Here is a 924,204-nt window from a genome sequence, read left to right on the forward strand (position 1 = left end):
TCTCACTAGTAACGCTACCCTTCCCCTATCACATCAAAAATAATGGGACCTTGGAACAGTGAGCTTCCAGTCCTGCCCCTCTTTGAACCAAGTCTCACCAATGGCTACAATGTCATAATTCCACGTGCTGATCGATGCCTGAAGCTCACTCTGCCTTTCCTACAATACTCCTTGCTCTGGTATATACACATCTCAGAACATTAGTCCCACCATGCTCAACCTTTGGTTTCCTGAATTTACATGTAGGTTTAACAACACCTTTCCTCAGAACCATGCCACTATCTGCTCTGTTGATTTGGTTCCCATTCCCATTCCACTCTAGTTGAAACTGCCCCCCACCCCCATGCAGCATCAGCAAACCTTTCCGCAAGGATATTAGTGCACCTCTAGTCCAGGTGCAAACCACTCCCCCCCCCCCCCCCCCCCCCAAGGAAGAGAGCCCAATGAACGAAAAATCTGAAGCGCTCTCTCCTGTACCATCTCCTTGTAAAACTGTATGATCTTCCTGTTTCTGGCCTTATTAACACATGACGCAGGTAGCAATCCTGAGATCACAACCCTGGAGGTCCTGTCCTTTAATTTTGTACTAAACTCTTTGAACTTACTTTGCAAGACCTCATCACCCTTCTTACCTATGTCATTGGTACTGACGTGGACCATGACCTCTAGCTGCTCACCTTCCTACTTAAAAATGCCATGGACTCGATCTGAGATGTCTCTGACCAATGCACCTAGGAGGTAATATACCATCTGGGAATCTCATTCTTGTCCACAGAACCTCCTGTCTGTTCCCCTAACAATTGAATCCCCTATCACTGCAGCTCACCTCTTCTCCCCCCTTCCATTCTGTGCCACAGGGCCAGGGTCAGTGCCAGAGACTTGATCACTGTGGCTTTCCTCTGCTAGGTCATCCACCACCACCCTCCTCAATAGTATCCAAAGTGGTATACCTGCTATTGAGGGGAATGGCAATGGGGTCCTCTGCACTGACTGCCTATCTATGAGCCATAACGTGAACTCCCCACTCTAACACTGGCCCGTTCACACAACGGCCACTCCAGTTAAAGCTAATTTCTTTTTATCAACCTTGCCAATTGCCTAATTACACACACTTCAATGTCTCCTACTGATGTGTGTCACCAGAATGTCCCAACTGCCCCCACTTGCTTCTTTTAAAAATTCTCTCTTGCTACACATGCTCTAATATCTCCTGGAGATGTTTTCCTTTAATGGAGGTTACTGCCCTGAAATTATGTTGGGATCCCACCAATCTTCAGCACCAGTTCTGGAGCAACCCCATCATCACATCTTTTTTTTCCTACTGCTCCACTGGAGCTTCTCTAGTTTGTTTCTCATAAACAATTAGTGAAGCCCCTACAGAATATGACAACTTTCAATGAGTCAAGTTAAACAAAAATCATGAAAACTGCCCATGCTGGAAATCTGAAATAAAAACAGAAAATACTGGAAATATTCAGCATAGTAGAGGGGGAAACTACTGGTCTACCAGAGTGGACCAAATCCTTAACCATATCGTTAACCACAGTGGAGTTCAACCCTTAACTAGAGTCACAGGGAGATGGAAACCAGAGCACCAGGGCAGATTGTGGAATGGCTGTGGAGAAAGATGATGTCAAGTCTATATACAAAGACAAGAATCGGTAGGTTGAGTATGGTGGGAACAATGTTCTTAGTTGAGTCTATTTCAATGCAAGGAGTATTACAGGAAAGATGGATGAGCTTAGATCATGAATCAGCAAGAGGAATTATGACATTGATGTCATGTGAGACTTGGTTAGAGAAGTTTTTCGAGGAAGTTACCAGGAAAGTTGATGAATGAAAAGCAGTGGATGTTGTCTACTTGGACTTTAACAAGGTCTCTGAAAAACTCCCACATGGGAGGCTGGTGAAGAAGGTTCAGTCACTTGGGATTCAGGACGAAGAAGTAAACTGGATTCCATTTTGGCTTTGCGGGGGAAACCAGAGTGTGGTAGGAGAGGATAGCCTCTCAATCTGGACCTGTGACAAATGGTGTGTTGCAGGGATCAGTGCTGGGTTCATTGCTGTTTGAAGTCTATATCAATGACATGGATGATCAAATAGTAAATGGAATTGGCAAATTTGCAGTTGACGTCAAGGTTGGGTGCATAGTGAAAAGTGAGAAAGGCTATTCTGTCACACATGTCTCAGTCATACCTACCAATCTCTAACTGCACTACAAGATCACCTGCCTTATTCTGCACACTGTGTGCATTGACATCTTCAGTCCTGTATTCTTCACCCTTTTCAATTTTGTTCACAAGTTACACTGCAAATCTTCCCACTGACCGCAACTTTGCCTTCCCAGCAGTCTCACCACACACTGCATCTGTTTGGATACCAACTTCCCCATCTTCAGCCCTATCACTCTGGTTCCCAGCCTGCAGTCAAATTATTTTAAATCCTCCCGGCAGCTCTAGCAAACCTTCCTGCAAGGATATTGGTCCTCCTTGGTGTAACCCGTGCCACCTGTTGGACAACAGCAATACCTACATCAGGCTGCTGTCTATTGAGTGTTCAATACCATTACACCATTGGTACTGATCAACAGACTCCAAAACCTGGGCCTCTGTACTCCCTCTGCAAAAAGATCCTTGACTTCTTCACCAGGAGACCACAATCAGTGTGGATTGGAAATCTCTCGCTATTAATCAACACTGGTAACCTCAAGGATGTGTGCTTATCCCACTGCTTTACTCTTGTTACACTCATGATTGTGTGGCCAATGGTACAACTACTGTTGGTCGAGTTTCAGATGGTAATGAGGAGGCATACAGGAGTGAGATAGATCAGCTAGTTCAGTAGAGTTGCAAAAACTACTTAGCATTCAACAGCAGTAAGACCAAGCAATTACCGGTAATTGTGGGTCGCAGGCAGCGGAAATAAGAGAACACACAACGGTTCTCATCGAGAGTCTGCAGTGGAAAGGGTGAGCAGCTTTAAGATCCTGGGTATTAACATCTTTGAAAATTTATCTTGCACCAAATATATTGATGCAATCACTATATTCCTTTAGGAGTTTGAGAAGATTTTGTATGTCACCAAAGACACTAGCAAATTTCTACAGATGTACCATGGAGAATGTTCTGACTGGTTGCATTGCCATCTTATATGGAGGTGCCAATGCACAGGATAGGGAAGAGCTGCAGAGGGTTTCAAACTCAGCCAGCTCCATCATGAGCACAAGCCTCCTCAATATCAAGTCCATCTTCAAAAGGTGATCCCTCTTGAAACACCCTCCCCATCTAGGACATGCCCACTTCTCATTACTGATATTGATGAGGAGGTACAGGAGCCTGAAAATGCTCACTTGACATTGTCTTCCCATCTGCCATTAGATTTCTGGGCGGCCCATGAACACTGCCTTACTATTTGGCTCTTTTTTTCTCTATTTATTTATATTTTATATACAGTGGATTCCAGTTAGTTGGGCCAATGGTTAATCAAGGCAGCCAGTTAGAAGCATAGAAACACAGAAAACCTACAGCACAATACAGGCCCTTCGGCCCACAATGCTGCACCAAGCATGTACTTACTTAGAAATTACCTAAGGTTACCCATAGCCCTCTATTTTTCTAAGCTCCATGTACAAATCCAGGAGACTCTTAAAAGACCCTATTGTATCCACCTCCACCAGCGTCGCCGACAGCCCATTCCACGCACTCACCACTCTCTGTGTAGAAAACCTACCCCTAACATCCTCTCTGTACCTACTTCCAAGCACCATAAAACTGTGCCCTCTCATGATAGCCATTGCCCTCGTGTTATTTATTTGGGACAGTTCATAAAGAACAAAAACTCATTGAGAAAATTGCCAGAATTTCCTTTCTTTATTTGCTTAATTGGTGCAGGACACTTGCTGAACAGGCTCTAACTAGGATCATTCACAAGCACAGTGTGGCCATTAGATGCTACACCATGCTTAGAGTGAATAGTTTTAAAATAGCATCAGTTGAGTGCGCTTATGTTCAATAGCACTGATTTTTGTCACTGACAGCCAGCGAGAAATAAGCAGTTCAGAACTGTTTTGCTCACTGTGGTTTCAAGCATTCAGGCTTAGAGATACAAAGAACAGTCAGGAGTTAAAATGAAACAATTTCACTACTTCAACAGGTTAGAAACAATGAAGAATTTAAAGGTTTTGACAATCATTTTGAATGTTACAATGAAAGTGAAGATTTGGAGGATGTGATCATCGATAGCATTGTATGAAGACAGTTCATTATCTGCTCTGATTTTGTTTGTTGTGTACACTGGATGAATTCCTCCACAGGTAAATATTAGGAACTAATACACAGTTTCATAGATGGCAGTACTATTGGTAGAGCTCTAATTTGTTCTGTATTTCATTTAAATGGATAATTCATTACTCAGTTTGTATTTTTTATATCTTTTTAACTATTTCCATGAAACTTCAGTTGTTTAGGGCAACCACGTAAGTGGGCCAAAATGTACTGGTCTTGATGTGTCCCAATTAACCAGACTCCATCATATTTGTATTGTAAATTATGGTCATCTTTATGTGTTGCACTGCACTGCTGTCACAAAGCAACATATTTCACAACATATGTTAGTGATAATAAGCCTGATGCTGAACTGCAAAAGGTGCAACACATGTTCTTTCACATCTTCGTTTCCCACTAACCAGGAAGGCAATTTTTCCAGCTGAAGAAGCAGCTTACTTGTACTTCTTCCAGAGTACAAGGTTCATAATTCCGTGTGGGTTGTCACAATTGTGATGGAATCTTAAGTTTTATTCATTATGGACTGTGCCTTTAAGAATCATGTCTGTAAGAGAGAGAGGGATGTCCAGCACAAGCAGCTTGCTGCAGAGAGAAGAGGCAGAAAAACAGAGAATGTTCAAGAGGGAGAGAATGCAGCAAAGAGGTCAAGTGCCAGACCTTGGTGATAGGTTTAGTGTCAGTCGAGAGATTATGTTGGTACCTCCATTTGATGAAGCAGAAGTTGATAAGTACTTCCTGCATTTTGAAAAAGTGGCCCTGAATTTCCAGTGGCTGGTGGACCAGTGGGCTGTTTTGTTACAAAGTGTAATTAAAGGGAATGCCCAGAAAGTGTACCTGTCTCTTTCGCAGGACACGCAGATGCACGAAGACTGGTGGTGGAATTGCCACATGAACTTTTAAGTGCCCACAAGGGTGGGGCTGAGGATTGATTAAGAGGAATCGATCCATGACAATCAGTGCATGTAAGGGCGACCCTGTGGAGTCTACCGGAGTGTCTAACCCTTGCCTGGGTTGGTAGATTATCACTTGAAGACGGCACTCTTAAGTTGGTCACGTTTGGCTAACTTGGAAGATTTGGAAGACATCGAGGACGATCGACGACACCTGTTTACTTGGGTTACAAAAATCTCTCTCTCACTTCAATCCCATGGACCGAACTGAATTTCCATACCACACCATCATATCACTGTATCACTTACCACCTGAACTTGAAGAAGTTTGGGGGTTTATATATTTACATCTATATATACATTACACCATTAACTCTTGACTTACCTGGTTTAAATTACTATATGACGTAGTTACTAATAAAATTGTGTTTTGTGAACAGCAAAACCAGACTTCAGGTGTGTTCTGTTGTTGCTGATACTTTTACAGGGTTGTGTGTACATGACACCAATGGAGAATCCAAAGGCAGATTTGAGGATTGCTGTACAGAGCCCTTGTGTCCTATCTGCAGAATTAACCCTGAAATGCAGGTTGCCTCCACTTTATAAGACCATAAGATATAGGAGCAGAAGTAGGCCATTCAGCCTATTGAGTCTGCTCTGCCATTCAATCATGGCTGATCCAGTTCTTACAGTTGTCTCCATTCCCCTTCCTTCTCCCCATACCCTTTGAGGCCCTGGCTAATCATGAAACTATCTCTGCCTTAAATGCACCCAATGACTTGGCCTCTGCAGCCACTTGTGGCAACAAATTCCACAGATTTACCACCTTCTGTCTAAAGTAATTTCTCCACATCTCTGTTCTAAATGGATATCCATCAATCTTGAAGTTGTGCCCTCTTGTCCTAGACTCCCCTACCATGGGAATTAACTTTGTCATATGTAATCTGTTCAGGCCTTTTAACATTCAGAATGTTTCTATGAGATACCTCTCATTCTCCTGAACTCCAGGGAATACAGCCCAAGAGCTGCCAGACGTTCCTCATACAGTAACCCTTTCACTCCTGGAATCATTCTTGTGAATCTTGTCTGAACCCTCTCCAATGTCAGTATATCCTTTCTAAAATAAGGAGCCCAAAACTGCACACACTGCTCCAAGTGTGGTCTCACAAGTGCCTTATAGAGCCTCAACATCACATCCCTGCTGTTATATTCTATACCTCTAGAAATGGATGCCAACATTGCATTCACCTTCTGCACCACCGACTCAACCTGGAAGTTATCGTTCAGAGTATCTTGCACAAGGACTCTCAAGTCCCTTTGTATCTCTGCATTTTGAATTCTCTCTTTTGGCCAATTATTTCTTCCACCAAAGTGCATTACCATACATTTTCCAAAATTGTATTTCATTTGCCACTTCTTTGCCCATTCCCTTAAACTATCTAAGTCTCTCTGCAGGTTCTCTGTTTTCTCAACACTACTCACTCCACCTATTTTTGTATCATTGGCAAATTTAGCCACAAATCCATTAACACCATAGTCCAAATCATTGACATACATCATAAAAAGCAGTGATCCCAACACAGACCCCTATGGAACTCCACTGGTAACCAGCAGCCAGCAGAATAGGATCCCTTTATTCCCACTCTCAGTTTTCTGTTGATCAGCCAATGCTCCACCCATGCTAGTAACTTCCCTGTAATTCCATGGACTCTTACCTTGCTAAGTAGCATCATGTGCAGCACCCTGTCAAAGGCCTTCTAAAAATCCAAGTACACAACATCCACTGCATCTTCTTTGTCCATCCTGTTTGTAATTTCCTCAAAGAATTGCATTAGGTTGGTCAGGCAGGATTTTCCTTTCAGGAAACCATGCTGGCTTTGGCCTATCTTGTCATGTGCCTCCAGATACTCTGTAATCTCATCCCTAACAATCGATTCCAACAACTTCCCAACCACTGATGTCAGGCTAACAGGTCTATAGTTTCCTTCTTGCTGCCTCCCACCCTTCTTAAATAGCAGGGTAACATTTGCAATTTTCCAGTCATCTGGTACAATGCCAGAATCTATCGATTCTTGAAAGATAATTGTTAGTGCTTCTGCAATCTCTCCAGCTACTTCCTTCAGACCCCAAGGGGGCATTCCATCAGGTCCAGGAGAATTATCCACCCTCAGACCATTAAGCTTCCTGAGCACCTTCTCAGTCGTAATTTTCACTGCAGAAACTTCACTTCCCTGACACTCTTGAATGTCCAGTTTACTGCAGATGTCTTCCACTGTGAAGACTGATGCAAAATACACATTCAGTTCCTCTGCCATCTCTGTGTCTCTCATTACAATATCTTCAGCGTAATTTTGTATTGGTCCTATATCTACCCTCAAATCTCTTTTACCCTTTATATACGAGGGGTGATTGATAAGTTTGTGGCCTAAGGTAGAAGGAGTCAATTTTAGAAAACCTAGCACATTTATTTTTCAACATAGTTCCCTCCTACATTTACACACTTAGTCCAGCGGTCATGGAGCATACGGATCTTAGACCTCCAGAAAGTGTCCACAGCAGGGGTGATTGATAAGTTTGTGGCCTAAGGTAGAAGGAGATGAGTTATTAACTTCAAACTTTCTGCATAATCACTCAAAGAGTTGAACTGCATGTGCATGTAACGAGAGCTGTATAACTCATCACCCCTGCTGTGGACACTTTCTGGAGGTCCAAGATCCGTATGCTCCATGACTTCTGGACTAAGTGTGTAAATGTAGGAGGGGACTATGTTGAAAAATAAATGTGTTAAGTTTTCTAAAATTGACTCCTTCAACCTTAGGACACAAACTTATCAATCACCCCTCGTACTTAAAAAAGCTTTTAGTGTCTTCTTTGATATTAGTTGCCAGCTTTCTTCCATTATCCACCTTTTCCTTCCTAATGACCTTCTTAGTTTCCTTCTGCAAGTTCTTAAAAGCTTCTCAATCCTCTATCTTGCCACTAGCTTTGGCTTCATTGAATGCCCCCTCTTTTGCTTTTACTTTGGCTTTGACTTTACTTGTCAGCCACGGTGGTGTCCTTCTTCCATTCTAAAATTTCTTCTTAGTTGGAATATATCTGTCTTGCATTTCCCTTAATTTCTACAGAAACTCCGGCTGTTGCCTTTCTGTTGCCCTTCCTGCTAGTGTCCCTTTCCAGTCAACTTTGGCCAGTTCCCCCTCATGTCATTGTAATTTCCCTTATTCAACTGAAATACCGACACATTGGAGTATAGTTTCTCCATCTCAAATTTCAAAGTAAACTTGATCATATTGTGATCACTGTTCCCTAAGGGTTCCTTAACCTTAAGCTCTCTTATCACCTCCGGATCATTGCACAACACCCAATCCAGCACAGCCGATCCCCTAGTGGGCTCAAAACAAGCTATTCTAAAAAGCCATCCCTTAGACAGTTTACAAATACTGTCTCTTGAGGTTCAGTACTGGCCTGGTTTTCCCAATCCACTTACATGTTAAAATCCCCAACGATTATCATGACATTACCCTTCTGACACACCTTTTCTATCTCCCGCTGTAATTTGTAATCTACATCCCGGCTGCTGTTTGGAGGTCTGTATACAACTGCCATTAGGGTCCTTTTACCCTTGCCATTTCTTAACTCAACCCATAGAGATTCTACACCTTCTGATCCTATGTCATCCCTTTCTAATGATTTAATATTATTTATCATACACAGAGCCACACCACTCCTTCTGCCTACTAACCTATCTTTCCGATGCACTGTATATCCTTGGACATTCAGCTCCCAATGGCAGCCATCCTTTAGCCAAGTTTCAGAGATGGCCACAACTTCATACTTGCCAGTCTATAGCTGAATTTCAAGATCGTCCATTTTATTCCTTATGCTGCATGCATTCAAATACAATACTTTCAGTTCAGTATTTGTTGTTTTCTGTTTTAACTGCACCATGCCTTTATTGCCCTGCTCATCCCACTACCTGTGATTAAGTCTCATCTCCTGCCTGCCCTTTCTATCATCTCTGTTGCATGCTATCTTTGATTTATTTCTGTTTTCCCCTTCCTCAGCCCTATCACTCTGGTTCCCATCTCCCCTGCCAAATTAGTTTAAACCCTCCCTAACAGCTCTATTAAACCTGCCTGCTAGGGTATTGGACCCCTTTGGGTTCAGGTGTAACCCGTCCTTTTTGTACAGGTCATACCTCCCCCGGAAGAGACCCTAATGATCCAGGAACCCGAAGCCCTGTCTCTCAGCCACGCATTAAAACGCTTGATCATGTTAATCTTGCACTCGTTAGCATCTGGCACAGGCAGCAATCCTGAGATTACTACCCTGGAGATCCTGCTTTTCAACTTCCTACCCAACTCCCTGAATTCTCTCTTCAGAACCTTCTCCTTTTTTCTACCTATGTCATTGGTACCAACATGTACCAAGACTTTTGGTTGGTCACCCTCTCCCTTCAGAATACTCTACACCTGATCCGAGACATCTCGTACCCTGCCACCTGGGAGGCAACACACCATACAGGTATCTCTATCACACTGACAGAACCTCCTGTCTATTCTCCTCATTATGGAATCCCCTACGACCACCACATTCCTCATCTTCTTCTCTCCCTTCTGCACCACAGAACCAGGCTCAGTGCCAGACACCTGATCGCCGTAGTAGCCCTCTGTCAGGTCACCCCCCCCACCCCCCAACAGCATCATCTCGGTGCACCTGGGAGACTGGAAGAATCCCAGGATTCCCACATCTGACACCCAGAGCAAAGTACCAACCCTACAGACATGCTCTCTATTCCTCTGAAAAATAAAGGCAAGGGGAAAAAGAACATAGTCCACTTACCCACTTAGCTCACCGAAGCTTGAATGAGCCAAAGCCCTACCACTCTGACTCAGACCACTCCATCGATGACCGCTCCGCTAGGCAGCGTCCACCTCATGATTGGTGCACCAGTTACAGCCAAGTTCCCGCGAAGCTTTCTCCTTTTAAACTTCACTCCCGGACCTGGGTGCCACCTCCTCTCTCGGACCTCTCCACCTCAGGATTGGTGCGCCGGTTATTATCTTGGTGTCACTCCAATCTCTCTGTCTGCGGCTTCCTTCACCTTTACAAATGAGCCCAATGGAACCGTGAGGAAAATCGCCTCATCTTTCACTGGGCACATTGCAGCCTTTAGGACTCAAGATTGAATTCTCCAATTTTGGTTAACTTACTTTTTTCTTTCTGCATCAGAACTGGCCATCTTTGCCTGTAGTCTTTTTGTCTCAGTTTTTCTTTCCATTATGTTGTAAAACACTTAGTAGAACTGTAGAAATAAATATGAACCATCAGAGTTGTTGATATTTAAGGCACACTAATCTATTAAAAGTAAAATCCTTATCATCCTGAGATTTATAGCACCTTATAAAGTTAGGTGCCAGTTTTACTTCTGATTTGCATTTGACTGAGGTGATGTTTGAAACACAAATGGAAGTAGCAAGTACTTTGAAGAAATAACACTCTATATCATGATAAATAACCAATGAAATAATTGTCAGCCCTGGGTACAGATTAAATTACATCTGGCAGCAACTTTCTGCTCATACTGTACTTTGCCAGTCCCATTTTCCTTCTAGCACAGCCTTGTCTCAGTAATGCTTTAACATTATGAAGAATATTCCCAGTCATGTTTGATTATTCTGAATGTCAGACTCCTGACAATACTTCAACATTCCTGTCCCAATTCTGTCAGATATTCCATACTTGCTATTGTTTCTCTTCCTGTGTGAGAAAGACCCAGATCTTGACTTCAGAAAATCGATTGACTACCATTGGGATGTGTTTAATGTCTCATGCTCAGAAAATGTCATGACCTAAGCAGATGGGACAATGGATTGTGACAGCGCATTCCATTCCTGCTACCAGCAAAAGCACAGAAAACTGGAAGCAGAATATGATAAAGAGAATATGCGTTATCATATATCAGGATGCTTTATCAGTAATCTCGTGAGCTCAAAATTCCCTAATGCAAGGCATTACACATGATTCTGATAAGAACTCAGGTAAGCTAGTTTTAACATTGAGATTATAAATGTGTGACACATTTGACTATTAACACATTCAGTGCTGAGTGAAAATAAGCACTGTGGGATCAATGTTACACTGAGGCAAGTAGAGCAGTTTAATTTCTGGTCTGTGTTTAGGTGCTTGACAATAATCACATTCTGAAAAATTCCTTGGGGGTTTGCAGATCAGACCAAGTGCTGAAAAGTTAATTACTCAGAAAATGTTGGAAGCACTCAAGACGGGTGTCATTTGGTGAAAGGGAAGCACAGTGAATGTTTCAGTCTGAAAACTAGCAGAATTGGGACGTGATGCACCATCAATAACTCTCTCTGAGACGTGAAGGCGAGATATCGGCTTTTATTGACTGGAAGAAAGAACAAGCAGTAGTTGACCACCATACTACATCCTGGAGACTGAGGGCCGGGCTCAGGCCTCAATCGCCTTTATACCGGGGTCTGTGGGAGGAGCCACAGGAGCAGTCAGCAGGGGGGGCGTGTCCAGACAGGTATATGTAGTTCACCACATTCACCCCCCCTTTGTTTTAAAAGAGAGTCCCCATGGGACGAAGTTTCTTACAAGTATATTTACAGGTTAAGTCTATCAGGTGGTCGAATCTGTCGCTGCGATCTACGTAGCACCGGCTGTGATTGCACAGGTGCCGGTGGTGATTGCACCGGAGACAGTGGTTGTGCTGGTTCCGGCCTACCTGGAGGTGTCAGCCCATTGGGCGTCAGTGATCCCTCATGCGTGTGCATAACAGCGGGTTCAGTTGCACTAACCTCCTCCAAGTATGATTGGAAGCATGCAAGCCAGAGTTCAAAGGCAAGAGCTGCTTCTGGGGCCTTGGGGGTCCAAATCCAATCTTTCCGGATGTAAAATGGATTCCATGTTTTAAAACTTCCAGTCAATAAAATTGATGCACCATCAATAACTCTCTCTGAGACGTGAAGGCGAGATATCGGCTTTTATCGACTGGAAGAAAGAACAAGCAGTAGTTGACCACCATACTACATCCTGGAGACTGAGGGCCGGGCTCAGGCCTCAATCGCCTTTATACCGGGGTCTGTGGGAGGGGCCACAGGAGCAGTCAGCAGGGGACGTGTACAGACAGGTATATGTAGTTCACCACAGGACGTGAGAGGACAATCCTGGTGCAGATATTCCCTTTGTCCCATCCATCCCAATCATAGCAGCAACTTAACATTTACTTGTTTCTCTCTTTCACAGACCCAGTGATGAGTGCCCAAGCTGAAATGTTAGAAACATAGAAAACCCACAGCACAATTCAGGCCCTTCAGCCCACAAAGTTGTGCCAAACGTGTCCCTACTTTAGAAATTACTAGGCTTACCTATAGCCCACTATTTTACTAAGCTCCATGTACCTATCTAAAAGCCTCTTAAAAGACCCAATCGTATCCGCCTCCACCACCATTGCCGGCAGCCCATTCCACACACTCACCACTCTGAGTAAGAAACTTACCCCTGACATTTCCTCTGTACCTACTCCTTAGCACCTTAAACCTGTGTCCTCTTGTGGCAACCATGTCAGCCCTGGGAGAAAGCCTCTGACTATCCACACAATCAAAGCCTCTCATCATTTTGTACGCTATCATCATCGTGTTGTTCCATTTCTGATGAACTGCTGTGTTTCCAGCATTGTCAGTTTTTATTTCAGATTTCCAGCAAATGCAGATTATTTTCTCCCCCAAGTGAGAAAACAAGTTGAGAAGTCCAAGATGGCGGCACGACGCAGCTTGCAGCAGCCACTCCAGAGCTGATTATCTGTTATTTGTGAAGCGGGGTGCCATGCACAATCATAATCGGATGAAAAACGGATGTGGGAGTATGGAGGAACATCTGGAAATCTCCAGGAAGACCTTCTTCATTGCTGCTGCTGCTGTGAGGTCCAGGAATCTGCTGAGAAGAACAGGCCCCCAGTCCTTGGGGTCGCGTTGCCGATGGCCGTTGGTGGGGGTGTCTTAATACGCTCGGCAGAGGATGGTGCTCAGAGAAGCTGTGCCGGAGGGGATGGTCAGAGGCTCGGAAGTTCAATGGACTCGGAGTCCACTGTGGTCGGAGCGCTTTCACTGAGTGCTGTGTCTGCGAGGCTGGTTTCGACGGAGCTTTCATTGTGTGCTGTGTCTGTGAGGCTGAGTCAGCCAGTGTCATGGAAGTCCATAGCGGGGGTATTCCCTTCTGCCGCCTGTGTGGGATGACAAGTCTATCAGGACCCTGAGGACTTGTGGAAACTGTGTGGTGATTTCTTTTGAACTTTTAGTCTTTTAACATCTTTGGACTATTTTTACTGTGCCCATGGTCTGTTTTTTTTTATCAATTATGCTATTGTTTGCACTGTTGTAACTATATGTTGTAACTATGTGGTTTTGTGCAGGTCTTGTAGCTTTAGTTTTTGGTCTTGTTTTGTCTGGTAGGTTTGGAGCTCCTTTCTGGGAAACGCACTAAGATGGTAGTGCGATATTAATATACAGCAGCCTCTCCAGACTCTGGATTGGGAATTGCCAAACATTATGTGGATTTTCTGGTGTAGTCTGTTTTGTTATGTGCTTTTGTGATATCATTCTGGAGGAAAGTTGTCTCATTTTTTAACTGCATTGCATTTGTGGTTTCTAAATGACAATAAACTGAATCTGAATCTGAAGTTAGTCTTCAATTTCAGATAGGATGGAGTGGGATGGATATCTCCAATGCTGTGGGCTAGTTTTGCCAAATGATTCCAGTATTTAGAGTGCTCTTTGGTTGATACATTATTCAGCACAGTTCTTGAGACAAAACAAAGGGGGACGTCAGACTGAAAATGCAGGTCAGGGCATTCATGAAATTTGAAAGCTAGAGAATGCCTTTAGTACACAGTAGATCAGGTTGTGGCTGTGGACAGAGGAAAAAAGTGAGCTCATAGAACACTACAGCACAGTACAGGCCCTTCAGCCCAAATTGTTGTACCACCCTTCGAACCTACTTCGAGATCAATCTAACCCTTCCCTCCTATGTAGCCTTCCATTTTTCTATCATCCATGTGTCTATCTTAGAGTTTCTTAAATACCCCTAATGTATATGCCTCTCCCACCATCCCTGGAAGGGCAGTTCATGCACTCACCACTCTCTGTGTAAAAGCTTGTCGCTGACATCTCCCCTATACTTTCCTCCAATCACCCTAAAGTTATCCAGTTTCTACCCTGGGCAAAAGTTTCTGGCTATCCACTCAATCTATGTCTCTCATCATCTTGCACACCTCTATCAAGTCAGCTCTCATCCTCCTTCACTGCAAAGAAAAAACCCTGGCTCACTCAACCTATCCTCATAAAATATGCTCTCTAATCCAGGCAGCATCTTGGTAAATCTCCTCTGCAGCCCTGCACCCTCTCTAACACTTCCTCATGCTTTCTACAATGAGGTGAGCTTATTATAGATGTTTAACCTTGAAACTGGAATTGCATTATTACTGTCACAAGTACCGAGGTAAAATGAAAGGCTTCTCTTACATACTGTTCATTTAGATCAAATCATTACATAGTGTATTGAGGTAAAGCAATAAATGGGGCAGAATAAAGTGCAACAGCTACAGAGAAAGTGAAGTGCAGATAGACAATCAGGTGCGAGAACAGAGCGACATATAAACACAAAAGATTCTGCAGCTGCTGGAAGTCTGGAGCACGCACGTTAAATGCTGGAAGAACTCAGCAAGTTAGGCGCCATCTATGGAGGACAATGAACAATTGGATTTTGGAATGAGAGATGATGGTACCTGACTGGATGAGCTCCTCTAAGAACATAATGAGATGCGTTGTGAGGTCAACAGTCCATCTTATTGTAGTAGGGAACCATTCAGTAGCTTTATAGCAGTGGAGTGGAAGCTGTCCTTGAGTTGAGTTTGTTATGGAGTCCAGAAGGATGCAAGATGTCCATTTGGAAGATAAGGTGTTTAACCTTGTCAGAACACCGCAGGAGGCCCTAGACAGATATCACAGAGTGGGAGTGAGATGGAAAATCAAAGTCCTAACAATTTCCTTTTTGTTTCAGATTTTCTTCATCTGTCAGTTTTCTAATATAAAGACCTGATGTACTGCCATCCTAGTCTATCAGGATATAGCCATTGCCTGAATTCATGGATCATGTGACTCAGTAAGGCGGCAAACCCATGTCTGAAGAAAGGAAGACATGAAGTGTGAGAATGCCACACTTGGATTGTGGAAGTGATTCAGATCTGTCTTGAAGACTGTTGTCACTGGTATTGTTGAGTGTTTCACATTGTTATGATATTTACAGATTTGGTCGCTGATACAGGAAAAGAAGTGGGGAAATAATATTTTAAACTTTGGGTTCTAAGAATTTATCATGAATGAATAACAATCTCTCAATTACAAGATTAATTCTCCACCTATTGATATTGTTCCTGGGCTGTAGCTTTTTATTGGCTCACCATACCCAAAGGACTGGAACTCCAGAACATCTTCCAATGTTTACATAATACATGGATTTGTTTTCACTCAGTGCCTTCTGTAACTTACTATTTTCTAAATCTTTCTGAGAAATGGTTAATTTTATAAACAGAGACATTATAGTTTCAAAATTCCACTAATTTGTTGTGGGGCTGCCTCAGCAGTTTGCACTCTGCCCATTAGATTCATTCCATTGACCTCAGTGAAATGTATACTGAAGGCAATGTATATATGAAGGAATGAAGGAAATGTATATATGAACTGCAAATGTGAGTGAACGGCAGTTTAGCATTACCGATTGAGGATGAAAATATGATAACGGAACCTCTGCTAACTTCTACCATCAAAAGACCTGGGTAACATTTTGATAAGTAACAATTTATTTTAGAACTTTTTCTGAAAAGAGTACAGTACTGTTCAAAAGTCATGGGCACATATAGATATATAGCTAGGGCGCCTTAGGTTTTCGCACAGTACTGTAGTAGTTTTATGCACTGTACTGCTGCCACAAAAAAAAATCATGACATACATGAGTGAAGATAAACCTGATTCGGATATGTGTCTCTATTGTGGACTAAGAGTGAAAGGAGAGGGAGAGGGGAGGGAACAGGAAGCACCAGGGGGACATTCTGCCTTGATCAATAAACCAATTGTTTGGAATCAAATGACCTTGCCCGGTGTCTCAGGGCTTGGTCTGTCTGCACTCCCCCCCAACCCCACTGCCCCAGCACTCTTTCTTTGCCACCTGTCCCTCACCCCTCCCGCGGCACTCCACCCTCACCATTCCCAACATTCTTCGCTCCAGACAGATTTACAAACTCATTCTCTGCTCCAAGTTGACAAACACAGTACTGTACAAAAGTCTTGGGCACCCTAGCTGTCGATATGTGCTTAAGGATTTTGCTTCTCACAGCAAGGGTGGCAGCATTGCCTAATAACATAAGGATTAGCCTTGGACAACCAGATGTCAGGGTTAGCACAAGACAGGTAAATGAATCAACGTTGCAGATCTAAGCTCTCCTCAGAAGAGCACCAGAGACTAGCACATATGAGGGTTTCCACTCTTTAATTTTACTTCTTTTCAAGCAGCGGTGCTGAATTTCAGGGGAATTTTAACTGACTTTGTGCCTAAGGGATACAATTATATTGAAGCATTCAGCAATAGTATACAGTCCACAAATGTGAACTGTTTTGGTCCAGTATGTTTCTGGCCCTCAAGATTCGGAGCAAAGAATTTAGGTCAAGATGTGAAGATTTTAATCTTATCTTTCTTTATATGTTTATCACTTCCAGCCAGCAATAATTGGTTAGCTGTTAAGAATTGCTTGTGAATTCCTTAGGACAGAAGCCAGACTAATATACTGTACCTTCATGAAGAAACGATGAAAGCCGGCTCACCTGGATAAAAGCTTATTGTAACTCGCACAGCCTGCACTCTCGGCTCCTTCATGCAGACCTTCCCTCATTGCTTTGCTTTGCAAATTTAGCTTTGTGTTTGAGGAGCTCGTTTGGAAATGACATGATTTTAGCACCTCCTCACGTTTAGTCAGCTTTGGGGAGGACAGAAGTTTGATTACCAAAACGATGTTTTAGTTGCCAGTGAAAATACTGTTTATCAAAACTCTGGGGATTAAACAGTATATTTTCCAAATTCTGAAACATGATCTTACCTTACATAAATCCATTTATGTCAGAATATAATAATGTAACCAAGACACAGAAATCAGTGGGGAAGACTTTACAAAGCAGTCTGACAGTGATAGGAACACAAAAAGAAGAAGGACAATGGAAGTTTAAGCTGCTGGAAGAATAACAGTTGCACAATTACCATGAGTCATTGAGCAATAAGGATGAGAATAATCCAAGAAAAGGCTTCCTACACCAGGAAGAGTTTGGCACTTGCTCGTATTTATCAGTCTTGAGCGTCTTTTGTCATTTTGCCTATTCTTTAAGTTTATTCATGTTTGGAATTCGTTAGTTTTCCTAGTATTGACTTCATTTTTTGCTGTTCCCACATCCAATTTGGATATTGTGCTTCTGATTCTAACATCTAAATTATTAACATAAACGGTGACAACTGTGTCTCACTCTCCTCCTTCCACTGGGGATAGCCAGCCTTTACTCTGACATTCTGTGGCCATCCTTGTTTCCATGCTCCCGATCCTCTGACCTTATTCAGTATTCCATAACGGATGCCTTTTCCAAAGACTTTTGAACATTTAAGTGATATTAACTGTATAATTATCACCTACTCTCATTGTTACTTCTATAAAAACAACTAAGGTTTGTCATGTAGATTTTGTCTTTCAAAATCTATGAGATATATATTCGTTATTTTACTTCACTGACTCTGACTGTTCTTCTAATCTCCTTTGGGAGGATGCCTATTTTTATTCTTACCACCAATGTTAAGCTCAGAGGTCAATAATTCCTGCATACACATCGTATCCCCTTTCTTAAATATACACATCACACTAGCTATTTACCAGTCCTCTGGCACAATGCTTTTTTTCCCATTAATTAACTAAATATTTGAAAATCTCCAGTGCTGCTTCTTGTTTCTCTCCTAGAATCTTTTGATGTACATGGACACAATCTGTCTGGAGCAGCAGTTTTATCCTCAGAGTTGAATATTTTCTTTTTATTTTAAATAACTTTTTTGTTTTGAAGTCCACTTGCAGTGCTGTGCAAAAGTGTTAGGGACATGTACATCTCCCTGCCTCCTTCCACTCTCAGTCCACAATTGAGACCCATATTAGAATCAGATTTAATATTACTCTAATATGTAATGACATTTTGGTTTTTTTTGCTGCGGTACAGTGCAATACATAAAGTTACTACAGTGTTGTGCAAGAGTGTTAAGACACCCTTGCTATATATGTGTATCTGCCTAAGACTGTTGCACAGTGCTGTATTTCATGATTTTATTCCTTAACAGCCCTATTCCATTCTAAATTTTAAATTCTTAATGTGTCCGTTCAGCATCTATCTTTTCCATCTGAACCTTCCACCTTTTTTTTCTTGTCTCTCTGATATTTTTCCAAAATTGTTAGCTCTCTCAATGTTTAATTCCTAGTGCTGATATTTCATCAGCCATTTTCAATAATTCCTGCTACTGTTGGGTACTTCCAAAGTATGATTATCTTCGGCTCCCCTGTTGTATTCTGGACAGTGCGCAAAGCCCTTTCATTTACTTGAACTCATGAACTACAATTTCCTCTCATTTCATGTTTACCTGTTACCTAACTGGTACCAGGGCCCCACAAAAAGGCAGCCTTCTCTCTCATTCTAGCTTGTTAACCACTTGTTATTTCTTCTAATTTATCTGCTTCTGTGGCAGAAGATATGTGGTTCAGTTCAAGCAATAATCGACAGATTATTACCCTTTGAGTTCATTGTTTTAAATTTGGAGCATACTTTCTGCTACTCCTTCACCAGGCCATCTTCCCTCTTCCTTATTTTGTCACTTGTACCAATATGGACCATGACACCTATGACCCAATCCTTTCACTGCCAGTGACTCCAATCCCTCCACGGCTGGAGTTTCTGTCACCTCTCTATTGGAGTCGCCATTCCTCCACTTTGTGGAGTCTAATCTTCCTGGACCTGCTGTCTCTAGTCTTTCCATTACAGATATCTCCAGTCTATCCAGTATAACTAAATCTATTCTGAGGAAAAGGGATAAAACATTTGTCTTCAGAATAGGAATAGATAGATAGATAGATAGATAGATAGATAGATAGATAGATAGATAGATAGATACTTTATTCATCCCCATGGGGAAATTCAACTTTTTTTCCAATGTCCCATACACTTGTTGTAGCAAAACTAATTACATACAATACTTAACTCAGTAAAAAAATATGATATGCATCTAAATCACTATCTCAAAAAGCATTAATAATAGCTTTTAAAAAGTTCTTAAGTCCTGGCGGTAGAATTGTAAAGCCTAATGGCATTGGGGAGTATTGACCTCTTCATCCTGTCTGAGGAGCATTGCATCGATAGTAACCTGTCGCTGAAACTGCTTCTCTGTCTCTGGATGGTGCTATGCAGAGGATGTTCAGAGTTATCCATAATTGACCGTAGCCTACTCAGCGCCCTTCGCTCAGCTACCGATGTTAAACTCTCCAGTACTTTGCCCACGACAGAGCCCGCCTTCCTTACCAGCTTATTAAGACGTGAGGCGTCCCTCTTCTTAATGCTTCCTCCCCAACACGCCACCACAAAGAAGAGGGCGCTCTCCACAACTGACCTATAGAACATCTTCAGCATCTTACTACAGACATTGAATGACGCCAACCTTCTAAGGAAGTACAGTCGACTCTGTGCCTTCCTGCACAAGGCATCTGTGTTGGCAGTCCAGTCTAGCTTCTCGTCTAACTGTACTCCCAGATACTTGTAGGTCTTAACCTGCTCCACACATTCTCCATTAATGATCACTGGCTCCATATGAGGCCTAGATCTCCTAAAGTCCACCACCATCTCCTTGGTCTTGGTGATATTGAGACGCAGGTAGTTTGAGTTGCACCATATCACAAAGTCCTGTATCAGTTTCCTATACTCCTCCTCCTGTCCATTCCTGACACACCCTACTATGGCCGTGTCATCAGCGAACTTCTGCACATGGCAGGACTCCGAGTTATATTGGAAGTCTGATGTGTACAGGGTGAACAGGACCGGAGAGAGTACGGTTCCCTGCGGCGCCCCTGTGCTGCCGACCACCGTGTCAGACCTACAGTCTCCCAACCGCACATACTGAGGTCTATCTGTCAAGTAGTCCACTATCCAATCCACCATGTGAGAGTCTACTCCCATCTCCGTTAGTTTGTGCCTTAAGATCTTGGGCTGGATGGTGTTAAAGGCACTAGAGAAGTCAAGGAATGTAATCCTCACAGCACAACTGACCCCCTCTAGGTGAGAGAGTGATTTGTGCAGCAAATACGTGATAGCATCCTCCACTCCCACCTTCTCCTTATACGCAAACTGAAGAGGATCCTGGGCGTGCCTGGTTTGTGGCCTCAGATTCTGTATTATCAGCCGCTCCATGGTCTTCATAACGTGCAACGTCAAGGCAACAGGTCTGAAATCATTCAACTCCTTTGGTTGTGGTTTCTTTGGTACCGGGACAATACAGGATGTTTTCCACTTTCTGGGTACTCTTCTCTGCTCCAGGCTCATGTTGAAGATGCGCTGTAGTGGTTCTCCCAGCTCAGTCGCACAGGTAATGATCCAGTTATTGAAAAAACTTTGTTACATTACATTATCCTAAAACATGTACAAAGGGCTCAATAGCATTCTTTATTCAGTCTGCAGAAATTCAATAGACAATAGACAGTAGGTGCAGGAGTAGGCCATTCGGCCCTTCTAGCCAGCACCGCCATTCACTGTGATCGTGGCTGATCATCCACAATCAGTACCCCGTTCCTGCCCTCTCTCCATAGTTCAAGTTGGAAATGTCCAAATCGGCTAAATGTCCTGACATGGCAAGAAAATAATCAGCCTGTCAAAATCAAAGTGAACTACCATAAGATTAATTTTCTTGCAGGAAAATAAAGAAACACAATAGAGTTTATGAACATAATGAAAGACTGACAAATGACCAATATGCTAAAGAAGACAAATTGTGCAAATCAAAAACACAATCAAAAATAATACTGAGTACATGAGTTTTGCAACAGTGCTGCATGTAAATGTGCTCAATGGTGTGGAGTACTTTCCCTGGGAAAGTCTGGGCTGTATCAACCACTTTCTGTAGTCTTTTCTGAATCTGGGCATTAGTGTTTCTATGCTGTTAATCAACTAAGGATACTCCCTTCTGTGGAAATATAGAACTTTGTCAAAGTTTTAGGAGACATACTGAATCAAAGTAAAATTCTAAGAAAGCAGAGGTGTTCTCATGCCTTCTTTGGAATTCTTGGTGAATCACATTACTAACAAAAAGTTACTTAAATATCTTAAAATTTCAACAAACTATCACAAAAAAAATCCTGTACCAGCACAGTATTTCACAAAATACATATATATTCATGGAAATGAAGAAATTACTGTGGATTCCAGTTAACTTGGACTCTCAGGACCTGTGCATTTTGGCCTAGTTAAGCTGCTGACCCAATTAACTAAAGTTTCACGGAAATAGTTAAAATGTATAAAAAAGATAAAATATAGTTTAACTGAGGAACAAGTTATGTATTTTATGACATACAGAACAAATTAGCACACTACCAATGCTATTACAGCACTATAACATGTGTATTAGTTCCTAATAGTTTTCGACGGAGGATTTCATCAGCTGTACGCTGCCAGGGAGGGGTAGCATATCAGGTGAAGGGGCTTGTCATGTCCATTCTGGGGCAGCTCACTCATCTTTGATCCGCACTGGACACTCAGTTCTCACCTGTGGCTCCAAGAAGCTGTTTTGCATATGACAGCGGCCACACCCTGATACTCTGGTTCGACAGACAGGCTAAACCAGATGGGGCAGCTTGTGGATATCATACCCAGGTGAAATAGGTACATGCTTATTCTAGCATGTGTAGTTAGCTCTGGCAGACTGTGCAGAGATCAACAGTGAGAGCCAGTGGCCAAGGTGGTTCTGCAACGCCAGTGGAGGGTGAAAGGCATAAGGCATAGAAGAAGTCATGGTTACCCATTGCAACCAGAAAGACCCCAATTTGTGATAGCTACTCATACCACTGGACCCAGATCTCCGAGGTTGAGAGTGGAACTGTCCTAGCGCAATGGCTTTTCACTTTAAAACTCTCCTTCACGGGTTACACTGTCATTGTCAGATATGACGAGACCCAACATGCTGTCACATTCTTCTGATTAACTGTAAATGAGCAAAATCAGTGCAGACAATGGACTGCCTTCATACAATACTTTCACCAATTGCATCCTTCAAACCTCCATTTTCATTAGAACATTCAAGATGATTGTTGATACCTTCAAATTCTTTGTAGTTCATCAATTGTTGAAGTAGTGAAATCATTTCATTTTCACTCCCGGCCGTTTCTGATATCGAAGAAAGTCTGAATGCTCGAAATTGCAGCAAGCAAAACAATTCCAAATTCTCTTCAAAGTTCTAAGTTAAAAAGTAAATGTATTATCAAAGTACATATATGTCACCATCTACAACCCTGAGCTTCATCGTCTTGCGGGTATACTCAATAAATCCAATAACTATCATTACCATCATCATAACGTGCTATGCTGTATGACGTGGGTAATCATCCTCTTCCATCTGTCTTTACTCTGCTTATTTTTTTCTCTATCCATGACCATTATTGTTCGTAGCAAATCTTTCTGCTGATGTGGTTACACGATGGGTGATCCCAGCCATTATTAATACTCTTCAGAGACAGTCTGCCTGGTATCGGTGGTCGCATAACCAGTCCTTGTGATATGCACCAGCTGCTCAAATGACCATCCACCAACTACTCCCTTGGCTTTAAATTACCCTGATTAGAGGGCTAGGCTGGTGCTGCTCCTTTTCAAAGATGGCCTGCAGGCTAGTGGCTGGAAGGAGTGCTTTACACCTCCTTTGATGGAGATCTATCTCCACCCTGCCACACATCCAATAACCATAATAGAATCAATGAAAGACCACACCAACAAGGTGGCCAACCAGTGTGCAAAGACAACAAACTGTGCAAACACTAAAAGAAAGCAAGATAAAGAAAAAATATTAATAAATAAGCAATAAATATCGAGAACACATGATGAAAAGTCTTTAAAAATGAGTCCATAGGTTGTGGGAACAGTTCAGTAATGGGGCAAGTGAAGCTATCCCCTTTGGTTCAAGAGCCTGATGGTTGAGGGGTAATAACTGTTTTTGAACCTGTTGGCCTGAGTCTTGAGGCTCTTGTACCTTCTTCCGGATGACAGCAGTAAGAAGATAGCATCACCTGTGTAGTGAAGGTCCCTGATGATGGATTCTGCTTTCCCGAGACAACACTCTATGTAGATGTGCTCAACGGTGGGGAGGGCATTACCCGTGATGGACTGGACCCTATCCACTACTTTCTGTAGGATCTTTTCTCACCAACCATCAGGGACAAGAAGCACTGCTGTTTGAATACAAACATGCAACTGATGCAATTTAAATCCGCTCACTCTAAGAATAGTGCAGTATCTAACAGCCACATAAATGCGCTTGACTGGCACTAGTTGGAATCTGTTTGGCAACAGTCTCAACAATTAAGCGACAGAGTGCCCCAAATAAACAGGGGAATCCTGGCAATTTTTTCAATTAGCATTTGTCTTTGAGAGTCGTCCCAAATAAGCGGCTGCCCCAATTAATTGATGGTCCAATTAACCAGAATCCACAGTACAATGATCAGCTTTGACCAAGCAGTTGATAGCTACACACTGCCACCTGCTGGATATATGGCCACAATGCAAGGTGAGTGATTCCTCCAATTGCAATTTACTTTTGTTTATTCTTGTCTGTGATTTAATTCATTCACGCGATTGGGGGCCTTTCCCAATTTCCCCCTGAGAAGGTAGAGAAGAAGGTATTACCCTTTGTGAATCACCTCAGTCCTTCTGGTGAAGGTATTCCCACAGTGTTGTTCAGGAGGGAATTTGAATGGTGCTTTCTTTAGTTACAGCGTGGAAAATAAACTCTTCAGCCCGACTTATCAATGTTATCTAAGCTGGTCCCATTTGCCATAGTTGGCCCAGATCCCACTAAACCTTTCCTATTCATATACTTATACAAATATTATTTAGGTGTTGTTATTGTACGTGCCTCAACTAATTTCTCTGGCTGCTTGTTCCATATACCCACCATCTAAGAAGTTGCCCCTTAGGTCTCTTCTAAATCCTTTTCCTCTCACTATAACCTCAACTTTTTGATGTTCTTTCCCTGGGAAAAGCACTACATGCATTTAACCTATCGACAGTATACCTCTCCTGATTTTATAACTTTATGAGATCACCTCTCAGTCTCCCACAGTCCAGAAAATAAAGTCCTAGCCTGCCCAACCTCCTCTATAACTCCGGCCCTTGAGTCCTGGCAGTATTTTTGTAATAGTTCTGAGTTTGGAGGACACACAGGTGGTGATAACCTCATGCTGCTTTTACCCTTCTTGTTGAAAAGGGTCTGGACATGGCAGGTGCTGTTGGAGATGCTCCCATAGCATAAAGTGAAATAGTCTGTACTTGCCCTGCAGTGCCAGCAGGCCACCATCTCTGAACTTGTGAACAACTGCTCACCGGTGATCTTCACACTCTGCTGCTGGATTCCTTATGGAGATGGAGCTGGAGTTTAATGAACTATGTTCTCTGTTAACTGATAAGGTCCAGTGCAATACTGGGTCTTTTGATCAGTTGACAGCCCCTACCTCAGAACTGCTCTGGGAGGCAGTTACCATGCTAACCAGATGTCAAGCAATTAAATATCTCTGACAATCGTAAACATTAATTTTACATGTTATACAACAGCACAATCAATTTCATACCAAATTTGTTGACTTTAAAGGAAGCTCAGTAAGTAGAATGCAGCAAGTTTCAGTTTATCAAAGCAAGCTAAGTGAGCGAGTTGAACTCTGACCCCAGCTCTGGCCACAAACCTCCCACATTGCTGACCTCCAGTGCTTCTGACTCTGGCTCTGGGTACACCCCCAGGTCAATGAGTGCGACTGATACAGACCGACTGGGATTTTCAATAATAAACCTGATTCTGATCAGATTGAATAAAAAATAGGATAATTGCTTGAATCAGGAGCCCCAATGTTTGAGCCCAATTCTGCTGAGAGTGGGGAACCAGCTGTGCAGAAACAAGAGTCAAGCTGCATTCCTGAGAGGCAGGAATTCTCAGCCAAACAATCTTAGCTTAGCTAGGTACTGTGGTTGATAGAACTGAGAACAGTACATCACAGGAACAGGCACTACGTCAATCCAAAGCAACCCCACCTGTCTGCACATGGTCCATATCAATCCATTCTGTCTGTTCATGACCTCTCTAAATGCCTCGAAGTGTTGCTATCATCACCTCCCCTCGGCAGCACAGAGTGATCCACACGCTTACTACTATGTGTAAAGAAAACTTGCAACATATATCTCCTTAAACTTTCCTGCTCTTCCCTTAAAGCTATAATTATTTTATATTTCTATCCTGGAAGAAAGACTATCTGCCCTGTCCAACACTGAATATTGGGTCCTCAGCTTCTGACACTCTAGAGAAAACAATTGGAGTGTATCGAATCTCTCCTTATATTCTCTAATTCAGGCAACATCCTGGTGAACCTTTAGGCACCTTCTCCAAGGACTCCACATCCTTCCGAATATGGAATGATAATTTCACACAAAATTCCAAGTGTGGCCTGACCAAAGTTCTATGCATCCGCAACACGACTTCACGATTTTTAACTAAATGATTCAATTGAAGAAGGCAAGAATGCCATATGTCTTTTTAATACCTTATCTACATATTGTATGTTGCCACTTTCTGTGAACTGTGGACCAGCACCTCAAGACATCTCTGTAGAAATATTCTGATGAGGCCTGCCATTTACTCTTTAATTTTATCTCTGAGGTACAATACCTCCCATTTGGCAGGATTAAACTCTACCTGCCATTTCTCTGCCCACATTTCCAACTGGTGTATATTCCACTAAATCCTTCTCACTGTTCACAGCTCCCTCAATTTTTGTGTTATCTACAAACTTACTAATCAGTCCCAGCTTATACAAATGATTTTCTTTCAAATCATTTACAAATATCACAACAAAGGTCCCAGCACTGATCACAGACCTCCAGTCAGAATAAACCACCCTCCACCATTCCCTTCCCTGATCCAAGGCTATTTTGCCTCCTAATGTCCCCAACTAGTCAGCAACATTAGACTATGAAGAGTACAAATTTTGTTAAAATACTCAGTAAAAATGAGGATAGTTTTGTTTTTGCTTGTAGGATCAGAGCAATATCTATGGCAGAAAATTCTCACCTGGAGTTTGTATGTTTACACATGGAGTAATCCTGTGTTAACCTTCTCCTTCCTTTCACTCCCACATCAGAGCTTTATCCCTGAATTGGATTAATATAGTCCAATCACAGTGGTGTTTAGAATGAACTTAGTATAATGGAAAATCACTCACCTGAGGGATGACTTCACATGAAGCCACATAGGCTTCAAGATATGATCCTACTTTTTTGCAGCACCACCTTTTGGAAATATTTAAGGTTGATCAGCAAAAAATAGACTATAATATAGAGTCCCAACTTGTATGGAATGGCCCTGAAAAAACTTCTACATTTTCAAATAATGAAGACATGGTCACATTGAAATGGTGCACAAAATATGCATACACTGAAGGATGGAAATCAGAATCAGAATCAGGTTTATTATCACCGGCATCTGACATGAAATTTGTTAACGTAGCAGCAGCAGCTCAATGCAATACATAACCTAGCAGAGAAAAAAATAATAAATAAGTAAATCAATTACATACATTGAATATATTTTTTAAAACATGCAAAATCAGAAATACTGTATATTAAAAAAGAAGTGAGGTAGTGTCCAGAGATTGAATGTCCATTTATGATTCGGATAGCAGAGGGGAAGAAGATGTTACTGAATCGCTAAGTGAGTACCTTTAAGTTTCTGTACCTCCTACCTGATGGTAACAGTGAGAAAAGTATATTTACAATTTACATTAATGACTTCGATGAAGGGATTAGCAAATTTGCAGATGACACAAAGCTGGGTGGCAGTGTGAAATATGAGGAGGATGTTAGGAGAATGCAGGGTGACTTGGACAGGTTGGGTGAGTGGGCAGATGCATGGCAGAGTCAGTTTAATGTGGATAAACGTGAGGTTATCCACTTTGGTGGCAAGAACAGGAAGGCAGATTATTATCTGAATGGTGCCAAGTTAGGAAAAGGGGAAGTACAAGATCTAGGTGTCCTTGTTCATCAGTCACTGAAAGTAAGCATGCAGGTACAGCAGGCAGTGAAGAAAGCTAATGGCATGTTGGCCTTCATAACAAGGGGAGTTGAGTATAGGAGCAAAGAGGTCCTTCTGCAGTTGTACAGGGCCCTGGTGAGACCACACCTGGAGTACTGTGTTCAGTTTTGTTCTCCAAATTTGAGGAAGGACATTCTTGCTATTGAGGGAGTGCAGCGTAGGTTCACGAAGTTGATTACCGGGATGGTGGGACTGTCATATGTTGAAAGATTGGAGCAACTGGGCTTGTATACACTGGAATTTAGAAGGATGAGAGGGGATCTTATTGAAACATATAAGATTATTAAGGGATTGGACATGCTAGTGGCAGGAAACATGTTCCCGATGTTGGGGGAGTCCAGAACCAGAGGCCACAGTTTAAGAATAAGGGGTAGGCCATTTAGAAAGGAGTTGAGGAAAAACTTTTTCACCCAGAGAGTTGTGGATCTATGGAATGCTCTGCCTCAGAAGGCAGTGGAGGCCAGTTCTCTGGATGCTTTCAAGAAAGAGTTAGATAGAGCTCTTAAAGATAGCGGAGTCAAGGGATATGGGGAGAAGGCAGGAATGGGGTACTGATTGTGGATGATCAGCCATGATCACATTGAATGGCAGTGCTGACTCGAAGGGCCAAATGTCCTACTCCTGCACCTATTGTCTACTGTCTAAAAGGGCATGCCCTGGGTGCTGGAGGTCCTTAATAATGGACACTGTCTTTCTGAGACACCACTTCCTAAAGATGTCCTGGGTACTTTGTAGGCTAGTGCTCATGAGGGAGCTGATTAGATTTACAACTTTCTGCAGCTTCTTTCAGTCCTGTGCAGTAGCCTCTCCATACCAGACAGTGATGCAGCCTGTCAGAATGCTCTCCACAGTACAACTATAGAAGCTTTTGAGTGTATTTGTTGACATGCCAAATCTCTTCAAACTCCTAATAAAGTATATGTTGGGACCAGATTAGATCCTCAGAGATCTTGACACCCAGGAACTTGAAGCTGCTCACTTTCTCCACTTCTGATCCCTCTATGAGGATTAGTATGTATTCCTTCGTCTTACCCTTCCTGAAGTGCACAGCTCTTTTGTCTTACTGACGTTGAGTGCCAGCTTGTTGCAGGAAATTAGAACAACTGGTCCAGTCAGTTTCAATAACGTATATCACAATGAAGAGAATCCCAGCTCATACAAAACAATGTGATCTCCAGAGAACCAAAAATCAAATTTAAAACTAGCTTGGAAATAATCATGGAAGTCTAAACGTATCCTGGAGATCTCTCTGGCCATGAGTTAGCCGTGGTACCAACCTTTAGCAGAAGGGGATTTCCAAACCACACTGTAGATAAGAAATAGAAGTAAAAGTAGGCTACTTGGCTGTTCGAATGTCCTCCACTAGTTAATAAGATTATGGCTGATCTTTAAGCTCAGTGCTTGGGGAACTCAGCAGGCCTAAGGAAGGGCCCTGGCCCAAAACGATGACTATTTATTCCCCTCCATAGATCATAGACCCTCCAGATCCCTGATCTGCTAAGTTCCCCCAGCATTTTGTGTGTGTTACCCATGACTTCCAGCATCTGCAGAATCTCTTGTGTCTCTTTCTGCTCAGTCCTGTTATTTTGTACAAACTTCACTTCACTTGATAGCTAAAAATAATCTGTTGCTCTTTGCCTTGAACATATTCAGTGACTGAGATTCCATGGCCCTTTTGGGCAAAACATTCTTAAGGTTCATTCCCTTCTGAGAGATGATTTTTTTTCTCTCAAAGTTCAAAGTAAATGTTATTATCAAAGTAAATGTATGTCACATATGTACATATACAACCCTAAAATTCATTTTCTTGTGGGCATACTTAACAAATCTATACAATAGTACCTATAATAGGATCAATGAAAGATCACCCAACTAGGGCAATCAGCCAGATTGCAGAAGACAACAAACTGTGCAAATCCAAATATAAATAAATAGCAATAAATACCGAGAACAGGGGATGAACAGTCCTTGAAAGTGAGTCCATTGGCTGTGGGAACATTTAATGAATTGGCAAGTGAAGCTGAGTGAAGTTATCCCCTTCTGTTCAAGAGCCTCATAGACTGAAGGGTACTAACTGTTCTTGGACCCGATGGTGCGAGTCCCGAGGCTCTTGTACATTCTACCTGATTGGCAGCAGTGATAAGAGAGCATGACCTGGCTGGTGTGTATCCCTGATGATGCACGCTGCCCTCCTATGACAGTGCTTCATCAATGGTTGAGAGGGCTTTACCTGTGAACATATTGGGCTGAATCCACAGTTTTTTGAAGGATTTTTCATTCAAGGGCATTGGTGTTTCCATACCAGGCTGTGATGCAGCCAGTCAATATACTTTCCACTACACATCTAAAGAAGTTTATCAACATTTTAGTTGTCTTGCTGAATCTTCACAAACTCCTAAGGAAGTAGAAGTGCTTTCTTCACAATTTGCACTTACCTGCTGGGTCCAGGACAGGTCCTCTGAGGACTGGCTCATGGTCCTCTGGTTTCCCTGTTCTGAAGTCTATAATCAGTTTCTTGATCTTGCTGATGCTGAGTGAGAGGTTGTTGTTGTTATGACACCACTCAGTCAGATTTTCAATCTCTCTGCTACATTCATCACCACCTTCGATTCAGCCCACAACAGTGGTATCATCAGCAAACTTGAAAATAGCATAGGAGCTGTGCTTACCTACTGTTACAAGTATAACGCGAGCAGTGCACGGGGTTAAGCACACAGCCTTGTGGTGCAGCTGTGCTGATAGAGATCGTGAAGGAGATGTTGCCAATCCAAACGGACTGGAGTCTACAGTGAGGAAATCCAGATTCCAATTGTGCAAGGAGGTAGTGATACCAAGGTCTTGAAGTTTATTGATTAACTCTGAGTCTTGAACACTCTGTCACTGTGGATATAATTGCAACTGGGTAATATTCATTAAGGCAGGTCACCATGCTCTTCTTGGGCATTGGTATAACTGAAGCCTGCTTGAAGCAGGAGGGTACCACACACTGAAGCAAGAGGTTAAAGATTTCGGTGAACACACCAGCCAGTTGATCAGCACAGGCCTTTAGATGTGGTCAGGTACCCCATCTGGTCTGGATCCTTCTCTTCAGCTCCAGAGACTGAAATCTTAGGATCATTGGGGGATGTGGGAGATGATGGTCAAAGCAAGCATAGAAGGTATTGAACTCATCTAGAAGCGAAGCCCTTCTGTCACCCATTTTGCCTGATTTAACTTTATAAGAGGTGGTAACATTCAAGATCTGTCACAGCAGTCGCGTGTCCCTCTTTGATTCAAGTTTGGTCCAGAATTGACAATTGAGATGGTTTTCTGGAGATTGTACCTGATCTTCTTATAATTTTCTTGGTCTTCAGACTTGAATGCCTCTGATCTGGCCCTCAGCAGATTTTGGATCTCATGGTTCATCCGGGGGTTTGATAGGGGGAGACTCTGAATGATTTAGTGGGGACACACTCATCTACAGCTGTCTTAATAAAGCCTGTTACAACCATGGTGTATTTATTCAGATCTCTAGATAAGTGCTTGAACACGTCCCAGTTTATTGGCTCGAAGCAATCCTGCAGCCGTTGCCATGACAACTCTTTATTGTCCTAATCTCTACTACATCATGCAGTGTCGCAAAAACTTTATTATACAGTAGTTGGCCGTAAGTGGGATCTGAACTGCAGCCTGGATTATGGATGAGAACTCCTTTAGTAAATAGAACAGTCAGCATTTGATCGTTAGGTGTTCAAGGACGGATAGACACATGAATTTGAGAAAACCGCCACATCAGAGCATCAATGAGAGTCTATCATAAAACACACACTTCCTCCTTTGGTCTTTGACAAATTAGCAGTTCGGTACATTCTGTGATTTAAGAATCCTTCTGGTTTGACTCTGAGGCTGGTGAGCCCGGAGAAAGCCAAGTTCCAATAAAGCATACAGTGGAACAGACTCTCAGTTCTCTTTGATACGGCAGTCTTGCCCTCAGGTCCTCATTTTGCTCTCCAGCATCTATACATTTGCCAACAAGATGCTGGGTAGTGAAGGCCTCATCCCTCTGAGTTTCAGCCTAGCTTGGAGTACCTGCACCCCCACCCCCCACCTTGTTTTCAGCCATGGCGATGAACTTTAAAAGTTCTGTGCCTGACTGGTCTACGTTCTTCAGTTGATCTTGAGATATGAAGATCTTTGAGTTGATTGAAAAGTCCATTGCTTGGAGGGATATGACATGCTGCAGACTACAGTGAAAGTAATTCAAAAGACATATATTTATGAGGAATTTCGGGACAATTTCCTATAGCCCACAAAACGTCGCTGATGAAGACCGGCGGCATCTTGTAATTCAGTTGTCCTGAATGAGACTCTGAACCCTAGTTCTTGATACCCTAGCCTGAGAAACATTCTCGCTGTATCAAGCTCTGTCAGAGTTTTCTATGCTTGAATGAGATCACCCCTCCTTCTCTAAACTGCTAGGATATAGTGTTTATCTGATAGCCTCCATCAGATCATTCCTACATAGTGAGAGGATAATTAGAAAGCTTCGGAGGGTTAGTGAATCTTCACTGGGAGAGATAGTTCTGCTGATGTGAAAAGAAGATCTCCTCTTCTTTGGGCAATGCCAAAGAATTGAGGAAGGCTTGCCCAAAATCAATTTCTAAGGAATGTGCATGAATTCTTTTAATGCAAGTTGCTATTGTACACTAGTTACAACATTGTCTTAGTAAAGAAAGTTCTTGGATCACTAGCAAGGAGGACCAAGACATCTGGAGATCAGGCTTTCCTGCACCAACTAAGCACATCTGCAGGTACACACTCACTCCGACAACACACATGGATACATATAAACAACCTTTTCTACACAGTTTTCCTCAAGCTCCTCAAATACACCTCCACACTCTGATCTCTTCCCTCAGCTTCCCTTGCGCTGTGGAATTACAAAGGTGTGTATCACGGCTATGTGACAAGCCATCAACCAAACAAAAACAACCACAATAGCAAACCTGTTGCGGCGAACGGGTGAATCCAAACGCAGACACTGACACGGAGAGACAGAGTTAACACCGGCAAACAACAGTGTGGAAACAAAACTTAGAATACACAATTCTAAGCGGCCTGGAACGTGAACTACCACACTGGCTGAAGCAATGATCTGGCGATGAGTGGATGGAAAGCCGGGGTATTTATGCTGCAGGTTAGATGGGATTCAGGTGCGCCGCAATCAGGAAGCCCGGGAGAACAAAAGAAACGCCACGCGCACCGTGCCCACACACACAAACAAACAGAGAGAGAGACAGACGGGAAGCCTGGGAGAACATGGGGAAAAGGGAATTAGGAGAACATGAGAAATAAACGGCCGGGACTGTGACAATACCGTTCCCCCAAACGGGAGGCTTCAGGTGAACCACCAGGCTTGCCCGGATTGTCGCGATGGAAGTCTCAGATGAAGGAGCGGGGGATCCAGGTGCGCTCCACAGCACCGTATCCCTCCCAATCGACGAGGTACTGGAAACCCCCGCCTCGGCAGCGCACATCCAGTATTCACTGGACGGTGTAAGTTGGGTGATTGTCGACGACCTGGGCAGGTCGAGGGGGTTTGGCAGGAGGGCAAAAAGGGCTGACAGACACAGGTTTCAGTTGGGAGACGTGGAACGTGGGATGAATGCGCAGGGATTTGGGTAGCTTGTGTCTGACCGCTGAGGGATGATGATGCTCTCGATTTCCAATGGTCCCATGTGACAAGGGGTGAGTTTCTTGGATTCGGTTTTGAGGGGGATGTTTCTTGAAGAGAGCCAAACCTTCTGACCAGGCTGGTAGTTGGGTGCTGGAATCGGTGGCGATCAGCGATACACCGGTTGCGGTCAGCGGAGAGGAGCAGGGCCGAGTGAGTATCCCTCCAGACCTTGCGGCACCAGCGGAGATGGGCCTGAACTGAAAGCACGACGATGGCGTCTTCGTGGGCAGGAAACAGAGGGGGTTGTCAGCCTAGGGAACATTCGAAAGGGGACATACCGGTGGCGGCGCTGGTCAGGGAGTTGTGGGCCTACTCAGTCCAGGTGAGATGTGTGCTCCAGGATGACGGGTTACTGGCGGAAATGCAGCGCAGTGCTGCTCCCAGGTCCTGATTGGCTCGCTCCGTCTGACCGTTAGTCTGTGGATGGAAACTGGAAGACAGACTCACTGAAGCTCTGAGGGCTTGACAGAAGGATTTCCAGACTTGGGAGATGAATTGGGGCCCCCGGTCAGAAACGATGTCGGAGGGGATTCCATGTGGGTGGAAGACAAGGAGGTCGGCAGTTTCATGGGCTGTAGGGAGTTTGGGAAGGGCTATGAAGTGCACGGCTTTGGATAAATGGTCTACAACGGTGAGTATAGCTGTGTTACCATGTGCAGGGGGTAGACCAGTGATGAAATCGAGAGCTATGTGGGACCAAGGGCAGCCAGGGAAAGGTAGGGGATGAAGTAGCCCAGCAGGTGGCCAATGGGAGGCTTTTCCGTGGGCAGCATACAGTACAGGCAGAGACGAAGGAGCAAGTGTCAGCATCCATAGTGGGCCAACAGAAATGTCGCTTCAGAAGGGACAGGGTGTGACCGATTCCAGGATGGCAGGCAAACTGGGAAGTATGCCCCCAATGAAGAATCTGAGAATGGAGAGAGTCAGGCACGAAGAGGCAACTGGGGGGGCCATTGCCTGGGTCAGGTTGAGTCTGTTGGGCCTCTCTAACTACAGACTCGATCTCCCAGATGAGGGCAGCCATGACACAGGATGGTATCAGGATTGGAAGGACTCTCCCTGGAGATGTACTGGCGAGAGAGAGCATCTGGCTTCACGTTCTTGGAACCAGGACAGTAGGTGAGGGTGAAGTTGAAGTGGCCAAAGAACAGTGCCCAATGGGCTTGGAGGGAGTTAAGGGGTTTGGCTGTCTGAATGTATGCCAGGTTCTCATGGTCCGTCCAAACAATGAATAGGTGTTCTGCTCCCTCCAGCCAGTGCCTCCACTCCTCCAAGGAGAGTTTGATGGCCAGCAACTCACGGTTTCCAACATTGTAGTTATGTTCATCGGGGGATAGACGGCGAGAGAAGAAGGTGCAGGGATGGAGCTTTTGGTCCGGGACGGAGCATTGAGAGAGGACCACCTCCACCCCAGTGTCAGAGGTGTCCACCTCCACTATGAACTGGCGAGATGGGTCAGGTTGGACCAAGATGGGAGCGGAGGTGAAACGCCTCTTAAACTCTGAGAAGGCCGAATCTGCTTCGGGAGTCCGGTGGAAGGGGGCCGCAGGAGAGGTGAGCTGGGTAAGGGGCGCTGTCATCCAGCTGAGGTCCCTAATGAAGCGACGGCAGAAATTGGTGAATCCAAGAAATTGCTGGAGTTGTTTAAGTGAAGTGGGTTTGGGCCACTCTGCCACTGCCCAGATCTTTTCGGGATCCGTCCTCACCTACCTGCTCTCAATGATGTACCCCAGGAAACTGACAGAACGGGCATGGAATTCGCACTCCTCAGCCTTAACAAATAGTTTGTTTTCCAAGAGCCTCTGAAGAACCTGGCAGACATGGAGGGTGTGCTCCTGGAGGATATGGGAGAAGATTAGGATATTGTCCAGATAAATGAAGACAAATCAGTTGATAAAGTCCCTAAGGACATCGTTAACCAGAGCCTGGAACACCGTGGGAGCGCTGGTCAAGCCAAAAGGCATCACCAGGTATTCAAAATGGCCGAGGGGGGTATTGAAGGCTGTCTTCCATTCATCTCCTTCCTGTATCCTGACCAGGTGATAGGCATTCTGCAAGTCCAATTTAGTGAATATAGCGGCTCTGTGAAGGGGCTTGAATGCAGAGTTGATCAGGGGCAGGGGATACTTATTTTTTATGGTAATGTTGTTCAGGCCATGGGCATAGTGAGCCATCTTTGTTCGCACCTACGGGGGAAGATGAGGGTTGGATGAGGCCAGCCACGAGGGAATCATTTATGTACTTCTCCAGAGCTTCTCTTTCTGGATGGGACAGGCTATACAGCCGACTGGTGGGTATGAGGCTCCAGGGAGAAGGTCAATCGCGCAGTCGTAAGGGCGATGTGGAGGCAGAGAAAGGGCCAGTTCTTACTAAACACCTCCCCAAGATCATGATATTTTATGGGAATGATGGACAAGTCAGGGGGCTCAGAGGCGGACGAGGTAGCAGTGATCTCCACTTGGGAAGGGCTGATTGCAGGCAAGAGGAATGGCAGAACGAGCTCCAGCTGACTGTCTTCCCGGTGGGCCACGGGTGGCCAAGAACTATAGGGGCCTGAAGAGAGGAGATTAGACTGAACCGTATCTGTTCCCGATGGTTTCCGGAGAGAAGGAGAAGCAGGGCTTCCATGCAGTGTGTGACATGGGCCAGGAGTCTACCATCTAGCGCATTAGTGTCCAGGGGGTTACACAGAGGCTCACGTGAAATACCGGCTTGGAGGGCTAAGGTTTTCATCCAGGGTCCAGGAAGTTTCCCTCTGCACCGGAGTCCCCTAGCGCTAGCACAGGCAGGGACTATTGATTATGACACAGATTGACTTGAAGCTGCATTTAGGGTCGGGGGACGAAAGGGAAGGTTGTCTGGCTCTCCAGGGTCCCCACAGCTACTGATGAGCTGCCCCTCCCCCCACCCCACCGTTGGTCGAAGGGGACAGGTGGCAAGGAAGTGACCGGACTGACCGCAACATAGACACTCGCCTGTTCTCATTCTCCGGAGATCTTCAGCAGGAGAAAGGCGGGTCTGCCCCAGCTGCATGACTTCCTCTCCTGGGGCGGTTGAAGCGGCAGGGCTGGGAGCTGCTCGGGGTGCAGAAGGAGGAGAGAGGCTTGTTCTGGTAAGAGGTGGTAAAGAGAGCTGAGAAATGGCCAAAGGTGGTGGACAGCCAGTTCTCTCTCTATGGTGCTCCCAGAGGTGATTGTCCAACCTGGTGGCCAGGGAGATCAGGGAGTCCAGGCTGTCGGAGACGTCCCTTGCCACCAACTCGTCCTTCACCAGGTCACTAAGTCCATTCAGAAATACCCCCGGAGCGACTCATCATTCCACCCCGAGCCGGCTGCTAACGTCCGGAAGCGAGTAGGTGATTGGCAGCGTCTTTACCCGAGACTGGATGATTAAAGACCTTTCTCATTTCCGCAATGAAACTGGTGGAAGAGGAGCAGATATCAGGTTGGTTGTCCCAAACTGCTTTGGCCCACGCTAATGTGTTTCCCCTTAGCAACCCTATGACATAAGCAACTTTAGACTTATCTGTGGAGTAGGTCGACGGCTGGTGTTCAAATACCAGGGAGCACTGAAGGAGGAAACCCCGGCACTTCCCCAGGTCTCCGGCGTAGTGCTCTGGCTCTGGTAGGTGAGGCTCTCTGGGCGGGCGGTGTTGGTAAAGCTTGGGGGGGGGGGGGGTTGCCGCTACAGGCTGTCTGGGCTGGCTATGCTGGGTTCCAGATGTGGGTTGAGTGATATGAGTGGAGACTTGGTCCACCAGGTTACCGATCTGTGTGATGTGAGCAGACAGGGAATGGAGGTTCTCCGTGACCTCCCGGATGCTGTCCCAGTAGGGAACCCTGGCTGGCGAGGGCTTGTAGGATGGTATTTGTGTCCGCTGGGTCCGTGTTGCCAGATTGTTCTGTTGCGGCAAATGGGTGAACCCAGACGCAGACACTGACATGGAGAGACAGAGTTAACACCGGCAAACAACAGCGCAGAAACAAAACTTAGAATACACAATTCTAAGCGGCCTGGAACGTGAACTACCACACTGGTTGAAGCAACAATCGGGCGACGAGTGGATGGAAAGCCGGGGTATTTATGCTGCAGGTTAGATGAGATTCGGGTGCACCGCAATCAGGAAGCCTGGGAGAAACATGGGGAAAAGGGAATTAGGAGAACATGAGGAATAAACGGAAGGGAAGGCCGGGACCGTGACAAAACCCCAATGCCTTCCATAACTCGATGTTTCCATGAGAAAATTGCAAATAAAAAAGCAGCAAAAGCACCAGGAAAAGTATTTGTTAGATTTTAGCATACGGTATTTTGTTTAACCAAAAACTGTGGCATATCTGTTTATTTACAGTAAACAAAAGATTAAAAATCAATTAGGCTAAAGAAACCTTATCTACATTAAAATAATGACACTGGGCATTTTTTCTTTAACACCTGAAAATTATTCACATAACACTGATAGGCATTTTGGTTCACCAGTCACACAAGACTTCATTATATCAAAGCCACTCCAAGTAATGTCTTTCACAACCACTAGAGAATATATTTCCCTCCCTTTACTGCAATAATTATAATTCCTTGCTTAACCAGAAAGAGGGAATGCTTTATACCACAAGCATTAACATATTATATGTGCACAATATATGGTCCATTGTTCACCAATGATTAGGTGCAGCCAATAAAACTGGCAACTATCTCAACCAAAAGGAAAAAATCTGACTTTAAATATAACCTAAACTTAGCCTAACCTGAACGACTAATTTACATTTGATAGCTCAAAGTTTAACGTATACATTTCAATACCAATTATGCCATACCACATATTACCCCCTATATTTATCCACTTAAAAACTAAGCTTTTATAGAAGAGATTGCTTCTTTCACTGTGAGGGTTAAAATAGCTCCACCATGTCAAGAAAATCATGCCTCAACACAATTTTTAAGAAAGTTTTCATTTTAAGTCAACCACTGCCTGCTTAGTCAAGAAATTTGCACTTGAGGACTGTTTATGACAAGTGATACTTTAATCATTTTAGTCTATAGATGGATTTACCTTTCATTCCTGCACAGGATGTTGAATTAGATGTCCTTTCACCATGCACTCATAGTTTGCCTCCACCAGATACTTGTTTGAAATCTGTTTAACCTGTTCACTCTACTTCAGCATGTAGGGAACCGTTTAATTAAACCTCAGGGATCAGGAAGCAGATTTGAGTATCGCTTGTCACATAAATAGTATTGCATCTTGCTGAAACCTGCAAGGCATATTAAGGAGACTAATTTTGTGTCAAAAAGTAATATCTAGTAATGGAGCGAGTCCTGTAACAAATGTCACTCATAAGTACAGGGTTCCGAGAATGCATGTGCACCTTGACCTACTTTAAACTTATTTTAGATTTGAAATATTACTGAGTTTGTGCACTTGCATATTTATAATAGAATGTTGATTTGGGGAAAAGATGGAAACCATGTTAATTAATGTTAATTAACCACTGGGGAAACTTGCTAGATCCTGGCTAAATTAGTCCCTATGCTTCAAGAGCTTGAAATCTCAGCTAATTCTTTATTAGACAAAAGAAAGGAAAAAATTGACATCATTTTCATAGAAGTGGTTAAGGGAAAGGTTGTGTCATTTTCTTTAGCTGCAGGTCAGCTTGGTTTTGTGGAACTGATCCCATACTCAAAAATCTGTAGATTTTTGTAAATTATCTAACTCCTTTATATGTGGCTTTCAAAAAATGGTAATGGAGCTCAATTTGAACACGCAATTTGAAATTTTAGTTTTGAATCTTAACCCTAACCCTGAACTTTAATATTTCCATATACCAAAACTAACCAAGGTCTCAAAAATCACTGATATTAAATAAAATTAACTACTGAAAGGTGCAACACAGTCTCTTTATCAAGGGTCAGAGAAGCAGCAAAGTTCAATTGTGGAAACAAAGCTGTAAAGTAAGAAATAGCTGTTTTACTTCCACTAAAGGAGGCAAGAAACTTCCAAACTAAATTTGAAGCATTCCTCCTCTGACATCGCCCCATCTGTGGAGCCACACTGCAAAGCTAAGAAGAAACCAGGAAGAAGGCACATCATCAAGTGGCCAAAGGTGAACAAGGTGGCCGAATGGAAGAGGCTGGACATGGGATTTACTAGATAGGGCAGAGCACATTTGTAAGCACAAGAGAAAGGAGAGAGAGAGCCAGCTTCTTCAACAATCCCTTCAAATACACCTGACAGCTGTTGGAAGGTAAAAAGAACATGAAGCTGGAAGCCACCAAAGAGGAGCTGGAGCAGTACATCAGGGACCACCAGTACAGTGATCCAGCAAGGAAACTTCCCTTGGATCACCAGGGTATATTCCACTTCCTGCTCGTCCTACTGTCCAGTTAGACACCTCCCCTCCCCAGGCTAATTGAAGTCAGAGAAGTCATCAAAAAGGCAAGGTCAGTGTTAGGTCCGAACTGAATTCCTTACAAACTCTACAAGAACTGCCCTCGTCTACTAAAGATTGTGTAGAACCCTATGAGAACTGTCTAGTAAACACAGTGCATTGCATCAGAGTGGGAGAGAGCTGAGGCAGAGTTCATCCCCAAAGAGCAGAACTCCAGTTCAGGAGCATTGCACTGCTGAACATCGAGGGGAACATCTTCTTCTCTGTTGTGGTTAAAAGGTGGCCAGCTAGCTCATGGGTAATGGATACATTGACACCAGCTGCCAGAAGGCAGGAATTCCAGGCTTCTCGGGATGTGTGGAGCATGCATCATTGATAAGGGACCAGATCCAATGAGCCAAGGGTGAGCAAGGTGACCTACACGTCACGTGGCTGGATCCTGTGAATGCCTATGGATCTGTGCCTCACCAGCTCATCAGATTTGCAATGGAGTTCTTTTACTTTCCTGACTGCATTATAGGCCTGGTTTCTGATTAGATAGATACATACTTTATTGATCCCAAAGGAAATTACAGTGTCACAATAGCATTACAAGTGCACAGATATACAAATATTAGCAGTTAGAAAAAAAGTTACCTTAAAAATAAGATATACAAGATTTTCAGATCAAAGATTACAAGATTTACCATAATTTTATAAAGCAATGGATGCACATTCACACCATCCAGATGGTAGTATCACACAGGGTGTCTGCGATAGCAGTGTGTGGTAAACAGAGCTAAACAGAGGTTAATAACAGGAGGGTATCATCACTTCTCTGGCTATAGGTTGTTGGAAAAGAGAGAGAGAGATACCGCTTCTACCTCTTCCAACGATTCTGAGTGAGGCACAGAGAGATCTGTATTTACTGACAATTACCTTTATTGTTCAAACTAACAAATACGTGAATTCATACACTAAATACCTTGTGCGCACACCTGCTAAGTGTCCCTGACTCTCCTGGATAGTCAAAGAATAGCAAAGGTATTACCCGGGTGGAGGAATTTACTCTGGCCAGGCGCTCCTTGTTCCTCGTGGTCCTGATTCACTCCCCATGTGCTTCACACAGGGTTCTTTTCGCTTGTGTCTGCGATGGTTATTCTTCGAAGTTACTGCCACCGGCGCACACAAAGCATCCACTTTTATATCCATCGCTTATCAATGCAAATGTCGCATTCCCGTGTCATTGGCTGCAGGTCATGTGTCTGGCCTTTAACACCTGGTCATTGGCTCTGGTCCAAGCCAGCATCCATCTATTATCCTCTTCCCATCAAGGGACAGTTGCTGACTCATGGCTCTTTGTTCTCAGTCAGCAATGAGCTCGAATCATCTCAGGCATTCACAAGTCTGCATGTTATAGCTAACCAAAGAACACCTCACAAACAACTCCTTATTTGGAAATGACCTCCAGTCCAGCAATTACCTGGTCTTTGTGTCTTCTTTAAAACACTAATCAAGTCCAGCATGTCAAGCTCACAAAATGGAGAATCGAGTGTCTTCACAAAATGGCAGCCTCCATCCCCCAAGCACACGGCAAGAACAAAGACTGTTTCCACTGTCCTTGATTCATTTGAATTCACTGATTTGAAGATTGTCATTCTTTCTCGCCAACAAGGTTAACTCATTATAGAGCCTAATGGCCGAGGATGAAAATGGCCTCATATAGTGCTCTTCGGAGCAGTGCAGGTGTCTTAATCTACTACTGAAAGTGCTCCTCTGTTCGGTCAAGGTGGCACGTGGAGGGTGAGAAACATTGTCCAGAATTGCCAGGATTTTCCTAGGGTCCTTTGTTCTAGCACAGACTCCAGTTTGTCCAGTTTGACTCCTATAACAGATCTAGCCTTTTTAATTAGTTCAACCCGTGTTGATGCCATTGCCCCAGCACACCACCACAAAGACGATTGTACTGGCGACAACAGACTGGTAGAAAATGTGAAGGAGAGGCCTTCAGACTCTAAAGAACCTCAGTCTCCTCAGGAAGTAGAGGTGACTCTGGCCCTTCTTGTATACAGCCTCTCTGCTTGTAGTGCTCCACTTAAGTCTGTCACACAGGTGCAACCACAGGTACTTGTAGGTCCTCACCACATCCACATCTTCACTATCAATAGCATCAGGAAGCAGTGCAGGTTTGGTCTTCCTAAAGTCCATCACCATCTCCTTTGTCTTTACTGATGCTGTGCTATGGATGATTCAGCTTGCACCATTCGACAAAGTCCCCACCAGGGCCCTGTATTCAGAATCAGAAGACATGGTCACATTGAATGGTGCACAAAATATGCATACACTGAAGGAGGGAAATCAGAATCAGAATTATTATCACTGGCATGTGACGTGAAATTTGTTAACTGAGCAGCAGCAGTTCAATGCAATACATAATCTAGCAAAATGAAAAATAAAATAACAATAAGTAAATAAGTAAATCAATTACAGCACACGTATATTGAATAGATTAAAAAATGTGCAAAAACAGAAATACTGTATATTAAAAAAAATGAGATAGAGTCCAAAGATTCAATGTCGATTTAGGAATCAGATGGCAGAGGGGAAGATGTTACTGAATCGCTGAGTGTGTGCCTTCAGGCTTCTGTACCTCCTACCTGATGGTTAACAGTGAGAAAAGGGCATGCCCTGGGTGCTGGAGGTCCTTAATAATGGACACTGCCTTTCTGAAACACAGCTCCCTAAAGGTGTCCTGGGTACCTAGTAGGCTAGTGCCTAAGATGAAACTGATTAGATTTACAATCTTCTGCAGCTTCTTTCAGTCCTGTGCAGTAGCCCCTTCACACCAGACAGTGATGCAGACTGTCAGAATGCTCTCCACAGTACAACTGTATAGGTTTTTGAGTGTATTTGTTGACATGCCAAATCTCTTTAAACTTCTAACAAAGTATAGCCGCTGTCTTGCCTTCTTTATAACTACATCAATATGTTGAGACCAGATTAGATCCTCAGAGATCTTGACACCCAGGAACTTGAAGCTGTTCACTCTCTCCACTTCAGATTTCTCTATGAGGATTGATAAGTGCTCCTTCATCTTACCCTTCCTGAAGTCCACAATCAGCTTTTTCATCTTCCTGACTTTCGTCTTATCCTCCTGTCCTCCCTTTATACACCCAACTATTGCTGCATCATCAGAGAATTTCATGCACAAGGTTGCTGAAGAGGCTTTATGAACTAGTGACATGGGCAAGGATGAAGATCCAGCCCTCAAAGTCGTAAAGCTTACTCCTCCAAAAAGGGGTCAGAAGTGACATTACCTTTGTTGTAGGGGGCAAGGAAATCCTACTGGTGGTTAGGCAGCCCATCCAAGCCTTGGGAGGCAGTACACTGCAGAGCTCTCTGAAAGTAAAATGAGAAAGGTAGCACAGAAACAGCTTGCAGCAGGCCAGGCCAGAATCGACCAGAGCCAACTACCTGTAAAGTATGAAGTGTGGTGCTATCAGTTCACACTGTACCAAAGGGTGATGTGGCCCCTGAAAATGTATAAAATTCCCTCAACAGCCAGTAGGATGGATGGGTTAACCAACTCATACATCTGGAAATGGCAGGGGCTGCCTCAGTGTTTCTCGGACATGGAAGAACATGCCACGGAGATCCACCAGCCTGGGGTACAAGCAGGAGAAAGCCCGTTGAAGATGAGGAGCTGGTGAGTAGCACCAATGCCCCAACCCAAACTGGCTGTAAGTAGTCCAGGCCTTCAGCAGGCTGCAGCACCAAGGGGTTGTCGGTAAACTTCAGGCTGGATGTGCAAGACTGGGGAAAGGCTGCGTATTTCTGGTCAAAGGCCTCGAAGAAAGAGAAAGAAAGCCACAGTAGTAGAGGAAGACGGAGTAGGAGTGCTAGAGGGTGAAGGCAATGGTGCAGCTGCCAGGAAAGATTGACAGCATGGGAAGACACCATCAACAGCTCATTCAGTTGGTCTAACATATGGAAGATCTGACAAGCCAGATGCAGCTTCCTCATCAGGGCAACCTATGGCATCTTGCCCTGCATCCAAAATCTTCACCAGTGGTTCAGCAGGGAGGATAGCTAGATACCACCAAAACCAACCTCCAACTCATCCATTAGTTAAGGCTGGTAAGAGTGCTGAATGCACCTGCCAAAGAGCTCCTGCATGGCTCCTCTCCATAGATGAAGAGTAGAATATAAGGGCAGATCTCGGCAGACAGCTACAGTTGGAAGAAAAGGGCAATTTTGGGCTGAGGAAGGACAGAAATTGGGGACCAACTAACTCCATTGGAAGCTGCAGCAGGTGGCAAGGAGACATCTCTGACAGGAGATGTATTAGGGCTAAAGGAGCAAAATATCAATGATCAGTGCTCCCTGGTTATGACCTGCAGTTGACCCAAGAGCACTGCTGAACATGTGGCAGGAACAACATCTTCCTGTAAATCTCATTGACATCATCCCAATACTTCTTCTCAGGCATTGCAAAGGTCCCCCAGTATTACCCATTTGATCGTGGGGCACTGGGTGCATCAGCTTAGATTTTGTGCTCATCTATGGACTGGGACCTAAATTCATTAATTTCCGACCTGGGTAAAAATGCTAGAGTTGACGTGCTTGGGACGCCTTCAAAAATGCATCCTTAACTATCCAAGTAGGTAGGGTTCTGTAATGATAATTTATTAGTTGGTTGTATTTGCAAGAAAAAATAACTTGTGTTACTTTATAAGATAATTTTTATGTTGATACGATCCCATCACAGGGAAATACATATGCATGAAAGTTTTTGAAGCATGAAAGTTCTATTTCCTGATTATTCACCACTGGAAGAATGGGATGTGAAAACAATTTCACAGGTGTACAAATTCATAATTACATAAAAAATCTGGAACATTCAAATAATCTTTCAGTATTAATAAATTAAATCATTTAGATTATAAAGTAAGAAACTAATTAAATGTATTAATGGAGCAGTGTGCTACACGCAGCGCTGCAATAACGACACGGAGTCGATGAGCTGCAGTTGCAAAAGAGGTTTATTCAAACTTTGCGGCCTCACTTTAAAGCCTTCCAGATCCCGCCCTCCCTGGGCGGGAATACTGTAGGGGGTGCGTATTCACAGTCCTGTCCTGCGCGCGGGCTTTTCCCCTTGCTGGTGAAGCAGGCTTGGCGCCCTCTTTGGGACCGGCCTCAATGCCGGCGCGCGCCACTTTGTGAGCCGGTTCAAGTGCACTGGGAAGTGGGTCGCCACATAACCCCCCCCCCACCCCCAGAACCGGCAATACACCCCCCAATGTCCACAGTCTGGGTTGTACTCTGTTTGGGGGGGGTCGGCCTCTGTGCCACGGTGCCTGAATCTCAACCAGCTGCGCCGTCAACATGGGCCGGTTTGAGTTGGTCCACCGTGAAAACCTCCTCTTTCCCCCCAGTGTCCAGCACGAATGTGGACCCGTTGTTTCTGATCACTGTAAACGGCCCCTCGTAGGGTCGCTGTAGTGGTGCCCGATGTCCGCCCCGTCGTACAAAAACGAACTTACAGTTTTTCAGGTCTTTGGGTACGCAGGTCGGGTTCTGCCCATGCTGTGAAGTGGGTATGGGGGCCAGGAGCCACTACTACTACACACCATATTGAATTATATTTTCTTAAAAAAGACACAATGACACTGAATTATTTTATAATAAAATCTGTGATAGAATATTGACAACTGCACTGTTAGTTTGATTACATTTCAAAATAAATTATATTTACAAATAGTAAATTTTAAAAAAGACATTCAATGAGCAGTTCAGAAGGAATTCCTCCTCAACTCAGAACTTAAATATATGAAACAATCAATGTTTAAGTTTCATCAAAAATATTCTAAATATTAATTATTTAATATTAATATCAAATGTAATAAATGTTTTTTTAAGCAAGCGCTGCGGAGTAAGTAATTTATTGAATTATATCCCTGGAATTCAGGGAAAGAAAAATACATATTCTAATGAAAAATGTTTCCACTTTCATTTTATTTTCTATAATCACAGGATCGGACACTGTAGACAATAACAAAGTGAGTCTCATTTTATTAATACACCACCATTATATTCTGTTGTAACCCATCTGCTACAGTACATTGCCACTTGTTGATGAAAAGGCAAAACCCATTAACAGTCTTCCTTTTGGAGCAAAGCATATTCTTCATTTAGCTTCTCTTTCTCTGCTATCTTTTCCAGCAATGCTTCCAATAAACCTGGGACACAGGGAAACTGCAATAAAAGAAAGGATTAATGTGAAGCAGTACACATTGAAAATCGCTTAATTCAATCCTGTCTCAGGATTATAACTGGATAATGACTGAGGGAAAATGAACATCAAAACTGCTAATATTCATTGTAAAATTTAGAAAGAAACAAAAGTAGAAGCTAAAAGAATTGCATTGTATATCCTAAATCAGTATAGTTTCCTCAATATCACCACTGCTGTGTCTCTACAATCTCAAACATGAAAAGGTGAGTTACATATTCCTCTGATAATGAGCATGCCAGTTGTTGCACTCTTCTGGATCACATTCCTCATGTCATCAACTAAAGGGAATGCTTTAAAATTCATATCCGATTTAAAAATGAGATGTTCCTTCCTTTTGAGTGCTTTATATTCATGAAGCAAAAGAAATATATCATGTTGGAATCTGAAATCAAACAGAGAGTGCTGGAGGTAGTGAGCAGGTCAGGCAGCTAGTGTGAAGAGATAAACAGAATTAATGTTTGCTTGATGATCTTTCAACAGAACTGGAAATCAAACATCTCTTAAGCTGTAGAGTATTTTTGGGAATGTCTTTGATAGGGTGGAGGTGTGCCCACTGAGAGAGGATGGTGAAGACTCTTTAATTACAGCTGATCTGCCCAGAGGAGGTATGAATAAAGAGAAGAGATGAGAGAGGAAGAAAAGTTCTAGAACATGATACATAAGAAAGCAGTTGTTAGAAATCTGAAATAATAAAAAACAAATAATACAGCTCCTGTGGAAAGATATAAAACAGCCTGGTAATCTTTCATCAGAAGTGAAGCATAAGATCACCCTGCACCTGTCTTGGTGGAAGTGCCTCAGGATGCCAGAATTACATCAGCTGGTAGAGTGCAGCATTGGCCTTTCTAGCTGTGGAATGAAATTTCTCCGTAACCCAATTCTAAACAGCATGCACTATCCAGTGAGACTTACAACCCCCCCCCCCCCCATGTCTGTGCTCCCCAGCCAAATGGAACCTTCCCCCCTACATTTAGTCTGTGTCTAGTTTCAAGTTTTCTGAGAGATTCTCCTCCTGTTTTTTGTACTTCAGTGAACACATGCCTAATCAACCCAATCTCCTCTGAACTGTCAGAACTATCTTTAATGTCTCACTTCAGCCATCTGAGGTACCCACCTGCTTCAAGCAGGCTTCAATTATACTGGTGCATACGAAGAATGTAGAAACCTGCCTCAATAACTATCATCCAGTGGCACTTACATCCATTGCGATGAAGTGTTATGATAGGTTGGTGATGAAACATATCAACTCCTGCCTCAAAAGTGACTTGGTTCTGCTCTAATTTGCCTACCAGCACAATAGGTGTGCAGAGATTTCATTTCATTGGCTTTTCACTCAATCCTGAGGATGAATCCTCATTCATCAGTATGTTCCTTATTGATTACAGGTTGGCATTCAATACTATAATCCCCTCAAAACTAATCAGTAAGCTTTAAGACCTTGGCCTCAATATCTCGTTTTGCAATTGGATCCTCACATCAGTCAATTCCGATTGGCAACAACATCTCCTCCACATTCTCCAGTAGCACAGGTGTACCACAAGGCTGCGTGCTTAGCCCCCTGCTCTGATGCCATATTTAAGTTTGCTGATGACACCATTGTCATGGGCTGAATCCAAGGTGGTGATGAATTAGCATATAGGAGAGAGATTGAAAACCTGGCTGAGTTGTGCCACAACAGCAGCCTCTCACTCAAAATTAGTAAGACAAAGAAACTGGAAATTGACTTCAGGAGGAGGATACCAGAGATCCATGAGCCAGTCCTCATCGGGGGATCAGAGGTGGAGAGGGTCAGCAACTTTAAATTCCTCGGTGTTATTATTTCAGAGGACCTGTCCTGGGCCCAGCACATAATTACAATTGCAAAAGAGAATGGCAGAGCCTCTACTTCCTTAGATTTTTGTGAAGATTCAGCATGATGCAAAAAGCTTTGACAAACTTCTATAGATGTGTGGTGGACAGTGTACTGACTGGCTGCATCTCAGCCAGTATGGAAACACCAATGCCCTTGAACGGAAAAACCTAGAAAATGCCATGGATATGGCCCAGGCCATCACAGGTAAAGCTCTCCTCACCACTGAGCACACCTTCAAGGAGCACTGTTGCGGGAAAGCGCAACTATCATCAGGGAACCCCACACCCAGCCCATGCTCTCTTTTCACTGCTGCCAGCAGGAAGAAGGTACAGGAGGTTTAGGACCCACACCACCAGGTTCAGGAACAGTTATTACCCCTCAACCATCAGGCTCTTGAACTAGTGGGGATAATTTCACTCACCCCATCACTGAATTGCTCCCACAACCTATGGACTCACTTTCAAGGACTCTTCATCTCATGTTCTCGATAGTTATTGCTTATTTATTTATTATTACTATTTCTTTATTTTCAGTCAATAAACTTGGAAATGTTCCATGCAATTCCCTCAGTCAAATTGTTATAAGTACTTGGGGCTCAAACACTAATTCCTGTAGCATGACATTCGTTATTATCTGTCACCCAGAAAAAACCCTCAGGAAATCCAAAAGAAGTGTTATACACTGGGTTTGTTATTGGGTCTTCTGTCATCTGTAATACAGTGGATTCCAGTTAATTGGGCCATTGGTTAATTGGGGCAGCTACTTATTTGGGACAACTCTTAAAGAATAAAAACTAGTCGAGAAAATAGCTGGGATTCCCTTTGTTTATTTGTCAAGTCAAGTCACTTTTATTGTCATTTCGACCATAACTGCTAGTACAGTACATAGTAAAAATGAGACAACGCTATTACAGGACCATGGTGTTACATGACACAGTACAAAAACTAGACTGAATTATGTAAAAAACAACACAGAAAAAAAAACTACACTAGACTACAGACCTACCCAGGACTGCATAAAGTGCACAAAACTGTGCAGGCATTACAATAAATGATAAACAGGACACTATGCCACTAAATTGGGCAGGAACTGTTGCCAAACACTTTCTAACTCGTGTCAGTCGCATGGCCATTAGACACTACACTGTGCTTCGAGCGAACGGCTTTTAAACAGCATCGGTTGCGTGTGTCTGCGTTCAAAAAGCAGCAATTTTTGTCTCTAATAAATGGCAAGAAATAAACAGTAAGACAATTCTGACCTGTTTTGCTCACCACAGTTTCAAGAATTTTGTTAGAAACAGCCAGAAATGAAAATACAACAACTTCACTACTTCAACAAGTTAGAAACTATGAAGAATTTGAAGGTATTGACAGTCATCATGAAAAAGAAGATTTGGAGTCTGCAGTCATCAACAACATTGTATGAAGGCAGTACATTATCTACACTAGGTGTCTATGCTACACTGAACAAATTCCTCCATGGGTAAATATTAGAAACGAATACATAGCTTTATTACACTGTAGTACTATAGGTAGTGTTCTAAGTTGCCCTGAATTTCATTTCATTTAAATCCATAATTTGTTACTCAGTTTTTATACCTTTTTAACCTTTCATGAAACTTCGACTAATTGGGCAACTGCTTAAATGGGTCGAAAAATACTGGTCCCAATGTGTTCCATTAACCAGAAATCCAAGTTGAAAAGTCAACTTTGATGATATAGGTTCTATGAAGAGGAAGTTTGCAGATGAGTCATAGACAGCTGTGGGGCATACCATGGCGAGTCATGAAAGCTAGAAGTTTGGGAAAGAGAACAACGATGTTCTGAACCATTAGCAATACAAAAGCTAATAGTGTTGAGGCATAGAAAGGTGGATGAATCTCCATTGTCTAACCAAGTATATCCTAGAACACAGAGATCCGGCAAAAAATTTTGTCTTTCTTAGGCATGGGTAAGGTACTGGAAGGCTTTATATACGAAAGTGTGCAAGGACAATCCGGGGAATGACAGGCAGTGAGCTGAACATCAGTGGTGGTGAGAGTTTCCGGAAGGGATTTTGAGAAACAGGGTGTATCTATTATTTGCAAAGACATGGGCCAATTAAATCAAATAAGCATGGCTTTGTGCATGGAAAATAGTGCATCACAAACTTTATTGAGTTTTTTGAAGAGGTAATCAAGAGGGCTGATGAGGGCAGAGCAGTAGATAGACTTTGGCTATGGTAGGTTGGCTTAGAAGGTGAGATCAAATTGCATCCAGGATGAGTTAGCTAAATGGATATAGAACTGGCTTGGTGGAAGGGTACAGGCAGTTAATTGTTCAGACTGGAGTGGTATGCTGCAGTGATCAATGCTGGGGCTACTGCTGTTTGCATATACTGTATTCTAATGATTTGTATGAGGTTGTAGATGGCATGCTTAGTAAGTCTGAAGATGACACAGAAATTGGCCTGCACGACCTGCTTTTTGTGCTGTATAACACTGCTTTAGATTTAAATGTCCGGCATTAAATGAGAAGTTAACATAATGTTACTATAGTTTCTCATAACACAGCAGGAGGCCACTTCAGCCTACACTGACTGAAGGAGCAATCCCATTCCGTTAGTGATTTTGACTGCAACTGATTCCCCATGTATTAGCATCAATGTCTCCCTGATTCAACCTTTCATATACACGAGGGTAATTTACGATGGCCACCTGATTTATCAATCTGCATGTCTTTGGGATGTAGGGGAAATTGGAGCACGAAAGGGAAGCAATGAGGTCACAGAAAGAACATGCAAACTTCACCCATACAGCATCCGAGATCAGATCACTGCAGGATGATTAGACACACCAGTGTATTACCATACTATCCAGCCAGTTGTGCCATGCACAAAGAAAGATTGTTGTGGTTGTTGGAGGTCAGCTCTTCCAGTCCTGGTACATATACTGTAGGAATTGCTTAGAATAATTTCTCAGGACTCACCATGGACAGTCGCTTAATCAATGCCTTTCCTTTCATCACAAGTTCAGACATAGCGAGGTTTGTTGATCGCTTCTCATTACTATCAGCAAAGAGGAAATGCAGGAGCCTGAAGATATTCACTCCATTTTTTAGGACAGCTTCTTCCCCTCCACCATCAGTCCATGAATCCAAGAACACTACCTCACAATTTTGTTCACTTCATGCAGTAATTAATTTAATTTATATGTATTATAGACAAGGAAATAGTAGGAAAACTGAATAAGTACTTGCATCAATTTTCACAATGGAAGACATTAGCAGTATGCAGGAAGTTCAGGAGCATCAGGGGGACAGAACTGAGTGTAGTTGCTATTACTAGTGAGAAGGTGCAGGTGGTCTACAGGTTCTGAAAAAGGTGACTGAAAAGATTGTGGAGACATTGGTAATGATCTTTCAAGGATCATTAGATTCTGGCATGATTCCAGAGGACTGGGAAGTTGCAAATGTCACTCCACTCTTCAAGAAAGGAGAGAGGCAGAAGAAAGGAAATCAAGTCAAGTCAAGTCACTTTTATTGTCATTTTGACCATAACTGCTGGTACAGTACATAGTAAAAATGAGACATTTTTCAGGACCATGGTGTTACATGACACAGTACAAAAACTAGACTGAACTACGTAATAAAAGAAAACACAGAGAAAGCTACACTAGACTATAGACCTACACTGGACTGCATAAAGAGCACAAAAACAGTGCAGGCATTACAATAAATAATAAACAGAACAAATGAGCAAGGTGTCAGACCAGGCTTCGGGTATTGAGGAGTCTGATAGCTTGGGGGAAGAAATTGTTACATAGTCTGGTCGTGAGAGGCCGAATACTTCGGCGCCTTTTCCCAGACGGCAGGATCAAGAAGAGATTGTATGAAGGGTGCATGGGGTCCTTCATAATGCTGTTTCCTTTGCGGATGCAGCGTGTAGTGTAAATGTCCGTGATGGCGGGAAGAGAGACCCTGATGATCTTCTTAGCTGACCTCACTATCCACTGCAGGGTCTTGCGATTATAGGCCAGTTAGCCTGAACTCAGTGGTTGGGAAGATGTTAAGGATAAAGTTTCGGGTTACTTGGAAGCACAAGATAAAATGGGGCAAAGTCAGTATGGTTTCCTTAGGGGAAACCTTGCCTGACAAATCTGTTGGAATTCTTTGAGTAAGTAACAAACAGGATAGAGAAACGAGAATCAGTGGTGCTGTGTACTTGGATTTTCAGAAGGCCTTTGACAAGGTGCCACACCTGAAGCTGCTAGCAGAGTAAGAACTCTTGGTATTACAGAAAAGATATAAGCATGAATAGAACATTGGCTGACTGGCAGGAGGCAAGGAGTGGGAATAAAGGGAGCCTTTCTGATTGGCTGCCGGTCACTAGTGGTGTTCTGCAGGGGTTGGTGATGGGACTTCTTTTTACATAGTTTGCCAATGATTTGGATGACAGAATTGATGATTTTGTGGCCAAGTTTGCATACGATATGAAGATTGGTTGAGGGGCAGGTAGTACTGAGAAAGCAGGGAGGCTGCTGAAGGATTTAAGACAGATTAGGAGAATGGGCAAAGCATTGAGAAAATGGAATACAGTGTCAGGAAATGTATGGTCTTGCACATTAGTAGAAGGAACAAAAGCGTAGACTATTTTCTAAAAGGGGAGAAAATTCAAAAATCTGAGGTGCAAAGGGACATGGGAGTCGTCGTGCAGGATTACCTAAAGGTTAACTTACAGATTGAGTCAGTGGTGAAGAAGGCAAATGAAATGTTAGCATTTATTGTCAGAGGACTAGAGTATAAAAACAAGGGTGGAATGCGGAGGCTTTATAAAGTACTGGTGTGGCATCACTTGCAGTATTGTGAGCAGTTTTGGGCACCTAATCATAGAGAGAATGTGCTGACATTGGAGAGGGTTTGCAGGAGGCTCACAAACATTATTCCAGGATTGAAAGGCTTATCATATAAGGAGCATTTGATGGTTCTGGGCCTGTAATCACTGAAATTTAGGAAGGTGGGGGGGAATCTCTTCGAAACCTATCAAATGTTGAAAGGCCTAGATAGAGTGGATGTGTTAAGGATGTTTCCTTTAGTGGGGGAGTCTAGGACCAGAGGGCACAACCTCAGAATAGAGGGATGTCCATTTAGAATGGAGACGAGGAGGAATTTTTGTGGAAGTCGTTGCCATGGGAGGCTGTGGAGGTCAGGTCATTATGTTTAAGGTGGAGGTTGATAGATTCTTGATAAGCCAGGGAATGAAAGGTTATAGGGACAAGACAAAAGAATGGAAATAGATCAGCCATGATCAAATGGCAGAGCAGAATCGATGTGCTGAATAGCCTAATTCTGCTCCAATATCTTATGGTCTTAAATGTTTCTTATTATAACTTATACTATGTATTGCATTGTCCTGCTGCCCAATCAACAAATTTCACGACATATGTCAGTGACAATAAATTGGTTTCTGACTCAGCGTACAGCATTCAATTCTATTTGAAACTCATTGATAAAAGATATAGTCAATGTCCAAATGCAGTAACAGCTTGACGACATTTAGTTAGGGTCTGATAAATGGTAAATAATGTGTGATGACACACCTGCATGAGTCCCCACAGCACCTGATGACTCTTAGTCTGTGATGCTGCTGTCAGAATATCCTTCAGGAAGATGAACCCCTGCAAGGTGGCAGGCCCGGACGAGGTACCTGGTTGTGTGCTAAAGGTCTACTGGAGCATTCAAGAATATCTTTAATCTCTTGGTCTGTGTTCTGAGATTCCCATCTGCTTTAACATTAGCAAAACCAGCTAAATGATTGTGGATGTTAGGAAAAGGAAGTCTGGCGAACAGGCACCAGTTTCTATAAAAGGGTCAGTAGTGGACAGGGTGAGATCCTTCAAATTCCTGGGTGACATCATCTTGGAGGATCTGGCCCAGTGCATAAATGGAACCATGAGGAAGGTACATCAGCATCTCCTGTTTCTTACACTTTTATGGAAAGTTGGCATGAAGGCTTGAACTACAGTGCCTTCTAAGAGTAGCTATCTTTGTTCACATAAATGAGTGTTACAACCAGGGATTTTGATCATTGAACTAAGAATTCTAATTTGTGAATCACTTGCTCCTTTTTTCACAGTACAGCATTCAAAACAGGGAAAATTAAAAAGCATGAAAATCTAAAAATTCAAAAACTGAAATGTCAGCACTTCAGTAGTATTCATCCCCCTTTCCTTAGTTGAACCGCCTCTCACAGCTATTACAGCCAGCAGTCTTTTTGGATTAGATTTGTACAATGTGATGGAACAAGGTTTGCCCATGCCTCCTCGCAAAATTGCTCAAACTGTGACAGGTTAGTTGGGGAGTGGCAGTGGCAGCAATCTTGTGGTTTGGCCAGACATGTTCAATCGGGTTAAGGTTAGGACTCTGACTGGGCCACTAAAGGACATAAATTTTCTTCATCTGAAGCCACTCCATGGCTGCTCTGGCAGTGTGCTTTGGGTTGTTGTCCTGCTGAAAGATGAACTTCCTCCTCAGTTTAAGCTTTCTGGCAGAGGGTAGCAAGTTTTTATCCGGGATCTCTGTATTTAGAGGCATTTGTCTTTCCACCTTTATCTTCACATAAAGGATGCGTATATGAGAATGCTGTTCTTAGACTACAGTTCAGCATTCAACACCATAATTCCTTCCAAGCTTGACAAGAAGCTCAAAGACCTCGGCCTTGGATAGCTGGATCCTGGACTTTCTGTCAGATCGCCAGCAAGTGGTAAGAGTGGGATCCCTCACCTCTGCCTCTCTGACCTTCACCACAGGAACCCCTCAGAGCTGTGTCCTAAGCTCCCTCTTTTACTCTCTGTATATCAATGACTGTATTGCCACCCACAGATCCAATCTGCTAATTAAATTTGCTGACGATACTACATTGATTGGCTTAATCTCAAATAATAATGAGGCAGTCTACAAAGAAGAAGTCATCATCCTGACACAGTGGTATCAAGAAAACAACTTCTCCCTCAAGGTCACAAAAACAAAGGACAGGAGGAATGGATACGGGCTAACCCCTATAGACATCAATTAATCTGGGGTTGAGAGGGTGAATAGCTTTTACGTTTCTCAGCATACACATCACCAAGGATCTCACATGGTCTGTACAACCGGCTGTGTGGTGAAAAAGGCACATCAGCACCTCTTTCACCTCAGAAGTTTGGTTTTGGCCCCCAAAGAACTTACTACAGGGGAACAATTGAGAGCATCCTGACTGGCTGCATCACTGTCTGGTATGGGAACTGTACTTCCCTCAATCACAGGACTCTACAGAGAGTGGTGCAGACAGCCCAGTGCATCTGTAGATGTGAACTTCCCAATATTCAAGACATTTACAAAGAAAGGTGTGTAGAAAAGGCCCAAAGGATCATTGGGGTCCCAAGTCACCCCAACCACAAACTGTCCCAGCTGCTACCATCCAGGAAACAGTACTGCAGCATAAAAGCCAGGACCAACAGGGTCTGGGACAGTTTCTTCCACCAGGACATCAGACTGATTAATTCATACTGATAGAATTGTATTTCTATGTTATATTGACTATCCCGTTGTACATACTATTTATTATAAATTACTATAAATTGCACATTTAGACAGAGACGTAACATAAAGATTCTTACTCCTCATGCATAAAAAGGATGTAAGTAATAGAGTCAATTCAACCATTAATCCTGACCAGATTTCCATTCCTACTGCTGAAAAGCATCCTCATAGCATGGATATGCTGCTTTTTAAAAGCCAGGACTTCTTCCTTAGCACTCTTCCATAAATATGCTTTTTGTGGAAAGCCTTAGAGATTGTGGAGCCATGAACTTCCTCTCCAGTTGCAGCCACAGTCTTCTGCAGCTCACTCAGAGTGACTGCTGGCATCACAGTAGTCTTCCTTACAAATGCCATTCGTCTCTGGCGACTAAGTTTAGCGGGGCAGCTGACCTTGGCTGTGGTTTCTTATTTTTTCCACTATTTTATGATGCCTTTGAGAAAGGCTTGGACCCTTCCCCAGATTTGTGCTTCTCTATTATCATTTCCCTGACTTGGCCTGAAAGCTCTTTTGTCTGTTGAAAATCTACCATACTGTTAGACCTCACAGAAGGAGAGGGTATTTATTCTTATGAATAATTTCTTCCGATTTCCTACATCAACAAGTTGGGTGAGTTGGTAATATACATTATTACACCCTGAGGAAACTTAGCGTAGTAATTACAACAGGATGAATACTTTCTCAGCCTCACAATTTTGGTTTTTAATTTTTTGTAATTTGTTGATGGGTTTGATTTGAAGATTAGCTCAGAAATCCTACTTTGATATGTTTTAACTTTAGAAAATGAGACAGTATAATTTGAAAATAGTTGTGGGGGGATGAATACTTTTTCAAAGCACTGTAACTTGTACAGATGTATGCTGGAAAGCACTTTGGCTGGTGGATCATGGACTAGTACGGAAACTGCAATACACAGGGATACAAAAGGCGACAGAGAGTGGTGGACTCAGTTTCATGATAGGTACAGCTCTTCCCACCATTGAGGCATTGTCTTAGGAAAGCGACATCCATCATTAAGAATCCCACCACCTGGGCCATAAACCTTCCTCGATGTTGCTATCTAGGCAGGAGATACAGTAGAGGAGCCTGAAGAGCCACACCTCATGGTTCAGCTACTTACCCGCTACCATCAGATTCTTGAATTGATCTCAAAAACTTTAACGTTACCTCCAACTATATCTTTTTCCTCTCAACTTGCACTAATGTTATTATATTTTAGTTTATTTGTTATGTAAGTTGGGCATAACTTGTCTTGATTTAACTGGTGCTTGTTTGTAATGCAGCATGCTGCTGCTGCAAAAAGCTACCTTCAAGGCATTTCTACCTTGGGTATTTACCCCTATGACAATAAGTTTACCTTGATACACATGCCAGCAATGATCACCCCCAACAAGACATTGACCTTTGACATAACTATTGCACCATTAATATCCAATGCATCTTCATTCACTAGAAATTCAAAAGCACTATGTAACATGGCAAAAGAGTAGGGCGGAAGTGTGGTGCCCTACAGAAGTGTCTCAACTCCTGATACACTAAAGACTTTCTACTGTATACAAGGCACAAGTTAGAAGCACTACAGTACACTATCCAGTTGCCTGGATGAACAGAACTCCAACAACTTTAAAGAAGCTTGACACTACCAAAAAAAAAATCCATTACATGGTAACATAGTGGTTAGTACATCGCTTTATGGTTCTAGCCAGTGATCACTGATCGGGATTCAATTACCGCTGCTGTCCGTAAGGAGTTTGTATGTTCTCCTCGAACCTGGCTGCTCCAGTTTTCTCCCACATTCCAAAGATGGGCACAGTTAGGGTTAGTGAGTTGCGGGCAAGCTCTGTTGGTGCCGGAAGCTCGGATCTGATTTGACACCAATAGCACATTTCACTATATGTTTCCATGTACATGTGACAAATAAAGTGAAATTTAAATCTTTTAATCTTTTCTTTCTAAACATTCATTTCCTCCCACACCAGCACACGGCAGGTACCATCAACAAAATGAACATTTACTGGCGACTCTGATACCAGCTCTCAAAATTACAATCACAAAACAAAGATAGGCAGGAATTTCAGGCAGAGGGGAATTCCACCAGCTGCAACTTCCCCATCTATCCTTATTTAGACCTTCACAATACTGAGTCTAAATCCTGCAATACCATTCCAAACAGCACTATGGGAGTGTCTTCACAGCAGCAATTTAAACAGTACCTCACTACTATTCTAGCAAGCACCAATACGAATGCCGAATAAATGTTAGTTGTACTAGCACTGCCCATTTTTGTAACTGAATGCACAAAAATATAAAATACCATTTCTTGAATCACCTCTAGAGGGCAATAATCTTAAGTAAATAACACCAGAAAGCAGCAACTCAAAGTTCAGACTTCTATTTATTCCATGTGACACTCTTTCTCAGGGATACATTCTTATCTAAAGATCCTTCACTGCAGTCATTGCTGGTAATGAATTTTATCAGTCTTATGTTCATTATTAACAGGACCAGAGCTACTATGTACCTGCTCAGTCTTCCAAAAACACTCCATGAACACCACCCTGGTAAAAGACATCATTACAAATGTAAGTGATAATATCAGTTTAACATTGTCTGTGACAGTTCAAAACATAACAAAGGAAGATAGTGAATGAAAGTCAGTTCACTTTCTGTTGAGTATGCTGTCCATATCTTATTGAACTATTCATGGTTTAATGATCTTCTTAATGACGTGATTTGCAATAACACTTCATCTTTCAACAGCTATTCATCCTCAGCTACCAGATCAATAAAGTATGTTACTGCTGTCTCTAGGGAGCATCCACATTACAGGAATCTGTTCTTTGTTCCTGAAAATAATATGTTAACAAGATTTTTTTCCCACACAAGTTGTACGATATATACCTATATATGCACACATGCACACACTTGACGCTTATTGCAATTATTGTTTTAAGAATAAATAGATGAGAGAAGATATAAAATTATATCCTGTTGCAAATGATTCTAAAAATTACAGAATATTTTATTTGAAAGGTCTTGAGGAAAATACCTTTTAATCCAATAAAAAGTTGCCTTTGTGTTCCTACAGGATTCCAGTGAGTGTGCTTCCAAGCAAGAGTTGCAGTAGAGATTGAATTTATTTAAACTTGAGAAAATACTTATAATCATAAAATATATTTTATTTGAGAAGAATTATTTCTCATGTGGCAGTTAGCAGTATCAACTTGAATCATTAACTCATTATTTGATATGCTTTTGATTGTTGAACACAGAACAGTACAGCACTGGAGAGCCCATTCGGCCCACAATATTGTGCTGTTCTTGACACTGATATATACAAAATGTCCTCTTCCTGGGTACTGTTTAGATCTCTCCATTCTCTTCATATTTATGTATTCACCCAAAACCTCCAATCTCCACCAAGTTGCCTGCTTCCTGGTATTCTGTGCCAAACACCCATGATTCACTGTAGAAACAAAAACATGCTGCTCATGTCACCTTTCACCCTCTAATTTAAAAGCACGTTTTATGGTGTTTGACATTTCAACCCTGGGGAAAAGATTCTGACTGTCTACCTTAGCTATGCCTCTCATAATTTAAAAAACTTCAGTCAGGTCACCCCTCAGCCTCTAATGCTGAGAACAACCCATGTTTGTCCAACCTTTCCTTAAATCGCATACCCTTTAAACCAGGCAGAATCCTGGTTAATCTTTTCTACACCCTCTCCACATCCTTCTTAAAACGGGGCAATCAGGACTGCACACAATACTCCCAAGTGCAGTCTTACTGAAGTCGCTGTAGGTGCAGCATGACCTCCTTACTCTTATACTCAACACCCCTACCAATATGCCTCCTTTAGCATCTTGTCCACTTGCATAGTCACTTTCAGTGAACCATGGACCTGGATCTCAAGATCCCTCTGTGGCTCAATGCTATTACAGGGTCTACCATTAACTGCATATTTTCTTCTTTCATCTGACCTCCCAAAGTGCAACACCTCACACTTGCCGAAACTAAACTCCATTTGTAGATTCCCCGTCTATGCCTGTAACTAATCTATACCCTGCTTTATTTTTGACAGACTTTTACACTGTCTACAACTCTACCAATCTTGGTGACAATTGCAAACTTTCTAATCCAACATTTCAGCGACTCTGCAGGCTACAATAATTTGTTCCAGTTTTCCTCCTAAATATACTCCTTTTGAACTACTTCTGCTGCAACCTGCAGCATGCAAATTTCCTCTTAACAACAGACTACGAAATTACATCAATGATCTTCAGATCTCACGTTTGACTGTTAAATATGGAACAATTAAACGCGGTGCCTTTAAAGATCAATGCCATGGCCGAAAACATGGCAGGAGAGGCAGAATTCAAACCAGGCTGAAGCATAGGGGGATAAGGCCTCCTCTACCTAGTATCTTGTTGGCGAATATGCAGTCACTATAAAATAAGATCAGAGGTAGACGAGGCAGATCTTAATTGCTTGTTGCATTGAAACTTGGTTAACAGTGAACACACCAGACGCAGCTATCTGACCAAAAGGTTTTATGATTTTCAGAATGGATCTAACCTCAAATTCTGGTAAGGTAAGAGGTGGCAGAGCGTGCTTTTCAGTCAATTTTCGTCGGTGCACAGATGTTGGGGATAATATCAATGTCTTGTTCCCAGATTTAGAAAACCTAACTATTAAATGTAGACCATTCTCTTCGCCTCGGGAGTTCTCATCTGTGATCCTGACCGCAGTTTACAAAGGGTGTGTGTCAGTTTAAGTCACTATTCCATAGATTTGCTAACTATGCCCAGAGAAAGAATATCTCAGGGTTGTATGTGGTGACATGTCTGTACTCTGATAATAAATTTTAATTCAAACTTTGAATTTTATTCCTTGCTGCCTACAGAATATCCATACCTTTCCATTTCCTGCACATTCTTGAATGACTCTATATCTGCATCCACCATCATTCATGGCAGGGCACTTCAGGGATCCACCACTCTGTATAAACAACTTGCACTGTGCATCTCGCTTGAATTTATCTCTCTCACCTTAAATACATGCCTCAGGCATTAGTCAGTGACTGCCTATTCCATCTGTGCTTCACAAAACTGATAAACATTAATCAGATCTCTTCTTAGCCTCTGTAGCTTTCAAGTTTGACCAACCTCCCCCAATAGCACATACCATCCAATCCAGGCAACATCTTGATAAACTTCTTCAGCACCCTCTCCGTAGTCTTAACAACCTTCTTATAATGGGGCAATCAGAACTGAATTCAGTACTTCCTACGTGGCCTAACTGGAGTTGTATACAGCTGCAATGTAACTTCTTCACTCTTGAACTCAATTCCTCAACTAATAAAGCAAGCCTGCCAATATGCCTTCTTTACCACCCTATCAACTTGTGTATCCATTTACAAGGAGCTTTGGACTTGGACCCCAATATCCAAAGGACTTGTCATTATCCTGACCATAATTTGCCCTACCACAATTTAGTATCTTTCTGTAAGATCTGATTTTACTCTTACTCTTAAATATCTCAAAACATATTGAGTTGTGCTCACTATTCCCAAAATGTTCAGATTGGTCACCTGGCCTGGCTCATTTCCCAAAATCAAGTTCTGTATGTTTTCTCCTCTAGTTGGACTCTCCACATACTGTTTCAAGAACCACTCCTGGATGCACTGAAGAAAGCCTGCCCTATGTAAACCTTTTATATTCAGTAAGTTCTAAACAATACTGAGGAAGTTAAAAATCTCTCACTCTGACAATCTTTTGTTTGAGCACCTTTCCTTGATCTGTCTACATATCAGGTACTCCATCTCTTGGTAGTAACAGAGGGCTCGGAGCGACCACTCCCTACTGAACATAGACGGCTCCTCAGTAGAGATCGTTAAGAGCACCAAATTTCTTGGGGTTCACCTAGCAGAGAATCTCACCTGGTCCCTCAACACCAGCTTCATAGCAAAGAAAGCCCAGCAGTGTCTCTACTTTCTGCGAAGGCTGAGGCAATTCCATCTCCCACCCCCCATCCTCATCACATTCTACAGGGGTTGTATTGAGAGCATCCTGAGCAGCTGCATCACTGCCTGGTATGGAAATTGCACCATCTTGGATCACAAGACCCTGCAGTGGATAGTGAGGTCAGCTGAGAAGATCATTGGGGTCTCTCTTCCCGCCATAATGGACATTTACACTACATGCTGCATCTGCAAGGCAAACAGCGTTATGAAGGACCCCACTCACCTCTCATACAAACTCTTCTCCCACCTGCCATCTGGGAAAAGGTACCAGAGTATTCAGGCTCTCACGACCAGACTATGTAACAGTTTCTTCCCCCAAGCCATCAGACTCCTCAATACCCAGAGTCTGGACTGACACCAACTTACTGCCCTCTACTGTGCCTATTGTCTTGTTTATTATTTATTGTAATGCCTGCACTGATTTGTGCACTTTATGCAGTCCTGGGTAGGTCTGTAGTCTAGTGTATTTTTTTTCTGTGTTGTTTTCACGTAGTTCAGTGTAGGTTTTGTACTGTTTCATGTAGCACCATGGTCCTGAAAAATGTTGTCTCGCTTTTAGTGTGTGCTGTACCAGCAGTTATGGTTGAAATGACAATAAAAAGTGACATGACTTGACTTACTGGGTATAATCCTATTAGCGTAATTGCACCTACCCTATCTCTGAGCTCCACTCAAATTGCCACTGTGGATGAGTTCCCATCCCCTTGCCTTTCCAGTTTAAACCCTCTCAAGTAGCACAAGCAAATATCCACTGATTGAAGCCATTTCTGCTGTAGAGTTTCAATATTGTGCCCCAATTAAATTTAACAAAGATACTGTTCATTGTAGTGTCTTTGATAGTATTTTCTCTTTGCTATTTGCTAGAATTTGCTGTGTCCAAATCCTATGTACAAGATTTCAATGTCACATCATTAACTGTGCTTCCAAACAGTGTCATTGTTTGTAAGGTGCTTTGGGACATGCTGAGCCTGTGAAAGTTGTAAAAATTCATGCTTTTTTTCGAGGAGTTCAGTATAGGATTAAAGCGAAAGAATTTACTTCCACACCTGCTGTCTTGGGTTACACAGAAGAGCATGATCTTGCAGCAATGTTCAATAAATTTATTATTCACACTGTATTGATCAGCAGTTTTGTAATCTTACTTGAATTCAACTTTTCAATGAGATGGTTTAATGTTGCTGTTAATATTATTTTCTAAAAGGTAGAAGGGAATTCTCTAAGTAATTTAGTCCAATTCATGTCAACGATATACTTGTGACAGAGGGACTGCAGCAAAGATAAACCAGACTAATTTCCAAGGAAGGTTTGTTTTGAGGATATACTAAGCAAACTGGACCCATGCTCCATAAAGTTTAAAATAACCAAAAGCGATTTCATTGAAGTGTACAAAATTCAAATGGATTTATAGTAGGATTAATAGAAATGGTGGCTGATGTTCAGTATGAATGCAGTGGGCCAAAAGATTATAATTTTCTCTGATTCTAGGAAAATAATCATCAACTCATGGAGCACTTGTTGAAAGTGAGACAGAGGTAATAGTTAAGGCCAATGACCATACATTACAATTTATTTGTAAGGTCAATGCACTCTCTATCCATTGATGCTATTTGACCTTCTATATCTCTCTGACACTTTATGTTTATTTCAGATATCCAGTATTGGCAATTGGGCTTCACAGGAGATAACAGGTTGATGTTTTCTTCAGCTAGGATATTCACAACTTAGTCTTAAAATAAGAGGTCAATCATTCAGAACTGAGACAAGACATTTATTTATACCAGGGCAATTAGTCTTAGTCTGTGAAAGTGGGCTATGGGGACTTATGGCTGAATCTTTTCAGGACAGAGATTATTGGACGTGGAGTTAATGTGGGGGGGTGGGGTGGATCTGAAATATAGGGCTAGTAAGAGGCCAAAAGGCTTACTTCTGCTGCTTATAAAGCTCTTCAATACTAATGCTATTTTCACTGTCCATTTCAAGAATATTTACCCTGACTTCTATTCCCTTTTCATTCTGTATCAGTTCTCACACGTGCTTGCTCAACAGTGGCTGCAAAATTATTTCCTCACGTACAAGTGACCAATAGATTAACCTAACATGTTGCATTTAGCCAGAAAACTAAAGCTGAAATGCCAAATTATTAACAACATTAAACTAAGATGTTACAGAAATTTGATGAGGAGCTATCTTTACCATCTTTCAGCTAAGTAAGAAGTGACAATGTGTTTTAACATGCTAATCCACTGGTTCAGTGCTACTGCAAAATATGAACAATTTAATGCAAACTTAAGTTGCTTTGTAAAATTCTCTTTATAGCTTTGCCAATACTGAAGAATTGCTGAGGTTACTGCTAAATGATACAATTATCCAGTGGGATAATTTAACTACAAAAACGTATGTACATAACATCATTTCTGAGTTCTGGATACCTACTAGTCCCATCTTCAGGAAAACGCTGCTGCAACTACAGAAATTCTCCTCCCTTGTACTTCCATAAGCCCATGAATTAAGTAAATGAGTTCCTATCAGAATAATTCAGACAACACTGATGATAACCACTGGTTACTTTATGAAGAATGTTATTACACGATAGCTTGTTTATTGCACTACATTAAAGATAATAATATAAATACTGATCAGGTTATAAGCAGACTGTAAGGGATAGCTCGACTGATGAATATTTAAAATTTCACAATGTCATACTCTGGGCTCAACAATATACATTGCTAGAACATGTAATTAATAAAAATGAAATTTAAGTTTTAATTTTAGACTTACTTTATTTTATATCCCTCTAGTTCTGATTGGGTAGTTTGAAAAAATAAGTAGTCTTTCTTCTTCAAGACACATATAACTATGTTGAAGCTACCTAAAATGCCTAAAAACTGTTTCATTGATGAGAGAACATTGGGAAAAGAGTATTAAAATAATCCAAAGTGTCTAATCATATGTCATTCTCCCTTCCACACTGTAACCTGAAGTCCACTTAAAAATTACCAGAGTGCACAATAAAATTTACCTGCTACTAAGATGATAGAATAAAAGGGAAATACCCATGGGAAGGGAATGGGAGTAACTCAACTCTACGATCCCAATTATTCTATTTATAATAGTAATAATAAGTCACATTTGAACAGTAGTCTTTGGACTTTCCAAGTCACGTGGTTAGAAATACAGATGATTGGCAGAAGATTAACCCAAAAATGCTATATTTAACCAGGGAAGATAGTCCTCCAAATCTGTACAAAAATGAATAACTATTTTTGGCTGAATGCCAAGGTCTGGTGAGATATTCATAGTCACTGTAGCCTATATTTTGAAATACCGCAGCACTGAAATCTTTCATAGCTTGATTAGTACAGCTTTATCTACATTCCAGTGAAATAATTTAATCATAGGAATACATTTTGAACAAAAGATAAATTAACACTATCTTCAATATATAGTTCAGCAAAAAGTCACAAGTACATTAAAAGCTCCTAATTATTTGTGCACTGTGCCATAATGGCAGATAGGATTCCCAGGGTTTACTTAATGTGTTTTTAAAATAGTGCCAGCTTAAAAAAGAATCAACCTAATTAATCATAATTGGGATATGCACATGACACATAGAAAAACCTGTCCTTTTTTAAACCCTTGCACTGTCACAAGGGGTTTCATACTGCTTTCAAAAGAATGTATTAGTTTTCCAAATGCATTCTAAAATCCCAAGTGAAATTTTGTTAATAGATAAATTGTGTTTAATTTTAAACTGCAACAAAAAGATTTCCAAGGATTCCTATTCTGAACAAAATGTTGCTGTAAAAATGTCTGAAAGAATTTAGTACTTTAATATTTCTGATTAATTAATCTATAAATTTCAGTTAAATATTGGGAGTTAACCACAATTACAGAAAAATGTAATAAAGCTGGCTACAAAATATGCTTTCACAGCCTCTTTCTCAAAAGAAACATTTAAAAATACAGAATCATTGCTGGTTTTTACAAGTAAGGTATCATCTTTGGTGTAACAGTGACATATGAAATTTCCCATTTCATGATTCTAAGCTGAGGCAAGCTCCTTCAATCAATTATATTAAACCACCACAGCACATTTGTTGATTGACCTTTTCTATTCATTGAACTTTACACTTTATTTAGAAAAAAGAACCGGCTTTGATGAAATTCTTTCACACTGAATAATTTAATACAGTTACTCCTACAACTGCAGTAAAAAGCAATGTATAAACAAAATTAACAGTCTTTTAAAATGCACTGCGTATTTTAATTTGACTAGGGCACAGCTTCAAATACGAAAGCAGTATTATCTTCAAACATTGCAGGACCAAAATATTGTGTTATTGATCTAAGTAATAGTGACAATATTAGACTGCTTTTGCTGATCTGGTAAATACTATGAACAGTACATCATGCTGTTGAAAGAAACACAATTAAATAATTACAAACTAAAGGAAAAACATTTTTTTATTTTTGATACAGCCTCTGTATTTTTAAACCTCTAGGAGAAAGCGGCACCTTATAATTTTAAAAGCACCGGTGCTATGGGCTTTTTCTATTTTTCCATTAGTCTCTGCATCCATCTGATTTAAAGCCTTACAAAATTTCCTAATAAGTCAGTAAAGTTAATCCTGAAAAAAATCAGCAGTGGAAACATATTGCTCACTATCACTGCCATTGCCCTATATCAGCAAACAAGAATATGAAGTAGCAGAAATTAATAGAAATGGTTGCTCTTCTCTTTTGCTTCTGCTATAGTCCTGAGAACACATTTCAAAGCTGCACAATCTGACAGTAATTTTGATATTCAGTAAAGCGGGAGTTAGGAGTGACTTCTTTTTACCCACAGAATACAACATAAGGATTTCATATACTTTGAAACTGCCATTTGTAGTTCAAGGTCTACAATGGGAAATCAGCTCATAATTCATGAAACACGCTAAGGAAAAGGGATAAACAACCTCTGCCAGAACTAATAGCTCAAACCACAAGTGATTGTAATGTTGATAAACTGTTTTAGGACATTCAACTAAAGGTTGTGTGCAGTAGTAGGAATAGAAATAATCTTTCTCCACTTACATTTCTTAACACTGTTGAACTAATTATATTTTAAAAAGGATCAGTAAAACAGGCCGTCTCAATCCAACCTCGCAGCCATCTTACTTCTTTTGAAGTGCTGTCATTATTGTATTCTAGGTGATAATTGACAGTATGTTGCATAAGTAAGGTCTCACTAAATAAGAGAAATTAATATACAAAAAATGGTCATTACTATTGGTTAAAAAAAGTTTATTTTCTCATCTTGAAGGCATGTTACATTACTTTGACCTGAGAAATGACCATCTTGGTGTCTCTTTCACATGATGGCTCCTGACAATTCAAAGCTACTCTGCAGTATTAGTCCAGATTTTGTGCACAGGTCCTGGTTTGAATTCGTAAGCTCATAACATTAGTGTTATTGTATATATAGCTTATAACACTAGATGACAGTCCTGGTAACATTGATCCTGGATATCCAATGAGCACAAAATAATGTAGTTTCTAGCCCTAGTTACACCACTGGAAATATCTATTGTTTTATACACATGGCTTTGATCTCAAATCTTCCATGTAGCAACCACTCACTAAACTCTTCATCATAATTAAAATTGAAGTTTGTCTACATTCAATTCCTGTCCTTTTAACTCTCTCTGGCTACATGCTATGCTATTGTTTTCACCATATTCTTTCAACTGGATAGTGTTTCGAAATCACTGTCGAACAAAATGGCCTTATGTCTATTGATCTCAGGATTGTGATAAATTTTCAGTGAAGGAATTCAGTGGCTTCTGATCTTCAAAACAAGAGAATCACAATTTGAAGCACTTGGGTTGTAATTTCTCCTTTTCTGTATTTAACAGTGTGATGGCACTTACCATTTAATGAAGCAAATGTGCAGATAAAACAAACTAAGATTTGTCAGCAATTCTTTAAAAAAACAGACTCTTCATGATAAATCAACAGGCTACTACCCTTGACATAAATTATCCAACAAGATTTCTAGTCTATCAACAATATTCCAGGCAAAAAGCTAATAAACTGTAAAAAGCTGCACATCTACATGCAGCATAGTCACAGGAAAGCAGCATCCATCATCAAGGACTCCCACCACCCAATCCAGGCCATGCTCTCTTCTCGCCACTGCAATCAGGTAGAAGGTACAGGACCCAAGCCACCAGATTCAGGAACAGCTATTACCCCTCAACCATCAGGCTGTTGAACAAAAGGGGATAACATCACTCAACTTCACTTGCCGCATTATTGAAATATTCCCCCAACCTATGGACTCACTTACAAGGACTCTCAAGTTCTCAATATTTTTTGCTTAATTATTTATCATTAATATTTATTTTGTTTCTTTCTTGTTGTATTTGAACAGTTTGTTGTCTTTTGGACATTGGTTGCTTGACAGACTTGTTGGGTGTGGCCTTTCATTGATTCAATTATGTTTCTTGTACTTACTGTGATAGCCTACAAGAAAATGAATCTCAGGGTTGTATTTTGTTACATATATATACTTTGATAATAAATTTACTTTGAACTTCAAATAAGTTTTGATGTGGGATGTGAGCAAGGCTGACCAACTGCTAGTGATAAGACAAGAAGATGCTGAAAATCCAAACAAAAAACACAATATGCTGGAGGAGCTCAACAGGTCAGGCAGCATCTATGGAAAAGAGAAAGAGTCAACTTTTCAGGCCAAGACCCTTCTTCAGGACTGGGAAAAAAAGATGAGAAGTTAGAGCAAGGCGGGGGGGCGGGGGTGGTAAGAAGTACAAGCTGGCAGGTGATAGGTAAAACCAGGAATGGGGGAGGGGTGAATTAAAGAGCTGGGAAACTGATAGGTGAAAAAGATAAAGGGCTGGAGAAGGGGGAATCTGATAGGAGAGGGTAGAAACAATGGAAGAAAGGGAAGTGGGAGGAGCACGAGGAAGGTGATTGGCAGGTAAGGAGATGAAGTGAGAGGAGGAAAACGGGAATGGGGGAATGGTGAAGGAGCGGGGGTAATTACTGGATGTTCGAGGGTGTTGCTCCTGTAACCTGAGTGAGGCCTCATCGTGGCGGTAGAGTAGGCCATAGACTGACATGTTAGAATGGGAAGTAGAATTGAAGTGGTTGGTCACTGGGAGATCCAGCTTTTCCTGGCGGACTCCCAAAGCTAGGTGCTTGGTGAAGCGGTCTCCCAAGCTACATCGTGTCTCACCAATGTACAGAAGGCTACACTGTGAGCACCAGATACAGTATGTGACCCCAAATGACTCACAGATGAAGTGTCGCCTCAACTGGAAGGACTGTTTGGGGAGGGAGGTGGTGTAGGGGAAGGTATGACACTTGTTCTGCTTGCAGCAAGGATAAGCACCAGGAGGGAGATCAGTGGGGAGGGATGAATGGACAAGGGAGTCAAGCGGGGGGAGAGAAATGTGCTTGGTGGTGGGATCCCGTTGGAGACGGTGGAAGTTACAGAGAATTACTTGCTGAGATGGTAGATGAGGTCAAGAGTAACCCTTCCCCTGGTGGGATGGCGAAAGGATGGGGTGACGGCAGATGTACATGAAGTGGAAGAGATACTGGCGAGGGCAGCGTTGATGGTGGAAGAAGGAAAGCCCCTTTTTTAGAAGGAGGAGACCATCTCATTAGTTCTAGAATGAAAAGCCACATCCTGAAAGTAGATGTGGCAAGGACAGAGGAACTGACAGAAGGGTATAGCATTTTTACAATTGACAGGGTGGGAAGAGGTATAGGCCAGGTAATGATCGCAAGTTAATAATCATGGGTTTTAATTTGGGGCCAGAATTTTGGGTAGGAATAATGGCAAAGCAGCCAGTGTTCACCAATATTAAGGAATAATGGAGGAAGCAAGTCCGAAGTCTGAACTTGCACAATCACATCTGGAGATTAAAAAGTTTATCTCTGAATTGGCTTCTGATATGGCTTTCAAATCGCCCAACATTCACAAAAAGTCAGGGTTTTGCACTGTGGTATGGGAGAATCTTTAATAGTGTGAGGTTATTGATGAGGAGATACACTAGGCCGAAGAAGTTATTTTTACAATGGTCAAATATCAGTCCAGATCCAAAAAAATTAGATATTTATTTTAAAGCTTTATTTTTCTTTTGCCTTATTTATATTTTACTTTCTGTATGCTAGAGAGTCTAACACACAAAAAAGTGCTCTATATTTGTCAAAAACCCTTAACATATTCAACACTATTTAGAATAAGCAACATATGACACCCTAACAGTTACCTCCTCCACCACTGACCTTTTCAACAGCATCTCCCAAACCTATAATGTCCACAAAATATAAAAACAGATAGTAGAAGTTTCTCTAATGATATAAAACAGAAAAGGGTGAGACTATGAACACATACTTTGTCTTCATGGTGGAGGACCTGTCTAATTTGCCAGAGAGTGAAGTTATAGATGTGATGGGAGGTGAGGATCTTGATACAATTGCTATCACTAAAAAGGAGGTGCTGAGCAAATTAATGGTCCTAAATGTAGGTAGGTCCCGTTGTCCTGATGGAGTGCTCTGGATTCAGGGCAGGTCCCAGCAGATTGGAAGACAACAAATGCCATACTACTGTTTAGAAAAGGATGTAGGCAACAGGCAGATAACTAAAGAGCAGACAGCTTAATGTCCGTAATGAAGGAAATTTAATATAGAACCACAGAAATCCGCATCAAGTTACAGGCCCTTTGGCCCACAATGTTGTGCTGACCATGTTACCTACTCTAGAAACTACCTAGAATTTCCCTACCGCATAGCCCTCTATTTTTCTAAGCTTCGTGTATCTATCTAAGAGTCTCTTAAAAGACCTTATTGTATCTGTCTCTACTACCATCGCTGGTAGTGATTTTACGCACCTACCACTCTTTGTGTGAAAAAGTTACCTCTAACATCCCCCTTGTACCTAACTTCCAAGCACCTTAAAACTATGCCCCCTCGTGTTAGCCATTTCAGCCCTGGGATAAAGCCTCTGGCTATCCACACAATCAATGCTTGAAGTGATCATTAAGGAAAAAAAATAGCAAGACATCTGGAAAGAAGTGGTTCCAACAGGCAGACATGGTATGGATTCAGGAAGGGAAGGTCCTATTTGACAATATTATAGGAGTTCTTTGAGGATATAATGAGTATCCTAGATAGAGAGGAATAGGAGGATGTTGTAAACTTGGATTTCCAGAAGGCATTCAGTAGGACATTCAATAAGGTGCAGCATACAAGACTTAGCCATAAGATATGTGTGCATAGAGCTGGAGGTAACATATTAGCATGGGTAGAGAATTGGTTAACTAATAGAAGGCAGAGAGTTGAAATAAGTGGGTGTTTCTGGTTGGCAATCAGTGGTGAGTGAGGTGCTGCATAGTTCAGTGCTGGGTCACAACTTCTACAATATACATTAGTGATTTGGATGAGGGGACCGAGTATAATATTAAAGTTTATTGTTGACATGAAGTTGAGTGGAAAAAATTGTGTAGAAAATGTGGACGGTCTGCAGAAAGATATAGATAGGTTAAGTGAGTGAATAAAGGTCTGGCAGATGGAATACAATGTTGATAAATGTGAGTTCATCCAATTTGGAAGGAAAAATAGAAGATCAGATTATTCTTTAGATGATGGCATTGTAAGCATGCTGTTATGCAGAGGTACTTGGTGCATAAATCACAGAAGAATGGCTTACAGGTGTAACAGACTATCAAAAAAGCACATAGAATGTTGGCCTTCACTGTGAGAGGGATTGAATTTAAGAGCAGATAAATTATGCAGCAGGATTCTGTAAGGCCGTACTTGGAGTACAGTGTGCAGTTCTGGTCTCTTTACAGGAAAAGAAATATAATGGCTTTGGTGGTGGTATAGAGGATGCTAATCAAGTTGATTCCAGAGATGAAGGGGTTAGCTTATGAGGAGAGATTGAGTTGCCTGGGAAGAATATTCTTACTGGAATTCAGAATGAGAGGGGATCTTATAGAAACATATAAAATTATGAAAAGGATTGATAAGATAGAGGCAGGAAAATTGCTTCCACTGGTAGGTGACAAGAGAAATAGGGGACTTAGGCTCAAGATTCAGGGGAATAGATGTAGGAGAAGGATGAGGAAAAACTATTTCCAAGAGTATTGAATTTGTAGCATTCTCGGCCAAAGGAAGCAGTAGAGATGACTTCATTAAGCATATTTAAGACACAGTTAGATACATTAAGAGTTAAGGAGAAAAGACAGGTATGTGGAGCCGAATTAATAGCCATATCAACCATGATACCATGATCTTATTGAATGGTGGAGCAGGCTTGATGGGCCAGATGCTCTTGCTCCTTTTTCTTATGCTGTTATGAAACAATTTAAGGAGATGGAATGGGCAGATGGGAACAGAAGGGAGAGGGAACCAGTGGGGAGTGTGTTGATGGGCACATGGAGTAGGTAGAGGGGGGAAAGAAAGGAAAAGAAACAGAGTGATGGGGTACTGAGATGGGTATATCAGCGGGAGAGAGAAAAGCTTCAGAGGGGGAGCAGTTTACTCATCCTCTTCTCTTTATACTTGCTTTCAGTCCAGATGAAGGGTCTGGACCCGAAATATCATTTGTCAATTTCCCTTCACAGATGTTTCCTGATCTGCTGAGTTCCTCCAGCATTCTGTTTATTGCCCCATATTCCAGTATCTGCAGTCTTGTGGCTCTATTCTAACCAATGGAGTGTTTCCACCCCCCCCCCCCCCACCCCAATGCCAGTGACCAGTTCTACCAGCGCTCTTTAAATCACAGTTGATCAAATGCAGCTTTGATGTCAAAGGATGTCACTACTATCATTAGAATTCAGCAGGAAAGCTGCAGGGGGTGATGCTCCCCTGCTCAGTAAACTGATTGTTGTTGTCATTGCCAAGTGTGCTGCTCACTGTTGCAACTCGTAATTAGATATCCAGCTCATCACTTCCTGGTAGCAGTCAAACCTGGTGTTCATTTCTTAAAGGATGTGTAATGGTTAGCAGGTCTGCAGGAAGTAATGCTAAATATTCTTCAGACACACATTGAAAGGGCAATGGAAGTTGAAAAGTCATTACTAGATGACTAGTCCTGAGGATTTGGGTGCAATGCTACAAAGATTCAACAATTTCACACTATGGTCAAACTCAGCAAATGCAAGTACAAATGCCATATACAACGAAACATATTACTGGCGCCACAATGCATCTTACACCCACTGCTCACTGCCAATCAACATTTACACTTAAGTCTATCCTTCATTCTGCACGCCATGTATACGTGTAGCTGCAACATCTCAGACTGGACGCACTGCTAACTGTTCAACTCTGGACACACTTGCACTTGTCCTGCTCTGTGCTCTTCTCGATTGTAGTATATCCCCTGGCCATGCATGCCTTCGACTGCAACCATGTGTGGGAGCAATAATTTTTTGTAGAACTTGTAGAGGTCAGAGAAGGTAACCTTTAGCAGCTGTCCAGCAACTTCCTATGCACGTCCGAGACTTGAAAAAAAAATATATGGAAAGGATCAAATATTTGCACAACAGCCTGTGGAAATCAATCAACAACTAGGTATTTGGAGTGTCCTTCCTGCTGTTAACATGCCTTCAGCTGTGTCAGATCAAGATTCAGTGATGATTAGAGAATTGAGTTCTACAGTACAGACCTGGGATCTATTCAGCACTGATGCTGACTGACAGTATTGTTTATAGTATTCTCCTTTTGAGTTGCGTGGTCATTGCATGATTCACGCTTCAAGTTGTGACACTGCATTGGACAGTATTTTGTTTCTGGCAGCAGCTTAGCAGGGGGCCCAATTTCTGCCCCACATATTTCAATAAAAGTTCTTCACTATTATTGCTTCCCAGACTCATACGGCATACAAATCCACATTAGAATGCTACTCTTTTAGATTACCAATGATTTAAGCTGTGCAGAACTGTGGGCATCATTGTGCCTATTGAAGGACAACCACTAGACCTTTTGTCACAGATCACAAAATCTGGGCCATGATGGCTTCAGCCTCTTTTTTACATCATGGTAGGGATGAAGAATGCTGGAAAGGCTCAAGTCTATAAACTATCAATCCCAATTCCTGACAAGTATCTGGTTTCCAGAGTGCAAATTAGTTCTCCACCAACATAAATATTTATTAAATGTCACAAACCATTTTTCTTGAGCGTTTATAAAGTTTTAACTCAGAGTTTACAGGAGATATGCACAGCTAAGTTTACATAGTTTTTCAAAGATGTGAAAGATGCTACTGCTGTCTCAGCAGTCTAATTCCTTTCTGTAATGTACCTAGGGTGGACATCTTATTCACAATGATTGCTGAATTTTCCCTGAGTGCAATAGTGGATAAACATTTAACAGAGCAACTGGTGCTGTGCTACCGTTCAACCTGCCAGTAAAGAAAGATAGATCAGCCATTAGAAAATAAGGAGGATGACTTTTTAAATGTTATTGTGTTGTCATAGTGGAATAAGGTATAAAATAATGGTGCAAAATGATCCAAAGGGACACAATGCAGTACATTATGTCCAACAGCAGGAGCGGCAGTTCCCAACCTTCATAAAGACTGCTCCATTAAATTTCCTCCAGTCAATAATTAGGATTCCACAAATAAACCTAAGCAATTAAATCAATACTGTTGGGCAATTACCTCAGAGATTCTGCACTCTGTGGCACAGAAAGACACTACATCTTGGACTGCATAATCAAACATACCAATGTAATTTCTATCAGGATCTTGATTTAGTTAAAATAATTGGAGAAATAAAAGGGAATTGTTTTTCCTCACAAGAGTAAGCACGGCAGCAGATTATGTTCTTTGACTTTTATCTTCAGGAATATTAATAATTTTGTAATATGTGTCTTAAAAATTTCTTTAGCCCCTTTTGCAGTTCATTATTTGAAAAAAATCTCAATAGATCACTTGAATTGAAAGAACCTTTATCAATATGTTGCAGATGACCATAGCAATAAGTTTGAATCTTTACTGCAAGAAAGAGCAGAGTCTAGTTAGAGTCACAATGTAAATCCCAACCAGTTGCCCAAAACTGCTCAAAGATTGCAACTGAAAAAGTATAAAGCAATTTTTCACAAACTTTATGAATAAACATGCTGATTTTTTGTAGAATCACAAAGCCAGTTTATTTTTAACACCTGAAATTAGAACCTCTATTTTATCACTAAATTTCTCTCTTAGCCAACATAATAATTTATTATGGTACAACAAAATGTTTGAAAGTGAATCCCATTTTGGGTGAATTGCACAGATATTGTGCTCTATTTTGTGAATTATTGTTTAACAATTCATGACTAAGCAATTAATTTTTCTCAATTTAATCAACACAGCTTGCCTTCATGATGGTTAAAATAAGTTATTCCAGTATAATATCAATTTAATTAAGATTTGATATCACTTCACTGATTTCATTGCAGATCAGAGTGGGTATCGTTATAACAGTTTTGGAAACTAAAATAAATACAACGATGAAACAAGAATCCTGATTTTGTAACATTGAATAATAAAAAGATTGAGATAACTGGTAAAAAACTTAAACTGGGTTGACCTTGAACTTGTGTAAATCAAACTTGGCAAATTAAAGTACTTTAATAAGACCTACAAAAGTAGGAATATAAACAGAAAATAAACAGAGATACTTGGCAGGTCAGGCAGTAGAGGTAGAGAGAGTAACAGTCACAGTTTCAACCTTTTGCTTGACATTTGTCACTTGCTCTGAAGAGCAGATTGAAATTAGATTGAACAGCGATGCAGGTGGATAATTGGCAAAGGTATTCAAGTGTACCAGGAGCTGGGATTCGCAGAGGTATTGGAATTAAATCCCCTCCTTGTTTCATTTTTATGTTTATATCTGTTTTATTTTGTAAAGCAAGGAACCAATACACCTGGAATCTTTTGTCAGTGGTTAAGTCCCTAATAAACTCTTGATAAAGATTTTGCAAGCTCTGTGGCATGAATTTCTGATGCCAACTGTTGTTTTAATGAATTGCCTGGCATTCAATAAAAGAATGTCATTGAATTAGTCAAATGGCCAATTACAAATAGATCACTCAGATTAGACAAGGCTAACTCATTCAAGCTGCAACCTAATAATTTGTCAATGTCAGCAGCTGACTGTAGAGACCTTGGTGCCTTCAAAACTCACATGTATAGCAGAGAGTAAGGTGCAGTAGTCCGTCTCTCACTGTTCAAGGTTACCATCCTATGAAAAATTTTGACCCTTAATCCAAACAATACAAAATGTTGCCCCAAAGCACTATTGTATGTCAAAAGTCCACAACTACTAAAAGGTAACCAGACCCTAACCGTTCATCATTGCATTGATGAGCCAGAGGTACATGCATAATATTTGTTTTTGGTTTAACTCAGTGGGAGATAGTGGGAATAAATTGTTCCATCACAAAATGATCTGCTGCAATTTTCTTCAGCAATCTTCTGTCACATGGATGCCACAGGCAGAGATGACAGAAAGCGACCATGGGCCACATAGGGGGAACGGTGGGAGAGCTTGGCATGATGCTGGGGAGGTACTTTCACCAGAGAAAAGATGGAAGTCAATTGTTAATAAACAGGAAACAGTGAGGCTAATCTGGAAACAGACTTGTTCAGGTACTGTTCTTGCAATGGAGCCAATGAGTAAGTAAATGGATGAAAATATACCATTTATCAGATTTGATACATTTATTTCCGGCTGGGTCATTGCAGATTATGGATTCCATTCTCTTGTCGCCATTTTCTTTTTCATAACTGTGTTCTTATGGAAAAGAAAGAATACATAACCACACACACAAAATGCTGGTGGAACACAGCAGGCCAGGCAGCATCTATAAGGAGAAGCACTGTCGACATTCGGGCCGAGACCCTTCGTCAGGACTAACTGAAAGGAAAGATAGTAAGAGATTTGAAAGTAGAGGGGGGAGGGGGAAGTGCGAAATGATAGGAGAAGACCGGAGGGGGTGGGATGAAGCTAAGAGCCAGAAGGGTGATTGGCGAAAGTGATACAGAGCTGGAGAAGGGAAAGGATCATGGGATGGGAGGCCTCGGGAGAAAGAAAAGGGGGGGGGGGAGCACCAGAGGGAGATGGAGAACAGGCAAACAGCTAAATATGTCAGGGATGGGGTAAGAAGGGGAGGAGGGGCATTAACAGAAGTTAGAGAAGTCAATGTTCATGCCATCAGGTTGGAGGCTACCCAGCCGGTATATAAGGTGTTGTTTCTCCAACCTGAGTTTGGATTCATTTTGCCAGTAGATGAGACCATGGATAGACATATCAGAATGGGAATGGGACGTGGAATTAAAATGTGTGGCCACTGGGAGATCCTGCTTTCTCTGGTGGACCAAGCGTAAGTGTTCAGCGAAACGGTCTCCCAATCTGCGTCGGGTCTCACCAATATATAAAAGGACACACCAGGAGCACCGGACACAGTATACCATACCAGCCGACTCACAGGTGAAGTGTCACCTCACCTGGAAGGACTGTCTGGGGCCCTGAATGGTGGTGAGGGAGGAAGTGTAAGGGCAGGTGTAGCACTTGTTCCGCTTACAAGGATAAGTGCCAGGAGGGAGATCGGTGGGAAGGGAACAAGTGGACAAGGGAGTCGTGTAGGGAGCGATCCCTGCGGAAAGTAGAAAGAGGTGGAAAGGGAAAGATGTGCTTGGTAGTGGGATCCCATTGTAGGTGGCGGAAGTTACGGAGAATTATACGTTGGACCTGGAGGCTGGTGGGGTGGTAGGTGAGGACAAGGGGAACCCTATCCCGAGTGGGGTGGCGGGTGGATGGGGTGAGGGCAGATGTGCGGAAAATGGGAGAGATGTGTTTGAGTGCGGGAAATGGGAGAATACATAACCACGTGGCTTTTGATATTATTATTTACTAATTATTCCCTAAATTGATGCATCTCTTATCATTGTTGTTCTTTAGAGATATATAAAATGCACCTTTGAGCACTCCTGCTTCCATTCTTTCACTCTCTGACTCAATTGTCTAGACAATACTCCAGTAGGTCAGCCCCACAGATTTACCTCCCTGATTCCCAGGCAAATGAGGATTATCTTTATTTTTTGGCCAATCACTCTTATAAATACTTGCACAGTTTGCAGTCCTTTGCTAACCATTATACTGGGCCATCTTCTGGGTATGGGGACGTGTGAGGAGTTACCCTTGACATTCATGGTAAAGTATCTTGCTTGTCTCCCCATCCCAAAGAAGCCCATAGCATCCCTATGTGAATGACTTACTTCACCTGCGCAATTCAAAGTACCCATTTAACTTGGCTTTGAAGAAGACTTTGCCACCATTGCCACTTTGTGATCCTGCTCCTTGCCTATCCTCCAGTCATGCACTAAACAAAGCTGCCCCATTTTCCAACTTACCATCTCCCAGTTGGTGGCAATCCCGCTGTTTCCCTTGAGTGTTAGTAGACCATATTAATATCCTTCACCTGACCGTTCTCAACACAATCCAACAGTGTCATCTGAATTATGATAACAACCTCACCTTGCAAGTCTTTCCTAAGACAACCCATCATGTTTGATTTCAGACTCCTACTACGGGTGCTAACATTCTTAACTCACACTCAATTTACTACGTATATGTTTCATTGGTGTCGCTTCAAGTACGATTAAATGATGAAATAGAGCATGTCTGAATGAAGGTGACCATGTTCAAGTTGAACAGCAGTGCCTGGTGCAACCATGTACCAAAGCCATGAAGTCCAGTTATACTTCATGGACTAACATTTTAAATATTGTACATAATGGAAGACATGAGTCTGCACATTCTCCCTGGGGCCATCTGGATTTTCTGAGGGTGCTCAGTTTCCTTCTGCATCCCCAAGACATGCAAGTAAATTTGTCCCAGCTAAGTGCTAAAATATGGGGATAAGAGATTACAGATTGAAAATTTTCATCCAAAATCTGTTTTGGTGGGCACGTGGGGAGAATGGAATAGAATTTATGTAAATAAGTGCTTGCTGGGTTCATGCTGTACAGGGCTATGCATTCCAACCAAAATTAACATACATTACCACACAAAGAAACAGATTTTAGATGGTAAATTTTGATCTGTAATCTCTTAAAATGGTTTATATTTTTTGAGAATACAAAACTAAAATTGTTTTTCAAAGAGGCAGCTTTACCCATTTCTTCTACTTAGATTCATAGAAAATGGAGGTGAGAAAATAATACTTGAGAAGTGATGTAAAATCATTGCAATCTGATGTTTGGAAAAGGAACTGTACTTCAAAAGCACTGAGGGAAAAGTACCAGCACATTTGCAGTTTGACACCATGAGTCAAGGCAAGAGTTCAGTCCATTATTCCAGGAAGCTAGAAGGGCCAATATTAGTCTTTGGTTGTTCCCAATAATTGCACGTGAGGAAATCAGTTGCTGGCTGAAGCCACCACCCACACATTTAGTTCTATGTCAATAAATGGGGCAGAGAGCAATATAACTGGCAGCTGATATTCCTTCATACATGTTTATCATTGGTAACAAAACATGAATTGTTCCTCAAAATCACCAAAGCCAGCTCAAAAAAACTACAACTTAAATTACTGATCACATTCTTGGCAACTGTTTCCACAGACAAGCAGTGTATAAGTGTGTGCGCGTGCGCGTACACACACACACACACACACACCACTGCTATCTATACAATGCTACACAGTGGTTCTCTGGTGAATGTGAAGATAGCCGCTAGTTATGAAAGTCACAGTACAGTGAAAGGCACTGTGATAACCCCCAAACCTTCAAAAAGGCAACATTAGGTAAATGAGATCTTGCACAGCATTAGTTAAATCCAATTTCAGTGCACACCGACACCAAGTGACTCATACGTTGGACAAACTGGAACTAGCGAATATCAATTGATTGTTCTTAATCACTTGTGACAGACACAGTATTCCTGAAGACAGTATGTTAATAAAAAAAAACTTGGAAACTGATAAGAGAAAAGAAACACATAGGTCACAGCAGGAATCTCTGAGGATTTGTCTGTGATTCGAGATAGTCTCAGCCTTGTCATCAAGTGTGCAGCTTTCCACTCAGCACGAAAATATCAATAGGAATATGTTTGTGGGGTCTCTAGTGGACATTTTTTCATTCTTTCTGCATCGACAGGATTCCGAATCAATATTCAGCTCCCACTAACAAGCTGTGCACAGTCTCTGTAGAAAATATTGTACAGAATACAGGAAGACATGGTAATAAACAGCTGTCCAGCTGCGAGGAAAACATGAATTGACTGCAAGTGAATCCCTTGGAAAAGGTCACAAAGCTATGAACCACTCTTCAGGTGTTCTCATTTATTGCTGAATATAAACAACTAATAATATTATAGTGCTGCAGCTATCTCGTTCTGCAGTTATTTTATATTGGTTTGCTAGAATGGCAGCCATCTTTAGCTTCAATAATGCATCAAGGATTACTATCTATATTTTTCTCTTTTAAGATTTATGTTTAGAATGCGAAGTCTTAAAATATCATACTTGCACACATCAGATAACCTAGAAACACTGCAGCAAATTTATCTAGGACCTTGAGGTTGTTGCAAACCTTTCAACTGAAATAGAAAAAAAAACACAGAACGATTGAAATTACTGAACACCCGCACAGTGGCAGAACTTGGATTTTATGAAGCTTTTGTAAGACGCAAAGTGAGAAGGTGAAGCACAGTAGATGACAATAACCAACAACACTAGGGAATGCACAATAACCCAAATTTAGAAGGGTCGACATGACAAAGAATTAAAGAAGGCATAGTAGGTAATGACTTGCAGTAAGGGTCAGAGTATTAGGTATCAACAGCATGCCTGTTGATGGTACAATGTCAGCTGGAAAAGCAAGCTGTAACATGGCAGCGAGGCATTTGTAAAAGGATTCAAGCAGGTTAAGTAAAAGGGGCAAAACACAGCATACATGAGGTAGTGTGAAATTATTCACTGTTATAGGCAGAATAATTTTTAAAGTGAGAGACTGAAAAACGCACGTAGTTCAGGAGGATTTGGGAATCATTGTATACAAATCACACAAGGTTAACATGCATGTACAACAAGCCACTACCAAGGCAGATAGCACTATTTCAAGGGAATTACAGTATAAAAATAAGGAAGCCTTGGTACAGTTAAATAGGAGTAGTTTACGTGGCATTGTTTCCTCACCTAAGGAAGATTAGTCTTGCCACAGAAGAAGTGCAGCTAAAATGACTCACTGAGATCTAGTAGAATGGGAATATATTCTCTGAAGATTTAAATACTATCAGGTAATCCTAAGGAAATGTATAACATCTTGAAAGGTAGATATTAATGTAGATAAATGTAGATATTATTAGGCTGTGTTCACTGGTTGGCATATCAAGAACTTGAGGATGGCTTACTCTCAAGATAAATAATATAGATAAACAAACCCTTCTTTATACAGGGGGTTGTAGATATTTGGAAATCACTATTCTGGAGGATTCTGGATGCCAATACTGGCTGGTGACAAAACCAGGAAAACAACTAAATACTTCGTTAATCACACCTCTTCTGGCAAATGATCATTGAAAGCTATATTCTGTAGCTTCCCTTTAGACTTGGAGGCAATTCGATGTGGCAGAACTGAGGTGAGGTGAGGTGAGGCGAGGCAGTGAGCCTGTCGCCGAGAGTGAGAAAGACCCGAGGTTCCATCGATTTAAGCGCCACGCTGAATCGGAACGGTCAGGTACATGCCAAATCAAGGCTGCAGAGTCCAGGTCCCAGGGCACATCGAAGCGACTGAACCTGATGTCTGGATGACGATTTAGGTACATTATGGTTGCATAATTTTTTTCCTTTCTCTGCACATTGGGTGTTTGATAATCTTTTTTAAATGTTCTTTTTGTGTTTCTTTGTTTCACGGCTGCCCGTGAGGGGACAAATCTCCAGGTTGTATAATATATACATACTTTGATAATAAATGTACTTTGAAATTTTAAACTTTGAATACATCCAAGGCTGACATGTTAAATATTTGAATACAATGACAATTGTGGGAATCAAGTGGCAAATTTAGTGATGGAGGCTGAGCAGCCACAGCTTTGAAGAACCAGGGAGTAAGCTCAAGGGGACAAAATAACTTTACAATCATTTTATCCAGTCCTTCTTATCATTCCAGCCTCATATCTCCATTACATTACAGTTCTTTCATTGCCAGGGAAGAGACTGAAATGGAAAGGAAAGTCTGGGAGAGAGTATGGGCCAGGATGGAGGGGAAGAACGTGGATAGACATGTGTGGCATCTGTTAGTCAAGTGAGACCCTGGATCTGTGCCCTCTCCAGGGCGCAGGCCTGGGCAAGTTTGTATGGAAGACCGGCAGTTGCCCATGCAGCAAATTTCCCCTCTCCACGCCACCGATGTTGTCCAGGAGCCGGTACAGCTCGGCACCAGTGTCGTCACAGGAGTTGCCAGAACGAGGTTGAAGACAACGTCGGACTGCCTCAGGGACTCCAGCTCCGGATTTGTCCTCAGGGTTTACTCCCGAAGCCTTTCCCATGAGTGGTATGGCCATAAGGCAGTAGAGGTTTGAAATCAGAGTTTTCCCTCTCTTAGATGGACTGCCTTCCCAGGCTGACGAGCTCCATCTACCTGAAGCACTGGTTTTAAGGTGTCAGGACCTGCCTTCGCCCCTTCTCCTGTCAGTAGAAACAGTTCCGTCGGGCTTAGAGGCTAAGCCACACGAGAAGGCCAGGAGTTGGACTTGGTTGTCAGAGGCTATTTGAGGTGCATGCTGTGAGGAGCACTTTTAGGTAGTGGGAGCTTGTCCCTAGTACCACTCCTTGGCTTGACAATCAGATAGACATAGAGAATGAGAAATCAGGATAGAAAGAAAAGATATAAGTCTGGGAAGAGAAGAGCAGGATAGAGATAAGAGGGTGCATTGGAATGAATTGATGGGGTTGTAATGGAGAGAGGAAGTGGGTGGACAAGTTGGACTGTATTAAATGACTTGGTTGGAAACAGGGACTGGATGAAGAGAAGAGATGGAAAAACTGAGAGGGAAAAGAGAGGTGGCGGAAGTCAGTGACAGACACAGGACAGGACAGGACAAGAAGAAAGTGGGGGGCAAGATGGAGAGAAAAAGCAATGGAGATGTAGAATGACAGAACATGCCATGTGGGGTGGAGAGAACACACAGAAGAAAGAGAGCTGGTTCTGGGTGGGGTGGACAGAGCTTGTGCTGGGTGAGTTGCAGAGAGTTTCTATTGGAAGTGGAGAGAGAGGTGAGCAAGGGGAGAAATGGTGTGTAAAGCAAAGTGGAAAGAGGCAGCAGTAAGGTAAAGGTAGAGAGAGGGGTGAGGAGGGAGGGGGAAGGGAGAAAGGAGAGGGGAAGGAGGGAGAAAGGAGAGGGGGAGACATAATACCTTAATGTACTCGTGAGAAAGCAAAAGGGGTGAGGTGGCCAGAATGGAGAGAGCATTGGGTGTGTGAGGTGGGTCAGATGGGCAAGGTGGAGTTTGTGTCCAACTCAGGAGAGACGGTGTGCCAAGAAGGATGGAGAGTGGGAGATGATAGGATGGGAAGGCATTTGGGGCAGAAGGAGAGATCATTGGTGTAAAGTGGGGTTGGGTTGAAAGTGTGCTGGGTGGGTGGGGAAATAATGGAGAAACATGGATAGGAGAGGGAGAAGGAAGTGAAGACAGATAGAGATGTACCAGAAAGATGTAAAGGGGAAAAAGCAATAAAATAGGAGGCAAGATTTAGAGAAAGGGGCAGGATAGAGACATGAAGGGGACATATGGAATAGCAGTAAGGGGATATGGAAGACAATGGAAGCAAGAACAAGAGTAGTAGAGGAAAGATGAGTGAGGAGAGGTATGGTGGAAATAGGGTTTTAATTGCCAAGGGGAAGAAGGATAAATAAAGAGGGATATAGGAATGGGAGAACATGAACAGATAAGGAACAGAGACAATATGGTTAGAGAATAGGAAGGAGATTGAGAATGGCAAGGTAGAGAGATAGAAATGGTAGTGATGAGACAAGTTAGAAATAAAAAGGGGAATGGAGTTGAGGGAAATCCATTTCAACTCTGAGTCAGTGGCTGAGGGACTGACTAAACCAATGCTTTTAATGAAGTTAATTAATGATGTTGAGTTAACAATAGGATAGAGACATTGCTATAGCTTTTTTACATTCTTCATGTATTCCTCTCTCTTCACTTCTCCCACTTCCCTGGGGACTGTCTGATAGCATGACTTGAGGAAGAAGAGTATATTCTGAGGAAGGATGGGGGCTACATAAAGCTGCTACAGGATTTGTTCAACACAACTTCTCTGTTGTAAATTTTGTTACTTAATTTTCCTTTACCACATGGATTTAGTGTATTCATAAAACTAACCACATCATTTTAGTGGCAATTAATTATTTGGTCCTATGTTGAGTTAAACCCCTCTAATTTTGTACAGTTATAGAAACACTGTCCAATAAAAAATGAAATCTATCATTGCTCACTGATAATGCTGGACCACTGAATAGAAATTAAGTCTATGGTGCTGTAAAATGTAACTGTACATGTTCAAAGATTCACAAACACATTATTTACAAACTGTTGTGATGTAAGGTTTTGTCCCAAAACATCAAAATTCACCCCCTGCCCACCCACAGGTGTTGTTCAAGATGCTGAATTCCTCCAGTAGGCTGCTTATTGAATATACAGTGCCTATAAAAAGTAATCACCCCTCTTAGAAGTATTCATGTTTCGTTGTTTTACAACATTGAATCACAGTGGATTTAAATTGGCTTTTTTAACACTGTTCAACAGAAAACACTCTTCCGTGTCAAAGTGAAAATAAATTTCTACAAATTGGTCTAAATTCATTACAATAATTAAACACAAAAAAATTGATTGCCTAAGTGTTCACCCCTTTCAAGTGAGTATTTAGTAGATACACCTTTGGCAGCAATTACAGCCTTGCGTCTGTGTGGATAGGTCGTTATCAGCTTTGCTCATCTGGACACTAAGTTTTCCCGATCTTCCTTACAAGACTGCTCAAGCTCTGTCAGACTGCATGGGGATCGTGGGTGAACAGCCCTTTTCAAGTCTGGCCACTAATTTTCAATTCAATTGAGGTCTGAACTCTGACTTGGCCACTCCAGAACATTAACTTTGTTGTTTTTAAGCCATTCCTGTGTAGCTTTGGCTTAATGCTTGGGGTTATTGTCTAGCTGGAAAACTCCCAAGTCACAGTTCTTTTGCAGACTGCAACAGGTTTTCCTCCAGGATTTCCCTGTATTTTATTACATTCATTTTACCCTCTACCTTTACAAGCCTTCCAGGGCCTGTTGCAGTGAAGCATCCCACAGCATGATGCAGACACCACCATGCTTCACGGTAAGAATGGTGCGTTTTAATAACGTGCGGTGTTTAGTTTCATCAGACCATAGAACCTTCTTCCAGCTGATTTCAGAGACTCCCATATGCCTTCTGGCAAACTCTAGCTGAGACTTCATGTGAGTTTTATTCAACAGTGGCTTTCTCTTTGCCACTCTCCCATAAAGCTGTGACTGGTGAAGCATCCAGGCAACAGTTGTTGTACGCCCAGTCTCCTCCATAACAGCCACTGAAGCTTGTAACTCCTCCAGAATTCATAGGTCTCTTGGTGGCTTTCCTCACTAGTCCCCTTCTTGCATGGCCACTCAGTTTTTGAGGACAGTCTGCTCGAGGCAGATTTACAGCTGTGCCGTATTCTTTCCAGTTGCTGATGTCATATACTCACATTTGAACACGGGACAGTGGGTTGATGTAATGATCTTGTGAGTGAGATGGTGTAATTGTCTCATGACCATGGGGTGATGTTATGTCACATGATGGCACGTTCCAAACGGTATTTAAACTAAGCCCACGGTCTGTGACACTGTTCTCATTTTTATTTTTGTGCAACGTTGTTCTTGCTGGTTGGAGGTGTGGAGGCTCCACCGGTTTTGTCTGTTGCACGTTTATTTTTCCCTTACAGTCCAATATCGGAGAGTGAAGGCTTTACTGGAGTTATCTGATTTCAAAGGATTGGATAAAGTTAATGTTGTTCAGTGGTTTGGGGAATGATAGACCTTTGACTTCATTCAGGAATTGTAGCATGCACATTTGAGTTAAACCCCTGCAAGGTTGGGAAGGTTTGTGCAGTGACCACCCTCCAGTCAAGAGGTCAGTTCCTTTTATTCCCTCGTGATTTCTTCGAACAAGGCATCTCCCGGCTGTGGGATCAGAAGATTTGTCGGTACTTCGAAAGAGTTGTTGTTTCGGGAAAGTCTCTCCTTAATGACTGTATAAATCACATGGACTTCTGAATTTATCACTTCAAGTCTGTGCTTGAATGAGAACTCGTTAAGAACAGTTTCTAAGTTTGACTGTTAGATATTGCCGCCTAACTGTTAACATCTGATTAAGTTAGTCGCTTGTTTACTTTTCTAAGTTTTGAGCAGAGATTAATATATCTCGGGATTTGTTTTAAACCCTGTCTCAGTTTATATTCATTGCTGCTGCATTCATAGCACTGATGACTGACATAACTCTACTTCAAAGAATATTCTGAACTTGGAAATTTTCTTGTATCCATCTCCTGACTTGTGCTTTACAATAACCTTTTCACGGAGTTGTTTCGAGTGTTCTTTTGACTTCATGGTGTAGCTTTTGCTGGGATACTGACTCACCAGTAGTTGGACATTCCAGATGCCTGTTGATTTCAATTACAATCAATCAAAATACCTTGACTGCACACAGGTCTCCGAGAACAAATCTCCATTAACTTATTATGTGACTTCTAAAACCAATTGGCTGCACCAGTGGTAGTGATGATTTGGTGTATAATATTAAAGGGGATGAATACTTATGCAATCAATTATTTTTGTGTTTTATATTTTTAATTAACTTAGATCACTTTGTAGAGATGTTTTCACTTTGACACAAAGGAGTCTTTTTCTGTTGATCAGTGTCAAAAAGGCCAAATGAAATCTACTGTGATTCAATGTTGCAAAACCAAAAAAACATGAAAACTTCCGAGGGCGGGAGGATTTGCATACTTCTTATAAGCACTGTAATTCACATGTTTCTGACAGCATTATGTTATTTCACTTTAGTAAATGTGCTAATAAATGAGATTAAAACCACCTGTAACTTCAGGTGACCTTACATATGAGTGTGACTCTGCTATTCAATTCTTTTCTTATCATTGTGGCTGGACATGTTTCTGGAGCTGTCTGTGAAGTCCATCTGTTTTGATGGAACCAACCCTTTGGAGACATCAGCCATCTTGGAAACCAGCTTGCTAGTTCTTGCCATCACACATTTATACTATGACGTCCTTTTCTAAAGAATATGGCATTTTGGAAGTGCTTAACTGCTTATAGTCATCTTAATTTCAATAAGTAATTCAGATATCTTCTGTCTGGATGCATTAGTGCAATTATTTGCATATTCAGTTAACACATTTTCAATAATTATGGCAAAGGACTTTTGTCACATTAGGGAGAAATACGATCACAACATAATAGGTGAATTCAAATTAATTTTAAAAGCTGGGTTTTCAAATGATTTATGTAAAATGCAAAAAATGTTAAAGCATAAGAACAATTTTTCGGGGTTTGCTGTCAGTATAAATAATGGTTGCTTATTAAGAATATCTTCATTTACTGCTTTAGTTAAATTGTTTTGTGACTTAATGATGAAGGTTACTTGAATCCTAATGTAAAGGGAGCAAGCTTTGGCCTTGGTCTTTTCTCCATGGAGCGACAGAGGATGAGAGGTGACCTGATAGAGGTGTATAAGATGATGAGAGGCACGTGGATAGTCAGAGGCTTTTTCCCAGGGCTGAAATGGCTAACACGAGGGGGCTAGGAAGGTGTTTGGAAGTAGGTACAGAGGAGATATCAGGGGTAAGTTTTTTACGCAGAGAGTGGTGAGTGTGTGGAATGGGCTGCCGGTGACAGTGGTGGAGGTGGATACAATAGGGTCTTTTAAGAGACTCCTGGACATGGAGCTTAGAAAAATGGAGGGCTATGGGTAACCCTAGGTAATTTCTAAAATAAGTACATGTTCAGCACAGCATTGTGGGTCGAAGGTGTAGGTTTTCTGTTTCTATTAGGTTGCAAAATACCATTAAAACACAGGATGTTTCAGTACCTGCCCTGCAAGTATCCTCTGTATTTGAGTCAGCCACTTCTGATCTCTCTGTAAAGCTTTTTTAGTTTCTTCTGATTCCTGCAGATGAATAAAGGATAGAGCAAGGTTATATTTTTTAAAAATTAGCTCTGCTTAATTGTGCAATTCATGGATGCACGTTATCTAGCAAGCAGAAACAAGCTGATGGCCGAACCAGAATATGCTGGCTCCCTCCATTCAGCCTTTCAGCACCCCTTTTCTCTCAAACGCATCTGATTTTATATTAAAAGCTTATAATTTATTTGCCTCAACAGTTTCCTGTAGCAGTCCCACATTCTGAAAATTACTCCAGGGTTATCTCTCCAGATTTTCCAATAGAGTTTGGCTGTGGTTATTATGTACGTGTAGACCTCTGGTTATAGATTCTCCCATTCTGTCTCCCGTTCACATGCAGAACATATGAAAATTTTCTGAAGAAAAATCCCACCTTTTTATCCTTTTTGAGAGCTATAATTTTGTTGTAATGCATTTCAAATGGAAAATCAAATATGATTTAACACTCAAAAGTTGAAATTGCCTTTCAATTGAAAAGAAAAATCATGATAAGGAATGTAATGATGAAAATTGGTCTGCTGTTCCAGGAGAAAATGACATCTTTAGCCACTATTTCTGCAGAGTTAAAGACATTATAAAATAATTTAAAAGTGTAAAACTTTACCAAGACATTTGTGCCACTCTAAGAGAATAGTAATCATCTTTTATGTTCCGGGTCTCATTGTGGCACAGATGGTCAAATAGTGCTTATGCATTCATAAATTCCATCTGGTCTTTAGACAGCAAGGGGAACTAATGCTCTACAAGGTAACCTGATGAACATTACTTACCTCAGCACAAACATAATCAGCATTCCAATCAGGCTCTCTTGGATAAACACACCAGCATGAAGAAAGCCCCGAAAGGTTGAGAGGAGAAACAGGATGAGATTAGTGATGAAAGTCTAGAGAACGTGGCTGGTGATGAACAGTTAAACAGCAACTGGACAGATCCCATGCAACCTGATCGCCAATCATTCAGAAAGAAACAGACGCTAAGGCATTTACTCTCAATGTAACAAAAGGGAAGGTCCTCTCTTATCTTTGAAAGTAGCTGTGTGGCTAGTGTCTTCACAGTGCTTATTGATTAGTGAGATAGGGGTGGGGGGTGCAGTTGCTCTATTGTGTACCAGTGCATGAGGGGCGCAGAAGGTTAACAATACTCAAAGGAAATGTAAGCTTTCATATTACTGATCCCGGCCTTAGCATCTGTCTTTGTTTTTGATGAACACATAAGTTTCCATCAGAATTGGTTGTGCTTAGCTCACACATTAATAACTCAGTATAATCAAGTTAAATGTTTCTCAGACATTTTGCACAACATCTTAAGAATGGAACAATGTGTCCAGAGAGATCAAACCCTAAGAACCAATGGATTCACTCTCAAAACAGTCCTATCAGAAGGGCTTTCTCCTTAGAGAATAACATGGTACACAAGTGTCAGTGACAGTACTGCCCTCATGTTACTGCAATCATTGATATTCAGCCTCTCCACAGTCTTTCCTGAGGCCAAAAACTTCAGTGGCTATACTGCAAGTGCAAATCACAATTCTGATAGTGGGGGTGGAAGCGAGCAAGTGCAATACTTCAATACTAGAAAACTTTGCCTCTCATATGAACTTACTCCATGCATCAAGATTAAGAAGTCTAAAATTAAATCAATCAGCTTTTGTCTATGAAGCCTTCGCATTGCATCTAATCTATTAGAGAATTGATAGTAACATTATATCATACCTTTTTGGCTCCTGGAAAACATACCTATTGAGTCAGTTGACTAAATACCTGCAAGGTTTGCAGTTGATTGAATTTTACCAGCATATTTAAAGGAAGGAGTTTCTCACCATGATGAGAATGACCCTGCCTGGACAGTGATATTGAAAACTGCAGGGTGATGTACTCAGGCTGACAGGAATGTAGTCTGCCACTTTGAGCAGTCTTTGTAGAGTGAACCATTGTGTATTAACATAATATTGATTCCCTAGGTTCCAGTTTTGTCTGGATTTATCACTATATTGTTAGCAATGATTTTGCGTTCAAGCATTGACAATTTTTGCAATTTTAAGAATATCTTTCAGTAGCATGTCATTCTTTTGATATATCTGGTGCAGAATTCAAGAATACTACAGATTCAGTGGGTTGTAGCCAAAGAAATGAAAAAGATCAGTTGTATAGCCTGTGGGAAATTAATCCAATATGGCAGCTGACAATGAGTTGGTTGCAAACCATTGTACTGTGTACAACACAAGTAGTAGTGCTTCCTTAGGTGCTCAAAGCACACCTGGATTGGGTCTGCCTCATACCCTACCTTCCATTTTCATCTTTCACTGTGGATGGCCCCTTTCCTTTTCATCTGTTCTTCTTGCTGCTCTTCCTCTAGTTAGAGCCTCTAAGGCAAGAGTTCTATCGACTTGTTTGCCAAGGTACACAGTATGAAGCAGGTGATAATACAGTGTGAGACCTTATCTGTTAGGGACTGGAGTTGCCAGAATACAGCTGACAGTATATTATAATTTTGAGGAGGGTAACAGAACTTCAGCTAAGCTCTTTGGGCTACTGTGGCTCTCAATGTAGCAGCACCCAACTTTGGTGGGTGGACGGCACACAGGAGTGAGCAAGAATCCTGTGATTTTGTGATCCCTGAAAAATGAGGACGAAGGAGACTGCAGGTGTTGGAGCCTGGAACAAAAAAACAGAACTCATCGGTGGAGGCAGAAGCTGTACGTTGACATTTCAAGCTGAGACTCCAGATAGTGACTGAAAGGGAATATGGAAGATTACCAGTATGTAGCAGTATGAGGAGAAAAGAAAGCAAATGGGGAAGGGGCAGGGCACAGGAAAGATAAATAAGAGGAGAATAAATCCAGGTGAACAGGCAAGTGTGTGTGCTATACTTTATTAGGAATTTTAAGAGATTTGGCACGTCAACAAATACACTCAAAAACTTCTATAGTTGTTCCATGGAGAGCATTCTGACAGGCTGCATCACTGTCTGGTACAGAGGGGCTACTGCACAGGATTGAAAGAAGCCGCAGAAGGTTGTAAATCTAGTCAGCTCCATCTTGTGTACTATTCCTACAAAGTACCCAGGACATCTCTAGGAAGTGGTGTCTCAGAAAGGCAGCGTCCATTATTAAGGAACTCGAGCACCCAGGACATGCCTTTTTCTCACTGTTACTATCAGGTAGGAGGTACAGAAGCCTGAAGGCACACACTCAGTGATTCAGGAACAGCTTCTTCCCCTCTGCTGATTCCTAAATGGACATTGAAGCTTTTTTGATATGTCATAAAATGATTACATTTTTAAATACTGCTCTGTAAATTGTGGCATGAATTGTATCACCCCCCCCCCACTAATGCCCTCTAGTTCGTAAATTCATGTGATGTTCTAGAAGCTAATATTTTTACATTGCAACGTGAACTTTCTATGCATTGTGTAGGTAAGCAGAGTGGGATTATTTTACCTGACCCAGCTTCAGTGCCATTGCCTTATGAGACAAATCATTAGTTTGCAGCAGACATATTGCAATTCATGATTACTTTGCCTTTTTTCATATTGAACAGGGTTGGATTCTGTTCAGCTGCAGTTTTCACACAGAGGTTTTGTGAGTGATATCCCATTTTAAACAGGAGAGCCAGCAGCGGAGATGTTTCCCCCTCCTGATAGTCACCCAGCTACCAGCCTCTTACAACTGAGGTGTGACTGCCTCCCTGTAGCTCCTAGCTATCAACCCCTGATTCTCCCAAATGAACCGACGGTCACTCAGTTCCAGATCCAGGTCTCTAACAAGGAAGTGCAACCAGAGGCACCTCCCACTGGAGGTCTCCACATCATGCAGGTGCATACACCACTGCCCTGGTATCCATTCTCAATGCTCTACCTATGCCATAATAAATAAAGAAAGAAAAACTTGAAAGTAATCTCAACCTAGCTTCCATCTCTTCTTGTTGAAGCCACTTGAGCCAAAGCCTCAGCTCGCTACTCAATCCTTGCCCCACTCACACTGTGGCTGCTCCTACGATGGCCACTCTGTTCAAACCTAAATCCTTTTTATTGGTTCTTGCCAATTACCTAATCAATTTGAAACTGAACGGAAAGTCCCAATAGGCTCCAGCTTTTTTATTCCTCCTGCACCTTATGACCAGTAATGGCCTCTGCTACCCAAAACAGAGAATCCCGACAGGCTTCACTTCATAAATCTCCCACTTTTTGCAACAGGTAACTGCTTCTACTACCCGTAACTGAACAGGAAGTCCAGACAAGCTGTTTTTTTGAAATCTCCTGCTTCTTAAAACAAGAAGTAATTCAATAATGAAAGAGTACCTTTTAGATTACAATTTACCCCCTCCCCATTATTTAGTTCTTTATTTGGGATTTTATTGGCCCTTGCCAATTACTGATCTCCTCATCATCATGTGCCATATCATATGACGTAGGCAATCGTGCTATCACGACTATGATTATTCTTTACAAATTTTTCTACAGGAGTGATTTGCATTTACCGCTTTCTGGGTAATGTCTTTGCAAGACAGGTGATCTCAGCCATTATCAATACTCTTCAGAGATTGTCTGCCTGGCGTTAGTGGTCGCATAACCAGGACTTGTGATAGGCACTAGCTGCTCATAAGACCTTCCACCACCTGCTCCCATGGCTCCCGTGACCCTGACTGGGGGGGGGGGGGGGCTAAGCAGGTGCTACACCTTGCCTTAGGTGAAACTGCAGGCTAGCAGAGGAAAGGAGTGCCTTACACCTCCTTTAGCAGAGACGCATCTCTACTCTGTCACCCAAAATTACTTAATTACCCAATTAATTTGAAACTGAACGGAAAGTCCCAACAGGATCTGCAACATGACTGAAGAAAAGTTACGCCCCAACATTTCTTACCTCCTCGTCCTCAAGATCCAATAAGTCTTCCAGGTCACTTTGTGAAATATTAAGGATAGATGCCGCCACAGAATGGGCTTTGCCGACGGACTCCTTTGAAAGACCTTCATGGCATAATTGTTTCATCTTTGCTTGTTTCAAATGGGTTCTTCTGCTTTGAACTTCTTTGCATAGCTCACTGGCCAGTGTCTGTCATGGTGAAAAAATCCAAATCTGAGTAACTTGCAGATCAGCAATATAAACTTGCATTTATACACATCATTCAGTAAATTAAAACAAAAGAATTATAAGCCTTTACTTCAGGGAGGTTGGAGTTGAAGAATTAGTAAATCTCGCAACGAATGAAAAAAGCAGGGCCATATCTAAACAATGGAAGAAAAGCAAACACCAGGAAATCTGCAGACGCTGGAAATTCAAGCAACGCACACAAAAATGCTGGTGGAACGCAGCAGGTCAGGCAGCATCTATAGGAAGAAGTACAGTCGACATTTCGGGCCAAGACCCTTCATCAGGTCCTGATGAAGGGTCTCGGCCTGAAACGTCAACTCTACTTTTTCCTATAGATGCTGCCTGGCCCAATGGAAGAAAAGAGGCATTTTGGAGACAGATTCAGCAAAATAATTCCTGGAATTAAGGGTTAGCATTGAAGAAGAGATTGAGAAAGATGACTCAAAGTTCTCCGTAACTTAAAAGAATCAGTTATCATTTCAGTGAGAATATTAAGTTATGGCTTTTTCTTCAGGGTGCTAAATCTAGAACTAGGGACAGAGTCTCAAGGAATGCCAGCAATTTACAATTGAAATCAGAGGAAATATTTTTACTATGAATTTTGTGGATCTAGAATCCTATATTCCATGGTATGTGAATGCTTGGATTGTAGGTACATTCAAGTCTAAGATCAATAGCTTTGAACATTGGGGGAAAGAAAGGAGGATTTGGAAGGAAAGTGTTCTTTTGTTAGAGGACTTCATTGTAGCAATTTATGTAAGACAAAGATAATTATGCTGCAACAAATGGCTTTTATGCTACTCATATGACTTTGTAATTTAAATCCTGGTGCTCAAAATCTATCTCTCATGTACAAAGAAAGTCTGTAACAATGATATTTAACACAGTGGCTCTCGAGCTTCTTTCTTGCTCAGGCTTGAGAGTTATAAATCTTATTTGTAATTGATTCCTCTTATCAAGATCTGTCAATGAGTCAAGAGCTGCACTACTTTCAACATTAATTTTTGAGGAGGTTGACGGCAATAGGGTTTGCTCTTGGTTGTCTTGAATTGCATAGTTTAACAATTCACTTTTTCTGCTACCTCAGCTCCCCATATATGACTGATTACTTTCAATACATCTATGTTGTACTTATAGTAGCATTTTCTGATGAGGGTGATGTTTGCCGGCTCAAGAATGTCAATGATTGTCTTTTTGTCATTAAATTCAGTGGATGAAGTGAACAAGGAATTGTTTGATCTAGTTTACGTGCTGTCTATTAGGGGTCCATGTTTCAGAACAATAGCTGGGATTCTACATCTAATTCTCCACCTTTAGTTTGATGGAAAAATATGTTATATTCAGGGCTTTCATTTTGAGCTGGCCAGAGACCTACTTGACTTTGCTGCTCTGTTGACAATTTCTTGTCCAAGGAACTACCATTGGAGATGTGCTGGCACAGCTGGTCCATATTTTCCAACTGTGTGCCATGAATAGAGATAGTCTGCACAGAGGCAATGAATAAGGTACAAGTTGAATTAAGATTTCTGACTTCCCGAGATTGATGGTGAGACTGCTTTAGAAAATCAGTAAACAATGACCTAAAGGTCATACTGTATATCTGTTGCCATCAGGGTGCAGTGGTCTATGGAGAGTAGCTGGATGAGAAATTTCTCCAGCATTGTGGTTTAGCTTTCAGTGTTTGAAGATCAAAGAGCAAGCCGTTGAGTCAGTAACAGTTGTATATCTCCTCAGGCAAGTCCCTTGAGACATCACCAAGAATGCAGACAAAGAACTGGTTGTACAGCACTCGAGTAAGTAGGGAAACTTGCTTCACTTCATTTAAAATTTCAAGCATGCCGTGAGTTACCTTTGGAGAGCATTTGTCCAGTCATGCGATCATAGAACACATGAATGATTTGTATCAACTTTCTTGCACAGCAAAATTCATTCGGAATAAACACTTTCTCTGTTGTTGATATCAACAAAGACTGCATGCAGTTCCGTACTTCACATTAAACATTTTTCCTGCACGTACAACAAAAATTGTTGTAGTGCTCTGAACTGACTTATAACCACACACAACACTGACAGATTCTCTTCAGATGTATTTGCAATAAGTCTGTTTATTTGCATGCAATGAATTCTTGAATGCAAGCTAATATTTTCTCTGTGACACAGAGAAAATTCCCTTGCAGTTTGCAGTCAGCTTTGATGCTTTAGATTTAAACACTGATACAATAATGACATTTCTGAAGTTTTACAGCATTTCTTCTTTCAGCCAGATATTACTCAATAAACCGTAAGTCACCTTGACAGCACTCGGATTTGCTGTTTTGTATATTTCTGCGGGGACTACATCCTTACCAGAATTCCATTGTTAAATGGCTTTTTGACCTCCAGCTATTGAAGGTCTAAAGAGATCAGCTGTAGTGGGAATTTGGGCCTTGGGTCAATGGCAATTGGTTGACTGAGGATGGTCTGATGAGTACTGATGTCTTCCTCCATCTCTGCATAATTTCTTCATTATCTTTTCTCAGGGTTGGGGGATCTTCTGGGAATCTGTGTCATATTTGTAAAGTGTGTAAACTACTTTGAGTCAAAGAATACCTTTATGCTATTCACAGCAGAGACATGTTAAACTTTTGCCATGAGGATTAGCCATGATATTCAACAGCAGTGCAGAGTCAAAACATGAGAAATAGAGGAGTCGTCCATTTTCTCTCCTTGCAGCCACTCTGTCATTCAATAAGATCATGGCTGATTTTTTAAAAAAAATTCTACTACCTAATTTCCTGGTCTTTAATTCAGGAATATAAGAGGTAGGAACAATAGTAAGCCATTTGGTTCCTTGAATCTGATCCACTATTCAAAAAGATCATGTCTGATATTTTACTTTAGTGCCACTTTCCTAGATTAATCTACACTCCTTGAGTTTCCTAATATCTAAAAATCTATCAGCCTCCTTATTTAAAATAATCAATGCTCTGTCTCCCTCTGTAGCTGATTTGGATAAGTAAGTCCAAAGATTCTTTATTGCTTTGGTGCAAATGTTCCTGTTGTGAATGGTCAGTGCTTTATTTTGAAACAATGACCTCTGGTTCTAGACTGCCCTGCCGGGGGAAACATCATCCCTTCACCTAACCTGACAGAAGAATTTTGTGCATTTTAATAAGGCCACCTCTCATTATTCTAAATTCTTGAGAGCATAGGTTTAATCTTCTTAACATATGACAAACTCTCAGGAATCAATCTGGTGAACCTTTACTGAACTCCCTCAAGTACATCACTCTTTGGATAGGGAGATGTGATACATGCACATTTTCAGATACAGTCTCATAAGGGTCCCTTGTAATTGGAGCAAGGGGACTCTACTCTTCCACTTATTTTCTATTGCATTAAAGGCCAATTTACAGTTTCTCTTCCTAACTATGCATGTCAATTTCCATTCATTCCAGGAGATCCAGATTCCTCTGAATAGCAAGAGCTTTCAAATTCCCATATTTCAAAAACAAAATCATGTCTAAGTAAATATATTGTCTAGGTACGTATATGTTAGCATACACTACTTGAGCTTCATTTTCTTGCAGGCATATACATGAAAATAAAGAAATGCAATAGAATTTATGAAAACTATACATAAACAAAGATTAGTAAACAACCAATGTGCAAAAGGGGAGACAAATTTGCAAATAATAAATTAATAATACTGAGAACATCAGTTGTGCTCTCATGAGATGTAGAGCCCTTGAAAGTGAGTTTGTAGGATGTGGAATCAGTTCAGAGTTGTGGTGAGTGAAGCTATCCGTGCTGGTTCAGGATCCTGATAATTGAAGGGTAATAACTGTTCCTGAACCTGGTGTGGTGGGACCTAAGGCTCCCATATCTCGTCTGATGACAGTAGTGAGTAGAGAGCATGGTCTAGATGGTGGAGGTCTTTGATGATGGATGCTGTTTTCTTGTGACAGTGCTCAAAGATGGGGAAGGCTATTACTGTGATGGACTGGGCTGTATCAACCACTTTCTGTAGACTTTCCATTCCTGTGTATTGTTGTTTTCATATTAAGCTATGAGGCAAACAGTTAGGACACTCTCCACTGTGCATCAATAGAAGTTTCCTCGAATGCCAGTGATGTGGACATGTGACAAAAGACATCAGTGGACGTTCGGCTGTTCCAGATCAGTGGTTCCAGGAAACAGATGGGTCCATGTGAGCAGGAGGCACGAGGAGTTATGGGGAGTTACGAGGACTGGTCAAGTCAACATGCCTGGACTTCGAGCCAGGAGTTTGGAGTCCTATTATCCGGCAGTCCGGCAGGTTAATTCTTAAGATTGAAGCCCAAGGGTCAATTGGAAGTCCAGAAATCAGAGCCTGGAGATTGGAGACCCGGAGGCCAGTCCATGCATGTGGGTGGGTGGGAGGGAGGAAGGGCGTTTGTTTTGCTGTTGTTGTTTTGTTCTGTTCTGTTGTGTTACGTGTTATTCTGCTGAGTACTGTGGGCATACAATGTCGGCGCTGGAATACGAGGCGACACTCGTGAGCCGCCCCTCGCACAGCCCTAGTTGTTTGTTAACGAAAACGATGCATTTCATGGTACGTGACTATCACATATTTTATAGTATATTTCGATCTACATCTGATGAATAATCAGAATCTGAATCCGAAGTCATTCCCCTCCAGCCAGGAGATATCCTTAGCCCTGGTACACTACTTTTATTTATTTTAATTTGGAGATACAGCCCAATATTCTGAACCACCCAGCAACCCACCTATTTAACCCTAGCCTAATAACTAGGCAATTTACATTGACCAATTAACCTACTAACTTGGACGTTTTTGAAATGTGTGAGGAAAATGGAGCATCCAGATAAAACCCACATACTTATGGGAAGGATGTATGACCTTCTTAGTGATGGCATCGGAATTGAGCTCTGAACTCTGATTCACTGAGCTGTAATACATTGTGCTAACCACTATGCCACTGTAGTTCCTTTCTTGGACTCTCGTTTGCAGCTGCAAAGAAGAGTGTTTATTTCTGTAACATTATTACACTGCTACATTCCTTTACACTCCCATAACTTGAATAATGCTCCATATCATGGTGCTGTGCCTGGTTTGCTCTTAATATCTCTAGTCTCCACGCTCAGCCACACAGCTAGAAAGATATGCATAGCAGTTGGGCGTATAAAAGAGCTCAGACATCCCTAATGCTGAATTCTGGATCACCCTTATTGTCTCACTTATAAGCACGCTCTCCTTGACTGGCCAATCTAGAAATCTTAATTGCAAGGCTAGTTCCTGGAACAAATAGCCAAATAACTTTCCCTCTCTCAGATGCAGCAAAGTAGTTGAATTTTGGACTTCAGCTCATCAGCTTTCAAGATAAGAATCAGAATCAGAATTAGGTTTATTATCGCTGACTTATGCTAAGAAATCTGTTATTTGATGTCACAGAACAGTGCAAGACACAAAAACTACGATAAGTAACAAAAATAAATAGTACAAAAGAAGAATAGCAAGACAGTGTTCATGGGTTCATAGACCATTCAGAAATCTCATGGCACAAGGGAAGAAGCTATTCTTAAAACCTGGAGTGTGTGTCTTCAGGCTCCTTTATCTACTCCGAGGTAGTAATGAGAACAGGGCATGGTCCAGATGGTGAGGTCCTTAATGATGTATGTCACTTTCTTGAGGTACTGCCTTTTGAAGACATCCTCAGTGGCGGGTGCTGCCTGTGATGGAGTCTACAACCCTTTGCAGCCTCTGCATTGGAGGTGCCATACCAGGCGATAATGCAACCAATCAAAATGCACTTCACTACACATCTGTAGAAATTTGCAAGTATTTAGTGACAAATCAAAGCTCCTCAAACTCCTAATGAAGTTTATCCACTGGTGTGCCTTCTTTATGATTGCATCAATATGTTGGGCCCAGTATATATCCCAGAATCTTGAAGCTGCTCACCCTTACCACTGTTGACCCCTCAACACAGATAGGTTCATATTCTTTTGACTTCGTCTTTCTTGGGTCTTGCTGACTTGAGCTTAAGGTTGTTGTTCTGACACCACTCAACCAGCTGATCTATCTCACTCCTGTATACTTCCTTGCTGCCACCCGAGATCCTGCCAACAGCAGCGTCATTGGTGAATTTATAGATGGTGTCTGAGCTGTGCCTAGCCACACAGTTATGAGCTAGAGAGAGTAGAGCATCATTAAGGCACTCCTGTGTGGATTATCAGCAATGAGGAGACATTACGGATCCACAGTGTTAAGGATCCAGTTGAGGAGAGGGGTAAAAAGTCCCAGGTTTTGAAGCACGTTGATCAGTACTGAAAGAATGATGGTGCTGAACACTGAGCTATAAGCGATAAACAGCAGCCTGACTTATGTATTGCTGTTGTCCAGGTGATCCAAAGCAGAATGGAAACCCAGTGACATTACATCCATTGTAGATCTGTTGTTGCTGTAGATTGCAGTGGGTCCAGGTACTTGCTCTGGTCTGGCCAATTCTAGCCATGACCAACTTTTCAAAGCACTTCATCACATAATGTGAGTGCTACAGAGATATGAGATAAAAGTCTCAGTAGGGTTTCTATCAGCTCCAAACATCTAACCGTATCTGTCTTCATGTAATCAATTTCAATTACAGTTGAAGTCAGAAGTTTACATACACCTTAGCCAAATACATTTAAACTCAGTTTTTCACAATTCCTGACATTTAATCCTAGAAAGCATTCCCTGTCTTAGGTCAGTTAGGATCACTACTTTATTTTAAGAATGTGAAATGTCAGAATAATAGTAGAGATAATGATTTATTTCAGCTTTTATTTCTTTCATCACTTTCCCAGTGGGTCAGAAGTTTACATACACTTTGTTAGTATTTGGTAGCATTGCCAAATTGTTTAACTTGGGTCAAACACTTTGGGTAGCCTTCCAGAAGCTTCTCACAGTAAGTTGCTGGAATTTTGTTCCATACCTCCAGACAGAACTGGTGTAACTGAGTCAGGTTTGTAGGCCTCCTTGTTCACTCATGCTTTTTCAGCTCTGCCCACAAATTTTCTATCGGACTGAGGTCAGGGCTTTGTGATGGCCACTCCAATACCTTGACTTTGTTGTCCTTAAGCAATTTTGCCACAACTTTGGAGATATGCTTGGGGTCATTGCCCATTTGGAAGATCCACTTGCAACCGAGCTTTAACTTCTTGGCTGATGTCTTGAGATGTTGCTTCAATATATCCACATAATTTTCCTTCCTCATGATGCCATCTATTTCGTGAAGTGCACCAGTCCCTCCTGCAGCAAAGCACCCCCACAACATGATGCTGCCGCCCCCCATGCTTCACGGTTGGGACGGTGTCCTTCAGCTTGCAAGCCTCACCCTTTTTCCTCCAAACATAACGATTGTCATTATGGCCAAACAGTTCAATGCTTGTTTCTTCAGACCAGAGGACATTTCTCCAAAAAGTAAGATCTTTGTCTCCATGTACATTTGCAAACTCTAATCTGGCCTTTTTATGGTGGCTTTGGAGCAGTGGCTTCTTCCTTGCTGAGCAGCCTTTCAGGTTATGTCGATACAGGACACGTTTTACTGTGGATATAGATACTTGTCTACCTATTTCCTCCAGCATCTTCACAAGGTCCTTTGCTGTTGTTCCTGGGTTGATTTGCACTTTTCACACCAAAGTACATTCATCTCTAGGAGACAGAATTCGTCTCCTTCCTGAGCAGTAGACGGCTGCGTGGTCCCATGGTGTTTATACTTGCATACTATTGCTTGTACATATGAACGTGGTACCTTCAGACATTTAGAAATTGCTCCCAAGGATGAACCAGACTGAACATCATTTTCTGACCTCAATCCGATAAAAAATTTGTGGGCGGAACTGAAAATGCATGTGTCAGCAAGGGGGCCTACAAATCTGACTCAGTTACACCAGTTCTGTCTGGAGGAATGGAACAAAATTCCAGCAACTTACTGTGAGATGCTTGTGGAAGGCTACCCAAAGTGTTTGACCCAAGTTAAACAATTTAAAGGCAATGCTACCAAATACTAACAAAGTATATGTAAACTTCTGACCCACTGGGAAAGTGATGAAAGAAATAAAAGCTGAAATAAATCATTCTCTCTACTATTATTCTGACATTTCACATTCTTAAAATAGTGATCCTAACTGACCTAAGACAGGGAATGTTTTCTAGAATTAAATGTCAGGAATTGTGAAAAACTGAGTTTAAATGTATTTGGCTAAGGTGTATGTAAACTTCTGACTTCAAATGTATATATTTAAATCAAAATCTGCACTATTGCCTTACCTCAGCAAAGACCACACTCCACAGCACTACGCGCTTCAGCAGACCTCACACTTTCTGAGTCAGCTAACCAGGAAAAAGTGAACAAGAGGATGCCAATGACCCTTGAAATTAGCTCCAGCATTCATCACAATCATGGCTGATCATCCATTTTGGTACTTTGTTCCTGCTTTATTTCCAAATCTTCTGATCCTTACAGATATAGGAACTATATCTAACTTCTTGAATATAGTTAATGGATTGGCTTGACTACTTTCAGCAGTAGAAATTTTTCCTCATTCAGTCCAACATGTCTTTACCCTAATCTTGAATCTGTAGCCCATGGTACTGGTGAACCCCACCATCAGAAATATCCTGTCTACATTGACAGCAGTTTATAGAAATAAAACTATGTCAATTTATAGAAAAATGAGATCCCCTCTCATTCTTCTAAACCCTAGTAAGCTAAATTAACCCAATGTGTACTTATACATCGGTCTTGGTATCCTATAAATCAGCCAGGTGATCATTAGTTGCACTGCTTCCATGGCAAAAGCATCACGCCTTGGATATGGAGACCAAAACTGTGAGTGCTTTCACAACATTTAAATAGAGCATTGTGGAGAGACGATTAGACTTTCCTTGCTGCAGAACATCACTGCCTGATATTTCAGTGAAATGTATGGTAATTGCCATATATCAGTGCAAGTCTAAATGTTGCAGCTCTCTTGCATTTTCTGAGGGGATAAGAATGGAATTCAATGGTAGAATCACCAGAGGATATTTGTATTTCTGACCTTATGATGGAAGGAAGGTAATTGATAAAGCAGCTGAAGATAATTGGCCCTCAGACCTTCTTGAGGCTTGGGTGATTTGACATCCAACAACCACAAACATCTACTTTTGTGTAAAATATAGCTGTCGCTATTGCAGCATTTTCTCTTTGATATCTATCGATATTTTTACCAGGGCACCTTGATGCTATACTGAAGTCAAATGCTGCTTTAATGTCAAGGCCAATTATTCTTACTTCCCCTCTGAAAACATTCTGGCAATGACTTTGCCTTGCCAAAATTTAAAGCCTAGGTTGATGTCAGATGTTTCATTCAGCTTTATTCCTTAATACCTTGAACATACAACTTTCTAGGCAATTCCAGAAGGCATTTAAGAGTCAATCAAATGGGGTGAGTCTAGACTCACATGTAGGCTAGGCCAGATAAGAATGACAGATGTCCCTCCTTAATTAATTGGGTTTCATGAAAATCCAACAGTCTCAGTAATGATAACCATCAGAAACTGTTCAGTGCTCCTTCCAAACTGTTAACTGATTTTAAAGTCTACAGCACCCTTGGTGGGGTTGAAATCAGATCTTCAGGTTGTTAGTGCTCAACCCTTGGATTACTAGCTTGTGAATTTAACCACAATGCCACTAGAATCTACAGGCTACTCATTTACATTTATACTGCTTGTGTAGCTTTCGAAATTGAGGAAAATACTAAAAATTTAACTAAATCGAGTAAACCTATTCTTGTTTCTGTTCTTTATGCTCTTCAAAACATCTCAAGGTATTTTTGTAAAGAAACTAATGTAACAAAGGCAACACAAAGATAAGGGTTCAAAAACGTGACCATTTATGGATTCTAAAGAGGATCATAAAGGGCGATGAAACACTTAGGGAAGTAATTTCAGTCCACATTGCATGCATGAGCAATTGGAAGGAAGAACCTTTTTCCAAAAGAAGTGGTAGTTTGAAATACACAGTTGCATTTGTGGTAAAATTAGAAACACAGAAAAGGTTATGTTCACAGGGTAAGACAAAATAATTGTTGGTGGAGGGCTGTATGGTGAGTAAACTTTAGTGTGATCACCAGTAACTGTGCTTCAGAAACAATGTCATTTTAAATTCATAATTTTGAAAACCCCTATTAACAACTAGTCACCTAAGCAAAAGATGCTCTCAATTTTACAGACAGACATACTTTATTGATCCCGAGGGAAACTGGGTTTCGTTACAGTCGCACTAACCAAGAATAGTGTAGAAATATAGCAATATAAAACCATAAATAATTAAATAATAATAAGTAAATTATGCCAAGTGGAAATAAGTCCAGGACCAGCCTATTGGCTCAGGGTGTCTGACACTCCTAGGGAGGAGTTGTAAAGTTTGATGGCCACAGGCAGGAATGACTTCCTACGATGCTCAGTGTTGCATCTCGGTGGAATGAGTCTCTGGCTGAATGAACTCTTGTGCCTAACCAGTACATTATGGAGTGGATGGGAGACATTGTCCAAGATGGCATGCAACTTGGACAGCATCCTCTTTTCAGACACCACCGTCAGAGAGTCCAGTTCCACCCCCACAACATCACTGGCCTTACGAATGAGTTTGTTGATTCTGTTGTTGTCTGCTACCCTCAGCCTGCTGCCCCAGCACACAAAAGCAAACATGATAGCACTGGCCACCACAGACTCGTAGAACATCCTCAGCATCCTCCGGCAGATGTTAAAGGACCTCAGTCTCCTCAGGAAGTAGAGACGGCTCTGACCCTTCTTGTAGACAGCCTTAGTGTTCTTTGACCAGTCCAGTTTATTGTCAATTCATATCCCCAGGTAATTGTAATCCTCCACCATGTCCACACTGACCCCTTGAATGGAAACAGGGGTCACCAGTGCCTTAGCCCTCCTCAGGTCCACCACCAGCTCCTTAGTCTTTTTCACATTAAGCTGCAGATGATTCTGCTCGCACAATGTGACAAAGTTTCCCACCGCAGCCCTGTACTCAGCCTCATCTCCCTTGCTGATGCATCCAACTATGGCAGAGTCATCAGAAAACTTCTGAAGATGGCTTGACTCTATACAGTAGTTGAAGTCTGAGGTGTAGATGGTGAAGAGAAAGGGAGACAGGATAGTCCCCTGTGGAGCCCCAGTGCTGCTGACCACTCTGTCTGACACACAGTGTTACAAGCGCACGTACTGTGGTCTGCCAGTCAGGTAATCAATAATCCATGACACCAGGGAAGCATCCACCTGCATCACTGTCAGCTTCTCACCCAGCAGAGCAGGGTGGATGGTGTTGAACGCACTGGAGAAGTCAAAAAACATGACCCTCACCGTGCTCACCAGCTTGTGCAGGTGGGCGTAGACACGGTTCAGCAGGTAGACGATGGCATCCTCAACTCCTAGTTGGGGCTGGTAGGCGAACTGGAGGGGGTCTAAGTGTGGCCTAACCATAGGCCGGAGCTGCTCTAGAACAAGTCTCTCCAGGGTCTCATGATGTGGGAGGTCAGTGCCACCGGTCTGTAGTCATTGGAGCCACTGGGGCGCGGCGTCTTTGGTACAGGGACGAGGAAGGATGTCTTCCACAGCACAGGAACCCTCTGGAGACTCAGGCTCAGGTTGAAGACATGGTGAAGTACTCCACATAGCTGGGGGGCACAGGCTTTGAGCACCCTGGGGCTGACACCATCCGGGTCTGCAGCCTTGCTTGGGTGGAGACGTTTCAGCTGTCTTCTCACCTGTTCAGCTGTGAAGCCCACCGTGGTGGTTTCAGGTGGGGGAGGGGTGTAGTCATGAGAGCAGGGAGGGGGGCTGTGAGGAGGGGTAGGAGGGGAGAGTGGAGTTTGTGTTGGTTGGGGGCTGACAACAGATGAATCATGTGGGGGAGGGGCAGGGGCCACAGTGTCAAATCTGTTGAAGAACAAGTTAAGTTTGTTGGCCCTGTCCACACTGCCTTCAGCTCCTCTGTTGCTAGTTTGCCGGAACCCAGTGATGGTCCTCATCTCACTCCAGACCTCTCTCATGTTGTTTTGCTGGAGTTTCTACTCAAGCTTCCTCCTATATCTGTCTTTAGCCTCCCTGATCTTGCCTTTCAGGTCCCTCTGTATTGTCCTCAGCTCCTCCCTATTTCCATCTCTAAATACCCTCTTCTAGCGTTCAGAATGTCCTTCATGTCCTTTGTTACCCATGGCTTGTTATGTGAATAACAAAGGACAGTCCACTTATTAAGTGGACAGTGAATGCCTGATAATAATACTTACAAAGAATCAAATTTTCTCTGTAGGAGGAACAATATAGAGATAAGTGTCTTAGCAAATATAAACATAATTCAGTTCTCATTTCACAGAAACTCTCTCATGTTTATGCACACATTTCCTTCATTAATTTCCTGTGTTTGTCTGTATGCAACTCTGAACTGAAAACTGTCCCATGAAATTACACAGTCCTGACAAGGATGTGTAGAGACTGTAGGAGGGGAATGGCAGTGGGGAGGAGGAAGAGGAAGAAGCATATGTAGAAACAGAGGGTTTAAGGTGAAATGTGGAGGGAAAAATTATGGACAAAGAAAAGCAAGGTGATCAAAATGAGAAAATTTAATGGAATAGGGAAGGAGTGAGGGGAGTATCTCGTTTCCTTATGACATAGAAAGAGTCCATTCAGTCCACCAAGTCTATGCCAGCTCTCTGAGTAATCACAAGAATCCCAATTCTCCTACTAATCTCCTTGTAACCTACACTCTCTCACATGCTCATCTGTATCACCCTGATTCTCCTGCCACTTACGCATTCAAGGGTAATTGACAGAAGGCAATCTATAACCAGCACATCGTTGATTCTACTTTCTTAGAAGTTTGTGCAGATTTGACATATCATCTAAAACTATTAAGCACAGCAGAGTGGAGAGTATCCTGACTGTTGCATCACGGCCAGGTATTGATACATCAATGCCTAAGAATGGAAAAGCTGACAAAAAGTGATAGATACTGCCCTGTTGATCACAGGCAAAGTCCTCCCCACAACTGAGCACATCTACAAGTTGCACTGCCATCAGAAAGCAGCATTCATTATCAAGGACCCCCACCATCTGGGCCATGTGGTCTTCATGCTGCTGCCTTTGGAAGGAAGTACAGGGGCATCAGGTCGCCCACTACCAGTCTCAAGAACAGTTATTACTCTTCAACCAGCATGGATAACTGCACTTACCTCAACCAATTTCACAACATATGGACTCATTTCCAAGGACCCCAAGACTCATGTTCTTAGCATTTACCTATTTATCTATTGAATGAATGATTGATTGTATTTGCACAGTGTCATCTCTTTCTTTATACATTGATTGCTTGCCAGTCTTTGTGTGTATTTTTTTATCGATACTATTATATTTCTTTGTTCTACTGTGGATGCCTGCAAGAAAATTAATCTCAAGGTAGTATATGGTGACATATATTTTGATAATATATTTATTTTGAACTTTTGAATGTGGGAGGAATACAGAGACCAAAGGAAACTCATGTGATCAAGAGAGAATATACAAACCGTGCTATACATGGCATCATCATCAATGTGCTGGGCCGTGCTATTACTGAGGGAGGAAATACTCTTGGAGCCTCCTTTTCCCATTAGCTATTTAATTGCCCACCACCATTCATGACCACAGGTTGAGGAAGCTTTTAGACTGTTTACAGCTTTCACAACACTCATGCTGCAATCACTCAGATCACATCACCACTATCCAGCAGCAAAATTTGATGAACCACTTAGTTTCACAATAGTCACTGAATTCAGATACTGCCAAGACATTTCCAGCCCAGTCGATTTTGCAAATGTCTCTTCATAAATATCTGAGCACTAGTTTCTAAATTAGGGTAGCATTTCCACAGATGAGTCAAGCAACATGGGGTGGGTTTAGAACCATATAGAGTAACAGAGTTGTAGAATTGTACAATATGAAATTCAACCAACTAGCCCACACTGACCAGTGGTCATGCTTTATAATAATCCCATTTCTCATCACCTTGTTCTTAGCTTTCTATGCCCAGGTGCTTCACGTGTTCCATCCAGATGCTTCATAAATGCAGTAAGTGACCCAACTTCATCTATTCGCTTTGGCAGTACATTCTAGGCACATGCCACTCTCTGGCTGTCAAAATTCTCCCAAACATACCCAGCCTTTAACCGGTCCCCCTCCCCACCATGGACTCTGTCTAGATTTTTTGCTGCCTCAACAAAGCAGGCAGCATAATGAAGGACCCCACCCATCATGGACATTCTCCCTTTTTCCCTCTTCCATTAGGCAGAAGATACAAACTCTTGAAAGTACATATGACCAGGCTCAAGGACAGCTTCTACAACACTGTTTTGAGACTATTAAACAATTCCCCAATACAATAAGGCAGAGCCTTGATCTGACAATCTACCTCAATAGAATCTTGCACCTTATTGTTTACCTGCACTGCACATTCTCTGTAGCAGTTACACTTTATTCTGCATTCTGATATTGTTTTACCTTGTTCTATCCCAATGCACTACGTACTGATTTGATCTGTATGAACAGAATGTAAGACAAGCTTTTCACTACATCTTGGTACACGTGACTATAATAAACAAATTCCAGCTGTCGTGGGTAAGAAAAAGTTTCTAGTAATCTACCTGATCTACAACCCTCTTAATTTTTTACATTTCAGTCATGTCCTCTCTTAACTCTTAAGAGTACTGCATACAGTTCTGGTCACCCCACTATAGAAAAGATGTTGAGGCTTTGGGGAGGGTGCTGAAGAGGTTGACCGGGATGCTGTCTGGTTTAGAAAACATGTGCTATCATGGGAGGCTGGAGAAACTTGAGTTGTTTCCTTTTAAGTGGCAGAAGGCTGAGGGGATATCTGATAGAGGTTTATAAGATTATAAGAGACACAGATAGAGTAGACAGGGAGTATTTTTTTCCCAGGGTACAAATTTCTAATATCAGAAGGCATGCATTAAAGGTGAGCAGGGTGTAGGTTCAAAGGGGATGTGACAGGTGTTTTACCCAGAAAGTCATGGATGCCTGGAATGCACTGCCTGGTATAATGGTAGAGGCAAATACATAATAATAATAAAGCTTCATTGTCACCAAACATTGGAGTGTACAATCATCACAGCGATATCTGATTCTGCGCTTCTTGCTCCCTGGAGTACAAATCGATAATATAATAAACATTTAAATTATAAATCATAAATAAAAAATAGAAAAGGGAAAGTAAGGTAGTGCAAGTCAGGTCCGGATATTTGGAAGGTACGGCCCAGATCCGGGTCAGGATCCGTTCAGCAGTCTTATCACCGTTGGAAAGAAGCTGTTCCCAAATCTGGCCGTTCGAGTCTTCAAGCTCCTGAACCTTCCTCCGGAGGGAAGAGGGACAACAAGTGTGTTGGCTGGGTGGGTCGTGTCCTTGATTATCCTCGCAGCACTGCTCCAACAGCGTGCAGTGTAAAGTGAGTCCAAGGATAGAAGATTGGTTTGTGTGATGTGCTGGGCTATGTTCACGATCTTCTGCAGCTTCTTCCGGTCTTGGGCAGGACAACTTTCATACCAGGTTGTGATGCACCCTAGAAGAATGCTTTCTATGGTGCATCTATAAAAATTAGTATGGGTTTTAGGGGACAGGCCAAATTTCTTCAGCTTTCTCAGGAAATAAAGGCGCAGGTGGGCCTTCTTGGCAATGGACTCTGTTTGGTTAGACCAAGTCAGGTCATTTGTGATATTGACCCCGAGGAACTTAAAGCTTTTGACCTGTTCCACCTGCGCACCACTGACGTAGATGGGGTCGTGCGGTCCGCTACTCCTTCTGAAGTCAACAACCAATTCCTTTGTCTTGCTGACATTGAGGATAGGTTATTGTTTTGCACCAAGCCACCAGGTTCTTAATTTCCTCTCTGTACTCAAACCCATAATTACCCGAGATACGGCCTACAATTGTGGTGTCATCAGCAAAGTTATATATTGAGTTCAATGGAAACTTGGCTACACAATCATTGGTGTACAGTGAGTACAGCAGGGGGCTGAGTACACAGCCTTGTGGGGCACCAGTGCTCAGAGTGATTGTAGAGGAGAGCTTGTCCCCTATGTTTACAGCCTTGGTCCTGTCTGTGAGGAAGTTGAAGATCCAGCTGCAGATCTGAGTGCTAAGACCCAGGTTCTGGAGCTTAGGAATCAGTTTATTTGGAATGATGGTATTAAAGGCAGAGCTGTCGTCAATGAAAAGGAGCCTTACATAGGCATCTTTATTCTCCAGGTGTTCTAAGGAGGAATCTAGTGCCAGAGAGATGGCATCTGCCATTGACCTGTTGCTCCGGTAGGTGAATTGCAAAGCATCGAGGTTGACCGGTAGGCTATGGTTGATGTGTGCCATAACCAATCGCTTGAAACACTTCATAGCAATTGATATCAGAGCCACAGGTCGATAGTCATTCAGGCATGCCACCTTACTCTTCTTCGGCACCGGGATTATCGTTGCCTTCTTAAAACTTGAGGGTATCTTAGACTGAAGCAGGGAGCAGTTGAAGATATCAACAAACACTCCAGCTAGCTTGCTTGCACAGGCCCGGAGAGCCTGTCCCGGAACGCCATCTGGGCCTGTTCCCTTCCTTGGATTTACCTTCAGGAAGGCCTTTCTAAAGTCCTCCTCGGTGCCACCAGGTCCGGTTCATACATTAGAGACTTCTAAGAGATGTTTAGATAGGCACATGAATGTGAGGAAGTTGGAGGGATATGGACATTATTTAGGCAAGAGAGATTAATTTTTTGGGTTTTTTGATTTACTTTTTAGCTGGTTCAATACAACATTGTGGGCTGAAACACCTGTTCCTGTGCTGCACTGTTCTATGTTCCTCTGCTGTAGGAAGAACAGAGGTATCCTCTCCACTCTCTACATACTGAACTGCTCCAATCCAGACATCACCCAGATGAATCTCATCTGCATCCTCTCCATCACATCCTTCCTACAGGATGGTTACCACAACTACACACAGTACTCCAGTTGATGAGACCATGGTTTTAGAAAGTTGAAGCATAACCTCTCTAATTCTGTGTTCAGTGCCATCACTAATGAAGGCTAGTATCCAATATGCCTTCCTAACCACATTATTTTCAAGAATCTATGGATTTGTACTCCAAGGTCTCTCAGTTCCTCAACACTCCATAACATTCTATCATTCCTGATGTGTGTCTCAGTCTCATTAGTACTCCAAAGAAATACATCTTCTCACATTTGTTGACATTAAACTCAGTCCATTTCACACCTGCAGCCTGTCTACCTTCCACACTAACAATAATTCTGCCAATCTTCATGACATCCAAAAATCTACTGATCATGCCTCCCGTATCTACAAAGTTACTCATATAAATAAGGTTACCAGCACTGAATCTTGTGGGACACCACTAGTCACTCACAAAAACAAGTTCTAACAACACCTTCTGTCTCCTATTGCCAACTCAATTTTGCATCCAATTTGCCAATTTATTCTGGACCCTATGAGCGTTAACCTTTTCAATCAGTCTTTCATGTGCTCAAGCTCCCAAGATGTCCAAAGCAACGTATGGTGATGACTTGCGGGCAGCTCACTAAACTACTAGATATTATACTAGATATATTTCTTCTGAGCTACAATCCATGCAATCCAGTAATTTCCTTTACAGAAATGTACTTTTGAATCATCTACACGTAGTAGCAATTTTAAGATCTTCTCAAGAATTCGTCAAAATTTACTCTCAAGTATGCTGGTACAAGCATCACCAAGGCCACAATCATTGGGGCAGATTTCAGGCTAGATTAAAGCATCAAGAATTGAGAGTGGAAAATGAAACTGTGTTCAGCTCTATTGTTCCATGCCAACTAAAGCTTCAGCAAGATTAAAATGTGGAGACTTAAGGGCAGAAAATGAACTGGTGTTCAGTGCTGTCTGCCTGTGTTTGATTCATCTCCCTCTCTTCTTGCTACTACCATTGGGATGGAGCTGTAGGAATGTTGGATCACATGCTACCAGGTTTGGGAGCAGTTGTTTTCCTGCATCCACTGGTCTCCTGGATGGGCCTCACTTGCCTCAATGCTGAATTCTAATGCAGAAAGCACCTGGAGCCAGTACAATTTGCCTATCATTACAAGTCAACAGCAAATGTCATTTCCTTGACTCTTCACTCAGCTCTGGAATACCTGCACAATGAGGATGAATATGTCAGGATGCTCTTCATTGACTACAGCTCAGCATTTAACACTATCATACCCTCAGAAATTCACCAGAAAGTTTCAGGACCTGGGCATCAGCACTTCCCTGTACAAATTGATCTTTGATTTCCACATTGGCAGATTCCAGTTAGAATAGATAGGCAAAAACATCTCTTCCACACTCATCATCAGCACAAGTACTTTACAGGGCTACGTGCTAGGCCCCCTGCTCTACTCACTTTATACTAATGATTGAGTTGCTACGTACGGCTCTAATGCCATACTTAAGCTTGCTAACAACACCACTGTTGGTGGCTGAATCAAAGGTGGTGCCAAATTGACATATAGGAGGATGGCTGAAAATCAGGTTGAGTGGTGCCACAATAACAACCTCTCACTCAGTATCAGCATAACCAAAGAGCTAAGAGGAAGAATCCAGAGGTCCAGGGTCAGTCCTTATTAGGGGAATGGAGGTGGACAGGGTCAGCAGCTTTAAATTCCTTGGCGTTATCATATCAGAGGATCAGTCCAGGGATCACATTGAAGGCATGTCACAAAAAAAATTCCCAAGTTACTATAGATACACAGTGGAGAGTATCCTAACTGGTTCCGTCACAATTTGGTATGGAAACACCAATGCACAGGAAAGGAGAAAGCTAAAGGAAGTGGTGATACAGCCCAGTGCATTACAAGAGAAACCCACCACACCACTGTGTACATTTACATGAAGCACTGGCAAGAAAGCAGCACCCATCATCAAAGACTCCCACCATCCAGGCAATGCTCTCTTCCCATTGGTACCATCCACAGAAGGCTTCCATCTCAAAACACCAGGTTCAGGAACAGTTCTTAAGCCTACTACCATCAGGCTCTTAAACTGGCATGGATATCTTCATTCACCACTATTCTAAACTGATTCTATGGCCTACAAACTCACATGTAAGGACTCTTTACAATTCATGTTTTCAGTATTATATTTTTGAACACTTTTGTCTTCTTTTGCACATTAGTTACTTGTCAATTTTTCTCTGTTTATATAGCTTTTCATAAAATTCTATTGTATTTAATTTTTCCTGTAAATGCCTGCAAGAAAACAAATTTCAAGGTAATATATGGTAACATACTATATATGTACTTTGATAATAAATTTACTTAGACTGTCTAGATGCATAGTTCAGCACACCATGGGAACCAACCTCCCTTCTACGGACTCTGCCTGTAATTCTTACTGCTTCAGTAGCCAAAGACCCCACCCACACCAGACATTCACTCTTTTTCCCTCTCGCATTGGGCAGAAAATACAAAAGCCTAAAAGCATTTACCACCAGGGCTCAAGGACAGCTTCTGTCGCACTGTTATCAGATACCTGAATAGATATTGTGTACGATAAGATGGACTTCTTGTCCTCACAGTTTGCCTTGTTATGACCTCGCACTGCACTGTTTACCTGTACTGCACTTTTTTTTGGACAGCTTTTACACTTTGTTCTCCATTGTTAATGTTTCACCTTGTTCTAGCTTGACGCTCTGCATAATGATTTGATCTGTATGCAACAGAAGCTTTTCACTGCATTTTGGTACATGAGAAATAATAAACTAACACCCTATCTCTGATGTTGGGCTCACAGGCTCATCTTAACCAGGCTTTTCCCTGTTGCCTTTGCTGAAAAGAGAGGCCTCATTTGCTGTCCTCCATCATCTGATACCTCACTGTGCCCAGAGCCAGTCTACTTGCTATTATGGGGAAGGATGACAAACTTCCTTCCATGAAAGACAACTGTGAATTTTGATGGATATTTTACAATAATTCAGTAATCTTTGTGGCAATTATTATGGAAGATACTTGTTCAGCCTATTAACAGAATTTAAATACTGCAACAGCAATAGTGAGATTTTAGCATGGGTCTCTGGATTGTTAGTCCAGGACACTGGATAAACAGATTGGTAACTTTAACTGCCTTGCTATCTCTAAGGTTTTGCTTGCTTGGCAAAGTTTGGGAAGTAAGGATTTGCTGTGTGTGGAGATCAAGTTCAGCTTCTTAAACATCAAAACATACACACAAATATACATATGTACAGACCAAATAAAGAAGGAATTGGAAGGCATTAGTTAAGGTTCAAGAAATGACCTTTAAAAAATTTAAAGGATAAATTTTAAGAGAAGCTCTTCTGGTGGGATGAAAGAATAGAGGGAATAATGTAAAGTTTAATTACAACATAACATATAAAAAATGCTGGAGGAACTCAGCAGGCCAGACAGCATCTATGGAAATGAATAAACAGTCAATGTTTCGGGTTGAAACCCTTCATCAGGATGGTCAAATACAAATGCTCATACTGACTCCTATAATTTACATGGATGACATGTGTTCTGATGTGTGCTATGATTCTGATTCTGAAATGTACTAGGACTGCTAGCAATATGCTTTCATCATCTGAAATCATGCATGAAATGCACAGAATTACAATAGTTTTAAAAGCCTACTGTGCATTTTCTTTGTTTTAGTTTATTGATTGGTGTAATAATTTTTCCAAGAGATAGTACGGCAATAACTATAATTAAAATCTGACCATATTGTATTCATACATTGCTCTGTGGAGAGTTCAGAACGGGAGAATAGTCTCAGAGCAAACAGCTTTCTTATTCTTGAGTTGCTCACTTGAATTAATGACAGTTGCCCCAAAGCATCTTAAACCTGGCACTTGACAGCAACCTCCAATCTTGACAACCTTGTCTAATAACTCTAATAAAGTTTTAACCAGAGGGCATGTTTTAGACAACTGAAGTTTTGTAATGTGCTAAGGATGACAATGGCATCTAAATGCTGCCCTGCCTTCCCAAAATGAACAGAAATCTCAATGATTGATCTCAATCATCATTTATTATTAATGATTTATAAGTACGTTTTGTCACATTGTTAGAATGATAAAGTAGCAACATTGAAATTGGAGAGACTCTTTAACACAATAGAAAGCACTTTTATACCTGTCAATGTTACCACAGAGAGGCCTTGGGCATCTCTTTCATCAGTTTCATACTGATGCCAGAATAGGCAAATCCAACTGCACTCATATCTGTAACAATGAATCCTTTTTCTGTAAAAATTATCTCACAATTTAAAAGAGCTGTAGAGATTTCACCAGTGCTGATTAAGAAGCTATCATTCATTCATATGTGCCAATCCTCATTGAGGTACTATTGAAAAAAAGCAGCAATCAGTTACAATGAAGGTCACTTATCTGAAAGTCAGGCTTTGAAATTCGGAATATAGGAAACAGGAACAGGAATGGGCTAGTCCCCTGAGACTGATCCACTATTCAATAAGATGACCATTTACCCAGTCTTGACCTCAATGCCACTATCAGCTCTCTCACCATGCCTTCACCTCTATTCTTATTTGATAGCTGTTGTTCTCCACTTTGAATATATTCAACTGCTCTGCCTCCACACCTTTGGTGTAGAAAATTTCAAAGACTTATGACCCTCTACAAGAAGAAATATCTCCTCTTTATCTTAAATAGATGACCCTTCATTGTACAATGATGCCCTCTAATCATAGTTTCTCTACTAAGGGAACCCTCTCTCAGTATCCATGTTGCTGCCTTCAATCAGGATCTTGCATGTTTCAAGAATATAAATCTCTCTCTCTTCTAGTGCAATGGGTACAAGCCCAAACATTTCAATCTTTCTTCATACAGCAACCCCTTCATCACAGGAATCACCCTGAATTTCTCTCTCTTCTAGTACAAGGCCAAACATTTCAGTGTTTCTGTAGTACACATGAAAAAGGGAGATGGTGAATGAAACGTATGCACTGTACTGTTCATCTCTCAATAACTTTCTGGTGAATGAAGAATAGTGTGTATTTCTCCCCTTTAGGCATTTTGGCAGGCATGAGCTATCAATTGTGTGAAGATTGAATTCAAGACTTTATGAGTCAATGGCAGATTCAGTGCTCAATACTACAAAAGAATGCCTTGTACAGATTCTCAGAATTTTCAACCAAACACATTTGCATGTTTTTAAAGTAATATCCCTTTTTTCCTCAACATGAAATGATATTCACATTAAATTGTTTTAACTTTTTACAATTTTTTGAACAATTCTTTATAACTAAATTGAACAGATTGAACCTTGTCACACACACCCCTTCAAAAGTAGATGTCGCCCCGACATCTCCTCCCAGTGTTGGACCTGCAATCACTACTTTTCTTATTTCATTCTCAAGGCTGTCTCACTGCAGTAATTTTGACAGAGAAGTTGTTTACAGACACTTCTTTCCCTATACTATGAATCTATGAATCACAGTTATTCAATGCTAGAAATTGTTTGACAATGACAGCAGATCACAATCAAAAGTTCACTTAAATGGACCACGGCTGCCACATCCTGGTTTCTAATTTGTGATTACCAGGGCATTTCTGGGCTTCAATGAGGAAAGGTTTATATGATTTTCTCTCTAAAGTGCTCTATGATAGCAACAGTCTTCGGGCACCTGGAGCATACCTATCAATTAGCATAGGGTATAACAGCAGTTCATGAACACTTCCTTTTGCCAATTAGTTGGTTGCTTTACAGTGTTAAAAAATCACTTGTTTAGGGCATCAACAGCCCTCTCCATCAACAGCTCTTATACTATTTCTCTTGTACAAAACATTCCTTTGGTTTCTAGTAAGCACAAGGTAGTTGATGTAGGAACTGAGGCACAGGTAGCCATGAAGTTATATTAACATTCCACAATCATAAGGCAAGGCCTGATACTGATGTGTTCTACAGTCTATACGGTGCAACATGTGGGCGTCCCAAGCCAATTGCGAGTAAAGCATTTTGGTGGTCGTTGTTCTCTCTGATGAAACTTTGAGCTCTCTTGTCTTTGCTCCATCTAGTTGTCTGACTTATTATTCGCAGGAGTAAATACAGGAACCAGTATCAGATCACATGCAGTAAAATCACTTGGGTCACTGGGTTCGGATGAAAGTACAAGGACTGATACTGATTCGCAATCCGGCAAGTCATCTAGGTTACTTGGCACAGATGAAGATAGAGGGACTGATACTGGTCCACATGCAGGTAAACTCAACAACTGTTCCTTCTCAAGTATTTGTCACTGAAAGTATTGTCAATCCTCAACCCTCATTTGTTGCTCAGCAGATTGTATAGGCTCTTCTTCAAAATTATTGTGAGGTTGGAGACATTTGACTTGGTAGTTATATTCATCCTCACTGTCACTGGCTGATTCACTCTCTTCCCTTTCCTTAGGTGGACAAGCCCTAATGCTCCAATTTGGCAAATACTCTTGCTTTGTTGCTGTATCCATTTGTGGTTCGACATCCAAAGGTAGGTATTCATATGGCCTGAGAGGATTGCGATGTAGCTCTCTGGATCTTTCCCTTTTTTGTTCAGGTTTACTTCACAGATTGGCACATCCTTCCCAACTTTTCGTACAACAACATGGATGCCATTCTCCCAATAGCTGTGAAGCTTTCCTGGGCTTCTGCGGGGTGTCAGATTTTTCACTAGGACACAATTCCCAGATCGTAACTCTAAATCTCACTCTGATGTCACAATTTCTCTTATTTCTCCCCGAGATCTTTTGCATATACTCCTTGGCAATCTAATGAGCTAAGTGCATGTCTCTTTTACATCTTTCCAAGTATTCGCTTTGGGTTGCAGGACTTTTGTCAGTGTTCAGGCCAATGAATATATCTATGGGCAACCTTGGTGATCTACCTAAGAGAAGGTAGAATGAAGAGAATCCTGTTACTTCCAATCTTGTACAGTTGTAAGCATAGACCATTTTATTCAATGACTCTTTCCAATTTTTGTTGGAGTTTTCAACATTTGCAGGAGGGTCCAGTTGAACCTCTCAATTTGTCCATTTCCCTGAGGGTGGTATGGTGTAGTTCTTGATCCTGCCACGCCACTATGTTTTCTCAGCTGCGTGAAGTGTTGGTTCTCAAATTTGGCCCCTTTGTCATGGCTATTCGTGATGGGAACCCAAACTTCAGCACAAAGTAATTGAAAAAATGGTCAATTAGTTCTTCCTGACTTTGAGGTTGTGACATACTCTTGTGCAAATTGTGTAAAATGGTCAATAGTCCCCAGAATTAACTCATATCCATTCTTGAACTTGTCTAGGTGAAGAAAGTCAAATGATGCAAGTTCAAATGGCTGCATTGTCACAATGCTCTTGAGTGGTGCCCTTGTTTCCTGAAACAGTGTCGTTTGCTTGAGACAGGTACAGACTCTTAGCACATGCTGCTCAATGTCTCTCTGCATGTGAGGCCAGAAAAATCTCTTTCTTACCAGAGCTGTTGGGTGATCAATGCCTTGGTGCCTCATTTTATTCATGTAGCTCTTTCAGGACTGTACACTTGAACTTCTCAGGTAGCGCCAGTTATGTTCGTTGGGTAGTTTTCCGATTAAGAATGCCATCCTCATCCAATACTAATCTATCCCACACTCGCTTGCTTGATGTCTGTATTTGTTGAAAAGTAGGCTTTGAACCTGAGCATACAAAGTCAATTACAGTTTTGATGTCATAATTCTCTTCCTGTGCTTGCCCAATCTCTCTCCTGGGCTGTGGTAGAACTGACATGTTCACTAAGTCAATATATATATATATATATATAGTCCAACTGTGCAGATACTGCCATGGACTAGGGTATGTCCTTCAATGGCCTAGTCTGTGGCTCCCACTGAATCGGACGAGATTCCTTCCGTGCATTCACTCATAGTCGTTTCCATGACTACTGACACTTGGGACAAAAAGTCAGCATCAACATTTTATTTTCCTGGGCAATAATGGATAGTGAAGTAGAAATCAGCTAGTTCAGCAACCCATCTATATCCGGTGCATTCCACTTTGCTGAAGACAGAACATACAAGAGGGGATTGTTGTCACTGTAAACTGTGAATGTTGGGCATGGTACAGGTAAGCCCTAAATTTTTCAGTAATTGCCCACTTCAAGGCAAGGAGTTCCAATTCCCTGCTGTGTAGATGGTAGTTTTTTCTGCATTAGTCAATGTTTGTGAACCATGGGCTATTACTCTCAATTTGCCATCTTTGATTTTGATATAGGACTGCTCCCAACCCCTAACTGGAGACATCAATGTGGAGAATGAATGATTGTGCAAAGTTTGGGAATCTCAAGGTGACTGAACTAGGCAGTCAATCAGCTTCTCGAAAATTTATTGAAGTGTTTCTGTCCAAGTGATTGATCTGCAAGAGGGCAAATTTGTCTTTCTAATGCTACCTCTACTGAGCTGATTTTGGTCACTGTCATCTCTGCTTTTTAACAGGTTATGGGAGAGGGGCACAATTCAAGAGAAATCTTTAATATACTGTCGATATCAGCTGAATAGACCAAGAATCTTTCTCAGTTCTCCCACTGTGCCTGGTCTCTTCTCTTTCAGCGTTGTTGCTATCACTGTGTCTGCAGGATCCATCTGATTTCCCTCTACCGATATAATTCTCCCAAGGCAGTGAACCTCAGCCTTGAAGAACTCACACTTGCTGGGTTTAGGTTTCACTCCATGTGCCTGCATTCGCTGCATCACTCTTCGCACCGCACCAACATGCTCATCGAAGGTCTTAGTGAACAACACAGTGTCATCCAGGTATGGTATACAGACTTCGTCCCTTAATCCTCCAAAGCACTCCTCCATGAAATGTTGGCAGGCTGCGGATGCATTCATGGGTCCAAAGGGAATTCAAACCCACTCGTACAAGCCCCAGGGGATGATAAAAGCTGTTAGTGGCCTGCTTTCCTTCATCATGAATCCTTGAAGGTATGCTTTCCCCGGTCAAGTATGAAAACCAAGCATTACCCCCTAAGTTGTCCATAATGTCTTGTGGAATGTGCTGGCAGTCAGGAATAGTTCTCCTATTCAGGTCCCTATAATCTAACACACACAATTGGTGAGGCGAGTTAGATTTCTCGATCCACCCGTCGACGATTAAATCATGCAAGTAATCCTTCATTTCTTTGTAGACAGACTTTGGAACTGAAATCTAAGAGCGAGCAACTATTTCATCATCTTTGAGAGAAATGCTCATCTGCAAACCTCTAATACATCCAATATCATTGTCTGATTTTGAAAAGGAGTGACATTCTTCTCGTAGCATCTGCTTCATGAACAGCTACTGCTGTATATTTAGGTGGTTCACATGGACTGAGGGATCCCATAAATCAGTGTTGAGTTCACCCTTATCATCCTCTATTTGGTGTTGAGTGGCTGGGACAAATATGGCACCTTCTTGTTCAGTGACAGGGAACACAGATTTAACTGGCTGCAACGTCCTGAGCAAGTCTTCTCAGCAAGTACGATGTCATGGTCTGTTCAGTTGTGCACACAATAACAATGTATGGGCATGCAGCCCTCTGGAGTGTTATGAGTGCTTCACGTAGTTCAAGGCCTTCTGCTCACTGTGGGTTCACTTCTGGTTCAAAGAGCATTATTTTGTCTTCTCTCATAAATGGAGACTGTACGTAGCATTGAACTTGAGTTGTTGTATGTTCTGGCATGTTAACTCTTTCCTTTGTAGTCTTTACTCGATACTCACAGGGATTCTCAATGCTAATCAGATTGATTTTGCTTCTCTTAAGGCTAAGGAATGCAGCTCGCACTGTTCATACATAGGTCCCCCCCTTCCTGTCTTTAAGTCTTCTTTTGTCACTCTCCTTTATAATCTGTTCACTTATGTTGAACCCAATGATGGGATGGACCCAGAACCAGTATGATCAATTCTTTTGCACCAGGTGAAGCTAATTTTAAAGTGATCTCAACCCGTCCTACATATGTCATACTTGCACCATTGACGGCCTCCAACTGCAATACCTCGGGTGTTTCTGCTGCCTCTGAAACATCTCTCAGTTTAACTCTTGGTAGTGCCTGGTTTTCCACTGCTCATCTACGATGCACACCTGTGAACCTGTGCCCCATATCACTTCACTTCGACATCCCTGTAAGTAGCATAGTAGGCACTGTGTGCCCACCAGTGAAGTTACAGACGAATGTTGATTGATTTGGCACTACGTGGTGGATGGCTGTTCCTCATTATTTGTCTTCATCCTACACATTCCAATGGTCTGTATGACAGTTTTTAGAGCAGTAATATAAGCCTTTCATCTGGAACACTTTGTATTTACACCTTCTCTACCACAGCTGGCAAACTAATGGGACACTTCTATAATACTGGTTACTTCCTGCCCCAGGGAAGCAACCCATCTTGATTTAAAGAATCTTTTCTGGGTTGTCTTATTCCTTGTGCTTTGTGTTCTGCAAAGTAGTGCTCGCTACTACTACAGTTGTAACAGTGGGTGCAAAGTTCCTGACACCCTCTCTGCTGACAGTGCAAACACTTCTTTGTTTGTGGTGAATGAAGCTGCTGAGGCGGGCCTGGATACAGACATATTGGGACTGGATACTGTTGTGCAACACCATGCAATGGTGGTAAAATGAATAATTCTGTGGAATTACTTGGTATGGCTGCTGAGCTTCAGATGGCAATGCATATAATACTAAAATGGGGGAAAATGTTGTTACTGTGGGGCTGGGTATGATTGAGGCAGAGCAGGTTCAATTAACTGGTTTTGCTTTTTCCACCACTGCTTTTATTCAATGATTGGCCCTTTCTGGAGTCCAGACCTGACAATGTTTCACCCCACGGACTGCTCAGGCCTCTTTGTAGCCTGCTGCAGCGGTTGCTGGTAACTCAGTGCTAGGTTCTGCAGCTGAGAAGGAGTTGCTATCATCTGTTTTTTATTTGAAACTGAAAGCATTGTTGACACACAGGTATGAGCTGTTGAAATTGCTCCTTGACCTGTGCAATGCCGTCACTAAGTGTTTTCAACTGTGACACTAGACCTATATGAGTCCTTTCCATCTGACATTTATACTCAACAGGATGTTCCTCTAAATATGCAGAGTTAACAGTTGCAGTGCAGGCTGACCCAGCTGGCTTCCGTTTTCTTCTCTGCTTCATTTGCAAATGCAATGTTTAGCTTCTCTAAAAGTACCTGATCTGAGGTTTTGGGATCTACAAGGTAGGACTGGAAGGCATTTTGAATACAATCACTTTGTAAACTGGTGAGTACAGTTTGTAAAAACAAACTCCGCACTAAGGCTGGATCTTATTTCAGAATAGGCTCCGCTTCCTAAGGCAAACAGTACTTTCTGCTTCAGATCAAGAACACACGATAAGGAACATTTTGGCATCTCCGTACTGCATTGGCCTTCTGTTGTCAGCTGCCTATAGAGTTCAGTTGCCCCTTTCTCCTGATAATATAAGTGAAGGATCTGTCAAAGGGTAGGTAAGTCCAAGTCTGATTTACCCTCAAGATAACTGCGCAACTGGAACCCAGGCATAATCGCTCTGGTCACAACATTGACTACCTCCTCCTCTGGATAGCCTTTATTTAGAGTGCTTCTATTTGGCGAGTAAGGCTAGAAAACAACAACTTGTCAGCCACAACAGTTGTTGCAACTACCAACACATTTAACTTGTCTCTAACCTGCAGAAGTTCAGCCATGCCAATGTCCTCCAGATTTCCCAGCTCCTCTTCCCAGATGATGGGATGATGATTCATTAGGGATATGAGAGACAAGCATGTTATCTTAGCAGTCCTCTCCTGGGAGCTGAAGGAAACTACTGAGCTCTCCCAGCTTGGCCTTGGGTAATTCACACACTTTCTCACTTATTTCTACTTGAAGATTCATAAACACATCAACTTTGTTTTCCCTCTGGCAGTGGTGCAAGTTATTGTGGTGACTGTAAGATTACCTGCTGTTGACTGGATTCTGCAGCCTCTAGCATTCAGTGTGCCTCAAATGCATCCACTGCTCCATCACCTCTCAGCCTAACCTTCATCTCAATCAACTGCCTCTGTCGCTGCTCTAGGCAATTAGGAAAAGGCTGGGTATGGCTTGGATGAACTCAATCTGGCAAGGAGATGATCCACCTGCACATCTGTCCCAGCAGTGCCTCCAAAATTTTGTAGTATCCTTGAAAAAGGGAGATGGTGAATGAAACATATATGCTTGTACTGTTCATCCCTCAATAACTCTATAGTGAATGAAGAGTACAGTGTGTACTGCACCCTCCCCCCTCCAAACTGGCATTCAGGCAAGCATCAGCAATCAATCACGTGCTTAAGATTGAATGCAAGACTTCACAAATCAAAGGCAGATTCAGTGTTCAATATTATCAAAGAATACCTTACACACAGATTCTCAGAATTTTCAACTAAGCACGTTTGCATGCTTTAAAGTAATATCCTTTTATTTTCTCATTATGAAATGATATTCACATTAAATTATTTTAACTCTTTTTTAAACTATTACTTTTAACTAAATTGAACAGATTTCAACCTTGTCACATTTCTTCATACAACAACCCCTTCATCACAGGGGTCAACCACATAAATCACATCTAAAATGCCTCCAATGTAAGCACATTCTTCATTAAACATGAAGATCAACACTGTTTCAAGATTCAAGATTGCTTAATGTCATTTCCTGTACACAAGCGCAAATAAAAATAAAATTATTGTTTCTCCAGATCCGAAGCACAAAAAACACAAAAGATAAAAAAAAGTAATAATAAAAATAATAAAACACAATAAATATCAATATGTAAGATAGCATGCCTATAAAGTGATGTGAGGCACAGGAGTATCTGTACAAAAGGTGACTGACAGGAAATAATAAAGTAGTGGTGATGGGGGCGCGGAAGGGTGGGTTAGTGGGTGGTGGTGTTGATCAGCTTTACTGCTTGGTGTAAGTAACGGTTTTTGAGTCCTGTCATTCTGATGTGGATGCTATATCAACTCCTCCCTGACGGGAGTGGGACAAACAATCCATGAGCAGAGTGGGTGGGATCCTTCATGATGTTCCTGGCTCTTTTCTGGGTTAATGCTCAACTATCAGTTTCTTGAACCAGCGGAGATAACTTCAGTTGCCCCATCACTAAACTGTTCTCACAATCTATGGACTCTTCATCTCATGCTCGCCATGTTTACTGCTTATTTATTTATTATTATTACTTTTTTCAGAGTTGTATATGGTGACATATATGTATTTTAATAAGAAAATTACTTTGAAATTTGAACCTTTCTATATAAATGTACATAATGGCCGATGCCAGAGATGCATTGGGCACTTTGTAGAGCCTTCCAGTCCATTGCAGTGTAGTTTCTGTAGCAAGTAGTGATGCAGCTTGTTAACATGCTCTCTAACTTTTCCACCTCCTTTCAAAAGGCCATCTCATCGTTGTTGGCGATGAGCCCCACCACTGTCATGTGATCGGCAAACTTGACAACATGATTACTCAGGAATTTGGCCGTGCAGTCATATGTGAGCAGAGGGTATAGCAAGGGGCACAGCACACAGCCCTGGGGGCACCTGATTTGAGGATGATAGGGAGAGAGGAGTGATTGTGCATCCTGACTACCTGAGTTCTGTGTGTTGAGGAAGTCCAGCACCCAGGTGCACAGTGGTGTATTTAGACTGAGGAGAAGGAGTTTGTTCACCAAGCTCTGTGGAGCAATAGTGTTAAATGCCAAACTAAGATCCAAAAACAGCATTCTGACATACGTGTCATTGTTTTCCAGGTGTGCCAGGGCCATGTGTTTAACAGATGCTATGTCATCTGTCGTAGAGCAGTTCTGTCGGTAAGAATACTGGTGAGTGTCCAGTGTGGCAGACTTAAGAGTTTATGTGCCATAACCAGCTGTTCACAATCTCACTGGAGGCCATTATCAGCAGCAGGATTCAGACTTGAGGCACACAAGGGGTGACACACTGCATCAATTGGCAACGTTACCCCTGGGACGTTACACAGGGGTAGGATTTTTTACACCGAGTGGTGAGTGCATGGAATGGGCTGCTGGCAATAGTGGTGGAGGCAGATACAATAGGGCCTTTTAAGAGACACTGGATAGGTACGTGGAGCTTGTAAAAATAGTGGGCTATGGGTAATCCTAGGCAATTTCTAAAGTAAATACATGTTCAGCACAGCATTGTGGGCCAGATGGCCTATGTTGTGCTGTAGTTTTTCTATGTTTCAAAGCACTTCATGATGATTGGTGTCAGTGCTACCAGGCAGGTAGGTGTAAAGTTCTTTGGCACGGGGATGATGGTGGCTGATTTGAAGCATGTGGGAACAGCAGTCTGGATGAGTGAAGTGTTGAAGATGTCCGTGAAGTCTTCAGTGAGATGGTGCACACACTCCTTAGGTACTCGGCCTGCAATGTCGTCTGGACCAGCCGCCTTCTGGGGGTGACTCTGCAGAGCCTTTCTCATGTCTGCTGCTGTTATAGACAGTGGCATGAGAGGGGGATAGCTTTTGTAGCCAGCTTTGTGTTCCATGCCTCGAAGTGTGCATAAAAGTCGTTTAGAGCATCAGAGAGGCAGGTGTGACTGGTACGTTTGATGCTATTTTTCCTTGTGTAGTCAGAAATACCCTTGATGATCAGCCACATATGCAGAGGATCGTTATCAAATAGGTGATCCTGAATTTTTTGTACATAGGTGATCTTTGCCCTCTTGATGTCGAAGATTAGGTTTCTTCTAGTTGCTCTAAGACTTGTTCTGTCACTGGGTTTTTAGTAGGGAGTACTCCTCTGCATTCAGCCAGAACTTCTGGTTGGGCCTTGAGATGACAGTTCTTGAGGTACTATATTCCAAACAGTACGTTACATTCCAAATTAGGTGTCACCACCACCTTGCAAAGTTTCATTGAAGCTTCCCTACTTTTATACTTCAGACTCCTTGTAATAAATGGGAACATTCCATTAGCCTCCCAAGTTATTAACTGTATCATCATGCTTACTTTTTGTGTTTTATGTACAAACATGTAGTTGGTCATCCAGATTCAGTTATACCATAATATTTTGTACTCTAAATATTAGAAAATAAGTTGCATTTTTTTCCTTCCAAGGTGGATAACCTCACACTTTCCCACATGATACTCCATCTTCTTGCCCACTCACCTATTCTATCTATACACAGTGGCCACTTTATTAGGTACAGGACTGGGACCCGGTGTAGACTTACATTGCTGTAACCCATCCACTTCAAGTTTCGACATGTTGAACATTCAGGGATGTTCTTCTGTACATCACTGTTATAACAAGTGGTTACTTGAGTTACTGTCTCCTTCCTATCAGCTTGAACGAATCTGGCTATTCTCCTCTGACCTCTCTCATTAACAAGGCGTTAACTGACGCTCATTTCTTACAATTCTCTAGAGCTTTAGAGCCTGTTGTGCATGAAAATCCCAGGAGATCAGCAGTTTCTGAGATACTCATATCACCCTGTCTGGTACCAATCATTCCACAGTCAACATCACTTAAATCACATTTATTCCCCATTCTGAACAACAGCTGAACCCCTTGGCACTGTCTGCATGTTTTTACTCATTGAGTTGCTGTCACATGATTGGCTGATTAGATATTTGCATTAACTAGCAGGTGTCCATGTGAACCTAATCAAGCAGCCACTGAGTGAATATCCTTCTGCTAGATCTTCTTGTTCACCTTCACCTTTGTATCATTAGCAAATTTTGCTACTGTACGCTCAGTTCCTTCATCCATGTCAACATAGTTGACACTAGGGCATCCCTCTGGATACCAATTGTTAATTTGAAAATAACAAGAGTTATTCCAACACCTTGTTTTCTGTTCCTAAGCCACATGTCCTTCCATGCAAATTACCCCCAATGCTATGTAGGATTGTGCAGGATTTCTTTTGAATTGCACCTTACTGAATATTTTCCAGAATCCAAATACTCTATATCAACTAGCTCCCAATAAGTCAATATAAATGTTCTATTTTCAAAGAATTTTAACACAACTGCTAAACTTAAAATTATGCACAAATCTCTGATGAACTGGTGTATAATTAATTATGAATAGCAAAATATTAAAAAGAACATGGTAAATCAGAAAAGTAGTCATACAGAATTCCATAATGAATCCAAATAAGTAACAGAACTTAAACATTTAAATAAAATAGAACAGTTTTAGAACAATCTCCAGTGATCAGTGCCAGTACTTATTATTACTGTTCATAATTTATAATCAATTTCACCATCTATAGAGTTTGTATGCAATAGATTTGGATTCAGAATGAAGAACGGAGAAACAGAAGTAAGCATTTGGACAGTACAGCACTAGACAGGCTACTTGGCTAATGATGTTGTGCCAATCTTGAAACTAATTTCCTCCTCCTGTGTACCACCCATCTCCCTCCATATTCATGTGTATATCTAAAAGCCTCTTAAATTCCACCAAACTGCCTGCATACACTCGTACACCTGCAAATCTCTTCCAGGCACCACTTCTGTGTAAAAAAAAGTGTCCCTCACATCGCCTTTAAATATTTGCTCATTCCCTCCCCCCAAACTTAAAATCATGTCCTCTAGTATTTGATATTTTACCTCATTTATGCCACTCACAATTTTTAAAGGAAGTGCTACCATTCAACCTCCAGTGCTCTGGGGGAACAATCCAGGTTTGTCCAACCATTAGCTCATACCCGATAATCCAGGCAAGATCCTGGTAAAACTCTACACTCACTTCACATCTTTCCTATAATGGGGTGACTACAACTGCATGTAATACTCTACATGTAGTCTGACAAATATATTTCATATATGTGCAGTATGACTTCCTCACTCTTTTGATCAATGCCCCTAATATGAAGACAAGCATCTCAAACACCCTGTCCACTTGTGTAGTTACTGTCAGTGAACTATAGCCCTGAACTTCAAGATCCCCCTTTGCCTCAACATTACTAAGGGACCTACCATTAACTGAATACTTTCTCCTTAAGTTCTCCCAAGAGTGCAGCATATTCAGATAGATTAGGTAAATCAGCTTATTGCTGTATCCCAAGAGAGGGAACTTGTAGAAGGCCTGGGAGATAGCTTTCTAGAGTACCTTGTGGGTGAGTCCACTAGGGGAAAGGCAATTCTGGATTAGGGGTTGTGCAATGAACTGGAATTGATTAGGAAACTTAAGGTAAAGAAACCCTTAGGAGACAGTAATCACAATATGACAGAATTCGCCCTACAGTCTGAGGTAGAGAAGATAACGTCAAATCTATAAATATTACAGTGGAGTAAAGGGAATTACAGAGGCATGAGCAAGGCCAAAGTTAATTGGAAGGGTGACTAGCAGGGATGACAGCAGAACATCAATGGCTGGAGTTTCTGGGAGCAATTCAGAAGATGCAGGATAGATACATCCTAAAGGCAGGATTACTTTATACTTCAGACTCCTTGTAATAAATGGGAACATTCCATTAGCCTCCCAAGTTATCAACTGTATCATCATGCTTACTTTTTGAGTTTTATGTAGTTGGTCCTCCAGATTCAGTTGTACCATAATATTTTGTATTCTAAATATTAGAAAAGTAAGTTGCATTTTCATTCTTCCTTCCAAGGTGGATAACCTCACACTTTCCCCCATGATACTCCATCTTCTTGCCCACTCACCTATTCTATCTATACTCAGTGGCCACTTTATTCTAAAGGCAGGATGACACAACTTGCTGACAATGAAAATCAAAGACAACATAAAAGGAAAAGAGAGGGCATATAATACAGTTAGTGGAAGATTGAGGACTGAGGAGCTTTTAAAAACCTACAGAAGGCAACTAAAACTAAGTAGAGAAAAGGTGAAATATTAAGTCAATAATTATTATCAAAGCGAATACCAAAGGTTTTTTTCAGATCTCTCTCTCTCTCTCTCTCTGGCTATCCATCCCTTTCTGTCAGTCAGTGGGGTTTTATGTGCGTCCTGGAGTGGCTGTACAGGCCGATCCTTGACAGGCACTGCTTGCCACATACTTGGCAGGTGAGGCCTGGAGGGGCAGCAGGGGCAGAAGCTCTGCTGTGGCACTTCCTGTGCCTTTCCTCTGTTGCCTCTATGTGCTTGTTCTCAGCAATGTCCACACTTTTTCTGATGGCGTCCCTCCACTGTCAGCGATCTCGAGTCAGATCCTCCCACGCAGATGGGGCAATGTCAGCTTTCTTGAGGCTCCTGTGCAGAACATCCTTGTACCGTAGTCACTGGCCTCCTTGTTTTCGGGTACCACTGGACAGTTGGCCATACAAGATGTCCTTGGGCAGTCTTCCGTCAGGCATTCTGACAACATGTCCTGCCCAGCGCAGTTGGGCTGACATCACCAAGGTTGAAACTGCTGGCATTCCGGCTCAAGAGAGGACCTCGGTATTGGAGACCTTGTCTCGCCAGGTGACCTTCGTCAGAGAACATAGGTGACACTGCTGCAGTCGGTCAAGCTGGCGTAAGTGACTCTGATATGGGCACCACATCTCACATCCGTATAGCAAGGCTGATATGACAACGGCCCTGTATACCTTGCACTTGGTGGCCAACCTGATGTTCTGTGACCAGACTCGATCTTTCAGCTGACCAAAGGCAAAGCAGGCTTTTCTGGTTCTTGACTCAATCTCTACATCTAGAGAAGCTGAGGATGTTATTATGCCACACACACAAAATGCTGGTGGAACGCAGCAGGCCAGGCAGCATCTATAGGGAGAAGTGCTGTCGACGTTTTGGGCCAAGACCCTTCGTCAGCACTAACCGAAAGGAAAGATAGTAAGAGATTTGAAAGTAGGAGGGGAAGGGGGAAGTGCGAAATGATAGGAGAAGACCAGAGGGGGTGGGGTGAAGCTAAGAGCTGGAAAGGTGATTGGCAAAAGGGATACAGAGCTAGAGAAGGGAAAGGATCATGGGACGGGAGGCCTAGGGAGAAAGGGGGAGGGGAGCACCAGAGGGAGATGGAGAACAGGCAGAGTGATGGGCAGAGAGAGAACAAAAAGGGGAGGAAAAAATAAATTAATCAGGGATGGGGTAAGAAGGGGAGGAGGGGCATTAACGGAAGTTAGAGAAGTCAATGTTCATGCCATCAGGTTGGAGGCTACCCAGCCGGTATATAAGGTGTTGTTCCTCCAACCTGAGTGTGACTTCATCTTGACAGTAGAGGAGGCCATGGATAGACATATCAGAATGGGAATGGGACGTGGAATTAAAATGTGTGGCCACTGGGAGATTTTGCTCTCTCTGGTGGACAAAGCGTAGGTGTTCAGCGAAACGGTCTCCCAGTCTGTGTTGGGTCTCACCGATACATAAAAGGCCGCACCGGGAGCACCGGACGCAGTATACCACACCAGCCGACTCACAGGTGAAGTGTCACCTCACATGGAAGTACTGTCTGGGGCCCTGAATGGTGGTGAGGGAGGAAGTTTAAGGGCAGGTGTAGCACTTGTTCCGCTTACAAGGGGCACTTATCCTCCCCTTCTTACCCCATCCCTGATTTATTTTTCCCCCCTCCCCTTTTTTTCCCTCTCTCTGCCTGATCTCCAACTCCCTCTGGTGCTCTTCTCCCCCCTTTCTTTCTCTCTAGGCCTCCCGTCCCATGATCCTTTTCCTTCTCCAGCTCTGCATCCCTTTTGCCAATCACCTTTCCAGCTCTTAGCTTCACCCCATCCCTCCTGTCTTCTATCATTTCGGATTTCCCTCTCCCCCTCCTACTTTCAAATCTCTTACTATCTTTTCTTTCAGTTAGTCCTGACGAAGGGTCTCGGCCTGAAACGTCGACTGTACTTCTTCCTATAGCTGCTGCCTGGCCTGCTGTGTTCCACCAGCATTTTGTGATTGTCGCTTGGATTTCCAGCATCTGCAGATTTCATCATGTTTGATGCTATTATGCTGCCCAGGTAGCAAAACTTGTTGACAGCATTGAGACGAGTGTCATCAGTGAGGACAGTTGGTTCTTCGTAGCTTGAGCCAGGAGCCGGTTGGTACAAAACTTCCGTCTTTTTCAGGCTGATTGTCAGTCCGAGGCTTTTGGCTACACTGGCAAAGCAACTGGTGATCTCCTGTAAGTCTTCGAGAGAGTGGGCAACCAGTGCACAGTCATCAGCAAACTGTAGCTCATGCGCCACAATGTCCCTGACTTTTGCTTTTGCTCCCAGTCTTGCGAGGTTGAAGAGCCGCCATCAACCCTTGCTTGTAGGAAGACCCCTGGCTTCAGGTCTGATGTGGCATCCTGAAGAACAGTAGCAGATATATAGAGTAAAAGAGAAGGGAGAGTAGATATCGGACCACTGGAAAATGACACTGGAGAGGTGGTAATGGAGGGGAAGGACATGGAGAATGAATTAAATAAGCATTTTGCATCCATCTGGATTTTTGGATTCTGGATTGGGTGTTGTGCAATGAATTAAAATTGATTAGATAATGTATTTCGATGCAAGGAATAAAGGCATAGACTATTTTCTAAACAGGGAGAAAATTCAACAATCAAGAGACTTGGTAGACCTTGTAGTCCTCGTGCAGGATTTCCTAAAAGTTAACTTGCAGGTTGAGTCAGTGGTAACGAAGGCAAATACAATGTTGGCATTCATTTTGAGAGGACTAGAATATGAGAGTAGGGATGTGATGCTGAGGCTTTATAAAGCACTGGTGAGACCACACTTGGAGTACCCTTACCTATGAAAACGTGCTGGTATTCGAGAGGGTCCTGCAGATGTTCATGAGAATGATTCCAGGAATGAAAGGGTTAATGTATTAAGAATGCTTGATGGCTCTGGGCCTGTACTCACTAGAGTTTAGAAAAATGAGGGGAGCAATTCTCATTGAACCCTATTAAATATTGAAAGGCAGAGAGAGTGGAATTGGAGAGGCTGTTTCCTATAGTGGATGAGTCTAGTACCAGAGGGCACAGCCTCAGAATAGAGGGTCATCCATTTAGAACAGAGATGAGGAAGAATTTCTTTTGCCAGAGGGTGGTGAATCCCTGGAACTCTTTGTCACGGATGGCAGTAGTGTAGGCCAAGTCACTGAGTATACTTAAAGCAAAGGCTGATAGGTTCTCAGTCAGTGCATCAAAGATAACAGGGAGAAGGCAGGAGAATGGGGTTGGGAGGGATAATAAATCAGCCACCATGGAATGGCCGAGCAGATTCAATAGGCTGAGTGACATAATTCTGCTCCCTTGCCTTATGGTCTTATCTTACACTTGCCCAGATGAAACTCCATCTGCCACTTCTCTGCCCATATTTGTAACTGATCTATAATTCTGCTGTATCGTTAATAGTCCTCTTCCTGGACTATCTAAAGTTGAAATATATTTTATAAGGTAATGAATTATACATATCAGGGACTAAATGGAGGTTACACATGATGCACGAATGCATTACTCAGAATGTAGAAATTTGGGAATTCATTATAGAAATTGGTTAATAGGATATTAAAGAAAAATTAGACTAATTAATGTACAAAATATGCTGGGAGTTAATTAAGTTACAGAAGTCATATTTAGTTAGGTACAGTACAAGCTATATTAATTTACTGTTAAAATCCTCTGGAGCTAACATAGTCGAACATTGTTATCATTGCTATGTTTTGTAAAATTATTTTTTGTAATGTGGGCACCACTTTCAATGCAGGCAGCTGTTGTTCAGCCTTTGAGGTACCCTGATATCCACTGCTCTCACAGTGGAAGCAATTTTTCTAAATACAAACCCTCTCTGGATTACAAACACCGGACCTGTGGACACCCTGTATACACGACGAACATTTAGAGAACTAGTGCGATGGATGTTGATGGACTTTTTTTTGGTTCCAGCAAGAGTGCAGGCATCTTCTACTGGGTACAAACATGGCATTTCTGCATGTCTTCCCTCCCCACATTTCCTATATGGCATGGGGAAAGCAAATATATTTCACATTTGTGGTCAGTGATAAGTTTACATTTCCTGTACGTTAACAGGACCTTTATATAAGGCCGAACACCGGTCAGTTTAGAAAGCAGCCATTTCAACAGTCCAATGATGTCTCCAGAGAGAAAGTGCACCCCTTACCTGGGAGTTTCTGGACCATGAACTAGAAATAACACTATTAAAAACAGGCCCCGGCTAAGTTTAATCACAAAAGTCTGGCCAAGAATTTTAATAACCACAGAAGCCACAGTGGCACAGGTCCATGTTTTCCTTGAAACTGCGTGGATTCTTGTGAGATACTCCGGTTTTCACCCACATCCCCAAGATGTGCAGGTTGGTAAGTTTAATTGGATGCTATAAACTGCCCCTAATGTGCAGGGTCAATCTGGGGGGGGGGGGGGGAGTTGATGAGAACAGGAGAATCTTAAAAAATTGGGTTTAATATAAGATTAAGTAGGTGCTCAATAATCAGTGTGGATTTGGTGAACCAAAGGACACCGTTTCCATACTCTATCTCTTTATGAAGTAATCATAGCATCAGGACTAGGACTGCCAGACTGGGTAAAAGCTTCTACCCTGAGGCAGCGAGACTAATGAAGACATTGCCACCACCAAGATCTCGTCACCAAGACATCAAGCTGTTTGCACACTTCACATGCATTTTGAATGACACGTTATTGACTTATTTGTGGTCATATTTAGTTTTGTGTTGTGCGTGATATATGTTTGGTTGTATATACAGTATGTACAGTCAGATGGCAATAAATGAACTTCAATTTGATCTTAATTCTAAAAGATATTGGATGACGAAATTTGGTTTAAATCATTTAAGTAATTAAAATAAGCAAGATCAATCACATAAAGTTGCAAGTTATTAAAAATACACAACTGAATATCCTAATATGTGTCAATGCCTCCTGCTCCATATATTTACTTGACCTTATGTATCTAGATGTATCTCCCATACTGGACTTCAATTTGTTTAACTGATAATTATGAAAGATTTCAAGTCAACAACTAATTCAGAACCTGAATGGCCAAGGTCATGTTGTAATTCAACGATACTTCACTGGCAGAATGATTATTTGGAAAGAAGATCATATATTAACAAATCAGTCTGTTTACATGTTTAGGTGTTCCTCCCCCCACCCCCACCCAACCTTATTTAAAAAACTCTGCATTACTCAGAATATTTACTTAATTTTCTTTCCTCCACTAATTCCACTTGTACTTGTCATGACCTCTTTGGACCAGCGCGGAGCACTGGAGAGCATTAGGCCTCAGCACCCTGATGCACTTAAACATCATTGATTTGCTTTAACTAGAATTTGTTAAGTGGCTGATTTATTTGTTAAGTTTTCCTTCTGATTTTCATGCTGCTTGTTCTTTGAATGTGGGTTCCTCACGCATCCTGTTTTAGTTTACTGGGTTTTGATTTTGATACACGAGGGGATCCTGTACTATATGCACTATTTAAATTATTCATGACAAGCATTCATCGCTGAGTCCTGAATTTGGGTTCCAAGTGAACTAACATTCTCTGTGCTCTAGCCGCCAAGAGTAAGTATGTTCTGAATCATTTGTTCTTCAAATACATCCTCTTCGTTACTTTCTACTTTTGAGTCTTGTGTTTACTCTGCTCCTGGGTCCATTTGCCTGAAGACGTCATCACAGCAGGACTCAGCCATCATGGACCAAGCAGAGTTTCATCAATTATGTACAGCAATGACCTGCCAAGGAGAGGCAGCTGGACGACATGAACACTTACTCCAAGAGATACGAGCATCATTGCAGAAAGGCTCTGACACTGGTTCAGATGCCCGATGCCCGTGCCTCCTGCTTTTCCAGCCCAGAACTACCATGAGGGGTCAATTAACCTGCTGGCCCCACAGAAAAACAACGAGTTTTACCATGGTTTCTTAGATCAGTGTTCTCTAATGTTCAAGTTACTTCCCCTCAGACAGGAATAAAGCGGCTTACATAATTTCTCTCCTCTTGGGCAGGGCCCTTTCATGGGCTGCAGCCTTATGGGATAAGGACTCTTCCGTGTGTTTTGATATCAATTTACTTTTAAGTACTATGGTGAGGATGTTCTTTCACCTCGCTGGCGATCCAAAGGTAGCCAGAAAACTGCTCCACTTGTGTCAAGCGGCTTGATCTGCTGCCTACTATTTAACTGAGTTCAGCAAAGAGTGGGTGGAACATCCCTTGTTTCAACAGGGATTAAATGACCAACTCAAGGATGTTCTAACGACCAGGGATCCAATAGAGGATTTGGAGGAGTTAATGGATATGACTTTTAGAATTGATAGCATGTCTTAAAGAAGGAAGGAGAAGCATGGTGAGTTCACCCAGACAGCCAACTCTCAAAAATCACCCAATGGTTTCTCCAGTTCCACAATCCAAGTCTCAACCCAGATCCACTCAGTCATATCCAGAGTAGCCCATACAACTGGGAAAAACCTGCTCTTCCCAGCAGAGTGAGAAAAATGTGTAAAGCAAAGGAGCTGCTCATACTGCAGTAAGGTTGGCCATTTTCTAGTCTCTTGTCACGAGTTGTCAGGAATATATTAAGATGGTGGCGTGACGCAGCAGCGCGCAGCGGCCACTTTGGAATGAATATCTGTAATCTGTCAAGTAGGATGCCGTGTACAATCCCGATTTGATGGAGACGGACGTGTGAAGCACAGAGGAACATCCGGTGAAACTTCTGAAATGCCTGTTTCGCTGCCGCTGCTACTGTGCGATCGAAAAATCTCCAGGAGGAAGGCCCCAAATCCTTGGCTTTGCCTGTTGCTTGGCGGCCGGGGCCGAGGTTGAAGCGCTCGGCAGAGATGGTGCTCGGTGTCGGAGGGCTGGTCGGAGGCTCGAAGTTTTCGGACGGACTCAGAGTTGGCTGTCGGGTGCTTCCAGGGGCTGTATTGGCAAGGTTGCGGTGCTGGAGGATCATGGCAGGAAGAGTTTTCCTTCCTTCTACTGTCTGTGTGAGATGATGGGCTGTCGGGACTTTGAGATTTTTTACCGTACCATGGACTGCTCTTTATCAGATTATGGTATTGCTTTGCACTGTTGGAACTATATGTTATAATTATGTGGTTTTTGTCAGTTAGTCTTTTATCAATTATGGTATTGTCTGCACTGTTGCAACTAAATGTTAACTATAACTATGTGGTTTTGTGTAGGTTTTTGGTTTGTTGGGTGGTAGTGCTGGTCTCTTGACTTGGTGTGTCTGGGTAGTCTTGTTTTGTCTGATGGGTTTGGAGTTCCTTTCCGGGGAAAGTGCTAAGATGGTAGCGCGATATTGATACGTAGCAGCCTCTCCGGACTCTGGATTGGGGATGTTACGAAAACCCCGTAACCAGGTAACTTACCAGCAAAGATAGATGGATCAGCTGAGTCGGATGCTACTATTTTCAAACGTTTTATTCAACAAGGGCACAAACGTATGGTTAATACAAAACATTCAGATCGTCAAAACTCAATCTAAAACACCGGTGTAACCATAATCAATCAGAAATAAGCTCTACAGTTGTCTAGGGGGTAATACTGAGTCCAACGGAAGTCTAAAGAGTCACTCAGAAGTTTGCAGGCTTTTTCCTTTATAGTTTAGAAAAGATGCACACTTGCCCGTCGTCTTGGCAGAGCAAATCCTTGGAATCAGGGGAGCAGACTTCCCCGTTGTTATTTTAAAAGCAGTCTTTCGTTGGTTTTAGCCACAGATTCAAATTCGGAATCTAGCGTACGTGGCTTCCTTCAAAATGGCGTCCCGCTCCCACGGGAATCGATCTCGTGTCTCCTGGGTGCGTCTGCTGAGGTGCATCTGAGGGTCCTCCCCTCAGACCCGCCTTTATACTTCTTCACGGGATCGCAGGTATCAATCAAGTTGCAGGTAATGCGATCTTTCTCTCAACCAGCCCACTTTGCCCGAGGGCTTTTCACGTGGTCTCCATGAGACAATAGTCAAAGTCACCTTTATTCTGCTTCTTGGGAGAACGTGGTCTTCCGCACGTCTCTCTCTTTTGGGTCAGCTGACCCCCCCTTAACTAGAGTTCTTGCGATTTTCACAAAGGAGGGGGCCAACGGCATAACAGGGATTACCAAACGTTATGTGGTTTTTCTTGTGTAGTCTGTTTTGTCGTGTGCTTTTTTGTGATATCATTCCGGAGAACGTTGTCTCATTTTTCAACTGCATTGCATTTATGGTTTCTAAATGACAATAAACTGAATCTGAAATTCCTAGGACCGTCCTGTGAGGGGAGAACTGTGATGGTCTCAAGACTCTCTCCTAGTCCAATGAATTCTGGAGTGGTGCTACCTTCCATATTGTCCTGATCAGAACATCAACATTCCCTTGGGCATTAGCAGACCCTGATGTGGGAGGGAGTTTTTTAGATCTTGGACTGGTCGCGAGGATCCAAGATCCTAAATTACATCTGAACCAGCAACTCACTGCTATGGCCCTGGATGGGAGACCATTAGGACCTGGACAAATTTTTTATCTTTCCGTTCCTCTCAAGTTAATGATTGGGATGCACAAGGAGATGATTCAATTCTACCTGATTCACTCTCTAGATATTCCCCTAATCCTTGGTTATCAGCGGTTACTTTTCCATAATGCATGTATTAATCGGTATAGTTCAGCACCGCGTGGATGGGGAGGGTTATGGACCAGAGGAGAGATGCTAGGTTCCCTCCTATATATTGGATCCTCAGTTAATTATGGACTATTATAGCAGATAACCAGATTGCTCTGGGTAGTCAGGTGCCAGCCATAGGAGGGAGTGGGATGGCTGTACCATGAACTCTTTGGACCAGCATAGGCACTGGAGAGCATGAAGCCCCGATGTTCCGACACACCTGAACATCACTGATTTGTTTTAATTAGAATTTGTTAAGTGACTGATTTAGTTGTTAAGTTTTCCTTCTGTTTATGTGCCACTTGTTCTTTGAATGTGGGTTTCTCACTCATCCTGTTTTAGTTTACTAGGTGTTTTGATTTTGATACGCACAGGGATCCCATGCTATATGCACTATTTAAATTTGTCACAACAAGCATTCATCTCTGAGTCCTGAAGTTGGGTTCCGAGTGAACTGACATTCTGTGTACTCTAGCTCTCTTGAGTAATTAAGCTCTGAATAATTTGTTATCCTTCTGTTATGTTCTTCAAATAAATCCTCATTGTTACTTTCTACCTTCAAGTCTCAAGTTTACTCTGCATTTGAGTTCGTTTGCTTGAAGATCTCATTACAGATGTCACATCACATTTTCTCAGACTCCAGAGCAGGTACCTAATACACTGCCAGATGTTTGGCTAGCATTGGATTGATGGCAAATAAGAAAACTCAGAGAATCAGCTGTTTTCCAGCCACGCGTTTGTAAAAGTGTCTCGTCTCCATTGACCATCTTTCTGATATTTCCAGCTTTAAACAATAAGTTTGTAACATGGAATGGTGATGAACATGTCCTGCCTTTGCGTCAACCAGTTTGATTGTGGATTCACTAATACTACCCCAAGGATACTTTACAAAATAACTTACTGAAATCACATTACAAATAGACAACAGTAATGTTTTATCATTAATAAATGGCACCCAATTACCAAGGTATCCTTGCCATAGAATGCTTAATTGCATGAAATGACTAAATGATAAGCTATTTTTGTGACAAACCTTAAAATACTTCAAAATGCAGTATAAGATGTAATAGTCACACAAATGAACTCAACCTATAGATAAAACATTCTGATGGATCTAGTTAAAGAAAGATGTTAGAACACATTGTCCTGGCTGTTGATGACATTTCTGAACTGATAACAGTATTCAGTTGTTAAAATACGGAAAGTCTGGAACTAACAACAGGTTTGTAAGGCTAAATCAGTCAGTTTACCCCACTGGGCTACACATGGAGCCTGTTCTTATTGGGCTTCCCCCAACATAATGAAAATCAAAAACTGCAGATGCAGACAAGCTGAAATAAAACAGAAGATACTAGAAGGCTAGACAGCATCTGTGGAAAGAAAAACATTGTTAACATTTCAGGTTAAAGACTCTATTAGTTCTGAAAGCACACATCAAAGTGATCACCATAATTACAAACTGCAAGCATAAATATTCAGAAGAATGTTTGCACTATTGTAGGATTGAAGAAGAAACAAATGGGCTGCAAAACTTAAATTGAAGAGCTTGGTATAACAGATGTATTCTTAAAAAAAATGTTTCTGTGTTTGCACTTCCATAATCAAGCAGCATACAGTACAACAAAGTTCATTACATCCACGCAAATACATGAAAACAATGCAGTTTTATAAATGGGAAACATTGGAATAAACTACCATGTGATTAAAAAGAGTTGTAATGGTGTCTTTTCCGGATGAGGCCATGAGAATAAAAGGAGAAATCCAGTTTTTTTTTCCCACTGCTGTAAATGGTATACACAATACAGGAGTGAATTGTAATTGTAACTGACTCACTCCTGGTCGGCTTGTTTGCCCATAATCACATCTGAGTGTTTTGTGCCTTATGCTTGCCTGACCTCTGCCAAGTCTGAGTGTTCATGAATCAGTTCACTTTGAATACTACGGAGCCCGTGAAGATACAAAGGGTGAGTAGGAGAGGAAAGAATCTACTGAGGTGAAATCAATGAATGATGAAATCCCTTCAGCCCTACTATTCAATATAAACTTCATTTTCAGAAATATTTCTACTTCTTACATTACTGGTCTCAAAATGATGCATGACCATAGTAGTTCTAAATCCACAAGAAAAGAGAGTGAACTGCGACAAACTCTCATGCTTATATATAAAATACTGTATAACAATATCATAAAGTACAAGTCCGATAAGTTTTAGGAAGCAGGAATAATAATTGACCAAAGACTGATAAAAAGGGGAGAAGACATTTCAAAGTTCAAAGTACCTTTAATATCAAAGTATGTACGCAGTATACAATCCTGAGATAAATATCTTAAAAAAAGTTTCCACAACTACATAAAATGAAAGAAATTGGCAAAAATAAATGCAAGTTGAGAAAAATAAACCCAGAAAATATAAAGAGGATTAAATATTTCAGGCACGGAACGAACCCTGTACATCTTCTGCCATAGAAAACAATAGTTTGGAATGGCCATGGCAGATTGAAAAGTGACAGATCTAACATCATATATTAAGAAACAAGGGAAAATGGAATGGGAGATCAGTTAATCTGGTATTGTTGTTGATAAAATGCAGCAATCCAGTGTAAAGGAGGCACTGGATAACATAATTGGAGTCGAACATGTCGTTTGCCCATCCATGCCTAAGCCAACCATCAAAGCCCATAATAATCCCATTTACCAGCACTAGGTTGCTAACCTTCTGTTCCTTGATGCAAGTGCCGGTCCAGATACTTCATAAATAGCAAATATACCTGTCTTCATCATCCTTGAGGCAGCACACCACCAGCCTCTAGGTGAAACAGTTCTTCCTCAGATCCTCTTTCTAAACTTCTTCCTCATTATTCTAAACATACACCCTCTACTTAGAGAGTACAAACTCTGTCTATCCCTCTTATAATTTAATATCACCCTCTCTTTAGCCTTATCTACTACCCAGAAACAACACCACCAACCTGGAAACAGCACCAACAAAAGAGAGTCCTGGAGACATCTGTATACTTTCCTTGTGTATTTGTCCTCTCCAGATGCACACCTCACACTTTTCCAGATTAAATTCCATCTTTCGTTTTTCCACCCAAATTTCCAATGATCATAAGGATCACTTCTGGGACAAGTGAGAACTATACAAAGTGGACAGGTTGCAACTAAACTGATGAGGACCAATATTATTGCAGCAAAGTTTGCTCACACTACATTGAAACATTTAACTAATTTGATAGGGGTGTGGAAAACATAGTAGCAATTCACCAGGCGGGGAGAAAAATACAGAGGTTAAGTCAAGCAAGTCTACTGCGCAAAGCAAGCAGGTTCAAGAGCATGGGAAGGCTGGCAGGCTCAATGCATTGGCTTTAATGCAAGGAATCTCACTGATAAATCTGGTGACTTTTGGGCATGGATCAATAAGAGAAGAGGTGAACACATTGGTAGCATTATATTGTAGACCTCCAACAGTCAGCAAGAACAGAGGAACAGATAATGTAAACAAATTACAAACAGGCATCAGAGTAATTGTGTCATAGCCGTAGATTTCCTAATATTAACTGAGATTGCTCGACCAAAGAGCGAAACTGGAGTGGAATTTGTAAAGAATATTCAAGGAAGTTTTAGTGAGACAATATGTAGATAGTCCGACTAGAGAGGGGGCAGTACTCAACCTTAAATTAGAAATAATACTGGGCAGGATGGTGGAATTGTCAGTGAGGAAATACTTTGGAAACAGTGAGCATACAGTAATTCTGTAGTTTCAAGTAGTTGTGCAAAGGCACAAGGTTATTCAACAGGCTAAGGTCTAAAATTCAGATGAGAATGATTGAAATAGCCAGAAGACCAGGTGGAAGTAAGTTAGGAGCCTTTTATCAACAGATGACAAGTGAGATTTTTTTAAAAGAGAGTTTAGGGCTGACATACTGTAGTAAGGCTGAAATGGAGAAATATCAAGATTAAGGAACCTTGAATGACAAAATGTATTAAACATTTGATTGGATAATAAATGGGAGCATGTGGCAGGCATAGACTACTGGAATTGAGGGACTCTCTTGAAAATTTTATAGTGTATAGGAAAGAACTTTAAACAACTAGGAGGGCAAAAAGGAACCAATGAATTTTTGAATGAGCCTTTAACAGTTGCTGTAATGTTCAGGTATGCCCCGCCCCATCTCCACATCTCTCCATGTTCGGAATACCTCTGCAACTTCCCCAGGTGACCGTGTGGGTTTCTTCTGGATGCTCTGGTTTCCTCCCACAGTAGGGGTTAGTAGGTTAAATTGTCACAAAGGTTTAATTCAACAGCATGGACTGGCTGGGCCAGAAGGGCCTGTTATTATGTTGTATCTCTAAATAAATAAAAGGTAGCTGGACAAGATACTTAAAGGAAGAAATAGTTCAGGGCTGTGGGTATATTACAGACAAATGGGATCAGCTGGATATTTCCTGCACGTAGCTAAATCAGACTTGATGGGCTGAATGGCATTCCTCCATGTCTTCCACAATTTTTAATAAAATATTAAAAACTGTTTCCTCTTATTTCCCCGATGTAGTACTACGCACAGTCACTCTTAAGATAACTTTATACAAATCCATATAATTAAAGCAGTTGTATTGTCAAGTTAAAAAAAACATTCTCTATTCCTAATCATTTGCATTTTGACCCAGTTTTATGAATCTACTTCTTCATGTACAAATAAGATATAAATGTAGCTATGTTCAGAATAATCCCTAGTTTACATATTAACAAAACAGAATGTCCCCAAACAGCAAGATCTAAGCCATCCAGTTCATTAACAGCCACCCAAGCTTATTATTCTGTTTACTGCTTAATAGATATTCTCTGCCACAATTCAGCTTTGTATGCACACAGATTCAATTTGCCCAAATCCCAAGTGCTAAGTAATCCTGATGGAGATTAAGTGAATTTATCTCAGACTTCTCCTGAAAAGCATCATAGTGAAGTAATTTCTTGATGTTTATCAACTCATATTGGTGATAAGAACAGCAGAAATATAGACACACTCAGACTAATACTTTGTCCTTTCTAGTTTCCTCTCAGCAAACTTTTCCTTACTTCTGACCACAGTTGCATGAAGAAACCTTTAATGACTGCTAATACCACTGGATAAAAAGAACACATTAAAACTGAACCTGTGGCAATCAAGCTACGAGAATTGAAAGCTTTTAGCATAGCTAAGAAATCCCAGTCATGATCAATATTTGAGAGGATTAAACACTCCTGAGTATTCGGTCTATCCATTACACATTTAATGCATTAAATAGATTACTTGCATTCATTTTTCTAAGATAAACTAAAACAATTGTTCTAACTTCATATTCTACAAAAACATTGCCTTGTGATTTATTTTCAATTGACAAGTACAGCATATTAATGGAAGCAAGATTTTGAGATCACTGGAAGAATGTTTTTAAAATAAAAATAAATATGAAGGCCATTCATTGTGCTGCTAAAGTGAACTTCTCTATGGTCACTGATATTTCTCTTTCTCAGTTAATTCAGAGGAACAATCAATGTGATTAAAAGCCTTTGGGGATAGGTACTTTATTCTAATGACAACAAACTATCAACATCTGTTGTTATGAAACATTACAAAATGAAATAATAGCTTGATTCCTCAGCCATTACATGTTTATTGTGAGCTAACAAAAACATTCCTTTAATTCAAATTACAAATTGTGTAATTTTGGCTATATATCTTTAGTATTTTATGATCCACCTGAGTAATTCTGTGGAGAATGTTTAAATACTGGAGTTAAGTTAGAGGAATTTCAGTTATTAAAATAAACAGTAACAATTATTGTGGTAGTTCCAAAGTAACTGCAAATTACCTTCCACATACACTCTATTACAATGGTAACAATACTGTTGGGATAAAACTATAAAAGCATCTCTTAAATGAACAACCATGGGCTGCTTACTTTTACTTAGGTTCAAGAGTCCAAATACGGATCATCAGAAGTCTCAAACTTAGTTATAATTTTACTGTATCAATACCTGTAGGGATTAGTTGCAGGCAAATCAGCAAATACTACTTTTGTATTACAGTAGAACCACAGTTCCTAGCTCTGAAACAGGCACAAAGCTGGCAAGCACCGGCGTGGCATCTACTTCATGTTAAAAATTAAAAAGGACCCCTACCATCCAGGCCATGCTTTCTTCTTGCTGCTGTATGGGGAAGGACCCACACCACCAGGTTCAGGAACATTTATTACACCATCATCAGGCTCTTGAACCAGAGGGAATAACTTCACTTGCCCCATCACTGCAATGTTCCCACAACCTATGGACTCACTTATAAGAACTCTAAATCTCTTGTTCTCGATATTTATTGCTTATTTATTATTATCATTTCTTTTTTTCTGTCTTTCTTTTTGTATTAGCAGTTTGTTGTTTTTATTTGCACACTGGTTGTTATCTGTCCTGTTGGGTGTAGTCTTTCATTCATTTCATTGTGTTTCTTGTATTTATTGTGATTGCCTGCAAGACCGCTCAGGGATATAACTGGTATCGTATGTGACCAAAAAAAAATCAGAGAACATAATAAAGCTCACCTTAACAAATGATACAAATTCTTCCACTCTTCTATTGGCAGCAGTCCATTTCTTCTGAACAGCTTCTAAAGCCTGTTCACTCTGCATTGCCAGTCCATGCATCTGCTGTGATGCTGTAGTCTCCAGTGTTGCCATTGCAGATTCTGCCTCAGTCACTTTGGTCTTCAGATCATGTAGTTTTTCATTCTGAATGTTATTAAAACAATTAAATAAAAAGTAGACAAGTGAAACAATGAAAATTACCTAAGATGATATTCTTCAAGAATGCAATTAACAGATATTTCACTTTACAAGGAAGTAATATTCCACTGTGCAAGCGTTTCTGGAAACAAAAACATTAGGAAAATGTACATAGAGGAGCTTCATTTTGCTTTTTATGCACTTTAAGTTTTAATTAAATGAAAAAAGGGCTCTTGAATGATCATTTACGTGAATATAATCTTGTTAATAAAAACAAAAGAGAGCAAAGGATTTCACTGTAATTGCACAAGTGGGTGTTGAGCATTTGTGTCAATATTTTGATAATCTGGATATGAAACAGGTAAACTTCTGAGGAAATTTTCTAACAGCTGCATTGAAGAGTGTGAATATTTATTATGGATGGTAATGTGATGGCTTGATCATATTTTGCTTGGGAGCAACAGACTCCAAAACGTTCCTGATAAGTAGCTACAAGACACCCCAGAAAGGATAAACGCTAGATCTTCCAGTTTTGGTAGGAGATAGAACCGAGAAGCATTGGTCTAACTATGGCAGAAAAGGAAACATGTCACTGTTAAAGAAATGTCTGAAAATGAATGGACTGCATTAGAAACACAAGCAAAAGGATAAAATAAACTTTCTTGAAATGAAAACTAGCAATGATTGAATTGATGGTAGGAACAATTCACATGTATCAAATTTCAATGGGGATGATGTTTTTGATGCATTACAAAAGATGTGCTTATGATCCTATGGACATCTAATATAGATACTGCATATAGATTAACTTCCGTGGCTACAAAACTACTGATTTCACCTTAGAGGCACAGCAAGTGGATGCAATAATGTAACAGATAAGGAATTCTTGAAATTTATATTATTTTAAAGGATAAAAGGAGGCCAACACGTGCACTATATCTGAGCTGGCTATTTGAAACAGCTATGAATTTAGTGTCACAAAATCAACAACCCTGCAAAGGTCTCCAATTCAAGTATGCATCTAGCTCTTTTAATAATTCATTTCATGTACTTGAGATGCCTTGCTTAGGAAATAAGGAGGTTGTAGCACTATGAATGAGGAAGCAGAATGAGTGATGAGTGCCATATTGATGATAGGTTTTATACTTTCCAATGATTTCCTAAGCACTGATCATGCACAATGTGATGATGCAGTACTCAAGTAAAAGACATATTTGGCTGAAAAGTTATCCCTTGTTGATAGTGTTAAATATACTGCAACTTTTTTTTACTTGTATATTGTAATCCATGCAAAAGAATATACTTTGGAGGCAAAACACACGCTGCTGACTCACTGTGTCATGCTTTGGTGTAACCAGCTGGAGGTGAAATACAGTACTAGTCAATTGAAGGGTTGAATTCTATCACTGACTTCACTTAAAGATCAGGAAACCCAAAGGCCAGCATGAGGAGTTAGAGGACAAATGAGGGCTTTACGCACAGGGTTGAGTGAGTGTAAATAGTCAGGGCAGTAAATGAAGAGTGAGGGCTGGACACTGTGTTTGAGTCAAGTTGATGCCAAGCTGCCATGTCTATCAATGTTGTGGCTCAGACTCATTTGGATTTTTTTAGGTTCCTAATTTGATTTTGAGGGTAGTGTGTGGAGTTAGGGCTCAGTTTCGGGTTTAGGGGCAGGGATAGAGCAGATGGTTTTCAGACTGTTGAAATGCGCTGTTGTCGGTCAGTGATCCAGGGGTCAGGTCGAGTTGAGTTGACAGATGCTGAGGAGACCAGCGATTCCACAGTTTGCTAAATCCTGAGTCAGGGATGTATACAGACAAAAGGAAAGAGAGCTGGTGAACCCCAGGCCACTGACTTCGTAGTCTGGAAGTCAAGCCCTGAAGCTGAAGGCCAATGATCCCGGAGGTCTGGTTGGTCAAGGCCTGAAAGTTAAACCCGTGATTGGTGAGTCCTAGGGTCTAGGCCTGAAGATAAAACTTGTAATCAGCAAGTCCTTGGTTGCTGTCCAGAGATCTGCGAAATCCAAAGAGCAAAGCTGAAGGTCAAAGTTCAGAGCGTGGTGAGTCCAGAGGTGGAAAGCCTGAAAGGTCAACGACCGAAGTTGGTGAATCCAGAGGTATAGAGCAAGTCTAGGCCAGAGACTGGAGGTTGAAGGTTCAACGCTGTTTTTTTGAGAGTCGAGGTCTAAGCACTGGAGGGCCAGAGGTGGACTGTCCTGGGTTTGGAAGCCTGAGTGTGTGAGGGGTTGGGAGAGTGGGAAAGGGGCTTACTTTCCTGTTGCTGCTTTGTTTTGTTCTGTTATTGTTGTTGTCGCATGTATTGTGTGCTGTGTTATGTTGTGTTGTTCTTATGTTGAACATTGTGGGAATGCATGTTGGCATTGGAATGTGGAATGACACTTGTGTGCTGCTGCCAACACATCCTTGGGTGTGGTGGCTGTTAAGGCTGTTAACACAAACTGCACATTTCATTGTATGTTTCAATGTACATCTGATAAATAAATCTGAATCTGGAATTTGTGACCTGTTCTCAAAGTTACCAACTTCTTTAGTCTTCTTTTTATGGGAACCAACATGGATATGTACACTAAGATGACAGGGATAACAGAAATCAAAGAACTGGCACTTATGAATAATGAAATGGCAATTGGAAGATGGGTTAGGAGCCCTGATAAAACCCCTTTGCATGATCTGGTGATCATACTTTTAGTAACTATGCGGAGAGTATAAAATATTAGGTGGCTGTATGTTGGTAGTGGTTACCAACACGGATTTGAAGTTGTTCAACAATTTCAAGTTCTAGCATTCCTTGCACATTACTTTTGTCATTTCAGATAATTATTTTGGATTTGCATTTCCTCTATATTTTCTACATCTCAAAACTACTAAGTGTTCTAACTACTTCTAACTACTAAGTGTTCTAAAGGTAAATGACTTGAAGCATTTACCCTACTTCTTTCTGTACAGATGCTGGCTAATCTAATATATGCTTCCAGCTTACTGTTTTCATTTGTGACTTTGTTTACATAACTTTTCAGTTAGCTTTTGCCTCAGCTTAAAGTTCATTATTTAATATGCATCTAATGTATATAAACTTAAATTATTTTAAGTAGATCTGATTCTATTAATCACATATTTTCAAACAATATTTTACATCAAATTTTGAATATTATTATTTCAAACTCTAAAATCAAGTGTTCAAACCACATCTTTCAAGAAAATACCCTTTTCGCCCACATCTTACAGTCACAACTTTGATATAATGTTCTGATCAAGCCTTACCTTTCTATCCAATTCTTTGGTGGTTTTACGGTACATCTCCTCATATGCTGACCTTTCTTTTGTTGCAACATTAAGTCTTTGCTTCAGGGACTCTGCAAATACTTTCCTGGTAGAACTTTCTTCAGTTAATTTTTTCACCTTTATAAAAGCAAATATAACTGCTCTGACATGTTTTGAAATATTTGACCACCGGGTTTATCTACATTTCTCAGCATCACCGTGCAAAAATTTCACTAGACATTCAAATATGAAGTCTACAATAAAAGGAGAAAGTGGCAAAGCAAAGGCTGAAAGGTGAGGCAAAGAGAGTTCAAAGGAAATCAGGGAAAAATTATCCTTATGAACAACATGGCAGTCCCGGGCAAGAGAAAATATCCTCTGAATTTTATCATTAGCAGGGAGTTTATAATTGCCATTGATTCAAAGTGCTTTCATTGTCAACCGTAGCAAAAATTATCATATTGGTATGTAAAATCTTTTTCACTATCACCATAACTTCATAGTGGGACTAAAAGTAGTACATAGTCTGAAGACCTGCACAGATTTTTTAACTTCAAAGTGATGAACATGCGCATGTGGAAAATCCCATGCAGTTCACTGCAGGTATCCTCAAATAGCTCCAAACTGATGGTTACACATGCTTTCTCATCATAGTGTCTTGGTTTCTCTTTGCACTATGTGGCTTGAATTTAGTTAATGTAGGCACAGACTGGAGTAACAGTCAGCCAGAAAGTATGTGTCTGATATCAATGAAACGTTAGACTTGCGTGGGGCAGGGTTAAAAGACAGTACAGAGCTAAACAGAATTCTGATACCACTTTAGATAGAAATCCAGGATGCAGACAGATCATGGCAAGATAGAATATCTATCATGTGAACATACAGCACTGTACCTAAATAGGGTAAGAGAAATATAGTCTTTCAGGCGAGCTTAAAGAGAGATCTATGGCTTGTGAGACAACATGCATTAGTAATGCAATATATTAATATTGAACTTGAGATTTTTATAGGCTTCCCTGATCCAAATACAGATGTCCAAATTCATCAGGGATAACATTGCTATCTTGTTTCCTGGCTGAAATGTTTGAATAACTATTGAAATTCTCTTACAATGTTACTACTTCTACCACCACCTAGTTATGATGCGGAATCTACACATTCTCAACTTCAGCAGGCTGCTCTTCTCAGTGAAAAAAATATTTGCTTCATAAAATGTCAATTATACATTATATGCTATGATAGGTGATCAGTTAAAAAGTACCATAGAACCAATTCTAGCTTCTTTTTTTTTTTACACACTTCTTTTGTCTAATTTTAAAACATTTCTGCAGTTGGGAGTTACCATACTTAAACCAACTACTGGGAGATGACGAGAGTCTGAAGAAACCACTTCCAATTTTCCTTCAGCTCTGAATAGAAGCCATTACTCCATACTTGCTCACAGAGATGAAAGAAAGATCACCAAGTCAGAGGAAACACAGAACTAAACCTCATCAACTATTGTGGTCATTGTCGACAAAGATTTTCAAAACTCACAACGATTTTTGAATTAGAAAACTGTATTTTTCATGGAAGAATTTAAATGAACATGAGCCAAGAATAATTACCTTTATTTCCATTTCCTCTAATAAGTCTTTATCTATTTTAGCTTTTTCCTCATTTGATTTCAGTTTTGATTTCAGATCTTCCACAAGTTGTCGCTTCATATTGATATCTCGTTCCAAATGAGAAACCCTAAAGAAAAATAACCAATAACACTAGCTTATTCACAAATATTGCTCATACAGCAATTAACAATTGTTAAATGAAAAAATTTCAGTGAGAAAAATATCAACAAATATGTCATAAAATATATGGAAAAGATACAAATAATAATCTCTGAAGGTGGTATTTTCCACTTTATATTACTTAGGGAAAACAAGATCAACAACAAAAGTCACACGGAGCAGTTAATTCTTAAAAATACTTATTGCCAAAGCAAAGGACAGGTGGTAACCCAAAGATGCAACTTTCAAGTCTTCTCCAAGAATGTTAGAAGGCCTAAAGGATAAGGAGTCAGTTGATTCAGATTGAGCTAAAGAGAAGTTTTGTTTTCTACTCATAGCATTTGGAATCTTTAGAATTTTTCTTTCTGGGAAGCATTGTTCACTATATACAAGGCTGCGGTAAATGGTTTATTAGAAAGCAAGGACATGGAGTGATATGGAATCAGGCAGGAAAATGAAGCTGAGGCAGATCCATGGCCTTAATGAATGTTGGAGCAGTTGCAAGGGTCTTTATTTGTGATACACAGTGCAAAGCATTTAAAAAAAACAACAGAGGAAGCAAGTTTCAAAGGAGTTATTTTCTGAAGACCTGCCTAAAATTGAAATGACTGTTACAAAAGTGATTATAACTGCATTCATGTAATGAAATACAAGATCTAATTTCAAACAAATTATATGACTGAGGCAGAAAATATGCAGAGGAATAGAGATTTTTAAAGCAGTGGTTAAACTGACTTGCACTGAGTTACAACTTCCTTGTGTACATATTCAAGACTACTTCAGATTTACATTACACAAAAGAGCTAAGGATAAGTGTTTAATGTCACTGTTCTGCCATGTCACTGTTGTCAAAGACCATCGTTCGGGCCACTGCAGATGGCCAGAAGAAAACTGGGGGCAACAATAATGAGAAGGCAAAAATATCATATAACCTGTTATCAGAAGATAGCAAAAGAGATTATATTCCTAAATTTTTCTTTCATTCTGACAATGAATGCTAACGATATAGAATTTACATTCTGCTTTCAGAATGGTGCAAATATCTTCAAAGTGCACTTACAGACTCCCCACCAGTCCCAGTTTTCTGTGGCAGCAATGGATACGGCCAGAAAATAAACTACAAAAAGTTGTAAACTCTGTCAGCTCCATCATAGGCCTCCCCAGCATTCAGGACATTTTCAAAAGGTAGCATCCATTGTTACGGATCCCATTACCCAGGACATGCCCTCTTCTCATTGCTACAATCAGGAAGGAAGGCACACACTCAACGATTCAGGAACAGCTTCTTCCCCTCTGCCATCAGATTTCTGAATGAACATTGTAACCCTCAGGCTCGGCCAGCACTTGTTCGTCCAGGGGAAGACCATTTCTGGCCCCGCCAAACTGAGAAATCTCGTTTGTGTGGATGCTGCGTGATGTGTTGCCCGGTTACAAATCCGCACCGCAAAATATCAGACAGTACACCATATGCAATTAAATGATTGAATTTTATGAATCTTAATCTGAATATAGGGTTTGTAAAGAAAATAAAAAGAAAAAAAGGCCTATTTTAAGAGAAAAGTCAAAAGTGCATGTTGGAGCTCACAAATATGGCCATTCATCAACCATCGACCTCCTCCAAGCATCGCTGACCTTTGGAGCCTCGATCCCAGTCCACTCCATCTGGTCTCCCAGCTCTCTCTCCACACACATCTTCCTCGCCGACTATAAGACCATGAAAATCTCTCTTCCAGACTCACAAGAACCAATAAAATTTCTCTCATTGGATAGGACCTCCCCCCCCCCACATTCCAAGCCCTGTTATCTCCAGTCATAACCCAAACATTGCTGGTATAGAGAAACCATTACATTAGCAATGAAACATTACAGAGAGGCCATTACATTAGCAGTGAAACCTTACAGTGTGTTACAATCTCCCTCCCACCAAATTCAGTCATGCCCTCATGACATTGAGATAATTTGCCAACCCTTCCTGCAAAACAAAGTCCAACCCAGGTGTAAAAGGCAGTGACATAGCTCCCCAGAATGGTAGGGGTCACACTCTGTTACCCTGGTGCTACGTAAGTCAGCCTATCCAGTGGTCTCCTAATTCTCTGAAAGCTCCTCACCCCCTCATCTAACTCTTCAGGTTCAAAAACTACTGGGGGTACTTCTGGTCCACCAGGCGAGTCCTCCCCTGATCTATCACTCGAGCCTACCTGCAACTCGGAGCCCTCTGTCCCGTGTCCAAACCCCGCTTCCTCCCCTGCAGAGTCCTGCTGCAACCCAGGCTGCCCACAGATAGCACCCCCCCCCCCACTTCACCTGTCTAAATGGGAGAAGGGCCGGGAGTCTCTTCCTCAATCAATGGGGAGTTAGCGAAAGGCAGCATATACCACAAATCCAGGTCCTCATCTTCCAAATCAGTATCCCTCTCAGGGGTGGGGGCCGGCCTAACCTCGCCTGTTGGGGGCCCGGTAGTTGCCCCACGTTTCCAGAGTCCTCTTACTAAGTGTAGGCTCCAAGTTGGGCTCTGGGTCTACCTGCACCACTTGTCCCAGGGGCAACAGGTGGTTCCGATAGAGAATCTTGACAGGCCCCATCCCCTCCTCTGGTCTCACCCGGAAAACTGGCAGGTTTGGCAACTGACTCTCCATCACATAGGGCATAGCCACCCAGCGGTCAGCCAACTTGTGCTTTCCAGGTAGTCCCAAATTCCTTATGAGGACTGTCTCCCGGCAGGAGTTGTGAGAACCTCACCTTTTGATCATACCTCCTCTTATTCCCTTGATTCTGCTTGGCAGCCGTGACCCTAGCTAATTCATAAGCCTTTTTCAACTCTCTTCTCATGGTCAGACACATAATTCAGATAAGTCTTCGGTGGTAAGTCACGCTCGTCTGTCCCAAAACAAAGGTCAATGGGCAACCTTGCCTCACGTCCAAACATCGGATAATATGGAGAGTACCCAGTAGCGTCATTTCGGGTACAGTTGTAACTGTGAACCAAGATGCCCAATATGTTGACTCCACCTGCTCTTCTTGCTGATCTCCAGGGTCCCGAGCATGACTAGCAAGATCCAATTAAACCTTTCTGGCTGGGGATCACCCTATGGGTGATAGGGCGTGGTCTCCGACTTCTCGACTCCAAGCATGCCCAGTAACTCATGAATGAGTCTCCTCTTGAAATCCCGTCCCTGATCACTAAGTATTTGCCTGGGAAGGCCATAATAAATGAAATACTTCTCCCATAACACTTTTGACACCATAGACGCCCTCTGGTCCTTGGTAGGAAAAGCCCAAGCATATCTGGTATAGTGGTCCGTGATGACTAAGACATTCGCTGTGTTGCTGGCATTGGGTTCTGTGGACAGGAAACCAATACACACCAGGTCCAGGGGCCCCGCACTCTGCAAGTGGGACAAGGGAGTTGCCCGCGTAGGACGTGTCTTCCTCTTCGACCTTCAACTTCATTCAGGGCCAGTAAAACTCGTCTGTGAGCAATCCATAGGTCCTTTTCACCCCTAAATGTCCAGAATCATCATGAAGTGACTTCAACGCAATCCTCCGATAGTTCTCTGGCAGAACCAGCTGGCAACGCCAACGTTGGTCCAGGGGTGACATGACCTGGTATAAGATCTGGTTCTTCAGTTCCAACCAAGGCCATTCTCGCAGTAATGGAGGCACCGACGCATGTTTCGTCTTCTCCGCCTGAGCCACGTCTCCCTTTTTGACCACCGCCCAAACGGTACCAATGCCCGGATCATCTCGTTGAGCAGCTGCCACTTCCGCAGAACTCAACTCCAGCAGCTGATTTGTCTTCAGAGCAGTCAGGTTACAATAAACTTAGGGGATGGCATCATCAGAAGGCCCCAGTTGATCCACCACTCGATCCTGCCTCTCCTTTTCCTCGGCCTTCACGGTGATGGCAAACGGACACAGGGCCTTTACCCCCGGGGCAGAACGCTCTCCCATTCCTTGTCCCTGTCCAGTCCTTCATGCCTCCTTCTGGACAAAGCATCCGTATTGATGTTCCGGCTTACCGGCTGGTACTTCAGACTGAAATCACAGGCAGACAACGCCACCAACCACCAATGGCCTGTGGCATCCAGTTTCACCGAGGTCAGAATATAAGTTAGAGGGTTGTTGTCCATCCTCACCTCAAACATGGCCCCGTAGAGGTAGTCACTCAGCTTATCTACCACCGCCCATTTTAACACCAGAAATTCCAACTTGTGCGTGGGATAGTTTTTCTCGGAGAGCGACAGATTCCGGCTGACAAATGCAATGGGTCTCAGCCCGGTGCCCTGATCCTGATACAGGACGCCTCCCCAAGCTCTCCTGGCTGGGATCTGTGTGGAGTACATACGGCAATCTGGGGTCTGCAAAAGCCGGCACCGGCACTTCATGTTCTTCCATTGTGAATCCAAATTCTGTGAGGTCATCCAGATACACCAATAACTCAAGCAAGTTCACATCCCCCACCTTCTTCTACATGTCTCGCTGGAAGGTTGCAGGAGCTCCCGATATGCCCTGGGGCATCCTTTCGAACTGGAAGAATCCCAGTGGACATATAAATGTCGTCTTCTCTTTGTCAGCCTCACTCATGGGGATCTGGTAATATCCCCTTCTCAAATCCAGTACACTGAACCACTTTGCACCACTCAGACAGGCCAGTGCATCTTTGACCCTCAGGATCGTATACTGGTCAGGGATGCTGCGCCTTTTCAGAGCCCAATAGTCCACACACACCTGTACCTTCCCATTCTTCTTCTGGGCCACTACTATTGGGGATGCATAGGGGCTTCAGGACTCAGTGATGATCCCAGCTTCCTTCAACTTACACAAATGCTGCCGCACATCTTCCTCGTCTGCATGGGCCAGTCGCCGCGACCTCTCTCTAAACAGGGTGCCCTCGGTCACCTGGATAGTGTGACGTGTGCTCTTGGGACAACCCACATCAAATTTGTCAGAGGAAAAGACCCCTTCCAGCTTCAACATCTTCTCTACCAACCTCCTCCTCTAACCTGCAGGTACTGGGGAGTCGCCGAAGTTGAATGACTCAGCGGTCAACATTCCCCCTTTTTTCCGATAGTTTCTCCCCGACGTGTCTCATAGGGGCACGAGACATTACTGTCATCGGGAACAAATGTACCAGGGGCACCCCCCGCTTGAAGGTGACCTCCCTCTTTGTAGTGTTCCTGACAATCACTGCTGTCCTACTTGCCTGTACAACTGAGGGCTTCTGCAATTTGGGCCTCACCAGTACTGACTCCCCCTTGTGGTCTTCCAGAACGTTCACTAAGAGAGATTCGCCCTCAGGCACTCAGGGAAATTTGGGGGGCCCCCATCACTCCTGCTGCTTCCTCGGGCTGTACCACCATTGGCTTCGACTGGGTGAACCACACAGTCCCTCCTCTAAATTCGGTATCTGGTCTGATGCAGCCATGCACTTCCTTAAAAGCAGCTCAAAACACCAGGTGCACAGACAATGTTCCCAGAAAGCTCTCGCCAGCCTTTTCCTGCAGGCCCCCATGAGCCTCCTCACAAGAGGGATGTTGGTCCCCACCAGAATTGAAATGCTACTCTTCTCAACAGGGTCCAGACAAACCAGCACCAATGTATCAAGGACCTCAGACACTCCCACATCGGCCTCCGAGAACTCCAACTTCACTGACAAATAACCGTCATATGGATAATCACTAGCACTAAGCCCCCAGATCTCCAGTGCACTGAATAATGTCAATGGTAAATCGAACAGTATAACAATATGACCTGCGACCTGGTGTCAAGTATGGGTTTAACATAAATACCCTCTCTTCGTAGCGACACACTGGAGCATGGACCCACTAAACCTTCAAGAATAGGGTCTTTCGCTTTCAGGGATTTCTTGGTACACTGCTAGGAATGTGCACCCCCAGAGACACGACACCATTCCTTCACTGGGTCTCCTCCAGGTTTTCCCAACGACTCTCCCTGCTGGGGTACCCGGGGGCTCACTCTCCTTCTGGCATGACACCTGCTGCCAGCAGCCCTCCGTATTGTTCGTCCCCTGGGGGATCTGCCCCCCCCATCAGCTCCATCATATGGGGGGGGGTCACACCCACTGATAATAGCTGACATATCTTCGTTCTTAACTCTGCCACAATCTCCTCTAACACTCCCCAAGGTAGGCCTCCTGTGGTCACTTCACCTCAGGGGACTACTTCCGAGGACTGTACCCTGCTGAAGGAGTCCTCCCACGCCTCCGCCGCATTCTCCTCTCCCTGTACCTCTCTGATCAGCTCAACAAAAGATGGAGGGGGCGTGTCTTACGAGACTGTCGGAGACCCCATGCAATTCGGTCCTGGGACTGGGCGCCCCTGGCTATCTGGTCCATTCTTAACTGATCCACCTCAGCCACCTGAATGACCCCTCTGCGCTGCGAGCAATTTAGCTGCCTCTCTAGCCGAAAAATAAAAGCAGAAAGCTTCTCCCCCTTTTCCTGACGCATGTTCTGAAACCCCACCATGAACTCCATTAGGCTGCCTGTCGGGCCAAAAGCATTGTCTAGTGCTTGCATGTAATTGACAGCTATCGCTACCAGATATTTCAACCTGACAGCTCTCACAATGTCAGCGGCCTGCCCATTCAAACTTTCAACCAAACTCTGTCTCCTCTTCCCCTTTAGGGGTGGGGGTTATTCCAGAGAATAGGTGGAGCCTGCCATAACAGGGACTTTGAATCTGATTTTTCCATTTATTTGCTAGAGAAATAAGGGCAGATACTAACTCAGAATTCTCACTCCTTACCGGGGACGTGGACTAATTAGACATTCCAAATCCAACTACTCTTTCCCCTCACTCCTCAGAAATGAGAGAATCCCTTTTTTTTGTAATCTCTGCCCCCAGCTACCTACCTCAGTGCTGGTCTGCATTAAAACGAGAGCTGCGCCAGCCGTTTTATCAAACCTCCGCCCACAATCGCAACTTTAACAGTACTTAACAGGCGAATTAACAATTCATTCGCAATACAAATATCTACCCCACTGGTTCATTACTCAGGGGAATCAATCCTGGACGAGCCCCCACAATTTTAACCCCTCAGGCTCAGGGAACACAAGTTCTCTGCCCGCCAAACCGAGAAATCTCGTTCGTTCGGATGCCACGTGATGTGCTGCTCGGTTACAAATCTGCGCCGCAAAATATCAGACAGTACACCATATGTGATTATATGATTGAACTTTGTAAATCTTAATCTGAATATAGGGTTAGTAAAGAAAATAAAAAAGGGCCCATTTTAAGAGAAAAGTCAAAAACGCACTTTGGAGCTCACAAATACGGCCTTTCATCAACTATCGACCTCCTCCAAGCGTTGCTGACCTTCACACCCTCACTCCCTGTCCACTCCACCCGGTGGTCTCCTAGCTCTTTCTCCACGTGTGTTTTCCTTCTTCTCTTGCCGTCCAAAAGACCGTGAAAATCTCTCTTCCAGACTCACAAGAACCAATAACATTTTTCATTGGAGGACCCCCACATTACAAGCCCTTTATCTCCAGTCAAAACCTAAACATTGCTGTTACAGAGAAACCATTACATTAGCAGTGAAACCTCACAACACGTTACATAGACCACCCACCAGACCCAGTTTTCTCTGGCAGCAAAGTAAACTGCAGAAAGTTGTAAACTCTGTCAGTTCCATCATGCGCCTCCTCAGCATTCAGGACATCTTCAGGGAGCAATGACTCGAAAGGCAGCATCCATTGTTAAGGATCCCATCACCCAGGACATGCTACCATTGTGACCATCAGGACGGAAGGCACACACTCAACGATTCAGGAACAGCTTCTGCCATCGGGTTTATGAATGAACATGGAACTCATGAGCACTACTTTTTACCTCTTTTTGCACTACTTATTTAACTTTTTAAATATATATATACTTCTTACAATATATTGTTTTTATGTTGCATTGCAATGTACTGTTGCAGCATAACAAATTTCATGACATATGCCAGCGATATTAAACCTGATTTTGATTCTGCATTTCACATCAGCTCATCGCTTTGCTGTCTACGGAAACAAAAAGGACTAAGTGAATACTTTCTTCATAAGCAAAGTTAACTGATATTGCCTATTTGCAGCCGCTTAGGATAGCATGCTTTGTCGGTACCCGGGGACAACGTGACGCAGCATCCATGCTGGCGTCGGTGCTGTTCTCCATTGTTTACTCGGTGGAAGACAAGAGGGATTGCATGCATCTGCAGGTTGTTCTGGGCTTGCACTTGCTGACAACATTTACAAACTCAGAGACTTGGGCTATATTATATTTATTTTGAGTGACTGAATGTTTACTGTTACCTTATATGTGCTATATGTTTCTTGAGCTGTGTGTGACTGTTGGTACTGTGTATTGCACCTTGGCCCTGGAGGAATGCTGTTTCGTTTGGCTGTATTCATGGGTACTCATGTATAGCTGAATGACAGCTATATTTAAACTTGAGAAAGCACCCTTAAATGAATCAAAAATTAAAACTGAAACATTGAAGCCATAGAAATCATATAACCACAGTTAAAGCAAATGAAGAGAAATATTAAAGGAACTAATCAAATTTGATAAACCCCTGGACAAACCACATTTTGAAAGAGTACAGGGAAGACAAATCAAAGGCACTATTACATCAGTTTAATGATTTATTAGAAAATGCTGTAGCAACAGGAGGCTTGCACAGATTACATTATAAGACCACAAGATATAGGAGCAGATTTAGGCTATTTGAACTATCAAGTCTGCTTCACCATTCGATCGTGGCTGATTAATTTCTTTTCTCAAACCACTCTCCTGCCCCCTCCCCATAATCTCTGATGCCCTTACCAATCAAGAACCTACCAGCTTTACTTTAAATATACCCAATCATTTGGCCTCCATAATAGTTACTAATGGGATTGAATTGCACAGGTTCACTAAAGTCTGGCTAAAGAAATTACTAATATCTGTTCTAAAAAGGCAACCCTCTATTCTGAAACTGTGTTCTCTAGTCCTAGACTTTTCAATATTGAAAACTTCCTCTTCACATCCACTCTGTCCAGGCTTTCAATATTCAATGGGTTTCAACGAGATCCCACCTCACTTTTGTAAACTCCAGCAGGTACAGGCCTAGTGCCATCAAGTGTTCCTAGGAAGTGAAATGCAACATAACTAGGAATCATAGACTGGTCACCTAAACAACAGGAGCTAACAAGTACTGGAATCTTCACCCAGGGAAACATTTTAATTACTTGGAAAACAAAAACATAATACTGTGCAATCAGCAAGAGGAAATTTCAAACGTCAAATAATAGTGAAAGTATATGGGTGTACTGTAGTACATGTAATTTATGAGATAGTCAGAGATCTTCACAATAACATCACAGTATGAATAAAAAATGCAACTCGGCCATTTAGCCTATTGAACCCTGACCGAGTCCATGTGAAAACAATCCTGAAGACCTTCAAATCCTTAATTATAAGATATTTATTAATCACTTGTTTTTCTCCACCACTACTCCCATTGATATACAGGTCATCCTAATTATTTTCTACCCAATAAAGTTTTTTGCTATTATTTATTACTTTTTTATCAATCACACTAATTTGAAGTTCCTTAGTTATAACATTTCTTCCAACAAGAGCATCCTCCCTCTATTTTCTACATAATTATTATAAAGCACAACTAGATCCCCACACAACATCCTCTATACCATGGAAATTAATCCCAGCCTCTGCACTCCATTCATGTGTCTGAAGTCCCACATTTCTGACGTCATTTTTTGGCAACATTTTCTTTACTCTCTCTCGAGCCTTTATATTTTCCCTTAAATGTGGTGGTCAGAACTAGACACAATACTGAATTAGGATTCAATTAGGACAGGTTGAGAAAGATCCTGAATGACTGATACATAATGATTTTATGCATTATATCCAAGTCTGCTGGATGCTGGAGGCCAAAAACAACATGTCATGGACTTGCAGGACAGTATGAGCAGGGGGTGACGGAGGGAGAGAGGAACATGGCTTGTTTACTGCTGTTGTTTTGTTGCTTGTTGTGTTTCGTGTTGTTCTGCTGAGTCAGCAGCAGAATGTGTGGTGACACATACGGGTTGTTCCCAGAACACCCTCAGGTGTGTTGGTTGTTAATGCAAATGCTCCATTTCACTGCATGTTTTGATGTACAGATGATAACTAAATTTGAATCTTTGTATCACCGTCTGGTATGTAGGCACCAATGCATAGGATGGTAAAAAGATACAGCTCTATCAGCTCCATCATGGGGAAGAGTCTCTAAACCATCAAATACATCTTCATGGTGATTTTATGCACCCGTCATTCAAGATGCTCCTCAACCTGCTCTCCTACCTTCAAGAAATAAGCACATATATCCTAGATCTGTGTTCTTCTACCCCTTTTAGAATCATGCCTTCTAAATATCTTCTCTTCTCACTCTTCTAACCAAAATGTACTATTTCATATTTTCCAGCATCATATTTTGTTTGCTACATGCCCAACCATTCCAGAAGCCTGCCAGTAGCACTCATTTTCATAGATCACTGCATCTCTTAAGTTTTGCATCTTTTGCATTATTTGGAGACTGTGCCCTTTACATGCTAGCCCAAGTCATTAATATATATTGAAAAAAGTAGTGGTCCCCATACTGACCCAAAGGAAACACCACCGTACATTTCCCTTCAGTCCATCAAAACATCTCTTAACCTTTACTATTACTTAGCAGCATCCATGTTGCTCTCTATTTTATAGGCTTATGGCACATTATCTATTGTCTTTTAGAAGTCTACTTATGCTACATCATTTGTGACTGAAAAAGCAAATGCAAATTCTGTCTCTGTTTATTGCTTCTAGAACTTCACCACCACTGAAGTTAAGTTATAATGGACTGGCCATTTCTTTGATCGATAGTGTAACATTTACCATTTTCCAGTCTTCAAGCATTATGCAGAATCAATAGATATTTTGATATTATGGCTGGAACCACTACAATTTTCTCCTTTACTTCCCTCCGCAATCCAAGATACATCCCATTTGGACCAAGTGACTTAAATATTTCAAATGCAGGTAGCCATTCTAGCACCATAGTTTATATCAATGTTTTCCCACCCAGTAACGTTGATTACATTTTCCTTTATTGAGACTTAGCAGCATTTTCTTTCCTTACCCGAAAACCAATGTACTCATTTAGTGCCTCAGCTATACCCTCTGTTTCCATGAGTAGATTTCATTTCTAGTCTCAAATTAACCTCTCTTCTTTATTACTCATTTACAGAGTTATGCCTCTATTGCTTTCTCTTTTACTTCTCTCTCAACATTTGGTAATCTATCTGATTCTCAACAGTGTCACCTCATAACTGTCACACACTCTTTCCTTCTGTTCTGTCATCTTTTTGGTCACCTAGGAAGCTCTGGCTTTGTCTTCTTTCCCTTCGCTTTCATCAGATGTTGAAATATGTCTCGGTTAAAAGTCTCCTATTGTTGAATTACAAGTCTGCCAGCTGAGGGCTTGATTACAATTTTTAAATAAGCATATGACATCAAAATAGATGGTGCTGAAAATAGATTCACCTGACGGAGAATCTCACCTGGTCCCTCAACACCAGCTCCATAGCAAAGAAAGCCCAGCAGCGTCTCTACTTTCTGCGAAGGCTGAGGAAAGTCCATCTCCCACCCCCCCATCCTCATCACATTCTACAGGGGTTGTATTGAGAGCATCCTGAGCAGCTGCATCACTGCCTGGTTCGGAAATTGCACCATCTCGGATCGCAAGAACCTGCAGTGGATAGTGAGGTCAGCTGAGAAGATCATCAGGGTCTCTCTTCCCGCCATCACGAACATTTACACTACACGCTGCATCTGCAAAGGAAACAGCATTATGAAGGACCCCATGCACCCCTCATACAATCTCTTCTCCCTCCTGCTGTCTGGGAAAAGGCTCCGAAGCATTCGGGCTCTCACGACCAGACTATGTAACAGTTTCTTTCCCCAAGCTATCAGACTCCTCAATACCCGAAGCCTGGACTGACACCTTGCCCTACTGTCCTGTTTAATTATTTATTATTATTGTCCTGCACTGTTTTTGTGCACTTTATGTTGTCCTGTGTAGGTCGGTAGTCTAGTGTAGCTTTCTTTGTGTTTTTTTTTATGTAGTTCAGTCTAGTTTTTGTACTGTGTCATGTAACACCATGGTCTTGAAAAACGTTGTCTCATTTTTACTATGTACTGGATCAGCAGTTGTGGTTGAAATGACAATAAAAGTGACTTGACTTGATAGTGAAAATAGCTACTACTGAGGTTACAGGTAGATTTTAGTAGAATTGCCATATAATTGGAAAATGAATTGCATTCCAGGTACGTGAGGTATGAAGAAATTAAGTCCGATCTAGAAAATAGAGGGAATGAGAGATTGATTGAGTGGTGTCACCACAACAACATTGCACTCAGCATCAGTAAGACCAAGAAGTTGATTGTGAACTTCAGGAAGGGGAAATAATGAAAACACATGGCAGTTCTCATCAAGGGGTCAGCAGTGGTAAGGATGAGCTGCTTCAAGGTACTGGTTATCAACATTTCTAAAGTTCTACCCTGGGACCAACATATTGATGCAATTATGAACAAGGCATGCCAGCGAGTATATTTCATTAGAAATTTGAGGGAATTTGGTATGTTATCAAAAACTCTAGCAAAGTTCAACAGGTGTACAGTAGAGAGCATTCTGACAGGATGGACTGGACTAGCATGGATGAATGTTGGTGGCCACACCCCCACCGGTCGGCAAGTTGTCAGCAGGATCTGGAGTCAGAGTTCCATGTGGGCAGGGAGAATGATGTCTAATGAGATCACTGGGTACATGATTCGGTGAGTCTGGAGTTTGAAGCCTCAGGTTCAAAGATTGGCATGTCCTGGGGCCAATACCGAAGCAATCGAGGTCCAAGGGTCAATCAAAAGTACAGCAGTCAAGACCTGATGGTTGGAGTCCCAAGTCTGCAAATCTTTGTTAATCTGTTAGTGGAGCAAAAGTCCAATACCTGCAAGCCTAAGTACAGCTCTGCTGAAGGCCGAAGATGGCCTGTTGTGGGGTCGCAAGACAGTGGGTGCATGGATAGGAGGGAGGGAGGAATGTGGCTTGCTTACCTGTTGCTTGTTGTGTTCTGTGTTATTCTGCTGAGCATGACGGGCATGCTGAGTTGGCACCAGAATGTGTGGTGACACTTTTGCTTTGCTCCCAGCACACCCTCGGTGTGCTGGTTGTTAACGCAAACTACACTATACGTTTCAACATACAATACTCGTGATAAATAAATTTGAGTCTTGCGTCACCGCCTGACATGAAGGCACCAATGCGCAGTAGTGAAAAAAGATGCAGAGTGTTGTAAACTCAGCCATCTTCATCATGGGCTAGAGCATCCATACCATCATAGACATCTTCAAAAGGCAATGCCGGAAGAAGACGGCATCCAAGATTAAGGATCTCACGACCCAGGACATGCCCTCTTTTCATTTCAAGACCAGAAGACAGAGGAGCAGAATTAGGCTCTTCAGCCCATCAAGTCCCCTCTACCATTTCATCACACCTCATTTATTATTTATCTTAACTCCATTTTCCTCCCTGCAACCTTAGAATCCTTACTAATCATGAACTTACCAACCTCACTTTAAATACACCCAATGACTTGGCCTCTACGGCTGATTGTGCCAAAGAATTCCTCAGCTTCACCATCCTCTGAGTGAAGAAGTCCCTTCTCATCACATTTCTAATGGGAATCCCTCTATTCTGAGGCTATGCCCTCTGGCAGTAGATTCCCCCATGAGAGCATTTTAAGATGACGCTGGCAATCATTGGTGACTTTCTGTGGCTGCAGAAAATTGTTCCAAATTTCCTCTTAAATTTAATTCTTTTGAATTACTTTCACTGCAATCTGCAGCATATAAATTTCCTCTTACCAAAGGACTTCTAAATCATATCAATGATTTTTAGATCTTACGATCAATGAAGGAACCTGAACCTGTCAGGCACAGTGCCTTTAAGGTTCATCGCCGTGGCCAAAAGTGTGGCAGGAGAGGGGAAATCCAAACCAGGCTGAAACATAGAGGGCTGAGACCTTGTTTACAAGGCATCTTGTTGGTGATTGTGCAGACACTGGAAAATAAAACTGACTACCTTAGGGCAAGACTGCAGTATCAGAGGCAGATGAGAAATATCTCAATTGTTTGCTGTATTGACTCTTGGTTATCTGTGAAAACACCAGATGCAGCAGTCAGACCAGAAGGATTTACGATTTTCAGAATGGACCGAACTGCAGACTCAGGTAAGCAAAAGTCAATTTTCGTTGGTGCTCCAACGTGGCGGTTATGTCGAACATGTGTTCCCCTGACTTGGAACACCTAACAATCAAATGCAGATCATTCAATTTGCCTCAGGAGTTCTCAGTTGTGATCCTGATTGCAGCTTATATACCACCAGTGGTTGACTATAAGCAAGTACTCATGACACTGCACAAAACCATCTGAAGACAAGAAACAGACCATTCCGACGCATTCAAATTATAGTCCCAGGCCTGTTTGAAGAAAACCCTGCCCAATTATAACTAGCATATAACCTGCAGGACCAGTGGTCTCAACATACTAAACCACCACTACACTAAGATAAGGAATGCCTACATTCCTTGTCCAGGTGGCATTTCGGTAAGTCAGATCACTTGGCTGTCTTCCTCCTACCTGCATATAGGCAGAGCCTAAAAAGCAAGGTTCCAGAGATTAGGACAACAGAAGGTAGCTGCGGTAGGCAATGAAATGATTACAGGATTGCTCTGAGTCAGTGGACTGGGCAGTGTTCAAGCATTCATCTAGAGACCTGAATGAATACACCAATTGCTGACTTTATTAAAACAGCTGTAGATGAATGTGTCCCCACTAAATGATTCAAAGTCTTCCCCAATCAGAAGCCCTGGATGAAGCATGAGATCTGAAATTTGCTGAGGGCTAGATCAGAGGCATTCAAGTTTGGAGACCAAGAATGCTGCAATTATATTGGTGCCCAAGAAGCGCGTGGTAACCTGCCACAATGACCATCATCCAGCTGCACTTACATTCAGTGATGGAAGAGCTTTGAGAGGCTGGTGAAGAAATGTATCAGCTCCTGTCTGAGAGGCAAATTGGATCTGCTTCAATTTGCTTACCGGAGCAACAGGTCTACAGCAGTTGCCTTCTCATTGACTCTTCACTCAACACTGGAACATCTGAATAGTGAAGATGCATACATTAGGATGCTTTTATCAATTACAGCTCAGCTTTTATATCATCAGCACCTCAAATCTAATTAATAAGCTTCGTGACCTTGGCCAATACCTCCTTGTGCAATTGGATCCTGGAATTCCTCACTTGTGGAACCCAGTCTGTTTGGAATGGCAACAACATCTCTTCCACAATTTGCATCACCAAAGGGCTGTGTGCTGAGCCCCCTGTTCTTTTTGCTTTACATCTATGACTGTGTAGCTAAGCACAGCTCGAATACCATATACAAGTATGCTGATGATACCACTGTTGTGGGTTGAATCAAAGGGGATGATGAATCAGCATACAGGAGGTAGATTTGGCTCAGTGGTGTCATAAAAGCAACCTCTCACTCAATGTCAACAAGACCAAGGTACCGACTGCAGACTTAAGGAGAGGGAAACTAAGTTAAAGGTCCATGAACCAGTCCTCATCGGAGGTAGAGAGGGTAGCAACTTTAAATTCCTGGGTGTCACTATTTTTAGAGGGCCTGTCCTGGATGCAGCACATAAGTGCAACTGTGAAGAAAGCACGGAAGCGCCTCTACTTCCTTAGGAGTCTGTGGTGATTTGGCATGCCTTCTAAAACATTGACAAACTTCAACAGATGCCTAGTGGAGAGTATCTTGACTGGCTGACATCACTGTCTGGTAAGCAAACACCAAAGCCTTCGAATGGGAAATCCTATAAAAGGTAGTGGATTCGGCCCAGTACATCACAGGTAAAGCCCTCCCAACAACTGAGCACATTCATATGAAACACTTGTCATAGGAAAGCAGCATCCATCATCAGAGATTCTCATCACCCTGACCATGCTCTTTTTGTGCTGCTGCCAACAGGTAGAAGGTACAAGAGCCTCAGAATTCACACCACCAGGTTCAAGAACAGTTACTATCCCATAAACATCAGGATCTTGAACAAAAAAGGATATCTATATTGACTTGACCATTTATTGAGGTGTTCCCACAACCAGTGATCTCACTCTAAGGACTCTTTATCTTGTTATTGATTTGTGGCGACCCACTTTCTGTGCAGGCAAACCGGCTCACAAATAGCCAGCGTGCGAGGGGAGACTTTGGTAGTGCACCTCTGACATCACTTCCACCCGGAGAGGGCGGGCGCTAGTGATTAAATGCCAGCGCCGCGAAGTTTGAATAAACTAGTCTCGAAACGACTTACTGACTGTGTGTCTTTATTTCAGCGCTGTGTGTAGCACATCGCTACAGATTGCTATTTATTTATACTTGCATTTGCAGTTTGTTGACTTCAGCACTTTAGTTGATCTTTCAACTGCATCATCCTGTTATGCTAGAGATCTGCTGAGTATGCCCACATGAAAATAAATGTCAGACTTGTACATGGGGACATATATGTACTTTGATAATAACATTCTGTTTGAACTTTATATGAAACATCCTATAGTTCAGAGTGGTGGATGTGTGGAATGCACTGCCAGCGATAGTGGTAGAGGCAGATATAAAAAGGTCTCTTAAGAGACTGTTAGATAGGTACGTGGAACTTAGAAAAATAGTGGGCTATGCAGTAGGGAAATTCTAGGCAGTTTTGAGAGTAGGTTACTTGGTCAGCTCAACATTGTGGGCTGAAGGGCCTGTAATGTGCTGCAGTTTTCTATGTTCTATGTTCAGGTGACCTGTGTTCAATTCCTGCCACTGCCTGTAAGGAGTTAGTACATTCTCCCTGTGATGCTCCAGTTTCCTCCCATAATCCAAAGATGTACTGGTTGATAGGTTAATTGGTCACTGTAAATTCTCCTGCGATTAGAATTCCATTAAAGCTGGGTTGCTGGGCAGGGCGGCTCGAAGGGTTGAAGGACCTACTTTGTGCTGTATCTCAATAAGTAAATAAATAAATAACTTGAATTTCAATTCTCTCCATGTCTACTCTATCGAGGCCTTTTAGCATTCAATAGGTTTCAATCAGATCCCTCATAAATTCTTCCAAACACTCCTCACATATTAAACCTTTCATTCACAGTATAATTCTTATGAACTTTCTCTAGACCCTCTCCAATGCTACACATCCTTTCTTAGATTAAGGGCCCAAAACTGCTCAGAATACTCTGTGTGGTTTAACCTGTGCCTTATAAAGCCTCAGCATTATATCCTTGCTTTTAAGTTTTAGTCCTCTCATAATGAACGCTAACATTACATTTGCCTTCTTACCACCAACTCAACCTGCAAGTTAACCTTTAGGGAACTCTGCATGGGGATTACCTCTGACTTCTGAATATTCTCCCTGTTTAGAAAATAGTCTATGCCTTCATTTCATTCCTCCTTCGAAAGTGCATTATCATACATTTCCCGACACTATATTCCATCTGCCACTTCTTTGCCCATTCACCTAATTTGTCTTAATTGCAGATACCCTACTTCCTCAACCTGTCCCTCCATCAACTCCATCCTTGAAATTATTGACATATAATGTGAAAAGATGCAGTCCCAACACCGACCCCTATGGAATACCACTAGTCACCGGCAATCAACCAGAAAAGGCCTCCTTAATTTCCACTCTTTACCTCCTGCTAGTTAGCCAATCTTCACTCCATGTTACCAACCACTGAAGTCAGGCTAATTGGCCTATCATTTCCTAACTTCTGCCTCCATTCCTTCTTAAAGAGTGGGATGACATTTGCAATGTTTCTGTTCTCTGGAACCATTCCAGAATCTAGTAATTTGTGAAAGATCACTATTAATGCCTGCATAATCTCTTCAGCTACCTTTTTCAGAACCCTGGGGTGTAGGCCATATGGTCCAGGTGACTCGTCTATCTTCGGACTTTTCAGCTTCCCAAACCCCTTTTCCTTCGTAACAGCAACTACATTTACTATCAACAGGGAGGAGATAAAATTGCCTTAAAGTTGCATTTTAAGAGCAGCTTCTTCCCCTGCGCTATTAGATTTCTGAATTGTCCACGAACACTACCTCAATATTTTGCTCTCTTTTTGCACTGCTTATTTAATTTTTATATTTCTTATTGTAACATAATATTTTTATGCATTATACCATACTGCTGCCACAAAACAAATTTTCATGACTTATGTCAGTGGTATTAAAACTAATTCTGATTCTCAGAGTGAAACCATCTAGGAGTAGAAATATACATGCAAGTTAATAAGGGTAAAAACAACAATAATAATAATAAATAGTAAAATGAAAAATATGTCACATTAAGGTTGCAGTGAAACTTGGTTCGGGTAGGAGTACTAGTTTCATTTCCAGATATCATGTTATAAAATGGATTTTTAAGGCAATGCAAGAACTAAAAAACAAGAACTAAAATGTTCTCATTTTCTGTGATAATCAGAAAGAGAGTATGATAGAGGTCACCAACACATGATAGCTACCAAGAAACCAAGAGTAGGGAATTCACTGTACCCAGACAGTGTGGAGAATGTGGAGCTTACTGCCAATGAGGCTGGCTGAAGTTAACTGAATGGAGACAATTAAACGGGAGATTAGAGAAGTTCAAGTTCTACTTCGGCAGTTAAATGGATAAGAAAACAACATACATAACTTGAAATGCAGCAAAAACCAGCAAGATAAAATTTTAATTTTATGGATTTGAAATATCATTGTTTCAGAGGATATCTAAGGATTGCTTGTGCCGTATGGTGCTTACTTAGACACAAGTACACAACTAACTTGCAATAACTCAGCACTGGAGTGAGTGCACGTGTCTAATTAGGACATAGAACAGTACAGTACAGGAACAGATGCTTCAGCCCACAATGTTGTGCTGAACCAGCTTAAAAGCCAGCTACAGCCACCTCTAACCTACATGTCCATATCCCGCCACCTTCCTTACATTTCATCTGCTTATCTAAATGTCTCTTAAAAGCCTCTAATGTATTTGCCTCCACCACCACACCAGGCAGCACAGGCATCCGCCACTATGATTTAAAAAAAACTTACTCTCACATCCCCCTTGAACCTACCCCCTCTCACCTTAAATGCATGCCCTCTGGTATTAGATACTGCAACTCTGGGAAACAGGTACTTTCTTGCCCAATCTATCTATGACTTTCATAATCTTGTAAACCTCTATCAGATTCCCCCCTCAGCCGCCGGTGCTCCAGAGAAAGCAAGCCAAGTTTATCCAGCCTCTTGTGATAGCACATGCCCTCTAAATCAGGCAGCATCCTGGTAAAACTCTTCTGCACCCTCTCCAAAGTCCCAACATCCTTCCTGTGGTGTGGTAACCAGAAATGTATACAATACTCCAGATGTGGCCTAATCAGAGCTTTATAAAGTTGCAACATAACCTCCTTACTTTTGAACTCAATGACTCAACTCTTCAAAGCAAACATTCCAAAAGCCATCTTAACCACCTTATTGACCTGTGTAGCCACTTATGAACTTGGATCCCAAGATCTCTCTGCTCAGATTATTAAGGATCTTGCCTTTATCAGTGCGTTGTCTCCTTGTTTTGCCCTACCCAGGTGCAACACTGCAAATTTATCTGGGTGAAACTCCATCTGCAATTTCTCAGCTCGTATCTGCAACTGGTTAATATTGTGCTGTATTCTTTTCCAGTCCATAAAATAAATTATAGAAGAATGGTTCACAGATAATAACAGTTCCAAATTCCATTGTTAATGAGGCCTTTAAATAGAAATCTGTAGAATCTTTGTTGCATGCAAGGCCTGTGGTATTTTCGGGCAAGTTTACCACATGTTGATGTTCAGTAAAATCCATTTTAGGGAAGGATCCCACAAGAAGCACAGAAACATTTTTCAAAAACTAGAATGAGACTTGTACTTGTTTCCAATGTTTGGCAACTGATAACTCAATTCAAGATTGGTCCAGTGGTCTGATGAAGGGATTAAAAGTACTGTACACCTTGTGTGGAATAGATGAGTGAACACTGTCCACTGAATGGAACCTATTGAGTAATCAATCAATTTTACACCTGTAAATGTGATTATATTTGGAGATTAACTTTAATGAAGTACTCAAATGCTAAATTGTGTTCAGTAATAATAATTACTAATACTAGCTTTATGAAATAATAAAGTAAATGAGACATAACTATTTAGCCTTTACCTTTAAATACTGTGCATATTAATCAAAAGCAATCATCAAATATCTCATTCAAAACAAATGGTGTTGAACTGTTGATTAACTTATTTAAGAGGAAGTAATGAAAAGCTAATTGTCTGATGGAAAAGCAGGATAGCCATTTACTAAAACATGCTGTGACATTTTAAATATGCCTTTAATGGAACAGCAGCAGATTTTTCTGAGAAACTTATTTTATTTCAATATATAAAATGAATGCAAGTTTTGAAAACAGTATTTTCTTGCCTTTGTTAGTTGAAAGAGCTTATGCTGTAGAACCACATGGACTGTTTACCCAATCAATATTTTCCAGCTGAAATGCTCTCTATATTGATCCTCCCCCTCATGGAAAAGTAACATAATTTGATTAAATTTTACATTTTTTAGTGTTCAAATATACAACCCAATAAAATGTTTTGTTGAAAGGCCACTGCTCAGAATAGTAATTAATGGGATAAAAAGCAATCCCAGTCAGTGGAAATATTATGCAAATTAAGACAGACAGGTCTTGATTAAGATATTACAAAACTCTTAAAAGTTGTTATTTGGCTGAAATACTGAGAGTACTGTCTAATGCAAAGTTCTTGTAACTAATATATTGCTTCTGACCATGTAGACTACAAATGTCAATGCTACAAAACAAATAGTCTGTTTTTAAAAATGTTCTTTGTTCACACTTCCATCATCTTGAGTTTGACACATTGCTGCTTTTAGTACTCAGTACAAATGCTTTTAGTACTTTAGTACATATGCTGATAGGTTTAGTGAATCTTTAAAAATTAAACTTTGCAATTGTCACTATGCAGTGCAGGCTTGAGAAGATCAATGGTTCCTTCTTCTCTTATATAATAGATCAGTGAAAAAGTAATAGCTGCGTGTAAGGACAATGCAGTTTAAAATCTCACACCAACTGTCAATCTCATTTGAGATGTCTGGCAGGGGATGACCAAACTTAGAGCACCATCATGATTGACACTGTCACTCAGTGCCAAAAATACGCAACCTTTCATTCATTCACTCCAGCTTCAGTCATCATGAGCCTAATGATTCACTATAAACGTGGAAGTCCAGTAAGTTTCAGATAAATTATTTTACTATAATATCTTCTGGGTAAATTCAACATTCTGCTTATTTATTGAAATTTAAGTCTTAGGAGATAAAATGGAATTAAATTTCCTAATGAGTGTATCAATCCGCCCATGAGAGGATTCACACCATTAACTGCCTGCCACACAGTCCTTGTGGAGACAAAATCCCATCTTCACACCCAGGACACCTTGCATCTTGTGTATGACACAACTGAACTGACAAATGCGAAAGACACAGTCAAAATCTGGCAGATCAAAACTGGACACCTACGATCTGTCCGCCAGAGAAAGCAGGATCTCCCAGTTGCCACACATTTTAATTCCACATCCCATTCCCATTCTGATATGTCTATCCATGGCCTCCTCTATTGTCAACACTCAGGTTGGAGGAACAACACCTTATATTCCGTCTGGGTAGCCTCCAACCTGATGGCACGAACATTGATTTCTCTAACTTCCGTTAATGCCACTCCTCCCCTTCTTACCCCATCCCTTATTCATTTATTTATTATTTTCCCCCTTTTTTCTCTCTCAGAATCACTCTTTGCCTGCTCTCCATCTCCCTCTGGTGCTCCCCTCCCCCTTTCTTTCTCCGTAAGCCTCCCGTCCCACAATCCTCTACCTTCTCCAGCTGTGTATCCTTTTTGTCAATCAACTTTCCAGTTCTTAGCTTCATCCCTCCCCCTCCTGTCTTCTCCTATCATTTTGGATCTCCCCTCCCCCTCCCACTTTCAGATCTCTTACTATCTCTTCTTTCAGTTAGACCTGATGAAGGGTCTCGGCTTGAAACATCGACTGTATAGATGCTGCCTGGCCTGCTGCGTTCCACCAGCATTTTGTGCGTGTTACTTGAATTTCCTCATGTTTGCATCCATGGAGTGTTGTGGATCATCAGAAACAGTAGAAATGTACACCACCTTCAATCTATAACCTCATAGTCTGGTGGTACCTTCTTCAATGTGCCATCGTTAACAAGGCGGGGTATCAAACCTGGTTCAGTGAAGACAGCAAGTCATGTGAGGATCATCACAGACATTAAGGGCCAGCCTAGTAGAGCGACAACACAGAGCTGCTTCATCTATGACCTTTATTCTATCATAAGATCAAAGGTGAAGTTTTGCTATTAATGTCATTTGCACACAGTTGCTAACTATCACCAGATCCCAATCATCCTGTCACAGGGCCTCCTGTGATACACATTGGTGTGACAGAGGGAGAGTGTGTATAAAAATGATAGTAATGTCAGCAGCAGTCACTTTTGACTCCATTCTGCTGATATGGTAAATTCGGAGATCAGGCATATCAGTAGGTTAACAGAAGTGGAACTGGGCAACCCACCAGCAGTGAGCTCTCTGAAATTGCTGGAGTAATCAGTTTATTGAACATCATTTAGGTCTAAGGCCAATAACTACCTGCAGAGCCTCAATCAAATTATCAACTAGTGCCTATGTGCTTAGCACCACCCCTTTCCTGACACAGACCCTTCTCAACCAATGTGTAATGTCCCATTACCTTTGCTTTGCTGCCTAAAATGTGAAAATTCCCTTTTTAAGCCAGTGTGTCATTTACAGGCAAACTTTACTTTGAAGCAATTTGTCACTGGAGCCTGCTAGTTGTGATCTCACCTCCTGACTGATATGTCCCTTTCCCAAACTTGGCAGAGGCAGTGAAAGCACCTAAAATTCAGCCTTGCAAAGTTACGCTGAGAAGCTTCATATGCACATTGGTATTTCCTTCCCCACTGTTTAAGCAGAGTCATTCAACCATTCTTCTGCAAGAGCCTCTGCAGAACAGGAGGTAGGAAAATTTTCCAGTGAAAACACAAATGTGGAGGCTCCATTCAATAAAATCCTGAATTGAATTCTGAGCAACAAGTTACCCAATCCCAAATAACTCTTCACTTTTTAAACACAGCACAAATTTAACAGATGTGAAATACATAAATTACATCTCAAAAGTTACTTCATACTGTTATGACCCCAGCCCCCTCCTTTGTGAGAATCGCAAGAGCCCTAGTCAAGGGGGGGGTCAAATGACCCAAGAGGGAGAGAGACGTGCTGAAGACCACGTTCCCCCGGGAAGCAGAATAAAGCGACTCTAACTATTGTCTCATGAAGACCACGTGTAAAGCCCTCGGGCAAAGTGGGCTTGGTTGAGAGAGAGATTGACACCGGCGATCCCGTGAGGAAGTATAAAGGAGGGTCTGGGGGGGAGGACCCCTTCAGACGCACCAGAAGACACGCTAGAAATCCTGCGACAGCGTTTTGATAGCGACAGCCGGTGGTGGGGTTCGTGTGCGTCTTTTCCTTGCCTGGGATTGGCGACCTCACCACGGAAGAACGGCTTAGCTACAGGGGAGGCCACAGATGAGAGTCCATTCCCCAACGAGACTTCCGACGAACCGAACTCCTACAGGTTGGAAAACCTGTCGGGTAACTGTTTCATTCAATCTCTCTCTCTCTCTTTCTAACAAAAGTGCACCAACGCGACACCACAACAGACGGCAGCTGGTGGAACTTCAGTGGCCGCAAGAGACTTTCAGATATACAGCAAACAATACATACATTACCCCTAGACAACGATAGAGCTTATTTCTGATTGATTATTACTATACCTGTGCTTTAGATTGAGTTGTGATGACGTATATGATCTGAATGTTTTGTATTAACCATACGTTTGTGCCCCTTTATAAATAAAAACGTTTGAAAATAGTAGCACCAGGCTTCAGCGGACCTATCTATCTTTGCTGGTAAGTCACCCGGTTACTGGGGAACGTAACAATACATACAACAAAACAGAGGAGAGATGAATCTAGCATTCATTCCAATCAAAACTTTGAATAGATTAAACCTATTTTCTTAGCTTCAGTCTACTCTTAGGTTATAAGACAGTGCAGTATAAATTGTTGTGTAAAGGCCATTACTCAAATACACTTAACTATTTCTGATGCCCTCACCCATTTTGTGATTTCTCTGCACCTCAGGAGACAAACTATCTACTGACGTTTACTATAAATCCACTGATAACATAGCTTCCTCAACTGCATCTCTTCCTATCCAACCACGTTAAGGACCCAATCCCTTTTTCTCAGTTTCTCCATCTCCACTTCTTCTGTTGTCAAAGTGAGACTTACTTGACAATTAACATCCACATAGGAATTTGAACTTGAAGGCAGAGAATAAGTTTAATGTCAAGGTTCATAGCAGTGTGCAGGAACAGCGGGATCTTGGGGTCCACATCCATAGATCCATCAAAGTTGCCACCCAATTTGATAGGACGGTTAGGAAGGCATATGGTGTGTTGGTCTTCATCAGACAGAGGTGGGTGGGATTGAGTTTAAGAGCCACAAGGTAATGTTACAGCTCAAAAATACTTTGGTTAGACCACACTTGGCATTGTATTCAGTTCCATTCACCTCAAGACTGCAAGAATGTGGAAGCTTTAGAAAGGCTGCAAAGGAGATTTACCAGGATGCTGCCTGAATCAGATTCCTGTCTAATGAGGAAAGGTTGAGCGAGCTAGGGTTTTATTTTTGAACTGAAGGATGATGAGAGGTGATTTGATAGAGGTGTGTAAGAATTTAAGAGGCATAGATAGAATGGACATCCAGAACATTTTTCCCAGGATTGCAATGGCTAACACCAGAGGACATCCTTTTAAGGTGAGAGGAGGACAGTACAGGGGGAATGTCAGACAGTTATAAGTGCCTGGAATGCACTTGCAGGGGTGGAGGTCGAGTCTGATACATGAAGGATATTTAAGAGGCTCTTACACAGGCACTTCAATGAAAGAAAAATGGAGATTTATGGGATAAATGGGAGGGAAGGGTTAGATTGATTGTGCATAGGTTAAAAGGCTTGCACAACATTGTGGGCTTTAGTGTCTATACTGCGCTGTACTTCCCTTTGCCCTGTGTTCTACTTGTACAGGCTTTCCTCAGATTATGAACGCCCAATTTACAGATACACTGACAGGCAAAGGAACTCCCATAATTATAATTAAATTCAAACAAGAATCTATCTTTAAAAATCTATATACATGTAACTCTTCACAGAAATCAGACACCATTGTCTCTTGAGGTTGCTAATTTCACTACAGGAGCCCACTTAAAAGATTCATTTTGCAAATTCACAAGCAATTGTTTCTATTGATAATTGTGTAACAATACTTTAATAAACAATGTAACATCCTCTGATATTTCAAGCCCATTGAAACCAGTCATTGAACATGATTCTGTATCACAGTAATTATGTAAAGTAAGATGATCGATAAATGTCCCTGTTAATTATTCCTCATCAACATGATGAGGGAAAGGTTGAGTAGGTTAGGACTGTTTTTTCATCCCTGGAGTGTTAGGAGAATGAGGGAAGATTTGATAGAGGCCAGTGGAAGTGGTGAATGTGGTTTTGATTGCAACATTTCAAGAGACGTTTTGCTAAGTACATGGATGGGAGGAATATGGTGGGCTATGGTCGAGGTGCAGGTCAATGGGACTAGGCAGAATAACTGTTCAGAATATCGGGGTCATACTCAGCCCACTGCTGTTCATGCTACTGACTCATGACAGCACAGACAGACCCAGCTCAAACTGCATCATCAAGTTTGCTGATGACACAACAGTGGCTGGCCTCATCAGCAACACACAGACAGGAGGTAGAGAGACTTGTCAAAAAGTATGAGAATAGCCACCTGAGCCTCAATATTGACAAGACAAAAGAGATGATAGTGGACTTCAGGAAGACACAGGTCAAACAGCCTCCATTGCATATCAATGGCTCTACCACAGGGAGAGTGAAGAACACAAAGTTCCTTGGTGTGCACTTAACAACCTAACCTGGACCAACAACACCTCCCCACTAGTCAAGAAAGCACAACAGCATCTAGACTTTCTGAGGAGATTCAGGTGTGCAAGGCTCCCCACCTGCATTCTAACAACTTTGTACAGGAGCACCATCCCGACTGTCCTGTCTTGCTGCATCATTGTGTGGTACAGAAGTTGCAAGGCATCAGATGGCAACAGTCTACAGAGGAGAGTGAAAACCGCTGAGAGAAGCATTGTGTCTCCCTCCCCCTATTTGTGTATACAAACGGCCTGAAGCATTGGTGAGGATCCCTGCCACCTATCAACATAATCCCTTTGACCGATTACCATCAGGAATAAGGTATAGGAGCACCAAGACTTGAACTGGATACCAGCTTCTTCCCTCAGGGTGGGAGTCTAATGAATACCCTGGCACTATCGAGGTCTTGTCACAAGACAGTGAGCTGTTTACTGTTTACTTGTGCTGGACACTACTTTGTACAGGAGCACCATCTAGACTGTCCTGTCTCGCTGCATCATTGTGTGGTACAGAAGTTTCAATTATACTTTACTAACTTATTTCTAGTAATATTTTGATTTGTGTGTTGTGTGTTATATACAGTATGTATTGTGGGTGCACTGTGATCTAGAGGAATGTTGTTTTGTTTGCTTGTATATATACAGCGTCAAATGACAATAAACTTGAACTACATGGACTATGATTCTACATCTCCATTCATTACAATACCATGCAGGTATGGTCCCCGTATCAAAGGATGTGCATTTTCTGCCTTATGGACATTTGCATAAACAGAACCTGTGTGTAATCAAGTGTCAGTCAATACTCAAAGGGAAAAGAGTAAAATTCACATTAATTATTACCAACAGTATCCAGCTGTCTATGCGCATTTAGGATGATATTCTTATTAGTACGACTGCAGAAGTGAAGAATTTTCAAATTATCAAGCAAGAGTTTAAAAGATCTTATCATCAAAGTGCCTAAGATTGGACAAAGCTATTGTGCCATTATCCAGCAAGAGTGGATTTGTTTGGGTCTGGGAATAAAATAAAATTGGCTGCAGTCTGTAAAAGAGAAGATAAAGGTCATCATCAAAGACCTGAAAATGTTTCTGAGTTCCAGTATGATCCAATACGGTGCCAGGTTCCAACCTAATCTTGCCAGTAGGCCTCTTTTCCTTAGGCATCAGAATCAACATACAATGTAGAACAGTGTAACACCAGAAAACGATCCTTGCCTCATCATGTTTATGCCAAAAATGCAAATATAAACTAATTCCATTTGCTCAAACTAGCTCCAGGTCCATGTCTCTCCAGAGCAGAGGTTCTGAACCTTGGGGTCCCCTCAGTTAATGGTAGGAGTCCATGGCATTAAAAAGGTGGGAACTCCTGCTCTAGAGGATTGGGAAGCTTTAAAAACTAACAGATGGCAATTACGAAAGCAATAAGGGGAGAAAAATGAAATATGGTTAGCTAAGATAATAATATAAGAGAATACCAGAAATTTTTTATAGATACATAAAGAGTGAAAGAGAGACAAAAGTGGACATTGGACCACTGAAAAATTATTTTGTAGAAGTATGAATGTTAACACAGAAATGTCTGATGGACTGAATAAGTATCTTTCTTACAAACAAGAGAAAATCTGCTGATGCTGGAAATCCAAGCAACACACAAAAAATGCTGGAGGAACTCAGCAGGCCAGGCAGCATCTATGGAAATGAACACACAGCAATATTTTGGGTTAAAACCCTTCATCAGGACTCATGAATGAGTAGTACATTGTTATACACTTTGGTAGAAAGAAAAAAAACATAATCTTTTTTTTAAATGTGGAAGGAATTCAGAAATCAGAAATGAAATGGCACTTGGGAGTCCTGGTTCAGGATTCCCTCAAGGTTGAATGCAAGTTGATTCAGCGTAAAGAAGGCAAATGCAATGTTAACCATGATTTTGAGAGAACTAGAAAAGCAAGTATAGTTGGACCACATTTAGAGTACTGTAGACCGTTTTCAACCCCATATCTATGGAAGGATATGCTGCCATTAAAGATGGTCCAGAGGTGGTTTATAAGAATGATTCCAAGGATGAATGGGTTAACGTATAAAGAACTTTTGGTGGCTCTGGGCCCATTCATGCTGGTGTTTAAGAGGATGATGGGATCATTATTGAAGTTTACCTAATGTTGAAAGGCCTGGATGGAGTGGATGTTTCTAGTCATGAATCAAAAAGCACATCCTCAAAACAAGATGTCCCTTTAGAAAAGAGATGAGGAAGAATTTCTTAAGCCAGTGGATAGTAAATCTGTGGAATTCATTGCCACAAGTGGCTGTGGAAGCCATGTCATTTGGTAGAGTAAAGCCAAGATTGATAGGCTCTTAATTGGTAGGAGTGCCAAAGATTACAGGGAGAAGACAGGTGAATGAGTTTGAGATGGAAAAATAAATCAACTCAGAATGAACCACAAGAAGGTTCCTTGGAATGAATGGCCTAATTTTGCCCCTATGTCTTGTGGTCTTATTCCCTGGCTGGCGATATGTCCAATTAAATGCTTCTTAAACATTGCTATTATATCTCCTTCTACCACGTCCCTTAGTCCTCTGTTCCAGGCACCTCCCACACTAAATAACTTTTCTTTAAACTCTTCCCCACCCTCCCCCACCTTACAACTACACACTACAATATCTGACTGTCTATTTTTGTCTCTCATAAATTTATATACTTCTAACCTGTCTGCCCTCATTCTCCTGCACTCCAGCAAAAGCAGTCCAAGTGGGATTTCCTTCCCCTTTTATGCTGTGGGTATTGAGGTAACTATTAAAGCCAATGCAGAGAAATTACTCAACTACAGGTGAGAAAGAGATGTTCAGCAGGACAAGTGGGCTGATAGTTTGGGAGGCAGGTGGTTTCCTTGTCCTGCCATTGCATGGATTCAGTGTTCGCACTTCTAACTTGAATGTTCCTTCTCTTGTCTGAGTCAAGGTTTTAGGACTTCCAGCTTGGGTGGCAATGAGATACATTCTCAAAATGGCTTGGAGAATATCCGTAAGTCTTTCCTCTGTTCTTCTTTCCTAAAATTAATTTTGGAGCAGAGTACCTATTTTGGGAATCTGGCATCAGGCATTCGAACAGCATGGGCTAGATGGGCCAAAAGGCATTCCTGTGCTGTAGTGTTCCATGATTCAATAACTTTATGTTGTGAGATCTTGCTGAAATGTTAAGTAGGATTCCTGAATAAGGTTGGTTGAAGGCTGGTCATGATGCAAATATCCTTGATAATAAATGGGCACCCTGTTACCATTAGCTATAGTTTCTTCACTTTTCTATTCCATAGCTTTACATGTGGCTAGGCTGAATAGGCGAAGGTACCTATGGTAAAAGTAGATTTTCAGAAGGTTAAGCAGTGCTACCACATGCTGAACCATTAATCTGCTTAGTTCCAGTGACCTACACATGGACTGTAACCCTCCATACCACTCACATCCACGTACCTTTCCAAATTTCTCTAAAGTGTTGAAATCAAAACCACGTCCACCACTTGCACTGACAGCTTGTTCCACACTCTCACCACCCTCTGAGTGAAGATGTTTCCCCTCATGTTCCCCTTAACCTTTTCACCCTTTATTCTTAACCCATGACCTCTACTTGTAGTCTCATCCAACCTCAGTGGCAAAAGCCTGTTTGAATTTACCCTAACTATAAACCTCATAATTTTGTATACCTGTATCAAATCTTCCCTCATTCTTCTGTGTTCTAGGGAATAAAGTCCTAACCTATTCAACCTCTCCCCATAACTTAGTTCAAGTACCAGCGACATTCTTGTAAATTTTGTCTGCACTCTTTTAATCTTATTTACATCTTTCCTGTAAGTAGGTGACCAAAACTGCACACAATACTCCAAATTAAACCTCACCAATGTCTTATACAATTTGAATATAACATTGCAACTCCTATACTGAATACATTCCTTTATGAAAGCAAAGGTGCCAAACCTTTCCTAATGACCCTATCTACCGGTGACACAGCTAACAAGGAATAATAGATCTGTATTCCCAGATCCCACTGTTCTACCATGTTTAATAGTGTAAAAGCTACCCTAATTGGACCACCCAAAGTGCAAAACCTCACACTTGTCTGAACTAAATTCCATCTGCCATTTTCCAGCTGGTCCAGATCCTGCTGCAAGCTCTGACAGTCTTCCTTGCTGTCCACTACAGCCCCAGTTTTGGTGTCATGTGCAAAATTACTGATCTAGTTTACCACAATATCATCCAGATCGTTGATATAGATGACAAACAACAATGGACCTAGCACCGATCCCTATGGCACACCACTAGTCACAGAGGCAACCTGCAAAGCCAATGTCAAATCCAATTTACTTTCTCATCTTGAATGCCAAGCTACTGAACTTTCTTGACAAACATTTCATGCATGACATTGTCAACGACCTTGCTAAAGTCCATATAGACAATATCCAATATATTGCCTTCATCAACTTTAATGGTAGTTTCCTCAAAATACTCTATAAGACTGGTTAGACACAACCTGCCATTTAGAAAGCCATGTTGACTAAACCTAATTAGTCACTGTCTATCCAAATACTTATATTTCTGGTCTCTTGGAATACCTTGCAATAACTTTCCCAATACTGATGTAAGAATAAGCCCAGAAGTTATAACCTGCAGATCTGCAGAGAGCGATGTTGCAGGAAAGCAGCATCCATCATCAAGGACCACCACTACCCAGGCCACACTCTCTTCTTGCTACTGTCACCAGAAAGATACAGAAGCCTCAGGACCCATACCACCAGGTTCTAGAACAATTACCCCTCAAAAGTTCAATGTAAAATTTATTATCGGAGTACATACATGTCAGTACATACAATCGAGATTCTTTTCCTTGCAGGCATACTCAGCACGTCTATAGAATAGTAACCATAAACAAGACTAAAGAAAGAGTAAGAGCATAGAAGACAACAAACTGTGCAAATGCAAATATAAATATATAGCAATCAATAACAAGAACATAAAATAACAAGATAAGGAGTCCTTAAAGTGAGATAATTGGTTGTGGGAACGCCTCAATGGATGGGCAAATCAGTGTAGTTATCCTCATTTGTTCAAGAGCCTAATGGTTGACAGGCAGTAACTGTTCTTAAACCTGGTGGTGTGAGTTGAGGACTTGCACCTTCTACCTGATGACAGCAGTGAGAAAAGAACACAGCCTGGTGGTGAGGATCTTTCGTGATTGACGCTGCTTTTCAATGACACTGTTTCATATAAATGCGCTCAGTTGTTGGGAGGATTTTACCCGTGATGTACTGGGCCGAATCCACTACTTTTGGAGAATTTTCCATTGAAAGGCATTGCTGTTCCCATATCAGGCCATAACACAGTCAGTCAACTTTCCACTACACATCTATAGAAGTTTGTCAAGGTTTTTGATATCATACTGAATCTCCACAGACTGCTCAGGAAGTAAAGGCTCCATCGTGCTTTCTTTGCAATTACATTTATATGATAGGTCCAGGACATGTCCTCTGAGATAGTGACATGCAGGATTTAAAGTTACTGACCCTCTCTATCTCTGATGAGGATTGCTCATGGGCCTCTGGTTTGCCTCTCCTGAAGCCTATAGTCAGTTCCTTAATCTTCTTAACACTGAGTGAGAGGTAGTTGTTATGACACCGCTCTGCCAAATTTTCAGTTTCCCTCCTGTAAGCTGATTCATCACCATCTTTGATACGGCTGTCATCAGCAAACTTGAATATGGTGTTGAAGTTGCACTTAGCCACTGAGTCTTAGCAGGGGGCTAAGCACACAGCCCTGTGGTGGACCTGTGCTGATGGAGATTGTGGAGATGTTTTTGCCATTCTGAACTCACTGAGTCTGCAAGTGAGGAAATCCAGGATCCAATTGCACTAGAGGGTATTGAGGCCCAGATCTTGGGAGTTTACTGATTAGTTTTGAGGGGATGATGCTGAGCTGTAACCAATAGAGAGCATCCTGATATTTGCTGTGCAGATGTTCCAGGGCCGTGTGAAGAGCCAATGAGATGGCATCTACTGTGGACCTGTTGCTCTGGTAGGCATATTGGAGCAGATCTAAGTCTCCTCTCAGGCAGGAACTGATGTATTTCAATACCAGCCTCTCAAAACACTTCCTCACTGTGGGCGTAAGTGTCACTGGACGATAGTCATTGAGGCAGGTTACCACACTCGTCATGGGAACTAGATTATTTGAAGCCTGCTTGAAGCAGGTGGGAACCACACTGGTCAGCACACGTCTTCAGTACTCGGCCAGGTACTCCATCCAAGGTGGTAGATGTTGTTGAGGGGATCATCCACAGGGGTACTCTGCATTGGCTGCCTATCCCCGTTACCCCTCTTGACGGTCACCCACTTACCTGTGTCCTGCATCTTGGGTGTAACTACCATATGTCCTGTCTATCAACCCCACAGCCTCATCAGTTCCAGTTCCACTTTTTAACATGGCCCATCAGAAGCTGCAGCTAGATGCTCTTCTTGCAGATGTAGTTGTCAGGGACATTGGAGGACTTCCTGCCCGACCACATCCTGCAAGACTAACATTCCTGTCTGGCATCCCTACTGCTCTAAATGCGCAAAAGAGAAAGAAAGAAAGAATAAATAACAAAAAAAAATCTACTTATGGCCTACGCCTCTTCTCGTTGAAGCCACAACTTCCCACTCTAACATTGGCCCACTCACACAACGGCTGCTTTGTTTTTATTCTAACTTCATTTTATTGGATCGTGCCAGTTGTCTAAATTTGCACAATCCAACGTCTCCCTGGGAACTGTGATGAACAAAATGTGCCGAATGTCCCCACTCCCTTCTTTTAAACTCTCTCTCTATGCAATCCAATGTCTCCTTGGGAACTGTGATACACAAAATAGCAAGTTTCTTAATGCAAAACTGGATGGAATCTGGAGCTTTGGGGAAGTAATCTACAATGAACAAGAGCCTTGGAATGCAGCTGTGAACGGACTAATGAGTCAAACCAGGACAATTTACAATGACCAATTAACCTACCAACTGGTACTTCTTAAGACAGAGGGAAAAAAACCAGAGCACCTAAAGGAAATCCACATGCTTCACAGAAAGGACGTACAAACACCTTATAGAGGATGTTGGGATTGAACTCCAAACTCCATCGTCTTGAGCTGTAATAGCATTGCTTTAACCGCTACACTACTGTGGCACCCCAATCCTGCCCGTTTATTATACTCTAACACCCTGTAATGGACCAACTATCCATCCACACTGGAGTATATGAAGTCCATAACTGACATTAATTTGTGACACAGAAGACTAAAAACAGCAGCCACAATGGAGAGGATTGTACCAAGGCCAAGAAATTTGCTGATGTTTATTTCAGAGCTACACAACTGAAAATTGAGCTTCTTGTAACAAAATGTGATAATGACCATTTTGGTGCCATTCCAGGAAATTTAACAAGGCACTTCTCAGCGGGAGTAACACATGCAAAAAAAAACACAATTTCCATTTCAGACACACATCAACTGATGCCACCTCCTTGGATGAAAATAAAGCTTGAGCTCTGGGTCAACTAGCAGAACTAATTGCTAGGCCTTTAATTACATGATGGAAATCTTCAAATTAACACGTTTTTAAAATATGCAATCAAAAATATTGTGTTATGCTGACATAACACTTACTAAATTTACTTCTCATTAAATTAACGTCAGATAATTTTGGTGTAAATGAAGTGAGGATTAGGTTAGACATGTAATGCAAGGAGGAAGAACAATTCAGTATTTACTATCTCTAAGGCGATTGACAAATTAGGTTATAATGTGCAGGATAACCAGCACATTTCAGTATAGGACTCAGACGACTTATGACTGTTAAACATTCAATGTTCACAGTACAGGTACAATAAAGTTTTATTGGTGAACTATTCACGCAATTAACATACTTTAGAAAAAATTACTGCACTAATTCTCTAAATGTTAATGTTTGTAACAAAACATGCTTTAGCACCACAATAATGGTGAAGAAATTATTGGTAAACTCAAATTATTCAATAAAATTCCTGGGCTTGAGAGCAGCCTATTCCAGATTGTTTACATCTTTAATTACAAAAAAAGATCCACAATTTCAACTCTTCAAGCTCTCAAAGTTAACTGAAGAGTTCATAATCAGAAGAAGCTGATGTAACTGACTCTCATGTGAGGAAATGCAACTAAGTCAGGTCTGACAATCAATGTTATTTTTACCCATCCGGCAGGGTATATCACCACTGAGTTAATGTACAATGTTTCACAGTCCGATCAATTCAGACAATTGCACTCATTGCCAATCAGAATTGCTTAAATACAGGTGAAATAGAAGTCTGTAGGGTGTGGCCGTCACGAGATCCAGTCCCAAGAGAATAAAATGCTGAAAAGCTGCTAAAGTGTGTTAAAGGAGTAAGGAACGTCCTTATGTGAGCCAAGATAATAAACACTGAAAATACCCTAATGTAGCTAACATGATTTCTGCAAATGGATCATCCAGAAACTGGGATCAGTCTTTACAGAAGAGAGATAAGAATGGCAATGAATATCTTGAGAATAGAACCACAAGTTCAGCTCATGGTATCATTCAAGAGTGCATTGTTTCAAGAACTCGGCAATTAAACTGCTATACTTTTATGTTTGTAAACATTTTAATCATCTGAAAACTGAGTGGGGGGAAAAGGAAACCAACAGATGCCTCAGAAAGATGGCTCCAGGGAGGAAGGTAAGGCAAGTTGCAGAAAGCTGCAATCTTGAAAAGGGGCATTGAAGGAATTAAGACTAGTCATAAGGTAATCTGTTGGAAAGTGATAACGATTGGGCACAGATGGGAATATGCTGTATAAAATACTGCTTTATCGTGAAAGGTAAGGCCAGTTTTTTGAGATGGGTGACGTTGAATTAATCAAGACTCATATTTACCTAAATCGTTCTGTGTATATAAGAGTTTGAAAGTAACTGTATAGATGAATGTTGCTGCAGGAAGCTATTAGCCTTATTATGAGCTTGCTGACTCTTTAATAGAGTAATTATTTGTTTCATTTTCCTGTTCTTTCCCCAAAATCCTGCAATTTTCAACCATTAACAGATTTATTAAGTTCTCCTCAAAAAACAACATGGAGTCTGCATTTTAAAACAAGTGATTTTAGATTTTTAATGTATATTAATTTCATCAAAATCCTTAATTTTTCTTCACAACTTGCTACTGTATATGGATGAAGTGAAACTGTAACAGGCCATGTGAACAGTTCAGATAAATGATTGTAGTCTGTTTTGAATGCTGTTACAGTGCCAGCAACACAGGTTCAATTTTGCTCCCATCTGTAAGGAGTTTGTACGTTCTCACTGTAACTTCATGAGTTTCATCTGGGTACTCTGGTGTCCTCCCGCTTTCCAAAGATGTACAGGTTAATAGGTTAATTGGCTAAATGGGAGTAATTGGTTATAAGTTGCAGAAAAAGTAGGGGAAGAATGAAAAGGTCAAAGGGAATATCTCTGATACAGGGCTGGGGAGAAGGAAGATAACAAACAAACAAAGGAAGGTAGGAGCTGTAAAATGCAGAGCTGTAATAAGTGGCCTGCAGGTCAGAGCAAACATTGAAATGGATGATGCAGAACTGGTCAATGCTCAGACTCTGATACGAACTGAGAAAGTGGAGTGAATGCTGCTGCTCTGCAGAATGATCAACAAATCTGTCTTTGGTTTCTCCAAAGTAGAGGAGACCAGATTTTAAACATTGAATACAGTATACCAGATTTTGGAAAAGTGCCAGTGAATCACTGCTTCATGTGGAAAAAAAACTGATTGGGTCACTTTATGCAAACACGAGAAAATCTGTTGATGCTGGAAATTCAAGCAACACACACAAAATGCTGGTAGAATCCAGCAGGCCAGGCAGCATCTATATAGGAAGAAGCACTGTTGACGTTTTGGGTCGAGACCCTTCGTCAGGACTAATGGAAAAAAGAGATAGTAAGAGATTTTAAAGTAGGGGGGAGAGGGAGACCCGAAATGAGAGAAGACAGGAGGGGGAGGGATGAAGCTAAGTTTGAAGCCAACTGGAGTAAGTTGGCGGTGGAGACACGTTCCTGGGAAGGAAATATGGCTGCAATAGCGGGTCTGGGTGAGTAGGTGGTTAAAAAGTTGAAGGGCCGAAGAAATTACAGATGGGGAGCAGTGAGAGGGGGTTTCACAAAACTCCTGCTAAAGAGAAGATTTAAAATGGACCTGGTCCATTTCCGACACTTCCCTCCCCTTCCTTGATCTCTCAGTCTCTATCTCTGGAGAAAGCTTATCTACTGAGGTCTACTATAAGCCCACGGACTCTCACAGCTACCTGGACTATTCCCCTTCCTACACTGTTACTTGTAAAAATGCCAGCCCTTTCTCTCAATTCCTCCGTCTCCGCCACACCTGCTCTCAGAATGAGGCTTTTCATTCCAGGACGAAGGAGATGACTTCCTTTTTTAAAGAAAGGGGCTTCCCTTCCTCTACCATCAACTCTGCCCTCAAACACATCTCTCCCATTTCACGCACATCTGCTCTCACCCCATCCTCCTGTCACACCACTAAGGATAGGATTCCTCAAGTCCTCACCTACCACCCCACCAGCCTCCATGTGCAACATATAATTCTCCATAACTTCTGCCATCTCCAACAGGATCCCACCACCAAGCACATCTTTCCCTCTCCCACACTTTCTGCTTTCTGCAGGGATTGCTCCCTACGCAACTCCCTTGTCCATTTGTTCCCCCCCCCCCCCACCAATCTCCCTCCTGGCACTTATCCTTGTAATCCGAACAAGTGCTACACCTGCCCTTACACTTCCTCCCTCACCACCATTCAGTCCTTCCAGGTGAGACGACACTTCACCTGTGAGTCGGCTGGTGTGGTATACTGTGTCCGGTGCTCCCGGTGTGGCCTTTTATATATTGGTGAGAACCGACGCAGACTGGGAGACTGTTTCGTTGAACACTTATGCTCTGTCCACCAGAGGAAGCAGGATCTCCCAGTGGCCACACATTTTAATTCCATGTCCCATTCCCATTCCGATATATCTATCCATGGCCTCCTCTACTGTCAAGATGAAGACACACTCAGGTTGGAGGAACAACACCTTATATTCCATCTGGATAGCCTCTAGCCTGATGGCATGAACACTGATTTCTCTAACTTCCGTTAGTGCCCCTCCTCCCCCTTCTTAGCCCATCCCTAATTTTTATTTTTTTTTCTCTCTCTTTCCCTCTCACAATAACTCCTTGCCTGTTCTCCATCTTCCTCTGGTGCTCCCCTCCCCCATTCTTTCTTCCAAGGCCTTCTGTCCTATGATACTCCTTTCTCCGGCCTAGTATCCCTTTTGCCAATCAACTTCCCAGCTGTTAGCTTCATCCCTCCTCCACCTGTCTTCTCCTACCATTTTAGGTCTCCCCCTCCCCCTCTCACTTTCAAATCTCTTACTATCTTTTTTTTCCATTAGTCCTGACAAAGGGTCTTGACCCGAAACGTCGACTGTACTTCTTCCTATAGATGCTGCCTGGCCTGCTGTGTTCCACCAGCATTTTGTGTGTGTTGTTTGGGTCACTTATGATGGGAAGAGGTAAACGTGTCCTTTGTTCTGAATACTCAAGGCAATGCAAACTGTTGTTTGGGATCTACTCTAAGAGAGCTTCTCAGAGATTTGCACATTTCAATCAGATGATTGCTCATTGTTCTGAACACCAATTTGAAAATGCAAGGCTTACTTGCTTCTCATTGGACAATTCCCTCAGTGAAGTTATAAATCTAATGAATCAATATTACACCCTTCCAATAGAATTGTAATTTTCCTACAATACATCATATATGATTCTAAAAGACCTTAACAATTCCTGTAAGGCTTCATTATGTTTTTTACTTGAACCCGGGGAATAAAGGCCAGCATGCTACGTGTCTTATTTGTATTACCTGCAATTTTATTTTGAGTTGTGTTTGAGACAAGAAAAGAAACTCTTCCTACTAGTTTCTATTTAAAACCAAAAATCCTGCTTTCCTATTCTTTCTGTGAAGGGAATAACTTCATATTTTTCTACATTATGTTTCAAATATTACTTCCTGCCCATCCATGTCCAGCTTTTACAGACACTTCACATCCTGCTTCCTTTTTTCCCCAATTTTCTATGGTCAGCTGTCTTGAACAGATTATTCTCTGTCCCTTCATCAAAATCATTACATTTAAACTGCTAAATCATTAACACAATAAACAGAAGGAATGGCCCCTCAAGATAGCTCTATCATTCATTGAAATAATGGCTGACCTTATGCCTTACCCACTTCAATATTACTTCTGCATAGTTCAGGTCCCTGCACTGATCCTCGTGTAACAAACAACTTCTGGAGGAGCTTGACGAGCTTAGAAAAATAGAGGGCTATGCAGTAGAGAAATTCTAGGCAGTTTCTCGAGTAGGTTATGTGGTCAGCACAATGTCATGGTAGGCCAAAAGGCCTGTAATATGCTGTGGATTTCTATGTTTCTATGAACTCAGAAGGTCAAGCAACACTGATGTTAAGGTTAAATCTCTGTAGCCGGACTGAGCACGGAGAGGGAAGATAGCCAGTGTAAGAGAGGTGGAGTGGTGAAACAGAGGCCAGTAGATGATTTACTGGACTGAAGATGGCACAAAAAAAGGCAAATAATATCAAGTAAGGGGAGGAGAGGATGGAGAAGGAAACAGCTCCTGGAGGGTGATAAGTAGGAACACGTAGGTTAACAATGCCAAAATCGGGTCAGCAAGTGACAATTGGAACCATTAGGAGAGATCTCCAGACTGGCTTCCCTTAAGTAACAATATTTAGTCTCACAGTTTTCTGTCCTTTTATCAGTTTATTTATGAGTCCTCATTCCGAGGATTAGACTAATTCTTCTGCTAATCTCATGTCAGCAATTTCAACTAAAAACAGAAAACATAAGAATTATAATTACTAGAAATCAAAACTGAAAAAAAAGTTGGAATTACAATGCCCATAGGAAGTATTCACCAACCCGCCCCCCCCCCCCCCCCCCGGAAGTTTTCATGTTTTTTTTTTTACAAAATTTAATCATATTGGATTTAATTTGGCTTTTTTTGACACTGTATAGCATCCGTTAGTCTCGCGCGACCATGGATCTGCTCCTGGAAAGTCTTCTCCATGGCGCAGGACTGGGCAAGGTTGTATGGAAGACCAACTGTTGCCCATGCAGCAAATCCCCCTCTCCACACCACCAATGTTGTCCAAGGGAAGGGCAAAGGCCGATACAGCTTGGCACCAGTGTCATCACAGGGGTTGCCAAAACGAGGTTGAAGACATCGTCCGACTGCCTTAGGGACTCCAGCTCCGGATTTGTCCTCAGGATTTACTCCCAAAGCTTCTCCCATGAGTGCGTATGGCTGCAAGGCAGCGGAGGTTTGAAATCTAGAGTTTTCCCTCTCTTCGATGGACTGCCTTCCCAGGCTGATGAGCTCCATCTACCAGATTTGACACTGATCAACTGAAAAGGACTCTTTCGTGTCAAAATGAAAACAGATGTCTACAAAGTGATCTAAATTAATTACAAATATAAAACACAAAATAATTGATTGCATAAGTATTCACCCCCTTTCATCTGACACGCCAAATTATCACTGGTGCAGCCAATTGGTTTTAGAAGTCACATAATTAGTTAAATGAGATCCCTACATGCAGAAAAAGGTGTTTCATTTGATTGTAGTAAAAATACACCTGTCTCTGGAAGGTCCAACTGCTGGTGAGTCTGTATCCTGGCAAAAACCACACCATGAAGACAAAAGAACACTCCAAGCAACTCCGTGAATAAGTTATTGAAAAGCACACATTAGGAGATAGATGCAAGAAAATTTCCAAGTCACTGAATATTCCTTGGAGTACGGTTAAGTCAATCATCAAGAAATGGGAAGAATATGGCATAGTTGTAAATCTGCCTCGAGCAGGCCGTCCTCAAAAGCTGAGTGACCATGCAAGAAGGGGACGAGTGAGGGAGGCCATCAAGAAGATCTGTGACAACTCTGGAGGAGTTACAAGCTTCAATGGCTGAGATGGGAGAGCCTGTGCATACAACTGTTGCAGCTTTATGGGAGAGTGGCAAAGGGAAAGCCACTGTTGAAAAAAACTCACATGAAATCTCAGCTAGATGGAAGACTCTGAAGTCAGCTGGAAGAAGGTTGTATCGTCTGATGAAACCAAAATTGAGCTTTTTGGTCATCAGTCTAAATCCTACGTTTGTTGTAAACCAAACACTGCACATCGTCAAAAACACACCATTAACTGTGTAAGACCCACCCTAACTGGACCTACCAATATGCAAAACTTCACACTTGTCTGCATTAAATTCCACTTTCAGCCCATTTTTCCAGCTAATGCAAATCTCTTTGCAAGTCATGATAGCCTTCCTCACTGTCCACTATACCCCCGATCTTGGTGTCATCTGCAAATTTGCTGATCCAGTTAAACATATTATCATACAGCTTATTGGTATCGATGACAAACAAAAATGGACCCAGGGGCCACTTCACTAGTACAGGCCTCCAGTCAGAGAGGCAACCCTTGACTACAAGTCCCATTCTCTGGCTTCTCCCACAAAGCCAATGTCTAATCCAATTTACTACCTCATCTTGAATGCTTGGTTTTAATTTAAAACCTTTTTTTTTATTCTGAAGTTTGTTGTTAGTGTTGAGAGACCACAGTTTGTTAACTAAAAAAGAGAGGGGAAATTAGATATGGTCAGGCAGTGAGAGAAAAGTATTTAATTTTTAACTAAGACTCGAGGGATATCCATGGGCCCCAGCTATGCCTGCCTTTTCATTGGCTACATGAAACAATCCACGTTCCAAGCCTTCCCCAGTAATGTTTGCCAACTCTTCCTCTGCTACATTGATGGTTGCATTAGTGCTACTTCATGCATCCATGCTGAGATCAGCAATTCCATTAACTTTGCCTCTAACTTCCACCCAACCCTTAAATTCACTTGGTCCATTTCTGACACATCCCTCCTCTTTCTCGATCTCTCTGTCTTCTTCTCTGGAGACAAACTCTTGACTGACATCTTTTATAAACCTACTGAATTTCACAGTTATCTTGACTACACTTCTTCCACCCTGTCTCCTGTAAAAATGTTAATCTTTTTTCTCAGTTCCTCTATCTTCGTTGTAACCCTTTCCAGGACATCAGAGATCAAAGAATGGGATTTCCCTTCCTCCCATCATTGACACTGCCAGCACCTACACCTCCTCCATTTTCCGGACATCTGACCTCACCCCATCTTCCAGTCACCTTAACAGTAATAGTGTTCCTCCTGTCCTTACCTATCACTCCATGAGACTCTGCATGCAACATATCATTCTCCGCAACTTCTGTCATCTCCAAATGGACCCTATCACAAAACATACCTTTACCTTCCCCCCGCCTCACTCTCCACTTTCTGTAGGGATCACTTCCTTTATGACTCTTTTGTCCATTGTCCATCCCCAATAATCTCTCTACTGGCGCTTAACCCTGCAGGTGGCCTATGTGCTACACCTGCCCATTGATCTGCCCCGCCACTTGTCTATTCAGGGCCCCAAACAGTCCTTCCAGCTGAGGCAACACTTCACTTGCAAATCTGCAGGGGTTGTCTAATGGTGCTCCAGATGCGGCCTCATCTACATTGGTGAGACCTGTCGTAAATTGTGGGACCACTTCATTGAGCACCTCTGCTCCTTCTGCCAAAAGTGGAATTTCCTGGAGGCTAAACATCCTAATTCCGAATAAACTATTCTCGGGCCTCCAGCTAGGTACAGGTATTGATTTTAACTGATGCTTTGAATATATACTCTGCCATCTTCATCAAAGATAATGCCTAGGCATATCTAGTCCGGTGGTATATATATCCATATCGTCCGTCCCTCCTGATTGGTTAGTTGCCCTTGTCACTGACTATTGCTAGTTTTCACAGAGGACTTTGAGGAGAGGGCACTGAGTTCATTGCTATTACGCCCCAAATGCTTCTTCACATACGTCGATGACATCTTCACAGTGTGGCCTCATTGACTCTAGGCACTCCAACAATTCCATGACCATCTGAACAGCATACATCCAAATATTCAATTTATACTGGAGATGGAGAAGAATGATTGCCTCCCGATCCTGGACATTCCAATACGACAGAAACCGATGATAGCTTTGGCATGTCATTTATCAAAAACCTACTCATACAGACTTATAACTACTTCAACAATAACAGCCACCATCATGCCTCCCAACACAGAGCGGTTCTTTCTAATGTGATTAACCTTGTGAAAACTGTTTCAGACCCTGAGAGTCTCCACAAAGAAATAAGAGGATTATGCACAACTTTCCTACAGAATGACTACAAGATGAAGGAAATCAATCGGGCCCTTAAAAGGGCCGACAGAAAAACAAGGAAAACTAACAATGAGGAGGAACCCATACCTACTGCCTGTCTTCCCAATATTTCCATGGTTTTGGAAGGATTGCCAGGATCCTGAAGAAATACTGGATTAGTACCATCGACATACCCGTAAGAAACTCAAATTGCAGCTTATGCGGGTCAAAGATCATTGACTTCAACAGCACAAAACTACTCTGCCGCACCAATGGGTTTTGGGACCCCTGGTGAAGGAAGCCATTGAAATAAAACTAGAGGAAAAGAATTTTAACAAAGACGAAGGTCTTGCTCAAAGTAAGAACTGGAATTCGATTGTAAACAAGGTGGAAAAGCGGAAATCTGATTTGATGAGGGTTAACCAATCAGAAGGGATGGACAGCAGGGGAATATATACCATTGGGCTACACGTGCCAGGCATCATGCCTGATGAGGATGGCAGAGTTTGTCATCAAAATGTTGGTTAAAATTGATACCTGTACCTGGCTGGAAGCCCAAGAAGAGTTCATTCATCATATATGCTGGGAAAGCACTAAGTCCTTTTTCATTTTAATTCCAATTCCCATTCACATTCTGACATGTCAGAAATGGCCTCATCTTGTGCTATGTTGAGGCCACCCTCAGGCTGGAGGAGCAACATTTCATACTCTGTCTGAGTAGCCTCCAACCTGATGGCATGAATATCGATTTTTCCTTCTGGCAAAATAATTCTTCCCTCCCTCTCCTCTCTACTAGAAACATAGAAAAACTACAGCACAATACAGGCCCTTCAGCCCACAATTCTGTGCCGAACATGTACTTACTTTAGAGATTACTGAGGGTTATCCATAGCCCTCTATTTTTCTAAGATCCATGCACCTATCCAGGAGTCTCTTAAAAGAGCCTATTGTATCCGCCTCCACCACCATTGCTGGCAGCGCATTCCACGCACTCACCACTCTCTGAGTAAAAAACGTACCCCTGACATCTCTTCTGTATCTCTTCTTCCAAGCACCTTAACACCATGCCCTCTCGTGATAGCCAATTCAGCCCTGGGAAAAAGCCTCTGACTATCCACATGGTCAATGCCTCTCATCATCTTATACACTTCTATCAGGTCACCTCTCATCCTCAGTCACTTCAAGGAGAAAAAGTCAAGTTCAGTCAACCTATTCGTGCAAGGCATGCTCCCCAATCTAGGCAAAATCCTTGTAAATATTCTCTGCACCCTTTCTATGGTTTCCACATCCTTCCTGAAGTGAGGTGACCAGAACTGAGCACAGTACTCCAAGTAGGGTCTGCTCAGGGTCCTATATAGCTGTAACATTACCTCTCAGCTCTTAAACACAATCTCATGGTTGATGAAGACCAATGCACCGTATGTCTTCTTAACAACAGTCAACCTGCGCAGCAGCTTTGAGTGTCCTGTGGACTCAGACCCCAAGATCCCTCTGATCCTCCACACTGCCAAGAGTCTTACCATTAATACTATATTCTGCCATCATATTTGACCTACCAAAATGAACCATCTCACACTTATCTGGGTTGAACTCCATCTGCCACTTCTCAGCCCAATTCTGCATCCTATCGATATCCCGCTGTGACCTCTGACAGCCCTCCACACTATCCACAACATCCCCAAACTTTATGTCATCAGCAAATTTACTAACCCATCCATTCACTTCCTCATCCAGGTCATTTATAAAAGTCATGAAGAGAAGGGGTCCCAGAACAGATCCCTAAAGTACACCACTGGTCACCAACCTCCATGCAGAATATGATCTGTCTACATCCACTCTTTGCCTTCTGTGGGCAAGCCAATTTTGGATCCACAAAACAAGGTCTCAATAAGCCTTGCATGGGGTACCTTAATAAATGTCTTGTAAATGTCTTGCTGAAATCCATATAAACAGCATCTACTGCTCTACCTTCATCAATGTATTTAGTCACATCCTCAAAAAATTCAATCAGGCTCGTAAGGCAAGACCCGTCTTTGACAAAGCCATGCTGACTATTCCTAATCATATTATGCCTCTCCAAAAAATCCTATCCATAAATCTTCTCTATAAATCCTATCTCTCAGGATGTTTTCCATCAACTTACAAACAACTGAAGTAAGACTCACTGGTCTATAATTTCCTGGGCTATCTCCGTGCCCTTTCTTGAATAAGGGAACAACATCTGCAACCCTCCAATCCTCAGGAACCTCCCTCATCCCCATTGATGATGTAAAGATCATTGCCAGAGGCTCAGCAATCTCCTCCCTTGCCTCCCACAGTAGCCTGGGCTACATCTCGTCCAGTCCCGGAGACTTATTGAACTTGATGCTTTCCAAAAACTCCAGCACATCCTCTTTCTTAATGTCTATATGCTCAAGCTTTTCAATCCGCTGTAAGTCATCCCTACAATTGCCAGATCCTTTTCCGTAGTGAATACCGAAGCAAGGTATTCATTAAGTACTTCAGCTATCTCCTCCGGTTCTATACACACTTTTCCACTGTCACACTTGATTAGCCCTATTTTCTCATGTCTTATCCACTTGCTCTCCACATACTTGTTGAATGCCTTGGGGTTTTCTTTAATCCTGCTCACCAAGGCCTTCTCATGGCCCCTTCTGCTCTCCTAATTTCATTCTTAAGCTCCTTCCTACTAGCTTTATAATCTTCTGGATCTCTATCATTACCTAGCATTTTGAACCTTTCGTAAGCTTTTCTTTTCTTCTTGACTAGATTTTCAACAGCCTTTGTACATTTCCTGTCTTATTGGAACGTACCTATGCAGAACTCAATGCAAATATCTCCCGAACATTTGCCACATTTCTGCCATACATTTCCCTGAGAACATCTGTTCCTAATTTATGCTTCTAAGTTCCTGCCTGACAGCATCATATTTCCCCCTTACTCCAATTAAACACTTTCCTAACTTGTCTGTCCCTATCTCTCTCCAATGCTATGGTAAAGGAGATAGAATTGTGATCACTATCTCTAAAATGCTCTCCCTCTGAGAGATCTGACATCTGAACAGGTATTCATTTCCCAATACTAGATCAAGTACAGCCTCTCCTCTTGTAGGCTGATCTACATATTGAGTCAGGAAACATTCCTGAACACACCTAACAAACTCCACCCCATCTAAACCCCTTGCTCTAGGGAGATGCCAATCAATATTTGGGAAATTAAAATCTCCCACCAAGACAACCCTAGCCTGTTACCTCTTCCCACCTGCTTATCACCTCCCCCTGAGTCCCCTCCTCCTTTCCTTTCTCCTACGGTCCACTCTCCTTTCCTATCAGATTCCTTCTGCTCCAGCCCTTTGCCTTCATCACCCACCTGGCTTCACCTATAAGTTCCAGCTAACCTTCTTCACCTATCTTCTTCCTCTCTGCCCCCCCCCCCACCTTTTTAATCAGGCGTCTTTCCCCTTCCTTTCCAATCCTGAAGAAGGGTCTCAGCCCGAAACGTTAACAGTTTATTAATCTCCATAATGCTGCCCGACCTGCTGAAATTCCTCCAGCATTTTGTGTGTGTTGCTTATTATTTACTGTTCAGTATAACACATTTCATAAAGAAGGTAGCCATTCATTCTATAAAAAATGTACAATTTTACATCCCAGTGTCTGCTAAATTGCTTGTCTCAAATCAGCTGTTACCCTAATTGAAAGCATACAGAGGTGTTTATCATGATGTTTAAGGAAATTTTGAAGGTCAATTGAAACAAGTCTCGCTAAAAGAAAAGCAAATCTAATTTTGACAATTGACATCTTCTGAGCCTATCCCGATAAAGAACTATCAACCATGCGATCAAGTGCTACTTTTTGGCTCATTGATACAAAATGTAGTTCTTGTAAGGTCCACTGGGCTCTGAATCTCCTTATACTCTTGATCTAAAAAAACATTCAGAAGATAGTTGAAAATGACTGCTTGTAACATCAAGGCAGCATGTGTCTTAGTGTGGTATTGTAAAAAACTTCAAAAACTGTAACAATGAAAATTGAATATACATAAATGATATTGCATCATGTTGCAGCTCTACTCAAAAAGTTTGCACAGAGGTGTGCTTCCAAGGTTTCAGGACTGCAGTTGATGGTGAAATCAATGGGCATGGCAATAAGATCAACGGAGCCTGATCTCTTCAGGAGTCTTTACACAGAATTTTTTTATTTTTTAAATTAGTTTTTTTATACATTTTCTACATAACTACAGATAAAAAACCCCAGATCGAAATGAAGAACATTGATACAGTGCAAAAATAAGCATACAATAATAATGATACAAAGAAAGATAATTGAGAAAGCACCCAAATTGAGGACATGTAAAATTAGTATCCTCCCCAAGCCCTGCAACAAACAAAAAAAAACTCCAGACCAACCACAACACAGTATAGGGAATATAAATCAGGACAATCAAACCCCCAAAACTGTAAATACACTTAGCAACAGAAGATATTAATGCTTACTACCAACAAAAAAAGGAGCTGAAAGCAAGGGACCGAAAAAAAAACCCTAGTCAAGAGGAAAGTTATGAAAGTACTCAATAAAAGGTCCCCAGACCTTATGGAACTTTAAATCCGAATTAAGAACTGAATAATGAATTTTTTCAAGGTCTAAGCAGGCCATAATATCGTTAAGCCATTGAGCATGCGTGGGCGGGGCAACATCTCTCCATCTAAGGAGGATTAAACATCTAGCCAGGAGAGAGGCAAAAGATAATATTCGACACTTAGTCAAACTCAGACGTAAATCTGTCTCGCCCCAGAAACTGAACAAAGCAATTAAAGGGTTAGGTTCTAGGTGGTGATTCAGAATATACGATAATGTTATGAAGTCATCTTTCCAAAATTTCTCCAAGCTAGGACAAAACCAGTACATATGAATGAGAGAGGCCTCGCCCCTTTTACATTTATCACAAAGCGGACTGATGTTAGGGTAAAATCGAGATAATCTAGATTTAGACATATGGGCTCTATGAACAATCTTAAACTGTAAAAGGCAATGGCGAGCACAAAGAGAGGTTGAATTAACCGATTTGAGAATCCAGTCCCAAGTCTCATCAGATAGGGAGGTATTTAGATCGTGCTCCCATGTCATTTTAATTTTATCCACAGGGGCACATCGTAAGGCTGCTAATTTATCACGAATAAATGATATTAAACCTTTACCTAGTGGGTTAATAGAAAGAAATAAGTCCATAACATTTTTCTCAGGCATTTCAGGGAAGTTAGGAATTAAAGGAGTAATCAAGTGTCTAATTTGGAGATATCTAAAAAAATGAGCATTGGGCAGATTGAACTTAGCAGAGAGCTGTTGAAAAGAAGCGAAGCGATTATCAATAAAAAGATCTTCAAAATGTCTAATGCCCTTCCTATACCAATCATGGAATGCTGAGTCATACGTAGTAGGTAAAAAAAGGTGATTATGTAAAATAGGGCTAGAATGGGAAAAACCATGGAAACCATAAAATTTCCTAAACTGAGCCCATATACGCAAAGTATGTCTAACAAGAGGATTAACTATTAATCTGGACAAACTACTAGGGAGTACAGAGCTGAGAAGTGCAGAGATAGATAATTCTTTAGTGGAGCTCAACTCCATTGCCACCCAATTAGGGCACTCGGGTTGGCCATGGAAAAAGGAACAAAAGGTAGCACAGCGTATATTGGCTGCCCAATAGTATAAGCGAAAGTTAGGTAAAGCCATACCATCCTCTTTTTTAGATTTTTGGAGATAAGCTTTATTAATTCTAGAGCGCTTGTTCTTCCACAGATATGACAAAATAATAGAGTCTAAGGAATCAAAAAAAGATTTAGGAATGAAAATTGGGATTGATTGAAATAGAAATAAAAGTTTAGGGAGAACATATATTTTAACAACATTAATACGACCTACCAAAGACATAGAAAGAGGTGACCATTGTAACAGACTCTGTTTAATAGTATATGAAAGATTGGCAAAATTTTCACGAAAGAGATCTTTAAACTTCCTTGTAACTGTAATCCCAAGATAAGTAAATTGATTATGAACTACTTTAAAAGGGAGATCACTAAATGTTAATTCTTGTGCTTCTTTATTAATTGGGAAAAGTTCGCTCTTATGTAGATTGAGCTTATATCCAGAGAACTGGCTAAACTGGTCAAGAAGTGAAAACATTGGAGGTAAGGATGTAGATGGATTTGAGAGAAAAAGTAATAAGTCATCAGCATAAAGAGAAACTTTATGCTCAACACCCCCTCTCCAAATCCCGGTCAGTTCAGGACAATTTCGAAATGCTATTGCCAAAGGTTCTATAGCCAAATCAAAGAGAAAGGGACTTAAAGGGCATCCCTGACGGGTGCCACGTTTGAGGTTAAATAACTGGGATTTCTGAAAACTAGTTAAAACAGAGGCAGTAGGACACAAATACAGCAATTTGATCCAAGAGATAAAACTTTGACCGAAGTCAAATTTTTCTAAAACGCAAAAAGGTAGTTCCACTCTATGCGATCAAATGCTTTCTCCGCATCGAGGGAAATAACACATTCAGGAATCCCAGTTGGAGGTGAATATAAAATGTTAAATAAGCGCCGCATGTTAAAAAAAGGGAGACGGTTTTTAATAAATCCAGTTTGATCATCAGAAATAATAGAGGGAATAGCAGTTTCTAATCTATAAGCCAAAACTTTGGCCAAGATTTTAACATCAACATTAAGCAAAGAAATCGGCCTATACGAGGAACACTCTGTTGGGTCTTTACCCTTTTTTAATAAAAGAATAATAGATGCCTCATTAAAAGAGGGTGGCAATTGGCCGTAATTAAACGAGTCAGATAATACTGAGAGTAACTGAGGAGAGAGAAGTGAAGAGAATGATTTATAAAATTCTACGGGGAACCCATCAGGTCCAGGAGATTTCCCTGAAGACAATGCAGAAATTGCAAAAGATATTTCTCCTGATGATATAGGCGCATTAAGTTTGGCTTTAAAATCAGATGAAAGCGAAGGAATATTCAGATTATTTAAAAAATGATCAACAGAGATATTGTCATTCAAAGATTCAGAGGAATAAAGTCGAGAATAGAAATTTTTAAATGCGTCATTGATTTCTAAGTGATCCGATGTAAAGTCTCCATTCACCTTCCGGATCTTTGTAATATGTTGTTTGGCTTTGGAACGCCTCAGCTGATTGGCTAGAAATTTACCAGATTTGTCGCCATGGATATAAAAGCGACTCTTATTTTCAAGAAGTTGGTGTTCGACAGGTTGAGTAGACAGAAGATTAAATTTAGTTTGAAGTTCTACACGCTTCTTGTATAGTTCAGGATTCTTAGTTTGAGCATACAGTTGATCCAAATCTTTAATCTGATTAATGAGGTCTAATAGATCCGCACAGGACTTTCTATTAAAATTTTCTGTATAAGAGATTATTTGGCCCCTCAAATATGCTTTCATGGCATCCCAGACAATCAGGGATGACACTTCAGGTGATGTATTGGTGTTAAAATAAAAGGTTATCTGATCCTTAATAAATTTTAGAAAATCATCATCCAATAATAAAGTCGAATCAAACCGCCAGTGTTTATTCCTCTGAGGGAGACCAGGAAAATTTAAAGACAGAGTGATTGGGGCATGGTCAGAAATCAGTATACTCTGATAATCACAAGAATAGACAAATGGAATGAGTTGATTATCGAGTAAGAAGTAGTCAATTCTAGTAAAGGTATGGTGAACATGTGAAAAAAAAGAATAATCTCTCTCAGTAGGATGAAGGAAACGCCATATATCAGAGATACCATAATTAGAGAGAAACGATTGAATAGCTAAGGCAGATTTAGTAGGTGGTCTAGTAACAGAGGACGATCAATCCAAATTAGGATCTAGCCAACAATTGAAATCACCACCCAGTATAAGAGAGTATGAGTTTAAGTCTGGTAGTGAGGAGAAAAAACATTCAAAAAAATTAACATCATCAAAATTGGGGGCATACAGGTTTGCTAGTACAACTTTAGTATTATATAGTTTACCAGAAACAATAATAAAACGGCCATTTATATCAGATATCTTATTATGGAGTTCAAAAGGAATATTTGAGTTAATAAGGATGGAGATCCCCCTAGCTTTGGCGGCAAAGGATGAATGAAAATGCTGACCCGCCCACTTTGACAGAAGCCGGGAGTTATCAAAACAACGAATATGAGTTTCTTGAAGGAAAGCAATGTCAGCTTTGAGTTGTTTAATATGTGAGAATACCTTCCTCCTTTTAACAGGGTGATTCAATCCCTTTACATTCCAGCTCACGAATTTAAGTGTACTAACCATTATCAATTGTTAGTGCGTAGAAGGCAGCAGGCATATAAAAAGTCAAGCAGTACAGTAACAGTCTGGGAGCAAAAATGTAAACATAGATTCGCAGAATCAAAACAGAAACATGTCCTGAGTAACAAAGGAAAGCAAAGGAAACAGTGAGTAGTGTTGGAACTGGAGAACCCGCCCCATCCTCGTAACCCAAAACTAGACGGCCACCAGGCAGCTAGCTCTACCAAAAAAATTAACCCAAGTACGACTTCCAGTTCTGTGTTGTTAACAACAGTTCCGTATAAATACTATAGCAAATGGTAACTAGTTTATGCACTAGAAAACATAATAACAAATAGGAACAACTTCAGCAGAAGTATAAGACTTAATACAAAGAAAATCAAAAGAAAACCCAAACTAACCTACCCGCGAAAAATTATAGAAGATCAAAAGAAAAGAAAGGGGAGGGAGAAAAGAGGGAAATTATAGATTCGAAGAGAGTACTTATCAACCATTTACAGGGAAAAAAAAGGCAAAACTTAAACTATGAATCAACCAACAGGGAGGCCTTCAATAAAAACTCCAAACCTCCAAAACAAGTTAAAGTCAATTGTAGATCTCTATAGATAAAGTTATACAAGAATAAAATAGATTACACAAGTACAATCTAAACGTCCGCAGGGCAACATTAAACTCGGATTATCTATTTAGAAAAGACGCACCAGGTCCAGGGAGAGATTGTCTACAGCCCTTAGGGTTTCAATAGATAATGTCTGACTTATTCAAGTACAGTCTGAGTCCGGAAAAAATAGCTTTACTACGAGAGGTACTTATCCACCATTTTAGAAGGTCAGACCGGGTTCCTAAGAAGATGGGATGGCCGGAAGACTTCCAACAAATGCCTCAGCATCCTTCACTGATTTAAACCACTTATATTCTCCAGTAGTAAGCGTAATTTGAAGGTCGGTTATGTTCCGAAGGGAGGGTCTGAGACCACGATCAAAAAGCACTTTCATTACACCTTTAAACTCAGCACGCCTCTTCAGAACCTGGGGGGCAAAATCCTCCACAAAACGAATGACTGTATTTTGAAAAGCAAAAGTACCTCTGCAGCGTGCCTCCATAATCAAACAGTTTTTCACCTGGTATTGATGAAAGCACAAAATTACCGGCCATGGGCGGGAACCCAGAATTGCACGGGGAATGTAGATCCTGTGTGCCCTTTCAAGCTCAGGTGGAGTCGGGAGAAATTCTTTCCCAAAAATCTCACAGAGCAAGTCGGAAAAAAATTTCACGGGTGAGCCCTGTTCGGTGGCCTCTGGCAAACCAAGAATTCGTAGATTACAACGTCTGCTCCGGTTTTCAAGATCCACCATTTTGGAAACAAGTTTACAATTCTGCTGCTCTAGGCTGGAGCAGAGAGTCTCGAGATATTGGACACGGTGTTTTAAATCTTCAGAAGTTGAGTCGATGCGAGATAAATATTCAGCATGTTCGTCCACTCTAGCGTTGATCCGATCCAATTTGACATCCAGCTGGTTGAAAGTAGTTCTAAATTCCTTTAAAATATCTTGTCGATGCTGTTCCAAAGCAGTGAAAATGACTGCCGGCAAATCCATAGAAGTTTCCTTTTTCCTGGTTTTAGTACTTTTGTTAGACATTATAAGATAGATGTGTTCGCAGGCAAGTAAAAGAAACCTAATAAAATACCTAACTAAGGTTTAAGAATGGAGACATATAGTGCAAAGGTAGGGAGAATGACGGAGCAAAAGTTCAGAGCAGCTAAACAGTCGCCATCTTACCGCTTTACACAGAATTTGATAAATATCTACAGTACCTGTTCAGAGAATTGTTAGCATCACCACCAGCAAATCTGTCATCAGTAACACCCTAGTCATATAAATTATATTTAAATAACTAGCCACATAATTTTCTCATCTAAAAGGTTAGGTTAGAGACAAGATGTTGTGCCATGAGCAACTGAGTTGTTTCCTGACTATCTGAGCTCTTCACCGTCAGGGCACAAGTCATGTATGGGTGGCAAACTGTCCACCTTTCCAGATAAGTTCACATTCTAAAGTTAATTGGCACACCATCTAAATATCCTTCCACTATTAAATGTATACCATACACTAAAAGCCCTGCTGTAATTCACCAATGCTTCTTCAGAAGCATGTCTCAAAATAATAATTTCCATTATATTGATGGATAGCAGCATATTCATGAGGATATCACACCCCTAAACTTCCCGGCACCAATACATATCATACCAACTTGAAAATAATTCACCATTCCTTTATTCTGAGACAAAGTTCCCAAAGTTCCCTACGTGATGCAATATAAAGAACATCTTAACCATATGGACTGCAGTGTGCTTTCACTTGCTGAGGTGCAGCGAAAGAAGCATTACTCACATCTTTCAAGCTGAGGTGGTATTAAAAATTTGCCTCAGAGGAAAACATAAGGTACTGGAAGAACTCAGCAGATCAAAAAGCATTTGTAGAAGCAGAGGAAAGCCAATGTCTCAGGAAGCAGCCCTGCATCAGGACTGAGACTACAGACTGGCGGTAGTAAGTGTAAAAAGGTGGGAGAGAGGGGCAAGACAGGAACTAGATATGCTAAGAACTAGATGACCTGACACATACCAGCCTGCGTCTCACTGCTTTCACTCATTTCTTTATACTGGTCATCTCATCTTCACACTCTCAGTCCCGTTGCAAGGTTACAACCCAAAGCATTGACAATCTATTTGCCTCCATAGATGTTGCTTGGCACATTAAATTCCTCCTGTAGATTACTTTTTGCTTCAGATTTGCTCTGAAATATTTAACTATACTATTTATTGCATAGATTTGTGCTGTTTAAAAAAATGTACAGCACAAATATTACATTTTAAATGCCTGAAAATTCATAACAATTCATTACAGAGAATGGTTGAAGCATACTATATTTTAATGAGTTGCAGTGTATCTTTCACTATTTATTAGTGTTCAGCAAAATTGGCTATTTCAAAAATTATTTAAAAATCCATTGGTTAGTAGACTTCACCAATTTTTTGCCTGAACTGCCAGCAAATCAATGTAGCTATTGTGATGACAACACTGATATATTTGTGAAATGATTCTGCAAGCTACAGTACTGTCCAAAAGTCTTAGGCACATATATATAGCTAGGGTGCCTAAGACTTTTGCACAACGTGGATTTGTCAACGTGGAGCAGAGAGCAAGTTTCCAAATCTGGTGTGCACAAAGGATGCTGGGAATGACAAGGGTGGTGTGCTGTGGAGGGGGTGGGGGGAGACAGGTGGCAGAGGACGAGAGCCAACGTCGGGGGGGGGGGGGGGGGGGGGCGCCAGTGTAGACACACCCAGCCATAAGACAGCAAGTAAGGTAATTTGATTCCAAACAATTGGTTTATTGATTATTACAGAATGTCTCTAGTGCTTCCTGCTCCCTCCTTCTCCCTATTCCCAATGATTCCTCTCTCCCTGCCCCCTTCTCACTCAGTCTACAATAGAGACCTGTACAGAATCTTCTTCTTCGGTTGTCCATCGGAATCCGATGATGACGTGCACTCCTTTAACGGTGAGATCTTTGATGACTATATAGTCCTATCCTGGACCCATAAGCTCTATTGCAGGTAGGACATGAATATGTGGTAATAGTGGTGGCAACCATGGCTGCATTTCTCCTGGCTCTTGTCTGCTGTCTTCTGGTTGTTCTTTCCATCTCCAGAATACGAACCCCATCCCTACACAGCTGTTGCCAAGTGACACGATCAGCAGCAACATCCTCCAGGTCCTCAGGTCTGATCTTGCACTTCCTTAAAGCATTCTTCATCTGATCCTTATAGCGCTTCTTCCGCCCTCTAGCTGAGTGTCGACCATAATGTAGCTGGCTGTGTAACACTCTGCGGGGTAGCTGACATGGGGGCATTCTTTTATCAAAATCAGGTTTATCATCACTCACATATGTCATGAAATTTGCTTTTTCCTTTTGCAGCAGCAGTACAGTGCAATACATAAAATTACCACAATACTGTGCAAAAGTCTTGGCACCCCAGCTATATATATGTGTGCCTAATATACAAAAGAGACATATGTCTCTAAAACTTTTGCACAGTGCTGTAGATAGTGAAAATGCTGTGATTTGAAATCTACTGACCCTGATTTTAGAGGAACATATAGACATGACTTTTAAGGAGGTAGTGGATTTCATCATTCATGCTAATGCTTTATTCAAACATGGTCTGAAAGTGATACTCCTAGCCACAATATCTCAATGTGTTTTCTTTAGTATGCAGGCTGTTCCCCGTTTAGTTGACTTCTGGATACCTTTCTCAAATTTGCTGCCAGACAAGACAGCCTTTGCAGCAAACCTATCTACTGAACGACTTGGGCACAATCATTTCCTTTTGGATATTCACCCTTTTCCACTTGCATTTTCATTCTTCTGGATTTTTACTTTCATCAGGCAAACTCAGCACCTCTCCCACAGTAACATGGGAGAGGTGGATAGTTCATAACTGTATTTTGAAGACATATACAACATTTTTTAAAAGCAAAATGTAAATTCTGCCCAGTTACCTTAATTGTCAGCATGGAGTTTTATGAGTCACTGAAAATTATTTTTCCAAGAATATCATTGCGTTTTTCAGTTTATATCCATGAAGACCAAAGAAATCCAAGCACAAATAATACAGAATAGAGAAATTGTTGAGCATTCTACATATTTAAAACAGTCACTGATGTAACACATACTTTAATTGTCATACAAAGCATTCTCCAATGGAAACCAATTTAACTGAAATGCAGAAATAAATGTTGTATCAAATCTGAGAATAAAACACATATCTTATGAAGCCAAGGCTGCCAGTAGGCTGCGCCAAACACAACAAATTATTGAGCCAATCTAACCTTTTTTGCAGTTGCCAAATCCGATCTTCCTTTTCCTGCTGGTCAGCTTTGAGAGTTTTTATGGTAGTTAAATGCTTCGAAATTTCATTTGCTGAATTCTGCAACAATAACAAAACACAAAAGTAGTCGGGGTGTGAAGAAAGTGCTGTTTAAAAGAGACTTCTTGTTTATTTTTGGCAGCATTTCAGATTTTCATTATTTTTAAAGATCTACAAGTAGTTTATGAAAGCCGGCTGGTGGTGTAGTGGCATCAGTACCAGGCTTTGAGGTGAATGGTCCTGAGTTCAAATCCGGCTGGCTCCTTGCATGCTTTTCATCAGTGTGAGGTTGAGTGTCAAGCTAACAGCTTGGCCTCATAAAAAACAGTCAAATACTACAGAAACGGCAAAATGTTGCCCGATGTGCCACAAGGCATGAAAAGGAACAATACTTTATGCACAAGTTACATTTTAGATCACGTTTTATGGAAAACTTAACTTTTAAGTGATATATTTTTCATTTGCATGTACGATAATTGGCAGTAGGATGGTTTTTAGATGATGTGAAGAATGCACATCAGGAGTTAGTGATTGAAGTGAAGACTAACAAGCATCTAAATGTAGATTAGACATGGAAGAAAATAAGAAAAAGGTAAAAGGATGCGTTAAAGATATTAGGTAATTACTCAAGTAGAGGATAAACACTTGTGTCTAGGGCAGAATTGTCTGTTTCCATACTGCAGTTTCTATTTAATTCTTAAGAAGGTATTCCTGGAACTGGAAGGTCAGATAAGTTGGAAGCAAGATTGGTATCTTTATGGAAAGTCATAAATAAAACAGAGAAAAGACATAATGTGCAAGAGCAAGGGTAAAGAGAGAATAAGTATTAAAGAGGAATAAAGCAACAGATGAGAGAGAGAGAGAGAGAGAGAGAGAGAGAGAGAGAGAGAGAGGAGAGAGGAGAGAGGAGAGAGGAGAGAGGAGAGAGGAGAGAGGAGAGAGGAGAGAGGAGAGAGGAGAGAGGAGAGAGGAGAGAGGAGAGAGGAGAGAGAGAGAGAGAGAGAGAGAGAGAGAGAGAGAGAGAGAGAGAGAGAGAGAGAGATTGATTGATTCTGTGAACACCCACATGCATTTTGGCAACCTGCATTTCATATCAATGAGGTAGAAAAGAACTGGGGAATCAAAGCTGATGTTTGTGCTCGATGCAGGTGCATCATGAAAGTTGTAGGTGTGCCCACATGGAATTGCAAGCCTAGTCTCAAAGTATACAAATCTGCAAGGGGAACCAAAAAGAGAAATATAGATGTTGTTTTTGCATTTTTACAGAATTTAATCTACTTGAATACTTTCAGTTAATAAAAACAAATAGTACCAGCAATCCTTAGCATCTCAGAGAAAATGGTGAGACAGATATAACAAATAGGTTAGTAAATTACCAAGCAAATTAAATCTCTTACATTTTCACATAAGGGAACAGAACTAGGTTAGGCGTCCAATTTTACCAGCAGAGTGGAAAGGAAACCAGTCCACACAAGTGCAGTGGAATCGAAGTACAGCTCAATGATGTTGTAAGTTCACTACAGATCTTAAACATGTCTAATATGGAAAGAAAGGGGATGATGGGTGGTGGTCTAGAAGCTGGCTGGCAAATGTTGGGGGAGGGGAAGGTTGTAGATGGGGTTGTCAGTAAATTGACTCCGATACATGTTCACCAAGCAGGGAATGCAACAATTAAGAGCTTGTGAGAACTAGCAGGACAGAGATTAGAATTCAGTGACTTTATAAGTCCAGAGGCCAAGTCAGAATGATAGATGAATGGGGAAGAGCAGAAGCTGAGAACTATGACACAATTTTTTGCAGCTTTGCTCACAGCAGTCAAGAACAGGTTTCTTTGGCCACTGTAAGAATGAGGAGGGACAATCTATTGCTGGTTAAGCAAAAGAGGACGAAGCTTGAGTTTCATTCAAAGTATCTGAGTATTGATATTACTGAGTTGAGATGATTTGGACTCAGGGTCCTGGCTAGTGATTTTGGGAAAGTTGAAATGAGATTGATAGTGGGATGGGAGTCCACGAGTAGAACCAGAAGGGGGAGTAGAAGTAATCAAAATAAATAGGCCATGGAAACACGGACAAACATAAAATAAGATGAAATAAGTGAAGAAAATCCCACCTTAAATGCACTATAAATAAGTGATCTACATCCTCAACACAATGAACAAGTCAAAGTCAAAACCAAGTCCGATCTAATTGTCATTACAGAACGGGGGCTCGAGGGTATCTAAATATCATTGGGTATTGGTCATTTAGAAAGGATAGTGAAAAGGAAAAGCAGTTGAGGTAGCACTGACAATAAGGGTTTATACGAATACTATGGCATAACAGGAACCTGGCACGGTAAATCATGGTATACTATTAAAATTAGTCGGGGAGAAGTTAAGAAGCAGCAAGAGACATTGATATAATTTTGTTTATGGGCCTTTGAATAGTAGTGGTGACCCAGAGCATGGTGTAAAGGGGATATCAGAGCTATAGATAAAGCGTAATGCAGATATCAAGGGAGTGTTTAATCTACATTAATCTACATATAGACTGGGCAAATCAAATTAGCACTAACACTGTACAGAATGAATTCCTGATGTATAGAGAGTAAGAGATGGATTTCTAGATCAGTATAAGGGAACAGGTAATTTTAGATCTGGTACTGTGCAAGGAGAAAGGGTTAATTAACAATATTGTTGGAAAGAGGCTCCTTGAATGATCATAATGTTGTAGAATATATTTTGCAAAAATGTTGGAAAAAATTCATTTGATAGATTTATAATACATTTTTAGAATTTTACCTTGCATGCAAGCGATGTAGTTCAATGAGAAACGAAATTCTCAATCCAAACAAAGGAAATTATGAAGGTATGAGGGGCAGATTGAATGTGGTACATTGGAAAAGGCAACGAATAGGCAATGGATAGCATTTAAAGAAATAGTCCATGATTTGTGACAAATATATCTCTTTAACAGAAAAAGAGATCAAACATGGATCTGCAGAAGAAATAAAATCTAAGGAACAGAACTTAGGAACTTCTTCAAAAAAGCAGTAGATCTGAGGACTGGGAGCATTTCAGAATTCAGCAAAGGATTACCAAAAAATTAACGAAACATGGAGAAACCAAATACAAGAAAAAACAGTGAGGCACTTCAAAACTGAGTTTCTATAGATTTGTAAAAACGAATAATGGGGGGTGTATCAGTCCCTTATGGATAAAGATGGGAGAAATTATAAAGGAGAATAAGCAGAGGAATTAAACAAATACTTTGTACTCTTCTTCAGAGAGAAGGCATAAAACCTCCCAGAAATAGTGAAGCACCACTATATAAATAAGAAACTAGGAAATTAGTATTAGTAAAAGCTTTCGAGCTAGAGTGCTTACTGAGATGAAAACTGATAAATCCAAAGGTTCTGATGATATCCATCCCAGAATTTCATAGATAATGGATGCTTTGCTTAGATTATCATCATTCAACATTCTGTAGGTCCTGAAAAAGTTCCTTAAGACTTTATGTGAGTAAATGCAACTCCACCACTTAAGAAAAGAGCCAGAAAAAAGGAAATATTCGCCTGATGTAAAAGTAGAGAAAATAGAGGAATTCAGAAGAACATGATATCAAGACATTAAGAAAATAATGTTATTTTTGTACAGGGTCAACATGTACTTTTGGAAGGGAAAGCATGTTTGACTAATCTACTGGGATTCTTCTGAGGATGTATCCAGCAGAGCAGATTGGTGAGGGGAAACCTGTGGGTGTGGTGTTTGTGGATTTCCTGAAGGCTTTTGATGAGGTTCTACGCATGAGGTTAGAGCACACAAAAGTGATAATCTACTAGCATGGATTGAGATTTAGCAAAGGATAAAAAGAGAAAAATGAAATAGGACTCTACAGGCTGACAGATGATGAGATACTGTCGGGATTAATTCTTAGGCCTCAACCATCAACAACCCATTTCAAAATTTCATTGGCGACCAAATGTATCACTTCTAACTTTCGCCATCTCCAACAGGATCGCACCACCAAGCATATCTTTCCTTCCCTAAGTGACTCCCTTGTCCATTGTCCCTCCCCTCCAATCTCCCTCCTGGAACTTAACCATGCAAGCAGAACAAGTGCCACACCTGCCCCTACTCCACCTCCCTTACTACCAAACAGTCCTTCCAGGTGAGGTGACACTTCACCTATGAGTCTCTTGGAGTCATCTACTACAACCAGTGCTCCTGGTGTGGCCTCCTGTACATCAGTAAGACCTGATGTAGATTGAGAGATTGTTTCACTGAGCACCTATGCTCTCTCCGTCAGAAAAAGCGGGATCTTTTGGTGGCCACCCATTTTAATTCTACTTCCCATTTTGATACAGGAGCAAAGAGGCCCTTCTGCAGTTGTACAGGGCCCTGGTGAGACCACACCTGGAGTATTGTGTTCAGTTTTGGTCTCCAAATTTGAGGAACGACATTCTTGCTATTGAGCGAGTACAGCGCAAGTTCACAAGGTTAATTCCCGGGATGGCGGGACTGTCATATGTTGAAAGATTGGAGCGACTGGGCTTGTATACACTGGAATTTAGAAGGATGAGAGGGGATCTGATTGAAACATATAAGACTATTAAGGGATTGGACACACTAGAGGTAGGAAACATGATATTTCAGTCCACTGTCTCTTCTACGGCCACGGTGAGGCCACACTCAGGTTGGAAGAGCAACACCTTATATTCTGTCTGGGTAGTCTCCAACCTGATGGCATGAACATCAATTTCTCAAACTTCCGATAAATGCCGCCTCCCATTCACCAACCCCATTCCCCTCTCTCATCTTATCTCCTTACCTGCCCATCACCTCCCTCTAGTGCACCTCCTCCTTCCCTTTTGTCCATGGCGTTCTGTCCTCTCTTATCAGATTTCTCCTTCTCCAGTCCTTTTTTTTCACTAATTGACTTCCCAACTCTTTACTGTAATTCACCCCTCTGCTCTCCCAGTTTCATCTGTCTCTGACTACCTTGTACTTCTTCCTCTCGTCCCCCCCATGTTCTTACTCTGACTTCTCATCTTTTTTCTCCAGTCCTGATAAAGGATCTCGGCCTGAAACAATGACTGTTTATGCTTTTCCATAGATGCTGCCTGGCCTGCTGAGTTCCTCCAGCATTTTGTGTGTGTTGCCTGTATCATTTCTAAGTTGGCTGATGATTTGAAACTAGGTGGCAAATAACGATATACTTGCACAAATTTCAAGCAGATATAGACAATCTAAGTGAGTGGGTGACAACATGGCAGATAGAGTAGATTCTTGGAAAGATAAGGAATAATCCACTTAGTGAAAACAGAAATCATAAGTACTTCTTAATTTTTCATAGATTAGAAAATACTGATAGATATGATTTTTATAAGAAAACACATTAGAACACAAAAAATAAAGTCCCTGAAAACCAGCATCCAGGTGCGACGATTTAGAATGCAATACAACATACTGACTTTTATTGTAATAAGATTTGAGTACACCAGGAAGCACGTCTTATTAAAATTATGTAAGATCTTAATGAGATCACACTTTGAATATTGTGTACAACTTTGGTCTATAGTCGATGAGGTGCAGTGAAATCCACCAAGGAGGGATTGTGTTGGCTTGGCTGACATTCTCTGAAGTACAGAAAAAAAAATGTGATATCACTGAGACATAAGAAAAACATCAAGGGCTCAACAGAGCTAATCCAGGATTATTCCCTTGCCTAACGTACTAGGAGTCACAGTTTCAAAATATGGAGTAAGTAATTTGTGATTCAAATGAGAAGAAATGTCTTTGTCCATGGGTAGTGAATCTTTCAAATTCCCCACCTCCCAAGAAAGCTGTGGGAACTCAGTCATTGATTGCATTCAAATCCGAGATCAATTGATCTCTGGATGTTAAAGGATTCATGGAATATGAGGACAGGACAGGAAATGGCAATGAGGTACATCTGCCACAATCTTGTTGAAAGGCAGTATAACCCTGAAAGTGCTGAGTGGTCTACTCATTCCATGACTTACATTCTTACAAAGAGGTACACCTCAAAATCTGCTAAAATTACAAGAGAAAGTGGACTGCAAAACCTTTGAGGAGATAAGCAGGCAATATCTGGAAAATATAATTTAATCTGAAAGGAGTTTGAGAATGAACTCTGTGGGAAAAGCATCAACTGGAAGTATTCAGTAGAAAGTTCCTGAAGGGTGTGTATAAAGAGATAGCGAAGGCACCAAACCACTGAAATTGTTTATGCAGGTATGAAAAAACATGAAGAGGACACTATTTTGAGTTTGATAAGACACAGAATCAAAATAATAGCAAAGATAATCCAACCATTGTTTTGTGCACAGTTGTTCAGCACTGAGTAGATGTTGGTACTCCATTAGAGGAAGATGCCAAGTCACTAGAAAAATTTCAGGGAAGGGAAACACCCAAGACTCTAAGATTATTAGCACTAATACTGAGACACCTAAAAGATTAAAAGTGGTATTCTTAATATAATGGATGGCTTAAGACAGGAATTTTTTTTTAAGAAGATGGTTCATCAGTTAGAGAGAAATTTCTGAGTCAAGGATCATTGCCAGTGAGTAGTGAGAGGGATGGGGAAATACGCCACGCAGCATACAGCCTGCATGACAGCAAATGACTGAGAAAGATCTGAGAAGATAACATTGATTTATGCTAAATAAGCTTTTTTTTTAGTTTGGATGACAAAATAGAAAACCTGTTGATGATACAATAAATAAAATATATACATAAAGTATAAACAGCAACCTTCATTTTACTCTGCAGCTGTTTCAGTTCAGCATCGGTTGACTTCTGCATTGTATTTGGAACGTCGAGTGTCTGGCTGGACACTGAGGATGAGTGGTCTCCTGCTGATCTCAGATTAAGGGCTTGCTGCTCTGCCATTTGATTCAATCTCTTGTCCAGTGCCTCTTTCTGTTGTTGCAATTCTGCAAGGTCCAACGTCAGCTTCTGTTATTGGTGAAAAGTGTTCGGTCATTGAAGACAATTTCATTTATTAAAAATATATACAGAAAAGGTTAAAACTATTTTTCAGTTAACAAGATGTACTTGGGGAAGAACATAGTTTATGTCTGCTCTACTTTCGAAAAAGAATATTTTGTCTCTGCTTGATTGTTCAACAGAAGCACCATCAAATAAAGGAAACATACACAGCAGAGAGGAGATAGAAAAGGACAAACTGAAAATGCTCTCAGGTTTTACCTTTTTTTAACTCACAACATTGTACATATATTAAGCAGCATATTGTACAGCTCCAATTAGAAATAAAATTACAGAAGAAAACTATACAGGGAGGCATTGGAGATTCTACAGATACTGGAAATCTTGAGCAATATGATGTATTGGGCAGAGCACACTACTAACTACAGCCTCTTCCTTTGCTATGCATTCGAACTGCCATACTATATGATGCAACCAGTCAGGATATTTTCAACAGTGCATTTGTGGAGTTCTTTAGTGCTTGATGATTATCCAGTAAACATAGAGAGAACAGCAAGGGGCTAAGCACTCAACCTCGAGGTGCACCCTTGTTATGGGTCATCAAGCAGAAGATACTATTACTAACCCTCACTCATTGAGGTCTGCAGATGGGCAAGTCATGTATCTATTTGCAGAAAGAGTTACAGAGCTTCTACTCTTGAAGCTTGATGATGAGTTTGGATGGGATGACTGTGCCAAATGCCCAAGTAGTACATTAACAACAGCATGATGTATGAAACAGTGCATTCATTTGTATGTATAAACTTGTCTGCAATTTAATATGATTGTCTGATCTCACTGCCATTTTACCACAACACTGGAAAAGGTGTTTTAATTTGCAAATTTTCATTGTCAATTAAGGCACAAAATGCGATCACAATCATTATGGAACATTTAACAAGCAAATATTTCAAAAGGTTACACGAGGAAATCTGCAGATGTTGGAAATTCAAGCAATACACACAAAATGCTGGTGGAACGCAGCAGGCCAGGCAGCATCTATAGGGAGAAGCACTGTCGACGTTTCGGGCCGAGACCCTTCGTCAGGACTAACTGAAAGGAAAGATACTAAGAGATTTGAAAGTAGGAGGGGGAGGGGAAAATGCAAAATGACAGGAGAAGACCGGAGGGGGTGGGGTGAAGCTGAGAGCCGGAAAGGTGATTGGCAAAAGGGATACAGAGCTGGAGAAGGGAAAGGATTATGGGACGGGAGGCCTAGGAAGAAAGAAAGGGGGAGGGGAGCACCAGAGGGAGATGGAGCACAGGCAGAGTGATAGGCAGAGAGAGAGAAAAAAAAGAGGGGAAAAAAAAGAGAAAAAGGTTGTAGCTGCACGTGTCACTTTTGTGGGTCAATGCTGCTAATATTGATCTTCAATTACAGGGGCATGTCTGAAATTCAGATAATGCTCTTCAGCCATAAACTCAAACTCCCCACATCAAGACTACAATCTACCAACCTTTGGAAGAGCACATGTACATATACCCAAATCATGGAATAAACATATGCACAAGTCTTGGTCTTCAAGTTACACATTTTGTTGAATAGTTATTGGGGGAGCTTCAACTCTGATTGTACCCCTACCAGCCTTCCCTTACTCCACAGACTTACAATGATTTAATGCATGTATTGTCCTTTTTATATATTGTCAAATTCCTGGTGAATCACCTGCATACTTGGGAGCAAAGATTTACAGAAAATCCAGTGGTAATAGAAATTTTTTTAACTAATATTAGTAAATAAAAAGCAGTGCTTCTAGAAGAAACAATATTTAAATGGTAACAGCAAAGGGAAACTTAATTTTCAAGAGGCACCCTCCTTAAATCATACGGAGAGATAGCTGAAAAGTTTCATTGGTGGATTGTGGCATTTATCAATCAAAATTACACAAATTTGTCATGAATTTCTTCATAGATACTCCAAAACAGCCAAAGCCACCTAAATGAGGTATTGGCAGAAGGTGCATTAATGAATTTTATTCTGAGTTCTTGCTGAAGTTGCGGTAGGCCAGAGAAAAATTCTGGTAATTAATGGTTCTGCACTATGTTTCTCATTTGAATTGTAAACAAGTAAGTGCGAGCAACAAATATCAGGAAGAGATACTTACGTCAATTGCAAATCATTTTAAGCAAAATTAACTTAAAATACATATTGCAGCAAAAACATGTTAAGGACACTATCATATTTCATATCATCTTTTTGAATTGATATAAATTAAGAGTGATGGAATTATGAACAGACCTTGCTGAGTTTCAAACAGACCTTGCTGAGTGGAAAGCATCCACAATATACAATGGACAATAAGACATTGCTGCAGAAATGCTGACATCTCTCTCTGGCCACTTATTAGCATTTCCAGTGGAGATAAGACAGATATTAATCAGTAACATCAAATTGGCAAGATTAGGCTCCACGTATACCAGGGGCTAACTGTGGCAATGTTGCTTGTTGCTGACTAATGTCAAATGATGCAAGTCTGCCAGGATTTTCCTGGTCAGTGAAGCTCAGCAATTAGTTGGATGAACTAGTGAGCAGCATTGAGAGAAAAGATTGGTTTCCTTCTTTAACTCTATGCTACATTTATTTAAAACAAAAGCATGCTGAGTTTAAGAGGGCAGAGCTGTTTACTTTTAAAAGTGTAATATTTACAGTAAGATAATAAAAATGTGGCAAATATCTAGTGTTTACTTTCAGATCTAATTCTGAGTAAACCAATGTTGCAGCTAATTGAATGCTGTTGGCATGTTTATCTTCAGCATGTGAAGCTACACGTCAATGAGCCCAACTACAAAAGGGTCTACACAGTTTCATTTAACACTGACCATCATTTATAACTGTGACATACAGAAATCGTCGTTTTAGTAAACAAATAGAACTGAATGAATGTAAAATATGCAAAATGAGGCAGTGCTGCATGAGAATAAGAACAGTGAGCAAGGCAGAACTTTAACTGAAAAGCGTACAATTAAATCTCGAATCCTTAACTACTATATAGAGCCAACAGAAAACTTTCTGGTATTTATTATTATTCATGATGGATTGTATTTTAATTTGCATATGGCAGTTTGATTTGGTTTTTGCCCAAAAACCAGTCTGGATATTGTTAGTGTACATCTGATGAGTAATGACATTCACACAAGAAGGTTAAGTATTTGCAGTGTCGATGATGTAATTGCAAAACATATTATCATTATCTGTGTATAAACCGTTAAATCTTCTTTCTCTTAAGTCAAGTAATTTATTCATGTCTAATGCATTCATGACCTAAAAGATACATTGAAAACATTACATGGTAATCCAAATAACAACTATTTTGGTTCTGAGTACCAAATCCGTAATGGTTAGTGTGACACCATAAGAGCACGGGGTGTTCTGGAGTTCAGAATTGAATTCCAGGGACATTCTGTACGGATCCCTTTCTCCACTAAGCTGCATGCGTGCACGGCCACACAGTAACTGAAATGCTCCCGTGCACAAGCACTTTGGTGCCGCGCAGTTGGAACTTTCTTTTATATAATGTTAATATAATTTTGAAATCTATGTTAATAAAATTGTTAAACACCCTGCAATTGTGTAAATGAATATAATTCATACATTTTCAAAATAATAAATGTACAACCTTTACCTTGAAACATTTTAGAGCTTCAATATATTTGCATTGTCAATGTTTCAAGTTAAAACACTTACAAATTGTAACAATAAACACAGAATGGAAGTTGGTAGCTCATTGTTAATAAACCACTGGCCCACTGAATGCCAACATAGTTCTAAATATCATAGTATGCATATTACAAATTTTTAAAAAAATTTAAAGTGACGCAGTTTTCAGGCCATGTAAAAATTTCCCACTCAGAGCAATGGTTGGTCTGCGCAGCTGTGCAAAAAGAATGAGAGGGAATGTTAGTAAGGAGCGTACATACTCAATGTGAAATGTGTGGGTTTCCCCAACTGCTCCAATTTCCTCCCACTGGCTAAAGATCTACCAGGTAGGTTAATTGGTCATTGTAAATTGTCCTGTGATTAGATTAGGATTCATCAGGTTTATTGGGGGTTTGCTGGGGTGAGATGGCATGGCTCAAAGGGCTGAAACGACTTATTCCATGCTATATAACTAAATAAAATGAAGAAAAATATAATAAGTCTACACCAGGGAATATTGAGGAAAAATTCACCATTAAGGAGACTTAAACAAACCCCTTCCTACCCTTTTTTTAGGCCAAACCAAAAAAAAATTCATCTATGAGCCAGGGAGGTAAACCCAATATTTTGGCTGATAGTTCACCGCTGATGCAAAACAGGTTCCCTTTGTACTTTATCCACAGAGTGTAATATCTCTGTGTAAAGGTGTAAGGTATATCTTGATGTCATTTGCCCAAATTTTATTTTTAAGTTATAACCAAACACTCTCACAAAGCAGGTCTGAAGATTACAAAGCAGATCAGCTTTTGTGTCATTTAAAAGCCTTCAGCTTTGTGTGATCAGTGACCAATAATACTGAAGCATTGGCCTGTCAGATCCTCTTTAAGGCTTCCTTCTGATTACTCCAGTCAGCACCTGTGCTCCAATGTCATCCAGGTTCTCCTCTTTAATTCAATTGCCTCTCTGACACCACAACCCACCACTGGTCCCAAGCTCAACTCCATCTCAATATCAATATCTGACCTCAATATCCTTGATGCCCAGTGCGATCCATCAAACCTATTCTATTCCAACTATTTGAAAGATCTGGCACACAAAATCTGACCCACCACAGTAGACACAAGGTAGTCTTCTACCAATTGGCGATGCCTCAGTTTTCCTTCTAACCGTTCTAAAATGGTTAGAAATACAATTTGAAAGAATAGATTCCTAAATTTAATGTAATCCTTGGAAAGTTAGCTGATCTTATTTGCGGGACAAAAATTCTACTAGAGGAACTAAGTAGGTCAGGCAGCATTTCTGAGATGAAAGGGCAGTTGACACAATTCATCTGAGTCTTTGACCTGAAATGTTAACTGTTTTCTCTTCTCACAAATGATGTCAGACCTGCTCAATGTTTCCAGCATTTTCTCTTGTTGCAGTCAGGATAGAACTATGCATGTGATTGAGAATCATAGGCACAAACAAGTCACGTGGCAATTCATCAAAAGCTTTGATGGAAAGCATTTTCTGGGCTTATGCAAGATAGGGCATGACCTATAGACCAGGGATATCAAGAAGTACCTCGATAAACCACTTACTGACATTGCTGAGAAATATGACTTGTAGTGTTGAATTTTGTATGTCACAGCTTGGGAATGGGGTGAGAGATGGGTCACTGTTTCTCTCACGTATGGTATTCTGCAAAATGTAATTATTGCAGCATCTTATGCTCCATTGCTGTACTGTAAAAATTAATCTCTGCTCTCTACACTAGACCATAAGAGACAAAGTGCTCCCAATATAATGTGAATAGAGAAACAATGTTTTGCTCTGCAGCAATATTACAAAGCAGATTTAGTCAGAATACCACATCTTACCAATTATTGGTTTCATGAACCTTTGAACTAATATTTAAAGAGAACATAAACAAAACAACCTTCTCATACTTTGGAAACCTCACAAAGCATTTAACAGCAACACCACTGCCACATCACGGAACTCAAAATAAAGTTTCAAAAGCGTACGTATATTTATTAATTTATAGTAACACAATTAATTTATGTTTCAACAATACTTTTAAATCTATTTCTTCCATTTGTACATTAAATTTGTTGTTTTTTGAAAACCGCAGCTATTAATTAATGGGTATTGTAGTATTAATATTTCTGCTGTGCATAAAGGGTTTGGATGGTGTAGACAACGTACTGTCTTCATTTGCAGACAAAAGGTACAATTTTTCAAACTGTAGTTGCAATACAATGAAATCAGAAACCTCTAAGTATTCAGACTTTTGTTTTTGTGTTCTGGTGTCAATATGAATAGATTTAATTCTTTGTCAAGGATCAAAGTATAAAGTGAGCAGCACAGAAATGACTTCTGAAACATTGAGCTAAACACATCTGAAAGGCTCTAGAGACTCATCCGTGGCTTTAATATTTGGAAATACAGTGGACTCTGGTTAATTGAGACAATCCGGGACCAGTGCATTTGGCACAATTAAGTGGCTGTCCCAATTAGCCAAAGTTCCATACCAATTGATAAAAAGGTATAAAAATACAAATTCAGTGCTGCTGTGTTCTATTGATTGACTGTAAGTGAACAAAATTAGTGCAGTCAGCTAGAGTATATAACAGACTGTCTTCATACAACACTGTCGACTATTGCATCCTCCAAATTTTCATTTTCATTGTAACATTCAAGATGATTGTCAATACCTTCAAACTTTTCATAGTTCCTAATTTGCTGAAGTACTGAATTCATTTCAATTTTACTCCTGGCTGTTTCTGGCATCTCCAAGTTCGAATGCTTGAAACCACAATGAGGGAAACAGTTCAGAGCAATCTTACTGTTTATTTCTTGTCGCAATCAGTGACAAAAATCACTGGTTTTTGAACACAAAACACACAATTGATGCTATTTAAAAACTGCTCTACGCACAGTGTAGTATCTAAGGGCCACACGTGCACACAACTGATGCTAGTTAGAAACTGTTTAGCCAAAGTCTCCTGTCCTAACTAAACAGCATAGTGTCTCAAATAAACAAAGGGAATACTGGCAATTTTCCAAGCAATTAGCTTTTGTTCTTTAAGAGTTATCCTAAATAAGTGGCTGCCCCAATTAAAAGATGACCCAATTAACCAGAATCTACTGTTTAGCATTAAAAAATCTTACAAAACAACAAGTTGAAGAGGAAGTGAAGATAACATAAGAACCAAAAGCTGAAGTATGCCATTTGGCCCTTGCACCTATTGCCATTCGAAAAGATGATTGCTGATCTTTAACCTCAAAGCTACTTCATGTAGTTGGCTGGTGGTGTAGTAGCAACTGCACCGGTCTTTGAGCCAAGTGGTCCAGGTTTGAATCTGGCCGGCTCCTCGCACACTTTTCATCTGATCTGAGCATTGAGCTAGCAAATTGGCTTCATCAAAAACAAATTCCTAAACAAATGGCAAGTTGCTGTCTTATGCGCCCCAAGGCGTGGAGAGGAATAAAAACTACTTTCACGTATTATTTATTTTATTTAAAGATGCAGCACAGTACAAACCCTTCTGGTCCAATGAGCCCATACCACCCAATTACACCCATGTGGCCAATTAACTCTTAATATCCAAAAACTGATGGACCTTTAACCTGAGTAACCTTCGAGACAAAGTTTTCACAGTCCTTTTGGTGGAAAAAACTTCTCACCTCTGTCGTAGTTAGCTTACCCCTTATTTTGAGATACTGACTCCTGGCTGTAGACACACCAATCAGTTACACTTCATACATACCTACATCTATTCACATCAAGCTCCAGAAACATTTTGTGTATTCCACTATGATCACTGCCATTCTTCTAAACTCCAGCAAGTGTAGGCCCAATGTGCAAAATCTCTCCTACAAAATACTGATTTTGCAAAAAAAAAGAACTGAAAGTAAAACAATATCGTTCGCTCATTCTTTGCATTCCATCACAATGTATGGAATCCCCATGATGGTAAGCTATGATGACACAGTTCTTTCCCCCAGAAACCAAATATTTTTTCTTAATGTAAAACCAACCATCTGATTGATTTATATGAATGTAAAGGTAATTGACTTCCAATGCCAATAGCCAACATTCACATATCAGATCTATCCTCCAATAAATGCTTAACAACAATTACATTGGAGAAACTTCGAGGGTACTAACAGTCTAACCTGCTTTGGATTGCAATATTATCCTCAATATAACATTGTGTCATTAACACTATTTACCTGTGATGCTACTGCAAGTAAGTTTTTCAGTGCACCTGTGCATACATTTACACATACATATTACAAACCCTACTTGCATTCCAACACTAAAACAGGTTGTGATTACAGCTCTCCCTCTTTTTCATTGCCTTTCTTGGAATTTATTTTTCATTCTTCTACTTTCCATTTAGATTACCCACTGATGTCTCTACAACAGATGAGGCTTAATTATTAATACTGACCCAGGTTAACTCTACTTGGTAGAGAACAAAGATATACCACAGACGGATACCGTTAAATTCCATAGTCTGGGAATTTGCCAATAAAAACTAAACATAATACGAGGGAAATGTGCACAATTAAAATGATAAAGATATCTTAAGCCAATGTTTAGAAAGAAATATTGCTTTGCAATCTAGTTACACATAAATATGAAATTTCTATCATTAGATTTGGAGATTAACAATTTATTTAAAATTTGATTCACATCTTTGTAAATGAACATGCATTTGTTAAACTGTGTCAAATAAAAACAGGTAACAAACATGGGTTTTGCATGATTAATCTGTGCGTTATTTACCAATTAGCTATAATTATATTCTCAGTGGATCAAAGTGTTGCAAGACTAAGATTAACCATCACTGCAACAAAAGTGTCAAAATTATTACAGGATCTCACAGCAGCATCCTATTAATGTGTACAACAGGTTCATTATTTATGCTATATGTAGCGGAACATCTCATTCAGTTTGACACAGGAAGTGTTAGGTTAGTCTCTGGAGTTGCAAGTCCCTTTTTATACACTTAAATGATTGCTACAGATATACAACAAAGATTCAAAGCAAAACTGAAGATTAGCATATTAATGTATATTCCTGCAAAGGGAAATGTCCTCAAAACAATTCTTGTACATTCAAGATAAGGTAAAACCAAAACTCAAAGCATTCACTACTGAACAGTTTGTGCATATTTATTGTCACTTGTAAAGTGTATCTTAAAATATAAGTAATCGCAATCTCATTGCAATTTGAATCGTTTTATTTAGTGATATTTTGTGTTCACTGTTGACTTTGTGTTTAATTTCACTGTGAAAATGTCAAAAAGGGCTGCAGATACCCCTATGAGTAACAATGAGAAAAAGAGAATCTATCATTACGTATCAATAACGCAGGAAGTGGAGTTATTGCAGAAGCTTGATCGTGGTGTGTCTGTGCAGCGTCCAGAACTACCACTGTATATGATTTAAAGAAACAGAAAGACAAGTTACCGAAGTTTTATAGTGACAATGACATTCTACATTTATTCCAGTAAGTCATTTACTGTGTGTTTGATTCCGTTCGTTGAAGCTGTATATTTTTATGTTATACTGAATGTTTTTGTTGAAAATAATTTTTTTTTGTCATTATTCCCTAAACAATACAGTATAACAACTATTTACATAGCATTTACAGTCTATTGGGTATTATAAGTAATCTAGAGATGATTTAAAGTATACAGGAGGATGTGCGTAGGTCAAGAGCTTCACCGAGTCCTAAAGTCAACCCGTAATGAGACAGGTTAAATAAGGGATTTGAGCATATGCGTTTTTCGATCATCCACGGGGGCGGGGGGGGGGGGGGTCCCGGAACCAATAAGGAGGGATTCTGAAATCCAAAAAATTCTGAATTCCAAAATGCAACTGGCCCCAAGGATTTCGGAAAAGGGACTGTGGACCTGTACATGAGAAAAATAATTAAAATTCTACACTGCCTTGTTCATTTCAACAGATGGGGATAGACTTCTATCCATTAGTAGTCAACAGAAGGAGTAACTAAACCAAATGAACTCATCATTATAATGGTTACTTATTACAAAATGGAACATATGCTTCTACCTCTATAGACAATAGGTGCAGAAGTAGACCATTCGGCCCTTATAGCCTGCACCGCCATTCTGAGATCATGGCTGATCATCTTCCAAAGATCTCTTCAAAAGATAAAAACATTCAAAGACCCTTGCAAATGGAAGTACAATATCAGTGATATGCTTAAGCAGAATTTCTGCGCAACTTCAGTAATTTTTCTTTCCACAGATGCCACCTGACCTGACAATGCAAGAGTTATGACAGCTCATGTAATTTTGCTCTGTTTGGAGGGAAGAAGCTGAAGAAAGATTCACTTGCACAAAAATTATGAGAGGACTAAAAACGCTGAAATTGAAAATTATGTTTCTTTCAGCAGAAGGTTAAAGAACAAGGGAACATGGGGTAAAGAGTGAAAGAGAAATGAGGAAAAAACTTTTTACCAAAGACTACCTAAAAGGGAATCCTGATCACATTTTAAAAAGTGACTACAGAAACATTTAACGTGCCCTAATCTACAAGATCATGGACAGGAGATAAGAAATGCGATTAATCTAAACAGGTCTCTTTTGGCTGGCAAGGCAACCATAAGCTGAATGCCCTCCCCATACCACAGATTCCTAATAAAGCTCAACTCTAATGAATAAAATTCAAAAATAATATTTGAATTTTTGCCATAGTTCTCCGGTTGCAAATGTAAATCTAGGTGGTTAGGGTGCAGTTTAGTCTCATTGTCCCCAGAGCTCACTTTTATTTTAGCAGTTAGTTTCTGCTGCATTTGAGGCACTAGAATCATACACCTTCCAGGATACAATCTGCAATTATGACATATTTTCATCTGCATTACAGCAAAGCAAAACATATCCTTTATGACCGTGAAGAGATGGAATTGCTGAGCAACTGATTGTTGGAGTGAAGTCAAAACAGTTAGACCACTAGAAATGTTTCAAAGTTTTTCTGAATGCCCCTGCCTGACTAACTCACCTCAGCAACATCAATGCAATCACCAACATAGCAAATACTCAATTAATCTGCTTGACTACTGGAAATAAATTAATCCATGAGCAAAACTGAAGGGATAGTGAATTAAAGAGGGTTCGGAAGCCAGTTAAAGGGGAGAACTAAATGCATTATGGCAGCTTCTGAACTGTGTAACACTCAAAATATAAACAGGACTGCTTTATTGACCATAAAATGTCTATGCTGTACTGCACGATAAATGTTTACACAAACTAAACCATCTAGAAAGCAGAAATAGTGACAAAAGAATTTCTTCACCTTTTACTACAAACCAAGTAAGTCATATTGTTATTTCAATAATTAAAGAGAACACGGAATCAATAAACCAGTTGAAATATTATTGACTGCATTGTATTGTTTTTACAGCTCTTGCAACTAGCATCAGTCGACACTTCTGTTCAAATGCTTATTTTGCATCAATATTACTTAAAATGGGTACAAGTGACATAATGTTTGACGAACCATAAATTTCATGAAAAGAATCTTAAATGGTAGAAACATTATGTGAAATTCTAGAGGGATTAAGAAAGCAACCACCCCTTGTATTTTACACATGATTCCTTTGATTAAAGATTTTTTTGAAACAAGGAAACATACAAAAAGTAAATATTTGCACTTAAAAGGTCCTTCCCTGCATTTATCTGCAAACATAAATGGTTTCTGAAGGTCAATGTCTCCCAGTCCCAAACATCTTTTTTTCCCAGTTTGTTCTAGTGAGGAAAAACAAGTTTCAGAGCAATTTTTCCTTAAAAAAACTCAAAACTGTGCAAATTTTATTTTAATAAGTCTTTCCAATAAATTAAATTATTTTGAGAGTTTGTCGATGTAAGCATAAAACTAAGTTTTTGTATTAGGTCTTATAGGGTATATACTCAACATTAAACCTTCTGCTGGAATTATATGTAGCAGGTACAGACTGCAAAATATCATTGACATGTTTAAGAAAACAATAGCTGTAGTATTCTTCAAAATAATGCAATGCAATGTTCACTAAAGTCTGTGGTAAGTTAATGATGTAAACAAGTGTGGGAAAACAAGGATTAAGTGCATGTACAATCATGTACTATACTGTGCTGATCTTATCCAACACTACAGTGCACAGTGTCTTGATTGATGAAGCACTGACTGTTACTGTCTAATCAAAAAGAAAAAGCATTCCAGCTGCAAAATCACTTGGATGGACAGTAGATAAGACTTTGGGATCAGATGGTCACGTCTAATTCCGCAAGGATTCCCCTCTCCAATACTGGTTTTCGCTCAGCTTACCGACAAAACATGATCCAAGTGACATTTCACAAATTCCTGGATAAATGTTGCTACACTTGGCCCAGCAGAGAGACAAGCTGTGTCACGCACAGATCAATATGAACACTGTGCTGTTTCATCAGCCTAAAAATCAGGCAAAAGCCATGGCCCTGGAGAATCTGGCATGCATAAGCTGGATAATGCTGAAGGGATTGTCTGCTGCAAACAACCATAAGAGTTAAGTATCAGACAAGACTAGAGCTTAACTACAACTGAATTTTAAGAAAAAATTTCATAATGCTACCATTAGCTGATTTTATATGATGGGAGCTGTTTCACTCAAATAATTAGTATTTGTATGGAAGCAACATCGACTGTAACACAAAAACTAAGTGACTTGGTTTAATTTTCTATTTCACTTAAGATAGTAAACAAGTAAAGATGGTTTAATTCTATTATGGTTTTATTGAGTACGCCTGCAAGAAAATAAAGCTCAGGGTTGTATATGGTGACATACAGTGGTCCTAGAAAGTTTGTGAACCCTGTAGAATTTTCTTTATTTCTGCATAAATATGACCTAACATATGAACAGATCTTCACCCAAATCCTAAAACTAGATAAAGAGAATGCAATTAAATAACACAAAAGACATAATACTTGTTCATTTATTTATTGAGAAAAATGATCCAATATTACATGTATTTGTTGGAAAAAGTATGTGAACCTTTGGGGAAATGCCTTCTACAAAAGCTATTTGGAGTCAGTTGTTCCATTCAACGAGATGAGATTAGAAGAGTGGATTGTAGAAGTGCCCTGCCCTATAAAGACACACAAAGTCAGGTTAATGACAGAAACTGTTCTTCAGGAAAGAACTCTTGATGTGCACCATGCCTCGACAAAAACAATTTTCAGAGGACCTTATAACATTTGTAGAGTTGCATGAAGCTGGAAAAGGCTACAAAAGCATTTCTATGGACCTGAGTATTCATCAGTCCACCGTAAGAGAAATTGTCTACAAATGGATGAACTTAGTACTGTTACTACTCTCCCTAGGAGTGGGCATCTTGCAAAGCTCACACCAAGAGCACAACATGCAACGCTGAAGGAGGTGAAAAAGAACCCAGGGGTAACTGCAAAAGACCTGCAGAAATCTCAGGAACTTGCTAGAGTCTCTGTTCGTGTGTCCACTAAAAGAGAAACACTGAACAAGAATGGTGATCATGGAAGGGCTGCTCTCCAAAAAAATATTGTTGCACGTCTCAAGGTTGCAAAAGACCACCTGGATGTTCTACAATGCTTCTGGGACAGCGTTCTATGGAAAGATGAGACAGAATTTGAGGTTTTTGGCAGAAATGCACATTGCTATGTTTGGAGGAAAAAGGGCACTGCACACAAACACCAAAACCTCATCCTAACTGTAAAGCATGATAGAAGGAGCATCAAGGCTTGGGGCTGTTTGGCTTCCTGGAGAGCTTGCAATCATTGAGGGAACAATAAATTCAAAATTGCATCAAGTCATTTTACAGGAGAATGTCAGGGTAGCAGTCCGTCACCTAAGCTTAATAGAAGTTGGATAATGGAAGAAGACAATGGTCCAAAAGGTAGAGTAAAAGGTGTAGAGTTCTCCCTCTACACCAATGACTGCACCTCCTCCAACCCCTATGTGAAGCTTTTGAAGTTTGCAGACGACACTACCGTCATCGGACTCATTCAGAATAGTGATGAGTCTGCATATCGACAGCAGGTGGACCAACTGGCGCTCTGGTGCAGTCGGAACAATCTGGAGCTGAACACGCTCAAGACAAAGGAGATGATAGTGGATTTCAGGAGACATCCCCCCGCTATGTCTCCCCTCACAGTCCTCAGCAGCCCTGTGTCCACCGTGGAGAACTTCAGGTTCCTGGGAACCACCATCTCTCAGGATCTGAAGTGGGAGCAGAACATCAGCTCCATCCTGAAGAAAGCCCAGCAGCGGATGTATTTCCTGCGGCTCTTGAGGAAATACGGTCTGCCTCAGGAATTGCTGCTGCAGTTCTACACTGCAGTCATTGAGTCTGTCCTGTGCACCTCCATCATTGTGTGGTTTGGAGCCGCCACCAAGCAGGATAGAACCAGACTACAGCGCACAGTGAGGACTGCCGAGCGCATCATTGGAGCCTCCCCGCCCTCTATTGTGGACCTGTACTCTTCCAGGTTGAAGAAGAGGGCGGGGAACATCATAAAGGACTCCTCCCATCCTGCGCACGGACTGTTTGATCTGCTTCCGTCTGGTAGGCGCTTCAGATCCCTCCAGACTAAGACTAATAGGCACTGGAGAAGTTTTTTCCCTACTGCGGTCACTTTGCTGAACAGTTAACTGCCGGTTAACTCTCGGCTAACTATTACTTGGATTGCACTACCTGTATGTATAATCTATATTTTCATTTATATTTATCATTATTATTGTTATGAGCAGAGAGACAACATCTGCCGGAAGAAAATTCCTTGTATGTGCATAGGTACTTGGCGATTAAAGTCTGATTCTGATTCTGATTCTAAATCAGCAACAGAATGGTTTAAAAAGAAGAAAATTTGTGTTTTGCAATAGCCAAGTCAAAGTCCTTAATCCTATAGAAATGTTATGGAAGGGCCTGAAGCAAGCAGTTCATGCAAGGAAGCCCACTAAAATCCCAGAGATGAAGCAGTTTTATAAGGAGGAATGGCCTAAAATCTCTCCAAGCCGATGTGCAGGGCTGATCAACAGTTACTGGAAATGTCTGGTTGAAGTTATTGCTGTACAAGGGGGTCATACCAATTACTGAAAACAAAAGTTTACATACTTTTACCAACAAATACATGTAGTATTGGATCATTTTTTCAATAAATAAATGAACAAGTATAATGCTTCTCTGTGTTATTTAATTGGGTTCTCTTTATCTAGTTTTAGGACTTACGTGAAAATCAGATTACATTTTGGGTCATTTTTATGCAGAAATAGAGAAAATTCTACAGGGTTCACAAACGTGTGTGTGTGTGTGTGACACACACACACACACACTTACTTTGATAATACATTTACTTTGAGCTTTATTTCAAGTTCAGTTCAAATTTATTATCATTCGACCATACACATGTACATAGCCAAACAAAACAATATTCCTCCGGACCAAAGTTCACAACACAGTACATATAACTCACATACAATACATAAAGTAATATTACTGCAAACAAATTCACAAATAACAAAATATATTTCAGAAGATTGACATAAGGTGTATTTAAGACATAGGTTAAAAAGTAAACAGTATAACACCTCTGGCACTTCCTAAGTGATGAGATCTGGATGGTGGCAGGGAGCTTAGTAGTCTTACGACCTGGGGTAAGAAACTGTTTCCTATTCTAACAGTCCTTGCCTTAATGCTACCATACCTCTGCCTGATGGTAGGAATCAACGATATTGTGAGATGAATTAGGAGGGGGCCTTGACAATGTTAAGGGCCCTCCATACATAGCACTCCTGATAAATATCTCTGATGCAGGCTCACTGTTAACATTTAAGAAAAACTTGGACAGGTATATGGATGAGAGGGGTTTGGAGGGATATGGCCCGGGTTCAGGTCAGTCGGACTAGGCAGAAAATGGTTCGGCACAGCCAAGAAGGGCCAAAAGGCCTGTTTCTGTGCTGTAATGTTCTGTGGTTCCATAATTCTCTCCCTGGAGGAGTAGTTAACATGCAGTGAGAGTGGTCAGCCTGCACCTCCAGATTCAAGTTGTTGTGTTTGCACTATTCTATAAGCTGCTCTACCTCCTCTCCGTACACTGTTTCGTTGTCATTGCTGATGAGGCCAACCACTGTTGTGTCATCAGCAACTTGATTTGTGTTTTAGCTAGATCTAGCAGTACCGTCATGCATCAGCAGCGTGAACAGCAGCCTTGAAGGACACCAAGTTGAAGTTGATAAACAGCATCCTAGTATATGAGGCATTGTTTTCCAGATGGGACCTGACATTGTGGAGGGCAGAGGCTATGGCATCGCCAGCGGACCAACCTGAAACAAAAGCTCATAAGCAAGAAGATGGGATTTAATGTGGTCCATAACCAACTGCTCAAAACACTTCATTATTGTTGAGGTCAGCATCACTGGACAGCACTCATTAAGGTAGCTAGTCATTAAGGAGGATAAATCCTTGGGGTCTCTCCTCCCCACCCTTCATAACATCAGCATTTATGATTAGATGCACTTCTCAAAGCTCCAATAATACAACCCAAATGCCAAAGTAAGAAGCATACTTCCTAATTACAAGCACATACTGTCAACGTCCGTCAGAAAACTTTAGAATAAGTTCACTGCCATTGTGGAATCAGAAGAAATTGCAATTGAAAACCCAAAGTTTTATGACCTATCAAAAAAATTAAATAATGTTAAAATGAAATGGGTATGAGAATGTGACATGTAGTACACAAGCTTATGGTTCACAAAATATTTATAACTCACTTTAGCTTTGCTGTTGAGTTCATGTTGTCTAAACCCATCAATTACGTTACTGCTTTCTATTCCCTTTTACTCTATGTAGGAGTTTTACAAAGTGACCTTGATGCTTAACTGTTGAATTGATACAGAAAGTGAGACCAATAAATTTCTGTATTACACTTTGATCATCTGTCATGCAAGATACATTCATTCAACATCTAATGACCAGGTTACCTTCCACAGAAAATGTTATTTGATCATGATGAGCACCTTACACTCCCTCAAATATGATATTTGACATAAAAGATCATTCATTCTTGTACCTTTTTTTAAAAATAGAAAAAGTACTTGTAATGGGATTAACTATCTGTACCTAACGATCAATGGATCAGATTGAAGCTCTGCAGTTCTACTACAAGTCATGAATGATGGTGGATATTAAATAGATAATGGGAGGTCCCAATAATATCCCCTCAATTATAACAGGGCCTGGTATAGTAGTAAAGACAAAGCAGAAGCATTTGCAATCACATTCAGCTGGAAGTGCTGAATTGTTAATCCATCTTGGTTTCCTCCTGAGGTCACCACTATCATAGAAGCCAGTTTTCAGCTAATTTAATTTGCTTTACATGCTATCAAGAAACAGCTGAGAGTACTGGATACAGCAAAGGCGAAGAGATCAGACAACATTCCACCTACTGCACTGATGACCTGCACTCCAGAAGGAGCTGCAAATCAAGTCAAGCTGTTGCAATATCAGTAAAACATTACTCAGTTTGTAGATGACACTAGTATTTGCAAACTATCAGTACTGGATGTTAGGTTTTGGCAATTAATGCTGCCCTTGCTAGCAATATACACATGCCAAATGATAAATAAACGAAAAACAAATCAAAACAATTATTCCAAGATAGTTTCTTGACATAAAAAACAAGTGACAATGCAGGCAATATAAATAACTTGGTGAAAGTGTTATTGGTTGGGAGGAAGAGATTGAAAGACTAATAATAATTGATCATGGTATATTACATTGTGAACATTGTAATTTTAAAATTAGGTAAATTGTAAGTCATTTATAAAGTACTTTCTCTAATTTAATGAGCGATTGCAATGTAAATGTGCTAAATCCAAAGGCCAAAGAAAATACCTTTTAAACTGCAAACTACATTAAAAAGGAACCAAGGATGCCAAGAAGATTCTTTACAATGACTAGCTTGATTGGGTTCTGCCATTATCCTGGGCTACAGTATATGCCGCCACGATCCAACAATACTGAGATCTCAATCGTTATTCAGAACTAATATTTCCCTCGCCATGGTGAACCTCTTCATCATGAATCAGAAAATTCAGCTTTGAAGTTAAAGGGGTTAAACACTTAGTGAGGGGCAGCAACTGTTTTGTCAACTCCCTACCACACCTTTTACCAGGCACTCATACATATCTGAATATTAAAATGTCTATTGAAACTTGCTATCTGGATCACACATAATAACTGGATATTATAAAAGTACAGTAAGCTGCTGATATCCTAGAACTCTCAGCATCATCATCAACAGGAAAAGTAGACAGCTTTGTTTTAAAGAGTCTTGATGAAATAAATGTCTAACATCCTCAGGTTAGTCTCAATTATTCAGAGACTTGGGGCCGTACTACAGTTGGAGTTGAAAAGTTGATTTGATGAGAATCATTAGCTCAATGCCAGAGTTCATCCTCTGCAATATCAAAGAGCTGTAGCTGGACCCTCAGACTATAGACAGAGCTAAACCACTTGACCTTTAGCACTCTATATCCTACCAAATCCAGAACAAACTTGTGATGCACTATCAGGCAAAACACAGAAATAAACGCATATCCCACTAAGTCTCCTACAAACATCCTATTAAGTAACTGGACAATAGACTTGACAAAAAAAAACCTGAGGAGATTTGTTGCCTTTTCAGCCAGTAGATGTCAAGTGCACAATATGACCCCACCTCTTGCTAAGTTTCCCAGCATCGATATCAATACCCAGGAATTAATTTCATGTCACATGACTTTAAGAGCATATCAATCAGAATAAAATATTCCGGTTGTAATGCTAATGGTTTGTAAACCACAGCTAATTACTAAATTCAAAGACAAGGTTTTCTTGGATTTCGCACTTTAACTTACAGATGCTGCTTGACTTGCTGTATTTTTCCAGCATTTTGTTTTATTTCAAATTCCCGGATCTCTGTTTTTTTTTTAATGATAACATTGCTTATACTCAAATCATCATTATTCCATCAGCTTGATCCTTAACTGAACCATTTTTCCAAATGTAGACTCTAATCATGATTCCTCAATATCTCACCAAGATTCAATGCAGCCACAGAATGTAATAGTCACCACTTGAATAGTGTCGTGTAGCTTCAAAAACATTCAAGCAGCTTTCACCAGCCACAACAAACCAACGTAGCCTACCACTAGTTCCCTCCATTGGCAAGTATTTCAAAGCTTGATTAGAACATCAAAGAATTAGATTAATAGGTTTGCATTATATTTGCTATTATTCTGAGAAACTCCTTTGGTACAAACATTGATCCAGCCTTTCCAAACCTGGATGAATTGTATAACATTCTCATGAACCACAGCAATTTATACGTCTGTGACTGGTGGCCACAATTTAACTCGATAGTACACCACAATCCCAATGTTAAAAAAGTGGATCTAATAAAATCAAAGAGATTACAAACCTTTGGAAGAAAATTGTCATAAAATATTGTGAGATCACAAAAATGTTGAAGAAATATTTATATAAAAATTTTATAACGTTATATTAAAATCTAAAACATGCTTTTACTCAGATAATGTTCACTTTGAATTATCAAAACAATATAAAGAATCATTAGAAATAATACAATGAACAATAAATCCTCCTGTTGTTTAACCTTCATGGTAATTCAACTACCTATGAAATCACAGTAATTCAAGATTAATAAGTATGCATAACACCTCATTTAGGTTGCTTGTTGTCTCCCAAAGTGTTTTGTAAGATTTTATTAGTGTACGTTCAACTTTGCTAGAAAACAGTGCAGACACACTTCGATTCTATTTTTCCGCATTATTGGTATCCTGAGAGCTTTAAAACAAGTGGGCCGTGGTTGGAGAATGAACAAAGGCTGCATGGCCCTGATTTTAAATGAGCTTATGGGGGCTCAATACAACAGTTACTTAAGCTGTGAGTAAGCAGTAACCTTAAAAGAATGGATTTCAAAACCATCAAAATGCCACTTTTACAGTACTCTCCTCAAGGCGAACCATAAAGTTGAAATAATTTTAAAATCTATTTAGTCACACAAGGTGACAGCCAGGCTCCATGTATTGGTCACCAAATTTATTTGCAGCTCTATAAAGGACTTCATAGCACTCAGGATTTTTTTTGGAAAAGTCATTTAGCTACTTTAAGCTTTCCCCATTTTTTTTTAGCTGTGAACAAACACAGTCCAACAAACAATGCTTTACTGAAACACCTTCAAAAAGGGTAGGTTATAGATTTTCAGAAGCTGCAGAGAAATAAAGCCATAGATTCAGTTAAGAGCAAGAAGCTCTGAGGTACAAGTTATATTTCCAGTTAAAAACCTTCAAGCAAAAGTGTACCATAAATCTAAGAGCCACAATTCAAAATAGCACAGTAACTTTTAGTTTTAAACTACTTTTTGAATGTAGTTATCTGAGTATTTCTTCTGTTTTATACCTACAATGGCCTTACAAACTATCAGCCCACTACAGTCGACATAACGTTATTCTGTAATATTATTAAACTGGCTCTGTGCTCAAATGAGTGCCTGATCACAATCCTTAAAGTCTATTTGATAATTAATCTCCTTGTCAAGATAAGGTGGCCCCAAGATAGAACAAGCAGTGTGATAAGATCTGTACCTTGGTTCACACACCAAGAATAGTGGCATTTACTCTATCTCACAGAAATGATGGTAAAAGGGAGACAGGGACTTGGGTCTCAGCCTTACAGAGAGGCCAATTTTGACTCAGGCAGATTCCACTGAGAATTTTCAGCCGAACTGCAAAGGTCAGCTTATTTGCCATACACTTTTGCTTTAAATTGACAGTAAATGCCTAAGTACAACGGAGTTGATTTGTGTATTTTCCGGCAATCTTCCGCAAGGATCCATCAGTAAGGTTTTAAAAGGTACAAACAGGGTGTAATGACTTTCTTTAAAGCAACTATGATTTTCCATTCCTTAATTCATAGGTAGCTGGATAAAAATCGCTGCTTAACAAGATATTCTTCACATACTCCCACAAAGGATATGGTTTAGTGCGTGATGTGAGTATTTTCAGCTCTCACCTTTGTCCTTATTTCTAAGTATACAGCAAGAATGAAGGTCAATACCATATGTAATCTAAAGATTAACAGTAATATAGAACATTCTTGTGTCCTGTACATACCTCAGTAATGAAATAACCTAAAAATTCAGAAGTTTGTATGCAAGTTAGACCATAGGATACAGGAGCATAAGTAGACCATTTGGCCCATCGAGTCTGCTCCGCCATTCAATCATGGGCTGATCCATTCTTCCAGTCATCCCCACTCCCCTGCCTTCACCCTATCCCCTTTGATGCCCTGGCTAATCAAGAACCTATCTATCTCTGCCTTAAATATACCCAATGACTTGGCCTTCACAGCCACTCATGGCAACAAATTTCACAGATTTACCACCTTCTGACTAAAGTAATTTCTCCGCATCTCTGTTCTAAATGGATGTCTTTCAATCCTGAAGATGTGCCTTCTTGTCATAGAATCCCCTACCATGGGAAATAACTTTGCCATATCTAATCTGTTCAGGCCTTTTAACATTCAGAATGTAGACATTCCTCATATGGTAACCCTTTCATTCCTGGAATCATTCTTGTGAATCTTCTCTGAACCCTCTCCAATGTCAGTATATCCTTTCTAAAATAAGGAGCCCAAAACTGCACACAATACTCCAAGCGGGGTCTCACAAGTACCTTACAGAGCCTCAACATCACATCCCTGCTCTTATATTCTATACCTCTAGAAATGAATGCCAACATTGCATTCGCCTTCTTCAAAACTAACTTAACCTGGAGGTTAACCTTTAGGGTATCTTACACAACGACTCCCAAGTCCCTTTGCATCTCTGCATTTTGAATTCTCTCCCCATCTAAATAATAGTCTGCCCATTTATTTCTTCGACCAAAATGCATGACCATACACTTTCCAACATTGTATTTCATTTGTCACTTCTTTACCCGTTCCTCTAAACTATCTAAGTCTCTCTGCAGGCTCTCTGTTTCTTCAACACTACCCACTCCTCCACCTATCTTTGTATCATCAGCAAATTTAGCCACAAATCCATTAATATCATAGTCCAAATCATTGACATATATCGTAAAAAGCAGTGGTTCCAACACCAACCCCTATGGAACTCTACTGGTAACTGGCAGCCAGCCAAAATAGGATCCCTTTATTCCCACTCTTTGTTTTCTGCCGATCAACCAATGCTCCACCCATGCTAGTAACGTCCCTGTAATTCCATGGGCTCTTAGCTTGCTAAGCAACCTCACGTGCAGCACCTTGTGAAAAGCCTTCTGAAGATCCAAGTACACCATGTCTACTGCATCTCTTTTGTCCACCCTGATTGTAATTTCCTCAAAGAATTGCAGTACATTTTTCGGGCAGGATTTTCCTTTCAGGAAACCATGTCGGCTTTGGCCTATCTTGTCATGTGCCTCCAGATACTCCATAATCTTATCCCTGACAATCGATTCCAACAACTTCCCAACCACTGATGTCAGGCTATAGTTTCCTTTCTGCTGCCTCCCACCCTTCTTAACTAGCGGGGTAACATTTGCAATTTTCCAGTCATCTGGTTCAATGCCAGAATCTATTGATTCTTGAAAGATCATCATTAATGCCTCTGCAATCTCTCCAGCTACTTCCTTCAGAACCCGAGGGTGCATTCCATCAGGTCCAGGAGATTTATCCTCCCTCAGACCACTAAGCTTCCTGACCACCTTCTCAGTTGTAATTTTCACTGCACAAACTTCACTTCCCCGACACTCTTGAATGTCTGGTATACTGCAAACATTTTCCACTGTGAAGACTGATGCAAAATACACATTCAGTTCCTCTGCCATCTCTGCATCTCTCAATACAATATCTCCAGCGTCATTTTGTACTGTTCCTATATTTACCCTCGACTCTCTTACCCTTTATATACTTTAAAAAGCTTTTAGTATCTTCTGATAATAGTTACCAGCTTCCTCTAATATTTCATCTTTTCCTTCCTAATGACATTCTTAGTTTCCTTCTGAAAGTTTTTTAAAGCTCCCCAATCCTCTATCTTCCCACTAGCTCTGGCTTCCTTGTATGCCCTCTCTTTTGCTTTTACTTTGGCTCTGACTTCACTTATCAGCCATGGTATTGTCCTTCGCCCCTTTGAAAATGTCTTCTTATTTGGAATATATCTGTCTTACACTTCCCTTATTTTTCCAAAGAAACTCCAGTCACTGCTGCTCTGCTGTCCTTCCTGCAAATGTCCCTTTCCAGACAACTTCGGCCAGTTTCCCTCTCATGCCATTCTAATTTCCTTTATTCCACTGAAATACTGACACACCGGATTTTATTTTTTCCCTCTCAAATTTCAATGTGAACTCGACCATATTGTGATCACTGTTCCCTAAGGGTTTAAGGGTTCTTTAACCTTAAGCTCTCTTATCACCTCCGGATCTTTACAAAACACCCAATCCAGCACAGCTGATCCCTTAGTGGGCTCAACAACAAGCTTACAAATTCTCTCTCTTGAGGTCCAGTACTGACCTGGTTTTCCCAATCCACTTTCATGTTAAAATCCCCAACGATTATCATGATATTGCCTTTCTGACACACCTTTTCTATCTCTGCTGTAATTTGTAATCCACATCCCGGCTGCTGTTTGGAGGCCTATATACAACTGCCATTAGGGTCCTTTTACCCTTGCCATTTCTTAACTCAACCCATAGAGACTCTACACCTTCTGATCTTATGTCATCCCTTTCTAATGATTTAATATTATTTATCATACACAGAGCCACACCACTCCTTCTGCCTACTAACCTATCTTTCCGATGCACTGTATATCCTTGGACATTCAGCTCCCAATGGCAGCCATCCTTTAGCCAAGTTTCAGAGATGGCCACAACTTATATTCGCCAATCTATAGCTGAATTTCAAGACCATCCATTTTATTCCTCATGCTGCATGCATTCAAATATAACACTTTCAGTCCAGTATTTGTTTTTATTTTAACTGCACCACACCTCCATTGCCCTGTAACTCATGCCACCGGCTGTGATTAAGCTTCATCTCCTTCCCGTTCTTTCTATAATCTTTTTTGTTTAAGCTTAAGGATGTGCACAATACTTCTAGTTTTTCTAATCACTCACAGGAGGCCCTCCATAGCCCAAACAGGGCCTATTTTTAATTTCCTCCATTGACACTTGATGAGATAATTTCCCGAAGTATTTTTGAGTCATTAAATGTTTGGGTGAACCTAAGTAAAGTAGTTTTGGTCCACCTGAACCACAAAGAGAAGCTAAAATTTGTGCACCATATTTCTGTGGGATACCAGTTACAATTTAAAACATTTTGATAAATTTATCTGAAAGAAACAACTCAGTTTAGTGAGATGCCTTAGATACTGTTACAGAGAAATCTTTTTGGTTGGGGAACTGTAATGAAAGAACTTCTAAAAGATTATAGACTTATTGTCTGAGATGAATATTTAATGGTTCACAAAGCAGCAGTCGAAGCACAAGTTCAAATGTTGTGAGACCTTAGGCACAATAATAATTTAATGGGAGCTGTTACTTCAGTCCTAGCTGGAGGCTTTCTCCAAACACTACTAGTAAGTGAAAATCTGAATTAAAACATCATTTATTTGGGAAGATGTTAAACTATTACAGTTGAGAACCAATATGTGAACACATTTGACATGCAGTCCATCTGAGAGAGCGCTTGCTTTGAATTCATGCAAATTGGTTTATCCAATTTACTCAGCGCTTATAAATTGGTTTATTATTGTTACATTACCGAGGTACAGTGAAAAACTTTGCTTTGCATGCTGTCCATACAGATCATTTCATTACAACAGCGCTTTCAGGTAGCACAAGGGAAAACAATTACAGAATGCAGAATAAAGTGTTATACAGTATTCAGCTCCCACAACCATTTTCACATTTTACTGTCTCATTTTCTAAATTTAAAATATACAGAATTTTTTGAGTTGATCTAAAAAAACATTGTATATCATGTCAAATCAAAAGTTCTAAAGCCTGTGAACAATTTGGTAAAAATTAAAAACCAAAATTGTGATGCTAAAAATGTATTCATTCTCCTTGAGATTGCTATACTTGCTTTCCTCAGGTGCAATACTGTGAATTATCTTACCAACTCACACAATCTGTTGATGCGCAAAATTGGATGATCACCTGAATGAATACTTCCCCTCTCTGTAAGGCCCGATAGTATGGTAGATTTTCAACAGACCAAACCAAGATGAAGATAAAAGAGCAAATGAGGAAATGATAATAGAGAAGCACAAATCTGGGGAAGGGTACAAGACCATCTTAAAGTCACTAAACATACCTCATGAAAAAGTGGAAAAAATATGAAATTACAGCCACACTACTTAGGACTGGTCACCCCTGTAAACTTGAAGAATGGCTCTTGTAAGTGAGCTGCAAAAAATCATAACTCTTCAATCTCTAAGGCCTTGCACAGAAACAGCATTAATGGAAGAGTGGCAGGAAAGAAGCCCTGGTTGAAAAAAAGCATATCCTTGCCCTTAAGGACTTTGCAAAATGTCACTTAAAAGATACTGTGAGGATTTGGAAGAAGGTCTTGTGGTCGGATGAGAGTAAATTGGAACTTTTTGACATCAACACTAAATGGTAGGTGTGGCATAAATCTAATAGAATGCATCAGCTGTGTAACACCATCCCTACTGTAAATTATGGTGGAGACAGCATCGTGCTATGGAGATGCCTTTCAGTAATTGAAGATCCCACCCACATTCAATTATGCTGCCTACTTTAGTGAGTCAGCAAGAAGTTTCGACAGAGTCCATGGAGACAAGACTGGTTTATGTGATGTGCTGAACAATATCTACAACCCTCTGCAGTTTCAGGTGATCTCAGGCAGAGCAGTTGCCGTACCAAGCCATGTTGTATCCAGATAGGATGCTTTCTATGCAGCATCAATAAAAATTGGTGACAATCAAACTATTCCTCCTGAGGTAGTAGAGACACCGGCGCATATTTTTGGCTGTGATGCCAATGTGGCTACAAGTTTCATTTTTCAGGAATCAGAACTTGGAATGACAGTGGAGGATTTTAAGAGGCTGATCTCATTGACTGGTTGATTAGCTAAGAGACACCATCCAATAAAAGGCATTCATTTTGCTAATGTGAAAGGTAGATAATGCCATTCGCTTACTTAAGAAGGGTAGAAAGGTACATCAGCATCTGAATACATGAAGTCTGATTAGGAGGAGTCGGCATGGCTTTGTGAATGGAAAGTTAAGTTTGACAAATCTTTCAAACGTTTTTGAAGAGGTAAACATATGGACAGATGAGCGTAGATTCAGTGTATGTGGTCTAAATGGACTTCAGCAAGGCCTTCAACAAGGTAGCACATGGTAGGCTGTCTAAGGTTAGGTCCCATGGAGAGCCAGATAGGTGTATTCAACATTAGCTCAGTGGCAGGAAGCTGATGGTGGTGGTTTCCATCAGAATTGAGGCTGGTGACTAGTTGGAGTCAGTATTTGGACCATTGTTACTTGTTACTTATATAACGAGTTGAATGCGAAAGTACAAAGGTTGATCAATAAATTTGCTGATGACACAATATTAGGAGGTGTTGTTGATAGTGAAGAAGGTTAACTACGATTACAGGGGGATCTTGATCAGCTTGGGAAGTGGGCCAAGAAGTGACAGATAGATTTCTATATGTCTAAGTGAGGTGATGCACTTTGGAAAATTGAACCAGCGTAAGACATATACTTTAAATGGTAGGGCACTGAAGAGTGTAATGGAACAAAGGGTCCTAGAAGTACAATTGCATGCTTCATTGAAAGTGGCATCTCAGATAGACAGGGCAGTGAAAAAGGTACTTTGTAAGCTAGCTGTCATCAGTTAGGAACTGAGTACAGGAATTAGGACATTATAGTATAGTTGTACAAGTCATAAGTAAGAAGTAAGTCTGCACTTGGAATATTGTGTACAGTTTTATTAAAGAAAAGACATGGCTAAACTAGAAATAATGCACAGAAAATTTCTGAGGCTGATGCCAGGACTACAGGGCCTGAGTTATAGGAAGAGGTTGCCCAGGCTAGGTTTATCTTCCTCAGAATGTAGGAGAATGACAAGTGACATTTAGAAGTGCTTAAAATTATGTGAGACATATTTAAAGTATAAAGTGTATGGGTAGGGAAAACTAGTGAGCATTGGTTTACGGAGAGAGGGCAAAGATTTAAAAGGGACCTGAGGGTCAACGTTTTCACAGAGATTGGCGAATATATGAAATGAACTGCCAAGGGAAATGGTTGAGGCAGGAACAATAATATAATTTAAAAAGCACTTGGATAGGTACATAGAGGGGCAAGGCTTCGAAAGATATTGCTCAAACACAGGAAATTGGGACTAGCTGGATGCGGACTGTGGTCGGTATGTACTGGCTAGGTCAAGATGTCTGTACCTGTGTAATAATACTCTATAACTTTAAATGAGAAATTGGAGAAGTTAAACAAGATGACCTCAACAGCAATGATTTTAATGAAAAACTAGAGCCAAATTGTTACGTAAGAAATAGGAGCAGGAGTTGGCCATCTAGCCCATCAAGCCTGCTCCACCATTCAACATGATCATGGCTGATAAGGTCTCTGCCCCATCTACCTGCCATTTCAACATAAGCCATAATACACCTACTCTATGCAAATCTATCTCATTGTGCTTAAATTTAGCTAATGAAGTAACCCTATTGTTTCCCTGGGCAGAGAATTTCAAAGATTCATTACCATAAGACTATAAGATACAAGAACAAAATTGGCTCTTTTGCCCATCACATCTTGGTTGATCCATTACCCTCTCAGCCCCAATCTCCTGCCTTCTTCCTGTATCCCTTCACACCCTAATGAAGAACTTAGCAACATTTGCCTTAAATACTCTCAATGACTTGGCCTCCACAGTCACCTGTGGTAATGAATTCCACAGATTCACCACTCTCTGGCTAAAGAAATTGCTCTTCATCTCTTCTGAATGGAAAGCCGTTCCCTCTGGTACTAGACTCCCCCACCAAAGGAAACATGCTCTCTACATCCACTCTATCCAGACTTTTCAATGTGATTTCCCCTGTATTCTGATTCCAATGTGTACAAGCCCAGAGCCAGCAATCAGTCCTCATAAAGTAACTTTTTCATTCCTCATGAACCTCCTCTGAACCCTCCCCAATGTCAGTATATCCTTTCTTCAATAAATGGCCCAAAACTACTCACAATACTCGAAGTGAGGCCTCACCAGTGCCTTATAAAGCTTCAACATTACATCCTTGTTTTTATATTCTAGTCCTCGCCAAATGAATACTAACATTGCATTTGTCTTCCTCACCACTGTCTCAACCTGCAAACTAAGCTTCAAGAGCCCTGTACAAGGACTCCCAAATCCCTTTGCACCTCGAATCTTTGAGTTTACTGTCCATTTAGAAAATCGTCTACACTTTTATTTCTTCTACCAAATTGCATGACCATACACTTCCCAACACTGCATTCCATCTGCTACTTCTTTGCCTATTTTCCTAAGTCCTTCTGCAGCCTCCCTGCTTCCTCAAAACTATCTGCCCTCCACCTACCTTAGTATAATCTGCAAACCTGACCACAAAGCCACCAATTCTGTCATCCAAATAATTGACATATAATGTAAAAAGAAATGGTCCCAGCATAGCCCTGTGAAACACGAGTCACTGGCAGCCAACTAAAAAAGGCTCCCTTTATTCCCACTCTTTGCCTCCTGTCAATCAGCCAATGCTTTATCCGTGCTAGCATCTTTTTTGAAATACCATGAGCTCTTATCTTGTCAAGCTGCCTCATGTGCATCACCATGTCAAACGCCTTCTGAAAATCCAAGTACTCAACATCCCCCGATTCTCCTTTTTCTATCCTGCTTATTATCTATTCAAATAACTCCAACAGATATGTCAGGCAAGATTTTCCCTTAAGGAAACCATACTAACTCTGGCCTATTTCATTATATCTCTCCACATACCCTGAAACCACATCATTAACCATTGACTCCAACATCTTCCCAACCACTGAGGTCAGACTAACTGGCCTATAATTTCCTTTCTTCTGCCTCCCTCCCTTTTTGAAGAGTGCAGTGACATTTGCAATTTTCCAGTCTTCCGGAAACATTCCAGAATCTAGTGATTCTTGAAAGATCATTACCAATGCCGCAACAATCTCTTCAGCTATCTCTTTCAGAAACCTGGGTAAAAACAATCTGGTCCAGATGACTTATCTACCTTCAGACTTTGCAGGTTCCCAAGCAACTTCTCCCTAGTAATAGTAATGAATTCAATTCTGCTCCTTGACACTCATGAATTTTCAGCATATTGCTAGTATCTTCCACATTGAAGACTGATGCAAAGTACTTATTCAGTTCGTTCCCCATTTTCTTGTCCCCCATTACTGTACCCCAGCACCATTTTCCAGCAGTCCGATGTCTACTCTTGTCTCTCTTTTTACTCTTAATTTATCTCAAGAAACTTTTGGTATCCTCTTTAATACTATTGACTAGCTTACCTTCATATTCCATATTTTCCCTCTTTATGGCTTTTTTAAAGTTGCCTTCTGTGAGTTTTTAAAAAGGTTCCCAATCCTCTAATTTTCCACTAATTTTTGCTCTATTATATGTCATCTCTTTGCCTTTTATATTCACTTTAACTTCCCTTGTCAGTCACAGTGGCATCATCTTGCCTTTTAGAATACTTCCTCTTCTTTGGGATGTATCTATCCTGCACCTTTCAAATTGCAGCTCTACTGCCATCCCTGCTAGAGTCTCTTTCCAATCCACTTTGGCCAGCTCCTGTCTCATGCCTCTGTAATCCCCTTTACTCCACTGTAATACTGATACATCTGACTTTAGCTTCCCCCTCTCAAATTGCAGGGTGAATTCTTATCATATTATGACCACTGACGCCCAAGGGTTCCCTTTACCATAAGCTCCTTAATCAATTAGAACCATAGAACATTACAGCACAGAAACAGGCCTTTTGGCCCTTCTTGGCTATGCTGAACCATTTTTCTGCCTAGTCCCACTGACCTGCACCTGGCCCATATCCCTCTGTACACCTTTCATCCATGTACCTGTCCAAGTTTTTCTTAAATGTTAAAAAGTGAGCCCACATTTACCACTTCATCTGGTAGCTCATTCCACACTCCCACCACTCTCTGTGTGAAGAAGACCCGCCTAATGTTCCCTTTAAACTTTTCCCCCTTCACCCTTAACCCATGTCCTCTGGTTTTTTTCTCCCCTAGCCTCAGTTGAAAAAGCCTGCTAGCATTCACTCTATCTATACCCATCATAATTTTATATACCTCTATCAAGTCTCCCCTCATTCTTCTATGCTCCAGGGAATAAAGTCCTAACCTATTCAACCTTTCTCTGTAACTCAGTTTCTCAAGTCCCGGCAACATCCTTGTAAACCTTCTCTGCACTCTTTCAACCTTATTAATATCCTTCCTGTAATTTGGTGACCAAAACTGCATGCAATACTCCAAATTCGGCCTCACCGATGCCTTAAACAATTTCACCATAACATTCCAGCTCTTATACTCAATACTTTGATTTATAAAGGCCAATGTACCAAAAGTTCTCTTTACTACCTTATCTACCTGTGACACCACTTTTAGGGAATTTCGTATTTGTATTCCCAGATCCCTCTGTTCTACTGCACTCCTCAGTGTCCTACCATTTACCTTGTATGTTCTACCTTGGTTTTTCCTTTCAAAGTGCAATACCTCACACTTGTCTGTATTAAACTCCATCTGCCATTTTTCAGCCCATTTTCCCAGCTGGTCCAAATCCCTCTGCAAGCTTTGAAAACTTTCCTCACTGTCCACTACACCTCCAATCTTTGTATCATCAGCAAATTTGCTGATCCAATTTGCCACATTATCATCCAGATCATTGATATAGATGACAAATAACAATGGACCCAGCACTGATCCCTGTGCACACCACTAGTCACAGGCCTCCACTCAGAGAAGCAATCCTCCACTACCACTCTCTGTTATCTCCCATTAAACCACGCACAAAGCCGTGTTCTCTCTCCCTAATAAGTCCCTGTCTATCTAAATACTTGTAGGTCTTATCTCTTAGTACTCCTTCCAATAATTTACCTATTACCAATGTCAAATTTACCGGCCTATAATTTCCTGGATTACTTTTAGAGCCTTTTTTAAACAACAGAACAACATGAGCTATCCTCCAATCCTCTAGCACCTCACCCATAGATACCGTCATTTTAAATATATCTGCCAGGCCCCCTGCAATTTCAACACTAGTCTCCTTCAAGGTCCGAGGGAATACCCTGTCAGGTCCTGGGGATTTATCTACTCTGATTTGCCTCAAGATAGCAAACACTTCCTCCTCTTCAATCTGTATAGGTTCCATGACCTCACTACTTGTTTGCCTTATTTCCATTGACTCCATGCCAGTTTCCTTAGTAAATACTGATGCAAAAAACCCATTTAAGATCTCCCCCATTTATTTTGGTTCCATATATAGCCAATGACTCTGATCTTCAAGAGGACCAATTTTATCCCTAACTATCCTTTTGCTCTTAATATACCTGTAGAAGCTCTTTGGATTATCCTTCACCTTGACTGCCAAAGCTACCTCATGTCTTCTTTTAGCCCTCCTGATTTCTTTCTTACGTTTTTTTTTGCACTTTTTATACTCAAGTACCTTATTTGCTCCCTGTTTCCTATACATGTCATACATCTCTTTCTTCTTCTTTATCAGAATTCCAATATCCCTAGAAAACCAAGGTTCCTTATCCTTATTCACTTTGCCTTTAATCCTGACAGGAACATACAAACTCTGCACTCTCAAAATTTCTCCTTTGAAGGCCTCCCACTTACCAATCACATCCTTCCCAGAGAACAACCTGTCCCAATCCACGCTTTTTAGATCCTTTCTCATTTCTGCAAATTTGGCCTTTTTCCAGTTTAGAACCTCAACCTGAGGACCAGATCTATCTTTATCCATGTTCAAGTTGAAACTAATGGTGTTATGATCACTGGATCAAAGTGTTCCCCTACACACACTTCTGTCATCTGTCCTAACTCGTTTCCTAATAGGAGATCAAATATTGCATCCTCTCTAGTCAATACCTCTATATATTGATTTAGAAAACTTTCCTGAACACATTTTACAAACTCTAACCCATCTAGACCTTTAACAGTATGGGAGTCCCAATCAATACGTGGAAAATTAAAATCCCCTACTATCACAACTTTGTTTCCTGCAGTTGTCTGCTATCTCCCTGCTGATTTGCTCCTCCAATTCTCGCTGACTATTGGGTGGTCTATAATACAACCCCATTAATGTGGTTCACTCTGGCTCACTGCACAACACCCAATCCAGAATAGCTGGCTTCTAGTGGGCTTGACCATGACCTGCTCTAAAAAACCTTCTTGCAGGCATTCCACAAATACCCCCTCTTGTGATCCAATAGCAACCTTATGCATATTAAAATCCTCCATGACTATCATATCATTGCCCTTTAACATGCCTTTTCTTTTTCCTGTTGTAATTGTAACTCGCATCTTTGCTAGCTACTGTTCAGAGGCCAAGATACAACTCCCATCAGGGTCTTTTTACTCTTGCTGTTTCTACAGAGGCACAACTGACAGCATCCTGACTGGCTGCATCACTGCCTGGTCTGGGAACAGTACTTTCCTCATTCGCAGGACTCTACAGAGAGTGGTGCAGACAGCCCAGCACATCTGTAGATGTGAACTTTCCACTATTCTGGACATTTACAAAGACAGGTGTGTAAAAAGGGCCCAAAGGATCATTGGTGACCCAAGTCACCCCAACCACAAACTTTTCCAGCTGCTACCACACAGGAAATGGCACTGCAGCAAAAAAGCCAGGACCAACAGTCTCCAGGACAGCTTCTTCCACCAGTTCATCAGACTGATTAATTCATGCTGATACAATTATATTTCTGTTATATTGACAGTCCTGTTGTACATACTATTTATTACAAATTACTATAAATTGCATATTTGGATGGAGATGTAAAGATTTTTACTCCTCATGTATAAGAAGGATGTAAGTAATAAAGTCAATTCATTTCAATTCTTAGCTCTACCCTCAAGGATTCTACAGTTTCCAATCAATATCATTTCTTTCACACTAGGGCAATGTAGAGTAGCCAACTAACATCTTTAGACTGTGGGAGGACACTGGACTACACCTCACTATCATGGGGAGCAAACTCAGTCCCCTTACAAATAACTGCAAGTAAGGATCAAACCCAATTTCCTGGCAGTGTGAGGTATCAGTTTTACAGGCTATGAGACTGTGTGAAGAGAACTTGCACACCACTGTGAGTTTGCAAACTTGAAATCCATTGATCAAATTAATCTGGGAGCTTTAGTATTGCTGATAGTAATTGGATTGTTGTAAAGATTGAACCAGTTAATTGCATATCTAGTACAATGGTTATCCTGAAGGAAGGAAATGCATTAAGCGTACTTGACTTGGAGGATATAGAGTACTGGAACAGTAAAAATGATCTGACTCTTTAACTGGCAGGAATGACATCTCGCATAGTACTCTCAGATATCAGAAAACATCTCAGACTCTTCCAATACCACCCCTGAGGTGAGGTTATAGGGAATGGATGTAGTAGAATCCTCATTAAATTGCATGCAACTGTGTCAGTCAAGGCCAAAACATGAGCATCCGTGATTTCTGCACCTCATAATTTTATGTCTGCATCAGGAAGGAGGAACTATTAGAAATATTGGCATATTAGGGTGGATTATTTTACTGGGCCAAACAGTATCTACCTTAGAGTGTAAAGGGAAAAAAAGAAAAGATTGTGAGGGTTCCAGTGGAGATTTCTTGTCTTTGTTAAAGGTCTCCTACCAGAAAACTACAGGAGAACTAATATTTTTCCTTGTTTAAAAAAAGTAGGAAAAAGCCAGTGTGTCTAACATTGGTGGCAAGGAAGCTGTTGGAGAAGATTCTAAGGGACAACATTTAAGTTCATGGAAAGTTAGAGATTGATTTGAAGGAGTCGGTATTGTTTTGTGCAAATTTGAATTTTTTGAAGAAGTAACTATAAACTGAAGAAGGGGCTGCCTTTTATTGGTTAACCAATCCTCTATCCATGCTAATACATTATGCCTAACTTCATAAATTCTTATCTTACGGAGAAGTCTTTTATGTCGCATTTCATTGAACACCTTCTGGAATACCAAGCGTACAACATCTAGCTGACCCCCTCTACCCACAGTATTCACTATATCCTCAAAGAACAAGTTTGTCAAACAGGACCTACCCTTTATGAATCCATGCTGCATCTGTCTGATGGAAGCATTTCTATCCTGATATCTCACTATTTCTTAGTGTCATAGAAAAGTACAGCACAGAACCAGGCTCTTCGGCTCATCTAATCCATGCTGAACCTTTTAAACTGCCTGCTCCCATCAACCTGCAATGGGACCATAGCCTCCATATCCCCACCATCCATGTATCTGTCCAAACATATCTTAAATGTTGAAATTGAGCCCCCGTGCACCATTGCGCTGGTAGCTTGTATCACACTCTCACCACTTTCTGAAGGAAGTTTCCCCTCAGGTTTTCTTTAAGCTTTTTACTTTTCACCCTTAGCTCATGACCTCCAGTTGTAGACCCAACCAAGCTCAGTGGAAAAAATCTGCTTGTATTTACCCTATCTATAACCCCCATAATTTTGTATACCTCTAACAAATCTCTTCTCGGTCTGCTACGTTCCAAGGAATAAAGTCCCAAGCTACACAATCTTTCCTTATAACTCAGGTCCTCCAGACCAGGCAACATCCTTGCAATTTTTATCTGTACTGTTACAACTTTATTTGTATCTTTCCTGTAGTTAGATGACCAAAAATGCACACAATAGTCCAAATAACAACTTTCTTAATAATAGCTCCAAGCATTGTAATTACTCATCTTATGTAAACTGTTTTCCCAAATGTCATTAAGCATTGTCTAAATTACCAATAGGTGTGTGAGAAAGCAATTTTAGCACCAAAAACTGATGCCCTTCAGTAAACAACTTCTAATCTTTGCAGAGAACAGTACAACATAAATCTATTCACAGTGTGATAAACTTTGATACTTTGCATTTTGCTATTCAATTTTTAAATTGTTCTGTCACCACCTGGTAAGACATCATGCAATCGTGAACTAAGGAGCTCCAATCATGCTGCACAGGAATTTGGATCCACCAGTACCACGGAATGGCCCAAGATTATTAGACATTAATACTAATGTGATTGAGGTGACAATAATGACCAACAATGGTGTTTAAGAAACTATCTTCATTCTTTAGATCCCAATGTGTCCATCTGATCTACCTTTTTAAATTCAATCAACATCATTTCCATGATGTTTCTGAGCTACAACAAAGAGAAAGCAAAATCCCTAACAGTTGTTGGTCTCAATGCTTTCCCCAAGGTCAGCTATATGTTGGTTGTTCCAGAGTTGAAGATAAACATAACCTATATATTTTTACAGCTGATTCAAAAAAAAGGAACATCTATTCTGAACCCTTCAACATCGAAATCAATTAAATTTACACATTGTGCATTGGTACATACCTATTCAATGTAACTCTTGTGGACTCATTTATTTTTAGTGTGTATTTTGTATTGGAAACATAAGTTAAATATATAATTTTAACCCCTTGATTAGATTATGCAAGGAATAATTGTATATTCAAGTTAGATTTTTTCCCCCTTTATTTACAAGTAGTGTTATACAACCTAATAGCAAGGAAATAAATGGAAATATCTGGAATGCCAGCATAATAACCCAAGTAAGCTGGTTATAGCACCTACTTCAAAGATAAACTCGGCTCAATGATACTAATGCTTTATAAATACACAAGAAAACACACTGTTTGGGGAATTCACTTTTCACATATAAACTCATACTTCTTTTTAAGTGCAATGTCAGTTGTGTGTCACCACAAGGAAGTACAGCATAATCTGTATGGACATCATAAAAAGAGAAGCTAGAAAACATATCTATTCACAGATCACTGTGACAAGCAAAATTCATTTTATTTAAAACTTATACATTTCTCTTACTAAAGAATGAAATGAGAATTAAACTGGGTTGCTTAGACTTGTTTCTGGATAAGGACAACAATGGCTCACACTGCATTCCCTGAGATTTCATTAAACGTACAGTAAATATTTCTCATCTACTTTCACGTAAAAGGTTGGCTGCCCTGGGGTCACTTTTCATAAACAATGTTGCACATTTTGGCAGAATGCACTATTAGTAAACCACTAATGTAATCTGCAGATTTTATTTCTACCTGCTTCTCCTTTTACTTCCCAAAACTTTGACCTTAAGATCTAATGGATCCTTCATCCTCAGCATTATTTCACGTCTTGAGATGGAACTAATTTCATCCTTTTTGTTCTATTTTATTAATTGTAACTGCTCTATTTTGATAAAATATTTGTTAGCTATATGGTATCATATAACTGACGAAGGGATTTGGCCCGGAACGTTGACTGCTCGTTTCAATGGATGTTGCCTGACCTGCTGAGTTCCTCCAGCTTGCTGTACTTGTTGCTTCACCTATCACCTTTCTAGCTATCCTCCTACCCCTCTACCTAACCTTTTCATTCTGGCAGCTTCCCCCTTCCTTTCCAGTCCTGAAGAAGGGCCTTGGCCTAAAGTATCAATTGTTTATTCATTTCCATAGATGCTGCCTGACCTGCCAAGTTCCTCCGGCATTTTGTGTGTGTTGCTTGTGAAGCATGTTCAGGAAAATTTCCTTAATCAATATATGTAAGTACCAACTAGAGAGATTGTGAGACATATTAAGAGCAAAAGGATAGCAAGGGACAAAACTGGTCCTATTGAAGACACTGTTTCTGGCATCTCTAACCCTAAATGAATAAAACTGCTGTGAGTAAAACAATTCTAAATTGTCTTAATCCTTATTTCTCGCTATCAGTGACAAAAATCACTGCTATTTAAACACAAGCACACACAACTCATGCTATGTAAAAACTGTTCACTCTAAGCCAGTGTAGAGTCTAACAGCCAAGCAAGTGCACATGACTGATGCAGGTGAGAAACTGTTTGGCAAGTCTCAAGTCTCCTGAGCTAATTAAGAGGCTTTGTGTCCCAAATAAATGATAGGAATCCCAGTTATTTTCTTGACTAGTTTTTGTACTTGAAGAGTTGTCCCAAAGAAGCAGCTGCCCCGATGAACTGACGGACCAATTAAGCAGAATCCACTGTAGTTTGTGAAATGATGACTTTAATTAGCTATAAAAATTTCCATCTCACTTTTACACATATTCTGCATATTTGTTTACTCAAACTAATTTTACAGGGGGATAGTACCAGAACAACTGGGCTGAGGATGGGGCAGTTGGTGTACAAGTAGATGCAGTGCCCAGAGAGACTGTCAGGAAGTACAGGCAGATGTTAGGGCAAAACTTGCAGCCAGTGGGATAAGTTGCTGTGTAACATGGGGACAAAATCGAAAAAGATGACAAATATAGGACTGAAGGTGTAATATTTGAATGCACACAGTATACAGAATAAGGCAGATGATCTTTTAGCACAGTTAGAGGCTGGTAGGTATGATGTTGTAGGCATCACTGAGTCATTGCTGAACAATCATAGTTGGGAGGTTAACATCCAAGGATACACATTGCAAGGAAAGGACAGACAGGTAGGCAGAGGGGGTGGTGTGGCTCTGATAGTAAAAAATAAAATAAAATCCTTAGAAAGATGTGACATAGGATCAGAAGATATAGACTCCTTATGGGTAAAGTTCAGAATCTACAAGGGTTAAAAGAAAACCCTGATGGGAATTACCTGCATACCTCCAAAAAGTAGCCAGGTTTGGGCTAAAATTACAACAGGATATAGAAAACATATGTCTCAAAAGGGCAACGTTACGATAATCATAGGGGATTTCAATATGCAGATGGGTTAGGAAAATCCAGTTGGTGCTGGAGTTGGAAAATTTGTAGAATCACTACAGAATAGCTTTTTAGAGCAGCTTGTGGTTGAGCCCAGATTGGGTTTAGTGTAATGAACCAGATTGATCAGAGAACTTAAGGTAAAGGAACCCTGAGGATGCAGTGATGACAAAAAGATAGTCTTCACTCAGTATTTTGAGAGGGAGGAGGTAAAGTCAGATGTATCAGTATTACAGTGGAGTAAAGGGAATTACAGAGGCATGAGAGAGGAGCTGGCCAAAGTTGATTTTAAGGGGACACTAGCAGGAATGATGGCAGAACAGCAATAGCTAATGTTTCTGGGAGCAATTCAGATAGATACATCCCAAAAAAGTATTGGCAGGATGACATGATTGTGGCTGACATAAAGATCAAAATCAACATAAAAGCACAAGAGAAGGCATAATTAACAGCAAAAATTAGTGGTATGTTAGAAGATTTGGAAGCTTTTATAAACCAACAGAAGGCAACTAAAAAGCCATAAGAAGGGAAAAGATAAAATATGAAGATAAGCTAGCCAATATCAAAAGTTATTTTCAGATATATAAAGGGTAAAAAAGAGGCTAGAGCAGATATCAGTCTGCTGGAAAATGATACTGGAGAAGTAGTAATGGGGGTCAAAGAAATGACAGACGAACTAAATAAGTATTTTGCATCAGTCTTTACTGTGGAAGACACTAGCAGTATGCCAGAAGTTGGAGAGTGAGAGGAGGCAGAAGTGAGTGCAATTGCTATTACTACGAAGAAGGTGCTTGGGAAGCTGAAAGGTCTGAAGGTAGATAAGTCACCTGGACCAAATGGACTACAGCCCAGGGTTTTGAAATAGGTGGCTGAAGAAATTGGGGAGGCATTAGTAATGATCTTTCAAGAATCACTGGATTCTGGCATGGTTCCAGAAGACTGGAAAATTATAAACAACATTCCACTTGTTAAGAAGGGAGAGAAACAGAAGAAAGAAAATTATAAGCCATTTAGCCTGACCTCAGTGGTCGGGAAGATGGTGAAGTGGATTGTTAAGGATGAGGTCTCAGGGTATTTGGCAGCGCATGATAAAATATGCCAGAGTCACTGTGGTTTCCTGAAGGGGAAAACCTGGCCTGACAAATCTTTTTGAGGAACTAACAAGCAGGATAGACAAAGGAGAATCGGTGGATGTTGTGTACTCAGTGTTTCAGAAGGCTTTTAAAAGTTCAAAATGACTTCCGGTAAGATGGCGATTGTTTAGCTGCTCCGAACTTTTGTTCCGTTACTGTCGCTATCGTTGCACTAAATGTCTCCATTTTTTAAACCTTAGTTAGGAATTATTTCTGTATCTCTTACTTGCCTGTGAATATATCTAGCTTACAATGTCTAGCAAGAGTTCTAAATCCGGGAGAAAAGAAGCTATGACCCCGTCGGACGAGACGCTGGTTGCGCTTGGAAAGCTCTGAGACGAAATCTTAAAGGAATTTAAAACCGCTTTCAAACAGTTAGAAGACAAACTGGATCGGATCAACGATAAAGTGGACAAACACGCTGAACACTTATCTCGCATTGATTCGACTTCTGAAGATTTAGAAAGTCGTGTTCGATACTTGGAGACTCTCTGTTCTAGCTTAGAGGGAAAATCTAACAAACTTCTTTCCAAAATGGTGGATCTCGAAAATCGCAATAGACGCTGTAATATCAGAATTCTGGGATTACCAGAGGCGACTGAAAAGGGATCAACCGTGAAGTTTTTCGCCGAGTTTCTCTGTGAGTTATTCGGGAAAGATTTGCTTCCGAAGCCGCCCGAGCTTGAACGGGCACACAGAGTTTACGTTCCCCCCGGAATTCTGGGCTCCTGCCCGCGACCAGTAATCTTGTGTTTCCATCAATACCACGTAAAACACAGTCTGATCGTAGAGGCGCATCGCAGGGGGTCTCTTCCTTTCAAGGATACAACCATTCGCTTTGTGGAAGATTTTGCACCCCAGACCTTAAAGATGCGCGCTGAGTTTAAAGGCGCAATGAAAAGTGCTTTTTGATCGTGGTTTCAAACCTTCCCTTCGTAACCCTGCCGATCTACGAATCAAGCTTAATACCGGGAAATACAAGTGGTTCAAATCAGCGAAGGAAGCTGAAGCGTTTGTGGCAAGTCTTCCGGCTATCCAGTCATCTTTGGAATCTGATCGGACCTCCTAAAATGGTGGATAAGTACTCCCCGTAGTAAAATTACTTTCTCTGGACTCGGAATTCACTTGAATCACTCAGACATTATTCATTGAAACTTTAAGGGCTGTTGACAATCTCTCCCGGGATTTGGTGTGTGTGTAATCTATTTTTATTCTTGTATAACTTTACCTACAGAGTTCTACAACTAACTCTAACTTGTTTTGGAGGTTCAAAGTCTTTAGCGAAGGCCTCCCTGTTTGTTGGTTCACAGTTCAACTGCTGATTTATTTTTCCTTTTTTTAAAATATTTATTTATTTTATCTTTTTCTTTTCTTCACCCCTTTTTTCTAACCTCTGAATTTTTTTCTCCCTTCTCTGTAAATGGTTGATAAATACTCATCTTGAATTTATAATTTTGCCCTTCCTCTTCTTTTTTCTTTGTCCTTCTTACCTCTTTTTCCCCTTCTCTTACTTTATTCTTCTATAACTTTTCACGGGTAGGTTAGTTTTGGTTTTCTTCCGATTTTCTTTGTATTAAGTTTTATATTTCTGCAGAAGGTGTTCTAATCTGTAGTTATGTTTTCTAGTGCATAAACTAGTTATTATTTGCTATAGTATTTATACGGAACTGTTGTTAACGACACAGATCTGGAAGTTGTATTTGGGTTAATTTTTTTGGTAGAGCTAGCTACTTGTTTTGGTAGCCGTCTAATTTTGGGTTGTGCGGGTAGGGTGGATTTTCCAGTTCCAACATCTCTTTATTGCTTAGGACATGTTTATATTTTGACCTTACGAATCTATGTTTACATCTCTGCTCCCAGACTGCTATTGTACTGCTTGACTTTTTATATGCCTGCTGCCTTTTATGCATTAGTAATTGATAATGGCTAGTGCACTTAAATTCGTGAGCTGGAATGTAAAGGGATTGAACCACCCTGTTAAAAGGAGGAAGGTATTCTCACATATTAAACAACTCAAAGCTGACATTGCTTTCCTCCAAGAAACTCATATTCGTTGTTTTGATAACTCCCGGCTTCTGTCAAAGTGGGCGGGTCAGCATTTTCATTCATCCTTTGCCGCTAAAGCTAGGAGAGTTTCCATTCTTATTAACTCAAATATTCCTTTTGAACTCCATAATAAAATATCTGATACAAATGGCCGTTTTATTATTGTTTCTGGTAAACTATATAACACTAAAGTTGCACTAGCAAACCTGTATGCCCCCAACTTTGATGATGTTAACTTTTTTGAACGGTTTTTTTCCTCACTACCAGACTTAAACTCATACTCTCTTATACTGGGTGGTGACTTCAACTGTTGGTTGGATCCTAAACTGGACCGATCGTCCTCTGTTACCAGATCACCTACTAAATCTGCCTTAGCTATTCAATCGTTTCTCTCTAATTTTGGTATCTCTGATATATGGCGTTTCCTCCATCCTACGGAGAGAGATTATTCTTTTTTCTCACATGTTCACCATACCTTCACTAGAATTGACTATTTCTTACTCGATAACCAACATATCCCATTTGCCCACTCTTGTGACTATCAGAGTATACTGATTTCCGACCATGCCCCAATTACCCTCTCTCTGAACTTTCCTGGTCTCCCTCAGAGGAACAAACACTGGCGGTTCGATTCAACTTTATTATCGGATGATGATTTCGTAAAATTTATTAAGGATCAGATAACCTTTTATTTTAACACTAATACATCACCTGAAGTGCCATCCCAGATTGTCTGGGATGCCATGAAAGCATATCTGAGGGGTCAAATAATCTCTTACACAGCAAATCTCAACAGAAGATCCCGTGCAGATCGAGCAGACCTCATTAACCAGATTAAAGATATGGATCAAATATATGCCCAAACTAAGAACCCTGAATTATACAAGAAGCGCGTTGAACTCCAAACTAAATTTAACCTTCTGTCCACTCAACCTGTCGAACGCCAACTTCTCGAAAGCAAGAGCCGCTTTTACATTCATGGGGATAAGTCTGGTAAATTCCTAGCCAATCAGCTGAGGCGTTCCAAAGCCAAACAACATATCACAAAGATCCGGAAGGAGAACGGAGACTTTACATTGGATCATTTAGAAATTAATGACGCATTTAAAAATTTTTATTCTTGGCTTTATTCCTCTGAATGACAATATCTCTGTGGATCAATTTTTACAGAATCTGAATATCCCCTCACTTTTATCTGATTTCAAAGCCAAACTCAATGCGCCTATATCACCAGAAGAAATAACTTTTGCAATTTCTGCACTGTCCTCAGGGAAATCTCCTGGACCTGATGGGTTCCCTGTGGAATTTTATAAATCATTCTCTTCACTTCTTTCTCCTCAGTTACTTTTAGTATTATCTGACTCGTTTAATTACGGCAAATTGCCACCCTCTTTCAATGAGGCATCTATTATTTTTCTTTTAAAAAAGGGCAAAGACCCAACAGAGTGTTCCTCGTACAGGCCGATCTCTCTGCTCAATGTTGATGTAAAGATCTTAGCTAAAGTGTTGGCTCATAGATTAGAAACCGTTATTCCCTCCATTATCTCTGATGACCAAACAGGCTTTATTAAAAACAGTCTCCCTTTTTTTAACATTCGGCATCTATTTAATATTTTATACTCAGTTCCAACTGGGACTCCTGAATGTGTTATCTCCCTTGATGCGGAGAAAGCATTTGATCGTATAGAGTGGAACTGCCTTTTTGCAGTCTTAGAAAAATTTGACCTCGGCCAAAGTTTCATCTCTTGGATCCAATTGCTGTACCTGTGTCCCACTGCTTCTGTTCTAACTAATTTTCAGAAATCCCAAGTATTTAATCTCAAACGTGGCACCCGTCAGGGATGCCCCTTAAGTCCCTTTCTCTTTGATTTGGCTATAGAACCTCTGGCGATAGCATTTCGAAATTGTCCTGAATTGACCGGGATTTGGAGAGGGGGTGTTGAGCATAAAGTTTCTCTCTATGCTGATGACTTCTTACTCTTTCTCTCAAATCCGTCTACATCCTTACCTCTAATGTTTTCACTTCTTGACCAGTTTAGCCAGATCTCTGGCTATAAACTCAACTTACATAAGAGTGAACTTTTCCCAATTAATAAAGAAGCACAAGAATTAACATTTCGTGATCTCCCTTTTAAAGTAGTTCATAATCAATTTACTTATCTTGGGATTACAGTCACAAGGAAGTTTAAAGATCTCTTTCATGAAAACTTTGTCAATCTTTCATATGCTATAAAACAGAGTCTGGTACAATGGTCACCTCTATCTATGTCCTTGGTAAGTCGTATTAAAGTTGTTAAAATGTATGTTCTCCCCAAATTTTTATACTTATTTCAATCTATCCCAATTTTTATTCCTAAATCTTTTTTTGATTCCTTAGACTCTATTATTTTGTCATATCTGTGGCAGAATAAGCGCTCTAGAATTAATAAAATCCACCTCCAAAAATCTAAAAAAGAGGGTGGCATGGCTTTACCTAACTTTCACTTATATTACTGGGCAGCTAATATACGTTGTGCTGCCTTCTAGTCTTTCTTCCATGGTCAACCCGAGTGCCCTAACTAGGTGGCAATGGAGTTGAGCTCCACTAAAGAATTATCTATATCTGCACTTCTTGGCTCTGCCCTCCCTAGCAGTCTGCCCAGATCAATAGCTAATCCTCTGGTTAGACACACTTTGCGTATATGGGCTCAGTTCAGGAAATGCTATGGTTTCCAGGGGTTTTCCGTTTCTAGCCCTGTCGCACATAATCACCTTTTTTTACCTACTACGTACGATTCAGCATTCCATGTTTGGTACAGGAAGGGCATTAGACATTTTGAAGATCTCTTCATTGATAATCGCTTCGCTTCTTTTCAGCAGCTCTCCGTTAAGTTCAACCTGCCTAACGCTCACTTTTTCAGATATCTCCAAATCCGACACTTTACTGCTCCTTTAATTCCTAACTTTCCTGAAATGCCTGCGAAAAATGCAATGGACCTATTTCTTTCCATTAATCCACTAGGTAAAGGTTTAATTTCAATTATCCGAGATAAACTAGCAGCCTTACGACGGGCCCCTGTGGATAAAATTAAAATGGCCTGGGAGCAGGATTTAAATATCTCCTTATCCGAGGAGAGCTGGGACTCAGTTCTCAAATCGGTTAATTCAACCTCCCTTTGTGCTCGCCATTGCCTCTTACAGTTTAAGATTGTTCATAGAGCCCATATGTCTAAATCTAAACTATCTTGATTCTACCCTGGCATTAGTCCGCTCTGTGATAAATGCAAGAGGGGTGTGGCCTCTCTCATCCATATGTACTGGTTCTGTCCTAGCTTGGAGAAATTCTGGAAAGATGTCTTCACTACATTATCGGGTATTCTGAATCAGCACCTAGAACCTAACCCCTTTATTGCTGTTCGGTTTTTGGGGCGAGACAGATTTATGTCTGGGTCCGACCAAATGCCGAATACTATCCTTTGCCTCTCTCCTGGCGAGACGCTTGATCCTCCTTAGATGGAGAGATGTTGCCCCGCCCACTCATGCGCAATGGCTTAACGACATTATGGCCTGCTTGGACCTCGAAAAAATTCATTATTCAGTTCTTAATTCGGATCTAAAGTTCCATAAGGTCTGGGGACCTTTTATCGAGTACTTTCATAACCTTCCTCTTGACTAGGGTTTTTTTTTTTCTTTTTTTTTCTCTTCTTTTCGGTCCCTTGCTTTCAGCTCCCTTTTTTTTCTGGTAGTAGGCATTATTATCCTCTGTTGCTAAGTGTATTCACAGTCTGGGAGTTTGACTGTCCAGACTTATACTCTTTATACTGTGTGGTGGTTGGTCTGGAGTTGTTGTTTTTTTCTTGTGTTTTGGGGCTTGGGGAGGACACTAAGCTCACTTGTCTTTAATTTAGGTGCTTTTTTGTTAAATTCTCTTCCTTTGTAGCATATTGTTATTATATGCTTAATCTTGCACTGTATTAATGCTCTTCATTGGGATTTGGGGTTTTTAATTTTGTAAAATGTTTTGAAAAACTAATAAAAAAGAAAAAAAAAAGTTCAAAATACATTTATTATCAAAGCATGTAAACTATATTGAGATTTCTATCCTTACAGGTAGCTACCAAAGAAAGAAACCCAACAGAACCCATTTTAAAAAAGACCGCCCAAACCCAATATGCAAAAAAAAGGAACAAATTGTGCCAACAATAAAGAGTACGCAAATAATAATCGGAACTAAAGTTCATGGAAGTAACTCCAAAGCCACAATGCCAGTTCATTGCTGCAACCAGTCCAGGAGGCCATTAGTTGCAGGACAAAGCTTCAGTTCAGCTCAGAGATGAATAAACCTCGCCATGCAGCGAGCTATACGCCAGTCCAAACCCTCAGCACTTAAATCAGCAAAGTATCAGCTTATTTCTCACTCTCAGACCCAGGCCCTACTGACTCAATTCAGCCCGTCCACACAACACAAAAGCCCATGGTATAACAGGAAAGATACTAGCACAGATAGAGGATTGGCTGATTGGCAGGAGGCAAAGGGTGGAATAAAGGAAGTATTTTTCTGGTTGGCTGCCAGTGACCAGTGGTGTTCCGCAGGGGTCAGTGTTGATGTTATATGTCAATGATTTTGATGATGGTGGCCAATTTTGCGGACAATACAAAGACAGATGGAGGGTCAAGTAGTGTTGAGGAAGCAGGAAGGCTGCAGAAAGACTTAGACAAATTAGGAGAATGGGCAAAGAAACTGGCAGATGGAGTACAATGTCAGGAAGTGTATGTACAATGTCATGTACTTTGGTAGAAGGAACAAAAATGTAGACTATTTTCTAAACGGGCAGAAAACTCAAAAATGCGAGATGTAAAGGGACTTGGGAGTCCTCGTTCAAGATTCCCTAAAAGTTAACTTAAAGGTAGAGTCAGTGGTGAGGAAGGCAAATATAACATTAGCATTCATTTCAAAAGGAGTAGAAGATAAAAATAAGGATGCAATGCTGAGGCTTTGTAAGGCACTGGTGAGGCCTGACGGAGCATTGTGAGTAGATTTGGGCCCCTTATCTAAGACAGGATATGCTAACATTGGAGAGGGTTCAGAGGAGGTCCACGAGAATGATTCCATGAATGAAAGGCTTATTGTAGGAAGAGCATTTGATGGTTCTGGACCTGTACTCATTGCACTTTAGAAGATTGATGGGGATCTCATTAAAAACTATCAAATTTTGAAAGATGCAGTTACAGTGGATATGGAGAAGATGCTTCCTATAGTGGGGAGTCTAGGACTTATGGGTACAGCCTAGAATGAAGGGGTTTCCTTTTAGAACAGAGATGATAAGAATTTCTTTAGCCAGGGAGTGGTGAACCTATGGAATTTGTTGCTACAGTCAGCTGTGGAGGCCAAATAATTGGGTTTTTTTAAGGTGGAGGTTGACAGGTTCTTTATTAGTTAGAGTGTAAAAGGTTATGGCAGAAGGCAGGAGAATAGGGTTGAGAGGAAAAATGGATCAGACACGATAGGCCAAATGGCCTAATTCTGCTCCCATTTCTTATGGTCTAATTTGAGGATGGTAAACCAAGCATTTGTTGCTGCTCCCTAATGGTCCTTGGAGGCAGTGTCCAAGCACATTCATACACTACTGCAAATCTCTGGTGAAGGTACTCTCTCAGTTCTGCCGAGGAGCTATAGCAGGATCCTGACAGTGAAGATTAAGGAAGTGATGGGCAATCACTCTCACCTCATGTCATCTCTGGAAGTTTCTTTGATTCCTATTTGGAACAAGGCTATCACGAGGACTGGAGTGAAAGTCCCTGGAAAAAGTCAAACTTGCCATTTGTAAGCAGTGCATTGGTGTGTCATTTGACAGAACAGTACTGTTGACGTCATTCATCTTCCATCACTTTGTAGATGATTAAGAACAAAGCAACTAGGTTATCCTTAACTGGATTGGAATAGTCCTGTTGTTTGGTACCCACTGTGCGATGCCCTATATTGATATTTTTATTTAATGTACATAACATCCATGGAAAATTGACAACTAAAATTATCAGCATTTGAATTAGTTGCCTCCCTTCCTTACAATACAAAATTGTTGCTGCAGTATTTAAAACATACCTGAATAGTCTGTTTCTTGACTTGAAGCTTCTGGTTCACAAAACTCAATTGGGATGTTAACTTTTGATTGTTCTGTTTCAGTTCACTGACAGCATTTAAGGCAGCCTTTTTTCCATTCTGCACAACAACAATCTGTTGTTGTAATGATATTAGACGTTGTTGTAAAGCAATGATGGAAAGACTTTGTCTTGGTTGGACCAAAGTTCTGGCTTTCTGCTTCCTTACTGCAGTTTAAAAAAAAGCAAAGTCACTGTTGGTTTTATGATAAAACTTTAGTTTTATATCACTTTTTAATTGAAATCACTAAATAGACCATCAATTATTACATAACATAGAATGCAACCAGTCAAAAATGTTATTACTTGAACTAAAATATATAAAAAACATGAAGATTAAATCAACTTATCATCAGTTATCATGTTGAAAAAGATGTCTGAATTATTCTAGTTAAATAAAACTAAACAATTCAATCTGAGCTTTGTCCTGACAGTACTTAATGAAGCATTACTGAAAAACTAATTGGATGAAAGATCTTTGATTTTAAAGTTAACTATCTTTTGTTTCATGGACGCTGCCTAACCTGATTATTTCCTGCGTGTTTTCTTTTTATCCCTAATTAATTCAGAAAAGCCATGGAAAAGACAAAGGGCAAAGGAGGAAATATTACAAGGTATAAACAAAAATTGATCTAAGTAGGTGTTAATGAAGAGTAGGATAAATAAAAAGGCAGAGAGTTCCAATTTGGGATCCAGGTGGTTGAATGTACAGCTTCCATCAAAAGGATTAAGTATTAGAGAGAAGGGAATGGCTAGATGTGGACAACTGTAGGGTTTTGGAAGATTTCAATGATAGGCAAGGGTGTGATTATGCTAGAATTTAAGCATTAGAAACAGAAAATTCCAACATGCCGTCAGGCCCTTCAGTCCACCAACTTTGCGCCAACCATGATATCTATTTGAACTATATGCCTCCACATGGTCCACAGAACTCTGTTCCATGCCTGTTGACTTGACTTGTCCAACTGACTCTCAAACAATACTATTGTATCTGCTTTTACAACCTTCCTGACAGGATGTTTCAGACACCTACCAGTTTAGCTGTAACAAAAAAAAAGTGCCTTTCAAATCTTCTTTAAATTCCATCCCCACCCAGTCCTCACTTTAAATAAGTACACTCTAATATTAGACATTCCTACCCTGGGACAAAGACCATCTACTTGATTGATGCCTCTCATAATTTTATATGCTTCTATTAGTTGCATCTTGGCCTCTGACGCTTCAGAGAAACCAATCCAGGTTGGTCCATTCTCTGCTTATACCTAATACACTCCATTCCAGGAGACATTCTGGTGAACTCTTCTGCATCCTCTCCAGACTCCACATCTTTCTTATTATGTGGTGAACACAATTGCACAGAATACTCCAAATGTGGTCTGGCTAAAGTGTTGTACAACTAAATATGACTTCCTAACTTATAAATCCAATGCCTGACTGATGAAAGGAAGCATCCCCTTCGGCTCCTTTACCATAGTTGTGTTGCCACTTCTGTTGCACCCCAAGATCCATCTGCATATAACTGGTCCTAAGGATCCTGCCATTTACTGTATACTTTCCCTTTATCTTTGATAAATGCATGCTGGCCTTCTCTAATCAGTCCACCCTGGTGCAAATAACAGCTAATTATGGTTTTTCCCACCACTGAGTTTAAACTGACTGGTCTGAAATTACTGAAGTTATTTTATATTCTTTGTTTTTGAATAAGGCTGTAACATTTGGCATTTTCCAGGCCTCAGACATAACCAGTGAATGTGTGGATGATGGAAAACTCCTCCTTGACATTCTTCAGCAACAACAATGCATTCAGTCTGGGACAGGTGCACAATCCATGGTATAAATTGTCCTCTATATCCTTGAACAGATCACTGGATTGGACTCTAGTTGGCACCACCCTGCTGAAGGTCCTATTTCTGGTTAAAATAGGCTTCTTGGACACAAAATATTTGTTTAAAAAATCTAGAACTGCAATATAAACAGAAAATTCAGGAATCAAAATGTACCAAAGCATTAACTTGTTCCCCTGTCCATAGATGCTGTCTGACATGCTGAATGTTTCAAGCAAATCGTTTTAATTTCATATTTCCAACATCAGCACCTTCTGATGTTCCTTCCTAAACTGACCCAACAATAACCAATTCAAACCTAACCCAAACATTTATAACTTTTTTCAATGCCAGCCCCACCTTTGACTCAGGATTTATGAACATTTGGAGAAGCGTAGTCTGATTATGAATAGTCGGCATGGCTTTGTGATGTGCAGGTCATGCCTCATGAGCTTGACTGAATTCTCTAAGGATGTGACAACACAGATTGATAAAGGATGTGATGTATATGGATTTTTAGTAAAATGTTTGATAAGGTTCCTCATGGTAGGCTCATTCAAAAAGCCTGGAGGGTTGATTCAGGGAAACCTGGCTGTGTTGGTACAGAAATGGCTTGCCCACAGAAGGCAGAGGGTGTATTCTGCCTGGAGGTCAGTGAAGAGTGGCTTTCTACAGGGTTTGTTCTGGGACCCATATTCTTTGAAAATTTTATAAATGACTTGATTGAGGAAGTGGAAGGCTTGGTTGGTAAGTTTGCAGATGGCATGAAGTTGCTGTAGTTGTAGATAGTGTGGAGGGTTGTTTTAGGTTTCAGTGGGACATTGTTAATATGCAGACCTGCGCTAAGAAGTTGCAGATAGAGTTGAACGTAGAAAAATGAGAAGTGATTCATTGTGGAAGGGAGACTGCAGGGTTAACGATAGGATTCTTAGCAGTGTGGAATAACAGATGCATCTTGAGGCCCACATTCAAAGATCCTTCAAAGTTACCACACAAGTTGATAGGGTTGATATGAAGGTTAATGGTGTGTCGGGGGAGTTGAGTTCAAGAGCCGCAAATGTAATGTTGCAGCCTTATAAAACCCTGGTTAGACCACACTTGCAATACAATATTCAGTTTTGGTCACCTCATTATATGAAGGATGTGGAATCATTAGATAGAATGCAGATAAGACTGACAAGGATGCTGCCTGGCAAATCTTATGAAGATTTGCCAGAGCAAGCTAGAGATTTTTGCTTTGGAGTAAAGGAGGATAAGAGCTGTCTTGACAGAGGCATATAAGATAATAAGAGTCATAGTTAGAGTGGATAGCCAGAGATTTTATCCAAGGGCAGAAATAGCTAATACAATACTGCATAATTTTAAGGCGCTTGGAAGAAAATTTAAGGGGATGTCAGAGGGCATACATTCAAGGTGAGAGGGGGTAATTTCAAATGAGATGTGAGGGACTGGTAGGTGCAAGGAATGTGCTGTCTGAGGTGGAATTAGAGGCAGAAACATCAAGGACTTTTAAGAGACATTTAGATAAGTATATGAATGAGGGGAAAGTGGAGGGACATAGACATTGAGTGGACAGAAAAAATTAGTTTAGTTAGCCAATTGATTACCAATTTAGTTGGTTCGGCACAACACTGTAGGGCCTGTTCCTGTGCTTTACTGCTCTATGTTCTATGTCAACACAGAGGAGCACCCTGCCAGAGGAGGTGGTACAGGCAGATAAATTGGGGGCATTTAAGAATCTTATATAGGCACACGGATTATCGAAAACTAGAGGGCTATGGAGAAAGGAAGGGTTAAAAGATCGGCACAACTTTGTGAGTTGAGGGGGCTGTACTATGCTGTAATGTTCCATGTTGTTCTAATCAAACACCAAACAGAGATCCATTGTGTTCTCTCTTACTGAGCCATTAACCGTGGTTACAGAATATATACCCAATAATGAAGTAGAAAGGCAAAAAAATATATATTTAAATATAAGGAGCTCTCCAAGTCTAAAATAATTGTGGCCAAAGATTATGATGTTTTCAAAGCCACTTCAAACCTGGCAGATTTAATCGGGATTGATCAGACATGTTGGTTTAGTAGTCAGGGTCTCAGCTATAACAGTTAACGAAGTCAGTGACTGTTTGAAAGATCTAATAGTTAACTGAATCAATCTGGACCAAATAAATCATCACAGGCATTGTGGAAGACACCAAAATTGGGGGCATAGAGGACAGCAAGTGCAGCTATCAAAACTTGCAGCAGGTTCCAGACCAGCTGGAAAAATAAGCTGAAAAATGGCAGATGGAGTTTAATGCAGACAAGTGTGAGGTGTTGCACTTTGGGCGGACAAAACAAGGGAGGACTACATGGTGAATGGTAGGGCACTGAGGACTGCAATAGTACTGGGGGAATCTGGGAACACAGATCCGTAATTCCTTGGAAGTGGCATCACAGGTAGATAGGGTCGTAAAGAGAGCATTTGCCCTCTATAAATCAAAGTATTAAGTACAGGAGTTGGGATGTTATGTTGAGAATGTATAAGACATTGGTAAGGCAGAATTTGGAGTATTATGTGCTGTTCTGGTCAGTTAAAACCAAGATGGTATCACTAACATTGAAAGAGTACATAGAAAATTTTAAAGGATTTTGCCAGGAATTGCGGACCTGAGTTATCAGGAAAAGTTGATTTCATGAGTGAAAGAGAATGAGGGGTGATTTGAGAGTAATATAAAATTATGAGGGGTAGATATCAAGCAGTTTCTTTTCCCAATGTGGCTGTGTGAGACTAGAACTAGAGGTTATAAGTTCGGGTGAAAACTGAACTACTTAAGGCAAATCTGAGAGGCTTCTTCAATCAGAGGGCGGTGCGAGTATGCAGCAAAAGTGGGGGATACCAGTTCAATTGCAACATTTAAGAGAAGTTTGAATAAGTGCATGGATGGGAAGGGGATGGAGGGCTATGGTCCAGGTCCAGGTCAGTGGGACTATAGTTTGGCATGGATTAGATGCGCTGAAGAATGTGTTTCTATGTCATTGTGCTCTATGATTCTATTACCTATCATTATACCACTTTAGGACTCCTGAACTTAGTGATACTCCACTATTTTTAACAGTTTTTTTAAAACAGAAGAAGAAAGCCCTTAACTCTGAGTGGAGTCATCGGGACGCCGTCATGACAGCGTTTTTTTAGCAGGCTTTCTTACTTTTACGAGGCCGAGTTGCTAGCTCGACACTCAACCCAGCACGGATGGAACCAGCTGGATTTGAACTCGGGAGCCTTTGCTTCAAAGTCCGGTGCTGACGCCACTACGCCAACAGTAATCCTGCATTATTTGCTCCAGTGTGTGGTATACATTCAATCCAAGAACAACTGTACTACAGAAATGTACAGCTTTTCTGTACTATTTAACAAGATTCTCGCCAAAGGCAGATAGAACATCGTAGTTAATCACTTATGAATATTGACCACTTGGAAGAGCCACCTGCATTTGATTCTATTGCAGGAAATTAATGACCAAGATATACAAATGAGAAAAGAAAAATCAGATAACCCCACTCTTAAAGCCCAATCAAAAACTAATTAATAGCTCAAGAACATGCAGTCAAAATATTCAATGAATTTTTCATTGACTCGAAGCTTCTACCTCCTGACCCTTTTCCAGTTACTGTTTTGAATTTACCTATCTATGTTACCATTTGTTATACAAAAGACTGGACCTTTATCAATCAAAAAATTGAGTTTCTCCAATGCTTTCCATGATATTGTTATTTGTTCCTTCATTTCTTCTACTCAGGTTCCAAAGTTTAGACATGTAAATCTAGATTGTGAACACATCCTCAAGCCCAACTGTGGACCAACTGGAACTTTGTAGAGGTTTTGAGATTTACTTTTCTGTTCATTAATATCAATATTTCACTTACCTTAATTTCAATTATATCTGAATTTCATCCAGAGACAAAGGAATCTGTCTCACTAAAGTCTCCTTGTTATGGCCATGTCGATGGAATACCTCTGTTTGATTTTTTGATATGAAAATTTGCGATTTCAATTCAAAATTTTATTTGTAGGACAATTTGCATGGAGTACAATTAAAACTATCTATCATCTGGGTGATGCCATGCTTCTATCAATGACATTCCTTCTCTAGCTCAAATTGGTATTTTTCTCCAATACATCAATTTGACTTATTACTAACTCAAAATATGTTTTAAAAAAGGTACTAACAAACAATACCATATATTTCATCAACAAGCTATTAGTTTACTGTGTGTACATGTAATAAACCCACAGGAAGATTATCCACCTTGAATAGGGCAGGTATTTTTTTTTTAAATGGTGAAGAAGTACAAAATCTCTTTTGATGTTTTGCGGCAATGTGTCAGACATGTCCCCGGGTGACCCAGCCTGGGTCAATGCAGTGCAGAAGCACTAACACTGCCTTGGTGCATCATTTTATTTTTGCCTTAAGCCATTTACTGTGGCATCAATTATTTACATTGCTTACAAGGCCAGAAGGATTGGCCAGGTGGGAGCCTGGCGTATAGGGGATGCTGCTTAAAGAAAGATAGGCAATCTTTTATTCCACAGATCGATCTTCCACACCACTGAGACAATCAAATAGTAATCATGGGGAGGAGGAGGGAGTTTGTTATGTTTGCTCCAAAGTGTCAGATGAAGTAACTTCTGTGGCTGCTGTCAAAACAATGTTTAGTGAAAGTTGTTCTGTGCAGCTATTTTGCAAAGGTTATTGAAAAACAAACATCTAATTCATGAAAATCTGGTAAGAAGCCAAGGAATCAATCTTCAGAGACTGATCCTTTGAAGTTCTGGGCAACTTGGTGACCACAATACATAATTTAAAGCAACAAACTCAGAACACTATTTAGAGGAGAGAAGAGAGAGGGATGGATGGAGGAGATGGGAGGAGAAGGGATGAGGGAGGAAGAGAAAAAGACATGGAAGGGGAACACATTTCTGGGTGATGAGTTCTGAGCGAAGGTAAAGACAGAATCAGATGCACATCAGCTATGGCCAGAGTTTGCAGGCAATTGCTTCCTTCAAGGCAAAATCTGACATCATAAATGGCTGTGACGCTCTGCTCCCTGATGAGCTAAACACCTTTTGTTCATGCTTTGAAAGGGAAAATAAAACTATACCTGTGTGAATCCCTGCAGCATATAGCGACCCTGTGTTATCTGTCACAGAGACCGACATCAGAGGATGAAGCCTCAGAAGCAGTCAGGCCCGATGGTGGACTCAGCAGGACACTGAAAACCTGTGCCAAACAGCTAGCTGAAGAGTTCAAGGACATTTTCAGCCTCTCGCTGCTGCATTTGGAGACTTCCACGCTTCAAAGGGACATCAATTATACCAGTGCCCAAGAAAAGCAGGGTGAGCTGCCTCAATGACTATCTCCAAGCAGCACTTGCATTTACTCTGATAGAGTGCTTGAGAGGTTGGGTATGGCTAGAATTAACTCCTGCCTGTCAAAGGACCTGAATCCACTGCAATTTTCCTATCACAACAGTTCTATGTTGGATGCAATCTCACTGGTTTAGCCTTGAACCACCTGGACAACAGAAATATTTACAAACACATCAGGCTGTTGTTTATTTTTAAAACTCAGCATTCAACAGCATCATACTCTCAGTAGTATTCAATAAGCTTTAAAACATGTGCCTTTGTATCTCCCTCTGCACATGGACCCAACATATCAATAAAAGACCAAGCAATTGATTATGGATTTCAGGAAGGGGAAATTAGGAGATCAGACTCAGTTCTCATCAAGCAGTCAGCAGTGGAAGACGTGAACAACTTCAAGTTCCTGGGTTTCAGCATCTCTGAAGGTCTAAACTGGGTCCAACACATTGATGCAATTACTAACAAGATATGCCAGCAGCTATATCTCATTAGGAGCTTGAGAAGATTTTGGTATGTCACCAAAGACTCTAGTAAATTTCTATACATGTACCGTGGAGTTTCATCACTGCCTGATAGGGAGGTGCCAATGCACATGATCAGAAAAAGCTGCTGAGGATGACAAACTCAGCTGGTTCCATCATGGGGACTAGCTTCCTCACCATCAAGGACATCTTAAATAGGCAATGACTCAAAATGGCAGCAACCATGGACGTCCCTCATTATCCAAAAGCACCATGGTTTTTAGTGGTTTAAGTTAATATGGCAGGGAGATGGGAACAGGTATGATCGAGCTGAGGATGAGCCAGCAGGTTTACAAGTAGATGATGGACGTAGCATGAATGTAAGCAAGGACAAGCCAATGACTGCATACAAATGCAGAAATAGTAAAGAGTTAAATTGTACCACAGAGGCAAAATTCAAAAGGGTGAAGAATATAGGACTGGAGGCATTCGGGATAAGGTGGACGTACTTGTGGCACAATTAGAGATTGGTTGGTATGATGTGTGGGCATCACTGAGTCATGGCTGAAAGAAGGCCATAGTTGGGAGCTTAACATCAAAGGATATACTTGTATCAAAAGAACAGGCAAGAAGGCATAGGCAGTGGTGTGACTCTATTGTTAAGAGATGGAATTACATCTTTAGAAAGAGGTGACACAGGGTCAGAGAATGCTGAATCTTTGTGGGTGGAGATAAGAAACTGCAATGGTAAAAAAAAACCATTACAGGCGTCATATATAGGCCTTCAGATTGTAACCAAGATGTGGGGTTGAGGTGCATGTAATAAGGGTAATGACACAATTGTAATAGGGGCTTCAATATACAAGGGGATTGGGAATACCAGATTGGCGTTGGATCGCAAGAGCGGGAATTTGTTGCATGCCTACGAAATGGCTTTTTAAAGCTGCCTGTGCTTGAGCCCAATAGGGGAAATACTATCTTAGATGGAGTGTTGTGTAATAAGCCAGATCTTATTTGGGAGCTTAATATAAAGGAATCCTTCGGAAGCAGTGATCATAATATGATTGAATTCAGAATGCAATTTGAGAGGGAGAGGCATACTTCACACTCATCAGTTATCTCAGTGGAATAAAGGGAATTACAAAGACATGAGAGAGGAGCTTGCTCAGGTGGATTGGAGGAGGATACTGGCAGAGCAGAGATGGATGAAGTTTCTGAGAAAAGTTCACAAGGCGCAGGATAGATATGTCCCACAGAAGAAAAAGTTCTCAAACGGCAGGGCTAGACAACCGTGGCTGATAAGGGAAATTAGGTACTGCTTAAAAGCCAAGAAAAGGGCATATAATGTAGCAAAAGTGAGTGGAAAGTTGGATGATTGGGAAGCTTATAAAATCCAAAAGGCAAGAAACAAAAGCTTCTAGGAAAGTTGACGAGGGTAAAGCAGTGTATGTTGTCAATATGGATTTCAGTAAGGCCTTTAACAAGGTTCCACACGGAAGGTTAGTTCGGAAGGTTCAATCGTTAGGTATTAAAATTGAAGTAGTAAGATGGATTCAACAGTGGCTGGATGGGAGATGCCAGAGAATAGTGGTGGATAACAGTTTGTCAGGTTGGAGGCCTAGTGGTGTGCCTCAGGGATCTGTACTGGGTTCAATGTTGTTTGTCATATACATTAATGATCTGGATGATGGGGTGGTAAATTGGATTAGTAAGTATGCAGATGATACTAAGATAGGTGGCATTGTGGATAATGAAGTAGGTTTTCAAAGCTTGCAGAGAGATTTAGGCCAGTTAGAAGAGTGGGCTGAAAGATGGCAGATGGAGTTTAATACTGATAAGTGTGAGGTGCTACATTTTAGTAGGACTAGTCAAAATAGGACATACATGGTAAATGGTAGGGCAATGAGGAAAGCAGTAGAACAGAGTGATCTAGGAATAATGGTGCATAGTTCCCTGAAGGTGGAATCTCATGTGGATAGGGTGGTGAAGAAAGCTTTTGGTATACTGGCCTTTATAAATCAGAGCATTGAGTATAGGAGTTGGGATGTAATGTTAAAATTGTACAAGGCATTGGTGAGGCCGAATTTGGAGGATTATGTACAGTTCTGGTCACCAAATTATAGGAAAGATGTCAACAAAATTGAGAGTACAGAGGAGATTTACTAGTATGTTACCTGGGTTTCAGCACCTAAGTTACAGGGAAAGGTTGAACAAGTTAGGTCTTTATTCTTTGGAGCATAGAAGGTTGAGGTGGGACTTGATGGAGGTATTTAAAATTATGAGGGGGATAGATAGAGTTGATGTGGATAGGCGTTTTTCATTGAGAGTAGGGGAGATTCAAACAAGAGGACATGAGTTGAGAGTTGGGGGCAAAAGTTTAGGGGTAACACGAGGGGGAACTTCTTTACTCAGAGAGTGGTAGCTGTGTGGAACAAGCTTCCAGTAGAAGTGGTAGATGCAGGTTCGATACTGTCATTTAAAAAAAAATTGGATAGGTATATAGACAGGAAAGGAATGGAGGGTTATGGGCTGAGTGCAGGTCGGTGGGACTGGGTGAGAGTGAGCGTTTGGCACGGACTAGAAGGGCCAAGATGGTCTGTGCTATAATTGTTATATGGTTAAAAGCTATAAAATGGGAAAAGATGAAATATGAGGGCAAACTAGCCAATAATATAAAGCAAGATACCAAAAGTTTTTTCAGTTATATAAAGTGTAAAAGGGAGGTGAGAGTTGATATTGGACCACTGGAAAATGATGCTGGTGTGGTAGTAATGAGGGACAAAGAAATGGCAGATGAACGTATTGGGTACTTTGCATCAGTCTTCACTGTGGAAGACACTAGCAGTGTGCCAGAGGTCTGTGAGTGTCAGGGAGCAGGAGTGAGTGCCATTGCAATTACAAAGGTAAAGTAGTAGGCAATCTAAAAGGTCATAAGGTGGATAAGTCACTTGGACCAGATGGACTACATCCCAGAGTCCTGAGAGAGGTTGCTGAAGGGATAACAGATGCATTGGTCATGATCTTTCAAGAATTACTAAATTCTGGCATGATCACGGAGGACTGGAAAATTGCAAATATCATTTCACTCTTTAAGGGAGGGAAACAAAAGAGAGGAAATTATAGGCCAGTTAGCCTAACCTCAGTGGTTGGGAAAGTGTTAGTCTATTATTAAGGATGAGGTTTCGAGGTACTTGAACACTAATGATAAAAAAGTGACTTAGACAATATGGTTTCTGTAAAGTTCTGTAAAGAACTCTTAAGAGTTCTTTGAAGAAGTAACAAGCAAAGTGGAAAAAGGAGAGTCTGTGGATGTCATTTACTTGGATTTTCAGAAGACATTTGATAAGGTGCCACATATGAGACTGCTTAACAAGGTAAAATCCTATGGTGTTACAGGAAAGATACCAGCATGGATAGAGGAATGGCTAACAGGCAGGAGGCAGTAAGTGGGGATAAAAGGGACCTTTTCTGGTTGACTGCCAGGATCTGGTGTTCCTCAGAGGTCAGTATTGGGACCGCTACTTTTCACATTGTTTGTCAATGATTTGGATAATGGAACTGATGGATTTGTGGCAAAGGTTGCGGAAGATGTGAAGATAGGTGGAGGGGTAGGTAGTGCTGAAGAAGCAAAGTGAATGCAGCAGAACTCGGACAAATTGGAAGAAAGGGCAAAAAAGCAGCAGATGGAATACAGGGTTAGGAAATGTATGATATTGCATTTTGGTAAAAGGAACAATAGTGCAGACTATTATCTACATGGAGAGAAGGTTCAAACCAGAGTTGCAGAGGGACTTAAGAGTCATTATGCAATGCTCCCAGAATATTAATTTATAGGTTGAGTCTGTGGTAAAGAAGGCAAATGCAATGTTAACATTTATTTCAAGGGGAATAGAATATAAAAGCAAAGAGATAATGCTGAGCCTTTATAAGACACTAGTCAGACTGCACTTGGAGTATTTTCAACAACTTTAAGCCCCATATCTCAGAAAGGATGTGCTGTCTTTGGAGAGAATGTCTGGGGATGAATGGGTTAACATATGAGGTGTGTTTGGCAGCTTTGGGCCTATACTCACTGGAATTTAGAAGAATGCATGGGGATCTCATTAAAACCTACCGAATGTTGAAAGACTCGATATGATGGATGTGGAGAGGATGTTTACTATGGTGGGGGCATCCAGAACCAGAAGGCACAGCCTCAAAATCGATGGGTGACCTTTTAGAACAGAGGTAAGGAGGAATTTTTTTAGCTAGAGTGTAGTGAAGCTGTGGAATGCTCTGCCACAGACTGCAATAGACTGCAGATCCATGGGTATATTTAAGGCAGAAGTTGATAGCTTTCTGATCGGTCAGGGCATCATAGGATATGGCGAGAAAGCAGGTGTATGGGGTTAAGTGGGATCCAGGATCAGCCATTATGGAATGCCAGAGCAGATTTGATGGACTGAATGGCCCAATTCTTTTCCTATGTCTTCTGGCCTAAGACATACCTCCTTCTCATTACTGCCATCAAGGAGGGGTACAGGAACCTGAAGATGCATACTCAAAATTTTTGGAACAGCTTCCTCAGATCCACCAGTTTTCTGAATAATGAATGAACCCATGCACATTACACTATTTTGTTCTCCTACTGCACTTTTTAAGTATATTTTTATTGTAACTTATAGTAATTTTTAAGCAAGGCACTATACGACTACCACAAAACTACAAATTGTACGATATATGTGAGTGATCGTAAACCTGATCCTGTGTTGCAGTGGTGGGGGAGGGGTGGTACTTTAGTAGAGGTCAGAGTTTGGTAACAGGAGATGGTGTGGGAAGCCTGATGGCAGGACTCAAGAGTCTGACCACAAAATACTATAAGCCAAATCAGAAACAGAGAATGCATTAAACAAGACCTTTTCAAGACTGATGCAGTGATTTTACTACCATTAACATGTGCTTTATGAGCTCAAAAATGAATCACTACTTTAAGATTGTGTTTACAGTTTCAAATTAACAGTCATTATTGCACACACAATTTTAACCAAGATGTACATTGGTACTTTATTTTCTTTTTGCCTTCAACTATAATCTGAAAGTGACACATCTATCTTTTACTGGGAATGATCATATATAATCTTCCCTACACTTTTGTAGATGCTTGCAGACTGCTGCTGTTTTACCAAAACTATTTCCTTAACTTTGTTACAAGATTGTCCACAGATGTAGATGTGTGGGTTTCTCATGAGTAATCCATCTTCCTCCCACATACTGAGGACATATATATTGGTTATGTTAACTGGCAGCTGTAAATTGACCTTACTGTGTGGGTGAATGGTAGAATCTTGGGAGGAGATTAAAAGGGAGGGGGATTAATAAAAGATGAAAGTAAATAGTTGGTTAATGTTCAACATGGATTCATTGTGCCAAAGGGCCTGTTCTATGCTGTATCTCTATGAATCTATAACTTGATGAAAATATTTTAAAATGGTTCATATTTCTCCATTCATAGTTCCTTCTTGGGAGTACATCTTTCTGTTTTGACTTCTACCTTCCTACCTACTACTGAGAAAGCCCATTACATCCAAAGTCACTGAAATTTCTCATAGAGAAACGAAAGAGTATAGATATACTGGAAGATTACCTGTGTTTGTGCCATATCTCACACAAATATCCATTTGGATTCACATGATGGCATAGGTTTGCACACACTAATACATCTTTGGCAGTGTCCATCCACCTGATTTGTAGCTCCTATTTAAACCTGTTTTTCCAGATCTCTGGTCCTCTGGAAAATTCTGTACAATTTATGGTATTAAGAGCTTTTTTATTCTAAATGTCATTCACCCAGAAGATTATGGTTAAATTTTCATCTTACTTTTTCTTGTTACCATTCTTCTCATTTCCATGATCAGTTTAACAATGAATTAATATTGCACCTTTCAAACAGTGAAGCATTTTATGGCATTTTCATAGCTGTGGACTTTGACTGTAACTTCCCTGACTTGCAGTTGTTACCGACTTCATTAAAACCTGTGTGGACGACTGTGTGCCCACAAAGACTTACTGTACATTCCCAAACCAAGGCCGTGGATGAACCAAGAGGTACGTCATCTGCTAAAGGTTAGATCTGTGGCATTCAAGTCTGGCGGACCAGGCCTGTACCAGAAAATTAGTTATGATTTCAAGGGTGAAGAGACAATTTTGAATGAGGTTCGAGGCGACATCAGATTCATGGCAACTCTGGCAGGGTCTGCAAGACATTACTTCCGACAAAGCGAATGGCAGCGCTGCTTCACTACCAGATGAACTCAACGCCTTCTACGCACGCTTTGAAAGGGAGAACACAACTACAGCTGTGAAGATCCCCACTGCACCTGATGACCCTGTGATCTCCATCTCAGAGGCCGATGTTAGGCTGCCTTTAAAGAGAGTGAACCCTCGCAAAGCAGAAGGTCCCGATGGGGTACCTGGTAAGGCTCTGAAAACCTGTGTCAGCTAACTAGAGGGAGTATTCAAGGACATTTTCAACCTCTCACTGCTACGGGCGTATGTTCCCACTTGCTTCAAAAAGGCGACAATTATACCAGTGCCAAAGAAGAATAACGTAGGCTGCCTTAAAGACTATCACCCAGTAGCACTCACATCGACAGTGATGAAATGTTTTGACATGTTGATCCTGACTAGACCGAACTCCTGCCTCAGCAAGGACCTGGACCCATTGCAATTTTCCTATCACCACAATAGGTCAATTGCAGACACATAGCTCTCCACACGGCTTTAGACCACCTGGACGAGATAAACACCTATGTCAGGATGCTGTTCATCAACTATAGCTCAGCATATAATACCATTATTCCCACAATCACGATGGGTGTGTGCTTAGCCCACTGCTCTCCTCTCTATATACACATGACTATGTGGCTAGGCATAGCTCAAATGCCATCTATAAATTTGCTGACGATACATCCATTGTTGGTAGAATCTCAGGTGGTGAAAAGGGGGCACACAGGAGTGAGATATGACAACTAGTGGAGTGGTGCCGCAGCAACAACCTGGCACTTAACATCAGTAAGACCAAAGAGCTGATTGTGGACTTCAGGAAGGGTAAGACGAAGGAACACATACCAATCTCCTCATAGAGGGATCAGACATGGAGAGAGTGAGCAGCTTCAAGTTCCTGGATGTCAAGATCTCTGAGGATCTAACCTGGTCTCAACATATCAATGTAGTTATAAAGAAGGCAAGACAGCGGCTATACTTTATTAGGAGTTTGCAGAGATTTGACATATCAACAAATACAATCAAAAACTTCCATAGCTGTACCGTGGAGAGCAATCTGACAAGCTGCATCACTGTCTGGTATGGAGGGGCTACTGCGCAGAACCAAAGGAAGCTGCAGAAGGTTGTAAATCTAGTCAGCTCCATCTTGGGCACTAGCCTACAAAGTACCCAGGACATCTTTAGGGAGAGGTGTCTCAGAAAGGCAGCGTCCATTATTAAGGACCTCCAACAACCAGGGCGTGCCCTTTTCTCACTGTTACCATCAGGTAGGAGGTACAGAAGCCTGAAGGCACACACTCAGTGATTCAGGAACAGCTTCTTCCCCTCTGCCATCCGATTCCTAAATGGACATTGAAACTTTGGACACTACCTCACTTTTTTTTAAAGTATACAGTATTTCTGTTTTTGCACTTTTTAAATTTATTCAATATATGCAGTTGATTTACTTACTTATTTTTATTTATTATTTCTTTTCTCTGCTAGATTATGTATTGCATTGAACTGCCGCTGCTACGTTAACAAATTTCACATCACATGCCCGTGATAATAAACCTGATTCTGATTCTGACACGAATTGACCCAAGATCTCAAAGAGATATAATAAACAATTAAAACCAAAAAGGTCTGGCAAGGAGTACTAGAGAAAGCTTTTAGAGTTAAAGGCCAATCTTGGAGTGAAATGGTTCCAAAAGCTTAGAGAGGTTACAGAATGGAGAGAGACAATAATTTAATTTGAACATGGGGATGAGAACTTTGAAAGAGAGACAATGGTAGGTGAGTAGCCTTGGGAAGAGGTAACTGTATGATGGGTAAGCAGAATCTGGTGTGAGGAGCAAGTGGGCAAAAGAATTTAGACTGAACTTATTTCATGGTGAATAAAACCAAGGAAAATAATGAAATAGATCACAGCAGAAACCTATCGGAGAGTCCACTTTTATCAAACAAGATGAAAAGGATGTAAGTATTAACATATTGACTTTAAAAATGAGAAACGTGTTTCACGACTGCAACATGCTCTCACTTATCAGACAATAAAAATTAAAAGGGTACGCCAGTGGACTGTTCACGTTACATGTCAAAGGGGAATGCAATTGTTGGAAGAATTCCAACATCAAAGTAACACAGAGGAATCTTTTTTTATGTTATCCTTTAGAATACAGTCTAGTCCAACACTACATGGTGCATGCATTCTTCAGAAGAAGATATTATACTAAAATTAGGCATTTTAATTTTTAAAAATCAATGAACTTGCTGGTTTCAAATAATATGTAAAGGACACATTTTACCTTTAGAATGAAATCGTGGCACAACTTTTGCTTCTGACTTTGTTATTCCAAACAACTGATATCCTTGATTTTTCTTATTTTCTGACTGTGCCTAAAGAGGCAACAAACAGCATGAGAACTTGGAGTGAAAATGCACACATCACAAAGGAACAATAAATTCCAGCAGCTTTCTGATTTGCTAATCATAGACAATCTTTCTCAGATATCTTCCCACCACATACCAGTCATCTTCCTCACAAATGAGTTTTAAACTTGCCTGGATTCAATTGGCATGTCCATGTTTATCTTATCAGAAAGCCACTGTGCTACATTCACTGCTTTACAACTACATTTGTGATTTGTTATAAAGTATTAACAATGAAGCATGCTGAAAATCAAACTTATTCATAGAATAGACCTTGTAGCAGATAAATGATCAAATCTGTTGAGTTCATTTTTATAACTTTCCTTGGTAAGGAATGAATTTATGATTGAACCAACCCATTTACCGTGATCAGTTTGATCCTTTTGGATTTTCTAATACATAATTTGGTTAAATTCCTATAAAAATGAAAACTCTGAACAATTGTGAGATTTCCAATGGCACTTTTGAGAGGGTTCAACATTCTTTGAATCACAGAATGTTTGCAACACCGGAGGATGGCGTTCAGCTCACTATGACAGTGCCACGTCTCAACAAAAGCAATTCCATGTCTCTAATCTGCAGCGACCTGCAAATTTTCCTCACAGCACATTTGTCCACAATGGAGCCTTTGTTCAGCCCATCTGCATGCAGGCAGTGCTTTCCAAATTTCAATAACAGGCGCAGAGAAGTTTTTCTTAATATCATTATTAATTCTATTTTATTTTTATAACCTCTAGTCCTTGATCTTTCCACCAAAGCAAAGAGTGTCCAATCCTGTCCAGATCCATCATTGTTTTACCAGACCTCCCCTCAGCCATCTCATCTCAAAAATCAACAGTCACAATCTCTCTAATCTATCCTGGGAACTGTGGTCCCTCATCACAGAATTTTTCTGAACCTTCTTCAATGCGTCACTGCATCCTTCTCATACAAAGCAACTAGAATAGGAGTCATTCTTGATGAAGGGTCACAGCCCAAAATGTCAACTCTTCATTTCTCTCTTCAGATGCTGCCTGACCTACTGAGTTCGTCCAGAGTGTTTTGTGTCAGTTACTCAAAATTGTATCAACTTTATTAATTTTTTTCAATTGACTTGCCTATCAATTTCAACGACATGTGCAACCATTTCCGCAGGACCCTCTTCTCCTATATCCCTTTTAGAAAAGTTATTTTTTATGTATATATATATATATATATATATATATATAAAACTTGTGCTCCACAGATAATGTACAGGGGACTGCAGACTGATCGAACTCACTATAATGTTAAATTGTTAAGTTATTTTGTGAGTATAAGTTTTCTTTGAGGACTTATTGCAATTGGGTAATAATCAGGCAAGTACTGCCAAATATCATTTGGTTTTCAAATAATGTCAAGGTACCTGTATCTTGATTGCTGTCTAATAATGTGCTTGATGAATCAGCTTTCAAAGTAGGGTGTATGTATCAAAGCAGTAGCTTGTAGTTTTTGCAACTCACAGGCTCAGTATTGATAAGCTTAAGTTTATAGCAATATAGTAACAGCATGTACCAGCCACTCAAGTACACACCAGCTTTTCATGTAATTTTCTCATGGCTATCTGAAAATACGTATCTTTGATAGAGATGTACCTCTGGAGGATTCTGTCTGAATAACAGCAGCAGAGAAAATAACTTCAAATTTTTTTTTATCCATTTTCCATTTTAGAATTGTGTTCAAGTTTCCAAGGTCAAGAAAGGATCAAAATTCCCCTGTGCTCCTGGAGAGCTAAAACAGCAGCATTATAACCTGCTTCTTTTGGTTGTGTCATCACCTTGATAGCTAAAGAGAATAATAAACCTATTTGGTTTAAACAATGCACACTCAGGGGGACATTTTTCTTATCCCCCAAATGTTATCTGATATGTTGCCCTTGAACCTGAAGAACATTTCCTCAAAATCTAGAATAAACCCTTGGTCAAAGCTCTCTATGACTAAGGCATCATTGGCAATGTTCACCTACAGACTTTCATATATGACATGGTTATAAATTACAAATTCAGGTCTTGTCTTAGTCTGCCTCTCAGGCATAACAGTGTTTCTACCTTCTGTAAATGACCTGAATGACTTATATTTCAGGATGGCCCAATAAGGCCCAATATAGAACTATATATAATAGCATATTCCAGGCACATGAAAGTAGAGTCATTGAGTACTACAGCACAGAAACAGGCCCTTTGGTCCTTCTGGTCTGTGCTGAACAATTATTCTGCCTAGTTCCATAGACTCACAGCTGGACCATAGCCCTCCACATACCTTCATCCAAGAACTTACTAAGCCTCTTAAATGTTGAAATTGAATCCAAATCCACCACTTTCACTGGCAGCTCGTTCCCAACTCACACCACCCTGAGTGAAAAGGATACCCCCTCATGCTCACCTTAAACATTTCAGCCTTCATCCTTAATTTATGACCTCTAGTTCTAGTCTCACGCAACCTCAATAAAAAGCCTGCTTGCATTTACCCTTTCTAAATCCCTTATAATTGTGTATATTTCTGTCAAAGTCCCCTCATTCCCATATGCTCCAAGCAATAAAGTCCTAAACTATTCAACCTTTCCTTACAACTCAAGCTCTTAAACCCCAGCAACACCCTTGTAAATTTTCTCTATACTCTTTCAATCTTATTGATATCCTCCTTGTGGGTTGGTGACCAGAACTGCACATAAATTCAGTCACACCAATATCTTATACAACTTCAGCAATACACCCAAACTCCAATACTCAATATTTTGGGTTATGAAGGTCAAAACTCTCTATAACCTCTTTACGACCCATCTATCTGTGATGCCACTTTCAAGGAATTATGGGTCTATATTCCCAGATTCCTTATTTTCTTCATATCCTCATTCTGTAATTATGCATGCTTCCTGTGTTTCACTTACACCAGATTCAATTTAGTAGCTTTCTTCGGTATCAACTAAACAGCAAAGCAAGAGTCTGAACTAAGCTGTGAGAAGGTTAGCTCCAAAAAAGACTAGGTATACATCATAATTACTGTCAATATTTACCCAGAGATCATTCATACAGATGCTCTAAATAACTCTGACCTCTAGTTCCTCCAATTTCCTCCTTGTCCTGAGCTCCTGACCCCAACTAACTTCTGATATCCAGAAATGTTCATACAGTTTATAATTTTTCTGTTTATGCCAGATTAAAAACTCATTTCTACTTCAGGCTCTTGTATTTAACCAATCATTTACCTGGAAATCAAAGCAACAGTTCATGCTGCCTTCTATAGTGTCGTATACATGGTGAAAATGTTTGGTGTTCAAAATTTCGTCTTCTACTTCCTCTGAAAGTAGAAAAATCTGAAACTTTGACCAGTGGTATACAATATAGAATCAGCAGGTCATAATAAGCTGTTTCATTCAGCCTGCATCAGAAAGCAGTTGGGCGCTGACAGCAATAAAAGACATGAACTCCAGAAATGAACATTTTAAAAACTGCAAATGCTGAAACTCTGAGATAAAAACAGAAAATGCTGGAAACAATCAGCCAAACTCTGTGGTGGGAGTAACATAGCGAACATTTCACTTCAGGTCCAGGACTAAATTGTTAACTGGTTCTCTTTCCACACATGCTGCTTGATCTGCTGAGTGCTTCCAGGATTTTGTTTTTATTTCATTCACAAAGGGTTTGACTGTCAACTAAGCAACATAAACTGACGATCAAAATCAACAAAAAAAAAATTGCGGTTGTGAATGTCTGACTTTTGGAAAGAATTATAGACAAAATATATTCAAAAATTGAAAAAAGACAAACAATCCAACTATAAAAAGTATCAAAAAAATGGGAAATAATCACTTAGCATTAAGAATATTTAGATAAAAGAGGATTCAAATTTAAATTCATCTTAGATAATTTAAGCAATTCAGTATAAATTTATCCAATTCCCTTGAACTATTTCTCTCCATTTAAATAAATGAAATTGACAAAACTATGTCAGGTCTGATTGACACAAGTTTATTTATTTACTGAGATACAGTGCAGAACAGGCCTTCCAGCCCTTTGAGTTGTACTGTCCAGCAATCTCCCGATATAATCCTAGCCTAAACACAGGACAGTTTATAATGATCAATTAACCTACTAGCCAGTACATCTTTAACTTTGGAAGGAAACCCACGCATTCACAAGGAGGACATACAAACTCTTTACAGATGATGTCGAAGTTGAACTTCAAACACCAAAGCCTTAACTAAATGCATCACGCTATCTGCTCTGCTAGCATGGTACCCACTGAGTGCCTAGATTTTCCAGCAGGAAATGGCAGTGGTGAAGCATGAGGAATTGCTGATAGCAAACAGAACAAGAAATTACTGTATTAATCACACTTTTCCTCAGTTATGATCACTGCAATCAATAACCTGCAGCTTCCCTTTTGGAGCTCAGCTGCTGAACCGCTTGGATGACCAGACACTTTTGTGGTGTGAACTGAAGACTCAAAGATGCAGGATGACTGTGGCACTGTGGGTACGTGCTGAATTGAGGTGGCAGGGCTCGGGCCTAGGGCAGGGAATGATCCAATGTTTGGCCATTGCTGGAACGGACTTGGAGAGCTGAGGCGAGGTGAATGGGGACAATGCAAGGCAAGTGGGACCTGGGCCCTGGCCCGAGAACAAGGAAAAACTTGAGGTTTGGTCAACTTAAGTGGCGGGGTGAATTGGAAAGGTCAGGGTGTCAAGGCCGGAGGTGAAGTATGAGCCAGATCAGCTCACTGCTCTGCAAGGTTTAGCCATCTCTGCACTGAACTGAGTCTGTGGCCTGCAACTAACAGGCTCCTAGATCATCTGTGGTGATGACTCATTGTGTGGCCATGCATTTACTTTCGTGGACTTCAGTTCTGAATGTTATTTGCTAACTTTTCTTGTTTTTTTTTGTTTTTTTTAAAATTTTATTTAATTGAATTTTTAAATGATTACAAGTGTAGAAAAAAAAAGTATGTGACCCTTCCCCCCTCCCCTTAATCCCTCCCCCCTAACTTCCCTATATGAAAAAAATTAAGAAAGAAAGAAAAGAAAGAAAGAAAGAGTGCCTGGTTGTTGGAAGGTCTCCACATGCTCCATGGAGTTCTTAATAACTTTAGTATATGTATTTCTTTCCCCAAGTAACCATTAATTTTCTCTTCAGAGCACCTATATATTTAGTCCTGTCTTTTGTAAATAAGGGCCCCAGATTTTCAAAAATGTTTCATATTTATCTCTTAAGTTATAAGTAATTTTTTCTAATGGAATACAGCCATAGATTTCTTTTTTCCAACAATCTATACTTAAATATGTATCTGATTTCCAAGTAATTGCAATAGCCTTTTTGGCTACAGCCAGCGCAATTTTTATAAATTCTTTCTGATATTTATTAAGTTTGAGTTTCGGTTTTGTCCCTTCAATATCACCTAGTAAAAGTAATATTGGATTATGAGGAAGTTTTATTCCCGTAATTTGTTCCAATAAAAGTCTTAAATTTGTCCAAAAAGGTTGAATTTTAGAACAAGACCATGTAGAATGTAAAAATGTACCAGTTTCTTGTTTACATCGGAAACACTGATCAGATAAACTTGGATTTAATTTATTTATTTTTTGTGGTGTAATATATAATTGATGTAAAAAGTTATATTGCACTAATCTTAACCGAACATTTATTGTATTTGTAACTTTTCTTGTTTGCATGAATTTTTTTACTGCACGTTGCATGTTTGTCTTTTTTTAAGGTGTCTTTGTTTTGTGGCCACCTGCAAGGAGACGAATCTCAATGTTGTATAGTACACATACTTTGATACGAAATGTATTTTGAACTTTGAAATAGCAAAAATTTATCAACTTATTAGAGATTTCTGTCTCAGTTGACTGGCAAAAAGGAATTATCTAGGCAGTCAGCCTGGCCCTTCCTGCTACAAAGAGACTAATTGTCCTCAGCAATGTACTTGACCTCTGATACGGTCTGTGGGAGACTGCAGTGACCAAAGTGCCAAGTGATTATACCTGACTTTCAATACATTGTATCATAAATGCAATATCTTCTGTCAGGTCATAAAGAACACATTTTAGGGAGGTGGTAATATTTGGAGTAGGGGAGTAAAATGTAATAGAAGAGATGGCACTGCATTATTAATTAAGGAGCTCACCAATGTAGGAGGATATCCTGCAAGGCTCTCAAATGAAATCAAAAGGGTAGAACTTAGAAAGAAAAGCATGTAATCACTTCACTAAATATGTACAACAGGACTTACAACAAGGCAGAGGTGCAAATATTCTTTAGTCAGCATGTGATGAACCTGGGGAATTCACAAGTTGTGGAGGCCAAGTTATTGGGCAGCAGAGGCTGAGAAGCAAGGGCGTCAAAGTTTACGAGGAGAAGCCCAGAGAATGGAGTCGAGAGGAAAAATAAATCATCCATGATTGAATGGCAAAACAGAACTGACAGGCCAAGTGGCCTAACTCTAACTTCTTGTCCTATGGTCTTCTACAGGCAAAGGTTGGAGGGATGAAATAATTGGATACAGTAGCAGGGGATTCCGCAGAGTTAACTGGGATTGCCTTGGAGGGAATGGAATTTTAAAAATATATCTAAGAGCTTTTTGAAGATAATGTTATAAGAGGAGAGGCAGTACTGCATCCAATTTTAAGGAACACAGCTGGGCAAGTAATTTGAGAATTAGAGGAAATTTGGAGTTAGTAACCGTAACTCTAAGTTTCAAAGTAGTTTTGGAAAGGATGGGATGTAAATTAAGGGAAAGCCAATTTCTAGAGGGTTATCAGGAAGGTTAGGACTGATTAGGCATCAAATCAACAATCAATGCATAAAGTCAGAGGATATAGGTGAAGTCTTAATTAAATAATCTCATCAGTATTCACTAAAAAGTAAGATACAGTAAATAGTTAATTTGTGAGGGGGGGGGGAAGATGGTGAAATTCTAGGACAATTTACCATTAAAAGTGATGAAGTCATGAGTGAATTAGCACAGTGGTCCCCAACCACCGGGCCACAAAGCATGCGCTACCGGGCCACGAGGAAACAATATGATTTGTTGATATGAAACAATATGAGTCAACTGCACCTTTCCTCATTCCCTGTCACGCCCACTGTTGAACTTGAACGCACATGAGGTCATTACAATACCCTAGTGCCAGGGATCACTGGATGGCCTCAGGCAACTGGCCGCCTCGCACTGCCGACAAGAAATGCCATTGCTACTGGCCTGCAGCACAGACAGATGGGCGTCACCTCTAAACCTGTTTAGCACACCGAATGTTCGCGGGGAACCCGGTGCTAAAATATTCAGAGATGACCTAATTCGGGCTCAGGGTTTCTTAAGTAGCAGAGCAGCTACCTCGCTGCGATCTACTGAAAGTCATCCTTCGAGTCAAACTTTTGTCAGCCAATAGATCCTAACTACCTACAAGGGGGGGGGGCGGGCGTGTGCCCTGTCGCACTCCTTGCTCGGTCGGTTGCTCTCTCTGGACTGCGACCACCGCGGCCCCGGTACAGGGACCTTGTCCTTTCACTGGTGTGTTGCAATAATTTTATATGCTCATACTAGGAAAATATGCGCTGTGTTTAATATTAAATTTGTTAGATAAAGCCTTTTAGAAATGAAATTGAGAGTATTAGTCACTTATAAATGACTTATAGTTGACTAATCACCTATATTCCGTTCGTGATTAACACCACCATCGGCCAGTCCACAAGAATATTGTCAATATTAAACTGGTCCGTGGTGCAAAAAAGTTTTGTGACCCCTGAATTAGTATGTCTAATGGTGGATCAATCCTTAGAGCTTGGTGAAGGTAAATAAGGCAAGGCCAGCCTAAAACCAGATAGTACAGGCTTAACATGAGGGACAAGAGGTTCAGAGGGGTACAAAGATGATTTTTTTCACCTGGATGGTGGCTCAAATCTGAAAAGGGCTGCCTGAGGAAGTGGAAGCTGCAATTCTCAGTACATTTAAAAACCATCTAGTTCAGGGTTTCCCAAACTTTTTTTATGCCATGGACTCTATTTAATAACCATGGGGTCAACTGGACCCCAGGTTGGGAACCCCTGCTCTGGATGAATATTTGAATCACTGAGCTATGAAGTGTACAGAACAAGTGATGATAAACAAGTTTAATATGCATGGGTAAAAAATTTTAAAAACAGCAGATGCTGGAAATCAAAAATACTTTGCAGGGCAGGCCAAATCTGTGGGAAGAGAAACAGAACTTTCATTTCAGGTCAAAAATGCTGTGTGACTTCCAGCACTTTATTTATTTCAGGACTTGATGGTCACCGTGAAAGTGATGAGACATAGTGTGTGGCATGACTATGACTTCCACAAAGGGGAGCGATTTTAAAGTGAATGTTCCCAACAAGAACTGTCACACATGCATGATAAAAAAAAAGATAGCTTTTACTAATTCTTCATGCTCATACTAATGATTAGCGACTTTTAAACCTTGTGCCATGAAACAGAATTTCTAACAGGCTCAAATATTAGAACTTTTCTGTGCGTTGAGTAGACAACACCTTGAACAAAGAACAAATATTTGCATTAAACATTTTACAGCTACTGAGATGGTGGATAACTGTTTGTCAGGTTGGAGGCCAGTGACTAGTGGTGTGCCTCAGGGATCTGTACTGGGTTCAATGTTGTTTGTCATATACATTAATGATCTGGATGATGGGGTGGTAAATTGGATTAGTAAGTATGCAGATGATACTAAGATAGGTGGCGTTGTAGATAATGAAGTAGGTTTTCAAATCTTGCAGAGAGATTTAGGCCAGTTAGAAGAGTGGGCTGAAAGATGGCAGATGGAGTTTAATACTTATAAGTGTGAGGTGCTACATTTTAGTAGGACTAATCAAAATAGGACATACATGGTAAATGGTAGGGCATTGAGGAAAGCAGTAGAACAGAGTGATCTAGGAATAATGGTGCATAGTTCCCTGAAGGTGGAATCTCATGTGGATAGGGTGGTGAAGAAAGCTGGTAGAGGCAGATTCAATATTGTCATTTTTTTTAAAAATTGGATAAGTATATGGACAGGAAAGGAATGGAGGGTTATGGGCTGAGTGCAGGTCGGTGGGACTAGGTAAGAGTAAGCGTTCAACACGGACTAGAAGGGCCGAGATGGCCTCTCTCCATGCTGCAATTGTTATATGGTTACTGAGGTATTAAATTTCGGCTGCTATTTTAGAATCATAAAAGCAGAGACAATTTCAGCAGTTAGATTCTACAAACACTAATGTTATAATGACCAAAGAATGATTTACGAGATACTAGTTGCAGTCTGCACTGCACTGCTTCAATTTAAAAATGCTATCTTTTCTAAAACTGAGTGAATACACATTGCTTTAATTAAACAGGGCAAAGGGATTTTTATTTATTTAGAGGTACACCACAGTAACAGGTCCCTCCAGTTCAAAAATCTAGTGACACCCAGTTTCACCCATATAACCAGTTAACCTAATAACTAGTACATCTTTGGAACGTGGGAGGAAACTGGAGCACCTGGAGAAACCCACGTGATCATGAGGAGAACACAGAAAATCCTTGGGGACAGCGGTGGTAATAAAACCCAGGTCACTGTCGCTGTTAGAGCACAGCACTAACTGTGATGCTACCGTACCACGCCTAAAATTATGCTCCCCTAAGTTCAAGCTAGGGACCTATTGTGTGTGAGGAGAACATGCTAACCGCCTCACTATAGAGCACTTCGTGGGGATAAATTGGAATGCAGAGTTGAGATTACAATCAGCCAAGCAATAATCTGAATTAAAAAAAGGCAGGCTGAAATGACCAAATCCTACTCCTACTTTATGTTTATATCTCAAAATAAAAGCTGAGGTGCAATCATAATTGTTCAGTTGAGCATCCAACGTTACGAACCAAACATGATTCCTATATATTAGTGCACCACGCAATTTCACTTGCAACATTTATTTGGTGAATTTTAGTTTATAAAACATGTACTAAATATTACTGCAGTATAAACGTGCAGATATTATTAGAGACAGTGACCACAATTCCATGACCTTTACTATAGCCTTTACAGGGATAGGAGCAGATGATATTGGAAAGCATTCAGTTGAGGGAGAATTAATTATGATGCTATTAAGCAGGAAGTTGGGAGCATAAGTTGGGAACAAATGTACTGAAAGAAATGGACAACGTAATTCTGAAGGTTGTTGAGAAAGAACTTACTAGACTTCTAGATAGGATTGACCCACGGAGGTAAGGAAAGAATGGCAGAGTGAAGGAATCTTGGTTGACAAGTGGAAAATCTAATCAAAAGGAAGAAGGAAATGTAACGCCCTGAGAAGGGTTTCACTGCTACTGTAATGGCTTCTCTGTAGCAGCAGTGTTTGGGTTATCACTAGAGATAACAGGGGCTTTGGAATGTGCACTGTCCAATGAGGGGAGTGTTTTCTTTCTCGTATGCCCGAGAGTGAGGGATTCACAGTCTTTTTGTTCAGTGGAAGATGGAGAAAGAAGATGCTGGAACGGAGAGGCCATAGACTGCAGGACGGGGTGGACATGCAATGGAGCCGGGAGTCGACGATGCCCGGGGAAAATCGATGGAGAACTAGCGGAGGGGAAAACCTTGAGCTGCAAGGTGCACATTAGACTGTTGCTTTAAAATAGGCCCTTTTGTTTTGTTTTCTTTACTAACCCTCTAGTCAAATTAAGAATCATAAAGCTAAATTGTTTAATTGCATATGGTGTACTGTTCGTTATCTTGTGGTACTGATTTATAACGGGAAAACATCACGCAGCATCCACACAAACGAGATTTCACAAGTTTGGCAGGGCCGAAGACCTTCTTTCCCTAGACTAACGCCGCCAGCTGAACCTGAATTTACAGCTGTGGGTTATCAGTCCAGGATTGATTTCATTGGATACTGTGTGATCGCCCTGAGCATTGAACCACTGGGTTGTATGTTTTCAGTTTGTGCTAATATGGATGTTGCCGGGGTGGAGCAATGGTGTGTATCCACAGGATTACTGGTAACTAATGCGTGCATGTTTAGTGGGGTAGATAATCGTACTCCAGATGAATTGTTAATTTGCTTGTTAAGTATTGTTAAAGCTGTCTGCAAAATTACGATTGTGGGGCGGAGGTTTGATAAAATGGCAGGCACAGACCTCATTTTACTGCAAACTAGAGCAGACATAACAGACAGACAGACATACTTTATTGATCCCGAGGGAAATTGGGTTTCGTTACAGCCGCACCAACCAAGAATAGTGAAGAAATATAGCAATATAAAACCATAAATAATTAAATAATAATAAGTTAATCATGCCAAGCAGAAATAAGTCCAGGACCAGCCTATTGGCTCAGGGTGTCTGACACTCCGAGGGAGGAGTTGTAAAGTTTGATGGCCACAGGTAGGAATGACTTCCTATGACGCTCAGTGTTACATCTCGGTGGAATGAGTCTCTGGCTGAATGTACTCCTGTGCCTAACCAATACATTATGGAATGGATGGGAGTCATTGTCCAAGACGGCATGCAACTTGGACAGCATCCTCTTTTCAGACACCACCGTCAGAGAGTCCATTTCCACCCCCACAACATCACTGGCCTTACGAATGAGTTTGTTGATTCTGTTGGTGTCTGCTACCCTCAGCCTGCTGCCCCAGCACACAACAGCAAACATGATAGCACTGTCCACCACAGCCTCATATAACATCCTCAGCATCGTCCGGCAGATGTTAAAGGACCTCAGTCTCCTCAGGAAATAGAGATGGCTCTGACCCATCTTGTAGACAGCCTCTGTGTTCTTTAACCAGTCCAGTTTATTGTCCATTCGTATCCCCAGCTATCTGTAATCCTCCACTGGATTACAAATGCCAGCGGAGCTGCCTGGTACTATTGGTGCTCCAGATGAGGGGGGGCCGTGGACTATCAGGGAGGAGGAGAGTTTCCTGTAGCTGGGGGCGGAGACTTCAAAGACAGGGTTCTATTATTTCTGAGGAGTGAGGGGAAGGAGTGGGCGGATTTGGAATGTCTAATTAGTCCTCCTCCCCCAGGGAAGAGTGAGAATTCAGAGTTAGTATCCGCCCTTACCTCTCTGGCAAATAAATGGGAAAAATGCCCAGGTCCTAAGTCCCAGCTATGGTAGGCTCCGCCTATTCTCATGAATGAAGCCCACCACTAAAAGAGAAGAAGGGTACAAGACTTGGGTGGGGCAGACCTCTCAGTTGTTAGATGAGTGGCAGTGCCCTGCTGATGTAGGACGACAGAGATTGGTTGAAAGTTTGAGTGGGTGGGCTGCTGACGTTGTGAGAATCATAAAGTCCCAGTGCCCCCTAGCCAAGGCTGCCGATCACTGGAAAATGCATTTGGCATGACAGGGAACCCAAAGGGGCTCATGGCAGGGTTTCAGAACATGCATCAGGAGAAGGGGGAGAAGTTTTCTGCCTTCACAGACAGACAGACATACTTTATTGATCCCGAGGGGAAATTGGGTTTCGTTACAGCCGCACCAACCAAGAATTGTGAAGAAATATAGCAATATAAAACCATAAATAATTAAATAATAAGTTAATCATGCCAAGTGAAAATAAGTCCAGGACCAGCCGATTGGCTCAGGGTGTCTGACACTCCGAGGGAGGAGGTGTAAAGTTTGATGGCCACAAGTAGGAATGACTTCCTATGACGCTCAGTGTTACATCTCGGTGGAATGAGTCTCTGGCTGAATGTACTCCTGTGCCTAACCAGTACATTATGGAGTGGATGGAAGTCATTGTCCAAGATGGCATGCAACTTGGACAGCATCCTCTTTTCAGACACCACCATCAGAGAGTCCAGTTCCATCCCCACAACATCACTGGCCTTACGAATGAGTTTGTTGATTCTGTTGGTGTCTACTACCCTCAGCCTGCTGCCCCAGCACACAACAGCAAACATGATAGCACTGGCCACCACAGCCTCGTAGAACAACCTCAGCATCTTCCCGCAGATGTTAAAGGACCTCAGTCTCCTCAGGGAATAGAGACTGCTCTGACCCTTCTTGTAGACAGGCTCAGTGTTCTTTGACCAGTTTCTTCACCTTTTGGCTAGAAAGGCAGCTAAATTGCTTGCGGCGCAGAGGGGCCAGTCAGGTGGCTGAGGTGGATCAGTTAAGAACGGACCAGATAGCAAAGGGCGCCCAGTCCCAGGATCTGATCACTTCGGGTCTCTGACTGTCTTGTAAGATGTGCCCCCCCCATTTGTTGGGCTGACCAGAGAAGTACAAGAAGAGGAGAACACGTCAGAGGTGCAGGAGGCCTCCGTAAGCAGGGTACAGTCGTCGGTAGTGGTCCCTTGTGGTGAAGTGACCGAGGATAGCCTGCCCCAGGGAGTGGTAAAGAAGATTGTGGCAGAGTTGAGAACTGAGATGTCCCGGTTGTTATCAGCGGGTGTGCCCCCCCCCCCCCCCAATATGATGGAGCTGATAGGGAAGCGGATCCTCTAAGTGGACGGACTATGCAGAGAGCTGTTAGCAGCCAGAGTCACAGGAGAAGGGGAGCAGCCAGTATTGTCTGTTATAACTGTGGTGAAGAGGGACATTTCAAACGTGAGTGTGAACAACAGGAAACCCTTCGCAGAGTGAGCCCCCGGGTACATAAGCAGAGAGAGTCATTGGGAAAACTTAAAATAAACCCAGTGAGAAGAGGGCCTGGCATATCGGAGGGACACATTCCCAACAATGTATCAAGGAACACCCTAAAGCAAAGAACCGTATTCCTGAAGGCTTAGTGGGGCCAAGTTCCAGTGTATCACTATAGATAGAGGGTATTTTTGCTAGAGCTATACTTAACACAGGGTCGCAGGTCACTTTGCTGTATTGTTCATTTTACAACCAGTATTTGGCACATTTAACATTGACGCTATTCAGTGCACTAGAGACCTGGGGTCTTACTGCGGGTGATTATCCGTATGATGGTTATTTTGTCAGTGAGGCAGGAGTTTTCATAGGCCAATGTGGGAGTGGCTGAGGCCCTTGATACATTAGCGCTAGTTTGTCTGGACCCCGTGGAGAAGGGCGGCATTTCAATTCTTCTGGGGACCAACACTCCTATTGTGGGGAGGCTCATGGGAGCCTGCAAGGAGAAAGCTGGAGAGAGCTTCCTGAGAACATTGTCCGTTCACCCGGTGTTTCAAGCTGCTTTTGAGAAAGTGCATAGCTGCATTGAGCCGGATAATGAGTTTAGACGAGGGACTGCATGGTTCACCCAGTCCAGGGCAATCATGTTATGGCCCGGGGAAGTAGTGAGAGTAACAGGAAATGCCAGATTTCCCAGAATGCCCGAGAGCAATGCCCTCTTGGTGGAAGCTCCAGATGACCACAAAGAGGATGGGAGTGCCTGCTGGGCTGCTGGTGAGGAAGCTGGGGCTACCTGGGAAGCATAAGTTGGCTGACGACTGAGCGTTTACACCCTATGTGGTGGAGAGTCAGATGCCAAACCTACTAGTTTGCCGGGTGAAACCAGAGGATAGGAATAGGTCTGTCGAGATATTCTATCGGAACTACCTTCAGCCTCTAGAACAAGAGGTGCAGGTTGACCCAGAGCCTACATTGAGTAACAGGACTCTGCAGCGACATGGGGCGACTGCAGGACCAACAGCAGGAGAGATTAGGCCTGCCCCTGCCCGAATGGGATACTAATTCAGAGGATGAGGAAATATGGGTGTGGTATATGCTGCCTTTTGCTAGCTCCCCACTGCTTGAGGAAGAGTCTTCCAACCCTTCTCACGCTGAGTCAGGTGAAATCAGGGGAGCTATGTGTGATCAGCCTGGGTTGCAGCAGGACCCTGCAAGGGATGAAGTGGGGCTGAGCTAAGGAACAGAGGGGTCTGAGTTGCATATGGGCAAGAGCGGGGTAGACCAGAAGTATCCCCGGCAGTGTCCGAGCATGAAAAGGTAGATGAGGGGGAATGGAGATCGCAAAGAATTAGGAGACCACTGGATAGGCCAGCCTATGTAGCACCGGGGGAACAGAGTGTGGCCCCTACTGCTGTGGGGAGCTATGTCACTGCCTTTCACAATGAGGGGAGTGTTATCTTTCTTGTGTGCCCGAGAGCGAGGGATTCACAGTCTTTTTGTTTGGCGGAAGATGGAGAAAGAAGATGCCGGAACGCAGAGATCATAGTCTGCAGGACAAAGTGGATGCGGAATGGGGCCGGGAGTCAATGATGCCCGGGGGAAATCGATGGAAAGCTAGTGGACGGGAAAACTGTGAGCTCAAATGTGCACGTTTCATCAAAATGGGCCCTTTTCTTTTTGTTTTCTTTATTAACCCTCTAGTCAAATTAAAAATTATAAAGCTAAATCATTTAATTGCATATGGTGTACTGTTCGTTATTTTGTGGTACTAATTTGTTATGGGAAAACATCACGTGGCATCCACACAAAAGAGATTTCACCAGTTTGGCAGGGCTGGAGACCATCTTCCCCTAGACTAACGCCACCGGACGAACCCGAAGGTTATAGAAACAAGATCAGAAAGGGTTCTTAAGAGTTATCGGGTCGCCAGGAAGGAGCAGAAGAACAGACTTAGGGGAGTTAGAAGTGGATATGAGAAGGCCTCGGTGAGAAGAAAGGAAAATCCCAAGGCATTCTACACACACGTGATGAACAGGAGAATGATGAGTATGAGTGTAGGACTGATCAGGGATAAAAGAGGAAACATACCCGGAGTTCAGAGGTAGGGGAGGTCCTTAATGAATACTTTGTATCAGTATTCACCAGTGAGAGGGACCTTGATGAATGTGAGGTCAGTGTAGAGCAGGCTAATATGCTGGAAAATGTTGACAATAACAAGGAGGATGTGCTGGAACTTTTGATGCCCACTTCTCATTGTTAAAATCAGGAAGGAGGAACAGAAGCCCAAAGGAACACACTCCACGATTCAGAAACAACTTCTTCCCCTTTGCCATCTGATTTCGACATGGACATTGAACCCATGAACACTACCTCAATACTTTTTTTAAATTTCTTGGACATTGCTGGCTTTGCCACATTAACTAATTGCAACCACGTGCTCTTAAAAGCACAAGTTCATTAGGCAGATTATGAATCACAGAGCTGGATATTTATCTCCTCCTAAAAGGGTTCAATTTTCTCCAAACAAACCAACTACAAGTGCCAGAATAACCACAAGCAGCATCACAACAAGTGACAACCTGCAATCACTAAGGAGGACTGATTGTCAGCGTAAGCTGCTTGCTCCAATCCAAATCAACCTTCAATTCAAATCCTACAAGTAATCATCTTCAAGAGGGAGGTGTTATGGCAGGCCAAAACAACCAACGCCTCTTGGTCAGCTAACACCAATCCCAGGCTGATTTTCACTAATTGATTATTGTTCCTATGAACATTTTGAATGCTCTAGAGTAAGCCATTTAAATAGTTGTGCTTTGGGATGTATAGTTGGGGTTTTGAATTTTGAGATTTTGTAGTTGCATGGTTTTATTAAATAAAGGAGTATTTTGAGTTGCAGTGTTGTCCTATCTGCTGGCTTCGGGTCTCATCAGTAGTTATAGGGGAGTAAACAAAACACATGGCAACACACCTAGTCCATGCACTGGCAACTATCAAAGTGACAGACCACATAGTTATCTACATGATCTGCATAGTTATGGAAAGCCCTCTGAACGTTGACTACTTGCCTCTATTACCTCCATCAACTTGACCCAAAATATGAGCGTTGACTGAAACATTGCCACAAGAACTTCAATGTCAAAATTATAGGTGAAGCTGAGAAATAAGAAGAGGATGATTACATTGTTTTAGGCCTCTAAATAGTCAATGGGAATTAGAAGAACAAATATACAGGGAAACAAAAATGTAGGGATATTGTGCAGAGTTGTAAGAATAAAAGAGTTCTCATGGTTGGGAGATTTTAACTCCCCTAACAAAGACTGGGATTGCTATTCTGTTAAGGGCTTAGATGGGGTGGAGTTTGTTAAGTGCATTCAGGAAATTTTTCCTTGGACAATATTTTGGGAAAGGACAAAGCTCAACCAACTCTTGAGGAACAGGGTGCAGCAAATGACTGAGGTTACAGTGGAGGAGCACCTAGTGACCAGTGGCCAAGTTCTATTAGTTATAAAATAGTCAGAGAAGGGGAGAGAACTGGTTCATCGGTTCAAGTTCTAAATTAGGACAAGGTGAATTTTGCTCTTATTGGACAGGAGCTTGACAAGCATTTGGAGGGTTTTTAAACATGAAATAGTGAGAGCTCAGGGTCGACATGTTCCTTAATGATTTATTCCTCCACTGCTTTTGCTGTGGAGAATGACATAACTTTGGAACCAAGAAAAGGGAGATATTGGGGACTGTTCAAATTACAGTAGTGGAGGGCTGGATGTCTTTAAAGATATGAAGATAGATAATTATCCAGGGCCTGACCAAGCATATCCACACACACCATGGGAAGCTAGAAAATAAACTGTGGGAGTCCCGGGTGAATTACTTGCCTCATCGTAAGCCATGAGTGAGACATCGGTTGACTAGAAGGTAGCAAAGATTGTGTCTTTATTTAAGATGTGTGACAAAGAAAAACCTGGGAATTATAGACTAAAAGTCTAACATCTATGGAAGGCAAGTTACTGAAGAGGATTCTGAGGAGTAAGATAAACATTCAGTGGCCACTTCATTAAGTAATGATTGGTGGAATGATTGTTGGTGCCATATGGAGTGGTTTAAGTATCTCAGAAACCACTGATCTCCTGGGATTTTCATGCAAAACAGTCTCTGGAGTTTACAAAGAATGGCGCAAAAAAACAAAAAAAAATCTTGACTTCCAGTCAAGATGGCACCCGTGTACAAAATTTCTTCGGTCAACATCTGGATAGATCATTAAACCACATATTTCATTTCTTTGATGCCTTTCATGCTTGTTTTTCATCTTGAAAGTGATTCTGAACTGTTGGAGCCTGTAAGTTGCAGTTTGGACATCATTTGAGTGTTTCAGTGTCTGCAGTCTCTGAGGGGATTTCGGGAGGCTGCCATTTTTCCTCAAGCCTTTTTTTAAAATCGGCTGGGGGGAACCGCTCTGCTGCCAGAGAGGGGGAGACTGCCTTTTATCACTGGTGAGATTGCTCTGCTATGGAGAGGGGAGACTGCCTTGTAACGCTGGTGAGATCGCTCTGCTACAGAGAGGGAGAATGTTGCTCAGGTTTTCTGCGCTTTGGATGTGGACTTGGATTGTGGACTCTTTTATATACTTTTTTTTGTATTCTGTGTTTTTCTCGGGTTTTTTTGTGTGCGTGGGAGGGGGATTGGGGATTAATATTCCTGTTCTGTTTTCATTTGTTTTTCTTGTGGAGGAGGGATTTGGGGGTTGATAATTGTGCTGCCTTTCTTTTCTTTCTTGGTGGTCATGGCTAACTGAAGAAGAATTTCAGAGTTGTATACTTCGAAAATAAATGAAACTTTAAAGTACGCCTGCTCCTTAATGCAAATATCTAAATAGCCAGTCATTTATCAGCAAATAAATGCATAAAGGCATATAGATATGGTCAAGAGGTTCAGTTGTTGTTCAGACCAAACATCAGAATGGGGAAGAAATGTGATCTAAGTGACTTTGACCATGGAATGATTATTGGTGCTATACAGAGTGGTTTGAATATCTCAAACTGCTGATCTCCTAGCATTTTCATGCTAAACGTCTCATGAGTTCAAAGAGAATGGTGTGAAAAACAAAATAAAATCCAGTGAATGGCAGTTCTGCGGGTGAAAGCACCTTGTTAATGAGAGGTCAGAGGAGAATTGCCTAACTGGTTCACGCTGACAGAAAGGTGACAGTAGCTGGAATAACTCAAACAACAGTGGTGTGCAGAAGAGCATCTCTGAACACACGACACATTGAACCTTGATGTGGATAGACTACAGCAGCGGAAGACTACAAAGATACTCTCAGTGGCCAGAGTGTATGCATATCTGAAAAAGACCAGATTTGATCAGGGGTAGTCAGCATTGTTTTGTGCATGGGAGATTATGTTTTATGAACTTGATTGAGCTTTTAATCATGTGATCAAAAATTATGAGAATGAGGATGGTAGGACTGTACTGTGTAGATCTTAATAAGGCATTTGATAAGGCTCCACATGGTAGGCTACTCTGGCAGGTTTAGATTGCACAGAATCTGCAGAGAGCTGGCTAATTAGAAACACAAATGGCTTGATGGTAGAAAACAAAAGGTAATGATAGATTGCTTCTCGGTCTAGCCCATGATTAGTGCTGGGCCCATTGTCATTTATCATCTCCATCAACAATTTAGATAAGAATGCAGAAGATATGGTTAGTAAATTTGCAGATGATACTAAAATAAGTGGTAGACAATGAAGAAGGTCATCAAAAATTACAGTGGCATTTTGATCAGCTTGAGTAAGTGGAATGAAGAATGACAAATGGAGGTTAATTCATATAAGTGCAAGGTGTTGCATTTTCAAAAGTCAGATCAAAGTAGGACTTTCACAGTGAAGGGTAGGATACTGAGAAGTGTTGTAGAACAGAGGAATCTTGGAATACAAGCACAGGACTCACTGAAAGTGGAGTCAAAGGTAAACGGAATGATGATAAAGGCTATGGTCATCTTAAGTCAGAGCATTGATTATGAAAGTTGGGAGATCGTGGGGTGGTTGTACAGGATACTGGTGAGCTGCACTTGGAGTATTATGTTCAGTCCTGGTCATCCTGCGTTAGGAAGGATGTTATTAAACCAGCAAGACTAGGGAAAAGAATTACAAGGATGTTGCCAGAATTTGAGGGAAAAGTTGGACAGGTTAAGATTTTATTCCTTGGAGCATAGGAGATTGAGAGGTGATCTTACACAGGTGCATAAAATCATAAGGGGCATAAATTTTCCAATTTAGGGAAATCAAGAACCAGAGGACATAGGTTTAAAGTGAGAAGGGAATTTAAGGAGCATTTTTTTTAACATAAAAGGTGATATTGATGTGGAATCAGCTGGCAGAGAAAACAGCTGAGGCAGGTACACTCTTTTAAAAGAGCGTTGGACAGGTCATGGGTTGGAATATTTTGTAAGGTTATAGGCCAAACACTGACAATTGGGACTAACTTAGTTGGGGCATTTTAGTTGGCACAGACTTAGTGGGGCTGAAGAGCCTATTTCCGTATAACTCTATAAGATGCTGCAGCACCTTAGAGACAATCTGTTGACTTCCAGAAATGCTGCACAAGTTCTATCAGTAAGGAGAAAAATGGAGATAATCTTTCAGCTTGATGACCTGAAAAAATAGGCTTAATTTAATTTGCATCAGGCTCGAGATTGCACAAGGCATTATTGGTGATTAATGAACAAGAGATTTAAAAATCGAACGGGGCCTGTTGGGACTTTTCAGATGGCTTGAAATCATTGGGCAGTTAGGCACTTGGCAAGGGCTAGTAAAAAAAAAGTCAGTCTTAGGAGGAGCAGCCATTGTAGGAGTGTACAGGATAGAGTTGGGAGATTGAGGCTTTGGCTCAAGAGACCTCAGCAAGAAGAGGCAGAGGCCAAGGTAAATTTCCAGTAAGTTTCTTTCTTTCCTTCCTCAATTAGAGCAGTGGAAATACCAGTCAGGTCAGTGGAATGTTCCTCCTGCAGGATGAGGGAATACAGGGAGATCTCCAGTGTCCATTGTGACTACATCCATAACAAGTGCATCCAACTGCAGGTTTTTAAGAGATTGCATTAGAGAACTGGAGCTAGATGAATTCTGGATCATTCAGGAGGCTGAGGGGTTGATGGACATGAGATACAGGAAGTAGTTACACCTAAGGTGCAGAACAAAGATAACTGGGTGACCATCATAAACAGGTTAAGGGAATAACTAAGCTAGGTTAGTCACAGCAGCCAGGCCTCTGACACAGACTCTTTCTCTGTAGCTCAGAAGGGGAGGATTGGGGGGGGGGGGGGGGATGGAGAACAGGAGAGTATTAGTGTTAGGTAATTCAACAGTGGGGGACGGGAGATCGTGTGGATGTAACAGAAACTCCCAGATGGTAAGTTGCCTCCCAGGTGTTAGGGTCAGAAATGATTAAGGTCGGATCCACGTTATTCTTAGGGGAGAGAGAACTTAACGAAGGTGAGGTCAACGTAGAACAGGCTGATATGCTGGGAAATGCTGACATTAAGAAAAAGGATGTGCTGGAACTTCTGAAAAACATAAGGATGGAAAAGACGTCGGGGCGAAACAAGATACACCTGGGTTACTACAGGAAGCCAGGGAAGAGTTTTGTGTCTTTGGCGATGATCTTGGCATCCTCACTGGCCATAGGAGTGGTGCTAGAGGATTGGACAGTAGCAAATATTTCTCCTTTGTTCAGGAAAGGTAATAGGGATAACCCTGAGAATCATAGACCAGTGAGTTTTACATCAGTGGTGGATAAACTATTATGGAGGATTCTTAGAGATAGGGTTTACGATTATTTGGGGAAGCATGGTATGATTAGGAGTTGTCAACATGGCTTGGAGAAGAGTAGGTTATGCCTCACAAGCCAGGGTGGTTTCTTTGAGGAAGTGACAAAACAAATTGATGAAGACAGAGCAGTGGATGTGGTGCATATGGATTTTAGCAAGGCACTTGACAAAGTTCTCCAAGGTAGACTCATTCCAAAACCCAGATGGCATTAAATCCAGTAAAAATTTGGCTGTATGAATTCAGAATTGGTTTGTCCAAAGAAAGAAGAGGGAGACTGCAGATGAACATATTTTGCCTGAAGGTTTATGACCAGTGGTGTTCAACAGAGATCTTCTCTGGGACTCTGGATCTCTGGGACTCATTGCAATATTTATAAATGACTTGGAAGAGGAAGTTGGAGGCTGGGTTAGTAAGTTTGCAGATGACACAACGTTTGTGGAGTTGTAAACAGTATAGAAAGTTGTCGTAAGTTGTAGTGGATACGATGCAAAGCGAAGCAGAGATGTTGCAAATGGAGCTGAATCTGGAAAAGTGTGAAGTGATTCACTTTGGCAGGTCGAAGTTTAAGACAGAATACAGGGCTAATGGCAAGATTTTTAACAGTGTTGAGGAACAAAGCGCTCTGGGGGCTCATGTCCAGTTGAGTTCTGGTCATCTGAAGGATGCGGAAGCTTTAAAGAGGACGCAGCGTTATAGGCGGATACATTGGTGACATTTAAAAAAAGCTAGAAAAACATATGGATGAAAGAAAAATGGAGGGTTACATGGGAGGAAAGGATTAGACTGATCTTGCAGTAGCTTAAAGGGCTGGTACACCATCATGGGCTGAAGAGCTGTATTTTGCTGTACTGTTCTCTGTTCTATATTGGGAGAACAAAGGCAGTGCTTGTGATAGGATAAAGATTAAGAAAGTATGGATTACATGGATTGGTGTTAACTGAGAGAAATGATAGTTAATCTGTCTTGAAGAGTTGTAAACATAAGGAAAGAGCAAGAAACAACCATAAACAAATGGAACACCAATTTACACAGAAAATCCGAAATTAAGGAGAATACAGGACAAAGCTGCAGGTTAGCAACATCTGTGTAAAGGGAAAAAAAATATGCTGTGCATCAGCATTAGCAAGAAATAACAAAGTGAAAAGAACACCTACAGATGCTGTAAATCTGAAACAAAAACAGAAAATGTTGAAAACCAGGCAGCATTTGTGAAGAGAGAAAGAGAACTGATACCTCAGGTTAACAATTGCAACCCCACACCAAACTTCCCAAGTACTTACTCCAAAACTGACCAGTTCTGAAAGAAACATTGAATCCTGAAGCATGCCTAGATTGATAATGATTTGCTGATTTTCGTGTCTATACTAGTTTCATTACATCAATGTTAGAAGCCAAAGACAAAGATGGAAACTTTTCAAGTAATGTTAGAGAAGTTATTTCATAAATTTCACACCCATTATGCACTTTTATACATGTTTTCCACTGTTCGGTTATTATCTTCTTCAGTAGTAACTAATTTTCAATTTAATTACATCTACACTTTTGAAAAGTGCTCTGATCTTCCATCCATACTGTTAAAGTAGATACTAAATAATGATGGACTTATCACAGCTCAACACCTGTCTTTTGCCAATCTGAATTAATCGTCCCCACTGTTACTGCTTTCAAAATTGTAGCAACATTGTTTTCCATTCTGTTCATTCCCTCCTGACCTCTATACTCTAATCATGTCCAACATGCAGTTCCAATACAGTATTTAGCACCTTACCAAAGGCCATCAGAGATCCAAATATGTTACATATACTCCAACCTCTGTTACGTATTCAAAGAAATTTTCAGTTGTTCAGATATGATCCTCTCCTGTGATACGTAGTAAGTGTTCCTCATTAAGTTCATTTCTACATTTTTTTTTATGTTAGACGGTATACTTAAGTAAAGATTCCTTTCTCTTTCGTATCAACGTCATTAAGCTGATTGCCCTCAATTCACTGGAACTATTCTTTTGCCTTTCCCAATGTAGTAAAAATCATTTACCGTCCAGTGGTCCTTTGGCTTTTTCATTAACATTAATGAATATTAATGTGCTCATTTTATAGCCTCCACTATCTCTCCCATTTATTTTAAAATATGTATCACTGTAATCCATGTTGACCACACTTTTTACCCTCTATAGGTTTGATTAATTTTTCAATGACCTCCTCCTTTTCCATCTGAAATGCTTTTACATCTTTTTGATCTCTCTAAATAACATCCCACCTACCAGATATTTTTCTCCTCACAGCAAAATAATCATTGAAATACTTTTTCCTTTGCCAAGTTTTTTTATACAGTATATAGGTCTCTCAGTGGTCATAACTATATCATTCTTTTGTCGTTTGTGATTTAAGAATTCCTTATTATTTCTATTAACATTGTTCAAAGATATTTGTTTGTCTTACTAAGGTGTCTGAATATACCTATTACTCGATTAATACATTAGGAAACAAAATATTTGGAATCCAAATTCCAAAACAGTACCAACAATTAAAAAATAGAAAAAATTGTTTTCTAATCAATTGGAAGATATGGAGACTGATCTCCCATTTTTCAACCAACGTGTTCCAGATGTATACAGTACATATAAAATCAAATATTTTGATAAAAGTTACATACTCCAAGTTACAGGAATGTAAGAATTTTGAAAGCAGCAGATAATATTTAATAGTAAGATTTAGAATGTTTAATACCTACTGTAGTCTTTGTTGAACCTGCAATGTACATAAATCTGACTTGTATTCTGGCTTGAAAATATACCTACATAAAACATGTTAATTTTCCACACTGCTTAATCATTTTAGACACATAAATGCAAAGAAAAAGCGATCTTTTTAAAAAAAAAATCTTCACTTGGAATGGTCCGTTACAAAATCAATTTTGACTTATTTTTAAAGTCAATACAATTGCAGATGGTAGAAATCTGAAATGTAAACAGAAAACTCTGGAAACCGTTAGCATGACAGGCAGCACTTTTTCTTTCTCCATCAGCCCAGCCACATCCCACAGCCCTACACTTTACATTTTCCTATGCTTTTATATTGTACTATCTTAGTCAAATTCTCTCTATATTAACCTATTGACTGAAGTGCTTCTACACAATATCCCCACAGTGACCCCTGCCTCACCCTGTCACAGATGTTCCCCTTGTCCATTCCATCCTTATCCACCCCCCCTTCAAAACTTATGATTTATTTTCTTTTTTCTCCAGTTCTGATAAAAGGTCCTTGATCTGAAAAATTAACTCCGTTTCTCTTTCCACAGATACAATCTGACTTCTTGAGTTCTTCCAATATTTTCTGTTCTTATTACATTACTAATTCTATTCAGTAAATCTATACTAGTTTAAGAGTATGACCCTTCGGGGCTTGTGTTAAGTTTTGAAAATCACAGAATTCTGACTGTGAATTCAGCTCTTAGTTTTCATTGCAAGATTTCTCCCTTACCATATTTCGTGTTGGTGTTGGAGCCACTTGCTGAGCAGTCTTCACTATCATTTCTCCCAAACTCTCAGCAGCAGTTTCTTCAGAGTCACTAGCAAATAAATATAGTAGGAAAATATATTTTTATTGTACAACAGTTAGGAGTTTCAATCTTATTGCAAAAAATGCAACTGTAAATACCCCCTGAATGAAAATTAATAACAGAACACCTCATTTTCAACCATCATTCAATTAACATTAGTTCAATGACGGTGTATAAAACATACATGAAATAATTAGTGTGGATAGTTCTTAATTTAAAGGATGTTAAACAGCTTGTAAGCATCTGGTAGCAAACTAAAGTAGCTCATTCAAAATTTATCTATCTAAATTAAGAGGAAAAAAATTGGTTTCTCCTCCTGGATCGACATGTCACAAGATACTAAACTGACTTAACAGGGTTGCCTGGGAATCCTTAGCTGTCAATGGTGAATATGCAAAGGGCCAGCAAATTAAATCAACCTGCCAAACTGTCAATTTCAAGTCTCATGACTGCATGAAAATGGCATCATGGAAAGAAATCATGCATTGCCTTAGTCTGGATTTCCTGGCATTAATTCAAAAATTCATGCAGTTGGAGCTAATTTCACATGCAAATTTCAGTCAATGAGCTTGAAGCAAGACATCCCATGACTATTCAAAAATCTGACAGGATTTTTTTCACCCCTAAATATGAAATTGACTGTATATGAAATCCAATCTCCATTTGCTTACAGTTTGCATATCTACACTGACCCATCTGCAGGGCCAAGTTAATGAGAACAGTACCTGGCTCCAGATGCATCCTCCCACCCATCTTTACTGAAGTGCTCGAAGACATTGCTCATTTTCTTGATAGATCGGTTGAGAAGTCTCTGGTACCGTTTCATGGAATTATTTTTCTTTTTTTTTGCTCTTGGATTATAGGTTACGGTTTTACATGCACAACTTCCAGTGGTGCTTCCCTCTTTTGATCCAGTATTCATGGTGGCAGACTTAGATGCAAGAGCTTCCTGCATCTCCTGTATTTTCTGCAGCAACAATTCATTCTCTTTCCTCAAAAGTACCATTTCTGCAATTTGCCTTTTTAAGCAGGAAACTTCTGTTTTAAATTCATCCATCATTGCATCAAGTTCATTCTTCTCCTCCTTAATTTGTTGATTTCTCATCATTAGTTCTCTTATTTCAATAGCTTGATTTTCTGATTCACTTTGAAGCTTGTTGTAGGCAGTTTTCAAAGAAGCTTTGGCCTGTATCAACTCCTCATTTGTTTCTCTCAAATCTTTGGCTTCTTTCTGAATACTTTTAAGTTTCCTTTCCAAATGGCTAATCTGAAATGGGAAATCAATTACTTTAAGATTTGCTTTGAAAAGATGCCCAACATTGACCAGAAATGTAGTGTCCAATGATTTAGTCCTGATTGGTTCAGGTTATAACAACTACCTAATCCAGATGGGCAGAGCAGATTGGGAGATAACACCTGTGGCAACTGGGATACCAGCCTGAGGCAAAATAAAGCTCAGAACAGTGGTGTTTTGAGCAGCAATGCAATTTTAACTCCTCCCTCTAATAAGTGTCCAATATTTGCTCCATAGTAGTGGAAAACAGTTAACACCAAAAGGGAAGAACACGTTTAAGGAAGGGGTTGAGGAAGCAGCACTGCATCAATACTGCAGTAAACGACTAATCCCATTCCACTGCTGCACTGCAAACAGCAAATAACACGATGGGGCAAGAGTCAAAGCTGTGGTGCAATAAACATACACACAAGAACAACATCTTCAATTAATCATCAGCTGGATAATCTGGTTTTGTGGAAGTTTATTGATTACATAATTAATATAAACATTTTTATCTGTGATGAAAGTCAAAAAATAAACATTCAGAATTTATCCATTCAATAGACAACATAAGATAGATTGGAACAGTTTGATGTTAAACAAATCTGAGTTTTTACTATTCTTGAAAGAAAATAACATTTTAAAATATGGATCCTATAATGTTTTTAACAGTTAATCTGTAGTAATCGCATTTTCAAAGAGTGTCTTAAAGGACAATTCAGTAACATTTTGCAGGCATATGTGTTCATTTTTAAACTGCAAGGTCCATATAGAATTAAATATACGCAGTTTAAAGATGAAGAATATATTCCGACTGATCCCTCATCTTAAATGACTTGTACAAAAAGGGCTATAGCCTGTAATACTACTCACAGCTGCTGTCAACTTTTAACAGCCTATTACACTAAAGAATACAAAGGAAAAGGTGCTCATACATTTCAAGCCCAAGTCTATTAGACATTTTTATGCCACACAAAACCTCAGCACTATAATGCATCCAATATTAATATCTGAACGCACAATTCAGTGCTGTCAGATTTGGACAACTATACATTTTATCATATTATTGTCTCTTTTTAAGACAAGTTAAAAATACATTAAAAATGCCTACAGGGTTCTTACCCGAGGCAATTGTCCTTGTCTTTTTCAGTTTAACCTGCCTCCTGAAAGTAAAACATGCAACCCTTCTGAAAATTACAGTTATTTTCTCACACTGGAGATGATGAAATGAAATAATTCCTCTGACATCCCTGGACTATAGTACACAAATTATTTCAATTACTTGTTTCTGTTGAAGTCAAATGAATCTGAGCATTTCCTGTGCTGTACATTATTATATTTAACTTGATGTTTGTCATTCTGTAATAATGCGATGACAGCTTTCATTACCTGACCATATGGCACTTGTTACAACACACAACAGCATCATCTCCTCTAAATTATTCCCTACAAGTTAATACACAATTTACAAACCAACAACAACAGCCCTCAGCTTCCCTTTACAGATATCACTGGTACCTTTAGGATACATTTGGAATTCATAATAAATGCTGCAAGAAGTGTGCAAAATCAAATATATTTTCTGCAAACAAAAGGTCTTTGGATTACCCTTAGCAGTCATGAAGCTTGTCATGAGGAATTTTATTGCTACTTTGTCTCAGTGGCAGAAAGCCACAGTTTTAAAATTAAATAGTTTGCAGATTAAAATATTACTATTTATAATTGAATTTTGCTTCTATACTTCAAGACATATATCATAATTGTCATCAAAAGGAAAATGTCAAGAAGCTTGCAACACAGAAGTTGATACAGGATGAAAGATATTATCACAAATGTATGGTGTCAGGATTAGGTAAGGCCCAATAGAGTTTTAAAATAATAACTATGTTAACATAAAGTATATTACAGACTCTTCCTGAGTGCAAATCTTATAAACACTATCAGTTACCCAGTTCAAGAAACAGCCTGTTTTCATTCCCTTTGATTCAATGCTCATTAGATAAGATGCATTAAAAGCATCTTTAACAAAGTAAAATGATCCCAAAGACAGAACAAACAGTGAAACATGGGCCACAAAGGAGATATTACCGGAGGAAGTTGGGTCAAAGATGTACTATTTAAGGAGTATTGTTAAGGAGGGATATGAGGTAGAGAGCCGGTGTTAAGTGAGTGTTTTGCAGAGCTTAAGGCACCAGGTAGCTAAAGGCACAGCCATTAAATTCAAGGAAGCTCAAGGCCTGAAATGGAAGAGACAAATCTCAGTAGTCTGTACTCTGGAGGTTATGACATTCACAAATGCAAGGCCTGTTATCATATTTGAAAATAAAGATGAGTATTTTAAAACTGAAGCACTGCTTAACTGTAAGTCATTGCCAGTGAATGAGTATAGGAAAGAAATGAACTTGACCTGGTGTAATGTTAGGACAAAAGCAGAAGAGTTTTGGATGTGCTCAAGCTTATGAAGTAAGAAACAAGAGAGTTCACAAACAATGTAATGAAACAACGGTCTTAACAAAGGCATACATAAGTAACCTGGCAGCAGGTAAATTGACATGGATGGAGTTGAGTGACAGATTAAAAGTGGAAAACTGCAACACATGGAACACAGGTAATAAATAAGACAGGTGGCCACACTTGTGACTCAATATTTAGTGTGCACAAATTCCTCACTTAGTCCAATACCACCTTTGATAGTAAAGAGAATCCCTAGCTTTTTCCATCTACTCCTGATAGTCCTTCTGAAACTAAACTCTATTCCCTTCACTCTAAGTAGTAGTATAATGAAAAGTTCAAAGTAAATATATTATCAAAGTGTATATGTATGTCACCATATACAATCCTGAGATTTATTTCTTGCGGGCAATCATAAGAAGCACAATAGAATCAATGAAAGACTGCAACCAACAGGACAGAGAACAACCAATGTGCAGAACAAAAACAACAGTGCAAATACAAAAAGAGAGGAGGAAAAAAACAAAAGTGATAATAATGATAAATAAATAAGCAATAAACTCAGGAACATGAGATGAAGAGTCCTTGAAAGTGAGTCCATAAGTTGTGGGAACAATTCAGTGATGGAACGAGTGACATTATTCCCACTAGTTCAAGAACATGGTGGTTCGAGGGTAATATCTGCTCCTGAATCTGGTGGCACGAGTCCTGAGGTTCTTGTACCTTGTTCCTGATGGCAGCAGCAAGAAGAGAGGTGGTGGGGATCTCCGAGGATGGAAGCTACTTTCCTGTGACAACTCTCTGTACAGATATGCTCAGTGGTGGAGAGGGCAGCAATGGAGTTTTTGATGTGCCATTTCCAGCCGTTCAATTGATTGATTTGAAGCATGTGGGAACAGCAAGCTAGATTCTCTGCAGAATCTTTCTCACATCTGTGGCTGTCACAGAGTGCCTGCTCACCTGGAAGGAGGTTGCTTTTCTGGCTGGTGTTGTGTTGTATGCCTTGAACTGTGAATAGAAGTTGTTTAGAGCATTGTACTTTCCCTTTACATTTGATCATCCAAAGTGCAACAACTCACATTTACCCAGAATAAATTCTATTTGTCATTTCTCCACATATATCTGCGGTGGATGTATATTCTGATATATCCTTTGGCAATCTTCCTCTATCCACAACACCACCAATTCTTGTTTATCTGCAAAGTGACCGATCCACCGAATCATGGACCTCCAACCAGAATAAGAACCATCAAACCACTACGCTACTATACTCTGCTTACAATGGGCAAGCCAATTCTGAATCCAAACTGCCAATTCACCGTGTATCCCATGCACCTCAGTCTTCTAGATGAGCCTACCATGAGGGACTTTGTTGAATGCTCCTTTTTAAATCCGTATCTACCGCTCTATCATTGTTCACCTTCTTAAAAATCTCATTCAAATTAGTAAGACACAACCACGCCTGCACAAGCCATGCTGTCCTGAAAGTGGCCATTTTTCTCCAAATGTTCAAAATCCCTATACCTATGAATTTCCCATTGCTTTGCCTCATAGTTCCTAGTATAAATGGCCAATCCTCAATAAACTGCTTCAGCTCCTATATACTCAGCTAAAAAAGAATACTCTTTATATTTTAAAATTAATTCTCTTTAAACTTGTGCTGGTTTCCAGTGTAACAGCATCCTGATTTAAAGCTTGTATCCTTTTCGATTTTTTTCCACAAGCTCACTCCTATCTTCGTATTGTAGCAGTGTGCTACACGCAGCGTGCAATTAAAGATGATTTTATTCGAACTTCACAGCCTTGCTTTAAAGTCTCCCTCATCCCGCCCTCCCCGGGCGCGGATGCTGTAAGGGACAAGTACTCACAAACCCCCGCAGGCTTTTTCCCTTTGTTGTGGACCTGGCCTTTGTGCCTGCGCGCTGGCTATTTGTAAGCCGGTTCGAGTGCGCTAGGAAGTGGGTCGCCACATAACCACCCCCCCCCCAGAACCGGCGATATACCCCCCAATGTCCACAGTCTGGGCCGGACCCTGTTTGGGAGGTCGGCCTCTGCGCCGCGGTGCCGGAAACTCGACCGGTTGTGCCAGGTCCACATGGGCCGGTTTGAGTCGGTCCACCGTGAAAACCTCCTCTCTCCCCCCAACGTCCAGCACGAACGTGGACCCGTTGTTCCTGAGCACCGTGAACGGCCCCTCGTAGGGCCGTTGCAGCGGTGGCCGATGCCCGCCCCGTCGTACAAACACAAACTTACAGTTCTGCAGGTCTTTGGGTATGCAGGTCGGGTTCTGCCCATGCTGCGAAGTGGGTATGGGGGCCAGGTCACCGAACCTCTCGTGTAGTCTGCCCAGGACTGCTGCAGGTTCTTCCTCTCGCCCCCTTGGGGCTGGTATGAACTCCCCGGGGACGACCAGGGGTGCGCCGTACACCAACTCGGCCAACGAGGCATGCAGATCATCTTTGGGCACCGTGCGGATGCCGAGTAGGACCCAGGGAAGCTCGACCGCCCAGTTAGCTCCTCGCAGGTGGGCCATGAGAGCCGACTTTAGGTGACGGTGGAAGCGTTCCACTAGTCTGTTCGACTGTGGGTGGTAGACAGTGGTGTGGTGCAGCTGTGTCCCCAAAAGGCTGGCCATAGCTGACCACAGGCTGGAGGTGAATTGGGCACCTGTCGGAGGTAATGTGGGCTGGTACACCAAAGCGGGACACCCAGGTGGCGATCAGTGCCCGGGCGCAAGATTCGGAGGTGGTGTCCGTGAGCGGGATCGCCTCTGGCCATCTTGTGAACCGGTCCACGATAGTCAGGAGGTGCCGCGCTCCGCGCGACACTGGCAGGGGGCCCACGATATCCACATGAATGTGGTCGAAACGCCGGTGGGTGGGGTGGAACTGCTGCGGCGGAGCTTTGGTGTGCCGCTGCACCTTGGCCGTCTGGCAGTGCATGCACGTTCTGGCCCATTCACTAACCTGCTTGCGGAGTCCGTGCCAAATGAACCAGCTGGCTACCAGCCGGACAGTTGTCCTGATGGAGGGGTGCGCTAAGTTATGAATGGAGTCAAAAACACGCCGCCGCCAGTTTGCCGGGACGACGGGACGGGGCTGGCCGGTGGCGACGTCACAGAGTAGGGTCCTCTCACCTGGGCCTACGGGGAGGTCCTGGAGCTGCAAGCCGGAGACTGCAGTTCTGTAACTCGGGATCTCCTCGTCTGCCTGCTGTGCCTCTGCCAGCGCCTCAAAGTCTACCCCTTGGGAAAGGGCATGAATGTTAGGGCGAGAGAGCGCGTCCGCCACGACATTGTCCTTACCCGAGATGTGCCGGACATCCGTCGTGTATTCAGAGATGTAGGACAAATGGCGCTGCTGGCGGGACAACCAGGGATCGGACACCTTTGTGAACGTAAAGGTAAGCGGTTTGTGGTCCGTGAACGCAGTGAAGGGCCTACTTTCTAAGAAGTACCTGAAATGCCGGATTGCCAGGTATAGCGCCAACAGTTCCTAGTCGAAAGCACTGTATTTGAGCTCGGGTGGCCGCAGGTGTTTGCAGAAAAACGCCAGGGGTTGCCAGCGGCCCACGATGAGCTGCTCCAGTACCCCACCGACTGCCGTGTTAGATGCGTCCACTGTGAGGGCGGTAGGGACGTCCATTCTGGGCGCAGTAGCATTGCGGCGTTCGCCAAGGCTTCCTTCGTTTGAATGAAAGCGGCGGCGGACTCCTTGTCCCAGGCAATGCCCTTGCCCGGAGCCGACAGCAGGGTGAACAGGGGGCGCATGATTCAGGCAGCTGAAGGGAGGAAGCGGTGGTAGAAATTGACCATACCTACGAACTCCTGAAGGCCTTTGATCGTGGTGAGTCGGGGGAAACGGCGGACCGCATCTACCTTAGCAGGCAGAGGGGTTGCCCCGTCTTTAGTAATCCTGTGGCCCAGGAAGTCAATGGTGTCGAGCCCGAACTGGCATTTGGCCGGGTTGATTGTTAGACCGTATTCACTCAGTCGGGCGTAGAGTTGACGGAGGTGGGACACATGCTCCTGACGACTGTTGCTGGCTATGAGGATGTCGTCCAAATAGATGAATGCAAAGTCCAGGTCGCGTCCCACTGCATCCATTAACCGCTGGAACATCTGTGCGGCATTCTTCAGACCGAGCGGCATGAGGAGGAACTCGAAAAGGCCGAACGGGGTGATGAGAGCCATTTTGGGGACGTCGTCCAGATGCATCGGGATTTGATGGCAATCTCGAACGAGGTCTACCTTGGAGAAGATCCGTGCACCGTGCAGGTTTGCTGCAAAGTCCTGAATGTGCGGCACAGGATAGCGGTCCGGTGTGGTAGCCTCGTTCAGCCTGCGGTAGTCGCCGCACGGTCTCCAGCCCCCTGTCGCTTTGGGCACCACGTGCAGGGGGGAAGCCCATGGGCTGTCGGACCGCTGTATGATCCCCAATTCCTCCATCCTCTTGAACTCCTCCTTTGCCAGTCGGAGCTTGTCCGGGGGAAGCCGCCGAGCACGGGCATGGAGGGGCGGTCCCTGGGCCGGGATGTGGTGCTGTACGCCATGTCGGGGCATGGCTGCCGTGAACTGCGGTGCCAGAACCGATGGAAAATCCACCAGGACTCTGGTGAAGTCGTGGTCGGACAGCGTGATGGAGCCGAGGTGTGGGGCTGGCAACTGGGCTTCTCCCAGGGAGAACGTCTGAAAGGTCTCGGCGTGGACCAGCCTCTGCCTCGGTAGGTCGACCAGCAGGCTGTGAGCCCGCAAAAAATCCGCGCCCAGAAGCGATTGGGCTACGGCGTCCAGTGTGAAGTCCCACGTGAACCGGCTGGAGCCGAACTGTAGCTGCACCGTATGGGTGCCGTAGGTCCTTATTGTGCTGCCGTTCACGTCCCTCAGGGGGGGACCCGGTGCCCTGTTGTGGGTGTCGTAACTCGTCGGAGGTAAGACGCTGATCTCGGCACCGGTGTCGACCAAAAAACGGCGTCCCGACCTCTTGTCCCACACATACAGGAGGCTATCCCGATGGCCAGCCACCGTAGCCATCAGCGGCGGCTGGCCCTGGCGTTTCCCGGGAACTTGCAGGGCGGGCTACAGCGGCGGGCTTCTGCGCCCCACCGCTGGTGGTAGAAGCACCATTGTTCATTGGGCTCCACACCTTGGCCTCTGGGGCTAGCGGGCTCTGCAGCCGGGCCTGGACTGGCTTGCTGCTGGGAGCGTGGCCTGTTGATCTGTGCGATGGACGCCCCACTCACCTTCTTGGCGTTCCACAGCAAGTCCGCCCGGGCTGCCACCTTCCGGGGGTCGCTGAAATCCACGTCGGACAGCAGCAGGCGTATGTCCTCGGGCAGCTGCTCCAGGAATGCCTGCTCAAACATGAGGCAGGGTGTGTGTCTGCCGGCCAAAGACAACATCTCATTCATTAAAGCTGATGGAGGTCTGTCTCCCAAGCCATCCAGGTGCAGTAAGCGGGCAGCCCGCTCACGCCGTGAGAGTCCGAAAGTCCTTAGGAGCAGGGCTTTGAATTCCGTGTACTTGCCGTCCGCCGGGGGAGACTGTACGAACTCCGCGACTTGGGCCGCTGTGTCCTGGTCGAGGGAGCTCACCACGTAGTAGTAACGTGTGTCCTCTGAGGTTATCTGCCGAACGTGGAATTGGGCTTCTGCTTGCTGGAACCATAGGTGAGGTCGCAGCGTCCAGAAGCTTGGCATTTTCAACGAAACCATATGAACAGATACGGCGCCGGTCATCTCCAGTCCAAAAATCGTTTGGACCGTCGGGGTCACCAATTGTAGCGGTGTGCTACACGCAGCGCTAAAATAAACTGCAATTAAAGATGATTTTATTCGAACTTCACAGCCTTGCTTTAAAGCCTCCCTCATCTCGCCCTCCCCGGGCGTGGATGCTGTAAGGGACACGTACTCACAAACCCCCGCAGGCTTTTTCCCTTTGTTGCGGACCTGGCTTTTGTGCCTGCGCGCTGGCTATTTGTGAGTCGGTTCGAGTGCGCTAGGAAGTGGGTCGCCACAGTATTCTCTTTCAGCCCAACACACTCCAGGATCTCTGTGCTCCTGATTCTGACTTCTTGTCACTACCAAATATCAGCCACTATCACCAGCAGCTATGCTTCCAGCTACTTAGATTGTGAAGTATGGCATTAACTCTGTAAACTTCTCTATTACCCTCTTTCTTTAAAACACTCTTAAACACCAACACTCTCACCAAGCTTTTACACAGGTGCCCCAGTATTTCACTGTGTGCTTCAGTATCAAATACCATTTGGTAAAATTTCCTTTAAAGAGTTTTGGGATGCTTGGATTGGTAATAGAAATGCATTTTGTAATTGTTATAAATTGATCTAAATTTATTTTGTTTGCTCTATTGTTTCAACCTACACACTAACACTGGAGCAACAGAGGGATTTTATTCAAAATTAACTTGCATGATTGGTGCACGAAGCACGTGGCTGGCAAAATCTCCACCTGGATTCTGCTATGGAAAATGATGATGCATATTGACATTCATAAATCAAATATTCAAGACTCCAATCTCTAAAGGGGATGGCAACACCAATCTATGAAACCTATCCTGTGTTTCTACTACTGTCAGTGGCCACTTTATTATGTAACTCCTGTACCCAGTAAAGTGGCCAATAAGGATATGTTTCTGGCCTTCTGCTGCCGTAGTCCATCCACTTCAAGGTTTGACGTGTTGTGCACTCAGAGATTCTCTTCTGCACACCACTGTTGCAACACATGGTTATTTGGGCTACTATCACCTTCCTGTCAGCTTAAATCAGTCTACTTATTCTCCTCTGACCTCTCATTAACAGGGCAGTTTCACCCACAAAACTGTCACTCATGAGATGTTTTTGGTTTACTGCACTATTCTCTGTAAATTCTAAAGACTGTTTTGCTTGAAAATCCAAGATCAGTGACATGAGCCCTGCAAGCCTCTAGGGCTTGCTATAGAGCATTGGGCTTCTCAGTTTCTCGAGCACCTGTATTTACTAACTGTTGTCTTAACAAAGAGTCATTAAGCCCCTGAGCTTTGTCTAATATGGTCAAATTAATTGCAACTAGCACAGGTTTTCTGCATTCTATGATTACTAGAGCAGATTCTCATTGAGCATTGATTGGAATTCTTGTGTTGAGAATTTATTTTCTCAGGGTGTTGCTTGGTAGTACTACCTATGCTCTGTTGGTATTCCGATGAATAACCTCTTGTTTCCTTCTCTACATGGGAGTCTGCCATTCTACCACACCTGGGTTCAGACATAGAAACCTCACACCATGACAATCAGTTTCTGAGATACTCAAACCACCTCGCCTGGCACCAACAATCATTCCACAGTGAAAGTCACTTAGATCACATTTCTACCCATTCTGATGTTTGGTCTGAGCAACAACTGAACCTTTTGACCATTTTGTACACCGAGTTGCTAACACATGACTGACTAATTAGATATCTGCATCATAACCAACAAGCAGGTATACATGTGCACCTCATAAAGTGGCTTCTGAGTGTAATTCACATCCAGCCATGAATGGTGGTGGACAACTAAACAACTGACTGGAGGAGGTGGCCCCACAAATATCCCCATCCTGAATGACAGAGGAGCCCAGCACACCTGTGCAATAGAGAAGGCTGAGGTATTTGCAACGATCTTCAGTCAGAAGTACCTAGTAGATGATCCAGCTCGGTCTCCTCCGAAAGTTCCCAGCATCCCAGATGTCAGTATGCAGCCAATCCGACTCATTCCAAATGATATCAAGAAATGGCTGAAAGCACTGGATACTGTGAAAGGTATGGCCCCAGACAAAATCTCGGCAACAGTCCTCAAGATTTGTGCTCCAGAATTTGTCACACCATGAGCCAAGCTGCTCCAGTGCAGCTACATCACTGACATCTACCCAGCAATGTGGAAGATTGTCCAGGTATGTCCTGTACACAAGAAACAGGACAAGTCCAACCCAGCTAATTACTGCCCTATCAGCCGACTCTCAACCATCAGCAAAGCAATGGAAGGGGTTATCAAAATTGCTATAATGCAGCACCTACTCGGCAATAACCTGCTTACAGATGCCCAGTTTGGGTTCTGTCAAGGCCACTCAGTTCCCTGACCTCATCACCTCCCTGGTCCAAACATGGACCAAAGAGCTAAATACCAGAGGTGAGGTGAGAGTAATAGCCCTCGACATCAAAACAGCATTTGACCAAGTTTGGCATCAAGGTGCCCAAGCTAAAATGGAGTCAATGGGTAAGTGCTTCAACAATAACCTTCCTTCCGTCATAAGGTCAGAAGCCGAGATTTTCGCTGACGACTGCACAATGTTCTGCACCATTCATGACTCCTCAGATAACGAAACAGTTCATACTCAAACACAGCAGGACCTGGACAATCTACAGGCTTGTGCTATATTTGAGCTACACAAGTGCCAGGTAATGAGCATCTCAAACAAGAGAGGCTCTAATCATCATCGTTTGACATTCAGTGGCATGATCATCACAGAATCCCCAACTATCAACAACTTAGGTGTTACTATTGACAGGAAACTGAACTGGTCTAGCCATATAAACACCGTGGCTACCAGATCAAGTTAAAGGCTAGGAATCCTGTGGCGTGTAACTCAACTCCCACTTCCACAAAACCTGTCCACCATCTACAAGGCTCAGATCAGGAGTGTAATGGAATATTCGCCACTCGCCTGGATGAGTGCAGCTCCATCAGCATTCAAAAAGCTTGGCACCATCCAATACAAGGCAGCCCTTGATTGGTACCCTTTCCACAAGCATCCAATCCCTCCACCATCAATGAACAATTGCAGCAGTGTGTACTATCTACAAGATGCACTGCAACAACACACCAAAGTTCCTAAGGCAGCACCTTCCAGACCTACAACCACTACCATGTAGAAGGATGAGAACAGCAGATACCTGGGAACACCACCACTTGGAAATCCCCCTCACATTCTGACTTGGAAACATATCAACATCCCTTCATTCTCGCTGGGTCAAAATCATGGAAAATGGGTCAAAATCCCTCCCTAACAACACTGTGGGTGTACCTACACCTCAGGGACCGCAGCAGTTCAAGAAGGCAGCTCATCAGCACCTTCTCAAGGGCATCTAGGGATGGGCAATAAATGCTGGCTTAGCTGGCGACACCACATCTGTAAATGAATAATTTTTTAAAATTCAATTTGGACCTCTAACTGAATCCTAAAAAGAAATGAAAAAAACTAAAATAAAAACAGAAAGTAATGGAAATATTCAGCACATCAGGCAGCAACTGTGAAGACAGAAACAATATTAATGTACTCTGTTATGAGCCTGTTATCTGTTTCTTACTCCACAGTCTTTTTCTCTTACTTACCAATTGCTTTTAGAACAGCTGGTTTCATTTCAGATTTAAGCATCTGCAGCTTTTTGCTTTTCATTTACAAGGAAACCATGAACACACAATGAAAATTAATTCTAATTCTGAAACCAATGATAGATTTTGCATAACTGAGTGACAGAAATTGATGCAGCAAACCAAGATTTGGCTTCAAAGTTGAAATGCTGTAAGAAAATAGTTCTGAAAGATTACAGAGAAAACTGGTTTCAGAATTAAAACCATATTAATCTTCAAATCCAACAAGCAGCATCTGGAAAGCAAACTCCCTAACTTAAGACAGTATTTGCCTTCATCTTTGGGAACCCATGGCTACAATATGTGCAAGCTACCAAAAGATTACAGTTCCTTGTTTAGACCTCTCTGATGCCACTTTACAAAGTTACATTCTCTACCCCCAAGAGATACTGTAATGGGAATACCATTACCCGCAAATTGCCCTCCAAGCTGCACACTACCCTGACTTGGAAATATCTAACTGATTCTTCAGAACTGCCAGATCTAAATCCTGGAATTTTCTCCCCATCAGCACTTTAAGTGCACCATGATGAAAAGAACCTAGAGCTGCTCAAGGAAGCAGCTCACTGCTGGACTTGCCAGGAATGACAAAAGTTAAAAATAAAATTCTTCAGAGATTGTTGAACTAAATTTCTAAATTATCAATACCTTCTTCTAGCAGAAAGGCTCAGCTCTGTTTGGGAGTTCCTTAAATTCCATGCAATGTGCCTCAAAGAGTAATCTACTATACTAAGGAAAGTGTAGTGCAGAGTGAAAAATATGCAAGTATAAAAATGATGAGCAAGAAAAAAAAGGACTCTAATCTGAAAAGAAGACAATGCCAGTTTCAAATATACAGAACGAGAACACTTCTTTAAAGCAAGACAGGAGTGACTTGTATAAATCAATTTAAAAGTAAATTTAAGATTACTCTTTGAGTACTAATTATCTATTTTACAGTGATTTTGGGATCATCTGCAAAAATGATGTCTAATCATACTTTCTGCAGGGATGTTAACCAAGACAGGAACACCCTGTTGTCTAAGTGAGAAACTGATTTGCTAAATGGACACACTTTTAGATAGCAAAGAAAAATTGTAATTAAGTTAAAGGTAAGCACTGAACGGTGTAGCAAACACAAAGGGCAGAATGACTTAATCATGCTCTTACTTCATACATTCTCATGTAGATGTGTCACACAACCTGAGACAAAAAGGAACAGATTCTTTTGATTAGACATTGTCTTTGCTCTGAGCTTTCAATTTGAGGAAGAGAGGTTCATGTGCATTTTGACCAATATTTAATAATCAATATTATATGAGTAGGTTATTTAGCATGATCACATCAACGTATATGGGACATTTCCGTGTAATAACTGGACTCTACTTTCTAGTGATTAGAAATTAGTGGCCACAATTCAAAAATACCTCATCGGCTAACATGCCAACTGGAGGAAATCTATAAGCAAATAGGACCATATTCCCAATTCTCCCAAAATGCTACAGTACATGCTCAACTTCCATCTCTTTTCCTCAAATACCCTAGATTCCCACTGCTCTGTACTGACGAAGGGTCTCGGATCAAAACGTCGACTGTACTTCTAACTATAGATGCTGCCTGGCCTGCTGCATTCTGCCAGCATTTTGTGTGTGTTGCTCTGTGAGAAATTCAGCCTTTTCTTACTAAGATTTACAAATAGGTTGTTGGACAATTTCAGATATGCTGTGCTTTACATTAGAAATAAAACTGCCCTTTAAACCTTCCTCGCCGTAAGTTTTAAGTTTGGGACTTTATTTATCCAGTAAGAATATTTCTAAATTTTTTTTCATTCAGTGCAATTCCATAATCTGGTGTTACTTTCACTAATATAATCTTAGTTATGAAGATACATGATCTTGAGGAAGTAAAATGCAACATAATAAACTCTTTTAATCTTTTAAATGGTGCATGTATTACAATTTGAATATGCCAATAAAAATGTGTCATTTGTAACACAATGTTTTTCTATTCAGAAGAACCTTATTCATATTCAAAGTAAGAAATGCAACAATAAAATTTTGATGCATCATTAACGCTTAAAAGCATTCCTTTTCAGAATGATGATTCAGAGATTTCAAGTTTATTTGAATACCCATGGTCCCTCTGTAGCAAAACAACATACATATCCTTTTATGACAGAACATCAACAATGAACATAATTAGCATTTTACATACCGTATTTTATGCATCACATCCAATTTTAGGATATTGTAAGGTTGTTTCATTATTCATATATTCCTGAAAAGTTCTATCTCTACTATTTCTATCTATCATTATTCTTCTGCAAGAGAAATTCAAACAGAGAAATGTAAATTACATCAGTGCCTCATCTTTAATCAAAATGGTTACCTCTATCAGAAATCATCAGTGATAATCCAAATGAAACCAATATTGATTTATATCAGCTGGTTCTAGGTGGATAAATATTTTGTAAGCTAATAAACTAATGAGTTCAGTAGATTCCCTAAATTTTATTGTTGCAGTCCAGCTGAGGATATGAATAAGCAGAAGGCAAATAGGAAGACAGATAACACATTGGCCTTCGTTGAAAGTGTACTAAAGGAAGGGCATCTTACTGTAATTACATAGGCCTTAGTGAAACCACACCTGGAGTAAACACACAGATTCCATCCCCTTTCTAAAAGGGTCAATGCAGATCTACCAGATTAGTTCTTGAAATAGCACGTTTGCTCAACAAGGGAAAATTCAAGGAGGGTTCATAAGATCAGAAAACATACAGTATGAACAGAAAATCTCCAGTAGACCATAAGACAAAGACACTTTATGTTTCTGATGACTACACCTACAAAAAGTACATCCAGCTGCAGTTTCTTACATACCATGTTAGGGTACAGAAGCCGGAGATGGATCGTGTGGGAGGCTGAGGGGTTGACTGACAGGCAATACAGAGAGAAAGTTACACCTAAGGTACAGGGCACATGTAAGGGACCGGATATATTTTTGGATAGTTTCTGGATGAGGGTACCAAGCAAGTTGGTGAAAGGAAGGTAGTTCATGTTGTCTTCATGGACTTCAGCAAGGCCTTTAACGAACTCCTGCATGGGATGGGCTGGTTAAGAAGGTTCAGTCTCTAGGCATTCAGGTTGAGGAAGTAACTTGAATTTGGCACTGGCATAGTGAATGAGCTACGGTTAAATTGGTGGGTTGCTGGGCAGCGCAGCTCAAAGGACCAGAAGTTCTGCACTGTATCCCTAAGTTAAAAATAAAAGACTGGGTGCATAGTAGACAGTGAGGAGACTATCAAAGCTTTGCACCATGAACTGGACCAGCTGGAAAAATGGCAGATGAAATTTAATGCAGAGAAATGTGTGGTTGTGAGACATTTAGGGGCCTTTCAATACTTGGAAGATTTTAATGAAATCCTCTTCATTCTTCAGAACTCTGGCAAGTACAGGCCCAAAGCCATCAAATGCTCCTCAGACATAAACCCTTTCTCTCATGGGATCATTCTTGCAAACCTCTGAACCCTCACAAATGCCAGCACATTGTTCAGTAGATATAGAGCCCAAATCAGTTCACAATTCTCCAAATGTGGTCTGAGCAACACCTTATAAAGCCTCAGCATTACATCCTTGTCTTTATATTCCAGTTCTTTTGACATTATGTCTTCTCTACTGCCTTCAGGTTCAAGCTGCATGTTACCCTTTAGCAAATCTTGTGCTAATATTCCCAAGTCCCTTTGCATCTCTGATTTCTGAATTATTTCCTCTTTTAGAAAACAATCTAAGCCATTATTCTTTTTGCAAAAATGCATGAATTTGCTCTTTGCTACACTGCAATCCATCTACCACATTTTTGTCTATTCTCTGAAATCCATCTGCAGACTTCCTGCTTCTTCAGCACTACTTACCAAATCCTTGCCCATTTACTTTTATTTCATCCACAAACTTAGCCACAAAGTCATCAGTTCCATTTTCCAGGTCACTAACACAGAACATGATAAGAAGTGGACCCAACATAGACCCATGTGAAACACCATTAGTTACCAGCAGCCATCCAGAAAAGCCCCCTGCATTCCCACTCTTCTGTCAGTCGACAAATCTTTCATCTATGCTAGTATCTCCCCTGTAACACCATGGGCTCCTCAGGAGTCAGAGAGTTACAGAGTACTGGCTCAGAAACATGCCCTTCAGCTCATCGGTCCATGCTGATCTGATCTTCTACCTGCACCCAGACTACATCATTCCGAACCCCTCCCACATTGTACCTATCAAAACTTCTTTTAAAATGTTACCATTCTACACACATCTATCATTTCTGCTGCCATCCCTCTGCCTTTAATACTGTATATCCCTCTCATCATGATAAAAACATCAGAAACTGGAACATTGAGCTGTTAGTCTGATCCTCCTGTAATCAAGTCTCACTAATGGCTACAACATCATAATTCAACGTTCTGATCCATGCTCTACCTGCAATACTCATTTTATTAAAATAGGCATGTCTCAGAATATTACTCCTACCACACTCATCAACCAGTCAGTTTCAGACTTTGATTGTAAGCTTAATATCTACTTTCCCAACAGTCATTCCAATTACTGCCTACTACTCTGGCTTGCACTGCCCTGCAACTAATTTAAATATCCCCTGAGCTGCACTAGCAAATCTTTCCTCAAGGATGGTGATCCCTCTCCAGTTCAGATGCAAACTTTTGCATCATTTGTACAGGTTCCACCTGCCCTAGAAGAGAGACCAATGATCCAAAAATGTGAAGACTTCCCTCCTGCTTCAGCTTCTTAGTTACGCATTAAATAGCGTAGTCTCCTTATTTCTTGCCTCACTGGCATGTGGCACAGATAACCACCCTGAGATTAGCACCCTGGAAGTCCTGTCTTTTAACTTAGCATCAGATTCATTGAACTCATTTTGCAGGATCTCTTCATTATTCCTACCTATGTCATTGGTGCTAATGTGGGCCAGGACTTCTGGCTGCACAGCCTACCCACTTAAGAATGCTGTAAAATTGATCTGCAATGTCTCTGATCCTGGTATTTGGTATGCAACACATCATCCAGGAGTTTTTTCTCATCCATGGGATTTCCTGTCTGTTCCCCTAACCAGTAAATGCCCCATCACAACCACACTCCTCTTTTAACCCTTCCCTTTTAACCTGGACACTTTGGCTTTTCCCTGCTAGGTTGTACCATTCCCTCAACGGTATGCAAAGTAGTATACTTGTTATTTTGGGGAATGGCCACAGGGGCAGGGGCAGTCTGCCCTGACAGCCCATCACATTTCCCTCTCCTGACGGCTACCCAACTACCTGCATCCTGCAGTGTAGCAGTGATATAACTCTTGTCTATAGGCCGCTCAGACTCCCAAATGATCCGGAGTTCAGCCAGCTCCAGCTCCCTGATGAATTTTGTAAGGAGATGTGGCCAGATGAACTCCTGTCAGGTGTAATCATCAGGGATACTGGAGAGCTCCCTGACTTCCCACATTCTGCAACTGAAGCACAGCACTGCCCTAACATTTATTTCCACCATTCTAACTGTGCAATAAGAAAGAGAGAACTTACCAGAACCTCAATTTAGTGTTCACTTCCTTGACCTTTCATGCCAAAGCCTTCTGAGCCAAAGCTTCAGCTCCCCACTCTATCACTGGTCCACTCCAACAATGGCCACTCTGGATCACCCTTCTTTTTATTGGCTCTGCCAATCATTTGATTAACCAATCAGTTTTCAACAAATAATTCTGAGGTTCCTGCAATGTGAAATGGAAAAGAAAGTCCCAAGACTCACCTCTTTTAAAAACTCCCACCATGCACTCCAACTCTTGGTTCTTGCGAGGTGGAACTGAACAAAAGGTCCCATAACTCACCTCTTTTTAAAATTCCTACCTCTCAGTTCAAGACCCAGCTCCTGCTACGAGACCGCTCATTTAGCAGCCTCATGCGTAGCACTATGTCAAATACTTTTTGAAAATCCAAGTAAACAACATCCATTGACTCTTGTTTGTCTATCCTGCTTGTTACTTCCTCAAATAATTCTAACAAATTCATCAGGCAAGATCTCTCCTTAAAGGAACTATGCTGACTTCAACCTATACAATCACATGCTTCCAAGTATCCCAAAGCCTCACCCTTAATAATGGACTCTAAAATCTTATCAACCACTCAAGCCAGGCTTGAGTGGAATGAAATCTGTGATTTTCCAGTCTCCTAGGATCATTCCTGATAATAGTGATTCTTCAATGATCACAACTAATGCCTCCAAAATCTCTTCATCTACCCCTTTCAGAATCCTGGGGTGTTGTCCATTTGGTCCAGATGACTTATCCACCTTATTTCTTTTCCTCAGTTATATCAACTACACTCACCTCTGCCCCCTCATTTTTAAATTTCTGCCATATAGATAGTAGCTTTCAGTGAAAAATGACAAAAATTACTTCATCAATTCACCAGCTATTTCTTGGCTCCCCATTACCACTTGTCCAGTGTCATTTTCCAATAGTCCGATGTCCACTCTTGCTTCTTTTTTACCCTTTATACTTTTGCTTATTTCTTTTATATTATTGCCAAGCTAATCTTCATATTTCATGTTTTTTCCCTTTTTTTTGTTGTCATCTGTTGGTTTTGAAAGCACCTGCCATTGCTGTCCTACCATCATCCCTGCTAAGATCCCATTTCAATCAACCTTGGCTAACTCTATTCTCATACCTTTGTAGTTACCTTTGCTAAGTGTTCAACCAATACATTCAATTTTAACTTCTCCTTCTCAAACTGCAGAGTGAATTCTATCATATTATAGTCACTGCTTACTCAGGGTTTTTTTTACCTGAAGCTTCCAAATCAAATCTTGTTCATTGCACAACATTAAATCCCTAACGACCTAACCATAAACTGCTCTAAAAAGCTATCTCATAGGCATTCTGCAAGTTCTTTCTCTTGGGATCCAAGGCTGACCTAATTTTCCCAATCTACATGCAGTATAGAGGTTCCCCAAGACTACTGTAACACTGCCTTTCTTACATGTCTTTTCTATCTCCTATTGTAATTTGAGCCCTGTATCCTGACTACTATTCAGAAGCTTGAATATACAGTCACTCCCATCAGGGTCTTTTACCCTTGTCATGTAATGTCCACAACATTTTACCTGACAATTTCTAACAAAGCTGTAAAATCATCTACGTTGTCATATACAGGCAGTCCCCGGGTTACGTACGAGTTCCGTTCCTGAGTCCGTCTTTAAGTCAGATTTGTACGGAAGTCGGAACAAGTACATCCGGTATTATTTAGCGCCAGTTAGTCAAACGTTTGTCTTAGTATATAGAATATATTTTACCTTTCTATGCATATAAAACACTTAAGAAACGTATGTATTCCAATAATTAAACCACTGCGTTGCTTAGTAATAATTGTAGCTTTCATCGGGGCAGCATCTTTCACATGCTCCATTATTCTCACTTTATCTGTTATCCTTTAAAATTGTTCTGATCGTTGACCGACTGTAGCCTAACACTTTTCCAATGACTGATGGCGTTTCACCTCTTTCTAAACGCTTTATTATTTTCACTTTATTTTCAATCGCGATTGCTTCCTGTCAATGGAACAGAAACACTGTGGGCGGCGGGTCCCAAGGTTTGCCGGCTCCCGAGGTCCGCTGGGTCCTAAGGACCACCGCATTGAGACAGGCTAAATGGGACAAGTGGGGGCTGTGCTGGGTTTGGGTGGTTGTTCATCCACAATATTCCGCGTGGGAATTTAAACTGGAGGTGGCAGTGTTTTTCTACGAGGTCGAGTTGTGAGCTCGACATCAACCCAGCACGGACGGTATGCGAGTCACTGGATCGACATCAACCCAGCACGGGAACGGTCTATCACTGGATTGAACTTGGGAAACTCCGTTCTCCAGCCCGGCGCTGATCTCACTGCACCACCAGCCGACCGGGGAGGGGGAGGCAGGCGGGGTCAGGGTGAATCTTAATAAGAAAAATTTAAGCCAAATACAAAGTTAAACACTCAACACAGTGTCAACGGCATCGCAATCTGACTTTAAATGGCGGACGCCGTTCTCCTTTCTTGGTTCGTAAGTACGAGTTGTCCGTAAGTCAGATGTTCGTAACTCGGGGACTACCTGTATACAAATATATCTTCAGGCCTGTATTCAACCACTCCACCCTCCACACCCCCCAACATCACCACCTATTCAAATTTGCATCCACCTTGCTTGAAGTTCTGATGTCTTTAAACTTGGTCTATTTTTTTTTAAATTCTGGAGATTTCAGTAACCTCTTCTGTATTCTCCTTTCCCTTTTGCTTTATCAAACCTTTTCCAACCTGTTGAACCTACACCCCTACCATTTCATTTAAGACCCAATCACAGCCCCAGTTATGCAATTCCCCAAAACCCTGGTTCAGTATAGTTCACGTGGAGCCCGTTACATTGAAACAGCTCCCTTCTTCCCCAATACTGGAGCCAATATCCCACAAATTCAAACCCACTTCTCCTATGCCAATCTTTGACCCACACATTTAATTCTAATCGTATTGACCTTGTACCAATTTGCAGAGAGCTCAGGTAGAAATCGGGAGATTATTAGCTTCATGCTTTACTTTTTAATTTTGATCCTGAATATACTCAGGGTGCAAGATCCTTCTGACATACAGGGTCTGCACAGAGTCCATATCCTTCTATTCATTTAATTCATACATCCTTCTAACTGCCTCTAAAACTTTGCTATAATGTCTGCTTCTACTACCTCCCCTGGCAGCACACCCATGCTCCAAAGAGTCCTTCCATTTATAGTATACGTTCACTTCCCAATTTCCAACTGATTTTTATTCTGTTGTACCCTTTGACAACCTTCATCACTATGTAAAACCCTACCTATTTTCTTGTCATCTGCAAAATTACTAATCAGAGCACATTTGTTTTCATGCTCTACCTTCATTTATATATTATGAACAGCAGTGTTCCCAGCACTGATTCTTGAAGAACACCGTTGTTCACAGACCTCCAGTAAGAGATACACCCCTCCACCACAACCTTCTGTCTTCTATAACCAAACCAAGTTTAGTTTCAATGTATCAACTCATTCTTTTCCCCAATTTTTGAATTTTGTCTTTTGGACCAGCTCACTATAAGAGACCTCCTGAAATTCTTTAGTAATGTCTTTGTGGGCAACACCATACCTTCATCAATGATCTTTGCTACCTCCACAAAAGTCTGAAATAAATTTAAGGATCTTCCCTGTCAACTATCCTTAACACCCATTCTATTCCAAATACAAATAAATCCTGTGACTAAGAATCTTCTCCAGTAATGGCACCATTGCTAATGCAATTGTCAACAGTTTATTGAGGAAATTATAATCCCCATTAACCATTTGTAAACAAAAGAACAACAACTGGCTGTTTTCCAGTCTCCTGGAATCTTGCCTGGATTTAAGTAGTACACAAAGATTTCAGACAAGCCTCTGGCAAAAACTCCTCTCTTGCTTCCTTCAGGAATGTGGGATGAATCCCATCAGCCCTGGACACTAAATCACCCAAATGCTTTTCAAGATAGCCAACATCACCTCCTCAATATTGATATGACCTAGAACATCAACGTACATCTCCCTAATCTTACCATCAACCACATCCTCCTTCGTGCATACCAATGTGTCAGGACCTCGGGCATAGATAAATTCCTTCCTTTGTCCTTGAGTAAATCTACCTTCTCCCGCAATTTTCTTGCTCCTAATATACAAATAAAATGCCTTGGGATTTTCCTTAATTTTACTTGCCAAGGGTATTTCAGGACCCCTTTCATTGGTTAAGTTATTCCCTGCTTCCTTTATATTCTTCAAGGACCTCGACAGATTTCAGTTTTCAAAACTTCTTCTATGCTTCCTTTTCTCTTATCCAAGGCTCCTGACCTTACCATTCTTATCTTTCATCCACAGAGAAACATGCTTCTCTGAACTCTAACAAGCCAGCATTTAAAATGTGTTTTTACCCCCAAAGAGATGCTCCTAAACTACATTCTCTAATTCATGCCAGATATATTGTTGCTATTTGCCTTTCCCATTTAGCACTTTTTCCCAATGACCAGTCTTATTCTTGTCCATAACTCTCTTAAAATTTATAGAATTATGATCATCATTCCGAAAATGCTCCTGACACTTAAGGAATATTGATAAAGTGAAAATAACCCATTACAATAAACCTGATGTTGTATGTCTTTCCATCTACTAATGCTCACTAGCTATTAGGCTTATAGTATAATCCCATCAGTGCTCAAAGTAAATTTATTATCAAACACAATAAACGTGATGTTATATGTCTTTTCATCTACTATATCTTACTAGCTATCAGGCCTATAGTATAATCCCATTAGTGTTCAAAGTAAATTTATTATCAAAGAACATATGTCACTATATACCACCTTAGAGTGACTGTACCTTTATTAATCCCAAGTTCTACCCATACGGTGTCATCAGACAAGACCTCTAAAATGTCCATTATAGGTGCAGCTATGACATTATCCATAATCAGTAATGCAATTCCCTCACCTCTTTTACATCCCTATTACAATATCTGAAATGTCTAAACCTTCAAATGTTGAGTTGCTATTCCTGCCATTCTCTCAACTAGGTTTCTGTTATGGCTACCACATTGTATTTCCATGTTCTATCCAGGTTCTAAGCTCATCTGTCTTGCCTATTATATTCCTTGCCATAAGATAAATTCACTTCAGATCACCAGTCTTGCCATGTTCATTAACCTGCCCAGGCCTGTCCTTACTGTTACATTTACTGGAATTAAAGTTTACTTTATCCTCAACTGCTACATTTGGTAACCAATTACTCTAGTTCACCAGGCCTTCCACGCTAATTTAAACCCTCAAGAATACCTCCTCGCAAGGACATCATTGCCCTCTAGTTTAAGTGCAACCTCTTTTATCTGCCTTGGAAGAGAGCTCAGTGTATCAAGTATCTGAAGCCCTCCCTCTTACATCAGTTCTTTAGACATTTATTTAACTGTACACTCTTGCTACTTCAGGCCAAATGAGTACATTGCACAGGGAGTGTTCTCAAATTTACAAACCAAGAGGTCCTGTTTTGTAACATCTTACCTAACTCACTAAATTCCTTGTACAGGACACCAAGATTAGAGGTGTTGCGGACAGCAGGGAAAACTATCAAAGGACAACAAACCAGGACAAGGCTTAAATAGTGAATGGTAGGGCTTTGAGGTGTGCTGTAGTACGAATGAATCTGGCAATACAGGTAGGGGTAAAAAGAAGGCTTTTGGTTCATTGGCTATTCATAAATAAAGGCATTGAGTACAAGAATAGGGATGCTATGTTGAAGTTCTGCACAATGTTACTAAGGCCCAACTTGCAGTATTGTGTGCAGTGCCAGTTTCAAAGGGTACATTTAATGCCAGAGAAATGTATACATCCTGAAATGCTTTTTCTTTCAACCATCCACAAAAACAGAGGAGTGCCCCAAAGAATGAACAACAATTAAATGTTAGAACCCCAAAGTCCCCCCAGATCCCCACCCTCCCGCGTTTAAGCGGCAGCAAGCAACGATCCCTCCTCCCCCCACCAGCAAAAAAAAGCATCAGAACCCGCCAATGAGCATTCAAGCGTGGGCAAAGCAACAGTAAAGACACAGACTTGCAGTACTCCAAAGACTACATTGTTCACCCAGCATTCGACATACCACAGGCTCTCTCACTCGCTAATAAGGGAGACAGGTGTCTCCGTTTCACAGCAAGGAAAGACATAACACACAATTCGCTGGTTTACAATGTTAAAAGTTACCTACTTACTTACATGAAAGATACCAATAAACTTGAAAAAGAGTAGAAAACATTTACAACAATGCATCTGAAGTGAATCTGAGGGAAATCTTCTTTCAGAGGGTACAAAAGTGAAAAAAGCTTCCTGCAGAAGTAGTAGATGTGTGTTCAACTGCCAAATTTAAGAGCACGTTTGATCATTACATGGATAGGAGGGGGTTGAAGCAATGTGTTCCTGATGCAGGTAGACGAGAGGAGGCAGAAAATCAGATCAGCGTGGGCTGACGAGCTGAAGGATCTATTTTTGAGCCAGTACTGAGCCTGACTCAGCCAGCTGGTGCGTAATGGCATCAGCGCAGGACTTCGGAGCGAAGGCTCCTGAGTTCGAATCCAGCCAGCTCCCTGGCACACTTTCCATCTATGCTGGGTTGAGTGTTGAGCTAGCAATTAGCAATCATAAAAACAAGAAAGCCTGCTTAAAAAAACGCCATCACGGCTTCCTGATGACTCCACTTGGAGTTAAGGGCTAAAAAAAAACTACCTGACTATGGAAGCACATGGTATTGCAGAGGAGGTACTGCATGGATGGTAGATTGGCTGACTGGCAGAAAGTAAAGAGTGTGAATAAAGGAGGCGTTTTCCAATTGGGTCTTCTTCTTTTCATGTTATATGTTAATGATCTGGATGATGGAATTGTTGGCTTTGTGGCAAAATGCACAACAACATTTCAATGAGGATTCTAAGCTTGAGAAAAGGATATAAAGGGCAAGGTAAGCAACTTTAAATTTAACATTTCATTTAAGCTTATTTGCTTTATTGTTTCTTAACATTTCGTGTTTTTTTAGGTGCCAATTTTTAATGGATCTCATTTTTTTTTCATAATCACTGCAATCTTGGTAGCTTATAAATGCATCTAATTGACAGTGACATGTAAAAAATATATAAAAATATACTTGAAAATGTTTATAGTTGACAAAGCTCCAAGCTCAACTTTGCCCTTTGTCAAAGCCTAACAAGGTATATTGGGAATAGGGCCTAACACTATGCTATCTAAAGCTTTATCATCAGTGACATTTCTGGATCAAACCCAGCTTAATGCATGCATGCAGTAAATGCAGACAGTTGCTGTAGCTCAACCTGATCCAATCCAATGCATTCCCTATTTTATGCAGAAACAGTAGCGAAACATTGAGAGTACACAAGATTTTCAATTGTCAAAACGCCAGCAAATACCAATAAGTCAGTAAAGACCAATCAATAGTTTCTGGCTCCAGAGTACTCTTATTTCAGATAAATCCTGGGCTTCAATCAACTGATACTGGGAATACAGTGATTTGTACCATCTTTTTTCTTTCATCTATTTGTTCAGAGATGATGTACATTGATGGGAAAGTCATCCCTGATTGCTTCCTGTCTTTTAAAAATCAGCCATACTGGAGGCTCTACAGGCAGGCAAGGATGGAAAAATTTAGTAAATTAGATGTATTTTTACAAGTATGGTAGCTTTATGGTTGTCGTTGTTGTTCCTGTCTGCGTCTTATGGCACAGCAAGCAGCAGCCTTGTCGTTTCGTGGCAACGAATGCCACAGATTCACCACACTCTGGCTAAAGAAATTCCTCACTTCTGTTCTAAAAGAACACCCGTCTACTCTGAGGCCGTGTCCTCTGGTCCTAGACTCTCCCACCATAGGAAACATCCTCTCCACATCCACTCTATCAAGACCTTTCATAATTCGATAGATTTCAATGAGGTCACCCCTCATTCTTCTGAATTCCAGTGAATACAGGCCCAGAACCATCAAATGTTCTTCATATGTCAAGCCATTCAATCCTGGAATCATTTTCGTGAACCTCCTTTGAACCCTCTCCAGTTTCAGCACACCCTTTCTCAGATAAGGGGCCCAAAACTGCTCACAATGCTCCAAGTGAAGCCTCACCAGTGCTTTATAAAGTCTCAACTTTTCATACTTGGTTTTACATTATAGTCCTCTTGAAATGAATGCTAACATCCCATTTGTCTTCCTCATCACAAACTCAACCTGCAAAATAATCTTCAGGAAATCTTGCACAAGGACTCCCAAGTCCCCTTGCATCTCAGATATTTTGTATTTTGTTTCCATTTAGAAAATAATCAACTCTTTCATTTCTTCTACTAAAGTGCATGACCATACACTTCCCAACACTGTACTCCATCTGCTACTTCTTTGTACATTCTCATAATCTGTCTAAGTCCTTCTGTAGCCTCTCTATTTCCTCAAAACTACCTGCCCCTTCAACTATCTTGGTATCAGCTGCAGACTTTGCAACAAAGCCATCAATTCTGTCATCCAAATCATTGATATAGAATGTAAAAAGAATCGGTCCCAACACAGACCCCTATAGAACACCACTGGTCACCTGCAACCAACCTGAAAAGGCTCCCTTGATGTGGATGCTTTGGCCATTGCTCCTGGAAAGCAATATGTATCACGACTGCATACAGGGTTACACTCTACTTAAACCCTGCTTTTATTTTTAATATTTTGCCTCTTCAAACTACAATTACTTGGCTTTCAACATGGGATTCTTTCATCAGTTGAGAAAATTTAAAACTTGGAAATATGGTACTCATTCACAAAGGATGCTTGTACTTACAAAGTCATAGAGCACTGAAGCACAGAAGGAGGCTATTTAGCCCATCCAATCTGTGCCAAATAGTTATAGTGCTGAGTCCCATTGAGGACCATAGTCCTCCATACCCCTTCCATCCATGTACTTTTCCAAATTCTCTTAATTGGTGCAATCCAACTTGCATCCACTACTTTTCTGGCAGCTTGTTCCACACTCGCATCATCCTCTGAGTAAAGAAATTTCCCTGAAAGTACCCCTTAAACATTTCACCTTTCACCCTTAACTGATGATCTTTAATTCTAGTCAGAGGATTTAGACTCCTGCTCCCAACTCTGCAGCTGGCAAATGTACAGTCTCTGAAAAGTAAAACTGAAGACCTCAGCTGAAGATTGCTGTACCAGGGACATCAGGGACTACTGTATACATTGCTTCACAGAAATATGGCTCACCAGCACCATTTCCGATGCAACACTGCATCGGGAATGCCATGGAATACTTGTCATGCACCTCCTTCGTCTTAAACAGGGCCTCAATACCCATCGAAAACCAATATTTCCAAAAACTGTCAGCCTTTTCTTTTATTCTAAGGGGGCCATACAAACTTTGTAAACCCGAAGTTTCACTTTGGAAAGACTCCCACCTACCAAGCATATATTTGCCAGGAAACAACCTGCACTTGACAGATCCTTTCTGATGGCATTAAAATTGGCCTTTCTCCAACTTAGAACCTCAACCTGAGGACCCAGTCCTATCCCTCTCCATAATTACACTGGAACTAATTGAATTATGATCACTAGATCCAAAGTGTTTCCCTACACACAACTTCTGTCACCTGCCCTGTTTTGTTCCCTAAAAGGAAATTCAGTATTGTACTCACTCTAACTGGGATCTCTATGTACTGATTAAGGAAATTTTCCTTAATGTATTTGACAAACTCTATCCCATCAGGTCCCTTTACATTATGGGAGTACCAGTCGATATTTGGAAAGTTAAAATCAGCCATTATCACAGCCTTATTTTTCTTGCAACTGTCTGCCACCTCTCGACAAATTTGATCTTCTAAATCCTGCTGACTATTTGGTTAATATCATAACATTATATAATACCATTTATGTGGTCATCCCTTTCTTATTCTTCAATACCCATATAGCTTCAGAAGATGAGCCTTCCAGTCTGCCCTGTCTGAGCAGGGCCATGACATTTTCCTTAACTAGTAATGCCATCCCTCCCCTTTTAATCCCTCCTGCTCTATCATGTCTAAAACAATGGCTGCTGCCCTTTCCCTCCTGCAAACACATGTCACTAATGGCTACAATGTCATAATTCAACATGCTAATCCATGCTTTAAACTCAACCACCTTTCCCACAATACACCCTGCATTGAAATAGACACAACTCAAAATATTATTCCCACCAATCTCAACATTTCAGTTCCTGACCTTGAATGTAGGCTCAACATCATCATTCTCCACACCCACTCCACTACCTGCTCTAGCATTCACACGGCTCTAATTGCAAAATGAGGAAGGAAAGCTTACTTAGCTTGCACCGCTCCTCAGTGAGGCCACTTGAGCCAAAGCCTCAGCTTCCCATTCAAACACTCAAATAACAGCTGCTCTGCTTAAAATTAACTTATTTTTATTGGCTCTTGCAAAGTGCTGACTGTTCATAATATCTCAAACTCACTGAAAAGTTTTGAAAGGCCCTGCTGGATTTTTAAATCTCTCACTCACCCACCATAAGCAAGCAGCTGCTCACGATAACTCAAGCCCACCGAAAAGTGAGCACGGAGTGTACTTGGAATAGCTACAGTACTGCGCAGAAGTAAAGAAATTCTGTCAAGCAAAGATGCTTTCAAAAATAATGAAGTGGAAAGTTTCTAAATATCAAAAAAAAAACCATAAAAACAGTAAAATCAATGTTTGGTGTGACCACTTTTGGCTTTAAAACGATATCAATTCTCTTAAGTACACAGTTGTGCAGTTTTATAAGAAAATCAGCTGGTTGGTTGTTCCAGGCATCTTGAAGAATTTGCCATCGTTCTGTTTATTTCACCTGCCTCGCTTGCTCCTGTCTCTCCAGGTAATCCAAGACAGCCACAATGATGTAGAGATCAGGGCACCGTGGAGGCCATGCCATCTGCAACTATATTTAAAAAAATCTAGGGTGCCTAAGAGTTTTGCACAGTACTGTATGTCAAAGTTAGACATATCCACTATTAATTAAAAAAACACAGAAGGTAAAGAGATTTCAACACACAAAGATTTTTTTTTAAAGTAACAAGAAATCACTACTTCAAAAGCCAACAATGAACATCTGAGTCCAGTGACTGTAATTGCTGTGATATTTTCCCTAATACTAATTAACTCCAAGAAAACAATAAGAACCAGAAGCAACTAACATTATTATCCACTTTGTAAATATCTGTAGTACAGCCACTATTCATATTCACAGATCAGAAATCTAAGAATGTTACATCTTGTCAGTTCAGGATAGACTAACATATTCACCACCTGCAGCACTGTGCTACGGAAAACACAGCTTCCTACGTTAAAGGAGCTAATATAGATATGTATCAACATATGCGCAATAATCATCTCTCTGTGGAATGTTATAATTGTTTCCTGCACCTTCTTTAATGAGCGTTCCAGCTTTTCTTTTGTCACAGTTTCGGGTGTGCTACATTTCATTCCAGTCTTTTCAAGTCCAAAGAGCAGCTCTGCAATTTAAATGAATAACAAAATGATATTAAGAATCCCCTTTGAATCCCAAAATTTTCTCAGATAATAAAGAATGACCTCCCTTTTAAATAATCGGTGTCATTTTCCCATTATATCTTTTAATTAGTTAAAGTAGCTGCAATAATGCCATTGGCAAAGAGAAAAAGCACCATGATATTATCTACTTCAACTATCAAAGAAAAAGAAAAAGAAAATATGTAAAAAATGGTCATAACTGAATGCAATAAAATAATGAGCTGACTCAAGTATAGTCATACAAGGGCACAGGGAAGCCTGATTTTGCACAAATTACAATAGTGAAACAATCAAGGCTCACTGTCATACCCCCACAACATCAGGATCTCCACAGATACACAAATTAACATAGAGCTTCCAAAGTTTCAATGACTCAACCTTGCTCATTTCAATTCTAGAGATTTCACTGGAACTGACATGAATTTAAGCTACTAATGAACTACCCCTGTTGTAAACAGACAATGAAAATGCTACAATTAGTTGGATGAGGTTTAAATGAGATTTTAATAGCTTATTATGCCACATTTAAAGCAAACTAGCTGAAGCTAAAGCACTAATTTTATCTGTATGCATTGTAATTGTCTCAATGTAATAGAGCTGAGAATAATTTTAACTTGTTTTACATGCTCATTCATGATTTTTCAGCTTCTACCTTCTTTATATATTTGCTCCAATCTTTATTTCAATCTCTGCTTAATGATTAAAAAGTTAATTAAAAGTCCTGTTTAATGTGATTGACTGCTCAGTTTGATGACATCACTGCTGCAGGACACTAAAAATTTCAAACAAGTGACACCTAAAAGCTACATGCATCAGAAAAAGGGAAGACTGCTCACAGAAATGACCAAATTGTAAGGGACAGCTAAAAGCCAGAGGCTGCACATTCTGTCTGTATATGTCAGAAATATCATCCTTCAGATGACTATCATAAAACAAAAACAGCAAAGCTGCCTCTCCTTTGCACTGTACAGTGGCAAAAGTTCACTATGCAATTATTTTAATATTTTTACAATCTGAAAGTAAAACCTCTGTGATTAAAGTGTTACGTCAACTTGAAGAAAGAGGCAAGAGGTGATGTGGTGATAAGCATCACAGAGACTTGTGTGGCACCAAACTAGTATTAAGAAAATGCCAAGACATCCGTACATCAATCCTGGCAGAACTCAGCCAAGGTATGGTGAAAGTATGATTAACATCAAGCTAAACCTGATCCCACAATTCACACAACTTACTTTGATTTTGACAATCAAAATACCACACTTAGAACATCAAAAGAACAAATGAGTAATACTTCAAAGATTCATAAAACTTTGAATTTTTTGCTCCAAAACTTCCTGTCATTAAATATGCACACAGAAACATGAAAACGTTTAATTACATTAACACTCTCAAACTATTCACTTTAATATGTTTCAAAGACTGCTATACCTGAACAGAGCAGACAGTCAAAGTCAACAAGCCAACATCAGTGCTAATAGGCTTTAAGATTATGAATATAAATGAGAACCCTCAAAACAAGTACTGTAATAGACATTTCTTAATTTAATGAAATTAATCTAATTAAATTGTGAATACATCAATACCAACTATTAATAAAATTCATTCATGAAGTATAGAGTCGCTGCCAAGGCTGACATTTATTCCCATGCCTAAATGCCCTGCTGACCAGTATTCTTAACGCAATAGTCTGCAATTGATGATTCTTTGGTGGGTTGCAAGACTCACACCAAATTGCACAGAAGAAATGGTGATGGATGTTAGAAGAGTACAGAAACAAGAATAGAACTTGAAGGTGCTATCTTTCCACATAGTGCCTTGGAAAGGTATTCAGTCCCCACAACTATTTTCACATTTCACCGTCTTATTTTCTAAATTTTAAATATATTGAAGTAGGTTTTATTAAACAAATCTCCAAAACACTGTGTATAAAGTCAAATCAAAAGAATAATTCCAAAACTTGTCAATAATTTACTAAAAGTTAAAAACCAAAATTGTGAAGCTGTAACAGTATTCATCGGCTTTGTAATTACTACACTAACTTTCCTCGGGTGCAATATCATATATTATTTAACCAACTCACACAATTAGTTGGTGTACAAAATTGGAGGATCACCTGAATAAATACCCCCTCTCTCTGTAAGTTCCAACAGTATGATAGAATTTCAACAGACTGGCCAGAATGAAGACAAAGGAGCATTCAAGGCAAGTCAGGAAAATGATAATAGAGAAGCACAAATCTGGGGAAGGGTACAAGACCATCTCAAAGGCACTGAACATACCCTCAGAGCTCAGTGCAGTCTATCCAGAAAAAGTGGAAAAATATGAAACCACAACCACACTGCCTAGGTTAGGCCGCCCCTCTAAATTTAGTTGCTGGGTAAGAATGGCACCTGTAAGAGAGGCTACTGTGACGCCAACAGTCACTCTGAGTGAGCTGCAAAAGTCAGTGGCTGCAACTGGAGATGATGTTCGTGGCTCCACAATCACTAAGACCTTGCACAAAAAGGATATTTATGGAAGAGTGGCAAGGAAGAAGTCCTGGTTAAAAAGAAAGCATATCCATGCCTGTAATTCTGCAAAGCGTCACTTAGAAGATACTGTAAAGATGTGGAAGAAGGTCTCATGGTCTGATGAGACATAAGCGGAAATTTTTGGCCTCAACAGCAAGCGGTACATGCGGTGCAAATCTAATACTGCACATCAGCAAGGTAAACACCATCCCTACTGCAAAGCATGGTGGAGGTAGCATCATGCTTTGGCGATGCTTTTCAGCAGCAGTGACTGGAAATCTAGTCAGGATTAACGGGAAGATGAATACTGCTAAATACAGAGAAATCCTGGATAAAAACCTGCTTGTCTCAGCCAGAAAGCTTAAACTGGGGAGGGTATTTGTCTTTCAGCAGGACAACAACCCAAAGCACGCTGCCAGAGGAACCTAAAGTGGTTTCAAAAGAGAACCTAGTCAGGGTCATGACCTTAACCCAATCAAACATCTCTGGCAAAACCTCAAGATTACTGTCCACCACTGCTCCCCAACGAGCCTGGCATATCTTCACAAATTTGCGAGGAGGATGCACAAATCTTGCTCTATCCAATTGTGCAAAGCTAACAGAGACTTACCCAAAAAGACTATTGGCTGTAATAGCGGCAAGAGGTGGTTCAACAAAGCACTGAGCAAAGAGGGAGGAATACTTCCGAACTGCTGACATTTCAGTTTTTGAATTTTTAGCTTTTCATGTATTACAATTTTCCCTTTATTTTGGGCTCTAGTGTGTGAAAAAAAGGAGCAAATGATTTAGAAATAAAAATTTGCAGTTAAATTGATCAAAATCTCTGGTTGCAACCACAACACAAGAAAAGCTGCAGATGCTGGAAATCCAAGCAGCACACACAAAATGCTGGAGGAACACAGTAGGCCGGGCAGCAACTAAAAAAAGAGTAAACAGTCAACCTTTCAGGCTGAATCCTGACGAAGGGTATATATGCTGTCTGGTCTGCTGAGTTCCTCCAGCATTTTGTATGCATTCCCTGGTTTTAATACTCATTTGTGTGAACAAGGAGTTGGCGGCTGAATACTTCCACATGGCATTGTATACCTCTTGTACTAAGTGGAAGAGAGTTGAGAGTTTGAGAGCTGCTGGAGGAAAAGGTTGCAGAGCATTTTGTTGATGATGAAGACCATAGTTATTTACACTAGTGAAGTAAAATTATAAGGATGATGGATGGGATGGCAATGATATGGGCAACATTTTACTGGATAGTGTTGGGCTTCTTGAGAGTTGCCACTGCACTCATCCTGGCAAATGGTGAGTATTCTATTGCACTACTAACTTGTATTATGACTGAGGCAGTGGCAGACAGTAGCTAGCACTTGATATATGATACGTCAAGTCAACTTTATGATTATCAGTGACACCATCTCACACTTTCACCTTCCAAACCTAACCCCCAACCTCAACCATTTAATGAGAAAATATGTCTCACCAACCAACTTGCGAGTGAGTACTGTAATAGCCACAAGTCTTTTGTACATCCCATTAATAAACAAACAAACAGGTTTTACAATATAGTTTAATGCAACTCTGAAATGTCCTCTACTACTTGCATCAAACATTTAATTATTGACCAGGGAAGGACATAGAATTTATTTCTCTAATGACATCATGCAGAGTTAAGTTCCATTGTTGATTGTTTTGTCTCTCAGATGTAGTTGAGCATTTTTGCATTTTAAGGAAATGGGTTAAATTACACAACCCAGAGACAAGAAGTAGAAAGATCAAAGTATATGTAAGCAATGCAGCTGTGAGAAAAAACGGTACGTTCAGAAGAGCTAACTTTGAATGTGTCATTCAACTGAGGACACCCTTTGTGCAAAGTCGTCGTGGCAGCATTGGAAGAATGGTGAAACATTTATTCCATTTGTCCTGGGATATATTAATGCCATGCCTAAAGACAATGAAATAGATTGTCTATTCACTTTATGTAACCCTGCCATATGTAAATTGGCTCCAGAATTTCTTCTACTACAAAGGTGACTGACCACACTTCAGAAGAACTTTACTTGCTATGAACACCTGGGACGTACTGATGTCAAGAAACACATTGTATAAATTAAAGTCTGTATTTTTTTGAAAATGCAGTTTGAGTTGGAGTGGTTGTTAAATAATCAGAAGGCATTCAGTGAAACTGTAAGATTTATCACTTGGTCAATCATATTTTTTGTGAAATAGGATTTAAAAAAATCTTCTCACAGATAGTTAATGACATTATGCTTTTGTTACAACCAGAATGAACTTCAAAATTAGTATTTATTCAAAATCCTCTTTTTTGTCCCTGGCATATATCACAGGCAATAAGGAAGACTTCTGGTGAATACTAAAAGCACTCACTCATGCCAGCAGCATCTACGATGGCAGAAACAATATTAAATTTGCATTTAACTATATGAAATGGTAATAATTTATGTAGTGATGAAGTTACAATGTTGTACAGCACAGAAATGAGACCATTGGTTCACCACAGGCAGGCCAACATCTTTGTTCATATACGTTAATCCTATATGCCTACATTAGGTTTGCATCTTTCCATTTTCAGGGTTTCCAAGGCAAGATGTTAGCCATCTAGCTCCACTAATTTTTTGTTTCTAATTTAGACTTCCTGAAATTGCAGCATTTCATTCAATGCTGTAAGTGCAGAGAATTATGTTATTTCCTTTCTATAATCCCAGCAAAAGTATTCTCCTTTTCAGAGTGAACATGAAGTTGATGCCACTGCTGTTCCAGAATGTTGTGTTCCTGCAACTGATCAATTCTCCCCATGGCATTGTTTACCTAAGATCATAGCCTCAAAGATTAATTAATGCAAACATGGGAAGTGGCGCATGTCACAGAAATAATGCTAGGCTAAGGCAAAGAAGCAATTAGCAGGTAAGGAGATAGATTTTCAGTCTGATGTGTACAAAATACTTTTATTTCAGTCTTACAAATCAAAGTTCAAAATTCTAAGTACTTCGACCCTGCCAAAGAGTCTCGGCTCGAAACATCAACTGTAATTTTTTCCCATAGATGCTGCCTGACCTGCTGAGCTCCTCCAGCATATTGTATGTGTATTGTTTTATTACCAAAGTATGTCTACTTCATACAACCTTGGGATTCATCTCCTTACAGGCAGCCTTACAGGTTCATTACAGCTAAATTAATACAAAAAGCCCCGACTCCATAACTTTATTTAGGACAGCAATTAAATAACATATCTGGGCAGGATAGGGGAACTGCTAGAATGAAGCCTCAAATCTAGGCTGCCTCTACCTTTTCTAGTGATTCAGGTAGATAATAAGAATTATATGGTGCTAATTAAATACAAAAAAAAGTTCTTCTAAGGCCCTAACACAGCTAGGAATGAAGTGGATTATCAACATTCACTGTAAAATGATCACTGATGGAATCTTAATCCAATTTACAGAGTAGGATGAGTGTAGAGAAGGTTAATGCAAAGATGCTACTTTTTGTAAATATTTATCGGATTGCAAAAGAAGCTGCCAAAGTATGCAAGTTGCATTACAGAGAAGTCAAGAGAGTGCCAGATATACTGCACTGCCAACACAGAGACTTCAGTTCAAACCAACAGCAGCTTGCAGAAATGAAAACCTGGAGTTGATTTTACTCCTGATTTGCTCACCTCACTTTCATCAGATGTCACATAAAACTCTAAAGATTTTGGTACACAGTCAGTACTACACAGTGGTCTCAAATTAACCCAAAACGCTATTTAGTTTTGCCAAAATGTCATTATATAAACCATATTAATTGCACAATTTTTATGAAAGTGTAATTGAGCTGGTTGACATGGCATTACAAACAAGTAATAGCTGGCCCATCACTAGATCAATTTAAGGTCTGAATTCTTCATTCAAGTGGGCTTATTTGCTGTAAGAGGCTCAAAATAATAGCTAAAGAAACAATTTTACTGGATCAGCTGCTTGCTGATGATCAGTGGCACGAAACAATGACAAATATTATATCACTACAATTAAGAGTGAACTGCTTATTCTGCATTGTCTCAAAATGTGTTTATTTTGCTTATTTTAAATAGATCAATATAATACAGTGGACTGGCATATTTTCAATAGAATTTTCCATAAAATATTCAATGACAAAGTAATTTAATAAGTGGTGACAACTTTCATTTTGTATTGCACACACTGTCTAAGAGAAATCTAACTGTAAATCAGTTTGCAGATTGGCCCTGAAGATCCAATTATCGCTGGCACCTGATTAACTTGGCAAAGGAGCCATTCATTACCGTCCTAAAGCATTAAGTTCAGAATGACAGCATCAGCACAATTTTTGCCATGAATTAGATTGGCCAAAACTTTTGCAAAAACAACCATAAAAGCAACAGAAATCTAGAAGTTAAGAACCTCTACATGGAACAGGTGTGACAGAAGATGATTGCGTCTTCCTAAACATCAGAGCTGCCAGTTGTCTGGCACATAGTGCTTATTATTGCATTTATGACCTCCAATTTGTTGATTCAAGCTTTGGCTTGCATTCATTTGTTGGCTACAGGCCCAGAACATCTGACAACAGCTTCAGAGACTGTTCTCTAGCAACTAAAATTTTACGCACCCTTAAGTTTAAATATTTGTGGAGAAGAGGAGATGGAATTCTACCTTGTCTGCAGCTGAGTTCAATTCCTTTGTTAAAAAGATACATGTGACCTGGCTTCACTGGTCTGACAATCTTCAAGGGGAGTCATGGGGCTTTAAGAGGTAATCAACAATGGGCGCCCTGTACCCCTCTAACAGCCATCATATACTGCAGAATGGTCAATAGTAATGAAGAGGTGGAATGGGATGGGGTGGGGAGAAGAGTTCAACACAGAATCAGACAATGCAATTCCAGGAAAAAGGAAGGTGGTGATAGGAGAAAAGACTGTCTTCCTCTAACAGCCAGGTATAAACGGACTCAAAGGTACCACTTAGTCCTTCAAACTTTTCTTAAAATAAAAGCAGCAAAATTCAAGCCAGAAGGTGATTTACCCAAGAACAGAAAATCAAAGAGGAATACAGGTGTCCCCTGCTTTATGAATGTTTGCTTTACACCACTTCACTTTTACAAGAGACCTACATTAGTAACCTGCTTGCGTATTACAAATAGGATTTTCGCTTTTATGAAAGCTTTTCCCATATAAATTAATGGTTATTCGCTTTACGCAATTTCGGCTTAAGAAAAGTTTCATAGGAACGCTCACCTTTGTAAGGTGGGGGACACCTGTACTATGTCTTTCAACAGCCAGACAGCCAGATAACCAACATTCCTATGAATCCTCTGAGGAATATGAGTGATCAAGAGAACCCATATAACTATTCTTAAGAACACTAAATGCTGTATCCTGGCACAAAATTATTTCCCAATGATCTTAGGACATTCTATCATCTCACTTACTCTTTGTGGGAATCTATAGTTTGGCTTGTTTAACTACTATATTTGGATTAGTGTCATTAAAGAATCCACTTCAAAAATAATCTCTTTATTGGGAGAACTTTGGGATGCGTCTGTGTGATATACGGTGGCATGCAAAAGTTTGGGCACCCCTGGTCAAAATTTCTGTTACTGTGGGCATCATCTATTTTAATTTTCAGAGTGCTAGGCAGCTGCTTAGAGGAGCCCATGGCTGCTGATTGTTGGGACAAGGTTTGAGGAGTAAGGGTATTTATAAAGCTTTGAAATTTGCATCACCTGGCCTTTCTTAACGATGACTGTGAACAAACCATAGCCCTAACAAGCTAATTAAGGTCTGAGACCTTGGTAAAAGTAATCTGAGAGCTCAAATCTCTTGGGGGCCCAAACTTTTGCATGGTGCTCCTTTCCTTTTTTTCCACTCTAAAATTGTACAAAACAAAAATAATACAATAATCTTGCTTAAAATGTTGAAAAGAATGTTTCATCTTTAACGTTATGACTTTTGGAGATCCGTTCATCTTCTACTCACTTAACTATTTACAATAACAGAAATTTTGACCAGGGGTACCCAAACCTTTGCATGCCACTGTATTTTTGCTTTCTTCATTTGTACATAAGATATGGAAATCTCTAGAAGGTCCAGCATTGTCTACCTATCCATAGTTGCCCTTAGAGGGACACTTGCACTAGAGTACTGGAATGAACTCACACAACAACACGGACCAGGAAAAGAAAACAGCACTTGTGAACTAACTGGGGTTTTAACACCACTGTAGTCATTGTCATAGGGATTATCTATTATTTTCCACCCCAATTTATTTAGATCTTAATTTTAGCTCACAATCTATCTGTAGTGGGATTTGGACTAACTGTTTCTCGATTGTTTGTAATTTCTCTGGAGTATAAAATTGTTTTTGATGAAAGGTTAGTACCAGACACACTGTGTAAACACTTTTAATTTTATACCAAAGGTTCTTTTCTTAAGGTGTTCCTCAGGATCAAGGATGCCTCTCCAGTTTTGAGGGTTTTGTGGTGGCTGATGAGGATAATGTGGCACCTCCAGATTCTACTACAAGTAAAATTGTACATGCTTGAGGGGATGGATGGTGGGTAACTTACGAAGTAATCTGCTCCTTCTTTTGTTTAGGGACTCAAAGATTTTTGATGACAACCTATTTGGTAATCCACTTTGAACTACCATAGGCTCTTGAATAAGTTCAGTTGGGATATTAATTTATTTCAAGGAGTTTTGGCAACTTCACTTATACTCCGCCAGAATTTTCTGGGACAATGCTTTAGGATACAGTCTTGGACAAGTGTACAGTAGGGCAGGGATCTCTGCTGCTCAGGTTTTGTGTCATAACCTTCTCAGATGTTCAAAAGCTAGTATCCTGATGGATATTGTGAATTATCAATGTCTGCCTTCTCCAAGATGTAGTTCCAGAGATTGGGAAGTGATCCACTTTTACCTGCATGTTTTGTAGATCTTTATCGATAAAGGGTGGTGTTACACAGTGAATGGAGTTTGTAGAGTTAAGTCTACAAGTTAATTCAATGTTAAGTCCAGGACCCAGCATGCAGTGCAACCACAAAGAAAGCACGGCAGCCCCTCTACTTCCTTAGAAATGAATAAAAATTCGCCATGACGTCCAAAACTTTGACAAACTTCTACAGATGTGTAGTAGAGAGTATATTGACTAGCAGCATAACAGTGAAGTATGGAAACACCAACGCCCTTGAATGGAAAATCCTGCAAAAAATTAGTAGATACAGCCCAGCCCATCAAATGTACAGCCATCTCCTCCATTGAGCATGTGTGCATCCACCACTTCTCTCTGCTGCTATCAGGAAGGTAGTACAGGAGTCTCAACTTCACTAGCCCCATTATTGAAATGTTCCTACAATCAATATTCTACTTTCAAGAACTCTGCACTTCATGTTCTCCATATTTAATGCTTATTTATTATTTCTTCCTCTCTATACATGAATAATTTGTATTTGAATGCCCAAGTTGGTGCAGTCTTTCATTAACTCTATTACATAAATTATTCTATTATGGATATGTTGAGTATGCCCACAAAAAATGAAAATGAATCTCAGGATTGTATATGGTGACATATGTATACTTTGATAATAAATTTAGTTTGACTTTGACCTATTCTCTCACTTGCTTCAGTGAATGAATCACTGATGACTAGGAGCTGGGGCACTGAATTTTACATATGGGAGACCTGATTCATGGTGTGGAAGTTATGTAGTTCAAACAGTTAGCTATTCACATTGTAAGTCAGCTTCATTCCAGTGGGAAACTTGTTGGAGGTGGGGTGCAACATACTGGGGACATGGCACTGCCTTGCTTTATACCATGCTGCACTTACATTGGATCTACTGTTATTGCCTACATGCCACCATGCAAAAAGGTGAAGATGGTGTCTGTAAGCAGTAAACTTTATCAAGGGGGCTCCACAAACCCTCTGAACTGACAAGACCCAAAGACTTTCACATGGTCCAAAAAAAAAGCCTATAACTCTGGATGTTGCCGCTATCTATGCTCACATTTGTGTTATTCATTTAGGCACACTCACTAAATACGCATCGGTCAACTTAACATCCTGGTTAACTGAAGTTCTCAGTAAACGCATCTGGTACTCACTCCACTTAGTTGGATTTCTTAAATTTAAAATTGAATTACATTCTTTGGTATAAGATGAGGCAGTGATTATAAGACTTGGGATGTCAAACTTCAACTAGACTGCACTTTGAGTACTGTATACAGATCTAGTCACCATACTACTGGAAGAACGTACAGCAGTAGCAATAGAGAGAATTTTGCTTGGAATGGAGGGTTGTAGCAAAAAGGAGAGATTGTGTAGGCTGGATTTGCTTTCACTGAATGGTGAAGGTTGAGGGGCATAGACAAGATATAGTCAAAGTATTTTTCCTAAGGTAGTTGAGAATTAAGGTTTAAGGTGAGAGGGGAGAAATTTAAAGTAGATCTCAGGAGTATATTTTTCCATAGAAGAGGGTACAGAATACTTGTGAGAAACTGCTAGAGGATGTGGTGGAGACAGATTCGATGACATTGTTTTATAGATGTTTAGACAGCTGCATGGACAGCTAAGGCACAAGAGGATACAAGCCTTATGTGGGTAAATTGGATTAACATAAACAGCCATCGTGGTCAGAAAGAAAAATTGAGTCAAAAAGCTACATTTTTGTGCTACCTAATACCGGTGTACCAAATCTGAGGTTGAACGAAATTAGAGAATGGAGGGAATAACTTCTATGATAATTATTAGCAAATTTTATCTACCCTCCAAAAAATAACAATCACCGTTTGGCATTCTTCCAAATGAACAATTTTCCTCAATTCAGAGTAAGTTACAAGTCAACTACAATGCATCTTTCTTTCTTATTTTACACAGAATTCACTGGTTAGCTTTCCTCTCTACCAGCTTGCTTAGATTTTATTCAAAAGCAAAACATGGTGATTCATCTAAATCTGAGCTCAAAACAGAAAATGCCAGAAACATTCAGCAGAGAGAAACAGAATGCAAGTTTTAGATGGCCAACCTTTCTTCAGAACTTCTAGCTTTATCTACTCCCCATTCTGTTGGAAGCCACTGATCTGAAATATTCACACATTATCTTTCCCTACACATACTGCCTAACTGAAAATTTTCTTGCATTGTCTCTTAGCATTTCAGGTTCCTAATATCTGCAGTATTTTTATTTTGCCTATTCTAGATAAACCATTTTCTTGACCTCAAAAATACACTGAACGTAATGTATTTAGCCAACCAATCCAAACACTTATATAATCAAATTCAAAGAAATGTAGCCCACTCACAAATGTCACTCTTACCACCAGAGCTTACTATTTAGCTTAGCATTTGATATGCTTCGTTCAATTTCTAATATCCAACATAAGCTAGAGCCAGGATGGTCTACGATATAATTAAGGTCCACAATATAATTGTTAGTCTCATCATTTTGAAATGTTTTTCTCATGCTTTTATTCTTAGAGATCACTTAATACTTAATACTTAATCTACTGAGGAAAGAAATAGTTAGCAAATACATTCAGATTTAATTTTGAGAGTGAAGATAATCATCAATTTGAAGATTAATTAATTAAGCTTGCAATTTTTCTTTTATTGGATTGAGAGCTTTCTTCAATTGCTAAGCTTCAATAAGAGCAATGGATTTGCGCCATTATGTAAGAGGAAGAGGAGGATGGATGGATTTGAAAGTTTTATGTCATCATAAACCTTTGCCTTGTTTTGTAGATTATATTAACGTGCTAAATTTGCTCAATTGAAAAATGTTAATTTTGAATTATGTAAAGCAAGTCATATAAAGCATTTACTTTTTAAGTCTCAAATAACTGAAGATCTAGAAACCTTTTGCCTCATTAAAACAATGATTTATGTTCAGTACATTTGCTGTTGTTTTATACTTTTCATCCTGAAGGAAGAACAAAATATTAACAGTCAATCTGCAAATATTTCATTAACACTGCTAAATAATTGGTGCTCCAGGCAAGTCAAAAGCCCTGTTGCATCTTATTATAAAACATACTTATGAGAAAAGAGAAAAGCAAAAGCTGTAAATTTCACATGGTAGACAATGATTCAACTCGAAATCTTCATGCAGTTCTCAATAGCTTTCAATTCGCCCCGCTGACCCACCTTCATGCTCTTGCTGCAGGCACATAGTCAATTCCTGAATGGTGGTTTTGTCTACAGCAGACTGCACTCTCAGGTAGTCCAGCTCCTCACTAAGGTTCGTACTGCAAGGTAAGAAACCAGACATCCGATTACTGGTAATCTCAAGTACAGCTGCTATGTACAACAATACTTCTACAAAGAGAACATTTTTAACTAACTTGGTTACTCAGGAACTAGGGAAAGCTAGAATTGGCAAGATATTCTCCAAAGTAAAAAAAGTTATTTGATTTATTACCAGTAACCATACAAGGAATTTTTACACTGTATTTATTTTTTTTTTAATCCTTTCAATATCAATGATTGATTTTTCACTTAATTGCCAATCAGAATGCATGATTATAAACATGCTCCTTTGAAGTTACTTTGACATGTCTGCTATATTGTCATGACCACATTATAAAAACACTGATTACATGATATTCAATGGCGGTTTTCACAGCACAATTTGCCAACCAAAGCTGACCACTTATGGTTCATTTGTGCCTTGTCCCATCTCTCTCCCGACCCTTGAATCAGCACAGATTTCCATTCCTGTGGCAGCAAGCTTTCATAACTGCTTTGGTTGAAAAACAATTTTCTCCTAATTACCAACTGGATTTTGCAGTGATTATATAATTTTATATACAGTATGACACAGGTGGTGACCATTTAGCCCATAAATTTCTCTTCTCACTTTTTGAGCAATCCCAGTACGAGTTCTATTTAGTACAATCTCCCGTTGATACCAAATTTTTTTTTACATATTTGCCAATCAAAATGGCTTAATTATGAACATACTACTTTCAAAATTCTTTGATGTCTATTATATTGTTATATATTACCTGCCACTGGGCAATGAACAGATTTTTCCAGATGTCCACAAGTTGACTCCATAGGTCAGACAATACACAAACATCACTTATTACGCTACCATATTTCCACTGTACTGTATGCGAGGGCGGGAAAGAGGAGGAGTGAGCAGGAGGAAGGGAGGGGCGGGCGCGAGGAAGGACTGGGCAGGTGGGGTGGCAGAGTGGGCAGGCGGAAGGAGGCAGGAGTGGGGGGGGAGAGCGAGGGTATATGGGGAAAGAGGAATGGGGGGTGAGGGGTTCTTTAAAAATATTTTTCTCCTTGTGACCCATTATCTCACACATGCTTATTAAGAACCCCCATCACCTGACACTCCTCCAACCTACTACGCTACAGATAATTTATGCCAATTTATTAACACAAAATTTCTCACTGACAGCATGAGTGGTTGGAAACACCCTGCACAATGACCCAACAGCACAACAGACAGTGCTCTTGACTCTCAGCCACAGTTGCTGCTGGTTGGAATTTACACAATCTCCACTAGGCTCCTTTGGTGATCCTCTTGCATTCCAAAGATGAGCCAGTAAATTAACTGATGAAGTCACAGTCAAACAGTATGGAACCAGTTCCTTCGGCCCAAATGGTCCTCTCCCCTCTATATATTGTCCAAGGATGCCTTCCTGAATGCAGACTCCTATTCCACTCCATCTAAGCCCTTAACAGTAAAACCATCTCAGTTTATGGCAGGAAAATTAAAATTCTTTACTATGACAACCCTATTATTATTTCAACTCTCCACAATGTGCCCGTATATTTGTTCTAATTCCTGTTGAACTCTGGGGGTTATAATACAATCAGAAAGTCAGCATCCCTTTTACCCCTTTCTTCTTTCTCAGCTCCATTCATAAAGCCTCACCAGATGATCCTTCAATAAGTTCATCTCTGACTACTGCTGTGACACTCCCTGTAATGCAAACACACACACACACACACACACAGAGTATAATTTAGTTTTTTCTATTATGTATTGCATTGTAATGCTGTGGCAAAGACAACAAATTTCACAACATATGCCGGTTATATTAAATCGGATTCTGAGTCTGATAAGCTGCCAGGTCTGCCCCTTACTTAGCCATGTTTCTATAATGACTCCAATAGCCCAATCCCATGTAACTATCCAAGCCCTAAATTTATCTGCCTTACCTGTCAGACCTCTTACATTGAAATGAATTCAATGTGACCAGAATTGTGTACAGTTCTGGTCACCGAATTATATTGTGTACAGTTCTGGCCACCAAATTATAGGAAAGATGTCAACAAAATAGAGAGAGTACAGAGAAGATTTACTAGAATGTTACCTGGGTTTCAGCACCTAAGTTACAGGGAAAGGTTGAACAAGTTAGGTCTTTATTTGTTGGCGTGTAGAAGGTTGAGGGGGGACTTGATAGAGGTATTTAAAATTATGAGGGAGATAGATAGAGTTGACATGGATAGGCTTTTTCCATTGAGAGTAGGGGAGATTCAAACACAAGAGGGCATGAGTTGAGAGTTAGGGGGCAAAAGTTTAAGGGTAACACGAGGGGGAATTTCTTTACTCAGAGAGTGGTAGCTATGTGGAACGAGCTTCCTGTAGAAGTGTTAGAGGCAAGTTCGGTATTGTCATTTAAAGTAAAATTGGATAGGTATATGGACAAGAAAGGAATGGAGGGTTATGGGCTGAGTGCAGGTCAGTGGGACTAGGTGAGAGTAAGCGTTCGGCACGGACTAGAAGAGCCGAGATGGCCTGTTTCCGTGCTGTAATTGTTATATGGTTATATAATTTGATCCAACAGGCTTTCCTCACCTACTGCCATTTTACTACCTATCATGCCCATTTAACTTGCTGTCGCAGGCTTTTGCATCACTTTCTACCCTTTCATTTGCCTCCCTGATGGTTGGGATCCCACCCTCTTGTTAATCTAGTTGAAACCCACCATAGTAGCACAAGCAAAACTGCCTGCCTGAATATTAGACCACCTCTAGTTCAGATGTAAGCTGTTCCTCTAATACAGCTCACTTCTGCCCCACAAAGCATCCTAATGTTCCAAAAATCAAAGTCCCTGACCCCTAGATTAACTTTTCAGCCAGAAATTCATTTATAGTAACTTTAAAGCACATAGCACTGTAAGTTATTCAGAGAGGATTCTTCTTAAGGTCCTGCTGCTCCTTTCTTTGCTCCCTATATTCACTCTGCGTCAATGTGCGTGACCTCTGGCTGCTCATCCTTTCCCTCAAGGATGTTCTGTAGCCACTTCATAGCACCATGGACACTTGCACCAGGAAAACAGCACACTATTCTGAAGCCACAGTATCTCCTTTCTGCCCCCAATTCAAGTGGATGAAACAAACCGCCATAGTAACATAGTGGTTAGAGCAATGCTATTACAGCTTGGAACGTCAGAATTCAATTCTGACATCAACCGTATGGAGTCTGACGTGCTCCCTGTGGAATGCATGGATTTTCTGCAAGTGCTCCAGTTTCCTCCCACAGTGCAAAAACATACCTGTAGGTAGATTAATGGTCATTACAAATTGTCCTGAGATTAGGTTAGGGTTAAATCGGGGATTATCAGTGGTTGTTGGGCGGCATGGCTCAAAGGGCTAGAAGGGCCTATTCTGTGCTGTATCCCTAAAGAATAAAAAAAATTGAGGGAGTTGACAGGTATATGAAAAACAGTAAGTTGCAGGGAGGCAAGGGAGGTTATGAATCAAATGGCATAGCTTTAAAAGCCAGCATCATACACTATGTGGCAAATGGCCTTCCTTTGTGTTGCCAAGTAATATAACACTACATTGCCGGTCACGTTACTCAAACTTTCCAGCAAATGGAAACACTCTGTCCATGATGCCAAACCCTTTCATAGTGATAAATATCACCACCACACAATGGACTAAACTTTTCAAGGGTAAAATGTAAACACAGAACTGGTATTGTATAACTGGTCTGAGAATGCCTGGCATGGATAGAGACATGGCTGACAGGCAAGAGGCAGCGAGTGAAAATAAAAGGGGCCTTCTCTGGTTGGCTGCCAGTGACTAATGGTGTTCCTCAGGGGTCAGTATTGGGACTGCTACTTTTCACATTGTTTGTCAGTGATTTAGATAGTGAAATTGGTAGCCTTGTGGCAAAGTTTGCAGATGATGCAAAGATAGGTGGAGGGATAGGTAGTGCTGAGGAAGCAATGGAATTGCAGCAGGACATAGACAAATTGGAAGAATGGGCAAAAAAGTGGCAGATGGGTAATTGGTGCTGGGAAATGTATGATAATACATTTTGGTAAAAATAAAAATAGCCCAGACTATTATCTAAATGGGGAGAAAATTCAAACATCAGAGGTGCAAAAGGACTTAGGAGTCCTCGTGTGGTAAAGGCGGCAAGTGCAATGTTGGCATTTATTTCAAGGGGACTAGAATATAAAAACAAGGAGATAATGCTGAACTAGTCAGACTGTACTTGGAATATTGTCAACAGTTTTAGGCCCCTTATCTTAGAAAGAATGTATTGTTATTGAAGACAGACCAGAGGAGGATCATGAGGATGATTTTGGGAAAGAAGGGGGTTAACATATGAGGAGCGTTTGGCAACTTCGGGCCTGTACTCACTGGAATTTAGAAGAATGCCTGGGGATCTCATTGAAACCTACCGAATATTGAAAGGACTAGATATGGTGGATGTGGAGAGGATGTGTCCTCTGGTGGGGGTATCCAGAACTAGAGGGCATAGCCTCAAATTTGAGGGGTGACCTTTTAGAACATAAGTAAGGGGAATTTTTTTTTCAGTCAAGGAGTGGTGAATCTGGCTTACTCTGCCACAGACTGCGGTGTCCATGTGTATATTTAAAGCAGAAGTTATTAGATTCCTGACTGGTCGGGGCATCATGGGATATAATGACAAGGCAGGTGTATGGGATTGAATGGGATCTGGGATCAGCCACAATGTAATGGCAGAGCAGACTCGATGGGCTGAATGGCCTAATTTTGCTCCTATGTCTTATGATCTTATACTTGCATTCCTACATTTGCAACTTCTCCAATACCCTTTGTTTTAACAACTAGAACTATGCACACTACTTCTCTGGAATGTGATCGAAACCATGATTCAATCAAGTTTAGCAAAACATTGCTACATTTCTCCAGAAACAAACCTTAATTCTTGTTTTGTTTCTTTTAAACTTTCAGTACTTAATCTCAGATTTACTTATTCTGCAATCCTATTTTTCTCAGATTAGCAACCATACTGAAGAACACTGAGGGGACAATTCTCCCAGTTCTGAAGTAAAGCAAATAGTCTTCAACAAATGTGTTAAAGCTCATTGAAGATGGAACTAAAAAGGTGGATGAAGTGGAACCAGACAATATATTAGATTTCCAAAATAAAACTTTAAGTAAGACTTTAACCACAGAAGAAAGTGTCAGAAGAGAGTAATATATTAATATGCATAGTGGATTAGTTAACAGATAGAAAATTGACAGTAGGAAAATAGATAAATTTTCATGTTGTCAAGTTTTAACTGATGTGGTACTTTACAGATCACTACTGGGGCCACAATCAATTACAATCTACATTAATGAATGCAATGCACCCAAGCCCGCTGAGAATCATAAAAAAGTTGGCATATGTTATGAGGAAATTTGAAGTCATCCATATTGGATGCAAGGTAAGTTTGCAAAACTCACAAAGACTTACGTGAGTTTTGCTTCAAACTGCCTGCTAATTGAGATCAAACTACTCAGTCAAGATGGCTTAATTCATCCGTTCTTCAACCCATTTTATCCATGCTAACCAAATTCACTTATGCTAGTTCCAGTTTTCTACATTTGGCTCATATTCCTCTATTCCTTTCCTAACCCTGTACCTGTCAGAATTCTTTTACAATGCTGTGATTGTTCCTGTCTCTAGCACTAAAAGACCGTTATATCATAAGCAACTGAAGGTCCAGTTAAAAACAGTGAAAAGGGCACCATATAGTGATCATCTCTTCATCCTCCCCAACACTTCCTAACAGCAAAATAGTCAGCTAATGTTGGAATTGCTTCTTGAAACCAAAAAGGTTCTAAAATAAATATTAAGCAAATACTGGAGATGTATGTATTAATATGAACAATGGTAAATTCTGAAAAATGGAATGACCATCCAATTCTCAGAGCAGATATAGACAGCAAGGAACAAATGAAGCACTTGAGAAGTATAAGAAATGCAAGAGGACACTGAAGAGGGAAATCAAGAGGGCTAAAAGGCATGACTTTGCTCTAGCAGACCAGGGTGAAGGAGAATCCAGAAGGTTTCTACTAATTTATTGAAAGCGAAAGAATAGGAAGAGACAAAAATATTTTTTTTTTTACGAGGTCGAGTTGCGAGCTCGATATCAACCCAGCACAGATGGTACGCGAGTCACTGGATCGAACTCAGAAACCTCCGTTCTCCAGCCCGGCACTGATCTCACTACGCCACCAGCCGACCGGAACGGGGGGGGGGGGGGGGGGGGTCAGGGTGAATCTTACTAAGAAAATTTTAAGCCAAATACAAAGTTAAACACTCAACACAGTGTCAACAGCAACAACTTAAAATGGCGGATGGCGTCGGGATCCAACTTAAAATGGCAGACGGCGTTCTCCTTCCTCGGTTCATAAGTACAAGTTGTCTGTAAGTCAGACATTCATAACTCGGGGACTACCTGTACAAGAGTTGGGATGTTATGAATAAGATGTTGGTGAGGCCTAATTAGGAGAAATATGTGCAGTTTTGGTCATTAACCTACAGGAAAGCAAACAATAAAATTGAAAGAGTACAGAGAAAATTTACAAGGATGTTGTCAGGACTTGAGGACCTGAGTTATAGGAAAGGTTGAATAGGTTAGGACTTCATTACCAGCAGTGTAGCAGTATGACAGGAGATTTGATAGACCTATATAAAATTAAGAGTTTAAGGAGGCTTTTTCCACTGAGATAGGGTGAGACTAGAACTAGAGGGCATGGGTTAAGCGCAAAAGTTTAAATAAGGGAAACATGAAGGAGAACTTCTTCACCCAGAGTGCGTTGAGAGTCTGGAACAAGATGGCAGCAGAAGTTATGGATGTGGGTTTGATTTCAACATTTAAGAGAAGTTTGGGTAAGTACGTGGAGGGATGTAGTCCAGGTGCAGGTTGACAGGACTAGGCAGAATATAGTTTGGCACAGACTAAATGGGCCAAATGGCTTATTTCTGTGCTGTTGTTTACTATGACTATATTCATGTTTGAAGGGAACTGAACAAAACAACATTTACAAGAAGTCAACTTTAGAGTAACACCTTATTTTAAAAAGTACAGACAACCTGAATGTTTTTGCAGCAAATCACACCAGATTTTTTGAGTTTCTGAAATCACTTAGTGGTTTAATTGAATGAAAAAGACTAAATCATGAATTCTGCAAAAATATTCCCAACTCAGAGCTATGTGTACTAGAAGTACAGTTCAAAGAATATGACAATTAGCCTTCCTGATTTAGAGAAACTCCCATGATCAGCTTGTAAGATTAGAATAGTTAGATATGCATGTACCACAGTTGCATTTCTGGTCCACTCTTCCTGTCTGCAAAGACTCATGCTGATACATTTGTCACAAAATATTTGTTCTCTGGGAAGTATGTCAAAAAGCTCCCCATTTACATCCTCCCACCCACTTCTTTCAACTTTTTTTCCAGGTTATTTCAGAAGAGACTGGCATCCTTCTTTCCATTTTGCCTTGCAACAGCATAAGCTCAAACTCATGCAAACAATGCTACAGGGGATCTGCTAGCAATTTTATATGTTTTATTTGCATTTACAGCAAGTAAATAAATAATTATGGGCAAAGTTCCACATTATCTATGTTTCATAATTCATAAGCATTCAAGGTATCATCACAAATTACATATTCCTTTCAGACAGTCTCTTGCATCCACTCTTTTTTTTTGCTCACTGAGGGCAAAGGACACTCATTAGTCCCAACACCCACAAGCACTCCAGATGAAAAGAAATTAACTAACCAATTCCTTTAACTATATTAAATTTCATTAAACTCAAAGTCTAACACCATTAGGTTGAAGCAAAACTCAGCAGGGGGACCACTGCAAAATTTAAAAATTCTCTTTGGCTAATAATTTTAAAAGAAACAGTAAATTCCTTGCAGATATCCTCTTCTCTCCCCATCATTAAAGAACTGTGTTTTACACACCATCTTTTTTCTGGTAGCAAGAGACATCTGTCACTTCTTTTGGTTAATACTTCCAGAAATTGATCTTAGATCTCAAAACTTAATAAAAGTTAATCAGAATGTCAATATAATTCTACATTTTACAAAGATTTCTCATTCTTATATTGCAACTCGAATGTGAATCACTGCATAAGTAGTCACTCTGCACAGCTCAGGGACTCCAAAGTGAGAAATTTGCACTCGCTAATCCTTACAACTCACAACTGATCTGAGCACAGTAGCGTAGCTAAAACTAAAGCCAGGACATAGGGAAAGGATTGAGAAAAGAGCCCAAATAAAATCAGCTGTTTTCTGGTTATTAATGAACCAACCAGTTAGAATAAAGTGCTTCCACTACATAAGTGAAGCAGTGGATCAATCTGTTCTTCAATGGTAGAATCTGACCATAATTTCAAATCCATGAGATATCCATTAGGCTGCCCCTTGTGTATAAAAATGCAAAAGCTTAACATAGCTTAACATACATTGTGCAAGCTGACACCAGACCCATAATATGAGTCTGCTACTGCCTTCTAAAGTATATTTTATTTGTTGACTGACATTGTCACTTATGGGTTCCCAATGGAATTTTCATACAGAAGTAATACATAATTCTGAATAAAAAGATTATCATAATGCTTTCAGCAGTAATGTGAGGACTGTAAAGTAACTGACATTATGCTTTTGTGAATATTTGATATATGGCATATTAGCATCAGACTGCTACCATAAGAAATGATCACCATTTTTAAAATTTTATAATGCAAGCACATCATCTTTTATGCTTGTTTTGGGAGTTGAAAGAGAAAGTGTTCTTGTATCTTAAGGTAGACTACATCTGGAAATATGATAATTTTAAAAATAAAAGTATTTAATTTTGGTGTAATTAGGAGTAGCAAATTGTAACCTCAAGTCACAAGCCATACTAAAATATTACTTTGTTAGAATTAATTACTACTGTTGCTAGGTACATAACAATATATTCCAGTTAAATTTAACCAATGTTGCATAGAAAAGTACAGCAAGAGCAATTATAAACCCAGTTTTTTGTTACCATTGGACAAGAAACAGGATCAAGTCACATCAAATCTCCAGTAAACTTACACCAATATTTATTGTCTGCCACTAGCCTTAATAATCTAGAAGAGTTTCAATTCAAGTAAAAAAGAATGTAGATTTAACTAAAACCAGCCAGATAACAATGTCCCTTTAATCTATTATCTTTTCTCTTTGGAGTTGAGAGGGATAATAAATCAACCATGATGGAATGGCAGAACAGACTTGATGGGCCGAGTAGCCTAATTCTCTCCTCTTATTGAAGAGAGAAAGTAGTTTTTGCACTAGTAACAAACAATGAGTGCAGGATTTCTTTGGAATCACTAAATTCAGATTATTACTTATTACCTGCGGTCCATCATATTTTAGCTAATTGATATGAGTGGGGCAACATACCAGATGGGAAAGCAATGATTTTTTTCAAAATCACAAAAATGTAATTTCACATATATAACACACACATACATACAGTATGTGTATAAATAGTGGCTGGACAATAAAGCTAGCTTTTAAGAAATTTCTTTTAAGAGCTCACAAACATAGTATCAAAGCAATATTCGTTGTATTTGTTTCAGAAAACACAAGTTCTCTTTAATGCTTTATTTAATACTCACTCCAACTTGAAAGCTATGTGAAGGGATCAATGCTAACCCCCGAGGACAGCCTATGCACAGCAAGAAAGAAAGTGACTCCCCTGTGCTCTCTCCAGGTCAGTTCCAAGGACCGTGTTTGCAGATATGCACCAGATCCTTAACAGCCAGCTCTGCTGCTACCAGTAATTAGCTTGGACAGCTCTGGCTCCAAGAGAGGCAGCAAGGCTACATCATAATGAGCTCAGCTGGGATTAGCAGGACAGTGCAGGGAACAGAGAGAGATGAGACCTTCTATATCACGTATGTAGCAAGTAGATCAAACGAACACGGCTGGCTAGGTTATCCCCTCACCACCTTATTCAACAAATGAAGCACGGCAGTGTGCAAAATACAGGCTAATGAAGAGCGACACCTCCAACAGATGAGAGCCACATTAATTAACACAATCCCCCTATCACATTATACAGATATTGTTACCACTACTAAACTTGTCACTGCAGCTGATAGGAAGAGACTGGTTTATTTGATAAAAGAAGTTGGCCTGTTTTTATCCTTGCGAGGAATTCCTCTGTGTGGCTTTTAGGCACCAGAAGATCAGAAAGATGTGATATGGCTCTGCATGTGTAAATTTGCTAAGAAAAGAAAACTCACTTTTCAGTCAATAGCTTTCTGTGTTCCCGTTTGAAGTACGCTAGTTCGTTCCATACACCATCACTGTCTTCCTGCCGCAGCTGCCAAGGATCTGCACGCTGATGTTTGCCTTTGCTGTTGAAATTTGTGGGTCATGATATAAACAAGAAACATGAAGTTATTCACAACTTTCATTAAATTCCTCCCCTTTCTAAACATAACATTACATAGTCTTAAAAAAAACTTGTGTTATAACTACAGCCAAATCCACAATTCATTTAAAATGAAGAAACTAATCAAACAGAAATTTTGCTCTCCAAACAATTCCAAAACTAAATTGCCATATTCATATTGTCCAAGGTCTGATCTATAAATCTGAAGCAAAAAGCTGTGGTAGAGTAACTTGAAATACAATTCTGTTGTTCCAAGTGTACATGTAATTGAAAATCCATGTTGACCTTCCAGAAGTAACAATGAAAAACAAAGGAGGAAGAAAGAAAAGCATTTATGATATATTTTATGAAAGAAAATTATTGAAAATTGGGGCCATGGCCAAGAGTGGTTCAGGAAAGTTGCCCCACTAAAGTACCTTGAGTACAATCTCAAAAGTGTTTTGCTGCCTTCATATGCCGGTGATTCTATTGCACATTCTGTGCATTACACAGTGAATTTGCAACCAATGGGAACTTAAAACTCTTAGTTGCAGTAAAAAAATCTGTGCCATCTGTCTATGCTACAGTCTAACTTGGGTCTTAGGTCTCTGAAGAGTTCTAGCCCAGTGTGGCATTCATTTTGTAAAACTAATGTTTAAAAAAATGTCTCCTTAATAACTTAATTAAAAACATGAAAAAGATTCTACATTCTTATTTCACAGCGTTCAGTGATTAGCACTGCTGGGAGCTTTTGCCATTTTTTTCCATTGACTTGCAGGATTTGGGCATTTCTTGCCCATCCGTTACAACTACTGAAAATGTGGTGGTGAACTGTTCTGATACTCTACAATGTACATTATAGAGAAAATCTAACAATGTAGATCCGCAAGGAGCTGAAAAATCGTGAAAGCATGGTGATGAAAGAATTGCAAAATATTCCTAAATGAAGTATGTATAAGATTTGAGCAACATTTTATGAATGGTATAGATGGCAGCCAATGTGTGTCTGTGGTAATCAACCTATCAGCCTATGCGTGAATATTGTTCAGCCCTTGCTGTATGCAGGCATTAATGGCCTCATTAACTAAAAAAACTGGCAAAGAGCAATGTGCAAGTATCAGTAAATTACCCTATATTCGACCTTATGATGGAAGGAAGGAAGTCATTGAGCAATATGGCATAGATAGATACAGGCCATTCTGCCCAACCAGTAGAAGCCAAACACAGTGCCCACAAGTTCCAATTTCCTGTGTTCAGCCCATCTCTCTCCAAGTCTTGCTCCTCCACATACTTACCCAAACACTCCTTAAATGATACTATTGTACTTAGCTGATGAGGGATATTGATGAAAAAGAAGACATACAGAATCAAGCAAACTCCTCAACGATTATAAGAGATGTATGAATACATTTAAGGAGGAAATCAGGAGGGCAAAAAAGAGGCATAAGATCTTTTACATCTTCCTTAGCCACAGGTGAGGTACTAGATGAATGGATCACAGCTAATACTGTGCCTTTATTTAACATGGGCTGCAAGGATAAGCCAGGGAACTGCAGGGTGATGAACCTAACATCAGTGCTGGGGAAGTTACTGGAGTGAAATTCTGACAGAGAGAATCTACTGCATTTGCAGTTAGAAAAGTAAGAACTAATCAGGGATCATCATCATGGCTTTGTGCATAGAAATTCATCTTTCACAAATGAGTTTTTTTTTAAAAAGATGATCAACAGGATTGATACGGCAGGGCATTATCTACATAGACTTCAAGTTCAAGTTTAATTGTTATTTAACCATACACATGAATACAGCCAGATGAAACAGCGTTCCTCTGGGACTAAGGTGCAAAACACAGTACCAACAGTCACACAGAGCACATATGGTATATATAAATACATTCCGGTAAGATGGCGGTGCACTCAGGCACAGTGACTTCTCCGGGTCCAATGAAAGGTGTATTTGTTTGCTCTATATGCCTTTTTTACGATTGCAAGTCACTGTTGGATACAAAGAACATCAAGCAAGCTGCTCGATAACAATAGAGCTGGACTTATTGTTTACTATTGTTGTCGCCTGGAATAGTTGTGATCCATTGTGCTGAGATGGTGCATAATGATGTAATTAGTTTTGCTACAACAAGTGTATGGGACATTGGAAAAAATGTTGAATTTCCCCATGGGGATGAATAAAGTATCTATCTATCTATCTATCTAATCCACAAATGGACTGAATGATTGTCTTGGACATTTTTACATAGGAGCAGAATTACACCACTCTTCCAATCGAGTCTGCTCCACCATTTCACCATGGCTGATCAATTTCCCTCTCAACCCCAATCTCCTGTCTTCTCCTCGTAATCTTTCACACTCTGATTAAACAAGACCCTATTAACCTCCACCTTAAATGGCATGGTCTCAACCGCCACCTGTGGCAATAAATTCCACAGATTCACCACCCTCAGGCTGAAGAAATTCCTAGCCATCTCCATTCTAAATGGACATCCATATATTCTCTTTTTTTAATAAATTTTTTATTGAGTTTTCAAATAATTACAGAAATAAAAGAAAATATATGCAAAAAAATGTATATACCCTTCCCCCCTCCCCTTAACCTCTCCCCCCTAACATATTCTGAGGCTGTACCCTCTGGTCCTAGACTCACTCCCCCACCATAAAAAACGTCCTCTTCACATCCACTCTATCTAGGCCTTTCAACATTTGATAGATTTCAATGAGATCCACCCCTCCCCACCACTCATTCTTCTAAATTCCAATGAGTAAAGACCCAGAGCTATCAATCGCCCCTCCTATGAGAAGCCTTTAATTCCCAAAATCATTCTTCTGAACCCTCTCCAATGTCAGCACTTTCTTTCTTAAATAAGCGGCCCAAAACTGCTCACAATATTCCAGATGAGACCTATCAAAGCCTTATAAAACCTCAACATTACATCCTTGCATTTACATTCTAGTCCTCGCAAAATGAATGCTAACACTGCATTTGCATTTGTCACCAATGACTCAATCTGTAAATTAACCTTTAGGGAATCCTGCACAAAGACTCCCAAGTCCCTTTGCACCACTTATTTTTGAATGTTCTCCCCATTTAGACAATAGTCTATGCTTTTAGTCCTTCTAACAAAATTAATGAATATACACTTCCCTACTCTGTATTCCATTTGCCAATTCTTTGCTCATTCTTCATCTGTAGCCTCCCTGCTTCCTCAACACTACATGCCCCTCCATCTATCATTGTATCGTCCACAATTCTGTCACACAAATCAATGACCTAGAACATAAAATGAAGTGGTCCCAACACTGTCCCCTGCAGAACATCACTAGTCACAGGCAGTCCACCAGGAAAGGTTCCTTTTATTCCCACTCTTTGCGTCCTGCCAATCAGCCAATGCTTTATCCATGCTAGTATCTTTCCTGTAATACCATGGGCTCTTAACTTACTTAGCAGCCCCATGTGCAGCATCTTGTTAAAGGCCTTCTGAAAAGTACACAACATTCACCAATTCTCTTTTCTCTACCCTGCTTGTTATTTCCTCAAAGAATTGCTACCAATTTGTGAGGCAAGATGCCCCTTAAGGAAAACAAGATGACTTTGGCTTATTTTATTATGTGCCACCAAGTCCCCCGAAACCATATCCTTAACAATCGACTCCAACATCTTCACAACCACTGAGGTCAGGCTAACTTGCCTATAATTTCCATTCTTCTGCTGCCCTCCATTATTGAAGAGATGAGTGACATTTGAATTTTCCAGCCCTCCAGAATCATGCCAGAATCTAATATTGATTCTTGAAATATTATTACTAATACCTCCAATATTTCATCAAAGCTACCTCTTTCAGAACCCTGTGGTATAGTCCAGCTGATCCAGATGACTCATCTACCTTCCGACTTTTCAGTTTCCCAAGCATCTTCTCCCTGTAATTGCAACTAAACTCATTTCTGCTCCCTGGCACTCTTAAATTTCCTGCATACTGCGAGTGTCTTCCACAGTGAGGACTAATGCAAAATACTTCTCAGTTCAACCATTATTTCCTTGTCTCTTATTACTGTTTCTCCAGTATCATTTTCCAGCAGTCCAAGATCTACTCTCACCTCATTTGTTCTTTATATTCTTGAAAAAGCTTTTGGTATCCTCTTTGATACTGCTAGCTAGCTTACCTTCATAATTCATCTATTCCCCCCCCCCATGGCATTTTTAATTGCCTTTAAGTTCCCCAATCTCTAACTACCTATCAATTTTTGTTCTATTATACTCCCTCTCTTTTGATTTTATGTGCTTTGACTTCCCTTTCCAGCCACGATTGTGTCATCCTGCATTTAGAATACTACTACTTATTTGGGATGTATTGAAACTGCACCTTCCAACTTTCTCCCAGAAACTCCCGCCATTGCTCCTCGACTGTCATCCTTATTAGTCCCCTTATTATCAACTTTGTCCAGCTCCTCTCTCATGCCTCTGTAATTCCACTGTAGTCCAGAAACATACGACTTTAGCTTCTTCCGCTCAAATGATTACTGACTCTTAAGGGGTTGTTTACCTTTAGCTCCCTAATAAAATCCAGTTCATTACACAACACTCAATCCAGAATAGCTGATCCCATAGTGGGCTCAACAACAAGCTGCTCTAAAAAGCCATCTTGTCAATGTTCAACAAATTCTCTCTCTTCGGATCCAGCACCAACTTGATTTTCCCAATCTACCTGCAAATTGAAATCTTCCAGGACTGTTGTAACATTGGCCTTTTGACATGCATTTTCTATCTCCCGATGTAATTTGTAGCCCACATCCTGGCTAGTGTTCAAAGGCCTGTACATAACTCGCTTCAGGGTCTTTTTACCCTTGCAATTTCTTAACTCTACTCACAAGGATTCTACATCTTTCAATCCTTTGTCACCTTTTACTAAGGATTTGATTTCAATTTTTACCAGCAGAGACATGCCGCCCACTCTGCCTCATCTTTTCAATACAAAGTGTATTTTTTGATGCTAACCTCCAAACTATAATCTTCTTTCAGCTACAACTCAATAATGCCCACAATGTTGTCCCTGCAAATCTCTAACTGCACGACAATATCACCTACTTTATTCCACATACTGCGTGCATTCATATATACACCTTCAGTCCTAAGATTTAATGTGAGCATGAGACCCTGTTTGACACTAGTAATGTAGAATACCGCAAGTCTGGTTCAAAGGTACATTGAGGGTAGCTGCATTGCCTTGGTTCAGGCTGAAGCCATGGATGCGCCTGTTGCAGCCACCCAAGAGAAGAGACACCGAAGCAAAGTGGGAGAACAGAGGCCTCTGTGGGGTGCACAGGAAACCATACTGGGTTGGAGCCTGGTGCCTTGGTGCTGCCCTCCTGTCGTCGCTCATTGGAAGAACAAGCTGGACCAGGACTACAGTCATGCCACTCACACACCGGCTATTTTTTTTTTTGTAACTGTATGTTTTTCAGAATCATAACCATATGTACAATTTGTGCTGTGTGTTATGTTCTGTTGGTAATGTGTGTTGCACTTTGGCCTCGAAGGAACACTGTTTCAATCGGCTATATTCATGTATAGTTGAATGATAATTAAATTTGAACTTCAATTTAATTATGATAGCAGAAAGATATACAGTCACAAAAAATAATACAGCTCAAGTCCCTGAGTGTCATGGCCTGAAGATATATGGTGTATGGATCAAAGTTCAAAGTAAATTTATCATCAAAGTACATACCTGTCACAAAATACAACCCTAAGATTAATTTTCTTGCAGGACAGCACTGACAGGAGGGGCCAGACCCCCCCCCCCCCCCCAACCAGTACGGAATCCAGCAGTACACAGCTAGTTCCAGTGTCTCGTTCCCTCTTAGCCACAACAGCTGAATGTGAAGCATGATGGTATGGACCACGCAGCTCCCCAAAGTCAGTCTTGCCCATGAACTAGTGAATTGGACTCTCAGTATTCTACATTGCCAATTTCCAGCAGGTTCTTGTGATCACAATAAAAATGTCCAAGCCAGCCACTTCCACTATTGGTTGAATCTTACACCACCTCTGACACCTTCTTTCCTGGGTGGCTGAAACAGGCTTCAACATGGTGTGCAATAAGTTCAGCTCTATTGCTATCATGCAACTCACTAGTGTGGTAAACCTGCAGTACTTGATGTTCTTGATAACTAGCAGTGTCTTGCAACTGTGGAAAAACACGTAAGGGACGAATAATTACACCTTTGTTTGGACCCAGAGAGGCCTCTGCATCTGAGCATTCTGCCATCTTACTGGAAGTCCAATAAGACTGTTTATAAAGTCATGCATGGTAGGCCAGTCTGGAAGGATAGAAAGATACATGGAAGACAGAGTGAACAAGCTAAATGAATATAAAATTGGCTTGGTGGAAGGAATCAGAGGGTGGTAGAGCAAGACTGGTTTCCAGACTGGAGCCTTGGAACCAGTTGTGGACCACAAGATTAGTGCTGAGTCCCCTATCATTTGTCATCAATATTAAGTTTGCAGATGACACTAAAATTGGTGGTATGGCAGAGAGTGGACATTTAAGGTTAGAGTCCTGACGAAGGGTTTCTGCCCGAAATGTCAAATGTACTCTTTTTCATAGATGCTTCCTGGCCTGCTGAGTTTCTCCAGCATTTTGTGTGTATGCTGTTTGGATTTCAAGCATCTGCAGATTTTCTCTTGTTTATATTAGGATAACAGATTATAGTTTCATAAGATGCTGATGAAACTGCACCTAGAATATTATGCAGTTATGGTCACCATACGATGCAATTAAGTTAGAAAGGATGCAGCTAAGATTCAAAATGATGTTGTTACAGGGCTTTTTCCAGAGTGTGGTCATGTACAGAATGAGCTTCCAGAGGAGTTGGCAGAAGTGGGTAAAATTACAAAATTTGAAATACATTAGGACAGGGATAGAGACATGTATTTAAAAGGTTTAGAGGAACAAGCAACTGGGGCCTTCTTAGGTTCCTTTGTCAGCATAGGTGAGTTGGGGCAAGAGGCCTGTTTTAATCCTGTGTAATTCTACCATTAATCAAACTGCTAGAAAAGGCTAAGCCTACGTCACTGCACTGAGAAGTCTTACATCCAAGTCTAAGACAACCATCTTCTCTTGTACACAGTATGACCCTAACCACTGAAAGTATTACACAGAGTTTCCCCCAGGTTAGTTTAACCACACTGCCTTGTTCAAGCGTATTGAAGTGTAGAGAGCCCTAGAGTACAAGTACATAGTTCCTTGCAAGTGAAAATATAGGTAGATAAAATGGTGAAGAAAGCATGTGGCATGATTGATCATATGCTGTCTTGTTAAAGTCAGTGAATCTCATTTCACCCCTGGAGTTCAGCTCTTTGGTCCTTATTTTGTCCCAGGCTACGATGAGGTCTAGAGTCACATAGACCTGATGATCGGCATATCAGTAAACAAGCTATTCACAAGTAAATGCTCCTTAATCATTTGATCTGTTAAATATTGAGAGTAAGCAGATTAGGTGGTAACCAGACTGTACACACCCTGACTCTCTCTCCCCCCCACCCCTACGTAAACAGGATATCAAGGCAACTTTTCATTTCACAGTGAAAATACTACTGTAATAGTTGTACTGAAACAGTTTAGCTTGAAGAATAGCAAGATCTTTAATTCTAACACTGGAAGCAATCATTATTACCCTCATCTATAATATAGCAAAGAAACAGCGAAAAATATTAAGTGAACAAAAGGGTCAAATAGAATCTGAAATAAACATTCACTTATCTCCAAAACTTGATCTTATTCTTTCCTGTTCATCCCTAGCAGTTTCTTCATTAAATTCAAATTTCTAATATTTGCATTATCTTTTTTTCTTTTTACATTATTCTAAAATGGATCTAACGTCTCTCTCTTAAAGTTGGATCTACTTTTGTCGCAATAATCAATCCATAACTAGATACAAATATACTGCCAGTTTCAATTAACAATAAAGTTTTTACATGCAACACACATGGAAACTGACGGAACTCAGATCAGACAGCATCTTTGCTAATGAATAAACAATCAACATTTCAGGCTGAGATCCTTTATCAGGACTGGGGTTAGTTTATATGCTCTTACTCGATTTGTCCCTCTTCCAGTTCCTTTACTTGTCCCTTAAGTAACCTGTAGTTGTTCTGTAACACTCGTAGACGCGCCAGACGCTTGTCATGGGCCCTTCTCAATTCCTCATTCTCCTGATCCTGAATGGGAGATTAAAAGCAACAATCTTATTGACTCAATACATTATAAATTTGAAGGAGTCTTTTGATCTTCATTTACATAAATAAAAAACTTTAATCCTAACTTTTTCACATCTAATGCAAAGATCTGATAGTTGATTGGCTTTGTCATTCAAGCAAATAAAGGAGGTCTAATAATCAATGGTTCTGTACAATTTGAAAATAAGAATCTTCAGTATGCAGTCTGAGTGAGGGATAGTAGTTATGTTAAGTGGTGGATTTGATAACATTAAGCATATTCTAAAATTTGCAGAGACTGTAAAAGTTAAAAATAGAAATGATCTATCAACCTGTGTAAACATGGACTGAACCAATATGATCGTCGTGTCATTGTCCTCTGATGACCTAGTCTTAACTAAATTTGTCAAGAAAAAAAGTCTATCACTGTTAAATTTGAAACAATACAATTTGAATATTCTATAAGGAAGATCGACAGTTTGCTGTTGTTACAAGATTGAACACAATTCATATGTTTATCAAGATTAGCATATTGCAAAAAATGAATATACCTTCCACATACTCTCAGTGTTCCTTACCAAACTGCAATATTACAATAGGCCTGCTCGGTAATATAGATTGAGGGGCTGTGAAGCAGACTGGTAGGGAGGCTTATGCTCATTTACATAGGGCATTGGTGAGAGTCATCATGAGTACCACGTGCAGTTTGGTCTCCTTATTTAAAGGCTTTTAATATGCTCAAAGCAGTTCAGAGAAGCTTCGGTAGACTGCTACCTGCAACAAATATGGTTATAAATGAGGAAATGCATCTACTGGAGTTTAGAGCAGCGAGAAAATTAAATGAAACATAAATATTCTCATGGGTTAGACAAGGCAGATGGATACTTCCTCTTACAGAAGACCTTAGGAAAAGGAGTCACAGCTTAAAAATAAAGGCAAAGATGAGCTGGAATATTTTCTCTGAGAGGGTTGAGAGCCTTTGGAACACTTTTCTGTAAATTGAATATTTTTAAGTTAAAGGTAATAGAGATTTGAATAGCAAGAGGATGAAAAGATACTACAAGCAAGCAAGAATGCAGAGATCAGATAATAACACAACAGCTTTTATCTTTCTAACTGGCAGAGCTAGCTTAAGGGGCTTGAGGAAATGAAGGGCCAAGTGGCCTTCTCCTGTTCCAAATCCATTCATATACATAATAAAGATGAAAGTGATGTGAACCCTGAAGTTACAAGTTCTAAAATATATTTAAAAAGACAGGATGCTGGCAAATGATTGCAACAGATGAAATTATGAAAGTACACTAATATACAATAAATGTGAATGGCATTGCATGATCACTTTTAAATTAAGCAGCGGCAATGGTATTTGTTGAAATACTGGTGGTGTTGCTTTTTCCACTGATCAGATAAGGAATATAGTTAAATGCTATTCAAAGGAAACTTCCACAGACCATTACATTAGCAGCGAAACCTTTACTAGGGCATTACACGTGCAAGTTTCCAGATATTCAGTTCTTTACTTTTGAAACTTTTACAACTACATTCAAGGTGCATAACTTTCTAATTACTTGGTAGACCAAAAAATGCATAACAAAACACATAACTCTGAATCAAAACTGAAAATGTGTCTTCCCTGTAGTAGGGCAGTATTCATCTAAAGGAAAAGTGTAGGGACCAAGGATGGTCAGGTGACACAAATGTTTTCTGTGCCATCTATAAGAGGGAAATGCATGCGAGTTAATCACAACTGATATGTCAAGTAAAGTGGAGAAAGATAAGTGAAGGAAGTTAGATGAGGCAAAAGAAAAACATTTTGGAATAGAAACAAGTAATGCTGGAAACACTCAGGAGGCAAAGCTGTATTTATGGAAGACATATAGAATTAATGTTACCGGTTGAAGGCTCTTTGTCAGAAATGGGAAGGAGATGGATTGGTCAAGGTTTCTTTTAAAAGAATCAAGTCTCTAGTAAAACTACTGTACAAAGACCTGGGAATTCCATAGAATTTGCATCAACTATTATGTAAAAATAGTAATTGGAACTTTACTAAATAAATAAGAGGACAGTAATCAAATCTGCCATCAGATATTACCTTAAACTTCAATAGCTTTTCAAGGTTTTCTATCTTCTGTTGTATTTTATTTGTTTTCATCATTTCCTCAGGTTTGTGCCGAGAGTTCTTTGGAGAAAGAGACCTGGAGCGCTTCACGGACTGATTCTACAGAAAAAAAGAAAATGCCGTGGCAAAAGCCAAATCTACGCGATCAGACAAAGCATAGAGCAGAGGAGCTGTTTAGTAACAGATGACTGAATGAATTAATTTCATTCAGTTCATTTCACTTCCATAAATCTCACTCCCTTCTTTCCCCATTTTCTTCATCTTTGAGTAATATTTTGAAAATCACTCTTAAATTTGCTTCCACCACCATTTGAGATCATGCACACAATTGCTACAAAATCAAAGTCTCATCTTTACTCTAAGTACTTTCTGAAATTAACAAAATTTTAAGTATTGTTGCAAGTCTTCAACATCTAAATTGATTAAAGCAATCCAATAGAGTGGAGGAATTCACTTCAAAAATTAAGGAGCAAAAGAATACTTTAAACTGTTGGTGGTGCTTTGCCAGTGAGTTTATCATGAAGTGAAATGTTTTAGGTGTAGACGGGAAACCCTTTACACACAAACCAAATGTAGCTGCAAATGAGCAAATATTAATTTTTTTTACAATCTAATTTTCCCTCAACATTTTGGCTCTAAGGAAAACAATCACAGCAACTCCAGTCTATCCACAGAACTAGCATCTCACATTCCCAGTAAATCATCTCTGCACTCTCACTCCTGAAACTACAGTCCCTGGAACAGAATACATTATTCTAGCTGAGGCTAAGTAAGTGTTTTATGGAGTTTTAGCAAAACTTCCTGCTTTTATATTCTATTTCTCTTTTGGTAAAGCGAAGACTCCCAGATGTTTATTTTTAAAAGCAGGTCTTTTTAACTTGTCCTATCACCCTCAAAGATTTATGTACACACCCTGCCCCCACCTCCCCTGGTCTTTATTCCTGCATTCCTTTTAAAAAGACATACTTAATGAGACATAAAACATTTTAGTTCCAGTAAAGAAATGGAGAATACTAATAATGAATTATAAAAACTTGATATAGAATACCAAAGGAATAACAAACTGAATTATAACAATGTTACCACTAAAGACTTCCTGCAAATCACTAATGAGTGTATTCATTTACATTTACATTGTTTCTTCCAGAATAATGATCTCCCATCAGGGAAGGCTCATGGGTTGAAGACATAGAAATCCAGAGCCTCATTACAAATAGGAGATACAGGCTGGTCTAATTGCTCTATGAGGGAGCAGATTTGGATATGATAGGATTATAGCAAACAAGTGGGAAAATGAATTTTCTACCCCCACAACCCACAACTTCACTGCCTTTTGAAATGCTTTCAACTGAAGGAAGGAGCTCCAAACAAAAAGGACTAAATAAACTAGCGGGTTTTGGAATAAAACAACAGAATTTCTAAATTTGAAAATGGTACCGAAATGATAAAATGGCAAGTCAATACTGAAGAGGACTTTGTAATTACAAAAGGACATGATAATGTTAAAGGAGGGGCAAAAATAACTGGCAATTAATGTACAACACAAATGAATGCAATACAAGTTTGCTTTTGGTTGACTGCATATAGCAATTAATCAACATAAAGTTTGTGTGCTAATTTTATATGCACATGATATTTTCCCTTCTATTCTCTGTGTGCAAAGAAAAATCCACGAGCAATGCTGACTATCAGAAATCATACATCCATATATAGGTTTATCCCACGTAAATTAAGCTGGTACGTTCTAAAGAACCCTTGGTTATCGTAAAATTCATACAGTGGGAGGTACAGTAAGCCCTTAACTTTTCTTCGAAACACATCATTCTCCAGCTATTAAGAATGTAGTAATGTAAAACTCGCTTGTTTTGACAATCTGAAACATACAAACTATTTATCCAAAACACATTGGAGTCAGTCAGAATCCTTTAACACAAAAAAGGGGCTTTCAGTCCACCTTATCATTGCCAACCTTTTTGCCCATCTGCAATCATCCCGTTTGCCTGCAGAAGCCCCATATCCTTCTGTGACTTGTCACTGAATGTCTATTTAAATGCCTCCTGAAGATAGTAATTATATCAGATTCTACGACCCCCTCTGGCAGCATATTCCAGCTATCGACTGTCATCGCCGTAAAAACTTACCTCTCAAATCCTCTTTAAAACACCTTCCTCTCAACTTAAGCTTACTCTTTCACATTTGTTGCCCCAACCATGGGAAAAAGATTTTGACAACCTTTTGCACCCATGTTGAGCTAATTAATTTCATCAACTTTGCATCCAAGTTCATCCTGCCCTTAGGTTCACTTGGTATATTTCTGACACCCCTATCCCCTTTCATGATCTGTCTCAGTCTGTGGAGTCAAACTGCCTACCAATATCTTTTATAAACCTACCAATACCCATGGCTATCTTGACTATAACTCTTCCCACTCTGTCTCCTGTAAAAATGCTATTGCCTTTTCTCAGTTCCTTCGTCTCTGCCGCGTCTGTTCCTAGGATGAGGCTTTCCTTTCCAGGACATCAGATAACAGGGTTTCCCCTTCCTCCACTACTGATGCTGTCCTCAACCACATCACCTCCATTTCCCTGACCTCCACGCAAACTCCATCTTCCCGCAGCTTAACGGGGTTAGAATTCCACATCCTCCCATACCACCCCATGAGTCTCTTCATCCAACACATCATTCTCCACAACTTCAATGGGATCCGACCACCAAACACATCATTACCTTCCCTCCTCTCACTCTCCGTTTTTTGCACAGCGAGCTCCCTCCTTGAATCCCTTAACAATTCATGCCTCCCCACTAATCCCCCACCTGACATATATCCCTCAAACAATGCTAAACCTGCCCATTCACCTCCTCCATTACCTCCATTCAGGGCCCTATACAATCTTTCCAAGTGAGGCAACACTTCACTTGTGCATTTGTTGAGGTCATCTATTGTATCGTGTTCCCGATGCAGCCTCTGCTACATTGGTGAGACCCAACATAAATTGGGAGACCACGATGTCAAACACCTCTGCTCCAACCACCAAAAGCGGAATTTCCTGGTGGCCAAAAATTTCATTCCTATCCGCGTTCCCGTTCTGACATGTTGTTCTGTGGCCTCCCTTTTGCCACGATGAGACCAGTCTTACTGTGGAAGAGCAACACCTCATAATCTTTCTAGTTAGCCTCCAAACTAATGGCAATTTCTTCTACTGGTAATTTTTTTCCCTCCCCCTTCCCTTTTCTTCAATTCCCCACTCTGATCTCTTACCTCTTTTCCTCACTGGAATATCACATCTCCTTCCCTTTCTCCCATGCTCCATTCTCCTCCCCCATCAGATTCCTTCTTCTCTAGCCCTTTACTCCTTTTCCACTCACCTGGCTTCCCTTAAGACCTTCTAGCTATCCTCTTTCCCTCCCCCCACATTCTGGCTTCTTCCCCCCCCCCCCCTTCAAGTCCTGGAAAAGGGTTTCAGCCTGAAACATCGACTGTTTAGTAATTTCCATAGATAGTGTTAGACCTGCTGAGTTCCACCAGCACTTTGTGCATGCTGCTTTTATCCATCAATGCTTCTTCCAGGTCAACACTCAGCTTCCATTGAAAACAAGCCCAGACTGTTCAGTGTTTCCACCAAACTGAAGTACTCAAATCTAGGAAACATTTTGGTGAGACCCTTTGCACTCTTTCCAGTGGAATCACATTATTCGTCCTATAGTGTGGCATCTACTGTACATGTCCTACCCTAATATGACATCTCAAAAAAATTTTACCTCACACTTATCAAGATTAAATTCCATTTGCCAACCTTCTGCCCAACTTTCCATCTGGTCTAGATCCAATTGTAGCCTTACCAACCTTTCTTGCTATCTACAAAACCAATTTTCAGACTGTTATTGTTTGAAAGAGCACAAATACCCGAGGACCCTCCCGCCCAACTTAAACAGCTTCTTTATTTCCCGTTAAAAAAAACTGTTAAATGTTATTGGTTTCATGTACCTGTGATTGAGCAATGATCTCCCTCACCCTTTACAAATAAAACCATTAATTCACAAACTGAATTAAATAAAACTCTTCATTATCACAAATATTCATTCAGGGAATGTTCACTAAACAAAGGAGACCTGTTAAACAAACAAAATATTTCTTCTTCTGGTAGAGTAAAAACACTAAATGTTTGTTGATGAAGAAAATATTTAATCTTTCACATTAGAAGTTTTACCTAAATGAATAAATTAATACTTTGAGTTATTACAAGCTAACATAAATCACTGATTAGCCATAGATGACTTTATGAAAACTGCCTCAGGCAAACTCTGAACAAGTTTTTGGATAAATGTACAGTGCATGAAATTTACTGAACAGTCTCACCGTCCAATTCCTATTTTAAAGGCTGGAATTCCAGCATGAATTAGTCTACTGCAATATTTATTGCAGCTCCAATCATTCAGTCTAGCAATTGTAACCAGGATTTCAGCTTCTTCAGTCACTCATCATCACTGAGAATGCCAACTTGTACATCGGATGCATTGAACTGTCTCACCTGCCCTCCAGACCTTAATCCCCACCATCAGTCCACAACTACTCATTACTATTCCAGAAACTAATACATGATTCTACCAGTGCCCATTAATCACACACGATTGGGTCAAGTTCCTTTCCTCTCCTGGCCACGAAGTGCAAAGTTGAACCTTGGGAGCCATCTCTCAGCAAATATGGACAATTCAGTATATTTTCAATGCAGTCTTTCATTACCTGAGAATACCTAAAATCCAGCACAAAGTCAAGTGGTTGCCTCACTAGCCCAGCAACCCAGGTTCAATACTGAATTCTGGCACTATCTGTGTAGAGGATGCCTGTTTGCACTGTGACTCCGTGGATTTCCTCCAGGTGCTCTGATATCCTGCCATGTTCCAAATACATGGAAGTTGGTAGGTTGTGCAGCTGGATCCTAGATTTCCCATCAGATCACCAACAGGTGGTAAGGATGGGCTCCCTCACCTCTGCACCTATGACGCTCAACACAGGGTTGTGTCCTGAGTCCCCTTCTCAACTCCCTTTACACCTACGACCGTACTGCCACACACAGCTCCAATCTGTTGATCAAATTCATAGATGACACAACTTTGATTGGCCTTACTTCTAGTGGTAATGAGACAGCCTACAAAGGAGATGTTGACAACCTGACACAGTGGTGCCAGGATAACAACATCTCCCTCAATGTCCAAAAAACAAAAGAACTAATTGTGGATTACAGGAGGAACAGGGACAGGTTCGGCCCGATTAACATCAATGGAACAGCAGTTAAGTATGGTATATCATCACCTGAACTGTATACACCGGAATGTGGCAAAAAAGAGCACTACAGCATCTATTCCACCTCAAGTGAATGAAGAAGTTCGGCATGGGCCCCCAAATCCTCAAGACCATCTACAGGAGCACCATACTGACTGGTGGTATGGGAACTGCACCAACCTTGATCGCTAGGCACTGCAGAGTGGTACAGACAGCCCAGCGCACCTGTGGGTGTGAACTACATTGAGGACATTTAGAGCAGCAGGTGCAGAAAGAAGGCCTGGAAGATCATCAGGGACACCAGTCACCCCAACCATGAACTTTTCAGCTACTTCTGTCCAACAAATGCTACCGCAGCATTAAAGCCAGGACCAACAGGCTACAGGACAACTTCTTTCTACAAGCCATTAGACTTCTAAATTCACATGACTGTACAGAGTTATAATGCAAAGATATTTACTTCCTCATGTTGTGGCATGGATGTAAGATTTAAATAAATTCTAAATTCTAATGACGATTGTAAACTGCTCCTTGTATGTAGGTGAATGCTAAAACCTGAGGAGGAGTTGATGAGTGTGGAGAAAATACAATGGATTTGGACAGAATTAGGGTAAAAATGTATGCCTGGTAAATGTAGATTCAGTGGGCTGATAGGTCTCTGTGTTGCTTCTCTCTATACCGCTAAAGCTTATGGTCCAATGTCTTGGTGTGACCAGTGCCTCTAAAACTTTTCAGAGCCATGAGTTACTTACAGTAGGCAACTTAAAGCACGAGAGACATACCATCAGCTTTCTCCAAAAAAATCCCAAAATTCACCAGAATAACTAAAACAACCTCAGTATCCTTTTCCAGACCAATACCCCCACCATTAGTGCTCTAAGTACACTCAGTTCGCCCAATTGGACAAGTCACATCATCCATAACTCTGGCATCAGACTGCGAAAACAATGTTTCGTAATTATACTCCATTATGAACATAGATACCCAAAGAAACAGTTCAAAGATTGTCTCAAAGCTCGCTTGAAAAGGTGCAACATCCCCACTGGCTCGTGAAATCATTGACCCGTGGCTACTCAAAATAGAGACAAAACAATCTGAATGGCATGGAGAATCTCAAATTTCTTACCTGAACCATACACAAAACAGACATAAATTGCAAAAGGAGGATTCCATTTCTCAAACTACCTAAAAGCATTTGGTTAATTATTGTCACATGTACCAAGGTACAGTGAACAATAACAGAATGAGGTAGATTGTCAGATCAAGGCTCCATCTTATTGTGATAAGGGAACATTCAATAGTTTTATAACAGTTGGGTAAAAGCTCTCCTTTTGTCTGCTGGAGCATACTTTTAAGGCTTTTTTTTATCTTCTCTCCAAAGTAAGAGGGAGAAGAGAGACTGTCTAGAGTGGATGGGGTCTTTGTTCATGCTGAATAGTTTCCTGAGGCAACAAGAAGTATAGTCATAATTCCTGGAAGGAAGGCCAGTTTCTGTGATGTGCTGAGCTGTGTCCACAACTCTGCAGTTTCTTGTGGTCATGTGCAGAGTAGTTGCCATTCCAGGCATTATACATCCAAAAAGGATTATTTCAATGGTGCAATTGATAAAAATTAGTGAGGATCAAAGGGAACATGCCAAATTTCTTTAGCTTCTTAAGGAAGTAGAGGCAATGGTGAGCTCCTTGGCTGTGATTTTAACGTAGTTGGACCGGAACAGGCTATTGATGATGCTCATTCCTAGGAACTTGGTCACAACCCATCAACCTCAGCACCATTTATGTAGACAGTAGCATCTGCACTACCCCCACCTTTTGTCAATGATCAGCTCTTTTAGTTTTGCTAACACTGAGGGAAACATTATTGTCATGACGCCATGCCACCGCACTCCATCAATCCTCCTTCTACTCTAAGTTATCGCTGTTAGAGATTTGGCTCACTGCAGTGGTATAATTTACAAATTTCTATATGGAGTTGGAGCAGAATATGACCACGTAGTCTTTGGTGTGCAGGGATGAGGAGGCTGAGCCAGAACCTTCTGGAGCACCAATGTTTCGAATAATTGTAGCACAGGTGTTGCTGTCTGTTCTGACTGATTGCAGTCTGGAACAAATTGTGGATGGAGATTGATTTTGGTGGTGTGTTTGATAGGAATTATAGTATTGAAGTTGGGCAATAATCAATAGACAGTAGCTGTCTTTATTATCCAAATGCTCCAGAAAAGTGTGTAGGACCAGGGAGATGGTGTCTACCATAGACCCATTTTAGTGGTAGGCAAGTTGCAGGGGGTCGAGGTTGACCTCATTTTGCAGCCTGTTATAGCAAGGAAAGCCATGCCATAATTGAAGGCTGGTTTGGGACTCAATTGTGGACTGGTATTGTCTTTTGACATCTCTGATAACTTTATGGAGTTCATGTCTCAATTTCCTTTAAAGGTCAGAGTCATATGATTCGAATTCTGCAGTCCTCAACTTCAGTTGGAAGTAGACTCCTCACTTATCTCAGAGACCTAAAAACTCACACATCTATAGTGAAAGCAAGATATATTCAATCACAGGGTGCTGACTCAGAAGATGATAATTATTAGCCACATGCAAAGTAGTGGAAAACAGTTTTATTTTACAATTGAAGCATTAAAAACTTAAGGTTTCTTCATTGAAATGCCAGAAAAAGTACCTTCACTACAACCTGACAGAACTGTTTTTAAGTATCTGACAACCAAAACTATGTTGCTATCAATTATCTTCAAAGTCCATTATTACAGAGCTCTGCAGCATTTACAGGTTAACACAACAGAAAAGCACACACTTGGCAGCTTAGTTGTAATCCACTGTTAATACACAAAGAGTGCCATGTGCATATATTCAATCAGTCCCTTTGAGGACTGCAGTAGTCTTTGGTATTCCAAAATAAATTAAACAAGTAAGCAACAATTATCAAATTCCAAAATGGGAATTGTGTGGGGAGGCTTAGAAGTCATTCAAAAAACAAGCAAAGGAGAGAATAGAAAATCAGATTTCACTTTTGCACACATCAGGATTGCTTCCCATAACTAAATATGATAATATTAAAACATTTCCAGGTATTGTGACATTGATCTGATAATGTTACTGAACTGGTAACAGACCAACAGCTGATCAACCTTTAGATCTCTAGATCTTAGCACATTCGTCAGGCAATGAACTGTGGAGACAACTCTTCCCACATGGTAGTAGATCAATGGCAGTAGTCTAATATTACAAATCTGAAACAGCCCTTAAAACTAGTCTCAAAGTTCAAAAATTCTAAGTTTATTATCAAAGTACATATATGTCACCATATAAAACCCTGAGATTCATTTTCTTGTGGGCATACTCAATAAATCCATTAACCATAATAGAATCAATGAAAGACCCCACCAACGGGGCAGACAACCAGTGTGCAATAGACACTAAACTGTGCAAATACAAAAATAAAGAAATAATAATCTGATCAAGCATTGGTGTATTATAATTATCAATTATCAAACAAAAAATAACAAATACCATTATCCAAATAAATCAAGGCATTTGCCAGGGCGACTTTTGAAGCTCTCCATGGCTTTGGCTAGCTTTAAACCCGTTCTCTAATTTACTGAGTTGGACGAAATTAGGGTATCAGATCAGAGACAACCAAATGATTTATATCTTGACACACACTTCTATACATAGATGATTTGAAATTATACACTCCTTTATGAGTAAAGCTAAAGCAATTTATTCAAATAGTAGAACCATTTTCAAAAGCTGTAAACATGAACTTTGGACTAGGTAAATAGAGAACATTAAACATAAAGAAAGGTGCAAAAGAGCTAGTAGAATACTAAACAAAGATACTGTACACAATACAACCAATGGATGAATTGGAAACATATAAATATCAGAGATACCAGCTAGCATAGAAAATAGATCATAGTGCAATAAAGGGAAAACTTCTGACAGAACCTAGTTTTGTGGCTTAAGAAAATCTAGCAAACTGAGTTCTATAGTAAAAATATAACAAAGGCAATAAACACTTTTGCTATACCCATATTAATGTATTCTTGATGCAAAACTGATCTAGAAAATTTACAGACAGAAATAAGAACTGAAATGACAAATTTTAGTAAACACTATGTACATTCAAATACACTTAGATTAACATTACCTAGGACAAAAGGAAGAAGGGGAATAACAGACAAAGAATTTGCACACAGTCAGATAAAATATATTTAAGGATATACTTTCATCAACGAAAACAGGATTCAGCACTCCACAAGAAATTATGCAACTCTGATAAGAAGTATTCACAACTAAACTTAAATGAAATCACAACCCAGAAAAATGAAGACATTATCACTGTTGAATAAATTATCTAATGGAAAATCATGACTTTCATAGACCCATAGAACACTACAGCACAGTACAGGCCCTTCAACCCTCCATGTTGTGCCGGCCCATATAGTGCTTAAAAAAAAAGTACGGAACCCACACTACCACATAACCCTCCATTTTTCTTTCATTCATGTGCCTGTCCAAGAGGCTCTTAAATACCCCTAATGTTTTAGCCTCCAGCACCATCCCTGACAAGTCATTCCAGGCACTCACAACCCTCTGTGTAAAAAACTTACCCCTGATGTCTCCCCTAAACTTCCCTCCTTTAATTTTGTACATATGCCCTCTGGTGTTTGCTATTGGTGCCCTGGGAAACAGGTACTGACTATCCACCCTATCTATGCCTCTCATAATCTTGTAAACCTCTATCAAGTCCCCGCTCATTCTTCTATGCTCCAAAGAGAGAAGTCCCAGCTCTGCTAACCTTGCTTCATATGACTTGTTCTCCAAACCAGGCAACATCCTGGTAAATCTTCTCTGCACCCTCTCCATAGCTTCCACATCCTTCCTATAATGAGGTGACCAGAATTGAACACAACACTCTAAGTGCGGTCTCACCAGACATTTGTAGTGTTGCAACATGACCTCTCTACTTTTGAACTCAATCCCCCTATTTATGAAGCCTAGCATCCCATAGGCCTTCTTAACTACCCTATCAACCTGCGCAGCGACCTTGAGCGATGTATGGATTTGAACCCCAAGGTCCCTTTGTTCATCCACACTCTTAAGTAATTGACCATTAATCCTGCACTCAGTCTTCTGGTTTGTCCTTCCAAAATGTATCACCTCACACTTGTTCGGATTGAACTCCATCTGCCATTTTTCTGCCCAACTCTGCAGCCTGTCTATATACTCTTGTAACCTTCGACAACCTACAGCTTCATCCAGAACTCCTCCAATCTTCGTGTCATCCGCAAACTTACTCACCCATCCTTCCGCCTCTACATCCAGGTCATTTATAAAAATCACAAATAGCAAGGGTCCCAGGACAGATCCCTGCGGCACTCTATCACCGACCTCTAGGCAGAATACTCTCCTTCCACAACTACCCTCTGCTTTCTTCCTTTAAGCCAATTTTTTATCCAAACAGCCAAGGTTCCACTTATCCCATGCCTCATGACTTTCTGGATGAGTCTCTCATGAGGGACCTTGCCAAATGCTTTGCTAAAGTCCATGTAGACCACATCCACTGCCCTACCCTCATCAATTTCTTTTGTTACCTCTTCAAAACCACTCAATCAGGCTCGTGAGGCACGATCTTCCCTTCACAAAGCCATGTTGACTATCCATGAGTAGACTGTACTTCTCCAAATCCTCGTAGATCCTATCGTTAAGAATCCTTTCCAGTAGTTTGCATAACATTGATGTAATACTCACCGGTCTATAGTTCCCAGGTTTCTCCCTATTACCTTTTTTAAACAAGGGAACTACATTTGCCATTCTCCAGTCCTCCGGCACTTCCCTTGCAGCCAAAGAGGATTCAAAGATCATAGCTAATGCTCCTGCGATCTCTTCTCTCAATTCCCACAATAACCTGGGGTGTATTATATCCGGCCCTGGGGATTTATCAATCTTAATGTTTTTAAGATCCAGCACTACTTTTTCCTTAATCTCCACATTGTCCAGCACACAGGCCCACTCTACTTTGACCTCATCCTAATCAAGATCCTTTTCACTTGTGAATACTGAAGCAAAGTATTCATTTAGGACCTCCCCAACCTCCTCTGCTTCCAGGCACATGTTGCCCTGTTTATCCTTTAGCAGTCCCACCTTCGTTCTCGTCAGCCTCCTATTCTTCACATATGCATAGAACGCCTTGGGGTTCTCCTTAATCCTACATGCCAAGGCCTTCTCATGCCCCGTTTGAGCTCTCCTAAGTCCTTTCTTTAGCTCCTTTCTGGCTACCCTATATTTCTCATGAGCCCCTCCTACTTCCTGCTTCTTATATCTAACATATGCTTCCTTTCTCCTCTTGCCGAGTTGCCTCACATGTTTCATCAGCCACGGTTTCCTTTTCCTACCATTTTTTCCTTGCCTCAGTGGGACAAACCTATCCTGAACCCAGCTCAAGTGGTCCCTAAACTTCTCCCACATTACTTCTGTGCTTTCCCCTTTGAACATCTGTTTCCAATTTACTCTTGCTAGTTCCTGCCTCATCCCTTCAAAGTCAGCCTTTCCCCAGTTAAGCACTTTACCATTTTGTCTGATTTTATCCCTTTTCATAGCTATGCTGAAGCTAACGGAGTTGTGGTCACTCTCACCAAAATGCTCCTCCATCAAGAGGTCTGTCAACTGACCAGGTTCATTACCCAGAACTAGATCCAGTATAGCCTCTCCTCTCGTCGGCCGGTCCACATACTGTGTCAGGAATCCTTCTTGAACACACCTGACAAATTCAGCCCCATTTATCCCCCTTGCACTCAGGAGGTGCCAGTTAATATGAGGGAAGTTGAAATCACCCATAACTACTACCCTGTATTTCCTGCACCATTCTAAAATCTGCCTGCTTATCGGCTCCTCGGTGTCCTGAGGGCTATTTGGGGGCCTATAGACTACTCCCAGCACAGTGATTGATCTCTTCTTATTTCTGACTTCCACCCAGACTGACTCCGTGGACACTCCTTCTGCAGTATCCTCCCTTTCTATAGCCGTGATACAATGCCACTCCCCCCCTGCCTTTTCTACCTCCCATCCTATTCCTTTTAAAACACCTGAACCCTGGGACCTGCATCATCCAATCCTGCCCTTCCTCCAACCAAGTTTCAGTAACGGCCACATCGTAGTTCCACGTACTATTCCATGCTCTAAGTTCATACTCCTTGTTCCTAATACTCCTAGCATTGAAATAGACACATTTCAACCCCTTTAACTGGCTACAATTATGTTCTGTCCCCTGCCTGTCCTTCCTCATCAACTCAGAAGTCTTAGCATCATGCCCTTGTCCTTCTACCTTAATCCCTGCACTCACGTTCTGATTCCCACCCCCCTGCCAAATTAGTTTAAACCCTCTCCAACAGCTCTATCAAACCTGCCCGCCAGGATATTGGTCCCCCGGGATTCAAGTGCAACCCGTCCTTTTTGTACAGGTCACACCCGCCCCAAAAGAGGTCCCAGTGATCCATAAATCTGAATCCCTGCCCCCTGTTCCAATCCCTCAGCCACACATTTATCCTCCACCTCATTCTATTCCTATTTTCACTGTTGTGTGGCACAGACAGTAATCCCGAGACTACTAACTTTGAGGTCCTGCTTTTCAACTTCCTTCCTAACTCCCTGTAGTCTTCTTTCAGGACCTCTTCCCTTTTCCTACCTATGTCATTGGTACCAATATATACCACGACCTCTGGCTGTTCTCCCTCCCACCGCAGGATATCTTGGACACGATCAGAAACATTCCACTGCCCTGGCACCTGGGAGGCAAAATCCTATTCGAGTTTCTTTCCTGCATCCACGGAATTGCCTGTCTGAACCACAGAATCGCCTGTCATGGATCGAATCATGGAAGACATCCCCACGACCTGAGCAGACTAGATGTCGACAAGAAAGTGTTGAATGCCTGGCTCAGAGTTGGTGACCTCTTCTCAGAAACACAAGGATTCCTTGTGGCAATATACAACAAGCTGGTTAACACAAGAAATTATCAAAAATACATAATAAAAGACCAACAAATTCAAGACAATAAATGCAGAAAATGCCTAGCGAAACCAGAAACAATCTAGAAACCAGAAACTAGGATCCTGCCGCAGTTTAACTCAGTCTGCTTATTTACACAGGCACAATCAAGTGGCAAACTTCATTCACCAGAATACAAACTTATAAAAGAAATCACACCTTACTATAAATACAAGACTATTCCAGTTTCAGAGTCAGAGCCCCACAAATTATATTACAACTGATCCATTATTACAGATAGCTCAATCCATAATAACCGTCCAGGTATAATAATACAGGATAAACAAGCAAAAACAACTTACTTAATAGATATAGCCATTCCAAACACACACAACATACAGAAATCAATAAGTGAAAAATACCAGAAATATACTGAATTAAAAGATGAAATTGAAAGACTATGGAACATGAACATGATATACATTGTCTCAATAGTAATGTCAATAATTGGTATCATCTCAGAGTCACAATACCAAACACTACTAGAATAGTCCACAAGTTCCTAGCAGTTGAGAAATGAGTGTACTTGGCTATGCCCATACATCAGGTTTTACCAGCTTGAGATGAGGAAAAATAAAAATATAATAATAATAAATGAGTAATAAATATTGAGAACACCACATAACGAGTCTTTTAAAGTGAGTCTATATATTGTGGGAACAGTTCAGTGATGGGGTAAGTAAAGTTGAGTTAAGTTATCCCTTCTGGTTCAGGAGCCTGATGGCTGAGGGGTAATAACTGTTCCTGAATCTGGTGGTGTGAGTCCAGAGGCTCCTGTACCATCTTTCTGATGGCAGCACTGAGAAGAAAGCCTGACTTGAGTGGTGTGGGTCCCTATTGATAGATGCTGTTTTTCTGCGACAATGCTCCGTGCAGATATGCTCAATGGTGTGGAGGGCTTTACTGTGATGGACTGAGCCATTTGCTTTACATTTTGTAGGAATTTCCATATTTGTATTTCTGTACCAGGCTGTGATGCAGCCAGTCAATATACTCTCCACCACTCATCTATCGAAGTTAGTCAAAGGTATAGATGTCATGCCGAATCTTTGCAAACTTTGCATAGTACAGCACTGCTGTGCTTTCTTCGTAATTGCACTTATGTGCTGGGCCCAGAACAGGTCCTCTGAAATGATAACACCGAGGAACTTAAAAGTTGCTGATCCTCTTCAACGTTGAGCTCCTAATGGGGACTGGCTCATGCACCTCCTGCTTCCTGCTCCTGAATTCAGTCTCTCCAAGAACCCATTGCCTCCTCCAAGATTTGTTTGTTGTCCCTCAGAATTAATAAATGAGTATTACTACAAGTGTCAAATGCAACAGAGGCATTGCACTCAACAACTCAGCTGTTGAAGTGAATCAACAAATCAGTATAGCAACTATTCTGCACCTGACCACAAGAAACAGCAAACAGTTGAAGTGGTCAGGAACAGTAGGGATTGAAGGTTTAGGAGTATTATGAAAGGAATTTTTCATTCAGAGAGTAACTGAAATCTGAAACTCTCTGCCTAAGTGGGTGGTGGAGACAGCTGATCTCACAACATTTAAGTAGTATGTAAATGAGACTGTGAAAAGCCATGATATAGCAGGCTCTGCACCTTGTACAGGGAAAATGGGATTTGTATAAACAGACCGTGTGTGGCACAGGCATTAAGGTTGAAATGTCTGTTTCTTTGCTGTAACAATCTATGACAGTAGGCAAGCACTGCATACTTTTGAGGTAATTCATGATACTCAGCAAAAAAATATCCTTGTAAGAAGGCTAGTTTCCAAGGGAGGGGTGAATTAACCATGGCTAAGCAAAGAAGCTATAGGGCATTAAGTTGAAAGACTAAAGAGTACACAAACAAAAGTTAGCAAATAAACTCTGATAACTGGGTTAAATTCAGAATCCAGCAAAGGAGAATACACCTAATGAGAAAGAGAAAGATAAAGTAAATTAAGAGAAAACTAGCAAGGAATCTGAAACTGGACAATGAGTTTCTTGAAGTAACTAAGATAGTTCCCTGGGAATCATTCCTGGAAATAAATCTGTTTACAATACATTCAGCAGCCACTTTATTAGGTACTTCCTGTCCCTAACAAAGTGGCCGCTAGGTGTACGTTAACTGTCTTCTGCCATTGACATCCATCCACTTTAAGGTTCGACATGTTGCACATGCAGAAATGCTCTTTTGCACACCACTCTTGTAACGTGTGGCTATTTGAATCAGGTTGAACCAGTCTGGCCATTCTCCTCTGACCTCTCACATTAACAAGGCACTTTCGCCCACAGAACTGCTGCTCACTGAATGCTTGTTTCTCGCAGCATTGTTTGTAGCCTCTCAAAACTGCTGTGCATAAAAATCCCAGGAGATCAACAGCTTCTGAGACACTCCAACCACCCCGTCTGGCACTGACCATTAGTCCAAGGTCAAAGTCACTTCACCTTTCCCCATTCTGATGTTCGGTCTGAAAAACAACTGAACGCCTTGACCATCTCTGCATCCATTGATTGCTGCCATTTAATTGGTTGATTAGATATTTGCATTAATGAGCATGTGCACGGGTGTACCTAATAAAGTGGCCTCCAAGTGTATATTAATGACTTGGAGGATGGAAGCAAATCCACAATTACTAAATTCGTGGATGACACAAAAATAGACGGCAAGGTAAGATGCAAGGAAGATACAAACAGCTTATCAAGAAGTACTGAGAGGTTAAACAAATTAGCAAATGGAATGGAATGTGGAAATCTGAAGGATCCAGTGTTTTCCCAGCATTTATGATGAATAAACTCTTCTTGGGCTTCCAGCCAGGTATAGGTATCTATTATAACTGACATTTCAATGACAACCTCTGCCATCTTCATCAGGGATGCCTGGGAATGTCCAGTCCAGCAGAATTTATAACCCTGCATTGGTTAGTCCTTATCCAATCATGCTTCTGCTCTCTCTTGTTTACAATCAAATTTCCGTTCTTACTTAGAGTGAGACCCTCTGCTTTGATAAAATTCTTTTCCTCTAGTTTTATTTCAACAGCTTCCTTCACCAGGCGGCCCCAAAAGCCAGTGGCGCAGCACAGTACTTTTGTGTCTTCGAAGTTAATCCCATGGCCATTGCGAATGCAGTGTTCTGCTCCAGCCGATTTCTCCAGGAAATCCAAATGGATACATCTCCTGCGCTCCCCAATGCGGGTCAAAGATGATCTGGGACTCAAGGCAGCTGGTGTTTACAGGATTCCCTTTGAATGTGGAGCAGCATATGTCGACCAGACAGGACATACAGTGGAAACCCACAACAAGGAGCACAGGAGGTGTATTTGTTTGGGTTACCCGGAGAAATCAACGGTAGCGGAACAATGCATTCGCAATGGCCATAGGATTGACTTTGACAGCACAAAACTACGAAAATGGCTTTTGGGACCGCCTGGTGAAGGAAGCCATTGAAATAAAACCAGAAGAAATTTTTTTTTAACAAGACAAAGGTCTCGCTCTAAGAACTGGAATTCGATTGTAAACAAGGTTGGAGAGTGGAAACCTGATTGGATGAGGACTAACCAATGCAGGGGTATAAATACCACCAGACTAGACGTGCCCGGCATCATACCTGATGAAGATGCCAGAGTTTGTCATTGAAAAGTCAATTAAAATTGATACCTGTACCCAGCTGAAAACCTGGGAAGAGTTTATTTGTGGAAATCTGAGGTTGTTCACTTTGGAAGGAAGAACAAAGAACAGTATCATTTAAAATGGAGAATCCTGCAGCTCAGTGAAATATTTGGGTCCAAGTGCATGAAACACAGAAAGCTAGTTAATGGAACATAGCCTCTTACTTTAAACACATTTATGTATTAAAGTGAGGAAGACTTACTGTACCTGTGCAAGATACTAATGAGACCCCATTCAGAGTGTTGTTAGCCATTTTGGTTCATTGAATGTGGTTTATTGAAGGTTTATGTGAATGATCCTGAACATAAAGAGAATGTCCAATGGGGAAAGATTAAGCAAGTTAGAATTCTACTCATTAGAGTTTAGTGGATTAAGTGGTTATCTCAATGAAACATACAAGATTCTTGGAGTGCCAGGCAAGATTAAGTGCTGAGATTATGTTTTCTCTTAGGAGAGTGCAGATGAAGAGGGCATGGTCTCAGAAGATGGTGGTGACTACTTAGGACCTGAGATGAGGAAGAATTTCTTCTTGCCATTATACCTGCCATTTGTTGATGGATCTAATCAAGAAAAGGGCAAATAGTTTTGAAGAAAATGCAGTAGAACAGGTTTGAGGACCATCAGATCAGCTGTTATCCTATCAAATGTCAGAGCAGGCTTGAGGGACTGAATGGCCAATTCCTAATGCTTATGGTCTGATAAATCACGACTGCCAAATCACCTATGTTTTTCCCCCACTGGGTCAAAGTTCAAAATAAATTTATTATCAAAGTACATACTGTATACGTCACCATATACTCCCACGAGATTCATTTTCTTGCAAGTATTCACAAAAAATACAAACAATAGAATCAATGAACAACTGCACACAAAACCACTAATGTTTAAAAGACAACGGCAAATACAAAGAGAAAAAAACAAAATAATAATAATAAATAAATAAGCAATATATATCCAAAGCTTGCTATGAAGAGTCCTTGAAAGTGAGACCACAGGTTACGGAAACAGTCCAGTGTTGGGGCAAGTTAAGTTGAGTGAAGTTTACTCCTCTGGTTTAAGAGCCTGATGGCTGAGAGGTAATCCTCATTCCATTTCATTTTCTTCTAGTAAAACATAAATGATTCTGACCCTAGTTTCTTCCTCTCAAAATACTTATCAGACTTTTTCACTACTTTCATGAGATCTTTTACTTTCTGTATTTGTTAAAGTGCCTCATTACCAGATTCAAGATAGGAAGTTCACTGGTTGCCTCTGTAACATATAGTTTTTGAACACTCTTGAATGTACTCTTTGCATCCATTCTCATAGATACCCTTCCCAACATGATCAACATGGGGATTTAAGTCTCCATAATTATTGCATTGCTCACTTTATGGGCCTCCCATTTTCACCTTTCAATATGCTTCAGACACCTGGATCACCAAAAAGCATTACAAGACACTGGAAAAATAAGTATTCTCTAATTTCACCTTAAGGTGAAACAAATTCATGTCAGTGTCTTTAAGTTGCAGTATGGAAACATATATTGCATTCCAAGCTCTGCTGGGGATAAGATTACCAGATAGACAAAGGAAGTGTCAAGGATGCACTGAAAATCTTCTTGAGGAAAGGCAACACCCTCACTGATTCCTGGGAACCTCTAGCCTATGATCACTCAAAGTAGAAAAGCAACAAATGGCATAGACTTCAGAACCTCAAACAGAAGTCCATGTAAATGATAGAAGGAGTAACCCCTTTACAAACTCCCCAACCATCACTTGCTTGGCCAAGCACCTGTTTCATCTGTGAACAAATCCATGGTTTCTACACTCTGGTCTTTTCAGCTACCTCAAAGATTAAAAGTAGATAATTCCCAAAGACTTGCTCAGATTGAAAAAAAAATCATAGGCCACTTGGTCTTTATTTCCCGCTTTCCTTCACCATATCCCCATTACCTCCTTGACATGATCACCTGAAACTTGTTCTTCACACATGTTCACTATCTGAGCAATTAGTCACAAGGAACAATTGAAACAATTTGGCAATTTTCTTGAAAAAGGCAAAGGATGAATGATGAGCTTTGCTTATGCAGAGTAACCAAAACTAGGTGCCTTAAATACAGATGATCATTATTAAAACTAAAACAATATAATGTGCAACATACACTGGCTTCAAAATTGAACAGAAGTCGATTTACCAATTAGTGGTGACAATGTGAATTCACTAGCACATGGACCAGCTGACTTTGGAGAGAGAAATACTCAATAATAAATGGTGGAGGAAGTTTGCATAAAACAGTGGCAAGCACTAGCTAGGCTGAATGGCCTATTTCAGTGCCACAAGTATTATTGAATCCTTAGCTACTGCATCCTTTGAGATACATATAACTTTTGCTGCAGGCAATAAGCTAGTGAGCAAGCGTAGGATGCTACCTTGTTCAGTGCCGCAGGCCGTGCTGGAAGGCTGCTTTTCAAGACCTGCAACAACAGCAAAGCAGCAGATACCCACTCCCACACACACCTTCAAACAGAAATCACGCGGCAAAATATGACCAGCAATTTAGCATTTAGAGTCTAACAACCAGAAGGTTGCTAGCAGAGTGACCGTGATGCCTACCTCAAATCAATGTCAGCTATTTAATGGTAAATCCACAAGCTCGGGTTGCTGAAAAGTGATAGGATGACAATAGAGTGGCTTCTTTCACAAATCAGAAGACTAACGTTTATGGCGAGGGAGGAAATCACCAGGACTGAAGATGGTTAGATGAAGTAGTTTAGATGACATGACTCATTTGCAATTCTGGAGTTATTCATGGTCTTGACACCATTAAGGATTGTGATGTAAGTTACATATCAAAGATGCACTGAAAACCTCCTTGAAAAGATACAACATTCCCAATGATTCCTGGAAATCTAATGCAATGTAATTAATGCAAGTTACATTAATGCAGTATAAGATACATGATCTCGAAGACTGAGAATTGGAGAAGTCATTCCATGTCAACTTCTGCACATTCCTCCCATTTGGTACGATCATTTTGAGGTGCATCATAGTGCATTTCAGAAGCATTACAAAAATATCTCTATGTAACTTGGTTAGATTCTGATAGATGGCCTACAGCTAGTTGTTAAGAGGTATCTTCAAGATCTGGAAGCCTGGATTATTTTAGAATATAGAACATTACAACACAGTACAGGCCCTTCAATTCACGAGGTTCTTCCGATCTTCCGCACCTACTCTAGTATCAATCTAACTCTTTCCTACCATACAGCACTCATCTTTATATCAACCCTATGAGTTAGAGACTCTCAAACGTCCCTAATGTATCTGCCTCTACCATCACCCCCTGCCCCACACACTCGCCGCTCTTTATATAAAAAACTTAACTCTTACATTCTTACCCCCCCATACGTTCTTTCTTCCAATCACCTTAAAATTATGCCCGTGTACATGCCACTTTTGATCTGGGAAAACGGCACTAACTGTACACTTGAACTTCGCCTCTTATCATCTTGTAAGCCACTAACAAGTCACCTCTCATCCTGCTTTGCTCCAAAGAGAAAAGCACTAGAGGAAGAAATAAAACACTCAGGAGCACACAGCTAAAAGCACACTTTCCTTTAATAACATTTCAGGTGAGTCATATATCCAGATCAAAATTCAGGGTTCACTACCTTGCTGGTTCACTGAAACCTCTCTCTTCCTTTGCTTAAACAAAACGAAATTGCAATACATCGTTCTATCCTTACATCCCAGGATAATTTTTTTCCCCTAAATGAAGGTGAACAATGAAGTGACAATGCCTCTACTGTCTTGGTCCTGCCTCCACCAGACCCATTATCTCTTAAGGATGTTTACATAGATTTGACACCTTAGGTTGTCAGGCAGTGTCTACACAATTTCAGATTATTATTTCATCTAGCACAAATGGTATTCTGTGCCCATCCAGACACAAACAATTACAATGCCTATAAAACATTTTCATCCCCCTTGGAAGTATTCATGTTTTATTGTTTTACAACATTGAATCACAGTGAGTTTAATTTGGGTTTTTTTTGACATCATCAACAGAAAAAGACACATTTGTGTCAAAGTGAAAACAGATCTCTAAAAAGTGATCTAAATTAATTACAAATATAAAACACAAACATTAATTGCATAAGTATTCACCCCCTTTCATCTGACCACCAAATGATCACTGGTGCAGCCAATTGGTTCTAGAAGTCACATAAATGGAGATCACCTGTCAAGGTGTTTCAATTGATTGTAGTAAAACTACATCTGTATCTGGAAGGTCCAACTGATGGTTAGTCAGTATCCTGGCAAAAACTACACCATGAAGACAAAAGAACACTCCAAGTAACTCTGCGAAAAGGTTATTGAAAAGCACAAATCAGGAGAAGGCTACATGAAAATTTCCAAGTCACTGAATATCCCTTGGAGTACAGTTAAATCAATCATCAACAAATGGAAAGAATATGGCACTGCTGTAAATTTGCCCAGAGCAAGCCGTCCTCAAAATCTGAGTGACCGTGCAAGAAGCGAACTAGTGAGGGAAGCCAACAAGAGACCTATGGAGGAGTTACTATGGAGAAGCTACAAACTTCAGTGGCTGAACTGGGAAAGACTGCTCTCTCCGGTCCTGTTCACCCTGTACACATCAGACTTCCAATATAACTCGGAGTCCTGCCATGTGCAGAAGTTCGCTGATGACACGGCCATAGTGGGGTGTGTCAGGAATGGACAGGAGGAAGAGTTTAGGAAACTGATACAGGACTTTGTGATATGGTGCAACTCAAACTACCTGCGTCTCAATATCACCAAGACCAAGGAGATGGTGGTGGACTTTAGGAGATCTAGGCCTCATATATATGGAGCCAGTGATCATTAATGGAGAATGTGTGGAGCAGGTTAAGACCTACAAGTATCTGGGAGTACAGTTAGACGAGAAGATAGACTGGACTGCCAACACAGATGCCTTGTGCAGGAAGGCACAGAGTCGACTGTACTTCCTTAGAAGGTTGGCGTCATTCAATGTTTGTAGTGAGATGCTGAAGATGTTCTATAGGTCAGTTGAGGAGAGCGCCCTCTTCTTTGTGGTGGCGTGTTGGGGAGGCAGCATTAAGAAGAGGGACGCCTCACGTCTTAATAAGCTGGTAAGGAAGGTGGGCTCTGTCGTGGGCAAAGTACTGGAGAGTATAACATCGGTAGCAGAGCGAAGGGCGCTGAGTAGGCTACGGTCAATTATGGAAAACCCTGAACATCCTCTACATAGCACCATCCAGAGACAGAGAAGCAGTTTCAGCGACAGGTTGCTATCGATGCAATGCTCCTCAGACAGGATGAAGAGATCAATACTCCCCAATGCCATTCGGCTTTACAATTCAACCGCCAGGAGTAAGATATGTTAAAGTGCCGGGGTTAGGACTCAATGTATTTAAGTAAACTACTTAAGAACTTTTTAAAAGCTATTATTAATGCTTTTTGAGAGGGTGATTTTAGATGCATATCATATTTTTACTGAGTTAAGTATTGTATGTAATTAGTTTTGCTACAATAAGTGTATGGGACATTGGAAAAAATGTTGAATTTCCCCATGGGGATGAATAAAGTATCTATCTATCTATCTACAACTGTAGCTCAGGTGCTTCACCAGTTGCAGCTTAATGGGAGAGTGGCAAAGAGAAACTCGTTGAAAACACTCACATGTAATCTTGGCTAGCGTTTACTAGAAGGCATGTCGGAGACTCTGAAGTCAGTTGGAAGAAGGTTCTATGGTCTGATGAAACTAAAATTGAGCTTCTTGGCCATCAGACTAAATGCTAAGTTTGGTGTAAGCCAAACACTGCACATAGTCAAAAAACACACCATCCCTACCATGAAGCATGATGGTGGCTGCATCATGCTGTGGGAATGCTTCACTGCAGAGGCCATGGAAGGCTTGTGAAGGTATAAGTTCAAATGAATGCTGCAAAATACTGGGAAATCCTTGAGGAAAACCTGATGCAGTCTGCAAGAGAACAGCGACCTGGGAGAAAATTTGTTTTACAGCAAGACAATGACCCCAAGCAAAGACCAAAGCTACACAGAGCTGGCTTAAAAACAAGTTAATGTCGAGTGGTGAAGTCAGAGTCCAAACCCCAATCCAATTGAGAATTTGTGGCTGGACTTGAAAAGGGCTGTTCACTCATGATCCCCATGCAATCTGACAGAGCTTGAGCAGTTTTATACAGAAGAATGGGGAAAATTTGCAGTGTCTAGATGTGCAAAGCTGATAAAGACCTATCCACACAGACTCGAGGCTATACAGGTGTTCCCCCCTCATTACAAAGGTAGAGCGTTCCTATGAAACCTTTCTTAAGCCAAAATGGCGCAAAGCGAATGACCATTAATTTATATGGGAAAAATTTTTGTTAAAGCAAAAATCCTCTTTGTAATGTGAAAACAGGTTACTAATGTAGGTCTTTTATAAAAGCGAATTGGCGTAAAGCGAACATTCGTAAAGCGGGGCACACCTGTAATTACTGCAAAAGGTGCATCTTCTTGAAGAGGGTGAATACTTATAGAACAAAATAATTGATTGCATATTTGTAATTAATTTAGATCACTTTGTAGAAATCTCTTTTCACTGTGACATGTAAGTGTCTTTGTTCTGTTGATCAGTGTCAAAAACAGCCAAATTAAATCCACTGTGATCCAGTGTTGTAAAACAATAAAAGATGAAAATTTCCAAGGGGTGCTGAATACTGTTTATAGGCAACAGACAAGGATATACAGATATTACAACTTCTGAAATAGGTTTTGACAAGACCAGAAGGATCCCGGGCGTGCCGAAGACCAGCATGGACTAGCATTGCATTTAACTGCACTCCCTTGTCCTGCTTCTGCTGCCGATATATTTGAAGACAATGAGGCAGACTCAGAAGGTCAGAAATTACTCAATCATTTATCTGCAAACATTCATGGCTCATGATGTACAGTATCCTAACTTCAATTCAGACTACCTCATCTTAATCCACTACCCTTTCAGCCTCTGCAATGCAGCTACTGCACTGAAATATCTTTAGAAACTTTCTAAAGGCACTTGGAATTGTCACCCTATAACCATATAACATATAACCATATAACAACTACAGCACGGAAACAGGCCATCTCGGCCCTTCTAGTCCATGCCGAATGCTTACTCTCACCTAGTCCCACCGACCTGCACTCAGACCACAACCCTCCATTCCTTTCCTGTCCATGTACCTATCCAATTTTTTTTTAAATGACAATATCAAACCTGCCTCTACCACTCCCATCCACTCCATAATGTACTGGTTAGGCACAGGAGTACATTCAGCCAGAGACTCATTCCACCGAGATGTAACACTGAGCGTCATAGGAAGTCATTCCTACCTGTGGCCATCAAACTTTACAATTCCTCCCTCACAGTGTCAGACACCCTGAGCCAATAGGCTGGTCCTGGACTTTATTTCCACTTGGCATGATTAACTTATTATTATTTAATTATTTATGGTTTTATATTGCTATATTTCTTCACTAATTTTGGTTGGTGCGACTGTGACGAAACCCAATTTCCCTCGGGATCAATAAAGTATGTCTGTCTGTCTGTTCCACATAGCTACCACTCTCTGAGTAAAGAAGTTCCCTCTCGTGTTACCCCTAAACTTTTTCCCCCTAACTCTCAACTCATGTTCTCTTGTTTGAATCTTCCCTACTCTCAATGGAAAAAGCCTATCCACATCAACTCTATCTATCCCCCTCATAATTTTAAATACCTCATTCAAGTCCCCCCTCAACCTTCTACCCTCCAAAGAATAAAGACCTAAATTGTTCAACATTTCTCTGTAACTTAGGTGCTGAAACCCAGATAACATTCTAGTAAATCTCTGTACTCTCTCTATCTTGTTGATATCTTTCCTATAATGCAGAGACCAGAACTGTACACAATAATCCAAATTTGGCCTCACCAATGCCTTGTACAATTTTAACATTACATCCCAACTCCTATACTCAATGCTCTGATTTATAAAGGCCAGCATACCCTACTGTGTTATTACTTTTAATTGTACCCATTCATAAAAATAACCAAATATAAGTATATGCTACCAGAGCTTGTGTGCTTCCTACACCATTCCTATTGGGTCTTAATTATTCTGCCAAGTCTTCCCCCAAAAAATATTAGCATTATAGTAACATTTCAGCAGCAATAGCAACACATCTTAACAACATGGACCATGATGCAAAAAACATCACGTGCTTTTCCAGTGTTGATCAGTGTCATTCAGACCTCAATTATTAATTTCATCACCTGGTTCTTCAACCCTTTGGGATTGTTTTCAAATCTAATTTAGTTTTATGCCATGAAGATTTGTTAGTGGCACAGTCCTGAAGTGAAGTCACCCTAACTTCCATGCGGACCCAAATGCAAAGCTGCCTATAATTCATCACCAATCCCATTAAATGTACATGAAGCCACAGAATGTTGATGTGGGAGAAGGTAAAGTGTCAACATAATAGCTTTCAGTCGGCATCAAAAAGTACTTGTATGTCAAGTAACACTGAATGAGCTCTGAATTTCAATAAATTGTAGTGTCGCTTCGTTACATTATCTGGAAATGGAGACACATGAAGAGGTCACTCATGTTACTGCTCCTTTCTATTGGCAATGTTGCTACTCAGTTGGTGCTATAATGTTCTTCCTTGGCCATATTCCATGAGTCAGGTTGGTAAAAATAAAAAAAATGACATAACAAATCATTCAGTTTTTGGCTGCAAAACTCAACCAATAGATGTCCAGAAAGTCAAAGATCCACCTACAAGAATTACTCCAAGCCAGACACAACTCTACCACTTCCACATATGAAAAGGAAATCCAGAAGTACATTTTTGACGAATAAATAAGACTGTCAATCATCTATAGGGTTTGAAACGCAGACTGCATCTGACAATAGGCTAACACCTCTGAACGCATCAGAGTTCCCCCAACTATTGATTTTGCTTCCAGAACATACAAAGCTGTTACACATCTGAAAAGATTTTGAGTCATTGCTTTCAAGCTAATCAAAAGCTGGTTTCTCTTTGACCCAATTTTACACAACTTTGCAAATGAAAAGATTAAAGAAGAAAAGAAATTTTAAAAAATTGTTTAATTTCCCTGCATATAAGCAAGAAATAATGATAAGGATTCAAACAATTTATCCACAATAAGACAGTCACCATCTTTTTGCCACTTGGAACAAGACAAATCCCTGCCCAACACGTTAATGTTGGTGCATCAAGGAAAAGATCAATTGTAGCAGATAAGCAGTGGCCTTCTCAAATTGATTGTGGATCTTCTGTTTCTAAAACTTACGTGGGATTTGGGGTCAATATGTTCAGCCAACAACTGTGCTCTAACCAATTCAACGAAGACAAATACTTTATCAACTGCCAGCATAGGAATACCTTGGTATCTGCTATAGTTAAGAGCGGAAGAGAAAAAAGATCAGAGTCAGAATTAATATCACCAGCATATGCTCCCCCCCACCCCATACCAGACAGTGATGCAGCCTGTCAGAAAGCTCTCCATGGTATAACTATAGAAATTTTAGAGTGTATTTGTTGCCAAATCTCTTCAAACTCCTAATAAAGTATAGCTGCTGTCTTGCCGTCTTTATAATTACATTGATATGTTGGAAACAGATTAGATCCTCAGAGATCTTGACACCCAAGAACTTGAAGCTGCTCACTCTCTCCACTTTCGATCCCTCTATGAGGATTGGTATTTGTTCTTTCGTCTTACCTTTCCTGAACCCCACAATCATTTCTTTCGTCTTACTGACGTTGAGTACCAGGTTGTTGCTGTGGCACAACTCCACTAGTTGGCATATCTCTTTCCTGTACACCCTCTCATCACCACCTGAGATTCTACCAACAATGGTTGTATCGTCAGCAAATTTATAGATGGTACTTGAGCTATGCCTATCCACACTGTCATGTGTATATAGAGAGGAGAGCATTGGGCTAAGCACATACCCCTGAGGTGCACCAGTGTTGATCATCAACGAGGAGACTTTGTTATCACCAATCCACACAGATTGTGGTCTACGGGTTAGGAAGTCGAGGATCCAATTGCAGAGGGAGGTACAGAGGCCCAGGTTCTGCAACTTCTCAATCATGACTGTGGGAATGATGGTATTAAACACTAAGCTACAGTCAATGAACAGTATCCTGACATAGGTGTTTGCCTTGTCCAGGTAGTGGTGGTGGTGGCAATACTTGATGATGGATGCCGCTTTTCTGAAGCACAGCTCCTTGAAGATGTCTTAGATACCACAGAGTCTAGAACCCTTGATGGAGCCAATCAATTTTACAACTCTGCAACTTACTACAATCCTGTGCAGTAGCCCCTCCATATGAGACAGTGATGTAGTCAGTCAGAATGCTCTCTACAGTACATCTGTAGAAGTTGAGTGTTTTAAGTGGCAAACTGAATCTCTTCAAACTCCTGTTCAAATATAGCAGCTATCTTGCCTTTTTTATAGCTGCATCAATATATTGGGATGAGGTGTGGTCACCCAGGAACTTGAAATTGCTCACTCTAATTCTGATCCTCTATGATGGTTGATTTATGTTCCGCATCTTAAGCTTTCTCAAATCCACAATCAGCTCTTTGGTCTTACTAATGTTGAGTGCAGGGTTGTTATTGCAACACCACTCAACTAGTGATATATCTCGCTCCAGTATGCCCTTTTGTCACCATCTGAGTTTCTGGCAATAATGTTTATATCATCATCAAACTTATAGATGGCATTTGACCATGCCTACAAAAGCAGTTATGAGTACAGTGAGAGTAAATCACTGACATTCCTGAGGTATGCCAGTGTTGATTGTCAGTGAGGTGGAGATGTTATTACCAATCCACACAGATTGTGGTCTTTCGTTTAGGAAGATGAGATTCCAGTCATAGAGGGAGGTACAGAGGCCCAGGTTTTGTAGCTTTTCAATCAGGACTGTAGGAATGATGGTGTTAAATGCTGAGCTGTTGTCAATGAACAGTATTCTGACACAAGTATTTGTCCAAGTGATCTGAGACCCTGTGGAGAGCCACTGAGATCTCATCCACCTATTGTGGCAAAAGGCAAATTGTAATGGGTTCAGGACCTTGCTGAGGCAGGACTTGATTCTAGCCATGACCAAGCTCTCAAAGCACTTCATCAGTATAGATGTAAGTGTTGCTGTATGGTAGTTATTAAGGCAGCTCACATTCCTCTTCATGGGTGCTGGTATAATTGTTGGCCATCTGAAGGAGGTGGGAACTTCTGACCGTAGCAGTGAGAGGTTGAAAATGTCTTTGAATACACCCACTAATTGGTTGGCACAAGTTTTCAGAGCCTTACCAGGCACATCATCGAGGCCTGCCGCCTTGCAAGGATTCACCTTCCTGAAAGACAGCCTGACATCGGCCTCCAAGACAAAGATCACAGGGTCACCGGATGCAGCAGGGATTCTCACAACTGTAGTTATGTTCTTGTTTCAAAGCGAACATAAAAGGTGTTGAGCTCATGTGGTAGTGAAGCATTACTGCCATTCATGATGTTGGGTTTCACTTTGTAGGAAGTAATGGCCTGCAAACCCTGCCAGAGTTGACTTGCATCCGACATCGCCTCCAAACTCGCTTAGTACTGTTTCTTAACTCCTGAAATAGCCCTCTCCAAGTCATACCTATTCTAAGAATAAACATGCATTTATTATTGAACTGATTGAATTGCAGTAGATTGACTACATTCCCGTGGACGCTCTGGTAATTTAAACAGACGATGGCATTATGTCCTTCATACTGGCACTACAAGGACAGAAAGTAAGAAATGAAAATGAGAGGCATCAAAGTAAACAACTCTGACATCACTATTGTTGGTAGGGACTAGTGGAAGAGAAAACAGGAAGAGTTGAGATGTAAGAAGCACGCAAAATGACCCAGAGGGAGAAAAAAAAGTGAATTTTGTACATCCTCAATCTCACCTGTCACCAAGGCACAAACTATCTGATGGGAAGATGACTGCTACACAAACATTCTGAACCAAAGCTAAGCCTACTGCGGAAATGGATGTGGTCCCTGAGAAAGATAAATTGTTCATCACAGACATGCTTCACACTGAGCACAAAATAGAAAAAAAATTAAAAAGATAACATGGACTGAAATATCAGTAAAAAGCAAGTTTACTTTAAAACCTCATTAGTCAAGAACTTTTGTTATGATACTGTTGCTCACCAAGAAGATCACCAGCTGTTTCTCAATTTCATAATCCTGCTTTTTTGGCAATATTCACATCAGTATTATCCGCTATGTAAATCCAGAGGACAAGATCCTGGAAAAAATCCAAGTGGCACTTCTCCAAGTCAAGAAGAGCTTTACCTGACCTTGGTGACTTCTTAGACTTCAACCCTCAAAAGGTTCTGACCCAAGGACAAGGTTAGATAACTGAGTTATAAACTTTTACAGGAGCCTAAGCCCAGTTTTGTCTCCAAAGCCTCCTTTTGTAGTCAATTTCAAACATGAACCAGGTCTCAGGAAATCAATTGTATATACAGTTCTTCAAACTAACCTTAAACAAGCTCCTTCCCTTGCCTCCTCAAGATAATGGCAATATATCAAAGTTACACTTGCCAATTCCTTCAAAGATCTTGAGTACTTAAAGAACAATCAGAATTATTCGCTCACAGCTCACAGTCACACTCAGATAACAGCAATGCCACCTCTATGTTACAAATATTCAAAACCTTTAGTTTCAAACACAATATTCTCATAGAAACATTCCGAATGTTTAAAGGACTAAACAGATTAGATATGGCAACGTTATTTCCCATGGTAGGGGATTTTAGGACAAGAGGGCACGACCTCAGGATTGAAGGACGTCCATTTAGAACTGAGATGCGGAGAAAACACTTTTGTCAGAGGGTGGTAAATCTATGGAATTTGTTGCCATGATCTGCTGTGGAGGCCAAATCATTGGGTGTATTTAAGGAGGAGATGGATAGGTTCTTGATTAGCCAGGCATCAAAGGGTATGGGGTGAAGGCAGGGGAGTGGGGATGACTGGATGAATTGGATCAGCCCATGATTGAATGGCAGAGCAGACTCGATGGGCCAAATGGCCTACTTCTGCTCCTATATTTTATGGTCTTAATATTCTAGCTTGATACTTCACTGCAGTACTGAAAAGTATTGTATATGAAAATAAGACCTATTCTATTTGCTTACTTGGGTATACAAAAAGATTCTGTGATACTATATCAAGTGTTGCATGATCAGAATCACTTTTGGGTGAGATGTTAAACTAAAATCATCATGTGCCCACTCTGATGAACATAAATGTTTCAATGGCAATGCTTTCCTCAGTATCTTGCCAAGTCTGTCTGAGGCAATCTCTCAGGAGCAAGGTTCAAAGGTAACAGATTAAGACAATATGGCAAGTGCAGATGCTTCCTCAAAAAAAGGCCAGGTTGCTCAAGCTGGGTTGTAAGCAGTTTATAAGGGGGCCTGCTTATTCTTATATTTACACTGCATAGACTCTTGATTTTCCAAACTATCTCAAACACTCCCTGGCCACTTTTGAGCAATAATGGGTCAGAGCTTTTCATGAATCAGTTGGAATGTTGATGTATTTTTTCATGGCAGCTTAAAGCATTTTTTTCTATTCATCTGTTATTTCTTCCTGTGATAAAACGCAGAATACATTGCTTATTTCAGGAGTCTGCAAGTCAGGCATGGGAATAATAGTGTCCTACTCGACTGAGAGAATTAAGTGTAATTAGGGTTGCAATACTGGAAATGCTGATGCAGAAGAGGGCAACAACAGTGGTTTGTTTATCCTTCCAGTGGATTAGAAAGATGCAATAGAGAGCACATTTGTGGTTGATGTGTACCCATTATCCGATGTCATATAAATAACTTAATCTGCTCTTCATGATGCTGTAGGAGATTGTGGTACACAAACTGGCCTATGTACTTTCAACATAACAATAGTACTGCCACTTCAGAAGAAATATATTGGATGCAAAGCACTTTCATACAGCAAGGTCATGCAAGGCGCTACAGAACTACTTTTGTGGACGCCCTCTTATAGGCTGCATTTCAGTTCGTCTCAAAGGCCAACATGCCAGTATTGAAAGCCTACCTACATTTAGTTGGTTAATATTGAGACTTTATAAAGCACTTCTGAGACCTCACTTAGAGTATTGTTAGCAGTTTTGAGCCCCTTATCTTAGAAAGGATGTGGTCAAACTGGAGAACGTTCAAAGGAGGTTCATGAAAATGATTCCAGGATTGAACAGCTTGACATATGAAGAGCATTCAATGGCTCTGGGCTATTCACTAGAATTCAGAAGAAAGAGAGGTGACACCATTGAAACCTATCGATTGGTGAAAAGCCTTGATAAGAGTGGATTTGGAGAGGATGTTTTCTATCATGGGACAGTCTGAGACGTGAGAACATAGCCTCAAAATAGAGGGGTGCCGTTTTAGCACTTTAGACGAAGTTGAAGAAGGAAGAGCATGAAGGAATTACGGGGGGGGGGGGAGACAGAGGTGAAAGCAGGGCTGAGAGGAATAATTGATCAGCCATGATGAAATGGTAGAGCCGACTCAATAAGCCAAATGGCCTAATTTTGCACCCATCCCTTATGGTCTTAAGGTCTTATATTGGGAAGTCCATCTCATTTGCTTGTTTGACAACAGAACTTCTAAAACAAGCACTATTCCAAGCTCCAGTCTAAGAAACAATTACCAGCCAGACAGAGAAAATTTTTCAACAATGTGCCAGCTCTCCTGGGAATCTCTGACCTATGATTGCCCAAAATGGAGGAGGAGGCTAGGTGTGCGAACCTCAAGTCCTTGCATCCTGAACACACAAAAAGCCTGGCCAAGATGCAGGAGGAACAGACCATTTCCAAACTGCCCTGACCCATGCCCTGCTCTCAACCTCTGCTAAACACTGCCTACCTCAACTGTAGGAGAATCTGTGGTTCCCACAATGCCTTCATCAACTACCTCAGAGGCAACAAAACAGGACTGGAAGTCAAGCAACACACACAAAATGCTGGTGGAACGCAGCAGGCCAGGCAGCATCTATAAGAAGATCTATAAGAAATCGACATTTCAAGCTATACTTCTTCCTATAGATGCTGCCTGGCCTGCTGCGTTCCACCAGCATTTTGTGTGTGTTGCTTGAATTTCCAACATCTGCAGATTTCCTCGTGGAAGCAAGTCAACCTCAATTCCAAAAGATTACTTAAGAAGAGAAGAATTAGTTCAATTTTTCTCCCAATGCGAATAAAATTAATAAAAAATTTAAAACTACAAATGATTGTCACTAGTAAATTCAGATGCTGATTCAGATGCTTCTTACCCTGCAAACTTATCTTTAGTGTTGATAAAGTAACAATTGAAGTACAATAATAAATCAGTTGAGTATAATGAGTGATTATTCCTAGAAACCAAAATTGTTCCCCAAAGCATAATATAAACATTAATGTCATATTTTAATTGGCCTTGACCCTACTGAGTATACTTCTTGCATAATGTTGCACCATACAACTTTCATTAAACACTCAGAATCAGGTTTACTACCACCTGCATACATCATGAAATTTGTTGTCTTTGTGGCAGCAGTACAGTGCAATATATAATAGAAAAAAACATGAATAACAGTAAATTCATATTAATTAGTCAAATCTTCCATAGCTCATGTCAAAAAAAAATACAACTTATTTCATCATTCCTGAATGAAAATGTTTCTTTTTGAAAGGCAATGGCAAATATAACCAAGACATTGAAAATATCTGCAGTGATAAAATGCACATAAAGGGAATCAACAAACAATAACTTCACTAAGAAGAAATCTATAAATTATCCTTGAGAAAGCCGAATATACCATGACAGCAGATCACAGAAAGGAATACAAAACCTACCCAACACTTTCTTTGGTCTTCAGAAGCAAAGTTTAGCTCCAACAGTTGATGATTTGTGAATTTTCCACTTGTTACTTTAAGTTTCTCTTTCAATGACTGTACCTCTGCCCTCTGAGTAGCAACTTGATATTGTAAATCACTGGTAGAATCATGGTAGTTTTGCTGCTAATGAAAAGACCATTTCAATTATTTTGAATATATATCTGTATACAAAAACATGAAGAGATTTACTGCAACATCAGGGTATACAAATCTGAAGAACAATGAATTACTTTAATATAAAATTAACTATTTCTCAATTACAGCTCAGCACTTAATACCACCATCCCCTCAAAACTACCGTAGATTCCGGATTTTAAGCCGCTACTTTTTTCCCACATTTTGAACAGCTTTGAACTTTGCGGCCTTTAATACAGAGCGGCTAATGCATTATTTTTTTTCATGCCGCCGAAAACATTTTGCCTCGTAACAGTAGACCAATAAAATTGATGAGTAGTTCACAGAGGTCCAATGAAATTGTACGATAAATCAAGCGCACTTTCACAATTAAATTATTGTAAATCAGTCATTTGTACTCACCCTCATCAACATGGAAAACACTCGAAGAAAAGCATTGTGCTGCCTTTATGGCAGTTATTTAGTTTATAATATTTTCGCTTAGTAATTCATTTTCTAGTTAAAGTTAGAAGAGTTTTAACTATATTTGTTTTCTGTACTACATCGCGGGATGCTATGACGTCACACCCGGTTTCGCCGCGTCTTGTGGGATACCAGTTTGCGATAAACGGGAAGGAGGGGGGCGAGCGGCGGAGCGAAAACGCTGCTTTTAAGTTAAAGGCGATCAATAACTTTTCCTGGTAGGTTGCAGTATATATATTTTTTTACCAGTCGTTAGGAGATATTGGAATGTTGTTCAGTAAAGAAGTATACGCAACGTATATTTAAAAGTAGCCGCGTTACGAGCACGGTTCGAAAAAAAGCATTTGCAATATGTATTTGTTTTTGTTACCATATGGATTTAATTAAAAGTTAAAAAATCCTCACGTGTAATACCTTTCTGTGTAAATATCTCATATTACAACGTGGGACACCTGCGGCCGAAAATCCGGTGCGGCCTTTACAAGTAACAAATTGATTTTATTTCTAAAATTAGAGCCAGCGGCTTTTAATCAGGTGCGCTCTGTAGTCCGGAATCTACGGTAATCAATAAGTTCCAAGACCTTGGCCTTAATAACTTCTTGTGCAATTGGATCCTGGATTTCCTCACTTGCAGACCACAGTCAGTTCAGATTGGCAACAGCATCTCTTACACAACCTCCATCAGCACAAATGCGCCTAAGCTGTGTGCTTACCCCCTACTCTTCTTGTTTTACACCTGTGTGTTTAATCACACATTCACAGGTGTAAAGCAAGGAGAGTAGGGGGTAAGCACACAGCTTAGGTGCTATAGCTCCAATACTATATTCAAGTTTGCTGGTAACATCACCGTTGTGGGCTGAATCAAAGGTGGTGATGAATCAGAATACAGGAGGGAGATTGAAAATTTGACTGAGTGGTTTCATAATAACAACCTGTCAACTCAATGTCAGCAAGACCAAAAAACTGATTGAAGACTTCTGGAGAGGGAAACCAGAGGTCCATGAGCCAGTAATCATTTGAAGATTAGAGGTGGAGAGGGTTAGCAACTTTAAGTTCCTGGGTTTTGCTATTTAAGAGGATCTGACCTGGACCCAGCACACAAGTGCAATTGTGAAGAAAGCACCTCTACTTTCTTAAGAGTCTGGAGATTCAGCATAACATCTTAAAGTCTGACAAACTTCTAAACATGTGTAGCGGAGAGCGTATTGACTGGCTGTATCATGGCCTGGTATGGAAACACCAATATCTTTCAAAGGAAAATCCTGTGGATTCAGCCTGGTACATCATAGGTAAAGCCCTTCCAACCATTGAACAAATCTACATAAAGCACTGCCATAGCAGGGCAGCATCGATCATCAAGATTCCCGACCCAGGCCATACTATTTTCAGGTAAAGATACACCAGCAGGTTCAAGAACAGTTATTATCACACAACCATCAGGCTCTTGAACAAAGGTAATAACTACACTCACTTGCCAATCCACTGAGATGTTCCCACAACTGATGGTCTCACTTTAAGGACTCCTTTATCTTGTTATCTCATGTTCATTAATACTATTCTATAGATTTACTGAGTAAATAAATCAGAGGATTGCATACAGTGACATCTATATACTTTGATAATAAAATTTAGTTTGAACTTTGAACTTTAACCTGACTAAAAGGTTAGTTTTTCCAAAGTTCTAAGTAAATTTATTGATGAAGTACACTCAATGACCCTCCAAGGGGACCACAGTATGATCGTAGGGTTTGGAGGCTTGCGTGCCTCAATGACCCAGAGCGCTATGTTGGCTGGAGTCAGGGCCTTGTCTTTGGTAGGGTCACCCATGCCTAACAGTTCAAAAGGTAAAGGCCAGGTTCGGAGGTTCAGGAATTCATCTCATGGCCAACAACCCTGACTGATCAAAAAAACTGTAAACAGCAAAAGCAATGAAGAATTTTATATCTGTGTGATAGCATTCCTGAGTCTCCACCCAGGATTTGCACGACTGACAGTAGTGAAAACCAAGAGGAAACTGCTGGCATGATGAAGGAAGACCTGAATACCACCAAGATCAAGACCAAAACTAGTTTTTGGAATGTACGAACCATGCACAACACTAGCAAACTAGCACAAATAACTGCAATACTGTGTTGTTACAACCTACGTATACTGGGCATCAATGAAAGCAGATGAACAGGGTCTGGCAGACAAAAGACAGCAGTTTTATACTTAGTAAGGGAAGGTGAACAGCATCATGGTAGAAATACTGGTGGTACTGGTCACTTAAGAAAAAGTTGGAAATTATAAACAGGACGGCATCAGGTGAAGCAATAGAGTGTGGAAATCAATTCCGGCGGAGTGTGTGCACACCCTCAAGGAGTTTCCTGCCTTCACTGCAGCTGTCCAGGATTGCGTGGCCCTGACCCGTAAAATTGGCGGAGAAGGATTCTCCGATCTCAAGACTGCTGATGCGGTAGAACTCCTGGATTCTCATGATGAAGAATTAAGTGTGGATGAGCTTCTGCATTTAACTCAGACGGAAGGTGATAATGATGAAGAAGAAAGTGTCAAGTTGCAGGTGAGGGATTTTACGGTGAAGCAACTGGCAGAATTTTTTAAGGCTGCAGAACACTTGGCACAAATGGCGATGGACATGGACCCAAGTTTAGAACGGAGTCGGCATTTCAGTCGTACCCTGCAGTCAAGCATTCTTCCCTACAAGCAAATTTATGCTGAAAAACAAAATGCTGTCAAGCAAACAACCCTCACCACTTTCTTCAAACCTATGTCATCTCCTGCTGCCGGCAGTACTGAGAGTTCTGTGAGTCTTCCTTCACCCCTTGCTGTCCTTGATGATCCTGACAACACACAACCATCCACCTCATCCAAGTAAAGCTGCCCGACACCACAACAACCACTCATCTCCCGGAGCGAACACACCTGCCACTGTTGGTGAGTACTGTACACCCTAGTATGTTACCTTTCTATGATTTATTACGTTGAATATACCTTAAATTGACAAAATATAATGTGAATGTTGCCTTATGGTACTGCTTTAGTGTTGTATTGGTATGAAAATGTGAATAAATTACAGATAAAACACATTTAGGAAGCCCTCCAGAACGCATCCCTTTAAATAATTATTCACATTATGCATTTTCACATTAAGCGTCGACTGTGAGGAGCATATCCCCGCATATAACGAGGATAGGATGCATGTGGAAAGTTCAAGACAGATCCAGTGGTCCCATGAGAGATATGAACAGTCTGCTTTTAACAACTGAGAAAGAGCAAGGAGCACAATGGACGGAATATTTTAGAGGATTTCAGAGAAGACCACCACCAAATGAAGAATCTGACATACAGGAGGCAGCAGAGGACCTCAACATAAACACAGATCCACCCAAGAAAGAAAAGACTGTTGCTGCAATTAAATCATTAAGGAACAACAAAGCTCAACAACAGGACAATTTGAATGTCGATCTGTTCGAGGTCAACCAAAAATTGCAGCAGCTATCCAACCACTGTTTACTATAATCTGGAATGGGGACAAGTACCCAAGAACCAGACAAAGGGAGTTATTGTTATGATCCCCAAGAAAGAAGTGCTAAGTGATTGCAACAACTGGCATGGCATCACACTTTTGTCAGTGCCCAGCAAGATTCTCACCAGAGTCATAGTCCAAATGATTACAGATGTTGTCAGAAGCTGAGATGACGACCCCGAACTACAATTGGGGCATAATAGAAAAGACAGCCAAGAACAGACAGAGATGAAAACCTTCATTACTGCCCGAAACACCATTAACTTAACAGGCGATAACTAACTACACTCCGTGGTCATTTTATGACGTATACCTGCATACCTGCTCATTAATACAAGCAAGTTTATTTGTGTAGCACTTTTCAAACACGAGGCAGTTCAAAGTGCATTACATAGAACAAGATATAAAAATCAAACGTCAAATTTCAGACAAAATGTAAGAGAATAAAATCACACAAAAACAGATATGATAAATAAAAGTTACCGTGCAGGAGATTCTAATTCAAAGCTACAACAAAGAGAAAAGTTTTAGGCCTGAATTTAAAAGAGCTTGAAGTTGGGGCAGACTTCAGATTCTCTGGAAGTTTATTCCAGATATGAGGAACATAGCAACTTAAAGTTGCTTCACCAAGTTCAGGTCACGATGCAATACTGTATCTAATCAGTCAATCATCTGGCAGCAATGCAATGCATAAAAGCATGCAGACATAATGAAAAGGTTCAGTTATTGTTAATACCAAACATCAGAATGGGGAAGAAATGTCATAATATGACTTTGACCGTGGAATGATGGTACCAGACAAGGTGGTTTGAGTATCACAGAAACTGCTGATCTCTTGAGATTTTCACACACAACGATCTAGAGTTTAGAGAAAGGTACAAAAAAAAAACACACGCAGTGCTCTTGGTGAAAACACATTGTTAATTACAAAGGTCAGAGGAAAATGGCCAGACCAGCTCAAGATGATTGGAAGATGACAATAACTCAAATAACCATGCAATACAACAGTGTGTAAATGCACATGTTGAACTTTGAAATGGATGGACCACAACGGCAGGAAACCATACTGGGTTTGCATTCTATACCTAATAAAGTGGCAACTGAGTGTATGCATGCTACCACATACTGCTGAGATTCATTTTCTCACAGGCATTTACAGAAAAAATACAAAAGAATTTTATGAAAAACTATACATAAACAAAGACTGACAAATATGCAAAGGAAGATAAATTATGCAAATAAAAATAATACTAATATTAGTCATCAAGTCCTTGAAAGTTGGAATGTAGTCATAATACTAGTTCACAGCGGTGACTGTAGTTAACCACATCAGTTCAGGAGTCTGATGATTGTAGGGTACAGTAATAGGTGTTCCTACAAGACAAACCACTGTGATTTAGAAATTTTAAAATGTGGCTTTCTTTAACTTTAATGGGCTTCCAAATGCAGTCACAAAAAAATGCTTAGTGACTCAGAAATCCACAAATTCCCTACATTTCACAACTCCAAGAGGGCCTTCACCACAAGGACCGCTGTGGTTCAAAAAGACATCTTAGAATCACCTTCTCAAAGGGCAAGCAGGGAGGGGGCCAGAGACACTGCTGTTAATTGTGGCATCCATATCTAAAGATTGAATAAAGAGGTGATGCACCCAAAATTACTAATGTACAATTTGAATGATTCATTCTCACTTCAGTAAGACAGTTTATTAAAGAAGTAAAGCATTTGCGGTGCCCAAGCAAAGCCTCTTACCAATTACCTAACAAGAATATTTTTTCTTCACATTTGTTTAGATTTGGAAGTACATAGAAACTGTAAAAGTGATCTTTAAGATCATAGATCTGCTATCCAGCCATTTATTTACAAGTTTTCACTCTTGACAATCACTTTCATTTGCGAATCAATTTTTCTTATGTTATAGAATTTATCATCTCAAGGCACAATTATTTACAATGCATAGGCCATTTGGCAAAATTCAGTATGTAAGAGTACACATTTTACAGAGATAAAAGTCACAGCAAATTTTCCAAATTTACCCTTTTCTCAATTCAATAGGGCACTATCACACCATCAATGAGCCAACACAGTCTGCTCAAGATAATGGCAAGATGTCAAGCTATTAAGAATATAGAACATAAATTAATAATCAGAAAGTGTCACTTTCAACACCACATACAGATTTATCAGCTCACATACAGTTCTGGTTGAGTTTTACATCTCAAATCTATTATAATTTGGAATGGCTTACTTATATGTTGGACACTAATCTTACTTCAATTCCAAAGGCTGCAAGTGGTCCCTAATGAAATGAGCACAGTGACAATAAATCCAATTTTTTATTTTTTTTTAAAGTTGCACCACTTCATTACTCTTTAATTTTAAAATAATGGCAATACTCATATTGCTAATCAACACAGACTTGAAACTAAAACAGCAAAATGCTAAAACTTCAGTCTGCTTTCATCACTGTTCAATCACAATGTGTTCACACAACTGCCTAAATAGTCATAGAAGAACCTAGAGATTGGTCCACAAAAAAGCATTTCAATGGTGCAGCTGGTAGAGCTGCAGCCTCACTGCACCCACTAACTAGGTTTATTCCTGACCTCAGGTGGAGTCTGGGTGGAGTTTACATATTCTTCCTGTGACCACGTAGTACCACTTCCCAAAGATGTACAAGTTGGTAAGATAACAGGCTTTTGTATATTGCTTCTAGTGTCTATGTGAGAGATAGTATCTGGTGTAGGGTTGGGAGGAAGGAGGGGAGAGTTGGCTGGTATAGGGTGACAATTAAGTGGAATTAGTGTAAAGAAGGTAGTTGATGACCATTAGTAGGCCAGGCGGTGCATTTCTAGGTTACGTGACTCTCTGGCAACCCATCCAATTATTTATAAAACTGCATCAAATACATAGAGAATTGCTTGCTGAGGGGAACAGGCCTACAATCCTCGGACTTGCCTGATGCTGGGAGCCAGAGATGGAGATGTCGAAAGCGATGTGCGAGGAAGCAGAAGCGAGGCAAACGGGCAGGGGTCCGTGCCAGGCTAAAAGCAAACCATAGCCGGCCAGCTCTCCTGTCCATTCTGCTCTCCAATGTCCGCTCCCTGGACAATAAAATGGACCACATCCAACTCCAACGTAATACTCGGTGGGAGTACAGAGTTTGCTCCGCGTTTGTCTTCACAGAGACATGGCTCACTGATGGGATTTCGGGCGCTGCCATCCAGCTAGACGGGCTAGCTTTGTTACATTCGGACAGAGATGCAGCTGTCTCCGGTAAGGTCCGCGGTGGAGGTGTCTGTGTTTATATCGACACGGAATGGTGTAAGAACTCTGTGCTGGTTTCCAGACACTGCTCATCATTAGTGGAGTTTGTGGCAGTTCGATGCAGACCATTTTATTTGCCATGGGAATTCACTTCTGTCCTTATATTCAGTGTCTACATTTCCCCCCCCCCCCCCCCCCCAGTGCTAATGCTAAGGAGGCGCTCTGTGAACTGTACGGGGCTATTAGCGAACTGCAGAACGCACATCTTGATGGTTTGTTTATTGTCGCCGGTGATTTTAACTACACGAACCTTAAGTCAGTGCTCCCCAAATTCCATCAGTATGTGGACTTTGCAACGAGGGGGGAGAACGCATTGGACCTGGTTTACACAAACATTCCCAACACGTACCAGGCAGAGCCCCGCCCCCACCTCAGATACTCAGACCACATCTCTGTTATGCTAATCCCAGCATACAGACCGCTCATCAGGCACTCCAGACCAGTTCAGAAGCAGATGAAAACCTGGCCAGCAGGAGCCATCTCTGCTCTTCAAGACTGCTTTGAGAACACTGACTGGCACATGTTCAGGGAGGCTGCAACCGATGGCGACTCTACCAACTTAGAGGAGTACACAGCATCAGTGACCAGCTACATCAGCAAGTGCATTGATAATGTTACTCTGTCCAAGACCATCACTATACGTGCCAACCCGAAGCCATGGATGACCGCAGAGGTGCGTGCGCTGCTGAGGTCCTGCGACTCCACCTTCAGAGCAGGCGACAAAGCAGCTTTAACAACAGCAAGGGCCAAACTGTCCCAAGCCATCAGAGGGGCAAAGCGTGCACATGCCCAGCTAATCCACAGTTACTTCCAGGACAGCGGTGACTCGCGGCACATGTGGAAGGGCATCCAGGACATCACCAATTACAAGACAACATCACCTGACTGTGCAGGTGATGCCTCCCTCCCAAATGTGCTGAATAACTTCTACGCCCGGTTTAAGGTGGAAAATGACGTGGCGACGAGGAAGTCCACCCCTCCTGCGAATGACCAGGTGCTGTGTCTCTCCATGGCCGATGTGAGAAGAACCCTGTGCAGGGTCAACCCACGGAAGGCTGCTGGACCAGACAACATCCCTGGTAAGAGTGCTCAGAGGATGTGCAGACCAGCTAGCAGATGTTCTCACTGACATCTTCAACATCTCCCTGAGCAGCGCCACCATTCCAACGTGCTTCTCCCTCCTGCCGTCTGGGAAAAGGCTCCGAAGCATTCGGGCTCTTACGACCAGACTATATAACAGTTTCTTCCCCCAAGCTATCAGACTCCTCAATACCCGAAGCCTGGACTGACACCTTGCCCTACTGTCCTGTTTATTATCTATTGTAATGCTGGTGCTGTTTTTGTGCACTTTATGCAGTCCAGTGTAGGTCTGTAGTCTAGTATAGCTTTCTCTGTGTTTTTTTTATTACGTAGTTCAGTCTAGTTTTTGTACTGTGTCATGTAAACCATGGTCCTGAAAAACGTTGTCTCATTTTTACTATACACTGTACCAGCAGTTATGGTCGAAATGACAATAAAAGTTGACTTGACTTGACTTGAAAAATCTGAACAAACAACTAACTTGTGAAGAAAAAGGAATTAACCAGTATATGTTTAGAAAATGCTACCAACACACTCCCCTACCCTGCAAGAATAAACTGCTTTCAGCAATCTGTTTTTAAATGCCTTCTTCAAAATTGAAAAATAAATTCTTTGACAAATGACATGATCTGTTTCAAACATTTCATGGTAGCGTAATTCTTTTTGAATGTCAGATCAACTGAAATTAACCAAAAGGTAAAGTCACACTGCCTTGAAATTGTAACACACTTAATTTAGGACATAACATTCCACAAGTTCTTCCATCACTGAGAAATACAACCTGATAATTTAACACCTCTGTCATATATAAAAAAATGCAAATGTACATTCTTCAATGTGCTAACTATGCATTCCATAATAGTCTATAATTATTAAGAACTGACAAGTAATGCTCAGCCACCTGTGCTTATCTGAAGCCAGGTAATGAAAAAACAACAAAGCTTTCAACGCTCCTCAATTGCTGATTGTATTATCAAAACTGTAGCAGAGGTTGGCATCTGGGTGTGACCTTGTTAACTGCTAGGGTAATTAAGTTTGTCCAATAGGGAAACAGGATGATAAATTATTAGTAAGAAGATTTTGTTCACATTTTATTAAATTGGCCTGTCAAAGGGTCGGCTTTATTATCAAGGGTCTCATTTATTGGAGGCCAGCCATACTGCCACATCTGTTACAATTATTTATAATTTCAGCAGTTGAAACCAACTGAGTTAGGCATCCACCATGTAAAATAATTTACAAATTATCTGATGAGGGAGTGTTTTAGCTTTTCCTCATTTCTATCCTGCAGAAAGTGGTGCTGTAATTACAGAACACGATTTGGCTCTTTAGGGAACTTATCTTGCACTGGTAGTTGTAGTAAGATGCAGGAAGAACATATGGAGGAGCTGGTGCTTCTACTCCCTGAAGCTCGTGACCCGTCTGCCACAGAGCCCTTGAGCTGAATTTGAATGAGTGTGCACCATGGTTAATGTTCTACACATGCACCGTTTATGCCACAGAACAAATCTGATCACTGTTAATTATGAAGCAACTATAATCAGGGCTTCACATCTGTGTAATGTGAAGCTCAGTAGGCTATATTCCAATAATGTATGACTACCTTTGGGTCATAAATTGCAAGCCATATTGTCTAGATAGTAGTTACTGAATTTAAAGTAACTCCTTTGATAGAAGCCTATCACAAGGACATCTTTTTATCCCTGACTTTATTACACTGTTTCTTTTATCAGCTATTGACCAGAACATTTAAAGCATATGGCAGGCATTCATTAAATAACTGTAGCACAGAGTGCTTGAGTCTAATGAAACCACTTGAGCCATAAAAAGCAGATTTACTTAATTCTGAATTTATTCATCTATTTGAAATGCTGGACTGCAACATATTGTCTTGGGCTCTGCTGGTGAGCAGCATAGTAGAACACACAATCAGTTTCTCCTTTGGAAGATATTTTCTCACAACCTACTGCAATTTATAATACTGGAAGAATTCAAAAAGTCTTGCACTAATTATTGACAGTAACTGGGAAAGTAAAAGAGTACCAGCAAAATCTACACTGGGCAAATAGTCAAGGTACAAATACCAGGAAGTTTGATCAATTGTGAACACGGCTGAAGAATGGAGAGAGATCATTTCAGCTCTAATGTCCAACTGTAAACTGCAAACATCTGAGATCCACATTAACCGCAGGAACAAAGAAAACTCCTTATGCACAAGGGCTTATCATAATTGTTGACAATTCTGGTACACTTGCAGTGACTTACCCCAGAAATTGAGTTTAAATGCTTCACAGGCTAAGATAGAATTTCTAAACTGTGACAGATATGTTTTAAAAGTTTAAAATAATACAAGTATTTTCATCCTTTATTGCTTCAGAAACCAAAACTAATTTGAAGTTAATACAGACAAAAAATAAATTATTTGCGTAGCCTCACATTAACATGGTTAAAATGGGTCTTTAAGAATGTATACAGAATGACAAAACAGTTTGACTAAGGTTTGTTTAGGGAAATTTATATAAAAAAAAATCATTTAGAATAATAAACACAAGAAATTCTGCAGACGATGGAAATCCAAAGTAAAACACACAGTGCTGGAGGAACTCAGCAGTCAGGGAGCATCCATGGAAATGAGCACACAGTGTACATTTCAGACCAAGACCCTCCTCCAGGACTGGAAAAGGGGGAAGACAGCAGAATAAAAAGGTGGGGGGAGAAGACAAAAGATAGCTAGAAGGTGATAGGTGAAGCCAGGTGGATGGGAAAGGTCAAGGGCTGGAGAGGAAGGAATCTGACAGGAGGAAAGAGCAGACTACAGGATAAAGGGGAGATGATGGGTAAGTGAGAAGAGGTCAGAGTGGTGAATAGAAAAAGGCGTGGGGGAAGCAAATTTTTTTTTTAACCAGCAGGAGTAAACAATATTCATGCCATCAGGTTAGAGGCTAGCCAAATGGAATATACGGTGTTGCTTCTCCACGCTGAGGGTTGGAATTAAAATATTTGGCCATCAGGAAGTTCTGCTTCGGGTGGATGGAAATGCTCGACGAAATGGTCCCCCAACATGACTGGTCTCACCAATGTAGAGGAGGCCACAACAGACAACAGCAGCAGATTCACAGATAAAGTGTTGCCTCACCTGGAAGCAGATCTGCAGGTGAGGTGCTGCTTGGGGAGGCAAATTAAGAATAATATTTTTCACTGAGAATAAGAGTTTGAGATTAGTTCAAAATTGCAAGATAAATTTAAAACAATAATATACATTAAAACAATAAGAAAGCAAACAAAATAGAAAGTCGTAAATAAAAATTAATTTCTCATACTTAAGACTAATTTTGGGGGCAATTTCCTTCTTGCTTCACTTTTAATCAAGGACATACATGCTAATAGACAATTTCTGAAAATTAGTTTTTCTTTTATAAAATCTTTTTATGTTAAAAAGTGTTTTTAAAAAATCTAAAATAAATCATTGAGCTTGAACATACAGTTTGAAAAATGGGCAGCCATACATTTCATACACGGACTCTGTCATGGACCATGGAATAATCACATAGTCTTGTTGTTCAGTATGACGTATTCATTCATTAGGTACTTCAGTGGTACCAGAGAAGAATTTAAACCCTTAGTTTCTTTTGCAGGTTGCTCCAAGTGTATTATAGTCATCAATATCTCAAGTGATTTTCATCAAATGTTTACCAAATATTAGAATTTTTTTAACAATTGCTCTCAAGATATGGGGAGTGCAAGCAGAGTGACACTTATCACCTATAAAATGTCATAGCCTTCGAATAAACTACGCAAACCATGTACGAATGTGTCCATTATGATGCTGTCAAGTAAAGAGTTTCAAGATGTTGAAACCAATGATAAAAGTCCTTGTTAGGATAGCATGTAAAGTTAATGTTTGTGATACACTTGTCTTTCTTAATAGGAAAGATCATAATTTAAACAGCTCTACTGAAATTAGCGCTGAGAACTGCAGTGTATTAATAGATAATACATATTGAAAATTGTGCGCTCATGGTAAAGGAAGGCCGAGGAGTCCAATGATAGGTTCTCCGACCATGAAGCCAACCATCTCTGAGAGTACTTGGACCTTCAGGACAGGTATCAGCATCCTATTCCTGAACTGAACTTTCAAGATAGTGGTCACTGCATCCAGACTTCTATCAGTTCTTCCAGCCATGATGCTGATATAGTTGGCCCACTTAAGCTTTTACCCAACAGTTAACTTTCACAATGCTCGTGCCAGAATCTGCTGGTCATGATTCCATGGATTAAAAACAAATGTCAATGTTTTTTTTAATACTTTTTTTAAGTGCAATGTAAAATGTGTAACTGACATCCAAAAGAGTATCACCAGATAGGACCCAAGACTCGTTGCATTAATTTATATTTGTAGTTCCCACTAGGAGACTGTATTCTGCCATCTGGTGGGATATAATCTAAGCTGCAATACTGCTGGAATATCCGATTTTGATATTTTACACAAGATATAACAGAGCATTGGCATCATCGCTGCGCCATGAACCTCAATGCTTCATCCAGCTTCACGTTGCACAGTAGTGGTTAAATTGTATAACGTCAGGTTGAATGCTAATCGATAGTCTGTATTTAAATAGCTTTTTCAAGTACATGAAAATACCCCATGTTGTTTTATAGGTACACGAATCATGCAAAAGTTGACAACATGCCAAAAGAGATTATTAAGACAGATAACTAAGAGTATCATCAATGAGCTAAAATGAGTGTTTTAAGTGGGAACTGTTAAATTTAGGATGGGACTGACATTTATAAGAAACCAAGACATGACCTCCATAAAGCTATGAGAAATGGTACCAGTCCAAAATTGAGTCTCAGTCCAGCCAACAGCTGTGGCAGAGCTTGGATATTATAATGTGTTGCAAAACAAAGTCAAGTAGCATTGCAACAACTGCATGTTATTTTCCAATGAGCTTAATGCATTCCATGCATGTTTTGAGCAGAGACGAACAGGAATGTCACCTACCCTCCAGTGCAGCTGAATCTACATCACAGTCAGAATCAGATTCAGGTTTAATATCTCTAACATATGTCATGAAATGTGTTGCTTTACTGCGGCAGTAGTGTAGCTCCTTAAGGTTGTTATAGCTGGGGGTAGTAATGGGGACAAGCTCCCACTACCTATTCAATCCTCCCAACGCCGTGCACCTCAAATTGTGCTGACAATCAAGTCCAACTCCTGGCCTTCACGTGTGGCTTAGCTACTAGCCCAGCAGAACCATTTCTACTGACAGGAGAAGGGGCAAAGGTGGGCTACTCATGCTTTAAAACCAGTTGCTTCGAGCAGATGACGCTCATCAGCCATGGTTGGCAGCTCATCTAGAAGGAAAACTCTAATCTCAAACCTCCACTGCCTTGCAGCTATACCTATTCACGGGGAAAGCTGCGGGAGTATACCCCAAGGGAAAAATCCTGTGGTGGAGTCCCTAAGACAATGCTGACTGGCAACTCCTACCACGCAGCTGGTAACGAATTGTATCAGTCTCTGCCGTTCTTTTGGATTCAACAGATGCATGGAGAGGGGAAGCATGCTACAAGGGCATCAGCTGGCTCTCCATACCATACTGCCCAGACTTGCCTATCTGGACAGCTACGACAAAATATCCATGGTCAACTCTGACTGATGGAGGCCCTCACCTCACTGTGTAATACATAAAATACTATAAGTTATAATAATACATATATTTAGAAAATTTCAGTTAAATAAGTAATGCAAAAAGAGAACAAAAATAGTGAGATAGTGTTCACTGGTTGGTTCATTGTCCGTTCAGAAATCTGATGGTGGAGGGGAAGAAGCTGTTCCTAAAATACTGAGAATACGTCTTCAGCCTCCTGTACTTCCTTCCCTAATGGTAGTAATAAGGGAGCATGTCCTAAGTGATGGAGGTCCTTAATGTTGGATACCGCCTTTTTGAGGCATCACCTTTTGAAGTTATCCTCAATGCTGGGAAGGCTAGTGCCTACAATGGAGTTAGCTGGGTTGGCAACCCTCTGCGGTTTTCTCCAATCCTGAGCAGTGGCCCCTCCATACCAGATGGTGATGCAACCAGTTAAAAATGCTCTCCACTGTACATCTGTAGAAACTTGCGAGAGTCTTTGATGACATACCAAATCTCAAACTCCAAATGAAATATACCTGCTGGTATGCTTTCTTCGTAATTAGGTTAATATGTTGAGCCCAGGAAAGATCCTCAGAGATGTTGACACCCAGGAACTTGAAACTGCTTATCCTTTTCACTGGTGACCACTCGACGAGGACTGGTATATTTCCCTCAACCTCCCTTTCCTGAAATCCACAATCAATTCCTTGATCTTACTACCACTGAGTGCAAGATTATTGCAACTCCACTCAAACAGCTCACCTATCTCACTGCCGTACACCTCTTCGTCACCATCTGAAATTCTGCCAACAGCAGTAGTATCATTGCCAGATTTACAGATGACATTTGAGCTTTGCTCAGCCACACAGCCATGGTTGTAGAGAGAATAGAGAGTGTAATCAATAAACAGCAGTCTGATGTAAGTATCGCAGTTGTCCAGGTGGTCCATCCTCTGTAGACTTGTCATGGCGGTAGGCAAACTGCAGTGGATCCAGATACTTGCTTTGTTAGGAGTAACTCTCAAAGCACTTAATCACAGTGAATGTGACTGCACTGTGCAATAGTCACAAAGGCAGCTCACTATGCTCCTCTTGGACACTAGTATGATTGACGCGCTTTTGAATCAGAAGGAACCTCCAACTGCATCAATGACAGACTTAAGATGTCCTGTTGGTTAGTGCAGGTATTCAGTGCCATACCAGGTCAAGGCTGACGCCTTGCAAGGGTTCACCTTCTTGAAAGATATTCTGTTGTTGGCCTCTGAGACAGAGATCACAGGGTTGCCAGTTGCTGCAAGGATTTACACAGGTACAGTTTTATTCTCCCTTTCAAAGCACACATACAGTGGCATGCAAAAGTTTGGACACCCATGGTAAAAAATTTTGTCACTGTGAATTGCTAAGCCAGTAAAAGATGACCTGATTTGCAAAAGGCATAAAGTTAAAGATGACACATTTCTTTAATATTTTAAGCAAGATTACTTTTTTATTTCCATCTTTTACAGTTTGAAAATAACAAAAAAAGGGCCTGAAGGAAAAGTTTGGGCACCCTGCATGGTCAGTACTTAGTAACACCCCCTTTGGCAAGTACCACAGCTTGTAAACACTTTCTGTAGCCAACTAACAGTTTTTCCAATTCTTGTTTAGGGGATTTTCGCCCATTCTTCCTTGCAAAAGGCTTCTAGTTCTGTTAGATTCTTGGGCCGTCTTGCATGCACTGCTCTTTTGAGGTCTATCCACAGATTTTTGATGATGTTTAGGTTGGGGGACTGTGAGGGCCATGGCAAAACCTTCAGCTCGTGCCTCTTGAGGTAGTCCATTGTGGATTTTGAGGTGTGTTTACGATCATTATCCTGTTGTAGAAGCCATCCTCTTTTCATCTTCAGCTTTTTTTTTTACAGACGGTGTGATGTTTGCTTCCAGAATTTACTAGGATTTAATTGAATACATTCTTCCTTCTACCAGTGAAATGTTCCCCGTGCCACCGGCTGCAATGCAAGCCCAAAGCATGATCGATCTACCCCCGTGCTTAACATTTGGAGAGCTGTTCTTTTCATGAAGTTCTGCACCCTTTTTTCTCCAAGCATACCTTTGCTCATTGCAGCCATTAAGTTCTATTTTAACTTCATCCGTCTACAGGACTTGTTTCCAAAATGCATCAGGCTTGTTTAGACCTTCCTTTGCAAACTTCTGACACTGAATTTTGTGGTGAGGACACAGGAACGGTTTTCTTCTGATGACTCTGCAGTAAAGGTCATATTTGTGCAGGTGTTGCTGCACAGTAGAACAGTGCACCACCACTCCAGAGTCTGTTAAATCTTCCTGAAGGTCTTTTGCAGTCAAACGGGGGTTTTGATTTGCCTTTCTAGCAATCCTATGAGCAGTTCTCTCAGAAAGCTTTCTTGGTCTTCCAGATCTCAACTTGACCTCCACAGTTCCTGTTAACTGCCATTTCTTAATTACATTACGAACTGAGGAAACGGCTACCTGAAAATGCTTTGCTATCTTCTTATAGCCTTCTCCTGCTTTGTGGGCATCATTTATTTTAATTTTCAGTGCTAGGCAGCTGCGTAGAGGAGCCCATGGCTGCTGATTGTTGGGACAAGGTTTGCGGAGTCAGGGTATTTATAAAGCTTTGAAATTTGCATCATCTGGCCTTTCCTAACGATGACTGTGAACAAGCCATAGCCCTAACAAACTAATTAAGGTCTAAGACCTTGGTAAAAGTTATCTGAGAGCTCAAATCTCTTGGGGTGCCCAAACTTTTGCATGGTGCTCCTTTCCTTTTTTCCCCCCACTCTAAAATGGTACAAAACAAAATTAATACAATAATCTTGCTTAAAATGTTGAAAAGAATGTTTCATCTTTAACTTTATGACTTTTGGATATCAGTTCATCGTCTACTCACTTAACTATTCACAATAACAGAAATTTTGATCGGAGTGCCCAAACTTTTGCATGCCAAAAGGCATTGAGCTCTTGTGGGAGTAAAGCATCATAGCCATTATGTTAGGTTTTACCTTGTAGAAACGAAAGCCCTCCAAACCCAACAGAGCTAACATGCATCTGATTCTGTCTCTACAATTGGAATTTGATTTTCACTCTTAAAATAGCTTTTCGTAGGTCATATCTGGACTTCTCATAGAGTTCTGGATTACCAGTCTTGATCACCCTTAGCAGACTGTGAATCTCTTGGTTCAACCTCTGCTTCTGGTCTCATCTCAAACATCAATCAAACTTCAGGAGTATGAGCCTGCAGAAAGCATCTAGTCCAAATGGTCTCCCTGGCAGTGTCCTTAGATCTTGTGTCGATTGGCTGGCAAGGGTACTTGCAGACATATTTAACTTTTCCCAGCTTCAAATTGTGGTTCTCTCCAGTTTTAAGAAGACCACTTCCATCCTGGTATCCAAGAAAAACAAGATATTGTGCTTTAATTACTACCATCTACCATCATGAAGTGTTTCAAGAGGCTAGTCATGACACATATCCAGTTTCTAGCCAACTTTGACCCACTGCACTCTTTTGGTAATCTTACACTTTAGCTTACATTGATACCTTTTAACTTATTCCAGCTCAGTGCACTGTGTAATAATTGATCTGCATAAATGGCATGCAAGACAAGCTTTTCCCTGTATCTTGATAAGTGTGGCACCAAAAAACCAATGCCAATACTTTAATACCAAAAATCTAAACACCTACTGCAAATGCATAGCTCCGAAGGCTAGGCTGGGGAGGGGCGAGAAGAGGCTGTGGTTTGGACAACAAGTGGACAGTTGGAATTGCAGTTGCAGCTAAAAGGATACTTCCAATATTCAAGGCAAAAACATCCATCCTGAAATTGGTGTACATCTTCATCAAGAAAGAAAAACAAATATGAATTTAAAAAGGCTTATATTTAATTTTTAAAAATCACACCAGAACTAATCCCTGCAAACTAAGATGAATCTGGAGAGAACAGTTTGGGCAGAGGAGAACCAAGTCCCAGAGCTTTAGAACAAGGCAATCAACAGTTAAATATCCACACTATACCCTCTAATTTAAAGAGGTGGTTTGGTGGGAATTACTTGCAGTTGCAAGAATGGAAGAGATTAATGATTTATTGCAAAAATATCAGGAAATTGAGGCCCAAGTATTTAGCATGTGGACATTTGGAAGTCCTTTTGCAAATACCTTTGGCTTTTTTCCCCAGCAGCCACATACAAGGTAGAAGTTCCAAGGAATGGGAAGGGCTAGGCTAGGGCAAAGAATGCTTGGGCATAAAGTAAAAAGGTCAAAGCTTAAAGTAAATGTATTATCAAAGTATATATATGTCACCATATTCACAAGATTTAAATTTCATTTATTATCAAAGTATGCATGCAGTATCCCCAGACGGCCACGAAACAAATAAAACCATGGAACCCAAACAAAAACACCAACCCCCTTGCACAAAAAGAAACAAATTGTGCAAATGGCAACAAGAACATCACCCCCCATTTTCATACAACAAATTGTGCAAATGGCAACAAGATCATCCCTCCACTCATAAAACAAATTGCTCAAATGATAATGATTAAGCAAAAAACAGGAGATAAAACTCAAAATTAAAGAATCCATATTCAGTACAGCTCAATGTTCATTACCTGCAGATCACCCTGATTCAAAGTCACCCAAAAATAGCAACAAAAAAAAGAATCAACCATTAAACAAAAAAAACACATTGTAATGCAAACTTCAAAGTTCGACTATAGCTCAGCATTTAATACCATCATTTCCACAATCCTGATTGAAAAGCTGCAGTACCTGGCCCTCTGTACCTCCCTCTGCAATTGGATCCTTGACTTCCTAGTCAGAAGACCACAATCTGTGCAGTTTGGTGATAACATCTCCTCCTCGCTGACGATCAACACTGGCGCACCTCAGGGGTGTGTGCTTAGCCCACTGCTCTACTCTCTCTCTATACCCATGACTGTGTGGCTAGGCATTGCTCAAATACCATCTATAAATTTGCTGACGATACAACCACTGTTGGTAGAATCTCAGGTGGTGACGAGAGGCATACAGGACTGAGATATGCCAACTAGTGGAGTGGTGCCACAGCAACAACCTGGCACTTAACGTCAGTAAGATGAAAGAACACATACCAATCCTCAGAGGGATCAGAAGTAGAGAGAATGAGCAGCTTCAAGTACCTGGGTGTCAAGATCTCTGAGGACCTAACCTGTTCCCAACATATCGATGTAGTCATAAAGAAGGCAAGACAGCGGCTATACTTTATTAGGAGTTTGAAGAGATTTGGAATGTCAACAAATACATTCAGAAACTTCTATAGATGTACCATAGAGAGCATTCAGACAGGCTGCATCACTGTCTGATATGGAGGGGCCACTGCATAGGACCAAAAGAAGCTGCAGAAGGTTGTAAATCTAGTCAGCTCCATCTTGAGTACTAGCCTACAAAGTACCCAGGTCATCTTCAGGGAGCGATGCCTCAGAAAGGCAGCATCCATTATTAAAGACCTCCAGCACCCAGAGAAAGCTCTTTTCTCACTGTTACTATCAGGTAGGAGGTACAGAAGCCTGAAGGCACACACTCAGAAACTCAGGAACAGCTTCTTCCCCTCTGCCATCTGATTCCTAAATGGACATTGAATCTTTGGACACTACCTCACTCTTTTTAAAAAATACATAGTATTTCTGTTTTGCATATTTTTAATCTATTCAATATATGCAATTGATTTACTTGTTCATTTTTTTTAAATTTTATTTATTACTATAATTTCTTTTTCTCTGCTAGATTATGCATTGCACTGAATTGCTGCTGCTAAGTTAACAAATCTCACGTCACATGCCAGTGATAATAAATCTGATTCTGATTCAAAGTCCAATCCACAACTACATCGATTAGACCTTGCTCCGACAGCATCAAGGAGAGAGAAGTCATTCAAACACAGGGGCCTTCATTAGGAGCAACAAGCAAGAGGGAGAGAGAAACCGTCATATACAGACACTTTCCTCTGCAGTAGATGCCACTGAACCACCCCTCACCTTCTGAACTTGCCTCAATTATTTCATTCTTTCTCGATGCTTTAATTAGCAAGATCAGCAAGAAATGGAGTCAATCATGGGCTTCCTGACCCTGAGGCCACTCGTCTACTGGGAAATTCTCAGAGACAACAAAGCTCCAAATCACTCAATTGGCCCGAAAACACACCAAACTGTAGATCACAAGCTCCAACAGTATCAGAACCATATTTAAAAGAAAAAGACTTAAAAGAAGTGAAAGAAACAGTTTTGTGAACCATCTGGAAAATGTTGCCTGTGGCAGCATTGTTCGCTGGCGCCATCTGCTTCATCTTGGAATGACCATTACAACTATATACCATCATAAGATTCATTTTCTTGCGGGTATACACAGTAAATCCAAGAAACATGATAAAATCAATGAAAGACTGCACCCAGCAACAAGGACAAACAACCAATGTGCAAAAGACAACAAACTATGCAAATACAAAAAAATAAATACATAAGCAATATCAAGAACATGAGATGAAGAGTCCTTGAAAGTGAGTCCATGGTGGTGTGGGTCCTGAGGCTCCTGTAGCTTCTACCTGAAGTGAGAAGAGAGCTTGGCCTGGTTGGTAGGGGATGGATGCTACTTTCCTGAAAGAGCACATCTAACATGAAGCTCTGTTGCAAGAAAGCAGGTAATGTGACTGAGCATTTTAAGTGATTGTCAGAATACATATGTAATTTGGCACAGAGCAGTTTCTGCCAGGATAAAATACAGAATAAAACAGAGGTAATAACAGAGTCCTAAGTTAAAATACATGATAGAGTGGAGACAGCCAGTGTATCAATGAACTAGTCTCCATATCTGCAACAGGAAGTGCAGTGTACAAAGAAAAAGCAGTACTTTCCAGGTAATGTACGAGAATCAAATACAGATGAACAGAGGTTGATTTACAATCCCAGCTTTGTTGGTTAACTGTGCATGAGAATTAATTTTATATCCCACCACGTGAATGTACACCATCAGTAATATGAGGAAAACAGCAAACAGGTTGGCAACAATGGGGCAGAATCCACAGCAGAAACAACTACCAGGAATGGATCAGAGATATATCAGTGTACTCTCAGTGGAGGATTAGAAACTGATCACACAGCAGTAGTTCAGAGCCCAGACTGAAGACCAGCACAGAGTACTGACTCAGTATGAAAGTGTGGTGGTATTGGAGGTTTCTTTGATCCAGAAGCAGTGAGAAATAGTTCAGGCCAGGGGGAAAAAATAATTTCTATTCAAGACCTAAGCAGCAGCAGAATAAAGCTGGGAAACCAGCAGCACGTTGGAGTCAGAAGCTCAGCAGGCAATGTGAATTTGGCTTTCAAACTGATTTCACGTGTATACTACAAAACAAACGGCTTTGGCTTACAACTTGATAGCTCAGTTTTACATTTCGATATAAAATTCGGCACCTATTTGCCTGACATGCAGCAATATACTGTATATGTTGCATAAATGCCATAAATATTTTTATAAAAGATCATAAAATTCTAATTCAACCAGTCAACAGAAACCAGTATTTATCACAGCTAGTTACTGAATATTAAGATTAAGGAGCAACATACATACAAGGAGCTAGAAGGCCATTTATAAAGTTTAAAAACAAGAATATTGTAAGATTATACACAATAATAAGTAATCAAAGAATTGAAATTGTCATAGTATTTATTTTTTCTTCTTCCATCAGCTGGATAATAGTATTTTAGCTGCTTCATTTGCAATAAAAATGGAAATATAGCACCGATACTGCACCAGTCTGTGTAAACACTTACATTTGAGAAACCCTTTTCTTCCTTCCTCCCATAGGACTTCACCTTCTCCCTAAGCAAGTACTTATCTAATCTATTATTAAATAATTTTAAATAGTCACTTCTGATAATGCAGTTCACATTCTAATAATCCCTTTGATGACACTTCCTTCAACTCTGAAAATCAACTCCATGCCTCTTTTTATCAATTCAACAATTAATGTAAAAAACTTACAGAATTTAAAATGTGTTGCTCAAAACTATATTCAATATTCCAATATGCATTCAGCGTGTTTTAAATGGATGATGATATATTTGCAAATACAAGACCTGTTTGTCTAAAATACATTCTTCCCAATCTCCACTTTCATTTTTGAAGACCTATGAATCTTATAGCCCCTTTCTCAACTTCAGAATGCTTCACAGTATTTGACAGCACATGAAATTCTTCTGAAACACAATCACTGATTCTGATATAAGAAATGAGTTGTTAGTTTGCATAAGGCAAGGTCTCAATAAAGAGCAATGTGATTTTGCATTATGTCACGGGGGGGGAGATAGCTCGGGTCCTACCGGAGATCTATACATCTTCATTAGCTGCAACTGAAGTACCAAAAACTGGAGAAATGTTAATATTATTCTTTTATTTAAGAAGGGCAGCAGGGATAAGCCATTTAACTATAGTCCAATGAGCATATTGCCAATAGTAGGGAAATTATAAAAGTAAATTCCAGGAGACAGCATTTATGTACACTTATAAAGGTAGGAGCTGGTTATGAATAGTCACGATGGCTTTATGCAGGGGAAATTCTGTCTCATTAATACTATCTATCACTAAATGAGATAGGTCAGCTGGTTGAGTAATATTGCAACAACCACCTCGCACTCAACGTCAGCAACACAATTCTTGCAGATGCTGGAAATCCATCGCAACACACACAAACGTAGGAAGAACACAGCAGGTTAGGCAGTATCTATGGAGAGCAATGAACAGTCAACAGTTCAGGCCCAGATCCTTCAAAACTGGAAAGGAAGGGTCAGAAGTTAGAATAGGAGGGAGTGGGGAGGGGAGGAAAGGAGAACAAGCTCACAAGTAATAGGTGAAACCAGCAAGGGAAAAGAAAGGGGTGTAGAAGAGCAGATATAAAGTGAGAAGCTGAGAGATGATAAGACAGAAGAGGTAAAAGGCTGAAGAAGAGAGAAGAGTCGACCATGGGAGAAAGTGAAGGAGGAGGGGCACCAGAAGGAGATGATGAACAGGTGAAAAGAAGAGAAAGGGCAAAAGAGATGCCAAAATGGGCATTAGAAAGAGAAGAGAGGAGGGGAAGAATTTACTGGAAGTTCAAGAAATCAACATTCATGCTGTTAGGTCGGAGAACCTAGTCACAATATGAGGTGTTGCTCCCCCAACCTGAGAGTGGCCCTATCACATCAGGAGAGGAGGCCATGGACCAAAGCGTCATAATGGAAGTAGAATTAAAATGGATGGCCATTGACAAAGCTCCCTTATTGTGCCGGATGGAATGAAGGTGCTCAATAAAGCAGTCCCCAATCTACGTTAGCTTCCACCAATGTAGAGGAGGCCACATCACATGCACCAGATACAGAACATGACCTCGACAGACTCCCAGGGGAAGTGTCGCTTCAGTTGAAGGTCTGTTTGGAACCCTGATTGTGGGTGAGAGAAGAAGTGTTGTGGCAGGTTTAGCACTTGTCCCACTTACAGGGGTAAGTCACCAATTTCCCCCTGCTCTACTCACTTCACATCTATAACTGTGAGACTTAGCACAGCTCCAATGCCATATTTAAATTGCTGACAACATCCCTGCCGTTGGTCACATCAAAGGTAGTGTTGAATTAGCATATAGAAAGGAGAGTGAAACTCTGGCTGAGTGGTGCCACAACAACAACCTCTCAGCCAACGTCTGCAAGACCAAGGAGATGATTATTGAATTCAGCAGAAGGAAACTGGAGGTCCATGAGCCAGTCCTCATCAGAGATCAGAGGTGGAATGATCAGCAACTCTAAATTCCTTGGTGTTATTATTTCAGAAAACCTGTCCTGGGTCAAACACACAAATGCCATTATGAAGAAAGTATGGCAGCATCTCTAATTCCTTAGAAGTTTGTGAAGATGCTGCATGACATCTAAAACTTTGACAAAATTTTATAGATATGTGATGTAGAGTATACTGACTGGTTACATCACAGCCTGGTATGGAAACACCAATGCCTTTGAACAGAAAATCCTCCAAAACATCGAGGAGAAAGTCTTGTCCATCACGAGTAAATCCCTCCCCAATATTCAGAACTTGCACACAGAGCACTGTCGCGGGAAAACAGCATCCATCATCAAGGACCCCCACCGCATAGGCCATGATCTCTTCCACCTGCTGCCATCAGGAAGGAACAGGAGCCTCAGAATCCACATCACCAGGTTCAGGAACAGTTATTACCCCTCAACCATTAGGCTCTTGAACTAGAGGACATGACTTCACTCATCCCATCACGGAACTCTTCCCACAAAATACAGACTCACTTTCAAGGACTGCTTTGAATCAGTGGACTGGACTGTATTCAGGAATTCATTTTCAAGTCTGGAAGAGCATGCCAAGGCTGTTACCAACTTCATTTAAAACCTGTGATGATGATCATCATCATAGCTTGTCACACCAGACAGCCAGCCACTCCAGTGTTGTTTGGTTGTTGTTGAGCAGGTGAGTGTCAGCTAAATCAGGTGAGAGTGGGCAGTTGTGCAGAATGTGTTCAATGTTCTTCACCTTTTCGCCACACTCACAGGATTCGCTGGTCTTTAAACCCCACTTCACCATATTGTCTGCCGTCCCACAAACTCACGCTTTCACTCTGTTGAGAGTGCACCACTTCCTTCTGTCAAGCAGTGCCCTGGCTGGCAACATTTTGGTGGGGTCTTGCACTGTATTGTTCGGTGGGGTTCTGGCTTCTGTTTGCTGCAATAGGTCAATCCTGTATGTTTGGGGGGATTTTCCATGCAGTAGTTCCTCCACTGTAGCAAAGCTTTTCCTCGATTTTAGGTGGCTGGAAACCAGCACATGATGGTGTAGTGGGTGCCGTGGATCAGAGTTCTGTTTACCTTTTTGTTGTAGTGTGTCTTCGGATCTCTGGGGAAGCAAAGCCTGCAAGTCTGTAAATGATGTTAGTGGGTGTGGGGCGCAGTGTGCCCGTGATTATTCAGCAGGCTTCGTTAAGCAACGGATCTATTTTCTTCGCATGGGCTGATCTGCCCCACACAGGTGCACAGTATTCTGCAGGTGCACAGCAGAGTGCTAGGGCAGTTGATGGAGTGTGTGAGCATTAGTTCACCATTTCGTGCCTGCTAATTTTTTCAAGAGAGAATTGCGAGAGCCAACTTTCCCTCGGAGTTTATGGCTGTGGGATGGCAAATGAGAGTGTCCTATCCAGTGTCACACCCAGGTAAATTGGAGTCGGATGGTGTTCAAGCTCCTTCCCACACCAAAAGATCTTGAGTTTCCAAGCTGCTACTCGATTCCTCAGGTGGAATGCACACACTTGAGTTTTTAATGGATTTGGGTTCAGAGACCATTTTTCATAATACTGCTTCATTGCTTCGAGGACTGCTGTAAGTCGTACTTCAGCTTCTTGGAAGGAGTTAGCTTGTGTTGCTATGCATAGGTTGTCTGCATAGATAAACCTGCATGTGTTAGGAAAGATTGGTTGGTCATTTGCGTAAACATTAAATAGTAGAGGTGCCAGGACTGATCCCTGTGGTAATCCATTCTTTTGTGGACGCCACCTACTCTTAATTCCATTAATTTCTACATAAAATCTGTGATTTTCTAGGAGGCTTCTTATTACTTTGACTGTGGTTTCATTCTTTAACATTTTAGATAATTTCAGTAGAAGGCCTCTGTGATTCACAGTGTTATATGCATCTGTTAAGTCAACAAATACTGCCCCTGTAATGTCACATTTTAAAGCCTTCCTCAAAATACTGGGTTAAGTTCAGGACTTGACCATAGCAAGGGCAGCCTGGCCTGAACCCTGCTTGGTCTGGTGTTACAAGATCTTCGACTAAGGGGGATATCATGAGTGTGCGCCAATGAGATTTACTGTCATTTCCCAAATCAAAAGCTGTGGATGAACCTGAAGGTTCGTAGTCTTCTGAGGGCTTGATCTGTTGCATTTAAGTCTGGCAACTCAGTTCTGTACAGCAAAACCAGTTATAAACTGCAGAGTGCTAGTTTAAGAGCTCAGAAACAATTACAAGCGTGTTTGGAGGCGACTTCAGATGCACATCAACTCCGGCAAGGTTTGCAGGCCATTGCTTCCCACAAAGCAAAACCCATCATGAATGGCAGAGATGCTTCATGACCAGATGACCTCAATGCCTTTTATGCTCGCTTTAAAAGGAGGAATAAAACCACAGCAGCGAGGATCCCTGCTGCACCCAAGTACCCTGTGATCTGTCTCAGAGGCTGACATCAGCCAGTCTCAGGGGGGTGAACCCCACAAGGCAGCAGGCCCTGATGGAGTAACTGGTAAGGCTCTAAAAACTGATGGGGGATATTCAAAGACATTTTTAATCTCTCACTGCTGCAGTCAGAAGTTCCCATCTGCTTCAAAAGGGCAACAATTATACCAGTGCTCAAGAAGAACAATGTGAGCTGCTTTAATGACTATCGTCCAGAAGCACTCACATCTACAGTGATGAAGTGCTTTGAGAGGTTGATCATGGATAGAATCAACTCCTGCCTCAGCAAGCACCTGGACCCACTGCAATTTGCCTATCGTCACAATAGGTCTACGGTGGACATCATCTCAATGGCTCCACACGCGGTCTTGGATCACCTGGACAATACAGTACCCATGTCAGGATGCCATTTACTGACTATAGCTCAGCATTTAACACTGTCATTCCTACAGTCCCGATCAGAAAGCTACAGAACCTGAGTCTCTGTACCTCCCTCTACAATTAGATCCTGACCACAATCTGTGTGGATTGGTAATAACATCTCCACCTCACTGACAATCAACACTGGCACACCTCAGGGGAGTGTGCATAGCCCACTGCTCTACTTCCTCTACACCCATGACTGTGAGGCTTGGTACAGCTCAAATGCCATCTATAAATTAGCTGATGATACCTCTACTGTCAGATTCTCAGGTGGTGATGAGAGAGCGTATAGCAAGATATACCAGCTAGTTGAATGTTGTAGCAGTAACAACTTTGCAGTCAATGTAAGACAAAAGAGTTGATTGTGGACTTCAGAAAGGTAGAACAAGGAAATGCACACCAGTCCTCATTGAGGGATCAGAGGTGAAGAGAGTGAGAAACTGCAAGTTCCTGGGGGCTAATATCTCTGAGGACCTAACCTGGTCATAACGTATGGATGCAGCTATAAAAGTAGCAAGACAGTGGATATATTTCATCAGGAGTTTGAGATTTGGTATGTCAACAAAGACACTCAGTTTCTACTGATGTACCCTGGAGAGCATTCTGACTGGCTGCATCACTGTCTGGTATGGGTGGGGGCGGGGGTGCTAGGAGCTACAGCACAGAATCAAAATAAGCTGCAGAGAGTTGTAGAATTAGTCAGCTCCATCATGGGTACCAGCCTCTGCAGTATCCAAGATACCTTCAAGGAGTGGTGCCTCAGAAAAGCGTCTTCCATCATCAAGGAACCCCCCCCCCACCTTCACCAAGGACTGCCCTCTTCTCATTGTCACCATCAGGAAGTATAGAAGCCTGAAGGCAAACACTCAGCGATTCAGGAACAAACAGCTTCTTCCCTTCTGCTATCCAATTTCTGAATGGACATTGATCCCATCAGCACTACCTCACTACATTGTTAGTTTTGTTTTTACATCTCTTATCTATTTAATACACATATATACTTAATGTAATTAACAAGTTTTTTTCAGTACTTATCATGTATTGCATTGTACTGCTTCCACAAAATTAACAAATTTCATAACATAAGCTGGTATTAAACCTAATTCTGATTCTTCATCTCATGTTCTTGATATTTATTGTTTATCTTGCATTTGCACTTTCTGTTGTCTTTTGTACACTGGTTGTTTGTCCATCCTGTTGGATGTGGTCTTACATTGATTCTACTGCATTTCTTGGATTTACTATGTATACCCGCAACAAAACAAATCTCAAGGTGTATATGGTGACACACATGTACTTTGATAATAAAATTACTTTGAACTTTGAAGTGCCAGGAGGGAGGTCAATGAGGGGGACAAATGGACAGGGGAGTTGCTAAGAGAGCAATCACGGTGGAAAGTGAAGAGTGGAAGGGAGGGAAAAGTGTGTATAGTCGCAGTATCCTCTTGAAGATGGCGAAAGTCATGAAGAATGCTTACTAAATGTGGAGGCACATGCGGTGGTAGGTAAAGACGAGGGCAACTCTGTGCCTGTTAATACAGTGGGAGATAAGGTGAGTGCAGACATCCAGGAAATGGAGGTGATCCAGGTGACAGCAGCATCAATGGTAGAGGAAGGGAAACCCATTCATTGAAAAAGTAGAATATGAAGGACTGTTGGTCCCACTCCCATCAAGGAAGAAACTACAGTATCCAAGCCAGGACTACCAGACTCAAAAACAGTTTCTTCCTCCAAACATCAGGCTGATCAACACTTTCAGCCATTTAATCCATCCTACTACCACTACTTGATCATTTCCTGTCAGTCACCTTATGCACAGGTACGCCTGTACCTAGTGTCACTTTATGTACAGACATTCTATTATGTAAGCTAATCGTATGTATTTATATTTATTGTGCTCTTTATGTTTATTGTGTTTTTTAAAACTGCATCGGATCTGGAGTGACATCATTTCCTTCTTCTTTACACTTGTGTATTGATGTATGTCAATAAACAATCTTGAATCTCAGAGAACACTGTGGAAGTTGCTGACTGGCCTCAGCAAGGGGGAGGTCAGCAGGACTAAGGAACTCATTTTGGAGGTCGGGAAGGGAAAGTCAAGAGAACACACTGAAGTCCTCATAGAGAATTCATGGTGGAACACGTGAGCAGCTTCGCTGGGCATCAACATCTCAGTGAGTCTGTGATGGGCCCAACACTTTAATGCAATTATGAAGAAGGCACATCAACAGCTATACTTCATTAGAAGCTTGAGGGCATCAGCATGTCATCAAAGAGCCTTAGAGATTTGCATAAATATGTGCTGCAGAGCATTCTGACTGATGGCATCACAGCCAGGTATGGAGGCTCCAATGCTTAGGATCGAAAGAGGTTGCAAAGGGTTATAGACTCAACTAGCTCCATCTTAACCCAACCCTCCCCACTGTCAAGGGCATCTACAAGAGGTGGTATCTCAAGGTGGTCTCTATCATTAAGGATCCTCATTATCTGGGACATGTCCTATTGCCGTTACTACCATCAGGAAGGAAGGAAGGTTTAAAAACCCATATTCAATTATTCAGAAACATTATTCTTCCTTTCTGCCATCAGATTTCTGAATGGTTCACAAACCCATGAAGTCTATCTTATTTATTTTTTGTACTTTGGAGGGTTAATGAGCCTACCAGCGACTCCTTTGCTTGCATCTTCGGAAGCAGCTCTATTTCCACCATTAACATCTTTATTTTCGCTTCCAGGGTTCTTTTGAAGACCCTGAGCTGGAGTTACATGCAGGCTTTGGTTTTTCACAGGAATGGGACCTGTTCTCCGGGTTCCACAACTGGCCAAGGGTTTGGCCTGAGAGTCTCGCTCGTGTTCGGAAGCCTAAGATCTCAGGGCTCTAGAGATGGGTGAATCAAGGATTGGTGTCATGGCAGGAGACTCGTGTGTCATCAGGGATGCCAGAAAATCTTTTGCTGTGGGCCCGAAGACCCAAGGTCTTTGCAAACTTTGGGCACAGAGCTCATAAAAAGCGACAAAATGAACTTTTAACATGGTAAACTGGCGGGTTGTTGTTATGGCTCCCGCTCGCTGTGAAAATAGGGGATACCTCCCTCTCCCTTGCCAGGGAGAGAGAGAACCTGTGGTTTGTCGAATGTCGGATGAAATGCGAAGCCCTTGGGGGTAACTTTGGTCGTTGTCTTTGCTATTACTTAGCACACGCTTGGGCTCGGTGACGGTACTGATGCCCCCTTTTTTGCCGGCAGGGGGGAAGGGGGATCTTTGCTTGCTGCCGCTTACACGCGGGAGTATACTTTGGGGTTCTCACGTTTCACTGTCGTTCATTATTTGGGGCACTTCTGTTTTCGTGGATGTTTGCGATGAAAAGGCACTTCAGGATGTACATTGTATACATTTCTCTGACATTAAATTGAACCTTTGAACCTTAATTTTATAATTATAAATTACATGATTCTTGTATCTTAGCACCACACTGCTGCCATAAACAACAAATTTCATGTCATGTCAATGACTAAATCTGATTCTGACTGATTTTTTGAGGTAACCAAATTGATTGATAAAGGTACAGCAGGATTTATGATCGGTATGGATATTTAACAAGGTTCCACATGATAAGCTGGTCCCAATGTTTAAGGCATATGGGACCCAAGACTAAGGCTTAACAAATACATGTTGATAATCCTAAATTAATATGTCTCTCTATATGCTGATAAGAATTGCCGTGAAAATTTATTCCAATAATTTGTCAAATTCCAATATTATGCTAGTTGGTCTTAAAAGTTTATTAGTTCTCATGTTTCAAGGATGGGACCACATTACTAATCAGCCAGTTCTCCAATAGAGCTTTAGTGGCTGAACAGAGTTGGTAAATAAAAGTCAGAGACATACCTTTTATTCTCTTATTTCTCTGACATTTTATCTAACAGCTTGCATTAAAGATGTTTGATCATTTAATAAGGCCTCCCTGTGTTTACAATTTCAAATATTTCACATTCCTCCACTTTATAATCAGTATTTGTATCACCATAACCAACTGACAATCCCCCATTTTCACCACTATTATTTCTTTATTTAACCTTTGTCTTCCTAATTTCCTTTTTAATTTCACCCTGCACATCTACATTTCTCTAGGTTTTCTACAATGTTAAACCGACAGTAACTGTCTTATCCTACTCCTCAATATTCATGGGATGTGTAAATTTGGAAGTTCCACCCTTTTTTTTAAAATGAACCTTGAAAACCTCTCCATAAACGTACTTTAAGTAGCTATTTCCAATGCAAATTCTTTCTCAGCTTAATTTAAAACTGTTAGTTTTAAGCCAGTTCTGAATTATTACTCAAGATCTATCTTTAGATTTTTTCCATAACTACGCTATGTACAACCACAGTATGATCACTACCTCCAAAATGTCCTTCCACCATCGGCTTAAAGGTTCATTGTCCAAAACTAAGCCCAACCTTACAAGGGACATGTTTCATTATTTAGGTCTTATTATTTAAAAAAAAAATCGCTTGAATGCATTTTCAGTTTACTTCTTTTATACCACATTGCTATTACAGTTCGGGGCATCAGGGTTCAGAGTTCAATCATAGCGTCATCTGCACATCCTCATCGTGGAATTCATAGGTTTTCCCTGGGGGCTCCAGTTTCCTCCCACAGTCCAAAGATGTACCGGGTCGGTTCACTGGTTATTGTAAATTGTACTGTGATAAGGTTAGGATTAATCAGGGTTATTGGGGGTTGCTGGGGTGGCAAGGCTCAAAGGGCCAGAAGGCCTATATTGCTAAATAAAATAAATAAATATTTCTTACACCATTGCCATCTAAGTTAATGTCAGAGTAGTTAAAATCCTCTCCTAAATTATTTTATTATTTTTGAACTTCTTAGAATACTTCCACTAGAATACTCATACGAGAAAACATTTTCCTTTCCACTGCTTCTAAATATAGAAAATAGAACATTTGTTCTTCTGTCTCCCAATAAGATAGAAGACTCAGTACAAATGGCTTAATTTGAGGTTTCCAATCTGTGACACCCAAAAAGAAGCACAAAGTACTGTAGTGGTTGAGGTGAAGGATGTAATAAGATTGTGGACCATTTGAACTTTGAAGAGTAAATCAATGTTGCTGAAGGAAAAGATTAGGTGAAAGCATGTGCAGGTAGATGGCCTTACATGTAGATTTTAAGATACAGGGAGAACAATGATTTGAGGAAAGTTTAATATCCAACAGTACATTATTTGTCTTGCAATTACTGCATAATTGCTTGGCAACATCCTCCTTGCGGACAACTTAGCTCTGGCTTCTGTTCCTGCACATAACAGTACAGGAATCAGAAATGGTCGCATGCTGGTGCTTGTGATCTACTGCTCCATGGCCAAGCTCACCGTCGAGTTTAGTGACAAGCACAAATGAATTAAGCTGAGACCAGATGCACTTCATATATAGCCCATTAGCTTTACACCAAGGACAGCATTGCTGATCTTGACTGACAAGAGTAGGTAGTTAGCACATTTATTACCATTTAATTTTACCTTTATGTTTTAGTGAATCTCCAGCACTTATTTAATGGTTTTCATTAACTTTTAAGGATTTTTTTAAAAATTAACTCTATGTTTAAATGTCTCTAATTATCAGATGCTGTTAGACCTACTTACAGGATTTTCAGTTTTATTTCATATTTTCAAGAACTGCAGTATATTACTTTTGGCCACATTTGTTGATTTTTCTTACAAATCATCTCTTTCAATAGCTATAATTTTTTCACCAATATTTCTGGAGTCTCTTTTTTAATCCCCTCCATCTACCCTCCCTGAAAACAGTAAGTATAAGGTTTACTGAGCAAATATTTTTGCCAGTCTTTAGGCTATGCTTCACCCATGGCCATGAGATGCATTTGTGCACTTCACTTCTATTTTACATTATGTTTATTAATTTGATATAATTGAAAATTGGGGTATTTTGATTCCTTGGTTTCCTCTACCTTCCAAACAAAACTCCCACTCTCCACATCCAATTGTTCCATTCCAATGGTGCTGTCAGATTCCCATCATTCTAGCAAAACAACTTAAGTCCTCTTGAACAACAGCAGCAAATTTACCTGATGAAGTTAGTCCCGACAAAGGGTCTCGGCCCGAAACTTTGACAGTGTTTCTCCTTATAGATGCTGCCTGGCCTGCTGTGTTCCACCAGCATTTTGTGTGTGTTGAGCAAATTTACCTACACAGATATTGGTCTCAGGCAATGTGACCATCCTACATTGATACCACTTTGTCTAGAATCCTAAAGCAATCCTCCTGCAGCATTTAACAAAACATCTCATGACACTTTACAGGAGTATCAGCAAAGTAACAAGGAGATATTGGGGCATATCCCTTTTAGTATAGTTACGCAAGTATATTTTCAGAGAAAAGAGAAGGTGTAATGGGGGGAGGGGAATTCCAAACCTTATGATATTAGCAGCTGAAGACAATTACTAATGGTGGAGAAATTAAACTCAGGGATACACAAGAGAAAAAATTACAGAATTGCACACATTTTGCTTCCATTTGTAACAATTTTTTTGTTTGATTCTTGGTTATATCCCTCCAGTACTTCGAATATGCTCCTTTATAAACGGAGTCAGTGTTTAGCTATTCCACACGTCATCTGGCAGGAACTGCATTTCCAATCAGTACCACTTCTCATTCAAGCTTGCTTCCCGGCTTAAGACTTTTATATCTCTCACATGAACAGCTGACAGGTGAAAATGTTGACCTCTACTGAGACTTAACCACAAGAAACAGTTCTAACAACCAACATATTTAAAATTATTAGTGTACTGTCAAGTTGAAATAGAATTTTAAATTAGATCAGAATACACTCACTGTCAGACACTATGAATTAGTAATTAGATGTGTATTGTACAATAGTGCAGCTAAAGAAAACACTACATATTGATATCACCTTTGATGTAAGCAGGTTAAAAGAAAACAAAACAGCGAGCATAAGGTGCCATTCAAACCGTCATTGAATAACTTCTGTAAATACAATTAAATATTTATCAAACATGATACTGTGTCCCCTCTATTCAAAATCCTCCATTGTATCTTTCTTTTTAAATTCTGTAGAATCATGTGCAAGTATCGGTATGGAAATTATAGCTACCACATTAAATCTACATGGCGATGCTGAGGTGCCATAAGGGTTTTCATCTGTCGATCTGCACAAGAATCTAGTCAGAGCACTCTAAATATACTAGCGATTGAAAAGTAGTTAAGAAGAGTGTTAGTTCTCTCAGTTCAAAAAGGGGTTTGATCAGTAAGCTAGAAAGTTTGGTTTGGAATAAATGATTGCAAATGCATGCTACAAGGACCTAATCTTGCCCTGCTTAACATAAAGGGAGATATTAATTCTGTGTCAAAGTCTCAGATGTCTTTCCGATCGGATCATGAACCTTCACCCAGTTTTCCCTCCTCCTTGTGGCTCCTTCGAAATTGGCTATTATGTCCAACTACGTCACAAAGAACAAACATTAATTGGGGGTAAATAAATAATAGTACACCACAGCATGCCAATTTAAACCAATCCTATGTGCCTGCTTATATTTTTTATCCCCTACATGCTCATGTGTCTGTCTAAATGTCTCCTAAAGGCTGTCATATCTGTTCTATCACCTCCACGAGGAGAGCACTCCTGGCACATACCAGTCTCTGTGTCAAATAATTTACCTTGCACATCTCCTTTAAGCCTGCCCCTCTCACCATAGGTTTCTATGTGCTCTAGTATTTGACATTCCCATCATGGGAAGACGACTATCTTTTTAATACCTCTCTCAAGTTTATATACTTCCACTAGGTTTGTCCCTTAGCCTCAGATGTTCCAGAGAAAACAATCTAAGCTTGTCCACCTGTCATTATACCCAATATGCTCTAATCCAGGCAACATCCCAGCACACTCTCAAAAGCCTCTACATCCTTCCTGTCATGTGGTGATCACACTATTTCTCAAATATGGTCTAGTAAAGTTCTATACAGCTGTAACATGACTTCCCAACTTTCATACTCCATGCCACGCACGAGGAAGGCAAGACTTTATACACCTTTTTTACCACTATCCACTTGTATTGCCACTTTCTGGGAGCTATGTGATGAAGGTCTAGTTACTGAAGCCCACAAATCCAAAGCCATGTGAAGAATTTACATTTTACGTTTAAAAAGTGAAACAAGCATCTTTTCTGCAGGATTGCACTGATGCCATTGGTAGATCAATATCATAGAGTGAAGTTTGGTATAATTGCATAGTCAATCACACATACATAGGCATGTAGTTCATCCAGGACACCTGATTCTCCAAGGACTGGAGAAAAAAAAAGGACAGTAATTATAAAGGTGGTTACAGCAATTAGACAAATGCAAAGATTTAGATAAGCAATAAATAAAAAGGAACAAAAATATCTCAAGTAGGTGGCAACAGATTGTCAGAGAAGGGGTAAGATGAAGCAGAAGAGAGTTAAAGGAAAAGGAAAACGCCTGAGAGGTAGATAGGTATAGACATCAGATTGAACCCTTAAATAGCTGTACTCATAGAATCAAGCAACTTGTGAAACATTGATATCAGGCAAGTCAAGCAAACAACACAAACTTCAGAGACCATGGGCATTATGCTTTACCCCAATAAATCCTAAATTCAGCACCCCGCAGCAAGTTGTTTAGTAGCCAACTGGACATCCCATCATCTCTTTCCTATACTTTTTATTTCCTTAGTGTCAGAGGTAAAACTCGATTTGGAATGCAAGAACAGGAGTTCCACACAAGGCATTGTTTGGCTCTACGACGTATAGACTAACAGGATGATAATCAAAGTACTAACTTTTAATGTCATAGTTTCCCTTATCACATGTAATATTAATGCTCCAACTGCTCTAACTCAAATATCAGGAACACATAGCAATTGAAAGAAAGCAAAACATTTTATAACCACACAACAGCAAAAAAGCAGCTCATGTATCCATTCCTTACATTACAGTTGAGAGAAAATATTTCCAACAGTTTCAGCAAAGGCTGTGTTTCAGAAAAAAATTGGGGATATTCAACCACAGATTTTCTTCAAAACTTAATCTTAAAAAAAATCCAATTTAATTCACTCTCCAGAAATTAATCAAAATATACATCAGGATAGAAAACTGAAATCATTTTACATCATGGCTTTCATCTGCTGTTCTATTCAAAATTACCACATAACACAAGATCCTTTCAAGCCAATCCTGGAATCGCACCTTTGCAGCAGCAAATGTTTCTTGGGAAACATGTTTAATTAAAGTTCTTCCTGGCACCAGCCAAATCTTGTTTACACTCGCTTCAAAATCGATAACACTGAACCCCAAGGAGAGCCACTGACGCAACCCGCACCTTGGTCATCTCCAAGCCTGAGGTATATGTAGGGCATTCCAATGCATCAACAGCCGTGGGGAGCGGGGCCAGACGGCATCTTAGGGCGAGTACACAAAGCATGCATGGCACAGCTGGCTAGTGTGTTCACAGACATTTTTAATCTTTCCCTCTCCCAGCGTGTAGTGCCCTCTTGCTTCAAAACATCCACCATCGTCCCTGTACCAAAGAAAACCAAGGCAGCATGCCTGAGCCACTGGTGTCCTGTCGCACTCACCTCAATCATAAGAATATGCTTTGAAAAGCTGATCAAGGACTACATCTGCAGCATGCTACCGCCCACACTGAACCCCCTACAATTCACCTACCGACACAATCGATCAACAGATAGATTACAGTTCAACATTCAACACCAGAAATCCCCCCCCCCCCCCCAGGATTGGCAAACTCATACATCTCGGTCTGCACCCTGCTTTGTGCAGCTGGATCCTGGACTTCTTCTGGATCACCTGCAGGTGGTAAGGATGGGCACCCTCATCTCTGCTCCTCTGACCCTCAACACAGGAGCTCCCCAGAGCTGTGTCCTGAGTCCCTTCCTCTAATCTCTATACACCAACAACTGTGTTGCCACACACAGCTTCAATCTGCTGATCAAGTTTGCAGATGACATGACATTGATAGACCTTATTTCCAACAATGATGCGACATCCTACAGAGGAGAAGTCAACGCCCTGACACAGTGGTGCCAAGAAAGCAACCTCTCCCTCAATATTGAAAAAACGAAGGAGTACAGGATTACAGGAGGAACGAAGACAGGTTAACCCCTATTGACATCAATGGGACTGTATTGAGAGGGTGAGTAATTTCAAGTTCCTCGGTATACACATCACCGAAGATCTCACCTGGACTGTACATGCCGGCTGTGTGGTGAAAGAAGCACAGCAGTGCCTTTTTTTTTTTTACCTCAGACAGCTGAAAAAGTTTGGGATGAGTCCCCACATCCTCAGGACTTTCTATATGGGCACTATCGAGAGCATCCTGACTGGCTGTGTCACCACCTGGTACCCAAACTGTACTACCCTCAATCTCAGGGCACTGCAGAGTGCTGTGGACAGCGCAGCACATCTGCAGATGTGAACTGCCCTCTATTCAGGACAATTACAGCAGCAGGTACATAAAGAGGGTGTGGAGGATCATCAGAGACTCCAGCCACCCAACCACAAACTGTTTCAGGTGCTACCGTCTGGTAAATGATACCATGGCATTAAGGCAAGGACCAACAGGCTCCAGAACATCTTCAATCAGATTGATCAATACACATTGATCTGATTGCATATCTGACTGTGCATACATGTATGCAAAACAACTATGTGTACAATCTTAATGTTTGGGCAATATCCTCCCATATTTTCCTTCCTTAGTGCTTATACTCAGTGGTGGAGACGCAACATAAAGATTTTTTACTCGCTTGTGTTGTAAGATGGATGTAAGAAATAAAATTCTAATTCTAACCATGCGTCACTTTACGATGACCAATTAACCTACCCGGTACGTCTTTGGATTGCAGGAGGAAACCGGAGAATCTGGAGGAAAAACCACACATTCCATAGGAATGTACAGAGTAGAGACTCCTTACAGAATGGTGCTGGAATTGAACTCTGAACTCCCAGATGCCCCAAACTGAAATGCCACTATAACTGCTATGCCACCGTGGTACCCCTGAATGTCGAATCTTCTCTGGGTCAATAGTGCATTGTCAGTTTTCACACCAGTGGGGTTGATAATGCACTATTTGGGAGATATATGCCAGAAAAAAATGTACCTTCACAAATAACAACCTGAATAAAAAAACAGGTGTTGAATTTTGCATTTGAGTGATAGGACATCCAATGAAAAATATGTACAAAATTGGTTAAGCCCATTTTCAACTGTGCAACACTATTTCTATTTGGAATTGAAACACAGAAAACCTACAGCACAATACAGGCCCTTTGGTCCACAATGCTGTGCTGAACATGTACTTACTTTAGAAATTACCTAGGGTTACCCATAGCCCTCTATTTTTCTAAGCTACATGTATCTATCCAGGAGTCTCTTAAAAGACCCTATTGTCCACCTCCACCATAGCCCATTCCACACACTCACCACTCTCTGCGTAAAAAACTTACCCAACATCTCCTCTGTACCTACTTGCAAGCATGTTAAACCTGTGCCCTCTCATGTTAGCCATTTCAACCCTGGGAAAAAGCCTCTGACTATCCACACGATCAATGCCTCTCATCGTCATATTCACCTCTATCAGTTCACTTCTCGTCCTCCATCACTCCAAGGAGAAAAGGCCAATTCACTCAACCTATTCTCAAAAGGCATGCTCTCCAATTCAGGCAACATCCTTGTAAATCCCCTCTGCACATCCTTCCTGTAGTGAGGTGACCAGAAATGAGTATAGTACTCCAATTGGGGTCTGACCAGGGTTCTACACCTATAATTGTGTGAAAGAATTTCTAAATCTGGTGTTCAGAATCACAGCAAAGGATCAGCCATGATCTTACTGAATGGCAGAGTCCGCTTAAAGTTTCGAACAGCTCATTCTTGGTCATATTTCTTATCTTACTTTTCTTTAAAAGATGACTGCAACATGGTAGGTTACCTTTCTAATTCCTACCCCTACTCACAGTTAGCCTCCATCATTTCCAAACAGATTTTTTCACCCCATCAAGATTTTGTATAAATCTCGTACACTACAATGAATCAGTATTACAACCCAGTGAACAAAAAGAAAACCACTGGAGGAACTCAGCGGGTCAGGCCGCATTTGTGAATGGAAATGGACATTAAGTGATTTGGGTCAAGACCCTTCATTTGGATTGAAAGAGTAGGGAGAAGTAGCCAGAATAAAGAGGTGAGAGAAGGGAAGGGAGAAAAGCTGGCAAGCAATAGGTAGATTAGATGAGGAATGCTCTGGCAGACGGAGAAGTAATTACAATGTAGTACCTTACCTGCTCCACACCTTGAGCAGTAGTCATACACAATGCAGTCTGTTTGGAATCTAAAGCCTCTTGGAGTTTTTCCAGGAGTTGTCTTATTTGCTGCTCCTTTTGATCTATTTGAGCGGTTATGGAAAAGTGCCTTTGCTGATGTTGGGCCTCCCTAGTTTTCAATGTATTGTTCAAGTCGCTGTAATTCTAATACAAAAAATATATTTCATCAGTGTAGAAATGATGCAGGTAGGACACATACAGACACTGTTGTACACTTTGTAAAATAGAGTGGAATCCAGTTAAATGGGCTATCGGTTAACCAGGACAGCCATTTATTTGGGACAACTCTTAAAGAACAAAAACTACTCGAGAAAATAGCCAGAATTCCCTTTGTTTACTTGTGACACTATGTTGCTTAATTTGGACAGGAGACTTGCCGAATAGTTTCTAACTCACATCAGACACGCATTTGCATGACTTGGTCACAACACCTTGCTTCAAGTGAAGAGTTTTTAAATAACATCAGTTCTGTGTTTGTGTTCAAAAGCAGCAAATTTTGTCACTGATACAAGCCGAGAAATAAGCAGTGAGACTATTCAGAACTGTTTTCCCACTGCAGTTTCAAGCATTCAGGATTGTAGAAGACAGAAACAGCTGGGAACAAAAGTCAAACAAATTCATTACTTAAACAAATTAGTAAATGTGAAGTATTTGAAGGTATCAACAGTTATTTTGAATGTTATAATTAAAATTAAGATTTGAAGGATGCAATCATTGACAGCATCATATGAAGGCGGTCCATTATCTGCACTTGGTGTCTGCGTTGATTTTGTTTGTTTACAGTCAAAAGAATGTGTTACCAATGCATTCCTACGTCAATAAGTATTAGGAACTAATGAACAGTTTTATTGTACCATGGTGATATTATTGGTGTTCTAATTTGTTGTGCATTTTATTTAAATTAACAAATTGTTACTCAGTTTGTGTTGGCGCATGGCCTAGTGGACAAGGCATCAGACTAATAACCTGAAGGTCACTGGTTCGAGCCTCAGCTGAGGCAGCGTGTTTGTGTCCTTGAACAAGGCACTTAACAACACATTGCTCTGCGACGTCACCGGTGCCAAGCTGCATGGGTCCTAGTGCCCTTCCCTTGGACAACATCAGTGGCGTGGAGAGGGGAAGGCTTACAGCTTGGGCAACTGCCGATCTCCCATACAACCCTGCCCAGGCCTGCGCCCTGGAAACTCCACGCACAGATCTATGGTCTCTCGAGACTGACGGATGCCACCACACTCAGTTTAAAAAAAGGTATAAGAAAGACAAACTATTTCCATGAAACTCCAGCAAATTGGGACGTCACGCAATTGGACCAAAATGTACTGGTCCCGACGTGTCCCAATTAACCAGAATTCATAGTAGTTCCAGAGAAAAAATACTGACTTATCAAACTTTTCATCCTTGATACACCATTAGTAGGTCCAAGTGATGCTAACCTCTCACCATATATACACCCATTGGAGACTGATAGTATGGAATCCATAAGATCACGCAGGTGCGATCCATCTCCTCAGACCAGGCAAACAGGAGCTATTTGGCAATACATTATTATGCTTGCGCCCTCAACGCCAGCACAGAGCAGAAGATGCAGCGAGGAATAGACTGCTTCTCACGAGCCTGTGACAACTTTAGGCTTACAATCAGCACCAAAAAGACCGAAGTTATGTACCAGCCTACACCTGGAAAGCCCTACCAGGAACCACACATCACAGTAAAGGGGCAGAAGCTACTGGCAGTCGACAGCTTTATTTATCTGGGCAGTACTCTATCACGAGCGGTGAACATAGATGCAGAGATCAGCAACAAAATTGCCAAAGCCAGTGCCGCCTTTGGGAGACTCCGTGAAAATGTATGGGAGCGGAGAGGACTCAGCCTTACCACCAAGCTGAAGGTCTACCGAGCAGTGGTTCTCACCACCCTCCTCTATGCCAGCGAGACCTGGACTGTCTACAATAGACATGCTAAACCACTTCCACTTGAGCTGCCTCCGCAGACTTCTCCACGTACGATGGCAGGACAAAGTCCCAGACACGGAGGTCCTGGAGCGGGCTAGCACCCACAGCGTCTACACCCTCCTACAGAAAGCCTAAGCCAGATGGGCTGGCCATGTCATCAGGATGTCTGACAATCGACTACCAAAACAGCTGCTGTATGGAGAGCTGAGCCAGGGCAAGCGCTCAGTTGGAGGGCTGAAGAAACGTTTCAAAGACTGCCTCAAAGTGCCCTTCAAAGACCTCAACATCAATCCCAGTAGCTGGGAATCGCTTGCTCTGGACCGCTCAACCTGGTGGAGCAGGACCACCAAAGGAGCGTATGCAGCAGAAATCAGACGCACCGCAGAGGCTCAGAGGAAACTCGCCGCCTCGAGCTACCTCCACTTCCACTGCAGCACCTACCCTCATGTGTTCCACATGTGGGCGAGCATTCAGGGCCCGGATTGGCCTCACCAGTCACCTCCGGACTCACAGTCACAAACACTCCACCTGACAGAAGTCGTGGTCGTCTTCGACTCCGAAGGACGAACAACAACATTATGCTACCACTGGCTGACCTGGATAATAAATCAAAATTTGTTCCTATAAACAAACTTCATGCGTAGCTTATATTATGCTTCTGCAACTTGTCCTTTACAACCTCCTCAGCCTTACCTACAACTAAACAAGCCCAAAGATCTGAAATTTCCCTATTTCTATCTTTATCCCTATGTTTAAAACCTACCTTAATCCTTACATACTGTTCAGGTCAAATTTGACCCATTTTGACATTTGACAGCAGTAAAAACACCCAAAATGTCTTTTTTTTTGCCAAAATTTAATGACTTTTCCTAAAGTGACCTAAAATGCACAAAAATGAAAATACTTAAAGACGTTACACTTTTGTACAGGTGCCTCAAATTTTTGTACATTGAGGCTGTTCCGGGTCAAATTTGACCCATATCTATTGAAATGGATTTTCAATAGATACGGGTCCCGGTGTGGGTCAAATCAAGGAAAATGGTGGTTTTAGGGAATCTTGAAACTGCGAAACTGTACATGCCATGTCTTTGTATATTTTTTAAGGAACAGTAGTGACAGAGTTCAAGGGGGTCCTTGACACTGTCATGAGAACTGCCAGTCACGAGGTACCTGAGCTGCCATTTCAGTGACTGAGGTTATGGCAACAAGACTTGGTGCCCAAGGTCATTGATCTGGTCTTCCAAGATGAGCATCCAACATTTTATCAACTGTAGGACACTGAGGAGTACAGTAGAAGAGGGATCAGGGAATACAGATACATAATTCCCTAAAAGTGGCTTCACAGGTAGATAGGGTCATAAAGAGAGCTTTTGGTACATTGGCCTTTATAAATCAAAGTATTGAGTATAAGAGTTGGAATGTTATGGTGAGGTTGTACAAGGCATTGGTGAGGCCGAATTTGGAGTATTGTGTGCAGTTTTGGTCACCAAATTACAGGAAGGATATTAATAAGGTTGAAAGAGTGCAGAGAAGGTTTACAAGGATGTTGCCGGGACTTGAGAAACTGAGTTACAGAGAAAGGTTGAATAGGTTAGGACTTCATTCCCTGGAGCATAGAAGAATGAGGGGAGATTTGATAGAGGTATATAAAATTATGATGGGTTTAGATAGAGTGAATGCAAGCAGGCTTTTTCCACTGAGGCTAGGGGAGAAAGAAACCAGAGGACATGGGTTAAGGGTGAAGGGGGAGAAGTTTAAAGGGAGCATTGGGGGGGGGGGGCTTCTTCACACAGAGAGTGGTGGGAGTGTGGAATGAGCTGCCAGATGAAGTGGTAAATGCAGGCTCACTTTTAACATTTAAGAAAAACTTGGACAGGTACATGGATGAGAGGGGTATGGAGGGATATGGGCCAGGTGTAGGTCAGTGAGACTAGACAGAAAAATGGTTCGACACAGCTAAGAAGGGCCGAAGGGCCTGTTTCTGTGCCGTAATGTTCTATGGTTCTAACTTTACAGCTCTTCCTCCCTCCAGCCATTGAAAAAATTGCCATTGAAATGACAAACATGGAGGGGATTAAACGGTATGGTCAAAAATGGAAGACCATGCATGTAACTGACCTACATGGGGCTTCTAATACTGGCTGGTGTGTATAGGTCCCGAGGTGAGGCTGCTTCTAGTCTTTGGAATGCTGAGACGGGAAGACCAATTTTTCATGCCACCATTTTTCATGTCCCTGGAAATGTTCTGTACAATATCAGCAGTGCTCAGATTTGACAACGGAGAGACAAGACCTGCACGGCATGTCACTGACAAACTGGCAGCAATCAGAGATGTCTGGGACAAGTGGGTGAAACGGCTGCCTCTCATGTAAAACCCTGGTCCTGAGGTCACAGTGGATGAAAGACTGGTTCCATTCAGAGGTAATAAATGCCTGCCCTTTTATTGTTAGACTAGTTAATCGCTGCTTCAATATACACATGCAATTGGTTGTGATATCAAATGAATTTTCCTCCTTTTGTGTTTTTGCAGGTCGCTGTCCTTTCCGCCAGTGCGTGCCTAGGAAGCCAGGACAATATGGAATAAAGTTATGGGCAGCCTGTGATGCACGTTCCAGATATGCTTGGAATATGCAAGTGTATACTGGGAAGCCAGCTGGGGGAGCCCCGGACAGAAAACAAGGCATGCGCGTTGTGTTGGAGATGACGGAAGGGCTAAGAGGACACAACGTGACCTGTGACAACTTCTTCACATCTCATGAGCTTGGTCAGGCTCTCCTGAAGAAGAAAATCACAATGGTGGGCACTGTGAGGCGGAACAAGCCTGAGGTGCCACCTGCTCTGATTGCAACAAGGGAGAGAGACGTCTTCTCTTCTAAGTTTGCTTTCACCCATGACACCACAGCTGTCTTGCATATGCATAAGAATAAGAATGTCATCCTTATGAGCACATTACATAAGGTTGCAGAGGTCAGCGCTCAGGAGTACAGAAAACCAGCCATCATCCTTCACTACAATGCCAACAAAGGAGGAATGGACAACCTTGACAAAGTAACAGGCACATACAGCTGCAAGAGGAGAACAGCCCGCTGGCCTCTCGCCATATTCCATAACATCATTGACATATCGACATACAATGCCTTTGTCATATGGAGTGAGCTGAACCCTACCTGGAGAACAAGCAAGAGGAACTGGAGGAGTTTGGAAAGGCCCTTGTGACTCCTTTTATGCAAAGTCGACACCACCTTCCCCGCACAGCAGCCTCATCAGCACTGGTAAGGGCAGTGCAGCGATCTGAACCTGGCCCTGATCAATAACAAGTCCCACAAGAAGCCAACACAAGGGGACAGAAGAGAAGGAGATGCAAAAAGGGACTGCAAAGCAGGGACAACTTACTGCAAATGTGGGAAGCACATGTGCAAGGGCCACACATGCACGGTTTCCTACCACTGCTTTGAATGCGGAGACTAGTTTGCAAATAGCATTTTTTTTGTTTTGTTTGTTGGTTAAATGTTAGTTAATGTTGAATTAATAGTTAAAATTAGATAGTAGTTATGAGGATTTTTTTATGACATAGCAGTGAGGACAGTGCTTGATAGTTGTAATGGTTATAAATGGTTATATAATAAAGCCCACAGTTCCAGAATGTGGAAATATTTTCAGTTTCAAAAATATATTTAAATCATTATAGCTGTTATGTTTTCATGTCTTAGGTAAAATAGGACATGATATTTTGTGATAGTAGGTTTTTTCTCCATAAACGAGTGGTGTAAAACCTGTAAAATACAGTCTCCCTGCTCTCTGAAACATTAATTAGGGATTAATCACCCATTTATTAATGTCAGATAGACTATTTATACATTCTAAATAGATCCGTGGTTCAAAATTTGGTATAGACACTTGTTATGAGGGAATTCTTGGGCCGGGTCAAAATTGACCCGGACCATGCTGTGAAGGCATAGAATATGAACAGGTTGCCTGGGTTAAAACCTACCAACTTTGACCAAGCTGTTGGCCTGTTCGAATATCTCTGTCATTGTTAGTCATAGAGTTACAGCAAAACAGTACAGAAACACACTTCAGCCCAACTTGATATGAAACACTATGTGATTATGCTCCTGTGAATAGTTTATGATAAAGTGAATGCAATGTTTAATGCTACTCGTAGTCTTGTTGCATTGAAGTTCAAACAATACAAGAAAATAGCAAGAATATTTTCTCCTAAGAATTCCTCAAGCCTGCCCTGCCATTCAACATGATAATGACTGATATATTTCAATATGATAATGATTAACATATTCTAGCCTCAACTCCTCTTCTCTGCCAATACCCCCTCTGACCTTCAGAGTCTGTGTTGGATATGTGAATGTGGTAATGCAGGTATTACAGTTCATGTATTTCCTTCTAAACGACTTACTCTGTGAAGCATAAATCCCAAATGAAAGGTTACAGAACCTTTATGCTTGGGTACTGGAAATGACATTAAACAATCTTGAACAGAAATCCTTACGAAGGAATGGAAGAACAAGGAGATTGGGGATATGCACTAGAAGTCTCTACTTTGCACCACATGGCTCACATTATGATTTCAGAATATTTCAGAATGAGGGATTTCCCAGAAACATGTCAGAACATACCCCTTTTCCTTGAATTCAAGAAAATCCAAACTGGGGTCCATGGACCCTTTGGTTAATGGTAGGAGTCCATGGCATAAAAAAGGTTGGGAATCCCTGACCTAGATGATATCCCAGTCTGACAGGTATGATTTCAATACTTCGGTTAACACAATTTTTAAAAGTTAGAAAGGAGCATACAATACACCCCTCTCTCGCACTATCAAATAAAGCAACCATACATTTGAAGCAACAAACAATCTGCTGGAAGAACTCAAAACAAATGTTATTATCAAAGTACATATATGTCGTCATATACAACCCTAAGATTCAGCTTCTTGTGGGTATACTCAATAAATCTATAGAATTATAACTATAACAGAATCAATGAAAGAACGCCCAACCAGGACATTCACCCAGAGTGCAGAAGACAACAAACTATACAAATACAAAAAGAAATAAATAATAATAATAAGCAAGCAATAAATATTAAGAGCATGAGATGGAGAGTCCCTGAAAGTGAGTCCACTAGTTGTGAGAACATTTCAATAATGGGGCAAGTAAAGATACCCCCAATAGTTCAACAGCCTGATGGTTGAGAAGTAGTAACTGTTCCTGAACCTGGTGGTGTGGACTCATAGATTGTTACTCCAAATTCCAGCAGCCATAGTCCCTTGTATTTCCATTTTACACTTAAAAGGAACTACAGTGACTCTTCATGTTAAGTGAGACCAGACTTATGGAAATCTGACATTAGCTAAATTCTACCATAAATTTTAAAACATTCTTCAAGAGAGTGAAGCTTGTTACAGAACTGTAAACATCTTCAAGAGTTAGGTATTGATGCTGCAGCGAATTAACTCAAAAGATGAATTATCCTTAAAAATGCTTACGTGTGACCTCTTCACACAAAACAGATGTCTTTTAGAAAGTAGTTCCCTGTTCATAGCAGAAGGCCACTTCGCGAGTTTACTTTGGAAAATGACAAGTCAAATCCCGTAACTATTGACACTTGCAGTATTTTATATTACCAATGTCCAACAGGGTCTTGCAACAAAGAAGAAAGTTTAAGACAAACATTTGCACCATTTATAGGATCTGGAGAGGCTTTTGCAACCAAGTGCACCACAATCTTGCGTTGGTCAGCTGTGATGTCACTTTAAAACTGTAAATATTGATGAGACACTTGCAGTATTATGTGATGTCCTGCTCATCATAGTACTGTACAAGAGGGAAACTATCTTCCACACAGATGGCAATGGGTATATGGAATGAGTTGTCAATGGAAGTGGTGCAGACGATACAATTACAATGTTTTAAAAGACATTAACAACAGTTGCACTGATAGGAAAACTTTCGAAGGATATGGTCAAATGCAGTTAGGTGTGACCAGCTTTGGTAGGCAACTTTGACGACATGGTGAATTGGGTCAAAGGGCCTTTTTCTATGCCGTTTAACTCAATGACTTCATGATTCAAAAAACACATTTTGTAATTTACTATTCAGCTATACACCTTTATTGTTAAACTACTTCTGAAAAATATCAGTTCAACAATCTTTATTACTTTAATTCATAAACTTATGAATTTATCAACTTATAAAGATTTAAATAAGCTGTACACTAAGCAGGCAATGTTCTCCAGGCAAACTATAGTACAACAGCAAATAACATTGCCGAAGGTTAACAATGCCATCAAAAGTTAGCAAGTGATCTGTCTACAAAGATGCAATTGAAAAGCAAACATGAAAATGCCATCTGGTTTCCAAAAGTAACATTTTTTTTGCAACCTACACAAATTGTATTTTCTTACAAGAACTTTACCACTAACCTTTTGGTAAGTCTTAATCTCTAAAGCATGAGCATCCTCCTGATTCCTTAGCATCTTCTGGGTTTCCAAATTGAATGTCTGCAGCTGCTGGATGAGTTCAGCTTGTTGGGCTGCATGCTCAATGCTTTCTTTGTACAAGCCCTGCAAGTCCAGTAACTCCTTCCTGTGTGATAAATTTATGAATTATATATAAATAAGTTTACTGCCATCTGTAGAAGCACAATTGCTAAAGTTGTTGATGGCCAAATGAGAACTCTATTACAAGTCTTGATGTCACATCACCCAGATTGGAGGGCAAACTTTTTTTTTCATAAACTTCAAAGCAATTGCTCACAATTCATTTCATTGGCTGAACAGGAAATTCATTATTACATGCTCAGAAACTTTAGATTTTACTTGGTTTGGAATTGTTCCTTTTAGGATCCCATTAATTTTAATCAAAATAAACTTTCAACATTAATAGGTAATTTTAACAAACAACAATAGTTGTTGATAAAAATTGACAATAATTAAGATATAATTATTACCTTTGAAATACCATCTTCAAAACTTCAGCAACAACTTGCCTTTTCAGAAGTTAACATTCAGGGTACAAACTACTAACTTCTGTTTTATAGTTGGAGTTCTATCTTTTTGCTGAGTATTTGTCATACCGATCCAGATTTTGTCTGGATTGGTCTGACAATAAACTTTAGACTTTTAAATTCCTTCCTACAGGATCTTGCTAAAAGTGAAAGTTGGTAACATTGCAGTGGAAAAAAAATAAGTATCATGGATCCGAGTTTACAGGGAATGCAAATCGATTTCTTTATTAACAACCAGAATCCAATGAGTTGATTTCAATTAGATGCAGATTCTGAAAGAATGGGGGTAAAAAGAGATTGGAAAGAAAGAGGGGAAAACAAATAAAGTAAGAGAGATGGATTGCACTTGAACCAGAGAGTGCCCAGTATCCTTGCAGGGAAATTCATTGGTTTTACATGAGGGGTTTTAAACTAGATTGACACACAGTGGGACTCTGATCAAGAGGAAGTCCTGGGATAAAGCAGCATTCATTAAGAGCAGGTCTACTAATCAGTATAGCAAGGGACACAGTAAAAACAAGGAAAGGAATATTTACTTAAACTGCATTTATTTCAAAGTTTAAGGTTTAACAGGCAAGGCAGACGAGGTTGAGCGTGGATTCATTCTGAGGACTATGATGTTATAGCCACAACAGAAACATGGCTGAGAGAAGGGCAGGACTTGCTGCTCAATATTCCAGGATGCTACAAGATTGACAGAAATGCAGGTAACCAAGGAGGTGGTGTTGCCTTTTTGATAAGGGAGGATACAACAGCAATACTTGGAAATTACATTTTTGGGGGATTGTCCAGTGAAGCCATACGAGTACAACTTCAAAAAAAAGGGGAGGGAGTCTACAGTGAAGCTATATTATAAACACCCCAACAGTCAGTAAGAGCTTGAGTTGGAGGTATGTAGAGAAATTGCTCATAGTTCTAAGAATAATAGGATTGTACTAGTGTAAGAATAAGTGGCATTCATTAGGCCACATAGTGTTAAGAGTGTGTACAGTAAAAATTTGTAAAATCTGCTCAGCAAAAGTTTTCTGAATCAATAATATAGAGGGTCATACTTGGTAGGATACAATACTGGACCATCTCTTGGAGAATGAGGCAGTGACAATAATTTTATTAGTTTTAAGAGAACAAAGGAAAAAGGTAGGACAGGTGCACAGGTTCGGGTACTCAACTACAGCAAGGATAACTTAGGGAGAATTAAAAAGGATTTAGCAGAGGTTGATTGGGTGAAACTGTTTGAAGGGAAGTGACAAGTAGAAGATTGTTAAAAGTGTGATATCAAGAATCCAGGAGCAGCAAGTTTTTGTTAGGGTGAAGGGTAAACCTGGCAAGTTTGGGAACCTATTGATGAGACATATTGAGGCTCTAGTCATGAAAAATAAGGAAGCATTTATTGGTTTTAGGATGTTGGGAGGATGACTGTAAAAAATGAATACTCTTAATAGGGATATCAGGAGAGATGGACCTGGCTGGGGAGGTTAGGAAAATCTCAAGGGATTCTATAGCTACATTAAGAGTAAAAGGATGACTAGAGAGAGAGCAGGTCAGGTCTCACTGATATACAAGAGGCCACACTGGGAGCATCGAACACAGTATATGACCACAACAGACTCACAGGTGAAGTATCACCTCACCTGGTAGGATTGTTTGGGGCACTGAATGGTAGTGAGGGAGGTGGTGCAGGGGCAAGTGACACACATGTTCCACTTGCAAGGATAAGTGCCAGGAGGGAGATCAGTGAGGAGGGAGGGATGAATGGTCAAGAGTGTCGAATAGGGAGCGATCCCTGTGGAAAGCAGAAAGTGGGAGGGGGGAGGAAAAGAACCCTGCTATTTGTAAAAACACATCCCCTTCTCTCAATTCCTCCGTTTCTGCCGCATCTGCTCTCAGGATGAGGCTTTTCATTCTACAACAAAGGAGATGTCCTCCTTTTATAAAGTAAGGGCATCCCTTCCTCCACCATCAACGCCACCCTCAACTGCATCTCTTCCGTTTCACGTGTAACCCTTATGCGACAGGCTGGTTGGTATATGTCTAGGGGAAACATCCAGCCATTCGCTAACACCTCTTCCCGTATACACAGGTGCTGTGAAACCCAAGTTAATGCAGTGTCGTACACACAATATCAAACTCACACCAAATACAGTTATGGAATATACTTTAAAGATTTTACTAGAACTAAGTGATTACTAACAATACAGTATATATATATATATATATATAGGAAAAGAAAATAAAGTTAAAAGTGCCAAACTTATCAGAGTTCAGTCAATTTAGTGCACATCGTTGGAGCTCAACCATCGAACCGTTTGATCACCCTTCGCTTTTCTCCAACCTCCACGACCTCGCACCAGGGACCACCCGAGGTGATCGACCGAGCAGTGCGGCACACGTCCACCTTATTCGGCGTCTTCTTCCCCGCTCTCCCAAAAGACCACGAAAACCCCATTCCCAGACCCACAAGAAAAAAATGACATCCAACCCCATTGGCTAACAAAGGAATACAATCCTGTTATCAGCAATTATAAACCCAAACAGACTGCAAGCAACTTCAAGAATGCTGAGCCAGACAATACTCCCCCTCCAGTTAGCAAAGAAGCAGTTTTACTTTTAACAAACAATGAAGCCATTCTGAATTAACATACGCAGTATACATGCACATCAACTCTTACCCCATCCTCCCGCCACCCTACTAGGGCTAGGGTTCCTTTTGTCCTCACCTACCACCCCAACAGCCTCCGTATCCAGCACATAGTTCTCCAAAACTTCCGCCATCTCCAACTGAATCCCACCACCAAACACATCTTTCCCTCCCCCTCCCCCAGTTTTTGCTTTCCACAGGGATCTCTCCCTATGCGACTCCCTTGTCCATTCATCCCTCCCCACTACCTCCCTCCTGATGCTTGTCCTTGAAAGGTGGGGGTAGGGCACGCTCCGCTCCCCCCATCTTTCAAATCTACTCCTCAGCTTTTTTTCCTCCAGTCCTGCTGAAGGGTTTCAGCCCGAACATCGACTGTACTTTTTTTTTCCATAGATGCTGTCTAACTTGCTGGAGTTCCTCCAGTATTTTGTGTGTGTTGCCCCAAATTCAAATCTATGCCTGTTCCTTTTTCCACAGCTCCCCCCAACCCCTCTCCTCCCCATTCAGAGAAGGTTTAGGATTCCCCTACCATCACTTTCCATCCCACCTGTCTCCACCTCCTTTGGATCATCCCCAGTAACATCTTACACCTCCAACAGGATTTATATCACTAATTTCATATTCCCTTTTTTTCAAAGGACGCATTCCAACCAATACTTAGTCTACTTAATCTCCACCAATACCATCTCAGGCATTGCCATCCCAGACATGGGTTGCCAATGATGTCTCTCAATTGCAGGGAGCTCACTGCATGGTTTATGGCCACGTTGGTGGCCCACTTTCAGCCCGATTTTGTTCTGACTCCTGCTTGGATAATTAGCTTGTCATCAGAGCTCCTCAGCCTCAACAGGACTCTACACTTTGCCACCTTGAACTCCTCCACTACCGATGACAATGGCAACTGTAGCTGACCTGATCTTATGTAAAGCCCCGCTGAAGAAAAAACTTCAAGGGATCCCCAGCTTCCTCCACAGGTGCTTGTTGACTTTCTTCACACTGCCTACAGTAGTAATTGGGAATTCATACACTGTGAAAAGCCAGAAAAGCCTTGATAGAAGATCATGTCAGAAGAGCCATGTCTTAAACTTACTAGGGAGTCAAGTTTTGTCAATCTTCTTCAGCCACTCTTCAGTCTGCTTTACAGTGTCAGTGATGTTGGCACTGTCCATCATTGTTGCCTGAAAGCACTTTCCAAGATACTTTACTGGGTTGTCCTCTATGGATGGAATGACTTGAAGTCTGATCTTACTAGTAATCCTGTCCTTTTTGATCACCATGCATCTAGACTTCCCTGCCTTGATAGCTAAGATGTCCAAGGTTTCTGATACCCCTCTGGCTCAGACATGAGTTACAATGGTTACTGTGATAAACCCCACCAGCCCCCCCCCCCCCCCCATATTGTATGTTGTTGGATGCCGGGCTCCAAGACCAGGCCTCGGGTTATTTCTGCTGCTGATATGAAGAGGTTCATACCCATGACAAACAAGATGGGGGAGATGATTTGTACAGTCAGTTGGAATCCCTTTTTGGAAGTCTTGCCGCCTGGTTGTAAAGTGGGCTGAAGTGAAGCATAGCTTGAATCCTCCTAGGTAGATCGTGTCTTGTGTTACTGATAGGATATGATAGAGGTCCAGGCCAACCTGGATAGGATATGTGGAATTGATCAGTAGACATTGGCTAGGTCTAACCAGACAACTGTTGGGTTGCCTTTCTTCTACCTGGCCCCACAGATAAATTGACTGATTATTGAGGTGTGTTCAAGGCACCCAGAAAAACCCAGGATGCCACCTTTCAGGATGGATGTGTTGATACAGTGGTTCTCCATTAAGTAAGAGTTCAGCCTTCTCGCAAGCACCAAGAAGATGATCTTGTACTCCACGCTAAGGACGGAGATTGTCCTAAATTCAATGATGCAGAGCAATCTTCTTCCTTGGGAACGAAGTACCCTTCAGCCTTTTTCCAGCTTGGTGGGAAAGAGCCTTTGGTGTAAATCTTCTTCATTATCTTCCACAACTTAGGAGTTTGGGGCATATCTTCTACCCTTGGAGGGTATACCACTTGGTCCTGGGCAGCAGATGACTTTGCTCTCTTGATGAAATCCTGGACCTCCTGCCACGTGCGTTCTGCCATGTTCAGCTCAACTGCTGGGATTCTTGTTTGGCGGACTTTTGGATTGAAGTCTCGTCCGATTCCTAAGGGGATCGCTGTGTGGATCCCGCAGAAATTCTCCCACCTCCTGCTTTGAACTGGTTGGAGTGCAAAATTGTCACTGGCTGAGAAGACCTCTGGTGAATGTGAATGGGCTTTTAAAGAAACTGCATTCTCCTTCTCCCTTCTTTGTTTTCGCAGCTGCTCCACCCTCCTGAGCTTTTGCAGCTGTTCCTGCAGTTTGCTGGTTCGATCTTTGACACTTTTTTGTCAGGTGAACTGTTTTTGAATTATTCAGGGGTTTTATCTCACTTCTCAGGTGGCGAACCTCCTTTTCCTTCCTGTTTGGTTGCCATGATGGTTTAAGATCCTCTTTCTTCTCCACTGGGCTGAATCACTCTTTAGCAAAGGTGAACACAAAGGTTGTGAGGGTATCAGTTTTCCTCTAGACAGGTCCTGCCAATGTAGCTTCCAAGATGCAATCCCAGTCGTCAACGAACTGCTTCCAAGATACATTGTCTGATGATCTAGGCCACCTGATCCTCTCTTTCCTTGATGAACAAATTTGGCCGCATGAGGAGGCACGCATTTGATCCCCTCTTTGGCACTGGGGCAGCTCAGGTGGGCAGAGACCTTCAGCACTTTATACCCAGTGACATACGCACTATAGAAACTGATGCACTGGGTGATTACATCCTTCCTTTCCATTCAATTTGCTACAATCCCTGTACATTTTATAAGAGTGGCATGGTAGCATAATGCTTTAGAGCACCAGTGATTGCGAGGTTTAATTCTCGCTGCTATCTGTAGGATTTTATACATTCGCCCCATGACCATGTGGGTTTCCTCCAGCCACTCTGGCTTCCTCTCACATTCCAAAGACATCTTGTTAAGATTAGTAAATTGGTGAGCATGCTGTGTTGGTGCTGGAAGCATGGCATCACTTGTGGAATGCCCCTAGAGGAATCCTTAGACTGTGTTAGTCGTTGATGCAAATGATGCATTTCTTTGTATGTTTCAATATACATGCAGAAAAGTTAAATCTGAAGCTAAAGATTCAAGTGCACAGTCATGTTAATTTTTCATTCCACTCCACTTAGGACTGCTATTTTTGGCTTCCTATGTTGTTCCAGCCAAGCTCAATGCAACTTTAAGGAAAATCCTTGCAGTTAGCCACATTATATCCTTCTAGTCAGAATTGAATTTCTGATGATCAACTACTTTCTCATATTTTCAAAATATAGTTGTCTCCTCATAGATTCATATTTATCTTTGTTTATATCTGCAAAAAATGCCTTCTGTTATTTACTTCTATTTATCACCCTCTTTGAATCAATGTCATTACCATCACTTAAGTCAACCACTCTCTCCCAGTGCCTCCATTTGTTAAAGACCTTTTCTTTGTTCTTTACTCTCCTCCATCCCTTGCCTGCATCTTACAACTGCTTCTCTTTGCACAGGTCCACCTGACCACAAGGCCCACATCAGCTATATATCACCCATTTTACAGTAATCCTACATTAATTCCCTCTTTATTCTTCTCACATACTCTTCAACTTCCTCCCACCTCCCTCCCCAATTCTAGTTAACCTATTAATCTATGTGTTTTTGGAAGGAGGGGGTAAAAACCAGAATATCCTGAGAAAACCTGTTGGGGGCACAAATACAACATGCAGACTCCACACGGGCAGTACCTGAACTCAGGATTGACTCCAGGTCTCTAGCACTGGACATTAGTGACTTAACTAGCTGCACCATTTGTGCCACCCAGACAGTTGAGCCCAACCTGCTGAGTGTGTCTAGCATTTTCTGCTTCTATAAAATGAAGTATTATTAATTTAAATTTTGGAGACTTTTAAAAATCTCCAATAATCTTCAAAATCTGAAGGAACAAAATTCCTCAATCACTACATTCAATTCTCAATGCCAGAAAATTTGATTGACAGTAATCAATGCTTATCAGGAGGGTTTTTCGACTAAAGTAAACAAGATATAAAATTTTATCAAGCTTAGTTTAGAGCTACCAAAAAAAGTAAGTGAATTTTGTGCCCTTCAATAGTGAGAGAAAAGATAGAAAGATGCCACAACTATGCATTTAACTATACATATGCTTCTTGTACCATTTACCCATAAATAATGGCAAACACCATCCAATGGATTGGATGATCTGTATGTTTGTATTTTAAAAATCCATCCAAAGATCTTAAGAGTGTCTTGTCTCCCATCAAATACTGGTATTGGTTTATTATTATCATATCTACCAAGATACAGTGAAAAGTTTGTCTTGCATACTGTTCATGCAGACCAAATCATTACACGGTGCATTGATGTAGAATAATGTAAAACAATAACAATGCAAAATAAAGTATAAAAACTACCAAAAAGGTCAAACGCAGGTTAACAATAAAGTGGAGGATCATAACAAGGGAGATTGAGAGGTCAAGATTCCATCTTAATGTACAAGATCCATTCAAGGGTCTGATAACACTGGCAAAAATAGAGGCTGTCCTTCAGCCTGATAATATATGCTTTCAAACTTCTTAATCTTCTGCCCAATTGGAAGGGAGAAGAGAGTATGTCCATGGTGGATGGCATCTTTGATCATGCTGGCTGTTTTACTTAGGAAGTAAGGAAAAACATTTAAATCTCCAGTGGAAAACATAAACATGATCACATGCATGAACTGCAGTCTCTACACTCTCTTGAGATACAAAGACACACAACTCTTCTTTGTCTGTGAGCAACAGCATGGGATATCAACCATAGACAGTATCCAGATGATAAAGCAAATGCCAAACATAACTGAAAGAAAATCTAAAAGCTGGTGATAGGCATCATACAATAACAACCATTAGAGAATGCAGTTAGCATTTTGCATCAAGAATCACTTTGTTCTATCGCCAACCCCTCCAAGCAAATTCAGATACATTTACTTATCACATGTACATCGAAACATACAGTGTAATGTGTTGATTGTGTTAACCGATACAACCAAGGATGTGTTGAGGGCAGCCTGTAAATGTCACCACACACTCCAGGCCAACATAGCATGGCTACATTGTTCAGCAGAGCAACACAACAACAAAACACCAACAGCGAAACAAGCCCCTTTTCTTCCTCCCAAGCACTCACTCACTCTCTCTCACACATACACAAACACAGCCACAGAGGAGTAGCAAAATGGAGATGTGAGGCAGCAAACACTATAACACACATAAAAAATTATTTGGCTTAAGGAGGAAATGTCAAAATTTAATGTCATTATTAAAGCATAAGGAATGGAAAAAAGAAATTTAAAATCATCAAAAAATAAACAATTCTTAGTGATCAAAACAATTCTAAACAACTGCTGAAGTCTGCAGATAGCAAAGAACACTCTTCTGTTCAAACACGAGGAAATCTGCAGATGCTGGAAATTCAAGCAACACACACAAAATGCTGGTGGAACGCAGCTGGCCAGGCAGCATCTACAGGAAGAAGCACTGTTGACATTTTGGGCCGAGACCATTCGACTATCTTTCTTTTCAGTTAGTCCTGACGAAGGGTCTCGGCCCGAAACATCGACAGTGCTTCTCCCTATAGATGCTGCCTGGCCTGCTGCGTTCCACCAGCATTTTGTGTGTGTTGCTTTTCTGTTCAAACTTGCTTCTGACCATCATAAAGCAGAAAAAAAACAAGAACAAAACTGTTTAAACAAGGAAGGAAATATGACCAGGGCATGAAACTTTTAAGTGCACACTGAAATCTAACTGAAAGTTTTAAAAGCCGACCAGAACACATTAAATGTGTCTATATTACAGCAGTTTATCACCACTGCTGCTGAGTACATTAAATGAGTAGCTGATAAAAGTATTCTGAGCTAGTTGTCACACGTTCCTTCCTTGTGACTACACAGATTGCTAATCAACACAATGAACATGACTGGAAAGATTCCAACATGGCTCTTGGCCACACTTTCCACCCAAATCTTATTCAGACATTCTTTCATCTTAATCTCACATCTTTACCAAATTAAAAAATGATGGGGCAAAGTCAAAGATAGCAGCAAGCAGGCTTCCCTTTTACATGACTTTCTTCTTGTAATCTTAAATTTGAAACCACTGGATCAAATTTTAGGAGTATTTACATCTGACTGTTAAACTGCAGATGATTGAAAAGTCAAAGTCGTCTTCCAGTATCAATTAATGCCCTTAAAATTGTTAAATTTACCATCAGCAACATTAGTTTGTGGCTTTATACCACAAAGTTCTTTTGTCTGGTGCAAATAAGTTATGAAGAAGCTAAAAATAATTATGCAGAATTTATTAAGTATGCAAATATGTAACAGGCCAAAGACATAGAAACTCTCAATAGGAACAGGAGCACACTTACTGAATTTTTCATATTAGAGAAACCTACAATCTTCCTACAAATGAGACAATAACAGAAATGAATTCACATCTCTGTGGAAATATAGCACAGTAACAGGCACTTCCAGCCTAATAAACTCACACCACCCAATTACACCCATTTGACTAATTAACCTACTAGGCCACATCATTGGGATGAGGAAGAAACCAGAGCACCTAACAGGAAACTCACATGGTCATGGGAAGAACATATAAACGCCTTACAGGGAGTGGCAAGAATTGAACCCGTGTCACTGGCACTGTAAGTGTTATACTAACTGCTACGCTACAATGCCACCTCTTAAGAGCAATAAACACAGTGGAGCACATGCAGAACATCGTCACGGTGTGTGAACCAGTCTTGGAGTCCTCATACAGTATATCTAAACAATATTAATGTCTGGATGACATCAGAAGCTTCACAAGGATAACTACTTTATTGCAGACTAACCACCTGTTAACACTTGCTTTTGTGATAATGTCATAACATTAACTATTTACGAGACTTACTTACACACAACTATACCACAAAAGTAGTTTCCAGATATAACAAATACCATTCTCTAGATAGCAAAGAATTAGCCAGATTCATGTGGTTAATGCACAACTGGGAACAAGGAATAGGAGGTGGTGGTTTAGAATTTAAATTTATCGGGATTTGTACATAGTACCTGAAGCACTCTTTACATCTGTCTTAAGCTCCTTTTAACCCAAAAAAATGAACAATACAAGATGGACAGTGTATTTAAAATCTCTACATAAAGCAATGAGTCTTCCAGTAACCAAGATAAAGATTGTATCTCATGAGCCCTATTGCTTTGGTATATTAAGTATTTCAAAAATGACCACACCACTCCCATCTTTAAATTTCCACAGGAGACCATTAATCATCAGAAATTACTCTCCATGTTCAAAACTGAGAGGTGTATCATTAGTTTAGAATACAAATTCTCTAATTTTTAATTTATTTTATTTTAATAAATGCTCATAGAATATGGACATTCAAGTATGAGAAAATGTCTTAATTCATTAAAGACTCGAACTGTATATTGGTCAATATTACTGCTGTAGTGCCACACAGCACAAAATCAATAGTAATTTCTATAAAATATGCATCTCTCTATGCAAGTTTTTAAATGAACATATAGATTTCATCTCCTCCAATATAAATACACAACATAGAAATGTCAAATAAACATAAATTTTAAGTGCTAATATTTAAACAAACATCACTAATTAGTGTGAAGAAACCATGTGCTATTTAGAAAGATACATTGAAACAAGACAATATTTTAAAAAGATAAATCTTCCATATGGTCCAGCAATGCTATTGTTAACACTGAGTGCATAAACTTCAGAATATTTCATGTCTGAGGCAAAAGATCATTGTAGTTTATTGCCTCGAAAAAAAAATTAAAACAAAGTACTACAAACTTCAGATTTTACTGAAGTAATAACCAAGTAGGAATACAACACAAATCTGATATTTAAATAGTCTAATTAATAATAATTATCTCTTTATTCACACCATTTCACACACTCAATTATATTCTGCATAGTTTATGAGTCATGTGAAAGTAAGCAGCTTACAGTTAATATACATCATTTATCAGCTTGGAGCCAACTTACTTTCTGTAGATGGCAGTACAATTAAAGTTTTACATTCTGCTGCAGTTGTATGAATCCTCTCTGTATTCACACTGAACAAGCTTTTAAATTTTCATATATACACACAATTTCAAATAGCCTTAATAAAATATACCTGTTAGAAGATCGTCCAATATTTGGTTTGATCAACCTACAAAGGTTCATCTAGAGACGAAAAGGAAAATGAACTTGCTTGCAGTACCTTAGTACCTTCCATGACCTCAGGAAGTCAGACTGATTCACGTAAAATGAAGTACTCTTTTCTCCAGGTACAGTCATTGTTGTAATATTCAGTCAATGTTGCAGCAACTTTGAACACAGTATTCTTTCTCAAACCACAATATTTACACAACTAATTTTAGCAATATTCGTTAAGATAAAGAATGCCAGGGCAAAACTAACATGTTTAATCCAAAGTAAATTATGTCTAATCTTCTCTGAACTGGGTGCAGATGACAGTGGGTGAAGAAGTGATTAATGAGGGCATTCCTCTATGGGGAGAAAGGGATAAATTAAATCCTTGTATATTGCTTTTGTTTACATGGAAGAACTTGATAAATGATACAATTATGCTTCAACCAGACCACTGAAATTACAGTCTTCAACTATGACACAGTTTCTATTTGAAGGAAACATACTTCCAAAATTCTTTCCCATTAACACAGGATTCCCTGGATCAAGTCCAGTAAAACATTATCATGGTCAAGTAAAACCAGATGTCGTATAGGTAGACTGCCAACATACTGGTTGACTATCTTTTCATAGAGAACTTATTTTTATGTTGCAAAAACTCATTGCATAACACTGCCATATTTATTACCAAGTTTTGTATACTGCATATCATTTCTAATCTTATTTAAATATTTAAAATAATTTGGAGATCCAACATATCCCAGGGAATCTCTTACTTGCTCCAATTTATTCAATCTGTTTTAAGCACATTAAGATACAGAAACAGAGAGGTGACATTAAAACTGATGGAAATTTTTCTCCACGACTGAGCACTTCTCCAGCAGCCTAAGTTCATTCAGAACAGTTTTCAGTAATTCCATAGCTAGCCTATTTCAGCATTTTTTTTTAATTTCACTACTTCACAATGCTAATCTGCTGCAAAACAAAATTATGCCAGTATGACATGACTCACCCTTTGTTTACATGAAAATTAATAGAAAAACCTTGTGACCTGATTCACGTTGTAGTATGATGTAAAACCACCTATTTATCAGCATGATTGTTTTAATACAATTTAAGGCAAAATTTTTGTAACAGTAAAGCCATTATCCTGTAAAACTATGTTAATAAGACTAAAAGCTGTCAGAATCCAATTTCAATATGCATTTGGAAATGTGAAGAACCTTGAAGGTTTGAACTTGATGCCTAATTGAAAGTACTATTGGAACTACACTGTTAACATGCCTCAATAATTTGACACAAATCATTCAAGTAAGTAGTAGACACACCTATTTCCCCAGGTTAACAATACTAGTAATCTTGTGGAGGTGGGGCAGAATGTCAAGGATATCGTTTTTCAAGTGCACACTAATAGCATCAATGAAACTCCATTTATGTTTCAATGTCTGGAATAGATCCAACATTAAAGGATGGCAAAGTTGGTTCCATATAAAGCTATATTCCATGTTCAATGAGAATTAGAATTGTCTGTATGCCCCAACTATCAACAGGTGTATGCCCTCGTTTGGCAATCCACTATTCTAGTTGTATTTTCTGACACTGTCATTACCTTCTTATAGAAAACACGCAATGAAATCTAGCAAGATTCTTTAGTTATGGTTTGACTGCAATAGAAGTCTACAGATAAAATTGATCAAATATCTCACTGCATCTGAATACAGGTTTAGCATTTACATAATGCTACTTCTCAGGAAATGTTAGCTTTTTCATACAAATTAATGCACCCACCCAATCTGACAAAACGTTAATGAATGAAAGAGCCTAGTTATTATGGCTTTCCCTTTTGAGTTTTCCATTTCTCAGCAGCTTTTCAAATATGCAGTACTAATCCTTTAGCTTTAATGCAGGAAAGATTTACATGCTGTCACATAAAACTAAAGTCTGGGCATGTTGAACCTTTAACCTAGGCTTTTGTGTGTTCCTGCTGTTCTGTCAAATTCAACAATAATTAAAATGTAACACAACCTTAATATTTTGAGTATTTTGAATAGTATACTGTATATTTGATCTCTGAAATATGTGCACTTACAAAATAATTTCTATTGTTAGGAAGCCTGTGCTCTCAATCTATAATTAAAGAACATTCATCTTACATTTTATACCTTACTGTTAATTCAAAATAGAAAGTATACCCATTATTACACTATTTGGCACATTCAACTGATCTTGTAAAATTCATTATATTTAACAAAACATCACTTGCCTAAGTTTAGTGACTTCAGAGCCCTTCAGTGTTAGTTCAGTCTGTTGATCCCCAAGGTGAGATGACAGGTCATTACATCTATTGTGCATCTTTTCCACTTGATTCCTGGCTTCTTGCAAGTCATCCTCCAATACCTATTATCACCAATAGCCAGAACAATGAAAGCAGAATTGGTTTAAAAAAAAATAAAGCACAATTTAAGACATGTGGATGAATACAATAACTGCACTCATTTACTCAATATTTGATAGGGTTACATTTAATCAAATGTGTTGTAACACACTGCTGTTCCGACCTGTAAAATTGGCACATTGGCAAACACAGGCTCAATCTTCTAGTCGTAACTACATTCTTCAGAGAAGGTGTTAAGAGGAGATCAGACATCCCCTCACAAAGAGGAGGAAAATAAATCAGGTATTTCAAAAATTCCACTCCTGCAACTCTTGGAGCTAGCTCAAAGCAATACTGCCAGACTTTCTTGCTGTGACTTATTATCCAGTCAACTATTGTTAAGTGCATACAATACTATTTTTTTTAAGGCCCAATCAAAGGTTAGACTTTAATAAATGCTGACAATGACCATATTCTTATTTGAATTGTGTGTGTTTAGGCTATTATTTCACGAGAACAACAAGCACAAAATGCTGTCGGTACTCAGCATGCTGGGCAGCATTTACCAAGAGGAATGAACAGTTGACTTTTCAGGCCGAGACCCCTCATCAGAACTAGAAAGAAAGGAGGAAGAAACCATAATAAGGTGGTGGGGGAAGGGGAAGGACTTTAAGCTGGCAGGCGATAGGTGATGGAGGGAGGGGAAGATGGGTGTGGGGGGTAGTTGAAGTGAGAACCTGGGAGGCGATAGGTGATGGAGGGAGGGGAAGATGGGTGTGGGGGGTAGTTGAAGTGAGAACCTGGGAGGTGACAGGTGATGGAGGGAGGGGAAGATGGGTGTGGGGGGTAGTTGAAGTGAGAACCTGGGAGGTGATAGGTGATGGAGGGAGGGGAAGATGGGTGTGGGGGGTAGTTGAAGTGAGAACCTGGGAGGTGATAGGTGATGGAGGGAGGGGAAGATGGGTGTGGGGGGTAGTTGAAGTGAGAACCTGGGAGGCAATAGGTGATGGAGGGAGGGGAAGATGGGTGTGGGGGGTAGTTGAAGTGAGAACCTGGGAGGTGATAGGTGATGGAGGGAGGGGAAGATGGGTGTGGGGGGTAGTTGAAGTGAGAACCTGGGAGGTGATAGGTGATGGAGGGAGGGGAAGATGGGTGTGGGGGGTAGTTGAAGTGAGAACCTGGGAGGCGATAGGTGATGGAGGGAGGGGAAGATGGGTGTGGGGGGTAGTTGAAGTGAGAACCTGGGAGGTGACAGGTGAAAAAGGTGCAAGCCTGAAGGAGAAACCTGATAGGAGAGGAATAGTTGACCATGGGAGAAAGGGAAAGAGTGGCAACAGGGGGTGGTGATGGGCAGGTGAGAAGAGAAGAGGTAAGAGGGGAGCCAAAATAAAATGGGGAAAAAAGAGAGAAGGGTGAAAGTGTGGGGGGGGGGGAATTACCAGAAGTTAGAAAAATCAGTCTTCTTGCTATCAAGTTGGCAACAACCTGAATGTGTCTTCAACATGCCAGTACAGGAGGCCACAGGTGGCATGTTGGAATGGAAATAGGAATTAAGATCAAAATGGGTGGCCATTAGAAAATTCCACCTTTTGTGGTGGGAGGAGCAAAGGTGTTAGATGAAGCATTCCCCCAATCTACATCAGGTCTTCCAATGTACAAGATTCAGGGTTTACTACCCTGAAGACTGCATTACAACATTAATTTGTTCAACTTACTTAATATAATCTAGGACCTTCTTAATAAAAGATGTTTAGATGGTGCAGAATTTGTTAGGTGCATCCAGGAGGGTATCTTAAAATTGTTATGTAGATAGCCCGACAAGAGGAGGGGCCGCACTGGATCTAGTGTCGGGTAGTGAGTCTGCCCAGGTGAGTGACCTTTCAGTGAGTGAGCAGTTAGGGAACAGTGACCAAAACTCCTTAAGTCTTGAGGTAGCTATAGATAAGGATAGATTTGGACCTTCTAGGAGAGTATCAAGTTGGAGCAGGGCAAATTACAAGAGCATTAGGCAGGAACTAGGGAGACTTAATTGGAACAGCTGTTTTTGGGCAAGTCCACACCCAACATGTGGAGGGTACTTAAAGACCAAATGCACTAAGTACAGGACAGGCATGTTCTAGTCAGAAGGAAAGACAAGGATGGCAAAGTAAGAGAACCTAGAATATCGGAAGTGATGATAAATTTAGTCAAGAAGAAAAGCGAGAAGCATATAAATCTCAGGAAGCTAGAATCAAACAGAGGTCTTGAGCATTATTTAAAAAACCATAAAAGAATTCAAGAAAGGAATTAGGAAAGCCAGGAGGGGGCCACGGAAAGTCATTGGCAAGTACGACTAAAGAGAATACCAAGGTATTCTATACATACATCAGGAGCAAGAGAGAACTCAAGAAGAAATTAGGAAAGCCAGGAGGGGGCAAAAGAAGATGTAGGACCACAAGGATAAATGGATAAATTTGTTTGCATGCAGACGTTGTGGGTGAGGTCTTTAATGAGTACTATATTTCAGTATTTAAAAAGGAGGATGAGGAAGATCAGGTAATGAGTGTATTGATATGCTAGGGAATTTCAAAATAAAACATGAGGTTGTGTTGGGTCTCTTAAAGAGCATTCAGGTGGCTCAGTCCCCAGGGCCTGATGGGCTATAATCCAGGTTATTAAGAGAGGCAAGTGAATACATTGCTGAAGCCTTGACCATATGTCCTCTCTAGCCACAGGTGAGGGACCGAGGACTGACAGGTAGCTAATGTTGTTCCATTACTCAAGAAGGGAACCAGAGATAATCCTGGAAACTATAGACCAGTGAGTCTCACGTCAGTGTTAGGGAAGTTACTGTAGAGAATTCTAAGGGATAGGATTTATGAGGATTTGTAAAACCAAGGCCAAACTAACAAGAGCCAGTATTGCTTTGTGCGGGCAAGTTATATCTTAGTAAAATAACAACAGTCGGGCATTGTCTACACAGATTTTAGTAAGGTGTTTGACAATGTCCATCATGGGAAGCTTATCCAGAAGATTAAGCTACATGGGAGCGATGGTGACATGGCTGCTTGAATTCAGAACTGGCTTGCCTGTAGAAGACGGAAAGTAGTGGTCGAAGTGACTTGTTCCAGCTGGAGAACTGTATTAGTGGTATTCCAGAGATCTGTACAGGGACCTCTGCTCTTTGTTATGTATATAAATTACCTGGATGAAAATGGTGGGTTGGTAAGTTTGCCAAAGATTGGTGGTGTTGTGGTTAGTGTAGAAAACTGGCAAAGGACATAACGGGATATGGATCAGTTGAAGATGTGGGCGGAGAAAGGGCAAATGGAATTTAACGCAATCAAATGTGAAGTGTTGCACTTTGGTAGGTCAAGTGTAAAGAGACAGTACGCTGTTAAGGGTAAGAACTTTAACAATGCTGAGGAGCAGAGGGTCCTTGGGGTGCAAGTTTATAGCTCCCTGAAAGTGGTAATAGGTTGATAAGATGATTAAAAAGGAAGATAGCATGGCTGCCTTTATTAGTCGAGACATCGAGTTCAAAACTCGGGAAGTTCTGTTACAGCTTTATAAAACTCTAGTTAGGCTACATCTGGAGTACTGCATACAGTTCTGGTTTAGGCACTGGAATGGGTGCAGAAGAGATTTACCAAGATGCTGCCTGGATTAAAGGGCATGTGCTATTATGAGGCTGATTAAACTTGGGTTGTTTTCTCTGGAGTGGCAGAGGCTGAGGGGAGATCTAATGGAGGTTTATCAAATTATGAGGAATGGAGGTTTAACAGATTATGAGAGGCATAGATAGAGCAGACAGACAGTATCTTTTTCCCAGGATTGAAATGTCTAAAACCAGAAGGCATGTATTGAAGGCAAAGAGGGGGTCATTTCAAAGGAGATGTGAGGGGCAAGTTTTTTTTTACATTGAGTGGTGGGGTGCCTGGGATGGTGGTAGAAGCAAATACATTAAAGACCCTGAAAAGACATTTTGATAGGCACATGAATGCGGGGAAAATAAAAGGGTATGGATATTGCGTAGGCAGAGGGGATTAGTTTAGTTGGCCATTTGATTACTAATTTATTTGGTTTAGCATAAGATTGTGAGTCAAAGGGCTGGTTCCTGTACTGTATCTTTCTATATTCTATTGCTATAATATCAATTGCTTGTTTAGTATCAGTAAAATAATTCCTATTACATGCAATCCTTAATGTCTATGCCATCATCTTCTGATAATTATAGAATTCTGTTGTATGCTAATCAGATCACTTAAGCAGATCTGTGCAATCATTTATAAAATAAATATTCTGCTCAAATTGAAATGCCTGCACAAAAAGTGTTAACTTACAAAAGGCTTTTTATCAAAGCTCCATGCACAAGGCTATTAATTAAACTCAAAACTGCGTGGATTCAGGGTGAAACCTCGGAATGGATAAAGAAGTTGAAGGACAGGAACAGCATGCACACATAAGAGAAGTTATGTCAGAGTGGGATGGGGTGCCTCAGGGCTTGATGCCTGGATCACAACAGTTTCTAGCTTACATCAATGTTCATAGTACAGCAACTCAAACTGCAGATCATACCAACTGGCAGGGAACAATCAATTGGAAAAGGCAGCTCAGAAATAAAATGAAATGGATTATATTTGTAAATGAACAGAACAACAAGACATAAAATTTAATGCATACAAGAAAACTATGCTGGTGAAGGGAACGAATGAAATGCAAATTCCAGGAATGCCAGTGAAATAACCACAGATAAAATTAAAATGCTTCCTTGCATACACAACACTAAATATGTCTAACTAATACAGAGCTTAATTAAGATATGCATTATTTATTGGCATTGAATTTTCCTAATGCAGACAACTCAAAGCAACATCCAGATCCATATGCTGATCAACAGCATTGTTGCTCAATATTGCACATTCTACATAAAGTAAATACAAAGCTCAAATTTGTGGGCCTTAGTGAAGAGAGAAGAATAAAGTATGAATTACTTCCTAGCAAGTAAAGAGTTGTAACAACTTTTCAGAAAACTTTTTTTGGCTAGTGGAGCTCTTTGTTTTCTATTTGATGTTATCACTTAAAGTCATGGTAACACTTATTGTGTTAATGCAAAATAAAATAGACCAAAACTGAATTAAGCTGTAATGGCTTTGAAAATGCTTTAAAATCTATCGATTTACACCAGATTGCAGCTAAAACTGAAACACAGAGCCCTAAGGCTCCCACTGCCTGCCATCCTCCTGTCTAAAGTACACTTCCTGGAAAATAAAATTGAAGACCTCATTGGAGGATTGCAGTACAAGAGAGACATCAAGGATTGCTGTGCAAGGTACTTCACAGAAACATTGTACAGCTCTAGCACTCCAGGCACAGCACTTCAGCCTGAGGGTTTCACCTTCCACCACATGGACTGGAGAGCAACATAAGGAAGACAGAAGAGGTAGCATTTGCTTCATGATTAACTCACAGGCAATCTGTTCACAGTCCTGCTCCCCCAACCTGGAATATCTGGTGGTCAAATGGCCGCTATTCTATCTGCCAAAGGATTTTTTCACTATCACCTGAGATGCAGAGTACATTCTATCCCTGGTAGATATCAGGCTGGCACTGGCAAAGATGGACACAATGATAAGCAGTCACAAGACAGCACACTTTGATGCCTTCCCAATCCACTGAAACCTACTGGAATCAGAAGGTTGGGAGCTCCCCTTCCTGTCAGTGCTGCTATCTAACAATAGAACACCTTTCAACAGGGTGAACCCTTGCAAGGCGTCAGACCCAGATGGTGTACCAGGTAGGGGACTGAAAACCTTTGCCACCATCTGGCTGGAGTGTTCAAGGACACCTTCAATCTCTCACAGCAGCAGTCAGGGGTTCTCAGCTGCTTCAAAAGTTCAATCAAAATGGTGCCCAAAAAAGGGCATGGGAATCAGACTGCCTGGAGAGATAGTGGAGTGATTGCAAAGAAGGAAGTTGTCAAATCTGCATACAAAGTCAGGAATCGAAAGATCGAGCACAGTGGAACTAATATTCTGAGCTGCATATATTTCAGTGAAAGTAGTACTGTAAGAAAGGTGGATGACCTTAAACAATGGATCAGCGCATGGAATTGTGACATTGTAGCCATTAGTGAGAATTGGTTGCAGGAGGGACAGGACCAGCAGCTCAGTGTTCCAGGATTCCATTGCCTTAGATGTGATAGAGTTGGTTGGATTACCAGTCAGGGAACCTGTCACAACAGTGCTCAGTCAGGTCAGACTGGACAGCTCAACTAATGTAGAACCGAAGAGGAATAAGAAAGGAATGACCACATTAATAGGATTATAATACAGACTACCCAACAATCTGCAGGATTTAGAGCAGCAAATCTGTGGAGAGATTGCAGACTGCTACAAGAAACATAAGGTTGTGATAATAGATGATTTTAACTTTCCACATATTGACTGGGACTCCCGCACTGTAAAACGGCTAGATGGGATAGACTTCATCAAAGTTTCCTTAATCAGTACATAAAAGTCCCAACTAGAGAATGCAATACTAGATCTCCTATTAAGGAATGAGACAGAGCAGGTGACAGAAGTTTGTGTAGGGGAACACTTTGGATCATAATGCCATTAGTTTCAAGGTAATTATCAAAAAGGATAGGTCTGGTACTTGGGTTGAGATTGTAATTTGGAGAAAGGCCAATTTTGATATCAGAAAAAATGGAAAGTGTGGATTGGGACAAGTTGTTTTCTGGACAAGATGTGCATAGCACATATAGGCAGGAAGGAGCAAATGAGGTACTTAAGGAGTACAGTATAACAAAATGTAAGACAACACCTAAGGAGGAAATCAGGAGGCCAAGAGAAGATATCAGGTTGTTCTATCATACAAGGTGAAGGAGAAGCCTAAGGACTTCTACAGATATATTAAGAGCAAAAGGATAGGAAAAAAAATTGGTTCTCAAGAAGAAAATTGGTTTTCTGTAAGATGAGAGTAGCAATTTAACACATGGAGCCAAAAGAGATGGGGAAGATGTTAAATGTACTTCTGTATGTACCAGGGAGATGGGCAGAGTCTATAGATACAAGGCAATGCAGCATTGAGATCATGGAACCTATACAGATTACGGAGAAGGAGGTGTTTGCTGTCTTGAGGCAAATTAGGGTAGACTACTCGCCCTCTAAATCATGCTTAGTCTCATCCACTCAGGGCAGTAGTGCACAATGGATTTGAATTACTATGAATGCACAATGTATTTGAATTATTATATATGATAATAAGATTCTTAAGCATATGTTGTTGCAGGGATAGTCCATGTACCATTGTACAGAGTGATGAAGAGGGAGCAATGGATAGAGAGAGAAGATAGAGAGAAAATTACAGTGCCTATAAACAAGTTTTCCTGTTTCATTGTTTTACAACATTGAATCGCAATAGATCTAATTTGGAGTTTGACACTGAACAACAGAATAGACTCTTTTGTGGCAAGATGAAAGCAAATTTCTACAAATCGGTCTAAATTTATTACAATTATTAAACACAAAATAATTGATTACACAATTACTTACCTCCTAAGTCAGTATTTAGCAGATGCACCTTTGGCAGCAATTACAGCCTTAAGTCTGTGTGGATAGGTCTCTGTCAGTTTTGCACATCTGGATGCTGCAATTTTTCCCCATCTTCTTTATAACACTGCTGAAGCTTTGCCAGATTGCATGGGGATCGTGAGTGAACAGCCCTTTTCAAATCCAGCCATAAATTCTCAATTGGATTGAGGTCTGGACTCTTACTTGGCCACTCCAGGACATTAACTTTATTGTTTTTAAACCATTCCTGCATTGTTTTGGTTTATGCTTGGGGTCATTGTCTTGCTGGAAAACAAATCCTCTCCCAAGTCACAGTTTTCTTGCAGACTGCACCAACTTTTCCTCCAGAATTTCCTTGTATTTTGCTGCATTAATTTTACCCTCTACCTTCACAAGCCTTCCAGGGCCTGATGCAGTGCCAAACATAGCGTTTAAGTCTGATGGCCATAAAGGTCAATTTTGGTTTCATCAGACCATAGAACCTTCTTTCAGCTGACTTCGGAATCTCCCACATGTCATCTGGGCAAACTCTAGCTGAGATTTCATGAGAGTTTTTTTTCCAACAGTGCTTTTCTCATTGCCACTCTCCCATAAAGCTGCGACTGGTGAAGCACCCAGGCAACAGTTGTTGTACGCACAGTCTCTCCAATCTCAGCCACTGAAGCTTGTAACTCCTCCAGAGTTGTCATAGGTCTTCTGGTGGCCTCCCTCACTCGTCCCCTTCTTACACAGTAAATCCGTTTTTGAGAATGACCTGCTTGAAGCAGATTTACAGCTGTACCAGATTCTTGACATTTCTTGATGATTGACTTAACTGTACTCCAAGGGATATTCAGTGACTTGGAAATTTTCTTGTATCTATCTGACTTGTGCTTTTTCAATAACCTTTTTGTGGAGTTGCTTGTAGTTTCTTTTGTCTTCACAGTGCAGTTTTTGCCAGGATACTGACTCACCAGCAGTTAGAACTTCCAGATACAGGTGTATTTTTACAACAATCAATTGAAACATCTTGACTGCACACAGGTGATCTCCACTGACTAAGTATGTGACTTCTAAAACCAATTGGCTGCACCAGTGATGACTGGGTATGTCATATTAAAGGAGTTGAATACTTAAACAATCAATTATTTTGTGTTTTATATTTGTAATTAATTTGGATTACTTTGTAGAGATTTCTTTTCACTTAGACACAAAAGAGTCTTTTTCTGTTGATCAGCATAAAAAAAAAGCCAAAGTAAACTCACTGTGATTCAATGTTGTAAAACAATAAAATTTGAAAACTTCTAAGGGGGTGAATAGATTTTAGAAGCTCTGTAAACATTAAATATGGAGACACAGGAGTTTATGCAGATGATAGAAATCTTCAGTAATACTGAGTACTGGAGAAGGGTCTCTGCTCAAAACATCAAATGTTCATTTCCCTCCATAAATGCTGCCTCACCTGCTGAGTTCCTTCAGCGTTTTATGTAGGTTGGTTAAGTGTTAAATACCTTTAGGAATATGACACTAAAACAGAGGGGGGAAAGTACAAAGGGAAAATAACAATTACTGAATTGCATTTCTCAACTTTTTTGTCAAAATGATTACATGAATAAAATAATTAGTGTGATGCTCATCAAATTGAACAATTTCTCACATGATCAGTGAAGACAACATAGCTAAATAGCCTCCTTCAGCACAATCTGTTTCAATGATCATGTTACATTTTCCTGCTTTGAAGTAGTATTTGAACAAAAACAAAAGATACGCAACCAACTACTGCTGGCAATATATATTTGTTTATGATTTATATTTTGCACACTGTCCATCACGTGTGAAATATCAACTGGCCAAGAATGCACAATTATGAACAATAAAATAAAACTACAATATAGTAATCTCATCAGCACGAGAGAGTTGATATACACTAGGAATTCTCAACCTTTTCTATGCCATGGACCCCTACCATTAACCAAGGGATCTGTGGATCCCAGGTTGGGAACCCCTGGCATATACAGAAGGATGTAAACAGAGGCTCTCTTAATGCCTCTCTTGAACTATAATATAATATAATAACGCAAGAAAGCATCCATATCCAAGACCAAAAGGGTTCTGAAAACAGTGAGAAATATATCTGAGATTCATTAATATGGTCTGTTCACTGCTCTATTTTAAATCCCCTTTGCATAAATCCAAAAAAAAAGTTCAGCCCAAGTTCCTATACATCAACATTGAAGAACAGACATCTAAACTACCTCTTGAAGATACTATAATTGTCTGCCGATCCTTTGACTAGCTTTATAAAAGCTCATGAGCTAAATGAAAATTAGGGCATATATTTCTGTAACTACACAGTAGGCCAGATAGCATCTAAACAAAGAGCACATGAAACAAATCTAACACTGCCTCTCATCTTAACTGGTGCATTATCTTCTGAGTATTTGCACATTTCTTCTTTTGTCAGTTATTTTATACTCCAGTATGGTTGAAAAATTCACCATTTAATCTTCAAATTAAAAAGAAAAGACAGTAACAAAAACACTGGGAGTATTATACGAAGCACTTAACAACACATTGCTCTGCGACGACACCGGTGCCAAGCTGCTTGGGTCCTAGTGCCCTTCCCTTGGACAACACCAGTGGTGTGGAGAGGGGAAGGCCTGCAGCTTGGGCAACTGCTGGTCTCCCATACAACCCTGCCCAAGCCTGCGCCCTGGAAACCTTCCAAGGCGCAAATCCATGGTCTCACGAGACTAACGGATGCCTATTATATGAAGACAACAAGGAAGATAGTCCAAGATGGAAAATAATCACCAGTGGGAAAAAAACTAAACTGTGGCTTTCAATTTTTGGGAAAAAATAATGCAAGTGTAATATTGTTAAATATTTCTCTTTCTGTTCTATTACATTTGAACAACAGCTGCCTTTTGACTATAAGAACAAAATAATGGAACAGTATTGAAAATTATAAAAATATATTTTGGGGTTACTAGGAATAAAAGGAACAAAAGTCAAAATAAAGATAATTATGTTAATTAAAACCACATGTGAATATCAGAAATATAATTTGAACAAGAATGTGACTTGCCCTAACATACAAAGCAAAACTGGGCAGCTATGGAAAAATAAAGCTAAATTAAAATAGCAGCAGGAAAAAAATTGGCAATCATGAATCCAAGGTTATAGATTTCATTTTAGGACACAAGCTACTGTTGCACTTGACATTCGAACCTTAATCTCATTATCTCAAGGAGAACCTCACTCCTATAGCCTTTCTTGCAAAGAGTAGGAAGACAATTAGCAATCATGCAGTAATATCTGCTCATATAAGAGAACACAAATGAAGGAATACACCTAATGCAGGAAAACAAATTTTCTGCTGATGCTGGACCAGCACTCGTTCTCCACTAAAATGGAAAACTATATACCATCTCCCGAGGATATACTCATGTGTTAATTGTATGCATAGCTAAGTGCAAAGTAATTATACGGGTATATATGGGGGATCAAAACAAATAAAATAAAGTTGCAAGGCTGCAGAGAATTAAGGGTGGAATGGGACAGATAGGATTTCTCTACTGCAAGCTGGCATTGACCCAATGGGTGAAATGGCCACCTTCAGTACAAAAATGAGTAACTCACTCCAACAGAGAAAAAAAAAATTCCTGGTGTATCCACGTTACTGCTTCACAAATGCAACTTTGCTTTAATTGCATGGCTAGTGTGTAAACATGCAAGGTACATGTATGTCAAAGAAAATAGAAACAAAGAGACAATTCAAGCTTGATCTTTTTAATCTATTCAATTCTGTTTGACTTGCATGTCATTTACCTTCACCTAACTTAGTTCTAATACTCATACTTTGTTTCCTTTTATGCGAAATGCTTCCTGACTTTATCCATGCACTGTATAGCTCAAATTTTATGTCTCCTTATTCAAGATTCCATGCAGCAGAGGAAATTATTAAGCTCCATCAGACTCTACCAAATCCTTAAATGATCTTTAATGCCTGAATTACAACAGCCAAAGGAATATAAATCTATTCAATGCAATTTAAACTCACAGTTGAACCCTTTAATTCAGGTAAATCTGCATATCATTCTTGCCTATGTTAATCCTGTGTCGTGCCCACAATTAAACACAGTATTCTAAACAGGACCTAAACAATACTATATGTAGCTTTGAAATAACTCAAACCCTCTTATATTCCTTCCATCTTGGTCATTCTGTCCAGAATTCAAGATTGTTTATTGTCATTCTTCAATACATGAGTGTGTAAAGGAGAACAAAATGATTGTTACTCCAAATCTGATGTAGCATGAAGAACACAATAAGAAAATAAAACAACCCAATAAATATACAGTAAATATAAAAACAATTCTATAAAATGCTATGTTCAATACAATATACACAGGCTGATTGTATGTACTGTACATAAAGTGACACTTGAGGTTGTGGATATAGTGGTGTTGGGGAATGGGTGGTGGGTTAATGGGCAGAGGTGTAAATCAGCCTGATGGCCTGGGGGAAGTTGCTGTTTTTGAGTCTAGTTGTTGGTGTGGATGCTGCATAGCCTTTCCTTATGGGAGTGGGATAAACCGTCCATAAGCTGGGTGGGTGGGATCCTTCATGATATTGCTGGCCTTTTCCCAGTAAATGACAGTATATATGTCTCTGATAGGAGTAGACTGGTGTCACTGATGCTTTGTACAGTTTTTATTACTCATTGTAGAACACTCCTATCCATCTCAGTGCAGTTTTGTACTACACAGTGATGCAGCATGTTAGGATGTACACTATATCTGTAGAGGGCTGTGAGTATTGATTGAATAGCTCAGTTTCCTTCAACCTCCTCAGAAAGTAGAGGTGTTGGTGAGCTTTCCAGACTGTGGAGGATGTATTCTGGGACCACGAGAGATGTGCACTCCCAGGAGTTTGAAACAGCTCGGTTTCCCTACTGTGCTGCCAATGTCGAGAGCAGTGTGAGTGGTGCAAGTTTTCCTGAAGTGCTATTCAGGATGAGGAAATAATGCAAAAGCAGCTTTGTTTCTTCATAACAACGGAGTATATTATTTAGTGCTCTTCATAAAGGTTGGAAAACTACAGAGATTACCATCTTTTAAACATTTGATCTAGTACTCTTTTAAGATTAAGCTTTGTGCATGTGAATTGTGGAGTTCAATCATATGGAAAGTCAAGACGAAAAGTTACAGAGCTGCATATTCCAGTAGCTTGAAAAGGTCTCTATTGCCTTAATAGTAATAATATTGTACAGAGATGAAATGATAATGGGACCATGTTATATTAACAATGAGACATGTGAGATTTCTAATATAATATTTTCAGTTGGCTTTCCACTTTACAGTATTAATTTTTTAAAAGCTATGGGTTTTAAGTGAATGAATTTAAATGAACACAAGGCCCATGGGGTACATTCCGCTATGTGACTTGTTATTAAAGAAAATTCCATGAAATCAATGCAGATGAAAGCATTTTGTGAAATCCTAGCCAAAAGCTCCTTCTCCTACCTTTACTTTGGAATCAATGTCAGACTTCTCTTCCTTCCACTGGGCTGCTTGCTTCTGCAGGTCATTTAGCAGGTTAGAACAGCGTATGCTTAATTCTTGCTTTTCCTCCTCAAGATTTTTTAGTAACAGGCTACTTTTCTCCTCATTCTTCTGAACACGTTCCTTAGCATCCTGTACAAGTGCACAAAACAGGTCAACTAACAGCACGAGAATTAACAAGTGAATTTTTTTTTCTGGTTTTGCACACCCAGTAACCCAAGGTAATTGACATTTCAAATCACCTGTTGGCTCTCTTTTCCTGCAGGTAGACAGGTCATAATTTTAATAAAATGACAGCTTTGATGAGAACACATTTAGAAAAGCCCACTAATTGATCAAACTGCCTTTGATGTTGTCCCCAGCTATTTTTGAGAGCCACAAAGACACAATTTTGCAGGCATTGGTGTTATCAATTAATAATGTAAGTCCCATCAGAATCTAATTAAGAGAAGCCACATCTTCACACTCTTACTTCATTGCTCCATTTCCATCATTAACTATTCATCTGGAAAGTTATAAGGGTAAGATTCTGAGCTTTTAAATGCTTTCTCAGAGTTTTGCACTCCATATAAAACCACAAAGCTTTAAAGTGCCTCAAGACCTTAGGCACTTTCTCTGTAAGCATGTCATTTTGAATGTCACAAAGCAGCTACAGCTTCAGTAAGCGGCACTACCTACCCAAATAAAGTCTAGACAAATCTGTAACAGAAACCGTTCTCAGGTCTTATTTTATGAAAATTAATCAAGAATAAATTGTATTAAACATTTTGGGGATATGCTGCGACATTGTTCATTGCTGTTGCCATAAATAACCTTGGACGATGTTAATTGCAGGAGTTTAACAAAATTCTGAAACCTGCAATATAGTGGTTTGATATATTAACTAATGTACCTTATAATGCTGTTTCTTATTCTTTAGTTTTTCTCTTAAATCAGTCACTTCCTTCTGCATGGCTACAACATCGTCATCTACAGCAATTTTCCGCTGGATTAAGTTGCTGATTTCCTTCTGTTGGCATCTAACCTGCTGTTTGATGACATTAAAAAGAAAATATTAGTGTTTCAAAATGAAATCGGACTTCAATGACAGTCATGATATTACTCAAAAATTAATAATCAAATAAGCCTTCTCAAATCAGGTTTGCCCTGGGTAAATTGGCGCAATGCTTTGTTGATGCATTCATATGCAAATTGTCAAAGCAGAGAATTGAAGTTGTAAGGCCTGCATAAATAGAAACTTAAAATTGCACTTTTAAGGAGATGACTTTATCCTGCAAGCAAAATCTGCACCTAACTGATATGATAAATACTAGTCACCGGCAGAGCTAAAATGAGTAAGTACATCACTAAAAAAAAGCATGTTTATCAATTACATAAGTATGCCTAAGACATAAAAAAGTAATTATACGTAACCATTTCAATAAAGATGAATTTCATCTGCATCTGACGTGTTTCAATGTTTCCCTTACATTCTACAAAAATATACATCAAAATATCTCACATTCATAAAACACCATTTTGCTCTTCCAGTTGAAATTTTTTTATGTATTTGTCTTATTCAAGACTCCCAAATGCAGATCTTAAAGTAATGCATAAACATTTATCATTTTAGTACAGGATAAGCCTAGGTTAGGTATTCCTGTGTTTGTTTTAAAACTAGCAATTGCTCAATTTAAATATGGCTGGTAGATTGGGTCAAAGAACACCAAAAACAACCAGTATTTACGATTTTTGTCACCAGCAAAATCCCTACTGTGCACAGAGAGAAGAATGGCACTAGCTATACACCATTATAGCTTAATTATCAATGGTGATCCTCAAATGCAAACACTGGTCACTTGAACTGGCACAAGCGCCATCAGTAGTTGAAGAGTTATCAACTTGAAACATTTTAATTGCATTTGCTTTCTCCAGAATCCACTTACTCTCGAATAGTATGTTTTCAGTTCCCAGTGCAACTGGATTCCAGCAAAAAATTAATGCTTTCAGTATAGTATGATAAAAAGTACAACATAAAATAGTTGGAAATCATTTTAAAATATATTTTACAATTTTATTTTAATATATCAGCAATGGCTCAAGCCAGAGTCTGAAAATTCAGGCTCAATTCCCAGTCCAGAAATATGGACTTATAGAACAGTATTGAGGGATTACAACACTGCTTTTCTGATGAGACGTTAAACCAAAGCGTTCTCTGTCCTCCCAGAGGAATGTAAAAGATCCTAGGAAACTATTTCCATATGACTCTGTTATGATCCCATGACTATGTGTATTTTTCTTACCCACAAAAGCATTTAACCCCACATTGCAATTACATTTCAAAGAATATAATGATATAGCAACCTACAGTACACTATTCTATTAATGTCATAATGGCAGTTTAAAGGGCACTCACCTTAAGAGGAGCCTTAAAACAAATTCATGCAATAAAGGAGATTCCAATTCATTATAGTATCTCTTATGTATTAAGATACAATAAAAACAACATCCCAGAGCTTTCTTTTAATCCATATCAAATTAAAACTCATTAAAAACTTACGCAAATTCTAACCTGGTATCTGGATTTTTTTTAGGCTTTTGACTGTTTGCATTAAATATAATTGTTGCTTAACAAAACAAAATATGTATAGAGGACAAGCATGCTTCAATTCTGATTACTTCCTAATCCATCCAACATAACACATAGGGTAAGGTTATTAACGCAATAGGTTTTTTCAAATGTTTACTTTGTGGCCTACAGCAAACCTCCCCTTTTCCAATGCCTCTCCTTTATTCTCCTTTCTCTTTGAACTCCGAAATCTTCAGCCAAATCCATATTCTGATAACCTGCTTGTGAGCCCGGATCTACCAGATACCTGAAGGTACCTAAAAGCACTCTTAGGTGATTCTTCCTCCTATTTCCAATTTGAAGCTCCATCAGGGATGCAAGTCATCATTCTGAGCTCACAGGCCAAGTGACCATAAACAGAAATTATGTCCTACTACAACAAGTGAATAAGTACTGATCGGGAGTGCTCAGAAATGGGTGAGGATTGTTGGATTGATACTGACCAAAAAGAGAAAAAGCAGAAGTAAAAGAATACAACAATGCACATTAATTCCACATGGCACTCAATGTTGCTAATTGAATGTTCAAGTTACTTATTTGGGGGAAAAAAATAGATTTCAAGTACCAAGTCCATTATTTTTAAAAATATATTCAATATGTTGTTACTTGACAACAGATCGGTCATGAAATTATTTTTCCTTTTTTGCAGTATAAATTTAAAGATTAGAATCAACCAAAAGCGCTGAATACAAATATGATGACTGCCCACTCTGTACTGTTCAACTTACAGTATATCAATTCTATACATTTCATGTAATTTACTCCATTCTTGGACTCAGAGTTGAATAAATATCAAAGTGCCATATGCTCAATCCAGAAAGGGTTAAAGGTTATGCATTTCAAATAATGATTTATATTTGATTTTGATCTGCTAATTTGGAAAACACAATATTTTTGACATCTTTAAAACACCTGTAAAAGATATAAAGTTGCCATTTATGAACATCATTAATTGCCATGGAGAAGAATTATTTAAAAGATTTTGAAAATGCTGGTTTTATCCCTCTTTGGATCAAATTTTGCAAGGTAATCTGGTGGGAGTTGAATACCGATTGACAATGTGAGTCAAAGATTTTGAAATGTAGATAATGAGGTAGGCATGTGATATTTTACAAACCCAGTAGACTTTTCTTGGATGATAAGGATTAAAAAGTTAAGAGATATAGGGGGGGAAAAAGCTTAGTGTTTGGAAGTTAGTGAGCACATCAACACATTTCTAATTAAAGAGTCTTGGGTGAAAAGGGAAGAACATTGTCAGAATACAACTGATTCTTGCACTACAAATCTATAAATTGAGCTACTTACATAAATCAAATTTTGAATAAAACTTCACTTAGAAAACTAAGGCAAGACAAATAATTTGCCTTGGGTGAGTATTTAATATGTACTTCCATAATCAGAAACTTAAGTGGATAAATTTTAGTGCTTCACATAAAATGTAACCCAAAAATATTGTTTTAAAACAACAAATGATACACTAAGTGACGAATAAAACTAATTTGGACGCAATTAAATCATAAAGGCAGCTTAAAATTTATGACCATGCTGTCCCCATGGATCAGTAATCTGGAACCTGCTCCCAGACTCAGATCAAAAGAACAAAAATACTTCACAAACCATGCATAGATGCTGAAAATAAAAACCCTGGGTATGTCACAGCTTGCAAGCACTGACACACCAAGTTACTCAGAGTTAAGTTATGATTTCAAGCCCACATGCTCTATTTGATGCTAGTAGGTATCAGGAAGGTACAACAGGCAAAAGAAACATGGAGAGGCAATCAGCTTTGCCAATTAGGTGCCCTTGCTAATTAAACACATATTCTCCAATCTGTGCACACTGTTATATTTACCCACATTTAAGAGAAAATGGTGCATAAAAATGCACAGGTTTCTCAAGTTAAAATTCAAGTTTCAGCTCAAACTTCATTGTAGAAATACAAATTTGCATTCAAAGCACCATCAGAATTATACAGTACTTTAAAACATTTGCTTATTGTTTTACTTGTAATTTTTTTTAAATCCCTTGGAAGGTTTAAAAGTGAATATCCAGTTGTATTAAAAGCTGAAAATGGGTTTTTCACAAAGAGTAAAATATTTTTAGTCAGTGTCAAGTCCACTACCAGTGAATTGCGTGATTTTAAATAGCTAAAAATGTCTTTGAAAAAATATGCTGAACCATTTTTAAAATGCCACTGATTCATGCCACACAATTTCTACATTAATTGTATTTTTGACAGAAGAGAATTTGAAAGCATACCTGTTAGAACCTATGCACCTAATAATTTTCACTTATAGTTGCTTATTTAAGACCATCAAATGACAATGCATCTTCTCACCCTCCATCTACTTCAGCCACTTTCCCTCTCTTGCAATATGCCATTTATGAACCCTCACCTTCCTTACTTAACTGCACTTTATGAACCACCACATTCTCTTTCTTCTGACTCTCTGCTCTACATCTGATACACATTTAATTCCTCAGGATCACATTCATCCAAAAATTGAACTGACTAGAATCTCTGGCACCACTGGAGAGGTACCATCAGTGCTTCCTGTACAAAATCATCTAAATCTACAGACAGAAGAGGCAAATGAACATCAGCATTCTCTCCAAGAACATCTTCAGCACCTGGGCTCAAATTGGACTCATTCACCTCAACATGCTGTCTGTGTCATGTGCATACAGTACTTGGAAACAGATTCATGAAACATTCTATTCCATGCTAAATTGTGTAGAGGAATAGTGAGGTAGTGTTCATCAGTTCATGTTCTAGCAGAGAAGAATCTGTTCCCAAAAAGTTGAATGTGCAACTTCAAGCTCCTATATGTCCTCCCTGATAGTAGAAATGATGATGGCATGTCCTCATTGGTGAGGGTCTTTAAAACCATAAGACCACAAGATATAGGAGCAGAATTGGGCCATTTAGCCTATTGAAACTGCTCTGCTATGTCATCATGGCTGATCCAATTTTCCTCTCAGCTCCAATCCTCTGCCTTCTTCCTGTATCGCTTCATGCCCTGACCAATCAAGAATGTATTAACTTCCGCCTTAAATATACTTGACTTAAATATAGACTTGGACTCCACAGCTGCTCCACACGCTTTGGCTAAAGAAATTCCTCCTCACCTCTATTCTAAAAGGGCACCCCTCTATTCTGAGGCTGTGTCCTCTGGTCTTAAACTCTCCCGTTATAAGAAACATCCTCTCTGCATCCACTCTATCAAGACCCTTCGATGAGGTCACCATTCATTCTTCTAAATGCTAGTGAATACAGGCCCAGAGCCATCAAACTTTCTTCACATAACAAGCCATTCAAGACTGGAATCATTTTTGTGAACCTCCTTTGAACTCTCTCCAGCTTCACCACATCCTTTCTAAGATAAGTGGTCCAAAACTGCTCACAACACTCCAATGAGGCCTCACCAGTGCTTCATGAAGTGTCAACATTACATTCTTGCTTTTATATTCTAGTCCTCTTGAAATTTATGCTAACATCACAATTGCCTTCCTCATCACAGACTCAACCTGAAAATTAACCTTTAGGGAATCAAGCATGAGGGCTCCCAAGTCCCTTTGCACCTCAGTTTTTCTCCCCATTTATAAAATATTCAAACCTTTCATTTCTTCTCCCGAAGTGCATGATGGTACACTTCCCAACACTATTCTATCTGCCACTTCTTTGCTCATTCTCCTCATCTGTCCTAGTCCTTCTGTGGCCTCTCTACTTCTTCAAAACTACCTGCCCCTCTACCAAACTTTGCAACAAAGCCATCAATTCCATTATCCAAATCATTGATATACTGTATAAAGCAAAAAGAATCGGTCCCAATACAGACCTCTTTGGAACACCACTAGTCACTAACACCCAACCAGAAAAGGCTCCTTTTGTTCCCACTCTTTGCCTCCTGCCAATCAGCCACTGCTTTATCCATGCCAGAATCTTTCCTGTAATGCCATGGGCTTGTAGCTTGTTAAGCAGCCTCATGTGTGGCACCTTGTCAAAGGCCCTCTAAAAATCCAGGTACACAACATCAACCGATTCTTTCTTACTCCTGCTTGTTATTTCTTCAAAGAATTCCAACAGATTAGTCAGGCAAGATTTTCCCTTGAGGAATCCTTGCTGACAATGGCCTATTTTATCATGTGCCTGCAGATAACCTTAGACTTTAACCTTAACAATTGACTCCAAACATCTTCCCAACCACTGAGGTCAGACTAACTGGCCTATAGTTTCCTTTCCTCTTCTTTAAAAATGGAATGACATTTGCAATTTTCCAGTCTTCCAGAACCATTCCAGAATCTAGTGATTCTTGAAAGATCATTACTAATGCCTTCATGATCTCTTCAGCCACCTCTTTCAGATCCCTGGGGTGTACACCATCTGCTCCAGGTGACTTATCTACCTTCAGACCTTTCAGTTTCCCAAGAGCCTTCTCTCAAGTTATGGTAACTTCACACACTTCATGCCCCCTGCCACCTGGAACTTTGACCATACTGCTAGTGTCTTCCACTGTGAAGACTGATGCAAAGTTTATTCGCCATTTTCTTGCTCCCTATTACAACCTCTATAGCATCATTTTTCATCAGTCCGATATCCACTCTCACACTTTTACACTTTATATTAATATTATTGGCTAGCTTACTTTCATATTCCATCTTTGCCTTCTTGCCTTCTATTGTTTTTTTTTTCAAAAAGCTTCCCAATTCTCTAACTTCCCACTAATTTTTGCTCTATTATAAGCACTCTCTTTGGCTTTGACTTCTCTTGTTAGCCACGGTTTTGTCATCTTTCCTTTAGAATACTTCTTCCTCTTTGGGCTGTATACATCATATGCCTTCTGAATTGTTTCCAGAAATTCCAGCCACTGCTGCTCTGCCATCATCCCTGTCAGTGTTCTTTTCCAATCAATACAGGCCAGCTCCTCTCTCACACCTCTGTAATTCCCTTTACTCTACTGTAACACTGATACATCTGACTTTTAGCCTCTCCTTCTCAAATTTCAGGGTGAATTCGATCATATTATGATCACTTTCCATGAAGGGTTAAGCTCTCTAATCAACTCTGGTTCATTGCACAACACCCAATCCAGAAGAGCTGATTCCCTAGTGGGCTCAACCACGAGCCGCTTTAAAAAGCCATTTATTTCATAGGCACTCTAGAAATTCCCACTCAAGCAAAAGCTGCAGAAAGTTGCAAACTCAGCCATTTCCATTATGCACACTATCCTCCCCAGCATCGAGAACACCTTTAAAAGGCAATGCCTCAAGAAGTCGGCATCCTTCATTAAAGGGTCCCATCACCCAGAACATACCCAGTTCTCATTGGGTAAGGCGGCACAGGAGCCTGAAGACACACACAATGTTTTAGGAACAGTTTCTTCCCAACTGCCATTAGATTTCTGAATGGACAATGAACCTATGTACACTACCTCACTATTTTGTTTCCTTTTTTTTGCTCTCTTTTTGCACTACAGTTCCGGTCACCCTCCATAGGAAGGATGTTCAGGCTTTGGAGAGAATGGAGATGTGGTTTACCAGGATGCTGCCCAGTTTAGAGGGCACATGCTACTGCACAAAGCTCGATAACATGGGTTGTTTTCTCAGCAGCAGCAGAGGCTCAGGGGAGATCTGATAGAGCTTTATAATATTATGAGCGGCATTGATAGAATAGACAGGGAGCATCTTTTTCCCATGGTAGAAATGTTTAATATCACAGGGCTGCATTGAAGGTGGGAGGGGTTAAATTTTTTATTCAGAGTGGTGGGCGCCTGGTATGGTGGTAAAGGCAAATACATTAGAGGCTTTTAAGAGACGTTTGGATAGGCACATGGGTGAAAGGGAGATGGAGGGATATGGACATTTTATCAGTAGGAGCAATTAGTTTTTGGGGTTTTTTGATTTACTTTTTAGCTGGCGGTTTGGCTGAGGGGCCCACAATATATAAATGCTTATTGTGATTTATAGGTTTTTAAAATATATATTGCAATATTCTGTTGCTGCAAAACAACATATTTCACGACATATGCCAGTGAGAATACACCCGATTCTGATTGCATTCCTTTTTAGATGGCTAGAAAGTAAAAGCAAGGATGTAATCCTGAGGCTTCATAATGCATTGGTCAGACTACATTTGGTGCACTGTAAGTAGCTTTAGGCACTTATCTAAGAAAGGGTGCACTAGCTTTGGAGAGGGTCTAGAGATGGTTCATAAGAATGATCTCAGAATGAAAAGGTGAATGAGCAGTAGGAAGAGTATTTGATGGCTCTGGGCCTGTACTCACTGGAGTTTAGAATAATGGTTTGGGGGGGTGGGGGGAGAGAGATGGTATTGCTCATTGAAACCTAACAAACATTGAAAGGCATAGAAACAGTGGATATGGAGAGGGTGTTTCCTATAGTGGGAGAGTCTAGGACCAGAGTGCAGAGTCTCACAATACAAGGACATCCCTTTGGAACAGAGATGAGGCGAAATGTCTTTAGTCAAAGAGTAGTGAACCTGTGGAACCCATTGCCACAGAAAACTGTGGAAGCAGAGTCATAGGGCATATTCAAAGCAGAGTTTGATAGGTTCTTGATTAGTGAAAGCATCAGAGGTTAAATGGAAAGCAAAGAAGATGGTACCAGCAAACAACGTGACCAAGGGCTCCAGGCGGTTCACAAAACTACTTCTTTCACTTCTTTTAAATCTTCTTTTTCCTTCAAATGTAGTTCTGCTACTGTCCGAGCCTATGATCTACATTTTGATGGTGTGTTTTCAGGCCAATTGAGCAATCTGGTGCTTTGCTGTCTCAGAGGGTATTCTGTGAGGCAGTCTCAAGGCCAAAAAGTCTGGAGCCCATGATCAACTCCATTTCTTGCTGATATAAGCATTGAGGAAGATTGAAATCATCGAGGCAAGAGTGGAGGGCGAGTGGGTGTTCAGCACTGTCTACCAGTCTCTCGCTCACTGATGCTGGAGGGAAGTGTCTGCATGTGATGGCCTCTCGTCCCTGTATTGGAATGGTTTCTCTCCCCCTCAAAGCCATCAGAGGAGGGCGCTGGAGTCCTGGGTCTTGGGCAACATTTAATCAACTTGGATTGGGCTCTGAAGTTTACATTATGATATGTTTCTAGTTTCTGATCGTTCCTTCTTTATTTCTTGTTGCTATTTTGGACGATTTTAATTGGGATAACAAATGACAAAATGCTGAATTGAACAAAAGCTGAGATGAATTGAATAGGCCTAGACGCTTTCGATTTTATGTTTTAGATTGTGTTTTTCGCTCATTTTCTTGTAGTCCCTTAATTTTTTTTGCGTGTTGGGGTGGGGTTTGATATTTTTTCTTTAAATGGGTTCTATGATTTTCTTTGGGGGATGAATCAAAGTACATTATCAAAGTATTATGCAATATTGCATATATACCTTGATAATGTACTTTGAATCTTGAATCTTTGAAGGCAGGAGAATGGGGTTGAGAGGAATCATAAATTAGCCATGATGGAATGACAGGGCAAAACTAATGGGCCAAATAGCCTAATTCAGCAGCTATCTCTTATAGTCAAAAGCCACCACCTCTGCCTATACTTGGCACTGCTGTCCAATCCATGCAGTAGAAGGTGAAGCCCTCACAGTGGAGTAAAGGAAAAAGTGGGGTGGTGAGCCAGAGAGCACAGCAGTCACAGTACTGCAATGTTGTCCTGGGGTCTTCAACTTTATATTCCAGACACTGTATATTAGCTAGGAGGATGGTGAATGGGAGCCTTATGGCCTTACATTTCAGTTTTACATGCAGCCCTACCTGGCAGCCACATTAGCCAAGACATTGGAGGCATTCCCTAAGCATCCAACTGCTACACTGGCTCATTGGGTGGTCTCCAGTCCTGAGACTGCCAATATTGAACATGATTCTTTTCAAATGACTTGAAAAATGTTGCTTACTGCAGTGCCTGTAGCTGCAGGTCTCAGATGTAGTAGTCTGAATAGGGATATTTGATGATTTCCTTCAGAGCCACTCTCTAGTGTCATCTTTTTCATCAAGAATATACAGAAGCTCAGTGCAACCAATGGAAGGAATGTCTCATGTCCCAAACTAATTTTACCTCTCCCAGTGTCCTACTGTGGCCTCATCGATCACCCTAGAACTCGCAGAACTAGAGTGGAAACTTGTCTCAAAGAATTGCCTGTGAAGAAGACATGGCATCAATTTAAAGGTCTTTGCCATGAAGTCATAGAACCTATAAATACAGAAACAGGCATTTCAGCCCATCTGGTGCATGGCAAATTATTAACTTGCCAAGTCCCACTGATCTTCACCTAGATCTTAGTCCTCTATACTCCTCCGATCCATATCCCTATCAAAATTTCTCATAAATGTTGAAATCAAACCACATCTACCACTTCCACTGGAGCTCATTCCACACTCTCACCCTCTGAGTGAAGACATCCCCTCTCATGTTCACTTTCAACATTTCAGCTTTCACCCTTAGCCCATGAGCTCCAGTTCTAGACTCATCCAACTTCAGTAGAAAAAGACTGCTTGCCTTTACCCTATTATACCCCTCATAATTTTGTTTACCTCTTTCAAATCTCCCCTCATTCTTCTACACTCTAGATTATAAAGTAGTAACCTATTCAACTTTTCCCTATAACTCAGGTACTCAAGTCCTGGCAAATTTCTCTGCAGTCTTTCAATATTATTGACATTTTTTCTGTAGGTAGATGGCCAAGACTGCACACAATACTCCAAATTATATAACTTCAACATAATATCCCAATTCCTGCAATCAATACTTTCATTTATGAAGGCCAACGTACCCAAAGTTTTCTTTACAAACCCTATGTTTCTATGACACCACTTTCAAGGAATTTTGGATCTGTATTTCCAAATCCCTGTTCTACCACACTCAGTGCCTTACCACTCACTGTGTAAGTCCAACCCTGGTTTGGCTTCCCAAATCACAAAACCTCATACTTGTCTGCATTAATTTTCATCTGTCATTTTTCAGTTCATTGTTCCAACTGATTCAGATCCCACTGCAAGCATTGATAGTCATCCTTGCTGTCCACAACACCCCCGATCTTGGTGTCATCTGCAAATATGCTGATCCAGTTTATCACATTATCATCCAGATCATCGGTAAAGATGACAAACAAAAATTGACCCAGCATCGATCCCTGTGGTACACCACTAGTCACAGGCCTCTACTCAGAGAGGCAACCATCTACACTCTCTCCAGCTTCTCCTGCGAAGCCAATGTCTAATCCCATTTCCTTCCTCAGCCAAGTGACTGTACCTTCTTGACCAACCTCCCATAAGGAATATTGTCAAAAACCATGCTGAAGCCCATGTAGACAACATCCACTGCCTTGCCTTCATCAACTTTCCTGGTAACTTCCTTGAAAAACTCTCTAAGATTGGTTTGACATGATCTACCACTTGCAAAGCCATGTTGACTATCCCTAATCAGTCCCTGTCTAACAAATACTTATTTACCCTGTTACATACTCACAGTTTGAACACGGGACAGTGGGATGATGTAATGGTCTTGTGAGTGGGATGATGTGATTGTCTCATGACCGGGGGTGATGTTATGTCACGCGATGGCATGTTCCAAACAGTATTTAAAATCAAGCCCGCAGTCTGTGACGCAGTTCTCATTTTTATTTTTGTATAACGTTGTTGTTGCCAGTTGGAGGTGTGGAGACTCCACCAGTTTTGTTAGTTGCACGTGTATTTTTCCCATACAATCCAGTATCGGAGAGTGAAAGCATTACCGAAGTTATCCGAGTTCAAAGGATTGGATAAAGTTAATGTCATTCAGCATCTTGGGAATGATCAACCTTTTTGAATTCGTTCGGGAATTCTGGCATGCACATTTGAGTTAAACCCATGCAAGGTGGGAAAGGTTTGTGCAGTGATCACCCTCCAGCAAAAAGTCAGTTCCTTTCATTTCCTCGTGACTTCTTCGGACAAGGCACCTCTCGGCTGTGTTCAGCAGATTCGTCATTACTTCGAAGGAATCGTAGTTTCGGGGAAGTCTCCTCAATGACTGTATAAATCACATGGACTTTTAAATTTACCACTTTAAGTCGGTGCTTGGATGAGAACTCGTTAAGAACAGTTTCTAAGTTTGACTGTTTGTTAGAGATAGTCACCTAACTGTTAACTTCCGGTTAAGTTAGTCATTGGTTTACTTTTCGATGGTAATAAATCTCGGGAATTGTTTATAAACCTTGTCTCAGTTTCATGTCGATTGTTGCTGGTTCACAACAACCCGGACACTTAAAATAAAATTCTAAGTAAATTTTATTATCAAAGTGCATAGAGTATATGTCATCATATACAATCCTGAGGTTCATTTTCTTGTGGGTATACTCAACAAATCTATAAACAGTAACTATAACATAATCAATGAAAGACCATCCACTAGGGCATTCAACCAGAGTACAGAAGACAACAAAATGTGCAAATGAAAATATCAATAAATTATCAATAAATATAGAGAACATCACATGAAGAGTTCTTGAAAGTGAGTTCATTGGTTGTGGGAACACTTCAATGATCGAGCAAGTGAAGTTGAGTGAAGTTATCCCCTTTGGTTCAAGAGCCTGATGGCTGAGGAGTAGTAACTGTTCCTGAACTGGTAGTGTGAGTCCTGAGGCTCTTGTACCTTCTTCCTGATGACAGCAGTGAAAAGAGCAAGCACTGGGTGTTGGGGATCCCTGATGATGGATGCTGCTTTCCTACGACAGTGTTTCATGTAGATGTACTCAATAGTTCGGAGAGCTTTACCTGTGATGGTCTGGGCCAAATCCACTACTTTTTGTAGGATTTTGCACTCAAGAGCATTGGTGTTTCCATACCATGCTGTGATGCAATACACACTGCACTGCACACCTGTAGAAATTCATCAAAGTTTTAGATGTCATACCGAATCTCCACAAACTCCTCAGGAAGTAGTGGTGCTGCCATGCTTTCTTCATAATTACTGGGCCTAGGATAAGTCCTCTGAAATAACACGTAGGAATTTAAAGTTGCTAACCCTCTCCACTTCTGATCCTCCAATCAGGACTGGCTCATGAACCTCTGCTTTCCTTGTCCTGAAGTCTGTAATCAGTTCCTTGGTCCTGCTGATATTGAATGAGAAGTTGTTGATATGCTTCATCACCAACTTCTCAAAACACTCCATCACAGTGAATGTAAGTGCAGCGGTCTAGTATGTTGGGACGTCCGGGGCTACAAGTTTATGCTGATGGTAACTACGCAAGGTTTTCTTCAAACAACCCTAGTTAAAATCTCTATGATTTGAAATAATTCTGGATTAACTGTTTCTTGTTTGGAGACAGCATCATGCAGTATTATGAGCACTTGATTATACTCAGTCGCTGGTGGTATGTAAATTGCAATCAGGATTACAGAGCAGAACTTCCTAGATAAATAGAATGGACAGCACTTGACTGTTAGGTGTTCCAAGTCAGGAGAACATGAATTCGAAAAAACCGCCAGGTTGGAGAACCAATGAGAGTTTATTATAAAACACACATCTCCTCCTTTTGCCTTCAGCAGTTCAGTCCATTCTGTAAACCAAGAGGCCATCAGGCTTGTTCGCCATATCTGGCATGCCCGGAAAAAAACATATTTCAATCAAGAAGACAAATAGAGCAGTCTCTCAGTTGTCTCAGATTCAGCAGTCTTGCCCTCAGGTCCTCCTATGCTGATGGAGACCATGGAAGAGATGTTGTTGCCAATCTGAATTACCTCACTTTCAGCCACAGCAATTAAGTTTCGACTTCTTAAAGGGATCATGCCTTTCTCATCTGCTTAGTCCTTCAGTCAATCATGAGATGTGAAGATCATTGAGTTAATTTAAAAGTCCATTGCTTATAGGGAAGTTACATACTGCAGACTACAGTGAAAGTTATTCAAAAGAGGTATATTTAAAAGAGATTTTGGAACAATTTTCTGTAGCCCACTGAACGTTGTCGATGATCAGCAGCATCATCTTGCAACTCCAATAACTTAACCACTACTGATGTCAGACTCACTGGTTTATAATTTCCTGGCTTATTCTTAGACAATAGAATAACAATGGCTATACTTCTATCCTCTGGCACCTCACCTGTGGCTTAGGGTGTTTTAAATATTTCTAACATATTTAAGACCCCTGCAATTTCTGCACTTACCTCCCACAGGGTCCGAGGGAACATCCTGTCAGGCCCTGGTGATTTATCTACCCTAATTCGCCTGAAGACAACCTCTCCCTCTGTAATCTTTCTCGGGTCTCTGACCTCACTGCTGCATTGCCTCACTTCTTTAGACCATGTCTATCACCCAAATAAATAGTTTGAAAAAAAATCAGTTAAGATCTCCCCCATCTCTTTCCATGCATAAATGGCCACTCTGATCTTCCGGAAGACAATTTTGTTCCTTGCTATCCTTTCACTCTTAATAAATCTGTAGAAGCCCTTAGGATTCTCCTTCAGTTTGCCTGCTAGAGCAATCTCATTTTCTTTTAGACCTCCTGATTTCCTTATTAAGAGTTCTCTTGCATTTCTAATACTCCAGTACCTCACTTACTTTCTTTTTCTTTTTCCAATATTTTTATTAAATTTCATATACACAAATACAGAATTCATAAGGATACTTATTATAAATCAAAATAGATAGCACAAAATGCACTATATATAAATCAAACTGATACAATCATGGTGTCCCATATTCATGACCAATCAAATGAAATAAATTGAATTATGAAATACAATAATAGTTAATTATATTATTTTTTAAAATTTACACCCACTACCAAATCAAAGCTGGTTGGTAAAAAAAAGAAAAAAAAGTATTTAAGATATAGTGTTTTATAATAATAGCCCAGATTTATATTTTAATAACAATAACAATTCAAAGATTTTTAAAAATAGTTCAGAAAGGGTCCCCATAGCGTTTGGAAATTTTGGTTAGAGTCAGAAATCGAACAACAAATCTTCTCTAAATTTCAACATGACATAACGTCGTATAATCATTGAGCATGTATGGGCGGGGGCAACCTCCTCCCATTTAAGCAAGATTGTCCTCCTAGCCATAAGAGAAATAAAAGCCAGTACCCGCAAATGAGAAGGCTCCAAAATTATAGATCTTTCCTCAACTATACCAAATAAGGCAGTCAAAGGACTGGGCTTAAAAATAACTTTAAAAAGTACATAAAAGGTTTGGAATACATCTTTCCAATATTTTTCAAGGCTCGAACATGACCAAAATATATGAATTAATGAAGCCTCTCCATTATTACATCAACACACACAAAATGCTGGTGGAGCACAGCAGGCCAGGCAGCATCTATAGGAAGAAGCACTGTTTACATTTTGAGCCAAGACCCTTCATCAGTCCTGACGAAGGGTCTCAGCCCGAAAAGTCATCAGTGTTTCTTCCTATAGCTGCTGCGTTCCACCAGCATTTTGTGTGTGTTGATTGAATTTCCAGCATCTGCAGATTTCCTCGTGTTTGCATTTCTCTCCATTATTACATCTGTCACAATAAGGAGATATATCTGCAAAAAAAACACAAGAGTTTGTCTTTAGACATATGAGCCCTATGTACCACTTTAAAGTGTAGGAGGGAATGACGAGCACATAATGATGAAGAATTAACCATTTTGAAAATAGTCCTCCAAGTCTCGTCAGATAATGAAGTCTGTAAATCCTTTTCCCAATGTTTTTTAATTTTGTCTAAAGGAGCCATTCTCAATCCCAACAACAGACCATAAATACAAGATATTGAGTCATTATTAAAAGGTTTCAAATTAAAAATTACATCTATTATGTTCTTATCTGGGCTGATAGGAAATATATGTAGCTTAGATCTTAAAAAATCTCTACACTGTAAATATCAAAAAAGTGGGTATTTGATAGGTTATATTTCACTGACAGCTGCTCGAAAGAAGAGTCCCTCCAACAAACAGATCCTGAAACTGTTTAATGCCTAATCAATCCCATTCTCTAAAAAGACAGATCAGTCGTAAATGGTTTAAAAAAAATTAGAAAAAATAGGACTAGAAAGAGAAAATCTCAATAAACCAAAATGTTTTCGAAACTGTAGCCAGATCCTCAGTGTGTTTAACCACCAAACTGTCAGTTAATTTATTTAAAGGTAAAGGAAGAGAGGATCCAAGAAGAGAAATAATAGAAAATTTCATAACAGAGTTGGCTTCCAAAAAGACCCATTTGGACAGTCCTCATGATTAATATAATATAACCAGAACATAAGATTTCGTATGTTAATTGCCCAATAATATAACCTAAAATTGGGTGGAGCAAGACCTTCGTACTTTATAATTTTTTGAAAGTGGGCTTTATTTAATCAGGGTTTTCTGTTCTTCCATATACAGGAAGAAAGAATCGAAACTAAAGTCAAGTCAAGTCACTTTTATTGTCATTTCGACCAAAGCTGCTATGTACAGTACATAATAAAAATGAGACAACATTTTTCAGGACCATGGTGTTACATGACGCAGTACAAAATAGACTGAACTACGTAAAAAACAACACAGGGAAAAAAAACACAACAACTACACTAGACTACAGACCTATCCAGGACTGCATAGAGTGCACAAAACAGTGCAGGCATTACAATAAATAATAAACAGGACAACAGGGCAGTAAGGTGTCAGTCCAGGCTCTGGCTATTGAGGAGTCTGATAGCTTGGGGGAAGAAACTGTTACATAGTCTGGTCATAAGAGCCTGAATGTTTCAGTCCCTTTTCCCAGACGGCAGGAGGGAGAAGAGTTTATATGAGGGGTGCGTGGGGTCCTTCATAATGTTGTTTGCTTTGCGGATGCAGCATGTAGTATAAATGTCCGTGATGGCGGGAAGAGAGACCCCGACGATCTTCTCAGCTGACCTCACTATCCGCTGCAGGGTCTTGCAATCCGAGATGGTGCAATTTCCAAACCAGGCAGTGATGCAGCTGCTCAGGATGCTCTCAATACAACCTCTGTAGAATGTGATGAGGATGAGGATGGGGGGGTGGGAGATGGACTTCGTAGAAAGTAGAGACGCTGCTGGGCTTTCTTTGCTATGGAGCTAGTGTTGAGGGACCAGGTGAGATTCTTCGCCAGGTCAACGCCAAGAAATCTGGTGCTCTTAACGATCTCTACCGAGAAGCCGTCAATGTTTAGCGGGGAGTGGTCGCTCCGTGCCCTCCTGAAGTCAACAACCACCTCTTTTGTTTTGTTCACATTCAGAGACAGCTCTGCACCAGTCCATTAGCCGCTGCACCTCCTCTCTGTAAGCTGACTCGTCGTTCTTGCTGATGAGACCCACCACGGTCGTGTCATCGGCGAACTTGATGATGTGGTTCAAGCTGTGTGTTGCAGCACAGTCGTGGGTCAGCAGAGTGAACAGCAGTGGACTGAGCATGCAGCCCTGGGGAGCCCCCGTGCCCAGTGTGATGGTGTTGGAGATGCTGCTCCCGATCCGGACTGACGAGGTCTCCCAGTCAGAAAGTCTAGGATCCAGTTGCAGAGCAGGCTCAGCTTTCCAATCAGTTTCTGAGGGATGATTGTGTTGAATGCTGAACTGAAGTCTGTGAACAGCATCCGAACGTACGTGTCTTTTTTGTCCAGGTGGATTAGGGCCAGGTGGAGGGTGATGGCAATGGCGTCGTCTGTTGAGCAGTTGGGATGGTACACAAACTGCAGGGGGTCCAGTGAGGGGGTCAGCAGGGTCTTGATATGCCTCATGACGAGCATCTCAAAACACTTCATGACGATGGATGATGATGGAAGAATCAAAAAAAGACTTAGGAATAAAGCTGGTTACGGCTTGAAAAAAGTATATACATTTAGGTAAAATATTCATTTTAATAAAATTGATTCCACCAATCAATAATAAAAAGAGAGGCAACCAATTTGAAAGTGTCTTTTTCACATAATTCATTAAGGTTAGAAAATTTTCTTTGAATACATCTTTATAGTTCATAGTGATTGTTACACCCAAATATGTAAATTGTTTTCTTACAATTTTTAAAAGGGTTAATATCAGTTGGTATCAAATTATTTAAAGGAAACAATTCACTCTTATGTAAATTCAATTTATATCCTGAAAACTGACTAAAATTAGTCAGTAAAAGAAACAGAGGGTAAAGAAGTTGTAACATTAGATATAAAAAGCAATAGGTCATCAGCATAAAGCAAGACTTTATGAATAGTACCTTTCCTTAAGATACCGGTGATAACCTTAGACCCTCGAAAGGCAATTGCTAAAGGTTCTAATACCAAATCAAAAAGCAAAGGACTCAACGGACATCTTTGTCTGGTTCCACGTTGGAGCTTAATTGGTTTAGAAATCTGAAAATTAGTAAGGACCCAAGCAGAGGGAGATAAATAAAGTAATTTAATCCAATAAATAAAATAGGGCCCAAAATTAAATTTTTCTAAGGTTTTAAATAGGTAATTCCATTCAACTCGATCAAAAGCCTTCTCCGCATCCAGAGAAATCACACATTCCGATATTTCCTTAGATGCAGAATACTTAACATTTAACAGTTGCCGTATATTAAAATGGGAATATTGATTTTTAATAAATCCTGTCTGATCATCAGATATTATAGAAGGTATAATATTTTCGAGTCTACAGGCCAGAACTTTAGATAGGATCTTAGCATCAACATTATGTAAAGAGATTGGTCTATATGACCAATTCAGTGGGATTTTTATTCTTTTTAAGAATAAGCGAAATGGAAGCTTCATAAAAAGACTGTGGCAACCTACCCACCTTGTAAGAATCATTAAGGATAGAACATAAATAAGGTATAAGCAATGAAGAAAAAGCCTTATAAATTTCTCCAGAGAATCTGTCAGGTCCTGGAGATTTCCCAGAATGCAATGAACATTTAGCCTCAGTGATTTCCTCCTGAGAAATACAAGTAGGTTGATCCAACTGCTTTCAATTATCAACCAAAAGTCCAGGAATATTTAATTGGTCTAAAAAATTGTTCACTGCAGTATTATCTTTAACAGAATCAGAACTATACAATTCAGAATAAAATTCTTTAGAAGAGTCATTTATTTCAAAATGGTCAGTTGTCATATCACCATTGGCTTTGCAAATTTCTTTAATTTGCCATTTAGCTATAGAGGTCTTCAATTGATTAGCCAATAGTTTACAGGTTTTTTCTCCATGTATATAGAATTGGATTCTATCTTTTAAAAGTTGGCTTTCAATTGGATACATTATAAGAAGATCATATTTAGTTTTAATTTCAATATGTCTTTTGTATAGTTCAGGGTCTGGTACCAAAGCATATTTCTGGTCTAATTGTTTTAATTGATTAACTAAATCAGTTCTCTCTTTATTAGCTTTTTTCTTAATATATGCAATATAGATAATTTGTCCTCTAATATATCCCTTAAGAGCGTCCCAAATGATAAGACTAGAAGTCTCTTCCAACGCATTTTCTTCAAAAAGAGTAATTTGATTCTCCAGAAATCTGAGAAAGTCCTTATCAGGTAATAAAGTTAAATTAAAACCCCAGGATCTGTTCATATGAGTGAAACCAGGAAGATTTAAAGATAGAAATACAGGAGAATGGTTGGATAGAACTATTTCTTTATATTCAATGGATCGAACTAATGGAATCATTTGACTATCAATAAAAAATAATCAATCCTGGTATAGGAACGATGGACATGAGAGATGAATGAATACTCCCTTTCTGCTGGGTGAAAAAAATGCCAGACATCAACAATATCACACTACGCTAGAAAGGATTGAGTAAATAAAGCTGATTTATTTGGTGTGGCTGATTTAAGAGAAGAATGATCTAATACTGGATCTAGACAACAATTAAAATCTCTTCCCATCACTAAAGAATAAAAACTCAAATCTGGCAGGAATGAAAAGAAACGCTCAAAAAATCCTGGGTCATCCACATTGTGAGCTTACACATTAGCAAATACTATTAATTATCTAGTTTCCCTGACACTCTGACAAATCGCCCATTAGGGTCAGAGACAACTTTATGTTGAACAAAAGAAATTGTACTATTTATAAAAATCGAGACCCCTCAAGATTTTGCTCTGAATGAGGAATGAAATTGTAGACCCCTCCACTGATTAAAAAGGTGTGCTTTGTCACAACCACGTACATGCATTTCTTGTAGAAAAATAATGGGGGCCCTTAACTTTTAAGCAAAAATCTTATTCCATTTCACAGGATGATTTAACCCTTTCACATTAAAACTAAGTAAATTAATATTTCGATCCATTATAAATTCTAATTAACAGAAGAATTGAAAGATCCTACCATAATTTATTAGAACCAGAGAACAAACCATAAAATAAGGTACTCAAACAGAAAATTTGGATGGTAGCCCAACTCAGCTTCCACCCCCTCTCCCCCTCCCAAAGCCAAAAAGCCAGCCAAAGAACAGTCAGCATGCTAAACCCTAAAGACAACCCTCCCAAAGAAATCTTGCTGGCAAAATTCCAATCATCCAAGGTTATTATGTTCCTAACAAGACAAAACAGAAAAAAACTTAGATCAAAAATCCAAAACATAAGAGGATTCATTTTAACAATTTCAATATATATATAGAAAAACCTCAAAAAAAGAATAAAGTAGTAAAAAAATCAAAGAAAATATCAGAAAACAAGATATATAAATGGTCAAAACATAGGTTTATTAATACCTTATTCTATCCAACATTAAAAAGATAATTGCTCTTGTAAGAGATATAACGCAATTAATCTTCTGCTTTCAAAAACTTCTGTGCGGGTTCAACCGATCCCAGCCATTTCTGCACACCATTTTTCAGAACGATTCTAAGACATACGGGGAAGCAAAGGGAGGGCTTAAACCCTTTATTATAAAGCAGTGACATGACCTCTTTGTACTTAGCACGCTCAGCCATAACCTCCGGTGTACAATATTCCACGAATCTGATCATCTTCCCATTGTAATTGATCATTCCTACTTGATGGGTACAAAAGATTAAAAGCTCCTTAGTATGAAATTCGTGAAAACATAAAATAACCGACCTAGGTCACTCTCCCGACTTTGGTTTGGGGGGGGGGGGGGGTGGCCAGGGACCGGTGAGCGCACTCCAGCTTAGGCACAGACGGCAATAAATCAGGGAACAGCTGCTTCAGAAAACTTGCAAAGAACTCCATGGGGTGGGCACCTTTAATTGATTCTTCAAGACCCAGAATACGTAGATTGTTCCTTCTGTTTCTACTTTCCAGATTGGTAATCTTCTTTGTTAATTTTTCATTAGATGAGGATAATTTTTTGCAGAGTTTATTCATGTCTTCTAAGTCCATTTCCAGTATCGACAAAGTTTCTTTATGCTCCTTAATTCGCTTTTCATGCTCGATTAGAGTTTGTTGAATAGTGTCCAACTTAACATTAAGATGTTGAAATTCCTCAGAGTTCCATCCTTTGCTTTTTAAGGAAATCTCCAATTGATTCCAAAGTGGTTAGAGAATCTTCTTTTTCTTTTGCAGAGGCTTTAGTCTTTCTTAAGGACATAATAGAGCAATATTAAGATTTATAATACAGTGTAGCGATGTGCTACACACAGCGGTGTCGGGGTCCATCCGTGCTGTGAAGTTGGTACGGGGGCCAGGTTGCCGAACCTTTCGCGTAGCCTATCCAGGACTGCTGCAGGTTCTTCCTCTTGCCCCCTTGGGGCTGGTATAAACTCTCCCGGGACGGCCAGGGGCGCGTCGTACACCAACTCGGCCGACGAGGCGTGCAGATCCTCTTTGGGCGCTGTACGAATTCCAAGCAGGACCCAGGTAAGCTCGTCCACCCAGTTAGGTCCTCTCAGGCGGGCCATGAGAGCCGACTTCAAGTGACGGTGGAAGCGCTCCACCAGTCCATTCAACTGTGGGTGGTAGGCAGTTGTGTGGTGCAGCTGCGTTCCCAACAGGCTGGCCACAGCTGACCACAGGCTGGAGGTGAACTGGGCGCCTCTGTCGGAGGTAATGTGGGCCGGTACCCAGGTTGTGATCAGTGCTCGGGCGCAGGAATCGGCAGATGTGTCGGTGAGCGGGACCGCTTCTGGCCACCTCGTGAACCGGTCTACCATAGTTAGGAGGTACCGCGTTCCTCGGGACACTGGTAGGGGGCCCACAATATCCACATGAATGTGGTCGAACCTCCGGTGGGTGGGTTCGAACTGCTGCGGCAGGGTTTTAGTGTGCCGCTGCACCTTGGCTGTTTGGCACTGCGTGCATGTTCTGGCCCATTCACTAACCTGCTTGCGAAGTCCGTGCCACGCGAACTTGCTGGAGACCAGCCGGACGGTTGTCCTGATAGATGGGTGTGCCAAACCGTGTATGGAGTCAAAAACTCGCCGCCTCCAGGCTGCTGGGACGATGGGACGAGGTTGGCCGGTAGCCACGTCGCACAAGAGGGTCCTATCATCTGGGCCTACGAGAAAGTCCTGCAGCTGCAAACCCGAGACTGCGGTCCTGTAGCTGGGCATCTCGTCGTCTGCCTGCTGTGCCTCCGCCAGTGCTGCATAGTCCACCCCCAGGGACAGGGCCCGGATAGCTGGTCTGGAGAGTGCGTCCGCCACGACGTTGTCCTTTCCTGAGACATGCTGAATGTCCGTCGTATACTCGGAGATGTAGGACAGATGTCACTGCTGGCGAGCCCACCAGGGATCGGACACCTTCGTGAACGTGAAAGTCAACGGTTTGTGGTCCGTGAACGGCCTGCCTTCTAAGAAGCACCTGAAATGCCGGATTGCCAGATACAGTGCCAACAGCTCCCGGTCGAAAGCACTGTACTTGAGTTCGGGTGGTCGTAGGTGCTTGCTGGAAGAACGCCAAGGGTTGCCAGCACCCCTCGATGAGCTGCTCCAGCACCCCACCGACTGCTGTGTCGGATGCGTCCAATGTGAGTGCAGTCGGAACATCCGTTCTGGGGTGCACCAGCATCGCGGCATCGGCCAAGGCTTCCTTGGCTTTAACGAAAGCGGCCGCGGCATCCTCATCCCAAGTAATGTCCTTGCCTTTACCCGACATCAGGGTGTACAAAGGGTGCATGATACGGGCTGCTGAGGGGAGGAAACGGTGGTAGAAGTTCACCATACCAACGAACTCCTGTAGGCCTTTGACTGTGTTGGGCCGGGCAAAGTGGCGGATCGCGTCTACCTTGGCGGGCAGAGGTGTTGCCCCGTCTTTGGTAATCCTGTGGCCCAGGAAGTCGATGATATCGAGACCGAACTGGCACTTGGCCAGGTTGATCGTGAGGCCGAAATCACTCAGGCGGGAGTAGAGCTGGCAGAGGTGGACAGATGCTCCTGACAACAACTGCTGGCTATAAGGATGTCGTCCAAATAGATGAACGCAAAGTCCAGGTCGCGTCCCAGCGCGTCCATTAGCCGCTGGAACGTCTGTGCGGCATTCTTCAGGCCGAACGGCATTCGGAGGAACTCGAACGGGCCGAACGGGGTGATGAGTGCTGTTTTGGGGATGTCTTTAGGGTGCACCGGGATTTGATGGTATCCCCGGACGAGGTCTACTTTGGAAAAGATTCTTGTCCTGTGCAGGTTTGCTGCAAAGTCCTGTATGTGCGGCACGGGGTAGCGGTCCGGTGTTGTAGCCTCGTTCAGTCTGCGGTAGTCGCCGCATGGTCTCCAACCCCCGGCTGCTTTGGGCACCATGTGCAGGGGGGAGGCCCGTGGGCTGTCGGACCTCCGTACGATCCCCAATTCCTCCATCCTCTTGAACTCCTCCTTCGCCAGGCGGAGCTTTTCCAGGGGGAGCCTTCGTGCGCGGGCGTGGAGGGGTGGTCCCTGGGTTGGGATGTGGTGCTGTACCCCGTGTCTGGGCATGGCTGCCGTGAACTGCGGTGCCAGAATCGATGGAAGGTCCGCCAGGATTCTGGTGAATTCGTTGTCCGACAGCGTGATGGAGTCCAGGTGTGGGGCCGGCAACTTGGCTTCACCCAGGGACAATGTCTGGAAAGTCTCGGCATGTACCAGTCTTTTCCCTTGCAAGTCGACCAGCAGGCTGTGAGCTCGCAAGAAGTCCGCCCCCAGGAGTGGTTGGGCCACCGCGGCCAGTGTGAAGTCCCACGTGAACCGGCTGGCGCCAATCTGCAGCTGCACTGTGCGGGTGCCGTAGGTCCGTATCGTGCTGCCGTTTGCGGCCCTCAGGGTGGGTTCTGGCTTCCTGTCGGGGGCAAGACGCTGATCTCCGCTCCGGTGTCGACCAAGAAGCGGCGTCCCGACTGTTTGTCCCAGACATACAAGAGGCTGTCCTGGTGGCCAGCCGCCATTGTCATTAGCAGCAGCTGGCCCTGGCCCTTGCAGGGCGGGCGACAACGGCGGGCTTTTGTGCCCCACCGCTGGTGGTAGAAACACCACTGTTCACTGGCCTCCTCACTCCTGCCTCTGTGTTGTGTGCGCTCCCCTGCCGGGCCTTGTCTGGTAATCTGATGGACGGACGTCACGCTCTCCCTCTTGGCTTTCCACAGCACGTCTGCCCGGGCCGCCACTTTCCGGGGGTCGCTGAAATCTGCGTCGGCCAGCAGCAGATGTATGTCCTCGGGCAGTCGCTCTAGGAATGCTTGCTCGAACATGAGGCAGGGCTTGTGTCCATCAGCCAGGGACAGCATCTCGTTCATCAATGCTGACGGCAGTCTGTCTCCCAAACCGTCCAGGTGAAGTAGGCGGGCAGCTCGCTCACGCCGTGGGAGGCCAAAGGTCCCAATGAGCAGCACTTTGAATGCTTCATATTTGCCTTCTTCCGGGGGTGACTGTATGAAATCCGCAACCTGGGCGACCGTCTCCTGGTCAAGGGCGCTCACCACGTGGTAGTAACGCGTGGAATCAGAGGATATCTGCTGAATCTGGAACTGGGCTTCTGCTTGGCTAAACCACACACGTGGTCGCAGCGTCCAGAAAGTCGGCAGTTTTAGCGAAACTGCGTGAACAGATGAAGAGTCGGTCATCTTTGGTCCAAATCCTGTTTGGACCGTCGGGGTCACCAATGTAGCGATGTGCTACACACAGCGCTGAAATAACAACACGCAGTCGGTAAGTTGTTTCGAGACTAGTTTATTCAAACTTCTAGGTGCTGGCATTTAAATCCCTAGCACCCGCCCTCTCCGGGCAGAAATGACATCAGAGGTGCCAAAGTCTCGTCTCCCCCCCCCCCCCCCCCCCCGCGCACTGGCTATTTGTGAACCAGTTTGCATACGCAGAAAGTGGGTCGCCACAACAGTTTCAAAAAACCGGTAGGAGACAAAAAGATAGATAAGGTAGGAGCAGGTAGGAGCAAGTTCAAAAAGATGTTACCCCATCGGCTGCCAGCAGGGCTCTCCTCCTCATTTTCTCCCTCCTGCCTATACATGATATGCACATCCTTCTTTTTCTTAACTGGGCCCTCAATAACTCTCAAAAACCAAGGTTCTTTAAAGCTGTTATCCTTGCCTTTTATTCTGACAGAAGCATATACACACCGTGCTCTCAAAATTGCACTTTTGAAGGCCTCCCACTTACCAAGAACACCTTTGCCAGAAAACAACCTGTCCCAATCCACACTTGCCAGATAGACACATTTGGATACCATCAAAATTGCCCTTTCTACAATTTAGAATCTCAAGCTGAGGACCAGACCTATCCTTCTCTTTAATTATCTTGAAACTAATGGCATTATGATCATTAGATGCAAAGTGTTCCCCCAAATAAACTTCTGTCACCTCTCCTGCCTCATTCCCTAATAGGAGATGTAATATTACATTCTCTCTAACTGGGACTTCCCTGTACTGATTAAGGAAACTTTCCAAAACAAATTTGCCAAACTCTATCTCATCAGCCCTTTTGCATTTTGGAAGTTCCAGTCAATATGTGGGAAGGTAAAATAAACCACCATCACAATCTATGTTTCTTACAACAGTCTGCAATCTCCACAAATCTGCTCATCTAAATCCTGCTGACTATAGGGTGCTCTATAATATAATTTCATTAACATGGTCAACACTTTCTTGTTCCTCAATTCCACTCATATAGTCTTAATGGACAAGCTCTCCAGCCTGTCCTGTCGGAGCAATGCGGTGACAATTTCCCTGACAGATAACACCATCCAACTCCCTTTAATCCCTGCAACTCTATCACATCTAAGACAACGAAATCCTGGGATATTGAGCTGCCAGTCCTATCCCTCCTGCAACCAAGTCTCCCTGATGGCTTCAAAGTCATAATTCTACCTGCTGATTCAGTCCTGTAGCTCATCCACCTTTCCTACAATACACCTTGTACTGAAATATACACAACTCAGAACATTACTCCCACCAGCTTAACCTTTTGATTTCTGACTTTGGATTTAGGTCTAACAATGTCTTTTTCCAGAACCGCTCCACTGTCTGCTCTGTTACTCTGCTTTCCATCCCCCTGCAACACTAATTTAAGCCCCCACCAGTCTGCAACACTAGCAAACCTTCCCACAAGGATATATGTTCCCTCCAATTCAGGTGCAAACCACCCCTTCTGTACAGGCCCCACCTTCGCTGGAAGGGAGCCCAATGATTCAAAAATATGAAGCCCTCCCTCCAGCACCATCTCCTTAGCCAAATGTAAAACTGTTTGATCTTCCTCTATCTGGCCTCAGTAGCACATGGCACTGGTAGCAATCCTGAGATCACAATTCTGGAGGTCCTGTCTTTTAACATACCATCCAACTCCTTGAACTCAAGTTTGCAGGATACCGTCACCCTCCGTATTTTGAATTTAGATTTGCTACACTCTGCACTTTAATCTTTAATATATTTTCACACAATTTTAAGTTTCTTCCTCAGAGTTAATCTGAATAACCATTCTAATTAGACCCCCACCACCGACCACACATGCCCATCATCACCTTAATCACTGCACTGTAAACACTTAGAACATAGAATACAGCACAGTACAGGCCATTCAGCCCACAATGTTGTGCTGCCCCTAAAACCTGCCTCCCATATAACCCTCCAACTTAAATTCCTCCATATACCTGTCTAGTAGTCTCTTAAACTTCACTAGTGTATCAGCCTCCACCACTGACTCAGGCAGTGCATTCCACACACCAACCACTCTCTGAGTAAAAAACCTTCCTCTAATATCCCCCTTGAACTTTCCACCCCTTACCTTAAAGCCATGTCCTCTTGTATTGAGCAGTGGTGCCCTGGGGAAGAGGCGCTGGCTGCCCACTCTATCCATTCCTCTTAATATCTTGTACACCTCTATCATATCTCCTCTCATCCCCCACCTCTCCAGAGAGTAAAGCCCTAGCTCTCTTAATCTCTGATCATAAAACATACTCTCTAAACCAGGCAGCATCCTGGTAAATCTCCTCTGTACCCTTTCTAATGCTTCCACATCCTTCCTATAGTGAGGTGACCAGAACGGGACACAGTACTCCAAGTGTGGCCTAAACAGAGTTTTATAGAGCTGCATCATTACTCCACGACTCTTAAACTCTATCCCTCAACTTAAGAAAGCTAACACCCCATAAGCTTTCTTAACTACCCTATCTACCTGTGAGGCAATTTTCAGGGATCTGTGGACATACACCCCCAGATCCCTCAGCTCCTCCACACTCCCAAGCATCCTGCCATTTACTTTGTACTCTGTCCCTCCAAAGTGTACCACCTCACACTTCTCTGGGTTGAACTCCATCTGCCACTTCTCAGCCCACTTCTGCATCCTATCACTGTCTCTCTGCAATTTTCAACAATCCTCAACACTATCCACAACACCACCAACCTTTGTGTCGTCTGCAAACTTGCCAACCCACCCTTCTACCCCCACATCCAGGTTGTTAATAAAAATCACAAAAAGTAGAGGTCCCAGAACCGATCCTTGTGGGACCCTCCAATCTGAACGTACTCCCTCCACCATGACCCTCTGCTTTCTGCAGGCAAGCCAATTCTGAATCCACTTAGCCAAACTTCCCTGGATCCCATGCCTTCTGACTTTCTGAATAAGCCTACACTTTAAAGACTTTTCATAATGCTGTATACATTGTAAATATATGCTGATATTTATGTATTTATGCACATTTTATTCCAAATCCATACTTTTACCTCTCACTTTATTTTTTTTATATAATTCTTTATAATTGTTGAACGATGCTGTTTTATTGTTGCATGTTATGCCAACACATCAGAGCAAATGTAAATGCAGAGAGGTGGAGGAGTTAGAGGAGAGAGGAGGTTTGAGGTGTTCGGGAAAAGTAGGGTGGGAGGAAGACGGGGTTCTAAGGAATGCAGAGCAGATAAGGGGTAGAGGAGAACCTGAGACACACAAGGTTGATGGGGAGTAGTTGAGGGAGCAGGAGATCCATGGGGCATCGTGGCAGTGAGAAAGGTCTTGCTGGAGGTGGAGATGGCCAAGCTTAGATCACCACACTATAGGAAGGAGGGCATGCAGAACAGATTCATCCATAGAGGACTTTAGTTATAAGGAGAGATTGAATAGGCCATTCTTTTTTTCTTTGGAGTGACAGAAGCTGAAGGCTAGTCAGAAACTTTATACTATGGCATGGCCATCTAAAGCAAAAGGCCATAGGTTTAAGGTGAGAGGAATGAATTTTAAAGGCAATTTCAGAGTAAAGTATTTTTTTAATTTAGAAAATGTTGACATCTAGAACCTGCTGCTAAAGGAGTCAGTGAAGTCAGATACAGTCATTATGCTTAGGAGACTTGATTTTTTTTTTGTGTGTGTGGTGGTAAAAGCAGCAGATTTTTTGGAAGTGGTGCATTTGGATATTCAGAAGGTCTTCAATAAAAATAGCTTATATATAAAATCAGAACACAGAATGGTGGAATACTACACTAGCTTGGATTAACAGGCAGAAAATACAGTAGAAATAAACACATTATTTGCATGTTGGCAGGTGGGAACTAGTGACATGCTTCAGGAAATTTTACTAGGCCTCAATTTTTCATAATAATTTGAAAGAAATGATCAAGTAAAATAACATTATATTTTCTGATGCTATAAACCTGGAAGACAGTGTGAATTGGGAGGAAAGAGCAGAGGAGCTTCAAAGGCACACAACATGAATAGGCGAAGACATGGCAATATAATAAGAAAGCAGATTTTTTTCCCCCAAAATGATGAGAGATTAAAAAATTGTTAACATTCATGCGGACTTAGGTATCCTTGTACACTAATCATTGATAGATAACTCGCAGATACAACCAGCTCAGAAGGTACGAGCATGATGCCTTTGTAAGAGAATTTGTGCATCATGAAGACATCATGCTGCAATAATGACCCTAGTAAGTCCACATCTGGAAAATAGATCTCGCTGTCTAAAGGAGGAATAAATAAGAATTCATCAGTTGAACCCTGAGATCAGGGAATATGAGAGGGAGGGGGCTGTTCTATGAGACAAGGTTCAATGGACTGGACCAATATGTTGTAGAGTTCAAAAGACTGTCTATGAGACATGCCCTCATGCAAGGTTCTTAAGAGACAAGAGTGGAGGCAATATACTTCTGGCTGGGGTTATAAAACCAGGAGTCACATGGGACAAAGATACACAGAACATAGAAATCTACAGCATATTACAGGCCCTTCAGCCCACAATGCTGTGCTGACCATGTAACCTACTCTAAAAAATGCCTAGAATTACCCTACCACATGGCCCTCTAAGTTTCTAAGCTCCATGAACCTATTTAAGAGTCTCTTAAAAGACCCTATTGTAACTGTCTCCACCACTGTCGCTAGCAGTGCATTCCACGCACCCTCCACTGTGTGTGAAATGCTTACCCCTGACATCCCCTCTGTACCTACTACCAAGCACCTTAAAACTATGCCCCCTCATGTTAGCCATTGCAGCCCTGGGAAAAAGCCTCAGGCTATCTACACGATACATGCTTCTTATGCGCCTCTATCAGGTCACCCCTCACCCTCCATTGGTCCAAGGAGAAAAGGCCAAGTTCACTCAAGCTATTCTTATAAGGCACACTCTTGAATCCAGGAAACATCCTTGTAAATCTCATCTGCACTCTCTCTACAGTATCCACATCCTTCCTGTAGTGAGATGATCAGAACTCTACACAGTACTCCAAGTGGGGTTTAACTAAGGTCTTGTATAGCTGTAACATTATCTCATGGCTCTAGAACTCAATCCCACAGTTGATGAAGGCCAATGCATCATTTGTCTTAACAACACTGTCAACCTGCACAGCAGCTTTGAGTGTCCTATGGACACGGACCCCAAGATCTCTCTGATCCTCCACACTGCCAAGAGTCTTACCATTAGTACTATATTCTGTCTTAAAATTTAACTTCAAAATGAACCACTTCATACTTATCTGGGTTGAACTCCATCTGCCACTTTTCAGCCCACCTCACCAGCCTATCGATGTCCCACTATAACCTCTGACAACCCTCTAGACAATCCACAACACCCCCGACCTTTGTGTCATCAGCAAACTTAGTAACCCACCCTTATACTTCTTCATCTAGGTTATTTATAAAAATCATAAACAGAAGCGGTCCCAGAACAGATTCCTCTGGAACACCACTCGTCACCAACCTCCATGCAGAATACAACCATCTACAACCACCCTTTGCCTTCTGTGGGCAAGTCAATTCTGGATCCACAAAGCAAGATTTCCTTGGATCCCCTGCCTGCTTACTTTCTGAATGAACCTTGTATGGGAAACCTTATCAAATGTCTTACTGAAATCCATATAGACTACATCCACTGCTCTACCTTCATCAATGAGTTTTGTTACATCCTCAAATAATTCAATCAGGCTCATAAGGCACGACCTGCCCTTAACAAAGCTGTGCTGACGATCCCTAATCAGATGAAGACAAATTTAAGACCAATACAAAATTAAATGCCTTCACCCCATGGGTAATGGATTTTTGAAATTCTCAGACTGTGTACTATGGAACTTTGACAGCTGAACATATTCAAGCAAGAGCATGGTAGATTTTTTTTGTATATCAATAATGAGAAGCAGAAGGTGCTGGGGTAAAAGCCTAGGCATCGAGTGGAAGACTGGGTGTGAGGAAGGACATATGGCCTGCTCCTGGTTCCTTTTCTTATTTTGGCCACAAGAAACAGTTCTTGGGTAAGAGTTACACCAATGTGAAAACCACCAAAGAAAACTGCCTCATGAACTGTTCCAACATATTTAGACAAAAATGATGGGGAAGGGAAAGTACAGAAATAAACATGGTACTTTGAAAGAGAATATAGATATTGAAGACAGAAGAAATTAGAAGAGCTGAAAGGTTTCAAATAAAATCTGGATAAAGTTGATGAGATGGATTAGGGCAACTGAGCAAAACTGTAGGAAGACTAGGAAGTGGAAATTTGTAAAATACCATGGGAATTAAAATAGTTGAGATTCACAAGGACTGCACAGAGACAAATTACTGCACAAAAAACACTAATTCAAATCACCAGTCAGGACATTAAGTTTAGAACTGAAGTATGGTTACAATTTCTTCAAGATCAATAAATCTATAGACAATAGACAATAGGTGCAGAAGTAGACCATTCGGCCCTTCGAGCCTGCACCACCATTTTGAGATCATGGCTGATCATCTACTATCAATATCCGGTTCCTGCCTTGTCCCCATATCCCTTGATTCCCCTATCCATAAGATACCTATCTAGCTCCTTCTTGAAAGCATCCAGAGAATTGGCCTCCACTACCTTCCGAGGCAGTGCATTCCAGACCCCCACAACTCTCTGGGAGAAGAAGTTTTTCCTTAACTCTGTCCTAAATGACCTACCCCTTATTCTCAAACCATGCCCTCTGGTACTGGACTCTCCCAGCATCTGGAACATATTTCCTGCATATTCTTGGGCACAGAGCTTTATAAAGGCATTAGCACGGGCAACAGGAAGTCCAGTGCAACATCAGTAATAACAACTTAGCAATTCAGCCTTGCAATGTCAATATTATGATAACCTTAGTTTACATAACAGTTTCGGTAGTGCTTTGCACCAGCGCAGTGCATTTAAGAAACATGGCAATTCACTGTAAAAAGTTAATTTGCTGACATCTGTGATCTGGGATTTAAAAATGCATGCCACATTTCAGGGATACTGTATTCACCCCATTTAATCTATTTCTGTATTCAATGTCATGAAATCCAGTCATAGGAATTTTACATAAACAATGCTATTGAAAGTACAAGAGACCTGCAGAAGCCCTGGCAATACTCTAGTCATCAATGCTTAGATTTCCTTTTGCAAAATACACAGGAAGATCAACCATCTAAAGCCCAATCATTATCACCTATCCCTTCTAAAAGCATTTGAAAAGAATATGAGTAATTCTTTCCATGTCCAGTGGTTATTTCAGTACTCCAGAAGAGAAACAAATATTTCAATGTCCTTACCTCCTCAAGTTCTAAAATCTTGTCATCCTTAACTTGGAGAATGTCTAAAACCTTTTTGTCCTTCGCTTCAGTTTTCTGTTTTTCCCTTAAGACAAGAGGCAAGTCAGCAAATAGTGAATATCTTACTGTACTTATTAGCTGCATCACCCAATATCTAATCTATTACAACTAAACTGTCAACTTTGCAATGAATAGAACAACATTTGGAAGTGAATCTTCATATAGAGTGTACAAATCAAACCAATAAGGATAAAATGGGGAAGGGATTCATGATGGAGCATATTCAGGACAGCTTCTTAAAACAAGAAATTAACAACTGAACTACAGAAAATGCTCTTTTAAATCTGGTAATGAAGTAGTATTCATTAATGATCTCATCATAAAAATATCTACCACAGGAAAATGAGTATAATAGAATCTCACAGTCAGTTTAAGAGTGGGAAACTTGTGTCTAAAGTTAACATGCTAAACTGAGATGCAATTGCAAAAGTTATGAAAAGAGAGTTAACTTAGTTGACTGGTGAACTGAATGAAAAGTTAAGGCTGTAGTTAAGCAGTGGCAGATAATTAAAGAAATATTCCATTACTCTCAACAAAAGTATATTTCATCAAGGAATTAAGAATGAACCATCTATGGTTAACAATGAATTTTTTAATATATTTCTCCATTCATGGGAAATTGTTTTCATCAGCTTTATTTCTTCTTGCACTGAGAAAGTTAAATGTCAAGTATATTGATGGGTCTGGACATGCATTTAGAAATATTGTTATATTATTCCCTAACTAAATAGTCCAACAGTCACATGGTTACCGTTACTAAGAGTGGCATTATAGCAAGTTATCAAATCAAAAGAAAATAAATTCAACTGTTAATATTAGTACAGGTTGACCACCCTTTATCAGAAATGTTTGAGGCCAGAGTGTTTTGGATTTTGGATTTTTTCAGCTTTTGGTATATTGACACCTAAATAATGAGATAGCTTGGGAATGGGACCCAAATCTAAACACAAATTCCACTTACATTACATATACAGTTTATACATGTTCACTGAAGTTTTATATATTCAAAAACATTTGTGCATGAAGCAATAAATGTCTTCATTTAACTATTAGAAAGGTAAGCTGTCACTACCTTAGCAGACCAGGTGGACAGTCAGTGGGTGTTTGGCATCGCCATCATGCCTGACTTGAACTTGTGTGCTCTGGTAAGCAGTCTTTGTCATACACTTGTTCATCACACATATGTACTTAACAGTGAATATTATTACATACCATTAATATAATGAAAATACGTGTGCAGTGTAACAGAAGCAGCTCAGCAGCATCGGAAGAATACCCGAATCAGCTGTTCAAACAAACAACAGCAGGCTTTCGGCCTCCACCTACGATACTGCATTTTGATTGACAGGTTACAGTACACTGCATTTGTATTTTACCTTTTTCTTTAGTCTTACTTTAAGGTATAAAAACAAAAGACTGAATTTAATCACAGGTAAATATAATGAAAACTGATGAAGCTTAACATTTTATTTTTAACAGAATCCTGATGCTGGTCATGCTACACTCAAACATTAGATTTTAGGTGGACATGAAATTCAGATTTCATGCAAAAATGTTTTGTAATTACCAAAAAGTGATCATCTTCACCTACAAAAGATAATAGGTAATAGCAGCACCAAACACTATAACTACATCATCTGAGAAACTTGAGGGAGAGGGTACATCAACATTGATATCACTGTGAGGAAGAACATCAGAAGTGGTTGAGGGACCTGGAAGTAGATACTCGGGATGAGGAGGCACTGTGCTGGATGACTTTTCTTTAAATCATTCTTCTAATGTTGTCTCATTAACACGTGCTTTTGTCATTGCATTCTTTCTTTGATTTTATGAACTGAAATAATTTCTCATTCTGTTATGAATGCACGCTGCTCTAGCTCTTCAATTTCTGATCAGCAGACACTTTATCACCATAAATCTTTAAAAATGTAATGCCTTGCCTTTTCTTAAATTTCTGTAACCAGCCTGCTGAATATCCACAATTACCTTCAATTTTCAGTTTATCATGATAGATGTTTGTTTGTTTGTTTCATGATCAGCATAAGCAGCATTTCTTCACTGCAATGACGACAAATCCACTCTTTTAATACACACTGAGATCTTCATTTTTCACTTTTTGCAGTGTTTTTCTATTTTTCATTAACTTCTGTTCAGCACAGAACTTTAACAGTTTGTCCTTGGTCGTAGATGATTGTCGCTCCAACACCATACTCCTCTGTCAGGTGCTTCCACTTACACCACTGTCAAGTTTTTCCAACAACTTGACTTTGTGTTATAGATAAACATAGACAATAGACAATAGGTGCAGAAGTAGACCATTCGGCCCTTCGAGCCTGCACCGCCATTCTGAGATCTTGGCTGATCATCTACTATCAATACCCAGTTCCTGCCTTATCCCCATATCCCTTGATTCCCCTATCCATAAGATACCTATCTAGCTCCTTCTTGAAAGCATCCAGAGAATTGGCCTCCACTGCCTTCCTAGGCAGTGCATTCCAGACCCCCACAACTCTTCTGGGAGAAGAAGTTTTTCCTTAACTCTGTCCTAAATGACCTACCCCTTATTCTCAAACCATGCCCTCTGGTACTGGACTCTCCCAGCATCTGGAACATATTTCCTGCCTCTATCTTGTCCAATCCCTTAATAATCTTATATGTTTTACATAAATGCTTTCTCTTTTTCTTTTCACTAATATTCATAGGAGTAACTACAGGCTTATTTGACATTTTCAAAAAGACCCTCACAGCACAGAGCACAGAACAAGCACACAACACATGGTAATCACTGTGAGTAATGCACAAAGGTCTGGCTATGACGACTACGGAAGACAAACTTGCAGTAACAGGATCCTACTCCAGGTACGTGAGGTAATTTCTTAGACCTGTCTGTGGTGAGCAGAGATGTGTGTGTCACCTGAGAACCTTCCCAATGCCTTGTAGAATTATCCATTTGTGGCATCATGTCAGCACTCATAAATAAAATTTAGAGTTCAGAGGTTTTCAGATTTTAGATTTTTGGAGAAGGGATGCTCAACCTATTGTAAGCCAAAAAAACTGGAGAATTTTGAAAGCCAGAAAAGAATAAAGATATTTCTATCTTTAATATCTCTATTTTTCCCTTTCAGAGTTCTTTTGAAGACCCTGACCTGGAGTTAGACGCTGACTTCGGTTTTTGTGGGAATGGGACCTGCTCTCGGGGTCTCATGACTGGCCGCTATTTGATATACCAAAGACGCAGCCTAGAAGACTAGTGCGCCTTCAGAGTTTCGGGATTTCGTGGCTCTGGAGGTGGGCAGACTCAACGTAGGTACCGCTGTCGAGTGTGTCATGGGAAATGGAAGACTGTAAGCAGCAAGCTGGCTGCTGGTGCTGTACCAAGAGACCCATCTTCTTTGGGCACAGAGCTCGGAAAAAGCGACGCAACAGACTTTTAACATTGTAAATCAGCGAGTTGCTTGTTATGTCTCTCCTCTTGCTGTGAAACAGGAACACCTCTTTTTCCCTTATTAGAGAGAGAGAGAGCCTGTGGTATGTTGAATTACCAGGTGAACGAGTAGTCTTTGGGGTTCTGCATTGATGCTTTGTGCACACTTGAGTGCTTGGTGCTTTTTTGCTGGTGGGGGAGGGGATCATTGCTTTGCTGCTGCTTACACATGGGAGGGAGCTTTAGGGTTCTAACATTTAACTGTTATTCATTCTTTGGGACATTCCTCTGTTTTCACGGATGGTTGCAAAGAAAAAGAATGTGTATTTCAGAATGTGTATTGTATACATTTCTATGACATTAAATGTACCTTTGAAACCTTTGAATAATGGAACAAAGAGAGAAAGAAAATATGCCTGAATTTATTAAATCAAGTCTAACCAATCACATATTTTCCCTCCCACCATCCTTTGCTTTCTGCAGGGACAACTGTCCAAAACTTGCACATTCATTCATTTTTCCCAATAGATCCCACCCTCTCCCCAGGCATATTCCAGGGTCATAAATGCACTACCAGGTGAGGCAAAGATTTACATGCACCTTATCTAATCTTGTTAATTGAATTTTGTGCTCTTGATGTGGCCTCCTCTGCACGAATGAGACCAAGTGTAGACTACATGATCGATTAACTGAACTCTGTCACAATCTTAAATTCCTGGCTACAAGCCATTTCAACTCCCCTCCTCATTCCCACAATGACATATCTGCTCCATTGCCATGAGGCCAAACACAAACCAGAGGAACAGAACCTCATTTTCCACCTGGACAGTCTATTTTACACCATGGCGTAAGTAGGGAGTTCTCTAATTTCAGCTAACCTGCACCCTCTACTTCTTTCTCTCTCTTCCTTACCCACTCTTGTCCTCCTGCACACTCCCTTCTTCTAAATCCCAACACCGTCATCTGCTCCCTTGTTTCCTTTCCCTCCCAACTTGGTTCCACCTCCTGTTCCTTACTCTACCTATTCGGTCCCTATCCTTCCACTCTCCCTGTTCTTCTTCCACTTGCTTGACATCTCTTCTTATCGCATTCACGTTCCTTGCTTATCAGATTATAAAATCCAACTGTTTATTGTCTTCACTGTCACCTCCTAACCTATATTGCTGTACCCCCCTTCCTGACTTGGCTCCATTTATCAACACCTAATTACCGAGATCCACCTATTGCTTGCCAGCTCCAGCCTCATCCATCCTCTTCACAATTTTACACTGGCTATATCCCCTTTACAATCTCAGTCATGCATGATGTCAACCCAACACATGCACCATGCCTCCACTTCCACTGAATTCCTTCAGCAGCTTATTTTCTGCTTGAGATTACTCCATCACCTCCAATGGCATTGTGCTGCAAATTTTAACCATCCTCTGTGTATAAAAAAAAACTACAGCCCTTTAAAGCTCCCACTTCTTACTTCAAAACTATGCTGACTCATTTTTGATATCCCTTCCATGCAAAACGATTTTGACACCTACCCTATGTCTCCCAAAATCTTACATTCTTCCACCAGGCACCATTCAGCTTCCACTCCATGGAAAACAATCCTACCTACCTAATCTTCACCCATAACTGAAGTCCTTCAGTGCAGGCAATATCTTGGTGAATCTCCATGTCACTTTTTTCTTCAATGCAATCACATGCTTCTATAGTATTTCAACCAAAACAGCAAACAATACTGCACTTGCAGTCTATCAATGCTTTGCAGAACTGTAATATAGCATCCCAGCACCTATATTCTATGCCTCAATCCATGAAATCAAGCTTGCCTACCCCTATTTGACCTTCCAAACCATTGAATAAGAGAGGTTGGTCGAGAGAGAGGTCGAGAGAGAATTTATATTTATTTATATATTATTGAGTTGGACTTGGGTGTACAGGGCATAATTCTATATTTAAAGGATGATGTAAATTTTGGAGTCATAGGAGGAATAATAAATTTGATGGAGATATACACAGTCATAGAATAAGTGGAGAACGCAGATAAAATTTAACACTAACTAATCTGATATTTTGCATTTGAGAACAGGCAATTTAAAGTAAAAAAGCACAATTCTGGGGAAAAAAGTGAAAACAGATATCTGGAGGTATATCTGCTCAGTTATGTTGAAAGTAGCAGAATAGATTGAAGTAATATTTTAAATAACACATAAAGAAAATGAATTTGGCTAAATAAAGGAGCTGGCAGATCCCTAAAGTAATGGAACAGCAGTGCAGCTGGTAAAACTGCTCCCTCACAGTTCCAGCAACTTGGGTTCAATCCTGCTGCCTGTGTTCACTGTATAGTGTTGACATGTTCTCACTTTGACATTGTGGATTTCCTCCCACATACCCAAATGTGCAGATTAGTAGGTTAATTAGCCACTGTAAATTGCCTATGGTATGTAGGTGAGCGGTACAACCTGGGGGGAGTGGATAGGACAGTGCAGAGAATAAAATGATTAGCATAGGATTTGTATAAAATGAGTGCCTGATGATGAGGGCAGACTCCTTAAACCAAAGTGTTTGCTTCTGTGCTACATCACACTTTGCACTAATGGCCAATATTCTGAAGTCTCAGCTTGAAATGGATACAATAGTTATAATCTTCCAAAATTCCCCAGTCCCAGCATATGCAAGAAAGGAGACATAAAGCAGGAGCCTATAGACCAACTACCTTCACGAAAGTCACTGGGTAAACAAAAGCAGAAAGTTCTGCAGATGCTCTGCAAATCAAGCATCATCTGTAGAGAAGCAACCAAATTAACGTATCAGGTCAATGACCCTTCATCACAATTAGAAAAATTTAAAAAACAAATTTGCTTAAAATTCCAGAGAGAGGTATAATGGAGAGAAAAACAAGAACATCTGTGATATGGTGATCAAGATGATCAAGGTGACATAAATCCTTCTGGAGGCATCTGAGAGAGAGTCATGAATCATTTCTAACCATAGCAGATCTGTCAAGAAGAGCATAAGGGAGACAAATAAGGCAAGTAAAACAACATCAGAACAGTGAACATAGCAGCTGGTGGAAATCTGAAACAAGAGAATGCTGAAAATATCAACTGATTAAGTGGCATCTGCAGGGAAATAAAATCAGAGTAAGTGCTACAGGTTGGAGCTGTGGAGAGAATGGTTCCTTCAGAATGCCGAGAGGAAAGAAGAGAAGATGTGTACCGGTAGAATCTTATTCAATGTGACAGAACTTGAAGAGGATGATTAGTTAAATTTACAGGCTAGTGGATGGAAAGTGAAGAACATAAAACTTCATTCTTACCTCAAGTTAGAGGAGTGAAAAGGAGAAGTGCAAGAAATAGGATAGGCACAGTTAAATACATTGCCATCTACGGTTGAGGGAAGCCATGCTTTAGGGTAAATGACATCACAGAACCATCATTTCAATTCTTAATCCTACTTCCAATCAATTTTCTAATTTTTCCAGTTCTGATGAAAAGTCTTTGACCTCAAGTGTTCACTGATTCTTTTTCCATAATTATGTCTGACCTATTCAATATCTTCAATATTTTCTATTTTTATTCCAGCATCTGCAGTTGTTCTGATTCTCAGTCACTGGAAGCCCTCCAGCATTTTCTGTGTGTTTTACTTTGCATTTCCAGCATCAGCAGAACCTCTTGTGTTTATAAGCTGTGGGATGCACGGTACTTGGATTTTCAAAAGGGCATTTCATAATATGCCACACAAAGGTTATTGTACAAGGTCACAGAAATTTGGGTACTACAACAATGGAGAGTCATAGAGCATTACAGCACAGAAACAGGCCCTTCAGCCCATCTAGTCTATGCCAAAGTACTTTGTAGATAGGATGAAGAACTTGTTTCTGTGCTGCGGTAATACCTAGTACCTTTCCACTCGCACCTAGACTATAGTCCTCCATATCCCTTCCAGATACCTTACCCAGTTTGGGAAATAACCATATAAACCATATAACAATTACAGCACGGACACAGGCCATCTCGGCCCTTCTAGTCCATGCCGAACACTTACTCTCACCTAGTCCCACTGACCCGCACTCAGCCCATAACCCTCCACTCCTTTCCTGTCCATATACCTATCCAATTTTTCTTTAAATGACAATACCGAACCTGCCTCTACCACTTCTACTGGAAGCTCGTTCCACACAGCTACCACTCTCTGAGTAAAGAAATTCCCCCTCGTGTTCCCCTTAAACTTTTGCCCCCTAACTCTCAAATCATGCCCTTGTAGCAGTGTCTACACGCAGCGCTGAAATAACGACACGTAGTCGGTGAGCTGCAGTTGCAAAAAGGTTTATTCAAACTTCGCGGCCTCGCTTTAAAGCCTTCCTGTTCCCGCCCTCCCTGGGCGGGAATGCAGTAGGGGGCACATATTCACAGTCCTGTCACGCGCGTGGGCTTTTCCCCTTGCTGGTGAAGAAGGCTTGGTGCCCTTTTTGGGACCGGCCTCAATGCTGGCGCGTGCCACTTTGTGAGCCGGTTCGAGTGCGCTGGGAAGTGGGTCGCCACACCCTCTTGTTTGAATCTCCCCTACTCTCAATGGAAAAAGCCTATCCACGTCAACTCTATCTATCCCCCTCATAATTTTAAATACCTCTATCAAGTCCCCCTGTAGCGGTGTGCTACACGCAGCGCTGAAATAACGACACGTAGTCGATGAGCTGCAGTTGCAAAAGAGATTTATTCGAACTTCGCAGCCTCGCTTTAAAGCCTTCCTGATCCCGCCCTCCCCGGGCGGGAATACTGTAGGAGGCGCATATTCACAGTCCCGTTCCGCGCGCGGGCTTTTCCCCTTGCTGGTGAAGCAGACTTGGCGCCCTTTTTGGGACAGGCCTCAATGCCGGCGCGCGCCGATTTGTGAGCCGGTTCCAGTGCGCTGGGAAGTGGGTCGCCACATAACCCCTCCCCAGAACCGGCGATACACCCCCCAATGTCCAAAGTCTGGGCCGGACCCTGTTTGGGAGGTCTGCCCCTGCGCCGCGGTGCCGGAATCTCGACCGGCTGCTCCACGTCCACATGGGCCAGTTTGAGTCGGACACCGTGAAAACCTCCTCTCTCCCCCCAATGTCCAGCATGAATGTGGACCCATTGTTTCTGATCACCGTAAACGGCCCCTCGTAGGGCCGCTGTAGCGGTGCCTGATGTCCGCCCCGTCGTACAAAAACGAACTTACAGTTTAGCAGGTCTTTGGGTACGCAGGTCAGGTTCTGCCCATGCTGCGGTGGGTATGGGGGCCAGGTTATCGAGCCTCTCGCGTAGTCTGCCCAGGACTGCTGCGGGTTCTTCCTCTTACCCCCTTGGGGCTGGTATGAACTCCCCTGGGACGACCAGGGGTGCGCCGTACACCAACTCGGCCGACGAGGTGTGCAGATCTTCTTTGGGCGCCATGCCGATTCCGAGCAGGACCCAGGGAAGCTCGTCCACCCAGTGAGGCCCTTTGAGGCGGGCCATGAGAGCCGACTTCAGGTGATGGTGGAAACGTTCCACCAGTCCGTTCGACTGTGGGTGGTAGGCAGTTGTGTGGTGCAGCTGTGTCCGCAAAAGGCTGGCCATAGCTGACCACAGGCTGGAGGTGAACTGGGCGCCTCTGTCGGAGGTAATGTGGGCCAGTACACCAAAGCAAGATACCCAGGTTGCAATCAGTGCTCGGGCGCAAGATTCGGAGGTGGTGTCGGTGAGCGGGACTGCCTCTGGCCATCTGGTGAACCGGTCCACGATAGTCAGGAGGTGCCGTGCTCCTCGTGACACTGGCAGGGGGCCCACGATATCCACATGAATGTGGTCGAAACGCCGGTGGGTGGGGTGGAACTGCTGCGGCAGAGCTTTGGTGTGCCGCTGCACCTTGGCCGTCTGGCAGTGCATGCACGTTTTGGCCCATTCACTGACCTGCTTGCGGAGTCCGTGCCAAACGAACCTGCTGGAGACCATCCGGACGGTTGTCCTGATGGAGGGGTGCGCTAAGTTGTGAATGGAGTCGAAAACGCGCCGCCACCAGGCTGCCGGGACGACGGGGCGGGGTTGGCCGGTGCTGACGTCACAGAGTAGGGTCCTTTCACCCGGGCCTACGGGGAGGTCCTGGAGCTGCAAACCAGAGACTGCGGTTCTGTAACTTGGGATCTCCTCGTCTGCCTGCTGCGCCTCCGCCAAAGCTTCATAGTCTACCCCTTGGGACAGGGCTTGAATGTTAGGGTGAGAGAGCGCATCTGCCACGACATTGTCCTTTCCCAAGACATGCCAGACATCCGTCGTGTATTCAGAGATGTAGGACAGATGTCGCTGCTGGTGGGACGACCAGGGATCGGACACGTTTGTGAACGCAAAGGTAAGCAGTTTGTGGTCCGTGAACGTGGTGAACGGCCTACCTTCCAAGAAGTACCTGAAATGCCGGATTGCCAGGTATAGCGCCAACAGTTCCTGGTCGAAAGCACTGTATTTGAGCTCGGGTGGTCGCAGGTGTTTGCTGAAAAACGCCAGGGGTTGCCAGCGACCCTCGATGAGTTATTTCCAGCACCCCACCGACTGCCGTGTTTGATGCGTCCACTGTGAGGGCGGTAGGGACGTCCATTCTAGGGTGCACTAGCATCGCGGCGTTTGCTAAGGCTTCTTTCGTTTTAATGAAAGCGGCGGTGGACTCCTCGTCCAAGGTAATGTCCTCGCCCTTACCCGACATCAGGGCAAACAGGGGGCGCATGAATCGGGCAGCTGAAGGGAGGAAGCGGTGGTAGAAATTTACCATACCCACGAATTCCTGAAGGCCTTTGATTGTGTTGGGTCGGGGAAAATGGCGGACTGCGTCTACCTTAGCGGGCAGAGGGGTTGCCCTGTCTTTAGTAATCCTGTGGCCCAGGAAGTCGATGGTGTCGAGCCTGAACTGGCATTTGGCCGGGTTGATTGTCAGGCCGTATTCACTCAGTCGGGCGTAGAGTTGACGGAGGTGGGACAGATGCTCCTGTCGACTGCTGCTGGCTATGAGGATGTTGTCCAAATAGATGAAAGCGAAGTCCAGGTCGCGTCCCACCGCGTCCATTAACCGCTGAAACGTCTGTGCGGCATTCTTTAGGCCGAACGGCATGCAGAGGAACTCAAAAAGGCCGAAAGGGGTGATGAGTGCCATTTTGGGGACGTTGTCCGGATGCATCGGGATTTGATGGTATCCCCGGACGAGGTCCACCTTGGAGAAGATCCGTGCGCCAGGCAGGTTTGCTGCAAAGTCCTGAATGTGTGGCACAGGGTAGCGGTCCGGTGTTGTAGCCTTGTTCAGCCTGCGGTAGTCGCCGCATGGTCTCCAGCCCCTTGTCGCTTTGGGCACCATGTGCAGGGGGGTGGCCCATGGGCTGTCGGACTGCCGTATGATCCCCAATTCCTCCATCCTCTTGAACTCCTCCTTCGCCAGTCGGAGCTTGTCCGGGGGAAGCCTTCGAACACAGGCGTGGAGGGGTGGTCCCTGTGTCGGGATGTGGTGCTGTACGCCGTGTCTGGGCATGGCTGCCGTGAACTGCGGTGCCAGAACCGATGGGAAATCCATCAGGACTCTGGTGAAGTCACTGTCGGACAGGGTGATGGAGTCTAGGTGTGGGGCTGGCAACTGGGCTTCACCCAGGGAGAACGTTTGAAAGGTCTCGGCGTGGACCAGCCTCTTCCTTGGCAGGTCGACCAGTAGGCTGTGAGCCCGCAAAAAATCCGCGCCCAGGAGCGGTTGGGCTACGGCGGCCAGTGTGAAGACCCACGTGAACTGGCTGGAGTCGAACTGTAGCCGAACCGTACGGGTGCCGTAGGTCCTTACTGTGCTGCCGTTCGCGGCCCTCAGGGTGGGACCCGGTGCCCTGTTGCGGGTGTCGTAACTCGTCGAAGGTAAGACGCTGATCTCGGCTCCGGTGTCGACCAAAAAACGGCGTCCCGACCACTTGTCCCACACATACAGGAGGCTATCCCGATGGCCAGCCGCCGTAGCCATCAGCGGCGGCTGGCCCTGGCGTTTCCCGGGAACTTGCAGGGCGGGCTACAGCGGTGGGCTTCTGCTCCCCACCGCTGGTGGTAGAAGCACCATCGTTCGTTTGTCTCCTCACCCCTGCCTCTGGGGCTAGTGGGCTCTGCTGCCGGGCCTGGTCTGGTCTGCTGCTGGGAGCGTGGCCTGGTGATCTGTGCGACGGACACCCCACTCCCCTTCTTGGCTTTCCACAGCAAGTCCGCCCGGGCTGCCACCTTCCGGGGGTCGCTGAAATCCGCATCGGACAGCAGCAGGCGTATGTCCTCAAGCAGCTGCTCCAGGAATGCCTGCTCAAACATGAGGCAGGGCTTGTGTTCTCCGGCCAGGGACAGCATCTCGTTCAACAAAGACGATGGCGGTCTGTCTCCCAAACCATCCAGGTGCAGTAAGCGGGCTGCTCGCTCGCGCCGTGAGAGTCCGAAAGTCCTTATGAGCAGGGCTTTGAATTCCGTGTATTTGCCGTCCGCTAGGGGAGACTGTATGACTCCTCAACCTGGGCCGCTGTTTCCTGGTCGAGGGAGCTCACCACGTAGTAGTAACGTGTGTCCTCCGAGGTTATCTGCCAAATGTGGAATTGGGCTTCTGCTTGTTGGAACCATAGGTGAGGTCACAGCACCCAGAAGCTTGGCAGTTCTAGCAAAGCTGCATGAACAGATGTGGCGTCATTCATCTTCGGCCCAAATATCGTTTGGGCCGCCGGGGTCACCAATTGTAGCGGTGTGCTACACGCAGCGCTGAAATAACGACACGTAGTCGATGAGCTGCAGTTGCAAAAGAGATTTATTCGAACTGCGCAGCCTCGCTTTAAAGCCTTCCTGATCCCGCCCTCCCCCGGGCGGGAATACTGTAGGGGGCGCGTATTCACAGTCCCATCCCGCATGCGGGCTTTTCCCCTTGCTGGTGAAGCAGACGGCGCCCTTTTTGGGACCGGCCTCAATGCCGGCGCGCGCCGATTTGTGAGCCGGTTCGCGTGCACTGGGAAGTGGGTCGCCACACCCCCTCAACCTTCTACGCTCCAAAGAACAAAGACCTAACTTGTTCAACCTTTCCCTGTAACAAAGTGCTGAAACCCAGGTAACATTCTAGTAAATTTCCTCTGTACTCTCTTTATTTTGTTGACATCCTTCCTATAATTTGGTGTATGGATACTTTGCAGAAAACAGAAAATTGGGACAAATGGATAATTTTCAAAATGGTAAGTAGTAATTACAGTGATGGCATAAGAATCAGTGCCAGGTGTTGTGTTTTTTAATTATGAAAATTTAATCGGGAAAAAAAACATGGGGAAAAAAGCTGATTACCTCATAGAAACATAGAAAACCTACAGCACAATACAGGCCTTTCAGCCCACAAGGCTGTGCCGAACATGTCCCTACCTTAGACTTACCCTAGGCTTACCCATAGCCCTCTATTTTTCTAAGCTCCATGTATCCAGAATCAGAATCAGGCTTATCAGCACCGGCATGTGACGTCTTTTAAAAGACCTTATCGTTTCTGCCTCTACCATCGCTGCCAGCAGCCCATTCCATACACTGACCATTCTCTGCATTAAAAAAAAAACTTACCCCTGACATCTCCTCTGTACCTACTTCCAAGCATCTTAAAACTATGCCTCTCATGCTAGCCATTTCAGCCCCGGGAAAAAGCGTTTGACTATCCACACGATCAACGCTTCTCATTATCTTGTACACCTCTATCAGGTCACCTCTCATCCTCCGTCGCTCCAAGGAAAAAAGGCCGAGTTCACTCAACCTATTCTCATAAGTCATGCTCCCGAATTCAGACAACATCCTTGTAAAACTCCTCTGCATCCTTTCTATTGTTTCCACGTCTTTCCTGTAGTGAAGCTACCAGAATTGAGCACAGTACTCCAAGAGTGGTCTGACCAGGGTCTTATTATAGCTGCAACATTACCTCTCAGCTCTTAAACTCAATCCCACGATTGATGGAAGGCCAATGCACCGTATGCCTTCTTAACCACAGAGTCAACCTGCGTAGCAGCTTTAAGTGTCCTATGGACTCAGACCCCAAGATCCCTCTGATCTTCCATACTGCCAAGAGTCTTGGCATTTTACTTTAGTGAGGCATTCACATAAGACTTGGTGGCGTATTGATATACGCCATTCACGTATTCTTACATATAGCCCCATAATGAACTATGTAAACAAAGAATGCTTAATCAAATATATTTACAATGTTACTCATATATTACCGAAATATTAAATACACTTTGGAACATAGAGTTTTGTAAAACACTTCAAAAGCTTCTTGAATTTCACTTAGCCTTTTGTTTTTATCATTTTTGTTCTTGGATTCCTAATTCTATGAATTGTATTTTCTATCTTTTTTCCCAGTTTCCACGCCATAATTTTCATAGACTTAGATCCACTTTCATAATGTCTCTGTTTCAGAAACATTAAATTTTTCCTGATTTCTTGCGTAGCTAAACTATTAGTTTCATTCCTAATTTTATTTTTCGATTTCCTCTAATGTATCCTGTGCCAAATTCAACTTGTTTTTTTTTCTAGTTCTTTCAGCCTATTTTGTAATTCCTCTAATGTTTTATTCCTTATTTTTTTCTTATATGAAGATATCACTATAATTTCCCTCTTAAAACAGCCTTCAGAGTATCCCATAGAATGGGAGGTGAAACCTCTCCATTATCATTGAATTGTAAGTAAAGACCAATTCCTTTTTAATTTGTTCCTTAAAGTACAGATCATTGAGTAGACTTGAATTTAGTTTCCAAATAGTATTCTTTGGTTGTAGGTCAAAAATCAACAGATAAATATATAGGTGCATGGTCACTTACATCTATTGTCCCAATTCCACAGATGATATTTTGTCTTTTCCAAATGTTATGAAATAGTCTATTCTTGTATATATGGGGGGCAGAATAATGAGTGTAATCCCTTCTGTTGTGGAAAAGGTCTCTCCATATATCAATTAGACCAACATCCTCAAAAAGTGTATTAACTTTCTTATGTGAGGATTTTGTTTCATAGGTTTTTCTATTGGAAGAGTCTAACTTTGGTTGTAATTGTAAATTTAAATCTCCCCCATATATCAGGAAACTTTCTGTTTCCGTTACCATAATATTAGTAATTTTCTGAAAGAAACCAGTATCACTTCCTGGAGGTGCGTATATATTCAACAGAGTAACTGAATTTCCGTCTATACTCCCCCTTACCAGAATATATCTGCCTTCCTTATCTCCCATTTTGTATACTTTTTCAAAATTTAGCTTGTTTGAGATAAGAATAGCAACTCCTCTCCTATGTCCTGATTCATATGAGGAGAAAAAAGGATCACTCCCTACTTGTACATGGTTTTTTCCTTTCGCTTGTTCTTTCTTTCTTCTCTTTTCTTTAAGTGTATACCTCAGATAAATATTATGTGGAGATTTGTGGTATATGAGACTATGTGATATATATGTACAATATCTGAAATACGTCTTATGCAAATATTTGTTTGATAATGAACTTCAATAAAAAATAAATTACAAAAAAAATATTAAATACACTACATTTCTTCCTGCTTAGCTATAAACTCCAACTCAATATACAATGCATCTCAACATAAATATATAACACATTGCTCTCTTAATATATAGAATATAATGTATAGATATTTTATATATGTGTGTGCATATATGTATATACACATACATACACATATGTTCAGTTCGGTTGTCCATCGGAATCCGATGACGATGTCCACTCCTTTAACAGTGAGATCTTTGATGACTATACAGTCCTATCCTGGACCCACAAGTGGTGGTAGTGATGGCAACCATGGCTGCATTTCTCCTGGCTCTCTTCTGGTTGTTCTTTCCATCTCCAGAATACGAACCCCATCCCTACACAGCTGTCGCCAAGTGTTATGGTCAGCAGCAACATCTTCCAGGTCCTCGGGTCTGATCTTGCACAGTCAGGTAGGTAGGTGGGTGGGTGAGTGAGTGAGTGTGTACACACACATATATATTCACATATACAGTATACTATATAATACAACTTCTGTATAGACATCCATAGCATGGTAAATTTTAAATTGCCCCATTCAGGTGTAAAGATTTAAGTGATGTGGAGGATATCTTACTCTTGTGAAATAACGTCTTTCCTGACAAGGGGAGTTACTCTGCTTGGCATGTAAGACATTGCTGTGAAACAATCTCAGGTTCTGGGACCTCCTCCATGGTGGTTGTAGGAGTTGAATCTGGGACTGCAGGAAGTGGTTTTGACAGCTCTGCCACCTTTCATTTCTAACAGTTAACTCCACTCTCATCAACTGATCAATGTGTGATCTTCAGATGACATCAGATGCAATATCCATTGTGTACGAGAATGGTCCAGTTCTGTCCTTAATCTTTCCAAGTACCCACTTTTGATCACTTCTGTTCTCCCTCGCCAAGACTGTTTGCCACAGAGTGAAACATCAAAACTCCTTGTTTGAGGAGCCCTCAATTTGTCTCAGCTGTTTCTCCTGCCAACTCCTTCTGAGAATGGGTTTGAGATCAAAGTGCAAGTGCAAGAAGTGACCCAGGAACAGCTCAGCCACTGTGTTGTTGATTGTAGAGTGTGCTGCATTGTAATATACGAGGAAATTGGCGAGCTTCTGATTCAGTGTTAAGTGCAGTGTGTTCTGCTGACCCTGCTCACAGTGTGTTCTTTAGATTCAGGACAAAACTATCTGCCAAACCATTTGCAGCTGGTTGCAGGTAGAATATGTCTTATTCTATTCATTTTCAGGAATGACTGAAACTGCTCTGTAATAAACTTGGAACTCCAGACCTGCAGGTCAGGGAGGGACCCAAATATCCTGACATCTGGCAGTATCTGACTCCTCAAAAGTAGAGGAGGAGAAATTAGAAGAGGAGTCGGGTAAGGTATGGGTACAACAACCAACCAAGCCACTGGAGAGGGGGGACTGAAGGTTGTGGCACAGGGAGCCTCAAACTGTGATGAATTTTGCTTTCAGAACAGAGGATGGTGTGTCTAAACACCAAACAATTAAAAAGGCATGATAGTCTGCTTCCCTACATTGCAGAAATGACAATATTGCTGCTGCTCTTCGCCACAACGGCAACAGTGATCTCAACTTATACCAGAATGCCACTCGAATATGCTTAATGGTACAGAGAAGAGTGGCAGTACTATGATGGGAATATGCTGCTTTGGGACAGATTCATTTCCCACATTGAATGACAGACAGACATACTTTATTGATCCCGAGGGAAATTGGGCTTCATTACAGCCGCACCATGAATAGTGAAGAAAAGATAGCAACATAAAACCATAAATAATTAAATAATAATAAGTGAATCGTGCCAAGTGGAAATAAGTCCAGGACCAGCCTATTGGCTCAGGGTGTCTGACACTCCGAGGGAGGAGTTGTAAAGTTTGATGGCCACAGGTAGGAATGACTTCCTATGACGCTCAGTGTTACATCTTGGTGGAATGAGTCTCTGGCTGAATGTACTCCTGTGCCTAACCAGTACATTATGGAGTGGATGGGAGTCATTGTCCAAGATGGCATGCAACTTGGACAGCATCCTCCTTTCAGACACCACCGTCAGAGAGTCCAGTTCCACCCCCACAACATCACTGGCCTTACGAATGAGTTTGTTGATTCTGTTGGTGTATGCTACCCTCAGCCTGCTGCCCCAGCACACAACAGCAAACATGATAGCACTGGCCACCACAGCCTTGTAGAACATCCTCAGCATCATCCGGCAGATGTTAAAGGACCTCAGTCTCCTCAGGAAATAGAGATGGCTCTGACTCTTCTTGTAGACAGCCTCAGTATTCTTTGACCAGTCCAGTTTATTGTCAATTCGTATCCCCAAGTATTTGTAATCCTCCACCATGTCCACACTGACCCCTTGGACAGAAAAGTACTGGGCTTGCAGCTCCCAAGTCTACACTTGGCTCTTCATGGGCTAGTCTGGCTATTGCTAACTGAGGTATGGGGCATTACAGAGAAAGTGCAGTGCAGTAGACAAGATGCAAGACCATAATGAAGTTGACTGCGAAGTAAAGAGTCCATCTTATCTTATCAATTGTTTTGTAACAGTGGGATTTGAAACTGTCCTTCAGCCTGGTGGCACATACTTTAAAAGTTTTGTATATGGCATCTGTTGGGAGAGGGGAGAAGAGAGAATGTCCAGGGTAGCTGTGAGCTTTGCTTATGTTGGCTGTTTTACTGAGGCAGCAAGAACTGTTGACAGAGTCCATGGAGGAGATGAAGGTTTCCATTAATTGATGAGTCAAGTCTACAACTCTCTGCAGTTTTTTGTGGTCATGAGCAGAGCAGCTGCCACTCCAAGTTGTAACAGATAGGATGCTTTCTAGGGTGCACTGATAAAATTTGGTGAGAATCAAAGGGAACCAAATTTCTTTTGCACTGGTAGGCTTTCTTGGCCTTGGCATCCACGTATTGGACAAGAACAAGCCATTGGTAATGTTCACTCCAAAAATCTTGAATCTCTTAATCCTCTTGACCTCAGTATCACTGCTGCACTGTAAACCGAAACAAGTGCACCATCTCACCTTCTAAAGTCAATGGCCAGCTCTTTTGATTTGCTGACCTCATCATTAGAGATAAAACCCATTACAATGGTATAATCTGTAGTCTTACAGATGAAGCTCAGGCAGAATCTGGACACACAGTTTTGAGTGTACGGAGAGTAGGGACGTGGGCTGAGGGCACAACTTTGTGAGGAACCAGTATTGAGAATAATCATGGCAGAGGTATGGCATCTATCCTTACTAATTGCAGTCTGCTGTTCAGGAGGACACAGTAGCAAAGCGAAGTGTTGATTATCAATCTGGGAGCTTGGAGCTGAGTTTGCTTGTGATTATGACATCCAAGGCTGAGCTGTAGTTAATAGGTAATAGTGTAATGTAGATCTCTTTACTGTTCAGATGCTCCAGAGATAAGTGGACCAGGAAGACAGTATCTGCCATAGACCAGCTTCAGTGACACGTGAATTGCAGTGGGTTGAGGTTACTCCATCCTTCTGCATTACTGCAGGCTACAACCAGCCTCTTGAAGCACTTTATGATGGTGGACAGAGTCACCGAGCAGTTGTCATTAAAGATCTCTTTTTTCTTAAGCACTGGGATGATAGTGGTCTACTTAAAGCAGGTAGAAAGATTAACAAAATCTGCAAATACCCCCACTGCAGAGAATCACAATGGACATAATCAGGAAAACTAACCCGGCCGGATGCTTTCCTCTGGTTCACTCCTCATAAGACTATTCTTAAGACCACAACAGTGACTGATTTCAAGTACACTGGAGGCTGCCACGGGGTTGACAATCCAACCCTTTCTGTTCAAAACATGCACAGAATATGCTTAAGCTTATAAAGTGTGTTTAAGCTCATCAGGAAGGTATGTACTATTTCAGAATCAGAATCAGGTTTATTATCACCAGCATGTGTCATGAAATTTGTTAACTTAGCAGCAGCAGTTCAATGCAATACATAATATAGAATAAAAAATGACTTAAATTAATAAATCAATTACAGTACATGTATAACAAATAGATTTAAAATAGTGCAAAAACAGAAATAATATATTATTAATTTTTTATGCATTTCTACAACTGCTACGACATAAAAACCAACAACAAAAAAGATTAATACAGTGCAAGATAAACATACAATAATATGGTTCAAAATAATGATGAAAAAGCACCCAAAATAAAGTCATGTAAAATTAGTATCCTCCCCCCCCCCAACACAAAAAAAAACTGCAGACCAACCACTGCAAAATGCAGGAAATATAAATTGGAGCATTCAAACCCTCAAAACTGTAAATGAAAATAAGAACAAAAGATAATAATGCCTACTACCAAAGAAAGGGGGGAAAAAGCTGAAAGTAAAGGACTAATAAAAAGACTTCATCTAAAGAGGAGTTACGAAAATATCCAAGAAAAGGTCCCTACACCTTATGAAACTTTATGTCTGAATTGAGAAGTGAGTAGTGACTTTTTTTCAAGATCTAAACAGGACATAATATCATTAAGCCATTGAGCATGAGTGGGTGGGGCAACATCGCTCCACATAAGAAGAATTAAACATCTAGCCAAAAGAAAGGCAAAAGATAATGTTCGATGTTTAATCGGACTCAGATGTATATCTGCCTCACCCAAGGTACCAAAAAGAGCAATCAGATGGTTAGGTTCTAAGTGGCAATTAAGAATATGGGATAAGGTTAGGAAAACTTGTCTCCAAAATTTCTCTAGACTAGGACAGGCCCAGTACATATGAATAAGAGAAGCCTCGCCACTTTTACACTTAACACAAACAGGACTAATATTAGGGTAAAATCGGGACAATTCCGATTTGGACATGTGAGCCCTATGTACAACCTTAAACTGTAAAAGACAGTGGCAAGCACAAAGAGAGGTTGAATTAACTGACTTGAGAATTGAGTCCAAAACCACATCAGATAAAGAAACATTTAAGTCATGCTCCCAAGCCATTCTAATTTTATCAAAGGGGGCGTGCCGTAGGGGCCCTAATTTATCACAAATAAAAGATATTAAGCCTTTACCCAGTAGATTAATGGAAAGAAACAGGCATCACAGATAAGTTGGGTAATAAAGGATTAATGAAACGTCTAATTTGAAGGTATCTAAAGAAATGGGCATTAGTTAGATTAAACTTAGCAGAAAGTTGGTGAAAAGTTGTGAAACGATTATCAATGAAAAGATCTTCAAAATGCTTAATGCCCTTTCTATACCAATCATGAAATGTTGAATCATGCATAGAAGATAAAAAATGATTATGCAAGATAGGACTAGAAGGGGAGAAACCATGAAGACCATTAAATTTTCTAAACTGGGCCCATATTCTCAGAGTATGTCTAACAAGAGGATTAACAATTAGTCTAGGCAAGCAACTAGGGAGTGCAGATCCAAGAAGTGCAGAAATAGAGAGATCCTTAGTGGAGTTCAACTCCATTGCCACCCATTTAGGACAATCACACTGGCTATGAAAAAAGGACCAGAAAGTAAGACAGCGAATATTAGCTGCCCAGTAGTATAGATGGAAGTTAGGTAAAGCCATGCCACCTTCTTTTTTAGATTTTTGGAGGTAAGCTTTATTAAGACTAGAACGCTTACCCTTCCATAGATAGGACAAAATAATAGCGTCTAAGGAATTGAAAAAGGTTTTAGAAATAAAAATTGGAATAGATTGAAATAAGTATAAAACTTTAGGAAGGATATACATTTTAATAACATTAACACGACCTACCAGAGACATAGATAAGAGTGATTATTGTGACAAACACTGTTTTGCAGAGTTCAAAAGATTGGCAAAATTTTCACGAAAAAGATCCTTAAAATTTCTTGTAACTGTAATACCAAGATAAGTAAATTGATTATTAACTACTTTAAAAGGGAGGTTCCAAAATGCTAATGCTTGTGCTTCTCTATTAATTGGAAAAAGTTCACTCTTGCGTAGGTTAAGTTTATAGTGAGAAAACTGGCTGAATTGATCAAGAAGTAAAAACATTGGGGGTAAGGAAGTGGATGGATTTGCTAGAAAAAGTAATAAATCTTCTGCATAAAGAGAAACTTTATGCTCAACAACACCCCCCCTCCAGATCCCCATCAGTTCAGGACAGCTTCGAAATGCATTCGCCAGTGGCTCTATAACCAAATCAAAAAGGAAGAGACTTAAAGGGCATCCTTGACGGGTGCCACGTTTAAGGCTAAACGACTGGGATTGCTGAGAGTTAGTCAGAACAGAAGTGGTAGGACATAGGTATAACAATTTGATCCAAGAAATAAAACTTTGACCGAGATCAAATTTTCCTAAAACCGCAAAAAGGTAATTCCACTCTACACGATCAAATGCTTTCTCCGCATCGAGAAGTAACACATTCAGGAGTCCCAATTGAAGGTGAGTATAAAATATTGAATAAACGCCATATATTAAAAAAGGGAAGATGGTTTTTAATAAAACCAGTTTGGTCATCAGAAATAATAGAAGGTATAACATTTTCCAATCTGTGGGCCAAAACTTTGGCCAAAATTTTAACATCAACATTTAACAAAGAAATCAGCCTATACGAGGAACACTCTGTTGGATCTTTCTTTCCTTTTACAATATTTTTATTCAGAAGGAAATAAAACAAGATTTACAGAGTGCAAGACATAGATAATCTCAACATAACTTGTGTACATTCATATATTGTGATAAAATTGAACAAAATGTTATAGCATAACACATAAAGGTATACCACTCTGTAATCAAAAATTTAAAGATAGGTCATACGTCATAAAAAAAATTTTTATATAAAAAAAGTCAACCCCCTACCAACTACCAAAGAAAAAAGCTGATATTCGCTTAAGAAGAGAAAATAAAAATGTACATAAAAGTCTGTGCACTGTTAAACTTTATAAATTGGAGAAGTAATTTAGGAAAGGTCCCCAGATATCATAAAAAGATTGTTTCGAATTTAAGACTGAGCAGCAGATCTTTTCTAAATCTAAATAAGACATAATATCACGTAGCCATTGAAGATGTGCAGGAGGGGTAGACTCCTTCCATTTAAGCAAGATTGCTCTCCTTGCTAAAAGAGAGGTAAAAACTAAAACCTGTAGGTTAGAAGTATTTAAAGTTATATCTTCATCTGCAATATTACCAAACAAGGCAGTAAGGGGATTTGGGTCAAATTGGACCCTAAAAAGTTGTGAGAAGGTATGGAATACTTCCTGCCAAAACTTTTCAATTTTACGGCAAAACCAAAACATATGAATTAAAGAGGCATCAGCAGAGTTACATTTATTACAAAGTGTAGAAATATTCGGATAAAAACTGGACAGCTTCTGTTTAGAAATATAAGCTCTATGAACCACTTTAAATTGTAGAAGAGAATGACGAGCACAGAAAGATGATTTATTAACCCGTTTAAGAACTTTATTCCATCTATCATCAGAAATCTGACAATTTAGGTCATCCTCCCAAGCTTTTTTTATTTTATCTAAAAAGTCTTGTCTAGAATCAGTCAACAAGTTATAGATACCAGTAATAGAATCATTAACAAAAGGTTTTAAATTTAAAAGATAGTCGAGTAAATTTTTATCAGGACCTATAGGAAAAGTAGTTAATTGGAAACGTAAGAAATCTCTAATTTGAAGGTATCTGTAAAAATGTGTTTTTGGGAGTGCAAATTTAGTTAACAATTGGTCAAATGAAGCAAGAGATCCTGAGATAAACAGGTCCCAAAAACACTTAATACCTAGTTCATCCCAATCCTTAAAGACTTTGTCAGTCATGGAAGGGATAAGAAAAATAATTAAGGAGAATGGGAGATGATAATGAAAAATTCACTAAACCAAAAAATTTCCTAAATTGAGACCAAGTCCTTAAAGTTTGCTTAACAATTATGTTATCTGTTATTTTATTTGCTGAAAAAGAAGAATATGATCCAAGAAGAGAGACAACAGAGGAATTTTTTACAGAATTAACTTCAAAGGAGACCCATGATGGGCAATCTTTATGATAAATATAATAAGACCAGAAAGTAATATTCCTTATATTGGCAGCCCAATAGTAAAACCTAAAATTGGATAGGGCTAATCCACCCATCTCTTTATTTCTTCATAGGTAAACTTTACTTAAACGAGCTTGCTTATTATTCCAAATATAAGATGTTAAAATTGAATCTAAAGAATCAAAGTAGGTCTTAGGAATAAAAATAGGTAAGGCCTGAAAAAGATATAAAAATTTAGGAAGAATCTTCATTTTAATCGAATTAATTCGGCCAATTAGGGATACAGAAAGAGAAGACCATTTAGAAAGGGACTTTTTCACATAATTCAATAAGGGGTTTAAGTTTTCTTTAAATAAATTCTTGAAGTTTTTAGTAATTGTTACACCTAGATATGTAAATTGACTTGTAACAACTTGGAACGGAAATTTGGCATTTGATGACATTAGGTCATCAAAACTTTGGCCAAAATTTTAACATCAACATTTAACAAAGAAATCGACCTATACGAGCAACACTCTGTTGGATCTTTACCTTTTTTCGGAAGAAGGATAATACATGCCTCATTAAATGATGGTGGCAATTCACAATGTTTAAATGAATCAGATAGAACTGAATGTAACTGAGATGAAAGAAGTGAGGAAAATGATTTATAAAATTCTGCAGAAAACCCATCAGGTCCAGGAGATTTGCCTGACGACAGTGCGGAAATGGCAAAAGATACTTCTTCTAGTGATATTGGCTCATTAAGTTTTGCTTTAAAGTCAGATGAGAGTGGAGGAATATTCAAACTATTTAAAAAAAGGTCAACAGAAATATTATCATTCAAGGATTCGGAGGTATAAAGCCGAGAATAAAAATTCTTGAATGAGTCATTGATTTCAGAATGATTCAATGTAATATCCCCATTCTCCTTTTGAATCTTTGTAATACGTTGCTTAGCTTTAGAGCGTCTCAACTGATTAACTAGAAACTTACATGATTTATCACCACAAATACAAAAGCGGCTCTTACTTTCAAGAAGTTGACGTACAACTGGTTGAGTGGAGAGAAGGTCAAATTTAGTTTGGAGTTCTACACGCTTCTTGTACAATTCAGAGTTTTTAGTCTGAGCATATAGTTGATCTAGTACTTTAATCTGATTGATCAAATCTAATTGCTCTAAATGGAACTTTCTTTTAAGATTTGCTGTATATGAAATTATTTGACCCCTCAGATATGCTTTCATAGCATCCCAGACAATCTGGGATGAAATTTCAGATGACGTATTGGTGTTTAGGAAAAAAGTTATCTGATCCTTCATAAATTTTATAAAATCATCATCCGATAACAAAGTCAGATTAAAACGCCAATGTTTATTCATTTGATGGAGACCGGAAAGATTTAAAGACAAAGTAACTGGAGCATGATCCGAGATCAATATATTCTGATAATCACAAGAGTGAACAAATGAAATAAGTTGATTATCAATTAAAAAATAATCAATTCTAGTGAAAGTATGATGGACATGTGGGAAAAAAGAAATAATCTCTCTCAGAAGGATGAAAAAAAACACCATACATCGGAAATACCATAGTTAGAAAGAAAAGAATGAATAGCTAAAGCAGATTTAGTGGGTAATCTAGGAACAGAGGACAATCGATCCAAAGCAGGATCTAACCAACAGTTAAAGTCACCACCCAGTATAAGAGAATATAGATTCAGATCCGGTAATGAGAGGAAAAAACGTTCAAAAAAGTTCACATCATCCGAATTGGGAGCATACAAATTAGCCAGTACTACCTTAGTGTTATATAATTTGCCAGAAACAATAATAAAACGGCCATTTGTATCAGATATCTTACTGTGGAATTTAAAAGGAACATTTGGATTGGTAAGGATAGAAACCCCCCCACCCCCAGCTTTGGCTGGGAAGGAGGAATGGAAATGCTGACCCACCCACCCACCTTGACATAAGACGAGAATTATCGAAACTACGAATATGAGTTTCTTGCAGGAAGGCAATGTCAGCTTTAAGTTGCTTAAGATGGGAGAAGACCTGCCTTCTTTTAACAGGATGATTCAATCCCTTTACATTCCAGTTTATAAATTTCAATGGACTAACCATTATCAATTGTTAAAACATAAAAGGTAGTAGGCATATATAGGGTCAAACATTCAAATAACATTTTTGGAGCAAAAATATATATCAATAAAATCAGGACAAAAAAATAGCCCTGAATAACAAGGAAAAGCAAATAAGCATTAAATAGTGTTGGCACTGGAGAACCCACCCCACCCTCAAATCCCAAAACTAGATGGCTACCCAAGAAAGCAGCTAGCTCTACAAGAAAAAAAGACACCCCAAAAACTGACTTGCAGTTTCATAACATTAACATAAGCTCTGTTTAACTAGTATAGCAAAAACTAGCTAACTTATGCACTGCAGATCAAGATTACAGATAAAAAGAAACAATTCCATCAAAAAAATATAAAACTTAATATGGAATAATAATCGAGAAGTAATCTATCTGCGAGAAACTATGAAAAACTGAAAGCAAAAAAATTTGAGAAAAAAAACAAAGGGAAAAAACAGAGAAGAAAAATTTTATATATATATATATTAAAAAAGTACTTATCAGCCATTTTAGAATGTCACCCCAAGTCCGAAGAAAAACTGACTAAAACCATTTGTGGTTCTCAGTAGTTACAGGTATTCGAAAGTGGACTAGATTACGCGAATAAAATCTGAGTCTGCAAAAAGGCTTTTTTTTTGGAAAGTATTTATCGGCCATTTTAGAAAGCCAAACCGAGTCCGAAGAAGTCGAAATAGCTGGGAGACCTTCAATAAACTTCTGAGCCTCCTTGACCAACTTGAACCATTTGTAGTCCCCAGTAGTAAGAGTAATTCGGACATCAGCGGGATTACGGAGGGAAGGTTTGAGTCCACGATTAAAGAACTCTTTCATAACACCTCTGAACTCGGCGCACATCTGTAAAACCTGAGGGGCATAGTCTTCAACGATACGAATGGTGTTACCTCGGTAATCCAAATTACCTCTCCGGTGTACCTCCATGATCAGAAGGTTTTTGACCTGATATCGATGGACGTGACCTAGAACCCAGAACAGCTCGAGGAATATATATCCTGTGGGCTCTTTCTAACTCAGGTGGAGTCGGAAGAATTTCTTTCCCAAAAATCACACAAAGTAAAGAGGAGAAAATTTCAACGGGAGAACCCGTTTCGATGGCCTCTGGCAAACCGAGAATTCGTAGATTATAACGTCTGCTCCGATTTTCAAGATCCGTCATTTTGAAAGTAAGTTTGCTGTTTTGCTCCGTCAAATTAGAGCAGACAGCTTCTAGCTGCTGAACTCAGCGTTTTAAATCTTCGGAAGTTAAGTCGATGTGAGATAAACGTTTGGCATGTTCATCCACTCTAGCGTTAATCTGATCCAATTTTGACTCCAACTGACTGATAGAAGACCTAAATTCAGACTTGATATCAATTACAATGTCTTGTCGATTCTGTTCCAGGACAGAGAGAATCTCAGCAGACAGAGACGTGGAAGCTTCTTTTTTCCCAGATTGAGGAATTTTTGTAGCCATTGTGAGATAAGTATATTCGCAGACAGATGAGAAAGACAAAAAAAATTAACAAACTGAAATAAAAAAAGGGAGATACATAGTGTGAAGGTAAGTAATGTAACGGAGTGAAAGTTTTAAGCAACTAAACAATCATCATCTTACCGGAAGTCTAGAAATATATATTAAAAAAGTGAGGTAGTGTTCACGGGATCAATGTCCGTTTAGGAGTCGGATGCAGAGGGGAAGAAGCTGTTTCTGAATCACTGAGTGTGTGCCTTCAGGCTTCTGTACTTCCTAACTGATGGTAACAGTGAGAAAAGGGCATGCCCAGGGTGCTGGGGTCCTTAATAATGGACGCTGCCTCTCTGAGACACCGCTCCTTGAAGATGTCCTGGGTACTTTGTAGGCTAATACCCAAGATGGAGCCAACTAGATTTACAACCTTCTGCAGCTTCTTTCGGTCCTAAGCAGTAGCCCCTCCATACCTGTGATGCAGCCAGCCAGAATGCTCTCCACGGTACATCTATAGAAGTTTTTGAGTTTTTTGTTGATATACCAAATCTCTTCAAACTCCTAATTAAGTATAGACATTGTCTTGACTTCTCTGTAGCTGCATCAATATGTTGGGGCCAGGTTAGGTCCTCAGAGATCTTGACACCCAAGAACTTGAAGCTGCTCACTCTCTCCACTTCTGATCCCTCTATGAGGATTAGTATGTATTCCTTCGTCTTACCCTTCCTGAAGTCCACAATTAGTTCTTTCGTCTTACTGACATTGGGTGCAAGGTTGTTGCTGTGACACCACTCCACTAGTTGGCATAGCTCGCTCCTGTACAGCCACTTGTTTCCATCTGAGATTCTACCAACAACGGTTGTATCATCAGCAAATTTATAGATGGTATTTGAGCTATGCCTAGCCATACAGTCATGGGTATAGAGAGAGTAGAGCAGGGGGCAAAGCACACACTCCTGAGGTGCACCAGTATTGATCGTCAGTGGCGACTCTGCCAGATTTCACTTTGTAGCCCATTTTCTTCCCTCTCTACTTAAACCTACGCTCCCTGATTCTGGACTCTCCCACTATGATGGACTAGAAGGGCCGAGATGGCCTGTTTCCGTGCTGTAATTGTTATATGGTTATATGAGAAAAAGACATTATTTATTCTATTTATGCCCTTCAATTATATAAAAGCACTTAGCCTCCCCCATTCCTGTGAGAATAAACACAGCCTGTGCAATCTCTCATTACTACATCCCTCCATTCCAGGCACCAACTGAGTGAAACTCTTCAGCACTGTCTCTTGCTATAACAACTTTCTTGTGTATGGCAACCAGGTGTGGTCTAATCAATAACACAAGAGATTCTGCAGAAACCAAAATCCAGAGTAACTCACACAATGTTAAAAGGAACTCAGCAGCTCAAGCGGCATCTACGGAGGGAAATAAACAGTTGATGCTTTGGGCTGAGATCTTTCATCAGGTCCTCATTCAGAAAGTCAGGAGGCATGAAATCCAAGGAGACTTTGCTATGTGTATTCAGAATTGGCTTTCCCACACAAGTTAGAGGGTGGTAGTAGATGAAGCAGGTTCAGGGACACCTGCTTTTTGCGATTTATAGTATATAAGTGACCTGGATGAGGGAACTGAGGTTTAGGTTGGTAAGTTTACAGAGGACACGGAGGTTGGTGGTGGTGTGGATGGTCATAGGTTACAACAGGACATTGACAGAGCTGGGCCGAGAAGTGGCAGATGAAGTTCAATCTGGAAAAATGTGAAGTGATACTTTGGAAGACTGAATTTGAAGACAGAATACAAGGTCAATGCAGGATTCTTAGCTGTGTAGAGGAACCAAGGGATCTTGGGGCCCACATCCATAGATTCCTCAAAATTGCTGCGCAAGTTGATCAGTTTATTTAGAAGGCGTATGGTATTCAGCCCTTGCGCAGTCAGGGGAGAGAGTTCAAGAACTGTGGGTAATGTTGCAGCTCTATAAAACTCTGGCTGAACCAGAGTTCAGTCTAGTCACCTCATTATAGGAAGAATGTGGAAGCTTAAGAGAGGGTGCAGAAGAGATTTACCAGTATGCTGCCTAGATTAGAAAGCACATCTTATGCGGATAGGTTAAGCAAGCTAGGACTGTTCTCTTTGAAGGAGGATGAGAAGTGACTTGATATAAGGGTATAAGATGATAAAAGGCATAGATAAAGTGGACAGCAGCAAGTTTATCTCAGGGCAGAAATAGCTAATACAAGATGGCATCGTTTTAAGGTGATTAGAGGAAAGCATAGGAGGGATGTCATAGAAAGAAAGATGTCTCTTTTTATTTTACATAGAGAGAGGTAGGGGTGTGGAGTGTGTTACCAGGGGTAGTGGCAGAGGCAGAAAAATTAGAGACATTTCAGATAGAATAGGCACATGTTTAAAATAAAACAGGACAGGGAGGGCTACGTGAGAGGAAAGTGTTATGATCTGGAGTAGGTAAAAAGATTGGCAAAACATCATGAACGGTTCTATGTTCTGAACCTTGAATATGCTCTGTTAACCATGGATTCTTAACTATACCATCTTTGCATCCTACCCTTACAAGGGCATGTCAAGTCTGAATTCTTAGGTTCTCACTGTTAAATATTTCCCAATTATCAGATGTTACTTATCCCCCAGCTGTTCCCCACCTAATCCTGCCAGATCACACCTACACCAACCTTACTCTACACCTGCTAAGCTTAAGTAAATGGATATAATGCATTTCTTTGGAGGTTGATGATAAACTTAAGTAACCAACATTTTCTGCTTGTTAGAAATCTACAGCATTTAAGCAAATGAATATTGAATCTTGCTGACTATTTACACCACAGGAAGTCTTAGAATTCTTATGTTAAACATGGAGCTCTAATGTTGATGCATTTACCTCTCTGCTGTGTCACTGGGAGTAGTGACTACTTCAAGAGGGAGAATCTAGATCATTCATTTTAGCTCCTTCAACTATTGACCCTGGTTCGAGTAAACATTTTTAAATGACTAAAACAGGTAATGCTTTAAATACACGTTATTTTCTCATGCACCTTCACTTCATTTTTAATTACTTATTAATTACATAAATCCTCTTGAATAGCTTTCAAATCTACTCATAACATTTAAAAACATTTTTGTTGCCCATGATGAGATGCCAGCTACTATCAGAACTTTCCAGGGAGAGGCCTCAGAGAACAACAATGGAGGCCCAATCCCCCTCGAGCAGTAGTGTACAGAGCATTAATTTCATCAGCCCTCTGAATTTCGAAGAGAAAGCATGATCAAACAGAATTTGAGGAGCTTGGCCATGTATTATTCCAAGTTCCACATACTCCACCACTTCCACATATTGTTAGGCACCAAGGCAGATGGAAACACCTTGTTTTGGGATTGATCTAATTGAAGTGCCCAAGAAATTACTTTGTAAGATTAGGAGAAACTGGTTAGGCAGTAAGGTAGTTGTGGAAATGGAAAGGACCTTAAAAAATTTAGAGCTATGCCATTTATTTAAAATTCTGTTTTCTGTCTGCAAGTGTCACTACCAAATTCAGCACTTATTTTCACTAATTTTAATTCCCCTTGAGATGGTGGTGGTGAGCAAACTCCATGTATCACAACAGTACTCCTGGTGAATATACTTCCTTGGTCCAGTTGGAAGGAAGTCTAAGATTTAGACCCAGCCATGAAATAAGAGCAATGTCCTTCCAGGTCATAATGATTAGACTCAAAAGTGGCAGGTGTTCCCATACATACATTCTTTCGTCCTTCATGGGAGGATGGGATCAGAATTTGGGAGTAGCCATGTGTCCAAGGCAAACAAAAATGCAGTACACTTTGTAAATGATACACATTGTAGTCACTGTGCAACAAATGTGGATGGGCTATTTGATGCCAAATTTCTTGAGAGATCTGGAGTTGCATCATTCAGGCAGATGGATAATATTCCATGACACTACTTGTGTCTCATAGGTAGTAAACTGCTTTGGAATGTCAAAAAGCAAGTCACTGAAAGAAATAGTGGCACAGACAGTAGAGTTGCTGCCTCACAGTAGCAGCAAAGTGCATTTGATTCTGACCTCCTATGCTATCTGTATGATGTGCAAACTCCATCCTGTCACTATGTGCTTTCCTCTGTGTGCTTCAGTTGAATAAAATTGAGCACTGTTCATTGATGACTACTTCTGACAATAACAGAAATAAATTCATTGATAATGTAACTGGGATAACACCCTCAGAAACTCTTGAATATTGTCTTGGGGCTCAATTGATTGACCCCAACCACCATCACCTTTGTGCAAGAAGTGTACAGGCAGTCCCCGGGTTACGTACGAGTTCCGTTCCTAAGTCCATCTTTAAGTCAGATTTGTACATAAGTCGGAACAAGTACATCCGGTTTATTTAGCGTCAGTTTGTCAAACATTTGTCTTAGTATATAGTATATATTTTACCTTTCTATGTATATAAGACACTAAAGAAATGTATGTATTCCAATAATTAAACCACTGCGTTGCTTAGTAATAATTGCAGCTTTCATCGGGGCAGGGCATTTCACATGCTCCATTATTCTCACTTTATCCGTTATCCTTTAAAATTGTTCCGATCGTTCACCGACTGTAGCTTAACACCTTTCCAATGACCAATGGTGTTTTACCTCTTTCCAAACGCTTTATTATTTCCACTTTATTTTCAATCGCGATCGCTTCCCGTCAATGGAACAGAAACACCGTGGGCAGCGGGTTCTGAGCTCCGCCGGCTCCTGAGGTCTGCTGGGTCCTAAGGACCACCACACCCCGTCAACGGAACAGAAACACTGCAGGCGGCGGGTCCCAGGGTCCGCCGGATCCTAAGGACCACCGCACTGAGACAGGTTAAATGGGACAAGTGGGGGCTGTGCTAGGTTTGGGTATTTCATCCTCCACAATATTCCGCATGGGTATTTAAACTGGAGGTGGCAGCGGTTTTTTTACAAGGTCGAGTTGTGAGTTCGACATCAACCCGGCATGTATGGTACGGGAGTCACCGGATCGACATCAACCCGGCACGTATGGTACGGGAGTCACCGGATCGACATCAACCCGGCACGTATGGTACGGGAGTCACCGGATCGACATCAACCCGGCACGTATGGTACGGGAGTCACCGGATCGACATCAACCCGGCACGTATGGTACGGGAGTCACCGGATCGACATCAACCCGGCACGTATGGTACGGGAGTCACCGGATCGACATCAACCCGGCACAGGAGCGGACTGTCACTGGATTGAACCTCCGTTCTTGAGCCCGGTGCCACCATCCGACCAGAATGGGGGTGGGCGGGATCAGGGTGAATCTTACTAAGAAAAATTTAAGCCAAATACAAAGTTAAACACTCAACACACTGTCAGCGGCAACGACAACGACTTAAAATGGCGAACGGCATCGCAATCTGACTTAAAATGGCAGACGGCGTTCTCCTTCCTCGGTTCATAAGTGCAAGTTGTCTGTAAGTCGGACATTCGTAACTCAGGGACTACCTGTACTCTCCTTGACTTTTGTTCTGCCACAGCTTCTTTAAGTACCTTGATCAAATACTGCCATGATTTCAAGGGCACTCCCTCTCAGATCACTTATGAAATTCAGCTCTTTCGCTAGGTTTGAATCAAGATTGCCAGAGAGTTGGTTATTATGCAAAAATAGACCCTTATGCCACCCAGTACATACTGACCACCAGCATCCATTTACATTAACTTTATTTTAAGCTTTTCACATTGGGTCAATGCCCCACAGACTCTACTACTCACACCAGGGATCAAATAATGAAACAACATGGTCAGCCAGGATGCACAAAGTCCTCCTGGCAGCTTAGAGTTTAAATACCACTTAGACTTTCTAATGCGGAAATTGGTCAGTGTTAGACTGCTTCAGGAAGGTTTTCACTACAGATACAATGTTAAATGGACTCTTGTCTAGCAAAAGACATGTAAATATATAGAGTCTGAACTTTTGGAAAACTAATAAGCTTTAGAAATTTTTGGACCAATAAAAATGCTGGTGCTCAAGGTTGATCTACTGACAAGTATACAATACCAGCTTGTTTTAATTCACAACTTCAAAGAATTTTTGCTCATTCAATGGTAGCTTTCTCTTACTTTTTCTGGACCATTCAAAACGACCAACTTCAGACTGGCAATGCACCAGACATCAGTATGAAAATGAAGGGCAATTTCCTTTTACTTAAATAAGTGGCTGCGAGGAGAAATCCACAATGCAGCCAACCATGTAATTTCTACCCAATGAAATAGTTACCACTTGTGAAAAATAATGTGGAAATGAAGTGCCCTCAACAGATCAGAATGAACAGTTTCACCATTTAGGGTACACAGGTGGTGTCAGGAATGCACTGGTACAGTGCACATGCTGTTTGTTAAGGAGCAGATGTTTCCTCACTATAGTCATTACTTTTTTTTACACCACTCACAATCCTGCAATGAAAAAAAACAGTGATCGTTCCGACAAAAGGGCCAAAAAAAGCCATTACACCATTTCCCCAAGCAATGCAGACAGGCTTCCAACAGTCACGTAAGATTTCTAACTTGTATGATTAATTCTAAACCTTCAGTGCTGCACAAATATGGTTTCCACTTTAAGGTTAAAAATTCATGTCGACTTTTGGTGATTTATTAGCTGCCATCAGTAAGGTCGAATTTCAACTAGAATATGTTTTCAAGAATCAAATAAATCATGACAAATGCACAATTTTGCAAGGGTTAATATTTATGAAAATACAAATATATTCATCTGCTATGAATACACCCATACAGATAGAATAAAGATGTATCACAAGTATTAATCAAACTAACATTTTCAGGAAATTCATAGAAATTCTCAAATTTATTAGATCTGTACTGTACAACTTTGTTTGACAGTTACTTTCAAAAAAAATTTAAACCAGTAGCAATCATACTTGAAATTTGGGTATTGACTACTTTATGTAAGTTACTGTATACTGTATCTGACAAGAACACACAACTGCGCCTTTTTTAAATTTAAGATCATCACATAACTATATTAGGGAAATCGGAAGTATACTATCACATTCTGAGCATACAGCAAAATGACATTTAACAAAATTAAATTTAGTCTCCTATAATGCAAACTACGTAGCTTTTGCAATTGATGATTTCAATAAAAACAAAAAGTGCCAAGGATTAGCTTGCAATCTTCCTTTTGTTCTGTCAAATGCAGAAAATTCAGCCCCAAACAGAGTCAGGTTTATGTATAAGACTATACGACACAAGACCAGAATTAGGCCATTCGACCCATTGTGTTGTTCTGCCATTGGATCAGGGCTGATTTATTTTCTCTCTCAAACCCATTCTTCTGCTTCTCCCCATAACAAAGGCTGGTGGTGCTGTGGATAGTGTAGAAAGTTGTCACACGTTATAACAGGATATTGATAGGATGCAGAGTTTGGCTTAGAAGTGGCAAATGGAGTTCAATTCAGAAATGTGTGAAGTGATTTACTTTGGAATACTAATGGCAAATTTCTTACCAATGTGGAGGAACAGAGGGATCTTGGGACCTGTGTCCATAGATACCTCAAAGCTGCAGTGCAATTTAATAAGATCTTTAAGAAGGCATATGGTGCGTTAAGACTTCATTAGCTGAAGGATTGAGTTCAAGAGCCACAAGGTACTGTTGTAGCTCTATAAACTCTGATTAGAGCACACTTGGATCATTGTGTTCAGATCTAGTTGCCTCATTATAGGAAAAATGTGTAATTCTTATAAAGTGCACAGGAGATTTACCGAGATGCTCCCTTGATCAGAGAGCGTGTCTTATCAGGATAGCTTAAGTGAGCTAGGGTTCTATATAATCTTTGACACCATTACCAAGCAAGATCCTATCAGCTTCCACTTTAAATATGCCAAATGACTTGACCAAAAACTGGATTTGAATTCTTGCCATCAAACGTTTAAAGGCCTCTCACATGGCAACATCGCTTTCTCTGTAAACAATCTCAGAGAGGAGAATCCAACCGGTGAAGTTAGGCTAAGAAAGGCTATAATTTCCTTTCTTCTGCATCCCTCCCTTCTTAAAGAGTAGAGTGGCACTTGTAATTGTCCAGTCCTCCAGAACCATTCTGGAATCTAGTGATTCATAAAAGATCATTACTAATACCTCCACAATCTCTACAGCTACCTCTTTCAGAACCGTACAGTATAGTCCAACTGGTCCAAGTGACTTATCTACAGTACTGTGCAGAAGTCCTCTGCATCCTAGATTTTTAAAATAAACTTTGTTTATGTTTCGCAACAGACGGGAGTTTCAAGATGTTAAGGACCAGAAACACAGTGGAACACCACAGATACCGAGTGCAGGAGAGGAAAGATACATCAAATTGGCGTCCCTCTGTAAAGAGTTGGAATATTCTCCCTGTGACTGTATAGGTTTCCTCTAGATATTCTGGTTTCCTCCTCCAGTCCAAAGACGTACCAGTTGATAAATTAAATGGTCATTGTAAATTGTCCCATGATGGTTCTGGTGACGTCATCGTCGAGAATGGCAGCTTAAGTCACTAGCTCCTCCGGAAAAACTCATATTAAGCCCCGTTATTCCATCAACTTTAATATTTTTCAAAAAATATTTGAACTGAAAGAGGGGCACAAATGGGGAAAAGGAACGGAAATAAAAAAAGCGACACTGCGGAGCCTGCAACCGAGAGGAGTGGCGCATGCGGCTCTCCTACCCGACCGCGTGCTAATGAGGCGGACGCTGGGCCTCGTTCAGACGAAGCGGCGAATATCTTCGAAATCCTTAAAGAAATAATGGAGGTCCAGAAAGAAATAAAGCAGCTGCTCCGGGATATTAAGGCAGAGCTCGCCAGCGTTAATCAAAAAATAGCAGTGCCAGAGACTCGAATCGAGAAGGTGGAAGATCGCGTTCAAAACATGGAACAGATACTGAGCAAGACAATAAAAATAATACATCACCAAGAAGGTAAACTGCTTGATCTGGAGGGAAGATCACAGCGGAAAAATATCAGAATATACAACATTCCCGAAGGAGCGGAGGGCTCATCTATGATGGAGTTTGTCGAAAAGCTACTGCGGGACGCGCTGGATATTCCCTCGGTTATGAAGCTGGAAATCAAGAGGACGCACCGCGCGCTGGTTCCAAAACCTACCCAGGACAGAAAGCCACGCTCTATAATAATTAAATTCCTTCGGTACAGCACCAAGACGCAGATTCTACAAAGGGCTTGGGGTAAGAAGAGTGTTTTTCGACAATAAATTAATATATTTGACCAAGATTACCCCCCCCCCCCCCCGCGGTCCTGCAGAAACGCAAAGAATACTCTGAAGTAAAGGGAGTACTAAAGCAAAATAAGATTAGATTTCAAACTCCATACCCTGCTAAACTTCGAGTGTTTTATGACAACGGGATGCAGTTGTACCAGACAGTGGAAGAGGCGACTGCAGACATGAAGGCCAGAGGGTTGCCCATTAGCGTCACCAAACCGAGGGAAAGCCTGACTGAGGAATTATCCCGCTCCGCTTGGGAAATAGTGCGAGAATCGAGAAGGCAGGAGACAGGAGGAGGCCGAGAGAAATATATCAGGAAGAGACCGGGAGTTTCCCAAAGACAGTCCTCACCCCCTTCAGAAGAGCCATAAGGTTTAGCTAACTTTAAAAATGTTGAGAAGCTAAATGAAAGTAAAAGTACACAGTGATATACCTATCTCGAGAAATACTTATTATAATGTGGATTATATACTACTTAGTTGTTATTCTTTATTCGCTCACTTACTCCTTTTTCTGTGAGAGTGTGAGAGTGAGAGTGAGAGTGTGTGTGTGTGTATGTATGTATATATAGGAGTACACAGGGAAATCTTTTCTGTGTAATGGATTTGTTCACTGACTTTTATGAATACTGCAATGGGGGCCCTCAACTCACAAGTAGGAAGGGGTTATCCCCCACAGCTAGACATGTCCTCTAGTTCAACGCAGGGTCATCACTAGTGACCTCAGCCTTGGAATCACACGTTCGTTGCCATTTTTGTTATTATCTGCGTTTCTTGGTTCGTATTTGTTCAGGGAGTAGATCAATTAAGTTTTATTCTAATTTCAATGGTACATTGACAGATAAATACAGATGGCTAAGGAGAAGGTAAAATTCATTTCTTTTAATGTCAATGGGCTATTAAATCCAATCAAACGTAAGAGAATTTTATCCAATTTGGAACAATTTGATACATAACTGGGAAAAATGGTTTAACTAAATAATGCCTCATAGGCCTGACTTTATTCTCACAAATCAATGAATCTGTTGTAAAAACAAAAGATCACTCCCTACTTGTACATAGTTCTTCCCTTTTGCTTGTTTTTTCTCTCCACTCTTTTCTGTAAGTATATACCTCAGATAAATACTTTGTGGAGATTTGTGATATATATGATTATATGATATATATGCACAATGTCTGAAATACATCTTATGGAAATGTTTGATGATGAACTTCAATAAAAAAATAAATTACAAAAAAAAGTAAATTGTCCCATGATTAAGCTAGACTAAATCAAGGGTTGCTGAGCAGCACGGCTCAAATGGCCGGAAGGGCCTATTCAGCTATATCTTAATAATTTTTATAAAGAGTGCTACATGGATGAGTGTCTCCTTGGATGTAATTCAGAAAGTCAGAAGGCATGCGATCCAGGGAAGTTTGGCCAGGTGGATTCAGAATTGGCTTGCCTGCAGAAAGCAGAGGGTCGTGGTGGAGGGATTCTGATTGGAGGGTTGTGACTAGTGGTGTCTCACAAGGATCTGTTCTGGGACCCCTACTTTTCGTGATTTTTATTAACGACCTGGATGTGGGGGTAGAAGGGTGGGTTGGCAAGTTTGCAGATGACACAAAGGTTGGTGGTGTTGTGGATAGTGGTGAGGATTATCGAAGATTGCAGAGAGACATTGATAGGATGCAGAAGTGGGCTGAAAAGTGGCAGATGGAGTTCAACCCAGAGAAGTGTGAGATGGTACACTTTGGAAGGACAAACTCCAAGGCAGAGTACAAAGTAAATGGCAGGATACTTGGTAGTGTGGAGGAGCAGAGGGATCTGGGGGTACATGTCCACAGATCCCTGAAAGTTGCCTCACAGCTAGATAGGGTAGTTAAGAAAGCTAATGGAGTGTTAGCTTTCATAAGTCGAGGGATAGAGTTTAAGAGACATGGGGTAATGTGCAGATCTATAAAACTCTGGTTAGGCCACACTTGGAGTACTGTGTCCAGTTCTGGTCGCCTCACTATAGGAAGGCTGTGGAAGCATTGGAAAGGGTACAGGGGAGATTTACCAGGATGCTGCCTGGTTTAGAGAGTATGCATTATGATCAGAGATTAAGGGAGCTATGGTTTTACTCTTTGGAGAGGAGGAGGATGAGAGGAGACATGATAGAGGTATACAAGATATAAAGAGGAATAGATAGAGTGAACAGCCAGTGCCTCTTCCCCAGGGCACCACTGCTCAATACAAGAGGACATGGCTTTAAGGTAAGGGGTGGGAAGTTCAAGGGGGATATTAGAGGAAGTTTTGTTTTTACTCAGAGCGTTTGGTGCGTGGAATGCACTGCCTGAGTCAGTGGTGGAGACAGATACACTGGTGAAATTTAAGAGAATACTAGACAGGTATATGGAGGAATTTAAGGTGGGGGGATATATGGGAGGCAGGGTTTAAGGGTCGGCACAACATTGCGGACCGAAGGGCCTGTACTGTACTGTGCTGTACTATTCTATGTTCTATGTTAAGTTTCAAACTATTATCTTTCTACAGCCACCTTTCCTGGTAGAAGGAAGAACAGGGATGGAAAGATAAGAGAACTTTGGGTGTTCAGAGGTGCTGCATTTAGTCAAGAAGAAAAACGGAAAAGTATGTAAAGCTTTGGAAGTTAGGATCAAACGAAGCACATGAGGAGCATAAAGAAGGCAGAAAAGAATTAAAGAACTTGAGCAAGAGGATAACTAGGGAGAGGGTGGGACCGCTCAAGACTAAAGGGGGGAACATTTGCTTGGATGCAGAGAATGTGAGTGAGATAGGTAATGAGTACTTTGCTTCAGTATTTACCAAGGAAAAACGACATAGACGACCATGAGATCATCGTTGAGTGTATAAATACATTAGGGCACTTAGAGGTCAAGGAGGAGGAAGTGTTAGGCCTCCTAATGAGTATTAAAGTGGATAAGCCCCCAGGGTCAGTTAGGATTTACCCCAGGTTATTGAAGGAGGCAAAAGCAAGACTGCTGGAGCCTTGACCACTATCTGCATGTCCTCTAGCCACAGACAAGGTCCTGGAGGACTGGCCTGTTATACCTCTATTTAAGAGGGGAATAATAGAAAATCCTGGGAACTATTCAATCAGAATCAGGTTTTTCTACCCTGGCATTAGTCCGCTCTGTGATAAATGTAAGAGGGGCGTGGCCTCTCTCATCCATATGTACTGGCTCTGTCCTAACTTGGAGAAATTCTGGAAAGATGTCTTCACTACATTATCGGGTATTCTGAATCAGCACCTAGAACCAAACCCCTTAATTGCTCTGTTCGGTTTTTGGGGCGAGACAGATTTATGTCTGGGTCCGACCAAATGCCAAATACTATCCTTTGCCTCTCTCCTGGCTAGACGCTTGATCCTCCTTAGATGGAGAGATGTTGCCCCGCCCACTCATGCGCAATGGCTTAACGACATTATGGCCTGCTTGGACCTCGAAAAAATTCATTATTCAGTTCTTAATTCGGATCTAAAGTTCCATAAGGTCTGGGGACCTTTTATCGAGTACTTTCATAACCTTCCTCTTGACTAGGGTTTTTTTTTCTTTTTTTCTTCTTCTTTTCGGTCCCTTGCTTTCAGCTCCCTTTTTTTTCTGGTAGTAGGCATTATTATCCTCTGTTGCTAAGTGTATTCACAGTCTGGGAGTTTGACTGTCCTGACTTATACTCTCTATATTGTGTTGTGGTCGGTCTGGAGTTGTTGTTGTTCTTTTTCTTGTGTTGTGGGGCTTGGGGAGGACACTAAGCTTACTTGTCTTTAATTTAGGTGCTTTTTTGTTAAATTCTCTTCCTTTGTAGCATATTGTTATTGTATGCTTAATTTTGCACTGTATTAATGCTCCTCACTGGGATTTGGGGTTTTTAATTTGTAAAATGTTTTGAAAAACTAATTTAAATTTTTTTTTTTTAAAAATCAGGTTTATTATCCCAAGCATTAGCAGCAGCAGTTCAATGCAATACATAATCTAGCAAGGAGAGAGAAAATAATAATAATAAATAAAATAAAACATAATAAACAAGTAAATCAATGACATATATTGAATAGATTTTTTTTTAATGTGCTAGAACAGAAATACTGTACATTAAAAAAGTGAGGTAGTGTCCAAAGCTTCAACATCCATTTAGGAATCAGATGGCAGAGGGGAAGAAGCTGTTCCTGAATCACTGAGTCTGTGCCTTCAAGCTTCTGTACCTCCGTAACAGTGAGAAAAGGGCATGCCCTGGATGCTGGAGGTCCTTAATACTGGACACTGCCTTTCTGAGACACCATTCCCTAAAGATGTCCTGGGTACTTTGTAGGCTAGTGCCCAAGATGGAGCTGACTAGATTTACAACCTTCTGCAGCTTCTTTCGGTCCTGTCTAGTAACCCCTCCATACCAGACAGCGATGCAGCCTGTCAGAATGCTCTCCACAGTACGTCTATAGAAATTTTTTGAGTGTATTTGTTGACATACCAAATCTCTTCAAACTCCTAATAAAGTATAGCCGCTGTCTTGCCTTCTTTATGACTACATCAATATGTTGGGACTTGATTACATCTTCAGATTTTGACGCCCAGGAACTTGAAGCTGCTCACTCTCTCCACTTCTGATCCCTCTATGAGGATTGTTATGTGTTCCTTCATCTTTTCCTTTCTCAAGTCCACAATCAGCTCTTTTGTCTCACTGACGATGAGTGCCAGGTTGTTGCTGTGACACCATTCCAATAGTTGGCATATCTCACTCCTGTACGCCCTCTTGTCACCACCTGAGATTCTACCAACAATGGTTGCATCGTCAGCAAATTTATAGATGGTATTTCAGCTATGCCTAGCCACACAGTCATGTGTATATAGAGAGGAGAGCAGTGGACTAAGCACACACCCCTGAGGTGCGCCAGTGTTGATTGTCAGCGAGCAGGATATATTATCACCAATCCACACAGACTGTGGTCTTCCAGTTAGGAAGTCGAGGACAATTGCAGAAGAAGGTACAGAGGCCCAGGTTCTACAACTTCTCTTTATTTTATTGTCACCAAACAATTGATACTAGAGCGTATAATCATCACAGCAATATTTGATTCTGCACTTCGCACTCCCTGAAGTACAAATCAAAGTAAATATAATAAAAATTTATAATTATAAATCATAATTAGAAAACAGAAAAGGGAAAATAAGGTAGTGCAAGTCAGGTCCGGATGTTTGGAAGGTATGGCCCAGATCCGGGTCAAGATCCGTTCAGCAGTCTTATCACAGTTGGAAAGAAGCTGTTCCCAAATCTGGCCCTACGAATCTTCAAGCTCCTGAACCTTCTCCTGGAGGGAAGAGGGACAAAAAGTGTGTTGGCTGGGTGGGTCGTATCCTTGATTATCCTGGCAGCACTGCTCTGACAGCGTGCGGTGTAAAGTGAGTCCAAGGACGGAAGATTGGTTTGTGTGATGTGCTGGGCTATGTTCACGATCTTCTGCAGCTTCTTCTGGTCTTGGACAGGACAACTTCCATACCAGTTTGTGATGCACCCTAAAAGAATGCTTTCTACGGTGCATCTATAAAAATTAGTGAGGGTTTTAGGGGACAGGCCAAATTTCTTCAGCTTTCTTAGGAAGTAAAGGCGCTGGTGGGCCTTCTTGGCAGTGGACTCTGCTTGGTTAGACCAATATCATTTGTGATATTCACCCCGAGGAACTTGAAGCTTTTGACCTGTTCCACCTGCGCACCACCGATGTAAATGGGGTTGTGCGGTCCGCTACTCCTTCTGAAGTCAACAACCGATTCCTTCGTCTTGCTGACGTTGAGGGATAGGTTGTCTTCGCACCATGCCACCAGGTTCTTAATTTCCTTTCTGTACTCAGACTCATCATTACCCAAGATACGGCCTACAATTGTGGTGTCATCAGCAAACTTATATATTGAGTTCGATGGAAACTTGGCTACACTATCACGGGTGTACAGTGAGTACTTCTCAATCAGGATTGTCAGAATGATGGTATTAAATGCTGATCTATAGTTGATGAACAGCATCCTAACAGAGGTGTTTGTGTTGTCCAGGTGGTCTAAAGCCATGTGGAGAGCCATTGAGATTGCATCTGCCGATGACCTCTTGAGGCAATAGCAAATTGCAATGGGTCCAGGTCTTTACTGAGGCAGGAATTCAGTCTAGTCATAATCAACCTCCAGAGAGTCTCACATCATTCGTATGGAAATACGTGGAAAAAATTCTTAGGGATAGGATATACGAGCATTTGGAAACCCATAGCTTAATTAGGGAAAGCCAGCATGGCTTTGTGTGTGGCAGGTCGTTCCTCCCAACTTGATTTTTTTGACAAGGTGTAAAGGACTTTGATGAGGATAGGGCAGTGGATGTGATCTACATGGATGTTAGTAAGGTGTTAGACGATGTCCCTCATGGGAGGCTAATCCAGAAGATTAAGATGCATGGAGTCTGAGGGGAATTGGCTTTTTAGATTCAGAACTAGCTTGTGCATAGAAGACAGAGGGTAGTGATTGAAGGGACTTATTCAAACTGGAGGTCTGTAATTAGGTGTGTTCCACAGGGAACAGTGCTGGGACCTCTGCTATGTGTGATGTATTTAAATGACCTGGTTGAAAATGTAGTTAGTAAGTTTGCAGATAAAAAGTTACTTTAAAATTCTATAGATGTACCATGGAGAGCATTCTGACAGGTTGCATCAAACCGAAAGAAGCTACAGAAAGTTGTAAAATTCTTCCGCTCCATCTTGGTACTAACCCCCAAAGTTACCAAGTCATTTTCAAGGAGCGGTGCCTCAGAAAGGTAACATCTATTATTAAGGATCCCCATCACCAGGGCGTGCCCTCTTCTCATTGTTACCATCAGGAAGGAGGTACAAAAGCCTGAAGGCACACACTCAGCGATACAGGAACAGCTTCTTCCTTTCTGCCACACAATCCCTAAATGGACATTGAATCCATGGACACCACCTCACTTTTTAAAAAAAAAAATTACTTCTGGTTTTGCACTATTTTAATCTATTTAACATACATATGTACTTACTGTAACTTATTTATTTATTTTTCTTTCTATTTTATCATGTATTGCATTGTACTGCTGCTCCTAAGTTAACAAATTTCATGACACATGCTGGTGACAATAAACCTGATTCTGATGCCATGATTAGTGGAGTTGTGGACAGTGTAGAAGACTGGCGAAGAATACAGTGTGATATAGATCAGTTGCAGATATGGGCCGAGAAATGGTAGATGGAGATAGATGTGAGGTGGTGCAACTTGGTGTGGCAAATGCAAGGAGACAGTACACTGTTAACGGCAAGATCCTTAACAGTGCTGCTGAGCAGAGGGATTGTGGGATTCAAGTTCATAGCTCCTTGAAAGTGGCTACACAGGTCGTTAAGGTGATTAAGAAAGCTTATGGAATGCTTGCTTTTATTAGTCGAGGCACTGAATTCAAAAGTCAAGAGATGATGTTGCAACTATATAAAACTCTGGTTAGACCACATCTGGAGTATTGCATACAATTCTGGTCACCCCACTATAGGAAGGATGTTGAGGCTTTGGAGAGGGTGCAGGATGCTACCTGGTTTAGAGGGAATGTGCTATCATGAGCGGCTGGATAAACTTGGGTTGTTTTCTCTGCAGCATCAGAGGTTGAGAAAAAATCCCAGGGGTGAAAAGTCTAATGCCAAAGAGAAGGCATTGAAGGTGAGAGAGGGTAGGTTCAAGAGGAATGTGAGAGTTAAGTTTTTTTACTCAGAGTTGTGGCGGCTTGGAATGTGCTGCCTAGTATGTTGGTACAGGCAAATACATGAGAGGCTTTTAAGAGATGTTTAGGTAGGCACATGGATGCAAGGAAGATGGAGCGATAGGGACATTGTGCAAGTAGAGGGATTAGTGTTTGGGTGTTTTTGATTTGCTTTTTAGCTAGCTCAACACAACTATATGGGTTGAATGGCCTGCTCCTGTCCTGTACTGTTCTCTGTTCTACTCAATACCAGCAAGACCAAGGAGCTATTATTGACTTCAGGAGAAGGAAACCAGAGGTCCATGAACCTTCGTCTTCATCAGAAAATCATAGGTGAAAAGGATCAGCAACTTTAAATTCCAGTGTTATTATTTCAGACGACCTGTCCTGAGCCTAGCAATTAATTACAAAGAAAGCATGGCAGTGCCTCTTCTTCCTTAGGAGTATGCAAAGATTCAGCATGAAATCTAAAATTTTGACAGACTTCCACAGATGTGTACTTGCATCGCAGCCTGGTATGGAAACACCAATGCCCTTGAACAGAAAATCCTACAAAAAAGTAGTGGATACAGCGCAGTTCATCATGGGTAAACCCTTCCCACGATTGAGCATATCTACACAAAACATTGTCACAGGAAAGTAGCATCCATCATCAGTGATCCACACAACCCAGGACGTGCTCTCTTTTCACTGCTGCCAACAGGAAGGTGGGTCAGGTGCTTCAGGACTCTCAGTGCCAGGTCCGGCAACATTTATTGCCCCTCAACCATCAGGCTCTTGAACCAAAGGGGATAATTTCTCGTCCCATCATTGAAATGTTCCCACAACCTCTGGACTTACTTTCAAGCACTCATCTCATGTTCTCAATATTTATTGCTTATTTACTTATTATTTCTTTTTGTATTTGCACAGTTTGTTGTGCTTTTCACACTGGTTGAGCGCCCAAGTTCATGCTATCTTACATTGATTCTATTATGGTTGTTATTCTATCATGGATTTATTGAGTATGCCCAGAAGAAAATGAATCTCAGGGGTATGTATGGTAACATATATGCATTTTGATAATGATTACTTTGAACTTTCACCCCCCAACCTTTAGAATGCTGTGGACCTGATCTGACACATCCCTGACCCTGGTACCTGGGAGGCAGCATACAATACATTACCATCCAGGTGTCTCTTTCGTATACACAATTTCCTGTCTGTTCTTCTATGAAATCCCCCACCACAACTGCAATCCTCTTCACCCCCCTTCCCACAGAGCTAGACTCAGCATCAAAGAGCCCCTCACCCCCACAGAATCCAAAGCTGTATATTTATTACTGAGGGAAAGGCCACAAGGGTACACTGCACTGGCTGCCTATTGCCTTTCCATCTCCTAAGTCATCCAGCTGCCTGCCTCCTGCAACTTGAGGGTGATTACCTCCCTGGAGTTCCCATCACCTCCACATTCTCCCGTGTGAGCCCAGGATCATAAAGCCACAGCACCTGTTTCTTAACACGGTCTCGATGGAGCTGAAGCTTGATGCACGGTGCAGATGTTGTTATCAGGGAGACCAGACGTTTCCCAGAGTACCCATATCTCACACAAAGAACACGCCACTAAACCCAAATCCATTCTCGCTCAAGTTCATTCTGAGACTTATGGATTGGACTGTAGTTCATATTGGCCTCTTTCAGTTCTATGGTTTTTTCATGTTCCAGCCAATTCAGTGGTCAAAGAACACTGAGGCTGTCTACAAGAAGGGTCAGAGCCGTCTCTATTTCCTGAGGAGACTGAGGTCCTTTAACATCTGCCGGACGATGCTGAGGATGTTCTACGAGGCTGTGGCGGCCAGTGCTATCATGTTTGCTGTTGTGTGCTGAGGCAGCAGGCTGAGGGTAGCAGACACCAACAGAATCAACAAACTCACTCGTAAGGCCAGTGATGTTGTGGGGGTGGAACTGGACTCGCTGATGGTGGTGTCTGAAAAGAGGATGCTGTCCAAGTTGCATGCCATCTTGGACAATGACTCCCATCCACTCCATAGTGTACTGGTTAGGCACAGGAGTACATTCAGCCAGAGACTCATTCCACCGAGATGTAACACTGAGCGGCATAGGAAGTCATTCCTACCTGTGGCCATCAAACTTTAACACTCCTCCCTCGGAGTGTCAGACACCCTGAGCCAATAGGCTAGTCCTGGACTTATTTCCACAGGGCATGATTAACTTAGTATTATTTAATTATTTATGGTTTTATATTGTTATATTTCTTCACTATTCTTGGTTGGTGCAGCTGTAACGAAACCCAATTTCCCTCGGGATCAATAAAGTATGTCTGTCTGTCTTTCTTGGTGCTGATTGGCAGGCTGACGGTTTGGGTGATCTGTTAGTTTTTGTGTGAGAAAGGGGTGTGAGAAGGGGGTGGTTGAGGTTTGCAAGTTTTTGTTCTTTTTTTCTTTTTGTGTGGGAGGAAGATTAATCTTATTCTTTCAACTACTTCTATGGCTTTCTGTATTTTATCGCTGTCTGGAGAAGACAAATCTCAGAGTTGTATTCTGCATACATACCTTGATCATAAAAATGAAAGTTTGAGCTATGTACTATTAGACAAACTAAGAAAAAAAACTTACCGTAGATGCCGGATTATAAGCCGCTACTTTTTTCTCACGCTTTGAACAGCTTTGAACACTGCGGCCTTTACTACGGTGCGGCTAATGCATGGTTATTTTTCATGCCGCCAAAAACATTTTGCCTCATAACAGTAGACCAATAAAATTGATGAGTAGTTCACAGAGGTCCAATGAAATTGTACGATAAATCAAGCGCACTTTCACAATTAAATTATTGTAAATCAGTCATTTGTTCTCACCCTCATCAACATGGAAAACACTCGAAGAAAAGCATTGTGCTGCCTTTATGGCAGTTATTTAGTTTATAATATTTTCGCTTAGTAATTCATTTGTTAGTATTTTCTAGTTAAAGTTAGAAGTGTTTCAAGTATATTTGTTTTCCGTACTACATCCCGGGATGCTATGACGTCACATCCGGTTTCGCCGCGTCTTGTGGGAAAATACCGGTTTGCAATAAACGGAAAGGTGGGGGGCGAGCGCATTAGACCCGCGCGAGAACGCTGCTTTTAAGTTAAAGGCGATCAATAACTTTTCCTGGTAGGCTGCAGTATATATTTTTTTACCAGTCGTTAGGAGATATTGGAATGTTGTTCGTGCACTGTTCAGTAAAAAAGTATACGCAACGTAATTTGTGTGTTACCAATACGTATGTATATTTAAAAGTAGCCGTGTTACAGGCACGGTTCGAAAAAAAGCATTTGCAATATGTATTTGTTTATGTTACCATACAGATTTAATTAAAAGTTAAAAAATCCTCACGTGTAATATCTTTCTGTGTAAATATCTCATATTACAACGTGGGACACCTGCGGCTTAAAATCCGATGCGGCTTGTACAAGTACAAAATTGATTTTCTTTCTAAAATTAGAGCCTGCGGCTTTTAATCAGGTGCGCTCTGTAGTACGGAATCTACGGTACTTGAAATTTCCTCAAGAGCCTTCGTCTCTTGAGCCAAAGCCCGACCACTAACACTGGCCCTCAAAACACAATGGTCGCTCCACTTACACCTCACTTATTCTTATTTGCTAAGATCATTATGCTTGCAGCCCACCAAAAAGTCCCAAAAGGTACTGAGCTCTTTTTAAACCTCATGCTGTTTGTCCCTCAGCAAATGCTCACGGTAACTATAGCCTGCTGAGAAGTCCAGAAAGGCCCTGAGCTCTTTAAACCTCGTACCGTCTCTCCTACCAGCAAGTGCTCATGATTATAGCCGATGAAAATTCCCAAAAGGCCTCGAGCTCTTTTTAAAAATCCTCTAAAATAAATAAAATTACACTTCTCTTCTCATTTAAAATGTATTTTTACCTTGGAAAGAGCACAGAAAAGATTCACTGGACTGATCCTGGCTAAGCTCCCTGCAGTTGAGAAAAACCTGTGTAAAAGTTTTCCCTAGTGATAGCATCTAGAACCCATGGTAAAAATTCAGTATAAAGGAATACTCATTTAAGACAGAAATAGGAAGGAATTTCTTCTCCGAGAGATGTACAAATTCTTGCAGTTCACTACCGTGTGAGAGATGTGGCTAAAATGATTCTTTTGATTAGAAGAGGTTCAAATCATTTTATTTTTTAAGCCTTTCTCCAATTCTGATAAAATGTCACAACACTAAAATGTTATATTCTTTCTCCACTGAGGATTTCTATTTTTTTTTTGTTTATTTCATATTGCCAGCAGACTAAATTAAAAGGATGGAAGTGTCCATAATTTTGTGGAATGGTTAAACAAGCTAAAAAGACTCTGTGCCTACTTCTGCTCCTACTTCTTATGGTTATTCTGCTTAAGATTAAGTTTCACTCTCATTAAGATGGTCTTTGATAATTTGCAGGACCTCAAAGGTAGTAATCTCGGGATTACTGACTGTGCCACGTGACAGTGAGCATAGGAATAGAATGAGATACAGGATAAATATGTGACTGAGGGATTGGAGCAGGATTCAGATTTCTGGATCGTTGAGACCTCTTTTGGGGCAGGTGTGACCTGTAAAAAAAAAGGACGGGTTGCACTTGAAAAGCAGGGGGGCCAATATCCTGGCGGAGAGGTTTGCTAAGGCTATTGGGAAGAGTTCAAACTAGAATTGCTGGGGGGTGGGAACTGAACTGAAGTGACAGAGGAAGGGGCGGTTGGCTCACAAACAGAGAAAGCTTGGAGACAGTGCAATAGGGAGGATAGACAGGTGATAAGGAAGGGATGCACTCAGACTGATGGTTTGAGATGTGTCTATTTTAATGCAAGAAGCATGAACAAAGCAGATGAGCTTAGAGCGTGGATCAGAACCTAGAGCTATGATGTTGTGGCCATTACAGAGACTCAAGATGGCTCAGGGGCAGGAATGATTACTTTGAGCGCCAGTCTTTAGATGTTTCAAAAAGAACAAGGTGGGAGGCAGAAGAGGTGGGAGTGTGGCACTGTTGATCAGCGATAGTGCCACAGCTGCAGAAAAGGAGGAAGTCATGGAGGGACTGTCTACTGAGTCTCTGTGGGTGGAAGTTACTCTATAACTTCATAACTCTATTGCATGTTTTTTTTATATATAGACCACCCAATAATAACAAGGACATCAAGAAGCAGATAGGGAGACAGATTCTGGAAAGGTGTAATAATAACAGGGTTGTCGTGGTGGGAGATTTTAATTTCCCAAATATTGATTGGCATCTCCCTAGAGCAAGGCGTTTAGAAGGGTGGAGTTTGTTAGGTGTGTTCAGGAAGGTTTCTTGACACAATATGTAAATAGCCTACAAGAGGAGAGGCTGTACTTGATTTGGTATTGGGAAATGAACCTGGTCAGGTATCAGATCGCTCAGTGGGAGAGCATTTTGGAGATAGTGATCACTATTCTATATCCTTTACTATAACATTGGAGAGGGATAGGAACAGACAAATTAGGAAAGCATTTAATTGGAGTAAGGGGAAATACGGTCTATCAGGCAGGAACTTGGAAGCATAAATTGGGAACAGATGTTCTCAAGGAAATGTACGGCAGAAATGTGGCAAATGCTCAGGGGATATTTGCATGGCGTTCTACATAGGTACGTTCCAATGAGACAGGGAAAGGATGGTAGGGTACAGGAACCATGGTGAACAAAAGCTGTTGTAAATTTAGTCAAGAGGAAAAGAAGAGTTTACGAAAGGTTCAAAAATCTAGGTAATGATGGAGATCTAGAAGATTATAAGGCTAGCAGGAAGGAGCTTAAGAATGAAATTAGGAGAGCCAGAAGGAGCCATGACAAGGCCTTGGCGGAGAGGATTACGGAAAATCCCAAAGCATTCTGCTAGTATGTGAAGAGCAAGAGGATAAGATGTGGGAGAATAGGACCAATCAAGTGTGAAAATGGAAAACCATGCATGGAACCGGAGGAAATAGTAGAGGTACTTAATGAGTACTTTGCTTCAGTATTCATTACAGAAAAGGACCTTGGCGATTGTAGGGATGACTTACAGCGGACTGAAAAGCTTGAGCATATAGATATCAAGAGGATGTGCTGGAGCTTTTGGAAAGCATCAAGTTGGATAAGTAACCTGGACCAGAGAAGATGTACTCCAGGCTACTGTGGGATGCGAGGGAAGAGATTGCTGAGCCTCTGACAATGATCTTTACATTGAGGTTCCAGAGGATTGGAGGGTTGCAGATGTTGTTCTATTATTCAAGAAAGGGAGTAGAGATAGCCCAGAAAATTTAGACAAGTCTTACTTCAGTGGTTGGTAAGTTGATGAAAAAGATCCTGAGTGGCAGGATTTATGAACATTTGGAGAGGGATAATATGATTAGGAATAGTCAGCATGGCTTTGTCAAAGGCAGCTCGAGCCTTACGAGCCTGATTGAATTTTTTGAGGATGTGACTAAACACATTGATGAAGCTAGAGCAGTAGACGTAGTGTATATGGATTTCAGCAAGGCATTTGATAAGGTACCCCATGCAAAGGCTTATTGAGAAAGTAAGGAGGCATGGGATCCAAGGGGACATTGCTTTGTGAATCCAAAATTGGCTTGCCCACAGACCGCAAAGAGTGGCATATTCTGCATGATGGTCGGTGATCAGTGGTGTTCCTCAGGGAATTGTTCTGGGACCCCTACTCTTCGTGATTTTTATAAATGACCTGGATGAGGAAGTGGAGGGATGGGTCAGTAAATTTGCTGATGACACAAAGGTTGGAGGAGTTGTGGATAGTGTGGAGGGCTGTCAGAGGTTGCAGGGGGACATTGAGAGGATGCAAAACTGGGCTGAGAAATGGCAGATGGAGTTCATCCCAGATAAGTGTGAGGTGGTTCATTTTGGTAGGTCAAATATGATGGCAGAATATAGTATTAACGGTAAGATTCTTGGCAGTGTGGAGGACCAGAGGGATCTTAGGGTCCAAGTCCATAGGACAATCAAAGCTGCTGCGCAGGTTGACTCTGTGGTTAAGGCGGCATACAGTGCACTGGCCTTCATCAATCGTGGGATTGCGTTTAGGAGCCGAGAGGTAATGTTGCAGCTATACAGGACCCTAGTCAGGCCCCACTTGGAGTACTGTGCTCAGGGTGCAGAGGAGATTTACAAGGATGCTGTCTGGATTGTGGAGCATGCCTTATGAGAACAGGTTGCATGAACTTGGCCTTTTCCCCTTGGAGCGATGGAGGATGAGAGGTGACCTGATAGAGTTGTATAAGATGAGAGGCATTGATCGAATGGATAGTCAGAGGCTTTTTCCCAGGGCTGAAATGGCTAGCACAAGGCGGCACAGTTTTAAGGTGCTTGGAAGTAGGTACAGAGGAGATGTCAGGGGTAAGTTGTGTTTTTTTTTTAAAACACAGAGTGGTGAGTGCATGGAGTGGGCCGCCGGCGATGGTGGTGGAGGCAGATACGATAGGGTTTTTTAAGAGACTCCTGGATAGGTACATGGAGCTTAGAAAAATAGAGGGCTATGGGTAACCCAAGGTAATTTCTAAGGTAAGGACATGTTCGGCACAGCTCTGTGGGTCGAAGGGCCTGTATTATGCTGTAGGTTTTCTATGTTTCTAAAATTATCGTAAGCAACAGATTTTAGTCAAAGTAAAATTAGCGAAGTACATACATGTTACCATACTGCATACTATGTTGAGATTTATATCCTTACAGGTATTTATAGGAAAATAAAGACTGACAAACAACTAACGTGCAAAAGACAAATCATGAAATTTACAATTAAAAAAAATAAGTAAATAATACACGAGTTGTTCAGTCCTTGAAAGTGAGTCTATAGATTATGGAGTCAGTTCAGAGTTGAGGCGAGTAAAATTAACCATGCTGGTTCAGAAGCCTGATGGTTCTTCAGGTAATATGCTCCTGGACCTTCTGGTGCTCCTGAATCTAATACTTCTACATCTCCTGCCCAACGGTAGTACTGAGAAGAGAGCATTGGTCTGGATGGTGGGGGTGTTTGATAATGGATGCTGCTTTCTTGTGACAGTCCTCCTTTCAAATGTGCTCAGTGGTGGTAAGGGCTTTACTTGTTATGTACTGGGCTGTATCCATCACATTTTGTAAACTTTTCAGTTCCTGGGCATTGGTGTTTCCATACAAGGCCATGAAGCAACCAGTTAGGATATCCTCCATTTACATCTAAAGAAGATTGTTAAAGTCTTAGATTACATGCCTCATTCTTGACTTCCTAAGAACCTCTGGATCACAGAAAATGAGGATCTAACATCAGCTATGGTCAGAGCTCTTCCCATTTTAAAGGTGACTGTTAATAAACTCACTATGCACGTCACAAATACCAGGACAGAGTTCATGCACCGAGGTGAATGAATTGTATTGGAATCACAGCCAATCATGTCCTACCCCAAATTAAAAATTAAAGGATGACTTATAGCCTTCAATGAGCAAGTAGGGGTAAGGAAATGAGTAACCTCTAGTATGTTGGGTGCACTTAGTTTTTAGTAATGGTTGTGGTACCCATTAAGCAGACATACCTTCTTCCATTCCTTTTTAAATTAAGTTTCTTCAGTCTAATGCCATTCCTGACAATTAGTTTATATCCCTCAGGTAAATTAGAATCCTGAAGTTTCCTCCTTTGTTTGCCACATAATGGAAAATGCTCTCCACATGGTTAAAACAATATGTTGATACTTTTGAGTCCGTGTAGAAAGAATTCACATTTGATCAGGCAAGCAAGGCCAGGCTGACTCAGTCTTAAGGAGAATAGTCAAAGTAAATTAAGTTTATACACACCTGAATCTCAAATTACAGAACTTAAATACACTGCTGTGCAAAAGTCTTAGCCACCCGAGATCTGTTGCATAAATTTTGTTTTAGATGTTTATTTTGGTCTTCTGCATTAATATATCAGTAGAAGAGCAAATTTTAAATTTCCATTCATTTTCCAAAAAAAATTAAATGTTAGAGAATTTTTGTATTTTGTTGAAGAAAGCAACATATTAAGTAATAGACCACTTTTAGACCACTTTTCAGATAAAAACTTGATTACTTTGTAGGTACCGTAGATTCCGGATTTTAAGCCGCTACTTTTTTCCCACATTTTGAACAGCTTTGAACTCTGCGGCCTTTAATACGGTGCGGCTAATGCATTATTTTTTTCATGCCGCCAAGAACATTTTGCCTCGTAACAGTAGACCAATAAAATTGATGAGTAGTTCACAGAGGTCCAATGAAATTGTACGATAAATCAAGCGCACTTTCACAATTAAATTATTGTAAATCAGTCATTTGTACTCACCCTCATCAACATGGAAAACACTCGAAGAAAAGCATTGCGCTGCCTTTATGGCAGTTATTTAGTTTATAATATTTTCGCTTAGTAATTCATTTGTTAGTTAAAGTTAGAAGAGTTTTAACTATATTTGTTTTCTGTACTACATCGCAGGATGCTATGACGTCACACCCGGTTTCACCGCGTCTTGTGGGAAAACGCCGGTTTGCAATAAACGGGACGGCGGGGGGGAGCGGCGGAGCGGCGGAGCCAAAACGCTGCTTTTAAGTTAAAGGCGATCAATAACTTTTCCTGGTAGGCTGCAGTATATATATTTTTTACCAGTCGTTAGGAGATATTGGAATGTTGTTCAGTAAAAAAGTATATGCAACGTATATTTAAAAGTAGCCGCGTTACAGGCACGGTTCGAAAAAAAGCATTTGCAATATGTATTTGTTTATGTTACCATATGGATTTAATTAAAAGTTAAAAAATCCTCACGCGTAATATCTTTGTGTAAATATCTCATATTACAACGTGGGACACCTGCGGCCGAAAATCCGGTGCGGCCTAAAATCCGGTGCGGCCTGTACAAGTAAAAAATTGATTTTCTTTCTAAAATTAGAGCCAGCGGCTTTTAATCAGGTGCGCTCTGTAGTCCGGAATCTATGGTACATAGCCCAGTGCATGATTAAATAAAGATAGCAAACAGGATACAAATGATCAATGACATAATGAGCTGAATGAACTAAGCTGACTAACTTAAACAGATACAGGTTTAGAAGGAATCAAACTGGACAAAGGACAACCAAACTAAAAGGTGAGGGTGTGGTAGATGTGACAGTTTAATGTTCAAATTAACTCTTACATCGTGGCAATAGGAAGTATAACAAGACACAGGGTAGCTATCCTGCCTCAACAAGGTTTCTCCCAAGCAGAAATTTTGTGGCAGACAGGAGTTTCAAGATGTGCTGTCCAAGCTCTTCTAAAGAATCACAAAGAAATGGGCAAGGTTGAGGACCAGAAATACTGTGGTTGGCCATGGAAACTAAATGCAGGAGACAAGAGATATATCAAAATTACCTCCTTTCTTAAATCGGAAGTCGTCAAGCACTGTCATCAGCTCCGTACTCACAGAAACCATTGGAAGTACACCTCTTTACTGTCTGGAGAAGACTTGTCATAAGTGGTCTTCATGAAGTTACTGCCAAAAAGCCATTCCTCTGAAGTGTAAACAAAGTCAAGAGACTCACCCATGCACAAAAACACAAAGACTCAGGTGCTGAACAATAGCAGCAAGTGCTCCAGACTGACAAGTCAAATTTTTGGCACAAACAGTGGACAGTTTGTCAGTTGAAGAGCTGGAGAGCACAACATGAAGGAGTATCTGCAGTCAACAGGGAATCATGGTGGAGATTCCCTGCAGGTTTTGGGCTGCATTTCTGCAAATGGAGTTGGCGATCTGATCAGAATTACTGAAATCCTCTATGCTGAGAAGTAAAAGTATATTCTCATCCATCACGCAATCCCATCAGGGAGACAGCTGATCAGCATCAACTTATTCCGCAGCAGGACAATGACCCCAGAAACATGGCCAAGCTCACAAAGAACTATCTTCAGCGAAAAGAAGAACAAGGAGTTCTGCAACAGATGGTAAGGCCTCCATTGAACCCATATCTCAACATCATTGACGCTGTCTGGGATTATTGGGAGAGACAGAAGCAAGCAAAGACAGCCAATGTTTGCAGAAGAACTGTAACAAGTTCTCCAAGATGTTTGGAACTACCAGCTGATTTTCTTATAAAACTGTACGACAGCATACCTAAGAGAATTGATGCAACTTTAAAAGCAAAGATGATCACACCAAATATTAATTTGATTTAGTTTTTTTTAACTGTTTACTGCTCTTTATAGTAATTTTTTTGAAATTTAGAAACTTCTCATTTCATTATTTTTGAAAGCTTCACTTTACAGAACTTTTTTAACATAACTAAGAATTTTGCAGAGTTGTGTATTTAAGTTATTTCAAGTCTCAACTATGGACGTACACAGTGTAATTCTGATGCATGTTAGCTTGGGAAATTTTATTTAAAAGATAGGAAAACTGCCCATCACAAAAACAAAAAAATCATAAGAAAATACCAAGAGTGGCAAGTTTTGCTCCATAATATTCTATTACCTCTCAGCAATATCAAATAGAAAAACAAAAATCAAGTCAAATTAATTGTCATAACTACTGCAACATAGAAATCAGTTAAGGAACAATTAACACTTCAGCTTTGTTGCCAAATGAAAAACAAGCTGGAAGTACCACCCAAAACCTCAAATTATACCCGATTATTAACATCAGTATGAAAAACTACAATCTGCTCAGTCACACTCCGGGACAGAATCTGACATTCTAACAAAAATGCACATGATATCAGCAAGGATTCCAGAGTTAAGCCTTAATGCTCCTCAGAGTATACTGCAGATGTGTTTCAGACCCGCTACAAGAAGGTCCTGGAGAAACTAACATGGTTCTGAATCATCTTCCATGTTTTAATACTCATGGGATCGGGGAATTCGGTCTATTGTTATTTGGCCCCTTAAGGTAATCACATGACATTTTACCCTCTATTACTCACATTCTGAAGAGCATTTTCTGCATCTGGCCCTTTCTGTAGGTACTTCAATAAGATGTAAAATTTACCATGCAATCTGATGACTACCTTTGAGAACCTGGTCGATGCATACTAAGAATCTGTGCACATCCAGACTGGCAGCAGAGTACATTTTCCATATGCTGATTACTTACTCAAACAGATGTTCATCTGAATTCATCTGCACAGCAGGGAAATGGTTGTTATTTACATGGACATTAGTAAAACATCTGAAAATCCCTTATAGTAGGCTGGTTCAGAAGATCCAAAAGCAACATAATCATAGAAGTCAGAGGATTGGGTAGAGTAGTGTTTTGATGTCTAACGGTCTGTAACCAATGATATTTGTGAGAATCAGTGATGGAAGTGTGTGCTGATTAATAAGATTCCAGCTGACACAAAAACTGGTGGAATTGTGAATATAGGTTGAAATTCTGTAGTCATATACCCTTGGGATCAGACAGGTACCAGATAGCAGAAAATTTCGGACCACAGAAATTGCCTGATCATCCTCCTCTGAGTAGAACTGCTTTTTTATTTAGTACAAAACTGTCCACCGGTTACGTGAGGATTCGGTTCCCGAAAACAATTAACTCAGTTTCTCTGTGATTGCCTGTAAACTGAGATTGCCAAAGTTACACTGGTGGGTTAATAAGGCAAAGATTAATACACATCTTAATTTTAGATCCTGGTTATAATAAGTCAATTATTACATATTTGAAATACTGGATCCAAAATATGCCAAATCTGCAGTGAGGATGGTTGTCAAAGGATATTGGAAATTTGGGCAGAACAGCAGCAAACAGAATTTAATCAAGACAAGTGTGAGATGGTGCATTTGATTGGTGAAATGCAAGGGCAAAGCATACAGCAGGTGGCAGGACCCTTAAGAGCATTGGTGTACAGAGGGATACAAGTCCATAGTTCACCAAAGTGGCAACTCAAATGAATTGGGTAGTAAAGCATACTTGTCTTCATCTGTTGGGGTATGACTACAAAAGTCAGGAAGCCATATTATAGGTGTATAAATCTTTGAGGGTTGAGAGCTTCATGTCCCTGGGTGTCAACATCACTAATAGCCTGCCGATCCAATCACGCTGCCGTTCCAGACCAGCTCAACAACACCTCTACTTCCTCAGGTGGCTAAATAAATTTAGCATGCCCCACCAATCTTATTGATGCACTATTGGTAGCATTCTGTCTACACAGCAAGACGTACAAAAAAGCTGGATGAACTCAGCAGGTCAGGCAGCAGCCGTTGAAAGGAGCAGTCAACATTTCGGGTCGAGACCCTTAGTCAGGACACAGTCCTGACCACAGCATCTGCAGTGCACTTTGTGTCTACACAGCAGCTTGGTGTGGCATGCGACCACAAGAAATTGCTCAGTTGTGGACACAGCACAGCACATTATAAGCACTGGTCTCTCCAAAATGGACTGTGTATGTACATCTCAGTAAAGCTACAGGATTATCAAAGACCCCCCTCACCAGGGACATTTTCTCTTGTCCCCTCTCCCATCAGGCAGAAGATACAAAACCCTGAAAGCACATACTACCAGGCTCAAGGGTAGCTTCTATCCAATCAATATCAGACTGTTCAATGGACCTCATGCACAATAGGAGACTCTTGGCCTCATGATTTACCATGTTAAGATCTTGCATGTTAACATTTACTTGCACTACATTTTTTCAGCTTTTACACTTTATTGGGTATTGTTATCATTGTACCTTATCCTAGCTCAATGCGCTGTGTAAGGATTTGATCTACATAAACAGTATGCAAGATAAGCGTTTCATTGTACATGTGACAATAATAAGCCAATACTTGAACTACTGTGTCTATATTAGTTTTCACAATTTAGGAAAGGTTTGCAAAATCTGGAGAAGATGCAGAAGAGATTCACCAGGATACTGCCTGGATTAGAGAATACTAGCTAAAAGAAGAGTTTGATAAACCTGGATCATTTTCTCGAGAATGCTAGAAGCTGAGGGGCAACCTGATAGAAGTATATAAAATTATGAGAGGTATAGACATGGTAAAGGAGTCCCTCTCTCTGACTATCCCTCCATCTACCCCTCTTTTGGACATTTTCCACAGGCAAAAGTGGCATCATAGATGGCAGTAGCGAAGTTAGCAGAACTTTCTCGGTGGTGCCACAAGGACTCCGAGTCAATGAAGATGGGTAAGAAGGTGACCTTGACAACAACGAATCAAGCACACCAACTCAAACATTTGAGGGAACAAGCTGTGAGAATAAACTTTTGCCTAACAGAACACCAGGGCATCCATAAAAATGGCCTTCCAATGTGTCATAAACCTCTAACTGTAGTCACCCTATGCTGGCATGATCAGAAAACTATAGCTTATTATCGGTGGTCAGCTTGGTCTACACTGCAAGTGGCAGCTACACCAATCTGACGAAGTATTTGGAGCTTCAGACTGGACATCAAAGAGTAGAACTAACTCCCAATCCCAGTACTAAAAGTAACAGCAGCCTAAAAGCAAATTGTTAATGATCCTGGCTCAATAAAAGTTTTAACAGTCTTACAACAGTTTTATCTGCATTTAATTTGTGAAAGGATTGTACAGTGGAGGCTATCCATAGTAAATTTGTAACATTCTGTGGTTAAGTGCAAAGGAACATCCAAACTGATGTGGCCTCAATTTAGCTTTATCTAATAAAAAAAACCCATCAGGCAATGCAACCTCCCTTCTACACAGCATTGGAAGGGAATCTAAACCTACAATATTTATACACAATACAATTTGCATCAAAGTGAATTGACAGATAGCACAAATAACCCACAAGTGTCATTACAGATAATATCCATTTGTAAATCAGTCAAATCAGTGAAAGTTCTAACTGTTACAATCACATGCAGTGTCAACAGCGAAAACATGCATGCATCAATGTCATAAGAACAAGTCTTAACCTGGATTAGTATGAGGACCCAAGGCCATAGGCACTGGATATAACTGATGTTTTCTTACAAATTCATGCTGTTAAGGTATTTGCCTTAAGGACTATCTTTTTTTTTAAGGTGATTATGCATAATAAAGTTGTTGAACAAACCTGCTTTTCAAACTAAAAGATGCATAAACTTTATACGAGTAATTATACTTAAAAGACAAAATTAGTATTTTGATTGACCTTGCAGTTTCTTGTTTTAACAAATCTCATTGCGAAAACTATTACTTCACCCACCTTTCCAGAACCAAGCTGATAGCCTGCGAGAGGTCAGGGTTTGCCACCTGCAGACGCTTCCACAAAGACCACACAAATTCTTTGTCAGCCTGCACATAAAATGTAAAAGTTAGCGAAGTCAGAAGCAGATACAAATGTCATCTTCAGTTACAAAATATACAACTGCCTCATAAGGTTTAAATTGTATACCTCATAGAAGATTCGAGACCTTGCCAATAACAGATAAAATGAACTGGGAAGTCAGAAAAATTTAAATAAGATTAGCTACAATTGAACATCTAAAGTGTGTGTGGGAAATACTAAGAGGGAATATGACATTTCAAATGCCTGCTACTTCCTGACCAACTTTGAAGATGGAGCGAAAATGGATGCTTACTCTAAAGGTCTGTTCACTGGATAGATAGCTAAATTGATAGAGCTAACTTGCAAGGGAAGATTGAACAGAGGTTAAGAGACTTGGTGCAGCAAGTGGTAAATGGCAGTTGATGCTGACCTCTGATGACAGTGCATTGTTTGTGGGATTCTATCGAATACTCCAATTTCCCCTCAGAGTCCTAGTGATCAGTAGATTAATTGGCTACTGTAAATTATTCCTAGTGTAGCTTGGTGGTAGGAGAATCAGCAGGATGTCAATGAGCATGTATGACAGAATAGTTTAAAATGAAAATTTGTGGGCAGAACAGCATTGATAAGATTGCTCTGAGCATCAGCACAAACTTAGTGGGCTGAATGATCTCCCTTGATGGAAGGAAATATGAGAACTATAACACTAAATCTATTAGTTGTAAAAAGATGTGGCCTGAAAAGGTAGATGTCAACATTTTCCTCCAGCTGCAGAGTTAAGAATTAAGTCATCATACCTCATAAAATTACATTATTAATCTTTGGAACGCGTGGTGATCTGGTACATTTGAAGGTCAGATCAATGAATATTTGGAAAACAGAAGTGATCAAAGGATACGGAAATCATGCAAGAACATGGAAGTTAAATACAAATTCAGCCATGGTCATGATGAGTGGACGCTGTCAATAACAACGATTAAGAGTGACCATTTACAATTATGTCACAGACACTATTTAATCTACCCTTTGAAAGAAATTATACTTTGTACACATTAGGAGGATACTAATAAAATTCATCTAAGTAGTAGAGTACAAGCATGCTGAATAATGTATTTCTCCCCATAGCCAGAATGAGTACGTCATTATTTTTTCCAAAAAAAAAATTGTTTTGAGCTATTCACACTTTATTTCCACACACTCATCTTCAACAGCAGCAGATCCAGAAACAGTTGGCCACTGGTACTGCCTCTTCATTTCCAATGGATGCCCACATGGTAAAATGCACTCTAAACTGTATTATGTCTTGGATCCTGATGCTCTCGGCAGAACACCTTGTCAAAAGCCTTTAAAACCATTTTAACTGTTTCAGATTACTAGGGACATTTAAACTGATTTTCAAACTAATATAAATAATCACAAGTAGTAAATGAAGTGATAAAATAAGTAAATAAAAATCAGCATCATTTCAATATTTTAAATCATTTGCTCTCATTTTGAAGTAAAACGAAACATTTTTTCCCCATTAAATTGGCAGTTCCAATCAAATCAATGGATTTGCAGATCTATGCTGACAGTTCTCTCGTCAGTATACCAGTACTCCGCCACTGAACTCTAGAATGAACCGAGCAGCGGAGTGAGATAAGATGCACCAATCATGAGTTCAACAGACTCTTCCACATTTGACTGCACATATACATAAGTACAAATGTGAAGTACAACTATGAGCCACCAGCAACAAACAACCTTTATTCTTGCTCATAATAAAAGATATGTCTACAATGTATAGGAAAGAATGTCATGTAACTGAATAAGAGACAAAATATTTCAGATCGAAAGTTTGAAATGACATGAAGAACAAAGCTGCTCTATAATTCAACTAAGATCTCAATTAATTCATTCTTTTTTGCTCTCTCCCCAAAACTTCTGCCTTGCTTGCAGCTTAAATATCCATCAATCTCCACATAAAAACAGAACTTAAGAAACAGAAACAGTGGCAGCTATCTGACTCTTTAAGACTAATTGTCACAGCTAGTCTTCTAATCAAATACACTGGAATATAAGAAGCTGCAAAAACTAGTAGACTCTTCTCAATACATCATGGGCATATTTCTTTACACCTTTGGTAGTATCTACAAGAGATGCTGCCTCAACACAACATTATCCAAGATACTCACCATCCAGGCTATGCAATCTTTTCATGGCTACCATCAAGTCAGAGGTACAGAAGACTGAAGCCCCACACTACCAGGTTCAAAAACAGCTACTTCCTTTAAACGATTCAGTTCTTGAACAAGCAACCGGTCAACCCTAAAGACTGCAGTTTAGCAACAATATGACAATTTCGCACTACAGTGCACTTCTGTCTATTCTTGTAATTACATTCTCTCTTGTAAAAATTGTCTTCAAGCAATTGTATATAATTTATGCTGCTTACATAATACAATGTGCCTGTGATGTTGCTGCAAGTTATTTTTATTGCATCTGTGCATACATGTTCTTGTTCATATGACAATGAACTCGATTCAACACCAATTTCCTGCACTGTCACCATAGATCTCAATTCCCCGTAACGCCCAGAAAGCCTTCAAGTGAACACAACATAGAAACACAGAAAATAGGAGCAGGAGTAGGCCATTCAGCCCTTCGAGCCTGCAGCGCCATTCAGTATAATCATGGCTGATCATCCAACTCAGAACCCTGTACCTGCTTTCTCTCCATACCCCCGATCCCTTTAGCCACAAGGGCAATATCTAACTTCCTCTTAAATATAGCCAATGAACCAGCCTCAACTGTTTCCTGTGGCAGAGAATTCCACAGATTCACCACTCTCTGTGTGAAGAAGTTTTTCCTCATCTCGGTCCTAAAAGGCTTCCCCTTTATCCTTAAACTGTGACCCTTCGTTCTGGACTTCCCCAAAATCGGAAACAATCTTCCTGCATCTAGCCTGTCCAATCCCTTTAGAATTTTATATGTTTCAATAAGATCCCCCCTCAATCTTCTAAATTCCAGTGAGTATAAGCCTAGTCGATCCAGTCTTTCTTCATATGAAAGTCCTGCCATCCCAGGAATCAATCTGGTGATTGATTCTCCGTACTCCCTCTATGGCAAGAATGTCTTTCCTCAGATTAGGGGACCAAAACTGCACACAATATTCTAGGTGCGGTCTCACCAAGGCCTTGTACAACTGCAGTAGAACCTCCCTGCTCCTGTACTCAAATCCTTTTGCTATGAATGCCAACATACCATTTGCTTTTTTCACCGTCTGCTGTACCTGCATGCCCACTTTCAATGACTGGTGTACAATGACACCCAGGTCTCGTTGCATCTCCCCTTTTCCTAATCGGCCACCGTTCAGATAATAATCTGTTTTCCTGTTCTTGCAACCAAAGTGGATAACCTCACATTTATCCACATTAAATTGCATCTGCCATGAATTTGCCCACTCACCTAACCTATCCAAGTCACCCTGCATCCTCCTCACAGCTAACATCGCCGCCCAGCTTCGTGTCATCTGCAAATTTGGAGATGCTGCATTTAATTCCCTCGTCTAAATCATTAATATATATTGTAAACAACCGGGGTCCCAGCATTGAGCCTTGCGGTACCCCACTAGTCACTGCCTGCCATTCTGAAAAGGTCCCGTTTACTTCCACTCTTTGCTTCCTGTCTGCTAACCAATTCTCAATCCACATCAATACCATACCCCCAATACCGTGTGCTTTAAGTTTGCACACTAATCTCCTGTGTGGGACCTTGTCAAAAGCCTCTTGAAAATCTAAATATACCACATCCACTGGCTCTCCCCTATCCACTCTACTAGTTACATCTTCAAAAAATTCTATAAGATTCGTCAGACATGATTTTCCTTTCACAAATCCATGCTGACTTTGTCCGATGATTTCACCTCTTTCCAAATGTGCTGTTATCACATCTTTGATAACCGACTCTAGCATTTTCCCCACCACCGATGTCAGACTCACCGGTCTATAATTCCCCGGTTTCTCTCTCCCTCCTTTTTTAAAAAGTGGGGTTACATTAGCCACCCTCCAATCCTCAGGAACTAATCCAGAATCTAAGGAGTTTTGAAAAATTATCACTAATGCATCCACTATTTCTTGGGCTACTTCCTTACACTCTAGGATGCAGACCATCTGGCCCTGGGGATTTATCTGCCTTTAATCCCTTCAATTTACCTAACTCCACTTCCCTACTAACATGTATTTCCCTCAGTTCCTCCATCTCACTAGACCCTCGGTCCCTTACTATTTCCGGAAGATTATTTATGTCCTCCTTAGTGAAGACAGAACCAAAGTAGTTATTCAATTGGTCTGCCATATCTTTGTTCCCTATGATCAATTCACCTGTTTCTAACTGTAAAAGACCTACATTTGTCTTGACCAATCTTTTTCTTTTCACGTATCTATAAAAGCTTTTACAGTCAGTTTTTATATTCCCTGCCAGCTTTCTCTCAATCTTTTTTCCCTTTCCTAATTAAGCCCTTTGTCCTCCTCTGCTGGTCTCTGAATTTCTCCCAGTCCTCAGGTGTGCTCCTTTTTTTTGTTAATTTATATGTTTCTTCTTTGGACTTGATACTATCCCTAATTTCCCTTGTCAGCCACGGGTGCACTACCTTCCCTGGTTTATTCTTTTGCCAAACTGGGATGAACAATTGTTGTAGTTCATCCATGCGATCTTTAAATGCTTGCCATTGCATATCCACCGTCAACCCTTTAAGTATCATTTGCCAGTCTATCTTAGCTAATTCACGTCTCATACCTTCAAAGTTACCCTTTTTTAAGTTCAGAACCTTTGTTTCTGAATTAACTATGTCACTCTCCATCTTAATGAAGAATTCCACCATATTATGGTCACTCTTACCCAAGGGACCTCGCACAACAAGATTGCTAACTAACCCTTCCTCATTGCTCAATACCCAATCTAGAATGGCCTGCTCTCCAGTTGGTTCCTCGACATGTTGGTTCAGAAAACCATCCCACATACATTCCAAGAAATCCTCTTCCTCAGCACCCTTACCAATTTGTTTCACCCAGTCTATATGTAGATTGAAGTCACCTATTATAACTACTGTTCCTTTATTGCACGCATTTCTAATTTCCTGTTTAATGCCATCCCCAACCTCAACCTCACAACAATCAAGTCTCCACTTGATCTGATCAAGGTGGAGACTGACAGTCATTCAAGTCACAAGGGGGAGGCAGGGTCAGGATATTCGGAAAGAGCACAATAATGCTCTTATTCTGAACCAATATTGGATCAGACCCTTTGGCAAATACATATATCCTTAGGAATAGAAACAAGAACTACCCACAATACTCTAGATGCAGATTCATCAGAATCCTACAGATTAGCACCCTTGCATATAGAAGTTATCCTTGGTCCTATAATCAAATCCTGTTGAAAGAACAGTGTTAACCACTTACTTCCTTGTCCACATGCAGAATGTCATTTGCACATTATGTACATAATTGCCTCATCATGTCCTCAAAGAAATTCAACAGATTAATGAAAAACACTTGAAATTCATGCTGATTCTCTTAAGTGTTCTTTCACTATGGACTAGCATCTTCCCTATCACTAGCATTAGACCAACAGATCTGTAGGTCCCCCATATATTTTCTCTCTCCGTAAAAAGAAATATGGCCATATTTGTTACACCCCAATTAAAGGACATAGAAATTATGCAAACTTAATCTTTTTAAAAATACCATGGATTCCATAAGATGCAGCAAGGAAAACCTGCAGCTTCTAAGATAGCAAGTAGCAGATTTCAGTTTAACAGGAATAAATCCTGAACCTACAGAGTTTGGGAATATAATAAGAACAATCTGAGGTCCATTATCTCTATCACTTTCAAAGCTCTGGGATGTAGATCATTAGAGCATTGAGATCTAATCACTCCAGTTTTTAGTGTATTCCACAGATTTATAATACTCAAAAGAAATTCCTCCTCACCTTCACCTGAAATAAAGACCTTTCTCTCAAACTGTGGCCCCTAGCTTCAGATGCCTTCGCTAAGGGAAATATCGCTTGGTATTCCTTCTAAAATGTTTCAATAAGAATGCCTCTTTCTTCTGTACTTGAATGAGTCTGTTCTTAACTTTGTCATGCATCCATCTCTTCACCCCAACATCTGTAGAAACCTTTCGCACTACCTCTATTGCAAATACATCCTTCCTTAAATACAGTAATTTAATGAGTACTTCAGATGCAGTCTCACTGGCATGCGAAGTTACATCAAACTTCCTTAATTTTGTACACTGTACCATGTGCCATGAAGGTCAATATTGAATTGACTTTATTACTTACATCCTTCATATACATGAGGAGTAAAAATCTTTATGTTACATCTCCATTCAATTGTGCAATGTGCAATTATCGTAATTTATAACAAATATTATGTACAACAAAACTATCAATATAACATAAAATTACAGTTACGTCAGCATGAGTTAATCAGTCTGATGGCCTGGTGGAAGAAACTGACCTGGAGCCTGCTGCTCCTGGCTTTTATGCTGCAGTACTGTTTCCCGGATGGTAGCAGCTGGAACAGTTTGTGGTTGGGTTGATTCAGGTCCCCAATGATCCTTTGGGTCCTTTTTACACACCCGTCTTTTTAAATGTCCTGAATAGTGGGAAGTTCACATCTATAGATGCACTGGGCTGTCCACACCACTCTCTACAGTCCTGTGATTGAGGGAAGTACAGTTCCCATACCAAACAGTGGTTCAGCCAGTCAGGATGCTCTCAATTGTGCCCCTATAGAAAGTTCTTGGAATTTGGGGGGCAGGGGGCATATCAAACTTCTTCAACTATTTGAGGTGAAAGAGGCAGAGTTGTGCCTTTTTCACACAAAGTTGGTACATACAGACTATGTGACATGCTCTGTGATGTCTGTGCTGAGAAACTTAAAGCTGTTCATCCTCTCAACCCAATAGGGGTTAACCTGTCTCTATTCTTCCTGTGGCCCACAATCAGCTCTTTTGTTTTTGCAAACAAAAGAGAGGTTGTTTTCTTGACACCACTGTGTCAAGGTGATGACTTCTTCTCTATAGGCTACCTCATTATTATTTGAGATAAGGCCAATCAGTGTAGTGTTGTCAGCAAATGTAATTAGCAGATTGAAGCTGTGGGTGGCGACAGTCATGGGTATACAGAGAGTAAAGGAGGGGGCCAGAGGGGCACAGGCGAGGGAGCCCACTCTTACTACAGATAATATTCTATTAGCCTTACTAGCATGCTGACTCCTTTCTATGTACTAGGATCCCAAACCCACTTGCACCACAATATTTAGTCACAGTTTAAATAATCATTTGCTTTTTCATTCTTTCCCCCCACCAAAGAGGACAACCTTGTGTTTTCCTACATTATTCTCCAGCTGTCAACTTCAAGCCCACTCACTTAGCTTACCCACATCCATCCCTTTCCATGCTGTGTCCTCCTCTCAGTCCCCTCTCGGCATTAATATATTTCATTAATAATCGAGGTTCCAGCAATAATTCCTCTTGCATCCCACCAATTATTAAATGTTGATTTGAAAATAACCCATTTAGAACATAAAACTCTATAGCACAGGACTAGCCCTTCAACCCACAATGTTGTACCAATCTAATTAAAGCAATATATCTAACTAATTTAATCCCTCTTCCCCAAACATTTACCATTTACTCCCTTCTCTACATATTAATGTGCCAATCTCAGAGTCTCTTAAATGTTCCTGTGTGATCTGTTGACAGAGCCCTCAGCATTCTGTAAAAATCTTGTCTCAAACATCTATTTTGTATTTTTACCCCTCACCTGAAATATATGCCCTCTAGAAGTAAACATTTCAGCCCTGGAGGGAAAAAAGATACTAGCTTTCTATGTCTCACATAATTTTATAAACATCAACTAAATCTCCCCTCTGCCAGTCTAAAATGTCCCAGCTTGTGAAAGCACATCCTCCAAATGAGGCAACTCCTTGGTAAAGGTCCTCTGCATACTCTCCCAATTATCCACAATATTCCAATAACAAGGCAACCAGAGGTGGGCACAATATTCTACATGCACTTAAGTATAGTGAAAATCTTTGTTTTGCATATCGTCCATACAAATCATTTCATCACATTGGTACATTGACGTAGTACAAGGTAACATTATTAACAAAATGCAGATTTCAGTGTTACAATCGCAAAAATGCAATGCAGATAAGGTGCAAGAACCAAAAAAACATTGGATTATACAAAATGGACTCCAACTACACAATTCACATCAATACAGTCCACACCCTATTGTCTGCCGCCTCTGCAATTTCTCTACAACACCAGGTTTTGCTGGGATTCAGGGGGGAGGGGGGGAGAGGTTTTGGGGTTGGTGATGGATAAACTGCCTGCACAAAGTGGATAAATTACGCAGGCCCATGGGCCTGAGTAACAAGAGCCAGTAAATTGCAGAGTCCCTGGTCAAACATGTAGGTGAGAAAAGATCCAGATCCAACATTTATCTCAAGTTTGTTATGCTATATCACTCTCAATCACCCGTATCTTTTCACCTTGTTCACTGATCATTTATGGCACTTCTGTTGATTGCCTTCTGGAATCCAAATATGCCACGATTACTAGTTAATTTTCCTTCATCCACCCTTTGTTAAATCCTCAGAACACAAACAAATGTCTCAAGATTATATCATTTCACAAAAATGATGACTCTACCCAATTATCACACAATTTTCTGCAATGTCCTCTTGTTTGGTTATCAGCATTTTTTCAATGATGGATGTTGGCTAACTCGCCAAAAAAGTTACACGTGCAGTTTTGCAATCTCTGGGGCTGCTTGAGAGAAAAAAAATGTAAGATTACTTTCAATTTTACAGTTGCTTCCTTGAAGATGCTATGAGATCCATCATCTATTCTTTTGGACCCAATAATTTGTCTGATTACTCCCCCCACCAGTGAGCAATTAATTTAAAGAGGACAATCTGAGTGTTACCAAACCAGAAACAATAAATAAACTGGGAGACCACACAAGTGTCAAGATCAATTTTTTAAGTGAACTCACAGAAAGCATCTGGCCAAGATGATGTTCTAAGTCTAAGGCACATATAGAGAGCTAGAGTGCCTAGGAATTTTGCACAGTACTGCATTTGTCAACATAAAGCATTTAGGGAGTTTGTAAATCTGGCAGGAACGGCGAGAGTGGAACGCCACAGGAGGAGTGTGAGACATGTGGCAGAGAAGAAATGCCAGTGACAAGGGTTGGCATGGGTGCAGACAGACCCAGCCCTGAGACACTAGGCAAGGTCATTTGATTCTAAACAATTGGTTTATTGGTCAATTACAGGATGTCTCTCTCGTGCTTCTCCCTCCCTCCCCTCTCCTCTCCCCGTTTCCGAACCACGATTCCACTCTCCCTGCCCCTTTCCTACTCTCAGTCCACATCAGAATCAGGTTTATCATCACTCACGTCATAAAATTTAGTGTTTTTGTTGCAGCAGCAGTACAATCCATACGTAAAATTACAATTACCTGCAAAGACCTAATGGGATACCTGCAGACATTTCTAACCTCTTGCTGCGTCAGTTTGAGGTTCCACCTGCTTTAAGGCCACTACCATCTGCTATCAAAGAAAAACAAGATAATGACTACTGCCCGTTGGCTGACATCTACCATCTTCAAGTGCTTTGATAGGCTGGCCGCAACACACATCAACTCCAGTCTCCCAGACAACCCCGACTCACTATAATTAGTGAGTTCTCCAACAGATCGCCATCTCCCCGGCTCTACACATCTCTGAAGAACCTCAACAATAAATGCATCTACACTTGACTATTGCTTATGAACCACAACACCGCCTTCAATACTGTAATTCCAAACAAACTCTTCACCAAATTCCAAGACCTGGGAGTCAACACCTCCCTCTGCAACTGGATCAACAGGCCATAATCAGTAGAATAAGCAACACCTCCATCACAATTATCCTAAACACTGATGCTCCATAAGGCTGCGTCCTCAGCGCCTTATTCTGCTCCCTGTAAATTTATAATGTGTTGTCAAATACTGCTCAAACTCCATCTATATATTTATAGGTAATACCACCCTGGTGGGCCATATCTCAAATAATAATGAGTCCGAGCACAGGAAGGCGATAGCACTTTGCAACATGGTGTCATGACATTAACCTTTCGCTGACTGTCAGCAAAGAGCTGTCATTGACTTCGGGGAGGGGGGCAGTAAACATGCTCCTGTCTATATCAATGGTGGTATGGTTGAGAGCCTCAAGTTCCTGGGACTGAACATCACCGAAAGCCTGCCTTTGTCCAATGGCATTGATGCCAAGGCCAAGAAAGCTCACCAGTACCTCAACTTCCTCAGATGGCTAAAGAGATCTGAGGTGCCACTTTTGAACTACATCAACTTTTATGAAAATACCACAAAAAGTATCCTACCCAGATGCATTGTGGCTTGGCATGGCAAATGTCCTGCCAGTGGCTGCAAAAACAAACACTGCAGAGAATTGTGGACACTACTCAGTACATCATGAAAACCAGATTCCTCTCCATGAACAGTCTATACTTGTTGCTGCCTCAGTAAAGCAGACAGCAAAATCTAAGAACACACCCACCCCATTCTCTCTTCTCGCCATCCTATTAGGCTTACAAAAGCCTAAATGTATGCACCATCTGGCTCAAGAACAGCTTCTGCTCTGTTGTTATAAGACAAATGAATTGTATGATAGGATAGTCTCAAACAATCTACCACATTAAGACCTTGCATCTTACTGTTTACCTGCAGTATACTTTCTCTGTAGCTATTACACTTTATTCTGCATTCTGTTATTGTACCTCAAAACACAGTGAATTTATATGTATGAACAGTATGCAAGACAAGTTTTCAATGTACTTCATTATATGCAACAATAATAAAACAATTCAGGTCCCTTCCACTTTAAAGCCGTTATTAATGGAATGTCTTTAGTGTCTATCTACCATGAAGACCTATACAAAATAATTATCTAGAATATACCATTTCCCATTATTAATTGTCTAGTGCCAATGGAATGAGTGTTTACTTTAGTTATACTCTTCCTTTTTACATACTTGTAAAACTTAACTATCTTTTTATACTTGCTAATGTATTCTTATTCTACCTTTTTATTTTATCCTTTGCTGGTCTAAAAGGTTCCCCAGAAACAGATTTCATATAAAATCCAATCTTCAATTGATCTGATTTTCTATTAAAAAGAAAGGTGCATTACTCAAGGCAACAAAATACACACCTTTTAGCAGGAGTAATAAAGATCTGAGTTTGCCAAAAAACGGCTTTAATAAGGCACAAACATTTAATGAATTCAAATCCTAAATTCTGCACACTATCTTCCTAAAACATACTCCACTTCAAAAAAGGAATGTCATTGAGGGTACCGGTTCTGCATTACACAACACATTCTCACTGAGATCTGACAAGTAAGAAAGAATCCAATCTGCACACAAAGTAAAATAATCTATCCCAGTTAAATGATATTTGCAAAGTGTTTATTGCTTTCAAACTTTGTTGAGTACATTATAAGTACTACAAACAATTGTGATTTCAACTTTTAAACAATTAACACCATTAAGGAAGTACTAGTCTATGAATGGCCCTATCATAAAGTTGGTACCATAATAAAATTTTAATATTAGTTACACAACACTGATGGCAAAGATTAATACTTAATTTGGTATTGCTGCCAGAAGAAGTGAGAGATTCCAAATATGAAGCCAATTAGTGCTGCTGCAAAAGCGATACTCCAGCATGCTACATCACCTGTGACAAAATATCTGATGGGAAGAGTCACCAAGAGTGACGAATAATTTGCTAAGCTGTTAAATGACTTTAAATTGGATTGTGTACTCATTTAAAGATTGTTTAAACATTCCAAAAAACTGCTTTTCAAGTTTAAGACGTTACCACATTACCTTGAGAGCGATTAGCTTTAGCAATTTTATACAGCTGTTACTATTTTGAGAATACATCTCAAAAGAACTTCAGAAGTTAATACACTAATAAAGCAGTTAAAAACCAAGCATCAATGCTCCCAACTGAAAAGCTAAAGATGAAATTAAACCACAACCACGCTTCAAGCACCATCTCTGAAAACCTTTGAAGCTAAACCAACACAATGTCACTTTTTTGTGTTGGCAATAAAACGGCAATTACATAGTCAGTGACCAAAATAATTTCCTTTCATACAAATTGTTTCTGTAGTATACACAGTATTACAATACGCCTAGTATCAAAACCACTTTCAATTAATTCAGTGATCCATTCTCTGCATCTTCATCCTCCTATCATTACATCATACAATTTTTACAATTTCCCCAAACATATTTCAGTTACACCTACAGCAAAATAATTTCTATAAGCAAGCCTATTAATTAATGAATGGGAAGTGAAAACATACAGTGAAAGGGATAGCCTGACAAAGCTAATCATTTCCCTTTAATTACACAGAACACACTGAGCCACAAGATGAAACAATGAATAACAACTGGAATATTTAGGCTAAAATGAAATATGCAGCCAAAATACTAAATAATAATTTAAAATTCAGAAAGTAGGAAACTGCAAGTTACTTATAAAAATGTGTCCTTCAAAAGAAATAATAATAGTCCAATATCTACAAATTTTCTAGACAAGTCTTCTATACTTTAAGATGATGCTTTTCTACCCAGTTGGTCCTGAACAAGAGATGAAATTCAAAACTGAAAAAAGCAAGTCAAGAATTGAACGACAGATTGAAAAGTTGACATCATCCCAAGATTAAAAACATTTGAATCAGGTTCTGGTTAAATCAAGTTCAAAGACAACATTATGTGTAAATATCATCTGACAACTTTCTACTCAACATAATATTTATGCAATCATTAAGAGCATAACTGATTACCACACTCAATAATTTATGGCATCGAACACAGAAGTTGGGATGATATGTTGCAGCTGTACAAGATGTTGGTGAGGCCACATTTGAAATATGTGTTCAGTTTTCATCACCCTACAATAGGAAAGATGGTGTTAAGCTAGAAAGAGTCCAGAAAAGATTTATAAGGATGCAGCCAAGACTTGGGGAACTGGGACATGAGCATATTGGGACTTTTTTTGTTTGATTAGAGTATGGAATGAGGGACATAAAAAAAGGTTAATGCACAGTCATTCTCCCATGTTTGGGAAATCAAGAATTAGATAATATGAGCTTGAACTGAGAGAGGAAGGATTCAATGGGAATCTGAGGAGCAACTTTTTCCTTAGAGGGTGGTCAGTACATGGAAGAAGCTGCCAGAGAAAATGATTGAGGCAGGTACAGTAACAACATTTAAAAGGTACTTGACAAGTACATGGATAGGAAAATATTTAAAAGGATATGGGCCAAATGCATATAGGTCCACTAACTGAGGATAAAAGGCAGCAGTGGTTCACGGTAGTGTATTAGAGCTTTGACCAGCAGCCAATTGGCGTTTGAGACGGATCAGTAAGAACAAACTAAAGGAAGGAAAGGACAAATGCAGCAGCCATCGTCTGAGTGGATATAGAGTGCTGATATTAAAGCTTTAGCACTTCAAAGCTTCAGCGAAGAGAGGCTTCACTCAGAGTAAGCAAAGGAAAGAAAAGCTCAAGTTGTCACCTCCCCTTCTATACATCTGCTCAACTAGGACAGTAGGGATGACAGGATAGTGAAATGCCCCTCTTGCAGGATGTGGAAAGGCAGGGAGACCTCCAGTGTCCCTGACAACTACACCTGCGAGAAGTGCATCCAGTTGCAGCTTCTAACAAACCGCAGTAAAGATTTGGAGCTGGAACTGGATGAGCTCCAGTTCAGTTGGGAGACGGAAGGGGTGATAATTAAGGCATTTAGAGAGGTAGTTACACCCAAGGTGCAAGCAGAACACAGGAAACTGAGTAACAGTCAGGAAGGGGAGAGGGGTTAAGGAGCCAGTGCAGAGTACCTCTGTGGCCAACAACAGGTATATCACTTTGGATACTGTTGGGACGGAGGAAAGCCATAGTGGCCAGGTCTCTGGCACTGGGGCTGCCTCTGTGACTCAGAAGCAAAGGGGAAAGACACATGCTGTGGTGACAGGGGATTCATTAGCTAGGGGAACAGACAGGAGATTCTGTGGTCGAGAACAAGATTCCTGGATGGTATGTTGCCTCTCAGGTGCCAGGGTCTGGGATATCTCAGATCTAGTCCTCAGCGTTCTGAAGTGGGAGGGTGAACAGCCAGAGATAGTGTTCCACGTAAGTACCAACGACATGGGTAGGACATGTGTCAAGTTTCTGCATAGAGAGTTCAGGGAGTTAGGTGCTAAGTTAAAGGGCAGGACCTCCAGGGTTGTAAGCTCATGATTGCTACCCATGCCATGTGCTAGTGAGGCTAGAACTAGGAAGATAATACAGTTTAATATGTGGCTAAGGAGTTGGTGTAGGAGGGAAGACATAAGATTTTTAGATCATTGGGCTCTCTTCCAGGCAAGGTGGGACTTGTACAGAAGGGATGGTTTGCTCCTAAACTGGAGGGGAATGAATACCCTAATGGGAAGGTTTGTTAATGCTGCACATGGGGATTTAAACTGGAGATGCAGGAGGTTGGGAACTAGTGCCAGAACAGTTAGTGGAGAGGTTGTAGAGGTAGATGTTGGTAAGGCCTCAAAGGGTGAGCATGGTGCAACAAAATCAAAAAGGGTGAATACAGGACTGAAGGTGTTGTATCTGAATGCATGCAGTACACAGAATAAGATAGATGAATTTACAGAACAGCTGCAGATTGGCAGGAATGATTTTGTAGGCATCACTGATTCATGGCTGAAGATTATAACTGGGAGCTTAATGTCCAAGGATACACATTGTATCAAAAGGATAGGCAGGAAGGCAGAGGGAGTGTCGTTGCTCTGTTGTTAAAAAAAAAGAGAAACCAAATCATTAGGTGTTGAATCATTGTGGATAGAGCTAAGGAACTGCAAGGGTAAAAAGACCCAGCTGGGAATTGTATGCAAACCCCAAACAGTAATAAGATGTGCCTACAAATTACAACAGGAGACAGAAAATGCATGCCAAAACAGCAATATTACAATTGTCATGAGGGGCTTCAATATGCAGGTAGATTGGGAAAATCAAGTTGGTGCTGTATTCCAGGAGGGGTAATTCCTAGAGTGCCTACGAGATGGCTTATTAGAGCAGCTCATTGTTGAGCCCATGAGAGGGATTGGGTGTCCTGCAATGAACCAGAATTGATTAGAGAGCTTAAGGTAAAAGAACCCTGAGGAGCAAGTAATCATAATATGATTGAATTCACCCTGAAATTTGAGAAACTAAAGTCAGGTATATCAGTTGTTACGTATTCAGGCAACAATAAATATATATGAGTTAGGCAAGGGTTTTTATAACAAATAACACGTTTATTAAACACTGAAAACAAACCCCCCAAAAGTAAACAAACTCTAGCGTAACCGGAAATCAGCTGCTGTGCGGCAGATTCACAGTTCTTAATAGCGTTGCAGTTCAAACAGTTCTTAAAGCGGTATTGAAAAAAAAGTTCTTTAAAGTGGTATGCCGAAAGTTCAAAAGCTCACAGTCCATTTAAAAGGAGAGACTTTTTAAGGCGATTTAAATTCTCTTCCACGTCGTTGTCCTTCGATCCCCGGCGTCGAACTTTCCCACGAAGAATTTTATGAAATATAACGGCTTAAAGGCACTGACCTTCCTTCCACACTATTCTCAAATCCTTTCTGGTCAAACCCAGGGATTAACAGCAAGAATAGTCAACGGAATCCTTCCGAATGAGGATCAAATAAGGTCGAAACCAATCCACCGTCGAAAATCGATTCTCCTCGATCTTTATCTTCCAAATTCTTATCTTCACTCTCCACCAGCAAAGAAACTGCTGGCAATGACCTTTTAAACTTTAGGCATTAGATAAAACTTCATTTTTCAACTAAACTGCGTCATAACATTAAATCACGCAGTGACATGAAGTCAACGGCAAATCCAGCCACGAACTGCCCCTCCCCACAGGGTGGGTCTTCCTTTTATAACCTGTAAAAAAAAACCTGTCACATGACCTCTACTGGCGGGAAAATGACGTCACTCCACCATCACAAGACCATTACCTCAAGTCCAGTATAGCTTCAACCCCAGTCACGTGACAAGGGTACCACTGTCACGTGTCACGGGTACGTAACACAGTATTACAGTAAAGGGAATTACAGAGACATGAGAGAGGAGTTGGCCAGAACTGACTGGAAAAGAACATTGGCAAGGATTATGGCAGAGCAGCAAACACCGGAATTTCTGGAAGCAATCTGGAAGGTACAAGATACCTACATCCCAAAGAGGAAAAAGTATTCAAAAGGAAAGATGACAAAACCATAGCTAACAAGAGAAGTCAAAGCCAACATAAAAGCTAAAGAGAGGGCATATAATAGAGGGAAAATTAATGGGAAGTTAGAGGATTGGGAAACTTTTAAAAACCAACTGAAGGCAACTAAAACAGTCATTAAGGTAAAGATAGAATAAGAAAATAAGCTAGCCAATAATATTAAAAGGGATACCAAAACTTGCTTCAGATGCATAAAGTGTAAAAGAAAGGTGAGAGTGGATAGCTGGAGTGGATTTTGCTGAAGAGGAAGTAATGAGGGAACAATGAAATGACAAACTGAATAAGTATTTTGCATCAGTCTTCACAGTGGAAGACACTAGCAGTATGGTGGAAGTTCCAGGAGGCAGAGGCATTAAGTGTGTGAAGCTATCATAGAGAGAAAGTACTTAGGAAACTGAAAGGTCAGAAGTCACCTGAACCAGATGGTGTACATCCCAGAGTTCTGAAAGAGGTGGCTGAAGAGATTGTGGAGGCATTAAATGATCTTTCAAGAATCACGATTCTGGAATAGTTCCGGACGACTAGAAAATTGCTAATGTCACCCTACTCTTAAAGAAGGGAAAGAGGCAGAAGAAAGAAAACTACAGGCCAGTTAGTCTGACCTCAGTGGTCGGGGTGATATTGGAGTTGATTATTAAGAATGAAGTCTCAGGGTACTTGCAGGCATATGATAAAATAGGCCATTGTCAGCATGGTTTCCTCAAGGGAAAATCTTGCCTGACAAATCTGTTCGAATTCTTTGAAGAAATAACAAGCAGGATAGACCAAGGAGAATCGGTTGATGTTGTGTACTTGGATTTTCAGAAGGCCTTTGATAAGGTGCCACACATGAGGCTGCTTAACAAGCTACTAGCCCATAGTATTAAAGGAAAGATTCTAATATGGATAAAGCAGTGATTGATTGGCAGGAGGCAAAGACTGGGAATAAAGGGAGCCTTTGCTGTTCAGCTGCCGGTGACTAGTGGTGTTCCACAGGGGTCTGCGTTGGGATCATTTCTTTATATTATTTAGATGATAGAATTGATGGCTATGTCTTATGAAGAGCATTATGACTCTGGGTCTGTATTCACGAGAATTCAGAAGAATGGGTGATGACCTCATTGAAACCTATTGCATGGTGAAAGGCCTTGGATGTTTCTTACGGTGGGAGAGTCTAAGACCAGAGGACACAACCTCAGAATAGAGGGGAGTCCTTTTGCAATGAAGCTTAGGAGGAATGGTGGTGCCTAATGGCGACTTCTTTACTTGCATCTTCGGAAACAGCTCTATTTCTACCTTTAATATCTTTATTTTTCCCTTTCAGGGTTTTTTTTTTTGAAGACCCTGACCTGGAGTTACACGCAAGCTTCGGTTCTTTGCGGGAATGGGACCTGTTCTCGGGGTTCCACGACTGGCTGCTATTCGACACGCCAAGGGTTTGGCCTGAGAGTCTCGATCGTGTTCAGTAGCCTAAGATCCCGGGGCTCTGGAGACAGGTGTCACAGCCGGAGACTCGTGTGTCGTTGGGGAGCCGGAAAATCTTTGACTATGGGCCTGAAGACCCAAGGTCTTTGTGATCTTCAGTCACAGAGCTCGAAAAAAGCGACAAAACAGACTTTTAAGATCGTAAACCAGTGGTTGTTGTTATGTCTCCCACCCGCTATGAAAATGAGGGACACCTCCCTCTCTCTTGCCAAGGAGAGAACCTGTGGGTTGTTGAATTCAAAGCTTTTGAGGTACTTTGGTCTGTGTCTTTGCTATTGCTTAGCACACGCTTGGGCTCGGTGACTGTACCAATGCACGTTTATTTTTGCTGGTCGGGGAGGGGGATCATTGCTCGCTGCTGCTTACGTGTGGGAGGGGGGAGCTGGGGGGGGACTTCAGGGTTCTCACGTTTAACTGTACAAGGGCACTTCTCTGTTTTCGTGGATGTTTTGCGAAAAAAAGCGTTTCAGGATGTATATTACATATATTTCTCTGACATAAAACTTGATCTTTGAACATTTGATATTTAAGGGTGATGTTGATAGATTATTGATTGATCAGTGCATGAAGGAATATGGGAAGAAGGCAGAAGGTTGGGGCTGAGAGGAAAATTGGATCAGCCATAACGAAATGGCTGAGCAGACGTGTTGTGCCAAATGGCCTAATTCTGCTCCTATATCTTATGTTCTAAATACAGACAAATGAGACTAGCTTAGATGGGAATCTTGGCAGGTATGGACTGGTTCATTTGAAAGGCATGTTTCCATGAATCCGTATGAATCTCATTCTCTCAAACTCAAATGGCCTGCACCACACTTGTCTCAATTATCAGAATCATCAGAATTTCTCTTCCCAAGACCCAAGACTTTCTCAAGACTGCTTTTTCCCATAGTAATATCACTCACTCACTATTCTCAACTTTCCTCAGCAACATAGATATACCATCAGTTTCTAAGCACATACATTGAAGAACACCACTTTACTCAACTGCTTCACTTTTCTCTCATTGATCAGGTTCCCTTAGGTTATTGTAGCCAGGAGTGGTAGTAGGGAAAAGCTCCCACTACCTATTAAATCTTCCCAATGGTGTGCAACTCAAATAGTCTCTGACAACCAAATCCAGCTCCTGGTCTTCACGTGTGGCCTAGCTACTAAGCCGAGCAGAATCATTCCTACAGACAGGACAAGGGGCAAAATTGGGTTACTGCCATCTTAGAACCAATCGCTTCAGGCAGATGGGACTTGTAAGCCCGAGGAAAAAATCTGCAGCTGGAGTCCCTAAGACAGTCCTACATTGAGCCAATCCTGTGACACTACTGGCACTAGACTGTATGGGTCTGTGCCATTCCTTCTGGTTCATCAGATACATGGAGAGGGGGAGTCTGCTACATGGGCAACAGCTTTCTCTGTGTATTTTATTGCCCTGGCTTACATATCTAGACATCTGGAACGCAAAGGCCTCAGATCAGGTTGTTAGTCTGACACGAGGATGTGCAGAACTTTTCTAGTCAATTGCAGCAAGCAAAAATAAAAAAAACAACCAAAACTGATTCAGACAGTTTGCAAGGTTAAGCAAGCTGGAAGTGACATATCATTAAGACCTCTCTATTTTTACTCTTCTGCGCAACCATATGTACTTCAGCATATCTGCTACCAAAGGGCAAAGTCAATGTTACTCCACATTTGACTACTCCAATGCTCTCCTGTCCAGCTTTCCTCTTCCAATCCCCATAAATTTGGTCACCTAAAACTCTGCTGTTCATGTCACAAATCCTGTCAAGACCCTTATGCTTGGTCACATACGTTGATCCAAGGCAAGTTATATATCACTCTTAACTTCATATTCTTGTTTCCTGGATGGCATTACCATTCCTTCAACCCGACAAGACCTTTTGCCCTTCCAACACAACCTCTTTATCATCACCCAATTCAAATGCACAACCATCTTCAGTTGCAGGGCCTTATTTTGTTAACCTACCCCTATTTTGTTCCCAACAGGCATTTGTTCATGTGTCTTCACCTCCAGTTCTGTGCCAGATTTGACTCACGACTCTGTAAACCTATACCACCACAGATAAAGAAATAGTGCAACTATATTAACACCTTGGACAACGCTTCGCACATGGCCATCTATAGATCAAAGAACAGCAGCCACGCTCCAGCAGCTGGATTGGGGATTACTAAGCAAAGTCTAAATTTCCCTCAAAAATTTGTCCTCTACACGCACTAGGATTTCTTTTCAACACTATTTCAGCCATAGTATCTGGAGGAGAAATAACTTCAAAAGATCAAGACTCAAATGGATGAATAAAGTGAAGAATACAGTGTGCAAAAGAATTCCTTGTTTAAAATACTTGTAAAACAATGATTCCACTGTCACTATCAAATAGTTAAGGGTCACGACTGTAAGGAGATAATTCTAGCTATTTCCAATGTCTTCACTGCACTTTAAGCACTTTAAGGCATGCTGTCTGTGAAGACAGAAAATTAAGTCATCTACACTGCCAAGTGTCCAACTCATGATTGCAGGCCTTGGTCTATTATTTGATGGATTCTGAAAATATGTTTCATGGACACGTGTTATAGCTTCTATGTAACGATAACACACTGGAAAAATTCAGCAAGTCAGGCAGCATCTGTAGAAGCAGAGACAGATTTAACATTCCAGATCAATGATTGATGCAATTGAACCTGCTATATTTGTCCAGTTATTTTCCATTCAACTTTCCAGCACCAACTACCAACATGACTCTAGCACAAAATCAGCAGATCTCATGTTAAACTTGCATGTTTAACTCGAAACAAAGCACACTTAATTCTTAGCAAACAGCCAATAATTTACAATCCTCCCTCTCAAAGTCCAACCTTATGCCCCCGTAGTGAGAGGTGGAAACAGGCAAGACTGGCCAACAGGGCTCTGGTGAAGCAGTATAGGCCAATCCCCTGTACAGTGGATTACAGAAACATTGATGAACTCCAACCATACCATCGACTTTGAACAATGGAGACTGGAGGTCATCAATGGCCTATGCTCCACTGGGAGCCAAGGGCCCAAGAAGAAGAATTTACAATTCTGATCATGTTCAGATTTAAAAGAAATGTTAAAATACAGTCGTCCCTCCTTATCCGCGAGGGATTGGTTCCAGGACCCCCCCCCCCCCCCCCGCAGATACAAAAAATCACGGATGCTCAAGTCCCTTATTTAACCTGTCTCTGTGCGATGAACCTTAGGACCTGGCAGAGGTCGGGACCCGCCGCCTGCAGTGTTTCTGTTCTGTTGATGGAAAACGATCACCATTGAAAATAAAGTGGAAATAATAAAGCAATCGGAAAGAGGTGAAACGTCATCAGTCATTGGAAAAGCGTTAGGCTACAGTCGGTCAACAATCAGAAAGGTTTTAAAGGATAAAGTGAGAATAATAGAACATGTGAAAGGCCCTGCCCCACTGAAAGCTACAATTATTACTAAGCAAAGCAGTGGTTTAATTATTGGAATACATACGTTTCTTAAGTGTTTTATATGCATAGAAAGGTAAAATATGTACTATATACTAAGACAAATCTTTGACTAACTGACGCTAAATAATACCGGATGTACCTACTCCAACCTACTTATAATACCTAATACAAAGTAAATGTTATGTAAATAGTTGTTATGCTGTATTGTTTAGGGAATAATGACAAGAGAAAAAATTCTGTACATGCTCAAACAACGAGTGCTGGAGAAGGTTTTCCCGATCCGCGGTTGGTTGAATCCGCGCGTGCAGAACCCGCAGATAAGGAGGGCCAACCGTATACTTTAATGTTTTAGATTGTATCTCATGCATTTTGGGTTAAATGGTGGGCATTGTTTTCAATTAAATATCTATAGAAAATTTGAAAATTCTTTTTCAATTACAGGTATCATTCATCATTCGCACATTATTTTTTCTGTTGAATTATAATCCAGAATTAGTCTATTCTGTTGCCATTAATTCTCCATCTGACTTGTAAGGCCTTAATAGCCAATGAGCTATAGAAGTCAACTACAAGAGTGACGACTTCAATCCCATGTGAAGAGAACTCACCTGACACTGAGCAAGTTCCTCTGACAGTTTCCCGACTTGCTCCTGCAGCAGCACAACAGAGTCATGCTGCTTTGAATCCATCTTAGTGGAGCACTGTTTCAGAAAGAGAAAATATGTTTACATCCTTACTACAATTTTGACATTCAAGATTCTGAATGGCAAAGCAGACTCGATGAACCAAATAGCTCAAGAGCTTCACTGGAAAATTACAGCAGCTCAATAAGCTTCCTAACTGCAGCCTTAATAAAGCCAATTAGGGATGGGCAACAAGTGCCACTATCTACATGCCATAAATGCAAGCATAAACTCTTTCAAAGATAAACTGAAAATCTAGACCCTTTCCAATAAGAGTGAAGCTACTTAGCACCACAGTAGCATAGCGATTAGCACACTTTTTTGCTCAGGGTGGAATTCAGAGATCAATTTCAATGCAATCTGTAAAGAATTTATCTGTTCCCCCTGTGAATGTGTAAGTTTCCTCCCACAGTCCAAAGACATACTGGTTTGTAAGTTAACTGATCATTGTAAATTGCCCTATGACTTAGCTGGAGTTAAATTTTATTTGTTGATGACAGGGCTCAAAGTGCCTATTCCACACTGTATTCCTGAATAAATAAAATAATTTGAAGTCAAATAAGAATTTCCAGTCTGATATAGTTCTAATAATACATTAACCAAGAGTCAGAAAATGTATGTTACAGATAAGTTATGATTTAACTGGATATCAAGATAGGCATGAGGAATTAAATTGTCTATTATGGAAAGATATCACACTTTCTAACCACTCGCATTCCAAAGCATTTCATCTCCGATTTAGAAAGGCACAATTTGCAAGTTTTCATAACTAGCTAAATACATCCTTAGAGATGTTAATAGAAAACTCGAACTAATTTTGCGTGGGTAGATTTGTACAATAGGAAGGAAAAAATGTGGTTATGTACTTAACACTCCCCCCGGTTGATTTTGAATACAAAAAAAAACTCAAATTACAATGATGTCGATGAGAACCACACTCCTGCCACCACAGAAGTACCCTTCACCTCCCGAGGAAAGGAGGGCGAGGGCCGAGGAGGGGGAAAACAAGAGGGGGGAAATAAAGATGAGGAAAGACAGCTGAGAGTGGAGACCTAGGGGTTGGGGTGCAGAGGCCCGAGGAATGGGGATAAGAGGAAGGCAGCAGAGCCGATGAACAGCTAGGGGGCGGGGGAAGAGATCCGGGAAAGGAAGGAATCGAGCAGGAAAGGAGTTGGGGACAGCGGGCCCGAAGGGGTGAAGGATGTCCGGGGAAGATTGAGGGGGACGACAAATGGCATACGGCCGGACTTAACCAGTGGCGTGAGGACCACTCCTGCTGCGGGCCGGCCAACGTTTGCTTGGGTATTTCGGCCAGTGGCAAGAAACGACGAGCAAGCCCACACCAAAACACAGAGTCCCTAACGACCACACAGGCTCACCGGCTGAAAGCTCCCGCCTTCACTCCCTCAATTCCCACCGTTCAAACTGCCCGCCTGCCACCACCCGTAAACCGGAGACGCAGCCCTGCGCGACACTTTGCAACAGCAGCGTGCCCCGCCCACTCTCTGCTCCGCCCTTAGTCCCGCCCACCCCGCATGATACATTGGCCCCGCCCATAGTCCGAGCCGCAATCGTTCACCTGGAGTCAGTACCAACATGTGTAGCGTTGGTGAAAGAATCATCGTCAACCGAAGTGAAGATACAGCAAACATTTGCAGCTTCTGCGAGAAAGTTACGGTGGGAAGGTTATGTATTTATTTTGTATCGTCAGTTTGTAAATTGGAAAGTGACATTTGATTTAGTTTTTAACCAAAAAAACAATAAACTTTTAATACCTGTTGAATCTATTTATCAAATACTTGCAAATTTCGCTCGTGTTATTATGCAGACTTATTTCAACTGAATGCATTCTGAAAATTAATAAGATGCATAATATATCAGGTTCAAGTTTATTGTCATGGGGATATATAACTAGAGTTCAAAGTAAATTTATTATCAAAGTACGTACATGTCACCATATACAACCCTGACATTCATGTTCTTATGATGGTTTTTTGATGGTATAAATGCAATTAAAATTAGTGGGGGGTTTTTTTTGCACCAGCAGCTGCTCAGGACATTACAAACATGACAAGTATAAATTAACATAAACTTAAATTAACATAAATTATACATAACGTACAACAAGGTAAGCAGTAAAATAAACATTTCAACATCAGTGAAGATGAAGGGTGTAGCGTTAATGTGACTCAGACACTGCAGTATTAAACACACACGTTTATTCACCAGACTTCCATTTTACAAAAACCCCCGCGTTCTGACGTCTAACGCACTCTGATCTACGAATACTCACATAATACATTACAAAGGGCAGGGGAATAAAGACTGAGGTAGCATTAAGGCTTTTCAGCTCAAAATGACGGTGGGGAAGAAGCGGTGGTTAAGTCTTGAGATGTGGGTGTGTACCTCCTGCCCGATGGCAGCAACAAGAAGAGGGCCTGGCCTGTATGGTGTGATGTCACCTTCCTGAGACAGTGTCACTTGTAGATGTCTAGATGAGCAGAGCTGTTCCCACGATGGAACTGGCTGTGTCCACTTCTCTTCGTAGCTCTTTGCATTCCTGTGCACTGGAGTTTTGATACCAGGTCACAATGCAGAGTTCAGAATGCTTTCCACTGTACGTCTGTAGAAGTACGGCAAGTCGAGGAACACACACCATCCCTTATCAAGGGATCAGCAGTGGAAAGGAGGTTTCACCATGAGTTTGAGAAGATTTGGTATGTCATTGATGACTCTCGCAAATTTCTACAGGTGTACCCGTAGAAAACATTCTAACTGCTTGTATCACCCGCTGGTATGCAGGACCCTCTGAACGGGATCAGAAAAGCTGCAAATTCAGCCAATTCCATCATGAGCACCAGCCCGTCCAGCAGCAAGGACATCTTCAAAGGGTGATGCATCAAAAAGGCAGCATCCATCGTTAAGGACCCCATCAACCAGAACGTGCCCTCTTATCATCGCTACCATCATGGAGGAGGTACGGGAGCTTGAAGACGCACACTCAACATTTTAAAACAGCTTCTTCCTCTCCACCATCAAATTTCTGAAAGGGCAATGAACCCACCTACACTACTTCGCCATTCTTTTTTGCACTACTTACTTATTATAGTACTGTGCAAAAGTTAAAGCTGTATATATGTAACCAAGAATTCTGCACAGTACTGAATATATATTGATAAATTATTTTTATGCATTTCAAAGTACTATTGTCACAAAACATATTTCATTAAATATACTAATGATATTCTAATTCTGAAGATTGTTGGCATCTTCAATGTCTTTCTGAGTCTTAAACTTACAAAACTTGAAGGTACAGATGCACCTTCTTCCTATTTTCATCTCCATGCCAGGCCCAGGAACAATCCTCCAGGTTGCTGACTCAGGGACTTGAAGAACTTGGAACTCATCCTTTCCACCACAGATCCTTAAATGAGACATGATGTTTGTTCACCTGATTTCCACCTCCTAAAGTCCACAGAGCAGTAAGTGGTGCTGTGCAAGTGTTCTCACAGTGAGGAAGTTGTGGTGCTATTGCAGAGGGAGATCAGAGTCCCAGGTCTTGAAGCCTGATAATATGTTTTGAGGGGGGATAATGGTTTTGAATGTCAACCCATAGTCAATGAACAACAGCTGAATATACATTTTACAGTTGTCCAGCTGGTCCAGAGCAGAGAGCCAGCTAGAAAGAACCCATCATAGACCAATTGTGGTGACAGATGAATCAATACAGGGCCAGGTCCTTACTGATGCAGGGATTGATTTTAGCCACACCCAACCTTTCGAATACTTTATTAGAGTGGATATAAGCATTACTGTATGGTAGTCAGTGGTGCAAGTCGCTTCTCAGGAACCGATATAATTGATGACATTCTGAAGCATCTAGGAACCTCAGACACCAGAAGCAAGAGTTTGAAGATGTCCCTGAACACTCCAGCCAGTTGGTCAACACAAAGTTTTAGCACTTGACCAGGTACACCATCAGGGCCTGACCCGTTGCAGGAATTCACTCTCTTGAAGGCAGTTCTGACATCAGCCTCTGTGATTTTTGAGGTTTTGGGTGCTGTGGAGATTCATGCAGGTGTCTCTCTATTCTCTCTCTCTGGGCATAAAAGGCATTAAGGAGTGATCTATTGTCATTTATGCTATTCGTTCCCATTTGCAGGAGGTGATGGCATCCAGGCCTTGCCACAGCTGTTGAACATCCATTTGTGTCTTCAGCTTCTTCTGGAATGGTCTCATCAGTTTCACAATTGCCTTCCAGAGGTTATACTCGGACTTCTTGTAGGTTTCTGGATCACCAGTCCTGAACACCACAGATCTCATCTTCAACAAACAGTGAACCTCCTTGTTCATCCAGGGCTTCTGTTTCCGGAAGACCAACGTGGGCACACAATTGATGAAGTCAGTGGTGACCGTGACATACTTGCTCGGATCCATTGATAATCCCAGAATATGGTTCAGTCCTGCATACACTCCACCTTCTCCCTTGACCATCTCTTTGTGGTCCTCTCCACTGGTGCTGCACACTTCAGTCCCTAAGAAGCACAGATGGGCACAGAATGGCTCAGTGGATATACTTCATGGTGATGACCTCGTGGCCCTGTGTGTTGGGTCCTCTGATGTTGCAGGTGACATGCTGGCAGTACTTCAGGAGAGGCTTCTCCATTAATCTAGTTAGAAGATTATTAGACAGGAGTTCGGGAGAGCTCATCAGGAACACCTGCTTTTGGGCAAGTCCACATTTGACATGTAGACAGTGTTTTTTAAGTTACTGTCACCTTCCTGTCAGCTTGAATCAGTTTGGCCATTCTCCTCTGACCTCTCTCATTAATAAGGCATTTTTGCCCACAAAACCTGATGTTTTTTCGTTTTTCATACCCTTCCCTATAAACTCCAGAGACTACTGTTCACGAAAATCCCAGGAGATCAGCTGTTTCTGAGATGCTCAAACCACCCCATGTGGCACCAACAATCATTCCAGGGTCAAAGTCACTTACGTCACATTTCTTCCCCATTCTGATGTTTTTCTGAAACAGCAACTGAATCTCTCGACCATGTCAGCATGTTTTTAATGCATTATATTACTGCTACATGATTGGCTGATTAGATATTTGCATAAACAAACAGGTGTACAGGTGTACCTAATAAAGTGCCACTAAATGTAGACGAGAGTGTTAGTAAGTTCGCAGTTGAGGGTGTGAATGGGGTAGGTGGTTGCCACGGGATACAGTGGGATGCAGATCAATTGTAGATTTATCTGCAGTATATCAATCTATGGGAGAAGATGGCGCCTGTAAGTGGCGACTCTTTGTGTGTAGCTCCAATGGGAATCATCAAATATTCACATTCAAGACCACTACGGCTGAAATCCAGTCACAGCCATGGGTACCTCAGTGAGCACTAATCGTTTTAAGACTTTTTTTTTAAAAAAAAATCTATTGATACTCACAATCGGCAGATTCTCAGCTACAGACTCGAATCGCAAGTGCAGTTGCCCTTTAAGAAAGTGGAAGCGCGGAAGGTGTGCTGGTCTACAGGTATGATTGAAACACTGAGGCCTTAGATTCCCCACTCCTGACTAGCCTGCTGGAGAATGTACAGTCTCCGGAAAATAAAACTGAAGACCTCAGAGCAAGATTGCAGTACCAGGTGGACATCAGGGAATGCTGAAACATAACCATCCCCCGCCATTTTGGGCGCAGCACTGCAGGCCGACGGCTTCACTACTCTCTGCAAAGATAGGACAGTTCAGTCTTTTAAAGTAGTGGAAGTCCAGTATGCTTCATGATTATGGTATAGAGACATGATGGTTCTGTCTCAATTCTGCTCATTCAACCTGGAATATCTAGTGGTCAAATATCATCCACTTTATCTGCCGAAGGAGTTTTCCACCATCATGCAGTGTATATTCCACTTCAGGGAAATGTCAGGCAGGCACTGGCGGAGCTGAATACCATGATCAGCGGTCACTAAACAGCACACCCGGATGCCATCCCTATCATTGCGGAGGATTTCAACCAGGCCAGCTTTAAGGAGTTTCTGAACAACTACCACCAACATATCACCTGTAGAACCAAAGGAGCCAACACACTTGACCACTATTACACTGCCATCAAGAATGCTTACCGTGCCATCCCATGCCCACACTTGGGAAAATCCGATCTCCCAGCTGTACTTTCTATTCCAGGTGCATAGGCGGAGACTAAAGAACACAGCACCAGTGGAAAGGACCAAGAAGGTATGGTCAAGAGAGGCACTTATAGGACTGCTTTAAGTCGGTGGACTGGACAATGTTCAGGGATTAATCTGTGAATCTGAATGAATGTGTCACAGTTGTCACCGACTTCAAGACCTGTGTGGATGAGTGTGCGCTTTTGAGAACATACTGGACATACACAAACCAAAAGCTCTGGATAAACCAGGAGATTTGTAGTCTGCTGTGGGCTAAATCTGTGGCATTCAAGACCAGTGATCCAGAACTATACAAGAAGTCCGGGTACGATCTAATGAAGGCTACTTTAAGAGCAAAAAAACCATTCTGATAGGAGAGACAGAATTGGATGCACGACAGCTCTGCAGGGTTTGCAAGTCATTACTTCCTACAAAGCAAAACTTAACATCACGAATGACTGTGATGCTTCACCCCAGATGAGCTCAATGCCTCTTATACACTCTTTGAAAGGGAGAATAAAACTACACCTATGGGAATTCCTGCAGCATCTGGTGACTCCGTGGTCTCCGTCTTGGTGGCCGTCATCAGAACATCATTCAAGAGTGTGAGTCCTCACAGGGCATCAGACGCTGATAGGACCATTAAAAATCTGTGCCAACTGTCCAAGGATGTCTTCAGGCTCTCAGTGCTGCAGTCGGAGGTTCCCACCTGCTACAAAAAGGTGACAATCATACCAGTGCCCAAAAAGAGCAGGGTAAGCTACCTTAATGTCTATCGCCCAGTGGCACTCACATCTACTGTAATGAAGTGCTTTGAGAGGTTGATGTTGTCCAGAATCAACTCCTCTCTAGTAAGGATCTGGGCCCACTGCAATTTGCCTATCACCATAATCTCACTGGCTCTCCACTTAGCCCTGGATCACCTGGACAATAGTAGTACCTACATCTAGCTGCAGCTTATTGATGACAGCTCAGCGTTCAACTCAATTTTACCCTCAGTTCTAACCAACAATCTTCAAATCCTGCGACTTTCTACCTCCCTCTAAACTGGATCCTTGACTTCCTCACCAGGAGACTGCTATCAGTGCAGATCGGAAATAACATCTCCTTGCTGACTATCAACAATGGCATACCTCAGGAATGCGTGCTTAGCCCTCTGCTCTACTCTCTCTACACCCATGACTCAAACGCCATCCATAAATTTCCCGATGACAGAAGTATTGTTGAGAGAAGTTCAGACGGTGACGAGGAGACATACAGGAACAAGACAGATTAGCTGCTTGAGTGGTGTTGCAATGACAACAACCTTGCACTCAGTATCAATAAGACAAGGAATTGATTGTGGACTTCAGGAAGGGGAAGTTGAGGGAACACACACCAGTCCTCATTGATGAATCAACAGTGGAAAGGGTGAGCAGTTTCAAGTTCCGGGGTGTCAACATCTCTAAAGTTCTCTCCTGAGCCCAACATATTGATGTAATTACAAAGAAGGCACAAAAGCGGCTATATTTCATTAGGAGTTTGAGAAAACTTAGCAAGTCACCAAAGACACTTGCAAATTTCTACAGATCTACCGTGGAGAGCATTCTAACTGGTTTCATTACCATCCAGTGTGGAGGGGCCACTGCCCAGGATCAGAAAAAGCTGCAGAAAGTTGTAAACTCAGCCAGCTCTATCATCGGCACTAGCTTCTCCAGCATCAAGGACACCTTCAAAAGGTGACATCTCAAAAAGGTGGCATCCATCGTTAAGGACCCCCATCAGCCAGGACACGCCTTTTTCTCATCGCTACCATCAAGGAGGAGGTTCAGGAGCCTGAAGACACACTCTCAATATTTCAGGAACAGCTTCTTTCCCTCTGCCATCAGATTTATAAATGAAAAATAAATCCATGAACACTACTCACTTTTTTTGCTCTCGTTTTGCACTACTTATTTAATTTATTTTTATATATAGTTGTCACATACTCACAACCCTGTAAAAGTATCAGCAACAACAGAACACACCTGGAGTCTGGTTTTGCTGTTCACAAAACACTATTTTATTAGTAACTACGTCATGTAGTAACTTAAACCAGGTAAATCAAGATTTAACAGTGTTATGCTTATATAGGTGTAAATGTATAAATCCCCAAAAGTTCTTCAAGCTCAGGTGGTGAGTGATACAGTCTTACGATGGTAGGTAAGAAAAGTTCAGTTCAAATGCACAGGTTAATTAATGCGAGATATTTGCAATCCAAAAGCGAATGTTGTGAGAAGGTAATTACATCGATATTCTACAGGTTCCACGAAAGCAATACAAAATAACAATAGCAGTAGGTTTTATCTCCAAAGTTGTTCCACTCCACACACAAAATATCACCAACAGTGATCTTCAACGAATTTCCTCTAAGCACAAGTGGTATCACACCTGAATCCAGCTACAGGACATCTCAAAGTGGTGGCCACAGGATACTCAAACAGAATCCAAGTATGGATTATCACAAACAGTAGCTTATCACAAAGGGGACCATCTTCAAGGGAACCACCTCCCAGGCAAGGGTTCACACACCGGTAGATTCCACAAGATTACCCCAATCACACACAACGTGGTAGCCAGTTATGCAGTTCCACCACATACAAAATAACTCCAACAGTGATTTGCCACAGGAGTGCCTTTCTTCAGTGAACTACCACACCCAAACAAAGGGTAAACACACACACGTGGTATTCACAAAGGTTTTCCCCTCACCAGAGAACACATTCCTATGGATTAACTAAGTGACAATCAAACTTTCATATTCGAATGGAAGCAAACTCACCCTCACGGGCTACTTAGAGAGAGTCATTTATCAATACTCAGGATCGATCTCAACTCTCCCCTTTTGGGCTACTGAAAGTTTAAACCAGCAACCGACTCGCTGGCGTTTTTCATTGACCGAATCCATCTTGACTCTAATTGTGTATGTGACTGTCCTTGTATATTCAAAACAGGCTGCAGAGGAACCATAACATCAATTGTCCATCAAATAACTCCACCTCTCTCTCATAGTAACCAAGCAACTCTGCAGTCAGCAGAAACCCAAGGGTCCGATAGTCAGTCTCATTCTCTCGGCGTTTTAAAGTGACAGTCCACAGAATAAATGAACCATAGGGGTACATAACAATAGTTCTTATTGTAATTTATAGTCTTTAAGTTATTATTACGTATTGCAACATACTGCTGCAAAACAACAAATTTCACGTCAAATGCCAATGATGTTAAACCTGATTCTGATCAGCTTGAAAAATGGTAGATGGTTTTTAATCCAGCTTGTGTGAGGTATTTCACTTTGTGAAATCAAATGTAAATGGAAAGCATACAGTTAATGGCAGGACCCAAAAGAGTGTTGATGTTGAGTGTGATTTTGAAGTCTAATTCCCTTACTCCCTGGTAGTGGCTGCACGGTTTGATAGGGTGGTACAGAAGATGTATGGCAGGCTTCTCTTTATTAGTTGAGGCAGTGAGTTCAAGAGTTATGGGAAGTTATGCTGTAGCTTTATAAGACTCCAGTTAAGCTCATCTGGTGTACTGCATTCAGTTCTTATCACATCTTCATTGCAAGGCTTTGGAGAGGGTGCAGAAGAGCTTTACCAGAATGCTATCTGGATTAGAGGGTATGTGCTGTGAGAGGTTGAACAAACTTGGGTTGTATTCTCTGAAGCAGTGAAGGCTGAGAAGAGACCCGACATAACTTTATAAAATTATGAGAGGCATAGATTGAATGGATAGCTGGTATCTTTCTCTCAGGGTCGAAATGTTTAATACTAGAGGGCATACATTTTAAGTGAGAGGGAAGTGCAGAGGAGTTGTGGATACCGGGAATGCGCTGTCACTATGGATATTAGAGACAGATACAAACAAATGTTTAAGAGGCTCTTAGATAGGGACATGAATGTGTAAACAGTGGAGGAATACAGACCATGTGTAGGGTGAAGGGATTAGTCCAATTAGATGTCATTAGCTTAACCAGTTCAGCATAACATCGTGAGCTGAGGGGTCAGCTCCTCTTTTGTTCCATGTTCTATGTTCTAAGCCAGACTGTTTGAGTCTCCCACGATGATGGGGCAGGTATCAGGGCTTGCAGTTTCGTGCCTGTCAGTTCCTCCAGTGCCAGCTTGATGCTGCAACCAGAGAACTCACTTGGCAGATAGTACAGACAGCACTTGACCACCAGATGTTCCAGTGTGGAGGAGCAGGACTGAGACAGAAACACCATCACTAAGCACACAATGGGTTAACCAGAAGTAAACAAAGCCACTTCTACCTTTACCTGTGTGCTGGCCAATCCGAGCAGTGGATAGTGAAGCCCTATGTATGGCACATCATGTCCAGAGAACCGGGGGGTGTGGCAAGTCTCTGTGAACCAGAGTGCACAGAAGTCTTCATATCTGCCTGATATCAAAATTCACTGGTCTCCTAATGAATAGACCTCACCCAGGAGGGGACAGGGGTATGGATGTTGGGGGGTGGGAGGGGAGGGTTGGTCTCAAGGCCTAATGTTTTAGTCTCACCTGAAATCCTCATTGAAAGCTACATCTTCTGGTACAATGGAGGCTTTCCCATCAGATTCAGATGCTGTGTGTGCCTCCTGGGTGGTCTGTTTTTACCAAGTTTGCCAGGTCTGTCTGGTGACTATAAATTCACTGATGTATTCAAAGGACTTAAACATTGTTCGTTGGTGCAGTAACTGTAGCTGCAGCTCTCACTTTAAAAGGTGAGAACGGGAATCTTTCCTTGTTCCCTTGGGAGCTGGCTGCGAAACGTCACCACTCTCCAATACCATCACGCGATAGCTAACCAAACCGATTCCAATGCCATCTTAATGTTATGATTTTCAAACCTTTCAATAAAAAGTACTTGTACACTCTAACACAGTGTGAGCACTGTTGTACATTCAAGCTACGCGGGTGAATCAAAGGCCTCGCCCATCCAGCTCTCACAATATCCCATTAGATGTACAAGGGGGATACAGAAGAACGGTAAACTTTGAACCTTGTTTATATCCATTCCATAAAGTAGCAGTAGACCGTGGTGGTCTTTAGAAGTACAGTGAGGTCGTCTCATAGCACTGGAAACAAATGAAAGGCATGCCAACACATATGCTTCGTGACTACAGATTCCAATTGTACTGATTCGATGAAAAGAACATCCTGCTAATGAAGGGGTAATTCAGCTGGAGCAGACAAACATTCTATTAGTGGAAAGGTTAGTGGAATATGAGCGGAAAACCAAGGGAGGACAGAAGTGTCCTGTGCAACTGTTTTGAGGATGGGTAAAAGAGTACTCCCTAGTGTTCAGCATAAATATTTAACCACAATTAAACTCATTAAAACAGATTACCTCCCTACTGATCATATTTTCAGTAATTATTGTGTTCTGGATCACAGATCCATTAACTTTCTCTCTCTGGCACCACTCACCTTTGCAGTCTTACAGTCGGATCAGCTTTAGCTAACAAGCGGTCTTTTCCCTTTAAGACATGACTAAAAGCAACTGTATTATCTGCTAACTATGGCTTATTCATTATTTCCATTACCATTCCCCTTTCTGAAAATTCAAAGACTTTTTTCTCACATTGATGCTGCCTGATCGGTTGAGTATCTCTGCCATTTTCTGTTTTCATAGATAGATAGATAGATAGATAGATACTTTATTCATCCCCATGGGGAAATTCAACATTTTTTCCAATGTCCCATACACTTGTTGTAGCAAAACTAATTACATACAATACTTAACTCAGTAAAAATATGATATGCATCTAAATCACTCTCTCAAAAAGCATTAATAATAGCTTTTAAAAAGTTCTTAAGTAGTTTACTTAAATACATTAAATACAATCAACCCCGGCACTTTAACATATCTTACTCCTGGCGGTTGAATTGTAAAGCCTAATGGCATTGGGGAGTATTGACCTCTTCATCCTGTCTGAGGAGCATTGCATCGATAGTAACCTGTCACTGAAACTGCTTCTCTGTCTCTGGATGGTGCTATGTAGAGGATGTTCAGAGTTTTCCATAATTGACCGTAGCCTACTCAGCGCCCTTCGCTCAGCTACCGATGTTAAACTCTCCAGTACTTTGCCCACGACAGAGCCCGCCTTCCTTACCAGCTTATTAAGACGTGAGGCGTCCCTCTTCTTAATGCTGCCTCCCCAACACGCCACCACAAAGAAGAGGGCGCTCTCCACAACTGACCTATAGAACATCTTCAGCATCTCACTACAGACATTGAATGACGCCAACCTTCTAAGGAAGTACAGTCGACTCTGTGCCTTCCTGCACAAGGCATCTGTGTTGGCAGTCCAGTCTAGCTTCTCGTCTAACTGTACTCCCAGATACTTGTAGGTCTTAACCTGCTCCACACATTCTCCATTAATGATCACTGGCTCCATATGAGGCCTAGATCTCCTAAAGTCCACCACCATCTCCTTGGTCTTGGTGATATTGAGATGCAGGTAGTTTGAGTTGCACCGTATCACAAAGTCCTGTATCAGTTTCCTATACTCCTCCTCCTGTCCATTCCTGACAAACCCCCTATATGGCCGTGTCGTCAGCGAACTTCTGCACATGGCAGGACTCCGAGTTATATTGGAAGTCTGATGTGTACAGGGTGAACAGGACCGGAGAGAGCACGGTCCCCTGCGGCGCTCCTGTGCTGCTGACCACCGTGTCAGACCTACAGACCTACATGACCTTTCATGTCAGATTTCTACCAGTTTTTCTTTTTGCTTTTCAGTTGTTCCATTGATGCTGATGGGACCTTGCTCTGAGCACATTTCCCAGATTACAATAGTAAATAAAGAAGTACTTAATAGGCTGGTAGCATTTTGGGATGCATTTAAGTACTAAATACTGTTAGAGAAATAAGAGACTTTGAAAGTGCTGAAGTTTCACTACAATGTCCAGCTGTTCCATTCCTTCTCTGAATCTGAGCTTCTGCTTTGTGCCATCAATGGACAGTATTCTTTAGTCTGCTGGGAAAGTTATTATATGAGTTCTGCGAAGTTTGCACATTAACCTGAAAGGAGCAAGCTGCTAATTTATGTACATTCAGTCCAGTCATTAATTAATCACAAATCTGACAAGAGCGGAACACAAATTAACATCATCATAAAAATGCATCAGCTTTGATATTACAACCAGAACTGAATTGTCTGCCTTGGTGACCTTAAAGAAACCAACTAAAAGGATCTGCGACTCATATTCCAAACAGGTAATCTAGAGTCTAATGCAGGAACACTAAATTCTCGAATTTCAAGTAATGTGTTCCTCTCTCTCTCCTCCTGATCTGTGCAGTTCCTCTTATAGCACCCCAGACCTTCATCATCCTGTTTCCTTCCCTTCCTCCACCCACTCCATCTGTCCATCACCCACATACTCCTCCCACTGGTTCCTCTCCCCTTCTGTTTCATTCTACCCACTCCACTTCCCTTATTTGATACCATGCTTCACCCTCCTCTCTTATCGCACTGCATCTTCTACAGCCCTGTCGTCTCTACCTATCACCCTCCCAACCTTTGTCACTATTTCTACTCTTCCCTCCTCCATCTGTCTATCAGTCCTCCTCACCTGGATCCACTTATTGCTGGCTTGCTCTTGCTCCGTCCATTCACTTCATCTTTTTATACAGGCTATCTCCTCTTCAGTTCAGATGAAGGATCTTGACCCAAAACTATTCATTGATGGCACAAAACAGAAGCTCAAATTCAGAGAAGGAAGGGAATAGCTGGACATTGTGGTGAAACTTCAGCACTTTTAAAGTATCTTATTTCTCTATTAAAGAGGATGCCAAACATTTCTGCAGAAACATAAGGTGTAAAAGAGAGGCGAGGATGGGTATTGGACCACTGAAAGATGATTCTGGAGAGGTAGAACTGAGTGACAACGAAATGGCAGACAAACTGAATAAGTATTTTGCATCAGACTTCCCTATGAAAGACACCAGCAGTATGGTGGAAGTTCCAGGTGTCAGGGGGTATGAAGTGCGTGAAGTTGCCATAACTAGAGCGATTATTCTTGGGAAACTGAGAGGTCTGAAGCTAGAATAAATCACCTGGACCAGATGGCCTACCCCCCAGGGTTCTGAAAGAGGTGGTAGAAGAGATCATGGAGGTATTAGATTCACTAGATTCTGAATGATTCCAGAAGACTGGAAAATTACAAATGTCACTGGACTCTTAAAGAAGGGAGAGAGGTAGAGGAAAGCAAACAATAGGGCGGTTAGTCTAACCTCAGTGGCTGGGAAGATGCTGGAGTCGATTGTTAAGGATGAGGTCCCAGGGTACTTGGAGGCACATGATAAAATAGGCCATAGAAAGCATGGTTTCCTCAAGGGAAAATCTTACCTGACAAATCTGTTGGAATTCTTTGAAGAAATAACAAGTAGGATAGACAAAGGAGAATCGTTTGATGTTGTGTACTTGGATTTTTAGAAGGCCTTTGACAAGTTGCTATACATGAAGCTGCTTAACAAGCTACGAGCCCATAGTGTAACAGAAAAGATGCCAGCATGGATAAAGCAGTGGCTGATTGGCAGGAGGCAAAGATTAGGAATAAAGGGAGTCTTTTCTGGTTGGCTGTCAGTGACTAGTGGTGTTGTTTTAACCAACCAGTCACGGATCACATAATCGGAAACCAAGAGAAATATTGTAGCACATATTCACACACACACACAAACTAATCACAGGACACATAAAAGATGAACAATGTAGATCATCAACACTTCAATCGAAGATGCACTGATGACGTAATGAAACGTCTGCAAGCTAACAAGCCAGCTTGGCGAACAGCTCAACTACAACATCCTCAACCCGAGCTACAAATCTTTTTCAACATCTTAAAAACTAGTGGTGTTCCACAGAGGTCTGTGTTGCAATTGATTCTGTTTACTTTATATTGTCAATGATTTGGATGATGGAATTGATGGCTTTCTTGCAGATGATATGAAGATAGGTGGAGGGGCAGATAGTTTTGAGGAAGTAGAGAGGCTACAGAAGGAATTAGACAGATTAGGAGAATGGGCAAAGAAATGGCAGCTGGAATACAGTGTTGAGAAGTGTATGGTCATGCACTTTGGTAGAAGAAATGAAAGGATTGACTATTTTCTAAATTGAGAGCAAATACCAAAAAACTGAGGTGCAAAGGGACTTGGGAGTCCCTGTGCAGGATTCCCTAAAGGTTGATTTGCAGGCTGAGTCTGTGGTGAGGAAGCCAAATGCAATGCTAGCATTCAGTTCAAGAGGACGAGAATATATAAACAATGATGTAATGTTGAGACTTTATAAAGCACTGGTGAGAATTCACTTGGAGTATTGTGAGAAGTTTCGGACCCCTTCTCTTAGAAAGGATTTAGTGAAACTGCAGAGCTTTCAAAGGAGGTTCATGAAAATGATTCTAGGATTGAATGGCTTCTCATATAAGAGTGTTTGATGGCTCTGGGCCTGTATTCATTGGAATTCAAAAGAATGAGGGGTGACCTTATCAAAACCTATCGAGTGGAGAAAGGCCTTGATAGAGTGGATATGAAGAGGATGTTTCCTGTGCTGGTAGAGTCTAAGACCAGAGGACACAGCCTCAGAATAGAGGGGCTTCTTTTTAGAACAGAGCTGAGGAGGAATTTCTTTAACCAGAGTGTGTTGCATCTGTGGAATTCTTTGCCACAGGCAACTGTGGATGCCAAGTCTTTATATATATTTAAGCCAGAGGCCAGTAGATTTTTGATTGGTCAGGGCATGAAAGGATATGGAGAGAAGGCAAGAGAGAAAAATTGGATCGACCATGATGAAATGGCGGAGCAGACTCAATGGGCCAAATGGCCTAATTCTGCTCCTATGGTCTAATGGAAACATTTACTGTCCACAGATACAACCTAACCTGCTTGTTTCTCCAGCATCATACATTTTGCTCTAGATTCCCAAATCTGTAATCTCCAGCACATACAGCAATGAGGATCTGGCCTTTTGCACCATTTGTTATTTAATGGAATGGAAAACCCTACAAAAAGTAATGGATATGGCCTAGCCCATCTCAGATAAAGCCCTCCCTACCACTGAGCACATCTATCTGAGATTCTGTCACAGGAAAGCAGCATCCATCATCAGTGATCCTCGCCACAAAGGACATGCTCTCTTCTCACTGTTGCCATCAGGAAGAAGGTTTGGGAGCCTCACGACACATACCACCAAGTTTGGAACAGTTATTACCCTTCAAACATCAGGCTCTTGAACCAAAAGGGTTAACTTCATTCAACATTACTTGCCCCATCATTGAAATGTTCTCACAACCTATGGTCTCACTTTTAAGGACTCTTCACCTCATGTTCTCGATAGTTATTTTGCTTATTTATTATTGTTATTATTACGTCTTTTTTCACATTTGCACAGTTTGTTGTCTTTTGTACACTGGTTAAACGCCCAAGTTGGTGTGGCATTTCATTGATTCTATTATGGTTATTATTCTATAGATTTATTGAGTATGCCCACTAGAAAATGAATCTTAGGGTTGTATATGGTGATATATATGCACATTGATATTAAATTTACTTTGAACTTTGAACATTTACAATCTAACTTATTTTAAAATGTATATTTATTTAAGGTTATATATACTGTACATATCTTATGATTGTCTTCAGTTATGCTTTGTTAAAGCTTTGCTGGAAGCTGAAGCAAAATGCTCTGTTCAGTACTGAGTGTTATCAAATCATTCTGGGAAGTTAAACGCACTGCCCAATTGCTGAAACATACCGGAAGAATTGATGAACCTACTCTTGTCCATTTCTTCAGCAAAATGCAATTACTCTTTTTTACCAAAACTATGAAGTCCATAACCTGGCTTTTTAGAGATACTGATGTTTCTTAAGTAAAGATTAGAATGCATAAAAGGAATTTAAAAGATTAGTTAAGCGATCTTATATAACAGACTTTAACATTTTATTCATTAACTTTGTTACAATGAAATGGAAATGTTGGTTACTGAGATGACAAAAATGTGATATCAGGAAGATAAGCGTGACTCGGGATAAACGTAGAACATGCAACTTAGTACAGTAGAGCACTGGACAGGTCTTTGCGCCAATTCTGTTGTGTGGGTCTTGATGCAAATTTATACTGAACACCCTCCTCCTGTTTATCATCTACTGAATATCCTTCTGTGCAGGACCAGGGTAAGCATAAAACTGGGAGAGCAGGTAAAGGTGGAAAAAAAATAGGGGTTTTATTACCCAAAATGTTTACACACTCAACAGAACTGTTCTAGAATCCAAACTTGAAATCAGCTAAACAAAACAGAATTTGGTTACAACAACATAGTAAATACTCCTCAAACCAAGAGACACCACTCATCTCCTGGCTATGGGTTTATATTCAATGCTGGCCAGTCCATAGTAAATTGCAGGGGAGAGAAAACATTCCTCTCCTTAAAAAGATACGGCATAAGTGAAGCAGCTCCAGAGAACACCCCTCTGGCTGTAGCAGAATTATCCAGTCCCATCTACTTAGGCTGGCGTAACGCAACAGCTCAGTTATTTGCCAGATTATCAGGAGGGTGGTTGGCTACAGGACACTTTAATATGCCCGCTTGATGGCGCAGCAGGTAATTGCAGCTGCCACACCTTCCATTCTCTTCAGATATTTGAGCCAATCTATAAGCCTCTTAAACTCCTTCAAACTGCTTGACTCCACTCCTTCCACAGGTAGCCCATTCCATGCATATAACAACCTCTGTGTAAAAATCTGTCCTCATATTGCCTTTAATCTCCTCCCCCCACGCCTTCAAAACATGTCCTCTAGTGTGTGACGTTTCTAACCTGGGGAACAGGTTCTGACTTCCTTCCCACTTTTCATCATGTCAATAAAACTATCAGGTCTCCTCTCAGCCATTGGTAACCAAAATTGATCTAACTTTTGGTTATAGCTGAGGCCCTCTAAAACAGACATCATCCTGGTAAACTAATTTTTTTCCATAATCTTCACTTCTTTCTTATAACGGTGCAATCAGAACAGCACACAGTACTGACTCAGCACACAGTACACGCTCTGACTCAAGTTTCATATTGCTGCATTACCTCCTTAGTCTTGCACTCAGCACCCCTTTCGATGAAGACAAGTATGCTATATGCCTTCTTTACTATCCTTTCCATGTGTATAGCCACTTTCAGTGAACAGCAGATCCCTCTGAACCTCGATGCATTAAGGAACCTATCATTGACTGTATACTTTCTCCTTTCATTTAACCTCCTAAAGTGAAAACCTCACATGTATCCAGATTAAACTCCATCTGCCACTTCTCTGCCCATATATGCAACTAACCTATATTCTGTTCTATTATAGTTATTTACACTGACCACAATTCCACCGATCCACCTGTATAAATTTTCATTATCACAAACAGCAGAGGTTCTAGCACCAATCCTTGTGGAATACCAGTGGTCATGGATCTCCAGCCAGAATAATAGTCTTCCACTCCATTCCCTGTCTTCACTAAGCAATTCCAAATCCAAACTCACAATTAATTGATCCCATTATCTTCTGAATCAATCTATCAAGAGGGACTTTATCAAATGCCTTACTGATTTCCATGTAGATGACATCCACTGCCTTAGCCTCATCAAGCACTTATGTCACCTCCTCAAAAAACTCAATCAAGTTTCTAAGGCATGTTCTCCACACAAAGCCATGCTGACTGTCCCTAAACAGGCTGTGGTCCTTCAACTGTGCATAAATTCTGTCCTTTGGGATCTTCTCCAATAGCTTCCCTACCATGAACATGAGGCTCACTGGCTTGTAATTACCTGGATTGTCCCTATTTTCCTTCTTGAATGAAAACATAACATTTGCTGCTCTTTAATCCTCCAGAACCTTGCATGTTGCTAGTGAGGAGACAAAGATTTTTTCGAAGTCCTAGCAATCCGCTCACTCATTTTGTTCAATATTTTGGATATATGCTATCAGGCCCTCCAGGTTTGTCCACCTAAATGTTCTTTTCAGATGGCCCAGCACTACTTCCTCCTTAATCTCGAAATGTCCCAGCATATTATCATGCCCCACTTTGTTTTCACTGTCCTCCAATTTCTTCTCCTCAGTAAATAGCAACTTATTTAGTACCTCATCCACTTGATCTGATTCCTTTATCCTTGAGTGGACCTACCCTCTTTTTCTTAAGACCATAAGACATAGGAGCAAAATTAGACCATTCAGCCCAATGAGTCTGCTCCACCATTCCAAGATGGCTGATCCTGGATCCCACTCAATCCCATACACCTGCCTTCTCGCCATATCCTTTGATGCCCTGACCAATCAACTTCCATCTTAAATATACCTACTGTCTGTGACAGAGCATTCCTTAGATTTACTACTCTCTGGCTAAAAAAAAATTCCTCCTTACTTCAGTTCTAAAAAGTCACCCCTCAGCTTTGAGGCTGTGCCTCAAAAACCTCAGTATAGGAAACATCCTCTCCACATCCACCCTATCTAATCCTTTCTAAATTCTGGTAAGTACGGGCCCAAAGCTGCCAAACGCTTCTCGCATGCTAACCCCTTCATTTCCAGAATCATCATTGTGAACCTCCTCTGGACTCTCTCCAACAACAACACATCCTTTCTGAGATATGGGGCCCGAAACCGTTGACAAGGCTCCAAATGCAGCCTGACTATTGTCTTATAAAGGCTCAGCATTATCTCCTTGCTTTTATATTCTATTTCCCTTGAAATAAATGCCAACATTGCATTTGCCTTCTTTTCCACAGATTCAACCTGTAAATTAATCTTCTGGGTGTCTTGCACGAGGACTCCTAAGTCCCTCTGCACCTCTGATGTTTGAACCTTCTCCCCATTCAAATAATCGTCTGCACTATTGTTCCTTTTAACAAAATGCATTATCATACATTTCCCAGCACTGTATTCCATCTGCCACTTTTTTGTCCATTCTTCCAATTTGTCTGTGTCCTACTGCAATCACATTGCTTCCTCAGCACTACCTGCCCGTCCACCTAACTTTGTATCATTTGCAAACTTTGCCAGAAAGCCATCAATTCCATTATCCAAATCATTGACAACCACGTGAAAAGTAGCGGTCCCTGAGGAACGCCACTAGTCACTGGCAGCCAACTAGAAAAGGCCCCTTTTATTCCCACTTGCTGCCTCCTGCCTGTCAGTCATTCCCCTATCCATGCCAGTGTCTTTCATGTAACACCACAGGATTTATTCTTAATGTAGAATAACCCTGACTGGCTCACCCAGAACATCACATAGCCTCTTTCGGCCTTCCTAGTTGATTGCTTGATCGGTTTCCTGCTATTTTTATATTCCACAAGGGCCCAGTCTAATTTTAGCTTCCTAAAACTTATGTTCTTCCTCTTGCTTCCTGATAAATTTAGGGCCTCTCAAATTATCCAAGGTTCCCCCACCTTGGGTCTATCAAAAAGGAAAATGTCAATTTTAACTAATTCTTATTTTTGAGAAATATTTTGAAATAGGAATTAATTTCTGGATTACCAAAGAGTATCTTTTTGTTGAACAACTGAGTTAAATTCTCCAAACAGATCTTCGATTATTTGTATAGCTTTGATCAGAAATGCAGCTGTATGTGGGCGACTAAAGAGCATTCGCAAACTTCAAAGACTAAAATAGTAATTATTATCATTATCATTCCTCAATGGATTTTGAAAGGGGGGGGGGGGGTGGAAAGAGAAAAGCTTTACAATTTCACATGCATTGCAGCTTTACAGTTTCATGATAACCAAAGCTCTGTGGAATGGAATAATGGAATATGTTTTGGAGTGTCACTCCTGTTGCAATATAGGAATTTTTTTCATGTTTTAACCAATGTTTGTTTTAATTGACTTTGCAGGGGCTTTGCAAAGACCAGTTAATAGGTAACATTGAAATTATTTCCCTCAATAACTCTTCTGCAACTTGTGGTATAATAAATATCTCCAACTGTATTGCGAGTGTAAGGTATCTGTATACAGATGCACCAAAGTATGTTTTAAGAAATTTAAAGCACTCTAATAATGATTATGGAGAAGAAATAGAGAGTTGGGGCTCTTTGTGCTTTTGCTGGTTCAGTTTAGGTGCTTCCAGCAACAGGAATTATGTTTGAGATCCAACCACCCGGGTTTTGCCTGTGGAGGTACGTACTCCAGCTGGGAGAATGGGAGTGCATGCACAGACAACTCCCCATGTAGCTGATACCAGAACAGGACTCCCAGAGTCCAAAACGTTTCTGGTAAAATCAATGAATAATTAATCCAGAACAGAATGGAATATCTCATATCTACTCATATCTCAGTCCTGTAAATACCAGTTCATTTGTCTCTGAGGCACGTTGCTTACTTCTTAAATCAGAATGACCGTGCTGGATAGAAACTAACCTGGGCAAAATCTGATGACTAAATGCAGATACTTCATCTATTTACATTATTTAGTTGGATGTTGAACAACTTTCAACTTCTCCAAGGTGAATGTTGTACGTGCATTTCAGTCTAGTATTCCCAACAAAGCAACAACTCTTTTGCTGTCTATGTTGGTACATAAAATTCTCAGTAAGACTCACAAAAATTGTGAAGTAATTTCTTTGGTCACTCAATTATTTTGTGATTTGAATAGATAAATTCTGAAATTCAGACATGAATTTCAGTCTCAGCGAGCCTTGCATTAAATCTTTAAAACTTGCTGTTCTTTCATTCTCTCTCTCTCTCTCTCTCTCTCTCTCGCTCTCTCGCTCTCTCTCTCTCTCTCTCTCCCTCCCTCCCTCCCCGCCCTCCGTCTCCCTCCCTCACTCTCCTTTATAAATACATGAACTGGAGAAATTGTCTAATTCAAGATGCAATTTTTAAAAAATTATTGCAACCCATCAACATGATGTTAATTACTGTCTTTCTGATAAGTTTTTCAAAGTTTATTACTTGATCTGTCACACAGATTTTTTGTACCTGGTGGTTCTAACTATTCCCTTTTAAGTATAATTTTCTAATTGATGGTGTGATAGTTTAATAAATTGGCACAAACCTTCTTGGTTATTCTTACTTCATCTTTTTCTTCCCAGATAATCAGTCAAGTTCAAGGATGACTTATTTTCACTTTGGTTCTGTGGCTGTAAAATTCTATGCCAATCCACAGACTCTGCTGCAGGTAGGGCAGGATGTTTATTGATAACTCGATTAGGTTGTTTTGATGTTCTGAAGTCCTTCTTTCATTTAGCTCAGTCCTTTGTATTTTCATTGGAGAGATATGAGGTGGACCTTGGATGCTCTTTTGTTGGCTTGCATAATTACCAGCATTAACACAACATGATTAGAACATCTCCTTTACAAGAGGCCCTTAAAGTAATTTTTTTCTGGCCAGCAATAAATTTCTGTTTGAACAGAGCGCAGACCAGGCTGTCTGTTTTGGATTGTCCCACCACTTATAGAGTCATAGAATCATACATCATGGATACAGGCCGTTTGGTACAATTGTTCCATGCCGACCAAATTCCAATCTAAACTAGAACTATTTGCCCTCTAAGCCTTTCCTATCCATGTACCTAAATAAGTAACTTTTAAATGTTGTAATGTACCTGCCTCAACTACTTCCTCTAGTTTTCAAGGCAACAACTGTCATTCCAGTACCAAGGAAGCTGACAGTAACTTGCCTAAATGACTATCGTCCTGTAGCATTAGCGTCAACCATTATGAAATGCTTTGAGTGGCTGCTCTTGGAGCGCATTAAAGCCTTTCTCCTGGCTACATTGGAGCCTTTCCAGTTCACTTATTGCTTGAATTGATCCACTGACGATACCATAGCCTCTGCCCACCACTCTGTTCCATTCCACCTGGAAAATGGGGGAAACGCCAGACTGCTATTCATCATCTTCATTTCGGCATTTAACATCATCATGCCCCAGAAGCTGGTGGGGAAACTGTCCTCGCTGGATCTCTATGCCTCCTCTGAAACTGGATCCTGGACTTCTTAACAGAAAGGCTATTGCCTGTCCATGCAGGCAGCAATGTCTCTGGTCCCATTACACTGAGCACTGGTGCTCCCCAGGGCTGTGTGCTCAGCCTGAAGGTGTTCACACTGCTGATGCTTGACTGTTTTTCAGGATTCAGCTGAAACCATATCATCAAGTTTGCAGATGACACAATGGTCAGCTTCATCACGTACAATAACGTGTACGGAGAGGAAGTGGAGTGGCTGGTGGACTGGAGTGAGATCAGTGACCTAAGTCTTAACATGGAGAAGACCAAGGAAATGATGGTGCAAATGAACATACTGCCTCTGAGTATACATGGCCTCTTCGTAGAGAGTGTTAAGTGCACCACGTTCCTGGGAGTTCATATCACGGAGGTCCTCGCCTGGTCCCTCAATATCATCTCTCTGGATAAAAAGCAGCATCTCCACTTCCTGAGAAAATCAAGGCAAGCAATGCTCCACCCCCATTAGCTGAATTTTAAAGGAGCATCCTGGCAAGCTGCATCTCCGTGGTGTGGGAGCAGCAGAGCATCAGGCCGGAGCTCCCTACAAAGGATATTTACTTGGGGCGCTGTGTACACTCACCATTCATCCAGCATCCTCTTTGACGTTCTACCATCAGGCAGGAGATACCAATCCATAAAGACAAGAATGGTCAGGATGGAAAACAGCTTCTTCCCTCAGGCCATTAGGCTTCTGAACTCCCTGCCATATCGTGTTCAAAGTGTCACCGGATAATTTGTACTATACCCTGCAATATTTAATTTATGCACTTTACTTTATTTATCTGTGTGTAATTCTCACTTTCCCTAAGTTATTGTGTGTTATATGTGTGTTATGCGTACTACAGTGCTTTGCACCCTAGCCTAGAGAAACGTTGTCTCATTTGATGGTATACATGATGGTATACAAATGACAATAAACTTGACATGACTCTGGCAACTTATTGCAAATACAGAAATGACCACCCTCTGGCTGAAAATATTGGCCTTCAGGTTCCTATTAGAATTCTTCCTCTCAGCTTAAACCCATGCCCGCTAGTTCTTGTTTCCCCCGTGAAAAAGACTGAGTGCGTTAACCCCCTATCCATGCAACTGATGATTTTATACACCTCTTTTAATCAGCTCTGGACCTCCTGCGCTCCAATAAAAAACTTCACCCTCCTCAGCCTCTCTCCATAATTCTATCCTGGAGTCCTGGCAACATCCTTGTGAATCTTTGCTGCATTCTTTGCAGCCTATTTGCATCTTTTTGCATGTAGGGTGACCAAAACTGAACTCAATTTTCTAAATGAGGCCTTACCAATATCTCTATCAACTGCAACATAACATCCTTATTTCTATACTCACTGACCTGACTGATGAATGCCAGGTTGCCAACAGCTTTCTTCATTAGCTGTCTACCTGTGAAGCTACTTTTAGGGAGCCATCTATTTGTACTCCTGCATTAATATTCTGTTTGAATGTATTATGTTAACTTCAATGATGAGATCTTTCTCTTTCACAAACAAATTAATATACTTCCTCAAATTTTACAAAATGATGTGTTTTATCAGTTTCTTTTATTTAGGTGTAATTTATTTTGTTTTAGGAAATAGAATGAAGAACAGAACAACACTAGACAGGCCATCCAGCCCACGATATTGTTCTGAAATGGATGCCAATTTACACTAAATATCTTCCAAGTATCTTCCTCCTGTGTATTGTCCATATCTATCTATTCCTTTCATATTCAAGTGTCTATCTAAAAGCTTTTTAAACTCCACCAAGCTCCCTGCTTCCACTACTACCCCGATAACGTATTCTAGGCACATACCACTTCAGCATTCGAATCTTGCCCCTCATGCCGCCTTTAAACTTTCCCCCTCTAACCTTAAAAGCATGTCCTCTGATGTTTGACATTTCTACACTGGGGAGCGGATTCTGACAGTCTGTCCTATCTATGCCTTTCATCATTTCAAAATCTCCATCAGATCTCCCCTCAGCCTTCAGCACTCCAGAGAGAACAACTCCAGTTTATCCAACTTTTCCTTATAGTCATATTCTCGAATCCAGATGGCATCCCGGTAAACTTATTTTACATCCTGTCTGCAGTCTCCACATCCTTCTCACGATGGGGCAACCAGAACTGCATACAATACCCAAAGTGCACTTTGACTGAAGTTTTACATACTGTAGCTGAGAATGGCTTCCTTATTCTTATACTCATCACCACTACCAATAAAGCGGAGCATGCCATACACCTTCTTTGCAAACTTATCCACTCTGTAGCCACTTTCAATGAACTATGTAACTTCAAAACATTAAACTAATTCAAAAGAAGAGTCTGAAATGCAGGTTTAACTTAGTGTTTACTTTAAGTCAGGTGCGCATACATCATGTGATAGTGTGATGGTGTATGCAATTCATGTATTTATATATATAATTCGTAATGAATTACTTAAGCGACCAAGAATACTTAATCAACCAATATATATACAAGATTATTCAAATATTATTGAAATATTAAATATACAACACTCCTCCCTGCTTAGCTATAAACTCAATAGAGAATGCATCAACTGTATATGCAGTATATAATGTAATACAACTACTATATACAGACATCCACAACATCACAAATTTTAAATTGTCCCGTTTAGACCTCAAGGTTTAATCACTGTGGAGGATTTCTTACTCTTGTGGATTAATGCCTTTCCTGACAAGGGGTGGTTACTGTGCTTGGCATGTAAAACTTGTAGCTATAAAAACAATCTGAGGATCTGGGGCCTCCTCTGTGGTGGTTGTAGGAGTTGAATCTGGGACTGCAGGAAGTGGATTTGACAGCTCTGCCACCTTTCTTCTCTAACAGTTAACTCTGCTCTCATCAACTGATCAATGTGGCTTTTTCAACTGATGTTGAGTGGAACTACAACCAGAGGTTATGGGTTAAGGGTCAAAAGTGAGAAGTTTAAGGGAAAACATGAGGGGAAGCTTCATCACTTAGAGGTCATGAGAGTGTGGCAGGAGCTACTAGTACAAGTGGAGTATGCGAGCTCGAGTTCAACATATACCGGTAAGAGAAGTTTGGATGGGTACATGGATGGGAGGGCTATGATCTTAGTACAGATCAAAGCAGTTCAAATGGTTTCAGCATATACTAGATGGGCCATTTCTGTGCTACTCTTGTCTATGACTCTACTACCTCTCCGGCATCGTTTTGCGGTGGTCCAATATCCACTCTCACCTCTCTTTCACACTTTCTGTACCTGAAGAAACCTTTGGTATCCTCTTTAATATTATTGCCATGCTTATTTTCGTATTCCATCTTTTCCTTCTTAATTACTTCTTTAGGTGCCTTCTGTTGGTATTTAAAAGCATCCCAATCCTCTAAATTTCCATTAGTTTTTGCTCTATTATATGTCTTCTCTTTGGCTTTTTTGTTGGTTTTGACTCCTCTTGTTAGTCACGGTTGTGTCATCTTGCCTTTAGAATACATCTTTCTTTTTGGCATGTGTGTATCCTGTGCCTTCAGAATTACTTCCAGAAATTTCAGGCTTTGCTGCTGTGCCATTATTCCTGCCAGTGTTCTTCACCAATCAGTCTCAGCCACCTCCTTTCTCATTCCTTTTACTCCGTTGCAGTACTGACCCATCTGGCTTTAGCTTCTCCTTCTCAAATTTCAGAGTGAATTCGATCACATTATGATCACTTGCCTCTCTCAGGGTTCCTTTACCTGAAGCTCTCTAATCACTTCCAGTGCATTGCACAACACCCAATCCAAAATAGTTGGTCCCTAAAAAGCCAACTCATTGGGATTCTAGGAATTTCCCCCTTTGGGATCCATCACCAACCTGATTTTCCCAAACTCCCTGCAGATTGAAATCTCCCATGATTGTTGTAACATTGCCTTTTGGTATGCACTGCCCTGGAGCCATTCTCACTTCACCACTACGCACGAATAGATGAGGAATGAAGAAATAAGAACAAAAGGAGTAAACTGTCAGATACTTTATCTCACCCAAGCCTGATCTCGCCAAAGCTACACTAAAGACTGGCACACTCAAAACAATGGCTGCTGAAAGAATGGCTACTCTGCTTGCAATTGTGCTACGTTTATTCTCCCTTTCTAACGAATCCCTCTCTGTTGATTGGTTGCCGCACACCTCAGAGAAACTGCTGCAAAGTTCTGCCTTTCAAACCTTGATTGCAGACCTAATTGGGAAGGTAGCTCTTTTTTACACACTCCCTCTCTGTTCATTGGTCGCCACATAACTCAGTTGTGAAGAATTTTGATAATTCTTTACAACTCCACCAACTGTGGTGTCATCCACTAACTTGGCAATCCAGCCATCTAGATTTTCATTCAAATCATTAAAATATATTACAAACAAAAGACTGATACTGATACTGATACAAATACTGATCCTTACAGAATACCACTAGTCAAGGACCTCCAGCCAGAATAACAGTCTTCCAGCCCTACTTTCCATCTTCTGTGGGCAAGCCTTTTCTGAATCCAAACTTCCTTTCCAAGATGGTGTCAAACTGCAGTTTTCTTTGAGGCTGTGGCTCATACTTAGCAGTTTTATAGTTGTTTTAGGGATTATAAGGATGGTTTGGGGGATGGGGGAGTGTTAGGGGTCACCTTAGGGTATAAGATTTAGAGTTCAGGCTAGATTCTAAGCATCTGCTTTGCATTTGAAGGCCAGCGACAAAGATGTAGGACACCTGGGGTTGGGCCAGCAGACTGGTGTGTATGAGTGCCAGTAGCACTCAGGGTTAGTGAGTTGTCTGCAGGTCCCCGAGTCAGAGTTCCATGCAGACAGTAGGAATGAGGTCTGATGATCCCCTGGATTCATGGATCAGTGAGACCAGAGTTCAAAGCCCAGTGTACAGAGTCCCATCAATAGGCGGGTCTACTGTTTGAGACCTAGTGCTTCATGATCAGTGGATCCTGGGGTTGTTGCCAAGGACTGAGGCCCAAGGATCAAATCAGAAGTCCAGAAGGTGAGGTCCATTGGCTAGATTCCGAGTCTGTGAATCCACTGGAGCAGACACAACCCAATCTCTCTGAGTCCAAGTCTGCTGGAGGCTGGAGGCAGAAGATAGCCTGTCCTAGGGGTTGGAGGGCTGTGTATGTGCGTGAGTGGGAGAGAGGAATGGGGTTTGTTTTACTGTTGTTGCTTTGTTATTTGATTTGTTCTGTTTTTGTTATATTCTGTGTTGTTCTACCAAGCATTGTGGGCAGAATATATTGGCACCTGAATGTATGGCAACACTTGAGAGCTGCCCCCAGCACATCCTTGGGTGTGTTAGTTGTTAACGCAACCAAGATATTTCACTGTATATTTTGATGTAAGCTTGATAAATAAATTTTAATCTTGAATCTAGATCTTGCAATTTACCCATGCATCTTTACTTTCTGAATTAACTTACTAAGAGCGTTCTCACCATGTGCCTGACTAAAGTCCATGTGGATCACATCCTTATGCTTCTCAAAAACTCAATCAGGTTTGTAAGGCATGACTTATCCTGCCATGTTGACTGTCTCTAAGCAGGCCATATTTTCCCAATGTGCATAAATCCTATCCCTCAGTATACTCTCCATTGATTTGGGGCTCACTGACTCATAATTTACTAGATTACCCCTATTACCCTTCTTGAACAAAAACATAACCTTTGCTACTTTACAGTCATCTGGCACCTCAGCTGTTGCTAGTGAAGACTCAAAGATCTTTGGCAAAGCCCCAGTAATCTCCTCCCTTGGTACTGAGAAATGTACCATTAGGCCCTGGGGATTTATCCACCTTAATGCTTTTCTTAAATTAATTATATTTTATCTTTTCATTTTACATATTCATTTTTTCTAGTCTCGTCTTCTCAAATAAAGACCAGCATTTACTACCTGTTTTTAAGTGCTCTTACAAAGGTGGGGATGCGCCTTGAACTGCAAAATTATTCCAACAAAGGATTTGAGTGAACTGGTCTTACTCAGTCTGGAGGGTTGTAACCAGTGGAGAACCCAGACTTCAAGTTGTTTACTACATATGAGATGACTTGGAGGAGGGAATGAAATGGAAGATTTCCAAGTTTGCTGATGATAGGTGGAGTGGCAGACTGCGATGAAAAGATTGTGATTCCACAATGTGTTATACATAGATTGAATGATTGGATGAAAGCCTGACAAGCTGAGTTCAATGTGGAGAAGTGCAAGACCATGCACTTTATTAAGAGGAATCAAAGTGCAAGTTATTATATCAAAGGAGAGAGACTGTCAATGAAGATCAGAGGGACCTAGGCACTCTAGTGCATGAATCAGACAGGTCCAGCAAGTTGTTAAGGAGACAGTGGCATGTTGGCTCTTATTGCAAAAGGGATATGGTTTAAGAATAAGGAGGGTTATGTTGTAGCTCATACAAGGTATTGGTGTGGCTACACCTGGAATAATGGCATCAAAAGTATCGGTGCCCAAGAAGAGCAAGGAGACCTACCCCAGAGACTTCCATCCAGTAGCACATACATCCATTGGATCGAAGTGCTTTGAGAGGTTAGTTATGGTTCAGATTAACTCATCCCCAGTCAGGACCTGGACTGGCTTCAATTTGCCTTCATCAACCTCCTCCAGTAAAAGAGTCCCAATCTGCTCAAGGTCTACAGCAGATACTATCTCATTGACCTTCCACTCTGCTCTGGGCCACCTACACAAATGGAATACATACATCAGGCTGTTGTTCATACACTACATCTTGGTGTTCAAAATCATTATCACCTCAAAACTTTTCATCATGCTCCAAGACCTGGACATCTGTACATTCCTTTTGCAGTTGGAACCTCTACCTCCTCACTGGGAGACCATTATCAATACAGAGCAGAAACCTCATCTCCTCCTCATGATCCATCAATGCAGGTGCATCTCAGAGCCATGTACTTAGTCCCATGCTTTCTTCTCTTTATAACTATGTGGCTAAATATAGCTCCAACATCATCTTTAAATTTGCTGCTGACACCACAATTGTTGGCAGAAACATGAATGGTGATGAGGAGATGTCCTGGAGTGAGACCAGTCCGCTGGCTGGGTGCTGGCTTAAAACAATCTTTTGCTCAATATGAACAAAACTAGGGAATTGATTGCAGACTTTAGGAAGAGGAAATAAGACAAGCAGACACAAATCCTCATTGAAGAGACTGTGGTGAAAAAGTGAGCAGTTCAAGTTCCTGGGTGTTAACATCTTGGAGGATCTATCCTGGGCCCTGCACATAGATGCAACCATGAAAAAGGGAAACTGATATCTCTCCATGAAGTTTAACGACATTCTAAGATTCTGACAAGTTTCTACCATTGTGTAATGGAAAGCATTCTGACTGGTTGCATTATGTTCTGGTATGGAAACTTCACTGCACATGTATGCAAGAGGCTACACAGAGTAGTGGCCTCTGCCAGTTTCTTGAGGACATCTTTAAGAAATGATGTCTCAGGAAGGCAATATCCATCATTAAGGACTCCCACCATCCAGGCCATGCTTTCTCCTCATTGCTGCCATCAGGCAGGAGGTACAAGAGAGTGAAAACCCACATGTCAAGATTCAGCAATAGATACTCACGTCAAATACCTGAACTACCCTGAAAATCTCCACTACTGCTTTGGACTATTTTACTTTTCTCGTTCCCTTAACTTGCATTCATATCCTTATGTTTAGTTTGTGAATTTTGTCACGCAAGTTATGTATAATTCATGTTAATTTAAGTTCATGGTAATTTATGTTTCTCATGTTTGTAATGTGGTGTGCTGCTACTGCAAACAGCTAATTTTCATGGCATCATACCCTGGGTATGTATGCCCTTGACAATAAACTTGAACTTGAACACAGATTTGGTTCCCTTACCTCTTAAAGGATAAAGTTGCATTGGTTGCATTCTGGACACAATTTCCCAAGATGATTTCTGGGTTGAGACAGTTGCTCCATCAAGAGAGCCTGACAATTTGAGCCACGTTTCTTTGGAGTTTAGGAGAATGAGAAGTGAAGGAGAGAACCAATTGTTATGTGCCATTGCTGCTTCTGCATCTGTGCATACATATACTTGTGCAGATGAGAATAAACTCCATTTTGACCTTGACTATTACTTTGAGCTTGACAGTGTAGGTTTTGAATTACTTTCACTAGCAGGAGGTTCATAGAGTCATAAAGAAGTACAGCACAGAAACAAGCCCTTCAGCCCATCTAGTCCATGCCAAAAACATCTAAACTGCCCATTCCAATTGAGCAGCACTGGGATAATAGCCTTTCTTACCTCTACTATCCATGTACCTATTCAAACTTCACTTTAATGTTGAAATTGAGCTCACAAGCACTATTTGTGCTGGCAGCTCATTCCACATCCTCACAACCCTTTAAGTGAAGAAGTTCACCCTCATTTTCCCCTAAAGCTTTTCACCTTTAACCCATGACCTCTGGTTGTAGTCCCACCCAACCTCAGTGGAAAATGACTTCTTGCATTTACCCTATCTATACCCCTCATAATTTTTATATACCTCTATCCAAATCTCCTCTCAATCTTCTATGTTCTAAGGAATAAAATCCTAACCTATTCAATCTTTCCTTATCAGATCCTCCAGTTGTGGCAAAATCCTTGTAAAATTTCTCTGTACCCTTTCCGGTAGGTAGGTGACCAAAGCTGCACACAATACTCCAAATTAGGCCTCATGGACATCTTATACATCTTCCCCATCTGTTTTGGCTCCACACATGGTTTTACCATTCTGATCTTCCAGAGGTCCATTTTTTTCCCTTGCAATCTTTCTGCTCTTAAAATATCTGTACGATCCCATAGGATTCTCCTTCACTTTGTCTGCTAGAACAACTTCATGCCTTACCTTAGCTCTCCTGATTTCTTTCTTAAGTGTTCTCTTGCATTTCTTATACTCTATAAGCACCTCTTTCATTCCCACCTGCCTATAACTGCTATGCACCTCCCTTTTTCTCTTAACCGGAGCCTGAATATCTCTTGAAAACCAAGGTTCCCTACACTTATTATCTTCACCGTTTATTCTGAAAGGCACATATAAGGTTTGTAATCTCAAAATATCACTTTTGAAGGCCTCCCACTTACTAAGTACACCTTTGCCAGAAAGCAGCCTGTCCAAATCCACACTTGCTAGATCATTCCTGACACCATCAAAATTGGACTTTCTCCAGTTTATAAACTCAATCTGCGGACCAGACCTACTTTTGCATATTTACTTTAAACCTCATGGCTTTGTGGTCACTGGATGCAAAGTGTTCCCCTACACAAACTTCTGTCACCTGCCCTGTCTCATTCCCTACTAGCAGAGCCAGTATCACATGCTCTTTCATTGGGACTTCTATGTACTAATTAAGGAAACTTCCTTGAACACATTTGACAAACTCCATCCCAATAAATCCTTTTACTATACGCATGTCCCAGTCAATATGTGGAAAGTTAAAATCACCTCCTATAACAACCTTATGTTTCCTGGAACAGTCTGCGAACTCTCTACAAATTTCTTCCTCTATATCCCTTAGACTGTTGGGTGGGTCTGTAATACATCCCATTAATGTGGTTATACCTTTATTATTTCTCAATTCCATCCATATTTCCTCACCAAACAAGTTCTTCAGTTTGTCCTGATGGAGCACTGCCGTGACATTTTCTCTGACTAGCAACACCACCTCTCCTCCTTTAATCCCTCCCTCCCTGTTACATCTAAAACAACAGAACCCCAGAATATTGAACTGGCAGTCCTGCCACTCCTACAACCAAGACTCACTTATGGCTACAATCTGGATCATAATTCCGGATCTGTGCCCGGAGCTCATCGGCCTTTCCTACCATACTTCTTGCATTGAAATATACGCAGCTTAGGACACTATTTACCCCTTTTAATCCCTGACTTTGGCTGAGGACTTACCAACATCTGTCTCCACAACTTCTCCACTATCTGTTCTGGCACCCTGGTTCCCATCCTCCTGCAACTCTACTTTAAACCCCACTATGCAGCATTAGGAAACTTCTGCACTAGGATGTTAGTCCCTTTCCAGTCCAGGCGCAAACCATCTCTTCTATACAGGTCCAACCTTCCCTGGAAGAGAGCCCAATAATTCAAAAATCTTATGCCTTCCCTCCTACACCAACTCCTTAGCCATATGTTAAACTGCATAATCTTCCTATTTCTGGCCTCACTAGCATGTGGCACAGGTAGCAATATTGAGACCACAACCCTGGAGGTCCAAAACTTTAAAATTTAACACCTGACTCCCTGAGCTCCTGTTGCAGAACCCCTTCACTCATCCTGCCCTTGTCACAGGTACCTTCATAGATCACGACCTCGGCTGTTCACGATTCCACTTTTGAATGCTGAGGATTCAATCTCAGATGTCCCAGACCCTGGCACCCGGGAGGCAATACATCATCCGGGAATCTTATTCTCGCCAACAGAACCTCCTTTCTGTTCCTGTAATTAACAAATCCCCTATCACAATTTGCCTCTTCTTCCCTACTTCCCTTCTGAGTCACAGAGGCAGACTCAGTGCCAGAGACCCGACCACTGTGACATTCCTCTGCTCAGTCATCCCCTCCCAACGGTATCCAAAGTGATATACCTGTTGTTGGCCACAGGGGTACTCTGCACTGGCTCCTTAACCCCTCTCCCTTTCCTGACTGTCACCCAGTTTCCTGTGTCCTGCACATTGGGTGTAACGACTTATCTATATGTCTATCTATCACTCCTTTAGCACCCCGAATGATCCGGAATTCATACATTTCCAGCTCTACTCTTTCATGTGGATTGTTAGAAGCTGCAGCTGGAAATGTCAGGGACACTGGGCGTCTTCCTGCCTTCTCACATCCCGCAAGAGGAGCATTCCACTATCCTGCCTGGCATCTCTACTGTCCGAACTGAGCAAATGTAAGGAAGGGGTGGGGGGAAACCCTGTTGCTTTCTCCTTGCTTTCTCTGACTGAATCCTCTGCTTGCTGAAGCCTCAAAATCTCCACTCTGACTCTGTCATTCCAAACATGACCGGTCCGCTTGCCCCGCCTTACTTTAATTTGTTCTTGATAAATTAATCCCAAGTGCTGAATCGTTGCTGCTCAAAGCTCCAAAAAACTGCTGTGAGTTGCTGCCTTTGTTAGGCGATCAGCGAAGCTGAGTGAATTGTATCCTCGCAAGCTTCTGATCTCCCCGATTGGTCAAAGCTCAAAGTTCATGAACGAGGGAATATAGCTACAAAATAAAAGGACAGACATTTAAAACTTACAGTAAGTGTATAGACTTTTTTCTCTCAGAGGGAGAATCCCTCAAGGGTGGTGAGGCCAGTTCATTAGATATATTTAAGAGGAGTTTGATAAATATTTGAATGATTAAAGTATTTGAAGGTAATGGGGGACTAGCAGAGAAATTAAGGCCAGCAGTGATCAACCATGATCGCATTGAATGGTGAGGTAGATTTGAGGGACCTGCTGGCCTTTTCCTGTGTTCTTGTTGTGTCTTTCTGGAAAAGGTATTCCCACTATCTTGTTGAGCACAGAGTTCCAGGATGTGGTTCCAGCAATGCTGAAGGAACAGTGATATATATTTCCCAGTCAGGATAGACTGCATGTTGGAGGGTAACCTACAGGTGGTGTTGTTTCTTTGTATCTACAGTCCTTGTGCATTTAGGGGAGCTCATCAGCGTAACTTAGGCAAGTAACTTTACCACATCTTGTGTTCTGCAGCATTCTGTTCAGGTGACCCTGACCTATACAAGAAATTGAGACACAACCTCCATAAAGCTATCAGGGACGCCAAGAGACAATACTAGTCCATAATAGAATTACAGACCAGTTTTGCTTGTGGCAGAACTTACATGTTGTAACGGGTTTCACAATGAAGAGCAGCAGCATTGTCAACAGCAGCACCTACTTTCCCAAAGAGCTTAAGGCATTGTAGGCATATTTTGAACAGTAGAGAGGTGTAATATCAACATCCACACAGACAGACTTCATTGTGGATCAGTCTTTTGGAAAGTGAACCCGCAGAAAGCAACTGGCCCAATGGTATCTTTTGCCATGTCTGTACAAATCAGATGGCAAGGGTATTTGCAGACATTTTTAACTTTCCCTGCTTTAATCTGGTTTCCACCTGCTTAAAGAAGACCATCGTCTTGCTGCTTGCTAAGGAAAACAAGGTAACATGCCTCAATAACTATTGCCTGCTAGCTCTAACTAGTGCCCCACAAGGCTGTGTCCTCAGTTCCCTGACCTGTTCCCTGTTAATCTATGACTGCATGGACAGATTGCACTCTACAAGTTTGCAGATGATACCACTGTATGGCCGTATCTCAAATAATGATGAGTCAGAGTGTGGGAAGTAAAAACAAAGAGCCTAGTAACATGGTGTCATGACAGCAACCTTTCTCTCTCAGTGCCAGCAAAACAAAAGAGTTGGTCATTGACTTCTAGAACTGAGGCAGTGCACATGCTCCAGTATATATCAAAAGTGCTGAGGTTGAGACGGTTGAGAGCTTCTGATTCCTAGGACTGAACATCACCAATATCCTGTCCTGGTCCAACCACAATGATGCCACGGCCAAGAAAGGTCACCGGCACCTCTACTTCCTCAGAAGACTAAAGGAATTTGGGATGATCTCTTTGACCCTCAGCAATTTTTATCAAAGTTTTCACAAAGCAACCGATCTGGATGCATGGTCGTAAGGAACGGTAGAGAGTTATGGACACAGCTCAGCACAATATGCAAACCAACCTACGCTCCACAGACTCTTCCTGCACTTCCCGCTGCCCTGGAAAAGCATCCCACCACCAAGACATCCTCTCTTTCCCCCCCTTCCCATCGAGCAGAAGATGCAAAAACCTGAAAACACATCCAACCAGGCTTAAGCCAGCTTCTGCACCACTGTTAGAGGACTATTGAACAGTTCTTTAGTATGATTAGATGGACTTTTGACCTCACCATTGACCTTGTGACCTTGCACTTTACCGTCGCCCTGCCCTTCACTTCATTCTGCACTCTGTTACTGTTTTACGTTGTACTACCTCAATGCACTGTTATAATGAATTGCTCTGTAAGGACTGTATGAAAGTCAAGTTTGTCGCAGTATCTCAGTATACATGACAATAATAAATCAATTTAGATGGCGCATACTATAGCGACTGTGTGCTGGTGGTGAATGGAATGAATACTTTGTGTGGTGTAATAGATGTCAATCGATCAAACTTTTTCTCCTTAATGTTTTGAGTGTGAGTGGAATTGTTAGTCATCTGGGGAACTGGACAGTGTTTCTTCAGTTTCACATGGTGCCTCCACTTCCTAGTGCCTCAGGAAGCCTCCATTCCTGAGGAGATTGATGCAAGTGTGGCTCCCCACCCCCACCATCTAACTGAATTTTATAGGACCACCATTGAGAGCGTCCTGGCAAGCTGCATTTCCATCTGGTCTGGGAGCAGCCGAGCATCGGACTGGAAGTCCCTGCAAAGGGCTATGAGAACCACTGAGAGGATCATAGGGGTCTCCCTACCATCCATCGGACACATTTATCGGAAGCACTGCGTACGCTGAGCCCCTAGTTTTATCAAGGATCCCACCCATCCATCCAGCAATCTCTTCGACTTTCAGGCAAGAGACTCCAATGCATAAAGACAAGAAAAGTCAGGATGGTCGAACAGCCTCTTCCTTCAGGCTCCCTGCCATATTGTTCTGTACCCTACAATATTTAATTTATGCATTTACTTTGTTTATGTATGTGTAATTCATTTGTAGATTTAATTCTTACTTTCCTAAGTTATTGAATGTTATATGTGTGTCCTGTGTACTACAGTGCTTTCCACTCTTGTGTGGAGAAACATTATCTTGTTTGATGGTATACATGTATATAGTTAAAGTAAATGGCAGTGAAGTTGACTTGATACCTTTTGGGAAGTTTTCTTCCAGTTTATCATTAATGCGGTTACTCTATAGCTTCATTTATTGGGCTTATTTGCTTCCTTATCATTTCCACTCAATACAGTGGCATGCAAAAATGTGGGCACCCCGGTCAAAATTTCTGTTACTGTGAATAGTTCAGTGAATAGAAGATGAACTGATCTCCAAGAGTCATAAAGTTAAAGATGAAACATTTTTTCAATATTTTAAGCAAGACTAGTGTATTATTTTTGTTTTGTACAATTTTGGAGTGAAAAAAAGGAAAGGAGCACCATGCAAAAGTTTGGGCACCCCAAGAGATTTGAGCTCTCAGATAACTTTTACCAAGGTCTCAGACCTTAATTAGCTTGTTAGGGCTATGGCTTGTTCACAGTCATCGTTAGGAAAGGCCAGGTGATGCAAATGTCAAAGCTTTATAAATACCCTGACTCCTCAAACCTTGTCCCAACAATCAGCAGCCATGGGCTCCTCTAAGCAGCTGCCTAGTACTCTGAAAATTAAAATAAATGATGCCCACAAAGCAGGAGAAGGCTATAAGAAGATAGCAAAGTGTTTTCAGGTAGCCATTTCCTCCGTTCGTAATGTAATTAAGAAATGGCAGTTAACAGGAAGGGTGGAGGTCAAGTTGAGGTCTGGAAGACCAAGAAAGCTTTCCAAGAGAACTGCTCATAGGATTGCTAGAAAGGCAAATCAAAACCCCCATTTGACTGCAAAAGAACTTCAGGAAGATTTAGCAGACTCTGGAGTGGTGGTGCACTGTTCTACTGTGCAGTGACACCTGCACAAATATGACCTTCATGGAAGAGCCATAAGAAGAAAACCTTTCCTGCATCCTCACCACAAAATTCATCGTCAGAAGTTTGCAAAGGAAAATCTAAACAAGCCTGATGCATTTTGGAAACAAGTCCTGTGGACTGATGAAGTTAAAATAGAACTTTTTGGCTGCAATGAGCAAAGGTATGCTTGGAGAAAAAAGGGTGCAGAATTTCATGAAAAGAACACCTCTCCAACTGTGGATCGATCATGCTTTGGGCTTGTGTTGCAGCCAGTGGCACAGGGAACATTTCACTGGTAGAGGGAAGAATGAATTCAATTAAATACCAGCGAATTCTGGAAGCAAACATCATACCATCTGTAAAAAAGCTGAAGATGAAAAGAGGATGGCTTCTATAACAGGATAATGATCCTAAACACAACTCAAAATCCACAATGGACTACCTCAAGAGGCGCAAGCTGAAAGTTTTGCCATGGCACTCATAGTCCCCTGAACTAAACATCATTGAAAATCTATGGATAGACCTCAAAAGAGCAGTGCATCCAAGACGGCCCAAGAATCTCACAGAACTAGAAGCCTTTAGCAAGGAAGAATAGGCGAAAATCCCCCAAACAAGAATTGAAAGACTCTTAGCTGGCTACAGAAAGCGTTTACAAGCTGTGATACTTGCCAAAGGGGGTGTTACTAAGTACTGACCATGCCCAAACTTTCCTTCAGGCCCTTTTCCTTTTTTGTTATTTTGAAACTGTAAAAGATGGAAATAAAAAATGTAATCTTGCTTAAAATATTAAAGAAATGTGTCATCTTTAACTTTATGCCTTTTGGAAATCAGATCATCTTTTAATCACTTAGCTGTTCACAGTAACAGAAATTTTGACCAGGGGTGCCCAAACTTTTGCATGCTGCTGTATGTTTAATGTTAATTTCTATTTCTTATTCTAAATTATTTCCAATTATTACTTTGTGCTCACTTTCCCATTTTTCCCCTCACTCCAGTGATTCTGTTCTGGACCCTCAGAAAATGACTTTGCTTTGTTTTTGTACGGTTTATTCCTACCTCTGTTATTTTCTCTTTACTTCCCAAATATTTAACAGTTTTTGGGTGAGCTTGCTTTATGTTTCACTTAAAGTGCTTTCACATTGAGGTTACTGGGAGTTTATAACAGAGTAAAATCAGACAATTAAGACTGTGACCTCAGTGGCCTCTCAGATATGGTGGCATATCCATCTTAAATGGAGAACACGTGAAACAGATTCTTTATAGATTTGTGATTGTTCACTAAACTCTGGGATCTCTAACAATCAGTGACTGCTGAATGCAAATCCAGTGAATTATGCACTGTCATTTTACACAAACTCCACACTTCATACCTACACTGACACAGTCACTGTTTTACTGTGTTCTCATATGGCCTGCTGCTACCTAGAAAAGTTCCTCGTGCCAAAAGTCACTTTGTCACTTCATCACTTCCTGTCAGAGTTACCTTATGTTCCGATACTCCTGCACCTATCATCACTTTATATGCGTACAATCAGTCTATGTATATGCGACCACATTCAACAATTATTTGTACTTTGTGCTTTATAAGATTGCTTTTATATTCACATTTATTGTGTTTTTATGCTTATTTGATTTTTTAATGCTGCATCAGATCTGGAGAAACAATCATTTTGTTCTCCTTTACACACTCGTGTACTGAAGAATGACAACAAGCAATCTAGAATCTTGAAAAGCAAAAAAAAAATCTGCACAGCAGTTGCTTCTTATTTTCTTTAAGACATCACATCTTCTTTGTGTGTTTTGGGAGTGCCTCAGTGATGCACTTGTTTTCAAATTATTTTCTCCATTTCCATTCGCACAATTTTCTCGTCTCTTGCCATTTTGATTTTTTTCCCACTCTGCCTTTACAAGACCAAAAAGGTTACTCGGAATTCATTTCCATAATATATTGGGGGATGATTATTATGGGACAACATGTGTTGTAATTTGTTACCCTGGTACATAATGGTGTAGTGTTGGTGTTCTCTCCTCTCTGCCTTTTGTAAATATACATAAAAATATTGGTGTTGGTGTATGAATGTCTGAGCTTGTTACATTTAAAGCTTGTTGCAAACGTGCTATTGATTATTTTATTGGTCTTGTAATCTTGAGGAGCAATTTAATAATTCAGAAAATGTTAGTCCAATTTGCAGCATGTCTTGCAAATTAAAATTCAAACCTAAAAAAATGAAAGAAAAATACTCTGAATGTTGGTGGCGACAATGGTTGTAAAACTCCAAATGGTTTATTAGTGTAAAAAGGAGAGTTATCATCTCTTCTGTTCTGTATCTCACAGAGGCTCCAGTCCTGTACACCAGTGCGTGGACTTCATTGGAAGGGATCACCCCCATGACTATTTCAAGGCAACGATGGGTAGGTAGTAAAAGTTTGGCCCTGCCAGAGATGGCCACATACCAGAACTGAATGATCAAAAAGAATGTTAGCAAAGAAACAGACATATCCCAGAGTGTTTCCCAACCAGGCAATCACATTTGAAGTGGTCTTTATTGTCATTGATACGAAAACAGCATTTATATATAATAAGGTCACACAAAGGCTAAATGAGGAAAAGATTCCAATAATAATAATAAGTACTTTACTGATCCCAAGTGGGAAATTTTCTAATATTGACACAGGACTTTGGCCAGGAAATCGGGAATATTTCCTATTCTTATCAGGCATGTTTGGATGGGGTCTCAGCTTGATTCCATCTCTACCAAATGACAAAAGATAATTAACTAAGTGCATTTTCAATGATTCAGAAGAAATGTAGTGTGATCAGTCCAGTTCCCCTGAGTGGATGGTGCCAATTGTCTGGCCCTCTGTCTGTGAAAATGCTCAGTGCTCCTCCCTGGTTTTTTATTCTTGGGTGAGTTACCTTCTCCTGTTTGCAGTAGCTAGCCTGATGGCTTGAATCTCATTCCCATGTTCTCAAAAAAGCCTAACAAACTAAGTGATATGCTTATGGGCCGGATGGCCTAATTCTGCTCCTCTGTCTTATGTCTGTGTGTATCTGACCATTTGGGGAAGACAATCTTGACTTTTTTCACTCTCTTCCTTTCCACTGTATATGTGTTTTTTTGATTCTTTAGTGACTTCTTGACACAGCAGACAAAGAATTGGCATTAAATGAGGCTGAACTTGGGGGTCAAAATTGCAGCCATAGATTTCAGGAATTCATAACTACATCAGACCCTCCCCAACCCTTCAGACCTCCCACTGTCGACTACCTCTCACAGCCCTGTGGCCCTCCTCGAAGAACTTCAAATCAGTAAAGTACCAGTAGATTGTTATGCACAAAGGTATTTAACTCAGAACGTGCTAATGGTTATGCTGATGTCCACCTCCTGGCCCACTGATTTCTTAGGTTGTTCTCGATCATTGTCTTAGAGCATTACAGCACAGAAGCATACCCTTCAGCCCATTCACTCTGTGCTGACCTGTTATTTTGCCTAGCCCATCAAACTGCACCAGGACTATAGCCCCCCCATGCCCCTCCCATCCATGTACCTATCCAAACCTCTCTTACACATTGCAATTGAACCCACAACCATCATTTCCACGAGCAGCTCATTCCATAATCTCACCACTTTGTGAAGATGTTCCCCTCTGATTTCTCTTTTCATCTTTAACCTATGACCTCTAGTTCTACTGTCATCCAACCTCAGTGGAGAAAGCCTACTTGCATTTACCCCATCTATCTCCTTCTTAATTGTGTATACCTTTCTCAAATGCCCATCATTCTCCTAATCTCCAGGGAATAAAGTTCTAAACTATTCAGCCTTTCCCTATAACTCAGGTCCTCAAGTCCTGGCAACATCCTTGTCAATTTTCTCTGCACACTTTCAATCTTATTGACATCTTTCCTGTAGGTAGGTGACCAAAATGGTATATAATACTCCAAATTATAATACACCAATGTCTATTACAAATTCAACATAATGTCCCAACTCCAGTACTCAATACTTTGATTTATGAGGGCCAATGTGTAACAGCTCTCTTTACGACCCTATTTACCTGTGACACCACTTGCAATGAATTATGGATCTGTTTTCCCGGATCCCTCTGTTCTCTCACATTCCTCAATGCCCTACCGTTCACGGGTAAGTCTTACCTTGTTTGTTCTCTCAAAGCGCAACACCTCACACTTGTCTGCATTAAATTCCATCTGTTATATTTCAGCCCATTTTTCCAAGTGGTCTTAATCCCACTGTAAGCTTTGATAGCCGTCCTCTCTGTCCACTACACCCCCAATCTCAGCGTCACCTGCAAGTTTGTTGATCCAGTACATTGTATCAACTCCATCATTGATATAGATGACAAAGAACAATGGACCCAGCACCAATCCCTGCAGCAGTCCACTAGTCAACTACCACTACAACCATCTACCACCACTCTCTGTCTTTTCCTGCGCAGCCAATGTTGAATCTAATTTATTACCTCATACTGAATCCCAAGGCAGGATCTTGTAAGGAAAGACTTTTTCATGAATGGGTATATGTCAACATGGGCTGTGTGTGCATAAATTTAAAATTCTGTATTGGTATTTACTTATGACTGTGAATCTATAGTAGAGATGGGGTTATAGTCTGTGCCTATACCTGTGAGCAAAGTCACTGTGGTGTGCACTTTGTATGCGTGTGGTTCTTGGTAATGAGGTTTGTTAAGTCACGTGTTTAAGAGAGTATATCTGTGTATTTGTTACAAATAATGCCTTTGTGCGAGTATGTAAATGGCTGTGTACATTGCATAAATAACTGATGGAGTTGGCATATGTTTTCACATTAGTCTTTGAGGGTAGGTTGTGATGTCTGGTGAGATTTCTGACTGCGGGTTGACGTTGCTGAGTACGGTGCAAATCTGTGCAAAAAGTTGTTTGCAAACGTGTGCACAGATGCCAACGTATGCTTGTCCACTTTTTGTATCAGTGAATTTTGGTGAAGGGCTTTATGTATCAGTGGGGGCAGTGTGTGAGTGTATGTGGGTAGGGTTGCTGATATGAATGGATGGTGTCAGAGTGATGTGAACTGAGTGTGAATATTATGTGGATGATAAACTGTCTGTAGTTCGGGTGGTATATCTGTGCAGAGCTGTAATGAGACTCCATATGAGCACACGTCCGTGTGAGTCTGCCTGAGTAAAATTGTATGTATTTGTGAGTGTCGGTGTGGGAACGTGTGTGAGAGGGTGTGAGTGAACGCGGTGACAGGGGCGAGCCAGACAGACAGACAGACGGAGATGAGAAGTAACCGCCCTCCCCACTTTCAGCCACTTCACTTTAATTCCAAACAGCAAAATTGAAAAGGTCCTGGCGAAGGGAGCAACGTCGCCCCGGGAGACCGAGTGATCGGCACCCCGAGTGTCCGCGGGCGGAGCTGCTACCGATCCGGAGCCCAGGCACAGACCGGAGTAGGGGTAACTCAGACGCGGTAACGATTCGGAGCCGCGCTCGGTCACCAGCCCGGAGCAGCAAGTCTGGCCGACTGAAAATCCGCCTCTCTTATCCACTCTCCCCCTTTACACCCAAAGTCTGCAGTCAAGGATTTAACGCCAGACCCGTGCTCACGAACCAGATTGAAAACAAACTTTAAATTCCTTTTCTGAAATCGTCTCTCCGCGGATCGAAACAAGCCCACTAAGACCAAAGAAACGGATACCATGCAGAAATGGTAAATATTTCACTTTGAGTTATTGATTGATTTATGTATTCCGCTGAAGATACTGACCTGGGAGTTGTTAGTCATGTGTCATGAAAAGTTTGCTAAAACTTGCCTTCCTTCCCCCACCGCCTTCCCTCATTTAATCGAGGCAGTTTATTCAGTGCCGGGCATTGTGGAGACCGAGATCTAACACCATCTCTAACTTTATTTTCGCTAACTTCAGGCTGTAATATATTTGGGTTCGAAAACAAAACACTAAAAGATGTGATATTTGTCCAGGTGTGTGACTGAGCGTTTTTACGTATTTCAGTGTTTGCATCTCTCTTTATGTTTGTGTGTAACAGACTGAGTGCATGGATATCTTGCCACAGGGTAACTCTGTGAGTGGCAGTGTGTGTGGGGGTCTCTCTCCGAGTGTGAGTGACAGAGAGAGAGAGAGAAGTCAACATCAACCCCCCAACCCCTCCCCCAAAACTTCCTGGACTTGGTTTGTTGGTTTTTCCTTGACTCCCTTTGCTCTGAGAGTTATGAGGTGTAGAATGTGCATTAAACAGGAGGTACATTGATTGGATTTGCAAGGTCAGCCTGATTTTTCTCCTATTTTGTTAATGTGGCATGTCCATGTCAGTGATCAAAGACACTATTGAAGTGTGGGAGACCTCTGATTGTCAAGTCCAGCATCTGAGGAGTGTGACTTGCATTCATAGGTTGCTGTTTCTCTCCCCGCGTATGGTTTATAAGCTTTAATGTGCACTTAGTTTGATTCCAACCTCTCCCTGGAAAGGAGAGATTACTTTTCATTGCCAATGACAGAAGTTCAGAGCAGGACAGCAGAGAACGTGTTTATTAATCACTGTTCATTTGCTCCAAGTTCATGATGCATTGGAGTCTTGTGTCATTTTGTTTTTATTCTGTGGTTTATGCACCAGAACAATCTCAATGACGTCGTTGAGAATTCCAGTTTGCATTACGCCTGTACAGTTTGACTGCATTTTAAATATACAGCTTTGACAACAATACAAACCTCCCATTTTCATCTTGGAGTTTCATGAGTTCGTGGTGTTGACATCCTTAAGAATTTGGGCTGCCTTATACAAAAAAAAACTCAATTTCATATTGCAGCTACAGTCTCTGTTGATTTGTGAGCAGTAGGATATGATTCATAGAAGTTCAGATGAGCAGAAAGAAGAAGTGAGAGGGAGGGAGAGAGAGGGAGGGAGGAGGGCTTGACTAGTTCAATAAATTCATGGATAGTAATGTCTAACATCCCATGAGGGTTTAAGTTAACAGAAAACAGGTTTGCGCAATCCACCACATTGACAGGACTCTTCCGCATTATTTATTTTCTCGGTCGGACTTACCAGCAAATTCATTTGTTGTTTCCCTCCAGTGATACGTAAAGGAGAGGAATAATTGCTGAAGCTTCACTCCTGCCTTTGTTGGGAGTGAGTATTATGCTTTTCTTTGCTCAGAGATACTGGATTAGTGTCCATGACCACAGAGGAACAATAGTTCGACTCCGGTTTCGGACCAAGAACTCTCAGATGTAGAATTTATTCTGCTACAAATCTTACTTTGAAATATTTTCTGTGCTCAAACCGTAGCAAAATTACCAGACGTGTTAATACTAAAACAAAGTCCGTCTACCATGTCCCAAAGATCTTTAGAGTCAAGGAGAATGACTGGTTTTAGAAGAATTGTCTGAAGATAAGCAACATGAAGCTGATGCTTGAGAAAAGACTGAGGTAGGAAAAGTAACTGGTGATGAGGATATTTTTATGGGCTATTAAAAAAACTGACACAAAACAATGTTCACACCGGACAAGTAAAGATGAACCTCACTCAGAATAATTCATACACTTACAATTTCACTCCATATCTCCATTAATGCAGCCAAAAAAGGAATCCCAGATTTGCTGCAAATCAGATCATGAAGCCACAGGGCAGTGCAGTAGCATGGTGGTTAGCACAGTGCCTTACAGTACAGTTGACCTGGGTTCAATTCCCGCCTCTGCCTGTGAGGAGTTTGTACAGTACGTTCTCCGCATGACTGTAAGGGTTTCCTCCGGATGTTCCAGTTTCCTCCCTCAGTACTGTACCGGTTGGTAGGTTAACTGGCCATTGTAAGTTGCCCCGTGATTAAACAAGGATTAAATCATGGGACTACTGTGGCTCAAAGGGCCAGAAGGGCCTATTCTGTGTTGTATCTCAATTAGTAAATATAAATAGAAATGTCTTTGCTATGTCCAAAGTTATGGGTGGTAAATATGGGAAACATTAATATGATGGTGCTGTTGAACTTTTATCAATAATTTATTTCCAAGATTTCGGAACACCCCAGGCAGAATGTTTCTTTAAATTAATACTTGTATTTTAGCTCAAGTACTGTATTTCCATACATTTGTGGTTTAAATTAGGAAGATATATTTTATATAAGTAGTTGCATAAAAGGTACAAACATTTCATTAATGTGCAAGGATTTACAGAATTGGAAACATGTGTTACTATTTATTTCAAACCTTGATGCCTGAGATTCCTGATCAGTAGACACTTCATTCTGCAACAATAATAGGAATTATTGTTAGTGCCTGGAATACAGCAAAGACAATGAAAACAAACTTGTGGAAGTTTTATAAAATAGCATAGTGCAGATGGTTCTATGAAATTGGTTGCATTTCTGAAAATATTGAATCTGTGGTCTAGTTCAATTTGTATACTTCTTTAAAATGTGTACCATATCCAGATACATGAGTTACTATGAAATGATGAACTAATTTAAAATACTAAGCAAAATTCATGCAGTATATCACACTGCATGCATACACAGTTTTCCAGACCCCCATGGAAATTGTTTTTCTTGTCGGAAGACACCAGTTGTGTTGAGAGCAGCACAGTGGTAAAGCGTCCTGACGAAGGGTCTCAGCCCGAAACGTCGACAGTGCTTCTCCCTATAGATGCTGCCTGGCCTGCTGCGTTCCATCAGCATTTTGTGTGTGTTGCAGTGGTAAAGCGCGATGCTTTACAGCACCAGCAATCGCCGATCACGGTTCATAGTTGCTGCTGTCTGTTAGGATTTGTGTGTTCTCTCCGTGACCGTCTGGGTTTCCTCTGGGTGCGCCTGTTTCCTCTTACATTCCAAAGACATACGATTAGGGTGGCTGAGTTATGGGCATGCTATGTTGGTGCTGGATGCATGGTGAAACTTGTGGGCTGTCCAACACAATCCTCGGGCTGTTTTGGTTGTTGATGTGGAAGTTGCACATTCCACTGTATATTTTGATACACATGCAACAATTAAGCTAATCAATACTGCAGGAGCAGAGAATTCAAAGCCTTAAAAAGCTGTTCTTAAAATAAATTCCATTTTTTATGTTAATCCTAAATTTGAAGAGGCTATCATTTCTCCCATGTAGTTTCCATGAGATGTTTGATTAATAACAACTAGATTGGTAAATACAGTGGATTGGGCCGTTGGTTAACCTGGGCAGCCACTTAATTGGGACAATTCTTAAAGAATAGAAACAAATAAGAAAATAGCCAGGATTCTCTTCATTTATTTGGGATACTATACTGTGTAATTGGAACAGGGCACTGTTGCTGAACAGTTTCTCACTAGCGTCAGTCGCATACATTTGTGTGGCCATTAGACATTACACCATGCTTAGAGTGAACAGTTTTTAAATAGCCTCAGTTGAGTGTGTTTGTATTCAAAAAGCAATGACTTTTATCACTGATAGTTGGCAAGAAATAAGCAGTAAGACATTTCAGAACTGTTTTGCTTACTGTAGCTTTAAATGGAGATGCCAGAAACGGACGGGAGTAAAACTGAAACAAGGTCACTATTTCAGCAAGTTAGGAACTAAGAAGAATTTGAAAGTATCGATAATCATCTTGAATGTTGCAATCACAATGAATATTTGGAAGGTGCAATGATTGACAACATTGTATGGCGGCAGTTGATCATTTGCACTAGGTGTGCGCACTGATTTTCTTCATTTCCAGTCAAAAGAATGCGACACAGATGAATTCTCATGTCAGTAACCATTAAGAACTAATACTGAGTTATATAGTAATGTAGCAGTATTGGTCGTGTTCTAATTTGTTCTGTATTTCATTTAAATTAAGAATTTATTACTCAGTTTGTCTCTTTTATGCCTCTTTGACAATTTCAATGAAACTTTTGGCAAATTGGGGCAGCCGCGTAATGGGGCCAAAATGTGTTGGTCCTGATGTGTCCCAGTTAACCAGAATCCACTGTTTTACGGTTTTATTGTAGCACTTGCAATAATAGCAAGGTATGTATCAACCAGATTCAGAATCAGATTTACTATCGCCCGCACACGTCGTGAAATTTATTAACTTTATGGCAGCAGTACAATGCAATACGTGAAAATATAGAAAAGAACTGTGAATTACAATAAGTTTTATATAAATAGTTAAATTAAATAGGTAGTGCAAAAACAGAAATTTCAAAAAAGTAGTGAGGTAGTTTTCATGGGTTCATTGTCCATTCAGAAATTGGATGGCAGAGGGAAAGAAGCTGTTCCTGAATTACTAAATGTGCGCCTTCAGGCTTCTGTCCCTCCTTCCTGATGGGAACAATGAGAAGGGGTTTGTTCCGGGTGATTGGGGGGGGGGGGTCCTTAATGATTGATGCTGCCTTTCTCAGGCACCACTCCTTGAACATGTCTGGGACACTATGGAGGCTAGTACCATGATGGAAATGACTGATTTTACAATTCTCTGCCGCTTACATTTATCCTGTGCAGTGGCCCCCTTCCCCCATACTATTCTGTAAAGTAACCAGTTAGAATGCTCTCCATGGTTCATCTGTAGAAACTTGTGAGTGTTTTAGGTAACACACCAAATCTCAGCCTCCTAATGAAATATAGCCACTGTCTTGCCTTCTTTATCGTTGGTTGCATCAATACGTTGGATCCTCAGAGGTATTAACACCCGGGAACTTGAAATTGCTCACTCTCTCCACTTCATTCCCTCAGTGAGGATAGGTTCATGTTCCCTCAACTTACCCTTTCTGAAGTCCACAATCAGCTTCCTGGTCTTACTGACATTGAGTGTAAGGTTGTTGCTGCGACAACATTCAACTATCTGGTACCTCGCTCCTGTCCATCCTCTCATCTCCACCTGAGATTTTGCCAACGATAGTTGTATCATCAGGAAATTTATAGATGGCATTTCAGCTATGCCTAGGCACACAGTGATGGGCGTGGAGAGAGCAGAAATGTGAGCTGAGCACACATCACTGACGTGCGCCAACGTTGATTGTCGGCATCATATCTTTGATTTTAAAAGGAACGGAATTGATATACTGTGTCATAAAACTGATAGGCCGTATGTCGAATAAATTAGAGAAGTAATGAACAATTTTGCATAATACTACATATCATTAAACTTTTCCTGTTTGGAAAAGTCTACAGTCTGCAGTTCTGAAGAATATACATTTTGCCATTGAGCTTAAGGAACAAATAGTCAATGCTCGGTAATAATTCTATCCTTAAATTAAAGGTGACTGAAACACTGATCTTTGGGCATCAGAACCCAGGTTTCATGATTTAGAAAGAGAGTATTCATGTGTTTAAAGGCAAAGTGTGTTGAGCCTTTTGTATTCTATGATCATAGTTTTGATTTGGTTCCATTTTTCAGTTTAGTTGTATACAGTATTTACTTTGGATCGTTTCATGTTGCTTATGGATGGTTTAATTTGCTTGCTCAAATTTTTGATGATCATTGATTTGAAGGACAGAAAGATTTAATGTATATCCTGCTCAGGCAAACTGGAGTTCTATACAAGTGCAGAAAAGATATATTAAATAATTTTCAATACGAGAAATCATAGAGAAGTACAGCACAGAAACAGGCCCTTTGGCCCATCTAGTCCATGCTGAGACTATTTAAACTGCCTACTCCCATCAGTCTCCATAACCCTACTATCCATGTACCTGTCCAAACTTCTCTTAAGTGTTGAAATTGAGCCTACTTATGCTGGCTGCTCATTCCGCACTCTCACAACCATCTGAGTGTAGAAGTTTCCCCTTAAACTTCTCACCTTTCACCCTTAACGGTACCAGAGGCCCAGGTTCAATTCCTGCTACTGCCTGTAAGGAGGTTGTACGTTTTCCCTGTGACCGCGTGGGTTTCCTCCAGGTGCTCCAGTTTCCTCCCACAGTCCAAAGATGTGCCGGTTGACAGGTTAATTGGTCATTGTAAATTGTCCCCTGAGTAGGCTAGGGTTAAATATGTGAGTTGCTAGATGTGTGGCTCAAAGGGCTCAATAAATAAATAAATAGATTTGTATGCCTCTATCAAATCCCTGCTCGATCTTCTACGTTTTAAAGAATATAGTCCTAATCTATTCAGTCTTCCCTTGTAACTCAGGTCCTCCAGACCCAGCAATATCCTTGTAAATTTTCTCTGTACTCTTTCAATCTGTTTTATATCTTTCCTGTAGGTAGGTGACCAAAACTGCACACAATCCTCCAAATTAGGCCTCACCAACATCTTACACAACTTCAACATAGCATCCCAACTCCTGTACTCAGTACATTGATTTATGAAGGTCAATGTGCCAAAAACTTTCTTCACGACCCTATCTAGCTGTGAAGCCACTTTCAGTGAGTTATGGACCTGTATTCCCTTTGTTCTATCACACTCCTCAGTGCCCTACTGTTCACTCTGTAAGACCTATCCTGGTTGGTCCTACCGAAGTGCAAAACCTCGCACTTGTCTGCATTAAATTCCATCTGCTATTTTTCATCCCATTTTTCAGGCTGATGCAGATCTTCTGCAAGCCATGATAGCCTTCCTCACTGTCCACTACACCCCCAATCTTGGTGTCATCCACAAATTTGCTGATCCAGTTAAGCACATTATCATCCAGATCACTGATACAGATAACAAACAACAGAGGACCCAGTGTCGTGGAAGACAAACTTCAAAGGTCAACGTAGAGAAATAGATCCGACATGAAACTGAGCCAACCAATGGTAAAGGATTAAATGCAGCACGAACCAGTACATTCAAAGGATTCAGACGGTCGACATTTTGGTTCTTATCTGTCTACACATCCTGGTCCAGATGAAGGCTTGTGACTTGAAATGTCAACTTTAAATTTCCCTCCACGGCAGCTGCCTGGCTCATTGTGTTCCTCCATCCCTTTTTGTGTTGCTCCAGATTCCCACATCTTGGTTGTCACCTGCACGTTTGATCTATCTTTTACCTATAAGTAATATGGCAAAAACATTAGCTGATTTTTTAAAAAATCCCTTTGCTGAAAGAGCTTTAGTGTTGGACAAAAGTGAGGTACAATGTGTGCACCACGGGATCAGTACACTTACAAACTGCTCGACCTACCCAACCGTAATGTTGATTTTATTCAATTGATGTATGAAAAGACCTATGACTAGAAGTTTATGCAGGGAATGGGGAGACTTGGTTTAATTTGGCATCATGTTCGGCACAGATGTGATGGGCCAAAGGGTTTGTTCCTGTGCTCTACTCTTCTATTTGTAAAAGCCGCAACAAAAGTAACAAAGGTGTGACAAATCAATACTTTTTAATACTGTTATATTTAGAGGAAATATATTTGATCTTTCAAACCATGCAAAAGATCTGCTAATAGTCTCACTCCTATCATCACACTCAGTGGTCAATTTATTAGGTACCTCCTGTAACTTATAAAATGGCCATTAAATGTACGTTCGTGGTCTTCTGCTGCTGTAACTCATCCACTTCAAAGTTACACATGTTGTGTGTTCAGAGATGCACTTCTGCACACAACTGTTTCTAATGCCTACCTGTTAGCTTGAACCAGTCTGGCCATTCTCATCTGACCTCTTTCATTAACAAGGCATTTTCGCCCAAAAAAATTGCCACGCACTGGTGTTCTTTTTTGTTTTTTGCACCATTCTTTGTAAACTCTAGAGATGTTGTGCTTGGAAGTCCCAGGAGATCAGCAGATTCTGAGATACTCAAACCACCCCATCTGGCACCAATAATCATTCCATGTTCAAATTCACCTAGATCACATTTCTTCCCCATTCTGATGTTTGGTCTGAACAACAAATGAACCTCCTGACCATGTCCGCATGCTTTTATGCATTGAGTTGCTGCCATATGATTGGCTGATTAGATATTTGCATTAACATGCATGTGTACAGGTGTTTCTAATAAAATTGCCACTAAATGTGTGTATAGAACTGTTTTAGATCACCAGTGTGTGTAGTTAACCTGTGGCATGTAATCTGGATTCTCCATGATTAGATACAATGTTTGCATTTTTAAAGCTAATTTTTTTAAAATAAAAGATAAGTCAGAAACAAATAAGAAGTTGCGACAAAGGAACTCTGGAACTTAGTCACAAATGATAATTCCAGAAATATTACTTACAATGGGACTAATGGATTTAAATTACCTAAATAAAGGACAATGATACAAAATATAAGGAACAGTTACATTTATCCAACAGTAATCTGGATGTACACGAGTATATTTATTTTCATTTGGTGAAGTATCTAACTTCATAACAAATCCAACCTTCAAAATACACCAGTTAAAAGGAGTACTGCCTTTATTAAAGCTGCCTTCTTTCGAACTCAAGCATTTCTACTGATTTTTCTATCAGAGGTCTACATTTAGTTGAACAGACATTGTGACTGGTTTAACAGATATGATTATAAATTAATGGAACTTGCTTTTCAACAAACCAGATTTTAATATCCCCAACTCCAACCATATTTCAAAATGTTCACAGTGACCAGATTGGGATTGGAACATTTTGGTGATTGCCATTCTGGCCGAACAGCACTCGCTGCCTTCTTTTGAGACAGACTTGAAGGGAAGTGCCTTAACGAAAGTTTGATTTTATGCCCTACATGTGGAATCATTATTTTATTAGACTGGCCCAGTGGATGGAGCGACTGAATAAGGAAAATTCCATTGTCATTATGTATGACTCCAGGACTGTGGATTAGGGTTAACAAATTGCTTTGCCAGTCCATTTGTTTATTCTGCAAACACTAAAGACTAGTGCCCTTTGCCGATACAATCGGTGCAGCTGAGTATTGGGCATTCCAAGTGAAATCTGATGATGCAGTGTTATCGAAGCTCTTGTTTTCCCAGTCGTTTCTTTTTCAGTTGAAATATGTTCGTTGATGGTAACTTGCATGGGCTGTTCAGACGGGAGGACCAGTGAAGTATTTATAAAATAAGTGACGTTCACAAAAGAGTGCAGGAAGAAGCTAAAAGCAGTCTACATGTGTACCTCAGCAAATGAATCACTTTTCTGCAATGCATTCCATTACTTTTTAATGTCATACACCTGAACAGTACATAGAGAAATACCTAGGGTTGGGGTAGTTTTATTGCCCATTTATATCCACACACTCTTGCACAACTAAGAGTGTGTGGACAGAAATATGTGTCAATCTCCAGAGCTGCTGTATTTCTTAGTTCTGTAAGTAAGACATTTCCTGTTTCACAGCTGTTGCTCGAGTTTTAATGTCTTTTATTTTCTATAAATGAACCATTTTAAATCACAGTGGAAAAATTGCCAACATAAGTGCTGCTGTGCACTCTACAAGATATAATATATTCAACAGATTTCTTCCCTTCTTCCAGTTTTACAAGTAGAAACTAGGCCATGTCAACAGTTTCAGCTTGTTGAATTGGCAGAAGTAAGTGGATTTTTTTTGTCAGCTCACTTATTTACAGTATGTTGTCACTGGTAGGCATGCCTAGAAATCAAGGTGTATAGTTATGTTACTGTGTCACTGGTAAATCACACCAGCAATGGGCAGGTTTGGTTTTTGAAACATCACCAAAATATGCCCTTTCAAATAAATGATTGTTAGAGAAAATTTTTGCCCTGTGATTAACAGCTTGTTATACTTGTATGTATACAGCAGTGGTGCACTTGTATTTATTGTCATTAAAAACTTTTATTTAAATCATATGAACTAAAGAGAAATATAAATTATGTTGTGTTAGACATTTGTTTTAAAAGTGACGATTGTATTTTTTATGTTAGGCTTTTCCAAATGTTTCCAATCAACTGCAGGTCCAAGTCTACGTTGCTGTCAAATTAGAGTCCCATTGCTGGATTCAGCTTTACTCTCTTCTTTCTCATGAAAAATATGAGTGTTTGTAACAAATCTCTGCCATTGCACCATTATTTAAATGGGGCATGCCATCACAATCAGAAAAGCTTTACCCCATCGAACACTGAACCTGTTTAAAAAACTGTGATGAGCAACAAACCTCCCTGCTCTTGAAGTAGAATTCCCCCCTCCCCATGTGTCAGATGTGCCTTACTAGTTTGCATTCTTTGTAACTAAATCAAAGGATTTTAGGTTTTAAGTATCACTTTAGATACTTGAATGCAATTCTCTGAATTTATATTCTAATCTATACTAAAGGTGGGCTCTATTGTTAAGAATGCTGCCATGCACACTAAAAGCTCAAAAAATTATACGCTTAGTGGCCACTGAGTGTATGTTTGTGGTCTTCTGCTGCGGTAGCCCATCTGCTTCAGGATTCATCGTGCCGTGCATTCAGAGATGTTCTTCTGCATGTCACCGTTGTAATGTATGGTTATTTGCGGCCTTCCTGTCATTTTGAACTAGTCTGGCCATTCTCCTTTGAACTTTCTCATTAACAAGGTGTTTTCGCTCACTGAATATTTTTAAAAAATATTTTATGCATCATTTCTCTGTAAACAATGAAGTCTGTTATGCATGAAAATCCCAGGAGATTGGCAGTTTCTCATATACTCAATCCTCCCCATCTGACACCATTAATCATTCCATGGTCGAGGTCACTTAGATAACATTCCTTCCCCATTCTGATGTTTGGTCTGAACAATAACTGAACCTCTTGACCATGTCTGGGTGCTTTTATGCTTTAAGTTGTTGCCACATGAATGGCTGATTAGATATTTGCATTAACAAGCAGATGTGCAGGCGTACCTAATAAAATAGCCACTGAGTGCAGATTTCCTCTCCTAAGAGGACGTAATGCTGCTTCAAATTGGAGCAGGAGGGCTATCTCAGGATCTTGTTACAAGTGTGTATCTCTCTATTAACATTACAAAGCAGATTAGAGATGTAGTCAAGGAGAAGCAGGTCCTTGGACCAGCCACTGACCAATGTTAATTCCATTTTATTCTTCCCATATTTGCAATCCATCATTCCCCCTACCAACCAGCCAGATCACTCATCTACAGACAAGGCATATGGCCAATTACCCTGCTAACCTGCACATATTTAGGACATGGAAGGAAAGTAGAGCACCTAGAGGGAGCCCACATGATCACTTCTGATCCCGCGAAGTTAAAATTTAACTGGGACTGTGAGGCAGCAGCTTTACCAGCTGTGCCAATGTGTTGTCTATTATTGGGCCTTCCTAATTATGGAAGCTTGCTATGTGCACATTGGCTGCCATATTTCCAACATTTCTGCAATATCTGCACTTCAAAAAGTACTTTGCTGGCTGTAATGTGATTGGAAAGGGAAATGGGTGTATTCATTTTCAATCTTGGTATTATGTGCTGATAGTTTCTTCCTATCATTGAGGTTTCCTGGCCAATTTATCATCTGATAATCCAGCCAAAGCATGACATTTAACTGGAAAGTTCAGCCATGGTCTTGCATAGTTCCATTCTTGCAAGTCAACACACATTGAATTCCAAGACACAACTGGGTACTCAACAGAAGTCTAATTTCTGTCATGCAGGAATTGACCTGAAAACAGGCACAGATTTTCATTGTGTTAGAATGTGGCTATCTATGTACCTGTGTTGGCTCCTGTACTGTATAGCCTACAGTATAATAAGGGACTACTTTATGTTTTAGTAACATGTCGCTAAATGCACTATTAGGCGCATATTGAGCATGCGTTATTTGGCACGTATTGATAGGTATGTGTGTGTGTGTGTTCAGAGTTCAGTTTCTGCCAGTAAAGAACCATGAAGCTTAGCTCCATCTCCAGCATTTTTATTGATAGCATTGTTGTGTAACCAGGCCACAAACACAACAAATTGGCGACAAGGTTAATGAACCTACATCTTATCGAAACGCTGTGTTTTAGTTGATAACACAACTAAAACTCAGAGAAAGAGTGCAAGGAATGAGCCAAGGAGCGGGAGAAGGAGGCAGAGCAAGGCTGTGAGTCCAAAAGGAAGTGGGAGCACAGCTGGGGTCGGGAACATTGGGAGACCAAGAGACACAGTTGGAGCCACAGTACGTCCAGGCGAGACCACAGCTGGCACTGACCCCCAGGGGCTGAGGGTCTGCCTGCCCCAGAAGGAAGATAAAAAGGAGCGACCCACACACATCTAGACAGAGTGTGCTTGTGGCACTAGCAGAAAGATCACGTGAGTCAAAAAGAAAAAAGGGGGAGAATGGGGCTAAATTAACATAACAAAGATGGTGATGATTGGAACCATTACAGCATTTGACAGTGGCATTGAAGACTGGGACTTACATTGAAAGAGTGGAGTTATATTGTGAGGCTAATGGTATTAAGGAAGAAAAGAAAACCAGCATCTTACTCAGTATTATGGGAGAAAAACCATATGACCTGCTATGGAGCTCGTTAACCCCTGAAAAGCCAGCTGAGAAAACGTTCAAGCAAATAGTAGACACTCTCCAATAGCATTTAAACCCCAGACCACTGGTCATTGCTGAAAGATTTAAATTCCACAAACAGAATCAGAGCAAAAATGCAAGTGTTTCTGAATATTGTGCTGAATTGTGCAAATTATCAGAATATTGTCAATTTGGAGCTGCTCTATCGGACGCATTGAGGGACAGGTTAGTGTGTGGCATGCACTATGAAACCACACAGAAGAAGCTTCTGTGTGAAACAGACTTTACATTCAAGAAAGCGCTAACCATTGCAATATCAACGGAAACAGCGGCACGGGATGTTTCCGAGATACAACAAGAATCTCTGGAATATACCACAAATAAAATCTCACTGAACAGAAATGAAGGAAAGAAATGTTACCGTTGTGGGAGCAGGTCACATGACCCTGATGACTGTTGGTTTAAAGACAAAGAATGCAGAAACTGAGGCAGACAGGGCCACATTGGCAGAGTATGCAAAGCTAGTCAACAGCAGAAAAAGAGCAAAATAGAGAGAAACAAGAAACCCCAGAAAGGAAAATACAACAAGGTACACAAAATGAAAGAAGGCAGTTCTGATGAAAGCAGTTCCAATAAGAACGACTCCGACGAAAGTGAATTGTCTTGTCGGCAGCTTCACAGTGTAGAAGTGACAGGTGATCAAAGAGCAATATGGATCACTCCACAAGTGGCAGGCGTGAGACTGAAAATAGAGTTGGACACAGGCTCAGCTTTAACAATGATCACTCTACATGACTACAAATGACTGTTTTCTCACATACCTCTGAAACGAACTAAACTACTGCTAAAGACTTACACAGGACAGAGAGTGCATCCCAAAGGTAAAATTAAAGTGACAGTGACCTACAGAGACAAAACACGGCAGCTGAACCTCTATGTACTGAAAAATGGAGGACCACCATTGCTGAGACGTGAATGGCTCAGGAAAATCCAGTTGGATTGGCACACCATCAAGGCACTAGATGTGTCAACTAAGGAGGGCAGCTCAGTGGGGAAGATGTCCGCTGCTCTACTCTCACCCATTGTCGACTATTACAATGATGAAGAGAAGCTAGACAGCTTCGACGATGAGGACGAACGCAGTATCTGTGGCCTCGACTTGGTTGAAGGTACAGAGGATGCAAGGGAGACAGGTATTGCCAATTAGCAGGATGATGGAGACTACCTGGAAGTAAAAGAGCAGATGTACCAGGAGAAATTGACATCTCTCAAAAGACAGCTACAGCAGTTACAGGAAGACACTTTGCAGGAGTATCAGGAAAGGATGAAGAAAGTAGATCAACAATACAAGGAAAGAATACGCAATGCAGAGCTTTTTCTGCAACTGGAGACAGGACAAGTGGAAAGGAATTATATTAAAGAGAAGAAAGCAGCAGTGAAGGAATTTGAAGATAAAAAGATTGAGTTAGGAGAAAAGAAAGATGATTGAAAATGAGAGGCTAACAACAGAACTCACAGGAGATTCTATGGAGATAACGCCAATAATGACAAGGAAACTAAGGAGGAGACCTAATGACCCTGTTCCAATTACAGACAAAAGACGAAAACCTGCACCTGCGCAGTTAAATTACTTGTTAACAGATGAACAGATAATGGAAGATCTGCGATCTCTCAATAAGCTTAAATCTCCGAAAAGACCAGCATCTCCATCTTCTCCTGAGCACCTTCCCAGCACTCCTGCTGAATCACCAGCACAAAGATATGAAGCACGAATAGAAGTTGGAAAGTTATATTACGATAAGAGATGGTATCATAAAGGTCAGGCTATCTATTTGGAATCTAAGGAGAATATGAAGATTGGCTGTGTAATTAGCTCAGTTGGAACAAATGAAATATGGGTAAGGAAGACAAGTGATAGCACAAAGATGCGTATATATCTAGGACAGCTGCACAGAGGAGTCTTCATTATATGGAGGCGATCTGCTGCCTAGACCTCTTTGCAAGTTGGAGGCACACATCTTCTTAACTCCCTATGCTCAGAGGTCAACTTTTCATGACTTTTATATGGAAATCTGTATTAAAACAAACAAGTTATTGACAGACGTTACCCAGAGAGGCAGAGAAGACCCCCTCAGAGACTTGAGTTATAAATGGGACTTAGACCACAAGTAAAAAAAGGGCTAGTTATAATTTGATACTATTATGTTACTTTGTTATAATTTGATATTATTATGTTACTTTGTTATAATTTGATATTAAGTTACTAAGTAAACAAATGGTAGGCATTTGTATGTTAAGGGTAAATATATTTGTTTAACATAGTGCCCCAGTTTAAAAAAAGTTGATACGCTATTAAAAGAAAAGGGGAGGAGTGTACTGTATAGCCTACAGTATAATAAGGGACTACTTTATGTTTTACTAACACGTTGTTGAATGCACTATTAGTCACGTATTGGTCTGTACGTGTGTGTTAAAAGTTCGGATTCTGCCAGTAAAGAACCATGAAACTTAGCTCCCGTCTCCAGCGTTTTATTAATAGCTTTGTTGTGTAGCCAGGCCGCATACACAATAGCTCCCTTGGGTATTCATGTTTTATGTGAATATTGCAACAAAGTGTCTTTCATCTCATCATCTGCGGGCTCAACCATGTCAGATTTATGCCAAAAACACAAGCGATTCTGCAGACGGCTGGAAATCCGGAGCCACATGCACAAAATGATGGAGGAACTCAGTATCTCTGGAAATGAATAAACACTCGATGTTTCAGGCCGAGACTCTTCATCAGGACCAAAATTTATTTGGATTACTTGAAATTTGACAGCACTGAAACAGGCCATTCAGCTCAGCTGGTTCATGCTAATGTTTATTCTCCATATGAACCTTCTCCCACCCTCTCATCTCACACGACTGAAATATCCATCTCTTCTTTAACGATCATGTACATCTTTACCTTCTCTTAAACATATCATACTCAGAACACTCTGCTTATTGAACAACCATAGATGAAGTATTTTTCTGCCATACTTTATCCAAATTTAGAAGCCTGTTTCCTGTTCTGTTAAGAAAATCAGATGCAGGAATATACCAACACTGCTGCATTACAATGCATTGAAGGAGTGAATGGAACTATAGTTGTGTGGCACTCTGCAATATACAGCACAGTGCAGCAGTACACTGTACTGTAGTAGCTAACCAATCTGCAGTAGTCCAACACACTAGTTGCAAGCATCGTTGTATTAGGACACTACACTACAGTAGTACTTGCCACGTATTAATGCAACCGACTGCCCTAGTGTACCTATTACCACAGTGCAATAGCTTAACATCATACTGTAGCAAAACCCATTTGCAAAAAAATTACCCTGCAACACTGCACCAAAGTGCATTAGTACACTTATTGCTGTAATGCACCCATAGTACACAATACTGCAACTTTACAACATACTGCAGTAGTACATCACAATGTAATAACTCCACACTGCTGCATTACACTATATTTCACCAGATTGCAACAGTACATCATCCTGCATCAATGCACTATCTTCAATGGTCCACCACTCTCATACACCACATTTCTGTAGCAGTACATCACCTTGCCACACCTAAAAAGATAATGCACTTGCAATGGCTAACAGCAGCCTTGTAAAACCCTGTAACAAGGGAGGAATGGAACATCTGGTGGATGGTTCTTTCACCAGACTTTGAGGTGTGTGAAGGTTGGGAGTAGAAAATTTTGGTGCTGTTAAATATCGTGAAAGAAGGAGGATTTTTTTTGAGAAGTGTAACATAAATGAGCAAAGCTCAGACGTGCAGAGGAGCAATAAAAGAAATTGTAACTGGGTAGTGATATCTCTACTTTATTATTGGATTCTGAAGCAATTCCTATTAGTGTCCTTAAGTTGTAGACTATGCTGTCAAATCTGAGAAATGTTGCTAAAGGAGTAGAGAAGAGTAAGAGAAAGGAAGTATGGTAAAAAATAGAGAGCCATGTTTGCTATTGAACTTTTGGTGGACAATGTTAATTATGTGCATTGGAGTTATTGGCTCTCAATTGCCAAATCTTGGTTGCGATTTCATGTCCGCACTCTCCAGCTAGGGGAATCAGTTTCTTCAGAAAATTATTTATATCAATGAAACAACTCTCATCCTTGTAAACATTAAGTATTGTGGTAATCACCCTATTCCTACTGTACAGCTTAAATAACAACTTGCATTTATATGGTGTTTTCATAAAGCAATACATTTAAGAACAGTTCCATAGGAGTAATATGACCGTTAGACCATCAGTCATTGGAACTGCATTTGGCAACTTTGCCCATTGAGTCCGCTGCATCATTCAATCATAGCTTATTGCTCATTTTCCCTCTCAACTCCATTCTCTTACCTTCTCCCTGTAACTTTTGATGCCCTTCCTAATCAAAGACCTATTGTTATGTTTTGTAACTCCCAAACATAAAACTAATTGTAAGAAAAAGATGGGAGCCTAAGAGAACGTGTCTTGGTTCATTTTTACCTTAAATGAGGCATGCGCATATGACATGGTGGCGTGATAACATATGCCATTCACTTACTTTTACTTATAACCCGAAATGAACAAAGAATGCTTAATCAAACGATATTTACAATATTTCTCCAGTATTACTGAAAGATTAAATACACAACACTCCTCCCTGTGTAGTTATGAACTCCGTTCAATATTGAATGCATCTAAACATATATATTATACTATACCATATAATATAACCACGCTATAGACATCTACAGAAAAGTAAATTTTATATTGTCCCATTTTGGCCTAAAGATTTAATCACTGTGGAAGGTTGGAGGTTTTCTTACTCTTGTGAGATAATATTTTTCCTGATAAGGGGGATCATTCTGCTCGGTAGATGAGACTTATGGTTATTGAGCAATCTCACGTTCTGGGGCCCCTTCCATGGTGGTTGTAGAAGTTGATTCTGCGATTGCAGGAAGTTGTTCTAGACACCTTTCTTCTCCTTTTTCCAAGATGCTCCATCAGCATTTCCAAGATTAGTTGTAAGCTTGAATTCAATCTTGTAATTTTGTCCTCCAAGAAGCAGAGCTGCTGCTGTTAGCGGAACACCCTTCTGTGTATTGGAAATGGATACTAGGGGCTGGTGATCAGTAACAAGGGTAAACTCTCCTGTACGTGTACTGGCTGAACTGTTTTACAACCCAAACCAGACTCAAGGCCTCTCTATCAATCCGTGTGTAACGGAATGTGATGCGGAGGGACATTCACTCCCATCACTCATAACATGTGACATGACGTCACCTGCACCATAAGGCGAGGTGTCACAGGCAAGCTTCACTAGACAATGTGGTTCATAGTGTGTGAGGGCAGTGCCTGTCGTTGCCATTTCCTTTACCTTTCGGAAAGCCACTTGACATTACTTCGTCCAATGCCATTTCTTCCAATCTGTAGTAATGCGTTTAAGGAGTGGAGCAGAATAACTGGTTTTGGCAGGAACCTTTGGCAGTAATCGACAAAACTTAAAAAGGACTGCACTGTGACATAGCCATTGGCCTTGGGGCATCCACCACTGCTCGAATTTTCTCAGGTCACTTGTGTAAATCTTGTGCATCAATGGTGTGACCACAGTAAGTGATGCTGGTTCAAAGAATTCAAACTTCGTTGCATCATGCTCTTGGACCATAATCTTCTAATAACTTCTAACACTATCTTGAGATTTTGGAGAGATTTGTTGTCATCCTTACTGGTAACAATGATGACATCCAGGTAACACTGAGTACATGGACAGTCTTGCAGGTCCTGGACCATAGCTTTATGCCGAAATGCAGGTGCAGATGCTTCTCCAAAAATAAGCCTATTATAGTGATAAAGCCCTTTGTGAGTGTTTATGGTGAGAAACACTTTGGACTCTTCTTCCATCTTCATCTATAGGAAGGCCTCATTTCAGTCCACTTTGTTGAAGTGTTATCCTCCAGAACAGTTTCTGAAGATATCCTCTATCTTTGGCGGAGGGTATTAATTTATTTTCAGTACTGAGTATATTGTGACCTTAAAATCACCACAGATCCTGACAGACCTATTCTTTTTGGTTATTGTAACCCTTTCATTGTCCTTGGGCACCACTCAGCCTTGGGAAGAATTCCTTCAGCCACCATGCAATCTGGTTACTTTATTACAGATGGAATAAGAATCCAGACTGGCCTTGCCAAACTTGGGTGCGGCATTTTCATTTAACACTAGATTACCCTTAATATGTTCACGTTTACCAATGCCATCCTTGAACACTCTTGTGGCATCATTCAATACATTTCTTAATTCTTTTTTAGTTGACTCTATTACAGGGGACATGGCAAACAAATGGTAGATGGATCTCCAATCAAGTTGTAGTTGTCTTAGCCAGTCGTGCCTCCACAAAGTTGGCCCTCCTGTTGTTACCACATACAAGCCCAATATGGTTTGTTGGCTGTTGTATTTCAGGCTTACGAATGTCATACCCATAGGAGATATCTTTTCTCCCGTGTGAGTTCTTAGTTGGATATCTGCAGGCTTCGGTTCAATATCTTTGAACTGCCATTCAAACTCATTTTGTGGAATGACTGAAAGACCCAAGCCAGTGTTCAATTCCATTTTAATTAATTTGCCGTTCACTTCTGGTGTAAACAATATTGCTTGTCTGTTGATAGTTTTCACATTGTAAATCTCAAGGCTATCAAGTCCTGTGTCACTCTCATCATTTTCAGATTTTTCATCAACAGGATGCAGATTCATACTCTTTTTAAATCTGCAACTTGACTTTGTCTCTTTATCTCTTCCCTGTGCAGTCCATCTATTTTTGTCTGACCGATATGTTCTTTGTATGTGTTCTACTTTGCTGCATTTTCTGCAAGTTTCACCTTTAAACCTTCATTGGGCTAATGTATATGAGCCCCTGCCACATTGATAACACAATTTGTTCGGCCAAGCCGGTTTCTGTTTAGACATTACAATTTTCTTCATACTCCCTTTTCATTTCTGACTGCAACTCAATTGCGTCTCTGTATGCTATTTCCATTGATACAGCTATTTCAACTGCTCTTTTAAATGTGAGTTGTGCTTCAATTAGGATCCATTTTGGAATGTTTTCTTGTAAAATTCTACAAACTGAACGATCTCTCAGGGCATCTTTAAGCCCATCACTAAAGAGAATGCTCAGGCAACTCTTCAGTTTAGCCACATTCAATGAAATGAACACCTGTTCCTTCTGATTTGGCTTATGAAACCTAAAGCACTCTACAATCAATAATGGCTTTGCCTCTAAAGGTTCCTGCATTAGAATCAGAATCAGAATCAGGTTTAGTATACTGGTATATGTCGTGAAACTTATTGTCTTTGCAGCAGCAGTACAATGCAATACATAATAACAGAAGAAGATGTGAGTTACAGATAGATAGATAGATACTTTATTCATCCCCATGGGGAAATTCAACCTTTTTTCCAATGTCCCATACACTTGTTGTAGCAAAACTAATTACATACAATACTTAACTCAGTAAAAAATATGATATGCATCTAAATCACTATCTCAAAAAGCATTAATAATAGCTTTAAAAAAAGTTCTTAAGTCCTGGCGGTAGAATTGTAAAGCCTAATGGCATTGGGGAGTATTGACCTCTTCATCCTGTCTGAGGAGCATTGCATCGATAGTAACCTGTCGCTGAAACTGCTTCTCTGTCTCTGGATGGTGCTATGTAGAGGATGTTCAGGGTTTTCCATAATTGACCGTAGCCTACTCAGCGCCCTTCGCTCAGCTACCGATGTTAAACTCTCCATTCCTTTGCCCACGACAGAGCCCGCCTTCCTTACCAGCTTATTAAGACGTGAGGCGTCCCTCTTCTTAATGCTTCCTCCCCAACACGCCACCACAAAGAAGAGGGCGCTCTCCACAACTGACCTATAGAACATCTTCAGCATCTCACTACAGACATTGAATGACGCCAACCTTCTAAGGAAGTACAGTCGACTCTGTGCCTTCCTGCACAAGGCATCTGTGTTGGCAGTCCAGTCTATCTTCTCGTCTAACTGTACTCCCAGATACTTGTAGGTCTTAACCTGCTCCACACATTCTCCATTAATGATCACTGGCTCCATATGAGGCCTAGATCTCCTAAAGTCCACCACCATCTCCTTGGTCTTGGTGATATTGAGACGCAGGTAGTTTGAGTTGCACCATATCACAAAGTCCTGTATCAGTTTCCTATACTCCTCCTCCTGTCCATTCCTGACGCACCCCACTATGGCCGTGTCATCAGCAAACTTCTGCACATGGCAGTATGTAGATACATATATTTTAAATAAGTAGTGCAAAAATAGAAATAAAAAAGCAGTGAGGTAGTGTTCGTGGGTTCAATGTGCATTCAGAAATCAGACGGCAGAGGGGAAAATGCTGTTTCTGAATCACTGAGTGTGTGCCTTCACATTTCTGTCCCTCCTGATGGTAGCAATGAGAACAAAGCAAGTCGTGGGTGATGGGGATCCTTAGTGACGGGTGCTAGCGTTTTGAGGCATTGCTTCTTGAAGGTGTCCTGGATATTACAAAGGCTAGTGCCCATGATGGGCATGATGGAGCTGACTAAGTTTACAACTCTCTATAGCTTATTTTGATCCTGTGCACTAGCCCTCAACAACCTTCCCACCCCCCATGTACCAGATGGTGATGTAGCCAGTTAGAATGCTCTCCACGATACACCTGTAGAAATCTGTAAGTGTCTTTGGTGACGTACCAGGTCTCCTCAAGCTGCTAACGAAATATAGCCACTGTTGTGCCTTCTTTATCGCTCCATCGATATGTTGACCCCTGACAGATCCTCAGAGATATTGACACCCAGGAACTTAAAGTTGCTCTTTCCACTTCTAATCCCTTTATTAGGACTTGTGTGCATTCCTTTGTCTCACCCTTTCTGAAGTCCACAATTATTTTTTTGGGTCTTACTGATGTTGAATGCAAGGTTGTTGCTGCGATAACACTGAACCAGCTGATATATCTTGCTCCTGTATGCCTTCTCGTCACTATCTGAAATTCTGTCAACAATAGTAGTATCATTAGCAAACATTGCCTAGCCACATAGTCATGGGTGAAGAGAGAGTAAAGTTACTTACACAATATCAGCAAAGCTCATTTCAGATGGTTTGGTTGGAGCTGTTAAACTTCTAAGCAAACTGTATGCCTTAAATCCAATGCACTCAGCAAAATTACTACTTGCTTTTCATTGGCTCTTTCATTTGCTTCAAAATACTGCTCAATTTGTTCAGTGTACAGTCATGTATTATATATGTATATTTTATTATATATGATCTCTTATGCAATCAAATGCCAGCATTTTCATATTTTTATAAATTTATGATCATTATCATCCAATACTCACTGTTTATGAACCTGTGAATTTAGTCAGTTTTCCACCTTTTTAAACTTGAATGTCATTCTTCTCTTGTGGAGAAAAAAACAGTGCTATAATTTTCTATTAACTCAGCCATTTCTTGCTGCTTTTTTAAATACTCGAATGTCTCCGTGCACTTGAACAGGTAGGTGGTCATCTTGGGTTCATTTGAAACTTTCTCATTGCCACTGTTAACCTTTGTAACTCCAAAACATAAAAGTAATTGCAACAAAATGACGGGAGCCCAGGAGAACATGTCTTACTTTCATTTTTACTTTAAGCGAGGCACATGCAAATGATGTGGTGGCATGATGACGTATGCCATTCACATACTTTTACATATAACCCTCAATGAACTATGTAAACAAAGAATGCTTAATCAAACAATATTTACAATATTACTCAAGTATTACTGAAATATTAAATATGCAACACCTATCAACCTCTGCTTTAAGTATTCCCAATAACTTAGCCTTGACAGCTGTCTGTGACAAAGAGTTCCATGGATTCATCACCCACTGGCTAAAGCAATTCCTCCTCATGTCTGTTCTAATGGGAAAATATTCTTTTCAGAGACTGTCCCCTCTCGCCCACTAATGGAAACACCCTCTCCATGTTTACTCTTTTTTGGCCTTTTAATATTCGATAGTTTTCAGTGAGATCCCACCCTCTCTCAGTCTTCTGTACTCCTGCAAGTACAGGCCCAGAGCCATCAAACACTTCTCTTACATTAACCCTTTCATTTTCAGGATCATTCTCGTAAATTTCCTCTGAATCCTCTCCAAAAACACAGAACATAATTTCTCAGATATGGGGACAAAACTGCTCACAATACTCCGAATGTGTTCTGCCCAGTGCCTTATAAAACCTTTTAAGGAAACCATGCTGACTTTGGCTTATTTTATCATGTGCCTCCAAATACCCCAAAATGTCGTCCTTTGTATTGGACATCTTGCCTACTGTTGAGGTCAGGCTAACTGGCCTATAGTTTCCTGTATTTTATTTCTCTGCCTCTTTGACAAATGGAGTGACATTTGCAATTTTCCAGTCCTCCGGAACCAATCCAAGATCTAGTGATTCATGAAAGATCATGACTAATGCATCCAAAATCTCTTCAGCTAGCTCTTTCAGAACCCTGGAGTGCAGTCCATCTGGTCCAGGTGGCTTTTCAACCATCACACCTTTCAGCATCCCTAGCATCTTCTCCTTATTAATAGCAATTACGCTCACTTCTGCCCCCTGACACTCTAGAATCACTGGTATGCTGTTGGTGTATTTCACATATTTGGTATGTCAGCAAAGACACTCTCAATTTTTTACAGATGTACCATGGAGAGCATTCTAACTGGCTGCATCACCATCTGGTATGGGGTGGAGGGCTACTGCGTGGGATCAAATTAAACTACAGAGAGTTGTAAACTTATCTCCTTCGTGGGCACTAGCCTCCATAGTAGCCAGGACATCTTCAAGAGCGATGCCTCAAAAAGGTGGCATCGATCTCCCAGGACATGCCCTCTTCTCATTGCTACCATCAGGGAGAAGATACAGAAGCCTAAAGGAACACTCTCAGTGATTCAGGACCAGCTTCTTTCCTTTGTCATCTGATTTCTGATTGGACATTGAACCCATGAACATATATATATGCGTAAGAGGAACTGGATAAACTGGGGCTTTTTTCTCTAGAATGTAGGATGCCTGGAGGTAATTTCATGGAAGTATGAAGGGCATAGATACGTTGAATTGTCGCAGTCTTTAGCCCAAGGTAGGGAATCTAAACCTAGAGGGCATAGGACAAAGGTGAGAGGGGAAATACCAAAATGGAAACTAAGGGACAACTTTTTCACATCGTGAATGGGTGGGTGTATAGAATGAGCAGCCAGAGAAAATAGTTGAGACAGACAGAAAAATGACTTTTGAAAGATATTTGGATAAGTATGTGAGAGGGATGTGGCCAAAGGTGGGAAAATGGGACTGGCTCAGTAGCCCAACTTGATCAGCATGGACAAGCTGGGTCAAAGAACCTGTTTTCGTGATGTATAATTTATGAATCTGGAGATATATTTTTTAAGAAGGGTCTTAAAGGCAGAAAAAAAAATTGGGGTAAGGGAGGAATTCCAGTGGCAGCTGAAGGATGATTAACAATGGGGAGGAATTAAAGGTGGAATGTTCAAAAGGTCAAAGTTGAAGTTCCACAGGGATATATGAAGCTTGAATGCCTGAAAAAATATTACAACAGTGGGAAAAAGCAAGATTGAATAGAGACTTGAAAATAGAGATTGACTGTTGCTGTGGAACACTACTGGTCACAGGCCTATTCTTTCTTTCAAACCAGCCTGGGTATACTGTTGTTTATCATATGTATTTATGACTTGGATGAGAAGGTAAGTGATACGATCAATAAGTTTGTGGATGACACCAAAAATAGGTGGTGTGGTAGTTGCTGAAGAAGATTATCTGAGGCTACAGGAGGATTTGGATCAACTGGAAAAGTGACAAGGGAATGGCAGAGGGAGTTTAACTCGGAGATGTGTGAACTGATGCATTTTGGGAAATTAAACCATGGCAGGATTACACAGTAAATGGCAGGGTCCTGGGAGTACTCCAGAATGGAGACACATAGAAGTATATATCCCCCATTCCCAAGAAGAGGCAGTCTAGGTAGACAAGATAATGAAGAAGGCTTATGTCACACGTGTCTTCATTAGACAGGCAGTTGGGACAACATATTACAACTCTATAAGACCTTGGTGAGAATATTGTACGTAGTTTTGGTCACCATAGGAAAGATGTGAGTCAGCTAGAGAGGGTGCAGAAAAGATTTGCATTGGTATTTCTGCTTCCTGCATCTTAGCATTTTATAAATTTTATCAATTAGAGTATGGCATCAAGGTGCCCTAGCTAAAATGGAGTCAATGGGCATTAGGGGGAAAACCCTCCCCTGGTTAGAATCATACCTGACAGAAAGAAAGAGGGTTGTGGTGGTTGGAGGTCAATTATCTCATCCTCAGGATCTCACTGCAGGAGCTCCTCAGGAAGTGTCCTAGGACCAACCATCTTCAGCTGCTTCATGAATGACCTTCCTTCCATCAAAATGTCAGAAGTGGGGATGTTTGCAGATGACTGCACAATGTACTGCACCATTCATGACTCCTCAGACAGTGAAGCAGTACATCCCCAAACACAGCAGGAATTGGACAATATCCAGGCTTGGGCTGACAAGTGACAAGTAACATTTGAGCCATGCAATTGCCAAGCAATGGCCATCTCCAACAAGAGAGGTTCTGACCATCGTCCTTTGACAATTAGTGCAATTACCATCACTGGATCCCCTAATATCAACATCCTGGGGGTTACCATTGACAGGAAACTGAACTGGTTTAGTCATATTAACACTGTGGTTCCGTGGCTACCAGAGCAAGTCAAAGGCTAGGAATCCTGCAGTGTGTAACTCACCTCCTGACTCCCCAAAGCCTGTCCACCATCTACAAGACTCAAGTCAGGAGTGTAACAGAATACTCGCCACTTGCCTAAATGAGTGCAGCTCCATCAACACTCAAGAAGCTTGACATCATCCAATTCAAGGTAGCCTTCTTGATTGGTACCCCTTCCACAAGCATCCAATCCCTCCACCATCGATGAATGGTTGCAGCAGTGTGTACTATCTACAAGGTGCACTGCAACAATACACCAAAGTTCCTAAGGCAGCACCTTCTAGACCCATGACCACTACCATCTAGAAGGAAAAGAACAGCAGTTACCTTGGAACACCACCAGTTGGAATTCCCCCTCTAAGTCACTCACCATCCTGACTTGCAAACATATCGCTGTTCCTTTATTGTCACTGGGTCAAATCATGGAACTCCCTCCCTAACAGCCCTGTGGGTGTACCTACACCTCAGGGACTGCAGCGGTTCAAGAAGGCAGCTCATCACCACCTTCTCAAGAGCAACTAGGGATGGGCAATAAATGCTGGCTTAGCTGGCGACGCCCACGTCCCGTAAGTAAATAAAAAAAATAAAATTAGGGAAATATTTAAGTATATGATATTTTATTCAAAGTTTGACGATAGTAGAGGTAGGAAAATATAATAATTTTAAAAGACAATTGGGGTCCAATTTATTGAGATACAGTGCAGAGTAGGTCCTTCCAGCTCTTTGAGTTGAGCTGCCCAGAAACCCCCGATTTAACCCAGTCAATTTACAATGACCAGTTAACCTACTAATCTGTTGGAGGAAGCCGAAGCACTTTGAGAACATGTTCACATTCCAAGGGGAGGACGTACAGACTCCTTACAGAGGATGTCGGAATTGAACTCGGGTTGTAATACTAACCGCCACGCTTTGGTGCCATCATTTAATTTAATATCCCGAATCCTAAAACTCACTGTTGGATTGATAATATAAGCCCTGGGATGAGCCTCCTTTAGTCAAATAGCTGTATTTGCCTCTGTTGTTATGGTATTAAAGTGGTGTCTGAACATCACCTCTCCTTTGTGGATATTGGATTCACCTACTTGGCATATCAAATGGTTTATCTATTTGCTGTTGTCCAGAAGATACAGGTAATGTTGTTTGAAACAGACAATTATATTTAGTTTAATTTTACAAGACATCTACAGAATTATGTTGTGGAGATTGAGTACCTTCCCTGCTGTACAACTCTTCCCTACAAAACAAGATAAAAAAAACAGAACAATTGAAATTCAAAAGGAATTTTCTATTAGAAGGCTTGGCTTTTCAATTTATTTTCCTTATTTACCATTTTTAGTACTGATCACAGGGCTGGCTAGAAAAATTTTACTTGTTCTGTAAGCAATAAGCATGGCACAACCTGGAGAGCAAAGGGACTTGGGAGTCCAACTGCAGGATTCCCTAAAGGTTAACGTGCAGCTTAAGTTGGTGGTTATGAAAGCAAACGTAATGTTAGGATTCATTCTGAGAGGACTAGAATATAAAAGCAAGGATGTAACGCTGAGGTATTATAGGGCATTGTTCGGACCACATTTGGAGTACTGTGAGCAGTCTTGGGCCCCATATCAAAGAGTCTCCAGAGGAGGTTTATGACAATGATCCTGGGAATGAAATGGCTAACATATGAAAAGCATTTGACTGCTCTGGGCCTATACTCACTGGAGTTTAGAAGAACAAGGGGGATCTCATTGATCCGAATATTGAAAGATCTCAATAGAGTGGACATGGAGAGGATGTTTCCATTAGGGAAAGGGTCCTGAACCAGAGGACACAGCCTCAGAACAGGAAGACATCCCTTTAGAACAGAGTAAGGAGGAATTTCCTTAGCCAGTTGGTGTTGAATCTGTGGAATTTATTGCACTGATGGCTGTAGAGGCCAAGTCATTGGGTCTGTTTAGTTCAATAGTTTCATTTAATATCCAAGAACATAAACAATATACATTACAACCTGAAATTCTTGTTCTCCATAGACATCCATGAAAACAGAAGAATGAGTGACAGTAAACGCATTAGAGACCCCCTACTCCCCCCATGCACAAGCAGCATGAAAGCAATGACTCTCCCCCTTCCCCACTTATTTCAGCAAAAAAGGCAACAGCACCCTCCACCCACGAAGCCAGCAATAGCAAAGCCCCCAAGAAAGACCATCATCTGCAGTACAGCAAATCTAATCATTTACCCGACAATTCAACATGTCACAGGCTCTCTCTCTCCCTAATAAAGGGACAGAGAGATGTCATCCTTTCACGGCGAGAAGGGAGACCAACGAAGAAAACGACTCGCTGATTTATGGTGCTAAAGTCTGCCGCATCGCGTTTTTTTCCGAGCTCTCCGACTTGAGAATCAGCAACAAACTCACCCCACCGACAAGAGAAAGAGAGGCGGAGTGCGATCTGAGTACAGAGGCCCCAGTCGCTGATCCGCTGTTCCTGATATTCTGTTTTCTCCCGCCACACCGGCATGGAATCAGCTCGTCCCCAGGGCCGCAAAGCCTGGGAGCCCTGAAGGCATGCTCGTCTTCAAGGCTGTGTCCTTAGGGTATTGAAAAATGGCCGGCTGGTGAGGCCCGGGAGCAGGTCCCATTACTGCAGAGAACTGAAGTTTAAGTGTAGCTCCAGGTCAGTGTCTTCGACAGAATCACATCCACCTTGAAAAGGAAAAAGAGAGATACTAAAATTAAGAAATTAAGCTGTTTCCGCAGATAAGCTTGAAGAAATCACTGTAGAGCACCATCATATCTCCATTCCTTTAAATTGGAGGTTGATCAATCGGGGTGTCAAAGGTTACGGGACAAAGGCAGGAGAATGGGGTGGAGAGGGAAAATAAAATAGTCATGATCGAATGGCGGAGCAGACTTGATGGGCCAAATGGCTTAATTCTGTTCCTATGTCTTATGGTCCAACCAAAGCTGAAGTTTTTAACTTTTCAAAGCCCTGAAGAGATTTTTTAGAATATTTTAATCATACAGTGCATCAGTCTTTAACTGGCATGATACCTTTGACCAGTGTAATTATCGATGTGTCAGATATAGTTAACTCTCCCTTTCTGCACATGTCTGTCACCGCATAAAAATTAAAATTAATGTTTTTCTGACATAACATAAAAGTCAATTTCTAACTGTCAGGTTACAGCTCTAGTGCAAAGTGGTGTGATTGACAAGCATCTCACCGACAACCTTGGCAGCATTTTAAGACAGCCCCATCTCGCAGCCTTTTAACTAAAATTCCTGCACAAACTGTTTGTCTTTGCAATAATTTCGATGAAGCTTTCCTATTCATGGACTCAGCCTAGCCTCCCTGTTGTGCACTTATAGCAAGGATGCCCTCTCAACATGTGGCACATGTCTCTGACATATCCAGAAGAACAACACCCCAGGAATGCAGTGCCTCCAACAATAGTGTTGACCCATTTTTTTTCTGGTTGCTGAGATGTAACCAAGGAATCTAATAACTGTGACAGCAAGTCTTTGCTTTGTGCCTGGCTTCTCAGACAGTGAAGCAACACAGATACTAATGAAAGGTTAAATGACGAGGAATAACTGACAAGAGGTACAATAAAGAGGGGCTTTGGTAATCTCCAGACACTAAGCAGACATCTCTTGGCTCAAGCAGGGCAGGGACAGTGAACAACTCAGGCACAATATTTAAAACAGCTTGCTGTACACAGAGGTTTTTGTACATGTTCAAGTCTGGTTAGAGAAAACCACGGGATGGATATTGCAGTGTTGGATTAGCTAATATATGTACATAAAGATTTCCCAAAGATAGATTTTTTAAAAATGGATAGTTGTATACTGTAATCCAACCTTTCAGGAAGCCCCTGCATTTCAAATCACAAGTGAAAGTTTTATTTAACAAAACTGAGTTTTGATGTATAATTTAAGCAATGGCCAACAATTCTGAATTGTGCGATTCAGTTGCCTAAAGTTGTTTTTCCTTTATTCTGAGATGGTTAAAGGTAAGTTTCAGACATGGTTTATTCAATATTCAGTATGCCAAATAATAACCAGGACATCCTGCCTGGTTATTTCTAGCACTTCTTTGAACCGAAAGAAATATCAGTGTTTGTTACTTTCACATAGGACTATGAGCAGAAGTTGATTTGTTAGTTATTGTTCTTGATATTTTTCTTGCTTTGGGGAAAGAAGAGTACTTCGTTAACTCAAATTAGTGGCAAAATGACAGATCCTTCTTGTCCACATGTTCTTAATGTAGTTATTACATCACAGCTTGTCTATGGCTTTTATTGCATAATAAAAATATAAAAATGCTTGGAAGTTTCTTGACAGTAACTGGCTTTTAATTTTTCCAACATGTCCTTTCCAGAGTTCCATTGTACCATAATGTTCAATATTATCAACAAAAATGCTCACAAGCTGATGCAGCCAACAGGGATTACTCAGAAATTATAAATCTTTAGAATTCTCTCCTTTAACCCCCCCCCCCCCCCCACTGCCCCAGGGTCTGTGGATGATCAGTCGCTGGGTGCTTTCAAGGATGAAATCAATGGATCTTTAGACACACACTCAGGCAATCAAAGGTTCAAACAGAACTTGGCACCAAAATTGGACACACAGTCAATGACAGAATCCAGTGATCTGTAACCTGCTTCTCTGTGTCCCAACTTGATAGCAAAAACAGCCAATGCTGGCAATACTGGGCAGGTCAGACCACGTCTATGGAAAGAGAAAGAGAAACAGTTTTTAAAGCAGCACATTACCCATAATTAGATATTTGAAATGAAGTATACTGACAATACAGGTGGAGTACCTGTGATCGGAAATGTTTGGAGCCGGAAGTGTTTCAGAATGTGGTTTCTTTCAGATTTTGGAATATATAATGAGATACCCTTGTTCATCCCACATATGTACTTAACAGTGAATATTATTACATACCATTAATATAATGAAAATACGTGTGCAGTGTAACAGAAGCAGCTCAGCAGCATTGGAAGAATACCCGAATCAGCTGTTCAAACAAACAACAGCAGGCTTTCGGCCTCCACCTACGATGCCACATTTTGACTAAATGATTTCAGTTCACTGTGTTTGTATTTTACCTTTTTTTATGTTTTATGATGAGCATCGTAGACTTGTACTGGTGTTAGATTTTCATCAACGATGACCTTTGCAAACTTATCAATGAATTTCTTTGCTGCTTTGTGATCAGCAGATGCTTTATCTCCAATTTTTTTAATCTTTAAAAAGATAATGCTGTGCTTTTTCTTAAATTTCTTCAATCAGCTTGCTGTATATTCACAATTACCATCAATTTTCAGTCTGTTCTCATACGAGGGATGATTGATAAATTTGTGGCCCAAGGTAGAAGGAGTCAATTTTAGAAAACCTAACACATTTATTTTCCAACATAGTCCCCTCCTACATTTCCACACTTAGTCCAGTGGTCGTGGAGCATATGGATCTTGGACCTCCAGGAAGTGTCCACAGCAGGGGTGATTGATAAGTTTGTGGCCCAAGGTAGAAGGGGATGAGTTATACAGCTCTCGTTACATGCTCATGCAGGTCAACTCTGAGCAATTATGCGGAAAGTTTGAAGTTAATAACTCATCTCCTTCTACCTTAGGCCACGAACTTATCAATTACTGCTGATAAGTTATTAACTGATGAGTTATTAACTTCAGTCTTTCTGCATAATCACTCAAAGAGTTGAACTGCATGTGCATGTAATGAAAGCTGGATAACTCATCTTCTTCTACTTTAGGCCACGAACTTATCAATCACCCATGCTGTGGACATTTTCTAGAGGTCCAAGATCCGTATACTCTACTATTGAGAGCAGGGGAGATTCAAACAAGAGGACATGAGTTGAGAGTTAGGGGGCAAAAGTTTAAGGGTAACACGAGGGGGAATTTCTTATACTCAGAGAGTGGTAGCTGTGTGGAATGAGCTTCCAGTAGAAGTGGTAGAGGCAGGTTCGGTATTGTCATTTAAAGTAAAATTGGATAGGTATATGGACAGGAAAGGAATGGAGAGTTATGGACTGAGTGCAGGCCAGTGGGAGTAGGTGAGAGTAAACGTTCGGCATGGACTAGAAGGGCCGAGATAGCCTGTTTCCGTGCTGTAATTGTTATATAGTTATATGGTATGCTCCATGACCGCTGGACATGTAGGAGGGGACTATGTTGAAAAATAAATGTGCTTCATTTTCTAAAATTGACTCCTTCTTCCCAAGGCCATGAACTTATCAATCACCTCTCACATATCTTTGCTTGTTTCATAATGGGCATACCATTAAGCAGCATATATTCATTCTGACACTGATGAATCCACTCTTTCAATACGTGATTACCCTAGTGAAGTTTAAGAGACTACTAGACAGGTATATGGAGGAATTTAAGGTGGGGGGGTTATATGGGAGGCAGGATTTGAGGGTCGGCATAACATTGTGGGCTGAAGAGCCTGTAATGTGCTGTACTATTCTATGTTCTATGTGATCAGAATCTTCATTTTTTTGCTTTATGAAGTGTTTTCTACTTTTCATTAGCTTTTATTCATTACATAGGACTGTCTGTGATGACCAGAGATCTGTGCATTACCTGGGAACCTTCCCAGTGCCTTGAGGAATTTTCTGTTTGAGATATTATGTCAGCGCTCAGAAAAATGTAGGATTTTGGAATTTCAAATAAGGGATACTCAACCTATACTAAATTTATAACCTTTGTTTTATCCACAATAGTGGTGAAGTATTTTAGGGGGGGATCTATTCCATAGTAACCATTCAAATGGAACCCTAGAAATGACATATATTAATGTTTATAGCACAGTCTACAGTGTACTTGGAGCAGTTATTGCAAGTTCACTGAGAAATGACGAATTGTTGATTACAGGGAAAAACCTTGTGTAGAAACCAACATTAATTACCATCAATTCAGTGCAGGGAATTACCCTGTCAAAGAGCACCACACAAAAAATACTGGAGGAATTCAGCAGGGTCAGGCGGCATTCTATGAAAGTGAATCAACAGTCGATGTTTCAGGCTGTGACCCTTCATCATTACCCAGTCCAAACCTGCCTTCTAGAACTTCAGCCATAGCCATGAAGGTCCGAGCTCTTTAGGTGCATATTCAAGTACTGTACTTATTTTTAAAAATATGCCGGGTTTCTACTCTAGGCAATGAATTCCAGACCACTGCCACTCTTTGGGTGAAAACATATATTCTCATCTCCCTGTAATTCACTTTGAGAAGATGGTGCTGAGCTGTCCACTTCAATCCGAGTGAAGGTGCTCCCAAAGAGCTGTAGAGGAGATAGTTCCAAGGCTTAGAGCCAGCAATGAGGAACAGCTTCTCATATAGTTCCAAGTCAGGAAAACAGCACAGTATTGCAAGATGCTGCAGAGGATGGCAGACCCAGCCAGTTCCAACCCTTCTTGTCATCAAGGACATCTTCAAGAGCCAGTGCCTGAAGAAGGCAACATCCATCCTAAAGACCTCCAGCGCCTGGGACATGCCCTCTATGTGTTACTACCATCAGGGAGGAGGTCCAAGAGCCTGAAGACCCACACTCAATATTTTAAGACTATTGCCTTCCCCTTTGCCAACAGGTTTCAGAACAGTCCATGAATGCTAATTGTTATTTACAGTTTGCACTATTTACCTATTGTGTAACTTCTAGTAATTTTTTGTCATTGCACTGTGTTGCTGTGGAAAAACCAATTTTTATGATAGATATCAATGATGATAAACGTGATCCTGGATCATATGAAGCACAAGGTGAACAATAATAGAGTGTAGAATAAACTCTGACAGTTATAGAGAAGGCGCAGTGCAGGTAGACATATTGTGCAAGGCCATAACAAGGTACAATATGAGGTCAATAGTCCATCTGATTGGACTTGGGGACCATTCAATAATCTTATAATAGTGGGATAGAAACTGCCCTTAAGCCTGGTGGTACAGGTTTCCAGGCTTTTGTATCTGCTGCCTGATGGAGGGAGAAGAGAGAAGGTCCAGTTTGGGTGAGGTGTTGCCTGCTCTCCCGAGGCAGTGTGAAGTATGGACGGAGTCCACAAAGGGGAGGCTGCTTTCCGTGAAGTGCTGAGCTGTATGCACAACTCTTTACAGTTCCTTGCAGTTATGGGTAGAGCAGTTGCCATACCAACCTGTGATATACCCAGATGGGATGCTTTCTATGGTTCATCATTGATGAGAGTCAAAGGGAACATGCTAAATATCTTTAGCATCCTAAGGAAAGTGGAGGCTTCCTTGGCCCTTGACATTTATGTGTAGGTTTTTAAGGTGCCACCTAAAGCTGGTCTAATTTAAAATGTAATTTGCAGCATAGAATTATGCCTTGTAGATGTTGGAAGATTTGGGGTGATAAGATTTGGAGTCAATATCCCTACTGAAAATAACTGAGAACTGGTGAGCGGGTTATTGGAGAGTAAGTGCCACTTTATACTGATGCTCTCCATCTGAGCTGACTTTTGATAGACTAATTGAGTGATAGTTAGCCAGAATGGATTTTGCTCTTTTCTGCAGACAGTTATACCTGGGTAATTAATCAAACTGTGCGGTTGGTGCCATCCACATCACTTGGAGAACTTTGTAATTGTCAACTGCACTCAATCAGGATTGAAAACAGTGTTAGTCACTGCATCACTGTGTTGCCCAAAGAGTGCATAACTTCCTTCTGGGTCACGACAAATGTTCCGTAAGATAAGATATTGGAGCACCTTGGTTTAAGTTACGGCTAGTCTTTGAGTACAGGTATTCCGTACCTTGGCCAGGATGGTGTTTGGTCTCCGCATCCTGTACCCAGCACTTTTGGTCATGTTTTGATATGCCATAAAGTGGTTGCAGATTAGATTCTTCATGCCAGGTCCTTACAGAGAATATAAAGATGGATCATTAATATGGCACTTCCAGTTGAACATCTCATCTTTATAACTTCTGTGCTCAACCTCACCATAGTTGAGGATTCTTGGAGCCTTCTTCTCTAATTGCCCTTGACTTTACATGTCTAGATACGGAAAGCATTGAAATGATATGTTGATGCCTTTCTTTTTGCTCTTTAACACTTGTTGCTGCTTTTTCAGCTTGGTGCCTCAATTTTATGTTTGCCTGGTGCTGCTTCCAGCATTTCCTTTTACACTCCCCACTGAACCAGGACATTTTCTCTTCTCCCATTGCCCAGTAGATACAAAAGCCTGAAAGCACATACCTCCATGCTCAAGGGCAGCTTCTATCCTCTTGTTATAGGACTATTGAATGGTCTTCTTGCATGAGATGGACTCCTAACCTCATTGTCTATCTCCTGATGGCCCAGTGCCCCATTGTCTGCCTGCACTGCACTTCCTCTGTAACCATGACACTACATTCTTCATTTGCCTTTGCCTTATACTACTTGAGGTACTGATGTGATGAAATGATCTGTGTGAATGGCTGGCAAAAGGGTTGACAAGGATGGCATGCAAAACACTGTACCTCGGTACATGTGATGATAATGAACCCAATCCCATACCAAACTCAAAGGCAATCCCTTGGCTTCCTAATAATGGGATGACAAAGGCATCTCTTTTGGTGTTAGGACATACCAAAGTGCTTTGCAGTTAAGAAAACAGTCATTGATCCACAGTGAACTCCAAGATACAGCAGTAAGATAATAACAGGATCATTTCCATGTACTATGCTAATTCATTGGTAAATATTATACAGAACATCAGGGAAAATTCCATGGCCTTTTGCAAAATTGAAATGTGGAACAGTTTGCATTCACTCAAGGAAGTGGTGGAGATTTGGACTCATCCAGAAGATGACATCTCAGACATAGCAATATACCTTGGACTCATCCAGAAGATAGCATCACGGACACAGCAGTATTCCTTGGACTCATCCAGAAGATAGCATCACGGACACAGCAGTATTCCTTGGACTCATCCAGAAGATAGCATCACGGACACAGCAGTATTCCTTGGACTCATCCAGAAGATAGCATCACGGACACAGCAGTATTCCTTGGACTCATCCAGAAGATAGCATCACGGACACAGCAGTATTCCTTGGACTCATCCAGAAGATAGCATCACGGACACAGCAGTATTCCTTGGACTCATCCAGAAGATAGCATCACGGACACAGCAGTATTCCTTGGACTCATCCAGAAGATAGCATCACGGACACAGCAGTATTCCTTGGCACTGCACTGAAGTGATAGCCTGAAGCTTGTTCTTGTATCTTTGAAGCTACAACCTCCTGACTTGAGTGAGAGCGCTGCCCACTGACGCCACAACACAACTTGAGGAGCTAGATATTTCATCTGGCATTAAGGGCACTGAATGGAAAGGTGCTTTCCATTGCTATAGCAACAACCTCAACAAAAACATGTCTGGGAGCATTGTCGTTAAACATCACAAGCCATGGCTAAGTCAGAATCTGCAGGGCTTTTGTATTCCTAATGAGCATGACTTAACTTACTGCTTGGTTATTTGATTGAAAGCAGGTTGGTGTTTTTATATATTAGTATCATGCTTAGTTTTTGTTTTAAATTGGGGGCAATTGTCACTAAATCCTTTTGGCGCTTCATCTGTGAGAATCCTGGGAAGTTTACCTGAAATTAGTCAGCTGACTTAGAACATAGGATCCTGCTGGGATAAAGCAGTGTGAATTCTGCTGGCATGCTCCATCGCAAGCAGAGAGTGCAGCTTTATAAGCTCTGCGGTTCCTGTTTAGTGCAAAGAGCAGGACTTAGATGAAGAAGGAGTTGAATGTATGAGTATTTTTAAAAGATAAAATAACTTTTATTGATAAGAAAATAACTTTTTCACTTACTTAATCACTAACACACTAAATACTTTATCTGTGAAGCTAGGAAATAAAGATCAAATTCTATTTATCTAACTTGGTGGATGTAACAGGATTAGTACAATGGGCAAGAGAGCTTGCTTTGGAAATCTTAGCAGCAGGATGAACAACAAGAAGCAAGGTAAAGGAGGTAACTCTAAAGAAGATGATGGATTAATGGAGACAGGTGCTGTCTTAGAGTTCAAAAAGGAACTGTTAGATTTGAAAGGGAGAAAAATGCACGGCTATAGAGGACTTGATGCAATGTTCTTGCAGAGAGCCAACATAAACATGATGGGATGAATGGCCTCCTTTACAGCAGGAGGTCTGAATGAGGTGTGGACATTGGTAGGGGCTCTAAATGGGATGTGACAAATGGCTGGAGCTCTGAATGGGGTGTGGAGATTGGCTGGAGCTCTGAATGGGGTGTGGAGATTGGCAGGAGCTCTGAATGGGGTGTGGAGATTGGCAGGAGCTCTGAATGGGGTGTGGAGATTGGCTGGAGCTCTGAATGGGGTGTGGAGATTGGCAGGAGCTCTGAATGGGGTGTGGAGATTGGCAGGAGCTCTGAATGGGGTGTGGAGATTGGCTGGAGCTCTGAATGGGGTGTGGAGATTGGCAGGAGCTCTGAATGGGGTGTGGAGATTGGCAGGAGCTCTGAATGGGGTGTGGAGATTGGCTGGAGCTCTGAATGGGGTGTAGCGATTGGTTGGAGTTCTGAAGAGGCATGGAGGTTGTTTCCAGCTCTGGCAAGATAGCAAGATGCAAGCAAACAAGATGTCAGAGGAAATCCTTCATTCTTTTCTCCTAGGTTCAGTCCATGACCTGTCTACCAATGCTACATTCTCTCCCGTGGATGTAACTGAGTGCTGAATGCATGTCCTGTACAAAGGAAGTTAGGAGTAACTTCACCTAGTAAGAGAGGAGAGCACACTATCCTCTGGATAGTGGCACTCAGCTCCTCTCTGTACCTCCCTCACCTGGACAAGACTTTCTTGTTACAGTGATGTACTTATTTTGAACTGTGTGTTATATGGCCCTAATCCACCATAACACCTCTTCACTTGTTCTCTCTTCCTCCACCCACTTTTCCAGCTGGTTTACAGATTGTTTAGTGACATGGTGAAATACGGTACAAAAACCTGAGACTTGGATCTCGAAATTAACTCGAATCCAGCTACTTCCAAGGTGCTGCTTACAACATCATGTATATGTGGGTGCTTCAGGTCACTGCATAACAACTACAGTAGTGCTTTTTTTGGGGTGGAACTAATGTTAAGACACGCTTGTCTGTCCCAGTGCCATAACTGAGTAAGTGCCTTGGGCTTTCCCTTAAAGTCGCCGGGCATTTGGACCTACCGCGGGGTGGGTTTCAGATCCGGAATATTTGGCTCGAGGGCACACTGCCGGAATAGAAAATTACCACATCAACCCCAATGATCTTTCATCAGTTTAGGAGTAGGCAGTTGAGTTTAGAGAATTTTTCTTTGTAGTATTTTGGTGTCAGTTCCAAACTTATACATATCATTTACATCACAGAATATCCAACCAGGGTGTCAACACTCTGTGGTTTTTAAAAATTAATGCTCCTCCGTGCAGCTGTGGTATTTCCCTCAGAACCAGAATCTTGCGAAGAACAGACTATTATTCTTGCTTTCATTTTTGCAGTTGTGCTCCAGGCTGAAGGCTTCAGCTCCCCAGCTAAAGGAATGTTAAAATGTTTATGTCCTGCGGGCTTGTGCGTGAAAGCTTTGCTTGAAGCTCAGAGAGTCACATGGAGGGATGGCTTACGTGTGTCAGCGTGTACGAAGCGTTCTTGGCTTTGCCCATGCTTGCTGAGGGGATTCTTTGCTGAAGAAATCTGGGGAAGAGTGCGCCAAATATTGTGACCTGGTATGTGACTTCATTGCCTCTTATGTGCTGTGGTGCGCAGGGGCTGGTTTAGGAAGGGCGTTCCCACGGTGACTGTCAGAAAGAAAAAAAAACACGAGGTGATTTCACATCCGAAGTGCGCCTTTGGTTTTCAGTGGGAGAGCGAATGGCGAAGGCCTGAGTACCACTCGTTTCATCGTAAGGTAGAAAGCCCTGCATGCTGCCTGCTGGATTCCAAGGGCTTCTTTTGTAATACTGACTCGTGCAACGTGCCCACACATGGAATTTCTTGCCCCGAGGGCACCATTTCGGGAGCTGTCAGGTGCCATGCAATGTAGGTGGGTCGTCCAAGGGCCGAGACTCTGCCCTGGTGAAACAGGCTCTAATCCTGACGTTCAGCAATGGTCAGACACCAAGTGGATTGCGCCCACCTGTGCTGGTGAAGTGCCCTCCTTTCTGCAATCCAAGCCGCGTCTGGTCTCTGGCGATTGGGGGAAGACTCTTTGTGAACCCAAGCCGTTATTAGATGGTCTATCATCCTGGCAGGCTGCTGGTAGCTTGGCTCAGTCTACAGCACTCGATGTTCATTCTGACCAAAGCTGCTGGTGGAACATGACAGGGACACATCCATCAAGTTGAAGCAGGGTGAACAACGATGGAGTTGCTGCTGAGTTAGGGAGAGGCAGGGAGCCTGAGGTCCGCTTCCCAGAGATCCACTGTCCAGGGGTAGACCAGATCCAACCTCACTGATCAAGGTGTGAACATGTAGCTCCATGCAGGCTTGACGTCTCCAGGATGACCTCTCAGAATCATGGCCCAGAAGGGCCCATTTGGCTTCTTGTGCCTACACCAACTCCTGGGAGAGTAACCCTATTAGTGCCCTCTCCCTCACTGCCCTGCAGAGCCCATCCAGCTCTCCTCGTGTTCGACTCCAGTGCACCAGCGAGCTCCACAGCTCAGTCAATCACATCTGCATAATCAAGGGTTCCCTTACTTCTGCTTTGTCACTTTCGATCAGAAGTTTAAATCTGTGTCTCCTGGCACTTGTACCATCTGATGGGCACTGCCTCCAAACACTGGCTCTGATCTTGCCCACCTCTGTCAAGTCCGATCAGTGAAACTGATTGATGTTGGGTGCCATACAAAATTCCGTATGAGGTGGCTGGACTTATGAAGGGACAGTTGTCTGTAAATCTTAACAAAGCACTTGTGATATTGAAAAGGCAGAGAAATGCATGAAGATTGTCTGATATAGTCATTGAATTTACTGTACATGCAATGTCATGCTAGAATTCTTAATCAACACCCTTGATCAAGACCAGAGCAGAATCCTGGGAAGAGGGATTCTTTTCACGCCTCCTCATGGGTACTTTCTTGAGAACAGATAGGGGTGGGCAATAAATGCCAACCTTGCTGGTAAATCAAATTCTGATGACCAATATGTTCGAAATACAGGCCAGATATCAATGCTAGCAATTGAAGTCCTGTGTGAGTGTGTACTCAGGGAAGGAAGTCTTTAACCCATAGAATTACTGCCGAGCAGAAGTTTTGGGATTTGATGTACTTTTCAATTGGAAAGTTACTCTGACCTCCCAATTTCCATTTTTAGCAACAGTTCTCTCTTGTTTTGGGGCTACAGAATATTTTGGGTTCATGCCATGTTGTGAACCATGCCCTGGTGGTATTTGGCATTCCTATGGCTCAGTGAACTGCTCAGTCAGGGGGCTGGCGGAGAGGGCGGCTGATTGAAACTCCACTTCAGACACTTGCTCGCAGAACCTTGGCTGACTGAGGGGGTTGTCATACCGTTAGAGGTCCAGGCTTTTAGACAAGATGTAGAATTGAGGAACATCTGCCTCTCAGGTACACGTAAGTAATTACTTGTCATGGAGGAAACCAGAGCGTTCACTCTAAGACCTTCTGAACCTTCACCCAGCATCACTAAAGCAACATGGTCATGCTCCCATTGTTGCTTGTGGGATCTTGCTCAGCACCGACTGACAGCCCTTTTTCTCATTAAAATAACGAACATGTCCTTTAGCTGGGACACACCTCCTGACAGCCTCTGGTTTAAACAACATGATAGAAATTAAAATCTCTTCTTCAGAGTGCAAGGATATTGTTGATCTGAATGAAACGGAACATAACTGGGGAGCTGATTGGCATTTGCAATCATTTGCTTGCTCCATAAATTGGCCAGGAATTCATTTCTATCACCTTGGCCGATGTATTTGCCTTTACAGGAGCCCCAGTGTTAAATCACCTCAGTGAAATGAAAACTGGACTGCACTCAGAGTTGTGTCTGGCAGAGTTGTTCATGTCAGAATACTTGACGAACAAAGGCCATTAAGTGCCACTTTCTTTTAACAAAATTAAAAATAGCACATTTGCCACAATTTTAGTGTTTCTGGGAAAGGCCATGATAAGCAGCCCTTGTCACAGTGTAGAACTCTCATGTAGTACAGAATAATGATGAGTGCAGGCTTAAAAAATCGTTAATCAGGTTGTTTGTGGCAGAATGGCTATTCTGGTGTCAGGAGAAAAGCCATATAATGACATCAAGGATGATGCGGTCTGTTCTGTAAGAGCTCCTGATATTGATCTTGTGAAGGCTGCAAAGAGGACTAAGTCTGAGTATTTGGTGGTGTGTTTTATCACCAGTGATTCCCATGGAAAATTATGATTTCCAGCTGACATTTTTTCACAAACTTACAGTACAAGTAGAAACCTTTTGGTTCATACCAGTGATAAAGTGTGATTCATCTCTCCGACTTTATAATGATATCCTCTGTTCCTTTCTTTCCCATATATTTCTCCAGATTCACGCTAAAAGCACTGTTCATCTCTGCCACATTCCTGTGGGGGGTGAGGGGAGGGCCCACACTCTCATTGCGCCACTCCATTATTAACAGAAATCTTCAGCAAATTGTTCCTTCAGAGATGTAACAATGGCCATGAGAATTGGGTTAGTTTTTCCTTGGCGTTGGCAGAAATAAAACACAGAATGTGTTAGAAATGTAAAATATATTCTGACACAGAAGGCTTTATGTTTTGTAACTCCAAAACATAAAAGTAACTGAGAGAAAAAAGCAGAGCTGGAGATAACTCATGTATGTTTAGTTTTATGAGGGGCGCGCATGACCTGGTGCCATATTGAAGTTTGCCATTTACATACTTTTACATATAACCCATAATGAATTATGTAAGCAACAAAGAATGCTTAATCAAACAATATATTTATAGGATTACTGAAATATTAAATACACACCAGATGAGAATACGCAATTGCAGAGTAATGTCTTTAAAATTCTGAAAGTTGAGATTGCAGACGAGGACAGCCAAAGAGCATGTTTTCAACTTCTCCATTCTCAATTCAGAATTTCAGCTCACTTTCAGCCTGCCTGGCCTAACTGTGTTAATTACTGTTTGAAACTTAAATGCTATTAATGCCAAACAGGATCCTTGCAGCTTTTCAGCGGAGGGTGAGTGTGTGGACTAATGCCTTATTAACAGGAGCAACTTTGCTGTTTCACTCTGCAGCCACTTCTTGGCAAGGCTTCTACAGAAGTTCATGTTCCAGTTTTCTCCTGAACCAAACAGCGGAGCACAGAGCCACAGCATCCAGGGAGGCCACACACAGGAAGGAACAACAAGAAGCAATCACGTCCTGGACTCGGTCTCTGGCAGGCTGCTCAGGCCCACGGGGCGAATCTCCTCCTGGCTCTGCTCCTCTCCCTCCCACACGCAGCCACAGACATGAACACGGACACAGACGCCGATACACATACAGACAGAAGGGACAGAGAAGTGTTCATGCACACTCACATATTTGCATTCATGTACTCAGACACGGTCTGACATCTCTCTCTCTCTCTCCACACACACACACACACACACACAATTCTCCAGCTTTGGTGCTGGGTCCGTCCACACAGACATTGTCCATCAGATGTGTTTATTCTCACTGTGACAGTCGACACATCTGGAGTACACATTCAGGTTATTCCAGTGCCACCAGACACATTCCACAAGATCATTTCAGCGGTTGTTATGGCGATTCTCCTCCCTCCAGTGATTTTCAGGTTGCATGACAGAAATAGCTAAAGCGGCTGGGGGGGGAGGTGGGGGACAAAAGTCAGCAGGATCAGAGAGGGGGTCTCCTTCACATCGCAAACTAATTAGTGACCTGGCCCTCATACCAGGGCTGTTACTGTCTGCTTTAATAATGTGTGGCAGTGGCACATTCTCCACAGTCTGACTTGGGATCAGCTCCAGAAGCTGCCCTCATTACCAATGAGGAGTGTGAGGCCCCAAGTCAGGCAGCAAGGCCTTTACCTCAGCACCGCAACACATCTTCACCTCAGTGTTTAATGCCAACCACAAGATTCACTTTTTGTTTAAACTGTGCAACAAACATAAACAAAATAAAAACCTGTTAGATGAAGATTAAACAGTTTCTTGATAAATCCCTTCACATTTTGATGAAGCTGCTTCACGATTTTGAAACATATTCCGTTACTAACACCATTTAATTCAAGTGCTTTTATGGAACAATTAATGGAGTATATAACACTGCACGCTTTGCGACTTGATTAAATCATGTTAATATTTTAATGCATGGATCAGCAGGAATTGCTTTAAATGCATTTGTGTTCTTCCCTGGTTAAAGTAACTCAATATGCAAGTGCACTGTGGTGATAGCCGAACCCTCACCATAATTCTACACCCCTTACTGTTACAGGCCTTACTGTAACAACCCTCCTTCCAACACTGAATCCTCAACATAACACCACACCCCTCAGTCAAACATCACACCCCTCAGTCAAACACCACACCCCTCAGTCCAACACCACACCCCTCAGTCCAACATCACACCCCTCAGTCAAACATCACACCCCTCAGTCAAACACCACACCCCTCAGTCCAACACCACACCCCTCAGTGTAACACCACACCCCTCAGTCAAACACCACACCCCTCAGTGTAACACCAGACCCCTCAGTGTAACACCACACCCCTCAGTGTAACACCACACCCCTCAGTCCAACATGACAACCCTAAGTCCAACACCACACCCCTCAGTGTAACATCACACCCCTCAGTCCAACACCACACCCCTCAGTCAAACACCACACCCCTCAGTGTAACATCACACCCCTCAGTCAAACACCTCACCCCTCAGTCCAACATCACACCGCTCAGTCAAACTCACAACCCTCAGTCAAACATCACACCCCTCAGTCAAACATCACACCCCTCAGTCCAACATCACACCCCTCAGTGTAACATCACACCCCTCAGTCAAACATCACACCCGTCAGTCAAACACCACACTCCTCAGTGTAACACCACACCCCTCAGTCCAACATCACACCGCTCAGTCAAACTCACAACCCTCAGTCAAACATCACACCCCTCAGTCAAACATCACACCCCTCAGTCCAACATCACACCCCTCAGTCAAACATCACACCCCTCAGTGTAACACCACACCCCTCAGTGTAACACCACACCCCTCAGTCAAACACCACACCCCTCAGTCCAACACCACACCCCTCAGTGTAACACCACACCCCTCAGTCAAACACCACACCCCTCAGTCCAACATGACAACCCTCAGTCCAACACCACACCCCTCAGTGTAACATCACACCCCTCAGTCCAACACCACACCCCTCAGTGTAACACCACACCCCTCAGTCAAACACCTCACCTCTCAGTCCAACATCACACCCCTCAGTCCAACATCACACCCCTCAGTGTAACATCACACCCCTCAGTCAAACACCTCACCTCTCAGTCCAACATCACACCCCTCAGTCCAACATCACACCCCTCAGTCAAACATCACACTCCTCTGTGTAACACCACACCCCTCAGTCCAACATCACACCGCTCAGTCAAACTCACAACCCTCAGTGTAACACCTCACCCCTTAGTCCAACATCACACCCCTCAGTCCAACATCACACCCCTCAGTCCAACACCACACCCCTCAGTCAAACATCACACTCCTCTGTGTAACACCTCACACCTCAGTGTAACACCACACCCCTCAGTCCAACACCACACCCCTCAGTCAAACACCACACCCCTCAGTCCAACACCACACCCCTCAGTCAAACACCACACCCCTCAGTGTAACACCTCACCCCTCAGTGTAACACCACACTCCTCAGTCCAACATCACACCCCTCAGTCAAACATCACACCCCTCAGTCCAACACCACACCCCTCAGTCAAACACCACACCCCTCAGTGTAACACCACACTCCTCAGTCCAACATCACACCCCTCAGTCCAACATCACACTCCTCTGTGTAACACCTCACACCTCAGTGTAACACCACACCCCTCAGTCCAACACCACATCCCTCAGTGTAACACCACACCCCTCAGTCCAACATCACACCCCTCAGTCCAACATCACACCCCTCAGTCCAACACCACACCCCTCAGTCAAACATCACACTCCTCTGTGTAACACCTCACACCTCAGTGTAACATCACGCCCCTCAGTCAAACACCACACCCCTCAGTCAAACACCACACCCCTCAGTGTAACACCACACCCCTCAGTCCAACATCACACCCCTCAGTGTAACACCACACCCCTCAGTCAAACACCACACCCCTCAGTCCAACATCACACCCCTCAGTCCAAAACCACAGCCCTCAGGCAAACACCACACTCCTCAGTCCAACATCACACCCCTCAGTCAAACATCACACTCCTCTGTGTAACACCTCACACCTCAGTGTAACACCACACCCCTCAGTTCAACACCACACTCCTCAGTGTAACACCTCACCCCTCAGTCCAACATCACACCCCTCAGTCCAAAATCACACCCCTCAGTCCAACACCACAACCCTCAGTCAAACATCACACCGCTCAGTGTAACACCACACCCCTCAGTCAAACACCACACCCCTCAGTCAAACATCACACCCCTCAGTGTAACATCACACCCCTCAGTCAAACACCTCACCCCTCAGTCCAACATCACACCGCTCAGTCAAACTCACAACCCTCAGTGTAACACCACACCCCTCAGTGTAACATCTCACCCCTCAGTTAAACATCACACCCCTCAGTCAAACATCACACCCCTCAGTCAAACACCACACCCCTCAGTGTAACACCTCACCCCTCAGTCAAACACCTCACCCCTCAGTCAAACACCTCACCCCTCAGTGTAACACCACACCCCTCAGTGTAACATCTCACCCCTCAGTCAAACATCACACCCCTCAGTCAAACACCACACCCCTCAGTGTAACATCACACCCCTCAGTCAAACACCACACCCCTCAGTCAAACACCTCACCCCTCAGTGTAACACCACACCCCTCAGTGTAACACCACACCCCTCAGTCAAGATCACACCCCTCAGTCAAACCTCAAACCCCTCAGTGTAACTCCACACCCCTCAGTGTTAAACCACACCCCTCAGTTTAACACCTCAGCCCTCAGTCCAACATCACACTCCTCAGTCCAACATCACACCCCTCAGTCAAACACCACACCCCTCAGTGTAACACCACACCCCTCAGTGTAACATCACACCCCTCAGTGTAACACCACACCCCTCAGTCCAACATCACACCCCTCAGTGTAACACCACACCCCTCAGTCAAACACCACACACCTCAGTCCAACATCACACCCCTCAGTGTAACATCACACCCCTCAGTGTAACACCACACTCCTCAGTCCAACATCACACCCCTCGGTGTAACACCACACCCCTCAGTCCAACATCACACCCCTCAGTCCAACACCACACCCCTCAGTCCAACATCACACCACTCAGTGTAACACCACACCCCTCAGTCAAGATCACACCCCTCAGTCAAACCTCAAACCCCTCAGTGTAACTCCACACCCCTCAGTGTTAAACCACACCCCTCAGTGTAACACCACACCCCTCAGTTTAACACCTCAGCCCTCAGTCCAACATCACACCCCTCAGTCCAACACCACACCCCTCAGTCCAACACCACACCCCTCATTCAAACACCACACCCCTCAGTCAAACATCACACCCCTCAGTCCAACACCACACCCCTCAGTCAAACATCACACCCCTCAGTCAAACATCACACCCCTCAGTGTAACACCACACCCCTCAGTGTAACACCACACCCCTCAGTCCAACACCACACCCCTCATTCAAACACCACACCCCTCAGTCAAACATCACACCCCTCAGTGTAACACCACACCCCTCAGTGTAACACCACACCCCTCAGTCCAACACCACACCCCTCATTCAAACACCACACCCCTCAGTCAAACATCACACCCCTCAGTCCAACACCACACCCCTCATTCAAACACCACACCCCTCAGTCAAACATCACACCCCTCAGTCCAACACCACACCCCTCAGTCCAACACCACACCCCTCAGTCAAACATCACACCCCTCAGTGTAACACCACACCCCTCAGTGTAACACCACGCCTCTCAGTCCAACATCACACCCCTCAGTGTAACATCACACCCCTCAGTCAAACATCACACCCCTCAGTGTAACACAACACCCCTCAGTCCAACATCACACCCCTCAGTGTAACATCACACCCCTCAGTCAAACATCACACCCCTCAGTGTAACACAACACCCCTCAGTCCAACATCACACCCCTCAGTCAAACCTCACACCCGTCAGTGTAACATCACATGCCTCAATGTAACACCAAACCCCTCAGTGTAACACCACACCCCTCAGTGTAACATCACACCCCTCAGTCAAACATCACACCCCTCAGTCAAACATCACACCCCTCAGTGTAACATCACACCCCTCAGTCAAACACCACACCCCTCAGTCCAACATCACACCCCTCAGTCAACCATCACACCCCTCAGTCAAACACCACACTCCTCAGTCAAACACAACACCCCTCAGTGTAACACCACACCCCTCAGTGTAACACCACTCCCCTCAGTCAAACACCACACCCCTCAGTGTAACACCACGCCCCTCAGTGTAAAACCACACCCCTCAGTGTAACATCACACCCCTCAGTGTAAAACCACACCCCTCAGTCCAACATCACACCCCTCAGTCAACCATCACACCCCTCAGTCAAACACCACACTCCTCAGTCAAACACAACACCCCTCAGTGTAACACCACACCCCTCAGTGTAACACCACTCCCCTCAGTCAAACACCACACCCCTCAGTGTAACACCACGCCCCTCAGTGTAAAACCACACCCCTCAGTCCAACATCACACCCCTCAGTGTAAAACCACACCCCTCAGTCAAACACCAGACTCCTCAGTCAAACACCACACTCCTCAGTCCAACATCACACCCCTCAGTCCAAAACCACACCCCTCAGTGTAACACCACACTCCTCAGTGTAACACCACACTCCTCAGTCCAACACCACACTCCTCAGTGTAACACCACACCCCTCAGTCCAACATCACACCCCTCAGTCCAAAACCACACCCCTCAGTCCAACACCTCACCCCTCAGTGTAACACCACACTCAGTCAAACACCACACTCCTCAGTCCAACATCACACCCCTCAGTCCAAAACCACACCCCTCAGTCAAACACCACACTCCTCAGTCCAACATCACACCCCTCAGTGTAATATCACACCCCTCAGTCAAACACCACACCCCTCAGTCCAACATCACACCCCTCAGTCCAAAACCACAGCCCTCAGGCAAACACCACACTCCTCAGTCCAACATCACACCCCTCAGTGTAACATCACACCCCTCAGTCAAACATCACACCCCTCAGTCCAACACCACACCCCTCAGTCCAAAACCACAGCCCTCAGGCAAACACCACACTCCTCAGTCCAACATCACACCCCTCAGTGTAACATCACACCCCTCAGTCAAACACCACACTCCTCAGTCCAACATCACACCCCTCAGTGTAATATCACACCCCTCAGTCAAACACCACACCCCTCAGTCCAACATCACACCCCTCAGTCCAAAACCACAGCCCTCAGGCAAACACCACACTCCTCAGTCCAACATCACACCCCTCAGTGTAACATCACACCCCTCAGTCAAACACCACACCCCTCAGTGTAACACCACACCCCTCAGTCCAACATCACACCCCTCAGTCCAACATCACACCCCTCAGTGTAACACCACACCCCTCAGTCAAGATCACACCCCTCAGTCAAACCTCAAACCCCTCAGTGTAACTCCACACCCCTCAGTGTTAAACCACACCCCTCAGTGTAACACCACACCCCTCAGTTTAACACCTCAGCCCTCAGTCCAACATCACACCCCTCAGTCCAACACCACACCCCTCATTCAAACACCACGCCTCTCAGTGTAACACCACACTCCTCAGTGTAACACCACACCCCTCAGTCCAACATCACATGCCTCATTGTAACACCAAACCCCTCAGTGTAACACCACGCCCATCAGTGTAACACCACACCCCTCAGTCAAACATCACACCCCTCAGTGTAACCCCACACCCCTCAGTCCAACACCACACACCTCAGTCCAACATCACATGCCTCATTGTAACACCAAACCCCTCAGTGTAACACCACACCCATCAGTGTAACACCTCACCCCTCAGTCAAACATCACACCCCTCAGTCCAACACCACACCCCTCAGTGTAACACCACACCCCTCAGTCAAACACCACACCCCTCAGTCAAACCTCACACCCCTCAGTCAAACACCACACCCCTCAGTGTAACACCACACCCCTCAGTGTAACACAACACCCCTCAGTCAAACACCACACCCCTCAGTCAAACACCACACCCCTCAGTGTAATATCACACCCCTCAGTCAAACATCACACCCCTCAGTGTAACACCACACCCCTCAGTGTAACACCACACCCCTCAGTCCAACATCACACCCCTCAGTCCAACATCACACCCGTCAGTGTAAAACCTCACCCCTCAATGTAACATCACACCCCTCAGTCCAACATCACACCCCTCAGTCCAACAACTCACCCCTCAGTGTAACATCACACCCCTCAGTGTAACATCTCACCCCTCAGTGTAACACCTCACCCCTCAGTCCAACATCACACCCCTCAGTGTAACACCTCACCCCTCAGTCCAACATCACACCCCTCAGTGTAACACCACACCCCTCCGTCCAACATCACACACCTCAGTCCAACACCACACCCCTCAGTCAAACATCACACCCCTCAGTGTAACACCTCACCCCTCAGTGTAACACCACACCCCTCAGTCAAACATCACACCCCTCAGTCAAGCACCACACCCCTCAGTCCAACATCTCACCCCTCAGTCCAACATCACACCCCTCAGTCAAACACCACACTCCTCAGTCCAACATCACACCCCTCAGTGTAACACCACACTCCTCAGTGTAACACCACTCCCCTCAGTGTAACACCACTCCCCTCAGTCCAACACCACACTCCTCAGTGTAACAACTCACCCCTCAGTGTAACATCACACCCCTCAGTGTAACATCTCACCCCTCAGTGTAACACCTCACCCCTCAGTCCAACATCACACCCCTCAGTCAAACATCACACCCCTCAGTGTAACACCACATCCCTCAGTCAAACACCACACCCCTCAGTGTAACACCACACTCCTCAGTGTAACACCACACCCCTCAGTGTAACACCACACTCCTCAGTGTAACATCACACCCCTCAGTCAAACATCACACCCCTCAGTCAAACATCACACCCCTCAGTGTAACACCACACCCCTCAGTGTAACACCACACCCCTCAGTGTAACATCACACCCCTCAGTCAAACATCACACCCCTCAGTCAAACATCACACCCCTCAGTGTAACACCACACCCCTCAGTGTAACACCACACTCCTCAGTGTAACACCACACCCCTCAGTGTAACATCACACCCCTCAGTCCAACATCACACCCCTCAGTCAAACATCACACCCCACAGTGTAACACCACACCCCTCAGTGTAACACCTCACCCCTCAGTCCAACACCACACCCCTCAGTGTAACATCACACCCCTCAGTCCAACATCACACCCCTCAGTGTAACACCACACCCCTCAGTGTAACACCACACTCCTCAGTCCAACATCACACCCCTCAGTGTAACATCACACCCCTCAGTCAAACACCACACCCCTCAGTGTAACATCACATCCCTCAGTCCAACATCACACCCCTCAGTCAAACATCACACCCCTCAGTGTAACACCACATCCCTCAGTCCAACATCACACCCCTCAGTCCAACACCACACCCCTCAGTCCAACATCACACCCCTCAGTCAAACATCACACCCGTCAGTCAAACACCACACCCCTCAGTGTAACACCACACCCCTCAGTGTAACACCACACCCCTCAGTCCAACATCACACCCCTCAGTCAAACATCACACCCCTCAGTCCAACACCACACCCCTCAGTCAAACACCACACCCCTCAGTCAAACATCACACCCGTCAGTCAAACACCACACCCCTCAGTGTAACACCACACCCCTCAGTGTAACACCACATCCCTCAGTCCAACATCACACCCCTCAGTCAAACACCACAACCCTCAGTCAAACACCACACCCCTCAGTCCAACATCACACCGCTCAGTCAAACACCACAACCCTCAGTGTAACACCACACTCCTCAGTGTAACATCACATCCCTCAGTCCAACATCACACCCCTCAGTCCAACATCACACCCCTCAGTCAAACATCACACCCCTCAGTGTAACACCACATCCCTCAGTCCAACATCACACCCCTCAGTGTAACACCACACCCCTCAGTCCAACATCACACCCCTCAGTGTAACACCACATCCCTCAGTCCAACATCACACCCCTCAGTGTAACACCACACCCCTCAGTCAAACACCACACCCCTCAGTGTAAAACCACACCCCTCAGTGTAACACCACACCCCTCAGTCCAACACCACACCCCTCAGTCAAACACCACACCCCTCAGTCCAACACCTCACCCCTCAGTCAAACATCACACCCCTCAGTCCAACACCACACTCCTCAGTCAAACACCACACCCCTCAGTGTAATACCTCACCCCTCAGTCAAACACCTCACCCCTCAGTGTAACACCTCACCCCTCAGTCCAACACCACACTCCTCAGTCAAACACCACACCCCTCAGTGTAATACCTCACCCCTCAGTCAAACACCTCACCCCTCAGTCAAACATCACACCCCTCAGTCAAACATCACACCCCTCAGTCAAACACCACACCCCTCAGTCCAACATCACTCCCCTCAGTCCAACACCACACCCCTCAGTCAAACACCACACCCCTCAGTCCAACATCACACCCCTCAGTGTAAAACCACACCCCTCAGTCAAACACCACACTCCTCAGTCAAGCACCACACTCCTCAGTCCAACATCACACCCCTCAGTCAAACACCACACTCCTCAGTCCAACACCACACCCCTCAGTCAAACACCACACCCCTCAGTCCAACATCACACCCCTCAGTCAAACACCACACCCCTCAGTCCAACACCACACCCCTCAGTCAAACACCACACCCCTCAGTCCAACATCACACCCCTCAGTTCAAAACCACACCCCTCAGTGTAACACCACACTCCTCAGTCAAACACCACACCCCTCAGTCCAACACCTCAACCCTCAGTGCAACACCACACCCCTCAGTCAAACACCACACCCCTCAGTCCAACACCTCAACCCTCAGTGTAAAACCACACCCCTCAGTCAAACACCACACTCCTCAGTCCAACATCACACCCCTCAGTCAAACACCACACTCCTCAGTCCAACATCACACCACTCAGTCCAGCACCACACTCCTCAGTCAAACACCACACCCCTCAGTCCAACATCACACCCCTCAGTCCAAAACCACACCCCTCAGTGTAACATCACACCCCTCAGTGTAACACCACACTCCTCAGTCCAACACCACACTCAGTCAAACACCACACTCCTCAGTCCAACATCACACCCCTCAGTCCAACACCACACCCCTCAGTCAAACACCACACTCCTCAGTCCAACATCACACCCCTCAGTCCAAAACCACACCCCTCAGTGTAACACCACACTCCTCAGTCCAACACCACACTCCTCAGTCAAACACCACACTCCTCAGTCCAACATCACACCCCTCAGTCCAAAACCACACCCCTCAGTGTAATATCACACTCCTCAGTCCAACATCACACCCCTCAGTGTAATATCACACTCCTCAGTCAAACACCACACCCCTCAGTCCAACATCACACCCCTCAGTCCAAAACCACACCCCTCAGTCAAACACCACACTCCTCAGTCCAACACCACACCCCTCAGTCAAGATCACACCCCTCAGTCAAACCTCAAACCCCTCAGTGTAACTCCACACCCCTCAGTGTTAAACCACACCCCTCAGTTTAACACCTCAGCCCTCAGTCGAACATCACACCCCTCAGTCCAACACCACACCCCTCAGTCAAACACCACGCCCCCCAGTGTAACACCACGCCTCTCAGTGTAACATCACGCCCCTCAGTCAAACACCACACCCCTCAGTGTAACACCACACTCCTCAGTCCAACATCACGCCCCTCAGTCCAAAACCACACCCCTCAGTCAAACACCACACTCCTCAGTCAAACACCACACCCCTCAGTCCAACATCACACCCCTCAGTCCAAAACCACACCCCTCAGTCAAACACCACACTCCTCAGTCCAACATCACACCCCTCAGTGTAATATCACACCCCTCAGTCAAACACCACACCCCTCAGTCCAACATCACACCCCTCAGTCCAAAACTACAGCCCTCAGGCAAATACCACACTCCTCAGTCCAACATCACACCCCTCAGTGTAACATCACACCCCTCAGTCAAACACCACACCCCTCAGTGTAACTCCACACCCCTCAGTCAAACATCACACCCCTCAGTGTAACACCACACCCCTCAGTTTAACACCTCAGCCCTCAGTCCAACATCACACCCCTCAGTGCAACACCTCACCCCTCAGTCCAACACCACACCCCTCAGTGTAACACCACACCCCTCAGTCAAACACCTCACCCCTCAGTGTAACACCACACCCCTCAGTCAAACATCACACCCCTCAGTGTAACACCACACCCCTCAGTCAAACATCACACCCCTCAGTGTAACATCACACCCCTCAGTGTAACATCTCACCCCTCAGTGTAACACCTCACCCCTCAGTCCAACATCACACCCCTCAGTGTAAAACCACACCCCTCAGTGTAACACCTCACCCCTCAGTGTAACACCACACCCCTCAGTCAAACATCACACCCCTCAGTGTAACACCACACCCCTCAGTCCAACATCACACCCGTCAGTGTAACATCACACCCCTCAGTGTAAAACCAAACCCCTCAGTGTAACACCACACACCTCAGTCCAACATCACACCCCTCAGTCAAACACAACACCCCTCAGTGTAACACCACACCCCTCAGTCAAACACCACACCCCTCAGTCCAACATCACACCCCTCAGTCAAACACCACACCCCTCAGTGTAACACCACACTCCTCAGTGTAACACCACACCCCTCAGTGTAACACCACTCCCCTCAGTCCAACACCACACTCCTCAGTGTAACAACTCACCCCTCAGTGTAACATCACACCCCTCAGTGTAACATCTCACCCCTCAGTGTAACACCTCACCCCTCAGTCCAACATCACACCCCTCAGTGTAAAACCACACCCCTCAGTGTAACACCTCACCCCTCAGTGTAACACCACACTCCTCAGTCCAACATCACACCCCTCAGTCAAGCACCTCACCCCTCAGTCCAACACCACACCCCTCAGTGTAACACCACAGCCCTCAGTCAAACACCACACCCCTCAGTGTAACATCACACCCCTCAGTGTAACATCTCACCCCTCAGTGTAACACCTCACCCCTCAGTCCAACATCACACCCCTCAGTGTAACACCACACCCCTCGGTCAAGATCACACCCCTCAGTCAAACCTCAAACCCCCCAGTGTAACTCCACACCCCTCAGTGTAAAACCACACCCCTCAGTGTAACATCACACCCCTCAGTCAAACATCACACCCCTCAGTGTAACACCTCACCCCTCAGTCCAACATCACACCCCTCAGTCCAACACCACACCCCTCAGTCAAACACCACACCTCTCAGTCCAACATCACACCCCTCAATGTAACACCACACCCCTCAGTGTAACATCACACCCCTCAGTCAAACACCACACCCCTCAGTCCAACACCACACTCCTCAGTCCAACACCACACCCCTCAGTCCAACATCACACCCCTCAGTCAAACACCACACCCCTCAGTGTAATACCTCACCCCTCAGTCAAACACCTCACCCCTCAGTGTAACACCACACCCCTCAGTCCAACATCTCACCCCTCAGTCAAACACCACACCCCTCAGTCCAACATCACTCCCCTCAGTCCAACACCACACCCCTCAGTCAAACAGCACACCCCTCAGTCCAACATCACACCCCTCAGTGTAAAACCACACCCCTCAGTCAAACACCACACTCCTCAGTCAAACACCACACTCCTCAGTCCAACATCACACCCCTCAGTCCAAAACCACACCCCTCAGTCCAACACCACACCCCTCAGTCCAACACCACACCCCTCAGTGTAACACCTCATCCCTTAGTCAAACACCTCTCCCCTCAGTGTAACACCACACTCCTCAGTCCAACACCACACTCCTCAGTGTAACACCACACCCCTCAGTCAAACACCACACCCCTCAGTCCAACATCACACCCCTCAGTGTAACACCACACCCCTCAGTCCAACACCTCAACCCTCAGTGTAAAACCACACCCCTCAGTCAAACACCACACTCCTCAGTCCAACATCACACCCCTCAGTCCAACATCACACCCCTCAGTGTAACACCTCACCACTCAGTCCAATACCTCAACCCTCAGTGTAAAACCACACCCCCCAGTCAAACACCACACTCCTCAGTCCAACATCACACCCCTCAGTCCAACATCACACCCCTCAGTCCAAAACCACACCCCTCAGTCAAACACCACACTCCTCAGTCCAACATCACACCCCTCAGTGTAATATCACACCCCTCAGTCAAACACCACACCCCTCAGTCCAACATCACACCCCTCAGTCCAAAACCACAGCCCTCAGGCAAACACCACACTCCTCAGTCCAACATCACACCCCTCAGTGTAACATCACACCCCTCAGTCAAACACCACACCCCTCAGTCAAACACCACACCCCTCAGTGTAACACCACACCCCTCAGTCCAACACCACACCCCTCAGTGTAACACCACACCCCTCAGTCCAACATCACACCCCTCAGTCCAACATCACACCCCTCAGTGTAACACCACACCCCTCAGTCCAACATCACACCCCTCAGTCCAACACCACACCCCTCAGTGTAACACCACACCCCTCAGTGTAACACCACACTCCTCAGTCCAACATCACACCCCTCAGTGTAACACCACACCCCTCAGTCCAACACCACACCCCTCAGTGTAACACCACACCCCTCAGTCCAACATCACACCCCTCAGTCCAACATCACACCCCTCAGTGTAACACCACACCCCTCAGTCCAACACCACACCCCTCAGTGTAACACCACACTCCTCAGTCCAACATCACACCCCTCAGTGTAACATCACACCCCTCAGTCCAACACCACACCCCTCAGTGTAACATCACACTCCTCAGTCCAACATCACACCCCTCAGTGTAACACCACACTCCTCAGTGTAACACCACACTCCTCAGTCCAACATCACACCCCTCAGTGTAACATCACACCCCTCAGTCCAACACCACACCCCTCAGTGTAACACCACACCCCTCAGTGTAACACCACACTCCTCAGTCCAACATCACACCCCTCAGTGTAACACCACACTCCTCAGTCCAACATCACACCCCTCAGTGTAACATCACACCCCTCAGTCAAACACCACACCCCTCAGTGTAACATCACATCCCTCAGTCCAACATCACACCCCTCAGTCAAACATCACACCCCTCAGTGTAACACCACATCCCTCAGTCCAACATCACACCCCTCAGTCCAACACCACACCCCTCAGTCCAACATCACACCCCTCAGTCAAACATCACACCCGTCAGTCAAACACCACACCCCTCAGTGTAACACCACACCCCTCAGTGTAACACCACACCCCTCAGTCCAACATCACACCCCTCAGTCAAACATCACACCCCTCAGTGTAACACCACATCCCTCAGTCCAACATCACACCCCTCAGTCAAACACCAGAACCCTCAGTCAAACACCACACCCCTCAGTCCAACATCACACCCCTCAGTCCAACATCACACCCCTCAGTCCAAAACCACACCCCTCAGTCAAACACCACACTCCTCAGTCCAACATCACACCCCTCAGTGTAATATCACACCCCTCAGTCAAACACCACACCCCTCAGTCCAACATCACACCCCTCAGTCCAAAACCACAGCCCTCAGGCAAACACCACACTCCTCAGTCCAACATCACACCCCTCAGTGTAACATCACACCCCTCAGTCAAACACCACACCCCTCAGTCAAACACCACACCCCTCAGTGTAACACCACACCCCTCAGTCCAACACCACACCCCTCAGTGTAACACCACACCCCTCAGTCCAACATCACACCCCTCAGTCCAACATCACACCCCTCAGTCCAAAACCACACCCCTCAGTCAAACACCACACTCCTCAGTCCAACATCACACCCCTCAGTGTAATATCACACCCCTCAGTCAAACACCACACCCCTCAGTCCAACATCACACCCCTCAGTCCAAAACCACAGCCCTCAGGCAAACACCACACTCCTCAGTCCAACATCACACCCCTCAGTGTAACATCACACCCCTCAGTCAAACACCACACCCCTCAGTCAAACACCACACCCCTCAGTGTAACACCACACCCCTCAGTCCAACACCACACCCCTCAGTGTAACACCACACCCCTCAGTCCAACATCACACCCCTCAGTCCAACATCACACCCCTCAGTGTAACACCACACCCCTCAGTCCAACATCACACCCCTCAGTCCAACACCACACCCCTCAGTGTAACACCACACCCCTCAGTGTAACACCACACTCCTCAGTCCAACATCACACCCCTCAGTGTAACACCACACCCCTCAGTCCAACACCACACCCCTCAGTGTAACACCACACCCCTCAGTCCAACATCACACCCCTCAGTCCAACATCACACCCCTCAGTGTAACACCACACCCCTCAGTCCAACACCACACCCCTCAGTGTAACACCACACTCCTCAGTCCAACATCACACCCCTCAGTGTAACATCACACCCCTCAGTCCAACACCACACCCCTCAGTGTAACATCACACTCCTCAGTCCAACATCACACCCCTCAGTGTAACACCACACTCCTCAGTGTAACACCACACTCCTCAGTCCAACATCACACCCCTCAGTGTAACATCACACCCCTCAGTCCAACACCACACCCCTCAGTGTAACACCACACCCCTCAGTGTAACACCACACTCCTCAGTCCAACATCACACCCCTCAGTGTAACACCACACTCCTCAGTCCAACATCACACCCCTCAGTGTAACATCACACCCCTCAGTCAAACACCACACCCCTCAGTGTAACATCACATCCCTCAGTCCAACATCACACCCCTCAGTCAAACATCACACCCCTCAGTGTAACACCACATCCCTCAGTCCAACATCACACCCCTCAGTCCAACACCACACCCCTCAGTCCAACATCACACCCCTCAGTCAAACATCACACCCGTCAGTCAAACACCACACCCCTCAGTGTAACACCACACCCCTCAGTGTAACACCACACCCCTCAGTCCAACATCACACCCCTCAGTCAAACATCACACCCCTCAGTGTAACACCACATCCCTCAGTCCAACATCACACCCCTCAGTCAAACACCAGAACCCTCAGTCAAACACCACACCCCTCAGTCCAACATCACACCGCTCAGTCAAACACCACAACCCTCAGTGTAACACCACACTCCTCAGTGTAACATCACATCCCTCAGTCCAACATCACACCCCTCAGTCCAACATCACACCCCTCAGTCAAACAACACACCCCTCAGTGTAACACCACATCCCTCAGTCCAACATCACACCCCTCAGTGTAACACCACACCCCTCAGTCAAACACCACACCCCTCAGTGTAAAACCACACCCCTCAGTGTAACACCACACCCCTCAGTCCAACACCACACCCCTCAGTCAAACACCACACCCCTCAGTCCAACACCTCACCCCTCAGTCAAACATCACACCCCTCAGTGTAACACCACATTCGTCAGTGTAACACTACACCCCTCAGTCAAACATCACACCCCTCAGTCCAACACCACACTCCTCAGTCAAACACCACACCCCTCAGTGTAATACCTCACCCCTCAGTCAAACACCTCACCCCTCAGTGTAACACCTCACCCCTCAGTCCAACACCACACTCCTCAGTCAAACACCACACCCCTCAGTGTAATACCTCACCCCTCAGTCAAACACCTCACCCCTCAGTCAAACATCACACCCCTCAGTCAAACATCACACCCCTCAGTCAAACACCACACCCCTCAGTCCAACATCACACCCCTCAGTCCAACACCACACCCCTCAGTCAAACACCACACCTCTCAGTCCAACATCACACCCCTCAATGTAACACCACACCCCTCAGTGTAACATCACACCCCTCAGTCAAACACCACACCCCTCAGTCCAACACCACACTCCTCAGTCCAACACCACACCCCTCAGTCCAACATCACACCCCTCAGTCAAACACCACACCCCTCAGTGTAATACCTCACCCCTCAGTCAAACACCTCACCCCTCAGTGTAACACCACACCCCTCAGTCCAACATCTCACCCCTCAGTCAAACACCACACCCCTCAGTCCAACATCACTCCCCTCAGTCCAACACCACACCCCTCAGTCAAACAGCACACCCCTCAGTCCAACATCACACCCCTCAGTGTAAAACCACACCCCTCAGTCAAACACCACACTCCTCAGTCAAACACCACACTCCTCAGTCCAACATCACACCCCTCAGTCCAAAACCACACCCCTCAGTCCAACACCACACCCCTCAGTCCAACACCACACCCCTCAGTGTAACACCTCATCCCTTAGTCAAACACCTCTCCCCTCAGTGTAACACCACACCCCTCAGTCAAACACCACACCCCTCAGTCCAACATCACACCCCTCAGTGTAACACCACACCCCTCAGTCCAACATCACACCCCTCAGTCCAAAACCACACCCCTCAGTGTAATATCACACTCCTCAGTCCAACATCACACCCCTCAGTGTAATATCACACTCCTCAGTCAAACACCACACCCCTCAGTCCAACATCACACCCCTCAGTCCAAAACCACACCCCTCAGTCAAACACCACACTCCTCAGTCCAACACCACACCCCTCAGTCAAGATCACACCCCTCAGTCAAACCTCAAACCCCTCAGTGTAACTCCACACCCCTCAGTGTTAAACCACACCCCTCAGTTTAACACCTCAGCCCTCAGTCGAACATCACACCCCTCAGTCCAACACCACACCCCTCAGTCAAACACCACGCCCCCCAGTGTAACACCACGCCTCTCAGTGTAACATCACGCCCCTCAGTCAAACACCACACCCCTCAGTGTAACACCACACTCCTCAGTCCAACATCACGCCCCTCAGTCCAAAACCACACCCCTCAGTCAAACACCACACTCCTCAGTCAAACACCACACCCCTCAGTCCAACATCACACCCCTCAGTCCAAAACCACACCCCTCAGTCAAACACCACACTCCTCAGTCCAACATCACACCCCTCAGTGTAATATCACACCCCTCAGTCAAACACCACACCCCTCAGTCCAACATCACACCCCTCAGTCCAAAACTACAGCCCTCAGGCAAATACCACACTCCTCAGTCCAACATCACACCCCTCAGTGTAACATCACACCCCTCAGTCAAACACCACACCCCTCAGTGTAACTCCACACCCCTCAGTCAAACATCACACCCCTCAGTGTAACACCACACCCCTCAGTTTAACACCTCAGCCCTCAGTCCAACATCACACCCCTCAGTGCAACACCTCACCCCTCAGTCCAACACCACACCCCTCAGTGTAACACCACACCCCTCAGTCAAACACCTCACCCCTCAGTGTAACACCACACCCCTCAGTCAAACATCACACCCCTCAGTGTAACACCACACCCCTCAGTCAAACATCACACCCCTCAGTGTAACATCACACCCCTCAGTGTAACATCTCACCCCTCAGTGTAACACCTCACCCCTCAGTCCAACATCACACCCCTCAGTGTAAAACCACACCCCTCAGTGTAACACCTCACCCCTCAGTGTAACACCACACCCCTCAGTCAAACATCACACCCCTCAGTGTAACACCACACCCCTCAGTCCAACATCACACCCGTCAGTGTAACATCACACCCCTCAGTGTAAAACCAAACCCCTCAGTGTAACACCACACACCTCAGTCCAACATCACACCCCTCAGTCAAACACAACACCCCTCAGTGTAACACCACACCCCTCAGTCAAACACCACACCCCTCAGTCCAACATCACACCCCTCAGTCAAACACCACACCCCTCAGTGTAACACCACACTCCTCAGTGTAACACCACACCCCTCAGTGTAACACCACTCCCCTCAGTCCAACACCACACTCCTCAGTGTAACAACTCACCCCTCAGTGTAACATCACACCCCTCAGTGTAACATCTCACCCCTCAGTGTAACACCTCACCCCTCAGTCCAACATCACACCCCTCAGTGTAAAACCACACCCCTCAGTGTAACACCTCACCCCTCAGTGTAACACCACACTCCTCAGTCCAACATCACACCCCTCAGTCAAGCACCTCACCCCTCAGTCCAACACCACACCCCTCAGTGTAACACCACAGCCCTCAGTCAAACACCACACCCCTCAGTGTAACATCACACCCCTCAGTGTAACATCTCACCCCTCAGTGTAACACCTCACCCCTCAGTCCAACATCACACCCCTCAGTGTAACACCACACCCCTCGGTCAAGATCACACCCCTCAGTCAAACCTCAAACCCCCCAGTGTAACTCCACACCCCTCAGTGTAAAACCACACCCCTCAGTGTAACATCACACCCCTCAGTCAAACATCACACCCCTCAGTGTAACACCTCACCCCTCAGTCCAACATCACACCCCTCAGTCCAACACCACACCCCTCAGTCAAACACCACACCTCTCAGTCCAACATCACACCCCTCAATGTAACACCACACCCCTCAGTGTAACATCACACCCCTCAGTCAAACACCACACCCCTCAGTCCAACACCACACTCCTCAGTCCAACACCACACCCCTCAGTCCAACATCACACCCCTCAGTCAAACACCACACCCCTCAGTGTAATACCTCACCCCTCAGTCAAACACCTCACCCCTCAGTGTAACACCACACCCCTCAGTCCAACATCTCACCCCTCAGTCAAACACCACACCCCTCAGTCCAACATCACTCCCCTCAGTCCAACACCACACCCCTCAGTCAAACAGCACACCCCTCAGTCCAACATCACACCCCTCAGTGTAAAACCACACCCCTCAGTCAAACACCACACTCCTCAGTCAAACACCACACTCCTCAGTCCAACATCACACCCCTCAGTCCAAAACCACACCCCTCAGTCCAACACCACACCCCTCAGTCCAACACCACACCCCTCAGTGTAACACCTCATCCCTTAGTCAAACACCTCTCCCCTCAGTGTAACACCACACTCCTCAGTCCAACACCACACTCCTCAGTGTAACACCACACCCCTCAGTCAAACACCACACCCCTCAGTCCAACATCACACCCCTCAGTGTAACACCACACCCCTCAGTCCAACACCTCAACCCTCAGTGTAAAACCACACCCCTCAGTCAAACACCACACTCCTCAGTCCAACATCACACCCCTCAGTCCAACATCACACCCCTCAGTGTAACACCTCACCACTCAGTCCAATACCTCAACCCTCAGTGTAAAACCACACCCCCCAGTCAAACACCACACTCCTCAGTCCAACATCACACCCCTCAGTCCAACATCACACCCCTCAGTCCAAAACCACACCCCTCAGTCAAACACCACACTCCTCAGTCCAACATCACACCCCTCAGTGTAATATCACACCCCTCAGTCAAACACCACACCCCTCAGTCCAACATCACACCCCTCAGTCCAAAACCACAGCCCTCAGGCAAACACCACACTCCTCAGTCCAACATCACACCCCTCAGTGTAACATCACACCCCTCAGTCAAACACCACACCCCTCAGTCAAACACCACACCCCTCAGTGTAACACCACACCCCTCAGTCCAACACCACACCCCTCAGTGTAACACCACACCCCTCAGTCCAACATCACACCCCTCAGTCCAACATCACACCCCTCAGTGTAACACCACACCCCTCAGTCCAACATCACACCCCTCAGTCCAACACCACACCCCTCAGTGTAACACCACACCCCTCAGTGTAACACCACACTCCTCAGTCCAACATCACACCCCTCAGTGTAACACCACACCCCTCAGTCCAACACCACACCCCTCAGTGTAACACCACACCCCTCAGTCCAACATCACACCCCTCAGTCCAACATCACACCCCTCAGTGTAACACCACACCCCTCAGTCCAACACCACACCCCTCAGTGTAACACCACACTCCTCAGTCCAACATCACACCCCTCAGTGTAACATCACACCCCTCAGTCCAACACCACACCCCTCAGTGTAACATCACACTCCTCAGTCCAACATCACACCCCTCAGTGTAACACCACACTCCTCAGTGTAACACCACACTCCTCAGTCCAACATCACACCCCTCAGTGTAACATCACACCCCTCAGTCCAACACCACACCCCTCAGTGTAACACCACACCCCTCAGTGTAACACCACACTCCTCAGTCCAACATCACACCCCTCAGTGTAACACCACACTCCTCAGTCCAACATCACACCCCTCAGTGTAACATCACACCCCTCAGTCAAACACCACACCCCTCAGTGTAACATCACATCCCTCAGTCCAACATCACACCCCTCAGTCAAACATCACACCCCTCAGTGTAACACCACATCCCTCAGTCCAACATCACACCCCTCAGTCCAACACCACACCCCTCAGTCCAACATCACACCCCTCAGTCAAACATCACACCCGTCAGTCAAACACCACACCCCTCAGTGTAACACCACACCCCTCAGTGTAACACCACACCCCTCAGTCCAACATCACACCCCTCAGTCAAACATCACACCCCTCAGTGTAACACCACATCCCTCAGTCCAACATCACACCCCTCAGTCAAACACCAGAACCCTCAGTCAAACACCACACCCCTCAGTCCAACATCACACCCCTCAGTCCAACATCACACCCCTCAGTCCAAAACCACACCCCTCAGTCAAACACCACACTCCTCAGTCCAACATCACACCCCTCAGTGTAATATCACACCCCTCAGTCAAACACCACACCCCTCAGTCCAACATCACACCCCTCAGTCCAAAACCACAGCCCTCAGGCAAACACCACACTCCTCAGTCCAACATCACACCCCTCAGTGTAACATCACACCCCTCAGTCAAACACCACACCCCTCAGTCAAACACCACACCCCTCAGTGTAACACCACACCCCTCAGTCCAACACCACACCCCTCAGTGTAACACCACACCCCTCAGTCCAACATCACACCCCTCAGTCCAACATCACACCCCTCAGTCCAAAACCACACCCCTCAGTCAAACACCACACTCCTCAGTCCAACATCACACCCCTCAGTGTAATATCACACCCCTCAGTCAAACACCACACCCCTCAGTCCAACATCACACCCCTCAGTCCAAAACCACAGCCCTCAGGCAAACACCACACTCCTCAGTCCAACATCACACCCCTCAGTGTAACATCACACCCCTCAGTCAAACACCACACCCCTCAGTCAAACACCACACCCCTCAGTGTAACACCACACCCCTCAGTCCAACACCACACCCCTCAGTGTAACACCACACCCCTCAGTCCAACATCACACCCCTCAGTCCAACATCACACCCCTCAGTGTAACACCACACCCCTCAGTCCAACATCACACCCCTCAGTCCAACACCACACCCCTCAGTGTAACACCACACCCCTCAGTGTAACACCACACTCCTCAGTCCAACATCACACCCCTCAGTGTAACACCACACCCCTCAGTCCAACACCACACCCCTCAGTGTAACACCACACCCCTCAGTCCAACATCACACCCCTCAGTCCAACATCACACCCCTCAGTGTAACACCACACCCCTCAGTCCAACACCACACCCCTCAGTGTAACACCACACTCCTCAGTCCAACATCACACCCCTCAGTGTAACATCACACCCCTCAGTCCAACACCACACCCCTCAGTGTAACATCACACTCCTCAGTCCAACATCACACCCCTCAGTGTAACACCACACTCCTCAGTGTAACACCACACTCCTCAGTCCAACATCACACCCCTCAGTGTAACATCACACCCCTCAGTCCAACACCACACCCCTCAGTGTAACACCACACCCCTCAGTGTAACACCACACTCCTCAGTCCAACATCACACCCCTCAGTGTAACACCACACTCCTCAGTCCAACATCACACCCCTCAGTGTAACATCACACCCCTCAGTCAAACACCACACCCCTCAGTGTAACATCACATCCCTCAGTCCAACATCACACCCCTCAGTCAAACATCACACCCCTCAGTGTAACACCACATCCCTCAGTCCAACATCACACCCCTCAGTCCAACACCACACCCCTCAGTCCAACATCACACCCCTCAGTCAAACATCACACCCGTCAGTCAAACACCACACCCCTCAGTGTAACACCACACCCCTCAGTGTAACACCACACCCCTCAGTCCAACATCACACCCCTCAGTCAAACATCACACCCCTCAGTGTAACACCACATCCCTCAGTCCAACATCACACCCCTCAGTCAAACACCAGAACCCTCAGTCAAACACCACACCCCTCAGTCCAACATCACACCGCTCAGTCAAACACCACAACCCTCAGTGTAACACCACACTCCTCAGTGTAACATCACATCCCTCAGTCCAACATCACACCCCTCAGTCCAACATCACACCCCTCAGTCAAACAACACACCCCTCAGTGTAACACCACATCCCTCAGTCCAACATCACACCCCTCAGTGTAACACCACACCCCTCAGTCAAACACCACACCCCTCAGTGTAAAACCACACCCCTCAGTGTAACACCACACCCCTCAGTCCAACACCACACCCCTCAGTCAAACACCACACCCCTCAGTCCAACACCTCACCCCTCAGTCAAACATCACACCCCTCAGTGTAACACCACATTCGTCAGTGTAACACTACACCCCTCAGTCAAACATCACACCCCTCAGTCCAACACCACACTCCTCAGTCAAACACCACACCCCTCAGTGTAATACCTCACCCCTCAGTCAAACACCTCACCCCTCAGTGTAACACCTCACCCCTCAGTCCAACACCACACTCCTCAGTCAAACACCACACCCCTCAGTGTAATACCTCACCCCTCAGTCAAACACCTCACCCCTCAGTCAAACATCACACCCCTCAGTCAAACATCACACCCCTCAGTCAAACACCACACCCCTCAGTCCAACATCACACCCCTCAGTCCAACACCACACCCCTCAGTCAAACACCACACCTCTCAGTCCAACATCACACCCCTCAATGTAACACCACACCCCTCAGTGTAACATCACACCCCTCAGTCAAACACCACACCCCTCAGTCCAACACCACACTCCTCAGTCCAACACCACACCCCTCAGTCCAACATCACACCCCTCAGTCAAACACCACACCCCTCAGTGTAATACCTCACCCCTCAGTCAAACACCTCACCCCTCAGTGTAACACCACACCCCTCAGTCCAACATCTCACCCCTCAGTCAAACACCACACCCCTCAGTCCAACATCACTCCCCTCAGTCCAACACCACACCCCTCAGTCAAACAGCACACCCCTCAGTCCAACATCACACCCCTCAGTGTAAAACCACACCCCTCAGTCAAACACCACACTCCTCAGTCAAACACCACACTCCTCAGTCCAACATCACACCCCTCAGTCCAAAACCACACCCCTCAGTCCAACACCACACCCCTCAGTCCAACACCACACCCCTCAGTGTAACACCTCATCCCTTAGTCAAACACCTCTCCCCTCAGTGTAACACCACACCCCTCAGTCAAACACCACACCCCTCAGTCCAACATCACACCCCTCAGTGTAACACCACACCCCTCAGTCCAACACCTCAACCCTCAGTGTAAAACCACACCCCTCAGTCAAACACCACACTCCTCAGTCCAACATCACACCCCTCAGTCCAACATCACACCCCTCAGTGTAACACCTCACCACTCAGTCCAACACCTCAACCCTCAGTGTAAAACCACACCCCTCAGTCAAACACCACACTCCTCAGTCCAACATCACACCCCTCAGTCCAACATCACACCCCTCAGTCCAAAACCACACCCCTCAGTCAAACACCACACTCCTCAGTCCAACATCACACCCCTCAGTGTAATATCACACCCCTCAGTCAAACACCACACCCCTCAGTCCAACATCACACCCCTCAGTCCAAAACCACAGCCCTCAGGCAAACACCACACTCCTCAGTCCAACATCACACCCCTCAGTGTAACATCACACCCCTCAGTCAAACACCACAGCCCTCAGTCAAACACCACACCCCTCAGTGTAACACCACACCCCTCAGTCCAACACCACACCCCTCAGTGTAACACCACACCCCTCAGTCCAACATCACACCCCTCAGTCCAACATCACACCCCTCAGTGTAACACCACACCCCTCAGTGTAACACCACACCCCTCAGTCCAACATCACACCCCTCAGTGTAACACCACACCCCTCAGTCAAGATCACACCCCTCAGTCCAACATCACACCCCTCAGTGTAACACCACACCCCTCAGTCCAACATCACACCCCTCAGTCCAACATCACACCCCTCAGTGTAACACCACACTCCTCAGTCCAACATCACACCCCTCAGTGTAACACCACACTCCTCAGTCCAACATCACACCCCTCAGGCCAACATCACACCCCTCAGTGTAACACCACACTCCTCAGTCCAACATCACACCCCTCAGTGTAACACCACACTCCTCAGTCCAACATCACACCCCTCAGTGTAACACCACACCCCTCAGTGTAACACCACACCCCTCAGTCCAACATCACACCCCTCAGTCCAACATCACACCCCTCAGTGTAACACCACACCCCTCAGTCCAACATCACACCCCTCAGTCCAACATCACACCCCTCAGTGTAACACCACACCCCTCAGTGTAACACCACACTCCTCAGTCCAACATCACACCCCTCAGTGTAACATCACACCCCTCAGTCAAACACCACACCCCTCAGTCCAACATCACACCCCTCAGTGTAACATCACATCCCTCAGTCCAACATCACACCCCTCAGTCAAACATCACACCCCTCAGTGTAACACCACATCCCTCAGTCCAACATCACACCCCTCAGTCCAACACCACACCCCTCAGTCCAACATCACACCCCTCAGTCAAACATCACACCCGTCAGTCAAACACCACACCCCTCAGTGTAACACCACACCCCTCAGTGTAACACCACACCCCTCAGTCCAACATCACACCCCTCAGTCAAACATCACACCCCTCAGTGTAACACCACATCCCTCAGTCCAACATCACACCCCTCAGTCAAACACCACAACCCTCAGTCAAACATCACACCCCTCAGTGTAACACCACATCCCTCAGTCCAACATCACACCCCTCAGTCCAACACCACACCCCTCAGTCCAACATCACACCCCTCAGTCAAACATCACACCCGTCAGTCAAACACCACACCCCTCAGTGTAACACCACACCCCTCAGTGTAACACCACACCCCTCAGTCCAACATCACACCCCTCAGTCAAACATCACACCCCTCAGTGTAACACCACATCCCTCAGTCCAACATCACACCGCTCAGTCAAACACCACAACCCTCAGTGTAACACCACACTCCTCAGTGTAACATCACATCCCTCAGTCCAACATCACACCCCTCAGTCCAACATCACACCCCTCAGTCAAACATCACACCCCTCAGTGTAACACCACATCCCTCAGTCCAACATCACACCCCTCAGTGTAACACCACACCCCTCAGTGTAACATCACATCCCTCAGTCCAACATCACACCCCTCAGTCAAACATCACACCCCTCAGTGTAACACCACACCCCTCAGTCCAACATCACACCCCTCAGTGTAACACCACATCCCTCAGTCCAACATCACACCCCTCAGTGTAACACCACACCCCTCAGTCAAACACCACACCCCTCAGTGTAAAACCACACCCCTCAGTGTAACACCACACCCCTCAGTCCAACACCACACCCCTCAGTCAAACACCACACCCCTCAGTCCAACACCTCACCCCTCAGTCAAACATCACACCCCTCAGTGTAACACCACATTCGTCAGTGTAACACTACACCCCTCAGTCAAACATCACACCCCTCAGTCCAACACCACACTCCTCAGTCAAACACCACACCCCTCAGTGTAATACCTCACCCCTCAGTCAAACACCTCACCCCTCAGTGTAACACCTCACCCCTCAGTCCAACACCACACTCCTCAGTCAAACACCACACCCCTCAGTGTAATACCTCACCCCTCAGTCAAACACCTCACCCCTCAGTCAAACATCACACCCCTCAGTCAAACATCACACCCCTCAGTCAAACACCACACCCCTCAGTCCAACATCACTCCCCTCAGTCCAACACCACACCCCTCAGTCAAACACCACACCCCTCAGTCCAACATCACACCCCTCAGTGTAAAACCACACCCCTCAGTCAAACACCACACTCCTCAGTCAAGCACCACACTCCTCAGTCCAACATCACACCCCTCAGTCAAACACCACACTCCTCAGTCCAACACCACACCCCTCAGTCAAACACCACACCCCTCAGTCCAACATCACACCCCTCAGTCAAACACCACACCCCTCAGTCCAACACCACACCCCTCAGTCAAACACCACACCCCTCAGTCCAACATCACACCCCTCAGTTCAAAACCACACCCCTCAGTGTAACACCACACTCCTCAGTCAAACACCACACCCCTCAGTCCAGCACCTCAACCCTCAGTGCAACACCACACCCCTCAGTCAAACACCACACCCCTCAGTCCAACACCTCAACCCTCAGTGTAAAACCACACCCCTCAGTCCAACACCACACCCCTCAGTCAAACACCACACTCCTCAGTCCAACATCACACCCCTCAGTCCAAAACCACACCCCTCAGTGTAACACCACACTCCTCAGTCCAACACCACACTCCTCAGTCAAACACCACACTCCTCAGTCCAACATCACACCCCTCAGTCCAAAACCACACCCCTCAGTGTAATATCACACTCCTCAGTCCAACATCACACCCCTCAGTGTAATATCACACTCCTCAGTCAAACACCACACCCCTCAGTCCAACATCACACCCCTCAGTCCAAAACCACACCCCTCAGTCAAACACCACACTCCTCAGTCCTACACCACACCCCTCAGTCAAGATCACACCCCTCAGTCAAACCTCAAACCCCTCAGTGTAACTCCACACCCCTCAGTGTTAAACCACACCCCTCAGTTTAACACCTCAGCCCTCAGTCGAACATCACACCCCTCAGTCCAACACCACACCCCTCAGTCAAACACCACGCCCCTCAGTGTAACACCACGCCTCTCAGTGTAACATCACGCCCCTCAGTCAAACACCACACCCCTCAGTGTAACACCACACTCCTCAGTCCAACATCACGCCCCTCAGTCCAAAACCACACCCCTCAGTCAAACACCACACTCCTCAGTCAAACACCACACCCCTCAGTCCAACATCACACCCCTCAGTCCAAAACCACACCCCTCAGTCAAACACCACACTCCTCAGTCCAACATCACACCCCTCAGTGTAATATCACACCCCTCAGTCAAACACCACACCCCTCAGTCCAACATCACACCCCTCAGTCCAAAACTACAGCCCTCAGGCAAATACCACACTCCTCAGTCCAACATCACACCCCTCAGTGTAACATCACACCCCTCAGTCAAACACCACACCCCTCAGTGTAACTCCACACCCCTCAGTGTTAAACCAGACCCCTCAGTGTAACACCACACCCCTCAGTTTAACACCTCAGCCCTCAGTCCAACATCACACCCCTCAGTGCAACACCTCACCCCTCAGTCCAACACCACACCCCTCAGTGTAACACCACACCCCTCAGTCAAACACCTCACCCCTCAGTGTAACACCACACCCCTCAGTCAAACATCACACCCCTCAGTGTAACACCACACCCCTCAGTCAAACATCACACCCCTCAGTGTAACATCACACCCCTCAGTGTAACATCTCACCCCTCAGTGTAACACCTCACCCCTCAGTCCAACATCACACCCCTCAGTGTAAAACCACACCCCTCAGTGTAACACCTCACCCCTCAGTGTAACACCACACCCCTCAGTCAAACATCACACCCCTCAGTGTAACACCACACCCCTCAGTCCAACATCACACCCGTCAGTGTAAAACCACACCCCTCAGTCAAACACCACACTCCTCAGTCCAACATCACACCCCTCAGTCCAACATCACACCGCTCAGTCCAAAACCACACCCCTCAGTCAAACACCACACTCCTCAGTCCAACATCACACCCCTCAGTGTAATATCACACCCCTCAGTCAAACACCACACCCCTCAGTCCAACATCACACCCCTCAGTGTAAAACCAAACCCCTCAGTGTAACACCACACACCTCAGTCCAACATCACACCCCTCAGTCAAACACAACACCCCTCAGTGTAACACCACACCCCTCAGTCAAACACCACACCCCTCAGTCCAACATCACACCCCTCAGTCCAACACCACACCCCTCAGTGTAACACCACACCCATCAGTGTAAAACCACACCCCTCAGTGTAACACCACTCCCCTCAGTCCAACACAACACCCCTCAGTGTAACACCACTCCCCTCAGTCCAACACCACACTCCTCAGTGTAACAACTCACCCCTCAGTGTAACATCACACCCCTCAGTGTAACATCTCACCCCTCAGTGTAACACCTCACCCCTCAGTCCAACATCACACCCCTCAGTGTAAAACCACACCCCTCAGTGTAACACCTCACCCCTCAGTGTAACACCACACTCCTCAGTCCAACATCACACCCCTCAGTCAAGCACCTCACCCCTCAGTCCAACACCACACCCCTCAGTGTAACACCACAGCCCTCAGTCAAACACCACACCCCTCAGTGTAACATCACACCCCTCAGTGTAACATCTCACCCCTCAGTGTAACACCTCACCCCTCAGTCCAACATCACACCCCTCAGTGTAACACCACACCCCTCGGTCAAGATCACACCCCTCAGTCAAACCTCAAACCCCTCAGTGTAACTCCACACCCCTCAGTGTAAAACCACACCCCTCAGTGTAACATCACACCCCTCAGTCAAACATCACACCCCTCAGTGTAACACCTCACCCCTCAGTCCAACATCACACCCCTCAGTCCAACACCACACCCCTCAGTCAAACACCACACCTCTCAGTCCAACATCACACCCCTCAATGTAACACCACACCCCTCAGTGTAACATCACACCCCTCAGTCAAACACCACACCCCTCAGTCCAACACCACACTCCTCAGTCCAACACCACACCCCTCAGTCCAACATCACACCCCTCAGTCAAACACCACACCCCTCAGTGTAATACCTCACCCCTCAGTCAAACACCTCACCCCTCAGTGTAACACCACACCCCTCAGTCCAACATCTCACCCCTCAGTCAAACACCACACCCCTCAGTCCAACATCACTCCCCTCAGTCCAACACCACACCCCTCAGTCAAACAGCACACCCCTCAGTCCAACATCACACCCCTCAGTGTAAAACCACACCCCTCAGTCAAACACCACACTCCTCAGTCAAACACCACACTCCTCAGTCCAACATCACACCCCTCAGTCCAAAACCACACCCCTCAGTCCAACACCACACCCCTCAGTCCAACACCACACCCCTCAGTGTAACACCTCATCCCTTAGTCAAACACCTCTCCCCTCAGTGTAACACCACACTCCTCAGTCCAACACCACACTCCTCAGTGTAACACCACACCCCTCAGTCAAACACCACACCCCTCAGTCCAACATCACACCCCTCAGTGTAACACCACACCCCTCAGTCCAACACCTCAACCCTCAGTGTAAAACCACACCCCTCAGTCAAACACCACACTCCTCAGTCCAACATCACACCCCTCAGTCCAACATCACACCCCTCAGTGTAACACCTCACCACTCAGTCCAACACCTCAACCCTCAGTGTAAAACCACACCCCTCAGTCAAACACCACACTCCTCAGTCCAACATCACACCCCTCAGTCCAACATCACACCCCTCAGTCCAAAACCACACCCCTCAGTCAAACACCACACTCCTCAGTCCAACATCACACCCCTCAGTGTAATATCACACCCCTCAGTCAAACACCACACCCCTCAGTCCAACATCACACCCCTCAGTCCAAAACCACAGCCCTCAGGCAAACACCACACTCCTCAGTCCAACATCACACCCCTCAGTGTAACATCACACCCCTCAGTCAAACACCACACCCCTCAGTCAAACACCACACCCCTCAGTGTAACACCACACCCCTCAGTCCAACACCACACCCCTCAGTGTAACACCACACCCCTCAGTCAAACCTCAAACCCCTCAGTGTAACTCCACACCCCTCAGTGTTAAACCACACCCCTCAGTGTAACACCACACCCCTCAGTTTAACACCTCAGCCCTCAGTCCAACATCACACCCCTCAGTCCAACACCACACCCCTCATTCAAACACCACACCCCTCAGTGTAACACCACACCCCTCAGTCCAACATCACGCCCCTCAGTGTAACACCACACCCCTCAGTCAAGCACCACACCCCTCAGTCCAACATCACACCCCTCAGTGTAACATCACACCCCTCAGTCAAACATCACACCCCTCAGAGTAACACAACACCCCTCAGTCCAACATCACACCCCTCAGTCAAACCTCACACCCCTCAGTGTAACACCACACCCCTCAGTGTAACACAACACCCCTCAGTCCAACATCACACCCCTCAGTCAAACACCACACCCCTCAGTGTAACACCACACCCCTCAGTCCAACACCACACCCCTCAGTCCAACATCACATGCCTCATTGTAACACCAAACCCCTCAGTGTAACACCACACCCCTCAGTGTAACACAACACCCCTCAGTCCAACATCACACCCCTCAGTCAAACACCACACCCCTCAGTGTAACACCACACCCCTCAGTGTAACACCACTCCACTCAGTCCAACACCACACTCCTCAGTGTAACAACTCACCCCTCAGTGTAACATCACACCCCTCAGTGTAACATCTCACCCGTCAGTGTAACACCTCACCCCTCAGTCAAACACCACACCCCTCAGTGTAACACCTCACCCCTCAGTGTAACACCACACCCCTCAGTGTAACACCTCACCCCTCAGTGTAACATCACACCCCTCAGTCAAGAACCACACCCCTCAGTCCAACATCTCACCCCTCAGTGTAACACCTCACCCCTCAGTGTAACACCTCACCCCTCAGTGTAAAACCACACCCCTCAGTGTAACACCTCACCCCTCAGTGTAACATCACACCCCTCAGTCAAACATCACACCCCTCAGTCCAACATCACACCCCTCAGTCAAACACCACACCCCTCAGTCAAACACCACACCCCTCAGTCCAACATCACACCCCTCAGTCCAAAACCACACCCCTCAGTGTAACACCACACCCCTCAGTCCAACACCACACCCCTCAGTGTAACATCACACCCCTCAGTCCAACACCACACCCCTCAGTGTAACACCACACCCCTCAGTGTAACATCACACCCCTCAGTCCAACATCACACCCCTCAGTCAAACATCACACCCCTCAGTCCAACATCACACCCCTCAGTCAAACACCACACCCCTCAGTCAAACACCACACCCCTCAGTCCAACATCACACCCCTCAGTCAAACACCACACCCCTCAGTGTAACACCACACCCCTCAGTGTAACACCTCACCCCTCAGTGTAACACCACACCCCTCAGTCCAACATCACACCCCTCAGTCAAACATCACACCCCTCAGTGTAACACCACACCCCTCAGTGTAACACCTCACCCCTCAGTGTAACACCACACCCCTCAGTCCAACATCACACCCCTCAGTCAAACATCACACCCCTCAGTGTAACACCACACCCCTCAGTGTAACATCACACCCCTCAGTGTAACACCACACCCCTCAGTGTAACATCACACCCCTCAGTCAAACACCACACCCCTCAGTGTAACACCTCACCCCTCAGTGTAACACCACACCCCTCAGTCCAACATCTCACCCCTCTGTGTAACACCTCACCCCTCAGTGTAACACCACACCCCTCAGTCCAACATCACACCCCTCAGTGTAACACCACACCCCTCAGTGTAACACCTCACCCCTCAGTCCAACATCACACCCCTCAGTCCAACAACACACCCCTCAGTCAAACACCACACCCCTCAGTCCAACATCACACCCCTCAATGTAACACCACACCCCTCAGTGTAACATCACACCCCTCAGTCCAACACCACACCCCTCAGTGTAACACCACACCCCTCAGTCCAACACCACACCCCTCAGTCAAACACCACACCCCTCAGTCCAACACCACACCCCTCAGTGTAACATCACACCCCTCAGTCCAACACCACACCCCTCAGTCCAACACCACACCCCTCAGTGTAACATCACACCCCTCAGTCAAACACCACACCCCTCAGTCCAACACCACACCCCTCAGTGTAACATCACACCCCTCAGTCCAACACCACACCCCTCAGTGTAACACCACACCCCTCAGTGTAACATCACACCCCTCAGTCCAACATCACACCCCTCAGTCAAACATCACACCCCACAGTGTAACACAACACCCCTCAGTCAAACACCACACCCCTCAGTCAAACACCACACCCCTCAGTCAAACATCACACCCCTCAGTCCAACACCTCACCCCTCAGTCAAACATCACACCCCTCAGTCCAACACCACACCCCTCAGTCAAACATCACACCCCTCAGTCCAACACCACACTCCTCAGTCCAACACCACACCCCTCAGTCCAACATCACACCCCTCAGTCAAACACCACACCCCTCAGTCAAACATCACACCCCTCAGTGTAACACCTCACCCCTCAGTGTAACACCACACCCCTCAGTCCAACACCACACCCCTCAGTGTAACATCACACCCCTCAGTCAAACACCACACCCCTCAGTGTAACACCTCACCCCTCAGTGTAACACCACACTCCTCAGTCCAACACCACACCCCTCAGTCCAACACCACACCCCTCAGTGTAACACCACACCCCTCAGTCAAACACCACACCCCTCAGTCCAACATCTCACCCCTCAGTCAAACACCACACCCCTCAGTCAAACACCACACCCCTCAGTCCAACATCACACCCCTCAGTGTAAAACCACACCCCTCAGTCAAACACCACACTCCTCAGTCCAACATCACACCCCTCAGTGTAACACCTCATCCCTCAGTGTAACACCACACTCCTCAGTCCAACACCACACTCCTCAGTGTAACACCACACCCCTCAGTCAAACACCTCACCCCTCAGTCCAACATCACACCCCTCAGTGTAACATCACACCCCTCAGTCAAACACCTCACCCCTCAGTCCAACATCACACCCCTCAGTGTAACACCACACCCCACAGTGTAACACCACACTCCTCAGTCAAACACCACACTCCTCAGTCCAACATCACACCCCTCAGTCCAACACCACACCCCTCAGTCCAACACCACACCCCTCAGTCAAACATCACACCCCTCAGTCCAACACCTCAACCCTCAGTGTAAAACCACACCCCTCAGTCAAACACCACACTCCTCAGTCCAACATCACACCCCTCAGTCAAACACCACACTCCTCAGTCCAACATCACACCACTCAGTCCAGCACCACACTCCTCAGTCAAACACCACACTCCTCAGTCCAACACCACACCACTCAGTCCAGCACCACACTCCTCAGTCAAACACCACACTCCTCAGTCCAACATCACACCCCTCAGTCCAAAACCACACCCCTCAGTCAAACACCACACTCCTCAGTCCAACATCACACCCCTCAGTGTAATATCACACCCCTCAGTCAAACACCACACCCCTCAGTCCAACATCACACCCCTCAGTCCAAAACCACAGCCCTCAGGCAAACACCACACTCCTCAGTCCAACATCACACCCCTCAGTGTAATATCACACCCCTCAGTCAAACACCACACCCCTCAGTCCAACATCACACCCCTCAGTCCAAAACCACAGCCCTCAGGCAAACACCACTCTCCTCAGTCCAACATCAAACCCCTCAGTGTAACATCACACCCCTCAGTCAAACACCACACACCTCAGTCAAACAGCACACCCCTCAGTGTAACACCACACTCCTCAGTCCAACATCACACCCCTCGGTGTAACACCACACCCCTCAGTCCAACATCACACCCCTCAGTCCAACACCACACCCCTCAGTCCAACATCACACCACTCAGTGTAACACCACACCCCTCAGTCAAGATCACACCCCTCAGTCAAACCTCAAACCCCTCAGTGTAACTCCACACCCCTCAGTGTTAAACCACACCCCTCAGTGTAACACCACACCCCTCAGTTTAACACCTCAGCCCTCAGTCCAACATCACACCCCTCAGTCCAACACCACACCCCTCATTCAAACACCACGCCCCTCAGTGTAACACCACGCCTCTCAGTGTAACATCAGGCCCCTCAGTCAAACACCACACCCCTCAGTGTAACACCACACCCCTCAGTCCAACATCACACCCCTCAGTGTAACACCACACCCCTCAGTCCAACACCACACCCCTCATTCAAACACCACACCCCTCAGTGTAACACAACACCCCTCAGTCCAACATCACACCCCTCAGTCAAACCTCACACCCGTCAGTGTAACATCACACCCCTCAGTGTAAAACCAAACCCCTCAGTCCAACACCACACACCTCAGTCCAACATCACACCCCTCAGTGTAACATCACACCCCACAGTGTAACACCTCACCCCTCAGTGTAAAACCACACCCCTCAGTCAAACACCACACCCCTCAGTCCAACATCACACCCCTCAGTGTAAAACCACACCCCTCAGTCAAACACCACACCCCTCAGTCAAACACAACACCCCTCAGTGTAACACCACTCCCCTCAGTCAAACACCACACCCCTCAGTCCAACATCACACCCCTCAGTGTAAAACCACACCCCTCAGTCAAACACAACACCCCTCAGTGTAACACCACACCCCTCAGTGTAACACCACTCCCCTCAGTCAAACACCACTCCCCTCAGTCAAACACCACACCCCTCAGTCCAACATCACACCCCTCAGTCCAACACCACACCCCTCAGTGTAAAACCACACCCCTCAGTGTAACACCACACTCCTCAGTGTAACACCACACCCCTCAGTCCAACACCACACCCCTCAGTCAAACACCACACCCCTCAGTCCAACACCTCACCCCTCAGTGTAAAACCACACCCCTCAGTCAAACACCAGACTCCTCAGTCCAAAACCACACCCCTCAGTGTAACACCACACTCCTCAGTCCAACACCACACCCCACAGTGTAACACCTCACCCCTCAGTGTAACACCACACTCCTCAGTCCAACATCACACCCCTCAGTGTAACACCTCACCCCTCAGTGTAACACCACACTCCTCAGTCCAACACCACACCCCTCAGTGTAACACCACACTCCTCACTCAAACACCACACCCCTCAGTGTAACACCACACTCCTCAGTCAAACACCACACCCCTCAGTCAAACATCACACCACTCAGTGTAACACCACACCCCTCAGTCCAACACCACACCCCTCAGTGTAACACCACACCCCTCAGTGTAACATCACACCCCTCAGTGTAACACCACACCCCTCAGTGTAACACCTCACCCCTCAGTGTAACACCACACCCCTCAGTGTAACATCACACCCCTCAGTGTAACACCACACCCCTCAGTGTAACATCACACCCCTCAGTGTAACACCACACCCCTCAGTGTAACACCTCACCCCTCAGTGTAACATCACACCCCTCAGTCAAACATCACACCCCTCAGTCCAAAACCACACCCCTCAGTGTAACACCACACTCCTCAGTCCAACACCACACTCCTCAGTCCAACATCACACCCCTCAGTGTAACACCACACTCCTCAGTCCAACACCACACTCCTCAGTCCAACATCACACCCCTCAGTGTAACACCACACTCCTCAGTCCAAAACCACACCCCTCAGTGTAACACCACACTCCTCAGTCCAACACCACACTCCTCAGTCAAACACCACACCCCTCAGTCAAACATCACACTCCTCAGTGTAACACCTCACCCCTCAGTGTAACACCACACTCCTCAGTCCAACACCACACCCCTCAGTGTAACACCACACTCCTCAGTCCAACACCACACTCCTCAGTCCAACATCACACCCCTCAGTGTAACACCACACCCCTCAGTCAAACATCACACCCCTCAGTGTAACACCACACTCCTCAGTCCAACATCTCACCCCTCAGTGTAACACCACACTCCTCAGTCAAACACCACACTCCTCAGTCCAACATCACACCCCTCAGTGTAACACCTCACCCCTCAGTGTAACACCACACTCCTCAGTCCAACACCACACCCCTCAGTGTAACACCACACTCCTCATTCCAACACCACACCCCTCAGTGTAACACCACACTCCTCAGTCCAACACCACACTCCTCAGTCCAACATCACACCCCTCAGTCAAACATCACACCCCTCAGTGTAACACCACACTCCTCAGTCCAACATCTCACCCCTCAGTGTAACACCACACTCCTCAGTCCAACACCACACTCCTCAGTCCAACATCACACCCCTCAGTGTAACACCTCACCCCTCAGTGTAACACCACACTCCTCAGTCCAACACCACACCCCTCAGTGTAACACCACACCCCTCAGTGTAACATCACACCCCTCAGTCCAACACCACACCCCTCAGTGTAACATCACACCCCTCAGTGTAACATCACACTCCTCAGTCCAACACCACACCGCTCAGTCAAACACCACACCCCTCAGTCAAACATCACACCCCTCAGTCCAACATCACACCCCTCAGTCAAACACCACACCCCTCAGTGTAACATCACACCCCTCAGTCAAACATCACACCCCTCAGTCAAACACCACACCCCTCAGTCCAACATCACACCCCTCAGTCAAACACCACACCCCTCAGTGTAACACCACACTCCTCAGTCCAACACCACACTCCTCAGTCAAACACCACACTCCTCAGTCCAACATCACGCCCCTCAGTCCAAAACCACACCCCTCAGTCAAACACCACACTCCTCAGTCAAACACCACACCCCTCAGTCCAACACCACACCCCTCAGTCCAAAACCACACCCCTCAGTCAAACACCACACTCCTCAGTCCAACATCACACCCCTCAGTCAAACACCACACTCCTCAGTCCAAAACCACAGCCCTCAGGCAAACACCACACTCCTCAGTCCAACATCACACCCCTCAGTGTAACACCACACCCCTCAGTCAAACACCACACCCCTCAGTGTAACATCACACCCCTCAGTGTAACATCACACCCCTCAGGCAAACACCACACTCCTCAGTCCAACATCACACCCCTCAGTCAAACACCACACTCCTCAGTCCAAAACCACAGCCCTCAGGCAAACACCACACTCCTCAGTCCAACATCACACCCCTCAGTGTAACACCACACCCCTCAGTCAAACACCACACCCCTCAGTGTAACATCACACCCCTCAGTGTAACATCACACCCCTCAGGCAAACACCACACTCCTCAGTCCAACATCACACCCCTCAGTCCAACATCACACCACTCAGTGTAACACCACACCCCTCAGTCAAACACCACACCCCTCAGTGTAAAACCACACACCTCAGTCAAACACCACACTCCTCAGTCCAACATCACACCCCTCAGTCCAACATCACACCCCTCAGTGTAACACCACACCCCTCAGTGTAAAACCACACACCTCAGTCAAACACCACACTCCTCAGTCCAACATCACACCACTCAGTCCAACACCACACCCCTCAGTCAAACACCACACCCCTCAGTGTAAAACCACACACCTCAGTCAAACACCACACTCCTCAGTCCAACATCACACCCCTCAGTCCAAAACCACACCCCTCAGTGTAACATCACACCCCTCAGTGTAACACCACACTCAGTCAAACACCACTCCCCTCAGTCAAACATCACACCCCTCAGTGTAACATCACACTCCTCAGTCCAACACCACACTCAGTCAAACACCACACCCCTCAGTGTAACATCACACCCCTCAGTCCAAAACCACACCCCTCAGTGTAACACCACACTCCTCAGTCCAACACCTCACCCCTCAGTGTAAAACCACACCCCTCAGTCCAACATCACACCCCTCAGTCCAAAACCACACCCCTCAGTGTAACATCACACCCCTCAGTGTAACATCACACTCCTCAGTCCAACATCACACCCCTCAGTCCAAAACCACACCCCTCAGTCAAACACCACACTCCTCAGTCCAACATCACGCCCCTCAGTCCAAAACCACACCCCTCAGTCAAACACCACACTCCTCAGTCAAACACCACACCCCTCAGTCCAACATCACACCCCTCAGTCCAAAACCACACCCCTCAGTCAAACACCACACTCCTCAGTCCAACATCACACCCCTCAGTGTAATATCACACCCCTCAGTCAAACACCACACCCCTCAGTCCAACATCACACCACTCAGTCCAAATCCACAGCCCTCAGGCAAACACCACACTCCTCAGTCCAACATCACACCCCTCAGTGTAACATCACACCCCTCAGGCAAACACCACACTCCTCAGTCCAACATCACACCCCTCAGTCCAACATCACACCCCTCAGTGTAACACCACACTCCTCAGTCCAACATCACACCCCTCAGTGTAACACCACACCCCTCAGTCCAACATCACACCCCTCAGTCCAACATCACACCCCTCAGTGTAACACCACACCCCTCAGTCAAGATCACACCCCTCAGTCAAACCTCAAACCCCTCAGTGTAACTCCACACCCCTCAGTGTTAAACCACACCCCTCAGTGTAACACCACACCCCTCAGTTTAACACCTCAGCCCTCAGTCCAACATCACACCCCTCAGTCCAACACCACACCCCTCATTCAAACACCACGCCCCTCAGTGTAACACCACACCCCTCATTCAAACACCACGCCTCTCAGTGTAACATCACGCCCCTCAGTCAAACACCACACCCCTCAGTGTAACACCACACCCCTCATTCAAACATCACACCCCTCAGTCCAACATCACACCCCTCAGTGTAACATCACACCCCTCAGTGTAACATCACACCCCTCAGTCAAACATCACACCCCTCAGTGTAAAACCAAACCCCTCAGTGTAACACCACTCCCCTCAGTCCAACACCACACCCCTCAGTCAAACATCACACCCCTCAGTCAAGCACCACACCCCTCAGTCCAACATCTCACCCCTCAGTCCAACATCTCACCCCTCAGTGTAACACCTCACCCCTCAGTGTAACACCACACCCCTCAGTCCAACATCACACCCCTCAGTCAAACATCACACCCCTCAGTGTAACACCACACCCCTCAGTGTAACACCTCACCCCTCAGTGTAACACCACACCCCTCAGTCCAACATCACACCCCTCAGTCAAACATCACACCCCTCAGTGTAACACCACACCCCTCTGTGTAACACCTCACCCCTCAGTGTAACACCACACCCCTCAGTCCAACATCTCACCCCTCAGTGTAACACCTCACCCCTCAGTGTAACACCACACCCCTCAGTCCAACATCACACCCCTCAGTCAAACATCACACCCCTCAGTGTAACACCACACCCCTCAGTGTAACACCTCACCCCTCAGTCCAACATCACACCCCTCAGTCCAACAACACACCCCTCAGTCAAACACCACACCCCTCAGTCCAACATCACACCCCTCAATGTAACACCACACCCCTCAGTGTAACATCACACCCCTCAGTCCAACACCACACCCCTCAGTGTAACATCACACCCCTCAGTGTAACATCACACCCCTCAGTCCAACACCACACCCCTCAGTGTAACACCACACCCCTCAGTGTAACATCACACCCCTCAGTCAAACATCACACCCCTCAGTCCAACACCACACTCCTCAGTCCAACACCACACCCCTCATTCCAACATCACACCCCTCAGTCCAACAACACACCCCTCAGTCAAACACCACACCCCTCAGTCCAACATCACACCCCTCAATGTAACACCACACCCCTCAGTCCAACACCACACCCCTCAGTGTAACACCACACCCCTCAGTGTAACCACACACCCCTCAGTCCAACATCACACCCCTCAGTCCAACATCACATCCCTCAGTGTAACACAACACCCCTCAGTCAAACACCACACCCCTCAGTGTAACACCACACCCCTCAGTCAAACATCACACCCCTCAGTCCAACACCTCACCCCTCAGTCAAACATCACACCCCTCAGTGTAACACCACACCCCTCAGTCCAACACCACACCCCTCAGTCAAACATCACACCCCTCAGTCCAACACCACACTCCTCAGTCCAACACCACACCCCTCAGTCCAACATCACACCCCTCAGTCAAACACCACACCCCTCAGTCAAACATCACACCCCTCAGTGTAATACCTCACCCCTCAGTCCAACATCACACCCCTCAGTCAACCACCACATCCCTCAGTCAAACACCACACCCCTCAGTGTAATACCTCACCCCTCAGTCCAACATCACACCCCTCAGTCCAACACCACACCCCTCAGTGTAACACCACACCCCTCAGTCAAACACCACACCCCTCAGTCCAACATCTCACCCCTCAGTCAAACACCACACCCCTCAGTCAAACACCACACTCCTCAGTCCAACATCACACCCCTCAGTGTAACACCTCATCCCTCAGTGTAACACCACACCCCTCAGTCCAACATCACACCCCTCAGTGTAACACCACACCCCTCAGTCCAACATCACACTCCTCAGTCCAACACCACACTCCTCAGTGTAACACCACACCCCTCAGTCAAACACCACACTCCTCAGTCCAACACCACACTCCTCAGTGTAACACCACACCCCTCAGTCAAACAACACACTCCTCAGTGTAACACCACACCCCTCAGTCAAACACCTCACCCCTCAGTCCAACATCACACCCCTCAGTGTAACACCACACCCCTCAGTCAAACACCTCACCCCTCAGTCCAACATCACACTCCTCAGTGTAACACCACACCCCTCAGTGTAACACCACACTCCTCAGTCCAACACCACACCCCTCAGTCAAACACCTCACCCCTCAGTCCAACATCACACCCCTCAGTGTAACACCACACCCCTCAGTCAAACACCACACCCCTCAGTCAAACATCACACCCCTCAGTCCAACACCACACCCCTCAGTCCAACACCACACCCCTCAGTCAAACATCACACCCCTCAGTCCAACACCTCAACCCTCAGTGTAAAACCACACCCCTCAGTCAAACACCACACTCCTCAGTCCAACATCACACCCCTCAGTCAAACACCACACTCCTCAGTCCAACATCACACCACTCAGTCCAGCACCACACTCCTCAGTCAAACACCACACTCCTCAGTCCAACATCACACCCCTCAGTCCAAAACCACACCCCTCAGTCAAACACCACACTCCTCAGTCCAACATCACACCCCTCAGTGTAATATCACACCCCTCAGTCAAACACCACACCCCTCAGTCCAACATCACACCCCTCATTCCAAAACCACAGCCCTCAGGCAAACACCACACTCCTCAGTCAAACACCACACCCCTCAGTCCAACATCACACCCCTGAGTCCAAAACCACACCCCTCAGTCAAACACCACACTCCTCAGTCCAACATTACACCCCTCAGTGTAATATCACACCCCTCAGTCAAACACCACACCCCTCAGTCCAACATCACACCCCTCAGTCCAAAACCACAGCCCTCAGGCAAACACCACACTCCTCAGTCCAACATCACACCCCTCAGTGTAACATCACACCCCTCAGTCAAACACCACACACCTCAGTCAAACACCACACCCCTCAGTGTAACACCACACTCCTCAGTCCAACATCACACCCCTCGGTGTAACACCACACCCCTCGGTCCAACATCACTCCCCTCAGTCCAACATCACTCCCCTCAGTCCAACACCACACCCCTCAGTCCAACATCACACCACTCAGTGTAACACCACACCCCTCAGTCAAGATCACACCCCTCAGTCAAACACAACACCCCTCAGTGTAACACCACACCCCTCAGTGTAACACCACTCCCCTCAGTGTAACACCACACCCCACAGTCTAACATCACACCCCTCAGTGTAACATCACACCCCTCAGTCAAACACCACACACCTCAGTCAAACACCACACCCCTCAGTCAAACACCACACCCCTCAGTCCAACATCACACCCCTCAGTGTAAAACCACACCCCTCAGTCAAACACCACACCCCTCAGTCAAACACAACACCCCTCAGTGTAAAACCACACCCCTCAGTCAAACACCACACCCCTCAGTCAAACACAACACCCCTCAGTGTAACACCACACCCCTCAGTGTAACACCACTCCCCTCAGTCAAACACCACACCCCTCAGTCAAACACCACACCCCTCAGTCCAACATCACACCCCTCAGTCCAACACCACACCCCTCAGTGTAAAACCACACCCCTCAGTCCAACACCACACTCCTCAGTGTAACACCACACCCCTCAGTCCAACATCACACCCCTCAGTCCAACACCACACCCCTCAGTCCAACACCACACCCCTCAGTCCAACATCACACCCCTCAGTGTAACACCACACTCCTCAGTCCAACATCACACCCCTCAGTCCAACACCACACCCCTCAGTCCAACACAACACCCCTCAGTGTAACACCACACCCCTCAGTGTAACACCACACCCCTCAGTCCAACATCACACCCCTCAGTCCAACACCACACCCCTCATTCAAACACCACGCCCCTCAGTGTAACACCACGCCTCTCAGTCCAACATCACACCCCTCAGTGTAACACCACACCCCTCAGTCAAGCACCACACCCCTCAGTCCAACATCACACCCCTCAGTGTAACATCACACCCCTCAGTCAAACATCACACCCCTCAGTGTAACACAACACCCCTCAGTCCAACATCACACCCCTCAGTCAAACCTCACACCCGTCAGTGTAACATCACACCCCTCAGTGTAAAACCAAACCCCTCAGTCCAACATCTCACCCCTCAGTGTAACACCTCACCCCTCAGTGTAACACCACACCCCTCAGTCCAACATCACACCCCTCAGTCAAACATCACACCCCTCAGTGTAACACCACACCCCTCAGTGTAACACCTCACCCCTCAGTCCAACATCACACCCCTCAGTCCAACAACACACCCCTCAGTCAAACACCACACCCCTCAGTCCAACATCACACCCCTCAATGTAACACCACACCCCTCAGTGTAACATCACACCCCTCAGTCCAACACCACACCCCTCAGTGTAACATCACACCCCTCAGTGTAACATCACACCCCTCAGTCCAACACCACACCCCTCAGTGTAACACCACACCCCTCAGTGTAACATCACACCCCTCAGTCAAACATCACACCCCTCAGTCCAACACCACACTCCTCAGTCCAACACCACACCCCTCAGTCCAACATCACACCCCTCAGTCCAACAACACACCCCTCAGTCAAACACCACACCCCTCAGTCCAACATCACACCCCTCAATGTAACACCACACCCCTCAGTCCAACACCACACCCCTCAGTGTAACACCACACCCCTCAGTGTAACCACACACCCCTCAGTCCAACATCACACCCCTCAGTCCAACATCACATCCCTCAGTGTAACACAACACCCCTCAGTCAAACACCACACCCCTCAGTGTAACACCACACCCCTCAGTCAAACATCACACCCCTCAGTCCAACACCTCACCCCTCAGTCAAACATCACACCCCTCAGTGTAACACCACACCCCTCAGTCCAACACCACACCCCTCAGTCAAACATCACACCCCTCTGTCCAACACCACACTCCTCAGTCCAACACCACACCCCTCAGTCCAACATCACACCCCTCAGTCAAACACCACACCCCTCAGTCAAACATCACACCCCTCAGTGTAATACCTCACCCCTCAGTCCAACATCACACCCCTCAGTCAACCACCACATCCCTCAGTCAAACACCACACCCCTCAGTGTAATACCTCACCCCTCAGTCCAACATCACACCCCTCAGTCCAACACCACACCCCTCAGTGTAACACCACACCCCTCAGTCAAACACCACACCCCTCAGTCCAACATCTCACCCCTCAGTCAAACACCACACCCCTCAGTCAAACACCACACTCCTCAGTCCAACATCACACCCCTCAGTGTAACACCTCATCCCTCAGTGTAACACCACACCCCTCAGTCCAACATCACACCCCTCAGTGTAACACCACACCCCTCAGTCCAACATCACACTCCTCAGTCCAACACCACACTCCTCAGTGTAACACCACACCCCTCAGTCAAACACCACACTCCTCAGTCCAACACCACACTCCTCAGTGTAACACCACACCCCTCAGTCAAACAACACACTCCTCAGTGTAACACCACACCCCTCAGTCAAACACCTCACCCCTCAGTCCAACATCACACCCCTCAGTGTAACACCACACCCCTCAGTCAAACACCTCACCCCTCAGTCCAACATCACACTCCTCAGTGTAACACCACACCCCTCAGTGTAACACCACACTCCTCAGTCCAACACCACACCCCTCAGTCAAACACCTCACCCCTCAGTCCAACATCACACCCCTCAGTGTAACACCACACCCCTCAGTCAAACACCACACCCCTCAGTCAAACATCACACCCCTCAGTCCAACACCACACCCCTCAGTCCAACACCACACCCCTCAGTCAAACATCACACCCCTCAGTCCAACACCTCAACCCTCAGTGTAAAACCACACCCCTCAGTCAAACACCACACTCCTCAGTCCAACATCACACCCCTCAGTCAAACACCACACTCCTCAGTCCAACATCACACCACTCAGTCCAGCACCACACTCCTCAGTCAAACACCACACTCCTCAGTCCAACATCACACCCCTCAGTCCAAAACCACACCCCTCAGTCAAACACCACACTCCTCAGTCCAACATCACACCCCTCAGTGTAATATCACACCCCTCAGTCAAACACCACACCCCTCAGTCCAACATCACACCCCTCATTCCAAAACCACAGCCCTCAGGCAAACACCACACTCCTCAGTCAAACACCACACCCCTCAGTCCAACATCACACCCCTGAGTCCAAAACCACACCCCTCAGTCAAACACCACACTCCTCAGTCCAACATCACACCCCTCAGTCCAAAACCACAGCCCTCAGGCAAACACCACACTCCTCAGTCAAACACCACACCCCTCAGTGTAATATCACACCCCTCAGTCAAACACCACACCCCTCAGTCCAACATCACACCCCTCAGTCCAAAACCACAGCCCTCAGGCAAACACCACACTCCTCAGTCCAACATCACACCCCTCAGTGTAACATCACACCCCTCAGTCAAACACCACACACCTCAGTCAAACACCACACCCCTCAGTGTAACACCACACTCCTCAGTCCAACATCACACCCCTCGGTGTAACACCACACCCCTCGGTCCAACATCACTCCCCTCAGTCCAACATCACTCCCCTCAGTCCAACACCACACCCCTCAGTCCAACATCACACCACTCAGTGTAACACCACACCCCTCAGTCAAGATCACACCCCTCAGTCAAACACAACACCCCTCAGTGTAACACCACACCCCTCAGTGTAACACCACTCCCCTCAGTGTAACACCACACCCCACAGTCTAACATCACACCCCTCAGTGTAACATCACACCCCTCAGTCAAACACCACACACCTCAGTCAAACAGCACACCCCTCAGTCAAACACCACACCCCTCAGTCCAACATCACACCCCTCAGTGTAAAACCACACCCCTCAGTCAAACACCACACCCCTCAGTCAAACACAACACCCCTCAGTGTAACACCACACCCCTCAGTCAAACACCACACCCCTCAGTCAAACACAACACCCCTCAGTGTAAAACCACACCCCTCAGTCAAACACCACACCCCTCAGTCAAACACAACACCCCTCAGTGTAACACCACACCCCTCAGTGTAACACCACTCCCCTCAGTCAAACACCACACCCCTCAGTCAAACACCACACCCCTCAGTCCAACATCACACCCCTCAGTCCAACACCACACCCCTCAGTGTAAAACCACACCCCTCAGTCCAACACCACACTCCTCAGTGTAACACCACACCCCTCAGTCCAACATCACACCCCTCAGTCCAACACCACACCCCTCAGTCCAACACCACACCCCTCAGTCCAACATCACACCCCTCAGTGTAACACCACACCCCTCAGTCCAACATCACACCCCTCAGTCCAACACCACACCCCTCAGTCCAACACAACACCCCTCAGTGTAACACCACACCCCTCAGTGTAACACCACACCCCTCAGTCCAACATCACACCCCTCAGTCCAACACCACACCCCTCAGTCAAGCACCACACCCCTCAGTCCAACATCACACCCCTCAGTGTAACATCACACCCCTCAGTCAAACATCACACCCCTCAGTGTAACACAACACCCCTCAGTCCAACATCACACCCCTCAGTCAAACCTCACACCCGTCAGTGTAACATCACACCCCTCAGTGTAAAACCAAACCCCTCAGTCAAACACCACACCCCTCAGTCCAACATCACACCCCTCAGTCCAACATCACACCCCTCAGTGTAACACCACACCCCTCAGTCAAACACAACACCCCTCAGTGTAACACCACACCCCTCAGTGTAACACCACTCCCCTCAGTCAAACACCACACCCCTCAGTCCAACATCACACCCCTCAGTGTAAAACCACACCCCTCAGTCAAACACCACACCCCTCAGTCAAACACAACACCCCTCAGTGTAACACCACACCCCTCAGTCCAACATCACACCCCTCAGTCCAACACCACACCCCTCAGTCCAACACAACACCCCTCAGTGTAACACCACACCCCTCAGTGTAACACCACACCCCTCAGTCAAACACCACACCCCTCAGTCAAACACCACACCCCTCAGTCCAACATCACACCCCTCAGTCCAACACCACACCCCTCAGTGTAAAACCACACCCCTCAGTCAAACACCAGACTCCTCAGTCAAACACCACACTCCTCAGTCCAACATCACACCCCTCAGTCCAACATCACACCCCTCAGTCCAACACCTCACCCCTCAGTGTAAAACCACACCCCTCAGTCAAACACCACACTCCTCAGTCCAACATCACACCACTCAGTGTAAAACCACACCCCTCAGTCAAACACCACACTCCTCAGTCCAACATCACACCCCTCAGTCCAAAACCACACCCCTCAGTGTAACACCACACTCCTCAGTCCAACACCACACTCCTCAGTCAAACACCACACTCCTCAGTCCAACATCACGCCCCTCAGTCCAAAACCACAGCCCTCAGTCCAAAACCACAGCCCTCAGTCCAAAACCACACCCCTCAGTCAAACACCACACTCCTCAGTCAAACACCACACTCCTCAGTCCAACATCACACCCCTCAGTCCAAAACCACACCCCTCAGTGTAACACCACACTCCTCAGTCCAACACCACACTCCTCAGTCAAACACCACACTCCTCAGTCCAACATCACGCCCCTCAGTCCAAAACCACAGCCCTCAGTCCAAAACCACACCCCTCAGTCAAACACCACACTCCTCAGTCAAACACCACACCCCTCAGTCCAACATCACACCCCTCAGTCCAAAACCACACCCCTCAGTCAAACACCACACCCCTCAGTCCAACATCACACCCCTCAGTCCAAAACCACAGCCCTCAGGCAAACACCACACTCCTCAGTCCAACATCAAACCCCTCAGTGTAACATCACACCCCTCAGGCAAACACCACACTCCTCAGTCCAACATCACACCCCTCAGTCCAACATCACACCCCTCAGTGTAACACCACACTCCTCAGTCCAACATCACACCCCTCAGTGTAACACCACACCCCTCAGTCCAACATCACACCCCTCAGTCCAACATCACACCCCTCAGTGTAACACCACACCCCTCAGTCAAGATCACACCCCTCAGTCAAACCTCAAACCCCTCAGTGTAACTCCACACCCCTCAGTGTTAAACCACACCCCTCAGTGTAACACCACACCCCTCAGTTTAACACCTCAGCCCTCAGTCCAACATCACACCCCTCAGTCCAACACCACACCCCTCATTCAAACACCACGCCCCTCAGTGTAACACCACACCCCTCATTCAAACATCACACCCCTCAGTCCAACATCACACCCCTCAGTGTAACATCACACCCCTCAGTCAAACATCACACCCCTCAGTGTAAAACCAAACCCCTCAGTGTAACACCACTCCCCTCAGTCCAACACCACACTCCTCAGTGTAACAACTCACCCCTCAGTGTAACATCACACCCCTCAGTGTAACATCTCACCCCTCAGTGTAACACCTCACCACTCAGTCCAACATCACACCCCTCAGTGTAAAACCACACCCCTCAGTGTAACACCTCACCCCTCAGTGTAACACCACACCCCTCAGTCAAACATCACACCCCTCAGTCCAACAACACACCCCTCAGTCAAACATCACACCCCTCAGTGTAACAGCACACCCCTCAGTCCAACATCACACCCCTCAGTCCAACAACACACCCCTCAGTCAAGCACCACACCCCTCAGTCCAACATCTCACCCCTCAGTCCAACATCACACCCCTCAGTCAAACATCACACCCCTCAGTCCAACATCACACCCCTCAGTCCAACATCACACCCCTCAGTGTAACACCTCACCCCTCAGTGTAACACCTCACCCCTCAGTCCAACAACACACCCCTCAGTCAAACACCACACCCCTCAGTCCAACATCACACCCCTCAATGTAACACCACACCCCTCAGTGTAACATCACACCCCTCAGTCCAACACCACACCCCTCAGTCCAACATCACACCCCTCAGTCAAACACCACACCCCTCAGTCAAACACAACACCCCTCAGTCCAACACCACAACCCTCAGTGTAACACCACACCCCTCAGTCCAACATCACACCCCTCAGTCAAACACCACACCCCTCAGTCAAACACAACACCCCTCAGTCCAACACCACAACCCTCAGTGTAACACAACACCCCTCAGTCCAACACCACAACCCTCAGTGTAACATCACACCCCTCAGTCAAACACCACACCCCTCAGTCCAACATCACACCCCTCAATGTAACACCACACCCCTCAGTGTAACATCACACCCCTCAGTCCAACACCACACCCCTCAGTCAAACACAACACCCCTCAGTCCAACACCACAACCCTCAGTGTAACACCACACCCCTCAGTGTAACATCACACCCCTCAGTCCAACACCACACCCCTCAGTCAAACATCACACCCCTCAGTGTAACACCACACCCCTCAGTCCAACATCACACCCCTCAGTCAAACATCACACCCCACAGTGTAACACCACACCCCTCAGTGTAACACCACACCCCTCAGTCCAGCACCACACCCCTCAGTCCAACATCACACCCCTCAGTGTAACATCACATCCCTCAGTCCAACATCACACCCCTCAGTCCAACACCACACCCCTCAGTCCAACATCACACCCCTCAGTGTAACACTACACCCCTCAGTCAAACATCACACCCCTCAGTCCAACACCACACCCCTCAGTCCAACATCACACCCCTCAGTCAAACACCACACCCCTCAGTGTAACACCACACCCCTCAGTCCAACATCACACCCCTCAGTGTAATACCTCACCCCTCAGTCCAACATCACACCCCTCAGTCAAACACCACACCCCTCAGTGTAACACCACACCCCTCAGTCCAACACCACACCCCTCAGTCAAACATCACACCCGTCAGTGTAACATCACACCCCACAGTGTAACACCACACCCCTCAGTCCAACACCACACCCCTCAGTCAAACATCACACCCGTCAGTGTAACATCACACCCCACAGTGTAACACCACTCCCCTCAGTCCAACATCACACCCCTCAGTCCAACATCACACCCCTCAGTCAAACACCACACCCCTCAGTGTAACACCACACCCCTCAGTCCAACACCACACTCCTCAGTCAAACATCACACCCCTCAGTCAAACACCACTCCCCTCAGTCCAACATCACACCCCTCAGTCCAACATCACACCCCTCAGTCAAACATCACACCCGTCAGTGTAACATCACACCCGTCAGTGTAACATCACACCCCACAGTGTAACACCACACCCCTCAGTGTAACACCACTCCCCTCAGTCCAACATCACACCCCTCAGTCCAACATCACACCCCTCAGTCCGAAACCACACCCCTCAGTCAAACACCACACCCCTCAGTCCAACATCACACCCGTCAGTGTAATACCTCACCCCTCAGTCAAACACCTCAACCCTCAGTGTAACACCACACTCCTCAGTCCAACATCACACCCCTCAGTCAAACACCACACCCCTCAGTCCAACATCACACCCCTCAGTCCAACACCACACCCCTCAGTCCAACATCACACCCCTCAGTGTAACACCTCAACCCTTAGTCAAACACCTCTCCCCTCAGTGTAAAAGCACGCCCCTCAGTCCAACACCACACTCCTCAGTCCAACATCACACCCCTCATTGTAACACCAGACCCCTCAGTGTAACACCACACCCCACAGTGTAACATCTCACCCCTCAGTCAAACATCACACCCGTCAGTCAAACACCACACTCCTCAGTGTAACACCACACTCCTCAGTCCAACACCACACCCCTCAGTCCAACACCACACCCCTCAGTGTAACACCACACCCCTCAGTGTAACATCTCACCCCTCAGTGTAACACCTCACCCCTCAGTCCAACATCACACACCTCAGGGTAACATCACATCCCTCAGTCCAACATGACACCCCTCAGTGTAACACCACACCCCTCAGTGTAACATCACACCCCTCAGTGTAACACCACACCCCTCAGTGTAACACCTCGCCCCTCAGTGTAACACCACACCCCTCAGTCAAACATCACACACCTCAGGGTAACATCACACCCCTCAGTCCAACATCACACCCCTCAGTGAAACTCCACACTCCTCAGTCCAACACCACACCCCTCAGTCCAACATCACACCCCTCAGTGTAACACCACACCCCTCAGTCAAACACCTCACCCCTCAGTCCAACATCACACCCCTCAGTCCAACATCACACCCCTCAGTGTAACACCACACCCCTCAGTGTAACATCACACCCCTCAGTCCAACATCACACCCCTCAGTGTAACACCACACCCCTCAGTGTAACATCACACCCCTCAGTCCAACATCACACCCCTCAGTCAAACACCACACCCCTCAGTCCAACATCACACCCCTCAGTGTAAAACCACACCCCTCAGTCAAACACCAGACCCCTCAGTCCAACATCACACCCCTCAGTCCAACATCACACCCCTCAGTCAAACACCACACCCCTCAGTCCAACATTACAGCCCTCAGTCCAACATCACACCCCTCAGTCCAAAACCACACCCCTCAGTGTAACACCACACCCATCAGTCAAACACCACACTCCTCAGTCAAACATCACACCCCTCAGTCAAACACCACATCCCTCAGTCAAACACCACACCCCTCAGTCAAACACCACATCCCTCATTCTAACATCACACCCCTCAGTCAAACACCACACTCCTCAGTCAAACACCACACTCCTCAGTCAAACACCACACCCCTCAGTCCAACACCACACTCCTCAGTCAAACACCACACTCCTCAGTCAAACACCAGACCCCTCAGTCCAACATCACACCCCTCAGTCCAACATCACACCCCTCAGTCAAACACCACACTCCTCAGTCAAACACCACACTCCTCAGTCAAACACCAGACCCCTCAGTCCAACATCACACCCCTCAGTCCAACATCACACCCCTCAGTCAAACACCACACACCTCAGTCCAACATTACAGCCCTCAGTCCAACATCACACCCCTCAGTCCAAAACCACACCCCTCAGTGTAACACCACACCCATCAGTCAAACACCACACTCCTCAGTCAAACATCACACCCCTCAGTCAAACACCACATCCCTCAGTCAAACACCACACCTCTCAGTCAAACACCTCACCCCTCAGTGTAACACCACACCCCTCAGTGTAACACCACACTCCTCAGTCCAACACCACACTCCTCAGTCCAACATCACACCCCTCAGTCCAAAACCACACCCCTCAGTCAAACACCACACTCCTCAGTCAAACACCACACCCCTCAGTCCAACATCACACCCCTCAGTCCAAAACCACACCCCTCAGTCAAACACCACACTCCTCAGTCAAACACCACACCCCTCAGTCCAACATCACACCCCTCAGTCCAAAACCACAGCCCTCAGGCAAACACCACACTCCTCAGTCAAACACCACACTCCTTAGTCCAACATCACACCCCTCAGTGTAACATCACACCCCTCAGTCAAACACCACACACCTCAGTCAAACACCACACCCCTCACTGTAACACCACACTCCTCAGTCCAACATCACACCCCTCAGTCCAACACCACACCCCTCAGTCCAACATCACACCACTCAGTGTAACACCACACCCCTCAGTCAAGATCACACCCCTCAGTCAAACCTCAAACCCCTCAGTGTAACTCCACACCCCTCAGTGTTAAACCACACCCCTCAGTGTAATACCACACCCCTCAGTTTAACACCTCAGCCCTCAGTCCAACATCACACCCCTCAGTCCAACACCACACCCCTCAGTCAAACACCACGCCTCTCAGTGTAACATCACGCCCCTCAGTCAAACACCACACCCCTCAGTGTAACACCACACCCCTCAGTCGAACATCACACCCCTCAGTGTAACACCACACCCCTCAGTCAAGCACCACACCCCTCAGTCCAACATCACACCCCTCAGTGTAACATCACACCCCTCAGTCAAACATCACACCCCTCAGTGTAACACCACACCCCAGTCCAACATCACACCCCTCAGTCAAACCTCACACCCCTCAGTGTAACATCACACCCGTCAGTGTAAAACCAAACCCCACAGTGTAACATCACACCCCTCAGTCAAACACCACACCCCTCAGTCCAACACCACACCCCTCAGTCCAACATCACACCCCTCAGTCAAACATCACACCCCTCAGTGTAACATCACACCCCTCAGTCAAACATCACACCCCTCAGTGTAACACCACACCCCAGTCCAACATCACACCCCTCAGTCAAACCTCACACCCCTCAGTGTAACATCACACCCGTCAGTGTAAAACCAAACCCCACAGTGTAACACCACACCCCTCAGTCAAACACCACACCCCTCAGTCCAACACCACACCCCTCAGTGTAACACCACTCCCCTCAGTCCACACCACACTCCTCAGTGTAACACCTCACCCCTCAGTGTAACATCACACCCCTCAGTGTAACATCTCACCCCTCAGTGTAACACCTCACCCCTCAGTCAAACATCACATCCCTCAGTCAAGCACCACACCCCTCAGTGTAACACCTCACCCCTCAGTCAAACACCTCACCCCTCAGTGTAACACCACACCCCTCAGTCAAACACCACACCCCTCAGTGTAACACCACACCCCACAGTGTAACACCACACCCCTCAGTCAAACATCACACCCCTCAGTCAAACATCACACCCCTCAGTCCAACATCACACCCCTCAGTCAAACATCACACCCCTCAGTCCAACACCACACCCCTCAGTGTAACATCACACCCCTCAGTCAAACACCACACACCTCAGTCAAACACCACACTCCTCAGTGTAACACCACACCCCTCAGTCCAACACCACACCCCTCAGTGTAACACCACACCCCTCAGTCAAACACCACACCCCACAGTGTAACATCACACCCCTCAGTCCAACACCACACCCCTCAGTCCAACATCACACCCCACAGTGTAACATCACACCCCTCAGTCAAACACCACACCCCTCAGTCCAATACCACACTCCTCAGTCCAACATCACACCCCTCAGTCCAACATCACACCCCTCTGTGTAACATCACACCCCTCAGTCCAACATCACTCCCCTCAGTCCAACACCACACCCCTCAGTGTAACACCACACCCCTCAGTCAAACATCACACCCCTCAGTCCAACACCACACCCCTCAGTGTAACATCACACCCCTCAGTCCAACATCACACCCCTCAGTCAAACACCACACCCCACAGTGTAACATCACACCCCTCAGTCAAACTCCTCACCCCTCAGTCAAACACCACACCCCTCAGTCCAACATCACTCCCCTCAGTCCAACACCACACCCCTCAGTGTAACATCACACCCCTCAGTGTAACATCTCACCCCTCAGTGTAACACCTCACCCCTCAGTCGAACATCACACCCCTCAGTGTAACACCACACCCCTCGGTCAAGATCGCACCCCTCAGTCAAACCTCAAACCCCTCAGTGTAACTCCACACCCCTCAGTGTAAAACCACACCCCTCAGTCCAACATCACACCCCTCAGTCCAACACCACACCCCTCAGTCCAACATCACACCCCTCAGTCCAACACCACACCCCTCAGTCCAACATCACACCCCTCAGTGTAACATCACACCCCTCAGTCCAACACCACACCCCTCAGTGTAACACCTCACCCCTCAGTCAAACATCACACCCCTCAGTGTAACACCACACCCCTCAGTGTAACACCTCACCCCTCAGTGTAACACCTCACCCCTCAGTCCAACATCACACCCCTCAGTCAAACATCACACCCCTCAGTCCAACACCTCACCCCTCAGTCAAACATCACACCCCTCAGTGTAACGCCACACCCCTCAGTGTAACACCATACCCCTCAGTCCAACTTCTCATCCCTTAGTGTAACACCACACCCCTCAGTCCAACATCACACCCCTTAGTGTAACTCCACACCCCTCAGTGTAAAACCACACCCCTCAGTGTAACACCACACCCCTCAGTCGAACACCACACGCCTCAGTGTAACACCAGACCCCTCAGTGTAACACCACACCCCTCAGTGTAACATCACACCCCTCAGTGTAACCACACACCCCTCAGTCCAGCACCACACCCCTCAGTCCAACACCACACCCCTCAGTCGAACACCACACGCCTCAGTGTAACACCAGACCCCTCAGTCCAACACCGCACTCCTCAGTGTAACATCACACCCCTCAGTGTAACATCTCACCCCTCAGTGTAACACCACACCCCTCAGTCAAACACCACACTCCTCAGTGTAACATCACAACCCTCAGTCCAACATCACACCCCACAGTCAAACACCACACCCCTCAATCCAACACCACACCCCTTAGTGTAACATCACACCCCTCAGTCCAACACCACACCCCTCAGTCCAACATCACACCCCTCAGTCCAACACCACACCCCTCAGTCCAACATCACACACTTCAGTCCAACACCTCACCCCTCAGTGTAACACCACACCCCTCAGTCCAACACCACACTCCTCAGTCCAACACCACACCCCTCAGTGTAACACCACACCCCTCAGTGTAACACCACGCCCCTCAGTCAAACTCACACCCCTCAGTCCAACATCACACCCCTCAGTGTAACACCACACCCCTCAGTCCAACATCACACCCCTCAGTGTAACACCACACCCCTCAGTCCAACACCACACCCCTCAGTCCAACACCACACCCCTCAGTGTAACACCACACCCCTCAGTGTAACACCACGCCCCTCAGTCAAACTCACACCCCTCAGTCCAACATCACACCTCTCAGTGTAACATCACACCCCTCAGTCAAACACCACACCCCTCAGTGTAACACCACGCCCCTCAGTCAAACTCACACCCCTCAGTCCAACACCACACCCCTCAGTGTAACACCACACCCCTCAGTCCAACACCACACCCCTCAGTGTAACATCACACCCCTCAGTCAAACACCACACCCCTCAGTGTAACATCACACCCCTCAGTCAAACACCACACCGCTCAGTCCAACATCACACCCCTCAGTCCAACATCACACCCCTCAGTGTAACATCTCACCCCTCAGTGTAACACCACACCCCTCAGTCAAACACCACACCCCTCAGTGTAACATCACACCCCTCAGTCAAACATTACACCCCTCAGTCCAACACCACACCCCTCAGTGTAACACCACGCCCCTCAGTGTAACATCTCACCCCTCAGTGTAACACCACACCCCTCAGTCAAACACCACACCCCTCAGTGTAACATCACACCCCTCAGTGAAACATTACACCCCTCAGTCCAACACCACACCCCTCAGTGTAACATAACACCCCTCAGTCAAACATCACACCCCTCAGTCCAACACCACACCCCTCAGTGTAACACCACACCCCTCAGTCAAACATCACACCCCTCAGTCCAACACCACACCCCTCAGTGTAACACCACACCCCTCAGTGTAACACCACACTCCTCAGTCAAACATCACACCCCTCAGTCCAACATCACACCCCTCAGTGTAACACCTCACACCTCAGTCCAACATCACACCCCACAGTCAAACACCACACCCCTCAGTCCAACATCACACCACTCAGTCAAACACCACACCCGTCAGTCAAACACCACACCCCTCAGTCAAACATCACACCCCTCAGTCCAACACCACACCCCTCAGTCCAACATCACACCCCACAGTCAAACACCACACCCCTCAGTCCAACATCACACCACTCAGTCAAACACCACACCCCTCAGTCAAACATCACACCACTCAGTCAAACACCACACCCCTCAGTCCAACACCACACCCCTCAGTCCAACACCACACCCCTCAGTGTAAAACCACACCCCTCAGTCAAACACCACACCTCAGTCAAACACCACACTCCTCAGTCCAACATCACACTCCTCAGTCCAACATCACACCCCTCAGTCCAAAACCACACCCCTCAGTGTAACACCTCACTCCTCAGTCCAACACCACACCCCTCAGTGAAACACCACACCCCTCAGTCCAACACCTCAACCCTCAGTGTAAAACCACACCCCTCAGTCAAACACCACACTCCTCAGTCCAACATCACACCCCTCAGTCCAGCACCACACTCCTCAGTCAAACACCACAATCCTCAGTCCAACATCACACCCCTCAGTCCAACACCACACCCCTCAGTCAAACACCACACCCCTCATTCCAACATCACACCCCTCAGTCCAACACCACACCCCTCAGTCAAACACCACACCCCTCAGTGTAACATCACATCCCTCAGTCCAACATCACACCCCTCAGTCAAACATCACACCACTCAGTCAAACACCACACCACTCAGTCCAACACCTCACCCCTCAGTCAAACACCACACCCCTCAGTCCAACACCACACCCCTCAGTCAAACACCACACCCCACAGTGTAACACCACACCCCTCAGTCCAACACCTCACCCCTCAGTGTAACATCACATCCCTCAGTCCAACATCACACCCCTCAGTCAAACATCACACCCCACAGTGTAACACCACACCCCTCAGTGTAACATCACACCCCTCAGTCCAACACCACACCCCTCAGTCAAACACCACAACCCTCAGTCAAACACCACACTCCTCAGTGTAACACCACTCCCCTCAGTCCAACACCACACCCTCAGTCAAACACCACACCCCTCAGTCCAACATTACACCCCTCAGTCAAACACCACAACCCTCAGTCAAACACCACACCCCTCAGTCCAACATCACACCCCTCAGTCAAACACCACAACCCTCAGTCAAACACCACACTCCTCAGTGTAACACCACTCCCCTCAGTCAAACACCACACCCCTCAGTCCAACATTACACCCCTCAGTCAAACATCACACCCCTCAGTGTAATACCTCACCCCTCAGTCAAACACCTCACCCCTCAGTGTAACACCACACTCCTCAGTCCAACATCACACCCCTCAGTGTAACACCTCACCCCTCAGTCAAACACCACACCCCTCAGTCCAACATCACACCCCTCAGTCCAACACCACACCCCTCAGTCCAACATCACACCCCTCAGTGTAACACCTCATCCCTTAGTCAAACACCTCTCCCCTCAGTGTAAAAGCACGCCCCTCAGTCAAACACCACACTCCTCAGTGTAACACCACACCCCTCAGTCAAACACCACACTCCTCAGTCCAACATCACACCCCTCAGTGTAACATCACACCACTCAGTGAAATACCACACCCCTCAGTCCAACACCACACTCCTCAGTCCAACATCACACCCCTCAGTCAAACACCACACCCCTCAGTGTAATACCTCACCCCTCAGTCAAACACCACACCCCTCAGTCAAACATCACACCCCTCAGTGTAACACCACACCCCTCAGTCCAGCACCACACTCCTCAGTCAAACATCACACCCCTCAGTGTAACATCACACCCCTCAGTGTAACACCACACTCCTCAGTCCAACACCACACTCAGTCAAACACCACACTCCTCAGTCCAACATCACACCCCTCAGTCCAACATCACACCCCTCAGTCAAACACCACACCCCTCAGTCCAACATCACACCTCTCTGTGTAACACCACACTCCTCAGTCCAACACCACACCCCTCAGCCCAACATCACATCCCTCAGTGTAACATCACACCCCTCAGTCAAACACCACACCCCTCAGTCCAACATCACATCCCTCAGTGTAACATCACACCCCTCAGTCAAACACCACACTCCTCAGTCCAACATCACACCCCGCAGTCCAAAACCACACCCCTCAGTCAAACACCACACTCCTCAGTCAAACACCACACCCCTCAGTCCAACATCACACCCCTCAGTCCAAAACCACACCCCTCAGTCAAACACCACACTCCTCAGTCCAACATCACACCCCTCAGTGTAATATCACACCCCTCAGTCAAACACCACACCCCTCAGTCCAACATCACACCCCTCAGTCCAAAACCACACCCCTCAGTCAAACACCACACTCCTCAGTCCAACATCACACCCCTCAGTGTAATATCACACCCCTCAGTCAAACACCACACACCTCAGTCAAACACCACACCCCTCAGTGTAACACCACACCCCTCAGTCCAACATCACACCCCTCAATGTAACACCACACCCCTCAGTCCAACATCACACCCCTCAGTCCAACACCACACCCCTCAGTCCAACATCACACTACTCAGTGTAACACCACACCCCTCAGTCAAGATCACACCCCTCAGTCAAACCTCAAACCCCTCAGTGTAACTCCACACCCCTCAGTGTTAAACCACACCCCTCAGTGTAACACCACACCCCTCAGTTTAACACCTCAGCCCTCAGTCCAACATCACACCCTCAGTCCAACACCACACCCCTCAGTCAAACACCACGCCCCTCAGTGTAACACCACGCCCCTCAGTGTAACACCACGCCTCTCAGTGTAACATCACGCCCCTCAGTCCAACATCACTCCCCTCAGTGTAACACCACACCCCTCAGTCCAACATCACACCCCTCAGTCAAACCTCACACCCCTCAGTGTAACATCACACCCATCAGTGTAAAACCAAACCCCTCAGTGTAACACCACACCCCTCAGTCCAGCCCCACACCCCTCAGTCCAACATCACATGCCTCATTGTAACACCAAACCCCTCAGTGTAACACCACACCCATCAGTCCAACACCACACCCCTCAGTCAAACACAACACCCCTCAGTGTAACACCACACCCCTCAGTGTAACACCACTCCCCTCAGTCCAACACCACACTCCTCAGTGTAACACCTCACCCCTCAGTCAAACACCTCACCCCTCAGTGTAACACCACACCCCTCAGTCAAACACCACACCCCTCAGTGTAACACCACACCCCACAGTGTAACACCACACCCCTCAGTCAAACATCACACCCCTCAGTCAAACATCACACCCCTCAGTCCAACATCACACCCCTCAGTCAAACATCACACCCCTCAGTCCAACACCACACCCCTCAGTGTAACATCACACCCCTCAGTCAAACACCACACACCTCAGTCAAACACCACACTCCTCAGTGTAACACCACACCCCTCAGTCCAACACCACACCCCTCAGTGTAACACCACACCCCTCAGTCAAACACCACACCCCACAGTGTAACATCACACCCCTCAGTCCAACACCACACCCCTCAGTCCAACATCACACCCCACAGTGTAACATCACACCCCTCAGTCAAACACCACACCCCTCAGTCCAATACCACACTCCTCAGTCCAACATCACACCCCTCAGTCCAACATCACACCCCTCTGTGTAACATCACACCCCTCAGTCCAACATCACTCCCCTCAGTCCAACACCACACCCCTCAGTGTAACACCACACCCCTCAGTCAAACATCACACCCCTCAGTCCAACACCACACCCCTCAGTGTAACATCACACCCCTCAGTCCAACATCACACCCCTCAGTCAAACACCACACCCCACAGTGTAACATCACACCCCTCAGTCAAACTCCTCACCCCTCAGTCAAACACCACACCCCTCAGTCCAACATCACTCCCCTCAGTCCAACACCACACCCCTCAGTGTAACATCACACCCCTCAGTGTAACATCTCACCCCTCAGTGTAACACCTCACCCCTCAGTCGAACATCACACCCCTCAGTGTAACACCACACCCCTCGGTCAAGATCGCACCCCTCAGTCAAACCTCAAACCCCTCAGTGTAACTCCACACCCCTCAGTGTAAAACCACACCCCTCAGTCCAACATCACACCCCTCAGTCCAACACCACACCCCTCAGTCCAACATCACACCCCTCAGTCCAACATCACACCCCTCAGTCCAACACCACACCCCTCAGTCCAACATCACACCCCTCAGTGTAACATCACACCCCTCAGTCCAACACCACACCCCTCAGTGTAACACCTCACCCCTCAGTCAAACATCACACCCCTCAGTGTAACACCACACCCCTCAGTGTAACACCTCACCCCTCAGTGTAACACCTCACCCCTCAGTCCAACATCACACCCCTCAGTCAAACATCACACCCCTCAGTCCAACACCTCACCCCTCAGTCAAACATCACACCCCTCAGTGTAACGCCACACCCCTCAGTGTAACACCATACCCCTCAGTCCAACTTCTCATCCCTTAGTGTAACACCACACCCCTCAGTCCAACATCACACCCCTTAGTGTAACTCCACACCCCTCAGTGTAAAACCACACCCCTCAGTGTAACACCACACCCCTCAGTCGAACACCACACGCCTCAGTGTAACACCAGACCCCTCAGTGTAACACCACACCCCTCAGTGTAACATCACACCCCTCAGTGTAACCACACACCCCTCAGTCCAGCACCACACCCCTCAGTCCAACACCACACCCCTCAGTCGAACACCACACGCCTCAGTGTAACACCAGACCCCTCAGTCCAACACCGCACTCCTCAGTGTAACATCACACCCCTCAGTGTAACATCTCACCCCTCAGTGTAACACCACACCCCTCAGTCAAACACCACACTCCTCAGTGTAACATCACAACCCTCAGTCCAACATCACACCCCACAGTCAAACACCACACCCCTCAATCCAACACCACACCCCTTAGTGTAACATCACACCCCTCAGTCCAACACCACACCCCTCAGTCCAACATCACACCCCTCAGTCCAACACCACACCCCTCAGTCCAACATCACACACTTCAGTCCAACACCTCACCCCTCAGTGTAACACCACACCCCTCAGTCCAACACCACACTCCTCAGTCCAACACCACACCCCTCAGTGTAACACCACACCCCTCAGTGTAACACCACGCCCCTCAGTCAAACTCACACCCCTCAGTCCAACATCACACCCCTCAGTGTAACACCACACCCCTCAGTCCAACATCACACCCCTCAGTGTAACACCACACCCCTCAGTCCAACACCACACCCCTCAGTCCAACACCACACCCCTCAGTGTAACACCACACCCCTCAGTGTAACACCACGCCCCTCAGTCAAACTCACACCCCTCAGTCCAACATCACACCTCTCAGTGTAACATCACACCCCTCAGTCAAACACCACACCCCTCAGTGTAACACCACGCCCCTCAGTCAAACTCACACCCCTCAGTCCAACACCACACCCCTCAGTGTAACACCACACCCCTCAGTCCAACACCACACCCCTCAGTGTAACATCACACCCCTCAGTCAAACACCACACCCCTCAGTGTAACATCACACCCCTCAGTCAAACACCACACCGCTCAGTCCAACATCACACCCCTCAGTCCAACATCACACCCCTCAGTGTAACATCTCACCCCTCAGTGTAACACCACACCCCTCAGTCAAACACCACACCCCTCAGTGTAACATCACACCCCTCAGTCAAACATTACACCCCTCAGTCCAACACCACACCCCTCAGTGTAACACCACGCCCCTCAGTGTAACATCTCACCCCTCAGTGTAACACCACACCCCTCAGTCAAACACCACACCCCTCAGTGTAACATCACACCCCTCAGTGAAACATTACACCCCTCAGTCCAACACCACACCCCTCAGTGTAACATAACACCCCTCAGTCAAACATCACACCCCTCAGTCCAACACCACACCCCTCAGTGTAACACCACACCCCTCAGTCAAACATCACACCCCTCAGTCCAACACCACACCCCTCAGTGTAACACCACACCCCTCAGTGTAACACCACACTCCTCAGTCAAACATCACACCCCTCAGTCCAACATCACACCCCTCAGTGTAACACCTCACACCTCAGTCCAACATCACACCCCACAGTCAAACACCACACCCCTCAGTCCAACATCACACCACTCAGTCAAACACCACACCCGTCAGTCAAACACCACACCCCTCAGTCAAACATCACACCCCTCAGTCCAACACCACACCCCTCAGTCCAACATCACACCCCACAGTCAAACACCACACCCCTCAGTCCAACATCACACCACTCAGTCAAACACCACACCCCTCAGTCAAACATCACACCACTCAGTCAAACACCACACCCCTCAGTCCAACACCACACCCCTCAGTCCAACACCACACCCCTCAGTGTAAAACCACACCCCTCAGTCAAACACCACACCTCAGTCAAACACCACACTCCTCAGTCCAACATCACACTCCTCAGTCCAACATCACACCCCTCAGTCCAAAACCACACCCCTCAGTGTAACACCTCACTCCTCAGTCCAACACCACACCCCTCAGTGAAACACCACACCCCTCAGTCCAACACCTCAACCCTCAGTGTAAAACCACACCCCTCAGTCAAACACCACACTCCTCAGTCCAACATCACACCCCTCAGTCCAGCACCACACTCCTCAGTCAAACACCACAATCCTCAGTCCAACATCACACCCCTCAGTCCAACACCACACCCCTCAGTCAAACACCACACCCCTCATTCCAACATCACACCCCTCAGTCCAACACCACACCCCTCAGTCAAACACCACACCCCTCAGTGTAACATCACATCCCTCAGTCCAACATCACACCCCTCAGTCAAACATCACACCACTCAGTCAAACACCACACCACTCAGTCCAACACCTCACCCCTCAGTCAAACACCACACCCCTCAGTCCAACACCACACCCCTCAGTCAAACACCACACCCCACAGTGTAACACCACACCCCTCAGTCCAACACCTCACCCCTCAGTGTAACATCACATCCCTCAGTCCAACATCACACCCCTCAGTCAAACATCACACCCCACAGTGTAACACCACACCCCTCAGTGTAACATCACACCCCTCAGTCCAACACCACACCCCTCAGTCAAACACCACAACCCTCAGTCAAACACCACACTCCTCAGTGTAACACCACTCCCCTCAGTCCAACACCACACCCTCAGTCAAACACCACACCCCTCAGTCCAACATTACACCCCTCAGTCAAACACCACAACCCTCAGTCAAACACCACACCCCTCAGTCCAACATCACACCCCTCAGTCAAACACCACAACCCTCAGTCAAACACCACACTCCTCAGTGTAACACCACTCCCCTCAGTCAAACACCACACCCCTCAGTCCAACATTACACCCCTCAGTCAAACATCACACCCCTCAGTGTAATACCTCACCCCTCAGTCAAACACCTCACCCCTCAGTGTAACACCACACTCCTCAGTCCAACATCACACCCCTCAGTGTAACACCTCACCCCTCAGTCAAACACCACACCCCTCAGTCCAACATCACACCCCTCAGTCCAACACCACACCCCTCAGTCCAACATCACACCCCTCAGTGTAACACCTCATCCCTTAGTCAAACACCTCTCCCCTCAGTGTAAAAGCACGCCCCTCAGTCAAACACCACACTCCTCAGTGTAACACCACACCCCTCAGTCAAACACCACACTCCTCAGTCCAACATCACACCCCTCAGTGTAACATCACACCACTCAGTGAAATACCACACCCCTCAGTCCAACACCACACTCCTCAGTCCAACATCACACCCCTCAGTCAAACACCACACCCCTCAGTGTAATACCTCACCCCTCAGTCAAACACCACACCCCTCAGTCAAACATCACACCCCTCAGTGTAACACCACACCCCTCAGTCCAGCACCACACTCCTCAGTCAAACATCACACCCCTCAGTGTAACATCACACCCCTCAGTGTAACACCACACTCCTCAGTCCAACACCACACTCAGTCAAACACCACACTCCTCAGTCCAACATCACACCCCTCAGTCCAACATCACACCCCTCAGTCAAACACCACACCCCTCAGTCCAACATCACACCTCTCTGTGTAACACCACACTCCTCAGTCCAACACCACACCCCTCAGCCCAACATCACATCCCTCAGTGTAACATCACACCCCTCAGTCAAACACCACACCCCTCAGTCCAACATCACATCCCTCAGTGTAACATCACACCCCTCAGTCAAACACCACACTCCTCAGTCCAACATCACACCCCGCAGTCCAAAACCACACCCCTCAGTCAAACACCACACTCCTCAGTCAAACACCACACCCCTCAGTCCAACATCACACCCCTCAGTCCAAAACCACACCCCTCAGTCAAACACCACACTCCTCAGTCCAACATCACACCCCTCAGTGTAATATCACACCCCTCAGTCAAACACCACACCCCTCAGTCCAACATCACACCCCTCAGTCCAAAACCACACCCCTCAGTCAAACACCACACTCCTCAGTCCAACATCACACCCCTCAGTGTAATATCACACCCCTCAGTCAAACACCACACACCTCAGTCAAACACCACACCCCTCAGTGTAACACCACACCCCTCAGTCCAACATCACACCCCTCAATGTAACACCACACCCCTCAGTCCAACATCACACCCCTCAGTCCAACACCACACCCCTCAGTCCAACATCACACTACTCAGTGTAACACCACACCCCTCAGTCAAGATCACACCCCTCAGTCAAACCTCAAACCCCTCAGTGTAACTCCACACCCCTCAGTGTTAAACCACACCCCTCAGTGTAACACCACACCCCTCAGTTTAACACCTCAGCCCTCAGTCCAACATCACACCCTCAGTCCAACACCACACCCCTCAGTCAAACACCACGCCCCTCAGTGTAACACCACGCCCCTCAGTGTAACACCACGCCTCTCAGTGTAACATCACGCCCCTCAGTCCAACATCACTCCCCTCAGTGTAACACCACACCCCTCAGTCCAACATCACACCCCTCAGTCAAACCTCACACCCCTCAGTGTAACATCACACCCATCAGTGTAAAACCAAACCCCTCAGTGTAACACCACACCCCTCAGTCCAGCCCCACACCCCTCAGTCCAACATCACATGCCTCATTGTAACACCAAACCCCTCAGTGTAACACCACACCCATCAGTCCAACACCACACCCCTCAGTCAAACACAACACCCCTCAGTGTAACACCACACCCCTCAGTGTAACACCACTCCCCTCAGTCCAACACCACACTCCTCAGTGTAACACCTCACCCCTCAGTGTAACATCACACCCCTCAGTGTAACATCTCACCCCTCAGTGTAACACCACACTCCTCAGTCAAACATCTCACCCCTCAGTCCAACATCACACCCCTCAGTGTAAAACCACACCCCTCAGTCCAACACCTCACCCCTCAGTGTAACATCACACCCCTCAGTGTAACATCTCACCCCTCAGTGTAACACCACACTCCTCAGTCAAACACCTCACCCCTCAGTCCAACATCACACCCCTCAGTGTAACACCTCACCCCTCAGTGTAACACCACACCCCTCAGTCAAACATCACACCCCTCAGTCAAACATCACACCCCTCAGTCAAGCACCACACCCCTCAGTCCAACATCACACCCCTCAGTGTAACACCACACCCCTCAGTCAAACTCCTCACCCCTCAGTCAAACACCACACCCCTCAGTGTAACATCACACCCCTCAGTGTAACATCTCACCCCTCAGTGTAACACCTCACCCCTCAGTCCAACATCACACCCCTCAGTGTAACACCACAGCCCTCGGTCAAGATCACACCCCTCAGTCAAACCTCAAACCCCTCAGTGTAACTCCACACCCCTCAGTCCAACATCACACCCCTCAGTCAAACATCACACCCCTCAGTGTAACACCACACCCCTCAGTGTAACACCTCACCCCTCAGTCCAACATCACACCCCTCAGTCCAACACCACACCCCTCAGTCCAACACCACACCACTCAGTGTAACACCACACCCCTCAGTCAAACACCACACCCCTCAGTCCAACATCACACCACTCAGTCAAACACCACACCCCTCAGTCCAACACCACACCACTCAGTGTAACACCACACCCCTCAGTCCAACATCACACCCCTCAGTCAAACACCACACCCCTCAGTCCAACACCACACCACTCAGTGTAACACCACACCCCTCAGTCCAACATCACACCCCTCAGTCAAACACCACACCACTCAGTCCAACACCTCACCCCTCAGTCAAACACCACACCCCTCAGTCCAACACCACACCCCTCAGTCCAACACCTCACCCCTCAGTGTAACATCACATCCCTCAGTCCAACATCACACCCCTCAGTCAAACATCACACCCCACAGTGTAACACCTCACCCCTCAGTGTAACATCACACCCCTCAGTCCAACACCTCACCCCTCAGTCCAACACCTCACCCCTCAGTGTAACACCACTCTCCTCAGTCCAACATCACACCCCTCAGTCAAACACCACACTCCTCAGTGTAACACCACTCCCCTCAGTCCAACACCACACCCTCAGTCAAACATTACACCCCTCAGTCAAACATCACACCCCTCAGTCCAACACCACATCCCTCAGTCCAACATTACACCCCTCAGTCAAACATCACACCCCTCAGTCCAACACCACATCCCTCAGTCAAACACCACACCCCTCAGTGTAATACCTCACCCCTCAGTCAAACACCTCACCCCTCAGTGTAACACCACACTCCTCAGTCCAACATCACACCCCTCAGTCAAACACCACACCCCTCAGTCCAACATCACACCCCTCAGTCCAACACCACACCCCTCAGTCCAACATCACACCCCTCAGTGTAACACCTCATCCCTTAGTCAAACACCTCTCCCCTCAGTGTAAAAGCACGCCCCTCAGTCAAACACCACACTCCTCAGTGTAACACCACACCCCTCAGTCAAACACCACACCCCTCAGTCCAACATCACACCCCTCAGTGTAACATCACACCCCTCAGTCAAACACCACACCCCTCAGTCCAACATCACACCCCTCAGTGTAACACCACACCCCTCAGTCCAACATCACACCCCTCAGTGTAACACCTCATCCCTTAGTCAAACACCTCTCCCCTCAGTGTAAAAGCACGCCCCTCAGTCAAACACCACACTCCTCAGTCCAACATCACACCCCTCAGTGTAACATCACACCACTCAGTGAAATACCACACCCCTCAGTCCAACACCACACTCCTCAGTCCAACATCACACCCCTCAGTCAAACACCACACCCCTCAGTCAAACACAACACCCCTCAGTGTAACACCACACCCCTCAGTCAAACACAACACCCCTCAGTGTAACACCTCACCCCTCAGTCAAACACCACACCCCTCAGTCAAACATCACACCCCTCAGTGTAATACCTCACCCCTCAGTGTAACACCACACCCCTCAGTCCAGCACCACACTCCTCAGTCAAACACCACACCCCTCAGTCCAACATCACTCCCCTCAGTCCAAAACCACACCCCTCAGTGTAACACCACACTCCTCAGTCAAACATCACACCCCTCAGTCCAAAACCACACCCCTCAGTGTAACATCACACCCCTCAGTGTAACACCTCACCCCTCAGTGTAACACCACACCCCTCAGTCCAACATCACACCCCTCAGTCAAACATCACACCCCTCAGTGTAACACCACACCCCTCAGTGTAACACCTCACCCCTCAGTCCAACATCACACCCATCAGTCCAACAACACACCCCTCAGTCAAACACCACACCCCTCAGTCCAACATCACACCCCTCAATGTAACACCACACCCCTCAGTGTAACATCACACCCCTCAGTCCAACACCACACCCCTCAGTGTAACATCACACCCCTCAGTGTAACATCACACCCCTCAGTCCAACACCACACCCCTCAGTGTAACACCACACCCCTCAGTGTAACATCACACCCCTCAGTCAAACATCACACCCCTCAGTCCAACACCACACTCCTCAGTCCAACACCACACCCCTCAGTCCAACATCACACCCCTCAGTCCAACAACACACCCCTCAGTCAAACACCACACCCCTCAGTCCAACATCACACCCCTCAATGTAACACCACACCCCTCAGTCCAACACCACACCCCTCAGTCCAACATCACACCCCTCAGTGTAACACCACACCCCTCAGTGTAACCACACACCCCTCAGTCCAACATCACACCCCTCAGTCCAACATCACATCCCTCAGTGTAACACAACACCCCTCAGTCAAACACCACACCCCTCAGTGTAACACCACACCCCTCAGTCAAACATCACACCCCTCAGTCCAACACCTCACCCCTCAGTCAAACATCACACCCCTCAGTGTAACACCACACCCCTCAGTCCAACACCACACCCCTCAGTCAAACATCACACCCCTCAGTCCAACACCACACTCCTCAGTCCAACACCACACCCCTCAGTCCAACATCACACCCCTCAGTCAAACACCACACCCCTCAGTCAAACATCACACCCCTCAGTGTAATACCTCACCCCTCAGTCCAACATCACACCCCTCAGTCAACCACCACATCCCTCAGTCAAACACCACACCCCTCAGTGTAATACCTCACCCCTCAGTCCAACATCACACCCCTCAGTCCAACACCACACCCCTCAGTGTAACACCACACCCCTCAGTCAAACACCACACCCCTCAGTCCAACATCTCACCCCTCAGTCAAACACCACACCCCTCAGTCAAACACCACACTCCTCAGTCTAACATCACACCCCTCAGTGTAACACCTCATCCCTCAGTGTAACACCACACCCCTCAGTCCAACATCACACCCCTCAGTGTAACACCACACCCCTCAGTCCAACATCACACTCCTCAGTCCAACACCACACTCCTCAGTGTAACACCACACCCCTCAGTCAAACACCACACTCCTCAGTCCAACATCACATCCCTCAGTCAAACACCACACCCCTCAGTCCAACATCACACCCCTCAGTGTAACACCACACCCCTCAGTCCAACATCACACTCCTCAGTCCAACACCACACTCCTCAGTGTAACACCACACCCCTCAGTCAAACAACACACTCCTCAGTGTAACACCACACCCCTCAGTCAAACACCTCACCCCTCAGTCCAACATCACACCCCTCAGTGTAACACCACACCCCTCAGACAAACACCTCACCCCTCAGTCCAACATCACACCCCTCAGTGTAACACCACACCCCTCAGTCAAACACCACACCCCTCAGTCAAACATCACACCCCTCAGTCCAACACCACACCCCTCAGTCAAACATCACACCCCTCAGTCCAACACCTCAACCCTCAGTGTAAAACCACACCCCTCAGTCAAACACCTCACTCCTCAGTCCAACATCACACCCCTCAGTCCAGCACCACACTCCTCAGTCAAACACCACACTCCTCAGTCCAACATCACACCCCTCAGTCCAAAACCACACCCCTCAGTCAAACACCACACTCCTCAGTCCAACATCACACCCCTCAGTGTAATATCACACCCCTCAGTGAAATACCACACCCCTCAGTCCAACACCACACTCCTCAGTCCAACATCACACCCCTCAGTCAAACACCACACCCCTCAGTCAAACACAACACCCCTCAGTGTAACACCACACCCCTCAGTCAAACACAACACCCCTCAGTGTAACACCTCACCCCTCAGTCAAACACCACACCCCTCAGTCAAACATCACACCCCTCAGTGTAATACCTCACCCCTCAGTGTAACACCACACCCCTCAGTCCAGCACCACACTCCTCAGTCAAACACCACACCCCTCAGTCCAACATCACTCCCCTCAGTCCAAAACCACATGCCTCAGTGTAACACCACACTCCTCAGTCAAACATCACACCCCTCAGTCCAAAACCACACCCCTCAGTGTAACATCACACCCCTCAGTGTAACACCTCACCCCTCAGTGTAACACCACACCCCTCAGTCCAACATCACACCCCTCAGTCAAACATCACACCCCTCAGTGTAACACCACACCCCTCAGTGTAACACCTCACCCCTCAGTCCAACATCACACCCCTCAGTCCAACAACACACCCCTCAGTCAAACACCACACCCCTCAGTCCAACATCACACCCCTCAATGTAACACCACACCCCTCAGTGTAACATCACACCCCTCAGTCCAACACCACACCCCTCAGTGTAACATCACACCCCTCAGTGTAACATCACACCCCTCAGTCCAACACCACACCCCTCAGTGTAACACCACACCCCTCAGTGTAACATCACACCCCTCAGTCAAACATCACACCCCTCAGTCCAACACCACACTCCTCAGTCCAACACCACACCCCTCAGTCCAACATCACACCCCTCAGTCCAACAACACACCCCTCAGTCAAACACCACACCCCTCAGTCCAACATCACACCCCTCAATGTAACACCACACCCCTCAGTCCAACACCACACCCCTCAGTGTAACACCACACCCCTCAGTGTAACCACACACACCTCAGTCCAACATCACACCCCTCAGTCCAACATCACATCCCTCAGTGTAACACAACACCCCTCAGTCAAACACCACACCCCTCAGTGTAACACCACACCCCTCAGTCAAACATCACACCCCTCAGTCCAACACCTCACCCCTCAGTCAAACATCACACCCCTCAGTGTAACACCACACCCCTCAGTCCAACACCACACCCCTCAGTCAAACATCACACCCCTCAGTCCAACACCACACTCCTCAGTCCAACACCACACCCCTCAGTCCAACATCACACCCCTCAGTCAAACACCACACCCCTCAGTCAAACATCACACCCCTCAGTGTAATACCTCACCCCTCAGTCCAACATCACACCCCTCAGTCAACCACCACATCCCTCAGTCAAACACCACACCCCTCAGTGTAATACCTCACCCCTCAGTCCAACATCACACCCCTCAGTCCAACACCACACCCCTCAGTGTAACACCACACCCCTCAGTCAAACACCACACCCCTCAGTCCAACATCTCACCCCTCAGTCAAACACCACACCCCTCAGTCAAACACCACACTCCTCAGTCCAACATCACACCCCTCAGTGTAACACCTCATCCCTCAGTGTAACACCACACCCCTCAGTCCAACATCACACCCCTCAGTGTAACACCACACCCCTCAGTCCAACATCACACTCCTCAGTCCAACACCACACTCCTCAGTGTAACACCACACCCCTCAGTCAAACACCACACTCCTCAGTCCAACATCACATCCCTCAGTCAAACACCACACCCCTCAGTCCAACATCACACCCCTCAGTGTAACACCACACCCCTCAGTCCAACATCACACTCCTCAGTCCAACACCACACTCCTCAGTGTAACACCACACCCCTCAGTCAAACAACACACTCCTCAGTGTAACACCACACCCCTCAGTCAAACACCTCACCCCTCAGTCCAACATCACACCCCTCAGTGTAACACCACACCCCTCAGACAAACACCTCACCCCTCAGTCCAACATCACACCCCTCAGTGTAACACCACACCCCTCAGTCAAACACCACACCCCTCAGTCAAACATCACACCCCTCAGTCCAACACCACACCCCTCAGTCCAACACCACACCCCTCAGTCAAACATCACACCCCTCAGTCCAACACCTCAACCCTCAGTGTAAAACCACACCCCTCAGTCAAACACCTCACTCCTCAGTCCAACATCACACCCCTCAGTCAAACACCACACTCCTCAGTCCAACATCTCACCACTCAGTCCAGCACCACACTCCTCAGTCAAACACCACACTCCTCAGTCCAACATCACACCCCTCAGTCCAAAACCACACCCCTCAGTCAAACACCACACTCCTCAGTCCAACATCACACCCCTCAGTGTAATATCACACCCCTCAGTCAAACACCACACCCCTCAGTCCAACATCACACCCCTCATTCCAAAACCACAGCCCTCAGGCAAACACCACACTCCTCAGTCAAACACCACACCCCTCAGTCCAACACCACACCCCTCAGTGTAACACCACACCCCTCAGTGTAACACCACGCCCCTCAGTCAAACTCACACCCCTCAGTCCAACATCACACCCCTCAGTGTAACACCACACCCCTCAGTCCAACATCACACCCCTCAGTGTAACACCACACCCCTCAGTCCAACACCACACCCCTCAGTCCAACACCACACCCCTCAGTGTAACACCACACCCCTCAGTGTAACACCACGCCCCTCAGTCAAACTCACACCCCTCAGTCCAACATCACACCTCTCAGTGTAACATCACACCCCTCAGTCAAACACCACACCTCTCAGTGTAACACCACGCCCCTCAGTCAAACTCACACCCCTCAGTCCAACACCACACCCCTCAGTGTAACACCACACCCCTCAGTCCAACACCACACCCCTCAGTGTAACATCACACCCCTCAGTCAAACACCACACCCCTCAGTGTAACATCACACCCCTCAGTCAAACACCACACCGCTCAGTCCAACATCACACCCCTCAGTCCAACATCACACCCCTCAGTGTAACATCTCACCCCTCAGTGTAACACCACACCCCTCAGTCAAACACCACACCCCTCAGTGTAACATCACACCCCTCAGTCAAACATTACACCCCTCAGTCCAACACCACACCCCTCAGTGTAACACCACGCCCCTCAGTGTAACATCTCACCCCTCAGTGTAACACCACACCCCTCAGTCAAACACCACACCCCTCAGTGTAACATCACACCCCTCAGTGAAACATTACACCCCTCAGTCCAACACCACACCCCTCAGTGTAACATAACACCCCTCAGTCAAACATCACACCCCTCAGTCCAACACCACACCCCTCAGTGTAACACCACACCCCTCAGTCAAACATCACACCCCTCAGTCCAACACCACACCCCTCAGTGTAACACCACACCCCTCAGTGTAACACCACACTCCTCAGTCAAACATCACACCCCTCAGTCCAACATCACACCCCTCAGTGTAACACCTCACACCTCAGTCCAACATCACACCCCACAGTCAAACACCACACCCCTCAGTCCAACATCACACCACTCAGTCAAACACCACACCCGTCAGTCAAACACCACACCCCTCAGTCAAACATCACACCCCTCAGTCCAACACCACACCCCTCAGTCCAACATCACACCCCACAGTCAAACACCACACCCCTCAGTCCAACATCACACCACTCAGTCAAACACCACACCCCTCAGTCAAACATCACACCACTCAGTCAAACACCACACCCCTCAGTCCAACACCACACCCCTCAGTCCAACACCACACCCCTCAGTGTAAAACCACACCCCTCAGTCAAACACCACAGCTCAGTCAAACACCACACTCCTCAGTCCAACATCACACTCCTCAGTCCAACATCACACCCCTCAGTCCAAAACCACACCCCTCAGTGTAACACCTCACTCCTCAGTCCAACACCACACCCCTCAGTGAAACACCACACCCCTCAGTCCAACACCTCAACCCTCAGTGTAAAACCACACCCCTCAGTCAAACACCACACTCCTCAGTCCAACATCACACCCCTCAGTCCAGCACCACACTCCTCAGTCAAACACCACAATCCTCAGTCCAACATCACACCCCTCAGTCCAACACCACACCCCTCAGTCAAACACCACACCCCTCATTCCAACATCACACCCCTCAGTCCAACACCACACCCCTCAGTCAAACACCACACCCCTCAGTGTAACATCACATCCCTCAGTCCAACATCACACCCCTCAGTCAAACATCACACCACTCAGTCAAACACCACACCACTCAGTCCAACACCTCACCCCTCAGTCAAACACCACACCCCTCAGTCCAACACCACACCCCTCAGTCAAACACCACACCCCACAGTGTAACACCACACCCCTCAGTCCAACACCTCACCCCTCAGTGTAACATCACATCCCTCAGTCCAACATCACACCCCTCAGTCAAACATCACACCCCACAGTGTAACACCACACCCCTCAGTGTAACATCACACCCCTCAGTCCAACACCACACCCCTCAGTCAAACACCACAACCCTCAGTCAAACACCACACTCCTCAGTGTAACACCACTCCCCTCAGTCCAACACCACACCCTCAGTCAAACACCACACCCCTCAGTCCAACATTACACCCCTCAGTCAAACACCACAACCCTCAGTCAAACACCACACCCCTCAGTCCAACATCACACCCCTCAGTCAAACACCACAACCCTCAGTCAAACACCACACTCCTCAGTGTAACACCACTCCCCTCAGTCAAACACCACACCCCTCAGTCCAACATTACACCCCTCAGTCAAACATCACACCCCTCAGTGTAATACCTCACCCCTCAGTCAAACACCTCACCCCTCAGTGTAACACCACACTCCTCAGTCCAACATCACACCCCTCAGTGTAACACCTCACCCCTCAGTCAAACACCACACCCCTCAGTCCAACATCACACCCCTCAGTCCAACACCACACCCCTCAGTCCAACATCACACCCCTCAGTGTAACACCTCATCCCTTAGTCAAACACCTCTCCCCTCAGTGTAAAAGCACGCCCCTCAGTCAAACACCACACTCCTCAGTGTAACACCACACCCCTCAGTCAAACACCACACTCCTCAGTCCAACATCACACCCCTCAGTGTAACATCACACCACTCAGTGAAATACCACACCCCTCAGTCCAACACCACACTCCTCAGTCCAACATCACACCCCTCAGTCAAACACCACACCCCTCAGTGTAATACCTCACCCCTCAGTCAAACACCACACCCCTCAGTCAAACATCACACCCCTCAGTGTAACACCACACCCCTCAGTCCAGCACCACACTCCTCAGTCAAACATCACACCCCTCAGTGTAACATCACACCCCTCAGTGTAACACCACACTCCTCAGTCCAACACCACACTCAGTCAAACACCACACTCCTCAGTCCAACATCACACCCCTCAGTCCAACATCACACCCCTCAGTCAAACACCACACCCCTCAGTCCAACATCACACCTCTCTGTGTAACACCACACTCCTCAGTCCAACACCACACCCCTCAGCCCAACATCACATCCCTCAGTGTAACATCACACCCCTCAGTCAAACACCACACCCCTCAGTCCAACATCACATCCCTCAGTGTAACATCACACCCCTCAGTCAAACACCACACTCCTCAGTCCAACATCACACCCCGCAGTCCAAAACCACACCCCTCAGTCAAACACCACACTCCTCAGTCAAACACCACACCCCTCAGTCCAACATCACACCCCTCAGTCCAAAACCACACCCCTCAGTCAAACACCACACTCCTCAGTCCAACATCACACCCCTCAGTGTAATATCACACCCCTCAGTCAAACACCACACCCCTCAGTCCAACATCACACCCCTCAGTCCAAAACCACACCCCTCAGTCAAACACCACACTCCTCAGTCCAACATCACACCCCTCAGTGTAATATCACACCCCTCAGTCAAACACCACACACCTCAGTCAAACACCACACCCCTCAGTGTAACACCACACCCCTCAGTCCAACATCACACCCCTCAATGTAACACCACACCCCTCAGTCCAACATCACACCCCTCAGTCCAACACCACACCCCTCAGTCCAACATCACACTACTCAGTGTAACACCACACCCCTCAGTCAAGATCACACCCCTCAGTCAAACCTCAAACCCCTCAGTGTAACTCCACACCCCTCAGTGTTAAACCACACCCCTCAGTGTAACACCACACCCCTCAGTTTAACACCTCAGCCCTCAGTCCAACATCACACCCTCAGTCCAACACCACACCCCTCAGTCAAACACCACGCCCCTCAGTGTAACACCACGCCCCTCAGTGTAACACCACGCCTCTCAGTGTAACATCACGCCCCTCAGTCCAACATCACTCCCCTCAGTGTAACACCGCACCCCTCAGTCCAACATCACACCCCTCAGTCAAACCTCACACCCCTCAGTGTAACATCACACCCATCAGTGTAAAACCAAACCCCTCAGTGTAACACCACACCCCTCAGTCCAGCCCCACACCCCTCAGTCCAACATCACATGCCTCATTGTAACACCAAACCCCTCAGTGTAACACCACACCCATCAGTCCAACACCACACCCCTCAGTCAAACACAACACCCCTCAGTGTAACACCACACCCCTCAGTGTAACACCACTCCCCTCAGTCCAACACCACACTCCTCAGTGTAACACCTCACCCCTCAGTGTAACATCACACCCCTCAGTGTAACATCTCACCCCTCAGTGTAACACCACACTCCTCAGTCAAACACCTCACCCCTCAGTCCAACATCACACCCCTCAGTGTAAAACCACACCCCTCAGTCCAACACCTCACCCCTCAGTGTAACATCACACCCCTCAGTGTAACATCTCACCCCTCAGTGTAACACCACACTCCTCAGTCAAACACCTCACCCCTCAGTCCAACATCACACCCCTCAGTGTAACACCTCACCCCTCAGTGTAACACCACACCCCTCAGTCAAACATCACACCCCTCAGTCAAACATCACACCCCTCAGTCAAGCACCACACCCCTCAGTCCAACATCACACCCCTCAGTGTAACACCACACCCCTCAGTCAAACTCCTCACCCCTCAGTCAAACACCACACCCCTCAGTGTAACATCACACCCCTCAGTGTAACATCTCACCCCTCAGTGTAACACCTCACCCCTCAGTCCAACATCACACCCCTCAGTGTAACACCACAGCCCTCGGTCAAGATCACACCCCTCAGTCAAACCTCAAACCCCTCAGTGTAACTCCACACCCCTCAGTCCAACATCACACCCCTCAGTCAAACATCACACCCCTCAGTGTAACACCACACCCCTCAGTGTAACACCTCACCCCTCAGTCCAACATCACACCCCTCAGTCCAACACCACACCCCTCAGTCCAACACCACACCACTCAGTGTAACACCACACCCCTCAGTCAAACACCACACCCCTCAGTCCAACATCACACCACTCAGTCAAACACCACACCCCTCAGTCCAACACCACACCACTCAGTGTAACACCACACCCCTCAGTCCAACATCACACCCCTCAGTCAAACACCACACCCCTCAGTCCAACACCACACCACTCAGTGTAACACCACACCCCTCAGTCCAACATCACACCCCTCAGTCAAACACCACACCACTCAGTCCAACACCTCACCCCTCAGTCAAACACCACACCCCTCAGTCCAACACCACACCCCTCAGTCCAACACCTCACCCCTCAGTGTAACATCACATCCCTCAGTCCAACATCACACCCCTCAGTCAAACATCACACCCCACAGTGTAACACCTCACCCCTCAGTGTAACATCACACCCCTCAGTCCAACACCTCACCCCTCAGTCCAACACCTCACCCCTCAGTGTAACACCACTCTCCTCAGTCCAACATCACACCCCTCAATCAAACACCACACTCCTCAGTGTAACACCACTCCCCTCAGTCCAACACCACACCCTCAGTCAAACATTACACCCCTCAGTCAAACATCACACCCCTCAGTCCAACACCACATCCCTCAGTCCAACATTACACCCCTCAGTCAAACATCACACCCCTCAGTCCAACACCACATCCCTCAGTCAAACACCACACCCCTCAGTGTAATACCTCACCCCTCAGTCAAACACCTCACCCCTCAGTGTAACACCACACTCCTCAGTCCAACATCACACCCCTCAGTCAAACACCACACCCCTCAGTCCAACATCACACCCCTCAGTCCAACACCACACCCCTCAGTCCAACATCACACCCCTCAGTGTAACACCTCATCCCTTAGTCAAACACCTCTCCCCTCAGTGTAAAAGCACGCCCCTCAGTCAAACACCACACTCCTCAGTGTAACACCACACCCCTCAGTCAAACACCACACCCCTCAGTCCAACATCACACCCCTCAGTGTAACATCACACCCCTCAGTCAAACACCACACCCCTCAGTCCAACATCACACCCCTCAGTGTAACACCACACCCCTCAGTCCAACATCACACCCCTCAGTGTAACACCTCATCCCTTAGTCAAACACCTCTCCCCTCAGTGTAAAAGCACGCCCCTCAGTCAAACACCACACTCCTCAGTCCAACATCACACCCCTCAGTGTAACATCACACCACTCAGTGAAATACCACACCCCTCAGTCCAACACCACACTCCTCAGTCCAACATCACACCCCTCAGTCAAACACCACACCCCTCAGTCAAACACAACACCCCTCAGTGTAACACCACACCCCTCAGTCAAACACAACACCCCTCAGTGTAACACCTCACCCCTCAGTCAAACACCACACCCCTCAGTCAAACATCACACCCCTCAGTGTAATACCTCACCCCTCAGTGTAACACCACACCCCTCAGTCCAGCACCACACTCCTCAGTCAAACACCACACCCCTCAGTCCAACATCACTCCCCTCAGTCCAAAACCACACCCCTCAGTGTAACACCACACTCCTCAGTCAAACATCACACCCCTCAGTCCAAAACCACACCCCTCAGTGTAACATCACACCCCTCAGTGTAACACCTCACCCCTCAGTGTAACACCACACCCCTCAGTCCAACATCACACCCCTCAGTCAAACATCACACCCCTCAGTGTAACACCACACCCCTCAGTGTAACACCTCACCCCTCAGTCCAACATCACACCCCTCAGTCCAACAACACACCCCTCAGTCAAACACCACACCCCTCAGTCCAACATCACACCCCTCAATGTAACACCACACCCCTCAGTGTAACATCACACCCCTCAGTCCAACACCACACCCCTCAGTGTAACATCACACCCCTCAGTGTAACATCACACCCCTTAGTCCAACACCACACCCCTCAGTGTAACACCACACCCCTCAGTGTAACATCACACCCCTCAGTCAAACATCACACCCCTCAGTCCAACACCACACTCCTCAGTCCAACACCACACCCCTCAGTCCAACATCACACCCCTCAGTCCAACAACACACCCCTCAGTCAAACACCACACCCCTCAGTCCAACATCACACCCCTCAATGTAACACCACACCCCTCAGTCCAACACCACACCCCTCAGTGTAACACCACACCCCTCAGTGTAACCACACACCCCTCAGTCCAACATCACACCCCTCAGTCCAACATCACATCCCTCAGTGTAACACAACACCCCTCAGTCAAACACCACACCCCTCAGTGTAACACCACACCCCTCAGTCAAACATCACACCCCTCAGTCCAACACCTCACCCCTCAGTCAAACATCACACCCCTCAGTGTAACACCACACCCCTCAGTCCAACACCACACCCCTCAGTCAAACATCACACCCCTCAGTCCAACACCACACTCCTCAGTCCAACACCACACCCCTCAGTCCAACATCACACCCCTCAGTCAAACACCACACCCCTCAGTCAAACATCACACCCCTCAGTGTAATACCTCACCCCTCAGTCCAACATCACACCCCTCAGTCAACCACCACATCCCTCAGTCAAACACCACACCCCTCAGTGTAATACCTCACCCCTCAGTCCAACATCACACCCCTCAGTCCAACACCACACCCCTCAGTGTAACACCACACCCCTCAGTCAAACACCACACCCCTCAGTCCAACATCTCACCCCTCAGTCAAACACCACACCCCTCAGTCAAACACCACACTCCTCAGTCTAACATCACACCCCTCAGTGTAACACCTCATCCCTCAGTGTAACACCACACCCCTCAGTCCAACATCACACCCCTCAGTGTAACACCACACCCCTCAGTCCAACATCACACTCCTCAGTCCAACACCACACTCCTCAGTGTAACACCACACCCCTCAGTCAAACACCACACTCCTCAGTCCAACATCACATCCCTCAGTCAAACACCACACCCCTCAGTCCAACATCACACCCCTCAGTGTAACACCACACCCCTCAGTCCAACATCACACTCCTCAGTCCAACACCACACTCCTCAGTGTAACACCACACCCCTCAGTCAAACAACACACTCCTCAGTGTAACACCACACCCCTCAGTCAAACACCTCACCCCTCAGTCCAACATCACACCCCTCAGTGTAACACCACACCCCTCAGACAAACACCTCACCCCTCAGTCCAACATCACACCCCTCAGTGTAACACCACACCCCTCAGTCAAACACCACACCCCTCAGTCAAACATCACACCCCTCAGTCCAACACCACACCCCTCAGTCAAACATCACACCCCTCAGTCCAACACCTCAACCCTCAGTGTAAAACCACACCCCTCAGTCAAACACCTCACTCCTCAGTCCAACATCACACCCCTCAGTCAAACACCACACTCCTCAGTCCAACATCTCACCACTCAGTCCAGCACCACACTCCTCAGTCAAACACCACACTCCTCAGTCCAACATCACACCCCTCAGTCCAAAACCACACCCCTCAGTCAAACACCACACTCCTCAGTCCAACATCACACCCCTCAGTGTAATATCACACCCCTCAGTGAAATACCACACCCCTCAGTCCAACACCACACTCCTCAGTCCAACATCACACCCCTCAGTCAAACACCACACCCCTCAGTCAAACACAACACCCCTCAGTGTAACACCACACCCCTCAGTCAAACACAACACCCCTCAGTGTAACACCTCACCCCTCAGTCAAACACCACACCCCTCAGTCAAACATCACACCCCTCAGTGTAATACCTCACCCCTCAGTGTAACACCACACCCCTCAGTCCAGCACCACACTCCTCAGTCAAACACCACACCCCTCAGTCCAACATCACTCCCCTCAGTCCAAAACCACACCCCTCAGTGTAACACCACACTCCTCAGTCAAACATCACACCCCTCAGTCCAAAACCACACCCCTCAGTGTAACATCACACCCCTCAGTGTAACACCTCACCCCTCAGTGTAACACCACACCCCTCAGTCCAACATCACACCCCTCAGTCAAACATCACACCCCTCAGTGTAACACCACACCCCTCAGTGTAACACCTCACCCCTCAGTCCAACATCACACCCCTCAGTCCAACAACACACCCCTCAGTCAAACACCACACCCCTCAGTCCAACATCACACCCCTCAATGTAACACCACACCCCTCAGTGTAACATCACACCCCTCAGTCCAACACCACACCCCTCAGTGTAACATCACACCCCTCAGTGTAACATCACACCCCTCAGTCCAACACCACACCCCTCAGTGTAACACCACACCCCTCAGTGTAACATCACACCCCTCAGTCAAACATCACACCCCTCAGTCCAACACCACACTCCTCAGTCCAACACCACACCCCTCAGTCCAACATCACACCCCTCAGTCCAACAACACACCCCTCAGTCAAACACCACACCCCTCAGTCCAACATCACACCCCTCAATGTAACACCACACCCCTCAGTCCAACACCACACCCCTCAGTGTAACACCACACCCCTCAGTGTAACCACACACACCTCAGTCCAACATCACACCCCTCAGTCCAACATCACATCCCTCAGTGTAACACAACACCCCTCAGTCAAACACCACACCCCTCAGTGTAACACCACACCCCTCAGTCAAACATCACACCCCTCAGTCCAACACCTCACCCCTCAGTCAAACATCACACCCCTCAGTGTAACACCACACCCCTCAGTCCAACACCACACCCCTCAGTCAAACATCACACCCCTCAGTCCAACACCACACTCCTCAGTCCAACACCACACCCCTCAGTCCAACATCACACCCCTCAGTCAAACACCACACCCCTCAGTCAAACATCACACCCCTCAGTGTAATACCTCACCCCTCAGTCCAACATCACACCCCTCAGTCAACCACCACATCCCTCAGTCAAACACCACACCCCTCAGTGTAATACCTCACCCCTCAGTCCAACATCACACCCCTCAGTCCAACACCACACCCCTCAGTGTAACACCACACCCCTCAGTCAAACACCACACCCCTCAGTCCAACATCTCACCCCTCAGTCAAACACCACACCCCTCAGTCAAACACCACACTCCTCAGTCCAACATCACACCCCTCAGTGTAACACCTCATCCCTCAGTGTAACACCACACCCCTCAGTCCAACATCACACCCCTCAGTGTAACACCACACCCCTCAGTCCAACATCACACTCCTCAGTCCAACACCACACTCCTCAGTGTAACACCACACCCCTCAGTCAAACACCACACTCCTCAGTCCAACATCACATCCCTCAGTCAAACACCACACCCCTCAGTCCAACATCACACCCCTCAGTGTAACACCACACCCCTCAGTCCAACATCACACTCCTCAGTCCAACACCACACTCCTCAGTGTAACACCACACCCCTCAGTCAAACAACACACTCCTCAGTGTAACACCACACCCCTCAGTCAAACACCTCACCCCTCAGTCCAACATCACACCCCTCAGTGTAACACCACACCCCTCAGACAAACACCTCACCCCTCAGTCCAACATCACACCCCTCAGTGTAACACCACACCCCTCAGTCAAACACCACACCCCTCAGTCAAACATCACACCCCTCAGTCCAACACCACACCCCTCAGTCCAACACCACACCCCTCAGTCAAACATCACACCCCTCAGTCCAACACCTCAACCCTCAGTGTAAAACCACACCCCTCAGTCAAACACCTCACTCCTCAGTCCAACATCACACCCCTCAGTCAAACACCACACTCCTCAGTCCAACATCTCACCACTCAGTCCAGCACCACACTCCTCAGTCAAACACCACACTCCTCAGTCCAACATCACACCCCTCAGTCCAAAACCACACCCCTCAGTCAAACACCACACTCCTCAGTCCAACATCACACCCCTCAGTGTAATATCACACCCCTCAGTCAAACACCACACCCCTCAGTCCAACATCACACCCCTCATTCCAAAACCACAGCCCTCAGGCAAACACCACACTCCTCAGTCAAACACCACACCCCTCAGTCCAACATCACACCCCTGAGTCCAAAACCACACCCCTCAGTCAAACACCACACTCCTCAGTCCAACATCACACCCCTCAGTGTAATATCACACCCCTCAGTCAAACACCACACCCCTCAGTCCAACATCACACCCCTCAGTCCAAAAACACAGCCCTCAGGCAAACACCACACTCCTCAGTCCAACACCACACTCCTTAGTCCAACATCACACCCCTCAGTCCAACACCACACCCCTCAGTCAAACACCACACTCCTCAGTCCAACATCACACCCCTCAGTGTAATATCACACCCCTCAGGCAAACACCACACTCCTCAGTCCAACATCACACCCCTCAGTGTAACATCACACCCCTCAGTCAAACAGCACACCCCTCAGTGTAACACCACACTCCTCAGTCCAACATCACACCCCTCGGTGTAACACCACACCCCTCAGTCCAACATCACTCCCCTCAGTCCAACACCACACCCCTCAGTCCAACATCACACCACTCAGTGTAACACCACACCCCTCAGTCAAGATCACACCCCTCAGTCAAACACAACACCCCTCAGTGTAACACCACACCCCTCAGTGTAACACCACTCCCCTCAGTGTAACACCACACCCCACAGTCTAACATCACACCCCTCAGTCAAACACCACACACCTCAGTCAAACAGCACACCCCTCAGTCAAACACCACACCCCTCAGTCCAACATCACACCCCTCAGTGTAAAACCACACCCCTCAGTCAAACACCACACCCCTCAGTCAAACACAACACCCCTCAGTGTAACACCACACCCCTCAGTCAAACACCACACCCCTCAGTCAAACACAACACCCCTCAGTGTAAAACCACACCCCTCAGTCAAACACCACACCCCTCAGTCAAACACAACACCCCTCAGTTTAACACCACACCCCTCAGTGTAACACCACTCCCCTCAGTCAAACACCACACCCCTCAGTCAAACACCACACCCCTCAGTCCAACATCACACCCCTCAGTCCAACACCACACCCCTCAGTGTAAAACCACACCCCTCAGTCCAACACCACACTCCTCAGTGTAACACCACACCCCTCAGTCCAACATCACACCCCTCAGTCCAACACCACACCCCTCAGTCAAACATCACACCCCTCAGTCCAAAACCACACCCCTCAGTGTAACACCACACTCCTCAGTCCAACACCACACCCCTCAGTCCAACACCACACTCCTCAGTGTAACACCACACCCCTCAGTCCAACATCACACCCCTCAGTCCAACACCACACCCCTCAGTCCAACACCACACCCCTCAGTCAAACATCACACCCCTCAGTCCAACACCACACCCCTCAGTCAAACATCACACCCCTCAGTCCAAAACCACACCCCTCAGTCCAACACCACACCCCTCAGTCAAACATCACACCCCTCAGTCCAAAACCACACCCCTCAGTCCAACACCACACCCCTCAGTCCAACACCACACCCCTCAGTCCAACATCACACCCCTCAGTCCAACACCACACTCCTCAGTCCAACACCACACCCCTCAGTGTAACACCACACCCCTCAGTCCAACATCACACCCCTCAGTCCAACACCACACCCCTCAGTCCAACACCACACCCCTCAGTCAAACATCACACCCCTCAGTCCAAAACCACACCCCTCAGTCCAACACCACACTCCTCAGTGTAACACCACACCCCTCAGTCCAACATCACACCCCTCAGTCCAACACCACACCCCTCAGTCCAACACCACACCCCTCAGTCCAACATCACACCCCTCAGTCCAACACCACACTCCTCAGTCCAACACCACACCCCTCAGTCAAACATCACACCCCTCAGTCCAACACCACACTCCTCAGTGTAACACCACACTCCTCAGTCCAACATCACACCCCTCAGTGTAACATCACACCCCTCAGTCAAACACCACACACCTCAGTCAAACAGCACACCCCTCAGTGTAACACCACACTCCTCAGTCCAACATCACACCCCTCGGTGTAACACCACACCCCTCAGTCCAACATCACTCCCCTCAGTCCAACACCACACCCCTCAGTCCAACATCACACCACTCAGTGTAACACCACACCCCTCAGTCAAGATCACACCCCTCAGTCAAACACAACACCCCTCAGTGTAACACCACACCCCTCAGTGTAACACCACTCCCCTCAGTGTAACACCACACCCCACAGTCTAACATCACACCCCTCAGTGTAACATCACACCCCTCAGTCAAACACCACACACCTCAGTCAAACAGCACACCCCTCAGTCAAACACCACACCCCTCAGTCCAACATCACACCCCTCAGTGTAAAACCACACCCCTCAGTCAAACACCACACCCCTCAGTCAAACACAACACCCCTCAGTGTAACACCACACCCCTCAGTCAAACACCACACCCCTCAGTCAAACACAACACCCCTCAGTGTAAAACCACACCCCTCAGTCAAACACCACACCCCTCAGTCAAACACAACACCCCTCAGTGTAACACCACACCCCTCAGTGTAACACCACTCCCCTCAGTCAAACACCACACCCCTCAGTCAAACACCACACCTCTCAGTCCAACATCACACCCCTCAGTCCAACACCACACCCCTCAGTGTAAAACCACACCCCTCAGTCCAACACCACACTCCTCAGTGTAACACCACACCCCTCAGTCCAACATCACACCCCTCAGTCCAACACCACACCCCTCAGTCAAACATCACACCCCTCAGTCCAAAACCACACCCCTCAGTGTAACACCACACTCCTCAGTCCAACACCACACCCCTCAGTCCAACACCACACTCCTCAGTGTAACACCACACCCCTCAGTCCAACATCACACCCCTCAGTCCAACACCACACCCCTCAGTCCAACACCACACCCCTCAGTCAAACATCACACCCCTCAGTCCAACACCACACCCCTCAGTCAAACATCACACCCCTCAGTCCAAAACCACACCCCTCAGTCCAACACCACACCCCTCAGTCAAACATCACACCCCTCAGTCCAAAACCACACCCCTCAGTCCAACACCACACCCCTCAGTCCAACACCACACCCCTCAGTCCAACATCACACCCCTCAGTCCAACACCACACTCCTCAGTCCAACACCACACCCCTCAGTGTAACACCACACCCCTCAGTCCAACATCACACCCCTCAGTCCAACACCACACCCCTCAGTCCAACACCACACCCCTCAGTCAAACATCACACCCCTCAGTCCAAAACCACACCCCTCAGTCCAACACCACACTCCTCAGTGTAACACCACACCCCTCAGTCCAACATCACACCCCTCAGTCCAACACCACACCCCTCAGTCCAACACCACACCCCTCAGTCCAACATCACACCCCTCAGTCCAACACCACACTCCTCAGTCCAACACCACACCCCTCAGTCCAACACCACACCCCTCAGTCAAACATCACACCCCTCAGTCCAAAACCACACCCCTCAGTCCAACACCACACTCCTCAGTGTAACACCACACCCCTCAGTCCAACATCACACCCCTCAGTCCAACACCACACCCCTCAGTCCAACACCACACCCCTCAGTCAAACATCACACCCCTCAGTCCAAAACCACACCCCTCAGTCCAACACCACACCCCTCAGTCCAACACCACACCCCTCAGTCCAACATCACACCCCTCAGTCCAACACCACACTCCTCAGTCCAACACCACACCCCTCAGTGTAACACCACACTCCTCAGTCCAACATCACACCCCTCAGTCCAACATCACACCCCTCAGTGTAACACCACACCCCTCAGTCAAACACCACACCCCTCAGTCAAACATCACACCCCTCAGTCCAACACCACACCCCTCAGTCCAACATCACACCCCTCAGTCAAACATCACACCCCTCAGTGTAACACAACACCCCTCAGTCCAACATCACACCCCTCAGTCAAACCTCACACCCGTCAGTGTAACATCACACCCCTCAGTGTAAAACCAAACCCCTCAGTCAAACACCACACCCCTCAGTCCAACATCACACCCCTCAGTCCAACATCACACCCCTCAGTGTAACACCACACCCCTCAGTCAAACACAACACCCCTCAGTGTAACACCACACGCCTCAGTGTAACACCACTCCCCTCAGTCAAACACCACACCCCTCAGTCCAACATCACACCCCTCAGTGTAAAACCACACCCCTCAGTCAAACACCACACCCCTCAGTCAAACACAACACCCCTCAGTGTTACACCACACCCCTCAGTGTAACACCACTCCCCTCAGTCAAACACCACACCCCTCAGTCAAACACCACACCCCTCAGTCCAACATCACACCCCTCAGTCCAACACCACACTCCTCAGTGTAACACCACACCCCTCAGTCCAACATCACACCCCTCAGTCCAACACCACACCCCTCAGTCCAACACAACACCCCTCAGTGTAACACCACACCCCTCAGTGTAACACCACTCCCCTCAGTCAAACACCACACCCCTCAGTCCAACATCACACCCCTCAGTCCAACACCACACCCCTCAGTGTAAAACCACACCCCTCAGTCAAACACCAGACTCCTCAGTCAAACACCACACTCCTCAGTCCAACATCACACCCCTCAGTCCAACATCACACCCCTCAGTCCAACACCTCACCCCTCAGTGTAAAACCACACCCCTCAGTCAAACACCACACTCCTCAGTCCAACATCACACCACTCAGTGTAAAACCACACCCCTCAGTCAAACACCACACTCCTCAGTCCAACATCACACCCCTCAGTCCAAAACCACACCCCTCAGTGTAACACCACACTCCTCAGTCCAACACCACACTCCTCAGTCAAACACCACACTCCTCAGTCCAACATCACGCCCCTCAGTCCAAAACCACAGCCCTCAGTCCAAAACCACACCCCTCAGTCAAACACCACACTCCTCAGTCAAACACCACACCCCTCAGTCCAACATCACACCCCTCAGTCCAAAACCACACCCCTCAGTCAAACACCACACTCCTCAGTCCAACATCACACCCCTCAGTGTAATATCACACCCCTCAGTCAAACACCACACCCCTCAGTCCAACATCACACCCCTCAGTCCAAAACCACAGCCCTCAGGCAAACACCACACTCCTCAGTCCAACATCACACCCCTCAGTGTAACATCACACCCCTCAGGCAAACACCACACTCCTCAGTCCACCATCACACCCCTCAGTCCAACATCACACCCCTCAGTGTAACACCACACTCCTCAGTCCAACATCACACCCCTCAGTGTAACACCACACCCCTCAGTCCAACATCACACCCCTCAGTGTAACACCACACCCCTCAGTCAAACACCACACCCCTCAGTGTAACATCACACCCCTCAGTCAAACACCACACCCCTCAGTCCAACATCACACCCCTCAGTGTAACACCACACCCCTCAGTCAAGATCACACCCCTCAGTCAAACCTCAAACCCCTCAGTGTAACTCCACACCCCTCAGTGTTAAACCACACCCCTCAGTGTAACACCACACCCCTCAGTTTAACACCTCAGCCCTCAGTCCAACATCACACCCCTCAGTCCAACACCACACCCCTCATTCAAACACCACGCCCCTCAGTGTAACACCACACCCCTCATTCAAACATCACACCCCTCAGTCCAACATCACACCCCTCAGTGTAACATCACACCCCTCAGTCAAACATCACACCCCTCAGTGTAAAACCAAACCCCTCAGTGTAACACCACTCCCCTCAGTCCAACACCACACTCCTCAGTGTAACAACTCACCCCTCAGTGTAACATCACACCCCTCAGTGTAACATCTCACCCCTCAGTGTAACACCTCACCCCTCAGTCCAACATCACACCCCTCAGTGTAAAACCACACCCCTCAGTGTAACACCTCACCCCTCAGTGTAACACCACACCCCTCAGTCAAACATCACACCCCTCAGTCCAACAACACACCCCTCAGTCAAACATCACACCCCTCAGTGTAACAGCACACCCCTCAGTCCAACATCACACCCCTCAGTCCAACAACACACCCCTCAGTCAAGCACCACACCCCTCAGTCCAACATCTCACCCCTCAGTCCAACATCACACCCCTCAGTCAAACATCACACCCCTCAGTCCAACATCACACCCCTCAGTCCAACATCACACCCCTCAGTGTAACACCTCACCCCTCAGTGTAACACCTCACCCCTCAGTCCAACAACACACCCCTCAGTCAAACACCACACCCCTCAGTCCAACATCACACCCCTCAATGTAACACCACACCCCTCAGTGTAACATCACACCCCTCAGTCCAACACCACACCCCTCAGTCCAACATCACACCCCTCAGTCAAACACCACACCCCTCAGTCAAACACAACACCCCTCAGTCCAACACCACAACCCTCAGTGTAACACCACACCCCTCAGTGTAACCCCACACCCCTCAGTCCAACATCACACCCCTCAGTGTAACACCACACCCCTCAGTCCAACATCACACCCCTCAGTCAAACATCACACCCCTCAATGTAACACCACACCCCTCAGTGTAACATCACACCCCTCAGTCCAACACCACACCCCTCAGTCAAACACAACACCCCTCAGTCCAACACCACAACCCTCAGTGTAACACCACACCCCTCAGTGTAACATCACACCCCTCAGTCCAACACCACACCCCTCAGTCAAACATCACACCCCTCAGTGTAAGACCACACCCCTCAGTCCAACATCACACCCCTCAGTCAAACATCACACCCCACAGTGTAACACCACACCCCTCAGTGTAACACCACACCCCTCAGTCCAACACCACACCCCTCAGTCCAACATCACACCCCTCAGTGTAACATCACATCCCTCAGTCCAACATCACACCCCTCAGTCCAACACCACACCCCTCAGTCCAACATCACACCCCTCAGTGTAACACTACACCCCTCAGTCAAACATCACACCCCTCAGTCCAACACCACACTCCTCAGTCCAACACCACACCCTTCAGTCCAACATCACACCCCTCAGTCAAACACCACACCCCTCAGTGTAACACCACACCCCTCAGTCCAACATCACACCCCTCAGTGTAATACCTCACCCCTCAGTCCAACATCACACCCCTCAGTCAAACACCACACCCCTCAGTGTAACACCACACCCCTCAGTCCAACATCACACCCCTCAGTGTAATACCTCACCCCTCAGTCCAACATCACACCCCTCAGTCAAACACCACACCCCTCAGTCCAACATCACACCCCTCAGTGTAATACCTCACCCCTCAGTCCAACATCACACCCCTCAGTCAAACACCACACCCCTCAGTCCAACACCACACCCCTCAGTCAAACATCACACCCGTCAGTGTAACATCACACCCCACAGTGTAACACCACACCCCTCAGTGTAACACCACTCCCCTCAGTCCAACATCACACCCCTCAGTCCAACATCACACCCCTCAGTCCAACATCACACCCCTCAGTCAAACACCACACCCCTCAGTGTAACACCACACCCCTCAGTCCAACACCACACTCCTCAGTCAAACATCACACCCCTCAGTCAAACACCACACCCCTCAGTCCAACATCACACCCCTCAGTCAAACATCACACCCGTCAGTGTAACATCACACCCCACAGTGTAACACCACACCCCTCAGTGTAACACCACACCCCTCAGTGTAACACCACTCCCCTCAGTCCAACATCACACCCCTCAGTCCAACATCACACCCCTCAGTCCAAAACCACACCCCTCAGTCAAACACCACTCCCCTCAGTCCAACATCACACCCCTCAGTCCAACATCACACCCCTCAGTCCAAAACCACACCCCTCAGTCAAACACCACACCCCTCAGTCCAACATCACACCCGTCAGTGTAATACCTCACCCCTCAGTCAAACACCTCACCCCTCAGTGTAACACCACACTCCTCAGTCCAACATCACACTCCTCAGTCAAACACCACACCCCTCAGTCAAACACCACACCCCTCAGTGTAACACCACACCCCTCAGTCAAACACCACACCCCTCAGTCCAACATCACACCCCTCAGTCCAACACCACACCCCTCAGTCCAACATCACACCCCTCAGTGTAACACCTCATCCCTTAGTCAAACACCTCTCCCCTCAGTGTAAAAGCACGCCCCTCAGTCCAACACCACACTCCTCAGTCCAACATCACACCCCTCATTGTAACACCAGACCCCTCAGTGTAACACCACACCCCACAGTGTAACATCACACCCCTCAGTCCAACATCACACCCCTCAGTCAAACATCACACCCGTCAGTCAAACACCACACTCCTCAGTCCAACACCACACCCCTCAGTCCAACACCACACCCCTCAGTGTAACACCACACCCCTCAGTGTAACACCACACCCCTCAGTGTAACATCTCACCCCTCAGTGTAACACCTCACCCCTCAGTCCAACATCACACACCTCAGGGTAACATCACATCCCTCAGTCCAACATGACACCCCTCAGTGTAACACCACACCCCTCAGTGTAACATCACACCCCTCAGTGTAACACCACACCCCTCAGTGTAACACCTCGCCCCTCAGTGTAACACCACACCCCTCAGTCAAACATCACACACCACAGGGTAACATCACACCCCTCAGTCCAACATCACACCCCTCAGTGAAACTCCACACTCCTCAGTCCAACACCACACCCCTCAGTCCAACATCACACCCCTCAGTGTAACACCACACTCCTCAGTGTAACCCCACACCCCTCAGTCCAACATCACACCCCTCAGTGTAACACCACACCCCTCAGTCAAACACCTCACCCCTCAGTCCAACATCACACCCCTCAGTCCAACATCACACCCCTCAGTGTAACACCACACCCCTCAGTGTAACATCACACCCCTCAGTCCAACATCACACCCCTCAGTGTAACACCACACCCCTCAGTGTAACATCACACCCCTCAGTCCAACATCACACCCCTCAGTCAAACACCACACCCCTCAGTCCAACATCACACCCCTCAGTGTAAAACCACACCCCTCAGTCAAACACCAGACCCCTCAGTCCAACATCACACCCCTCAGTCCAACATCACACCCCTCAGTCAAACACCACACCCCTCAGTCCAACATTACAGCCCTCAGTCCAACATCACACCCCTCAGTCCAAAACCACACCCCTCAGTGTAACACCACACCCATCAGTCAAACACCACACTCCTCAGTCAAACATCACACCCCTCAGTCAAACACCACATCCCTCAGTCAAACACCACACCCCTCAGTCAAACACCACATCCCTCAGTCAAACATCACACCCCTCAGTCAAACACCACACTCCTCAGTCAAACACCACACCCCTCAGTCCAACACCACACTCCTCAGTCAAACACCACACTCCTCAGTCAAACACCAGACCCCTCAGTCCAACATCACACCCCTCAGTCCAACATCACACCCCTCAGTCAAACACCACACTCCTCAGTCAAACACCACACTCCTCAGTCAAACACCAGACCCCTCAGTCCAACATCACACCCCTCAGTCCAACATCACACCCCTCAGTCAAACACCACACCCCTCAGTCCAACATTACAGCCCTCAGTCCAACATTACAGCCCTCAGTCCAACATCACACCCCTCAGTCCAAAACCACACCCCTCAGTGTAACACCACACCCATCAGTCAAACACCACACTCCTCAGTCAAACATCACACCCCTCAGTCAAACACCACATCCCTCAGTCAAACACCACACCCCTCAGTCAAACACCACATCCCTCAGTCAAACATCACACCCCTCAGTCAAACACCACACTCCTCAGTCAAACACCACACTCCTCAGTCAAACACCACACCCCTCAGTCCAACATCACACCCCTCAGTCAAACACCACACCCCTCAGTGTAATACCTCACCTCTCAGTCAAACACCTCACCCCTCAGTGTAACACCACACCCCTCAGTCCAACATCACACCCCTCAGTCAAACACCACACCCCTCAGTCAAACACCACACCCCTCAGTCCAACACCTCACCCCTCAGTCCAACATCACACCCCTCAGTCCAACACCACACCCCTCAGTCCAACATCACACCCCTCAGTCCAACACCACACCCCTCAGTCCAACATCACACCCCTCAGTCCAACATCACACCCCTCAGTGTAACACCACATCCCTTAGTCAAACACCTCTCCCCTCAGTGTAAAAGCACGCCCCTCAGTCAAACACCACACCCCTCAGTCCAACATCACACACCTCAGTGAAACACCACACCCCTCAGTGTAACACCACACCCCTCAGTCAAACACCACACCCCTCAGTCCAACATCACACCCCTCAGTGAAACACCACACTCCTCAGTCCAACACCACACTCCTCAGTCCAACACCACACCCCTCAGTCCAGCACCACACTCCTCAGTCAAACACCACACCCCTCAGTCCAACATCACTCCCCTCAGTCCAAAACCACACCCCCAGTGTAACATCACACTCCTCAGTCAAACACCACACCCCTCAGTCCAACATCACACCCCTCAGTCCAAAACCACACCCCTCAGTGTAACATCACACCCCTCAGTGTAACACCACACTCCTCAGTCCAACACCACACTCAGTCAAACACCACACTCCTCAGTCCAACATCACACCCCTCAGTCCAAAACCACACCTCTCAGTGTAACACCACACTCCTCAGTCAAACACCACACCCCTCAGTCCAACATCACACCCCTCAGTCCAAAACCACACCCCTCAGTCAAACACCACACTCCTCAGTCAAACACCACACCCCTCAGTCCAACATCACACCCCTCAGTCCAAAACCACAGCCCTCAGGCAAACACCACACTCCTCAGTCAAACACCACACTCCTTAGTCCAACATCACACCCCTCAGTGTAACATCACACCCCTCAGTCAAACACCACACACCTCAGTCAAACACCACACCCCTCACTGTAACACCACACTCCTCAGTCCAACATCACACCCCTCAGTCCAACACCACACCCCTCAGTCCAACATCACACCACTCAGTGTAACACCACACCCCTCAGTCCAACATCACACCCCTCTGTGTAACACCACACCCCTCAGTCCAACATCACACCCCTCAGTCCAACACCACACCCCTCAGTCCAACATCACACCACTCAGTGTAACACCACACCCCTCAGTGTTAAACCACACCCCTCAGTGTAACACCACACCCCTCAGTCAAACACCACACCCCTCAGTCAAGATCACACCCCTCAGTCAAACCTCAAACCCCTCAGTGTAACTCCACACCCCTCAGTGTTAAACCACACCCCTCAGTGTAACACCACACCCCTCAGTTTAACACCTCAGCCCTCAGTCCAACATCACACCCCTCAGTGTAACACCACACCCCTCAGTCAAGCACCACACCCCTCAGTCCAACATCACACCCCTCAGTGTAACATCACACCCCTCAGTCAAACATCACACCCCTCAGTGTAACACCACACCCCAGTCCAACATCACACCCCTCAGTCAAACCTCACACCCCTCAGTGTAACATCACACCCGTCAGTGTAAAACCAAACCCCACAGTGTAACATCACACCCCTCAGTCAAACACCACACCCCTCAGTCCAACACCACACCCCTCAGTCCAACATCACACCCCTCAGTCAAAAATCACACCCCTCAGTGTAACATCACACCCCTCAGTCAAACATCACACCCCTCAGTGTAACACCACACCCCAGTCCAACATCACACCCCTCAGTCAAACCTCACACCCCTCAGTGTAACATCACACCCGTCAGTGTAAAACCAAACCCCACAGTGTAACACCACACCCCTCAGTCAAACACCACACCCCTCAGTCCAACACCACACCCCTCAGTCAAACACAACACCCCTCAGTGTAACACCACACCCCTCAGTGTAACACCACTCCCCTCAGTCCACACCACACTCCTCAGTGTAACACCTCACCCCTCAGTGTAACATCACACCCCTCAGTGTAACATCTCACCCCTCAGTGTAACACCTCACCCCTCAGTCAAACATCACACCCCTCAGTCAAGCACCACACCCCTCAGTCCAACATCTCACCCCTCAGTGTAACACCTCACCCCTCAGTCCAACATCACACCCCTCAGTGTAACACCTCACCCCTCAGTGTAACACCACACCCCTCAGTCAAACATCACACCCCTCAGTGTAACACCACACCCCTCAGTCAAACACCACACCCCTCAGTGTAACACCTCACCCCTCAGTCAAACACCTCACCCCTCAGTGTAACACCACACCCCTCAGTCAAACACCACACCCCTCAGTGTAACACCACACCCCACAGTGTAACACCACACCCCTCAGTCAAACATCACACCCCTCAGTCAAACATCACACCCCTCAGTCCAACATCACACCCCTCAGTCAAACATCACACCCCTCAGTCCAACACCACACCCCTCAGTGTAACATCACACCCCTCAGTCAAACACCACACACCTCAGTCAAACACCACACTCCTCAGTGTAACACCACACCCCTCAGTCCAACACCACACCCCTCAGTGTAACACCACACCCCTCAGTCAAACACCACACCCCACAGTGTAACATCACACCCCTCAGTCCAACACCACACCCCTCAGTCCAACATCACACCCCACAGTGTAACATCACACCCCTCAGTCAAACACCACACCCCTCAGTCCAACACCACACCCCTCTGTGTAACATCACACCCCTCAGTCCAACATCACTCCCCTCAGTCCAACACCACACCCCTCAGTCCAACACCACACCCCTCAGTGTAACACCACACCCGTCAGTCAAACACCACACCCCTCAGTCCAACACCACACCCCTCAGTGTAACACCACACCCCTCAGTCAAACACCACACCCCTCAGTCCAACACCACACCCCTCTGTGTAACATCACGCCCCTCAGTCAAACACCACACCCCTCAGTCCAACACCACACCCCTCTGTGTAACATCACACCCCTCAGTCCAACATCACTCCCCTCAGTCCAACACCACACCCCTCAGTCCAACACCACACCCCTCAGTGTAACACCACACCCCTCAGTCAAACACCACACCCCTCAGTCCAACACCACACCCCTCAGTGTAACACCACACCCCTCAGTCCAACACCACACCCCTCAGTGTAACACCACACCCCTCAGTGTAACACCACACCCCTCAGTCCAACACCACACCCCTCAGTGTAACACCACACCCCTCAGTCCAACACCACACCCCTCAGTCCAACATCACACCCCACAGTGTAACATCACACCCCTCAGTCAAACACCACACCCCTCAGTCCAACACCACACCCCTCTGTGTAACATCACACCCCTCAGTCCAACATCACTCCCCTCAGTCCAACACCACACCCCTCAGTCCAACACCACACCCCTCAGTCCAACACAACACCCCTCAGTGTAACACCACACCCCTCAGTGTAACACCACTCCCCTCAGTCAAACACCACACCCCTCAGTCCAACATCACACCCCTCAGTCCAACACCACACCCCTCAGTGTAAAACCACACCCCTCAGTCAAACACCAGACTCCTCAGTCAAACACCACACTCCTCAGTCCAACATCACACCCCTCAGTCCAACATCACACCCCTCAGTCCAACACCTCACCCCTCAGTGTAAAACCACACCCCTCAGTCAAACACCACACTCCTCAGTCCAACATCACACCACTCAGTGTAAAACCACACCCCTCAGTCAAACACCACACTCCTCAGTCCAACATCACACCCCTCAGTCCAAAACCACACCCCTCAGTGTAACACCACACTCCTCAGTCCAACATCACACCCCTCAGTCCAAAACCACACCCCTCAGTGTAACACCACACCCCTCAGTCAAACACCACACTCCTCAGTCCAACATCACGCCCCTCAGTCCAAAACCACAGCCCTCAGTCCAAAACCACACCCCTCAGTCAAACACCACACTCCTCAGTCAAACACCACACCCCTCAGTCCAACATCACACCCCTCAGTCCAAAACCACACCCCTCAGTCAAACACCACACTCCTCAGTCCAACATCACACCCCTCAGTGTAATATCACACCCCTCAGTCAAACACCACACCCCTCAGTCCAACATCACACCCCTCAGTCCAAAACCACAGCCCTCAGGCAAACACCACACTCCTCAGTCCAACATCACACCCCTCAGTGTAACATCACACCCCTCAGGCAAACACCACACTCCTCAGTCCACCATCACACCCCTCAGTCCAACATCACACCCCTCAGTGTAACACCACACTCCTCAGTCCAACATCACACCCCTCAGTGTAACACCACACCCCTCAGTCCAACATCACACCCCTCAGTGTAACACCACACCCCTCAGTCAAACACCACACCCCTCAGTGTAACATCACACCCCTCAGTCAAACACCACACCCCTCAGTCCAACATCACACCCCTCAGTGTAACACCACACCCCTCAGTCAAGATCACACCCCTCAGTCAAACCTCAAACCCCTCAGTGTAACTCCACACCCCTCAGTGTTAAACCACACCCCTCAGTGTAACACCACACCCCTCAGTTTAACACCTCAGCCCTCAGTCCAACATCACACCCCTCAGTGTAACACCACACCCCTCATTCAAACATCACACCCCTCAGTCCAACATCACACCCCTCAGTGTAACATCACACCCCTCAGTCAAACATCACACCCCTCAGTGTAAAACCAAACCCCTCAGTGTAACACCACTCCCCTCAGTCCAACACCACACTCCTCAGTGTAACAACTCACCCCTCAGTGTAACATCACACCCCTCAGTGTAACATCTCACCCCTCAGTGTAACACCTCACCCCTCAGTCCAACATCACACCCCTCAGTGTAAAACCACACCCCTCAGTGTAACACCTCACCCCTCAGTGTAACACCACACCCCTCAGTCAAACATCACACCCCTCAGTCCAACAACACACCCCTCAGTCAAACATCACACCCCTCAGTGTAACAGCACACCCCTCAGTCCAACATCACACCCCTCAGTCCAACAACACACCCCTCAGTCAAGCACCACACCCCTCAGTCCAACATCTCACCCCTCAGTCCAACATCACACCCCTCAGTCAAACATCACACCCCTCAGTCCAACATCACACCCCTCAGTCCAACATCACACCCCTCAGTGTAACACCTCACCCCTCAGTGTAACACCTCACCCCTCAGTCCAACAACACACCCCTCAGTCAAACACCACACCCCTCAGTCCAACATCACACCCCTCAATGTAACACCACACCCCTCAGTGTAACATCACACCCCTCAGTCCAACACCACACCCCTCAGTCCAACATCACACCCCTCAGTCAAACACCACACCCCTCAGTCAAACACAACACCCCTCAGTCCAACACCACAACCCTCAGTGTAACACCACACCCCTCAGTGTAACCCCACACCCCTCAGTCCAACATCACACCCCTCAGTGTAACACCACACCCCTCAGTCCAACATCACACCCCTCAGTCAAACATCACACCCCTCAATGTAACACCACACCCCTCAGTGTAACATCACACCCCTCAGTCCAACACCACACCCCTCAGTCAAACACAACACCCCTCAGTCCAACACCACAACCCTCAGTGTAACACCACACCCCTCAGTGTAACATCACACCCCTCAGTCCAACACCACACCCCTCAGTCAAACATCACACCCCTCAGTGTAACACCACACCCCTCAGTCCAACATCACACCCCTCAGTCAAACATCACACCCCACAGTGTAACACCACACCCCTCAGTGTAACACCACACCCCTCAGTCCAACACCACACCCCTCAGTCCAACATCACACCCCTCAGTGTAACATCACATCCCTCAGTCCAACATCACACCCCTCAGTCCAACACCACACCCCTCAGTCCAACATCACACCCCTCAGTGTAACACTACACCCCTCAGTCAAACATCACACCCCTCAGTCCAACACCACACTCCTCAGTCCAACACCACACCCTTCAGTCCAACATCACACCCCTCAGTCAAACACCACACCCCTCAGTGTAACACCACACCCCTCAGTCCAACATCACACCCCTCAGTGTAATACCTCACCCCTCAGTCCAACATCACACCCCTCAGTCAAACACCACACCCCTCAGTGTAACACCACACCCCTCAGTCCAACATCACACCCCTCAGTGTAATACCTCACCCCTCAGTCCAACATCACACCCCTCAGTCAAACACCACACCCCTCAGTCCAACATCACACCCCTCAGTGTAATACCTCACCCCTCAGTCCAACATCACACCCCTCAGTCAAACACCACACCCCTCAGTCCAACACCACACCCCTCAGTCAAACATCACACCCGTCAGTGTAACATCACACCCCACAGTGTAACACCACACCCCTCAGTGTAACACCACTCCCCTCAGTCCAACATCACACCCCTCAGTCCAACATCACACCCCTCAGTCCAACATCACACCCCTCAGTCAAACACCACACCCCTCAGTGTAACACCACACCCCTCAGTCCAACACCACACTCCTCAGTCAAACATCACACCCCTCAGTCAAACACCACACCCCTCAGTCCAACATCACACCCCTCAGTCAAACATCACACCCGTCAGTGTAACATCACACCCCACAGTGTAACACCACACCCCTCAGTGTAACACCACACCCCTCAGTGTAACACCACTCCCCTCAGTCCAACATCACACCCCTCAGTCCAACATCACACCCCTCAGTCCAAAACCACACCCCTCAGTCAAACACCACTCCCCTCAGTCCAACATCACACCCCTCAGTCCAACATCACACCCCTCAGTCCAAAACCACACCCCTCAGTCAAACACCACACCCCTCAGTCCAACATCACACCCGTCAGTGTAATACCTCACCCCTCAGTCAAACACCTCACCCCTCAGTGTAACACCACACTCCTCAGTCCAACATCACACTCCTCAGTCAAACACCACACCCCTCAGTCAAACACCACACCCCTCAGTGTAACACCACACCCCTCAGTCAAACACCACACCCCTCAGTCCAACATCACACCCCTCAGTCCAACACCACACCCCTCAGTCCAACATCACACCCCTCAGTGTAACACCTCATCCCTTAGTCAAACACCTCTCCCCTCAGTGTAAAAGCACGCCCCTCAGTCCAACACCACACTCCTCAGTCCAACATCACACCCCTCATTGTAACACCAGACCCCTCAGTGTAACACCACACCCCACAGTGTAACATCACACCCCTCAGTCCAACATCACACCCCTCAGTCAAACATCACACCCGTCAGTCAAACACCACACTCCTCAGTCCAACACCACACCCCTCAGTCCAACACCACACCCCTCAGTGTAACACCACACCCCTCAGTGTAACACCACACCCCTCAGTGTAACATCTCACCCCTCAGTGTAACACCTCACCCCTCAGTCCAACATCACACACCTCAGGGTAACATCACATCCCTCAGTCCAACATGACACCCCTCAGTGTAACACCACACCCCTCAGTGTAACATCACACCCCTCAGTGTAACACCACACCCCTCAGTGTAACACCTCGCCCCTCAGTGTAACACCACACCCCTCAGTCAAACATCACACACCACAGGGTAACATCACACCCCTCAGTCCAACATCACACCCCTCAGTGAAACTCCACACTCCTCAGTCCAACACCACACCCCTCAGTCCAACATCACACCCCTCAGTGTAACACCACACTCCTCAGTGTAACCCCACACCCCTCAGTCCAACATCACACCCCTCAGTGTAACACCACACCCCTCAGTCAAACACCTCACCCCTCAGTCCAACATCACACCCCTCAGTCCAACATCACACCCCTCAGTGTAACACCACACCCCTCAGTGTAACATCACACCCCTCAGTCCAACATCACACCCCTCAGTGTAACACCACACCCCTCAGTGTAACATCACACCCCTCAGTCCAACATCACACCCCTCAGTCAAACACCACACCCCTCAGTCCAACATCACACCCCTCAGTGTAAAACCACACCCCTCAGTCAAACACCAGACCCCTCAGTCCAACATCACACCCCTCAGTCCAACATCACACCCCTCAGTCAAACACCACACCCCTCAGTCCAACATTACAGCCCTCAGTCCAACATCACACCCCTCAGTCCAAAACCACACCCCTCAGTGTAACACCACACCCATCAGTCAAACACCACACTCCTCAGTCAAACATCACACCCCTCAGTCAAACACCACATCCCTCAGTCAAACACCACACCCCTCAGTCAAACACCACATCCCTCAGTCAAACATCACACCCCTCAGTCAAACACCACACTCCTCAGTCAAACACCACACTCCTCAGTCAAACACCACACCCCTCAGTCCAACACCACACTCCTCAGTCAAACACCACACTCCTCAGTCAAACACCAGACCCCTCAGTCCAACATCACACCCCTCAGTCAAACACCACACTCCTCAGTCAAACACCACACTCCTCAGTCAAACACCAGACCCCTCAGTCCAACATCACACCCCTCAGTCCAACATCACACCCCTCAGTCAAACACCACACCCCTCAGTCCAACATTACAGCCCTCAGTCCAACATTACAGCCCTCAGTCCAACATCACACCCCTCAGTCCAAAACCACACCCCTCAGTGTAACACCACACCCATCAGTCAAACACCACACTCCTCAGTCAAACATCACACCCCTCAGTCAAACACCACATCCCTCAGTCAAACACCACACCCCTCAGTCAAACACCACATCCCTCAGTCAAACATCACACCCCTCAGTCAAACACCACACTCCTCAGTCAAACACCACACTCCTCAGTCAAACACCACACCCCTCAGTCCAACATCACACCCCTCAGTCAAACACCACACCCCTCAGTGTAATACCTCACCTCTCAGTCAAACACCTCACCCCTCAGTGTAACACCACACCCCTCAGTCCAACATCACACCCCTCAGTCAAACACCACACCCCTCAGTCAAACACCACACCCCTCAGTCCAACACCTCACCCCTCAGTCCAACATCACACCCCTCAGTCCAACACCACACCCCTCAGTCCAACATCACACCCCTCAGTCCAACACCACACCCCTCAGTCCAACATCACACCCCTCAGTCCAACATCACACCCCTCAGTGTAACACCACATCCCTTAGTCAAACACCTCTCCCCTCAGTGTAAAAGCACGCCCCTCAGTCAAACACCACACCCCTCAGTCCAACATCACACACCTCAGTGAAACACCACACCCCTCAGTGTAACACCACACCCCTCAGTCAAACACCACACCCCTCAGTCCAACATCACACCCCTCAGTGAAACACCACACTCCTCAGTCCAACACCACACTCCTCAGTCCAACACCACACCCCTCAGTCCAGCACCACACTCCTCAGTCAAACACCACACCCCTCAGTCCAACATCACTCCCCTCAGTCCAAAACCACACCCCCAGTGTAACATCACACTCCTCAGTCAAACACCACACCCCTCAGTCCAACATCACACCCCTCAGTCCAAAACCACACCCCTCAGTGTAACATCACACCCCTCAGTGTAACACCACACTCCTCAGTCCAACACCACACTCAGTCAAACACCACACTCCTCAGTCCAACATCACACCCCTCAGTCCAACATTACACCCCTCAGTGTAACACCACACTCCTCAGTCCAACACCACACTCAGTCAAACACCACACTCCTCAGTCCAACATCACACCCCTCAGTCCAACATCACACCCCTCAGTCCAAAACCACACCTCTCAGTGTAACACCACACTCCTCAGTCAAACACCACACCCCTCAGTCCAACATCACACCCCTCAGTCCAAAACCACACCCCTCAGTCAAACACCACACTCCTCAGTCAAACACCACACCCCTCAGTCCAACATCACACCCCTCAGTCCAAAACCACAGCCCTCAGGCAAACACCACACTCCTCAGTCAAACACCACACTCCTTAGTCCAACATCACACCCCTCAGTGTAACATCACACCCCTCAGTGTAAAACCACACCCCTCAGTCAAACACCACACCCCTCAGTCGAACACCACACCCCTCAGTCCAACATCACACCCCTCACTGTAACACCACACTCCTCAGTCCAACATCACACCCCTCAGTCCAACACCACACCCCTCAGTCCAACATCACACCACTCAGTGTAACACCACACCCCTCAGTCCAACATCACACCCCTCTGTGTAACACCACACCCCTCAGTCCAACATCACACCCCTCAGTCCAACACCACACCCCTCAGTCCAACATCACACCACTCAGTGTAACACCACACCCCTCAGTGTTAAACCACACCCCTCAGTGTAACACCACACCCCTCAGTCAAACACCACACCCCTCAGTCAAGATCACACCCCTCAGTCAAACCTCAAACCCCTCAGTGTAACTCCACACCCCTCAGTGTTAAACCACACCCCTCAGTGTAACACCACACCCCTCAGTTTAACACCTCAGCCCTCAGTCCAACATCACACCCCTCAGTGTAACACCACACCCCTCAGTCAAGCACCACACCCCTCAGTCCAACATCACACCCCTCAGTGTAACATCACACCCCTCAGTCAAACATCACACCCCTCAGTGTAACACCACACCCCAGTCCAACATCACACCCCTCAGTCAAACCTCACACCCCTCAGTGTAACATCACACCCGTCAGTGTAAAACCAAACCCCACAGTGTAACATCACACCCCTCAGTCAAACACCACACCCCTCAGTCCAACACCACACCCCTCAGTCCAACATCACACCCCTCAGTCAAAAATCACACCCCTCAGTGTAACATCACACCCCTCAGTCAAACATCACACCCCTCAGTGTAACACCACACCCCAGTCCAACATCACACCCCTCAGTCAAACCTCACACCCCTCAGTGTAACATCACACCCGTCAGTGTAAAACCAAACCCCACAGTGTAACACCACACCCCTCAGTCAAACACCACACCCCTCAGTCCAACACCACACCCCTCAGTCAAACACAACACCCCTCAGTGTAACACCACACCCCTCAGTGTAACACCACTCCCCTCAGTCCACACCACACTCCTCAGTGTAACACCTCACCCCTCAGTGTAACATCACACCCCTCAGTGTAACATCTCACCCCTCAGTGTAACACCTCACCCCTCAGTCAAACATCACACCCCTCAGTCAAGCACCACACCCCTCAGTCCAACATCTCACCCCTCAGTGTAACACCTCACCCCTCAGTCCAACATCACACCCCTCAGTGTAACACCTCACCCCTCAGTGTAACACCACACCCCTCAGTCAAACATCACACCCCTCAGTGTAACACCACACCCCTCAGTCAAACACCACACCCCTCAGTGTAACACCTCACCCCTCAGTCAAACACCTCACCCCTCAGTGTAACACCACACCCCTCAGTCAAACACCACACCCCTCAGTGTAACACCACACCCCACAGTGTAACACCACACCCCTCAGTCAAACATCACACCCCTCAGTCAAACATCACACCCCTCAGTCCAACATCACACCCCTCAGTCAAACATCACACCCCTCAGTCCAACACCACACCCCTCAGTGTAACATCACACCCCTCAGTCAAACACCACACACCTCAGTCAAACACCACACTCCTCAGTGTAACACCACACCCCTCAGTCCAACACCACACCCCTCAGTGTAACACCACACCCCTCAGTCAAACACCACACCCCACAGTGTAACATCACACCCCTCAGTCCAACACCACACCCCTCAGTCCAACATCACACCCCACAGTGTAACATCACACCCCTCAGTCAAACACCACACCCCTCAGTCCAACACCACACCCCTCTGTGTAACATCACACCCCTCAGTCCAACATCACTCCCCTCAGTCCAACACCACACCCCTCAGTCCAACACCACACCCCTCAGTGTAACACCACACCCGTCAGTCAAACACCACACCCCTCAGTCCAACACCACACCCCTCAGTGTAACACCACACCCCTCAGTCAAACACCACACCCCTCAGTCCAACACCACACCCCTCAGTCCAACACCACACCCCTCTGTGTAACATCACACCCCTCAGTCAAACACCACACCCCTCAGTCCAACACCACACCCCTCTGTGTAACATCACACCCCTCAGTCCAACATCACTCCCCTCAGTCCAACACCACACCCCTCAGTCCAACACCACACCCCTCAGTGTAACACCACACCCCTCAGTCAAACACCACACCCCTCAGTCCAACACCACACCCCTCAGTGTAACACCACACCCCTCAGTCCAACACCACACCCCTCAGTGTAACACCTCACCCCTCAGTGTAACACCACACCCCTCAGTCCAACACCACACCCCTCAGTGTAACACCACACCCCTCAGTCCAACACCACACCCCTCAGTCCAACATCACACCCCACAGTGTAACATCACACCCCTCAGTCAAACACCACACCCCTCAGTCCAACACCACACCCCTCTGTGTAACATCACACCCCTCAGTCCAACATCACTCCCCTCAGTCCAACACCACACCCCTCAGTCCAACACCACACCCCTCAGTGTAACACCACACCCCTCAGTCAAACACCACACCCCTCAGTCCAACACCACACCCCTCAGTGTAACATCACACCCCTCAGTGTAACACCACACCCCTCAGTCAAACATCACACCCCTCAGTCCAACACCACACCCCTCAGTGTAACATCACACCCCTCAGTCCAACATCACACCCCTCAGTCAAACACCACACCCCACAGTGTAACATCACACCCCTCAGTCAAACTCCTCACCCCTCAGTCAAACACCACACCCCTCAGTCCAACATCACTCCCCTCAGTCCAACACCACACCCCTCAGTGTAACATCACACCCCTCAGTGTAACATCTCACCCCTCAGTGTAACACCTCACCCCTCAGTCGAACATCACACCCCTCAGTGTAACACCACACCCCTCGGTCAAGATCGCACCCCTCAGTCAAACCTCAAACCCCTCAGTGTAACTCCACACCCCTCAGTGTAAAACCACACCCCTCAGTCCAACATCACACCCCTCAGTCCAACACCACACCCCTCAGTCCAACATCACACCCCTCAGTCCAACATCACACCCCTCAGTCCAACACCACACCCCTCAGTCCAACATCACACCCCTCAGTGTAACATCACACCCCTCAGTCCAACACCACACCCCTCAGTGTAACACCTCACCCCTCAGTCAAACATCACACCCCTCAGTGTAACACCACACCCCTCAGTGTAACACCTCACCCCTCAGTGTAACACCTCACCCCTCAGTCCAACATCACACCCCTCAGTCAAACATCACACCCCTCAGTCCAACACCTCACCCCTCAGTCAAACATCACACCCCTCAGTGTAACACCTCACCCCTCAGTGTAACACCTCACCCCTCAGTCCAACATCACACCCCTCAGTCAAACATCACACCCCTCAGTCAAACACCACACCCCTCAGTCCAACATCACACCCCTTAGTGTAACTCCACACCCCTCAGTGTAAAACCACACCCCTCAGTGTAACACCACACCCCTCAGTCGAACACCACACGCCTCAGTGTAACACCAGACCCCTCAGTGTAACACCACACCCCTCAGTGTAACATCACACCCCTCAGTGTAACCCCACACCCCTCAGTCCAGCACCACACCCCTCAGTCCAACACCACACCCCTCAGTCGAACACCACACGCCTCAGTGTAACACCAGACCCCTCAGTCCAACACCGCACTCCTCAGTGTAACATCACACCCCTCAGTGTAACATCTCACCCCTCAGTGTAACACCACACCCCTCAGTCAAACACCACACTCCTCAGTGTAACATCACAACCCTCAGTCCAACATCACACCCCACAGTCAAACACCACACCCCTCAATCCAACACCACACCCCTTAGTGTAACATCACACCCCTCAGTCCAACACCACACCCCTCAGTCCAACATCACACCCCTCAGTCCAACACCACACCCCTCAGTCCAACATCACACACTTCAGTCCAACACCTCACCCCTCAGTGTAACACCACACCCCTCAGTCCAACACCACACCCCTCAGTCCAACACCACACCCCTCAGTGTAACACCACACCCCTCAGTGTAACACCACGCCCCTCAGTCAAACTCACACCCCTCAGTCCAACATCACACCCCTCAGTGTAACACCACACCCCTCAGTCCAACATCACACCCCTCAGTGTAACACCACACCCCTCAGTCCAACACCACACCCCTCAGTCCAACACCACACCCCTCAGTCAAGATCACACCCCTCAGTCAAACATCACACCTCTCAGTGTAACATCACACCCCTCAGTCAAACACCACACCCCTCAGTGTAACACCACACCCCTCAGTGTAACACCACGCCCCTCAGTCAAACTCACACCCCTCAGTCCAACATCACACCTCTCAGTGTAACATCACACCCCTCAGTCAAACACCACACCCCTCAGTGTAACACCACGCCCCTCAGTCAAACTCACACCCCTCAGTCCAACACCACACCCCTCAGTGTAACACCACACCCCTCAGTCCAACACCACACCCCTCAGTGTAACATCACACCCCTCAGTCAAACACCACACCCCTCAGTGTAACATCACACCCCTCAGTCAAACACCACACTCCTCAGTGTAACATCACACCCCTCAGTCAAACACCACACTCCTCAGTCCAACATCACACCCCTCAGTCAAACACCTCACTCCTCAGTGTAACACCACACTCCTCAGTGTAACATCACACCCCTCAGTCAAACACCACACTCCTCAGTCCAACATCACACCCCTCAGTCAAACACCACACCGCTCAGTCCAACATCACACCCCTCAGTCCAACATCACACCCCTCAGTCAAACATTACACCCCTCAGTCCAACACCACACCCCTCAGTGTAACATAACACCCCTCAGTCAAACATCACACCCCTCAGTCCAACACCACACCCCTCAGTGTAACACCACGCCCCTCAGTGTAACATCTCACCCCTCAGTGTAACACCACACCCCTCAGTCAAACACCACGCCCCTCAGTGTAACATCACACCCCTCAGTCAAACATTACACCCCTCAGTCCAACACCACACCCCTCAGTGTAACATAACACCCCTCAGTCAAACATCACACCCCTCAGTCCAACACCACACCCCTCAGTGTAACACCACACCCCTCAGTCAAACATCACACCCCTCAGTCCAACACCACACCCCTCAGTGTAACACCACACTCCTCAGTCAAACATCACACCCCTCAGTCCAACATCACACCCCTCAGTCCAACACCACACCCCTCAGTGTAACACCACACTCCTCAGTCAAACATCACACCCCTCAGTCCAACATCACACCCCTCAGTCAAACACCACACCCCTCAGTCCAACATCACACCTCTCAGTGTAACACCACACTCCTCAGTCCAACACCACACCCCTCAGCCCAACATCACATCCCTCAGTGTAACATCACACCCCTCAGTCAAACACCTCACACCTCAGTCCAACATCACACCCAACAGTCAAACACCACACCCCTCAGTCCAACATCACACCACTCAGTCAAACACCACACCCGTCAGTCAAACACCACACCCCTCAGTCAAACATCACACCCCTCAGTCCAACACCACACCCCTCAGTCCAACATCACACCCCACAGTCAAACACCACACCCCTCAGTCCAACATCACACCACTCAGTCAAACACCACACCCCTCAGTCAAACATCACACCACTCAGTCAAACACCACACCCCTCAGTCCAACACCACACCCCTCAGTCCAACATCACACCCCTCAGTGTAAAACCACACCCCTCAGTCAAACACCACACCTCAGTCAAACACCACACTCCTCAGTCCAACATCACACTCCTCAGTCCAACATCACACCCCTCAGTCCAAAACCACACCCCTCAGTGTAACACCTCACTCCTCAGTCCAACACCACACCCCTCAGTGAAACACCACACCCCTCAGTCCAACACCTCAACCCTCAGTGTAAAACCACACCCCTCAGTCAAACACCACACTCCTCAGTCCAACATCACACCCCTCAGTCCAGCACCACACTCCTCAGTCAAACACCACAATCCTCAGTCCAACATCACACCCCTCAGTCCAACACCACACCCCTCAGTCAAACACCACACCCCTCAGTCCAACATCACACCCCTCAGTCCAACACCACACCCCTCAGTCAAACACCACACCCCTCAGTGTAACATCACATCCCTCAGTCCAACATCACACCCCTCAGTCAAACATCACACCACTCAGTCAAACACCACACCACTCAGTCCAACACCTCACCCCTCAGTCAAACACCACACCCCTCAGTCCAACACCACACCCCTCAGTCAAACACCACACCCCACAGTGTAACACCACACCCCTCAGTCCAACACCTCACCCCTCAGTGTAACATCACATCCCTCAGTCCAACATCACACCCCTCAGTCAAACATCACACCCCACAGTGTAACACCACACCCCTCAGTGTAACATCACACCCCTCAGTCCAACACCACACCCCTCAGTCAAACACCACAACCCTCAGTCAAACACCACACTCCTCAGTGTAACACCACTCCCCTCAGTCCAACACCACACCCTCAGTCAAACACCACACCCCTCAGTCCAACATTACACCCCTCAGTCAAACACCACAACCCTCAGTCAAACACCACACCCCTCAGTCCAACATCACACCCCTCAGTCAAACACCACAACCCTCAGTCAAACACCACACTCCTCAGTGTAACACCACTCCCCTCAGTCAAACACCACACCCCTCAGTCCAACATTACACCCCTCAGTCAAACATCACACCCCTCAGTCCAACACCACATCCCTCAGTCAAACACCACACCCCTCAGTGTAATACCTCACCCCTCAGTCAAACACCTCACCCCTCAGTGTAACACCACACTCCTCAGTCCAACATCACACCCCTCAGTCAAACACCACACCCCTCAGTCCAACATCACACCCCTCAGTCCAACACCACACCCCTCAGTCCAACATCACACCCCTCAGTGTAACACCTCATCCCTTAGTCAAACACCTCTCCCCTCAGTGTAAAAGCACGCCCCTCAGTCAAACACCACACTCCTCAGTGTAACACCACACCCCTCAGTCAAACACCACACTCCTCAGTCCAACATCACACCCCTCAGTCAAACACCACAACCCTCAGTCAAACACCACACTCCTCAGTGTAACACCACTCCCCTCAGTCAAACACCACACCCCTCAGTCCAACATTACACCCCTCAGTCAAACATCACACCCCTCAGTCCAACACCACATCCCTCAGTCAAACACCACACCCCTCAGTGTAATACCTCACCCCTCAGTCAAACACCTCACCCCTCAGTGTAACACCACACTCCTCAGTCCAACATCACACCCCTCAGTCAAACACCACACCCCTCAGTCCAACATCACACCCCTCAGTCCAACACCACACCCCTCAGTCCAACATCACACCCCTCAGTGTAACACCTCATCCCTTAGTCAAACACCTCTCCCCTCAGTGTAAAAGCACGCCCCTCAGTCAAACACCACACTCCTCAGTGTAACACCACACCCCTCAGTCAAACACCACACTCCTCAGTCCAACATCACACCCCTCAGTGTAACACCACACCCCTCAGTGTAACATCACACCACTCAGTGAAATACCACACCCCTCAGTCCAACACCACACTCCTCAGTCCAACATCACACCCCTCAGTCAAACACCACACCCCTCAGTGTAATACCTCACCCCTCAGTCAAACACCACACCCCTCAGTCAAACATCACACCCCTCAGTGTAACACCACACCCCTCAGTCCAGCACCACACTCCTCAGTCAAACATCACACCCCTCAGTGTAACATCACACCCCTCAGTGTAACACCACACTCCTCAGTCCAACACCACACTCAGTCAAACACCACACTCCTCAGTCCAACATCACACCCCTCAGTCCAACATCACACCCCTCAGTCAAACATCACACCCCTCAGTGTAACACAACACCCCTCAGTCCAACACCACACCCCTCAGCCCAACATCACATCCCTCAGTGTAACATCACACCCCTCAGTCAAACACCACACCCCTCAGTCCAACATCACATCCCTCAGTGTAACATCACACCCCTCAGTCAAACACCACACTCCTCAGTCCAACATCACACCCCGCAGTCCAAAACCACACCCCTCAGTCAAACACCACACTCCTCAGTCAAACACCACACCCCTCAGTCCAACATCACACCCCTCAGTCCAAAACCACACCCCTCAGTCAAACACCACACTCCTCAGTCCAACATCACACCCCTCAGTGTAATATCACACCCCTCAGTCAAACACCACACCCCTCAGTCCAACATCACACCCCTCAGTCCAAAACCACAGCCCTCAGGCAAACACCACACTCCTCAGTCCAACATCACACCTCTCAGTGTAACATCACACCCCTCAGTCAAACACCACACACCTCAGTCAAACACCACACCCCTCAGTGTAACACCACACCCCTCAGTCCAACATCACACCCCTCAATGTAACACCACACCCCTCAGTCCAACATCACACCCCTCAGTCCAACACCACACCCCTCAGTCCAACATCACACCACTCAGTGTAACACCACACCCCTCAGTCAAGATCACACCCCTCAGTCAAACCTCAAACCCCTCAGTGTAACTCCACACCCCTCAGTGTTAAACCACACCCCTCAGTGTAACACCACACCCCTCAGTTTAACACCTCAGCCCTCAGTCCAACATCACACCCTCAGTCCAACACCACACCCCTCAGTCAAACACCACGCCCCTCAGTGTAACACCACGCCCCTCAGTGTAACACCACGCCTCTCAGTGTAACATCACGCCCCTCAGTCCAACATCACTCCCCTCAGTGTAACACCACACCCCTCAGTCCAACATCACACCCCTCAGTCAAACCTCACACCCCTCAGTGTAACATCACACCCATCAGTGTAAAACCAAACCCCTCAGTGTAACACCACACCCCTCAGTCAAACATCACACCCCTCAGTCCAACACCACACCCCTCAGTGTAACATCACACCCCTCAGTCCAACATCACACCCCTCAGTCAAACACCACACCCCACTGTGTAACATCACACCCCTCAGTCAAACTCCTCACCCCTCAGTCAAACACCACACCCCTCAGTCCAACATCACTCCCCTCAGTCCAACACCACACCCCTCAGTGTAACATCACACCCCTCAGTGTAACATCTCACCCCTCAGTGTAACACCTCACCCCTCAGTCGAACATCACACCCCTCAGTGTAACACCACACCCCTCGGTCAAGATCGCACCCCTCAGTCAAACCTCAAACCCCTCAGTGTAACTCCACACCCCTCAGTGTAAAACCACACCCCTCAGTCCAACATCACACCCCTCAGTCCAACACCACACCCCTCAGTCCAACATCACACCCCTCAGTCCAACATCACACCCCTCAGTCCAACACCACACCCCTCAGTCCAACATCACACCCCTCAGTGTAACATCACACCCCTCAGTCCAACACCACACCCCTCAGTGTAACACCTCACCCCTCAGTCAAACATCACACCCCTCAGTGTAACACCACACCCCTCAGTGTAACACCTCACCCCTCAGTGTAACACCTCACCCCTCAGTCCAACATCACACCCCTCAGTCAAACATCACACCCCTCAGTCCAACACCTCACCCCTCAGTCAAACATCACACCCCTCAGTGTAACACCTCACCCCTCAGTCCAACATCACACCCCTCAGTCAAACATCACACCCCTCAGTCAAACACCACACCCCTCAGTCCAACATCACACCCCTTAGTGTAACTCCACACCCCTCAGTGTAAAACCACACCCCTCAGTGTAACACCACACCCCTCAGTCGAACACCACACGCCTCAGTGTAACACCAGACCCCTCAGTGTAACACCACACCCCTCAGTGTAACATCACACCCCTCAGTGTAACCCCACACCCCTCAGTCCAGCACCACACCCCTCAGTCCAACACCACACCCCTCAGTCGAACACCACACGCCTCAGTGTAACACCAGACCCCTCAGTCCAACACCGCACTCCTCAGTGTAACATCACACCCCTCAGTGTAACACCACACCCCTCAGTCAAACACCACACTCCTCAGTGTAACATCACAACCCTCAGTCCAACATCACACCCCACAGTCAAACACCACACCCCTCAATCCAACACCACACCCCTTAGTGTAACATCACACCCCTCAGTCCAACACCACACCCCTCAGTCCAACATCACACCCCTCAGTCCAACACCACACCCCTCAGTCCAACATCACACACTTCAGTCCAACACCTCACCCCTCAGTGTAACACCACACCCCTCAGTCCAACACCACACCCCTCAGTCCAACACCACACCCCTCAGTGTAACACCACACCCCTCAGTGTAACACCACGCCCCTCAGTCAAACTCACACCCCTCAGTCCAACATCACACCCCTCAGTGTAACACCACACCCCTCAGTCCAACATCACACCCCTCAGTGTAACACCACACCCCTCAGTCCAACACCACACCCCTCAGTCCAACACCACACCCCTCAGTCAAGATCACACCCCTCAGTCAAACATCACACCTCTCAGTGTAACATCACACCCCTCAGTCAAACACCACACCCCTCAGTGTAACACCACACCCCTCAGTGTAACACCACGCCCCTCAGTCAAACTCACACCCCTCAGTCCAACATCACACCTCTCAGTGTAACATCACACCCCTCAGTCAAACACCACACCCCTCAGTGTAACACCACGCCCCTCAGTCAAACTCACACCCCTCAGTCCAACACCACACCCCTCAGTGTAACACCACACCCCTCAGTCCAACACCACACCCCTCAGTGTAACATCACACCCCTCAGTCAAACACCACACCCCTCAGTGTAACATCACACCCCTCAGTCAAACACCACACTCCTCAGTGTAACATCACATCCCTCAGTCAAACACCTCACTCCTCAGTCAAACACCACAATCCTCAGTGTAAAACCACACCCCTCAGTCAAACACCACACTCCTCAGTCCAACATCACACCCCTCAGTCCAGCACCACACTCCTCAGTCAAACACCACAATCCTCAGTCCAACATCACACCCCTCAGTCCAACACCACACCCCTCAGTCAAACACCACACCCCTCAGTCCAACATCACACCCCTCAGTCCAACACCACACCCCTCAGTCAAACACCACACCCCTCAGTGTAACATCACATCCCTCAGTCCAACATCACACCCCTCAGTCAAACATCACACCACTCAGTCAAACACCACACCCCTCAGTCAAACACCACACCCCTCAGTCAAACACCACACCCCACAGTGTAACACCACACCCCTCAGTCCAACACCTCACCCCTCAGTGTAACATCACATCCCTCAGTCCAACATCACACCCCTCAGTCAAACATCACACCACTCAGTCCAACACCTCACCCCTCAGTCAAACACCACACCCCTCAGTCCAACACCACACCCCTCAGTCAAACACCACACCCCACAGTGTAACACCACACCCCTCAGTCCAACACCTCACCCCTCAGTGTAACATCACATCCCTCAGTCCAACATCACACCCCTCAGTCAAACATCACACCCCACAGTGTAACACCACACCCCTCAGTGTAACATCACACCCCTCAGTCAAACACCACAACCCTCAGTCAAACACCACACTCCTCAGTGTAACACCACTCCCCTCAGTCCAACACCACACCCTCAGTCAAACACCACACCCCTCAGTCCAACATTACACCCCTCAGTCAAACACCACAACCCTCAGTCAAACACCACACCCCTCAGTCCAACATCACACCCCTCAGTCAAACACCACAACCCTCAGTCAAACACCACACTCCTCAGTGTAACACCACTCCCCTCAGTCAAACACCACACCCCTCAGTCCAACATTACACCCCTCAGTCAAACATCACACCCCTCAGTCCAACACCACATCCCTCAGTCAAACACCACACCCCTCAGTGTAATACCTCACCCCTCAGTCAAACACCTCACCCCTCAGTGTAACACCACACTCCTCAGTCCAACATCACACCCCTCAGTCAAACACCACACCCCTCAGTCCAACATCACACCCCTCAGTCCAACACCACACCCCTCAGTCCAACATCACACCCCTCAGTGTAACACCTCATCCCTTAGTCAAACACCTCTCCCCTCAGTGTAAAAGCACGCCCCTCAGTCAAACACCACACTCCTCAGTGTAACACCACACCCCTCAGTCAAACACCACACTCCTCAGTCCAACATCACACCCCTCAGTGTAACATCACACCACTCAGTGAAATACCACACCCCTCAGTCCAACACCACACTCCTCAGTCCAACATCACACCCCTCAGTCAAACACCACACCCCTCAGTGTAATACCTCACCCCTCAGTCAAACACCACACCCCTCAGTCAAACATCACACCCCTCAGTGTAACACCACACCCCTCAGTCCAGCACCACACTCCTCAGTCAAACATCACACCCCTCAGTGTAACATCACACCCCTCAGTGTAACACCACACTCCTCAGTCCAACACCACACTCAGTCAAACACCACACTCCTCAGTCCAACATCACACCCCTCAGTCCAACATCACACCCCTCAGTCAAACATCACACCCCTCAGTGTAACACAACACCCCTCAGTCCAACACCACACCCCTCAGCCCAACATCACATCCCTCAGTGTAACATCACACCCCTCAGTCAAACACCACACCCCTCAGTCCAACATCACATCCCTCAGTGTAACATCACACCCCTCAGTCAAACACCACACTCCTCAGTCCAACATCACACCCCGCAGTCCAAAACCACACCCCTCAGTCAAACACCACACTCCTCAGTCAAACACCACACCCCTCAGTCCAACATCACACCCCTCAGTCCAAAACCACACCCCTCAGTCAAACACCACACTCCTCAGTCCAACATCACACCCCTCAGTGTAATATCACACCCCTCAGTCAAACACCACACCCCTCAGTCCAACATCACACCCCTCAGTCCAAAACCACAGCCCTCAGGCAAACACCACACTCCTCAGTCCAACATCACACCTCTCAGTGTAACATCACACCCCTCAGTCAAACACCACACACCTCAGTCAAACACCACACCCCTCAGTGTAACACCACACCCCTCAGTCCAACATCACACCCCTCAATGTAACACCACACCCCTCAGTCCAACATCACACCCCTCAGTCCAACACCACACCCCTCAGTCCAACATCACACCACTCAGTGTAACACCACACCCCTCAGTCAAGATCACACCCCTCAGTCAAACCTCAAACCCCTCAGTGTAACTCCACACCCCTCAGTGTTAAACCACACCCCTCAGTGTAACACCACACCCCTCAGTTTAACACCTCAGCCCTCAGTCCAACATCACACCCTCAGTCCAACACCACACCCCTCAGTCAAACACCACGCCCCTCAGTGTAACACCACGCCCCTCAGTGTAACACCACGCCTCTCAGTGTAACATCACGCCCCTCAGTCCAACATCACTCCCCTCAGTGTAACACCACACCCCTCAGTCCAACATCACACCCCTCAGTCAAACCTCACACCCCTCAGTGTAACATCACACCCATCAGTGTAAAACCAAACCCCTCAGTGTAACACCACACCCCTCAGTCCCGCCCCACACCCCTCAGTCCAACATCACATGCCTCATTGTAACACCAAACCCCTCAGTGTAACACCACACCCATCAGTCCAACACCACACCCCTCAGTCAAACACAACACCCCTCAGTGTAACACCACACCCATCAGTCCAACACCACACCCCTCAGTCAAACACAACACCCCTCAGTGTAACACCACACCCCTCAGTGTAACACCACTCCCCTCAGTCCAACACCACACTCCTCAGTGTAACACCTCACCCCTCAGTGTAACATCACACCCCTCAGTGTAACATCTCACCCCTCAGTGTAACACCACACTCCTCAGTCAAACACCTCACCCCTCAGTCCAACATCACACCCCTCAGTGTAAAACCACACCCCTCAGTGTAACACCTCACCCCTCAGTGTAACACCACACCCCTCAGTCAAACATCACACCCCTCAGTCAAACATCACACCCCTCAGTCAAGCACCACACCCCTCAGTCCAACATCACACCCCTCAGTGTAACACCACACCCCTCAGTCAAACTCCTCACCCCTCAGTCAAACACCACACCCCTCAGTGTAACATCACACCCCTCAGTGTAACATCTCACCCCTCAGTGTAACACCTCACCCCTCAGTCCAACATCACACCCCTCAGTGTAACACCACAGCCCTCGGTCAAGATCACACCCCTCAGTCAAACCTCAAACCCCTCAGTGTAACTCCACACCCCTCAGTGTAAAACCACACCCCTCAGTGTAACACCACACCCCTCAGTCCAACATCACACCCCTCAGTCAAACATCACACCCCTCAGTGTAACACCACACCCCTCAGTGTAACACCTCACCCCTCAGTCCAACATCACACCCCTCAGTCCAACACCACACCCCTCAGTCCAACACCACACCACTCAGTGTAACACCACACCCCTCAGTCCAACACCACACCCCTCAGTCCAACACCACACCACTCAGTGTAACACCACACCCCTCAGTCCAACATCACACCACTCAGTCAAACACCACACCCCTCAGTCCAACACCACACCACTCAGTGTAACACCACACCCCTCAGTCCAACATCACACCCCTCAGTCAAACACCACACCCCTCAGTCCAACACCACACCACTCAGTGTAACACCACACCCTTCAGTCCAACATCACACCCCTCAGTCAAACACCACACCACTCAGTCCAACACCTCACCCCTCAGTCAAACACCACACCCCTCAGTCCAACACCACACCCCTCAGTCCAACACCTCACCCCTCAGTGTAACATCACATCCCTCAGTCCAACATCACACCCCTCAGTCAAACATCACACCCCACAGTGTAACACCTCACCCCTCAGTGTAACATCACACCCCTCAGTCCAACACCTCACCCCTCAGTCCAACACCTCACCCCTCAGTGTAACACCACACCCCTCAGTCAAACACCACAACCCTCAGTCAAACACCACACTCCTCAGTGTAACACCACTCCCCTCAGTCCAACACCACACCCTCAGTCAAACATTACACCCCTCAGTCAAACATCACACCCCTCAGTCCAACACCACATCCCTCAGTCCAACATTACACCCCTCAGTCAAACATCACACCCCTCAGTCCAACACCACATCCCTCAGTCAAACACCACACCCCTCAGTGTAATACCTCACCCCTCAGTCAAACACCTCACCCCTCAGTGTAACACCACACTCCTCAGTCCAACATCACACCCCTCAGTCAAACACCACACCCCTCAGTCCAACATCACACCCCTCAGTCCAACACCACACCCCTCAGTCCAACATCACACCCCTCAGTGTAACACCTCATCCCTTAGTCAAACACCTCTCCCCTCAGTGTAAAAGCACGCCCCTCAGTCAAACACCACACTCCTCAGTGTAACACCACACCCCTCAGTCAAACACCACACCCCTCAGTCCAACATCACACCCCTCAGTGTAACATCACACCCCTCAGTCAAACACCACACCCCTCAGTCCAACATCACACCCCTCAGTGTAACACCACACCCCTCAGTCCAACATCACACCCCTCAGTGTAACATCACACCCCTCAGTCAAACACCACACCCCTCAGTCCAACATCACACCCCTCAGTGTAACACCACACCCCTCAGTCCAACATCACACCCCTCAGTGTAACACCTCATCCCTTAGTCAAACACCTCTCCCCTCAGTGTAAAAGCACGCCCCTCAGTCAAACACCACACTCCTCAGTCCAACATCACACCCCTCAGTGTAACATCACACCACTCAGTGAAATACCACACCCCTCAGTCCAACACCACACTCCTCAGTCCAACATCACACCCCTCAGTCAAACACCACACCCCTCAGTGTAATACCTCACCCCTCAGTCAAACACCATACCCCTCAGTCAAACATCACACCCCTCAGTGTAATACCTCACCCCTCAGTGTAACACCACACCCCTCAGTCCAGCACCACACTCCTCAGTCAAACACCACACCCCTCAGTCCAACATCACTCCCCTCAGTCCAAAACCACACCCCTCAGTGTAACACCACACTCCTCAGTCAAACATCACACCCCTCAGTCCAAAACCACACCCCTCAGTGTAACACCACACTCCTCAGTCAAACATCACACCCCTCAGTCCAAAACCACACCCCTCAGTGTAACATCACACCCCTCAGTGTAACACCACACTCCTCAGTCTAACACCACACTCAGTCAAACACCACACTCCTCAGTCCAACATCACACCCCTCAGTCCAACATCACACCCCTCAGTCAAACACCACACCCCTCAGTCCAACATCACACCCCTCAGTCAAACACCACACTCCTCAGTCAAACACCACACTCCTCAGTCCAACATCACACCCCGCAGTCCAAAACCACACCCCTCAGTCAAACACCACACTCCTCAGTCAAACACCACACCCCTCAGTCCAACATCACACCCCTCAGTCCAAAACCACACCCCTCAGTCAAACACCACACTCCTCAGTCCAACATCACACCCCTCAGTGTAATATCACACTCCTCAGTCAAACACCACACCCCTCAGTCCAATATCACACCCCTCAGTCCAAAACCACAGCCCTCAGTGTAACACCACACCCCTCAGTCCAACATCACACCCCTCAGTCCAACACCACACCCCCCAGTCCAACATCACACCACTCAGTGTAACACCACACCCCTCAGTCAAGATCACACCCCTCAGTCAAACCTCAAACCCCTCAGTGTAACTCCACACCCCTCAGTGTAACACCACACCCCTCAGTTTAACACCTCAGCCCTCAGTCCAACATCACACCCCTCAGTCCAACACCACACCCCTCATTCAAACACCACGCCCCTCAGTGTAACACCACGCCTCTCAGTCCAACATCACACCCCTCAGTGTAACATCACACCCCTCAGTCAAACATCACACCCCTCAGTGTAACACAACACCCCTCAGTCCAACATCACACCCCTCAGTGTAACATCACACCCCTCAGTCAATCATCACACCCCTCAGTGTAACACAACACCCCTCAGTCCAACATCACACCCCTCAGTCAAACACCACACCCCTCAGTGTAACACCACACCCCTCAGTTTAACACCTCAGCCCTCAGTCAAACACCACACCCCTCAGTCCAACACCACACCCCTCAGTCAAACACCACACCCCTCAGTGTAACACCACGCACCTCAGTGTAACACCACGCCTCTCAGTGTAACATCACGCCCCTCAGTCCAACATCACTCCCCTCAGTGTAACACCACTCCCCTCAGTCCAACATCACACCCCTCAGTCAAACACAACACCCCTCAGTGTAACACCACTCCCCTCAGTCCAACACCACACTCCTCAGTGTAACACCTCACCCCTCAGTGTAACATCACACCCCTCAGTGTAACATCTCACCCCTCAGTGTAACACCTCACCCCTCAGTCCAACATCACACCCCTCAGTGTAAAACCACACCCCTCAGTGTAACACCACACCCCTCAGTCAAACACCACACCCCTCAGTCCAACATCACACCCCTCAGTCCAACACCACACTCCTCAGTCAAACACCACACCCCTCAGTCCAACATCACACCCCTCAGTCCAAAACCACACCCCTCAGTCAAACACCACACTCCTCAGTCCAACATCACACCCCTCAGTGTAATATCACACTCCTCAGTCAAACACCACACCCCTCAGTCCAATATCACACCCCTCAGTCCAAAACCACAGCCCTCAGTGTAACACCACACCCCTCAGTCCAACATCACACCCCTCAGTCCAACACCACACCCCCCAGTCCAACATCACACCACTCAGTGTAACACCACACCCCTCAGTCAAGATCACACCCCTCAGTCAAACCTCAAACCCCTCAGTGTAACTCCACACCCCTCAGTGTAACACCACACCCCTCAGTTTAACACCTCAGCCCTCAGTCCAACATCACACCCCTCAGTCCAACACCACACCCCTCATTCAAACACCACGCCCCTCAGTGTAACACCACGCCTCTCAGTCCAACATCACACCCCTCAGTGTAACATCACACCCCTCAGTCAAACATCACACCCCTCAGTGTAACACAACACCCCTCAGTCCAACATCACACCCCTCAGTGTAACATCACACCCCTCAGTCAATCATCACACCCCTCAGTGTAACACAACACCCCTCAGTCCAACATCACACCCCTCAGTCAAACACCACACCCCTCAGTGTAACACCACACCCCTCAGTTTAACACCTCAGCCCTCAGTCAAACACCACACCCCTCAGTCCAACACCACACCCCTCAGTCAAACACCACACCCCTCAGTGTAACACCACGCACCTCAGTGTAACACCACGCCTCTCAGTGTAACATCACGCCCCTCAGTCCAACATCACTCCCCTCAGTGTAACACCACTCCCCTCAGTCCAACATCACACCCCTCAGTCAAACACAACACCCCTCAGTGTAACACCACTCCCCTCAGTCCAACACCACACTCCTCAGTGTAACACCTCACCCCTCAGTGTAACATCACACCCCTCAGTGTAACATCTCACCCCTCAGTGTAACACCTCACCCCTCAGTCCAACATCACACCCCTCAGTGTAAAACCACACCCCTCAGTGTAACACCACACCCCTCAGTCAAACATCACACCCCTCAGTCCAACATCTCACCCCTCAGTGTAACACCTCACCCCTCAGTCCAACATCACACCCCTCAGTGTAAAACCACACCCCTCAGTGTAACACCACACCCCTCAGTCCAACACCACACCCCTCAGTGTAACACCATACTCCTCAGTCAAACATCACAACCCTCAGTGTAACACCACACCCCTCAGTCCAACACCACACTCCTCAGTCAAACATCACACCCCTCAGTGTAACACCACACCCCTCAGTGTAACATCACACCCCTCAGTCAAACACCACACCCCTCAGTGTAACATCACACTCCTCAGTCAAACATCACACCCCTCAGTCAAACATCACACCCCTCAGTCCAACATCACACCCCTCAGTCAAACACCACACCCCTCAGTGTAACATCACACCCCTCAGTCAAACATCACACCCCTCAGTCCAACATCACACCCCTCAGTCAAACATCACACCCCTCAGTCCAACATCACACCCCTCAGTCAAACACCACACCCCTCAGTGTAACATCACACCCCTCAGTCAAACATCACACCCCTCAGTCCAACATCACACCCCTCAGTCCAACATCACACCCCTCAGTCAAACACCACACCCCTCAGTGTAACACCACACTCCTCAGTCCAACACCACACTCCTCAGTCAAACATCACACCCCTCAGTCCAACATCACACCCCTCAGTCCAACATCACACCCCTCAGTCCAACACCACACCCCTCAGTGTAACACCACACCCCTCAGTCCAACATCACACCCCTCAGTGTAACACCACACCCCTCAGTGTAACACCACACTCCTCAGTCAAACATCACACCCCTCAGTCCAACACCACACCCCTCAGTGTAACACCACACCCCTCAGTCCAACATCACACCCCTCAGTGTAACACCACACCCCTCAGTGTAACACCATACTCCTCAGTCCAACATCACACCCCTCAGTCAAGCACCACACCCCTCAGTCCAACATCTCACCCCTCAGTGTAACACCTCACCCCTCAGTCCAACATCACACCCCTCAGTGTAAAACCACACCCCTCAGTCAAACACCACACCCCTCAGTCCAACACCACACCACTCAGTGTAACACCACACCCCTCAGTCCAACATCACACCCCTCAGTCAAACACCACACCACTCAGTCCAACACCTCACCCCTCAGTCAAACACCACACACCTCAGTCCAACACCACACCCCTCAGTCCAACACCTCACCCCTCAGTGTAACATCACATCCCTCAGTCCAACATCACACCCCTCAGTCAAACATCACACCCCACAGTGTAACACCTCACCCCTCAGTGTAACATCACACCCCTCAGTCCAACACCTCACCCCTCAGTCCAACACCTCACCCCTCAGTGTAACACCACACCCCTCAGTCAAACACCACAACCCTCAGTCAAACACCACACTCCTCAGTGTAACACCACTCCCCTCAGTCCAACACCACACCCTCAGTCAAACATTACACCCCTCAGTCAAACATCACACCCCTCAGTCCAACACCACATCCCTCAGTCCAACATTACACCCCTCAGTCAAACATCACACCCCTCAGTCCAACACCACATCCCTCAGTCAAACACCACACCCCTCAGTGTAATACCTCACCCCTCAGTCAAACACTTCACCCCTCAGTGTAACACCACACTCCTCAGTCCAACATCACACCCCTCAGTCAAACACCACACCCCTCAGTCCAACATCACACCCCTCAGTCCAACACCACACCCCTCAGTCCAACATCACACCCCTCAGTGTAACACCTCATCCCTTAGTCAAACACCTCTCCCCTCAGTGTAAAAGCACGCCCCTCAGTCAAACACCACACTCCTCAGTGTAACACCACACCCCTCAGTCAAACACCACACCCCTCAGTCCAACATCACACCCCTCAGTGTAACATCACACCCCTCAGTCAAACACCACACCCCTCAGTCCAACATCACACCCCTCAGTGTAACACCACACCCCTCAGTCCAACATCACACCCCTCAGTGTAACATCACACCCCTCAGTCAAACACCACACCCCTCAGTCCAACATCACACCCCTCAGTGTAACACCACACCCCTCAGTCCAACATCACACCCCTCAGTGTAACACCTCATCCCTTAGTCAAACACCTCTCCCCTCAGTGTAAAAGCACGCCCCTCAGTCAAACACCACACTCCTCAGTCCAACATCACACCCCTCAGTGTAACATCACACCACTCAGTGAAATACCACACCCCTCAGTCCAACACCACACTCCTCAGTCCAACATCACACCCCTCAGTCAAACACCACACCCCTCAGTGTAATACCTCACCCCTCAGTCAAACACCATACCCCTCAGTCAAACATCACACCCCTCAGTGTAATACCTCACCCCTCAGTGTAACACCACACCCCTCAGTCCAGCACCACACTCCTCAGTCAAACACCACACCACTCAGTCCAACATCACTCCCCTCAGTCCAAAACCACACCCCTCAGTGTAACACCACACTCCTCAGTCAAACATCACACCCCTCAGTCCAAAACCACACCCCTCAGTGTAACACCACACTCCTCAGTCAAACATCACACCCCTCAGTCCAAAACCACACCCCTCAGTGTAACATCACACCCCTCAGTGTAACACCACACTCCTCAGTCCAACATCACACCCCTCAGTCCAACATCACACCCCTCAGTCAAACACCACACTCCTCAGTCCAACATCACACCCCGCAGTCCAAAACCACACCCCTCAGTCAAACACCACACTCCTCAGTCAAACACCACACCCCTCAGTCCAACATCACACCCCTCAGTCCAAAACCACACCCCTCAGTCAAACACCACACTCCTCAGTCCAACATCACACCCCTCAGTGTAATATCACACTCCTCAGTCAAACACCACACCCCTCAGTCCAATATCACACCCCTCAGTCCAAAACCACAGCCCTCAGTGTAACACCACACCCCTCAGTCCAACATCACACCCCTCAGTCCAACACCACACCCCCCAGTCCAACATCACACCACTCAGTGTAACACCACACCCCTCAGTCAAGATCACACCCCTCAGTCAAACCTCAAACCCCTCAGTGTAACTCCACACCCCTCAGTGTAACACCACACCCCTCAGTTTAACACCTCAGCCCTCAGTCCAACATCACACCCCTCAGTCCAACACCACACCCCTCATTCAAACACCACGCCCCTCAGTGTAACACCACGCCTCTCAGTCCAACATCACACCCCTCAGTGTAACATCACACCCCTCAGTCAAACATCACACCCCTCAGTGTAACACAACACCCCTCAGTCCAACATCACACCCCTCAGTGTAACATCACACCCCTCAGTCAATCATCACACCCCTCAGTGTAACACAACACCCCTCAGTCCAACATCACACCCCTCAGTCAAACACCACACCCCTCAGTGTAACACCACACCCCTCAGTTTAACACCTCAGCCCTCAGTCAAACACCACACCCCTCAGTCCAACACCACACCCCTCAGTCAAACACCACACCCCTCAGTGTAACACCACGCACCTCAGTGTAACACCACGCCTCTCAGTGTAACATCACGCCCCTCAGTCCAACATCACTCCCCTCAGTGTAACACCACTCCCCTCAGTCCAACATCACACCCCTCAGTCAAACACAACACCCCTCAGTGTAACACCACTCCCCTCAGTCCAACACCACACTCCTCAGTGTAACACCTCACCCCTCAGTGTAACATCACACCCCTCAGTGTAACATCTCACCCCTCAGTGTAACACCTCACCCCTCAGTCCAACATCACACCCCTCAGTGTAAAACCACACCCCTCAGTGTAACACCACACCCCTCAGTCAAACATCACACCCCTCAGTCCAACATCTCACCCCTCAGTGTAACACCTCACCCCTCAGTCCAACATCACACCCCTCAGTGTAAAACCACACCCCTCAGTGTAACACCACACCCCTCAGTCCAACACCACACCCCTCAGTGTAACACCATACTCCTCAGTCAAACATCACAACCCTCAGTGTAACACCACACCCCTCAGTCCAACACCACACTCCTCAGTCAAACATCACACCCCTCAGTGTAACACCACACCCCTCAGTGTAACATCACACCCCTCAGTCAAACACCACACCCCTCAGTGTAACATCACACCCCTCAGTCAAACATCACACCCCTCAGTCAAACATCACACCCCTCAGTCCAACATCACACCCCTCAGTCAAACACCACACCCCTCAGTGTAACATCACACCCCTCAGTCAAACATCACACCCCTCAGTCCAACATCACACCCCTCAGTCAAACATCACACCCCTCAGTCCAACATCACACCCCTCAGTCAAACACCACACCCCTCAGTGTAACATCACACCCCTCAGTCAAACATCACACCCCTCAGTCCAACATCACACCCCTCAGTCCAACATCACACCCCTCAGTCAAACACCACACCCCTCAGTGTAACACCACACTCCTCAGTCCAACACCACACTCCTCAGTCAAACATCACACCCCTCAGTCCAACATCACACCCCTCAGTCCAACATCACACCCCTCAGTCCAACACCACACCCCTCAGTGTAACACCACACCCCTCAGTCCAACATCACACCCCTCAGTGTAACACCACACCCCTCAGTGTAACACCACACTCCTCAGTCAAACATCACACCCCTCAGTCCAACACCACACCCCTCAGTGTAACACCACACCCCTCAGTGTAACACCATACTCCTCAGTCCAACATCACACCCCTCAGTCAAGCACCACACCCCTCAGTCCAACATCTCACCCCTCAGTGTAACACCTCACCCCTCAGTCCAACATCACACCCCTCAGTGTAAAACCACACCCATCAGTGTAACACCTCACCACTCAGTGTAACACCACACCCCTCAGTCAAACATCACACCCCTCAGTCAAGCACCACACCCCTCAGTCCAACATCACACCCCTCAGTGTAACACCACACCCCTCAGTCAAACTCCTCACCCCTCAGTCAAACACCACACCCCTCAGTGTAACATCACACCCCTCAGTGTAACATCTCACCCCTCAGTGTAACACCTCACCCCTCAGTCCAACATCACACCCCTCAGTGTAACACCACAGCCCTCGGTCAAGATCACACCCCTCAGTCAAACCTCAAACCCCTCAGTGTAACTCCACACCCCTCAGTGTAAAACCACACCCCTCAGTGTAACACCTCACCCCTCAGTCCAACATCACACCCCTCAGTGTAACACCACACTCCTCAGTCAAACACCACACTCCTCAGTCCAACATCACACCCCTCAGTCCAAAACCACACCCCTCAGTCAAACACCACACTCCTCAGTCAAACACCACACCCCTCAGTCCAACATCACACCCCTCAGTCCAAAACCACACCCCTCAGTCAAACACCACACTCCTCAGTACAACATCACACCCCTCAGTGTAATATCACACCCCTCAGTCAAACACCACACCCCTCAGTCCAACTTCACACCCCTCAGTCCAAAACCACAGCCCTCAGGCAAACACCACACTCCTTAGTCCAACATCACACCCCTCAGTGTAACATCACACCCCTCAGTCAAACACCACACACCTCAGTCAAACACCACACCCCTCACTGTATCACCACACTCCTCAGTCCAAAATCACACCCCTCAGTCCAACACCACACCCCTCAGTCCAACACCACACCCCTCAGTCCAACATCACTCCACTCAGTGTAACACCACACCCCTCAGTCCAACATCACACCCCTCAGTCCAACACCACACCCCTCAGTCCAACATCACACCACTCAGTGTAACACCACACCCCTCAGTCAAGATCACACCCCTCAGTCAAACCTCAAACCCCTCAGTGTAACTCCACACCCCTCAGTGTTAAACCACACCCCTCAGTGTAACACCTCACCCCTCAGTTTAACACCTCAGCCCTCAGTCCAACATCACACCCCTCAGTCCAACACCACACCCCTCAGTGTAACACCACACCCCTCAGTCAAACACCACACCCCTCAGTGTAACACCACACCCCTCAGTCAAACACCACACCCCTCAGTCAAACATCACACCCCTCAGTGTAACATCACACCCCTCAGTCCAACACCACACCCCTCAGTGTAACACCACACCCCTCAGTCAAACACCACACCCCTCAGTCCAACATCACACCCCTCAGTGTAACACCACACCCCTCAGTCAAACACCACACCCCTCAGTCAAACATCACACCCCTCAGTCCAACACCACACCCCTCAGTGTAACACCACACCCCTCAGTCAAACACCACACCCCTCAGTGTAACACCACACCCCTCAGTGTAACACCACACCCCTCAGTCCAACATCACACCCCTCAGTGTAACACCACACCCCTCAGTCAAGCACCACACCCCTCAGTCCAACATCACACCCCTCAGTGTAACACCACACCCCTCAGTCCAACATCACACCCCTCAGTGTAACATCACACCCCTCAGTCAAACATCACACCCCTCAGTGTAACACCACACCCCAGTCCAACATCACACCCCTCAGTCAAACCTCACACCCCTCAGTGTAACATCACACCCCTCAGTGTAACACCACTCCCCTCAGTCCAACATCACACCCCTCAGTCAAACACCACACCCCTCAGTCCAACATCACACCCCTCAGTCCAACACCACACTCCTCAGTGTAACACCTCACCCCTCAGTGCAAAACCACACCCCTCAGTCAAACATCACACCCCTCAGTGTAACACCACTCCCCTCAGTCCAACACCACTCCCCTCAGTGTAACACCACGCTCCTCAGTGTAACATCACACCCCTCAGTCAAACACCACACCCCTCAGTCAAACACCACACCCCTCAGTCCAACATCACACCCCTTAGTGTAACATCTCACCCCTCAGTGTAACACCTCACCCCTCAGTCCAACATCACACCCCTCAGTCCAACGTCACACCCCTCAGTCCAACATCCCACCCCTCAGTGTAAAACCACACCCCTCAGTCCAATGTCACACCCCTCAGTGTAACACCACACCCCTCAGTCCAACTTCACACTCCTCAGTGCAACACCACACCCCTCAGTCAAACACCACACCCCTCAGTGTAACATCACACCCCTCAGTCAAACATCACACCCCTCAGTCCAACATCACACCCCTCAGTGTTAACAATAAAACCTTTCTTTGTAATACCACTATAGGACGCATTGCTATTAGACATGGTGAACGCAAGCAGTCTTTTCCCATGGATTTAAACTTATTTGGCAGGGCATTGGAGAGCGGAATGATATTGCTGAAGATTAGGTAGTTGGTTTACAAGCAGAGACAATGTGTAGTGAGTCTCCAGACAAGGAGAGACTGTTGATAGGGCAACACTGCAGTAAACAGGATGAGTTGCAATGTAAACGGCAGACAAAATCAAAAAGGGTGAATACAGGACTGAAGATGATATATTTGAACGTGTGCAGTATACGGAATAAGTTAGCACAGTTACAGATTCGCATGTATAATGTAGGCTTACTGACTCCTGGCCAAAAGGAGAGTATAGCTGGGAGCTTAATGTCCAAAGATACACATTGTAGCAGGAGGACAGGCAGGAAGGCAGAGGGAGTGGCATTGCTCTGCTGGTAAAACGTCAGACCAGATCATTAGAAAGAGGTGACATCGGGTTGGAAGGTGTTGAATCATTGTGGATGGAGTGAAGGAAATACAAGAGTAAAAAGACCCTGATGGGAGTTATAAGCAACACACACAAAATGCTGGAGGTCCCCGCCGAAGGATTTCAGCCTAAAATGCCGACTGTACTCTTTTCCATAGATGCTGTCTGTCCTGCCGAGTTCCTCCAGCATTTTGTGTCTGTTGCTTTGGATTTCCAGCATTTGCGGATTTTCGGTTGTTTCTGACATTGTTGTATACAGATCCCCAAACAGTAGTCAGGACGCAGTCTGCAACTTATAACAGGAGATAGAAACTGCATACCAAATTGGCAATAGTCATGGGGGATTGGGAAAATCAGGTGCTGTATCCCAGGAGGGGGAATTTCTAGAATGCATACAACATGGCTTTTTAGAGCAGCTGGTGTTTGAGCCCACTGGGTGATCCGCTATTCTGGATTAGGTGTTCTGCAATGAACCAGAAATGATTTGAGAGCTTCAGGTAAAAGAACCCTCAGGGAAGAGTGATAAGAACATGATGGAATTCAGCCTGACATTTGAGAAGGAGAAACTGAAGTCAGATGTATCAGTATTACAGTGGAGCAAAGGGAATTACAGAGGCGTGAGAGAGGAGTTGGTCAGAATTGACCGGAAAGAACACTGGCAGGGATGACGGCAGAACAACAATGGCGGGTATTTCTGGAAGCAATTTGGAAGACACCCCAAAGAGGAAAAATATTCTAAAAGCAAGATGACACAACCATAACTCACAAAAGGTATCAAAGCCAACATAAAAGCCAAAGAGAGGGCAAATACTAGACCAAAAATTAGTCTTAATAGACCTTAAGTTAGAGTATTGGAAGCTTTTAAAAAACAACAGAAGGCAACTAAAAAAGTAATTAAGAAGGTAAACATGGAATACAAAAGTAAGTTAGCTAGCAATATTAAAGAGGATGCCAAAAGTTTCTTCAGATACATAAAGCGTAAAAGAGAGGTGAGAGTGGATATCAGACCGCTGGAGAAGTAGTTATGGGGAGCAAGGAAATGGTGGACAAACTGAATAAGTATTTTCGTCAGTTTTCACTGTGGAAGACACTCGGAGTATGGTGGAAGTTCCAGGTGTCTGGGGGCATGAAGTGTGTGAAGTTACCATGACTAGGGAGATGGTGCTTGGGAAACTGAAAGGTCTGAAGGTAGATAAGTCACCTGGACCAGATGGACTACACCCCAGGGTTCTGAAGGAGGTGGCTGCAGAGATTGTGGAGGCATTAGCAATGATCTTTCAAGAATCGCTAGATTCTGGAATGGTTCTGGAAGACTGGAAAATTACAAATGTCACTCCACTCTTTGAGAAGGGAGGGGAGCAGAAGAAAGAAAACTATCGGCCAGTTAGTCTGACCTCAGTTGAAAGGAAGATGATTGTTAAGGATGAGGTCTCAGGGTACTAGAGGCACATAATAAACGAGGTGTGGTCAGCATGGTTTCCTCGAGAAAATCTTGCCTGCCAAATCTGTTGGAATTACTTCAAGAAATAACAAGCTGGATAGACAGAGGAGAATCAGTTGGATTTTCAGAAGGCCTTTGACAAGGTGCCATACATGAGGCTGCTGAACGAGCAACGAGCCCCTGGTACTGCAGGAAAGTTTCTAGTATGGATAAAGCATTGGCTGATTGACAGGAGGTAGAGAGTGGGAATAAAAGGAGCCTTTCTGGATGACTGCCAGTGACTAGTGGTATTCCACAGGGCCTGTGTTGGGACCGATTCTTTTTATGTTGTATATCAATAATTTGGATGATGGAATTGGTAGCTTTGTTGCAAAATTTGCAGTTGATATGAAGATAGATGGAGGGGCAGGTTGTTTTGAGAAAGTAGAGAGGCTACAGAAAGACAAATTTGGAGAATAAGCAAAGAAGTAGCAGATGGAATAGTGTTGAAAGTGTATGTTCAAGCACCTTGGTAGAAGAAATGAAAGGGGTGACGATTTTCTACATGGAGAAAAAATACAAAAATCTGAGATGCAAAGGGACTTGGGAGTCCTTGTGCAGAATCCCCTAAAAATAAATTTGCAGGTTGAGTCTGTGGTGAGGAAGGCAAATGTGATGTTAGCATTCATTTCAAGAGGACTAGAATATAAAAGCAAGGATGTAATGTTGAGACTTTATAAAGCACTGGTGAGAATTCACTTGGAGTATTGTGAGCAGTTTGGGGCCCCTTATCTTAGAAAGGAGAGGGTTCAAAGGAGGATCACAAAAGTGACTCCAGGATTGAACTGCATGTCATATGAAGAGCATTTGAAGTTAGATGAGGAGGAGTTTCTTTAGACAGAGAGTGGAGAACCTGTGGAATTCTTTGCCGTAGGCAGCCGTGGTGGCCAAGTCTTTATGTATATTTAATGCAGAGGTTGATAGATTGTTGATTGGTCAGGGCATGAAGGGATATGGGGAGAAGGCAGGAGATCGGGGCTGAGAGGAAAATGGATCAGCCATGAAGAAATGGTGGAGCAGACTCGATGGGCCAAATGGCCTAATTCTGCTCCTATATCTTATGGTCTTATTAAGATTGTGTAAGACTACAACTAAAGGCATGGGTTAAGGATGAAAGGCATGAGATTTAAGGGAAAAATGAGGGGAAACCTCTTCACTCAGAGGGTCTTAAGAGTGGATTGAGCTGTCAGTGCAATTGATGGATGCAGGGACAATTTGAACATGTAAGAGAAATTTGGAAAGGTACGTGGATGGGAGGGGAATGGAGGGCTATGGTCCGGGTGCGGGTCAATGGGACCTGGCAATTAATGGTTTGGTATGGCCTAGATGGGCTGAAAGATCTCTTTCTATGCTGCAGTGCTCTATGACTCATAACAACACACCCCTCACCATAACATCAGACCCCACAGAATAACGATGTTGCCCTCGACTACAACACCACACTCTTTGTCATAACACCACACCCAGCATTTCCTTCAGCATAACACCACATTCTTCACCATAAAATTGCGTCCCTCACTGAGTGGATTTTTAGCATTTTTTTCCCTGGGTACTCTGGCCTACTCTCATTTCCTGGTCAGTTAATTGATCTTTGTAAATAACTTCTTAATGTAGGTTACTGACAGAACAAATAAGGGAGAGTTCATGGGAATGTATTAGTGTCTAAGTTGCAGAGAGGTAGTGAGGAAGAGTGGGTGGGAGAATGGGACTGATAGGATTGAGTTGACATAGATCCAACAGACTTGTTTCTCAGGCACAGTGAATAGGTTATGGCAGTGAAAGCACGTCCTGTTTTGATGAAACCATGGCCTTCCTCATAGTATCTGCAGTGCTGACTTCCACACATCAGACTGAATTTACGCTTAATCAGATATTATGGATACCCAGCTTCAGCTGCTACACTGTAACTTCTCCACCCGTTTGCTTTGGGCAGGAAATTCTGAGATTTCGATAGTAAGTGTGAAGGACCAGGGAAGTATTTCCAAGCCAAGGTGCCGTTTAACTTGGGGGGCAGCTGTAGTTGTCAGTGTTCCTGCTGCCACATCCACCTTGGTGGTAAGCAGTCACAGATTTGTGGGGTGGTGTCTGAGGACTCGAGGTGAGTAACTGATGGTTCCCGTCTACAAAACCATGGTGCCCGGAAAAATATTTTGGGTGGATGATGCAGTGTCAATCAAGATGGTGTTGTTGGAGCTACACCTATCCAAGGCAAACAGACAGTATTCCTTATCTATGGACTGTGGAAAGGCCTTGTGTTGTCAGCAGGTGAGTCCCTCCCTGCAGGATACCCAGCGTCCAACATGCCTTTGTAGTCCTGATGGGTTTTTTTTGGCTATTGCAGTTGGGTTTCTGGTCAATAGTGACATTGATAGTGGGAATAAGTGATTACCTTTCTTACATTACTGTGTTCAGTTGCTGTTATCTGACACTTGTGTGAGTGTCACCGTCTGTCAAATTAGTGACACAAGGGTCTGCAGGTTTGTACACCTGACCATTGCAGTGTGCATTTTGTGACATTGACCAGCAAGAAGTTGGAGACTATTTTCAGTGGTCCCACTCTGAGGTAAGTGTCACAGTCAGGATCAGTGCCTTACATTCCCCTTCAAGGATTCTGCAGTCTTTAATTTCTCGTTTTACTCCCTAGCCAGGCTGATTTGAGCTCCTTTCCTGCTAATCCCATCTCATTGCCATACAAATCTTAGGTTCTTGGAGGAAGTCCAACTTGTTTCTGCTTACACCCCAAGGTTGGCAGAGAAATCAGAAGCTGGTCTGGGAACCCCAGAGGAAAGGAACTAAGGAATTGCAACATATCTTCTTATTTCGTAGCATTAGGTGTCTGAAGGCAGCGGCTCAGTAACGCTTTGGGCTGACTGAAGACACTGGTTAGAAATTTGGAAAGAAAACCTTGGTGCTATGCAAGCAGTGAAAGGGAAAGGTGTAGTTGGCCCAAAGGTTGAAACGTTCCTCCCCGGTTCTGTAGGCATACGAGGGAGCTTCTGCCATGGCCATCGCTGTGAGCCTTTGAATTCCATTTGCTTCGTTACAGCTGACACTGGTCACCAAGGCAATAGGTAAAGACTTGAAATACCTGCCTTCAGGCGAGCTCGGAGGGACATGAAAAGGTCACGGTAGTGTAGCAGAGTGTAATTTACTGCACTCTTCTTGTCACACTATTCCCAGGCTCTGCAGCTCCTGTATTATAAGCCATATTGACAGTGAACAACAGCTTTATAACTCAAGATGCCGAAGTATATAACATGCTGTTCCTGAATCATACTTTCAGGCAAGCTTTAGAATTAAACCTTCAGGGAGCAGATGTGAAATAATACCCTACCTACCCTATGAACTTTAAGACTGCATTCTGTGCACAATTACTACTGAAGTCAGTGGGAGTTTGAAAAGTAAGTACCTCCTGCAAAACAGTTCTAAATAATCAACAAGCCATGAAGATAAAATGCTAAATTCAACAATTCTTTCTTATTCTCCTGGAGTTCAGGTTTCGGCTGTAACATGGTGGTAACAATAGATAGTTTGAGAGTCATTGGTCTGTATGACCATTCGAGTGGAAAAGGAAATACAATTTATAGCACAGAGACCAACTATGCAGATGATTTAGCCCATGCTATTTTTTCTATTTTTCTTTCTTGCTTCTTTGGGCTGCATCACCAGCAACCCCCGCCCAATTTAACCCTAACCTAATCATGGGACAATTTATATGACCAATTAACCCTCCCTGGACTGTAGAAGGAAACCCTCGCATCCCATGGGGAGGGTGTACAGAGTCCTTACAGAGGACTCTGGAATTGAACTCTGAACTTTGATGCCCCGAGGTGTAATAACATTGTGCTAACCGCTACGTGATTGAGGTGCCCCAAGTAATCTTATTCTATTCACATTTCCCACAACTTTCTCCTTGCTATAGATATATGTGAGGTTACCCATCTTGGTAGGAAGAATTAAAACCAGAATATTGTTTACCCACAACACACAAAATTCTGGAGGAATTCAGCAATTCAGGCAGTATCTGTGGAGTGGAATAAACAGCCAACATTTGGGCCGAGACCAGCGCTGTGAGACTTCAGAACAAATAATGGACTTGAGTGTCCTCATGCAGAGATCACAGAAAATTAGCAGACAACCTGGAAAGCTCATGAAAGCTTGGCCATTATTCCAAAAGAGATGGTGTATAATAGTAAAGAAGTCTTTATCCAGAATAAAGAAGTTTTTATTATGGATTCCAGCATTTGACTTCTTCTTATGTGACTGGGAGTTAAATTATGTCTGGTGTTTTGCAATCGTGAAACATCTTAGGATATTTCACTGTTAAAGACGCTAACTCTGGTTGTCCTGAAATGACTTGAATTTCAGTCTTTATTTTTTCACAAGGTGCTATTTTTTGGATATTTGTACTGAAATGTCAGAGTACAAGGCAGTGACAAGTAAGCAAACAGTTACAAGTTCAGACATTCACCCATTTCAACACTGACAACTAAAGACTCATGCTGCCCAACAGCTGTCAGTGTTCAAAACTAATCAACAATCTTTCTGCTGGAAGAACTCAGCAGGCCAATTATTTTCGGTGGGGGGGGGGGGGTGGAACAAGTTTTTGAATCGATATCTTGCTTCAGTGCTTTTCCCCACAGATGCTGCTTGACCGTCTGAGCTCCCCCAGCAGATTGTGGCTCTTGTTTCTGGCATCTCCATTCTCTTGTGTCTCCTTGGATCTCATCAAAGATTGTGCCTGACCAGGGACTGTGGAGGGTACGATGCTGTAAACAGCAGGAAAACAACAAATTGAGAGCCTTAAAAAGCACACACACAGAATGTTCATTTTGTACATAATGGCTTCATTCAAACTTTGATCGGCATTCACCTGCCTTCTTGTTAAATTCAGACCACCTTTGTGCTCATTGTGACAAATGTGATATTGAGGATTAGTGACAAGAGAACCAACATGTTTGTAGGATGGAATCAATATTTCCGCTAACGAAAAGTTATTTTCTTCATCTTCATTTGGCATGTGGGCCTCCTTTCCAGGAGTTTATATAACACTTTGACAAAAGTTTGTTGGTCATGAGCAACCACCAAAGTACAAGTGGATAAGGATAAAATGGAAGTCAAAGTCAAGGCTTCACACATGGAACTCTGGGCTGGAGCGCTGGTTCAAGGGGAACCAGGACCAGAAGCTGAAGTGAGATGAAGGTTATTCTTGTGGTTTGGAATGCCCTCTGAAAAAAGTTTGGAAGCAGACTCTATATGGACTTTCAAAAAAGTGGATGTAGGTAGTGAGTGTTGGGAAATGGGAGTCAGCCAGTCCTCAATGAATAGAGTGGTGGATTGTGCTGGTCACTTCAGTGAGGTACAAAGCTTACACAGACTTCTGCTAGAGGCAGGTCTCTCAGGTCCCACAGAATCAGGAATAGTGTGGAATTGGAGAGATAGAGATAAATATAGAGATAGAGAGAGACAGGCAGACAGAGGGAGAGAAAGAGTGAGAGAGAGAGAGCAAGATGTTATATGACCTTATTTATCAATCTATTGAATGTAACTAGTTTAGTTCTTCCTGTCCATATGCTCAGCCGGTGATCATCAAAAATTCTTTGAATTGGAGTATGTTGTATCCTGCTGCTGTTCTTTAAAAAAAAGTTTATAAAACACTCTCTTGCTTGCTGACACCGCAGTCCCTTGCTATCCAGTGAATGCCTCATTCATAATCCTGGTTCTTGAAGTTGGTCACTACCCATGGGCATTGTTTCTGGGTGCTAATTATGTTAATGAGTTAGTTAATGATCAATTTTCACTCTCTGCAACACTAATGATGAATGAGCTTGTTTAAAAAAGCTGATGTTTGAACTTGGGCAAGATTCTCTGTGCAGTTGACTTGACTGCACTTGGGTCTAATTGGCTATGTAAATTTTCTTCAAACCAGATCCAACCTTACTTGGGGATATTATTTCTAAACAGAAATCAAAAAATAATCCAGCAACAAAGGAGGCCATTCAAGCTATTGGGTTTATACTGGTTTTTTGACTAAGCAAAACATTTATCATAGTTCATAGTCATTGACAAGATAATTTCAGCACAGAAGGAGACAACGTAGCTCATCATGTCTGCCAACTCACTAGTTGCACTCCCATTTCCTCCTCAGTAGTCTTAATTTTTTCCCCCTCAACCTGTATACAAAGATTTTGCATGTGTCATTCTTAATTTCCTTCCCTTTTATTAAATACCCATGATCTCTATTTCTCTACCCTCAGAGAGTACAGCATGGACACAAGTCCTTTGGCCCATCTAGTCCATGCTGGACCTTAAACTGCCTGGTTCTATTGGCCATAGCTCTCCATACCCCTGCCGTCCAAACTTCTCTTAAATGTTGAAATTCATCTGGCATGCACCACTTTCTCTGGCAGCTCATTCCACACTCTCACGGCCCACTGAGCATATGTTCCTCTTAAGAATTTCACCTTTCACGCTTAACCCATGACCTCTAGTTGTAGTCCTAATCTCAGTGGAAAAAACCTGCTTGCATTTACCCTTTCTATACCCCTCCTAATTTTGTATACTTCCATCAAATCTCCTCTTGATCTTCTACGTTCCAAGGAAAAGAGTCCCATCCTATTTAATCTTTCCTTATAACTCAGGTCCTCCAGTTGTGGCAACATCCTTGTAAATTTTCTCTGTTCTCTTTCAAACCTATTTACATTTTTCCTGTAGGTAGGTGACCAAAACTGCACACAATACTCCAAATTAGGTTTCAGCAGCATCTTACATAACTTCGACATAGCATCCCATCTCCCATACTCAATACTTTGATTTATGAAGGACAATATGCCAAAAGTTTTCTTTAAGACCCTATCTCCCTGTGATGCCACTTTCAATGAATTATGGACTTGCCTTCCCAGATCCCTTTGTTCTAGTGCACTCCTCAGTGCCTTAACACTCACTATGTAAGACCTACACTGGTTGGTCCTCCACTGTAGGAACAGCCTCCTCTGATCTAACTTGTCCCAATCCATCATTATGTTATATACTTCTATCAGATCTACCTTAGCCTTCGCTTCGGCAGAGAAAACAATCCCAGCATCTTTAATTTATCCTCATTCCAGAAACCATTCTCGTAAACTGTTACTGAACCTTCTCTAACATTGTCACATCCTCTCTCAAATGTGGAAACCAGAATCAAACACAATGTTCCTGTTGACTGCTTTTCTACCCTACTGATACAGCTGGGAAGTGTATATGATTTATTAACTGCTTTCTTAACCTGCACGATCACAACTAGTGCATTGTGCACCCAGATCCCTCAGCTCCTTTAAAACAATATTCTCTATTTTATGTTGCTTCTTCTTATTGCAAATGCATCACTTCATATTTCTCTACTTAGACCTTCATTTGCTACCACTATGCCCATTCCACCAACTGTTTACATCCTGTTGTAATACATCACTGAAGTCAAACTCAAGTTTATTGTTGTATGCATAAGTATATGTATGCACATGTGCTCTGAAAAACTTACTTGCAGCAGCAAAATGGGCACAGAGCATCGTATTAGAAGCATTCACAGAAACAAAGCATGTAAATTAATCATAAATTACACACAATTTTTATGAGAAAATCACAATTAGAAACAAAGACAAATACAAAGTAATTTTAGCGTAACTCTCTAGTTTGCACCCTAAAGCTGGGTCCAGGTCAATAAAGTACATCAGTGTGGCATGGGAGTGCAGCATTTAACGAAACACTATTACAGCACCTGCATTTCAATTTGCCACCCGTTTGTACGTACTCTCGTGACCACGTTGGTCTCCTCTGGGTGCTCCGGCTTCCTCCCACATTCCAAAGAGGTGTGCTTTAGTAGATTCATTAAATTTGGGTGCCGTGGGTTTGTTGAGGCAGAAGGCTGTATCTCAAACTAAAAATGATAAAAGCACCAACTCTGCTTCCTGCGGATTGCCACTTTTTGCTTACTTCCTGTCTGAGACACAACCACAGCGTTCTGTTGCCTACAATGCCACATCCATGTGATCAATGCCCCTTTTATGTCAACTTTGCTGGTAAGCCTGTTTCATATCACTTTATCAAAACCATTCTCAAAGTCCCTGAAACCGTGTCCGCACTATTATCCTCACCAGCTCTGCTGCCTCAATGGGATCAGTCCTGGGATGTGAGGCTTTCATACAGCAAGGGTGTCTTGCATCTAAATTGGAAGGGGACTAATATTCTTGCAAGGGCCTTTTCCTCAGGCCACTTGGGAGGGGTTTAAAGTGACTAGGCAGGGGTCGGGAAGCATAGTAGCTGTGCAGCAGGCATGGAGAGAAACATGTAGAGCAAGTCCAGTGGGTGGTGCAGACAGTGGCAATTCAGAATCAGGTTCAGGTTTAATATCACCAGCATATGTCCTGAAATTTGCTAACTTTATGGCAGCAGTACAATGCAATACATGACAAATATAGGGCAATAACTGAATTACAGCAAGTATCTGGGATTTGGGGTCAATGTGTTCAGCCAACATCTGCGCTCTGACCAATGCAACAAAGACAAATACCTTACCAACTGTCAGCATAGGAATACCTTGGTATCTGCTGTGGTTAAGAACAATGAATCAGAATCAGTATCAGGTTTAATATCATCGGCATGTATCGTGAAATTTGCTAACTCTGTGCAGCAGCAGTACCATTGAAGCCATGATAAATATAGGGAAAAAACTGAATTACTGAGTTTCTTCATGTATATTAAATAGCTAAATTAAGATAAGTAGTGAAAAAGCAGAAATTTTAAAAAATCTAGTGAAGTAGTGTTTATGGGTTCAATGTCCATTTAGAAATTGAATGGCAGAGGGGAAGAAGCTGTCCCTGAACCGCTGAGTGTGTACCTTCAGGTCTCTGTACCTCCTACCTGATGGTAATAATGAGAAGAGGTCATGCCCAGGGTGATGGGGGTCCATTGATGATGGAAGCCGCTTTTCTGAGGCACCGCTCCGTGAAGATATCTTGGATACCGCGGAGGCTAGTACGTACGATGGAGCTGACTAATTTTACAACTGTCTGCAGATAACTTCAACCCTGTGCAGTAGCACCACCCCACCCCAATTCCAGATGGTGATACCGCCAGTCAGAATGCTCTCCACAGTACATCTGTAGAAGTTTTCGAGTGTTTAGGTGACAAACCAAATCTTCTCAAACTTCTGATAGGAAGCAAGAGAGGGCTGGCAGGCACAGCTGCATTTACTTAAATCCAAAGAACCTCACAGGGAAGCCAGCTGAGTTTAGAGCATAGATAAACACTTGGAATTATGATGTTATTGTATTCACAGGAACATGTTAGAGGAAAGGGCATAAGTGGCAGTTTAATGTTTCTTATTATTGAAATCCCAGACTTGAGAAAAGGGGAATGTGAAAGAAGAGAGCTGAGTTGCATAATTGTTTAGGGAGAATAGTGTGGCAGAGGTTTGAGGGGATATTCTACTGGGATTATCCAATACAGCCTGAAGAGAAAAATCTAGGAATAAGATAAGGTGATTACTTCACTTGGATTGTAATCACTACTGTCTGCTCAATAGCGAGCAGAAATTGGAGGAACAGATGTATAAGCAAATGCTTAAAATTCAAAGAGCAATGTTATAGTAATGAATGATTTTAATTTTCCCAATATTGACTGGGATTGTCTTAACACAAAGGTGAAAATAGGGCAGTATTTGTTAAGTGCATTCAAGAAAGTTTCATGGGGTAATATGCTGAGAATCCTACGACAGATAGGGCAGTACTCAACCTTATCTTTGGAAGTGAAACTGGGCAGGTGGTGGAAGTGCCAGTGGGGGAACACTTTGGGAACGGTGGCCATAAAAGTAATGAAGTTAGTAATGGAAAGGGAAGACATTGGATAGGCTGGCCTTGGTTTTCCTGCAATGAGGTATTATGCTTTTTCTCAAAAGCGATCACTGCAATCAATAACTTGTAACTTCCCTTTTGGAGCTGAGCTTTTGAACCGCCTGTATGACCTGGCATTTTTGCAGCGTGACCTGAAGTCTTGAAGGTGTAGGATGGTTGCAGTATGGTGTGGTGGGACCTGGGTCCAAGAGCAAGGAATGAGCCAAGGTTTGGCCTATTTAAGCGCCAAGCCAGATTGAAAATGTCAGGGCGTCAGGGCCGAAGGTGAGAGATGTGTGGGTTCAGCTCACTGCTTTGTGAGGTTTACTCGTCACTGCGCTGAACTGAGGCTGTGGCCTGTAAGTAACTGGCTCTTGGATCAGTTGTGACTGGCTCCATGGCTGTGGACTCACTTTCGTGAATTTCAGTTCTGAATGTCATTTGCTTATTTTTTCCTACATGATTTCTTTCTGCACACTGGGTGTTTTTAATGGTGTTCTTTTTTATGATGGGTTCCATTGGGTTTCTTTGTTTTGTGGCTGCCTGTAAGGAGACAAATCTGAAGGCTGTATACTGTACGCATACTTTGATAATAAATGTACTTTGAACTTGATAGATTGATATAAGATATTAGCATAGATAGGGTAGATAATTAGAATCTTTTTCCCTTGGTAGGAGTATCAGACACAAAAGCATAGGTTTAGCTAATTAATTTGAAAGGGGATTCAAGGGAAATACTTCCTCCATGGTGGTTGATACCTGGAATTCACTGCCAGAAATGGTAGTGGAGTTGGATATGATCTCCATGTTTAAGTGACATTTAGACAAGTACTTGAATGGAGAAGTTAAAGAAGGATAGTTCAGGCAAGTGAAATCAGTGGGCAGAAAGGTTGGCAGAGATATGGTAGGCTGAGGGACTTCTCTCTGTGCTATAAACAGTATGACTCCCAATTGGTTAAACGTGATTTTCTCCTTAACAAGTCCATGTTGGCTTTCTTTAATGAATTCATCTTCATGAGGAAACTATTAATCATGTCCTAGATCAATGTTTCTAAAAGCTTTCCCATTACTGAGGTTAAATAGATTAACCTGCAGCTGCTTGACCTACCTTTACCCCCTTTTTGAATAAGGGAGTTACATCTGCCTGTCCCCAGCCGTCTAGCACCACATAAGAGACAACAGGGCTTCGCTTCCAGATGAGCCCAATGTCTTCTATGCTCACTTTGACCTTTGATCATCAAAACATGGGGGAACCATCCCACACGCCCCAATGATCTTGTGATTTCAGTCTGAGAGCATTCTTCAGGAGGGTGAACCCATGGAAAGCATTCGGCCCAGATTTGGTACCTGGCCGAGTCCTAAAGGCCCGTGCTGATTAAGTGGCTGGAGTGTTCACTGAGATCTTTAATGTCTCACTTCGGCAGTCTGAGGTATCTGCCTGGTGCCTAAGAAGGACGTGGTGACCTGCCTCAGTGACTATTGTCCAATAATACTTACATCGACAGTGATGAAGTGTTTTGTGAGGTTGGTGATGAGATATATCAACTCTTGCCTGAGAAGCAACTTGATCCAGTCCAATTTTCCTACCAGAGCAACAGGTCCACAGCAGATGCCGTTTCATTGGCTCCTCACACAACTCTGGAACATCTGAAGAGCAAAGGTGCAAACATCAGGATGCTCTTTATCAAATACAGCTCGGCATTTAATACTGTCACCCCTCAAAACTAATCATTAAGGCTCATGACCTTGACCTCAGTACCTCCTTGTGCAATTGGATCCTCAATTTCCTCACTTGCAGACCCCAGTCCGTTTATATTGGCAATGACATCTTCTCCACAATCTCCATCAACACAGGTGCACCACAAGGCTGTGTGCTTAGCTCCTTGCTCGACTTTCTTTAAGTATGGTGTGGCTAAGCACAGCTCCAATGCCATAATTAAGTTTGCTGACAGTACCACTGTCATGTGACGAAGGTTTTGGAGTGGTGGATAGTGTGCAGTCCATCAAAGGAGGTGATGAATCAGCATGTAGGAAGGAGATTGAAAATCTGGCTGAGTGGTGCCACAACAACAGCCTCTCGGCCAAAGTCAGCAAGACCAAGGAGCTGATTATTGACTTCAGGAGAAGGAAACTGGAGGTCCATGAGCCAGTCCTTATCGGAGGATCAGAGGTGGAGAGAGTCAGCAACTTTAAATTCTTCAGTGTTATCCTTTCAGGGGACCTCTCCTGGGTCCAGCATGAAAGTGCAATTATGAAGAAAGTACAGCAGTGTCTCTGTTTCCTTAGGAGTTTGCAAAGACTCGGCATGACATCTAAAACTTTGACAAACTTCTGTAGATGTGTGGCGGAGAGTATATTGACTAGCCGCATCATAGAATAGTATGGAAACTCCAATGTCCTTGAATAGAAAATCCTACAAAATGTAGTGGAAATGGCTTAATCCATCATGGGTAAAGCCGTCCTCACCACTGAGCACGTCTACATGGAGCATTTTGTAGGAAAGCAGCATCCATCATCAGAGATCCTCATCACCTAGGTCATGCTTTCTTCTCGTTGCAACCTTCAGAAAGAAGATACAGGAGACTCAGGACTCACATCACCAGGTTCAGGATAAGTTACTACCCCTCAACCATCAGGCTCCTGAACCAGAACGGACAACTTCACTTGCCCAATCATTGAGCTATTCCCACAACCTATGGATTCAACTTTCAAGGACTCTTCATCTCATGTTCTTGATAATTATTATTTTTTTTCTTTCTTTTTGTATTTGCACAGTTTGTTGTCTTTTGCCCTCTAGTTTTACGCCCAATTGATGAAGTCATTCATTAACTCTATTATAGTTATTGGATTTATTGAGTATGCATTCAAGAAAATTAATCTGAGGGGTTGTATATGGTGACATTTTTATACTTTGATAATAAATCTACTTGGAATGTTGAACTATATCCAAAGAGCTTTGAAAGATTAAGGCAAATTCAATTTCCTTTTGCACTTCCAAAGATACTAGATGCAGCTCATCTGGTCCTGGTTGCCTACCTACTTTAAGCTCAGCCAACTTTTTCAAATATCATCATTCTCCTGCTCCTTCCCGAGACCTCTGTGAATTTTTTTCTTCCATATTTATTATAATCTATTCTGTAAGATACTGTTGAGTTTGCTGCCAGATCAGAACAACTCCTTGCAAAAATGTTCCCTTGAGCCTGTTTTCTTGATCTGTTTTTTGGCCAAATGCCTTAATTCTATAGCTACAGATCCTCCTTTCTGTAATTTAACCATCAGAGTATAGAAGTTTGTTTCCACAAACCAAAATAACCACCATAAAAATATTACTGTTTCAGTGTACAGTGTTCTACCACAAAAAATGATGTTTACACCTGGACAAATAGCTGGAAGACATAATGAATGTATTCACACGGGGACAGATATTTTCGATTAATACTGCTGACTATTTAGAGTATTGGACTTTGGCTTCTTCATGGGAATTATCCTGTCATCATAAAACCCCACCAACAGACCACTCAGTTTACAGAGTTTGAAGTTCAAACATTAATAGTTCTGTTCAGTAAGTGTTTTTTGTTGTGCCATACCTGTTTTTGAGGGGGGTCACCTGGTTTTTGTTTAATTCCCCCGAGCCTCTTGCTGAGAAGGCAGTATTAAACACTATTTCTTTATGAGGATTTGAAATCCCAGCCAGATGCAGGAGAGGACTTAACACTCTCTGCAATTTTATTTTATTCAGAGATAGAGCACGGAGTAGGCTCTTTCAGCCCTTCGAGCTGTGCCACCCCAGCCCCATGATAACCCCGATTTAACCCTAAGCTACTCACCGGACAATTTGCAAAACCAATTAGCCTACCTGGGATGTCTTTGGAGTGTGTGAGGAAAACGGGAAAACCCAAGCACTGCACAGGGATTCCTTACAGAAGATGCCGGAATTGAACTCTGAACCCCTACGCCCTAGCTGTCATAACGTCGTCATGCTAACCACTACACACGTGGTGCTGGTTACCAACCCTGTTTATCAACGGTGGCTCCCTTCCCTTCCAATGGGGAACGTCTCTGCTTATTAACATGGTTATGTTTTTAAGTTCTTTGAATCAGTTTAATTTTAAGTACTCTTTCACCATGGATAGAATACACCATATCAGCAGATGAAGCCATACTCATTCTCAATCACCATCTTTGCTTGAATAAGTTGTGGTATTTTACAGTCCATTTCCTTTTCCTGCTTAATTCTATGAAATGCATCTATTCATTAATTGCAGGTTTGGTTCCTTTGTCTAGATTATTGTCTCGAAGTTCCCCCTCTCAGTGGTATCTGTTGTCCAGTGTTTTTTCTCAGCTGTGAAATCAAACATGAAGATTTAGAAAATGGACTTACTGACATGTCCCTATTGGAGAAAAGTGCTGACAAACAAAAAATACTTAAGAAGAAATAGATCCAAAGATCAGTGACCATCCTGCAAAAAGTTTTCTGTCAAACTTTAATGTAGCTGATCTTTAGCAGGACTTTTAGTTTCATTTGCTGCCTATATTGATATCCTCTGATTCTCACATAGAGGCAGAATCATAGAGTACTACAAATAGAAATAGGTCCTTCAGCCTATCTAGTTTGTGCAGAGCCATTAATCGACCTACACCTGGACTGTAGTCCTCCATATGCTTCCCATCCATGTACCTATCCAAATTTTTTTTAATGTTGAAATCAAACCCACATCCACCACTTGTGCTGGCAGCTGGTTTCACACTCTCACCACCCTCTGAATGAAGACGTTGCCCCTCATGTTCCTCTTAAATATTACACCTTTCATCCTTAACGCATGACCTCTAGTTCTAGTCTCACCAAACATCATTGGAAAAAGCCTGCTTATATTTACCCTATCTATACTCCTAATAATTTTGTATACCTCTATCAAATCTTCTCTCAATCTTCTTCATTCTATGGAAAAAAGTCCCAATCTGTTCAACCTTTCCCTATATCTCAGGTCCTCAAGACTTGGTTACATCCTTGTAAATTTTCTCTGTACTGTTTCAATCTTATTTACATCTTTCTTGTAGGTAGATGACCAAAGCTGTACACAATACTCCAAATTAGGCCTCACCAATGTCTTATACAACTTCAATATGATATTGCAACTCCTGTACTCAATACATTGACTTATGGCCAACGTGCCAAAAGCTTTCTTTGCGACTCTATCTATCTGTGACATCACTTTCAAAGAATTATGGATCTGTATTCCCAGGTCCCTCCATCTGCCATTCTTTCAGCCCATTTTTCCAGCTGGTCCAGATCCTGCTGCAAGCTATAATATTCTTCCTCGCTGTCTAATATATGCCCAGTCTTGGAGTCAATTGCGTATAATCACTGATCTAGATGACAAATAATGACAGACCCAATACTATTCACAGGCCTCCAGTCAGAGAGGCAGCTAGAGGGCAACCATGGTCTGGCTTTTCCTGTGAAACCAACTTGAATGCTAAGTGACTGAATCTCCTTGACCAACCTCTCATGTGAGGCCTTGTCAAAGGGCTTGCTAAAGTCCATGCAGACAACCTCCACTGCCTTGCCTTCATTGACGTTCCTTGTAACGCCCTTGAAAAACACTATAAGATTGGTCAGACGTGACCTACTAAGCACAAAGTCATATTGACTATCCATAATCGGTCCCTGTCTATCCAAATATTTATAGAATACCTTCCAATAACTTTGTCAGGATCTGATGTCAGGCTCACCGGCCTATCATTTCCTGGCTTATTCCTAGAGCCTTTCTTAAACAATGGACAATAATATTCTTGAACATTAGCTATCCTCCAGTCCTCCAGAATCTCACCTGCGCTTAAGGATGTTTCTCTGCTTGGAACCCTGCAATTTCTGCACTTGCTTCCTACAAGGTCTGAGAGGACACATTGTCAGGCCCTGGGGATTCATCCACTCTAACTTGCCTCAGGACAGCAAACACCTCCCCCTTTGTCATCTGTATTTGGTTCATAACCTTGCTGCTGCTTTGCCTCACTTCTATAGACCCTGTGTCCATCTCCCGAGTTAATACAGATGCAAAACATCTAATTAAGATCTCTCCCATTCTTCCTGCTCCAAATATAGTTTACCACTCTAATCTTCCAGAGGACCAGTTTTGTCCCTTCTTATCCTTTATATCAGTAGAAGCCCTTGGGATTCTCCTTCACCTTGTCTGCTAGAGCAACATCATGGTTTCTTTTAGGCCTCTTGATTTCCTTCTTAAGTGTTTTTTTATATTTATTATATTCCTCAAGTGCCTCATTTGTTCCTTCCTGCCTATACCTGCTATTAACCTCCTTCTTCATCTTAACTAGGGCCTTAAAATCTCTCAAAAGCCAAGTTTCCCTAAAACTATTATCCTTGCCTTTTATTCTGACAGGAACATACAAACTCTGTACTCTCAAAATTTCACATTTGAAGGTCTCCCACTTACCAAGCACACATTTGCTAGAAAACAGCCTGTCCCAATCCACACTTGCCAGATCCTTTGTGATACTATCTAAATTGGCCTTTCTCTAATTTGGAATCTCAACCTGAGGACCAGACATATCCTTTTCCATTATTACTTTGAAACTAATGGCATTATGATCACCAGATGCAAAGTGTTTCCTTACACAAACTTCTGTCACCTCTCCTGTCTCATTTCCTAACAGCAGATCAAGTATGACACTCTCTCTAGTTGGGACTTCTATATACTGACTGAGGAAACTTTCCTTAATGAATTTGACAGACTCTATTCCATCCAGTCCTTTTACTGTATAGGAGTTCCAGTCAATATGTGGAAAGTTAAAATCACTTACTATCACCTACCATTGTTTCTTCTAATCTCTCTGCAAGTGTGCTCCTCTAAATCCTGAGGATGGCTGGGTGTTCTATAATATGATCCCATTAACGTGGTTGTACCTTTCTTATTCTTCAATTCCACCCATATAGCCTCAGTAGGCATTCTACCTTGTCTGAGCACTGCCGTGACATTTTCCCTTATGAGTAATTCCACCCCTCCCCCCTTAATCCATCCTGCTCTGTCACGTCTAAAACAATGAAACCCTGGAACACTGAGCTGCCAGTCCTGCCCCTCCGGCAACCACGTTTCACTAATGGCTACAGTGTTATAATTCCACATGCTGATCCATGTCCTACGCTCGTCTGCCTTTCCTACAGTACTCCTTGCATTGAAATATACACAGCTTGGAACATTAGTCCCAACATGCACACCTTTTGATTCCTAACATTGTATGTAGGCCTAACAGTGTCTATCTCCACAATCACTCCACTGTCTGTTCTGGCGCTCCAGTTCCCATGTACAGAATTGGTTGGCCATTTACAAAAGCTGATCCACCCTGGTTTTGAATAATCTAATTGAAATGAACTTCCAAATTATACAATTCTTTGAGTGAAAGCATTTCTTCTCAACTCAGATAACTGTCGCTTATTCTAAGATGATATCCCGTGGTCTTTCAAAATCTACCTTGTTAATCTCTGTCAGAATTCATTTACCCTGCTGTTCATTGTCTATTATTAATATTTCACATTGTGCTGTGAATTCAGAAGTCAGTGTATTATTATCAAAATGCTCGTAAGTGGGGTTATAGCCAGTGTGGGACAAGAATGGAAAATGATCCAGGAAGGCATTAGAAAATTTGCAGACTGGGCAGTTAATCGGAATTAAGAAATCAATATAAATATTGTTTGATTGAAGAGGACTAATTTTCTCTCCTAGAATCTTTCTCACAAAAAAGCAGTTCCCAATTATGGCAGCCATGGTTCAGATAGTGGTGTTTGTCACTTGAAATCAGATAGTTGTGGTTTCCTTGATCAACTGGAAGAGGAGGGGAGTTTTCCTCAGTGTCCTGGTCAGTTTCCTTGGCAATCAGTAATATTAAACCAGACTTTCTGGTCCCTGTCCTGTTACTGTCAAAATCAGTGCTTTGTTGGGGAGCTTGCAAAGTGCATATTGCCTTTTGTGCCTCTACAGGCCTTCTTTGGGTTACCATTGACCAGCCTATGGACTCCTCACACACGAGGATGAGGCATTTGGGAGATTGGTGTGAGGATTGGGATGCATTTGTTTGATCCATGCATCTTCTGCCTCGTGTATGGGGTATTCCTGTGTGTCCACTCAATCCCACACCTACCCTCCATCTCCCAGGGTACATCAATTGGACATTCGGTCAGAAGCACTGAACAGATTCACTCATTCACTCACTTGTGTCAGTGAGGCTGGCTAGTGGCTGGTCCTCCCATGCTTGCTATCTGTTCTACCACAGCAGTCCTGGGATCCTCTCTGACACTCTGGTTTTGGTTGTTTTTGAGTTATGAACAGTTCACAAGAACAGAACCCTGCCGTAGCCAAAGAGAGCCCATGGATGTTTCAAGACGTTCTTGTTACTTGAAATCACAGAGTTGTGGTTTCCTTGAAAAGTGTTATGGAAGTGCCAATCTGTCTTTTCATTCCTTTTGTCTGAAGTTGTGCTTTCCACATACTCTGCATCACAGTGATAAACAAGTCCAGTTGCTTAATTTGTGTCAGCTTCCCCTCACTCTACCTCCACTTGTCTTTGGCACTCATCCCAATGCATTTACCAATTTCCAGAGTCTTTCTAGGCTACACGGTCCCTTGGATGGACGAGGTGGGACAAGGAACCAGATCATGGAGTTCACTGATTGCTGCACAGGCAAAGCTATGAACTTCTGGATTAGTGGTGGAGATATGTTTGTTCTCTGTGAGAAATGTGGTGGTAATTAAATCATTTATGGTTCATCTGAAATGTACTGAATCATGTGAAAGGAATGATTAATTGTTGATCACATTAAGATAGCAGTAACTTGCAAAACACATAAGTAAATAATGTAATTTTTAAATATCTATTGCAAAATGCATTCTGAGCTATTATAGGGCACTTAGTGATTTGCACAAATATTTCCTGGATTTAATAATCCAGTGGGTAAGTGATTGTGAGAGGCATGTTAGCTTTAAGTTTGACATTGCACAACGTAATCAATTACGATGTAATGGAACTCGTGAAACAAGTAGAGATTAGACCTTCTGATAGATCAGGTATCAGATATGAGTTTTATTTGTCAGATAAGAAACAATAAAACCTAATGACAAAGCTGCAACACACCTAGATAAAACAGTAACAACCATTCTGTTTATCTGGTCCCCTTTGTTGGGCTGCATCTGTTGATTGCAGGAAGGAATGGCAGCAATATGCCAAAGTTTTCAGTCCACTGTAATATAATCAATGACTGATAAATACACATCTTAAACTGTGGTTTGGAGAGCAATGTCCAGCTGGCTTCACACCCTGTTATTGGGCCTCTTACCTGCTCCAAATCTCCAATATTGAGACCTGCCGACCGCTTTGAGGGCATAATCCCAAAGAATTTTACACAGATGGATGGGCAAGATAATTGACAAATTTTAGCAAGTTTTGAGCCTTCTGAGCCAGGCGTAGCATTTTACTTGATGCATCAACATTCCAGCACAATAACCCACATGACTCAGGTTCCCAGTGGAAACCCAAACCTAATGTGCAATGAAGCAGAGGTTTTCAACACTGAATTGGCCATTTTTAGCCCATCTGTCTGTTGCAGAGTTTATGTGCAGTATTTGAAGTGTCTACCATGCATAATATTGGTCTCTGTACTGCAGGACTGGTGTAACAAATTCTGGTATTTGAACTGTACTCTGTGGTCAACGGGCTTGAAATAGGACACCCACAGGTCTTCCTCATAGCTGGTGTCTTCAACTAGGAAAATTTCAAGAATGTGTTACAGAAATACTACAAGCATGTCTCCCAAACCAACAGAGTCCCAATTACCGTTCACCATTGCAGTTCTGAGGAAGCAGGTGAGCTTCTACGTGACTGTCTTGAGTCAGTAGAATGGTCCATGTTCAAAGACTCAGCTGCCAGCTGAGCTCAGTGTGGCAGTACCATCACGGATTTTACCCTGACTTCAGTGGTTGGGAAGATGTTGGAGTCTATTATTAAGGATGAGGTTTTGGGGTATTTGGAGGGACATGATAAAATAGGCCAAAGTCAGCATGGTTTCCTTAAGGGGAAATCGTGCCTGACAAATCTGTTGGAATTTTTTGAGGAAATAACAGGCAGGTTAGACCAAGGAGAGTCAGCGGATGTTGTTTACTTGGATTTTCAGAAGGGCTTTGACAAGGTGCTGTACATGAGGCTGCTTAGCAAGATAAGAGTCTGTGGTATTACAGTAAAGATAGTAGCATTGATAGAAGATTAACTGACTGGCAGGAGGCAAAGAGTGGGCATAATAGGGGCCTTTTCTGGTTGGCTACCAGTGACTAGTCGTGTTCCGCAGGGTTTATGTTGGGACCGCTCCTTTTCATGTTATATGTCAATGATGGAATTGATGGTTTTGTAGTCAAGCTTGTGGATGATACAAAGATAGGTGAAGAGAGAAAAGTAGCTTTGAGGGAGCAGTGAGGCAGCAGAAGGACTGAGACAGAAGTGTCAGACGGTATATAATGTGAGGAAGTGTATAGTCATCACTTTGTTAGAGCGAATAAAGGCATGGGCTGCTTTCTAAATAGGCAGAAAATGAAAAAATCCGAAGTGCAAAGGGACTTGGGAGTCCTCGCGCACTATTCCCGAAAGGTTAACTTGCACGTTGAGTCGGTGGTGATGAAGGCAATTGCAATGTTAGCATTCATTAGATTTGTAAGTATCGGGTACCATGGTAGCATAGTGCAGTGGTCCCCAACCACCGGGCCCCAAAGCATGTGCTACCAGGCCGCGAGGAAATGGTATGATTTGGCAATATGAAACGATATGAGTCAGCTGCACCTTTCCTCATTCCCTGTCACGCCCACTGTTGAACTTGAATGCACATGAGTCGCCTAAACGCAGTGATACCCTCGTGCCAGGGATCATTGATTGGCCTCGGTTAACCGGCCGGTGAGAAGTGCCGTTGCTACTGGCCTGGGGGCCACCTCTAAACCTGTTTAGCACACCGAATGTTCGTGGGGAGTACGGTGCTAAAATATTCGCAGACGACCTAATTTGGGCTCGGTTTTGTAAGTAGCAGAGCAGCTACCTCGCTGCGATCTACTGAAAGTCATCCCTCGAGCCAAACTTTTGTCGGCCGATATATCCTACCTACCTACAAGGAGGGCGGGCACGCGCCCTGTCGTACTCCTCCTCGCTGTCCGGAGTGTGACTGCCACAGCCCCGGCACAGGGACCGCCGGCCCTTACCTTGTCCTCTCACCCCACCCACGACCAGCCACACCTGGCCAAGGCATCCGGTGGTGGACGGGCAGGAGGCTGGAATTCAGGCCTGGAGGCTGTCTAATGAGGCAATGAAGCCCTCAAAACTGCTTCGGCACCTTGAGTCCAAGCACCCTTCACTTAAAGACAAATTCATTGAGTTTTTTGAGTGGAAAAAATGTGAGCAAGCGGGACAGAAGCAAGTGCTGAGAGCCATGAAAACTAATCTGCGGAATAGACTGGACATAGGGAAACTGCTTTGAGTATTGCTGTTGCCTATCACCCCTCAATGGGACCGCTTTGTTGCAGGGAAACTAGCCCAGGGCTCCCACTGATTCACCGATATTGGTGTGTTGCAATGATTTTATATGTTCATACGAGGAAAATATGTGCTGAGAATTTAATATCCAAACGTTACTTAAAGTGTTATGATGCTATTGACTTATAAGTGAGTTATAATTGACTTATCACTATGTTCATGCGAGGAAAATATGCGCTGTGTGTTTAATATTAAATTCATTAGATAAAGACTCTTGGAGATGAAATTGAGTATATTAGCCACTTATAAGTGACTCATAGTTGACTTATCGCCTATATTCCGGTTGTGATTAACATCCCCCACCTCCCCTCCTCAGCCAGTCCGTAAGAATATTGTCAATATTAAACTGGTCTGAAGTGCAAAAAAGGTTGGTGACCCCTGGCATAGTGGTAATCGCAATGCTATTACAGCTTGACGCACTCTGGATTTCGGAATTTAGTTCCGGCGCTGTTCTGTAAGGAGCCTATGTACATACTCCCCGTGGAATGTGTGGGTTTTCCCCAAGTGTTCTGGTCTTTTCCCACAGTCCAAAAGCATACAGAGTAGGTAATTTGTCCCATGATTAGGTTAGTGTTGATCAGGGTTGTGGGGTTGCTGTTACTTTGTGCTGTATCGCTAAATGAATGAGTGAACGAATAACTAGAAAGCAAGGATGTAATGCTGATGCCACAGCTTGGCACTCAATACCATCATCCCCTTAAAAGTAATCAATTAACTCCAAGACCTTGGCCTCAATACCTTCTTGTGTAGTTTGATCCTGGATTTCCTCACTTGCAGACCACAGTCTGTTCTGATTGGCAACAGCATCTCCTCCACGATCTCCATCAGCACAGGTACACCACAAGGGTGTGTGTGTGTGCTCAGCCCCCCGCTCTGCTTACTTTATACATGACTGCGTGGCCATATTTATGTTTGTTCATGACATCGTTATCATTGGCTGAATCAAAGGTGGCAACGAGTTAGTATATGGGAGGGAGATTGAAATTCTGGTTGAGTGGTACCACAACAACAATGTCAGCAAGACCAGGGAGATGATTATCGATTTCAGGAGAAGGAAACTGGAGGTCCATGAGCCAGTCCTCATTAGTGGATCGGAGGTAGAGAGGGGCAGCAGCTTTAAGTTCCTCAGTGTTATCATTTTAGAGGACTTACCCTGGTCCCTGCATGTAAGTACAATTACAGAGAAAGCATGGCAACGCCTCTAATTCCTTAGGAATTTGTGAAGATATGGCATGACATCTAAAACTTTGACAAACTTGTATAGATGTGTAGTGGAGAGTATATTGACTGCCTGCATCACAGCCTGGTATAGAAACACCAATGCCCTTGAACAGAAAATCCCACAAAAAGTAGAGGATACAGCCCAGTTCTTCATGGATAAAGCCCTCCCCACATCTACATGAGGAATTGTTGCAGGAAAGCAGCATCCAATATTCAGGACCCCCACTACCCAGGACATGCTCTCTTCTCACTGCTGCCTTCAGGAAGAAGGTACAAGAGCCCCAGGACTCACGCCACCAGGTTCAGTATCAGTTATTACTCCTCAACCATCAGGCTCTTGCCCCAGCATTGAAATGTTCCCACAACCTATGGACTCACTTTTAAGAACACTCATCTCATGTTCTTGTTATTTATTTTATATTATTATTTATTTTTGTGTTTGCAGTTTGTTGTCTTTTGCACACTGGTTGAACACCCAAGTTGGTGCAGTCATTCATTGGTTCTCCTGTGGTTATTATTCTATTATGGATTTATTGAGTATGCCCACAAAAAATGAATCTCAGGGTTGAATATGGTAACATATATGTACTTTGACAGTAAATTTACCATGAACTTTACAAGGAATTACTCAGAATGCACTTGGAGTATTGTGAATAGTTTTGAGCCTCTAGTGTAAGAAAAGATGTTTTGACATTGGAGAGGGACCAGAGAAGGTTCACGAGAATGGTTTTGGAAATGAAAGGGTTAACGTATGAGAAGTACTTGAATGCTCTGGGACTGTACTTGCTGGAGTTTAAAAATTCAAAGTTCAAAGTAAATTTATTATCTAAGTACGTATATGTCACCATATACAACCCTGAGATTTATTTTCTTGCATGTATTCAGAGTGAGTACAAAAAGACACAATAGAATCAATGAAAGACTGCCCCCAACAGGACTGATAAACAATCAATGTGCAAATAACAACAAATTATGCAAATACAGAAAAAAATTAGTAATACAAATCTAGACTAAATGGATATATGAAATGTGCCAGATAAAAAAACGGAATTATCAGCTCAGGAACAATGAAAAAGGTTTATACAGGACAGTGAAACTGTATTTAACACACCAGAATGTCACCAACCCCAGCACAAAATTACCGACAAACACAGAGCTAATGAACTTCTGGTCTAATACCTGCTCAAACAGGGTGACGCACAATCAAGAAGCAAACTGGATTAGGGAGGAAAATGAACACACTCACATGATTGAAGTAATGCAAATGCCTGAAGTTACAATGGATATGCTAAAAGTGATTATAAAAAATACCCACAACTAGAAAAAGTACCGGGAGTGATAATATTCATAATTATTGGTATACAATTTTACCTTCCTTCCGTCCCTATTAATACGTATCAAATTTTCTTAAAAATCCTGAAAAAGTGCTCAAATTTCAGACAGGAGGTAAAACATATCTAAAGGAGAAATCACAAATGATCCATCAAAATATCGTCCTATTGCTTGTTTACAAACTGTATATAAAACTGTAACATGTATCTTGCAACTAATCACCACTCTGTAAGATAACCACAATATACTTACAGCAGAGTAGACAGGATGCCGTAAGGGTATGAAAGGATGTAAAGAACAATTGGTAATGGATTCTGTAATTCTAAATCAAGCCCATTGAAAAAGCAGAAATTTTTCATGTTCTTGTATTGACTACTGAAAAGCATTTGATTTTGTCCAACACACATGGTTAAAAGAAGCTCTTAATATATATAAACTATACCCAATACTTGAAATATTCCAACAACAGGTGATAAAGCACAGGTGTACAATAATCACCCTCTCTGCTAACAACAAAAAAAACCCATCGTTAACAAAATAATCCGAGGCATTTTTCAGGGTGACTGTCTAAGCCCACTATGGTTCTGTCCAGCTTTAAACCCACTCTTTAATTTACTGAATCAGATGAAAGCGGGGAATCATATCAAAGGCAATCAAATGAATTATTTCTTGATGCACCATCTATTCATGGATGATGTGAAATTATACGCTCCATCAGTAAAGTTAAAGCAATTAATTCAAATAGTAGAACTATTTTTGAAAGAAATAAACATGATCTTTGGACTGGATGAGTGCAGAACATTAAACATAAAGAAAGGTGCAATAGGGTCAGTAGAGTACAAAACAGAGCAGCAGGATACAATACAACCGATGGATAAATCTGAAACATATGTGTATTTGGGATATCAACACGAAAAATTAGATCATGGTGTGATAAAGGGAAAACTTCCTACAGAATTTACTTCAGGGCGTAAGAAAATCTGCCAAACAGAGCTCAAAGGTAAAAATGTAACAAAGGCAACAGACATTTTTGCTCTACCCATATTAATGTATTCTTTTGCAATAATATCTTGGTCTGAAAACAATCTGGAAAATTTACTTGGGAAAGTAGGAACTGAAATGACACATTTTAGAAAACACTATGTACACTTGAATGCACTTAGATTAACACTATCTAGGACAGAAGGAGGAAGAGGAATAAGAGACATAAACACACAACAGTCAGATAAAACTTCAAAGAATATGATTTCATCAGCAAAAATAGGATTCAGCACTCCATGCAAACATATGCAATTTTGATAAGAAGTACACACCACTGTACTTAAAGTCAAGTCAAGTCAACTTTTATTGTCATTTTGACCATAACTGCTGGTACAGTGCATAGTAAAAACGAGACAATGTTTTTCAGGACCATGGTTTACATGACACAGTACAAAAACTAGACTGAACTACGTAATAAAAAAAAACACAGAGAAAGCTATACTAGACTACAGACCTACACTGGACTGCATAAAGTGCACAAAAACAGTGCAGGCATATCAATAAATAATAAACAGGACAGTAGGGCAAGGTGTCAGTCCAGGCTTCGGGTATTGAGGAGTCTGATAGCTTGGGGGAAGAAACTGTTATATAGTCTGGTCGTAAGAGCCCGAATGCTTCGGAGCCTTTTCCCAGACGGCAGGAGGAAGAAGAGATTGTATGACGGGTGCATGGGGTCCTTCATAATGCTGTTTCCTTTGCGGATGCAGCGTGTAGTGTAAATGTCCGTGGTGGCGGGAAGAGAGACCCCGATGATCTTCTCAGCTGACCTCACTATCCACTGCAGGGTCTTGCGATCCGAGATGGTACAATTTCCATACCAGGCAGTGATGCAGTTGCTCAGGACGCTCTCAATACAACCCCTGTAGAATGTGATGAGGATGTGGGGTGGAAGATGGACTTTGCTCAGCCTTCGCAAAAAGTAGAGATGCTGCTGAGCTTTCTTTACTATGGAGCTGGTGTTGAGGGACCAGGTGAGATTCTCCGTCAGGTGAACACCAAGAAATTTGGTGCTCTTTACGATCTCTACCGAGGAGCCGTCGGTGTTCAGCGGGGAGTGGCCCCCGCTGAAATGAAAGCATGACTCAGAAAAATGAAGAAATTATCACTATAGAAGAAAAACTTAATGAATGGATGGGCATAACCCACCATGGAAGGCATCCCCACAATATGAGCAGACTAAATGCGGACAAGGAAGCTTTGAACATTTGGCTCAGAGTTGGAGACCTCTTGCCAGAAATAGAGGGGTTTCTTGTAGCTATTCAGGCCCAGGTGGTTAACACAAAAAAATCTCAAAAATACATTAGAAAAGACCAACAAATTCAAGACGGTAAAAGCAGAAAATGCCAAGCAAAACCAGAAACAATACAACACATTACAGGATCCTGCAGCAGTTTAACTCAATCTGAATACTTACACGGGGCTATCAAGTGGCAAACATCATTCAGCAAAATTTTGCTTCAAAGTGCAAACTGATAAAAGATACCATGCCTTATTATAAATACAAGCCTGATCCAGTTTTAGAGTCAAAGTCCTACAAATTACATTACCACTGATCCATTAATGCAGATAGACAATCCATAATAACCGTCCAGTTGTAATATTGCAGGATAAACAAGCAGGAACAAATTACTTTATAGATTTAGCATTTCAAACATACAGAAATCAATAAATGAAAAACACCAGAAATATACTGAATTAAAAGAGGAAATTGAAAGACTATGGAACTTGACCAGGATATTCATTGTCCCGTTGTCACAACCACGGATTCGGCAACGCAGTAGATACGGCAATTGTGCTTGTGAATATGCATGTGTCAGCTAATTATTATTTCATTGTGGAATATTTCATTATTTCATTAACTCCATTCAATATGTTGTAGTATTTGTCGAGACTTGGACACAGCAACACTTCGCTGCTTGCTTGCATTCCGCCTTGCCTGAAAAATTGGAATGTCGAGTCAACAGAATCTGAAGACTAGCGATATTTGTTCTATTCTTAATTGTTCTTTTCAGCTGCAGAGTAGGTTTCATTTTCCATTTGAGAGCTTTAGTTAACAGCCCTGTTTGGCCTAGTGCTTATTGTTTTCTTTTCCCTTTAACACTGTTTGCATTAAAATCTGTGAACCATCAACCTGCTTCAGTGTCTCTTATTCTGCACTTGGGCTATATCCGAACCGTGTGACACACAAAGATGGACCCAGCAGAGAGAGAGCAGCTGACCTTGGCCATGAAATTCATTGGTCAGAGTGATTCGTCAAGGCAACAATGTTCCATTGGAATTCCTATGTATAAACTCTTGATTCTGTCTCCATCGTGACAGAAGGATCTGACCAAGTAATGGACCCGGCAAAGTTTGAACAGTGCCATCTGACACTGTTGGCTTTGGGAGAGTGTGCTGGAGTCTACCTACTGAGTTTCTCTAGTCTACATCGAGTCTCTCCGCTATCCATTCCAAGCTTTTCAAGACACAAGTACCCAGGTTCCCAGCTTTGCAGTCCCGTGACTCAGGTCTGCATAACAAATGAGCGCTTGAAGCAAGCTCATCAATTGATTCAACAAATCATCATTCAAGTCAATAGTGTAAATTTTGGAAGAGCCCTACTCCAAAAGCTGATCCCTGGCTGGAGTGTGCAAATACCTAAGTAAAGTAACCCTATCAAGATTATTTTTAATCTCTTGATGAAAGTCATGGTACAGACTGGGAAAATTGAACTTTCATGTAGCAAATTAACCAGATTTACAGAGAACCAGCTAGCTTAGCGATGAAAGAAACCTGTCTATGCTGTCTTGATCAGTAAAATTGAGAGTATATCCTAACTGCCTCTGAAAAAAATTGTGAAAGCTAAAACACTGAGCAAGATTTGAAAAGGTTCCTTCTCTGGGTTTCAAGTTTCATGGTTTTAAGGTTTCCCAAGGACTTTTCTCTATGTTGCCAGGGTTTTATTTTTCCGATTGTTTCCAAGGCTTATTCAATGTGTCTGGGAATTTTCAATGTCCTCCCCATCTTGAGGGCTCCAAAGCCTCCCTCTCAGCCCCGCCCGAGGTTTCTTGATCTCAGTCTGTTGGGTTGCCAGGTCTCTCAGGATTCACCGGTCTCTCGGTCTGTCGGGGTTCCCAGGTCTTTAAGTCTTGGATCCCCGAGTCTCCTTGACTCTTGAGTTCCCCATGCCTCCCCCTCAAGTTCCCCAGGTCTCTCGAGTCATCCCTGGATCTTGTGTTTTCAGGTCTTCCTGGGCCATCAGGTACCAGCTATAGGGAGGGGGGGGGGGGGTCCTGTGGTGACTTCTTCTGGCCTGTGCAGGGCATCAGAGGGCATTGGGCTCTGAGGTGTTTAGAGCACCTGAACTGGTTAATTGTTACTTAACAACAGTTATTAATGATTTAAGAGTTCCTTGTGTTTTTCTTGAGCAACTCTCTTTGTAATGCGGTTTCCTGGTGCTTTCCGTTTAAGTTTATTTTGATAGGGTCAGGGATTCTGTGTTAGTCTTGCCGTTGAAGCAGAAGCTAGATTAGCTCCAATCGGAGGGTCCTCATTTTGAGAATGAACCATCTCACAGTGTCACTTGGTCGAGCTACCTCCGTAAAAGCTCATTTCTGTCCCTACATGGGAGTCTTTGGCTCCGATATTGGCAGTTCACACCATGGCACTTACATACCAGTATCACTGAAGGACATTTTGGACAAGTCCCTCATCCAGGACTTCCAGCAGATACAGGTCTGTGGCGCCTCAGGGGCTGTGCCTAGAGAGGGGGGCCCTGTCACAACTACAGATTTGGCAGAGCAGTAGATACAGCAATTGCACTCGTGAATATGCATGTGTCAGCTAATTATTATTTCATTGTGATAGTATTTAACTTCATTCATTCCGTTGTAGTATTTGTCGAGACTTGGACACAGATATGCTTCGCTGCCTGCATTTCACCTTGCCTGAGAGATTGGACTGACTCTGAAGACTAGCAATATTTGTTCTTCTCTTAGTTGTTCTTTTCAGCGACAGTGTGAGCTTCCTTTTCCATTTGAGAGTTTTAGTTAACGACCCCTTTTGGCCCAGCGTTTATTGTTTCCTTTTCCCTTTAACACTGTTCTCATTAAAGTCTGTGAACCATCAACCTGCTTCATTGTCTCTCAATCCTCACTTGGGCCATATCTGAACCGGGTGACACCCATAGTAATATCTACAACTGGCATCATCTCAAAGTCACTACACAATAGCATTATTCATTTGGTTGTGCTTACTCAGCAATATTTAGGCATATCTCCAGAAAGCTACAATACTATACGCCACTAGAATAGTCCAAAAGTTCCTAGCAATTGAGAAATGAGTGTATTTGGCTATGCCCTTACCTCAGGTTTTACCAGCTTGAGCTGAGAAAAAAATACAATAATGGTAATAATAATAACAATATAAATAAATAGGCAATAAATATCGAGAACATCAGATGAAGAGTCCTTGAAAGTGAGTCCATAGGTTGTGGGAACAGTTCAGTGATGGGGCAAGTGAAGTTGAGTGAAGTCATACCCTTGGTTTCAAGAGCCTGGTGGCAGAGGAGTAGGCCCACTCTGTGCTGTATCTCTAAATAAATAAATGAATGTAATCTATAACTTGGATAAATATCTATAGATGTATTGTGTGGAGGATATTGACTGTTTGGTATGTAAACACCAAAGCACTTGAATGGAAAATCCTACAAAAAGTAATGGATATGGCCCAGTCCATCACTGGTTTAAATCCTCCCCACCACTGAGCACATCTACATGGAGCACCGTTGCAAGAAAGTAGCATCCAGCATCAAATCTACCACCATCCAGGTCATGCTCTCTTCTCACTGCTGCCATCATGAAGAAGGTACAGGAGCCTCAGGATCCACACTGACCATGATTTAAAAGGCATTGGGGTGGGTTGTTTCTTTTCTAGAAGAAAAAAACATTGAAACTTATTGAATATCGAAAGGCCTAAACAGAGTGGATGTGGAAAGGATGTTTCCCATTGTGAGGGAGTCTATGAACAGAGGGCACTGGCTCAGAACAGAGGGATATCCATTTAGAACTGAGATGAAGTGGAACTTCTTTTGCCAGAGGGTAGAAAAGCTGTGGAATTCACTGCCACAGACAGCAGTGGAGGCCAAGTCATTGGGTAAATTTAAAGCAGAGGTTTATAGGTTCTTGGTTAGGGCACTGAAGGTTATGGGGCGGATGCAGAAGAATGGGGTTGAGATGGATAAAAAGCAGCCATGATGAAATGGTGGAGCAGACTCACTAGGCCAAATGGCCTTATTCTGCTCCTATGTCTTATGGTCTTACTGTTTTTATCAGTAAGTGTGAGGAGGACGGTGTATCAAAGAGAACAATCTGGTTTTCCTAAACCACAGACCATGGATTAACTGGGAGATCCACTTTCTACTGAAGTCTAGATCTGCAGCATTCAAAGTGGATGACCCGGATCTTTAGAGTAATTGAAATACGAACTCCTTAAAGTAGTCATAGATTGAAGACACAGCACCAGTCAGAAGTCCAGTCCCAGATCATCCACTAGTTGTGGTGAGGCTTACATGCTATATCATGCTACAAGATGAAGTCAGGCAACATCACTGACAAGAGTGCATCACTTACCAACGTGCTGAATGCATTCAGTGAATACTTTGAACAGAAGGAATGGGTATGTCACCACCCATCCTGGCACCCTGCACAAGAGCTGAGCCTAGAGTCACGATTGCAGATAGAAGATCAGTTTTCCAGAGTGAACCTGCAGATATCACCTTGCCCAAGTGATGTCCTTTGATCCTTTGCAGATCAGCTGGCTGGTGTATTTGCAGACATATCTCACCTCTCCCTGTTTCAATCTGTGGTTCCCATCTGCTTTAAAAAGACAACTGTCATCCTGATAGCAAAGAAAAACAAGATAAACAACTATTGCCCAGTGGCTCTATTGTCTAACATCATCAATTTCTTCGAGAGGATAGTTATATCAAGAATTAGCTCCAGCCTTCCAAACAACCTTGAGCTACTGCAATTTGCCGACCACTGAAACAGCTCTATAATGACAGCATCCAACACACAAAATGCTGGAGAACAGTCGACCTTTCGGGCCGAGAGTCTTCATCAGGACTTCATCTCCGCCCAGAAGGTTGACTGTTTACTCTTTTCCATAGATGCTGCCTGGCCTGCTGAGTTCCTCCTGCATTGTATGTGTGTGTTGCTTGGATCTCCAGCATCTGCAGATTCTCTCTTGTTTGTGAATGAACACCATCTCTCTGGCTCTACAAACATCTCTGGATATCTGGACAGTAAAGACACTTGTTGTTTATTGACTACAACTCCACCATCAGGACTATAATGCGAAGCAAGCACATTGCTAAACTTCGGAGCCTGGGTCTCAACACCTCCCTTTGCAACTGGATCCTTGACTTCCTGACCGACAGACCACAATCAGTAAGGATAGGCAATCAACACCTCCACCATGATTATTCTTAACACTGATGTTCCACAAGGTTACGTCCTCACCCTCCTACAGTAATTCCTGTATGCTCAGATTCCACACAAACTCCATCTACGGGTTTGTAGAAGGTGCCACCAGAGTGGGTTCTAACACAAATAATGATGAGTTGGAGAGCAGGAAGGAGATAGCAAGCTTTGTAACATGGTGTCATGATACAGCCCTTTCCCCCAATAACAGAAAAACAGAAGAATTCGTGATTGGTTTTAAGAAGGGGTCTGTGCAGATGCACCTGTCTACATCAATAGTGCCAAGGTTGAGATGGTTGAAAGCTTCTGGATTCGAGGAGAGAACATCACCAATAGCCTGTGTTGTTCCAACCATGAAGATGACAAGGCCTAGAAAGCTCAGTGGCTATAATTCCCGATGAGGCTTAAGAAATTTTGCATGACCCCACTGACCCTTACTAATTTTTATCAAAGGCCCTCAGAAAGCATCCGATCTGGATGTATATGAACTTGGTATGGCAAATGCTCTGCGCCTGTCTGAAAAAGCGGCAAAGTTGTGGATGCAGCTCAACAAATCAAGAGAACCAACCTCCCCTCCATTGACGCTGTCTGCACTTTTCATTGCATCAGTAAAGCAGTCAACGTAATCAAAGACCCCACCTAGTCTGGATATTCTCTCTTTCCCCGTTTTCCATTGTACATAAGACACAAAAGCTATCATGCTTAAGGACAGCTTCCACCCCACTTTCAAAAGACAATAGAATGTTTTCTTAGTTTGACAAAAATTTGTATTGATTGATTGATTGAAGTACAGCATGGAATAGACCCTCCTGGCCCTTCGAGCCACGCTGCCCAGCAATCCCTCAATTTAATCCTCGACTAATCACGGGACAATTTACAATGCCCAATTAACCTAGCAACCGGTAGGTCTTTGGACTGTGGGAGGAAGCCCATGTGGTCACGGGGAGAACATGCAAACTCCTTACAGACAGCGGCGGAATTGAACCCAGGTTGCTGCAGCTGTAAAGCATTGTGCTAACCACTATGCTACCGTGGCCTTTTGACTTTGCAATGAACCTTGCGCTTTGTTGTGCACCTGCACTACACTTTCTCAGTAGCTGTTACACTTTATTCTGCATTTTGTTCTTGTTTTACCTTGTATTACCTCAATGCACAGTGTAATGATCTGATCTGTATGAACAGTATGTAAGACAAGCTTGCCACTATGCCTCAGTACATGTGACAAGATAAACCAATTCCAGTTCCACATTCCTTGGACAAAAGTCCAGTCTGACAGAGGTCTGTCTATGATGATGGCAGTTTGGAACAAATTGAGCTCATCTTATTTAAATGTATAAATGGCTTAAAGTGGTTGATGTGGTGGATGGTTTAAGGCTGTTTTCTCTGGCTGGAGAGGACATAGTGTAGGGATAAAGCACTAAGTCTGAACTGAGATGATGAAAACTAAATCCTTTATTGAGAGGGTTGTGAATCTTTGGTATTCTTTACCACAGATGGCTTGAATGCTCAGTTACTGACAATATTCAAGGCTGAGATAGATTAATGTCTTGAAATGAGGGAATCAAGGGTGGCAAAGTGAGCTTTAAGCACAGGATCGTCCCAAGATCTTAAGGAATGGCAGAGAAGGCTGAAAGGGTGGAGTGATTTATCCCTGGTCCCAGGGTGTTTCATAATGGGGGACAGAATCAGAATCAGGTTTATTATCACCGGCATGTGTCGTGAAATTTGTTAACTTAGCAGCAGCAGTTCAATGCAATACATAAGCTAGAAAAAAGTAAAATAATAATAATAATCAATAAGTAAATCAATTATGGTATACATATATTGAATAGGTTTAAAAATTGTGCAACAACAGAAATAATATCCATTAAAAAGTGAGGTAGTGTTCAATGGTTCAATGTCCATTCAGGAATCGGATGGCAGAGGGGAAGAAGCAGTTCCTGAATCCTGAACTGAGCAAAAGTAGGAAATTGAGGCAGCAGTAAGATACAGCAGGATTTTCAGAAGGCAGAGGAGAGGAACAGCTTTGGGAGTGGTTGGGGGCAGGGGGTGAAGTGGAATGTGATAATAAACACAACTTTACTTGAATGTTGGGAAAAAACAGGAGGCGAACTAGCAGATAATGTTGCCAAGAAGTAATTAATAGCTAAGCAATATGGATAGGCTATGTAACAATGTAGGAGGTGAAGACTCAAGTAAGGCAGGCTTGTTGTTCGAAGTAATCTCTGTCATTATCAGAACAAAAGTCAGACTCCCGCTTGTATCCAAGATCTGGGCCTATTTTTGCTGGGACGTTGCCATCTAGGATTTCACTCAGTTCTGGAGTGATGCCCTGATTAATGGGTTCTGAATGGAAAATGGCTTCAGAAATGATTTTGTTCCGGATTAGAATCTTTTTCTCATATTTGGATCTCTTCACATTGGATTGGTTTGGCGATATTTTGTGCTGAATGTAATATTGTGGTTGTGTGGGACAGGCTGGATGTGGCACTGAGTAATTACACAAAACATCGAACAGTACAGCACAGGAACAGGCCCTTTGGCCCAGGATGTGCTGAACTAATTAAAGTGGTAATTAACTGCTTAACTAAACTAATCCCTTCTGCCTACCCAATGTTCATATTCCCCTCGTTCTCTGTACATCTATGAGCCTCTCAAATGCGTCTATTACATTTGGCTCCGCTCCCTGGCACTGCATTCCAGGAGCCTATCATTCTCTGTGTAAAAGAATTTTGCCTTGCACATCTCCTTTGAACTTAATTCCCTCACCTTATTTGCTTGCCTTCTAGTATGAGATATTTTGACCCAGGGAAAAAAAGTACTGGCTATCTATTCTATCTACAGAATGTCCCTCAAAGTCTTATAAACTTTCAGCAGGTCTCTCCTCAGTCTGCTCTGCTTCAGAGAAAACAACCCTCGTTTCTCCACCTTAGCACACTCTCTAATTCAGGCAACTCTTGATAAAACTCTTCTGCAACCTCTCCAAAGCCTTTACATCCTTCCTACAATGGGACAACACTAGTTAAGCTGCAGTACTCCAGATGCAGTTTAACCAAAGTTTTATAAAGTGGCAACATAACTTTCTGACTTTTGAACACAATGCATTGACACACAAAGACAAACATTTCATAGTGCAGCCACTTTGAGGGAGCGGTGGACTTGTCACCTCTACATTTGGTTTTCCATAGTGTAATGATGTTGATTGTTGATCTGTGCCCACAGGATGAGATGTCACAGAAGGAGGTGTGTACTGCCTGAATTCAGGGGTTCTGAATAAAACACCACTGTGGCAGTGTGCTGGACAAAGACACCATAACCAATTGCACCACGCAGTGTGGACCAGTAGCAGGGCGACTTCAAACACTTGAGCTGTCACTATGGTTGAAACAGAAGTTAGTGGGTGAAAGTGCTGGAGTGTCACAGTTATATAGCACAGAAATGGGCTTTCAGTCCAACTCATCCATACTGACCAAACTACCTTATATCCCAGTTCCATTACCCCATGTTCCTCAGTCTCCAAGCATCTTCTAAGCATGCTAAGTGCACTCATCTTATGACTTACTCTGGCAGCTTACTCCAAATATCCACCTCCCTCTGGGTGGAAGAGCCTGCCCTCTTTAAATCATTCCCCTCTCATTTTAAGCCTATGTCCTCTTGTGTTAAATTCCCTGGTACTGGGAAACAGACTGTGCCATCCACCTTATCTATGTCACTCATAATTTCATAAACTTCTGTGAGGTCACTCCTCAGTCTCCTTCATTCCAGAGAAAGCAGTCCCAGTCTATCCAGTCTCCTTTCATATCAAGTTCATCAGTTCCAGCAATATCCTTTTCTGCACCCTCTCAAGCTTAATCTTGGTCTTCCTACAGTATGGCAACTAGAACTGCACATAGTATTCCCGATGTGAACTCACCAACATCCTGTGCAGCTGGAACATGATACCCCATGCTTATAGTCAAGTCAAGTTGCTTTTTATTGTCATTTCGACCATAACTGCTGGTACAGTACACAGTAAAAATGAGACAATGTTTTTCAGGACCATGGTGCTACATGAACAATACAAAAACTACACTTAACTATGTAAACCAACACAAAAACTACACTAGATTACAGACCTACCCAGGACTGCATAAAGTACACAGAACAGTGCAAGCATTACAATAAATAATAAACAAGACAATAGGCACAGCAGAGGTCAGTAGGTTGGTAGTCCGATGGCTTGGGGGAAAAACTGTTCCATAAATAATCAGTTGAATGGCAGCGTCTGGGATTCCGTCCGTTTCTGTACTCCCACCGAGTATTTCGTTGCCACAGATGTACAGACATTTGTAGTCAATTTAATGTCCATTGAAGAGCAGAATGGGCAGGAGAGCCGGATGGCTGGGGCTTGCTTTTTCCCTGGCACGGACTCCTGACTGCTCGCCTTGCTTCCGCTTCCTTGCACACAACTCTGTGTCCAAAGAAGGCAAACGTCAAACACGTTTTTCACCACTTCATCTACCTGTGTCACCACTTTCGGGGAACAATGTTGTTGTACCCCTGAATTCTCCGTGTTCTTCAGCACTCTCCAAAGGCTTGCCATTTACTATGTAAGTCTTGTCCCAGTTTAACTCCAGCCCTGGTTTGTACTTGTCCACAGCGGGAGGCTTTAAAGAGGGAAAAATGGTATTACTAGTCAGAGAAAATGTCAGGGCAGTGCTCAGACAAGATAGAATGGAGAGCTTGTCTACTGAGGCTATATGGGTGGAAGTGAGGAATAAGAAGGGGATGACCATGTTGATGGGATTATATTAAAGAACATCCAACAGTCAGAGGAGCAAATTTGTAGAGCGATCACAGATTGTTGCAGAAAAGATAAGTCTGTGATAGTAGGTGATTTTAACTTTTTAGATATTGACTGGGTCTCCCCATACTGTAATGGATAGAAATGTGTTTAGAAATGTTTACCCAATCAGTGCATAGAAGTCCCAACTAGAGAGTGTGTTACTAGATTTCCTGTTAGGCAATGAGACAGGGTGGGTGACAGAAATTTGTGTAGGGGAACACTTTACACCTAATGATCATAATGGCATTGATTTCAAGATAATTATAAAGAAGGTTAAGTCTGGTCCATGGCTTGAGATTCTAAATGGAAGAAGGACCTTTTTTGATGGTATCAGAAAGGATTTGGCAAGTGTGGATTGGGACTGGTTGTTTTCTGGCAAAGGTGGGCTTGGTAAGTGGGAGGGAGGCCTTCAAAAGTGAAATTTTGAGAGTACAGAGTTTGTATGTTCCAGTCAGAATAAAAGGCAAGGATAACAGTTTAGGAAACCGTGTTTTTCGAGAGATTTCGAGGCCCTGCTTAAAAAGGAGGTGTATGGCAGGTATAGGAAAGCAGGAGCAAATGAGGTACTTGAGGAATATAAGAAGGAAATTGGGGGCTAAAAGAATATAAGAAGGAAATCAGGGGCTAAAAGGAGGCATGAGGTTACTCTTGTAAACAAGGTAAGGAGAATTCCAGGGGCTTCTGCAGTAAAAGGATAGCAAGAAACAAAATTGTTCCTTTGTAAGATCAGAATGGTCATCTGTGTATGGAGATAAAAGAGATGGGGGAGATCCTAAGTTGTTTTTTTTTGCATCTGTATTTACTCAGAAGGTAGACACAGAGTCTATAGAAGTGAGGCAATAAAGCAGTGAAGTCATTGACCGTATACAGGTTACGGAGGAGGAGATGTTTGCTGTCTTGAGGGAAATTATGGTCGATAAATTCCCAGGGCCTGACAAGGTGCTCCCTCAGATCTTATGGGAGGCTAGTGCAGAAATTATAAGGGCCTTTACAGAGATATTTAAAAAGTCTTTAGTCATAGGTGAGATGCCGGATAATAGCTAAACTTGTTTTGTTGTGTAAGAAGGGCTCTAAAAATAAGCCAGGAAGTTATAGACTGGTGAGCCTGACACCAGTAGTGGGTAAGCTGTTGGAAGGAATTCCAAGGAACTGGATATATAAGTATCTGGATAGACAGGAACTGATTAGGGATGGTCAACATGGCTTTGTGCATGATAGGCCATGTCGAGCCAATCTTACAGAGTTTTCTTGAGGAAGTTAAATGTTGAAGAAGGCAAGGCTATGGATGCTGTCTACCTGGACTATGGCAAGGCCTTTGACAAGGTCCCACATGGGAAGTTGATCAAGAAAGTTCAGTCGTTTAATATTCAAGATGAGGTAATAAATTGGATTAGACATTGGCGTCCCTTGAGAAGCCAGAGAGTATTAGTAGATGGTTGAGTCCTGATGAAGGGTCTTGGCCTGAAAAGTTGACTGTTTACTCTTTTCTATAGATGCTTCCTGGCCTGCTGAGCTCCTCCAGCATCTTGTATGTTTGGCTTTGGATGTCCAGCACCTGCAGATTTTCTCATGTTCGTAGATGGTTGCCTCTCTGACTGGAGCCCAGTGACTAGTGGTGTGCTGCTGGGATCAGTACTTGGTCTGTCAATGTTTGTCACCTATATCAATGACCCGGATGATAAGTGGATCAGCAAACTTGCAGATTGTGGACAGTACTGTAGTGGACAGCGAGGAAGGCTAACAACTTCCCTGGTGACTACAGCTGCAGGAAGTGCACCCGAAGTCAGCTCCTGACTGATAAGGTCAAGGAACTGGAGCTGGAGCTGGGATTACTCAGGAACATCTGGATGGCTGAAAACCATACCCAGAGTTGAGGCTTCAGGTCGTAGCTCGGTCACCACTAGGAGCAGTAAGCTGTCAGTACAGGGTTCCCCTCAGCAACAAGTATACCCCTTTGGATACTGCTGGGAAGTATCAGGGCACAGCAGCAGCAGCCAGGCCAGTACTACTGTGGCTCAGCAGTGAAGGATATAGTCAGGTAGAGTGATAGCGATAGGAAACTCAATAATCAGGGGATTATTGGTGTGCCACAATGGTGTGTTGCTTCCCAGGTGCTAGGGTCAAGGATGTCTCAGGTTGGCTGCAGATTATTCTGAGGAGGGAGTGAGAGGAGCCAGCAGTTGTGGTGCACATTGGCACCAATGACATAGGTTCAAAGCTGGAAGAGGTGCTGCATGGTGAGTATAGGGAGTTAGGAAAGATGCTGAAAAGTAGGACCTCCAAGGTAGTAATCTCTGGATTACTTCCAGTGCCATGTGCTAGTCAGGACAGGAATAGGATGATAGCGCAGATGAATGAGTGGTTGAGGCAGGGGACAGTGTTTCAGGTTCATGGATAATTGAAACCTTTTTTGGGGCAGGGGTGACCTGTACAAGAGGGGTAGGTAGCACCTAAACTGGATGGGAGCCAATGTTCTAGCCAGGAAGTTCACCAGTGCTACTCGGGAAGGTTTAAATTAGTTTGGCAGGGAACCAGAGAACCATAGTACCAAGTCAGAAGGTGGAGGGATGGGTAGGAAGGGAGATGTCAGGGCCAATAAAAGCAGGCAGGACAAAGTAATGAATACAAGCAACACACACAAAATGTTGGAAGAACTCAGCAGGCCAGGTAGCATCTATGGAAAAGAGTACAGTTGATGTTTCGGGCCAAGTCTCAAAACCCAGCCTAGCTTGCTAAGTTCCTCTAGCATTTTGTATGTGTTACTTAGATTTCCAGCATCTGCAGTTTCTCTCTTGCTTGTGAAAGTAATGGATAGTTTGAAGTGTGGGTATTTTAATGCTCGGATTATGAATAAATTACCTTTATTATGAGTAAAGGTAATGAACTTAAGAGCATGGCTCAATAGATGGAATTATGATTTTGTTGCCATTACAGAGACTTGGTTGAGAAAGGGAAATAAATGGGTGCTTAATGTCACAGGGTTTCAATGTTTCAGAGAAGATAGAGGAGGAGGTAAAAGAGGGTAGGGAGAGTTGCACTATTAATCAGGAACAATATCACAGCTGCATGTAGAGGGGACATAATGGGTGAAATCAGGTACTAAATCTATATGGGTAGAACTCAAAAATGGATGGGTATAATCACTGTGATGGGATTGTACCACAGAACCACCATTCCCCCAATAGTCACCCAGACATTGAGGAACTGATATGCAAGGAGATTAAAGAAAAGTGGACAAACAATAGGCTTGTTGTCATGGGGATTTCAACTTCCCTAATATAAACTAGGACCTTCTTCGTGTAAGGGATTTAGATGGGGCAGAATTTGTTAGATGCATCAAGGAAGGTTTCTTAAATTAATATGTGGATAGTCCAACAAGAGGAAGGAGGGTCTGTATTGGAGCTGATATTGGATAATGAGCTTGAGCAGGTGACCAACCTTTCAGTGGGTGAACAGTTAGGGAACAGTGGCCACAACTCCTCAGGTTTTAAGATAGCTATAGGTAAGGATAAGTATGGAGCTTACATAGGAATATTAAACTGGAAAATTATTGGAGCATTCGGCAGGAACTGGGGAGAGTTAATTGGGAACAGCTGGTTTTGGGCAAGTCCAAAACCAAAATGTGGAGGGTGTTTAAAGCCCAAATGCACAGAGTACAGGGCAGGTATGTTCCAGTCAGATGGAATGACAAGGATGGCAAGGTGAGCAAACCTAGGATGTCGAGGGAGATGATGACTTTTGTCAAGGAGAAAAAGGGGAAGTGTGAAAACTTTGGAAGCTAGAATCAAACACAGCTCTTGAGAATGATAAAGAAGCCAGAAAAGAAATCAAGAAGGGAATTAGGAAAGCCAGGAAGGGCCGTGAAATGTCCTGGGCAAGTAGGACTAAAGAAAATTCCAAGGCATTCTACACATACATAAAAGCAAGAGGATAACATGGGTAGGACCACTCAAGGAAAAAGGGCGGGACATTTGCTTGGATGCGAAGGATGTGGGAAGTTACAGGAAAAGACTCTTAAGGATAGGATTTATGAGCATTTGGAAAGCCATGGCTTAATGAGGTAGAGCTAGCAAGCTGTGTCTTACAAACTTGATTGAATCCTTTATGAGGTGACGCAGATGAATGCTTTAGGTAAAGCAGTGGATGTTTAGTAAGGCATTTGACAAGGTCCCTCATGGGAGGCTCAACCAGAAGATTAAGATACATGGAATCCATGGTGAATTGGCCATTTGGATTCAGAACTGGCCTGCCCATAGGAGACAGAGGGTGGTGGTTGAAGGAACTTACTCTGGCTGGAGGCCTGTCATTAATGTTGCTCTGTACTTGGACCTCTGCTGTTTGTGATGTATATAAATACCCTGGATGAAAATGTAGATGGGTGGGTTAGTAAGTTTGCAAATGATATGAAGATTGGTGTTGTTGTGGATAGCGTAGCAGACTGGCAAAGAATATGGATCAGATGTAGATATGGGCAGAGAAATGGCAGATGGAGTTTAATCCAACCAAATGTGAAGTCTTGCACCTTGGTCGGTCAAATGTAAAGAGACAGTACACTGTTAAAGGCATGATCCTTAACAGTGTTGATGAGCATAGGGGTCTTGGTGTCTTAATTTCATAGCTCCCTAAAAGTGGCTACACAAGTTAATAGGGTGATAGGTTAGACAAACTTTGGTTGTTTACTCTGGAGCACCAGAGTGTGTGGGGAGATACGATAGAGGCTTACGAGATTATGAGAGCCATAGATAGAGTAGACAGGCAATATTTATTTATTATTTATTCATCGATGTGCAATGTGGAATAGGCCTTTTTGGCCCTTTGAGCCATGCCACCCAGCAATTCCTCAATTTAATCCTAGACTAATCATGGGACAATTTACAATGACCAACTAAACTACCAGCTGGTACATCTTTGAAATGTGGGAGGAAACCAGAGCACATGAAGGAAGCCCACACAGTCACAAGGAGAACGTACAAACTCCTCATAGGCAGTGGCGGGAATTGTACCCGGGTGCTTGGCATTGTAAAGCATTGTGCTAACCACTAGGCTGCTCTGCTGTCCCAGTATCTTTTTCAAAAAGTGGAAATCTCTAATACTAGAGGGCATGTATTTAAGGTGAGAAGGGGTAATTTCAAAGGGGATTTGAGGGGCAAATGTTTTACAGAGAGTGGCGGGTGACTGGAATGTGCTGCCTGGGGTGGTGACAGACACAAAAGTATTCAGTACTTTTAAGAGGATAGGAACATGAATGTAAGGAAAATGGAAGGATATGGACATTGGGTAGGCAGAAAAGATTAGTTAGCCATTTGATTACTAATTTAATTGGTTTGGCATAACATTGTGGACTGAAGGGCTTGTTCCTATGCTGTGTTCTATGTTCTAAAGCTTGCAATGGGACATGGACCAGCTGGAAAAATGGCAGATGAAATTTAACGCAGACAGTTGTGAGTTGTTGCAGTTCGAGAGGATAAACCAGGATAGGACTTACAAGGTGAGAAGTGGGGCACTGAGAAGTGTGCTAGGACAGGAATCTGGGAATACAGATTCTTAGTTCCTTGAAATGGCATCACTGGTAGATAGGGTTGTAAAGAGAGCATTTGGCACACGGACCTTCATAAATCAATGTATTGAGTACAGGAGCTGGGATGTTATGTTGAAGTTGTATGAGATGCTGGTGAAGCCTAATTTGCACAGAACTGTCCCTTCAGACTTTTCACCTTCTCCTTAGTAATAGCAACAAAACTTACTTCTGCCTCCAGACACTCTCACATTTCTGGCAACCTGCTAGTGTCAGTCAGTGAAGACTGACACAAAATGCTTATCTGCCATTTATTTGTCCCCCATTACTACATCTCTAACATTTTCCAGCAGTCTGATATCCACTATTGTCTTTCTTTTACTCTTTGTATATATGGGGAAAAAAACATTTTTTATCCTGCTTTATATTATTGGCCTGCTTGTCTTCGTATTTCATCTTTTCCCTCTGTATGACTTTTTAGATGCCTTCTGTTGGTTTTTAAAAGCTTCTCAATCCTCTGCCTTCACACTAATTGTTGCCATATTATATGCCCTCTCTTTTGCTTTAATGTTGTCTTTGACTTTATTTGTCAGCCACAGTTGACTGATTCTCCCTTTAGAATACTTGACGTATCTATACTGCACCTTCCAAATTGCTCTCAGAAATTCCAGCCATTGCTATTCTGCCATCATCCCTGCTAGCGTCCCCTTCCAATCAACTTTAGCTAACTCTTCTCTTATGCCTCTGTATTTCCCTTTACTCCATTATAATACCGATACAGGTGATTTTAAATTCTCCCTTTCAAACTGCAGGGGAAGTTCTATCGTATTATGATCACTGCCGCCTAAAGGTCCCTTTATGCTAAACTCCCTAATCTAATCTGGGTCATATCATAACAACCAATCCAGAATTGCTGTTCCCTTTGTGGCCTCAATCACAAGCTGCTCTGCAAAACCAGCTTATAGGCTCTCTACAAATTCACTCTGTTGGGATCCAGCACCAACTTGATTTTCCCAATTTATCTTCATATTGAAATCCCCCAGATTATAGAGGAGCAAGTATGTCAAAAGGTCACAGACTGTTGGAAGATATGTTGGTTATGATAGGAGCCGCTTTTAGCTTTCCACATATTGACTGGATGTCAATACTGAAAAAGAACTGGATGGGATAGAATTTGTCAAATATGTTCAGGAAAGTTTTCTTAATCAGTACATAGAAACCCCAACTAGTTTGAGTGTGATGCCAGATCTATTAGTGAATTAGATGGTGCAGCTGACAGAGGATAGTGACAGTGGGGAATACTTTACATCTGGTGATCATACTGCTATTACTTTGAAGATAATTGTGGAGAAGGATCGAACTGGTCCTCGGGTTGAGATTCTAAATTGGAGAAAGGCCAGTTTTGATGGTATCAGAAAGGATGAGGCAAGTGTGGATTGGGGCAGGTTGTTTTCTGGCAAAGGTGTACTTGGTAAGTGGCAGGCTTTCAAAAGTGAATTTTGAGAGGATAGAGTTTGTATGATCCTGTCAGAATAAAAGGCAAGGATAACAGGTTTAGGCAGTCTTGGTCTTTGAGAGATATTGAGGCCCTGGTTAAGAAAAAGAAAGAGGTGTAGTTATGAAGTAGCAAATGAGGTACTTGAGAAATATAAGAAATGCAATAGAAACTACAGGCAGAAATCAGGAGGGCTAAAAGAAGGCATGAAGTTGCTCTGGCAGACAAGGGTATCCTAAGAGCTTCTAAGAGAAATTAAGAACAAATTTAATTTAGACAAAATTAGTCCTCTGTAAGATCAGACTGGTTATCTATGCATGGAGCTGAAAGAGGTGGGGGAGATCTTAAATTGATTTTTTTGCATCTGTATTTACTCAGGATCTATAGAAGTGAGGCAAAGTAGTAGCAAGGTCAGAGACTCTTTACAAATTGCAGAGGAGGAGGTGTTTGCTGTCCTGAGGCAAAAATGGGTGGATAAATTGCCCAAAATGTTCTCTCAGACCCTGTGGGATGCTAGTGCAGAAATTGCAGAGGTCCTAACAGACATATTTAAAATGTCCTTAGCCATGGGTGAGGATGGAAGGATAGCCAATGTTCCATTGTTTAAGAAAGGCTGGATGAATAAGCCAGAAAATTATTGGTCAGTAAGCCTGACGTGAGTAGTGGTTAAGTTATTGGAAGTTATTCTAAAAGACCATATCTATAAGTATTTGGATGGACATTGCTTTGTGCGTGGTAGGTTACGCCAAACCAATCTTATGGATTTTTTTTGAGGACGTTGCTAGGGAAGTTGATGAAGGCAAGGCTGTGGATACTGTCTATTTGGACTATGGCAATGCCTTTGACAAGGTCTAGCATAGAAGATTGGTCAAGAAGGTTCATTTGCTTGGCATTCAAGATGAGGTAATAAGTATGATTAAACATTGGCTTTGTGGTAGAAGAGCATTGCCTCTCTGACTGGATGTCTGCAACTAGTGGTGCGTTGTATGGGTGGATGCTGGGTCTGTTGTTATATTCATCTGGATGGTAATGGGGTAAACTAGATCAACGAATCCGTGCATGGCATCAAGATTGAGGGTGTAGTGTAGAATGTAATGCCCGGGTTCTCCCCCTCTTCCTTTTTCTCTACCCTGGGTGGACATTTCAAGGCTGTCAGCAGTGCAGAACCATAAACCGTTTCTCCCGCCCTGTTCATAATTCCGTTCCGTTCTCGGGCTTCCCACGTGCCCGAGGACCATGTCCTCGTGATAACATGTCGAGGCTGAGGGAAAGAGGCCGAAGGGGAGTGAGGGGAAGTGGGAGAAAGAAAAAGTGAGGTTACATCGGTCACCGGTGAGTAACCTTGAAAGAATGTATGAGATAAGTGTAGCTGAGGATAGCCTTCAGCTGTAGGGGATTAACTGCACTGTGGGTCTGAGACTTTGGCACGCATTCAGATCCTCCTGCTATTGGTCTCGGCGGTGAGGGAGGGAGGTGCGACGGTCGGGGGCTGCTGTTCCCGCTCCCTTCCCCGGGCTGAACGCTGCCTGGGGCCGTTCTGCGTAGAGCCCATTAGCGACTCGAAACACTCTCAAATAGTCAGACGACACACAAAGCAAAACCCACTTTAAAAAAAAAATTCGAAACTAAGGCGTTATTTTCCCCCGCCCGGTTGCTGTGGCCTTTCTTCACCCCTCTGTGTCAGACAGCTCGTCGCTTGGATGCATGACTGCCTCCCACCGTCTGTGGCCTAACATCTGGACGTGCGATTGAGATCAGCGCTCTGCCCTGTGGGATTCACGGGACAATAGTTGTTTCAAAGCTATCGAAAATCCAAATCTGGTGGTCGCAGCCTAGCTGCTGGAGATAGACTCCGTGCCCTTTCCATGCCACAGGCCATTTCTCCCTGAGGTTTAAAGACAGCACTGCGCTCAGTTTGAATCACGGCCTCACTTGGATGCAGTTTTCACATTTCCCTGAGATTGCTAAATTGCGAAGTACTGACAGGGTTTCAGAGTGTGGTTGAGAAAGATCTGCGAGCGACTCCTATTTAACTGGAAATCTAATCACAGCTGGTGTGGTGGGAGTAATGCACCCGCATCCAGCTCCTCGGATATATTTTTTTAAAATCCGGATCACTTGGAGTGAGGAACAAATTTTGTTTCGCACCGTGATTCCTGCAACAATTCTACATAACTGAGTAGTAAAATAACATCACAATATTTTAAGAAAGCAAAATGGCATCCTTGTGAAAGACAGGGTTGTGAGGATTTGCAAGTGGCTCAACGATGGTATTAACGGTAAACTGCCAATTGAAAACAGATCTTGTGAGATATCCGGGAAAAATATAGGGGCCTTCCTGAAGTCGGTATTTATTCCTCAGCAACATGACTATATGACAAAATATAGTCTCTTGTCATTCTCACGGAGGATTCTGCAGAGAGTGGTGTGGACAGCCCAGCGCATCTGTAGTTATGAACTTACCATGATTCAGGATATTTACAAAGACAGGTGTGAAAAAGGGCCTGAAAGATCATTGGGGACCCAAGTCACCCCAACCACAAACTATTCCAGCTGCTACCATCCGGGAAACGGTACCGCAGCGTAAAAGCCAGGACAACAGGCTCCAGGACAACTTATTCCACCAGGCCATCAGACCGATTAACTCACGCTGATTTGAATGTATTTCTATGTTACATTGACTGTTCTATTTATTATAAATTATTGTAAATTACTATGATTGCACATTGCACATTTAGACAGACGTAACGTAACGATTTTTACTCCTCATGTATGTGAAGGATGTAAGAAATAAAGTCAATCAGTTTGTGGGATCCTGCTGTGCAAAATTGGCTGTTGGCTGTCTTGTATTATTAGTTGCTTCGGGACTTACTGAGGCTGGGAAGGTGCAGAACTACAATATTTCTTTTGCATTGCTAATGAGAAAGTGTGGGCCTGCAACTTTTAGTTGGTAGGCTGAAGTAGGCTCTCCCATAGTCTTACTTCCAGCAGGGAACAAAATTATCTGATTTGCTTTAAACTGAGCTCTGTGTGCCGATAAACTGGATCAGATAAGCAGATGGCAAGCTTAGGTTAACGGCTCCAGTCACATTAGTCTGGTCAAACAGATCTACTCTGATCTAATCTCTCCACCATCCTGCCCCCAAGTTATAGCAATTATTCTGAAAGGCAAGGCTCACAAAATCTCTGAATGCATTTTTTCACATTTGCCGGAGTTCATATAATTTCTTTGACAGTGACAATAAAATGAATGTTCCTCAGTTGGCAACAGCAGCAGAGTCGTTGGTGCTGAGCTGTTAATGTATATGGTGTCGGGGACAGGCGTGGTATATGAATGTGGGTGATACTTGTCGTAACAGGTATGGTTCTAGACTTGTTGAAGAGCAATTCGATGTCACAGTCTAAATCTGATGAGCCTTGGAGGCTTTCAATCAACACACCCACATGGGGTGACATGCAGCAAACATCATGTTGCAACAGCCTCCCAGTTACGGATTAAAGTAAAAGACGTTCTATCTCAGTATTGTAAAAGCCACAGCCCCTCCAGCTGCCGTTGCTCTGTGGGGCTTCCAAACTCCTCTGAGATTCAGAAACAATGATTCTTATCATCTGGATCCCCTAGGTACACACTTTACTTGCTTGTTATAGGCACCTCACCTGTGTGTGCAGCACTGGCCCAGAGGGGAAGATTCCAACGCTCCAGGATGATGCGTCAGAGGGGAGGCTAACCTGCGACGTCCATCTGCAGTTTTAGAAATTCCATGGAATTATTGTAAAGAAGAGACAAGACTTTTCTCTTGTCTAGGCTCATAGTTCCTCTCAGTACACATCAATGATATGGATTATTTGATCATTATTTTAGTACTGTTTATGGATCTTGCTGTACATAAATTTGTTATGGGGGACGGTAGCATAATAATTAAGTTACTGGACTAATAACCAGAGTTCTGAACCATTGATTGAGAGACAAAATGAAATGTCACCATGGTACCTGGAGAATTCTAGTCAAGTAATTAAATAAATGTGGGATTTTAAAATTTGAATCGCAGTAATAGTAACTATGAAACTGTCAGATAACCTGTACGTGTTTGATATCCAATACAAAAATAAAGTTTGAAGAGTCTGTCAGAGAGAACAGGGAGTAGACCAGCAAATGAATCTACAAAGATGTAAACTGGCAGGAGCGTCGGACCTGTAAACATTCTGCAGCTTCACACATGCCCCATGGGAAGAGGATCTGCTGTCCTTGTTGGGAGTGATATACTTAAGGCTGTCCTTCTCAATTCAGGGGAAATTAGAGTTGGACAATGAATGCCGGCATTGCCAGCAATGTCTACATCCTATGGACGAGTAACAAGGACTGGTTGCTGAGCATGACCAGGACCACAGTTGAACAGGACTGCACTGTTGTCAGAGCCTCCAGGGCATCTCACCCTACAGAAAGAGCTGCAGAAATGCAAGTCTTTTAATACGGAGCAAAGGTTTTTCACATCTGTCTTTCCAAGTGGAGTAACTCACAACATTTAACAACATTTTTTGTCGAACTAAAAGCACTGAAAGCTGTTAGACAGATCATCCCAGATCTACTTTGGAAAATCCAGAGATCAGTTTGGCAAGTATGTGGGAACCAAAAAGACAGCGAATAGTAGGCAAAATATCCAAAATCCTAAATTCAAAGGTGAATTTAGGGGAGACATTTTTAGCCAGAGAGTGGTGCGAGTGTGGAACTCAACTGCCACTGGGATTGCTTGGAGGGAAGAACAGGAATCAGCCTAAGACATGTGGAAGAAATAAATGAAAAGGTGGGATGAGTTGATGAAAGGAAGCTTGTGTAGAGCACAAAGCGCTTGTGCTGAAAGGCAGGTCTCCAGGCACGACACTCTGTTATGTTTTGTGACAAGAATTTCTGGAGTGCTGCATCATTTATTAGCTCATCAAAAGGTTTAAGTTCTGTAAGGATAATACTGATCAATTATATTGATTATTATTGATTGATAAATAGTTGACAGATAGTGAAGAATCAGCCAGAGGGTAGAAAAATTATAGCGTATTGTTAATTCCTCCAGACTTTATTTTCTCACTTTGACATGGAGCTTTAAGTGAAGAAAAATTGAATTGTGGTGTTCAAGTCTTTTACTGACTGCATGCAAAGTACAAACAATGTTAGAAGATAAAACCATATGACACGGTCACTTAAGGTAGGAGTGACCCACTAACCTTAAAGTCCTCACTTCTGTCAGTCAAAATAAGCATGATTAAATCTGCTCCCTTAAAATATGGAAGTGAGCAGTCCTGTATAAATATATAAATATTTTTACACAGGAGATTTATACTGCATGTACAATAACACCATTCGATATTGTTCCTGCGTAGCATACTAATATTCATAAATGCTGAGCTAGATATTCACAATTGAATTTACATTTTGGAAGAAACATTCAACATTAATTCATTGTAATTAATATATCTGCAAATATAAGCCTTAAAGCATAGATTTTCAAATTTGTTCACATCGTACTTTGGGCATTACTGCTGGAATACTTACAGTCTACCTCTGGATCCCTGTGTGTGAAATCAGACCCAACAGTCAAATTTTTATTCAATTGACACAAAATGCTGGAGGAATTCAGCAGTTCTGGCATTTATGGCGGAGAATCGACAGCTGAAGTTTCGGGCCAAGACTCTAGGCCTGAAATGTCGACTGTTTATTCCTTGCCATAGATGCTGCTAACCTGCTGAGTTCCTCCAGCACTTTGTGTGTGTATTGCTCAAGATTTCCAGCGTCTGCAAAATTTCTTGTGTCAAATCTTTATTCTTTTGTTCTCTTGACATTCTGGGCATTCTGCACCTTTCCCTGAGCTGCTTGTTTACTGTGCCTGACTTGTCTGTCTATTGCTGAAATTATTTTTATTTCCTTCCCTTTCTGTACTCTTGCTGTGCACTCCACCTGTTCCTCTCCTCATGTCTCATTATTGATCATTGTATTAGATTTCACTTCAGCTCAGATATTGCATACCCTGCCTTGGCCTTATTGGACTGAACTGGCACAATGTGGCACTAATTCACAGGAATCTGCCTCTGTCCTGGTATTTTGATATTGTGCCCTTTATACTTCAACTTCTTTCCATAACGTGTCCAACTCAAATGACATTTGGTTCACTACATTCCAGAGGTCTATAGGCACTAAATATCTCTTGGACATTAAGCACTTCTTGAAGGTACTTGCCGCCTTGGAGTCAGGTGCTTTGATTGTAACGTCATCTACTTTTGCTGGTTGATTACCACTGTGTGTGCTTGGACCACACATTCCAATGATGCTGACTTCCTCTTATTCCTCTATGCTTGAAAAGAATACCACAGACTTCTCGGGGAAGCAGTCCTCTGTGGATGCTGGCAAAAATCCCACATTATAGAATTTGCCAGCTCACTGTGGAAAGGGTCATATTCAATTGCACATCAGCTATTGTATCCAGTTTCCCTGAAATTGCTCTTTTACTGGTATATTGCCAACTGCTCCACTGTTTTTGCATCACCCTGCCTGTTTGCTGCTGCATTATTTGAGGACTTACCCCTCAACGTGCTGTCCAGGAACGTTCTGAAATGACACTGGCATGCCACCACCATCAGGCTAACAACTTAATCCCCAATTTCTCCACTGACATCTGGTTACAAGCATCCATCTTGGAGCTCTGAAGTATTTCTGATGATTCTAGATTACAGTGCAATTTTAGCTCCTTAACAGTTGCATCAAATGGAACATCTATTGCACTTTCTGGAGCCAGCAAATTTGCTACTGTTGAGTAGGTGTGACCCACCACCTCTAATAACAGAATAGCCTGTCCCTTGTTTTCTTTTTATGACTCAGCCATACATGCTGGCTCCTGGAAGAGCAATCTGATAAATCCCAATCCCTCTAGCTCTGTAATGCTGTTTCTTTCACGTGCCCATCAAATCCCCTTTTGGTTCCTTCACAACCCCACTCCGCTAAAAATAACTAATGGCAGCCTGTGCCTTACCCACATCTTTGGATGTATTAAGAAATTGGAACACTGGGGAAACTCCGTGTAGTCATAGGGTGACTATGCAACTCTACACAGACACCAGTGCAGGTAAGGATTGAACACAGGGCACCAAAGCTGCCAGACAGTCACATTACCTGCTGCACCACACCCCCATCTATAAATCCTTAAATGATTTGTCCCTCAAAAACCTGAGACACAGTAGAAGATCCACCCTTATGTTTTAAGGCTTTGGGAGTCTTATATTCCATAAAGTGGCAGCCTCAATTTCTGCATCAAAACAGTGACTACATTCAAAGCTGCTCCACTTGCTGCAAAGTACTTTGAAACCCCCTGAGCTCATGGAAGTAATTGCAAACCTTTCAGATCTGCTTTTTCTCTTTCCATGAAGTCTGTCCTCAGTGATAATATGTTGCACATAGATTACCTCAGAGTTCAGGAGAAGCAGGCACAAGCACTCTGCTGGCTGTTCCGCTGAACTGAACCTCAGGGTGCTTAACACCTTTCTTAGTTCCAAGTCCCACTTCATAGGAGAAAATAAATTTCAATTTGCTGGACATTGACATGAATTTCCATTAATTTGGATTTATGATGGATGGCCCTGATTCTACACCCACATTCTGTGAGGATGTGTTTCAACCCCTCTTGAAGTAGCTCAATTGAATTGTGTACAGATGAGCAAGTGTAAAAAAAAAACCATCCAGGACTCTGTGACTCCAACTCCACAGGGTCTCTGTACCTTCTGTTGATCCAACAGCTCAGTAGAATTGATCTGCAAATATTTTTAATTTCAAGGATATTCTGCAGCTGATGACATTGGTTGCAAGGAGCAGAATTGGAAGATTTGAATGGGCACTGTGATTCAGGCTATGTAGCAAGCTGGTGCAGAGAAAGGCCAAAAGCTCATCTCACAGACTGTTGTTTGGCTTTCTGACATATGTTATTGGCACAATACTCTATTGTTTCTGACAACTTGTGGAATTTAGACATATGTCCTTGCATTGCACATACAAACACGATTACAGTCCCATGCTTGTTGAATTTCATTCAAATTCCCAATTGTTTTCAATTTCTTGTTACAGATGTAAGTTTTGATGAGTTGACACAGTAATTCTTTACAATGTACAAAGATGGAACAGAATTGAATGAAACATATTGCCATGTATAAGCATTCCAAATTTTGACTCATTGATTGGATTTGGTAGTGTGCTTGTTACATTGGCAGCACACTGAAGGAAATTCTCATGATTATAAATATATCCAGTTTACCATCATAAAGTCTCAGAGGATAAAACCCAGAAGCTCATCAAACCATGCCATGATAGTTTAACATTCACTATATTTAACCTTTAATTATGTTGATTTAAACTCTGACAGTTTCAAGTGTAGCTGATTAAGTATGAATTGTAACGTATATGATGAAACTAAACTAAACTTTTGCCAAGTGGGCTGGTCCAGAAGTTTAGATCACATGCGATCCAGGATGAGCTAGCCAATTGGATACAAAATTGGCTTGTGGAAGGTTGTTTTTTCACAAATTGGAGGCCTGGGACTAATGGTGTGCCACACAGAGTGGTACTGGGCCCACTGTTGTTTGTCATCAGTAATAATGAGTTGGATGAGAATGTGGTTGGTATGGTTATTAAGTCTGAGGATGACACCAAAATTAGCAGCATTGTGAAGAAGGCTATCTCAGGTTGCAATAGGATCTAGATTTCTCACTGGAAAAGTGGGCTAAGAAATGGTAGAAGGAATTTTAAGTTGGACAAGTACCAGATGTTGCCATTTGGAAGTTCATCCTGGGCAGGAATTGCATAGTAAATATCAGGACCCTGGAGAGTATTATAGAACTGAGAGACCCAGGGGTACAAGTACATAGTTCTCTGAACAGAGCCACAGAAGTAGACAGAGTAGTGAAGAAGACGAATAGTATGCTTGCCTTCATTGTCCACAGTACAAGCACTGGGGCATCACACTATGGCTGTAGAAGACAATGGTGATACTACAATTGAATATTGTGTGCAGTTCTGGTTGGATACGTATCATAAAACTGGAAATGGCGAGAAAAGATTCACAAGGATGTAATCGGGACTGGAGGTCTTGAGTTCTAAGGAGGGATTAGATGGGCTCTTTATTTTTGAGTGTTCAGGAGGCTGGTGAGTAACCTCTCAGAGATATATAAAATCATGAGGGGCAAAGATAAAGTGAATAGTCACAGTTTTTTCTCAGGGTAGTGGAGTCCAAAACTAATAGTTTTGAGTGGAAATTTTTAAGTTTTAAGTTTTAAGGAAAGTTTTAAGTGGAAATATTTAAATGGTGTGGTGCCTGTTTTCATTCAGAGGGTGGAGGTTATATGGAATTTTCTACTGGAGGGAGTGTTTGAGGAGGGTACATGAATAGGAGGCATTTAGAGGGATATCACCCAAATGCAGGTAAAGGGTTCTAGCTCAGGTAGGCAACTTAGTTGGCAAGTATGATTTGGGCTGAATAACCTGTTTTCCATGCTGTATAAGTCTTATAACTTAGTCTTAGACTATGTCTAAGTTTTGGGGTTAGCTGGGTGGACAACTGGTTGGGTCAATTTCTTTGATGCTACATTTGACCTCTGCCAGTGATGCACGATACTTTGACAGTTTTGTTTCTGGTAATGTTTATTTTTCACACCTTTAAGTTTTTGTGCCTGGCACGTACATCAACATTTCAGAAGTATTTTGAACGTGTATATTATTCCTGGGATTGTGCTGTGGGAGAGGAGCAAATGAAAGATCGATGCAATGTTCAGAACTTCTAACTTCCAGACATTTGTAAAGCAAAAGACTAATTTGAAGTCAGTTTTGTGTCAGAGGGGCAGTACTGAGCAGCTGCTGTACTGGGGTGGGTGTGGAAGGAGATATGGTGGGAATTCTGCACTGGTGAAGAGGCAGGTTCACCAGTGGCAGTGCTGCACAATTGAAGGTGCACATTGTTGGTGGCTTGTGTGAGAAGGTGCTGCAGTGTCAAAAAAAACAGTTGAGCAAATGCTGCAGTACTGAGGAGGTGCCGCCTGATCAAGTGCTGAAATTGCTTTGTTTGAGGTACAAATTTTTGGGTGGGCCTTCTTTCAACTAGTATTGTTAATACTGATTGATTTTTCTCACATTTTGGTTTGTGGAGATTGGTTTCAATGTTCCTTATATTACAGCAGGGACTACAATTCAGAAATGGAGATCAAAATACACAGTGATGCTGGAAATACTTAACAAGTCAAGCTGTAGTTTTGGAAGAGCAACAAAATAAACTTATCAAGTTTAAGTCACTTCATCAGAACTGGGAAGGAGAGTAAAGAAGCTTGTTAAATGCCAGTGAGGTTTGAGGAGGGGGCTGTCTCTGACTGGGTAAAGCTAGGGTGGCCATGAATAAGATTATGTAGTCAGTGTATGAATGAGAGCAGAAGTAATTCGTGGAAGTAAGAGGAGTGCCAAGGAAGTAATTTGTGTTTTATTGTCATGTAAAGCTCATGGTGATAGGACTATGCAGCCTGACATATATTTCACTGTGTGCTGATCACTCCAGCTAAACCCAATCACTGGGTTAATGAAACAATTTCTGCAACTCTATTGATTGCAACAAGAATTCAGTACAATGTAGCAACACCGGAGCCTATCTCCACCATCCTCTGGCAACCCCACCCTCACACTTCACCCCTGGTGTACCGAGAAGCTGATAGAATGGAAGCTGGGAGGTCCTAGCTCAGTAGCTGATTATGCACCCACTCCATTACTGAACCAATCTCCGCAGCTTACATAATAGTGTCAGTCTCCTGCCCTGCTTCAGGTCTTCCATTGCTTCCAATATCATCATCTAACATTGGCTCCTTCACTAGACTTCTGGTTGTTTTCCTTCTTTAGATGATCCAACACTCTTCTTCCTTTTACCCTGCATTTACTATCTTAATCTGCTCCAGCTCTACCCTAAGTTTAGTCCACAGCATTTTCATATCCTTCCATGATTGTATGTAGTATGTACTTCTAGCTTCCTTCCATTTGAGAACCTTGTAAAATTTGTGTTCTCCTCCTTTCATCACCAATGAATTGAATTATGCCACATTTGGTGGCCCTGCCTTTTGTAGTCAAGGTCTTACTGTCCGGAGCTTACTCCTTAAATACTCCACGTTCCTTGCCACTCCTTATTCATTTTCATCCTTTCGCTCTGACCAAGTGGTCATTTGCCCATATACTTCCTATGTGTTTTGGCATGAATTAATTCTCTGTACTCCTTTGAGTCCAGGAGACTTTGTCATGTTGAAATGCCTGAGCTGTAGATATGCAATTGCTCTTAGACGTGTCCTAAATTCACACCTACATTCTGACTACACATCCCAGATACCTATAGCACAACCCCAATATCAAAGAACAAATATGATATCTCACAGCTGTCTAGTTCCATCTCCTCCTTAGTCTAAATAGCATAAACACAGTGTTTCATTTAGAAGATTAATATAAAGTTAGTCGTTAAATCAACCATGGCCTCTTCTAACTACAGAGACTTCATAAGGTTTGATCTTTACTACAGTGGGGTCCCGGTCCCTGTAATTGTTTTGCAAGAATGAATCTATTCTCTGTTTAATTTACTCAGAACAGTGCTTTAGCACTAGCTGCTGATTTGAGCTTCTCTCATTAACTGTGTTAGTGATTCCAAATGTTTACTTACCACTGTCCCGCTTTCTTTTTACTTCAAAATCAAAGTATACTTTATTTATAAAATTTTAAAATTTAGAATATTTATCCTTGATGGAACAGCTCTTGGGATTCCAATGTATATTGATGTGTGCTAGTGAGAGGGCAAGATATGGTCACCCTTCTCCACAGAGCCCCTATAGTGACTGCACCCAGCTTCAACGAACCCTTCAGCACATTGTCCTGGACTGTAGAGCATGCCAGTTTGCGGTACTTGGTTGTGGACAGTACCTTTCTCTCAAAGACCAGTGAATTTTGGAGCAGACCAAAGGTATCCTTTACCAACTGCTGTTTCTCTAATAGCAGCTGATAGTGGCTCCTACCACTGCCCCAAACTGCCTCTCACAACAAAACACAACAGCACAATGATGGAAGGATGGGGTGGCTCTGAGGAGTGTTCATCAGGCCCTGTGCCAGCAAGGTAAAGGTCATTGACCACTGCTTTCTTCAGCTATGAGTGCCTCAACACTTGCATTAGCTTCTCGCTTACAATCACTGCTGCAATATCGCAAAGATGGCAGCCAATTTTTGCATCAACAAATACCAATGCAACAGTAATCTTATAATCTGCTGATACAATAATTGACTAAAGACAATGCGGAGGCATCACACACAAAATGCTGGAGGAACCCAGCAGGTAAAACAGCTTCTGTGGAAATGAATAGATAGTCGACGTTTTGGGCCGAGATCCTTCTTCAGGACTGGAGAGGAAGGGGGAAGATGCCGGAATAAGAAAGTGGGAGAGGGGTAAGAGGCCAACTGGAAGGTGACAGGTGAGGCCAGGTGGGTGGGAAATGTCAAGGGCTGGAGAAGGTGGAATCTGACAGGAAAGGAGAATGGAGCATAGGAGAAAGAGAAGGAGGAGGGGACTTAGGGAAGTGATAGACAAGTAAGAAGAAGTAAAAGGTCAGAGTGGAGAATAGAGGTTTCAGGGAGGGGTTGAATTTGTTTACTGGAAGGAGAAGGGAAAATCGATACTCATGCTATCAGGTTGAGGGTACCCAGGCAGAATATAAGATGTTGCTCCTCCACCCTGGAGAGACACTTCTTGCTCTTACTTAAAGCAGTGCAAAGATATTTTTTATCTCCAGCTATAAAGCACATGTGAGAGCTCGTTTTAAAATCTCCTCTTAGTGACAGCACAAGATTGTGTGACTCTGCCCTGGCCCTACCGTTCCAGCAAGGTGACATTGTCTCCATGCTTGCCCTTCGATAATGTTGCTCTCCTTCAGTCCTGCCTCTCCAAAAGTGTGCTGCCTCCTCCGCTCTTCCCCTCTGTTAGTGCACGCTCCCTCAAAGCTGCATTGGGGTTTCAGTGCATGTGTCTGAGACCGTGGGAGTGTTTTGTATTTCCTGACTATTAGGGACAGATTGGCTGTGTGAACATTGAGTGTTTTGGCAGTGTCAACCATCAGAGCAGGTGGCACATTTTATAACGTTGATGTGTTTGTTGAAGAAAAACACAAACAGTGATAAATCAGAAATGAGAGGAGCTGTGGCTGTACTGTGCCATTGACAGTTCATTCCAACTGCACCTCCCAAAAGTCCTTTATTCAGTGCTGTAGAATGCAGGTTGTCAGTACTTCGATGTGAGAGAGCAGGGAGATGGACCTCATGCCATTGTTGTTCAGAAAATTAACTTTCAAAGGGCTTTTTTTAACTGTACCTTCATATTTAATGATTTTGTGAGATATTACACAAACGCACAAGCATAGCATGCACATACACTCTGTGTACATTTGTGGTCATCTGTCATCTGCTGCTGTAGTTATCCACTTCAGGGTTTGACATGTGTGTTCAGAGATGCCAGTCTGTACACCACTGTTGTAACACTTGGTTATTTGAGTTAATGTCACCTTCGAGTCAGTTTGAACCAGAACAATAGCTTACTGGATATTTTTGTTTGTCACACCATTCTCCATAAACTCTAGAGACTGTTATGAATGAAAATCCCAGGAGATCAGCAGGTTCTAAGATACTTATGCTACCCTCTCTGTCACCAACAATCATTCCACGGTCAAATTTACATGATCACTTTTGTTCCTCATTCTGATGTTTGGTCTGAACAACAACTGAACCTCTTGACCAAGCCTACATACTTTTATGCATTGAGTTGCTGCCACATGATTGGCTGATTAGACATTTGCATTAACAAATAGGTGTGCCTAATAAAGTGGCACAAAGGCATAGGCACATACAACAATGCACACAGATGTCTCATCTCACATGCACATAGACACGGGCATGCACATATGCTCTTATGCTTATGCACACACATTTTTACATGAGCATGTACAGTACACAGACACATGTCTTTGCTCCCAGCTGAAGTTATTGCTGCGGAATTTCCTTTGGACATTATCATAAACCCAGCAATAATTTCTTATCTTGATCTTCACTCGACCATGTCAATCATGGAGAAGTTTAAATCTTTTCTTTGATGGGAGTTCATTGAAACCCTCTCTCACTGCTCCCCCTCTGTGATCTCTGCTGCCCTCACCTACATCTACCACCTTGTACTTCTTCCTTCCCTCCCCCACCTTCTTACTCTGAACACTCAGTCCTGTTGAATGGTCTCAGCCTGAAACATCGACTGTTTACTCTTTTCCATGGACACTGCCTGTCCTGCAGAGATCCTCCAGCATTTTGTGTGTGCTGCTTTGGATTTCCAGCATCTGCGGAATTTCTTGTGTTTGTGGACCTGCATTATTTTGCTTGTCCATAATGTGGTGCTTGATTTATGTCTAATAATGCAGAGCTGGGAAAGAAACTGTAAAATGTTTGCAATTTCGAGATGATCTGAATCAGTTGATGAGAAGAAATGGATGAGCGAGAGAAAATAAATGAATGAGTGAAGGAGTGATTGAGTGGCTGAAGCATCGAGTGAGTGTGTGTCTACTCGAGGATAAATGAACAAAAAAGAAGATGAATAAATAGGTGAAATGGTGAGTGACAGAATGAGTGAGTGTTTAAGTACATAGAGTAGGTGGTGAATTAATAAATTGGCGAGTGAGTGAATAGCTGAAAGGAAGAGTATGTGAGAGAGTGAACAGGTGGAAGAATGATAAAATGAATGAATAAAGCAGGTGCACAGAGTAGGTTTGTTACCTGAATTTGATAAACATTTACTTAAGAGAAATGTTTAATTAGCAGTTATTGACTTGTGAAAGCGAAGGTATGTGATTTCCTGAGAGGGACACACTTTGCATTATCCATTGGACCGTATTCTTTTTAATAAACCTCTCACCACTCAAGCTTTATCAAATTCCAGAAGTATCCCTTGTAAACAGTGCTTAATGATAATGTCCTTCCCTGTCATTCATAACTGAATAAATATTGATCCAATAAAATTGTACTTATGGTTGATCTTAAAACAACTGTTTAATCATGTTTAAAAGCACTCCAGTATTTTTGAAATAAAAAACAGGAAATGCTGAAAATATTCAGAATGTTAAGGAGCAACTCTTTTCTGAAGATTTCCATAGATTAGTGCAGAGCTTGTTTATTTGATACTACAATGTTAATTCAACAATATTAGTTCTCTGCATTGGTTCTGCAGAGAATCATGCATCTAATTTTGAATAAATCGGTGAGCAACTCCGTTGAAATATACACTCAGCAGCCACTTTATTAGGTACACCTGTACGCCTGCTTGTCAATGCAAATATCTAATCAGCCAATCATATGGCAGCAACTCATTGCATAAAAGCACACAGACACGGTCAAGAGGTTCAGTTGTTGTTCAGACCAAACATCAGAATGGCGAAGAAACATGATCTAAGTGACTTCGACTATGGAATGATTGATGGTGCCAGATGGGGTAGTTTAAATATCTCCGAATCTGCTGATCTCCTGGGATTTTCACACTCAGCAGTCTCTGGTGTTTACAGAGAATGGTGCAAAAAACTCAAAACATCTTATTATTGGGGGAGTTCAGAGGAAAATGGCCAGACTGGTTCAAGCTGACAGGAAGGTGACAGTAACTCAAGTAATGACCAGTTACAACAGTGGTGTGCAGAAGAGAATCTCTGAATGCTCAACACATTGAACCTTGAATGGATGGGCCACAGCAGCAGATGACTACGAGCGTACACTCAGTGGCCACTTTATTAGGTACAGGAGCAACCTAATAGAGTGGCCGCTGTGTGTATTTTCTCCCTTTAAGCATTTCTCCGAATTGAATCTGTTTCTCCCAGGCTTTCAGATAGTAAATTTCACATCACATCACAGCAACTCACTGATTTTCTCTCTGACTTCTTCCCAATGGTCTTTTATCTGTGGCCTCTGATTAGTGGCCTTACTTTCATTCCCCCCTTCAAGCACCTTCATAATTCTGAACACGTCTGTAAAATTTCAATCTTCTTGCTGTGAGGGGTAGATTCTCATCTCCTCCCAATCCCTCTACATTTGTGAATGAAAATTTAAGAAAACCTGCAGATTCTGAAAATCTGAAACAAAAACAGGAAAGTACAGCATGTCAGACAGAGTCTGTAGGGAGAAAAAATTCTGAAATCAGGTTTCAGGAGTTCAAAACGAGAAAACAAGCAAACGTAATTTGCGGGGACAAGGAGAAATAGAGAGAATGAAGGGAACATCTGTAATATGATGGAGTCTGTTGTTGTCTAGGATAAATGAATTCTGTTGATGCTACCTATGGGAGAGTGATTTCTCCATTGTAGAGTTGAATTTGAGAAACCAGGTGCAGGTTGGGTTGGTACTTTGCAGCACAGATCGCTTTAGTTTCCAGTGGTGCCTCAGAGCTTCCATTTCTCTGAAGCTTTAATTCTCCCTCCCATTCTTACACTGATCCATCACTCTGTGACCTCTTGTACAGTTCCAACAAAGCTCAATGTGAACTCAAAGAACAGCTCCTTCTGCCTGGGCATGTTACAGCCCTCGCGATTCAGTACTGAATTCTGTAATTTTAGAGAATAAGCCTGTTTAGATTACCAAACTGTAGCATAAGTTCCATTTCTCTCTCTATAAGTGTTAACTGTTCTGCTGAGTATTTCCAACTCTCTTCAGATTTCTAGCATCCTCTCTACAACATTACCCTTTCCTTCCACTGTACTCTTCCATTCCCCTCTATTTGCACTACTAATAGACCAAAGTTCAAAGTAAATTTATTATCAGAGTGTGTACCGCGCAGGTCACCATATACTACCCTGAGAATTATTTTCTTGCAGGCATTCACAGTAGGACAAAGAAACACAATAAAATCAATGAAAAACTGCACACGAAAAGTGACAAACAACGAATGTGAAAAAGAAGGCAAACTGTGCAAATGCAAAAAAACATAATAATAATATGTAAATAATACTGAGAACATGAGTTGTAGAGTCATTGATAGTGAATGAGTGGAATGAGTTCAGTGTTAAACTGAGCAGTTACCACTATGATAAACAAGCATTCATATCCTCCCTTAGAACAGCATTTCTGACCCTTGGATCATCTTGGTCTCCACCCTATCACAGACATTTTCCTTTATTCTCTTCACCATTCCTCCATTTGCAACTTAACACTTCTTTTCTCACTTCCCCAGTTCTAATGAAACATTGATCCGCCTGAAACATTGTGTGGAGTAGAGGGAAAGGACAGTCAGGTACTGCTGGACTGCTGTAAATGTCCAACAATTTCTGGTCCTGTTATGGTATCTTAAGCTGAATTCTCTTGTTCATTTTATGATATTCACTGGTTTATGACTGCTGTTTATGACTGCTGGTTTATTTTAGATAAAAGGTGCAAGGTTTACTTTTTTTGAATTTTTACAAGATATTAATGTCTTACTATTTTAATAATGCTACCTTAGAGTCACAGAGCAATATAGTATAGATGCAGGCCCTTCAGCCCATCAAGTCCATTCCAACCACAGTGCCCACCCTGCTACTTCAAATTTCCTGCATTCAGCTCACATGCCTCTAAGCCCCACTGCTCTATGTTACCTGTCCAAGTTCTTCTGAAATGTTACTGTTGTACCTGGCTTAACCACTTCTTCTGGCAGTTCATTCCATATATTCACTAGCTTGTACATGAAGATGTTGTCCTTCAGGTCCATTTGAAATGTTTCTCCTCTCTCCCTAAACCACACCACTTAGTTTTGGGCTCCGCTACCCTGGGGAAAGGACTGCTACCATCCATCGTATCAATATCCCACATGATTTTATAAACCTCTATAAGGTCTCCTCTGTTTCTTCTGCTTTCCAAGGAATAAAGACTTAGTCAGACTGACCTCTCCCTATAATTCTGACTTTCTAGTCCTGACAACATCCTTGTACATCTTTTCTGCATTCTTTCTAGTTTAACCACATCATTACTATAATGGGGTGTCTAAAACAGTTCAGGGTACTTCAAGTGTGGCCTTCCCAAAGACTTGCACAACTGTAACATGATGTTGCAACTCCTGTGCTTAATGCCCTGACTGATGGCCAGTTGGTATACCACCCTGTCTCCCTTTGATACCACTTTTAATGAACTATACACTTGCACTCTGTTCCATTACACTCCCCAGTGCCTTACCATTCATAGTGTGTCCTGCACTGTTTGACTTTACATCTGACTTGCGCAGGGGCTCATTGAAGCCCTGATAAAGTCCGAATAGGCAACATCCACTGCCCTACCCTCATCTATCTTTTTGTTTACTTCTTTAAAATTCTGTAAGGGTTCATCAAGCATGGCACCCCACACGCAAAGCAATGCTGACTCCTCTGTCTATCCAAATGCTGGTCGACCCTGTTCCTCAGAATGCCTTCCAGTAACCTCCCCACTACTCATGTCAGGCTGACCAGTCTGTCATACCCTGCTTGTCCCTGTTACTGAATACCATTAGCCATCATCCAATCTTCAGGAACTTCATCAGTGACTGACAGTAAATCAAATATTTCCACAAGGGCTTCCGCAATTTCTCCTCTAGTCTGAACCTGGGAATTTATCCACCATGATTTGTGGTTATGTGGTAAGGTTGCAAATACCCCTTGCCCCCCCCCCATAAGATGAATGTTCTCGGAAGCATCTCCACGTTACCAATATCTCTTGAGCAATCATGATTTTCTCCTCAGTAAACATGGAGGAGAAATATTTGTTCAAAATCTTGCCCTTCTCCTGCTTCTCAAGACGTAGGTGGCCCTGCTGGTCTCTGAGGGGATGTACGCTCTCCCTAGCCCCCTCCCCCTCCCCTTTTACTCTTAATAGAGCTATGGAACCTCCTGGGATTTTCCTTAAACAGCACATGCAAAATTCTGGAGGAACTCAGCAGGACAGGCAGCATCTATGGAAAAGAGTAATCAGTTAATATTCAGGCCGAGCACTTCATCAGGACTGATTTTCGTTAACCCTCCTGCCAGACGCTTCTTTGCCTTCCTGATGTCCTTCTGAAGGGTATTCTTAATCCTTTCATAGTCATACCCTCCAATACCCAATGTATACGTCCTTTCTTTTTCTTGACCAGAGTCTCAATATCTCTCATCAGCCAAGGTTCCCTTGATGCTGAACTTCACAGTGTCACAGGTCAGTTCTTTAGGCTCTTTCTTCCCCTTCCCTATTTTGGCTCTCTCCTTACTTGCAAAATCGCTGTCCACTGACTCTTCTTTCATACGGTACTAGAATTCCCTCCACTTTCCCCTCAGTAACTCTGTGGTGAACTACATATACCTGTCTGGACACACCCCCCCCCACCCCTGCTGACTGCTCCTGTGGCTCCTCCCACGGACCCCGGTATAAAGGCGATTGGAGACACCTCCCCGGCCTCAGTCTCCAGGATGCAGTGTGGTGGTCAATTGCTGCTTGTTCTTTCTTCCAGCCAATAAAAGCCTATATCTCGCCTCACGTCTCAGAGAGTTATTGATGGTGCATCAAACTCATAGCCACATACCACACCCTACCTGCTTCATCCAATGCTGCCTGGAAGAGTGAGAATAGGACAAGATACTATGTGTCTTAATGTACATGTGCACTGACAAAGAGAAATGCATGCACACACATACACAACCTCACTGACATGTAAACGCAAAGGGCTAATTCTGTGCGGACTCTTCCTATCATCATTAAAAGGGATACTACACCATTCAAAGACTAATTGAATTCAGTGGGGCCTCTGTTGTACATTTTTCAAAATGCCATGGAGATCCAAACATTAATAATTACACAGTGGATGGAATCCCTCTGTTTACTCCATCGAAAATGTCAATGCTACTGAGAAAGCATCTCTTCCCAGTCAACACCGGTGCAGTTGAAAGTGATAAATAATACTGCCCTTTGTCAAACGAGAGAAGGTTCAGCTTATTCCACTAAGCACATGCTTGCACCTGAATCACCAGTGTAATGAAATTATATTTTGAAAATAGGTTTAAAATTTGCTGTAGGTTTCTGCTGGTAGTTGGAAGATTCACATCTGTTGCTGAGCTTCTTGTCTTCCCAGTTAGCAGGTACAGTGACATTTGCAAAGAGCAGTTTATCCAACCCCAAGAGCAAGGGCAACCAGAGTGAATTCACTGCAGACCATTGCCTCCAGTTTCACTAGCAAAGCAAGGAATATTACAAATGACATGACTGCTTCAAATGTAAATAGAAGATAATTTGATTGACACCGGAGAAGCTGTGACAGCCTGAGCAGCTCATAACCATGAACATTTACTCAGAGTACAGGCAGCTTTCAAGTAAATCACTTTTTGTCCAGTGGGGCTTGGCCAGATTATAATTGCATGTCTTCCCACTTCACTCTAACTTCCCAGTTACCTTTAGCATCAGTGCTTGAATTCCCCTCCTAAATATTCACTATTATTTTGTGTTAACCCTTTCCTGGGTGCAAAGATCATGAAAAGGGCTTCTGAGCCTGTTTGGTCTGCAATCTGCTGCAGAAATCCAAACACCTGGCTAGGACGTGACTTGATTTTTGCGCCAGGGCGTTGTAAAGGGGGGAGAGCTGCAGACTCAAAGGGCAAGTGTGCGTTACATGCTCAACTACCCTGTTCCTCACAAGATGCTACCTTAGCCTTCACATCAACCTCCTGATTGAAGTCCCTCTCCTGATTGACAGTTGGGTGAATGTCGCGCTGTTCTTCTTTAAGATGAGATTGAAATGGAAGTACGCCTCCCCTCTTGGGGGGGATATAAACAGCACCATGGCAGTTTCTGAAGAACAGGAATAGCCCCTGGTGTTTACTGGGAAGCAGTGTTTATTCCTCAAACAATATCACTGAATTACAAATTATCACAGTGCTGTTTGCAGTGCACGGGTCAGTGTTATGCTTTTCTGCATTGTAGCAGTGACTGGCTTCTTTAGTGATCCTGAGGTTGCAAGGCATCTTCCCTCTCTCTCACACTCTTCTCTCCTTCGCACTCTTTCTTTTTCTATCTCCATTTCAGTGCTGCAGAGCACTTAGTACCATGCTGCACATTAAGTCGGAGCCCCTACCCATACGCAGTGTTCAGAGGGTCGGTGCAGCTGCAGTGGGGTCAGTGACTGAGACTCAGAGATTCAGAGTCACTGAGGGACAAGCCAGAGAGTGACCGGGGTGAGGAGAATGCATGAAGAGAGAGTCTAAAACAGGGATGTGATGAGGGAGATGATATGAATCCCTTGTGTCACCATTTCAATTGTAGAAAACTTTGCAAAGAATTAAAATGTTAGCCACAGTGCTATTTTTTCATACATAAGGAAAACAAACACTATTTGTACCATGTGTTGTGCACATTTGTGATGTAATTGGTGATATCCCAGTGTTATCACTATTTAGTGCAATGCAGATTGTCAGAAACATTTATTAGTCACATGAACATCGAAACATACAGTGAAAATCGCCGTTTGCATTAACAACCAACACAACCGAAGGAAGTGCTGGTGGCAGCCCGCAAATGTCACCATACTGAACGTTCTGGCACCAACTATTGTATCAGTGTCATACTAGATGTTATCTCTAAAAATCAATTACTAATAAACTGCACTAAAATGATTCAGCTTTTTTAAAAGTCTCCTGGTGATGCTGCAGAGCCCTGGGCTGGCAGGTGTGAGGTCGACTTCTGATTCAAAGGTTTCAAAGGTACATTTAATGTCAGAGAAATATATACAATATACATCCTGAAATGCTTTTTCACGTGCCCATAAATTTCACCTCAGAACCGTGGCAGCAAAGGATCTGAAAATACAAGCACCCTGTCAAATGGCTCTGGAAAATGAAGTAATAGTGCACTCCAGAGTTAGGGATAAGGGGAGGCCACACGTCCTCTGGACTCTAACAACAACCAATGAGGTCACAGCTTATCAGTATGTTATTTGAATAAGCCTGCCTAGGTTCGATGTTCCTGAGTACCTCAATGTTCACATTTTAAATTGATCTCCAGCCTTAGTGACTTTTGGGAGATGAGGCAAGTCCTTAAAGGTAGCCTTTATTAATTTACAGGTGAAAGCTCCACTGGCAAGGCCAGTATTTATTGCTCATATCTAATTTCCCTTCAGAAGGAGTTAGTGGTCTGTCTTCTTCAGCTATTGCAGTCATTCTGATGAAAACAGTCCATTCATGCTTTTGGGGAGTGAAGTCCACAATTTAGACCCAGCCACAAAGAAACAAAATGTAGATTTTTCCCCTCCAAATCACACACCACCCACTGAGCAAACTGATCGGATGGTGTGTGATCGGAAGGGAGTCCATGTACCTGCTGCCCTCATCTTTCTGACTTTCTTAGTCACAGGTTTAGGAGATGCTGCCTTTGCCAAAGTCAGTAATTTTCAATTAAGTGTTGTGAATTCGGTATAAATCTAGTATTTGTACCATAATATTTTTTACATTGTGATCCAACTTGTAGAATTAAATTATTGACATATTGAATTGATGTCATGGTACCAAGTTTGATTGGATGCATTTCTGGAAGTTCTTGAGGCTGACCTCAACAACACTGTCCTATCTGTTCCAATATATTCATTTTTTATGATTAATTAAACCAAGACCTGTTCCAATATGTTCATTTTTTTCATTGAACCAAGTCGCACTGGACTTATCTCCAATTTTTTCTCTCCCAGGCTTTAGCTCCCAGTAGTGCCCTGGGATTAATCTTTAGTCCATAGTGACTAGAGAGAGCTGGACGGTCCTCTTGGATGTGACTTGCGTCATCTGTGAGGCAGTGACAGCCTTTGGTTTTTAAGGCTCATGAGATTTCTTGAGTTTTTACTTTTACCATACCAAGAACAGAACTTTCCGAAACACCCAAAACTATGAGAACGGCCCAGAGATCCCTGACTTGCATAAATCATATCATCTAGTCCCAGAATTCCCCTCCGTTTCAGTGGTTTGCTTTTGAGGCCTAAACACTTGCTTTGTGGACAAATGTGACAGTGCCACATTTCCCCACAGGTTCCCCACACCTTAAATAAATGGATTTCTTTAAATGGTGGCCATTGCATTTCCTACAAACGTCTGGGAGTGCAGGTGTGGCCGCTTCACTTGAAAGGCAACACCCTGACCTTTTTGGTACTACTCTGGAATGTCAACCTTGACTGTGCACCCTGCTGTCTGTGAGGCCGAAGCCAACAACTTTCATTAGCAAGAGTGCTGATCACTGAGAGGAAAGTCAATCAGGTCAGTGTTTCATGGTTTCACTGTCCCCAGGAACTCTATCTGTGGTGTGTATGCCAAATCAAGGCAGAGACTAAACACTCTCTCCAAATTCTTTCTGATTAATCTTCGCTTTCTCACCTGATTAATGCCAGGAGTGCAAATTAAACATTAAGTCATGAAGCACAGTTATAATCCTCAGAAAGACCAGATGGTCACAAAAGTTACACAGGAGTCAAGAGCAGGAGGTGCGAGGCTGCCTGCAGTGTAATTATGGCGATTCAGAACCCATGAATTCCAATGTTACGCCCAGGGTGATGGCAGCAGGAGATTAGGATTTTTGCCCTCGACACTGCTGTGGGCAGATGGAGAAATGTGTTGTATGTCCTGGGCCTCTCAGTTCTTCATGATTGGTTGCTGAATAGAGCACAGCAAAGATTTGTGAAGTCTGAGCTGAAACTAATAGTTGCAACAACATCTCCTGGACACGGATAGAATCTTAATGAGTTGTGTTTGGATGTTGGAACATTGTATAGCTCATCTCAGTCAGAAATTAAATTAAATGATTCAATCTCCAATGAAGTGTTTGGAAGTGTGAGGGGGCAAGAAAGATCGGAAAGACTTATTTCTCCTAGCAGGAAGTTCAAATATCATAGCTGATTGAAGGATCAGCGAGGAGATCAGGAAAATGTTTCAGCCAAAGGATGGTTAGCTCGTCTCCAAAAGTGTAGTCAGTGTATGTAATGAGCTGCCAAAGAAAAAGGTACATTAATAATCTTTAAAAGGTACTTTGATAGGTATATCACTGGGAACCATGGGCCAAATAAGACCATGAGCTATAGGGGCAGAATTAGGCCATTTGGCCCATCAAGTGTGCTCCACCATTTCATCATGGTTTTTTTTTTTGTCTCAGCCCCAATCTCCTGTCTTCTCCTTGTATCCTTCATGCCCTGACCAAACACAAATCTATCAATATCTGCCTTAAATGTACAGAAAGACTGGGCCTCCATGGTGTGGCAAAGAATTCCACAGATTCACCACTCTTTGGCTAAAGAAATTCCTCCCCATCTCCATTCTAAAAAGATGCTCCTCTATTCTGAGACTGTGTCCTCTGGTCTTAGACTACCCCACTATAGGAAACATCCTATCTACATCCATTCTTTCAGGGCCTTTCACCACTCAATAGGTGTCATCATCATAGCTTGTCACACCAGACAGCCGGCCACTCTAATGTTGTTGGTTGATGTTGAGCAGATCAGTGTCAACTAAATCAGGTGAGAGTGGGCAGTTGTGCAGAACGTGTTTAATGTTCTTCACCTTTTCGCCACACTCACAGGATTCGCTGGTCCATATTGTCTCCTGTCCTACAAATTTCCGCTCTCACTCTGTTGAGAGTGTGCCACTTCCGTCTGTCAAGCAGTGGCCCCGGGGTCTGACAACATTTCTGTGGGGTCTTGCACTGTATTGTTCGGTGGGGTTCTGGCTTCTGTTTGTTGCCAGAGGTCAATCCTGTATATTTGGGGGGCTCATTCCATGCAGTAGTTCCTCCACTGTAGTAAAGCTTTTCCTCAATTTTAGGCAGTTGGAAACTGGCACAGAATGGTGTAGTGGGTGCAGTGGATCCGAGTTCTGTTTACCTTATTCAATTTTTGTTGTAGTGTGTCTTCAGGTCTCTGGGGGAGCGATGCCTGCAAGTCTGTAAATGATGTTAGTGGGTGTGGGGCACAGTGTGCCCGTTATTATTCAGCAGGCTTCGTTAAGCAACGGGTCTATTTTCTTCGCATGGCCTGATCTGCCCACACAGGTGCACAGTATTCTGCAGGTGCACAGCAGAGTGCTAGGGCAGTTGATGGAGTGTGTGAGCATTAGTTCCCCATTTCGTGCCTGCTAATTTTTTCAAGAGAGAATTGCGAGAGCCAACTTTCCCTCGGAGTTTATGGCTGTGGGATGGCAAATGAGAGTGTCCTATCCAGTGTCACGCGCAGGTAAATTGGAGTCGGATGGTGCTCGAGCTCCTTCCCACACCAGAAGATCTTCAGTTTCCAAGCTGCTCCTCGATTCCTCAGGTGGAATGCACACACTTGAGTTTTTGATGGATTTGGGTTCAGAGACCATTTTTCATAATACTGCTTCATTGCTTTGAGGACTGCTGTAAGTCGTACTTCAACTTCTTGGAAGGAGTTAGCTTGTGTTGCTATGCATAGGTTGTCTGCATAGATAAACCTGCATGTGTTAGGAAAGATTGGTTGGTCATTTGCATAAACATTAAATAGTAGAGGTGCCAGGACTGATCCCTGTGGTAATCCGTTCTTTTGTGGATGCCACCTACTCTTAATTCCATTTATTTCTACATAAAATCTGCGATTTTCTAGGAGGCTTCTTATTACTTTGACTGTGGTTTCATTCTTTAACATTTTAGATAATTTCAGTGGAAGGCCTCTGTGATTCATAGTGTTATATGCCTCTGTTAAGTTAATGAATACTGCCGCTGTTATTTGTCGCACCTTAGATGAGAATCTAGGTATAGATCAAGGGTCTCTATCCTTGCTGTGAGACTCCAGTGATGGAGGTCAAAACCCTCACTGGATCTATGAGTACCTGGATAAGCCCTTGATGTGCCTTCCCCTATGGAGCGATAGCGCCAGTGCTGGGAAGTGGAATTGTTCCTTTTTAGTCAGCATGGATTCAGACGGCTGTAGGGGTTATTGCTGTGTTATAAATTTTCAATGCAGCATCACAGCACCGATAAATATTCAGTTAAGACACCCAGAAGATGATGTGTCATGCTGCAATGTCGGTGTTTGATCTGCCGAGATATACTCATGCAGCAGGCTGCTGAGGAGATGTCTGGGTTATATAAAAGAGAGACAGGCCATTAGAAGCCATTAAGGAAAAGCTACTCTGCTCTGTATTAATAATGCAAGCAATGAGCGGAGGCCATTGAGCCCCTCTAGCCTGTTTTATCATTCGGTGACTGAGGCCAGCCCATGGGAACGAGGTGACCTTGTGTTCTGATGCTATAATGTATGGACATCTTCTCCAAACAAAGCAGTTCACCAAAGGCTTTTGATAAAAATAGCATCTGAACAAAATATAATAATTTGATATAAAATATAATTGCATATAAAATAGAACAAAATATAGATTGAACTATAATATTTATGCAAGAAAAAGGAATATGCAACAAGTAGGTTAAAGATTTGTTATGTAGAATACTTGCAGTTATATAAAACACTCTTACTGAGGGTAAATGTCCCAGTGTCCTTCACAGATATCTGATCAAAAGGAACTCTCCCTGGGCAAAGGTGCAGATAACAGGAGTGATGAACAAGTGTGATCGGACCGAAGAGGTGAGTTTAATGGAGGATTTGTGCAGAGAGGAGTAGTGATTCAGGAAAATTTGGCAAGAGATTCCCTGAGCATAAACCCTTAGAGGTAAAGGTATAGTTATCAATATTGGCTCCACGTGAAGTCAGAAGGAAAGGCAAGAGGTCTGAGTGGGACAAGCTAACAGATGGGCAGGAGGGAAGGTTTTATAGCATTTGAAGAGTTTACGCATATTCTGAAGCTATAAGAGCAGAGTACAAACAAATGTGGCTCCTGATCATCAAAGTGATGAAGAATGAGGCAACAGGACAATGTGGTGAGAATTTAATCAGTCCTGATAAAGGGTCTCGCCCCGAAACATTGACTGTTTACTCTTTTCCATAGATGCTGCCTGGCCTGCTGAGTTCCTCCAGCACTTTGTGTGTGTTGCTTGGATTTCCAGCATCTGCAGATTTTCTGTTGTATCTAATTGTTTCTACTTTTAAACAAGCTGTAAAAATTTAAACGCTCATATTCAAGATTAAATAATCTTCAGTTATTGATGGGTTTCAGTCTGTAATTCTGTACATTATACATGTATTCATGTCCAGAAAATTGGTTGCAAAATCTCTTAACACCTGGGGCCAAACCTCTAAACACAGAAACTACCACCAGTTGAAAGGGTTGCTTCTTCTCTGTGAGATCCAGTGCATGTTACAATTCGGCTGAAAAAGGGGGTTAAGCAAAGTTAAACCACGTACTGCTATTGCTGTTGAATGGTGACATTTAATGCTGTATCAATGAATGTAATGAATGGGAAGTTAGCTTTCCTCCTCCATTTGGCACTTCTGTGAAGTGTTGCTGATTTTTCCAAATAATTATACCAAAATCAGGAAAAAAAATAAGAATACAAGCAATTTACGGAGCAGATTACATTGAGCGCGAGTGGAGCTTTGGTTTATCTCCCTGCTCTGATTAAACTGGAAGTCATTCTTGCCCCCAGCCTGAGTTACCCACTGTGAGCAGATTCCTCTGATTAGAGCAGTTTGTGGGATATTCAGGAAGAGTTTTTACTGCAAACACTGATAGACACTTAATAAAAACCTTTAAATGTTTGGTTTGTAGAAAGGAACTAACATATATACCATTGCAACAAGTAGATATTTCGATGTAACTTTCTGAAGGATGTTTTTAGATAATTAAAGAGGACTTTTACAAAGTAAAACAAATGCAGTTATTATTCTAAAATGGACATTTATTTTGAAATTCAAGATTAATTTATACAATCTTTTCTATGAGGCTACTGTTCATGGCAGAATTTACATTTGAAGATGCACAGTTGAGTTTGGAAAACGGAAGAAAGTACTACTTAAATTGGGTAATATTTTGGGGATCATTTAGAGAAGAATCAGCAAATATACCTGAAGCATGGCCTCAGACTGATGAAACTGAATGGGTTTGAAATGTACAGCCCATGGAGGGGAACACGTTCTGAGCAGAAATGCAAGGAAGTGTTAGACGTGCCGTATGTGGACTGGGAATGCAGTTTGGGGATTAGTAAGCGAAGCCAATGCAGAGGAAGCTCTGTGGGAGATTAATGAATTTCTCAGGGTTTCAGCAGAGAACTTGGTATGCTAGAATGAAGCAGAGCTTGGTATGGAACGGAATTAAATGACTTCAGTGGCAGAGCAGGACTGAGTGCTCCTGATAAGTGATTGGGGAGTTGGAGACAAGGGATGCACAGCAGCATGGGGCTGATGGCGATATTTCAGCCCTCTGGCTGTGGCATTCAGCAGAATCTGAAAGTTGGTGACATGCACACTGGCCAAAGTGTTTGGAAGATGGAGAGCCATGTAAGGGAATACTGTAAAAGCTAGCACGCTTACTACGGGAGGTGGTAAGTGCGGAGGTGGCGGATATGGGAAGCTATTAGCGAATTTGGGTATCTGGTATTGTGTCAACATCGCACCACGTGTGTTCAGGTGAAGATTGGATCAGGGAGTCCTCGGAGTCATTTCTCAGCAATGGTCTGCACTCACTGTGCTGCCCCAAGCACCGCTCCTGAGCAGTGAGCGCCTGCACTGCTCGCTCCAGCTCATCCAACACCAAGTCACACAGACAGCAAATTATGAGTGATACATTGCTGTAGGAGCATGTGCAGAGGAAAGGGGTTCACACCATGTTCCTGGCACATCAGTACTGTCAGTGACACAACTCTCGACACGTAATTCTATAATGACCCTAATTAGCACTGTTTCCATTAGTGATCTCATTCCCTAGGACCAGTGAGGTGCCAGTGTATTCTTAACATGCTCAGTTTTGGTTTTACTGGAACTATCTGATTCCAAAAATGCAGCAAACAGCTGAATTTCACAGGTGAGAGTGTGTGCCCTTGACATCAAGTTATCATATAAGAAATAGAAGCAGGAGTGGGCCTTCTAGCCTCTATTACCTGCTCCATCGTTCAATAAAACAATCGCTGATCTTGGACCTTGGTGCCACATTTCATCACTAACCCTGTATCTACCAGCCTCTGTTTGAATATGTTCAGTAACTGGACCTCCACAGCCTGGTCAGTTGCCACTCACATCAGTTCTAAATAGCCAACCAGCTAATTTAGGAAACACCAATTTTCAGTGATTTATGTACAAGGACAGTCAAGTCCCTGTGAACACTAATGCTTTCCAATGTCTTACGGTTTAAACAATATTCTGCTTTTCTTTTTCAAAGTGGATGACTCCAATTTTTAAAATAATATATTCAATCAGCCATGTCCTTGCCCGTTTATCTAACCTTTCTATAGTCTATTGAAGCTTCTCTGCATTCTCCCATAGTTCTGCACTGGCACCCAGTTTTGCATTATTAGCAAACATGGATGCAATATATTTGATACCCCATCTCCAAATATATGTTCTGACCAAGTTTTGACCCAGTTCTAACTCCTGCAGCACACCCCCCACCCCCACCACTAGACAAGGACTCCCAAACAAAAGTAAGCTCTGCCATCAGATTTTTGAACAGACAGTGAACTCATGGACACCACTTTTTGCTCTATTTGATTTTTAAAATATTTCTCATTGTAAGTTAAAGTAATTTTTTTAAGAGTTGCCCTGCACCGGTGCAAATTTCGCAACATATAATAAACCTGATTCTGATTCTTCTGACCTGATTATGCCTGTTCCTTGTTTTGTGTCCCACAATTCGCACCAGCATGTTATTCCTCATAATAAGTATTTATGTTTTATAAACTCTTGATTGGCACCTTATTGAAATCCTCTGAAAATCCAAATATTAGTTTTCCTTATTTGTTTGTGATTATGATTTCCCTTTCAGAAATCCACATTAACTCTGCCCAATCCAATTATTGTTTTCAAAGTGCCTGATACCACTTCCTTAGCAGTAGATAGCAGGATTTTCCCCAATATGGATTAGCATCTCATGAAGCAAAGTACAAGTTTTGCAGGAGAGAGCAAAATGACAATTTAAAAAATAGTAATTCAAGCTTTTTGGACACTTCAACGCAGCTAAAATTCACACTTTTATTTGTCCAAATTATTTAGGTTCCAAAACTGCTTCATGTTGTCTTAAAGCACAATATATCCCCATTGTAGTCACAGCTGTGAAGTGCATGACATTCAAATCAAGTAACAATGTAAAAATCTGACTTTTCATCCTTTTTACAAACACATTTGTTAAATGTAGACAGAATTTCCAACCACTAAGTTGAAGATGTTATCATTTTTTTGTTCTAATGTAATAAAACTGACCACCCAGGTAAACTCAATAAATGGGACAGAACAGCAAAAAATGACCAGTTAGTGAAAATCAGTGATCTCTGTAGTGGAGATGGTGGTAAAATAGGCTTTTTGGTTCATGATCTCTGCATTGGCACCCAGTTTTGTTCCATGGATAAATGGAAACAAGTTATTGATCTGCTTGTGGAGTTTGATCAGCTGTCAATGACCACTAATCAGTGTGGTTTATCAAATGGTAGGGGCAGTGTGAGTGAGGATGTCTGAGATAACTGCCTGTAGAAGCTGCAGATCATGTGATTAGTAAAAGGGCAGGACAAAGTAATAGGTGGAAGCTTCGTTTAGGGTCATTGACTGGGTAGGTAAATTAACTCATTGGATTGGGGCAATTCCTGTTCTGATAGGGAATCCTAGTTTTCTGATACGGGAGAGATTATCTTCCATTGCCAATAGATTTTTTTTGTGTTTAACCTTAAATGAGTGAGTGTTTGTGTGTGTGTGTGTGTGTGTGTGTGTGTGTGTGTGTGTGTGTGTGTGTGTGTGTGTGTGTGTGTGTGTGTGTGTGTGTGTGTGTGTGTGTGTGTGTGTGTGTGTGTGTGTGTGTGTGTGTGTGTGTGTGTGTGAAAATTAATTAATTAGGAGATGTGAAAATGTGAGTTAAGACATATTTGCAAGTAAACTTTTACATCCTGAGATAAGTAAGCTGGACCACATATATATAAATAAGTTGATAGTTTTGCTGTATACTCTTATGCTATACAAAAGGTCGGAACCAAAAATTTGAATTTGGTATGACAGAAACAGTGATTAAGAGATGAGTTTCTACATTTCTATCACAAAACATCCCCAAAATGCTAATTTTTAAAAATTCTTAAAGTGAAGTCATTGAATGAAATCCAAAAGCAAATAAAAAGATAAAAAATTGACAGAGAAGCAGAAAATTCTGGAAATGCTCAGCAGGTCAGGCAGCATCAGTGGAGAGAAAAGAAGTGTTAATACTTTTTATTAATAGTAATTTTAATATTAGTGTATTAATATTTAGTGTATTAATTTACACTAATTAATGACATTGTCTTCTAATGGAAGCTCTTCAGCCTAAAAGCCTTTAGCCAGGGATGGCACAGTGGTGTAGCTTTAGTGTAATGCTATTAGAGTGCCAGCTATAGGGTTGGGGTTCAATTCCCACCACTGCCTATAAGAACATAGAACGGTTCAGCACAGGAACAACCCCTTCAGCTCACACTGTTGAGCCGAATTAAATAAATTGTATTCAAATGGCCAACTAAGCTAATCCCCTCTGCCTACACAACATCCATATCCTTTCATTTTCCTCACATTCTCCAAAGTAAGGTGTTTGTATGTTCTGCCTGTAAATGCATGGGTTCCCTCTGGGTGCTCCAGTTTCCTCCCACAGTCCAATAGGATGTATGGATGAGTTAGTGAGTTGTGGGCATGCTATGTTGGCACCGGAAGTGTAGTGACACATGCGGGCGGCCCAGCACAATCCTCAATAATTTGATTTGATGCAAATGATACACTTCACTGTATGTTCCAATGTACATGTGAAAAATAGAGCTAATGTTATCTTAACCTCCTGTATTGTCTTCAGCTGCACACTATGACTGCAGCTGCACCAAACTTTGGTGGACCCTGTGGTTCAGATCAAAGCTCAGGCCTTGCTGTTGTGTCCAGCCAGAGAGGTGATGCAGATGAGGAGCGGCTACTGGGTTTCCACCAGAGGATCCCAGTTCTCTGACGGTTTATGATCGTTTGTGGTGCTTACAAATATTGGTTCCCTCTCTCAGTTGAGTTTGTCACTCTCGGAATGTCTCCTTGCTGGGGGGAGGAAGAGAGAGGGAGAAGGAGAGGGAGGAAAGGGGAGGGAGAGATATGAGGAAATAGGCAATCCAGATATCTCCATCATAGGCAGTAGCCTCCCCAGCATCAAAGCGATGTCTCAAAAAAGCAGGATCAATGAAAAAGAATCTTCACCACCCAGGACATGCTCTCTTCTCATTACTACCATCAAGCTATAGGAGCCTGAAGATACGCACTCAATGTTTTTGGAACTGCTTCTTACCCTCCACCATCAGATGTCTCAATGGTCCATGAACACGTAAACACCACCTTACTATTTTGCCTCTTTGCTCTCTTTTGCATTATGTATTTATTATATAATAAATAAATACTGCAAAAATATATATACACGCACATATCATACTGAAGATACCTAATAAAGTGGCCACTGAGTGTATTTCTGTGTGTATATAGAATTGTGTGGTTGTAGCTGATCCACTTCAAATTTGGACATGTGTGTTTGGAGATGTTCTTCTGCACACCACTGTTATAATGCGAGGTTATTTGAGTTACTCTCACCTTCCTGTCTGCTTGAACCAATCTGGCCATTCTCCTCTGATCTCTCTTATTAAGAAGACATTTTGACCCACAGAATTGCCACTCACTGGATGATTTTTGTTTTTGCACCATTCTCTGTAAACCCTCGAGATTGTTGTGCTTGAAAACCCCAGGAGATCAGCAGTTCCTGAGATACTGAAACCACCCCACCTGGCACCAACAATCATTCCATGGACAAAGTCACTTAGATCACATTTGCTCCACTTTCTGAAGTTTGATCTGAACAACAATTGAACCTTTTAGGCATGTCTGCATTCTTTTATTGCATTGAGTTTCTGCTATATGATTGGCTGATCAGATATTTGCATTAATGAGCAATTTAATGAAGTAGCCTCTGAATGTGTGTATGTGACTATATATATATATACACACACACACACATATATACACATATATATGTATATATATAGTGTATACAGTATATTCTTACTGTGATTTATAGTTTATTTTTTGTATTGTAACATATTGCTGCCACAAAGCATCAAATTTCAAGGCATATGTCTGTGATAATAAAGGTGATTCTGATTCTGATAAATAAGCAATAAGGAGAGAAATGACATGGGAAGGTAAGCTAACCAATAATATAAAAGTCAATGCCAGAAGGTTTTTCAGAAACCTCAAAAGAAAAAGGGAGGCAAGAATGGATATCGGACTGCTGGAAAATGATGCTGGAGAGGTTGTAATAGCCCACAAAGAAATGGTAGACAATCTGAATAAGTACTTTGCGTCTGTCTTCATAGTGGAAGACTACAGCAGCATGCTAGAAATTTGAGAGTGGCATGGAGCAGAAGGAAATGTAGTTGCTTTTACTGAGGAGAAGATGCTTGGGGGCTGAAAGGTCTGAAGGTAGATAAGTCACCCGGACCAGATGGACTACACCCCAGGGTTCTGAGGAGATTGTAAAGCCATTCGTGTTGCTGCAGATAATATAAAAATAGGTGGAGGGGCAGGTAGTGTTGAGGAAGTAGGGAGTCTTCAGAAGGACTTGAACAGATTAGGAGCATGGGTAAAGAAGTAGCAGATGGAATATAGTTTAGGGAAGTGCATCATCATGCACATTGATAGAAGGAACTAAGGCATAGACTATTTTCTACATAGGGAGAAAAATCAGAAATCGGAGATGCAAAGAGACTTGGAAGCCCTAGTGAGTTAACCCAAGTTATAGGTTAACTTGCAGGTTGAATTGGTGTTAAGGAAGGCAAATGCACGCTAGCATTCATTTTGAGAGGACCACAGTATAAATGCAAGGATGCAATGCTGAAACTTTATGAGTTTCGTTAGTTACACCATATTTGGAGTATTGTGAGCAATTTTGGGCTCTATAGCTAAGAAAGGATGTGCTGTCATTGGAGAGGGTTCACAAGAATGAAAGGGTTAATGTATAAGGAGTGTTTGATGGCTCTGGGTCTGCACCCATTGGAGTTTAGAAGAATGATGGGGGATCTCATTGAAACCTACCAAATACAAAAAGGCCGAGATGGAGTGGATGTGGAGAGGATGTTTAAAATTGTGGGGAAATCTAATACTGGGGGCACAACCTCAGAATAGAAGGGTATCCCTTTAGAAATGAGATGAGGAAGGATTTCTTTAGCCCAAGGTTAGGAAATCCATGGAATTCAGTACCACATCCTGTGGAGGCCAAATCATTGGGTATATTTCAAGTGGTTCCTGATTAATAAGGATATCAAATATTATGGGGAGAAGGCAGAAAATGGGATTGAGAGGGAAGTAAATCAGCCATGTTTGAATGGTAGAGCAAACTCACAGAACATAAAACATAGGAAACCTACAGCACAATACAGGCCCTTTGGCCCACAAAGCTGTGCCGAACATGTCCCTACCTTAGAAATTACCTAGGGTTACCCATAGCCCACTATTTTTCTAAGTTCCATATACCTGTCCAGTAGTCTCTTAAAAGACCCTATCGTATCCGCCTCCGCCACTGTCGCTGGCAGCCCGTTCCACACACTCACCACTCTCTGCGTAAAAATCTTCTCTGTACCTTCTTCCAAGCACCTTAAAACTATGCCCTCTCATGTTAGCCATTTCAGCCCTGGGAAAAAGCCTTTGACTGTCCACACAATTAATTCCTCTCATCATCTTATACACCTCTATCAGGTCATTTCTCATTCTCCGTCGCTCCAAGGAGAAAAGGCTGAGTTCACTCAACCTATTCTTCATCAGGCATACTCCTCAATCCAGGCAACATCCTTGTAAATCTCCTCTGCACCCTTTCTATGGCTTCCACATCCTTCCTGTAGTGAGGCGACCAGAATTGAGCACAGTACTCAAGTGGGTCTGAGCAGAGTCCTATAAAGTTGCAACATTACCTCTTTGCTCTTAAACTCAATCCCACGATTGATGAAGGCCAATGCACCGTATGCCTTCTTAACCACAGAGTCAACCTGCGCAGCAGCTTTGAGTGTCCTGTGGACTCAGACCCCAAGATCCCTCTGATCCTCCACACTGCCAAGAGTCTTACCATTAGTACTATATTCTGCCATCATATTTGACCTACCAAAATGAACCACCTCACACTTATCTGGGTTGAACTTCATCTGTTACTTCTCAGCCCAGTTTTGCATCCTATCCATGACCTGCTGTAAACTCTGACAGCCCTCCACACTACACACAGCACCCCCAAACTTTGTGTCATCAGCAGATTTATTAACCCATCCCTCCACTTCCTCATCCAGGTATGGATAGCGCGTTACCAGACTGGGTAAGGATAGCACGTTACCCTGACCGGGTAAGGATAGCGCGTTACCAGACTGGGTAAGGATAGCACGTTACCCTGACCGGGTAAGGATAGCGCATTACCAGACTGGATAAGGATAGCACGTTACCCTGACCGGGTAAGGATAGCGCGTTACCAGACTGGGTAAGGATAGCGCGTTACCAGACTGGGTAAGGATAGCGCGTTACCCTGACCGGGTAAGGATAGCGCGTTACCCTGACCGGGTAAGGATAGCACGTTACCCTGACCGGGTAAGGATAGCACGTTACCCTGACCGGGTAAGGATAGTGCGTTACCAGACTGGATAAGGATAGCGCGTTACCCTGACCGGGTAAGGATAGCGCGTTACCCTGACCGGGTAAGGATAGCGCGTTACCAGACTGGGTAAGGATAGCACGTTACCCTGACCGGGTAAGGATAGCGCGTTACCAGACTGGGTAAGGATAGCGCGTTACCCTGACCGGGTAAGGATAGCACGTTACCCTGACCGGGTAAGGATAGCGCATTACCCTGACCAGGTAAGGATAGCGCGTTGCCAGACCGTGTAAGGATAGTGCGTTACCAGACTGGATAAGGATAGCACGTTACCCTGACCGGGTAAGGATAGCGCGTTACCAGACCGGGTAAGGATAGCGCGTTACCCTGACCGGGTAAGGATAGCGCGTTACCCTGACCGGGTAAGGATAGCGCGTTACCAGACTGGGTAAGGATAGCACGTTACCCTGACCGGGTAAGGATAGCGCATTACCAGACTGGATAAGGATAGCACGTTACCCTGACCGGGTAAGGATAGCGCGTTACCAGACTGGGTAAGGATAGCGCGTTACCAGACTGGGTAAGGATAGCGCGTTACCCTGACCGGGTAAGGATAGCGCGTTACCCTGACCGGGTAAGGATAGCACGTTACCCTGACCGGGTAAGGATAGTGCATTACCAGACTGGATAAGGATAGCGCGTTACCCTGACCGGGTAAGGATAGCGCGTTACCCTGACCGGGTAAGGATAGCGCGTTACCAGACTGGGTAAGGATAGCACGTTACCCTGACCGGGTAAGGATAGCGCGTTACCAGACTGGGTAAGGATAGCGCGTTACCCTGACCGGGTAAGGATAGCACGTTACCCTGACCGGGTAAGGATAGCGCATTACCCTGACCAGGTAAGGATAGCGCGTTGCCAGACCGTGTAAGGATAGTGCGTTACCAGACTGGATAAGGATAGCACGTTACCCTGACCGGGTAAGGATAGCGTGTTACCAGACCGGGTAAGGATAGCGCGTTACCCTGACCGGGTAAGGATAGCGCGTTACCAGACCGGGTAAGGATAGCGCGTTACCCTGACCGGGTAAGGATAGCGCGTTACCCTGACCGGGTAAGGATAGCGCGTTACCAGACCGGGTAAGGATAGCACGTTACCAGACCGGGTAAGGATAGTGCATTACCCAGACCGGGTAAGGATAGTGCGTTACTAGACCGGGTAAGGATAGTGCGTCACCAGACCGGGTAAGGATAGTGCGTTACTAGACCGTGTAAGGATAGTGCGTCACCAGACCGGGTAAGGATAGCGCGTTACCCTGACCGGGTAAGGATAGCGCGTTACCCTGACCGGGTAAGGATAGCGCGTTACCCTGACCGGGTAAGGATAGCGCGTTACCAGACCGGGTAAGGATAGCGCGTTACCAGACCGGGTAAGGATAGTGCATTACCCAGACTGGGTAAGGATAGCGCGTTACCAGACCGTGTAAGGATAGTGCGTCACCAGACCGGGTAAGGATAGCGCGTTACCCTGACCGGGTAAGGATAGCGCGTTACCCTGACCGGGTAAGGATAGCGCGTTACCAGACCGGGTAAGGATAGCACGTTACCAGACCGGGTAAGGATAGCGCATTACCCAGACCGGGTAAGGATAGCGCGTTACCAGACCGTGTAAGGATAGCGCGTCACCAGACCGGGTAAGGATAGCGCGTTACCCTGACCGGGTAAGGATAGCGCGTTACCCTGACCGGGTAAGGATAGCACATTACCCTGACCGGGTAAGGATAGCACATTACCCTGACCGGGTAAGGATAGCGCGTTACCAGACCGGGTAAGGATAGCACGTTACCAGACCGGGTAAGGATAGCACGTTACCAGACTGGGTAAGGATAGCGCGTTACCCTGACCGGGTAAGGATAGTGCGTTACTAGACCGGGTAAGGATAGCGCGTTACCAGACCGGGTAAGGATAGCGCGTTACCCTGACCGGGTAAGGATAGCGCGTTACCCTGACCGGGTAAGGATAGCACGTTACCAGACCGGGTAAGGATAGCACGTTACCAGACCGGGTAAGGATAGCGCGTTACCCTGACCGGGTAAAGATAGTGCGTTACCAGACCGGGTAAGGATAGTGCGTTACCAGACCGGGTAAGGATAGCGCGTTACCCTGACCGGGTAAGGATAGCGCGTTACCCTGACCGGGTAAGGATAGCGCGTTACCCTGACCGGGTAAGGATAGCGCGTTACCCTGACCGGGTAAGGATAGCGCGTTACCCTGACCGGGTAAGGATAGCGCGTTACCCTGACCGGGTAAGGATAGCGCGTTACCCTGACCGGGTAAGGATAGCGCGTTACCCTGACCGGGTAAGGATAGCACGTTACCCTGACCGGGTAAGGATAGCGCATTACCAGACCGTGTAAGGATTGTGCGTCACCAGACCGGGTAAGGATAGCACGTTACCCTGACCAGGTAAGGATAGTGCGTCACCAGACCGGGTAAGGATAGCAAGTAGCCAGACTGGGTAAGGATAGCACATTACCCTGACCGGGTAAGGATAGCGCATTACCCAGACCGGGTAAGGATAGCGCGTTACCCTGACTGGGTAAGGATAGCACGTTGCCAGACTGGGTAAGGATAGCTCATTACCCTGACCGGGTAAGGATAGCGCGTTACCAGACTGGGTAAGGATAGCGCGTTACCAGACCGGGTAAGGATAGTGCGTTACCCTGACTGGGTAAGGATAGCAAGTTGCCAGACTGGGTAAGGATAGCGCGTTACCAGACTGGGTAAGGATAGCGCATTACCCTGACCGGGTAAGGATAGCGCGTTACCAGACTGGGTAAGGATAGCGTGTTACCCTGACTGGGTAAGGATAGCAAGTTGCCAGACTGGGTAAGGATAGTGCGTTACCAGACTGGGTAAGGATAGCGCATTACCCTGACCGGGTAAGGATAGCGCGTTACCAGACTGGGTAAGGATAGCGCATTACCCTGACCGGGTAAAGATAGCACGTTACCTTCCCTGAAGGACACCGGTGAACCAGATGGCTTCTTATGCTAATTTGTACCTTCATGGTTACTGTTACAGAGTCTCACTTTATTTCAAAAATATTGCAGATCTATTTGATTATTTAATTCTCAAATTGTCATGATGGGATTTCAATTCATATTTCCAGATCAGTGGTTCACAGCTCTGACTGTTAGTTGAATAACTTAAACAGTGCTCTGCAGTTCCCTAGGCCCCGGTTATGTTGTTCCAGCCCACTGAGTGGAATTATTACAATGAGTCAGCCAAATGCCAGAACATCATATCAGAACATTCTACTTTTCACATACTACCCCAACTCCTCCTCTCCAACGGCCTTCCTTTCAGTTCCTTGCTTCCCCCTAGGCACCCTAACGTATCCACTCCTGAAGCCCTTCACACTTCCTCGCCCCAAAGCCACGCCGTCTGCTCAGGAAGAACTGGAATGTAACAGCATATTTTAATTGTTCCTCATGGTTTAATTTCCCAAATATCTTCCTTTTCCAAGTACCGTTGGAAATTCTGTCACATTTGGGTTTTCAACCATCCTTACTATTTGCTATGAGAATGGTGGCTGCCTGTCAATTCTCTCTGACACCAAGGAGCTTTAATGAATCCCATGGTGCAAATTTTTCTGATCATTTTCACTCCATATTTGGGTGGAGTACCTGCCCCGTTAATCATTCTTTATCTGATGCCTCAATGATGACTATGTTTACAAACATTGCAAATTCAACAACATATATCTTCTGGCATAGGGAAGTTTATTAAAATGCAACAAGGACATCTCCTGGGAAATATAGTTTAAGTGGAATATCGACCTTCCAAAGATTTTATTTTTGAACAAGGAAACTCTGACAGATATAAATTGACGCCTAGAAAAAAAGGCAGAAAATCTAAGTCGAATGAGTTGCGCCGAAGTGAAATTCTGCACAGGGTCCAGACAATGTTTTCCTGTACTCAAGAGGTACAGCCATGACCTCTCCTGCTGCATTTGACTCATTTCCATTTCCAGAGGATGCACTGTCCCGCTCCGAAAGAGAGGCTGGATGCAAATCAAATGCCTGCAGCTAAGGAGTCTGATCACATTGAGAATGAAAGAATGTCAAGTGTATTTCATTCGTACAAAGGTACCGAAATATGGCTGAGTAGCAGGGAAATCAGAAGCTGTCACTTTGTCCGGGGCTTTAGTTCCAAGCTCTGAATGTACCTCAGTCTAGTTTTGACCTTCCCATGCGTCAGGTATTAGTGGAAACCTGTGACACTAATGGAGTTAAAGTTCCTGCTGTGGAGATGTTTATCTTTATGCTCTCTTGGGGTGTTGAAATCTACAGTTTCTGATCATTTAGTCCGGAGGAAAAAGTACTTGTCAATTTGAAATGTGAGTTTTCTATTTGATCAGAGCAATGGGCTGGTCTAAATAATGAACAGAGTTTCTGCATAATGCAGTCTCCGCTGTAATACTGCTATAAGACTCTGAATGTAAAACACCAGTAACTTCCCTTCAGTGTACTGGTCACTGAAGAATACGCTCTATCTCTTGTAAAAATGTAGCTTCTCCAGCAGGTCTCACATTTTAGTGTAGATTGAATAAATCAAAAGCAACAATAAATTAATCATCTATAAATTTTACAGAATACGTTAATTGATAATTGTTAGCAGATGATCCACTTACCTTTTCAAACCAAACTTTTCAATGGGAGTTAACTCCAAAATGATCCCAACTAAGTCCCTACAAGGTGAGGACTGCTGGGAGGATCAATTGGGTCTCTCCTCCACCCATCAGAGATATTTATCAGGAGCGCTGTGTATGCAGGACCTTCCTATCCAACAATCCCTTTGACCCCCTACCATCAGGCGGGAAGTACTGTAGCATTAAGACAAGAACTGTAGAGATGGGAAACAGCTTCCTCTCCTAGGCTGTAAGACTGCTGAACTCCCTGCCACCATGTATGATACAGTCTCATCACGTATGAAACACCAGCCATGTTATACTCTTTACTTTTTAACTTTTATGGTATATGAACCTTTATATTGAAGTAATATTACTTTATTATGTCATGTTTTTGAGATATAAGTACTGTGTTGTGTGCCTTAGGAGGAATGTTGTTTCATTTGGCGGTATACGTGTACAGTTGAATGACAATAAACTGAACTTGAACTTGATAGGATTAAAATAATCCCCTGTGCAAAAGACGCTGCCTATATTGAATTGTTACAAGGCTATTTTCAATTTGTGTAGTCCTGGCAGTAGGTAATAAGCTCATTCCTAATTAGTCACTGAGCTGCAGAACGAAACAGTCAAACAAAATACAGGCTCACTTGTCAAACAAATTTTGGCATCATTATAGATTACTGAGGAGATTATGTGGGGTAATTGAAACGTAAAAAATTTGAAGCCATTGATAAATTAGTGGCAGAAATCCACATGCAAGCAGAACTGCTCTGACCTTCAGCATTGGGTGAGGATCTTGCACACCAGGACTTGGTTTAGAGCAGTCTTTCCGAGGGGCAGACGAAACAACACAAGACATGGAATTAGAAACATTGGCTTTCTGAAAACACCGAAAACTTGCAAATAAAGTTGGGAGGCTGGTGCATTCTGCCACTAGTGGTGATACATTTCGAGGAATTGCATGACGTACACTTGAGAAATCATTTTCGCCTGTCAGCTTTCGGCCGGTATGCATAGCTTGAAAAAGAGAACCCAGAAGGTCACAGATCTTGCTAATTGTACTGGGCCTGTCTGCCTTGCAATTGTCAGCTGATTTGATCAGAGTGACATGCGGTTAAATGGAATAGGAAGAGACATGGTGGGAGAGAGTTAGCCCATTAGTTTATGCGGCAGCTTGTTTGACTAAGGAGCCCTGTAATGGGTTCTCGGCAATAATTACTATCTCTATCTCGTACTATTCAACATGACAGGCAGTTGCTGAAGTCACAGCTAATATATTTGCACTTTAACAACACTCTAATGGTGAATCTCCTTGAGCATGCTGGTTGCAAAGTGAAAGTAACAGTTAAAGATTTTTTCCCCATGGAATGCATTACTAATGGAGAACAATTGTGTACAAAGCTTGATGTAAATGTTCAGATCAAGGTTCCATATGAAATTGTACGTATTTTAAATACTTGTAAATACGATTGAAAGAGATTGCTAATTAGGCAAAGACTTTTCCAGCATATGTATTTGTAAACATCTTTAGTGTTAAATCCCATTGCTGAACTTTTCCACAGTTCAGTTACTAATCCTAGTTCTCGCTTATAAAGTGTAAGGAATCCGAGTAAAACAATGCCACAATTATTGTAATTGCTCAACAGCTGATGTGATCGAACAAAATACAGTATGACTTGCCAAACAAAGCTTGACATCATAATGAAGTGACTGATACTCAGACTGCAAGCAATGTTGCAGCTTACTGGTAAAATCATGTGCATTAGCACAGAGGGCCCAGCCACTACAGAGTGCATTGAAGATGCTGCTGATGTCGCAGACTGGGGTCCACTGGCTTGCCTCTGAATGGAGAGGAGCCGATGGTAACAGCAATTTTAATTAGCATCATTAACCAAGTTAACAGCTCCCGGGATGCTTCAGAGAAATGAAAAGAGATTTGATACAGTACCTGTTATAAAAATGCAAGTAAAAGCGTGGCCAAAGGCTTAATTTTAACAAGTGGGAAGGTTTCTCGGAGGGAAATGAGGTATGGAGACCTGCAGCCATCAAAAGTAAAGTGATTAAATTTGGGGATGATCAGAAGGTTGGGAGGGGGTGGTATAGTGGATAATGACTAACACCAATTCTTCAGGGTGGACAGGCTGAATCTTCAATGATTTACGCTGCTCTGCTGTGCGAGTTCAATGCCCCTGGAGCATAAACAAAATCTAGCAGTTGAGACAAACCCAATATGTGAGTGACAGTGAGAAAAGTGCAGCGCAGGGGCAAGCTGAAGTTCTGTGTTTGTGGATAAACTGATTTATCCCTGAGAGCTGGGAGGAAGGTGTCCACAAGCTGTTCATCCTCCCTAGACCTGGTAACACAGGCCTATTTAACATCTGTTTGCGTGTTGTGCTTGGGTATCATGTGATGGCTCCGTGCCTAATCTCAGAAATGTCTCTGTAAGAGCCAGGACTGTTTGCTCTCTATGACATGAAAATTTAGCCCCAGGGTTCAGGTTGTTTTGTATTGGTGGTATCTTCAGTTCAGGGTAACACGCAGACTAACCTACTTCATTTTAAAATTCCCATTTTTTTCAGGGAAAAAGATCAGTATTAGCAGCCCTAGTGAATGCTGAACAAAATTGCCTCAAATGTTTAACTTTTTCACAAGTATCTCTGAATGGACTTCACCCCGACAGGTCTCTACCCTTATGTTATCTTGTAAATATTTTGCGCAGTTGACTGCAGGGTACCCTTTACAGGAGAGCCCGTGAAGGAGCTTTAGTGTGTAGCTGGAAGAGGAAGAATTCATTTACCTGGAGTACTTACAGAACAACATACCATTTGGCCTTGCGGACTCGTGCCGTATTTGTGCTCCACAAGGTCCACTTCCCAACTTGTTTCACATAGCAGTGATCAAAGTTCAAAGTAAATTTATAATCAAAATACATATGTGTCACCATATACAACTCTGAAATTAATTTTCTTGTGGGCATACTGAATAAATCCATAATAGAATAATAACCATTATAGAATCAATGAAGGACTGCACTAACTTGGGCATTCAATCAGTTCAATCAGCAAGTCTATGGCTCCCTAATTCCGACCTTATCTGGAGACACCTCCAATGCTTTTGCAGCCCAAAGACCTTGATCAGGCCATCCCTCTATCAGACAAAAGAGCTGCAGCTTTGATTTTCTCTGATACATAGAATCACTCGTGCTATCACTCCAGTACATTCAGACGCTTCTCCAATTTCTTGATCAGAACCAGGTTTATTATCACTGATTTACATGACGTGAATGTTGTTGCTTTGCAGTATAACTACGGTGCAAAGATGTAAAATTATAATAAATTATAAATGTATAGTTTAAAAGAACAGAATAACAAGGTAGCATCCATGGATTCGTGGCCCATTCAGAACTCTGAGGGCTGAGGGGAAGAAGCTGTCTTAAAACATTGTGTGTGGGTCTTCGTGGCCCATTCAGAACTCTGAGGGCTGAGGGGAAGAAGCTGTCTTAAAACATTGTGTGTGGGTCTTCAAGCTCCTGCACCCTTTCCACAATGGTAGTAATGTGAAGAGTGCATTTCCTGGATGGGGAGGATCTTTAATGATGGATGCTGTCTTCTTGAGGCATTGCCTCTTGAAGATATCCTCGATGACAGGAAGGGTTGTGCCTGTAATGGAACTGGCTGAGTCTATAACACTCTGTAGCTTCTCGTGATCCTGTACATTGAAGGCTCCATACCAGGCTATCTTACAGCCAGTCAGCATGCTCTCCACTGCACATCTGCAGACATTTGCAAGGATCTTTGGTGAAATACTAAATCTCCTCGGATTCCTAATGAGGTAGAGCATCTGCTGTGGCTTCGTTGTGATTGCATCAACACATTGGTCTCAGGATAGATCCTCTGAGATGTTGATGTCCAGGAACTTGAAGGAGGACACCCTTTTCTTTCCTATTTTACAATATGGATATCAGAACTCTTTGGTGTGTTCTGCATTACTTGAAGGGTTTAATGTCAAGTGTCTGTTTCGGATCCTTCTCAGAAGTACTTTGGGAGCATTTCTGGAGGAATGGAATTCCTGAAATCTCTTTCACAAGTCTATGACATGCAGTGGGTGGACAATATGGCCTCTTGCTGCTCCACAGTGACACTATTTACTCTAGCAGGGAAGGCTCAGTACTTAAGAGAGTTCTGTTTGAAAGATCAATGCTTGTTTAGGGTTTGCAGGCCATTAGCTTCTTCAAAGTGAAACCTAACATCATGAATGGCTGTGGTGCTTCACTCCCAGATGAGCTCAACGCCTTTTATATATACTTTGAAAGGGAGAATAAAACTATATCTATGTGAATCCCTGCAGCATCCGGTGACCCTGTGATCTCTGTCTCAGAGGCTGACGTCAGAACATCTTTCAAGAGGTGTAAGGCGTCAGGCCCTGATGGTGTACCCAGTAAGGCTCTGAAAACCTGTGCCAACCAACTGTTGTGAGCGTTCAAGGACATTTTCAATCTCTCACGGCAGCAACTGAAGGTTTCCTCTTGCCTCAAAAGGACAACAATCATACCAGTGCTCAAGGAGAGCAGGGTGAGCTGCCTCAATGACTATTGCCCAGTGGCACTCACATCTATTGCAATCCAGTGTTTTGAGAGATTTGTCATGGCCAGTACCAACTCCTGCCTAGACAAGGACCTGGATTTACTGAATTTGCCACAGGATCACAGGAACACCACAGGATCCTTGAATTCCTCACTGGGAGACCACAGTCTGTGTGGATCGGAAATAATATCTTCTCTTTGGCCATGGATCACCTTGACAATAGTAATACATAAGTCAGGCTGCTGTTTATTGATGACAGCTCAGCATTCAAGACAACCGTACCCTCAGTTCTAATAAAAAGCTCCTAAAATTGGGCCTGTGCACCTCCCTCTGAAACTGGATCCTTGATGTCCTTGTAATGAGACCCCAGCCTGCACAAATTGGAAATAACATCTCCTGCTCACTGGCAATCAAGGCTGTTGCACCTCAGTGGTGCATGCTTAGCCCTCTGCTCTACTCTGTACCCACGACTGTGTGGCTAGGCACAGCTCAGGCATCATCTATAAATTTGCCAATGACACAAGTATTGTTGGCAGAATTTCAGATGGTGATGAGGAGGTGTACAGGAGTGAGATAGGTCAGCTAGCTGAGTGGTGTCACAGCAACAACCTGGCACTCAACATCAGTAAGACCAAGGAACTGATTGTGGACTTCAGGAAGGGTAAGTCGAGGGAACACGCACCAGTCCTTGTAGAGGTATCAGACGTGGTAAGGGTGAGCAGTTCTGAGTTCCTGGGTGTCAACATCTCCGAGGATCTGTCTTGGGTCAAGCATATTGATACAATACAAGGAAGGCACGATGGTGGCTATATTTCATTAGGAGCTTGAGAAGAACTGGTATGTCACCAAAGACCCTAGCAAATTTCCACAGATGTACCGTGGAGAGCATTCTAACTGGTTGTATCACTGGGTATGGAGCAACCAAAGCACAAGATTGGTAAAAGCTGCAGGAAGTTGCAAACTCAGCCAGCTCCATCATGGTCACGAGCCTCCCAGGCATCCAGGAAATCTTCAAAAGGCGATGACTCAAAATGTCGTCATCTTTAAGGACCCCCGTCACCCAGGACATGGCCTCTTCTCATTGCTATCATCAAGGAGGAAGTACAGGAGCTTGAAGCCACGCACTCAACGGTTCAGGAACAGCTTCTCTCCCTCCGCCGTCAGATTTATGAATGAAAAGCAAATCCACAAACACTTCCTCAGTATTTTTCCCTTTCTTTTTGCACTAGTTATTTACTTTTTAATCTATGCCTATTGTAATTTATTGTTTTTATTACCATATATTGCCATATACTGCTGCCACAAAACAGCAAATTTCACGGCCAGAGCCGGTGATTCTGATTCTGATCTTTCAGGACCTTAGAAGACCACAAAGCATTAACTAGTGTCAGTGATGGTGCTTCTCTTGTCATTGTAGTGTGGGCAAATGCTGATCACGTTCTGGACAATAATATCCCACCAAAAGCAGTGTGGTTATTAGTCCACGTTTAGCAGGGAATAGCACTCACTGGGCACTCAGGGAACTTCGTAAGGCAAGAAGCATCCTCTACATGCCTTGTTTTGTGTTTCACGTACCTGTTCAAAGGATGTGGACTCTGCTGACAATGCTGGCTATTTTTAGCCATCCCTCATGAGTTTAACCAGTTCAGAGAGTAGTTGAGAGTCAACAAGTTGTATGCTTGGAGTCACTATGTGGGCCAAACTCAGTAAGGATGTCTGACTTTTTATTTCTCCCTGAAGATTCTATGACACCATGAACATTTGTGGATCAGATGAATTTTTACTAATCTAGTAGCTTCATAGTGGCTATTAATGACACGTTATTTAATTTAACAAATTCACATTCCACAATTGCTGTGAATTGGAGTTTTTGCTTTCCACGCATTAGCCAGGTCTCAATTTTGTAGTGTAGTGGCAGATCGTAACACCGCCATATACGTCTTGTGAGTCCCTGCAAGCAATCACACTGAAGAATCGGATGAAAATTTGCCTATGAACTACTGGTGTTAATTGGGTGCGAGACTCTGATGTAAGTGCTGAGGATGGGTCTTACGTTCTGATATTTACCTCTGTTTATTTCACTTTTGGGAAAAGAATCCATTAGGTGGCAACACATACCTAATCAATGGCTATAATCAAATCTCTTGCACAGGAGCTAATAGAAATAGTGCAAGTTAGAATAATTTCAGTGGAAAATCATGTACAAAATGTGAAAAAAGCCAAAAAGAAAGTAAAGAAAAGCAGACAGAAAAAGAATGTAATTTCTATGACCTACAAAAAATAATTCTGTAAGAATGAGATTCCATATTTGTAGAATTTTATCTATTTACATTGCCAGTGTAATCAAGGCGCGAGTGGGAAGACCAGCACCTCCTTTTCTGAAGAGTGAAGTGATTATTTGGAGGGCACGGGTCTTTTCAGCTGCTTCAGTTCGAAGTCTCTGACAGGATGCAGTATAGGAGTACCTTTGCATCAACAGCAATCCCGTGCTACGTCAGTGATAATGCAGTAATCGCAGTGAAGCCTGGCAACAGTGCTGCTTTCAGTCAGTTCAGCTTCACCAAAGATGCAGCGTCACCTTAGAACTGACCCCACAATTGTTCAGCACACCTTCAGTACTGTCCCTCTGACACTGTAGCACCTCCCGAGTGCTGCCTGTGTATAGCACTGCACTATCTCTTTTCCACCCCTCCAATTATATAAGTCAGTTAGGGCTCTCCCTACAACAGTACCACATTTCCTCAATACTGTCCATCTGACAGTTTCACATCCCTCTGCACCAACCCTGGTAATGCTGTGTTTCCTTTTTAGAGGCAAATTTTTGACCACATGAACACAAACTAGAAACGTGCGTAGGCTACTCAGCCTCCTGAGTCTGTTCCAACGCTCAATAAAATCACCGTTTATTTGATTTGATTGTGATCTCTGCTTTAGTTTACCAGCCTGGTTGGTCTCTGGTTACCTTTCACCCCATTGGTGTATTACTCGTCATTGCTTTGAAGAAGAATTTAGGAAAAACCTTATTCATTAGCACTCACCATGAATCTATGGCATGTGAGCTGAGTTCTGGATGGTCAAGGAAATCATGATGCAATTGAGCTTTTACCTGGGACATTGTCCTGGCTTCCCATTGTTATAACTTAGCCAAAGCCAAATAGCAAACAGCTTAGGGCTTTGCTGTGTTTGTTATTGATAGCTTGCAGTACCCTGTGAACTGTGATTTGCTCTTTGTTTAAGTAGCCTCCAACCTCCGTTGTTGTTCCCCTTGGTACCTTGTGGTGCATCAGGTGGCAACCTCACTGTTTCTTTAGCATTTGTCTGTTTTTATGAGGCCTAGTTGCTATCCGACACTCAACCCAGCATAGATGGAAAGCATGCAAGGAGCTGGTCAGATTCGAACCTGGGACTGCTCGCCTCAAAGTAATTACTTCCAATTCAGTATTTGCTGTTTTCTTTATAATTTATGCCATCCTGCCTTTGCTATACATAGTACTTAGAAATCTTTCGAGGGTGTTTTAAGGCAGAGCTATTAAACCAAAGTTGATATCAACCCACTTAAGCAGATTTGGGGCAGTTGAATAAAGGCTTGATCAAAGGCATAGATTGCATGGAGTGTACTGAAAAAAGAGAGAGAGGAAGGGAATTTTAAGTAGGAATTTCAAAAATGAAGAGTCCAGATAGTTATAGGCATGGTCACTAACTGTGAATCTTTTCAATTTAGAGATAAAGATGTGGTTGGAATTGGAGGAGTGCGATAGGCTGTAGGTTCAGTCAGAGATCGTGGCGAGGCCACAGAGTGAGTTGGTAAGAATTGCTTAACTGGGGACAGATACATGTTGGAAGCCATGGGATGACAGAATTGGTGCAAGTCAGGACCTCAGTCACGGAGCTTTGCGTGAGAAGTTTACAAAGGGTGAAGTGACGGACATGCTGGAGTGGCAAAGTCAGAAGTGCTTGGATGAGGTGACAGCAGCCCCTGAGCTGGGGTGGGAAGCAGATGAAGTGGACTGCTGTGTTTGGAAGGTCATCTCAGTTTACAGACACCAGCGATGTCGTGCTGAATTCTGCTGCACAGACGTTGCAAGTAACTGACTGGTCTGATTTAGAACTGTGGCTCAGAAAGGGGCTTGGGCCTCTTCCTTTACCTGTGTCATAGTTCCATAGTTTTATGGCTGATTGGGCTGTGAAATAAACAGCCTGCTGCACATAATCCTTTGGCTAGTCTTGTATCAGGAAATGATCCATAAAATATATAATTACGAAGAGGACTTTGGCTGTAATATTCTTCTTCGTTTTCTATAGTACATAATGCCCTTTTGGATTTATTTCTGCTGTGCAGTTAAATAATGCTGAGAAACCCATAGCCTTCAGATGTCACCGGGAGCATGAAGGGGGAATGAAAAGGAGCTTGAGCTTTCAGGATAGATTTCCTGTCTATTGAAGGTAGCAGATGTTGATATTGGCAGTACTCTAGGGGAGGGGATTGCAGGAGCTTTTGAGTTGCCTGGCTATGGGGAATGGGGTTCCGGGACTGGTGTGCTGACAGGTTTGTTTGTACAGCACAGAGCAATGTTGTTGGAGCAGTTTCATTTTTCACTCGCTGCCCTGAAAAGCCTCAACAGGGCTGGTTTATAGGCAGAATTGTACGGCTGAACCCAGTAGCTGTTCAACTGGTTGGTGGAATCAAGGAACTGTTTGAAGAAGATATTTACAGTGTGGAAATGCAACAGAATGCCTTGACTTTGAAATGCCATCTCGGTGCTATAGAGTGGTGTGGTCACGCTGAATGTGTCTGTCCAGTGAGTGTGAGGGAAGGGAACTAACTGTTGCAATTGACTCATTTCTCTGCAATAAACTGACCCAGAAAAGATACAGTCGGAGATTACAACTTGGAAAAATATCAGAGTACAATTTACAAAAGCATCACCAATAAGTAATAACTGCTTTATTAAACTTGAGAAAAGAGGCGGTGAGAGAGAGACACACACACAAGCAGAGAGAGGGAGAGATTGAGACAGAGAGGGAGAGGGCAGAGGGACAGAGTGATGGGGTTGGGAAAGAGAAGAGAGAAATGATATTGAGGAGGAGGAAGAGAAGCAGTGAGAGAGTGGGGGACAAGCAAAATGGAAGGCTAGAAAGAGAGAGAAAGATGAAAAGATTGAGAGAGAGGGAGGAAGAGAATGGGAGAGGGTAAATCACATTGTAGAATGTGTAAATGTGAAGAGGCGAAGGTGACAGGAAAAGGTAGGAAATGAGAAAACAGTGGGGAACACAGGCAGAGTAATTGCATGTGTGAGACACTTCAGGAGTACCTAGCAAGACCATGAAGGCATTGTGGACAGAGCGCTCATGAATAAAACTAATCAGTGGCAGGAATGCAGCTTATCATTATCCAGTATATTGTATCAATAATAGAAAGGGGAGTGACCTTGTGGAGACCCAGTTTATTAAGAGGGAGAGACAGAAAATTAATGAGTACCTAGTCTACTAACAGAAGCCAACTTTCCACATATCTTGGAACAAGTATTGTCCAGTCGGACTTTTAAGGGAAGACTTGCCCAAATATACACATGTACTTGTCACTCAATGATTGAATTGGTTTTGATGGAGGTTTTCAGCTTGATTGTCAACATACATAGTTATTCTGAGAATAAGTAAGCAATGAGGGTAACCACTAACCAATCGTTAATTCAGGCTTGCCGCTTATAAAAATAAGGAGAGCTCGAGGAATCATATTTTCAAATGACTTGTATAAAACTTTGGTTAGACCACACTAGGAGTATTGTGAATGTGTCTGGTCTCTAGATTAGAAAAATATTTTCGAGCCATTGGAGAGTGTGTCTCATAAATTCACTGAGATCATTCCTAAGCTGAGACCTGTTACTAGTTGGGAAATGTTAATAGACTGAGGCTTCATTCCCTTGAAAAGAGAAGGTGAAAGGTGGCCAGATACCATTGTGAAAGGGCTTGAAAGTTAGATGTGAAGTAAGTATTGCCAGTTCTGGGCTAGGTCAGAACTTAGTCCAACACTAAGTGTTGAACAATCACTCATAAATCCATTCAGGAAGTAAAGATAAGCATCTGTCCTTGAAGAGTAATGAGAATGTGAAACTCCAGCTGACTGAAGTGAAAAGTATTGATGCAGTTAAGAAGAGTTACATGAAGGAGAAAACTACAAAAGGTGTGAGATGGAGGTGAAAGAGAGGAAACTGGTGCAGAGCATATTGTCCGGCCTGGTGCAGTGAGGGATAACAGCCTTCCTCTGGGCTCTGCATTGCTGTAATACTGTAATAAGGGATTGAAGACCTGAAGTAAATGCCTGTACCCTCAGTATTATCCCTTTAATATTTCACTCTGTGAACATTGCCACTGGAGGAAGGATGACTGATTCACGTTTGGTCCAGGAACAGCTCTCACCAAACCACACTGAAGTAGTCAAAGTATCAGAATCAGGTTTAATATCATCGGCATAAGTCATGAAATTTGTTCACTTTTGCAGTAGCAGTACAATGCAATACATCATATGCAGGAAAAAACTGTGAATTACGGTAAATATATATGTATTAAATAGTTAAATTAAATAAGAAATGCAAAAACAGAAATAAAAAAAGTAGTGAGGTAGTATTCATGGGTTCAGTGCCCATTCAGAAATCAGATGGCAGAGGGGAAGAAGCTGTTGAAATCAGATGGCAGAGGGGAAGAAGCTGTTCCTGAATCACTAAGTTTGTGCCTTCAGGCTTTTGTACCTCTTACCCGATGGTAACAATGCAAAGAGGTCATGTCCTGGGTGGTGGGGGTCCTTAATGATGGACACTGCCTTTCTGAGGCACTGCTCCTTGAAGATGGCTTCGATACTATGGAGGCTAGTATGCAAGATGGAGCTTATGTTTGTTCTGCTGACATTGAGGGAAAGGTTGTTGTCATGCCACCATGTCACTAGGCTCTCTATTTCTTTCCCATACTTTGACCCATTAATATTTGATAAACTGCCCACTACAGTGAGATCACCTGCAAATTTGTGGATGGAGCTAGAGCTGGATCTGACATGCAGTCATGAGTGTACAAGGGATAGAGTATGGGGCTGAGGACAGCCTTGTGGGATACTGTGCCAGAGCTTATGGTTGCCTATCCTTACTTATGATAAAGTGGTTACAGTGTAAATGGTCAGTACGGCTTGATGGGCCAAAGAGCCTGCTTCCATGCTATTTCCTTCAGTAAATCTATGACTCTATGATGTTTAGAAGGAGAGACTGTCTAGGCTTGGTTAGTTACCTTGAGAGAGGAGAAAGCTGAGGACATGTTGAATGAGGCCCACAATATTATGAGGGACATAAACTGGATAGGAAGAGAGAAGCTTTTCCCGTAGCACAAGTATCCATAGCCAGAAGTGTGAGGTTTGGAGAAAGGATTGGTGGATTTTGAGAAAGTATTCTTTCACACAGAGGGTGATTAAAATCTGGAACATACTGCTTAGGGTGTTGGTAGAGGCAGGTGCATTAACAAATACGTAGATGAGCTCCTGAAATGCCATAGTGTGGAACACTGTGGGAGGAGTGCTGGGAAATAAGATTACACCATTGGATATTTGATGGCTGGCATGGGTACAGTGGGCCAAGAGACCTGTTTCTGATACTGAGTTTTGAAAGCTGGAATCCACTATCTGGGAAAGCCTTGGCTGAACAACCACAATAATGTAGCATCTACCCTCATTCTGGACCCATTCCATCCCTAGCCCCTTTCCATCTCCGACCCCCATCTCTAACTGGCCTTCATTTGAACTCCCTTTCCCCCCACTGTTTATCTAAGCTGATTGTTCCAGACCATGTCTGACCAAGGTAAGAATTGACCCCTTCTGATCAAGTTTGTTCTCCAAATCTGATTTCCTGGTTTTCAGTATCACAGAGGACTGACATTCCAATTGTGTGTATCCTCCCAGAATCATCCATTGTGTTTCCATACTTTACTCAGATTGCTGGGATTGAGAAGATAGTGGACAAAGTTATGAGCAAGGAAGCACTGTAGTTCAGTTTCATGCAATAATGGATTTACTCAAACATGCGCCATAAAGCTTAGCTTACTGATTTGAGGGTAATGAAGGGTTTGGGCCATCAGTGGAAGAAGCTTGTAGCTGGAGCAATTAAGAGTTCAGTGCACTAGGATTGGGGTCAGCGGAAGCTAAAGGATTGAAGGAAGCAGAGGAATAAATAGGACCCCACTCCACCATAGTGCAAAGAAAGCCTGAATGTTCTGGGAGCGGCCAATGGTGTTTGCTAGGAGTCATTCTTGAAGTTACTGTATTAGATTAATTTGTTCAGCTATTGACAGCAGGGTCAGTTGTGGGTTGAATCTTGGAATGATTCAGAAATTATTCTGAATCTGTGCAGGAATTAGGAAAGGGCCTGTCTGAAAGAAAAATGTTGAGCAATACGAGTGCAAGCATTGCATGCGGTTGTAATTAGATGAGGCAGCTGATTATAGAATGCTCCTGGGGCGCAGGAACAGCCATTTAGGAATCACATGTAGTAGGAGCGTTCTTTGGCCCCACCCGGCTGGAGGAGACTTCTTGGCAGTCAGTGATCACTTCCAATCAGTTGCTTCATGAAATATGTGGTGGTGAGTGGTTCATGATTTGGTGAAGTGCCATGTCATGTTTCACAGTACCAAATCACAAGTGTCCTTTCTCCCCCTTTCTGTAGTTGGGGCAGGTGAGGGGTGAGTTTATTGTGTCGATGGAGATTGTGGGAAACCTCACCAGCATTTAAAGTGTTTGACGGTAAGTGGGCAAGATATTAACTCATGGAAAACATTTGCCGGCAAAATTCCCTCAGCAGCCAGAAAGCTAGAAAACATGATATATAAAGAAAAGCTTTTGTCAAAATGAGCCAGACAGGCAGTTCAGTCTGAATCCCTTCTATCTTTTAGATGAAAGTAGGGAACCATCAGACGAGAGAATAGCTATAGCCAGTGAAATCTGCTACTGGGGACAATATATAAACACTTTTATGCAACCACACAGTCTGATCCATTTGACTGTCTGGACAGCAGGTCCCTCGACACCAGAGAGACAGTTATCAGACCAGAAGTGGTCAATGCAGCATGCCTAATGGTACAAAGATGTCCTAAGGACTTAGTAATGTCCCAATACATTCTGTAAATAGCCTCTTTGCTCCCTGGTTTTTAATACAAACAATTCTATTAAAGAAGGATGTTCTGCCACAGCACATTTCAAGAACACTTGTCATACTATCTCTATTTTGACACGCCGCATGGGCTTAGTCATAGCAGAGTGGCTTTCTCCTATTTTATTTTTTTTAACCAGACAACTGAAAGTGGAAAGTGAGCTTCCTTGCCAGAAAATGTATTGAATTTTTAGTTTCAGATTGGAAGGGTTGGCTTGTTCCTTTACTGTTGCACATACACTAACACCAGATGGTTAAACAGATCCAATAAGGCCACAACAGTCTGTTGGCTTTTCTATTTAACCCTTTCCTCCCCAGCACAGTTCTGGTATATTTTTCAATTGTGCTCAGAAGTCGTAGCTGCCTCGAGGTCAGATTTATGCCCCGCGTTATGGAAATGCATTAGCCCTTTCCTCACTTCCACATGTCGGTGGTGAAGGGAGAATAATGACAGCAATTTGAGAGAGCAATAAGAGTCACAAAATCAAAATTATCAATTTAATCCTCGCTAAGGTTTTTAATCAGGGTTTTAAATGTATAGTCTCAATGGCGGTTTTAAACAATTATTGCAGGACAGCAGTGTCTCTGACATTTCTCAGCCTTAAAATTCTGTTAAGTTTCTCTCCAGAGATGTGAGCAACAGAACTCTGCACTCTTGGAACGACAGCACTGAGGGACTGTTGCACTGTCAGAAGAACGGTACTATAGGAGCACTGTATTTTTAGGCGGATAGTACTGAGAACAAATTGTACACTCAAAAGAGCAGAACCGAGGCACTGCTGCACTGTCAGAGATACTGTCAAAGGAGCCATACAAGAGCTACTTTGTTAGGGGGGCAGCAAGGAGTGCAGCACTTTCAGGGAGACAGTTCTGGGCAAATACTGCACTGTTGTAGGGGCTGTAAGGAGGAGCCCAGCACTGTCAGAGGGACGGTACCAAGGGAATGCTGCTCTCTTTAAGGGGCAGAACTGAGGAAGTAGTGTACTGTCAGAGGGGTAATACTGAGAAAGAAATGCTCTGTTGAAGAGGCAGCGCATGTAGGTCATAAACGCTAGAAATTCTGCAGATGCTGGAAATGCAAAAGTAACACACACAAAATGATGGCAGAAGCCAGCAGGTCAGACAGCATCTATGGAAGTGCATGTGGGTGTGTTGTGCAGTCAGAAGGGTGGCACTGGGGCAATGGTGCTTTGTTCAGAAGGGCATCACGAAGAGAGTACTACAATGCCAGAAGGGCATCACATTTTAGGGGTGATGTAATACAGTCAATAAAGTGACATTGTGAAAATCCCTTCACCTGCTGATGTCAGTGGCTGCCATTCCTGGGCTGAAGATGTTTTGATGAAGACAGGAGGCATAGGTTTCAATTGTGGGGCATGACTAATAATGTATGGTGGGGGAAGGAGGAGGATCTGCAATCTCATTGATTGCAGGTGAAGAAAGGTGTTCAATGGGGTAATATCGGGGAGTGGAACATTTCCATTTAATGTGAGGTATAAGTAAGATTCAGACTACATTGGGAACAAACTTTGCTGCGCAGCTGCAGCGACCGAGGCCCAGTACTCAACTCAGTGTTCTCTTTGAAAGCAAGCATAGGTTGAATATTCTCCTCTGTCATCAAGAGAATATAAGCATGGCATGCAGAATAGGACCAGAGGTTAGAAATTTGAAAGATGCATTAATAAGATTAAAGAATCCTATGTTAGTATAGAATACCATGTTGATTTAATTTCCATTCCATTTTTCTTTCTCTTCTGACTGCATCACATGATTTGGGAGACTCAGTAACTCTGAAGCACCATTGAGAAACCAAGCCTCAAGCAAGCAGGGATCAAAGATAATTCCATGTTTTGTTTGAACTCAAACTCTTCTCTGGTTAATAATCAGCGAACCAAAGAAAACCTGAAGTGCACCCAGTATTGGGGTTTGATGAGAATGTTAAGCTTTAAACCCCTGGCATATAGTGTCCAGACCTGATGGCCCCTTCACGAAGATCATACTGGCTTTGGGGGAGTTGCAGTGCCAGTTCAGCTGGGCTTTGAAGGAGTGGATAAATTGGCTGAATTTGGTGTGCATTCCCTTAAGTTTAGGAGACTGAGGGTGAATTGATTAAGGGGTTAAAGTTATTCAAAGAATTAAACAAAATGCCAGCGATCTCCGCTAGTGAAGTAATAAAAATGAGATGTAGCCTTGGAAATTCTTTTACATACTGCACTGCTTTTGTGCATCACACAAGGAATTTAAACCCAATTGTTTAACATGCTAATGATTTTTATAATTGCTCATAAAGTTTGCCTCATTTGTTAAATTCTTTGTCATAAATTGTATTGTTAATATTGACAATAATGTAGCACATCACCTGCATCACATCAACACACTTAAGGAAAATATAGTGAGTGCCCGAAAATGTTTTAAACAAAATGAAGTTAACAAACAAGGACAACATAAGAACTTCCTGTATTCCATAGAAATCCAGTACAATTAGATTAAGCTTATACTTTATACTGTGCACAAAAACCATATGTATAGAAGCAATTACTGGGAATAAGGGTTTCACACCTTCATCTAGATCAGGAGTAAAAATCTTGATTTTTTTCATGGAAATTTATTTTTGTATGAGGAGGAAAGAGAGTTCATGGATCACTAGGAAAATATTAATCATAATAGGGATGAAGAGGACTCTTATTGTTCACTTGCCCACAGTCAAATCCAGATTATAATCAACTCCATATTTTCCAGCTTGTTTACTCTGAAATTGTTGGGTTTTGACAAATGTCAGGGAGTGTAACAGTGCTTCAGTGTCCCAAAGGCTGTCTTCTGCCAATCCTGTGGAGTGGCCCCTCCAGACCGAATGGTGATGCAACCAGTTAGAATGCTCTCCATGGTGCATCTGTAGAAATTTGTGAGAATCTTTGGTGACATACCAAGTCTCCTCAAACTCCTAATGAAATATAGCCACTGTTGTGCCCTCTTTGTAATTGCATCAATATGTTGAGCCAGGATAGATCCTCAAAGATGCTGACACCAAGGAACTTGAAACGGCTCACCCTTTCCAGTGCTGAGCCCTTGATGTGGGCCTGAGTGTGTTCCCAAGACTTAACCTTCCTGAGATTTCAAATGTGAAAATGTTGGAATAATGGAGGCTTTGCATGTGGAAGCCCCTGTTCACAGTACCTTCTCCATTAACCCATTTCATGCAGAACTACACCAATGCTGGAAGCTCTCAGCAGGTCAGGCAGATTCTGTGAAACCAAATGAATATTTCAGGTGGATCATCCTTCATACACATGTTTTCTGTTTATTTAGAGGTGTTAGATTCTTACTCATGAGTCTGGGAAATACAGCTCTCGTCCAGCAAAGATTGGATTTATGCAGTTACAAACTTCATTCAAATAGCATCACATGCACTATTATGGCAAAGAAAATATTATACCTTAACAAAAGACTTTTCTTAAATTCAAACATCATAATGTTTCAATGAATTGATGTTCATGGTTTTGACTTTCTGGAGCTCAGGTAATACTGTGAAACCTTTCATTTTGTAAAGCTAATGCCAGACCTGATTTTGAGCTTAAGATTCACTTTAATTCCCTAATTCCTTCCAATGGCATTATTTGGCATGTTTTCTAAGCCCTAAGTAAGCAAAACACAATGTCCCAGCAATTCCCCAAAGGCTGCCTTATGATAGGGATCTGAAACAACTGGGAAGCTGTTTGTATCTATTACACCGCTGTTAAAGCGACTTTATTGTGTGATTCCAGTTTCTGGAGAAATGAACATTCACCTTTAAGTATGAAACAAGCATTGTGTTTGGCAGAGACATTAACTAAACAGGAATCTGTCAGTGCAGAGTAATGTTGGGCAGGGTGGCTTTAGTTATGTAAAATAAACACATCTCATTTTATTAATGATGTGTTAGTCTTGCATTGAGTTCCTTGCTCAGAGAACATTAATATGGAATTATATGGATTAATATAAAACAGCTCGATATTGGTGCGAGGTGGAGTCATACTTGTGGTGGGCATAAAGGTACCTTTGAGAGCATTGGTATGGTGTGGTATCACATGGTCTAACTGTTGTAACAGATGCTATCAATAGATTACGGCCTTCAGTGAAGGAAGTGCTGTTGGTGGCTGCTCTTTTTCTATTGTTTACCACAGTAAGAGCAGCTCTAAAGAGAATGGGAATTTTTCGCTGGTGATGGGCTTGGCACATTGCTGTTTGAGGAAGGAACAGAAAATGATCCAGGGATCAGCAAAAGGAAAATGGGAGTGTCTAAAAGGCGCTGGATGTGTTAGAAATGTCTGTCAGCTCGAGTGGCGTGAGTGGATTCATCCATTTCATCTGTGTATGCAATGGGTGAAATGTTCACGAGGTGGAAGGCTATTGCTGAGCTCCTGGGGGAAGGACACGGAGCAGAATAAATGGTGATACGTGTTGGGGCTGGGTATAGATAAGTAACAATGAGTAACAGATAATGGATATGAAATGAAAACCTTGAAGATTCATGATAATTGAAAATTTTCAAGTAAGAGCCAGAGGAAACTTGGTCAGGCTGGACTCTGTCAAAAAAGGTGGGGGGGTGGGGGGAGATTGATTTTCAATCTTTTTAGATTGGATGTTGCAGTTTATTTAGTGAATTCAGTTGAAAGTATCAGAAAGCTCCCATTATGATTAGGGTGTTTAGAATTGTGAGGCAGTTTCATTCAGTCCGTCACTGAAGTATGGACAAGGATCGAGCCCACAAAGATGGTTAGGGTGGCATTGTATGCTTCATGGCCTAGTCACGTGGATGCTTCTTTGGGTTTGGTGGGAAACCAGTCAGTTACATGGATGCAAAAAGCAGGTGGTTTTGCTGGTGGCAAAACCCCTTTCAAAATGGCCCATTCTGCATCTGTCATAGGGTGAAGAATTTAGCACGAAGGGCAGATGCTTGAAGAAAGTAATTGCTGTTAAAGATGACAGTTCGAATTTGTTTTTGATTCAAGGGTCAAAAGAACGGAATAGCTCCATCTAAATAATGAGAACTCGGGAACTGGGCAATGAATGGCACTTCTTGCTCACCCAAGGAGGGTAGTAAAGATGATACCATTTAAGGCCACCTTGTTGATTAAGAAACTATAGGTATGTGTACTGAAACTGTGGCAAATGGGTCTGTCTATACTGGAAGTACAGTACCTCTGAATTTCTAGTGACACAGAGCAAGGTGGTGTTGACCACTTTGAAGGACCTTCTGGGTTATGGGTGAGATTATAGTTGTCAGCGGATGCAGCACTAAGAACTTGCACTGACTATCATGGACGCAGAATGAGGGAGTTTGATTTTGAAAGGATGTTTCATTCACTCATGTTAACTATACATTTTCTATGGAGACACTGCAGTTTTTCTTTGAGCAGAGTGGACAAAGAGAGGATTGGATTTATTTATTTGCTCATTGAATATAAATGTCACCAGAGATGTTCACATTTATTGTCCATCCTGAGCTGAGGGCCAATCATATTGGCAGGTTTAGTCATATACAGGCCAACCAGATAAAGAATGGCGGATTTCCTTCATGAAAGATATATTGAATCACATGGGTTATCAACAATCATTGTAGTTTTATTGTTAGCATGACTGGGACTGTCCTTTTGTTCAGTTTTCCCGTTTTATTGACCTAGTGAATTAAATTCCTTGGCTGCCATGGTGGGATGAGTATATCTATGGATCAATGATTCAGAAGTCCAGTTGCTGGTCCAAAAACTTAAAACGTTTCGTTAGTGTAAGTAAAGAGAAACTGTTTACACTGGAAGTGCTGCCTGTGACGGTGGAAAGAGGATCAATAGGACTTTAAAAAAGAGAATTGGAGAAACAATTGGAAAGGAGATTTTAACTGGGCTGGGGGAATAAAGAGGGGAAAATAACCAATTGGATCACTGATTGACAGTGATTCATGGAGCTGGTTGAGGGGCTAAATTGTCTCTTTCTGTTTTGATGTTTGTATATATCAATCTTGATTCTGTTAATATATTTTTATGGGATATTTTATTTAATAATAACTGGTCGCTTGCTGAACTGGTGTGTTTCTGATGCTGATGTGCTGACCATTTGCTGTTAATTTTTCTGTTGCGGCATGTCTTGGCTCTCAAGCCTTCCATTGGCAGTGCCTCCAGTATTGCAGATTTTCCTGGAAACATTTGAATGTCTACCTGAAACTCTTATTTATTTTCATTTCATTTCGCTTTTGGCTAAAATTAATACAGACACACAGATTGAAGAGGGAACCAATCGGATCACTAAGTGAGATTTCCAGTGAGATTCAGAAAGTACATATGGACCTGGTGATATGTGTGTTGCTCCTGATATCTTTTGGTCATTGCAAGGATAGGATTGAATCTGTATTTAAGACTGAACTTTTAAACTTGGATTTAAATGTATGGAGATTCTATGCCACAAGCAATACATAGGAATACTTAGTGATACAACTTCTATGTTATAACAGCTTGTATTTATCTAGCATCGAAGTTAAAAATCAGAGGTAGAAAATGGGCTGTGTGACACAGAGAAATTACTAGGTTGAGTTGAAGAGGAGTTTTAATGGAAGACGTTCGAGATGGAAGATGCATTGCAGAAACTCATAACTGTAAAATAAGCATGGCACCAATTGTGCTAAAAGCACAGACATTAATGAACAAAAAGAAATGAAATCAAGCCAGAAATGGGCATGTTCTCAAGATGGCGGTTCAGTATTAGTTGTTTTCTTTAGTGTTTTTCCACTGTTTTTGGGTTTGTGGGAATGATTTGGTGGGCATAGAGGGGAGCTGGGGGTCAGTTTAGGGTTTCAGTCACAGAGATCTGGGGGAAGTTAGAGGAATGATAGGACAAGCTGGAGTCTTAAATCTCTTCTCTGCATTCGAAGGGCAGCGCTGTGGACCTGGGACATCTGCAGACCGGGGCAGGATGTCTGTCTGATAGACCAGCATGGTCGAAGGCTGATGGTTCCTCCAGTGCCAGTGAGTTGTCGGTGAGTTCTGGAGTCGGAGTTCTATGCAGGCAGAGGGACGAAGTATGATGACCCTCTGGGTTCACGAATCGGTGAGACCGGAGTTCGTGGCCTAGTGTTTGGTGATTGATGGTTGATGCCGAGTACTGAGGCTTGGGGTCAGATGGAAAGTCCAGTAGTTGAGGTCTGTTTGCCTGAGCCCCAGCAATACGAATTCTCTGTGCATCTGCTTTGATAGTCAAGGGTCCAATGCCATGTGTCCACACCCGAATCCGGGTCCACTGGAGACCAAAGAATATAGACTGTCTGGGGGCTAAAGGACTGTGTACGTTCATGGGTGGAAGGGAGGAGTGGGCTTGTTCTGCTGTTGTTTTGTTGCTTGTGGTGTTCTGTGTCGTTCTGTTTGCATACTAGGTTAGCAGTGGAAGGAGTGGCAACACTTGTGGGATCTCCCCAGCATGGCCTCTAGGGTGTGCTGGTTGTAGACAATGTATTTCACTGTACAGTTTGATAGGCATGTGATAAATAAACTTGAACCTTGAATCTTAGAAGTTCGATGGTTGGAGGTCCTGGGCTTGAGACCCAGAGACAGCAGAAGGAGGACTTTGTTCACTGAGTGAGTTGTTGTGATCTGAATACATACTGCTTGGTGGAAGCAGAATCAGTAAAATCTTCAAAGAGATAAATATTTGATGGGAGAACTTCTACTGAGCTGTGGGGAAAAAGTAGGGAACTGGACCAAATCAATGACCGCTCAATGAACCTGATGATGAATAGGCTGAATGGTCCCTTTTTGTGCTGATTCACTTTATGACCTGAGGACAGACTAGAACATTTTTGTTGCAGTGAGTCAAGATGAGATTCCATCATTACCAGCCACAGAGCTTCCACTAGCATTGCTCCAAGTGTTTGACATGATGTCCCTGTTTATGAGCAATTTGTTGAGAATAATGTTTTGTTGATGCCCAAAGTGTTCGACAAACACCCTGATGTAGAATGATGAGTGGTGTTCTGACATCTGGCGTTGCAAAGACCTCCTGAATATTTTGTAATGCTGTATCACCAACCAAACCACACTCCTTCCCCCCCCCCCCCCCCATTAGCTCAAATCCACAATTCAATGAGGCAGAATTGGATATGTAGTTACTGAATATGTACATTAATTACCCATTAAGCACACCACAGAAAATCCATGTAAGTGATTAAGAACTACTTTTAACAACAATGGTAATTGTAATTTACTGCAATTCACCCTTACGGTGTTCACAAATCATCTACCCAAAAGTTTGGAAAATTTAATAAAAATTAATATGAAATAAATTATGAAATTTAGGTGAAATAAATTAGGTGAAAGAAACAGAAAATTTTGTCTGGTTTTATTTTTAGTCTCTCAATTCTGTGAAAATTATATCACTACATTTTGTTTGACTGTAAAATGTGACATCAGCATCCTGTACAAAGTTTGACAAACAGACCAAAAGTTTTAAAATCAAGTACCTTCAACACCAGTTTAACAATTGATTACCATAAGGCACAAGGATGCTTTGTTAACTTATATTAAATTACTTATGTCTTTTATTATTTAAACTTCAATAAAAGGATTAACAATGGTGCATGACCATGTTCCTGCCCTATTCCATCACCACTCTTTTTCTCACCCAATAGCTTTACTTTCTCCTTCATGTACTTACCTGTGTGTTACTGCTGGCATTGTAAGTGCATTTCCAGTAACCATCTCAAGCACGCTTCACACTCTCACCATTGCCTGGGTAAAGAGGTTTTGAATAAACTCTGACTGGATTTATCAGTGATTGTCTTATATTTATGACCCATGGTTCTGCCCTTTCCAACAGGTTAAAACATCATCAGAGATGTATAGCATGTTCACTCTGTCCTTATCATTGTAACCAATAATTATGTTCCCTTCTGAATTATCTCTGGATGAGGACACAGTTTTGCGCACCATCAGCTCCCATCTAATCTTCAAGCTTCAAGATTGTATCATGAGGGTAATTTCTCCAAAAGAATGGAGGAGAGTTACATATGAATTAGGTATAAAGAAGGCAAATAAACATGTCCTCAAAGCATGACAATCCATGTTTTTCAGAATCCAGTCATGGACCTTTATTGTTAAGGGGCAATTTCATATAACAGGGGCAGTTTGGCAGAGGATTTTGATTTTCTGGAGGTTTAATACAAGGCCTGTTTTCTCATTACACTTCAAAGAATGAGCCAACAATTAGTTGAAGATTGGTCTCCAAATGCGTGTGCGTGGAAGTGTCATTGCAATTGCAACTTGTGGCTTTATTCTGGAGTTTAGGTGACTTAAGTTGAATAGATACCCTTTTGTCCAATAGGTCAGCTCCATTCCACTGGGAAGCTTGTTGGAGCCAAGCTGAAGAGATTGTAGCATTCAAAGAAAAGGTCAGCGTGATGATGTAGCCTTACCTGAGACTAATCTGCTATAATGGGTCTGCTGTGGACCTGTTGGCAGGATTGCCAAAATGCAGCAGGTATGAGATGGAGATGAATTTTGTGGGCAGCTAAATTTTGGATGGATGCACCATAGTCCTTGATTGACAATGGCATTAGTAAGGTACAGTGGTTGCCACTGTTCCCTGTAGTCCTCCTGCGGTTACTGTTTGGTGAAGAACATGTCTACAGAGACTGTGGATGGCAGAAGTCATACTGCTGTTGGGGAGCCAACCATTGGGAGAAAATGCTTGAGGAGTTCTCAGTCAACAACTTTGCCTGTGGCGGACACAGGGAGACCCCTCTATAGATAGCGTGGATTTGCAGAGTTTCGTGGAGATGAGATGATGGAGATCTCTGTGGTAATTGAAACATCCTTGATGTGGGAGATGATCTGGTGAATTTGTGACTGAAGATCCTTTCCAACGGGTCTGAATTTGGATACTATCTCCTCCCAAGATTTCAATCACAAACAAGAGAAAATCTGCAGATGCTAGAAGTCCAAGCAACACACACAAAATGCTGGAGGAACTCAGCAGGACTACTTCCTGCTGAAGGGTCTTGGCCCAAAACGTTGACTGTAATCTTTTCCATAGATACCACCCAATCTGCCGAGTTCCCCCAGCATTTTGTATGTGTGTTGCTCTTCCCAAGGTTTGTTGTTTTATAGCAAATGGACCTTCTGACCTCTTGTCAGTCAGGAGTAGCGGTAAGACTAGAGCAGATGGTTTGCCCTGGGAAAGGCAGAATCGTCAGGGAAAAAGAGGCCTGTGAAATGTTCCCTTCATTCCAGCAAGTCCTCACTGCCTTTCTGTCCTTGCTAGATGTACCTCTGTTTAAGTATTTCAGCAGGAAATGCCCCTGGGTATTTGGATCTCAGTTAGCCATGAAGAATCCATACATGTAACAGATATCAAAATAAAATATCAGTGAGCTTCTGGACCCCCTGCCCTCTTGGCTCCTATTGATCAGTGTCTGTCACGGCTCAAGTGACAAGAACGTTCTTGAGCTCTCTCATTTTGACAGTGATACCATCTCAGTAATGGCAGTGCAAAGACTAGTGGCATTCCTGTGAAATCTTGAGCTGAACAAAATAAATTGTTGTTTTCACAACACCAAGCTCTAAGCATTTCAGTATTGAACTGGAAATATATCACCCCCCCCCCCCCCCCATCGTTACTGGGTCTAAATTCTGGGACTCCATCCTTTATAGCATGAGACACTGGCTTGGTAAAACAGCTTCTCAACTGAAAATGGTTGTGACTTCTGAATTTCAAGGCCTGAGCCTGTGATCCAGAAGGGTACGCCCAAGAACTGGGGAGATATAGCACTGCCAGGGAATAATATTGATAGACAATGTAATTTAGGAGGGATGACTTGCAGTATCAGGGGTGGAAGTACTAGGGAGCACCACACTATCAGAAACAATATTGAATCCACACCTGCAAATTTCAAAGTAAATTTATTATAAAAGAACATGTATGTCCCCATATACAGCCCTGAGATTCATTGACTTGCAGGCATACTCAGTAAATCCATAACAGAATCAATGAAAGACACACCAATTTGGGTATTCAACCAGTGTGCAAAAGACAACAAACTGTGCAAATACAAAAAGAAAGTAATAATAATAAAAAATAAATAAACAATAATTATTGAGAACGTGAAATGAAGAAAGTGGGTCCGTAGGTTGGGGGAACATTTCAATGATGGGGCAAGTGAGGTTGAGTGAAGTTTTGTTTCCAGTAAGATGGCTACATGTGCAAATGTAGTGGCCACTCGGGGGCCAACCAAAAGTGCTTTTCTCTTTGTAAAATTAGTTTTCTATGACCCAAGGATATTTCTACTCCATGAGCATCCAGGTACTGCAGGGCTACACCATCAGGGCGCAGCTCGTTAATTGGAGTAGCTGGACTGGTGTTGGCGACGGAGATGGTTGTGGTGTTGAAGGGGCTGTTGGAATATTGGAGAAGGAGCCGGCCAAGGTGTTAAAGGAGCTAGTTGGGATATCGGGAAAGGAGATGGTCGGGATATAGGAGGAGCCAGTTTGGGTACAGAGGAGCTGACCTGGTTGCAAACAGCTACATGGAAGCATTGAAATTGGTGTAATGTAACCGTGGGAAATTGTCTAAGACATTCTTTTGGACGTGATAATGTAAGTTGCTACGGGCCTGTTAACCTTGTCTAGTAGTGGGACAGATGACATGGGAACTGCGTAGCCTTGGTTGTAGTGTGAACTAGGCCTCAAGCCTCGGGCTTGCCTGCTGCTGCAGACCAGGTGAGAAGATGCAGAAGCATTACAGCATGGCATCCGAACTTGGCTTGGGCCTGACCTCTCCCGTTGGTGCTGCCCTCCCATGTTCGAGTGGTGGAATGACGGGTGGGATGGCATACATCTGCACACTCCTGGGAGACCATGACCATACCAACAATTGCTGGACATTGTCGCTCAGGGTCTTGGACTATATTTGTGCTTTTTTTTCCCTCGTGAATATGCTTCTTTGTTCACTATTTTGAATTATGTTACTCGTTATTGTGAATGTTAGTTGCCATTTGAATGTTATTCGCTATTTTTGAATGTTTGCTTGCTATTTTGAATGTTTTGCTCCTTGGCCAGAGGAACGCTGTCTCATTCAGTTGTATCTATGTATGGTTTACATGATAAGTAAACTTGATTTGCTTTGCTTTGATTCGATTTGATGTATCCCCTTTAGTTCAAGAGCCTGATTGTTGATGGGTAATAACTGTTCCTGTGCCTGGTGGTATGAGCTTTGATGCTCCTGTACCTTCTTACAGATTGCAGTAGCAAGAAGAGAGCATATCCTGAGTAGTGGGAGTCCCTGATGATGGATGCTGCTTTCCTGCGATATTTTGTGTAGATGTGCTCAATGGTGGGAGATCTTTACCTGTGATGGACTGGGCCGTATCCACTACTTTTTATAGGATTTCCTGTTCAAGGTCTTTGGTATTTCCATACCAGGCTGTGGTGTAGCCAGTCAATATACTCTCCATTACACAACTATAGAAGTTTGTCAAAGTTTTAGTTATGCTGAATCTTCGCAAACTCCTAAGGAAGTAAAGGTGCTGCTGTGCTTTCTTTGTAATTGCAATTATTTGCTGGGCCCAGGACAGGTCCTCTGAAATAATAACACTGAGGTATTTAAAGTTGCAAATCCTCTTCGCCTCTGATCTTCCAATGAGGACTGGCTCATGGACCTCTGGTTTCCTTCTGAAGTCAATACCAACTCCTTGGTCTTGCATGTCATTTTCTGTGAGGTTGTTGGAGCATCACAACATTATGAAGGGTTCCATTAAAATGCAAATCTTCTCACTGTTTTACAGTGGTTAACCCGAAAGCTTCGAGTGTTAGAAATCTTGTCTAACAAAAGTATACCTGTTTCTCATCCATACGTTATTCTGTTTGAAGTTGAAGCTTAAAATATTTCCCATTTCAATCTTTTATTTACTACTTGAGTCAGAGCTTTGTCAGTAGTTTGCAACCTTCCATAAATAATTACATTGTGTGTTCATACGTCTGCTTCTTGTGACTGTACGATGAAAGAGAATGGGATACAGATCGAATTACTGGTGGGCATCAACAAAAGACTCACTTCCTGCTTCTTGCTTTATATCCTCCTGCAAATCTCTCTTAACACTATTTGCCCAAATTAGTCTGGATTTTCTAGTATATACTAATGTAGAATGGCATCTTCTCTCACTGGAGATAGAGCAATGTGATAGAGATCACCGTGCCCACACGTTGGCAGGTCCGATCACTGGGCTGTACTGACTGAGAGCCACAGCACCAGTGGTGAGGACCAACAGAGTACGGTGAAGGGAGGCAGAGGTGCATTTACAGGTCTGCTTTGAACTGGTGGACTGGACCATGTTCATGGATTCAACTTTGGATCTGAATGAACATGCGAAAGACCCTTACTGATTTCATCAAGACCTGTGTAGGTGAGTGTGTGCCTTCAAGAACATACCAAGTTTTCCCACACCAGAGGCCCTGGGTGAACCAGGAAGTTTGCAGTCTGCCAAGAGTTGTATCTGTGGCGGTGAAGACCAATAATCCAGTCTCCTACAAGAAGTCCAAGAATGCTCTACAGTAGGCCATCATGAGAGCAAAAAGGCTGTAGAATTAGTGTCACAATCAGATACACAATAGCTGTGGCAGGGTTTGCATCCAATTACTTCCTTCAGGGTGAAGTTAACAACATAAATAGCAGTGATGTTTCACTCCCCGATTAACTCAGCACCATTTATGTACGCTTCAAAAGGGAGAGTGACATTATGCCTGTGTGAATCTTTGCAGCATCCCACAACGCTCACAAGGTGTCAGACCCTGATGGTGTACTTGTCGGGCTACTGTACTGAAAGCCTGTGCCAAGCAACTGGCTGGACCGTTCAAAAGCATCTTCAACCTCTTGCTGCGACAGTCTGAAGTTTCCACTTACTTCAAAAGGGAAATAATCATGCTGTTGCCCAAGAAGAACACTGTGAACTGTCTCAATGACTATCGACTGGTAACACTGACATCTACCATAATGACATGCTTCAAGAGGCTAGAAATAGTTGTTGCCTGAGCAAGGACCTGGACCCACTGCACTTCACCTATTGATGCAACAAGTCTGTAGTGGATCCAATCTTACACTCTGGAACAACTGGACAACAGCAATGCGTATGCAAGGCTGCTGATTATTGATTACAACTCGGCATTCAATACCATCACCACCTCAGTATTAATCACCAAGCTTGTAAACCTGAGCCTCTGTAGTTCCCTCTTCAACTGACAGTACACTCCCAGTGGCTGACTCGAAACTCCTCTCTGAAATGGCCAGCTGTATTTGCATCTCATGAATGATTGAAAGAAAAGATCTGCTGGAAATAGTCAGAGGAAACTCAGCATATTTTATTATGAAAGGATCCACTCCACCATATTTCTGTGAATGGAACAAGCTGTGCCAAGTCATAAGATGAGGCGCTGTTCCTTGAATATATACCGAGATTCTAATTTGGCACAGTGCAGACCTCAGCCTGCAGCTGACTTCTCCTGAATTCGGATAATAATATATTCTCAGTATATCACAAAGATGTCTATTTCAAGTTAAGATTATAGGAAAAGATTTGGTCACAGGAAAAGTTCTGGGAAGAATTGTGTGGTAAAAAGGAAAATAAATGTCGAAGTCAAGTTCTTGTCAAGTTAATTCATGTACATTTGTGATTTGAAGCAGATGTCTTTCATATTCAGGTTGTTTAGTAGGGAGCTGGCTGGGTGATATACTTAACGTTACTGGAAAGGAAAGCAAAAATGAGATAGGCAATGTTAAAGACAACTTTCATGGGCTCCCAGCCTTTATATGCCGTAGATCCCTGCCATCAACTGAGGGCTCTGTGGACCCCAGGTTTGGAAGCCCTGTAAAATGATTGGGATTCACTTCATTAAACAGATCAACTTCCATCATTAAGTTCTTAGAAATTTTATTTCAATGTTAAGGATTTAATTTTTAAATTTCCTTAAATTCATGAAAACAATTTCACTTCTACTGTGCATTACAATCGGGGTAAGGTCAAATGTAACCAAAATAAAATTATAGTCTCTCTGAATTTTATTTACTGTTCATTCTCTATCACTAAGGGTTGATAGCATAAAGCAGCCGGGATAAAATAGGATACTGCAGGTAAACTGCGTGGGAATGATTCACTTATGATTCACTCCAGTTCCATGCAGCCAGCCATTGAGATTGACCTTTCCCATCTTTTTTCTGAACTGAACACTGTCTTCTCACCTCGGTCTCCAGTTCTCAGCAGATACTCAATGTGTGCAAGGTCCAGCCAGTTAGTTAACATCGGCCATTTCCATTCCCAATGCAATTATCCAGTCATCAAATGTTCTTTTAGAAAGCAGCAAACATTCCAGCAGGGTATTTCTTACAGGTTTCAGACTAATCTTTAAAACAACTTGTGAAAGTTACCTTTAAAGTCAGTCATGAGTTACCTTTATGTTAGGGAATGTTTGAATGTTGGTGGCAAGAGGTAAAATGGACTGATCTATGTTCTGCACAAGCAATCCTTTCCAGTTCAACTCCATCTTATTTATGGGTGGCTGTCAGAGCCTCCTACTCAAGTGAATCTCAGCAGTTAAAGGTGAATTACTGTCCAAAACGCTCCTGTTCCAAGGAATTCAGTTGGTTACAAAACTTGTTCAGCCCTAATTAATAGTACCTGAAAGAGATTGTCAGGGGAGCGTGGTGGGAAAGACATTGATGTCGGGAGATGGTGGCTGAAGGAAGAAATGAAGGGGTCTGGCTATAACATTCGGTATTGCGGTGGACAGTATCAATAGTTTTAAGCGTTGAGTTCTATGTGTTTGGCTTGAGAAGGACGAGGTTTGCTCTGTCACTCATACAGGTCCTGCTGCTGAAGCAGATCTGAAACAGGTGGGTTTATTTGTTAGTGTGTTCCTCTGGCCTCCTGCTGAACAGTGTCACTCCTGTGAGGTGGGAAGAAACTGCAGAGCAATTGATTCCTCCCTTTCTCACTGTGCACAGCCATTGGGGGTTACTCTGCATGAATCATATCTCTTCTGTTTTGTTTCCCCTTAGAAACTGGGACGATGCATAGTTCAGGATGGGGTTTGCAGCGATATACTCGGGAAGTGCCAGGCTCTTTGCATCCAATGCAGGCCTCGTGTAGGAAATGGGCACCCTCATTCCAATATAAGCCAGTGTAATATCGTTTGTATCATCATTCTTTTTAAATAGAGGCACACAAGAGACTGAAATGTGGAGCAATAAATAACCTACCGCTGTGGGGTGGAAAGGAACTGTTGTTTCAGCTGCAGCAGGAATGGGTAGAACGAGTCAGAGCTTCACATTCTCCGAAGAAACCTCTTCCTCATCATCTGTCCGCCAAGGCCGGCTTGCCTCCCCTACGGACCCCCTGACAGTGCAGCACTCCCCGGCACTGCTTCTCCAATTACGCCTGTAGAACTCATCAAAGCAGACCCTCTGCCAGTGATCCCTCACATACAGCCCCTCTGACACTGGGGTTTTCTCACTACAGACCGTCTGACAGTGCAGCACTCCCACAGCGCAGCCACTGCACATCGTGCCTTCCCCTGTAGTACAGCATTGGGGATTCACTCTGGATTTCTGTGCTCATATTGCTAGGTGTGGTTATCACTGGTTTTGGGCTGCTTTTAGCTGGTGAAGGTTAGTTGCTTTGCAAAGCACTGTCATGCCCAGCCCTCCAGACAGTTCAGTATCTCCCAGACTGTGTGGACTTGCCATCTGTTCTGGACAAGCTGAGTGAACTTGCTGTCTTTCTGGGCTGTTGCTGGACTCTCTGTGCGGTGTGACAACTGAGCCCAGCTTCCTTGTGATCTCTGGTATCACACCGGGCCATTCTTACCTCCACCCTGGCTGCAAAAGGGCCACGTTCCACTCTGCAGTTGTTCTGCATTTTTATTTCATTTTACTTTATATTTCCTCTTTTGTTATGTCTTTCTGATTTAATGTATTTTAATGTCATTAATAATAATCGCAGTTTTCCTAATTTACTGAATTTTAATTGTTCCGCCTCTGTTCATTTTGTCTGCAGTTGGTTTTGTACAAACATCACTTGCTGTTCATACGCAGTTTTTTACATCATGTCCTACGTGGGTTAATTTGGATTTCAACTTGAAGCACACACGGTAGAAAGACATCCATCTCCATCCACTCTTTATTTGCCCTTGAAAAGGCAATATCTTTTCACAAAGTATTCTCATTAAAAGCCCTGAAGAAAGTTTCCGGTTCAGGTGATTTTTGAGAAGGTGTTTAACTCCCTGCCTGGTTTTGTACACAAGGCACTGCGAGAGCAGTAGATTACCAGTTATGAAAATAGCTTTACAAAATCTTTAAGCTTTAGAAGTAAGTGCAGCTTTCCCCAGCCTAACCTTCTGTTCAAGGCCATCAGAGTGGGGTAACACATAAAATACTGGAGGAACTCAGCATGTCAGGCAGCATCTATGGAAGGAAATTTGCAGTCGGTTTGTGACCCTTCATCTGGATTGTTGTACTGAATCCCGAAATCTGGTTCTGAAATCTAGGGAGATTAGATCTGTTCATCTGCTTCGGCTTAGCCCTTGAGTGAGGGGAGCTCAGGCTGATTCTGTGTGGGAGACTGATTCAAACCATCTCAGCCGACATCTGCAGTCATTGTCTGGGGTTTGAAGGGTTGCTTGCCGAGCCTGGAGGGTAGGTCACAAACATTTGGTCACCAGTCAAGGTGACATCAGCGCGCAGTTGAGTGTTGTTCTGATTGGTTGGCTGTCACTCTGGTTGCTTGTCTCCATTGGGTCCCGGCCAACGGGATAGTGGAGTGATCTCCACTGGCCCATATCTCTGGTTATCGGTTTTTGTGAGAGTTACTTCCTCAGGTGTTAACGGCTCACTCCTCGACACTAATCCTGCAGACGCATCGGTCCCTCTGGGGTATTTATAACTGAAAGAATCCTGGAATTGTTTTTAGCAAAATGAATAAAAATCTGTTTTTATAGTTAATGGCAAATCAATTTTCAATATTCAGATGATCAAAATCGTTCAGGAAAACCTGTTCACATGTTGTTATATTTGGGCTTACCATGTGCACTTTATCGACTTCATAGTCGCTATAGTTTGTGCCTTTCTCACTTTGTTTTGGATTATTGGTGAACTAATTAATAATCCACAGTAACTGTGGCAGGATCACAAGTGATAGGAACTGGAGGAAACATTTACTTTTCCGACGGCTGTCTGCATTACCCGCTAACTGCGAGCAGAGCAGTTCCCTGGTGGTGGGAACTCACCTCAGCACGTCAATCAGCAATCAAATATGGACGGGCTAGAACTGCTCAGATAGTATCCGCTGAAGGAGAACCGTATCAGAACCAGGAGAAATTAAAGCCATAACAACTACAGAGTCGGGGCAAGTGGGAGGATTATGGGAAGGTACATGTCAGGGCAGAAGGTAAATTAACTGCAATAACAGAGGAGCCATTGGCTTAGTAGTGCATCAAGAAAAGGAGCAGAAGATGGGCCGTAAACAGTGGAATCATTACCAGCACCAGTGATCAAAAACTGAGCAACTCACTTCAAGTCTGGGAGGAATGACTGATCAAAAAGGTTGGGTGCTGTCCTCTGAGCTTCTGCTGAGCCGTCTGCTACAGTATACTGAGCTTTATTGCTGAAGGAAATAGGCGTTGACCAATGTTCCCTCTAATATGCAATGACCAGTGTGCGCAAAAAAAACTTGTGCAATTTTTTGCCCAGTGACAACATGTGTATTCATGAGGTATTCATTTTAACAGCAAGCAAAACACATTCAATAAGAACTTTGATCTCCTCTGAGTTCGATTGTTTTCACTCTCGTTCATCTGCACTCTCACAAAATGGGTGGCCTGTAGCGGGATACTGAAGGAATTTCTTGCCGGAGCTCTTGCACACCATCTATGTGTGATTTGCTTGCTAATGACGCTTTAAAAAGTCAAGTTTCCAAATATCATTCCATTTCTTCCCAATTGCAAATTCTCCAGTAACTTTTGCATCGTGGCAATACACGTAGGTAACGCCAGTTTCTGTATTGTACATAAATATTTTTCACAGCTGCACGTTCCTGACCTCAGGAGCTTCTGGTGTAGCAGGAGCTACTGTTTCATTAAGCCATTCTACTTTCAGTGAACTAACAGTTCTTTTGTGCTTCACACACTCTGCTTCTTTAGAATTAGACATAGTAAATTTATAATTTCTTCAATACAGACAGTATAAATAAGCCCGTTCTAAAATCTGCAGACAAATGGTCGCAAGCTCCATTTTGTCAATACCATTCACATCAGAAACCTGAAAAGTAAATGTGATTGTGCATGATCGTGAAATATACTTAACACGCCAACGATGTAGAGGGTGACAACCTTTTGTGAGCAGTTTAAACTCCTTTGTGCACTAGTAGCAACAGATGTGTGCATGCACGCGTATACACACACACACACACACACACCCACACACACACACACACACACACACACACACACACACACACACACACACACACACACAGGAAACATTGGCATTGACTCCTTGTGAAAAGCATTCTGGAATGAAATCTATTCAGTTGATAAGTGGCATCAGTATATTCAGTTTATTCATGGGACTACAAGGAAAGGTGAGGGTTTAATCTCTGTGCACATTTTACATATTTGAATCAAATTATTATAGTGTGGTACAGAAACAATGAAAAAGGTGATTTGATGACTATGTGCCTAATTGGGTAAGGACAAGGGTGAGACCCTCTGCACACGCACATGCCAAAGGCATTGTCAGCTCTGGATTCCAGCACTATAACTAGTGACACTTATTTGAAATACCAAACAAATAAGCATCTGCTCCCAAACAAAGTCTCTATTAACCAGACCTTCTCTTCCTGGCCTCCATCCTCCTCCCAATACCAGAGTGTGCTCACCTTTGGGTGACATTGAGTAATAGGCTGCCTTGATTCTCCCACCAGTATCAAGGCAAGCTTCTCAACTTGAATGCCTGAGGGTGGATCGGAGAAAATTTACTCCTGGGGATCACTGTTACAATGGGACTCCTACAAGTGAATTGCACAGACAAGGGCCGATGATCCTTAATTTTGGGGTCCGAGTATGGAGGGGAAGGAGGCAGCTCCTATCCATGCATCAATCCTCTATCCTACTGGCTTTGCTTGTGCGCCCACGCAGTCTTCTAAGAGTTCTTCTGAAGTGAGCAATTCTAGTAAGCTCATGTAAGCTCTGTCCTCACCACTGGAATGTGTGATGAAGGGATGGAATGTGTGCTGGGTGGTGATGGCTGTTGCACAGTCCTTTAAATTTTATTCGAGCTCCTGAAAAACCAGCAGCAATCAGGAACACGTTCTACTTCCTTCACCTAATTTTACCGTTTTGAGATTTTAAGGAGCTCTCATCTGCAAGGTGTAATAAACACAAGGGATTCTGCAGATACTGGAAATTTGGAGCAATGCACACAAATTGCTGGAGGAACTCTGCAGATCAGGCAGCATTTGTGGAAATGAATAAACAGTCAATGACTTGGGCAGAGATGCAGCTGAGGAGATTTGCCCATTCACCTCCTTCCTTATCTTCATTCAGGGTCCCAAACAGTCCCTCCGGACGAAGCAACACTACTGGGGTCTCTTATCTTATCCGGTGCTCCAGATGCAGCCTCTTCTAAATTGGAGAAACTCGGTGTAAACTGAGGGGCTGCTTTGTTGGCACCTCTGTACCATCCGCCAAAATCGGAATTCCCTGGTGGCCAGCAATTTTAATTCCTATCCCCATTCCCATTCCGACATGTCGGTCCATGGCCTCCTCTTTTGCCACGCTGAGCCACTGAGAGGGTGAAGGTGCAACACTGCCTCAGTAGCCTCCAACCTGATACCATGTGCGTTGATTACTCCTTACAATAATTTTTTCCTCCCTCTTCCCTCTTCCTTTATTCCCCACTCTGCTCTCTTACCACTTCACCTCCCCCTGTTGCCCTTCCTTCTTCCCTTTCTCCTGTAGTCTACTCTTCCCTCCTATTACATTGCTTCTTCTCCAGCCTTTTATCTTTCCCACCCACCTGCCTTCACCTATCATGTCCTAGCTCGTACTCCTTCACCCCTGCCTTTTATTCTGGTGTTTTCCCCCTTGCTTTCCAGTCCTGAAGAAGTGTCCCGGCCCGAAACATCGACTGTTTATTCATTTCCATAGATGCTGCCTGACCTGCTGAGTTCCTCCAGAATTTTGTTTGTGCTGATCATCTGCACCTTTCAGTATTTTCATTGAAAAGAAATACATTTCTAGACATGGTGTCCTAAAAATGTAGGATCTTTTGCAAGCTCGAGATCTTACAGCCCAGCCTGACCAATAGAACGGGAAGGCATCTCTTTAAAAATGCATGAAATGCATCGTGCATTATGTGGTGAAAAGACAGCTTACAAATTTCAGCATTCTCCAGGAGCTCTTCTATAATTTAAAGAAACATATATTTAATAATCGCCTTGCGAAATAACACCTGCATCTATACAATCAGAACGAAGGTTCTTTACGTATATGGGTGTGTGTGCGGGAAAGCTTATGTAAAAAAAAAATTGTCTCTTGTATCTTATTAATTTCATACGTGACTTACTTTCTCAGCTCCTGTTTTTCACTATTTTTTGAATCATTTGCTATATTGCTACAGATTGAAGGGAATGTGACATTTATGCAAATCATTTCTGTAATGAAAGCATTTGAAAAAAAGCTGCTGCTCTTTTCATAATAATTATTCATTTGAAAATGGCCCTTTAGTGCTCAGTAGCATCAGGTTTAGATTAGAGTAATATTTTTTCCTGCAGTAGAATTCTCTTAAGATAATCTGTGATTAGGATAAACTTTATTTAAAGTGCTCACCAGTTTAGGAGTGAGCAGATTCTTTGAAGGCTCGGAATTAGGAAGGCTAAATAGTCCTCTCGGAATCCACTTTAAATAGCAAGGTAACAATCACCTTATATTCCATAGCCCCCACCCAGTTACCTTAGGCGTAAATGAAAAAGAAACAGTGTCCATTTCTGTTCTAAATGTAATATATAATTAAACTTTAGAATTAAATTAATTCCAGTCATCTGGAAGACTTCAGGTGAAAGGTCAGTGAAAGTGGAGTTAACAGTATCTTAGCAGAAGGGAATCCGGTTTATATTTAACTGGGCAAATATGCAGGCCAGCATTGAAAGTGTTGGGGAGAGTAAAATTAATTGAATTGCTCGTTCAAAGAGCTGAGTAGGCCAGGTGGGATGAACAGATTCCTTCGGCATTGTAGAATTCCATGATTTTAATTTCAGGCATCTGTAAAACCCTATGACAAAATACTGCTTGCAAGCATCCCAGCAGTCTTTAAACAATTGTGCCTCACTAATATCCAAATAATCGAGCTGGTGTGATTTCGTGAGCCAGGGTTAATTCATCTGGTAATTTGCCATATCTGCTTCCAAGTCATTTGGAGGATTTACAACCTGTGTGGTGACAACTAACTGTGGAATCCACAAGCAGATCTGTCATTTTACGAGGAAGAATTTGAAGAAGGCAGAAAACAGAATCAAACAGGGCTGTAGGATCACCTCTGGTATCTACAAGTAATGTTCTTGCTGAGAGGTGCATTTGCAAATTTTCAAATGGAAATTCTTCTCCCCAAAATCATACAGCATCACAGGGTTTCAATAACTTTAAACTTTGAAACCCATGTCTCCTTTGGGCATTGTTACATATACAGCAGAGTATTTTCCTTTAGATTCCAGCTGACAAGTGAGAATGTTGCTTTCGTTAAATATTCCAGGCAATGCTGGTTGATCTACAGTACTTTGAGATGATGATGATCTTAGCAACTTACCACGCCCCACCCCACCCCCACTCACAATCAAAAATAGTCAGGGTTATTAGTATTGCCATGGAGTGTCTGGTCTACACAGGGGTGATGAGTTGCAGTAATGGTCTGGAGGATAACTATATATCCTGATATTCAGAACCCTGAGGTCAGTCAGTCAGCTCTGGAAATTATACAGAATGATGGATATGGTACTCGGTGGAATCTGCTAAGTTTCCCAACTTAATCCACTGTTGCACTGCTGCTGCCAAATAATGAATTGCACATCAAATGTAAAAGCCTGGGAGAGCCAACGTGGCTTTGTATGGGGCAAGTCGTATCTTACCAACTTGACTGAGCTTTTTGACAAGGTGACGAGGGTGATTGATAAAGGTAGATCTGTGGCTGGTGTTTACATGGATTTTACTATGGGGTTTGACAAGGCCCTTCGTGGGAGGCTCAGCTAGAAGATAAGAATGCATGGCAGCAATGGTGAATTGGCCTTTTGGATTCAGAACTGGCTTGCCCACAGAAAACAGAGGATGGTGGTCAAAGGGACTTATTCTAGCTGTAGGTCTGTGATTAGTGGTGTTCCACAAGGACCTTTATTGGGACCTCTGCAGTTTATGATATATATAACAGTTCTGGTCATGATATATGTATGGTTCTGGTTGCCGAATTATAGGAAAGATGTCAACAAAATAGAGAGAGTACAGAGAAGATTTACTAGAATGTTACCTGGGTTTCAGCACCTAAGTTACAGGGAAAGATTGAACAAGTTAGGTCTTTATTCTTTGGAGCGTAAAAGGTTGAGGAGGGATTTTGATAGAGGTATTTAAAATTA

The 924,204-nt window shown here is 42.9% G+C and overlaps 1 protein-coding gene, 2 long non-coding RNA genes and 1 pseudogene across 9 annotated transcripts in view; 1 reads left to right on the plus strand and 3 right to left on the minus strand.

Annotated features, from left to right (window-relative positions):
* Window positions 1-17,210, minus strand: part of LOC140729189 (uncharacterized) — a 50,153-nt gene extending 32,943 nt beyond the window's left edge. For both annotated transcript variants that reach the window (XR_012099283.1, XR_012099284.1), the window contains exons 1-3: window positions 17,074-17,210; window positions 14,982-15,187; window positions 10,387-10,478 (exon numbers count right to left, since the gene is read on the minus strand). This is a non-coding gene — a long non-coding RNA (uncharacterized lncRNA). The remainder of the gene's footprint in view (window positions 1-10,386; window positions 10,479-14,981; window positions 15,188-17,073) is intronic.
* A 4,137-nt stretch (window positions 17,211-21,347) lies between these two features.
* LOC140729190 (uncharacterized) lies at window positions 21,348-24,900 on the minus strand. Its single transcript, XR_012099285.1, has 3 exons — window positions 22,868-24,900; window positions 22,621-22,759; window positions 21,348-21,493 (listed from the first exon to the last, which is right to left on the minus strand). It is a non-coding gene; the product is annotated as an uncharacterized lncRNA (long non-coding RNA).
* Window positions 24,901-45,725: 20,825 nt separating this feature from the next.
* On the minus strand, window positions 45,726-586,080 carry cntln (centlein, centrosomal protein). 6 transcript variants are annotated; one of them, XM_073048670.1, is made up of 27 exons: window positions 585,997-586,080; window positions 584,543-584,635; window positions 562,545-562,633; window positions 503,814-503,898; window positions 471,750-471,884; window positions 470,819-470,989; window positions 457,648-457,781; window positions 443,848-444,010; window positions 435,415-435,600; window positions 396,154-396,315; window positions 363,205-363,330; window positions 360,994-361,115; window positions 352,756-352,869; window positions 342,375-342,475; window positions 329,594-329,682; window positions 300,178-300,719; window positions 299,374-299,461; window positions 274,357-274,447; window positions 258,061-258,284; window positions 210,906-211,109; window positions 204,111-204,208; window positions 148,086-148,212; window positions 146,479-146,616; window positions 143,018-143,203; window positions 92,580-92,768; window positions 87,626-87,703; window positions 45,726-45,982 (listed from the first exon to the last, which is right to left on the minus strand). In XM_073048670.1, the coding sequence occupies exons 2-27, from the start codon at window positions 584,621-584,623 to the stop codon at window positions 45,881-45,883; spliced, it is 3,825 nt and encodes a 1,274-aa protein (XP_072904771.1). In that variant the 5' UTR covers window positions 584,624-584,635; window positions 585,997-586,080; the 3' UTR covers window positions 45,726-45,880. The 6 variants fall into 6 exon arrangements, with proteins under 6 accessions (XP_072904771.1, XP_072904770.1, XP_072904775.1 ...); XM_073048669.1 differs by having other exon boundaries at window positions 396,154-396,318; XM_073048674.1 differs by lacking the exon at window positions 435,415-435,600.
* A 54,673-nt stretch (window positions 586,081-640,753) lies between these two features.
* Window positions 640,754-643,141, plus strand: LOC140728731 (sin3 histone deacetylase corepressor complex component SDS3 pseudogene; annotated as a pseudogene).
* The last annotated feature ends 281,063 nt before the right edge of the window (window positions 643,142-924,204 follow it).

The sequence above is a fragment of the Hemitrygon akajei genome, chromosome 6, assembly GCF_048418815.1.
Source record: "Hemitrygon akajei chromosome 6, sHemAka1.3, whole genome shotgun sequence".
In the NCBI taxonomy this organism is placed as follows: Eukaryota; Metazoa; Chordata; class Chondrichthyes; order Myliobatiformes; family Dasyatidae; genus Hemitrygon; species Hemitrygon akajei.

Bases quoted from the DNA above. Each gene is read 5' to 3' on its own strand.
- cntln (XM_073048669.1), bottom strand. From the start codon at position 584,623: ATGGATTCAAAGCAGCATGACTCTGTTGTGCTGCTGCAGGAGCAAGTC. The intron at 274,448-299,373 runs GTAAGGGAGAAA...TTGCCTCTTTAG, and splicing joins CAACACCAACACGAAATATG to GCACAGTCAGAAAATAAGAA. The intron at 211,110-258,060 runs GTATGTTTTAAA...CACCAATAACAG, and splicing joins TCAAGAAACAGACTATTCAG to AAGCTGACGTTGGACCTTGC.